We start from the raw sequence: 1,153,433 nt of genomic DNA on the forward strand, positions 1-1,153,433 counted from the left end.
AGCTGTAGGGATGAATTTGAAGCAGAGAGAAAACGCACATAGTCTCACTCATAGAAGTTCACAACAATAACATTATTTAAAAGATAAGGACAATTCAAGTGGATACTGTAACTGTATGTTGTAGTTGTACTGGTCAAATTGGGAAGTTGCATGCATCCAGCCATTCCTCTTATTTGCGGTACTCCTCTATTCCATTGGGCGCTCCGTCGATCAATCTTGTTGACCACACTGTCCACTACCTGCCTGGCGGATGCGGAATTGCGGATTGCTATGGTAAGCCTGAGTGAATGTTTTTCCTATCGCACAGGGTAAATGCTGGCCTGTAATTGTCGATGTAAAAACAGAAAGGGATTTTAAAACACCCCGGAGGAAAATATAAGGTACAGTGTGTAGTGCAAAAATAACACTTTCACATTTAGAGGCGACAGTATTACATACATGCATCATTTCTAAAGTGCCTACTCTGAGTCTCTGTTTCCTGGATAATCATTATTAATTAGCACACAGCAGGCCAGGTACAGGCAGACGGTCAAGGGAGGCACCACTGAGTGAACCAACCTCCATGTAGCATATCTCTTTGACACAAACAGACAAAGCAGGTCTAATTTTATACAGCAAGCCACATAGCCGCAATTTTACATGAACCGCTGTCTGGACTCTGGCATAACACTACACTGGCTCGACCACTCCATACCACGACTAGACAGACATGAAGTTCTGCTGTGGTTGTTGTTGACTTGTTTACCTGTTTGCCACTCACGAAATGACCATAGTTCTTCCATAAATCGATGATAATGATCAATCCATCCCAGTGAGTGACTGTGAAGATATTATGTAACTTTGAACATCATGACTCATCATCATCATGGTGTTGGCAAACTCAATGTTGTTCATGCAGTTACAGTCTACACACAGTGAGTCCAAGCACATTTTCCATATAAAAAAATGCAAAGTAGTGGCCCCTGCATTAGAAGTACAATTTGTATTAAACAAGGTAAACAGAGTAGACTTGAGTTACATTTAGTGTGTAAAAGATTAAATAAAAACAGAACACATAGGATTCATTTCATGCACAACAAAAAAAAAGCAATTGCTTTCATCAGAGCCAGACAGCCAGTGTTGTCCACTGCATGCCATCTCATCATTCATTACCTGTTCCACTTTTTGTCAGCATCTTTTTCTTAAGTGAAGGGTCACAGGGCAGCCTCTCGTGTCAATTTCAGAAGTAACAGTCAGCATAGTCAGTCATTCCAGTCCCACTTCTTTTGAGGGGACTCATCTACGAAGCAACAGTTTCTTGATTCTGCGCAATCCGGCCATCTGCCTTGAGGGAAATGGATAGGGGGAGTCTGGAGGAGCATGACTGAGTTGTGAACTTGTGAACTTCAGGAATGCAGACAGCGGCACCTTCAATATGGAAATAAGACAAAGACAGTCCTACAGATGGATTTTTTCATGATCGCTCTCGCAGCCACAAAGAGAGGACTTAAGAAAGGACAAAGTGCGCGTTCACTCCTCCTGCACTACAAGTCCCAGAATGCCAAGCGAACCGGGAAAACAGGAAGGAGGGTCTTTTCTATATAGCTCCGCCTTAGTTGAGGATCGGTGCTTGACAATTGTTCTCGTGGATTCATGACGGGCGGATGGTGTTCCCCGCCGGAGTTATCCCAGAGAAGATTACCTATGCCGATCAAGTGCCTGCGCGGTCAGAGGAGATTGCCAGCGCCGATCAAGTGCCTGCGCGGTCAGAAAAGCATCAAGCCAAGTTCCGAGTAGGAACCAGAGCGGTCAGAGGAGTGGAGCAACTTCCAGAGAACCGCAAGTATCATCACGGAAGAACGGGCTCGTTCTTTCCATTCAGACCGGAGAAATTGCTATTGTTTTACGGAAGTTCCCGTTATTTTTGTTTTTGTTCGTACAAGCCAGTACTAACGCAATCCCAGGGTTTAATTACATTTGCAGTATGCTCAAGCATAATTGAGGATACAATTGAACGGAGAACAACACTAAAAGCACTAGTACAGCACTGAGCGGGAAAGTGACTTTCAACTTTTCACTTCAGTCTGTCGGAATAGGAGGAACAGATCGGTTCCATTTACAGTGCGAGTGACAGTAACTTTGGTAAGTGTGATTACTCAGGGCCAGGGAAGAACAGGGAAAAGAAGGGAACAAGGTACTTATATCTGTCCATTGTCTTCCCCTGCTGCAGCACATTCTTCCAAGGAGGATTCCCCGGACCCAGACTCAGAGGGCCTCATCCCGCACTCCGTTCTTTCCTGCACATTATCCTTCCGGCTTTCTGCGATACCCATTCAGACGGCGATCTCTAAGACGCCCCTGGGTGTGGTGTTTAGGCAAGTCGGAAGGACATTCGTCCCATCGTCCCTGCTGACCGGATTGCTCAGGTTAGTGGTGCGCGAAGGTATTGGCGCCGCTTGCAATCGCGACAGATTTGTTGTGATTAAGTTTTGTTGTGCTGAAAGTTGTAAAACAAAGAAAGACACACAGAAATAAAAGTGAATAAGGACGGGAAAAAAAAGTATTACAAGCCTAGGTGTCAGGGAAGTAGAGCTCGTCCTCAAACTCTGTGAATTGAATTGGGAGTAGGTCAGCTAAAAGAGAAGAACTTCCATCACCTAAGTCGGTGTCCTCTTCTTCCTGCATGGATTCACATATTTTGCCATCTGGTGGTATGAAGTGCTTGATCATTGTTCACCTCTCCACATTTTTGGGCAAGTGGCGGGTCCTTTTTGAAGTTATAATGGCACCAGCAGCACTGAAAACACGTTCAGAAGACACGCTTGCGAGTGGGCAAGCCAAATCATTTATAGCCAGCTTGGTGATCAGTGGCCATTGAGGCCTTTTCCCATACCAATACACCAGAGGGTTCTGATCAAAGAAGACCTCTGTTGGGTTATCGAGATAGGCCTGCACCATCCACTCAAGGTCCTCCAGGGGTGCTCCACTTTGCGTACCAGCTGTTGCCTTTGCATCAACGCTGGAACGAGCAAACCCTTGATGAGTTATCCAATCCGCTTCCGACAATATTACGGCTGGGCCTGGTGCAGGTGATGATACGGTTGTTGATGTCGGTAACAGCTCTGTGGGGAAAGTGACGCCTTCGGCCACAGAAGTGGACCTTGATGCCGGATGGCCTGATGCTTCAGTAGTACTTGTGGTGGTTCCTTCAATTTCCTGCCGCTCTTTTTCAAACCGAGTGGCTGACAGAGCTAGCCAATATTTGTACTTGGAAACATCTGCTTCAGAAAAAGGAATGAATGTATTGCTGGCCAGTGCCTTTTTGTACCGTGGATCCAGAATAGTGGCACAAATGTAATGTTGTTCTGAATGTATTGCTTTAAGCCTTGCATTGTCAACTAGGCAGCTTATTAAGCTCTCTGCCAACTGATATGCGTCTTGTTTTTCAGCATCAACTCAGAACGTTAAAGATTGCCTTCAGTTGGTGCTCTAGCATGCACAACAATGGGATACCTTTGCCCAAAGTACAGTCCTCCCTGCTGAATTCACGCGACCTCAAAGGGACGAAGCATGTCTCTCAAGCTTTTAACTAGGTCCCATTCCTCCACCTCTAGCTTCATGTCTTTCATAGAAGCACCCCGTGCATGAAAGACATACTCATGAATTACCAAGTACTACTCAAACAGACGCTCAAGCATGTAGAAGGTTGAGTTCCAACGTGTTGCCACCTCCTGGATGAGTCCTCTGACTGGCACTCTAAGGTCACGTTGAATGATCCTCAGCTGCTTTCGGGGCTTAAAAGAATTGCTGAAATGTGTGCAGATTCTTCGGCAGGTGGTCAGTAACTTGCTGACTGTGTTTTTTTTTCAAGAAATCTTGAACAATAATGTTAATGCTGTGCGCCTAACACAGCACTCTGAAATAGCCACCATCAGCCATGGCCTTAACTATATTGCTGCCATTATCCGTGAAAACATAACCAATCATGCACCTTCTTGGCTGCAGCCATTTAAAGACCTTACTGTTAAACTCCTCCAAAATGTTTACTGCAGTACGAGATTTCTCCCTGGCAAACATGGCTACTGTTGCATGTTTCGGAGTAGCTTGAAAAATTGTGACACTGTCACCACCTGCAGCTATCTTCTCTATAACCCCCGCAAAAGAGACCCAGTGTGCAGTGATGCACATGTAATCAACGGCTTGGTAACTGGTCCACATGTCTGTTGTCAGGTGGATAGTGTGAACAGCACTCTTCTGCACAGCTGCCCCAATCACGCCCAGCACATCTTGATGTAGTGCTGGAACCGCAACTCTGGCAAAATAGGACCGGCTAGGAACCTTCCATTTAGTGCAGACTGTTGCCACAAATTCTAGAAAACCCACCCCTTCCACGAAAGAAAAAGGGAGAAGGTCTAGCGCTAACATTTTAGCCAGCATTGCATTATACAGACGTGCCGTTGGGTGGTTGCGTTCCAATGACGCCTCCGACCAAAACATGCTTTTAATGGTGGTTTGGACCTTTTTCATATGTGATGATGACCCAGACTTCTTCAACCCAGTTAGGCTCATTGATGTACTTTTTCGCATTGGTGTCTCCACCAGACTCTTACTGTGCCACCTAGATGTTGCTGGGGTAGAGGGTGTAGGCGCCACCACTGCAGTGCTGCTGCCAGGCAAAATGTCTCTCGCTTCGTCACCTCCTCCCTGCACGATAAGCTCCTCATCACCAGATGCAATATCAATGGCTACATTTGGATTTCTACTTTTGGCTTTCCGGATGTTACTTAGGTGTGCCTCCCACAGGATGCTGTAGTGAGATGACCTCTCTGGCCTCCGGTACCATAGTTGGTGCCAAGCTTACCCCGACTAACTACTTGTTTACAAATCGAACAAATAACTTGGTTTTCCGCCTTTTTGCTAATACTAAAGAAGTCCCAAACTGGGGAGTTGAGATTTCTGGTGGTGGTGGAGGTGCCACTTTCAATGCCAGATGAAGTGCAGGATGGGCGTGGTGGAATTTGACTCTGTTGTGCACTTACAGCACGACTACTTGAGGTAATGGAGGTCGAGCTGGATGGAGGACCCTGCCGGCCCTTCTGAAGAGAAAATATGGAAGCTGTAGGTCGTGTTGGTGTAGTAGTTACCTGTGTTGGTGGTGGTACCAGTGCCACGCCGCCCACATCTTGCGCAGCGTTTCGGGATAGGGTAAAAATGTCTGTCTGCTGCATGCCCGCTGGGGCTGGAGTGCCGACTGTGATGACTGGGTCGTCATCGTCAGACTCTTCATCAGCAGCAGAATACACCACTTCTACCTCTTCTTCGTCATCACCCATAACTGAAAGCCTTGCGGGAACCTTCCTTTTCCCTAGCTTTGTCGGCTCATGGCGTGCCTCCCTCTCAGACTGAATTGGTGGGTGCCAATCAAGATCTAGATCATCAGAAGAAAGGGGGCTTGAAGAAGAAGTTGTACTAGCCCTCCTTTTCCTTGCTGGGGATCTGGAAGACAATGGATCATCAGGAGTGGCTTGCTCGACTGATACCTCCTCCGCATGAATCTCGATTTCCTGATGTGCTGCTACTTCTGGAGGAACAAGTATTGTGGGCAGTTGAGGCTCTCCTTGTGCCTCTCCTTGCGCCTCTCCTTGCACCTCTCCTTGTTGCACCTGTGGTTGTCGTTGCGGCTGTGGTTGAACACACATCAGATGAGTTACACCCTGCGTTGATTGGATGCTACTTTGCAATGAGTCAACACCAACATCACTGGTCGATGGTGAAAGAGCAATTAAAGTGGCTGCCTCTGAGGCACTCATGGGCCTGGGCCTAACTTGGCGTGGTGGCACTGAGAACAATGAAGCAGAGGTGCTGCTCCCAGCTTGGACCCCGCGGACACCGCTGCTGCAGGCGCAGGTTTTTTTTTCCCAAAAAAGTGGCAGTCGGCACACCAGCCTTGGTAAGTGGCGCCACTTGTTTCTTCTGCTCCTTCTTATTGGCAGTGGCACTGGCATCTTTCTTTGTAGAGGAGCTACGGCTACCTTTCTTTGGGCCCATCGTCTTCAGATGTCAGAACAGCAGGACGAAGTTGCACAAGTTGCAGAGTTGTCTGTGGCCACACGTAACGTCACGTGACGATGATGATGATTTCTGGTTCTCAGTCTTTTTGCACCTAAAAGCAAAGAAGCCAGAGGAACATTAGTTAAATAAATGTTGCATATGTCGTGCTTCAATTAATACTGTGCAACTAGGCATTTAATATTATTAACCCATCCATAACCCTAGGCCTACTGGCCCGCAAGCTTGCCGGCCTATGGCAAAAACTGCCTGGCTTCAATATGCCCCCACCACCCACCCACCCACATGGCTAGGCCAACAACAACTACAAGAAGGCTAGGCCAAAAGGAACACCAAAAATCGAAATACACACAAAATCACCTCAATACAGTGCCATCCATACCCTAAATGATGTTTAAATTCAAGAGACCCCACAGAAAGATTTGGTCCATACACCACTGACTACCCCTGGGCATAATGGATGAAAGCAAGGCAGATTGGGTGCAGGCCTATGGCACAAAGCACACTGCCTGGCTTTAAAATGGCCCCTAGACCCCCACCCACATGGCCAGGCCCTGGACCAGGCCTCAAAATGGCCCCCACCCACATGGACAGGGCCTGGACAGGCCCCAACAACACTCAAAAAATCGAAATACACACAAAAATCACCTCAATCCAATGCCATCCATGCCCTAAATGATGTTTAAATTCAAGAGACCCCACAGAAAGACTTGGTCCATGCACCACTGACTACCTCTGGGCCTACTGTCTAGTGTGGCTTTAACACACACCCCAAAATTAAAAAAAAACTTCCACATATAACAGTGAGCTATTCAATTCCATGCTATCTATGCCGTAAATGATATTTAAGTTCAACAAAACTCACATCATGCACCCATGACTAACCCTGGGCTACCCACAATATATTTTTTTAAAGTTGTGAACAATTTTATAAATTGTAGTTGCAGGAACTGCAATGCCCCAAACAAACAACACCAACTTACTTGTAAAATTTAAACTCCAAAAGTGATCCAAACAAAAAGTCCTCAAATACAAATATCCAGCAGCAGCCACAAAGAGTAATCCTTCCAGCTCCAGATCCAAATGAAAAGTGACCAGGACATGGACAAGGCACTGGGAGGAGCCTCCTGGTCAGGAACAGGAAGTTGGAGACTCTGGGGCACTTCCTTCCTCCCAACCCCCCAAAATGGACTCCTTGCACAAGAAAGTGCAGCCAAATGTCAATCTAAGGAGTCATTCTGATCCAAATCATCATTTTCAGAAAGTTTATGCTGCCTGCAATAGATTTCTTGAGCAGAAATGCAATTTTTACGACTTCGGCAAAGCGAGCTGTTCAAATCTCCTGCCAGATGTCAGCTGCGCGTCGCATCTACGTATTCGCTATTGTTTACTCTTGCGATATGTGATCGCGGGCCCTTATGACGTATTCGCATTCTCAAAGTCTCGCAGTGCAAGATGGCGGGACTCCATGACATACTCGCGGTCGAAAAGTTTCGCTCGATCACGCAGCCATATCCAAAATGTCGCAGCGCACACAAACCAGAAGGAAAACAACTTGGCGAACTTAGAATCACGGTAAAATAACGCCGCGTGCACGAGATTGTATTTTTGAAGCGCGAACAACCAAAAAAAAAGTGCCAACTCGTGAATTGCAAATTGTTTGGCAATTTCACGCAATTCGTGGATCGCGAAATTGCCAAAAATTTGCAATTTCCAGGAGCGGAGCGAATTTTCAGGCCATGCTAAGACCGGGTATTTGGGTTTCGACACTGCCTATTTTTCAAGACTGGGCGTAGGTTGCTCCATCACGAGCACAATACACACAGGTTTCATTCCCGGGGTCCTATTTAAATACCTATCTAGGTGACTGTGCTTGCTATGCATGCGTTTTTCAGTCCAGTGGTTTTATATACATACCCCTTCTGGGGTTCACAGTAGATGGCATGCCTAGCGTTTACTAGCACCTACATTAATTTTGGGCTTGCATAACTATGTTGCACGCACGTTTGGAAACACTATGTGTTATTTACACGAGAGAATGCAGTTTGATTGCTAAGTAGGTCAGTGGCTTAATAACACTTGCATAACAACAGGCCCTCACCAATGATCTTGACTGGCCACATTATTATACATTAAGGGCTCTATTACAAGTCTGGCGGTCCACAGACCTCAAGACTTGTGGGGCCACATTGGTGGCGGTTTCCGACTGCCCTATACAATAAGGGCAATCAGACTGCCATTTACCCTCGTCAGCCGCCAGGGAACCACCATTCCCTGGCTCTTTTGTGGCAGTCAGGAGGCCGTAATATGCTTGGCAGGACCGCAGCTGTCCCGCCAAGCATATTACGTATTTCCTCTCCACCATGGTTTTAACCGCCATGAAAACCGTGGAGGAGAGGAAACAAAGGGAGCCCTACATGGCCCCCTTGTGCCTCTGCGCCATAGTTTCATGCAGGAAGGCACAACATGTGCCCCCTTGTGCGCTTGCACTACAGTTCCTTCACGTCATGGACTTTACAGTCCATGCTGTCCAGGAACTGTTTTTGACGTTCCCAATGCAGTGCACATTTTCAGGTCACTGCATTGGGAATGTAAAAAAAAGCCCGCCAGACACGAGAAATAATTGCAATCTGGCGTGCGGCCCAACAACAGTTTAGTGATGCGGCGGGGGCAGGACCTGGCACCACACCCCCAAACTCATAATCAGGCCCAAAATGGTCAGCACACATGTTCCTTCATCACATGCAGCAAAACCACAGTCATTCCTTACTCATATGTAAGCCATGCCCTATTGTTGGGACTACTTGTATACATAGGTGTATTACAATACAGGTTGACAAAGGTGTATATGTATGTTGTTTCAGAAATCGATAGTCCAGATTGAATCTAATGGATTTGCATGGCACGTAAAGTTAGTGCATCCTAGAAAGAAGATACATTCTCCAACAGACATTACGGTCATTCGATTGACATACCTTCCAGCGGTTATATATTACGGTATACTGTAATATTCATGTTTCGCACATACCCTTCTATGGTGTATATTGGTAAGTCATTTAGTAATGCACACAGCAGATGACACATAGACAACAGTGTTTTCTCATGCAGACTGATGGTTGGTCTCGTTTCTGTCTTCTGAAACATGCAGATATTCAGCCAGACAATTTGTCCTAAAGAGACCCTCTCACCTCCAAGGGGTCAGAACATCAACACATATCTCCATTGGTTCTTTGATCATTGGTGATTCACACTGTCCTATCTTGCATGCGCATGCATATTTGTAAAACATATAAATCAAGTATAATTGATGGTGTCTTTCTTTATATATTTTAATGTTTATACATACACTTGAGCACTGCTTCATCTGCACTTTTTATAAGTGACAATGTTATTTGCATTTGTATTGGAGAAGAGTACATAACGGAAACAGAATTTTTTCCAGTCTCGTTGTCTGTTTTAGCAGCCCAACCGACAAACTTCCATTAGGCTGCATAAAACAATATATTTGATGTGGGTTTCTCCTGATTTATAGAAAGAGGATTCCATATGGTTACGAAGAGCCCCAAGGTGGACTCTGTTTATATAGCACATCCTGACTCTAGTTCCCATAGGCACAGAGGGTTCTCCTTGTGACACCACACACAAGATGGAACAGGGAGCAGTATATCTGCCAAAGGCCTTTACTCCAAGGAGCGGAGGATTGGAAAGAGGAGAGGAGAGGAAACTTAAATTGGAACTAGCCAAACTAAGGACCGAGGAGGTAAAATTGGCAAATGGGATTACATTTATGGCTAAACAGGCATAGTCCAGAAGTAATGATGCCAGCATACCTGCAGTGTCCACTAGAGAAGGGAGGTTCTGGATACCAAAGAATTTGGTGCCTAATTATGTGGTTGGAGACAACATTGATAAGTGGATCCTAGCTTATGAAGTGACTCTAACGGCGCACAATGTTCCTGAGGAGTACTGGGGGGCCAGCTTGCGAAGGTACATGCCCTCGGTGGGAAGGGACACACTTCTAACACTTGAGATAGAGGGCCAGACATTGTACACCCCTATGAAGGCCATACTTGTCAAGAAATGTGGGTTCACCCCTGGGAGATACAGCCAGAAGTTCAGGGGAAATCACAAACTTCCCACACAGACCTGGGTGAAATTTCTTGGTTATTCCAGCAAGGCAATGATGGGCTGGCTGAGGGGAAGCAAGGTAGAATATACTGGGCTGTACAACTGAATCTTGAAGGAGCACATGCTTGATATTTGGGGCCTCATTTATGAGGCCGTGCGTCACTTTTACGCCGCCGACGCACCAGTGGCGTAAATAATGGGCCTAGTTGTTCCATATTTACAAAGTGACGCATCTAGGTAGAATCGTGACTTTGTAAACCCCTGCGCCACATTATACCTGCGCCAGGTATAATGTATGCAAGGGGGCGTACTGACGCAAGGAAGGGTCGTAGAAGTGACGCAGTGAAATCTATGAGATTTCACTGCGTCACTTTTAGGACGCCGTTGCGTCAAAATCCTGAGCCTGCCTCACAGAAGGCGTAAGACTGATGCAGGCCCTTTCACATGGGCTTGCACCATGTGAAAGGACGCATTGCTGGAGTTGCGTCACTTTTGTGACACACTCCAGCAATGCGTCACTTTTGCGCTTACAGATACGTCAGAAATACTGATGTATCTGTAACTCCTTGCGTCATACATTAAATATGACACATCAGGAATGTCGCAAGGAGTGCACACTGAGAAGTGACGCATTGCTGCTTTCACGCAGCGATGCGTCATTTGTCATAAATGAGGCCCTTGGTTTACAACACTGTGCCAGCACCTGGTTGATAGCAAGCTGACTGTCCCAAGGAAGCTAGCTGCGAAGGCGGACTGCTGGGTCAGCACCAGAGGCACAAAAAGGCACCTGGGGGAGGGGGAACTCGCAAAAGGGTGGTCAGGGTTACTACCAAGAGGAGGAGGGAAGATAAAAAGGAGTTCTCACAAGGCCCCCAAAATAGTTCTCAAGGGAAAGAGTCCCCCATCATCTGTTCTGGTCAGCAGAAAGAGAGCTTCCCAGATAAGATTCAGACATAGACTCCCAAGTGCTATGAGTGCTATACATATGGGAATTACATGGGAAGTCCCAAATGACCCAAGGGGGCACAACCTCCCACTGGAGCTAAGACACCAGTACTGGCAAGTGTAGTGCTTGGGGAGGAGCTTGTCCCAGTCATTGGGAGGAAAGTCAGTGAGGTTACCATATGCCTTCTAATACTACAAAGTATAGGCAGTGGGTCACCATTAATGGGCAATGGGTTGAAGCTCTGAGAGACACAGGAGCCAGTATGACTACAGTAAGGGGTCAGCTTGTGGCCCCAAATACAATGTTGCCCGATACACTACCAGGTTGCAGTTTCTGTCAATTGTGAGAGTCAATATCCAGTAGCTATTCTTCCATTTGAGTGAGGGGAGGGGTCTTCTGAAAGTTGCTTTGAGCGCTGCCATGCCTGTGGACTGTTTGCTAGGGATTGACATTGAGAACACTGCCTGGAAGGAAGTAGATCCTAAATCATACCTGGAGATGTCGGGGTTGCCTGAGTGGATTTGTGCATCCACTTGGTCCATGGCGGCACAAGAAGGGAGTCAAGGGAGTTTAGAGCCTAGAAAAAGTTTCCAGACAGCTGCCAAAAGATGGAACGGCAAGGGGTGTGGGAAACCAGACCCTGAATGTCCCCCAGTTGAGGTGGATGGGGCCCCAGAGTTGGTTGCTTTGGAGCTCACAGAGCTCCCTTATTGTCTCCCTTGTTGACCCACCTGAACTTATTGGATGGCAAATAGAGGGGGTACCCATCAGGGAGGAGTTCTGCAAGGCACAGAGAAAGGGAGTCAAGGGAGTTAAGAGCCTAGAAAAAGTCCCCAGACAGCTGCCAAAAGATGGAAGGGGAACGGGTGTGGGAAACCAGTCCCTGAATGTCCCCCAGTTGAGGTGGACGGGGCCCCAGAGTTGGTTGCTTTGGAGCTCATAGAGCTCCCTTGTTGTCTCCCTTGTTGACCCACCTGAACTTATTGGATGGCAAGTAGAGGGGGTACCCATCAGGGAGGAGTTCTGCAAGGCACTGAGAAAGTGCCCAACCTTATACAGCATGAGGCAACAGGCCAAAGCACAGGCAGCTGGTGATGCCTCTGGTAGACAACACATTTACTGGGAGGAGAGCCTCCTGTATAGCGAGCCTAAGGCACCTGTGCATGGGCAGCAAGGGTACTGGTAGTTCCCCAATGCTATTGGGCCTTCCTACTGGAGCTGGCTCATGAGATACCCCAGAACATCTGGGGTACGACAAGACCTTTGCTAGGCTTGTCCCGCACTTTTACTGGACTCGGATGAAGATTTCCTCAAATACATTCTGTATGACTTGCTTGACCTGCCAGGCCAGTGGGAAGACAGGGCAGAATCTAAAAGCTCTCCTGAATCCCTTGCCTGCTGATGTAGCCCCTTTGAATGGCTGGACTTCAACATTGTAGGGCTTATAGATCCCCAGACAGCCTCTGGCAACAGGTTTATTTTGGTGCTGGATACCATGCCTACTGTTTGCTTACAGAGAGGTACCGCAGAAGGGGGCTGGATTTAGCTGATTTGTGGTTCAATATGGTCATCCTGTAAGGGGCCTCTCAGTCTGGTGAGGGAGGGGTGGGAACAGGCTCCAAGGAAACCTCTCCAAGATGTGGTTAGCTTCATGATACCCCTCCAGAGCAGATGGCCAAGGTTTGGAAGAAAGCCTCTGAAAACTGAGAGGTCAGGCAGGAGGTGATGAAGCAGTGGTATGACCAGACGGCTACCACTGTGGAACTTCAGCCTGGGAAGAAAGTGTGGGTGATGGAACCCAGAGAGCCCAGGGCAATGCAAATTTGCTGAACTGGGCCCTATGAGATTGTTGGGAGGAAATGAGAGGCCACCTACTGGGTGGACCTTAAGACCCCAAACATCCCCAGGTTTTCTCCATCTCAACTGCCTCAAACATCACTTTTGAGGTCACCATGTTGTTGGTGACAGATGGTGGGGAGAAAGAGGAGAGTGAACCTCTCTCTCTCTCTCCTCCTAGCCTCCAAAGAGAAGGATGGGTCAGTGGAAGAAGTAAACCTTTCCCCCACCCTGACTTCATAACAGTAGAGGGACTGTCATCAGTTGCTGAGACAATTCTTCTCTCTGTTTTCAGTCACTTTTGGGATTACCCATCTGTGTACCTATGATGCAGACACAGAGGTCAGCCTCCCTGTCAAGTAAAAAATCTATAGGATGTCTGACAAAGTGAGTGCCAGCATCTCATCAAAGATTAGGGGCCTCATTCACAAGAAATGATGCATTGCTGGCACAACGCATCAATGCATCAAAATGAATGACACCTCTGTATGTCATCGTAAAATACCATGGATGCAACCTATTAATGGTTTGGTGCAACATGCCGTAAGGCGGAAGCCTGCATCCTAAAAAATGACACAGGTGGCGCAATAGTGACGTAAGGAAACCAGACGCATATGTCGGAAAGTTGACAGGAGGCTGCCTTGCGTTATGTATTGCGAGGCTAATCACCCGAGCATCAGCTTGTACTGTGTCATGCTTAAAAAAAGACAAAAAAAGTATTTGTTCCTTTAAAAACATTGGGAGACTACATTGGAGGCAGCAATGGAAAAGGGAGCGCACTGGAGCAGTCAAAACAATCAGCCCAGCAATGCAGTAAAAGCCAAGATGCCCAGGCAGGCTCCTTGAGGAAGATGAAGTTCAATTTCAGTGAGTAGGCGAATGAGATACTGATCATTGAGGTGGCAGAGTACCAATATCAGCTCTTTGCCATCTCATAGTGGCCACTATAGAAGAAAGAGGTCATATGACAGTCCATTGTGGAGTAAATTAATAGTGTTTGTCAAGCCAAGAGGACAGTTACCGACTGTAGGAAGCACTGGCATGAGTATAAGAGCCAAATAAAGGAGGAACTTGCTAAACTTGCTACAAATCTCAAGGCAGCTTTGCAGACCGGAAGAGGAAGCCCAGCAGACCAGGAGGTGCTGGATGCCTTGTAGGAGCTGATGGCAGTCGCCATCCAAAATTAATTGGTGGCTGGATTTCTGGGATAGGACAGTGCTGTCTATGAGAACCGACAAGTCGCAACAAGAGGCAATCCGGACAAAAGGGTCATGTTGTGTAGTTCAGTACCTATGTCTTAGCGCTCCACTGCACTGTGTGCAGGTCAAAGGGTCAAATTCTGGCTCATGTACTGTTGAACATCACAAAAACGCAATTCACACTAGACAGTTACATGTTGCACAGCTCAGTTAAACTCTGTCACATTTCTTCCTTCCATTTGTGAAGTTAAGCACCAGTCCAGGTTCACCTTTGCCACTTGTAGTGGAAAGTACAACAAGAATCACTAGAACTACAAGTCCCAGAATACAAAGCAAAAAACATGTACTGGAACAACACATCATATGGCTAATTTACAAGCTCCCCTGCACTGTCGGAACGTGACTTTTATTGAAGTTCTGGTGGCGCATGGTGCAGTTCCTGCATCTACAATACCATGTAAAGCCACCCTGTGTGGCTTTTCTTGGCCTTGCAGATATGGTGTAAGGTAAAGCAGCACAAATCGCTTTGTTACCTCACACTGTGATGGGGAAGCATGCCATGGGTGTTATAGTGGGTGTTCCCATGTAACACCCAAGTCATTTGACACATTTGCAGATTTACAATGTTCAGTAAACCTGGAAATGGGTCAAAAGCATATGCCTCCCAAGGAGTGGCGTAGGGGATGTGCAACACGGATGCATAATTTGTTATCATCTTTCTGTGGGGCATATTCTCAAGGAGTTCTCGCCAAGTTATCGCCACTTTATCATAGCCAAAGTCACGATAAATGTATCACCCCATTCACAAGCTGGTGCTAATAGCCCATAGCAACAGTTTACCTGAGATAGCAGCCACAAAAACACATCGCCACTGATGACCCCCACAACTATCGCTAATGAGATGCAGAGTAGGCATTCCTGTGCCAAAAGCTGTGACAACACCACTCCGCAACATTCTCAACGACCAGCCAGATTGATGATATGACCACAAAACATGTGATAAGGTGCATTATCAGCAGGAAATTAACACCAGCTCTGACCTCTTGTAAAGGTGGACCACAGCCTGAACCACAAAATGGAGCCCAGTCCAGAGCCACACCTGAAGGGCAACAGATACCAAGGAGCCACTGATGATGCAGCTGGGAGCACCAACAGGACCATAAAACCCACCGCCACCACCACCAGGACCCCCCCTCCCTGGGCACCTCCAGCCCCCTTTGTCCAAAGACATGCCACATCAACTACACAGAATCATTTACCAAATAATCCACCTGATGTCGCACAATCACATTTGGTGACATGCATGTGTCGTCACATAAATGAACATCACACATTCACCTTCTTATTAACAAACGAAAATGTATTCAAATAAACACAGAACAGAAATGAAGACACATGGCGGCTTTCCTCTGAACAATCCGTAGGTCACCGCCTGCAAGACAAAATTCATGATGAGAAGGTGTGTCTTGCGCACATCAAAGGAAAGAGAGAGAGCGAAGGAGAGGGAGAGATACAGAGAGAGAGAAAGAGAGGGAGAGAGAGAAAGACTGACAGAGAGGGGGAGCGAGAGAAAGACGGACAACGAGAGGGAGCGAGAGAAAGACGGACAGTGAGGTGGAGAGAGACACATATAACAGAAGAGATGGACAGGGAGAGAGAGTGTCGACAATTCACACCCAGGCAACACTGCTCACCTGCTGCCACTGTAGTATAGTTCCTATATCCCTAATAGGCTCTGTGGCATTGGAATAATGTACACTACAGTTTTGACATAAGACTGAGGTCAGTATGTCTCTATCGAATACATTACTTGTGTGTGTCAGCTAACTCGGAGGTCACTAGAAACTTTCTCGAGTGAACAAGAAGGGATTAGTCTCTGACAACCGCATAAACATGACAACTTTGTTTCCCTTAGAGTCGGAACAATATCTTCAGAGTCGTGGAAACACTAGATAACCGTTTCACCTAGTCAATCATGCATGCTTAATTTCTACAGAGTTTACACAGAAATAGAGAGACAGGTGTTTCAATAAAAGGGGTTTGTCTTCTTTCTCATGCAAGAGATATGAACTGCTACAATTGTTAGACAGAATGCGAAGTATAATGCGTTCAGCGTTAGCAGTAATATAAAATAATACTAAAATAGCATGGTCTGTAGCTATGACATATATAAAAATACATATATAAATAACACAGGCTAAAATACTCAACTGGTGCTTCTAAAATAATCCTACCCCAGTGTACCTAACCTAAGTCTAGTACGAGGGAAGAAGTAGGTGCTGTCTTAGCATAAGTTTAGTTTTGCCAAAGATTGCCGAAGGTTTCTCAAGGTTCTAATAAGCTCCATACCTTAGAATGAGAGAGGTTGGTTTCTCTTTCCCAGGACTTGATCTCTAACACCCGCAAGGGGAACCAGAAACACTGGTGCTAGATTCTCGACGAGGAGGATGATAGCGTCTGGTCAGTGCATCAGTTGGGGAGATGACTTCCTTCGGGACTTCCTGTGGCGAGCCGCGTCGTGCAAGTAGGTAGTCGAACCGCAATGTGCCTTGCCATAGTAAGTGAAGGTATATTTACACCTTGAAGGTGTTTAGGAATGCTGGTATTGACGTAAAAGTCAGGCATATGAACGTCATGAATGAACCCCTAAGGAATAGATGTTCATGCATAATGAATGAGTTCTTGGAGAAATCAATAACCAGTCAAGGGGAAGTCCCTAAAGCTTAAGAGTCTGGTTTTCAAAGAATTTTTTGTGACGTATATGAACGGATGTAAGTAGCCATGCCTGTATTTGGGTAGCATGGACTATGCCTAAATAAGGAATGGGTTTGTATGCCTATATAAGGGCAATGTGAATTGTACCTATATAAGGGAATGAATCAGGATTTCATAAGGAATCTAAATCAATACACAACACCACTGATTTGTCTCCAACCATGTGCCGGTATGTAGTGCAGTTCACCAGATCCCACATCTGAAACAGATCCATCAACTGAAACAGAGTCCAGATACATGAATGGCAAAGTACATACAATTGCACAAGAAATCATCACCTGTCCGCCCCTGCGCACCCAGGCAGCTGCACCCCAGTCCCTCGTGACGCCCAGCAGTGCATGCTAGACCCTGCGCACCCAGGCAACTGCACCCCAGCCCCTCCCACCACCCAGCAGTGCATGCCCACCCCTACATACCCAGGCAGCTGCACACCAGCCCCTCTCGCTGCCCAGTGGTGTATACCCGCCCCTGCACACCCAGGCATCACAGCTCACCTTCCACCACTGGCATGTCGCAATGAGGGCCCACCACCTGCCAGTGCAAACCCCAAGCCCGGGGCAAGCGGACATGGCACTCTCCACATCATGCAGCCCCACTCCACAGGCCACCAGGTTTCACTTTTGTTTCTGGGTCTTGATGTCGCCATGGCAGAGGACATAGAAGTGTATCCGGCATCATCGCAGGCTGTACACCTGCTCAGCCTAATAGATGTCACTGACTCTATGATCCAGGAGGTGATGCCACATGGCGGTAGGCCCCCGCAGTCCGCTGGCGCGGGCCTACACTGCGGTCCAGCAGGACACGCAACACCTGAATAGGCCAGACCGCCGGGACGGGGACGGGGCATCATCGCAGGCTGCACACCCGCTAAGCACTTAAGGTGCCCCTACCTCAGTGCACCAAAAGTCACGATCCTGTGGCGGTGCGCCTGTGCCGGCTGCAGTGTATCTGGTGCCACCAAGTCTGTGCCCCGCAAGTCATGTACCCTTTATGATTGGGCATTGTGGTGCGGACGCCATCATGTCACCTCCGGGCTAGCAGAATGCCTGACTGACTGACTGAAGTATTTATAAAGCGCTAGAATGCCGCGGCGTCTTGGCGCTATAGTACAGAAGAGCATGTGATGTTGCACCATGCCTACGGGCACACCACACCGATGTACCCCGAGAGAGGTTCGAAGTGGCGTCGAGCACGTGCGCCCGGCCCTTTTTATTGGCAGGGTCACATGTCTTGTGATGTGTGTGCTGGATGGGTGTGGTGTGGGTGTACACCAGCCATGAGGGAGTGGCTGTGGCATGCTGATAACTAGACCTGTGAGTAGCAGATCCCTACGTGGAAGACCTGGGACATGTAGCGTTGCTGTCCTCCCCTGTGAGCGTAAGCGGAGTGGGCTGGCCTAGCTTATGTCAGTCCAGCGTATGACCCCGGGGCTCTGAGCGTTGTTCCGTACGGGGCTGGACAAGGAAGTAAAAAATGCGTGTGTCCCTGTTGTTGCATCGGCACCACCGGGACAACATTTGGCAATGTTTCACCCTGTGACCCAAGTCGAACGACATGAGCCACATAAATGTAAGAGGAATTCACTGACCCTACATTCATTCCTCCTCCCACACTTGAAAGACCATAAACACAACACATCTGTGTGACTCGAAATGTTTAATGCACATTCAGTGGAGTGTTGCATCTGGAGCAGTAGAGGGTCTTGCAAACCCCACTTTACAATATTGGTCCATGGAGGGTCAGCCAGAGTCCTTCAGGGAATGACAAGTCCAAGGGAAGAGGAGTGTTCAGTCCGCAGTCTGATTGCTGTGTCATTGGCGATCAAACAGAATATGGCAGCCCATGTCGAGGTCCAAGGTGAGTGTTGCAAGGTGCATCAGCGGACAGAAGAAGGTGATGATGCAGAGGGCAGAACCAAGCAGAAACAGGCCACATGACGGAGATGAATGCTAGTGTGCTAAATAAGCCAATTGTAAAATCACCTTTCCTTCACATGCGTTGCGTCTACTCTGCAAATTTCACTTTTGGGACACAAAAGTCATGTAAGCCATTGGAAAACTCAACTTTTTTTCACATGTGTCATATTGGGTTCTAAGGTATAGTCACTCATGACACATTGCTGGGAATATGTGCAAGGCACTTAAGTGACACATCCCATTACAATGAACTACGCATAGTTGAATACTCAGTGACATTGGTGTTTGCCTTCCTATCTCAATGCCTGTTTTTGTGGCCTATTCCTAGCATTTGACATGTCATACAGTTGATGTCTCATGGCTTGGTTACAAAAACACACTTACAACTCATATTTGTAGAAGTTTTATTTCACTTAGAACCTTAGTGGTGTTTTGCTTGGTGGACCATTTACAGATATGTAGTTCATTTGAAAAAATGTTGCACTATGTGTGTGTTGATGAATCCTGGCAGCAGTGTTGAGGATGTCTCTGCCATCGGGTTCCTCATCATCCTCCACTGGGTCCAGGGGTTGTTGTTCACCGTCCCAGGGTACATTAGTGCTCACACATATGTTGTGCAGTATGGCACACACTAGGATCATTTTGCAAACCATTGTTAGTGAGTAAAGCAATCTGCCCAGAGATATGTCCAGACACAAACCTGAACCTGCCCTTGAGCAGGCCAAAGCTTTACTTGATTATGTTGCATATTCAGCTGTGTTCCTGGTTGTAGGCCTTTTCCTGGTCTGTCTGGGGGTGTACATATGGGGACATTACCCACACCTGGAGGCCATATCCTTGGTCAGCTGTAAGTCAGAAGAAGAACTGTCAATACTGTAGATCATGGTTACCAATGTGTGTGTTATGTGTGCTGACATTGTCATACACATTACTTCTGAAATATGCACCTGACGTGTTAGGCATAGAGTGATACATTTTTTGACACATGTTTCTTGTATTGCTGTGTGTCATGTAAAAAGCAGGATAGGGGTTGATACGTTGTTGACTTCAAAATTCTACCCTGAATGTTGACCTTATACTTTTCAATGGAAAATATATGGTGTTTGGACCTGTCCAATATAAGTTGTCTGCTTACACTGGATGTTTGTATTAGCCTTTGGGAAATCATATCTTTGGTCAGTAGTTGCCCAATATATTGGTGTTGACATATTCAACATGCCTTACACTGACACATGCATATGTCCATATTAACACAGAGTGGTCAGTGGTGGGAAACATCACATGCATGACAAACCATTGGTGTGGCCTGTGGACCACCCACAACCCCCATGTTACCACTCCCTTGCATAAATGTAAATGTAAATGTATAGGCATTTGTATAGCGCACTACTATAGTGATGCTACACTGTATTTCATGCCTCTTTCTATGCCAGCCATGGTGGCTTTGCATGTGTAGACCTTTGTGACTTGGGGGTTATATGTACACATGTGTTGTGGTGCATGGCCCTATCTGCGTTTCTGGACACAGAGATGTTTAGGATGTCAACCATTTCTAGCTGTTGGTGGGAGTGTAGGGAATTGTGATGGTGCTTACTCACAAGTAGACCTTTACCATATTGTCCATTATGGAAGCGGTCATTTATGATGAAGTGGCAGAAAATGAATGCATTATGCAAACTCCTACGGTATTTGGTCAGCATGTTTGTAAAGAGGCCCGATGGCCTGGACATTGATGGAGTGGGTGTGTTTCCTGTTGCGACAGGCATGCAGTCCATAGCACCTAGAACATGTGGGAAGCCTGCAATGGCATAAAAGCCTTTTTTGAACTCCAGCTGGAGCTGTTGGGTGTTTGGGAAGTGGAGGTACTGTGGTCTGAGGCCGATGATGACATCCAGGACAGATGGTAGGAAGGCGGAGAACTATGAATGCCATAAACCAGCTTGATGTGATCTGAAATGACCCAGAGGCCAACATGTGCAATACTGCCATGAGGATAGCCTCCAGTGGGATGCTGGTGACCCTGGCAGTTGGTGGCTGGAGCCGTGGTCCAATCTTATGCGGCAATTGCACAATGGACTCCCTCCTGATGCAGTAATATGTGATGACCTCATCCTTCCTGAGCCTGATGAGGGCAGCGCTCTACTAGTAGATGTCCCCCTTCTCCTGGGCTGCTTTTGGAGTGGTGAAGGTGGGGGAGGTCTGGGGGGTTGGGCTGGTGGTGGTTGTAGTCTTCTATGTACAACTGCTAGCTGCAAAATGAGGAGGTCCATGTAGTCAGTGTGGTTGTTAAACTGTTCTGTCAGGCTTCTCTTTTGTTGCAACTGCTGATGTGTCATTTCCTACACCTGGGTTTGTGAGGCACAGGAATTTTGAGATATTGGAAAATCTACGCCACACTTCCTGGGGACGCATCATTTCACAAAATACTTGTAAATATCCCTGCATCAGATTAGCAGCAAAACGTATGCAGAAAAGCCTACCTTGCATATATTAAAACATGAGTGCTGCAGCCGGTTCTGGCTGAGGTCGATTCCGACGCAGGTGTCTCATAAGACTTACATATTCACTGTGCTTTCTCTCACAGGCTGTCACCACATAGCACGAAAAATACACAAGTCGCTATTCTCCACTGCACCAACTACAATTTAATTCTGTGGATCTCTGGTTTCACACAGACTTTTGCAGTGCATTAGCTAAGAGGTTTCATAATTTATGACAGTGCGTTTCCTACTAACAACTTTTAAAATGTATTTATTATTCATTGAAACTGCCTGTTATTTAATATGTAGCTACCTGATGGTGAAAGACCTAAACAACTTTGTATGTTTTAATTTTGAATAATGATGGTGAATGTAGAAGAGGTTGTGGAGAACTTGACACTTTCATGCATATCCTCTGGCACTGTGTGGAGGTGCAGAAATTTTGGATAAAGATACATGATGAGATGAAAGAAGTATTGGGGGAGGAGATAAGGCCGGAAGCCTGGAGATGTATATTGAATGTATTGAAGCCCACAGATCTGAACGTGTGTCTGAAACAATGGGTGACGTTGGTATGTATGGTGGCAAAACGGAATATTGCTCAGTTGTGGGGAGCTAGCCAGTCACCCCAACCAACCAAGTGGGCGGAAGACTTAGAATGGTTTATGTTCAGGGAAAGGGCAGTATATGTGGCTAGAGGTTGCCCGAAGAGATGGGAGAAGATTTGGGGGGCATGGAATAGCTATCGGGCTGAGATATGTACACCCCCGGTGTCGCAGGTGGAAGCAGAAGTGCAGGACTCCCTGTGATCCCACATTTCTTATATGATGCTATGTGATTCTGTATTAACGACAAATTGACCCTTGCAGAGATGACAGCTGTGTTTTCACCTGATGTTATTATTTTCTTTTGATTACTTTTTAATTAAAAAAATGTTTTAAAAAAAGTTGCAGCTCATGCATTAATGCTATTATACCCAGGGCCACAGGAATTATGTGATTGTGCAGCCGCAGCGATTTTAGCATAGTTATAGTTGTGCCGCATTTGCCATATAATACATCATCTGCCGCACAATCTGCAGATTTTAACCAAAAAAATGTATTTACTCAAAAGGTTTAAAAGTTACTAAAAAGCAGCAACATGTGTTGCTGCTCTGTAGAAGGCCATTTGTACAGCTGCACTGGTCCCAATGTTGTTGCTTATTGCTATATTTTGGTTTTAAACTGGTACTACTGAGGTACAACCACGGATTGACAGTTTCTCTGGAGATCAGTTAGGGTTGTTAATGATAAGGACTACAAGGTTCTAGAAATTTTTGTCAGGAGGTGGTCATTACGCCTAAAAATGTTTGATGGGGGGGTCTCGGCATCAAAAAGTTTAAAGACCACTGCCCTAATGCGTCATTATGTAAATGGCGCAAAAAAAAGCAGAAGGAGCACGGCAAAAAAATATGCACTGGTGGCGCAAGAGGCTTGTAAATAAACCCCAAGGTTTCTAAGATGCTTGAATTGGGGGTGATTGACATTGAAGAATCTGTCTCTCCCTGCCCCTGTTGCAATTTTTCCTTCTCCTCTAGACCTCAAATTCATGGATCTGACACCACGGTTCCTAGCGATTCTACTTCCCATGCGGAGCACAAAAAGGAAACATCTACTGAAGACTTCCTGTTCTTTAGCATTAACTGCAGGTCCCTGCCAAAACATAAAGAAGATATTTCTGACTTATTAAGAAACTCCCAGCCTGATGCCATCTTCCTGATGGAAACGTGGCTCAATGACAGTTCAGGACCTGATATTGACATAGCAATACCGCAGAATTACACGATCCTTAGGATGAATCGCACAAATAAAATAGGAGGAGGCATTGGAATCATTTTTAAAAAGGATTTTATTTGCAAATGGGAGGAACTTCCGCTGAATAATTGTGAAGCAGGCCTTTTTAAACTTTCTCTTATATCCCAATTTACTTTCTCTGGGTTGATGATCTACCGCCCCCGGGTTCAGCAGGAGCCAGGTGGCGGCCCTTGCTGGATTTCATTGCCCCCTTTTTACTTGACACCACCAATTTCTCGATTTTAGGAGATTTAAATTTACATCTCGATGACCATAACTGTTCCATTAGCTCTACGTTAATTTCAGACCTAGCTGCTCTGAATATGTCTCTATGCAATTCTGGCCCCACGCATAAAGCAGGACACCTTTTGGATCCTATTTTTTCCAACCTAAATAATATCACATGCGAAACCCACATCATCTCTACTTTGGTCGGACCATTATTTAGCTAGCTTTAAGCTTAAGCAGGTGGTGAAACACGAGCCACCATTCGCCACAACAGAATCAATTTGGTCAAGAAATTGGAAAAAACGTAATATGGATCATGTAAATGCCCGGCTGTTAGACTCTAGACCAGATCTAAAGTCAGTCAGCACCACGGATACGGATACCATTCATAACTGGCTAACCGCGTCTGCGCACATTCTTATCCCGTTAACAAAAAAGAAAACTAAGAACCATTGTCTCCCAGCCCCATGGTTTTCAGAAAAACTTAAAACTTGAGAGGCAGTGGAGTAAACACTACGCACCGGCCGCAAGGCGGTCTTGCAGACAGGCCATTAAATCTACCATGCATTATGCAAAGAGGCGCGACCTGAATACACTAAAAATTATATTCTGTCGGCCCAAAATAATCCCAAACTACTTTTCAAGGTGGTACAAGAATTGTCGGGTGCCGCACACCAATCTGAACCCCCAAAGTTAACGAAAACACAATGCAAACAACTAGCAACATATTTCAACGATAAAATTGATAAAATTTACTCTGAACAAATGGAGAACAGCTTCCTAAATCTAATCAAATGTCAGCAAATTTCACTCCTCCCAGTGAGTCATTAGAATCTTCATAGAACACCCTTAATAGATGGCGACCGCTAGACATAGCATCTTTCAGGACACACTAAATAGCATTAAGTCAGGATCCCCGAAGGACCCCCTCCCAGTTCATGTTCTAATAAACTGGACCCTCTGATTCTGAAAGGGATTATGGAACTTCTCAATGCTTCAACTGAGGAAGCAGTAGTGCCTGCTACTTGGAAACATGCAATGATTCTTCCTTTGCTGAAGAAGGCTAACGCTGATTCGGAAGTCTTCTCCAACTTTCACCCCGTCTCCCTGCTTCCAGCATTATCCAAAATACTGGAAAAACATGTCAACAACCAACTGATTCAATTCGTGAACTCCCAGAATCTTCTGCATCCGTCCCAATCCGGCTTCAGAACAGGTTTCTCAACCAAATCGACACTCCTGGGAGTGACGGAAACCATCCGTCAGCGGTTAGACAAGGGTAACACAGTGGCACTCATCTTATTAGATTTGATTTACTTATACCTATTCGGTCATCTGTTGATTTCCCCCCTCACCCCTCCTGCCCCACCTCTGTCCCACCCCGGCCCCAATACCCCACTGGGCTTACCTGTGCCAGCCGCCACTGCTTCAGGGTACTGGCAGAGTGTGCTGGCAGAAGGAGACAAGGATAGGTCAGCCTTCACCACTCCAGCCACTGCTGATTTAAAGTGATAAGTTTCGGACTCAAGAATGTGCCTGCAACCTGCCAAAGGCTGGTGAACCAGGTTTTGACTAGAATGGAGGATTTCAGTGCTGCTTACATGGATGACATAACTGTCTTCCATAGCAGCTGGATGGACCACTTTTTTCACCTGCAGGTAGTGCTCCAGGCACTGTGAAATGCAGGCCTAACTATCAAGACCAGTAAATCCAGAAAGGGCAAGGGTCTGTGGTGTGCTTGGGACACCTGATGAACAGGAGTCAGGTGCAGCACCTTCAGGCCAAGATAGGACCCATCATGGCCTGGGAGCCTCTGAATACTCAAACTGAGGAGAGAGAATTGCTAGGCCTCACAGGTTATTATATGAGGTTTGTAAAGGAATATGGCAATATGACTCAGCTGACTTCTAAGAAGCAGCCCATAATTGTGATTTGGACAGGGGTTATTTTCTAGGGAACAGAGGTGAAGTGCTATTGAAAGAGAAGAGTTTGATGCTGTATGGCTTTGAAGATGTTGAGACCATATCGGTTTAGAATTCACTTCTGGATTCAGACAGACCACAGACCCCTAAGCTGGCTACTGAAAATGAGGGGTAAGAATCCAAAATTGTTGAGGAGGCCCATCTTCCTACAGGGAAGGTACTTTACGGTGGAACAAATTTTGCTGATCTCGTTTTTGTTGGCCTTAGGACTGCTGACCAGTACTGAAGTACTCTCTCCCCTAAACATGGTAATGGTTGGATTATCAACAGCAGGCACATTTGTGTTACCTATAAGTCCTTAGTGCAGTTTACTAGATGTGCCCAGGGCCTGTGAATTAAATTATGCTAGTAGGTCTGCCGCACTGATTTTGCCCCCAACTTAAGTAACCCTTTAGACATGTCTCAGACCTACCACTGCAGAGCGTGTGTGGTTTACATTGCCATGTCGACTTCGCTTTTAAAACCCCTTGCAAAGCCCTAAACTCCCCTTTTCATACATACACGATGCCACTAAGGTAGGCCCTGGACAGCCCAAGGGCAGGGTGCATTGTATTTAAAAAGTAGGGCATGTACTTTTACGTTTTACATGTCCTGGTAGTGAAAAACTCCCTGATTTGTTTTTTCACTACTGTGATGCCTACCCCTCGCTAAGGTTAACATTTGGGATTCTTTGTTACATCTAATAAGCCTTAATTCCCAATTGGAAGGAGATAGAGCTGTCATGTTAAGTACCGATGGATTTTTAATAATACATCATCTTTACTGGTAAAGTGAAATTTAATATATTACAATTTTAAAAATGTCACTTTTAGATGATCTTCAAGGATAAAAGGGAATCTGGCTAATTTATTTAAATGTCCTGCTGTTTATTCAAGCAGGCATGTGAGCCAATATTTATATATTTTCTTGGTTCAGGGGAAATTGCTTTACCATTATGTCAAAACATGCATTCATAGTTTCATTGAATTGCATGCCTGCTTGTAAAAAACAAGATACACAGTACATTTTTGCATTGAATAATACAAGTGAAAAAAAAATGATTAATAACAAAAGGTGAAAAAGTAATAAAAAGTGCAAATAAGGTCACAATAATCAATAAACACATTGAGGTTTTTCCACCGTCCAATCTGGCCATACTAGGACGTAACCCCTTATTTACCAACTTTTAGATGATGGCAATTGTTAGACCCTTGGCGGTGGTTTCCCTTGTATTTTTTGCCTTTTGCCTCCTGTGTTTTTGCTGCGTGTTGGACTTTGTTCTGCTGGTCTAGATGCTTTTGGCACTTTGCCACTGCTGTTCAGTGCCAATGTCCAAGTGCTCCCTTTGTAAATTGTTGTTATGGATTGGTGATTCCATAATTGGCATATTTGATTTACTTGTCAGTCCCTAGTACAGTGCACTGTGTGTGCACAGGGCCTGTTAAGCAAATGCTGCTAGTGAGCTGCAGCACTGATTGTTCCACCTACATAAGCAGCCTGTAAATGTAACTCAGGCCTGCCATTGCAGAGCCTGTGTGCAGCCTGGTACTGCCATGTTGACCTGGCAAGTGCACCCACTTGCCAGGCCCTAAACTTCCCTTTTTTCATGTTAGTCACCACTAAGGTAGTCCCAAGGTACCCCTGTGGGCAGGGTGCAATGTATGTAAAAGGTAGGACATGCCCTGATGTGTGTGGCAAGGCTACCTGTTCCCTTAGGATAGAATGGGAAGCTTGCTTATAACATCTTATAAACATAACTACCCCTGGGAACAAGGTCAGAAAATAAGGTTTAGGATTCCTGAACTCAGAATGTTAAAATGCATCTTTTAGTGAGGGTGATTTTTGCATTCTGTTTTTGAAAATACCACTTTTAGAAAGTAGGTATTTTCTTGCTTTGCCATCCAGTGTGCCTCTGCCAGGATGTATAGTCACTGCCTGGCTTTTGTTTGACAGGGGCTGGGGAGGTGCAGGGCCTCCAGAGAGTCTGGATTCAGCCCAGCCCTGGCTGAGTCAGGGCTCGGCTGAATAGACCTGGGCTGCATTTAGAGTAGGGAGTCGCGACTTCCTTTCACCTGAATGGGCCTGGTCTCCCTTCCACAATGCTGTCTTCACCTCCTGCCAGGAATCTGCACCAGTGAGGACAGAACTGGTTTTGGCTGGGCACAGACACTCTCTGCCTTCAGAGAACATAGTATTTTACTGTCTAAAAAGAGGTGCCCCGACCCCAGCCTTTAGATCACTTCTGGGAAATCAAGAGTTACCTTTGCCAAGGAGAAGAACTGGAGAAACTGAGGAGTACTGCCCCTGTGCTGTTTGCTGTCTGTGGTTGGCCTGCAGTGGCTAAGTTCTTCCAAGGAAAGGGAAAAAGACTTTGCAGTTTGCTGTGTCCCCTGCTAGAGGAAGATCTCCAGGGGTTTGAAGAAGAGCTTGCCTCCTGTTCTGAAATCTCAGGGACACAAAGACTTGACCACCGCTTCCCTGAACTTCCTTGCTGGGAGTTCTGTCCTGCTAAGTGGTTCCTGCTGTTTGTTTTGTACCTCTGGAGGCTGTTTGTCAGTGGGAGGTGGAAAAGTAAAGCAACTTCAAGAAGTGTGAGGCATCCGCACCTGATTCTGACGCATCACTGAATAAATTGTCGCAGAGCCTGCCCGCGGCTCGAGAAATCACTAACCCTGGGCGAAGTTTGCATAGCCGCGCTACGCGAGGCTATGCCAAAGTTGTACAAAAACACTGCGACGCTACAGGTAGCTATGCGAGCATGCAGAGTTGCGTGTTTTCGCCTGCACGAGTTGGCTCGCGTATGCTCGCATTGTGCTCGCGTATGCCCACAAGATGTTTTTGAAATACAGCAACGAGGATGACCTGTTCAGGGGAAATATTGCGCAAACCTCACCACGCGGTTGCCAATGGGTGCGGCCATCTGGTTTTCCTATCTTTTGCATGGTTCTGGGGCCTGTTTTTCAATCTCTCTCCAATCTTTTCAATCCTTTGTATTTTACCATGTTTTTCTGATCTTTTTTATTTTTATCTATCCCTCTCTGTCCCTAAGTCTAAATGTGCTATTTTATTTCTAGTTTTACTGTGCTTATTTTACTTTTCTACTGTTTTATATGGCTTCCTTCTCTACTCTTCTACTTCTTCTCCTAACTTTATTTTTTCCTGCAAAATTTTCTTTTCTGCCCCCGCCCACCCAAGAACCATGGCTAAGGGAAAGGGAACCGTCTCCAAGGGCAAGACACTTGCGCCCCAGAACCGCCTGCCTTTGGGCAGACTGTGCCCACCAGGGGTGCAGGCCCGGTCCCTATTTAGCGAGGCGGAGATGCCGTCCTAGTTTTTTTTGTGCAGTGCCACCTCCCTTTGACCTTGACCTTGGCACCAGGCGGCAGGCATGGCTCGGCGTATGCTACCCAGGAGCGTGACAGCCGGTGGGCAAATGTGAGCCAGGTAGAGTTTTGCTGCTCTGAGTTTCGGCACACCCATAATCAGCTGACCCACTGGTGGTCAGACATCTTGGACCGGGAGCAGGACCTGCTGGAACTGCTAAGTGCTGAGGTCGTGGGGCTGGGTAGATAGCTAATACTATTGTCTGTTCTCTAGACTGTGTTACTGATATTGCGAACATAATTAATTTTCCGAATAGCAAGACATGCTGCTGCTTACATTGCAGGTAAATTAAGTTTAAAAATCTTTAGTGATTGTTATTCTTCTAGACACAGGTTGCTCGGTGCTCTCGCTTGGGCTGATTATGTAAGAGTTTACTTTAGAGAACCTAAGTTAGGTAATGCTAGATAGACTCCAGTCCTTTCTTTGTCCTCCGTCAGTGAGAAAGTGGTGGATAGGTAGTTTTGTTATCCAGGGCCATATGTAGGTGAAAAAGAATTTGCGATTTTGAAATTGCGATTTTTTGTGAATCGCATTTTCTGATTCACAAATTCCGATGTGGTTAAAATATTTTTAAAAAATGGCGATTACCAAAAATTCGCAAAATCACATAGCGATTACTTAAATTGCGATTCCTTAATTGCATAATCGCTATTAAGAAATCGCAAATCCGGGAATCAGCAATTCAGGTGCAGAATGATAACATCACAAACAGGAAGTGTGACTGCCATGCTGCACCTGATTGCCAGCAGCTGTGTGAGAACCAGAAGCAGAGTGAAAGCTTGTGAGGGGGGTTGTAGATTTTTACTCAGCAACTAAAAGCAGGAGTAAGGGAGTTCCAGGGGAGTGAGAAGTAGCATGAAGAAAATCCAAGAAAGAGAAAACAAAAATTTTGTGAGATGGAGCTGGAGGTCCTCACTCAGGAGCTAGTTAGCCAACATGACCTCTTTTTGGCAAAAATTCACTACGTGTGCCAGAGGCAAGAAAAAGAAAAAAATTGAGTGACATCCAGGAAAAAACGAACGCAATTGGCGAATTGGCGTCACACACGGCACAAGTCGAAGACCTAAGAAAAAGGTGGTATGACATGCAGCAAAGGTCAAAGGAGAGGGTGGCCATAAGATTGACCGAGCCAAAAAAGACCGTAGGTTGGATATTGACAGAACCAGACCCAACGCCCCTGGAGGAGCTGGTGGAGGGCACCCTTCAGCCTGAAAGTGTGAGTGTCGTGGATGACCTGGACAGCTCCAAACACACAGACACCAGACAAGGTAAGATGCACGCCAAAACCCCCAAAACATAACCAGCCCACTCACACCCCCAGACACCTAACCTGAGTGCAACTCCAGTACATGCCCACAAGCACACCGAGAATTGCATTATGGGAGATGTAGTCACATGCGCTGATTCCTGGGCCAGTGCGACATAGTAAGGGGTAATAGGGATGACTCATTCAGGAAATGTTTAAAACAGACAGATGGTACTAATGTGAATTGAAAATTGTAAACTTTAATGCATAACAAATGCAAGACAGGACACACAATTAATGTGTGCATTTAAATTCACAGCACCACCAACAACACAGGAAACCATGGCAGAAGGGGTGGACACACCAGAAAATGAGGACGAGGCAGGGCTGGAGGAGCAGGAAGCAGCAAGACAGGCAGACCCTGCGCCAGGCTTACGGCACAACTTAGTGTCACCACTACCACTGCTGGAGGCAGATGCAACAGATACAGCAGAAGAGGCACAGCCAGTGCAGAAGCAGGGTTCAGGACAGCGGGCACCACAGTCCCCTGTATAACCTAGAGATGGGAGTGGGTCAAGAAACAGGGCACAACCCTCCACCAGCAATGCTCCTTCAGATGAAGCTGACACTGGGTTCTCTGGCCTTGAAGGCAGCATGTTGAAAGCACAGCACCTGCAAGTGAAAGGCATAAGGTCAATGCAGCACTAACTAGCAGCACACAAGCACAACATGACAGAGTTGTGGCTTGGTGTAATGGCCATGACAGGTGCTTTGGAAGGACTGTGCAGGGAGATAAGGAGAGACAGGGCAGCCAGGCGCAGGGAGAAACAGTCTACACACCTGGCTAGACTTGAACACAAGAGCTGTCAACGGCCAGTCAACCGCCACATCCCTGCTGGCCAGAAAATGTGTCAGTATTCTGCATGAAATGGCCCACTGCTGCCAGGATGTGGGTAGGGGCCTGGTGCATGTGACACATACTGTGGACCAGATGCGCACAGCTGCCACAGGTGGTATAGGAACACTTGGCACATTGGATACGGACGAACAGTCCAACAGGAGCAGCATCACTCCACCCCTTCCAGCAGACAGACGCCCGAGTGTGCGCCAGGAGAGAGTAGGTGATGACTCCAGTGAGGGGCAACAGGGCGTGCACGTAGGAGGTGAAGAGGCAGCAGAGACTCATGGCTATGTGTGAAGCAACACATTCCATATGGACTCATTGACTGATGTCAAATCTAGCACTGTGGCACAAACATGTGCAAGCATTAACATGAAAGTTATGTGTGTGACAGTTGTATTCCTGCAGTAAAGGAAATAAACATCACAGTTTAGCACCATTCTGTGAGTCCTCATTACTCACCTAGAAGTAGTTCTGTGTGATCTCATCACGTCTCAGGCGCCTGGTAGCTGCCTGGCACCCCCTGTAGGTCTGCGTCGTGGAGCTGGTTCCTCCTCATCTGATGTGTCAGAAATTGTTAAATCCACTGTAGTGCTCTTCTAAGTAGCGATGTTGTGTAGCATTGAACAGGCATTCACGATTTTGCAACTTGTGTCAGGGCTGAACTGTAGCGCACCTCCACTCTTATGGAGGCAGCGGAAACGGCTCTTAAGGATTCCAAAGGTCCTCTCAATGGCGCAGCGTGAGGCTATGTGGGCGCTGTTGTATCTCTGCTCAGCTGCTGTGGCTGGATTCAGGTAGGGTATGAGGATGTAGTCACGTACAGCATACGCACTGTCACCAGCAGGTTAAAAGTAGCTTTATGTTAAATACTGACCTGCCAGTTCAAATTTTTACTGGTTGTGTGTTTGTGAGCCATGCAATTACCTAGCAGGTAGCCCTCTCCAAACTCGCCCCGTGTGAGTCTGCGATTTAATCCACAGTGGCAGAAAATGAATGAGTTGTTCGTGCTTCCTGGGTATTTTGCCACAATATCTGTGATTATATGTTTTGCGTTGCACACTACCTGGATGTTCAGGGAATTATATGACTTTCTGTTCCTGAACACATACTCATTCTGTGATAAGGGTGACAGTGCGACATGGGTGCTATCTACGCAGCCAATGACGTGGGAAAATCGGGCTATTTGGTAGAATTCTTGCTTAGTCTGATCTAGTGCCTGCTGTGTGCTGGGAAATTGGATGTGGTGATGAAGCCTCTGAACCATTGCATCAAGGAAAACTTGGAAGAAGCGCTAAAGTGCACTCTGAGAGACCCCTCCTGCTGAGGCTATCACCCCCTGGAAACTCCTTGATGCCAGGAGGTGCAGTGAGCACAGAACCTGAACATGGGTGGGAATGGTGTGTGCCCTGTATGTGGGGTGTTTAAGTATGGGTGTCAGCTCCTCTATCAAATCCAGGATGCTGTCTGTCTGCAGCCTGTAGTGCACATGGATGTCCTCATTGGTCAGCTGGAAAAGGGTAATGTGTGCTCTGTAGATCCTTTCCTGGCGTCTCCTTCTCTGTGTAGCATCTCTGATACGCAGCCTCCTGGCTCTCACATACAGGCCAGCCATGGTGGGAAGTCCCAGTGGCATTGTGGACCTGTTTAAATAGGTAGCACCTGGTTACCACCTGCTCAGAGTTGGTGGTAATTGGGAAGTGCAGATTTGTGAATTTTGTAAAATTGCTATTTGCGATTTTTTACTACATCTCAATTTGCGAATTTGCCTTTAACAGGAACCGCATTTGAGATTATCGCAAATTATCGCAAATACTGTGCCGCATACTGCAAATTCGCAATATTATTTGCAGAATCATTGGTACGCAAAAATGGTAATCGCTAAATTAGCGATTCCCATTTGTGCGCTGCGGAAACCTTTCCTTGATTGGAACAGTCTGTTTTGCGATCGCATACACCCTGATTTTTGCAAATCGCAGTGTTTGTGATCGCAAAACAGCTTCCTACATATGGCCCTTAGTTACTTAGTATTAGTTGGTAATTTTTAAGCAGTCTGCGTGACGGTGATGCATCCTCTGTCACGTGACTCACGTCACATGCTGCTGAGTGCTGCTTACTCCAGTCCTTAGTAGAACCTTTTGTAGTTTGTTTAGTGAGTGAGTAATAGGCTTAGCACAACATAGCAGCAACCAACCAACAATTTGGTGTATTCAAAAGTGTATGCATGTGTCCTCCATCTATGCATTTTTGAGGACTAAAATAAATGGAAATGCAGAGTTAGTGAACAATTGGCCCGTTTGAATAGGTGGGCAAGGTCAGGCGTAGTATTCTGGAATCAGAATGGAACACTAGATTAGTGTTCATAAATAATAACTAGACTGTCCGCGAATCCCGCGATACTACCAGTCGATAGATAGGTTAATTTTACTGCAATTGTTGTTCCCAAAAACGTTTTTTTTTTAGCATTTTTAAAAATATTTTACTTGTTTCAAACCAATCATCAATGTTTGTCTCTTTCCTTATTGTATCTTACATGATCAGCACCTAGGGGCAAGAAGACGGGGTCGGAGGCGGCGGGAGCAGCTGGAGAACACCAGGCCCAGGACCAGGACCGCTCCTCTACTGAGGGCTCTGCTGCTGTCCCCAGTAAGTCTTCCTTCTGTAAATATTAATCATTATATTTCCCTACCTTTAACTGCACCTTATTTCTTCTGAACTATTATTTCCATTTACTAATTCCATTTTACCAAATCTTCTTCAATATAGACTATCTATTTCTAAATTCTTGTTATCCCTGCCTCTAATTGCCTCTGCTCTGACTCCTACATTATTATTTATTAGTCTGTCTGTAGCTATGCTTGCCCAGTTGGCCACTCTTTATTTTTTTTTAAAAGGTTTTAAAAGTCAGATTCACCACCAGCTCTAGCCACTGAGTCCAGTCCTTTGGGTTGTCCTCTTCTAGTCTTCTTAATCTTGATAGGCTTTGACAATTCCCACCAACAAAATGCCCAACCAGATACTTTACTATTTTTGTTAGGATAGGACATACTCCTACTAGTGTCTAGTCTCTACTCTACTACCCGGTTTGAACTAGTTATGTATGTGGAATATATATGTATTTTAACAATTTTTTCAATCTTGCTAGTAAAAAAGAATAAATATTGGGAGGCTTATATGGCATCTAAAAAACATGTAATGTTTGTTCTAGGCGTATTGACCACCAGTGCCGATGCCAGCGGCGGGCAGGCAACGCCAGCCAGGAGGGAGCAGCGGATGCAACAGCTGCCACAGGGGTGGATGAGGCAGCAGCAGTTCTGGGCTTTGATAAGTTATACTTATATTCCTTACTTATTGATAATAGTTACACACTTGCTACAAGGTTGTACACTGTATGTTGAGACTAAGTTGTGAACAACGGTTGAAGAAGACACCTTTTACTTAGCATTAGAGGCGAACATTGCATTAGCGGTGGGAGTAGTTGAGTAACTAATGGCCTCTTCAATCTGACTTCAACTCAGATGAGAAAGTTTTATGGAGAAGACTAAGAGACAGACAACCTTGATGGATGGGTTGAATGAAAAGGGAAAGAAGGATGGAAGTAGGAAGGACGGGCGAGATGTAAATATATATGACTGGCAGAGGATACATGCTCCCTAGAATGCATGCATAGGTGGCTGATAGGAAGGAATCAGATGCATGGGTGGTTGAAGGATGGGTATAAGGTGAAAGAGGAGAAGATGCCTGCCTGGCTGGATGAAAATGTATGGGTGATAGCTTGAATCCTCTGGGGTGTTTGGTGCGTCACACTCAAAGGCAAGCAAGGAAGGAAGAATTCATGAGTGGTGGTTTAAACAAAAATAATACATGTTTGTTGTCAAAAAGAAACTAAGGTTTGTTGAGAGGTTAATAAGAATGATAGACATGTTTACTTTGAATGGATGGATGGCTGGTTGGTATTCATCACATCATAGCATAGGTGGAGAATGTCACTGGATGAAGAGTCTTTGAAGAGAATGTAAAAGGAACCGCACCAGAGTAGCAAACTGAAGCCAAGGAGAATAGAAGTGGTATGTTCAGAATACTCCCTTGACTCACAGTAGTTTGCAAGCATATATTTTGTGTAAGTATGTTATCAAGCGATTCCCTTCGTCCGATGCCCACTCACTACCTATGTGAATTTATTTTTGACTATTTCAGCCTGCCATGGTGCCTTCACTGGCCTATCGGCTGCATGGATTGGTTACTAACCGGTTATACAGTCAATCAAAACAAAGTACCTCATGTCTTCCCATACAAATATATAAGCAATGATCATTTGAAAAAGATATAATCTGCCTTGTAGTAGTAGGCAGGGTGAAAGTAAAACTGAGCAGTTGCCTGGGCCTTGATGTAACAGAGAGTATGGCCAGTGCTACCCATAATATAAAAAATAAGATGATTGTGTAGTCAGCTTCCCCACCTGCAGAGTGCAGAGAGTAGTAAATAAAAATAATGTTAGTCTGCATCATGAGTGTAATGTTTGTCTTGAGTGAAGCTGACTGAGCTGGCATCCCGGCTGCAACATGGTTACTTAATTTAGCTAAACAAGAGAGAAGAAGAAAACTGATGTAAAAGGAGTCCATACTACCGGAAATGTTAAGTAATGTGCTTGCTAGTGCTACTGGGGCACTATGTGTAGAATTAATTTTGTGTTACTGTGTTGCTAACAATATTACAATAGACTTTTTTCTTTTTTGATATAGGTACTCCTTCCCAACCAAAAAGACCAGACAGGAAGGAGTTGGCAGCCATGGCCCGGCGACAGAAGCTTGAGGCCATACGGAATGAGTATCATTGGCTAGTGGCTCTGGTGGAGGAGGAGGAGGAGGCGGCAGCAGCTGCAGCCTCCTCTACTGCTTTGGGCCTCAGCCAGGCCCCTGGCCCTTGAGTGGTAGGCGCCGCGGTCTGGTAGCCTTTCACAGCACTACATCCAGCACTGCTTCCCCCGTGGATGAAATTGCTGAGCCTTTAAGCACTATGTGCTCCTCCGAAAGGTGCGCCTAAAGAGCAGGTAAAGGAGGTCCTTAAGAGGCAGCGAGCCCGCCGATAGACTGAGATCCTGTTGGATTGCCCTTTTTTATTCATTTTTTTGTGGGTAGACATTGGGCTACGTTGGGGAAAAGTTGGGGTACATATATATATTATTTATTATGGTCAATTTTTTAATTCAACACCACAGACATTGTTTGGACTCTTTCTTTAAAATTTTTGGACATTGGCTGGGGTTATTAATTTTTTCAAATATATAAGAAAGTTGAAACTCAAAAAAAAATTCAGCATGAAGAGCAGCACTCGCAAAGACAACCTAACAATGATGAGTGAAGATCCAGGAAATCTGGAAGTGGGAGCAATTTGAATGTCAACAACTGATTAGAGAAGCTGAGGGTTTATATTTGGTGGGGACTAATCGCCAGACAGACGATTTATTCTGTTTAGATGTGTTTGACAGACCAGCCACTGTTTTTAGAACTAAATCAACTTTTACATCTAATACCCCAAAAGATGCAATTGATTTGTTCTCTGAACTTGTGACAGAAGATTTGAAGCAGTTATCGGTAATGTCTAGTAAGGAATTTCTCAAAAATGAAACTATGTTTGAGAAAAAGTATCAGGCTGTAATAACAAAAATACAGATTAAACATGACATAGTGGTAAGGCAAGCGGACAAGGGCGGGAACCTTGTCCTCTGGTCCTCTGAAGCATATAATTGTGAAGCCATGACACAGCTCCGAGATAGAGACTGCTATCAGAAGGTCCCTCAGAGTAACCTGTCAGAAATCAAACACAAATATATGAAAGACCTTGCAAGATGGAGAGAACTAGGTCTAATTAGTCAATCAGAATATTCCTATCTAAAAGTAGACAATCCGGTACTGCCCACTTTATACTTAATACCAAAGATTCACAAGCACAGAGAAAACCCTCCAGGGCGGCCTATTATCTCTGCCATAGGGAGTTTATTTGAACTGACTTCTAGGTACCTAGATTCTTTCCTACAAACACATGTAAGAGCGTTACCAGCCTATATTCAGGACTCAAGAGATTTTTCGAACCAAATAGCCAATGTAGTGCGGAATGAGTCATATCGTTTGATTACATTAGATGTTGTAAGTCTATACACCAGTATTGCCCATGAGGATGATATTCGGGCAATCAGACTTGTTTTGAACAAGAGACCTATGAATTTATATCAATATACTAATATGATGATTGAGATGTGGAGACTATGTCTCAATAACAATAATTTTCTGTTCGGAGGAGACACTTACAGGCAACTACAGGGCACGGCGATGGGCACCTGCTTCACCCCCAGCTATGCTAATTTGCATATGGGCTGGTGGGAGAAGCACGTGCTCAAAGCTGACTATGGCAGGGAATGGAGAGGCCACATAAACAAATGGATCAGATTTATTGATGATCTGTTCATTGTGTGGGATGGATCCAAAGAATCAGTCCAGGAGTTTATAGACAACATCAATGTATATAATCTGAACCTAAGATTCACTGAACACATTAGTGAGGTAAGTATTACATATCTAGACCTTGAGGTATATATTTCACAGGGAGCAATTCAAACGAGAACATACAGAAATCCAACCTCTGGCAATACAATTTTGCACGTGATGAGCTTTCACACTCCGAGATTAAAAATGAGCATTCCCTATGCAGAAAATCTAAGAATGAAGAGGAATTGCAGTGAAAAGGAAGCTCTGGGAGAAGCACAAAATACTCTAACTGAGAGATTCCTACAAAGAGGATATGGGCAAGAAACACTAATTCAGGCAAAGAAAAAGGTAGACAGCATAAAAAGAGGGACATTGTTGAAGCCTGATGCAGACAAGATCAGAGAAAAGAAAAAATACATTCAGGATCCAATACGAATGATCACAGGGTACACTGCCTACAAGGCAAAAGTGAGAGATAGCCTGAGTAGACATTGGTGCCTAGTAAAACAAGATCCAGTGCTGCAAGGCAAAGTGTCTAGAAGACCAATGATAACTTTCAACAAGGCAAATTCAATGAGGGATGACCTATTCAAGACAAATCCGGAAGCAAAGAAGGGAGGAAGCAGGATGAATTGATTCCACAAGTGCTATAAATGTCAGGTGTGCAGGTATGGCATAAATGAACAACAGGTCTTATCACCTCTATTGAGCAGCCCATGGAAAATTAGAACTCCATTAGGCTGTAAAAGTGAATATGTTGTCTATATCCTAAGATGTTCATGTCCAAAGATGTACATTGGCAGCACTATTCATTTGGTGCATGTCCGCATTTTACAACATCTGAAGGCAGTAAAAAATAACGATAAAAACGATGAGGTAGCTCGACATATTAGTGAGGAACACAAAGGAAATTTAAATGATCTTGTCTATTTTGCGATAGACCAAGTTCCTAAAAACCTGAGAGGTGGTGACAGGGTGAGAAAACTCTGCAAATCGGAATCAAAGTACATACTCCTGTTTAATACCAAGACTCCTTATGGAGTAAATGTGGAGGGAGATCTACATGTACATTTCGTATAATTCAAAGTTCCATTTCAAAGATTTTAAGATATAATTTTTAAATTTTGAAAATCAGAGGAAGGAAGGAGGCTATGTAAATATATCTAACAAGAAAATTTGAATTAATGTTAAGTAAGTCCAAGTGTCCCTATGAGATTAAGACTGTGGTTGAAAGAGCACAAGGGTTAAAAAAGAGTTTTGCAGAGAGAAAAAACAGCAAAAGTGGTTTCAATTTTTAAATATGTTGCATAGTGCATCAATTGTATTGTGATCACTTGCACTTTATTTATTGTGATAGCGATATTTGCACATGAATTTGAGATTCAATGCTTTAATGTACTGTATCTATTAAGTATACTATGAAAAAGCACTGTAACTATTTGAAATATTGTTAATATTGAATATTATTTGCACTTTATTTGCGATTTTGCACATGGTATTATGTACTGTGAAGCACTTGCACTTTATTAGCTCTTTTTGATAATCCTTTGTCCTTTACCCATATACCAAAAATAAATTATTTGATTTATTGGCAGAAATTGAAAGTGGATTGTACTTAAGGGCACTGGCCCGTTATCTTTTTCGTGAAAGAACTCAGAGACCACAAACCAAATGAGATAATTGGCACAAAACTGATCGGATGCGCTGATTTTGGAGAACTTATCGCTGGATATTGAGACAAAAATGGTGTTTTCATTGAGACTATATCAAGGGAGAGCAAATGAAAGTCTTAAATGATGGTTTATTCTGAATTAATGGTAAAGATCCATCGGTGGAAATACACATGAATAATTTACGATGCAAATTAATTTTGTTCAGCGCATAGGAAAATCAGGTTTTTAATCTATAGTGATAATTTTAACTATTGGATTAATGATATGGTCTAGATAATGAGGTGATTTCACGTATATAACGACAGTCTTTCTTTCTTATTCATTTTGAAATCGATATGGGCCGGGATGCCCGCCACCCCTTCCACCACCAATCCCAATGGGAGGAGACAGACACAGTTTGAACTTTTGGAAGGCATGGGGGGCCTCATGACCCCCCCGGCCGTATTTATTAAAATATGAAACAAAATGTAAAACGTTTCATGTATCATGTATAAATTCAACTTCCATTACATTTGATGAAGACAGGTATTCAGGCTAACCTTAACAAATCTCTTATACAAAGATTTCCTAGCTGAGTCTAACATCATGACAAATGCATTGTATACAAATTTGTACATCCTAACGTTAGGGGCCAACGGCAAGGTCTTAACCGGTGTCAGATTCCTATCACCAAATTCCCGCCCTCCCATGTGAGTGGCCCCCTTTCCCCGCACTCTCTTCCGCCGGAGCGGATATCCGACCCCCGGGAAATTCTGGGGAGGGGCATATAGCCGTCTCCCCCTGGGAGGGGCCTATTGCCGTCTCCCCCTGGGTGACCCATCTGTAATGGGTGCCGCCCCCCGTGGGAGGGGCCAATGGCCGCCTCCCCCGGGCGCTCCCATCCATAATGGGTGGCGCCCCCCCTAGGGACCTTGAAATCACTGCTCACTGATCATGACCTTACCGCCCGACCGAAGACTAAATAAATACGACAATTAGTTACCTACTAGGGGAAAGAAAACCTATGCTTACTCTCGTAGACAGCTCGATAAATCCACTGACTTCAACATTGCTACAAAGGAAAAAAGGTCCTATAGCACAGAACAATCTTTATTGCATACATTCCTTAACATTTCTACTAAGGAAAAAAGGCATATAAGCAAGTATTCAGTTACATGCATACTCTTGTCCTCCATTTAAGATGAAAGCAACGATTCCAATAAAACATGTTTTATTACAATCAAATAGCAACATAGGACTTTATTCATTCCAAATATTTTGCAACAGGGGCCGGTGGGTGGGTCAAAAAACTGCAGCTTGTTCCCTTGAGGGCTCACGAGCGACGAGTGGTGCAGCCTTCAGAGCGCAGGAACAAAAGGACGCTTCCCTGGACTCCCGCACCTTTTATCCAGCAGCGGAAGGCGGGGCCGCGCCCCCATCCCACCCATAGGTACACCGACTTCCGGGTGGGTGTTTAGGACAACCCTTTTTGGGCGGTAGGGGCGTGCTCCGACCACGCCACTATGGGCATACCGGCCGGGACACTCCCCCGCCCGCAACGGTTTCCCGGGGGATCGGGGCACCCATCCATACGTTCGGGGTGACCGAGTGGTCTCCCCTTTCCATATGGGCCGGGATGACCGCCACCTCTTCCACCACCAATTCCAATGGGCGGAGACAGACACAGTTTGAACTTTTGGAAGGCAGGGGGGCCTCACGACCCCCCAGCCGTATTTATTAAAATATGAAACAAAATGTAAAACTTTAAATTAAAACGTTTCATGTATCATGTACAAATTCAACTTCCAGTACATTTGATGAAGACAGGTATTCGGGCTAACCTTACCAAATCTCTAATACAAAGATTTCCTAGCAGAGTCTAACATCAGAGATGTCTGGTGTACCAACAACCCGACATCTCTGTTCTGGCAGCCATTTAGATCCAGATTTTCGCCACGTATCACCTATCACACACAAGCATGCTTAGCGCCAAGATGCTCCTTCCGGAGCGAAAGTTTGCGCTCTACAAATACTCAAAAATATCAAAAAAATATCAAACATCATGACAAATGCATTGTATACGAATTTGTACATCCTAACGTTAGGGGCCAACGGCAAGATCTTAACCGGTGTCAGATCCTTATCACCAAATTCCCGCCGTCACGTGTTAGTGGAGCATGCGCAGAGGACTTTACTCTCGTAGCCAACTGTAACTTCCCTTGTCGTGGGGGCCCCCTTCCACTTGAAGCCATCTTAAGGTCGTCCGAGTTCCCGTGCGGGGTAACCGTAAGAAGGACAGCGTGGACTCCCCCCCCTTCCCCGCACTCTCTTCCGCCAGAGCGGATATCCAGCCCCCGGGAAATTCTGGGGAGGGGCATATAGCCGTCTCCCCCTAGGAGGGGCCTATGGCCGTCTCCCCCTGGGTGACCCATCCGTAATGGGTGCCGCCCCCGTGGGAGGGGCCAATGGCTGCCTCCCCCCGGGCGCTCCCATCCATAATGGGTGGCGCCCCCCCTAGGGACCTTGAAATCCTTGCTCACCGATCATGACCTTACCGCCACAGGCCAGATAGTTAACCGACTATCTGCCCCCCCACACCTCCTATAGGTCATGTCTCCTCAACCCCACTAGCCAAGCTATCATGTCTCCTATCAATAAGTCATTCCCCACCCTGGACAGGTGTACCCCATCATCAGAAAAACAGTGATCACCCCAGATGCACCCATGAGATATGCTTTGAAGATGAGCAGAGCGAAACAATTTCTCCATTTTATTGTTGACCCTCTTTACCGAATGGTTCAACGCTGTTGTGGACAAACCACCCCGCCATACCCTCCTCGGAATCATGTGAGACCAAGCTATCGTACATCCCGGGAGCCTTTTTGCTAACCAGCTAACTGCAGAAAGTATGTGCTCAACTAAAGCTCGTCTGCCCAGTCTTACCAAGTCATTGCCCCCAATGTGCACTATGACTACAGATGGCGGTGACCTGTGCCGCCCTAGTAATTCCTCCACAAAACTTTGCAGTCGGTCAATACACAGGCCGCCCTTCCCATGGAAGGACACCCTGAACCCATATTCCTCAGATGTGTGGATCGCATCACCTGTCTTGAATATGTCCCCGGCACGCCTCACGTATGAGTGGCCCACGTCCCCGACCACACGTCTTCCATTCCTTATTCCTGAAGTGGTGGTTAGCTGATACTGGGCCGGTCCCAATTTCCGCCCTGCGTCACAGGCTCGTGAAACTGTAATCCAAACAAAAGACAACAAGCGTGAGTGCACTTCATCAGTAACTTACAACATGTGCAGTCGCACGTACCTCTTGAAACAATTCGAAGACCAGCGGCCTAACTGCTTAACATTGTCTGCCTGCAGACCTTGAGCCGTAGCTTCTGTAGCGGCCCCTATCCTGAATGAATGGGTCCCAAAATCGCTCTGGTTCAAGCCCGCCGCTGCAATCGTGATTGCCAGCACCCTCTGAAACTGAAACCTTGTCAACGGGGTGCCGTCCGTATGTCGTAGCAAGGCCCCCCCCCACGTTGTCAACCTTTGTTTTAGGTAGGCCTCAACATGCCTCACCGGACAACCGGGACTACCTGGAGCGCGCTGCAACACAGCACTATTCCCCTGGGCCTCCTGGTCCGTCTTTGACCTGGCTATCGTGATCAGCAGAGAATCCCCCCTTACTTGGATGTGATCCCTGCGCAGACCTCCTTCCGTATCTCTTTTATTGGCAGCCACCAGTTCGCTCACCCGCAGGGCCCCATAGAACGCCAATGCGAACGCTGCCCGGAATAATATCACCTCGCTAGGTGAGGAGCATGTCTCCTCTAGTTTAGCCAGCAAGGAGGTCAACTTGTTAAATCCTATTGGGTGCCTGTTATCCTTTTTACACCCTTCTAAGCGCCGCCAGCCGCGCAGAGCCTTCCTGACTAGAAAGGAGTCCATCGGGTCCCTGATCCTATGGAGCTGAGCCATAAATGATATGGCGGCCTTATACCGACTTGCGGATGCCGCCGACCGGCCTTCCTCATGAAGTGCCACTAAAAATTGGACAAAGGACTCCTCCTGACCCCATCTATGCTCCCCTGCCGAACCCAAAAAAGCGCAGTACGAGCGGAACACCCCTTCATAAGCTTTCCTTGTCCTGGGCGCTAAACTGGCTGCCACAAGGTTTTGTAGTCCAGGGCACCGATTTGCCATAGTGCTTCGGGAAATGGCGCTGCCACTAGCTCCGCTGAGGGTAAACAATCCCTGAAAGCCTGCATTTTGAAACGAGAGAGCGCATCAGCTGCATTATTCAGTACACCCGGCACATGTTTTGCCCTGAATTGTACGTTTAATCTCAAGCATTTTAACACAATTTCTTTCAACAATCGCAATATCCATTTGCAGCGTGCTTCCTGCTGATTAATGCACTCAACCACAGTCATGTTATCTGACCAAAATACCACCGAGCGGTCTCTGAACTCCTCCGGCCATGCCGACAGAGCCACCCAGATGGGGAAGAGCTCTAGAAAGCCAATGTTATTTGTCAGACCGCTTGTTTCCCACCATGCTGGCCATCTTTGGGCCGACCAACGGTTTCCGAGGATCGCACCAAACCCCACGCTGCCCGCCGAGTCGGTCCATAAGCCAAGTTCTGCGGGCCAGGGGTTTGCTCCAGACCACTCGGCCATTAAAGTCCGCCAGGAATGCCAGCCAAATGAGCATGTCCTGGCGAACCTCCGCCGACAATCTCATGCGATGGTGCCCTTCCTTGAGGCCTACCATGGACTGGGCAATGGATTGTGAGAAAGGGCGAGCCATCTGTATCACCCTTAATGCAAAGTTAAGCTGACCCACTGTTTGCTGTAATTGGTGCAATGTCACTTTCTCGTTCCGGAGACACTGCAACAAGGAAGCCCTGAATTTGGCGATCTTCTCCGCCGGCAAGCGGAAGCAACCCTCCACGGAGTCTAGTTGTATGCCCAAAATTCCAGGGAGGTAGTCGGCCCCACTGTCTTATCTGGCGCCAATGGAACCCCGAAACCCCGCACGAGCACGCAGAAGTCCTGCAATGCCTGTGCACAGTCCCGGGTGCCCGCTGGGCCAAGAAAGAGGAAATCATCAAGATAATGCATCACATGTTGGTGCCCTGTGGCCTTCGAGAACACCCACTCCAAAAATGAGCTAAACATTTCAAAATAGGCACACGAAATTGAACAACCCATTGGCATGCACATATCCATGTAGTATTTCCCCTGAAACGTAAAACCCAGCAAGCGCTGATCTTGGGGATGCACCGGAAGCAACCTAAATGCAGATTCAATATCCGACTTTGCTAACAATGCACCGGGGCCTAAGCGATTCGACATTACCACTGCGTCATCGAAAGATGCATACTTTACACTACAAATCTCAGGATCGATCGCCTCATTGACGGAAGCCCCTTTTGGTGCCAACAAATTATGGATGAGCCTGTACTCCCCCGGGTCCTTTTTTGGCACCACCCCTAATGGGGAACATACAAAATCAGCCCTTGGTGGTTCACCAAAAGGTCCTGCCACCCGCCCCAAGCTAACCTCCTTGGCGATCTTTTTGGCGGCAACCGCCGGGTTGTGCTGAACGGACAGTTGGTTCTTACATGAGGGGGCCCCCTGAAAATCACCGGCCGGGATCCTGAAGCCCTGTGAGAAGCCATCTCGCAGGATCCCAGCGGACGCATGATCAGGGTATTTGTTCAGCCATGGGGTCAAAGCCAGGATTTCTACGGGCGAGGATGTGGATTTCCGGGGCAACGTATCAATCCTGCTTGGTACCCCCTTTGCCTCCGGTACCATTGGCCCTGGATCGGCAGCTAGTTTCAGGGTGTGAGGTGTTACCACAACTGGAGCACGCATGCCTGAACCTACACGTTCCTTGCGGCCTGCTACACGTCCTCTTATTGAAACCCCAACACACTCCTCGCTTATTTCAGTTCCCGCCCGATCTAGGCTGGGACTCCCCCCCCCGTAGTTTGGCCGAAAGGGCTGTGACTGCTTCTGTGCAAAGGCCCTGGAGCCATTTGTGCTCGACCCTGAACCAACCGCTGATCCCGGCATGAGCTGTGCATGCCAAGATACAGTATCCAAACAGTCCCAAGTCAGTGTTTCATTAAACTCTTTCGCTTTTCTAAAAGCCATGTCATACCCTTTCCATTCTTCTCCTCCATACTTCTCATGGAAGCTCGTGATCCTGCTCTGGTAACAAGCCAGGTCACTCAACAGTTCCGGTGTACGTTCAGCGATAATCGCTACAAAAATAGAAAAGGCCCTGATCCAGTTCATCATCGACTCTTCGACCCTGAATTCCACCATTTTTGCCTGCCATACACTGGGGTGCCATAAATCCTTCTGAGTCTTGGCATATTCTAACTCTCGATGATCAGTCAACAATGAAAACATGTTAATATATTTGTTGGCCCGCACCATTTCTTTAGTAACCATGGGAATATGTTGCGCCTAGCTTTCCCGCCTTGAGGGTACCGCGCCCTCCCCCATCATTGGGAGTGATCTCTTACCGGCTTCCGCCGCACCTCCAGCCGTGTCCATCGACTTATTCTGGTTATCGGCCGCGACCACCTTCACCACCTGTGAAGAAATAGAAGGCACGTTTGCCGCCCCAGCACCCCTTGTCTGCCTTAACTGCTCAATAATCAGTCTAGCTTCTTCGGCCGGGTCTTCCACACCCGCGGATCCCCCCGCTCCCTTCTTCAACCAGGGTAACACAGCCGCCAACTGAAGCGCTAATTCGGGAGGCATTTGGTTGTCCTCCAGCGGTGTGATAACCACACGGATTGGCAATCCCCCATCCGGTGTAGGTACCGGGCTGGACGCTGGTGCTACTGGGACCGGTGGGACCTCCATCGGGACTGGGGCCTCTCTAGGACCCGCTTTCCCCTTCTTCTTTTCCCCCTTATCCCCCCCTGGGGTAATGTTTGGCAAAGCAGGCCCTATGGCCCTCTTAGGTCGCCCTGAGGGCCCAGCTTGGGCCTCAACTTGTTTCCTGAGGGCCGCTAAGCCGCGACCCAGCTGGTCTACTTTACCGAACTTTCTGTCCATCGCCGACACTTGGTTCACCAATCTGCGCAGCATACGTTCCATCTCGGAGCTCTTTCCAGTCTTCTTACCAGGCATGTCCGCGTTCAACGTTAGCTCAGCCTGTCCTCCAGAAATGACTTGGACTCCAGCTACGCCTTAACGACTAAAACAGAAAAACATTGATTACACGTTAAAAAAAAACTGCAGCTTGTTCCCTTGAGGGCTCACGAGCGACGAGTGGTGCAGCCTTCAGAGCGCAGGAACAAGAGGACGCCTCCCTGGACTCCCGCACCTTTTATCCAGCAGCCGAAGGCGGGGCCGCGCCCCCATCCCGCCCATAGGTACACGGACTTCCGGGTGGGTGTTTAGGACAACCCCTTTTTGGGCGGTAGGGGCGTGCTCCGACCATGCCACTATGGGCATACCGGCCGGGACACGCCCCCCGCCCGCAACGGTTTCCCGGGGGATCGGGGCACCCATCCATACGTTCGGGGTGACCGAGTGGTCTCCCATTTCCATCATGTGACTTGTAAACCTCTGTTTAAAAATACTTGATTTTATGTGGCTGCCCATTGTGAACAAGGCAGGTGTGCCAAAACGCGTCAATCGGAAGAAAAATAAACGACAGCTAAATGGCAAAAGCTTATTCCTGTATCGGAGTCCGATTTTTAAAAAGTGAAGTCTGGAGTGGTTGGAATATATTATTTATTATGGACAATTTTTTAATTCAACGCCACAGATATTGGACTCTATCTTTTACATTTTGTCGACATTGGTTGGGGTTAGGAAGAGGGGTGGGTCAGGTGTTGTGGGATTTTTTACAATAGTTTATTTTGTTAGGGGATTAAATTATATTTATACTTAAACTTTACATATTATGTAAATGTTTTGTGGAGGGGTTTTTCTTTTAGGTCATATGGTTTCCTTCCTTTGCTGCTGCAAAATAATCTGCCAGTTTTTAACACACGAACAGATAAATGCGGTGCCCTCACTGAGTGACTTGTCCTACTAATACTGTCAGTCTCGCCTCCTAGTCTATGCAGTCTGCCACTGGACTCAAACGTAGGGGTGTGTGAATTCATGAACCAATTGATTTCCATTACTAATCATGCCTCCCCAAAACTTCTTCTCTTATCTGTGATTGATGTTTAAACATAGGCACAACGATGGCTCATTAGTGATGATGGTTTGGTTTCCCAAGGTACCATGGTTGTGGTGGCAGTAGTAGACACTGGCAGTAGCATTTGCAAAAACAGAAAATGAGACAGTCAATCGCCTGAGAGAGACTCTGGAAGGAGTAGTAGAATGAAGTACAGTACACAAGAAGAATGCCAAACAATAAACCATAATAATGCTGATTAGCAATGCTAAAGTCAAATAAAACATAATGGTGGCTTGGATAGCCTAGTACAACAAGTTACATACTAGTTGCGTCGAGTCACTTGACACAAGCATAGCCTTTAGTGCTGTAAAAGGAGGATGATGAATCCAATCAATACCAGGAATTAATGATGTATCCTTTGGAAAAAAATTTACTTGCAAATATATACTGAACATGGGTGGGCAAGCAGAAGAAGATCCTCGCCCTGCCTTCAAATTGAATTAGTGTTGCTCTCACCACATCCACACCAGCAAGTGTGTGATCAATTATTGGTGTAAAATTCATTTAGTCACATCTCAATATAATTCACACAGCCTGGAGGACGAAGGTTAGGGTTTTATGAATGGTTGGGAGGGGTATTTGAGATAAAGGTTTGACAAAGACAAACAGTACACATGGACAACAACACACACACACAATCTTGGCAGACGACCATCATATTCATAAATCTGTTAAGGGAGAAAAAGGAAATGCATGCATGATGCATGATGGTGACTTGATGGTTAACGATGAGTAGTACTTACTAACTAGACTAGTAGACAGTACAGGGCAGCAGTATATTATTAATTTGTTTTATGCTATTTGCTTTGACTGTTGCCCTCATAGAGAGAGAGACCCAAATTACATAAATTTTATGTTCTGTTGTACCGGGTTTCCTTTTAAATCTAGCAAAGAAAATTAAAAAATAGCTGTAGGCATAAATAAGCAAAGAGCAACAATAACAACTAAACACAGCTGTAATGATTGAAGAGAAAAATGAATCAAATTATTTAAAAGATGATGATACTGAAGTTATTGTATGATCCTTGTCAAATTGGGGAGTTGCATCTCAGCATTCCTCTTGTTCCTCCCTTCCATGGATGCTGCATCTGTCAATCTTGGGTGCCACTGCCTGACTGGCAGATGCGGATTGGTAGGTGAGTGTGAGTTGTTTTTCTCTGTTTAGTACAGGGTAAAGGCCGGTCTGTAAGTGTAGAAGGAAAAACAAAAGGGATATTGAAAAAACAAGGAGGAAAAAAAAGCATAAATTACGGAGGAGTGCAAAAACTTTCAGAGGCGGCATGGCTAAATCATGCCTACTCTGTTGTTTGTTTCCAGCATTAACCTACAACAGCAACAGGACAGAGCAGGCCCATGGTGCCCAGCCAACCTCCACTTAGCTTAGATTTTGAGCGATCCAGACAGAGCACACATATATAGCAAGATAGCATTTTCAAAAGTAAGTAACTAAATCAATGCCTAGCTATCAGTCATACCACTACTACAGTCGTGAGACTCGTGACTCGACTCCACCACTACACACACTATGCTGTGGTTGTTCTTGACTTGTTAACCTTTTATGCCACTCAAGATAAATGCCCCAAGTTATTCCATCAATCATTTGTGATCCTACTGACTGACTGCGAAGATACTATGTCACTGTGGTCATCATCACGGTGTTGTCCCACTCAGTCTGCAGTGTACCGAGGGAGTCCAGATTCCATATTCAAAAATGCATTGGATCGGCCTGCAGTACAAGTACAATTTTGTTATGAAACAACAAGAAGGGAAACATTGACTTGAGTCACTTTTAGTGTGTTTATATACTAGTACACTTTGACTTCACTTTATGCACACCAACAACTGAAGAGTGATAGAACAAAACACCACATCCAGGGAAAAGTCTTGGCGTGGTGAGAAAACAAACAGAAAGTGAAGGAGACCCAAAAGAAGGTTGAGTAAGAACCCTCACTCACCACCTAGTGGTGACATGCTTCATCACTGGGTTCCCACTGGAAAGAACTAGCGTCTTTCCAGTGTGCTACGACGCCTGTTTTGCAGCGGAGCTGGTTGCTTGTGAGTGTTGAGGGTGCAAACAGAAAAGCCGAATTGTGATAAGTGAGTGCAAATATTTAAAAAGTGCGTAGTTGTGACAATCAACTATTTTATTCCAAGTCCAACCAGCACTGGTTAAAAACAATTTGAAGTGCAAACATAGGGTAGGTCTCAATAATTAAAGACACATAGTCCACTGAGTGAAAAAATTGGTCGACATGTTTCTGCTCAGTGAGCCCAAGTCGCTCAGTTTTCGTCAGGACCAAAGGACAGTGATCCTCCGGTGGTATGCACGCGCTAAGGTGCACCCAACCGTGTGGAATATTATGTGAAAAATTTAAATATGTGGAAAATTGTTCCAAAATATTTGCGGCTTAAAGCCGGTTTTGACCCAGATAGCAATTTGCTGAGATCTGTACTATCAGAGGACGACAGTCTCTCCTCAATGGCAAACGCGGTGGAGGGAAAGCTTCACGTCGCGTATGATCCCGCTGACGACTCCCCGCTTGCAACCTATTTAGTCAACACCGCGGCCCAGAAGGTGTTGACTAAATAGGTCGCAAGCGGGGAGTCGTCAGCAGGATCATACGCGACGTGAAGCTTTCCCTCCACCGCGTTTGCCATTGAGGAGAGACTGTCGTCCTCTGATAGTACAGATCTCAGCAAATTGCTATCTGGGTCAAAACCGGCTTTAAGCCGCGAATATTTTGGAACAATTTTCCACATATTTTAATTTTTCACATATTATTCCTCACGGTTGGGTGCACCTTAGCGCGTACATACCACCGGAGGATCACTGTCCTTTGGTCCTGACGAAAGCTGAGCGACTTGGGCTCACTGAGCAGAAACATGTCGGCCAATTTTTTCACTCAGTGGACTAGGTGTCTTTAATTATTGAGACCTACCCTATGGTTCCACTTCAAATTGTTTTTAACCAGTGCTGGTTGGACTTTGAATAAAATAGTTGATTGTCACAACTACGCACTTTTTAAATATTTGCACTCACTTATCACAATTCGGCTTTTCTGTTTGCACCCTCAACACTCACAAACAACCAGCTCCGCTGCAAAACAGGCATCGTAGCACACTGGAAAGACGCTAGGTCTTTCCAGTGGGAACCCAGTGATGAAGCATGTCACCACTAGGTGGTGAGTGAGGGTTCTTACTCAACCTTCTTTTGGGTCTCCTTCACTTTCTGTTTGTTTTCTCACCACGCCAAGACTTTTTCCTGGATGTGGTGTTTTGTTCTATCACTCTTCAGTTGTTGATGTAATTATTCCTTTGGGGGTAAGAGAGTGATTTGCTATACCCTTACTCTCTCCTTGTTTATTAGAAATTCACTTTATGCACAACAAACAACAACAATACAAACACCAATCACTCAAAGTTAGTGTCCAATGCATGGCATTCATTATCTGTTCCTTCTCACTTTAAGTTAAGGGGCACTCTCTCTCGGCTCGGAAAGGAGGATAGCTATAGTCATCATGTTGTAATTTTGCTCCATTTCTTTTGGAGGGACTCGACGAGGCAACATTTCTTGCACTATTCCCCATCAAATGTCTGGCTTGAGGGAAATTGATTTAGGGGGAGTCAGGAGGATGGAGCAAGACTCGGAGGAGTGGACTTAAATGCACACAGCTGCAACTCCAATATGACAAAAAAAAGAGAAGACAATGGTGATGGATTTCTTGTGATTCAAACGAGAAAGACAGAGACACACAAAAATATTAAGTAAGCATGGAAGAAAGAAAGTAACAAGTTGAAACCCTAGTTGTCATGGAAGTAGAGCTTGTCCTCAAACTCTGGTGGTTTGACCAGAAATAGTTCATCTAACACACTACTTCCGTCACCTAAGTGGCTGTCCTTATCTTCCTGCTGTGTTTTATGTATTTTTTTACTCTGGTGGTATAAAGTGCTGATTCATTTTGATCATGGTAAAGCTCTCCGCGTTTTTGGGCGACAGACTGGTCCTTTTCACTGTTACAAATGCACCAGCAGCACTGAAAACACGCACAGAAGAGACACTTGCGACAGGGCAAGCCAGATAGTTTATCACCAGCGTGCTGAGGACTGGCTATAGGGGCCTTTTCCCATACCAATACACCAATGGGTTTTGATCAATGTAGGCCTCTGTTGGGTCACCCAGATAGGCTGGACCAACTGCTCAATGCTCAGGGGTATTACGCTATGCTGGGTCTTTTTTGCCTTTTCATCAGCACTGGACCTGACAAGCCCTTGCTGTAGATACCAATCCTGTGCCGATTTTACTGGGGCTGATGATCCTGTTCTTGCTGTGGTTGATAGTGTTGGTGACTGCTGTGAGCCAAACGCACTGCCCTCAGGCTTTGAAGTTAAACTTGATGCCTGATACCCTGCTGCAGTACTTGTGGATTGGAGTAGCTGGCCTTTAATTACCAGCCATTTTTTTCCAAGTCACTGGCATCCAAGTTTTGTACTGTATAACATCCACTTCTGGAGAAGTAATTAATGTCTTAGTGTTCAGTGATGATTTGTACCATGGATCCAGAATTGTGACAAAAATGTAATGTTTGTCTGACACAATCTAAGTGATTTTCAGCTAAGTGATGGGCTAAGCTCTCCACCAACTCATCTGCTACATTTTTTCCCTCCACACCTGTGTATGCGTCAAACACCTCCTTGAGCTGTTGCTCTAGCATGTGCATCAATGGGATAGCTTGGCCCATAGTACAGTCCTCCTTGTCTACTTCATGTGTGAAGTGCTCAAAAGGAAGTAGCATCTCTGTCAGGAATTTAACTAGGCCCCATTGTTCCATCTATATGATCATGCCTTTCACTGTAGCATCCCCTGTTTGCATGACATATTCATTGATTGGACTGTTCTGCTCAAACAGACGTTCAAGCATGTAATAAGTTGAGTTCCTATGTGTTTTAGCACCTCCTGGATGAGTGCTTTCACTGGCATTCTATGCTCATGTTGAATGATCCTCAACTGCTTCTGGGCTTTAAAAGAAAGGCTGAAATGTGTGCATATTCTTCTGCAGGCGGTCAGTAAGTTGCTGACTCAGATTCTTTTTTCAGAAAGTCTTGAACAATAATGTTAAAGCAGTGCGCCAAACACAGGACCCTGAAATAGCAACCATCGCCCATGGCCTTAACTATATTACTGCCATTGTCCGTGGCAACAAAACCAATGTTAAGCCCTCTTGGGTGCAGCCATTCAAAGACCTTGCTGTTAAACTCTTCCAAAATGTTTGCAGCAGTATGAGATTTCTCCATGGCGGACATGGCTTCAGTTGCATGTTTACGAGTGGCATTAAAAATCTCAGCAGTGTCAAACAACAACACCTGCTGCAGTTATCTTTTCTTAACACCCCCAAAAGAGATACAGTGTGCAGTGCTGCACATGTAACCAGTGACTTGGCAACTTGTCCACATGTCTGTTGTCAGGTAGATACTGTGAACAGCACTCTGCTGCAAAGCGTTTCCACTTACTTCCAGCACGTCATGATGTAGTGCTGGAACAGCAACTCTGGCGAAATAGGACTGGCTGGGAACCTTCCTTTTTGGGTAGATAGCTGTCACAAATTCCAGAAAACCCACCACTTCCACAAAAGAAAAAGGAAGAAGGTCCAGTGCTAACATTTTTGCCAGCTTCGCACTGTACAAACGTGCCATTGGTTATCCAGATGACTTCTTGAACCCAGATTTTGTGAGGCTCAACAACACACTTTTTTTTCATTGCAGTATTCTATTGCCTTGGTGTCTCATGCTCAGCCTGACTCTTACTACGGTGCCACTGAGATGTTGCTGAGGATGATGACGTTGTGGGCTGTAGCGCATTGCTGGGGACAGAGCTACATTGTCTACCAGAGAAAATGTCTCCCTCTTGTTCACCTTCCACCGTGATCATATCTTCTATTTCTACATCCACACCAACAGCAATGGGTGCAGCTTTACTTTTTTCTTGGCCTTTAAGGTGTTCCCCCACTGGATCAAGTGGTGTTTTTTCAGGTGGGTTGTTTGGCCTCCAGTACCATAGCTTGTACCAAGCTTACCTCGACTAAAACTATGTCCACAAATTAAGCATATAGCAACGTTCTCCTCCTTACTGCTAACCGAAAAGAAGTCCCAAACTGGGGAGGTGAACTTTTTTGTGCTGCTGGAGGTGCCACAACCAACGCCGTATGAACTGGAGGGGATGCCTGGAATTTGATTCTGTGCAGTTACAGTATCACTACCTACTGAGGTGGTGTTGTGCTGGATGCAGCTCCCTGCCGGGCCTTTGCAAATGCATATATGGAAGCTGCAGGTAGTGTTGGTATTACCTATATCGTGGTATCTGTTCCAACTCCCTCACAGCAATTTGGGATGGGGTAATAATGTCGGTCTCCATCTCTACTGGGGTGGGAGTGATGTTCATGATGACTGGCTCGTCATCATTCTCTTCTACATCTAGCTCCATAACACTAAGGCTTTCTGGAACCTTCCTGTTCCCTAGCCTTGTCTTGTGTCATGCCCATCTCTCAGACTGAGCTGGTGGCTTCCAAGTGGCATCTATATCATCAGAAGGGGGCTTAAAGAAGAAGTTGATGGACTAACCCTCCTTTTCCTTGCTGGGGATCTGGAAGACAATAAATCTTCTAAAAAGGTGGCTTGCTCTTCTTCTTCCCCTGCAGGAAGCTCGATTTTCTGAACTGCCTCTACTTCAGGAGGAACAATTACTATTGTGGGCAGTGGTTGCGACTGTTGTTGTGGCTGTTGTTGCAGCTTTTGCAGCTGTTGTTGCCCACTTATCTACTTCGTGTCCTCCAGCGTTGATTGGGTACTACTTTGCAATAACGATACGTCAATGTCAACATCACTGCTCGTTGGCGTTTGCACAATTAGACTGGCTACATCTGCGACACTCATGTGCTTGGGCCTGGGTTGGTCGGGTGGGCTCACTGATGCAGAGTTGCTGGTCCCAGCTTTCCACAGGGACAGTTGTTTCATGTACCCATGAACAGCTCTGGGTCTACTGGCTGAAAGGCCGATATTGGCAGACTAGGCCACAAGCTTGCAGGCCTATGGCAAAAGCACACTGGCCGCCAGCCACATGGCCAGGCCACCCACAACAACAAGAAAGGGAAGATAGACATTACAGGCCCATGGCAAAAGCACACTGCCTGGCTTCACAAAATGGCCACTAGCCACATGGCCAGGCCACAACATCAAGAAGCATAGGCCAAGAGGAACAAAGAAATGACATGCAGGCCTTTATGGCAAAAGCAGCACACTACTAAACTACCACCACAAAATGGCCACCAGCCACATGGTCACTCACAAGCAGAAGGCCTGGAAAACAATGGACTCAAGCAGGCCTATAATTAATGGCCAGGCAAAGGAGGCCTGCTAAACAACACAGCTTTAATGCAAAAATGCCAAAACAAAAATCAATAGGGCTAAACAGGGATTGCAAGTTACACACCAATAACCACACCACACACATCCAACAAAGGCATTTATTTAACACACACCAATAAAAAGTGAAATACGCCCCAAAAAAGAAAAAAAAATTGCAATTCAAGCCAATGCCATCCATGCCCTAAATGATGTTTACATTCAACAGACATCACCGAGACAGTTGTTTCATGCACCCATGTGTAGTAATCTGGGCCCAGTGGCTACTCACTAGAAATTTTTAAAAACAGATGAAAAGTACAAAACATTGTAGTTGCAACTTGCAATGCCACAATCAAACAAACAACACCAATTCTCCAACTTACTTGTAAAATCTAAAATCCAAAAGTCCTCAAATCCAATGATATATGATGCAACAGACACAAAGAGTGATCCTTCTAGCTCCAAATCCAAATGAAAAGTGAACATGACATGGACAAAGCACTGGGAGGAGCCTGCTGGACAGGAACAGGAAGTTGGAGACTCAGGGGCACTTCCTTCCCCTTAAAAAATAAATGAAAAAAGGAAAAGGACTCCTTGCAAAAAAAGTACAGCCAAATGTCAATCTGAGGAGTTTTTTTCATCCAAATCATCATTTTCAAGAAGTTTTTATGCTGCTCGAGAGATATTCTTTTCAGGATTGCAATTTCTGTTGGGCATCGCAAGCTTCACCGAACTTCCGCTGGATGTCCGATGACGCTTCCGAATGACATGTTCGTGATCGCACACTCTCGTAGGACCGTGGGGCCAGCTACCAAAATCTCGTGCCGCACGCGAACGGATAGGAAATCTCATTGATGAACGCGGGGCTCCCGGTAAGTCGCTACCGCACATGCAAAAACGCATTTTGAAAACGCAAACAAGGAAACAACTCCGCTACGCTACGTATTAGGAGTTTTCGGTAACTCCACATTCGACGCGGAAGGTGGAGTGGCCGAAAATCTGCAAACTCCGCGAACGGAGCAGCTTTTAACGCCCAGGGTTAGAAATCACTGCATGCTGCATCGAGTGCACCAGTCTCCGAAGTCTAAGATCACGGTGCCAATTTCGACGCAATGCCTGCTGTTCGGGTGCAAGAAGCCACGCACCGTCCCTGATTGTCGCATCGCAGCGCCAAGTTTGTCGCATTTTCTGCGGGACGCAGTAGGAAACCAGCGCATCACCTCCCCACCCAGTAATAAACCAACGCATCACCTCCTCTCTGGTACGGAACCGATGCATCACTTCTCCTGCGCAGCAGTAAGGAACTGACGGATCACTTCCCCCAGAGCAAGGAACCGATGCATCACCTTACCTGAGTGTAAAGAACCGACGCATCATCTTCCCTCCGGCCCTTTTTGCTTTTGTGCATGGCACAACCAAGGAACTTTGTGTGAAAAGTGTTGTATCTGCAATTTGCTGTGAACTGAACTATTTCTAACATCTGAAAGTCATATTTTTATTACTGTATTGTGGATTTTTGTTGTGCTTGTCTTGTTTGATTTAGATAAAGATTACTTATTTCTCTAAACTGGTGTGGTGTCCATTTGTAGTGTTTTCACTGTTTTACTGTATATGTTCACAAATGCTTTACACACTGCCTCTGTGATAAGCCTATCTGCACGTGCCAAGCTACCAAGGGGGTGAGCTGGTTCTTTTTTTTAGGAGTGTAGAAGCAAGGGTCCCTATTTGGACAAAGGTACCTACCTCTGCCAACTACAGACCTCCATTTCTAACAGCATTTCTCTGCTCTTAGCCTTGTTTGCCTGCAGCCTGTCTCCAATTCATGTCTTTGGTGTAAAGCAGCTGGGCTCTGTGCATTTCTTCTTGAGAGCCACACACAATGGGAGTTCAGGTGTGACTTGAAGGGCCACCCTGGTACGATGGAAGGGAAGAGCTAGGAATAGCATAACATTTACACCTAAATAGGATGTGTCTTGTCCCCTCACAAAGGGATGCATACCCCCTGAGATGAATCTGGCGCCAGGACAGGAAGGAAGGACCACTATGCACTTAAAACCCCTCCATTAAAGTCTCCCACAAATCAAAGGCATCAATGTTATAGGAACAGGACTTCTAACCCTCCCATTTAGGCACACTCCTGGATCTGAGGATACCCTGCCAAGAAGGACTGCTGTGCTGCTGAAGGGCTGCCACTTTGCTGACTGCTGCTCTGGAAGATTTGCTTTATTGCTGTGCCGATCCGCTGCCTGATTCTCTCATTTCCTGGATGAGAAGGACTGGACCTGCCTCTCTTGTCCCCAGAACTCAGAATGACTCCATTGGCTAGCTGGGCAAGACTCCTGATCCAAAGTCTCAGATACATAAAATACTTTCATCCAACTCGCTCAAACACCTGGACCACTGGAAGTGGGCCGAATGTGTTTTGCTTCAGTACCAACACATCCTCTGCTGCAAGGGCAGAATTGACACATCACTGCCATTGCAGGAGCAGAGCTGGCTCATCGCCTTTGAAAGCAGTCCATCGCTCTCTAAAACAACGCATCATCACTGTTCAATGGTAAAAACAGATGCAGAGTTGAAACATTCCCTTCAGAACTGTAACTTTGTGCTCTGAACCAACTCCTCCATTGTGTGGAGAAAACCGATGCATTGCTTTTGCTGTGTGGTCCGTCGCAATGTCTCATCTGCATCCCACATCTCATTGTCATCATTGATGCAACAAGATACTTTCTCAGCAGACCAAGCCTAATCCGTGTAGCCGGCCTGGGCTCCATTAGGGTCAACCTAAACTTTTGACTTTGTCTTGGTCCAGCATGACCATCTAGCCCAAATAGGTGCTTTTTTACTTTTTAGGTGGTATTGGTGGTGGTGGTATTGGTTGCGGTGGTTTTGGTGGTGGTGGTCTCAGTATTGTTGTTTGTGGTGGCGGTATTGGTGGTGGTATTGAGGTGGCGGTGGTATTGGTGGTGGTGGTGTTGGTGGTGGTGTTGGTGGCGGTGTTGGTGGTATCAGTGGTGGTTTGGGTGATGGTGTTGATGGTGGTATTGGTGGTAGTGGTTGTATTGGTGGTGGTATTAGTGGTGGTGTTGATTGTAGTGGTGGTGGTGGTGTTTGTGGTGGTGGTATTTGTGGTGGTATTGGTGGTGGTGATATTGGTAGTGGTGGTATTGATGGTGGTATTGGTTATGGTGGTATTGGTGGCGGTGGTTTTAGTGGTAGGGGTATTGGTGGTATTGTTGTTTGGGGTATTGGTGGAGGTAGTGGCTGTGTGGTATTGATGGTAGTGTTAATATTGGTGGTGGTGGTGGTATTGGTGGTGGTATTAGTGGTGGAGGTATTGGTGGTGGTATTGGTAGTATTGGTGTTGGTGGTGGTGGTATTGGTATTGGTGGTGGGGGGTATTGGTGGTGGTGTTATTAGTTGTGGTGGTGGTATTGATGGTGGTGGTATTGGTGTTCATATTGGTGGTATTGGTGGCGGTTGTGGTATGGGTAGTGGTGGTATTAATGGGGGTGGTATTAATGGTGATGGTATTGGTGGTGGTATTTCTATTGGTGGTGCTATAGGTACTGGTGATGGTGGTATTGGTGGTGGTGTATTGGTATTGGTGGTGGTTGTATTGGTATTGGTGGTGGTGGTATTGTTGGGGGCATTGGTGGTGGTATTGGTGGTGGTATTGGGGGTGGTGGTATTGCGGGTGGTGGTATTAGTGGTGGTATTTGTGGTGGTGATATTGGTGGTGGTGGTATTGGTTTTGGTATTGGTGGTGGCGGTTTTAGTGATAGTGGTACTGGTGGTTATGGTATTGGTGGTGGTAGTGCTGGTGTGGTATTGGTCGTATTGGTCGTATTGGTTGTGGTATTGGTGGTGGTGGTGGTGGTATTGGTGGTATTATTGGTGTTGGTATTATTAGTGGTGGTAGTATTGGTTGTGTTATTGGTAGTATTGGTGTTGGTGGTGTTGGTATTGGTGGTGGTGGTATTGGTGGTGGTGGTATTAGTGGTGGTGGTGGTGGTATTGGTAGTATTTGTGGTGGTATTGGTGGTGGTATTGGTGTTCGTATTGGTGGTATTGTTGGTGGTGGTGACAGTATTGATTGGGGTGGTATTAAGGTGATGGTATTGGTGGTGGTATTGTTATTAGTGGTGGTATTGGTATTGGTGGTGCTATTGGTACTGGTGGTGCTGGTATTGGTTGTGGTGTATTGGTGGCATTGGTATTGCTGGTGGTTCCTGTGGTGGTGGTATTGGTGGTATTATTGGTGTGGTGGTATTGGTGGTGGTAGTGTTAGTGGTGGTGGTGGTGATGTTGGTGGGGGTGATATTTGTGGTGGTGATGTTATTGGTGGTGGTATTGGTGTGATGGTGTTGGTTGTGATATTGGTGGTGGTATTAGTGGTGGTGGCATTGGTGGTGGTGGTATTGGTGGTGGTGGTATTGGTTTTGGTATTGGTGGTGGTGGTATTGGTGGAGGTGGTATTGGTGATATTGTTTGCGGTATTGGCAGTGGTATTGGTGGTATTTGATTGATGGTGCTGGCATTGATGGTGGTGGTGGTATTGGGGTGGTGGTAGTATTGGTGGTGGTGGTCTTGGTATTGTTGTTTGTGGTGGTGGTATTGGGGTCTTGGTGGTATTGGTGGTGGTGGTGTTGGTGGTGGTTTTGGTGGCGGTGTTGGTGGTATCAGTGGTGGTATGGGTGATGGTGGTGGTATTGGTGGTGGTGGTTGTATTGGTGGTAGTATTAGTGGTGGTGTTGATTGTAGTGGTGGTGGCGGTGTTGGTTTGGTGGTGGTGGTATTTGTGGTGGTATTGGTGGTGGTGATATTGGTGGTGGTGGTATTGATGGTGGTATTGGTGGTGGTGGTTTTAGTGGTAGTGGTATTAGTGGTATTGTTGTTTGTGGTATTGGTGGATGTGTGGTATTGATAGTAGTGGTGGTATTGGTGGTGGTATTGGTGATGGTGGTGGTGGTATTGGTAGTGGTGGTGGTATTGGTGGTGGTATTAGTGGTGGTGGTATTGGTAGTATTGGTGTTGGTGGTGGTGGTATTGGTGGTGGTGGTATTAGTGGTGGTGGTGGTATCGGAAGTATTGGTGGTGGTGGTGATATTGGTGGTGGCGGTAATGGTGTTTGTATTGGTGGTATTGGTGGTGGTTGTGGTATTGGTAGTGGTGGTAGTGGTGGTATTGATGGGGTGGTATTAATGGTGACGTATTGGTGGTGGTATTTTTATTGGTGGTGGTATTGGTGGTGCTATTGGTACTGGTGGTGGTGGTATTGATGGTGGTGTATTGGTATTGGTGATGGTTGTATTGGTATTGGTGGTGGCGGTATAGGTGACATTGATGGTGTGGTGGTGGTATCTGTGGGGATATTGGTGGTATTGGTGGTGGTAGAGGTGGTGTTGGTATTGGTGGTAGTGATAGTATTAGTAGTGGTATTGGTGGTGGTGTTATTGGTGACAGTATTGGTGGTATTGGTGATGGTGGTGGTATTGGTGGTGGTGGTATTGGTGGTGGTATTGGTGATATTGTTGGTATTGGTGTTGGTATTTGTGGTGGTGGTATTGGTGGAATTGGTGGTTGGGTATTGGTGGTGGTTCTGGTATTGGTAGTGGTGGTATTGGTGGTGGTGGTGGTGGTATTGGTGGTGATGGTATTGGTGGTGTTATTGGTATTGGTGGTGCTCTTGGTACTTTGGTGGTGGTATTGGTGGTGGTGTATTGGTATTGGTGGTGGTGGTATTAGTATTGGTGGCATTGGTGGTGATGGTATTGATGGTGGTGGAATTGGTGGTGGTGGTGGTATTGGTGGTGATGGTATTGGTGGTGGCATTGGTGGTGACATTGGTGTTGGCATTGGTGGTGGTGGTATTGGGCGTGGTATTGGGGGTGATGGTATTGGTTGTGATGGTATTGGTTGTGATGGTATTGGTGGGAGTATTGGTGGTGGCGATATAAGTGGTATTGGTGGAGTTGATATTGGTGGTGGTATTGGTGGTGGTATTGGTGTGGTGGTGTTGGTGGTGTTAGTGGTGTTATTGGTGGTAGTGGTGGTGGTATTGGTGCTGATGGTGATATTGGTGGTGGTTGTTATATTGGTATTGGTGGTGTTATTGGTGTTGGTGACGGTGGTCTTGGTGGTGGTTGTATAGGTGGTATTGGTGGAGTTGATATTGGTGGTGGTTGTCTTGGTGGAGCTATTGGTGGTGGTGGTGGGATTGGTGGTGGTGGTGGTAGTGGTGGTGTTGGTGGTTGTGGTGATGGTGGTATTGGTGGTGGTATTGGTGATATTGGTGGTATGTTGGTGGTGGAATTGGTGGTAGTCGTGGTGGTATTGGTGGTGGTATCAGTGGTATTATTGGTGGTGGTATTGGTGATGATATTGGTGGTAGTGGTATTGGTGGTGGTGATATTGGTGGTGATATTGGAGGTATTGGTGGTGGTATTGTTATTGTCGGTCGTATTAGTATTGACGGTGGTGGTATTGGTGGTGGCAGTATTGGTGTTGGTGGTGATATTGGTTGTGGTGTTGATTTTTGCTGGTGGTGTTGGTATTGGTGGTAGTGGTCATGCTATTGGTGGTGGTTTGGTGGTGGGAGTGTTATTTGTGGTGGAGGTATTGGTGGTGGTGTTATTGGTGGTGGTGTTATTGGTGGTGGTATTGGCAGTGGTGGTGGTATTGGTGTTGGTGGTGATATTGGTTTAGGTTTTGGTATTGATGGTGGTGGTATTGGTGGAGGTGGTTGTGTCAATGGTGGTGGTATTGGTGGTGTTGTTGTTAATAAAACAGGCTTTTGAAAACAACCCGTCAGGTGGCTTTTGTACAGATGACATGTACCACAGATGTGCTTTTGACAGCTTCAGCCCATTAGCACAGGATTATGTATTACCTGGAATTCACATCACTTAATTCACTAATCATTTCTAAATTGATTTTACTGGGGGGGCTGAAACAGACACAAGATAATGGCGGGTTAAAGTGATTGAAAGCAGGCACCCGTGTTACGGGGCGGCCATGCTGCTTAAAAAAACACAAGCGGTTTCAGCTGAAGCAGCGCATATCCGGAAACTCAATAAAGTAAATAGTGCTTACAGACTAAATAAAAGTTCCTGTGTAACAACTGAAGTAAAAGGGCTAGTCACCATGGGAGGGTGCAAATAAAGACAAGGTCATACTAAGGAGGGACTAACAAGCCTAATAACGAAACCAAAGGCAACATTTACAAAAGACAATGACACAAGCCAATGAAAAATAAAGGAGGAGAGTGGGTATGGCTTCTCTACCATACTCTACCACAGCAGTCTCTAAGAGCGAGCAGGGCATGCGCGCTGCCGCTAGGCTCGACCTAAAATTAGTGTAGCGCCATTTTTAATCGTACACAATCAATTGAATTGCAGAGATTGCTGAGATTTTTATTGAGGTATATGACTAGTATGCTCCTAATCGTTTTGGTTTGCAGCTCCAACCCGACAATGTTATCATTCACCACTCGGAAGCAGGGAAGTTTTATTTTTCACACAATTTCTATTTAGGGTCTGTTTCCAGACACCACTAACTTTAATATCCATGAATCATCGTCATCGTTTGGGACGAACGCCTCGCTCTGCTGAATTTCCTATTAAACCCAGAGGTATGATTCTTTCTCTTTTTTAAAGACAATACTAATCTAAAAAACAGCATTCCTGCAGCAAGCAAAAACAAACTCAATGGTTTGGTTCTTAACTTTTCTTTATCCTCATTTGTCAGAAAATTAAGCCTTAAATCTCAAAGAAGGTTGATCTTTAAAAAGAAAAGATGGTACTATGCTTTTATGTAATAAGGCTGTAAAAACTGTCTCAAGAAATTAAGGTTGACTTAAGAATTAACATAATTCCTGCTTCTATTTTTTGGTATAACATAGTTGATTCATTTTCCATAATGTAGAAATTACAAAAAGAAACAATGATATATATATACAGTTAAATGATGCAATAAATGTATGCCAATTTAGACAGAACATCTTTTTCACAAACATTATTCAGTAGAACTGGCATATTTTTCTTGGATCTTCCTCTATTAAGAAGTCAATGATGCTTCATCAGTTCCTTCACAGGGTCGCAAACAAGGAGGCTGACCTGCGTAATCGAATCCACTGAACCTGTGAGAACCTAAACTATAAACCACTCCCCACTACCCTTTCTCCATGAGACCCAGCACCACATGATTTTGTTCCTAGGATGTCTAGAACTCCCACCAGATCAACCATACTGTTTAGGTCAATCTTAAATAGACCCAGTGCGAAATTCTTGGGTAGGATTAATCATGCAGTTGTAAGTCAGTAAATAATTACTTTATTGAATCAATTAATAGAATTGAGTGGCACTAACCCTGAGGAAACTGCGGCAGCACGTCCAGAGACCTATGAACATTTTTCCCCACTGATAAAAGAGGAATCTAGAAACACGTGTCTGGGGATACACTTGAAAAGAATACTGGTACTGGCAATGGCTAACAAACTGTGAGAACTGTGTGTGAAGTGAGCAACATTGAACCTCATCGACCATGATGCATGAGGTAATTCAGCTGTGACGTGTCAGCAGGGTGCTCCAAATCCCTTTGACTGTTTAAGATGGCTCACGTGGGCCGTGAGCTGACAAGCTCTGTGAGCACCTGCGCGCTGAGAGTGGTACTAACTCTGAGGAAACTGCGGCAGCACGTCCAGCGACGTATGAACATTTTTCCCCACTGATGAAAGAGGAATCTAGAAACAGGTGTCTGGGGATACACTTGAAAAGAATACTGGTACTGGCACTGGCTAACAAACTGTGAGAACTGTGTGTGAAGCGAGCAACATTGAACCATATCGACCATGATGCATGAGGTAATTCAGCTGTGACGTGTCAGCAGGGTGCTCCAAATCCCTTTGACCAATTAATAAAATTGGTACAATAGACGCCTGATAAAAACAAAGTATTGTATACTGTACAAGTAATCTAAATAATGACATAAAAAACCATAAAACCATGAACAAGTGAGGCATATAGTTGTGATATTATGTGCCTGAACTGGCCACCCAGTTTTTACACTTGCTTTTCCAACTTCTTTATGGCAAGTGCAAGATGCCTACAAATTTGCTAAACCGTGCTAAGTCCATTGGACTGCTAGTGCTTAGAAAGTAGCTCCAATCTTCTTGGCAAGATAAAATTCATTGAATTAGATACATTGGCTTCAGTGTGCTGTGAGAAACGTTGGGCATCAGCATAAGTGATGACGCACTGTTTCTCACCTATAATCACAGAACCTGCAACCCTGGAGATCCAACTGGTTTGCCCAGTTAGATCTATTCTTGTGGATCGGCAAAAAAATTAATCTTGAACGTCATATTAGATGTCAACAGGTTTTACTTAAGGACTCTTTTTTATGTGCCGCTACTTTGTCGTGTCATAAATGCTGGGGATTAGGTGGGCGTAACGTGCATTCCAAATCTTCTCCAAGTCTTTTTTTCAAGACTTTAAAAAAAAGAGTTTTAACAGTTGTTTTAATGTCCTTGGGTGTAGCAGACACTGCAGTTACCATCTCCAGGTTAACCATTAGGTTGTTTGATGTGTTCCTTAGATGTCATTCCATTGGATTGTTTAGAACCCTGAAAATCTCGTATAGGGCTTCTTTTGGATTCCTGAGTCAGCTGTGGCAAGAGAGTGGTAGTATTTGATGAATGGCGACTTGCATTCCAGACCTTGTCTGGCCAACTCAAGACGTAGCAGTGATGCCTTGTGTAGTATGATAAATTAAGATGTTGCCTACAGGAAACATACTGAAATTTGTCTAAAGTGACAGATAGTTTCTCTGGATGGGCTTGATGGCCATATGAAATAGTTGTTAGTAGCTTTGCAGGTCCGACTCTTATAAATGCTCCATTCGAAGGACTATGTAAAAGGACGTTTAATTTACAGATCGCAAATATGACTGCAGATGCTATTCTTGTAAGATGCTGTAGTTGTGTATTAACCTTTTTATTTTCAGAGAATCAAACTCACAAGTAGTTGTTATTTAGCGGATGGCCATTCTTCAGTTTGCCAGGACTCCATGACTATTGAAATTTGTTTTGGTAATTTCCCAAAATCATAACCTTTGTCTTCCCGAAGTTAACCATGAACTTATTGCTTCCATTGTATACGTTTAACTGATGTCGTGCTTGCCTATTCTAGTGTTATCCAGAGTGATCTAATCGTCGGCATACTGAAGAACTGGAAGTCTGTGAGAACCGATCTGTGGAGGTAGTTTTAGTTTTAGATATGGCTTGGCCAAGGTCGGCTGGGTAGAGATAGAACAACATGGGAGCTAACACACAGCCCTGTTTCAAGATGTGATGTGTAGGTATTTTGGTTGTAGCCATCTTCCCATTGTCTAACTAAACACCAACCCTTCTGTCTCAGTAGAGGGATATAATTGGCTTCAAAAAGAAAGGAGGATACATTTTGTGAGCTATGACCAACCATAGATTGTTTTGGTCCACACCACTTAATGCTCTGAGTTTGTCTGGACCAGGTAAAATAAGGCATCTTTGTAATCTATAGTTGCTGATTTTTGCCTACATTCAGTTTGATAGTATAGCACTAGGTTTTCTACTGTGGTTCATGCCTCATGTTAGTGCAATAGGATTTTGGAATAAGCTTTTGCCTCTACCTTTAACAAAGCAATGTGTTGGTAGTTCGATGGATCAGTGGTAAGGCCTTTTTTATGAATGTGGTGTAATATGGAGCCTCTCCAAGAGTATGGAATTTTGGCTGTTTGAAAACATTGATGGTAATTAATCCTGGGCAAAGCACTACGCTACGCTTGCGTAGTTTGTTAGGTTTGCGCTACTTCGCACTACGCAAATTGCACGTAGCACAGTGCTAACAAGCGTAGCGTAGTGCAGTGCAGCGGACATTTTTTGCTTGCTTGCAGTCCTCAATGGCAAGTTGGCGACCACAAGTGAGCAAAATGACAAGCTTGTGAGACTTTTTCCTCTTTTCCTATCAGCAACATAAACTTGCCAATCGTGAGCGTGGAAAATAAAACTTCAGGCGAGATACTCAACGCGGAGAGGTCAGCTTTCTCATTGCGAGTGGTCGCGTATGCTCTTGACCGCTCGCGATGAGAAACTACCAGTCCGTGTTGAGAAAGCTGCTGCTCGAGTAGAAATCTACTCAAGTGGCAGAAAACGACTGATTGCACTGTGCAAGATGCGTTTTGCACTGATTGCACAGTGTAGACAAGCATCCGGCACTGTGCAATAAGTTCAAACAGCATTTTGCACAGTGCACTACGCACTTTGTGTAGCTACGCGTAGTACTACTACGCGAACTACGCCAAGGGTTAAATATTGCGCACCAAGGATGTTGCCCAAAAATTATGTGTCCACCATAAATATGGAGCCTGCTTTGACATTAGGCCCTGGTGCCCCTATTCTCTCGAATAATCTTTAGAAACTTACCAACAGATATATCACTGAACATGGTCTCACTTTGTTTAAGACAGCTATTTTTCAGGTTATCCACGTTCTCTCACACACACCTCCAAAGAAATGCTGCTTGACCCATAGGAGGAGTTGTTGACAGTGTTTGTGAGAGCATTGTCATCGTTTTGGGTGGCTTATTTTGGTATCCTCTCCTTTTTGTTTGTTATATAATCCCGCGACTTGTGTAATACATTTTTCCATGAACCCTCCATGATTCCCACTGGGTTGGCATTCAGATTTGTTTTTGGGTCAATATATTGTTGCTGTCCAAGATTTGGCAAATTGTAGTCTCCTTTTAGAATAATCTCAAAAGTGGTGTTTTTACAAAGGGCTTTCCTGTTGATCCTGTATGCGTTTAGGTAGACGTTAATCAATAGAATACATCTGCCACAGATATAACACACTTTAATGATTATGGCTTGTAGCGCTGGGTTATTGGTGTCCATTTCTCTCAGTTCGAAGTTCAAGGTTTAACAGACATATTAATAGGCAAGCCTCCTGATGGACCTATGAAAGATTAATCTTTGTTGCTAGTATCTGGCGAGGTCTCCTACTAGCAAAACAGCGTCTACCACCAAAGTTTCCTGCAAGCATATGATGTCACTGCTGGATATAAACTGGAGTGCCTCTGGCTATGTGAGAATTCAATGAAGGCCGGAAACATTCCATGATATTATTATGATCTCAGGTTTGTGAGGCTTAACCCACCCTTGGAAACAAGCAATAATAGAGGACATTGTTGCCATTGTTCCTCCGTGTTTTGAAGAAGATGTTAAGAATATGTCTTGGATGTGACCAGCAGCATTGCCACTAGTCACACCAGTCATGGGGCAATATTTAAGAGGCCCTTACACCGCCGTTGCGTCACTTTTTATGACGCTGAGGTGGCGTAAAAAATGCACCACACTGCACCATATTTACAAAAGGATGCATCTAGGCAGATGTGTCACTTTGCAAACTCCTGCGCTACATTATACCTGCGAAAGGTAGAATGTATGCAGGGCACATTGAGGTTAGTTATTTTTCTTAATCATGTGATTTCTTCACTAATGATAGATTTAGTTGTATGTTCAGCCTTTTTTGTGGGTTGGCAAATATTGGATAGTTTTTCTATTGAAAATAGGCGTTTTAATTAGCTGTGACAGCGGATCTTCGTTATACACAATTTGCCTAACATTTTTGGTAGATTTTTATTTTTCCTCAGTCTTTTTTCACTCCTTGTAAATGGTTTGAAGGCTTGTATTGCTAGGTGTGTTATAGCTAGCATAGATAGTTTATACCCAGGGGCAGCTCCTCTGCTATGGTGGAGGACCGTCGCCCCACTGCTTTCAATCAGTTCAGAAGCAAATTCATAAAATGATAATGACTTTCAGTTATAATCACTTTATGTTTGCCTTCTTTGCAGGCAGGTGGGTGGGCGGGGCTGCTCTGCGAGCAGGGCAGTGGAGGAGTGGTTTTCTCTCTCCTGAAAGTGCGCAGTGACTGATTGGTTGGTCCTGTAGGGCTGCTCAAACTAGTCATGCACACTTTCCCACTTCTCCATGCAGGCTGCATTACAGCCTGCAAGAACAGGGCCGCCCCTATAGCCCCAGGCAGATTGCCATGTCAAGGCGCTCAGACCAATCACAACGCTGCAATGTCATGGTTGTGATTGGCTTTTGGGAGCGAGCCAGGCTGCCTGCTTCCTTTTCCTGAAATCGGAAATAGGAGAGCAGGAGTGGCGGGTGGCGGCAAGGTAAGTGATTTCTTAAAATTTCACTTTTTCCCTCCCTTCCACAACCACCACCTCCTGCGAAACCCCCCTTTCCTGTCCCCCTACCCGCGACTCGAGTCATGCCGGTTGCTGCTGTTTATTCCCCATGCTAGGCCCATGCATGGCTTTGGTCCTGCACATTGGGAGACTTGATCCAAAAGAACCTCAAAGTGGAAAGAGAGCATTTTCTTGTTCTGCAAATTATTAGTCAATAAAGTGGATTTCGTGCCACCTGCATTTTTGTTGTCGATATCAATCATTGACCCTGTTGAATAAACAATTGAGCCTAGACTATGATTGTGCTGATTAGTAATCATTAAATTTTCTACAAGGGGTGGTAATAGCTCCAGAAGTGTACACAGTTTATCAACAATAGGAGTGGAAGCAACGTTTTTGCTGTTACTGGCTTGATTGAGTGCGTTTATTTTTTTTTCAAGGTTGCTAGTTTTTGAGTCGATATTTGGATATGGAATTTGCAAGTGAATGCATTAGGTCGATCGGTAATTCAAGTGTGTGCAACACGTGAGTGCTTTTGTTGCAGCTAGCAGGGTTACATTAATAGACACGAGAATAATGTCTGTTAGTGAGTTACAATTATGTTTGAGACTCAACCTCGAAATATTTGTTCCAAAGGATGAGCCAATGACTGATTGTTCCATCACTTCTAACATTTTAACATCTTCATCATTCAGTAAGAAATGTATGGGGCCCATAGATCGAAAGCCCTTTTTTCAGAAATTGGGTTGCTGGGTGACTCGGGTGTGAGCTCTGGTCAAGTGGCAATCACAATGCTAGTCAGGATAAGACACAAGCAACCTCAAATTAACCTGTGCTCAACCCCTTGGTAGCTTGGCACAGAGCAGCCAGGCTTAACTTAGTAAAAATGTGCAAAGTATTTGTACAACACTTTAAACAATCAAACAGTGATCACACCACACAAAAAGATCTTGCACTAGATTAGAAAAATAGAGCTAAATTTAATAAACAAAACAAGACTAAACTATAAAAATTCAATTAGTAAAACTGGAGATATTGAATTGTAAACTCCTAAGGGAAAATAGAGGAGCAAGGACTAAGGTGCCAATTGTAGATATATGGCCGCGCCAGAACTAGACAAGCCCACAAGCTTAGCACAACCAAGATGGAGCATGGAAAGGGCTACTGGGACCCAGTTAGATCCACTGAACAGAGGGGCATATTATCAAGAAACAGTGTTAACAATATCGCCACTTTAGCGTCAGAAAACTGCAGCTAAAGCGGCGATAATGGGCTTGATAATACGCCCTTGTGAATTCCCATGTAAGCCCATGTTCTGGTGTGAACATGGGCTTCTATGGGAATTCTCTACGGCGTATTATCAAGCCCATTATTGCCGCTTTAGTGGCAGTTTTCTGCCGCTAAAGTGGCAATAATGTTAACGCCGGGCTTGATAATATGCCCCAGAGTACCTCAAATCCTGGTTTGCAGAGTGTTGTGTGGATCCGCATAGAAGACACATTTTGCAGCTGAAGCAATGAGTCAGTTCCGAGATACAGTAAGGCTGTGGTGTGAAGTCCTGCTGCATCACCGTGGAGGATCCCATCAGCGAGGCTTGTGATGTGAGGTCTAACTTTGAGGATGTGGTGAGCAGTGAGGGCAATGTTTCTGCTCCGAAGAGTTGTGTTGCAGAGTCTGGTGGCGTTGTTGTGGCTGCCATTGATAAAATATGCAAGGGGCTGCTGTATAGATGCAGCCCACAATGGCGGTTCTCTGGGAGATGCAGGCTGTGGCGGTGATGTGTATCTTTGCGATTAATCCAATCCACACAGCAACGGAGATGCATCAGTCCTGCCCAGGGTTGCTCCTCACAGCAGAGGAGATGTGTTAGTGCAGATGGATCCACAGAGGCTGGCAAAGCACCTTAAGTCCATTTCCAAGGGTCCCGGACTTGAGTGGCACAACTTGAAAGGGTAGGCTTACAAATGGCGGAGTCCAGGTACAGATGCAAGGTTGCAGGAAGCCTGCTATGTCCTTGAGTCTGCAGATCAGGAGGCCAGTTAACTAGCCCTTGTAGGCACCCTTGACTCAAGAGATGCAGGTTCAGTCTATCTCATCCAGGTAAGAAGGCAGCAGTCAGCAGGTCAGAAAAGCAGAAGACAAGCAGAGTGCAATTTAGCAGAGTCACAGTCCTTCAGCAGCACAGCAGTCCTTCCACCTGGCAGAGTATCCACAGGTCCAGAGTGTACTCAAGTGGTGGTGCCCGAGGTTCTGCTTTTATACACAGTTGTGCCTCTTAAGTAGGGAGAAATGCCTTTGAAGTACCCAGATGTCCTCCCTGCCCCTCCCTGTCTCCAGACTACCTAAAGAGGGTATGCAGCCCTTTGTGTGGAGACAGGGCACAGCCTATTCAGGGAAAGTGAGGCTGAGCCCAGATCCTCCCTCCCAGCCTACTAGTGATAGCTCATCCAGTCACACCTAAGCTCCCATTGTATGTGGCTGTCTAGGAAGAATATACAAAGCCCAACGTCTAACTACACCCAGTCATGTGACCAGAGACAGACTGCAGTCACCAAATGGCTAGGGTAAGAAAATGTCAACTTTCTAACAGTGGCATGTTCAGAATTGTAACTTAAACTCCAACTTCACCATTAGTTAGGATTTAAAATTAGGATTCCAAAGACACAAAACATGAACTAGTCATTTCTTTCCATTTAGAAATTATACATATAAAATAGAATAAGGAGACTCCAATGTTATCCTGTAGGAGAGATAGGCTTTGCAGTAGTGAGAAATTAATGTAAGAGTTTTTTCCCTACCAGAACATGTGAAACTTAAAGGTACATGTCCACATTTTAAATACACTGCACCCTGCCCTTGAGGATGTCCAGGACATGCCTCAGGGGTGACATATGCATTAAAAAGGAAAGTTTGGGGTAGCGAAAGGTTTATTTTGACAAGTTTAAATGGCAGTTCTAACTGGCCACACAGGCCCTGCAATCGCTGGCCTGAGATGTTTAAAGGGCTACCTAAGAGTGTGGTACAATCAGTGCTGCAAACCCACTTTTATGTAATTTATAGGTCTTGGGCACATGTAGTGCGCTTTACTAGAGACTTATAAGTAAATTAAATATTCAAATTGGGTATAATGTCAATGTTACCATATTTTGAGCAGAGACTACAGTTAGCAGTGGTGAAGTGTGCAGAATACTAAGGCCAGCACAAACAAAGTCAGCAAAAACAGGAGGTCTGAAGGCAAAACTTTAGAGGGAAACCATGCCAAGGAAACCAGGTCCAACTCCCTTGTTTCCTGTGGTGTTGAGGGCTTGCCATTTACAGGGTCAATGTCAGACTCCTCTGTGTTATGTGCATGATGTATTTACACCACCGTTTCTGTTAATTGACCACATTGAGACGATTGTAGAGAGTTGTTAATTTATTTATTTTATTTATTTATAAAGTTTTACATAGCCGAGACTTGATCCCGAGGGATATCAGAGCGCTTTACAATTTGAAGGAGAGGAGTTAACAGATCATAATAAGGCTCAAATGGGGAATCTTATAGGCATTGAATCTAATAGTGCACACATAACAGATTCTATATAAACCTGGGGTAACGAAGAATGGGCTAGTCAATAATACATAATGACATAAGGGGAGTGATGATATATAATGACATAAGGGGAGCAAATACAATAGTAATAAACAGGATTATTAACCAATACTGTAGAATCTCTAATGCGATTAGAGCTTAAAATCGTTCATCATGTTAAGGTAAGAACTTATTCGCGAGGAATCTTTTTGCTTCCAATTTGAAAGTAACCTTGGAAGAGATTCTACGAATTTCTGGTGGAAGAGAATTCCACATTTTTATGCCAGAACCAGCGAAGGCTCTTTGGCATGCTCTCTTTTCGCGGAAAATCTGAGGTTTCAAGAGGAGGGAGTAAGCACTCTTAGACGGTCTCCCTCCTCTGAACAGTTCTAGGGCAGCCAGTTTAGAGATTTTAAGACCGGGGAGATGTGGGCATTTCTCTTGGTGCCCGTGATCAATCTGGCCGCCGCATTTAGTGAAGCCTTTAGGGGAGCCAAAGTGTATTTGGGGAGGCCACATAGCGTAGCACGGCCATAGTCAAGCCTCTGCAAAACAAGCTCTTGGACCACTTCCTTGAAATCTGATTGAGGTAGGAAAGATTTGAGATTACTGAGTGTCCCCCAGAAGATGGTTAGCTCCCTTGCACACGTTGCTAATATGGGTCTTCTTATTCAGATACTTGTCCAGGGTGATTCCTAGAGATTTAGCTGAGTCAATAATTTGGGGGGAGCAGTTGAAGACTGTGAGTTGGATCATTTTAGGAGTATGATTAGGGGGAGAAATGAGGAGGAATTCTGTTTTGGAGTTGTTTAGCAGGAGGTGTTTCTCAGTTAACCAGTTTTGGGTAGTCAGTAGGGTGGAGTTGAGTGACGTGATGTCATCCAGGGAGGAGATTTTCAGATAGAGTTGGGTGTCGTCTGCATACATGTGGAAGTGAATGCCCAAATATTTTAGAACATTAGCTAAAGGTTCCAGGAACAAATTGAAGAGAATGGGAGATAAGGAGGATCCTTGGGGAACCCCCATGGTGACTGGGGATGGCTGGGAGAGTGAGTGGTTAGCTTTAACTCTTTGGGACCCGTGCTGCAGGATGGACGAGAACCAATGTAGCACCTGACCAGAGAGGCCTATACTATGCTCAAGAATGACTAGGAGGTTGTCACGATTAACAGTGTCAAAGGCGGAGGAAAGGTCAAGTAGGATAAGGAGGCAGGATTTATTTTGATCAAGCATCATTAAGATGCCATCCATCATGTGGAAAACCAGATTGGTGTTGGTCCAGAAGATTGAAAATTTTGATGTGCGCACATAGTTGAGACTGGACACATTTTAAAGGAGTTTGGCAGGTGTGTGGGGATACTGGAGATAGGTCGGAAGTTGTTAAGATCTGTTCTGTCAGCTGTAGGTTTTTTTAATATAGGCGTTACCTGAGGCATTCAGGGATTGTTCCTTGTGACAGAGATGCATTGACGATCTTTGTCCAGAAGGGGAAGATTTCGTCCTTAATTACTTTGAAGATGGTGGGTGGTAACGGGTCCTTGAAGTGAATAGATGGGTTGATACTTCAAAGAACCTTTTTGATCTCATTTTCATTGAGGGGAATAAAGGTGTCCCAAGAAGCGTTGTTCTTGATACCCCAGCTAGATGGTGCTGCCTTGTCTAATAAGGCCAGGGTGGGTGCAGGTTCATTGGGTAGCAATAGAGCCCTCCTGGTTTCCAGATCAATGTTAATGAATCTAGATTTCTCAGTAAAAAAGGCAGCCAGATCATCACATGAGGGAGGTCTGACTTCCGCAGCTAATCGGTTAGGGGCTTTCACCGATTGTTGTTTAACCAGTTCAAACAATTTCTTGGGTTGAGTAGGCACTTGGTTAAGTTGGGATCTGAAATGTTCTGCTTTAGCTGTCTTGATTTGTTTGTTATAAGAACTTCTTGCTGATTTAATGATTTTTAGATGGTCCGCAGATGGAGAGGGCTAGTGAAGTGGAGTGGTGGAGTCGATCGTTGAGGACAGCTGTAGTATGTCTGGTTGGCATCCTTTTGTGTCACCCTTCTTCATTGCCATATAGTCTAAGAGTTGGTAAACTTGTAGTAAGTGAGGCACCCTAAGCTTCACTAAAGAAATTAAGAACCTGCGGGGAGCATCAGTTGATTCAGTCTTCGACAGGTTAGCCACATCTAACTTCTTGTGATTCAAAAAGTATTGCTCTATTGGAATAGTGAATAGTTTTGTTTTGTTACCCCCAGGGGATGGACCAGCTTGCAGGGACTTCTGTGGCTATTGTTTGACTGTAGATCCCATTAGGGTCAGTGGACATTTTGTTGTTGGATTGGTTTTTGGAGTTTTACTTCGTTTGGTAAGTCCCATATTTATGCATTGCATTTTTGAAATTCTGTACACAAACTTCCAACTTTGATGTAAGACATGGGGAAGATCTCGGGTCACAATGACTTCTTAGCATACATTTTGGTTTTGCTATGATGAACACTGGCATCACACCATGGTGGGGGGCAAAAGCATTTTAAAGTTCTAATGAAGCTTCTAGTAAGTACTTTGTTTGATGATGCTGCCTTCTCTGCTGTCAGTACCCTGGGAACCAACTATGTTAAATTTTTTACAAGTCTGAATTGGTGGACAGTAAATGTTGGAGGGCATGAGCACAACACCATATGGGGAGGACCTCTTCGCTCTTTATGTTTGCGGCACTAGTGCTAGGTGCTTTTCTGTAGATGCTTGTTGAGGGGCCTTTGTCACCTGTTGTTATGGGTGGGGCTGGGGGAAATTAGGCAGTGAGAGTGTCGAAGTTGTGTTTGGGGTCAGACGTCCCTAAGTGAAGTGGGGGAAGGAGAGTGACAGATGGCCTCCAGGCACAAGCCACACCGTCTCTAATACAGCTGCTTTGCCCACCGATTGCCCTAGACTGTTGTGCCTTTTGAGCACTCCCAGTTGTACCGCTTAGGAATACTTGGCAGTAAGTCTGACTGCCGGTCTCTCCCACCCTTAAACAATAATTCACACCTGCACTCTCACTTCCTGACTACTGCGTGGGATTGGGAGCTCCAACTGCTCCTGTGACAATGCAATTTTTTCCTGGGCCAGCAATACGGGATGGTCGTGGCTCTGGGCCTGTGATCCGTGGCAAGTTCATACAGTTCATGTGACAAATGATCCTAGGCAGGGGCAGCAGTGGCCCCTGCAGTGGTAGGCCCTGCAGGGCCAAGCGAGGTGAATAGGAGTGGATTCGAGACTCTCCCCGTGCAGTGGCAGCCGTGTCCAGACCATGTGTGCTCACACACTTACTGTACCTTCTGCCACCACACCACCTCTGAGCCTCCAAGACTCCTTGGGCCACCTTTGTACCTTTAGTAGCCTTCCTCCTCCTTCCTGCTCACTTGTCAGATTTGCTGAATGAAAAAACACGAAAAGGAAGGAAAGTGTCCCAGTAATGTTTGACTGTAAGGTTGTTCAATCAGGTACAGTCAGGACCGGGGTGCCACTTTATCCGTGCCCTTTGAACAAACCCTGCTATGTTGCTTACACTAAAAGTACTCTCATTGGGGTAACTGTGTGATATATTTGATCGCCCGGCCCAGATTTTTTCAGATTTCTTGTTGGACCACTGGATAGTGTGTATCGTCCTCTCTACTGCTTACATCTACCAGGTGTTGTAGGTCCATAGAAAGGTTAGCATATCTTTCTTTTTCCAATACATCATCATTAGACATTTTCTGATGCCCAACAGATGATGTCTAAGATGTTTACTTTTATTTGTTGTACTCCGACTGTTGGTCTTGGTTTGGTGACTTGGTATCTTTGCTCCCATGATTACATTAATATATTATTTGTGACTATGAACGTCTTTACTTAAAATTTTAATCAGCTCACATGTCCACCAGACATGAAATGTAGATGCCTCTGCTGCTTCATTACCAAATCTCTAGCAGGGCTCTGACAGTTTGGAGTGTTTACTGTTCAGTCTACTTGGTGTCAAATACAATCTCATTAGCAATTTGCGCTCTGATTTCTGATTCTGGATGCTCTAAACCCTTCATGTATTTTGCACCACTTGCTTCATTTTTACAATTATACAATTATGTAAGAGGCTTTTTGTTGTATCATAACATCCTAGAACTTTCTCAAAAAGGATCGGCATTCTGGTAAGAGTTTCCCTAACCTGTTGATACATGACTGAGTGCCTAAAGTGTGAATATTTCATTCTGTTTGTTTCAGGTGCACGCAAATGTTCCTAAAGTCTAGTAATAATTTAATCAGTTTCTTCTCAAACATGACTTTGATCATCAAACACCCCTCTGTCCTCTAGTTATTAGTTTGTGGGGATCTAATGTCGTAGCCAGGCCTCTCGTAGTTCTCACCTAGTCCCATATCAAGAGAGAAGTCTTATGGATCTCAGAGGTCTACAGTATACATGGCCTCACTGCTTTCTTAGGCCATGGGATGTTCGAAGCAAGAAGCCTGCTAATGCCCACTCCATAAACAGCCACCTCTTTTGTGACTTTCTGGAAGACCTTGTCACAATTATTCTGAGGTGTGCTTTGTAGTAACCCTGGAGTAAATTGGTGCAGGAAGGACCTCTCTTGTTTAATAGGGCTATTAATAACATTTTGTTAAGCCATGCCTGATCCTCCACTCATATACATTTGATAATTTGCTTTTGCAGTGATTTAATCTCTGTTAGGTGGGTCACAATAGGTAGCATCTGAAAAGAACACAGCAACCAGGCATAATATTTGCCCTCCCCGTGTTGATCATTTCCAGTAATGCACTGCAAGTCTTTTAAAGTTCAAGTGGGGCTGCTCATAGTTTCCCCATACTACCTGAGATGGCACATTCAGACACATCTAGTCCCTCTACTTTGTGCCTAACTGGGAAGAATATACAAAGACCAACTGCTACTCCCACCTAGTCATGTGGCCCAGTAACATGCTGCACCAAATGGTTAGGGCTGGAACATGCAACTTTCTAAAAGGTTACCTTTAATAATTAATTTGAATTGCAATTCCTCAGACACCAAACATGACTATCCTACCTGCTCCCTATCAAAAGTTATTACTTATTAAATATAATAAGGTAACCCAATATTATCCTTTGAGAAAGGTAAACACACTTCACCCTGCTGGCCTTTTGAGCTGTCTAGTGCATATCTTAGGGGTGACTTATATGTATTGAAAATGGAGTTTTAGGCTTGGCAAAGGGGTTATTTTGCCAAGTGGACTGGCAGTTTAAAATTGCTGGCAGGCTTAAGTGGCAGGCCTGACACATGCTCTAAAGGGTTACTTAAGTGGGTGGCACAATAAGGGCTGAATGCTCACCAGTAGCATTTAATATACATGCCTTGGGTATTTAGCAGGCCTAAATGGAGTTTGCAGAGTTTATCTACACGGAACTTCGCAAAGTGACAAAAAAACTCTGCAGAGATCTGCAAGAGGTGGACTGAAGTGCGAACTACTATTTGCGCTGATTTTCCTGCCGCTTGAGCAGAAATTCTACCCGTGCACCAGCTCGCATTCGCCAACTTACCGCTGGCGAACAGGGAAAAAACTCTGCTGCACTACACAGAGCAGAGTTTTCTGTGAGCGCCGCAGAGTGCGGATTGCAGAAAACTCTGCAAACTCTGCAAATGGAGGGGGGTTCACCACCCAGACCTAGCATACAGTATACAACTTTGCTAGGGTCATATAAGTAAATTCAATATGACAATCAGGTGTAAGACACATTTTCAATGCTTTAGGAAGTGGCCATAACCACTTTAGCACTGGCTAGGAGTGGTAAAGTACACAGTGTCCTAAGGTCTAGAAAACCACATTCAGAAACATAGAATGAGTGAAGGCAAAAGGTTTGAGGACAAACCACCCAAAGGCTTTTCAGTTCAAACATGAAGCATTGCCAGTTAGCTTTGGTTTGTGCCCCTGAGTCAAAGATGTTTATTCCTAAATAATTCATAGAGGAACTCACCCATTTCATTGAGCATGGATCTTCTAGCCATTCTACCCTCTCTGTAAGGACCCACATGTCAAGGCTTTCAAACTGATATTTATTAATTGTAAGTCCTAAGATCATCTCAAATTCCTGCAGACATTTCTGTAATTTCAGGTAATGACGTTTCAGCATCTCTTATAATTACCGGCATATTTACAGCAAATAGGTAGATTGTTGCTTTTTCCTACTAAATGAATTCTCTTGAATGGCTGTATTGGTACTTATTAGGGCTGCCGGCGGCTGGATGCAAGAACAAACAGAATAATGGAGAAGTGTTAGAAGTTTAATTTCCACCACTGAAGCTGGAATTTGTCAAAGCAAATTCCACTCACTCTACTAGACTTTAGCTTTGTGTAGTTAGATAATTTTTTTCATTATTGGACTCAGAATGATTTTTTCATTGTTTCCAACACTGTCTTAAGGAATTCCCAGGTTATTCTGCCAAGTGCTTTTGCAGCATCTAAGGGCACAGGGGAGCTGGGATTCCTTTGCTCTGAGCCTTTTCCACCAAATGGACTCTTTTCAATATAATGTGACCTGTCATTCACTGAAAAGTCTATTTGGTCATCTTTACTTTTATTGACAGCACATTATCCATTTGTCTATTGAGTATCCTAGTAAAATGTTTTAGATAGACATTAAGCAGCACCTTTGGCATATACAACATTCATCAGGTGTTTGTGCCCTGGTTGGGAACAACATCCACCTTAGCTTCTCTTAACGAGTTAAATACATCACAAAGTTGTATGTACCATGTAGTATATGTAGTAGGTATTTGGAAATATCTCTTATGATGTGGGATTTGCATATGTGAAAGGAAAAAGAAAAGTCTTACTCATCCATATGTACTTCCAGCAGTCCACTAGACCCTGTTTCTAAAACTTGTTTTTATAGTGCTTATCTATGGCTTTTATTTATTTGGTGAAATAAGTCATTCTATATACAGTTGTTGTGTAAAATTTTAAATTGCAGCAATATAAATCGAGCATTCTGTGCCACTGTTCTAGGGTACACCACTACCTGCCCCAATCCTTGTCTGTAAATTCTCCTCCCATGTTATCTGACAATATTTCCCTCAATGAATTCAATGGTATCTTTGTCATATTTATAAGTGCCTGGTACAGCTGTGTGACTGCTCTAGGGGAGGTGCCTAGGCTCAGTATCATCAGAAGTGCACCATGAGCAGCTGGAGTCAGCACCTTTGAACCCCATGTCATTTGAATTGTGTGGAGGATCTTGTCACGTGCAAAGATTTGTCAAACACTGATGGTAGGTGTTAGCTGCATCTGCTGGAATGTACCAAACTTCTTACTTTCTGTTCAGTGGAAGCCTCTTCAAGAACTTAGCAGGTCTTCTTAGTCCTGCAGTAGAGCTTGTGATATTACACAGGAACACTAGGCCCTAGGGAACCATCGAGGGTGGTTTGGCTGACTCTGGTAAGAGTGAGTGCCGGGGAAAGCGGTGGACCTGGTCAGACTCAGGTGAGGACAGCGAATGCCTCCGCAGGCGTCCCTAGATAGGCCCGAGCGTCTGACAGGTCATGCTGTAGGGGGCTGACAACACAGTGCAGGCACTAGAGTGGCAGAGAAAAATAGCCAGCAGGACGACGAAGAAAACGAGGCTGCAGTGGCCAGAGATGACACTGGCAATAGAACGTGCAATACAAGAGTGAAACCAATGAAGAATGCAACGGCCTAGGAGAAGTAAGAGTGCAAGAGAATTAACAAGACAGGCCTCTGGCTGGAGATAAACCCGCTGAGGCCGCATGGCTAGATGAATGAGCTGCATTGGCCCTGGGGGAGAGCTCGAGACCCTTGGTGTTGAATGCGACTGGCTTACTTTGTTAAGCTGCCATTAACAAAGTACAGAGAGGCTGTGCAACGTGAAGCACGAAAAGTACTGGTGATACATGGGCTGCTGTAGTCCGTCAGCCCCGCAAGTTAAAAACCAGGCAATCAAAACATGTGTATGTCTGATAGAGGGCAGCAAGGGGACAACACCAGAATGTGGCCCTCCAGCGCCTCCCCAGATTCGGGCCCCAGAGCTGCAAAACACATGACTAGGCCATAACTGAGGACCGAGCAAGCAGTAAGCAAATAACTACCACAGAGCCGGAATAGCTGCACCAGTGCGGGGGCTTTTGAGGAGGTGGACGTGGAGGTAGGGCCTCCTTGGGAGGAGACTCTAAGTAATAATGCTGTGATCTAACCAAACAGAAGAGAGCCTTTGCGTGACCAGGTGAAATCTCCAAGGCAAAGAAAGAAAGTAAGCTAGCAAAGACCCCCATCTCACAGGACGTGACATGCCTAATACAGGGCTGTCCATTCCTCCCAAGCAAATGTAAACTGTCAGAACAGAGCAAACAATACGCACCCTACATGGAGTACAGAATGGCCCTAATTGGAAAAACGGACAAGTCCAAACCCAAAATCACATTTGAATCCAGGAAAAGAAAAAGGAATTCACCTGAGATTGGGTTGAAAAGGATATGGTAAACTGAAGCCAGGGAGCTGTGTCCCTTGATAGTACCTTGCTGGAGATGCACGAGAGTCTGCAGTCTATAGACAGCAAAATAGACCATCTCAACTTACGTATGGACCATCTCACAGCCAAGCTTGACCAATAAGCGACCAGGCTGACAGAAGCAGAACAATGGGTGACAAGCACAGACGACACTGTGCAATATATGACAAATAAATGCCTCAACATGGAAAAAATAGTTGCTGTCATCCAGGCCAAAAATGAAGATCTGGAGGGGCGCTGCAGTCGCATCAACTTACAGGTAATGGGGATTCCTAAATCAGCCAATACTGGAAGAAAGGAAGTTTACGTTGAATGCATGTTAACCAAAATTTTGGTGCCAAGACTTTGTCCCAGTTCCTAGTGGTGGAGAGCGCTCCTAGATCCCTGGCAATGTGTCCGCCCCCAGGGGCCCCCTCAAGGTCGATTATAGCCAAGCTCCTAAACTACAGAGACCACACCATGCTGCTATGATTAGCATGTGAAAAGAGAGACATAAACTACCAAGGAAATGCAATGTCTTTTTTCCGGTACTTTATGGGGAATGTTCTGGACGCCAAGAAAATAATCACTGGCCAAGAAAAATTAGAAAAAGCAAAGATTAGCTACGTTATGCTATAATCGGCAAGGTTACGAATTGACCAACAAGGCAAATTGAGAATCTTCCAATCACTCCAAGCTGTAAAGGACTACATTCATAAACTGTCTCCATGCAGAGGAGTCCGGCAACTAACAAAAGAAGAGGATACAGAGAACTAAAACCGATGGAGCTGATGTGTCATTTGCTGCTGTTAATGTCACTTTATCCCCCAACAGGTGGTCAAGCAGTTGCAAAGGTGGAGTCGGTCACCAGAACAGGGGAGGACTTGACTGGCTGTGGTGGGGGACCTTATAGGCCGACATAATTCAATGCCTTAACTATGATAGATATGGTAATGCAATAATAAAGTAGCATCTCCTGTGTAGGAGATGTCCCCCTGTGCACAGCTCTTTGCCCCACTTGATGGGTTGGCATTTAATACAAAAGTATTCTAGCCAATGAGGTCGGTTGTGAAGTGACGTTTATTCACATCAATCCATCAAGTTTAAACTTCTTCAAAGTTTTTGAAAGGTAAGGTCATCTATTCAAATTTGAACATAAATGTTCATCATTCCCGATGCATTTCCTGCAACGTGGTGCCCTTTGTCAGGGGACACATGGAAACGTAACTTCAATATACAGGTATCCTTGGTGTACATGCAAGACGAAGGGTTTAAAGTTTACTACGGTGGCCAGTCCGTCAGCCTTGTGTGGTAATGATACCACACATGTCTGATGGACTAGCCACCGTAGTAAGCTTTAAACCTTTCGCCTTGCATGTACTCCAATGATACCTGTATATTGAAGTTATGATTCTATGTGTCCCGTGACAAAGGGCACCAGGTTGCCCGAAATACAAGTTTAAACTTGATGGATTGATGTGAATAAACATCACTTCACAACCAATGTTATCGGTTAGATTACCTTTGTTTTAAATGCCAACCCACCAAGTGGGGCAAAGAGCTGTGCACAGAGGGACATCTCGTACACAAGAGATGCAACTTTAGTATTTCATTTATTTCACACTTTGAGGATTGGAAAGTGAAACCCCAAAACACAACCTCTGGAACTCTTTGGTAGTGCGTGTCTTAAGTTGTCTTGTTTTTTCAGATATGGTAATACCCCCTGTAGAATCATCCAATAGACTGTTTACTGGGAAGGGTAATGTATTGTTGCAGCTGTTGCTATCACCTCTACTACTTAATGTGATAATGCTTTGTAAGCCAGAACCAGCCGAGTCTCTCGGCCACACTCGTCCACCGGGATGGAAAATGTGGACATACCCCACACAAGTTCACACTGTTACTATTTGCAGTGGCTCTTAATCACCAACATGAGTTCCTGCTACGGTTTGCAGTTGATGTGTTAATTTGGGTACTCTTTAGAAGGATTCGGATGCTGAAGTGGGCGGGTGAAGTATGTTTTATATACTATGTTGTTGCCACAGCTTAACGTATACAGCGATGCAGATATGCACACACTAACACCAATACCACATCAACTACACATTCCCCTGCACAGCATATAATACTACGCCCAAACAACCTGGAGCTATATCTCTCATAATCTAGAAGGCGGGTTCTAAACAATCCACACAAGACATGCCAAGTATTGGCCTACCTAGAGTGACACTGTATACAATTTGCTCTCCTCCAAGAAACACACTTAATAAAACGGAGAGAGGGCTCTGTTGGGATGAGGTGAGCTGAGGTCAGAATAGCGTCCTCCTATTCTTACTACTCACGGGAATGTTGATTCTAATAAAAAAGGAGTACAATTCAATGTCACTCACACAGGCAGGGATATTGAGGGGCGCTATGTAATACTACAGGGAACTCTGTGCTGCTCCCTGTTCACGTTGGTAAATAACTATGGCCCAAAAGTAGAGATTCCTCCATTCTACACCAACTTATGGAACATTTTATGCTCCCTGCCTCAGTCCGAAACTATATGGGGAGTCGATCTAAACACAACACTTGACGTAACGCAAGACAGATTGAAGGCGCACCCGGGCATGGAAGACAGTTGGTAAAGGTGATAAAGGAGACCATTGAGGAGTTTAGTATGGTAGACATGTGGAGGCAGAAGGGCACCTCCTAATCATCTGTGCTTGAAACCTTGTCTTGGGTAGATTATTGGCGGATGACCAAACAAGTGAGCACCTGGGTAACACCTGGGTAACGTACACACATCTTGCAAGGACATTCTCAGACCACAAGACTGTAAAGTTAGTCATGGCTACACACTCCCACACAATTCATCTGGAGGTTCAAAGCCACTTCACCATTAGACCCTATTTATGGAGAGACCATCCGACAAGCTATAAGTAAATATTTTGACATAAATAAGTACTTGTTCCCTGGGGCGGACATCCTATGGGAAGCCTTTAAGACTATGAAAAGGGAAATATTCATTAGCACAAATTTGGGGATACTACAGGATATACGATATACTACAGGATATACGAGCAAAGCTACAAAAATAGAGCAAACACTAAAGCAACTAGTAAAAGAATATGAGCAAGTGTCCCTGGCTGATACCATGGCTATTATTAGAGAGTATTTACAACAAGGGGTGGTGAGGGACAGAGTCTCTGAATTAAGCAGAAAGCTCTCACCCAGTCAAGAGATCAGGGCTAGATCCAACACCGTTTTTTAGCTCACTGCACCATCCCAGTTTCAGAACCTGGCTGTATGCAAATTAGTCTGTTCCTGTCCCAGTGCATGATGGGAACAGGGCAAACCAAACTACAAAAGCCAATTCTTACACTGGGAAGGAAACAAGCTCCCGGGGACCGGTTTCTGGCATTACAGCCGTCTTCGGCCCGGTTTGCTTGAATCCTGATGGTGCAATGAGCAAGGGTCTCACATCTGAGAATACCCTTCCACGCTTAGGGTGGACAAAAATATTTACAACAAGGGGTGGTGAGGGACAGAGTCTCTGAATTCAGCAGAAAGCTCTCACCCAGTCAAGAGATCAGGGCTAGATCCAACACCGTTTTTTAGCTCACTGCACCATCCCAGTTTCAGAACCTGGCTGTATGCAAATTAGTCTGTTCCTGTCCCAGTGCATGATGGGAACAGGGCAAACCAAACTACAAAAGCCAATTCTTACACTGGGAAGGAAACAAGCTCCCGGGGACCGGTTTCTGGCATTACAGCCGTCTTCGGCCCGGTTTGCTTGAATCCTGATGGTGCAATGAGCAAGGGTCTCACATCTGAGAATGCCCTTCCACGCTTAGGGTGGACAAAAATATTTACAACAAGGGGTGGTGAGGGACAGAGTCTCTGAATTAAGCAGAAAGCTCTCACCCAGTCAAGAGATCAGGGCTAGATCCAACACCGTTTTTTAGCTCACTGCACCATCCCAGTTTCAGAACCTGGCTGTATGCAAATTAGTCTGTTCCTGTCCCAGTGCATGATGGGAACAGGGCAAACCAAACTACAAAAGCCAATTCTTACACTGGGAAGGAAACAAGCTCCCGGGGACCGGTTTCTGGCATTACAGCCGTCTTCGGCCCGGTTTGCTTGAATCATCACCACCCCCTTTTCTAAATCGTTTTTGGCCACTATAGGTGTGGCAGGGTATACTCAGACATGAGTCCCTTTCTCACTGCTCCATCAGGATTCAAGCAAGCCGGGCCGAAGAAGGCTGAAATGCCAGAAACCGGTCCCCGGTAGCTTGTTTCCTTTCTGGTGAAGAATTGGCTTGGTAGTTTAGTCTGCCCTGTTCCCATGATGCACTGGGCCAGGGACAGACTGATTTGCATATAGCCAGGTTCTGAGCTGGGATGGGGCAGTGAGATAAATAACAGTGATGGATCAAGCCCTGATCTTTGGACTGGGTAAGAGTGGTTTGTTTAACTCAGACACTCTGTTCATCACCACCCCCTTTTCTAAATCGTTTTTGGCCACTATAGGTGTGGCAGGGTATACTCAGACATGAGTCCCTTTCTCACTGCTCCATCAGGATTCAAGCAAGCCGGGCCGAAGAAGGCTGAAATGCCAGAAACCGGTCCCCGGTAGCTTGTTTCCTTTCTGGTGAAGAATTGGCTTGGTAGTTTAGTCTGCCCTGTTCCCATGATGCACTGGGCCAGGGACAGACTGATTTGCATATAGCCAGGTTCTGAGCTGGGATGGGGCAGTGAGATAAATAACGGTTATGGATCAAGCCCTGATCTTTGGACTGGGTAAGAGTGGTCTGTTTAACTCAGACACTCTGTTCATCACCACCCCCTTTTCTAAATCGTTTTTGGCCACTATAGGTGTGGCAGGGTGTACTCAGACATGAGTCCCTTTCTCACTGCTCCATCAGGATTCAAGCAAGCCGGGCCGAAGAAGGCTGAAATGCCAGAAACCGGTCCCCGGTAGCTTGTTTCCTTTCTGGTGAAGAATTGGCTTGGTAGTTTAGTCTGCCCTGTTCCCATGATGCACTGGGCCAGGGACAGACTGATTTGCATATAGCCAGGTTCTGAGCTGGGATGGGGCAGTGAGATAAATAACGGTGATGGATCAAGCCCTGATCTTTGGACTGGGTAAGAGTGGTCTGTTTAACTCAGACACTCTGTTCATCACCACCCCCTTTTCTAAATCGTTTTTGGCCACTATAGGTGTGGCAGGGTATACTCAGACATGAGTCCCTTTCTCACTGCTCCATCAGGATTCAAGCAAGCCGGGCCGAAGAAGGCTGAAATGCCAGAAACCGGTCCCCGGTAGCTTGTTTCCTTTCTGGTGAAGAATTGGCTTGGTAGTTTAGTCTGCCCTGTTCCCATGTTGCACTGGGCCAGGGACAGACTGATTTGCATATAGCCAGGTTCTGAGCTGGGATGGGGCAGTGAGATAAATAACGGTGATGGATCAAGCCCTGATCTTTGGACTGGGTAAGAGTGGTCTGTTTAACTCAGACACTCTGTTCATCACCACCCCCTTTTCTAAATCGTTATTGGCCACTATAGGTGTGGCAGGGTATACTCAGACATGAGTCCCTTTCTCACTGCTCCATCAGGATTCAAGCAAGCCGGGCCGAAGAAGGCTGAAATGCCAGAAACCGGTCCCCGGTAGCTTGTTTCCTTTCTGGTGAAGAATTGGCTTGGTAGTTTAGTCTGCCCTGTTCCCATGATGCACTGGGCCAGGGACAGACTGATTTGCATATAGCCAGGTTCTGAGCTGGGATGGGGCAGTGAGATAAATAACAGTGATGGATCAAGCCCTGATCTTTGGACTGGGTAAGAGTGGTCTGTTTAACTCAGACACTCTGTTCATCACCACCCCCTTTTCTAAATCGTTTTTGGCCACTATAGGTGTGGCAGGATATACTCAGACATGAGTCCCTTTCTCACTGCTCCATCAGGATTCAAGCAAGCCGGGCCGAAGAAGGCTGAAATGCCAGAAACCGGTCCCCGGTAGCTTGTTTCCTTTCTGGTGAAGAATTGGCTTGGTAGTTTAGTCTGCCCTGTTCCCATGATGCACTGGGCCAGGGACAGACTGATTTGCATATAGCCAGGTTCTGAGCTGGGATGGGGCAGTGAGATAAATAACGGTGATGGATCAAGCCCTGATCTTTGGACTGGGTAAGAGTGGTCTGTTTAACTCAGACACTCTGTTCATCACCACCCCCTTTTCTAAATCGTTTTTGGCCACTATAGGTGTGGCAGGGTATACTCAGACATGAGTCCCTTTCTCACTGCTCCATCAGGATTCAAGCAAGCCGGGCCGAAGAAGGCTGAAATGCCAGAAACCGGTCCCCGGTAGCTTGTTTCCTTTCTGGTGAAGAATTGGCTTGGCAGTTTAGTCTGCCCTGTTCCCATGATGCACTGGGCCAGGGACAGACTGATTTGCATATAGCCAGGTTCTGAGCTGGGATGGGGCAGTGAGATAAATAACGGTGATGGATCAAGCCCTGATCTTTGGACTGGGTAAGAGTGGTCTGTTTAACTCAGACACTCTGTTCATCACCACCCCCTTTTCTAAATCGTTATTAATAGAGAGCACATCACCAATTACAATGACATGGCAGAGCAAGAACTGCGCTACATATCTCATTGACACACTGCAAGGGCGTATGGAATGGAGTTCAGCCTGGGCACACCCTAGTTTCTAAGTTGAAACTGTCCTGGGAACCAAAACGCATGATCAAAACAGCATGGGGCAACCCACTATGACACATCGGAGATCTTAGGCTCTTTCTCGGACTTCTAAGGGAATATATGTGCCACTCGAAGTACAGCTGAAAACCTAGATGATTTAGCCATAGAGGGGCTGTCATCAAAGCATAGAGAATACGTTCCGCACCCCATAGAGATAGGGGATGTACGTGATGCTGATGCTATAAGATCACTGCGGGAAGGTACCGGGTCTGGAAGGGCTTACCAGTGAATTCTATAAAGAGTTTGCGGACCTGTTGGTCCTCTACCTCCAAGCATTATTTGCAGAGGCTTACACCAAACAGACCCTCCCACCCATGCTTTGAGAGGCTCTAATAGCGACAAACACCCAGAACAACTGATCAACGCTGATGCTAAGATCCTAACAAAGAGCCTAGCTAGCAGACTTCAGCCCTACTGATGAATGTGGTACTTCCAGACCAGTTGGGCTTAATCCTGACTCACTTCACCACACACAGTTTACGTACAATCTTTGCACTTCTGCACCAGTTGAACTCTGAGCTGGTGATGGCGTTGGTACTATTAAACGCTGCATTAGAGTGATGGAACACCAAACTAGACACACCTTTCACACTGAAGGAATGGGGTTTCTGCTGCACACTGACAGGGCTTCTAACCCCCAATTGCAATTTACTTATCATACACTTTAAGTACTTACAACAAATGCAATACTCACCCGCCAGGATATATAGATATGGGTTGCTGGAGGGCATACATTGCCAGAGCTGTGGGATGACTGACATGGAATTCCTGCATTGAGTATGGAACTGAGGGGCATATTACCAAGCAATAGCGATAATTATCGCTATTGCTTGGTTAGAGACAAAAATGTATGGTCGACCTGCAGCGATGTTTATCGTAGATAAACCTTGGTATTACCAAGGTGTATCGCAAATGCAATAAAAATCGTCCGCAATGCATGAATATCGCTGAAAAGTCAGCGATATTCATGCATTACCGAGCTAATGCTCTTAGCCATGTTATCCACCTACCATTGGATAACATGGCTAAGAACTGCTCAGGGCAGGTGTTAGCTTTTGGAGATATTGGCGCTTAGCGCGAATATCTCCAAAAGTTGGTAATAGGAGATAGCGATGTTAGCGACTGTTTCCAGGTGCATATAAAACAATATCCCAAGGGGTATGATTACACAGATTAATCATAAATTACTGGTAAGGATATCTCTACAGTATTATCCTAAAAGAATCAAGGAGTCAAGTATTTCATTCAAAGTAGTGCTAATAAAGCATCATTTTATATACTGGTCAAGAAAGGCTGGGGGAGGGAAGGGGAGAACAAAGGGGGGGGCAATAAACACAATTAATTACAGCACTGTGAGAACAATTAAACAAATGACAAATGACAAGTATCAGCCCAAAAGGTTGTACAAGGTGCACGAGTGCAGTGAATTGTGACACTACGGCAGAGCAAGTGACAAGAGATACAGCGTGAGCGGCGCAAGGTGTAAGGTGCAAATATATACAGTGACAATACAATGGTTTCCAGTTCAATTATGGTGTCCTAATTTAATTTTTCTAAGGAAAACCACTGTAGGGGGGCGCCTAAAGTCTGGCTGTTTGGTCCAAACAGCCAGACTTTAGGCTACAGTGGTTTTCCTTAGAAAAATTAAATTAGGACACCATAATTGAACTGGAAACCATTGTATTGTCACTGTATATATTTGCACCTTACACCTTGCGCCGCTCACGCTGTATCTCTTGTCTCTTGCGCTGCCGTAGTGTCACAATTCACTGCACTCGTGCACCTTGTACAACCTTTTGGGCTGATACTTGTCATTTGTCATTTGTTTAATTGTTCTCACAGTGCTGTAATTAATTGTGTTTATTGCCCCCCCCCCTTTGTTCTCCCCTTCCCTCCCCCAGCCTTTCTTGACCAGTATATAAAATGATGCTTTATTAGCACTACTTTGAATGAAATACTTGACTCCTTGATTCTTTTAGGATAATACTGTAGAGATATCCTTACCAGTAATTTATGATTAATCTGTGTAATCATACCCCTTGGGATATTGTTTTATATGCACCTCTTCAGACCCCAATCCCAATCGGTTGATGGGTTTATACTCCTGTTTTCTGACACAAGTGACTGTTTCCAGTCGCTAACATCTTGGTACGCCCCCTTTGCATGTCATTAGTGATAAATATCACTGACATGCAAAGCGGGGCCCAAGATGGTCGCTATCTCCTACTAGCTGTCGCTAACTGGTGTTAGCGACAGCTAGGTAAAAGGGAGATCATTTTATCTCCGCTTTCTTGGCTTTTAAAGCCCAAAAAGCGGAGATAAACCCCCTTGATAATATGCCCCAGAGATTGGGTCCAAATCTTCTAGCAACAGGTGGTGCAAGATCTCTGTGCTATGACGTTGGATTGAGGGGAGTTCACTATCCACATGTGTTTACTGGGACTGGTTAAGAGGACGAATCCTAATGCACATTCTGGATGATGGATATGGTATACTTTTGAGACACCCTGGAGTCATATGCAGAGGAGATGGTAGTTTCCTCGCACCCCCAAACTGCCAGAAAGGGGCATTCCATGGGTGTTGCTGTGGGTGTTCCCACGCAACAACCATGGAACTGAACACATTCCCAGATTTACGAGAAATCGTAAACCTGGGAATGCGTCAAAACCCAATGCCACCCCTGGGTTGGTGTTAGGGAGGCGCAACAAGGAGAAATGTTTTAATTCATCCTCGTGCTTTCCTTTTAATATGTATGCTGCATTTCAGCACACATAGAAAAATGAAATCAACTGAATTCATTGATTTGTGCAGGAAATCAATCAGCCCCACAATTAAGGCCACCTTGCACAATGGTGTAAGGGTGCCTGCGTTGGCGCATGGCAGCCCGTTGTACACCGGCACTGGGGAAAGGACGGGAATGTGCTGTATCACATAGATACAGTGCATTCCTGCCCTTTTTTTTTGACGTTGGGCAGAGCAGCAAGATTCCTTGCGGCGCGGCACTACCTCAAAAATGAGGCCCAAAGACTGACATAGACTGAGAACCCCCTATCACACCAATTTTTCATTTCAGCCTTTTTACATACTGTAGTCCATTTTTAATTTTTGGGTGAAGTTGATGGACTGGGGCTCAGTGGTTCGGAGTTGAGATTGAGCTCCGAGGGGCCTATTTATATAGAAATGACAGATTGCTGAAAGCAATATAGCAGTGCTGCACTGCATCATTTAAAAAATGCAGGGATGCACTGTAATCACAAGAATACTGGGCACCCCTGTGTTTTTCCTTGCACCGGAGCTAAAAAAGCTGTCTAGTGACAATGCAGACACCCTTGCACCATTGTGCAAGGGTGCCTATGTTGAAGGGGTGATTATTTATGTGCAGGAAAATGTGCCTTCCAACACATAAAGAATCATGAAAGGGGATTTTCTCCTTCTATGTGTGCTGCACATTTCAGCCCACATAGAAAGAGCAAAAAACGAGGAGAAATAAAAATATTTTCCCTTGTTGGGCCACTCTAACGCCTGTTTTTCAATGGTGTTGGTTTTTGGTGCTGCCTCACATTTACCGATCCTTGTAAATCTGGGGCGGCGTCAAAAAGCAATGGCTATTGGGGTGCAACACCCACAGCCACATCCATTACACATCCTTTTGATGCAGAAAAACTGTGTGAAAGGGTACAATATTTAGAAGGCAGTGTTAAGTCACTTAAAGTGGCTTAGCGCTGCATTGTAAACATGGAGCCAGGCATTGCACTTCAGGAGTGTCGTAAAAGATGATGCTCCTGTGGTAGGCTGCCCTTGTAATAGTCTCCTGAGTTCCTTAGTGTATTATCCGCACCTCACTAAAGTTCTTACATTAGTTTGGGTGAAGCATAGTGATGAGGCTCCTAGCAAGTGCGAACCACCTGCTTCAAATAAATTGGTTTTAGCAAGGACCTCCTGATAACATCGAGATTGGAACAGCAGCAGAAGAGGTGCAACCATGATTTGCACTTAAAATTGCACAGCCTGCATGCCCTTCCTCTCTGGATGGGGTCGTGCCGGATTGAAGTCGACTACTCCCCAAGCACATTTAAAAAATATCTCTGCTGGCCCGTCTGTCGAGGGCCTCTAATAGATATGATAGTGTTTCCCTTCCTAGTAAGAATTGCTCAAGGGGAGCAAGATGCCAGAGGACTTTAGGGAGGACGAATTTCTTTACAGCTGCCTGTTGATTGCCCTTTTCCCTGGCCGCATAGGAGACAGCGTCAGATTTGACCGCTGCTGCTTTAATTTGGAGAGAGGAAATAACTTTTTGTAATTGCCAGTGCCACTGGTTCCCTGGGGTCACGAATGTATCTTTCAGGAAGGTTTTGAGCGAGTTGGTTGGCGCTTTCAGGACTGGAATGTAGTATTTTAAAGTGTGGGACTCACAAGTTAAATTTTGCCTTAACAGACCAAATACCAGGCAGAGTCTTGCCCTGTGGTTGTATCTGGGCAATAGAAATACTTTCCTAAAGCCTGTGGATGGTGCTTTCTATAAACTGGGAGCACATGCCCTGGGAAAGGCCTGATGGCCATAATGCAGTGCAAAGAGGAGGGTCGCCTTCATGACCCTGAGTATAGGTGCAGCAGAGGCTTTTTTTTTAATTTTGTGTTAAGGCAATTTAGAGTGTATGTAATGGATGCGGTTTTATTTTTCAAGAAGACTATGTGGGCCGTAGTTTTAGAGGTCTCTGTAAACCAAACACCCAGGTAATTGTACTTCTTTGCTGATTTGATGGTCATGCTCCCCATGCACCATGTAAGAAATTCCTTGTTTTTATAGTGGCCGAAAATCATAATTAATTAGCTTTGTTGTATGTGTGAAGGCTGCTCAGGGTTCGCTGTATTCCAACTTTGGTGTGGCCCATTACAAAAATATCATCAGCTTATGGCAGAATGTGTAAATCTGACTGGCCTAGTCATTGGGATACCAGACAGCCACCCTCCAAGGATTTGCCCAAGTCTGCTGAATATAAGTTAAAGAGGAGGGGTGCGAGGATGCACCCCTGCTTCAGGCCTCCTTGGATGGTAATTTTAGAGGTAACTGTGTGTGGACTTGTTCTCACTTGAACCCACATGCTGGAGTACAGAGAAATGATAGCCCCTAATAGTTTTGAGGGGATGTCCCACGTGTTAGGTTTTCTCCATAGGGTATTCAATCTACCTTGTTGAAAGTGGCCTGCAGTTGATGAAATAGGAGAAGAGTGGTGGAGATTTTGTTTTAACTGCTTGATGACTCCAACCTGTGAGTTCGGTGATATTGTATATTGTTCATGCAGCTGCTTGAAACCTTGTCTGAAAGAAAGGCAACGCATCACTGTCCATGACCCAGGCCTCTAGTTGTTAAGAAGAAATCAAGCATAATCTTTGTCCTCTAGCTCTAGAAGACCTATCAAACTGTAGTTAGAAGAATTTGTCGGCCCCTTTCTTGGGTATTGGTTACAAGATCGATCCCCTTCATTCATCTGGAACTGAGAGGAAGGCATGGGTAAAGAGCGGAGTTAAAACCTTTTCCCAATATTCCAAGGCACATTTAAATATCCCCTCTGGAAGACCATTAGGACCAGGCTCTTCATTGTTTTTCATTGCCTTTCATAATTAACAGACTTGGGCCGGCGAAGTCAGTTCCTATGTGTTGCCTATGGGCTGATCTGTGATCCCCCATTTGTCAGCATAATCAGGTGCAACTCACTGATCAGTATATAACGCCTTTACATCATTTTTCCTGGTTATATATCCAAATTTTAATTTATTGATATGGTTCCAAAAATGGGCTAAGATTCTCTCCTAGAGCATTTGATATATTGTAGCCATTCCTTTTGCTCCGAGGCATTCTTTGCCTCCTACGTTAATTTTGTGTACTTTTTATGCAGGATGATGATATTAGTTGTAGTTTTTGCTATGGGATTGAGCTTGTGGGTGTGCAAGGACCTTCTTAGCGGTCTTCGTGCTATTACGATGACCCTGTTGTGCTGCTGTTGGAATTGCTCTCTCCTGTTAGCTCTTGAGTGTTGCTGGCGATCCCCGTCTGTCCCATTTATGGTGTATGTCGCCAGGGGGTCAGGCTGGATGGGGGGTTGTTGGGGTCCACAGTCACCTTTCCTAGCCACTTGACCACCTTTGGGGTGTCTGTCTCCCTTCATTTGATCCTCCTGAGAAGCCTTGTTACTTCAACATCCATGGAAGAGCCCACTGCCCACTGCCCACCATGAGAGCTCTTAATTCAAGAGTTAATGTCAGAGGATTGTGATCATGTTCTGACCTATTGTGAATCTAAAAATTAAGGAGACGATTTATTTGGAATTATGACAGAAAGAAATAGTCAACAATTGAGATTCATTTCTTGGAGGAACAAAACTGGCAGTGAGGGTCTTGAGCCTCAAATATTTGTTCAGTCGAAATAAATTTGTAGGTTGTCAGAATGTTGTTCATTTTTGCCTGTTCTTTGGATTTGGGGGCGGAGTTGCTAATACTCCCCAAACCCCTCATATTGAAATCCTTACTAGCAGAAATTCATGTGTAGAAAACTCTAAAAAAAGCTCCTCCAAACTGTCTTAGAGATCTTTGAATGCAGACTGTTTGTGACTTCATCAGCACGCACGCCCCTGACCTCCACCAACGACATCCTCCTCAGGGACCTGAACTTTCACCTTGAGAACAACAACGACAACTCTACAACCCTGATCGATAACCGCGCCAACCTCGGACTGAAGCAACTCATCACAACGCCCACCCACTCTGCCGGCCACACTCTCGACCCCGTCTTCTCCTCAAGCCCACACGTTTCCGTCAGCCACACCACCAAACTCCTCTGGACCGACCACCGCTGCATCCACTTCGCCTTCCAGAAACCCACCACACACCACCGCACCCAACAGATCCCTCGCAGCTGCAGGAGCAAAATCATTGAAAATCAACTATATGCAAATCTTACTCTCAGCCCCCCACCGAACCCTCCAACACTGACGACAGTGCCCACAGCCTCAGATGATGGATCGAGGGCTGCGCCAACAGCGTCGCCCCGCTGAAGAAACCCCCTCACAGAGACACCAGCAAGAGGGCCAGCTGTTTCACCCTAGAACTCCTTGCCTCCAAGCAAGCTTGCCAGAAACTTAGGAAGGAATGGCACAGTGAACAAACTCCGGACAGCCACACAGCACACAAGGACGCCATCCACTACCACCCCCACCTCATCAGGGTGGCCGAGAGGACCTCCTTCAAAGACCGCCTTGACAACAACGCACGCAAAAGCAAGGAGCTCTTCAACATCGTGAAGGAACTCTCCAACCCCACCTCCAACACCAATGACATCCCGCCATCGCAAGGCCTGTGCGACTCCCTCGCCACCTTCTTCCACCGCAAGATAGTAGACATCCACGACAGCTTCAACACCCAGACAGCCCCAACAGACAAGTACACAACAGATCCTCCACCACCATCGACCATGACCCCCTGCTAGCCTGGGCCAGCGTAAGCGTTGATGTCGCCATCAAGACCAATCCACAATCCACTCCGGCTCTCCGTCAGCCCCATTCCCACACCACGTCTTCAACAAAGCAACCAGCTCCATCGCACCCCGCCTGCACAATGTCATCAATCTTTCCCTTGAGACCCCGACCTTCCCAGAGAGCTGGAAACACCCTGAGATGAACGCCCTACTCAAAAAACCTAAGACAGACCCAAGAGACCTCAAGAACTTCTAGCCCATCTCTCTGCTCCGCTTCCCAGCCAAGGTCATCGAGAAAATTGTAAACAGACAGCTAACCCGATACCTTGAAGAAATCGGAATCCTGGACCCTTCCCAGTCAGGGTTCCACAGCAACCACAGCACTGTGACTGCCCTCATCCCCGCCACCGACAACATCAGGACCCTGCTGGACAATGGTGAGACCGCAGCACACATTCTCCTAGACCTCCGTGCCGCCTTCGACACCGTCTGCCACTGCACTCTACGCACACGCCTCCATATCGCAGGGATCTTAGACAAGGCTCTGTAATGGACCACCTCCTTCCTTTCCGGCAGAACCCAGAGCATCCGCCTCCTCCCATTCCATTCCAAAGCCTCTGAGATCATTTGCGGCATACCCCAGGGATCCTTCCTCAGTCCAAACTGTTAAACATTTACATGGCCCTGCTTGCACACGTCGCCCGTCAGCACAACCTCAACATAATCTCCCATGACACTCAACTGATCCTCTCCCTCACCAAGGACCCCTTCACTGCCAAAGCCAACCTCCATGAAGGAATGAATGCCGTCTCCGACTGGATGAAGATCAGCCGTCTGAAGTAGAACTCAGACAAGACGGAGGTTCTCATCTCGGCTCCAACCCGTCAGCCTGGGACGACTCCTGGTGGCCGACGGCACTGGGGGCAGCCCAGACACCCACCAACTACACACGCAACCTGGGAATCATCCTCGACTCAACGCTCTTAATAACCAAGCAAGTCAACGCCGTCTCCTCCTGCTTTCACACCCTCTGCATGCTCAGCAAGATCTACAGATGGAACCCGACAGATACAAGAAAGACAATCACCCAGACCCTCGTCAGCAGCAGACTCGACTACGGAAACGCCCTCTACGCAGGAGCCTCAACTAAGCTCATCAAATGACTAAAACGCATCCAAAACGCCTCAGCATGACTGGTCCTGGACGTACCACAGCACGGCCACATCGCCACCCACTTGAGAAACCTGCACTGGCTCCCTGTCAACAAGAGGATATCCTTCAAGCTCCTCATCCATGCACACAAAGCACTCATCAAGACGAGCCTACCTCAACAGACGGCTCTCCTTCTACATCCCCAACAGCCAGCTACTCTCCCCCGACTCTCACTCGCCACCGTCCCGTGCATCCGAAGAACAACCACCGGCGGGAGATCCTCCTCACCGCCAAGACACGGAACACCCTCCCACTGAGCCTATGACAGCCCCAAGACCTGCTGACCTTCGGGAGGATACCCAAGACCTGGCTGTTCGATCAGTAGCTGTCCTCCCATTCCCGGCTCCTTGAGACCCTTGTGGGTATGTAGTGCGCTTTGCAAATGATTGATTGATTGATTGATTGAGTATAGTTTATCAATAACAATGTTTTTTTTAATGGCAAATTGTTGTGTCTGAAATTATTGCTACTTACAAGGCCGAAGAGTTTCAGTTGAATGGCAATACATAAATCTTATAAGAGTGCTTAATAAAGATTGAGAGACCTCCCAATGGCTGGTCAAATATATTGGTGCATTCATTACAATTGTTACTGATAGTGGTTGTTGGTGATACTATGCCTGGTACTGTCCCTGGTGTTTGCTGTTGGTCGTTGGAGTGGCGATAGTGAGCAATTGAGGGCATCTCCTAAATGTTGAAATAGCCTGGCTAGGGGTGGGGGAGCACACTGTGGAGAGCAAGCCGCACCACGGACATAGCCATGCGGCTTTCTCGTTCTACAGGCACTGCCCTAGAAGTGTCTCTAGTTCCCTCCCTCGCACATGAGCCTAGTTGGTAGCTGATAGGGCACCTATCTGCTCCTGCAGTGTGGTGGAATTTAGCCTGATACAAACTGGTTGAGGACGAGGTTATGGCAAGAGGCAGGATGCATCCCACTACAGGGCCTCCCACTGTTCCCGCACTCACACCCCTTGCTCTGCTTTCTACCTCGTCCTACTTGCTTGCTGTCAATGGCCGGGCAAACTGCTAATGCCTTTGAGCAGCAGTCATTCTTCCTGGCAGATTATCCACAGGTCCAGAAGAGTACTGAGGTGGTGGTGTCTGAGGTCGAATATTCATACCAGTAGTGAATCTGAAGTTGGGAGAACCTTCCAAAGGCATGCCTTGGAAGTGCACAGGTACCTTGCCTTCCTGGCCCTGGCTCTAGACTAATTACAGGGGGCATGAATCCCTTTTTGTGGAGATAGGCTGCAGGCACCAAATACCTATGGCAAGAAAATTGCAACTTCCTAAAAGTGGCATTTTCAACTTCGTGATTTAAAATCCAACATCACAGTAAGTCAGGATTTGAAATTACATCCTGAGACATACATAATGAACCGATTGCCTGTTTCCATTTGAAAATTACACATATAAATTGTAATAAGGCAACTCCAATGTTGTCCTTTGAAAGAGGCAAGCCTTGCAGTAGTAAAAAACAAATTTAAGAGTTTTTCACCAGGACATCTAAAACTTGAAAAGTACATATCCTACTTTTTGAATACATTGCACCCTAACCGCTGCTCTGTCCGGGGCCTACCTTAGGGGTGACTTATATGTATTAAAAAAGAAGGGAAGAGGTTTACTTTGCCAGGTCAAATGTCATTTTTAAGACTGCACACACAGGCTCTGTAATGGAAGGTCTAAGGCACGTTTAAAGTGCTACTTAAGTGGGTGACACAAACAGTGCTGCAGGCGGACTAAGAACATTTAATTTACAGGGCCTCAACACAGGTAGTGTCTTTACTACGGACTTACAAGTAAAATGAAATTTGCCAATTTGTTATCAGCCAATTTAACATGCTTTAAGGAGACAGCACAAGGACCTTAGCACTGGTTAGCAGTGGTAAAGTGCACAGAGTCCTAGTGCCAGCAAAAACAAAGTCAACAAAAACAGGAGGTCTGAAGGCAAAAAGTTAGGGGGAAACCACACCAAGTATTCCATCTCTAACAATACTTATTAATGGTCAGAAAATTAGGTACCACTTGGTTGTAATACCATTAGATGCTAAAAAAAGCATGTGTTTATGTATGCTGGGGTTTCATGTGTATACCTCTGAAATTGCAGGTAGTTACTATAGAATTAATAAATCTAGTTTATTTGTTATATAACTAACCTAAAGCTTTGATTTTCATTAACAGATCTTTCCTGCCATATTTTACATTATAATGGGGATCTAGACTTTGATGTCAATTATTTCCTCTTTTATTTACTATAATAACTTGAAATTAGGCAAAATAATGTTTTTGTGGTTTTTAATATAGGTGTACGCAGGTTAAAACATCTGTTACCAAATGTTGACAAATTGTCTACCAAAATAAAATATTGGTTATATGGTTCTACAAATCATTGACGGACACCAAATTATATTTTGATTATATCTCACAAAATGTACTTCTCTGGGTCAACAACAGAATACACAATTTGTTAATGTGGTGGAGTAATTTGGTGCCAAAATAATAATAACTTCCATAAGTTGATGCCATTTATTATTGATTCCATTGACTGTTTCTAAAACTTTCTTTAAAAATATGTACAATTCTTTGAGTTTTTTGGGAAATTATATGAAAGGTCATATATCTCTTACAATGCTAAGCCATTTAAATTTTGAGGAAGGAATCAATTTTCAGGATTTTATAATACATCAAAAATCATTTAGTCTTATGCAGGCATCTTTTTGTTTATTTAAGGATGACTTTATTACTTGACCTGTGTAGGTTCATATAGGAAATCACTCCCCTGCACTGTTTTCATTCAAACAATATATTATATGTACCCAAACACCATGTTCAATTCTTCATAAACTAGTTGATCAAGACATTCTATTTGTTGCAGAGCAATGTTGGCCTTTATAACTCTTAATTGGGTTAGAAGGGGAAGCTATAAACTCATTCCACAAGGTAGAATGTCTCGAATCTCTCTTAAGAAGTTACAAGGCATACTCAGTTTATAAATCCTTGAGAGAGACTAAACAAGAAATGTCAACATTAACAGCCATAATTTCATGGGAAATTATATAAAGGTTACTTGCACTGTTGAGTTTTGAAATAAGTTCTAACCCTAAACTATTAATGAGTATGTATTTTGTAGCTAGAAGATAAGGCATTTGAAAAGCTAGTCATTCCTTTTATTGTTTATTCAATCAATCAGTGAGTTGGTGAAGCGCAGCTACTCACCTGAAAGGGTCTCAAGGTGCTGAGGAGGGGGGCAGCTCCTGGAAGTTCCCGGTGATTCGTCGAAGAGCCAGGTCTTGAGGTCCTTCGGAAACTTGGTGAGTGTGGGTGTCCTACAGAGATGGAGAGGGAGGGTGTTCCATGCCTTTGCTGTGAGGAAAGAGAAGGAGTGACCTCCAGTTCTGGTCTTCATGATGCGAGCTGCAGTCGCGAGGGTGAGTTGGGCTGAGCAGAGGGATTTGTGGGGTGTGTAGAACAATAGGCAGCGGTTCATGTAGGCGGGTCCAGTGTCTTGGAGCGCTTTGAGTGCGTGGGTGAGAAGCTTGAAGGTGAATCTCTTATCAACGGGGAGCCAGTGTATTGTCCGTAGGTGTTGGCTGATGTGGCAGTGGTGTGGTAGGTTGAAGACTAGTTTGGCGGATGCTTTCTGGACGTTCTGAAGTTTGCAAGGGAGGTTCTTGTTGATGGCAGCATAGAGAGCATTGCTGTAGTCCAGTCTGCTGCTAATGAGGGCGTGGGTGACTGTTTTCCTGTGTTGGAGGGGAATCCAGTTGAAGGTCTTTTTGGAGGAGGTGAAGGGTGTAGTAGCAGGAAGAGGTGACAGCGCTTATCTAGCGGTCTATTTTGAGTTTGGGGTCCAGGATGATACCTAGGTTGCATTTACCTATCAGTTCCATGTTTTGAACTTGCTATTCCTTGTACCTACTGGGAAGGCTATGATGCTTTTAATCTCACAGTTCAACTGCAAGAACTTGTTATTCTTATTTCAAGTATGTAATGATGTTATAACTAGACACTAATAGTGAAATTAAAGTCAGGTTTTTATACTTTGATTAAAGGTTTCCATTTATTACAAGTAGAATAACTCAAAACATCTAACATTGTGCATCCCCTCAGGTTCAGTTCACTATTAGGAGTCATGTATTTTCTTGCCCACTGTAAGAAAATAGGTTTTTATTTGGGAGGATGTGAGTCCTTCCTAGATGTAAGTGCTTCTCAAGTAATAAGTTCATATTCTTGACAGGACCATCATACAAGTTAAAAAAATAAAACAGGGCTCGACCCCTGGTATCCATAGAACAGAATAAACAGATGTAACTTAAGGACAAGTGCACCAAAACATTTAAAAGTACAAAATAAAACCCAGCCAGGAGTGTGCCAAGGAGTGTGCCAAGGGAAGTGAGCAGTCCCCTATTAACCTTTTCACCCACTGGGATGTTGCAAGTATGGTTACACTGTGACCTCGGATCAAAAGGCTTCCTTTCCACAGGTTTCACATCAGCCTTAATTAGGAATGGGCAGACCTCATTGTTGTAATCTTACAGTTTGTTAATTTTATCTGTTATACATATATTATTTTATTCCCTTGCTGTCATTTTCCCTTACCTCACTCCCCAATACCTCCCAGCCAAAAGGAAGAAGAAACAAAACCACAAGGCGCCTTCACTGGTAGCCAACACTAGATACAAGAAAAAATCTCAGGAGGACCTCAATGTGGAACATAACAGTGCTAAATGAGCATCACCAACTGTACGACATTCTCCCTCTGTGTCATCTGTTTCTACATGCCTATCCTGTCAAGACATTGAGCTTTTAATGAATGTTTTTCAAAAAATAATGTTAAACAATTTGACACCTATATTGGAGAGGCTTGACAAACTAGAGGTCAATGTGGAAAACATTTAAACGTCTCTCACTAGCTTAATGATGGGGGCAGGGAATCAGGGGCATTTCCGATCAGAATCTGCAGACCAAACAGGATGAAAAATCTCTGGAATCCAGAATATCATGGCAGGAAACCAACATTGCAACATAACACAACTTTTAGGAGTCCCGACTGCATAAGAAAAAGGCAATGAAACATGGGAAGCCCATTCCAAATCTAAATTAATGCGCATAACAGCCACCCAATTGAGATGGGGCACTCTGGTAACTTCTATGGGTCTAATATTCATAGCTCCTTACTTATTAGGAATGGAGCGGAACCTCCTAGGTGGCCCAACCCACAAACAGATAACTGTGCCGTTAAGGTTGATACCAGTAACAAGTTGATCCTACATCTCCCCCCAGAGTGCTGCCCATAGGTGGTGATCTAAACATATGCCAAATACACAAGATGATGGACGGAATGTTGCACAATGGCAAACATTCACCCCCAGTCACGGATCTGCTTTTAATCCATCGTTATTTTTCTCACCAAGCCACCCTAGTTCAGACATGGCCATATGCAAGTCAGTCTTGACCCTGTGCCTCATGGGAACAGTCCAGCCCGAACTGCCTAGCCATGTATTCCCTGGACCGGAATCAAGCATCCTAGGACCGGTTTCTGGCTATCAGCAATCTTCAGCCAGGATAACTTGACTCCAGAGGTGTAGTGAGCACGGGACGCACATCTGGGCATACCCTTCCCACATGGGGTGAACAGTATGCCCTCTTGCTTCAGGGTAACCTTAAAGGAAACCACCAGTCAGCTGAAGAACAAAGTTTGTCATTGGCTATCTGAAAATACAGATTTTTCAAACTCTAGTTTTCATGACATCTTGTTTGTCCCAAGAGTGAGTTGGGTTGGTCCTTTACGAAAGCTTGCAAAAGGAGACTGCATTGTGATTAATTGAAGATCCCCATATCTTGCAGGGCAGTTGCTCCAAAGCTTGAATAGTTAGTGCCACTTGGATTCTTTTATAAACATCTTAAGCCAACTGGGCCATCTCTCTCAAAAAATGACTGTGCCACCCAAAATTCATTGAATAGAAAGGGGCAATTCCCCTTGGAAATCAGATTTAGATATCAAGTACTTACTGCTTTGGATAGTCCAGATTGACTAAACCAAGGGAATGTAAATTCATTGCCGGACTGTCCTTTTGCTGTAGCCCTTCAAGCTGAGGGAGTAACAAACACTGGTAATATCATCCTAAATGAGTTCGCGAACAACATTCCACCCAACCAGCCAACTACTTATGCACCTGTTAATGATCAAATGCTTGTAAAGTCCATACTCAGTTACCCACACCAGGGAATCATGAGTGCTGACCAGCCATTACAGATTATTTCTTGGAATATTGCAGAAATAAAAATGGTCATCCGGCTGGCAGTCTATTAATTCGGGTTAAGACAACATTGGATTGCAAAACTAAGCCACTTGAAGTAGAATTCCAGGAGATCCTAGGCATAGACATGATATGGCCTAAAGGGAATATCTATGTTAGATTAATTAACATATACAACAGGTTTAGTAGCCATTACAAGCCCTCAGAAATCCTAACAATGCTCTCCAATTGTCTTGATACCTGTAGGGAAGAGCAACATCTTATCATAGCTGGCGATTTTACTATGACCTTTAAGCCAGTACATGTTGTACAATAATCAGTACAGGAGGAAGAGCAGGCTAGGGGTGTTAATAAGCTACAGATACCTACCATTAAAATATGCACCATGGTTGGACAGCAGGTATTGTCTCCTTCCTTTATCCCATGAGGTGGTGCATGTAATGGGCGGACACCCTCAGATGAGCAAGCTAAGTCTACGTTCAAGAGGGGGAATGTTAAAAGTAGGATCGATTATATCATGGTTGACATTGATCTGTAGCCCCATGTCAAAGATATTAGAGTCCAAATCCGTGAGGATATTGATCACAATGGCCTTCCCCTGGAGCTATCTGGCCTTCCTGTCTTGCCAAGCCAAACTTATTGATCAATAGCCCTAATCATTACACCAAATAATAACAGGAGAGTCAAATGGCCCCAGGTTGTAGCTGATGGGAAACTACTTCCTAAGATCCATAAGGAAGTGGCTCAGATCCTTATGGTATTTTGTGATCCTGACAAAAGTGTTGGTTCTTTTGTGTCCAGCTTCCAACAATTAATAAATATTATTAAGCCCTATTCGAGCAGATTATGCAATTTCATTATGCCCCTAGCGGAACATTGCCCTGTGGTACAACAAGGATTGTAGACTCGCTAGGAACAATTTAAAAGGGGCAGTAAAGCAAGAGACACAAGATGACTTCAAAAGTAGTAGGAGAATATATAGGAGGGCTCAGGATGTGGCAAAAAGGAGTTGGGAGGCTGACAACGGGCACACACTAACTGAGGCTTCAAAACAGAAGGACAGACAGCTTTTCTGGCACCTTCTATCAAAGGTCTCAATCAAGCAGGTCAATGAAGACGATTTTTTTTATACAATTGCACGTTAGGGAAGAATACTTCCAGAAACTTTACATTGGCACTGTCTCTATCCCCGAGGAGGAAACAGTAGTAGCAGTTGGGAAATGTTCTTTAACACCCATACAGACTATGCTAAAATACAGGAAAATGTTACAGCAATTACCTTACCCCGGACTGGAAAAGCACCAGGTCTAGACAGACTCCCTGGAGACCTGTACGAAGCAGTGCCTGACATTTGGGTCCCACTGCTCCAAACAGTTTTTAATGCCATTTTGCAAGGAGGGGAAATCCCTTCAAGGGCGTGGAAATAATCCCCATATTCAAAAAAGGAGACACAGGGGACCTCTCGAAATATAGGCCAATAAGCCTTATAGATGTGTCTGCGAAAGTGTTCTGTAAAGTTATTGTGTCACGTCTCCAAAATTGGATAGAGGAAAACAATATTATCTCACATTCATAGGCAAAATTTAGGGCATCTACAAGTACCCTAGAACAAGGGTTTAGATTTTTGCTTCTTATTTTGAAGTTTATGTCGTATTTGTTGATCTTAAAACTGCATTTCATTCCATAGACCGTAATAAGCAATGGGCCTCTCTTAGATATTTAGGACTGCCAGGTGACCTACTTCAACTACTGGTTCACTTATACCAAGGCAATTATGCCAAAGTTAGGTTGAACTCTGATGGTAGTCTTTCAAACAACATATTAGTTTCTAAGGGGGTGCGCCAGGGTTGTGTGCTTGCTTGCCCCAACCCTGTTTACTCTGTACATGAATGGACTCATAAGTGAACTATATGATTGTGGGGGCGACCCCCCAAGATTAGCTGGTAGCCTCATACCCTCTTTGCTATTTGCAGACGATACACTGCTCATTTCTTAAAACCCCTATTGGCATTCAGAGTTTTTTAACCAAGTTCGCTGAAGCATGCAAAGATATGATATTAACTGTTCAAAAATAAAGTTTATGGTTTTTAACCCTTATAAATCCTCCAAGGGGAACTTAAAGTTTGGTACCCAATACTTAAGACAGGTCATGGCTTTTGACTACCTGGGTGTCAGAATTTGTGTCTACCAAGCATGGTCACCTCAAATCCAGAAGAGTGTACTGACACTATAGCATGTGGACTGTAAAATAGTAAAGAGGGTAAAGCGCTCAATATTCCGCCCAATTTCCCCCATCCTTGAAATACATCGGGCCAAAGGCCTAGGTGCGGCCCTTTATGGGGTGGAATTGTGGGGGCTGAGGAATTTGAAACGGCTAGAGGTCGCGGAAAACATGTTTTTAAGGGCTATCCTTAACCACCCAACACATACACCCATATTACCACTATGCCTTGACCTTGATCTAAAGTCCATCACACTCTTTGCTGTTCTCAAAGTACTAACGTTCTGGGTTAGACTTTGGACCAGTAGTACCCAGATCCCTGTAAAGGATACAGTGAAGGAATGATTAACTTTCCAAAGACATACAGGGCGACTGCCCTGGTTTATTAAGGTCAGGGAGGGGCTTATTAGGCTGGGTTTGGGTGCAATATGACGGTCTATTTGAAGAAAATGGTCTCCCTGTTAAAAAAAAAGGTACTGTGCTTTTGTTGAACTTTCATGTATTGATGTTGGGGCATGTTGCACTTCAACTTCTGCTTTTTTAAATGTTAAAAGTTGTTTTAAGCTAGATTTGTATATGGAGGATGTTGAACCCCCTCAGGCACGAGCACTTTACATACAATTTAGGACAGGAATTCTCCCACTGAATGCATTGAAAAATAGCTGAGTAAATGTTCCGGTATCCCCTTTGTGTCCGTCCTGTCACTCTACCTCAGAGACAATAGAACATTTCATTTTGCTCTGTCCCGCACATGCAAACTTAAGGAAATCTTGGATCATTCCAGCTTGCTGACTGATTTCCTTTTCATGCCCCTCTGATGATCTATGCATATTTAGGTCAGACACAACAAGGTGGCCTGTTTTTACAATATCTAGATGTCTGCTCTATGCCTGGTGGCAGACACAAAAAGTAGCAAAATAATACTGTGATATAGGCTCACCTAAAAAGCAGGGCACGTTGTTTGCAAGTTGTTTAGAAGGACATCAGGGTAAGATGGGTATAGATTGTTTTAATAGGTGTTTTTTTTTAATTGACTTCGTTGTTTTATGGTGAAAACAAAAACTGTAACCCTGTCTTAAATGCTGATTCGGCCAGTTAGGTCAATGTTCTTTTAAACTTGTTCTTCACTGTTTATGAAATATTGTGTACTATGTGATTTGCTGTGTATGATCATGTTATTGATTGAACAATACATTATTACTATTATTATTATTATTATTATTATTATTATTATTATTATTATTATTATTATTATTATAAGCTTAAATATTTGTGCTGTGCGAGCAGCACCGTTTAGCTAACCACCCTAACTACCTAGCCAGATCGGCCATTTGTAGAAAATGTAATTCAAAGGGTCATCTAGTAGGAGTTTGTAGAAACACTTTTAGGAAAAGTGACAAAGTTAATATTGATAGTTCTGATGGGAGGTCTCATTATATCAAGAATATCATATTTCAAGTTTATGATTTAATGTTGAGTAGTCATATCAAATAGCCCAAATGCAATGTATTACTTAATGGTAAGATGATCAAAATGTTTGCTGACTCATACTCCCCTTTTACAATAATTAACTTATCTGATTACAAATCCACATCTAATAATCTCAAGGAGGAATTAGTTGCAGCGGAAATTTCTCCCAGTGGGTACACCAAGTACCTGATTCATCTCAAAGGGATGGTTAAAACCCTTATAACTTTCAAAGACCGGTCCACTATAGGAAAGGTGTATGTTGTAGAATAGGGTTCCAATTTCCTTGGATGACAACATCAGATCGAATTAGGAATAAAACTAGATCCTAACAATCCTGAAGAGGTTTATACCATACATGAATTGTCGATTACAGGTGAAGCTATTTGCGATGAGTTACCTGAAATCTTCACAGAAAAGTTGGGTTTGCTCAAGGATTTCCAACACAAAACCAAGATTAAACCCAATACTATACCAGTAGTGCACAAAACTAGACCTATAACCCACCTCATGTGGGATCCTTTACTAAAATAACTTGTGAGATTGGAGAGTTTAGGCATTAGACAAGCCATCAATTATTCTGATTGGATTGCTCCCATTGTCATTGTGAGAAAATCCCAAGGAAATAACATTAGATTATATGTTTACTTACGTTACCTCAATAAGAACATATGGGTTTAGAGACACCCTTTACCACCCATCTACAAAATTCTAAGCACGATGGGGGAAGCTACATGCTTCAGAATGCTAGATCCCTTCATGGCCTACCATTAAGTCGAACTCCATCTGGAGTCACAGGGTATAAAGGCATTTACCACACCAATGGGCACATTCATGTTCTGCAGAATGCCTTTTGGACTGGCATCCGCGGCTGCAGTTTTACAAAAGATAATGCAGCATGTATTGAAGGAATACCAAAAAGCTTGGGTTTCAAGATGATGTATTAGTCTATGGGGCCACTGTAGAAAAACATAATGTTTTATTGAGAAAAGTATTTTCCAGATTAGAAAAATACAGGACTAACATTAAAAAACAGAGAAATGTAAAATAGGTGTCAGATCTGTGGAGTACCTGGGGCATACCATTTCCAAAGATGGATTCAAACCTGTAATGTGTCTCCTTGAGGCTGTCAAGGATGCTCTATTCCCAAACTCTAAAGACGTACCATACACACTACAAACGGCTAAAAGACCATGAAACTATGTTTGAGAAATCCAAAAAAGCCATCCTATCAGCTCCTTTTTTGTGCAATTGTGGCCCTAGTAGGAAGACCATCTTAACAACTGATGCAAGCAATAAAGGTTTAGGGGCAAGGAAAGGATTGTGGCATTTGCTTCCCACACCCTTCCTAAATCTGAAATGAATTATGCCGTAGTGGAGAGAGAAGCTCTTGCATGCTTCTGGGCTATAAAACAATTTTTAAATTCTATGGGGTCTACAGTTTTGCATTTGCACTGATCACACACCTCTCACATTTATGTTCAGCCCTAAGGGTTCTTCCAATAGCACTCCCCATATTGCCAGATGGATCCTTGGCTTGGAAGGTTTTTGCTTCAAAGTAGAGTACGTCCTTGAGAATCTTAACATGGCAGCCGATTTCTTATCTAGGTCTCCATTGAATAAAGAATAACAGTACAACACCCCTGAGTATCCAGTTTTTTTTAATCAATTGCTCAGCCATTACTTCCCAAGAATGGGAAGAATGTTCTGCCAAGGACAAAACTTTTGACCAATTCAAATCATACACCTTGTAGGGTTTGGTCCACTTCCTACAGTGAGGTCATTGGGAAAGCAAAGTAATTTTAGGAAAGTCGCCACAAAATAAATTTAGACCAGAACTTAATATGCAGAAATTATAAAATAATATCTCCTGAATGCATAAGGGACAAGGTGATTGACCTTGTACATGAAGGTCATTTAGGCAGAAGCCTAACTAAATCCAGACTCAGAGAACGCTTTTGGTTCTCCAACATGGACTCATTGGTAGAATCCAAGGTTTAGAATTGTTCAATCTGTGCCAACAGCGACAAATCTAAGGTCAGCTACACAACTCCATTATCCTCTCTTTCTTTTTTTTTTTTTTTTTTTATTTATTCATTGGTCATTATCCTCTCTTTCTATTCCAGAGAAACCATGGGACAAACTTCCCCTGGATATGATCGGTCCTATTAACCACAAGGGTATTTCAAAAGTTTTTCTTTTTTCTTAGCAGATTACCCGCCCCACTGAGTTATCACAAAGATAGTTAATCTAATCACTGCACAGGTCTACATTGAATTTCTAAAAGATACTTTTACTACAGAAGTCATTCCATCCATCCATCTCACAGATAATGGTGTGCAATTATGTCTAATTTTCTATTAAAATTTGGCATCACTCACCATAAAACCACATTGTATTGCACCAGAGTGAATGGCCTAGTGGAAAAAAAATAACAGAATGATAAAAGACTGTATACAACTCGCCTGTGCCAATCACATGCCAATGGAATGGCTATTCAGGACATGCTATGGGCTTATCATACCACTTCCAGCCAGGTCACGGGTATTTCGCCTTTCACTTCTCTCAGAAGAAGGAAGCCAGGCATAAAGTTCTTTCCAAATTGGATTGGGGAGGTGAAAGATTCGAACTTAGCCTTACAGATACTAGATACAAAATTGAGTCCCATCAAAACAAGTATAAGGAATCATACGTTTTCAAACATGGCACAAAAAGTTAAAAGTGTGAAGTTGGTGAAAAAGCCTATGTCAAGAAACCTGTAGGGAGAGACCATGGTGTATTAAAGTTCTTTTCACCTATGTAATTGTAGAAATCAAACTTAATGTAGCAGTCATGGATAATGGGCTAAATTGGAGCTTGGACCATTTGGCCACATTTTCTCTTGATAAAGTCCAAGATATGCCTGGACTTAACCAAGAACCAAACCCCAGTACCCCCAGACTCAGCAGACTTAGGTCCTCCCCAAGTGGTATGAAGACTTCATATGTAAGTTTATTATTTGCATCTATTTCCTTCTCCAAATATTAAGGGGGAAGATGTGTTTTAATCTTACAGGTTGTTAATTTTATCTGTTATACATATATTATTTTATTCCCTTGTTGTCGTTTTCTCTTAACTCACTGTCTTCGTATCTCCTGCCCCCCTTCTTATCCTCCTTTGGTATATTCCAGCAGTTGGCAATGAAGCGCACAATAGAATGTTCAGTGTGAGGCTTTGATATGTAAACTGCCACTGTGGATCACTGAGACTCGTAATAAAAGTTTTAACCTTTACCAGTGTTTGGATTTCATTTGACAACACTCACCAATGTCCTTTTTATTTTAGTGGTGTTCCTGACTCCTCTGTAATTGCATTTACTGAGAGAGGATAAGTCACATACCTTACCAATAGGTTCTTCAGTCCACAGACGACATTTCAATTTACATGACATTGCTGTATTTTCTGCACCACACACATTGATCTAACTGGAATGTTAAATATGCCACCTGGGGATTAGACAACTTGACCGCATTTGAGGGGTCAGAGCACATACATTGGGGTCTGGACAGCAATAATTCAGAATGCAGAGTGCAAAATCCAGGAAAACAAGTTAGCAAAAAATCACCACGCAAAAAGGGGCATTTTCTAACACCTACCCATTTTGTCCCTGCAGTGATACAGGAATGTGAGGATGCCCAGCCTAAATCCGGCAAATACAAAAATGAAACAAACTATGATAATATTAGCTCCATCAGTTTATTAATCATCATGTATTTATAAGAAGCAATACCAGCGAAGATAACAATAAAAAAACATGATTTTGTAGGCAACCCAGGAATAAAGAGAAAATCAAGACAATCAAAATGGATTTCCATGGCAACTATATAAACAAAACGTAGAACACTGAAGGTTTGCTGAAATATTTTGACCTAAATATCTTCAAAGATTCATTTCCATTGGGGACAAGGGTGCGGTATTATTGTGTTAAATGTTACATCTCACACCGTGATACATGCTTCCCTTGGTATGTGTCTTTGTAGACTGAATAGGAGGAAAACGCAGATGCACTGTTCTGTTCTGAAAGCACGGCCTGTAAAATACTGAACAAGAAGAGACCCAGGGAGAATTTAAAGGGTTTGCTACAGGAATTTCCCTTCATTTCATACTTTCACTTCCATCAGCCCTATCTTGCAGGCTGTTGAAGCCTTGCCCCTGTTGGTCTCCCTTCTTTCCATTATGTATGGTGAAGTCCCTCTTCAGTATGCTGACAGTAGTATGAAGAGAAAACAGTGACAGGAGGACACAAGCAGCATAGGTAAGTGTACTGCCCACCCTTGGCAAATAGGTGCATCACATGACCAAAAAAACACAAGCCCCATTGAGATGACCCATCAAACTCTGGTCCTACTGACAAAGCAAAACACCTCTTGTGAAAAGTTTAGATATACATAGCCGCTAAAAATGAAGTGATCTAAATTAAATGTGCTATGCAAGTAAAATATACAGGGTTGCCAATGATATTGGTGTTTCTTCCTTAAAGCCTAGTCAGGGGAACAATTATTTATAAACGTCTTTTTAATTTGTTTTCTTCACTTCTGAAGTTGTTAGAGCTTCATGCGATTTGATATCTGTCTATTTTTACTGTGGGACACATGCAGTGCTTTTGCAGGCACATTCATCCACAGTGTTGTAGGTGTAGTCGATGCTGCTGCCATCTGGACATGATAGCTGTTCTGTCTTCTTCCTGGTCTTCACCTCCCGGCAGCAGGTGCATTTCTGATCCATCTTTCCCTTCATGCTAGAGAACCTTAAAAAGAACAGAACACAAATCATGCATCATAGGTTAGAGAACATCCGATAACGCCGCTATTTCCCCCACAACAAAATGTCAACTTTAGTTTCACATTTAGTTTCCCATGATAGGTTTTAAAGGAGAAAATAATGTCCCCTAGATACAAACTTTTACGAGGACTCCTAAAATGGAAATAAACATGGCTCTCTCAGACAAAGTTAAGCTGGGACTGCATGGACGTGTGGTTCTCCTTGCTCCAGAAGGCCTGCACAGACTGGACCTACACTTTACCATCTAACAGGGCCAGCTCCTCCTCTAGGGCGGAGGAGAATTGCTCCACTGCTTTCTCGCAGTGCGAGAAGCAGAAACATAAAATGGTAAAACTACCATTTTATGTATCAGACACAGTCCAAGCGTACCTGCACGCTACTACGCCGGGAGGGCAACGGCCATCAAGCTGTCCAGAATCCGCCGTGAGGGCAGCGGCACGGGTGGAGTGAGGGACTCTGCAGTACACGCCGGACCCACCGCAGCTGAGGGAGAACTACAGCTCCCAGCTGCCCCGGCGCAACAGGGTGACGCAGACGTGCCCGGAGGCACTTGAAATCACCGCTGCGCCAAGCGCACAGTGGGGGACACAGTCCAAGCGTACCTGCACTCTTCTACGCCGTGAGGGCAACGGCCATCAAGCTGTCCAGAATCCGCCGTGAGGACAATGCCACGGGTGGAGTGAGGGACTCTGCAGTACATGCCGGACCCACCGCAGCTGAGGGAGAACTACAGCTCCCAGCTGCCCCGGCGCAACAGGGTGACGCAGACACGCCCGGAGGCGCTTGAAATCACCGGAGCGCCGAGCGCACAGTGGGGGACACAGTCCAAGCGTACCTGCGCGCTTCTACGCCGTGAGGGCAACGGCTATCAAGCTGTCCAGAATCCGCCGTGAGGGCAACGGCACAGGTGGAGTGAGGGACTCTGCAGCACACGCCGGACCCACCGCAGCTGAGGGAGAACTACAGCTCCCAGCTTCCCCGGCGCAACAGGGTGACGCAGACGCCCCCGGAGGCGCTTGAAATCACCGGAGCGCCGAGCGCACAGTGGGGGACACAGTCAAAGCGTACCTGCACGCTTCTACGCCGTGAGGGCAACGGCCATCAAGCTGTCCAGAATCCGCCGTGTGGGCAACAGCACGGGTCGAGTGAGGGACTCTGCAGTACACGCCGGACCCACCGCAGCTGAGGGAGAACTACAGCTCCCAGCTGCCCCGGCACAACAGGGTGACGCAGACGCGCCCAGTGGTGCTTGAAATCACCGGAACGCCTCTCGCCCCGCGAGTCGTGGGCGGGAGCAGCCGGGAGAAGCCCGGGATAAGGGCGGGACCATCTAAGGCCATCGTAGGCCAGAGGAGGCCGGGCCGGGGCACCCCCCTTGGAACTGACCTAAGAAGGGAAAGGACCTAAGGTACAGACACCCTTTGACTATCTCTACTTCCATATAGGTCTCTCCCAAGTGTCATCGTAGCGGAACCAGTGAACTATTTATTGGGGAGGTGATATTGCTTCAGTGCCATTTCCTAAAGCTAGTTTGCTATGAACTGTAAGGGGGGGCAATAAAAAATGTTTCAACCAGAGCAATTCGTTTGGGGGAACTATGGATTATTACATTAAGAGCTCTGTTCTCCCTATTGTCTGCGATTTAGAGAGAATAGAGCGTTCGCCAGCTATGGATAGTTCCCCGAGTGTGTGTTGTTCCCCACAGACTGCTGATGCAACCCAAGCAATATCATTACTGTAGGAACTTAATAATATGTGTAGATCCACGTATGCTCCTGTGGAATCAGGAGATCTTCTATCTAGTGCTCCTACTTCCCCTATAGCAATGACTAGCCCTGGGACTAGCTGCTCACTTCAACTTACCCAAATCTCACAGGGTACTCCCCCTGTAACACGCCCAAGAGTTAACTCACAATCCGCAGTTGCTACCCAGGTTTCCTCTACTAAAAGGAATAGAGATGGGGTCAGACAAATGGGGAGGAAGGCCAAGCAACAAACACTAACTACAAATTCCCCTCTCCCTAACACTCCTAGCATTGTAACACCAAAAGCATCTACCAATGCCTCTTTACTAGCCTCGCTTGAAAATCTGATAAAGTCAAGGACCCTCTCATCCACTGTTTCCACCACCCACAGAAATGCCCAATACCGCCATACAAAGTAAGACCACCCATATTGAACCAGTAACCCCGCATAGTAAAAACATAAACCCCTCGAAGGCAGTCACAACTTTATGGAGTTCCCACCCTGGAGAAAGGCCAAACAAAGAAATGTCACTTCAAAAGGGAATAGCGGTCAACTGTGACATAACGTCACAAAAAACTAACCATCTACACTTGCCACCTGAGGCAGCTCCCATTGTGTGCGTCCTCTCAGGTGTACCAGAACTCCCAATGGGGAAACACGAAAGCCACCAGGATTTAAGAAACAAGGTAGTGTTCTGGCTATCTAAAAATAGACCTCTCCCACCCAACATTGATGGTACCATATTAAGCGTCAGAAGGGTGGGCTGGTTAGGATCTCTCCCAAAACATATCAAGTGCGATCTGGTACTTGTTAAATTTAAGAATAAACATGTCATTTCATAACTTCAATCTCGACAGCCAGAGTTAGGAGATGGGCCTATATCCACCTGGAGTCTAACTGATTTCTACCCCAAAACATTTTATGCTCTATCGCATTCGCAAAAAGAGCATAACAATCATTGGACGGGCAGAACTGGTCGTGTATCGAGTGGTCTCTTTATCTCCACGCTTAATTAACTTATCTTACTCCCCCAGTCTTACTGATCAGTTGATTTATCTTATTGATATAATCCTTTTTAACACACGCTACTTCTTAAAAAATGAAACGTATTGATGTATTTGTTTTTATTTATGTACTGTTGTTGCCTTTATGATTTTTCATAATTTTTTTAATTGAAATTTACATTTTTTGTTTTTGTGATTGTATTGTACATGCTTTTATGATTTGTTTTTACATTTCAAATAAAGCTATTGACTGACAATGTATCAGCTTCTTGCACTGTGAGAAAGCAGTAGTGTTTGGTTGTTGAGTCTGCTCCAAGGCTGGGGAGAAGTGGATTGCCCACTGCTGAGGGAGCTGACTGTTTGGTCGGCCATCTGGGGCCGACCAAACCAGTCATGTGCACTCTGACCTTTCTCCATGCAAGCTGCATGCAGGCCTTGTACATTTTAGTTAATTTTATAAACTTGGGGTCCAGTTAGCAATTTCACTATGGCTGTCATGGAGCAAGGAAATAGAGAAAGAGAAATTAGGGGAAAAACCTTGATAAAGGGACAAATAGAAAAAGTGATTATGAGCGAAAGAAAATAAGGGATGTGAAATAGCAGATGGGTATATAAAGAAAGAGAGAAAGAAAGACTCGAAGGAAAGAAACATGAAAGCATATAAGGGAGAAAGGCAGGATGGAAGGGTTAAAGGAATGATGAAAGAATGAATGAATACGGTATTGAAAGAATTGATAGAGGGAATGTTGAAATGATGGCTGGAAGAGTGATAGATCAATTGTTTCAAGGGTGAATGAATTGAAGGGTAAAGAATAGATAGATTGGGAAGAGTGAAGGATAAATAGTTTAAATAATGTGTAGAGTGCTACCCGATAACTATTACACCATTGCTGTAACTCAGCAAAACTTTGCTTCTAGCAATATGTTTTCCAGCCTATATTTAACTGGCAAATAAAAGTGACTTGTACATTTTTGTTAATTTTATAAACGAGGGGTCCAGTTAGCAATTTCACTATGGCTGTCATGGAGCAAGGAAATAGAGAAAGAGAAATTAGGGGAAAAACCTTGATAAAGGGCCAAATAGAAAAAGTGATTATGAGCGAAAGAAAAATTAAGGATGTGAAATAGCAGATGGGTATATAAAGAAACAGCGAAAGAAAGACTCAAAGGAAAGAAACCTGAAAGGAGATAAGGGAGAAAAGGCAGGATGGAAGGGTGAAAAGAATGATGAAAGAATGAATGAATAAGGTATTGAAAGAATTGATAGAGGAAATGTTGAAATGATGGCTGGAAGAGTGAAAGATCAATTGTTTCAAGGGTGAATGAATTGAAGGGTGAAGAATAGATAGATTGGGAAGAGTGAAGGATGAATAGTTTAAATAATATGTACAGTGATCCATGGATATAATGAATAATGGATGCATGAAAGAAAGGCTGTACATATGTATTTATGAAAGCACTACAGTCTTCCGCTTGCATCTACCTGTCAGGGATGGTGCACAGCAGCGGGAGCATGTCCCACTATAAAAATGCAAACAGCCCTGCGTCATGGTCACACACGGAATGAAGCTCGCATTCTGAGATATAGTTGTCGTAGTAGTTCATTCAAAAGTTCATTCAAAAGACTGATGTGTTTCTACCGGAACGATCTTTGTGGTGTTATTTGTGATATTTATATGTGTTGATCGTCTTTATTGCTTAATTTTACTCGCAAGAAAGTGTTACTCTTAGTCGTTGAAATGTCACTCACACTGAAATTATGAAAATGTCACACATGGCATTCTGAAACCTTGGTAGCTATGACTCCAGCAGCCCCCGTTTTTCAGCCTCCAGAGGCCCCGTCAGGGCTGCAGCGCACGCAGGCAGCACTACAGTCAATCGCCGACGTTATTTGCACCATTGAATTGCCTCATAACAGTCCTACTTCATAAATTGTATATTTACTGCTGTAGTATGAGAATGCATTTCATGAAAAAGAATATAAAGTAGGGTTGCCAAAAGAAAAATGCCAGCCATGTGTTTAAAGAACCTGGAAAGACCTCGTCTTGGCACTAAATAGGGTTATAAATAAAAAAGTATGCATTCATTTGCAATGTGACTTTTCTGTCTTTGTTACCCTTAATTATCAGTCATGGATCTCAGCATTCAGGCAGCCCCAGAAGGTAATTAAAGTGCATTCTATTTATATTTGCTGTTAGAAGTATGCACAGATAAGAGCAGAAAATACGGGTTTAGTTGACCGCTTGTTTTTGTTGGTGGGGCAAAGTGGTAGGTGGTGGGCCGGGCCTCTGGGGGGGGCCCTCATTGTGCTTTGCAGGGGGGCCCCCTCAAGTTCCGTTACGCCACTGATTGAGACACGTATGTCCCTGTGGAAACTCTACGATATCTTACTTGGCATGCAGCACTCCTTAACATTCAAGAATAAAATCCTCATCACTGTGCTTTGCATGCTTTTCTGGGCAGCAATGTTTGTGCCCTGCAAATTTGGAGGGCTGTGGGTGCAGCAATAAATAACAGGGATTCCACATTAGCAGGAGGAAATGTGCAAAAAGGGAAATATTACAAGCAGTAAATAACAGGGATTCCACATTAGCAGGAGGAAATGTGCAAAAGGGAAATACTCCAAGCAAATGATTGCACTGCTGTATTACATAACCAGTGTCACCATTTTAATATACTTTATAAAATTTCAGCAAGTTGAAATTAATGTGCTCAAGCGTTTAATTAGGAAATAATTCCTAACCAATTAAACCTTTAAATAGTATGCAAAACAGTTGATATCTACCTGAATTGTACATTTATTTACTTGTAACTTCCTAGGAAATGGTACTGCATGTATCCCAGGCCCGTAAATTAAATGCTACTACTGGGCCTGCAGCACTCATAGTGCCATCCAATAAAGTAGCCCAACGCGAAGTTCCAGCGGCGATTGTCCATCACTCCTGATGGGCTCTTTCTACTACAGCAACTGTGCCACTCAGCGTTCTCTTACTGGTACAACTGAGACCTGCCTGTAGTGCAGTTTTAAACTGCCATTATAACCTGGCAAAGGAAACCTTTTGCCAGGCGAAAACCGTTTTTATTCTTGGGTTTTGTGGGATTTTTTTTTAATGTTTCCATTTGTATGTATCCATATTATTTTGGGCCATCTTATTGGTATTAATTCATATTTATTTTCTGTTTTGTGAAGAGATGCTGTGATTACTCATATATTTTCATATTTATTTAACAAATCAATGGTCACTCATACACAGATGCCTATCAGGTTATAGTGTATTACACAGCCCAAAAAAAATAAAAAATTATCCCACCTTAAAAATTAGCATAATAAAATGAATATATATTGAGATATGTAGCAATGTAGGCCAAACTCATTGTGATATGTAACTTCCCATGCTGCCAATAAGTACAGCTATTTGGCTGAAAGTCATTAATCTCAGCATGGAGAGTCACTCAAAAGTAGCCAAATTATCTATATTTTTCCTCTTTTAAAAATAAATACAGACCAGAAAAACAACGTTTTCTATCTGTATTTATCTGTAAAAATCAGTAAAATCCTAAAGGGTAGATTGTTTTAAAAAGTAGGACTTGTGTATGTAGATTTTTATATTTCCTGGCAGTGAAACCCCCCTAAGTCTTTTTTCACTGCTTTAAGGCCTATCTCTCCTATTGACTAACACAGAGTTACCTTATTACAATTAGTAAGTAATAACTTTGGATTGGGAGCAGTTAGATATACTTTTGTACACTCAAATGAATTGCAATTAAAAATCCTCTTTAATGGTAAAGTCAGATTTTAAGACACAATTCTGAAAATGCCACTTTTATAAAGTTGGCATTTTCTTGTCCTAAATATTTGTGCCTTCTATCCTGGGTCACATGACTGTGAATGTCTCTGCTCTTTGGGTTTGTGTCCATCCAGACAGTGACACAATGGGAATTAGGTGTGGGTAGGGTTGGCCATCCTGCCATGATGGCTGGTGGTGGAGCTGTGTCCTGCCCCACATGCAAAGGACTTGCCTCTAGCACACAAAAAGGAACCTGGCATTAGCCTTTTGTTACTCATGACTTCTTGAATTTTGACAGTGGAAGTGAATACCTTTCCCAAATCATATATGGGGATGGTATAGGGAATCTCCCACCGCAAAGGCTGCCACAAGCTAGAAATATTGGACCTCCAAAGCCAGTCATCAGAACACTCCCGGACCTATGGACCTTACACAAGAAGGACTACCCTGCTGCATACGGCTGCCTTGCTCCCCAGAGGACTGCTCTTCTGCTACCAGAGGACTGTCCTTCAGCTTGAAGACTGCATTGACCGCCAGGGGCTATCTTGCTGCTGCTTGAGGGCTGCCCTGCTGTCTGATAAGGAGAACTCCACCGGCTCCCTTCATCCGAGACTAACCTGAGTGACTCCAAGGGTAAGTTGGACAACTTCCTATCTGAGCTACAGTAACACCAGGTCAAGATGTTGATCTGCAACTGCCCAGCTGACATGCTGTATCTAGATCTGCCTGGACCCGCAACTGGACCTTCCTGAGCCATGCTGGCCTCTGCTGGAGTCTCTGATCCACAGGAGGTGCCTCCCCAGGCCCTGGACCCTTTGCTAGCCTCAGTTGAACTCCACCTGTGACCTGAAATCTTGACGACTGTGAACTCAGCCAGCAGTAATAACTGCGAATGCGAAGATACTGAGAATCTGACTCTTCACGCTACAGCGACTGACAGTGTCCACCTGCAATACAAGATCCACACTTTGTGCTACGACAGTGATAGCCCACAGTGATCACCACTGCAAAGCTCCAGCAAAAACATTCTGCAATGCTTGATTGAACCTTCGTGCTCTAGCGCTGACTACCATGTGTTGCATAAATTATTTGCACATTGCCTTTAAGTTAAACCTGACTGCTTTATGTCAAGCTACCTGTGCTTTAAGCACATGTTAATTTAGCAACTTTTGTGGTTCACCCTTATAAGGATTGTGGTTGTTGCCCAGTGGAGCTTTCACCCCGTCAACCAATTACCAGATTTTCTACATTGGTTTCAGTGGGAATCAGAACTATCATTTGTGTAGTGCTACTCAGTTTATGTGTGTAACACTAAAATCTCATAATGATAACCGTATTCCAAATTTGATTTTTTAGATCTACTTAGTCTGTGATTGGCAATTCTTTTTCTTGTTTTAAAATGTAAGCCTTGCCTCTCATCCTTTTTCCTACAGTGAAGCTGAGCGACATTGAGAACCTCAAGAAGGATAAGCTGCAGAGGCTCTGCAAGGGGAGAGGCCTCAATGTGAGAAGGAATGCCACCAAAGTGGACCTCCATATAGACCTCGGAGCCTTTGAGTAGGTCAGGAGGATGCAGACCTCACCAGATGAGCAAAACGAGTTTGACCCTGACTATGGGATGGTGGAATTGAAGAATAAGGAAAATGAGGAGAATGGCCACGCCAAGGATCCTGAGCTGCGGTAGCAGGAGGAAGAGGGCCACTTGCCCACATGAGTGGGCAGGGGACAGGGTGCCCTCCCACAACTTGTCCCCCAAGGAGATGGTTAAATGGTTTTCAGCCTATGATATGGCCCTAAATTATGCATAGGATCCCAGGGGAGGATTGTGGGGTAAGTCTCTGGAACATACATGAATGCAGTGGAGAGGAATACCATGCTGACATCAGAGGTAGAAGACCAAATATGATATGCACTCATGAAAGCCATTCTATCAGCCAGACCATAGCAGTGGAAGGGCTGGTTTCTCCAGATCCGTAACTGAAGGAACAGGTCTGTATGGTGAGGCAGGCACTTGGGCTTGACTTTGTCAACCCTATGGGGATGCTACTTTTGGAATGCGGAGAAGTTATGACCCTGAGGGGGCCATAGTTAGTCCGCAGATGCCCTTGACTGCATTCTGGGAAATGAGTTACACCTGGTGTTAGAGGAGCTGTGGGAAATGAGTGATGTCTGGTGTAAGACGAGCTGTGAAGGGCAGCAGCCCAGGCTGCCCTGAAAGCTCAGGTTGTGGGGGGTACTACTCCCACAGGGAGAGTACAGAGACCCAGATGGAGATGAAAGGGCAGGAGGTGAAAGCAGTGCACAGTGGGAGGACCAATGGACCAGGGGTTTCCAACTCTGAGAACAGATTACCCCAAGACTGACCCTGGTGACACCACTTCTGACTTTGAGGTGCACCCTGCACTGTCACAGAGGCCTGGAGACATGCAACAGGCAGACCCATACATGACACATGCAGAGTGTGTTACCCTTGAGGGGGTGGTGGTTCCCCTCTGGAAGTCCTGGCTGTCAGGCACCTATGCAGCCTCAAGGTACAGACCCTAGACTGAGAGGTAAATTACAGGTTACCACCACTGGACTGGTAGGAAGGAGAGTGGGAGTAGAGTGCCTAACACCAGGGGCTCTTGCACCTCACTCTGAAATAACATCAGGAGTCAAGGAAACCTCAGAAGCAAGTACAGAACTCCTTGCTAGCCCCAAATCTGGAAGTGATGTCAGCTCAATGCCACAGCTTGGAGCCTCTACCTGGCTGTGGATGGCCCAGGTCTGGCTGGCTCTTGACAATGACAGCTGTTATGGCCTCAGTTGGTTTTTGTCTTTATAAGTAGAGTTCTCCCTGGGTTGGTGACAAATGTCTGACCAAAGAGGTGAACTGGGCTACATCACCTTTTAAGGTCAGGAGCTTCACAAATGGGGTCTACAGATGAGAAGAAGGGTTCCCCATGGGCTGGTGTAGTGACCCCAGAGGATAATTTCAAGGGATACAGGTTAGGGTTGGATGGGCATCGTATTTATAAGTTCCACTGCAAAAGAGGGCCATTGTCTTGTTCTGTTGCCTCAGCAGGGAAGACCATCAAGGTATTGGTTAGTCTACCGTAACCTTTGGCTGGAGGGAGGTCATCTTGGACCTGGCCCTTTTTGCAAGGCCTCTCCCATATTTTTTTATCTCTGTTGCTGAAGCTGTTTATGTTGGCATTAGGACTTTTTCCTGTTAATCAGTGGTAAAATGCTTATCATCTCCCTAAAACATGGTACAGTTGGCTTACACCTGGTTGGTACATTTAATTTACTTATAGGTCCCTGGTAAATGGTACCCAGAACCTGTAAATTAAATGCTACTGCTGGACCTGTGGGGTATACCTAATCCCTAAAAGGGAAAAGGGGTGGCTCCCTAAAAAAAGGGGGAGTGGACACTTAGAAGTCACACCCAAGGAAAAAATCTCATGTGTATGATTATTAAATAAGTTTTAACAAGTGTGAGTGGCTTGGCCAAGCAAGATGATGATTAGCACTTTAACTGCGCTACGTGGCATCCCGACAATCTGAAGCGATCCGGCCTACTGTGCAAGATGCTCCCACCAGGGATCCCAGCATGGACCTGTGGACAATGTGTGCTGCCTGTGAGCCCTTTCCTGAACTGCCTGGTGCCGTGACTGGAGTCCTGATGCCCTCTTCCGGCCCGTTTAGGTCCACCTGGTTACTGGATGCAAAGTGCTTTGGAGCCGGCTGGCGATTGATGCAAGATGTGGGCCGGAGTGGGGCCCTGTTGCTGTCCCTCCCTACATGCACCGGGAGCTGGAACCTGGGGATGAGCAGTACCCCCTTTGTAATGATGGCTGCGCGCCTCGGTGAATCCCAGGTGCGCCCCATGATTATGAAGATAGCCCGAGGGAGATGCAAGGGTGGCAGACTAAGGCCTGGGGTATCGCGGTTTGGTTGGCCCACCCAAATATTTTACTCTCCCAGGGCCCGGGTCTGAAATGGGTCGAGCCTCCTAGACCGCATTGAAAGGAGTAAAGTCTTGAGATATGCCAAGCATCCCTGTCCATCGGTCCTGTTGCACCTTCTGGGCTCGCACTGCCCTTTCCTGAAGTGATTTGGGTTCACCTGGAGCTACAGGGGGGTGGCCATTCTTCTGCACAACTCCACAGGGGCAGCCTTAGACATGTGCAAGCTGTGCACCTGCACAAGGCCTCCAAACCCCAGGGGCCGCCACGCCAATATATATCCTTAATATAATAATCCTCTGAGGATGGATACATATCTGCATGGGGGCCCCATGCAGGGATTTGGCAGCCTCCGGCTCTGTTCCACTTCCAAACACCCTGACCCCCCTCCCCCCTCTTCACTGGCCTCTGCCCAGACCCCCTCTTCCGGGGCCCCCTACCTACGCTCCCTGCCCAGGGCCGCCATGAGCCTAGAGATGCCCCTGAACTCCATTTGCCTGTTGGTTACCCGCATGTTTGATGACCTGCTAGGCAAGTACATGAGGATGGAGGGTTTGCTGGAGGTGTGCCCCTGTAACATCCTTAGCATTTACATCCTGCCACATTTACCCACCTTGACCTTGGAGGCCCTTGCAGACTTCCTTTCAACCTTCCCAGTCGAACTTACACTTATTGAGAGAGACTTCAGTGCTGCTCCTGATCCTCATATTGACATCACTGGAGCCTTTACTTCACATTGTTTCATATGCCTGCATCAACTTCGGGTGGATGGAGTATTTTGTTCTCTGTGATATATGGAGGGTCTGGCATCCTCAAGACAGTATACACCCGAACATCTGTATCTCAAAAGATGTTCTTGTGCATAGATCTCCTTCTGGTTCCCGCGACAAGATGTGCAGTATGTTACTAGAGCAAATATCTTCCCTAGGGGCATCTCTGATCATTCTCCCATAGAACTATGCCTTAGTGGTCACAGCCCTGCAGCACGCCCCATTTGACACCTCAATGCCTCGTATCTCCAGGATGGAGTTCCTGGCCACTGAGTTACAAACCTATTTTGACGCCAATGCTGGCTTGGTGGATTCCACGGGCATTCTTTGGGTTGTGAGGATGGCTGTCATACAGGGGGTTGCCAAGGGCTATTTTAAATGGTTCGAGAGAGCCCAGACATAGACAATGACAGACCAGGAAACCAGATCTCAGGTCTTGAAAGGCAATAATCTACCAACCCCACTGAGCCTGTGTATAGTTGGCTTGGCTTGACTAGGTCCAACCTTAGGCAGACAGCCCTTTAGGAGGCCTGTCAGTATTGGTGGTTTTCTACCTGATGAGTATACAACTTTGGGGATAAATCGAGTAAGCTCCTCTATTGCTGGCCACCAGCAATGTGGCCTCCTGAATTGTGCCCAAAGATTGGGATGCCCATGGGCTCCTCCAGGTTAAGTTGATCCCAGTAGCGACAACGTTTGTTGACTACTATTGCAGGTTGTATGCTCAGCATTCAACCCCCTCCCCCTGGAGTGTAGTCAGCCTCTCTTGCATTATATACCGTTCACAAGGCTCTTGCCTATCAAGCAGACAGCCCTTGACAAACCTTTCACAGAGGAGCAGATCCAGAAATCCATATCCGACCTGCCTTCAGGAAAAACGCCAAGGCCAGATGGCTATCCGTTACAATATTACTGGACATTTTGCAATGTCCTCATTCTTCATCTGCTCAACCTCTACATGGAAGTGGTTCGGAAAGGTAAGGTACTCCCTGAACTTGACAGAGCGGCTATTGGGCTAATTCGAAAACCAGGCCATCTTCGTTGTAATGTAGTTATTAATACCATATCTCCCTCATTAAGATGGAGATGAAGAATTTTGTGAAAATCATTGTATCTAGGATCCAGCAGGTGATCTGCAACCTGGTCCACCCAAACTAGTGTGGGTTCATGGTTAGTCGGAGCACTTGTCACTGTCTAAAGCACTTTCACTGTCCTTTTCTTAATGCAGATACTTTCCATATGACTTGGCTATGAAACCTGATCGTGGAGTATTGGAGGAAAGTAGCTCAGTCTCCGAATGAGGCCCTTCTGGGGGTTCTAGAACATGTTGACAACACCAGGGGGGAGAGGTAACTTATTGGGCTTGCCACAGCGGTGGAGAAAAAAGAGACAATACTCAGGTGGAGTGGAGGAAGGGGATGGACTGGTGTGGGGCACAAGAGGAACCTGTGTACATGGCATGGGGTTGTCCCCACAAATTTTATGGCATATGGGGGCTGTGGTGGAATCATTATGGACTGAGGTGGAATGTATAATGGTCCTAAATAAGAAACTTTGGTTTATTGTCATATTGGGTGCGGATGGTCGGCAAAGGGAGGTTTCTGCCTTTCTATATCATATTGTGTTTGAAATCAATAAAACTGGTTATACTGTTGTAAAAACATAATTTCCTGATATCTAGGGGGCAAATGCTTGATCACTTAGGCATCAGAAATCCCTAAAACCCTATGGATGCACCACATCAAGGGCTTATGGAATCTATTGGATACTTAATTTCATGCTTGCCCTAAAGAAATACCATTTCATGCTAAACCATATTTAGGCAGGATTATCAAAATTTGTTAGCCACATATGTTGTGGGAAGAAGCAAATAATCTGTGAGAACTAAGAATAAGAGGAACATATAACTGATTTCAGTAACGTTTTGCTTGATACAGACATTTTTCATGCACTAATCCTGTTGTTTTAGACACAAGTAAATCAAACAGAATAAATGAATGAATGACGTAACTTGTAAAGCCCACACTACTCAGAGTGTGTCCCATCGCTGTAACATGTGAGTAGGGGAGGGCGGGGAAGAAATTACTGACTGAAGAGATATGTTTTTAGTAATGTGCGAAAAGCAGCCTTATTTGTTAGACTCCAGAGTTAAACAGGAAGGAGATTCCAAATTTTGGCCATACAGACCAAAAAAAGAAGCGTGGGACCATTGTCAGATGAGCTTTGCTAGACCAGGCCGCAGGGCGCTATTTGACTGGTAATCCTGATTTTTCTTGTTCAAATAGTTAGGGCAGGATTTCTTAAAGGCACGGTGAGCAAGAATTAACCCTTTAAGTGTGATCCTCTTGTAACTGGCAGCAAATTAAGTGGACTGAGGTATAGGGATGTTGGAGTGCTCTTAGGAATATTGAACAGCAGAAGTGCTGCTGTATTCTGGACAACCTGTGGTTGCCAGACTAGAAAAGTAGGTAAAGCCAGATATAGAGCATTTGAGTAGTATAATCTAGATAAAATAGAAGCTTGGACTACTGTTTTTCATGCGTTCCATGGAAGAAGGGATAAGAATTTTTTAAGTGCCCTTGAAATCCCAAAACAGTTTTTAACTACTGTAAGAATCTAGGCATTTAAGGAGAGTTTATTATCAAAGATTACTCTCAGGTTTCTGCGAGCTTGTGTAGGCGAGCAGGTAGATTTGACTGTCAGTAGCAGTTCCAACCCAAACCAGGATGAGACCCGAAGAGGAGGATTACAGTATTATCCAGGTTGCATTGCAGGTGGTTATGGTTGAGCCAGCCCAGAACTGCCCTCAGACATCCTAAAAAAGAAAATGTTGCAGTCTCTATAGCACCCCCATAGGAGAACATTAGCTCTGTATCATCCACATAAGAGATAATATTAAAGCCAAATGATTCTACTAACCTGGCAAGCAGGGACATATAGATATTCAACAATGTAGGACTCAGTATGGATCCCTGGGGTACTCCAAATTTGTGGATTCTAGCCTCAGAAAAATGTTGTACCATATAAGTTGGGTCCAGACAGTGTGAGTTAATGAACATATCATCAATGTTTCCAACGCTGCTACTTACTTAGAAGAACTAATGCAGGTCCCGTTACAGTAAGACAGCTTAACATTGGCCCAACACTTGTTGTGTTCAATTCGTGTTGCATTGGTGTGTTTCATGCAGGCTACATCTTCTGTAAATAAATAAATATAAAAAATAAATAAATAGGTTAACGTGTTTGATCGATATGAATGCACAAAGGAACTCAAATGGATATTCAAATGCTAAATTAGGCCAATCGGGCATATTTTTCAGAGAAAAAGGGTCTGCCCTTTTTCTTCAAAATGACTAAATTCCCTGAAAACATTCTCAGTTAAAATACTGTAATTGTGGGCATTTGTAATACCTGCATAGGCTTCTATGATGAGCAATAGTTTCTTATGACCTGTTTTCTTGTTAAGAGAAAACATGCCATGCATTAGTCTGACACATTAGGTTATCTACTCTCCCATGTGATTCTGAAACCACACATTCTGGGAAACAATTAATATTTCGCATTTGCGTACCCTAACCTTTACCTGCTACTTGCATTTCCGTAATAGATGATGAATTGGATAAATGAACAGTATGCCCAATGAAGCATAAGAAAGTGCTCTGCCAACAAGATGGGCCTGGTTATCAATGCAGCAATTATGTTGTAGATTGTCTAGACTGCAAATTAACCAGTTAGGTAGTTTAATCCTGTACTTTATTGGTGAATCTGTCCTTGTGGTGCATGTAGGGCTGTTCGAGACCAAAAAGGTACCGTCGTGGTAAAATGACAGTATCGCAAAGCTGACTTTGAGCACCTTTGTAAAAACATGGGAGAGGCAGGTTGTTAATTCTATGTCAGGTCCGGAGGCGAGGATTATTATAGGTATTCTTTCTTCACTTTATTGAATAGCAGCCATTTTAGATAAGCAAAACAAACCACTATTCCCATGAACCATAGGGAAATAGGGCAAACAAAACAAACAAACAATAGAGAGTGCATGGCTATAATGTCCTATCCTCTGCACCAATCACAGGCTCCCAATGCGTTGATAGTCCCTTATCCCTGCTACTCCTCCTCTTTCTTCACTGCTTGCAGCCAAGATAAGTTCAATTTTTTGTCTTCTCTCTCAGTTTGTGATTATACTGTATTTGTATAGCGTTTCATTGTACTGTTTTATTAATCTTGCACATCGCGCTGTCTATTTCCATTGTTACTGCTGTGTACTGCGCTCTTCTGCTGTTTTTTATTGTCCTGGGTGCGTTGCGCCATCACTGACTGCCTGGCTCTTTCCTCTGTGCACCCGCCGTGTGTTTCAAGTCTGCGGGGTTGGTTCTCTTGTTTCAATTAATTTCCTCTAAGATTGTTTTAGTGCGAGCCCGCTACTACTCTGCGGCTCGTGTTGGGCTGTGGGAGCGTCGGAGCTCCCTAGCGGCTGGCTGCTTGGTGCCTGAGACTCGCAATGACGGCACTGCCTCGTTAGAAGGTGCCTGAGTCTCACGCTTGTTGCGGCATGCATGCTTAGAATTCCATGCATTCTTTAGCGGTCAGAACTCGGAGCACCACTGCTGCCCCTGCCTGGTCTGATCTTTGCCCACCGTCGCGCCCCTGATCAGGGTCTGTATGCTGTGTTAGGGGAAATATCTCCACTTATTAAAGGTATTTTCCTACGCCCCCTGAACGCCCGTGAACTTGGGTCAGTATCTGCTGTTAGGCAGCTGCCAGCATTCTTACTGCCTGGGGGGTCCGTATTTCCTTAGGCCAATAACAGTCCTGTTTGGGAGTCAGTAACGCAGACAGAGTCTGCTGTGGACCCATTCCTTACTGTGGGCTACCCTCATAATCTCTTGGCACCAGGTCTGTGTGGGTCCAGGGCAGGGCCCCTTGATATTGTGTGCATTGCTCGCCTTTCTCTTTGGCTGACACCCAGCCCACTGTATTTCGAGTTATAATACCTCTTAGTTCATGTGCACTATTTGCCTCTTGAGTGCCTGGTGCAGTTTTCACTATGGAGGAGTTCCAAGATGACGTCTACCAGGACGATCGGTGGGAACAAGACCCCATTACAGCCCTCCAGTGGGATGATGACTTTTATGATGCAGTAGATGCGCCCATCCATAAAGCGGTGGAGCAGGCCATGACACCCCTTGAACAAAGACTAATTCGTAAAATAGACCAAGCCTGTGAGAGGCTGGCCAAGGCGTTCCAGAGTTTGTCCACCGATCCTTCCTCTTTTGCCCCTGTGGCGGATTCGCAGCCCCTGGCAAACATGCTAAGCCTGCTGGCCCGTTCACTGATGCCTTTGACCGCCTGAAGCAAGAGTTTATGGCCAGCACTGTACCCCAACTGGCCCCTCCCTCTTCCCCCCCAGTGCCTCCAGTTTCTGAGGATGATGTCCAAGGGGATGATGATGATGATGAAGCCACTGACCCATCTCCCCCTTGGCATCCTTTGCGCCCAGAACCTTCCTCTGACGGGCAGAATCTCTGCGCGGATATGTTGGACCCGGATAACATCCTTCATCTGCGGTTCTCCGACTGGGACCCCTCTGACAAAGTCGCCCAGTATGTGGTCAGTCGGATCCGCCACCCGCTTGAGCCTGCTACTCGCAACTGCCTTTGGGCAGAGTGTCCTCGCCCCTCCCTGGAGGGGAAGGTGACTGCCACACCGGTCAATGACCCGCGAATGGCCACTTTCCTTCAGACATATATCAAGGATCCAAAGAAGGAAATCGACAGGACCTGGCGGGCGTGCCAGGACAAGCTCCTTGATATCCTGGGCCCAGTTATCAAAATCCTTGACATGGCAGAGGAGGCTTAGTCTTTCAGCTCTTTTATATCGCCAGAACATCTGTCCTCGTGGGCACAGCGAGTGGTGGTGTTTTTAGGGAACGCCAATCGTGCAATATCCACAGATTGGCGCAGGTCACTTTAATTAAAGTGGACCCGAAGTTGGGGGATCTGGCCGATTCTGAGATGGGGCCTGTGGCACAGGGTGGCCTCTTCAACGTACCCTTTATAAATGAATTGGGGAAGTACATTAATACTTTTACCTCTCTGGACCGGGCGCAGTCCTCCATTAGGAAGGTTTTCCGAGGGGCCGGATGAGGAAGGGGCTGCTCGTCTGGCCGGCCAAATCAGCACAGGGGACAAGGCTCCGGTAGAGAGCAATATCAAGACCAGGCCTCTTCTGCAACTTTTACCCCACCCGGGGCCGGCAAGGCAAGAACAGAGGAGGAAGAGGCGGTGGCATCTCCAGTTCTTCCGGTGAGTGTTCTCCCTTCTTCCCTTCTAAAGGTGGGGGCCGTCTGGCGCGTTTTTTCCCAGCTTGGACTTCCATCACCGGGGACGCCTGGGTCTTGCAAACTGTGCAGGTGTTTCACATAGAGTTTCTCGGGGCTCCATTGTAACCCGTGCCCCAGCGTCTGCTTTGTTTTTCCGAGACAGACTCCGCTCTAGTCGACCAGGAGGTGCACTCTCTGGTGGACATAGGGACTATTGCAATAACCATGCCTCACCCCAATGGGTTTCTCAGCAACCTCTTTTTAGTGGACAAGCCAGACGGGGGAAAACACCTGGTTATCAACCTGTGCAAGTTCAAAGAGTGGTTGGTCTATCGCCACTTCAAGATGGAGAGCATGCATCTTCTGCGAGATGTGCTTCAGCCAAATGACTGGATGGCGCATCTCGATCTAAAAGATGCTTATCTGGCGATCCCTATCTTTCCGCTGCACCAGCGGTTTCTACACTTTTCATGGCGGGACACAACTTACAAATTTACCACTCTCCCCTTCGGCCTGTCCTCCGCTCCTTGGTGCTTCACCAAGGTCCTTTGACCGGTGATCGGGCGCCTGTTAACTTTGTGGATGCGTCTCATCTCTACCTAGACGACATACTGCTGATGGCTCAGGATCCTGGGACACTTTCACGTCACATTCAAATTGCAGTCGACCTCCTTCAGAGTCTCGGTTTTGTGATCACCGAGACCAAGTCCACCTGGTCCTGTCCCAGACTGTTCATTTTCTTTGTTTTTCCATAGACTCCATGGCGTCCACCCACAGCCTGCCCTCTCACAAGATGACGAAAATTCATCTCGAGATTCAGAGCTCTTTAACCCTGTCGCAAATATCCCTCAGACAGTTGGCGCACAATATCGGCCTGTTGTTGGCCTCCATTCAGAAGATTTTTCCCGTCCCGCTCCATTACAGAGCCCTCTAGCGTCTCAAGGTGACACACCTGGGCAAACGTCTTTCCTATTCCTACAAGCTGACGCTCTCAGCGGAGGCCAGGGAGAGCTCCAGCGGTGGCTTTCTCACATGGAGGCATGGAGGCTTGAAGTGGACGAGTCATTTTCGGCTCTACGCCAGATATTATAGAGTCTGACCCAAGCAGGTCCGGCTGGGGTGCAAGGTGCGACGACTTTGCCATGGGAGGTGTGTGGTCTCCGTCGGAGCAGAAGTTACACATTAATTGCCTGGAGCTCTTGGCGGGCTCGTTCGCGATCCAGTGCTGGACCAAGGACTCGATCCGGTCCTGCGTCCTTCTCAAGATGGACAATGTGTCGGCGGTCGGATACATCAACCATCTCGGGGGCACGCAATCCAAAGTTCTCTCGGATCTGGCTGCAAATTTTTACCAGTACTGCCTGGATCATCAGATCTCGGTCACGGCCGAATACCTTCATGGCCAGGACAACCTGGTCGCGGACTTCCAGTATTGCCACTTCCGCGATGTGAGTCTCTGGAAACTTCACCCGGAGGTGTTTGCGGATCTCCAAAGACTTTGGGGTCCCTTCTCTGTAGATCTCTTTGCTTCCCTCCTGGATCACCAGCTTTCCCGGTTCTTCAGTTGGAGACCGGATCCCCTTGCAGAGAGGAAGGACGCGTTTCTTCAGAATTGGAGGGAGGAAGTGGGTTATGCCTTTCCTCCGTTTGCTATGATCACACTCTTCTTCTCGATCCGTCAGGGAATCCTCACCCTCTGAATGAGCAGGGTTCTCTGGCGCTGATGGCTTGGCGGATAACAGGGGACGATGGGCTGTCCCAGGCCTTTCGGAATCGGCTACAGCGTTCATTTACAAAACCAGGGCAGACAAGACCGTCAAGGATACCGGTCCTCATGGGGACGGTGGTGTTTGCGACAGAGTATCGATCCCGTGGCAGCGGACGAGGCATCCATCTTGAACTTCTTGGCCTCGCTGGCAGAAGGGGGTTTGGCGGATCAGACTGTCAATACCTTTTGCTCCGCAATATCTGCTGGGCATGTCATGGTTGATGGCTCCCCAGTCGGGGAGCATCCCTTCATCTGTCGCTTGCTCCGTGGTATTCGGCTCTCGTTGCCTCCGGAGCTTCGTTATTCCCATTTATGGGATGTTAACAGAGTTTTGAACTGGTTGCTCTCATGGCATCCAAATAGATTTCTTTCACAGAAGAAGCTTTCCGTGAAGCTGGCCATGCTTCTTTGTCTGGTCTAGACGGGTCTCGGATGTCAGGGCCCTGGATGTCTCGGGTAGGATTTTTTCTCATACGGCGGTTACTTTTACTATCAGTAGGTGCACCAAGTGTGCGTTTCCGGATTCCCCGAAGCTCTGTATGGTTTCTTGCCTTAAAGCGTACGAGGAGATGATGGAGGAGTTTCGTCCTCCTGGCGAACGCCAGTTGCTCATTTCATTTAGGAAGCCTCATAAGGCTGTGTCCTCCCCCATGATTGCCCATTGGGTTAGGTGGGTAATGCAAGAAGCTGGGATAGACATGCGTGCGTTAGGGGTGCACTCTGCTAGAGGGGCGATGGCATCCAAAGCTTTTACCCTGGGATCATGTCTGGAAGACATTCTGAACGCAGCAGATTGGTCTTCAGATTCTACTTTCAAACGGTTTTACTTCAAACAAGTGATTGATATGGCTCACTTGGTGGTGAGCAAGTTTTAAACGAGCATAATCCTCGCCTCCGGTCCTGACAAAGAATGAAAAATGTCCTAGCTAGCATAACGGAAAGTTTCAATTCTATTAAGGACTCGGAGATGAGTATTATCCCACCCAGGGTACAAGTTCCTTGCTGTATACCCTCCCTCGTATTGGAGTAAGTAAGGTCTTGCAATATTTACATCGCTTGTTGATGATTTGTTGTGTTCCCTAGAAAGTTCTATTTACAGGGATAACCCTCAGACATTTTCTGTTGATGATATATGCATTGCTCTTGCAGGCGAGTCCAACAAACAGGATTCTTAAATTGTCTGGTATGGCTGACCGAGCGACGAAAGAGGAGGAGTAACAGTGACAAGGGACTATCAATGCCTTGGGAGCCTGTGATGGTGCAGAGGATAGGACATACTATCCATGGACTCTATTGTTTGTTTGTTTTGTTTCCCCAATTTCCCTATGGTTCATGGGAATAGTGGTTTGTTTTGCTTATCTAAAATGGCTGCTATTCAATAAAGTGCAGAAAGAATAGCTATAATAATCCTTGCCTCCGAGTCCTTAATAGAATTGAAACTTTCAGTTACGCTAGCTAGGACATTTTTCATTCCCTCATCACACATAATATAACACAGTAATTAGCTGCTATTGGGACTAGTAATTGGTGCTAGAAATGATCAATTCTTGTGTGTTTGGACTCTTGCAAATAATCTTATCACACATTTATCATTAGCATCTGTGGAGAATACATCTATTAGAGTAATGAATTTGTAATCCAATATTTATTTTGAGGACATACAGAACCGTGCCTACTATGATCATTTTCCACATCATGTCTGTGAAAGAGAAGTACTTACGTTTACATATCCGTATCTTGCAGCAATCATCATACTGTATCTCGTCTACACCCTTTAATGAAGAAAATTAGAGAAATTGTAAATCAATTAAGGTAGGGATGTCAAGAGCTCATGAAAAGTAGGCCCTTGACACATCATCAGAGGCTTTTCCGCAGTGAGACTTTTTCACCAATTTTCTCCATGTAGAAAATAGTTTTCAGCACAAAGAAACCTTTTCCTAAACGCCCGTCAATTTTTGGTGTGTTCCCTCTCCCTCCCAATTCCCAATCTGGAAAGGAGCTACTCTGTCTATGTCAAGAGTAAATCTCTGATCTCTTCCAGGATGGCAAGAAGACGAGTTTTTTAAAATTCTCACAAACATTTAACCTTGTGGGTGTGCTCAAATGAATAGAGCATTCAAACCTCAGCTTACATACTCCCTACCTTCAGGTTCAGATTGAAAATCTTTGTATGAGTCAATCCCTTTACTATTTCAAAACTTACCCTTGAGAATACCAAAATTATTTTGCATTCATAAGAAATGGCATTTACAGGTGTAAGCCAAATTTACACTGGCAAATAGTTTGAGTTCTGGGTCCACATGGTGTTTCTTGCTGGCAAAAGCATTCTCTTGATTTAGCTCTCTTCCCGCAGTCAGTACACTCGACGCTAAATGCATGCTGTGGGTCTCATCTCCAGGTTTTTGCTGTGATTAAGCGTAAAATACTCTTGAAGTTCTCTTGATTTCAGGAGTAAGCCAGGAGTCAGCCAAGTGTGAATCACAGCAACGTTTTTTGAATCGGCTCTATGTATGGAAAGATCCACAGCATTCTTAACTGTTCTTTTAGTTGGCCATGGCACACCAGAGCTTGAAAAAATGGCCTCCCTTCAACAAAGAAACTTTCCGAATTTTGTATCCAAACTTTCTTTAATCTTCACTTCTGGAATAAACTTCAATATGAACTTGTAATATTTTCATAATAATAACTTATTTTTATACATAACACTTGGTATCTGTTATTTTATTTTACAAGCTGTAAACTCACACGGATGTTATTTAAAATCTTTGGAGAAACAGCCAAATAAAACAGCTAATGCGTGGACAATAATAGGCAGCATTTCTGAGCTCAACCTCATTTCATAAACATGGCCTCTTCAGTGACAGCCTGCAGTCACAAATTTACCTGAATTCACTGTTCCGTCAAATATGCTTGCTTGCAGCTCTTTACTAATCTATTCGAAATAATGCTGAAACCTACGAGTTTGTGCACATTAATGTGTGTGTTTTTGTTTTCGATACTAATATATGCAACATGCATTGGGGAGTAACATACAAGCATGGGTTTACAAGCTTTTTTTTCACAATATCCCTTTTAGCCCCTGATTGCTATGGGTGTTATTTATAGCATCTGATAAATAACGATCCCAAGTGTTTTGGGAATATCGAGAGACAAAATCTGCAAGATACAGTAAATAACGTATGCTTTTCTCCCGTTAAAAAAGAGCCGGTGTGACCTGCTGACCTTTAACAAAGATTGAGGTATTTAAGCATCCGATAATTAAATAAATTCCAACTTGTAATTCTGACCTTTGAGTAAACAGGGGTTTACGGACAGGTTGGAATACACCAACCCACTCATAATCAGGCTCAAAGTGTGCTATGTTACTCCTGCAATCTCCTCCGCGAATGACCGGGTGGGAATGGAGCATCCCCTGGATGAAAATGTGCATGCAAAACTTGAGACTGACAGCAATAGCAGTGATGGCATAACAGAGAAAAAATATCACGTGTGACTAATTTTACAATGACCACTATTCCCTGGAATAAAGCTGCATGCACCACTCACAACCCTCTGTATAATCACTTCTTGTATAGGATGAGTTGTCTGATGCTTTAGCTTGACCATAGTTTGAAGCCCACAAGCCTGAACAACATTAATAAACAATGGAAACAATGCAGACGTACCAAATCACATTTCTTGGGCTCATTAAGAGGGCATGTTCGGTTCACTGTGATCAGCACCAGGCGTCCCTCACTGCCTTTATAACACTTGTAGTGGCTGCATTTCATGTTTGGTGGACGCCATTCTTGGTCAGGCTAGAGTTTAAAAGAATTAAGACAAGTTGAAAAGTCAAGAGACTGGATCTTTCCTGTCACGCATCAGAACTGATTTTTAAATGATCTTGGGACCATGTTCTACCTGAAGAATGTGAGTGGTTCCTTCAGTTGTTACTGCGCACGCAACCTGCACACACTCGCCGCAACAGAAGCCAACTTTCTTGCGGTATTCATAGCCCTGTGGTGGAAAAGAAAAAGAGTATGAAGATTCTGACTATGGTTTCTAAAATCAACAAGTTACACACATGGATGGAAACATAAAGGGTCGTGGTTGGGGTAAGGATTGTGTTTACAACATAAAATAAAGCTGGGGTAAACTCACCACTGGACAGTGTGTCTGGCAGCTGGTGGCCTTACACTCCATGCGGTTTAACCGGGTCACCGGGTCCTTTTCGTAGGTACAAGTGCACTCTTGGCAAGAGTCTGCAGGCATGGGAATAGACCGCCCTGGCTGTAGAAGATAAAAGAGAACATGTGGCAAAAAACCTACTTGCATTCAAATGTGTTATTACTATCAGAAAGGTAGACGGACGGTGTTTAATAGATCAGTAAATAAAACAAAGATAAAGATGGCATTATGTCTATACATTTGTACCCCTGGCACATCTATATATTCATCCATGTAACAAGATTTCTAGCTCTGTTTACTACGCTAGGTAAAATAGGAGTTTTTAAAGTGCTAATCAGGTTTGTTATCAGTATGGAATGTCCATATGCATAGAATTTCGCAATGGATAAAGAGACTTAAAGAGAATTTGATAGAGCATGAGCACTGCCGTAGAAAGGCAGTCATCCTCCGCCCCCCACTCCACCCCACCCAACTTGGCTTAGCCAGCAGGTAATAGTCATTTTCGATCTATATTGAATTTATAAACAACAGTTTTTTGTGTTAATCTCTAAATTAGGCAGACAGAGCCACCGTGTAGCAGACTGTCACAAGCATTGGAGTTGACAATTAAGTGCTGGTGCATCCAACACCTTTTCAGAATTTTGATAACATTACCTGATATACTGTTTCATTCACGAGGCATACGCGTTGTGGTTCTGTTGGAGAGAAATAAACATTTTAATTTACAGGATACTTCCCCCAAATGTATGAACAAAAAATAAATAAGCAGTAAAGACATAACAAAGAATGTGTTCAAGCGCTTTGTGAAAGGAACAGGCCCCATACTACTCATTCTTACACACACTATGCCCCTGGAATGCCATTGAGTAGGAACATAAAATGACATGTCTACACTTGAAGGGGCACTTCACAAAACGTTCATGACTTCTCTTCATATCCACCATGGAAGTATCATTTCTTCTCAAAACAATAAAGGTTATAGAAATTGAAAAGGGGTCACACTTTGATGAGCTAATTAGTAATGTGATTCATAGCAAGGCAGGGTTTAATGTCAGGGGGAAGAATTAGGCTTTACAAAAGAATTACATTTCATTTTGTTGTACTCATTATGACTATCAGTATCCTTCTAGTAGCCTAGAGACGGTGTCACACTCTTAATGCACGCATCCGTCAGGGTATTATACTGTGCTGGAATAGAATGAGAGCGTGACAGATTTCGGTTCTTGTATCTATACATGAGCCGGCATCAGGTTCTGGGCTGGCATTCCAGCGTTGTGATAGGTCAGGGGAGCCTGGGTGCTTGCAGCGTTGTGATCGGTCAAGGGAGCTGGCTGTTCTTCCTGCCTTCCTGTTCCTCAAGTCCCACGAGGAGAGATGGAGCAGAGCCGCGGGACACGGCGGAAAGGTAAGTTTATATATATATATTTTTTGTATTGCGCAACCTTGCGCCGCCCCTTGTACCTCCCCTCCCCATCCCTCCTGCCCCCATGCCAGCCATCCGCGAGTCATGACACCACTAGTGCTGGTTTGAAAACGTTAAGCAAAGTAATCACTAGCATAACAAAAGCTTGCAAAATACCAACAGTATACGGTTTCAGATGGATAATAAAAGAATAAAAGCAAGGACTGTGTTCACATGCAAAATCCTTGCAAGATTTCTGACCTAAACTAACATTCAAGAGGGAACACTATAGAGTGGCTATGGAAGAAAAAGCAGGAAATTGTCAACTACAGGTATGCCAAAAAAGGCGAACTCCACTAGACCTCACATATTCCAAATTAATTCCCAAAAGTTTCCAATCAAACCTATTTTGGAAGTCGACAGTTACTTATATACAATCTTCAAATAGTCAAATTATTTCACAAAATATTTATTCAAGGAATATAATTTCTATGTTCAAACATCCTTCCTAATGTCCTATTCACATTCCAATCATGAAACTTAAAACGCAATGCATTGGCACTAGAGATCAGAGGTAACAGCTACATTTCTTTAACACCTGCAGCATTTCAGCAAGAACCTACCCCAGTTGCTAAAGGATTTTGTATATATTTTCAGAGCATTCAGATCCTGTTAAGTAAACATTATATTTACAGAGTCTTAAAAACCTGTTAAATAAATGTGAATACATATGTGCATACATACACTGATCTCTGTAAGCTTGAATCTAAACAGAGAGCCATGTAGTGTAGAGCATTATGATATGAAGTTGTTCAATATTGTGATGAAACGGCAGTAAAACATAAGCAAGTTGTCATCCTCTGTTTAGAACTTGGCTCGATGGAGGCTGTGACACTCTTTATTGCTGACAGAAAAGGTGCGCCTTGCAGAGAGGCTTGTTCACCTCTCTTCAGAGCTTCAGGATTGATGGTGCAAGCATGGACGATAGTGTTCCACATTCTTGAACATAGCTCAAGAATTCGAGAAGTACTGCTTTAGAGCTTTTACCTTTTGGCAGTTCCTCACTTCCTCACACTAAGGTGGTGTTCTGTTACATTGCCCCTGAGATGTTCAACTTTTATCATATGGAAAAAGTAATGGACTTGAATCTCAGCTACTCGTAATTACTTGGGGCCACATTTCAGCCTTAGTCCTGCTCGAATACGATCAATCCAGCCTAAACCACCCGGCCAGCTCCTATCTGAACCGGACAATGGAAATTCTAGCCAGCTATTCCCCTATTTGGACGTCTTCAGTAAGGTGCAGCTTACCATCAGTAGGGCAGTGACCAAGAGACCCACTTCTGGACATGGCCATTGTACGTAGGATGTATTACTAAGAAAAACAAAAAGAAATAGGTGGAAAGCTTGATTGATTTCAGCCACTGTGAATTACCTGAGCTGCATTCCAGTCCATGGAGTGTAATGCAGCCCTGAGTGATGGCCATTGCTGAGATGAATTAAAGCATTTTATTCATCGCAATGTTGTTTGTTGCTGTTGAGACCCTAAGTGTGTCCAGGTATGCCCAGACATGTGTCTCATGCTCACTTTGCAAGAAGACTCAAGCTGCAGCCTACTGACGAAGTCCAAAAAAAGCCAAACCCGGTCTGGGTTGCTTGTGTTCCATTCCAGCGGGGACTTTGCCTAGCAGTCTGAGATGTACTGTTCCTATGAGGAGCAGGGTCAGTAGTGATTTGCATAAGGCAGTCTTGTCTAGCGTGGCAGAGTGGGTGAAACATGATGGCCTGCAAAGCGGTCCGAGCGATCATCAGGGGCTGGTATTCGTTAAATAATTCCATCCATCATATTCCATTCATCACCTCGTTTTTTGTTGTAACTCTCAATCTAGGTAAAGAGATTGTGTTGTTCATCACTGCTTTGTATGGGATGCAGCATGTCCTAAAAATGACACACACTTTGAGGAGTCGCTATTTCGATGTATCAGTGTGGATGAAGTGAGATCAAATATCGTCATGCTTTTGTTGTGAACTGAACACAATTGGAGGACATTCCTCAATGGGGTCATAGTGTAGTCAGAAACAATGGCATACAAGAATTTGCCACCATGCAGGTGAGAGAGCACCAATGCGCGGATGATGGTTTTGAAGAGTTTAGTTCTCATAATAAATAACAGTAAATATTGATATCAGACTGTCTGTGTTTTCTAAGCAATGTGGGTTTTAAAGTCGATGGTAAAAACAATGTCAATGATAACATCAGGACATTTTGCATTTGTGTTAAATTAAGCTATGAATCTCTCTGATCGCATGTTAGAGGTAAGTTTGAATTATGTTTTGGTTCTATTGAGCACGGGTAAGCAATTGACATACATTCTTCAATTTTAGGCCAACATTCTTTGAGATGGTGGATTTTCTTGAACATGGATTCTTTTAAATACTGCATATTGTTGACTCTTGAAACTATGTCCGTCAAGTAGCATTGTGTGTTTCAAGTATAGGTTGAAGATGCCAGATGAAAGGGTTTGTTTTGTGCTACTCCACAGATCATTGACAGATCTTCAGATCAGGACTTACAAATATGAAAGAGATGGGGCTGATCAGACATGTAAGAAGCGACCCAATGTAACACAATACTTACAAAGCCAAGCAAGCCAAGAGGGTGCTCAGCTGGCATGAGTGGATACCAATATCAAACATGTTGAGGGGTCATTTATGACAATAAGGTGGGAGTAGCCTCTGACTGCAATGAGTAGTGAGAAGCTCATCATCTGCCTCTTGAATGGTGGGTATCTCTATTCTGCAGTATGACCAGACGCCCGCTTTAGCATTTATTGGGATCTGGTACCTCCAGCATCTTGGCTCATGTCAATGTCCATATTTTAAGGTCCTGTAGTAATAGGTGCCAAGGGAGACAGATTTTTGCTGTAAACATGCCCTCGTGGGCCCAATGAGTGTGTTATTCACTTTAATCAATTGACAAAAAGTTTCCCTACATTTGTTTGAGAAACACAAAATTAATTCATAGGCGAGTATTCCGTTAGCCTTTAAAGTCAGACACAGCATTCACAGTCCTGGTTTTGCAATGATGATGGATGGAACTTACCACACATAAACGAGGGGCAGCAGTCATCCGCATGAAGACTCATCATCAACTGATATCCGGTAAGGCAGCTCTCTGTGGTTGTCCTGCAACGCCTGAAGTTGCACACTGTAACAGTGTAAAAGAAAATAAAAGCGGGTGAGACGCAAAACATGTAGGCGGCACCAAGTACTTCTCTTCCTCGTTGCGAAATGTATTTAGCTCACTCAACCTCCATGTTCTCTCATTGGGGTTCCAGCATTTGAAACATAAGGAACATATGCTATGTCCTGAGACTGCATGTGGGGGACGATGAGTATAGGGGTGTTATTTAAACTGTTGCCATACTGTGTGCAACTCTTGACTTTCCATGAACGAGGAATGAGAACTTCATCATTCTGTGTGTCTGTAACTATAATTACTGATTTCGGTCTTTTCAAAGGACCAAATGATCAATGTGTTTACATCAATTTAAATCTGAAGTACATTATAATTGTGTTTGTAGCGTACAGGGCATTAAGTTAATCTCCGACTAGAGTATTAAGTACATTTTTAATACATTTAATGGATTTTTAATAATTAATATTTTACTTTGCTAATTGTGGATCGCGTTATGCCGCTTTGTTCGAGGACAAAATAGAGCCTGAGCGTCTTCTGGTGATTTACAATGTGATTTGTTAACTCCAATAATTCAAAACGTATCGTTTTGTACTGTTCTTCTGTAATTTTTTTTTTTTACTGATTATTGTTTTTGCATATGTTCTTCACATATTTATATTCTAAATGTTATTCTGGACACTAAACTCCAAAATAAATGTATATATCATTTATTCTTTCCCAATAGATATAAATAATAATTGGTTCAAATGCGTAAAAGCCTTTCTGCAAATACATCTATAAATGACTTGCATCTGCAAAGCTAACCTGTCAATCACGCAATATGTAAATCGGACAAATGTATGAACGTTTTCCTCTATCTGTTTCCTGAGCCTCAACCCGCCTTTCTCAGTCTAACTGTCAAGAACAGAACTGGAATAGTTCGACATAGTGAAGCTACATTTGCCCATCTCACGTGGGCAGAGAGGGTAATCCGTTGCCTTTGCAATGGCTTACCCTCACCACCAACTTCTGAATCTGGCAGTATGTCATTTACTTTCAAAATTACTTATAATGTAACAACTGTTCTGATACCAATATTTCCACAAATGCCCCCTGTGAGAGTTACGCCATTTTTTTTTATATTTATGCGTCTGCTTCTCACGCTGATGGAACTACCATAGAGACAATAGATGTAATCTTGATTTTGAACACTTCCAATCTCTAATTATTTGGACGGACATCTTAAATGGGCACACTCTACTCCTGCTACGAATTCACAGGGGCAATTATTTCTTTACACTTGCAGAAGTACAATTCCAAACGAGTGCACCATTATTATTTTCATTAATTCACAAAACTCAGCAAGAGAATCCCTGGAAAGTTGCCCCAGTTGCTGCTTTCCAAATTGAGTGAATTGTGTTGTTTGTAAAGTCTTTTATTTCACAAATGTGCAATTGCACCCTTCGTACAATTACACAGTGTGTAAAGGGAGCCCAACATCCAATTGGGCATTGTTTTCTTTGATTTTCTCCAAGGCTAAAACATTTTTCCAGCAAAAGTCACCAATTCTCCAACACTGCAACCAACCTCTGGGGTTATCCAGTCATCTTACCGCCCCTGAAAGGGAGTTAGTTACTCTAGCCCTTCACTCGAATAAAACTCCATCCGTATGTAGGCCTGGAAAGGAATTTGTGAATTACCCAAAACGAATGCCTCTTGGGTATTCACACACTGACAATGCAACCCACTCCTCGCTCTTCTCACCCCCATTCTTCCTTGTTTGGGTTTACTACGGCATGATTGTTCGTACTGTTGGTGGAGAATTACACTGTTGTAAATCTATTTACATGCATAGCTTTGTGGATAGCTGCAAGGCGTAATGGAGTGAATTGGAACCATACATTTTAATATATGCTATATTAGACATACATGGAGAGCACGGTCGCTAGCAGAATCTGTGGGATGTTCCCAGTTGGACAAAGTAAATAACAAGAAGCATTCGCTATACATTTCTCAGGACATAGGCATACTTGAAGGTATACAAGCTTTAAGTAGAGCATTCTATCTTCCTATAGGACAGAAGGACAGTAGATGTACATACTACATATCATGCTGGAACAGCATGGGTTGTCGGGCATCCGGATCTCAACCAACTCGTAGCCTTCCTTTTCGCAGGGTGGCACTGTGGCTAGCGGACAGTTGACCGGGGCACATTTCACACTGATGGTTTCCTTGTCACATGAGCATTGCTGGCAGTTTGAAGTCCAGGTCTCTCCAGGCTATAACAGGAGATCAGAGAAGATTACAGGATTGTGAGCCAGATGCAATCACGTTAGCAATATCACGTGTTGAGTCATGGTCTTTGAGTAGTTTATCAGCTCCTCAGTCATATACAACAATATACAGTCAAAGCGATTTTCAGCTGTGACGTGTCAGCAGGGTGCCCCAAATCCCTTTGACCCTTTAACAATATACAATTTATAGCAAGAAAAAATATGATTTGCATATTACTGACAGTTTCTTATTTCCACTCCACTTGTTTCTCTTTATCACATGCCATATAAATGTTATCATTCTAAGACCTAAGTTCATTGTCCATGTTCAAATTGTATGATACTCATGCTTGCCTCGTGCTTATGCTTGAGTGACCTATTAATGTAGTGCCGAAAGACGCTTAAGGCAACGGCAATGGCGAGCAGGTACTCCAGGGCGCACCATCTTCACGAAAACTAGCGTATACTAACTAGGTCCTGCAATTACTATCAAATTTGAATGACCATGCCCAACAGAGAAAATGATAAATGTAATTGGGCAAAATAAAAAAACGCATAATGCAAATGTGAGTTCCAAAAACTCTCTTTCACACAGGAATTTGTATTAAATCTAAATTAAACCAAACACCAGCGTTTAATTTGTAATGTAATCAGGGTCGTACGTGGACAAAAAATAGGCATAGACACCAAAACAAAACTAAATACCATTTGTACACCAGTTAGCTTTAAAAAGAAAATGGCCACATTTGAAATACAGGCCATATTTGGACGTCTAAAGACGCCTTTTATGGGTATTCTGCAAGGTATGGGAGACTGTGCAATTTTCTGGCAATATTTGTATTATTATCAGGGATATTTCCAGTGAAAAGCGGCCCATCTGTCCATAAAACAGGCCCACACACTGCAAAAAGAGCCCTCTGCACTAATCTGTCAGACCAGCCCATCGACTGCTGACTGATTGCCCTATAGGCCAGTCCAACCCTGAATGTAATAAGTGCAGGTGGCAAAAGTTTTGTTTAGAAGCACGCTGCCAACGCTATTGAAGGTCATGGTGCCGAATACCAACCCTGCATAGTCTTAATACCATCCCATGCTTCTTCAATTCACCACTAGGCTCACCCCGCTCTTTATCTCACTCTTTAAGGTTCCCTCTCATCCCTTCATTCTCCCTTTATCACTGTTTTGGCATTCTTATCTTTCTCCTTCTGTCCTCTTGATTTTCTCTCTTTTGCCCTGGGAGAAAGTCTGGTGAGGAAAAATAAGTAATGGTCCCCAAAAATAAATGCTGGTGGTCCCCATCTGCAACCACTGGGTCAAATGTAGCACTTCCTAAACCCTGCTTAGCATACCCAACGACCTTAGAGCAAACACTCCCTATGCGATATAAAAATAAAAAAACTAAAATCTCTGGGAAATCTTGGTCAATTCTAGTTCTACATCAGATCTGAGCTAATGCAGACAGCAAAATAACCAAGGAACATTGCAAGCAAGTATTGGTAAACATCAAGCTGGTGCATGCCTGAAAAATAGGAAATCCTGCAATGGCAGTGACACAATTAATGCACAGCAGGCCACTGTTGAAGTTTGGGTCTCCAGGCTTTGGTGTGGCTTGAGCAGGCATTAAACTATTTCTCTGTCAATTTTGCCCTGTACGTGAAACCTTTACGTGTTTGGGGACGAGTGGAGTTGCAGGGACCACATTGCTTGAGGGTGATTTTGGAATCATGCCGTCATTCGGCTGGGCACCCAAAGATCCTTCCTTCCATACAACGTGTCATTTTCTGCATAAGGGTGGAAGGTTTTCAGATTGGTAACTGTTGAAACTCTGTTGTGGGTTTCGATTGGCATTTTCCACCTTCAGGGGTTTGTTCGTGCCCAGTATGCGAGCTGAAAAGGTTGACCTGCATTTTTCAAAAGGGGTTTGGAGAGCGTTCTCTTACACAAAATGTGTGGCAATGGGCAGGCAGGTGAAGCGTGGTACCCACGTATTTTGACCGTATCCATATGGTGGGATTCCTGCGCTCAGTGTTTTGACCAGCTGATGTTTGAGTGCTTGTGTCTCACATTGGGGAAAGTGCCTAGAGTGCCCGTCCTATGGCCTACTTTGCCATCAGTGCTTTCATATGATGCATTGGTATTTTTTCTGCGCTTTTTGGATGTCATTAAAGATTTTTTAATTTGTCCTCAAAGTGTTGCTTAATTATTGCAGACCTGTTTTCGAGCCTAAGAAACTATATTGGGAAGTTGCTACTTTTGAGTTCCTCATCATCTTGGTTTCATGACGCAGCTTGTTCAGGATAAATGAGATTTTGAGTTCTCTTCTAGAGGAGAGATAGGACAAATGGACAGCTTTGTGCTTTAAGATACTGTGCACGGAAAACATAGCTACGATGATAATAGAAGACAATCAGGACCTGGTACAATATCAAAAACATGTGGGCTCACGCAGGGCACAACTAAGCGCCTGTTTTGATGCGATTGCCCTGTCTAAAGCGCATTCCTTTAATTTGCAATTTCTCTTAGTCTGAGCATGAGACAGAGCTAGCATAGCTCCTACACTGTAGGCAGAGGTTGCTTCGCTCTGATTCTGAACTATTGCAGCAGAATTCGGGGTTAAATGTATGAGTTTCATACAATTTAATTACATAAAAAGAGATGCACTGCTTTGCCCTACACAAAGGCACATATCAGGAGACGGCCCCTGCTCTGAACAAATAAGGCACACCTCAGGAAGAAGGTTAACCCTGGTCCAGCACACACCCACAGGACAGCTAGCTCTAAAATATTGGAAGGCACATTGGGGCATATTACCAAGCAATAGCGATAATTATCGCTATTGCTTGGTTAGCGTGAATAAATTAACGCTGAGCTGCAGCGATTTTTATCGCAGATAAACCTTGGTATTACCAAGGTTTATCGCAAATGCGATAAAAATCGGCCGCAATGCATGAATATCGCTGAAAAATCAGCAACATTCATGCATTAGCGAGCTAATGCTCTTAGCCATGTTATTCACCTCCCATTGGATAACATGACTAAGAACTGCTCAGGGCAGGTGTTAGCTTTTGGAGATATTCGCGCTTAGCGCGAATATCTCCAAAAGTTGGTAATAGGAGATAGCGATGTTAGCGACTGTTTTCAGTCGCTAACATCTTGGCACGCCCACTTTGCATGTCATTAGTGATAAATATCACTGACATGCAAAGTGGGGCCCAAGATGGTCGCTATCTCCTACTAGCTGTCGCTAACTGGTGTTAGCGACAGCTAGGTAATAGGGAGATCATTTTATCTCTGCTTTCTTGGCTTTTAAAGCCAAAAAAGCGGAGATAAACCCCCTTGATATTATGCACCATTATTTTATTAATGCCATTATAACTTCACAGCTTCTGCCTTGCTTGTGCACACCGTTCTTGCAGCCATACTTTGAGCGTGGTCAGGCCATAAGAAGACTGTGATAAATAAATAGAGAAAACATACACCACAGGCAGCATACTATCAACTATGCTTCTTATTTAAGATAAAATTCTACCAAATTGGATACAGATTTTAACCAACCTTCCAGGCCCTAGCTCTGACTAGGGCATGTGAAATTGTATACTTATAAAATATCATAACACATCTATGAAATATGCTTTTTTTTCAAATGTATGCTTTTAGTGTGACGTAGTTTGCCCCTTTTCATGCGTGACTTGTTTCACTTAAGGTCATACTTTTTGTGTGAACAAGTCTCCCGTGGGCAAAAATGATATCAAATTAAATAATGCAAATTTTTCAGGAATTTATCAAATAATACATTTCACAGAGGCTTTGTTCTGACCCACTTGGGTGCTGGAACCACTTTCTTCAAAGGCTTCCAAACCTCTACGTATCCAGCTAAGGAAAGTGTCCTCCATGTAACTGCAAGGCCCATCTGAAATTTCAATTTCGTCCACTACATTCAACTAATTCTGGGAACAATTTTACACAATATTTTAATGTAGGGGACTGGTTGAAGCAGAAAATACCTTATGGACCAGCTACTACAATGTATGACTTTTGAACAGCTACATTATCACGAGAAGTAAATTGAATGGAATGGTGTGAAATTTGCTATATTTCACATAATTGTCCTGGAATTTTACTAAATAAAATGTTGCAGTAAACCCAGGCTAAAACTGTCAGTACCTCGAGGCAGGAATGCTAATTCAACAATCTAATACCCAATGTGCTTGACCTACATCTGCCCTCTCTGCCAGTCAGCTCCATCTTCAAGGACAGTTGCACTATCTACAAGGCTGTAGTAATGCCTTATCACCCTGATTGGCGAGAAAGCTTTTCAACTGCAGTGCTAATGTTAATGTTATTGTTAATGACAAAAAAAAAAAATCTGAAAAAGCCTGCCAGAGCCAGCTCTGCCAGCTGGTACACTCCGGAGCTCAGAATTTTAAGAAAAGGCTGTAAGAAGCTCGAACGTATTTGGAGAAAAAACTGGGATACAGCAAACAAAGACACCTATCGCGACGCGATTAAAGCGTATAAAGTTGCCCTCAGAAATGCCAAAACAGCATTCTATGATCAGAGAATTAAAAACTCCTCCAACTCTATGAAAGAAACATTTCAGATCGTCAAAGAACTCCTGAAGATTCCTGACCCCCCACTATCCCAAGATCCAACAGGGGCTAAGTGCAATGAACTAGCCTCTTATTTTGACCAAAAAATCAAAAATATTATATCCACCCTACCCCAAATGGAGAGCCCTGCCTTTACTGGAAATCTGCCCCCGGACACGGACCCCCAGCTCAATGCCTCTAATCCTGTCTCCGTAGAACTTCCTTAAAATCTTAGCCGGCATTAAAAGCGGCTCCCCTAGCGACCCTGTCCCTTTGCGGTTCCTCAAACAGATAGCCACTTCCATCGCCACTCCGGCAACAGAACTCATCAACATCTCTCTTTCTCAGGGCATTGTTCCGCCCAGCTGGAAAGGGGCCATTGTGAAGGCCCTTCTAAAGAAACCACATCTTGACCCTCTCGAGCTTGCTAATTTTAGACCTATTTCTTTACTCCCCGGACTCAGCAAGATCACAGAAAAAGTGGTGAATTACCAGCTCTCCCACTTTCTGGAGTCCAACGATTGGCTGCTTAACTCCCAAACTGGACTCCGCCCAGGCCAGGGCACTGACACGGCCCTCCTCTCTGTCATCGAGGAGGCAAGGCGCATTCTGGACTCAGGAGGATCAGTCGCAGTGATCCTCCTGGACCTTAGTGCAACCTTCGATACAGTGAATCACCGTATCCTTATTCAGCGCCTGGCCGAGGCAGGAATACAAGGGTCTGCCCTGACCTGGCTAACATCTTATCTTTCCAACCGCACCTTTCAAGTCTGGGAAGGCAACTCACGTTCCACCTTAATACCCCTCCAGTGTGGGGTACCGCAGGGCTCATCCCTAAGCCCCACATTGTTCAATGTGTACATGGCCCCCCTGGAGGACGCGGTTGCCCCGTTTGGGTTCAAAATAGTCAGTTACGCCGATGATACTCAATTGGTCGTTTCTCTCTCCCAGCTCGATCAATTCCCTGACAGTTTCCATCAATGCCTGACGAAGATTTACACCTGGATGTGTGACTCCTCACTTAAGTTAAATGGGTCTAAAACTGAAATTATGTTCCTAGGCAACAAGTCGGCCTCAATGCCCTCCTCCATCTGGCCTGCCTGTTTAGGGGACCCACCCACCCCAAAAAAAGAAATCAAAAGCTTAGGGGTCTGGTTGGAGCAGGACCTGTCGCTCAAAACACAAGCGAAAAAGACAGCAGGCACCTGTTTTGGGCTACTCCGGTCTGCCCGGAAAATCCTCCCTCTCCTCCCTCATCATTCTAGGAAGCAATTGATACAAGGTCTAGTTCTCTCTAGACTAGACTTCAGCAACACGATTTTTTTAGGAGCCCCGGAAGCTATTATCAATAAGCTTCAACAAATCCAAAATGCCGCAGCCAGGCTCTTAACGGGCATGTCCCTTAGGACCTCAGCTAAACCTGCCCTCAAATCACTCCATTGGCTCCCCGTATGGGAAAGGATTATGTTCAAGTCCCTATGCATTACTCACAAACTCCTGCAAGGCAAAGGTCCCCCAATTATGAGAAGCCTAGTCACGCCCTACAAACCCAACAGACCCTTGCGTTCCGACAAGGGGTTCCTGGCGATAGTGCCAAGAGTCAAGAAAGCATGCACAGGAGGACGCCGCTTCTCTGTGAATGCCGCCTCATTATGGAACTCCCTCCCACTGAAACTACGTGCGGAACCTGGTCATATGTGCTTCCGGAAAACGCTGAAAACCTTCCTCTTCCCCAAATGATCCCTGGTCTCCTCTCCCCCTTTTCGAGTCTGACTCTATCGTAGCGCTGGGATGCCTTCTGGTAACCATGCGCTTTACAAAAACGCCTTTCATTTAATTTCATAAAGCGCGCTGCTACCCAAGGGCGTCCTGGCGCTATGTAAGATGTCCACCTAAGGCCTGGTCACGGAGTTACTTTGAAAATTATGAGTTGAACAACCAGGTTTTCAGGGCCTTCCTAAATTCCTAAAACAATCAGCTCTGTTATACATCTGAGAGAGAGAGGAAGGGAATTCCATGCTTTGGCGGCGCCTACAAAAAAACTCCTGCCACCCCAAATGGCTTTTTTTGCCAATGGAATGCGAATAAGTTTGGCTTCTGAAGAGTGCAAGGATCTTGTAGGAACATGCCAGTTGAAGTTTTGGATCAGATGGTTTGGGCCCGTGGAATGGAGTGATTTATGAGTAACACATAAGGCCTTAAACAAAACTCCCTTCTTAACAGGCAGCCAATGTAGCTTTCTAAATTCTGCCAAAATAGATTCATGTTTTGGAGTACCTGACAGCAGTCTAGCAGCTGCATTCTGTACAAGTTGTAGTTTCCTTAAAAGACCTTCCTGCGTGTTAACATATAGGCCATTGCAATAGTCCAACCTGGACATAGCTAAGGCCGTGATAACTGTCTTCTGACTTTCTGTCGGAAGATAGGCCAAAATGTTTTTGGATGATTTTAAAATGTAAGAGGTGGTTGAAACAACTGAGTTTTCTTGATCTTTGTGGGACAACTTGTTATTTATTATGAACCCTAAGTTTTTCACTTTCCTGACTGGTGTTGGAAGAGGGCCCACATAATCTGGCCACCTTGCTGGGGTCCAAAATTGGGGGTAGTTTCCAAACAGTATCACCTCTGTTTTGGCAGAGTTGAGCTTTAAACAATTCCGGCCTATCCAGCCACCCAGAGCTGTCATACAGTCGTGGAAACGACGTGCTAGCTCCTGAGTTTTATTTGGAAGCATAGAGACAGCAATCTGGGTGTCATCGGCGTATGAGGTAAGCTTGAAACCCAAAGGATCCAATGAGGGGGGCAAGCTGGGAGACATAAACATTTAAAAGAGTGGGGCTCATAGATGACCCCTGCGGGACTCCACGGGGGAGGGAAAATGACTTTGCAGAGAAGTTGCCAAATGTAACTGTCTGCACTCTATCTGCTAAAAATGATTTGATCAGTTTCCATGCCCTGCCTGTGACTCCAATCTCATGCAGCTTTGTAAAACTAGGTTGAAGTCCGATATTGTAAAGGGAGTGGAAACAATAAGGCATGCATCTCTGTGCATGTCTCAGGCTTTAGAATAACCTTCCAACTCCTTTTATGAGATTCTACACACCACAATCCAGAACGGAACTAAAAAACAGATCGTTGTCCAATTGAGGCACTTATAACTTTGCCCACTGCAATAGTTCTCATCTAAATCTGGAATTCATATCCAAGAAATTGCCCTTTACTACTATCACACTTTCCTTTATCATGTCTGTGTCTCCGCCATCTCCTCAAGGGGTCTATTCAAAGTGTGACTCACACCAAAGTAACAATCTTTTTGTGTTCCCACTCCCGAGCCCTGGATTCACAAGCTATTTTGCGAGCAAGAAATTCAACAAATAAAATAAAACACTGTCATGCAGAAGGCTGGGGGTATAGTTAGGCTATATAATCTTTGGAGACCGATATATAAATAAATACACTTCATCAGATTTAAAACAGAAATTGGTATTGAGAGATCATTGCACCCTGAATTAAAAGCAATTGAAGAGGGTGCAGGAATTTCGATAATGAGTTCAGTAAAAACTAGCCAGCCGACTGAAGAAACCATGGAGCATATTATCAAGAACGGCGTTAAAATTATTGCCGCTGTAGCGGCAGGAAACTGCCGCTGAAGTGGTGATAATGGACTTGATAATATGCCCTGGAGAATTCCCATAAAAGCCCATGTTCTGGTGTGAACATGGGCTTATATTAGAATTCTCAAGGGCTTATTATCAAGCCCATTATCGCCGGTTTTCCTGCCGCTAAAGCGGCGATAATTTTAACGCCGTTCTTGATAATATGCCCCCACATGAGTAGGATAAATATTCATAAGTCTTGCTGTCAGGGTGGGCAAATGTTCTCATTGTAGGAAGAAGCCCTCAAGGACCAATTATTAGTTTCTTTCTTTCATGTAGATCAACATTTAAATGTGATTGCAGTATTTTTTAGCTGTTAACATTTTCAAAAAGGCAACAACATAGTGTGTTCCACTGAGAACATCGTCCAGCTATTTTATAAGGGAATGGTATTTTCTTCACCATTTTAATAACGACGTTGAATTTTTTTCTTTCACAGCTCTGGAAATTCTCTTTTCACAGTGACAATAAAAACATTTAGACAATCATTTAAACGCCTGCCTTTTGAAAGTATTGCAAGGCAGATAGATGCTTCGTAAATACTCACCAATTTGGCTGTCCCATCAGGTCCTTTGCAGGCTGAAAGAGACGAAGGAACGAGTTACAATGATTTATTTTGACCAGCTCTAGGATTACTCATAAAAAAATAAGATTTATATTCAAAGGCTCCAGAGACATACTAAGAGGAAAGCAGAAACACTGTGATGGGCTTTCCAGGAAAACAGATCGTAGAAAGGTAGCAGTGATTTTTAATTTGTCGCACATCATTTGTCAAGGAACACTGCTAACTTGTCTGTCACTTTGAAGAAACAGCACCGGTTATAGTGCCCACACCGTCATTCGCTCCCCCCTGCACCTTTTTCACTTGCCCATATAATGATTACACAGGAAATATTAGTGTGGGTAAAGAACTGCTGCAGGTTTTTTTTTTCATACGAACAAAAGTATGCAGTTTTTCGTGGGTTATCTGACGAGCGATCCAGGGCAGGCAGCCCCTCACTGCCCCGCCCGCCTGATGAGCCAGCCGGCACGGTGGGTCGACGCCCGGACAGTGCAGCACCTTTGTAGATCCCCTTCTGGATCACGTGATCGTGCATTATACTCCCGCCCCTTTCAAGGGCGGAGCGTGGTATGGCACCTCCCCGGTTGGTCAGGCCCCCCAACCGCCCGAAGGGCTAACGGGGCACCATCGCGGGTTCCCCGGAACCCCCTGCGGCTCCAGGTCTTTGGCTCAGGCACCTTTTCTGTGCCAGGCAGAGGTACCCTTACTGTACCAGTCTGCTGCAGAGGTACCCTTACTGTACCAGTCTGCCTCCAGATCGCCCTGTAACTCCGCCACAGCTCTGGAGGAGGCTATCGTCAATGACAGAGCCCCCCACCTCTGCGTTCCTTACTTGCATCCCACAGCTTCAAGTGCATCCTGCACATTCAGGAGAAACATATCCATCCCAACCCTGGACAAGTGCACCCCATCTTTCTCATAATAACCTTCCACCCTTGCCTGTATCAGTGCCTGCCATATGAACCCAAAGCCTCTCCGTCCATGAACTCCTGCATGGCCCTGTTGACCCTCTTACGTGAATGTTCTAGCGCAGCTATGGATCTGGCCCCCTGCCACTCCCTACGTGGAACAATCTCTGACCACCATATCGTGCATGACCTAAGTCTGTTGCGATAGCCCCGATGTCAGTTTTCATGGTCTGTATGAGTGCCCACCTCCCCTTGTTGACCAAGTCATTGCCACCCAAATGGATAGTAAGAACATTAGGCTGGGGTCCCCCTAATGCAAGGTGTTGCTCTAGGCTGTTTCTCACGCTGCTCCATCTCATCCCAGGGACGCCCATCCAAACAAACTGCGTCCGTGCAAACCCCTGGATCCAATTCTTGTGTGTTGCCCACTGTGCCAACCTGGCAACATATGAGTGTCCCAGCAGCCACACCCGACAACCTGATGAAATAAAAGGGGGGGGACGCCATCTTGTCAAACTTGTTTAATTTGTTTGAAAACACTGCACACATTGATTACACAAATTACTCACAACAAACATATTTACACTTCATTGACTTTGTACATTTAGGGACGAATGTAACGCTGGAAACAATTTGATTGCCAACACCCCACAACCTTGACGCCTTCAGGCCCCATACCCGCCTTGAATGCCGCCGTGGCTGCGCCAATTCTGAAAGAGTGGCTTGAAAATTTTCTACCTGAACTTATGAGACCGGCCTGGGACTTGACAGCGGCCATGATGAGGTCCAGCTGAAACCTAGTCAAGGGCGCCCCATCTGCATGTATAAGGAAGAGCCCCGTGTTTGCCGGCCTTATCCTCAAGTATTCCCTTACTGTGGTGGCAGGGCAGTATCTGGGGTCCCCCAAAGCTTGCAATACTATTGTTGCGCCCCGCCCCGCCTGATCTGTCTTGGATCTCCGAATGCGAAGTACCAGGTGGTCAGTCGCACTAACATCCTGTATGGCCAAGGCCGCCCCTGCTGTGTCTGTCTTGGATTTGGCGACGAGCTCACTCACCCTGAGAGCCCCGAAAAACGCCAGGCAGAATGCTGTCGTGATAAGCCTGGCCTCGAAGGGGGAGTTAGTGACCTGCTTATATAAGCAGTCCTCTATTGATTTCCATGTGCCGCTGCCTATTCTGAATGCTATATTCTAGGGGAGCCTTATTTCTGATTTGAGAACACTGCGCTAGCCATTACCTCAATTAAATAAGGCAAGGCCCCGGGCCAGACAAAATCCCTGGCGACTTGTTTCACCATGATCTGTCTATATTGGTCCCCTATGTTAACTGACTAACTGATGCTATAGCTGCAGGTGCCCCAATCCCTGATACATGGAAAGGGGCATAAATAATCCCTATTTTTAAAAAGGGGGATCAAGGAATCCCAGCTACATATAGGCCAGTTAGCCTTTTAGATACTCTTCAGAAAGTATGTGCAAGACAATTGCTAAATAAACTCAACGATTGGATCGAGGGTGCAGAAAGCATGACTCCATTTCATGCAGGGTTTAGACCCAAAGTGAGCATTATTGATCAAGTCTTAAAGCTGCGGATCATTCTCTGGAAATAACCTGACTTAGAGAAGGACATATTTATATTTCATTTGGAGACCTCAGAGCCGCTTTTGACTTGATCCCCAGGGGTTTGCTCTGGACAGCCTTAACGGAAGTAGGGGTTCCCGGATTCTCTCCTTGTCCATTTAATTAGCCTCCACCAGAGTAATTACACCCACGTCTGCTGGGGACCTGGAGGGCAACTGAATGATAGAATCCTGATCAGTAGTGGAGTGAGCAAAGGGTGCGTTCTACCCCCTACTTTCTTTTCCCTATATGTTAACTACATAGTGGAGGCACTTTCTTAAGGGGAATATAGACGCACCTAAATTGAACGGGCCAGGGGGCCTACTCTATTATATGCTGACTATACCCTCTTAATCTCTCAGGATCCAAAGGGCCTCCAACAGCTGTTGGCAAACTTCAATGCTTTTAGCTCTTCTAAGGGCCTTGAGATTAATATCTCAACAACTAAATTTATGACAGTCAGACCACACAAAACTTTCAAGCACATCTTGTCCCTAGCTAATGAAAAAATTGGTTGTGGTTCCAGATTTGGGTATCTGCGCACAATGCTTGATAGCAGTTTATCATGGATGCCACACATTGAGAAGAGAAGGGCTGTGATCCAACACCAAGCCTTAGCAGTGTACAGGAGGTTTCAGGGAACAGCGTCAAGAGCCTTACTCCTGCCCTAGAGCTATACAATCTTAAAGCCCAATCGCAGCCTTATATGAGGCCAAAATTTAGGGGCATGCCAACACTGACTCTCTCACTTCAAGTGAAAATACGATTGTTCGCTCACTACTCCATCTTCCCACAAGCACCCTTTTAATACGGATGTTGTATGGCCTCAACTTAAAAAGAGTGGGAGAGGTAGCTAGACTTAGGCCCCTTCTATACTGGGTGAGGCTCTGAACCATTAAGCAGCTGAGACCGTATCAGCGGGCTGTTGAGGAATTGTAAGCCCTCAATAAAGGCCAAATATTCTCATGGTTCAAGCATGGCTGTCATTGGTTCCAAAGATTAGACCTTGGATCATTTTGGTCAGAACCTGCCTCGTTGGTGGCTACTTCTAAGGTTCCGCTAAAAAATCACTTTTGGGAGTATATTCATATTAGTCTTTTCCGTTGTTCCACCCTTGGTAGGCTGACAAATGAATTCTTGCTAACCAAGGACTGTCCCTTTTATGAAAACTTTCTTGAGCTCTTAACAATTAGGAACATCTTTGTATCTAAAATTTCGATATGATACCCTTGAAGTAGGGGCATTTATTGTGCAATGGAGTTCAATCAGTAGCACCTCCCAATTGTCTGTCTGTACCATGTTCTCCTTGTCAGCAAATTAAACTATAGACCATGTGCTATTCTTCTGTCCAGCGTACATAAAACATAGATGGAAATGGATACGACCCTTGTGCAGGTCTCTTGGTATTCAGAAGTACTGGGAGGCATTTAGCATCCTAAAGGGCGACACATTCATTTATACTGTCTACGCTGTAAGTTTCTATTTATGGTAGGGCTCATAAGGAGAATTAATGTACATACATTTCAGGAGATAGTGGTTTTGTGTCACTGGTTGTTAGTTTGCACATGATCAAACATTCTTATCCTTGCTGTGGCATGAACATTGTTTTCTTTCTTTTAATCTTTTCTTAGATAAAAACTGTATAATAATGTTGTCTTATTATTTGTAAGTTTTATGGAATCAATTTTCAGAAATAAACTTTTACAACCACTGCACAATCTGGAACAAATTATGCACAATCCCCCCTTATGAGATGATGACTATGCTTATACATCATGCTGAGAGAAAAATAAGGCATTGTTGATAGAGACTGACAATCTGGAACGTGAGATAAAAAGTCTCAGTTTGCCAGAGACAACAGAAAAGAAAGGGAAAATTCTAAAAGATATCCTTTCCGAACATCAACTGTATATTAAAGATAAAAAGCCAATTAATCTTACTAGAGATTAAACAAATTATAAAATGGATGAGTTTTCATTTACGCACATAGGTTTGATAATATCAAAACATCTGATGATCTAAAGGTACAAACAATTGTGAACACCACCAAAGCCCCTTCCACCTGTGAATCAGACTTGCCAAGGGTAGTAAGCAATACAAAACTGATGGTCTTACCTCTAGGAAGATAATGACCAATCCTTCTACAGCCTCCAACTCCTCTTTTTTTAGAGGAAGTGCAGAGGTTTCGAATAGGCATGAAAGCAATAAAAAAAAGGGCCCAGTACAAACACTGAAGAGGAGGGAAGAACACAGGTCAAGGAGATCATGTAAAAGATTGTGTTACAACGTTAGAAAAATTGAGGCATCAGAATATTTAGTATCCCTCATTAATTTAAAAAGCAACACCAGTGACATATGGGGGATTGCTAATGACACAACAGATTGTTTTGCAGGAAGTGCGGACAAACTAATAAGGTGTACTATCAAATAGATCTTGTCGATGGGGCTGTGTCTTAAGAAGTTTAAAAATTAACAGACATAAGTTACCTTGTAACTTCAAATTCAATAATGAACTGCAGAATTTTACAAAACGGGGAAAATGTTTTTGCAGCGGCAGCTCAATGATTTATTATAAACACTGCATCTCGTTCAGTTTTAAAGTAGTATTTTTGTGTGGAATTTTAAGGTATTGCTTTAATAATAGCAATGGGGGTGATAATGATGGCGGACGGACTTAAGTCCGTCCTCCATCGGAGTTTGGACCGCCCCCTGTATGGCGGTGGTCCCTCACAACACATTACAAGTCGGCGGCCACCACGGCAGCCGCAAAAAGCATTATTTTCATTGCGGCGGGTGCTGCTGGCTGCACACCCGCCACAATGTTAAATATGTTATGCATTTCCTTGCACTATGTGGCAGGCACCACACGGTGCCTGCCACCTGGTGCAGGGACTGTAGAGGGGCACTATAGCTGTCCCCCAAGTGCAAAATGCACATGCCCCTGCACCAGGGAAGCCCGTACCGGGCCCCCAAAGTACATCCCCACCAGCATTTCAATGTGGTTGAACCACCATTGAGAAGCTGGCGGGGATGTAGCATCCAAATCTGTCTGTCAGTGCCTGCTAGGCACCGCCACCATTTTGTGAATGCTTTTTGGGTCTGACAGGCATTGTAATGATTGCCTCTGTCAGACCTGTGGTGAACGGGCTTTCAGTCTGCCATGCCATCCTGATATGGTGGGCACAAAAAGGCCTTACGATGGCGTAGAGAACCCGCCACCGGCAGCCTGCAGGTGGTGGGTTCACTGCCATCGTTATCACCCTCAATGTATTGACATGTCCTAAAAAATGTACTAAGAAAATATATTACATTTGAATATTAAGGAAGTATCAATGAATTTATTTGTGGACATTTTTAAACGGTACGATAAGCAATGTGGACTGAGGGTTGTTTAGATGATTTGTATTGATTTTGATATGCACTAAAGTGGTCCCAATGTATTGAAATATTTGCACAAACAAGGGGAAAAACAAATCAAGAAAAATGAAGGCGCAAGAGTAGTAGATTTATAACCAATGTTACTTAATCACATTGGTGGAAAGCTATTCACATAAATAAGAATTCACGGGAAAACAGCATCACAGAGTAAAAAAATCACATGAGTGTTGCCCAAAGAGAAAGAGGGGGAAGTGTAAGGTAGTCAGTGATGGGGAGGAAGGTTTGGTAGTGGTGACATCAAATCACAAACTATTCTGGTATATAATCATTAATTACCGGATAGCCAAAGTCTAAACATCATATACATATTGCCATATAACACAAAAAAAGTGGCAGTTATTTTATCACTGTTGAACGGTTGTTGGCAGGTATTCTAAAGTCGACGTTTTGACCCCTTAACGGTAGGTGTCTTGAACCTTACTAGTGGGGACTTCACCAGGACTAGAGTGACGTGAAAGGGACTGAGGGCACCTTGGGGAAAAGGATGGTGTATCATTACCTGACTTAAAATATAAAATAAAAAACTTGGAAACAAGTCCCAGTAAACTGGGCAGGATTAATTAATATTACCATAAGTGCTGTGGAGGGGAGGGGAGATCTCTCACAGTCCAATCGTTGAGAGGAAAGGGGGCTCCAAGGCTCTCCAAGGTACAGTAAAAAGGTTTAAGTGAGGCGTCACTAGTGTAATAAAGGTGACCGTTAGCCAAGGTAATCGGCAAACAGCAGAAATGAATCTCCCCATTAAAAGTAGCAAAATGCACTTACTGAGTGTGCGACAGGAGAGTGCACTGGTGCATTCTTGTTAAAGAGGTCCCTCTCAATTGGACAAGTAAATCTCGAAGAATCAGTGTAATAGTAGTACAATCCGGAATAAATCCATGAAATCGAGCGGAATTAATCTAAAGAGGAGCATAAACAAAAACCAGCTAAAAAGACCTATTCAAGCATGATTCCCAGTTGGTATTCGGAAAGTAGCGGTAGTTGCGTGTATTTGGGGTGAAAATGAGGCGGGAATAACTTGAAAACGGAGTGAGCAGGCGGATGGCTCTAGGCCTGTGTTGCAAACGAATTAAGTAAAGCTGCCACATGTGAAACGTAGTGATGTTACCACTTAAAAAATGTGTCAGTGTACCATGCTGGATCTCTCTAGTTGACTCGAGGTGCGGGCGAGTGAAAATGCGCCGTCATTTAAAAAAAGAGATTGTCACCGTTGGGTAAAGTCGGGTGAATTGTACACCGTACTGGGTATCTCTAGTAGACTCGAAGTGTGGGCGAGTGGAAATGCGCCATCAATTAAAAGAGATTCACTCCGTTGGTGAAAGTCGGGTGAAAATGCACCGTCAATTGAAAGAGATTCACTCCGTTGGTGAAAGTCGGGTGACTGAAACACGTTCCTACCAAAACCGGGATTGCGGTTAAAGGAACCTTAAAAACCTGTCTAGGCAATGGTTAAATACGGAACAATAAATGCACGAGAAAGGTGCCTAAGGACAGGGCACCATCGTGTTTGAAGTGGGAGAAGTGAAGTCCCATCAAAGCGAACCAGCGGGATTGCTGGCTTACCTGCTCGGTGGCTGGAAAGCGTCTTACAGACAGCCAGTGCTGGACGCACCGCTGGATAATGTATTCGGAGAGCTACGCTTCTGGCATCATGCGTGACGCATCAGGAGCGGTCAAAAAGTGAAGAAAGTCTAACATGAGTGCTGTCGATTTCAAATAAGGCGTCAATTGTGTTGATAAATAAAAGTAAACCTGACAAAATGGGCAAAAGGGGATAGGAATAAAACCCTTGGATATTGATTATTCAAGAAACCTCCTGTATGGCAGCAGTCTGTTAAAACAGTGCGTGGAGTTAATTACACACAGGCATAAGAGCAATGATAGTAGGAAATGCCACAGTGATGGGAAATTGGTATACCATGTTCTGACTTCTATACAGTCTAAAAATAAGGGGTGCATATCCTCATCAATAAACAAACATCTTTCGGTGCTAGAGGTGCAAAAATTGAGACATAGGTAATAACATACTTGAGGCATGGGTAATAGCATAATTCAGAGGAAAAACATTGCAATAGTGACATATCATCTATTTGTCAGGAAACAAAAGGAGACCACCTCTATTTTCATAGTCAAAATCATATATCATTGTTCATAAAAAACCTGCGGTGTTAGGCATGAGTAATCACTGTAAGCATGAAACAACATTGCAAAAATGATATGTGATCCGTTTGTCTTGTACCAAACGGAAACCATACCCATAATCCAAAGTCAGGGACATACATATCAATGTCCATATATTAGAAGCCGGGGGGTTTCATAGCTCAGAAATAGACATGGACAGGAAAAACGTATGCTTAGTGATGAGATACATCCGACATATGGTAGGCCACATCATGTTGAAACAGATATTGAATTCCTATAGGTTATGCAGTTCAGGGTAAAAGGGGTCTATCGTACGCCCAAGCAAGCAAGTTGGGCATTACTGGTGTCTTGTTCATTGAGCCTATGGGTAATAGAATCAAATGTTATCCTCCATATTGATTCTCTTACATTCAGAATGGAGCCGATGTCACCTCCTCTTGGACCTTAGTCAGCTTTTTCCAGAACAAGCCATCTCAGTTGGTCTGGGGAGTGAGGTTGATTGACAAAGTGTTCGACTAGGGGCGCTCCCTGCACCTGGCAAAGTATCCTGCTTTGATGCTAGAGTATCCTCACCTTGACCTTCTGCTGGGTTTGGCCCACGTATAGTAGGTCACATGGGCAAAGAATTCCATAGATCACATTTATGGAACTACAGTTGGTGAATCCCTGTAGGTCCAGTGTATGCTCATTATGTGTGAAGGTTTTTGTCTGTATCATTGTTGCACATGCCTTACAATGACCGCATCTGTGGTGGCCTTTTATAGGTGGCAGATTATACATGGACTGAATCGTTGGATTCTTCTCTGTAGCTAAGAATGAGTGAACTGCATGATCTTTAATGCTTTTGGCCTTTCGAAAAGCATGCATGGGTGGTTCTGGTTGTTTGATGTCATCAGCCACCAAGGCCCAATGTTTGTTGATCACTTTTTTTTAGCATTGCTTTTTGTTGAAAAAGTGGTCACACAAATTAGTCTTTGCATAGCAGGATCTGGTCTATTTATTGGGGTGAGTAGATCATCCCACGGATGAAACCAACCCTCTTCTGTGCCCTCCTGGTCATTCTTCTCGGGTAATCTCTATCCATGAGTCTGGCACTTAGGAAATCCGATTCTTTCAGGTAGTCTGTTTTTTGGAACAATTCCTCTTAATACGCAGAAACTGGCCTACCGGGAGATTGTCTCGTAGTGCACTGGGGGGATGACTGCCATACATTAACAGCGAATTACGTTCTGTGGGATTACGGTAAAGAGTAGTGTACAGTTCATTGTTGTCATGACAGATCTTGATGTCCAGAAAAGTGATTTGACTGCTTTGTAAATTTCATGTCAGTGTCACACTGGTTCAGCCAATTGTAGAAGATATCCAGCTCAGTTTCATTACCAGTCCATATCATCAAGATATTGTCTATGTATCTTATCCATAGATCTATCCTCTGTTGGCGTGGGTTATTTGAAAAAAGGAAGGATTGTTCAAAGTGGTCCATATAAATAATAGCCAGACCCGGGGATAAGGCTGCCCTCATCACCACACCCTTGGTTTGAAGGTAGTAGTGGCCTTGAAAGAAAAAGAAATTCTTCTTCATTGCTATTGTAAGCAGGTCGATGATAAATTTAGTGGGCACCTCCACAGGTGCTGGGCATCTGTCGAGATAGTTAGTTATGACCTCCAGTTACTCTGTGATGCTATTTTCCCGTGAATTCCTTATTTATGTGAATAGCTTTCCACCAATGTGATTAAATACCATTGGTTGTAAATGTACTACTCTTTTGCCTTCATTTTTATGAAACTGTTGAATATATTCTTGATTTGTTTTTTTCCCTTGTTTGTGCAAATATTTCAATACATTGGGACCACTTTAGTCCATATCATTTAGTACCCAAGTACCAGTGATTCCGGGTTTACCCTTTTTTTGTAACTTGTATTGATTTTGAACATAAATTATGCCATAAAGATTTGCCTACAAACCTACATAATGACACAAATATGTCAACCATACCCTATTATGTACTAGGGCCTTATAGGTGAGGTCATGCTAATCATAGGGGAACCCTAACCCCTAGTGTACCCTAGTGCATGTAGGTGTTTTCACTGTATTCTAAATATCTTTTCAGCTTAGTACCTTGTTAGGCAGAGCCCAGGGACAATCAGAGTCACTTACCAGCAGTACCTGTCAGCAAGAAAATGGGGGGTGCCCGTGGCACAAGGATGACTTAGAAGCAATAATCTTTTTTTACTTGCCCATGACTAACGGCATTTTTGGTTGAAGTGCTGTGTTCCAGTTCAAGAAATAGGATACCTATGATTCAGTATTAACTACCACAGGATGATATCAGAGTAGCCAAGCTAAACCAGGTGGTGTTCTACCGCTTATTTCAATTAATTTATTTTAAGAACTCTCAACGTTTTGGTTTAATAGAAAGACACAGCACATGCTTGCCATTTGGTGCTATATCCTGCAAATGTTTTCACTTAGCTCATTTATTAGCAGGAAAGCTGCAGTCAGGCCAGACTTCACAATTACCCATATACTAAAGCACAATAGGCAGTACCAGATTGACATTGCCTCACATACAGCAGGAAAATCTAAAAATAACCCCCCACATGAGGGGCTGGTTTATGTCAAACAAAACAGAACTAGCTTTAACATAGTGGGGGTTATCGCACAGAAATTGGGGGTGATTTGAGGGTTTTTCTGTTTGCCACTGTCTGGCTTTTCCTGCCAGTCCTGAACAGAAAAGGTGTATGTGGGAAGACCTGATAATAAGCCAGTCCTTCTGGTGTGCATTAATTAAGATCCTACAGTGAATGGGCCATCAGTCAAAGGTTTTAGATAGCAGAGGTAACTTAGGTTGAACCATCAGAAATCTGATGTTTTATCCTTCTGTACATGAAATGGCACACCAGGTGTTTGGTGATGCAGGGGTCCTGCTGATGTATGGCAGAATTCTGACTCTGCGGAACAAAACAAGACTCTAGGGGGCAGATTTACAAGGCCCTTGCACCACCCATGCATCACTTTTCCCATTTTAAAAATGATTCAAAGTGGCGCAAGGGGCTTGTAAATAAGCCCTAGGTCTATATTGGAATTAATTGAGGAGAAATCTAATTTGTCAATTTTCAGCATTTCGCATATGAATGTTGCTCAAAATGGCTGAGATTACTTCATTATTTATGTGAATAAACAGCTGTTTGTGTCATACACAATACTGTAGTATGTTTTTGTGTGTAATGTGCCAAAAATGGACACAAGGACACATTTCAAATAATGTAAAATACCAAAGCCAGCATTTTCCATAATACGAGTAAGTTTGGATACATTTTTTGGATTTTTTGGCATAATTTCCACAGAGGAAATTTCTCAAATTTCAGGCCTAGAATTAACCTACACTGTGGAGACTTTGGTATAATTTAATATTTCAGTGGTCACTTTTGAAAGATACCTGTAGAACCTGTTGCATGAGATTGCCTTTTGGACCTGATACTTATCAGGTAGCGTTTCTCAGAACTTTTTGCCGGCAGGGTGCGATGAGCTGTGCGTTTGTTAATTTGATTTTGCATGGACTAAAACTACTACGCACGGTTGCTTATTTATTTATTTATTTGAAGAGTTTCATATAGTGCCTATATAGCGCCGGCTAGACCCGGAGGTATTAGAGCGCTTTACATGAGGTTACATAGTGTTACAAAGTTACGTCAGTTACAAGTTACCTCCATTACTAGAGCATTAAAAAGCATAGAAAACAAGGCCAATGGAGCATAGAGGGTAAGGGGGATAAAAACAAAGGGGGTATAGAATGCAGATCAGGTCACAGCAGACCGGGCACCAAAAAGTCAGAGTCAAACAAACAGGTAGGGTTCCCGTAATCAACCACATCCAGAGCCAGACTCTCGCAAAGCGTCAGGACGCAATTAGAGTAGGAATGGGTCCAAGGGAGGGGGCGAAAAAGGTGCCTCACCATGATCCTGCAATAAGAGAGGTGTGAAGGTGACTCAAGAGGGTGTCCACTAAAGGCGATGGTCAATCAGGCTGTTCAAGGCGCTGTCAGTGGCATGAATCAGTCTGGGAGTATGTTGAAACTGTAAGATGGAGGATTCAGTTCATGGACCCTAAGTACCTTGCAACAAAATGGCGGGATTTCGGGCAAACACAAATCCGGAAAAAAAGCCAACAAGGAAACCTACCCCAGGAGCAGGGCTGAATGGGGAGGGCAGTCGCCAGATCTAGATGGAGGAAGGCCGGAGGTCGTCGATCCCTCATGAGTCACCATAAATCCAGGGAAAGTCAGCAGGGGTGCCCAGGCAGCAGCCCCGGAAGAGGAAGGCAGCTATGGGGTCAGGAGGGCGCGTCAACACAGAAAAGGGAAAACAAACTCAGTGATAAGGGCTGCAGCATTGCGGCACTCTCAAGGCGGCTCTGTCGGGGGAAATAAGACCCTCGCGTCTCGGCAGACGACAGCCGACATGACGATCCCCAGCCACATCCCAAAGCAGCCACCAAGGCAGCCAAGCCGGGCATCGGCAGCGGCATACAGGATCAGCAACCGGCAGACCCTCAGAGACCACCGGATGGCGAGGGAGGAAAGGAGAACCAGTAGGGAGATGAGAGACAGACCCCAGGTCCAGAGCCTAGGTGACGGCTTAGGGGGGGGGATCCAACGCCAATCTCCTCTATAGCTACGTAGGCAGGTCCTTCGGGCATCAGCCATGTTGCTGGGGCTCCGCTGTCAGTAGATATTTAAGTGCTTCAGATGAAGTTGAGGTCAGTGAAAAATTAAATTGAGGGAAATTTCAGGATTCAGAGGAAAACATTCCATAGAACCCCCAGGTTGAAGAAAGTCTGAGGGGGGGTATATTCCAGGATAAAATGCTTGAAAGGCAGTCCCTAGGCGGGGAGCTCCTGGCCTGAAGATCCTCACCTGTCGGCCATCTTGGAATATTTTTGCTGATGCTGATCTCTGATGGTAGTACATTGAAATATTAAATATATGACCTTCGCGCTGATCCTTGACGGCACCAGATCAAATTGCCAGCACATAACTCACCAGGCCTATACGGACCACATGCCAATTAACTACAACATAAGTTGAATACAAACTTTATCACATCCATAGAACCATACAACCAATGGTACTGGAGTGATCCACTCAATAAAGAGTCTATGCTCCACATAATTTTATGTCCTGAATATGGTCTTATAGATGTACAACACAATAAGACCAGAACGTTGATATACCAACCCATTTCTGGTTGGATGGAATAGGAAGGAGGGAGAGGTTCTGATTCTTGGCCTCTAGTTGGCCAACCACTGCCCCACTAAGATGAAGATCTACATTCCACAGCGTCATGGAAGAGAGGCCTACAATTTAGCTGAGACATCTGTGGTTCAAAGGGAAACCCCTTAAACCACCCCTAACTTCAAAGCACACATCAGTAGAGCTACTGGTGCCATCCTTCAGCATGAAAAGAAGAAGCGCATGTGGTGAGATATGCTTTTGGGGACGCAGGACCGGGGAAGCCGGCCCGCTTGGTAAACACTGCCAGAGAATTCTGTTGTGCACATGGAGGATTACTGCCATGAGGGGGACCACCAGCCCTTTATGAATAGTGGCTGGCCTTGGCTGTAAGACGTGTTGAAGTGTGGTGCCCTGAAGTGTGTTCATCAATGGCCCATCTCAGGAACATCAAATATCTTCCATGAGGGACCTACACCATCTTCTTGACATCTGTAGGCAGTGCCCTCTCAAGTGCACACATTGACTACTAAAACCCAACAGGTAGTGCAGTGTGAGTGTGAAACTAAGAATTGTGCCTGGAGACTGGATTGTCTAGTGAGGAGCCCCAGAAATCTTGCCTGCATCTAAGGCTTGTGGGTTCTGCACTGCAGGAACCCTGACGCTCATAATCTTCTTGTTGGTAGTGATTCACTGGTTGCAGGACCCTGCATGGCCCGTTTTGCCAATCATGTTGCTTCTCTCTCATGAATCAAGCCAACTGCATTCTCATTGCATGTGGTGTCCAATTCACTAGGTGGACCCTCAAAGGTGGGGTGTACCCATAGTAGCACCTAATTCTACCTCATGTGACTCTGCTGAACTTGCACCTGTGTTTGTGACCAGACTGGTCTGTTGTACCCTGTATAATCATACACCGGACGTGGTGCCTCTTATCCAGGGAGGTACAGAATTTGCCGCTGTTTGCTGTGTGTGACCGGATTGCCTGGTGCAACCCATATCAACATGCACTGGACATTGTGCCTCATTTCTTGGGATGTAAAGAATTGAAACTCTTCGTGTTTGAGACCTGAAATGTGTGCTGCAACCCATGCCAACACTCACCAGACTCTGGGCCCAGATTGCGTCGGCACAACTATGATCAATATATCCGTGTCTGGGCACCTCCTCCTACTGAAAGTCTCCCCTGTGTTACTCCCCATGCATCAGTTTTCCCCTTTTGACCCTCATAGTGGTGGACCTACTGCCCTCTCCACACCTGGCCCTTCTTAAAGGCATCTTGGTGCCAGGCAGTAGAGCTAGAGATTGGCTAGGTTGAAGGAATGCTTCCGAGACAGTTTGGAAGCAGGTCAAGAGACTGCTTGACTCCATTGTGTTTTGAGACCTGTGGGTGAACTTCCTGAGTGGCTGCTATGCTCCCCTTGTTTACGTCTACCTCCAAATTAAAAATTGCTACGTATCCCCGTTGCGACCTAATTACTAATAGGCGGAATGGTCATCTTCCATCCAGTGGTATAGGACAATCGAGATGAACTATAGGTTGGAGGGAGGCTGGGGCCACCAAATCTGAAGAGTACCAATAGCACCACATTATGGTGCTGAGTGCATATTCGCACACAAGCTTTTTGTATGGACTAAGCTGATACCTGTTGCACCGTGTAGTGGTGCTGAGTGAGTGTGTGTGTAAGTGAGAGTGATAGTCTGTAGGCCACTTTTTATTCACAATACCGACAGGTGGTGTCGCTTTATACGTTGATTTCATACCGAAAGCACTAGATATTTGACATTTATTGGGTTTACCCGAGGGGCTCCGGCCTGCAGTGATGCTAAAAAGTGTTCTACCTTCTTGTATGTAGATATCTTTGATCTTGTTGTGACCCAAGGTGTACCCTATACCCCTGTGGGATTCTAGTATCAGGATTGCTCGGGTGGGCCTAGGGTGGACAGCATGTCGCACCGCATAATGGTGCTCTCTGTCTGAGGGGGGTGTTTAGATTATGAATTATCCTCCATGTCTATACTACTGATATCACAATAATACAATTGGGCCTGGTACTGCTAGTAATATTCCCAAATGTGGTTAATACCCAAAAAGTAACTGATGTTCATATTATAATGATTAAATATGTGTGTTGAATACAAAGATTTTCCATGCATCCTGTGTGAAGTCTCTCCTATGGGTCTCAGTGTATTTATCACGAGTGACTGCTGTGCCATTGCTTTACACATTGACTCTGAACTCAGCCAGACTGCTCAGTGCCCAGCTACCCAAGGGTGAGCACAGGTTCTACAGCGAGTGTTATCACCTGCCCTTGACGGGAGCTGCAGGTTCTGCCTGGTTTGGGGCATCCCTTCAGCCAAACAGAAAGTGCCGGCTCCAAAACTGTCTATTTTTTTCGATTGTATTGCAAAGTGCAACTTGGTCTATATTTTCAAAACGAGTTTCCCTGGGGAAAGAGGACAGCCACTCCAATGTCTTTGGAGATTGTCAGGCTCACACATCACTCAGTAAAATTTGTGCTTGGTATTTTCTATTCAAGGCTGCACTGCTGTTTTCGTCCTAGTCAGGGGTGTAGCTTCTTGTTAGGGACGTAACTCCTCTTGAATAAACACATTCATGCCTTGGTATTTGAGTCTGGAGGCCCTGAGTCATGTCTGCTGTCTCATGTTGGTTTTTCCCATGGTGACTCAAGAAAGTAAGATAAAACAATGATGTTTGATGTAAACAGTATAGACAGAGATATGCATCTGGTGGCTGAATTTTAAAATGTGAAGGCAGATAACCTGGAATCAATACCAGTTTCACTGCTAGTTCAAATTGTGTGAACATAGGCCTTATTTTTCTTTATTATATCACACAAGAGCACTTTTAAAAACTTGAGGTCAGGATGTGTGCCGTACAAGCACCTCTTACATTTGATTTAGTACACTGTAATGTTGCTGCATCTATAATAAAAATCTGGGCCCCTTCCAGTTTACTAATGGCACTGTCATTGGAGGGGGGAGGGCGAGTCATGAATGTTTCTAAAAATGTTTAATAAATGCCTGTCTATTCAGGGATTTATCTGATTTGCTAAGGTGAAATGATCCAAATGTTAAAGAAATACACTTTGTTTAATTTTAAAGAGATTGTATCATATGTTGGCATTATGTTTGCTTCACGCTATATATGCCAACATTTTCACGGCTCGGCTCATGCACGGGCTCTTATAGTAAAGCCAGACCATTAGCTTGACTCATCTCATTAATTTGCTTCTGCACTCTCAGGCTTAGGCACTTGATAAAAATGATTTGTAAACGGCAAGGACTAGAAACATGGAGCCCAACCCACAAGTGCTGATTTGACAACTCTACCATCAAAGATTTCTTGTAGCAGAGATGTAGAACAGTTTGTGCAGTGAAAATACATTTAAAATAAGTGATCCCAGGGCGAGGACTCTAGGCCGTTGTGTAGTACATGATCGTAGTCCTGAGTTCCCAGGGAATACTACCAGGCACTTATATTGAGAGTAGGGGCTTAGCTTCAGTGGGCATGTTTGGGGTGTGACATGCCTCAAATACATTCTTGATTTAGTAGCTGTGTCTGTGTTGGTATTTCTTGTTGTTCTCATTTCACAAAGACGTTCTAAATTTTCTTGGACTGGGATCTTAAAGTCACCAGTTTACCAAAAAAGTTGTAAATCTGCACCCACAGAACGGCTCACTGGATAGATGCAAACTTATGACATTTTGTAATTCACAAACATTGACTTTAGTAGACTTAGAAGGTTGTGCCAGATTCAAGTTTCCAGGCATACTAGTGGCAATCAAACACCCTAAAGTTGATGCACTGAAAGCTCACACATTATTAAACTAGTAGCAGCTGGTTGGCGTAGGATTCCAACCTATCGCTTTTCACCCAATGTACCACTCTAGACAGGGGCCTAACAAATGCGAATCAGTACTAACCCTGCTCCTCATGGAAACAATCCACCCCAAATCTTGCTCATCTCACCCCTCCACTCGGCCGCCCAATGCTTTTTTAATTGAGAAATTTGCTTGTTGGTGGGGGATCGAATACTTCAGAAAATATGTGTATGGAACTGGTTGATTTGTTCACAACAAAGGGATGTGGTAAAGCTACATCCAGAATCGCACGATGGCAGTATAAGCTACAGGATTTCCATTTCAAAGTGGGTAAAGGACAAATGAGAGGTAGAAAGTGTATGTCTAATTTGAGTCAAACATGGATGAGAGATTTGTTTGTTGGAAAAAATGAAGATAGGGGAAGAGCAGTTCAGAGTGAAAATGTTAGATTTGTGGTTGTCAAAATGGATGGTTGGGTTCGTGTGAAGAAGGGAAGGTTTGTTAAATCTGGAGAATCTAGGTTTTCTGATCCATTGAAAGTTGTACGTGTGGGATGACAGGTTGTGGAATAATCGGATGGTAATGTGTGGAATTTGTCCAAAATTGTTAGAGTACCTCAGTGGTTATGGCCTGATGAAAAGTTTAGTAAATCTGTTACTTCTGAGTCTTCCAATTCTGCCAATAATTGTAGAAATTCGAGGAAGTTTTCTAACGCTCCATCCAATCAACATGAACAAAGAGTACGTCAACGTCCTGCTTGGTATAAAGATTACTATGTAAATAATTGATTATTTAATTCTTGTTTAACATCTTTTAGAAGCCATTAGTGTTTACTATTCTCATCTTTGTTTCTTTTCTTTACAGTGTTCCTATGCGTGTTTTCAGTAGAAATGTTATACCATCTTTTGCTGTTAAAAGCTGTCGTACCATTTGTAAAGAAAGATAGTCTTTAGGTGTATATGTCATTAGTATTGTTAATTCTTTTACTTGATTATTCTGTTGTCATTATTATTATTATTGTTGTGTTGTATTACGAAAGGAGATGTGTGGTATCTTGATCTTCCCAGGGGCAGAGTCAGCACAAGCAAGAATTGCACCTAACACGAGGCAAACGCCTTGTGTGTGGCGACTCTTGGGCCGGTCTGATGCGGAGAGATTTCCTGTAATTGCAGGAATCTGAGTGTGAAATTTTCATACTTCTATGTGAACACTACACTAATAGTGTGAGTATTCAGTTTTGTTTGTTTTGTCCTGACGAAAGCTCTACAGACCCGCTGGGCCCAATAGAGCTGAAACATGTCGAGCTATTAATAGAGTTATATAGTAATCCTGTAACTCGATTACCCAATATATCACTATTTCCCCCATTTTAATCAGCAGTGTGCATCTTCATTATAATAAATATTGTTTTTTGGTTTTGATGCAACACTGTTTTTTAGAATTTTTTGCTTGGTGACACTGCACTCCAACTCTCATTATCTCTGGACACTTCTACTCTTTCCAGAGGTTGCCTCGGGTGAGGCTGGCATATAGCACGTCGTTTGTCAACCCGATGAATATGCCATGACGCTAGAGAAGGGGCGGACAAAAGATAAACTGCACGTTTAACATCTCAGCGTCTATGAGGGTTGTCAACAAATAACCAATGGTTATGGTAGATACAAGTGTCCATTCTCATCTGTGATTATCGAGGTACCTATTCAGGGGAACTGAATGGACGCAAATTCCTCTTCCCTCTCATGATCAGTATCTTGATGTGTCATCTGGAGTCTAGAACATCCTCATGTTCGGGATTCCAGATGAGACAGTTATGACCCAGGCTTTTGGTTTGAGATGTATCTACTATCTGTGCTTCAATAAACGCACATTACAATATTTTAAAGAAGAAGATCTCGACATTATTTCACACACTTTATAAATTCCGTTTTTATTTTAATCAAAATGGTTTCGGATGAAATCCCTTTTCTTCCTGTACAACTTTGGATCCGTGGTAAAAGGAAACAAAACACATGATAAACACTCAGCACAATCTCATTGAAGTCAGGTCTTTGCGGTTTTTTGGAGTATACTAGAAGAAAAATGACACTGAGTACTCATAGCACACACACCACATTAAAGGACGAGTTGGCGTGGGGTCTCTGTACCAGCTGTCCGAAAAGCACATACGTTGTAACCAATGCTGGGAAATGTAATAACTGATTTCATGCAGGTACTTACATTCACACTCGTAATGAAAGCAGCAACCCCCATCAGTATAGACTTGTTTGGGTAATAAACCACTTGAGCAGGTGATATTTTCCACAGGTGAACATTTAATTGTGTCGATTCGAATGTGTGTGTCCTCAAGGCAAGTGGCTTGGGTACACTTGTCTATCATCCATGCTTCATTGATCTGAAATCAAACAGTAAAGGGTTTTGATCACTGCACTGCAGAAGAATAATTCCAGGAGCAACTTATTTTTCTTCTCAAGGCAGTGAATATGAAATCACGTCCATGATTTAATGCCAATACTTACTTTCTTTGTGAGACTTTTAAGAGCCACAGTAGGGAAAATGGGCTCACAGTTTTTCCCCACACATTGTGACTCATCTTCTGATGCACTTCTTATTAGGCACTGCATATAAATAATCTCATAAGGGCTGTGCTGAGATGAGACGTGTACGGGTATGGAAAATAGTAATTTTCGCAAGTAAGGTTTCACGAGGGTTGCAAACTTCTGTAAAACCATAAAGCTTGGTTTGTGTGTGAATATTTTCATTTGTGGTTAAAAATAATCCCCTCCAATACTTACTCTAAAATTCTCCCACTCACAAAGCCCCAGAGAAGTAGCCATTAGGGCGCGATTCCGTCTCATACAGCTCAGAATTCTACACAGGTCATACACAACTAGAACTAGATTATTTAAAATGGGCAAATGCGATTCTAATAAATGTATGAGGGGTTGCATTTGGAGGGCTCATTTTTAGGTCTCTCCTAAAGCACATGCGCTGCCCGAGAAAAATACTTTTTCCGATCGCTTTGGCTTTTCAGCCAAGAACGTGAACGTGTTCCATTGCCATCAATGGCAACGCGGCATGTGTAGCGATCCACTTGCGGGAGCACGCGGGTGGCACCATATGGTAGCAATTATCACGGCGCCAGCCGTGCGCTTCCGCAAATGAATCGTGCAGGCCTCCCTCCTCCCCCCTGATGCCGCGCAAGCTTGTTGTGGAGGGCTGCGGATGTAATTATCCGCTTCTGCCTTGTCTCTGAAGACGTGTTCTTCAGTGGCGTTCACTCCCCTCCCTTGGTGAGTTAACCTGTGACTTCCAGTTGAGTTCCTAGTTTTTTTTAACTACTCGGCGGGCATTTCAGCCTTGATGCACAAATTCAATAGGAAAAGCTAAGGATGAGAGATGGGTGTCCTCTGCCAACACACAATGACGGCTGCTTTTTAGCGGCGTCTTGGAAAATGCCAAGAAAGTTTTTTAGGGTATTTGCATTAATCTTGCTGGGTCAGGGATCACGAGATTCATTTGCTCATAGGCCTGAAATAGACAGTTGTGCAAGCAAGGTCTTCATTTATTTGTTTACTTATTATGTGAGTGCTTTGTACCAAGACAATGCACCTCCTTTCCACCACTTTAGATTTGTTTTTTGAGACTGCCCTGGCCAGCAGACCTCATTTATAAATAGAAAGCCGTGCGTGTGAGATTTGTACTATACTGCAGAGACGGTGCATATGTGATTCCTATTTGCTTTCTCAGGGAATCATGTTGCTTCATTGTACATTTTCATATTGCAACTGTTTGGTAGTACAGCCTCTCAAACTCGAACAGCGCCTCCTGGCGGTTTACGTGTAGTGAGCTATCTAGGTGCTCTCAATCTCAACATTTGATTTGTTCAAGGCATAGGGAAAGAATAAAAAATAAAATCGACATTTTGGCAGAATTCGGTGCAGGAGCAAGCGCAGTGAGCATCGTGCATCAGAGGGTGGATGAAGGGAAGGGAGTGAAAGGCCTGCTTCAAAGGAGCTAAACATCACTTCACTCTCAATGTATGCAGATTCACAGAGAGCGAATCAACTGCTGGGCCCTGCTAGTCTTCTTCCCACTTTCTGCTCCAGCCTCTTGTGTACCTTCTAGTCCTTAACTACCATGCGGTGCGTGCCAGGGCGCCCCCGTGTCTAAGATCATTGTTACGAGAATTCCCTCATGCTGTCATACCTCGTGAACACACACCCCACCCTCTCCACAACTCTACACCCGTCGCCCTCCCCCAAACAGCCTATCCGCTACCGTGTATGTCTCATTAGTTCAATGTGAGACAGTCCTGCGGCAAAGCAGCGACAGGGAGATTTGTGGACAGTGTGCAATTTATGGACAGCCGCTACGCAGAAGGTTTGCAGGAGAGGGAAGAAATGTAAACTTTGCTAACTGCCTACTTGCACCCCAGACTAGAGAAACACCAATTGCCCCATCATCTCCCCTCATGAACAAGATGAACGGAGCCCACGTGGCACCTGGCCTTAAGGAGGCAACACATCAGAAGACCATGGCACGGACTTCCGCCTGGACCTCGAGTGCTCCTGACTGGCAGAGGACCCAAAAATCAACCACCATCACAGGACAGGCTCAGAAGATGAAACAGCGCCCCTCTTTAGGTCAGAGTCGTTTTAAGGTATGGATGGGTGAAGTGGGCTAATACCCAGTGCCGCAACTTATCAAGTTACCCCCCCCCCACCCCCCCGTAACTGATCAGTTTATCTTACCTCTGTACATTTCTCTATTGTTCCCTTTCTTCCCCCTTCTGCTTTCCTATACCTTTGACTTTCTCTCATCCTAATACATTTTGGAGGGCCTGTGAGAAGCATTCTTTTGATTGGTTTTGTATGACACCTTTTCTGAAAAAGTAAGCTTTAAGTCAATATTGTTTGCCATCATGCATGTATGAATTAGCATTTCGTTTTCAATTCATCGTTGCTCTAACAGGAGGGCTCAAAATATATTTTTGACTGGGCGCAAAAGATCCTTAAGTTGACATCGCTTTAAGAGAGAGAGTGATAATGTGTTTTGGAAGGCAAAAAGGACGATGGTGTGCTCCTGAGGGCAGGAGACATGGGAGGTTGGATCTCTTAATCATGAAGTGCGTGTCATGAGTGCATCAGATTCAATGAAAGCCAGCCAGTATATGATCATTATTTTACCCTCAAAGTGATAATAAACAAACATATTAAAAAGTTACATTGAGGCAATGTGACTCTGGGTGACCGCGATGGCGCGCTTTTTATCCAGCTGAGTTCACTTACGTACACAGGTCCCCAGGCGTATGTTCCCTCGGTTTGCAGGCTGCATGCAGGGAGCTCGGTTTCCCAGCTTCTGGTCCGCTGTGTGAGCGCAGTGATAGGGCTCAAGTATAACACAGCACTTGCTCGGCAGACGGCACAGCAGGCATCAGAGGGAAAGTGTTTCTCATATTCTGTGCCTTCTCTGCGAATGATGACAGATGATGTACCTGGACTGCTGGTCGCTTGGACGTTTCCACTTGCTATATTGGTAACTACCTACGCCTTTATGGTTGCAAATACAACGCACTTCCCCAATATGTTTTGAGAAGCTTTATTATTAGCTTTAACGCGTTTAAGTCTAATTCTGTGCAGAGTGTTTACCTTGTAACATTATAAAACAGTAGAACGTTTGAAACAAGGGACCATTTAGCCCATAACGAGAGACATGTGCCATCTGATGCATGGGAAAGAATGGATTTAAGGGACGCCTTTTTCTGTTTGCTGTCTGTTTTCCTTTATTACCAGCACATTTTTTATTTAATTTGTTTCCTGCTCATGTCCCAAGCTTATTTACATGTTTTCGGTCATCACAGGCCTTATTTTTGGGGAAATTCTTGTGCTTCTAGCTCTGTGCCGTATTTGACATTCTATCTGCTTTGCATTTGTTTTTTTAATTACCGGCACACATTTTTGGGGTTTCATTCTGTTCCTGCTCATACTCTAAGACAGAGGAATCTAATGGCCTTGGTGATTTGGGTACAGGGAAATCAAATCAAGCACTGCAAGTCCCAGAATTCCCTGATCTGCAAAAAAAAAAGATCAGAATTGGAGTATTTGTGTCCACCTCACATGGAGAGATGTCAATTCCATGGAAGCATGAATCAAATGGGTTCTGTAGTCTATTCTTGACCACTTTGATGCATGTGGTCTTACAGAGAGAAATGCATCACACAGAGAAAGCCACACATCCACCTTTGGTGCATTCTTGAAAGTTGCACCTAAACTTCGATTAGTAAAGCACTGATGAATTTGTTAACTCCAGGAGGGCTGGGCATGTACACCCCGCCACTGATACTGTCAAGTAACCTGTTTGGCACCACATATACAAATAGATAGGCTGCTAAACAAACAGCAGTATGGCTATGGTCACACACTTTGTGTACGTACTGAACTTATGTTTAGCCTCCAGGTCTTCAGTAACAATACCTTATTTTACTCTGCTCCACATTTACTCAATTAACTAAAATGTGCGGTACTGGACAGATCACTACGGGGCATATTACCAAGGAGGTTTATCTCCGCTTTTTTGGCTTTAAAAGCCAAGAAATCGGAGATAAAATTATCTCCCTATTACCTAGCTGTCGCTAACACCAGTTAGCGACAGCTAGTAGGAGATAGCGACCATCTTGGGCCCCGCTTTGCATGTCAGTGATATTTATCACTAATGACATGCAAAGTAGGCGTGCCAAGATGTTAGCGACTGAAAACAGTCGCTAACATCGCTATCTCCTATTACCAACTTTTGGACATATCTAAAAGCTAACACCTGCCCTGAGCAGTTCTTAGCCATGTTATCCAATGGGAGGTGGATAACATGGCTAAGAGCATTAGCTCGGTAATGCATGAATATCGCTGACTTTTCAGCGATATTCATGCATTGCGGCCGTTTTTTATCGCATTTGCGATAAACCTTGGTAATACCAAGGTTTATTTGCGATAAAAATCGCCGCAGGTCAGCGGTAATATTTTGTCTCTAACCAAGCAATAGCGATAATTATCGCTATTGCTTGGTAATATGCCCCTACATTTCCTTGAGCCTCGTGTCCACTACCTGTGAAAAATAGATGGAGTTGGAAGCACTCCTACGCCACTGTTAAGCACCATATAAATAGACAGTCGGAAAGGATTTGTTTATTTGTTTTTTTATAGTTTAAAAGTTAAATGGGAAAAACTTTACCCAATAAGCACTTCACATTTAAATGGTACTCTCCGAAGACCAAAGTACGGGTAGAGGTTATTTATTAGGCGCGAGGGGTACATTTTCTCTGCGCTTGTATGTGTCTCTGTGTAGCAGAGTTGTGTGTAAAGCGTTGCCAAGCTCAGTGGTAGGTTACATGAAAAGCACATTAATCTGCAGAGCTTTCAGTGTTTTGTCCCAGGTGTTCATTCCAGTGGTGGCATCAACTTAGACACTGTGACCAGTTAATATATATGACAGGGTGGCTTCAATAACAGAGTGTGACATCACCTAAACTAAAGTGAGGTTATAGTATGGAATAAATAACAGACATCATATCACTACACGCAACATCATTCAACTGCACATAATTACACTCTACTCAATACCAAATAAATACATCCCTCATGAAACCATTGTCACATAGCCACAATCCACATAGATACTCCAGGCTATGCCACATAATTCCACTCAATGCTACAAAGTTTCATGCCACACAATTCAACTCCACACAATTGCATTTCCAATCACATAACTGGACACCAAATCACATCATTCAACTCAACAACACAGTTACACAACACACCACATATAATCAATCCATACCAAAGAATTTCACATCATGCCACAAAATTCAACACACCACATAATTAAACTCCACTACATACCACTCCACACACAAAATACCATTCCACATTGTTCCACTTCATGACGCACAGTCCCACTCCATATAATTTTATTACGCTCAATGCCACATAATTACTATCGCAAAAACAACAGTTGATGGACAGAATGCAGAAGCATGTCATACATTCACCCCAGTACAGAAATCAGGGCCCAAATCAATCGTTTTTTTGCTCACCTTGCCATTCCAGTTTGAACCCAGCCATATGCAAATCAGTCTCAACCCTGTGCCCCATGGGAACAGTTCAGCCCAAACTGCCAAGCCAGGTACTCCCTGGACTGGAAACAAGCATCCTGGGACCGGTTTCGGGCTTTTAGCCCTCATCAGCCAGGCTAGCTTGATTCCAATGGCATGTATATATAAACAAACCACATGGATATATCCAACTAGCCCTTCAATACCTGGGTAAAGGACAAATAGATATGCATAAAAATGGTATCAAAGGAATGAATGTAGAGAACTTGACTTGAGTTGAGTACTTTTAATTACTCTCTCTTGGATGACTATTGTTCATCATGAATATATCTTGTTTTTTGAAATAGCAATAGTGTTCATCAACAGTGGAAACGAACCAATCAATACAATTGTTCACACATGTGGAGAAGTGTGGCTCAGTGATTAGAGCGGCAGACCCTGATGCAGTGGTCTAGCCCGGGACCAGGGTTCAATTCCCTGCCTCGGCGGGTCTTGGGCTCAAAATTCCACGGACCTGATAATTCTTGCCTCGGTGCCTATTCCAATCATGGAGTCCCACTCTACAACTCTGGGCAATAGCTTGCTTAATCTCCACAACGGCCCCTACAATGCTAAGGATGCCTGGCCTCCACCTTGGGGGTGCCCAGGAGTGGACGCCTCACAGCGAAAGCCAGGATGGGTTTCACAGCGGTATTCGTACAAGCGCCTTGAGACTCTTGCGGGTGAGTAGTGCGCTATACAAGTATCAATTTACAATTTACATATATGAAATCAATATACAAATAAACATATAACATAACCCACAAAGATATATGTATACAAACAAGTGTCCCCTTAAACAATCCAGGAGAACCACTTAAAGAGAATCTGACCAATGTGCCTAAGACTGGCAGTATAGTCAGTGGATCTAACTCTACTATGGCACAAAGTAATACAATGAATCAATAATTTATACTGATCCCTCCAATTGACTGTCGTCGTGTGCACGTTTCAGCCTTTTCCTCGTTGGCCTCTTCAGGACAGGGTTAAACACATAAGTTCTGGAGCCAGAACCAACACCGGAGCTCGGCCATGCTTGGGAAGCACTCGCACTTGTCAAAACATAACTTATTTTACTAAGAAAATGCCCTCCTATGTAAACACTCTGCGTGGGTACCTCTCCCCAAGTGTTAATCCTCAATGGAGACGACAAGACCAATGACGAGAATTTATTCGGTAAAAGTGTGGCGAACACCTTCATATCCACCAAACGTGAGGAACGACTGCCGTCCAATCGCATGGAGAGCACAGGGCTCACGTCTGAGCATACCCGTCACACTCGGGGTAAAAACAATGCAATAACAACAGTTGATGGACAGAATGCAGAACAATGTCATACATTCACCCAAGTACAGAGATCTGGGCCTAAATCCATAGTTTATTTGCTCACCACACCATTCCAGTTTGAACCCAGCCATATGCAAATCAGTTTTGAGTGGGACGGGTATGCTCGGATGTGAGTCCCGTGCTCTCCATGCCACTGGAATCAAGCTTTCCTGGCTGATGACGGTTGATAGCCAGTAACCGGTCCTAGGATGCTTGATTCAGGTCCAGGGAAGACATGTCTTGGCAGTTCGGGCTGGACTGTTCTCATGAGGCACAGGGTCAAGACTGATTTGCATATGGCCATATCTGAACTGAGGAGGCAGAGTGGGCAAAAGAACGGTGATGGATTAAACCCAGATCTGTTGACTGGCTGTGAGTGTTTGATTGGTTCAGATGCTCTGTCCATCACCGGCCCCTTTTGTACCTCTTTCTTCGCCATAAGTTGACAGGGTATGCTCAGACGTGAGTCCCTTGCTCACTTTGCCACTGGATTCAAGCAAGCCTGGCTGAAGACAGCTGCAATGCCAGAAACCGGTCCTAGGAAGCTTGTTTGTAATGTAATGTAATGTAAATGCCAATTTATATCGCGCGGCAATCGCTCCAAGGAGCATCTAGGCGCCCAGAAAGGACCACCAGGTGTTAGGTAGTTCCTATGCTTACTTGACCGAGACCCAAATTACACTTGGCTTCTGGCAGTCATATCTTGTAGATTAAAGATCCAGGTTTTTAGATGTTTACGGAAGTCTATTTCTTTATCCAGTAGTCTCAACTGGGGGGGAAGAGTATTCCATGCTTTTGCTCCCAGTACCGCCAGGGATTTACCCCCTCGAGTTTTAAGTCTGAAACTTGGGACAGTAAGCAGGTTGGCCGTTGAAGAACGCAGTGCTCTGGTTGGACAGTATCTGCTGAATTTTTTCCTCAGATAGGATGGGCCTAGGTTGTGAACAGCTCTAAAAGTAATTAAGAGTACTTTGAACAAAACCCTTTTTGTAATAGGCAGCCAATGTAATGCCTTAAGGGCTTTGGTTGCAGATGATCTTTTCGGCCATTTTAGAACCAACCTCGCAGCTGCATGTTGCACCATCTGAAGTTTGTGTGTGACAGCTTTATCTGTACCAGCGTAGAGGCTATTGCAGTAATCGATGCATGATGTTACAAGTGCAACCGTAACTGTTTTCCTTGCTTCAAGGGGCAGAAGATCAAAGAACGTTCTCAGTCCCTTTATTACCCCAAAGCACATGCCTGCCACTCTAGCCGCTTGTTGTCTAAAAGACAGGTCAGAGTCAAAGTGCACCCCCAGATTACGGGCCAAGTTGGTTGTATGAGGTGGTATTTCAGCTTTTTCTGGCCACCATAATCGTGGGATGAACTCATTTTTTGGGCCTATAGGCATGATCTCTGTTTTGCCTGTGTTGCATTTCAGATGATTTAGACGCATCCATTCAAAGGTGGCCGTTAGGCAACCTTTGAGATTATCCTCCCAGGCTTGGTTATCCTTATCCATTACCAGGATAAGTTGTGTGTCATCGGCATAGGCTATAGCGTCTATGCCAAATGACGAAATCAGTTTTATCAGGGGTGCAGTATAAACATTAAACAGGGTCGGGCTCAGGCTCGAACCCTGCGGGACTCCCGTCAACAGCGCTTTTTCACTGGAGCAGAATTCCCCCAGGGTCACCACTTGCCTCCTGTCACTTAGAAAGTTTCTTATCCACTCAAGCACTGTCCCTGTGACACCAGATGTTATTAGCCGGTCTAATAGGATGGCATGTGAGACCGTGTCGAAGGCCGCCGATAGGTCTAATAAAATCAAGACGGCCTTCTTGCCTTGGTCTAGGGCTGAGCGGATAGTTTCTGTGGTGAACAGGAGGGCCGATTCGGTGGAATGTTGGACCCTGAAACCTGCCTGGTTGGGGTGCCATACATCACTATCTTCCAGGGAAGGCATGGCTAGGCAGTTCGGGCTGGACTGTTCCCACGAGGCACAGGGTCAGACTGATTTGCACATGGCCATGTCTGAACTGGGGTGGCAGAGTGGGCTAAAGAACGGTGATGCATTAAACCCAGATCTGTTGAGTGGGTTTGAGTGTTTGATTGGTTCAGATGCTCCGTCCATCACCACCCCCTTTTGTACCGCTTTGTTCGCCATAAGTTGACAGGGTATGGTCAGACGTGAGTCCCTTGCTCACTTTGCCACTGGATTCAAGCAAGCCTGGCTGAAGATGGCTGCAATGCCAGAAACCGGTCCTAGGAAGTTTGTTTCCGGTCCAGTGAAGGCATGGCTAGGCAGTTCGGGCTGGACTGTTCCCATGAGGCACAGGGTTAGACTGATTTGCTTATGGCCATGTCTGAACTGGGGTGGCAGAGTGGGCTAAAGAACTGTGATGGATTAAACCCAGATCTGTTGACTGGGTGTGAGTGTTTGATTGGTTCAGATGCTCCGTCCATCACTCCCCCTTTGTACCCCTTTCTTTGCCATAAGTTGGCAGGTATTGTTCAGACGTGAGTCCTTTGCTCACTTTGCCACTGGATTCAAGCAAGCCTGGCTGAAGACGGCTGCAATGCCAGAAACCAGTCCTAGGAAACTTGTTTCCGGTCCAGGAAAGGCATGGCTAGGCAGTTCGGGCTAGACTGTTTCCATGTGGCATAGGGTCAGACTGATTTGCATATGGCCATGTCTGAACTGGGGTGGCAGAGTGGGCAAAAGAATGGTGAGGGATTAAACCCAGGTCTGTTGACTCAGTGTGAGTGTTTGATTGGTTCAGATGCTCCGTCCATCACCACCCACTTTTGTACTGCTTTGTTCGCCATAAGTTGGCAGGGTATGCTAAGACATGCTCCCTTGCTCACTTTGCCACTGAATTCAAGCAAGCCTGGCTGAAGACGGCTGCAATGCCAGAAACCGGTCCTAGGAAGCTTGTTTCCGGTCCAGGGAAGGCATGGCTAGGCAGTTCGGGCTGGACTGATCCCATGAGGCACAGGGTCAGACTGATTTGCATATGGCCATGTCTGAACTGTGGTGGCAAGAGTGGGCTAAAGAACGGTGATGGATTAAACCCAGATCTGTTGACTGGGTGTGAGTGTTTGATTGGTTCAGATGCTCAGTCCATCATCACCCCCTTTTGTACCGGGGAATTTTATGAGCAACACAAAAAGATGATGGACGAAATACTGAACACTGTCAAACATGTTTTCCTCACAATGCCACCCCACCCACATACAAAGCAGTCTTGACACTGCACCCTGTGGGAAAAATCCAGCCTGAGCTTTCAGGCTAGGTCCTCCCTGGAACAGAAAACAAGCATCTTGTGACCAACTTCGGGGTATTATCCCTCATTAGCCAGGCTAGCTTGAATCCAGTGGCATAGCAAGCACGGAACTCACCTCTGGGCATACACTTCCCACTTGGAGTGACTATAGCAACAATAAAAGATGATGTTTGGATGATGTTTGGAATGCTGAACATTGTCAAACATTCACCCCCAGTCACAGATCTGGGTTAAATCCATCGTACCTTTGCTCACCATGACACCCCAGATTGAGGAATTTCATGAACCATTCTCAGTAGGAAGATGATAATAATGATGATAATAATAATTTTAAAAAACCTTACCTGCAGCCGGCCACGTCGCGCTCTTCTGCTCCTTTTCTCCAGGCACAGGCTCCCAGACTGTCATGCGGCCAATCCAGAAGCTGCTCTCATGCATGAGAGCAGCTTCTGAATTGGCCTGAGCGTCCTGGATTTGTGCTTACAGAAAAACTGGGAGCCTATGCCTGCTCTCTCCAACCCAGCAGTGCAGCTGGTTTGGAACGAACTTCACTGTGCATGATGGCTTGGCTGTCTTGAGACGGCCGGCTAAACAGTCATGCACACTGAAGGCAGTGTCCACCACACTTACTGTCATTTCAAGGGGCAGATGTTTAAGCCCCTTGTGCCTCTTTTACGCCGCTGTTGCGTCACTTTTGTGACGCAGAAGTGGTGCAAAAGATGCACCATGGTGCGGAGTATTTACAACGTGACGCATCTGGGAGCTGCGTCGCATTGTAAAGCCCTGCGCCATGAGAAGGCGTTCCAGTGCAGGGGGGGTAGGGGGCGTTCCTGTGCAGGAACGGCTCCTAAAAGTGGCTGAGTGAAATCTACAAGATTTCACTAAGTCACTTTTAGGGAAATGCTGCGTCAAAACCCTGCGCCTGCTTGAAGCAGGCGTAAGGCTTGACGCAGCATTGGACAGATAGGGCCCCCCAGAGCAGTGCTGGAGCTGCGTCGCGCTTGTGACGCAACTCCAGCAATGCGCCGCCTTTACGGCACAGATGCGTCACGCATCTGTGATGTTTTTGCAGTGCACCATGGGTGGCGGAACTGCGGCGCACAATAACTGGTGCATTCCTGGGGATGCGCCAGTTATTGTAAATCTGCCCCCAAGTGTTTATTATCGTTTTATTTTTCCTTCCTCGCATCTTGGGTGAATGGGTGACGATGCTTTTGCACCACAGCAGATGAGCCGCTGCTGGAAGTGATGCTCGAGGCACTACTTACTCCTTGGTACGAGTTGAGGAAAGGGTAATGTTAAAAATTGGGTCTCTAGTTGGCAGAGGTATGCACTCTGTCCAAGTAAGGAGCACAAAACTAGTCAGGGTAAATCACAACACATTATCTTGTGCTCACCCTCTGGTAGCAATGCACAGAGCAGGCAAGCTTAGCTTAGAAGGCAATGTGTACAGTATTTTGCAGTAAGTCGTAAATTGCGAGTCACAATTTGCAATTTACAACTGTGTCAGAGACAATGATTGTGATTCCCAATAGGGTCACAAAATGCAAGCCTCAAGAATATTAATGAGGCACTCGCAATTTGCGAGCCCATTGAGAATGGCTGGCCCTCCCAGGGATGGTGGCGTGCTGGGCTCAGCAGACTTTCATGTATGGGACTGCTTTTCAATAAATACGTTTTTTCTTTTTTTAAATGCAGCCGGTTTTCCTTTAAGGAAAACGGGATGCTGCATTTAAAAAAAAAAATTAAACGCTTTTGTTTAATTTTATAAGGGCAGGTAGTGGTCCCTGGGACCACTGCCTGCCCCTAAAAATATGTTTCCCCTGTATTTGCATAGGGGAAGGGCTCCCTTAGGGACCCCTTCCCATTTGCAACTGGATTACCACCCTCTTGAAGAGGGGGTAAATTGAGAGTGTTTTGCGACCACAATTGTGGTCTCAAAACATTCGTATATGGCTTGTGAGATGCTATTAGGAAGGAATCACCCCTTCCTAATAGTGAGTTGCAAAAAACTATTTGCAACTCGCAAAATAGTGTTAGTACATGGCCTAGAGGAAAATTGCATGCGAAAACGGGTTGCAAACCCGTTTGCGCATGAAATTTTCCATCGTACATCTGGCCCTAGCGGAACAGAGAATATTTATCTGAGTAAAATAAGACCACAATAACAGAATATCCAATGGGTAGAGGTTGAGATATTGAATTTTGAAGAAATAAAGGTAGTTAAGTACTTTGAAGCAAGTAGTGATCAAAATGTTACTTTAGGTTGCGCCAAACTGGGGCAAAGTCAAAGTTCGGGCCAACCTCGTTGAGGTGCAGGCTGGCTACAGGACCCAGATAGGCCCTGGTGAACCAAGTACCTTTCCTGGTTGCAAGTAACAAAATACGTTGATCATCTCCACATATTGAAGGCAATGCGTCAGTTCCGATTCACACAGGTGGGCCGATGTCTTGTAGTGGAGACTCGCTGTAGGGAAATCGGATCGGCGTTGCATCAAACCTTGCAGCCAGGTCGATGCACTAAAGTCAAGCTGTGCAGTCAGGTCCCGCATCATTGTCGAGCCAAACAGGACTGTCTCCAGATCTGCACTGCGTTGGCGTTGAAGAGGACTGCACGGTTCCAATCAGCGCAGTGGTGACAATGCGTTGATTTTGTAGGAAAGCAGCTACAGAACCACTTCTAACGCCCAGAACCTGAAGGGGATATCCCAGGCAACGGTAGGACTCACAGAAGAAAGAGTCCAACAGCACCAGCAGGATTGCAGGAAGTTGTTTCTGTCACTGAGATTTCAGAAAATAGGAGGCAAGCCAGCAAGCCCTTGGAGATCACTTGGAGGGAAGGCAAAGGCTATCTCTCCTTCATCAGAGTCAGGGAGCAGCAGGCAGCAGAACAACAAGCAGAAAAGCAGTCTTTCCAGAAAAGCAGTCCTTCCAGAAAAGCAGTCCTACTAGAACAGCAGTCTTTCCAGAAAAACATGGCAGTTGAGTACAGTGAGCATCACATCAGTCCTTCTGACAGAGGTTCAGTTCAAAATCCAGAAGTGTCAGATTTGTGTTGGTCAGGGACCCAGTACTTATACCCAAAACTGCCTTTGAAGTGGAGGTTGGCCTCTGAAGTCTGCACAGTCCCTTTCTGCCCAGTCCTGTCTGTCAGGCAAACTCTGGGAGGTAAATCAGTGCTTTGGGTAGGGACTGGACACGTCCTTTTGAAGTGTAGGTGTCATCACCCCCATTCCTGCCTGCCCAGGAAGTCCCATCAGAATACAGATGAATGCAAATGAGTGCTTGGAATGCAGCTGAACTTCACCATCCTGTGTTTATGGCTGTCTAAAGGGAATGCACAAAGTGTAGCTGTCACCCAACCCAGACATTTATTGGAGACAGGCTGTTAGGCACAGAAGAGCTAAGAGCAGTGAAATGTCCACTTCCAAAAAGTGGCATTTCTAAAACAGGAATGCTAAATCCTACTTCACCAGTAAAGACGATTTATGAAGGCCATTCCAAACATATGAAAGATAAAAAAGGTACTCTTCTGTGATCAGTAATTACAGCTTAAAGGTGTATTAAGGATTTCCCAATGATAGCCTATGAGAGGAGTAGGCCTCACAGTAATGGAAAATGAAATAAGCTGTTGGTCACTAACAGGACATGTAACCCATAAAAGTACATATCCTACTGTTGGAAAATGAGGCATTATTTTGGAAGCCTGCCCAAACAATATGTCTACATTTCCCCTTCCCTGGGAACCAAACACCCCACTGTAGCGCTTGACTCTCAGAGGGTAGAATTGCAAAGCAGTCAAAGACTTACTCAAGGGAGGTGGTGTGGACATGTAATCACCATTTACAGGTAAGCAGAAATAACACTCCATAATTGATTGTCCAGTCTGTCCTTTTCTTTATAAAAAGAAAAAGTACATTTTTTACACACACACACTACTCAATACTATGCATTAATTTACAAATACACATACGCTGTTGAAAATGCTTCTGGACATAGCATAACATTCCCCCAGGAGGGGGGTCTAGTACCACTACTCTCATGTATGCATATCATCTTGCCAAAATACCCTTGAGTTAACCATAACCGGGAACGAGGGCCCTTCCCACTGGCAACATCCCAGTGGCGGCCCACCCCATTATCACAACAAAAAAGCATTTATAATGGGAATACCTGCCATAGTGACATGTAACACTGACTAAGCATGTCATACTGACCATAAAGTATACACCTCTAACTCACAGTGGCTGATAGTCTGGGTTGTTCATCAACTAACGCTGTAGCAAGAATACATGTTCAGGCATCACTTAGAATGACAGTACTTATCATATCTGGTAACAAGAATAATGCAGGTCAATCACAGCTATAATCACAGGATTAAGCATTTACAACCAGGCACCCTAGCAGGAAAGCCCAGCAACAGAACCTCACTTTGTTTATGATTTCACAAATCACATGTGACTTCCAGTCCTCAAAAGGAACACCATTTGTAAATGCATCACCTGTGCAATTACACCTTTCCACTTCTAGGGGGATCACCTCAGTGACAATTAATTATGGGTGAATTTTGCGGATTCGCGGTCCGCGAATTCGCGCGAAATGGCAAAAAAATATATGTGAGTTTGCGGATTTTCCCGCAAACTCGCTGTTTTTTTGCCATTTGTCACACGTGTGTCTGTAACTTTGCCACAGCGCCGAAAAGCGACGAGGTCCCGCGAGTTAGCTGTCCATCATTGTGAGGAAATGGCGCGAAGACGTTGCATACCCTAGTGTGTGTGTCGCGGGGCCAAACCGGCGGGGCTTCCATGTGAGTTCACATGCCTCTTTAAGGGTCAGAGAACGATCAGAGCAGAGATGAGAAGGAAGCAGCCTCATGGTCACAGGAAGTACACGGGGATTGCGCTAGAGAAACTCGTGGATGCTAAGACCTCCATCAAGGATTACAACTAATTGTAGGCGGTAGATATGGGGAGGAAGCACACCTGCCTAGCCTCGACTGTGCTCACTAGTTTTTTGGGCGCCGAGGTCCCTCGAGTGAGCTGTCCATCATTGAGGAAAGGGCGCGAAGACGTTGCATACCCTAGTGTTTGTGTGGCGGGGCCAAACAGGCGGGGCTTCCATGCAAGTTCACGGGCCTCTTTAAGGGTCAGAGACTGATCAGAGCAGAGATGAGAAGGAAGCAGCCTCCTGGTCACAGGAAGTGCACGGGATTGCGCAAGAGAAACTCTTGGATGCAAAGACCTCCATCAAGGATTACATCTAATTGTAGGCAGTAGATATGGGGAGGAAGCACACCTGCCTAGCCTCGACCATGCTCACTAGTTGTTTGGGCGCCGCGGTCCCTCGAGTAAGCTGTCCATCATTGTGAGGAAAGGGCGCGTAGACGTTGCATACCCTAGTGTGTGTGTGGTGGGGCCAAACGGGCAGGGCTTCCATGCGAGTTCACATGCCTCTTGTTTATAAAGGGTCAGAGGCCAATCAGAGCAAAGATGAGAAGGAAGCAGCCTCCTGGTCACAGGAAGTGCACGGGATTGCGCCAGAGAAACTCTTGGATGCAAAGACCTCCATCAAGGATTACATCTAATTGTAGGCAGTAGATATGGGGAGGAAGCACACCTGCCTAGCCTCGACCGTGCTCACTAGTTGTTTGGGCGCCGCGGTCCCTCGAGTGAGCTGTCCATAATTGTGAGGAAAGGGCGCGTAGACGTTGCATACCCTAGTGTGTGTGTGGCGGGGCCAAACGGGCGGGGCTTCCATGCGAGTTCACATGCCTCTTGTTTATAAATGGTCAGAGGCCAATCAGAGCAGAGATGAGAAGGAAGCAGCCTCCTGGTCACAGGAAGTACACTGGGATTGCGCTAGAGAAACTTGTGGATGCTAAGACCTCCATCAAGGATTACAACTAATTGTAGGCGGTAGATATGGGGAGGAAGCACACCTGCCTAGCCTCGACTGTGCTCACTAGTTTTTTGGGCGCCGAGGTCCCTCGAGTGAGCTGTCCATCATTATGAGGAAAGGGCGCGAAGACGTTGCATACCCTAGTGTGTGTGTGGCGGGGCCAAACAGGCGGGGCTTCCATGCAAGTTCACAGGCCTCTTTAAGGGTCAGAGACTGATCAGAGCAGAGATGAGAAGGAAGCAGCCTCCTGGTCACAGGAAGTGCACAGGATTGCGCCAGAGAAACTCTTGGATGCAAAGATCTCCATCAAGGATTACATCTAATTGTAGGCAGTAGATATGGGGAGGAAGCACACCTGCCTAGCCTCGACCGTGCTCACTAGTTGTTTGGGCGCCGCGGTCCCTCGAGTAAGCTGTCCATCATTGTGAGGAAAGGGCGCGTAGACGTTGCATACCTTAGTGTGTGTGGCGGGGCCAAACGGGCAGGGCTTCCATGCAGGTTCACATGCCTCTTGTTTATAAAGGGTCAGAGGCCAATCAGAGCAGAGATGAGAAGGAAGCAGCCTCCTGGTCACAGGAAGTGCACTGAATTGCGCCAGAGAAACTCTTGGATGCAAAGACCTCCATCAAGGATTACATCTAATTGTAGGCAGTAGATATGGGGAGAAAGCACACCTGCCTAGCCTCGACCGTGCTAACTAGTTGTTTGGGCGTCGCGGTCCCTCGAGTGAGCTGTCCATCATTGTGAGGAAAGGGCGCGTAGACGTTGCAAACCCTAGTGTGTGTGTGGCGGGGCCAAACGGGTGGGGCTTCCATGCGAGTTCACATGCCTCTTGTTTATAAAGGGTCAGAGGCCAATCAGAGCAGAGATGAGAAGGAAGCAGCCTCCTGGTCACAGGAAGTACACGGGGATTACGCTAGAGAAACTCGTGGATGCAAATACCTCCATCAAGGATTACATCTAATTGTAGGCGGTAGAGCTATGGGGAGGAATCACACCTGCCTAGCCTTGACCATGCTCACTAGTTGTTTGGGCTGTATATAATGCGTGACTTAAGAGCTTCAACTCGGGCACCTGCTTTATTTATATCATTCTGCAAGTACTTCCTGTTGAGGTTTAATTTTTGTGACAGGAGCATCGTGCCAGAATGAATCCTGCCTGCATTATCCATGAAGAGGGTGACTCTGCCAGGAGCTGTCTCATCTGGCTTTCCTGCTGGGCCTCTCTTCTCCTTGCCCAGAGGCCCAGACTTCTCCTCACTGGCCCTGGACTCCCTCAAAGGCTCAGTCCAGGGTCCTGGGACAATCAGGGGGTTCCTCCATCCAACTGCCCAGGGCACCAGGCTCCAGCACCAGTCTTCCTCAGCCAGACCATACCCCAGAGAGAGTTCCGCTTCCTGTGCAAGACCTTTTAAAATAATTTTGAGGGGGCTGGCAGGAAGGCACTTCTGCCCTATCACCTCTCTGCCCCTGCTCTCTCCTTCCTGCACAGGCCTCTGGAATTCTTCAAAATGGCGTGGTGCAGGGGTCTCATGCTACATGATCTCTGAAAAGCCCCCTTCCCCCCTTATTAACTTCATGGCCCGGAGCAGGCCTGGTGCCTGGCACTGGGTGACAGATGCTGACGGATAACCTGCAGCTTCACCCCATCTCTCCCTCCTGGAGAGAAGATCTTTGCCCTTTGAATGCGTGCAATCAAGGGCTAGGACTCTGATGCTACAGCTTAAGTAGGAAGGTAATTGCTCCAGCCTGGCAGGGTCATACCCAGCCAGGCTCTAGTTATTAGCTGAGTCAGTGGAATGTGACCTTTCTGGATGACCCATAAGCAGTACAGATATGGCTTTGGACTCAGCAGAATACGTCTTTTTACCATCTTACAGTGTACTTTGGAGCTGGTCTGACATTTGTAGACCCTAGGGAAGTGAAACTACCCCATGTGGTCCGTGTCTTCATAGAAGAGGAATGGAGTGGTCCTACAGTGAAAACAGTAAAGCACACTGACTTTCCCTTACATGTGTCTCCCCACATTATAAAGCCTGTTCCATGTCACCACCCAGCTCTGCATAATTCCTTCCACAACATTCAGAGATCTCCCCCGTGCAGCCCTTACAAGGGTGCACATGAGTGTGCACACATGTTTATATGTAACCAGTCCAGTGCCCCTCACCCTGGCTGCAGTGCAGTGGCCTTCTCTCACAAAGGGAACACCTGTGCAAACCACAAGCAGTCTGTTTCATCATGAGTCCCAGCTCATGAGGCTCTCACAAAGTAAAAGCTCAAAAATTAGGTGTTAAAAAAAAACATCCGGGCGGCTCAGATGGGCAGAACCACCTTCTAAGACCTACTTTTTTCATTATATTGCACCCTGCCCTTTGGGTTTCCAAGGGCTTTCCTTAGGGATGACTGATATGTAATAAAAAGGGAGTTTAAGGCATGGTAATTCATTTTAAATGCCACGTCGAAGTGGCAATAAAGTGCACACACAGGCCTTGCAATGGCAGGCCCGAGGCAGATTTGAAAGGCTACGTGTGTGAGTGGCACAATCAGTGCTGCAGGACAGCTAGTTGCAATTAATTTACAAGCCCTGGGTAAATGGTATACCACTTGACAAGGGACTTTTGGAAAATTAAATATACCAGACAGGAATAAGTCAATCATAACATGTTTAAGTGAGAGAGCACGTGGACTTTAGTACTGGTTAGCAGTGGTAAAGTGCTCAAAGTCCTAAAACCAGCAGAAATGAGTACAGAAGGAGGCTGATAAAAAATTGGGAGAAGATCACCCTAAGGCTGTCATTTCTAACAGGGAGTGATACTTTATACTATGAGGGTAGATAGCATGAGGCTTTTTTAAGACTGCAAGAATAGAGATAGTATGGATCTAGGTCAATTACTTGTTTTTTTCAGGCAGGTGGGTTCACCGCCATGAGTAAAGTGAAGACTAAAAATTGCATATTAAATTGTAAAAATATTTGGTATGTGTGAGTTCCATCACCATTAGTAAGTGATAAGAATTGTCCACATGCATATGTTCCAGCATAAGGTTCCTAACTTTATTATTAGTTCATAAAGTTGTATTCATCTGGGGTAATAATCATGCTGTATGGTCAGTGAGCTAAGAGATTCTCATAAAAAATATTTTTTATTGTGTATTGGCATGCAAACTCTTTTTCATGAGCTATATAGTGTTTTTATTATTATTGAAAAGGGAATATCGACAGTTGGGTAACTCGTGAGGATAAAGCCGTGGTGGATAGCCATTGGAAAGTTCTTGTAAGACATGGCATTATTTACGCCTTAGAGTGAGAGTTAATAAGAGTCCTGGGAAGGTGAACCGTTCCCACAAAGTCACATAGTCCTTTGGTTAAATAGGCTTTAGTTCTTACAAATACTTGTTCATGGCAATAAACAACAATAAGGTCATCATTTTTTGGGCACATTTAAGGTCTAACCATCCATGTATGCAAGATCACCAAGTGTTAAGTATGGGCTAAGCTCAGGTTCGAACAGCCGTTCAGCATCAGCTTGTAGAGTGAAAAGCCTCCAGCATCTTGACTGAACTTGAAGTGCAGGGAAAACTCGTCATACGATAATATAACAAATCAGATTAGCAGAGCAGCTCCATTTAGTGAAGTTATTATCAAAGCATTAGCAACAAGCATTTGCAATGCAATAGGTCTCGCTTTAATAAAGTTTGAGCTATTGGTATTGTAAATGACAAATTTTGTATTTATGAGTTGGTTTTGAAAATAGCTAAATTATTAGCTTTGTCATTTACAATGGCAATAGTTTTAACTTTCGCAAATGTGACACCTATAGCATTTGTAATGCAATATGTGTTGTATTTACGTGACTTAGATGTATTGATATTACAAATAACAATGCCTTTTATTTTTTTTAATAATTAATACTTAAATACAAGTTATTGTAATTTATAATGGCAATAGCTTAAACTTTTGTAAATAACTTTTATGAAGATTATGTTCAGTGTATATTATTGTGACAAAAATCCAAGAACAGAAGTGAAATATTAACATCTTTTTGTGACATTTATAATAAAGCTTGAAACATTGAGAGAACATATTTGAACCAGTTGTTGTTGAATGGTTGCACAGATTGATGCTGTGGTGGCGCTGAGTGATGCTGTGGCATTCAGTGATGCTGTGGTAGTGCCTAGTGATCTTGTGGTGCCCCTGAGTGATGCTCTGGTGGTGCTGAGTGATGCTGTGGTGTTGCGATAGATAGAGTGAGTGTGATAGATAGAGGGAGGGCGATAGATAGATAGAGGGAGGGTGATAGATAGATAGAGAGAGGGCGATAGATAGATAGACTGATAGATAGATTAAGGGAGATAGGTAGATAGACAGAGTGATGGCAATATATAGAGTGAGTGCGATAGATAGACAGATAGAATGAGGGCGATAGATGGATAGACTGATAGATAGATTAAGGGCGATCGATAGATAGATAGACAGAGTGATGTCGATAGATAGAGTGCGTGAGATAGATAGATAGATAGATAGATAGATAGATAGATAGATAGATAGATAGATAGATAGATAGATAGATAGATAGATAGATAGATAGATAGAGTGAGGGCGATAGATAGATAGTGAGGGCAATAGATAGATAGAGTGAGGGCAATAGATAGATAGAGTGAGGGCAATAGAACATGAAAGAAACAATTAGAAGTCTGAAGAAACAACGAGAAGGAAGAAAAGTAAAAAAGAATCAAAATAAACAACACGCCCGAGAAGCAGGGTCTTGCAATAAGACCACTTCAAAGAATAAGACATGAACTACCAAAAGGGCAATGGAATCGCTCAGCAACCCCATAACAGATGTTTTTCAAATAAGCTTTCCTCAACTAAGCAATAACCTCTCTTGCTTCACAAAAGAGATTTGTCAGTTTAACCATTCTCTAATAGTCCAGGGCCCGGGGGTGTTTCTACAAATAAAGGTGCTGCTGACATATATTCACTTTCTGGCTTGCGACTGGCAAATAGTCTCTCACCCACTCCTCTGGGCAATGGATGGCTGTGGTAGCTTTTCTGAATACACTCTGTCTCACTGGAGTTGTACTTGGCCATCAGTGGTTCATGTGTTAGAACTTTTGAGGTCCAGTGACGTCATGATGCTCTACAATATCCTGAAGACAGAAGTAGGAGTATCTGGCTTCTGATGGTGGCTCTCGTCTGGCTTTTGAAGAGTCAGTAGCAGATAAACCTCAGGGTGTCAACTGACCTACTTTTCTCGTCTGGTTAGTCACAACGACAGTCAAATAGTAACCTTACTGGGATGTGGTGGACTTGCAGGTCTCTTCTCCAGGCATGACAGGATGACCTAACAGCTTTGAGGCACTGTAGAACACAATGGCTAAGGCCAATTGACATGTAGATATCTATTGCTACGGTTGTCAGGCAGTGCTATGGTGAACGTCGGTTATTCCACATGAATATGTCTTTCTGGTTTTACTTTCTTTTACGGTATACGCCTCCGGGTATCGTTGTACTGTCATATCCAGCACCACTCCACCTTGCTGACGCCGCTAGCCACGTCGGCCAGCTCACGTTTACACTATTTATCCGTTTTAACTATCACGTTCTCTAAACCTGCTACCCGCATACTGTCTCCTTGCGCACTCATTACTTTTTAGTGCGTAATTCCGCCTGTATTCTTTCCGTATAACTGATCCTCCACACACCGGGGACACGCACCACCCTTAGCTACATTAAATTTAAAAAAACACCTTGCGCCTCAATTGTACGTTGTACCCACACGGTTATGCAGGTCTTCATTTCTTGGCTTGCTCACATCTCTTGTGCAACTGCCTGGTTGGCCTAGCCACTTCACCTTGTCTCAGTTTGCATGCCTATTCACTGGCATTAGACGTTGCAGACACTCTGTTGAAGAACCGCCTTTCCGACTTATTTACCTTATTGGTTTTTGTTGTCCTTTTCTCCCCTTATTTTCCCCTAGGCAAACAAGGCTTGCATTTATTAGGCATTTATCACATGTCCTGATGATGATCCACATATTGGTTTAGTTGGATCGAAACGCCGTCGACAAAATTGCGCACCTTATACATTTATGATCCTTGATGTCACTTTATATGTAAAGGTGTATTGATGTTCTGCTTGACAATTGAAACTGTACGAATAACAGAACCTTAAGCTTTTGCCTAAAAAGCCCTTTGTGTTTTACGTTTCCCAACTGTACGTTTCATGAATGCTAAGTAGCGTACAGGCTTGTGCCCCACCTTGTAAATTGCTGTTGAAATTGTTGATACTACTAAATAACTAAATATTAGATCTCTGTCCGGCTGGGTACGTTATACCAATATAGAAACAACTGTGTCCATATTTATTAGATTGTATACCTGTGCCTGTAAGACCACTGTTGTTTAAAAAGAATCCACTCCCAAGGTCCCTTGCCGACTTTATTGGGTACACTGATTGTTTTCAAATATATATATATATGGTGAACTAAGGCAGCAGCCTTGTTCTTCAGAGCAGTGTAGTCTTTTCTTCACACCTGAAGTCAGTGCAGTGCACGCCACTCATGCTGGTTTGTGGGGTACCCTGGGGTGGGCACCACAGACTGCAGCCTTTTTCCTCCGGGAAGACAGATGTTGTTTGGATCAGAGTCCTGTGGCTGTGCTGACCTCAATCATAGGCACAACAATGGGTGTCAGGGGTAACAATGAATCTGGTTTCAGTCAGAAAGACAAATGGCGCACACCTAACACATGCCATGGCGGCAACAACAAATTCTGTAGTGTAGTTCCTATATTCCCAATAGGCTCTGCGCATTGGAATAACATAAACAGCAGTGTAGACGTAGGACTGAGGTCTTCTAGGTCTCTACTGACTATGTTAGACTTAATGAGGTTTTGCCAGCTAGCTCAGAGGTCACTAGAAACTTTCTCGAATGAATAGGGAGGGGTTAACTTCCCTGATTTAGACAAGAAGGGATTAGCTTCTGACAACCATATGACATGACAACTTTGCTCCCCCAGAATAAGGAGTGAATCTCCAGAGTTGTGTGAAAACAATAGACAGCTATTTCACTCAGTCAATCGTGCATGCTTAGTTCCACCAGAGTGCAAAGAAATATTTAGACGGGCGTTTTCAATAAAAGGTGTTATTTTATTGAGCAGTCTTCTTTCTCATGCAAGAGAAATGAATTGCCACAATTGCAATACTTTTCATGAAGTAAAGTGCGTACAGTAAAAGGAGTATTCTGAAATAATACTGTAAAAGCATTGATATGGTTTCTTAGCCATATGATACTTTAAAACGGATAAAATATTTACATACATAAAAACATTGACTAACAAACTCAACTGGTGCTTCTAAGATTCGCCTACCCCGGTGTACCTGACCTAAGCCTAATACGTGGGAAGGAGTAAGTAAGTTGCAGTTTTAAGTTAAGTTGGGTTTTTTGCCAAGAATCTGAATCAAGAATTCTCTCTAAGGTTCGAGTCAGCTCCGTACCTTGGTTATAGAATGAAGGAGGTCTTGTATCTCGTTTCTCAGGACTCGATCTCCCAGTAATCCGCGAGGATGACTGGAAACACCGGAGCTGGATTTCTCGACGTGAGAAAAGGGCGCTTCTCCAGCATGTCAAAGGGGAGGGGCGGCTTCCTGCGGCTCTCGCATCAGCTGGGCTTCGGATAAGTAGATAACCGCTCTGCTCCACACCACCGTGTGTTTGCTTAAGGCAAGTGTTGGTATATTTACACCTAGAAGGTGCCGTGTTTGACGTAAGGTTGGACATAAGACGTCAATAAAAGATGTCACTAAGAACTGACTGTTCCTTTAGTGCTCGCAGGAGTTCATTGACAAATCAAAACAAAGACATGGGGAATTCCCAGGTTACTGATGGTTTGGTGTGTCGAAAGAACTCGTTGTGCTCTCTAGCAATCTAAGGAAGTAGCCTTGCCGTATTTGGGCTGTGTGGGCTATGGCTGAATATGGGTAAGATTCGTATGCCTTCATTAGGACATGATCCAAGAGCTGTTCAAAAGACGAAGGCTTCCAATCAAAACATGGTGCCCCAGCACTAACCTTTTTCGAAATGAAACACTGTAGAACCAGCAAGAAATTTTTAAAATTGAACTATGCAGACTTGCTTTCTAATGAAAATTCAGTGCACAACGGGGACTGTGTGACATCTGCCAGATGTAGGTAATCTCAGATTACCGATTCTTAAATTCCGAATCATACCGATTCTGTATTTAGGAAATGGCAATTGGGATTTAGGAAAATTTACCGATTTCATTACCGAATCGGTATGATTCGGTAATTACCGAATCGGTATTTACCGATCCGGTAATTGCCATTCATTCCTATGGGCCTTAAGGCCCATAGGAATGAATGGCAATTACCGGATCGGTAAATACCGATTCGGTAATTGGGAGAAACATTGAAGGGTGGCAGGGTGTCACTTGGACACCCTGTTGCACCCCTCAATTGTGCATGGGTGCACATGTTGCAGACATACATGCCCTTCGGTGGAAGGTGCCGTGTTTGACGTAAGGTTGGACATAAGACGTCAATAAAAGATGTCACTAAGAACTGACTGTTCCTTTAGTGCTCGCAGGAGTTCAATGACAAATCAAAACAAAGACATGGGGAATTCCCAGGTTACTGAGGGTTTGGTGTGTCGAAAGAACTCGTTGTGCTCTCTAGGAATCTAAGGAAGTAGCCTTGCCGTATTTGGGCTGCGTGGGCTATGGCTGAATATGGGTAAGATTCGTATGCCTTCATTAGGACATGATTTATCATAACCGCATAAGGGCATGAATCAGGCATATTTAATTAGGGTCCTAGATACATTCACAATAATTCAATAGAGAAAACCTCTACAGCACACTTCAGAAGCACCGGAGTCCCTCAAAGGATTTCTGAAACTGGCTTTCTGGCTAAAGCATGCCAGTCAAATTAGTTGTGAGTCTCCGGTTGGCAGGCCACAGCACTAACCGCTTCTGTCAATCGAACCAATGCGCTTCTTCTGCAGGGTTGGCTCACTGCTGCCATCTTGCTCAATAATGACTCTTCAGGCAACCAGGACTAGAAATGCAATTCTTCCTTCAGATCAGACTTCAGAAATACCCCCCCATCTCTGGGAAGCTGGCTGTCAAGCAGACTCCAGCTCTGGTTGAGCATTAGATCTCTGGGTTTTCTGTAGAAAACCTATTCCTTGGTCAGAGAGAACTTCGAACTGGAACAAGTTTGTCAGCAGCTCCCACTGCTATACAGAGATGGCAGGCAGGGAATTTTGACTCTATGTCTCTGTTTCATTTGGGTAGGCTCTCTTTTCATTTATCCTTCTCAAGCCTCTCTTCTGGACTCGGCTTTTGCAGTGCTGCCACTTGGTAATGCAGTGATGTGAGTAATGTCGTTGTAATTGCACACTTCCGATGGACCGACACTTGGCATGGGTTTTGTAGGAAATGTTACCATAAACAAGTCTGTAGTTTTAGTGCATTTTTTAACGTTGATTTTGAAGAACATACGCTTTCCTGTTTTTTGGCAGAGTTTTACAAAAGGATGTACCCTACCCACAACAGGACCTTCCCCAATGGTAAGTGGTAGTGCATTAAGAGCGATCAGTGTCTAACACCCAAATGGCAGACACACTTGGGTAGGACTCTTTCTCTTTGGTCGATGCACACCTGGTGCATCATTCATTTCTACCCATCAGAATATGACAACGTCATGGACAATAACAAGCTTAAACCTTCAGTCAAAATCAAACTCCATTTAAAGCTGTTGTGTATGCATTATTTTTGCTAGAGATGAAGGCTGTGGTATGCACTCAACCACTCCATTAGAAAAGAACCCCAGTCCTTTTTTTTTTCTTTAAATTTTTGGGATCAGCACAGATTTATTCGTATCACCAGAGTAAGAGAGAAAAGTACAAAAGAGGGAAAGAAGAAAAACGTGGAAGACGGAAATACAGTTACAAAGAAACAAAGCAGGGATGAAAATGACCAGAAAGGCCGAGATGAGGGTGTAATAAAGGGGCAGGGATTGTCTGGAGGTGGAATAAATATGAGTGAGGTGGAAATAACAATGCGCTTCATTGGTGCCCGCCCCCAAAATCCAACAGCTGTTCAAAAGACGAGGGCTTCCAATCAAAACATGGTGCCCCAGCACTGACCTTTTTCGAAATGAAACACTGTAGAACCAGCAAGACATTTTTAAAATTGAACTATGCAGACTTGCTTTCTAATGAAAATTCAGTGCACAACGGGGACTGTGGACAGAGTTTATGACATCTGCCAGATGTAGGTAATCCCAGATTACCGATTCTTAAATACCGAATCATACCGATTCGGTATTTAAGAACTGGCAATTGGGATTTAGGTTAATTTACCGATTTCATTACCGAATCGGTATGATTCGGTAACGGTAATTGGGGGAAACATTGAAGGGTGGCAGGGTGTCACTTTGACACCCTGGTGCACCCCTCAATTGTTCATGGGTGCAATTGTTGCAGACATACATACCCTTAGGGCATGTATGTCTGCAACATGGCACTGTTTAAAAAGCAAAAAAATGCTTTTTAAAGGGTTTTCATTATTTACCACCAACTTCTAGTTGGTGGTAAATGATGAATTCTTAAACCCCTGTAACACTGATTGCAGTGCTACCTACATGTCAAAATACAGAATCGGTCGGTATTTTACAGAATCGGTAAAATTACAGATCCGGTAAAATTACCGAATCTGTATTTTAACATGCCCCTACATCTCCATCTTCAAATACCGGTCGGTAACGGCCGAAAATGCCTTCCGACATCTGGCCCTCTCCTGCCCTACCTGATAAAACACATCCAAAAGTGTATGTGCAGCGCATTACAAAACTCTAAAATAATGAATAAATAAGTCCTCCAAGGCTAGAGTGACATGAAAAGCAGAGGAATGGCACAAGGGGATAGAGGAAGGAAAGTGAAGCCAGGAGAGTGGAAATGCCTAAGTAGAGGGTTAGAGGCCTGTATTAGATGACAGACTCGTGTTCTAGAATTGAAATTGTTGCAATTCTATACATTTTTCTGTACATACCAACCAGTTTACAAAGGAAAAGCTCATAACAGGTGGATTAAGCATCCTGAAGCATGAGCTCAGAGTACAGGAATGGTTAAACATGTACTACAGCTAACAAGAGTAGAGAAAACGTGTCAAGAGCTGACCTCCCTCCATCCCCCGCATGACTGCCATCTGTACCGAGATGGGACCCTTACTGATTTCCTTTATGTTTCTGATAGCCATGTAGAGCCATGTGGAATTTTGAGCCCGCCCAAGTATTTTGGGACCACGTTAAGTTCATTATTTAGGTCGCTACCACTTTGTATGAACCAGTTGAATGAAAAATACACTTTTATTACTAGAAATTATTAGCAATGTCCTGACTGGATAGTCCTACGATTTGCAGTTTTTAGAATATCTAAACGAGAGACTTCTAATAACATAAATATTTCTCATAGATAAAGGTTTTATGTGAAGAAAACCCAGAACATTTACGTGAGCTGCATCTCAGTTTCTCCTTATGCACTAACTGCATCAGGACCTATCTTGGTTGATGACTTGTGAGGTTTTCTGCGTTACTGCAGGCTGCAGTGTGGGTGAATGCGTGTCCCTCAAGAGCGACTTCTATTGATTTATACATGAGCAATTACCTGTCTCGGCGGATCCACGTGCCCACAGAAGGAAGGACAGTCTGCCAGGTACCGCTGAACCCGACAGTCATCACCGCAGATGGCGTAACCCCCGCAGCCCACAAAATTCGTCAAGGGGTAAAGGAACTCCCCTACAGCACATTGAACACAAATTAAAATAGAGAAACTGTTGAATCATAGTTTAATAAATTCAAAGCAGGAAGAAGAGTAAAGGACGTGTTTTAATCTGAAAGCAGGATATATTCGATTACATAAGGTTAGCTTTAATTTTTTAAGTCCCAGCGGGTTCACAAGGAAACCACAGCACATTCCCTATGCACCTATACTTGCAATTGAACAGGAACAGACCGTTTAGTCGGGGACTCTCTGATAATCTCAAATGAAAGGCCTTTTTGTGGTTTAAGAAATATTTTTACCAACTAAGGGTGCATTTCGAATCGCGGGTTTAGCAGCCACTAGCTAAATATAGTAGTAAAAAACAGACAACATTCTCAATGTTGAAAGGTTACTTGCTGCAACCAAAATCTCCCTTGTCCACTAAGACTTTTTGTGTGAATATTTGAAGTTCTGACAAACTGGAGTAGAGAAAATCCTATCAACAAGAGTGAATGACATTTTTAATCGTAAACTCTCTTTGGCCAAGTCTTTCATATTTACTGTACTGTTTTTCTACAAAACACCATTCTCTTGTCTTAAGCTACAAGCAGTCAAGTATGCTGTAACATAGGGACAGTAACCTAAATAATGGTCATAATCATTTGGTAGCAATTATTTTTATCTAGTACGTCATGTCTCCAGTTGCTCAGACCAATTTGGTCTCACAGTGTTTTGATTGGATGTTGTATTATTCCACTGCTGATGTCAGACCTTGTTTTCAGTTTCAAGGAGGGACTATTTCGTCCTTCTTCACTACCTATCTTCTTCATAACCCTTTACCGCCCTTACCTAGGGCCAGATGTAGGTGGCCGTTTCAGGCAATTTACCGATCGGTAACGGCCGATTTTGGCCGTTTGTCATGTCTGGCATCTCTCCTATGCCAGTCTAGTTATCCTGTGGAATGTTATCATTGATATGATGTCATGGAATTCTAGGAACTGGACTCTAGGAGTCAGTTGATAACTGGGCTGAGCAAGTAACATACTGCTCCTGGTGGGGCTCTTCCCTTTTCCCTTCTTCCTCCTTAACTTATACCTGTGCCCTAACTTGGAATAAATACCTTAACCTCCCACTTCGTCTGCTTCCTGATTCCTTCACCAACACTACAATTTTGGCGACGTTTCTGGTGAATTTCTACTTACTACTCCAAGGACTTCTAAAATTAAAGCAACTTCAAGGTATTGAACTTCATTTTTTTTTCTATCCACCAATTCATAAGCATACTGGCAATTCATAAGCATACTGGCACCCTCAGAGCCCCACCAGTGACCACTTAACGATCGCCCAAATGATTTAAGTGCCAGTCTCTGCTGTTAATTGCCTAAAATCCTTGAAGAATTCTTCTGCCTTTCTCCTTTCTATAACCTGCTACCTGCCTGTTTTGAGGAATACTTTTACTTACAATACCGACAACCGTGCCAATCTTCGCTTAAATTTTCTGTCAGTTCGCACTTCATTTCTGCTTCAAACCTTCATACTGTAACTTTCCTACGAGTTGGAGAATTCTACTTCCATGTGCCAAGAGTTGTTTGATTTATTTCTGCCACTGAAACCAGTTCGTGTTTTAAAGCCAATTTTAATTGGAAAATAATTCTGAGCAGTTACTTCTGAACTACGTGACCTGGCATGTTAAGGAATTCAACTTTAAATATGTTCTGTCTTTCCAACTGATAACTCTTGGAAAATGTGTTATATTAAAAGTTTACATGCTTAGCGCGTAATTTAAGGAAGCCTGTTGCTGAGGAAAATGTTAAAAGCTGGTGGACTCGCCTGTTAGCAGTAACGGTTTTTCCACGAGCTGGAGCTCTGCTCGTTCCGGTGGTAATGAGGCATCTGATGACGTCTTGGAATGTTCTTACAGTATTGGTGAAGAACACTGCATCACTCTGAGGCGATCTGAAGCCACGAAGGAAGGCTGAAGGGAAGGGGGCGTTTCTAATACGTCACTGGACTTCCTTGTTTATGTTTCCTAGCAACTGGAGATGCTAGGAAATCGTCGTGGGAATGTCAGTTTGAGGTAAACTTTAAACCTCTGTGGTTTTTAAACGTACAGAAAAGCAAAGTAACAAGTTTTGAAGGTTGGCAGAAAACGAAAACGCTGTATTTTCACATTTAACAGCAAAGTGACATTAAAGGCTGGCTTTTCATGGACTAGGGCGCCATCTACTGGATTTGGAGGGGCATTCTACTTAAAAGTTCTTTTCTTAACATTTTTGAAAGACCTCCCTGCACTTCACACGTCGTGGTGCTGCTTTTTTTTGATTGACGCTCTTGTATAATTGCCTGTCGCATTTCAGTATTTTTAACGGCGATAGGCACGCCTTGAAATGAATTTGGTTTCTATTTTTAGTATTTACAACAGCGATAGGCACGCTTTGTTTGTCTTTTCAAAATGCTTTCCTGCATCTTTCATCAAAGTGATAGGCACAGAGATCTACCTTTCTTAACGATCTTCATGAGAAGGTACTGTTTACTTATTTCACATATTTCCATGGATATGTTTACTGAGCTGCTGTCTTATTCCATGACTACGGTGACTACTTTATTTATTTTAATTTATTGTTTTCATGAGACTTGATTACAGCTCTGCTTGTCATTCCTTGCTCATGTTCTATTATTTTTAACTTAATTAATTATACACTATTTTCTTTGACTGTTCAAATACGTGATGTAATTTCCATTTCTCTGTTAGGTGAGTGGATGTTCATGAGTATCACTTGTAGGTTAGGTACTGCTTAACTTTGTGATGCAATTCCATATCTCTTTTATGTGAGTGGATGTTCGTGAGTAATTTTTTGCAGTTTAGGAAATGTTTAAAATTTACTGCTTTAACTTCAGGTTGTGATTTCCATTTCTCCTTTAGGTGAGTGGATATTCTTTAGTAATTCTTGCAGTTTGAGTAATGTTAAAAATTACTGCTTATTGTTCTTGATGCAGCAGTTGGTAGGTTATTACTGCTTATACTATGTGATGTAATTTCCATTTCTCTTTTGTGTGAGTGGATGTTCATGTTTTTCCTCGTTATTCTTTTCTAAAGTCCGTATAAATTTTCTTCAACTATTCTTAATATTTTCTTTAAATGTTCTGCCAGTTTCTATTTTACCTTGCGCTAGGGTTTCTTTCCAGAAATGTCTGTCTAGAATTGTACTGGCAATTGTTTTTTTTCCATTTTCTTCCGTTCGCCGGTTCATGTCTTCATACCAGTCTGGCCAATTGGTGTGTTTTACTACAACCTTGAACGTTTTGAATACTTCTCTTTTGTCCTTGAAGGAGAAGATGTGTTTCCTTTCACTTCTTTGCTTTTCTATTCTTTCCATTTTATTCTAAATACTTTTGATCTATTCTTTCCATTATATTCTAAATACTTTTGACTTTTTCTATTCTTTCCATTATATTCTGTATACTTTTGACCTTTTCTATTTTTTCCATTATATTCTGTATACTTATAACCTTTTCTATTCCTTCCATTATATTCTACATACTTTTATTGTCTTCTCTTCTTATTATTGTTGTTCCGTCTTTATTCTTCCATTTATGTCTTCTTCCATCTATACTCTTCCTTTGAGTTTCTTACTATATTCTTTCTTCATCCCCAATCTATGTTCATTTTGTTGCAGTTATGCTTTCCATTTTCGATTCCATTATAAAGGGGAAGATGTGTCATGTCTGGCATCTCTCCTATGCCAGTCTAGTTATCCTGTGGAATGTTATCATTGATATGATGTCATGGAATTCTAGGAACTGGACTCTAGGAGTCAGTTGATAACTGGGCTGAGCAAGTAACATACTGCTCCTGGTGGGGCTCTTCCCTTTTCCCTTCTTCCTCCTTAACTTATACCTGTGCCCTAACTTGGAATAAATACCTTAACCTCCCACTTCGTCTGCTTCCTGATTCCTTCACCAACACTACACCGTTACCTATCGGTAAATAGGTGACAGGTATGTAGGGGGCATTTTTTTTACCGATTCGGTAAAATTACCGAATCGGTAATTTTACTGAATCGGTAAAATAAAAATTCGGTAAATTTACCGAATCTGAGGCTCCCATATGTAGGTGGGACTCTTCTGAGTCCCAGAGGACTTACAGAATCGGTATTTTACCATCAAATCCAATTTGATGGTAAAATACCGATTCCGGTGGGCATGCACATGTGTGCATGCACACCTATGCCATGTGACAGGCAGACCTGCCCTGAGGGCATGTATGCCTGCCACATGGCACCCGAGCCTGTTTTGGGGGTGCCAGAGGGTGTCAAAGTGACACCCCCTGCACCCTTGTGAAAATCGGTATTTACCGATTCGGTAAATACCGATTCGGTAATGCCCATTCATTCCTATGGGCTTCAAAGCCCATAGGAATGAATGGGCATTACCGATTCGGTATTTACCTAATCGGTAAATACCGAATAATTCCGAATCGGTATTCCAGCACATCTGGAATACCTACATGTCCACAGCTTAGATTTACCGATTTTTAATTACCGAATCGGTAAAATTCGGTAATTAAAAATCGGTAAATCTATTTTACCTACATCTAGCCCCTAGTTCTTCTAGGGCCAGATGTAGGTGGCCGTTTGAGGCCATTTACCGAGCGGTAACGGACGATTTTGGCCGTTACCGATCGGTAAATGGGTGACAGGTATGTAGGGGGCATTATTTTACCGAATTGGTAAAATTACCGATTGAGTAATTTTACCGATTCGGTAAAATAAAAATTCGGTAATTTTACCGATTTTGAGGCACCCAGATGTAGGTGGGACTCTTCAGAGTCCCAGAGGCCTTACCCAATCGGTATTTTACCATCAAATCCAATTTGATGGTAAAATACCAATTCCGGTGTGCATGCACGTGTGTGCATGCACACCTATGCCATGTGACAGGCAGACCTGCCCTTAGGGCATGTATGCCTGCCACATGACACCCAAGCCTGTTTTGGGGGTGCCAGAGGGTGTCAAAGTGACACCCCCTGCACCCTTGTGAAAATCGGTATTTACCGATTCGGTAAATACCGAATCGGTAATGCCCATTCATTCCTATGGGCTTCAAAGCCCATAGGAATGAATGGGCATTACTTATTCGGTATTTACCGAATCGGTAAATACCGAATTCTTCTGAATCGGTATTCCAGCACATCTGGAATACCTACATATCCACCCCTTAGATTTACCGATTTTTAATTACCGAATCGGTAAAATTCGGTAATTAAAAATCGGTAAATCTATTTTACCTACACCTGGCCCCTAGTTTCTAAGACCGAACAGGTTTATTTATTTCGCTTTTAAAAAATGTTCTAGTCTTAGCCATCATAAAATAATGACCTGACTATTCCATGATGGCTGCCCATCGAAAGCAGAAGTGAACACTGGTGCAGTAGGGATCTCTCAATTTTTTTTGTTATATTTATAACAACTCCTATTTAAAGATGGCATATGTGGATGCATGTCCATACACAGGCGATTTTTTAATTAATTGTATATAAATAAAACTAAATGCTTTCAAAGAAGTCCGCCAAGGATGCAGACACATTCACGTCAGTGCATTCAAAGATGACCAACGTGAATGTGCACTTATCTACAACGGCTATATCTTCATCCATTGTATTTCATTTTACAGGCGTGTTTCAAGATGGCTACCGGAGAAGTACATGCATCTGCGAGGCTATCCCGCGCAGGAAATAAGCATTGGCAAAGCCAGTAGGTTTCATGGCATAGACCAATTGGCTTTACGAATGTAACGTGTGTTTCTGTTTGTTGGTCTGTCATTAATAGCCCATCCTTTGAAGTCTTCTCTCTACGCCGGATTAGTCATGATTTAATGACATTTTTTAATGTATTATTGGGTCAGCAGAGCTTAGCTTTAGTTGTGACATGCTCAGTATTGCTCAGTGTTAGACTTGTTTTTTACTTTGTATATCAAGAGAAATGTGTTTTCTGATTTTACTGAACTGCCATTTTCAGCTTTGAAAGTTCTTTTTGGCCTCCCTGAATGTACTGATCCAGAGGGAGTGGAATGTGCATGTACATTAGAAGTTGATCAAAGTAAGACACTGACAGACCTTCCAAAACCATTGTCTGCCTTGTCGAGCAGGAGTTGTAGCCTTACCTGACCCAAGGAAAGAGACAGGAGAAGGGAGTTCGAATGCTCGTCTAAACTCTCTAATAAGATTTTTTTTAAGACGAATGCCTTATTAAGTAAGCATACACATTTTACCAAAAGGGGGTGAGATGTCTATTTATTTATGGTTATATAATGTATTCATATTCTGGAATGCGCTGATCATTTCTTTCTATCGAGTAACACATGGACAATGGGCTTAAAAGGCCGAGTTTCGCAATTACAGATGGAGCCACGCATGCACGCGAACAGCTACAACCACTAATTCACATATGTTAAAATTCGGCTCTTACCTGGATGATAATTTGTACCATTCACTTCACAGAAGCAGCGTGCAGTAGTTTTTGTGGTAACGCTGGGCTGGGTTGTTCTGTAAATTACCGTAGCATTCACAGGGGCACCTATGGGTACAATTACAATATCGGACATTATCGTAATTTCACCAGTTGTTTTGCAATGATCACAATGGATATACGGGGGGATGGTTTCAGCTTTGCCGCATATGTAGAAATACCATACACTCTAAGAGCTCTTGCTAGGCATACTTCAACATTAACGTATCTAGCACATTAGTCTATAGAGCACAGTTTGAAAGTTTCCTGCTTTCCAGTGAATCTGTAGTGTACTGTTTAAACTGGTTATATGCAGTGTTTGAGAAACATTCTAGACAATTCATACTCATTATAAAGTGTATCATACAGTTACTTTGCTGTAAAAAGCTGCATATCAGCCCCACCTCACCATGAGCTCATGACCTTTCTCACATTTTTCTTGATATTCAAGTAAGTTGAGAATGCAGGGCAGTCAGAGCGCCACGCACACTTGTTCTGAAACAATTTTCTGAGTGAGGGTGGAGGTGATGGCCTGCATCTCTTCATTAAAATTATACTAGTTCTAAAAATAAGCTAGTGATACCCAATAAGCGAGTACAACAAATAAACAAAAACATTTTTTTTGTGGGAGGAAAGAAAGTGGATAAGAAAGTAGTCAGACATTTTTGCCAAAATGTAGCTCAATATATAGTGGAGGGGCGTGGCCGGATGAGCCAACATGGCGGGCGCCTTCTAGAGCGCTCTGGCCCATCGTGATGAATATCCGTCAACATTCTTCAGATTTCCCCATATCTGGTGCCCAGACTAGCCCAACCCAATATAAGATCGGAACCTGTGGGATGTGATGTGCGCTGACGATGAACCTTTGGCCCCCGCATAGCGCGCCCTAACATCTGGTGACGTGCCTAAGTGGGCCTGCCCAGTAGATGCTCGACGCCTACCCATCGGCTTGGGCCGGACTGAGCGGAGCGATGCCAGGTGCTGGATTGGCTGCCTTCCGCTGGGCGGGCGGTTGCTGGCACCCAGCGGCTATCCTCGGAGTGCCGTGGGGGCTGGCTGCTCTATTGCCTGTGGCTGAGCTTGGCAGCCCCGCATGGCCCGGGCAGGCTGGGCTGCCGTGGGCTGACTGGCAGGCCCACCGCGTTGACCTCAGTGTCCGGGAATAGGCCACTTCCGGAAGAGAAGCCCACGGCGGGGTTCGACAGGGAAGCCCACTTGGACGGCGAGTGCTGCTGGAGGATGCTGCCTCCAAGTGGGCCAGCCGGCCAGGGGAGTACATTGAGTAGAGCTGGGCATAAGAGCAGCACCGGTGACTGACTACAACCAGAGGGAGTGGTGAGTCGCTGTAGCCTGGTGGGGGGGCCAATCCGGCTGCAGTGGGGGAAGCAGACAGCCCTGAAATATTTAGCAGTGTTGGGTGTGACTGGCCCCATCCGTGGATGCGTGGCCATCGGGTCTTAGGACCTGTGGCTGTAGAAGGAGGGCCATCTCCCAAGGGCAGGGCGCTGTTGCTTGGCCGATTGGCTGCTGGCCACAGGGACATCACACGGAGAGCGACGGTGTGGGCAGCGCTGACGGGCCTTCCTCTTTGATTTGCCATGGACTGAATACAAGTAGGGTGAGGGGGAATTACCAGGAGTTGGTGGTCCGGTGGGTGAGATCCTCTTAGAGGGTCCACTTGCAGTCGGTCCTTGGGTGGCAGAGGTAGCCAAGGTAGGCCCGGTGCGGCTTGCTGCCCAGGACAGGCTGAGTCCGTGAGGGCCGACTCCTGCTGCCCCCTCTCCCACTCTCTCAAGACAGCTTTGTCTGGGAACCTCCACACAGGTGAGTCAGTTGTGGGGATCTGCCATCATAGTCACCATAGCAAAGGACAAAGTGCCCGCATCTTCGACGAAGCAGAGCACTTTGGACCAATACACGGCCGCCCAAGCAGCGCAGTATGTGGATCAGATGGGGGAGACCCAATCCCAGGTAATGCAGCCCTGCTGGCGGCGATTACCCAGTCCCGCGACATGCTAGACGCCAAAATTGGTGCAGCGGCACAGAATTCTCTTTCCTATGTCAGGACCTTTGTAGAGCAGTAGACCAGATTAAGGAAGTAGAGACTCAAGTGTCGGTTGTGGAAGACACAGTTACAACCTTACAACAAAAAGTCAACCTCCTAACTGTTATCCCACAAGAGCTTAGGATGCAGAGGGCCGCACGCAACACAATACCCTACGCTTCATGGGCTTCCCCGAGGATTGTGAAGGGACCTCCATGACAACATTTGTAGCGCAATGGCTGCACTCATTGATGCCGAGAGGGTCCCTTTCTACATGTTTTGTTGTAGAACGAGCCCATAGAGCCCTGGTTAGGAGGCCTCCCCCTGGAGCTCGGCCCCGTCCGATCATCGCCAAGCTCCTGAACTAATCAGACAGAGATGCAGTCTTAAAGTAGCCCGGGGCCATAAAGATAAACTGATCCAGGACTTAAAGAATATTACGATATTTCCAGACTATACACGTCTCGCCCAACAGCAGCGTCAATCCTTTGTGGCCGCCAAGCACAAACTGAGAGACCTCAACATCCAATACATGCTGCTGTACCCCGCACTAGTGCGAGTCATATATATGTCCAAGACTTTGACACCCCAGAAGAGGTCTTTAAATGGATGGATGAAACTACCTCACTCAGGCTGAACACTCCGTCCCTGCTGGAATTGGACTCCTCTCTGAGCACCAGACAGAACCACCCGAAGAAACTGTAATCGAAGCGGAGACACCAATTGCGATGAAACTGGCGCTCCCACACACAAGTAGAAGACTCATAATTCGTCTGGTTAAAATCTCTTGTTTCTCCCCCTTTTGTCTCTCTTCTAAACTACAATCCTTTCTTCTCTCATGTTAGAATTAGATATTAAGAATGTGCCTTGACAGTTCTCGGATCAACCTATGAGTGGGGAACTGAATGTCACTGTAGGCCCTCCTGAGGTCCACCCGCACGCTGTAAAGACTGATGATTGGGGAGATGGTGTTTTTGGGAATCCGTTGGTGTGGGACCTCCCTGACCCAACATTGAGGTCCTGGCAGAGCCCCCACTGCAGCAAATGCTTCAAGTTCCTTGAGGTATCGTGGTAGCGGGAGGGGTTTAGGGCTGTTCATGTTATATGGCTTATATCTGTTAATGGTTAGACACAGGCATGGGGGCCTTTCTGCTTCCACACACCACACTCATGTACACTACCATTCCCCAAGATTTATTAATGACAGATACACGGATGGATCGCTCTGGTATGATTCACATAGCGACCTGGAATGTAAGGGGGATGCTAGATAAAATGAAGAGGGGAGCAGTGTTGAAACAAGCCAAGATACTTGGAGTTGATATACTGCTGATGTAAGAGACCCACATGATGGGCAATAGAGCCCCCTGCCTGGCACACTATGGATTCGGCCAAATACATCACTCTGGGTTCGTCCGAGGGTCACGGGGTTCACCCATCCTTATCCATCGCAGAATTCCCTTTAGGTGTACTCAGACATGGCAGGATTCTAGTGGGAGATACAACATAGTTGCTGGTACGCTATATGGGGAGTACCTCGTGCGAGGCAATTTTTACGCCACCCCCCCACTTGGACATACATTCACGGAGAAAGTAATAAGTCTGTGGGGAACATTGCCTGATGGTTTGTCAGTGATAGGAGGGGACTGGAATGACACCATGCACCATATAAACAGGTGGCGCCCTGGTGTCCCTGACGGAAACTAGTCACAATATAGAAAAAAAATATCAACTGGACAAAAGTTCGAGTTTTTGATATCGAATAGACAGAATATTGAATTGCAAAAATGTACTGGTTCAGAATATCGAAATACAGGTAAGAAATATCGAGTTCCACAATATCGAAGTAAATAATATCAATTTTGTTTGTGTGTTTTAAGTGTTAGTATATGTGTTAAAAGTATGTATTATTTTTGTAATGTATGTTTGAATTTTGTAAAAGTAATACATTTTATGTTAATTAATTGTTGTGCAAGTTAATTCCGTAGCGGGTTGTGGGCTTATAGGGGAATAGGGTGGGAAGAAATTTAATTATAATATGTATTTTTAGCATTATTTAGAATGAATTAATTATATGTTACATTTTTTTGTGTAATTTAATTCTGTAGCGGGTTGTGGGTTTATAGAGGAATAGGGTGGGAAGTAATTTAATTGAAATAAAGCAATTTATTATTTTAATACTTCATAGTTTAATATCTAATAATGTATATAGTTAATTAAGTTAATTATTTTATTAATAATTGATTACTAATTGATTAATAATTAATTCGTTAATATGGTCATTGTGTAATACTTTCCATTAATTAGTCATTAATTAGATATTAATTATTAACAATTTGTGAATATGCTAGTTATATTGTTAATTGTAATTAATGATTGAATTAATTGTGAATTAATAATGTAAATGTATTAATATGTTACAATATTGTAGGTGATGTTTATAGGGGAAAATGGTGGGAGGTAAATTAATTTTACAAAATAATTAATTGTTAATTAATATTAATTATATTTCAGGAGTTGGTATATTAATTTTTCCCTACGCTATCCAACACTTTCCTTACTGTTGCACTCACTGGAGTGGGAATAGTAATTTTTACCCTTCTGCTATCAAACGATTTCCCTACTGTTGCACTCACTGGAGTGGGAATAGTAATTTTTCCCCTCCGCTATCCAACGCTTTCCCTACTGTTGCACTCACTGGAGTGGGAATACTAAATTTTACCCTCCCGCTATCCAACACTTTCTCTACTGTTGCACTCACTGGAGTGGGAAAAGTAAATTTTACCCACCCGCTATCCAATGCTTTCCCTACTGTTGCACTCACTGGAGTGGGAATTGTAAATGTTACCCTCCCATTATCCAACGCTTTCCCTACAGTTACACTCACTGAAGTGGAAATAGTAAATTTTACTCTCCCGCTACCCAACGCTATCCCTACTGTTGCACTCACTGGAGTGGGAATAGTAATTTTTACCCTCCCGCTATCCAACGGTTTCCCTACTGTTCCACTCGCTGGATTGGTAATAGTAACTTTTATTTACCCACTATCCAACATTTTCACTACTGTACCACTTGTTGGAGTGGAAATAGAAATGTTATCTTTTACTCTATGCAATTTTTTCAGTATTGGTGTATTTAATGTAGTGTAAAATATATATATTTTAAAATTAATTTTAATGTTTTAACTTATTATATATAAATTATTTTTATAGTTATATTATAGTTTTATATATATCTATATATATATAGATATATATATGTAATTATATTTAAAATTATGTTTTTAACACTCAATTATTGAAAATATTAATTACTTTTTAATAGTAAGTTTATATATATGTAATAAAACATTTAAATGCATGTTTTTTAACTTACATTTATTATTGATTACTGTTAAGGTTAAGTATACCCGTAGGTATTAGAGAACTTTCCATAAGAAACATTGAGTTACAAGATACAAATTACATCTGTTACAAGAGCATAGTAAAAGCACAGGCAAAAAACAATTTTAAAGTAGTTCGTCGGAGTAAGGACACACAGCGGGGAGACAAGGAGAACTGTGCCTAATGTCCGGCTGGGTAGGTGGCAGCCGAGGGGGAAAACCAGGGCCAATCTCCTCTATAGCTGTCTAGCAGCTCCACCGGGCATCAGCCATGTTGCTCAGGTCTCCGAGATCAGGAATAACAAGAATAACAGTTTTGCATAGTTACATTTAGTTACAGTTGCATAGACAAACATATAAGGACAAGTCCCCAATGGAGGATGGATGAAAATGGGGAGGGGAGTAGAAACAGGGGGATGGGAACCAGGTGACTGTGCCTATGAGGAAATATGAATTTTTATGATCAATTGTGTCCCCTATCTTAGACCCCAACGGCTCCATGTACGTGCTACAAATACATGTATGTTCCCTCCACTTCCAGCTATGAAGACTCAAATACATTTGCGTCCAACGTTAATATGTCCTCTTTCAGATCCACCATGAATGGGTCGAATATTCCGTTCCTAAGTATGCCTTGCCAACGTCTTTATATGGTGTACTTTACACGTTTTTCAGCTCTGGCGAGTTAGGCCCTGAATTCTGCCATCGAGCCTTTTCCTGCCTTCTGCCTCTGAATGCTCCAGCCTGGACCTGCATCTGTATCCATGACCTTTGTCTTACTCCCTGCGCAGCTAACGGTGCCTGGCTCGGCCTGTTGCCTGCCAAGACTGTATTCAGCCTTCAAGTTATCTGTTCCGCTCCTCGAAACATACATTCCTGTCTAGTAGTTTACGAAAACATCCTTCCCAGCTGCAGAGCAAAGGGCCCGGCCTCACTGTCTCCGTGCAAGTAATTCATAGCTCCTGTTACCATGGTAGGCCCATGCCCCCTTGCATCTCATGCAGACACGTAGACGCTTATACACGCACTAACAGCCAGTATAGAATAGCCTCTGCCCGAGAGACCTTTTCCTTCCAGATAATACAGTTCCTTAAACACAAGATATTAGATACGATTTGGGATTAGGTTGATCTGACATTCCAGACTTCTGTCTCCTCATGTAGGGCTAAATGTCAAGTCCCCTTCACCCTCCAGTTACACGTCAATCACACGTCATGCTGCCTGCGCGCGCATCTCTGCCATATATTTCTGCTGACACTGCAGGATTCTCTTATGGATCCACCCACCTGTGACATCCTCATAATGATGTTTCTAGTACATGCCCTCATGCACGCCTATTGTAACGCCCTCTTCATTACGTATGTGTACTCTTATCTCTCCTCTCAGCTGTTACGCCTTCTGCATCTGCTTTTACTGTAATGCATTGACTATATATATGATAATCTGTCAATAAAGTATTGTCTATCCCTTCCCGAACCTTCGTGGTGACGGAATGCGATCTGCCTGGTTCGAACCAATTCCTTTTTAAGGAATAAAACCCCTTTTAAAACCTCAAATACCACGGATTCTGCCTCTTATTTTTGACTGAGTTATTCTTATTGAACTTTACCGCATAAATTAAGCATAGGTAATTAAAATTTACCACAGTCCAGCAATGACTGGTCCTCCATCATAATTCTCTCCACTTAGAATGCAGGGTCTGTCCGAGGATTGTACCAATATTCGTTAATGTTGAGGAGATGTGAAGCTGCGTAGTAAGTAAAAATGCCAGCTGCTGCTATCCTGCCACAGTAGGTGGATTGAGTACATGTTCGCAGTGCGATGTGGTTGGCCCCTACGCCCCACAAGAAGGTACCAAGGAGTACTATTCTCAAATATCTCATAAAGCAATTTCATTTTTTTTTTTACAAATTAGTTATTTGATAGAGGCCATTTATCAATCAGAGTGGTTTCAGCCAATACATGTGTATTAGTTTGTTTTCTCACCTTATTGTCACAATCAATCAATCAACCAAGAATTATTAAAGTGCAGCAAATCACCAGTTAGGGTCTCAAGGCGCTGGAGATGTTAACTGCTTCATGGTGAGATGTTCATTCAAACAGCCATGTCTTCAGTCCTTTCCTGAATTGCTAGAGCGATGAGGCGGTCCAAGCTTTGGCCTTCAGGTGTGTGAAGGAGCCGTTGTTGCCTTGGCAGATCCGGGCATCTCTGCGGGGAAGGGGGTGGTGAATTGTAGGTGTCTGGTTGGTTGGTGGAAAGTCATGCGTTTGTTGATATATGCTGGTCCTTTGTTGTGCATTGCTTTGTATGTGTTGGTTAATATCTTGACCTGGCATCTCTTTTGAATCAGGAGCCAGTGTTGCTTTTTGAAGTGGGGAGGGATGTGGGTCTGTCAGGGGAGGTCAAATATGAGTCTTGCTGCTAAGGTTTGTATTATCTGTAGTCTCTTCAGGAGGCATGCAGTGCTTCCTACGTAGAGTGTGTTCCTTGTAGTCCAATATGCTGGTGATGAGGGCCTGCGTGATGGTTCTTCCTGGGTTGACTGGGAGCCACCTGAACATCTTGAAGAACATCTGTAGGGTGCGGAAGCAGGTGGATGGTACTGGGTTCAACTGTTTCTCTATAGATAGCTTACTTTTCAAGATGATGCCGATGTTGCGGGTGTTATTTGGCGGGGCGGGCGATAGACCAAGTTCAGTAGGCAACCATGTGTTGTTCCATGGCGAGGTGTTAATTCCAAAGATGAGGACTTCCATTTTCTCTGTGTTGCGCTTGAGACAGTTGTATTTCATCCAGTCAGCGACTTTCATCATTCATCTGAGGAAATTGGCTCTGGTGGCAGAGGGGTCTTCTGACAGCGGGAAGATGAGTTCAATGTCATTGGCTTAGGAGCTGGTGTTGAGTCCTTGCGATCTGACGGTATTGGCTAGAAGGGTCATGCACATGTTGAAGGGGGTGCGGCTGAGGGATGATCCTTGGAGGACGCCGCAGATGATCTACTTGAGTTCCAAGGTGAACGGTCGGAGATGGATTTTCTAACCTTCCTTCCATCACATTTCTCAATTTGAATTTCCAATTGAACCCCTTTTTAGGTCGAGCTTCGATCAACCTGTTATATCTCTCCTGTGGGGTTTGGCAAACCCACCGGTTGCCATTGGTTAGAATCTGTAGCATTCAGAAATGCTGGCTACTTATTGGTGCAGTTCTGTGAAAGTCCCTCTTGTGCGTGTTTAGCTCTCTTTCCGGTGATTTCACTCAAAGAGCATTTTGGTCGGCCATCACACAGTACAGTGTATGATGGCCACTCTTTCCTCCTCCCATCTGGCTACTGCAGGTCAGGCATTGTTTTTTTTGTTCTTTTGTTCTGGTGTCTTTCTGTTTAAATTGTATTAACACGCTGCAAAGGTAAATTTATTTTATTTTTTAATCCATTTCCCTTGTGTATGAATGTAACATATTTTTCTTTGGTTTGTGTTAATTTCCGTTTCGTCTTGCCCTTGTATTCAAAGGCAACATTGTTTTCTTTGGTCAGCATTTGCAGTATGCCGGCTTTGGCAATGGCGTCTGCTTCTTGTTATATATGCAGCACGTCATGCTGCTTTATCTTTAAGAAGGGCTATTCCCCAACCCCGGCACTTGCTGGAAACCGACTTCGGCAATGGTGGCAGCTTCTTGTTCCCCTTGCTGACAGCTCCTTGATCCAAGCCATGCTCCCGCCCTCCCTTTCTCGTCCTTGCAGAATGAAAAGGTGCAGGAGACAGATAAAAATATGCAAGTCATCACAGAGACAAAGTGGCACTGTAAGCGCTTCATCGTGCGTAGGACATCTTTTTCCTGTGATGTTTTTTGCGGTGACTGCTGCGGGATGTGGCCATTGCTGTTAAGTACTGTAGTGTATGTTATGCAATCGACATAACGCATGTAAATATAAAATAGCTTTGTTTAATATTCATAACCACTAACGCAGTTGATGAACATGTGATTTATGACAAATTACACTGTTGAGACCCTGATCACGAAATTAATTTGATTTGTGACGCAACTCATGAGGAAAATTAAGTCAGAACTAATGGTGACTTTTCAAGTATACGCAGTGCCACAGGTAGAGGAACAGGTTGTCTGTTGGGTGTGTGGATATACTCCTATTACATTCGTTATGTTAGTGTGCACATGGGGTCTTAATTCGTTGACAATGATGACTCGGTATAGTGACTTAACACAGGACTCCCCTTTTCTTGATTTCCCATCGTAATCTTACCTTTTTTGAAACTTCGATTTTTATCTGTGGAAGATAAGTGTTAATATTAATAGCATACATATTATTTCATGTGATTGTAACCTTGATTTCTCTGAAGCCAGGTGTTTTTTTTAATTGAGTGTAATTTCTGTTGAACGTTATAACAGAAAAACGAAAGCCTCAAAATGTAAATGTCAGTGTGCTGTATGAGATTGAACTGACTGGTTGCTTCACAAGTCTACAGCGTCAGAGGCTAGGGTGTGTCCATGCAGAAATGTATGGTGCCTTATAGTAATGTTGTGAGAAACTTCGTACCACGATAAATGTTTTATATATACTTGCAAAGACCACCTACACTGTACATCCTGCGGTACCAAGGCCAGACCAGGCCAGGTCCAGCACAAGCATTATACGATCCAAAAACGAACTCATTCATTGTTAATAACGACATTCACACTGACCTAAGGCTGCAATCCGCGTTAATATTTGATTTTTATATTTTGAAGATTTTCCATTATGTGATTATTAAATATTCCAGACCACCTGACTTTCGGTTGCAAAGAAAGAACTTTTCGACCGGATAACACTGTCTTATTTGTAAAAGTCTGAAATATTATCTTGCCAAACTGATTGTTTATTCTGTTAATACCCTTCTTGCTGCTCAGTAAGGTATTTATCCTGAAATACAATATAGTCCAGAATTTAACACAAATCCTTTTGGAAACTTACATACATGTAGTTTCCTTTCACTGTCAAATGAGAACAAGCAAATCTTAGAATGCAATGTGAGCAAAGTGTCAAACAGTACATATAGTGAACATGTGACCATAAGTTATTCGACTAAATGAGGCATCTTAAGTTTTTTAAAACATAAACTTTTACAAGAAATATCCAGGTGCTTTTACTCCCTCCCCATTAAGGAGAAACAAAAAGGTTAAGGCAGGTACTCAATATTACAGTGTTAGATAAATTAAATAAATCTTCAGCTGCAAGTGAAGACTTAGAAAGTTGTTTTGGGGCCTGAGAGAGATGGGCATAGCATTCCATGCTTTGGAGGTAATCAATGCTATGGATTTTCCTTCTGTTGTTTTCCTGCACAAAGCTCACCTAGAGCAAAATAGCGCCTTGCTTTCTCCTTCATCTCACATCATTATTTATTTACTAGTTGCCACAAAAGCATATTGACCAGCAGTGCTGACCTGAGTTGGTATGGAAGTACATAGCGAAGGTTACGGAGGTGATGTGTGGTTGATGCTTAGCATGGAGAAAGCAGTGCAAATTATTTCTGTATATATAGTTACAGGCCCGATTTAGTGAGAAAGCGAGGTTTGTATTTGGTTACTGTGGTGTCGCAGTCTAGTGCTCGGCACCCACGTGACCAGCGCGGTGCCTCAAGGGAAATCTGAGGCGTGCGCACAAGGCGAGGGGACACTGCCGAGAAGACACACAAGGCTCTCCCTCTTTATGAATAAAGCTACTTGTACCTGCCAGCGGCCTCTGTCGATCCTTCCCGGAGGGCTTATGATATCACCATAGACTGGCGAAGAACCTGAGCGGACCCCGCCGACATCGCTGCTCCGAGTGCCGCCTCAACTGCTGCGGGCGGCCTAGAAGCCGGTCCCCGCAACGTCCACAGGGAGAGCGGCATGCACACCTGCATCCAGCCTGTGGCTGTGACTATATCCCGGCGTCCTGCCAACCAGGATCGGAGGTATGAGAACAGCGCGATCGTAGTCATGGGCTCTTACGCATGCATACTGCACGAAGCGCCACCACTCCACAACTGCCAAAGGTGCCAGCGTGCACGAGCATCATGTAAATACATTGTGCTCCCTGCATGCGCCTCAGTCAAAGAGTGCCCCAAGCTCATACCGCTGCTCCGCCTCCAACAGGTGGCCCCTGCTCTGCCTTCAAGCAATCCCTCATATAGTGTTTCCTGCATCTACCTCCACAGTGACACAGTCACGGCGGCTCCACACCACCACTGCAGCCCAGAGTCACACACTGAAATCCATGGATGCCTGAGTCAGCTGCCCATGGGGGCCTCCACATGTGCCTCCATCACAGTCCAACACTACCAGCCGTGTGCCCCAGTGACGATCCTCATAAGCGGACACTCGCCAGTCCTTTACAATGTGTGCCCAGACCTTCTTATTGACCAATCCGGTACCGTTCCTCCCCAAGCCAGGCGAACCGCCCATGAAATGGGCGGATTGGAAGCGTTACTTCCTCAACTATTTATTAGCATTGGAGGATGAAGTGGGAGAAGAGTTCTCCAGGAAACGCAGGAAGAAAATACTGCTTCACAGTCTTGGCCCAGAGGGGTTACGGGTGTATGAGAACATGGTCAAAAAAACGAGAACGGCAACTGATGAAGACATATTCCAACATGCATAAGATGACCTAGATGGTCATTACCAGCCAGTCATTTGCACGGCCATAGATAGATACAATTTCTTCCAATGAAAACAAAGCGATACAGAGACGGTGGAGGACTATGTCACAGCACTCAAACAACTGGCCGTAAATTGCAAGTTCGGCCATCTGCATGATTACTTAGTACGAGATCAGATAATAATGCACATGGTCAAACCCAGCGTGCAGAAAAATTTGTGGGTGAGTGGGGAAGCACCTCTCCATGAGATCATAGCGATCATCAAAAAGGACTAACTGTCCAAAATATGTGCTGCAGCTGCCAAAAAAGACAACAACAAACTGACTGTGTGTAAAGTAAGCGACAAGAACACTTCCAGGGACAAACCAAGCCTGCCATGGGGCATAAGTATGGCTGATGGCCCAAGAAGACTTTGGCAGGGCCCAACGGCCTACCCCTGACTCGAAAAGCTCCTGTTACAGATGCGGCAGCCAGACTCACATGGCCAAAGACAAACAATGCCCTGCCTTCCATGTAAAGTGTTCCTTTTGTGGGGTGATGGGACACTTTGGCAAAGTCTGCTGGCGGTGACCCAACAGCAACGCTGTTAAATGTGTCATGTATAACTCGGAGCCCGAAGTGAGGGAGGGGGATGGTGATGATGATTGTATCTTGTGCAAAAGACGAACAGGTGTTAGGCATTGATTGCAAGTCCAGTAGGAAACCATCCAGTCTCTTAACCATAGGGGGTCCAGATACCCATGATAGCAGACACAGGGTCCCCATTCATGATCATACAGAAAGACATATGGGACAGGGATTTTGCCAGCACCATAGGACAGCACCTACACCCTACAGACATACATCCTGTCACTTTCACAATGGACAAGATCCCCATGATAGGGTTCAGGCAACTACACTTCGAGTTCATGGGGCGAGACACAACAGACAAATTGTACGTGGCTGAAACAGGTCCTCGGATGGGTCGACCAAGGAGCGCTGGGCATCCAACTCAACCCCGGCGGAGAAAAGCAAGTACTAATGATGGACGATTCTCCCAGACTTGACGTAGCCAAACTGCGCAAATAATTCCCCAACGTCTTTGGCTGAACCATCGGGCAACTGTCGAAGTTTACACACAAAATACAGCTGAAAGACAGCTCTGTACCAGTCAGTCACAAGGTGCAAAAAATCCAGTTCAACTGCATGAAAGCAGTGCAACAGGAATTGCAGCGCCTGGAAGACAACTGCATTATAGAGCCCATCGAAAGAGCCGAGTGGCTGGTGTCCTTGGTAGTGGCGCAAAGCCAAATGGGAAAGTACGCCTTTGCATCAACCTTCAAGAACTCAACAAAAACATACTAATTGACAAGTTCCCACTATCACGGATCAACAACATGCTAGCCCAAACCAACAGAATCAAGTGGTTTTCGACCATAGACTTAACGGCCGCATACCATCAAATCTTGCTTCACCCTTCATCTAGGAAGTTGACCTTTATTACCCCATTTGGCTGATACCGATTTCGGCTTTTGCCCTTTGGATTGGCGTCCGCAGCGTCGGTATTCCAGAAACTAATGCATAACTTGTTCAAAGACTGCTGTGACGTCTTATACTTCGAGGACGACATCCTCGTAATGGGCAGAACCAAGACAGAACACGATGAGAGCCTTCCAACAGTCCTGCAAACCCTCTCAACCAATGGCTTCACCGCTGAACTGGAAAAATGCAGGTTCGGTCTATGCACATTCACGTACCTGGGACATGAGATTGGTGAACATGGGATATCTCCGAAGAAAGCCAACTCAAAGCCATCAGGTTGGTGCCCATACCTCGAACCAAAGATGAAGTACGCTTCTTTCTTGGACTGGTAGAGTTCTATAGCAAATTCGTCAGGAACTTCGCAACCAAGACTCACAACTTGCACCAGCTGCTGAAGGAGAATAACACGTTCAACTGGTCAACAGAAGCAGATGCAGAATTTTAGACCATCAAAAACAACACCAGCGAAGCCATACCACTGCTAGGGTTCAACAGCTTATGCCAGCGAGAAGGGTTTAGGGGCAGTCCTGTCACAACTCTTCACGGACGGCATGGAAGTAACCATAGGTTTCGCGTCCCACTCCCTCGCTCCGAACGCGAAAAATTCAGCGTCAAAGGAAAAGAAATGCTGGCTTCCATCTGGGCATGTAAAAATTTTGGTTATACCTCTGGGGCTGCAAATTCATGCTCCTCAAAGTCCTCACTTCCAGCGGGCATGCCAAAGCCATGGCTCCTGGATTTCATCTATGAGGTTGAATACCTGCCGGGCCACAAGAACAAAGTGGCCAACTTTCTCAGCCGTTTAGCCGCAATGGAAGTTGCCCCACACACCAACGGTTGAGAAGAGTACTAAGTGGCACTCACGGCAGACCAAGAGTCCATCTTCAGCGCGCAAGATTGGAAAACGGCCTACGAACATGACCCAGATCTCTCCAAAGTGAAGACCTTCGTCACTCGGTGCTGGCCGGAGAAGAAGCACTTGAAGGATGAACTCCCGAAGTATTGGGAGGTGCGCGAGGAGTTATCCCTCAGCAAAGATGCCACCAAAGCAAAGATGTCTCCCCGAAGGCTTTGCTGGACCGCCTCCTCACCGTACTGCACAAAGGGCATCTGGGCATCGTCAAATCCCAACTAAGGGTGAAACAGTCGTACTGGTGGCCAGCGGTGGATAACCCGGTGGAAAGATTTGGGCAAGATTTCCAGCATAGCGCCAACGCAGACAAAGCGGGCTTGTTGCTGAGATCCCCGATGGGGTAATCCACCTCGTCCACAAACCCATGGGAAAAGTTATCAGTGGACATATTAGGTCCCATCCAGGACATGTGGGGAGTACCCAAATACGTGCTAGTCCTCATTGACAAATACTCGAAATGGCCAGAAGTAGACAAATGCGACACAGTGGACACCGATGCCGTCATCACATTCTTGACAAAAGCATTCTTGAGGGAAGGAATTCCGAGAGTCCTCACAAGCGACAACGGTCCCCAGTTCACCTCGTAAAAATGTATTGCCTTCCTCGGGAGAAATGGCATCTGGGACAAACACACGCCAGTGTACCACACCGCAGGTAACGGCCAAGCAGAACGGTTAAACCGCGTAATCATAGGTTCAGTCCAGGCCGCCATCAGCGTGGGCAAGAACTGTGAGACGGAAGTCAAAAGCACAGTATGGGCCATTCGCATCACTCCCACCCTCACAGGGTACAGCCCGTTCTGGGTACTGTGAGGAAGGGAGCCATTCACGAGAGACAACTCGGTATGGATGGATTTGAAACTTCAAAGCTGATGGTCGCCTGCAGTAGTCAGAAGCAACATATTGAAAGCTCAAAAGACCTACAAGGATAACTATGACTGTACGCATGGAGTGGGTGAGGTCTCCTTAGCCGGAGGAGACTGGGTAAGAGTGAAATTGGGCCATTTTGAAAAGAAAGGCGACAGCAAATTCAGCCAGTCCCTACAAATCAGAGAACTGTACTCTTGTTCTGCATTACTGAGCAATCGTAATGTATAGTCCCACAGCAGAAGGGTGAAGTGCAGCAAGGTCCTGCAGTGGCAGATCAATGGCTCCCTCTCCACAACTGGATCTCAAGGAGTGAATGTGGATCTGGACGACAACGTCAATACCAGCGGCTCCAGGGCTTCTGGCCCAAAAGGGGGGACAGGGGGCAGTGCCGGGTCCGCAGAAGAAAGGAACAACAACGCCTTAGCACAGCACACACCACCCCAAATATTGGATCACACAGACACTCCAGAGATAAGGCAAAGGGCATCCACCTCACACAACGGCCTGGATAGAGAAACACACGAGGAGAAGACCTCCGGGACACGCACCCGCACAGGTAGATTAGTGGTGCGACCAAGAAGATACAACGAATTTACCACATAGACATGTGGGGTGCCACCTCACCCTTTAATTCTTAGCTGCCCCAACAAGGCGACATACATCTCTCTCTCTCTTTTCTCTCTCTCTTTCCTATGCTACACCCTCCACAATTAGCTATAGAGTTCCTCTTATGTAGCTGCAACGGTTACCTTTGGGGCTCGTCCGTTGAGGGTCACCATGCAAAGACTATGTATAGACTTATCCTCATACTATTCACCATTCATGTAAGCTTAGGCATTTGTTCAGATACTTATCTGTATTGTTGTTAAATGGGGAGATGTGTGGTGTCAAAGTCTAGTGCTCGGCACCCATGTGACCAGCTCGGTGCCTCATGGGAAATCTGAGGCGTTCGCACAGGCGAGGGGACACTGCTGAGAGCACACACAAGGCTCTCCCTCTTTATGAATAAAGCTACTTGTACCTGCCAGAGGCCTCTGTCGTTCCTTCCCCGGGGGTTTATGATATCATCACAGTTACATAAGAGGATTCACCTAACATGAGGTGATCCTTAAGAGCTGTCTTGATGAGCGAGAAGATAGAAAGAAGGCGTTTCAGCTGGAAGAGAGCTTCAGAGCATGGGTCACAATAAATGCCAGGACCGAAACTTAGAAGCTGCACATGGAGGTTTTGGGGAGACCAAAAGATTCAGATTGGCTAAACATAAGCTATGAATTGGGACATATCTGCAGAAGTTGGAGGAAGTTTAGTTTGTGGAGGAGCACATAATTATTTACTTTTTTTATTCCAAATCTAAGGTGCAGATATTCAGTCTTATACTCCTGCAAAACAGCCTCGTACTTATGTAAACACTTGTGTGCACTTCTTTTCCTTAAATATTCTTTAGCAAATTGAATGGCAAACTTATACACAGTACATATAGTAAGTGCACAATAGGGTGCCAACAAGTCAATACTTATTGCTTCAACTGTAGGGAGATATTCAAGATTGTGTTATCTTACCTATTCCCCAAATGTAAATTAAACTAAATAATACGAAGAAGGGGGTTATCTCAAGAAAAGGGACGATAAAAATGGCACAAAATATTTCATACACTAAAGTGCAAATATAAATGTAACATATATGAATTCAATGCATTTAGTATCTTCACTCGCGTCGAAGGCAAATATCGTAAACAGAATTAGGTTATGTAGTGAAATCAGATTATATGTATGATGGTTTTGTAGTTCTACACTTCTTAGCTTACAGCTGAAAGTCCCAGTGTGAGGAAGCGCACAGAACACATCTATATACAAGCATTTGCAACAGCGGCACTCATCCTCCTGGACCTCTCTGCAGCGTTCGACACTGTCTGCCACCGCACCCTAGTCCAACGCCTCAGCAACACCGGCATCCAAGAGAAGGCACTGGAGTGGATCATCTCGTTCCTCGCCGGAAGAACACAGAGAGTCCGCCTCCCCCCTTTTCGATCCGAGGCCACCGAAGTCATCTGCGGGCATCCCGCAAGGATCATCACTCAGCCCCACCCTCTTCAACGTCTACATGAGACCTCTTGCTGCCATCACACGCCAACACAACCTCAACATCATCTCCTACGCCGACGACACCAAGCTGATCCTCTCCCTCACCAGAGACCCCGACACCGCCAGAACCAGACTACACGAAGGGATGAAAGACGTCGCCGAGTGGATGAAGAACAGCCCCCTGAAACTGAACTCAGACAAGACGGAAGTCCTCATCTGGGGACCATCGCCCTCCGTCTGGAACGACTCCTGGTGGCCCCCAGCCCTGGGCACCGCTCCCAAGCCAACAGACCACACAAGCAACCTGGGCTTCATCCTGGACTCCTCCCTCTCGATGACCAGACAAGTTAACGCCGTCTCCCCATCATGCTTTCACACCCTTCGCATGCTTCGCAAGATCCCGACCAAAACCAGGAAGACGGTCACCCAGGCCCTCATCACTAGCCGACTGGACTACGGAAACACCCTCTACACCGGAACCACAGCCAAGCTACAGAAAAGACTCCAACGCATCCAGAACGCCTCCGCCTGACTCATCCTGGACATCCCCCGACGCAGCCACATCTCCGGCCACCTGAGGGACCTGCACTGGCTCCCCGTCAACAAGAGGATCACGTTCAGGCTCCTCACCCACGCACACAAGTCTCTCCACGACCTGGGCCCCAAGTACCTAAACGACCGCCTGACCTTCTACACGCCCACCCGCCAGCTACGGTCTACCAGCCTCGCCCTCGCCGCCGTACCACGCATCCGAAGAGCCACCGCCGGAGGCAGATCCTTCTCCTACCTGGTGGCCAAGACATGGAACTCCCTCCCCATCCACCTTTGGCTGACCCAGGACCACCTCGCCTTCAGGAGACAACTCAAGACCTGGCTGTTCGAGCAGTAGCCGACCCCTTCCCCCAAGCGCCTTGAGACCCTTCCGGGTGAGTAGTGCGCTATACAAGTGTTATGATTGATTGATTGATTGAATAGGTCTTGCATTCACACAATTTTGAGCTATTGACATTGTAAATGACAATGCCTTTTATTTTTGTTTTTGTTTTTAAAACATAAATATTAGGCATTGTCATTTACAATGCCAATAGTTTAAACTCACGTAAATGCGAGACCTGTTGCATTGCAAATGCTTGCTTTAATATTTTTAAACTGTAAAAAGGAGTTATTTTTAACACTGGTGTCAATCATATGCCTACAGTTTTCATCCTCCATAGGGCCTGATCACAAGAATGACAAAAGTTGGCAATGCCACCGCTGTGACACCCCATAATATAAACTTAGCTAATCATGACAACCAAATGTGCAATGGATAGTTAGAATTTGTTTTATGAGTTTATATTAGTTACCATTGAGCTTTCACTGATTTTGAACAAAAACCTAATGTGGCTGTGAAAATAACATAATTGTTTTCCATTATCTTTCTCAATTGCCTCTCATATCTGGGATACGACAGCATCTGCCTCAACCACAGTTCCAGTGCCCGTGGACATGCATTGGAGAATGAGAGTGAAGGAAAAGTAAGAGGAAAGGATGATGGGAAAGAGATAGGGTCAATGGACAGAATGGCAAAGAGTCCCAGAGAGAAATGCAGAGAAAGAGTAGTATATGCAGAGGAAGAGTAGCATAGACACTCAGATATTGAGAAGAAGGGTGATTAAGAGACTGAAGGATCAAAAAAGTCAATGAAAGCTAGAGGAGACACACAGATTGGGAGACTGACAGTTAGAAAGAAAGAGTGAGAGTATTTTTTGGGAATTAGAAGGAGAATGAGGGTGAAAATAAGACAAATTGTCAGAGATAGAGACATAGGGCTCCATTAGGATGGCGGGCGGATTGCCCCCGCCAGGCTGGCGGTAGCCACCGCCATCCTGGCGGGGGAAATCCGCCCGCCATCCTTCCCTGTATTCACCCCGCCATATTAGAATGGCGGGGGGACCACGACGGAGCAAAACACCGCCCGCCACTTTTCCGCCCTGGTCGCATTGCGGCCGGGGCGGAAAATGATTAATATGGTGGCGGTGTCTATGAGACACCGCCAGCCATATTACAATGGCAAGTGTGCAATGCCTTTCTGCGGCGGCAATGCCACCACCGAAAGGCAGGCGGTGTTCACTCTGAGGGCCCCCTGTGGCCCCCGGAGTGAAGGCCAAAGGGGGGTGGCACACGGGGGGTACCTGTGATACCCCCCTGCATTTGCATAATCAAAGCGGCAGGCACCGCGCGGTGCCTGCTGCTTTGATTATGTAAATGCTGCTAAGCATTTTTAGTATTGTGGCGGGCGGAGCAGAGAGCTCCGCCCGCCACAATACTATAAATAAAGGATGTGCCCGCCACTGTGGCGGGCACATCCTAATGGTGTGTGCAGGACCCCGCCCTTAGGGCGGGAGGTCCCGATTTCCGACAGGATGGCGGGCGGGCAAAGCCCGCCCGTCATCCTAATCGGGCCCATAGACTCAGAAAGGTAAAGTGAGCGAGAGAATGAATTATACATAGAATGGGTTAAAAACAGACAGATTCATCTGGAAGCCGACGTGAGCCACTGGAGGTCTCTGCCTCTCTCCCTCACGAGCTGCATTGTTCAAGATGCTGGCACTACCGTGACTCCTATATATCTTACAGAACACACCATACCCGGTTCCTGGCGTAGTGTTCAGGCGCATATCTCAGGCACTGCGGATGCTACTCTGGGAGGGTGGCAACCCCAGGGTAGCACTGCTTAAGCTTACAAGGGGAGTGTATGATGGGGCTGGCCCTTCCACACATACAACTGTACTTCTTGGCATCCCAGCTGCAGGTGGTCAACGACTGGGTGTACGCAGCGGGTTCGGAACAGTCTTACAGAATAGACAGCGCAAAGATCTACCATCACTCACAGGGGTCGTGATTCAGTGCTGGAGGGAGGCCAATAAATTCCTAGAGTGGACGGGCACCCTGATGGGTAGAACCCAGCTGTGGCTTGGAGATCAGCTGACAGCGGTGACGAGATTGACCGGCTTCAAGAGATGGAAACTAATCGGTATTGAGTACCTGGGGGACATATGGAAAGGGGACGCCTCTAGATCCTTTGACTATCTTAAAAAAGAGTACCAAATCCACAACTCCCAATACTATCACTACATACGCCTTACCCATGCCCTGCGCTCACACATAAGTACCGACACCTCGATCCTGGAGTATTCCCCTATGGAAGACAGGCTCCTCCTGGATCCCATTTTGGAGAAACCCAGTTCCACTATCTATCGTAAGCTGATAAATAACATGCCTGATCCACTGGTGTCCCTGCGGGAGAGATGGGAGGGGAACGTTGGTGTCCTGGAAGATAAGGGTTGGCAGGATGCCCTGCAGAGCCCCCGCAAAATTGCAATTTGAACTAGGTTCCACCTGGTGCAATTAAAAATCTTGCACTGAGTGTATTATCCCTTATATCACCTGTTCGCCTGGTGAAAGAGCCTATTCCCACCTCTATGCAAGGGGTTGCCAGAGGAAAGGCACATTTCACCATATCCTATGGGAATGCACAGAGATAGTGCCCTTCGGGACCAAAGTAGCAAATGCGATGGTAGCAGTAGTGGGTTCACCGGTCCCGGTGGAGCCCAGGTGAGCCACAGACTGGTCCAGACATAACGAGATATGGTTAGCAATGGCAGCCGGAGTGGCAAACGCCACATAGCCAGTGGCTGGGGGGCCACAGTGGGACCAATGGCTGCATGACCTAGATTGGTGTCAGAGAGCAGAGGAAACCATGTACAAGTCCAGGAGCTGTACTAAGAAATGAAAGAAGGTATGGGGGCCTTGGCGGAAATATCGAGACACAAGGGGTGGATCTGTGCATGGTGTATAAGTGTAACCAGTCAGTGTATGCCTATTATAGCCTCCTACTGTATGTTGAAATGTTGTTCTATCACATGCCATATGAACACTGCTTTCCAATGTATGAGTTCATGAGCAAAGTTAATAAAAAAGATTTTTGAAAAAAAAATAGGCAGATGGACAGAAGTGTAGCAGAGAGAGAGAAACAGAAACTGAATGAGACAGAAAGACAACAAGAGAGACAGAGAGACTGACAGCGATAGATTGACGGCGCATACAACTAAAAACGGAGAATGAGTGTGAGATAAATATAGATAGAGAGGGAGACAGAGTTAGAAGGGATGACAGGAACACAAACGGAGAGAGATTCAGAGAACCTAAGAGCAGTGTAATGTAATAGAGACTGATAGAGAAGAAACATGCAGACTAAAATATATGGCAAGAGACAGGAGAAAAAAGGCATGCAGCAAGAGAGAGATACAGGGTGTGACGGAAGGAGAAAAATAGAGCGGGGATAAGCAAGAGATTGAGCAGTGTTAGACTTGCCTTTCAGACAGTCTGGCCGTATGATGCTGTCAGACAGACTAGCTTGAAAGCACAAGTGTGTCGGCTGGTATTTTTGGTTCTGTCACAGCCCACATGATAAGGAACAAGCATTTGCAATGCAATAGGTCTCACATCACTAAAATGTTGAGATATTGGTGTTGTTAATAATGCAACAGCAATAGAGCAAACATTCAGCAATGCGAGACCACTTGCATTACAAAGGTTTTTTTTTTGTAATGCACAATTAAAAAAAAAACAGACCAAACTAATTACCATATCATGCTCCCTCGGCATAAATACCATTCCTGCGAGTAGCAGAGCATTTCAGTGAGTTTTATGAGTTGTTTTTTTCATAAAGCCTTTGATAGTTTGTCCACAGGTGAGTAATACCTCATACAGGAGCCTCTGGCTGAACTTAGTGTAATTGAGCCACGGTTTAATGGCTAAAATACAAGAAATTCTGATTTGTGGATTAGAAAAAAAGATTGCTATACTTTTTCTATTAAAATGTGTGTTTGAGGGTAGAGTACATAAATTGTGCGGGTGGTACTTAATTTCAAACTGGCATTACCCTATTACATACTTGTAATTGCATTTATAGAGCGCTTACTAGTTCCAACGAGCGGTTATATGTGGAAGGGTGCGCTGTTCTCCTGCATTTCTTTTTGAAATAGCAATTTAATTTTATTGAAAAGGGATTTATATTTGCTGGTGCACAAAAGAACGTAGTGGTGCAATAATAATTGAAACTATATAAAATCATGCCCTTACAATACATAAGGTAGTGCTAAATAGTATCTTGATGTAAATATGCACCTTAGTGGTTGATATGATGGCAGCTTGGTACTTAAGAGTGCTCACCTGCAGATGCCTTATTTTATGTTTTTTTAACACTTTATTAAAAGAGCTTTCTCTGCAGTGCAACAGGAGTGGAAATGCGTTGCAGTTGCATTTAACATCTTGCATCTACGAGTCTTGCATTCTAGAGTTAACACCTCTTTATTTTGTCGCATTTAAATGTACGCTGCGTCCTTCACGGAATTGGTTTGCACACATAAGACCGGCTGTACAGAAACACAGAGAACAACAAAACATGTGCAATACAGAAGCTACATGGGTATTTATAAAAAAATGAAGCCACACAGACAGACAGAGAACAAGGTGGAACTGATGGGGATTAGTGAATTGCAGTGAGCCGACTCCGAGACTGCTGATGCCATGCAGGGTTCCCGGGAGCTTCCGAGATGATCTGGAGCTGAGAAGGGTAGGGATTAGGGAAGTGGGAGTGGAAAAGTGAAAGCGCGCCATAGGCGCATCACTGCTTTTGTGTAACACTTTATTATAAGAGTTTTCTCTGCAATGCAACAGGAGAGGAAATGTGACGCAGTTGCAATTAACATCTCACATCTACGAATCTTGCATTCTTGAGTTAACACCGCTTTATTCTGTCGCATTTTATATATACGCTGCATCCTTCACGGAATCTCTTGTCCACGCAGGCACAGCGAGCAGGAGACTGGGAGGCAACAAAACATGCCTCCCTTCCAATGAAAATCAAGCATTTTGGACCCGCACCAATCAGAAGCATAGGTGGAGCTTCCACCCCACTTCAGAAGCTAAGACGAACACAATAGACCTTGCAAGCGAGCAGTGCATACGCTGAAATACAAGGCGAGACCTAAAAACGACCTACACACTGGACCTTTCAAGCTAGCTCATCTGGCAATGGCAAGCTGACACGTGGCTTGAAAGGCCAGTCTACAACTAGGATTGAGTAAGAGACAGAACGAGACAGAGAGAGACAGTGAGAGTGTAAGGCAGGCATAAGGAAATTGAGTGACCGATGGTGAGTTAGAGAGGCAGTGAGAGAGACAGAGCAAGGTGAGGGACAAAATGAGAGCTGATTACTTACAGAGAAAGAGAATTTGAGACCCCATTGGAGGAGCCTTGGTGCAAGCCGGGTCTGTTACATGGGTGGTTCCTCTTAAGGAGCATTATGGGCATTGACCATTGACCATCACCCAATGTGAGCCATCACACACTGCATGGCTGTGAAGAACCTGGTTTTAAAAGAAATAAAAACTGGAATTTGTCTACACTACGTGATTCCTTTGGATTAAGAAGTCGTGTTTGTGCGTGCGAATTGTACATGAATGAAAGAGACTATTTATGATGTGCACTGATGTGATTCCTTTTTTTTATCACACACTACAAGTATAAATTAAATGACCAGTGATTAGTTTAGTATAGAGCCAGACAGGCAGCAGTAATGTGCGTGCCGTATTGTAGGGGGGGTTGGCATGAACCTGTCCCAGTGCACCATGTGACATCATCCATCCTGATGGTTGCCTGCTGCAGTGAAGTGTGTATTTACGTTTAATTGTTAGCTTCAATGCGGCCAGCCTGACATGCATACTTTTTTCCTCTGAATCTGATCCGTATAAGAGTGCTATGGGGCGAGAGACCCACTCCCCCTGTACTCAGAGGGAGCACTGGGTTGCACCGCCCAGCCAATCCCGATGCTGCTTTCAAATGTTATTTTGAAATACAGAGCATGACAGTAGTGTTATGATGGGCTATGTTTCTAACCTGGCACATCTCTTTGCTGGCACCACACAGGAGACACTAACTGCGCTACCCATGATGAAGAAGTGTGCAGAGAAAAGAGAGATCAGCGTTTCCAAACTGCCTGTGGAATTACAGTGGTCCATCAAGCTGCAAGAAAAGGAAGTTAATTTTCTGAACTGCTTGTTTCACCAATTTTTGTGTCCCACGCTTTCATATTTTACCACCTGCCACTGCTCTGATGTCCAGAGGTCCTATTACGGCTTTGTAAATGTGCTAAACAGAACCCCTTGAACACTTGACTGTCAGTAGTAGTGATGGGGATTAACCACCCCAGGCAGTGCAATAACTTGATATCAACTCCAGTGCTTTGTTTTAATACACACATTTGAAATGTAATACCACGCCTATGACAGGTGCTTGGGTTACTATACCTGGCTATCAGCCTTCCTACTCACCCTTCCTACTAGGTGCCACTCTGCATGTGTCCCCTGTTAGGGCAGAAAGTCACCATGTGGCATGCATCAAAGCTTACGTATAGATACCTCAGTTCAATAGCAAATGCACTCAGTTCAATGCTGTCCCCTTTTTAAGCAGTCTCACTACAGTTTCACTACAGTCTCTGTGTCCATTTCAGCTGGTGGTGGAAAACTGACAACATGTGACTCTGATCTCTACCACTTCAAGGAGGAGTAGCAGCAGATGCGACCTTGGCTTTAGACAGGCTACAGCAGGATTGGGCAGTGGATGCTGGCGTCTAGAGTCGCTTGGCATCCATAGGTAGTGGATGCAAGTGGGGGCCACTGGCTGATGTTGGAGACTTGCTTCTGGGTCACTTTTCAATGTACAACAAATGGGTCATCAACCAGATGTGTTGTGTGGCGTTTTAAGCTCCGAGTGAATTTTCCCGATTCATGCCCTTATATAAGTACAATTCACATTGCCCTTATATAGGCATAGAAATCAATCCCTTATTTAGGCATAGCCCATGCTACCCAAATACAGGCATGGCTACTTCCACCCGTACCAAAAGTCACAACGACTTCTTGGAAAATCAATTTAAGCAGTCAGGGACTTCCCCTTGCTTGAATATTGATTTGACCAAGAACACAGTTACTTTACAAAGAACAACTATTCCCTAGGGGTTTTTTCCTGACGTTCATATGCCCGACTTTACATCAAACTTTGGCATTTCTAAACACCTTCAAGGTATAAATATACCTTCACTTGCTCTAGCAAAATACGGTGGCTCAGAGCAGTTCAAAGACCTACTTGCCCGACGCAGCTCGCTACAGCAAGTGCAGAAGGAAGAAGACTCTCCAGCTAACACACTGATCAAGAAGCTGCCTTTCTCCTGCCGAGAATCCAGCTCCAGTGTTTCCGGCTCCCCCTTACGGGGTGTTGGTAAATCGAGTCCCGAGACAGAGATACCAGACATCCTTCATTCTAAACCAAGGTATAGAGCTGATTAGAACCTAGAGAAACCTTTGGTAGATTCTTGGCAAAAAACAACTAAATCTATGCTACACTATACTTACTTCATCCCTCGTACTAGACTTAGGTACATTGGGGTAGGCGTATTTTAGAAACACCAGTTGAGTATTTTAGTCAATGTTATTTATGTATGTATTTTTATATGGCTTATAAACCATATAATGCTCTTACAGTATTATTTTATAATACTATTCTCCCTGTACGCATTATACTTTGCAGTCTGCATAACGATTGTAGCAGTTCACTTCTCTTGCATGAGAAAGAAGACTGTTCAATAAACCCTTTTTATTGAAAACGCCCGTCTCACTATTTCTCTGCAACTCTGTAGAAACAAAGCATGCACGATTGACTGAGTGAAATACTAATCTATTGTTTCCGCATCTCTGAGAGATATATTCTTCTTCTTGGGAAACAAAGTTGTCATGTTTATGCAGTTGTCAGAAACTAATCCCTTCTTGTGTATTCCTGGCACACACCCATTTATGTTTAGTATATTCGATAGAGACCTAGTTGACCTCAGTCCTACGTCTAATCTATAGGATATATTATCCCAATGCGCAGAAGCTATTGGGAATATAGGAACTACACTACATGGCATACCAACGTTTGGTAAGGCACTAATTTAACACTAGATACCAAAGTAACTCAGTGTGCTTTTCTCAGAGACCCCTTTTTCCGTAATACTCCAATAGACGTCTGGAGTGGGTAAAGGGATAATATCCGCCATAACTGAGTAGGACGAAAATCCCATGTATTTGTTTTTGGTTTGTTCAACGTTGAAGGATACAGTGTTCCAAAATATTGTGCATCTTATCTTTGTTTCCTTGAAACTTGCTCTGCAACTTTCATTAAACAATGTCAAATAACGGCGACAACACCTCAACTAGTGGAACGGCAGCAGATGCAGCCGTACAAGTTTTAAACTTTACAGTTTTCCAAGAGACCGAAGAGAATGCTATAAGCATTCCAGAAACTTTAAGGAAAGCCATCACTGTAAAACTCATATGAAATGGCCTATCAGCAAAAGGTGGTACGCTAGTTTTTAAGATAGAGGCACATGAATATCATCAGACAGAGGTATTCTATTCATGGATAGTCTTACCTGAAGCAAATCCAGGAACAAAAGTGTTTCACTTCTACAAAGAAGATGAACCACCAGAGGAATACATTCCTTTCGAGGAAATTGAAATTATTTAACATCCCAAGAGCATGCACTCTGGTTTAAAGGCACCCTAAAACATGTACATCACATTTCCAAGCTCGGTCCACTAGGTAGACCAGGAGCAACATGGCTAGCTTTAGCCAACTACAGACCTGACCCTGACATTGAAGTAATGTCAGAGGATGAATTACTTAGTAATATTCAAAATTTAATTGAATCATATAGTTAAAGGTCTTTATTAAAAACACTCCTACACCTCATAAATAGAAGTGGGAGAACACTAAACAAACTTCTAAAGAAAAGCGTTCTCAATCCCGAGGTAGGTCTCCCCAAAAGGAGCCCTCTGAAAGGAGGTATAACCTCAGGAATAGGGATAATTTGAGAAAACCTGATAGATATCAAGATACTGATACAAGTTCCTCTCATACCTTTCAGACTTCCTCACAGAAATCCAAAAGAAGAGGACAGTCAGAACAAAAGGCAGAACGTGTGAAGTCCAAAGACGACCAGCACGTTCAGAAAAATAAGAAAACTCAATTCACCAAAAAGAAAGTAGCAGGTCTAACAATCAGACATGCCGAGGATCTTGAGGACACAACTCAAGTAAGGGGAATGGGCTCAAACGGTGTTGGATGGCGCAGCAGAAGTCACCATAGCTCGCAAGAACTTGAAGGATCATCTGGAGACAGTGGACTTGAATGAGTAAATTCAAGTTGAAACTGCAGATACCAGGGTTAGTGTCCCACATAAGTTATATGAAGTAACACTCCGGATGGAGGGGGACATAACTAGAAAAATAGGAGCACTCTTTTGGAAGCGGCTCTCTTAGGGTTATGATATTCTTCTAGCAAAACAAGACTGGCCACCTGAATATGTCAGGGAGTGCCCACATGGCGAAAATATCATTATGCCAGCTTTCTCCAACCACATTCCAATTCATTTAAAATATACCTATGCCAGGAAATATACCTATGCCAGGAAATGGGCAGGAGAATTAATATAAAAATCATGTAGGATAGGATGAGGATTCTCCTCACCATAAAATTCAGTAAAAAAATCAACCAACTGCACAAAGGCAGTATCCAGTTAAGCAAGAAGCTAAACAAGCACTGGCGTTGCCAATAGGTCTCGCAGTAGGAAAGTTGGAGCTATTACAATTGCAAATAGCAATGCCTTTTATTTTTGTTTTCATTTTAAAAACATAAAGGGCTTTGTCATTTACAAAACCAATAGCTCCAACTTTCCTACTGCGAGACCTATTGTGCACTGCACAGTGTGGGTTAAAGTGGCACTGCGTGGGTGTTAGTGCCTTTGGGTGAGTGGCGTTGAATGTGTGATTGTTGTTGCGCGGGTGAGTGGCGTTGCGTGGGTGAGTGGTGTTGCGTGGGTGAGTGGCGTTGCGTGTGTGAGTTGCGTTGCGTGTGTGAGTGGCATTGCATGGGTGAGTGTGGCGTTGCGTGTGTGAGAGTGGGCTTGCGTGGGTAAAAGTGGCACTGCGTGGGTGTGAGTGGCGTTGCGTGGGTGAGTGAGGTTGCGTGGGTGAGTGCGTTGCATGTGTGAGTGGCATTGCATGTGTGAGTGGCGTTGCGTGTGTGAGTGGCGTTGCGTGTGTGAGTGGCGTTGCATGTGTGAGTGGCGTTGCATGTGTGAGTGGCGTTGCATGTGTGAGTGGCGTTGCATGTGTGAGTGGCGTTGCGTGGATGAGTGGGGTGTGTGGATGAGTTGCGTTGCGTGGATGAGTGGTGTTGCGTGGATGAATGGCGTTGTGTGTGTGAGTGGCGTTGCGTGAGTGAGTTGCGTTGCTTTGAGTGACTGGCGTTGCATGTGTGAGTGGCGTTGCATGTGTGAGTGGCGTTGCGTGGGTGAGTGGCGTTGCGTGGGTGAGTGGCGTTGCATGTGTGAGTGGTGTTGCGTTGATGAGTGGCGTTGCGTTGATGAGTGGCGTTGCGTGGATGAGTGGGGTTGCGTGGATGAGTTGCGTTGCGTGTGTGAGTGGGGTTGCGTGTGTGAGTGGCGTTGCATGTGTGAGTGGCGTTGCATGTGTGAGTGGCATTGCATGTGTGAGTGGCGTTGCTAGTAAGCTTGTTGACCTTTCCTTTTTCTCATTTTTGACTGATGAGTCTGACCTCGGAGTTTAATGTCCCAGGACAAGAAGAAAAGATTGTTGCCTTCTGTCAAGAATCCCTTGATCAAAGCCGACCTGCAGAAGGATTGCCAAACGGGCTGTACAAACGCTTTCAAATGTGTTTTCCTACTGTTCCTCGGTGCTCTCGGCTTGTAAGCCAGCTGTGTTTACTGGCAACGAACACAAGGAAAACAAGTAGCAGTACTCGAGGAACTGCTGAGACCCACATCCCGTCGCCACAAACAATGTGTGATCCTCCCACCTCCAAAATGATCACACGAGTTCAAGTATTGGAAAAAGGCTCTGCAAGTAAAAATAAATGCACGCACGGAGACAAAGTGAAATAAAGAATGGCAGCCGAAGCAAATACAAACAAGCAGCAATTGGCCACGGCCTGCCTGCGAGGCTCTAAGGGGTCTGCAAGTAAAAATAAATGCACGCACGGCTTTCAAATGTGTTTTCCTACTGTTCCTCGGTGTTCTCGGCTTGTAAGCCAGCTGTGTTTACTGGCAACGAACACAAGGAAAACAAGTAGCAGTACTCGAGGAACTGCTGAGACCCACATCCCGTCGCCACAAACAATGTGTGATCCTCCCACCTCCAAAATGATCACACGAGTTCAAGTATTGGAAAAAGGCTCTGCAAGTAAAAAGAAATGCACGCACGGAGACAAAGTGGAAAAAAAATGAGTTCGAGTATTGGAAAAAGGCTCTGCAAGTAAAAATAACTGCACGCACGGAGACAAAGTGAAATAAAGAATGGCAGCCGAAGCAAATACAAACAAGCAGCAATTGGCCACGGCCTGCCTGCGAGGCTCTAAAGGGTCTGCAAGTAAAAATAAATGCACGCACGGCTTTCAAATGTGTTTACTGTTCCTCGGTGCTCTCGGCTTGTAAGCCAGCTGTGTTTACTGGCAACGAACACAAGGAAAACAAGTAGCAGTACTCGAGGAACTGCTGAGACCCACATCCCGTCGCCACAAACAATGTGTGATCCTCCCACCTCCAAAATGATCACACGAGTTAAAGTATTGGAAAAAGGCTCTGCAAGTAAAAATAAATGCACGCACGGAGACAAAGTGAAAAAAAAATGAGTTTGAGTATTGGAAAAAGGCTCTGCTAGTAAAAATAAATGCACGCACGGAGACAAAGTGAAAAAATAAAGAATGGCAGCCGAAGCAAATAGAAACAAGCAGCAATTGGCCACGGCCTGCCTGCGAGGCTCTAAAGGCTCTGCAAGTAAAAATAAATGCACGCATGGAGACAAAGTGAAATAAAGAATGGCAGCCGAAGCAAATACAAACAAGCAGCAATTGGCCACGGCCTGCCTGCGAGGCTCAAAGTGTTAGAAGGCAGGTCTTGGGCAGAGGCAGAGTACTGACTTAGGAATGACTGTGAGGTGCATTGATGTGAAGCACATCAAAGGGCTTCTCCTCCCCTAATTAGGTGAGGGGAAGCCGTTTCGGGAAACTGAAAGTACGGCCGGCCTGCGGCCGGCCATGAATAATTAGGGGAGGAGAAGCCCTTTGATGTGCTGGGCTGGCCCTGAATGCGCGTGCATGTTTAATCACGTGGTTCACGTGAACTACATGAAAACCGCGGGGCTGAAAGCCCTTTGGTTTGACGATGTTTTCGCCACTTGAATTCTCGCTCCGCTCGATGCGCTTGCGCACATCGATAGGTCGCGAGACTTAAAAAAAAGTCAGGGAGATCTTAGATCAACTTAAATACCAAGTGGTGATTGAAACATGCACCTCTTCCATGACCAATCTTTTGTTTCCTGTCTCCAAACCAGACAATACATATTGCCTAGTTTTGGATTACAGACATCTAAACTCTTGTTGCAAAACCTTTGCAGTACAAAATGCACATAGTGCAGCACTAATGAATAACATTGTGCGTAAAAAATACAATACCACATTAGATATTCCTAACGGTTTCTTCTGTCAAAACATTGCACCAGAAAGTAGGTACTTGACCGCTTTCTCAATTATGGGGACACAGAGTCAATTCTGTCATCTCCTCCAGGGATTCAAGAATAGTCCAGGCCTATTTTTTGCCAGAGTAACAGAGTTACTACAAACCTATGATGATGAGGCATTATCATATGTCGATGACATCTTTCTAACAGACGATGACTTGGATAGGCACTTGAAAAGGGTGAACACCATAATATTCGGCTTCGCCTCTGAAGGGTACAAATTCAGTTTTAAGAAATCACAAATTGCCTATTTAAACGTCCTTTTTCTTGGATACGAAGTATCAAGTGAAGGCAAAAGCCTGGAAGCAAACTTTCTAGATAAATGTGCACTGCTCCAACCTCCAAAAACGCAGAAAAACTTTCAGTCGATTCTAGATTTCCTAAATTTTGGAAGAACTTACATTCTAAACTACGCATAAAGGGTTAAACCTCTCTACGAATTATTCATAGATGATTTCAAAACAATTTATTGGACTCAAAAACACACCGAAATGTTGCGTTCATTGCAAACAGACATGTTCGCAACAAAACATTTACAAACACGTGTAAACGTACGCAACGTAGTGATCCGAATCATTCCAGGAGACTGCGGATTCACATACTTAACCTTTAATGAAGGAGAAAAAGTACCAATAGCCTACAAATCACATTTGCACACACAAGCAGAAATGAAATTCACTTCAACAGAAAAAATTCTGACAGCAGTTCAAACTGCAGTAGCAAAAGAGAGAGCCCTCGCACAGGGTAAGCGCATTATGGTCATTTCACCAGTACCTGTCTTAGAGGTAGTGACAAAAGCGAGCATTTCAAATGCTAAAGCTTTACATCCGAGATGGATACAATGGGTTAATTCTCTTGCTGCAACAGACGTTGAATACGTTTTTGACCCTTATTTGAAAACACAAGTATTTCTACAATATGAACAAGAATGTCTTGAGCCTACTGAGATTCTGCTTCTAGAGTAGTATGAATGTATAATTTATACTGACGGATGAGCCCAGCCCGCTACGGCGGTAAACAAGCATATTGTGCTGCATGCGCGATTGTTAAAGGTCGCTGCAGCGATGGTAAATTCCGACCAATGGTCACTAAAACTCAATCTCTAGGAGATTGTACAGCTCAGCGAGCTGAACTACAAGCATTCAAGATGGCGCTTGAAAATAGAGATCGCGAATTTCCCACACTCATAGTGTGCGATTCGTTTTATTGTGTTCAATCTTACAATGAATACTTGCAAAACTGGATTGTAAATTGTTACAAAGATGCAAAAGGTGGCACAATCAAGCATAAATTGCTTTTGGAACAAGTAGTTCAGTTACGACAAGAACTACAAAAGGCTCACGTAATACATACACTGAGTCATTAACGTGATGGCGTTCACGTTGCAGGGAATTCCTTTGCTGATGAAGCCGCGAAGGCAGCTGTGCAAACGCCTTCCGGAGCTGCAATCACTTGTTCAAAAATGAAAATAGACCGCAAAATAATGCTAGCTGTCAATGCTACAAGCAAAGGCAGCGGTGCAGCGTTACCTCAAAACTATCCACTCAAATATTCATACATAATTGACGCAAACTCCGTTCCTTTTGCTCGAATTCCTGGAGTGGGGGATATAGTCATTCCAAACAAGAAACCTAGAGTAGCTTTGATACACAAAGCACATATGGGAGAGGGTCTGAAACATAAGGGGCTCTCTAAATCTATACTAAAATTAAAAGAGACGTGCTGGTGGCCATGGATGAATGGTCACATTCACACATTTGCAATAAACTGCCATAACTGCAACAGAGATCGCAACAGAGAACGCCGCCAGATACCTGACTACAGGGTAGCCAGCCCAGTGCAGACACCATTGTTAGACAGCATTATGCTTTCTACATGCAGACGTCCCTATGGACAAATGTGGTCCCACAAATATTAAAACAAGATTTATTTGGATGTGGCCTCAGCGCTCGGCTGATGCTTGAACAGTTATAAAAGATTTGCGAGTCTTATTGGCCAATACGCAGTCAGCACGCTACATTCTGACCAGGGTCCTGCGTTAAGCTCTTGAGCTTACAAGGAGGCCATGGCCAAATTGGGCATTGCATGGCGGTACTCTAGTCCATTCCATCCTGAGGGAAATTCGGTAGTGGAGAGAAAAAAACAGGATATAAATCAATCTATAATAGCTAGGGTATTAGGCTCGGATGATGGGTGGGTCAAACATCTAATAAGTGTCCAACGTAGTCTTAATAATCTGCCAAGAAGTTCTCTAGGGGGAATCACTCCTTATGAAATCCTTTTTGGAAAAAGAATGATTATATCGGATCTCGATTGTCAGACTCCAGTGGTAGAACAAAAACCCTTTCATATCAAAGACCATTTGGCTGTTTTGCAGGACTTAAATGGAATAATCAAAAAACAAAGTAACGTGTTCCTGAAGCCATCAACCACTGAAGAAAAACCATCCGTCCCAGCAAGACCTGTCTGGATTCCAAAGATTGGGGATTTAGTCAGAGAAAAGATCGCGGACAAGAAGGAATTTGGGCCTTCTTACAGACAACCAGTATCTGTCCTAGCCATCAACAGATCAAGAACAGTATCACTGCTGCCCCTTTCTGGTAAAAAGGAGAACATGTTTGTGTCCATCGACCCGGTAAAACCACATCATGTGGCTGATCATAATAAGTATGCCAAGTGGACTCCAAAGATGTAGCAGACGCCCTAATCTGGCTCAAATCCAAGAGGTTCAAACTGAAAGACTTATCACCTTTGAAGAATCTGCAGTACGAAAAGAAGGACTATGCAACAAAGCCATGGAACTTGTACCTCTTGAGACCCAAATATTATAGTTCATCAAGAAACGCCTGTCTACAATGAAATAGCATCTGACTATATAAATGTAACAAGTGATTAAGTGGTTCCAGCGATTTTAACGAATCCTGATGCAATCCCTACAATTGACAGAACTGCCTCTGGCTGTTTCATTAACTTTGATACGTTTTCCGAGGATCCCAGCGAACCTGAGACAATGCCAGTAAAAAGAACATTCAAAGAACAAGCAACAGAACTTTTTCATCAACTGGAAAAGACTTATCTGGTTTCACCATGGATTGAACTTTGGATTGTGTTGGGTGTACTTTTTCTTCTACTTTGGTTGACTCTTGTATTTACTTTGGGAATGCTGATAAATGGAAGATATGTTAAAAAGGACACAGCAAGTAAGAACACAACTAACTCCTCAAGCCACACAAATCATCTCATCGTGAACAAAGAGAATTGTCATCAGTGAACATTACAGCCGTTCCTATACCTGGTGGTATAGCTTTGGACAGAACTGAATATGACATTCTTAGTCCGGCGGAGCTGTTGAAGATTCTTCACAAGTTCAAGAATTCCTTGAATGACTTTGTTTCATCTTGTACCTTTTCTGATGATTGGGACTTCGAGACTGTCAATATTATGATGTCAGACTTAGAAATGTCTGCAAAGTTTACAAATCATGAATACTTAGAAGGTTCATCAGATTATGAGGAAATGTATTGTTATAGTCACTATGGTCATAATTTCTTGCACAAATCTGCAAATCCTAGAAATGTACTTAAATATAACCAATGGGAACATTGTCCAGGGCAACCAAAGGGTAGCTCAAAAACGTTTTATGGCAAATTTCCATACTTCTCAGGTTTTAATGTTTCACATCCAGAATCATTTTACTTTAAAAATGTTAATAGGACAGGAATGAAAAGTATGTTGACAAATACCACGCAATTTTATTCTGCTGCCTTTTATGCTCAGCTGTCTTCATTAGGTTTCGACTTTTAGAAAGACAACATTGAGAAAAAAACTGTCTGGGGCACAAAAGACTGGCAGGTGCAGGGCTTTGAAGCTTAATTTAGAGCCTGCATCATCCCAGAGCAAATAATAATTTTGAATGACACTGTCCAACAGACATCTTGTCTTGGGTTAGCCAAGATCAAGGAGTTAAACAAACCGTCTATACCTACACCTACACCTGATAGTAGTAACAATTCAGAGGGGGTTGTCGAGGTACATACTATTTTGCTTCACAACAGAACAGATCCAGACTGGAAAAAGGGGTTAATCTGGGCCACAGACACAAACAACTGTCAAGATAGATTCCTGAATAAGACACAAGGGTTCACATTCACTAGGCCAGATCCAAGATATGTTCAGAGACAGCATCCAGGAATAGTAACAACATACAGTGTAGGGAAACTGTGCCTTGAATGGCTACACAAGTCTACACTAAAGGAAGTAAAACAACACTTATCTTTACTTAAAGATGGTGCTGATCTGAAGGACTTCTTACAAGTACCTACTAAACCGCGCCATAAACGTTTTATATACGCCGGTATCTATGCTATTTATAATGAAGCATGGAAGATTACGCAAGCAGAGACTGCAGAACGAATACGAGAAATTGATCGTATTAATTTAGAGAAATCTCACTCTGTAGTTGACACTGGATTAACGACTCAGTCGTCCAGGATATATTCTTTGGACAGCATAGTATCCTCTGCCATAGACATAATGGAACAGGACTTGGTCATGTTGCAACATGGTCAGTCACAATTATGTTCTATAATGCTATTAGGCTGGACGTTACAAAACCTTCATCAGGCTGTGTTCCTTGGCGTTTAATCAATACCACGTCACTGTTTTCAGAATTCAAGCTCACTGATAAACAGATCAAATTGGCACAGAGGGGAGCAGACTATATGGTGCTGAGCATTGAAAAACTGGAAAGATTGCCATTTACAGTCATTGAAAAGCCAGCAATTGAATGGATAATACACGTTACAATCACTCTGCCTGTTACAATTTTCCATTTTCAGTATTGCTTAAAAAGTATACCAGCAGGCCTATATGAAAGGTTGGGTAAAGAATACATCAATACATCATGGGAATTACCTTACACACACAGATGTTGGAGTGGGGGGGAAAGAAGTGTTTCTTAGTGGTAAAAATTGTGAAAACGCACTAAGCTGCTCTCTCCTTTGTCAGGGTATAAACTTACACGGGGCCTGCGATGGTTCCTCTAACAATTTATCCTGCCACCTACAAGGCTCACCAGCTGCAGTGATTGATCCAATTTTTAGGCAACTTTCTAATGGAAGTTACATTATGTTGAATGTTCACAGCTGCTGTGGCATGTTGCCAGGTCTAGCCTATCTCGTAACTGTGTCAGCCAGGGTCACTTGTATGCAAGCATTGTTTCCAAAAACCAAGACAGACCGGGAGTCGCTGAACATCTCTTATATACGAATTGATACTTTAAGCAGGATGAAAGCCATTCTTTTACAGAAAACTGTGCCATTGACCTCGGCCAAAGAGACCAATGATCTGCAAGTGGAAGGACTATCTGCAGAGATACACACCCTAATAACTACAAACTGCCCTGTATATTTCTCAGAAATGTCAGGTCGTATCTTAAACATGTCTGATACGAGTGGTATTGTACATGTATTAAAGACAGTTTTTTCGGAACTGTTATCACCTTTTGAAGCAGTCCTAGGAATATTTCTAAACTTCGTGCACTCTGTATTTGGCGGATTGCCTCTCATTTTGGGACTCGCTGCAGGGATAATATTTTTGCTCCTACTGCTTCGATATGGCAAGGCAATCGACAGCAGACACCCAGATCACTGTGGAAAATACTTTACTGGCGATGAAGTGTCGTAAGCGCATAGTCCATATTTTGGGATTAACTTGTTTAAGTGAATTGAATACCACATGGCTTGTGATTCAGACCAACCTGGCAAGATTGCATCTTACCTGCTATGTGGAGAAGAATGTGTGTTAGACATCTGTCTCACACTCCCATCAGTCATGCCAATGGATGTTGATACTTTGCTTGGACTAGTGACGGCTCTTGCACTGTGTTGTCCCCAGTGGCTACCAATTCTGTTGACTGCATTCATTGAGATCTCATAGACACAAAATGCTGACGGTGAGGTATGAGAGGAAAGCGGCACACAGGTACCCAATTCAAACATTGCTAATGCGACCAACGGTGATGTTGATGCTTCACATCTATGTGCTATTAATCTTCTTAACGAAGTAATACAACTTTCACATACAATGGTAGACGAATTCATTACAGAATGAGAAGATTTGATGTTTTCTCCAAACAATAACACTGACTTTTGATTTGGCACGCAGTGTTCTGAGAGACTCTGAATTCGACCTTCATTTTTCACAACAAGGTTTCTAACTTTGGAACTTTATATTTTCTATGATCAAACTTGTTTTTCCAAATTTGTATTTTTTCATTTTTTTGCACAAAGTAAACTGCTTAAAGTAGAACTATTCATAGAGAACTAGAATTCTTTGAAAACTTCCAAGAGACAATATTTGACCTTGTCCACAATCAACCAGTTTATATAATCTGCCATGAAATGGTCTCAACTTTTTCTTCTGTAATTAAGAGCCATTTCATAAATGCATTTTCGTGATTTATTTGGATAGCATTTTCAAATGTCATCTATATGCTTTGAATGAAACATTGCTTTAAATGCGAAAAGCACATATGCTTCTCGTGTACAACCAGTACCAATGCATTTTTATGTATTTTGGGTGGTTTTTTAACACATCATGTTTAGATATCTTTTAATGTGTTTAGAACTGAGGAATGTCATACATAAGAAAGTGGAGTGGGTGTTGTGTGATGTTTTAAGCTCCGAGTGAATTTTCCCGATTCATGCCCTTATATAGGTACAATTCACATTGCCCTTATTTATTTTTTTCCCTTTTTTTTCCATTTCCTTTTTTTTGTGTCCTCATTACCAACATGGTTTCAAATGCCAGACCGGATGAGCCTATGACAAGCTGTCTCAGTTTATTAAAACTGGCAGGGATAAGGAAGGAACATAGTGGGGGCCAGGCATCCCTCAGCTATTGCGGGCTCCATCGAAGAGGCATAAAACCAACTGGTAACCTGACCTACGGCAACCCAGGTAGGAATAACAGCCAACACGGGCCGGGCTAGGACCGGACAACGGCTGTACAGATGGTATGAGAAAAAAGGACACCATCGTAGTGTAATCATCGGACCCGGGGACAAAAAAAAACCAGGAAATTTCATTGCACCCATGATAACAAATACCAAAAAGCCCTTTTACTCTGGTTGCCAGACCTAGCCAGGTCCATATGTGAGGTCTGCAAGACGGACGCCTACCAGTCACTGAAGGCGGGGGTAAAGGATCCTTCCACTTCCTGCAGATCTCCCTTCTTGCTAACAGCACCGCATAGATCACCAAACTTTTGGCTGCACTCTGTACTCCCTCCAGGATCCCAAAAATCGCCAAAGGCAAGTCCATGGTAACCGGGGCACCCAATGATATTGTAAGAGTGTTGGTGATCGCTGCCCAAAATGTATCTAAACAGGGGCATTCAAAAAACATATGGGCGTCCGGTGCTGCCACGAGCCCACACCAGGCACATACAACTGAAATACCCTCTGTAAATTTAGATAATCTAAGGGTAGAGTAGTACGCCCTATGCAGAGTATAAAGGTGATTTCTGCATAGCCATGAAGGCTTCACAATGTTCCATAACAGCCCAAATCAAGCAGACCAAAGCTCTTGCAGATTGTGGCCGATGATTGAAGAACCCCGCAGCAAATCCGCTAAACTGAAGTCCCCGTCCGTTTCCTCAAGTATGAGTTTATACCACTGTGAGATCTCTTTTTTAGGCCAGTCCGTTATTCACTAGATTAGTAATTAGTAGGATATAACCTCCAAGTGCAAACTTGTTCCCTCTAGGGGGTAGAGTTTTATAAGCTTGAGTCCAGCTGACCATTTGCAAGTATTTAAACCTTGATAGGTTGGGGCCAATATTAATCTGAAGATGTTCCCATGAAAACAAATCCCCTTCAAAAAAAGATCTCTCCAAACTTCCAGGCCTGCCTCTCTCAAAGGCACCGCTAAGCTATCACCTAGCCAGGCACGACTTTCAGGTAACCCCCATAGCGGTGTTCTATCACAAATATACCCCTGCTTTATACATTTTGTTACTTCAGCCCACATTTTTGCCAATCCTTGTAAGACCTTCAGTTTGATTTTTTTTAAAGAATTTCGGATTGCCAAATTTAAAAAGAAAGCCCGACTGACTGACACCTTCCCCGTCCAACATAGCTGAAAAAATTGATCCCACCCCGTGATCAGTGGGCATTTTCAGCAACATACGGGTATGGAACAGCTGGAAAGCCCATGCATATAGTTTTAAGTCAGGGGCAGCCAAGCCCCCCTTGTCCCTTCGCCGCCTAAGTTTTTTCCAGGCAATTCTCGCCAGCTGGTTATTCCAAATAAAAGATGTGATGTCTGACTGTAGTTTAGCTAAACAAGATTGATCAAAATATAAAAGAATGGTATTAAATAAGAACGAGATTTTGGGTAAAATCGACATTTTAATTAAATTAACCCTCCCAATTAAAGAAAGTGGAAGGTGGGACCATGATTGCAACAGCTTACGACACTCTTTAGCTCCTGCTGAAAGGTTAACTAAGGCAAGTTTATCAATATCTTTCATAATATTTAGGCCCAAATATCACATCGAGGAGCCTGCTTGTACCTCCATGGCACTCCCATCATCATTCCAAACAAGCATCTTGGTCTTTGCAGCATTGATCTCATATCCGGATATTTGACCGAATGCATGGGCAATTTTTAGTATTTCAGGGAGTGCGGTACTAACCTCTGACGTGATAAGAAGCACATCATCGGCATATAGGGCTACTTTTCTTTCCCACCCTCTATAAGAAAAAGGTTTGATGGTAACCTCATCCCTCAGTTGTTGCGAAAAGGGCTCAATATAAAAATCGAAAAGTAGGGGGGAGAGCGGGCAACCCTGCCGTGCCCCTCTAGAGATGGAGACAGGGTCCGACAAATCTCCATTAACTAACAAGCGCGCAGTTCGATTACGATATAACAGACCAACTGCCCGACGGAACCCCGCACCCACGCCAAACTTTGCCAAAGCCTCCGACAGGTATACCCAATTGACCCTGTCGAAGGCCTTGGTTGCATCCAACGTGAGGGCGGCCAGCGGGAGGTTCTCGGCCAATGCCATATCCATGGCCCCTATCAGGTCGTAAGGTAGCTCATATAGTTGTCGCCCCTTCACAAAACCTTTTTGGTCAGGATGGAGAACCGAGGGCGCAATCAGGACCAACCTAGATGCCAGAATTGTGGTAAAGATCTTGTAGTCCACGTTTAAAACTGATATTGGCCTATAGGATCCACAGGCAACCTTTGGTTTTCCCGGTTTCAGAAAGAGGGTAATAGAAGCCTTGTCCCAAGATGCAGGGGGATCTGTCCTTCGAGTAGGATTTGGTTAAATAATGTAGTAAGAAAGGGGACTTTTTCTATTTCAAGGGCTCTATAGATTTCAGCCGGCAACCCATCGGGTCCGGCCGCCTTCCCTTTCTTACTTTTTTTAATGGCAGACCTTACCTCTTCCTCAGTAATAATACTGTCTAAGAGTTAAGACTGCTCAGAGGAAAGAGAAGGTAGATCAATATCCCTCAGCCAGCCCTCAATGGACTCTGGTAAGATATCATTATCCTCCTTGTAAATAACTTGAAAATAATCTCTGAAGGCCCTCCTAATATCCTCATCTGATGAGAAGGTGTTATTATCAACCGTGATCGCATCTATGTTATTGCGGACCTGATCTGTTTTGGTCTTCCACGCCAATAATTTCCCACACCCTCACTGTATTCAAAATGGGCTAACTTACTGACCTCCCATCTCTGTTGGAGTCTGAGATTTATTATCGAGCCCAAGCTACCTTTCAGGACAAGCAATTGATTCCGAAGAGAATTTAAGAGAGATTCAGAAGCTGTGTAGTTGGTGTCTATGTCCTGTTGGATTTGGAGTATATTTGTTCAATAGAAGTAATTTCCTCCCTATGTTGCTTCCTACGATAGGAAACTTTCCCCATAATAACTCCTCTCAAGAAGGCCTTAAACGAGTCCCAAATATCGGTGATCGCGCTCCTCTGCCGATTTCGCGATTATTTTGCGATTCGCGAAATCGTGGAAAGCTGGAGGGTTCATTATAGGGAGTCTCCTCACAACCTAAAAGTAAGTCACTGTGAGGGCCACAACTCCTGCTCTGTTCAGGAGGAGCTCTTCACATGTTTTGTTATGTTGTAATGTTTCCTATTGAGTCAATCAAGTGGTGAGGCTAACAGAGTGTAAAAAGTGCTGTGTTGCAAACAAAAAGAATATAAATTGCTGGATTAAAACTGACTCCAAAGCAGATGCTGTGCTTTATTGTTTTCTGGCTAGCAGAGTGTAAAATAAAAAGCAGGGGCAGCGCTTCCATTATGGCAGAGGAGCTTTGCCCCACTGCTGACAGCAAGCAGAGACAAAAATGAAAAATAAAGTGATCATTAAAAACCGTTTTTAATCATTTTTTTTGACAGAGCCAGCTGAGTCTATTGGCGGGGCCATCTCCACAAGAGTCAGGAGTAGGAAGGAGGAGTGATGTACACTGCTAAGTGTGAATGTCCGTTTGGCCAGCTGCCTTAGCACAGACAAATCGACAAGTGCCCTTATCATTTCTCCAACCCAAGCTGTGTTGCACAGTTGCGCGGAGAATTGACAGGCCCTTTCTGAGGACCAAACCAGGCTGCTCACACCAATCCCAGCTCTTCTCTCATGAGAGCAGCGCATGGATTGACATCTGGACACCTGCATATATTTCTGTTGAATTATTTTGTCCGTGTTTTGTTTTTAAAGTATTTCTACCGCGCTGCCGCACCACTTGGGATGAGAGCAGCCGCCGCTGGCGGAAACAATATGAATGTAAGCAGCGTGATTAAAACTGAATTTAAAGCAGACGTTATCCTTTATTGTTGTCTGTCTGGGTCAGGGTTAAAAATTTGTGAATATGCATGAGAGCAGACTATTAACCCTGCTGATGAATCTTGTCTTGGCCAACATATTTCTGCTCTCACCAGAATCCTCAGCTGAGATGTTGGGGCATTCGTCAGGACCTTAAGCTCTTCACTTCTGCATGCAGTCAGATACCCCAAATAGTGTATCAAAGGAGAAACAAAATACAATTCTATAAAGAATGTGTTCACTAATATTTCGTCATCGGATCTACTTTTCTACGACCTGTGTGAAAATATAGACATGGTGAACTCGACAGCTAGGTTGCAAAGAATGAGTGTTAGTAACACCTAACATGTTAGCAGCTCCACCAACAACAAATGTTCGGATCAGCAGTTTCCTCTAAAGCGGTGTCAACATAAAATACAGTGGTAACACAAACAAAAACAAGCATTTGCAATGCAATCTGTCTCACCTTCGGGACCTTATATGTATTTAGCTATGCAGCACATTGGCCTGGGTGCTGAAACATCTACTGTTCTTTAACATGGAGGGAAAGTAAGCACCAAACTGTGTGACACACCAGGTATGGGAACACATGAAGAGAAAAATTGCCTTTCAGCTGGAAATGGTATAGTCCAAAGCTCTGCTTTTAATATAAAAAATCAGGGCCTTTCGTGGTCATGTCACTGAAAATAGACGATTTGAAAAAAATATTATTGTCTACGGGTACTCGTGGAAGACACGCAAAAGTCAGGAAGTAAGGCTCACTGTGCGCACTATCATAGGAGTAAAAACATGACGTGTGTAGAACATGGCATTACAGGAGAAACTCATATGTACAAATGAAACGTAGAACTTGCTTGATTATCTCAACTGAATGAAGACTCATGGCCGATAAACAAAAACAGAGCTGCATCATGCTCTATACAGTACATGACAAAGGGATCAGCCTTTGTGCTGGCAGACTCAGCAACCTTGGGCACTGACAATATATGTGTATAGATATATGTGTCTAGATATAGGGTTAGATATAAGAATACTATATCTAAGCAAGGGGGTGATTACACAACCTTGCCCCAGCTGAGTGATCATCCAGTTGTGTCAATGTGAGTGGCCAGCCAGGGGTGGCATAATACATGCTGCAGCCCCTGGTAGGCCTTGGATGCACCTATGCCCTGGGTACCTATAGTACACTGTACAGGGGCTCATAGGGTGACCCAATGTCCAATTGGTAATGTACCTAAAGTACATTGTAGTGAATTTAGTGAATTTAAAGAGAGAGCACAGCTGGGCTGTGGGTCTGATAAGCAGGCCCACAGCCATATTAAGTCGAAAACCGGTGAAGCAAAAAGCAAAAAGTGGGGTGACCTTAGGAAAGCAGACCCTACTCTCCTACAATTCCCACATACCGAAGGCCACATGGACAAGTGATGGGATAATACATTTCTCAGTGTTGCAGTCGGGGATACCCGGGTAGATGGAAGCGAGGGGAAGGATACTGGCTCTTTAATCGTCTCCTAGCAGGGGCGGCATGTCGGATATGGTGCCACCTCAGAAATATCGGGAGACGCTTCTCCGACTGGCCATACAAAGCACACACTCACGATAGAGAAAGTCTGACTTCCATCTACCCGGGTATCCCGGTGTCAGGACTATCTAGATCCTAGTAGCATCAGGAATCCAACATCGTTTCCAATTGTGTCCTCCATAAACCGTTATACCCTTGATATTATCGTGCAGGAGCCCTGTCGTTCCCCTTCTGAAATATATGAAGAATCCTCCAGTTTTGATGTGTTGAAACTCCATCTTCTTGCATCACTATAAACTTCCGACACCCTCCTTTGGACTCAGAATACAAACTCAGTGAACTTTTTTGAACCCTTGGAACCTCTCAGGACATCTATGAAATAATCGTCGTCCCCCTGTGGCCCTTCCTCCCTCCACCCTACCCTTGCCCTGATGAAGGTATAGCCCGAACTGGGCTATATACCGAAACGCACGTCGGCGTTTGTTCCACCACAGGAACTTACCTAATCCACTGGGACTTTATGCCATCTGTCCCTAATCCATCCATTGCATCAGTGGCGATTGTGTGAAGTATTTCATGATGTGTGAATGATTGTGTTTGTGTGTTGGTGGTATGAGTTGTGGGAGTATGGGCTATGAATAGTATTTAATCCTGCTTTTCCTACATTTTTATCATTATATAATTATAATTGTTATTTTTGAATATGTTTGTTCACATTACCCAAATATAAAATGAATATAAAAAAATGAATTACAACAAAAAATAATAAACAGGTTTGATGATATGTATATGTTGATTCATTTGTGAGACATCCACCCTGGGTTCAGAGTGTTATTAAGTGTGTTGGACCTTTTGTAGGCCATTTTTTATAATTACTGGGCAGGATTCCTTCCCTGCTTAAGCAGAGGTTTGTATCCACAAGACAAGGCAGCCAGGGCACGGCGACAGGGGCCGAAATAGATCAGCAGGAGGCACTTGCACAATCTGTAAGTGTCAACATCAACACCCCTGCCCGTCCAGCCAGGCGCCTAGGGGCACCGCAGAACAGTTCCAGGAATTCTAACAATAGGACAAACAATAGGGTGTGGTGTTAATCCAGGCAGTAGCCTAACAGTGTTTGCGAGTGCCTTGTGTAGGAGTGCAACCTCAACCAGGCCCATGCATCCACCAGCACGCCAGAGAAATACGTGGGATCAAGGATGCGATGACGTCCAACTATGTGTGTGGGTACAGATGAATGCCACTAAGCCTCGCACCCAATATCGGAGTCACAAAAGGTAAGGCTGCGTCCCCTCGGCCGGACATCCCCAGCATCCTGACTCACTGTTCGGCGGGTGCAGGATTCACCACGGCACCAATCAGCACCATCCGCAGGGCAAGCCACATTTCTTCAGCTGGATTACTTTTGCGACCTATCTTGCAGCTTTCAGTGAGAGAGGGGGCAATCTGAATATTACTTAGCTCCGCATTTCAGATGAGCCACGTCTCTTTAGCCGGATTGCTTGCGTGGCCTGTCTCACGGTCCCCAGCAGACATTGTGTCTCCCTCAGCTCTGCATGTGAGGCAAGCCATGCCACCTGAGGCGAGGACTCCCAGCGGGCCCACCCCACACTCAGCAGCAGGCATGGGCGGCAGACCATGCCCCAATCCGCAACCGCACGCAGCCAATCTTACAGGCCCACTCACCGCTCCGCCCTGGGCGCTCCATTAGCTGAGTGTGCACGCTCAGCTCCACAGAAGATCCAGGGCACCAGATCAGGCCCGTTGCTTCAAGCCCAATGGCACCTCACCCAGCGGGCTTAAAAACTGGCAATCATCCACCGGCAGCAAATAGACGCAGTCAACCGTCCGGCCGCGAGCGCCTCCTGAAGTTAACTGTGCACACCCCACTTATGTCTGTCACAGCACACAGCTTCTTAGATCTGGTCAGCTAATACTCAGACGCCTGAAGAGTCAGGTAGGTGATAGCACAGTCTGGTCAGTCTGGACCGCCGCAGCATCAACATCCGGGCTATGGGGGAGGAACTACCGCAGCACCCCAATCCTCCGACCGAAGCAAAAGGTCTCCCACTGTCAGCAGGCTGTTAGCAGGCAGAGCTGTGCGATCCCTGGGGTAGCTCGGCTGCGCAGCATTCACTGTGGGAGCCCGCACAGGCAGCGGCACCTCTCCCTCACGGCCATACCAGCACGGCTTGTCGTCTGGATCGTGACTTCCTGAGGTCTGGCAGGCAGGAAGAAGGGCTCAATCCGATGCAGTGCTCGATGGGCCACGGCCCTTGATAGGTATGCAAGCACGTGTCATGCCACAAAGTCACTCTTTATGGCCACTGTACATATGCACAAATCATTGATCCGATATCTTTGTGTTTATGTTTGTATTTGTCTGTCTGTCATTTTTCTTCCTACAGACTCCTAGGTTCCTCGCAAAAGAGGTAAAAAACCCCACTACTTATGAGTTTGTTTTTCTTTCCTTTTTGCACCATTTTTACACATAGTGCTATTTTTAACTTTCACGACCATTGGCAGGGCGGGCCTTAGCGCACCCCTCCTGTCATTGGCACACTCGCTTACCGGTCCTGATGAAAGCCCAGTAAAGTAACACATAGAACGGGCAGAAACATGTTGACCTTCTCCACAGGGTAAACACCAGTATAAAGTAATTGGCTAGTTTCCCTTCACATATCTTGTTTTTAATATGTCAGGTTGACCAGTGAATAAAGTTTTTTTGGTACAACCTCTGACATTTTTAAACCTCAGCTTCTTTCACACTTCATCTTCACACAAAAACCTGCTCCGCAGTCTCCTGGCGTCGCAGCACACCGGGAAGGTATTCGATCTCTCCCGGTGGACCCGATGATGAAGCATGTCACCACTAGGGTGAGTGAGGGTTTCCTGAAAAAACAGTGTATTTTTTCTTGAAATTGGTCTTACCACTGGACCACTTACAACTGGCCTCAGACTTCACGTGCGACAACCACCTCTTTTATATACTTTACCTTCACGGTCACTCTTCCTTTGATTACCTGTATATTGCTTGGGGACTAAGAGTGCCCTAAAACACTCTCTCTCCTTTTGTTGATATATATTTAGCTGCGCACAGCAGTGAGAGATTCTTCTTGTTACACAAATTTTCTTTCACAAAATATAAATTTCTTGTATTTTGTATTGAAAATGGCAGCAAATTTGGGACTAACCTACTCTACGGAGGAGATTGACGAACTTTTGGTAGATCCTAATATGTTTGCTGATCCAGCAATATCTCAGGCTATCTCACATACAGCAGAATGGGAACAACTTACCGAACTAAAGCGCGACAGAATAAGAACCATACTTCATGGAACAATTCTAAAGCAATACCTTACCTCCAATTCAGCACCCAAAGGGCTGCTGGTTACAAACGCCCCAAGGATTTTTCTCAATGACGCTACTTTTAGAATAGATTGGGCCATGATTGCCTGGCACTGCACCAGAGACTGGCTGGTACTCATTATTAAGACAGCACTACGCCTTTCCGAAACTCTGCTAATTGAAATACAACAAACAGAAGCCCAAAATAAATCTACAATAACAGGTTATAAAAAAAAGTTGGACGAAATCAATAAAGATCTCACGGAGTACAAAGACAACCTGATGCAGGCGAAACTCACAAAATTTCAAAAAGACCTCAAAAAATTCAAATTTGAGAACGTATATCCCTACTCCGATCCAAACTATAGTGCTCCAAAAAAGGACACCAACAAATCAGATGACTCAGATAGCAACTCCTCAAGTGGGAGTACAGCGAGCAATCAGAGTCCAAGACAAAGGGGACGGAGAGGAGGAAGGGGTAGATTTAACTTCCCAAACCAACAACCCAGATGGCAGAATTACGGCCAGCCCAACAACGGTCCTGTACCAATGTTTTATCAACAACCCCAGTTCCCCATGATGAACTGGAATCCGTACATGCACCCCCAGTTTCCCCTCAATCACCCACCAATGCCTTTTTTAGGGAGGGGCGGGAGAGGACGTGGACGGAACAGAGGCAACACACAAGTGACCTGGGAAGACGAGGATGCAGTGGGGAAACACACCCGCAGCAGAACAGCGACAGCCAGCACCAGTGCAGTGTAAGCCTGGTCACCAACCTCTCTAAAAAAGTCATAACTCCAGAAGAAACTAAAGTCTTGGAAAAAGGCCTGGGATTTGTCCCTACCTGTCGTCCTGACAAATTCCTCCTACACTGTGAGCTTTCACAGTTTTTTCGGAAATTAAAATTAAAGGCCTTCTTTGAATCTAAGGACCAACCCCTGACAGAAGAACAGGAGTTTGACACCAATCTCAGACTCAAATCCACGTTTATGCCACCTCCGCATACGATCCCTGCAGCAATTACTGCCTTTGAACAGGCGGTTATAAAAGACCTGGAAAATTGCGAAGACCCCAAACGATTTAACAATTTTTCCGCTGCAGAACACAAGGCCTTGGACAACCTGAGAAACAACAAAGAAATAACCATAAAACCCGCCGATAAAGGCGGAGGGATTGTGATCCAGGACACTACTGAATATGATAAGGCCTGTATGACACTTTTGAACAACAGAACAAATTACTTGCTCCTCAACACAGACCCTACCACAGAAATGAAGGAACGTATTCGAGCCCTAGTACAGGAAGCAGAGACTGATGGTCACATCTCCCCGCATGAAGCAGCATTCCTGATGGCAGGGGGACATACCATACCCTACTTTTACACCCTGCCTAAAACGCATAAAAATGTGGTCCCACCTCCAGGGAGACCAATAGTATCAGGGATCGGGTCAGTTCTGGAACCCTTATCCACCTTTTGTGACCACTACTTGAAACCGCTAGTACAGAACTCCAGTACCTACTTAAAAGACACCAAGAGCTTACTCAAATTACTGAACGATACCACTCTACCAGAAAGCTCAGTAATACTGGTAACAATGGACATAGAGAGTCTGTACACTAGTATCCCACAGGAAGACACATTACGGGTACTAGGGGAAGCATTAGACAAAGAAAATTGGGAATACACCACCCCCAAAGAATTCATCCTGAAATGTGCACGAATGGCACTCAAAGAAAATTACTTTGAGTACAAAGGCCAATTGTATCTACAATGCACGGGGACCTCTATGGGGAGTACTTTCGCTCCTAGCGTAGCGGGGTTGTATGTTTATGATTTCGAAACAAAGCATATCCTACCACCTACCAACCCCTTTGCCTCCTCCATAGGATTATGGAGGAGGTACATTGATGACATTCTTCTACTATGGACAGGGACGGAAGCCAATCTTTTGCAGTTCCTAGATTGGGTCAATACTTTGGATCCTTTTTTGAGGTTTACTAATAACTTCAGTAGGGAATCGATCATTTTCCTTGATGTGGTAATTAAAATAGAGGGCACCTCTCTCACAACTGTGACTCACCACAAACCAACGGCGAAAAACAACCTCCTTGACTTCAGGAGTTTCCATCCAAGACCTTTAAGGGAAAACTTGCCCTATGGCCAATTCCTACGGCTAAGAAGAAATTGTAGTAACATTAACGACTACAAGGAACAGGCCAAGGAGCTAACAGACAAACTAACACAAAGAGGGTATCCCAAAGGAGTACTGAAAAAAGGCCAAACCAGAGCACGAAATCAACCCCGAGAGGCACTACTAGAGGACAATGTAAGGACAACCACGGAAACACCACTCACGTGTGTAACCACCTACAGTACCCTCTCAGACACAGTAAGAAAAACAATCAATAAAAATTGGAGAACTATCAGCAGCAATTTCAGTAACTGGGAAAAACCCCTTTTTTCGTTCAAGAAAGGCAGGAGTATTAAAGATGCTTTGGTGCATACAAGACCATTAACAGCCCCCAGTGCAAACACAGCCACCAGTTCTATCACAGATGCTTGGCACCTACCCCCAGTTACGGGTCATTTCCCATGCACAGACTGCAGTGTCTGCCATTTGACCACTCATTCTAAACAACTCAACTTGGAACTGGGAAAAGTGTGGACACAAAAATCCCACACAAACTGCAATTCAACAAACGTGATTTACTTGATCACCTGCCCCTGCGCGAAACGCTACGTGGGGATGACCACCAGGAAAGTTAAGACACGCATCGGGGAACACCGCAGCAACATTCGATGCAAAAAAATCACTACAAAACTCAGCGAGCACTTCCTGCAAGCCAATCATACCCCCAATGACAGGACCTGGACAGTGATCGAACAGGTCAACTGTGTAAAAAACAGAGAAAACATATTGTTCGAAAAAGAACAGCGTTGGGTCTATCGACTCAGCACCCATATTAATGGACTAAATGACCAAATTCCGTGGACCAGCGTCCTAAAACATTAAAACCAACCTGAGTTCTCTCTTGCCCTCCCATCTCTAATGCAAGTACCATAACCATTCGTGTTTAGTGATTTATTCACACCAGCGCTGCTATTTAGCATTTTTTCAATAATAACTCCCATGTTTTAAACCTGAATCAGCTAATTCCTGATTAGGGTTCCCTTACTTATGCTGTTCTTTGAAGTCTTCATCTATACTAGGTAACATATGCTGGACATCGCGCTGTCCCGCATAGTATTAATAGTAAGCCAGGGTGGACCCCACCCACTCCAAGATCCAGGCTTGCGTTTCATTACAGCTTGAGTTGCAAGCCTCGTTGTCAGCTCAGGCGACCTCTCACGTGATATCGTGAGCACCCAGACAACAGCCCTGGGAGGAGTACACAAGGGCGGACCCCGCCCATCCCAGGATCGAGGCTTGCGTCTCAATGCAAGCCTCGCTTTCAAGACCTCTCGCGAGATTACGCGAGCACCTTCCATCTTTCCCCCCCATTGGCTGAACGGCTTCTGGCTCCAAGCCTCGCCTTGACCGAAGGACTCCGATTGGCCCACGCGCAGTCACCGCTCCATAAACTCCTCACTCGCCAGTCACAATGGATCCACGAGATCCAGCGAGGGTGTAGCTAGGTGCCGAGCGGGTGCTGAGCGTTGCGGGCGTAAGAGACCTTACTTTGGAGACATCACTCTAACCAGATAAGTTGTATGAATGGGACCCTGCCAGTTCTAAATACCTCCTTTGTGTGTATCTGTTTCTCTCTCCCCCTTATTTACAGGGTGTGCCATTGTCGCTCCCACCCCCCTCCTGTGTTCTATGGGGAGTGGATCTATTTCTTTACAAGTGAGGACATTTTTCCTATACCTTGGACTTAGTGTTGTGTGCTTGGGTAATTTATATACCACGGCCAGCAGTGTCACAGCGCTTTGCACCGGAACACTGCTCTAACGTTGTTTTCCTTCGGGGTGCATTCCCTGACACCCCACCATAGGTAGCGTGATACTTTCATGTACTTCCTCACAAATAGACTTAGACACGATAAGTCTGCTTGTTTAGCCACTGTCGCTATACCACACATATGCAACAGTCCGCGCTGAATAGATATAATCAGCGTTAGTTGAGGCCCCTCCACCTCGGATTTCGGCATGACCTCAACTACGCATCGCAGGCATACCGGCCACGGCCCTTGATACGTATGCAAGCACGTGTCATGCCACAAAGTCACTCTTTATGGCCACTGTACATATGCACAAATCATTGATCCGATATCTTTGTGTTTATGTTTGTATTTGTCTGTTTGTCATTTTTCTCCCTACAGATTCCTAGGTTCCTCGCAAAAGAGGTAAAAAACCCCACTACTTATGAGTTTGTTTTTCTTTCCTTTTTGCACCATTTTTACACATAGTGCTATTTTTAACTTTCACGACCATTGGCAGGGCGGGCCTTAGCGTGCCCCTCCTGTCATTGGCACACTCGCTTACCGGTCCTGATGAAAGCCCAGTAAAGTAACACATAGAACGGGCAGAAACATGTTGACCTTCTCCACAGGGTAAACACCAGTATAAAGTAATTGGCTAGTTTCCCTTCACATATCTTGTTTTTAATATGTCAGGTTGACCAGTGAATAAAGTTTTTTTGGTACAACCTCTGACATTTTTAAACCTCAGCTTCTTTCACACTTCATCTTCACACAAAAACCTGCTCCGCAGTCTCCTGGCGTCGCAGCACACCGGGGAGGTATTCGATCTCTCCCGGTGGACCCGATGATGAAGCATGTCACCACTAGGGTGAGTGAGGGTTTCCTGAAAAAACAGTGTATTTTTTCTTGAAATTGGTCTTACCACCGGACCACTTACAACTGGCCTCAGACTTCACGTGCGACAACCACCTCTTTTATATACTTTACCTTCACGGTCACTCTTCCTTTGATTACCTGTTTATGGCCCAAGCAGCCAGCGACTCAGGTCCACTTTAAGGCAGGATGTTAATCGGATTATGTCTCAGCCGAGAGCCCTCTCAGCAAGCAGCTATCTTGCTTCTCGGTGAGACCACGCCCTCCCAGGGGCATCTCTAAACCTTGATTCACAGATTCCTGGTGACCTGAAGAAGAAGAAAGACCAAAGAGCCGTGCAACAGTGAAGACTTCAGATGACAATTGATTTGGCCCCAGCCCTACCGGCCTGTCTGCAGCCCTCGAAGAAAATTGCTCAAAAAAAGTTATTCATCCTGCAGGTCCAGTGACCTCCACAGCCCTGGGAGGACTGTCTGCCTTCCCTAAGACCAAGAACCCTAGAAGACATCTGCCCTGTCCATGAATAAACCAGCAAGAAGAGCCCCAGTGCCCTGCTGAATTGAACAACCAGCACTCCTGACCCACCTTTGAACCTGACGCCTCTGGCCCAAGTCCAAGTAGCCCACCAATGTTAAAAAGGTTCTCCAGCGGTCCTGAGCTTGAGTCCATCGCAAAATGACCGCTACTGGACTCCACGATGAGGCCTGCAGCCTCAACACAAAGGGTCCCCCAAATACGACCGGCTTCAGTAAGACTTCTCCAACGTCCAAAGATACTTCTGCACCCGCAGCCACTGTTCTTGGGGCGCTCAACCAGCGATGTCCCTGAGTTCCTCAGCACCCTAACTTACTTCCAGAGCCACTGGTTCCCTTTTTCCAGCCTCCTGGTTCGAGCCTGCAGCCTTTACTCGAAATCTTCAGTCTCCATTGCATTGTTTTGAGCGCCCAACTCTGTATTGGCACTCAGCACTGCGCCACCTCTGTGCCACTGAGGGTGTGTGTTTGGCGGTGCCTCGTGGTCCCCCCAGTGCTGGTCCTAATCCCTAGACATTGACCCCCAACTCCAATTTTGCCTTCCTGCAACCTCTTTGTGTGCCCCCAGTCTCCATTGACTAACATTGAGCCCCAGTAACCGAATTTGCCACCAGTGCTACTGGTGGTGCAGACTGGATTGTAAGTCCGACCTGTGCTGTTCAGAAATAGAGCACTAACTCAAGAGAAATACGTTAAATGTATTCATTTTACACCCTTTAGGCACATAAGACAGGCATTCAGCTCTGAGCTGCACCAGAAAAGCCCATCATAATACGGTCCATGGTGTGCTTAAATCCATGCTTTAGATGCAATGTGCCTTGAGATTTTGTGGTCAAAATGACTGTTATTTTATCACAGGATTTGTGACCACCAAATCTAATTATTACATCAGGTTCATAATGAAATCACCAATGATAGTTGGTTAATGATTGAATTACTAATCAGTATTCTTCATTACCCTGATTTGTAGTTCTCCTTGTCCCAGTCCTTAACTGTAAAGCACCTCTGCTTTCAGCAGAGGTTTCCTATTATTGCTCGGAAACATAGATTTCTGCTGCTTGTATATTTCTTTTACTGTGCACAGCCATGAATCAACCCCTGTTTTTAGCACTTTCGCATGTTAAATCAACTTAACACGTATCTTTTTTTTATTGCTATTTTTTGAAATTTTTATTTGTATTTGTTATGTTTTGTGATTGTACTTTTGAGGTTTGTGAACCAAAATAAAGTCTTTTTGAAATGAAAAATATTTCTTTTACATGTATTATACACTATAAAGGCTCCTTCCTTGCCCATCCTCCTGTGTTTACCACGTTATACTTGATTGAAGGTGAAATCCTAGGACAGAGAGATGGTTGTAGACTGGGACGAGGAGGTCTATGAATTGGGTTACTGAAGATTGACGGTAAGTAAATGGTTAACTACCCCTTCCTCTTAGTCCAAAACGTGTTACCGGAAGTAAATGATGCTTAAAGAATTTTATCGCTTTCAACAATTACTTAATTGCTCATTTGAAATCCGAAGTAAAAATGGACTCATTGTAATCTGACAAACCCAACTTGTATTCTTTAATAAATGTTAGACACTGTCACAGCCCTACTGACTTATTTGCCGGTGAAATGGCCTGGTGAACACATCTATCTAATGTTAAAGATGACACGTTCTTGCTTTTGTTAGATGTTCCATGTATAACAAAAAGAGAACTGGAAGATATGAACTCCTTTGTTCTTCTAGGTAAATTGATAAACCCCTCTTAACATCTAAATTGGAAGGGACCTTTTGTCCGTTTCTGAATAAAGGGAGATAATTTCACTTCTTTAACCAAAGGAAAATATGATTTTATTTTAGGAATGAACTAAGAATCCAACTTTAGAAATTCTCTACTGGGAAGAATCTTAAGTTAGGAAAAGAAGACATCAATGCTCCTTACTCACCTAAACTTCTTACTGTTGTGATTTCTACAAGGGAACCTGTTTTAGACACAAAGCTAGATCTGACTCTTGTAGAGGTTCAAAAGGCAGCAACTGTAAACCTCTCAACCCTATAGATGTATTCCATGAAGGGATTGTATTTGACACTGTTGACCTCTTGAGTTTAAAAGTGTAACCATTTAGAAACCAATAGATCTTAGAAGAATCATCCTACCTTCAAAGCTTTCATGCCCCCCACTGAGAGGCTAATGTTGATAAAGACAAAACCTTGAGAAACCCATCCCTCAAGAATTACAGAATTTGAAAATGGTCTACAGCTAACCGATCAGGGGCTAGATGTATTAAGGCTGTTTGAGGTTTCACAGAATGGGGCCATTTGCAATCTCCAAAAAGCATTTCCGCATGTACAAAGCCCAAATTTGCAATTGGGTAAACTGTCACTGAATCACAATTTGGGTTTGCTCATCTGTATTTTGAAGGGGTGTGTTTAGTGCTACCTTCAAAATATTGATTCGCATTGGTGTGTACGAATGTTTTACGACTGAAATGCTGTTGTAAAACATTTGCACTTTACCGCCAACTCAAAATTGATGGTAACCCATTCACAAATGGGAAGGGGTCCTCAAGGGGCCTCGTTCCCTTTGAGAATGGTTGAAATAATATTTTTTAAGAGCAGGCAGAGGTCCAAGGAAGCACTGCCTAATCACAAAAAAGGAAACTTAAACATTTAACTTTTTTGTTTTGCAACACAGCCCATTTTCTGTTAAGGATAACGGGGTGCATTTTTAAAAAAATATTGCTTTATTAAAAGCAATATCAGACATAATGATCTGCTACCCCCAGCAGGCCACCATCCCAGTGATGGCAGTAAATCCTAGTGTGTCAAAAATTGTGATGTATCTCATTACTATTCAGGAGGTAGGTGTATTTGCAACACTCTACAAATCACTAATGAAGGATTAGGGGCTATATATAATCCCTTTGTACATTAGTAATAGGGTTTCTGAAATAGCGATTTGCAAGAAAACGCTATTTGGTTATCGTTATTACTATTGTTTGTACATCCAGCCCCTAGGCCTTTAGAAGAACACCATATTAAGAATGAGATTTAATGTTTCCTGTAGGATGTAAATGTTGATGATTTGCGTGATTCCCAAATTCGTGAATTGAAAGGCGATCTTATTACAGCAGCCTATTTGTTGCAATCCTAACTTCTCAAATTCCAAGTTCTCAATCTAAGGGGCTGGAACTGGATTAACAGTAGAGCCGGGAACTGTAGAGGAGGAGGATAAAGGGAGAGATGAATAAATTTCCCTTCATACAAATGCATTAGCAGCGTAAACTATGGGTGACATGGCCATAAATGAGCTATTGGAATCACTGCCTTTCTCCTCCTGTATCTTCTGAAGCACCCTTGGGTGGAGGGGTATTGGTGGGAATGCAAATAGTACTCAATACCTTGCCCTCAGGCATATGATGTTACCTAGGGGAAAGGTATTGACAAATCATCTATCGCCTAGGCATGTGGACACCATATCAGTGTACAAAACTATGTAAGCATTACATTATGTTGTGACAGAAATAGATGTATTCAGGTGACTCCAAACAGGGCACACTCTCAATTGAACCTTCTGGTTGACAGGAGAAAATTGATGGATGATGGAGGATTCCAGTTGAAATAGTCCACTCGGAAGTTCACGTTCAATGCTTAACAAGCAGTTGTTAATTTTCCCCTGTTGGATGGCTAAGAGACCTCCCACTGTGACCAAGGACCCTTCCTTTACTGATACATGAGAGTTGTTACATGCCCTCAGAAGGAGGCATCTGTTTTATATGAATCAGAGTGGAATACTAGAAGGGTATGCCTCTCAATAATTTGCTCCCCACTAACCACCAAGTTAGGTGATGATGTAGGGTGTTTCTGGTTTCAATTGCTCGTCATTCAGAGAGTTTGGGGTCCAGTGTGGAAGTATATGGTTGACCAGGGGTTTGAGATGGTGTCTCGACCACTGAACCACTGCTGTTGCAGCTGCCATTAAACTCTTCACCCTTAGCCAGGCTGTTGCTGTTAGAGAGGACTGATGTATAGGATGATTTACAGCCTTCTGGCACAATCAGGCAATGCTTTCACGAAGTTCACAATCTCATTTTAGGTTGCTGTCAGGACTGTCAGCAGGAGAAGTTTGGGAGCAGACAGTCAAGTCCTCTTACAGGGTGTCCAAACAAAAGTTCAAAGGGGGGAAACCCTACTCCTTATTGAGGCACCTCTCTGGAAGTGGAATTAGGAGTGTCTTCAGGTGGCTACCTGTCTTGACAGTGGCCTGACAGGTGGCGCAGGAGTTGTAAAATGTCTTCACCTTATGGAACATTCTTGGCCAGTAGAAGTGGTTGATTAACCAAATCCAGGTTTTTGTCTGACTAAGATGCCCATCTAGGGGAATGTCGTGATCCAATGTAAATTGCTGAGGCTCTACCACTCTCCTAGTGGCACCAGTTTTGGGGTCTCTAGCCTCAGTGGACAAGAGTCCTTCTTCCCAATAGGTCCTGCGGGAACCACTGACACTTTCCTTTTCCTGATCAGCAGCTTGCTGCCTCAGGCTTTCAAGAGTGTGACAGGTTTTCTACCCATGGCACAGATCTTCCCTAGAGGACCCCCCTAGTCCAAAGAGCTCTGCCATTTAAGGCCCACGCTCCTGAGGCTTACTTCCCCCTGGGGCTGATAAGTCTTCTCTCTATGGAGAGGGGACTTGGTCTGGTATTTGTTTCGAAGCTGGCTCCTCAGTCATTCCGCCTTTTCTCTTGGAAGGTTGGCCCATCAGTTCAGGCTCCAACACTTCTTTTTCACTTTGGGTTTTGCTTTGTGCCCTTGTTTTTACATTCACCCATTCAGGCACTCCTAGATTTGCTGCATGGGTTTTCTTTTCTACCTCAGCCCATGCTGGGTACTCTAAATAATTTTCAAGCAGACACTGTTCAGGGATAGCAAAAGACACCACTACTCTTTTGAGGCCACTTACCCCTCCCCAATCTAAGGTCAGCAAGGCCATTGGAAGTTCTTTAGCCTGATTGTCAGCATTGATGACTGTATAGGTCTGTTCTCGAAGATATTGATCTAGGGAATACCAGTGACTCAGCCACCATGGTGATGCTGAAGCCAGTGTCCCTCAGGGCTCTCACTCTAATCTCATCTATATTTGATTCTTGTGTGTATCTCTCCAGGTTACTGGACGTGACAGCCAGGGTAGCTACATCCACCCTTTCCTTCTGAGACTAAGGTTGCCTCAGTGATCACCTTGACATGGCCAGGGCTCACCTGTGATCCCATCTGGAGACTCACAAGTGCATTTACTGCAGGTGTGCTAACGGCATTCTTTTTGTTTTTACAATCGGGGTCTCTAGTTAAGTGTCCAGTTGTCTTGCAAATAAAACACCAAGCCTTCTTGGGATCAGAGTTTCTAAACTGGTACCCACCTTTATATTGTGATGAGTTTCTGGGCCCACTTTCCTGTGCAAGTTTTTTTGGTGCATGAAAAAAGACTCATTTTAGTTTTTGTCTTTTTGGTCACTATCTTTCCCTTGGAGAGGTCTTTTTGGCCTCCTTCTTTTTGCCACGCCACCAGTGGTAGATTTAGTCACCCTTGTTTTGACCCAGAGGTCTGCCTACTTCCTAAACTCTAGAGAAGAGAGTAAACATTGATCTACGAAATACTGATGTAACTTCTCATCGTAACAATTACTCAAAATTAAATTATAAAGCCCTTTAAAGTCATTTACATGGTTCTCTTTCAACCAACAACGTAGTGTTTTCAATGAAAAGTGAATAAATTCCACCCAGGACTGACTCTGGGTTTTACCATTCTCCTAGAATCTTATCCTATACTCTTTAATGGTGAGTCCAAAGCCATCAATCAGGGTACCCTTCATGAGGTCATAAAACTCAACATCTTTTTTAGGCAATGTCAGGAACCCATCCCTTCTTTTTCCTGAAAATAGATGTCCCCAATTGTTTCTGACTATGTTTCTACCTATACAAGTCCTCTCAAATGTAGTGAACCATTTGGTGATGTCAACACCATCTGAATATTTGGGGAAAATCCCTTTAAGGAGTTTAGAGTCATAAAAACCTTCACCCTCCCTAGTTAATTATATGCTGCCAACAGAGATCCATCTCTTTTCTATGACAGACTATTTCCAGGAGCTGAGCTTCTAAGTTCAGTCTACTGGTCAATCTTTCTAGCACAATGTCCTCATCTCAGAGAGCCTAAGCTGTATCTGAGGGCACTGTCTCCTGGCAATCCTCAGTATTATCTTCATTGACATTATCATCATCCTCAGACTTGGTCTACCACCTCTGGGTGTTCTTTCTCAATTGAGCTTTCAGTTTTTGAAGATATTCCTAATTTGAACTTTTGGCTGTTGCTATACCATAACCTTTACATCGGGCCATGCATCTAACAAGGCTGAGGGCAGTGTAAGGGGCCAGGACAAGCTCCTGAACCTGGTTCTGGCTTCAGTCGTTATTTTGCTAAAGGTGGGACCTTTACATGAAGTAAAAAAAAAATAACTACACACAAAATAGTTTTTCCTAACTAAAGTACAGTTTTTTAAAGTTCTAAACAGTTCGTTTCAGGGACTTAACTGATTCCCTCGTAGTTACGTTTAGAAATTTTGAAAAAATAGACCAACCAAAAATGTGACTGCCTAAAGACAATTTTTGGATTTTCTAATGTGGTCAAATATTGACAAAGTGGTTCCAGCAAATATAAAGTCTTCTATATCACCTCTGAACCACCAAATGTTTTAAGCTAGCTCTCTATCTATTGTACTAAAAAGAAGTACACTGCGCAGAGAGTCCAGAAAATCCCCAAATGGTACACAGGGGTGAAAGCAGATAACTTGAATGCTTTTTTTATGGTAGTGTGGGTAAGCTGTGAGGCTTATTAAAGGGTAGTGCTAAGCATTTGTTGTACTCACAGATGCAATAAATGAGACGCACTCGCAAGAATAAATTAGAGACCGATTTGTAAAAATAAAGTCTATTTGTATGCATTTTTTAAAGACCTAGATCACATTACTAAGTACTTTTGGCCTTACGATTTTTTTTAAAGTTCTGAAAATATACCACCTTTGTGTGCAATTACGCACCATAGGAAGCAATGGGGAAAGACAGGACATTGCATATAAAATCAGGCAATGCATTCAAGAAGTTCACCTTCTCACTTTAAGCCACTGTTGGGACTTGGTCTAAAGTTCCAGCAGAAGACATTTGGGATCGTCCCGGATCGGGCAATAGCTGAGTCTTGGAAACTGATGGGCAAAGGTGAAGGGAGGCACTTGAAAATGCACTGCAGAGGTGACTTACAGATAAGTCCAGGGGGTCACCTTGGAGGGAGGAGATTGCAAGGGCCTGCTGACCACATGAACAGAGCTGGTTAGTCAGTGCTGGGGCTGGTGGGTCCGGGTGCAGAGTAAACAGGTCAGCCAGGCTTTGTGCATCTGGAGGTGCTATGGTGTTCTTAGCGTCCTTTCAAGGTTTAGGATGACACAGCAGAAGTGACTGTCGAGTCCTTTCTTTCTGCAGCAATACCTCTGTTCTCGTGACCTTGTGTAGGAGGTCTTTGTGTGTCCTCGTCCACTTTGGTCCGATGAATCTGAGGTTCAGGTCTCGGGGAGCCACCTAAATACTGAATTTAGGTGCATTACAAGGGAAGACAGGTAGTAGCCAATGGGCTACTTGCCTTTTAGGGGCCTGCACCCTCTATTGACCACTTCCTGGGGGAGGAAGCACTACTCTACACCTAATTGGAGGTTTTCTCATCATCTCAAGATGGTGGCATTTAAGGAGAGGGGTTCACCTCGCCAGCCCCACCCTAGGGGTGGTGCAGGCTGATGATGGACCCTCCTCTTCATCTAACTAATTTTCCTGCCGTTCCTCCCGTCAAAACTGGAGTAGAAAAGGGGGCTTGGCCTCCCCCACTATCTGCAGGTTCCTGGGTTGGATTTTAAAGGCGGCATTGCCTTTGAAGTTTCCCGCACTGGAAGGCCATCCTGTCCTGGAAGAGGTGTGAAACACCCCCGCCCAGAGGAGGTATTGTTTCTGTCCTCTGAGAGCACAGGCTCTCACCCCATGAGGTCATAAACATGTCTGGTGGTGGCAGGCTGATGAACCAATATTAATGTGTTACAGGGCAGCTCAATTTGTACCAATCATGGTACAGTGTTTTGAAAAAGAGATCTAGCACTGGGGACCTGGCTAGCAGGGACCCAGTGCACTTACATTTCGAAATCATGTCAGGCTAAAAGTGGGGGCTAACCATGCAAAAAGTGGCACTTTCATACAAGAACTGCACAACAATGAACAGTCTGTCATGAGCTGGTGGCAGGTGTAACTTCAGGAAGTTGATGATGAATCGAAGTATTTTTAGGGTCGTGGTAATGATCTGTACATCCTCCTGGACGATCAAATAAGAAGGAACAGGTTAATACCGATCAAGATATAGAACAATGGCTATACTTTTCAAATGAATGAATAAGTAAGTACCATGGTGAATACCCTGGGTGACATCACCAGGCCAAAGGGCAATCCTTGAAAATGAAAATGGCAATCTACCACAATGAAAAGAAGAAAACTCTGACTTGGTGTATAGATTGTGATATGGAAATGAATAGCCTGTAAATACTGAAAGACCGAAAGGTAGTCTTTTGTCAACAGAGGTATTATTGTCTGTATTCACATAATTCAAAAACGTTTCAATAAAAAATACATGTTAAACACTTTGCACTTTGAGAGTTAGTACTGGAAAAGATTTTCATAGGCTTTGGGAACAAGGAAAATAACTAAATAGAATCCTTTCCCTCTCTGATCCAAAGGGACTGGAATCATTGCTCCCTTGTCTACCAGTGCTTGGATTCCCAGAAGCATGGGTTGGCTTTTTTGATTTTTCTTTTGATAATGGGAGAGAAAGAAACCCGTCCTGTGAAGGGCTGTGGGAGAATAGAAGGCTGTAACCATTGTTGATGATCTACAGAACCCATCGGTCTGTGACACAATTCTTCCATTCGTAGTAAAGATTCCTTATTATTGTGTCAATCGTCAGGTAGTGATTTCTGGGATTGGTCTTGAGTACCTGGTTTGTTTGGTCGGACTTTTCCAGCCACTGCGGCCACCCAACCAAAGGCCCAACTCTAAAAGGGATATCTGTCCTGAGTGTTTTCCAGCTGCAGATTAAAACATTTTTTTCTTAGAGAAAGGTGGAAAAGACAATGACATTTTTCGCTTCTGCAGCTTTCTATATTCCATAGTGTGGGAGTTTTATTGTGCGCTCCTGTGACCTGTGCTCAATCTTCCATCCTTCCCGCCCCGGTCCGAAGCGCCGATTAGCGCCGTTGCACGGAGGGCGAGGAAGGGAGAGCCAAGGCGCTTCCGGTGAGCCGGTTAGCGGTCTAGTGGCTAAGGAGAACAGGGGTAAAGGACGCATGCAAAAGCGAAGGCGCGCCAAAGGCAAGCCCGTCTACGCCCATTCGCGGCTGTACGGGGACCGGGGCCAGAACACCTGGCCACACAGGGGTAAGAATCCAGCTGAAATCGGCACAATTACACGATATGCGCCCCATGATAGCTAGTGCGTGTAGACACAGCATGACGGCTAGTCAGGACGGTGGTTGTAAGTACTGCTCGTTTAGCTATAACACCGTAAGAAAGTTGCAGCCAGGGAGTTTAGGGCTGTACTGTGGTCTGCTGAATTGCAGATCTTTTTGCAAGCACAAACTGGACATTTATGACCTGCTCGCTGATGGGAAGTTCGATCATTTGTTTCTCACGGAGACGTGGTTAGACTCTGACTCTGAGCCAGAAATCATAGAGGCATTACCTTCTGGGTATATGCTAACTAGGATTAATAGGGTGACAGGTATAGGAGGATGGATAACCATCATTTTTAAACACCCGCTCTGATGTTCTCTTGAACCTATCACTATAGCCAATCTTGAGGTGGGCTCATTCACGTTTAAGGTCAGTCCTAACCTTACAGTGAATGGTCTCTTGGTTTATAGACCACCTGGCCCACAAACACGGTTTGTGCCAAGTTTGCTGGAGGGGATTACGCACATAGCCCTACAAAATGACAAACTTTTACTGCAGGGTGATCTCAATTTCCATCTGGAGGATCCCCTGAATAGGGGGGCTGCTGACCTTTGCCAGGAACTTCAGACGCTACAGCTTAGCCTGAGATCTTATGCTCCTACCCATCAGCATGACCACTTATTGGATCCTGTGTTTGCCAATTGGGAGGGTGTAGGAGTTACCACCCCCTTCCTGTCCTGTGGTCAGACCACTTCTTGGTCCCCTTTATGGTGAAGGTTTCAGAGCCTAGAGTCCATGAACAACCCGTGTTGAACAGCCCCTGTCGTAAATGGGAGGGTTTCTCACTGAACAAGTTCAACAAAGCCCTGGCCCTAGGTGGGTCTCCGGGGGGCACTGATATTGAAAATGCCTGCCTCAATTTAGAGAGGCGCATAATAGAAGCATTAGATAGTGTGGCCCCGCTGCTCCCTAATAAAAGTCCGGGCAGGGCACAGAAATCAGCACCTTGGTATAACTCTGATTTGCGTCTGACTAAAACAGAGTGCAAACGCTTTGAGAGACAATGGAGGAAGGGTTTTACAAGTCAGGCCAAACTGGAATATCTTGAAAAACTTAAAAAGTATCATGGGCTTATCAGACGGGTCAAGGCTGCGCACTATGTGGACAGAATTGGAGCAGCAGGAAACTCCACCAAAGAACTGTTTAAGATCTATAAGGAGATCTCCTCCTTGGCAGCGTCAGTCGCTCCAATGGAGGGCTCGGTGGAATCATGTAACCGTATTGCAGCTTTTTACTCAGAGTAAGTGGAAAAAATCTATTCCTCCTTTCCTGGGGCTGTAAAGACAGGTACATAATTTGGGGAGCAGATTGGAGTAGCTGGGGAAAGTAGGAGGTTGGATAGTTTTAACATCCCTCCCCCGAGCTGCTTGGCATAATCTGTCTAAGAATTAAGTCTGGCTCGCCCAGAGATCCGGCCTCACCTAAATTGCTTGGCGAGAGTATTGCCACCCTTGAGCCATACATAAGATATCTCCTGGAGGTATCTTTTAGAACGTACACGGTGCCTGATAGTTGGAAAAATGCAATTGTTCTTCCGCTACAGAAGAAACCGAATATCAGCCCCGACAAACTTGAAAATGTACGACCTATCTCGCTGTTGCCGTATCTGGCTAAAGTGGCAGAGAAGGTATTAAACTAACAGCTTATGGCTCATGTGGAGGAAGCCGGTCCCCTGCATCCCTCTCAATTTGGATTCCGGGCTCCACATTCTACTGAGTCCGCTCTACTTATGGCCACGGAGGCCATTAGGCAGGGAGCAGATGATGGGCAAACAATGGCTCTAGATCGCCTGGACATTAGCATCGCTTTTAATACTGTGGCTCATTACACCTTGCTGCAGTGTCTGAATAAAGGCGGTGTCTTAGGTCCGGCTCTGAAAATGGCTGCCATCCTTTATGGTATAGTTCAGTTTTCAGGTCAGACAGGGCGCCTATTATTCCAAGGCCATTAAATTGGAACAGGGTGTGCCACAGGGCTCGCCCTGAGTCCCACCCTATTTAATCTTTACGTATCCCCTTTGGCGGAAATAGTGGAGGGCTTTGGAATCAGGGTTGTGTCATACGCCGACGATACCCAACTGGTGATCTCCCTATCACAGGCACCGGATTCGGCAGCTTCCAATTTCAGGGCATGCATGCAGAAGCTTGCCTCCTGGATGGCAAATAACTGCCTGAAACTTAGCGGAAGTAAAACCGAGGTGCTTGTGGTAGGAGGTGGTCAGTCAGTGGGGTCGTCGGCGTGGTGGCCGTCAAGCCTGGGTTCCATTTCTATACCGTGCACCCAGGCGAAGAACCTGGGGGTATGGGTGGATTCTAGCCTTACATTAGAACCTCACACTAGACGTGTAGTGGGGACGTGTTTTGGAGTCTTCAAGGGCCTATGAAAAACCATGGATCTCCTCCCCATAGAGGCCAGGAAGACGCTGATGCATGCCCTTGTTACTTCTCATTTAGACTATTACAATACACTATATCTGGGCGCCACTGCTAAATGTTTAAACAGACTTCAGGTTCTGCAGAATGCAGCAGCACTGCTGGTCCTCATGCAACCCAGGAGGGCTGCCTCCAAAAGTGCCTTAAACACCTTACATTAGCTCCCAGTGAGGAAGAGAGTGTTGTTCAAGGCCCTCTGCATGTGCCATCGCATCATCCAGGGCACTGGCCCTATGTACCTGCAGAGTCTCCTTACCTCCTACACGCCTCCACGGGCTCTTAGATCAAGTGGGACTGGCCTGCTGTTAGTCCCTAAGGTTAAGAAAGCCAGGATGGCTGATAGATCCTTTTGGCTTCTGGCGGCCCAGAACTGGAATAAACTCCCTCTTAACCTCCGGTTGGAATCATCTGAGATGAAGTTTTGGAAGGATCTTAAAACATACCTGCTCTTCAATTAATAGTTATGCTCTGACATCGTCCTAGGTTTTATGGTTTTGCCTCTCCCACTTATTCTAGCGCGGGAACACGCCAACATGGTGTAAATAGGCACTTTATAAAATTCCCTATTATTACTATTATTTTATATCATCTTATCTACTTCAGGACTGAAAAGATTCTATCAAGTGAATAGCAACTTCTCAAATAAATTTATTTGGTGTGATTCCAGTCTCTGTGATCTCATCCAGGGTAGTCTGCAACCTGCTATAGATGCACCTGCTGAAGATGTTACAGACACACATTGAGATACCAGTTTCATATTAGACAATAGGGTGGTAACATCCTCATTGGTTTGGATATAGTCATACAACAGTTAGAAATCTTTTAGCAAAATATTAATTGCAAAGTTTGCATAGGTGTTTACTCTAATCAAAAAGAATTGCATAAGCATAAGCCATCTTCAGATTTGATTCCATTTTTGTACCCCTTATGTGATGGTGAAGCCTCAGAAGCTAGATTCACAGTGGAAGCCAGTGAATCCAAAATCATGTTTAATGTTTATATCTCCGGGAAGTTTTAGGCAAAATCTTTAAATATGTATCTTTTGTTTAAGAAATTGGGAAGTGCCTGTTTGTCAGGATCTTTTCACTCATTGCATAAGATTGGTAAATCATTCCTGTTATTACTGCAAGTGTCTTACTCCCAGTACTATTCTGGGATTAGGTCCCTTCCTCTTCTCTGGGTGGCTTCTCAAAACCTAGAAAGAACTGATCTGATGTGTTCTAGTAGGTGTCACAATTAATCACCTTATACATATTTGCCTTTCTAATCTGTGTCTAGATTATCATCATGATCCAAAATCTGATTCTTGTCTCTTGGATCTGTAAAGGTAGCAACAGCAGCCTCTTTAATACATGTTTTAGTACAGACATTGTGAGAAGTGGCCTGGCATATGCTGTTCACTAGTTATAGTGGGCACCTTGTACCAGTCCAAACATCCCCTTAGAGGTGATAGGTTAAAGCCAACCTTTATTGAAGGCTATCCTTTTGGTAGCTACGGAGAGCAGCCTCCAGGCTAAGTCTTGAAGGAATATAAAACAGTTGTTTTACCAGACTATAATCCTTGAATGACCGAATGAAAGGAACTACACCAGGTGTATATATATAAAATATATGTATTTATTCTAAATACACCCTACTAGTCTCTTTATGAGGCCAGAGGTCAAAACACACAAGTTACACTTAATATCACACAATAAATTAGCACAATATACGTTGAGCTCTAGGGGCATACCAGACCATATATTCAGAAAGTGGTTTAAGAACCACAACTTGACTAGACACAAGGCCTAGAGCTTGTTGAATTGCTGGGACCACAAGGAACCACCCAACGTAGTGACACAGGGGACCTAAGGGGGACGCGTGTAGTGGGAGAACATAGCCCCAAATCACGTTAGCTTCTGTGGGGAAAGTCGCGGTTGAAAATTTAAAGATAAAGGACACTTGGAGGAGGACTTTGAGCAAACCCCTTTAGATTTAAGGGGTTCTAGGGCCAACACCCTCAGGAGCACCAGCGTACTCGAGTTACCTCACCTGTCTTTTGGTGTCGGGAACCATCGTCATTTTCAATGGAAATCTGCTTCAAAGTGCTGCTGCTGTTGAAGTGGAAAGTGTCCGGTGTGATCCAAGCCTGGATCGAAGATGAGAAGAACCTGAAAGCAGAGGGAACAGAGTCTGAGTCACATGCCAGTGACCAGGGGCACGTTAGTCAAATGCCCACCGATGCCGTGTGATTTCAGGTGAAAGAGGTGAAACTTGACTCTTCAGTCACGAAGACCAGGAGGTGTCGACGACAACCACGATCTGGAATTGAGCTGTCCCACAAAAGATGTTGAGTGCTGCGGTGCTGGTGCCCAGATTAGACCCAACAAGCCTTTGCAACAGTAACCCACGTAGGAATCAAAGAAATGCTTTGGTGTGGACCAGCAAGGACTGAGGGACTCACCACGTGGTGGAGAGTTGGGGCACATCTGGAGCAACCAGGGAAGTCCAAGAAAATCAGAGTTGCCTTCGTACAAACCCACCAGTTGATAGACCAGGGATCTCAGAGGGGCCTCAAGCAAAAATGCAAGAAGCGAGCTCTCGGAACACTCTTGGAGTGTAGGCCCACAATCTTCGGTGCAGATGGTGCTCGGGGATGGGCTACAAGTAAGCCAAAGCACAACTTCAAGAGACGTCGAAAAGTCAATGCACTTGCAAATGTGCACAGTGTCCAGGAGTTGCGGTTTCGCGTCACTCACGAGGGCTGCAGGTCTCAGCTTTGCTGGGGACTCGGGTCAGCCTCTAAGAAGTCTGGAAATCCTCTTCCTGGGCTGCAAATACTTTGGAGTCCGGCGGGAGCTTCGGAGATGCAGACCAGCAAATGCTTTGTTGGTGCCTGCCAAGCACGGAAGTCACTCCTTGACCCCCAAGGGAGATTCTTCCGTCCTCTAGTCTTTAGTTGAGCATCGAAGTTCCAGGATTCAGTTTCAGAGTTTCATCCAGGTGTAATCTAAAATCCTGTTGCCAGGGATTCCTTACCTATACCTAAGAAAGGGGTTGGACACACTCTGGGGACCCACCTAAGGCCTGGAAAGAGGGGTTGATACACCCATTTCCTTTGTCCAGTTTCATGCCAGAGCAGGGGCTCTGCAACCGGTTTGAACTGGGCTATGCACAGGGATACCAAATGTGCCCCCAGTGCAGACTCAAAGCACTCTCAGAGTTCACCCACCCAGGCCCAATACACTAACGCCTGTTCGGGAGGTGGTTACACCTCCCTGTGACAGGAAACCTATTGTCCAGGCCTGCCCTGCTGGAGTTTCGGTCAGCAGCAGTAGGCCAGACTCGTGTTTGTGGCTGCAGCATCTACTTTGTGATGCCAGGGCTCTTTTAAACTGGTACCGGGTGTACCAGTGTGTACATGTCTCTCCCTCTAGAAGGGTGGAATTCTACCCCCGCCGCCAGGACTGGCGGGGTGGGGGTAGGATTCCAAAGTGTTTGACACCAAACACAACAAGTTTCCATGCAGCCATTCCAAAGTTAGCATTTACTGCAAGGTTATAATGCACTTAAGAGTATATGGCCTGGCTGCATTACAGAACAGCCCAAGAGAATAGATTCCGAAGGCTGCAGATGGGTCCTGCTCAAGCATGGACACCCTCTCACACAAAACCAAGCACCCTGATTCAGGATTGATAAGGCTTGCCATAGGGGTGACTGATAGGTTTCTATGTGCAGTGATTTAAAGATAGATATAGGTAACCTATGTCTTAGTAAGGGGTGCATGCACACCTTACCCAGGCGGCAGTAGCAGTCCTGTAGTGTCAATTTGAAGGCTTCACAGGGGTGGCATAATACATGCTGCAGCCACTGGTAGGCCACTGGGGTACCTATGCCCTTGGTACTTAAGGTACCATATACTAGGGACTCATAAGGGTATCCCAGTAACAAAACTGCAGGGTACCTAATGTACTTGAAATCAATTTAGAGAGGAATCAGCTAGGTTGGGGTCCTGGAAAAAAGGGCCCCAACCAGACTAAAGTCGAAAAAGAGTGAAAAATCAGCAAAAAGTGGGGGTAAGAATAGTCAGCAGATCCTACTCTCCTACAGGCACGAAATCTGTGGGACCTTTGTGGTAGCTGTGGAGTGTCCTACCTGGCTATGCGCAGTATAATGTCACCACACCCCGAGAGCCGGTTGCCCGCCGAGAGTACAATTAAAGGTAGAAGTGGTCGCTCGTGGCCATTCTATAATACCTACTGGAATATTTGTGTCTGTGTCCCATTCGTAACATCTAGCGCTGTGGTGGTCTACAGAACGCCCAGAACTGAATACGCCACACTGGTGACGAGGATAGTGGCGGCCCGTATGGGCTGGATCTACCCTGTCTGAAGTGTGCAGGAGGACCCCATGCTGCCCTGGGGAGAGGATTTTGAGACAATGGCTTGTAGGAGTGCTGCACCACTCTGCGAGTAAGCACAGAGTGCACTGCCTGCGGTAGTGACCCGCGATGCAGTTCAGTGAGCCCTGCCTTTCAAGGTAATTACAGTGGTGGCCGCTGCTGAATCATTCAGCACAGCATGCACTTGCGAGGCAGGGTGCTGTACAGTGAGCGGTGTCAGCGCTACTTAGCGCCAATGATGCGCATTGCACTAGGTGCATCATCATGAGGGAGTTGACATGATCAAGGTTGCGTAAGGCTGTAAGTATTGCATCGACAGGCCAGATTAAAGAAAAATATAGTAAGGAAAGGATTCCTACAATAAATGACAAAAATAGTAAGTTTTTTCAAGTTAAAGAAGGAGGCAAGAGCAGTACAGAACATACACACTTTCTCATGCAACATATGAAAGAACTCCTACATCCAGGTCACAGAGACAATATGCACAGAGTATAGCAGGAAGGCATAAGGGTGTGTCTATTGCAAGTCGTGGCTGTCATTGACTGCACGCAAAAAGGAAGAGGGGCACCACACAGAATAGGAGTTTTTTAAGTTTTAGAATTACAGTATGTGCAGCATTTTCAGACTTGCAAGGTTGTTTGTCTCATCACCGATTTTGTTTAGGAAATTCTTAGCAAACATTTCTACAGTAGAATTAAAATATATTTAGAATTTTACAGCTCGAACTCTGGAAAATATGCTGTAACTCCTTCACTAATTGTAAAATGATGAAATTGGGTAATATCTCCTCAGGCAGAAAATGTAAGCCCCAGAATAGATACTTTCCCTGATGGTAATATTTACATTGATTAGTAAAAAAGATGCATTCAGAGCCTATACATCTTCGATTATTTGATTGTCTTCGTAAATGAGGTTACCAGTCTCCTTGTACTCTGCACATGTGTTGGCCAACAAGCTAGAAGGATAGTTATTTACTTCAGGATCTTTCGATGTGCCAATAATAGTTATCTAACATCTATTCCCATGAGAAAACAATGCACAGCTCCGATGGTCAGAGCCCTTGTCTAAATCAATCTGAAAGCAGTGTTCTACGCTGTAGCAAACTGAATGCATTGCTGCAAACAATATTGCTAGAATAGTACTGCCTGTCCACATTTGTGTTGCCTTTTGGGATTTACAGGCCTTCACTAATACATGTGGTGGGTACATTAGTATACTGAGGGCCATTAACAATTTTCAAACCAACTCGCAGGCACAATTTACGGGACTGTGGGCAGGATGTAGGAGCCCTAATACCTGTCGGAAACGGCAGATTTCGGCCGTTTCCGACCGGTATTAGGGTTTTCAGATGTTGGGGGCTGAAAAATACAGAATTGGTATATTTACCGAATCGGTAAAATTACCGATTCTGTAATTACAAATGTAGGTGGTACAGTTTACAGTGCCACAGGCCCTTGAGAGTCGGTATTTTACCACACAATCCTATTGTGTGGTAAAATACCGAATTCAGGTGTGCATGCACATCTGTGCATGCACACCTTTGCAATGTGACACACAGACATGCCCTTAGGGCATGTCTGTGTGCCACATTGCACACAAGCCTGTACTTGGGGTGCTAGAGGGTGTCAAAGCGACACCCCTTGCACCCTTGCAGGATTCGGTATTTACCAAAGCCCATAGGAATCAATGGGAAATACCGATTCTGTATTTACAGAATCGGTATATACCGAATTTTACAGATTCGCTAATTCAGATTTTAAAATTACCTAAATCTGCCCCCTTTCCATTTACAGACTCTTAAATACCGAATCGGTAAAATTCGGTATTTAAGAGTCTGTAAATGGGAATTACCTACATCTAGCCCCTCGTCCTGTATTGTAGGTGGCACAATACAAGGACAAGAAGTGTCTGTACATTTCCTGAAGTGCATTAACTACAAAAGTACACTCCTGAAGAGAAGCAATTAAATGAATTAGAAAAAATATATATGTCCCTAGAGATGACAGTAAACTGAAGGACTAGTGAGTATTTTTTTCTGAGATGAAACCAGCTCTATCAAAGGACGGGCAGAATAGGTTACACATAATGATAAATCCCAATTTTTCTCAATGGTATTTGAAAATGGTAGGCTCATACAGCTGGAAATATCTTTAGGCATGGGGTTGACGCGTACATCATGCATTGAAACTGAAATTGCGATGAGACAATAAGGGAAATGTTGAAAAACAAACAGTAATCTGCAGTTTAAGGAATCATGGGAAGTATAACACTCATTAGAGAAAATCAGAGAGTAAAACTTGGATTCTCACCAGTTGATGGGCTAGCAACATAATACGTGGTTGTAATTGGGTGAATAGTTGCTGAGACTCTTGATGAGGGAACACTCGTGGTAGACGTTGTAGACAATGGCATACTTCTAGTAATTGGTGGTGAGAGCGTACTGGATGTAGATGCTATAGAAGATGGACTACTTGCAGTTAATGTTGAGTGCGTGCTCTTCATGGGCTCTTGAGTATATGCTGCAGTAGCAGTTTTGCTTGAGGATAGACTACTGCCTATAGGGCTTGTAGCCGAGGTGCTTCTCATAGTTTTTGTAGCGGAGGTGGTAATGGCTGCATATCTTGAAGAGGAGGGAGCAGTTGTACTCATTGAAAAAGATGAAATGCTTCTTGAAGAGGCTGCAGATGAAGACGTGCTGGCTGTGGTGCCTGGATACCCTTTTGCTGTGGTTGCTGTAATTCTAGATACAGTGGACGTTGGATGTGTTGATGTTGATGTTTCACATGGCTCAAACTTGTAGCTGGCACATAAAAATCTAATTTGAAAGTTTAAACATGGTGGATTTTGCTGTTTAATATTGTAACATGTAAGTCCAAGTGACTTATCACATTTTACTTCTTGGCCAAGTTCTGTTATGGGTGTATTAGGGTACTCTTCAGCTCGGCACTGAACATCTCTTGGAGCACTGCAAACTTCATTCCCAGCAGCTATTATATTAGGCATTGTCTCAATATCGCCATCCCCAGTCTTCGGATTTGTTGTGTCAAGCCAATGTGTCCAGGTTAGAGTTTCATGTGCAAGAAGGCAGTCTGCTGCAGGTGGCTCTGTTCAGGAGAAGAAAATGATCTTGTTTTACAAACATTTTATAATTCAAGATTTATATGGCATAATACAAGATGTAAAAACTGCTAGCTTGTTGTAGCCTCTACACTGACCAGTGCTTCATTAAGGATGAAAATATTCAATATTACTCCAGATCTTCCCTAACATCACCTAAACTGACAAGCTGTATATGATTGCTTGAATACACTGGATAAATCGGACAGGCCAGTAATATGCAACTTTAAAAATGTGTCACATGTCGTTTCACTTCAGGTGAGAAAATAAATAGTCTTGACGTCTGCAAGGTACACACACATGCCTTTCCACTCGAGTACTTTGAAAAGATTAACTTCACTTTGGGAATTTTCTGGATGTGATATGGAATATAACTGAGTATCCAGGTTGGATAGAATATTTGATAACATGGAAGACTCATGTTTTTTGTTATTATTGAACTGTCTGTTTACTTGTAAGCATGTGTAATCAAGTAACTTAGAAAGCTTCCAATCAGGACTTAATGGATCTGAATGGAAGTACATTATTTCATGAGCATGTAAGACCAATGATTACCATTACATTTTGCATCTTCTAACTCTTAAGATGGTTTTGCTCCTGTAAGAAAAGTGCTCAGTCCGGTGAAACAAAATATTTTCCTTGAAGCACTTGGGCAGCACATGGGTGATGACTTGTAATAACGGGAATTGTGAGAGTGATTCATGGTTTCTCCATTACAGCTGAATATAGAAGGCATGTAGAATGCCTTGGGGTGAGATTAGCAATCCCTAGACTCTGAATGGCTGCTGATATGAAGTGTGCCTCTAGAAAACACTCATTAGATTGAATGGTGTAAACGTCAATGTGCCTGGGGGGCATTTTTGCATGTCCTGAGTGAATGCAGAAATGCTCCTTTGTAAATTTGAGTTCTTTCAATGTGTTGACTAATCTAATCGTGTGAAACTAGAATTTGTTTTTACAATGATTAATACTGACTTACAATATATATGTGGATTTTCATTGCTGATAGGTTTGACATGAATGTTATACACTTTTGTTTTTCTACCATTATTGAGAAGGTTAGCAGCATGATAGGTAGTATATTGTTTGTTAGTATTCTACAAGTCAGCAGTAATGTATACTACTTTTACTTGTTCTCCAAGTCTATGTTGTCCCTTTACAATTTTTAGACTCAAGGTTTTCAAATCTCATGAGAAATAGGTGCGATAGTGGTAAGCTACTGAGCAGTCTGGTAAGTCTGGGTAAAGTATTTTATTATTCAGAAGAAAGTGTAACATATTGATTTTTACATCATCATGTTCCTCTCCTGGCAACTAAAGAATCCAAAGAATCATCTTTTACTGTCACTTAGAGGTGTTTGGAGATCTGGACATACTTCACAAGGACAGAACTGCTCCCTGGATTGCTCCAAGCATAATCTGATGAGAGGCCACTTACTATACCAAACAATTCCCAAAAACCTGCAGGCATATTATGGTGATATACAATATACTCGGTAAAAACTGCAAATAAATACTAATATTTTGAGAATAGGTAGAGAACAGTTAATAAACAGAGTCAGAAGATTGGGGTTTTGAAAAATATATAGTAACCAATGTATGTCTTACCCTCACATGCCTCATATGAGCAGCACAGAAATCTAGCTTGATAGTTGAAGCAGACTGGTGGACTCTGATCCGCATTGAGACAAACCATGCCAGATGTATTACATTGTACAATCTGGCCAAGGTAATATAAAGGTGTATCAGTATACTTTTCTGCTCTGCATTCAACTTCTTTTGGATCCTTGCATATAGTTTTTCCTTTTGCTCTTAAATTTTCAATTGTCTCAAAGTCGCCACGACCGTCGGCTGGATTTGTTTCATCATACCACTCTGACCAATGACAAACTTCATGCACATAGACACAGGGCGCAGGTGGTTTCTCTGTTTAATATGAATTGAAAGGTAAACTGAATGAGTTGATTGTACAACAGTATAATGTCATCAGTAATCCCTGTACTCGTAAATGTATAACCACATTGTTTCACATTGTATTACAACTTCACTTGCATTAGAGAGAATCCTAAAACAACATTATTGCCATTCTTACCCAACAAACAATGTGAAAGAGTTAACTCTTCACAGTCAATCTGCAAAGCGTCTTTACAAAAGTAGTTTTGGATAAATTAAATGTGCTTGTAAAACAGACCTTTCATTTAAAGTTGTGGATTTAGGTTTGGTTCAAGAAAAATCTCCTAAAATATTAAGCTAGTCATCTCTTATTTTTTTAAAAATAATTGAGAATTAATACCTTGCCTGCTGCAGCAATTCCACTTTGGTGCTGGACATTCCAATCGCAGGCGTGGTTGTGAGGGAACCCAGCCGTCATGCGCACAGGCCACCCGTGGCTCTTGACGGCTGGGTTCCGTCATGAGCATCAACGGTTAATATAAAGTAAATTATTGACATGTTTATTTTTGATTTTTCAACAGACACAGAGTGATAGTCAATATGTGAACAAAATTGTGTGTTTCGTTCAGATGACTATCTTTAAAAGTTGGAATATTCTGAATAACCAGACAACGATAACGTTGTAGTCATCTATCAGTAAAGATTACAAACATATTTTCACCCTCATTCTGAAGGGACCAATAATCCTGCCAATGCAAATAGGAGCTTGTTTGAGTTTTAGAATCGCAGCATGAGCAGCATTTTCAGACTTGCAAGGTTTTATTTCTTATCACAGATTTGGTTTAGGGAATTCTTAGTAAACTTTATACACTTGAATTAAAATATATGCAGAATTTTACAGCTCTAATATGCTGTAACTCCTTTACTAATTGTGAAATGATGAATGTGGGCAGCACCTCCTCTGGCAGAAAATGTAAGCCCCAGTATACATACCTTCTCTGATGGTAATATTTACATACATTAGTGAAAGAGAGGCAGTGAGGGCTAAAAAAATCTTTAAATATTTTATTTTCCTTGTAAATGAGGTTACCAGTCTCCTTCTACAATAAACTCTGTATATTTGTTGGCTAACAAGCTAGATAGTTCTTACGAGAATCCATGCAATATTATTTACCTCAGGATTTTTCAATGTACCAATAATAGTTATATCACTGCGGCAGAGAAATGCCTATTCCCATAAGAAAAGAATGCACAGCACGATAGTCAGAGCACTTGTCGAAATCAATCTGAAAGAGGTGTTCCATGCTCTAGCAAACTGAATGCATTGCTGCAAACTATATTGCTAGAATAGCACTGCTGGTCCACATTTAATGTAGTCTTTAGGGATTTACAGGCCTTCAGAAATATATGGGGTGTGTACATTAGTATACTGAGGGACAATAACAAATTTCAAATCAATTTTGCAGGAACAATTTACAGTACTGTGTCCTGTACAGCAGTACTGTAGATGGCACATCACAAGGAGAAGAAGGTTCTAAACATTTTGAATAGATTCTTATTGAAAATTGTACATTTCCTGAAGTGTATTGACTACAAGATTACACTCCTGAAGAGAAGAATGTACATTAATTAGAAAAAAGAAACAAATGACCATGGATATGATTTTAAACTGCAGGATTATTTAATGTTTTGTCTATTTTCTGTGATAAAACTAGCTCTTCCAATTTAAGGGCAGAATAGGTTACACATGATGGTAAATCCTAATGTTTCTGAATGGTATCTGAAAATGGTAGGCCCGCACAGCTAGAAATATCTTTAGGCATAGTGGATTGACACACACATCATGCCTTGAAAAGGAAATTTAGATGGGATAATAAGGGAATTGTTGAGAAACAAACAGTAATTTCCAGTTTAAGGAATCTTGGGAAGTATAACACTCTCAAGGGAAAAACAGAGGGAAAATATGGATTCTCACCAGTTGATGGGCTAGTAACATAAATTGTGGTTGTAATTGGGCGACTAGTTGCTGAGACTCGTGATGAGGGAACACTTGTGGTAGACGTTGTAGACAATGGAATACTTCTAGTAATTGGTGGTGAGAGCGTACTGGATGTAGATGCTATAGAAGATGGACTACTTGCAGTTAATGTTGAGTGTGTGCTCTTCATGGGCTCTTGAGTATATGCTGGAGTAGCAGTTTTGCTTGAGAATAGACTACTGCCTATAGGGCTTGTAGCCGAGGTGCTTCTCATAGTTTTTGTAGCGGAGGTGGTAATGGCTGCATATCTTGAAGAGGAAGGAGCAGTTGTACTCATTGAAAAAGATGAAATGCTTCTTGAAGAGGCTGCAGATGAAGACGTGCTGGCTGTGGTGCCTGGATACCCTTTTGCTGTGGTTGCTGTAATTCTAGATACAGTGGACGTTGGATGTGTTGATGTTGATGTTTCACATGGCTCAAAGTTGTAGCTGGCACATAAAAATCTAATTTGAAAGTTTAAACATGGTGGATTTTGCTGTTTAATATTGTAACATGTAAGTCCAAGTGATTTATCACATTTCACTTCTTGGCCAAGTTCTGTTATGGGTGTATTAGGGTGCTCTTCAGCTCGGCACTGAACATCTCTTGGAGCACTGCAAACTTCATTCCCAGCAGCTATTATATTAGGCATTGTCTCAATATCGCCATCCCCAGTCTTCGGATTTGTTGTGTCAAGCCAATGTGTCCAGGTTAGAGTTTCATGTGCAAGAAGGCAGTCTGCTGCAGGTGGCTCTGTTCAGGAGAAGAAAATGATCTTGTTTTACAAACATTTTACAATTCAAGATTTATATGGCATAATACAAGATGTAAAAACTGCTAGCTTGTTGTAGCCTCTACACTGAACAGTGCTTCATTAAGGATGAAAATGATCATTATTACTCCAGATCTTCCCTAACATCACCTAAACGGACAAGCTGTATATGATTGCTTGAATACACTGGATAAATCGGACAGGCCAGTAATATGCAACTTTAAAAATGTGTCACATATCGTTTCACTTCAGGTGAGAAAATAAATAGTCTTGAAGTCTGCAAGGTACAAACACATGCCTTTCCACTCGAGTACTTTGAAAAGATTAACTTCACTTTGGAAATTTTCTGGATGTGATATGGAATATAACTGAGTATCCAGGTTGGATAGAATATTTGATAACATGGAAGACTCATGTTTTTTGTTATTATTGAACTGTCTGTTTACTTGTAAGCATGTGTAATCAAGTAACTTAGAAAGCTTCCAATCAGGACTTAATGGATCTGAATGGAAGTACATTATTTCATGAGCATGTAAGACCAATGATTTCCATTACATTTTGCATCTTCTAACTCTTAAGATGGTTTTGCTCCTGTAAGAAAAGTGCTCAGTCCGGTGAAACAAAATATTTTCCTTGAAGCACTTGGGCAGCACATGGGTGATGACTTGTAATAACGGGAATTGTGAGAGTGATTCATGGTTTCTCCATTACAGCTGAATATAGAAGGCATGTAGAATGCCTTGGGGTGAGATTAGCAATCCCTAGACTCTGAATGGCTGCTGATATGAAGTGTGCCTCTAGAAAACACTCATTAGATTGAATGGTGTAAACGTCAATGTGCCTGGGGGGCATTTTTGCATGTCCTGAGTGAATGCAGAAATGCTCCTTTGTAAACTTGAGTTCTTTCAATGTGTTGACTAATCTAATCGTGTGAAACTAGAATTTGTTTTTACAATGATTAATACTGACTTACAATATATATGTGGATTTTCATTGCTGATAGGTTTGACATGAATGTTATACACTTTTGTTTTTTCTACCATTATTGAGGAGGTTAGCAGCATGATAGGTAGTATATTGTTTGTTAGTATTCTACAAGTCAGCAGTAATGTATACTACTTTTACTTGTTCTCCAAGTCTATGTTGTCCCTTTACAATTTTTAGACTCAAGGTTTTCAAATCTCATGAGAAATAGGTGCGATAGTGGTAAGCTACTGAGCAGTCTGGTAAGTCTGGGTAAAGTATTTTATTATTCAGAAGAAAGTGTAACATATTGATTTTTACATCATCATGTTCCTCTCCTGGCAACTAAAGAATCCAAAGAATCATCTTTTACTGTCACTTAGAGGTGTTTGGAGATCTGGACATACTTCACAAGGACAGAACTGCTCCCTGGATTGCTCCAAGCATAATCTGATGAGAGGCCACTTACTAAACCAAACAATTCCCAAAAACCTGCAGGCATATTATGGTGATATACAATATACTCGGTAAAAACTGCAAATAAATACTAATATTTTGAGAATAGGTAGAGAACAGTTAATAAACAGAGTCAGAAGATTGGGGATTGGAAAATATATAGTAACCAATGTATGTCTTACCCTCACATGCCTCATATGAGCAGCATAGGAATCTAGCTTGATAGTTGAAGCAGACTGGTGGATTCTGATCCGCATTGAGACAAACAAAGCCAGATGTATTACATTGTACAATCTGGCCAAGGTAAACTAAAGGTGTATCAGTATACTTTTCTGCTCTGCATTCAACTTCTCTTGGATCCTTGCATATAGATTTTCCTTTTGCTCTTAAATTTTCAATTGTCTCAAAGTCGCCACGACCGTCGGCTGGATTTGTTTCATCATACCACTCTGACCAATGACAAACTTCATGCACATAGACACAGGGCGCAGGTGGTTTCTCTGTTTAATATGAATTGAAAGGTAAACTGAATGAGTTGATTGTACAACAGTATAATGTCATCAGTAATCCCTGTACTCGTAAATGTATAACCACATTGTTTCACATTGTATTACAACTTCACTTGCATTAGAGAGAATCCTAAAACAACATTATTGCCATTCTTACCCAACAAACAATGTGAAAGAGTTAACTCTTCACAGTCAATCTGCAAAGCGTCTTTACAAAAGTAGTTTTGGACAAATTAAATGTGCTTGTAAAACAGACCTTTCATTTAAAGTTGTGGATTTAGGTTTGGTTCAAGAAAAATCTCCTAAAATATTAAGCTAGTCATCTCTTATTTTTTTTAAATAATTGAGAATTAATACCTTGCCTGCTGCAGCAATTCCACTTTGGTGCTGGACATTCCAATCGCAGGCGTGGTTGTGAGGGAACCCAGCCGTCATGCGCACAGGCCACCCGTGGCTCTTGACGGCTGGGTTCCTTCATGAGCATCAACGGTTAATATAAAGTAAATTATTGACATGTTTATTTTTGATTTTTCAACAGACACAGAGTGATAGTCAATATGTGAACAAAATTGTGTGTTTTGTTCAGATGACTATCTTTAAAAGTTGAAATATTCTGAATAACCAGACAACGATAACGTTGTAGTCATCTATCAGTAAAGATTAAAAACATATTTTCACCCTCATTCTGAAGGGACCAATAATCCTGCCAATGCAAATAGGAGTTTGTTTGAGTTTTAGAATCGCAGCATGAGCAGCATTTTCAGACTTGCAAGGTTTTATTTCTTATCACAGATTTGGTTTAGGGAATTCTTAGTAAACTTTATACACTAGAATTAAAATATATGCAGAATTTTACAGCTCTAACTATGCTGTAACTCCTGTACTAATAATTGTGAAATGACGAATGTGGGCAGCACCTCCTCTGGCAGAAAATGTAAGCCCCAGTATACATACCTTCTCTGATGGTAATATTTACATACATTAGTGAAAGAGAGGCAGTGAGGGCTAAACAAATCTTTAATTATTTTATTTTCCTTGTAAATGAGGTTACCAGTCTCCTTTTACAATAAACTCTGTATATTTGTTGGCTAACAAGCTAGATAGTTCTTACGAGAATCCATGCAATATTATTTACCTCATGATTTTTCAATGTACCAATAATAGTTATATCACTGCGGCAGAGAAATGCCTATTCCCATAAGAAAAGAATGCACAGCACGATAGTCAGAGCACTTGTCGAAATCAATCTGAAAGAGGTGTTCCATGCTCTAGCAAACTGAATGCATTGCTGCAAACTATATTGCTAGAATAGCACTGCTGGTCCACATTTAATGTAGTCTTTAGGGATTTACACGCCTTCAGAAATATAAGGGGTGTGTACATTAGTATACTGAGGGACATTAACAAATTTCAAATCAATTTTGCAGGAACAATTTACAAGACTGTTTCCTGTACTGTAGTACTGTAGATGGCACATCACAAGGAGAAGAAGGTTCTAAACATTTTGAATAGATTCTTATTGAAAATTGTACATTTCCTGAAGTGTATTGAATACAAGATTACACTCCTGAAGAGAAGAATGTACATGAATTAGAAAAAAGAAACAAATGACCATGGATATGATTTTAAACTGCAGGATTATTTAATGTTTTGTCTATTTTCTGTGATAAAACTAGCTCTTCCAATTTAAGGGCAGAATAGGTTACACATGATGGTAAATCCCAATGTTTCGGAATGGTATCTGAAAATGGTAGGCCCGCACAGCTAGAAATATCTTTAGGCATAGGGGATTGACACACACATCATGCCTTGAAAAGGAAATTTAGATGGGATAATAAGGGAATTGTTGAGAAACAAACAGTAATTTCCAGTTTAAGGCATCGTGGGAAGTATAACACTCTCAAGGGAAAAACAGAGGGAAAATATGAATTCTCACCAGTTGATGGTCTAGTAACATAAATTGTGGTTGTAATTGGGCGAATAGTTGCTGAGACTCGTGATGAGGGAACACTTGTGGTAGACGTTGTAGACAATGGAATACTTCTAGTAATTGGTGGTGAGAGCGTACTGGATGTAGATGCTGTAGAAGATGGACTACTTGCAGTTAATGTTGAGTGTGTGCTCTTCATGGGCTCTTGAGTATATGCTGCAGTAGCAGTTTTGCCTGAGGATAGACTACTGCCTATAGGGCTTGTAGCCGAGGTGCTTCTCATAGTTTTTGTAGCGGAGGTGGTAATGGCTGCATATCTTGAAGAGGAAGGAGCAGTTGTACTCATTGAAAAAGATGAAATGCTTCTTGAAGAGGCTGCAGATGAAGACGTGCTGGCTGTGGTGCCTACATACCCTTCAGTGGTTGCTGTAATTCTAGATACTGTGGACGTTGGATGTGTTGATGTTGATGTTTCACATGGCTCAAAGTTGTAGCTGGCACATAAAAATCTAATTTGAAAGTTTAAACATGGTGGATTTTGCTGTTTAATATTGTAACATGTAAGTCCAAGTGTTTTATCACATTTCACTTCTTGGCCAAGTTCTGTTATGGGTGTATTAGGGTGCTCTTCAGCTCGGCACTGAACATCTCTTGGAGCACTGCAAACTTCATTCCCAGCAGCTATTATATTAGGCATTGTCTCAATATCGCCATCCCCAGTCTTCGGATTTGTTGTGTCAAGCCAATGTGTCCAGGTTAGAGTTTCATGTGCAAGAAGGCAGTCTGCTGCAGGTGGCTCTGTTCAGGAGAAGAAAATGATCTTGTTTTACAAACATTTTATAATTCAAGATTTATATGGCATAATACAAGATGTAAAAACTGCTAGCTTGTTGTAGCCTCTACACTGAACAGTGCTTCATTAAGGATGAAAATGATCATTATTACTCCAGATCTTCCCTAACATCATCTAAACTGACAAGCTGTATATGATTGCTTGAATACACTGGATAAATCGGACAGGCCAGTAATATGCAACTTTAAAAATGTCTCACATATCGTTTCACTTCAGGTGAGAAAATAAATAGTCTTGACGTCTGCTAGGTACACACACATGCCTTTCCACTTGAGTACTTTGAAAAGATTAACTTCACTTTGAGAATTTTCTGGAGGTGATATGGAATATAACTGAGTATCCAGGCTGGATAGAATATTTGATAACATGGAAGACTCATGTTTTTTGTTATTATTGAACTGTCTGTTCACTTGTAAGCATGTGTAATCAAGTAACTTAGAAAGCTTCCAATCAGGACTTAATGGATCTGAATGGAAGTACATTATTTCATGAGCATGTAAGACCAATGATCACCATTACATTTTGCATCTTCTAACTCTTAAGATGGTTTTGCTCCTATAAGAAAAGTGCTCAGTCCGGTGAAACAAAATATTTTCCTTGAAGCACTTGGGCAGCACATGGGGGATGACTTGTAATAACGGGAATTGTGAGAGTGATTCATTGTTTCTCCATTACAGCTGAATATAGAAGGCATGTAGAATGCCTTGGGGTGAGATTAGCAATCCCTAGACTCTGAATGGCTGCTGATATGAAGTGTGCCTCTAGAAAACACTCATTAGATTGAATGGTGTATACGTCAATGTGCCTGGGGGCATTTTTACATGTCCTGAGTGAATGCAGAAATGCTCCTTTGTAAATTTGAGTTCTTCCAATGTGTTGACTAATCTAATAGTGTGAAACTAGAATTTGTTTTTACAATGATTAATACTGACTTACAAGATATATGTGGATTTTCATTGCTGATAGGTTTGACATGAATGTTATACACTTTTGTTTTTCTACCATTATTGAGGAGGTTAGCAGCATTATAGGTAGTATATTGTTTGTTAGTATTCTACAAGTCAGCAGTAATGTATACTACTTTTTCTTGTTCTCCAAGTCTATGTTGTCAATTTACAATTTTTAGACTCAAGGTTTTCAAATCTCATGAGAAATAGGTGCGATAGTGGTAAGCTACTGAGCAGTCTGGTAAGTCTGGGTAAAGTATTTTATTATTCAGAAGAAAGTGTAACATATTGATTTTTACATCATCATGTTCCTCTCCTGGCAACTAAAGAATCCAATGAATCATCTTTCACTGTCACTTAGAGGTGTTTGGAGATCTGGACATACTTCACAAGGACAGTACTGCTCCCTGGATTGCTCCAAGCATAATCTGATGAGAGGCCACTTACTAAACCAAACAATTCCCAAAAACCTGCAGGCATATTATGGTGATATACAATATACTCGGTAAAAACTGCAAATAAATACTAATATTTTGAGAATAGGTAGAGAACAGTTAATAAACAGAGTCAGAAGATTGGGGATTGGAAAATATATAGTAACCAATGTATGTCTTACCCTCACATGCCTCATATGAGCAGCATAGGAATCTAGCTTGATAGTTGAAGCAGACTGGTGGATTCTGATCCGCATTGAGACAAACAAAGCCAGATGTATTACATTGTACAATCTGGCCAAGGTAAACTAAAGGTGTATCAGTATACTTTTCTGCTCTGCATTCAACTTCTCTTGGATCCTTGCATATAGATTTTCCTTTTGCTCTTAAATTTTCAATTGTCTCAAAGTCGCCACGACCGTCGGTTGGATTTGTTTCATCATACCACTCTGACCAATGACAAACTTCATGCACATAGACACAGGGTGCAGGTGGTTTCTCTGTTTAATATGAATTGAAAGGTAAACTGAATGAGTTGATTGTACAACAGTATAATGTCATCAGTAATCCATGTACTCGTAAATGTATAACCAAATTGTTTCACATTGTATTACAACTTCACTTGCGTTAGAGAGAATCCTAAAACAACATTATTGCCATTCTTACCCAACAAACAATGTGAAAGAGTTAACTCTTCACAGTCAATCTGCAAAGCGTCTTTACAAAAGTAGTTTTGGACACATAAAATGTGCTTGTAAAACAGACCTTTCATTTAAAGTTGTGGATTTAGGTTTGGTTCAAGAAAAATCTCCTAAAATATTAAGCTAGTCATCTCTTATTGTTTTTTTTAATTATTGAGAATTAATACCTTGCCTGCTGCAGCAATTCCACTTTGGTGCTGGACATTCCAATCGCTGGCGTGGTTGTGAGGGAACCCAGCCGTCATGCGCACAGGCCACCCGTGGCTCTTGACGGCTGGGTTCCGTCATGAGCATCAAACGGTTAATATAAAGTAAATTAATGACATGTTTATTTTTGATTTTTCAACAGACACAGAGTGATAGTCAATATGTGAACAAAATTGTGTGATTCGTTCAGATGACTATCTTTAAAAGTTGAAATATTCTGAATAACCAGACAACGATAACGTTGTAGTCATCTATCAGTAAAGATTAAAAACATATTTTCACCCTCATTCTGAAGGGACCAATAATCCTGCTTCAATGCAAATAGGAGTTTGTTTGAGTTTTAGAATCGCAGCATGAGCAGCATTTTCAGACTTGCAAGGTTTTATTTCTTATCACAGATTTGGTTTAGGGAATTCTTAGTAAACTTTATACACTAGAATTAAAATATATGCAGAATTTTACAGCTCTAACTATGCTGTAACTGCTTTACTAATTGTGAAATGATGAATGTGGGCAGCACCTCCTCTGGCAGAAAATGTAAGCCCCAGTATACATACCTTCTCTGATGGTAATATTTACATACATTAGTGAAAGAGAGGCAGTGAGGGCTAAAAAAATCTGTAATTATTTTATTTTCCTTGTAAATGAGGTTACCAGTCTCCTTTTACAATAAACTCTGCATATTTGTTGGCTAACAAGCTAGATAGTTCTTACGAGAATCCATGCAATATTATTTACCTCAGGATTTTTCAATGTACCAATAATAGTTATATCACTGCGGCAGAGAAATGCCTATTCCCATAAGAAAAGAATGCACAGCACGATAGTCAGAGCACTTGTCGAAATCAATCTGAAAGAGGTGTTCCATGCTCTAGCAAACTGAATGCATTGCTGCAAACTATATTGCTAGAATAGCACTACTGGTCCACATTTAATGTAGTCTTTAGGGATTTACAGGCCTTCAGAAATATATGGGGTGTGTACATTAGTATACTGAGGGACATTAACAAATTTCAAATCAATTTTGCAGGAACAATTTACAGTACTGTATCCTGTACTGTAGTACTGTAGATGGCACATCACAAGGAGAAGAAGGTTCTAAACATTTTGAATAGATTCTTATTGAAAATTGTACATTTCCTGAAGTGTATTGACTACAAGATTACACTCCTGAAGAGAAGAATGTACATGAATTAGAAAAAAGAAACAAATGACCATGGATATGATTTTAAACTGCAGGATTATTTAATGTTTTGTCTATTTTCTGTGATAAAACTAGCTCTTCCAATTTAAGGGCAGAATAGGTTACACATGATGGTAAATCCCAATGTTTCTGAATGGTATCTGAAAATGGTAGGCCCGCACAGCTAGAAATATCTTTAGGCATAGGGGATTGACACACACATCATGCCTTGAAAAGGAAATTTAGATGGGATAATAAGGGAATTGTTGAGAAACATACAGTAATTTCCAGTTTAAGGCATCGTGGGAAGTATAACACTCCCAAGGGAAAAACAGAGGGAAAATATGGATTCTCACCAGTTGATGGTCTAGTAACATAAATTGTGGTTGTAATTGGGCGAATAGTTGCTGAGACTCGTGATGAGGGAACACTTGTGGTAGACGTTGTAGACAATGGAATACTTCTAGTAATTGGTGGTGAGAGCGTACTAGATGTAGATGCTGTAGAAGATGGACTACTTGCAGTGAATGTTGAGTGTGTGCTCTTCATGGGCTCTCGAGTATATGCTGCAGTAGCAGTTTTGCCTGAGGATAGACTACTGCCTATAGGGCTTGTAGCCGAGGTGCTTCTCATAGTTTTTGTAGCGGAGGTGGTAATGGCTGCATATCTTGAAGAGGAAGGAGCAGTTGTACTCATTGAAAAAGATGAAATGCTTCTTGAAGAGGCTGCAGATGAAGACGTGCTGGCTGTGGTGCCTACATACCCTTCAGTGGTTGCTGTAATTCTAGATACAGTGGACGTTGGATGTGTTGATGTTGATGTTTCACATGGCTCAAAGTTGTAGCTGGCACATAAAAATCTAATTTGAAAATTTAAACATGGTGGATTTTGCTGTTTAATATTGTAACATGTAAGTCCAAGTGATTTATCACATTTCACTTCTTGGCCAAGTTCTGTTATGGGTGTATTAGGGTGCTCTTCAGCGCGGCACTGAACATCTCTTGGAGCACTGCAAACTTCATTCCCAGCAGCTATTATATTAGGCATTGTCTCAATATCGCCATCCCCAGTCTTCGGATTTGTTGTGTCAAGCCAATGTGTCCAGGTTAGAGTTTCATGTGCAAGAAGGCAGTCTGCTGCAGGTGGCTCTGTTCAGGAGAAGAAAATGATCTTGTTTTACAAACATTTTATAATTCAAGATTTATATGGCATAATACAAGATGTAAAAACTGCTAGCTTGTTGTAGCCTCTAGACTGAACAGTGATTCATTAAGGATGAAAATGATCATTATTACTCCAGATCTTCCCTAACATCACCTAAACTGACAAGCTGTATATGATTGCTTGAATACACTGGATAAATCGGACAGGCCAGTAATATGCAACTTTAAAAATGTGTCACATATCGTTTCACTTCAGGTGAGAAAATAAATAGTCTTGACGTCTGCTAGGTACACACACATGCCTTTCCACTCGAGTACTTTGAAAAGATTAACTTCACTTTGGGAATTTTCTGGATGTGATATGGAATATAACTGAGTATCCAGGTTGGATAGAATATTTGATAACATGGAAGACTCATGTTTTTTGTTATTATTGAACTGTCTGTTTACTTGTAATCATGTGTAATCAAGTAACTTAGAAAGCTTCCAATCAGGACTTAATGGATCAGAATGGAAGTACATTATTTCATGAGCATGTAAGACCAATCATTACCATTACATTTTGCATCTTCTAACTCTTAAGATGGTTTTGCTCCTGTAAGAAAAGTGCTCAGTCCGGTGAAACAAAATATTTTCCTTGAAGCACTTGGGCAGCACATGGCTGATGACTTGTAATAACGGGAATTGTGAGAGTGATTCATGGTTTCTCCATTACAGCTGAATATAGAAGGCATGTAGAATGCCTTGGGGTGAGATTAGCAATCCCTAGACTCTGAATGGCTGCTGATATGAAGTGTGCCTCTAGAAAACACTCATTAGATTGAATGGTGTAAACGTCAATGTGCCTGGGGGCATTTTTACGTGTCCTGAGTGAATGCAGAAATGCTCCTTTGTAAATTTGAGTTCTTCCAATGTGTTGACTAATCTAATAGTGTGAAACTAGAATTTGTTTTTACAATGATTAATACTGACTTACAAGATATATGTGGATTTTCATTGCTGATAGGTTTGACATGAATGTTATACACTTTTGTTTTTCTACCATTATTGAGGAGGTTAGCAGCATGATAGGTAGTATATTGTTTGTTAGTATTCTACAAGTCAGCAGTAATGTATACTACTTTTACTTGTTCTCCAAGACTATGTTGTCCCTTTACAATTTTTAGACTCAAGGTTTTCAAATCTCATGAGAAATAGGTGCGATAGTGGTAAGCTACTGAGCAGTCTGGTAAGTCTGGGTAAAGTATTTTATTATTCAGAAGAAAGTGTATCATAGTGATTTTTACATCGTCATGTTCCTCTCCTGGCAACTAAAGAATCCAAAGAATCATCTTTTACTGTCACTTAGAGGTGTTTGGAGATCTGGACATACTTCACAAGGACAGCACTGCTCCCTGGATTGCTCCAAGCATAATCTGATAAGAGGCCACTTACTAAACCAAACAATTCCCAAAAACCTGCAGGCATATTATGGTGATATACAATATACTCGGTAAAAACTGCAAATAAATACTAATATTTTGAGAATAGGTAGAGAACAGTTAATAAACAGAGTCAGGAGATTGGGGATTGGAAAATATATAGTAACCAATGTATGTCTTACCCTCACATGCCTCATATGAGCAGCATAGAAATCTAGCTTGATAGTTGAAGCAGACTGGTGGACTCTGATCCGCATTGAGACAAACCATGCCAGATGTATTACATTGTACAATCTGGCCAAGGTAAACTAAAGGTGTATCAGTATACTTTTCTGCTCTGCATTCAACTTCTCTTGGATCCTTGCATATAGTTTTTCCTTTTGCTCTTAAATTTTCAATTGTCTCAAAGTCGCCACGTCCGTCGGCTGGATTTGTTTCATCATACCACTCTGACCAATGACAAACTTCATGCACATAGACACAGGGCGCAGGTGGTTTCTCTGTTTAATATGGATTGAAAGGTAAACTGAATGAGTTGAATGTACAACAGTATAATGTCATCAGTAATCCCTGTACTCGTAAATGTATAACCAAATTGTTTCACATTGTATTACAACTTCACTTGCATTAGAGAGAATCCTAAAACAACATTATTGCCATTCTTACCCAACAAACAATATGAAAGAGTTAACTCTTCACAGTCAATCTGCAAAGCGTCTTTACAAAAGTAGTTTTGGACAAATTAAATGTGCTTGTAAAACAGACCTTTCATTTAAAGTTGTGGATTTAGGTTTGGTTCAAGAGAAATCCCCTAAAATATTAAGCTAGTCATCTCTTATTGTTTTTTTTAATTATTGAGAATTAATACCTTGCCTGCTGCAGCAATTCCACTTTGGTGCTGGACATTCCAATCGCTGGTGTGGTTGTGAGGGAACCCAGCCGTCATGCGCACAGGCCACCCGTGGCTCTTGACGGCTGGGTTCCGTCATGAGCATCAAACGGTTAATATAAAGTAAATTAATGACATGTTTCTTTTTGATTTTTAAACAGACACAGAGTGATAGTCAATATGTGAACAAAATTGTGTGTTTCGTTCAGATGACTAGCTTTAAAAGATGAAATATTCTGAATAACCAGACAACGATAACGTTGTAGTCATCTATCAGTAAAGATTAAAAACATATTTTCACCCTCATTCTGAAGGGACCAATAATCCTGCTTCAATGCAAATAGGACTTTGTTTGAGTTTTAGAATCGCAGCATGAGCAGCATTTTCAGACTTGCAAGGTTTTATTTCTTATATGGGGTGTGTACATTAGTATACTGAGGGACATTAACAAATTTCAAATCAATTTTGCAGGAACAATTTACAGTACTGTGTCCTGTACTGTAGTACTGTAGATGGCACATCACAAGGAGAAGAAGGTTCTAAACATTTTGAATAGATTCTTATTGAAAATTGTACATTTCCTGAAGTGTATTGACTACAAGATTACACTCCTGAAGAGAAGAATGTACATGAATTAGAAAAAAGAAACAAATGACCATGGATATGATTTTAAACTGCAGGATTATTTAATGTTTTGTCTATTTTCTGTGATAAAACTAGCTCTTCCAATTTAAGGGCAGAATAGGTTACACATGATGGTAAATCCCAATGTTTCTGAATGGTATCTGAAAATGGTAGGCCCGCACAGCTAGAAATATCTTTAGGCATAGGGGATTGACACACACATCATGCCTTGAAAAGGAAATTTAGATGGGATAATAAGGGAATTGTTGAGAAACAAACAGTAATTTCCAGTTTAAGGCATCGTGGGAAGTATAACACTCTCAAGGGAAAAACAGAGGGAAAATATGGATTCTCACCAGTTGATGGTCTAGTAACATAAATTGTGGTTGTAATTGGGCGAATAGTTGCTGAGACTCGTGATGAGGGAACACTTGTGGTAGACGTTGTAGACAATGGAATACTTCTAGTAATTGGTGGTGAGAGCGTACTGGATGTAGATGCTGTAGAAGATGGACTATTTGCAGTTAATGTTGAGTGTGTGCTCTTCATGGGCTCTTGAGTATATGCTGCAGTAGCAGTTTTGCCTGAGGATAGACTACTGCCTATAGGGCTTGTAGCCGAGGTGCTACTCATAGTTTTTGTAGCGGAGGTGGTAATGGCTGCATATCTTGAAGAGGAAGGAGCAGTTGTACTCATTGAAAAAGATGAAATGCTTCTTGAAGAGGCTGCAGATGAAGACTTGCTGGCTGTGGTGCCTACATACCCTTCAGTGGTTGCTGTAATTCTAGATACAGTGGACGTTGGATGTGTTGATATTGATGTTTCACATGGCTCAAAGTTGTAGCTGGCACATAAAAATCTAATTTGAAAATTTAAACATGGTGGATTTTGCTGTTTAATATTGTAACATGTAAGTCCAAGTGTTTTATCACATTTCACTTCTTGGCCAAGTTCTGTTATGGGTGTATTAGGGTGCTCTTCAGCTCGGCACTGAACATCTCTTGGAGCACTGCAAACTTCATTCCCAGCAGCTATTATATTAGGCATTGTCTCAATATCGCCATCCCCAGTCTTCGGATTTGTTGTGTCAAGCCAATGTGTCCAGGTTAGAGTTTCATGTGCAAGAAGGCAGTCTGCTGCAGGTGGCTCTGTTCAGGAGAAGAAAATGATCTTGTTTTACAAACATTTTATAATTCAAGATTTATATGGCATAATACAAGATGTAAAAACTGCTAGCTTGTTGTAGCCTCTACACTGAACAGTGCTTCATTAAGGATGAAAATGATCATTATTACTCCAGATCTTCCCTAACATCATCTAAACTGACAAGCTGTATATGATTGCTTGAATACACTGGATAAATCGGACAGGCCAGTAATATGCAACTTTAAAAATGTGTCACATATCGTTTCACTTCAGGTGAGAAAATAAATAGTCTTGACGTCTGCTAGGTACACACACATGCCTTTCCACTTGAGTACTTTGAAAAGATTAACTTCACTTTGGGAATTTTCTGGAGGTGATATGGAATATAACTGAGTATCCAGGTTGGATAGAATATTTGATATCATGGAAGACTCATGTTTTTTGTTATTATTGAACTGTCTGTTCACTTGTAAGCATGTGTAATCAAGTAACTTAGAAAGCTTCCAATCAGGACTTAATGGATCTGAATGGAAGTACATTATTTCATGAGCATGTAAGACCAATGATCACCATTACATTTTGCATCTTCTAACTCTTAAGATGGTTTTGCTCCTATAAGAAAAGTGCTCAGTCCGGTGAAACAAATATTTTCCTTGAAGCACTTGGGCAGCACATGGGTGATGACTTGTAATAACGGGAATTGGGAGAGTGGTTCATGGTTTCTCCATTACAGCTGAATATAGAAGGCATGTAGAATGCCTTGGGGTGAGATTAGCAATCCCTAGACTCTGAATGGCTGCTGATATGAAGTGTGCCTCTAGAAAACACTCATTAGATTGAATGGTGTGTACGTCAATGTGCCTGGGGGCATTTTTACATGTCCTGAGTGAATGCAGAAATGCTCCTTTGTAAATTTGAGTTTTTCCAATGTGTTGACTAATCTAATAGTGTGAAACTAGAATTTGTTTTTACAATGCTTAATACTGACTTACAAGATATATGTGGATTTTCATTGCTGATAGGTTTGACATGAATGTTATACACTTTTGTTTTTCTACCATTATTGAGGAGGTTAGCAGCATGATAGGTAGTATATTGTTTGTTAGTATTCTACAAGTCAGCAGTAATGTATACTACTTTTACTTGTTCTCCAAGACTATGTTGTCCCTTTACAATTTTTAGACTCAAGGTTTTCAAATCTCATGAGAAATAGGTGCGATAGTGGTAAGCTACTGAGCAGTCTGGTAAGTCTGGGTAAAGTATTTTATTATTCAGAAGAAAGTGTAACATATTGATTTTTACATCATCATGTTCCTCTCCTGGCAACTAAAGAATCCAAAGAATCATCTTTTACTGTCACTTAGAGGTGTTTGGAGATCTGGACATACTTCACAAGGACAGTACTGCTCCCTGGATTGCTCCAAGCATAATCTGATGAGAGGCCACTTACTAAACCAAACAATTCCCAAAAACCTGCAGGCATATTATGGTGATATACAATATACTTGGTAAAAACAGCAAATAAATACTAATATTTTGAGAATAGGTAGAGAACAGTTAATAAACAGAGTCAGAAGATTGGGGATTGGAAAATATATAGTTACCAATGTATGTCTTACCCTCACATGCCTCATATGAGCAGCATAGGAATCTAGCTTGATAGTTGAAGCAGACTGGTGGATCCTGATCCGCATTGAGACAAACAAAGCCAGATGTATTACATTGTACAATCTGGCCAAGGTAAACTAAAGGTGTATCAGTATACTTTTCTGCTCTGCATTCAACTTCTCTTGGATCCTTGCAAATAGATTTTCCTTTTGCTCTTAAATTTTCAATTGTCTCAAAGTCGCCACGACCGTCGGCTGGATTTGTTTCATCATACCACTCTGACCAATGACAAACTTCATGCACATAGACACAGGGTGCAGGTGGTTTCTCTGTTTAATATGAATTGAAAGGTAAACTGAATGAGTTGATTGTACAACAGTATAATGTCATCAGTAATCCATGTACTCGTAAATTTATAACCAAATTGTTTCACATTGTATTACAACTTCACTTGCATTAGAGAGAATCCTAAAACAACATTATTGCCATTCTTACCCAACAAACAATGTGAAAGAGTTAACTCTTCACAGTCAATCTGCAAAGCGTCTTTACAAAAGTAGTTTTGGACAAATAAAATGTGCTTGTAAAACAGACCTTTCATTTAAAGTTGTGGATTTAGGTTTGGTTCAAGAAAAATCTCCTAAAATATTAAGCTAGTCATCTCTTAATGTTTTTTTTAATTATTGAGAATTAATACCTTGCCTGCTGCAGCAATTCCACTTTGGTGCTGGACATTCCAATCGCTGGTGTGGTTGTGAGGGAACCCAGCCATCATGCTCACAGGCCACCCGTGGCTCTTGACGGCTGGGTTCCGTCATGAGCATCAAACGGTTAATATAAAGTAAATTAATGACATGTTTATTTTTGATTTTTCAACAGACACAGAGTGATAGTCAATATGTGAACAAAATTGTGTGTTTCGTTCAGATGACTATCTTTAAAAGTTGAAATATTCTGAATAACCAGACAACGATAACGTTGTAGTCATCTATCAGTAAAGATTAAAAACATATTTTCACCCTCATTCTGAAGGGACCAATAATCCTGCTTCAATGCAAATAGGACTTTGTTTGAGTTTTAGAATCGCAGCATGAGCAGCATTTTCAGACTTGCAAGGTTTTATTTCTTATCACAGATTTGCTTTAGGGAATTCTTAGTAAACTTTATACACTAGAATTAAAATATATGCAGAATTTTACAGCTCTAACTATGCTGTAACTGCTTTACTAATTGTGAAATGATGAATGTGGGCAGCACCTCCTCTGGCAGAAAATTTAAGCCCCAGTATACATACCTTCTCTGATGGTAATATTTAAATACATTAGTGAAAGAGAGGCAGTGAGGGCTGAAAAAATCTTTAATTATTTTATTTTCCTTGTAAATGAGGTTACCAGTCTCCTTTTACAATAAACTCTGTATATTTGTTGGCTAACAAGCTAGATAGTTCTTACGAGAATCCATGCAATATTATTTACCTCAGGATTTTTCAATGTACCAATAATAGTTATATCACTGCGGCAGAGAAATGCCTATTCCCATAAGAAAAGAATGCACATCACGATAGTCAGAGCACTTGTCGAAATCAATCTGAAAGAGGTGTTCCATGCTCTAGCAAACTGAATGCATTGCTGCAAACTATATTGCTAGAATAGCACTGCTGGTCCACATTTAATGTAGTCTTTAGGGATTTACAGGCCTTCAGAAATATATGGGGTGTGTACATTAGTATACTGAGGGACATTAACAAATTTCAAATCAATTTTGCAGGAACAATTTACAGTACTGTGTCCTGTACTGTAGTACTGTAGATGGCACATCACAAGGAGAGGAAGGTTCTAAACATTTTGAATAGATTCTTATAGAAAATTGTACATTTCCTGATGTGTATTGACTACAAGATTATACTCCTGAAGAGAAGAATGTACATGAATTAGAAAAAAGAAACAAATGACCATGGATATGATTTTAAACTGCAGGATTATTTAATGTTTTGTCTATTTTCTGTGATAAAACTAGCTCTTCCAATTTAAGGGCAGAATAGGTTACACATGATGGTAAATCCCAATGTTTCTGAATGGTATCTGAAAATGGTAGGCCCGCACAGCTAGAAATATCTTTAGGCATAGGGGATTGACACACACATCATGCCTTGAAAAGGAAATTTAGATGGGATAATAAGGGAATTGTTGAGAAACAAACAGTAATTTCCAGTTTAAGGCATCGTGGGAAGTATAACACTCTCAAGGGAAAAACAGAGGGAAAATATGGATTCTCACCAGTTGATGGTCTAGTAACATAAATTGTGGTTGTAATTGGGCGAATAGTTGCTGAGACTCGTGATGAGGGAACACTTGTAGTAGACGTTGTAGACAATGGAATACTTCTAGTAATTGGTGGTGAGAGCGTACTGGATGTAGATGCTGTAGAAGATGGACTATTTGCAGTTAATGTTGAGTGTGTGCTCTTCATGGGCTCTTGAGTATATGCTGCAGTAGCAGTTTTGCCTGAGGATAGACTACTGCCTATAGGGCTTGTAGCCGAGGTGTTTCTCATAGTTTTTGTAGCGGAGGTGGTAATGGCTGCATATCTTGAAGAGGAAGGACCAGTTGTACTCATTGAAAAAGATGAAATGCTTCTTGAAGAGGCTGCAGATGAAGACGTGCTGGCTGTGGTGCCTATATACCCCTCAGTGGTTGCTGTAATTCTAGATACAGTGGACGTTGGATGTGTTGATATTGATGTTTCACATGGCTCAAAGTTGTAGCTGGCACATAAAAATCTAATTTGAAAATTTAAACATGGTGGATTTTGCTGTTTAATATTGTAACATGTAAGTCCAAGTGTTTTATCACATTTCACTTCTTGGCCAAGTTCTGTTATGGGTGTATTAGGGTGCTCTTCAGCTCGGCACTGAACATCTCTTGGAGCACTGCAAACTTCATTCCCAGCAGCTATTATATTAGGCATTGTCTCAATATCGCCATCCCCAGTCTTCGGATTTGTTGTGTCAAGCCAATGTGTCCAGGTTAGAGTTTCATGTGCAAGAAGGCAGTCTGCTGCAGGTGGCTCTGTTCAGGAGAAGAAAATGATCTTGTTTTACAAACATTTTATAATTCAAGATTTATATGGCATAATACAAGATGTAAAAACTGCTAGCTTGTTGTAGCCTCTACACTGAACAGTGCTTCATTAAGGATGAAAACGATCATTATTACTCCAGATCTTCCCTAACATCATCTAAACTGACAAGCTGTATATGATTGCTTGAATACACTGGATAAATCGGACAGGCCAGTATTATGCAACTTTAAAAATGTGTCACATATCGTTTCACTTCAGGTGAGAAAATAAATAGTCTTGACGTCGGCTAGGTACACACACATGCCTTTCCACTTGAGTACTTTGAAAAGATTAACTTCACTTTGGGAATTTTCTGGGGGTGATATGGAATATAACTGAGTATCCAGGTTGGATAGAATATTTGATATCATGGAAGACTCATGTTTTTTGTTATTATTGAACTGTCTGTTCACTTGTAAGCATGTGTAATCAAGTAACTTAGAAAGCTTCCAATCAGGACTTAATGGATCTGAATGGAAGTACATTATTTCATGAGCATGTAAGACCAATGATCACCATTACATTTTGCATCTTCTAACTCTTAAGATGGTTTTGCTCCTATAAGAAAAGTGCTCAGTCCGGTGAAACAAATATTTTCCTTGAAGCACTTGGGCAGCACATGGGTGATGACTTGTAATACCGGGAATTGTGAGAGTGATTCATGGTTTCTCCATTACAGCTGAATATAGAAGGCATGTAGAATGCCTTGGGGTGAGATTAGCAATCCCTAGACTCTGAATGGCTGCTGATATGAAGTGTGCCTCTAGAAAACACTCATTAGATTGAATGGTGTATACGTCAATGTGCCTGGGGGCATTTTTACATGTCCTGAGTGAATGCAGAAATGCTCCTTTGTAAATTTGAGTTTTTCCAATGTGTTGACTAATCTAATAGTGTGAAACTAGAATTTGTTTTTACAATGATTAATACTGACTTACAAGATATATGTGGATTTTCATTGCTGATAGGTTTGACATGAATGTTATACACTTTTGTTTTTCTACCATTATTGAGGAGGTTAGCAGCATGATAGGTAGTATATTGTTTGTTAGTATTCTACAAGTCAGCAGTAATGTATACTACTTTTACTTGTTCTCCAAGTCTATGTTGTCCCTTTACAATTTTTAGACTCAAGGTTTTCAAATCTCATGAGAAATAGGTACGATAGTGGTAAGCTACTGAGCAGTCTGGTAAGTCTGGGTAAAGTATTTTATTATTCAGAAGAAAGTGTAACATATTGATTTTTACATCATCATGTTCCTCGCCTGGCAACTAAAGAATCCAAAGAATCATCTTTTACTGTCACTTAGAGGTGTTTGGATATCTGGACATACTTCACAAGGACAGTACTGCTCCCCGGATTGCTCCAAGCATAATCTGATGAGAGGCCACTTACTAAACCAAACAATTCCCAAAAACCTGCAGGCATATTATGGTGATATACAATATACTCGGTAAAAACTGCAAATAAATACTAATATTTTGAGAATAGGTAGAGAACAGTTAATAAACAGAGTCAGAAGATTGGGGATTGGAAAATATATAGTTACCAATGTATGTCTTACCCTCACATGCCTCATATGAGCAGCATAGGAATCTAGCTTGATAGTTGAAGCAGACTGGTGGATCCTGATCCGCATTGAGACAAACAAAGCCAGATGTATTACATTGTACAATCTGGCCAAGGTAAACTAAAGGTGTATCAGTATACTTTTCTGCTCTGCATTCAACTTCTCTTGGATCCTTGCAAATAGATTTTCCTTTTGCTCTTAAATTTTCAATTGTCTCAAAGTCGCCACGACCGTCGGCTGGATTTGTTTCATCATACCACTCTGACCAATGACAAACTTCATGCACATAGACACAGGGTGCAGGTGGTTTCTCTGTTTAATATGAATTGAAAGGTAAACTGAATGAGTTGATTGTACAACAGTATAATGTCATCAGTAATCCATGTACTCGTAAATTTATAACCAAATTGTTTCACATTGTATTACAACTTCACTTGCATTAGAGAGAATCCTAAAACAACATTATTGCCATTCTTACCCAACAAACAATGTGAAAGAGTTAACTCTTCACAGTCAATCTGCAAAGCGTCTTTACAAAAGTAGTTTTGGACAAATAAAATGTTCTTGTAAAACAGACCTTTCATTTAAAGTTGTGGATTTAGGTTTGGTTCAAGAAAAATCTCCTAAAATATTAAGCTAGTCATCTCTTAATGTTTTTTTTAATTATTGAGAATTAATACCTTGCCTGCTGCAGCAATTCCACTTTGGTGCTGGACATTCCAATCGCTGGCGTGGTTGTGAGGGAACCCAGCCATCATGCGCACAGGCCACCCGTGGCTCTTGACGGCTGGGTTCCGTCATGAGCATCAAACGGTTAATATAAAGTAAATTAATGACATGTTTATTTTTGATTTTTCAACAGACACAGAGTGATAGTCAATATGTGAACAAAATTGTGTGTTTCGTTCAGATGACTATCTTTAAAAGTTGAAATATTCTGAATAACCAGACAACGATAACGTTGTAGTCATCTATCAGTAAAGATTAAAAACATATTTTCACCCTCATTCTGAAGGGACCAATAATCCTGCTTCAATGCAAATAGGAGTTTGTTTGAGTTTTAGAATCGCAGCATGAGCAGCATTTTCAGACTTGCAAGGTTTTATTTCTTATCACAGATTTGCTTTAGGGAATTCTTAGTAAACTTTATACACTAGAATTAACATATATGCAGAATTTTACAGCTCTAACTATGCTGTAACTCCTTTACTAATTGTGAAATGATGAATGTGGGCAGCACCTCCTCTGGCAGAAAATGTAAGCCCCAGTATACATACCTTCTCTGATGGTAATATTTACATACATTAGTGAAAGAGAGGCAGTGAGGGCTAAAAAAATCTTTAATTATTTTATTTTCCTTGTAAATGAGGTTACCAGTCTCCTTCTACAATAAACTCTGTATATTTGTTGGCTAACAAGCTAGATAGTTCTTACGAGAATCCATGCAATATTATTTACCTCAGGATTTTTCAATGTACCAATAATAGTTATATCACTGCGGCAGAGAAATGCCTATTCCCATGAGAAAAGAATGCACAGCACGATAGTCAGAGCACTTGTCGAAATCAATCTGAAAGAGGTGTTCCATGCTCTAGCAAACTGAATGCATTGCTGCAAATTATATTGCTAGAATAGCACTGCTGGTCCACATTTAATGTAGTCTTTAGGGATTTACAGGCCTTCAGAAATATATGGGGTGTGTACATTAGTATACTGAGGGACATTAACAAATTTCAAATCGATTTTGCAGGAACAATTTACAGTACTGTGTCCTGTACTGTAGTACTGTAGATGGCACATCACAAGGAGAAGAAGGTTCTAAACATTTTGAATAGATTCTTATTGAAAATTGTACATTTCCTGAAGTGTATTGACTACAAGATTACACTCCTGAAGAGAAGAATGTACATGAATTAGAAAAAAGAAACAAATGACCATGGATATGATTTTAAACTGCAGGATTATTTAATGTTTTGTCTATTTTCTGTGATAAAACTAGCTCTTCCAATTTAAGGGCAGAATAGGTTACACATGATGGTAAATCCCAATGTTTCTGAATGGTATCTGAAAATGGTAGGCCCGCACAGCTAGCAATATCTTTAGGCATAGGGGATTGACACACACATCATGCCTTGAAAAGGAAATTTAGATGGGATAATAAGGGAATTGTTGAGAAACAAACAGTAATTTCCAGTTTAAGGCATCGTGGGAAGTATAACACTCTCAAGGGAAAAACAGAGGGAAAATATGGATTCTCACCAGTTGATGGTCTAGTAACATAAATTGTGGTTGTAATTGGGCGAATAGTTGCTGAGACTCGTGATGAGGGAACCCTTGTGGTAGACGTTGTAGACAATGGAATACTTCTAGTAATTGGTGGTGAGAGCGTACTGGATGTAGATGCTGTAGAAGATGGACTACTTGCAGTTAATGTTGAGTGTGTGCTCTTCATGGGCTCTTGAGTATATGCTGCAGTAGCAGTTTTTCTTGAGGATAGACTACTGCCTAAAGGGCTTGTAGCCGAGGTGCTACTCATAGTTTTTGTAGAGGAGGTGGTAATGGCTGCATATCTTGAAGAGGAAGGAGCAGTTGTACTCATTGAAAAAGATGAAATGCTTCTTGAAGAGGCTGCAGATGAAGACGTGCTGGCTGTGGTGCCTAGATACTCTTCAGTGGTTGCTGTAATTCTAGATACAGTGGACGTTGGATGTGTTGATGTTGATGTTTCACATGGCTCAAAGTTGTAGCTGGCACATAAAAATCTAATTTGAAAGTTTAAACATTGTGAATTTTGCTGTTTTATATTGTAACATGTAAGTCCAAGTGATTTATCACATTTCACTTCTTGGCCAAGTTCTGTAATGGGTGTATTAGGGTGCTCTTCAGCTCGGCACTGAACATCTCTTGGAGCACTGCAAACTTCATTCCCAGCAGCTATTATATTAGGCATTGTCTCAATATCGCCATCCCCAGTCTTCGGATTTGTTGTGTCAAGCCAATGTGTCCAGGTTAGAGTTTCATGTGCAAGAAGGCAGTCTGCTGCAGGTGGCTCTATTCAGGAGAAGAAAATGATCTTGTTTTACAAACATTTTATAATTCAAGATTTATATGGCATAGTACAAGATGTAAAAACTGCTAGCTTGTTGTAGCCTCTACACTGAACAGTGCTTCATTAAGGATGAAAATGATCACTATTACTCCAGATCTTCCCGAACATCACCTAAACTGACAAGCTGTATATGATTGCTTGAATACACTGGATAAATCGGACGGGCCAGTAATATGAAACTTTAAAAATGTGTCACATATCGTTTCACTTCAGGTGAGAAAATAAATAGTCTTGACGTCTGCTAGGTACACACACATGCCTTTTCACTCGAGTACTTTGAAAAGATTAACTTCAATTTGGGAATTTTCTTGATCTGATATGGAATATACCTGAGTATCCAGGTTGGATAGAATATTTGATAACATGGAAGACTCATGTTTTTTGTTATTATTGAACTGTCTGTTTACTTGTAAGCATGTTTATTCAAGTAACTTAGAAAGCTTCCAATCAGGACTTAATGGATCTGAATGGGAGTACATTATTTCATGAGCATGTAAGACCAATGATTACCATTACATTTTGCATCTTCTAACTCTTAAGATGGTTTTGCTCCTGGAAGAAAAGTGCTCAGTCCTTTGAAACAAAATATTTTCCTTGAAGCACTTGGGCAGCACATGGGTGATGACTTGTAATAACGGGAATTGTGAGAGTGATTCATGGTTTCTCCATTACAGCTGAATATAGAAGGCATGTAGAATGCCTTGGGGTGAGATTAGCAATACCTAGACTCTGAATGGCTGCTGATATGAAGTGTGCCTCTAGAAAACACTCATTAGATTGAATGGTGTAAACGTCAATGTGCCTGGGGCATTTTTGCATGTCCTGAGAGAATGCAGAAATGCTCCTTTGTAAATTTGAGTTTTTCCAATGTGTTGACTAATCTAATAGTGTGAAACTAGAATTTGTTTTTACAATGATTAATACTGACTTACAAGATATATGTGGATTTTCATTGCTGATAGGTTTGACATGAATGTTATACACTTTTGTTTTTCTACCATTATTGAGGAGGTTAGCAGCATGATAGGTAGTATATTGTTTGTTAGTATTCTACAAGTCAGCAGTAATGTATACTACTTTTACTTGTTCTCCAAGACTATGTTGTCCCTTTACAATTTTTAGACTCAAGGTTTTCAAATCTCATGAGAAATAGGTGCGATAGTGGTAAGCTACTGAGCAGTCTGGTAAGTCTGGGTAAAGTATTTTATTATTCAGAAGAAAGTGTTACATATTGATTTTTACATCATCATGTTCCTCCCCTGGCAACTAAAGAATCCAAAGAATCATCTTTTACTGTCACTTAGAGGTGTTTGGAGATCTGGACATACTTCACAAGGACAGTACTGCTCCCCGGATTGCTCCAAGCATAATCTGATGAGAGGCCACTTACTAAACCAAACAATTCCCAAAAACCTGCAGGCATATTATGGTGATATACAATATACTCGGTAAAAACTGCAAATAAATACTAATATTTTGAGAATAGGTAGAGAACAGTTAATAAACAGAGTCAGAAGATTGGCGATTGGAAAATATATAGTTACCAATGTATGTCTTACCCTCACATGCCTCATATGAGCAGCATAGGAATCTAGCTTGATAGTTGAAGCAGACTGGTGGATCCTGATCCGCATTGAGACAAACAAAGCCAGATTTATTACATTGTACAATCTGGCCAAGGTAAACTAAAGGTGTATCAGTATACTTTTCTGCTCTGCATTCAACTTTTCTTGGATCCTTGCAAATAGATTTTCCTTTTGCTCTTAAATTTTCAATTGTCTCAAAGTCGCCACGACCGTCGGCTGGATTTGTTTCATCATACCACTCTGACCAATGACAAACTTCATGCACATAGACACAGGGTGCAGGTGGTTTCTCTGTTTAATATGAATTGAAAGGTAAACTGAATGAGTTGATTGTACAACAGTATAATGTCATCAGTAATCCATGTACTCGTAAATTTATAACCAAATTGTTTCACATTGTATTACAACTTCACTTGCATTAGAGAGAATCCTAAAACAACATTATTGCCATTCTTACCCAACAAACAATGTGAAAGAGTTAACTCTTCACAGTCAATCTGCAAAGCGTCTTTACAAAAGTAGTTTTGGACAAATAAAATGTTCTTGTAAAACAGACCTTTCATTTAAAGTTGTGGATTTAGGTTTGGTTCAAGAAAAATCTCCTAAAATATTAAGCTAGTCATCTCTTAATGTTTTTTTTAATTATTGAGAATTAATACCTTGCCTGCTGCAGCAATTCCACTTTGGTGCTGGACATTCCAATCGCTGGCGTGGTTGTGAGGGAACCCAGCCATCATGCGCACAGGCCACCCGTGGCTCTTGACGGCTGGGTTCCGTCATGAGCATCAAACGGTTAATATAAAGTAAATTAATGACATGTTTATTTTTGATTTTTCAACAGACACAGAGTGATAGTCAATATGTGAACAAAATTGTGTGTTTCGTTCAGATGACTATCTTTAAAAGTTGAAATATTCTGAATAACCAGACAACGATAACGTTGTAGTCATCTATCAGTAAAGATTAAAAACATATTTTCACCCTCATTCTGAAGGGACCAATAATCCTGCTTCAATGCAAATAGGAGTTTGTTTGAGTTTTAGAATCGCAGCATGAGCAGCATTTTCAGACTTGCAAGGTTTTATTTCTTATCACAGATTTGCTTTAGGGAATTCTTAGTAAACTTTATACACTAGAATTAAAATATATGCAGAATTTTACAGCTCTAACTATGCTGTAACTCCTTTACTAATTGTGAAATGATGAATGTGGGCAGCACCTCCTCTGGCAGAAAATGTAAGCCCCAGTATACATACCTTCTCTGATGGTAATATTTACATACATTAGTGAAAGAGAGGCAGTGAGGGCTAAAAAAATCTTTAATTATTTTATTTTCCTTGTAAATGAGGTTACCAGTCTCCTTCTACAATAAACTCTGTATATTTGTTGGCTAACAAGCTAGATAGTTCTTACGAGAATCCATGCAATATCATTTACCTCAGGATTTTTCAATGTACCAATAATAGTTATATCACTGCGGCAGAGAAATGCCTATTCCCATGAGAAAAGAATGCACAGCACGATAGTCAGAGCACTTGTCGAAATCAATCTGAAAGAGGTGTTCCATGCTCTAGCAAACTGAATGCATTGCTGCAAATTATATTGCTAGAATAGCACTGCTGGTCCACATTTAATGTAGTCTTTAGGGATTTACAGGCCTTCAGAAATATATGGGGTGTGTACATTAGTATACTGAGGGACATTAACAAATTTCAAATCGATTTTGCAGGAACAATTTACAGTACTGTGTCCTGTACTGTAGTACTGTAGATGGCACATCACAAGGAGAAGAAGGTTCTAAACATTTTGAATAGATTCTTATTGAAAATTGTACATTTCCTGAAGTGTATTGACTACAAGATTACACTCCTGAAGAGAAGAATGTACATGAATTAGAAAAAAGAAACAAATGACCATGGATATGATTTTAAACTGCAGGATTATTTAATGTTTTGTCTATTTTCTGTGATAAAACTAGCTCTTCCAATTTAAGGGCAGAATAGGTTACACATGATGGTAAATCCCAATGTTTCTCAATGGTATCTGAAAATGGTAGGCCCGCACAGCTAGAAATATCTTTAGGCATAGGGGATTGACACACACATCATGCCTTGAAAAGGAAATTTAGATGGGATAATAAGGGAATTGTTGAGAAACAAACAGTAATTTCCAGTTTAAGGCATCGTGGGAAGTATAACACTCTCAAGGGAAAAACAGAGGGAAAATATGGATTCTCACCAGTTGATGGTCTAGTAACATAAATTGTGGTTGTAATTGGGCGAATAGTTGCTGAGACTCGTGATGAGGGAACACTTGTGGTAGACATTGTAGACAATGGAATACTTCTAGTAATTGGTGGTGAGAGCGTACTGGATGTAGATGCTGTAGAAGATGGACTACTTGCAGTTAATGTTGAGTGTGTGCTCTTCATGGGCTCTTGAGTATATGCTGCAGTAGCAGTTTTTCTTGAGGATAGACTACTGCCTAAAGGGCTTGTAGCCGAGGTGCTACTCATAGTTTTTGTAGAGGAGGTGGTAATGGCTGCATATCTTGAAGAGGAAGGAGCAGTTGTACTCATTGAAAAAGATGAAATGCTTCTTGAAGAGGCTGCAGATGAAGACGTGCTGGCTGTGGTGCCTAGATACTCTTCAGTGGTTGCTGTAATTCTAGATACAGTGGACGTTGGATGTGTTGATGTTGATGTTTCACATGGCTCAAAGTTGTAGCTGGCACATAAAAATCTAATTTGAAAGTTTAAACATTGTGAATTTTGCTGTTTTATATTGTAACATGTAAGTCCAAGTGATTTATCACATTTCACTTCTTGGCCAAGTTCTGTAATGGGTGTATTAGGGTGCTCTTCAGCTCGGCACTGAACATCTCTTGGAGCACTGCAAACTTCATTCCCAGCAGCTATTATATTAGGCATTGTCTCAATATCGCCATCCCCAGTCTTCGGATTTGTTGTGTCAAGCCAATGTGTCCAGGTTAGAGTTTCATGTGCAAGAAGGCAGTCTGCTGCAGGTGGCTCTGTTCAGGAGAAGAAAATGATCTTGTTTTACAAACATTTTATAATTCAAGATTTATATGGCATAGTACAAGATGTAAAAACTGCTAGCTTGTTGTAGCCTCTACACTGAACAGTGCTTCATTAAGGATGAAAATGATCATTATTACTCCAGATCTTCCCGAACATCACCTAAACTGACAAGCTGTATATGATTGCTTGAATACACTGGATAAATCGGACGGGCCAGTAATATGAAACTTTAAAAATGTGTCACATATCGTTTCACTTCAGGTGAGAAAATAAATAGTCTTGACGTCTGCTAGGTACACACACGTGCCTTTTCACTCGAGTACTTTGAAAAGATTAACTTCAATTTGGGAATTTTCTTGATCTGATATGGAATATACCTGAGTATCCAGGTTGGATAGAATATTCGATAACATGGAAGACTCATGTTTTTTGTTATTATTGAACTGTCTGTTTACTTGTAAGCATGTTTATTCAAGTAACTTAGAAAGCTTCCAATCAGGACTTAATGGATCTGAATGGGAGTACATTATTTCATGAGCATGTAAGACCAATGATTACCATTACATTTTGCATCTTCTAACTCTTAAGATGGTTTTGCTCCTGGAAGAAAAGTGCTCAGTCCTTTGAAACAAAATATTTTCCTTGAAGCACTTGGGCAGCACATGGGTGATGACTTGTAATAATGGGAATTGTGAGAGTTATTCATGGTTTCTCCATTACAGCTGAATATAGAAGGCATGTAGAATGCCTTGGGGTGAGATTAGCAATACCTAGACTCTGAATGGCTGCTGATATGAAGTGTGCCTCTAGAAAACACTCATTAGATTGAATGGTGTAAACGTCAATGTGCCTGGGGCATTTTTGCATGTCCTGAGAGAATGCAGAAATGCTCCTTTGTAAATTTGAGTTCTTCCAATGTGTTGACTAATCTAATAGTGTGTAACTAGAATTTGTTTTTACAATGATTAATACTGACTTACAAGATATATGTGGATTTTCATTGCTGATGGGTTTGACATGAATGTTATACACTTTTGTTTTTCTACCGTTATTGAGGAGGTTAGCATGATAGGTAGTATATTGTTTGTTAGTATTCTACAAGTCAGCAGTAATGTATACTTCTTTTACTTGTTCTCCAAGTCTATGCTGTCCCTTTACAATTTTCAGGCTCAGGGTTTTCAAATCTAGTGAGAAATAGGTGCGATAGTGATAAGCTACTGAGCAGTCTGGTAAGTCTGGGAAAAGTATTTTATTATTCAGAAGAAAGTGTAACATATTGATTTTTACATCATCATGTTCCTCTCCTGGCAACTAAATAATCCAAATAATCATCTTTTACTGTCACTTAGAGGTGTTTGGAGATCTGGACATATTTCACAAGGACAGTATTTCTCCTTGGATTGCTCTAGGCATAATCTGATGAGAGGCCACTTACTAAACCAAAAAATTCCCCAAAACCTGCAGGCATATTATGGTGATATACAATATACTCGGTAAAAATTGCAAATAAATACTAACATTTTGAGAATAGGTAGAGAACAGTTAATAAACAGAGTCAGAAGATTGGGAATTGGAAAATATATAGTAACCAATGTATGTCTTACCCTCACATGCCTCATATGAGCAGCATAGGAATCTAGCTTGATAGTTGAAGCAGACTGGTGGATTCTGATCCGCATTGAGACAAACAAAGCCAGATGTATTACATTGTACAATCTGGCCAAGGTAAACTAAAGGTGTATCAGTATACTTTTCTGCTCTGCATTCAACTTCTCTTGGATCCTTGCATATAGTTTTTCCTTTTGCTCTTAAATTTTCAATTGTCTCAAAGTCGCCACGACCGTCGGCTGGATTTGTTTCATCATACCACTCTGACCAATGACAAACTTCATGCACATAGACACAGGGTGCAGGTTGTTTCTCTGTTTAATATGAATTGAAAGGTAAACTGGATGAGTTGATTGTTTAACAGTATGTCATCTGTAATCCCTGTACAATTTGCATTACTGCTATTCTTAGCCAAAAATGTATGTGAACAAGTTAACTCTTTACAGTCAATCTGCAAGGAGTCTTCACAAATGTAGTTCTGGACAAATGAAATGGACTTGTAAACAGACCTTACAATCATGCAATCAATTAAAAGATATTTAAGTTGCCACATTTCTCCAGCATGAAAGCACAACAGAAAAAAATTACAATAAAATAATATATACATAGATAAAACATATTACATCTTATGCAAAAACGAATTAAAATGTGTGGCAAATGATCATCAGCAGTAATAAAGTACGTTAAAAAGTAGCTGATCATGGGATAGGAAATCCAGAGAAATAGAATCATATCACATACATCTGTGCTGAATTAAGATAAAAAAGACCATGAAAACATACACACAATACTAAATGGATTACCACCGTTTAACTTAAAAAATTTGAGAAAGTCATTATTACAGAAATGGTACGCTTCCGTAATTTGAATTCCTTCCAAATGAACGATACCACTGCATGACTTGTCCCAGGGCTGTATAGGTTTTGTATGAATTCATACTTTTTTTTCCACGGGGTTTTATATAGCGCAAACTAGACCAGAATCGGGTATCAGCGCTCTTTACATAGCATCAGTTGCATTACATGAGGACACATTCATTTTTTCGGTTTGTTAGGCTTAGGGAGATTAGGTGAAAATCCCAGAATCACAGGATGTTCAGCGTCATTGCCGAGACTCAAACCCAGTTCCCCAGATTCGAGGTTGACAGCCCTAGCCATCAGGCAAACTCCTCTCCCCTATAAATAGAGCTTAAAAATAGTTTTCTTGGAGAATCACAAAATGTTCAGAAAAATGTGGTATACTAGACCTTTCATTTAAAGAAAATACTTTTAAAAATGTGAACCAGTCATCTTTGGTTTTTTATGAAATAATTGAGGGATTGTTATTTATGACCTGTTTATCTTTTGGGTCTTCAACAAAGACTGAGAATGACAGCAAGGATGGGAACAAAATTGCATGTTTAAGTTCAGATAACAGCCTTTAAATTAATGATATATTCTGAATGACCAGGCAATGTAGATGTTGTAGTCATATATGTGTAAAGATTGAATACTCATCTTCACCCTCATTCTGTAGGTACCAAAAATATCGCAAATAGAAGTTTGTTTGAGTTTCAGGATTAGAGCATATACAGCAACTTCAGACTTTCAAGAGTTTTTTCTCATTACTGATTTTGTTAAGGGAATTCTTTTCAAACTTTATACACAGAAATTAAAATATATTCAGAAGTTTACAGCTCGAACACTGGAAAACATACTCTAACTACTTCACTAACTGTGAAAGATGACTGTGGGTAACAACTCTTCTGGCAAAAAACTGTTAGCCCCAGTATATGTACCTCCCTTGATGTCAATTTTTCTACTGATTACTGAAGGAGATGCAGTGAGGTCCTATACATTGTAGATACGTTGGCTTGCCTCTTAACTGAGTTTTCATGTGCCCTTGTACAATAAACTCTAGAAATGTGTTTGCTAACAAGCAATCTTAATATTAACCATTGTTGTCTTGAAAATTTTATAATCATTGAAGAGTATCCACTGCCGCTTATTAGAGATTGTCTGGAATCCTTTTATGGTGCTTCTGTTGTCACCAAGTTTGGCCCCCACAGGCTTATAATAATACTATACTTATATTATATTATAATTTAATATAATATATATATATATATATATATTAATATATTATATATATATTATATATATATAAATATAAATATATTATATTATATCATGATATAATTATACCATACTTTCAGGCAAAGTGAGGTGAGGTATCAAATGTGTATTCTCAGAATGTGTGCACAGTGGTATACGCAGATCACATATTGATATGCTTGGACAACCTGGGATGATGGAGAGCACAAGTGATAACCTTACTGTCTAGAGTTATACAACATCATCTGTATTGTAAAACAAAAAATCGTGAATCTGAAAGAAGAAAATAGAGCATCTTAGGTAAACCTGAGTTCCACTGGACTCTCATTGGATCCTTAAAAAGGTTACTGCTCCTCATGAATGGCCTTTCTTTAAGCAAATAAATAAAATGCAAACTTTTCTAGACCTGCCTCATTTTTGTCAGCAGTTTATTGATAGATCTCTCCTGACTACCCAAGAAAGTAAATCTAAAAAGTTGTTTCTGTTCCAATGAAAGCAGTGACAGACTTTTTTGTTGCAGAGAAAAGCTTTTCGAAGAGGCCCATATTGTGACATCCTGATGAATCAAGGCAATTCAACGTCGAAACCGATGCCTTTGACGGGGGGCTATAGGATCTGTGTTGCTGCAAGCGTAAGGTGATGTAGTTTGGAACATAAGGTGTTCTACCTTTGGCACATTTTGACTCCTTGAGGCTTACTCACAAACTCATTTTGTAGTATGTTTTGTTGTACTACAGTGAAACTACAAATGTACTACAAATTGCTACTCACAAACAAAGGGGAAGGTACCAACTCTTCTATGTGTTTCCGTGCAGAGTTCTCCTCCCCAACTGTGGAGTCTCCACACACTTAAGTATATATTGGTACTATAATTTTTTTATGTCAAATAAATATAAAAAAATGTCCTTATACTTTACCATAGGGAGACTTCGCAGTATAGGGAAAATAAAAAAACGTTTATTAAACTTGGTAAAAGTTTGGAAAATATTTTTATTCTAAATAGTAGTAGAAATGAACTTTTATATTTATTTTAAATGTAGAACTAAAGAAAATAACAACTATTTAATTTTGAATTAAATCTTTAATTAAACATAAATATATAAAATTAAATAAAAATTATTTTTCCTAAGTTAATAAAACATAAATTGCTACTGAATGTAAAAAAATAAATGTTTTATGATGCATTATTAATGATTAAAAGTGATGTACAGAATTAAGAAAAAAGTCAAGTATATTTAAATAACATGCATTGTTACATTAATATTTTAATTTAAAAAAGGTTACTGATATAGGTCATAACAAAATATTAATTTTACACTATTTAGATCATGTTTTAAATATTACAATATATTTATTTATATTTTTAAATAATGTAATTTAATTTAAGAGTATTTCCTAGGTGAAATTATTTAAGACCTTACCCACATTTATTGTCATGGAAGGGTGTTGCAGCGCCTGTGACTTGCTATGTGTTGGTATTGGACATTCTACTGTTTTTATTCTCAAGCAGTAAGTAATTCTCAAGCAGCCATTTTGTGCCGACGGCTATTACTAATAGTGAGGCGGGTGAGTTTTCCATTCAGGTCAATGGGGGGGTACAGTGTGAAGGGCCTCCTGATACACAGGCCTCCTGGCCCAGCTGCAGGATTCGTTGATAGCCTGGTCGAAGGCATCACAGAGGTAGCCCTGCGCACGGATAAGTTCCTGGTGTTGGGTGATCTTAACCTTCACCTGGACGACCCTGTGGACAAGATGGCCGAGGACCTCTGCAAAGCAATGAGTGCGCTTCAACTTGAGCTGATAGGCAAACTTCCCACCCACTTACGGGGCCACCTACTAGACCCAATTTTTGCCAACTGGGAACAAGTGGAGGTTGTTACCCCCGTACCCATTCCCTGGTCGGACCACTACCTGGTGCCCTTCTCGATCTACATTCCGGGAACTAGAGTACCGGAACAGGTAGCACTACATCATCCAAGGTGGAGATGGGCTAACTTCTCCCAAGTCAGGTTTAATGAGGCACTTACGATGGGGGGTGATCCGGGGGGTGAGGACGTGGAGACAGCTAATAAGAACTTGAATAAGCGCATCATGGCTGCTCTAGACCAGGTTGCCCCGCTCGCCCTGGTTAGATCGGAGGGACGTGCCTTGAAATCGGCATCTTGGTACACAGACGAGGTGCGAATGGCCAAGAGCGCATGTAAACGCGCAGAAAGACAGTGGAGATTAGACTATGCTGCTCAAACCAGGATGGACTATCTTGTAAGCAGGCGCAACTATCATAGACTAATCAGAAACGCTAAAAAGTTGTATTTCGATACTAGGATTAAGGAGGCAGAAAATTCCTCGAAGGAACTGTTTTTAATTTACAAATCTCTCTCGGTCGGGAAGCCTGCAGCAGTCCCAGAGGAATTCTGTACGGTGGATAGCTGTAACCGAGTAGCAGAGTTTTTTGCTAATGAAGTGGCAACTATTTACTCAGCCTTTCCTAGTCAAGCCACCATAGCCTCCGAGACTGTAAAGGAATGTGAGGTAAGGGGGGGGGGGCACCAGACGTTAACTACATTTGTTACCCCGCCTATTGAAAAACTTATTCAGATCTGTGGTTCGATAAAATCAGGCTCCCCAAAAGATCCCACTACTCCTAGGCGCCTGATGGGCAGTTTGCCTATTTTGGAGCCGTACATCCGCCACCTTCTGAACATCTCTTTTGGGACTCATACTGTCCCTGAGGACTGGAAGCGAGAGGTAGTCCTTCCTCTTCAAAAGAAACCCAATATCAACTATGATAGGCTGGACAATCTTCGCCCTATTTCTCTTTTGCCATATATGGCTACGGTCGCTGAAAAAATTGCGAACCTCCAGCTAATGGGCTTTGTAGAGGAAGCCTCCTTGCTCCATAACTCTCAGTTCGGCTTCCGTCCACGGCATTCGACGGAATCAGCACTACTAATGGCAGTAGAATCCTTACGGCAGGGAGTGGATGAGGGCCAGACTATGGCTCTGATCCTCTTGGACCTAAGCGCAGCATTCGACACTGTAGCTCATTCCATCTTACTACAGTGTCTGAATGATGGAGGAGTTTCAGGGGCTGCGCTTGGGTGGATCCGGTCTTTCCTGACAGGCAGATGCTTTCAGGTTCGCCAGGGAGAGTGTTACTCTAGGGAGATTGGGTTGGGCCAGGGCTCGTCCCTGAGCCCGACCCTGTTCAATCTGTGTGTATCCCCGCTGGCGGCCATAGTTGAAAGCTATGGACTTAGTCTGGTGTCCTACGCTGACGACACGCAGCTGGTCATCTCCCTCTCACGCGCACCCGGTCTGATGGCCATACGACAACGCATCCACTTTAAAATCTGTTGTACGGTACACAAATGTCTGTATGGAGTAAGCCCTAAATACCTAGCCCAGTCTCTTGAACTGTACCAGCCTTGCAGGTCCCTGCGCTCCTGCAACCAAGCCCTGTTAAAACCCCCCATTACAAAGAAGACCAGACAGGGTGACCGTGCTTTCTCCGCTGTTGGTCCTGCCCTTTGGAACAATCTTCCCACTGACCTAAGAACCACCATAAACCATCTGTCCTTCAGAAAGGCATTAAAAACCCTCCTTTTCCAAGAAGCATTCCCACCTACATAAACCACTTAAAATGCTGCTCTACCTAATAAACTGTCTTAGCTGGCAAAGCGCGGAGATACCCTTCCGGGATTGATTCCTGCGCTATACAAGAAATTAAAATAAATAAATGGTGGACAATTTCAGAGTGTGCATGCAAGAACTGGCAACCTGGATGTCCGCCAACTGCCTGAAACTTAATGGCAGCAAGACCGAGGTGCTCGTGGTGGGGGGATGCCCATCTGTATGGACGTCGGCGTGGTGGCCGCCCTGCCTAGGAGAGACGCCTGTTCCCTGCCAGGAAGTAAGGAATCTTGAGGTGTGGTTGGACGTTTACCTTGCCTTTGGCCCCCAGATTGGCCGAGTGGTGGGGACATGCTTCGGAGTTCTAAGAACTCTGAGAAAGGTCTTGGATTTCCTGCCCATTTTTGCTCGTCGGACGCTGGTGCATGCCCTAGTCACCTCACGCCTGGATTACGGCAATTTGTTGTATCTGGGGGCCACGGGAAAAGTTCTCAACCGCCTACAGGTGCTGCAAAATGCTGCTGCTCGCCTTATTCTGAGGCTTCCTAGAAGATCTTCCTCTAGGGCAGCACTCCAGGCCTTGCACTGGCTTCCTGTTAGGAGCAGGGTGGAATTCAGAGCCCTTGCCACGTGTCACCGCATCCTGGGTGGCAAAGCCCCTTCCCCGCTATAGAGCCTGGTCACCAGATATGAGCCCACAAGGACTCTGCGCTCCTCCTGTACTGGTCTTCTGAAAGTTCCAAAAATTAGGAAAGCGCGTATGGGGGGAAGGTCGTTCAGATATCTGGTAGCGAAGCAGTGGAATGACCTTCCGTCACAGTTACGCATGGAGTCATCAGAACTTATCTTTAGAACAAAACTTAAGACTCACCTATTCAGACGGTAGACGGTTGTGCTGGCTGCCTGGGCTGCTTACCCCACTTTTCATAGCGCGGGGACATGCCTGTAGGCGTACACCAGGCGCTTTACAAATCTTCCTAATAATAATAATAAGTTACACTCATAAATCTATCTCTATTCCCTTTTTCAGAGGCTGAAGCTGTAGAGGTCTTCACTTTTGAGTAACTTTACACTTGAGCTAAAAGTAGTATAGATAAGTGTTAGAATAAATTAATCATGAAAATTACTCACACATGTAATTTTACCTTTGTGAAAAGCGCCCTGGTGAACAAAACTATTCTCATTCAGAGAACAAGATATGAGCCATGAGCTGTGCCTTCAAGGAATGGATACTTCTTTTAAAGGGTCACAGGAAAGATTAAGGATTAGAACTGATAATAGCAATTTCCAGTTTCTATAACGTATACAGGATAATGGTTAGTGTCACTGGACATATTTCTTCCTGTAGTACGTCTTCTATGTCACTAATATTCCTGGCTCTCAAAATGCGGTGGCAAGTGCCCTCTCATATTAACACTCTACAGCTACAGAACACAAGGGCCTACATTTCCAAATAGCATCATTAGAGTTGTTCAAGCCTTTCTACAAAGAACTCAGAATCCAAATGGCCAGATGACCAGGAGAAAATGGATGACATACAAAGTAAGATCCCACTCTGAAATCCATGATTGGTAGTTCCAACAGCAGGATATTATATTTCTACAGATGCATTACCAGAAGTGGGCTTCAGATGGTGCCATGATTTTGCTGAGTCTAGGCATTGTGGTCTTCAATCAATTCTTTACTAAGTCAGTCAAACCTTTTGTTGCCCATAGCTTTGTCGCAATGTTGAGAAAGTATTTAGATATTACTTCCTTTATTGAAATCCTCTCAACGAGGCTTACCATCTCAACCAAATTCATCATAGATTTACCTCCTTCAATAGTCATTATGCTATCATGGTAACTGTCAACCTGTTTAAAAAATGGCTCATCTCAGGCTATCTGAGACAATTCCATCAGCAGTCGGCATTGTTAAATGCTTCATCATTGACAGTCCCTTGCCTACATGTTTTTACCTGGACACAGAGAAGTATTCATTGTGTTTCTAGTTTCTAGCTTCAGATATTTCTGTTCATCAATTATTATTCTGTGGATATCATCCTCAATGCAATGACCTGCCTAAGAGAGTAAATCAAATTTGGGGCAATATCTAAAGTGCTACAGCAATTTCACTCAATATCTGGCATGAATACTTACTTACCACTCGCCACCGTAACGGTAAAGGGGACCGAACGCCAGAGGTGCAGCGGTCCCGCTATGCCAATTAGGATGTGACCCCCACCCTGGCAGTTGCATCCCGCACCTTTTACATGGCGGCGGGCGGTGATGTAAGCAGCACCCGCTGCAATGTAAAATTTGCATGTTGTGCATTGGCATGCACAACGTGACAGGCACCACGTCTTGCCTGCCACCTTGTGCATCCCAATGAATGGGGTACCATGGGTACCCCCAAAATGCAGCCATCCACCAACCACTCTCCCTTCCCTCTGGGGGCCTGCAACGGGCCACCAAAATCATTGTACGCATGCCTTCCTATGGCAGAGTCTCCGCCATGGAAAGGCATGCCCATTGCACACATTATAATATGGATCGTGATGCCTGCAAGGCACCGCCACCATATTGTGTGCCTTTTACGCCCGGCCGGCAATCCGACCGGTTGAAAAGTGGCTGACTGTCTTTCCCTCCGCCGTGGTGCCCGTTGCCATACTAATATGGTGGGGGTGTCACAGGAACATATGGCGGGCCGATCGCCACAGCCGGGCCGGTGGTGGTCACCCCCAGCCCTGCGGTGGCGATCCTCCGAGGTCCTAATAGGCCCCTTTGTTCTCCTACAACAATGGTGCCCATTCTTAACTAAAGTGTCTGCATTTTTTTCCCTGTAAGCATTTTATCCACACAGTTTACTAACTACACCTCAAATAAATCCTTTGGTTGCTGTTGCAATTGATTGTCTCAGCCATCTACAAGGACAAAACAATATTTAAAAAAAGATCCTAAACAGTTGGAAACTGCTAGGAAGGCAAGGATCAATCTTAAAATGAAACCAGTGCATATCTTCCAACAAGTTATGGTTGTCATCTATTTTCACCAGCACATTGTCTGCTACTTAAGCCCTAGCCATGTATTTCAGACCTTTCGTTTTTCTGCTTATAAATGGAACAACCATGTGCTTTTCCATCTTAAATTGCCTTCTTCCTGAAAGATTCTTCTGACCTTCTATATCTCTCTATTGAAGCCGTACTTGCCAGATACCTATCAACATACACCTCATCCACCTACGCCAAAATTGGTTGCTGGGCATTCAGATTACGAATTCAGCAAATGTGTGAATCTTGGCTCTTCCCAGCTCACCATCTGTATTTGATCCATTTGAAGGGGTATTCTACTAGTAAAAGATCATGGGTGTCTGATATTGTGGTATATACCTCTGCTCAAATCTGTCATTTTATTTGTGCTCTTCTGGGGGAAAATGGGATTCCATGGAGATCATATAATGCCACACCCTCGGAGCAACAATGGTGTACTGCTCATGCTCCTCTGATGGTGCAGCTCAGAGTTCTCTCATGCACCGGGGAGCTTTGTTTCATTTCTCACATGCAGTACACACTGTCTTTTGTGATTCGAGACAGGCTTAACAGTGCTGTTCTACATCACATTGGCACCATTACTAATGGCAGTGGGTGCACTTTTCGGTTGAGTAGCCAGTACCTGGGACCATGCTGGGAAGACAGCTTGGGTTCAGATACCCTGAAGCAGGGTACTGGGCATTCAAATACCCCGCATATCTATACATGATGGCACTCACTGTACAGACCCCTTGAATTAAATTCAAATGTATCATGGCTGCAAATAATTATTTGAGTTGCCAGTGCTACTTCCTCTTGATTATTCCTGTATTAGTTTGCAATGCAATGTAGTGAAATTCATATTTTTGGTGGTTTCTTTGCTGGTCATTCATTCATTCCAGTTCACACCAGTACCCTGTTTTTCCAGACCTCGTAGCTGTTCTTCCTTTAATCTGTTTCGTTTAAGAGTATTTGGACCCTGCCAAAGGCTAATCTGTCCCGATCTATGCAGCCTTTGGTCACAGGGAACAAAACTATGGGGCATATTATCAAGAAAGGGCGTTACATTATCGCCACTTTTATCGGCAGGAAACTGCCGATAAAGCGGCGATAATGGGCTTGATAATATGCTCTATGGAATTCCAATCAAAGCCCATGTTTACATCTAACATGGGCTTCGATTGGAATTTATAGAGCATATTATCAAGCCCATTATCGCTGCTTTATCAGCAGTTTCCTGCCGATAAAAGCGAGGATAATGTACGGCCCTTTCTTGATAATATGCCCCTATGCCTTTTAAAGTTCAGATATTTGAATAACCAATGATATTCTACGGAACAACTCTTTGCACTAAATTTGCTCCATAGAACTCTCACGTCTCCAGCCCTCAAGCACCTTGGTACAGATAGAATTACAGGTCCCTCCGATGTACCTCACCTTGCTCCCTTAAAATTTGTTCTTTCAAACCCTCTGACACTTCAGAGGTGTTAACAGCCTTTAGTCTATTGACAACTAACAGTTTTAAGGATTTCAATTAATAAAATTCTGATGACTGAGAGGCCATGACACGAGTGGAGTTCTGTAGCCCAACATGTCCTGGGCCATACTCATATACAAACAGTGGCAAAGCCAATAGGTCTGCCAATGGCCACCAGCCTTATGGCAATTCTTGTTTTGTTTTGTCATGGTTTTTGTTTAACGTTATTGTTTAACAAGCTACCAGGCACTCATCAATCTAAACAAAGATATTGGCTAAAGGCAAAAGTATTATGGGACTCAAAAAGCAGACATTACCATTTTTACTCTTTGGACTGAAGGGAAGTACTTTGTGTTTGGATGTGCTTCTTGTTAAAGAGCATCAGGTAATAAGTCATATTAAAGTCAGCCAATGGCAGAAATAGGCTGGTGCCCTGCCCCTTATGCTTGCTTAATTGGGTGGAAGAAAAATTTAAATATCGCAAGAACAGACTCATGGATGAAATATGACTGACTACCTCTATAATTATGTTATCAACACAGTTGTAGTAAAATCCAAAGGTCTAGGCGAATGCAGGTGTAAATGACTAATTGGTTTGGGATTGGTTGCCAGTCTCTTCCCTTTGAGAAAGAAAGCGGGCAAGAAAGAAAGAAAACAAGAAAAAGAGGAAGAAATTAAGAGAGAAAAAAAGAAAGGACTGGAAAAAAAAGAAAAATAATGAAGGACAAAAAGAAAGAAGGGAAGATGGAAAGAGAGAAAGGAAGTAAGGAAAGAAAGAAGGAATAGAGAATGAGGGAAAAAAGAAAGAAGGAAAAAGAAGAAATGAATGAAAGAAAGAAGGAAAGAAGAAAAAAGGAGGAAGAAAGAAAGAAGTGAAGAAAGGAATGAAAAGGAAAGAAGAAAGTCGGAAGTAAGGAAAGAGAAGAGAAAAGAAGAAAAGAGGTAATAATGAAATAGAGAAGGTAAGATGAAGAATGAAGGAAGGAAAGCAAAGAAGAGAGAAAGAAAGAATAAAGAAGGGAAGAAGGAAAAAAAGGTGAACAAAAAGAAAAAGGGAAAAGAAAGAAACAATTAAAGAAAGGAAAACAGAAAGAAATGTGGAATAAAAGGTAGTAAAGAAAGAAGGAAAAAAGAAGAAACAGAAAGAAGAAATGAGAGAAGGGAAGAAGGTAGAAAGGAGACAGGAAACAAAGAAAATGAAATGAAAAAGAAAGAAAGAATGGAAGAAAGAAAGAAATGGAGGGAGGAAAGAAAGAAAGAAACAAAGAAATAAGAATGGAAGAAATAGGAAGAAAGAAAAAAGGAAAGAAGGAAACAACGAAGGAAGGTGAATCAAAGAAAAAGAAGGATGGAAGAAAGGGAAGGGAGGGAGGAAAGAAAGAAAGATAGAAAGAAAAAAGAAAGAATGAAAAAAGATTAGAGGAAAGTGAAAGAGACAGGGTGAAAGGAAGAAAGACAGCAGGCAGGAAAAAAAGGAAAAAGGAAAAAACAGAGTCATAGATAAAGCACATTGATCAGTTTATATTCAGAGCTCATGCTATCTGATGTGAAATAACAGTACTCAGATAAACAAGGCAACTCAAAATGAATTAACAACAGCATTAGCAACAGATGGGATCTGATAAAGCTAGAAAGTGCCCTGTACTCATATAAAAAATGTCTTGCGATCACATTAGGCTCTAAACACAAAGACAACCCCAAAGTAATTATAAACTGAAGACAAGCACACTGGCACTGAAGGCAACTACCTTGTTTGAGGATGTGCTCTTTGTGAAAAAGCAAAAAGGCAGTCATTCAAAGTGAAGTTAACCAGTAGCTTAAGTAGGCTTACCCACTGCCCCATAGTCTATGCTGTAGTGGGCAGAAGCAAAATTATGAATGACACAACAACAGACCGATGGATGAAGAGAGGTGACTATAAGCTCTTTTCAGTAAGTCTATTATAAATATAATTTTAGTGAAATCTAAAGGATGTGGCTATCATCAGACCTAAAAAGGATTTACAATGGACCTACTGCCCTCTCCTTCCAAAATTAATGCATCCTGGAGATTTATGCCCTCAACGTGGTCTGAGAACTCAGTGGTCCTATTTACTATTCCTCTGAATGAAATACATCCACCTTTAGAAACACTACATATTACTACCAACTGAGAGTCAGCTATGGGCTCAGCTACAGATAGACACCGTCAATCATAAACTTCAACCAACCAGTGATGGGGACGTTGGAGATGTGCTTGTCACTACCTCTGGTGGAGACCCAAGAGGCATTTCCGACACCACGACTAGCATGCTAGTCGTTCTCTAGGACAAAACCTCTCCGTCCTTGACGCCATCTAATAAGCGAGTTGAGGAGGCCAAGGGTGTGCACAGAAGGACAGGAGGCGGAAACGGCACAAGAGGGTGAAGAGCGCAATGGAGTCCTAGACAGAGACAGAAGAGAATAAGACAGCATTGGAGGCAAGCGGGAGTACTGCAGCGACGAGAGCAAAACATATTGGAGGGAGAAGAAAGCCAAACCAAAAGCGGAGGACATCACACCCAGGTGGAAGAAGGAAACAGCGTTTACATCGTATGCGCTACAACGCATGCGACCACAACATGGTTGTTACAATTGAATGCGTTGTCACAACGCAAGCCATTTCATCACAAGTCGTTTCTACAACTTGCTGTACGGGGTTCGCTAAACTAAGGAATAGTATAATTTACTGTTACAACACCTTCCTTACTGTTGCACATACTGGAGATGGAATAGTAAATTATACTATTCCTAAGTCAAACGTGCCCCCTTCAGCAAGTCGTAGAAATGACTTGCGATGTAATGGTTTGCGTTGTAATAGCATGCGTAGTAACTCATGCAATGTAAAATCACGTATTTGGTGGAAGCTAGACTGGAAGGTGACTCAGGGAGAGATCAAGTGGCATTCAGCAGATCAGGACAGCATTTCAAGCGCCGGGCGAAAAGGTAAGATGTACGAGGCCACCGAATTGTGGCTTTAGGCAAATGACCCTAGTGGGGACACAAACACTGTTCTGGTGGACGGTGTCACAGAGCTATTGGTGGTACTTTAAAGGGTCTTGCAGGGAGCACTCGTGTTACATGTGAGGGAATGGAGGGTTTCGCTGTTATACAGTACTAGGTGTATGTTTGATTGTACAGGGAGACCCTACCTTTACTTCTGCACATTTGAAAACTATTCTAAGCACAACTAACGGGTTGTACCATTCGCCGTGATCTCTATTTAGCAGTAGGTGGATTTGCCTGAAGTCCAGATCCAGACGTGCTCTAAGGATACTGATCCCCTGGTTTTGGGTAGCCCATTGTCCATCACATTTAGGGATAGAAGTCACTGGTTATGGATTCAGACCATACAGCCTGTTCAGTACTTAATGTCTCCCCATTTCTGTTTCCTCAAGGGTGAAGTACATAGTCATCTTGACATCCTGGAATATGAAGAGGGCAAGGAAGGTGGAATCTGAGACAAGGCTGTTAGTGACGGGAGATAGAGGAACCGGCAAAACATACGCAATTCCTAAACACATCAGTCTCTCGGCTGAGAACCGGTTGAGCACTACAATCAGCCCGAGACATAATATTCTGTGCAAGAAAGTTTGAGAAAAAGACGGCCCGAACAAAAGAAGGAAGATTTCGAGCGGAAATAAAACAATGGGTCCCGGTGGCTGGCACAAACTAAGCTACACTCCTGACAATTAGAGGAATCAACTATACAGTGAAGCAGTTACAAAAACTGGACAGCCCAATCCGAATAATTCACGCAGATAAGAGACAGAACCCTGATGAGAATCCAGGAACTAGTTTCCCTGGATTCGAAACGCGTCGGCATAATTAAAGGAGCGAGTAATATCATTGAGTGTATGAACTAGCGGCTGCTAGTTCTGCAATTGGTCACAGTTTGGTGAAGTTGTCTCCTTTTTTGACTTTGTCTAAGTTATTTTAGAATACTGATTCATTCACAAGAGTGCAAACACATTAAGATGTATTGTTTGTATTGAATGTAGGATGCAGGTTTTGTATTCACTTTTCCACTAGTCATGTCATGTATTATCTATATGTGTTTGTGTTTGTAAAGTGTGTTGTATATTATTGAAAATTGAAAATAGTAGTGAATACTCCTGAGGCGAACTAGCCGGGAGCTCTACAATTTTTAAAAAAAACATTTTGTGACTGATACTGTGTTTTTAGGTGTTACTCTATAGTTTTTAAAATAGCTTATTTGCACTATTTCCCTGGTCTCTACCTGGTCGGCGCAGGGAAGCAGATCGCTTGCTGCCTCTGCCCGGACCCGAGTCTTGCCGCCATTCCTTGCGTGAGGGACACGCCCACCTCCGGTGGCCACGCCCCCCCTCCCAGGACGCTATAACCTCGCGCTGACTGCAGCGCTGCTCCCACTCTTTGTGAATACTCCTGAGGCGAACTAGCCGGGAGCTCTACAATTTTTAAAAAAACATTTTGTGACTGATACTGTGTTTTTAGGTGTTACTCTATAGTTTTTAAAATAGCTTATTTGCACTATTTCCCTGGTCGGCGCAGGGAAGCAGATCGCTTGCTGTCTCTGCCCGGACCCGAGTCTTGCCCCCATTCCTTGCGTGAGGGACACGCCCACCTCCGGTGGCCACGCCCCCCCCTCCCAGGACGCTATAACCTCGCGCTGACTGCAGCGCCGCTCCCACTCTTTGTGAATACTCCTGAGGCGAACTAGCCGGGAGCTCTACAATTTTAAAAAAAAAACATTTTGTGACTGATACTGTGTTTTTAGGTGTTACTCTATAGTTTTTAAAATAGCTTATTTGCACTATTTCCCTGGTCTCTACCTGGTCGGCGCAGGGAAGCAGATCGCTTGCTGTCTCTGCCCGGACCCGAGTCTTGCCGCCATTCCTTGCGTGAGGGACACGCCCACCTCCGGTGGCCACGCCCCCCCCTCCCACTGCCAAGTCCACTCCACAAAACATGAGTACCAGCCGGAAGCGCAGCGGACGAGCGCAGCGGGCGCGACGAATGCGCGCCGAAGGCGCGCTTAAGGCAAGCTCGTCTGCGCTCGTCCGCGCCTCGGCAGCGCCCGGTGCGCCACCCGCGGCCTCGCTCTCCTCGCTCACCAGTAGCTCTCCGCACTTAACGCGTGAGGCTTTACTCCTCCTTAGAGACTACGCCCACGAAGGCCAACTGTCCTTCCAAGACACCGCTTATCCTCTGCACGACTTTGCGCGCAAAGGCTTATTTACTGGTGGCCTGCTGAATGTCAGGTCCCTGCCCAAACACGCCCACGAAATCGCTCAGCTCATAGACAATCACCATCTTGATGCCTTATTCCTGACGGAAACATGGACCCACTCTGACTGCAATATAGAACTGGATTGGGCCTGCCCACAAGACTTCAAAATCCTGCACCTCCCACGACCTAAGGGGCGGGGCGGCGGAGTCGGCTTAATCCATAGAGCGTCCTGGTCAGTAAAAACTATTGCTATGGACCCAGTGGTCGGGACCGAAATACTTGGCCTTGCCATCGACTGTCATCTCGGAATTACCTTTACGGCTGTGATTTGCTACCGCCCGCCGGGAGCCTTCAACTCCACTCAGCAGCAGTCGCTCCTCACCACCCTTACTAATATGGCCACTTCACACAACAATCTGATTGTCTTGGGCGACTTCAACCTCTGGCCCAACGGCAGCCTAGATTCTGCACTTAACAATCTCCTACTTTCCTGTGAAGGAATAGGACTGTGCCAGCTAGTGAACAAACCCACACACTTAGCAGGGCACCAGCTCGACTTAACCTTCTCCTCCCCCCAGTTAGCACATCTGAGCGATATTTTGCCGATGTGCTGGACCGACCACGCACTCATTAAATTTTATATAGCAGGCAGCAAGTCTTGTAGACCGGCACTCCACGGCCCTGTACCCCCGTACAGAGATTGGAAGGCTCTGGACAAACTCAGACTGAATGGCCCAGTATTTGAAGTGGCAGACAGCTTTTCCATTACTCATCCAGTGGAGGCTAACTATCTATCCCTTTGCACCAGGATTTCCAACACTTCGGACCGCCTCGTCCCTCTGAAAAAGGGTAAACCCCAGAGACGGGCACCGGCCCCATGGTTTGATGACTCTTTAAGAGCTCTCAAACTAGCATGCAGACAAGCAGAGAGAAAATGGAGGCAGGGTTACTCTGACACCCACAAAATTCTCTGGAAAGAAAACCTCCGGGAGTACAAAACGGCTATCGCCCAAAATAAGGCTAAACATTACTGCTCCATCATTTCCAACGCCACTAACAGCTCAAAAAGTATCTTCCAGATACTTAAAAATCTAACTAATCCGGACTGTGTCACTTCTACACAGCCTCCCACCCAAGCCCTCTGTGACAATCTTGCAGTGTTTTTTATCAACAAAATCAACACTATTATTCACAACCTGAAAACACCCCCAGCCTCAGGCATTTCCAATATGCAGAGACCAGACACCAGTTCTCGAAACTCGTCGCCTCCTGGCCCTGTCCTTTTGGCTAGACTTCAGGAATTCCCCCCGATTCCGGTCTTCGAGTTTGAAAGACTGGCGCTTGGTATCACCTCGGGTTCTCCACTCGACCCCCTACCACCAAAAGTCTGGAAAAATTTTGGAAATGAGCTCTTTGACACCATGCGCCTTATATGTAATCAGTCTCTGCACAGTGGCTTTGTCCCAACTCCCTGGAAACAGGCACTGATTACCCCTCTCTTGAAGAAACCTTCCCTGAGCTCGGACTGTCTGTCAAATTACCGACCCATCTCCCTGCTGCCTTTCCCAGCGAAGATCGCCGAACGATGGGTCAGCTCGTGCCTGTCCGCCCACTTAGAACAAAACAACCTTCTTGATGATCACCAGTTCGGGTTCCGTCCTGCCCACGGCACCGAAACAGCAGTCCTGACAGCCATGGAGGATCTTCGCATGCGTGCAGACAGGGGTCAGCCAGTGGCGCTGATACTACTGGACCTGTCTGCCGCATTCGATACGGTCAACCATGGTATGCTGCTGCAGAGACTTGGTGAGGTGGGAGTGGAGGGCACTGCATTGCTCTGGTTTCACTCCTACCTTCGGGACAGAAGACAGGCTGTCTCTCTCCCCCCATTCCAATCCACCTTTGCACCAGTACCCCAGGGAGTCCCTCAGGGCTCCTCCATCAGCCCCATCCTTTTTAATGTGTATCTCACCCCGCTAATCAAACTAATCCAATCCTTTGGGATCAAAACAATAAACTACGCGGATGATACACAGCTCATCCTCTCTTGGGAAGGTGAAGATGCCACTCCTTTCTCGACCTTCCACGATTGCTTAAGAGAGACGGCTGGATGGCTTCACATAAACTCCCTCCAGTTTAACTCCGCAAAAACGGAGGTCCTGTTCTGTTCAGGCACCAAGATACCCCGTCAGTTTCCGACTGATTTCTGGCCCCCAGAGTTTAGTGACAAACCTCTGCCAGTTCCCTCGGTTCGCAACCTGGGAGCCATGCTTGACAACAAATTAAGTATGGAAACCCAGGTGACGAAAACTGTGGGGATCTGCACAGCCCTGCTTCGCTCACTGCGGAAAATCATGCCTCTCCTCCCGGCACAAGCCAGGGCGTCGATAGTCAGGTGTACGATACTCAGTCGCCTTGACTATTGTAACGCCCTGCTCCTGGAGTCTCCAGTCACGCTGATGGATCGTCTACAGCGAATTCAATCTGCCGCCGCCAAGCTGGCTCTTGGCTGGACGAGGAGGGCTTCGGCCACAGCAGCTCTGTCTGAGCTACACTGGCTACCTCTAAAACAACGAGTGGCCTTCAAGTCCCTCTGCATTGTCTTTAAGGCTCTGCATGGACTTGGACCTAAACCTCTGCAAGCCCTGTTTATGTGGTACACTTCTGCCAGAGATCTACGCTCGTCCTCGGCTAGTCTGGTAAAGGTACCCAGATTTAATAAAGCCAGAACAGGGGGAAGATCCTTTAGGGTTGCAGCGGCCAAGCTGTGGAACAGCTTGCCCACTGACATACGTCAGATGTCCCAGCTTCTTCCGTTCAGGAGACGTATCAAGACCTGGCTTTTCCCTCAATAACTGTCCGTTTGATTGTTCCCCCGGTTATTCGCTAACAGAGTACTCTACAGCGCCAGGAAGCCTGCAAGGTATCAGTCGCGCTCTACAAATTCCCAAAATAATAATAATAATAAGGTGAGCACCGTGTCAAACAGGACCCTACTGAAGGCTTCTGACTCCTTGTATTACCCTTTGTTTAAAACTATTAATAAATCCTCATCATTAACACCATTCTGGTTTGGGTCGTGTCTCACTTCCCGTCACACCACCGTTCCTGCATTGACTAACGATATAGAAGAGACATATGGCCCTCTTTAGCCTATTGACAGAAAGCACACCGGAAGCTTTGATTTCCTTTAACCCTTTGCCGGGGGCCGTCCTGACCATTACGGGTTAAACAACTTTACACATAGATGTAGTAAGCTTACTGCCCTATAGTTTTCTAAAACTTTAAGAGAAGAAAAAAATGTGCTGTAAATGACTTGAGCATAAAAGGCGTTCAAGTTATTCTTCTCAGGAAAAAGTCATTTATTCCTCAGCTCTCTGAGATTAGCAAATACATATCAGGAGGGTGAAAACTGATTGTTATCAAGCCCAGATAAATTCTGAACAAAATGGCCCTAAAGTTTACAATGTTATAAATAAACTTAGTACCCCTGCTTGGTTCAGCACAGATTGAGATTTCTACGAAAGCCTCTATAAAGAGTTTGTCTACTTACTTTCAGCAAAAAAGGTACTACAAATTATACAGTCCTTCAATTATAGCCCCATTTCAAGTACCATTTTAACCAATACTTAGGTTTCCTCCCAGGAGAGTTCTCTATGTGCATCTACTTTTCCATTTGCTACATCTCAAATTGTATCTACTACTTCTTACTCTGTTAAGATGTCTGATGTTGTACTGCTCTAGTACATTTTCCTGCAATAGAAAAGGAACACAATTGTACCAAACTCAAAACTGGGTTTTCCGGGTCCCCATTAGACAGCTGCCTGGATAAATATCTCAAACATAGGACACCAATACTAGCTCCCTTTCTCATGAAACTATTTAACTTATCACTGAAAACTGTCTACTGCATGGAAAAACAATGGTTTTTCACTTTTGAAGATCCCAGATGCTGATCCTCTGAACTTAGCAAACTATAAGCCAATTTCTCCACTGCCAATAACCTGCCCACTTAGAAAGAAGCAATCTTTTACATGCTCATCAATAAAGCTACAGACCTATAGGAGGAGGGTGCCCTGATCCTGTTTAATGACCCACTTTGACTTACCCGGGGGGGGGATATCCTAGAGTACACTGCCCTCACTGCGGCAATCAGGAAGCACTGGGGCAGGGGACTTACAGAATCACCATCTTCTATGGGCTGCCAATACATAGTGTTGGCAGAAGGCACTTTTAAAACAGTGACGTCACTCTATAGGTGCATGACGCTGGAATCCTTACTCCCTTGTCTGTCCTGAAGCTCAAATAGGAAGCTGATATAGGGGGGACATCCCAGATAAGGCGTGGGGAAAGCTAGTGGAGAGCGCCTGGAAGAACACAAGGAATGCAAGGTTTCAATTAGTGCATTTCCATATTTTACATAGAGCATACCTTCCCCCAGCAAAAGTACCCGCATCTTTCCAGGCCCAATCAGCGGCCTGCCCGAGATGTAACACAGAAAGTGCAGATTTTAAACACATGTTATGGGGTTGCTCGTTGCTAGACAGTTATTGGGAGGAGGTAACAACAATATTATCAGACTTCATGGATAGAGAACTGAATCCCACCATGGCTCATTGTATTATGCACTGGTTTCCCCACATGTCCAAGATCAAAATTACTAGCAAATTTATAGATCTGGTGCTGCTCCTGACCAAAAGGAACATCCCTACCCATTGGTAGGCAAAACAGGGCCGACTTCCTCTTCATGCTATAAAAAGGAAGTACACCCAAATCTGCACCTGTAAATATAGCAAACAGCAGAATGAAGCCATAACTAACAAGGCTAGGAGGGATGGAAAACTATGCTTTGGCGAGGAAGACTAGGACTCGGATTAAGGAAGATTAGTGTAAGTAGTCGGGGCATTCTCTCCTCGTCTGGATTCCTAAACACAGTAATCACCGAATGAGTTGATAAAGTATGCATTGGCTTCATGAAACATGAAAACATGAAATTGCAAGACCCTGTTTTATTGTAAACAACTCAAAAAGAAAAACGCATACATATCCATCGATTTAAACTGGAATGCAGAACTGAAGTGGCAAAAGGAACAGAAGGAACAGAAGTACCATCCCCCACCTCTAGCCTGTAAGGCTCCATAAAGGTATGAGGAGTAGTCCATGTGACTGCCTTGAAAATATCCTTCATGGATATGCCATTGAAATCCGAACAAGACACAGCCACAGATCTCATAGAACGTCTCTGAACCTAGTTCGTCATCACCCTGTCCTGAGATTAGGGCTAACAAAATCTTCTGATCCAGCGAATTAGGGTGGAATTGCAGGGCCTCAAGCCAGCCTTCACCAGACCAAATGTGACAAAGAGACTATCCCCTTACAGAATGGCTCGTCCTGGCCAAGTAAACCCTTCACATCCAAGAGATGTAAGAGGGACTCTTCAACACTGCGAATGAGGGAAAACACCATGCAGCACAACCCCAGCAGACATGTGAAAAAAAGAAGCCACTGTAGGAATTAAAGTAGGGTGAACACTCAAAATCACCTTATCGTCCAGGAGTCTCAAAAAAGGGGCAGATTTCAAATAAGACCCCAACTCTCCAAATCACCTGTCCAAAGCAATAACCACAACGAACACCTCCTTCAAAGTCAGGAACTTCAAGTCCACTGACTCGAGAGGTTCAATTGGACTCTCTTCTAAAGCCCGCAAAACCAACAGAAAGTCCTATGGAAGGGCAGACAACAACAGTTTTGACCATTTCCGACCCAAGGACTTCAACAATGTAGACACCAAGGGCTCCACTAGATAAAAAAAAGGACTCTTGAAAGTCCTAAGTACAGCTCAATGAGCCCAGAGTGTAGAAAGGGCCAAACCCAATTCAAAGCTGTCAGACAAAATGTCCAGCACCTAAACAGGCTCAATATCATCCACAAGAAAACCTTTCCTCAAACACCAAGCAGAAACATTAGACCAATGCTTGGCATAAGAATGCATAGTACATGATCTGAGAGTGGAAATTACCTGAAAGAAATTACCAATTTGCACGATAAATTCTTTGAAACTGTAAGGGGGCATTTCTACAAGGTAGTTCCTCACCACACAGGTAAGAACAACCGCCCTAAAAGAACGGGGTGGTATAACGAGGCTTGCAGGATGGCAAGAACTTCTCTAGGAACGGCAATTAAGAATAGAGACTCAACTGCAGTCAGGGAAGCAAGACACAAATATAAGGTCAGCATACATACGGCCAAGAAGCAATGGGATGAACAGCATTGGCAAGACCTTAAAGCTGCTAGTACTGCTAAGGATTCTAGATTATTCTGGAGTATTGTCAAATGGGGGAAAGGAGGTCTCCCAGAACCACCATCAAACCATGTCTCCCAGAGCAGTTGGTTCGAATATTTTGGGCCCCAATATGCATGCCGCCCTGAGGACATGACTAGAGATTGTGTGGACACTGTTATATACTTAGCCCCTCCTTTTAATAACGCAGATGTAGCAGTAGCTCTGGATTCAGTCTCGAGGGGGAAGGCACCAGGACCTGACAGGGTCCCTGCGGATGTTTTCCTTCACGATAAAACTTGTTGGGGCAGGTACATAATGGAGCTGGCCAATGCTGTGGCGGTAGGGGCACCTGTACCAAAGTCTTGGCAAGGGGCTGTAATAGCCCCGGTGTACAAGAAAGGGGACAAAACTCTCCCCGGAAACTATAGGCCCATTTGCCTAATAGATCCGGTACAAAAAGTGATAGGAAAAATGACACTAGTAAAAATCATGGTCTGGGTTGAAGAAAACAATATTTTGTCTTCTTTCCAAGCCGGCTTTTGTAAGCTAACTAGTACCATAGACCAGATATTCCGGTTCACCTTACTACATTGGAAGACAGTACAGCTAGGGAAAGGCAGCCTCTATGCTGCCTTCATTGACCTGCGTGCAGCTTTTGACTTAGTCCCATGGTCCCAGTTGTAGAAAGTGCTAGCAGAGATGGGTATGCCTCTGGAAATCCTCTCGCTAGCAATGAGACTGGATGAGTCAAACTATGCCAAAATTCAGTGGGGGAGGCACGGGCAAGTTACTGCTGAGTTCCCGGTACAGAGGGGAGTGTGCCAAGGCTAAAGGAATTGTGCAGACTACTAGAGAAAATGGGCATGAAGGGGTTGTGGGAGAACCCAGAGCTAGCCCAGTTCCCATCCAAAGACATCATAAAAGCAAAGTATTGGGAATTGGTAGCCTGCCGGAACTGGAACGATGCGGATCCCTCCTTCCTGGAAGGTCGCTTTTTGGAGGCAAAAGTCTCCCCGACACTAGAGCCCTATTGGGACATTATAACGAAGCCTGAGGACAGGAAACTTTATTTCCAGCTCAGAGTGGGGTCGCTCCCAATAAGATCGTTAACAGGGAGATGGGCTGAAGCTAATTCTAATGTTTGTCCGGCTTGTAATAATGAAATTGAGACCATTGCCAATTTTCTCTTTGTCTGCGAGGCCTACTCAATCCCCCGACGTGTCTGGCTAAGAGCGATGTGCAAATTGCTTGGCTCGAGGGAGAGTAAGGTGGCTCTAAGAATAATTTGCACTAGCACTGAACCGGTCATTTCTGTGGCAGTTGCTAAATTTTTGGGGTGGTCATGGTCCATCAGAAAGAAATTCCAATTGTGAATGTAGGACTGTTGAGAATAATCTATGCTTCCTAGTTTTTACCCCCCCTAGACAATTGGACTGACCCGATTATATTATATGGGTACTCATTGGTTTTATACTTATATGAATTCTTGATTGGTTTTATTGTCCCTTTCTTATACTATTGAAGTCAAGACGCTTTTATTCTTTTAATTATCTCGTGCAAATATTGTCTCTTTTTTGTATTATGAAAAAAGCACATACGCACTGGAGGTTGTAAATACATTCTTTTTTATTGTGGATCAAAACGGTTTTTAAATGTACTATGCTTTTATGAGTTTTTATCTCAAATAAAGCAAATTTGACTGACTGGCATAGTACATGAGCCCCGAGACTGCTGAATCAAACCGGCCACCACCCTCTACTCATCAGACTCATACGTTCAATAACCAAACTTGAAGGTGCATTGACTGAAATACCTTGAGAAGAAGCAGGGGAACCATCCACGGGTAGATAATATGGAAGCACCCAGCACAGCTGAACCACCAACTAGAGGGGTAACCACAGGCCTCTCCACCACCCTGGTATCACCACAGCTGATCCACCAACTAGAGGGGTAACCACAGGCATCTCGGCCACCCTGGTACCACCAGAATCACCAAAGCCCTGCCCGACCTGATCTTCTGCAACATCACTGGAATCAAGCGGATGGGGGAAAATGCATACAACAACTCCTGAGGCCACATGAAGAACATTGCGTCCAGCCACCATGCCTTCCTGCTAAGCATAATCCTGAAAAAAGAAGGAAGTCTGTCAGTCTCCAGGGAGGCAAACAAATTCATAGTCGGAGACCCAATTCTCCTCTGTAAACCCTAGGAACACATTCTGTGTCAACGACAGGGAACTCATGGTTGGAAATACCCTGCTAAGCCAGTCCGCCACCACATTCTCCTTGCCTGGCAAGTAAATCGCCGACAGGGACTTCAACTCTTGCCCTGCCCAGCTGCAAATAACCAGACTCAGACAGCTGAAGGATTTCACTCTGAATCCCACCTGACTATTCAGGTACCCCATGACAACCTTGTTGTCTGTCCGGACCTGCACATAATGATTTGACAAATGTGGGGCAAAAGCCAGGAGACCCAAGTGAACAGCTTTCAGCTCCTAGTAGTTGGAAGAAGAAGATGGCTGTAGCTTCAACCATTTCCTCTGTGCGGAAAGATCCCACAAGGTTGCACCCCAGCCTAGCATACTGGCATCTGTGTTCACTACCCTGGTGGGCTCTACATGAAAACAACATCCCTGGCACAGATTTACATCGGTATACAATGGTTACCACGCATTTTTTACAACGCGGTACCGTTACCACGCTACTTTTACCACGCAGGTCGTTACAACGAAATGCGCTGGGGGGTGCTCCAGGATAGTAAATACTTTAATTTACTATCCAACTCCTTTCCCTAGAGTCCACGGGGACTGGAGTTGGAATAGTAAATTAAATAATTTACTATCCAGCGCCCCTCCACGCAAGTCGTTGTAACGACTTGCGTGGTAAAAGTAGCGTGGTAACGGTACGCGTTGTAAAAGTACGCGTGGTACCGTCATACATCCATTTACATCATTCAACCACCAGCTCAAAATCTCCTTGTTGGTAATCCTGGCCACTCGGCAGCCAGTGGGACATACATATGTAAACGAGCCCACGACATTACCATCAGAGATGCGGACATAAGTCCCTGAAGTCTCAACTACTGGCTTACTGGGGGACATAACCGAGACATTAGCCCCTAAATGTCCTTCCCCAGAGTAAATTTCCTGTCCTGAGGCAGGAACACCTTCCCCAGCAAAGTCTTGAACCATGTAAGTCAGACCCTGTGTTGGGGTGAGATGATTTGCTGAATTTCACCAAAAAGCCATGATCCTGCAACATCTTGCAGACTTCTGTGACAGGCTGTTCCGCCTTAGAAGAAAAAGAAGAGGGAGTAAATCATATAAATATGGGAAAGTCAGAATCATCATGCCACGCAAAACACAAATCAGGGAAGCTAAAACCTTAGTAAACACTTTAGGTGAACAACACAGACCAAAAGGTAATACCTTGAATTGGTAATGGTGAACCAGAACACAAAATCACAGAAACTGATGTGATGTCAGAAGGACCCGCTCATGCAGATATGCATCCTGTAAGTCCAGAGATACCAAGAAATCGCCCTGATTGATGAAGGGCAGAATGAGTAGAAGAGGACATTGGGAAAGAACTAGTTCATCCATTTCAGAACCAGGACAGGTCGAAGATCGTCCAAATGTTTTATCACCAGAAAGAGAGCTGAATAAACTCCCTCCCATTCCTGCAAATGAGGCACCAGAACAATGGCACCTTTCATTAGGAGGGCCATTTGCTTCATTCCCCCCAAACCCCGTGGACAAGATGTGACTCGAAAAAGATCAGGGGTTTCCCTTAAACCAATTCTAACCCCTCCTTCACCACCTGAAGCATCCACTGGTCTGTCACTGCCTGCTGCCAGACCTTGAAAAACAGAGAGATGTGGGGCCCCATCTGATCGCGTAGCACTGCCATATAGACAGGGTTTAGATGCGGCCACGGAAGAGGAAGTTGGCTTCTGGAACTGGGGTTTATCATAGGAAGGGACACCCCAGCCGTGCTCCCTAACACGAAAGGGTTAGTTAAATTTACCCTGGCAGTCTGGACTAAAGGCCCCCTTGTTACCAAATAATTTAGGACAGCCAGCCTTTTCAAGAGCAAGCAGCTTGCAATCCTTAGCCACATTTTTCACCATGTCCTCCAAAGAAGGTCCAAACAACTTCAACCCAGAAAAAGGAATTTTCAATAGTAGCCATTTCTGGGTGGCATCAGCCTTCCACAACCTTAACCACATCTGACATCTAGCTGAATAGCAGCCAAGAAAGGAGACACCTCAGGCGTCTCTGGCTCCTCCCCATTGTGTGTTTTCTCCGACACTTTACCCCCAGTCTCCCTACTGCAAGCAATAACAACTACAGTAAGCAGACACATCTCCTGCTAACATATTTGCCAGGCACCCAAAGCATGATGCTATCAAACCGACCATGGCTGCTGAGCAACCGCACCACAATACCTTGCTCCGTCTGCCTCAACGTAACTGCGAAGCATGCATGTTGTGTCAGTAAAATAAAATGCCATCATCGGTTCCCTGAATATTCTGCACACCTTGCAACATAAAGACCTCGCCATCCCCGCCTGCTCATGTCGGGCTCTCAGTGGATAAACCGACCCCCATGGAAATCTTCAACAATTCAAAGGAGAAGCACAACTGCATTCCCCAAAGTTAGTTCAAGCAGGCCTTCCAAGTAATGGGAGCACTGTGGCACACTTTGTGAAATACCTTCCAAAACAAACAGCGGTAAGATCCACAATCGCTCTACAATAAGCAAGGTCCACAGTATACTACTGCAATACCTCGACCTCGCGGGACCAATGACTCTGCTAAGGCAAGACTTTGATCTCCCACTTGCCTGCACAATTGAAAGAAGCAACTCGCAAATAAAGTTGTCCATAAGTGTGTTATCATCAAGAAATTCACTAACAAGCAATGTGAGGCTGGTAATATTGTATCAAAGTGTCAAAGGTCATTTGAAAGCAGTGCTGGGGACATATCAAGTTAGCTAAATCTCCTATATTACTAATGGACTTTTTACAAAGAAAATTAATATAAATGATGTATAAATTAGTGAACTAAAGAATTCCAAAGGATAATGACTTAGTAATATTGATCAAGCTTTAGAGAGCCCCTTTAGAGGCTATTTTGTGGTTATCCTTCAGAGCATTATTTTAAAAATGAGTACCAAGAGAGCAGTTTAAATCACTTTGAGAAATTAACTGTACAATGAAACACAGTGCCTAACGACAACTTTATGGTTAGAGGGAATTTTCCCATGTTAAACTTTTTGGAAAAAGAGTGTGAGTAAGTAATTGTTAATTGTCTAAGCTTTCCTTCAAAACCATTTACAATAATAAAGAATTAGAAGAAATCAGTGCATAAATAAATAAATACAAACAAACCTACATTTTAATTAAATCAATATTTCTACTATAATAAAATCAAGATGATATAATAGGCATCGATAAGGCCAATAAAAGATAGTGCAATAAAACGTTCTAATTGCTATTTAAAGTCGATGTAAAAATAACAAATTTACTTTACAAGATTTGTGAAACGCATCCATGAAATCAGTTTAAATGCTTTAGGTGTTCTTCAGTTATCACCATAAATGTAATTGTACAACCAATGGTTCTCCAAGAGTTGCCCCTGAAGCATAATCTTGATTATTGAGTGTTCTGATTGAGTGTAGTCTGAAAATAGGCCTTACATACTTCTTACAAATTTCAGCTAGTTTGGGATATACACATAACATATGTTTAATTGATTTCTTATGGGATGCACATAAGCAACAAAGTGGTTGATGATCCCTTTATTTCTTCCAAGAGCCCTCAAATTGTAGTACTAGAATATAGAAAACTTCCGAATAATGTTTTTTACAGATAGTATTAATGATGAGTCAAGATACTATTGTCTCCTTGTTGTGTACGTATGCTGTAGGCACTCTCGGTTTTATATTTTAGACATTTGCTATGGCTGAAGTCAAACTAAGCTATGTTTAGAGCTTGTCTATTTAATAATTTGCATACGTCTGATTCACATTGGTGAGGGGCAGTCAAAGGTTGAAAAGCAGGGATATGCTGCATCAACCACCAAGTGCTAATGCCATTACCATTAGAATTAATTATCTCCTATTTTATTAATGCTTTGGCAGTTTTATCTTGTGAAATAAAACACCCATTAAGTAATAAAGAAATGTTTTCATTATTTAGTACACGCAGTAAAGGAATTACCAAATCAAGTCTCAGTCAGGAATGGGGTGTAAATATCCCAAGATCACATTTTCTTCTTACATAGTCTAGTTTCATAATTAGTTGAGTGTGCATAATCAATGTGCCATATATTAATATCGGAAGCAATTTAGCGTTAGTTGCAGTTATTGTTGGACCTACGACACCTCCTTCATATTTCTTTGCAAATCGCTTGATAGCACAAGCTTTATGTATGCCCTCTTTAGACTGTGTGGTGATACGTTAATACCAGTTAAGTTTTTCCTGCCAAGGTATGAGGTTATTCTTCACAGAGTCAATTTTCTTTTGGTCAATTATCAGTTGTAAATAGGTTGTGAAGTAGTTCATTTTCAAGTTCTTGTTTTTGTTGTACCCTTGTAGTTGTGTTAACTGACGTAATCATATTTCAATAATTGAGATCAACACCAGGTTCAGTGCATATGCCTGATATGATACATCTAAGTGCCCAAGTTTTGGAACATCACAGTCATTGTTATTTAACATTTCATTATGATGAGCTAAATGTCAGAAAACAAACATTGGTAAAGGCCGTAGGTTTCGCCTATTGGATTAATAATAAGTTAGGAGGTGTGGTAGCAGTGTATGAGTGCAGGGAGAAGGATGTGAGCAGTCTCTGTCAAGGGTAAGTGGTGCATGAATGAAGGTTGATAAGTGTCTGAGTGCAGGGTGAAAGTGCCTCAATGCATGGTGATTGATGTGTGTACGGTGCAGAATAAGAATTGTGTGAGTGTACAGGGTGAGAAATACAAGGTAAAAGGTGTGCAAGAATAGGGTGAGCGGTATGTCTATAGTATAAGTGCAGGGTGATCGGTTTGATTTTAGGGTGTGAAGTATGGGTGGAGGGTTCTGAGGGCTGGGTGAGAGGTATTCCAATGGTATGTGAGTGCAGAGTCAGCACTGGGGGAGTAGTGGATAAGCAGTATCTGACTGCCAGGGTGAGCGGTGTCCAAGAGTAGGTGAAAGGTATGTATGTGTGGTGCAAAGTTTCAAAATTAGGCAAAGCTGTGCTGTGCTCTAATATGCCAGACACAGCTGCCTGGGCACTGTTCACCTCACCTGGCTCCTGCAGAGGCACAGCTTGTCAGTTCTACCACACATGGCATCTGAGCAGCTCAGTGCAGGAAAGGTAGACAAAGAAAAGACAAGGAAACGGGTGGTTGCCACTAGGGAGGTCCGCGGGATCAGGAAGGAGGATGTGGTAGGTTAAAACCGGGGGATGTTCCAAACAACGGTGGGGGTTAGGGGGTTTACATGGCCATGGTTGTAGGACACCAATACATTGGGTTCATGTTTCCACTGCATAAATGCATACATAAAGGGGGAAATATTAAGCGAGGACAGCCGCCTAGGGCTAATGAGTGAAAGCACGCAGGCTTCGAGGTGGAGGAGCTGCAATGTAGGAAGTAACTGGGCACGGGGAGCCAGCTGAAATGGCGTACTGGCAACAAATACTGTGAATGGGAGAACAAGGGGTGCAGGAAACACAGGCTCATTAAGTGTGTTGTTTCAGGGAGAATACACACACATTCACTCTAATGGAGTGCTTGTTCATAAATGCTAAAAAAAGTTCCCTCTGAGTGAGTATCTAGTGGAAGGACACTGGCCAACAGCCACTGCCTGTGACCGTAAGGTGTACTTGGTCTAAGTTCCACAATACAGCATGGACAGCAAAAGCCAAAAAAGGAAGTACAAACAGACAATGAGAAGGAAGTAAAGTAGAGCTACATTGGAATCAAGGAATGGTAAGCTCAGGTAAGTATTGGGTGGGTTTTAAACCCCATTTAAGCTTTTTTTTAAAAAAAAATACAAACAACTTTGCAAGCACATCGCTGTACAGGCAAAACCTAATAAGAAAGGATAGTCCATAATCGGAATGACGCATGGCCACAAAGAGGAACCACGGTAGATGGTGGGCAGCAAGTATAATTCTAATAATAGTTATATTTAAAAATATTTTCCATTTCACTACGAAAAAGGCAAGAAATGCTACCATAAAATGTTTAAGTGAAGTGATCTGCTTAATATGGAAATGGATTGACGAGTTTGTCTTCCAAACGTTGTTGTTAAAGTAGTGAGGCTGCACGTACACAATAACAATGTCTTTAGTTTTTTGCCACTTTAGTTTATTGCAATTACCTTTTTAGGGTTTTTTTTCTTTTATTTTTTTTTGTATTGAAAAAGTTTGCAGTATGGTTTAGGGCCTACCTTTGCATGCATGTTATGTTAGCATGGCTTATTAGAAGTTTAAACAACATTTTAATCTTTGCTGCTTTTGCACACAACACTGCATAGTTGTTCTTGTACGTTAGCCTTCACGAAGGTTTTTCGGCATCTCTAGACATAGATCCTGCCCCTAGTCTGAACAGTGAGTGCTGAGCTGTCAAGGTTATCATAACATGTAAGCCTGTTTATCGACATGTCTATGTAACGCATTCTAGACACAACATTTTGGCAGCTGTAAGCCAAGTAAGATTCTGGCATTTTTATCATAGCACACTTGCCATGATTTCACACGCTTGGAATATTCCTTTTCCAGGGATGCAGAGAGCCTTGCTGATCCAGATGTAATTTACTCTTACTGGTAATGGGGTCCCCCAAACCAAGCCCAAGAGACCTTCTTTAGTTTATAATACATATTTCCTATATAGGGAGGGTGATAAAACTAGGCACTATATGATCTGTTTGCACCATCATTGTAATATGATTTCTCCTTTTGTATTTTATGGAGTTGTAACCATGCTGACCATATTATTTATAATCATCTGTCTGCTTATGTTGGCTAAGATACTGCACATGAGATCCCGTCGTTAAAATAAACATTTTAACCTTGACGTTTCTCCTATTTACTCCTGTTGTGGACTGGTATGGGAGCATAACAAAAGAGTGTTCTCACTTCCCACCATTCCTGAAATGGTCTTAAGTCGCATTTTCTAGGTTGTCTAATCCTTGGTTACTTTGCTATAGGACGAAGAGCTAATGGGACACTGATGCTAGCTGGTTAGGGTTTTTCTAGGTAAGGAGGTGAGTTTCTGGTACACCACAATTAACTAAGCTCTCTGTGCACAGTTCTGTGTATGAGCAGAATCCTTGCAACAAGTTATGTAGCTGACAGTGGGCCACTACTGATTTCAACCAGATGACTGATGAACGTGTCTTATGTGAGGTCATTTTAATAGAATTCTGTTAGATAAAATTCAAAATGGGTGGTATGAAGTGGGGAAGGGCATAACAACTAAAGAAAGCACTATGGGCCAGATGTATCAAGCGTTTTCCCCTTTCGTAAACGGACCAATTCGCAGAATCGGCCTGTTTGCGAACAGGAAAAAGCCTTTTGGCATGTATCATCCCAAAAAGCATGCGAAAATAGGGCAATGCAATTTTTTGCAATTACCTATTTTGTAAATGCATTTAGAAAATCGCAATTTGCGATTCTCCAAATGCAATGCTGGAAGCGCATTTCAAATTGCCACCCTGCGGTAAGGAATCGCAATTTTCCAACAACTTCAAGTTGGTGGTAAATTGCAAATCCTTAGGAAAATGCAAATTTTTACACTTTTCCAAGGGCCATGTGGTGCACATACATGCCCTTAGGGCACCTTTGCAATTGCATGTGCAATTTGCGAGTACCTATCTGGTACTCGCAAATTGCAAATGCAATCCTATTAATTCCTATAGGCCTATAGGCCCTTTGCAATGAATTGAAAGGTATTCCTTAAGAGAGAATCGCAATTTGTGATTCGCTATTAAGGAATATGTTGGATTCGCAAATTTTTTGCAAATCCTACATATATTGCATTTTGCGATTCTTAACTGGCAAATCAGTAAAATTGTCTATTTAACCCCTTGCCTGCTTATGACGAGCCCAGCTCGTCATGAGGCACAGTGGAGCTGTGCTCATGACGAGCTGGGCTCGTCATAACGGCTGTGCCACTCCCCCGCAATGCTGATTCAACGCCTGTGTGGACGTTCTACAGGAGTGGGCGGAGTCATGACGAGCCCAGCTCGTCATGAGCACAGCTGCACTGTGCCTCATGACAAGCTGGGCTCGTCATGAGCGCCGCAGCTCCGTGTGTGGCCCCTCCCCCCCGCACCTCAGGGGAATTACCCCCATGGTGAAGGAGTTAAGCATCGCAAAAGCAATTCTTGATACATCTGGCCCTATAATTGTTATTTATATTTTCTTCACTTGTGCAGCTCACAGTCCGCCACTAGTATATCGTTTTGGGCGTCAGTCAGTAGCCTGCTTATAACTTTTTGAATGTTTCCATCTCAGACTGAATTTCGATTCGCATTTGGGGAAGCGCTTACTTTGAGCTACAAGTAAAAGCCAAAGTACTGCGTACTGCACAAACACAAGCCTCTCTGTCAATTGGTCTTTTTTGGGCTGAAATTGCAATTTTCAGATTTCTAAATATATTGTAATATGTTTTTCACATTCCATTTATTATCTCCATGTTGTACTGTCCAGAAAAGCTATACTACTTCGCAGCCTTCTGGAACCGAGTCACACGAAAGTATCTAGCAGGTCAGCACTCCATGTCACTAGGGTACTCCAGATCTTGGGACAGAAAACATGCTACATGCTCAAGACAAGCGCTAAAACGGGGTTCATCCAAGGGGGGGAAGCAAAGGGAGCCGGTAGAAGCAGCATAGTACGGGTCGACAGAGGTGCCTGATGCATGCTTAGATATATGTTTCTGAACTGCCAATAGAAAAAAGAAGTTGCACATACCTGACAGGACTGGCATCATCATAACACAGCTATGGCATTACAACTGGCGATGTGAGGAAGGAATTGAACTACTCCACAATGTGACACCATCACCAGTCATATATACCACGGCAATGAGTACATTGTCACAAGCCACCGCTGACAGAGAAGAGGCCAGCGCGCCCCATGTGCACAGCAAAACTAACCACCAGTTACCCATGGACACATGGAAAAATAAACAGTAATCCAGCACAGGGCCCATGGCACCATTAGACATGAACAGGCAAAAGAACATGACCCTCGCACTCTGCCCCACTCCCACATGTATGGGCCCATGGTACCATTAGACATGAACAGGCAAAAGAACAATGCAACCCCCTGTGTGTGGCAGCAAAGAAGCCACACCGGGCCTGAACACACCCAGCAATAAGCAGGACACCCAGTACTGGGAGTGCGAAAACAGAAACTGTTGGCAGACCCACACATGAATTGAACCGATGGTGAGCATTCCTATATGAGTGCATTCACTCCCAGACCACGCAGGACAGTGAAAGGCATGAGCAACAGAGTCCGCACACATAAACTGACGAATACCTCACAGCAGAGCATCACTCCAGCCGAAAATGGGGGAAAGAGAGAGGATTGCTATCTTGAGCCCCGTCATTAACATAGAAAGGGTGTCTATGGCAGGATGCCAGGAGACCGAAATTCTGAGGCAAAACATCTGCGCATAAAACATAACAAGCGAAGCAGCAGAGGGAGACAGACAGCAGACACATGCGCCCTTCTCGACTGCATCTAAGAGTGAAAGAGAAGGACTGCAGGAAAGTAACAAGCAGGCTTGCATAAAAAAAAGTTCCACACAAAAGCCGAATACAGTATTTTGGAGACAGGAACTGATAAGAGCAGCACCTTTAAGCCAGCCCCTTTTAAGATATATTAAAAACAATAGATGTCACAAGCACAGCAAACGCCTGTCCATCATACCATCCATCACAGATCCTTGAAAACTGCCTCCTGCCATTGCTGTCTTCACTTATCCTCCCAGATCAATATGGCGTTATGTCTTGCCACAGCACCAGCCATTGCACTTGAGTGCACATTGCTCTGGAGCATGCAAATGCCACGTTGTGTGTCCAACCAGCAGTATACAAGAGGCCATCAGTTCCATCAGCCTCAGAGTCAACCACACTGAAACTCCGGACTGAGGCTGAAAGATTGGGATCAAGGCCTGAATGTCCTGAAAGAAGCAGGAGTAACAACCACATGCTAGTTTTGGTGCTGGCACCCTCTCGACAGCCCCCTTGGAAAATGGCTTCCCCTTCCTGCAGCAAAACGGAGAGAAGGTCCTTCGTCAGCTGATAGGGGAAAGAGCGGTAGGGAAGAGAGGAAGGGTCAGGCTTATCCCTGGTAAATGACCTGTTGGACTTACCATTCCAATAAGATTACCTGCCTTCCTGGTAAGAATCAGTGGATTCTGCACCCCACTGGGTGGATGTGCTTCTGTAAGAGCATTCTGAAGAGATGTGGCAGGTGGGCACCTAGGCATCAAGCTCATAAATGCTGGGTTCCTTGTGGAGGCTGGCAGTATGGAGAACCTCGCCCAAATCCACTCCAGGAGCTGTAGAACAGTTTGAGGGGCGTCATGGGACAGAAAGGCTCTGAGAGCAAGAGGTAGCCCTGATCTTTTCAAAATGCTTAAGAGCGGAATCAACCTTGCCCCAGAACAGGTGAGTTAAATCGAAAGGCATGTTTATCAGGGTGGACTGGATATTATCTGAGAACTCAGTGGATTGCGAGCACGCATGGTGGAGATTGTCAATTCTGGAGCTAATGACCCTCCTGATGGAATCAGTGGTGTCCAAGCCACAACGAATCATGCACTTGGCCACTTCACAACCATCTTGAATCACCTGGTCTAGAACAGATTTTTTTGTAATTGTTTTTGTCGGCATTTTAAAACAATGCTACAAACGATACAAACAACAAGCCAGTTGCTAATCAGTACATAATTATCTTGACATAGGTCAACCACATCAATCACAAACGTCTTTGCATGAATGCTTGCTCCACATCATGGGATTTGAAAAGGAGAAAATACATCATATCATAAAAACAAACCACAGTTGTCACATTCCGAAAGACAGTTGAAGAAAGAGTCCACTGCAGCACCTCCCAGGGCACACAATTAAGTAGACCCTTCAACAAACAATTGCGTAGTTCTTCCCAGGGAACGCCCACCGCTCAGTCCCCCATCCCTCCACAAGTCACATGTGCTGATTCATGAAAGCCCAGGTCATGGCGTTGTACCTCCATCAGCCTCCTGGTGCTCTCGGGCCCACACAACAAAGGGTTCCCAGATGTCCCTGGGCCTGGATGCTGAGGATATCAATTCCAAAAAAGTGGTCAGTTGTGAGTGTCCAAAGGTAACATCTCTAATCCAGTCATTTTTCGAGGGAACCCCCTTACGCCCCCAATGCATGGCAACTCGGCGTTTAGGAAATAGGAGTAAAAGTACGTGCAGTTTTCAACCCTTAACAGGCGTGTCCTTGACATAACTTAATAACCCCTGTACAGTGTTGGGATCCCCGGTCATGCTAATTATTTGGTGTATCACAGTAAATACGTCGGACCAATGTGCTGCCAACCGTGGGCAATTCCATGCCATTTGTAAAAAAGTAGCGGGAGATATTCCAAAGAGGCCACCAAATCTAATAAAGGTTTGCAGTAATGGGTCAAGGTTTTACGTCGGGTAAGTCATGTACAGTGTGATGTCATCAGCATACGGATGAATTATGAGACTTTGAGCACTAAACCCAATCCCTTTGGTGGTGTAGTGCTGCTTGATGCGTGCTGGGAGCGGCTCCATCGCTATTGCGAATAGTAGAGGTGATAGTGGGCTTCTTTGCCTCGTACCTCGTGAGATACTAAACAGTAGTGATATAGGCTCGTTGAGCCTAACCCGAGCAGTCGGTCTAGTATAAAGCAGCCAAAAGGTTAATAAACAGCGGACTAAACCCCATGCGAGTTAGAATGGCAAATAAATACTTCCACTCAAGAGTGTCAAATGCCTTTGTAGCATCTAGGAATACTGCGGCAGAGTGTAAGTAATGCAGTACTGAGAACGGGTTACGCAGATTATCAGAGGTAGATCTGCCAGGAATATATCCCGATTGATCTGGACAAGCTATCAGCTGGAGTACAGGCTGCAGCCGATTTGCAATCAGGTTTGCCAATATTTTCACATACATGTTTATTAATGACAGCGGTCTGTTTGAGTCCAGTTCATTTTCCGGCTTCAACAGGGTGATTATTATCGCCTCACGCATCGACGGTGGTAGAACGCCCGACTCTCGAGCTTCCTCATAAATCTGCAATAAATGTGGCACCAGCTCCTATACAGAAGTCTTGAAGAATGCGGTGTTTAGACCATCCGACCCGGGGGCCTTGTTCAATGGTAAGCACTTAATGACCTGAGCTCCACTGTAAATGGAAAATCCAGATACTCCCTGTGCCTTTGACCCAACCAGAGCAGCTCCAGGGAATCGAGAAAGGGCAGCAGGCTCCCTGGGCTAGTTCCCTGTCATGTCATTATTAGGCGGTATTTCTGCCCCCATACCTCTTGTTGGGTTTTACTCTACCAGTTCTTTTTTTTTTTTTTTTTTTTTAAATTTTTGAAAACCTTTATTGTGTATTAGTAAAAGAACAAATACGGGCCCACAACCATCAGGCCGGCCACAAATACTCTCAAAGCACCAGCGCATGCAATACGGCGACACAGTAACACATTATTACAATGAGCAAGCATTTAAAAGTTACACTGGAGATCCTCGTGATACCATGTCCCAGGAGCAATGAAGGTTAATTTTAAATTTTATTTTTTGTTGCAGCTATTAAAGTTTGTCTTTTTTTAATATAAACAATAGACTAAGAAAGCAGAGTCAGTGCAGGCGCAACACGACATTAGCGACAAATTTATCACGTAATCCTACAACCACGAAAGTCAAGTCCCCCCAGGCGGCATGGCGGTTCAAAAGTTTGTGCAGCAGGAGTGTCAAACCTAACATCATACCCAGTGTCCACCGCCACCCACCCCCTAGCAGTCCCAGACACGGACCCAAGATAGAAGAAAGAAGAAGAAAACGAAAACGAAAGAAAAAACAAGGCCCATCGAAACTGAAACCAGAAAACTAAAATCCCATCCCCGACCCCCCACCCTACACGCATGCAGAGGCTACGGCCTACCCCCCCCCCCCCCAGCAGTGTGTCTGTCGCCCAATAAACCCGAAATATAGAACAAGGAAAGAAAGAAGAGAAAAAGAAAAAGGAATTATTGTAAATCAGAGGAGGGCCATCTCAGAAGTCTCCCGGGCTACCCAGCCATAAGTGTGCACATCACCCCACATATCAACAAAAACAATGAGCAGGAACACATAATAAAATGGGGAGAGTCACCGCATCTCGCATCAATACGCGTTTAAGGATGTGTCTCAGTCCGAGTCCCCACCGGCCAATCCAGCACCAGTTGTGGAAAAAGTTCCATTAGCCCTGGCCCGTCCGCACCCGTTCCCCCGGGCATGGCTCCCGCAGGGCGACCGCCACAGATGAAACAAAGGAGCAAAATGGCCGCTCTCGACAGGGAGGAGATGCCCCAAAACAAAATGGACATCTGCAGTCTCGAACGAGTCCATAAGCATAAAACAGTGGAGTTGCCAGGTGCGCCCGATGTTGCAAAACAGCCTGAAATGGTAGCGGAGCATATTGAACCGAAACAGCCAGGTTGACCAGGCATTGCGCTGAAATAATAAGTTCAAGCAGGGAGGGAAACAATGAAGCATCAGGGAGGCAGGCAGATAACGAGCCATACACACCAACACTGCAAGACAAGCGATCCTCCGAAAGTTCGCGCGGCAACACTGTATCCCCATCCGGAGTAGGGAGAGACAATGCGGTGCGCTGAGGTAAACAAGCCGGCGAAGCACAACCCATCTTAAGTGCGGCAGCCTCAAGTTTCCGTTCCAGCAATCTAGCGCCCTCACACAATCCGGCTCTCAAGTCGGCTAGGGCAGTGAGAACAGAGCCACAGGTTAAGGCGGTCGGGAATTCCACCGTCTCTGCCGCCGGAGGCACGGCGCCAGGTCCAGCGCACTGCCCATGGCCACATAGCGCGGTCCAGTCCTTATACAAGGCATCGTTCGCCATCTCCCCTACTGAGCCAGCCGCCATTGTAGTCTCACCAGGAGAGACACAGGGGTATGCGGGTGTAGTCTACGCAATACAGCAGGGACCCAAGCCACTGGCGCAGCCCAGAGCAACAAAGAACGGGCGATTCACAGGAAAGTTCCACCCCGGCCGACTCAGAGCAGGGGCAAGCTTGGGGTTGAGCAGTGGATGTACGCCAACATGGGAGGCACAGCACGTCTCATCCACAAAGATCACAATGGAGGCAGCAGAGAGAATTCCCAGGCGGCCGACCTGTAAAAGCCGATGGAAGGGCTGAGGAGATTCTTAGCAGCGAGTAGCGTGGAGTATAATTACCAGTTCTTTTTTGATTCCCCGGAACTCTAGTTTCGTCTGTGCAATCTGTTTTAATAGATATCATAGATAGTGTCTGTAGATAGGGCACACTGCAGAATGCTTTTAAGCGTGTATGTTACTTTTCTGCAGCTATTCGATACTACATCTTGAGCTGAGCAGATTCTGGGAAAGCACCTCCAGCTCTTCGCCCCCACCTGTCAAGTTCTACCCCTCTGGTATCCTATTGCAGGATACACAAATTATAAGTGTGGTACAATACTCCAGGTGGCTTATGCATCCCGGTAGGTATTACTATTATCGAATCTGGGGCTGATGGAACGGGGATTTAGTAGCCTCCTATGTGCTCAGGGAACAGCAGTCCGCTCTAATAATAATTATGGGGCATATTACCAACAACTAGCGATAATTATCGCTATGTTGGCTTAGCGGCAATATTTTTATCGCCGAGCTGCGATGATTTTTATCACTTAGGAACCTTGCTATTATCAAGGTTTATCTCCTAAGCGATAAAAATCGGCCGAAATGCATGAAAATCGCTGAAAAGTCAGCGATATTCATGCATTACCGAGCTAATGCTCTTAGCCATGTTATCCACCTACCATTGGATAACATGGCTAAGAACTGCTCAGGGGCAGGTGTTAGGTTTTGGAGATATTCGCGCTTAGCGTGAATATCTCCAAAAGTTGGTAATAGGAGATAGCGATGTTAGCGACTGTTTCAAGTCGCTAACATCTTGGCACGCCCACTTTGCATGTCATTAGTGATAAATTTCACTGACATGCAAAGCGGGGCCCAAGATGGTCGCTATCTCTTACTAGCTGTCGCTAACTGGTGTTAGCGACAGCTAGGTAATAGGGAGATCATTTTATCTCCGCTTTTTCGGCTTTTAAAGCCAAAAAAGCGGCGATAACCCCCCTTGATAATATGCCCCTATGTTCTCCACAGAGTAGCACTGAAGCAGTAACTGTGGCGGCCTGTAGTTATCTGGCCCTCTGAGGGCCTTTTACCTCTTGATATGTGGCATATCTTCTCCGTGAATCGGTATGACATCCCCTCTTAGGTCTATACATAATATTGCCAGCTTGTCTTTTTCATGGGGGATATGGAACAGCACCCTATATTGCAATTCAGTCTATATATTACTTGTTTTCTTGGCACGGAACTATATTTGGTTCTTGCATGGACCTTATTCCCACAATGTTCGTTTGGCTACACCTTTATTCACTTTTCTTTCACCCGACACGGGTATCTCTTGGTACACTTTTACTTTATTTTCTCATTTCATCCTATAACACTGGTGTTTTATTACTTGGTTGAGGTTATATGTTTGTTTTTTATTATATGTATTTGTGCAGTTTATTCCAGGCTGTTTGTGTTTTTTGAAATCAGATTAAGTATTCCCTCTATGCCGAAACGCGCGTTGGCTTTTTTTCCATTGGGGATATTGTGACTGATCTCCTTTCCATCTCCCCAATGATCTGTCCTCATTTGTAACATCTTGATCAGCCTGTGGCTGTTATGTACTTTAGATATATTGTGTGAATGTGGTATGGTTTGAATGCAACCCTGGTTTGTATAATAGTTTGATAGTTGTTTATGAATTTGACATGTGGGACTGTATTGACGAATTTTGCTATCTTTTTTTAAGTAATCCACTACGTGGTTTGATATTTATGTATTGAAGATGATTTATATGATTTAATAAAATCTTTATATATTTGTATTGAATTGTCCTTTGGCTGTCCTGGGGGGCAGGGTGCTATTTATCAAATGACCTCTTAGTTAATCGTATGATTGAATGTTTATAGGCAGGGTTCTCCTTTGACTTGTTATTGTGTATTTTCCCCGCCCACCTGCTTGTTAATCAACCGGGGGTCCCCCTTCCATTTAGGATTTTATTTATTTATTTATTTATTTTATCAACTTATATGGCGCAACAGCTACCCAAAAAGGGTTTCCCGGCACCTAACACACAGCCTGGTAGAAAGTGTAGCCAGCATAAGTGATCAGATTACTGGTTAAACAACCAGGTTTTTATCTCCTTTCGAAACCTGGGAGGGTTTTGCTCTTTGCATATTTGAATTGGGCGTGTATTCCAAATGACGGGACCCAGGTAGGCAAAGGATTTGCCTCCCATCCTGGCCAGCTAATCTGGGGACACAGAATTTTTCAGCTGCTTTTGATCGTAAATTCCTATTAGGGATGTAGGGGGAAGAGAGTGCCTGCAAATATTTAGGAGCGGTACCTGCTTTGATTTTAAACATGTAGTTTAATGCTTTAAACCTAATGCGATTCTCCACCCTCAACCAGTGCAGTTCACGCAGGTAAGGGGACACGCTGCTGTTTTTAGGTATGCCACAAAGAAGACGAGCAGCCGCATTTTGTACAAGCTGCAGTCTTTTTGTGACTGCTTTATTTGCACCTAGATACAGGATGTTCCCGTAGTCAAGCCGAGATGTAATTAAGGCGTTGACCACCGTTTTCTGCATAGGGCTAGGCAGCATCCACAGGATCTTCCTGAGCCATCTCAAGATGGTAAAGCAGATGCTCACTACTTTGTTGACTTGCTGTTTCATGGACAGAGAGTTGTCCTGGATTATCCCCAGATTTCTAGCCTGCGGCACTGGTGTTGGGAGATTTCCCATCTGGGCAGGCCAATGTAATGAGTTCCAAAGCTCTGGTTGCCTGCCCAGAAGGAGAATCTCCGTCTTATCTCCATTTAATTTCAACTGGTTAGTTGACATCCAGTTGAAAATGGATAGCAGGCCAGCTTTAAGGAGAGATGGAGAAGAAGTTTGGGGTTCAGATAGTGAGAACACAATCTGAGAATCGTCGGCATACGACATGAAGGTTAGACCCGCTTTTTCCACTAGATCCACTAGGGGTCTAAGATATAAATTGAAAAAGAGCGGGCTAAGGATGGAGCCCTGTGGTACTCCATGTTTCACAGGGCCCCAAGGCTCGGTCAGCTTGTACCACTGCAAACACTGATGATAAATTGGATTCAAACAGTTCGTGGAGTAGGTCGGTGATGAAGGTTTCCATCTTAGAGATGGCCGTTGTTTCCGGAATCACGGTAATACGCAGGTTGTTGAGACGGGACCTGGCTTCTAAGTCTGCATTCTTTGGACGAATGATGCCTAACACTCGATCCATATGTAACAACTGGTCCTTGGTTTCAACCTGAAACTCATGGAAGTCCGAGGCACAATTTTATAGTGCAGCCAGACAAGTTTTGTGCGTTCCCACCTGCTTTTTTACAGCGTCTAGTTGGGTAGGGAGCGTGTCCAGCTTCGTGTCGATGTTCCGGAGACTGGGTCTCATCTCCAACATCAAGGTCCGTAGATCCTCCCCTTGATCGTCTGTCTGTGACTTTGGCATTCTCGCTGCGCTGGTCTCTGCGTCCAACTCCGTAAGCCTCGTGGTCCTCCGATGGTCAAAGTTGAGTTTCAGCTGCTTGGTGTCCTGTTTGCCCATGACGTTGCCCAGATCTCTTACACTGTCCACAAAAATGTGACTGTTGTATCCCTTTGTGTAAGCTCCACCCAGACAAGTCTTGTCACCGGTACGTGTCCCCGGTGTCTCGTCTTCGTTTGAGCCTCAGCAAATAAATACATTAACTTCAATGATTACCCCACAGGGCTGTTGCTGAGACCGGCTTCCTCCGAGCTTCCACTTCCCTCCCAATACGTATCAGCCCTCTTTAGCCCCAGGCAATCACAGCTTCCTAGAATTGAGTCAGTGGGCTGAAATTCCAAAAAGCACAGTGCAACGATGCAGAGCACTATTACTACTCACAACATAACGTAGGTTGTCTCCTCCTGTGCATGTATATGGTTGTGTGAGCTGCCACTGCACCAACATCGGCGTGTACCCTTAATATTATCCAACGGTACTCACGCTCTGATAGTCATGTAGTTGTTCAACATGCCACTCAGCCTAGTTGTCCAATTCTTACATATGCCCTGAGACCACGCTGCTCCTTGGACTGCTAGCTCTGCCCCAAAATGGCCTCCCAAGTGTGCATTCAGCTTAGCCTCCCACTGTGAGGCTAAGTGCCTCCATTCATGTTTTTGTTCACTCCTGCTGGTATCTACCAGCTATTCAGCGTCCTCAGCCGGGATCGCAGAAATTATTGAGTGCGCCACTGGGATTCAGCGAGCCTCAGCTTCCCTCTCCAGGCTTGAGGGTACCTCTACTATGGGCGTTGGCTCCACACCACGGTCACCCAAAAACCAGCGAGTTAGAGTGCAGTTGTAAGCTTGTTAACATCTGCGCTGTCCCACAGGCTGGCCCCTCGACTTTATTTATGGGCTTATCGCACAGAGCTGTAAGCTTGTCTTTCTCCAGTCCACCCAGGCTCAGTCCGAGGCCTTCGGTGCGAGCAGCGCCACGGGCTAAATTTGCAAAGTCTCCACTCCTTTCAGTATTGTCCGTCCCAGGCTACTGCCGGGTGCTCCTCCGCCATCGCACGCCTCTCTCTCTTGGGCCAAGCCGCCAGCCCGATTATATGAAGGATGAATTCTCGGCCGGCAGAGCTCGCTCAGCTAACGGCCATTCCACAGCACGGCCCGCCACACCCCCCTCATCTAGAACATGTTGAATCTTTACAGGCACACCAAACAGGGCTTGCACCACTAAATCCCAATGAACGTAGGAGTAGCATCTGAACATGCAGCTTGTGTTACCGGACTGGAGGGCTATGCTGGTAGAAGAAACTACACATTTTCCAAACTTTTCTATCTGATTAGATTTCGTTGGTGGGAGTGGTAGGAAATGTGTTGGGATTAGATCAGCTTGCAGAGACTTGAAGCACTGGTCTTTTGGGATAATGATACTGCAAGAAGAAAGCAGGGTTGTCTGTAGCGGGCTGATTTGTCAACTGACTGAGGGCCAGAACAAGGCTTGGCCCAGCCCCCCAATAAGGTATCTGTCAGTGCCTCAAATGGAAGAAGGAGATCAGAAGATGTTTGCCCCAGTTGGAGGACTTCTGCCAAGGAGTTGGTCTTGAACTTTGAGTTGGGTAGCTGGAGGTCAAGTACCTCAGCCCCTTATACATCACCATTACACAGAAAGCAGATTCCTCTGTGGCTGACCCATGGGGTTAGAGGAGATCCAATTCTATGTAGGTATAGAGACTACCACCCTCCTAGTACTAATTATCATCCTGGTAGGCTTGCAGTCATGATGCATTTCACCTCACCAGCCTCTGCCCCATGTTCATGGTTCCGAACCCAGTGACCATCCAAAACCACATTATTTATTAGACAGTGGTTTCTTTCGAGCACACACAATGCTACACTTTATCCATAAATGGCATCTATGGAACGTAAACAACCATAATGTAAGGTACTCTGCTGAGTGTTCTCCATACAAACCACTAACTGGGTGTGGATGCATGTACACGGGTAGAGTCTGGTGGGGTGATATGCATGTCAACCCTTTTTACCTGCACAGTTTGATGAATGTGGAGAGAATATACACCCCAATATCATCTTGAGTAATAGTTCCGTATTTGGCCAGAAATAGGATTGTGTCCACCTACACTAGTAGAGGCCTCACTCTTACGTCCAATATTATAAGGTGCATATTTTACACTGAGATTGGAAGAACTTGATCATAACTACCATTAATAACTAAGCAACATATAGTGGAATAGTGTATATTTTGCAAACATGTAACTCCACGTTGTAAGCCTTAACAATTCCTAGCAAAGAAATAGAGTTGGCAGAAATGTATCAATACCTGATAAAGAAGCCAACTCACCATATGGCGATATAAGCAGAAGTCAGCTACTGTAGTTATTTTTCTTCTTTTAACCCCTTACATGTGGCCGTCAGCCAATGACCGGCAGCTGCACTCCCTCTCCAATGCATCTGTCCCCCAATAAGCAGGACTGGGGAGGGCTATAAAGGACCCTCTGGTCCCTTGCATCACAGGGTTTCCTGTTTTCAGATTTATGCTTGGCTGCTTGTGAATTACCCCCAATCTGCCTCTGGGGGGGGGGGGGGGGGCAAAAAGCCCACTAGACACCAGGGAAAATAAAATAAAAATATAGGGGTGGGGCTGCCCCCATGGGCATGGCAGTGCCCCCACCCCAACCAGGACTCAACAGTCTTTTGACCCCATGGGGGGTGTGATCACCCCCAATCTGCCCCCTAAGGGGGCAGAAGGTCCATGTAGGGAAGACTGATATTGGGGGTTACCAACTCTGAAAGGGACCAGGGCTCAGCTAACCAGGCCCAAGACTAGTGCTCCAAACTTAAAAGGTATATGGTAATTAGTGTAATTATAATTAGCCAAGACAACCTACCTGTGAGTCCCTAGTATATGGTAGAGCATGTAGGTTTAGAAACATCAGTAAACTTAAAGCACTTAAATGTGCACTGCTTTGGTGTCTGGTGTCATTTTAAATTCAGCCCTGGCTTGCAGGCTAGTTTAAAATAAAACTGTCCAAATTCGACTTTGGAACTATAAGTACTTTTAAAGTCGAAAACTAGAATTGTATTACATATAAGTCACACCTAAGGTCTCCCTTAGGTGCCCCAAGGGTAGGGGACTTGTCATAAAAAGCAGAGACATTATAAAATATGTTTTATATGGCCTGGTGTGGAAAAAACAGCCAAAGGTATTTTCCCCATTGTCCTGCTGCGAGCTTCAGAGGCTAGCATGGGAAGGTTCCATTAAACTTTAATAAAGTAAAAATGTTTATTGGAAGTAGCTAGTAACTCAATTAAAATTAGCAAAGTTTTAGTTACAATAAATCCAACAACTTGCCAAGGTTGAATTTATTATAACTAGTGTAGGAAAGTAGTTTTATAACTTCCTATCTTGAAGCAGCCTCTTCTGGTTTGGCCAGCCTGTGACAGCCAGAGCCAAGCTGCTCCCTGCTCCCTGAACAGGTGTGAAGAGGCCTGGGGCTGAAATAATACAGTCATTTGGTGGCAGGAGATTTGCTTCCTGGAGAAGCCAGAGACAGGAAGAGGGCTGGGAGATAAACTGAACTTCAAAGGTAGAACCACAGATGTCACCGGGTCCAGTCCATCCCCATCGACAAAACATCCAGATCCGAAGATCCGGTCGCTTGTCGTCGATAGAAATAGCTTAAAAAAGTGACTAAATCAGAACATAAAAGCTTGACCAGGCCCAACAACTCTTTGTATCCAACCCGCGCTCCATCACGATTGGCCTGAAACTTCTAGTGTGTTCCGGTCCGGGGTAACCTGATAGCGGTTGGCACATCACACTTACTTTTTGGAGCTAGAAAGAACAAGTTTTTTATTTAAACGTTGAAAATTCATATCTCTGGTTCTCTACATTGGATATTTGTTATTTTGGTGTCATTCATAAAGATAAAAATATTCTCTATTTTTATAAATTGGTGTTGGATTTTTATTGTGCTGTGTCTTTCACTTATTTACTGTGCTGGTGTTATTAAATGCTTTATATACCTGTCTCCTAAATTAGTAAGACTGCTCATCTGCCAAGCTACCAAGGACTGAGCAAGGACTAATTTATTGAGACTTGACTGGCCCTTATTAGTGAGTGATTGAGGTAGTATTGCTAGCTGTATTTATCTACCTGCACCTACCTACTAATAACCCACCTTCTTACATTTAGGTGCGCAGTGGTGGGATCCAGTACTTGTGTTTGATAACACGATTCAGTATTTAAGTGAAGCAATTAAAAATCAACTGATTGGTCCAGTGCAAAAAATGTTTTTGATTTTAAATTTGGACTAATATTCAATAATTCATTTAAAATACATTGTAAATTGTTGTAACTTCAATTTGTTCCACTGATTTTGTGTGTGACCCAACACTAAGGGATACCATAGAACTTGATCTATCTAGCCTACCAACTCTCATAGTAGCAGAGCTTAGGGGCTTGTACAAGACTAGGGAACTACCAGCACCCTCCACTACCAGGAAGTCAGAGCTGATAAAGGCCCTTAAAGGCTGGACAGAGGCCCAGCTAGCAGATCTGTCTTCTGACACAGAGGAAGCCTAAAAAACAGAGGAAGAGGGTGGGAAGACTCCTTAGACCTCAATGATATGGAATCTGAATGCCAGTCCACACATACTGTGACCAGGGCCCTGCCTAGAGCAGGTGATGGAAGAAGATCCACCACAGTAGAAGCAGGACTGTCTCTCAAAGAGAGAGAGAACTTGAGGCCCAGTTAGCCTACATTGCACTAGAGACAGAGAAGTTGGACGGCCAAAAAGAAGAAGGGATGTGAAGAAAGGAGAGATGGTGGCAGCTAAGGAGAGTCACAGGTGTCATGGGGTGGTGGGTTTGACCCAAGACTGCCCAATGGGTTTGTCCCTAAATATTAGGAGGGTGAATACATTGATAAATAGCTGCCAGCTTTTTAGGGGGCCCTTAAGATGAGGAGGGTTCGGTCTCAGTACTGGGGTTCACTCCTGTGGGAATTAATTCCAGTAGGAGGGAGAGACAGGCTCTTGACCCTAGAGGGGGAGGAAGCTGAGTCCCATCGCCACATGAAACGAAGCTTAGTCAGAAGGTTTGGTCTCACCCCTGAGCAGTATAGGCAAAGGTTTAGGGACATCCAGAAAGTCAGTACCCAATCCAGGGTTGACTTTGTAGACCTATCTGTGAAGGCACTAGAGGACTAGATACAAGGTAACAAGGTTAGTACCTATGAGGAGCTTCACGATTTGTTCATGAAGGAGCACATATTAGCTAATTGACCCTCAGAGAAGTTATACCATTTCCTACTTGACTTTCAACTGTCTAGTCCCAGGGAACTGGGAGAGACAGCAGATGAGTGGGTTCGCACAAGGGTGACCAAGAAGAACTAGGAAGGTGATCAGAAAAAAGAAGGACAGGTATCCTCCCGTGGCAAAGCCTGGGGTAACTCTGATAAAAAAAGGAAAGAGTCCCTAAAAAGTCCCCACACACCTGCAAAAGGCGGGGGTTCCCTGGGCCATTCCACTTTCAAGGGGAAGAAGTTTCTATGGAAGTTATTTGACTCTACAAAGGCAGGGACTTGTTTTGACTGTTTGCAGCCAGGACACAAAAGGATAGCTGCAGTTGGCTAAAAAAAGCCCCCCACAGGTGAGGAGTAAATGTAAATTGTAAATGTCACAGATGATTGCTCGTGTAGGTGTGGAAGTTAGCCCAGAGAAGGGGAACGGGTATACAGAGGTGACCTTAGTTTCCATGGGTCGGGTGGAAGTTGCAGGCCAAAAAATCAACAGAACTGAGGGTGAGGCTCTGAGGGATACAGGAGCCAGTGTTACCATGGTGGTGAACAAATTGGTTTGCCTAGAGCAGATCCTACCTGGTGTATTCCATCAGGTTACCTACACAGAGAGCAGAGCCAAGCTTCATCCCATAGCAATGGTGAGCTTGGAAATGGGTGGTGTGACTAGCCCTAGGAAGGTAGGTTTCCTGCCCTCCTAGTAGAGTGTCTACCAGGAAATGATCTTGAAGCTTCCAAAGGGTCAGGGGGTAAAAAGAAGGTCCATGCGCAGATGTTGGACCTCCCTGACTGGGTATGACTGTGACTAGATCTCAGACTGTACATCAGGGGAGTGCTGGACACATGGACCCTGGAACAAGGGGCAAAGCCTCCAGAAACAAGAGATGGGCACAAGGGATGGTGAGCCAGTCCAAACAGCTCAAGAGGGCCAGGAAGAATATAAACCTGAGCGGGGAGGATCAGACCTCTGAGGCCTCCACCCCTGCAAGATCTGTCAAACTTGGCAGAATTGCAATGAGCTTGAGGACCCACCAGAGAGGAGCAGTGCCAGGGCAAAGAGATTATCCCATTTTTGACTGCCTGAGGCAGATTGCCTCCAGGCAAGAGAAGGATGATGTCAGTGGATTCCACAAGGTCTATTGGGAGCATGGAGCCCTCTATACTTAGGCCAGGAACCCCAAACCATGTGCAACCAGTACTGGGGTGGTTCCCCCATGTATAGAGAGGTCCTCCTCACCTTGGGCCATGACTGCAGGGCATTTGGGTCAGCCCAAGACTTGGAATAGAGTGGTCAACCATTTCTATTGGCCCAACATGTCTGCCAAAGTGAAGGAGTTCTGCTGCTCCTTAGTCACCTTTCAAGCCAGTGCCAAGACACAAGGGAGCCAAAGGCTCACTGGATACCCCTGCCACAGGTTTTGACTCCCCTTGAGCGGGTGGGAATTGACAATTTTTGGTCCTCTGCCTAAGGGAGCCAATATATCCTGGTGGTAGTGGACCATGCCACCAGATATCCAGAGACAATACCTCTCAGAACAGTGACTGCTCCCACAGTGCTAGAGCACCACTTCATTTCTTAACCAGAGTGGGATTTCCAAAGGAGGTGATCCCAGTCAGGGGAGTTAACTTATGTCCACCTATCTGAAGGAGATGTGGGATGAATATGTCTGTTGTTACCTATAAGTTCACCACTTCATATCAACCCTAGACCAATGGTCTGGTGGAAAGATTTAAGAAGACCCTGATTTTGAGCTTATCTAACTCGCTCAGGTGGGTATAGGATGTTCTTCTCCCATTCCTGCTGTTTGGTTACAGAGAGGTGTCAAAGAAAGTTATTGGTTTTAGCCCCTCTGTGTTACGGTTTGGTCACCCTGAAAGACAGGCACTGTATTTGGTGGGAGAAGATTGGGAGAAGCCTTTCAAGGAACCCAAACAGGATGTGCTGGATTATGTGCTAGGCCTGTGGACTCGCATGGCAGAGTGCCTGCATAGAGCAAGCAGCAACCTGGAGGCCAACCAAGAGCTCACAAAGCTGTGGTATGACCAGAAGGCTACTATGCCTGAGTACCATTCAAGACAGATGGTGTGGGTGTTGGAGCCTGTTGATCCCAGGGCCCTCCAGGACAAATGGACTTAGCCCTATCCCATTCTGGAGAAAAAAGGTGAGGTCATCTACTCGGTGGACCTTGGAACCTCCACGAGTACCTACAGGGTACTCCATGATGACAGACTGAAACCTCACCAGGACAGGTCAGATATGACCATGCTGATGATAACAGAAGAAGGAGAGGAGGAGGAGAGTGAACCTCTCCCACACCTCTTCTCCACCAATGTACAAGATGGGGGGAGTCGTAGTCTCTGCCAACTTAAAAGACCAGCAGGAAAAAGACTGCAGACAGGAGTTGGAGAAGTTTGCTGGGCTTTTCTCACTGACCCCTGGGATCACCGCTTGGAGTGTGCATATATGTTGACACTAGTGACAGCCTACCTTTCAAAAACAAGCTGTAAAGGTTGTATGACCAGGTCTGAGCCAGCATTAAGGCTGAAGTAGCCAAGATGCTGGAGTTTAGACTAATTGAGCTCTCTGGCATTCTATGGGCCAGTCCAGTGGTACTGGTGTTTAAACATAATACATCAAAGGGGGAAGAAAGAATTGAGGTTTTGTGTTGACTACAGAGGTTTGAATGCCGTCACCCAGACTGATGCCCACCCCATACCTAGAGCTGATGAGCTAGCTCATTGGAGGTTCGGTGCAGCAAAGTACCTGAAGCAAAGGAGAGGTCAGCATTTCTCACTCCAGAGGGCCACTTTCAGTTTAAAGTGATGCCCTTTGGGTTGATGAATGCCCCTTTCACCTTCTACCTTCTAAAGGTTGGTGAACTGAGTCCTGTCCGAGCAGGGGCGGCTCCTCCATTAGGGCAGAGTAGCACCACCCCACTGCTTTCTCGCAGTGCTAGAAGCAGAAAATAAAATGATATTTTAAAATACAGAAGGCAGGGGTATGCCTGGTTGGACGAGAATATGCCTTGTTGTGGGCGGGCGGGAGGGCGGCTCGGGGAGGAGTGGCCTGCACAACTCTGAGTACCCTGACTGCTTTGTTCGGCCCTGGGGCTCACCAAACCAGACATGCACACTCTACATTTTCTCTTATGTAGGCTGCATACATCCTACATAGAGAAAATGACCTCCCATTAGGCCCCCATAGGGGTGCTGTCCAGGACTCTCTACCAATCACAACGCTTCCATTGCAGCGTTGTGATTGGCTACAGGAGGGGAAGGAGCCTGCCTGTTCCTGTTCCCGTTCAGGACCGGCCCAGGAGCGGGGCAGCGCGGGACCAGGATCAGGTACGTTTTAATTTTATTTTACCCCCCTTGGTAACCCGTGTGCGATAACCCCCGAGTGACTCCCCCCCCCACGAGAATTGCGAGCCACTGCTCAATTTAAACCCAACATATTGGCTGCTACCCTACACAATCTATTTCTTTTTTTTACTTTTTAAGAATCATTGTGTTGTGATGAAAATCAACTTCTGCTTACAGTTCAAAAAACTGGGGAGTGACTAGGGCTGGGGCCATGCAGCACAAGTATTTGCTGAGCTTCACATAGGGCTCATGGCCAGGGGTTAGCAGGACACTTTGGAGCTCTGAATATGTGGAGTTGGAGTCGAATGTGAGACAGAGAGCACTCCTGCACCAGATGTCTGTTGTCAAAGGTGAGGAAATAGGTCTCGGCAGTGTTGCAGCTGGACCGCAGTGCTAACTCTGCCACCAGATTAGCAGGGTGTGCTTAGAGATTTGCAGCTGTCCTGCGCCCACTGAGAGCAGCTCAGGCAGAGCAGTGATAAGATATAAATAATGTACAGATCAGGCAAAGACACTGTATAGTAGCTCGTCCAGGCTGCTGCAGTGATGTGTGCACATGTGTAAACTCTACAAAGGAAAGCACTAATCTGGAAACATGATATTTCCAGTTTAGTGCTTTCCTTTGACGGTCTTGCGCGTCCTGGGAGTTACGTTGGTGGCTTGCTTAAATTCTACCGATACCTAATGATAATTTGTGAGCACAAAAGGCACAGCCTGGAAACGGGTGACCTGGGGTGATGGAGAGGGGACAACCCAAAACTGCACTCCATCCATGACCCCTCTTTTGTGGTCTGTGGTGTGTTGCTCGCAGATCTGCCGGAGCTGCTCAGGTTAGCGCCATCACTCGCTTATACCAGAATACTCACCGGTTCTTGGGTGCTTAAAAAATAATAATAATAAACTATATGCTGTTTACATGGATATTAGAATGACATCTTATTTTAATGGTGTACTAGGAACCGTGTTCAAGCATGCTCCCTTAGGAGCAAGGTTTGATGTGTCTACTACACACGTGCATGCTCTGCTTGTGCTATTAATGCACTTCTCAACTGCATTGGGCACCGCTGTTCTAAACTAAAAGGTATCTATAGCACAGAAACGGCCAAATGCCCAGCAGAAGTAGGGTCGTCTGTATCACTTTTCAGTATCGTTTGGGGGTAACTAGTGACATTCGCTTAGTTCAGTTGCCTGTACCTCACATTTGACCTTGTGGTGATTACCATTTACAAGTCATGTCTTATAGTTCTTTGCATTGTCTGTTTCCTTGTGGGAGAATATCCACTAACCAGGAGTGGCTGCTCTGATATTCGGCCCTTTTATTTACCCATAGATTAATTAGGTCCAGGAACTATTCAGGGTGTTGAATAGTGGTGTTCTTGATGGGGCACATGTTTAATTCCTCAATCTGAAATATCTCGCCAAACACTTTTTGAGCTAGTTCAAGTGTGACGAAAGTTATCAATGTTGCCTCTGAAACTTAAGCTCCAGATGGTTTTAGAAAAGATACTGATGTGATGTCTAAAGAGCACATGCTATGCAAATTCTTGATGTTCCCGTAATTTAGGCTGTCATGCAATCCCTTAGATATGTATTGAGGGATTAACAACAGTTTGTTTGATATTGTTTCACTTGATGTTTTGTTATCTATAGTTTTTTGAAGATCAGGACGTTCTGTATGGGCTATATCATTAGTTAGTGTATGCTCTTATTTGTCTAGCCTAAGAGTTTGTTCCACACGACTTATGGCAGTTTGCGGATGTTGATTATTTTGATTTATTAGTTTAGTTTCTTTTATATTTTTGTTTATCGATACCTCTTTTTTGTGGGCCAGGGTCAAATCTTCTGGATTGGAAGGCTGTGATGAGTGCTTAAATTCTCCGGGTCGCCTGTATTTGAAATCCCAGACACACCTATGTGAACAGCTGCACACATTTACATCAGCATATGAAAAGATTGTCATCTATAGCTCATAAAATTGGCAATTATTTCAATGATAAATAATTCAATTTTATTGCTTTATTAACCTTCCAGCTTCCTCAAATTTGCCTGAAAATGCACCATTTGTTCACTCTTTTTTCATAATTTTCTCGGGGAAGAACACCGCAGAACGCCTCGTAGGTTGTTTGGGCACACTCACAACGCTCGCTCGCCGCAGTGCAGTACGACAATAATTTTGCGCCCTACTATTTTCAAATGTTACCAACTACCACTGTGTCTGAGTTAAAAACTTTCAGTGCAGCATATCTTGATGGTATATCTGTATTCAGTTCCACCTCGGTGGAGCACCTGCCCCACTTGAAGGAAGTGCTTCCGGCCCTGCAGCAGGCTGGCCTGACAATCAGGGTAAGCAAATGCAAGATAGGACAGAGTTCAGTGGTGTACTTGAGCTATATACCACCTCTCCAGCCCAAGATCCATACCATCCTAGATTGGGAGGCTCCTAAAACCCAAATACAGGTCAGGGCCTTTCTTGGCCTGACTAGGTACTATAGGAGGTTTGTTAAGAACTATGGGACCATTGTGGCTCCCCTGACAGAACTCACCTCTAAGAAACAGTCCAGAAAATGTCAATTTGAACACCGTGTCAGAAGGCCTTTGACACTCTAAAGAAGGCTATGTGCTCAACACCAGTCTTACTGTACCCTGACTACATTAAGGTGTTTGTGGTGGGGGGGGGAACAGCCAAAGTCGTTTTCCCCCATTGTAGTGCTGCTAGTTCCTTAGGCTAACATGGGAGGGCTTTATTAAATGTTAATGAAGTCTAACTTTTGATTGGAAGTTGCTAGCAACTTAATTCAAAGTATCAAAATAATATTTATAATAAATCCAATACCTTCCTACCGTCGTATTTATTACAACGATTGCTGGAAAGTAGCTTTGAACTTACCATGCTGAAGTTACCTAAAAGCCTCTGGTGATTGGCCAGCCTGTGACAGCCTGAGCCAAGCTGCTCACTGAGCAGGTGCAAAGAGGTTTGGGACAGAAACAATACAGCCATTGGTGCAAGGACATTTGCTTCGTGGAGAAGTCAGGGACAGGAAGGGGGCTGGCGAGACAAACTGAACTTCAAAGGTAGAAACACAGATGTCACAGGACCCAGGCCAGCCCATCTCCTTAGTCCCCAGCCAGCTGAAGAAGTCATCTGCAACAATTGAAAGGACAACTCCAGCTGTCCAGCTTCACCTGGATTTTTCTGGACTGACCAGGTGCATTGTGGGAGTTGGAGTCTCAAGGAATCTTTCAGGAGAAGATCTGAAAGTTTGGGAACTTTTTGCCAAGTTTTGTGAAAAAGTACCAGAAGAAGACCGGCATCAATGACGAAAGTCAAGCAGGTGACGATGAACCATGACTCAGGCTGAACTCGCTGGTTTGTCCCTCTAAAATCTCTGGAGCCCCTCTGTGTTGACAACAAAGACAAAGACCTCCAGGGCTCACCGAGGCATTGCGCTGCAGCAGCCCGCCATCATCGAAGTCAGAAGGTAAAAACTTGACTGGATCCAACCGTCATCGTATCCAACTTGCACTCCATTGCGGTCTGCCTTAATTTTGAATTTGTCCCGGTTTAACATGACCGTATAGCCGCAGTTTTCGCTTTACAGATTTTAGTACTAGAAAGCACTTTTTAAATTTAAACTTAAAGAATTCATATCTCTGGTTCTCTTCATTGGATTTGTGTCATTTTGGTGTCATTTTAAAGATAAATATATTCCTTATTGTTACAAATTGGTGTTGGATTTTTATTTTGTTGTGTATTCTGCCTATTTACTGTGATGGTGATTTTAAATGCTTTACACACCTGTCTCCTAAGTTAAGTTTGACTGCTCACCTGCCAAGCTATCATGGGTTGAGCAAGGATTAATTTTTTGAGACTTGACAGGCCCTTTTTAGTTATTGTGGTATGAGTACTAGCTGTAGATACCTACCTGCACCTATTAATAACCAACCTTCCTTCAGCCCACTAGAAGCCAGGGAACAAAAACATAGTGGTGGGGGCTGCCCCCCATAGGCAAAGTCATGCCCCCTCCCCAAAAAAGAACTCCGTCTTTCTGCCCTGAGGGGGTGATTACCCACAATATCAGCAGGGGTGGCAGAAAGGCCATTAGATACCAGGAAAAATAATATAAAAAATAAATATAGGAGTGGGGGCTGCTCACCATGGGCATGGCCATGCTCCCTTCCTGAAAAGGACACAACAGTATTTCTACCACTAACCTCAGGGAGGGCGGTTGGAGATGATCACCCTTATTCTTCATCCTCTGGGGCAAACAGTCCACTAGACGCCTAGGAAAAGTATTAAAAAATGAATTTCGGGGTGGGGCTGCCCAGCATGGGCATGGCAATTCCCCAACCCAAAATGGACCCAACAGTCTTTCTGACCTCCCCGAGGGTTGTTTTGGGGTGCTTAGGGGGCAGAAAGCCCACTTCACACGGGAATGTTTTTGTTTAAAAATATATACGTGTGGGAGCTGACCACCATGGGCATGGTCATGCCCTCACTTCAAAAAGGGCTCAACAGTCTTTCTGCTCCGTGGTGGACAGTTTGGTCGGTTGGGTGTTATTACTTTCAATCTGCCTCCCCTCCCCACGGGGGGACAGAAAGCCCACAAGACACCAGGGCATTTTATTTAAAAAAACATAGTGATGACAGTCATTCTCCCCCCAACAATTACCACCAATCAGTCCCCCAGAGGGCAGAAAGCCCACTAGACACTAGGGGAAATAATGTATAGTGGTGGGGACTTCCCACCATCAGCATTGCCATGATCCCATTGAAAAGGAGACAGTCCAATTGTCCCACCTACTAGATACCAGTGTCTGCGTTTATGCAGTATTTTCTTTGGGGGGAAGCACTCCACCCGCATGGGATCATGATCTCCCCCACCCTGTGGCTCAAAAGACTTTTTGCCCCCCCATGGATCGGTAGAGGTACTGACCCAAGCCCACTAAACACCAAGCATTTCAAAATAAAGCTAAAGCCATGACAAGAATGGATCAAACTGAGGTCAATGGGAGGCAATGGGCTGTGTAAGAGTTGATAGCATAAGAATCATGAGATATCTAAATATCTTTTTTTTTGCCTTGTTCCTCTTTGCTCTGCTCCTTTCTGGCACGTTCTGATCCAGGTCCTGTCTTTTATTGACCCTTGCTCGGTCTCCTGATTCTGCTAGTCTTCTTTATATGTACATCTTGTCCTTGGCTTCAAAGGGATGGCTCTCCTAGTCTAGTAGTCTGGCCCTCTTGGTCCTGATTCTCTTTGTTTGGGTCCTTCTGAGCCTAGTCATTTTCATCCTAGTTCTCCTGAATGTCCAAGTCCATCCTTGTTCTTTCTAGCTTTAGCTGTTCTGGTCTGCCTCATCTTTGTCACCCTGTTCCTGCTACACTGAGGCCCTGTGTCTTCAGGTCCACTTGATTCTTTGGACCCTGATCCTGACGTCATGGTCCTCCTGGCACTTCTATGCCTGTTTACAGTATTTTGGTCATTATTGTTCTAGTCCTCCTTGATGTGGTCCTGCTTCTCCTGGAATCCTTGGTACTGGCCTCCTCATCTTCATTGTTTATTCTGGGTCCCTGGTTCCAAAGCTCTTATTGTTTCTAGTCCTCTATGATCTGATCCTGAAAAATCCAGCCGCTGGCCCATGCGCTCTATGTCTTCGTGGGTGCATCACTGAGCATCTAAGCCTGAATTCCACTCTGTAACAAGGCACAATTTTCGTAAAATACCCAGCTGCTTTGCCTATGTGCACCCTGATGTCACTTATCTTCTACCACAGAAGCCCTATCACTGCTTCTCACACAATTTGCCTCCTGCAAGTGTACCAAAGCTCTGTGACCCCATGCAGCAATTGCTTACTTTAGTGTGCCCCCTCTCTCTGGGGTCTAGATACCATCTATCTCGCTGCAGTCCATATGTGCAGATGCTTGTTGACTGCGTGTAGGTTGCAGAGCTGAAATAGTAAGCAAGCACAATCCCTTTTAAATTAAGCTAACAACTAGCAACAGGCCTTCCATGAGAAGCTTAAAATGAGCCAAGCACTCAAAAATCATCAAAAGTGGGATCATGGACATTATAAATATAAAAATGTATTCAAAAAAATAAATAAGTGAAGATGACATTTATGTAAAATGCATTAGCCATATTTATAATTCTTTACAAACAACCAAAAACTCTTTGACTGCACCAGAAAATAAGTGTGCATGATCAGAAGCTTCTGAAGAAGTTTGAATCCTACATTGCTCATTTTAATATTATACTAACATAAATGTTTTTATTATAACATTATTTTACTGTTTTTTCATCTGTAAACAAAGTAGCTTAATTCATGTTCTTACCTTTGTATGTACATTTGTATATGCACTTACTTTTAACTGCTTCACACATTTTCCTACATCACCATTACGAGATGGCCATCACTCTGTTTCAGCATTCATTTAATATATGATTGCATTTTGAAAGACATGTTAGCTTTGCTATTGACAGACATATCTAGATTATTATCTATGACAACATTAAAATCGCCTGTCATAATAATAGTTATGAAATCTAATAGAGTTGAACAAATATTCTTTAGGGGTTCTATGCCCTCCACAGTGGGGCCATTCCTCCCCTCAAAAGTATATGTACTGTCATCTAAATGTAGATACACAATTACCCACATGCCCAAATTGTCTGATATACTCTCTCTTATACTTGCCTGTACTTGCTTTCTTATCAATATAGCTAACCATTTAGTATTACACATTTGGTCCAAGCCTACCACCTGCTGCACCCACTTCTATGTACCAAACAATTCTGAGCATTATATTTTAGTCAAATATGTCTCTTGTAGCACTATTATTTGGGCTGCCAAATCCCTCAGGTATTGAAATATTCTTGCTCATGTACATTTTATGTGGATCCCATTGACATTCCAGGAAAGGATCTGAAAAGTTGTTATCTCTCCCGGGTTCTAAGGGCAATTTAGAACTAGTAATTACCTTTAACACCATGGTTTGGAGACCCCTATGTGCCAAGCAAGTTTCCTGAGGACTTTTTATTTCTATGTTTCACTTAATGCTCCTACCCAGTCCCCCCACCCCCCTTTACCCCTGCCTTCCCACCCCTGGAGAACCCTCCCATACTTCCCGATAGCCAAAGCTGACTCACATCCCTTTAAACTACTCTATCCTTGATTACGTCAATGGGGCAGCATTCTTTTCATACATAAAACAATACAAGATACATAAATCTACCCTGATGGTGGGATCCCCTTCTTTATGCACTCAATCAGCTCTTCTGCCTCTGTTTAACCCCTAAGGTTATGCTTTTTTTATTGTTATGCATTACCCTAATGGGAGCTGGTAAATTCGACGGGGCAGTGGCTCCTAATCTCTTAAATTCATCAATTGTTTTCCCCTGCTCCCACTGTCTACTCAGGTTTGCTCGAGAGACATCTGACCTTATCTCAAAAGTCAACTTTTTTCTTTTTAGGGATTTTTGCTTCTGCGCCCTAACCAGAAACCGTTCTTTTATTGAACATGTGAGGAAGTTCACTAAAAGATTTCTGGGTTATATTTTATGAGGATGCTTTCTAAATGGGTAACGGAGCACTCTTTGTGGTTCCTTGAGCAAGTCTTCCTCCACATACTCCCAGACCCCACCTAGCTTGAGTAAACAAACAATAAAGGCCTTGATGTCCTCTCCGGCAATCCCTCTGGTACATTTAAAAATCTTAGATTATTGCTTCTAGGGTCATTCTCCTGAGACTCTTTCTTTTTGTTTCAAGCACCTTATCTCTTCTTTTTTGAGTCATATTGCTGTATCTCTGGTACTGAGTTCTCCAGGACCTGGGTCCTTAGCACCAGAGCATCCAGGGCCTCATTTATGAAAAGTGACGCATCGCTGCGTGAAAACAGCGATGCGTCACTTTTCACTGCACCCTCTTTGCAAGACCAATGATGCATCATATTTACAGTATAACGCAAGGAGTTACAGATACGTCAGTATTTCTGACGTATCGGTGCGGCGCAAAAGTGACGCATTGCTGGAGTGTGTCACAAAAGTGATGCAACTCCAGCAATGTGTCATTTCACATGGGGCAAGCCCCATGTGAAAGGGCCCGCATCACTATTACGCCTGCTGTGAGGCAGGCGTAAGAAATTGACGCATTTGTGTCCTAGAAGTGGAGCAGTGAAATCTTATGGATTTCACTGCATCATTTCTATGACCCTGTCTTGCGCCAGAACGCCCCACCAGCATACATTATACCTTGTGTAGGTAAAATGTAGCGCAGGGGTTTACAAAGTGACGCATCTACCTAGATGCGTCACTTTGTAAATATGGTGTAACAAGGCACATTTTTTACGCTGCTGGTGCGTCAAAAAAAGTGACGCACCTGCAGCGTAAAGGTGACGCACTGCCTCATAAATGAGGCCCTTAGTTTTTAAGTTAGTCCTTCACATACTTCATTAATCTCTGATATGTTTCAGATGTTGAGAACCCGCTTATAACCTCAGATGCTTAGGTCTGCAACATCAACTCCACTGTGCTCATGGGGGCTATAGGGGTTTGAGGTGCCCCTCCCATTGTGACCTGAATGTCATTCAGCAACTGTACTCCCGATAGACTGCAGCCTTCGATTGATGCTGGGGATTAGACTGCCCCTACTGCCTCTCCTGCATATTTCCTTGTCAGCCCTTCAGCCTTTCCCACCTCCATCTCTGCTAGGATTTGGTATCTGTTTGAGTCTGGCAGGGTTGTTCCACTTTCATTTGTTGGGCCTACTAATATGGAGTATTCGACTTCTTTGCCCTTGGGTTTGCATGGAATAGCTGCTCCCCCTCTAGTCATCGCTGTTTTGGATAAAATATTAAAAAAGGACCTGAGAAAGGGAGTTATTTTTATTTGCCATTTTACCTGTGCTCCTTTAATTCACCCTGTCCCCTGATGGCCCCAGAAGGCAATGCTTTTGTTTCTAGGCTTAGACTATCAGGCTCAAAGAAAGTATTGTGGGAAGTGTTGCACCTGTCCACCTGCCTCCTCCCATAGCTTTAAAGTTTACTGGCTCTGTGTGATGTTTAATCTTCCTCAGGGGTGCTTTGTGCAGACTTCTTGAAGAGCTCATTAAAGAATACCTATCCTTATTCCACTGTTCTTTTCCTTCAGTCCATTCCTCACTCTGTTTCACAGCAGGTCTATCTTTCACCTTTGTAGCTTCTGCCACTCCATCAAGGGTCGTACTTTTCTCCTCCTCCGCCACAACTCGCTCACAGGCGCTTCATACATTGCCTTTCCTCCCAAAACTCTGACCGCAGGGCAAGCAGTGTACAGGTGCTGCTGCTATCTGCCTTTCCTCTGAGGGAGATCCTCGCCTCTGCCTTATAGCCTTTCCTCACCTCCAGCATGGCCCTCTTCAACCGCTCAACCTAGGCATTGGCCGTGTCCATGTTGCCCGCCATAACAGATGAAAAGGGTGTAAGGGAGGAGTGCTCACCTCGTCAACACCCTCTAGTGCTTCAATCTCACACCGGCACACTGATAAAAGTGAGCTGCGGAGTCCATTAACTTGTTGTAAGGCCCACCGACAAGCACTCCCATGACCCACTCCCTAGCTAGCCACCATGTTCTCCAGCCCTGTTCAACCTCAAGCCCTGTTCAATGGGATTATGTGCTATTTTGTGATTAAAAGGCTGGAATGGACCCTGGATATACTTTCCATAACAAAATATGGACTTTTATCCAGGATTGATTCATTTTTAGTGGATTAGGTATTAAGTGAAGACACTCAGGGCATCAAACATGTAGTTGCACACACTTCAGACCCCACAGCAGTTATTCAGGAGGAGGAATTCGTCAATGGGCAAATTTTAAGGAGGTGGACTTAAGCCATTAACTCCTATTAGATCAAGATGTGGTGGATAGACTGAAGAAAGACGTAGAGGAAGTGGTGTTAAGATCAGGAAGTCATACAGAGTGAATTCGGGCAGGCAATTAGTGCATGCAAGAAAGGAAGAGCTGCAGGGCCGGTTGATTTCCCAAACACATTTTTAAAGGTGTTGGGGGCTCAAAGGTACCTCTTAAGACTAGGTTATTTGAAGAGATTCTATCAGATAGGACCCCTCTGCCACACGCATTGGGAGAGGCAACGATCACAATAGTTTGAAAACCAGACGAAGACCCCACTTCGTTTGAATCTTATAATCTCATATCACTCTTGAACATTTTAGCCAGAAAGCTGAGTGGGTTGGTGTGGGTGCTCATCCTTGAAGATCAGAAATGCGTCATGAGGAGAGGATTCCTTCATTTATTGAAAAATGAGTTGATGAACTCAATCGATGTTCCCACAGATCTTAAAGTCCCACTCACTGTCTTAACATTAGATGCCACTAAGGCTTTTGACAGATTTAACTGATCTTACTTGAACATAGTTCTGAAACCCTACAATTTGGGGGATATGTTTCCAAGGGTTATTCAGAAGATTTATAAAACCCCCTTGTCTAGAACCCTTCTCAATGAAAGGCTAATGTCAGAATTTCAAAAAAGGGGCACAAGACGGGGCTGCCCATTATCCCATTTGTAATTTAATCATTATCTAGAGAATCTGGCCCGGAAGCTTAGGATGGAAAGTGAAATAACCCCATTCAGATATGATAGCTGGTATAAGAAAGCCCTGCTATACACTGGTGGCTTGATGATCTACACAACAAACCTATCATTGGCACTCCAGACAATTGAACAGCTGACTGAATTTTGGCAAAGTGCCAGGCTATGCGCTGAATCCCCTGAAGATGAAGATAATAGTTTGGAACATTGAGAGAGGGGAACCGGCTTATATAAAAGGACAGGAAATATCTTGGATATAAGATCACTCAAGACTAAGATAAGATTGAAGAATCCAATTTCAACAGGTTACTGGGAGAAATTAGCAAACTGCTGACGAGCTGGCCATATCTTCCATTAACAATATTTGGAAGAACAAACTTGATAAAAATGATCAAGTTGCCAAAATTCACCGTTCTTTTCATCACTTTTCCCCCAAATTTAATAAAGAGTGCCTGGAGAAGCTGCAAGGGAAAGTATATTCTTTTATTTGGGATCACAGGGGGCAAGGATCTTCTCGTAGGAGCTTTGCAGGAGGCACGAGAGGGGAGGACTATAATTGCGAGGCTACCAGTTGTATGCAGGGGCATCTCAGCTGAAAAACACCAGGTGCTTACTCTTGAGAGAAGGCCTCTGAGTTAGTCCTTTGCTCAAGGTAATTTTGAAACAGGGGAGAGTTGGAGAATCCAAGTTTCTGCACAAATTTGGGCATGTAAAATTCTATAAAAAGGTGACGCAAAAGGTTCTACAGGAGATGGTTTTTACCAGGGCGCAGATAAGATGAGTAATGGTGCTCTCATACTATAGTAGATTTGCTCCAGTCTGGGACTCGCCAGGCACCCCAGAAAGTCTGGAGGACAAGTTAGAATCACAGCAATACTAATCTGCTGTTCTGTCTAATTCTGATGGCAATGAGTGACATTTGTAGAAATTGAATATCATAGTGTGTCCCCACCAAAGCCAAAAAATGGATATGAATAATACTTCTAAAAGAAGATCTAGGATATGGATATGACTGTTTATATGGAAGGAGGGGGAGAGAAATAAGAATATTTGAAAACTAGTTCAGACCTCCGGCCGTGCATTTGTTACCAATCGTCCTATGATTGCACCTGACCTGTATCTTGGAAACTTGGATGGCATGGGCCAGATCCATAAGGGTCACAATAGTCTTTTCCAAGCTGGACAATCTATAATTTCCTAATTCAGATGTAAGGGCAGCACAAAGGAGAGCTAAGTCTGTCAGCCGGAGGTGAACGAGGTGAATGAGGACAAAAAAAAAAAAAAGATTGCCACCACTTTAAAATTGCCCGAAGTCCCTATTTTGTTTATGTCCACCTAAATAAAGGTCACCTTCACCCTATCTGGTACATGATCTCTACAATTTAGCCTGTTCCCGGAGTGAAGTTTCAGATAGTTAGCCGGCCGCAGGTCTAATAGCAAAGATTTGGAGCTATTTTTCCAGCCACTGGATAAATAGCAGAGACTATGATGCTAGGTGTCTGACCGACGGATAAATAGCCACTTCCTTAAAAAAAAAGAATTATCCAAGATTATGAAATATTGCCAGATTTATATGCTTGCATGGTGCCCGAGAACCTGACATTTTGCTCAGTCGGTAACATTTCAGAATTGTGGAATCACATATACTGCATGAATGGTCAAAGAGTGCAATGTTCAAATCAACTGGCATTCTTTGCTGTTTATTTAATATTACCTTTTGCCAGACACATCATCCTGGCAAGATTTCAAAATTACAAAATGTTACGTGAACATGACATGTTTTAATGTTAAATATCAAGGGCTTCATTATGAGGTTTTGCCGTAGGGAAGCACAGCAGGCCTTCCAAAATTAAAACTGACCGTTAGCCTGATGGACATTTCTGCTATTCACATGAACCACCCTCAAGGCGGTTCTTGTAAATTTAATCAAACGTAGCCGTTCTGCTCCGTCTAACATGACAGAGGCGTACGTAAACAAAACACCAAAGTAGCTTATTGTTTTTGAAAATAAAAGAAGCAATGCACCGCTCGCCATTGAAGCCATTCCATGGCGAGGGGGGCATTTTGAGTTTTTTACTACTCCTTACTGCAAGTATTAGCCGGGCTGTGATGGGGGGTAAAAAACGGATGTAAGCCCACCCATCTAGATTCTCCTTACAACGTCTGGCTGTCAGAGGCATTTGGCCATGGCGAAGACGAAGTACTCTCTGCCATTGCCAAACTATAGTCCACCGGTCTATAAATTATATGGGCGAACCATTATGTTGGGGGGAGCATACTCCTCTGTTACGATGGAGTACCCTTATAGTCAATGTATAACTCAGGTCCTAAATGTCTTGCACTACTTTATTAATTCTGTCCATCCGCTCAGTAGTACCGGAGAGCATGTGTTTATATGACAAATTCTTGTTTGGAAGAGCTGAACCAATTTATAAAATTTTTTAAGTTGTATCTGATATCAAAAAAGTTACAACTTAAGAAACGGTAAAGCTGAAAATTGTTGAATTCCCGAAATATATCCAAATCTGATATTTGAGAGATAATTAATGCTGTTTTCAGGAGCCTTATTGCAGATTTTAGTTTCATGGCACCAGAGAACACTTACTGATGGTGGTGGCTGGCAATCTTTTAAAGTATGGGTCATAATGCTTGCCAGAAAATCACCGAATTGTTTTAAAAAATTGCCTTGAGAGCTCCCCATCTGTTAGGAATTACCTTAATTGTGCTAACAGCATTTTGTTGTGGGTACCCCCTTATAGCAAGAATTACATACAATATTCCAGTAACAGAAGTTTGCCATTGATACTGTCCATATACCATGATGTACAAACCAGTATTTCAGAAATTACATGTCTGTCCTCTCTGAGAACAAGACTTACCTACAGTGTGCCAGCAATATCATTTTGCCATAGGTTTCCCCGTAGGTCAAGTATTTCAAGGGCTGTATTTTGGCTTGGGCGCCCTCTCTTATGCCAAAAGTCACCTCCAATGTCAAATGTGCATTTTACTATGAGTACCCCATGCCAAGAATGTCTTCAAATATGCAAGCCCCAGAATGGTTCCACAGAGATCAACAATTACCTCTAGTGTATCAGGGCCTGCATGTATGTCAATAATTATCTCCAGTAGCCGAGGTAGCTTGTTATCTTGGATTCCGCCATAAGCCCAGAATTATAACGAGTATCCCATGACAAGCAGCAGACTCAAAATCATAAAATATGCAAACAAACACGCTCATACTCATTCACACTTTCATTCATACTCACTTCCTCTCAAAACTCACTTTCTCCCCCCTCACTTACTCTAACGCACTGATAATCGCACAAAAACATATCTACACTGCCTGGTTCACTTTCTCACATACAAACACATTTACAGATACTCATCCTTTCACACTCACTGACTGTGAGTACTTGTATAACTGTGTCTGCTGCACCACGGATATCTACACCCCTGACTCATTCCTACACTATCTAACAATCTCAAATCACTAACTCCTTCTAACGCACTCATACTCCTTCGCTCACTCCCTTGCATTCACACTTATTCATACCCTCTCTCAATCTCAGATTCCCAATCACTTTCAATCTCATTGACTTTGTCATACACACTCACATCTCCAATCACTCACAAACACATACAAACAAATGCACAGAGAAACAACATTCTTTTCTTTCACTTATCTGGCAACTCGAAGGATTCTGTTTTTGAACATAGGAACCAGCAAGCCATGATTCCCAGTGTTTATAAGCGTTTCATTGTCCATGTTAATAACATGATTTACACTACTATCACTATCACTACCTGCCACCTGAGCATGCCTTTTACTTATAGAGCACTGTGCATTGGTTAACTCAGAACAGCAGTCTAAGGGCCATATGTATCAAGCTAATTAGCATTCGCAAAGGCCGAAATTCTGCGAATTTCGGCCTTCGCGAATGCTAATTAGCTAAATGGTATGTATGTAACATGTTTGATGAAAAATAAGGAATCGCAAAATTTGCTATTCCTTATTTTGCGATTGCACTTAAGGAATCGCAAATTTTGCGATTCCTTAAATGCAATGTATCAAAGAAAAAATATATTAAAAAATGCCATTATGGATTCGCAAATTACCACCAACTTCTAGTTGGTGGTAAGTTGCGAATTCTTTTAAAAAGCTTTTCTCAAAAAAACCAAAGGTGCTATATGACGCTCATACATGCCCTTAGGGCATGTATGTGCGCCATATGCCCCCAAATGTCATTTTCAGGGGTGCAGCAGGGTGTTCTTGAGACACCCCTGCACCCTTGAAAATATTCCTAATTTGCGATTAGCAAATTGCTAATCGCAAATTCCCCCTTCATTCCTATGGGCCTCCTGGCCCATAGAAATGAATGGGTAAATTGCGATTAGCTATTTGAAACAGCGATTTTGTACATACATACCGTTTTGCGAATTCCAAATAGCGATTCCTTAAAATTCGCTATTTGGAATTCGCAAAACGGAACTATGATACATATGGCCCTAAATGCGGTTACAATGGGGAACATAAGAGTTCATTTGGTACAAGAACAGCTCTAGTCCAATAACAATCAGTCACTACCCCCATGTCTTTGGAGTTCAGTTGTAGATGATGTGCAAAAGTTAATTTTACATCACTTTTCAAAAACACATATAATGTTGCTCAGCCTTCAGCATGGATTTAGTGCATTTCACAGCTTAGGTCCTGGTCTTCTAATCATCTTCCTTCAGTTTCCAACCATTTAAAGGTGCACCAGGTAATGGGATTTGTCCATGCTAAGTCTAGAATTAGTTGAATATTGGAGGGTAAAAATGTGTATGTATCCTGATCCTTTGCAGAAGTAGACCTTCGAGACAGTGGCAAGGACTGTGCCCTTGTTTGTCACATCCTCATAATGTAGAACCCTCAGGACTGGTGTGCTGCATTTGCAGGTTCAATGTTAAATACAGCCCAGCTGCTTGGTTTTACAATGATTCTAACCAGTCAAGGTGTTTTGGGGTGCAACATAAACAATGTTGCATTCGTCAAAGCATGTCATCATCATGGCTTACATGAAATACATCCATTAATCAGAAGGGGAAGAGGGAGGGATCTCCAGGGAAGGGACTTTTGACCACTTTGTTGATTTCAAGAATATGTTAGGATAAAATATGACTCACAGGTGTTTTATTTTCCACATTGTACATGGCAGGGCATCTAAGATGGAAGAACAATCAAAAATAGAGTGAGATGGATTCTTCAATCCAGTGGAAAGCAAGACTTAAACATGTAATGATGTTAGTCTTGTTCATTGTTGCATGTTTAGGTCTCGGCTTGACGTAAGCAGCACATGCGCTGCCTCGTCATACGAGGCTTCTTGGAATCGATACGATTCCAAAAGCCTCGTCCCAGCTCCTGCTTAACTTTTGATTTGTGCGCGTTGTTTTGCGCCACAAATTATGCCAAAGGAAGTGCAATGATTGCACTGAAGGCATGTCACTCCCTCATTGTTGCCACCCTGTCTCCTTTTATCTACGCCATGTGGGATTGGATCTTTTACCCGCGGCGTTACACTAGTGCCTTTAACTACTGGGGAGGCAGAGTCAGTCGCATGTCGGTTCTTCTGTGAGAATGGCATGGCCAGGGAATCCAGCAGTATGCCAAGATCTTGGCTGGTCAGAGAGACGGTCCCACGTTGTGGCATGTCGGGCCTCTGTGAAGCCGGTAGGGCTGATGAATTCAGCAGCAAGTCAGGACTGTGGCTGGTAAGACAGTTGGTCCCATGTCAGGCCTCTAAGGTCGGCAGGGCCGGGGAATCCAGTAGCTTGTCAGGATCTTGGCTGGTCAAAGCCCGTCCCATGTCGTGGCATGTCTGGCATGTCTGGCCTCTGTGAGGCTTGTATGTTTCGAAGAGGTAGGTGATTCACTGTCCCAGTTATATGGCTGTCAGGCCAGTAACATGCCCGGAAAGGGGGCTGTGAATATCTGGCTGGGCTAGGAAAGAGTCAGTCACATGGCGCGACATGTTGTGGCCTCTGTAAAGAAGTGCTTCTTAAAGAACACCTGGGTTCGTAGAGTGAGTCAGCTGCCAGACCAGTAATATGTCAGGAAAGGGGGCTGTGAAGATCTGGTAGGGCTAGGGGAGAGTCGGTCACATTCTGGGCCTCTGTAAGGCTTGCATGACCAGAGAAGTCAGTCGCATGTCGGGTACAGTCAGCCGTCAGACCACTAGCATGCTAAGAAGAGGGGTGTGAAGATCTGGTAGGGCCTGGAGAGAGTCGGCCTGTGACAGGTCAGTAGCGCTGGGGCAGATTCGATCACTTGTCCTGCCTACTGCCTGATAAGATCTTGTAGGGCTGGTAGACAGTGACATGTTAAATTGTGGGTCTGTGGCCAATAAGGAGGGCGGGGAAGAATCAGTTGACCTGCTTGATAGCATCTGGTGGGGTGAGGGTGCACATCTGTAATGTGTACAGTAAGGCTGAGAGAACTTTCAGCATGGATGCACTGTTAATCAATATCTGCCTGCTTGATTCCCCCGCCGCCCTAATATTAGAGACCGTATTCTGGGCTTTAGCAATGGGCCCCCCACCTCGCCTCACGGAAGTGTTATGCCTGTATACAGGACTCTGCCCCAGCTCCTATAACTGTTAACAGTATGGCCTCCCTCTGTACAAGACACTGTGGGAAGGGGCTGTCGAGGGGACGGCTTTGAGGCGTATTTTCATATTTCACTGCTGATGGTTGACAAGACTACCACAGTAATGGTAAATTATATTTTATTTATTACTTTGTTTTATTTAGCGCCTTTAGTCGCCTTTCGGCATCCCCGTAGAGCTACGGAGCTAGGCATTGTAAAGGCTGAAAGCCACGTGCCTGGTTAGATAGGCCAGGAGATTCCTCTGTTGCATTAAGAGATCGGTGGTATGTGCTGGGATCCGAGCGGGGTCACTGCTGTGATCCGAGCGGGGTCACTGCTGGCAAAGGTTAAAGGTCACGGTTAAACCACAGGGTCAGGTATTTTGTAAAAGCATGTCCGACGCTAGGGACCAGACGTCTGGTTATTTGGGGCTCCTCTTGTTTCAGCGCACTGTGTGCACGGTGCAGCGCACTTCCAGTGTAATTAGAGACGGTGTGTTATTCTGTGTCTGCCCAGCCACTGCGTGATCAGAGACAGCGTGTTTTCCCTGTGTGCCCTGCCAGTGCGTTCAGTTTCTACATGTGCCCTCTTGTCCCAGCACGCTGCGTGCATGGTGCAGTGCACTTCCAGTGTAATCAGCTGTTGTGATTACTGGTGGGGTTTACTCTAATGGAATGCATTCTGCATGTGTTTTTGTGTGAGTTCACTCCGTCCTCCGTAGGCATACCTCATATGTACTGTGTGCGTGCGCCCCTTTTGTAAATGCTGTACATGGAGTCTCCTGTGTGAGTGTTTATGTGCTGTCTGCTCTGGGTGCATGTCACAAGCATTATGTCTTGTACCTTGCGTTATCCGTGGGCATGATGCATCTATGCCCAGAGTAGGTGAACAGGGTGCTCTCTGTATTCTGTTTGCACACTCCATGTGTGCTATGTCTTTACACTGATTTCGCTGTATATGCACTGAGTGTATGTTTGGACACAGTTACCTGTTGTACACTAACACAAAAGGAAACAGAAAACAAGTCTTTTGTGTTACAGGTGTAGATTCTAGTTCCCTGTTGCATTCTGGTACATGTAGTTTCCCTCCAGTACCCCATTTTAAATGCAAAAAAAAACGATTTGTCCGACAACTCTAAGGCACACGCATGGCTTTGGCACACACTTGTTCTTTAAATATTCACTCCACTGCAAACAAAAATAAGCATTAAAAATGCAATAGGTCTTACCTTTCATTAAGTTAAAGCCATTTACTTTGCTAAATATTACCATTAGCAAATAATCAAAGGCGAGACCTATTGCATTTTCAATGCTTGTTCATCTTGATTCTCATAATACTGTTAAAAGAGCTTTGCAAATGGACACATAGATATTAAAGAGCTAATGGAGAGGGAGGAACCCTTTTCAGTGAGCATGTAACTTCAGGTAATGGAGATTCCCTTGGCCCAACATTAAGTAGTTGATTGCAGTTTGAGAGGAAAGATCAGGTCTATTCTAAGGCAGATCCCTTAATGGTAGACAATTTGTCTATTCATGAAGTTGTGATCCATGCTGCTATAGCCTGATGAATTTTGAAGGACTATGAAAGCAGAGTTTCTGTTATAACTCATAGTCTGACAACGTTGTTATGTGGCCCCAGCTCACGTGAACTTGGATTGATGGGTGTGTAGGAGGTGATCTAAATGTAGGTGTTTTGAGGCATGGAACTCCCATTCCATAATCTTGTGGGCATAGGGTATGTTAAAAAGCGGTAAATAGCTAGTTGAGATTTCTTAGATCATCTGAAGATTTCTTTGAGAAGGAAGTGATAAAGGCACGTTTCATGAATCTAGGAATTAACATGGTTAAACATTAAGCAACTAATTTCATCCATGGATCAGATATGCAAATGAATTGCTTGATAAATGAATCATTGCCGGGCTCTGTTAGCTAGTTATACACTTTTGTTTTTGAAGCCAACACTTGACAGTTCATCTTTAGTTTGTGAATAAAAGGAGGGGTAAAGGCTGTGATTCAAAATAATGTGGGGAGGTGGTAAGGAAATGGTTTTGAATTGCTAGAGCCATCCTCCAAATATTGTTTGAATTTAGCTAAGACAAAGAACCGATCTTTGCACTTTTGGTGGGTTGTTCATGGGGCACAATCATTCAGAATAGTTACCCCTTAGTAAAGGTTGAAATTCCAACACATTCGTTTTGAGGCACCACTAATGCTTTTAATGATGTGTTAATGCATACTAGAGTGCCCAAAGAGTGACTAAGAACATGCAGTGCAACATATGAGGTAGACTCAAATGGAATAACATTCGTTAACACAAAAATGTTCTAAAAGAAATACTGTATACTAGGAAGATCACCTATACAAATGCACAGGGTTTTGTCACACCAAAGAAGCATACTGTAGATGTTAATTTTTGTTAAAAGCAACAACAATCTTGCTAACTCTTGAAAAGGCTTCATTATTGTTAATTAAGTATATACTTTACCTGTGAAGGTCACTGTTGAGATCAAGGGAGTAACACTGGACACTGTGGTGCTGGTAGTTAATAAAACTTGTGGTAGAGGTGGAGCGCATGAATAGTAGATTCTGTTTACAGTCCCATTGGCACCACAGGTGATATTAGTGCAACCACCAATGCTGTCTCTCGTATGGCTGATTAACTCATTGTATTTGTAGATCTTCCCCTCATATACACAAAGACATGCTGAAAATTAGAACAAGCAGATATCTCCCATTAGTAAAATAGAACAGTTCAATTCAAATGATGCATCTATGATAATTATTTTCAATGCGTTTTCAATTGTTAATAGATTACTGAATTACTTAACATTAAAGGCAATAACAAAGTATTAACAGTAGTAAGGAACCAGACACTGTCAACATCTCCCTCGCCGTTGCAGAGGTTTGCTTCTTCCCCAAGTACTGTCCCTCAGTCTAAGGGGTGATTAGGGCCATTAAGGTCAGCCCCGCTGGATGGCAAAGCCCCAGGCCAGGATGGGCTACCTCTGGACCTATTCAATACCAATCTGGACCTGTGTAGCCAACATCCATAGAGCATCAAGTTCTTCTACCAAGATTGCTGCCTGGTCTAACTTGTTCATTGTCTAATTTTTAGGAGGCATGGGCTGAATTGAGCAGCTCTGCATCAGATATTGAGTATGGATTCCGGAGGGGGATTGGGATGGAAGACCAATGCATTAATCTCTGCCTCTTTCTGCAGAAATATGCAATTGCCAAATGCGGCACCCTCCGCCTGGGCCTCATGGATCTGCCCAGTGGCTTCAATAGCGTACCCCACTTGAAACTGTGGGGTATCATAGAGGGTAGACAAGTCAGTCAGCAACACTATTAGGGAAATCTACTGTGGCTCTAATGCTGATGTTAGGTTCAGGCTGGGGGGAGTGCTCGGAAACGTTTAAGATCCACAGGGGTGTCGGAAAAGGGTGCATTCTCACACTGTTCTTATTTACCAATATGTTGCCTATTTATCGTGCTAAATGTGTAGGGGTGGCTACCTACAGCGGTGGGGTCTGTGTCTCTCTGGCGTAATCGCTACAATAGATTATCAAAAATAAATACAGACGTCCTCTAATGGGTTTATAAATATCCATCATCTCTTTCATCACTCATGGGGAGCTAGGTCTTATCCAACTCTAGGGTATTTTAAGAATCCGCCCACTATTATCATGGCGTAGGTTTCGGGTTAAGGAGGCCCTCTCCCTAAGCAGACTGCTAATTAAGGACTGTATGTCCCACTCACTGTCCCTAGATTACCTGGTCACAGCAGTGTCCCTGGGCAAGCAGTACTTATTTGAAGACCCTCTACGATGTTTGCACATAATATCCAAAAGAACATTGAGGAACACATGCTGAGAGGAAGAGAGATGAGCTAAGGTGTTCACACTCCCTTCTGTCACTCGTTATTTGCCGCTTTACCCCACTAGGAGCATGCAACCATTGTTATCATATGATGTACAGCACTATCAGCACTTTATTTTGCTCAGGTTTTGACTCAACATTTTTCATAGACTGGTTACCTTTCCTTAGTGTAATGACTGGTTGCGTAATCTCATGCCTTGTCCAAGTGAACAGGTGTCAACACAATGCACCTTACATTGAATGTTTTTCTGCACCTTTTACTCTGCTTATAGGTTCATAGTTCTCAAACCTTTCTTTAGTAAGCACTCCCTGAACTACTGCACAGACGCCTTGCATTTATTACATTCTCTGGGATCAGGGGAGATTGCCTTTACTGTTTATGCCAACTTGGCTTTGGTGCTCAAGTCTAGAAAATTGCATGAGTAGTTCTGTCCACAAGGCTGACACCTTTGCGCACCATGATTTTAGACTTATTTTAATCTTGTCCCATTTACTGATTAAGCAATTTTTATTGCTGTGTTGTATTTAATCTTTGTATTTCTAGCACTTTAATGGCAGATGTTTTATCTTCATTGCACTAAACCATGTATGTATTGAACCCGGTGTCTGTATGTTGTGGTCGTCTTCGTTTTCTCTTTGTGGGAGTTGCTTAACATGCTATGTCTTATCTAATTATGGATTGGTTTTGTGTTTTACATTTATGGTCCATTTTAACATGACCGAATAAAGTTGATTTGACTTGCCTTGAGTGATGTTGTCTTTTGTGAACCTCGATAAACTGACGTAAGGAATCTTGGAGGTTATTTACAAGGGATTGCGCCACCCGAACATCACTTTTTACAACATTCGGGTGGTGCAATGCCCTGTTCCATATTTACAAAATGGCGCTGAGCCACCCTGGGTGGCTTAACGCCGCTATGTAAATATGGTACCCTTTCAGACTGTTTTATATGTGGGTGTTGCTGTAGGCGTTCAACCACAACACCCATTGCTTTTTGACTCTGCCCCTGATTTACAAGGATCTGTATCTCTCAGGCAGTGCCACAACCTAACGCCTTCCAAAAGCAGGCATTAGATTGGAGAAACGAGGAGAAATACTTTTATTTCTCCTTGTTTTTCCATGGAAAGAGCAAAACGCATTCAACGATTGTTTATGTGCAGGAAGGTGTCCCATCTTGCGCATAAACAATCGTTAAATAATGGTGAATTGCTACTTGTATGCATGCTGTAGAATGCAGCACATATAGAAGTAGCAAATCGCCATTGGTAATGGTTTATGTGCTGTAAGGGACACCTTTTTGCACATGAACAATTGCTAAAGGCGTCTTGCTCTTTCTATGTGTGCACAGGTGTCTGTGTTTGCGCTAAGCAGTTACTTTGAGTGCCAACTTAAGGGGAAACACAGGGGTGCACAGAATTGTTGCAAATGCAGCGCATCCCTGTATTTTCTAAATGACGCAGCACTGCACTGCAAAATGTGCTGTTGCGCTGTGCCAATTCCTAGTAGATGTGCCCCATGTCTTCAAAATTACCACAGCAGATTTCACCCATGACAGCAGATTTAAGCAGTGACCGAAGGGCTTATCAACGCTTAACTGGCTATCTGAGCCAGAAAGTGTCTTACAGATGGAAGGTGTGTCCGTACCTTTGTAGTGCTGCAAGGTCTCTAATATTTAGTTTTTTTTAAAGGAGGATCTAAGTTTGAAGGTCATAACGTACCAAACATATACATTATCAAAGATGAATGCTCCTGTAAAAAGAAGGTAGATTGGTGATAGAGAGACAAGTATTTTGAAAGATATTCGCTTGAGTATCACTGTTGAGTTTTTCTTCCAAATATGGTTAAATAATGTAACATCCTACCCTCATTGTCGTAGTCACATTCAATGCCTCTTACAGTACAGTGGCTGTAAAAAAGAGCAGAAGACATAATTAATAAGACAAGAAAGTCTTTAAATTTTACACCAGATGGCTACATTGTAATCTCCATTTAAATGTAGTTGTATGACAGTAAGTTGTACATTTATTCTGCATTCTTGATTTCACTCACAGAAATTGTGCAGCACTATATATCTGCTCATCAAGGCCGGCGCTAGGCATGGGCAGTGTGGGCAGCTGCCCAGGGCCTCGCACTCAGCTCAGAGACAGGGGGCCCACTTCCCTGCGAAATGCCACACTTTCACAGATTGCCCACCTGCTCCTCTAGGGCCCCCTCCCTACACAATCACAATACATATGCGTAATCTCTCGAATCGACCTTGCTGGTCAGGTTGTGTTGGCATTCCTGGGGGTGCAGAGGTGGGGGAAGGGACAAACAGAGTGGGGAAGGCACAGCAGCCAGGCCAGCAATTATGGCTCAGTGTCAGGGGCGGGGCAGCATCTCTGTTAAGTAGTGGCCCTTCCCTTTCGGCATTAGTTGCTAGGTGACAGAAGGCCCCTTTCTTTCCAGGACCAGCCAGACACAGGTAAGGCGAGGTGGGTGAGGGGAGGAGGGAGTAGCCAGATCAACTGGCTTTTGTTAACTTTTGTATCACACATTTTTTTTATGGGAATGTGTTTTTAAATTGTAGTACAACTGCTGGTGCTAGGGCAGTGTTTTACGAAATGCCTCCTTCAAAGGCCCAGGGGAGGGCTCCCCCTTTTCCTGGTCCTCTAAGCACTAGAGCAAGCTGCAAGGTCCAGGTGTTGGGGCTCTCTTCCCTGGGCCTTGTAGCCAGTATTCCCTCTTTCCTTTCCTTTCCTTTAATTGTTCCCCTGTGAAATGAATCCAAAAAATAAAAACACTTTTGCTGGAAGGGTTGTCTTTTTTCTGACATTTCACTTCCAAAGTGCAGCCTTCGGATGGAGAGAAATAAAAGGTTCAACATTAAAAAACATAACTAAAGCAAGACAGAGTGGGTCATAAAGGGGCCAGATTGATTTTATTCACACCCAAAACACATTAGTGCCACTTTACAGAGTTTGTCATTGAAGCACTACTTTTGTTTTCTTGTCTTTCTCTGAACAGCATTGTTTTCCCCGGGTGGGGAAGTGCACCATTCCTGGATGTACTGCAATACCTGCTTGATGGGCGGATTGGAAAACAAAATGCATATCACTGCTCTGTATTCACAAATGTGGTCTTGTCTTTTTAAACCATACTGCTTACGATTTGTAAAGATATAAGCAATGGACATTAAAATGTGTCCCTTCTGGCCCTGTAGTCATGGTGTTAACTTTTCATGCAAAAGCACTCAGTGATTTCTGAGTAATAAGTGCAAAAGCGTTAAGGTAACCATGTTGTTCCTCTTTACATTTCACATACTTTTACATAATCTTACTTTCCTTATGAGTGTTTGCTTGTTCCAGGATGTTGTCACTTTTTATGTCTAGGCAGCACAGTGCCTAATTTGAATTGAGTCGCCTCCAGGTATTTATAGTGTGGCACAATTGGGTTGTAGTTGGAGGCAGTGCGAGTTTCTCTCTGTGGGACAGTATGGTGTTCAGTGGGGAGAGGATGTGGCACTATGGTCAGAGCTGCCAAATTTGGAATTAGGGCACCAGGTTCAGCCTTCATGACCAGTCCACCAGACCACTCTCCAGAGAGAGCACATTTCTATCCTAGAACTTAGAAGGCCCCGAAAGACCTTAGAAGAATGGGGTTTGAGCACCAGCAGCTGGACCATAGAGGTGGCAAGTGTGGGTTAACCTTGAAGGTCTGTCCACCACAACCCCTATTGAAGCTCAACTCGAGTCTTTTGGGCAGACCTAGGAAGCAGCACACCCTAGATCAACAGTGACTCTGTCATTGAGGTCACAGGACCCTTAAGAAGGAAAGCTCTAGGGCGGTGCGACCGATGAGATCGCACTGAGCGCTCACTTCGGGAGGGGGAGTCATGTTTGTGAGTATATTATGTTTCTAAAAGCACTTGCTGCCTACTTCCTGGTCTCCAGCAATTTTTGGCAACAATAAAAATGTCATTATAACTCCGGTGATTAATGTTCTTCCTAGAGAGAGATGGAGTTTTGTCAAGTGGAAGTTTTGACTTGTGGAAAGGTAGCACAGAGGGTTAATGTGCCTACTGCAAAGAACATGTACCATGCAGATCACTAAGTCCACATAATGTAAATAGGCCAGTGGGTTACTGCTTTTGTCAGAGCGATCCTATTGTTAGTTACAGTTTATAAGTCAAAATCCTAACATAGAACAATGAGCTATTAACTGTCATCTAGGATTTGCATGCAAACTGTAGGTATAAATTACAGTGTTATGGTTTTCCCCCAGTCTTTGATTATCCTAATGTTGCAAAAAGGGATCATTTGGACAGAAATCAATTCTGGTTATTAAAGAGAACCCCCAACCATGGTATTACGTTCTGAATCCAGAGTTCGTGTTTCTCCAGATCAATCACTATTAAACTATACTGCCTACTAGTATGATTGTCATGTGACTCCTAGTCCTTTGTCTTATGTAACATTACCTATTGTGATTTACACACGTATGATTGATTGATTGTCTCTATGTAATGTGTGATATAAACTTCTCTGACACCCTACATAGGTATCATTGGCACTGTAAATCAAATTAAATGCATCTGGGAGAGAATGGGAGAGAATGTGGTTATGGAGACTTGAGGGGTACTGTTAAAGGGTGGTAGTGAGGGAATCCGTGGCAGAGCAAGTCATTGGGGGGCACAAACATTGCCGCACAGGGCTCCAGCAGCAGTAAATGCGGCCCCTTCTACTTCCTACACCAACACCAAATCAAAAACGTTGACTTGAAAACCCCTTAAATTCGAAGCATACCTTCAAGTCAATGTATGATTTAACAGTGGTCTCAGTTGTAATAAGTCTTTTTTTATTTATGTACAATATTCATTTGTTTACAATGGTGTCTTGTAATGTTGTATTATATGTGTTGTAGTTTTGCACTTAACATAATTCTGGCAAGTAAAGAGCCCACCCACAAAAGAAAATTGTCCTAGGTCTCCTAGCATGTTCGTATGGGATACTGGTGAGAGGATTTACGTTAAAACAAATTACGAAGTATTAATGTCATCCTAAGGTAGCACAATAATGGCACCGAAAGATAAGGGAGCCTTTTGAAATTTGCAATTACATCCATGGTATGAGAGGTTTTCTATTGTGTCATTTTATATTTTGAATGATCCCGCCCCTTATTACCTCAACACGATCTCCCCCCTTTATGAGGCAGAACTGGAAGTTGTATCATGCACTCATCTGGAAACAATCAGTTAACAAGAAGTAAATAAAATACATCTTTGTAAGACCTGCATCTAGCTTTTCCATCCAATGTGACAAATGTAATCCATTTAATTCAGTTTTAAAATATATGGACTTATTTCATTTGTATATTTATCTTTTTGTCCATGTTCAGTTGCGGCCGGTAAGTTTTAGGGGGCGAACGGGACACACACACGCTCACATTCACATACCACTCACAACCAGGCGCACACACACACACACACACAACACACATTCATTCACAACACTGTTTCCCAAAGATTCATACATGCACGCACGCACCAAACAATGTAAAAAGAAAATAAATCACACTTACCTTCAGCCAGCTCTGCTTTGCCTCGGAAGTTCCAGGAGGCTTGGGACTAAGGTCAGCCAATGAGGGAAGGCAGCAGTCCTATCGTCATCACAGAGTGGGATGGGGTCAGGGAGACTACTGACCCCACCCCACTCTGTGATGAAGTGTTGCTGATTGCCGGGCGCTTCAGGGCTTAAAACTGAAGTGACCAGGTGCGAGGCAATCAGTGACGCTCCCTCGTCACTGAGGGGAGGGCCTCAGCAACCTTTGCTGAGCTGAGAAAGTCACACCCAACGGATCTGTGACTTTCTCAGCCCAGCAAAGTTCTGTTCAGGCAGCCAGGAGCCAGCGTTAAATGCGCATGTGTGTCTTCTGGCTGCTTAAACTGAAAGTGAATAGTGTCTGTCAGGCTGAATTTTGTTCAGCCTGACAGACACTGTTCCCTCGGGAAAAAAGGGGGTGAGGCGGGGCCCTTCCGCCCAAATGGACCAGCCGCGCCTGTCCATGTTACTTATACCCACATAAGGTCTCTTCAGTGATGCCAAATAAGATCAATAGTCCTGAGATGTCACTCTCTGTGATGTTACTTCTTGTGATGCTACCAAGGTCGGCTCCTCCACTAGGTTAGAAGAGTGTCGCCCCACTGCCTTCTCACAGTGCGAGAAGCAAAAACATAAAATGCAAAAGCAACCATTTTATGTTTCTGCTTCTCGCACTGCTAGAAAGCAGAAGTGTTTGGTTGGGAGCGGGCGGGCGGGTGTGCTTTAGGGCAGCGTAGGAGTGTCTTGCCCACTGCTAAGGGCGCTGACTGTTTGGTCGGAAACCAGTCATGTACACTATGGCCTTTGCATATGCCATTGCAGCGCTGTGATTGGCTTAGGTGAGGGGAGGCAGGCTGCTTGCTTCCAGAGGCAGGAACGCAGGAGATCAGGTCAGGAGCAGAGACGACGCAAGACCCGGGTAGGTATGTTTATTTTTTTTTTTTTATTAACCCGCCCTCCCCCGTGAACCCCCGCAAGACCCCCCCACACGCAAGTCATGCCAACCAAATTAGAGGGGCCTCACATCTTCCCTTTCGTCCGGGGCCCAAGAAGTTCTAGGACCGGCCATTGTTCAGAAAGGTCTCAGTGATGACCATTTAAATTGGTGGACCTACAAAGTCACTAGTTGACAAGCAGCGTACATTTGATTAAAACTCTGCTGTAATCCCAAAGGCCATTACTCTGACTACGTTGGTTTATTGGTGCAGTAATAACATGTTCCTACTGTACTATATTAGCTCACATTCCAAGTTTCACAGTTCGTAATGATCTCTTCCAGTGCAGTCTGTCAAAGATGTTGTGTCCAAAGAGTAGGCAACTACCATAGCTTACCCCAACAAGATTGACATACCCTATGCTGCCAATTCAGCTGCTCGACATGTGCTTCGAGACCAGTTCCACACACCATAGTGTTCAGGACTTAGATGTCCCCACGCTCTTCACACTAGCAGCTGCACCAACCTCACAGATTACTGCGTTTGGAGTAGGTGCTTCTAGTACAGTTTCACAGTTAAACTGCGATAAGCAGCTGCTTGCTGCAACAGCAGCAAAATAAACAGTCTTGAGCAGTGACAGAAGGACTTTAAAATCTATTGCCTGTAAATCTTTGGCCAAACTGCAAGGAGGGCACATCTTCAGAAATATAGGGCCAGTTCTACAAACCGATTTTGTGGCCACAAACACTGAAATTCACAAAATTACGGTTTTGGTACCACAATACAGCATTTTGCTATGTACCAAACCCCTTGGGAGACTTGGAAAGCCGTTACCAAATTGGAAAAGGTATTTGTTAAGTCATTCCCGATCGCAATTAGGAAAGGCATGAAAGTAAGCCATCATTCCGAACTGGGAATCACAGAAAATTGCAGCAGTTAATTGTGACGGATATTGCGGTCGTAAGACGTTGCTAAGTGTTTGACTCTTAAACCGAGATGGTAACCCAGCAAAAGGGAAAGCTGTGCCTATCAGACAGATTCCTCTTAGGGTATTCTGTTGGGCAGCCTCGGGAAGAACGGGCAGTGTTCCCGAGACCACTGACTGCTCCCCTCTAAAAGGGATTTATTTGAAAGTGTCAAAAGTCCCATTAATGAACATAGTCTGCTTTACAAAAAAAGGTTTTCCAATTGCAAATGTAAATGCAAGGATGGTGATATGCTATTACCTGCAGGCCATTAGCCCTATCCTGGAGTTCATAAATAGCGACTTACCTTCGTAGTATGCAATAGTCACATTTTTCTGTATTTGTGAACTGTTCTTTTGTACAATGGGATCTTAGGTGTGCATTTTTCAGGCTATATCCAGACAAATGGTTTGAAATGTATAGGCTCATAGGCAGTTCTGATCGGGCTTTCATATTTTTTTGTCTTTTGAACTTTGCAAAGTTTGAAAATAGGAGGGCCAGCACCAAGTAGAACATTTCTAAAACAATGTGTCCACAATGTGCATTTGAAAGCACATCTTTATTTCTAGAGCCATTGCCGCAGGAAGGTCCCAGACTTTATGGTTTCCTCAAAAGATTTCTCGAAACTCCCAGAAGGTGGAAGTTGGCAGCACAGATCTGGCTTTCCAAGCCTTCACTATGGGACTCCATGCAAAATAGAAATGGAACAGTGCATTCCTTGAATCCCTTGAGCTTCTTGTTATCATCCTGCAGCACTGCCATCAAGACCTCCAGATTGTCAATCCTTACCTTGTTATTCTGTACTGTCTCCTCATTTCTAAGACAGTTTTCTTCTTGATATCTGATGTGGTTCCCTGCAGACCTCTTAGGGTTCCAGGATTAGAATCCCTTCTGGACTTCCCTGCTTAGCCTCCACGGCTGTGTCTGTCACCTCCTTATCACTGTCTCTCTGCCTCCAAAGCCATCGTGGGAGAGAAAAAGCCAAATGGATTTTTCTTGCTTTCATTTTTGTTTCTTTGGTAGGTATGGTAAGTGTAGTACTACAGGCCTCTCTAAGTGCAGGTCTAGCCAGTTTTACCAAGGCCTCCAGAATCAGCTGTCATGCAGCAGTAATTCATTCACTCTTCCATGGGACTCTGTTAACTCAAAACGACACTCCGACTCCTCCAGTCCTGCGCCACAATGTTCTGCAACCACTGAGAGAGAGTAATGCCTGGGTCCAGTACACCTTTTGTATCTCTTAATTCTTGGTATGGGTCACTTTTAAATCCACGGGGCAGCAATGGAGGCCTTCTCCTGTACCCACTCTAGCAGTTTTCTCACCACTAGGGCCCAGGAGTGTTGTTGCCGCAATCCTGATGTCACTAGGTTCACAGAGGTTGCACTTTTCCTGTTTCCAGGGGTTAGGGGGAAGAGATTATCATGAGGTGAAATCCTCTAGGAAACCCAGGAAGTGCATCCCCACACATGGATCTCCAGTGACTTCAAGGCCGCCCCTTGGGAAAAGAGGAATCTGGCCAGCATTAGGCCACCATGTCTGCTCTGGCACTCAGCCACCCCGGGCATCAACATATTGATTTAAAGTGCATTTTGTGAAATGGGGCCTTTGAATATCTAGTATGAATGGGGGAGGCAAGAGTATATATTGTTGACATATGAACATGTGACTTGGTTCTCTCATCCCTTTGGACCTTTTTATAGGTATCTTCCCGTCAGTAAATGTTTGCACTTCGCGTTATACTTTGATTCGTTTTATAGGGGTCCATACTAGTTGTTTTATTTCGAAATAAATACATTAGATTCATACCTTTATTCAGAGCAAATATTCCAATGTTCACAAAAATGAATACTGTTACATACCCAAACATTGTCAAAGAAACATATGTGTGAGAGGGACTTAAATTGGAAATTAATATTCTAATGGTAAAAGTATATGTTGAAAGCTCGGAATTATCGAAAATACTCAGAACTCACTTTTAATTGCTTTTTCATCCATAAGTTTGCTGTGGATGGGTTGATTATTTTTTTCTGGAAAAAAGGACATGGCACAGTCCAAGCCTGCCCCCATACACTGACCATGGGCTTTTAGATATTCTCAGTATATTTTTTTAGTAAACTTGAGAGAGGCTCTCCAATGCTCGGAGTCTAGTGAAAGGCGTGCATTTTTTAGGACAAAAGTCTACTTTGTTAAAAGCATCTTGGGGACATTCAGAAAGCTTCTCTGGGAAGGCATTCTAACCATTGCATTCCATTTACTTAGTGGTTCATTTCTAACATTTTCCGACTTTTTTATTTGTTGGCTTTGTTTTAGGCTGTTCAGTGTGAGTTCATCCCAGGAATAAAGCCTTGTCACACTACCTCCCCTTGTATTCATCCAGGAGTGCTCCTTTCTGTAAACAGGCCTGTAAATCTTGTTCTTATATCACATTTGCTGTGCATTCAAAGACTGAGTTAAAATGTCAGGCTCGATTTCTGAGGGAGGTTGGTGTTCACTTTTCTTTCTCAGACTTCAAAGTTAGAGGATTTACGTGACTATCTTGCTGGATACTGGGGGTAGAAAAAGGAGTTTTTTCTAGTACACAACAGGATTTAAATGAACTGTGTAAGTATTTCAGAATTACAATAGAACAAATGAAGCACATTTGTTGTTAATTCTGAAGTGTGTTGGAATCAAATACTTTAATATGATCAAAACAAATCAATACATTATGTGACACCATTCCCACACATTATCTTTTGTGAGTTGTATAGTTTTACTAGCAGCCCGTCCCGACGTTGCCCGGGAGCAATTAGGCTTCAGGGCCACCTCCCGCCCCGCTTTTGTAACCTGCAGACGTCACTTTTTCCTCCTGTAATTTACTTTGCTTCAGGGCCCCCGCCCGCTCCACTTTCGTAACCTACGCACGTCACTTTTTCCTCATGCACACGTCATCCACCCCCTTCCCTCCACTCCACCCAAGGGACGCAGGTGTCCCGTCCCCCGCCCGGCCACACATCACTTTTTCCTCCTGTAATGCACCGTTTGTCTGACATTTGTAGTGCACCGTTTGCCTCCTCTTCTTGTCCTCAGGCTTCCCCGACCGCCGCCCGCCCGTCCCGGCACGTCCCGTCCCCCGCCTGCCCCGACCCCTGCCTGCCCCTACATGAGTGCCCTAACCTCCGCCGGCGCTGCTCCCGCCTGTCCGCTCGCACCACCGCTCCTCCCCTGCTCCATGTCCGCCGCTCCTCCTCCGCCGCCGGTCCTCTGCTCCTGACGTCACTGCTCCTCCCCCGCGCCATGTCCGCCGCTCCTTGGACGCCGCTCCTCCCTGTGCTCCTAACGTGACCACGCACGTCGCGGCCGGCGCTACTTTTGAGGGACTACTTTTTTAAATAACGTTTATTTTTTAAATTTATGTAGCCTATAACCATCTACACACCCTGCCGATTTCAACGGTGTATCGGGTGTGTAGATTGGCGCAGGGGTTCCCGAGTTTACCTGCCTCAAAGCCCTAAAGTTTCTGCTTTATTATAGTAGTATAGATTAGTAAAACTGTATGTGTGTGCACTGTTATGGCCATTTCAATTGAAAAAGTGTTGTATGTAATGGCAGTGTACTACCACCCCATGCATACTCCACTCTTTTCTACTCTGCACCACTGCCCTTTATGTCACTTAATTCTACGCCTCTCTACTCTACTCCACTCTATCCTATGCCAATGCACCCTATGCCACTCTACTCTACACCACTGCACTTTTCATCACTCCAGCCTAGGCAACTCCACTCTACTCAGCCCAACTCAACTCTACGCTTCTCTCCAAGACTGCACTCTTTGCCACTGCACTCTACTCTATGCTGCTCCACTCTATGCCAACTCACTGTACACTCTACGCTTCTCTGCACCACTGCACTCCATGCCACTGCACTCTACTCCACCTTACTCTATGCCATTACACTCTACATCACTTTACTCTACTCCATTACACTTTACGCCACTATACTCTACACCACTGTACTCTACCCTGCACCACTCTCTGCCACTTCATTCTACTCTGAAACAATCTACTCTGTGCCACTGCACACTATGCCACTCTAGTCTACGCAACTGCCCTCTATGCTCTACACCACTGCAGTCTACTCTGGCCCACTGCTCTCTATACCACTCTACTCTACACCAATACACTCTATCCCACTTCACTCTATGACACTCTACTCTGCAGCACCGCACTCTCCACCACTAATCTCTGAACCATTCTACTCAGCACAATGGCACTCTATGTCAATGCACTCTATGCCATTGTACTCTTCAACACTGCACTCTATGGCACTGCACTCCTGATCTCTTCACTCTGCAACACTCTACACCACTACACTCTCTGCTACTCTATGCCACTCTAATTTACACTGTGTCCCTGCACTCTACACTGCTGTACTCACTACAGTCTGATCCACTTTATTATTTTGTCTGTATTTGTCTACTTTGTTTGATGTTTCCCCCTTCCTATGCTCCACCATGTGTGTGGCTACACCAGGGTGTGTTGTAAGCAGACCCGATGATGAAGCATGTCACACACAATTTTGTATGTGAGTGAGGGCACTTTTTACTAACTCTGTGTGTGTCCCTGCATGCTTTATCTAATTATTTGTCCCTCTCTACCCCTCTTAGTGTGTCCACTTTATTATGCACCACTCCACTCTGCACCACTGCAACTCTTTGCCACTGCACTCAACTGTGCACCACTCTAATCTGCACCACTGCATTCTATGCCGCTGAATTCTATGCCACTGCACGCTATCTGACTGCGCTCTATTCCACTATTCTTATTAAATTGCATTGGCTACCGATGAAGCAAAGAGCCATCTTCAGAGGCCTCTGCATCATGCATAAAGCCCTGTATGGCCAGGCCCCTGCCTACATTAACGAGCGCTTTCACATCTATACGCCGAGACGTATTCTGCTGTCTTCGGAGGCGGGTCTTTTAGTCCCCCCTCGGTTTCTACTCGCCTCCAAGGAAGGCAGAGCCTGTTCGACTCTTCTTCCACACGTCTGGAATAACTTGCCGGAACATCTGCGCAAGAAACAATTTCTTTTGAAATGTGGGAAACTTCTTAAAACTATCCTAATTAGAGAGCCAATAGAATAACTCCTTTTCTTCTCTGATGTCTTTGCACGGTACTAGGATGCTACCTTCCTCTCTGAACTCAAAGAGACCAGTCGGTGAACCTGCCCTATATAAAAACCCTATAATATAACATATACTCTGCAACACTCTATGCCAATGCACTCTACACCAGTCCACTCTAAGCCACTCCATGTCACTGCACTCTACTCAATGAACCACTGCACTCTACTCTGACCCACTGTACTCAGAACCACTGCACTCAACACCACTCTACTCAACACAAGTGTGCTCTAATCCATCCGCACTCAATGCCACTCTACTCCATTACACTCTAAAACACTCTACTCTGCACTACTGCATACCAAGCCAATGCACACTATGCTAATGCACTTTACGCTGTTCTACTCTGCAGTACTGTACTCTATGCCACTACACTATACGGCACATCACTCTACTCTGCACCACTGTGAGCCACTCCACTCTACACCACTCTACACCACTGCACTCTATGGCACTATATTCCACTCTGCACCACTCCACGGCACTGCACTCTATGCGACTCTACTCTACTCTGCACCACTGCACTTTACACAACTGTACCCCATACCACTGTACTCTAACCCCTCTACTATGTGCCACTGCACTCTACTATGCGACACTCTCATCTATGCCGTTGCATTCTGTGATGCTGCATTGTACGCCACTGAATTCTAGGCCTCTGCGCTCTTTGCTACTGCATTATATGCCAAAGCTCTCTACACCAGTTCACTCTACACTATGCCACTCTATACAACTCCACTCTATGCCACTCTACACAACTCCACTCTATGCCACTCCACTCCACACCACTTTATTCCACTCTTCGCAGTTCCACTCTACGACACTCTATGCCCCTCTCTTCTATTTCACAATCTTTTAGCCATGCTGAACAGCAGCCACGCTGGTGTACAACATGGCTAAAACTCATTGCCAAAGCACATAGTTCTGGCATTGGCGAGTCTTATTGGCTTTGCCAATGCTTGTTTGTTTTACTTGCTGCTAGCATTACTTGTATGTTACAACAAAGGAGATTATGCTAGTATGTAGGTGTAAAAATTTAAAAAGATTCACTTTCCCTAAATACATGTAGTTTTCTTTTACATAATGTCAGCACAGAGGCATTGCAGTGCCTTACATGAGAGCCAGTTACATTACACAAGGTCAGATTAATGTTGTGAGGCATGGGGAGATTAAGTGATTTTTAGCAGTTTTTGGAGCAACTGAGCCCCAGATCACGTGGGAGTAATGGCCCAAGAGGCACGTTGTGTTCATCGAGTGCTAGGCTGGTGGAAGAAAACTTTCTCTTGCAAAAGGTTTCCAGCCTCTTGGTTCCCTATTCGGTTGAGTGAAAGGGAATGCACGTTAGTTCTGGAAGTGGAGGCCTGGACCACCAAGCTCTTGGAATTGGAGTGCTGAGTAAGGAAACTGGGGTCTCCTGTTGCAGGGCGGTGGCAGCAGGCAATCATCCTATGCACAGCAGCCCCTGGACAAGGCTTGGGCTAGATCTCAAAGAGGACATCGGTGAGGACTTCATTAAAGGGGAGCAAGAATTCAGAGGGGGTGGTACCCAGTTGAACCACCTCTGTCAACACGTACGTCTTGACTGCTACAGAGTGCAACAGTAGGTCCAAGCTCTCAGTCGCCCAACGCAACACCAAAGAAAAAGAGGCCCCCTCCTACGTAGCCACAGTAGGAAGGGAGTCCAGTCAGTGTCAGGTGAGATGTCTAACTCACTCGGATATGCCAAATCCTCATATCAGGTGTTCTCTGTATCATCCAATGATGGCAATATTCATCAGGGTCGCCTTAGCCCTGTCACAGACAAAAGCCTTGGCTCCAAACCAAAGAGCATGGCTCCAGATGGTGCCAGAACCAGCTTCTCGCGACGCCGGTCCTGCTCTGTATTGGGTTGAGGATGATGGACATGACATCATTGATACACATCAATGCTTCTGGGGGCATTGGCATGGGAGTGGGTGCCAGAGAAGGTCTTAGTCTTACTGGCATTACCTTACTGTACCCAGCACCGGATCCTTGCGGCCCGACTGGTGCCGAGGGCATACCCGCCAGTTAGAATCCAGTAGGGGCCACTCTCGAACCCATGGGGCCCAAAGGTGCTCCAGAGAGCTCAGGCCATCCAAAAAAAAGGTGCAAGGCCTCATAGCTCTCACGTGGCTGGGTGTGGGTAGCATCTACTCTGGGAAAATCAGAGAAGTGAAGAGGTGCGGGGCTCCCTCGTCTTGTCCGAAGATTTGTACAGAAGCAGGGAAGCAGAGTACCTCTTTCACTTCCTAGACTTTTTCTTCTGCTTCCAAATTTCATCCTCTGTGAATTCACCTCCTCCTTTTTAACTGCCCCACCTCATAACTGGCTTGCTTTACAGAACAGCTTTTTCAGCATGCCACCATAATCCTGCCTTCCCAAAGCCAAACATTACTACAGCCACAAATACTACTGTAAAAATGTGTTATTTGTACCTAAGAACACCAGTGCCGCGGGAGACCTACTATGTGCCTGGAAAAACCCATAAAGCCGCTGCTACAGACCTGACAGGTGAAATGAATTTATGCTATGCACAAGAGTGCCTTGCCATAACTACTGTATGCTCAACAGACAATCTGAATGCAGTGTCATAAAGCAAAATGATGCCTTCCCCCTACAGAATGTGGTGTGGGACTCGCTGTTCTCATATCTCACGGATATTCTGAGGCCTTGGTTTGAAATGGAGCCCCTGAATTGTGGGTCTGCATAGACCCTTGCCTGCAAATGCCTCTCACCCAGACAGCAGATACATAGAAGTAGTGACTCACCACTTAAAATAGCTAAACATTATTCAGTAATCTGTTTAGCACGCTGATTCAGTTTCCGTCATACTTCAGGTTTTCGGTGTGGGTGGCATATCCAACACTTTGACAGGAAGGGAGTGTAAGGTATAACCGTGTGTTAGACCTGGCATCCTTGGCGTGGTTTCCCTTGACTTTTTGCCTCTACCTCCTGTATTTTTGACACTGTGCTGGATTTTGTTTTTGCTGGTTTAGCAGCTTTGGGCACTTTGCCACTGTTGATCAGTGCCAAAGTGCAAGTGCTCCCTGGTTACATTATTACTGTGATTGGTTATCCATGATTGGCATATTTGTTTTACCTGTAAGGTCCCTAGTAAAGGGCAACGAGTGTGCCAGGGCTATTAATTCAAATGCTACTAGTGGGCCTGCAGCACTGATTGTGCCACCCACCTGAGTAGCCCTAATATGGTGTCTCAGGCCTGCCACGGCAGTGCCAGTGTGCAGTCTGTGGACTGCCATGTTGCCCTGGCCAGTGTACCCACTGACCAGGCCTGACCCTTCCCTTTTCTTACACATTTGGACACCCTTATGGTAGGCCCAAGGTACGCCCCTGGGCAGGGTGCAGTGTATGTGAAAGGTAGGAAATGTACTAGTGTGTATAACATGTTCTGATAGTAAAATACTGCCAATTTTTTTTTTCACTATTGAAAGGCTATCTTGCCTATACGCTGACATGGGAAATGCAGTGTATCATATTTACCTGCATATCTTCCCATAGCAGCAAGATAGACATATGGAGTCCAACCTGCTGCTGACGAGGGCCTGGGTGCCCATTCTTCTTGTTTTGGTGGGGATCCACCTGTAGATCTTGCGGAGCATGTGGAGGGTGTTGAAGCAGGATGACGAGACGGAGTTGACCTGCTGATTGGGGGGAACAACTCCATGGCTTGGAGTAACATGACTCTCAACAGTGGAACTTCAGGGGTAACCGAGACCTGGAGACTTTTTGTGTCATGAGTAGAGTTGTGCCTGAAGCCAAGGCACCGGAGACAGCATTGCAGGTGTTTGTTACTGACATTCGATGGTTGCAGTACTTCCAAGGTTTAAACCCTGTGGTTATTAGAAAGGGACAGGGGTCTTGCAAAGCTGATACTTTTGAGTGAAGAAAAACTTAAACTGACAGGATTCTATAGAGCCGTTATGCAGGCATACACCAGTGGCTGCACCACTGATATTGGACTCCAGTAAACACAAGCCAGAGGGCAAAGGGAGGAAGATGACCACTCCTAAACACAAATCAAAAGCACACTTTTTACAAAACCCCTAGCCGAGGGCTTAATTTCGACTTGCTTAAAACGTGTAAAAATGGTATGCCCACTTTAATACACCGTCTCCACCCTTTAACCAGCATGAAGGTGGCAAAAAGAAGCAGACAAATATAAGAACCTCCTAACAGTACAAGATTTCAACCTGAAAAAAGTTTTAACTACATTATTACCAGGTTTGACAATGCTCCCGCGGCCAGAACTTTTCTCCGAGATCATGGAATTTGTCTTCATCGTCAAAGCAGCCGCACTTAGACATACACTTCATGTCGACTTCATTGAAGAATGGCTGCTCTGGTGGGCATCTGGGATAACAGCCTAAAGTAAAACAGAAGGAGTCAAAAAGTCATTCCCCTTAGACTTCCTGCTAAATCGAAACCCAAACATACAGATTTTATTAAAGCATTACTGATGCACCTGAGGCCACACTAACTGAAAATCAGGTTGTTAGGTTTGGAGGAAATCGGAGTACAAAGGACAAGTTGAGGACACGTTTTGATATTATCTTCATTCCTCAGGTGTTCATGATCAACCAAAGGAGTGATGTGTTGCATGCGGCTGTGCAGAAAGGAATATCAAGACTGGCCGACAGGGCAATGCAGTGCCAGATGGGCTGTTTTGTCACTGCTTGTGGGCCTGTTTTTTGTTCTGGTGAGCCGGTTTTACTGTTGATTTCCCTCATATTAACAAATTAACCGTGGCGCAATTCCGCCGCGGTGCGGGGCGTTCCATTGAATGGGCAGGGCCGAGGTAGCCAACGGATGTGCGCAGCACTACGGAGGTAGTGCTCGCGACGGCCGTTGGCCGACGGGCACAACGAAAGGGTTAACATACATATTGACCGCAGTACCGCCTATACAGCGTTTATTTACAATTTTAAAACATCCCCGATTTACAAATGTGGCCACTTCTTTAGCCAGTGGATTTGCATATGGAGAACACTTCTAATATGGTGCCCTGTCATTTTTTTGTTCTCACTCCGACCCTGGAGGCATGTATTGGGCTATCTTGCCTATGCTTGCTGATGCTGAGTTAGATATTCTGCCAAATAAGAAATGTGGGGGCATATTATCAAGGGGGTTTATCTCCGCTTCTTTGGCTTTAAAAGCCAAGAAAGCGGAGATAAAATGATCTCCCTATTACCTAGCTGTTGCTAACACCAGTTAGCGACAGCTAGTAGGAGATAGCGACCATCCTGGGCCCCACTTTGCATGTCAGTGATATTTATCACTAATGACATGCAAAGTGGGCGTGCCAAGATGTTAGCGACTGGAAACAGTCGCTAACATCGCTATCTCCTATTACCAACTTTTGGAGATATTCGCGCTAAGCGGGAATATCTCCAAAAGCTAACACCTGCCCTGAGCAGTTCTTAGCCATGTCATCCAATGGGAGGTGGATAACATGGCTAAGAGCATTAGCTCGGTAATGCATGAATATCGCTGACTTTTCAGCGATATTCATGCATTGCGGCCGATTTTTATCGCATTTGTGATAAACCTTGGTAATACTAAGGTTTATTTGCGATAAAAATCGCCGCAGCTCTGCGGTAAAGTTTTGTCTCTAACCAAGCAATAGCGATAATTATCGCTATTGCTTGGTAATATGCCCCGTGGCATGTAATCAAATGTTGAATGGTCAAGACTTCACCATTCATGCGTTGCAACTAAGCAATGCTTGATAAGCCAATAACAGGAACAAACATTGAGACTACCGTTTCATGTACACACTGTGTATGCTTTTGAAATCGCATAGGTGAATGGGAGTGATATGCTAGCACAGTGTGATCATACCACGATGGCCCTCGCACGCCAGTCACATCAATTACTGTTGCAAAATAAAAGAAGAATGCTCTCTTGGAAACAGCTGCTTGTGTTTGCTTCTCCTTCCAATGACAGGTGCAGCTCAGTTAGCAGCTGCGTAGTCTTGCACTCCTTGCCCCCACACCCACTCACCAACACACTTCATAAATAAGTCACAGACAGCAGCTGTAAATGCCCCCTCAAAATTGTACATTCAAGAGCAGGTATAGCAAGGGCATTGGAAGAGAGCATGGCAGTCACTGAGGTAAAAATACAAACAGAGAAAAGGGATAGCGAAAGAAGAGACAGGCATCCTTTTGAAGTAGGGCTACAGAAAGTCACAGCAGTAGGGTTCATTTCTTTTTTTTAATTTCTGTAATTTTTTATTGTATATAGTGGGTTCATTCGCCTCACATATAATCCTCAGCTCAGATTCACAAGAGGCCAAAACACTCTCGAAGCTTCTCAGTCAGAGGACTGCTACACTAAAGAGGGCTGCTGATGATCACCAGGGTCTAGGTATCTTGCTTCTCGCTATGACCCTGCAAGTTCAAACTGCTATACACAACCCTGTCAATAAGCTCACTTACCCTTCTGAATACATCTCATATATCCTGTGTGCAATGTTCATCCTATTCCTCTCCAGTAGCAGAAGCTGGAGAACGGCATCGCAGGAGGGCAGAGGAAAGGAGTGGGGGGCTGATGTGGATGAATAGCATCTTGCTCACGCACTATGGCTGAGATACCCGCCACCCCCTCTCAACACAATCCCCAAGAATTGGGAAACCGGAAACAGTTCTTGAACTTTTGGAAGGCGGGAAGGGAGTCACCCTTCCCGGCCGTATTTATTAAAATATGAAACAAAAGAAAACATTAAAATAACAGTTTCATATAATGTACAATTTCATTTCCACATTACGATGTTTGGCTAACCTTAACAGATCTCTAATACAAAGGTTCTCCTAGCCGAACTAACATCCTACAAAACATTCGAGTTGAAATTGTACATCCTAACGTTAAGGGCCAACGGCAAGGTCGTAACCGGTGTCAGATCCCTAAACCAGAAATACCCCCCTCACTTGTGAGAGGAGCGACCGCACAGAGGCGTACCTCAAGTGCATCTACCAATTTCCCTTTGTACTTGACGGGGGCCCCAATAAACTCGACGCCATTTAACGGTCGTTCGAGGACTCGTGTGAGGTGTCTAAAAAGGTAGCGTAAACCCCCTCCCGCACCCCACACAACTTACCCATCTGCCGTCGCAGATGTCCTGGCCCCGGGAAATTCCCCAGGAGGGGCCGTAGCCCCTCCTATCCAGGAAGGGGCCTTGACCACCTTTCCTTTCCTTCCGGCGGCCTCTCCTTAGACAGGACCGCCTCCCCGTTGAGGGGCCAATTGGCCACCTCCCCCGCGCGCTCCCATCCGTAATGGGTGACGCCCCCTCATAGGGATCTTCGAATTACTGCTCACCGATCATGACCTTACCGCCCGACCAAAATAAATACGACAATTCTACCTAAGTTACTAAGATTACAAAGCAAAACATCATTTATTATCAAGCGTAAATACTAACCAATCCTTGTTCAAAATTACTTTATTTGCAAAACATACTGAAAATAACCAATCTTTATTGCATCTTTAAGAAATTTCACGACAATCATCACAACCTGTAAGAAAACAGAGAAAACAAAAAAGATACTATATCAACTGTATTCACAACGAATCGCTGTCCTCAGGGGCTGGTGGGTGGGTCAAAATTGCTCTTCGTTCCGTCTCGAGCTCACGTGCAGCGGGGAGGTGCAGCTTCAGAGCACAGGAACAAGAGGATGCTTTCTTGGCTTCCGCTCCTTTTATCCGTCTTCAGGGTGGGCGTGAACCCGCCCCCGCCTGCCTCCGAGGGCGTGGCCGGCCGCGTCGGTGTCTAGGCCAGCCCACTCTAGGGCGGGAAAAAGGCGCGCCCCGGCTACGCCGCTTCGGGCATACCAGCCGAGACTCGCCTCCCGCCCAAGATGGCTTCCCGGGGGGATCGTGGTACTCCACCATACGTTCGGGGGGACCGAATGGTTGCCCCTTTCCATATGGCTGAGATACCCGCCACCCCCTCTCAACACAATCCCCAAGAATTGGGAAACCGGAAACAGTTCTTGAACTTTTGGAAGGCGGGAAGGGAGTCACCCTTCCCGGCCGTATTTATTAAAATATGAAACAAAAGAAAACATTAAAATAACAGTTTCATATAATGTACAATTTCATTTCCACATTACGATGTTTGGCTAACCTTAACAGATCTCTAATACAAAGGTTGTCCTAGCCGAACTAACATCCTACAAAACATTCGAGTTGAAATTGTACATCCTAACGTTAGGGGCCAACGGCAAGGTCGTAACCGGTGTCAGATCCCTAAACCAGAAATACCCCCCTCACTTGTGAGAGGAGCGACCGCACAGAGGCGTACCTCAAGTGCATCTACCAATTTCCCTTTGTACTTGACGGGGGCCCCAATAAACTCGACGCCATTTAACGGTCGTTCGAGGACTCGTGTGAGGTGTCTAAAAAGGTAGCGTAAACCCCCTCCCGCACCCCACACAACTTACCCATCTGCCGTCGCAGATGTCCTGGCCCCGGGAAATTCCCCAGGAGGGGCCGTAGCCCCTCCTATCCAGGAAGGGGCCTTGACCACCTTTCCTTTCCTTCCGGCGGCCTCTCCTTAGACAGGACCGCCTCCCCGTTGAGGGGCCAATTGGCCACCTCCCCCGCGCGCTCCCATCCGTAATGGGTGACGCCCCCTCATAGGGATCTTCGAATTACTGCTCACCGATCATGACCTTACCGCCACAGGCCGGATAGTTGACCGGCTATCCGGACCCCCCACAACACTCCTGCCTAAAGGTCATGTCATAAAGTCTTTAGCCAGACTATCAGGTCTCCTATGAGTAACTCGTTCCCCATCCGGGACAAATGAACACCATCCCCCGAATACATACTGTCCCCTTTAATACAACCATGCGAAATAGAATGCAGTGTACTTGAACGGAACAGTCTACTCACTTTATTATTAATTTTCCTTACTGAATGATTCAGAGCAGAAACAGAAATAGCCCCCCGCCACACTTTCCGTGGGATCATATGGGACCATGCAATTGTGCACCCTGGAACTCTTCTCGCCAACCAACTTACCGTGGAAAGCATCGCCTCAAGAAGAAGTCGTCTACCAGTGGTCACCAAATCATTGCCCCCAAGATGTACTATGACTATAGACGGCGGTGACCTCGTCCGCCCTAACAAACCCTCGAAAAATGATCGAAACTGGTCAATACAGAGCCCGCCCTTTCCGTAGAAGGACACACTGTAACCGTATTCCCCAGCCACGTGAATCATGTCACCTGCTTTGAATACGTCCGCGGCACGCCTCACGTATGAGTGGCCCACGACCCACACCTCCTTTTTCACAGCCGGTAATGTCTGACCGCTGGCCCCCCGGTGTCGGGTCGACTGGACAGTCCGCCCCGCCTCGTAGGCTTGCGCAACTGAAAACCAAACAAAAACAAGAAGCGTGAGTACATCATTACAGCTTCACAACATGTGCAACCGCACATACCTCTTATAACAGTTCGAGGACCAACGCCCCACACATTTTACTTGTTCAACATTCAGACCCCTGGCTGTAGCCTCCGTAGCAGCCCCTATCCGAAAGGAATGGGTCCCAAAGTCGCCGGGGTTCAAGCCCGCGGCAGAAATCGACATCGCAAGCACCCACTGAAACTGAAGCCTCGTCAGTGGGGTGGCGTCAGCGTGTCTTAACAAGGTCCCCCCCCATGCTGCCACCCTCCGCGCTAAATATTCCTCTACGCACCCAACAGGGCACATGGCAGACCCGGGGATCCTCTGGATGATTACGCAGTCCCCGATTGCATCCTGATCGGATTTGGACCTGACAAACGAGACCGTCATTGTCTCCTCCCTGACCTGAATGTGTTCCCGGCACAGTCCCCCCATCGTATCCTGCTTGTTCTTTGCCACTAATTCGCTTACCCGCATAGCCCCATGGAATGCTAATGCAAATGCGGCTCGGAACAACACTGCTTCGTACTGGGATGAACATGTTACAGGTAGCACGGATAATAACAGGGCCAACCTATCCACACCTATCGGGTGCCTATCGTCTACTCTGCGACCCTCAAGGCGTTGCCACCCACGTAGCGCTTTCTGCACAACGAAAGACGCTGTCGGGTCCTGGATCCCATGAGCCCTCGCCAAGAAGGAAATGGCAGCCCGATGCCTCTGGGCCGTAGCTACTGACTTGCCTGCCTGACGTAAAGAGAGCAGGAATCTCACTACACACTCTTCCAGACCCCAAAGCTCCTCCCCGGCAGTACCCAAAAAGGCCCAATAGGAACGGAACGCCCCTTCATATGCCTTCCTCGTCCTGGGTGCTAAACTTTCTCCCACGAGGTCTTGTAGTTCGGGGCACCGAGAGACCAGAGAGCTTCGGGAAAGGGTGCCGCCACCGGGTCCGCTGTGGGCAGAAAACCCCAGAAGGCCTGCATACGGAAACGAGAGAGCGCATCAGCCGCTTGGTTCATCACCCCCGGCACGTGTCGCGCCCTAAACAGTACATTCAGTTGCATGCACAACAACACAATTTCCTTGAGCAGCCTCAGAATCAATTTGCAACGTGCTGCCTGACTATTGATACACTCAACCACGGTCATGTTATCAGACCAGAACACCACAGAGTGATCCCTAAACCCTTCTGGCCATGTTTTCAAAGCCACCAGAATAGGGAACAGTTCGAGAAAAGCAATGTTACTCGTCAACCCGCACTCCTGCCACCATGACGGCCATTTTTGAGCCGACCATTGTGTACCCAATATGGCGCCAAAACCCATACTCCCCGCCGAGTCTGTCCAAAGACCCAACTCCTCGGAAGACACTGCTGGTTTATTCCAGACAATTCGACCATTGAAATTCGCCAGGAATGCAATCCAAATGCGCATGTCCTGGCGAACCTCTGCCGACAGTCTCGTACGATGATGTCCTTCCTTCAAGCCGACCATGGACTGTGCAATCGAGCGGGAAAAGGGGCGCGCCATCGGCATTACTCTTAGGGCAAAATTCAACTGTCCCACCACCTGTTGCAATTGATGCAGGTTCACTTTCGTTGCGCGAATACATGTCTCAAGGGATAACCTGAATTTTAACACTTTTTCCTTAGGTAATCGAAAACAACCTTCCACCGAGTCGAGCTCGATCCCCAGAAACTCGATCAAGGTCGAGGGACCCACCGTCTTACCTGGCGCCAATGGCACACCGAATTGATTCATTAGGACACAAAATTCATGTAAAGCCTGTCCACACTCAGAATCCCCAGCTGCCCCCAGAAACAGAAAGTCATCGAGATAGTGCATAACATGTTGAAAACCTGTCTTCCTCGTGAATACCCACTGCAGAAAACAACTGAATTTCTCGAAATAGGCACATGAAATCGAGCATCCCATTGGCATACATCTATCCATGTAATAGCGACCCTGAAACTGAAAACCAAGGAGACGCTGATCGTCTGGGTGTACCGGGAGCAACCGGAACGCTGACTCGATGTCCGATTTGGCCATCAGCGTCCCGGGCCCCAGGCGATTCAACATGGCAACGGCCTCATCGAAAGATGCGTACCGCACCGAACATACTTCCGGGTCTATCGCGTCATTCACGGAAAGACCACGTGGGGCTGACAAATTATGTATCAGCCGAAACTCACCCGGGTCCCTCTTGGGGACCACCCCTAGAGGAGAACACACAAAATTAGCAACTGGTGGCAAATCGAATGGACCGGCGACACGACCTCGAGTCACCTCTTTCCCAATCTTTACTTGCACCACCGCCGTGTGCTGTAAGACCGACGTTTGATTCTTACAGTCCGGTACCCCCTGAAAATCCCCCACTGGGATGCGGAAACCATATGAAAACCCGTTCCGTAACACCCCAGCGGAAGCATGATCTGGGTATTCGCTGAGCCAAGGAATCATTGCCATGGTATCAATCGGGGTAGGTAAAGGCGCCCCTCGGACTATATTAGACCTGTTTGGCGCCTCCCTTACCACCGTTATCACCCGTTTTGGCTCTGCACATGGACTCAGGATGGGATGGCTGCCCGCACCCCCTACACTCATGTCTGAATTTGCATGACCCCTGGGGCCTGGTACATTTGCTTCTGTTAAAATTCCAACAGATCCCCCTTTTACCTGTGTTGCCACTCGGCTTCGAGTGGTACTCGTTACCTGCACCCATCCGAAAGGGCGTCCCAGAGTTTTGGCGGGAGGATTCCCCCCCGTTACTCCCTACTAATGGCACCTTCAACATCCCTGTACTCTCCATTTTTTGCCAAGACACAGAGTCGTAACAATCCCAAGACAACAACGGGTTGTGTTCTTTAGCTTTTCTAAACAGATTATCATAGCAGAACCACTGATTGCCCCCATATGCCACAGAATACTCCATAATACGCGACTGATAAATGGGTAACTCGGTCAACAACTCAGGCCTGCGCTCCCCCATGATGGAAGTAAAAATTCCCCACGCTCTGCCCCAAGTACCAATGGTCTCGTCGACCTTAAAGGCGGCCATTTTTGCGCGCCAAACACTCAGATGCATGAGCTCCTTTTGACTCTTCACATGCTCGATCTCGTAATGGTCGGTAAGCAATGAAAACATGTTAACATATTTATCCGCCCAAATCAATTCCTTGATTTCTTGTGGGACGTGCTGGGCAATCTTCTCCTTTCGAGAAGGTACAGACTCCTCCCCCGCAATCGGCAATGGCCGCTTACCTGAAGTAGACCCCACGCTTGTCGCTGAACTTGGGCCTGCTGTACTTCCAACCGCCGGGACCTGTGGGGGAACAGAAGATGGCGCCTTCGCAGCCTCCCTAGATTCCCGCAGTTGCCTCATCACTGCCCGGGCGTCGTCAGCCGTGGCGCCCTCGCTATCGTTCCCCAACCACGCTGCCAATTGTGCCGCTAACTCGGGGGGCATATCCTCCCTGTTCGCAGGGGTGACCACCACAGGGATTGGATTCCCCTCTTTCGGCACCGGGGTTGGCTCCTCTCGTAGGGCTTCGGGAACCCGGGGCTCCCCCCCAAGTGCTCCCCTTCTGGGTCTCTTGCTTTTTCCACCGGGGATTGTTCCCTGTAAAGGCCGTTTCGGTCCTCCTTCCCCGTCCTTAGCCTCAACCTTTCTCTTCAGATTGGCTATCTCCTTCATGAGTATGCAGAGCATCTCCTCGGTACCGACCCGCTTTCCGACCTTCTTGGGCATTCTCAGACGGGATATCTATAAGACAAAAAGAGAGATTACAACGCTCAAAATTGCTCTTCGTTCCGTCTCGAGCTCACGTGCAGCGGGGAGGTGCAGCTTCAGAGCACAGGAACAAGAGGATGCTTTCTTGGCTTCCGCTCCTTTTATCCGTCTTCAGGGTGGGCGTGAACCCGCCCCCGCCTGCCTCCGAGGGCGTGGCCGGCCGCGTCGGTGTCTAGGCCAGCCCACTCTAGGGCGGGAAAAAGGCGCGCCCCGGCATACGTTCGGGGGGACCGAATGGTCGCCCCTTTCCATTCTTCGGAGTTCTAGGACCCACTCTCAACATATTTTCAAATGAAAACGAAATAGCGCAGTAGTGTGGCTTTAATACCTGTGTATGGCTGCAGTTCGGACTAAATATAGCCCCTCTGTCTCCTGGCGTGTCGAACTGTCTTTAACCCCTTACCGGACAATCACTGCACGTATATCTCACTCTTGCAGGTTCCTGCTTTGTCCCGGTGTGACAATTATTTTCTCTTTCTTCCCCCCGCCAAGTCCTGGAATTCACTCCCTCTTCATCTTAGATTTAACCCCAACCTTTCTTTATTCCGAAAACAACTAAAGACTTTTCTGTTTAACCACCCTCAGTAAATTTAGCTAGCTACTCTGTCACGCCATCTCTGTTGGTTCCTAGCGCTTGGACGCCCCCGGGCAGCAATCGCGCTTTTATAAATTTACTTTTCATTTCATTTCATTTCATTTCCTCGAGGCAGTTTTATCTAACGCCCAGTACTGTTGCAGCTCGTGTAGGCTGGCTGCTGAGACTGTCAGGGGCCAGAAGAATGGGACCTGTAAACACAGTCCCACAAAGGTTTGATGGTAAGCAATGGTGCATTTCCAAACCATTATCCCAAAGAGCAAAGTTAAAGATACGGACACTGCTGTAGCATGGGAGTGCAGTGCTTCATTTGTAAAGGAAAGATTGCCGGTGACCAAAGCCCTGCTCAAAAGCCCCCCAGCAGGAGCATTTACCCGTCGGCGTGTCGAACTGTCTTTAACCCCCTACCGGACAATCACTGCACGTATATCTCACTTCTGCAGGTTCCTGCTTTGTCCCGGTGTTACAATTATTTTCTCTTTCTTCCACCCCCCAACCCCCCGTCCTTCCAAATGTTTTGTTTTTCCTCTCCTGTGTCTAGAAAACATCTGAAGCAGAAAAATAAGTGCCGGTCCCTAAAAATAAGTGCTGGTGCCCCCCAATCCCCGGCAACCACCGCTCAAATTAAGCACCGAGAGGTATCAACTCTACTTGCAGAGTTGTGAAATATATATGCTGCTCTAGCTTGACTGTGTGTATGAACAACTGATGCCCTTGTCCTTCAAATATATTTTAGCTAAGACACTGAAATTAATTTTGGCGCAGACATCTACACTACTTCCGTCTCATCAAGCACTTATGTACTGCTGCACATACCTCTTGTACCTTATGTTTTTCTGTAATAATCTACCATTTTGTTTTTCTCGACATTTGTAACTATTTTTGCTAGCATTTGGTAATTTTCAACCGTGTAACAAAATATTTATACTGTAAGGCACTCTATCACCCTTGGTAATGTCTGCGCAAAATAAATATGCAGAAATACATACCTAAATAAATAAATCAATGGATTTCACAGCAGGGAAAGGAAATACTAGCAATGTTCTACCTATACTGTGGGATGGACAGCTGTGAGTCATGAGCACTACTCTAGGACAGATCTGAGGGGCAGTACAGAGTCCAGACTTACACTGCTGAGCTATGGCCATTTCCCTGGTACAGTCAGAGATACATGACACTTTATTTAGGGAGGAGACTCTTTATTTTGCATTCATCAATGTATTTATGTAAGAAGTTGGGTTACTAGTTGACTAGAGTGTGAGCCCTGGTTAAGCAGCATCCACAATCCATGTCAGGGACAGCAAATCCCAAATTAACCTGTGCTCCATACTCTGGAAGCTTGGCACAGAGCAGTCAGGCTTAATTTAGGGGCAATGTGTTAGGTATTTGCGCAACACTTCGAACAGTAAGAAAGTGAAAAACACCACACAAAAAAAATCCCATACAAAGTTAGAAAAATAGAGTTATTTCTATTAAATAAAAAAAGACCAAAACAACAAAAATCAGTGCAGAATAACTGGAGAAATGCACTTTTAAAGATTTTTGTGAAAATAGTTCCAAGAAACACAAAGCGCCAACTGTGGATATCTGATCATGCCAGACCAAGAGAAAGTCACAAGCTCAGATCGACTGCGATGGAGAGTGGCCAGCTACATCAACCCACCTAGGTCGGCTAAACACAGTACTTTAAATCATGGTGAGCCGTCTGTGTGGCATTGCTTTGGGAGACATTGCATCATCTATTGTTGGTTCCAATGAAGCTGTGATAAGGCTTTGAGTCAGTTCTGGGGAGCCGGGAGGCGTAGCTCGACAGGGCTTTGGTTTGAGTTGGTTCCGATCAGCTCACAGGTGAGCTATGAGGCTTTGCGTGGCTTGCACAGCTCATTGTTGGTTCCAAATGAGGACGCAACTGTGCAGCAAGGCTTTGCGGGGCTTCATGTAATTTCTTCTTACAATGAGGACTGCAGCTTTGCTCGGCAGAACCACATTCAGACCGACTTCAAAGGGCCCAGGGCTGGCATGGCAACACTTGGGAAGGCAGGTCTCATAGATGGTAGAGTCCAGGGGCTGGGTTCAAGATTGTTCGAAGCCTGTTATGTCCCCGAGGCTTCAGATCAGGAGGCCAGCCAACTAGCACTTGGTGTCACTCTGGGGTCCTTGGTTCAGAGTTGCAGGCAAACTACTCTTCACCCAGGCAAGAGGGCAACAGAAAAGAAAAGCAAGGCAGCCGTCCTTCAGAGCAGCAATTCTTCAGTACAGCAGTCCAGAATAGTGACAGTCATTTCAGCAGCATTGTAATACGTATTTCTGTCAGAGTATCTACAAGTCCAGAAGTGTACTGAAGAGTTGGTGTCAGAGGTTCAATATTTAAACCTAGTGCCCTTCCTCTGGAAGGTGGGAGAAACTTATAGAAATTCCCTTTGAAATTCCCAGGCATCCTGCCTTCCCTGTCTTGGCCCCAGACTGACTATATTGGGTATGCAGCCCTTTGTTTGGAGGCAGGACATAGCCTATTCAAGTGTAAAAAGGGCTGTGCCCAGACCCTCTCTCCCATCCTGCCAATGATAGCGCACCCGGCACATCAAGCTCTCTATTGTGTTTGGCTGTCTAGGATGTGTACGCAAAGCATGACTGTCAACTACACCAAGTTATGTGACCTAGAGGCAGGCTTAAGGCACCGAGAGACTAAGGGTCTGATTTAGATATCAGCGACGGGTTACTTTGTCACAACGGTAACAAACATCTCATCCACCCAAATCAAAATACCACAGGATTTTAAGGCATTTATATTTCTGAGAATGGGATATCTGTCCCCGTTGTGATGGCGTAACCCATCCACTGATATCTAAATTAGACCATAAGATAGGAAAATGCAAACTTTTAAAAAGAGGCATTTCCAAAATCCAACTATACCATAAGTTAGGATTTTTCATTGCAATGCCAAAGAAAACAAACATGAACTGGTTATCTGCTCTAATTTGGAAATTACCGCTTATTACGTGTAATAAGGTAACTCTAATGCTATCCATTGGAAGAGATAGACCTTGCAGTACAGTTCATTTCTGGACCTGACAAAGGATTCTCAGAGGACTGCTCTGCTGGTTGTGGATTGTGGTGTACTTCAGAAGACTGTCCTGCTACACCTGAGACTAAGTCTGCTCAAAAGAAATCTTCACAGCAGCATTCCCAATCAACTTATTGACTAGAAAGTCTTTTCCTCAGACACCGCCAGCTGTATTGCCCTGCTGAACTTTACCTCCTCAGACAATTTTTCTTCTAAAGTGTATCAGTACCGCGGTCCATTGCAGTTGGCTATAACTTTCAACTTTGCCCCGGCCTTGCACAACTAGATGTCAGCGATTGGCTCCTTGATCTGTTAGATGCTATTTTTCACTTAAAAAAAAAAATAGAACTCTGGTTTTACTTATTGGATTTTTGTCATTTTGGTGTCCAATAATTTATTTAAATGTCCCTGTTTTTTAAAATATGGGATTTTTCTTGTGTTTTTAATGTATTACTGTTCAAGTGCTGCATAAATACTTTACACATATCTTCTAAGTTAATTCTGACTGCTTTTGTGGCAAGCTACCTGAGGGTTAAGCAGAGGTTAATTTTGTGACTTTCTCTGGTTCACCCCGACAAGTCTTGTGGCTGATGCTTAAGTAGGATTTCAACCCCCAGAATCAGCAACCCAATTTCTCACACAAGGTCACTGGATTGCGTTGTTCTTTTGTAGATTTTCTGTTGTTTGGACAGGAACAGTCTGGATGAATCTGAACAGATCTCCATAGTCTTTACTTGATTATTGATTATGATTTCAGAATTTCAAGCTGAAAGCCCTTACGCCGTCATATTTTTCTGAGGAGGATGAGACATGGATCACTAGTCACTGGACAGGTATATTTTTCCTTTGTCACACTGAGGATCGCAATCATATTGGAACTCCCTGATGTCACTAAGGGCGCCACAAGCCAATAGTGTCATTGAAGCAATGTTTCCCTTCGTAGTGAAGTAGGGTCACAGACCAGAGAAGGAAATGATTACCCTCTACAGAGTTAAATGTCTCTCAATCGCAATATATGGGGCCTGGGGATATTGTGACTGCTCCAGACTACAAATTGTATAAAAGGGTTTCCCCCGAAGGCTTTTGATGACTCCACAGGATACATCACAGGACGTATCTTACCCCATATAGGATACAGACTATCTGTGGTGAGGAATCTGTAGCTTGCCCTCCCTCTGAAAAAATGGATGGTGATCTTGGTCTCATAACTTGGGGTTGCTAGACCTCACAGGATTCTAGGGTGAAGGACATTTTGTTTCTCATTAAGACCCTGTCTAGGACACTCACTAATATGCCTTAGTTTGTTTATTAGGCCTCTTCCATAGGCCGGGCCCCAAGAAGGTGGGGAACATATTTGTGGACTTGGCCCTAGCCGAGTGATGAGTGGACATGGCCTGGAAATCACCACGAGGTCTAGTGTGGGAAAGTAGGTGACTGAATTTGCATGCTGGTCACGGGCTGACGAAAAGGCACTGAGGAGTAAGGAAGCAAGAGGAGTCTGTCACAGACCTATTGAACCACTCTGTAGGGAAGCGGCTGATAAATCTGAATCCACTGGAACTGCAGTTGAATCTGAGGAGGGGCAGATTTTGGGCCAAGTCCTTGCTGCGAAAATGAGCCAAACCGTGACAGGGGTCCTAGTGCTGCCATAGGCAGAATGGATTGCTCTTCCTTGCCCCCCCTGTTGCCCCCTCCCACCTCTCCTCCGCAAATGATGTTGTTCACTCATTCTGTGACAAGACTTAGGCATGCATGGACATGGTTATAGTTTGTTTATTAAATGAGTATTATTATCTTATAGCATCTAATCCTCCTGCAAATGTGACAATAACCCCATCCATTGTGGGTGTTCACTTGCTCCTGTCTGCCGTGTGGACTACAAATGGTAAACCCAGACTATTGATTCAGTGTTATTGTCAGTGTTATTGTGTACCATATCGCTGTATCATTTGAAATGCCAATGAATAAAATTATTAATAATATCTTATTTATTTATTTATTTATTTATTTATATTCTTATATAGCGCTGGAAGTCAATCCTCGAAAGGATATCTCCGCGCTTGAGCATTACCAAAGGAGCTAAAGGAACCAGAAACTAGTAGTGGAATGATAAATGTGGGGGAACATAACTAGTAGGCGACAAATAAAAAAGTTTTCAGGGACTTATTACATTGATTCACATTTTTAAGTTGAGGAGAGAGGAGGATTTATTTTACTAATAGCTGCAGTCTATAGAGTTGGATCAACAGATCAGATGAATTACGTTGAAGATGGTGATATGGTGATATGGTAGACCATATTATCATCTCCAACGCAATTCATCTTGCAAAGACTATACCTCTGTTCATGAATGGACTTAGTTACGGTTGAACAAAACAAAGGAGTTGATGAACTGTTATGTACTGATCTGTTGAACCATGTATACATCTGTCCATAACATTTTTTGCCTGTTTACCATATCCCGTGAACTTATTTGGTGATTGATTCAATACAATATCTTTTCAAATATATTTATTTTTCCGTGTGCTTTCTTCTTTTTCTATTTTTGTCATTGAATGTTGCATTGATCAAAAAAATTGTGTTGTTATCCTATGGATACAGTCGGGTTAGATTTTTCAGAACTAACTCTATAGACTTATGCCAGTAAATCAACCTAAATAAGTAAATAAACGAACTCCCTTGTAGCTTTCCTCTACCCTGAACTGTTCATTGCCCAAAGCAACAAGGGTCAATTGGGTAACCCAGTATCTCTTTATCTATTCTGGGCAGGCCAGATCAAAAATACCACTATGACTGTCCTAAGCCTTCCCTAACATTTAAATAAAAAATTGAATACTTATTTAAATCAAACCCAGACGTAATAGAGCTGACTGCAACAAAGGTGTATTTCTATCTTCTATGAAACCATCCTAACTAAAAGCTGTACTTGTAAGCACATCAAAGGTCAAATTACAAACCAGCATGTCGGCCTGGAATCAGGTTACTGTTTCGCTGCTGTAAACTGTATGATGATCAAAGAATGTAGCCATGTAAGTAGACACTACCATGCTGCCCAGATACCTGCCGCGACATTCCTCAGTAGACTTCAGTAATGATGTGCAACTAGAAAAAAGTTATGCATGTTTATGAAAGATTGATAGAAATCCCTACAGTAGGAGGTATTAGAAGTTTCACATCATCACGTGTAGGATTCTCAAAGGACCCCGTTTTCCTGACCCCATCAAATTATTTATATGGTCTTCTCTTTGACCTGGTGTCATGCTTAGGTCTGAGTTGTCATTTTAATGCAAACAGTGGAAAGATGCATATAAGAGCCTGTGGCAAACCATGCCTTGGTCAGGCCTTGTATCAATGATTTACTTTGGTCAGATGTACACTTAGGACAACAGGCTGCAGCTAAATACTATCAAAGCCAGTGCTATTCTATGTAGCACATTGCAATTTGTGAATATTCTTCATGAGACATTTAAAATGTACTTCTTTGTTGGTAGTATGATCACCCACTGACGTGGAACCTTGGAGTGTAGTGGAATAACACCCTCTCACTGAAGTAGTAAGAGAGTCAACGTCAGAGCATTGTGTTTTTTCAAAGGGATTTCTCAGGAACAGATTTCACACCTGGTCTTGAAAAGTGACCAGGCGACAATCAAAGGGGCTCCTACACACCCTTGTGTCAACCTTTGTAATAAGCTGTATGCCGTACACATCATCTACTTGATCCAGCAGCTTTAATGGGCCTACAGGACTTCATTCTGGATGGTGGGAGCGCTTCAAAAGGGTGATCTAAGTTAATTAGTTTGTTGACCTGTGCATTAGTTCAGAGTAACTACTAGAGTATAACTTAAGGTCTCATGTATGATGCAAATATCTTCATGGCCTAATTCCTATATATATCAATGAAGGACAAGAGAAGCATAGAACATCTGTTCCTGGCTAAGTAATCGGGTTCTGCTAGTTGTTCTTAGTTTTCAAAGAAGTTGAGTGAGGAAAAATTGAGTTGTGTGTCTTTTGCCCTAGATCCCTCTGGCCTTCCATGACCTCCTTGACTGGAAGAAAGGATTCTGATGTACTATAGTCTTCATAGGCAACATATGTCTAAATAACCAGCTCCTCTCCTCTTTTTTTACCTCCATTGATAGGGATGTTTGGGGTACCAAGTCAGCTAGTAATTGTATGTTTTGTTTAAGAAATGTTCACACTTGCAAATTCTCTCTTACTCTTTTTATTATTCTTTTGTGGAGCCATTAGAAAAGATGACTCTGCAATATGTTTTTTTCCAAATCACAATCAGTTCTTATAAAGCACACATTTGTCTATTCGATTCTTAGCAACCCTTCAGAGTTCCTAAAATTAATCTGGAATACTAGCAACTTGAGTGCTGTTTAGGCCCATAAAGAAATATATGAACTGTTCCCCTCCCAAACATCCTCCCTCTCACCTTCCAATCCTGGCAAATCATGGATACATTTCCCGCTGGGGTTGCTGCATGTCTTCATACAGGGAGCTCCACAGGGCAGGTAGTGCCACTCACATTCGCCCTCTGGGTTATAGTAATCACAGAACAGAGCTGTGGGAAAGAGCGAAAAGAATAAAGGTTACACTTAAGCTATGAACTGCATTAATTAAAGCGTGATGCATTGAAATTCTCCCCTTATCTGTAGAAAGAGTAAAACGAAGAGCTTTATACAGAAGGAATATGTTGCCGTGATTGCATTGCTGTAGGAGCTGAGAAATACGTTCTTTAAGAAACATTAGTGAACAATTCTCTTTAGAGTTGCTCAAAATAATTATTCGCAACTAAAGGTAACTTTCCTTCGTGAAGGTCAAAATATCAAAGCTGTGTGTTCTTGTTGAAGAATGTTAAATTAAGTTTAAAGTATGGTCTGCCATGCCAGACTGGCAGAGCTTCAGGAAATGTGACAGCAACAGGCTCCAAGGAAGACACAGCTAAGCAAGCGTATGCTTCCTTAGAAGGTAGTTTCCTACTACTTCACTTGTTTTCAATCATAGACTTGACACATGATTGTCAGACCTGTCATTTCTTATATGTCAAATTGCTCCTAAATGAGTAAACACTGGACTATCAGTTGTCAGTTACAGAAGGGTGAACTTTAGTATCAATGGGCCAGATTTACCCAAGTTTTGCAACCGTGATAACAGGATGCAAAGCGGCAGCGATTTACAATCCAAGAAATGATGATTTTTTTCTCTGGAAAGGTGCACGTTTCTTAGGTTAAAAAGAGCTCTGTGCTGCTTTGTGTTAAGGGTAACCATGGGGGTAGTTTGCGTAGTAGCGCTATGCGTACCTACGCGAAGTGCACTTCGCAATACGCGAGCTACGCGGACTGCATAGTGCACTGTGCAAAATGCTGTTCGCACTGATTGCACAGTGCCGGATGCTTGTCCGCACTGTGCAATCAGTGCAAACCGCATCTTGCACAGTACAACCAGTCGTTTTCTGCAGTTCGAGTAGATTTCTACTCGAACTGCAGCTTTCTCAACACGAACTGGTAGTTTCTCATCGCGAGCGGTCGCGATCATACACGACCACTCACAATGAGAAACCTGACCTCCTCGTGTTGAGAATCACGCCAGGAGGTTTATTTTCCTCGCTCACGATCGGCAACTTGATGTTGCTGTTCGCAAATGAGGAAAAAGTCTCGCCGGGATGTCATTTTGCTCACTCCCGGTCGCCAACTTGACGTTGAGGACCGCATAAAAGCAAAAAATGACTGATACGCTACCCGTGTTTGCACTGTCCTATGTGCAATTCGCGTAGTGCGAAGTAGCGCAAACTTCGCACACTACGCAAGCATAGCGTAGTACTTCGCCCAGGGTTAGTTACGGTTCCTTTACTCTGCAGTATAAGAGGTAACACCCATAGGTTTTGACACAAAGCCCGATCCACTCTTTCATAGCCAGACCCAGCTTTCCACCAGAAACTAACATCTACTGGAAATATGACCCACCCAGAGGGAATATGTTTGAGTTCTTGCAGAAAGTGAACAATGCATGTGTGCTACAGTACACAGCAAATATCCAATTTGTCAGACCCTTCCGTGTTTGTTTACTTATAGGAATTTGTATGGGAAGGGTATGCTTCCAGTAGAGAATCCAGCACTAGGCTGCACCCACTGGCTGACTGACCTCTGTGCCATGGTATGGGGTTGTCCATCCTACAGTTTTTTTTTCTGTGTTTTCTCTTTCCTGCAACACAATGCAGCAACTGTGATCCTACTCTGCGTTGCGTGAAGTCTTACAAATGTGGACAGTATATTGTTTTATTGGAATCAAAAATCACACAGAAAAATGGAGGTTTAGGAGAAGGGATGAGTCCCCATGCCGCTTTCCAGGAGACAGCTGTACACCTTTTTACATGACACCCTGTTCCCCTTCATTTAGTGAATGGCGCACCTTTCAGAACATATTTGATCGGAATCATGTAGTCTTCGTGTATCATTTGTATTTGCTGCTTCTCTACTGTGAGAACTGTGTAGGGGTGTTAGAGCATGTGCAGCTTTAGCTAAGAAAGGAGAACAGGTGCGGCGTAGAAGCAGGTAGATGCTGATTCCCTTCCCTGTATATTATGATAATGTGTTAATCTGTCCCTACCCTTCTATCCTTGTCTCTAAGCTTTTACCCTTTTCAAGTTTAAGAGTTTTGAAGTTGTTTGATATGTACTATGCTTTACTTTCTGTAGTCCTTATTTCTTAGTTCCCTGCTCCCTCTCTTGCCCAGCATAATGCGAAGGGGCGTTGCTTCAGGTGGGGTGTGATAACCCTCAAATAAATACATTTTTGGCTTGAGAGTTAGGTATGAGGACTCTGATTCGGGCCTTCTATGCCCTTGTTGGGTTTTTTCATAGTCCTTGTTTGACTAAAAGTTTAAATTTTTTTTTTAAAGAAACTTAGACAGAGGCCGACCTAATGCAAGTATTGAACTTGTTCCTCACGGGAACAGTGTATCTGAAACCTTGGACATCCTTCCACCCTTCGGCAAACAGTTTTTTATTTGGGAAATTATGATTCACCCCCTCCCCACTCCCCCTCCCCCGCCCACCCCGAATCTCACTGACTAAGCTACGTCCCTGACCATGTGCCCCATTCATCGTTTGAGCCTTTTTTATTATGTTCATCCTAACTGTGACTCGATACTCACGGCATACGGTAGGGCTTCTCCAGTGACTACAAATGCCAACTTCATTGCAGGCCTGGGCATAGGCGGCAACCGCAGTACAGAAGCATTCACAGTCTCCGCCGGTGTCGCAGGCACAGGCGTCACTCACACAGGCTTCGTAGAAGAGCAGAGGGCTAACCTGGGGACGGCAAGAGGGAAGCAGAAATGTGAGTGAAGAACTCAAAGAAGATGCAAAAATAAAGAACTTAATTTACTGGATCTGACTTGACAAACAGAAGCCTGCAAGACGTATTGCTACACATTGAATAGAATAACCCTTAAAGCAAGCCTTGATTCCACCCAGAGGACTTTTACCCTCTCACTTCGTGCCCTTGGTGATATGGTGTATCATTCCGCCTTCTAAGAAATACGTCCATTGAAATGCATGCAGGGCTATTTCACAACTGAAAAGTACACTCTATTTTTGTCAAATTATATTCTTTATCCCCCACATGTGTTGTATACAGAAAACAATCCGTTTTTTTACGTTTTCCCAGCAGTGTGAAAGCCAATAGGGCAGGCTTTAATGTGATAAACAGCATGTAAAATAAATGTGTTAATGCCTTTGTGTTTGTTAAATGTTCTGGAACATTAAAGCCAGACCTTGCAAATGATTGTTCATGAAGGAGCTTCTACCAAATACACTATTTACTAGATTAAAGACAAATATGTTCTAAATTGCCAATTAGATGTGGAACAAGATGATTACAGAGTATGTTTCATTACTACCAGTCTTGTATTCAGTCACATAAACCTTTTTGAGAAGTTTTAGAGCAAGTGGTTGAGTTTAACACTCAGGTTTAGGTTCAAAGAGGGAGCCCTGGACATTGAAATCCCACTGACCTGTCCACACATTATTGTCACATGTAAGCTACTTGTAAAATGTGGTCTGAGTTAGGTTACCAATAATTCCTGACTACCGTGTAGTGCGTTATAGTGCACCGTAGCAGTGCAGGGATTCGAAAAGTTCTCCTGTTACACTGAGAGACCATAATTTGCCCTTTTGTTAGTGTTTACCTCCAGGGGTGCGCCCTGATTGGAGCACCTTAAAGACTATAGTCACCAGTCTCTGTTCCTGAAGATTTAGGCACATTCCAGCTACCCAGTTACTTGATGTTCACATCTATTCAGTGAAGACTTTGAGATAATCAAATATATATCATAGTGCAGCAAAATTGGGTTGCTCTGAAATTTAATGGCTTCTAAAGTTTAGTAAAAAATGTTCTCAACTTTTAGGTGAAATTACTCGATTCAACTCTACCTGAGATTAAAAATGGAATACAACTGACATTAGATACTGATGATCTACTAAATAGGACTCTCTTGGATTCTTGAGTCACGGTACAAAGTGTTTTGGATTTTTGGGAAAAATCAAACAAGCAGGAAGAAGTTTCATATAGGACTTTCATTATGTGGGAAATCTTCCAAAACTGATTTCCTAGCCAGGCATATCTAGAAGCAAAATGTCATTTGATATGTGATCCATAAACTAGACTGCCTTCACTGATTTTTGATACTTCAGAGAGAGCACCAGGTGTAGACGGTTGTATACATTGGAGACAGCTCTAATCCATTGACTCAATTATCATGCTTTTCTTTAAAGAGGGATATATTATTCTACTAAACTTGGGAAGGAAACAACTCTTACACTAAATAGTCCAATAGCGAGGCAGAACCTGCAATGTATTGATTTCTCAGTAGAATATTTCTGCTTACCATAGTTACCTTACGAATTCCGTCAATTAAGCCAACAGAGACAGAATATTACTCTATGGGGCCATAGGAGGGAGGACAATGCAGTGTCTGCTCTATTTAGTGTAGACGTTCTGATTGTTTTTGTTTCTCGTCCATCATCATCAGGGAAAACCTGACTGTGAGGGACAGGAAATAAATAATGACCCACACACCCTGGAAGAAAACCCCAAGATATGGGGGTCATTATTTCTTTGTTTTTCAGAAACAACCTCTTCATTTAGGAATTTGTTTCTGAAAAAAAAAATACTGAAAATGTTTGGTAAATGTCATCAAAACCGACGGCGGCAATCCAACAAACATTTTGCTTTGTACATTGAGAGGAACAATCGTGAGAATTGGCCATTTCAATGTAAAGGGATGACTGCTGGGCTTCCTGTCAACTCTATATTTGGGGTACTTTCTGCTGTCAGGGTGGCAGAAATAATGTTCTCTGCCCTTTTTATAGACTACTCTTTTCATTCAGGTCAAGGAGTGAGGTAGAGCAGAGATTAGAAAGAGCACAATGGAGCACAAAGTGCGATTAAGCCAGACTTCAGAGTAAAGGGGAGTCAGAATGTACCACTCGAATATGAGCAAACAGCCAAGATATAATCAAATAACTATATTAACATAAAAAAACACAGTAAATAATACATGAAAGAGAATGTCATTTTTCACACGCAAAAACATTAAAAAATGCTGCTTGCCGTATGGTGACTAGTTTCTTTAATCTTCCTTGCTCAGGTGTTCTAAAGTTTATCTTTTGCAATCCAGTATGTTTTTTTAAATTTGATCCATTAACAATAGTCATTTACAGCTTGTGGAAACTAAGGGGTCAATTAGGATGGCGGATGGATCGTCACCGCCAAGCAGGCGGTCGCAACCCGTCGGCCATCCTTGCCCGTCCGCCACCTATTTTCCCCCCGCCATATTACAATGGCGGGGGGACTGTGGCGGAGGAGAAGACCGTCCGCTGCTCGGAAAAGGTCTAATATGGTGGCGGTGTCTATTAGACACCGCCAGACATATTAGGATGGCCGGATGCAGATGCCTTTCCGTGGCAGCAATGCCGCCACTGAAAGGCATATGGGCTTTGATTTGGGGGCCCATTGCAGGCCCCCAGGGTGAAGGGGTAGGGTCTGGGGTGCACATGGGGGGTACCTATGGTACCCCCCTGCGTTTCACAGCACAACTTGGCAGGCACAGCGTGGTGCCTGTCATGTTGTGCTGTGAAACGCACAACATGCATTTTTGACATTGCGGCAGATGGTGCTTTCAGCACCGTCGGCCGCAATGGTAAAAATGCGGGATGCACCCGCCACTGTGGCGGGTTCATCCTAATTCGGGGCACGGTACCTCCGCCCTTGTGGCGGACAGTCCCTGCCCCAGACAGAATGGCGGACGGACTTTGTCCATCCGCCACCCTAATTGACCCCTAAGGTGCTACTCATATTTGCCTTTGAAACCTCATATATATTCTCATTAGAGTCGTCAGTAACAACAAAACATTGACTTCCCTCTATTACCTGAGTATGGCATGCTGCAAAGACATCACTTGTGATAATGCTGCACTCCTTCTGGGCCCAGGACTTCCTGTAAGGGTTGGAAGAGCAAGGATCCGTGGGATAACCAACATCGGGGCAAGTTGGTGAGAACTTCCAGCTGTTACCGAATTCTGTCACATCCCCTACCACAGCTAGGCTCCTCGTGGTGAAGTCGTTTTTGCTGTTTCCATCATAGTTGCCGCACAAGCCACATATTTTCCCCTGTGAAGAAAACACATATCATGAAGTCAGGTAGAGAACTTGAGTTTAGTGCTGCTGTTGTATTGTTTTCCAAATGGTGGTAGAATTACTGAATGTACACATTTCAAATGTCTAATTTCTGTCATCTAAAGATGTACATTCTGCATCACATTCTTGAATCTAGCACCCACTCCAAAAACAATCCCTCTATATGTGAATAGTTGTTTACATTGCTTTATATATAATGCATACTACAATATATTTCAAACGATTCCATAGCACAAAATAAGATCAAAATTAAAATTATTCTAGCATCCTTCCATCAAGGTTACATAAGAATGAAAATATAAAACATAACAAATCGCATTATATATTGATTTAAATAAGCAATTTGTTCTTTCTCATAATTATATTAATAGCTAATATATTACTTTACAACCTTTCCCTAAACACATAGAACTTCTAAAGACCTAGTAACATATATTCAAAGACACAGAAAAATAATCTTCTTTTTCCCATTAAACAATTAATAAATATCGATAACTTTCAGAGAACAGTATAAATGCTAATTTTCAATTTAAAAAATAAAATAATTCGATACAATACAGCACCTAAGCATTGTGATACCCTTTAGATGTCTTTGTACTATGAATCATATCATAGGAAAATAAAAACTGCTCTTTTCTACGTAGTATCGTATAATGAACTATTAAAAAAAAAAAAGGTTCTGCACTTTTTCCTGAAACAGTTCCCATTGTTATATCACCCAATCTACACTGCTAATGTGGCTGTTAGGATCCCTGTGCATAAGCCTCTAAGGAATGAGGTTTGTAGTGAGCGAACCTCAATCTGGGCAGGATTCCTTAGATTACTTTTGTCAATATTTGCCATCTCAGTTTTCCACCTGGAGAGCCTTCCGCCATTAAAGGGCATGTGCAGGGCTTAGCTCCTCTGTAGACTCTATTTTTCTTTTGATTTACTTTGATCAGTCTTCTTTCTTGTGTCTTATTTCATAGTCTTTGTTCATATTCACTCTACTGTTTTGATAATTGAAGATTAAATAATCTCATCTAAATATATCTGTGCAGTTTTGATCTTTAACACTGAGCTCAATAACATTGGTTTATGTGTTAAACTGTGAGGTTGCCTAGGAATTTATTTTCTACTGCAGTTTGGCCCAATGTCACAGGGCATTGTTTTCAATAGTAGAGCCTGTAATGTTGTCAGCTTGAGACATACATCATGCATTGTCGCTGAGAAGAAAATCTGGTAATGAGGGCTAAAGGTAATGGTAACCAGCTTCTGGGAAGTGCCGTAATGGGGAAGGAGAGTTAGAACTAGGATTCTAAGCTCTGTCCAACTCAGGTCACTCCTGCCCGCCCCTAACTCCCTCTTTATGTGAAGTCACAGTGTGGTTTCATGCATGCTGCCTCTCATTAAGCCTCCTGGACCTGGGATATGCAAAAGGGGTGCAGTTTGGTGTCTCGCTTTCTGTGCGCACCACCTATATTTGATTCTGTGGTGCGGTGGCTAGTGTTTCGGCCTCATCCGTGGCAGCTGAGTGTTACAGCGTCTGCATGTTGCTCACTTTGAAAGCCTTGCAATATGGCAACCCAATTGGAAGCAATTTGGATTTTGCATAGTCCCGGGGTATACTCCCTATGCAATGCAGCCATTTTTGCGTGTTCCCAGGTCAGTAGTGAGCGAGTCCAGGATAACGCAATCACCTTGAGACTATTACTTGGAAATTGAGGGGTAAGGCATATCTGGCAGCAATAAGAGCATAACAATTAACAATTATGTTAGAGTGAGTTCCAAGTAGCAAGCATAGATTACGTAATATAAATAAAACCAAAAATAAGAAAAACAACCGCCATAAGGAACACAGCCCCTACCCTCACCCCCCACCTCTATTGTACTTGTCGAACGTGGCGACACATGGAAGTTATGGCTTGTCTCCAAGTAAACACATAACAGAGGTGATATTTAGCGATGAAATTAGTGTCAAATAAAGTCTAAGTGAAAAGGTAAGGAAGTATGTCCAATTTATAACCAAACCAGTGACAGAATATTAGGAGCAACATTGTGCCTTAAGGGTCTCTTCTGACTACCCGTGGTACCCAGATTTAGTAGCATCAGTGATATTATGATGTTAGTCATAAGCTGGTAAGGTGAAAGTTGGATCTCCGAAGGGAGAAGTAGGGATACATTCACCGGAGCTCATCAGGGATCGTGAATGGGTAAGTGATGTTTGCATATATAGGGCCCGATATAGGTCGACATTTACCGACTGGTAACGGCCGATTCGGCCGTTACCGACCGGTAAATGGCTATTCTAGATGTAGGTGGCCTATTTTACCGATTCGGTAAATTTACCGAATCGGTAATTTTGAGATGTAGGTGGGACTCTTCTGAGTCCCACAGGCCTTACCGAATCGGTATTTTACCATTCAATCCAATTGGGTGGTAAAATACTGATTCCAGGTGTGCATGCACATGTGTGCATGCACACCTATGGCATGTGACAGACAGACATGCTCCTAGGGCATCTCTGTGTGCCACATGTCACACATGCCTGAAATCGGGGTGCTAGAGGGTGTCAAAGTGACACCCCCTGCACCCTTCCAACATTCAGTATTTCCCGAATCGATAAATACCGATTCTGTAATGCCCATTGATTCCTATGGGCTTCAATGCCCATTGGAATCAATGGGCATTACCGAATCGGTATTTACCGATTCGGTAAATACCGATTCCTACTGAATCGAATTACCGATTCCTACAGAATCGGTAATTCAATTACCTATTCTACCTACATCTCCCCCCTTCTATTTTACCGATTCATAAATACCGAATTTGTAAAATTCGGTATTTATGAATCGGTAAAATATACTTACCTACATCTGGCCCATAGTGTCCAAAATTGTATTGCGCTTTATGATTATTTCTTTTAATCGAATAAAGCTGATTGAATTGAATTGAATTGACTTAAGAACAAAGGACTGTTTGTATTTAGGTAAGATAGAGCTAGTAAGCTTGTAGTGCACGCAACTGAGTAATAAGTAGAGGACACCACATGATAAAAAGTGAGGCAGTGTGAACGTAATCATAAAAGACTGAGGCACTTATGACAGTGGTATTAATGACAATGGGTACAACTACCCAGAAGCCTAAGCCTCCAAACTTCGAGACCATGAAGTTAAAAAGAAATAAACTTCATAAGTGACTATGTCGTATTAGGCTACAACAATGTTTCGAGTTTTTGCTGCTATTTTTTTGCGAAGGTGAGGTGTCCATTTCAGCGACATTTTTTTCATCTAAAAATGTTGTTAAATCTTTATAATCCGGGAATATATGGGTAGGGCCTTGCACACTAATTAGAAACTTAATCGGGCTGGCAAAGGAAAATTGTATGATTATATTTTTCAGTTGTGGGCGTAGATATAAGAAGCCTTTTCTGACTTTAACTGTGGGTTTCAAATATGCTTCAGAGGGGTAATTGTTTTGCCATTCCAGGTAAAATGGTTGTTTTTTCTCATATGGGCTAGGATATTTTCTTCATGTTGATAGTGCAAGGGTTTGTAGACTTGGACAGCCCTTGTGAGGAGATTTGAAAGCAGGCATATGGTGGGCTCTTTCAAATTCTAAGACATCAGTAAAGGGAATTCCAGTTTTTTTAGGTAGCCATGTTTCTAGAGAAGCAGATATGAACCAGCTGGGTCCTCCATTCCTTCTGGTAGACCAAAGATACGGAGGTCTGTTGTGGTCATCCATCTCGGATATGCTTATCTGTAGAATTATTGTCTGGGCCTTTAGTTCTACTATATCCCTCTTTGAAACAACTCCAGAATCCTCAAGGGAGCTGATTCTATATTCAACTTTTGTAATTTTGCTGCTGGTTGATTTCTTATCAAGCCTAATTGCTGCTATTTCATTCTGCATCATGCCCGTGTTACCTTTGGAGATTAGGCTAGGTCATGAACCTCTACTAATTTCTTTATGATCACGTCCATAGTTGTGTTTATATCCATTTTGCCCATAATAAGTGTACTAAGGCTAGGAGGATCTGGCTTATGGTGTGTTAAATTTGATTTCATCTCTTTGTCTGCCATTATATATAGATCAATAATGTGGAGCAGGTACAGAGTGTGTGGAAGCTATCTCCAGCAGGAGTCGTGTTGATACAAGGGTAAAGAAATCAAGGCTTCCCTGGGTGCACACCTCCACTAAGAACCCATGCTGACACTGCAACTGCAAGTGCAAAGGATTCCCCTTGGTGGTCGACAGTTTGCAGAGCCTATTGCTTCCCTGAAGATAAACTAGTCCACTCAGTAGGTGAGTGCAAACTCAGGCAGTCATGCAGAGAACAAGTAGAGGTCCCTTGCAGCCACTTCTCAATTTGATGAAGTATTTTTAGGCACGTCTACTCCAAGACTGGTAACCTCATAGAACAGGCTTGTAAAGTTTTTCAATCTAGGTCTCTAAGTCTAGGTGGCTACTTGGGTTCTAGTGACAAACTTTTTTTCTGCACTAGACAGCGCTATGCAATCTCAGCTCAAGATTAAGGGTGGGCGATAAATTCCACTCCTCTGGCAGAAATCATGGAGTTTTGCCCACTCCATGTTAAGCGTGAAAGGCATAGTTCCAGCAAAACTCTGCCAACTGACGCATGCCTGAGCTTTTTTTCATGCATGGCTCGCCAACGTTAAGCTGGAAAGTGAGTGGGAGTTTTGGAGTCCCCTAGCACGATTTTTGGGCTCTAGCACGGCACCCGGCAAGATTTTCTCAATGCAGGCAGTCACAACCGTTTGCAGTGAGAAATGTGCCACTCGTAGTGAGAAAGATGTTGCTCGGGTAGAAGAGATTCTCAAGTGGCAGCAAAATACCAATGCCCTGTGGTGCGACGCTTGGTGCTATTCATGCTGATTTTGAAGTGCAGAACAAGCTGCCGACACTAATAATAGGGCACAGCCAGCTTGCAGATCTCCTTGGAATCTTGCAGAGTTTTTATGTAACTTCTCAGAATTCCACAGAGTGAAACTGACGAGCTCTGCCCACCGCCTACTTAGGATGTGCAGGAATTCACTGTCCACAGAACTCAGGGTGATGTAGGATCATACATAGATAAATTCCTCTTTGATCACCATAGTTTGTATATTTAGCACATAATGTGTACATTTAGCATGTAAATTCTTTGTTCAGCAAGTGTTGGTGCCATCTTGAGTGAGGCTCTGTTTGGAATATTTGTGCCCTGCCCGTTACAGTTACTGATTCAATTCGTACGGTACAAACAGTAATTTATGCCAATGTTTGCTGATTCATATGAGAGCACCAGTCATCAGGAGTTGCGGAAGCATTAAGTCATCAAAATAACTCCCTTGCGTCGTACGGGTTGGTTACGGTGCATCTTCTTTCAGGAGACTCCCATCTGGGTTAGCAAGCAATCCACATTTCTTTTCTACCGCCCCATTCAGAAGTATCAAAGCAACTTAAAACTGTGCTGCGTGGGTTACTAAGGCCATATTCACTGGTCAGGCATCTGAACTGGTATTTCCACAACCCATTCATCGGTAAAAAGCATCTACTCGGTATGAGCTACACCACCATCTCCATCCTCATCTAAGCCACGGCCCCTCCAAGCACTAAGCATGACCACCACAGTGAAGCTCAGACAGTCTAGGTCAGCAGATTGATGCAATCGCCCATGAGCTTTTCAGAGACTGACCCCCTTCAACCCAAATGCTACCTCCAAGTAAGGCAGCGGGCATCATGACACAGAGAGGGGAAAATCATGTACTCTGGCAGAGAGAAGCTGTCTGGCAGTCAACCAAATGTATTATTTTACAGCTCAACTGACATCTACAGGGTCGCTGACACTCTTCCCCTGTAACAGCAACACAGAAGTGCCTGGATCCAAAAGGAGATAGACAATCTTGTGGTGCTACAACACTCGCCCTAAAATGGTTTCATGGTCATAAAACTCATGTGCAAGTTTCTGGGGAATGGGACATAGGCTACTTTCCCCCAGGTTATAAGTAAAAAGGCTTATATCTCTGAACCGTAATCAACTTCCACTAAATTTCAGTGTCCTCACATCTGTGTATGAGGGGACATCGGCAAAAGTCATGGTGCACGTCCGGGGCTGTCTGTATTTATAGATTCAGGTGAATAGCTGAAGGATGTCAGTGGTGTAATAGTGTGCACCAATGAAAAGTGAGTGGGTGACTGTGGTGTGTAGATGCTTTTCTGTGTATAATGCATTTGTGAATATGATGTATTGCCAAAAATCAATGACAACTGCTTGATGTAATGGTGTATACATACCTGTGGGCTCATATTGGCTATATGAGGTTCCTTGCTGTGCATTAGTTGATAGTTAGTGGTTGTTTGTGTTGTACTTGTGAATTTCCCTTTCAAGAAACAGATAGCTGTAATCTAGTTATGCGTTCCTGGGTGAAGTCAGCAGCTGTCTGTGGAATGCTTCCTGGTGTGTTTTGTATGAAATTGATAACTGTGGCGGAATCCTCTTTGGCGTTTTTGTAGATTTTACATTCAACCTCTAGATCAAATTATCTCTACCCACTTTCTAATTGTTTAATACTCACTTTGAAGTTTGAATTGAGCTTGATCATGATGCTAGTCTTCTTGTCCCAAATAATGACTGGTCCCTTATGGCTATCAATCGCCATGTAGATGCCCATGCGACGGATTGTGAATGGCATTTCCTTTTCACTGCCCCTCTGTACCATGCCAAAATGCTGGTCACTTAGGGTCAGTTCATATCCCTGAAAGAGGAGAAAACATCTACATTTTAGGACATTTGAGGCAAACAGCACCATGCCTTGGATGAAATATCTAGAAGTGACTTTAAGGTAGAGCGGCTTAAAAAATGTAATGTGCTTTCTGTACTTTACTGAAGGTCTATGCCATAAAACATAATGATTTGTGTAAACTGGTTACTGCCAATCAGTAGAAGACCATAAATGAGACCTACTTATCCTTCTCGGAAACCCTCAATATGAGGCATACGCGGTATCCATTGATCTTTTGATGTATACCTTCCTCATCTACTACGTGATCACTTTAATCCTAAGGCATACATTTGACTAGCATCAGTTTACCAAAAGCCCTCTCACACCTATAGAGAGGAGATTTTCTAGGGGATTCCTCACTTGCTTCAGGAAGAACTAATTGTAAAATAAAATTCACAATGGTGCTTATCTGAGAGTCACAAGTCAACGATAGAAGTGTCTCTCCTGTATGAACTGATAGACAAATGAAGATAAAGCTAAAGAAAGATTAACCCGGACCACTGAGTGACAGATGAGACCTGAGATAAAATTGTTAAACGTTTAAACATTTACAGTACGCATTGACTTACATCTTTTATCTATATTTGCTTAAAATTTATTAAAACAAAGATGAAAAAATGCCACACATAAAACATATATGCAGATACACAGAGTACACAATGCTAATTATTACCTTTGTTGAGGGATGGGAGTCCCTGCCCCTCGCCAAGATCAAAAGCGGTAATAAATAGCATATTACAATTCACAAAGGTAACTTTAGACATTTGGTCTAAACTTAGATCAAACGTCTAAGTTTACGACTTTGGGAATTCATGAAGGGCATTTACAAGGGCTATCTTTATCTCCGCACTCGGGCAAGGATAATTTTAAATTTCGTACATCTTTCTTTTTTTAAATTTATGTTAGTACTGTGATACTTTCTAGGTAGTACCATGGTATTCTGTACTACTTTTTTAAAATATATAAAGTATTAAAAACTTGTATCTACCTTTACACACTCTTATATATAAACTGACTCATTCATTCCTATCCATGTATAAAACAGCAGTAAACTATATCTACACCTAAAATAAAGAACTCAGTCTAAGTATTGTCTAAAGAATATGTCTGGTTTTAAATTTTGTAAGGGCTTGCATAACCCAATCATATACTGTTTTGTTATTACAATGAACAATGGTACACCACAAAATTACTACGGTATACTGCAGCACAACATATCACTACATTCTTGGGTATTGCGTGTGTTTTTTAATGTTTGTAGACTCCATCAGTTGTATAGATGCTACTTGTAAAATATCTTTGCTGATAGCAAACAATCATAAACTCACAAGAAAGTGAACGTTTATCTTGGTGAATCATGCCTTATAACTTTAAAAATACTGAACCAATTTAGATCTACTACCAAAAAGGTACAGCTACACCCCATAATCTACACTATTGCATAATTTCAACTGAATGTGTTCAGTCAGTTTGCCACTACACTCTACCACATGAAGTGCCACTCCACTCCATGACATGTGACTCCTCTCTACGACACCCAGCTCCACTGTACAATAGTTCACTCCACTCAACCCCATGCCACTCCACTCTATGCCATTCCACTTTACACCTTACCCCTCTACAACACACTTCAATCTTCGACATCCCACTTCACTCTATTCCACATCAATCTACACTTCTCTACTCTAAGACACCACGTCACTCAATCACAAGCCACTCTTCTCTATTGTATGACAGAGCACTACACTGTATGCCATTCTGGAACACTCTATTCCATTCTATGTGCCTACAATGTACACCACACTACTCCACTGTATGACATTCCGCACCACTGTACGACTTGCCACTCCACTCTATGACAACCCACTCCACTGAACGCCACTCCATGCCACTCCACTGTACGACATGCTATTCCACTCTACTCCACCCAGCGCCACTCTCGACATGCCATTACACTGTATGCCAATTCCCTCTACGAGACTCTACTATACCCTATGACACTCTATGCTCTTCCACTCTACAACACTATACTCCACTCTGTCACTCTGCAACACTCTACTGCACTTTATGTTACTGTACGACACTCTACCCCACTTGACTCTATGCCACCCAACTCTCCGCCACTCCCCTGCACTCTATGCCATTCCACTCTACTCCAGAGCATTCACTCTACGCTATGACACTGTACGCCACCACATTTTATGCCACAACACTCTACGACTCAACACTCTACACCACTCCATTCTATTCTTTTCCACACTATGCCACTCAATTTTACATCACTCCACTTTATGCCCCTCCACTGTAAGACACTATACAACAAGCCACTCTATGACATGAAATATGACTCTATTGTATGACACACCACTGCACTCTTGTCCACTCCTCTCTAATTTATGACACACCATCCCATGGAATGCCTAACCATTCTACGCTATTCCACTCAACATCACTCAACTCTTCGCCACACCATTCCACTATATGTCACTCCACTGTACACTAGGCAACTCTATGCCACTCCACTTCATGTTATTCTCTCTACACCACTTCATTCTGTGCCACTCTGCTCTATGCCACTCCACTGTATTCCATGCCACTCCACTCTATGCCATTCCACTCTATGCCACTCCACTCCATGCCACTCCACTTTAGCCCAATTGACTCTATGCCATTCTACTCTACGCTCTTCCACTCTATGCCACTCCACTCTATGCCACTTTACTCTATGCCACTCCACTCTATGCCACTCCACTGTACTCTGAGACATGCCCCTCCACTCTCTATCACTCTACTATATGCCACTCCACTCTACGCTATTCCACTCTATGCCACTCCACTCAATGCCAGTCCACTTTAGCCTAATTGACTCTATGCCATTCTACTCTATGCTCTTCCACTCTATGCCACTCCACTCTGCGCCACTTTACTATATGCCACTCCACTCTCTGCCACTCCACTGTACTCTGGGACATACCCCTCCACTCTCTGCCACTCTACTATACGCCACTCCACTCTATGCTATTCCACTCTACAGCACTCTACACCACTGCACTCTATGCCAAGACACTGTAAGCCACATTGGTTTATGCAGCAACACCCTATGCCATTCCACTCTATGCCACTCCATGTTACAACACTACACTCTACAACCCTCCCCTTTATGACAAGACACTGCAAGCCACTTAGTTGTATGCCACTCCACTCTACACCATGACACAGTTTGCCACAATACTCTATGATACAGTACTCTATGACACAGACTGCACTTTATGCGACTCCAATCTACTTTGCTCTACAACACTCTGTGCCTCTCCACTCTACCAAACTGTTATTCACTCCACGGCACTCCAATGTACAGTACTCTACACCAAGCTATGCCACTATACAACACTCTACTCCACTCAATCCCGCTGCACTCCAAATTACTCTCCTCTACTCTATGGCACATTTATGCATTCTACTCTACTCTATGCCCCTCCACTCTACTCCACATTATGCCACTCTATGAGACTGTACACAATGACTCGGCACTCCATGGGACTAAAATCAATGACACTTAACTATACGACACTCCGCTCTAAGATACTTCACTCAACTTTAAAGCACTCCACTCTAGAACACTCAACTCTACTGTATGCCTTTCCACCCTACGTCACTATGCTCTGCTCTACAAGGCTGCACTCTATGACACTACACTCTACTCTATGTCACTCAGCTCTTCTCCACTCTATACCCGTCCACTCTACAACACTCTACTCTACTGTATGCCACTGTACTGCACTGTACTCTGCTGTAAGACACTCTACGCAGCTCCCTCTATACAACTACATGCTCTTTGACTCCACTGTACTCTGGTGGAGTAGTGTGGCTCACTGGTTAGAGGCGGCAGACCCGAGAGCAGAGGACGGCCCGGGACCAGGGTTCGATTCCCGGCGCGGCAGGTTTCTGGACCAGGGTCAGCGGACTCGATAATTCTCTCGCCTCGGTGCCCACTCTGATCAGCGATCACACTCGGCAACTCTGGGCATTAGCTTGCCTCATCTTCACTAACGGCCCCACCAGACCGCCGGGGATGCCTGGTCTCACCCTGGAGATACCCATTAAGGGACCATCTCTCAGGGAAACCAGGAAGGGTTTCGCACCGGGCGAAGCGCCTTGGGACCCTACGGGTAAGTAGTGCGCTATATAAATGCCTATACATTTACATTTACTACTTTACTCCACTATTTGCCACTCCACTGTAACAGTGTATAGCACACCACTCTGACATGCCACTCCACTCTGCTTCACAAGATGCCACTCAACTCTACACCACTCCACTCAACAACATTCTGCTCCACTCTATGCTCCTCCACTCTGCGCCAATGTACTCCACTATATAACACGGCACTCTATGACACGCCACTCCGCTTATTGCCACTGCACTCCACAACACTCTACTCCACTGTATACCAAACATTCTATGCCACTCTACAGACTGTGTACAAGATGCCGCTTTACTTTATGACATGGAAATCCACTGTATGACATGGCACTCCATTGTATAATACAACATTCAACTCTATGGCACTCAATTCCACTCTACCCCACTCCACAACACTCCACTCAATGACATACTACTCCATTCTACGACATGCCACTACACTGTATGCCATTCCACTCTACACTTTTCCAATCTAAAACAGTCTACGAACCACCAGTCTATGACACACCCCTCCCCTGTACTCTACAACACATCACTCAACTGTATGTCACTGCACTCTACTGTACCACATGCGACTCCACTCTGCAACATTTGACTCCACTCTATGGCACTCCACTCTATGACGAACTAGGCTGCTCCATTCTCTGACACTTTGCTCTAGTCAATGCTACTCCACTCCACGATACTTCACTTTAATCCACTTTATGACACTACACTGTATGACTCTACACACTATGACACTCTCCTCCACTTTATTCTACAACACTCCACTTAATGATACTCCATTTGACAACACTCCAATCCGCGATTGGAAGCACATTTTGTTTAACAAATAAAAACCATAGAAATTCAGTGAAATAAACAAAAGATAAAGCTTAGTTGTAGTTAGCAAAATTGTATTTCTTTTTTCTAGAGAATCCAAACGTAAACTACACGAGCACTAGAAATTCTAAGTTTGTAGATATACCTCAAATGTATAGTTTACGCACTACCTACAAAATTACTATCTTTATTTCTCTCCATACAAACCAAACTTGAACTACACAAATAATAATAAAAAATCTAAAGTTAGAGCTATACTTTAAATTTATAATGTATGCAACACCTTCAAATTAGTGCAATTCAAGCACCTCTTTACACAGTGTTGTGAACTCGCAAACGCACTATGTAACGTTTGATAAGTGTTTTTTCCTATAGCTAACTACAACCTCACTTTTAACTTTGTATTTTTCAGGGAATTTCAGATTCTTTTTTAAACCTAAAGTAAGGTTTTTATTAACGTTATTAACTATAACATTGTTTTATCAGTTTGTTTTGGTATATTTTTATGATTTTTGCAATGTAAAATTTGTTTTTAACTTAAAAGTAATATAATGTTTGTTTTTTTAAATTGATTTTTATTTATTACATATTATCGGGTATGGTTCTTTTTTACCTTTCAAAGGTGCCCTGGTACTCCTGTGAGACTCTCACAGCTATTGGCAAGCCCACGCTAAAACTCACTGTGGTTTTATTTTCAATTTCAGGTCTCCGGGTGCTAACATGAGACAGGTTGTAAAACCTAAAAACTTAGTTTTAGTATTAAAGAATCATTTTTATTAACGTGTGTGCCTGGAGGGTTTATTTCTGTCAGTTCATAAAGATCTCTTGAGTGTTTTGTGTAAATATTGCCTTGTTTTAATGTTTCTCTGACCCAAAGGAGTACTGCGAGAGTACCGCAAGACCATTGACACACACACAGAACATTTGTGATTGGTTAAATTCATTGCCTTTCTTTATTTACAAGAAAACCCCACCCTTCGAAACTAATTTGGAAATAACTGTTGTCTGTGAAGGCAGTGTTTTGAGCCTTTATACCCTTTTTTGCAATGTATTGCTATTTTTCAAAGGGAAATGCATGCAATGGTATCAGGAGGGGACAGATTTCTAAGAGGAGCACCCCTCACAAAAGAAAGAGTCAGTGATGTGAAATAAATTCTTCACCATCCTCTCACAGAAAAATAAGGCGACATAAACATTGCTAAGTACAATCTTTGCAACAAAAAATTCTCAAGGGGCACAGGGAATAAATACTACCATGGAGCCACAGACATATGGAACAGTATCTATCCTCAAGAGCTTCCAAGAACAGAATTGAATGCGGGGCTCTTGAGGCTTCCACCTCTACAACTGGACCATCAGTTGCTCCAAGACATGACCCCACAACAAGTTACTCAAGTGGTACTAAACATTGTACCACAGAGAAATAATTTGATTATATACTGCTTAAAGTGCAACAAAATCAGTGTCGTCGTGGAGCAATCTACCTCAGCTCAAATTAAATCCACAGTTCTTCAAACTGTGGGGCGCGCCCCCCTGGGGGGGCGTGGATGCGTTCCTAGGGGGGGGCAAAGGCCTCTCCAAGCACATGTAAATGAAGACGCCTGGAAGTGCAGCGATGTTTATTTGCTGAATTTCCAGGCTGTCTTCATTTACTCTGAAGGCCTCAGAGTGCCGTGGGGCCAGAGATCAGTGGGTGTGCTGCTGGGGGCTCGGCTGGGCAGTGTCTGGAGTCTTATTAAGACTCCAGCACAGCCGAGTTTTTCACGGGTCTTTTAGAGACCATTTCCATACATTTGGAAACTGGTTACCTAAGCTTAGGTTTTTTTCTTTTTCCAGTACCCCCTGGTCCCAGACTCTGCCTATTCCTTACATTTGCATTTTAAACTTACTGCTGTAGTGTGAAAATGCATTTCATGAAATGTAAAAAAGTATGTATTTGTTTGTAATGTGACTTTCTGTCAGTCATGAATCATTCAGGCAGCCCTAGAACACATTTAAAAGTACTTTATATTTGCTTTTCGAAGAACACACAGATAAGTGCTGAAAATAGGGCTTTAGGTGACTGATTATTTTTGTGCCGTCTGCAACATCAAAATAATGAACTGGCAACCCTAATCATAAGACTGGAAGTTTGTTGCAGGATCAGCACATTATTTATTTCCTTCACCCTCGATTCCCTGATTAATGCCATTATAGCAATAGTTTAACTTATATCTGAAACCCTGCGCCCCGCCAATAACATGCTGATTAACTTCAAGTGTCTGGGAATTCACCCTGCATTCAGACAACTCAGTCCTCATTCTCACCCTTCACTTTCACGCTCACCCTGAACTTACAGCGCATAGTTATGGTTTTCCCGCATTTGCCCCATAATCCATTGTCTGCTGCATAATTTGCAGATTAAAAAATGCAGCAAAACATGTTACCTGACAGTGGAAGCCCTTTCTAAAGATTGACTGGTCACCTTTCTGTTGTTTATTGCTATATGCGGGTGTTAATGAGGTACTTATGAGGGGTAATAAAGGCCAGCACAATGTTAACAAGTGTAAAAATAGCAAAATAGTGCATAATGTTATCAGAAAATATGCAGCATAATTCGCCTTTGCTTGCTGCAGAATTTAGTCAACCATGCTGCATAATTTGGCCTTCTCCTGCCGCATAATTCTAATGGCCCGGTTTATAGTGCTAAGAAGTCCCAGCCTGTGGCAGAAAGCACTGTGAATATGTAAGTCATTTTTTTAAAACAGTATTTACATACTCTAAGCTAGACTGCTGCAAAATGATGCAGTGATTGAGATAAAACAAGTTCTTACAAAATATACTTTTTAGTAGTAAGTAATCAAACTGTATCTCATGCAGACATTTTTGTAAGTGTCCCCACTATTCCAGATCCCAGCTGGTAACTCTGTTACATTACATCTTAAAAAGAATAGACCTTTGCCACCATAAAGCTTTAAGCAGATCCACTGGAATTATTCAGCAGAAGAGAACACAATTATGCTGCAGGTTTGACTAAATTATCCAGCAAGAAAAGGTAAATTATGCGGCACAATGCGCCACATTTTGTAGTTAGCATTACTTCAATATTTTGTCATTTTAACTCACTGTAACACTGTCAAGGGAAATATTTCACCTCATTAGTACCAGTTTAACACCCAAATACAGCAGTAAGCAACTACAAGATTACCAGTCTTTGCAAAGGGCCTTCCACTGCTCCAGAACACTTTGTCACGCTTTAAGTAACTTTTGTTCCGTTTGAGCTAGAATCAAGTTTTTTGTCATTGAAATCTGTAGATTATGTAGAAAATGCAGTAAACTGATAATTATGTGGAAAGCGCTGCTGCTGCAGAAACTCATAATTCCAGTGGCCCTGGCTTTAAGTGACTCAATCAATTAATGGCTGGTAAGAAGGCCGGTTTCTTTTTTAACTTTCTGCACTACCACCACCCACTTCAATTTCAGGCACAGGCATGTCAAAGTCAGTATTAACCATTCAGGGGAAGTTTTTTGTGTGAAAGCTGAGTCCATGGGGTGGCTGGTAGAAGGCCAGTAGGGTTGCATTCAGATGCAGAGCCCTAATTCTCTCGATCCTTGGGGCCTCACAGAAATGGTCTAGGAGGCAGAGGAAATGATTGAGATTCATAGATATTGTCAAAGAGAAGGCCCAGAATAGTGAGCACTCTATGCAAATGTTTACAAATGGCCAGAGACCGCTTCTTTAGAAAGATACCCCAAAGAAGGGGACAATTAAGGTTTTTTAAAGGGACATTAGTGAAGCTGGTACTGCCGCCAAGTGTGTAAGTGGCCACTGCTGGTTATCATAAAAGAGTAGATGCCGATGCAGAAGGACTTGGTCCCAGGAATTTGGGGAGTCCACTGCATCACAATAATGACTGTCTACCTTTAAAAAAACGAGCATCCGAGCGTATTGTCCTTTCAAGCATAGGACAGAGGTGATGATCCATCATGGTGGGGAAGAGGTAAAAGATGCAGAGGAGGTAGCCTGCTACTCAGGACTGCAGTTATCATTTGTGCAGCAAGTATTGTTGGATTGGGGTCAAAGACTGTGAGGGGCTCCCAACACCCCAATTATGGGGAGCAGTTTGTTTGGGATATCTGTTATTGTTTGATGCATTTGCTGTTTTATAAGTTTCATATTTGGTGTGGTTCATAAGCTATAGAAAAAGTATTCCTGAAATCATCCCGTAAGCCCCGCTCCCTGCACGCAGCCATGTCCCTCCCGCTCCCCAATCGTTGCCGTAAAGTTTTGGAGGGGGGCCCGACCTCAAAACATTTTGTTTAGGGGGAGCTCAGAGTAAAAGAGTTTGAAGACCTCTGAATTAGTGGTTTACTCCAGTTTGGAAAGAAGTCTGTTTTTGTTTAAAACCTCACCCAAAAATATAAAATAGTTCTGAAAACCCAACAAAAATAGTTATTTTAAAAACCGCCTAGTCTGGTATAAAAATACAAACATTTCTTGTTGTTTGTCATGTATGTGTATTTATGTTTCTGTATGCTAATAGTCTGCTACAGCACTATTCTTTTTTCTCTTCTATTCTATTCTAAAGCAGTCTTCTCTGTTATGATTTAGAATAAAATTCAAGCAGACTTAACAACAGATCTATCTTACAGCTAGAAAACCTTTCTATCGTGTTTTTGTTACTTTTGCAATGCATACCTGATATTAAACTCATTAGTCTACTTTCTGGTAGATTCTAATCAACAATTATACCATGCAGAAGGCGGCATAGGGCATTTATAGTGGGGCTAGCCTACCTAATGGGGTGTAGGTATGTGGAGGAAGTGCACTCTGTGAATATTTCTGTACAAGGAGTTAGGTGTGCGTAGTAGTAGCTAGCATATCTAATTGGAGTAGGTGTGAGAAAGGAGTGGGCTCTCAACATAAAATTGTCTACAAGCATAGGTTGTGAGTAATAGGGGAAAACACACAGAATGAGGTGTGTAGGTGTGTCCCTTTAAGGGATAAGAGCTATACATGAGGTCGTCTGCAACAGGCTCAGGGTGTGTGTGTGTAGTAGCGACTTGCTTACCTAATGGGAGTCTAGGAGTGTGGAGGAAGTATGCGCTCCATGACTCAAGGTACTCAAGGTTTAGACTGTGTGTTGAATTACCTTAGCCACATAAGGGGGCGTAGGGACATGGAGAGAGTGGTCTCTCCATGAAGACCACTGTACAAGTGCCTGAGTGTGTGTATAGTGAGGGCTAGCAGAGCCAACTGGGTGTAGGTGTGAAAAGCGAATGGGCTCTCAGTAAATAATTGTGTACAAGGTGCATGTGACTGTCTGAAAAGAGTAGGCTATAAGTGACATCTTCTGTAGAAGGCATAGGGTGCGAGTAGTAGTGGCTTGTCCACCTAATGGTAGTAGATGTGTGGAGGGAACGGACTCTCTGTGAAGTCATCTGTACATGGCATCAACCATGCATTGCAAGGTCTTAGCCCCCTAATTGTGCATTGGTATCTGGACGGAGTCAATCAACCAATCGCTATTGATTTGTATAGCACCGCAAATCGCCCATGAGGATCTCAAGAAATTGGAGTTGCTAAGGGCTTTGTGGTGGTCTGTTCTTTCGAACAGCCAGCTCTTGAGCCCTTTCCTGAATTGCTGGAGTGATGAGGCAGCCCTGAGGTGCAGGGAAAATTGTTCTACGCTTTGGCTGGCAGGTGTGAGAAGGAGTGCTATGGTGGATCTGGAGGTGACTTTGAGAGAGATGGAGATAGATCGTAGGTGTCTGGTCGGTTCGTGGAGGTTTGTTGATGTATGCAGGTCCTTCGTTGTGCAGGGCTTTGTATGAATGGGTCAACATCTTGAACTGACTCTCCTTGAAGACTTTTGTGCAAGACAAAGGTTGTGCATAGTTGGGGTTTGAGCAGCCAATGTGATTTTGAGAGGTGTAGGATGTGCATAGTAGGGACATTAGCACCTAATGGTGCTTGTGTGTGTAGAGAGAGTGAGCTCTGCTTGAAGATTTATGTGCAAGGCATAGGCTGTGTATTTTAGGTGCTTGGCCATTTGCATCTTAGGTATTGAGCATGGGAGATCGCCTACCTGCAAATGGTCTGGTACAAGGTAAAGGGTGTGCATAGTAGGGGCTTTCATACCTAAAGAAGAGTGGGTGTCTGAAAGGAGTAGGCTCTCTGTGATATCATCTCTACAAGGCATAACATGTGCTTAGTATAGGTTTTGGCACCAAAGGTGGCCTGGGTATCTAGAGGGAGTTGACTCTACTTGAACACATCTGTAGAAGGCATAGGCTCTGTGCATAATAGCTGCCTAGCCACTTGCATCTCGTTGTTTGCACCTGAGAGATCACATACCCACAAAGAATGTGCATAGTAGAGGCTTGCACACCTCATGGGGTGTGGGTGTCAGGAGGGAGTAGGCTCTAAATGCGTTCATGTGTACAAAGCTTAGGATGTGTGTTGAAGGGGAGTTACCCCCTGTGGGCGCTTGGGTGTCCGAAAGGAGTTGGTCATGGTTTAAGACACCTGTACAAGGCATAAGCTGTGGTTTGTAGGCACTTGGCCACTCACATTTCACTGATTGCACTTACCTTTAAAGGGTTTGTTGCAGGGTGAAGCGTGTGAGTAGTAGGGGCTTGCACATCTAATGGAGCATGAGTATCTGAAGGGAGTGTGCTCTCCGTGGGGTGTTCTGTACATGATGTAGGGTAGTCGTAGTAGGCACTTGCCCATCTCAGTATGCGTTAGTTGTTTTTTATACCACCTACCCTGCCGTCTAGCATGCAATTTTTCATTTAGATTCAGAACATGGTGACTTTAACCAACCTTATTAAACAGGACCAACAAATACAAAATGATTTGACTAAAGGTGAGTTTTATTATCATTAAAATTTAAAATGAAAGTTTACACATTAAATTACTGTTTTTAAATATTTCAATACTTAAAGCATATTTAATTTAACGAGTTAATGTGCTTTAAAATGGTATCTTATTGTTTCCATTTCAATATATTTGTGTTTATATATTAATTCATATTTATATTATACATTACACATTTTTAAAGTTTTTTTAAATATTAACTTTATTACATTTCCAAATACTTTCCCTTAGGGAGAGCTCCACGAACAGGTGAAAAGTTACTGGTTGAAACTTTACACTTCAGATGTAGGAGGCTCCACTCCCCCCACTTGAGCACTACAGATGATGAAGACATGTAAGCCTACAACTACGTGTAAATTCTCTACTTAGATACTGTGAATTAGGAAAAGATTGTTTAGTTACACCTAGGTGTAAGATTAAATATACAAAAATCAATATGTAGATGTATATTTACATTTGGATCCTCATTATTTTTAATAACTTTTGGTCACTGGATTTTGATTTTCATGAAATTAGAATGTTTAACTGAGAAAAATGTTTGCAACGTTCCTTTTGATTTTGAGAGGAGAAACTTTTTTGTTGGAGCTACTAAGTCAATTAGTTATTTGGATTAGTAGAGCATGTGCAACTGTCTTTTTTTTACTTTACTATGCATATTTTGTAATTGCTTCAATTTTGATGGTGCACGTATGCTTTTATGGGATTCATGAAGACTTATTTCATAAATTAATACAATGGGGGTAAATATTTGAAGCAATCTGCACTTTCTAATAAGATGCAACAACAGCTGCTTTCTGGTATACAGATTGTAGCCACTACGAAGTCAGGTGCCACTTTTGACACAGAGTAGACAGGCTTGAATTAGGAGAATGTGTAAAGTATTTATGCTGTACCAAAAAAGTAATGAAACCCAAACTATCAACTGAATTAGAAAAATCGAGTAAAAGTTAGTAAACAAAATGACACCAAAAAGAAAAATATCCAATGAGGTAACCTGGAAATGTGATTTGTTTAAGTGTTAAGTGAAAATAGAGCCAAAAAGCACTAAGCTCCAACTATAGTCTAGGGAAGCGTGAGACGGGGACTAAGGCACAATTTCATGCCAACCACGATGGAGCTCAGGTCGGAAACGCCAAGCGGGTTCATCTGGGCCAAAGATTTTACCAGTTGACTTAGTCTTTTTTATGGAGCTCAGAGTCCTCCAGTAGAGTAAGCCTGATGAAGTATCCTAGTAAGGTGTATCAAAATCAGATATACCCCCATACCACTACGAAGGTCTTGGAAGTTCAAATATTTTTCAGACTTTTCAGGTTTTGTGGAACAGCTCAATCGTACCACTTCCTAGAATCCTATGAGATCAGGGACGGTACTTAGGGGACCAGACTAACTCCAGCTGAGGCCATCAGAGAGGTCCATTTCCATTTGCAACTGGCCAAATAGTTACTTCAGGAAAAAGGACTCTCAAAACTTGTTTGTTCCCTGTAGCCACACAAGAGTTCAGCCCACTGACTCTAGGAGCCCATTTCTTTGCCCTGAGTACAAGAGGGAGCAGGTCCAGTCCATCAGAGCTCCTCTAAGGTCACAGACACCAGGCCTTATCCTCTTCCTATCTTCATCAGGTCACAAAAGTGTTCCCATAATGCTACATGTATGGTTGGCACAAGCTTTTGGGGGGAGGGGCTCCTAGCTCCTCCCTAACCAATGGTGTGAATAGTCTATGGGCAACACCAACCACTTTTTCAGTAGTTCCATTTTTTTCCTACTGAACACCTTGCATCTTAATTTCAAGATGGAGAAACACTTTTTCCCCTGTACAGACCCTGTGTGCCTCCCCAGAGGTGTGGGAAATGAGCAGTCCCCTCCTCTGTGGTCACTCAAAATTGATTCTGGGGGTAGCTCCTTTCCCACTGGGTGTGGTGTCAGACTGATTGAGGGAACAAAGGATTTCCTTTCCAGATCACACCTTGCATTCACTATTGAACAGGAGTGGCCGGTGCAGGTAAGAGTGGTGGGGTGTAGGTGAGTCATCAAACAACGTGGAGGGAAAATTTTAAAAAAAGAAAACCACTTACCTTGGGCTCGCCCCATCGCTGACTCAGTTTTCGGTAGTTTTCTTTTTCTTCAATGTCATCTGCCAACTCCTCCTCCCCCCACCCAACCGCCCCATCGCTCTTACCTGATGGACCGCTCCTGTTAGTAAAAGGGTAGACCCGTTTACAAGTTGATGGAGTTTATGGATACACTCTAACTGGACTTCTTGCAAGGGGAAGAAAACCACCAACTCATACCCAAGTAATTGTTCCTGCTCTGGGACCAGTTTGCACACAATATTAAGGTCAAGCACTGGCAGAACAGCTGTCAACAAGTTACTGCTAATTAACATACTGAAAGTTCAGGCAGGTAAAACGTATCTTTCATAAATATTTATAATAAATCTGACTTTCCAACTAAATTGGAAAAGTATTAAATAGTTATACTAGTCTTAGAATTACTTTTGCAGTAATTAAATAGCTTTTGGGGCCTAGTCACTGGAGAAACATGCCAGTTGTAACGTCATACATGTCCCATTTTTAAATATCAGACACCCTACCCTGTGGGCAACAAGCTGCACTTAGGGAGGACTTTTTAATAGTTAAATGCAGGATTTCCCTCCTATCAAAATGGTTATTTTGGCAGGAGCGGCAGCAAGTTTTTAGGCTTCTGCAGTCAGGCTACACGTTTGGCTTGAAGTCATGTTTTCCAGGCCCACTCAGTGCATGGCACAGTTTATGCTGCAGTCTGCAGGTGGCATTTAATTTCCCGTTTTTTCCTACATTATATACAAGAGACTTATAAGCAAGTGAAATATGTCAATCTGGGGAACCATGACTAAATAGGGAGCACTTTCCACCTGTTTAGCTGGGGTATAGTGAACAGAGATATAAAAACAACAAATATAGGATCAAGAAAAGAGCAAATAAATATAAGATGTTCATCCAGAAAAGTCAGATTTCGTATAAACTGTTCTCGGCAAATCTCTGCATTTGACTAAAACAATCTTATGAGTCCAGGGAACACATTATTCCTAATCTAATAAGTCTGAAACACTTACTTCAAGAAAGACTTTCAGAGCTTTGGAGCAAGTGGTCCCAGTGGTCCCACAGGGGATGTTCTCAGTGATGATTCGAAAAGTGCCATTGCTGCTGTCACTCTCACAGAAGTCCTGAGATAGAACAATGACGAAACACATTAGCAAATTTTGACCCTCGTGTTTAGATTCTTCCAATGATCATGGCCTCCAATGACATGAAGCTTACCTGAGCGAGTGTGTACTCGCAGTCCCCGTTGAAGGTATAATGCCTGCCGTCAAAGGTGACGTAGTGTCCATCTCCATAAACACCACAGCTTCCCAGGCAGACTTCATTGGTGCAGGACCACATCCGATTCTTACATGTGCTGCGATAGACAGAGAAAACAAATCAACTTTTTACACTCTTTACAAACAGGCGGGCAACTAGAGCCAAATTTCGGGGGGAGGGCTGAAAAATATTTCAGGAGGGGCTAATTCTTCCAACCACAGACAGAGTGGCTGTAAGAATGGGTGAACACACAACAAAATCCTCATTTACAATTAATGGTCTTTTAAAGACCTGTTATGTACTCGGGTGAGGCTGTAATTAAGATGCTGGCCAGCACGCAAAGACGTGTCAGCCCGCGCTGACACACACGACCGCGGGGGGGGGGTGTGGGGGGACTGGTCGGGGGCTGAAGCCCTGTGAGCCCAATGGGTGTTGCGCACCTGTTTACAAGTCCCTTGCGCCACTTATTTTTAACATGGGAAAAGTGACGTAAAGGTGGGGCAAGGGGCTTGTAAATAGGCCCCTTACGTTATTGTGCTGATTTACATCATTAATACTATTTTTGTCTCATGGTGTACCTCCCTAACTATTCCTTGGGGCTTCTTCTTGAAAAGCACTTTTGTCTGACTGCCTTGACTATTTGCTTATAAAGACATTTAAATTACCCTGTTGCCATCTGAGTACGTCTACCTGTATTTAGAACTTGTGACTGAAGGCGGCCATTCATTGACCCTGATGTTATAGTATGTTACTTTCTTAATGGGTGTACAGGGGGCACAGAACAGCAGCTGAACAACCACTGCCAGAGACTACTTTCAACGCTGGAAGGTGATACAAACTACAGCATCATCTGTTGTCTTACTGTGGTCAACTAAGAGGTTTGATGCAACAAGGTGAAAGGTTTCTGCTGATAACAAAGCCTTTTCCACAATTCATGTCTTAATTGCACATTTGCTCTGATTTACTGCTCAGTTGTTTGTCCTGCTAAAGTTTGCAAGGAAGAGAATATAACATATTTACTCACTGACACATCAATTCTACGAATGGTAGAGAGCAATCTAAACATGCAAATGTTCCAGTGGGCAGAACTCTGCATTGTATCAGCCCATTTCAGAAGTAGATGTTATGGTAAAGGTGTGGCGAGGACTGTACTGGCTTAAAAAATGAGGTGTGCTTTAATGGAGGTCTACAGCAAAGCATAAACACCCAGAATCCTAGGTCTGCTTAATTAACATAGATTTCGCCTTAGTCTTCTTCTTTGCAGCGAATACTCCCTGAAAGATAATGGTTTACACAGTAAAGAAGCATGACCAACCCACATCTTGTAAGGTCGCCGGACAAGCACGCAGCTCCGATCTCAATGAATTGAAAAATAAAATGCCAATGAAAATGATTAATAGAGAATTGGAGAAGGAGGATTTTGACCATAAAACAATAGTTACTTGGATATTTAAATGAATTGGCACTTAGGTCGCACTGACTAGGGCAATAACTCCTCTACCCATTCTGTTACAAATGAGATGTGTTCATGTCCCTCTCTTCTTCTGGCCTCTCCCCATCACATGGGATGTTAAATGTGGACAACAATCATGTCCCTCTCTTTGTTTGCAGCTCGTTGGTAGTCGTTCCCCTACATTGATCTTCATTTCCTCTTGCTAACATTTCAACATAATGTATCACACTGTCACTGTGCAACGTGGTGCATGCAAACCTTAATTCAGATTCATGAAGCCACACAATGCCAGTTTGGGTGTCCCAGAGTGGCTCCAAAATCTGAGTAAGGCAATGCAACACAAATCGCTGCATTGCCTTACTCTGCCCTGGGAAGGCGTCCCTTGTGGTTGCACGGGTGCTCCCATGCAGCTCTCATGGTTCTTGACACAATCCCACATTTACCAGAAGCAATTTGTGTCCTGCCTCATTAAAATTTATGAGATGGGTCAGATTATGAACCACTCCGAATTATCATTTTACAAATTAACCTATCAGTACATAGGTGATAAAATGAGTTCATAACATTCTTTGCTGATAGTAAAAATAGAGGTCGCAAATTGCGATCAGTTTTAGTACGTCTGGCCCTATGTTTCTTATGGTTTACAACCCCCTGCAGGCAATTACACACATCATGGTCTGCTGACCCTAGCAAGCCGCCATCACTATGATGGCCACAAGTCGAGCGGAGGGGCAATTTATGACCTGCCTCTTTAATATTCAGGAGATATGTCAGATTAGGGCCCACTCGTAATTTACATTTTACAGTGACCTACTTGTACATAAGTCATAAAATTATTTCCTAACATTATATACTGATAGTAAAAATACTAGTTACAAATTGCGAGCAGTATTTAGTGTATAAGCCCTATCTTCCTTGTAGTTTAGAACCATTATAGTTGACATTTTGGTCCGTCTCCCCTGACTGTCTTCTGACTTTGTCTCAGACTCATTTATGATTGGGGTACAGGTCTGTCTAGGAATGTCCTTATGTTTCAGCAGGCCAGGCCTCCTTTACTACTTGTCAAGACTGCATGACATGATTCTCTATGTAGCTAAACATGCGGAAAAAGGGGTTCACTCCCTAAACGTGATGAATCCCTGGGGAATCTCTGTGGTGGAAGCTTTCTTCCTCAATTTGTTTTCTTCTTGCTGCTAGAAGGTGAGGTTTTCAATAGTAAGCAATGTGTGTCTTACGTACCAAGTGTTGCAGTTGACTCGGATCTTGTCTCCTGAATGGTAGGGGACCTCATTGTGAATGCAAGGGCACGATTCTTCCTTGATGCATCCTCCTCGGTCATCAGACACCAGGCCCTGGGGACACATGCAGCCAGAGACACACTGGGTGCTGTACTGTGTGAGAGAAGGGAACATGTTGGTTTCAATTAGGGTTGTTCTACTAAGTTCTCTGCTGCTGCCTAGAAACAGAGAGCCACCCTTGATTGTCTGTGGCAGCTCTTCTGTCTCTTTGAGGTACAGACAGACATGTGCAGTGGGAATACTCTGTGACTTTACCAGAAGTAGAAGAGGATCCTAAAAAATTATCAACAAACAAAACACACTTTCGGGTGTATATTAGAGGTTGTCTTGTATTTTTTCCTGGTCTGCTTTGATAGTAAAATTAATCATATAGGGGCTAGTAGAAAAAAATCTCAATGATAGGATGAGTAAAACGTGGAGAAAACACCTGTCTACTGTAGTATATATTAGAAACCACCCTGCATCGCCTATTGTGTATTCCCACTGAGAAATGGCGCACAAGTCTGACAATATCTGCTCCACATAATTTAAGTTGGCCAAATAGAACGGAAGATTACATTAAAGGGGACATCAAACATATTGCTTCTGTTCGACTAGTAAAGGGCCCACTGGGTGCAGCACCATTACTGTGACTCCATTACCTCAACGTCCTTCTTCCTCAGCACAGTCCTTAAAGAGTCCAGCAGAAGATCACCAAGCAAATAAACTACTACTCTCACCCAGGATTGCCTCCTTACTTCCCCTGCCACCATGCCATAGAAAAGGAAGTATGACGGATTCCTGTTTTTCTTCTTTCTGGGAAGACACGGGCAAAATCAAGTAAGAAGGGTCACTTTTTTTGTATAAGAATATTGCTTGTTTTTAATTGTTTTTAGGTATAGCATGACCTGCGGTCTTTACAAGTATGGAGTGCACAAGGCACTGCTTGGGAGGCTGCGGCACTAGGCAATGCATGTGTCCCAGCTTTAGGAGACCTAATATGCGTACATAATTGGTATCAGTGAGGGGTATATCACTGAGTTCTCCAACCCTGTTTATTGACGAGAGGAGTCAGAAACACAATTTAACAAGCATTGGCATAGCCAATAGGTTTCGCCTTTGGGACCTTATGTCTTTAGCCAGAACTTTTGGCTATGTTGTAGAGCATTGTGGCTGCTGTGCATTATGTTGAAAAGTTATAATAAAAAGTGTTAAGTATTTTTGTTACCTTTATACAAACGAAGACGACATTATATACAACAGAAAAAACTGCTGTATTATGTAGCGCTAAACAGGCAACTCTGATCACTTCAAGGCAATTTACTGCAATGAAGGAGAAGGTTACCAAGTACAATTGGATAAGGAAAAATGCATACCTTGTACAGTTCATGTCAGTTGTGACACTGGGCTAGTAGTCAGTAGTATAGCACTGCAACACTTTTGTTAAGTCTTAGATTAATATATCACATAGGGTGTTTGAACCACTGGTCAGGCTGTGTGAGATACGGTCTAAAGTGTTTAGAAGCATCTTATTGAGCATGGGAAACAGCGGAATCTTAGGCTTAGCCCAAAAGAATAGGTAGTGCTTTGTTTCCCACAGAGTTTAAAGTGGAGAGCTCTACTAAGCAGTCTTTGACACGAAGAGTGGCTCCTTGGCCCCCGAGGGATGTCACTGAGCTACTAGTTAAATTAAGGAATTTAGTAACAGCTAGAGATGTGCTATAAAATGGTGCATGTGCTGTGGGAAGGTCTCTAGACTTTGTACACTAATGCACGTCAACCAGCGGCTGATGAATAGTTGCCAGGATCAGCGAACTTGAGAATGTCCTCTTTGTTCCACTGGCCAACACTGTTGATGCCGGCTGTATTCCTTGCACTATGCAGGTAGCCTAATCAGGCAAGCCACAGTCAAGCAGGATGAGCTAAACTTGCCAAGAATGCTGTTTGAGGACGTATGCAAAGAAGGGAGTGCCAATTCTGCACATAATGGCCTTAAGTTAGTAACCATTTGAACATAACCAGTTGGTGTGAGTCTAGCTGAGGTGAACGGTATTTCGAGTCCTGCTACTAATATAGAAAATGTCAGTGGGGGTTTGGATTAAAAGACTATGGAGGTTGTGAATGAATGAAGTGCGCTTTTGTCCTGTTTGGGCGGTGATGCAGCTGTGTTGAATTTCACTGCCTGCTTACCTTTAGCATCAGGACAATTCATTAGCAGGACCCGCATTAATCTGTTCCTTTGAGTCTGCCTGATTTTTGCGGCCGATAGATCCTCCCGCGACACACTGCCATTGTTTTGGAAGGCTGTGCGCGAGTCACGGGAGGCAGTTGACTAGGCGCTGTAAGTAAACAATGCCAACAGATACCTTGAATACTATGTAGTGCATACTGCGCAGAGTGAATATTTATGCTATCAGGCTACGGGTTCAGAATGCTTTTGACTGGAAACTGTTTATGCAGTGGAATTTTAAATGTGTACCTGCAGTTATTTCTAATAGGTCCCATAGCATTCGAGAAACCCAGTCCAGTTCTTGTTCTTCATTCATAGTCTTCTCTCCACAGGTTATTCTCCATTGCACTGGGGGAAACAACTCGTAATATGGTATAAAAGCCTACTGATAAAATGCTTTCATATTTTTCACACATTTCAGCACTGACAACGAGGCCGTAGGCTTTAAAAAAAACATATATATATTTTACTTGAACAGTGCTTGTATCCTGGCCCCATCTCCATGTATCTTCCTGTCCAATGTTTCTTGTTAAAATGCTTTGAGATGTGCGACTAAGTTGTTTTCCCATCACTAGATGTCCATCTTGCCTCAGTGGACGTGATGGGGCGGTATCTGCTTTGCAGTGCACCCATGGGCCCCGGTTTGGAGCGGGTCCCTGCGAGCGTTGTTACTCGCCCGTCCCCTTCTTATGTCTCTAGGACAGTACCCTCAAGGTCACCTTTAATTTGAGTGCAGGGTCGTCCCAGAAGAACCGGAAACTGTATTCTGCGATGTGGTGGTGCACACTGAGCTCTTCCGGGTCACCTAACGCCCAGAGTACACGCCGAAAGGAAACAAACGTACCCCGTCCGTGTGCCTTTTAAAAACCGTTTCAGACTTGAAAAGCCAGAGAGAGCGAGAGCTTGCTTAGCAGAGGGGATTGTTTCAGCGACACAAACCAGAAAGTACTGCGCTATCTGATCTTGTCTGTGGGCCAGATTAGATTTTACTTCAAGATTTCAGGTGCGCCTTTAAAGAAGCCGGCGCAGACATAGCTGCTGGCTACGTGGAGCAATTGCCTTCGTCTTCTGGATCACACCGTGAAACGACCTGCGGAAGGTATGCTTTGTGTCCGGAGACGGCGTATAAGCAGCTCCCGTTTTTAAGCAACCCCCCTCAGCAAATCACTTCTGTACCTTTTAAGTAAATCGTCTTCAGTTTTAATTTCCTCTGCCTCTGATACTGTCGGTGACTTATGCCTGAAAGTTCATCTCTACACAGAGCCATAAGGGAAAAGATGGCAAACGAAAGGAAGAATATTGACAATGATACCTTTCCCAGTTTCTTTGCCAAAAGATACCAACTACAAGTGTTTGCTGAAGACTTCACTTTGCGGGTGAAGATGGACTCATTACTGGAATGGCTTTCATCACAAGGCACTGTTGTATCAGAGGAGGAAGTACTATCTGATACAGTCGATAAGAGAGTGGAAGTTGTGAGCAAATGAGTATACTTGGCCTCTAAATTCTCCAACAGACTCTCTGCATATGTCAATTATGTCACTTTCCTAACTTAGTGAGCAGAGAGAACACGATGTGGCGGCAACCTCTACCGTATTAATCACGGAACAGCAAGCCTACTTTCTTTCAGATAGAACATTTGGCTCATTGGGGACAGCAGTACATGGGTCTTCAATGATGTGAGAAGACACATTTGGTTGAGGTCTGGGAAGGTGGATGCGTCACAAAATAACCGCTTGATGGATATTGCCTTCGCTGTGTTGAAGTTGTTTCGTGACCAGTTAAAGACTCTGTAAAAAAAAAAAAAAACAGTAAAGGACAAAAATATAATTGCTCCTTCAAAATTAGCGACGAGGGAAACATGTTATGCCTCGAAAAGGGCTTTTGGTGCAGCCTTTCAAGCTAAATTGATGAACCAGCTCTATCGAGGTCCGGGGATGTGGCAAGTCTGTCCTACTAAAAAGTCCTGGGCTAAAGCAAAAGTGACTTCCAATCCATCTCTGAAGTCATGACTATGCTAGGAAACAACTGACTGCTTTCCAGGAGAAGTCTAGACAGTCAATTACGGATCAGTGAAGAAGCATGCTTTGTTAAAGAAAGATCAGGCTCTAGTACAGTGGTCAGTAAAAACTGTATCGCCCTCATAGAGGGTAAAAGGATTCTACTCAATCCTCGTTTTGGTTCAAAAGGTATCTGGACGCTTCAGACCAGTTATGGATCTAAAGACAGTGAACACCTTTATTCCATTTTTAAAACACAAGATGATGTTTTTACAGACTGAATTCCAGCATCCAAAAAAATGAAGACTTTCTAGCATCGCTGGATTTCACAGATGCATATCTGTGCATTCTCATATTTCAGGTGTTTGAGACGTATCTCTGATTTGTGATTCAAGATGATCATTATCAGTTTTAGGTCCTGTCCTTCGGATTGTCCAGCTCTCCAAGGGTCGAGGGGTCTATACCAAGGAATTGATTGGCACTGTTGGTGGAGCTGCTACATGCAATAGGTATTCTAATTTTCAAATATTTTAATGACTGATCTGTTCCAGAAGCTAGGATCAAACATTTAATCTCCACTAACTTAGACTATCTCAACAGGCAAGGGCTGGCTAAAAATGCAAGGTTTAAGGGCTTAATCAGTGAGGATTATACCTTGGGCCAGACTCCATATTTACCCAATAGTAAATCATTTACTTTGGCATTAAGCTTCCAAGCCACAACATTACGAACACAGAGTTCCAGTTTTGCCAGAAATATGTTAATCACTACAGTGGCGATTAAAGCCAGATCATCTGGAGAAGGGGTTCCCTCTGGAAGGCCTTCTCCCAAAAATCATGATGACAGATGCATATGAGTTGGGGAGCGATAATAGACATCAAGTCAGCACAGGGGTAGTGGTTCGAGAATCAACGAGTTTGGTCCTCCAGTTGGACTGAGTTACATTTTGCTTCTCTGGTCAGTGATCACAATGTTCAGCTCAAGAGAGATAGCCAGGTGGTGTAAGCATATGTCAACCATCAAGGGGGGTCATAGAGTCATGCATTGTGACTTGTCGCGCAGGAGAAATGCCCTTGGGCCTTATAGGCGGCCGACCGTCAGGGAAGGAGATTGAGCCTGCAGGTCATCTTAGCAGATTCTTCCCTTCCTTGTAAAAGCAAGCCCTATTTCTAACAGTATTCCACCAAATAGTGCAGAAAGAAAACAGAGGTGGACTTTTTTGCAGGCAAAACTTTAGTTCAGTTTGAGAATACCCTTTGAGGAAGTTTGTAAGGTAGATGCACTATCCTTTCTCTTTCCTCCTTTTACCCTAGAGTTGTGGGTATTTAAGAATGTGAAGTAGGATCACGCAGATGTTCTGTAGGTACCCCCATAGTGGAAGTGGTATCCATAGGGCCCCCTGCTTCTCCACTTGGGGGTTCCAGATCCATGGATGATACCAGTGTATCCTTGGTTTATGAGGAACAGCTATATGTCTCTGTCAGCTCTGAACCATCTACAGATGGGGGTTAGTGGTTGAACGATAGTTACTAAAGAGTTTGGAATGGTTACTAGAAGGAAGAGAGCATATTCAAAAGGCTAAGAATACAACTATACTTGAATTTTATTTGAGATTTTGCAAGAAGTTTGAGAAATGGTGTTAAACCTGAAACTGAAACACAATCTCCTGTGAACCAGCTGTAGTTTCGGATTTTTTAAAAGATGGATTTCAGGTGAGTCTTGTGGTCTCAAGCTCAGAGCACAGTGGGCAGTAGTAAGAGTGCTTAAAAGCCCACAACTTGTGGTCATAAGGCTGATAGCAAAATGATTGTTAAGAAGCTATTTTTATCAAAAGATCAGTGGTTCATTCTCCTGAACCATCATGGAAATTACCATTTGTTTTACAGGCACTCCAAAAATCACATGAGATATGTTTCTTATAAACTATTGCTTTTGTTTGCTATCTCCTTGGGGAGAAAAACTGGGGAAATGAGGGCCCTTTTGGGATCAGAACTTTTGTTAAGGTTCTTTTGGGGCAAGTTTTTAAGGCTTCAGGTGGCTTTCTTCTTACAGAGATCAATGGGCCATGTTTAAGGGAGCATCAATCAGTGGTATATGTAATGCTGCCACATGGGCTTGCCTTCATATCATAATGAGGCATTATAGGCTGCTATTGGAAATATTGACTCTGGTTTATTTGGTATCACAGTAAAGAGTGCAGTTTTCAAATGAGAAGGAAGTGAGTAAAACTTATTTTTCAACTGTTATGATATATGGTTACTTTTTCATCATAAAAGGAGTTGAAGCTAAGTGATTGGCTTGGTATCAACTTAATCTTTAAGGACTGTGTCGAGGGAGATGGATGAGAAGTTAATGGTCTGGGTATTTATGGTAATCTTCATTACCCCTAGCCCAGGCTTTCCTGATCCAAGCTGAATGTTGAGTAGTGGAAGAGTATGGAAATTATTATTATTGTTCCCAGGCCAGCATAAATAAAAGAGGTGACATGAAAGGGTAGCAGAGGTGCAACTGGGGAACTGTTGCTTCAAAATTCATCACTCAGCCCCATCCTCTTCAACGCATACATTATACTTTTGGTCAATGTCATTCATGTACACAATATCAACATCCTCAACTATGCTGACAACATGCAACTGATACTCTCCCTTGGACATGGCCCTAACACAAGAAACATATTCCCCACCTGCATGACCAAAGTTAAAGTCGCTAACTGGATGGAAGCCAACAGTCTCAAACTCTACACCGACAAGACAGAAGTAGTGATCCTTGACATGAGCACCTGACCATAAGCTATTTTCATTTTTCTGGGGCTATTTCCGCATGGTGGCACATAGACACATGGTATCGATGTGTGCTATAGGTTTACACCATCACATTTTTAGGTTTCGGCTACCGTCCCACTGCGAAAGCAGTGGGTGGGCGGAGCCGAAATCTTTTGTTAGTAGTATGGGGGCCTGAACATGCCCCTCTTCTCCATTGGTTGGCCTCGTAAATGCTGGCCAGCCATTGGAGGAGAGGAGCGTCACTGAGTTCAGGGCCCGCCTTGACGCGATTCGGGGGCGTTTCTGTGTCTTTTTTTAAGTCACGCCCTCTCCTCTTCCCATTGGCTGGAATTTTACCTTCCAGCCAATGGGAAGGGGAGAGCACGCAAACACGCCCCCGAATCGCGAAACAACCTGTTGCTCTGCTCCAGACTTGCCTCCCTGCCTCCCGCTCTCCGCCCCCCCTCCCGCTGTTGAGGACTCAAGCTCTGCTGCTCCCCTGCGCTGCACTGCAGACTCACTTGCCAGCAGAGCTGACTCAGATAGTAAACGGTTAAATCTGTCTTCCTCGCTCTGAAAGTCAGTGGGTGTTCCAATGTTACGCATTCTGCGACTGCCCTTGCTAACTCCAAGCCCTAGCGCCGCGCGCCAGTGGCACAGCGCGGTGCTGCTGTCAATCATTACACTGACTCACTCTCTGTTGAAGACTCGCGGGCGTACTGGCCCCTCACAGCTCAGCAGAGGTTGCTACTGGCTGGTGTTGCGCCGTGGGATGGATTATAATGATCGGATGTGACCTCATCACGTCCGCCTGCACAGGAAGTGGTCCCTGTTCGTTAGAGTGGCGGGGGGGCTCAACAGAGACAGTCAGTGTCGGTGACTAGTCGAGTGCCTGCTGCCTCAGCCTGCGCATACTTTTAGCGGCCGGGCGGGGACGAGACCGTAAGACAGCATCATCGACTCACCTGCAGTGACTCACTGCCTGTCAGTCTCGGCAATGGGCCCGCGCATCAGGCAGATCGTGTGATCCTCCTCCAGATGATTGCGGGAGAGTCACGGCCGCCATACCGCCGGCAGTGTGAGACAGAGAGAGATAGAAGTAAGTATAAATGGCCAGGTAGCCACCACGAACGTAGGTTGTAGTCATGTGTTGTGAAGTTGTTGTCAGACACAGTTGCAGGCCAGGGCTGGTCTGTCTAGTAATCCTTCTGAGGTTTATCTGCAAGAAAAGATGATCTGAATCCAGAATCTGCAAGCCGCAGGGGAAGGCTGCTCTGTCTCGTGACACCTTCGGTTTTTCATTGGGCTCCTCCACCTCATTGAAAGCACTTAGTTTAGTAGTACGACTTGGCCAGGCAGCCTGCTGCCACTCAGCACTGACCAAGTTGTAGTGTGCGTTGTCAATTTTTGTTGTCACACACTGACACACACAGCGTGGAGCCGAACGCACGCACTGCAAGATCTTTAATTTCACACACAGTTGCAGGCAGGGCTGCTCTGTCCCGTCATCCTTCTGAGGTCGGCAAGATCTGATTTCAGAAGACCGTTGTAATCTGCAGGCCGCAGGACTGCTGTCTCTCGTGACACACCTTCTGAGGTTTTTAATTGCTTGGGCTCCACCTCATTGAAAGCACTTAGTAGTAAGTACTTATTGGCCAGGCAGCGTGCTGTCACTGACTTTGTAGTGTGCTGTTGTAACTTACTTGTTGTCACACTATGACACAGCAGCCCAGCAGCACACCAGTTGTTCCTGTGCAGCGGCTGCTAAGCCACACAATCTTGCCCGGCCAGTGTTTTCTGCGGCGGGAGACTTTGCACCGAGGTGCTGCCCGTACAATTGGTGCTCCTTGAGTCACCTCACAAAGTAAATTGTGCCTCAGTGAGGAATCTCTCTTTTCTTCAAAATGTGCTTTACATTTTATGAATAGCGCTAGCACCCCGCCAGTCCTGCTCGTCCAATTACTATCAGCGCCAACAACGTTAATTCAGCACAGTTCACGAGGTCTGTGTCTGTGTAGTAGCTGTGACAGCCCATAACTTCTGAACACAAATGTGTGCAGGGGCCTCCCTGTTCATATGGGCAGTGTGCGGGCTCTGCATTCACATTACGATATGCTATGCAAGTTATTTCATTACTTGTTGCAGAGGCCTGCTTGGGATTTTGTTTAGAAGTGACACTAGCGAATTTAAACCCAAACCCCTTCCATTTGCCGATCCTACCTGCAAACTGATAGTTTCTTTCTACGATTCCACGCTTCTCAAAGGGTGAGATGGAGGATTACAATTTCATATCTACCGCTGCACTGTCATACTGAAGATTAACAGTATTGTTATGTTATATATCTTGTTTCGATAGCGCTTATGGTGCCTTATGGCTACCTCATTGTACTTAGTCAATTAAATATTAATGAAATCGGTGTGGCGCAGCTTTATAGGTGTGTGTTATTATGGACAGCTCTGCTTCTGATCTCCACAATTGCGTTTTTGTCTAAACGTTTACATTTTGGGCTGTTTCTTTAGCCATTATGGCATCTTGAGGTCACCTAAAAGTGCTGGAGAGTTCCGGAGCTAGTTTTTGGTACACCCATGCTGCCATCCGTACGTGAGGTGCTCGTGCCCTGCTCTTCACATCCGGCCTAAGCAGCATATTGCTTGTAAGACCTGAGCGCTCCTGTTTTTATAAATGACAAAAACCTTTTCTGAAAAGCAGCGTGAAAATGCAAAAGGGAGAAATGGTCCCTTAGGGGGAAAAAAGCACACTTTGACTAGTTACAGTTCACATTTAATGGTTCAAAAAATTATTTCTTTTATTACCATGATTGATCATCTGTGTGACATTTCTATCTCCATGGAGTTTTAAAAGATAAGCCTGTTGCTAGCCTGAAATATAAATGGCTCCTCTCGGATCCCCTTCCTGTAACCATCATCTTAGAAAGGGGCGGTAGGTTAGTGACTTTGCATTTCAGGGTTTTCGCAACAGCTTGAAAGTCTTTCCAAAGCTTATTATTGTTGTAGAGGGCATATTTTCTGGTATTTAGCTTTTTCCATGGATTTAAGTGCTTAGTTTTATTCAGGGGAAACATGTCTCTGAGAACTGCAGCCACGTCGTCTGCCTCTGGTTAGTGCCCTTTCATTTGTGGTGCTATGCTACAGTTTTAAGACCTTCTAAGAGTTTATTGTTGCTCAGATTGGTGTAATTTCTGATATTTATCTGTTTCCCTCGTCGTCATTGCTTGATGTTGCTCGCGAGAAAGTGTCACTCATAGACATTGAAATGTCACTCATAATTACACTGACATCATGAAAATGTCACACATAGCAATCTGAAACCTTGGCAGCTATGCTGTACCGTGAGTTATGATGTTGAATTTGGGTCTGAGCAAGTAACCAGTACACCAAGCTTATGCACAGTAATAGTGAAAATGGTTCTGGGTCCATTTTGAAAACAGTAGTAACGGTAACAAATTTCAGGCGTGCACAATGAAGTGGAGCAGGTGGGCGTGTTTTCTCGTAGTCGCCGTTCCATCAAATTGACGTTGCTGTTATGTACTTTGGCTCGTGAGCTCTGCTTCCCGTCCCCCTCCCCATGTCCGTTCCGCCCCCCTCCCCATGTCCGTTCCGCCCCCCTCCCCGTGTGCCCGTTCCCGCCCCCCCTCCCCTTTCACTCTCCGTTGCTGTTATGTACTTTGCCTCGTGAGCTCTGTTTCCCGCCCCCCCCTCCCCTCCCGCTGTCCGCTCCGCCCCCCCTCCCCTTTCACTCTGTTGCTTGTTATTTCATGCTTACACCGACAGAACATGCAAAGAATGCATTATAAGAAGGCGACACAGGTCCTGGTAGCCCTGCCGGCTCCTGCTATCCCCTTGGCTACGATGGTGGGCACTTTTCACATCTGCAGCTAGCCGCCTAGCCCCGATATGGACACGGATGTCCGCCGCTGATTTAAATGTCCTCCGTGCCGACCTCATCCCTCATCTGATGTACTCGTTCGTTCCAGCTGCGCCCGCACCCCGTGATGTCTTGAGCCACCCCTGAGCAGGTTCACATGCTAGCAACCCCTTTTATCTTTTAAATTGACTTTGGGGATAGGTTTCTTTCAGGTGCAGAATAAACCGCATTGTCTACAGGGCCCAGGTCTCACTTGCACCGTAATTATTTGCGAAGAGATACCCCATTCAGACTGAACTTTCCAAACACTTGCCTCATCCATCGCATTTTGTTGGAGAGTTTAATCTGGACCCCCCCCAAACAAAGGTGAAAACACCTAGGCTCAACCTGGCCGAGCAGCAGAGAGCCGAACAGATCTGTTCATGTATGTGTCACGAGTGTAAGCTGCAGCGAACGGAGCTACACGCTGCTGCATGTGTTCCCCAGGAGAGCAGACAATCATGTCTGCCAAGTCGAAAGAAGACAGAAGGCCAATTGCAGCTATTGCTGTACCCTCCTCCTGCCTCAAATGCCAATTGTGGGGATGAAGGAGGCCACACCACAAGATGCCTCTCATTGCATCAAATCATGCACCCAGACCAATCTATTGACCCTGGATGGAGGAGAGCAAAATCGTGGCCTAGAACCATTCTTGCCCCTGCCTGTGGAATGTGCAGAACCAGAGTGGTCAGAGCCAACCCATCTGTCAAGAGTACTGGGTCCAGCCAATGGCGAAGACTGGCCCAGCTGAGAGACATCAGCACCACTTCCTGAAGGCTTCGGTTTCTGGGGCACCCCAGTGGAACATGTGTTGCGCGAGGGTCTGCCCACAATCCTGAACATATCACGCTGTTCTGAGGTGACCGGACATGCCAGTGCTTTCTTGGAAGGTATCAGGCCTATCGGGCTCTCTTGAAGCTTCAGAGTATGAGAAGACTAGTGAGCATTAAATACAGTGCTCACAAATTGCTGAGCCTGGCCGTGTACTAGATAAGACTTCAGTTGGTTGAGCCACAAATGCACCTGCACTAGCATCCACAGACTTGAGGAAAGAACGGACTAGGGAGACACCACTTTTTGAGATGGAGATGAAATAGGAGGAATCTTGTATGTGCAACTTCAAGCTGAAAAGCCATCACTTTTGCGCACGCATCATGGCACCACCTTGGCATACAACGTAAATCAATACGGATGATATTTTATTCCCCGGCACAAAAGGCTAACAGGATATTAAATGGCACACAACCAGTGCTGGGCATTATGCCCTAATTTTAATTTTTTTTTAATTTCTCTTGGTATGTGATTTTTCTAAAAGGGAACAGCACAGAAGAAAGAAGTTGTTTCCAGTGTACTGACGATATAGTCGCCTACTGTACACCCAATATTTTGTGGAAGGTCCACTTTTCCCACAGCCACCTGCATGATTTCCTGCTATAGACAAACATATTTCTGGACTGCTGTGGCAGACACTGAAGTAGTTCCTTTGAAACACGAAGGCACCGATTAGAAGTGGGTCAGAGTTCCCAACCTGTGCGCAAACCCCCGTTTGCAAAGAGTTCAGAATTAGGAGGTGGCTGATATTTAGTGCATTGGGTAATTACCGGATGTGTTAAATAGCTCTCCCTTTGTTGAATTTAGGCGGGGCAAATATGCCACAATTTAGAAGGTAAAAATGTGCATGGTATCCCTCAGAAACTCGTTAAAGGTGCTACTTATTGCACCTAATAAATAACAAACCCCAGAGTATCGTTATTTAACTAAAAGAATAAACAAGCATTAACAATGCAACGGTTTCGCCTTTGGAAAAGTTTGAGCGATTGGCATTGTAAATGACAACATTTTTATTTATGTGTTGGTTTTGAAAACAGATAAATAAATGGCATTGTCATTTACATTGCCAATAGCTCTAACTTTTCCAAAGGCGAAACCGTTGCATTGTAAATGCTTGTTTTAATTGGGATTTATGGTTTTGCAGCCTTGAAAAAGTCTGGAGTATGAAACACTTGTCAGCACCTCTTGTTGGCAAAACCAATCATAACATGTGCAGAACCTGGTTGTGAATAAAGAAGAAGAATTCAAAATTAATCTCCCCGACATTGGATTTTCTTATCAGGGATTGCAGTGAAACAGCAGAGTGTGTGCTTCAATGTCATTTTTGTATAAGTTGTCCAGCCTGTTCCACAGTACGACGAGGTGCATCCGAGGTGGCTGGGTGCTGTCATCATGGGAACATCACTGTAAAGGACTTATTGTGTCTTGTTTATGAGATTGGACATTAGTACTATTGCCTAACACAATTGATGGGCATGCAAACGTTTAGCATAGCCACCTCGGTTTTGTTCCAATCATTAGTGAAAGACAGAGCTGATTGTAGCTCACGGTCTGCCTACACTTTGAAGGGGAACAGAGATTCCCCTACAAAGAGAAGTTAGGTACCTGAATAAAGGGAGGTGTTTTATGGGTTCATAGGATCTTCTTTCCCCCTTAAGATGGGTACACTGACTGTGTGCCATCTCACTGAGGTGCAATCAAAATATCTCCTGAAGACCTCTTTGCCTCTGCCTCTGCGTCCATAATGCAGCGTGGGCACAGAAGCAACATGTTTGCATCATTTTCATGGGGCCGCAACCCTATGCAAATGATGAAATGCCCTTTTAGGATAGAAGATGCACTACACATGTGCTAATACTATCTGTATTGCAGAAGGGGCCACACAAGTGACTACAGCCCCTTCTGCATACAAAAGTGCCTCGGGTGCAGAAAGAGAGTGCATGTGCCCTTAGTGCCCCCAGGCCACTTTATGTAATACAGCCCTAGGAAAGCTAATTGTAACACAAACTATGCAAGACAGAAGTCACTTATTCAACCAAGTTAGAAGTCACAAATACAGGAGGGAGTGAGAGTCACAGTCACAGATACAAGAACAGTTTTCACAGCTAGGTCCCACAGACAAAGTTCATGGCTACAGGCACCAATCATGACAATTAAGTGTGTTTCTCTTTATATCAATTGCCTATTAATCTAGTCCTAAATCAATTAACCTTATAATAAGAAATGTTGATAAGTTGAAGCAAAATGAAATCCTAATAATTGGGATATCGGAAGTCTTGTCAAAGCAAGGAGAACTCAACATTGACGCATCTGAGCCCCAATCGGACACTTACGCACTCCATGTCAAGTGTGTGACAACTCTTTTGGCACTCGGATCCTCTGGAACCCACACTGGAATTGGCACAGTCAAAATAAATCATTGGAGCCAAACACTCTAGAAGAGAGAAGGGAAGACAAGTGAATGTGTCATGCAGCTCTCATCTCCAAGTGCTTTAGCAGTGTGTTTCCAGTGGAGGTGATGGGTGATTCGGTTTAAAAGGCCCTCTATTGGGAGGGTACGTGGGACTCCATACATGAGATCAGAGCTACAGGTAGTGAAGATGTGCAAGGCAAGAAATACAGAGTTTGAGAATGTATGTAGGGCGATCAAACACAGGAGATGATTGGGTCTCCAAGTGTAGGATAAATAATAAAGGGAGTGAATGAGATAGAAAAGATTCAGGGAGTGAGTGAACAGCATACAGAAGGGAAATGGATGGAAAAATGAAGCGGGTCAATGGCGATACTTTGTTCAGTTGGAACGCAACTAATACATCATGCACAAGTAATACATACAGTGAGCAAGATCCCATCTATCATTGATGCTAGATGTGAAAGAGACATGTACAATGCAATTTATTCAAAGAGTGAGTGATTTGATTTGATTTGATTTGATTTGATTTGGACTTGTAGAGCGCATGGCTGCCCTAGAGCGTCCCAGCGCTAATCCTAATCTGAACCTGGTGAACTCAAGCGAAAGCAAGATTAGAGGGTGGTAGGGAACAAAAAGGTTTTAAGTGCTCTTCTGAATTTCAGGTGATCCGGTTCCATTCGGAGTTCTCTAGGGAGAGCATTCCATTTGTTTGACACATTCAGTGAGAACCGTCGGCCTCCTGTTCATGCTTTCCTCACTCGTGGGACAATGGCCAGATTTTCTCCATCCGAGCGAAGGGCCCTGGTCGACTTGTAAGGTCGGATCAATCCTCTCAAGGCTGGAGGGCCTTTGCCTTGCAGGGTCTTATGTGCAATACAGAGAGACTTGAAAGAGACCCGCTCTTGGATGGGGAGCCAGTGCAGGGCTTTCAGCAATGGTTTGGCTGAGGCCCTTCTCGGCGCCCCCATCAGCAGCCTGGCTGCGGCATTCTGAGCTCGCTGAAGAGTCTTGATGGTAGCAAGAGGGGCTGCGAGGAAAAGGGAGTTACCATAATCCAGTTTGGACAAAATCAAACCCTGGATTAACAGCTTTCTAGATTGAAACGGAAGGAGAGGAAGTACCTTCCGGGCTGCCCGAAGCAGGCCGAAGCAGCCTCCAACCACTTTGGTGAGATGCAGTATTAAGCCAGAGGTGCAGGGAAGTAGTGAGCTCTGTGTATGAGACCATTTGTATAGAGAGTGAGACGCCATACAACATGGAGAATGAGAGATAATGCACTTAGGACAGCAGGGATAGGGTTAGTAGCAAGACTTCAGGTAGGATACTATAAAGACGGTGAGTGGGTGAGACTCCATCTGTCACAGTGTGAATTTAAACTCACGACATATGGTGAATATGGTGAAGGAGTGAAACGCCATGTGTGAGATTTATTATACAAGGAGTGAGTGAGACCACCTCGATGAGTCAAGTCAAGAGGGGAGTGAGTGAAATCGGATACGAGATCTGTTATATGAAGGCTGTCTGTAGCTTAAGATACAAAACATAATAAAAGGATTAAAACTTCATATACAAGATCAGTCATACACACTGAGTCAGTCTAATTGCGACACACTGTAATTGTTGCTGTGTCCAGAGTCTGGGGCTTTATTGATATTAGACAGAGATCTGCTATTACCTGGTTCTCTACTGTGCTCCCCGATACAGCTCAGTTTTCCCTGTGTGCAGGTGCTGAAAGGGAAAGAAGGCAGAACATAAATACATATCTCCCGCACAATATCTCTTCCCAAACTTAAACATTTGTCCCGAGGCAGCAGTGCAAATTTGTGGTTCTGCTCAGGATTACCATAACTGATTACATCAATAACTTGTCCTTTACTTTTTTCAGATCTGTTATTAATCAAGCTTCACATATTTTCTACTATTCTCCTACTACTGCACTGAAGGTAGTCTTGTGAAAGAAAAGTGAATCTACGCCAAAATGATGTCGCTGCAATCCATTCTATGCACGCCTATTAGAAGTTACTTATCTGTAACTTCATCTCATGGACTCAAATGCATTTGAATTACCTTGAACCTTGAACTCTCCATTCATTCCTATGGGCCAAAAGGCCCATAGAAATGAATGGAGAGTATTCCTTATTTACGATTAGCAATTAGCTAATCGCAAATAAGATAGCGATTTTAAGGGTGCCAGGGGTGTCCAAAGGACACCCTGTAGCACCCCTTAAATACAAATTGAAACAGGTGTTGCGCACACACATGTCCAAAGGACATGTGTGTGTGCAACATGCAACTTAGAAAAATGCTTTTAAAAGCATTTTTCTAAGTTTTCACTATTTACCACGAGGTTTGACCTCGCGGTAAATAGCGGGCCGAAATTGCGAATTCGCAATTTTTAAATGGATGATGAATTGCATTTAAGGAATCTCAAATAGAGATTCCTTAAATGTTATTCCTCGCTAAATTGCGAAATCGCTATTACCGATTTTTGCATTTGGGATGATGAATCCCAAATGCAAAAATAGCGCTCGCAAAGGGCCAGATTCTCAGAATCTGGCCCTTTGCGAGCCGATTTCGGCTTGATGAATCAGGCTGTAAGTGTTTGTAGTGAGGTGGCAGACGCTACATGAGCCACATCGAGTATGTCCCCTCACTGACGGTAGAGTACTGGATGTCTCATCTGATAAGAGGCGGATGCATTCATGATCATAAGTAATCCTGTCCAGAATTACTATCGCACAGCCCTTATCAGCAGGTTTCACAATTATAGTAGAGTACTCCTCTAGGTCCTTTATGGCTTTTTCTCTACATCAAATAGGTTTGAGAATGCGCAAGTTCTATTCTCTTGAAAGGTCTCCAGATCATAAACCACTGCTTGTTCGAAAGTTCCCACCTCCAAAGGTAGCACTGAAAGTTGAAGAGTGAAGGTGGACTTAGAGCGTAAGGCAGTATCACCCTTGTAGTGATCATTATATTCCTTATCCTGGAGAAAGATTTGAAGTCTGAGATTTCTGAAGAAAGTCACTAGATCTTGCCACAACTGAAAATGGTTCAGATGGTTAGTAGGAACGAAGCCAATCCCTTGTTAAGTAGTTTATTTTGGGCTTCTGAAAGTGTCACTGAGGACAAATTAACCACTAGGGAGGTATATGGCTGGGCCCTGGTGTCATGTTCGATGCCATGCTCCTCGTGACACGTTGGGTGATCTCTTGGTCTTGGTCTTCCCAAGGCACCTATTTATGCCCTTGCATTTTGGAATGAAGTGCATTGCTTTTGTTTTAATCCGGGCAACCTGGGTGGAGCCTCTGTGACATCACATGATGTGGTGAGTCACGTGGGGAGAAGGTCTCTGCTATTTTTGTCCGTAGTGATCCATGAATCCACTGTTGTATGGGTTGAGGTATTGCTACGCATTCATCTTTGTATGAATGTGTGTGGCAACCTAAAATACCTGAGTTTCTGTTGATGTTCAGTTGATATAATGGTGTAATTGACTTTGTTTCTCCTTGCCTTCCCGATCCTGAGATCAGGACGTGCTTCTTAGTGACATCATACATTGGGTGTGGTCACGTGGTTAGCACGCTGCCTCGTGATTGGCTCCACTTCTAGGAAGTGAAGTATTTGTATGGGAGCTTCGGCCGGCCACGGATGCACTACACGGCAGGTCTGCTTCCGGCCAATTAAGCTTGAACCACCCACGGGACAGTAAGTGGGGTATCTGGAACATTGAACTTGGGAGAAGGGAGTTGATTTTGGATTGATGAATTTTCGCTGTCCTGGAACCGGCGAGAGATGAATAATAATGGGACAAAGTCTGGTGCTTTTGGGAAGGGCATATTACGTTATATAAAGAGGATGGATCAAGGTGTCCTTTCCATGTTTTTCCCTGACCTTCTAGGTTGTGTCCTCTGGGGTTCATCCACCCTGCTGCCATTTCAAGCCCGGAATAACGATAAACTCGGTGAGTGTGGCAGTTCGGGGGTTAGTTTTTATGCGTCACAAGGTCAAGAACGATACCTCAGAGTTGCCTTGTCTTGTGGAAAAGTTGTTCATCGTAAATATGAGGAGGCTGTGTTTTATGCTTTTAGTATCTGTTACCTATACTCTGATACTGAATGAATAATTCAGGGTTATGTAACTAGGGTGTGAGGCCTATTATGGCTGTGATCGGGGGTAGTATACTACAAAGTTTAAAGAGTGTTCAAAGTGAGTTTAATGGAGACTCATTATCTCATAACAAGGATCTCTGTGATAATCCCTGATGTATGTCTTTTATCTTTGCAGTATATGTGTCCAATGTTAAAGGGAAGTACCTCCACAAAGCAGGACTACTGCACTTACTTACTCTGGATACTAACCTAAATAAGGTAACAGGCTTTGGACTGGGCCGGATAAGGAGTCCTGAGGATGACCGGCGTGACCCTCGATTGTGGGCACAGGGTAATTCGGTCGAAACATGTTGACCTTAGCAGTCGCGGGAGGGTTGATGTGAGTCTCTAACTTTCTCACAAATACACCCATCCCTTTCAACTTTTAATCCTGTCCTTGGGGCTCTGGAATAAAATAATGTATCACTTCCACTGCACTTTTTCTTATCACGATTCCCAGTCAGGGTTGGTAGCACTTTATACTCACCCATACATATAAATGTTTTTGTTTGTCTGTGTTGTTTTGTTACTCCCTACCCCATGCTCCACCCTGTGCGTGGCTACGCCAGGGTGTATTGCAAGCAGACCCGATGATGAAGCATGTCTGTAGAAGACCGGTGAGACCCTCGATTATGGGCACGGGGTAATTCGGCCAAAACATGTTGACTTTAGCAGTCTCTGGAGCGTTGATGTGAGTCTCTAACTTTCTCACAAATACACCCATCCCTTTCAACTTTTAATCCTGTCCTTGGGGCTCTGGAATAAAATAATGTATGGAGTACCCATGAGGAGATTTTAACATCACTTCCACTGCACTTTTTCTTATCACGATTCCCAGTCAGGGTTGGTAGCACTTTATACTCACCCATACATATAAATGTTTTTGGTTGTCTGTGTTGTTTTATATTACCCCCTACCCTATGCTCCAACCTGTGTGTGGCTATGCCTGGGTGTATTGTAAGCAGACCCGATGATGAAGCATGTCACACACAATTTTGTGTGTGAGTGAGGGCAGTTTTACAAACACTATGTGTGCCCCTGCATGCTCTGTCTAGGTCCTTTCCCTCTTAGTGTGTTAAGTTTACTATTGGAGGGTTGGGGTAGTAGAGTAGTATACCTTCTCCCCCTTTCCTTTGTGTGAGATATCTCATTAAAATATACAAGGATGGAAATCCAGTGTTTGAATTTTGGAGATCTCCCTCTACCCTACCTGCAAGCTACCAATTGTTTTACAAATCAGAGGGCTAGGGGGACAATTTTTCCCACACAAATCTGGAAAGGCTTCAAGGGATCCGGCAGCACCTCTTCATCCACCATAGGAGACATTGCAGTGTGGACCTCCCTCCATACTTATGCACACTGGTACAAGACCAAGCCACTTGGAGCAATCCCGCATGTACACACCACATCTTGTACGCGGTCATCCTCTTGTACACCAAATGTGTATAATTGGCTTGGCACTGGGGAGAGAGCAGTCTGCACCCTCATTCAGCACCTGATACATGAACCAGTTGAATTCATCGAGACTGCAAGTCCCGTCAGCTGATTCGATGAGATGAAGGAGGGACTACAAAGAGCTTCATAGTTTCTTGCTGACTGGGATGTCAATTCTGCAAGTCTGCAAGTCCCAGGAGCTGGTCACCGGAGGTGGAAGAGCAGCTGCATTCACATCATTCTACAAAGCATTTCAGTCTCCTGCTGCAGGTGACACATAATTCTACTGATCTACAAGACCCAGGAGTCGGTCAGTTGAGATGGAGCCACCAGGCACCCATAAATAAAATGTGCTCTCTCTAGGGAAGGGAAATCAAGACATCCATATATCCAGCATGCAGTGTTCTGTGAGTGTTGCATTGAAGTGATCAGTGGCCACTCTCTTATAGCTGGATTGCACATTGGATCTATCTGGCCCATCCCGTAACACAATTAAAATTGCCCCCCAAATCAAAGAGTGGGAGTCAATGGAAAGAATTTGCCATCAGAGGCGGTCAAAGAAGGTGGGCATCATCTACGTTCGGGATATAGGAATTCATAATGGTAATCGATGAAGTGCCCAACTGTCCCCAGACTATAGCTTAGAGGACTTAATCAGCTACAATAGAGCCCAGCAGGTTAAATGGGACTTCATTTTCATTACAATGGCAATGCCTAAGTGGTGTAGGTAGACAATAGATGAAAACAGTCCATCAAGCAGAATATTTACTCCCTGAGCATGGATCTATATGGGTTGCAGTTATGATCTACCTGTTCTGTAGAGTGGAATGTTACCTACGTCACTCAAAGCCTATGCCATCATGATTCATGACTTAGGCCTTACGGAATCAATATTAGAAGTATGGGTTGAGACTGAAGGTGGTTAATGTGTTTATTTATTCTTATCTCAAAACTAATATGAAACCACTTACCTTTTTAAACCTTCACATGCATGGTTTGTAATCATAACACTTGTGATGAGACCCTACAGATTTGGGCTTGAAAACCACTAGTTTTATAGAACCCATGCCGAATTGGGGTCAACAGCGTTAACCGTGGTTTACTGTGGACTTGCACATTCCATGTCACTCAGACCAAATGTTTGCCAAGCCCTTGATTACACATATTCGCCAGTTAGTGGATTGTGAAGGAACAAGTGGTAATAACAGCAAGCGCAGCATACCACATAGCATGTCTCTGCCGGACATGGTCAATCCACCAGGGCAATGAACTCACCCATACGTCGTAACATTGAGAAACTTAGAACTGAATGCATGTTCCACAATATATCAACATCAGTACTCATGGTTTGCCGGGGGTTAGCCTGCTGTGAGTAATACATATACAAATATACTCAGCTTGTGCCAATATAAGTCAATGTGAGAAAATTGAAAAATGCATTAAAAAATCATTCAGAGGGTTCTCGATGTTCAGTTTCAGAAGTCAGGTAAGTAGCAAGGCAGGATCCAATTTTCCAACAGCAGAATTTCAGAAGTGTCCCAGATTCCAACGTGCTGAGGTTGTTGGTAGCATGCACGCTACGAAGAAGAGGGCCACATGAAAACACACTGCGCAGCTGAACTTAAAGGTAAGTCCGGGGGGGGGGGGGGTTTCCCACTCAAGGGAGCAGGTCTCAAGTGCCTCAGGACAACGGGAGCATAGCTGGTTCATCAGTACCCAGAGGCGGCAGGAATCAGAGGAGATAGGGCAACCAACTATTGTGCGTCGAGATGGTCCTCCTGGTCAGGGGCAGACATGTTGCAGAGGTGATTCTGGGACAGCTGGGCGACTCATGGCATGGGTCTCAGGGGTCTCCATTCTGTGTCGTTGAAGTTCGAATAGGACCTTTTCTTCTCAGTCTTGTAGGGGCTCCAGTACCCCAGGTATTGGCACAGAATGGCTCTGGTAGGTCCTGGGGTTCTCTCCCTTGGTTATGGGACAGAATTCACCCTTCAGAGCTGATGTACCTCTTCTTACTTAGGTGCTGCATTCGAGTCACAGGGAAGCAGACTATCGGTAAATTGAACTTCGCGGTAGGGTGCTACAAGAGGTCCTCACTGCAATGAGGCCCAGGGCCACAACTCTTAGTCCTCCAACACCACCTCCATCGCCTAGCCCTACTAAATCTACGCCCACTGACTAATTGCTCTGACTTTGATTTTAACTTTAACAACCCTAACTACTTCCATAACAGCTGCCCAAGCTGTTATTATAAATTCAGCGCCCCACAACGTACACATGCATGTTCCCCACCTCTCCTTCACCTAACACAAAACAAATACATGCTGCACTCATTAACGCCTGGTCCATAAGTAAGCACAAAGATGAAATCGCTGAGTTTATTAGCGCTTATAATCTTGACTTACTTTTTATAACCGAAACATGGACCAACCCTTCTTCAGAACCTGACCTCCTTATTGCCACTCCAGAAGGCTATAACAATTTTAGTCAGGACAGAAAGCTTAGAACTGGTGGAGGAATTGCTATAATTTACCGAAACTCTCTCAAAACCATCATCAGTTCAGTTCTACTTCTCTCTTGTGAAGCACTGCAATTCTCTATCACCATAGGCCCATCCCAACGTTTCAAAGGCATCCTTTTATACCGATCCCCAGGCAGCAAAACCCAATTTCTTGCCACTTTCTTAGAAACAATGGAGTCCCTAGTTACAGACAACACTACCACCATTTTAGGCGATTTTAACTTTCCCCTTGAAAATTCTTTAAACAATGATACAAAAACCTCTTAACCGACCTAGCAACCCTAGGTCTTATGCAATTGGTAAAAGGCAGTACTCATGATGCAGGTCACACCCTAGATGGCCTGTTCACCAATGAAAAAAATGTAAACATCTCCAAGATCCTCCCCTTAGGATGGACAGACCATCATGCGGTCATGTTCACAATTTTATCTGACTCTTCCCCGCATCCTGATTATAATATTCGTTCCACACACACTTTTAGACCATGGAAAAATCTGGACTGCCAGCAACTTAGAAACCTTCTGCCCGCCTCTATAACTGAGCTGCCCTGATATAGCAGCCAAAGAATACTCAGAATGGCTTACTACCGCCTTTGACAAATTAATACCTACCAAATCTACTTCTAGAAATCGCAGTACACCTTTGGCACCCTGGTTTAATGAGGCCCTTAGACAACAGAAACAAATCTGCAGAAATATAGAAAGACATTGGAGAAAGACCTACTCTGGAGAAGGGAAGGAAATCTATAAAAAAAGGGCTTACCAAATACAAACTTCTAAACCTGCAAACAAAAAGTAACTACTATTCCTCCCAAATTGATCATGCCAAAAACTCCAATAAACAACTTTACCAGGTTGAAGCCAAACTATCTCACCTACCCCCACAATCCACTCCCAAACCATCTCAATTATTTTGTGATAACTTAGCTACATTTTTCTTTGATAAAGTAAATATTATCTATAACCAATTCAATGGCAATGCTATCATAGTACCCCCCCCCCTGTGATCATCAAAAATCACCCTACTTTTTTGCAATTTGACAACGTTAATCCTAGTCAGGTTGCCAAAACTATGAACACTATTAAATCAGGATCATCCAGGGACCCTTGTCCCTCAGCTGTACTTCTTCCGATTTCCGATATTATAGCACCTCAACTCACTAACATTTTCAATGGTATGTTCAATTCTGGCATTTACCCAGAAATTTGGAAAGATACCCTTCTCAAACCGCTGTTAAAAAAAGCACACCTTGATGCAGACGATTCTAATAACTATTGTCCCATAGCAAGTCTGCCTTTCCCTGCTAAAATTGTCAAAAAACTGATGAACCACCAAATTTCCAAATTCATTGAAGAACACTCCCTTCTTGACCACACGCAATTTGGCTTTTGGAAGCACCACAGTACCGAGACCTCCCTTATCAAGGCCACAGATGAGATAAGAGCAGCCCTTGATCAGGGAGGAGCGGCGGTGCTCATCCTTCTTGACCTCACCGCGGCCTTTGACACGGTCGATCATAAAATTTTGATCGATCGTGTAAACGCCATGGGCATCCAGGCCAAAGCTAAAGATCTCCTGTCATCCTTCCTGGCTCACCGTACCCAGACGGTTCAGCTAGGAACATTTCAATCTGCACAAATGATGTTACCCTGTGGTGTCCCTCAAGGCTCATCCCTCAGTCCAACTCTCTTTTAATATCTATGTTACAGGCTTGGCAAAAGTCATTATGGACTGTGGGATGAGCCTAACATCCTATGCAGACGACACCCAATTAGTACTCACCATCAAAGACAATGGAGATAAAATCGCTGCCGATTTTCAACAGGGAATGTCTGCCATCAGTAACTGGATGACAACAAATTGTCCCAAACTTAACTCCAACAAAACGGAGGTCATTACTTTTAGCAGGCTTGTCCCTGCCTGGCCTAATGCTTGGTGGCCCATGGACCTAGGCCCTCCCCCCTCCCAGTCACCAAGGTTACAAACGTAGGTGTCCTCATCGATGACAAACTCACCTTCTCCGCACATGTAAATTCCATCGTGTTATCCTCTTTTTTCAAATTAAAAGCCATAAAAAAGATTCTTCTGTATCTTCCCCCAAATCTGGCAAGACCCTGGTTACCGCTTTTGTAATGTCCTCATTGGACTATTGTAACGGACTTCTGCTTAATGCCTAACTTAAAGTCATCAAAAAGCTATAGTCCGTACAAAATGCAGCTGCCAGGATGTTATCTGGTACTCCCAAGTTTCAACCCATTGCCCATATCATCAAAGGCTTTCACTGGTTAACTGTCAAGAACAGAATAAAGTTCAAAGCCCTCTGCATTGCCTTCAAAGCCACACAAAAACAAGGTCCACATTTTCTCCTAAAACCCCTTTCATTTCACCTTCCCAAACGATCACTTCGATCAATGAATACTCAGACCATGACGGTTCCTAGAACTAGAACTGTCACCTGGGGTGATCGCAGTTTCACGGTATCAACTGCCAAACTCTGGAACTCACTTGACCCTGACATCAGATCATCCCCTACACTGACCATCTTCAGAAAAAAAGTTAAAACCTGGCTTTTTAACCAATAAGTCTCCCTCCTCTGCTCATATCCTGTTCTATCCACAGCGCCGAGACGCCCTTGGGCATTTGTTTGCGCTATATAAATTGCATAAATAAATAAATGAAATTAGTGAGCCCGACAAAAAGCTCCAGACCCTGATGTCTGTATGCTGATGATGTGCACCTCACCATCGTAGAGCACAGATCATCTTTATAAGGCCTATGCAAAATTGTAATTACAAAAGAGTAATTGGAGTAACTTTAGCAATTATGCATTACTCGATTACACTAGGTTAAGTAATTAAAATAAATTTGGGGCAAAAATCTTATCACAGGAGCACAGGAACAACAAACTAAGAGAGGGCAAATGGCTGCTGGCTACTTTTGTTTTTAGTGCCATGTAGCATTTAGCACCTTTTTCTTAGACCAAAATGCATACTTGGGCCCATTTGGAAGCAAGGATGCATTTTGCACTAAGGAAATAGCACTGAATGCTGGATTACGATTCTCATGTAATTACGCATGATTAAAAACAATTTTGCGGTAATTACGCCAGGTATGCTAACCCCTACTCTTTCCTGGCATTATAAACATACTGTAGGACTCCAAAAGCTTCTCATGCTTCAAAATAAATAAGGCTAAATCTGCGATCTTGAACATTACACTCTCATACAAGAGGGAACTGGATCTAAGAGGGCAATGCCAATAAAACGTGCTGGCAAATCAATACAATATCTAGTACTACACGTCATAAGGTTGGTGCACTTAATGGACCATGGTCAGTTGGGCATCCCTGAGATCTCAAATAGGGGTCGATCTAGCCAAATGGCATACGTTAGATATATGTTTTTGCTTGAACAAATTTACATCATTAAAATAAACCTATTGCATGTCTTCCAGGCGCTTCCAGCTTTTGTAATAAAGATAGAACTTGATGAAGCGAGCTTCAGAAATTATTTTATTCTGACTCGTGGATTCATTTCCCTGTAACATGAACTAATCTATTAATGAGCTGTTGCATGATTTGTTTTATTGATCAACTTAGACTAAGATTGTATCACACACGAACACGCGGGAACTAATAACATGTGCTCTTGATGCATTTGCGAGTCTGTTTTGTAACACGTGATTAATATTGTTTTGTTTGTCATGTTTGACCTTTTGCCTTTGTCACTATTAATATGCGGCTGATCTTTTATGGCATGTGCTTTATTATATGTGCTTGCATGTTTGTCTTATGTTGTGATTGTCTGTCTGTGTATCATTTAATCATCTTTTTACTCTTTCAGAAACGTAAAGCTGGACTATATAAAGAATGGCAGATATTTTATGTGCTGCTTTATTCGTTTGCTTTGCTAGATGTCATTTATTAATGGCTTAATTATTAGCAATGGTCGGGTGGGTAACAGAAGGGTTTGTTTTCCTGAATTAATCACTCTTTTGTGTTTGTTTAAATACTAGCCCGAGAGTGGTTTGAGGCCTAGTTCTGGTTCTGAAGAAATCTTGGTCGGCTTGTACGTGAGCAGAGTTGGAGCCAAGTGCAGTCATCTTGGAAACTTTCCATGGAGAGCTTTCCTTTTGCTTCACCTTTGAAAAGACTGTGGCTCTGACAATAGAGACTTATTCACAAACTGCTCTGAATGTTCTTTTTACAAGGCCGAGGAAGTAACAGGGATGATTTTGCCGAGCTTTGGAGGAAGCCTGAGACGCAACTTTTAAATTTGTTGCAAGACGCTCGGAAGTTGATGTCACTCTATGTCAATGAACAATAGTATGGTGACGTTCTTTCCCTGGAAGCGGTGGTTTTGGTGGTCTGACAGTCAGCAACCAATCGGGGTGCTGAAGTTTATGGAAAAATTACATTTAGTTAGATTAGCGAGCAAAAATGGTAATAAAATTGAGCCTCTTGAGGGGAACGGGGCTGACTGTTTCCTGAGGGCGAAGTGCTGTCCGATTTCCCATTGGATTGTAAGCATTCAACTGTTTATTGATTTTATTTCCTTTCCAGGTTAGAGCTAACTTGGGAATAGGGCTAATGTTTTCTTAAATTCATCATTTAATGCAATGTTGAACTGTCGGATTTTTGAGCCAATGATTAATGAATAAACTGAATTAATAAAATTAAATGTTTGATATTAATAAAGAGCTAATAAAGTTTATGCGATTTGAAAATTATATAATAAACTTTTAAAATTACAAGCTGGTCTTGTTTAATGTAGAAAGTTTAAAAACAACATATCAGATTCATTCGCCTCATGATTCAGCTGCTCTGTTATTTCTATGGGCCTGGTATTGATTGGTAAGTCTGGTGGTAGATGGTGACATCATTTATGCAGAATTTTAGTAGGAGCGCTGGATCAGTTTTTGGTAGCATTCGTTTGGTTATATGTTTTTTTGACATGCATGTTACATATATGTTGGTATAGTCATAGGATCAATGTTTAACAAATGTTAAGTTTCTGATTTTGTCAGATTGTTATATGTAGTCGTAAGGATTTTTTCCAGCAGTGTGAAAAAATTCCTGGTTATTTGCCGGCAAAGGGAGGTGTGACTAGAAGAGTTACACAGTGCATTTGTTCTGTTTCAAATTGTGGTATAGAATATATCATGTATTGTGGACGTACAACACAAGTTTAGGGACTTTAGATTGTTTGGTTAAATGTTATAGTGAGGATTGCCTATGAAATCGTAGCATTAAGCATAGGGACTTGTTGCCCGTTTTAAAACTTTCTGTGAAAAGAGTAATAGGATTTATCCAAGCTTGAGAGAAGGGTGAGATAGCGTCGTCTATTCTTATCAACGTTTGACGTTTTCTGTGGTTGGTTCAAGTCCTGCCAAATTTTTGTGTGTGAATGATCAGGGTTTTCGTATGTATGTGTGAATAAATGATCGTATAGAAATAGCGTCGTCTATTTTATGCGTAGAGTGAGTTCTGTATGACTGTAAAGCTATCACTTTGTTAGCGAAACAGACAAGTGGTTTGTTTATTCGTAGTTACTAAATTAAAATTCATTGGAAAGTTTTTTTAAAAAGGCGCCGTAAAAATCTTTTGTGAAGGAGGGGTGAGTTTACGGAGTAACACACAGAGAAGCTGCAGCGGCAGTATACGTCATTTCGGTTCGCGTTGTGATTGGATAAAATACGTCACAGAAAGCGCACTGATTGACTCATGTGACTGTGATGAGCTGGTACCAGATTGGTCAGTTCTGAATATTGTATTTCTATTGGAAGAGCAAGGTGGTGACGTGGCTTAACCTGATTGGCTTGTTGGTGTCTTTCGCACACGGATTGGTTAGAATAGCGGAACACCAGAAAACATTTTCGAAGCTTACGGAACAACCATTTTTACTTAAATCATGAGTTATTGGAACGATAGTGAGAAAAAGAAGCCTTCATGGTTTCAGAAAGTTAAAAATTATTTTAAACCTGACAAGAAGATTGAAACTCGTGGTGGTAAATTACTTCATAAGTACAAAACACCTGCAGCCTATATGGAAGGCGAATATGGCTATCATACTGTAATTTGGTTTGATAATTGGATGCATTATACAAGAAATGATGGCGTATTAGCCTGGCCTGAGGATGGGTCATTTAATTTGAAAGTTTTGAGAAACGAGAGGAAAAATGATGGATCTTGTGCCGAAGCCAAGACCTACACAATCTGAGGCATTGGTTGAATGGGAGGTTGAGATGATGGAACTTGAACGTGAAAGCAAATGCCTAGCACCTAGAAATTCAAAATATATTTTAAACAGAGAAACACATGAAGACAAAGTGAGACGCTGGAGAAAGGCAGATATGTACGATGGTCTGTATCCAGTGAGAATAATGATTACTGAAGATTTAGAAGAAAAGACAGCTGGAAGGAGAATTGATGAGGAATTGGATGATGCTGTTTTAGAAGACATTTATGCTACTAAACGCAAACCGCCACCTTATCAAGCAGGTTCTCAACCTACTCCGAGAGTTTCTACAGAAACTTCTCCAAGTGCACCTCCTAGAGAAGCTGAAGAAGGTTCTCCCAGATTTTTTAAATTGCCTGAAAGGGTAGGGTCAGTAAATAATTGTAGCACACCTAGAGAAAATAGATTTCAGCAACAGGAAAAGAGAATACCTGCTGACATTCCAGAAATTTCTAGTTAAAATAAAGCGAAGGAAGATTTAATTCAACAATTGACAAAAGGCATGGAAGCAGTGACAGTACCAGTAACTATTGGTCCTGTTGTACCGGTTTTTGATCCAGGAGACAATAGACATTCAGCTTTGACTGTTCCATTAAATGCAGAAATTCAAAAAGTTGCTGAGAGATTTTATTCGAAACCTTCAGAGATTCGTAGAGAAAAATCTATGATGCCAAATTTAACATTAAATGGAAGTTTATCCAGTTCGCAAACATCAACACCATCAGTAGCAGAATCAGATTCAGGTCTGTCAGAGAAAAATTTAAATAGAATAGAATTATCTCAAAATGGAGTGTCCTCTGAAGCTCCTGATTATAAAAAGCTTGATGTTGCTAAATTAAAGGCTGATTTGGAAGAATTAATCATTGGCACAATTGGTTCTGACAATTTGAAGTTGTAGCAGGATGATGAATTGTTATTTATCTGTAAAAGTATTTAATGGAAAACGAAGAACAGGTATGAACAACTGGAAGAAATGGCTGCTGAATTAGAAATTGATTTGAGTAAACAAAAACATTTGCAGAAACATTACAGAGTGGATTTTTCTGAAAGAGACATTGATAATCTAAATGCTGCTGGAAGAATGACACATATAAAAGAATTAATAAGTTTTCTCAGAAAATTAGGTGAATTAGGAAAGTGGAGAGCAAAATGGTCAAAGAAAGAACAGGATAAAAGATTAAGAAACGATGTAGTTTCAGAATTTCCAATGAGGGAAATAGCTGGAGGAGGGTATGTGCATGTCCCTTGGTCCAGACAGGATATTCTCCTGTTTACTAATGATTTTCCACGCTTGAGAGAAAAGCCAGTCGAATGGTATCGACAGGTAGACAGATTTATAAAAGTGTCAAAAGTTCTGTGGATTGATCTAGATGGATTTTTTGACATTGTTGTCCCATCAGATCTTTGGACAGAATGTAACATTTCTGTGGATTGGCCAAAAGAAGAACCTCCCCGAGACCCTGTTACAGGTGCTCCAGCAAAAGATGTCATGGACATTTATAATAAAGTAATTTATTGGTTGAAAGGGAAAATTCCCCCAAAAGAAGTGGATTGGGTTAAAATTGACAGAACAAACCAGGAACCAAAAGAATCAGTTCATTCATTCTATGTAAGGTTACTGTTAGTCTTTAAACAGTACAGTGGCTATGAAAAATTAAGTGAGAAGGACATGAGCCACTTCATATACAGATTTGTATGTGGCCTGAGACCTGAAATTGGTGACATGATTAGAAATGGAATTGTCTGTTGGCAAGCACTTTCAGTTGATGACATCCTGAGAAAGGCAAAATATTGTAGTGATGAGATAGATGCAAAGCAAAAGAATCTCAAGGAAAAAGCGATGTGGGCACAAGTGAAGGTAGCAGAGCAGCAACAACAACAGTTAGCTTCTATGCAGCAATAGAATCAGGGAAAGTTCAAGAATAATTTTGATAATAATAAGCCAAAATTCAATGTAAATGTTGAAGAGCTGAAACAAAAGCTCCCATGTTTTAATTGCTGTGAAATTGGACACTGGAAACGCGAGTGTAAAAACTCGCCCAGAAATTTTAAAAATAATTTGTTGAATCCACAGGTGCAGTGTGAGTTAAATCAGCAGCAACAGCAACAGCTACAGCAACAGTTAAACGAGTTAAGTCAGCAGCGACGACAGATAGCGAATCAGCATAGCCAGATACAGCAAAGCCAGTTCCAGCAGAACCAGGTACAGCAGAGTCAAATTCAGCAGAGTCAGGTACCTCAAGCACCATTCCCTGGTAGTGCTAAAACATAGAGATTTTCTCCTGAAACAGGTTTTTGTGGAAGTAATTCGGTAAATAATGTGTCAAAAGTTAACATGTCAAATGCTTCTCAATTTTGGTTAAAAGACAAAGAAGAGAGCGATTCTTCAGAAGATTACTCATGACGGTGCCTGAGAGAGGAAGAAGAGTGTGTGCTTGGACCCACTCTTGAGGTAGATCAGTCTGGTCCATTTGTGAATGGTAAAGTAAATGATGTCGACGTTACCTTCCTTGTGGATACAGGTGCTACCCGTTCTACTGGTATACAACGTTTACAACTAAGTTTTTACCACGCACTACCAATACAACGCAGGCATTACCACGCATACCATTACAACGCATTGCGCTGGGGGGCGCTCTAGAATAGGGAATAAGTATAATTTTATATCCAACACCTTCCCTAGTGTCCACGGGGACTGGAGTTGGAATATAAAATTATACTTACCACTATCCAGCACCTCTAAGCGCTATGCGTTGTAACGGTATGCGTTGTAAATACCGCGTTGTAATGGTATGCGTGGTAAAAGTATGCGTTGTAACGTCATACATCCGTTCTACTGTTAGATCAGCAGAAATAGAAAATCTTCCTCTCTCTGGGGAGTCCATCCAATTTGTAGGTGTAGCTAATCAGCAAATTAAAACAAGTTTAACAGAACCAGTAAAAGTGGAAATAGGCAACTACAAAGATAAGCACAGATTTCTAGTTTGTGACAGCAGTCCTGTGAATCTGTTGGGTCGTGATATATTATGCAAAATGAATTGCAAGATATATTGCTCACCAGATGGCATTGAAATGCAAACTGCAGAAGAAGATGGGCTTTATAAATTGACTATGCTAATGGTTGATGAGGAGAAAACATTATTGTTTCCTGTGTTCGATAAAAATGATTTGCCAGAAGAACTCAAAAGGCCAGTAAATCCAGCAATTTGGGACCTGACAGGAAATGATATGGGTCTTATGAAAAATATAGATCCAGTAAAAATCACCGTTAAGCAGGGAATAGATTTTCCAAATGTTCCTCAATATAAAATGAAAGCTGAAAGAATTGAGGGTGTCATTCCAGTGATTGAAAAATTCATAAGTCAAGGTGTGTTAAAAGAAATTGAGAGCAGCCCATGTAATTCACCGATTATGGGTATTAAAAAGCCAAACGGAACATACAGAATTGTTCAGGACCTAAGAAAAATTAACCAGACTGTTGTTCCATGTTGTCCAATTGTTCCAAACCCTGCAGTAATTCTTTACCAGATTCCACATAATGCAGAATGGTACACGGTCATAGACTTGTGTAACGCCTTCTTTACAGTCCCATTACATCCAGAAAGCCAGCAAATTTTCGCTTTCAGGTTCCAAAATAGGATCCTAGCATGGTGTCGTATCCCTCAAGGGTATACTGAGAGTCCATCCATCTTTAATCAATTGTTAAAGAAATCCTTGGAAGATCTGATATTGCCTGGTAAGTCCACACTGGTACAGTACATTGACGATTTACTTGTGGCAGCTAAAACACGAGAAAATTGTGTTACTGATACCATTACCCTGTTAAATCGTTTAGCAGATGAGGGACACAAAGTGTCACCTGCAAAATTGCAGTTTTGTAAACAAGAAGTGAAATATCTTGGTCACAGAATTGCATAGGGAACGAGAAAAGTGACAGTTGAAATGATCAAAATGATTCGAGCAATACAACCACCGACAACACAAAGACAGGTGAGAATGTTTCTGGGAATGGTTGGTTACTGTCGACAATGGATTAGTGGGTTTTCAGTAATTGCAAAACCACTTCAGAGATTAACAAAAGCAGACGTAAAAGATCCAATTAGTCTGTCAAAAATTGAACTGGAAGCTTTCGAGCAGTTAAAAAAGAGCTTATGTGAAGCTCCTGCTCTGGGTATGCCAGATTATGAAAAAGAATTTGAACTTTACTGCAGTGAAAGAGAAGGTTGTGCATTGTCTGTGATGATTCAGAGGCATGGTAAGTTGAGAAAACCAATTGCATATTTCTCGGCTGTTTTGGATCCTGTTGCAAAAGCTTTGCCAGGTTGCTTAAAAGCAGTGGCTGCAACAAGTGTAAGTCTTGAACAAAGGGCATCATTATGGGATTTCCTGTAAAAGTATATGTACCTCATTCAGTTGAAATTCTGCTTACCAGAAGTAGGACTCAACATTTGACAAGTAGCCGATTGACAAAATATGAAAAAACAATTCTGGGGTCAGACAATGTGTTAATAGTGAGGTGTGTGAACTTAAATCCTTCCACACTGTTACCAGATGGAGTTATTACTGAGGTAAGTAATGAAAATGATATTGATCATGAATGCCTTGATGTTGTAGATTACTGCACAAAACCAAGACAGGACATAAAAGATGTTCATTTACCTGAATCAGACGTAGTCTATTTTGTGGATGGGTCTTGTTTGAGGAATGATGAAGGGATTCTGAGGGCAGCATACTCAGTGTGCACAGTTTCAGATGTTGTTGAAGGTTCACCTCTGGATGGAATTCGTTCTGCTCAAATTGCAGAGCTAATTGGCTTAATCCGAGCATGTGAAAAAGCAGCTGGCAAAAGAGTAACCATAGTGACTGATAGTCAATATGGTTATGGTGTGGTTCATGATTATGGACAACTGTGGTCTCAGAGAGGTTATTTAACCTCTGCAGGAACACCAATCAGAAATGCAAAATTGATCAAGAGATTGATTGATGGCATTCAGTTACCAGAACAAATTGCTGTAGTCAAATGTGCAGCTCATAAAAAGGGTGATGATTATATCACCCAAGGAAACGCGTATGCAGACGAGATTGCGGAATACTGTGTCAAAAACAATTATTCAATCAATCGGGAAATAGACGAAAGTCACACAATGAATTCTCTTATGCTAATTTCTGTAGTTGAAACATGGCAGGAAGTAAAAGATTTACAAGATGAGGCAAGTGAGGAAGAGAAAAACACATGGTTAAAAAATGAATGCAGGCAAAGAGAATAAGATGGCATTTGGGTTTACAAAGATGGAAGACCTGTTATGCCAGACTGCATGATTGCTGACATGGCACGGATATACCATGGTCCAGGACATTTAGGGAGAGATTCCATTATTAGATTATTTAGAGAAACATGGTTCAACACGAAATTTAGAATAATTGCAGAATCACTTTGCCAAAGATGTTTGACCTGCCAACAGATGAATCCTAACAGAAAGACTGTTGTAAGTTTGTGAACCATAGGACGGGAGGGTGGTCCTTTTACCAGATTACAAATGGATTTCATTGAGATGCCGATGCACAACAGACTGAGATATGTATTGGTATTTGTTTGTCTGTTTTCAAGATGGGTGGAAGCTTTCCCAACCCGTCATAATGACTCAGTCACTGTGGCAAAATTGCTTCTTAGGGAGATCATACCTAGGTACGGATTTCCAGTCACCATTGAAAGTGATTGCGAAACTCATTTGGAAAACAGATTGATGAAACTGATTTGTGAAGCTTTGAATATTCAACAGAAGCTGCATTGTGCTTACAGACCAGAAGCATCAGGTGTTGTTGAACAAGTAAATGGAACTATTAAGAATAGAATTTCAACGATGTGTCAAGCCACAGGAGTGAAGTGGACGGATGCACTTCCACTTGTTTTAATGTTAATGAGAAGCACTCCAGAGAAAAGGACAGGTCTTAGCCCACATGATATTGTGATGGGTAGAGTAATGAGGCAAGCATTTGTTCCAGTTGGAAAATTAATGAGTATTAATGATAGTGCAATCATTGAAAATTGCCAGAACCTGTCTGATGTAGTGAATTCTATATTTCATCAGGTGGGGACAGATGTAATTTCAAAGGAGAAAGTGCAAGCCCATGATTTGTTACCTGGAGACTGGGTAAGGACCAAAGTTCATCGAAGAAGAAACTGTTTAGTCCCGAGGTGGCAGAAGGCAAAACAAGTGATCTTGGTCACAACAAATGCAGTTAAATGCAGAGTACTAAAAAGGTGGATTCACGCGAGTCATACAATTTGTGTGCCACCTCCTGAAAATCCTGATGAAGACAGTGACACAACAGCTGATTCAGATTCAGAAGGAGACCCAGAAGATCCTGAGTCTGATGATCAACAAGAAAATCAACATCAAGAGAATCTAGATGAGAGTCAGAACTTGAATGAAGAAGATCTGAATATCGAAACTGGAGATCGAGGTGTTGATCTGCTTGAAAAGGAGTCTCTAAAGGGAAAAGGAGATTCAGAAGAAGCAGAAGATTCTGAGCGAGATGAAAATCTGAGCCAAAATATTGAAAAGCAAAAAAGTAACTCTGTGTTCAAGAGCAAAAAGCCTGAGACTGGGAAGCTGAAGGTGATTCCTGAAGAAGAAGAAGAATTACCAAGTACCAGTAAGGATATTGTTCCGAATGGAGTGAAGCTGCCGAGTAAAGAAATTCCTAGGTACAGATTTGAAATCTCAGATACCGACACTGATGAAAGTGATGAAGAATCTGAAATAAGAAAATTCAGAAAGAGAGCTTGGAAAGCTGAATGTAACGAATGTGTGCCAAAGAAAAAGATCTTGAGAAAAGGAGATATTTGGCCTGAAGATAATCTGAAATTCAAACTGGTAAAGAAATCAAAAGATCAAATCAACGAGGTATCTAGTCTGGGAAGTGAACCTGAAAAGAAAAACGAAAATAAGAAAATAGAAGTAATCACTCGAAAGACAAAAAGAGTAGTTAAGCCAAATCAGAAATATAAGTCCCCAGAGTGGACTTACATTATAATACCACCAATTGTAGAGGTTGAGAGCAGCTGTCAGGAAGACTTGGAAGAACTCAGTAACAAAGATTGAAATTCTTTAAGTTATTGATAAGGGTTTTATTTCCTGGCATAAGGCTGAAGAAAATTTGTTAGGTGACTTTAGGTCGAAGAAATTGTGTTTAGTTGGAGAGCACATATTTATGTGACACAAGCTGTTTAGGGTTTCATTTCTAAAAAAAAAAAAAAATTTAAATGGGGGGATATAGTTATAGTTTGTAGTAGTTTACTCACATTTACTCACATTTTAAATTTTTGTTTTTTCAAGTTTTCTAGATTTTTGTTTTTTCAAGTTTTTTCAAGTTTTCTAGAATGCCTAGATCAGATACTTCTAGGTGTTCAATACTTAAGAGATGCTGTAAAATGACTTCAATTTGTGTGATCTTATTAATCCTACTTTGGTTAATATTAGCTGTGGTCTATACTTTTGATGTTAATAAGCAAAAATCTAAGACTAATATAACAAGTAAGGTAGAGCCTAAACATGAGAAACATGCTGGCAAGTCTAGCAGAGTTATTAATCATGATCCAGAGACACATCAAGATAGATCTGTTGGAGATTTCTCAAGCAATTCATTTTCAAGGCTTCTGTCTGAATATGTTAAAGTAATGAATGTTAAGGATTGCTACGTTTGTGTGAAACTGCCTGCTTATAATATGTTACCTCTCACTTATGGCATTACTTGCAGTGTAATTGCTAGCCTGTTTTATCAAACTGGTCGCCTGGAATATTATTATTCAGACTTTGATGAAGTTTTTGCAAATCTCGAAGTTGTAAATAGCTTGAATAAAGTGAAATCTGCAAAGCAGATGAGGGAATTCTTTTTAGTTACTAACGAACTCAATTATGAATATGCTTATAGAAATAATTTAACATGCAAAATGAGAGCTGAAGAAAAGACTTTCCTGAACATGGTTGAGGAGAGAAGAGCTGTTTACAAAAGAAATGAAATGCTTAAGCATGCAAAATCAAAGTACTGGCAGATGGAGGACGCAAAGTTAAATGGTGTTAATACTAATGCTGCAATTCATATAGATGAACTAGTTAGTGGTAAATTTAGTATCAGGAGAGACAATACGTTATACGATAATTATTTTGTGGGTGCTAGTCAATGTGAGGATACATATCGTATCATAGGGGGATGGGGATTTAAAGGTGGTACGGATCCAATTTTTCCTGGGATTTACTTTATCTGTGGCAATAAAGCATATTTTAGCCTCCCAGACCACTGGTATGGGACATGCTATCTTGGCTTGGTTTTTCCAAAAAAATTTCATGTTGACAGGAATGAAAAGGGTACCTTTGAATTTGGAGAACATCTGAACCTGAATAGGTACAAAAGAGAAAGTTTCACAGAAGTTCTGGGAGACATCTGGTGCTGTTATTCCTATGGTAGGAATTACCATAAATTCAATCAAAATCAGAAAGGTTTCTACAATTGTAGATAGGTTGTCAACGGATACTGCAAGTGGTTTCCAATTAGTCAATACAGAACTTGTTGCTACCAGAAGCATGGTTATGCAGAATCGTCTTGCCCTAGACATTCTGCTTGCAAAAGAGCAGTGCTTAATTTGTGCGGGAGCTTTCCGGTGCTCAGCACCGGCACTTATTTCTTAGGGCCGGGTCTACACTCCATTTTGACCTCTTTATGTTCACACGGGAAAACGGTGTAAAAAAAATTCAATTTGGATAAGGCATAGGCGCATGCTTTATTATGAGGCACATTCTGCCACTGGGACTGCCCGGGAGCACACAGCTGAGCAGTGCATATCCATGCTCCTGCCTAAGGCTAATAATGAATATACATTGTTCTCCCTGGCTGCTGGCTCTAATCACGTCCCTTTTCCCTCCTGCTTGAAAAGCTGCGCAGCCCCCGGAGCAGGTCAGCCTTCTGGAAAAGGCACCTCCCCCCATTCTCTAACTTCCGCCCGCCTCTCTCCTTCTGCCTCCCGCCCCTACAGTGATCCTGACGTCAATCCGATAGCGGAAATAGGCGGGCATTTTTATTTCTAGAGGGAACATTTGAAAATAAATTATACCGTGGCCCCCGGCCTGCACCTCTAATCCTGAACCCTGTCTGCCACGGTGCCTCCGGACTGCCCTTGCAAGCCCCTGGAGCAACCACTGTAAGAAGCGGGGAAAGTGCAAGGTGCACCTTCCATATCCTGTTTCCTGTGCCTTTTCAAGACTCAGCTGCACAGGGCTGAGGGCTCCAAAGATCGTGGCTTTGAGGCTGAACAGTTGGCTGCTTCTCAGGGTGGCTGAGGGGCTCCTGGGCTTTCTCTGTGTGTCTCCGTCACTGAGAGCAGTATGGCCCGCCACGCAGCACTCCACATCGCTGGTTTCCAATGTTACTGCTCCCGCTGCTCTTCCTGGCACTGTTGGGCCTCCAGGCTTAACATCCCAAAGGTGCTGCTTCCCTACTCTGCGGCAGTGGTTTGAGAATCAGCTTCACGCTGGATGATGGAGGCCATTGAGGGCAACTACTGATGGTGAGTGCTGAGGTTTCTATCCATACACAGCTCTACCAATCACCGATCACAGGGATCCTTCCTACCAGCGCACTGGAGACTACACTCAGCGTGGGTAATAATGCACCTTTACAAAGACCCTCTTCCCCACCCCCTCTAACGCAGTGCTGGCCGCACACACAGTGCTCACAGGCTCCTTTCACGGTCACCGTTAAATTCCCACTGGCGACCAATTTGCTCCAATGCACCTCAATCTTTCCCCCAGGCACCCTTTTCTAATCAGGAAACTACACACAGGGCTGCCTGTGCCACCCACTTCTTGTCTGCTCTGCCGCGTTATTTTAGTGTCCAAGCTTAGACCCACCAATGTACCTCCACCCTGCCCCAGAGGCCCTCGGTTTATTCCATTACTAAATTCAGAGGTAACTGTAATGTATAAAAAAAAAGCATATCAGTACCCAGATAACCTGTGTCTTCCGCTAATGCGCAATTAGGCCCTAAATCACCCCGTGGATAATGTGCAATCCCAAACGTAATCACTTACAGACCTTCGCCAAAGTTAAAAATGAATAAAATGACAAACTCGTGATTAGTGAAAACCTAATGTGCTCCATGCAAAATCATTTTTTACTGTGCAAAGAACTCCATGCTGCCAACTGAATCAAAAACATACACAGCATACCTAAAATTGTGCCCCATGCAAAACCATACAACTACATGCTCAAAAGTCCAATACAAAGACTCATGAAAACAAACTTTCTACCATGTGCTCTATAACTCTCATAGTGCATAAATTGCACGTGCAGCGCTCTGCCTAGTCACCTTAACCGTGTCTTCCTGGTGTCTTGCCCTGAATATTCCTGTCTTAAGTCCAAATGATAGCTCTGCCGATGCCCTCATTCCTGGCTATCTGCATTCCATTATGCAGCACGGGGGCAAGCCGCAGCTATGTCAGAACCCGCTCAGCCCTCTTTAGCAGAGTACAGTGAAGTACAATTGCTTTTAGATGACAGTCCCAGGACACGGTGTGTGCTAGGGGTGGGGGTCGGAGGGAGACACCGGCCACATTGTACATGGAGAGCAGCAATTTGCCGATCATTAACGCATTAGTAAGCTACTCATTTGTCTGGGTGGGGAAGGGACAGGTCTGCTGTGAAACTTGGGACGGGGAAGTAATGGTTACTGCACTCTTGAGACAGTATGCTTAATGTTCTGGTACGTTTCAATGGTGCTGTTGGTCCACAGTTTTTTAGCATGTCCTTATTTCCCGTTTGTTGTGCTTCACCCGATGTCTCTTAGTGTAATATTATGTATTTACTACAGCAGCCCCCCCGCCCTTCTACTTAATACATGTATATGCCTCGGCATCACTACTTCCTCTAGTGCACACAAGTTTTTATTTTACCCTCTCGTCGGTGCAATAGTCCTGTTAGTGTTTCCACCCTTTCCCTGAATTGTTACTTACAGGCGTTTGTACCTCATATTACATCTGACTTTTAGCAGTGCCAGTTGAGGATGTGGGGAGCTAATAAAGTGGGCGGAGCCAGTGGCGAAAATGGGTGGAGCTGGAGAAAAGTAGGTGTGGTCGCAACAAACATTTGAGCACCTGCACTTCATATTTTACAAATTAAGCACTGCAAAAGAGGGAGGAGTCTGTGGGGTCTTACATGTCCAACATTGCTGTACTTATATACCTGATAAAAATCGGGATATAGAGTTGCTTGTTAAGAACATTACTCAATTTCATGAAGAAATAGTTCCCATGAAAGAAGAAAGTTTCACCGAAAGAATTGGGAAAAGAATGGAGGCTATCAAAGAATGGTTTTCTGAAGTTGGTAGCTCCATCATTGGCAAAGTGCTTTATCCAGTAATTGTCATCATCATAGTGATAATGCTGCTAAAAATTAGCTGTTTGATTCACAAGAGAAGGAAGCATCAGAAAGAAAAGAGAAAGATTTACAAACTCAGAAAGGAACAAGAAAAGGAATATGAGTTAGAGGAAATGCGAAGGGTTCAGTTTGAAAGAGATGACCAGACAGCGGAAACAGGGGTTTAGGGAGACTAATATCGAGAGAATCCAATGTGTGCTGTCTCCAAATTGGGTGAAAAATTTCTTGAAATTTTTGGGTGTTGTTTGGTGATTTTAAAATCACCAGTTGAGGGAGTAGATGAAGCGAGCTTCAGAAATTATTAGTTTCGTGGATTCATTTCCCTGTAACTGAACTAATCTATTAATGAGCTGTTGCATGATTTGTTTTATTAATCAACTTAGATTAAGATTGTATCACACACAAACACGCGGGAACTAATAACATGTGCTCTTGATGAATTTGCGAGTCTGTGTTGTAACACGTGATTAATATTGTTTTGTTTGTCATGTTTGACCTTTTGCCTTTGTCACTATTAATATGCGGCTGATCTTTTATGGCATGTGCTTTATTATATGTGCTTGCATGTTTGTCTTATGTTGTGATTGTCTGTCTGTGTATCATTTAATCATCTTTTTACTCTTTCAGAAACGTAAAGCTGGACTATATGAAGAATGGCAGATATTTTATGTGCTGCTTTATTCGTTTGCTTTGCTAGATGTCATTTATTAATGGGTTAATTATTAGCAATGGTCGGGTGGGTAACAGAAGGGTTTGTTTTTCCTGAATTAATCACTCTTTTGTGTTTGTTTAAATACTAGCACGAGAGTGGTTTGAGGCCTAGTTCTGGTTCTGGTTCTGAAGAAATGTTGGTCGGCTTGTACGTGAGCAGAGTTGGAGCCAAGTGCAGTCATCTTGGAAACTTTCCATGGAGAGCTTTGCTTTTGCTTCACCTTTGAAAAGACTGTGGCTCTGACAATAGAGACTTGGGGCCCGATTTAGGTCGGTCGGTAACGGCCGAAAATCGGTATTTTCGGCCGTTACCGATCGGTAAATAGGGGATTGGCATGTAGGGGGTTTTATTTTACCGAATCAGTAAAATTACGGATTCGGTAATTTTACCGATTCGGTAAAATAAAAAAATCGGTAAATTTACCGATTCTGAGCCACCCATATGTAGGTGGGACTCTTCAGAGTCCCAGGAGCCTTAACGAATCGGTATTTTACCATCAAATCCAATTTGATGGTAAAATACCGATTCCGGTGTGCATGCACATGTGTGCATGCACACCTATGCCCTGTGACAGGCAGACCAGCCCTTAGGGCAGGTATGCCTGCCACATGGCACCCGTGCCTGTTTTGGGGGTGCCAGAGGGTGTCAAAGTGACACCCCCTGCACCCTTGTGTGAATCGGTATTTACCGATTCGGTAAATACCGAATCGGTAATGCCCATTAATTCCTATGGGCTTCAAAGCCCATAGGGATGAATGAGCATTACCGATTCGGTATTTACTGAATCGGTAAATACCGAATTCATCCGATTCGGTATTCCAGCACATCTGGAATACCTACATGTCGGACCCATAGATTTACCGATTTTAAATTACCGAATCGGTAAAATTCGGTAATTTAAAATCGGTAAATCCTTCCTACCTACATCTAGCCCTTATTCACAAACTGCTCTGAATGTTCTTTTTACAAGGCCGAGGAAGTAACAGGGATGATTTTGCCGAGCTTTGGAGGAAGCCTGAGAAGCAACTTTTAAATTTGTTGCAAGACGCTCGGAAGTTGATGTCACTCTATGTCAATGAACAATAGTATGGTGACGTTCTTTCCCTAGAAGAGGTGGTTTTGGTGGTCTGACAGTCAGCAACCAATCAGGGTGCTGAAGTTTATGGAAAAATTACATATAGTTAGATTAGCGAGCAAAAATGGTATAAAAATTGAGCCTCTTGAGGGGAACGGGGCTGACTGTTTCCTGAGGGCGAAGTGCTGTCCGATTTCCCATTGGATTGTAAGCATTCAACTGTTTATTGATTTTATTTCCTTTCCAGGTTAGAGCTAACTTGGGAATAGGGCTAATGTTTTCTTAAATTCATCATTTAATGCAATGTTGAATTGTCGGATTTTTGAGCCAATGATTAATGAATTAAACTGAATTAATAAAATTAAATGTTTGATATTAATAAAGAGTTAATAAAGTTTATGCGATTTGAAAATTATATAATAAACTTTTAAAATGACAAGCTGGTCTTGTTTAATGTAGAAAGTTTAAAAACAACATATCAGATTCATTCGCCTCATGATTCAGCTGCTCTGTTATTTCTATGGGCCTGGTATTGATTGACAAGTCTGGTGGTAGATGGTGACATCATTTATGCAGAATTTTAGTAGGAGCGCTGGATCAAACTCAAGGACATTCAAAAGCTTCTACTCAACTTTATATGGGTAGGAGTCGGAGACAGAATACATAAAAAAAATTGCTGACTTCAAGAGGAAAATTAACAGTCATAATGTAGTATTACACAGCTCACCATCAAATTGTTGTTATATGGTTGGTGTGAGAGTCTGTGAAAACCCTGGCTCGGTAGGAAAAGGGCCCTAGCAGTAGGGCCCCTGTGAGACATGCTCTAGCTACAGAAGAAACTCACCCCCAGAATGTATATATTTCTGAAATAACAAGAATGCTACTTGAGATGTGACACAAAGTGGAAGCCCAGAAGGCACTCCATAAACACTACTCTGTCTACACTACCATTCACTTCAACCCACACTTAACACAGGCAATGGCAGGGCATAGGTTTGAAGGTTGGAGACGTGGAGAATGTCCTATTTTGAGGGGCATGTTTACAAAAGGTAAAATTGAATCCTTTATGAAATTTAAAAGGGCCTACGAAGTCACTGAGCAAAACAAATGCCAGTAAGCTCAAATCATACGCTGGGTCATGCAGCCAAATAATAAGTATGCGCCACCCAACAATTCATCCCACCACCATCCCCCCACCGCACCGCTAGAAAAGTACATGGGAGCATTTGAAATTACGAAAGGACTCATTTCAACTCTGTATTTCTTCCTGAGCTGTGAATGAGTGCATGGTAGGTGGAGCTATCAATTACAATGGGAACAAGATCTGGGGAAAGCGATACCTGATGAAAACTGGAAACACGGCTGAAGAAGCACATCAAATATGTCCGAAGCCTGCAGTTTAGGAAGTCTGAATACAAAGGAATGATGTGTTGGTATTTCCACCCCCCAAAAGAATAAAAAAAAAACATACCTGAATACCAAGGGCCTGTGCTGGAGGCATGGAAAGGGAGTGGCCCCAGTGATTCACGTAATGTGGGTATGTGACCTGATGTAAACATATTGGAAAGAAGATCTTAGCCACATTGATAAGCTCATGGCCTCATCAGTGGATTATGAACCAGAAGCCGTACTACTGCGATTGGATGGAGGGGTAAAATGAGGGTAGAGAATATCCCGTTATATCACATGTTGAGGATAGCCTAGAGGCGGTTCAGCTGTTCATTGTAAAAGGAAAAGGTACCAATGGCAGCACAGTGGATACATCCACTGTAACAACCCATGGTTCTCTAAAACCTGTCCACTACAACGAGCGCACAGTCAAGACTTTTTTTTTTTAAACATTTTATTTTTGTTGTTGCTATCACATGTTATACAGCGACAATCAATCGTTCTGTAGAGCAGCGTCAACATTCAGCTGCCTACGAGTAATAGAGCAACTTTTTGTATTTTTACCCCCCCCAAGATAAAACTTGCTACTTCAAGGGTTGCAGTGAGTGATCTCGAACTGTAGTCTATTTCAGCATTAGTGTGTTTACAGACGTCCAGCAGCCCTTAATACAGTCTCTGACAACTCCATTCATGCTTCCAGTTACGTCCCCTATGTCCCGGGGCCATGCTGTACATCTGGGCCCTCCTCCTCCCCCTTTCATCACTCCAGATCCTCCTCGTCCCCCGAGCTATCCCCATCCTCCTCCTCAGGCAAAGGCTCACAAATGTCCCCCCTGTATGTGTTCCATGGTGTCCAAATTTTGTTCCATTTACGTGGATTATGTCTCTGCCGATATACTGCCCTCTCTGTCACCATGAGCACGTCCATGTTCCTGCACCATTGTGCCAGTGTCGGTGCCTCTAGTGCCCCCCAGTTTTTCGCGATATCACGCTTTGCCAGCATTACGCCAATGACCACCCAGCCCTTTGCGTTCAATGATAAATCTGTTGGGCCCCACACATTTAGGAGACAAATTCTGGGGTCAGGCGTGAATGGGCTCTGAAGGGTTTGACTTATTGTGCGTGTGACACGCCTCCAGTACTCCTGTATAATTGGGCAGGTCCATATAGTGTGGAACAGTGTACCCTCCTCTCCACATTCTCTCAGGCAATACGGGTGTTCTGCTCTGTGTATTTTGTATAATGTAGTGCGGGTGTAGTAGACCCTATGCAGTACTTTGAGTTGGACCAGCCTGAATCGGGTGGAAATGCCCGCCTCCCTGGGTGATGCCAGGGCTGCGTTCCAGTCTGCCTCATCTAGGTCTCCCAGCTCATCCTCCCAGTATTCCTTCAGCCTTGCAAGGGGATCCGGTAGGTTGTTCATCAGTTTGCGGTAAGTGAGGGAGGTTGCACTAGACTCCATGTAATCCGTAAGCAATCGGTCCTCTAACGGGGCTGATTCCGGAAGCGTCACACCTGGCTCCAACACCGACAAGAGCGCGTGCCTGATTTGTATGTACCTGTATGTTTCGGTCACTTCTAGGTTATATTGCTCCCTCAGGGTCGCAAAGGAGAGCACTCCATTCCTTGTCCATAAGTCGCCCACCGTGGAGATCCCAATGGTATCCCATTGATCAAACCCTTTTGAACTGCGCAGGTTGCCGAGGGCTTTGGTGTCCCACAGTGGCGTGAGGTTAGTGATCACTCCCTCCCATGCCAGCCGCCTCTGCGCCTTGTGCCAGATGGCTTCTGTGTGTTTGGTAGGCCCCTCTAACTTTCTCACTAGTCCTTTGTTGTAAAGTGGGGCCAGAAGGGTGGATGTGCCCAGCTGGTGCCTATCCGCCTCGTATGCCGGGTCGTCGTGTGCCGCGTGGACCCATTGGTTGATCACCTTGAGGTGAGCGGCCCAGTAATACAATTCGAGGTTGGGGAGGGCTATTCCCCCACTGTACCAGTCCCTGGTTAATTTCAATTGTGCAACCCTCGCCGGTTTGTCACCCCACAGGAGGCCGGATAATTGTGCCGCCACGTGGCGGAAAAGTGATACGGGGACCATCGCCGGTGTGTTTTCCAGGACATAGAGGAAGCGGGGCAGCGCCATCATCTTGAAGAGCGCTGCTCTACCTAATAATGTTAAGGGAAGATTTTTCCAGTGGCGCACATCCGCCTTCAGCCTATCCAGCTGGGGTTTGAGATTCAGGTCCAGAAAGGTTGAGTGGTCCTTCGTGATCCATATCCCTAGGTATTTAAAGGAGATGTGTTCTACGAGCAATTGGCAATCCTCAGGCAACGCTGGCAGGTCACCTTGCACCATGAAGATTATGGACTTGGACCAGTTAAGTTTATACCCTGAGGCTGTACCGTGGGTTTCGCACAGTGCCAGTAGGACCGGGATGCTGTTCGTAAGGTCCATGAGGTAGACGAGCATGTCGTCGGCGTATAGGGAGACTCTATCTTCCCAACCGCCCCCCCACTGCACGCCCTTCAGCAGCCGGGTGGTTCTAATAACTGTGGCCAATGGTTCCAATACTAGGGCGAACAGCAGTGGCGAGAGTGGGCACCCCTGCCTCGTACCCCGAGCCAGCGAGAACTCCCTTGATGTGTGGCCATTTGCGGTTACCCTCGCCACGGGCTCAGTATACAGTAGTCTGACCCACGATATAAACATCGGGCCAATACCCATGTGTTCCAGAACCGCAAAGAGATAGCGCCACTCCACCATGTCAAACGCCATTTTGGCATCTAGTGACAGTACCGCCGCTGGTTCTTCCAGCCGCGGGGCTCGGGCCAGCACCCCGTGCAGCCGTCTTAGGTTCAGTGCCGTACTCCGGTGCGGCATGAAGCCCGACTGGTCCGGGTGTATCAAGTGCGTCAGGTGAGGCAGGAGCCTGGTGGCCAATAGTTTCGCCAGGATCTTGCTCTCAGCGTTAAGGAGGGAGATCGGGCGGTATGACCCGCAGTCCTCAGGGGGTTTGCCGGGCTTGGGAATCGCGACAATCGTGGCCGTGCGTTGGTCAGGAGGCAGTCGCCCCTGTTCCCGACACTCCTGGAACATATCAAGCAATGGCGTGGACAGCGTTTCGGACATAATTTTGTACCACTCTATCGGCACACCATTAGGACCTAGCGCCTTCCCCGGGTGTAGTGCCGTTATGGCAACCTGTATTTCTTCCGCTGTCAGGTCGGAGTCGAGCTCTTCTCGTTGGTCGGGGGTGAGAGTGCGGGTCGGCACTCCTATGAGCGAGCTCTCTGCCATCTCCCGCGTAACCTCATATTCAGGGGTGTACACGGAGTGGAAGTGGTTTGCCAGGAGTTCCACTATTCTTGCCGGACTAGAGTGTAACTCGCCATTAGAGTCTCTCAGCTGGAGTATGGCCCTCTGACCTCCCCGTGCTTTCTCCAACCATGCCAGGAGCCTCCCCGCTTTGTCGCCCACGTCATATACCCTACTCGTAGTAGCTGACATATGTTCCCTCACTCTGCGGCGCAGAAAGTCGGTGTGGCGCTGCTGGGCCATTCGGAGCGCGTGTTGTGTGTCCCCAGTTGGGTTCCCTTCGTGGTCCTGTGTTGCCTTGTCAAGTTGACCCTCCAGATCTATCAGTTCCTGACGCCGTGTGTGCTTGTGCTGCGCTATCACCGAGATCGCCTGCCCGCGGAGTACTGCTTTGTAGGCCTCCCATAGGATCGTAGGTGATTCTACTGAACCTTTATTCTCGTTGAGGTAGGATCGTGTTGTTCTTTTCAAGGCCTTGGCTATGTCAGGCTCCCCGAGGTACCCCGGGTAGATAGGGAAGATACGCCCACGGGTCCGTTCCAGACTGGAGAGAGTCAGTGTCAGCGGGGAGTGGTCGGAGACCCCTCGCGGTCTAATCTGAGAGTCAGTGAAGGTGAGGAGACCCCCCTCCAACGACATGAAATGATCAATCCGCGACAGGCTGTCGTGAACTGCCGAGTAGTATGTGTATTGCCGGTCTACTGGGTGGAGTCGCCTCCATATGTCCACTAAGCCCTGTGCTTCCATGAATTCCTGCAATTTGGAGTGTGCCGGTGTTTGTGTGCGCGTTGGGTATCGATCTAGGGAGTCCTGAACCACTGCGTTAAAATCCCCGCCCAGTACAAGGGCCCCCTCCGGAAGATCTAGTAGGAATTTACCTAGTTCCGTGAAGGCTATAGTGTGTAGTGCCGGTGGGATATATACTGATACTACGTTAAGTGGTTTTCCCTCCCATTGTCCATGCACCGCTGCGAAGCGGCCCTGCGTGTCCACTGTCACTGATTGGAGTATAAACTTGGATGAGCGGTGAATTAGTATCCCGGTGCCCCGGGACCCCTTCGTGAACTCAGAGTGGGCCACCATACTATAGCCCTTCCTGTCTAGGGCCTTTGTGGCCATGCCTGTGAGGTGTGTTTCTTGTAGTAGGACCAGGGCGGGATTTAATCTTTTTATACTTTGCAGAACCAGCCCTCTCTTAATCTTGTCGCCCAGACCCCTCACGTTCCAGGACATGAGGCTCAACGGGGCTGCCCGCCCTATATCAGTGCCCTCCCCCATCGTGTACGTGTATGCGGACTAAGTCATGCGTATGGAGGACCAGGAGATCTGTGTAGTGACTCTGCGTGCAGCATCCTGACACTATCGTTCTGTGTTCATGTGCCCCTTCGTAGCAATCTTGACCCTGTGTATAAACTAAAAACCATAGCCCCATCCTACCCCCAACTCCCCCCCTCCCTGCCCCCCTGCTCAACGGACTCATAACTGCCCGCCCCCCCAACTTAGCAGAGTGCTTGAACCCAACCCATAACATAGTACTTGCTCGCTGGGGTGAAGGATGCTCCGAAGTCGGCGGCCCCCTCCTTGGCCGCGGAGGCCCTCAGCCCAGTGTCCAAGGCGGCATTCTCGGGCCGCGGTATTTGCAGTTCAAATGGACAGTATCCGGGGATCACTGTTCTCCGTCGTCGCCCCCTTCTTGAGTTTCTGACAATGGCGAAAGTGGCTCCGCCTCGGCACCGTTTGATTGCAGGCCCTGCTGTGATCCTCCATTACGGTTCTTGGCTTGTCTGTTGGAGCGACGGGGGTGGCCTGTCGTCCGCCAACCCTCCAGCCATTCCTGTGCCACCTCCGGGGTGTCGAAAAACCAAGTCTTATTGTCGGCCACAATCCGAAGTTTTGCTGGGAAAAGCATTGAATAAGGGATCTCTCTGGCTCTCAGTTCTTTTTTGACCTCGAAAAAAGTTCTCCTCCTCCTCGCGACCTCCGCCGTGTAGTCTGGAAAAAATGCTAGCGTGGCGTTTTGAATCTTAATGGGGGGTGAGGTTCTTGCCGCCTGTAAGATGACATCTCGATCCCTAAAATTAAAGAGTCGTGCTATAATCGGCCTGGGGTTGGCACCCGTTTGTCGGCGCCCTCCAGGGACTCTGTGCGCCCTCTCCACTGTGAAAAAATTTGAGAGTCCCTTAGGTCGTAGGTGCTGTTTGATTAGGTTCTCCACATAGAGGTCCATCGACCTCGTGTCTTCCGATTCTGGCACACCTATTATACGGATGTTGTTCCGTCTCGAGCGTCCTTCCTGGTCGTCGAGCTTGTCTCTCAGCTCCCTGTTCTCTTTTGAAAGACGTTCCATATTAATCTGTAGCTCCGACACATCTTCCACCAAGGCTTTTGTTACGATGTCCATCGTGTTCACTTTCTCCGTCAGCTTGTGGAAGTCTGCCCTAATCAGCGTGATTTCGGCTGAGATTGACCCCACCGTGGCCTGCACCTGTGTGAGGGCCCGCATGACATCGTCCAGGGTAGCCTTCTTGCTCCCCGTCGCCTCCACTGTCTTGCCCGCCTGTGACCTGGCATCTGGCGGGGGGGTGACGGGTTTCTCGTATGCGAAGCGATCAAGGCGGGACTGCGTCGTGTTGTTCTTCGGCCCCTTGCCAGCCATTTTGATCGTGGAGCCGTGCCCCTCACTCTTCTCCGGGGCAGCCCCTCGCTTTACCAGCGTCCCGGACTCACACGGCGCGTAGTGCGCCTTCGGTCGTGGCCCTCAGGGTATGGCCCTCCAGGCTCGTCTCCAGCCTTATTTCGTGGCGGCGCGTGGCCCCTCTGGTCGGCTATATATTAGGTCGCTGGACTGTACTTTGCCCAACCGCGTGGTATCGACGGGTCGCTGGCCGCGGAGGCGCCCCCTCAATGTCTGTTGCGCCGAGATCGGTCTCTTTAGTCCTTTGCCTTTTCCCCCCTGCCGCCGTTGCTGTGTTCACCTCTCTGCCAGGCACCTCGGCCCCTACCCGGGGATAAAGTTCCACTTAGTGTCGCATAAAGGCCCCCACCCAGCGGGGGGGGGGGGTCGTGTAGCGCCGTATGCTGCCTGCACCAGTCCCGTGTGTAGTCCTTTGTCCCAGTCCCCTATCGCAGTTGCTGTATTTACTCCGGGGATAGGGCGTCGCGTTTTGTTTCACCGTGGCCCCCGAGCCCTCTCGTGGGTGCAGTGCGCCCCCACACCGCGGGGGGAGGGGACCGGAGCCGTGGGTCGCTGTATCGGGTGGCGCTTTGCCGTGTAGCGACGGTACCTGCTTTCCCCTGGCGATGTCCGCACCAGATCGGCTGTGCACGGGGACCCGGCCGGGTCCTTAAGATGGCGGGCTCCGTTTCAGGTCCTTTCCCTCCGCACGTCCGTGCTTGGTTCCTCCGGTCGCCGGATCCGCCTCCCGCCACTCAGCGTGGGGGCCCCCGGGGTCCCGCTCGGGGCTTTTGGCGCCTGGATAGTCCCGCAAGATGTCGGGGAGTCTCTCTCTCCACAGGTGTCGCGGGCGGGTGCTTCCGGCGGCCCTCCGCCCAGAGCAGCTCACTTCCTGCCGGCTCCTTCGTCCAGGCCAGTCTCCGGCTTGGGATCCCTTCAAGGGCCGACTCGGGGCCAGTGATATCTCGGCTCTCCGGTCACGGATTTTCTTTCCGCCTGGCCGTACCTCTGCCGCCCGGTCCTGGGCCTCAGTACCTTCCCGCCTGGGACATAAGTGTCTCGGATAATTAGTCGGATTTCGTTGGAGGCCGCTTCAGCTGCGGAGCTCTCCCTCTAGGCTGCCACCATCATCGGCTGCTGGCCACGCCCCCCCACAGTCAAGACTTTTGATAAACTTTGGAGCCCTTTGATTTTCATCCTAACGTCACTAGCCCAACTAAGGCACTTATTACAACTAGAGCACTAATTGGAGTGATATTTATCACACCTGATAAAATCCAACTCCGCTGAATCACAATTTATCAGGTGTGATATACGGGCTTCTGCGGAATAATATGTAGATTTTAGTGCTTACTGCACCAAAATATACACGTTCCAGTAAATAGTTTTGACGCACATCTCATGACAGTGATATGTGTGGTCACAGGAGGTACTGCATGTATCGAATTAATAGCACTACTATGGACCTTAGAGACTTCCCACCAAGGATGAGAGCACTGCAGTTCTGTAGTATGAGAGATACTTAACCTGATACTTGCTGTCCCCAATGAAAAAAAGTCAAAGGGGAATCAAAGACTTTAACTGACTGAAACCGTGAGGGGAGAGGGGAAGACAGCCCAGGCTGCTGAAGGAAAAGAGTGTTAAGATCTACAGAGAATTGCCCCGTGAAGCTATGGGAATATCTGAGGGAACTGGCACTGTATGACAAAATAAGTCATGAGTTAAGATTGTATTGCACTGGAGAAGAAGTTATTATTCTGGGGTCTGCTGTTGCACTCCATTTCTATATACTTAAAGCCTCATTTATGAAAAGTGATGCATTGCTGCGTGAAAACAGTGATGCGTCATTTTTTATTGCACCCACCTTGCGACACCAATGATGTGTCATATTTACAGTATGATGCATCATGTCTCAAGGAGTTACAAATACATCAGTATTTTTAACGTATCTGTAGGCGCAAAAACGACGCATTGCTGGAGTGTGTCATGAAAGTGACGCAACTCCATCAATGGGTCATTTCACATGGGCAGGTCCTATTTAAAATATTCAATAACAAAAAATTTCTGTACCCTGGATATTAGTTAGCATCCGTCTAGTCGACATGAGAACCCAATTTGCTGGAACAATACTTAAATTCCAAAACCACCCCCTCTCAATTTATGGTTAGCTGTATATTCTCTAATGTCTTACTATCCATACCAAACCACTGCCTGTAACTATAAGTAGGAGAATCCGGGAAGAATTCAACTCGACACATCCAATGATGTCTGTCCCACTGAAACAGTCCATCCATCCACACTTAGAAATTAAATAGATGAAAAAATGTGTGGCGAAGAGGAAGGCACCTCACTGGCGAACAACCCTTGGCGAACTTGGCAGATGTTACCAAATCTATGCCCCTTTCTCATCATCGGTTGCCATTCCTTTTCCAAGAAAAGAACAGTGTCAAAGCAATAAATGTGCAAACCGAAAGGTGCTAAGCAAGAAGCTAGAAAAATAGCTCCCTGATGTGACAAACAACCAGAAGTGAGGTTTAAAATCAACAGACACACCAATTGTACCACTTTATTACTCAGGTGTGTGCTGGTGAGTTAAAAAGGCTGGTAGCTTACTGTCGCAACACAGGTGTGTGCTGGTGAGTTAAAAAGGCTGGTAGCTTACTGTTGCATACCAGGTAGTGGTATGCGACAGTAAGCTACCAGTAAGCTACCAGCCTTTTTAACTCACCAGCACACACCTGAGTTAGTAATAAAGTGGTACAATTGGTGTGTCTGTTGATTTTAAACCTCACTTCTCGTTGTTTGTCACATCAGGGAGCTATTTTTCTAGCTTCTTGCTTGGTGTCAAAGCCTTTTTGAGATGTTTTTGCGGTGTTACTGTAATTAAAGTGTGCACAAATGCTTTACACGTTGCCTCTTAAGTTAAGCCTAACTGCTCTAAGCCAAGCTACCAGAGGTTGAGCACAGGTTAATTAAGGTTGTGTATCAGACTTAACCTGGCTAGGTTTGGGGCACCTTCTTGGACAGGATGTACATACACTCTGCCTAGCAGAAACCTCCGTTTCTAACACTCAACCTTTGCCACCCCAATTAACAGTTCAGATTCATACACTATATAAATCGATTGATACCAAAGTGTCCATCAGGATTACTCTAGGTCCAGGCTATTCCTATATTCCCAAAATGTTGGCATACTGAAGGTCAACTAAAGACAAACTACCAGGTTCACCATCTCCAGTAATGCCAGTGAAGTCGTTATTAGCAATGGGGCCTTATTCTAAACATGTATGCTCAGTAAGCTAAGCCCCAAGTACCCAGCTAATTTCAAATTAACTTCTTACTGTATAGCTTACCTTTCCATTGTCATAAAATTCATTGGCTCTCCTTAAACCTATGTGAAGGAATGCATAAGAGAACCCTTGTCCACTGAAAAAAAGATTTATGCAGAAATCGCTCTCCATTTCTTCTAATTTAGCGTGCTTTCCATCTCTGACTCCCTAGCTCCCTACATGAGGAATAAAATATTGAGTTCAGACATGTTTCATCCACAGCCCAAGGCACTCTCTAATTTCCAGTGTATGCTCCTGCATTGTTACTGTATTCACCCACCAGTGTATGTAAACAAACTCACCTATATTTAGGGTAAGAAATGTATTAATTATCTTTTATTCACTCTTAATCTGTTTTAAGAACTCTGAAGGCTTCAAAGTGATGCAGGAACTTTTTTAGAGTGGAGGTGCTGCCATCAGTGTTACATCACTATACTCATGAGGGATTCTGGAAAATCCAAGCATCACACAAAGAACAAGTATTGCAAATGAGCCACGCCCATTCAGAAAGAGAAGGGTAAGGGTGTGATATGCAGCTGATGTTGCATTTTAGAGCACACTGTTGCAAATGTATTGATTATGATGTGGTAGCACACTGTTATTTACAGACAGCACATATTTTACCTTAAAATAACCACTACATTTGCACAGACTCATAGTCCTACTCGCACACATATGATAATATGTGGAAGGTGGTATTCTGTAGGAGGCATATTTATGACATTTGCAGTTCAGGGCAGTGCAGCAAGTCACCTTGCTGAGCTGCCCTGCGTCACATGGAAAGGGCGGGAATGCACCCTATTTATAAAAAACTGAGCATGACTGTTCTTTTCCAGCTGCGGCCTGTGCAGGTAAGAGCGGTGGGACGGGGTGAGGGGGGATTTCGACAGAAGATGGGGAGGGGAAATTAAATAAATCATTAATTCCCCCTCTTCATCGTCTTTCAAAAATCCTCCTAACCTGGCCCTACCGCCCCACCGCTCTTACCTGCATGTGACGCGGCTGTTCTTTTCCCTGCTCATGACATTTTGACAGCCTAGCGCCAACGCAGCCAACCTTGGAGCATGGGTGCCTGTCTTTTAGGCAGGATTGGTTTTGTGCAGGAAGAGACACCTTCCTACACAAAAGCAATCTCGAAAGGCTTTTTCCTCTTTCTATGTGTGCTGTAGAATGAAGCACACATAGAAAGAGGAATATACGAGGAGAAATAAAGATATTTCTCGCTGTTACCCCTCTCCTCGGGGGCTTTTTTTTGGTGCATTCCCAGGTTTATGAAGTCTTATAAATCTGGAAAGGCATCCAAAACCATGGTAGTTGGGTTAGAACACTCACCCAATGCTAATGGAATGCCTAATCAGGGCAGAGCAAAGCATCAATATGCACTGCATTGCGTCATTCTAATTTTTGCAGCCACTTAAAGCCATGCAAAGTGGCTTTGCGTTGCTTCAACAATATGGCGTTAGTTTGCATCGCTCTTGCATCATATTGGGCTGTGAAAGAGCAACGCAAACTGGATCATAAATCTGACCCTCAATATTTGTCATTTGTGCATCACCATATAAAAAGTCTTGATTTTTTTCGTTGGTCTTATCAAAATCTTTGTTTCCATCACACTTTAGAATTAACGAAAAAGCACTTATTTATTTAATGCTCATTCACTTAAGGAACTCTACTATGGGTATTTAACACCAGAGCTTTAAGGCCTCCATGCCCTGAACCTCCGAAGAGAGTCTTGGCACAATGAAATGGTGGAGCTCATCATAAGTTTGCAGTCTGTCAACTCATCTTACCACATGATTCCGCTTTCACGGATGACCTCGCCAGACGGCATGGCAGACATCTTGTAGTAGCAGGGGCAGGCGTCCAAGGGCACACATTTGCCAACGTCGTCCATCAAGGCTCCGTCCTGACAGGTGCAGCCGTCCACGGGGACAAACTTGATGCTGGACGTGATATCCCGTTCACTGCGCGAGCGACAAGTCGCCTGGCTGCTGCTGATGTTGTAGCTGTATGTCTGGGATTCGGGGCAGTTGCTGATGTATTTAGCTTTTAATAAAGAAAAAATCAGTTTTATGCAGAACATGTTTTTAAGAGAAATGAAAGAAACAAGAAAAGAAGATCCCAAGCATAAACTGTATTAACAATTTAATAGGGCAGCACCTTCTCTACCACCAACGAAGGCAAGTAAATATCGTCTTATGGTGACCGATTAAAATGTGAGGCTTCCATTCCACACAAAGTGAAACCCATCTGAATGTATCAATTAGATGGGTGCATTTTTTCAGGAATTTAATGCATATTGACTATTCAAGAGAGGGTGTTCTCTGATGCACTGACAAGCAATAAGTACCAATTGTATTGCAACGGAGGATGCCATGGCAGGGAAGTCTAGACCACTCCATCCCAAAAGGAATACAAACATCAAAAAAAGGTTGCATACGACAATGGAAGGCCAGGGGCAAAATCTTACAAAGTGGTTGGAAACATCACTTTTGCATTGCTTTCCTCTTCGTTCTCCGACCCTCACTCCATCCCTTATCATGCCTTATCAGTGTATTCTGAAGCTACCGCTGTTTGCCTGCTATAAAATAATAATCACATGACCACGGTAGTGACAACTAAGACTCAATCTCTTTCCGCCAATGGGCCCCTTCCAAGTAGTCACCTTGAGCACCAATTTCGCTCTGTCTCGCTACGATAAATTGGCTTTACTTGACAATGGGCAGCATACCGGCAGGGCAAGCCTCAGCCACGTGAACAATATTATAAAACACCAACACAATTCATGATATAATCTGTAGTTTTGTGTCCTACAGTGATTTTTTTAAGGTAACCAACAAGTCATGGAAATGTAAACTTGTTAACTTTACTGGGACATAGCTGTAATGAAGAACAATGGGCAGGGTTCGCAAATGAAATACAGTCCTGTTAGTAATGCATGGTGTGTGCATAGGCCTATTCATGTGCATAAGTTATTCTGGTATCTACTTGCGTATTGTTCATCACCCTAAACTACTTACACCTTTTCTCCATTCATATATGCACAAATGTTCTTCTGATACTTTCTTGACCCTATTGCGCCCATGTTTATGAACCAACATTACAGATAAAAAAGTAGAAGAAAAAGGAATAAGTAATATTTGCCAACACGTATTGCATAGTGCGCATTCACTCACCGCTAGTCAGTGAGACAGCATCCTTATGCGTGTCACTCGATGTAACTTCTGAAGGGGATATCTCATCCAGTGGTGCACTCATTGGGAATGCCACCTCCTACTTGTTCAATATGTCATAATTGACAAGCAGCACCACATTGAATCGGATATTTATTCCACGTCTTGCCACCTAATTACACATCTCTATAACAGGACCCACAATGTCAGACAACAGTCCTATTAGTCTGACCAGTTTGACAAATATAGTAGTGGGATTGACAGCAATCATCTACATAGTCAGGTTAGCACTTGCCTGTACCTTGTTTCCCTATCCCAACTACAACACAACCAAAACAGCACAACTTCAAAAACAACTGATGTCAGATGCTGCGTAAACAGCAAAACACTTTGGCAATAACACACTTGCGAGAGTTCCACTATTGCATTTGACATATCCTGTAACTCCCAAGCCAAATTCAGCACCTCAGAAAGACACACTTTCTAAACTAACGCATTGGCATGTCCATTACAACGACCACCTACAAGTGCCACATTACCCCTAAAGCAAGAGAGCGGTTCCCCTTGAATTACTAAGAAGATATTTCTGAACATATGATAGGACTGCACTGTATCTGAACTGGTATTTCACTGTCAATCAATCAGTCAGGCGTTTGTTAAGTGCGACTACTCACCCGTAAGGGTCTCAAGGTGCTGGGGGTGCGGGGTGCAAGTTCCAGTCCATTAAGGAGAGGGTCGTCGAAGAGCCAGGTTTTGAGGTGTCTTACGAAGATGGGAAGCAATGTTGTCTGTCTGGGGTGAAGTGGAAGGGCGTTCCAGGCTTTGACCGCGAGGTGGGAGAAGGAGCGGCCTCTCGATCTGTTTTTTCTGGTGCGTGGGACCACAGTGTAGGAGAGGTGGGCCGATCGTACAGTCCTTTGGGGTGCTTGGAATTTGAGTCAGCTGTTCAGGTATGCTGGTCCAGTGTCGTGGAGGGCTTTGTGTGCGTAGGTGAGCATCTTGAAAGTGACTCTTGTCTCAATGAGAGCCAGTGGAGTGTAGGACGGTCCTGGGAGATATGGCAGTGTTTTGACGGGTTGAGGATCAACAGTCTTGCGGCGGCGTTCTCCATGTTCTGTAGCTTGCGGGTGAGGTTTTTTTAATACTGGTGTAGAGTGCGTTGCCGTAGTCGAGGGCGTGAATGACTGTTTTTCTGTTTTCGAGGAGGATCCATTTGAAGGTCTTAAGTAGGAGGCGAAGGGTGTGGATGCAGGAGGACGAGACTGAGTTGATCTGGTGGTCTATTTTTAGCTTGGTGTCCAGGATAATTCCCAGGTTGCGTGCGTGGTCCAAGGGGGTGGGCGGGTTTCCGAGGGATGGGGTCCACCAGGTGTTGTTCCAGGCATTCTGGGTTTGGGCCCATGATGAGTACTTCTGTCTTGTTGGTGTTTAGTTGTAGGCAGTTGTTCTTCAACCGTTTGGCGACGGCTGCCATGCCTTCTCGAAAGTTGTGTCTGGTGGTGTTGGGTTCATTGGATAGGGAGAGATGAGTTGGGTGTCGTCTGCGTATGACACAATGTTGAGTCCGTAACTTCTGACGATGGGGGCGAGCGGAGTCATGTAGACATTGAATAGCGTCGGGCTGAGGGAGGAGCTCCGAGGGACTCCGCAGGTGGTTGGTTTATTCTCCGAGAGGATGGGGGGAGTCTGACCTGCTGCGTTCTGCTGGAGAGGAAGGAGCTGATCCAGTCAAGGGCCTTGTCCTGGATCTATTTGTTGTGAAGTCTGAGTATCAGCGTGCGGTGGGAGACTGGTCAAATGCCGCTAAGAAGTCAAGGAGGATGAGAGCTCCTGTTTCTCCTTTGTCCAGTAGGGTGCAGATGTTGCCTGTTGCGGCGAAGAGGGCGGTTTCCATACTGTGCCTTTTCCTGAAACCGAATTGGGAGGATTCAATGATGTTGTGCTCTTCGTTAAAAGTGGCGAGTTAGCTGCTGATGGCTTACTTTATTACTTTCACCAGGAACAGGAACAGGGAGATCAAACTGTAGTTTCTGAGGTCAGTGGGGTCCGCCGAGGGTTTCTTCAGGAGGGGGTTGACCTCGGGGTGTTTCCTGTCATCAGGGAACGAGGTGGCCGCCAGGGAGCGGTTGATGGTGTGGCAGAGCATGGGTGCTATGGTGTTGGCTGCTATGTTAAAGATGTGGTGGGGGCAGGGGTCCGTGGGGGCACTGGAGTGGATTGACTTCATTGTCTTCAGTGTCTTTGGTGGTGAGGGCTGTCCAGCTGTCAATCATTAGTTTCAAGTTGTCACGGTGGTTGGTGGGGGCTGCGTGTGTGGGCTGTCTCCATCAAAGTTCTCAAAGATGCTTTTGATTTTGTTTTGAAAGAAGGTGCTGAGTTTGTCACAGAGGTCTTGTGTTGTGGTCATCGTTTCTGCGATGGTTGGGGCAAAGTTGCTGAGTGAGGAGGTGAGCTGGTCGTCGATGATTCTGGTCCAGTTTCTTTGTGTCTGTGGATGGTGGATGTTCTGAAAGTGAAGTGGATGCATCGATGGTTAGTCCATGGGAGTTCGGTGGTATGGCTGAAGGTGATGGCGTTGTGAAGAGAGTGTCGAGGGTGTGTCCTGCTGAGTGCGTGGGTTCGGTCGTGATTTGGCAGAGTCCAATGTTGTGGAGGTTGTCCAGGAGGGATGTGGTGTTGGGGTACAGTTGTATGTCGATGTGGAAGTTGAGGTCTCCCAGCAGGGTGTAGTTGGTGGATGCAATGGCATGCGGGGAGATGATGTCCATGGATGGAGTTGTTGAATGGTCCGTGGGATCCAGGGGTTCGGTAGATGAGGGTTCCTCAGAGGGTATTGGTGGGGTTGGTCTGTACCTTGAAGTGTAGATGTTCTATCATGTCTTTGGGCTTGTCGGGGAGTGTGTTCAGGCAAAGGGTGGATTTGTAAACAATGGTGATTCCTCCTCCCGGGCGGATGTGGCAATCCTTTCAGGCGATCTTGTATCCTTGAGGAATTGCGATGGCAATTTCTGGACCCAAGGCGGTGTTGGTCCAGGTTTCAGTGAAGAACGCTACATCCAGGGTGATGCTGTCGAAAAGGTCCCAGATTTCTGTGGCATGTTTGTGGAGTGATCGAGGTGGCCGCCAGGGAGCGGTTGATGGTGTGGCAGAGCATGGGGGCTATGGTGTTGGCTGCTATGTTAAAGATGTGGTGGGGGCAGGGGTCCGTGGGGGCACTGGAGTGGATTGACTTCATTGTCTTCAGTGTCTTTGGTGGTGAGGGCTGTCCAGCTGTCAATCATTAGTTTCAAGTTGTCACGGTGGTTGGTGGGGGCTGTGTGTGTGGGCTGTCTCCGTCAAAGTTCTCAAAGATGCTTTTGATTTTGTGGTGAAAGAAGGTGCTGAGTTTGCCACAGAGGTCTTGTGAGGGAGGGATGTCAGTGGATTCTCTGGGGGGTTGGGTGAACTCCTTGATGACGTTGAAGAGTTCTTTGCTGTTGTGTGCGTGGGTGGAGATGCTGTCTTCAATCGCTTCTTTCCTCGTTTTTCTGATGAGTTGTTGGCAGGCGTTGTCAGCGGCTCTGAAATTATTGTGGCCTTCTTTGGATTTAGTGTTCCTCCAGGCCTTTTCGAGGCGGTGGCAGGTGCTTCAGGACTCTCAAAGTTTGCTGATGAACCATCTGGCTTTCTTGGCGTGGGTGTTGTTGTTTTTTTTGATGGGGGCAATGGTGTTGGTGCTGTCGGATATCCATCTGTGCAGGGTTCGGGCTGCTGTGTTGTGGTCATCGTTTTCTGCGATGGTTGGGGCAAAGTTGCTGAGTGAGGAGGTGAGCTGGTCGTCGATGATTCTGGTCCAGTTTCTTTGTGTCTGTGGATGGTGGATGTTCTGAAAGTGAAGTGGATGCATCGATGGTTAGTCCATGGGAGTTCGGTGGTATGGCTGAAGGTGATGGCGTTGTGAAGAGAGTGTCGAGGGTGTGTCCTGCTGAGTGCGTGGGTTCAGTCGTGATTTGGCAGAGTCCAATGTTGTGGAGGTTGTTCAGGAGGGATGTGGTGTTGGGGTACAGTTGTATGTCGATGTGGAAGTTGAGGTCTACCAGCAGGGTGTAGTTGGTGGATGCAATGGCATGCGGGCAGATGATGTCCGTGATGGAGTTGTTGAATGGTCCGCGGGATCCAGGGGTTCGGTAGATGAGGGTTCCTCAGAGGGTATTGTTGGGGTTGGTCTGTACCTTGAAGTGGAGATGTTCTATCATGTCTTTGGGCTTGTCGGGGAGTGTGTTCAGGCAAAGGGTGGATTTGTAAACAATGGTGATTCCTCCTCCCGGGCGGATATGGCAATCCTTTCAGGCGATCTTGTATCCTTGAGGAATTGCGATGGCAATTTCTGGACCCAAGGCGGTGTTGGTCCAGGTTTCAGTGAAGAACGCTACGTCCAGGGTAATGCTGTCGAAAAGGTCCCAGATTTCTGTGGCGTGTTTGTGGAGTGATCGGATGTTGAGGTGGATGCATTGCACGGTCTTCGGTTCTGGTATGTTCTTGCAGTCGGGTTGTGCTTGGTCCGTGCACCTGTCGTTGCTGCAGGTTTGTCGGCAGCGGTGACAGCTGAAGGGTTCATGGGTGTCAGCTGGCGAAGCTAGCTTGCAGTTGTTGTTGCAGCCTGGGTTGAATTTTTGGAGTGCTGTAGGGCTATAGTGTTGGTGCCACGGAGGTCCTGGGCTCCTGGCGCTGGTCCCGGTCGGGTAAGGACTGTCAGCAGTAAACAAACACAACTGAAAACAAGGAGGAATTACCTGCCTTCTAACAAATCTAGAGGCAAGTATAGACAATATAGCCAATGCTACCGCTATACTGCCACCCTCTGAAAACAGTACTGTTTACATTGAAGCATGCCCATTCACTACAGAATTACAAATCTGGATATTTCCTGGCAGAATACCAATCAGCATATATTCATACCTACCATCAATCAATCAATCAATCACAGTAATTATATAGCGCGCTACTCACCTGGAGGGTCTCAAGGCGCTTGGGGAGAGGGGGTCCGCTACTGCTCGAACAGCCAGGTCTTGAGCTGCTTCCTGAAGGCGAGGTGGTCTTGGGTCAGGCGGAGGTGGGTCGGGAGGGAGTTCCACGTCTTGGCGGCGAGGTAGGAGAAGGACCTTCCTCCTGTGGTGGCTCTTCGGATGCGGGGGACGGCGGCGAGGGCATGGTTGGTTGATCGAAGCTGGCGTGTGGGAGTGTAGAAGTTGAGGCGGTTGTTAAGGTATCTTGGGCCTTGGTTGTGTAGGGCTTTGTGTGCGTGGGTGAGGAGTCGGAATGTGATTCTCTTGTTGACCGGGAGCCAGCGCAGGTCTCTCAGGTGTCCGGAGATGTGGCTGTGTCGGGGGATGTCCAGGATGAGTCTTGCTGAGGCGTTCTGGATTCACTGGAGTCTCTTCTGGAGTTTGACAGTGGTTCCGGCATAGAGGGAGTTGCCGTAGTCCAGTCGGCTGGTGACGAGGGCCTGGGTGACCGTCTTCCTGGTCTCGGTGGGGATCCACCGGAAGATCTTACGTAGCATGCGCAGGATGTTGAAGCATCGACCCTGATACACTTCAACCACGATGCAGTAGCCCTGGGCAACAACCAGCTGGCACATGGCTATGAGCAACTGCTGGGATAGAAAAGTCCCTTGCATGGTAATGGATGTTTATCCATGCCCTGAGTGCCCCAGCTGCGTCCTTGGTAATAAGTTTTGGGGATGGTCGAGCACGGATCATGCATGTGCGCCATGACCTAGACCTGTTTCACTGATTGCAATCTTGCTTAGACCAGGAGGAGCACCTAAAGAGAATCTGCTGCCTCCACCAGGAGTTACACGGCAAGAGAGCAGTGGTGACAGCATACTGTGTTATTAATAATAATAATCAGTAGAGGGAATAGGTCTTTTTTACCTGTGGCACTAAAATGGAGCTGTCTGGTCTACTTCTGTAAAGAACCACTGATGTGTGTTTAGGTCACCCTTGATCTGCATTGGGTTGTTTGCAGTGCCAGTCATCATGCATGATTACTAGTGTGCATGGGTATATATGTGTGCCTGAGATGTGGTATAGTACAGGAGAGTCAGCGCACATGAGTGCGTGTGCACATTGGTGAGTATGTGTACCTGTGATTTGGTGCAGTACCTGAGAGCCTGCATGTATGTAATTGCATATATGTGCAGGGATGTAAGTGTACTTGTGAAAGGCACAATACATGGAAGTCTATGCTTTCCATTCTGGGGAACCCTGGGCCTGCTGGAGGAGCATGTGGAGGTAGAGTAGCACCTTAGACAGATTTGTGGATTGCTGCATTCCTGAGAGTTGGGTGGGAGACACACTGCAGAAACAAGAGGCAGGCACTTCATGTACTTTAAAATAACTAATTTAGGGTCAAAGGAGCATCAAAACATCTCAGTAAGGAGATGGGTTGATAAGAGAGTTATAAAGAGTAGGACTGAGTTCCTTTTGTAACATTTTGATAAACATATTACTGAGGCTGACATCCAAGTGTGATCCTCTAGTTACTCCCAGGGCTTGTGTTTGTAGCAGTCCTGTTTGGAGACACTCCAGCTGTGGCAGATTGTTCTATGGAGTGGACTACAGAGGAATTGATCCAAAGACAGGCGCCACATTGAGTGTGACTCCTGTATTCCAGATGGGAGCCATGGAGGAAGCTGAGGGCCATTGCCCATGAACGGTGTGCCACTGGGAGTTCAGAGCTGCCACTTTGTCATCAGAACTCACGTACCGTCCTAGTCTGCCATTGGAGACAAGCAGTACTTTCAGTGACAATGGAGGAGCAGCGTAAAGATCCAGACACCATGCTTGCTGTGAAAACACTACTGCTCATCGGTGAAAAAAGGCAAATTCGACTTCAGGTCAGGACATGTTGCTCAGAAAAACAGGGAGTAAGTCCGTAGCAAGAAGAAAAGAACTCAGGTGACCTAAGGGGCTCTGTTAGAATAGAGCTGAAGAAGAGTGCGTTATTATTTAGTGCGTCCATTGTTCACCTAGTGTGTGTTTCTAAATACTACTTTTTATAAAAGTGAATATTTGACTGGACATTCAATTATTAGGGTTCCTGAAGTACATTGACTTGTGAGCCTATGTCCACCCTACACCTACCTCTTCTCCGAGAAGCCTTGGACTGGCCAACTTGTGCTGCCACTGAGAGTCAAGGGCAGAAGGGGTACTTAGCCCAGCTACACAGAGCCCATAGCAGGCCAGGCCTCTGGACATCAGGAATAGCAAGTCTTAACCACCACAGTTGGTCTCAGTAGCTCCTGCTTGCCCAATTACCTAAAAAAAGGAATTCAGCAACCTATCCACTCATTCTAAAGTAGCAGGCACATCATTCACTGGAAGAAATGCAAAACATGTGGGGAAGTTAAAGTTGCACCTAGATCCACAAATATGTATGGTGACACCCTGTAGTTGGATGCTGGTTCATGTATAAAACACCATGAATGAGTAAATATAGACCTGTGTTTCATTGACATTTGCACACATGGGTTTCTCATGTAGCTGTTAATAAGGTACATTTAATTTCAGTGCAGCATCGGCTAGTGGAGGATACTCCTGTGCTGCTGTAGGCTGTCATCAGTTAGATTTATTACTCAGAGGAGGAAGAGGATTGCAAGATGGTGCTGTTGAGTATCAACAGTCCCTTCCATACAGGTGAAGAAAGATGCACACATGCATCATGCGCACCCTCCTATACACCTCTTTCAAACCGAGTCATCTAAACCCACAGCAGATGTGTTGGTACAGGATGTAGTTTTCTCACGAATAGCACTTATTTAACTGCTCAAAAGAAGAAGGACTTGATTGGCCTGGCCAGATATTCATATTGTAAAGCCAGACAACGTCCTGGGTCAACTGATCCATACAGTCAAGTCCACACCTTAACCACATCTTTTTTATTAGACTAACTTGTCACTTATTGTGATTGTGCTACTTAAGCTTAGCATCTTCAGCAACTGCAGTGGCAGAGTTGAAAGCTGACAACAAGACGTCTGCTATGAGTAGGAGACTGGCTCCGTGAAGCAGCCCCAGGGAGACTAGAAAGATAACGGTACATCATGAGGCAGTTGTCTGATAACGAACAGTGAGCAACAGAAAAGCATGAGAATGCCTTGGATCTAGAACACATAATATGGACTCAACACGGTGACTTATGAAAGCTGTCTAATATAATTCTCCATCTACATAATGCCTAATTGGGTACATTGTGATTTCCTTCCCATGGATAGCCACCCACCAGAGGCCTTTGTTTGACCAGCAACAGGTCTTGCCCAGTCTTATACCGTGTGATCTCAGACATCATAACACCAACAGCCAATTAAAAAACACAAGCCTACACTGAAATCATCACTCCCACAAACTGTACCCCTCTGTGGCAACCTAGAAACGATTAGAAAAAAAGCACTCTGCCAGGCACTTAACCCCTTGCATGCGCCGCAAATTTTCGCGATGTGCGGGTAATTTACATAGTGGGCGGGATTCAGACGGCCCCCAGCCATCGTGAGCACAGGCCCACTGTGACTCATGACCGCCATGGGTCGTCATGAGCATGCAAGGAGTTAAACACTGCATCTGTCTCTGAAAGACTCTTCTGTTCCACATTTAATCAACAAATACTATGCCGTCAATCACTCCTTCACTAGAAGGTAAAAAGAATCAGAACCCTGACAGATGGTTATAGACAGATATTCATTCCGCATCCCATCACACTATCAACTGGGCAATTTTCAACCTCATCTTCCATAACTAACTCATTCCTCAAAAAAACATTATTTCGAGATATCACTTTACTTTTTTATAGGGAATTCACTCATTGGAGACGTCCTTAAACCCCACCAGCCCTCACTCAACCAAGGAACCTTCCGGGATGAACTCAAAATACAAAAGGCGTTTCCTTCCATTTGAAAAATACCAACACTAGACCCGGATGATCTTTCCATCAATTGCCCTACCACTCTCCTACTCACTCCACTACATAATTAGAGCTACAAAATATCTTCCTGCTGGAGTATTAATCTGGTTTCAGACCATGATGTAGCTTTTAGACTGCTAGTCTTCCAGTATTTTACTACACTTTTCTCATCAACAATAAAAATTACCCTTAACGTTTAGTGCTCTACTTGACCTTTCTGCAGTTTTCAAGACCACTTCTCTGATACAGGGCAGCAAGGCTCACCTGCTATTTCACCAGCCATAATCAACCCATTCAGATGAGAACCTCCATGAGGAGTAGTTTGGGAATCCATCCTCTGCCCCATCATCTTCAGTCTCTACATGAAACCTCTTAATCCCTACTTACCAACAACAGAAGAAAAGGGGTGTGAGCTTTTCCCATGTGAGTAAGAGAACATAAGGTGACCCCTCTCCTTAAACCTCCAATTCGTATCCACAGCCTTCATTAATTAATTTTTTTTGTAAATATTTGTTGCTGTTCTATCAACTCTTCTTGAGTTTTCTTTCTGAATGACATGTCTTTTTCCCTGTACCCAACTGTGCATTTCATTGTGAGAAAAAGTCAAGTATGGTTCTCTTGCTGGAGGATAGAACCTTGTACCTGAAAACCAACTGTAGAAAACAATTTGCACAACATGATTTAATCAATGTGTTTTTACTAGTGTACTATCAGCCAAGCAATCAGTGCTTACATTCCTTGATGCTTTGGAAGTCGATTAGCACAGAAGAACTGTGCTCAGTTCTCCTGAACTATACAGCACTTTGATAAAAATATAAAAAAAGATGTAAATATATGCTCTTTTAGGTCAGATCATTGTGGCTGTTCATCTTCTAGTTGCAAAGGAAACTAAGAATAGAAGATCATGAATAAAGTAGATGCAGATCAGATGTAGAAAACAAACTAAAATAAATTGATCTTAATGGGAGTATCCATAGAATGATGTCACAATACATCTAGAAACCGCAGAAGACATCATCAATCAAAGCAACATCTAGAAAGCCTTGTGCTAGTGATTGTTAGAGATGTAGGATTGAGTAAAGAGAAATGTTTTTCTTTACAGTGGGTGGCCCCTTTAATCCTAAAAAATAATGTTGCTGCTAACGTTTCACTTTGCTTGATATACATGCTCAGAAGTTTGAGACTGAAATGCACAGCATAAATATTATTTCAGCAAAGGATGCATACCATACGTCCAACTGGAAGTGGGTTTAATACTTACAACAAATATTCTCTCTCCAGTTTATCAATAGGACCCCTTTGAAGGCACAGGCCCGGACATAGGACGAGAGAGCAGCACATAGGCAGTCTTCACTCTTCTCACAGTTGCAGGTATCAAACATACAGTTCTGGTGAACAAGAAAGCCGATTTTCTGTCAGTAGCAGCAGCAGAAATATCAAAGTACCATCACCACATGTACATTGTTCACAAAGCCATTCTCAGACCATATCATGCATAAAACATCCTTGAGGATCAGCCAAGGGGAAGGGCTGGAATGCCATATCGTCAATTAGCCGATTGTAACCATCAGTGTCTTCATTTAATCAGGCGACATGTCTCTCTATTTGTACATCCAGTTACTAATGTTTTTAATTTGGCGAGTCTGGTTTAGGAGCAGTGGTGGCTCCTGCACTAAGGCAGAGGAGTGTTGCCCTACTGCATTTAAGCAGTGTGACGAAGGAACAACAAAATGATAATAACGTGTTGTTATCATCACTTCATTGTTTTCAGCTGCTTTGCGGGCGGGGTTGCTTTGCTCTCAGAGCAATGCAGGGAATGAGTGGTTTGCCCACTCCATGTGTGCATAAATGCTTGGACGACCCTCTGGGTTTACATTACAGCAAGGGTGGAGAATATGTGCAGGCCGTCGTCTCCGCCTGAGCACCGAACCACAGCACTCACACCAACAACAATGTTTGATTGCAGCATTGTGATTGGTCAGGGGAGCCTGGGTGTTCTTCCTGTTTGCTGTTACGGCCCAAGAACAGAGGCAAGAGGGAGAAGAGATTGGGGATGTGGTGATAAGGTAAGTGTTTTTTTTTTTACATTCCCATTCCCCCCGGCCTGCTCCCTCCGATCAGTGCTGGCCACCACCGTTTAAGAGAGATTTTTCTACTCCACAAAACACATTTTTAATGTGGTTCCTTCTGTGCTACACAGACAGCTGATAGGACTATCTGCAGCTCTATCTCTCCTCAAATACATATTTAGTCCAAAATGAATGTCTCAGGCCATCTGGCAGTAAACAGTTTATACTTTGCGGGTGTCAGTAATCTCAGCAGTCGATGTGCCCCAGTGCGTCTGACAGACCATGGATCACCAGACTCGTAATCAACTCCTTTGAGGACTGCCTGGTGCTGTGTACTTCAGAAGACTGTTATGCAACACCTGAAAGGACTGCTCTGCTGCCTGATGCCTGACTAAATCACTCAGAACCTTCTTTGTTGTTTGAGCCCTGTTCCACTGCTTGAATTGAGTATTCCAGAGTGATTCCAAGTGAAAGTTGTCCAGCCTCCTGGTCAGAACCATAGGGACATAAAATGGTCCACCCATCTTGAACCTGCACCTGGCCACACCCTGAGTGAGTCCTGAACCTCCAAGTGGTGCCTCTCCTGTCCTGGACCCTTGGAAGTGGTACCAAAGGACCCCAGATAGCTAAAATCCAAAACTTGGGACTTGCAAAATATTTGGTTAAAAACTGCTCTGAGAACTGAGAGGAGATGCAGACCTAGCTACTCTTCGATCCACAACAGATGCATAGTTTGTCATCCTGACTCTGCAGCAACTCCCACTATGTTCTTCTCCACTGCAGCAAATCCTGTGCAGTGTTCCTTTGCAGAAGGGGTATCTGGCCGAATGGAGGCTTTTTTCCATATGTCTGGAAATTGCCCTAAGATCACTATCTCATCGAACATGTCTATAAGCGGGCTAGCAATCACATTGGCAATTTGCTTGAGAACCAGTGGTAAACAGGGATCTGAAGGAGCCCCAGATTTGATGCAATCAATAAACTTAATGACTTTCTCCTTAGTGAAAGTGGAAAAATCACTAAATTGAGGAGGTTCTGAAGAGGTAACAATATCTTGTAGGTCGGATTCCTGCATGCGCATTGTAAATTCATTTACGTCTAATGAGTTCAAGGAAGGCAAAAAATCTTGATAGATAGAGTTAACTGTAGACTGGAAAAAGATTGCCAGCTTATTGCAAAAAGCCTCATCAGGACTACCGGAGGACTCAGTATTCGGTTTAGACACGGATTTAATTGTTTTAAAAAAGATCTTTAATTGAGTTTTTTGCTGTGCTTATACTTTCCGGCAAAAAAAATAGTTTTAGCAGATTTTATTAGGTCCTTGTATTGCCTTAGTAGTTCTTTATATTTAACCCTCTTGTTTGTACAGTAATCCTTCCTCCATCGACGCTCTTACATCCGGTATTTCTCATGAAAGACCTTAAGCTCCAATGAAAACCAGGTAGCAGATGGATACTTCCTATAGCGTTTTTCTGTCTTTTCTGGCACCAATTTTAGTGCAGCTGAGTTTAGCTACTGGGTATAAGTCACTGAAGAATTATTTGGTTTGCCACGGGAGACTGGGTAAGTATTGGGGAGTATGTCCCTCAATTTTTTTACATTCAGCTTTTTCCAAGGCCTATAGTTTTAGCCTTCTCAGTTTGTTGTTATCTGTAACATTGCAGGAGGAGAAGCCAAGTGTGAAAAAGATGGCCTTATGATCCGACCATATTACTGGCAGAACCTTATCAATTTTTAACTCCAGATTATTAGTAAATATACCATCCAGAGTATGATTGGCAAGGTGAGTTGACTCTGTTATCATCTGGTTTAAATTAAAACTCTTTAGAGTATCAACTAGACAATTTGTGTCTGAATTATTCTGCAACTCCAAATGTAAATTGAAATCGCCTACCAAGGTAAAACTGGAATAGTTTATACAGGATTCCATAAAATCTTGTATTCTATTAATGAAATCGGTCTTTGGCTTTGGGGGCAATAAATCAGTAGACCCTAGAAGGTAACTGTATTATCCAGTTGTAAGGCAAAACCAAGCCCCTCACAGTCCAGATGGAGTATTGGCTGAAAACTAGCCTATATTGAATTGCGAAACACAATCGCAACCCCACCCCCATTCTTGCCTATTCTCTCCAGGAGCTCAATGTTATATCCCGTGGGAATCTCAATAGCCAAGTCCTGGTCGTAAGAGTTGTCAGCCCAGGTTTCAGTAAGAAAAGCAATATCTGGATTATTTTGCTTCAAACATTCTACAAACTCGTATTTGTTTTCTATAAGAGATCTATTATTTAGAAGCATGCATAAGACCTCCCTATTTGATTCCTGCTTCTCAACTTTTCCTATTGGGGCTCCAATAGATTTCCTAGGACCTTGTTGTTCTATAAAGGTCTCTTTAAGATGAAAATTGCAGTTTTGACAAATAATACATTTTGACTTGGGAGATAGAGAAAGAGGACGATATAAAGGTGACTTACCCTCTTTCTGAATTGCTACGAGCTCATCCCTCCTATATTTAATCAGTTGAGCAGGGGTTCTGGCACCTGTTGCTGTCCAGGCACAGACGGGTGCAGACGGGCTAGCCTTTGGCACGCCTTTGGCGTGCCAGCTGCGTGCCCGCTGTGCGCCCGGGTTCCCATCCTCGATTTATGCTTAGGTTGCCTGGAAAAGCTACCAGCAGCTGGGAGCAACTAGACCGTAAACCGCAGGAAAATGGAGGTGGTCGAGCCTGATAGGAAAATAGTCAAACCCCTCAGTCTCTCTCCACAAAAGAGACAGTACACCCCAGTGGCGGACCGGAAAGTCGGGAGGCCCTTGGGGATGAAATAGGTAAGATTATATATAAGAGTGGCGGTAGTCTATTCTTCAGTTTCCTAACAAGATAGTCCCATAAATGAGTTAAAAACAGAACAAAGATAAAAACGTAAAGTGCACATTTAAAAAGTCTCATCATATAAAACCAACAGCAGCTTTCACTTTTTAAAAACAGGAAATGTAATACGCACAGACAGGACCATATAAACTCTTGTTTCGGCTCATGAGGAACAGGAGGAAGGGAATTGGAGGCATCCCTAGAACGAACCTCACGCCTGACCACAGTCTCGTTTTAGGACAACTCTGCATTACTCATTAACATAAAACCATTTAAACCATCACTGCACCGGAAAGATTCGGGTACAGACACCAAGGAGCCTCCCTCCCCTTTGCAATACAATGCAACCTTGTGCTTGTTCCACTTGTAGCCATTTTCAAGAAGCACTAACTTGTCAAAAACCTGTCTCACCCTGAAGGGACCTCAGAACTTAGACAAAGCTTTGCAGGGTCTGCCATGTACCACTTTGACCCAGTCACCAGCACACACACCTCTGCCATCAGACTTGGCACCATCCACCTGGTTGAAAGCCAGCTTGGGAGAAGCCAGCCATGGGGGTACAAGTTCGGTGCTGGGCTTCCTCCCACGCATCTTCTCAAACAGGGTGGACCCAGTCGCACTGTTGACAGTTGTGAGAAGTTCCCAAACCATCTCACTCACCATCACCCTGACCACTCTGTAAAGCCATGGAGATGGTCCCCTTCACCAGACATTTGGCCCACTCCACCATGCCATTGGTTTGGGGGTTTTAAATTACCATGCAGTGGTGAACGATTCCACATTTGCTTAGAAAGTCCCTCATCTCATGCAAAACCAGTTGCGTGGCATTGTCCATGATGAGAATGGGGGAAGCCCCTCCTCGATAAAAATAAGCTTTAACTGCTCGATGGCCCTCTTGGTCGTAACATCAGACATGAATCTGACAACTAACCACTCAGGATGTGCATCAATAAGCACCAAGGCATTTCTCAACCTCTCCTCCACACCCTGCATAGGTCCTATAAAATCAAGCAAACAAGGATCTTCAATGTGACCCAAAATAGCATGACTACCCATCTTGAGTCTCTTATCACTCTCCCTGTATACCTCACACCCCACAACCCAAAATGTGATCTCATCCATGCAAGGCCACCGGATATTTTCCCACACATGTTTCTTAGTCAAGGTTTGCCCAAGGTGCCCTTCATGCGCCAGCTTGATAATTCTGGGTCTAAAATCGTCAGGAGGCACAAACTTATCATTCCTCATAAGGACTTTGGAATCACTCATGCACAGTTCGTCCAAAACCTTTACAAAATGTCTGACCGGGGGAGCCAAAGTGCTCTCCCTCCGTTCCCCAAGAACTAACATACTTTCCACACACTTAAGAACAGTATCCTAATCCATAAAATGGCACCACTCATCAGAGGAGAAGGCATAACCAACACATTCCCCAACATCACTCAAAGAAGCCACAGCACCCTCTTGCTTCCAAGAAGAACCCAAACAATGCTCACCAGTGCTCTTCAAAGACAGATGACACAAACAATCGGTCTGAGCATTTTCCAACCAGGAATGTGAGCCACCTGATACCAATCCTGGAGCCTAGAGGCAAGTCTGGTCAGTCTTGCTGACCATTTACCCAAACTACCAGGCCTCAACACCTTGACTAAGGGCTTGTGGTCAGTGCAAATACAAAAGTCAACACCCCACAAGAAGGTTCTAAAATGCTCATCTGACAAGGCAGCTTCAAGAGCTTCATGCTCAATGACGGAATAGTTGCTCTCACATTCGGACAAGGAGAGCGAGGAAAATGTCCTAGTTCTCCCCACATCCTCATGCAACTGGGAAACTACAGCCCCCACACCACACGCACTGGCATCAATGAGATGAGTGTCAAAGGGCGCTAGAATACCTGCCTCGCAAATGTCCTTCCTAATCAGATCAAAGACGTGTTGTTGAGCATCGCCCCACACAAAAGAACGCCCATTCCTCAAGAGAATCCTGAGAACCTCAGTTTTGGTGGCAAAAGCCTTTACAAATGTAGCATAATACTCAATCAAACCCATAGAGGACAGTAACTGGTCATTATCATGGGGATTGGGGCATCCCTGATAGCCTCTAGAAGATCGCCTTGGGACGGACACCCTGACCAGAGATGGTATGCCCCAGATATTCAATTTCCTCGACCAGCATCTTGCACTTATCCTTCCTAAGGGTTAGGCCAGCCTCCCTCAACCTGCCAAGGAGCTCCCTCAAGGTTCTATTGTGTTTTTGCACAGACACACCGAAAACCAGGATGTCATCATGGAAACATTTTACATGTTCCAATCAATCAATCAGGCATGGAATTGTAAGCACGCTACTCACCTGTGAGGGTCTCAAAGCGCTGAGGGGGGTCCGCATATCTGGTTAGCAGAAGAGCCAGGTCTTGAGGGTCTTCCTGAAGGTTTTCAGGGAGGGGGCACATCTGATGTTTGCCAGTAGCTCATTCCAGGTCCTAGCTGCAATGTGAGAGAATGATCTTCCGCCTGCTCTGGCTCGGTAAACAACTTTTACCACAAATCTTTCTCCCCGCAGGGAATCACAACGCAGTTGTTACAATGACCGCATTGTGATTCCGCATACCATTACTCCACAAGTCGGAACAACTTGACTTCTATTTTCTCGACGTTGAGCTTCAGGTAGATCTTGGTCATCCAGACTGCAATGTCTTGCATTCCTTTCTGGAAGTTGAGTTTGGCAGTGGTGGGGTCTTTAGTGAGGGAGAGGATGAGTTGGGTATTGTCAGGGTAGGATATTATGTTGAGGTCGTGTTGTCAGACAATGGCTGCGAGGGGGGCAATGCAGACGTTGAAGAGGGTGGGGCTCAGGATTGAACCCTGTGGGACTCCGCAGATCATTTTTGTGGGATCGACGAGGAAGGGTGGGAGTCTGATCCTCTGGCTTCTTCCATTGAGGAATGATCGGATCCAGTCCAGGGCTGTTCCTTGTTTGCCTGCGTCATGTAGTCCGGCAACTAGTGTCTGATGGGAGACGGTGTTGAAGGCCGCTTATAGGTCGAGTAGGATGAGGGCTGCAAAGTGGTCTTGGTCGAGGAGGGTGCGGATGTCATCTGTGGTGGCGAGTAGGGCGGTCTCTGCTGTGGTTGCTTCGGAATCCGGATTGAGACGGGTCTAGGATGGCGTTCTCGTGTTAGTTTCCTGTTGACTGTTTTCTCTGCAACTCTGCAACTTTGGCTGCGGAGGGAAGGAGTGAGATGCACCGATAGTTCTTGAGGTCGGTAGGGTCAGCTGTGGGCTTCTTGAGCAGGGGTCTGACTTCTGCTCGTTTCCAGTTATCTGGGAAGGTGCCTGTTTTGAAGGTGGTGTTAATGGTGCATTGGAGTTTGGATGCTATGGCTGCAGTGGCTCTGTGGTAGATGTGAGGAAGGCAGGGAGTCTGTGGGGGCCCCAGAGTGGATGCTTTTCATGGTCGAGGTGGTGTCTTCAGCCATGATCGGTGTCCACTTGGAGATGGTGGGCTGGCTGGTGTTTCTGGGGGGCACAGGCCGTCTGTTGCACCTGGTGGATGGTCGATGAAGCTGGTGTCGAGGTTTTTTATCTTGAGGTGAAAATAGGTTCCAAGCTTGTCGCAGAGGTCTTGAGATGGGGAGATGTCTGTGGCTTCACTGTGTGGGTTGGTGAATTCTTGAATTACACTGAAAAGTTAGTTAGAGTTGGTGGAGTTGCCCAGGATTTTGTTGTGGATGAAGTTCCTCTTGGTGGCTCTGGTATGGTTGTGGTAGTCTGTCATGGCGTTCTTGTAGATGGTTGTCTTAATGTTTCTAAAGTTCTTCTCCAGGCGTCTGCAGGTGCGTCTGGCTTCTGGGAGAGCCGTGGTGTACCAGGTGGCTTTCCTGGGGCATTGTCTGTCGGGGTTGCGTAGCGGGGTGAGCTCGTATGCACAGCTGGAAAGCCAGGTGTGGAGTTCTCTGGCTGCGTCGTTTGTGTCGGGTGCTCAGGTGTGGTTGTCTCAGGTGAGGGTGGAGTTAAATTGCTGGTCGGTAACCTTGCTCCAGTTCCTTCGTAGTGGGCGTGGGGCTGATTTAGATGCCTTGGGTTTGTTGATGGTGAAGTGTACTCAGTGGTGGTTGGTCCATGACGGCGACGTTGTGTGGCTGAATTGGACAGTGTTTCCTGCCGCAAAGATGGGGTCGAGGGTGTGTCCTGCTCTATGGGTCGATGTGTTGACGAGTTGTTTAAGTCCAATGCTGGTGAGGTTATCACAAAAGATAGTAGAGTTGAGGTCGCTGGGGCTGTAAAATGGAAGTTCAGGTCTCCAATGAGTATGTAGTTTGTTGAGGCCCTGGCGTGGGGTGCGATGAAATCGGTGATGGTGCTGCCGTCGGTCAATGGCTGACGGCAGCACTACCTCGCTGGTGCTGCTGTCGGCCAATGGCCGATGCAACCGCGCCTAAAGTAAGGCACAGAAAAGATAATCAGCTATAATACAAATGGCCAGCTGAGGGCGAATGTACTCTCACAGGAAGGAAGGCTTCACTTGCCTGACGGCAGGCTCCTCTTCAGGGTGAGTCACGTGAGGAAAAAAAATACCCAGCACTGGATACAATGAGGTAAAGTGCAGGGGAGGGCGTCACAACAAGTATCTCACATCTCACAGAACAACTCCAAAAACAGTGGGGCACAACGCTCAGCAGAGAGCCAAGGGCATGTCTCACCACGAGCGTCTGGAGGGTTAACTCTCCTGAATTCAATCAAGTCAGCCTCCAACCTGAACAAAGTGCCAGAGGGCAGTGGGCCACACATGCTGGCAACAGCGGGTAGCAAACGTTGCTGCGGATCGGAAACTGCCGCAGGGACATGACACGCAGGGAAGGCAGCAGACACCAGGCACGTCTGACAGGAACAGGAGACAACAGGCAGACGAAGCGAAACAATGCAGCGAAGCAGAGTGAGGGGATTATCACCTCAGAATGAACACAGACGACACCAGACCTCAAAAGTGGAGCAGGCAGCTTAACAGGAGGTAGAAGCTAATCGTGACTCGCGCTTCACGCTACTGTGTAAAGTGTTACCACATGTGGCTGGGGATCATTGCCAAAAACATGGTAATGAAACTCGTAGACAACGTGAGGTACACAGGTAGGTTTATTGCTTCAGCACAGCACGGAGAGTGGACGCCACCTCTGCCAGCCACACACCAACTGCCACTTTCGCAAGTAGAAACAGGTGCACAACAGAATCCAAGGAAGAAGCCCCACCCTAAGCAGACGTGGGCTTTTGGCACTGTGGCCCAGCAAGTTTGTTGGTGTACGGGCTATCATATCAAGTAGTTCTGACCGCAGAAACAGGTTAGGTTCATCGTCTGACATTCAGTAGTTCATTATCACCGCTAAAAGAGGCAAAGGAACTGCAGGTTAGGCCATGCTAGAGCCATGCATTTTATGGTGAAGCTCCATCTCCGCCAAACCATGAATGAGGACCACATTTTAATGACTAAAGAGTGATACAGAGATGGAGCTATAGCTAAAGAGGAGAAAGTGAGTTAAGTATAATACGAGAGGCTAAGATAAAGATAGAGATGGAAAGATGTATCAATAAGAGGGAGATTAAACTATGACAGTGAGAAAAGAGTGAACAGTGATAAGCGTGAGAGAGAAAGTGCAAGGATAACAGAAGAAAGTGACAATGACTGGTGAAGAAATGAGCTAAGGAACATAGGGGTTGCCAGTGTTTGATATATGTAAAAATAGGGGAGGGAGAATCATTGAGATTCAACAGTCAGCCACTTTTCACCTTAATGTACCAAGGCCCAGATTTATCTAAGGGCTGTATTGCACTTACGGCATGCAGGGTGACCCAAAAGCCACGCAACCCTTAAGTCACATGTACCAAGCCTCACAAGGCCACTTTGTGTGTTCCTGCATGGGTTGGTAAATCTGGAGTGATGCAAGTTAGTGCAAGTTGCCGGCTTGTAATTACATGGGTGGGAGTGGGTGTTCCCTCGCATCCACCCGGGTATGTTGAATCATTCCCAGATTTTCCAAGACAAGTAAACCTGGGAGTACATCAAAATTGTATGCCTTCCTGAATAAGGAGCAAATACAGATATTTCTCCTTGTTGTTTCCTCTTTCTACGTGTGCTGCATTTCCTTCCTGTTCCTTTACAAAAGAGCAATCCTGCCTGCAGGGAGGCACCTTGCACAAGTTGCAAGGGTGCTTGCATTAGCCTTACACAGCAAATAGTATTTCGACTCAGTTAATGAGCAGGATTGCTCCATATCTTACTAAATACGGCACATTCCTGCCCTTTCCATTTGACAGAGCGCACCTCAGCAAGTTGTCTTGCTGCATAGCGTTATGTCAAAGATTGATAAATCAGGGCCCAGATCCGCATGTTTCGAAGCAACTGCTGTCAAACTTCATTACTAACTTCTGCATTGTGCAAAATTTCTACAAAGGGAATGGTAAAGAAAAACAGACCCATTGGAATGGTAAAGAATTACAGACCCCCAACAGAGAAACCGTACCGTGTAGTATATATCCGGACTCTGCACAGGGTGGCATTTGGCAAACGGTCCTTCCTTATCCACCAGCAGTGCACATCCAGCCTGGGCGTATTTTTCTAGAAGAAAGAGAAACCCAGTTATGGTAGTTTGTCCTCCTATTACATGGAACTGTATTTTGCGAGAAGGTTATGATGCTGTCTGTGGGGCTTCCACTTTCAGATTGACAATGATCCTCAGTAGAGGTGTGACAAATGGTCACCAGTCCCCAAAAGGCAGGTTTATTGGTGGAAGTCAAAATAGGGAATCAAAAATATTTTGTGTTAGGGTGACATTCGTGATTTCCATTATTATCGGGGCATGAAAGCTAAGTTAGAATTTGTGTAATCTGGAACTGCATCGTACAGCTCTACGAACATCGTTTGGACCAAGCGATTACAATCCGGTTTTCCAACAGCCTTTGCATGTCGACCTGTCTGATATCAAAAGGCTGTTGAACATTAACTTTTGAGGGCAATATCAAGGACCCCATGCCTCCGAAGCCTCAGGTAGGGTACCCCCTGTCAATCCCTGCACAGTGTGGCAGGCACCATGGGCTGCCTGCCACAGGGTGTAGGGATTCCACAAAAGTCACTTTTCTCAATGTGAACTTATGTTCCAGCTGGTTTCTAACCCACACACAAGCTCCATAGAGAATAGTGAGTCGCCAATAGAGAACAGTGCGGTTGCATCGTAATCGGTCAGTCGGAACCACCGACCACAAGTTGGTCAGAAACGATTTCGAGACAATGTTGGTCAGAAGAGTTTCCAACCGTAATAAGCCCCTTAGTGTGGATAGACCATTCCTCCTCCCTGAGCCACCAGCCCCGCCCTAACCCAGCTCAGCAGCAACCAAAAATGAAATGATAATAAAGTTCAGTTAATATCATTTTATCTTCCCCTCTTTTGCTGCTCTAAGAGCAGTGAGGCGACGCTACTCGGCTATAGTGGAGGAGTAGCCACTGAAAATAAACCAAAGCGAAGTTATTAAATAGAGGAGACTGGCCTCCATATGCCCCTTTTGTTATTTAATTTTTTCTTGCTGTAATAGACATTTAGGAAATATGTGTCAATTAAGTCACTGACTTGTAGCTCATAATACATCTCTGATAAACAATGACCTATATAACGTAATATTCGGAATTCAGTATCCACTGCTCTGTAAGTACAGAGGATTGCTTGCCCGCTCAGCAGATGGCAGCCTCCAATATCTTGCTTGCCTCACTGACTCTGACCAGATAGGATCAAACAGACAAGATGTGAAGGGTAAGCCCCTAGAAATGCAACACTGGCAGAGGCATTTCTGAGGATACGGATATGCTGTGTGGTGCATTCTCTGTCCACACTCGGAAAAGCAGTAGGCACACTTCTCTTTTCTAATTTGTTTTTGGACTTTCTTCTATATAAACTAACCATTGTCTATGCTAAGAGCACAGGGGTCCTCATAGATGTTCCGGACATTTGGGCAGTCAGCAGCTGTCTTCCAGGTGTTGGCAAAAGTGGCTGCAGATCCTTCGAGCACTCCACTAACTGCTGTGAAGTCATCAGCTTGGACATTGTTGAAATTTCCACAGAGACCTTTTTGGGAACAATAGACAGAGACAGTGAGAATAGTCCACAAAAAGCCAAGAGAGGCTGAGTGTGGGGACATCTATGCCACTTACCACAGGTTTTCCCTTTGTAGGTTTGTTCGAGACTGATAAAGAGCTGCATGATGGGCTTTATTTGTATCTGAAGCTGTGGTCCGTCGTGTACAAGCACAATTAAGAAGAAGGAGGAAGGCTGAATGATGGTAACGTTAGCTGTAGACAGCAAAAGAGATTACATTATTGTTTTTTATTTTTACGTGGAGGGAGGTCTTCAACTAGAAAGTAATGCCAGGAATAATCTAGGCTTGTTAGCAACATGGAAAATGCATCCAGACAGACAGTACATTGGATTATGGTTATTTGTGTGGGAATTCGTTCTGATTCTGTGGGGGTGATATCATTTAATGGAGCATTGCATGTAATATACCACATGCAGTATCATGGGTTGTCCCAGAGTGGCTTGAGTTCATTTCCTGGTAAAAACCTGCACATTTTGACTCTGACGTGCCCACGAATGTATGACCTTACAACGCATACATTTACAGTGCATGTCTTTACAACACAGTTTTTACATCGCAACATCCTTTACAACACATTCTTTTACATAGCATGCCATTACATCGCATTTTCAGAAACTACCTTTACAATGAATTACATTACATCACATTATACCTTTTACAATGCATGCCATTACAATGCATTTAAGGTAAGTGTTGTATAGTATAGGTGTAATAATTACTATTCTAACTCCAGTGAGTGCAACAGTACGGTAAGTGTTGGATAGTGTAGGGGTGAAAATTACTATCCTAACTCCAGTGAGTGCAACGGTAGGGTAAGTGTCAGATAGTGTAACAGTACTAGGCATTGTAATGGTAGGCGTTGTAATGACTTGCGATGTAATGCCTGCGTTGTAGTGACACACATTGTAATGACATGCGTTGTAGTGACATGCAATGTAATGGCCACGTTATAATGACATGCGATGTAAAGGATGTTGCGATGTAATGACTGCTATGTAAAGGTAGTGCGATGTAATGACTGCATTGTAAAGGTTGTTGACTCTGCAATCACTCGGGGGCACACCTTGCTGCTCGTGCTTACCCGTCCAGGGGGCCAATCTTCCTGCACAGCCACCCCCCGACGCTGCAAACCAACACCAGCGGCCGCGAGGGGGGAAAAACTCCATTTCCCAGACGCCCTAGCGGCGCAACACCAGATTTCCGCCCAAGGAGGCGCAACAAAAGGACACCAGCTCCGGGGAAGCGGATGGCTCTGCAATCACTCGGGGGCACACCTTGCTGCTCACGATTACCCGTCCAGGGGGCCAATCTACCTGCACAGCCACCCCCCGACGCCGCAAACCAACACCAGCGGCCGCGAGGGGGGAAAAACTCCATTTCCCAGACGCCCTAGCGGCGCAACACCAGATTTCCGCCCAAGGAGGCTCAACAAAATGACACCAGCCCCGGGGAAGCGGATGGCTCTGCAATCACTCAGGGGCACACCTTGCTGCTCACGATTACCCGTCCAGGGGGCCAATCTTCCTGCACAGCCACCCCCGACGCCGCAAACCAACACCAGCGGCCGCGAGGGGGGAAAAACTCCATTTCCCAGACGCTCTAGCGGCGCAACACCGGATTTCTGCCCAAGGAGGCGCAACAAAAGGACACCAGCCCCCGCGTCGCAGGATCGCGCGCGGGTCGGCGCCCGGGGCTAAGCCCGGGCAAAGGGCGGGCCCTCTCTGGCCCTCCGTGGACTGTAAGGGTCGGGACGGGCCCCCTCCCTTAACCCTACTGTGAGAGGAGGTAGAGTGATTCTAATTACTAATAGGCTATTTATGTGGTTTGATTAATCCTACTCTAATAATGTCATGCAAGGGGGAACAAACATTGCTTCTGAGAGGGGCCCGTGCCAAGGGCCACAAGAGCATCACATGATTAGTACCAGCACACTGCCTACTGTTCATAAGATAGACTAAAACTCTCCTTGACACTCTTTAATCAGTTGCAATCTCCCTTACAAACTCCAGTAAGAGTGCCAAACCTGTCTTTGTGGGACGAATTAAACATCCTATGCAATACCAAGTACGCCGTAGTGGAATCACCTTCTCCTGTTAAAGGCACCAGCTCCTTAAGTACTAACCGCAGTTTACGGGATCCTCCCTTTTCACCTAAGAAAGACAATATCCAAGATCTAGCCCTCCCTCGGCCTTTACCCACTAAAAGGAAGCATTACGAGGACAATCTCGAAGGGAATCATTCCAAATTACAAAAACTATCCGTAAGTCCTACATTACCTGCCAACAACCTCCCTACTACCATGGAGTCTGCAGACAAATCAGACGATACAATACTCTACCCCCAGTTGACTCTACTGACCCAGATCGAGCATCTTGTCAAAGCCATCATTTCTCCACTAGTTGAAAAAATCAATTCCATAGGGGAAAGGCTCTCAGGACTAGAGAATACAATCACGACCATTCTGACACCTATCAATAATATGGTAACATCTAACCGCTCCCAGCCACTTACAACCTTGGAAACATCTAAGCCGACTCCTAAACGTATAAACGCCCAACTCACATCACAACCACTCAAAATCCCAGCCCCAATTGCACCCAAAGCCCCCTTCAAACCTGCTCCATCAAGGTTCACAGTGGTTAGAACAGAATCAAACAAACCACCTCGTATACACCTTCCTCCAGAAGCCGTGCCATATGTGTCCGTTCTTTCAGGAGTACCAGCACTTGCTCTCGGGAAAGCCGAAAGACAGCAGGACCTATTTAATAAGGTCATATTCTGGTTGGGGATAAATAGACCCCTACCACCGGACCAAGATGGTGGAGTCCTGAGCGTTAGAAGGGTGAGCTGGCTGGGCTCATTACCAAAAAACATTCCCGGGGTCTTGGTACTGGTTAAATTCAGGAACAGGAACATCGTCCCATACCTAAGATCTTGCCCGCCCCAAGAAGGAGATGGCCCTATATGCACTTGGGATCTACTTGATTTTTATCCATGCACGCCAAACATCCCCCTGCTTAGACCAACAGTAGAGCATCACCATCCGCTGGGAAGGAGGGTTCGTGTATCCAGTGGCATTAGTTTATCCGCTCCCAATAGATTCGAACCATTATACAACTGTCGTAACTTTTGAGTGCTCTATGTATTACCACAGTCGATAGTGATAAACTGTATGAATAACATGTCTTATTATGGAACCCTGAGGTTGGGCATATGTCCTTTTAACTTGTAGTCATATTGTCATTATATGTATGTATTTATTTGCAGACTGTTTTTATATGTCCGCTTTTATGATTTTAAAACAAAATCGAATAAAGCATTATCGAAGTCGAAGGTTGTTTCCCGTCCTCTACATTAGCACAATCCCACTTCTCATCCTTTACCTCCCACTGCTGCTCAAAACCTACCCTTGTAAGTAGGCAGTGATTATTTCAAAATGCTAATTAAATAATGAGTTGAGGGAGTGAATCTATTCTTTGCCATATATTGCTCTAAACCAAGCAGGATGGTTCTCTCCTGACACTTCCACCAGCCAATGGGGATGAACTTTCTGATAGTCCATTGTGAGTCTTGACTAGAATACTGTAAAGTCTTCTTCAGTTCGAGTGAATTCGTATCAGGGGAGATAAACACCAAACTGAAAATCAAGGTGAACCACAACACAGCGATGTGTTTGGGGGCATTTCATCTTGAGTGCCACGTGTCTCATGATTTTCATACTTTTGTAAGAGGCGAAGAACATTATGTCCCAAAAAGGAGATTATTAAATGTAGTCCTATTTATTAACTAGAATTACAACATTAGAATGCTGACAGCTCCAACAAAGACAATGAAGTGGCTCTGGGCTAAAAGTGACTGTTATAAGCCCTCTATTCCAACATACCAATGTTGTTGGTTCTGTTTCTCCCTTTTCAATTTAGAACAATGCCCTCTTTGGGTGGAATGCTCTAATAGCCTTATAGTCTTTCTGTCTTAGGCTTTAAATGATGATAAAGGCCCTCTCCCTAGTTCTAAGATGTTGGCCGTTCGGAGTCTTTAACAAACTCTATAGCTCTTGACAGTGGACAATAGGCCTAGATCACAGGTGGCTTCCTGGTTGATTCCCAAATGTACCTTTCCACCAAAAACAATCCTTTGTCTACATCCCTGAGACATCATATTTATCATACTGACCTAAACTTCTAATTGAGCGCTATGTTAAGTCCTGAAATAAAGCTGACTTGCTTATTTTCAAAAAGGGGAGCACGGCAAAGCTAAAGTCTTATACATTTGCCTTCTGTTGCCATTACTCTGGACTTTTATTTGTGCATATTTTCAGCCCACTATCCCTGTATTTCACTTTTAACCAAGCATTGACAAAGCTGGCTTTATACTGGTAACACATTCAAATACAGACATGTGTAACAAAAACACACATTTGTTTGCTTACAGGTTACAGTGCAATAACACTGTGAAATAAAAAGGATTTGCCAAGCTGATAGTTTCTATGCAGCCAAACATCAGAAAAACCAGATAAAACCTGGCTGGTTCAGTGAATGAATTAATTAATTATTGTCCCTTTTGCCCACAAATGCATCCACTTTGCCATGTTCTTTGACGTGCTCTGCATATACCATATCTCACAGAAGCACACATATTTAGTAGGTATTCACAGTCATCACCTACTGCTTCAGTGCCAGGACATCCCTGTCTGGGGTAACTGTTGCGCTTTATAAGCTTCAGTATTAATATTATTATTATTATCAGGCAATGGCTCATATTTTTAACATGGATATTCTATCAGTGAACCTAACACAACACAACAATTTGCGGTGTGTTGTGTTACTCCAGATATTTGGAGCCACTCACAACCATGCAAAGTGACTTTGCCTGGCTTCAGATATTTGTCATAAGGTTTGTGTTGCTCTTGCTCCACGTTGCATGGGGTAAGAGCAATGCAAACGGCCTCATAAATAGGCCCCTTGGTGCTTTACATGTAACTCTATTTCCCATTATGTTGAAACCACAGCAAAAACAATTAGAATTGGCAGCACAAATGGATCACAGCTTTAAATGGCAAAGCAAATGGTATTGTCAAAGTTGGTTGACACTGGCATGCAAATACATATGTCAAGATGCTTGTGCATGCATGACTGACAATTTCAGTTCTGGGAAACCTGTTCCAAGATGACCGTCAACGCATCATGACATATACCTACACATGCACCCAGCATGAACCATGGTTGCCATTTTCAATATAACATTCTAACACAGAGTGCATCCATTTTAGAACAGTAAATTAAAATGTTAAATCAAGAAAATGAAAGTGCATGGTGAAAGTGAAAAAGGACTTGCATTGCTCTTACAACTTGCCAACTGGCAGGCCACCATAAAAAACAAATGATATATATAAAAAAGATTTAAATCACAAACCGTTAATACTGTCTGCTGGATAGGGCATGAAACAGGGAGCACATAGGTGTGGTGAGGTGCTTGTGAATGACAGGCAGTTTTTGTATATAAGAAGACAGAGCAAGGAAATGCACTTCCACAAAGTGCCTAACAGCAAATAAAGAGTCCGGTAAGCATGCGGTGGAAGGATGCAACTGATCCAATAAGAACACTGTAAGACCAAAATGCTCCTGAGTGGAACAAACACAAGACCAGCAATGAAAAGCATTGAGTCAAGAGCAAATAACTGAGATAGATAGCAAAGCGATTAAATAATGAGCTGAGGACTGACCCAAAGCCCAGTCTAAGAATATGTAGTGCATAAGAAACAATAGGTCTTGCAACAAACAGCCAAGGCCATTTGTTGCAAAGACCTAATAAAAGGACGGCCCTTTGTGGTGATCTCATTGTCTCCTGAGCTGGGTGAAAAATCTACAAGGCTAAAGAAAGGCCTGAAAAAAAACAGGTAAAACGTAGTACTTTTCATTCTTTCTTCCTTGACTGAACAAAACCAGAGGGGTGATAACACCATGGCATGGCCATGCTCCTGGTTGACTTCATGGCCAGGTGAAGCAGTTCATGGACAGGAAGCAAAATCTTACAGTCAGCCAGACCTGAAATCATCAGATGATAGAATGGGACACAAATTCATAATGTCATGGGAAAAGCTTTAGCGAAGAACCTTGTGAAGTGATAAGGACTAGCATGTGGCCAACTAAGCTAGGATCTTGGGGAGCTTCTTTAACCACATGGCTGCTAGGCGTTTTCCCGTCCTGCGCTGAAAAATATAAAACACCATAAATCATGACGAGCTGGCCTTGTCATCCGCGCACGGCAGGTAAGCGCCATGACGAGCCCAGCTCGTCATTAGCTTCGAAGGGGTTAATGTAGATCTAATTTACAAAATTCCCTAATCTTCTATGGAGGAAGCAAAGTGATGGCTCATGTTGACGGAAAGGTAGTAAGCCACAAAAAAGTAGCAAAATGCATATTCATTGACCATTGGTCCTAAGTGTTCTATAAGGTTTTCCAAGAATCACATTTCATCTTGTATGTTAGTATCCAGTAGAGAACAATAGAAAGAAAGGGAGGTGGTAACGTTGAGCTCATAATTTGACAGCCTAATGTGGGAGAGCTAGACATAATGAAAAGCATCACAGAAATGCTAGGCCATTCATCCCTTCATCCAGGAGGTTAGTGAAGTATAAGAACAAACAGGTGTGTGACAACATTATCACCAAAGGAAACATTAGACAAATGGGTGAAGAAAGTTTACACAGTGATGCTGCTGTACAAGTTAGCATCATCTGCAACTTCTACCACCTCAGTAACTTCATATGAAAAACTCAGAGAAGAAAAGGGGACACTAGGGGCTCCAGCATGTAAATTGCAATAGCACAGGCTCATGGTTGACAGAATCACATAGTTATCTGAGTTGACATATGGTAATTATCATGAGCACATCCCCAAAATTGTCAGATATACTGAATTATGGTAATACACTCCTAAGGGTTCGATTCCGATCTCGCTAGGAAAGCACTCCGTACGACTCGGATCCGGAGGGCTTTCCCAGCGAACCGTGCTTCAGGAGTCTGAACAAGCGAGTACAATGCAGCCGTATGCTGACGGACTCGGTTCGTTCAGACTCCCATTGAACTCTCAGGGCTGGGTGGGGAAAAGCGTACACCCTGTGGTGGGCACCTCATGGTGCCCGCCACACTGTGCATGCCTGGATCGGGGCGATCCATGTGCACACCCCGTGACAGATTCGGAGGGTCCCGGGTGAAAGGAAGCTTGCTACAGCCCCCTGAAGTACACTTTCGACAGCCATTTAGTCTTGCTGAGACCGAGGCGAAGCAGCTGTCTGAATCGTGCATCGTACTTGCTCGGTCGGAATTCAGCTCCTTTGCACAGCACAATTCGGCTACGAACAAGTCATACGGACAGGCTTGGGTCCGGAAACAATTTGATTGATGTATAGGTGATCTTCGCATCGTACTTGGTCATTCGGACCTCTGTACGATTTGGTCTGAAACAAGGGCTACAAATCAGATCCAGGAAAGCTAAATCCGATTCGGAAGCCTTCCGGACGACATTGGAATCAGCCCTAAGTAGAAAGTCAGTGAAGGAGGAGGTGTAGTATGCTTGTAGTAAACATAGCCTCTTGCACTCAGATGCAGATGTATGATAACAAAGCAGCTCCCTGCCCACCATTTGACTTTGCCACAAACTCTTTTGCAGTGGGACTACGTCCTCCAGCACCAATGTGCCCAGGAGGGGCGGCGCTGACAATGAAAGTGCTTAAAAGTAGGCCTTGCTTCCTGCAGTGTGGAACATGCGTCTGGGCCCTAGACAAGATAGGCCCAAGACCTCATCGCCCAGAAGAGGCTGGGCAGGGCCACCTCTCTTGGATCCTCGGGTTGCTCCTCCACGATAATATTGATGAACCCATCTTGAATATATTGCTTTGGTTGCAGGGACTGTATCCACGGTTAGTTTTGGTAAAAGAACCTTGGGAAAGTACAAACTGGCTGGAGAAAAGAACAGTGCTACTTCAAATCCCAAACTGGTACAATTTTAGATAAATTCCTGACTCCAGTAGTGAGTGTAATCACAAGGAAATAAATCTGGCAGAGAGGCGCCTGCCTCTCGATATGGGTATGAACCTTAGTGCCTTGTCACTAAGCGGTGTACCACCACAGTTGGGTACTTATGAGATGGTATCTGCAAATGTCTATAGCTCACCTTCTGCTGAGGCTACCACCAAGCTCCCCAGCTGATTATGGACAGGATGTCCTCTACAGATGTGCCTGCGAACACTAGTCAGCAAGGAAGAAGAGGAAAACCAAGCAAAGGCCTGTCCCTGTCACACCAAGAAGCAGGGTCCAATGCCCGCTCCTCTGTCACCATACATAATCAACAGGCTATTGTCTGACGCAGGCAGAGTTGTCTCCAAATTTCAGTTATAGAGAGAGAAGTGGTGTGTAAAAACTGGATAGGGAAAGCATCATGGATCAAATTCAATCCATTATGGCATCATTAATTGTTCCTTTGGTGGACAGGATATGCTGCCTGAAAGGGGCTATCCTGGAATTATCTTAAAAGCAAAATGTATTATTGGTTCCTCCAGCACCTACGCAATCCCATGGCTGGGTTACCACCAACAATGGGGCCAGTTTCATTAATATCAATTCCAACCCAGAACAGAGGTCTTTGTTGCCCACAGAAACCTCCATTCCCAAAGTAAACACATGTGCACTACCCCTGGGGACAGGTCCCATGCCTAAACCAAGTTGTAGTAAAGTTGACTAAGGGCAAAAAGGACAAGTTAGAGCTAGCTGTACAAATCAAGCTCTTTTTCAGGAGCCAAAGTCCCAGTTTATACCAAATGCACCCAACAATGCTTGACCTTGTCATCTGGCTGCTATCCGTATGTGACGGACCTGGTTTGAGTATCGCCACTTTCCTCTAATAGGGAGGATTCATACCTGGAATTCAAAAATAAAGTTTCCCACTGGCTTTTACGAAACACTGATTCTTCTATCTCCAAATATGATGATATACTACTGGTGAGGAAATTTGGGTGGATTGGTCAATCAGCAAAATCAATAGAAAGGGACTCTGCGGTAATAAATTGTAGGCACCTGGGCATGGCTCTTCATTTTATCAAAACTGGCTGCAGGCCTTGTAATTTAGAAATAGCTGCCAGTATTTTTCGTCTTTTGAAATTATACGTGGAAGAAGTACATCTCTCGGCCGTATACAATTTGGCAGCACAGCGTGGCAATGCGCTTGGGTTTGCGAGACTACCATTCGTGAACTATTATTATTAGCGATGAGCTGTTTACTTGTGATTTTTGGCGTGGTTTACATTGCATGTATATTGAAGCCTTGCTGCTAGGACTCTGCAATAGCTTCCTCGACCAACCCGGGGGATTTTCGCTTGTTGGACCACTTTTTTGCCCTGAAGAAGCCCGCATGGGTGAAGCGTGTTGGCTGTGTTGTACATAAATTACAAGTAAAGGATCTATTACATCAAGCCTAACCTGTTCCTGTCATCGTCACTAGTACGTGTATTGTGAACTGTTTCTAAGGTTTGTTGTGCATTTGTCTCTTTACATGTGTCTCTCTTATTTTTATTTCTATGTTACATTTAAGACCAATGATGGTGGCTGGTCTTATGAGGTGGGCAATTCTGGGAGATTGTATAGGAAAACCTTTTTAGGGTTTACTTTTTATTATTACCTTTTGGAGAATACTGGTAGTAGTGAGGCAGCACATACCCTGCCAACGTGTCTTTGTGTATTTCAGTATTTTTCTCCCTAGGTTCTTTTTATAAACCCAATCCTCCAAGATAGCTGAGCAGGTGTGGGAATTTGCCTTACAGAGCGTATGCTCCAGGGGCCTTCATTGTTCCTACTGTCAATAGATATCTACCACTAACAGATTTGGACATCAATGATTGACTCTCTCCCACTCTGGAAAAGAATAGGGCGACTGAATCAGAAGGGGCTACGGTAGCAGGATCTAGTTCTGATGCACAACAATCTACTGTAGCTGATGGCTTCCTACATACAGTGTCTGATGCAAATAGCTCCTCTGAGATTGGCGAAATATTGCAATCCTCCACAATTTATGGCTTTCCACTTCTAGAGACTGATGCCCTTAGCTTGTCTGTTATTTGTGCCCACACAATTAATGCCAAGGTTTACACAATGCTTGTCTCTTGGAACCTTGCTGGCATTATGAACAAACCTTCATGCCCAGACTGGTGTGACTTTGTGGACCAATATGATATTTGCCTGTACCAGGAGACCGGGCTGTTTTGATCTGGCTTGCTAGCTTTCATTGACCAGCATCTTCATCTGGGAAAGGCCGTCCATCGGAGTGCCTTGGATTCCGGATCAAAACCACCCTGGAATGTACAACTGAAGTAATTGATGTTGGCTCTCCTGCTTTATTGTGTGTCATCATGCAGATTCCTTCTGGGGTCTCATTTTGTTAGTATAATGTGTATTGTAGGCCTGAAAGTGATAAGGCCAATCTAGTCACCATTTATCTAATCAATGTCTATCTGCCATCCCTCCCTGTTGGCTTTTTCAGAACTGTGGCGGTGGGGTTACCAATGCCCCCTATGTGGGCAGGGGCTAAGATCATCCTGATTTTGCGAGAATGGCTTAAGGTCCCTTCCCTCTAACTATCGGTCAATTTGCCTTATTGACAGTTCTCGGCAGCTTTACAGCCAGACATATTGCACGATTGGATTGAGGATGTGGGCTTGTTGACCCCCTTGAAACTAAACTGGGGTGGCATGGTGAGCAAAGGAATGGTGGATTTAACCCAGATCTCTTGACTGGGGGTGAATGCTTTGATTTGTTCAGCAGTCTGTCCATCAATTGTGTGTATTTTGCTTTCTCGCCCCAAGTATGCCGGGTATGCCCAGATGTGGATCCCGGGCTCACTGTGCCACTGGAATCAAGCTATCCTAGCTGATAAGGGCTGAAAGCCCAAAACCGGTCCTAGGATGCTTGGTTCAGGTCCAGGAAGGACCTGGCTTGGCAGTTCGGGCTGGATTGGTCCCATGAGGCACAGGGTCAAGGCTGATTTGCATATGGCCAGGTCTAAACTGGGGTGGCATGGTGAGCAAAAGAATTATGGATTTAACCCAGATCTCTTGACTGGGGGTGAATGCTTTGATTTGTTCAGCATTCTGGTCATCAATTGTGTGTCATTTCCCCTTAAAAGTCAGGCTCTGGGCATGGACAAGTTTCACTCACCAAGTATATAGATTTAAACAAATTTATTGGAAAAATGTTACAATAAGGGGTGGATGTCTTTACGTAGGCTTCATCAATCTTCGCCTTTGTCCTTGTCCGATGGAAGGCCCTGTGGAGGGTTTTGACCAACTTGGAGATGTTATCAGCAGGCTCCATTTGAATAACCAAGCACAGGCCAGATACAGCTCTCTTGGTGAACTGACAGTGTTCATTCCAGTAACTCGGGAAGTAATGTAAGGGTGTGTTTTAGCCCTGACCCTGCTTATATTATGTAATAATTACCTGGTGCCCTAACTAGTTGTGCAAGCATAATGCTCAGAGTCTGGCCAACAGGAAGGTACCATTGCTTCTGTATGAGTACACAATATTACTGGTCTCTAAATATCCCATGGGCATTCAAAATCTGTTAGAACAATTTGGTGTCTTCTGCAGACAGAGAGGTAGGGAGATCAATCTTACTAAAACCAAGTATATGGTTTTGAATGCCTGTCCTACAGCCCATCCAAATATGGTTCTCAATGGTATTCATCTGGAGAGAGTTTGTATATTTGAATAACAACGGTACACACTCACTGAGCAGTTTGTCTGGTCATCATAGATAGAAAAATGAAGACTCAGGGTAGAACATTATGCAGGAGAAGCATTCTGAGGGCTCTACATGGCTCCACTTTTCAACTGATTTCCTTGGCCCTCCAAATTTATAATTTACAATCACTTGGGGGGTCATTATATGGTGCAGAACTTTGGGGGCATGAACATGTAAGTGATAAGGAGCTGGTGGAGAATCATTTTGCTCTGCTCCTCACTAACCTTCCTGCTAGTATCCCACTCATTCCCTTCCAGTTAGAACAAGGCTGCAGACCCCTCGCCAATAGAATTGAACTTAGACCACTACTGTACTAGAGGAGTGTCTGGGCTTCTGCTGATTTAGTGTCTTATCGGATGGGTTTACAGGAAATGTTAAAGCTCCCTGGAGCTGCTAGAATCTCATGGCTTGGGTTCATTAAATACCACTTGAATGAGCTTGGGTGTGTGAATCTTTGGATGAATCCAGAGTCTGCATGCAAAGTACCGAAGTTTCTTCTCAAGGGTATATACTGGAGGCATGTGGATGGTAGTATCAGTATGAATGGTAGGGTGGGCTCTTTGACATCAGCCTTTCTGGAGTTTAAAGATGTCTACTCTTTGGAAGAGTACATAGACGTGATTGAGCCCCCACTCGCCAAAGCCCTGTACATGGCATTTCGTATTCCTATCCTGCCACTTGGAACAGTCACTGATAATCACAACGTGCCAATAAAGAACTTGACATGTGTTGTCTCTATTGTCCTGAGGCAAAATAATGTACTGAGCATGTTCACTTCTTTTGTCCTCATTATCAGGCCCATAGGAGGAAGTGGATATTGTCACTATGTCAAAATATGGGGTCCAGGGGCTATAGGACAGCTTCTAGGATATCAGGAACCAACACAACACAGCCAATCTTATTTGTTGTTTCCCATTTCCTGTTATATATGTGGAGATTTAGACAGAAAAAGGTAGCCCCTTGAATGCTGTCATAGCTGCATACTGAGCTAGCACCTTAAGATGAGCAATGGATTAAATGGTTAAATGCCATTTAGATTATGATTGCGGGATTATATTGCAGACCATGTTTGCATTTAGCGCAACAGGCTGCTACAGTATGAATTGTATGCATATTGTTCACCTTGATTCTAGGATTCTCAGCACAGTTTTTATATTTTATGTATTTTATGAACTCAGCAAGCATCATGGACTATGTTTACACTTTACCAGTTATGCTGCTATTGTATGGATTTCTTTTGATTGTAAAATCTATTTTTGAGATCATTTTAAATGGATATATCAAATTGATATTTTATTTTTATGTGCCTTGATGGCAAATTTGCAGTATAAAGAATTATTTGGTAAGAGAAAGCATGAAGGCTGAAACTGTTAATAGCACATCGGGTTTGGCATTTATAGTATGACCCTAGTGTGACAGGCAGTGTCTTGTGTATTGGTTTCACCTTTGCACTGTGTTTAGTTAGCATGAGCTTGTTAGAAGTTTAAACGCCATTTTTCCTTTTCTGCTGCCTCTGCACACGACACATTTTGTTATAACAGCTTTTTGCCTAGTTAGGTATTTTGCTTTACACGAGAATAACATGTTTGCTTATAATATCAGCCTTGCTTGGCAAGCTATGTCTGTACACTGAGTGCCGAGGCCTTCAAGGCTATTTCAACACAGCGCTTATTGTTTGGATTGATCAGCGCACAGAGTAGACATAATATGGATGCAGCTGTGGCCAACTTTGTGTTTAGGCACGTTTAATAATGCACTGCGTAAAGCAGGAGACACACACTTGATGAATATCCGTATGCAGAGAGTTGGTGCAGGAGATGATGTGATCCATTTCTGCTGAACCCAAAGGTATGTGCCTGCCCTTCTAAACCCAAAGAGACCTTCTGTAGATATAATATAATATACTAGCTAGGGAGGGTAAACTGAGCTTCTATTTAGACATTTTCCTTTAGCATTTTAACATGCTTTCACCCTTTGTATTGTATGGAATAGTAACCATGCTGTTAACCTTGTTCCTTATAATATGTTTGCCTGTATTAGCTAAGATACTGCGTTTGAGGAACACTGCATTAGAAATAAACATTTCAAACTCGCACGTGTCCTCATTGACTCCCCGTTCTGGATTGATATGTTAGTATAATGAAAGAGTGTTCATGAGTTCCACGTTACCTGAGGTGTTCTAAGTTCTTGTTCTGGGTTGTCTAATCATTGGGGGTCGATAAGTACCAATGAGACACTGATAGATAGTCTGGTAGGGGATTTTGGATACTGAGGTGAGTTTTGGCACACCCTCATTCACTGAGGTTCCAAGTCTCTATGCACAGTTCTGTAAAGGAGCAGAAATCCCTGCTACAGGAGTAGAGTACTGGATAAGGTCAAAGGCAAGCAGACGGTCAATGAATGATAGGAGAGGTAGTTGTTTCATAGTTACTGCATTGTAGTGTTTACTTCTCTAAAGATGTGTATCTTCAGCTCTTTCCTAAATTGGAGCAGCACTGGGGAGACCCTTACTGATATGTGGATGATGTTCTAGATGCTGGGTGCATTTATGGAAAAGGCTTGCTTTGTTTTTTTTATACTTCCTAATCTTCAGTCTGATGTGGCATTGCTGTGGATTTGCTGAGAGCCACCAAAGATTGGTTAGCTTGTCAGCAAAATAAGAGGGGTTGCTGGTCATGATGGTTTCGTAAAAGATGCAGTTGGTAGTGAAGATGGATGGTATTGGACTGTCAATGGGAGTCAACAGAGTTTGCTCTGGATGAGGGTGATCTTATTTCTTCCTGCCTTGGATGAGAAATGGTGCAGATGCCCTTAAGGTGTGCAAATGTAGAGTCTGAGAGGCCATGGAACATAGTGTCAGCATAGTGTCACCACCATCCAGATGCGGTAGTTTAAGGACCTGAACAGCACTTCTGAAGAACAATTGCAGGTTTTTTTAGAAGACAGCTACTACCTTTCATGTTTGTTTTTTGGCAATGTGTTCATTGAAGGCGAGGTTGGGGTTCAAAAATAATCCAAGTGACCTGGCCTTTGGTCAAAGGTAAAAGTTGGGGTTTGAAGCTGTCAAGGTTCATAGTATTGAGCGAGGTTTGTACTATTGCTTTCTTGTTGGTCTTTGCAAATAAAAGGAATTCTGCCTTGGATAGGTTGAGCTTCAGGTAAGCACTTGACATTCAGGTCTGAATAAGGGACAGACAGTGTTGGAAGCATTGGGCGCCTGGAGCAGAGGATACTTTTAGGTAGATCTGTGTATCATTTGCTCTTGATGCTTTTATCTGTGAAAAGAGCCCAAAGGGTCTTCATATTGAAGTATTGAAGCTAATTATAACTGGAGACAGTATGGAACCCAGGGGACCCTGCAGGTGATAGCAATGTTTTGGGACCTACAGGTGTCTCTGTGAACAAACTGTGTTGACTGAAGAGCTAGGGGAAGGTTTGGTGACAGACATTTGCAGTGAATCTCATTAGAGGTTTAAGGGTGTGGATAAGGGTCAAATGATCAACTTTGCAGCTGAGATGGTCCAGCAATATCAGGAGGCATAAGTCATCTCGATCTGTGGTCAAGAGGGCATTGTCTACGACATGCAAGGTAGCAGACGCCATGCTGCAGCATAATCTGAACCCAGATTGGTAGTCATGTAGGATATGGTTAGCACTAATGTGATCTTGGAGTTGAGCATAAATAGTTTTTTCAGTGATCCTGCCAACGAATTGTAGGCGAGCTATGAGGCAGCAGTTGGGCAGGTCATCATGATTGAATGTAGACTTTTTAGAAATGGGAGGATTTGGCCAGTCTTGAGTGCTCACTGGAAGATGCCTTGAGTGTGGGAGGCTTTAACAATGGTGAGAGAGCTTCCCTTGATAGAGTTTTAGGAAAGGACGAGGGTAAGCCATTATCTTCATATGAAGTGGCTTAGAGGGAGTAGTGCAGCAAGAGCTATAAGAGACAGGGTCTGGAAGGATAGCTATTGTGGGATTCTACAACAAGTTGTGATGGGTTGCTGCAGGAATTAATTATTATGAAATGTGTTCTACTTTTGTTTGTGGCTTCATTAATGGAGTTGGTATAGAACTTTACTTTGGCATAGGTGATTTGCAGTCATGTTATTAATAAGATTCAAGGCAAATTAAGGACTGCTAAAACATCACACAATGTTCCTCAAACTGGTGAAGGAGTAGCAAGCAGGGTATGTTGTCATCAACAAGAGAGCAAAGGGCACTCCTGAAAAGTATACTGCGGATCTGCACACCTTTTCCATATTTCTGACTCAGTGTAAAATCAATTTCTAGTGAATACCTAAGCATTTACCAACTTTTATTTTTTCTTATACACACCATGGGATTGAGCTTAAATCAGCATCCTTGTTTGAAGAATTATAACCAATTCATAAAGGCTTTGAAAATCATATCCAGTAAAGGATAAACCAAACAAGAAGCCCATGTGGTGGTATTAAAATCTTTCAAGATTTATTTTAGTATATCAATCTGCGTAAACAAATATTGCCTGAGGTGGCCTATCTGGATGGCACAGCACTGCTGCACTCTACCACGGCATTCGCGTGGAGACCACAGACGCTTTTGTACTAGTGGAAGCCGGTCCTGATTCCTTAAATAAATTGTCTGATTTTACATTGCAAATAGAATTTCAACAGAAAAGGGACAACTCTGGAAGGAGGTAGACTCCACGATATATTCAAACAACGCCAAGAAAGAAAACAGCTTCATGTGACACTTTGACAGACGAACCAATGCAGATTGCTAATTTAAGAAAACATTTGACTCAGGAGGAACAAGAAAGGAGAAGGTAAGAAGGCCTCTGCATTCTTTGTGGTAAAAAGCAGTGCCATGTTTTCGTAATTTCCCCAAGAGAACGGGAAACAACTTGGCATGAGCATACATTGCAAACCCAGGTCGAGCCAATGTCAGGATAATGGGTTTGCCTCTTCCAAGACACATTATTATTTCTTTGTGGAAATACCAACCCAAGTATCCGTTAGAGATCAAGGAATTAATCATTGGAGATCAACTGGCTTCTTCATGGACATATCATTAGAACACGAGACACTGATTACTATCTTTCAGACAGAAGTACTAGAAGAAGTCCAAGGGTTGGATGAAATCCCTTTAACAGCTGGAATTATCGAGTGGGAAACAGCTCCTTTAGATATGGCCACAGAGACAGGTCATATTGTAACTGTGATCTTTAACTTGATTAATGCGCCCACCTCAACTATGATTTTAGGGACTACATGGATGAGAAAACATAATCCTTGGATTGATTCAGTAGTTCCGCGAATTTATTTCTCTGATCCCTTGTGTAAAGAGTATTGGTTTTCTAGAAAAGGTATCACCTGAGAACAATCATCTAGCCTGCATATTGGTGTCCGTAGAATAAAAATCTGCAGAAACACTAGAAGTTTATAAACAGTTTGAGAATGTTTTCAACAGTGAGGCAGCGGACACATTGTCCTTTTGCAGTCCATTTGACTGTGCAATCAATCTATAATCAAATGGTAAGATACCATCTGAGCACATTTATCCCTTAAGTCCTTGAAAAGATCAAGTTCTCAAAGAATATCTAGAGGAAAATGTAAAAACAGGTTAACTCATCTTACTGCCTTGGGCTCTCATCTTCTTTATTCCAAAACCAGGAGGATAATATTGCCTCTCCATCAATTACTGAGACATCAATCAGATCACCACTCAAAACTGATGACCTTTGCCACTGATGTCAGTTCCATTAGGTTAACTTCCAGGTGCCCAGATAGTTACACAACTTGATTTAAGAAGATCTTGTCACTATTCAGAAGGGAGATGAATGGAAGACAGCCCGTAATACTTCATATGGATATTTCAAGTATTTAAAAACCCCATTTAGGCTATGTAACATACTGGATGCCTTCCAGCATTGTTAGATTATGTAACATATTGGATGCCTTGCAGTATTTTATAAAATATACCTTGTGGGTCTTGTTTTAATCATTTGTTATCATCTGAATGGTATATTAATGTTTTCTGTCTCTAGAAGAGTATATCAGGTGTCATAGTCCTGAAAAGGGTAGCCACATGGACTATGAAATGGGTACAGCAGTGAGGGATTGATTCATTCCCACCGTGGTTAAAGAAATTCAGAAGGCCCGTTGTCCCGCTTTGCTCTTCTGCTAACTTAGCATACTGACATGGGATTTGCTTTCCACTGAAGCAGTGAATAAGACACATTTCTGTCCATCTGGTCAAAGCACCCATCTATTTACATCCTGATCATTCATTACCCTTCACAGTGGAAGGCAGGAAGTTCTTTCGTCTTTTATTATATGACCCATCCATAACCAAAGATATCCACAAACCCAGGAACTGTATCCTGTGATTTATTTTCCACACACCCTATTATCAGATTATTCAATTTACACCATTTATGACTGTGAGTTATTAGCTGTTCATGAAGCATTTTGTTACTGGAGGCACTATTAGGAGCGGGTGCTCTTTTCTCATCATTGTCTGGAATAATCACAAAAATCTTGGCTATCTGAAATCTGTGATATCCATAAACACTTGGCATGACCATTGGTCACTATTTTTATCCAATGTTTCAGTATAATATCTACTATTGTCCTTGTAATCACCATGGCAAGGCTGATGCCTTATATAGAAAGTTTGAAGAAGCAAGACCAACAGCAGAACATCATAAGATTCTAATGTTATAAAAGATACCCCAGGATAAAGCTGAGAATTCACCAACAGAGATTCAAAGACCACAAGAAACCATCCAAAGAGAAGAACAGATTGAAGAAGAATAGCAAAAATTACAATATCAACAGTGATACTAAAAATACGATGATAGACATTTCACCGGATGTATCCGCACAACAGAAAATGTTACATTGGTGTCATGACAATCCAGTGTAAAGCGTCACGTCACCCTGGCATCCATAAAACCCAAGAAGTGTCCATCGTAATTTATGGTGCCTAATAATGACACAAAAAATGGTTTTATGAAACATGTTCATGGTTATAGGTTTAAATTGAATTTATTGATAAATTGTCACACACTCACACAATTATCACATCAGAGGAAAAACTGCAGCATCAGTGAAAGGGTGGCAGAGAACATATATTTTTTATTTTTCCCTTCCTCTATTCCCAAAGGTGCTAGGTCCGTTAGGTATGGCTCTGATTTTTCTCCCCACCCGCTCTTTGTTTTTGCTATTTTCACACTTTGTGAAAGAGACATAGGGGCGGGGGGAGGGTTAGAAGAGTTAATGCACGATTGATTGGATAACAACACTGTCATTATAATTACAGACTTCCACCATGATGCAAGAATATCACTCTCTCTCTCTCTTTCTCTCGCAACTTCCCCTTTCCCCCTAGTCACATAATCCTTAATTTTGCATATTTAAGCTGGAAGCTCGATGTTGGGGGATGCAGGAGCATGACCACTCCTGAGTCCAGACAAACAGGAGGCGAATATTTATTTTAAAAAACAAGATGGTTGCAGTGTGGAAGCACCGGATGACCTGGGAAGGTAGAGAAGCAACACATGGGAAGGTAGAGAATCAACATGGTTGAGCAGGGGGTGTGCGAGGGGAAAACAAGAGAGCAAAAGGGAGGCAGTGCAAACTAAAGGGGAAAGCAGCAGATGGGAAAGAGAGCAAAAAATACACACACTTCTTGAGTGACTAAATGAAATGAAAAAGTAGTTCCCTAAATGCAAACAATATCAGAAGTAGACGGACACAATCAACTGGTTGAGTGTGGGACAAGCAAAAGAATAGAGAGGAAAGCCACTGAATCAAGAAGAGGCTGCTAAGATAAACAATAAAATCATGAGCAAGGGACTGATGCAAATCCCACTTTGTATTGATTCAAAACAATAGTTCTGACCAACAAACAGCTAAAACTATCTGTACCCAATACTGAACAATGTAAAAGAAAATTGTCATTAACAGGGGAGTAGCTTGCAATCCTGCATCAGATGTAGTAGCACAGAGGTCCACTGCTCCCCAGTTGGTGAGGTAATGGAAACCCACTTTCCTTTGTTGCTTAGGGGTCCATAGCACTCTTGTTACGGTATTTTGTAACAGTTTATTCACAATAAACGTGGTCCTATGCATGTATAGTTACCTGCGCTTCTGCTCCTTCAGTAGTCTGCTGAGCTGAACATCCATACATACAGTTATTCTGACACATGAACAACTTCTACTAATTATGTCCATAATTTACTCTGACAATATAGCAGACCGTGCTATCCTATCACTCTAATAAGTTGGGCAATTCAGTATACTGCATGTTACAAATATGTTCACATCTTGGCCCTAGGGTAATGAGGGGCAGAAATTATGTCTGTTGCTCAAGGATGGGTACCGAAGCCAAGATGGTTCAGTGCCTCACCTCCATAATTTTCTCAATTTTTCTTGTGGTAGACTGGTAGGTTTGCTGCCTCGTTGGCGTGGGCTGGTTGTGGTGTTTACCCCTATCTGCCCATCCCAGAGAGGCTCTAACATCTCGCCGGAACACCAGGGAAAAAAGTGAGCGACAAAATCGGGTGTGGGGCTTGCTCATCCTGGCACTAGATTGCAGCCCCACCCTAGGCACCATGCAGTTTATCTGTGCCCTTAAAAGGCATATTTGAAAAGTCACCTACAATCAATCTACCTGCCTTAAGAGACAGTACTACTACTCAGCAGCAGGAATAGGTTAAAAAAGGAAAGGTGTGGGGCTTCATTCCATTTTGCCATTGGGTCCCACCTTTGGACACCATAAAGCATTTCTGTCATCTAGGCGAGGCCAAATGGTGGGGTTACCTCCTTTCTGCCAGGCGAAATATCAAAATGATGCCCAAAAGGCACACATTTCCTCTCACTTGCCATGTGGATGACTCCAGTTTTGGGCTCTGGGTCCTGGGACAGGGACAGGAGTAGGAGTCATGGCCCGATGTCAGAACGGGCCAGACTTAACCCTAGTCTTTAAATGAAAAACAATGTCGAGTCTGAACTACACATATACCAAACTGCCATGGGGAGTACCTGCCGGGGCAGTGACGTGGGGAGGGGGAGGGGCAGGGTGGGGGGTAGTAATGTATGGATAATGGATGTTTGCAGGTAAGTAAACATATAAATAAATCAAACGAATTTCGTTGCGTGCGCTGCATCCTCAAATGCAATGCAGTGCATTCAACGACATTCGTTTGATTTATTTATATGTTTACTTACCTGCAAACATCCATTATACATACATTACTACCCCCCACCCTGCCCCTCCCCCTCCCCACGTCACCGCCCCGGCAGGTACTCCCCTACCGACCGCAGCTGTCATCAGGACATGCATGAACTCGCCTGTGCTGAAAAGAGTACATTCGTGAAACACAGGGCTGCAAGTTGAAACCACAGCTATGTTGTTCACTGAAGGTGGATCAGCTTCTTTATGAAGAGGGGGAAAGACAGTGCTCTCCTGCTGCAATCCCCATGCAAGGATTCACTAGGGAGAGGTACAGTTCGAAAGTGTATGGTGCCCCAAAGGGAACAAAGTCAGTAAATTATGAGCTGAACAGCTCCTTCTACATTTGTTTTCAATTGTGTGTATGTCTGCATGCCATGCACACTGATCATCCTTCAAAAAAAGATACCTCTGGCTCCTGAGGAAGCTCTTCCCAGCAGCAGAGGGGCAGCCCTACAAAGGGAAGTCCTCCAGTGCAGGAACCAAAGGGTTTCCCTGCCCGAAATGGAAGGATCTGATGTTTACGTTCTCTGCACTGGGAATGGGCAGGACATGAACATTAATGATTTAAGTGGTGTGCAGGGCTCTGGAGGGGGGGTGGGTCCTTTATTCTAGCCTTACAGTTTAGCCAAATCACAAAGGGAATACGATTAAGTGATGACCCTGTAGAGCTGGGACATGCCATATCAGGGAACATGCTCATGTTCTCCAACGGTTCAAAATGATTGACCTGCCCATATGTGTAATCCTCAGGGTAATTGCAATGCAGCTTTTGTAACAATTAAGCATTCTCATCTTTTAGCTCAATTTGATTTGATGAATATCAAGGGCAGATTGATTCTCTTCTTTCCTAATGAATCTGGCCCTATCAAATTCCCTTGTTCAGTTTTTGTGCCCCTACAGTAAGCCATCTTGTAGAGGGTACCCCATGGCTCTTACTTATCTCCTTATCTCCTATGCCGTTTAATGTTTATATCTGTCCTCTGATCCCTGTGATGAGCTTGCTTGTATGTACAGCAATTTCATACTCTGATTACAGACTAATCCTCTGTCAGCAATGTTTTGCCAACCTTTCTTCCAATTGCAACCAAAGGTAATACTTAGGGGGCCTAATTTATGAGGCCCCTTGCTCCACCGGAAAGTCACTTTTTGTGACCTTCAGTGGCTCAGAAGCCTGCGTGATATTTATCAGGCAGCACTAAGCCACTTTTTTGGCTTAATGTTGGCTGATAAATATCAGTCCCTTTAACGCAGTGTTCTGCATTAAAGGGACGTGTAATGGGTGTTGCTGGGGGCGTTCCCAGCAACATCCACGGCCTTTTGACACTGCCCCAGATTTACGAGAAATGGTAAGTCTGAGGCAGTGCCAAAAGCTTACACCTTACCAGGGAAGGCGTAAGGGAGGCGCAACGGGGACAAATATATTTATTTCTCTTTGTTTTTCCTTTTTCTATGTGTGCTGCATTCTACAGCACACATAGAAGTGAGGGCGACTTTTCATACAAGCCAAATTACATGTGTTTTACATGTGTTTTTCATTGTAGAGTATAACAACACCGACAGACATTTAAAGTACCACACGCAAGAGTAATATGGACCTGAATGCAAACTTGAGCTGCACTAATGGAATGTAGTGGTAAAAATACTTATAGGAAGAGTAATAAAGTTGAATGAAGTATGGGCATCAAAGGCCTAATTCACAATGGTAAACGTACACAGGTGTAGGTTTTCTATGTTTTTGATATTGACAAACTACAAGTGTAATCTCACTAATAGTAATTTTACAGGGAGACTCCGCACATAAAAAGACAGGCCGGTCTTATCTTTTTATATGGGGAGTTCGCTGCACCCAACTGCGAGTCTCAACAGTCGTAAAATTACTATTAGTAAAATTAAACTCGTAATTTGTTAATATAAAAAAATAGGAAATGCACACAAAAGTATAAGTTTACTTTTAGGAATTATTACCAGGTGTTTTGTTTTTTCCCATTAGCTCATATTAATCAACCAGAGTATGTTCTCAATCATGCTGGGTGAAATAAAGGACATAACAGAATTAAATCATGTATTCACTAAATGTCGGCTAAATTATTTACAATATTGAAAAATGCTTTTTAGATGTCTTAAAAAGCTATTCATGTATATGATATTTCCAAAGGTAAATAATTGATGTGCTCCAGTAAAATATATTACATTCTAGATATGATTCATCATCTCCACACCATTCATTTCTTAAAACTTTCAAATAGGTGAATGACTCTTTAATCAAAGTAAAAACAATGGCTGGAGGCTCAATAAGCTTTTAAATGTATTTGTGTGGCTGATATTTGCTTCCTACTATTGGACTATCTGCCATAGGTTACTCCCTAGCAAACGTTTATGTATTGGACCATGCTATCAAACCAACCAACCCTTACCCCGTATCTTGATTTGTAAACCACTAAATTTGTTTCATTCAGTCTCCCAGTCAGATCGACTAGGCACTATAGTAAACTCACCTGCAGACATGGGGGGCCGTGTGTGGATCGAGTTTACAAACACACTTCCATCAGGTTTGATCACAATTATCTGGCAAGAAATCAGAAAACAAATGTGAAAACTTGGCTATCAAGTTTATGATCTGAAGCAGACGTTTAATGGAAGAACTGAAAAAAAAATATTTTATGCACTGTTCATGAGATAATACTAGGGTTATTTTAAAACATGATGTCAGCTTGAATCAAACCCGCAGCTCCCTCATTAAGCATGTATTTATTTATTTCATTTAATTATATGAAACACTCCACAATCTATGCCAGAGAATGTCAGTCACACACAAATGTAATGTCATAGAGTCATACAGAACTGAGGGCCCGATGTATCAGAGGGTTGTTTCCATTGTATGCCAATGTGAAAATACATTAGTGGATTGTACACTGTTGGAATCAGTGACAATTGGAGATAGTGAAGAGTCTCCTATTGACTTCCCAGATGATAAACATAATACTGAAATGGCCAGTGGATTCATGTCATCCTTCGATGAAATGGAAGGCTGGTAGTGATGGTGCCCCTATTTCATTTTTGCATACTAATGCCATGTTACTGTGTGATCCATATGATCATTGCTTGAATATATAAACCTGATATTTCATATCTGGTTTTACAATAATGAGTGATTCTCGTACATTTGATTAGCTATAGTTGGCATATGTTCAAATTAATTTAGCAAGGGTCGTAGTAGGCCTCAGATGGTGGACCCCATTCTAATTATATGTTGTATTTTTTGCTTGCTGTGCATCATGTTTCTTGATTGATTGATTGATTGGCTTTATTTCGATATATGCAATATCTTAAAAGCAGTACAACAGATAAAAATAGTCACAATATAATGTTTCTCTATTCCAGGCAGAGAAAGAGGAATAGGTGGTGCACTGCGACGTTGTTTGTAGTTCTGAAACGTTTTAAGAAAGTTTTTTTAGAAGGTTTTGGGTGCACTCATGGGTGGTGTTTCCATCAAAACACGATTAAATTATAAGAACTTGTAGTGTACGCAACAAGCTACGTTCCTGAACCTTTGAATTAGCGAACGCTGCCATTACAGACATGCACACTCCGTGATAAAGGGCCCCCGCCCGAAATACATTGGAGCAGTTCACTTTGATTCTTCTAACTTAAGAGATCTACTTATTGGAATGATATGAAGCTAATATCATCGAATAAATTATCTATGAACCTTGTTGAATAAACAAACAACTTTTTGGACAACAACCTTTTGAATCATTGTATGATTACCCACGGAGTGCCTCACCTGGGGATGTATCAGCATTTTTATGCGTACACTACAAGTTCTCTATTCCAGGCACCACGAGCTGACATTAGTCTAAAATGTTATTGATGAATAAGTAACTTACCTTCGGTAACAATATATCTGTAAGAAACATAGGTTAGTTATAGATTCCTTACCTTAGAATTACCTCCAGGCGTTAGACTGAATCCGTATAGTTTTTCATCTGCAGTACACCTGCACGTCGGAAGGTGGCGTCGGTCGACTCCGCATTTGTGATTGGCATCATGGTTGTTGGGATGAAGTTGCGGTAGCTACATAGACAATGCCCTCGTGCGCTGACGTCAGTTCTGTACATGACTTTCCACGCCAGAATCGCAGATCTATGCAAGACACTGACCACTGGTGCACAAAGCTAGGGCCCTAAAAGGAAGTCCTTAACCCTAGAAGTCAGTTCGCAGAACTGGGAGGATAGGTGGGGCGGTAAGGAATCTATAACTAACCTATGTTTTACAGATATATTGTTACCGAAGGTAAGTAATTTGTTCATCTGAAATAAACAGTCAGTTATAGATTCTTTACCTTAGAATAGATACCCCAGCAATACCAACCCCGGAGGTGGGTCTGCGAACTAAGTTCACACCAGAACGTCCTGGAGAACAGAACAGTCAAAGAAGCTGTCTCTCTGGACTTGGCTGTCCAGGCAGTAGTGTTTGGTGTACGTGTACAGTGATGCCCACATAACTGCCTGACAGATGTCATTAGGGGGGCTCCCCGTCCCAAAGAAGTGGTAGCTGCCGGTAACCTCGTGGAATGGGCTGCAGTCCCACAGGAGGTTCCTTCGTTGCCAAAGAATAGCATGCTTTGATGCACAAAATGACCCACCTGGAGATGGTCCATTTTTGCACGGCCCGAACTTTCTTGACGCCCACGTAACCAGCAAAAGCTGGTCGTCCACCCGGAATTGTTTGGTGCAATCCAAATAGAAGGAAAGCGCACGTTCTGGATCCAGACGGTGCAGCCTCTCTGCCTCTTTTGAAGGTTGCGGAGGCACAAAGAGATGGTTTGGCCAATGTGGAAAGAAGTAACCACCTTAGGAAGAAAGGAAGGTCTAGTTCTAAGGATTTCCTTGTCCGGATGAACAGCCAGAAAGGAAGGCTTGGAATAAAGAGCTTGGATCTCACTCACCCTGAGCGCGGAGGTAATGGCCACCAGAAAGGCAGTTTTCAAAGTCAGAAGCCTAAGAGGACAGTTATGCAGTGGCTCAAAGGGAGCGCACATAAGATATGTAAGAACCAAGTTCAAGTTCCACTGAGGCATTAGGAAGGGAACAGGAGGAAAAAGATGAGTAATGCCCTGGAGAAAGCGATTTACAACAGGGGACTTGGAAAGAGAAGGATAGTCAGGAAGCATAACGAAGGTTGAAATGTCCAAGAGGTTGTACTTTAGAGTGCCAAGCATAGAGCCCTACTGGGCCAAAGAAAGATGATCAAGAGAACCTCGGAAAGAGGTGCAAACAGGGGATTCACAGCCTTTGCTGTGCACCATGCCACGAATGTGTTCCATCTGCAGGCGTATACCGTCTTAGTGGAGAAACGCCTGACTGCTGACTTTCATCGCAGCCTACACCAGCTCCATTGAGTGAGCTTTGATGCAGTGAGTGTAGCCAGCACCTATAGTGCAGATGAAGGGAGGGGAGTTTCTAGAAGTCTCTCTCCATGTTAGTAAAGAGTATAAAGACGGAGACCTTTTGGCACTTTGACAGGAACTCTCCTGGCAATGGATGTGCTGCCTAGGGCTTTTGTGCCCAGTTGAGCCCTCCCTGCATTTATTTTACCTGTGCATTATTGCCATTTGATATATGGGAACATGCTACAATAAATATTCCCCTTTGCTTGGCAAATGAGTGTTGAGCTTTAATTATGTTGTACTTTGGTATTCTAAAGTCTGTAGAGGCCTATTTGGAAGAGTGATCATGTTGTGTCCTGGTATTTTGAAGTCTTGCTCAGGTGTTCTGAAGAAAAAGCAAACACCCATTTCCCCTGCACCACCTGTGCCCGGCTGCTCGCCAACTACTGCACTGCTGCTGTTGCTGCTGAGACAGATTCCGAGAATCAGTGACAGCTGAGCATGAAGCTGAGGAGGTGGTATGCTGGACTTTTGGATATTAAGGAGCCTGGGAGGCAGCGTGTAGCAGTGGCTAGCAGATGGTAGACAATGGGTAAGGGGGCCGCAGGGGTCACTGGATGTGCTTAAAGCATTGGCACCCAGTGTTTGGCAGTTTTTACCACTGAGCGCTCCCATGGAATCGTGAGGAGCAAGTAGGAGGAGGAGTTTGGAGCAAGAAACAAGGAGAGGAATTTTTTTATGTCAGTTAGGCTTTATTTCGATATGATGCATATCTTAAAAAGCATTACATATACATAAAAACAATAAAAAGAGCCAATGCATAGATAAAAAGCATACAGTTCATATTACAAATGGCGCGAATAATTTACATAAAAACTGTCTAAAATACATATTAAACAAGATACAAAAGCCTAGTAGATCTAATGCGCCATGCCCAACCTAGGAATTTCGCCAATCCACATGCAAACAGGGGCCGCGGGTCCGTTTTCAAAATTCGTAGGGCCTCCTTGTGGGATCTAGTCCCAAGCTCTCTACAGAGTGGTTTCAACCATCTGCAGCAAGGAACTACATAGGCTGAGCATTCAAACAACAGGTGGGGAACTGACTCTGTCCTAGTCTCACAAACGGGGCAGAAGGGGATTGTCTGTGCCGGGACCTTCCACCTGGAAGTCAGATTCCCAACTGGAAGTAGGCCTACCCTAAATTTGAAGTATAGAGCCCTGTCCCAGGGTTTTAAGATAATATCCAGATACGGCTCGCAGAAGTGCACCTCCTTAACCAAAAGGAAATCCACAGTGGTCCTACACAAATTAGCATTACTGTTTCTGCCATCAATCACCCAACTCCAGTATAACTTCTTCAAAGTTGACTTGTGCGGGGCAGTTCTAGTATTCTGGTCCTCGGTAGCGCCTTCACGCACCACGAAGCGGCACCCGCGGAGCGGGTGAGGCGAGGCGCTGCAGCGGTCCCTCCACAGAAAGCACCAGGGCACAACAGGAATCAATCGACGATGTCTGGTGAGCAAACAACAGAGTAGGCGTCCCACAGATGTCCAGGAGGGAAAACGCTTTTCACAAGTTTACCGGCAGGGGGGCGGGGCTATCAGGGGGCGTTGACCAGCTGCTACGGCCCACGCAGGGACTCTTGGTCATCCGAGTCCCTGGAACGCTCCTCGCCTGAAGCCGATGGCCTTCCCCCTCAAAGCACCTGGTCCTCGGTAGGGCCTTCACGCACCACGCAGCATCACCCGCGGAGCGGGTGTGGTGAGGCGCTGCAGCGGTCCCTCCACAGAAAGCACCAGGGCACAACAGGAATCAACAGACGATGTCCGGTGAGCAAACAACAGAGTAGGCGTCCCACAGATGGCCAGGAGGGAAAACGCTTTCCACAAGTTTACCGGCAGGGGGGCGGAGCTATCAGGGGGCGTTGACCAGCTGCTATGGCCCACGCAGGGACTCTTGTTCATCCGAGTCCCTGGAACACTCCTCGCCTGAAGCCGATGGCCTTCCCCCTCAAAGCACCTGGTCCTCGGTAGCGCCACGAAGCGGCACCCGGCGGCGAGGCGCTGCAGCGGTCCCTCCACAGAAAGCACCAGGGCACAACAGGAATCAACAGACGATGTCCGGTGAGCAAACAACAGAGTAGGCACTGTGGCGTTGGTGTTGAGCCTCGGTGCGCAGAAGCGTCCAGGTGTCAGTGCAGCTTGCTTACTGCATGGCTCTCTCACCTCTCCATCCATCATTTCCTCCCTTTTGAATCCCTGCATTGCAACAGAAGCTGATGCGCTTGTATCTCCTGGCAGAGGCCTCTGTCACCCCTCAAGGGGTTCTCTGTTAATGATAGGTGACAAACAACAGGGTGAATGGTAGGGAAGGTGGCATTACTGATGTAATCCAGGAGGCACAGAGTTGTAGTAGAAGGATGATTTATTACAAGATAACAGCTTATACAGTCTGTCAAACTCCCACATAGAGAATGTGGAACCATAAAAGAGTCATAACAATTCTAGAATTACAAGGAAGTGCAGGAGGAGGAATACAACAATTACCATTGTCGCTGGCTGAAGCACCACTACTTGGAGTACGGTTACTTTCCACTCTTCGGTCCTGCGATTTTGATACTGCTATTGAGTCCAGCGGAGAGGAACTAGAGCTACATACCTTCTGTAATCCTTGGGGACATCGATTGCAGCTGCTGTGATTGCGGTGGCTGAAACACAACCCACAGAGGGAATAGACCTGCCAGCATGCTTTTGCAAAAATAACAGATGATGGACAGAATGCTGACCAAATCAAACATTCACCCCTAGTCAGAGATCTGAGTTTATTCCATTATTTGCTTGCTCACCACGCCATTCCTGTCTGGGGCCAGGCATATGCAAATCAGTTTTGACGCTGCTCCCCATGGGAACAGGCCACCTGCCAGTCCAGGTCCTCTCTAAACCAGAAATACGCATCCTGGGACTGGTTTCAGGGTTTAAGCTCCTCATAGGCCAGGCTAGATTGAATCCAGTGGCACAGTGAGCACAGGACCCACATCTGGGCATACCCTTCCCACTTAGTGTGACAAAAACAAAAAGAACAAATGATGGATGGAATGCTGAACCAAACATTCACCCCCCGTCACAGATCTGGGTTTAATCCATCATTTTTTTCACTCACCACACCACCCCAGTTTGGACTCTGCCGTATGCAAATCAGTCTTGACCCTGATCCCCATGGGAACAGCCCAGCCCGAACTGTCAGGTCAGGTTCTCCCTGGACTGGAAATAAGCATAATGGGACTGCTTTTGAGCGCTTGGAGACCTGTGGGCATGGGACATCGATTTCACCTGCATTGGTAGAAGGGGGACCACAACCCCTAAAGTTATTTCCAAGTCCAGGAGGATGGGCTTGACCTGCCTGTGCCCTCTTGAGCTCTTGGAGACTCGCAGGCACGATACATGAGGAGGCGAACACCAGGCCAAGAGCGGCCCCCTATTGGTCACCCAGTATCGTCTACATATATGTAATTGACTGTTGCTTATCTCTGGTTCAGTTTATGCTGATCAGTGGGCATTAATTCCTTGCACTCATATTAGTTGCTGCCAGTGGTTTTGACTGCTTGAGTCATCTTTTCTTCTTCTTTTGTTTATGATGGGGAAGCGTAAGCTTGAAGGGTTGAGACCTACCGGTGACTGCGGGGGTCATTAATAAGGAGATTCAGCTGGCCAATAGACATTTACAGCTCCATCTTGAAAATGAGGGGACTCTTGACATTCCAGTGAGCAGTTTCTCCAAGAGGGCCAAACTGGGCCACTCTCATGCTTCTGCTACTTCTACATGTAACAGGGTTCCCTCAGACAGCAATCCTGCTCTGCCACCCCCGACACTGATGTGTGCTGCGAAGCATTTTAGGCAGGTTGAATCATCAATAACCACCCGAAAACTACAGAATCTGGATTGCAAAATGTGTCTGCAAAATCGCTCACTTCACCTTTGGCTGCCTTTCATGATCATATAGACCTGCCTTTTATAAAATGGTCCTCAGAAACCTGCACAGCTACTTGCACTAAGGCGGAATTTTAATCTTAGAACAGCAAACGGTAAACCCTTATCTGATATTAAAGGGAAACATGCTTTTAATAGGCCAGGCTATACTAGCCATATTGATTAATTTTTAATAGGCTTGAAGGGCAGGGCTTCTGCACAGAGACTTGGGGGTCATTGATAAGGTAGACAGTGATCAGAATGCTTTTAGCCTGTCAATGCTTGGAACCCTTGCCAACGTTCTACCAATTCAGGGTTTTGCGCAAGTTAGGGGTGTAACGCTCTCCAACAATGAAAAAATAATTAGATGGGGATGGGGTGAAAAACAAATGAAAGCCCTGGAGGAAGCAGTTGCTGAGCTGATTGCGGTTTTGGGAAATGTAGCCCCAGAAGATAGAGGTTTTCTACTGACAACGATCCATGAGGTGTTCTTTAATAGTATAAGGGAGAGGCTGGTGCAAGACATCAAGTGAAATCACACAATCCAGAAAGGTTCTAGGCTGGCAAAAGTTCAACTATTGGTAGCGGCCAAATCTAAGGGCAGGTCTCAGCTTTTGGTGTAAAGGGCACTATATAAAAAAGAACTCGAGATTGCTAAAGGAGCCTGGGAAGATGCATTCTGGCTCGAGTTGATTTATGCCATGATGGCAAAAGATAATGCAAGCTTTTGGGCATCCTTGGTGATGAGGAATAATGGTGGCAAGAAGTTAGTTGGATACCATGTGAAACCTGAAGAACAGGCATCCCATTTTAGTAACGTATAGTCCTTTAACAATGTTACCATGAGTAGGCATCAACCCCAAGTTGACAGTCAATTTAAAGAAACATAATATCCTTGTGTTCAAACTAAGTGAGACTTAAAATGCTATTAGAACTAGCTTACCAGCAAAAGCACCCAGGCCTGACCGTATTCCAAATGAGCTACTTAAATCTAACTTGGAAGTCTGGTGACCATTTTGAAGGGCATGCCAATTCATAAAACTTGGGTATTGCAGAGATCATTCTAATCCACAAGAAGGGGCAGCATAGAGTCCCAAGCAAAGATCGACCAATAAGAATGATAGACGCTTCACAGAAGATCTTCTGTAAAAAGATTCGGGTATATCTCCAGGTTTTGATCCAGGAAAAAAATAATCCAGGAAAGAAATATACTATCTGATCTCCAGGAGGACTTTAGGAGTGATATTAGTATAGTCACTCAGATATTTCACTTTAATTTCCTTTTTTGGAAGCTTTTGTGGTATTTATTTATTTATTTATTATTACGATTTGTAAAGCGCAAACGTATGCCAGTGGGCGTCTTGGCGCTAAGATTACAGTTAGGATCTCTGAGGGTGGCCGCATACTGGTTAAACAACCACGTCTTCAGCAGTTTCCGGAACTGGAGAAGGGGTTGACTCGATCTAATTGTTAACGGAAGCGAGTTCCAGAGTGTGGCTGCTGTCACTGTGAAGCGCTTGTCTCCCCAAGTAGCTGTCCCGGTACGGGGTACTGCAAGTAGATGCTGTGACATAGATCTCAATTGTCTAGATGGACAGTAGGTAGCAAGCTGTTCTCGAAGGAACATTGGTATTTTTATTAAAATGGATGCTGTCCTTTTGTCGCCCACGTTGACCAAAGGGCAGCCTTCAGTTTAGTCCATAGGGCTCTACTGTTGTCCACATTAGATAGTATGGGCATCCCTCTCAACCTACTTGCAATTTTGGTATGGTTGCACAAAGATAACTGCAAGAGGTAGGAGGGGAACCTAGGGCAGCTCACTTGGCCTATAAGTATTCGGCAGGGGGGTCAGGCAGAGTTCTGTCATAGCCCCCACTCTAGTCTCACTGTATATGTAAAGAATGAAGTAAATCAGTTGGACAAGGATGGTTGTGATTCACCCAAGGTGGGAGTTAGGAGAGTACTCGCTTTACTCCTTGCGGATGACACTCTCCTGATCTCCAAATTATTTAAAGGACTCCAACAACTCCTGAATAACTAACTTTTTTTGCAAAGACCGTGGTCTTGAATTTAATGGCTATAAAAAGAAAATGTTTGTTATTCAACCATGCAAGAGGCAAAAAGTACAAATGTAGGCTGTACGCTGACTCAGACCAAATAGAGCAGTTCTCTAACTTTGATTACTTAGGGACACGTTTGAGACCAAATTTGGATAGGGCCATGCAGGTCTAAAAAATCAGTTTGCCCACTGACTCAAGAGAGACGAAGATTTTAAATAGAACAGTGGTCAAGAAAGCTGCCCATCAATTGAGATTTATAATGTAAAAACACTGGGAGCTGCCTTGTAAAGTGCAGAGATCTGGGGTCACGCTAACTGTAATATTTTAACATTTAACAGGAACCAGGTTTATGAGGTCCTCTTTGCCCGCCCGGAGAGCAGACCACTGGCTTTTAGAAAATGTCCTGGAAGTCTGAGTTAAGGCCCCAGATTTATTGGTATAAGATATGGAACTCATTGGCTTTGGGAGCAGATAGAAAAATCCTAAAGGATGTCTTGGCCTTATCTAGGACATAAGATGTACCATGGCTTATGCATGTAAGGTCAATGCTCAGGAAGTTGGGGATGGAGATGTTCTGGGCAATATCGGAGGAGTATGGTGCCATCTCTAAAATGGCTATCAAGTCAGAATATTGAGACCAGGTATCTGTGGAACCTGTTCTTAGATGTGGGGGGCTCCCATACCTTGGAATTTATTAATTCTACAATCTTACCGAGATATGAGAAGTCGATTGATGAGATTACCTCTCCTCCAACTCGGAAATTGTTCCTTCAATTCAGGTACCAGAGTCCTCATATTAGAATATATTGTGTTAAATGGGCCAATGTGAAAAACAACACCAATGAGTGTTTGGTGTGCAGGGGACCATCAGAAACCATATTATATTTTATTCCAGGATATGACGCACATAGAAGATGGCTATTGCTGCTGTGTATGATCCTGGGTGTAAGGAAGTATCTAGGTGCACTTAGAATTTTAAGAACTGACAGCTCCTGTCTGGTGGTCTTCGAAGGTGCAAAGTATCTTTTGCCTGCCTAGATCTGGAGATCTAAATGTATCCATGCATATGATAAGGACATGAAATGATAACCATATAGGAGGAAACTGACAATCCATTGATTTTGCATGTGGATCGTATATTATTTGACCTAATCCTTGTACAAGTTTCCTTTAGTGGTGCTGTTCTCTATTAGCCCTAAAAAGCCTAGAAATTAAATGAGGGATAATATGTATTTTCCCTCTTCTTCGATTCTAAGTATGAAATGTAAATGATCTTTGCCCTGTTGAAGGAATGTGGGAGGGTATGGAAGAGTTTCACCATGCTGCTAAATTGGAACCTAAGGGTTTTATGATCACCAAAAGTTAAGACTAATTGAGTTAAGAATATTACTGCTAGTCCGGCTAATAAAACCCCGAGGCCAGGTGGGCAACTTAGATGTTTGGGCCCACTAATTATAAGCTATATCAACTCTTTATGCACCGTTCTGTTTTCAATTTTTTTGCATTGCATTGTGTCATTGTTATTTCCATTTTTAAGAAGAGAAATCATGCAAGCCTTAGCTGCTAATGGGCAATCTCTATTTTGGATTTGGTTGTGAAGGTCATGGGGAGGGTTGTGCTTAAGCTTTTGACCTCTCAAGGATGGGTAAAATCATATCTTTTCAAGGGTGCAGTATGGATTCTGTGATGGTCTAAGTATGATGGAGCAATGTCTTAATCTCTATCTATTGGTTAGCAAATATGTGATTGCTAAGTGTGGCTCCAGCTACCTGGCCCTCATGGTTCTCTCCTGCACCTTCGACTGCATGGTGAGATCTAAGCTCTGGGATATTTTGTTGGGTCTGGGGGTGAATTACAGTAGTGTCACCTTTTTTCAAGCCCTCCATTGTGACATTGAAGCTTTTGTAAGATACGGCATCAATGGCGAATGTACTGACGCTTTCAGCGTTTCTCTGGGTGTGAGACAGGGCTGTGTGCTCGTCCCTGTACTATTCTTATTATATATAAATGGGCTTGACGGCAAACTGACTTAACAGGCGCAGGGGCATGCCCAGGGTTAAGAACATGGTGGCTGTCTTACTGTATGCCCATGATGCCATGTTTATGGCAAGTAATCCTAATGGAATAAATATTCTGTTAGGCACCTTTGCTGATTTTATGTCCAAATTAAATCTTGAAACCAACTCTTCCAAGGCCTTTGTCATGGCTTGCGGCTTTTCACATCTCAAGTGCCACAGCCTGGCCCTAGAGGGGAAACACATGTCCAGAATGCTTGAGTTCCCTTACCTAGGGTCATATTTGACTCCAATGGCTGTTGGGGTCCATGCCTATCCAATCAGATATGGAGGGGTTCCAATTCTGTAGCGTTTTATTTAATTTGGCTTTCTCTATCAACAGCAAACTCTTTGGCCCCTTGTTAGAAATTTTCCACTAGAAAGTGCCACTCTGTTATGTTTTATGGCTCTGGGGTATGGGGCTACAAGGATGTAATATCGCTGCATCTGGAGGAGAACAGGTTGTGCAGACAACCTTTGGTCCTGCCAGCAACTTCTCAAACTTTTGCAATTCATGAGGAGGTCAATCTTGCTTATGTGGAGGACTCTATTAATGTGGCCACATTGTTATTATGGTGTTCAGTTTGGAGGAACCCGCAAGCGGCCCTAAATAGAGATATCATCAAAGACTGCCTGTCCTGTGATCGTGGGCATCGAATTCCTTGGCTTTCATATATTCAATCTGTGGCCATTGAATTGGTCAGACCCTCATTTTTCTCAAACCTTCAAAATCCATCTTTTAAGGACAAATGTTGCCTTAAAGCAAACTTCTTTGCCCTCAGGAGGGAGGAGAGGGAGGCCATCGAATTAGCCAAGGGTATAAATCATGAGTATCTCAATATCTGCATGACCGCAGGAGCTGAATCCTATTTGGGCATGGTTACCAACAGTTGGGACTGGTCCCTTCCCGTCAAAATTAGATTTGATACTATACATTATTATCTGTGTTTTCCCTTGGGGCAGTATGATCAGTTGTCAATTTTGATCAGTTCTTGTGATGAATCCTCCACCCACAAATGATTGCACTTCACTTTTTTCTGTAAATTTTATGTCAAATTTACTTAGTGCTTTTTAATTTATACTTTGAGAAGCTCTGGTTTAGGACTAGATTTATTGGTTTGCTCTAAACAAATGGAAATTAAGCGGGGAGTGGCGATTTTCATCCGACATAATTTAGGGTCTTGTATTAAAACAACTGCGGATAAGTGGGGAAGATGGGCTTCTGCAGAACTGTTATTATATCAACAGAAGTTTGTAATATATACTGTTTACGGCCCCAATCTGGACGATGCCGAGCTATTTAATTCTTTAAATCAGGAGCTATCTACTTGTACTTCTCCTATTATTCTTTGTGCGGACTTAAACATTCACTTAGAAGCTAATTGTGACATCAGACATGATAAATATACGGGCCTTAAAGCCCGGACCTTCAGAGCCCTGAGGAATTTATTGACGGATAATTGTCTTACGGATGTCTAGTTTTCTATGTATAATAAAGACCCTGGTTATAGTTTTTTCTCTGCCCCACATCGAAAGCATGTTCGTCTTGATTACTTTTATGTATCCCAATTCTTTTTAGACAAAGTAAAGATGGAAATTCTCCCCAGATTATTACGGATCACAATCCTTTAGTAATGTACGTTAGTCTACCATCAGCTTGGGAAGGGCCTAAAACAACTTGGTCATTTCAGAGGAGTCTATTATCTGATGATGAATATTTTCAATATATGACCAAAATCATACAGGAATCTTTTGATATTAACAATGATAGTGCACCTATTCCAGTGGTGTGGGATGCATTTAAATCTATAGTAAGGGGAGAAACCTTAAAGTATTCGAACTTTCAAGGTAAAAGTAAACGGGACAAATTCATAAAAGACTGTGAGATGGTTTCACGGGCAGAGAGAAAACTAGCCGAAAGCATTAAGTCTAATACCCATATTGAAGAATCCCAAACTGATCTTTTTATCAAACGCAGTATGCTATATTCCCATATTGTGGAGCAAGTGATTTCGCAATATAAACAAAATAGAACCGAAAGCTATGAGTTAAGTGAGCAAACAGGCAAAATTTTGGCTCAAAGACTGCGCCAAAAAACAACAGCAAATGAAATTCTTAAAATTCGAGATCTTAGTGGGACTGTCAAAGTATCCAAGAAGGAAATATTATCTGCCTTTAGCGAGTTTTATCAATCTTTATACTGTCAACCTAAAACTAAAGACGATATAGAAGCTAGAATATCTCAATATCTGGAGGGAGTAGATGTAACCCAGCTAACGGATGATCAGAGGGAACCTCTTAGGGTTATAATATCATGGGAAGAAATTGAAGCAGCAATAATGGGATTGACTCTTGGTAAAGCAGCAGGGCCGGACAGTATACCATTAGAAATGTATTGAATATTTAGGGGAGTGCTAAAACCAGAACTCATAAAAATGTTCCAGTTGGCATTTTCTGGCACTCCTCCAGAGTCATGGTCGTTAGCTACTATTGTCATTTTTAAAAAGAAAGGGAAGCCTAGTGAAGAATTGGGGTCTTATAGGCCCATATCTCTAATATCCGCTGATAGTAAAAAAAATTCTAAAATTCTAGCTAATAGACTAAACAACTTGATGCCGCTTCTTGAATCTAGAAGGCAGCACAGATTTGTTGCGAAAAGAGACACCACCAAAAAGATAATAACTTTGTTAGACTGGGCGCAAGCATCGGAATCCCCCGTAGCAGTGGCCCTGTAGGACGCTGAAAAAGCGTTCGACAGGGTTACACGGAGGTTCCTATGGGCTGTTATGACCTGGATGGGACTCCCTGATGAATTTCTGAATGCTATTAGGGCACTTTATCACCAACCTAAAGCTGCCATAAGGATCACTGATACAGTCTCTGAATCTTTTTGGATAACAAGGGGGACTAGGCAGGGCTGTCCCTGCTCCCCCTTGTTGTTCGCTATGTATTTGGAGCCCTATCTCCGTAAACTTGCAACTGAGGAAGGAATTACCCCGGTAACGATTAGAGGAAACAACTTTAAAATATTTGCTTATGCGGATGATGTCGCTATTACCAGGTCAGACATTAAAAGCGCATTACAAAAGATAATATTTTTGGCGGAAGAGTTCGGGGAGCTATCAGGTTATAAGTTAAATATAGCAAAAACGCAGATAATTCATTCCGAAAATGGTCGCCCTAAAGATATGATGTTTGTATCTGAGGCTCAATATTTGGGAATTACAATATCCCCTAAAGTTGAGGATATTGTACGTTTAAATATTGAACCTGTAATAAAATCTTCGAATGCCACGTTGGAAAGGCTTAATAATCTAAATTTTTCCCTGTATATCCGGGCTAATATCTTGAAGATGTTGATCTTCCCAAAATTCTTATATTTATTTCGCACAATCCCTTTATTGTTCTCGACATTTTATTTTTCTCAAATGGATAGAATGGCATCCAGATTTTTATGGAGCTACCATCGGACTAGACACGCTATAAATTGGTGCTCTCTCCCAAGGATGAAAGGTGGCTGGGGGGTCCCTAATTTTCGACTATATTACTGGCTCATTTTATTAAAATATATGGGCATACTAATATTTCCTGGAATTACTATTGATCAAGCGATGTATCCGTCAATTTATGAAATATTACTGGGCGAGGAGGTTTCTCAATCTTTGGTTAAAATCTTGGAAATCAGTTACTATAAAAAGACAAAGTTTAAAATTGTATCAGTGGCTGCCATAATCTGGAGACAGTTTAAAAAGAAAATTATGAATCTTAAAGATATTCATTATTATACTCCAGTCTTGAAGAGTAGGGTACTCCCCGAGATTTTTAATGATCAAGTTATGAAAAGGTGGTATGCCGCAGGGATTCGTACTCTGGGAGATCTTTATGACGGTACTCAACTCTGCTCTTTTTCCAGTCTACAAGCAAAATATAATTTGTCAAATGTGATTTCTTTAAATATCTTCAGCTTCGTAACTTTCCAGAAATAAAAGGGTTACTCGACAATATTTTCATGAATAAAAATGATGTCCAGGAAGCAATTAGAAGGGGGGGGGAAACTGGTTTAATATATCAATTAGTAGTGAATCAAATGGACGATGATCTGAAGTTAACCGAAATTAAATGGCAAAGAAAATTTGGAATTGCTAAAGTTGATATAGCAGGATCAATCAAATTATCAACTAGAGTGCTGTTTAATGGCTCATTGCAGAGCCAACACTTCATGGCCATTTATGATTTGTATTATTCACCGGCAAGGCTGGCAAAATGGAAAGGGAGTCATGGTAATAAATGTAATAGATGTGATGAAATAGCTGCCGATTCTAGTCACATGTTTTTTAAATGTCCTAAACTGTCTCAATTCATTGTGGATATCGAATTTTTTATTAATAATAGTTTGGGGATTCCTGTCAAATTAAACGTGGAAATGGTCATTATCGGTTTGGAAACTAATCAAATAGGAATTAGGACATTAGCTGAAGAAGTTTTCTTATTCATTAGTATGGCAGCTTTCTGTTTCTGCATCACCTCTCATTGGCTTGATCCTGAATCCCCTGTTTTTAGCCAATTGCAAGCCAAAATGTTATCTCTATATCAACTTCAAATGGCCATTTATAGATCTAAGAGCGTGGTAAAGAAAAGATTTGGGTTAAAAATTTGGGCACCAATCCAGAACTGGATTTAATTTAATCTATCAATTTATTAGCTCATATCAGCTATATGTTGTCAAATGAATTCATTTACTGTATAATGTGTATCTTCTTCTCCCTTTCATTTTGTGTCTATTTTGTGTTCTATGTCTTGTACAAAGATACGTTTGCTGTATTCTGTGTACAATGTCTGACTGTTTGCTGAAATAAATTCAATCATAAAAAAAAAGAGAAGCTCTGGTTTGTTACCTGTAGACCTGCCCTGCTTTTCCTTCAGCATCTTAGCTCACCCCCTGTATGATCCTGCATAAGTTTTATTTGAAAATCTGCCTTGTGTCACAAGAAAACATTGTTGTTTCAACAACTAATCAAGGCCATCTTTAAATATTGTTTATACAGGGATTCAAAGCTTTGCCGATCGCACTAAACATTTTAGAGTTTGTTAATGTCACTAATGTCATGTTCTAACTGTAGAAGGATTTTAGAAAATGTTTATGAGTGTTTTTAAAGTACATTGTCTAAATTGTAATCTTGTGATTTGCTGACTATTTTAGATAGATTCATATGTTTTTCTCTGTGATGTATTAGACATGATATTTATTATACGTTTTAATTGTGTGCTTTTATGGTTTCTTTTTAAAACCGAACAAAGCCTGTTGATTGATTGATTGATGTTAATGACCCAAAATGATTATTCAAGCAAATGGTACCACTAATAAATGAATATACAGATGATATCAGGCTGGAGCAGTATGTTTAGATTTGTCACAGAAAGATTTTTTTCATAAATTTATGAGCTATCAATGCTTGCTAAATGAAATTACAGATTAGTGAGGGAAAACATGCCCAGTCTTGAATGAGGGATAAAAGGGAAGTATTAGTTTACCTTGGATTTTTAACTATGACATTCTGGTCTTTGCAGAACAACCACCATACTGTGAGCTCAAAAGGCATTCATCTCTAAAGGATCTTAGCAACTCTACTTTGGGTGCAGTGAGAAGCCACCTTAAGGAACCTTAAGGTTAGGGCTGTTGGACTTAGATCCAGGGTGGCTTTTCGAAACAATAGTTATCTTTGAGTTTCAGCATGGATCAGGCACTCCCTATAATTTGCACACATATGTTCTGTATTGCAGCACAATTCCCATTTAACCATTTATTGTGTGAAACTTCTTTGGACTTCTTCAGCTGAGAAAAAGTATTATGCCAGCACTACTTCCCCTTCCACTTACAGTTTGCCCTCCAGTGAGCTGAAGGTGGATGCTTTTCAGGCAAGTCTCGGTGTCAGTCAGGCCACACTTGCGCAGTTCCCCCAAGATGGTGAATGTGTTGTCTCCACATGTCTAAGAAAAGAGACACAACCAGCTCATTTATATTGCTATTTAAATGAAATTACTAAAGCAAATACTTATGTGCATTTTGTATATTTAATACCTTCTCAGTAGATGGACATTCACACAGGGGATGAGGAATTTATTTAGGTAAAAATCATGTAATATCTGAAGCTTACACATAATAATAACTGATGAGCCAATGGTGTACAATTAGACTATGAAAGTTCCTGTTGCAGGCATTTGTTATAACATAAACGTTGTGGAGTAAAATGAAAAACACGTTCATTTTATCATTGTGTTTACTGATCTGCCTAAGTCATAAATGTCTCTAAAAAGAAGCTTCATATAAAATACACACATGGGCTTTGGGTCATTCCATAGGACTTTTATCCTCTCACCTCGTGCTATTGGCTGTTTGATAATGTATCCCCACATGTAGTGCTTGCATTGCAATAAATGAGGGACTAGTTTAGATCTTAAAACTACATTGAACTGTCACACATACATTTTATTTGACCTCGTAGAGGCACTGTATATAGAAAGAAATACTGTTTTTTTTGTTTTGTTTTACATTGCTTCAATCATTTTAATGTACGAGTCAGGAATCAAAGTCTAAGCTATTCTGTTGGCTTTTCCTAAGGCTTCCAGCACCTACAGGTAGGTGCTGGGCTGCGGAGGAGGACTTTCTCTTTTCTGAGCCTGATTCACAAAGGTAACTTCCAATTTTTTCAAACTGAAGGGTCTGGGAGCTACATACTATTTGGTCATTTACACTTTCGAGTAAGTTTACTACTTTTAGGCCCAGATGTAGGTAAATCTGATTTACCGACTCTTGAATACCGAATTTTACCGATTCGGTATTCTAGATTCAGTAAATCAGATGTAGGTAAAAATTCGGTAATTTTTACCGAATCTGTATGATTCGGTAATCACTGAATCGGTGTTTACCGATTCCGTAATTGCCATTGATTCCTACTGGCCTACAGGCCCATGGGAATCAATGTCAATCGATTCGGTAAAATTACCGATTTTGCAAGGGTGACAGGGTGTCACTTTGACACCTTGTTGCACCCCTGATTTTGCCTTGTGTACCATGTGACACACATACATGCCCTTAGGGCATGTCTGTGTGCCACATGGCACAGGTGTACATGCACAGATGTGCATGTACACTGGAATTCGTTATTTACCATGTAATAGTATTACATGGTAAATAACGAATCGTTAATGGCCCGTGGCACTGTTTTCAGTGCCACCTACATCTGTATTTACCAATTCGGTAAATTTACCAATTCGGTATTTTACAGAATCAGTAAATTTACCGAATCGGTAATTATACTGATTCTGTAAATTAAGCCTACCTACATGTCAAATCCCAAATACCGGTCGGTAACAGCCGAAATCGGTTGTTACCGACCGGTAATTGGCGACCTACATCGGCCCCGTAGTTTCTTCACAAATTCCGAGTTCAATTCACTCCAAAAGTGTAACATGGGAATATCCAAAAAGAAGTCAAGTTACTCGAAGATGCAAGTTAATTGAAAGCATATGGCCTCAGGCCCTTTAATTTGGTGGAGGCATGTTAGTTACACTTTCAGAGTAAATGTATACTCAGATTTTGTGCATGGCCAAAAAGTAGCAAACATACTCAAAAGTGTAAATTTCCATTGTGAATCAGGCCCTTTGTGTACAGGGGTATATCCACTCTACTTATTCACTGACTACCTTTTTCAGGGTTACATTTACTCTTCATGCATCTTAACCTCTTCACTGTTGTGCTCATCCTATACCCCGTAATCGTTCTCATAACACTGTATGTTCCATTGCTCAACACATATCCTTTCTTTAACGTTATAGTACCTATACAATTCTTTACAAAGCAGTGTATTAATTTTCATGTCCAAGTTTTCTGCCCTTTCTAAATACTGGATCTATTAAAGGTCATCTTCTACAACCTTACTTAACAAGTACACCAACCACCTTAACCCTCATCTCAAAGGAAAGCACAGCATTACAAACACACCTAATTTAATATAAAGCAATCAATAAAATATATGGGAACATGCAATAAAACCCATGACTAAAGAAGCAATTTCCAATAAAAAAACAACAATACAAAATGAAATAAGGACTTAAGGTAAGCAACCAAATTAGCGATCTACCTTCTCAGCAAGGGCTAATAAAAGACAATAGGATTCCAGCCCTTCCAAATTCGAATATTTTACTCTGATTACTCGTCTGTGGTTGGAAATCACCACCCAAAGAAAGCACTTCCCCTTGATAAGCCTAGAGTCACCCACGGTCCAACACGTCTGTGCCTAAAATCCAAGGGGCATATTTACAGCAAAAATGGAGGAACGTGGCGTTGAACCAAGAAGGCTAGCGCCACATTCCTTCACTTTAAAAACGCAGGGCTGCACCATATTTGCAATATGGTGCAGCCCTGTGTTTCTCACTGTGCTGGCGCTAAATTTAGCTGCCTAGCACCAATGCAGGCACCCTTGCACTAAGGGTGCCTGTGTTGTGGGAAATGATTGTTTATGTGGAGGAAGATATCCCTTCCTGCACATAAACAATCATAAATGGTGATTTGTAACTTGTATGTGTGCTGCTTGTGCAGCACACATTGAATTGCAATTTGTAATTTTTTTAATTATTGTTTATGTGCAGGAAATAGCAAAAACAACGAGAAATAAAGCATTTCTTCTCATTTCCCCTATTGAAGACCAGGTTTTCCCTACTTCTAATTTTGGCACTGCACCATATTTACCCAACCTTGTAAATATGGACAGCATCAAAATCAATGAGTGTTTTGGTGGAACACCCACCGCAACACCCATTGCCCACCCTTTTCACTCTAAGTATAGTGAGAAAGGGTGCCTTATTTATAAGGTGGTGTTAAACCACCTTAAGTGGCTTAATGCTGCCTTGTGAGTAAGGTAAAGACCCTATCGCCACAGGAATGTTGATAAAAGTGACGTTCCTGTGGATATAGGATCTTGTAAATATGCCCCCCAAGTTTTCGATAGACCGATGCCTTTCAATTAATTCAAGCCAAGTTAAACACAATAAATAGCTTGTAGAGAAGCCTGTGCAGCCAATGTGATTAAATCTCCACCTCCTGCCACCAATAATGATGCTGAATAAAACTGATTTTCTTTTTTTTTGTTTCTTTTTTTTTAATCTTTTTTTTTTATTCCTCATTAGCCTTTTCGCCACCCTTTTCTGTGGGCTTTTTATCTCATATACCGACTCTGAAGACAAAGGCTTGTGCAGTACTACTACAAATAAAAGGAGCTCTTGTCAACAAGAATTCAAGAGATTTCCTTTTAGAGCACAGCTACCTTATCTGGTTGTTTCCTGAGTGAGAGGAATAAATCTGATTTTAAAGGTGCAAGAGAAGATGGAGGCACGCCCATTATAAACGCATTTCCAAAATCCTGTCTAAAATTTACCACAATCTGGAATATTGATTTAAATACTGAAAGAAAAGCAGGAACAGAAAGTTTTATTTCATTAAACAAATTTATTTTGTGCAGTTATAGGAATGGCAAATCAATGTCCCTGTAATATTTGATGATGGTACTGGCAAATGGGGTGCTGTTAATTATATTATTAAGAAATCTCTTTATTTTCACTAATGTATGTATTTATGTTTGTATGTATGCATGTAGGTATACAGGAATGTATATGGTGGTAGTCGTAGCAGTAGTAGTAGTAGTAGTAGTAGTAGTAGTAGTAGTACAACTTCTGACAAGAGATTTCTTAAATTCCTCAAGTCCCCTCGTCATACAAGACCTATTCTTGCCCAGATCCCCACTTAATGTTCAATGTGGTTAACTCAAAGACTCTTGAGAGACTTATTCAACCTTAACAGGTGGAAACAACCGCATAATTAAATGCTGTAGATCACACTGAAAGTCATAACAGAGGAAGAGCTAGTCTGATCTTCTTTTCCAGATACCTCATGCTAAGTTCGTAATGACAAGAATAATTGGATGTGCTGGGACAAAGTCCCAATAATCTCTCACAGATGAGGTTTTCAATTACTTGCAAAGAGGTGCGATCCACATCTCCCGGATATACCTGCGCCATACAACACTTCAGACAAGCATATGTTTATTAGCACTCCTTCATACATTTTGAAGGCGTACTGCCCAGTTTGTAGGCAAACTCAAATAGTCTTACCCCCCACCCAGACTGGCTGGAAATATTCATCTCAGTGATTCCTCAATACAGGCCACCCTATTTTCCAGTTGCTGCTCTTACGCCAACATGCCACTGAGCTGAGCAGTGAACAGCAAGCAAGGAGCTCGGAGCCCAGAGCGGAGTGGAGAGGCAGGCCAGGAAGGTCTCCAACGCGCTGCACTTAGGATCTACTGCATTGTAAGGCCACATTACCTGACCATGGAACCTGATGTGGTCCCCCACTGCGACACGCTGAGGCGCACTGAGTGTTCCTGCCTTCTTGCTTCTAACACCGCTTTGCCGCTGGGCGGCTTGGCTGCTGGGCCACATCACCAGATGCGACGGCCCAGGAGGAACCCAGCCGGCTGGGTGAACAATGAACCAGAGCCAGTACACTAGCACTGTCACTGTCACGGTGAGCACTAGGGGGTGGGGGCAGCAGAGCACCAAAATGCATTGAAAACCAGCAGCAAGGGGGAAGCCACTCTGACTCTCCTGTGCTGGTGTCAGACACGCCCTTCCTCAAGTTTGCTCAAGTTTTTTCTAACCTGCTCCAGCTGCTTCACTGCTCACCACCTACCTTGCTCTCCCCTACTTCACATCCAGAAGGAAGCTTTGGCAACAGGAGCTTCACGAACTTGTATGCTGGGCTGCAGTTTTAAGCCACATACCACCAGCATAACCCGCAAACTGCCCGTACCACTCATCCCGCAGTTCAGATACTGAGTAAAAACCCAGAGGTCCTTACTGTGTGATTGGGTGTCATGAGGTTGAAAAACACTGGTCAGTAAGGTCAAACCACATGGCAGGCACACCCAGCAGAGGGCCCTGCGGTGGGGTACACGCGGTGATAGCAGAGGCGATCAAGCTAGAACCTGGTGCAATCTGCAGTCCCTTTACCCTCCTAGTTGACCACCGGAGCTCTCACTCTCTCTCTCTGGTTGCTAAGACATGAGTGCTTGTGCCCCCTTAGGTCACAAGTGGTGTGTTGGTGCACAGAATGAGTGAGCAGGACCACAGAATCCCCTGGATAACAGACTGTACAACAGAAAACAGACATTAGGTAACCTGTTTGAGCACTGCGGATATCAACAAGTGCAGTAGATATCAGATGCCAACGATGTAGGGCTACTCAGCAGGCAGCAGTAGTGGACTTACTTGTCAGTGGGTGGCCCGTTGCTCCTGCATTTTCTTGGATGATTGAACCAGTTATATCACAGCCACATCACAGTGATAGCGAACCTCCACCATGCTGGGGACTATAAAGCACAGAACCCAGATAAAACCTGGTCATGAGGTTGGGCAAGGAGAGAGGACCAATCTCCACCACAACCAGCAAAAGGAAATGAAGTCAACAGAGCACCAACACTGCCGATGCAAAGATGTTCCAAAAGGGTGAAGAGCCCTTATTAGTAACCACACAGGAGCCAGAGGTACAAAGAAGTGTACGCTCAACCAGCACGGAGGGGAACACGTCAAGGGCAATGTCATGCAACTACCATCCAAATATAAATACACAATGTTCTTTTTAAATGACATTGGCTCAGTGTTCTATTCTAGCAATGACTGGATTACCGATCTCAAACTAGAGAAGTAACAATAGAAAGACACTATTTGGCCATTACTCTTAAACGTCATGCAGCTCTTAGTGAACACTCTACAGTTTCAGTCTGATAAAATTGACATTCAGTTATCACTCCTCAAGTCCTTAGCAGTATTTGTCTCTGGAATAGATGGAAAGCTTCTGGAACTGGATAGCTTGATCATGCGAGCCCAAACCAACACCCAGCTGATGCAATTAGGTTGCACCTGCGGTCCAGTAATGGAAAAACTCACTATTCAGGGTGACTAATTAATGGATCTAAAACAAAATACAAGCTGTGGAAAGACGCCATCTCTGGCAAACAGAGCCTTCCTTCCAGACCTTTCTGACACAGGCTCTGCTTCATGCCAGCTGTAGGTCCAAGGGACAGAGAGCAGGACCAACCAAGTCAAACTGAGTCAAATGAGCGCCCACATTTCCAACAACAATCCTCCTCTGCGAACAAACAGGTGCCATAAAAAAACTGAATCTGATCATGAAAGGGAGAATCCGCTAAAAGAACAGTGGAACACAGCCGTTACTCGCTGCAAGCAAAGATCGAAAGACAGAAACAGAAAGAATGAAATCACTGAGCACTTTCGAATAGATACCAGATACAGTATCTCCCTAAGAGAACCACAGGAAGACAACACAATGGACATGCGCACAGGAATAGCTGAGGCAGGGATTGGCCCACTGGCAAAGACTCCATCAAGGGCAATGGGATGGTCCGCACTCCAGGAAGTGGTGACTCAGAACAGGGACAAGGGTTGGCACAAGCTGCAACCATAAATGCGGAAACTGAAGCACTCCTGCTGAGGGGAGCAGAAGTCATTCAATTGGTTGGTGCAAATCTGCCCACTAACTCAGTAGCTGGGGTGCTCCCGAGGGCTATTCAGCCAGGAGTCATAACATAAGCTACGCCATCCTTAGCCCTACCAAACATTCCAAATAAGGAATCAAATACCAGAGATCACTGCAAGCCCAGAAACTCAGTAGCATAAAAGCCAGCTTAAAATCTTTTCCCAATAAAGAGCCAGATACTACTGTCACAATCTTATTGCCAGTATACAAATCAGAAGAGAGGTAACACATATTAAACGGGGGAGATATATGTTATGCCTATTAGCAGCAATATGTGGTATGGAGCACCTAAAATCATCAGACCTTGTAGCCATTTAATTTATTTAAACTGGACACTCATCTGGAAATGAGGCTACTAAGGCAGCATGGGGAACTTCAGAGCTAGCCAGGAAGATTCTGAGTGAACAAGCACTCTTTAAAAATTGGGGAGTAATACTCACACCTCAGTATACCCCTGGTATACTCTACACCTGCTTTTCTAGAATCAGCCTAAGCCAGTCCCACAAATCCCTAAGCCTCTTTCTAAGTACTCAAGAAGTTGAGGAGCATCACCCCTGTACAATGAACAAAGGAAAACTTCCAATATAGCTTAAATGTACAAACAAATGATGCATCAGTTCAGGACTGAAGCTGGTTATCACACACAGTAAATGGCGTGTACAGCATTTCATGACAAAGCTCACACACCATCAAAAAACTGCTGATCAAACAATGCCCATTGCGCATATGTTCTTGGAAACAAAACACCATATGACCACGAACTACTCTTCTTACAATCGTTCAATATTTTCCACTTTGAAAAACATGGCTTGAACTACCATTCTGCATGCAGGGCTTTACGAGTTACACATCCCAGCCCGCAAAGGAGGCAGGCTTGGCCACAGTAAGGGAGGCAATCTACACCTCAACAGCAAGCATCAGCAATGTCAAGGAACTGGAGGTGAAGTCAGAAGCAAAAATTTAAATAAAACCAATGGTCTATTGTGAGGAAACAGAACTAAGGACAGTGATTATAAATGCAGGACTGCATCCTAAAGGCAGGGCAAAGGGCTCAGAGGTACTGATCAGTGGAACCAGAAGGCTTTGTGGGAGAAGAAAAAACTCCTAACTTTATTCTATGAAGGGATTTTAATCTACACATACTTGGCCCACCTGGGATGAATAGCTTATAGCCGCCCAATCATTGCAATGGGGCATACCACAAGAGGGGAGGTACACAACAGGGAAGCAACTCCTGAGAGAGTTAGAGAATCTCAGTGTTTGGGCACTAAACTGTCATTTCCCAAAGGATAACCAGCCTGCAGCAAGTTTCCACTCCCTGATGGTCACCTCAACACTGGACCACACTTTTGCCACTCTTTCAGTGTACCATCAAGTCTCTTCATACCAACTGGCTGAGGAAGAATCCAGTGATAATTTGAGTGGTCATGCTCCAAGCGAGCCCTGCAGCTGCCCATTATCCGACTGAAGTACCACACTCTGTACACACCATGAGCAACAACAGGAGTAAATGCAACATCACTTCCATTGCCCAACTCTTGGGGTCTGCCAAGGACGTATTACAAGGACAGCAAGACAGTCCCACAAACACGTATGCCGCATGGGTTGCCTTCACGAAAGCTCAAGGTGACACATTCAGACCTCAACGATAAGAAGGAATACGCCACTGCAAGGTTACTGTCAGGGTCATCTTACTCTTTCGCAACAAGATAAACTAAAGTCACTCAAAGAATCAGAAATTATATCTTCAGAAAACTCAGCTGGAACCCGAGTGACGATAATCTGCAACTAGAGCTGAGACAGAATAAAGCAAGCAGCACTAAAAAAGCTAACTTGAACAATAAAAGGGGAATGAGAAGACTCTGTTTAGGCAAAGCTACATTTTCATTTAAAAGATAATGATGCATGCACGCTTTTTGTGCCAAGTAAATTACCTACAATGTACCACCCACCAAGGGATCAGCTCTAATTTGCACAAAAAACTTGGATAAAGTTCCTGCATGAGCACTTCATTCACTTTGCGGAAGAGCAAAGTCATGCAAGTGCGCTGGAGGAAATTTTACCCAACTCTTCTAACAACACAGCTAAAAAGGAAGATGAAAGGGCAGCCTAAGGCCAATGACCACCTCCGATTCTGACCACAGATTCCTTTATAGCAACTACGCAGTTAATAAAGATACAGATATCTAAAGAGAGATGGAGGGGGCCCCAGGCCCAAATGGGATAGACTGGATTCTGCAAACATATGGGAACCACAATTAGCTTCCTGGCCCTTGCCCTATTTAAAGACAAGGCCAAAGGCAAACATTTACCCGTGTACTTTTCCTTTATCGACTTCCAGGCCACTTTTGACCATCTTGATGGAGACAAACTATGGATGAAATTGGCTAAATAGAATGTTGCATTTGCAAATCTGAAGCTACTGATTCTGTTACACACAGGCAAATGGGTACAGGTTAAGTTAGGGACAGGGACGCATCTTTCAAGACATATTCCAACCACCAAAGGCCTGAAGCAGGCTGCGTCCTCACCCCTATTCAACCTCTTGCTAGGCAATCTAACATCAAAATTGGACTGCTCCAATTCCCATGCCCTGAAGCTGGGCAGAATAGTCCTCTTCAATCTCCTCTATGCAGATGACCTGGTGCTAATGTCACACGCCGGTCAGTTTGCAGCACCTCCCCAATGCCACCCATGCATTATCAACAGAAAATGTCCTAAAGATCAATTTTTGAAAAACACAAAAGCCATGTCAGTGTATAGCATGAAAAGAAAAGCATCACGCTGGTATATCGTCACACAACATCTAGTTAGTGTCGGAATACAAATATTTAGGTATCATTATAGATAAAGAGGGATCATTTAAACCACTGTAAGAGGCCTTGAAGCAGAAGGGGAATGCCCTAGCAATGGTATTAAAAAACCTAAAGAAGAAAGTGGCCGGCCCGACTATAACACCATTGCTCCGGGTAATGCAAGCAAATTGATTTTGACAATAGCTTACGGGCGTGACCCATTACATGGAAAAGATGCATCAGCTCTGGATAGGATTAGGGTTCGGAGCATACAGAATGATATTCAGGCTCCCGAAATACACTTGCCCAGCCCAGAAAGGGCTGGCGTTTGGACTTCAGAAACAAGCTCTCACCATGAGAGGCTCACATATTAACTGCTGGCATAAAATTAAGAATGCAGAACCAACTACACTAAACACACATCTATGGCTGGAATCAGGGGCGGACTGGCCATAGCGGGCACCGGACAATCCCCCGGTGCACCGCAAGGGTGGGGCTGGTTTCGGGCCCCTGAGGGCCGTTTTTGTTAGAGAGCCGTTTTTGCAGCATACCTGCAAAATTGACCCTGTACCAAAATCGGCCGGAAACCGGCCCCCGGCAAAGAGCTCGGCGGCACCTCCAACACCCCCGAGTGGGGAGGGGGGGCCGGCCGAGCACTTGGCCAGGGCCGGTTGTGTTTCCCAGTCCGGCCCTGGCTGGAATCGATGACCAGGAGCAGCTCTCCTGCCAAGGCTTATTTCAAGAAATCAGTAACTCATCTTGACCTACAGCACTCCAGGGAATCATTTGCAATCGACACCAGCGTAAAAAAGCTGGTAAATAAAACCAGCAAAATAATCTCACTAAATGGGGACAAGGCAGCAGCGGCAGGCAGATCCAATAGCTTCCTTGTGCTGTGCATCTATGACTTACAGCAAAAAAATGATGGACGGAATGCTGACAATGCAAACATTTTCCCCGTCAAAAGATCTGGGTTAAATCCATCGTTCTTTTTCCCACTAGGCCACTCCAGTTTGGACCCAGCTGCATGCAAATCTGTCTTGACCCTGTGCCCCATGGGAACAGTCCAAACCGAACTTCCAGGCCAGGTCCTCCCTGGACCGGAAACAAGCATCCTGGGACCGGTTTTAGGGTAGATCACCCTTCTTCAGCCAGGCTAGCTTGAATCCAGTGGCACAGTGAACAAGGGACCCACGTCTTGGCATACCATCCCACTTAGGGTGAAAAGTGATACAGCAAACAAATGATGGAGGGAATGCTGACAATTCAAACATTCTCCCCAGTCAAAAGATTTAGGTTAAATCCATTGTTCTTTTTCCCACTGCGCCACCCCAGTTTGGACCAAGCCATATGCAAATCCGTCTTGACCCTCTGCCCCAAGGGAAAACTCCAGAACAAACTGCCAGGCCAGGTCCTCCCAGGACCGGAAACAAGCATCCTGGGATCAGTTTCAGGATGTATCACCCTTCGTCAGCCAGGCTAGCTTGAATCTAGTGGCACAGTGAGCAAGGGACCCACGTCTGGGCATACCATCCCCCTTAGGGTGAAAAGTGTTACAGCAAACAAATGATTTGAGAGAATACTGACAATGCAAACATTCTCCATGTTGGACTTGGCCCTTTTTGCAGGATTATCTCTGAACTTTTTGCCTTCCTCCTATATTTTTTCTGACCTGTTGTTGCCCATTTTATGACTCTGGGTACTTTACCACTGATGATCGGTGCTAAAGTGCATATGCTCTCCCTATTGTAAATTAATGTATGATATAGTGATTCCATGACTGGCTGGTTTGGTTTACCTGTCAGACCCTAATACAGTGCACCAGGAGTGCCCAGGGTTTGTAAACCAAATGCTGCTAGTGGGCTTGCAGCACTGGTTCTGCCACCCACAGAAGCAGCTAGTAAAAATGTGTCTCATGTCTGCCATTGCAGAGCCTGTGTGCAGCCTGGTACTGCCATGCTGACTGGGCAAATGCACCCGCTTGCCAGTCCCTAAACCTTCTCTTTTCTTCATATCAGACACCTCTACGGTAGGCCCAAGTGAAGGGTGCATTGTAAGTATAAGTTTGGACATGCCCTGGTGTGTATGGCATGTCCTAATAGTGAATTACAGCCATTTTCGTGTTTCACATTTGCAAGGCTACCTGCTCTCCATAGGCCAGAATGGGCAGTTAGATTATTACATTTTATAATCCTAACTGACTCAGGGAACATGATGGAAATTCGAGTTTAGTATGCCTGAACTCAGAATGATAAAACACATCTTTTAGTGAAGTTGATTTTAACATTCTGTGTTTGAAAATACCACTTTTAGAAAGTAGGTATTTTTTGTCTAACTATCCAAGCCTGCCTCTGCTGGGTTGTGTATTCTTTGGCTTGAGTTTGAGTGGCAGGGCTGGGGGATTCCAGGAGACAGGATGAGTCAGCCCAGTGGTGAATAGTGAGACCTGCATCTAGATGGGAGGGAGGAGTTGCACCTGGGACCTGAATAGGGCTGTGTCTTCCCTCCAAAATGCTGGCTCCACCCCCTGTGGTGCATCTGATGTCTCTGCCCTGTACTGTGAAAGGAGAGAAGGAGTCCTGTCAACAGTGTGCTCCAGGGCTGTGCCTTTCCTCCACAATGCTGGCTCCACCTGCTGTGGGACGTCAGATGTTTCTGCTCTGCACTGTGAAAGAAAAGAAGGAGTCATGTAAACAAAGTGCTCCATTACTGGTTTGGATTAGGCAAAGGCCCCTCTGCCTTCAGAGGACAAAGGATGTTGGGGTATAAATATTGGGACCCTGATCCCAAGAAATTAGATCCCTTTTGGACAAACAAGAAGAAACCTTTGCTGAGGAGAGAAACCTGAACAAACTGAGGAGAGACTATCTCTAAGGTGAAGTGCTGCTTGGGGGAATTGGCCTGGAGTGGCCGCCTGACTGCCAAAGAAAGGAGAGAGGTACTTTATGTGTACTTTCATCAACTTGTGTAAGGATCTCCAAGGGCTTGGAACAAAGCTTGCCTCCTGCTGAAGTCTCAGGGACAACAGATTTCCCCCACCAGCTCCTCAAGAGTTCTACTGAAGTGCCTGCAGTTGTGTTGGCCTTTTTGGGGGACTTGTGTGTCTCAAGGAGCTGAAAGCGCACCTCAAGATCGAGAAGCGTGTCACAGAACTGCCGCTGCCGCTTCACAACACGAAGCGCCTCGCATCACTGGAGGAGAGGATCTTCGTCGCAGCAGATGCCACTGCATCACCGGGAAGCGTGTCGCAGGAGTGTAGGATCGACATTGCATCAGACACCGATGCGTGTCGCATGGCCTGTCGCAGCTCATCGCCGGAGAAGAGGATCGACGTCGCAGCAGACGCCGCTGCATAACAGAGAAGTGTGTTGCAGGGCCTGTCGCGGCTTGCATCGTGGTGGAAGCAACTCGCATCACCAGAAGAGATGATCGACGTCACAGCAGACGCCGCTGCATCACTGGGAAGCATGTCGTAGGGTCTGTGTCAGCTCGCATCGCGTCAAGCATCTCACATAGCTGAGGGAGAGGATCGATGTCGCAGCAGATGCCGCTGCATCACCGGAAAGCGTGAAGCATCAAGGAGAAAGCGCCATCTTTATTTCTTTGCACCGGATCTTTGCCGCATTTCCATCGTTGCAACACTTTTGTTGCCCTGAGTGTCGCATCTTAAGGTACATCGACTCAAAGTGTTGCATTTCAAGAACTAAAGAGAACTAAGATGAAACTACCATTTTAAGTACAGTATTGCGGATTTTTGTATTTTTGTGGTCTTGTGATAAGTCTATATAAAGAATACTTATTTTTTGATATAAAATCTGTAGTGTTGTCACTTGATTACTGTATGTGTTCACAAATGCTTCACACACTGCCTCTGAGATAAGCCTGTCTGCTCATGCCAAGCTACCAAGGGGGTGAGCAGGGTTTATTTTAGATGTGTACCCCCTTACCCTGACTAGAGGCAAGAGTCCTTATTTGTCACAAATACATACCTGCGCCAACTAGAGACCCCCAAATCTAAGAGTTTGAATTAAGAACATGCAGAGGAAAACATATCTACAGTTTAGCCCTAGAAATATTAGTGACATTTGTCATGTCTGTAAAGTATTATTGTACGGTCTTTTTACTCATTTGTACAATAGCGTAGCGGGCAATAATATATTGTTGACAGATGATGTAAAGCAGTGCAGAGTAGTACAGAGCAAACTGGTATGCTTTATTGCGATATACTAAAATCTTGAAGAAAGTAAAAAATGTTGATAGTAATTGTTTTTCTAATTGTTCTCTTTAAAATACCAGTAACCTATGACCCTTGCTAATTTCAGTGAAACACTAAGCACACGTTGCTTCAATGTATCTAGAAAAAAGTGCAGAAACTGGCTAACATGCAGTTTAGTGAATAAAGTGCAGTACAGTATAGGGAATGTTTGGCTCCCTGTTGCACTGTCGCGATAGACGCACTATATTGCATTGCATTGAGCTCTGAGGTGGGAGTTGACCCAGTGTGCCTTCATCTGATGGATGGGCAGCATACCTCAGTACGTCCCTTTAGGCGCACACTTACTGCGTCATGTATCCCCACACAACACTGGCTTGAGCTCTCTGAAATAACTCTTTCCCACTGCAAGAACTATGGGGCTGGCATTTCCTATGTCTAACATGTCCTCTGGGGTTGCTAAGGCTATAGCAACATTACCTGGTCAAGGGGCAGACTGGAGCACTTGCTGAGCGGCTGCAGTAGGGTTGACCCGGTGGTCCGGAAGTCCTTCATCTCCCAATTTCTGTCTTGCGTCTGTCTGCGGTTAGAGTGTCTTCTCCACCAGGCAGCACAGAGATACCAGACTTCACCCATTAATCCTCATGCTGTCTGAGGCACACAGTCACATAGGTGACAGCCGGCAGCAAGGGCACTGTAATGCTCTTTAAAATAAATATATACACCTGGCCTAGTTTGGATATATGTGCCCAGACCTGGCGTAGCCAGCGGCCCAGATGAGTTGCCTTAATGAGCCAACAAACTCGAAAGTCACCGACTAACACCCTCCGCAGCAGAGAGCACCAGGCATTCATTAGGGGGAAAAGGCTGAGAGGCACACACATAGCACATCAGCTGAGTGAGCGAGGGTGCTGTATGATTTCAAGCACATTGCAGGAAGCCAGGCTTTAATATAAAGCAATTTTTTGTCACATTAACACGCTCCAGAGGCGCACTGTGACGGAATCGATAGACATTTAACTTACCTAAATTGCAAGGGGTTGCATGGCCGGGAAATTCGGGTTAAGGCTGAGCTGCCCACCTCTTCAGAGTAAGTCCTCCAGGCCGCAGTCAACAATGGACACCCTCGGCAAACGTGATGCTCAGGATGCTCAAAGGCTTAGCAGCAGCTGCACTTTAGTATGTGCCTGTGCTCCAGTGGCAGTTGTGCGGATTCAATGTCCTAGCAGCAGGGAAAGCAGTGCCATTGCCCAGCAGCTGCCTGAGTCCCAAAACTTTAGCCACCGCTTGTGCCGCCGCAGGAGGCTTCAGCAGGATTTTAGTCTATTATGCGTAACTTTGCATTTCAGTGCAGTGAGGCGGATCACCAAACTGAAATGCTTTAGTCTAATGCCTGATGCGTGATACTTGGAAGGACTGGTGACCAAACATCTGGATAAAACTATATGGGGTTGGTTGTAGGTCAGAATTGATGAGTCAGCGAAAAGAACAACAATAATCCATAGATGCAGTACTATGTAAAATTGTTACCTAGACTGTAAATCACCTCAAAGGACTGCTCAAGCTTCCATGACGGACACAGAGACTTTTCTGGTAAAGGGTTGCACTATCAGAGCCCGGACAATTAAATAGTGTAAGGTTTCCCATTAGCACTGGAGATGTCCATGTTGCACCACATGCATAGGCAGAGAGTCCAATTTATTTTGTCTCTACTTTAGCTGTCTGTTAACGAGACATCTTGTTTCCAAACACAGAGCATATACTTAGAGTGTGCTTTGGGTGAGCCCCTTGATTGTTACTGTTGTCTATCTCAGGTGCTTGCTTTTAGTCCAGTGGTCTCTATTCTTTTGATTGTCCTGCCCAACAGCATTTTGGCCTCACAGTATTATCAGTGGAAGAATTGTATCCTTCTGATGACCTCCTGGAACTCTGTTTTTAAGTCTCCATTTAACACTGCATGGGAGTGTATGTGTTGAGTGCTCTCTTTCATGAGTTTTTGTGAACCCCAACACCCATGGGCACTCTCTTCTTCCCACTCCCGCCTCCCCTGTTGTCATTTTCTTTTTCAACTTTTTATGTTTTGTAAGACCCGGAGGGCACCACTGTATGCACCAGACATTCCGGTGGTGGGTCTGCCTCACTGCACTCTGGTTAGCTGATTCACAGTGGCTCAGCTTCAGGTTTGGAATGAGAACCGGAGTGGAAATGGTGGGAGACTGCTTTGAGAATGGTGTCCTTAAACCTATGGAGGAGTTGATAGAACAATATGTACTACTCTGTGGACAGTTTCTGACTTATGAGGTATTGGTGCAGTCATTTGAGAGGCTTATGGGACAGAGGAGGAGAGGAGCCTCTTCAACATGCTGTGATTCAGCAGCTTCTCTCTCTGAGTTCGGCATGGTGTCCGGTGTCCTGGTTCTTTCAGTCATTGGTCGCTATGGGACAGAAACCATTAGGCCACTCAATACTAGATGGGATGGCATTCTGGGCCACGTGGTCCCTGATGAGAAATGGGACAAGATGCTAGATTATCCCAAGATGGTCTTCTGAAGCACGAGACTCAAATATCGACAATTCAACTGCCTCCACATGACCTACCTTACACCGCACAGGCGTCAAGTTGTTTTTGGTGGCACATCCTGGGAGTGCTCCAGATGCTACTTGATGCAGATTTTAATCATATGATGTGGGGATGCCTGATACATGGGTCTTACTGGTCTGCAGTGTTGCATTGTGTCCACTCTGCACTGGGATGCTCCCTTCCCTGCACAGTGAAAGCACGCCTCCTTGGAGTAATTCCCAGACCCAAAGCGTGCAAAGTCACCACTAGATTTCTGGATTTAGCCCTCACATTAGCCAAGGCGCAGGATCGGACTAGCGGGGAAGTACACAACAGAACCTATAGCAAAGAAATGGGCTGGGGACGTCGCTATGTGGGCTAGGGCAGCTGAAGCTGTACTATGCCATTAGGATTCCTGGGGAATCTGGGGCTGTCCTGTAGCAGATAAGAGGGTGGAGGTTATGGGAAAAGAGCCAAAAGAGGTAGAATAAAGGTCAGCAATGAGCAGACAGAGGCAAAATAAAAGTGAGAAACTAGCACAAAGAGGCAAAATAAAGGTTAGCAATGAGGAGAAGGAGGCAAAATAAAGGTGTGAAACAAGCAGCAGGAGACAAAATAATGATCAGCAGGAAGAGGCAAGATACAAATTAGAAACAAGCATTAAGAGGCAGAATAAAGGGCAGAAGGGAGCAGAAAGAGGCAGAATAAAGGTCATAAGCAAGCATAAAGAGACAGAATAAAGGTCATAAATGAACAGAAAGATGCAAAATAACGTTGAGAAATGAGCAGAAAGAGGTAAATTAAATGGTCAGCAATGGTCAGAAAGAGGCAAAATAAAGGTGTGAAATAAGCAGAAAGAGGCAATACGGAGGTCAGAAACCAGCACCAAGATGCAAAATAAAGGTGAGAAATGAGCACAAAGAGGCAAAGTAAAGGTTAACAACAAGCACAAAGAGGAAAAATACAGGTGAGAAAAGTGCCGAAAGAGGCAAAATAAAGGTCAAGAATAAGCAGAAAGAGGCAAAATAATGGTGAGAAATGAGCGGAAAGAGGAAGGATAAAGGTCAGAAAGGAGCAGGAAGACACACAAAACGGGCAGAAAGAGGCAAAATAAATTTGAGAAACGAGCAGCAAGAGGCAGAATAAAGGTCAGAATGAGCAGAAAGAGGTTGAATACAGGTCAGAAGGAAGCAGAAAAAGATAGAATGAAGGTTTTAAGGGAGCAAAAAAAGGCTGAATAAAGGGTAAAAAACCAGCAGCAAGAGGCAGAATAAAGCTCAGAAATGAGCAGAAAGAGACAAAATAAAGGTCAGGAGCGAGTAGAAAGAAGCAAAGTAACAGGCAAAATGAGCAGAAAGATGCAACATACAGGTCAGAAATGTGTAGCAGGAGGCAAAATAGAGGTCAGAAACAAGCAGCAAGAGGCAGAATGTTGGTCAGAAGTGAGAAGAAAGAGGCAAAATAACTGGCAGAATGAGCAAACAGAGGCAAAATAGAGTGCAGGAGTGAGAAGAGGCAGTAAAATGATCGGAAAATGAGCAGAGGAGGCACAAAACTACAGGCAGCAGAAGGAAGCAGACTGCAGGAAGCTGAACAGTAGGGCTGTCACAGGAGGAGCTGGCACAAGGGCCTTCTCGCATATGCCCTTCTATTTTTTTTACCATGAACCCACTGATAAACCCACTCATACCCTGATGTACCCACTCGCAAACTGACTCACATACCCACTAACCGACCCAATCAGAGACTCACACTTCCACTGACAGACATGCTCAGACACTCCTGCACTTACTCCCTGACCCATTAAAGCACTCATTCACCCACTCATAGACCCATTGAAAGACTCACACACTCACATACCCCTCAGAGACCCACTCACACACTCATGTATCTACTCACTGACCCACCAAGAGACTCACATACCAAAGACAAACTGAGACACTTATGCACCCACTCACAGATCTATTCAGACACTTATGCACCTTTATACAGACCAGCTCAGAGACTAGTACGCTCTCACAGATCTACTCAGACACTCATCCACCCACTCACAGACCTAGTCAGACACTCATGTTCCTATTCACAGACCCACTCAGAGATGTATGTACCCACTCACAGATCCACTCACAGAGCAACGCACCCATTGACTGACCCACTCATTCACTCACCAACACACAGACCCACTCAGAGACTCATACAACCACTCAAAGACCGACTGATAGACTCATGCATCCACTCACTCACCCATTCAAAGACTCATCCATCCACTCACAGACCTTCAAATACACTCATGCACCAACTCACAGACCCACTCAGACTCATTTACCCACTCACATACCTACTCAGAGACTCATGCACTCACTCATTGACCTACTCAGACATTCATGCACCCCCTCAATGACCCACTCAGAGACTCACACACCCACTCAGACACTCACACATCTACTCATACACCCACCCAGGCACTCATGCTCCCACTAAGGCACCCACTCAGATGATCATGCACCCACTGACAGACCCACTCAGAGACTCAAATACCCACTCATAGACTGACTCAGACACTGATGCACTCATTCAAGAATGACTTACACACTCATGGAGGTACTGAGAAATCCACTCAGACAATCTCATACCTACTCACAGACCAACTGAGACACTCACTCAAATACTTATGCACCCACTCAGAGACTCATGCACCCACTCAGACACTCATGCACTCACTCAGAGACTGACTCATACACATATGAAGCCACAAATCCACTCAGACACTTTCACACCAATTCGCAGACCCATTCAGACACTCAATCAGACACTCATGTACCCACTCACACACGTACTCACAGAGCCACTCAGCCACTCACACACCCACTCACATACTCATTGATAGACTTATGCAGCTACTCCGAGACCCACTGAGACACACCCACCCACTCACAAACCCATTGAGAAACTCAAGTACTCACCCACACACCCACTGAGACACTCATGCACTCACTCGCAAACTCTCTCTCAAAGGTTACAGGTTACAGCTAGGAAATAAAATTAAAAATAACCTTAAAAATTAAATTAAAAAACAAAGGTTATAGGGACATTATAGTTAGGAAATAGATTGAACAAAAGCATAGAAATTCACTGAAAAAAACAAATGTTACAGGGACGTTACAGTTAGGAAATAAAATGTAAAAAACCTTAGAAATTCACAAAAAAACAAAGGTTACGGGGAAATTAAAGTTATGCCCAGATTTTACCCATACAAAGCCATAGAAATTCACCAGTAATAATTACCTGAGCTAACTAATAATTATGCCCCCGTAATGCACTGCTCATGATCACACATGTTTCACCACTCTTGACATGGTCAGTGACATCACTGGTCACCGACCCATCCCAACACTCATACAACCAATCACTGATCCATAGAGCCACTCAGACATCCACTTACTCATACTGCCACTTACACACATACTAAATCACCTGTACAGCCACCTATGCACCTACTCACTCACCAATATAGCCATTCACATATCAAATAATACAGACATACTGACACTTACACATCCCTCATACACCTTAACAGCCACTTACACACCCACTCAATAACCCACATAGAAACACACACAGACACCCAGTCTCCCATACAGGTACTCACATACATGCACAGTCCCACTGCCACTCACTAATACAACTACTCACATACTCACTCACTTCCCATACACTCACTGGCACAGCTACTCACTCACCCATACAACAACTTGCACAACCAGAGAACCAATTACATACCCATTCACATATCCATACAACCACTCACACAACGAATAACTCACTCTTACATCCACTCAAACTTTCACTCCCCAATACAGCCAGTGACACCTACTTTATTACTTATACACAAACTCAAACCGCTACTCACTCACCCAAACAACCACTCACACTCCCACTCCTTTACCCATAAAGTCACTCACACAGCCACTGAGCCATCTATACAGCCACTCACACACCTATGTAGCCACTCACATAGCCACTCAGATGAGATATGTTAAAAATAGTATGACTAAATATCAGTGAATGAATGAATGACTGAAAAAACATTTATTGAGCACATAGCTACTCAAGGTAATCCCAGAGCTAATAGCGGTACAGACAATAGAAACTACTTAACCACATTAAGAAAAGGCCAAGTTTTAAGAATTTTACGGAAGGCAAGATCATTAGGTTTACAGTGCATGTGGAGGGGAAGGGTGTTCCATTTCCTAGCCGCATTATATGAAAGCAAACGGCCACCACTTCTTGCCCTCTTTTATTCTAGGAACTAGGGCTAGTAAAGAAAGAATAGTAATGTTACATGCTGTAGCTTAGTATTTATCTTTAAGTCTCAGAAACATTTAGTCACAGGATGTCATCAGTGACATAATTTGGGATTGTCATCAGTGATGTCATCAGAGATGTCAGTCACCATGTCACAAGAAATGTGATATGTGAGGTCATATGCTGCTCATGGTGGGGCTTAAGTTTTAGCTAGCTCAGGTAACTCTAACTGATGAATTTCTATGATTTTGTGCAAATGAAATCTGAGCCTAACTATAACGTCCCTGTAACCTTTGTTTTTTTCTGTATATATATATATATATAAAGGGACTCTGTTCGCAGCTCGCGCCCTTGCGTTGGCATCAATTCCTACCTGTAAGTGCATCCCCACGTGGCTGCAACTTTTTCTTTCCATTATTGGCGGCCTTGCTCGGTCGCGGGGTTGCACTACCGCTTACAACTGCGGGTCCACAGCTGCCTTACTTAGGCAGCTCTCTGTGGTACAGGAGGTGCCTTTACTTGCGGGGTGCTTGCGGGGACATTGGCAATCCCTTTAATACTTTTTTTGCATGCGAATGGCGGCGGCAACCCACTTGGCTTTTACGGAACCACCAGTCCCAGAGAGCATTGCTTCAGGTTTTACACCTGTGCATAATTACTGAGGGTTTTTAGTGGTGCCTGCCGCTTGCCGTCAGGTCACATGTGCTGCCACTGAAGAGGACGTTGGCCTGAAACGCGTCTGGCAGGAAAGGGACCCTGTTCGCAGCTCGCGCCCTTGCGTTGGCATCAATTTCTACCAGTAAGTGCATCCCCACCTAGCAGCAACTTTTTCTTTCCATTATTGGCGGCCTTGCCCGGTCGCGGGGTTGCACTACCGCTTACAACTGCGGGTCCACAGCTGCCTTACTTGGGCAGCTCTCTGTGGTACAGGAGGTGCCTTTACTTGCGGGTTGCTTGCGGGGACATTGGAAATCCCTTTAATACTTTTTTTGCATGCGAATGGCGGCGGCAACCCACTTGGCTTTTACGGAACCACCAGTCTAAGAGAGCATTGCTTCAGGTTTTACACCTGTGCATAATTACTGAGGGTATTTACTGGTGCCTGCAGCTTGCCGTCAGGTCACATGTGCTGCCACTGAAGAGGGCGTTGACCCGAAACGCGTCTGGCAGGAAAGGGCGTTGGCATCAATTCCTACCTGTAAGTGCATCCCCACCTAGCGGCAACTTTTTCTTTATATATATATATATATATATATATATATATATATATATATATATATATATATATATATATATATATATATATATATATATATATATATATATATATATATATATATATATATATATATATATATATATATATATATATATATATATATATATGAACCAAACGATCTTCAAATAACCACACTCCTGTCGTGGAAAAAACGAAGACACGGACCCAATGGCTGTAGTCAAGGAAATCTTTTAATGAATCCCTCGCCGGTTACGCGTTTCGAGCACCGAGTGCCCTTGGTCACACACCGCGCACCAGGTCAGTTACAAATTTATACATTTTTTTAACCAGTGATGCTCCACCCATTTTCGTGGGTCTCAAAGTATAGACATAGAAAAAACACGCGTACACTTCGCAACTACGTGCTCATCTCTATATACAATTGAAACTAAAACCTGTGTTATATGAAAAGTTATAACTGCATGAATGCAATATTATTAACTCATTTAACCATGACCATGTACATATAATAATATATTTGTACAACTACATATATAGTGTATATACACTCATACATCCCATATTAACTCATGTCCATTTACTTCCAAATACATCTATATACACCTCAAGACATAAAAATATATATATATATGTATGTACCATCCTATATACAATATCAAAGTGTAAAAAAATATATATAAAAATATATATCTCTATAAACCTATACCTATGTACACATCTATACACCACAAAAATATATAACCCCTTCTTATCTACAAATATACACTCATTATATTCCTAATTTGGAAATTTCATAGCATTTATATGGACAAAAGGACATATAGCAATGTATAGTTATTGACAATACTTTAGAAGGATGTATGTCATCAACCTGTACATGTATATATATATATATATATAATTTCTTTTTCACAGGAAAAAACAAAGGTTACAGAGATGTTATAGTTAGGCTTAGATTTCACTCATACACAACCAGATAAATTCAGCCATTATAGTTAGCTGTGCTAACTATAACTTGCGCGCCCAATGCACTGCTGATATGTGCATATGTGCAGGACTGTATGGGTGGATGTGTGTGTATATGTGTGTGTTAGTGAGTGAATGACTGTCTCGCTAGTGTCTTTATCAGTAACTACATATGTTTTAATCTAGTATATGTGAGTATTGATGTATATAAGTGAGTATATGTGAGAGTGAGAGATTGTAAGAGTTCATGTTTAAATAAGTATGTGTTTCTATAAGTGATTGTTTAAGAGAGTAAGTATGCGTAAGTTTCCTTAGAAGTAAGGTGGTAGTGTGTGTATAGCTGTATATGCAAATAAATGGATGTTCAATAGTTTATTTGCATGTGTGATTATGTGTGTGAGTAACTTTTGGATGACTGTCGGTGTGTAACAGGATGTATAGGTGTATCACTACATATGATGAGTGAGTATATGTATGAGTGACTATATAGAACTGTTGGTGAATGAGTGGATGTGTATCTAGTTGGTAGAATTACTGAATTGGTTGTTGTAACTGGTATGGGTATCTCCATTTTTTTGAAAATGTTAGTTTCTATTTTTGAATATGTGTTTCAAGGGTTACATTACACTGAAAGGAGGTTTCTCACTGTGGGCCCTATTCACAGAATGAACTTAAGACTCAATCCTAAACTTACTACTATTTTGGTATTCACAGAATGCACTTACTACTTTTGGCATTCACAGAATGAACTTACTACTTTTGGTATTCACAGAAGTTAGGATTTTGTCTTAAGTCAGTCTTAAGACTGTCTTAAGTCTGTCTTAAGTTTGTCTTAAGACAAACTTAAGACAAAATCCTAACTTCTGTGAATACCAAAAGTAGTAAATTCATTCTGTGAATGGCAAAAGTAGTAAGTGTATTCTGTGAATACCAAAATTGTAGTAAGTTTAGGATTGAGTCTTAAGTTCATTCTGTGAATCAGGCCCTCTGTCACAAGGATGGTGTCATCAGTGATGTCATGAGTGATGTCACTGACCATGTCATGAGTGATGTAATTTGTGATGTCATCAGCAGTGCATTGCAGGCGCGCAAGTTATAGTGAGTCCAACTAACTATAACGTGGGAATTTCAATGGTTTTATGTCAGTAAAATTTCCAGCTAACTATAACTGGTGTGAAACCTATGGTTTTTTCAGTGAATTTCATAGGTTTTTTAAATGCTAATTCCTAACTATATATAAGGCCCCAAACCTATGTTTTTTTCTTTGAATTTCAAAATTTTGGTAATAGCAAATATCTATAGCTATGAAATGTAATATTTTTGAAAATGAATGAATCATATATTATATTTGTATTTAAAACTATTTTTTTAATGTATATATTTTTTTTTTGCCCTGGAGCGCTCCCGGGGCGCGCCCCGGAAAGCGTAGTCTTTTGAAGGGCCCCAGGGCGCGCTCCGGAGAGCGTCCCTTAAGCGATATTGCTGCGAACGAAAACATCTTCGTGACGTATCGCGTAGCCGCGTCCATGTGATACGCATGGCGTAAGCGCACCCGGAAACACAAGAGCGAATAGGATCGCGCAATGTAAACATCCGATGCGCTTATGCAAAGCGACCCGGGGCGCGCCGCGTAAGCGCGTCGGGTCAAGTGACCTCAAAATAACACTTTTAATTGGTGCAGAACAGTTTTGGTTTCATAATGATGAAATCCCTGGTCTTGTGACCTGAAAATAACACTTCTCATTGGTTCAGGCCTTTTTTTCCCCAAATGATGAAAGACCCCACCTTTTATCCTTATTCTGACTTTGTCCTTTGACTTAGGAAGACCTGTATTGCAATCTTTGAGGTATATTTTGTACTTTGAAATGGCTAAAGTAGCAGCAGCAGCTGGAGCCTCTGCACCACCACCACAACCACCAAGAGGACCACCACAAGATTACATTGGTGGTCAACAAGAGGAGGAGGAGGAGGACGAGGAGGACGAGGAGGAGGAGGGGGAGGAGAAGGTGGCTGCAAGAACACAATACCCCATACCAGCCAAGACCACACATTGTATGGGAGTTTTTTTCAATCCCAGAGGGCAAGAAAAAAGTCAATGCGGCCAAGGTGACTTGCCTAATCTGTGGCATGGAACTTTCAAGGGGGAACCCGAACAAAAAATACTTTTTGGGAAACAACACCATGATTCGCCACATGCAGCGCAGGCATCCAATCGACTTTTCTGCTGCAGAGATGAGGGAACTGGCCAGTAACCCTCCCCAATCTTCAAGCACCAGCTCCAAAAGAAAGCAACCCACTCCATCCGGACCAGAGGCAAGAGAGACGATCCCTTGCATTCAGCCACGGTTTGGGGATTTCCAAATAACATGTATTCATTGTGGTAAGACCATCTCCTATGGTGAACTGAGCATAAAGCTCATCGTCCTTGCTGGGGACAACCACAAATGCCCCAAAAAACCCAAATTTTTTCTTATTTTTTTTTTGTTGGTCCAGTTGAGCCATTTTCAATTCCCTGTTTTTTCGTTTCTCCACTTATATATATTGATATAAATATATATATATATATCTATATATATATATATATATATATATATAAATATATATATATATATATAGATAGATAGATAGATAGATAGATAGATAGATAGATAGATAGATAGATAGATAGATAGATAGATAGATAGATAGATAGATAGATAGATAGATAGATAGATAGATATTCACTGAAAAAACCATAGGTTATAGTTCGGAATTAGCATTTAAAAAGCCATAGGTTTCAGCCACATTATAGTTAAGAATTAGCACTTAAAAAACCTTAAAAATTCACTGAAAGAACATAGGTTTCACACATGTTATAGTTAGCTGGACATTTCACTCATACACAACCATTGAAATTTCCCCGTTACAGTTAGTTCAGCTAACTATAACTCGCGCGTATGCAGTGCACTGCTGATGACGTCACATATTACATCACTCATGACATAGTCAGTGACATCACTCATGACATCACTGATGACATCTCAAATGACATCACTGATGACATCATCCAGTGAATGTGTGTCTTTCTGAAAAATAAATATTTTTTGTATATGTATATCTAAAGGTCGATGGAAGAATAAATGGGTAAATAAGTGTCTAAATGGATGTTCTTTTTCTGTAAAATTGATTGTATAACTGACTTATTAAGTATATCTTAGTGAATACATGTATAAGTGAGTAATGTTTAAATATGTAAATATCTGTATCAGTGTCTCACTTTGTGTATAAGTGGCTGCATGGGTTGGTGAGTAGTTACACGAGTGTCTATATGGGTTATTAGTTGTTTTCTTGAGTATCAGAATGAGTGTCTGTATGGTTTGGTGGGGGTAATACTTAGCGCACAGATGCATGAATGACTGACTCACTGTTTGTATGTGTTTTGAAGACAGCATGTGTGCAGGACTGTATGCGGGGATGAGTGTGTGTATGAGTGTGTTAGTGAGTTAGTGAGTGAATGACTGTCTCAATAGTATCTTCATGAGTAACTACATATGTTTTAAACTAGTATATGTGAGTATTGATGTATATAAGTGAGTATATGTGAGAGTGAGAGATTGGAAGAGTTCCTGTATAAATAAGTATGTGTTTCTTAAAGTGATTGTTTAAGAGAGTAAGTATGTGTACGTTTCTGTAGAAGTAAGTGTAGTGGTGTGTGTGTATAGCTGAATATGCAAGTAAATGGATGTTTGATAGTTTATTTGCATGTGTGAGTATGTGTGTGAGTAACTCTATGGATGAGTATCGGTGTGTAACAGGATGTATAGGTGTATGAGTACATATGATGAGTGAGTACATGTTTGAGTGACTATATAGAACTGTTGGTGAATGAGTGGATGTGTATGTAGATGTTGGAATTACTGAATAGGTTGTTGTAACTGCTATTGGTATCCATTTTTTTGAAAATTTTAGTTTCTATTTTTGAATGTGTGTATCAAAGGTTATATTAAGGTGAGGGAAGGTCTGCCACTCTTTCACAAGGATGATGACATCAGTGATGTCATTTGAGATGTCATCAGTGATGTCATGAGTGATGTCACTGACTATGTCATCAGTGATGTAATATATGACATCATCAGCAGTGCATTGCGGGCGCGCGAGTTATAGTTAGCTGAACTAACTATATCGGGGGAATTTCAATGATTTTGTATGAGTGAAATGTCCAGCTAAATATAACATGTGTGAAACCTATGTTTTTTTCAGTGAATTTCCAAGGTTTTTTAAATGCTAATTCCTAACTATAACGTGGCTGAATCCTATGTTTTTTCAGTGAATTTCTGAGGTTTTTTAAATGCTAATTCCTAACTATAACGTGGCTGAAACCTATGTTTTTGTCAGTGAATTTCAAAGGTTTTGTAAATGATAATTTTTAAATGTATTGTTATTTTTTTTACTGATTTACTACATTGTTTTAAATGATTTATTTTTAGATATTTTATTTTTTAAATTAGATTACATATTTTTAATATAAATTGAGAAAAATATGTTTTTAAAAATATTGAAATTGTCATATTTTTTATTTTTATTTTATATTTTTTTAATTTATATATATTTTATATACCAGGCAATGATATCCTAAGGAACGAAATTCAAGTTACTGGTAACTACAGTTGAAATTACTTTTCAGGATCAGTAGTGGGCTGAAAGATGCAGCACTGAGGTCTCTCCTGATAACTGGTGAGTAAATCGGAATTTGCAGTTCCGCAGATTTTATAGGAATTTTATAAAGTTCTAAAACTCCACACTTAAAAGAATTTCCAAGTAAAACCAGTCAATGTTAGCCTATGGAAGGAAATTCAAGTTACAGTAAGTATGGTTAGAATTGCTTTTCAGGATAAGTAGTGGGCTGAAAGATGCAGCACTGAGGTCTCTCTTGATAACAGGTGAGTAAATCGGAATGTGCAGTTCCGCAGATTTTATAGGAATTTTTTTAAGTTCCACAACTCCACACTTGGAAGAATTTCCAAGTAAAACCAGTCAATGTTAGCCTATGGAAGGAAATTCAAGTTACAGTAAGTATGGTTAGAATTGCTTTTCAGGATAAGTAGTGGGCTGAAAGATGCAGCACTGAGGTCTCTCCCGATAACAGGTGAGCAAATCGGAATTCATAGTTCGACTGATTTTAGAGGAATTTTTCAAAGTTCCAAAAGTCCACACTTGGAAGAATTTCCAAGTGAAACTAGTCAATGTTAGCCTGTGGAAGAAAATTCAAGCTACTGTAAGTATGGTTAGAATTACTTTTCAGGATCAGTAGTGGGCTGACAGATGCAACACTGAGGTCTCTCCTGATAACAGGTGAGTAAATCAAAATTCGTAGTTCGGCTGATTTTAGAGGAATATTTGTACATTTCAAAAATAGACACAGAAACATTTCTGGTGAAAACCACACAATAGATTCCTATTGAAGGAAATACAAGTTACTGGTAAGTACACTTAGATTTACATTTCAGGGTCCGTACTGGGCTCAAAGATGCAGCACTGACGTCTCTTGTGATAACAGGTGAGTAAATCGGAATTCGTAGTTCGGCTGATTTTAGAGGAATATTTTGCTCAATAGTGAAGGAAGGGGGCGGGGCCTGAAGTGACATGTGTGCAAACACGAATTGTGGTGCATTTTAAGTTGGGGAATTAATTCCTCTTCGCTCCTGAGGTCCCCTGAGGGCCAACTAGCCCACCAGATACCTCCAGTATGCGCCAGGGAGCTGCGTTGCAGAGAGGAGTTCAGAGGCCCCGCCCCTTTTAACAACACTCTGCAATGCAGCTCCATGGCACTTACTAGAGGTACCTGTTGGGCTAGTTGGCCCCTAGGGAACCTCTGGATTGAAGAGGAATTAATTGTCCAACTTAAAACGTGCCACAGGGCATGTTTGCACACATATCACCTCAAGCCCCGTCCCCTTCTTTCACCACTGTGCAAACGCTCCCCGTAGCGTGTTCTAAGTTGGGGGATTAAGTCCCCTTGTATACTGGGGGTCCCTTGGGGCCAACTATCCCACCAGGAACTTCCAGTATGCGCCAGGGGGCTGCGTTGCAGAGAGGTATAAAAAGGAGTGTGACCTCATTACACCTCTCTGCAATGCAGCCCCCTGGCACATTTCCAGAGGGGGGACTTAATCCCCTTGGATACTGGGGGTCCCGGGGGCCAAGTAGCCTACCAGGAACTTCCAGTATGCGCCAAGGGGCTGCGTTGCAGAGAGGTGTAAAAAGGGGCATGGCCTCATTACACCTCTCTGCAACTCAGGTGCAGGGAGGGGGCGTGGCCTCCTCTCAATCCCATTTTTTTTATTTTATTTGTTTTTAAGAAAGGGGGTTTGGGTAGCCCCCCTACTTTTTCTTTTTTTGGGCCCTGGGGACCCCATCTCCCAGGCCTGACCCCCAAAAAAGTATTATTTTTCTAACAGGAAGGGGGGCTGCGTGGCCCCCCTCCCGTGGCTAATCCAGGCTCCAGGGACCCCATCCCCCGGTGCATGCCAGGTTTTTTTTTATTTTTAAGGAGGGGGGCTGCATAGACTGCATGGACTGCATAATTCATATTAAAGCCCCGGGGAAGGTGGTCCCCGGGGCTCAGGGGGCTGTGTGCCCCCCACTATAATACATACTTTGCAGGGGGTGGTGGTCCCCTGGGCAGTGTGGGAGGGAGATTGGGCCCTGGGGGCTAATTTACATAGAAGTGCGGGAGTCGCACTTCGTGTTTTTTTTGTATCAGCAGGGTACGTATACCCTACGCATATCCCGCAATTAGGGGGTCCTTGTGGGACCCCCTAAGCAAGCCAAGGGGTCAGGGTGTTTGTACCCTGCCCCCTTTTCGTGTTTTTCGTGTTTTTCTTTTTTTTTTCTGTTTCTTGTGCCTCGGTTCTACCGAGGCACAAGATGGCTGCCAGCACTTCCTGGTTTGGAGTGTTGACAGCCAGTTGACACCCAATTAGCATGCAGCTTGTGCTCTTAATGGTACGCGTATAATCCTCGGACGGTATGCGTACAGTACTTCATCCATAGATATATCTATGATTTTAATTTTGATTTTCTCAGGAACTACTGAACGGATTTACACCATTCAACAAAAAGCGTAATCTGCGAACCAAACTCTACCTTTTTGTCAAATTTGGTGTAATTCCGTCAGCTGTTCGGGCTGTAGCCGTGTCCAAAGGTCCCTATGGAAAATTGCGTGGGGAAAACACGTTTAATGACCCCCCTTTTTTTACTGCCCCAAACTTTCAATGAAAGAGTGGAGCGGAACAGGCCACCCTCTTGGAGAATTTCGCGAAGATTCATTGACCTGCAGAAAAAGTTATTCCACATAGAATGTTGCAGATTTCCTATGGAAACTAGGTCCTAACTATAACTACCTACTGGTGACCACCAGTAGGTAATATATAAATATATATACAAGAGCACTTGATGCTCGAAACGCGTCAACAAAGAAGGTTGAGACATTTCCTGCCTTAAGTCGTGGGGGCTGCTTCTTCTTTTCGCCGGAACGAGGTTTGAAAGAAAAGTGTGCTGATATATATATATATATATATATATATATATATATATATATATATATATATATCTTTCCGATCCCACGTTAGTCACTTCAGCTTTCCAACTTTGAAAAACGAGTGAGGACCTAAAATTGGTGCAAAGTGTTGTTTATTGTCACCCAGCTAGTCCGCCGTGACTTGTTTCGGCCGGTTCATGGCCTTGATCACATGACACAGCTTGAACAGTTTGAACAGTTTCTCCCATATTTAAAGTGACAATGCATATCATTCGTCAAACAACATAGACAACAGATTGTGATGGAAATTCCATGCAGAATGCAAGTTAAGACATTATTTGGATCCACCATAGTTGAAATTATAAGTTTTCAACATACAAGACATTGTATTAATAAACAATAATTGTAAGTTGTCTATTAAACTAAGATCACATCTTATACTATGATATCGGCATAAATGCTCAATTTGCCAAGTGTCTCTTGTTTGTGCGTTGGTTGTCGTAAAAGTCTACCATATATGCATGTCCTGAAAATTATATAAAATTAATGTGAGATAATTAAAACCCAAAGTGCAATGTGTATTGAAAGTGATATGTGCTTGCTGTTGCCGTTAATGGTCCTGATTCAAGTTTGTAATTTCGTACTTTTAGCTCTTTGGAATACCAAAATAAATAGAAGCATGTAAGGAGCAAAAAGAGACTAGACGAGCTTCTCACACCTGGTACAGAGCAAGTTCAGGTGTATTATATGTTTTTTGAAAAGTACCAGGATATGTATTTGCTTGAAATAGAATTTTCACTACGAAATGAATGTCGAACCTTCAAAGAAAATAGTGAATAACTCTTGAATTCCAAATTGACTTTTGCAGTTGTCCCATCTCAGGTGTGAGTAGATCGTTCACTGTATATTTCATTACAAACATTTAACTGCATGTCCGCGAACACAAACAAGACTGCAGCTCTAAGCACTCTACCATTTTGCTGCCTATAATAAAGTTTAATAAAAAGCGGCACACAATGGGCATACCATTTTCAAAACATACTAAAACCTCTTGTTGTACACTGTAAGCAGCTATTAAATTAATAAGTTTACCGAAACAAACTCAAGGACGAAGAGGAAAACCGAAACCCCACTCCTTAGTGTCACGTGCCGAGCACGGCGCTCTTCCGCACTTAAACACTTGGGCCTGCCCAGCCGCCAATGGACTTGCACAGAGTAGGGCCTGCCCCGCGCCATTTTAATGGAGACTCCATCGCAAGTCTGTGGCATCGACAAAGAAAAGGGACTTGGGCAAATTCGTAAGCAGTGCGCACACATACAAAAAATGGACGCCTCAGAGCTTCGGGCTCAGTCAGTGAAGAGAGAATCCATCGGACCTGTCTCCATAGAGGAAGAGAACGTTGGAGTTAATGAAATAACTTTTCAGAATTAGACTTGAAGTACTAATTGTATATTTCGATGACCAAACACCGTTAGGCAGCCATGGATCCCATTATCTCGAATTTGTTGGAGAGGTCACAGCTTTTCCTATGGAGCTAGCAAAATATGGGTTTTATTGTATTGATTTTTTTATTTTGCCAGTTCGTTGCTTGTTAAACGAGAAGGAGAAAGAAGTGGAGGCAGTGAGATGACTGAGAAAACTAGGGAGGCGGGGGAGCGGGAGCGGACCCCCTTGAAGCACGGCCTTGCGGCTGTGAAAGTGAGTGAAACAGCAGGGAAATAATTTGGGGGGAGGAGAAGTGAGGCAGAGCATGCGCTGGGGTGAATGCCTGTGGCCCCTGGGGAAGCTTCAGATGCCTATGGGAGGGAGGCAGATGGGTTTGATGTGGACGCGCTTTCCGCACGAGTTCACCACATGAACTGGACGAAATCCGTGATGGTTTCAGAGCTTGGTTTGCCCTCTATACTCTCGTCTATTTATCCCTTATGGGATAGAATAGTCGAGACCTAAAAAACAGGATTTGAGTGGGAAAAGGACACTGGATGTGGTCTTGGAAAGAGATTGGAGAACTGTGGGGGTGGGTGAAGTGGGCATGTTGAAAGAGAGGGAGAGGTAGAGGAAAAGGAAATTGTCTACCCTATGCATTAGAAACAAAGATGATCGGATGTCAGCAGTGGAAGGATACATAATACGTTCAAAACACTGAGATTGAAATGCTCCTTGGTGAGACTAACACATGAATAGGAAAGAGAGACATTAAATCAGGAGCTGGAAAGTGAGGCATAAAACCAGAGCTATCCAATAATGAGGAAAGCGTTAAAAACATGTTGATTTTAAGTATATGACAACTACTAGAACCCATAGGTCTAGCCGAAATCTAATAAAATTAAAGTTAAGATGGACTTAATTTTAAAGACGGCAAAGAAGTCCAGGCTTCTATAGTACAGAAAGAGCTAATCAGCGGTGCAATGTTATCTGACCTAAGATGTAATTAGGTGTCATAAACATATTGGTGGGTGGAAGCTACCTAGATCCCTAAAGTCTTCAAATAGATGTTATGTACAATCAGAGCCATTGCTGAACCTGGCGGCACTCCTTGTGGCAGGGCGCGGGGTAGGGATATCAAAATGAGTTGATTCCATCTGAATCACCTGAGGTCTCTACTCAGGAAAAAAGAACCACTTTAATAGAAACACAAAAATCTCCATGCCCACTGCTATAACATCTAAGTGATATAGCTAGCAGGATGAACACTCCTCCTCATCGAATAAACTTGTGACATCATCCAGTAAATGAATGGGACCTGACTCTATGGGACTACCGACCCAGAAAGTAAACGGATAAGATTGATAAGAGCAAAGGAGACTTTTTGACAAAATATGTAGAGATGACAATGATTTGCTCGGAAACTGCAAATTAATAACTATAGGGACGTTTTTATGTCAACTGACAATATAAAGAACCATTCTTTTATTCATTCTTCATAAGATTAACAATACCGAAGTAACCTTCAAATGGTATGAGTTTTTAATGGAACAGTATTATTCTCACTTTACTCTTTAACCTTCCCTACTTATATTGTCAATACGAGCATTTAAGAAGGAACAGATATGCAATAGAAATTAGTGAGAGGGATTTAGTAAACTCTGAACAATTGACATTACAATTCCTTGTTATCATATACATAGTGATTAGACACATGTCTTATTTGAGCCTAGCTGTATTAGTTTAATTTAAGGACCTGAAAGTATATTTTGAACTATTACCTACACAGCAAGTTAGTTCTCTTTTTCTAAAACTTGGAATGGAGCAAGCAAGCCGACTCCTTTCTCAATGATTCTTTCAAATGAAGCCTTTCACTTACCTTTGCTATTACATAACTGCAATCGCCGTGGAATTTGTAACGAGTCTCATCAAATGTGGTGATGTGTGAACCTCCTTCGATGAAGCATGTACCGGAACAAGGTTTGTCCACACACTTCCACTGTCCACTTGCACAGGTGCTAAAGGGTAAATGTAGGATCTTTATTAGTAAGCAAGAAGTGATCTAGATCCTTCTTTGTTTGCTTCCATGAATACTTTTAGTTTTCTCCTTCAGTCTAAGGCAGATTCCACCAGCAGCCCAATTAGAAAATGTGAAGGTCCAAAGTTGGTTTGCTGGTCTTAAGAACCTTCACTCTGGGTATGCAGGCAATATTCCACCTAAATCATTGCACATTGTCTTTCTGGGGGTCAGCCCAAGTGGGTGATGTTATTTTCTTTATATTTTGTGATTGACTGTGCTGTACAAGTCTATGATATTTGCACCAGTTTTCTAGAATTTCTTAAGAATCAAAGTACATCATATTACAGTAGTCGAGCTTGTCCCAATCATTTCTACAATATGACACCCCCTTTCATTATGGATCCTACTAGGAGTAATGTTTTGATTGCCTCCGATTGGAATGCCTTTCTTTCACTACGTTCTTTCACCACACAAAGAATGCAGTGTTCTATATGTTAATCATTGACAACGATTTTAATGCCATTCTAGAAGATGGAAATCATAGATTTTGTTTTATTACTTATATAGTGGTTACTACAATCTGAGTCTCATATTTAGAGACAAACAAATACTTCTCATCAAATAATGCTTTTTAACATGGAGTGGGATGCCACCACTTGTCAGCTGAATACAAAACTTAAATGATGCTCCTTTGCAGATTGAGGTTGATTGCAAATAATCTGATCATAGTTCCTTGTGGCTTTAGAGACAAATTAAATAACTCTGGATAGTAAGAAACAAAGTGAGAAAGGAAGAACCCTGAGAAATCCAGTATTTCAACTAATAACATATGATTATCATAAGAAGAGATATGAAAAGTGTTCCCACAGAGATCAGTGCAACACACGCTTGATAAACCTATTATGCAAAGTAAACAATCAAACTCGCATACTTGCTCATGTCGTAGCAACAATTAACTATCCTTCATTAATTGGCAGCATCTGGTCATACCTCCAACTGACCTTCATCTAAAAGATGGATGCCTTCTAGATGAAGCCATAGCTACTTTCTTACAATCCTCTCTGTAATTTGAGCTAATAGTGGGAATGTGAAGATAAATATTTTAGTACATAATTCATATGGATTTCATTTATTCTTGGCGTCATTTATATTTATTTTATTTCCTGACAAAATTGCATTCACAAAGATCTCTAAGTAACATTTGTGCCATTATTGAAATGGCAATAGAGATAGACTTTATACACAGTGGGGCACATTGCACATCTATCAATCAAATATTTAAGGATTCAATTAAGAAGTGCCTCAATCAAACCCAAATTCCACAACCTGAATATCACGGTACAGGATCCTTGTACCCTTATTTTTCCTGTTTTTCCTCACATATGGAGTCTTTAGGGGATATGCAAGAGGTAACTTACACTTGTGACTAACTTACACATGTAATTTACTCTCACATTTTTGAGTAACTTTACTACTTATGGAGTCTTTAGGGGATATGCAAGAGGTAACTTACACTTGTGACTTACTTACACATGTAATTTACTCTCACATTTTTGAGTAACTTTACTACTTAGAGTTATTCACAAAATTCAAATGTAAAGTTACTTAAAAGTGTAGATTGTCCGTGCCTACCCTTGAGAATGAGGTAAAGCAAAACATATGAGTATAAGGTACTACTTTAAAAAAGTCCAGCACCACATATGGCCAACCAGTGGTACTGCATCATTAACCAAAAGAAATTAACGGAAGTAGGGACTATGAATAAAACCCTTTAGGAAATGATGTTGAATTGAATTAAACAATTGAAATTAGCTAACAATATAAATACATTTCATTTAATGTTAAAAAAATCTACAAGAAGTGCATATTCATTATTTAATTATGAAATATTTTAACAAACCTTTTAAATTTAAAATAACTGTTAGAATAATTTTCAGAAAAAAACATTAAATCACTTTTAATTAATTCTATTTATTGATAATGTTTACTCAAAATAATTTTTACTTCAGGTGAGAATGTAGTTTTTATTTGAAAATTCAGCAAAGTAATTTTTAATCAATTGAATATATTTAAACTTTTCGGTGACTATTACGATGGCTGGCGGACAAAGTCCGCCCGCCACCGTACCGGCAAAAGGGACCACCCGCCATATGTGCGGTGGCCCCGTGGTGAAGATAAGGATGCGCCCACCACACTGGCGGGCGCATCCTGCATTTTTTACAATGCGGCGGGCCGTGCTTTCAGCAGCACCCGCCGCAAAGGAAAAACGGCAGGTTATTTGCATGCACAACGTGGCAGGCACATTGTGCATGCAAATGCAGGGAGTACCATAGGTACCCCCATGTGCACCCCCCAACCCCCAACACCCTGAGGGCCTGCAACGGGCCCCCACATGCAGACACCACATGCCTTTCCATGGCGGCAATGCATCTTAATTTGCAGACACCGCCACCTTATCAAGCCCCTTTTCCGCCCGGTCGACTGATTGACGGATGGAAAACCGGCAGATAGTCTTTCCATCCAGTGGGGTCCTCCCTGCCATCATAATTTGGCGAGGGGAAATGGGATGCGGGTGGTGTTAAATGGCGGGCGGATTGCCACCCCCATGTGGGAGGTGGCGATCCACCTGACATACTAATAGACCTAGTTAGTTTTGTTTAATTCTATATTTTAAATTTATATATATTTAATTGACAATAACATTTGAACTAACAATATTTGTACAATCATTTTCCACATTGAATAGATATTTTTATATTTTCTCTACACTTTATCATATGGACATCTGCATCTCAATGGAGGTGATTGCCCTATAATTTGTCATGTGTAAAGATACACTGACTATGTAAAGTATGAGGGAAAATAAACAAAGATAACTAAAATATTGTTTAGAATTACCTCAAATATTAATGAATATTATTACAGTAAATTTATTGTAAATGTAGAATAAAAGAAAAGATGCTACAGCACTATTAACTTAATTTTCAATCCCCAATCATCTTAATTTAAAGTGAAATTACATTAAACATATTTTTTTCAAGTTTAAAGTAAATAATAAATCACCACCCAAAGTAAAAAAATATAAAGTATGTAGTAATAATTATAACAAAATTATGTAGAGAATTAATTAAAAAATATGTAATTATATGTAATTAAAATTCAATTCTACATTAATTTGTTATGCAAAATGGGTTATTTGTAAATACTATACATATTTAAAATGTATTTAACTTTATTTCCTATGGGGTTTTATTCGAAGTCTCTATCTATATTAACTTTTATGGGAAGGTGTTGTTGTACCTTTGGTTGGTCATGTGTGGTGCTGGATTTACTTCAGCTCAGTGCTAGGATAATTTCCTGCCATTTTGGGTCCCTTTTTGGCTGTAGTAACTTTAGAAGGGCATTTTGTAAATAGCAACAGGCTTACTCTTGTTGGTGGGTGACTCCCTAAACCCCTTTCCTTAACCCTTCACTACTCTTCGCTAAACCACAACCCCTTTAGTACTAAGTATTCCCCATTTTCCAGCAACTCCCCTTTTCCCTTCCACATGTAATACTAAAAAGTATAATTATGTGTGTGGAGACTCTGCAGTGAGAGCAGAGATCTCCTAGCTCAAAAGATAGGACTGGTAGAGGTAGACCCTCTGCACGAATGTTTGTGACTAATGTTTTGTAGTATGTTTCTAGTGGTATTGTAGTATTACAAATGTGCTACAAAATTAAGTTTGTGATTGGTCCCTAAGGGTCTCAGTCCAAGATGCACGCTTCATTGTGCTCTTTAACCCCTCCCCTGCTGATGACGGAATCGCTCCGTCATCAGATACGGTTGGGCTGTGCTGATGACGGAGCGGTTCCGCCATGGCCCGCCCGCCGCTCATGCGCGACGCGAATTCCGCTCCTGCGCTAAGCGTTCTATTGAGCGGGGCGGGCCATGACGGAACCGCTCCGTCACCAGCACAGCTCAACCGCGGCTGGTGACGGAGCGGTTCTGTCACCAGCATGCGGCCGCCGCGCAGCTGCCCCGCCCCGTTAGCGCTGCGGCGGTTCATTTTTCTATATTGATGCTCATTTCAGCAGACTATTTTGCTCAGCTGTGCTTCATTTGATAATAATCATTGAAGTTAAAAGTGCCACTTCAATCATTTGGACAGGGGAAGCATAGACACATACCATTTTCGACATGCGGTTGTGTAAGACATTCCAGTGCTGTAAGATTCTCCATTGTAAGTGCAGGAACACTGTTCATGTGGAATGCAGCCGCGTTTATCAACGTCATCGAGGATAGTTCCTAAGGCAAACACAAAAATATGAGCATGAGATGCACTAAAGTGAGAAAGAAATACATGATGACAGATGTGAGTAAGCTGTTAAATGATATGGATGCCTAAAGTTGGCTGACTGTGCTCAGGGCCAAAGAGTGAGATGATAACTGCTGAAGAAGACTGCTCTTTCTTCTGCCTGTGACATGAGCTGCAAAATAGCAAGCAAAAATGGTGGGAGCTAATATATACGATACAGACAGTTTATCAGACAGGTTCTGAATTTAAAACAAAACATAACTTTGGAATGTTAACTTGGTGATGTTACCAGATGACAATTAGCAGATCGGAACAAAAGGTCATGTTCATCATCATCATCACTGGCTTCATCAAGGGCTTATAAACACTCAGGACAGACATTTACAGGAATGAAAAAGTGAACATAATTTGGTCGTGGCTAAATTTCTACGCAACAAAAAATCAATGGTATCTTGAGTAGATGTAGCAGTCAATTTCACATTGTACCTACATGGAATGAGAGGGATATACCATTATCCAAACTTGTTTAATCCATGTAAGATCAAGTAGACATTTACCTACAGACCATAAGTTTCCACTATCAAGATTTTATCGAGGGAAAGAGAGGGGAAGAGACACACGTGCAAGACTATTCGATTCTGTCCGAGAACAACACAACAAACATAAAGGACCGGAGACTGTGGACGACCACCTCTTTTCTGCTGGCTCATAAGAAGACACAGAGGGTCAAAAACATGCTGGTCCATGTTTGAGTCCGTAGAAACAGCACAGCAGTTCCAGGTTACTATAAACGAGCTTAAAACGAGCATTGGAAGCAGGCCAACTTTTTTTTGCAGTATGGCCCCTCTGTTATCGCCTAGTTTATCAAGTTCCCTCCACATTTGTTCCTTTTTTCCCTCCCCAATCACATGTTGCCTTATCTCTTTTTCTCTGTTAGAATCCTGCAGTCTATGATCCCTGGTCAATTTCATTTAATCAATAGAGCTGCTTTTCCTGACAGTCCTTCTGGTGCTTCTGGGCCTCTAAGTGTTTCCAATTGCCTTGTCTTCCTCTGTATGCTGTCATGTGTGTACCCATCTATATTTATTGTCATTGTGCCTTTTATTATTATTGGTTCTTCAGTCTCGACTTTAAGATCGCTCATTAAAACACCATCCGGGAATGCAGAGGGATTCACCTGTAATGTGCCCTGTCTGACATGGTGTGTTTCCCACTCACCTTTCCTTACTTGTATACTCCTCTTTCCCTGTTCTGAACTGATCTGGGAGGTTAACCTGCCATCCCAACTCTTGGGGAGTCCATAGAGGGAGATTTGTGGATTACAGTCTGTGTCCAAAGACTGCCTTGTGGAAATGGCACATTTTTGACAGTTTGCCAGGCCAACATATGGTCTTGGATGTAGATCTTAATCCACTTCAGGCAATTACAATAATCAGATTCAGAGTGAGCTCAAAGTGGCTCCCCATGAGCAAACTTTTTTGTTAAAAAAGATCAACCACTTAGCACTGGGCTTTGCTGTTGTCAAGTTTTGGGAGGGTTGTACTACGGGCTTAAGATTGTCAGGGGAATAGGTGGTTTGATTTTCCTAAGATGTTTTAGTGCTCCTTTGACTGTGGTTTTGATGTGTTCCTTCATTGATAAGTTTATGTCTGGTGTGATACCCAAGAACTTAACAGAGTTGGACAGTGTGATAAGACAGTCTAGTGCATACAGATTTTTGAGCCATTCATGGATTGGTAGTAGTTTGTCTTTAGGGGATAGGAGTAGAAGTTCAGTCTTGTTGGGAATCCGCCTAAAGTGGTTGATGTTTAGCCAAGTTTGTATCCTAATTAGTGTGGCATTAAGATGTTGGATGTCACTGGAAGATTTTATTTTGTAGTAGTTGTGTGTCGTTGGCACATAGGTGATACTTGATCCCAGCTTGGTTCAGGATAATTGTGTGGGGTTCCATGAAAGAATGAATAGGGCTGGAGCCAGGATGGATCCGTGAGGGACACATTGTGGTACTGGCATGAACTTTGAGAGACAGGTGTTGATTTTATTTTGCTATGTGCAACATTGAAGATAGGACATGTACCATCTCAGAACTGTGCCAAAGATACCAGTGTTGTTTTCAATGAGTTGGGGGTGCACCGGGAGAATGAAGTCCAGAAATCATCAAGTAATGTCAATAAAGTTCTTTATTTTCGATTTATACAAATTGCACCAAGTGTATCAAGGCTCAGCCAACGCGTTTCATTCCCTCTCGCGGAACTTCATCAGGGCTCACAGATAATAAGAAAGAGCATCTGAACCTCCAATTGGCCCTACTGAAGGTACAACACAGCACACACTTTAGGAACTCCCTGTTGCATAAATACGAACCAATGCTCCTGAATTCCAGCACCTGTAGTTTCAAAGGGCCGATAATAGAAATTATAAGGTCAATCTCGAAGTCAAGGTCCTGTGTAATAAACTGAAACAGTCTGGAATGCTAGCTGTTAAGATGTGTTTCTTCAATAGAGAGCCTCTGGTTTTCACGAGCCGAATATCATAAATCCATGTAGCCAGGTCAAATATCAATGTCCAGTGTGTGAGACTGGAACAGTGGCGTCACTAGGGTTGGTGTCACCCGGTGCGGGTTACTCATGGTGTCACCCCCTCACGACTTACCGCATGGACCTCCTCCGGTGGCCCCACCTAGTAACCACCGGCTCAAATTAAGCACTGCCCAAAGACCCGTAAAAGGTCATAAAAGAGTGCCCTGTTCTTCTACTTCCCGGAAAGCTTCTGTGAATCGACCAGAGTTGTCTTTTACATTGTTCGTTCAACGTGTAGAGAAATGGATAAATACACGAATTCTAGCTAATGTGATATATATATGTAACAACATCTTGGAAGATCAGGTTTAAGGCGGTAACAGTGGTTACCTAGAAAGCAGCAGGTGCTCGGCTGTCTGCGGAGGGATTATTTGCAACTGGGGTTTTGGCTAAATATAGACAAATACGGTCACGAGAGAAGTCACAAAACGGAAAAATACAGCTTGAGCATTGTGAAGACAGCTCAGGGCCAATGACAAAGGCATGCCGAGCACCAGGGCAGGTCGGTACAAAAGGTAATTCGTCTGTCCATCCCGTCTCGACAAGCAGCGCTGTTTCCAAGGAGAATCTCCCACGGATGCGAGCGGCAGTAAGTACATACAATGCTGCAGTAAGCCCCCCCTTGAGGAATTATTGTGCTAGTGTTTTTTTCCCTTTCTTGCTCTCAGGAAATGCCACATGAGGAAAAATAAGTGACAGTCCCCAAAAAAAGAGTGCAGTGTCCTACACCAGCAACTACCGGCTCAAATTAAGCACTGTTTACTGATTGCCTATGAACTCCACAGGCAACAGTGTGTGGACCTTTAGGGCAGGCATTCCTATGATCAGTTGTCTGCTTAGGATTTGCAAGGCTTGGCTGACCCAGGCAGGAAAAAAAAAAAAACACGCCCGGGGTGTGTGGGAGAAAGTTCCCTGCTTGTCCAGGAACATTTGTCTTTTGTTTCTCAGAAGCAAACTCCAACTTTTGAGGTTTGCTCCCATGAAACAAAGAATTGTTGAGCAGTTGACCATGACATAGTGGTGAAATAACGTCAGTTATGTCACTGGATGCAACGTAATCCAACATGTCGAGCCAGAGGGGCAAGGAACCAAAATATGTCAGGATGAGTTGAATTTTGTACAGCACCAGTGGCCTGTAAAACTTCCTCAGGTCTACATGACCCTCTAAGAGTGTCTTGCAAAGTATATATTATACACAACCATTGTGTTAGTCTGACACAAATGCAAATAAATTGTCCAAAAAGCCGCAATTGGTCTGCAAACGTGAATTGGAAAAGCTAGCCAGCTTCACAATGTTTTCCACAGACCCTTGCAAAGATTGAAAGAAACTTTGAACTTGACTCAACCCTACTCTGATTAAGAGGCAGAATGCATATATGTTGGGAAACGTTTTTATTTTTTAATACACTGTAATAGACTGCTGGCTTTCACAAACTGTGTCTGAGTAAAGTTTTATAGAGTGTTCCATCTGCATAGTCAAGGGGGGCGCTGCGAGGTATTGTAAGGTATGTGTGCTGAAGCATCCGTACTAAGACTGAGCCTATTTGTATTGTATTGTACTGTAATTGCATTTATATAGCGCTTACTAACCCTGATGAGGCGACAGAGCACTTTTCAGCGAGTAGCACGCGAACCCAAAAAAGGATTAGTGGATCAGTATAGTGAAATTGTGTAATAAGAAAGAGCGCAACACGTGCCCTGGCAATCGGACTGTAATAATGTGGAGAAGTGTGGCTCAGGGGTTAGAGGCGGCAGACCCGGAAGCTGAGATCGGTCCTGGACCAGGGTTCAACTCCCCGCCTCGACGGGTCTTGGGCTCAAAAATTCCACGGACTCGATAATTCTCGTTCCGGTGCCTACTAGATTCACGGGCTCACACTCTGCGACTCTGGGCAATAGCTTGCTTAATCTCCACTACGGCCCCTCGCGGCGGGATGCCTGGCTTTCACCTTGTGGATACCCTGCTGGGGTTATCTCACAGGGGAATACCAGGACGGGTTCCCAAGGCAAGCGCCTTGATGCCTTCGGGTGATATGTGCGCTATATAAATCGCAATACATACATACATAATGTGACACCACTATAGTTACAGGTGTAGTGCCAAGTGAGAGAAACGGTGAGCTATCTGTCATGGGTTTCCTGAACAGGGTGGGGTGGAGGTGTGGTGAGCCATGATGATGCAGAAGAATCAGTTCAGTGGGGTAGCGCCGATTTTCCCTAGCAGCACACCAGGAGCTACACAGAGGGTGAAATAGTTCTAGATTATTACATATTATTTTAAGAAAGTAGGCTGGGAGAAACTGCAGATAGGAGCTGCACGTGCTCTGGAATACTGCAATAAGGGTCAAAGGCTGTAAGAGGTGAGGGGGCCTGGACATTTGAAGTGACGCCCCTGTCATGGTGGATTGGAGGGTGAATAATATCATCCCAGCTGCTCTTGAGAATTTGGCATTTTCACAACCAGTGTCTGGAATGTTATCATCACATACATAAGGCCCTGCCCAATGTAATACAATTTAGGAAATAGCTGAAGATGCACAACACTGTATCACAATGCAGTAACAGTCCACTCCCACTCTCAGATCCCAGCTGCCGGTAGCTTGAAATCATACTTCGATTGTGGCATTCGGGTTTCCATATCATGATAAATGACATATCAGCAATATATCAAATGTAAAGTGTTCTAAGCATTTGCAGGGAAAGGAAAGCAGGTCTTTGAAATCTGAGACCCAGGGCTCTCAAAACAGGTGTTTTAAACCTATTCCATAACATCAGATGACCACCTCTTTGGGAATCGAATTATATTCAGTATTAACCCCAACCGGAATTGTGACAAATGATACCTCGGCCTAAACGTATTACCGATATTAATATTCAAAGCTGCAAATAGAGTACTTTCGTGTTATATATGCAAATGCAGCACCTCAGTGTTATACACGCACAAACTGGACATTTCCTATAATAACTCCCAGTCCACAGTCTTTGGAGCTCACCCACGAGCACGCTCTCCACACTTCACCTACACCAGGTGGGGGGGGTGAGTTCCGAAGTAGGGAAACTGCGGGCCAGGCGTTGGGAGCCCTCAGAGCCCAGCACGAGATATAATAGAGGTCAGTGCCACACTGACCCCACTGCTCCCTGCCGGAATGAAGGCCCTGTAGTAGTGAGACTCTACGCTGAATATGAACACACTCGGTGCCATAGCCTCACAAGAAAAGTATTTGTGGACCAATCCGCACCGCTCCCACTTGTCAGGCTGCTAAAACAGTAATATAATATAATTTAGCTGATTTTATTGGGGGAAACACGAGAGGAGGGCACTGAGCGCTGCAATAAAATCCCCTTCGTGGGTCCAAACAACCTGTACCGAAGCACACACGGTGGATTGCAACGATTTATGCCCACCTTACAGGAAGGAGGTGGTGGCCTAGACTAGAGCTGAGGAGAGCATGGCGCGTCTGCGTGTGTGTCTGCAGGGCAGAGTACACACGAGTCTGTGCTGCATAGCGCTGGAAGCATAGCGCTGCAAGTAGGGGTAATAACGTAATCTCCCAATGAATATAACAAATCTGAAATCTGTAAACGCATGACCCCCTTGCTCTTTCACAGAAGTGCCACGACACAGAAACCTTTGTGTTCTTAAACCGGGGCTCTCTGCCCCTCTTCCTCAGACACAAGGGCAGGCATTTTCATTGGTTTTTAAATGTCACCAAGCGGTGGGGCGGGGGCTTGACAACAGCTTTGCTGAAAACGTAAGTTTAGCAAAAACACTTACGGTGACACAGCTCTCCTTTTCTCGACTCGACTGTGGTGGTGGCTGGGCCCCTATCGTAGGGGTTCTGTAGGGCAAATCGACCAGCACTCCCCCCGGCCCCGAGACTGTCTCCACTCTGAGTTTAATCGCGTGGTGGTGGCGCACTTCAGAGAAGCACAGCGCGAGCGCGGTGGCTGGTCCAGGGCCGTCATTGGTAGTTCTATAAGATTGACGGCCCTGGGACCCACAAACTGTGTACGCCGTCGCTGCGTAACGCACCATTACCACTAAGCTAGGTGGTGCGTGCGTGCACTGCAGTATTTGGTGCTTGTAAGCAGGTGCGCTTGCACAGCATTGGTGTCACCCCATGACGGTGGTGTCACCCAGTGCGGTCCGCACCCCCCGCACCCCCCTAGTGACGCCGCTGGACTGGAACCTACTGAAAGGGCAGCAGGTATAATAAATCCTGCACGAAGAGACCGTTTCCCAAGTACGTCCGGTCCGCACCCCATCCGGTACCAGTGTGTTTTCTCATGTGGCGCTGGGTGATGAACTGTATCAAATTCCGCTGATAGGTTTAGTAGTATTAGGATGCAGGAGTCGCCTTCAACTAGAGAATGGTGAATATCATCTGATATATTGAGCATAGAAGTTTCTGTGCTACAAACTTTCCTGAATCCTGATTGGAATGTGATGTGGATTTTGAATTCTTCTATGTGTTGGTTGAGTTTAAGTAGGACACATGTTTCCAAAGTTTTAGCTCGGAAAGGAAGATTGGTGATGGGTCTGAGGTTGTTGAGATCATTGCAGTCTGCCCCTGGAATTTTTAAAATGGGGTGTCTTGGCCGAGTTGGAGGGAGTCTGGTACACCGCTTTATGAAAGAGAGGTATTGATAATTATGGTTCAAAATGGGGAGATGATATTGTTGAGGTTTTGGACTAGGGTGGAGGGGAGAGGATCAGTGATGTGGGATATATGTTTCAAGTTAGCAACTGTTTTGAAAATGTTTCCTTCTTTCACAGGTTTGACATCTGTCCATTTAGCATTGTTTTTCAATTGAGGGAGTTTGTTACATGTTATATTTTGCTTTTTTGGGTCCTTTTGGTCTGGAGTTCAGTCATGCGGGGGAATTTCTATATTGACTTGTGTGTCAGTTAAGCCGGCGATTTGGGATGTAGACTATTTTGAAGGGTCAGGGATCGTTCGGTTTTTAAAATTTGGTTAGCAAGTAGGTTACCTATTTTTGTGCAGCATTTATTGGTGTTTTTGTTTCCTGTTGAGAGGTAAGTGTAGTTTGTCTTTTAATTATGTTCAAGAGAGCCCTTGGTCGGTTCTTTGCACAGTTGAGTTGATAGCAAAAAAAAAGTAGTGTTTTCCCTGGAAATGTGTTTATTGTAGGAGAGCTGCTTGGATCTTAGAAGTGAAATGTGTGCCAGTGAAGTGTTCTGTCTCCATAACTTCTTGGTATGTGTAAATTGTCTTCTTTCGTTGTTAAGGTGTAAATTGGAGCAGGATCTGGATTGGATTATTCTCTATCTTTTTCACTTAGAGGGTGTAACATCATCAAATACATCTGTCATCGATAAGCTATTGCGAGCAGTGAGGTCATCAAGGAGGGGTTGTGAATGTAGTTAAACTCTGATCCTGAATCAAGCTCAGTTTGTGGGATTTTCTTGAGGTTCCTAGCCCAGTGCATGGTTTTGTTACATGCTGTTGGCGTCATTTGAGATTGAACAGTATTTGATGGTGATCCAACCAGTCTATAGGTAAGATGGACCGAAGGGAGACAAATTCACTTCTAGTAATGAGCTTTTACTAATGGTCTGTTCAATACAGAGTTGCTTGAGATCAATGCAAGTCTAGTATAGGGGTTGAGTGCTCACTAAACCAGGTTTCTATAAGGAATGCAATGTTGATTGATTCCCCGTTCTGAAGTTATATATGAAGATATCACCTCTAAAATTTAGAGAAGGCATAGTGATGAATGTAGTCCTTTAGGGAATTTGTATTGTTTTTGTAATGTGAAGGTGGAGAAGGAAGATGTTCCTCTATTTTGCAGGGTGTTTAGAGTGGAAAATGAGGTGAGTTCTCCTGCTGTAGCAGGTACTGGCTATTACTGTTTCTTGAAGTTGTTTGGGTAGGTTGTGTTTGAATTTTTTTCCTGCATTGTGTGAGAGATTTTAAGGGTATTTTATGCTTCATGAATTGGGGCCGAATCTTTCAAGTGCTTTGTCGTGGGGCTTAATGTAGGGGTAAATCATCTTGGCTGTCCCTTGCTCTATCAATAGAGATCCCATTGAAAAGAGGTATGTCACATTGTAAATATATGCAGATCACCATGTTTAGGGTCGCAGTTTCAGGATGCCATGGTAGGCAGCTTAGGGCATTTCGTGGGAGATCTTCCAGTAGTAGATTATGACTGGTGGGATTTAAAAGCTTATTCAAGATTTTTTTTTTGTTTGCTTCGAAAAACTATTACATATTTTAATCAAGATAAAATTGCATAATTTAATTTATATTTTTGAGCACCTGCAATACTTTGTGGATGTATGAACTGTCAATAATTCATCAGATATTGTATACCCTGTGTGTGCGCATTAAATAACACAGTCGCCATTCGTATTAAAATACATATATTTTGCAGTCACTGATGAATTTGGGGTTTTCAATATTTTTGTCATTTACATTTTAAATATAGGAATATCTATATTTTTATATTGATATTTTTCATTCTATTCGTCTTCATTAGGAGTAGCTGGAGAAGGTTATCTACACATTTGAATACTGAAAGAATATGAACACAATGAGAAACTGGATTTAGCTCCCAACTTTAAGAGGGCATAAATGCCTGTATTCAGCCCAGTGGCACTGTATGAAACATAGTCCCACCATACCCTATCTAAGGCAAGTCCAAAGCTTATATGTTTCTAATCTCTCTTCAGGACCTAACCGTTGGGTTGTTGTTTATGTTTGTACTTCTTATCGACAGGTCAGTTCTTATGAAAGATTGGTGATATCCTCTTATGCATAGTGGTGATGTTCTACTAAAAATAATGTGATGACGAGAAACCTTTAAAATAAACAATTAAAAATAATAAAAATAATAAAAATAAAAAATAAAATAAAATAAAAAATAAATAAGAAGAACGTGCTCTTGTTGGCACAGAAGACTATGCACAGGCACATCTTAGCAGCATCATGAGGAGCGTAAGAGTCTATGCTGAAATTTTTTTAAAAATACACAGCACATGAACATTCACTATCCATTGCCAGACATACCAAAGCAAGTCTTGCCGCATTTTCAGGTGGTGATGATGAGACTGATAATTTGTTAAAAACTCAATAGTTGATCTACTATTATTATAGAAAATAAATTACAGGTGTATAAGAATTGTAACAATCATTTGGGCCACAGATGTTTCGGGCATAACCGATATTGAGACTTTTTGACAACAGTGCTTCAGCATGCCAGTTATTCTTGTAATGGTTGAAAGGGCGTACTTCAATCCAAATGTTAAACTGACCTGGAGGACAGAAGCATCCTTGCACGCAGTGCTCGTCGCAGAGGTCAGTGCGCTCACGGTTGGAACATGCATTCTTGCAGGGGGAACCGCATTCCTGGAACTGCATGGTGTCAGGGCACTGCTTGTCTGGAAGGAAAAATCAAGAAAAGTTAATGCTAACGTTAAAGTTTATATTCATAAAAGCGCATTCAAGTGCTCACTCCATTGCGGATGGACAAACCAAACAGGCCTCATGCAGCAATCAGCCTCTTGGCAACAGTGCATCCATTTATCGTGTACCGATTGGTATTCCTGTACAACAGAAGCTCTTGCAAGTTCGGCCTTTGCCTTGGAATGAATGGGCTGCTGTTGTTTTAATATTTTCCTCCGTTTCCCGGTAATAACTTTATAAAAGTCCCACTATCTACATTTCCAACAAAACTAAATATGACCTCATTACAAGCATTGAACTATAATGCTTCACTGGTCCTGTTTATCAGGATTCGCTGTCCAACTTTCAATCGACAGGTGGTCCTGAAACAGTGAAAAAAAATTACTTATACACCTGGATTTTACTCTCAATAATCCCTTAAATTACCCCAGATTCTTCCCAACTTTCTGACTTGCTACCAATAACAATTTCACTTTATCGAGTGCATTGCCACTACTTTCATGTGTTTGTGTATCTTGGGCGCTCCACAGCCTTCCATGTATGACCTATTATACCCAATGTAAGAATCAAGACATTTGGACCTGATGACTATACAGATCTACCAAATTTGTTTATATCCTAATAAAAATCCTAAACTTTTGTCCTAAACGTTATTCATGTTATGCATCTATATTAAGATATGGCACATATTGTTTACCAAAAATGGATTCCATGATTCATCAGCTACTCCTCAACTGTAGGTCTGCAATTGCCTTTGAATTGTGATCAATATATCCAACATGCTTATCTTCTAATGGTTGGCTTATGTGCATCATGTTTCTCATGATCCTCATATGCGTGCAATGTTTCATCACCATACCTTCTCACCAAGCAACACACCTTTTTTTGCTCACGTTTCACTTCATTGAACCATTATAAAAATGAGAGAGAGAGAGAGAGATACGTAGCTCACTAAGGACCTCTCCCGAATGCAGATGCAGGACCTTGAGCCAAACGGTATATAAGAATGTTCTATGTTTTTCTTGGCTCATAAAAACACATTTATTTAGGTAGGCTGTAAATACATTGGGGCTTATTTACAAGTCCCGTGCGCCGCTGGTGTGTCACTTTTTTGACGCACAGGCAGTGCAACCTGCTGCCCCATATTTACGAGGACATGTAAAGCCACCCTACGTGGCTTTTTGCGTCCTTCTAAATATGGACATTTTACAAGCAGCACTTTGCATGAAATTGACATATCGTGGGTGTTGCTGTGGATGTTCCCATGCAACACCCATGGCTTCTGTCACATTTCCAGATTTACGAGTAATCGTAAACCTGAAAATGCGCCAGAATTCCATGCCTCCCCAGGGGAGGCGCAGGAAGGTGCAACAAGGAGAAATGTTTTCCTTTCTTCCTCCTTTTTCTATGCGTACTGCATTCTGCGGCACACATAGGAAGAGGAAATCACCTCTTTTGATTACTTTTGTGCAACAAGGTGTCTCTTCTGCCACAAAAACAATCATCCCTGATTCACCCCAGCTGGTTCACTCCAGAACTTCTAGCCTCCAAGCAAGCCTGCCGGAAACTAGAGAAGAAATGGCACAGTGAACAAACTCCGGACAGCCATGCAGCACACAAGGACGCCATCCGCAACCACCGCCACCTCTTCAGGGCGGCCAAGAGGACCTCCTTCAAACACTGCCCACCTTCTTCCACCGCAAGATAGCAGACATCCACGACAGCTTCAACACCCAAACAGCCCCAACAGAGAGCAACACAACAGACCCTCAGCACACCATCGACCACGACCCCCAGCTGGCCTGGGCCAGCGTCAGCATCGATGACACTATCAAGACCATGCGCACAATCTACTACGGCTCTCCTTCAGACCCATTCCCGCACCACGTATTCATCAGAGCAAGCAGCTTCATCGCACCCCACCTGGGCAACATCATCAATCTCTCCCTCGAGACCGCAACCTTCCCAGAGATCTGGAAACACGCTGAGATCAACGCCCTACTAAAAAAACCTAAGGCAGACCCAAGAGACCTCAAGATCTTCTGGCCCATCTCTCTGCTCCCCTTCCTGGCCAAGGTCATCGAGAAAACCGTCAACAGACAGCTAACCCGATAATTAGAAGAAAACAGAATTCTGGACCCTTCCCAGTCAGGGTTCCACAGCACCGAGAGTGCCCTCATCGCCACCACTGATGACATCAGGATCCTGCTGGACAATGGCGAGACCGCAGCACTCATCCTCCTTGACCTCTCTGCCGCCTTTGACACTGTCTGCCACCTCATACTACGCACGCCTCCACGCCGCAGGGATCTGAGACAAGGCTCTGGATTGGACCACCTCCTTCCTCTCTGGCAGAACCCAGAGCGTCCATGTTAGAAATGGGATTTCTGGTTGGCTGAGGCTTGCGCCACAACCAGGCAGAAACCACCATTCTAAGTCAGTGCAAGGAAGCCACCCTCCAAGATAACTCCTGCTCACCCTCTTGGTAGCTTGGCACGAGCAGTCAGGCTTATCTCAGAGGCGATGTGTAAAGCATTTGTGCACGCACCCACCAGCAACAACATCCCAGGCCCCCCACAAAAGGAACTCCACACAAGGTTATATCAAACACATTAGATAGTAAACACACACTTTACAATGTGCCAGAGGCACGGGCAGAATTTACAGGGGATTATATACATGGGACAGGGCCACATGGACCACTGTCAGGAATAAGCATTTTTAGAGCTAGCTTTTGGTAGAATTAGCACTTGGTAGAAGTAACACTTTTAGAACATATAATAACTGGCGGCGGATACGGACCGTACCTTCCGTTCTGGTTGCGCGGGATAATGCGAGTGATCTCCTCAGTAGGCCGTAGTGGGCGGGGGTGGCTGGCGCGCTACAGGCGTGTGACTGGGATGACCAAGGTGTGAGGCTCAGAGGGGAGTCGTGGGCAGGGTGCGGGGCGGCCCGGCCGAGCGGGCACGGCTCCTGGGGGGAGCGGTGGGGGCTCGAGGCGGGAGTGGCCAGGCACGAGCTGCCGAGGGGAGTGAGCGAGGCACACTTCAGGCGAGGCCCCAGCGGCCCAAAGAGATCAGACAAGTCCCAGAAAGATGTCGGGAAGGCACAATAGAGTCCAATGGTCCTGGGACTCTGGTCCGGGGGCGAGCTCAGTATCAAGCCCTTGGAGATAGTTTTAAGCACCAAATAGCAAATGTAGCACACAACCAGTAACCACTAGTCAAAGGTAAGTACCACCTACGCAACCGTAACCACCTTAGGAAAATATCACGCAGGGAACCATGAACTAGCTAGCATAACTATACAAGGAAACACAACCACCTAAGCATAAAAATACATTTAGGGGTATAGGTCAGGAGCATTACACATGATGCATAAAACCACATTCAGAGATGTAGGTAAGACAGATAATGCATAAAACTATGTTCAGAGGTGTCAGAACACAGGGTGCGCAAAACATACTACACACAGTACATTTCCTAACACCCAAAGCATTAGCGCATGAAGCATAACAGCACATAAAGCACATTAGCGCAGAAATCACATTTAGCACATAACTCACATCAAAGTCCCGGTTGCGCCACAGCGCCAACACCTAAACGTAGCAGCTGCCCACTACTTGCTGGGCAGCTGGGGACAATAATGCGCAGCCTGGGAAGGCCAGGGTAGGGATGAAGGAGTGCGTCTCGCTCCTAAGTCCAAGAACATGTCCCTAGAAGAAAGAACCTAAACGGTGCAGCTGTCCACTACTTGCTGAGAAACAAATCTGCAACAGGGGCCCTCACTGACCCTTCAGAACAGAACGTCGCCAAACACGGGAGCCTTCTAGGTTCTTAAAACAACTGGGGCCTCAGAGCCAGGGTCTCTAAATACAGCAATGCCCCCGGGAGCCCTCGAGGCTCTAAAATCAGCTGCGCTTTGGAGCACAAAGGCTCCAAAAATCATCAGGCCCCCAAGATACTGTGGAGCGTTGGGAGGGACACGGGCCGTTAAGCAAAGTGTGCCCCATCATGGGAGTAATCCGAGACTCGGTAAAAGACGTTGGGGCGGCCCACTGCCATCCGGGGCCGACCTTACTGCACCACCGTCACTGTGCCTTTCTCCGGCACAAACAGCAGCCCCCACGAAGCCCTCGAGGCTCGGCAAACAACTACTGGGGCCGTGGGAGCGGCCCTCTGTCAAGTGGGGCCGCTCAGAGCTGGGCATGAATCCCTCACACACTCTCCACCCCTTGCCACCGGCTCTACTCGCCGGCTGGTCTTCAGAGGCAGCGGCGGACGCAGTCTTCTGGGGGGAGTCTGCCGGGGCTCTCCCTCGCACACGGGGGCCTCGGCGGACATCTTCAGGCAGCGAGCGGGGCTCTCCCTCACCTCATGGGAGCCCCGCCTGCTCTCGTGCTCATTTTCACCCGGTCCCGAGATCTCGGGACCGGGACTCAGTGGGGAGCCGCAAGCCTCCAGACCAAACTCCTTTTCCGGGCGGGCGTCCAATCAAAGCGCGGCAGCGGGCTGGACTTCCTGCACAAACCGGAAGTCCCGCCCATCGTCAGGCACGCCGGTGCCTGACTTCCTTATTGCAGCACGAGGGCCGCGGCGGTGATACTTTGGGGCATACATGAGGGGTAGGCATCCTCGATAGGCAAATCAGACGTTGAAGCGGGGTGGGCACCCGCTAAGGCACTGATAATCGGGGTGGCACCCGTGAATAAAAATATAACGGGAATCAGGCACAAAGGCACCTGCTAATATCAAATTAAGAGGGGTAGGCTCCCTCCACATATCTGAGCATAACGCAGGGTAGGCTCCTGCGAATTTCAGATCACGACCAGGTCAGAGAGCAGCTCCATGCTGCAAAGTTCGAATAAAGCGCTCTCAATGCCCTGGAGAGTCCAAGGGGTCCTGGGGCAGAGAAATTGCGCAGGCAGTCCTAGTAAAGAAAAAGTCCTCCAGTCTCCCCCAGGCAAGGCAGAAGGGCCCCACAGGGAGAGAGCTTTCCAGGCATCCAGGATATCCAGGGTCTGAGCAGGGCCCAGGGAGGCAAGCCTTCCCCTGGGCCCCAGCAGCAGCACGCCCCTGGTAGATTCCAGTCAGAAACAAGGACATTGAACATGAGGTCACAGCCTCATTTTATACAGAAAATCCCTTTGTCTCTCACACGAGTCCGCACGTACCAAACTCGAGCCTGCACTCCCCACACATCAGGAACTACCAGGGACACACATTCCCCATGCATTCCTAAGGGAGGGCAGGCCAATCTCACACATGCACTCAGAGAGTGCACGCACTTTGCACTGCGCCAAAGTGCTAAAGTGCGGAAAGACCAGAAATCATTATAATTAGGTAACACTAAAAGGCAAAAAGTTCAGGGGTGAACCTGCCAGAAGGGCCAAGTCCAATAGTCCACCTCCCCCATTCCATTCTAAAACCTCCGAGTTCATCTGCGGTGTACCTGAGGGATCCTCCCTCAGCCCAACGCTGTTGAACATTTACATGGCCCGCTCGCACACGTAGCCTGATAGCACGAACTCAACATAATCTCCTACGCCGATGACACTCAGCTGATCCTCTCCCTCACCAAGGACCCCATCACCGCCAAAGCCAACCTCCACGAAGGAATGAAGGCCGTCACAGACTGGATAAAGACCTGCCGTCTAAAACTGAACTCGGACAAGATGGAGGTCCTCATCCTCGGCTCCACCCCTTCAGCCTGGGATGACTCTTGGTGGCCGACGGCACTGGGGCCAGCCCCGACACCCACCAACCACGCACGCAACCTGGGAATCATCCTCGACTCAACGCTCTCAATGACCAAGCAAGTCAAAGCTGTCTCCTCCTCTTGCTTCAACACCCTCTGCATGCTCTGCAAGATCTACTGATGGATCCTGACAGATACAAGAAAGACAGTCGCCCAGGCCCTCGTCAGCAGCAGACTCGACTACGGAAACGCCCTCTATGCGGGAGACCCGATCGAGCTCATCAAACGACTACAACTCATCCGAAACGCCTCGGCACGACTGATCCTCGACGTACCACGCCACGGCCACATCACACCCCACCTGAGAAACCTGCACAGGCTCCCCGTCAACAAGAGAATATCCTTTAAGCTCCTCACCCACATACACAAGGCACTCCACAAGACCGGCCAGCCTACCTTAACAGGCGGCTGTCCTTCTACATCCCCAACCACAAGCTACGTTCCGCTGACCTCTCACTCGTCACCGTCCTGCTCATCCGAAGAACAATCACTGGTGGGAGATCCTTCTCCCACCTCGACGCCAAGACATGGAACACCCTCCCACTGAGACTACGACAGACCCAAGACCTGCTGACCTTCAGGAGGATACTCAAGACCTGGCTGTTCGATCAGTAGCGCCCCCCCCGACCCCCAGCACTTTGAGACCCTCGCTGGTATGTAGTGCACTTATAAATGATTGATTGATCCCTGTGATGCAGGGATGTGCCTGCATCAGCGCATGGCAGCTAATTGTGCGCCAGCACAGGAAAGAGCAAAGGGATCCATCATATTGTTGTAGATATGACACATCCCTTTTTTTCTGATTAAAGCAGTGCAAAGCAGCCTAATGGCTTGGGGCCTGCGCTCTGTTAATTCCTTGTGAATAAGGCTCAATTTTTGGTGTTTTCATAATATTTACATTGGTACACTCAGAAACCCTAGAGGCTATGGGAAATCAGTGTATGACCAAAAACATTAGCCCTTAATGTTACTGGTTACCCACATATGCTCAGATGAAAGGTAACAATTTCTTAGAGTTCGCAGCATGGGTAAACATGCACCACATTTGTTTCTCCTTTCTTGGAGTTCAAACATTGTCCTATTAAACATAGCACTGCAGGACTCTTGCAATCAAATGAAAATAAATATTATCAAGACTGGTGCCACTCATATTGATGTGTCTGCACTCATACAGGCATGATAATCCAGAGCAGAAAAGTGGAAAAATGTCCTAGTGTGCAGAAATAAAACTCTGAGTCAGCGACATGTATAGTATGGGCTACTAGCAAGGACTAAATTATACTATCCGTAGTCTAGTGCTTCATTTAGCCCTTAATAGTTGGCCTCCTTCTGAGCCAGTAGGGTGGTAGAGGCTCTACTGTCCATCTTCACAACACAGGACGGCTCAAGCAGACTGCCGGTGGGGATCGTAAAGCCAAAATTGCATTCACCAGTGTGACAGATATACTTTCTGAAAAGACCGAATGCCAGATTGGCTGTCATATTTTTGGGCCTTCTTTCTTTTGGCAGAACAAAATATTAATGTCACTGACCGGCAGAGAGATTTTCTCTATGTAGTGAGGCAGGGCCATTTTAGGTCTCGCCTAAAAGAGAGTGCAAACTGTATATCAGTAAAAAGACCTATTGTCAGCTTACATTGTGCTCAGAGCCTGCCCACTGTTTATCATTGGCTGTATTTACAGTGACTCTCATTTGCTTGCTTTCCATTCATTAGCTTATGTGGGCTTTGTTTCCTCTTTTTGTTGTGTCCCTCACCTGTAGCATAGATGCTCTACTTCTTTCACTACTTGCTTTTCAAGCACTACTCCATTTGTCTTTTAGTCTAAGCCCACAAGGAGAGTGCACATATTTACCAGCTCTCTATCTTGTGTAATTTTCTGTCCTGCCCACACTCTGTTGTTCTATGTTGCCCATGTGCTTTTCTCATGTCCCTCTATGTTACACTTGCTCTTGTTACTGCCCCCCTTTGCTTTCCCATCAGTGTGCTTTGCCTCTGCCCACACCGTGTTGTTCTGTCCCTCCTGTTACTTCTCCCCAGCCAACCACATCCTCTGTGTTCCTTCCCGCCGTTCACCCTCTCTGTGTTGTTTCAGCACATACTCCCCATCTTTGTGTTTGCCTGCCCACGTTCTTTGTGATGCTTCCAACCACCCACCTCCTGTGTGATACTTAATCCACCCACACTCTCGGAGATGCTCCCGCACAGAAACTAAAAAAATTATTTTATCAATCCAACTCGGCAAATAAAACAGCACTTGAGTCATTTTTTAGGCACGTCCAGAATGGTGTGCACGCCTAAAAAACAACATGGCCGCTGCGTCATAGAGCTTTTATTCTGTTTATTTTCTTAAGCCATGCTGCACAGCATTGTGGATGCTGTGCAGCAGGGCTAAAAACCACTGGCAAACCCACTAGGTCCCAAAGATGAGACCTATTAGCTTTGCCAATGCTTGTTCTGTGTTCCTGCCTAGGACTACCATACCTGATATGGCAATGTGAGGCAGAACAAAATACAGTTTTGGGAGTTTCACCCTCAATATGGTGTGGAAGCCACCACTGTTACCATTCCGCTCTGTAGCAAATCAGTGACTCAAGGGCTCCAACAGTGGAGCCATTGGGGGCTCTACCATTTTACACCAAAGGCTTCCCCCACCTCTTAATAAGGCTGGGGAGCCGTGAGTTTTGCTAGACAGGAGCGTTGTAGTTTTACAGCAGGGCTCTTGCTCTATTAGCCCCTAAGTGGGATTCTTAAGAATCTCAAATTCTTATAAAAATAAAATGCTAGGTAAAACTTTTTATTTTATTGCTAAACATGTATATAGTTTTAGCGACCCTTGATGTGACGCCCCTTAATTACCATGGTCGTCTGCAGTTTAAAGAAGGGTTTCCAAAAACTGCAGCTGTTTTAAGTTTGATCTTTTGTAATTGTATCTGGGGTTAGACAGCGTTAGATCTTGTTGTCAATTTACGTTTTCTGTAAAAATACGTTTTAGAAACAAAGACACATTGCATTTTCTGATTATATCTAGTAAACAGGTAAAGTACACATCATCTGCAGTTGTATTTCATGTAATCGTACTTCGGGGCATATTATCAAGGACGGCGTTAAAATGATCGCCGATGTAGCACAGAAAACTGCTGCTAAAGCGGCAATAATGTGCTTGATAATATGCCCCGGAGAATTCCAATAGAAGCCTATGTTCACACCAGAACATGGATTTCGATTGGAAGTTGGCAGTTTTCTGCCGCAAACCGGCGATAATTTTTAACGCCGTCCTTGATAATATGCCTCTTTCTTTCTTATTCAATGGTTAAGAATACAGACACGAATTCACTGCTCAATGAATGTAAGTGGATTCGTAGTACTCAACTAAGGATGCTGGGAATGCAGGGTGTTTGCTGGTGAGATTTTGTTTTTGTTTGGTGTTTGCAGCGGTGGGTATGAGGATGGGTTTTAAGGCCTCACATAATGGATATGGAATGAAGAAGGATGCATCAGAGTAATGAGAATATTACTCATTCTTTGATGTTTTCTTATGTTCCTGTCGGCAATGATTGCTAACTTTAGTAAATCTCAAGAGGTATAAAACTCTAAAGAAGATCCTGTCGCAAAAAGAGATAATATACCATCACCAATGACAACATAACTCTCCACACCATAAACTTGTAAACCTCACGAAACTGTAATTAAGAAAACATGAAAGCTTTTGGATATTAGAGTCTGTATGGATATTATTAATACGTCATTGTTTAGGGGTCTTAACACAAATACTGTATATATACGTTTGTAGTTGTTTAATGATCAGACATTTATGAAAGTTGTTACTTAGATTTAGCATTATATAACACAAGAGACAGCAGGATGGTAAACGTGGAGGGCAGAAAGGGGTCTTGTGTTCTGGAGCGCATTATCACCCAGTAGGGTATTCTGGCACTGAGCATGTGTGAGTGTAGGCCCACCTAGGGCCTAGTAGAACTACTCAAAAAGCTGAGTCTTCTTGCGGAATTCAAGAAGCGAGGAGGCTGTTCTGTGTAGGAACCGGTTTTTCCATGCTTTAGGAGAAATGTAGGTGAAGACTCGAACACCGGATCTGGTTTTCCTTATGCATGAGATTTGTGCAAGTAGGTGTCCGGACGAGCGGAGTTGTCTGGACGGTTTGTGAAAGCAGATGCAATTCTCTGTGAATATGTGCCTGTGGCAACCCTTAACCCTGAGTTATAGCCTTGGTGGCAGTGTTTAATTTGAGCTGGCGGTTGCAAGTGGGGCCCACTGGCACTCATTTTTGGGGACCAGCACTTTTTTGCAACAAATTGTAATCCAGAGAAAGAGAATGAATGAATGACCAATTTGTATAGCGTGAACGTATATTCGAAGATGTCAGGGCTCAGTAACAGTTAAACTATGTGGTAGGAGTAATGAATCTTGGTAGGTCAGATTTACAAAGCAAAAAGCCAGATTAGGTAATTACCTTATGAAAAGGAAGATGTGGTTCTACACTGGAAATAGATGGAGGAAGAGTGTTCCATAGCTTGGCTGCTGTGACTAAGAAAGCTCCTCTTCCCCATCGTGACTTCTAATACCTAGAGACAAACAGCTGATTTTTATTGGCTGAACGCAGTTGTCTGGTAGTGACATATAGGTAAAAGATGTGCCTGATTCCCTCTGGTCCTCAGTTGTGTAGTGCCTTTATGCACAATACACAAGGTTTTGGACAAAATTATTTTTTCTGCTTAGAGCCAGTGCAATTTATTGATCACACCTGAAATTGAATGGTATTTTGGAACATCTAAGACCAGTTTTGCTGTCGATACAGCACCAGTTGTAATTTATTGATGGAGGCCCTATTTATATCTAAAAAAAGGGAATTGCAATAATCCATCTTTTATAAAAAACTAATATTACAGCAGCTTGTTACAGTGCGGCAAGAGAAATAAATGGGAATATCTTTATGAGGGTTCTTATGACCCAAAAGCAAGAGGACACAGTTGTATTAACCTGGAGACTGAAAGATATACTTGTGTCAACTATGCCATCCAAGATTGCTTGCTTATTCAACCGGAGAGGGACATGATCCCAATGTTTCTGGCCACCATGAGTGGGTCCATTTGGGGCCATGATTACCAAACATCAAAACCTCTGTTTTGTCGCTGTTTAATTGAAGGTCATTTTTCTCTCATCCAGAATGCCACCGACATCATACAGTTTTTAAAATTGGGTGCTGAGGCCTTTATATTGTCTATGATAGACACAATTAGTTGTGTGTCATCTCCATAGGATATTACCTCCAGCCTAAAGGATCTAACCAGATTTGCCAATGGAGAGGCATCTAAATTAAAGAGGGTGTGGCTCAAGGAGGACCCCTGTGGGACTCCCTAACAATTGAGGATTGGGTTTGAGTAAAATTGGTCCATCTTAACTTTTTGTATTCTATCAGTTAAGAAGGAAGCCAGCAGCTTCAGTGCACAAACTATGACCCCTATTTCTTGTAGCTGGTTGATAAACTTATTTGGTGAGATGGTATATAATGATGAAGACAACTCCAATAAGCTCATCATCACGGTTTGCCCAGCATCAACCAAAGTGCATATATTATTTGCTGCAGTTATTAAATAGTTTCAGACCCATGGCAGCTTCTGAATCCATACTGAGAAGAATCTAGTAGTTGTTGTTGCTCCAAATACACACTCAGTTGTGTATTAAGATGTTTCTCTATAACTTTGGCAGGTACCCGAAGCAAGGAGATGGGTCAATAGTTTTTAAAATCTGTAAGTTCAAGATTGTCTTTTTTTTTTAATAGAGGCTTGATGACCCCTGTTTTCCAGTTAAGTGGATAGCATCCTGTGTTGATGGCTAAATTAAGAGTCACTGTTAGGTGGGGTAAAATAGTCTCCCTGCCTAACCTCATCAGTTTAGGTGAACAAGGCTCCAGAGGGGAGCCTGATTTGATATCTTCTAGAAGCTGATCAGTCTAATCATTTGAAAGGGGTGAAAAGGCAGAAAGGCAGTGGTCTCTTTCCATGATGTGGGAAAGGCTATTGGATGAAGGATTGATATTTTGGTCACTGTTAGAATTAAGATTCTCCAAAGAGGAGTGGATTTTGGCAATCTTAAAATGAAAATAGTTACCCATTCCATCACAGTGAGCTCTCTTAATGGCCCATGTTGAGAGTGTTAGATAGTGTATCAATCAGTCTAAAAGAGAGAAAAACAGAACAGGGGGAAAGACGTAGGAAGTGGAAGACAGAAAAAAAGTAGTATTGGGAGAAATCAGGAATGAAAAAGAACCTGCAAAAGTGAGATAAAGAGACAGGAAGTTTTTGATGATGGATTAAAGAGGTGTGAGAAAGAATCAAGTCTGTGTGGCCTTCGTATTCAGCACCCCTAGCTTCGATTGTTCCCCATGTGGGCTTTTTAACAAAAAGCGTGGACCCCAGCACTTATGCTTTTTTAACAAATGAAGCCCTGCTTGATGAGCCTGTGCATTTAAATCAAGAAGTCAAATATGTTTCCGCTCAAACAAAGGCAAAGTCTCTTGTAAATGGTGTAACGTGGTGTTATAAAGTGAAGAACTGAAAGTGATGGTGTTTGAACCCCCCTCAAAATGTATTTAACATGTCTGACATTTGAAATCAGTTCCTACAGCAAGTCTTCAATCTACCAGAAACTTACAGCATAGATCTGGCCGTCTCCAATTCTGAGGTCTCCCACCCGCATGTGTACACTGCCGCGAGTATTCAGTCACAGTCGCGCAGAGGCAGAATGATACGCCGTCACCTGCACAGTGACACAGGTCTCGGCTGCAGGCTTCGATATAGGGACTGGCTGCCACCAGTGTTTGGCATGTGTCAAACGCAGGGTCGCTCCATATGGCTGTACACACATGCTCCTGTTCAGAGTGAAATACAGAAAGGCAGCGGTTTTAATTCAAAAGCCTGTTTGATTTCGGTAATTTCCAATATAAAATCCTAATTGTTTTGTGTCTTGCGTTATAAGATTAATTCTGGCCAACTACATTGAATTCTGGGAGCTGCCCGCAAGACAAATTTGAAATTAATTGCATACCAGTATCACTCTGAGGGAAAAATGTTGGCCAAAGAGGTTTCATGTTAATGCACCATGTTCACTAAAAGAAATATTCTTGAAGGCACATCGTAACTAACAAAACACTGATTGGATACATGCAAGTAGGCTGTCTGGGATGATATCAACAGTTACTTAAAAATGAGACATGATACAATGAAGGTTCTAGAATAGAATGTTGCATCAATTCTGTCAAAATATTTATGGTGCCAATTGTCAAGGGCATTTATGAGTGTGTGAAGAAGTACTGGAGAAGTACTACTTCACACACTCATAAATACCGTATATTTCTGGCCACACTTAACAATTAAGGAACTCTGGTGCAGAGAGAGCATGTGGTCAGATGACATTTACCCTGTATAGAAAACAAAATATTTGCTAAGAAGAATGGAAACTGTATCAAAGTAATGGGGCCAGATTTACAATAACTGGCGCATCCCTGCATATCAGCAGGGACGTGCCAGTTATTGTGTGCCATGCCTCCGCCACCATGGATGCGCCGCATGTACAATGCGGCGCATCATGGGGCAAAAACGGCACAGATGCGTCACGCATCTGTGCCGTAAAAGAGGTGCATTGCTGGAAGCGCTACGCAGCTCTAGCAATGCTCTGGGGAGCCCTATTGTTACAATGGTGCGTCAATCCTAACGCCTGTTTCAACCAGGTGCAGGGTTTTAACGCAGCATGGGCCCAAAAGTGACTGAGTGAAATCTTTTAGATTTCACTCAGCCACTTTTGGAAGGCATTCCTCCTTCGGAAAGCTCCCCCCCCCCCTTTCCGCCCCGTAGGAACGCCTCCTTCTGGCGCAGGGCTTTACAACGTGACGCATCTCCCAGATGCGTCAAGTTGTAAGTACCCTGCACCCTGGCGCATCTTTTGCGCCACTACTGCGTCACAAAAATGACGCAACAGCGGCATAAAAGGGGCACAAGTGGCTTGTTGTAAATCTGCCCCATGGTGTGGAAGGGAGGGGGGAGTGGAAAGGGAGCTGTGTAGTGTGTGCAGTTGGCACTTTCAGGGTGTCGTGGCGCCATCTTGTGCAAAGGAATTTGGCCCAGCAGGGAGGGGAGACTAACACACATTGAAAGGTCTGGGTCATTGCAGTTTGAAAGGTTTAAGCAAAAGCTGCGTGGAGTTATGAATTGCTCTAATACACTTTTGCGCTCTTTTCTATACATCACTGTTAGATGGCAGATTAAAAGAAACAATGACCAAGCAACAAAATTCACTCAATTATATTTCCAACATTTCACACCATGGTTCCTAGGAAAACGGTGCAGGCATCTCGTGATTTCACATTATATCGGAATCACTTCTCTCAACGTTCCAAATGTGCTTTTGTGGTACTGTGACACGGGAAACCTGGTATAGCTTGTATTGTTTTGAAGTGGGTAAATATATTTAGAGCCACAGTAAGAGCTAGGGGCCTCATTTATGAAAAGTGACGCATCGCTGCGTGAAAACAGCGATGCGTCACTTTTCACTGCGCCCTCCTTGCGACACCAATGATGCGTCATATTTAATGTATGACGCATCATGTCGCAAGGACTTACAGATACGTCAGTATTTCTGACGTATCTGTAAGCACAAAAGTGACGCATTGCTGGAGTGTGTCACAAAAGTGACGCAACTCCAGCAATGCGTCCTTTCACATGGGGAAAGCCCCATGTGAAAGGGCTTGCGTCAGTCTTATGCCTGCTGTGAGGCAGGCGCCAGATTTTGACGCAACAGCATCCTAAAAGTGACGCAGTGAAATCTCATAGATTTCACTGCGTCACTATTACGAGGCTTTTTGCGGGGGAAAGCCCCCTCTGCATACATTATACCTGACGCAGGTATAATGTGGCACAGGGGTTTAAAAAGTGACGCATCTACCTAGATGCGTCACTTTTTAAATATGGGGCAACAAAGCGCATTTTTTACGCCGCTGGTGCGTCACAAAAAGTGACGCACCGGCGGCGCAAAACTGATGCAAGGCCTCATAAATAAGGGCCTATGTATTTTCAGAACACTTTTTACAATGCACAGCTTTGTACAGAGAGAGAACTGAGGGAAAAAGAGAGGTTTTCATAAGCCCATATACTTGTATTACTGTTTTGAGTGAGCTAGGGCAAGACAGGGGTGCTTGAACAATTTTCAGAGTGGGGGTACTGCTATCAAAGGTACATCACTGAAATAATAGGGAATATGAAGTATCCAAGCGTTTTGAAAAGAACAAGTGTTGCACATATATTCAGAATGAGACTAGCAAGAGTGTAGCATGAAGCTTGTGTTGCTTTTTGGGAAGGAAACACTATTGCAAACATATTATGAAAGCATAGTATGGTGGTACAGTATAATTTACTGACAGCTCGTTCTCCATTGAAATGGCTACTACATTTGCCCAGACGTACCGTTTTGTGGACAATCAGGGTGCACACAATATATATTTTTTTTAAACACATTTTTATTGACATTTTATATTTTGGTACTTTAATACACATTTATAAATCAATTCTTCATTTACATATGTCCTTTGCACAAAAGACACACATACATACTAATTCAAATACTGGCTTCAAAAGATAATTGGTGATGTTCTGTTTCTTCAGTAAATTTTACAGGTTTATGATCTATAAGTATTGACGTATTATTAATTCACAATTATTCATCCCATTTTCACCAGCCTCTTCTATTTGGGTGGCCGCCAGCTCCACACCAGGGCTAAGCAATGTCAACTATGTTTAAGGGATTAACGTTAAAAACAAACTACTAACTAAAACCTGTGCAGAAGGGTGGTGTATGTATGTTCCTAGGGGAACTTCCTTGAGGGGACAGCTAAAGAACGATCGTTGGTGGGCAGGGAGGGCCCCTCTGTTATATCCAGGCCAATCTCACCCCTCATGTCTTATCCATCAGTTAAGAGTGCTCATGCTGTCTGGTGACAGCCTCTGCCGTACAGGCTTATCAAAGTAATGAGGCTGCTATGTGTAGGGTATTTCCTATCATTCAGGCGCACTCCCACTTCCCTCTCCCTCACTACTTGTTTGTGGCGCGTTTTCCCAAGCTCGCAAAGCCTCTTTCCATTCGTTCGTTATAGGTCACTTCTATATTCCCCTCGATTCATCGTATCTCAGTGCTCTCCATTCAGCTCCAGTCCAGCTTATTACGTCACGATTCCAGCTTGCAACCTGTGGCCCAGCTCCAGATTTCCAGTTCAATGATATCTATCTTTTGGCTAGTCCCATGGCTAGATTTATTAGTCTATTCCTGACTTTACGCTTATGTGGCCGGGGGAAGAGTCCCACCAGACAGTCCTCTGGGGTCAACTCGCGCCCCAGGGCAGCTTTAATCTTGGTTAGAATCGCTTCCCAGAATGGACGTAGATATGTACAGCCTCAAGTCACACGTATGAAGTCAACATTGAAATGGGCACATCTCAGACATTTTCACATTTCCCCACCATAAGTGACATTGAGGCGATGGGGCGTCATGTAGGTCATATGCACAAAGTTGAATTGTGTATATTTCAGATGTGTGTTTCGAGAGGTCTTCTTAGGGAATCTTGCCCCACTCTACATCTGTAAATTCTCTATCTAAGACTCTCTCCCATTTACCCCGCAACTCTCGTAATGGGGTGAGTGACACGGCGAGGAAGGTGGCATAGAACCAATTCACTTTATGTCCAGCAGTGCCCACGGTAATCAGTGAGTGCAGCACAGCATGTGACTCCGGTTCCTCCCTACCCATTCCCCACAGCTGCTGAAAGGTGCGAGTAAGGCCCTCATACTGTAAGAACTGACCTGGGAAACACCACAACTATCCACCAGCTCCTCACACGGGATCAGCGTTTTATCTTGGTAACAGTTACCCAGTCTCCAACCCTGCCTCCGTCCAAAGCGTCAACTGCTCTGCCATGAATGTTATTTTGTGGTCCCCGTGGGTTAGGCCTACTAGTGGCAGCATAGGGGTACACCTCGGCCACACCCTCTATTTAGCCAGGCATCATTTCCAGTTCGGCAAAGCTGTATTTTTCAACGTCGAGAGTTATGGGACAGTAATCGCCATATGCAGTAGTTCAGCAAACAATAAACTACGGGTTCAATCAAAAAGGTACCCTCTGCGTTCACTCCCTCTAGTCATTGTGCCACCCATTGCAGCTGATACTGATATCAATTCACCATCTCACATCATGATCACACAAAGCACTTGTAATGACCATATATTTTATTTTTTCACTTGTTATTTTGTATAATTTTTGGGGGGAAATGACCAAAATGCATTATTCATCTGTTAGAACATCAATTTATCACAAATCATTACACAACATAGAGACACAAAAACATTATTACATTAAGTGACATTCCTTACATTAATTCACATCATGAGCAAAGATGGTAGATGCTTGCGTAGAACACTTGTTTGGAAAAACAACAGTCAACACATTTCGAACCTATTATGTATTTTACAGGGTTTTCCTCAGGATTCAGTACACACAATGAGCTCTTATATCCAAAATTAGTCTCTCCTGCTTGATTATAATTTTTAACTTAGCAGTAGCCCCAGCTTCACGATACACTAAGACATTATAATGGGAAAGTCCTTCCCAACCATGAGAGCCAACGATCACTTCCTGGTAATGTGTATAAATTCACTTCTACTTGAAGGAACACCTGGCGGGGCTGTTAGTCTACGCACTGTAAATTACAGAGCGGAGATTAACAGCCCAGTCCAGTGGAGGCTCATGATGCGAATTGATATAAGTTATAACTGGGAAGGTGTATATTGAGTCCAATTGGTACACTGTTTGGTATTGCCCTTGTTAAAGGAATATATAAGCAGGGTGTTGAAACAACAGCTTGAAGGGCGTTGTTTTGTTTCTTGTTTGACAAAATGATGTATTGTCTTTGCAAATCACAGAACTGGCGCTCTCAAGATTTCTGTACTAGGTTATTTACATTGATGTGTTTTCTAACGTTTTGTTTGACTTCTTGTTTTGGTGTAAGGAATGTCATTTATGGTAATACTTTTTTGTGTCTCTATGTTGTGTAATGGTTTGTGATAAATTGATGTTCTAAATGATGAATAATGCATTTTGGTTATTTCTGGAAAAAATGATACAAAATAACATGAAAAAATAAAAGATATGATCATATCAAGTGCTTTTTGTTATCATGATGTGAGATGATGAATTGGAATCAGTATTGGCATGTGTGTAGTTGTTTGATTGTCAAGTAGGCTAAGCCTTACTGATTATGGGCCCAACCCTTTCTAGTTGAGGCACCATTTCAGCTGGGCAGCTAACGCATAGAGCTCAGCCTGCACACAATAATGTGGAGAAACTGGGATTCATGGAAAAATATGTCTTAAACTGTTTTTGATACTATTAACATTTTAGCTTCCATCACACATGACAACTACAAGAAATTGTGCCCCGTGTGTTTTCCGAATTGATTATATATTCTGAACCATTTATACAGTTGATTGATGTGTCTTTAACTCTTTCGCTGCGGCGGCTATTCCGCGGCGGCTATTCCGCCGCAGCGCTAACGGTCGCGGGGGGGCCCGCGGGTGAGCTCCGCGGGTGACAGAACCGTTCTGTCACAGCTCGCCGGTGAGCTGTGCTCATGACGGAACGGTTCCGTCACGGCCCCGCCCGCTCAATTAAACGAGCCGCGCAGGCACGAAATCAGCGCGAAATCAGCGCCGTGCAGGCGCGGCGGCCGGGCCGTGACGGAACCGTTCCGTCATGAGCACAGCTCACCCGCGAGCCGTGACAGAACAGTTCCGTCAATAGCCTGGAAGGGATTAAATGTTATTGCGTGTTTGAAAAAGGTGACAACCTACAACTCTTCCTTTAACACTACTCACACCCCTGCAAGATTGCCACATTGCTCACTTTACAAAAGGCATATCACTTTGTAGTCATAGAAAGTAAACACCAATCTCCATGTTTAAAGAATGAACAGCCATTTGTCAGAAGATATTGCCTGCCATTTGAGTTTTGGCTTTAAAACACAGCAAATGTTACCAGAAAAAAACAAAATGTAAAGCCTTTTTGCATATTCATCTTCTGAACTGCTGCATGGTTATTTAGGGAGTGCTACAGCACCACAGCCCCTCTACTTCCAGCGCCTTTTAGGCAAGAGGAAAATCTTCAGCAGAGGGTTTGCCAAGGGAGAGTTCAGCGAGTGTTGTGGCTGCTGCAGGACGTTGGAGTTGTTTGGGAGAGTTTGAAGCTTGCTGAGTCAGTGGACATGACAAAGAAGGTTAGATAGCAGTGACGTTGGGCTGGTGTGGGTGAGAGAGGGGAGTATGTTCCTGCTAGAGGGGAGGGCCTAGTAGTTGCAGGAGACAGAACGGACAATCAGAGCTGCCGAGCAGCGCAGGGAGATAAGTCGAGACCCAGGGCTACTGCTGGTGTGTTAAAACAACATGCTTCTGCTTCTAGAGCACCTGGAAGTTTTGGAGTTGGGTGGGCAGGGGAGGCAAACATGGACACTGTGGAGCACTGGGAGTAGCTTTGGATCCTGGGGCTGGTGGAGGGAGAGAAGAGCAACATGCTAATCCTATGGGTGGACCAGGAGCTTGAAGAGGTAGAATGTCAGACTGGCTGAACAGGGCCACCATGCTGAAGGACACTAGGTATTAATGCTGGTAGAGAGGGCTAGGTAGTAAAGGTGGAATGGAAAACAGAGCCATTGTAGCCAAATGAGAAGAGCAGGATCCAGGTCTGATACCTAAGGAAAGAGCAGTGGAAGGATATCTTTCGGTGCATTTGGTTGGATACCTTATTGTGATTGGCAAGATCTGTATACGCTTTTCTGGTAGACCTGGCATTTCTTGGCTTGATTACCCCTGACTTTTTGCCTCTACCCCCTTTATTTTTGGTGCTGTGATAGATTTTGTCTTGCCAACATAGATTCTTTGGACACTTTGCCACTTCTAAACAGTGTCAAAGTGCAAGTGTTCCATGTATAAATTGTAATGGTAATAGGTTGTCCATAATTGGTATGTTTGCCTTACTAGTAAAGTCCCTAGTAAAGTGCACTATGTGTGCCAGGGCTGGTAATGCAAATGCTACTATTGAGCTGCAACACTAGTTGTGCCACCCACACAAGTAGCCTTAAAAAGGGAACTCAGGCCTGCCATTGTTGTGCCTGCATGCAGTTTGTTAAACTGCCATGTTGTTCTGACAAGTGCACTCAATTGCCAGACCTTACTGTTCCCTTTCTATGCACATCAGACACCCCTATGGTAGGTCTAGGGTAGCAATGCAGCAGTGTGAGGCATGCAGCAGTGTGAGGCGTGCAGCAATGTGCAGCAGACAGCAGTGTGAGGTTTGCAGCAGTGTGAGACATGCAGCAGTGTGAGGTGTGCAGCAGTGTGAGGCGTTTAGCAGTGTGTGGCGTGCAGCAGTGTGTGTCGTGTAGCAGTGTGCGGCGTGCAGCAGTGTGAGGCGTGCAACAGTGTGAGGCGTTTAGCAGTGTGTGGCGTGCAGCAGTGTGTGGCATGCAGCAGTGTGAGGCGTGCAGCAGTGTGAGGCGTTTAGCAGTGTGTGAAAAGGGGGTGGTGATGAACAGAGTGTCTGAATTAAGCAGACCACTCTTATCCAGTCTAAAGATCAGGGTTTGATCCATCACCGTTATTTAGCTCACTGCACCATCCCAGCTCAGAACCTGGCTATATGCAAATTAGTCTGTCCCTGGCCCAGTGCATCATGGGAACAGGGTAGACCAAACTACCAAGCCAATTCTTCACCAGAAAGAAGACAAGCTTCCGGGGACCGGTTTCTGGCATTTCAGCCGTCGTCGGCCCGGCTTGCTTGAATCCTGATGGTGCAGTGAGCAAGGGACTCATGTCTGAGTATACCCTGCCACACCTATAGTGGCCAAAAACGATTCAGAAAAGGGGGTGGTGATGAACAGAGTGTCTGAATTAAGCAGACCACTCTTACCCAGTCCAAAGATCAGGGTTTGATCCATCACCGTTATTTAGCACACTGCACCATCCCAGCTCAGAACCTGGCTATATGCAAATTAGTCTGTCCCTGGCCCAGTGCATCATGGGAACAGGGTAGACCAAACTACCAAGCCAATTCTTCACCAGAAAGGAGACAAGCTTCCGGGGACCGGTTTCTGGCATTTCAGCCGTCGTCGGCCCGGCTTGCTTGAATCCTGATGGTGCAGTGAGCAAGGGACTCATGTCTGAGTATACCCTGCCACACCTATAGTGGCCAAAAACGATTCAGAAAAGGGGGTGGTGATGAACAGAGTGTTTGAATTAAGCAGACCACTCTTACCCAGTCCAAAGATCAGGGTTTGATCCATCACCGTTATTTAGCTCACTGCACCATCCCAGCTCAGAACCTGGCTCATTGCACCATCAGGATTCAAGCAAGCCGGGCCGAAGACGGCTGAAATGCCAGAAACCGGTCCCCGGAAGCTTGTTTCCTTCCCAGAATAAGAATTGGCTTGGTAGTTTGGTCTGCCCTGTTCCCATGATGCACTGGGCCAGGGTCAGACTAATTTGCATATAGCCAAGTTCTGAGCTGGGATGGTGCAGTGAGCTAAAAAATGGTGATGGATCAAGCCCTGATCTTTGGACTGGGTAAGAGTGGTCTGCTTAATTCAGACACTCTGTTCATCACCACCCCCTTTTCTGAATAATTTTATCCACCTAAGCGTGGAAGGGTATACTCAGATGTGAGTCCCTTGCTCATTGCACCATCAGGATTCAAGCAAGCCGGGCCGAAGACGGCTGAAATGCCAGAAACCGGTCCCCGGAAACTTGTTTCCTTCCCAGTATAAGAATTGGCTTGGTAGTTTGGTCTGCCCTGTTCCCATGATGCACTGGGCCAGGGTCAGACTAATTTGCATATAGCCAAGTTCTGAGCTGGGATGGTGCAGTGAGCTAAAAAACGGTGATGGATAAAGCCCTGATCTTTGGACTGGGTAAGAGTGGTCTGTTTAATTCAGACACTATGTTCATCACCACCCCCTTTTCTGAATCGTTTAGCAGTGTGTGGCATGCAATAGTGTGTGGAGTGCAGCAGTGTGTGGCGTGCAGCAGTGTGTGGCGCGCAGCAGTGTGAGGCGTGCAGCAGTGTGAGGCATGCAGAAGTTGAGGCATGCAGCAGTTTGAGGCATGCAGCAGTGTGAGGTGTGCAGCAGTGTGAGGCGTGCAGCAGTGTGAGGCATGCGGCAGTGTGCAGCATGCAGCAGTGTGAGTAATGCAGCAGTGTGCAGCATGCAGCAGTGTGAGTAATGCAGCAGTGTGCAGCATGCAGCAGTGTGAGGCGTGCAGCAGTGTGTGGCGTGCAGCAGTGTGTGGCATGCAGCAGTTTGTTGTGCAACAGTGTGCAGCATGCAGCAGTGTGAGGCGTGCAGTAGTGTGAGGCATGCGGCAGTGTGCAGCATTCAGCAGTGTGAGTAATGCAGCAGTGTGTGGCATGCAGCAGTGTGAGGCGTGCAGCATTGTCGTGCAGCAGTGTGCAGCATGCAGCAGTGTGAGTAATGCAGCAGTGTGCAGGAGTGTGTGGCATGCTGCAGTGTGTGGTGTGCAGCAGTGTGTGGCATTCAGCAGTGTGTGGCGTGCAGCAGTGTGAGGCGTGCAGCAGTGTGAGGCGTGCAGCAGTGTGAGGCATGCAGCAGTGTGAGGCGTGCAGCAGTGTGTGGCATGCAGCAGTGTGTAGTGCAGAAGTGTGCAGCATGCAGCAGTGTGAGGCCTGCAGCAGTTTGAGGCATGCAGCAGTGTGTGGCGTGCAGCAGTGTGTGGCGTGCAGCAGTGGGTTGTGCAGCAGTGTGCAGCATGCAGCAGTGTGAGACGTGCAGCAGTGTGAGGCGTGCAGCAGTGTGAGGTGTGCAGCAGTGTGAGGCGTGCAGCAGTGTGAGGCATGCAGCAGTGTGAGGCGTGTAGCAGTGTGCAGCATGCAGCTGTGTGAGTAATGCATCAGTGTGCAGTGTGCAGCAGTGTGTGGCATGCAGCAGTATGATGTGCAGCAGTGTGCAGCATGCAACAGTGTGAGGCGTGCAGCAGTGTGAGGCATGAAGCAGTGTGCAGCATGCAGCAGTGTGAGTAATGCAGCAGTGTGCAGCAGTGTGAGGCGTGCAGCAGTGTGAGGTGTGCAGCTGTGTGTCATGCAGCAGTGTGCAGCATGCAGCAGTGTGAGGCGTGCAGCAGTGTGAGGCATGCAGCAGTGTGTGGCCTGCAGCAGTGTGTGGCCTGCATCAGTGTGTGGCGTGCAGGATAAGGTAATGATCCGACCGCAAAAGTGGTAGAGGGAGTTCTACCCTCACGTTGCAGATATTTGTGAAAATTGGGTCCTCAATATGACCTTTTTTGTGCATTGGAGAGCTAACAAGTTGACATAATCGAATCGCAGACAGATCCTGGAGTAAATTAACAGGCTGAGTCTTCAAACTGAATGGTTAATCTCCCAGTAGCGTGAAATTGGATACCTGCAGGCTATGGCCTGCAAGTATATCAAACAAAACAGGTGATGGACCGAATGTGGATCAATGTCACACACTCACCCCAGTCCAAAGATCTGGGCCCAAATCCATCGTTTTTTTGCACTCCACACCACCCTGGGTTAGACAATGGCGATATGCAAATCAGCTCTGACCCTGTGCCCCATGGGAACAGTCCAGTCCGAACTACAAAAGCCATGTCCTTCCCAGAACGGAATCAAGCATCCGAGGACCAGACCTGTTTCGAGGTAACACCTCTCATCAGCCCGGCTAGCTTGACTCCAGTGGTGTGGAGTGCCTGGGACCCACGTCTGGGCATCCCCAGCGCACTTAGGGCGGAATATGCAAACAAAACAGGTGATGGACCGAATGTGGATCAATGTCACACACTCACCCCAGTCCAAAGATCTGGGCCCAAATCCATCGTTTTTTTGCACTCCACACCACCCTGGGTTAGACAATGTCGATATGCAATCAGCCCTGACCCTGTGCCCCATGGGACTGGACTGTTCCCATCTAATAAGATCAGTACACCAACACCTCTGCCTTATACAATCAAGCTCCTGCTCAATACCGACAGGGCTCATAGCTGTCTCTGGTTTACAACACTGTCTAAACCCCATCTGTCTAGGGTTCAGCAATGAGTTACTGGTGACAAAACTTCGCATTTCAGAGGCAAAAACATTTTCCTGAAGTTTGCTTAAATCCGTAAGGAGAAAGCTAGACCAAGTTTTATAGAACACTATCTAGCAAAGAAGGAGTTCATCAGAAATGGGCAAATGATGAGGGACTCGAGTACGCCTGGAAAAAAGAGCCATGTTGTTGTAAAGAAAAGTTAATACAATCGCAACTAGGCTGAGCAGATAAAAGGCATTCATCTATAAAAAAAAATGCCAGTTGGAGATAACAGGAGGAGAGCCTATGCGTTATCAAACAGGTGCTTCAGCTTCAGGTGAGGAGAACCCAGTGAATCACTGAAAAGCAGTCTTTGGTAAAGAGATCTGACCTTCATCGAGCGCACATACCTTACGTCACAAACTATAGCTCAGCACCTTGCCCTCCACCCACCTTCACACATCTCTTACTGCTAGTTTATGCTGATTTTGCTGATATCCCCAGTTCTGAAATCATAGCTGCATGTCAGCGGTTCCTGCCTGGCAGCGGAGAGCCTGGTAGAGCCAATGGTGCCAACCCACCCAGAATGTGACAAACCCCTCTCGGGAAATCCCCCCCCACACAAACACACATACAATGCACATTAAAGATTGGTTTGATATAGAAGGTGTGACAGTTTCATATGCGCAGTGTGTGTGGGCGAGGTGGGGTAGGAAGGGTGGATGCGGATTTGCAGCTCTGTGTGGATGACTTTATTTTGTGCCCATTGCTCTGCTGCATTCCCACCACCAGACCTAGCAATGTGAGGGTAGCAGACCGCTCTACTGAGGTGTAGCTCTTCCCTTAAGCCTCTTGTGAGGCACATCCCAACATACCAATTTGATATGGTCTCCCCCATCTATATCTACCAACCAAGGGCCAGATGTAGGTAAATCTTATTTACCGACTCTAAAATACCGAATTTTACCGATTTGGTATTTTATATTCGGTAAATAAGATGTAGGTAATTATTCGGTAATTTTTACCGAATAGGAATGATTCAGTAATTGCCATTGATTCCACTGGGCCTTGAGGCCCATAGAAACCTAAGGCAATTGCCGAATCAGTAAATACCGATTCGGTAAAATTACTGAATTGACAAGGGGGACAGGGTGTCACTTTAACACCCTGTTGCACCCCTGATTCAGGCTTGTGTGCCATGTGACACACATACATGCCCTTAGGGCATGTCTGTGTGCCACATGGCACAGGTGTACATGCACAGATGTGCATGTACACAGGAATTCGTTATTTGCCATGCATTAGTATTACATGGTAAATAACGAATTCTTAGGGGCCTGTGGCACTGTTTGCAGTGCCACCTACATATAGATTTACCGATTCAGTAAAGTTACTGAATCGGTATTTTACAGAATCAGTAAATTTACTAATTCGGTGAATTTACTGATTCTGTAAAATTTAGGCCCCCTACATCTCAATCACTAAATACCGGTCGGTAACGGCCGAAATCGGCCGATACCGACCGGTATTTGGTAACCTACATCTGGCCCCAAATGTTTTCAGTATTATACTTTATTTCCACCCCATCAAAACAACTCAGCGGGCACGCATCATTGTGTCATTGTCTGTTAATATTTCCATTGTGACATGCTTTTAGGGATCAAAACTGAAATACCCCACTACATGCCTATCTTTGCAAATAGCCAATGTGAACATTTGCTGGAGAAGGTTAGGCACAGTCTGTACACAAATGAATGAAAAACACTTATACTCACTAAATTTGAGCAATTTTTCAGTGTTTCTTCACTTGCATCTTCACACTGTTCTGTGGGTCCATCGAGCTTCTGCAAATTCCCAAACTGTATGGGAGTTAGACGGATATCTGTAAGATTGCAAAGAAGTCTGTTTGCATCAATTTTTAGACCTTCAAGTTCTTCTCAAATTCAATTGTTATTTATAGTGTGTCCAACGCTGCATGTACAACGCAGCAATCCTTCTGTTTTACTTCTGACCATCTCATGACCACAGAAAATGAAACGACAAAGTCCTCTTTAAAAATTGTTAAATACTAACCCGTGATCCGATAAGCTAATTGCAGACTGCTAGGCTCCTCTGTAATAATCACGAGTCCCTTAAGGGCCTCAATAAAAGGTCTGGGATGCCATCATTTTGATGGTGGTAACGAGGAATGAAATGAACATTCTGCAATGTGGTTTACCTCAATTAGTGATGCTGGAAAATCACAAGGCAGATCAAGGTTTGAGCCCAATATTTAAATCGAGTGCTGCTGTAAATCGTGTGGTAAGTGGGTTACCAAACATTTTTACTTTTGGCGCAGTGCTCCAACAAAGAATTACTTAATGCCCTATTACTTACTGGTAATCTTCATTACTCCTGGTCCCTTTGTCCATTTCCCATTCATTACGTTTGAGATAACCCTATCTCACAGACAGAAAAAGGAATGAAGGGATGCTGGACCCCTACCCAACCCCCTCCCACTGGGAGCACACAAGTTTTCTTACCCAGCATTCCCTCTAAACTACCAAGCCCCAAATGAAGGCCGCCTGTCCGGGAGGGAGAGACGGAAGTAATGAATGGAACGAAGACAACGAGACCAGGAGTAATGAAGATTTCTGGTAATAAGGCATTACCCCCAGGACTCTCCCCTCCTTATCCCATTCATTACAAGTGAGAATACCAAAGCAACACCACTGGCATTCATCAACAACAAACCACCAGGACACAAGGAAGACAGCATCACCGAGAGATTTTTTGGAACTCAGAAGTAATAAGTCAGGAGCCTACAGCCTGCAGCACCCTTAACCCAAAATTAGCATCATGATCCAGCAAATTCCGGATCCGATAACGCCTCACAAACGTGTTAGAGGATGCCCAAGTAGCAGCCCTAAAAGTTTCAGGCAGAAAAGCCCTTGCACCTCAGCCGAGGAGGCTGCCATCCCACAAGTAGAACACTCCTGTACCACAACCGGACGAGGGGAATCTGAAAGGGAGCAAGCCAACTCAATGGCCTGCTTCAATCAGGGGCCAATGGACAAAGAAGAGGCCTTCCCCCCACAAGAGGAGACCCCAAAGGACACAAACAGGGAGTCCGACTTCTGGAAAGGGCGAGTCCGATCCAGATAGACACGCTAAACCCAACTAACATCCGGCAACAACCAAGGAAGATCATTCCCAGACACCTGACCCATCCTCAAAGCAGACAAAACCACTTCATGTGAATGATGAAACTGTGAAGGCACCTTCGGGACAAAAGTGAATACCCAAACGCAAGACCACCCCATCCTCAGAAAAAGACAGGAAGGGTTCCCGCGCCATCAGAGCCCCCAACTCACCAAGGCGCCTGGTCGAAGTTATGGCAAATAAAAAAAAAACACACATTCAACGTGACAAACTTGATGTCCACCACACTCAATGGCTCAAAAGGAGCTGCAAACAAAGCATGCAACACAGGAGGGAGGTCTCACAAGGGGAACAGGGGCCGCACTAAAGGATGGGACAAAGAAAAATCCCTCAGCAACCTGGAGACCAAATCGTCAAAATCCACCACATTTCCCCAATGGGAACAAAATGCCTTAATTGAAGCCCACTGAGCCTGCAAGGTTGAAACAGCCAAATGCTTCTCGAAGTCTTCCCAGAGAAACTGTGACTCTTCCATCTGAGAACCCTCCAGGGGGGGCAACTCAAAATCACAACATCAGAGCTGCAAATACCCCCAATGCCTGTCTCCAATAGGACTTGAGGGCCGAAGGCCTCAGAGACTGCTGAGTGGCCAAAGCTAAATGCTCAGGCATCCCTTACGCTGCCTTCCCCACCTCTCAACCTCCACATGGCTGCCGCATACAGGGCAACATTGGAGCTGTCTCAGGGGACAAGGAAAGCAGGGGATAAACCATGACCCCTGAACTGCCAAGAGCCACTGAGTGGGGAACCAAGACCGAGGTCAAAAGTGCACCACAACCACCGCCTCCCAAGACTCCCGCACCAGGTGAGCAAGGAACCGGGGGATCCGAGCAATGGGCGGGAAGGTATAGAACAGGTGAGATGGCCAAAGAATGGTCAGAGCATCCACCCCCAAACCCCCACCTGATGAACCCGTGAACAAAACCGAGGAAGCTGAGCATTTTGCCAGGAAGCAAACATTTTAGAGAAAGGGAAGACCAAACCTTCCACACACCTGTCGAAAGACCTACCAGGTCAGAGACAACTCCTGGGAGGCGGGGGAATGATTGAGGGTATCCACCAACCCACTCTTCACTCCCCAGATGTGAACAACCAAAAAGACGACAGATGTCTCTCAACCCAGCAAAACAAGAGAAAAACCACTGCATTCGGAGACAGGGTTAAGATCCCCCCTGATGATTCACGTAGGCTACTGTCAGCATGTTGTCAGATCTGACGATCACATTCCTCCCCAACAACAGCCGACAGAAGCTCATGACTACCCTGGAGACACACATCAATGCCCTCCAATTGGATGAAAGACTCACATCCTGGGAGACTAACAACCCTGCATAAAGCCAGACCCCCAACATTGTCCTCCACCCAAAAGTACTGGCATCCGTAGTCAGGACACAGGAGGAGAGGGTTGCAACGGCATCCCCCGGTAAAGATTTTCCGACACTGTCCACCAGCTCAGTGCAGAGAAGAGGGATGGAGATACAGGAACCAGAAAGCTGCGGCCACGAGACAAAGGATCCCAACAGGCCAGCAGATGGACCCACAGAGGCCGGAGATGAAAACTTGCCAAAGGCACCGTGAACACTGCTGCAGCCATGACCCCCAGAAGCCGCAACCAAAGCCAAACTAAAAATGAGATCCCCCTCAAGACCCTCCCAGTAAGGGAACTCAAGGTCACAGCCCGGCGTTCCAGCAATAACACTCTGTCCAGATCTGTGTGAAACCTGGCTCCTATAAATGTCAAGTCGTGTGAGGGTATCAGTTGATACTTCGGAAGGTTCAGCAAAAACCCATGATCTTTCAAAGCTAAACACACCATACCCAGATCGATCAGCAGCTGATCCCGAGATGGAGCATGGATCAGCCAATCATCGAGATAAGGGTAGAAGAGGCTACCCTGGAGATGTAAGGTAACTAACAACGGTACCACAACCTTAGTGAAAACACTTGGGGCAGATCAAAGGTCAAGGGGCAGGACATGAAATTGAAAATGAGTTCTGTGAATGCAAAACCTCAGGAACAGGCGACAGCTGGGATGTGTTGGGACATGATAGTAAGCGTCTTGCAGATCCAGGGTGCACATGAAATGACCCGGGAGAACCAACTGGATCACCCATTGCAGAGTCTCTATCTTGAAGGACAGGCGGATAACAAATTTGTTCAGCCTTCAATTCCAGCACCGGACAGAATACCCCTGTCAGCTTGGCCGCCTGAAAGATTATGTAAGGAATTCCCATCCCCCCTCTCCTGAGTAGGCATCACCTGAAGGGCCCCTTTCTGCTGGAGTGATCCAATGCCTAGGGACAACTCAGTCCACTTCATCTGGCTAAGAGACCATGGAGTTGGACGAACCACTGAATCTGGAGTAGGCACCGGGAATTCAATGCGGTACCACTGATGCACAATGTCCAACACCCACATATCTGAATAAGACTGCGCCCAGGTGGAAAGAAAGTGTTGAATCCGCCCTCCTAGCATCATTACTGGTTCATCCATCATACAGTCAGGAGAGAGGTTTAGGCAGGGGAGACTTTGCCCTCCAGTCTCGACCCAGGCCAAGAGAAAACCTACCTTGACTCCTAGAAAACTGCCTTCTAGAAGGCTAAAGAAAGGGGGGTTTAGTTTTCGAAGCCCCTTTATCAGCTGAGGACTGCTTCAAGGAGGAGGAAGGCTTCTTTTCCTTAAAATGTTTGTGCAACTTGTACTCCTACTCTTCCCCAAATATCATAGTTCCTTTAAAAGACAAACGAAGGGCAGAGGTCTTCTGAGCAGAATCCATTTACCAATCCTTCAAAACCAGATTGCGGTGCGCTGCCACACAAGCCCCACCCGAAGGCCCGCACCACATCCGAAAAAAACTCCACCTGCACTCAATATTATCCAAAAGCCCAGTACAGTCCGATGTATCATACAGAGACTGATACAGAGCCTTGACATCAGAAATGAGGGATTGAGCAACATAAGTCCCATTAATACCAGCACACAGGGCCATATGAGAACCTGGGTAAACGTTCCTGAGCTTTGCATCAACCTTATTATCGACAGGACCCTTAATAACAGCATCCTCAGTCAATGCGGTCCTCCCCACCAGACTAACAACAAATTAATTGATGGAAATCGAGTCAGGAATTCCATGCACATGTCCTTCAGAGGGTACAGTTTGGCCATGAAGCAGGGAAGTATGACCCGATTTGGGTCCTTCCACTCCCTCTTTAACACCTCATGGATGTAAGGATGGACAGTTACACCCGTCATGACAGCATTCTGAAACTGACAAAGCAAAGAACCCCCAGACTTGCCCTGAGCCTCCTCTTCAGGAAAGCCCATATTGGATTTAACATGTCTCAGTAACTGGCAAAATGTCAATATATTTCCCTTTTTGCTCCTTGCCCCCCCATCCACTCCTCATCTGAACTTGAGGAATGAAAGGGCTGAACTGACTCTAAATGGATTACAGTCATTTAGTGTCAAATAATGTATCACATTTTTCTCTATTTTTCTAAATTGGTCTGGGAGTTTTCTTTTATTGTGTTTTTGCTTTAATCCTGTTTGTGTGCTACATAAATACTTACACGTTGCCTCTAAGTTAAGTCTGACTGCTTTTGTGCCAAGCCACCAGAGGGATAAGCACAGCTAAATTTATAGGCTTTTTTTTATTCACCCTGACTGGTATTGAGGATATTGCTTGGACAGGGGTCACCAACCCCATTCAACCAACAACCCAATTTCTCACATTGGTATTCAAATGTGTGGATCAGGACTTGATGCGTAGGAGGAGGTCTGCAGAATGCAAGCTGCTACAGAGGAGGATGCTGATGATGATGATGAAGTGGATGAGGAGGAGGAAGAGGAGTAGGAAATAGAGGTTGAAGGGTACTACTCTGCAACAGCTCCAGAGCTGGAAAGAGAAGAGCTTCTGTTTCTCTTGGCTCCAGAACCAGAGGGTAGGAGGAGACCCACAGGAGTGAGGTACCCTACTGTCCTGCACAGCACAGGAAGCAGTGTGTGTGTCCCCCGCATCCCACTAAGGACCTGTGAGACAGGAAAGCTGAAGGGGAGCACTAGCTGCAGATGACCCAGCTGCAACTGGTTGCTAAAGCAGCGATGGAGGGTGCAGAGAGAGCGCTAGCCCTGTAAAAGAAACAGCTTGCTCTGGAGGGAGAAGTAATGTTTGTGGGCTTATGCACTGACTCTCAAGGAGTTGGACCTGAAACTAAAACAATCCTCACAGTACAGTAGAATAGCGGTAGCATATCCACATTGCCCTCTGCTGAAAGTCCCCATCCCTAGGGTACTTAACTTTGTTGTTGGGGATGACATAGACAACTGTTTGAAGCCTATTAGGTTGTACTGGAAATTAATAGGGTCCCTCAAGAAGATTGGGGGATCAGTCTCTGGAGGCATAGTCCTAATTAAGGGAGGAATTCCTTGCTGGCCCTAGGTAAATGAAGGTCATGAAGGAGGCCCTGGCCTGGCTATTGGAGCTCACCCTTAAGAGGGATATGCAACCATTTAGAGCACACAGAAGCTGATCCAAATGGCCTGCGTGGATTGTGTGATCGTTTTTGCAAAGCACTGGATGGGTGGGGGAAAGGCAGTGAAGTGAGTGATTACAAGAAGCATACAATTTGATTGTCAGAGAGCACATGTTGTTTTGCAGAGCTGCGCCAACACTTTGTGGATAAGACCCTCTTCGACCCCCAGGGAGCTTGCTAATGGGGGAGACAACTGGGTCAGTACCAGGGTCTACACAAAGGTACATGGGAATGATCCTGAGGAGAGTGGTTCAGGTTACCTCTGAAAGAGTGAGGGGGAGGCCAACAGTGACCTAGACAGGTCGCAGAAAAGGGAGGGATGAAAAGGTTCCCATATTCCTTCCAACGATAAGAGGAAAGGCTCTAGAGGGGAGTGGAACAATGTGCACCATTTCCATCCCTGGTGGTTTCATGGTCTCCAGTTGGGAAATAAGCAAGGGGACCTGATCTGTACCAAGAACCCACCCACTGATGACAGCTCTAAAGGAGTGGCCCATGTGGTCTCCGGCAGAGGCAGTCCCCAGGGGCAGGTGTTAGAACATACCTAGTCTCCCTTAGTTAGGAGATAGACTCAGAGAGTACACTTGTGATCCCTGAGGGTGAAAGTCGTCACTTTCATCAGATCAAGGTTAATGGGGTCCCTGTCACTGCTCTGAGGGACACCTGGGCCAATCAGATCATTGTAGTGGAAAGGTTGCTTTCTCCAGAGCAGTACACCGGCCAGGTAAGTAGGGTAACTCAGGCAGCTCAGATAACTCAGGCACAGGGGCAAAGCATTTTCCTACCCATGACACCGGTGTTCCTCGAGTGAGGTGGGGTGGGGTGGGTAGTGGGCCCAGAGAAGGGACACCGTTTTTAAAAAAAAAACCTTTTTTTGAGGAAAAATAAATTGCACTTCAAGTTACAGTATATGCAGGCGGAAAGTCCACAATCACAGATTTAAATCACAGTTATGGGATACAGTACATGAATCATTATATGAAAGAAGCCCATTATATAACACAGAAAGAGAAATGAGGAGAGAAGGCAGAGTGGCAAAGAGGAGCACCCGGGGGGCCCCATATGGACTGAAGAGGGAGCAGGGTTTCAGGAGAGTGTGCAGGTAGGGGTGTGTCACCTTACGCCACAGGCGGAGAGCCGGTGGGGAGTGCGGGAAAGGCTCTACCACAGGAGCCGAGCAACGCTAGCATTTGTCGCAGGGAGTGAGGCCCATTTTATGCAATTGAGCAGGGGAGCGGTATAATCTATGCAAATATTTAAAATGTATGAGGCACAAACGATAGTTTGGGGACAGGCGTTTGATCTGATTACAGCAGTGCAGCCAGTCCTCCTGGGAGATATCAGCACCCAGGTCTTCACTCCACGCCGCGCGGGCGCGGTCAGTGGAAATAGCGGAGTCCGCAAGCGTAAGGGTGTAGATCTTGGTGACCAGTTTGTGAGGGAAGAAGGAAATATAAAGAAAGTGGAGGCCAGCCGTCGAGGGGAGGGGGCTGTGGGGAAGGTTGAGTGAAGCTCCCTACAGAGAGCTCTCAGCTGGAAAAATAGTCCATGGGACCGGACTCTGACGCCAGAGAAAAAAAAGTCTTGCGGATAGAGGCCTGACACCATGGAAAGCCCCAGGCGGGTTGCACATTTGTCCATCCCAGCTGTCTACAGCGGGGGGGGGGAATGTTGGGTTATGTGCAATGGGCATTGCAATTGCAGAGAGCCGACGAATACCAAAATATCTCCGGAGCCCAACCCAGGCCCATCGCAAAGTCTCCCCTGTGTCGCTCTCGCCGTGTGGGGGTTTTGCCGGGGTAAAAAGAGCAGTTAAAAGCAGCCAGGGGGCTGCGAGATCTACCTTCACAGCCACATGTGGCAGGAAAGGTGTCGGGTGTAGCCAGAAGTGAAGGAAGTTTGCTTGGGCGCTGAGGGCATAAAGTTTGAAATCCAAGGCACCCAGACCACCCCACGACAGAGAAAGTGTGAGTATGTTATATGCGATTCTAGGTTGCCGTCCTGCCCAGACAAGGATCATAACGAGAGAGCGGAGTCTGTGAAAAAAGTGAGCTTTGAGGGGAATTGGGACGTTCAAGAATAAATACAAAAACTTCAGGAGAGCAACCATCTTGACAATGGCTGTGCGGCCTGCCAGAGAAAGAGGCAGTCGCTGCCAGAGATGGACTTTGGACTCCAACCAGTCCACAGCATGACTTCCAGAGCTCGCCACCATCCCTGCGAAGCCATATTCCAAGGTATCTGGTAGGCCACGATACCCATACAAATGGATACTCAGGAGTAAAGGGGACAGTGGTGTCCATAAGAGGAAAAATAATGAATTTACTCCAGTTGACCTGGATACAGGAGAGGTCCTCAAAGCGTACCACCTTGCGGACCATAGGGGCCGAGATTCTCCTGGGGGTTGCGGATAAGGGTGGGCGTAGTATGCGTAGAGGGGCTACGCGAAGCTATGCATGAAGCTACGCTCACCCACACACTTCGCGTAGCCCCATCACATGACGCCCCCCTCCCGCCCTCTCATACATACCAAATTTCAGTAAATAATACCAGAAAAATAATTAAAGGCACTTTCCTGGTCCGCGGCATCCCGAGCTCCTTCTCTTTCGCACCACCGCGTCTTCGATCCCAATGCGCATGCGCATTTCTCGTGAGAAATGCGCATGCGCGGGTGGCCGTGCATGCGCATTGGGATCGAAGCACGGCACGAAAGAGTAGAGGGAGCCCTGGGATGCCGCGGACCAGGTAAGTGCCTTTAATTTACTTTTCTGGTATCATTTACTGAAATTAGGTATGTAGGAGAGGGCAGGAGGGAGGCGGGTGGCGGGCATCTTCGCTCCTACCACGGAGCGTGCGTAGTGTTGCCTACTACGCCTACTTTGCAAAATGCAAAGTAGGCAACACTACGTACACTCCGTGGGCGGAGCGTAGTCTTGTGCCCAGGGTTAGTTGCGAACATAGAGTGTAACGCCGTCCGCAAGAGTAGGGACACGGTTAGTTCCCAGATGCCCATAGACTGCATTCAGGGGAATGAATTGCCATCGTTGTCAGGAGAACTGGGAAGAACAACTGTCCAGGGAGCCCTGAAATCTCAGAATTCCGGGGTTATTGGGGTGCATTGGTGGGCAATACATCTACACAATAATAACGAATGAGGGTTGACTCTGAGACTTGACCCGACCACAAGACTGGAGTGGTTGGGATTGGAAGAGAGCATAAACATTTATATTTATATAGAAAAAAGAGAAGGTGGTGTTTACTGCAACCCCCTCCAACCCCAGGACAACTTTTGATGTCTGGGACTAGGCTACTAGGCACTTGGGTTGGCAGGGAAAGGTGACCAAGCAACCAGCACTGTGGAAAAAGGACATGCTAAAAAGGTCAGAAAGTTGACTGGAGTTTGTCAACTGAACTCCATAGGCATGTCCATAATAGGAGGAATAAGAAATAATAGATGTGAATGGGTGAAAACATTTAAAGTCCAACAGCAAGAATATGACCCAAACCCTGTGCAGAAATATAGGTTCCTGAAACTTCATCAAGCTCTGCAAGCAAAAAAAATAGTTTTGAAGATTGTTCCTGATAGTGGCCCTTTGCAAAATAGGATTCTAGGAGGCGAGATGAACAGTGAAGTGGTCTCCCAAACATATTGCACCATGATAAATAATAAGACTGGCGCATTCATAAAACTCAAGTAAACCATGGAATGAGACATAGACCTCATAGAGAATATGTATCGGGTGGTTGCCCTAATGCATCCTAAAGAAGTTTCCAATACGTCAAAACTGAGACTAATACAATGAAAATCATGCATAGGACCTACTACAATAGAAGCTGACTATGCCAAATAGGTATGGCTCTGAGCCCACAATGTTTTCGATGTAGGTTGGGCAAAGGTACATTTATGTGCACTCTCTGCAACTGCCCCTTTATCGCCGGATACTACGCCATCATTATCAAAGAAATAGAAGCTAGCTATCTCTACAATAACACAGTTTATTCTATTGGGAGTCTATGCAATTCTGAACTTATGCAAGCTCACCTCTTGTTCTCTTGAGATTTTGACCTTACAAATGCTCACCCCCTGTTGTATAACTTAGGATTCATGCTAGCAAAGAGAGACATTGCTATTCTGTGGTGTATGCCCCAGTTGCCAACTTAGTGGCAATGCTTCACCGGCATTGATATGTGCATGAAGACAGAGAGAGTGGTTTACACCAGCAGAGGCTACCCCAAAAATGTTTGACAGATTAAGGGGACAGATAAAGGGAGCATTATGATATAGAGTAGGTGGGTTGAGAGGCACCATCTTAAAGTTTACTTCAGCAACATCCACATGGGAGGTTTGGTTCCTACACCGGCCTAGAGCCAAGAGATAGGGACTTACTGAAGGTGGGCATGGATCAGTGGAACAGTCAAACTGCATCACACAGAGGATGTGCATCATGTTAAATCTGATGGGTCATGTGCTATCTAAATATGGATGTTGTTTGCATCAAACTGAAAACCCGGTTAAAAAAAATGTATGCCACAGCCCAATAATTGTGTGTAGCTACTTCCTTAAAATGTGTTCCTAAGCTAGTTCCAGGCTAGAACGTCTTATGAATTTAACTAACTTAAGCTCCGTCATCAAAGCATGTAGAAGCTGCCACCCAGAATAGGTCTACTAGTGATAATCAATTAATAAAAGTCTTACCATTGGAAACAAATTCATTGTAGGTAGAAATGCCATTAAAATCTCCACAAAGGCCACAGGTCTGATTGGCATATTTCTTGTCCAACTCCAGCTAAAGCAACAAAAATGAAAAGAAAAAAGTTACAGCCTAACATACACAACATATGATAGAGTGAGCTTTTTTTAAACTCTTTTTATTAAACATACTCAGTAATCAACATTTTAATCACGTATTGTGTAGTCAAAGTTACAGGCTACATGTTCCAACATATACCATCCAGTTTGGCATTCTACAGTGAATGTTATCCAGTGACCCTCCCCACCCAGATTTGCCTACCCCTAGGTGCCTCTATAGGCTTTCCAGTTTACCCAGATTTTCTCACATTTATTCGGGCACCATCTACTCAAGTAAATTGTGTGTACGCCTGTTGGCACCAGTTTACTTTGAGCCATTGTGTCATGTATTTGGGCCAAGGCTGCTCATTTGGGATCAGCAAGAGAATCCACTTTGGATTTATTGAAAATTCCATCCCCACCACCTCGGCCATTCTTTTCCCAATGTCCTATCAATAGGCTTGTATCTTTGGGCATTCCCAAATCAGTCCCCTTCCTGCCCGCATCATCTGTGGCACTGCCCTGTTACACTGTGTCCCATCCTGAGCAGTATAGTTCTGGGGTAATAAACCCTGTGCAGGATCTTTAACTGGCCGAACCGAAATCTAGCATGGATGGCTACCTCCCTCGGACCTTACATGGCTTCCATCCATTCATCTTCCTCTAGTGAGAGCAGGTCTTGTTCCCATTGAGCTCTCAGGCCCTCTAAAGGATCTGGCGAATTGTTAATGATCTTTTTGTATATCATTGAATTGGCTTTGGAGTGTAATTGTTCTGTCAATAACCTGTCCTCCAGGGGAGACGCATCTGAAAGGGTGGTCCCCTCCTGAATGTATCCTTTGAGGGTGTGGTCTAGTTGGAGGTATCTCAGCCGTTCTCCCGGTCCCAGTTCGTACTCCTGCTGCAGGGTTGCGAATGTGAAATAGGCCTGGCCTCGGCATATGTCCCCCAATTTCGCTAACCCCAGCAACTACCACTTGTTTAGGCTGTGCAGTGAGCCCACCCTTTGCAAAAGTTTACTCTCCCACAGCGATGTCATTCTTGTTAGTCCCCCCCCCAGCCCATGTGCTTGGTGGCAGCATGCCATGCATTCACCACTTCTTGCATGTGCGTTGGAAGATTTCTTACCCTGCCTTTATCCCAGTCAAATTGACCTACCCCGAAAGTGCACTGACGAATTTCTGGTTTGATGATTCTTTAACTCCAGCTAGGAAGAACAGTAAGGTCCTAGAAGGAGCATGGGGACGGTCCTACGACCTTCGGGCTAGAGTGCGTTACAGAAGTGCAATCAAAGCATACCAAAAACTGGTCCACAAGGCTAGGGCCAGCCACTATGCCAACATGATCACTACTATTAGCAACCCTACCAAAGCTATATTTACACTTCTGAAGGTTATGTTAAGAACCTGGGAGTATGGCGTGGACAACAATCTTTCCTTTGCGGCCCATGCTAAATCAGTGGCAGGCACTTGTTTTGGACTGCTACATGGCCTAAAGCCGATTCTAGGTCTTTTCGATTCTCATACTTGGCAGTTGATCATCCAGTCTACCGTCATGGCCAGATTGGATTATTTTAATGCGTTATTTTTGTAATCCAAAAAATCTGTGATCAAAAGGCTCCAACATGCCCAGAACACTGCAGCTAGAGCCTTGTTCGCTCTTCATAAACATTCTCATAGTTCCAATCTCCTCTGCCAGTTACACTGGTTACCCATAGAACAGAGAACACATTTCAAAGCTCTGTGCACCATCCATGAAATCTTTTCAGGCCTTTGCCCGGGAACTTGAGCGTTATTTGCTCCCCCTATGTACTCACCCATGCCTTGCGATCAGCAGATCTGCATCTGGCGAGAGTGCTGGGGAAAGGGAGGGTCAGAGCGGGTGGCCGCTTGTTCAAGGCATTGGGACCTGCCTCTGGAACTCCCTGCCTCTTTCTATTCGCAGCACCCCTAATCACTGGATCTTTAGAAAGAAAGTGAGGACGTGGCTGTTCTCCAATCATTAAATTTCTTCTGACTCCCCACTATGCTTGACAGTTAGCGCTGGGACGCCCGTTGCAAGGGCAGCCATGCGCTATAAAAATATTATAACATAACTTAACATTCTATAGGACAGATGGGAATCCTCTTGACCCCATGGCCTCTCTGTCTACCCTGTAGGCTGGTTATTACCTGTCGCTGAATTTCCAGTCAGTCACGCACACCAGCTCCATGGCCCAATGGTATGTTTTGACATCGGGAACAGCCAAGCCCCCTTCATAAACTCCCCTCCACAACTTTTTAAGGGCTATCTGCGGGATTCCCCACACCAGATCAAGCCTCTCAATTCGGTTTCTATTCTGCAAACATTTTTTTTTCTGTAATTCATGGGGGGGGGGTATTTTGCATGGCGTAGATTAATCTAGGGAGGGACATTATTTTGAACAGGGCTGCATGGCCCATCAGTGTTAAGGGGAGTGTATTCCATCATTCAGTGTATGATACAAACGGAGCTAGCTGTTTTCCAGCGTTTCTGATATAGAATGCCTGGGGGTCCCTGGTGATGTTGATCCCCAGGTATTTAAAACTGTTGAGCTCCAGCAGTATCACACATTCCCTTGTAAGTGTGAGGGTGCCTCCCGCTAGTGGCAAAAACACAGATTTGTCCCAGTTGATACGGTACCCGGAGTATTCCCCATATATGTGAAAAATGTAAAGTATCCTGTCGGCTGACTGCTTTGGTCTTTCAAAGTAGAGAAGGATATCATCACCATATAAGGAAATGCCCTCTTCCCACTTGACCCCCGTTAGTATCCCCCATATTAGGGGGTCCCACCTCACCCATGCTTTTAGAGGTTCTAGCGACAATGCGAAGAGTAATGGAGATAGCGGGCAGCCCTGCCTGGTTCCCTCTTGTAGCCCGGAATTGTGGAGTTAACTCTCACACTTGTCAGAGGTTGGTTATACAGGAGTTTTACCCACCCAATAAAGCTGCGCCCAAAGCCCAGATGGGCCAATACTGTGCATAAGTAATCCCACTCTACACTATTGAACGCCATTCTGGCGTCTAGGAACAGAATCCTCTGGCTACTGTTGTTTGCAGAACCCCAAACAACCAGTGTAAGTCGAGTATCGTGATTCTATGAGGCATAAATCCAAATTGATCAGGATGCACTAGTGAAGTGATGACTGCCACCAACCATATGGCCAGTGCTTTTTCTAAGACTTTGGCCTCCTAGTTTATCAATGATATGGGCCTATAGGACCCATATCTCTCAGGGGGTTTGCCCTCTTTGGGGATCACTACCACCATAGATACCCTCTGGTTGGGTGGAAGGGCCACATCTGCCTTGGCCTTTGTTAGCATTACGATTACATGGTCAGCTGACTTATCCAGCATTAGTTGAAGGATTCCATCGGTAGGCCATTCAGACCAACTGCCTTCTCTGATTGCAAAGCGTGTGTTGCATTTTTTAGTTCCTGCACTGTTAGGCCACCTTCCAACATTTATCTATCTGTTTCGGACAGTGTCAGCATCCAAATGTTTTTGATGAATTCTGGATTCCGTTCATTTGTCCTCTGTGTGTGCCGTGGGGAAGAGTATATTGACTCATAGTACTTGGCGAAGGCTTCAGCAATTTCTTTACCCATCCCATGCTTCTGGCCTGCCTCTTCAATGTTCCCAGGGACCCAGTTACACTTCTTTCGTTTTTTATCTAACCATGCCAGTAGTTTGTTCGTCTTCTCTCCTGTGGCCTACAATCTATGTTGTGTGGCTCGTGCCAACGTTTTGGTACTGTCCTTTAGTAAGTCCCTCATCTTCTTGAGCTTTACCTGCAGTTTGAGTCTCGCTCCCGAATCCTCTATATCACCCTTCCCTAGTTTAGCTTTGTGGGTTATAATTTCTTCCTCCAGTGATAGGCGTTTTATATTTTGGTCCTTTTTTACAAAGTCTATTTGAGCCTGGGGCTGGCCCATCATCACTGTTTGAACGCTTCTGAGAGTGTTACCTTTGAGTCTACAGATCCTATATTTTCAGTAAAAAATTGTTCTGTCCCTTTTCCTAAGGGCTGACTCAATATTGCTATCCTTAAGATATCATGGGTCAATTCTGGGGGGAAGAGAGTGATCTCTTTGGGGCCCCTCCAACACCACCTCTACCAAGGAGTGATCCGACACTCCTTGTGCTATATGGGCCGCCCTCCGGACGTCTCTTAGATTACTGGCCTGAGTGATGATATAGTCTAGTGTAGAGAGACTTCTATGGGAGGCAAATACAAGTGTATATTGCCTAATTCTGAGGTGCTGATGCCTCCAGATGTCACTAAGTCCCAAGGCTTGGATAAACTCCCTCAATGGGCCCGTCTTCCTCTCGGATGTCACTTTCCTCATCGTATATAACTCTGCAGAGACAAAATTGTTTATGTTGCCCCCCCAAGAGTATTTTTCCCTCCGGACGCGTTAACAGCAGCGGGCTCAATATGGAAAAGGTCGCAGATTTTAGGCCTGGAGGGACATACATTGAGCATAGGTTTATAGGTCCTCCATTCCCATTGGTCGTTTACCGCTACATATCTGCCTAACCGGTTGGGCCATTGCTGTGTTTGTGTGTAAGGGAAGGATGTTCTACACAGTATCCCAACCCCCCTGGAACCTGAGATGTATCCAACATGTGCCAGCAGCTTGTAACTGGATTGATTCAGGGCCCTACACTGGTTGCCCAGGCGGTGGGTTTCCTGCACCAGAACTATATCCAAAGTATGTTTCCTAATAAATTGCAGCACCATTGTATGTTTTATCCCACTGTTGAGGCCATTTACATTCCAGGACCATATTTTAACTGATCCTTGCAGGGTGTCAAGGGGGACCATTTGGACAGTCTGTGATTTCCTCTCTCCTCCTTCTCCTTCTGCTTCTGGAGTAGGGACCTACCTGCCTTCCCCTGCCTCTGACTGCCAAACTGAACTAAGTCAAAACTTTCAAACTGAATTTCTCTAACTTTCCCCTATCACCCACTTTCCCCACCCTGGTACCATGCTACCCCGCTAAATAAGTTGCCCATTGCCCACTCGTCAACCCGCAGAGCGTCTGTAGCCCACAACTCTGAACTTTGTCAACACACTGTGTGGGGGTGTTTCGACTCCACGAGCGCAGTGTGTAGTGTATTGGAAAAGGTACAACCCTTTATAAATTTCCCAATTTTATTTACCAAATCACTCTTTAGATTTCTTTGTGCATTTCCAGTATTCCTACAGGCACTTGCTGCACTACTGCCCTGATCTTATCCACCCCCCTCATATTTGTCAAGGACGCAGGCCCCACATTTTCAGCTTGCTGCATGAGCCTCCAGTGCTCTTTCTGCTCCCTCCCCCTGATTGGCTGAGTTCCCTCCGCGCTTCTGCAGTTGGGCTACTTCATTTCAATACTGCTTTGTCCCTCTTCCTCTGTTGCTGGCTCCAGGATTATTGTGTTCCTCATGCCACTTCCATACTTCGTCCAGATCTACAAAATGCCAAGTCTTGCCATCTGCTATGATTCTTAACTTGGCTGGAAAATTCAACATATACTTAAGTCCCTGTAATGGCTGGATTTTCTGTTTAGATGGGATCAGCCCCCAGGGGCCCCTGTGACCCAGCCAAAACGTACTCAACCTCCCTTCTTAGATCGTATTCACAATAAGTAGATATACAGATAAATATACAAGTTGCACCTAAGAATGGGGAATGACTATATACATATACAGACTTTCTACAATATCTTATTCACATCAGTTGGCCTCGCGGTCACCCCGACCCAGACCGTTCTACCCTAGGGCAGATCTGACACACAATCTGGTGCGTCTACACACGGGCCTGCAGAACCCAATGCTCCCTTTTCCAAACCGTTCGCGATCCTGCGAAACATACACACTAGTTCAACCACCTAGTGCCCTCATTAGCTCAAGCCACAATCCTGTGGGTATAAACACTGGTTTGACCCCCCAGTGCTCTCATTAACGCCGCGTGTCAAACGACGACCACATTCCTATGAACACCTATACATATATATATATATATTGGGATATTATCTCCGCGGTCTACTCGGAATGAAACTACAATAATGACTTTGGATATGGATTCAGATTGTATAGTGTACTCCGTGCTTACGACATCAAAGGTCCACTCACTCCCTCTTTGTTTGATAACTATTCGTCTGATCGGGATTTCTCATCCGTTCGTCTAAACAGTGCTCAACTAGGAGCATCATTTACCAAGATTGAACACAAGAACCAGGTACACGATAATTCTATATGAATTAGGGCATTTATTAACCATAAACATAAATCACATTACTATGCAGCATTACATTTACACAAGAAATAAAAGAGAAAGATTAGGGTGCACGCACTATAAGGATTGGTCGGACTTCACCTGGTTAATGGGAAATCGGGACTCGGCAGTCATCTAGGCTCCTGTCTCGTCTCTGGGTCCTGGCTCGCCTTGCAGTCACCCTCAGCCGTCACAAGTACACGTCTGCACCGCTAGGCTCAACCTCGTCTGCTCTCCCTCAGGACCTTGGAACCTTGCTGTTTATTAACTACCGTCTCTCTCTCTCTGTATTTAGTGCGCTCCGCGCCACTTCTCGTTCAGTCTATCTCAGAGAGTTTCGGTCTTAAATCTTTCTCCGACTTCAAAGATGGCGACTTGTCCACCATGAAAATGAATAATGGCAGAGATGCTAACGGCTAGATGCCGCCTACGAACTGACTGACTGAAAGACTAACACCTTCGCTAATATCAAAGCCCGTTCCTTCATGGAAATTCACGGCCAGTAACCTGCCGCCCACCAAATTCTTGTACCTCCCCGTACCAAGGACACTTTCCCAGCCGGCCGGCCTGAAGTTGTGTCTTCGGAGTGGAGAAAAATACATTCCTTCGATAAGGGTCAGCCTGAACCGGTTCTCTCCAAGCGAACAACAGCTTAAAACTAAAACATCACACTTGACCTAGAAAGCCTTCTCGAGCTACCAGGCAGAAAGCAAAATGGAGTCTGTCTCGCTTAAGGCCTACGGAGCCCATAATATGCATAGCTCCATGAGAAACAGATCGGCATGTTAGCAAATGAGTAAATCATGACTAATACTTATATATCTAACCCCTCACTTAAATTCATAAGCCTTACTCTAAGGGAAATGGCACGAAAATGCCTTTATATATGTATGACAGGGTCCCTGTCTATCGGCCTAATCCCTATGCTATGGGGGTGATAGGCTGGAGTCACTCTCCATCATTCTCCTTCTTCAGAGAGCTAGCAAAAAGACAGCCATAACAGTCCCCTTTCACAGAGTTCCCTCTTTGCAGCTACAAAGCTCCTTGGTTGCCACAGCGTGAAATCCAGGAAGAACCGGATGTGCGTGTTTTCAAATTGGATATTGCCTGCAACCCTAGCTGCTTGCAGGATGGTGTCACGATCATAAAAGTAAAAAATATGAGCAATTATCATCCGGCCTAGGCGGGGGACTCTGGGCTCGATGGGCCCTCTCCACCATGAAGAATTTAGATAGGCTTTGGGGTTTCAGCCTGTTGATTATGAAGTCCTTCAGGAAGAGCTCCATGCTAGGGTCCTCCATCCCTTCTGGGACCCCCACTACGCAGATATTGTTCCTCCTGGACCTGACCTCCTGGACCTGACCTCCTGATCTGCCAGCTTGATCACTATTGTTGTGGCTTGATGAGTAAGCTTTTGCACCTGGGACTTCAGGCGCTTTGTTGTTAACTGAAGCTGAGTGATTTGTGTTTCCGCTGTAGTCACTTATTCACGGAGGTTCGACAGGTCAGTTCGTATCAAATTCACTTCTACTGTTACTACTTCTATTTTTAGTTCAAGACTCTCTTTCAGGTCACTAATGGCTGCCAGTATGGCACTCATGGAGGGCTCGGCTGCTCCCTCCGGCCCCTCCGCTTGATGACCAAGGAAATGTGTAGTTGTCCAATTTGTTTGATTCCATGCCCGCCTTCCCCTTGAGCTTCACAATTTGTCCTTCACTTGTGTGTGTATGGGCGCCTGGATTTTCTGTCTGGTGTGCTCCCAGGGGGCGATTGGGGAATTATAGCCTGTGTGCCAGAGAAGGTTTCCCCCCTTTTGTTCTTTCAAGCCTGACTGGCCCTGGATCACCTCCTGCCTTTTCGGATCGGAGCCTTTGTTGTCTGATGTGGTTGATTCCTTAGGCGTGTCCCCCATTTTTTGTTGATTCCGGCGTAGAGGGTGTTTCTTTTAGTCCAGTCTGCTGGTGATGAGTGCATGGGTGACGTCCTCCTGGTGTCAGGGGGATCCATTTCAAGGTCTTTCGCAGTATGTGGAGGGTGTTGAAGCAAGTGGAGGACACAGCGTTGATCTGACGGTTCATGGTGAGTGAAGAGTCGAGTATGATGCCGAGTTTGTGAGTGTGGTTCGTTGGGGGGGAGGGTGTTCCCTGGGTGGGGGATCACCAGGTGTTATTACAAGCAGAGGGGGAGGAGCCGAGGATGAGGACTTCTGTTTTCTCTGAGTTGTGATTCAGGCAGCTGCTGCTCATCCAGGTTGTGACGTCTTTCATCCCTTCTTGGAAACTGTTCCCGGTGATGTTGTGTTCCTTGTTGAGAATAGTTTATAAAACAATTGCAAGGAATCCATCTAGTCCTGGGAATTTTCCAACAATAAGCTTGCTCCTGGTGCTTATATTCTCTTTGTAAATGATTTTTATTGAGATTTTCAAACTTACAGATATTTGACAAACCATTGCAGTCAATATTACATGGAAGAATTGCAAAACACATGATCTGTTTTCAAGGTCTTCTCGTTTAAACTCCCTACTCATTGCATTTCTCCTCTAGGGTCAGGATACTGTCACCAATGTATCAAATGTCTTTTGTTCTTTCATGATTAATATGATTCCTTGTTCAATATGGACTCAATCAGAAATATCTCTCTCATTTAATCTTGCTAAGGCTTTTGCATTCAGCGAATTAGTGTGCCAAAATAGTTCTGCTCCCACTGTTTGGTGGAGCCCCTTATCTCATACATGCTTGGCTGTGGGGAATGATGTACACTACTCGCCAATTACCCACTTGCATTCGGTTTGCTTGCCTCCTCTTTTCTGGTATTAGCCTGCTCCAAATTAATATGTGGTTGGTTCTATTGAGCAGTGTTTGTTCTTTTGTCTGGATTTTCTAGTCTCTGCCAAAATGGGTAGGCAGACCCTCCAGAACTCTGTGACTAAATGTTCCACTCTTGAAGACAGCTCTTACTCTGCACCCAATGGCCTGAAAGAGCACCTTTCACTGGGCACTGTGATTAGCTACCCACTTTGCTAGTATTCATCTCTACTCCAAGAGTCCCTCTAACAACTGCTGCAAAGTGTGTTCCTGATTGTTGTCACTTTCTTTAAGCCCTTAGAGTGGCTCAGTATCTGAGTCTTCTTGACAGCTTGTATGTTCAGGTCTGGCCGCTGTTCCACTCCTCTTTCAATATGGTGCTGCTCTTATCCTGGCTGCTCTGAGATTCAGTAATGGAGAAGTCATCAAATTGACACTAGGGCAACTCTTGCTTTATGGTTTCACAGTCTTGGGCGTCTACTGTAGCTAAACCCATCCTGGGGGCTGATGGAGGATGCTAATGTAAGCATTTAAAATGAGGGAAGGAGAGGAGCTCTTGTCTTCAGGTCCTCACCCTTCGACTGCTGATCACATCCTTCTAAAACCATGTTTAGGCAAGTGGACTTAATTTGCCAACTTCTGCCTCCACTGGAATTGACATCACTGTATTTCCCAGAATACATGTCTACAGGGGGTGACATCACTTCTCAATGCTCCTGTCGATTTGGGTTGAAAATGCTTTGGGCCAGAACTCCAGTACAGCTCTAACCTACAAGGTGGAGTCTCATCATGTGTCTCACCCAAGACACCACTCTGCCAATCCCAAAAATGAGCACACAAACATTAATGTAGTATCCACCCAATACCTATACCCAAACCCATACATATCTCCGCTAACCACTACAAACCCCCAAACTACCAAACATACTGTATGTCATAAAAATAACTGCATGTCCTGCAGTTATCCATGCTCCAGACATCTCACACCTCATCACCTATCACTGTCTTGATGCACCTCTTTATCGCAGAAATATGGCTAAACCCCAAATCCTATAATATTTCAGGCATCCTTCCCACAGACTATAGCACCCACTGATCCGACCGTTCTCCTAAAAAGATAACAGGTCTTAATGTCATCGAAAAGTCTTCCTTGACCAGCACCTTCGGCAAGCATGCAACAATCAACTCCAGGAATCAGCTCACATTCCACTTCCCACTCTCCTAACCCCAGTCTGTCACATTCCACCTCATCTACAGATGTCCTGGGCAGAGTAAGGCTTCATGGACACATTTCTGAAACTCCTCACCAACTAACCCCTACAACACCATTGTTGGTTATTTCAACCACCCAGACAAATGAAGCATGAAAAAATAAAAGACATGCTCCTCATCCCCACCGACAAACTCAGTGTTGTACAACATGCCACCCAGTCAACATACTCCAAAAGAACTTACCTGGACTTCGTCTTCTTGAAATCACAAACTAACCAGTGCAAGCCTTCAAAAATGACAGACTAGACTGAACACCTCAGTATCACCAACTCTCTGTTCAGAATCTAATCAACACATAGAGAGAGGCACAAACAGGAACAATAAACCTCCAGACTGTTCAAAGACTTCTCCGTACACTACCTAGAACTCAAACTGATCTCTCATATGCTACCTCCAAGTCTAATGTCAGCAGCCTTCTAAACTATTTCAACATATTTATGAAAAATCAAGTAGACAAACAAGTAATTTACATACAGTAACAATCCCTCAGGTAGAAACTCCATCTAGCCAGAGACTCCTCATCTTTCGGATGCTGCCAGGCATCAGATTGGATCCCGAAACTCTTTTGTGCTACATCAACGAGCTAGATGGTTCACCCTGCAGCTACGCGCCAATGTCGTTCTGCCCTGGAAATGATGTGTGGGGCCCACAAAGGCACCACTCTGTTGCACAGATGTCAGTTGCTTTCTGAACCATCTGCAACCCTCAGACGTGTTGTGCCAAAAGCAAGTTGGTAGACCAGTGTACAGATTTCTAGAGCTGGAATCTTAACTATGGTACAGTTCACTCACAGAACAGGGGGTGGAGGGGAGTGAGGAATCTGCACCTAGACAAAGTCCCTACCAGAAAGAGCATTACTAAAGGTAGATAACTTATTCTTCTGAGAGAGATTTCTAGCCACAGGTTCCTCACCTTTTTGACAGATAGTAAAGAGGTACATATTGGAAGCAAGTCTGTGAATGGATTAAAATCAGAAAGTCTCACAGGACCAAGCTGGCAAAGTAACCCTCTCAGCAAACCCAGCTGTCCAGGCAGTTGTGCTTTGGTAACCTATGGAGGGGCGCACACATAGTGTCTGACATATGTCTAGAACAGAGACTCTGTTTGCTAATACAGTGGTAGTAGCTTTAGCCCTAGTAAAATGAGCATGCAGTTCTTATGGTAGCTGAATTTTAGCCAAAGTTCCAGATCTTAGGAGGCTGCTTTTTTAGGCAATGTAGCAGATCTTAATGCAAAGCACGATCCAGTGAGAGATGGTACACTTGAACAGCCTTTCTTTTTTTGGCTCCAGCGACCCCCTCCCCCACGGAGTTAATGATCTACACGGTGTTCTTTGATACATTCAATGTAGAAGCTCACTACCCTCTTGGAGCCTGAGCAGTGGAGTCTCTCATTCTCCTTGGAGGGGTGAGGCAAAGCACAGAGTGCCGGCAGGGTGATGGTCTGACTAATGTGGAAAGGTGTCACAACTTTCAAGATCAGCTTGTCTAGGAAGAAGGTGTTGTATAATGGATGAATACACAGACCCTGAAGCTCACACACACAACGTGCCGAGGTGATGGTGACAAGGAATACAGTCTTGATGGTAAAGAGCTGTAAAGAACTGGCTGTGCAGCACCTCGAAAGGAGTGCACATCAAATAAGTGAGGAGGAGCTTGATGTCCCATTGGGGCATCACAAAAGTAGAGGGGGGAAATATATGTTGTAGCCCTTTACAAAAATCACATCACCATGGTTTACTTAAACAATGAGGGCTCATTAAGCCAAATAACTAATCAGAATATCTTAACTATAATTCACACCTTTACGGTGCACTGCTTCTACCCTTTCATATTACATCACTACAATGTGAAATCATAGCATTCATAACATCATTTATGACATCTCAAATTATATAATTTGTGAGACAACTGTGCATGGTAGACAGGAACATTTTAGTTCATGTACTATAGCTAGCAAGTTGAAAACACTGTACAGTGGTGAGCAACTTACAGTAATTAGAATGTGGTGCGTAAATTATAAATGTGCGGTATAACTATAGAATTTGCAATGTTTTTTATATATATATATATGGTATATATGTATATATATATACATTTATCTATATCTATATATATATATATTCACTGAAAAAACCATAGGTTTCACACCAGTTATAGTTACCTGGAAATTTTACTGACATAAAACCATTGAAATTCCCACGTTATAGTTAGTTGGACTCACTATAACTTGCACGTGTAATGCACTGCTGATGACATCGCATATTACATCACTCATGACATGGTCAATGACATCACTCATGACATCACTGATGACACCATCCAGTGAATGTGTGCCTTTCTGAAAAATAAACATGTTTTATATATGTATATGTAAAGACCAATGGAAGAATAAATGTTTAAATAAGTGTCTTAATGGATGTTTTTTAAAAAAAAAAAATGATTGGTTAACTGGCTTATTAAGTGTATCATAGTGAATACATATATTAGCGAGTATTGTTTAAATATTTAAATGTTTGAATCAGTGTTTCACTTTGTGTATAAGTGGCTGCATGGGTTGGTGAGTAGCTACATGTTTGTGTATATGGGTTATTAGATGTTTTTTTTAGTATCAGTATAAGTGTCTGTATGATTTGGTGATTTGATGCATCAATGACTGACTCACTGTTTGTATGTGTTTTGAAGACAGCATATGTGCCGGACTGTATGGGTGAATGAGTGTGTATATGTATGTGTTAGTAAGTGAATGATTGTCTTACTGGTGTCTTTATCAGTAACTACATATGTTTTAATAGAGTATATGTGAGTTTTGGTGTATAAAAGTGAGTATATGTGAAAGTGAGAGATTGAAAGAGTTCTTGTTTAAATAAGTATGTGTTTCTATAAGTGATTGTTTAAGAGAGTAAGTATGTGTAAGTTTCCTTAGAAGTAAGGTGGAAGTGTGTGTATAGCTGTATATGCAAAAAAATGGATGTTCAATATTTTATTTGCATGTGTGAATATGTGTGTGAGCAACTTTTGGAAGACTGTCGATGTGTTAAGGGATGTATAGGTGTCTCACTACATATGATGAGTGAGTATATGTATGACTGACTATAGAGAACTGTTGGTGAATGAGTGGATGTGTATGTAAATGGTGGAATTACTGAATTGGTTGTTGTAACTGGTATAGGTATCTCCACTTTTTTGTTTTTTGAAAATGTTAGTTTCTATTTTTGAATATGTGTTTCAAGGGTTACTTTACAGTGAAAGGAGGTCAGTCTCTCTGTCACAAGGATGGTGACATCAGTGATGTCATGAGTGATGTCACTGACCATGTCATGAGTGATGTAATATGTGATGTCATCAGCAGTGCATTACACGCGCACGTTATAGTGAGTCCAACTAACTATAACGTGGGAATTTCAATGGTTTTATGTCAGTAAAATTTCCAGGTAACTATCACTGGTGTGAAACCTATGGTTTTTTCAGTGAATTTAATAGGTTTTTTAAATGCTAATTCCTAACTATAACTGGTGTGAAACCTATGGTTTTTTCAGTGAATTTCAAAGGTTTTTTTAATGCTAATTCCTAACTAAAAGTCTCACTTTATAAGTAAGACTGTTAGCGCTCTAGTTGTTCTTTAGAACACTCTGGTACATACTATCATTGGGCTATAGTTGCGCTACATCTGGCTGATATTTGGGCTACATTTGTATTTTTTTGTGTCTGGTGGCCATCTTTGGGCTACATTGCGCTACATTTGGCTACATTGGGCTACATTTGGGCTCTAACATATATATAGCCCAATGTAGCCCAATATATATTTTTTAAAAGTTAATTTTCTTAAAAACAACTGGAGCATATATCTTGAGACATAGCAAACGCACATTGGGCTACCAGTCCTTACAATTTTTCAAATTAAATTTTTAAAAAAATGTTTTTGATTTTTATTTTTTATGCCCTGGAGCGCTTCCGGTGCGCGCCCCGGTGAGCGCCCCGGAAAGCGTAGTATTTTGAAGCGCCCCGGTGAGCGAACCGGTAAGCGTCCCGTTAGCGCCAATGTCGCGAACGAAAACAACATCGTGACACGTCGCGTAAGCGTGACGTATCGCGATGTGTCTTATGACGCGCTGCGTAAACGCACCCGGAAGCGCTCCGCGGTCCAGCCCGGAGCGCATAACGTTACCGCGCCGTAGCGCGTAACGTAAGCGCTTCGGGTCATGTGACTTGAAAATAACACTTTTCATTGGTTCCTAATATTTTATTTTCCAAATGAGGAAAGGCCCCACCTTTTTTCCTCATTCTTACTTTCTTCTTTGAGAGAGCAAGAGCTATTTCTTTGTGAGAGACCAATAGTGGCTACTCTACTTGCTGCTGCTGGTGCTACAACACCACCACCACCACCACCACCAAAAGGACCACCACCACCTCTGCTTTTTGGTGGTGAGCTGGACGAAGAGGAGGAAGAGGAGCAGGAGGAGCAGGAGAGACAGTTCCTACCAGAGGAACCCCACCCATCTCGTGTAAAGGAGCACTACATTTGGCAATTCTTTAAGTTTACTGTAGGACTGAAGAAAGTTAATGCCCCTAAAGTAACATGTCTAATTTGCAAAAACATCCTTCCATGTGGCAATCCTGCTAAAAAATATAGTTTTGGCAATCACACCATGATTCGCCACATGGAGAGGTGGCACCCAAATATTTTGGCCCAAGCACAGGTGAGAGCTATGGCTGAAAACCCACAGACCTTTCAGCCTAGCACCTCAAGTGCGGAATCATCTTTTGCAGCACCTGAAGGGCGTCAAATGGTGCCCAACATCCAAAGCAAATTCTCACAATTCAAAATAGTTTGTATTTATTGTGGGGCTACTATTGCTTATGGTGAAAAAAGTATCACCTTAATTAACAGAGCAGAATAAAACCACAAGTGCTCTCACAAACGAAAGCAATGATTCTTTATTGTTTTTTTTTGCTCCTGTTGAGCCACTTTCAAATCCTTCTGTTTTTTTTGAAGTACTAAAAAAACCAAAAAAAATATAAAATTGTTTTGAAAACCCCAAAAAAGTAAAAAATGTTCACAAAAAAATATATATATAAAACAACAAAAACAATAAAAAAAAGTTCTTTTCAGAACTACCTCCCATTTATATAAAATGACTTACATTTTTAAACTCTGCCATTCTCTTTTCTCTTTGGTGCACTCCCCGGGACCCTTTTATAGCCACCACATCAAACCTAGGGGGTCAGGGGGGTCTACCCCCCCCCTTATGGTCATTTCCCCCTTTATTTTGGCCACCTCTTGTGTCTCGATCCTACCGAGACACAAGATGGCGGCCGCTCCGAACTGTTTCGAATGTTTACAGACACCCGAGAGCCAATCAGCTTTCCGTGCGCAAGTCGCGTGGCACGCCCGGTGCGCTCCCCGGAGCGCGTACCGGGGCTCTGCCATAGATATATATATTTTTTGAACCTAAATTACTCAAAATCCACTGAAGCACATATCTTGAGACATAGCAAAGGCACATCGGGCTACCAGTCCCTACAATTTTGCCAAGTTTGGTGGAAATCCATTCAGCCGTTCGGGCTAAAAGTGAGGTTGACCGCCCTATGGAAATTAACATGGGGAAAACACGTTTTGGGACCCCCCTTTTATCTCAGCCCTTGCTTGACAAATCCCCCCCCAACTTTCAGGGAAGGACCGGGGTGCCGCGAGGCCATTCTGAGGAAATTCAGGCAGATTCGTCAACCAGCGCCAAAGTTATTCTAAATAGAATTTTGAGATTTAACATTGAAAAAAATCCAAACTATAACTACCTACTGGCGACCGCCAGTAGGTAATATATACACATATATATACATATATATATATTTTTTTTAAGTTTTTTAAATGGATATATATATATAAATATATAAATATACTAGCAGCCCGTCCCAACGTTGTCCGGGGCAAAAGGGTGCTGGGGGCAGCACCGCTGCAGGAGACGCTCAGCAGAGTGGCCAGCAGCAGGAGCGTTGAGTCTGTGTCTGTTTTCCTTAGGGAACCTTTTGCGTGGCGTCGTGAAGGCTGTGATGTATGTAATAGCAATAGGCGGGCCATGAATGTAGCGTTCCTACGCAACGCGTCTTGTTGATGGAAGTTGCGCCGTTGATGGAAGCCGCGCCCCTTATAAGGCGTAGTTACAGAACTGATGCGCCGAGTGTGTCTGCCTGAAGTGAATACACATCAACTTCTACATTCATGGCATATGTGAATGTTTTTTCCGTTTACTTACACATGGCGACGTCCCTCAAACCCTGCCCACGCTGTTTATGTCACCTCCCTCAATAAGTTACACCCGCCCACGCCCACTTTCTTTATGTGCCCACCGTCACTATGGCTTAGTTCTATAGATGCTTCAATGTTGCAGCGTGTTTCTGTCTTCATGCAGCGAGTTTCTGTGTTACTGAACTCGCGTTGTTTTGTGTGTGCCTGCTGCGCTCTGTGTGCCTGAAGCTCGCAGCCCCTGGAAGCGAGTGATGTTGTATGGGCCATGCCCCTCTGCCAATGTTGCCGCCCACAGGTTTAGTTTGACATGCTCATGCTACTCCCTAACTGCAGAAGAACGCCCACAAGGAACTACTTTACCCCAACTATTGTTTTCACTTTGTAATGAATGTGTTGCCCAAATGTATAGCCTATGTCCATCTCCTGGACCTTCCCTTTCCAACGCTGTATTGGGTGTTGTGATTGGTGGTGTACTTTTCGAGTTTACCTGGCTCAAAGGACACAGTTTTCTCTTCATAATAGTAGTATAGATAAATATATATATATATATATATATATATATATATATATATATATATATATATATATATATATATATATATATATATATATATATATATATATATATATATATATATATATATATATATATTCACTTTTCACCGAAAAAACAGGTTAAGAGGATGTTAGAGTTAGGTGTTAGAGTTAGGAGAAAATGTTAGTTAAAACATACTGCTGTAAACTAACAAAACCACTGAAATTCAAATTCACCAGTTATAGTTAATTCAAGTAATTATAACACATGCCCTAACATAACTATAACTCGTACACTACCATGCACAGTGTTGGTATCACTAATGTAATTTTAGATATTGGAGTAGTGGTATCAATTTTGAGTGATAAAATATGGGAGGTAATTAGCAATGCATGCTGAGCAGTGCAGAGTCACACACTAATTCCCCCCAATAAAACTACTGGCCCTGGGGAGTCGGGTTCCTGGGGCCGCTCTGAGGCTCAGGGAGAGGGCTTCAGGCCCCCTCCCCGAAATATATCAAAAGGCACACAGGGATTTATTTGCCTCCCGGTTCTCCTTAACACCATGTGCGCTGCAGCTTTTCACGCTGCGCGCTGACTTTTTAAAAAACCCGTGTTACATGACGAGCTCAGCTCGTCATGAGCGTACGAGAACCATAACTTATGACGAGCTGAGCTCGTCATGAGCGTCGAAGGGGTTAAAAGCTTGAGGAGGGGGACTATATGCCAGCTTCCCCAAGAAAGGAAATTGCAACCCCTACGACCCTGGCCCACCCTGGGGAGTTATTTTTAAAGTAAGGGCAAAGGGAGGTATGGTTATGAGATCTCCTGAAATTTATCATTATTATTTACTGAGCTAATTATACCTTGCATACTCATCATGCACTGCTTATGCCCTCACATGTTACATCATTCATGATGTGGTAGACGACATCATTGATGACATTACCGATGACATCTCTAGTGATATCATTGACAAAGATTACATCAATGATAATACCGATTTCATAACTTTATTCGACAGTTAAGTCATAAAAGTACATATACAAATACATTTTTTAATAAAAAACAATCATTAAATATTTAAGATACAATTAAATCATTCCATAACCATCGAACAATTTAAAACTTCCATAGTTGTTTAAAATTAAATCTAAAAACGATCCAAGATTCAATATATTACAATTCAGTTTATGGTTATATCATATCTGCAGCTGCGAGAGAACCTCAGCACATAAGAGCGGGGCAGGATCATCATAAACAAAAGATATTATCAACAATTACTCGCTAGTCCCTTGGCCTAGTGTTTTGAGACGAATTCGCCAGGCCCAGCTTAAAAACTTTGAAACAGCAATACAGATAGGGGGGAAGAATCTGTGCACAGGATGCGCAAAGCGTCAGCATACCTTCTAATGCCCTCAATCGACAGACCGGTTTTATTCAAACGTTGCGAGGTACAGTATACAGAGGGCAGAAGAATAATATGTGGCCCACTGACTCACATTGTTCTTGGCATTTATCATTACCAGAACCCCCCCCATTTGCACGTATATTCCCGAGTTGGGAGGGCACCCACCCTTATTTGAAAGTACAGCTTGCGGTCATAGTGTTTCTCTATCAAGTCCCAGTACTTCTCCAGCACTGGGCAAGACTTGTACTCGAGAAAACGACCACTAAGGTGGGTGGAAATGCTTTGGGAACTTACTGATGAAAATACCAGTTCCCAATACCTTACTTTCAGGATTTCTTTTGAAGGAAATACTGCATTTGCAGGATCATCCCAAAGCTCTGACATTCCAAGATTTCCTAGGAGAGATCTAATCTCCTTTAACCATTTGATTTTATGTGATGAATCATCTTTGATTACGTCCAAAAGATCCCTAGCGTAGTGTGCAAGTTCCTCTGTGCACCATAGCCTAAGCCAATACAGCAAAGGGCGAAGGTTGGCTAGGTATAAAACAAGCTTTTTGCCAAGATCTATCAATAGGGGTATTAAAGGGGTGCTTTGAGGAAGACTTGTAACCTTGCGTAAAAACGCATTCTCCAGCTGGGTCAGCACTTCAGATTCTCTAACCCCCAAAGCTCTGCTCCGTACAGGGCCGAACTTAAGACCTTCATCCCATAAATGTCTAAAACTGGGCTGATTGGTTTGGTCAGGGGGGGACTTCAACTTGGTTAGAAGAATTCCTGCTAGACGTTTATGCGTCAGGACAGCCCGATCAAGTTGGCAGTTCCATCGCATATCTTTCTGTAGAGTAGCACCTAAGTACGTAAAAAAATCAACCTTTTCCAGGGGCAATTAATTCATGAAAACATTTCCCCTGAAAGACCTATGTGCATTAAAAGACATGAATTTGGTTTTAGCGGTGTTTACTTCTAAGCCACGCAGGATGTAAAATTCTTCAAATCGTTGGAGGGCCTTTTGAAGGCCACTTGGGGTCTTTGATATTATTAGGGTATCGTCCGCAGACATGAGGATTGGGATGTGTGTACCTGCCAGCACCGTAGCTTCCGAGGGGATCAGAGAGAGAAAGTCAACAACCCAGTTGACAAAGCACTTGCCATAGTTTCTTGTGCGGTACTAAATCGAAGGCCGCCCTTAGGTCAACAAATACAGCGTAAAGGGCCCCCTTTCCTAGAAAGACCGTTCTCCAGTACAAATTGATAAAGCAAAAAACTTGATCAATTGTGCTGGTCAAGCGGCGAAAGCCAGCCTGCATTGGGCTCAAACCATAGTTATCCTCCATCCACTCTTGAACCTTAAACAGAACCAATCTGCCCATGATCTTCTGGACCAAGTCAATCAAGCTTATTGGCCTGTAATTCCCTGCTACTGATTTATCTCCCTTTTTGAATACCGGAACGATTTCCGCCTCCTTCCAAGAGGACGGAACGACCGCACCCCACACAATTGCGTTTGCAATATGTGCAATATATAAACGCCAGGTTGGCTTATCATTTAAGAAGACGTCTGACGGAATGCTATCCATGCCCAAAGCTCTACCACCAGTTACTCCATCCAAAGCCCTATCAACATCTTTAGGAGTAAACACAAACCCAACATAAAAAATATGTGGGGGAGGTTCATAGACCTCATCATCACTGCTCTTGGCGTACTGCGGTTTGAAAAAGTCAACCTACGCATGTTTGGCTACATTATTCTGGGGGCGATCCGCGCAGCCTCCTCTATCCCACTTATATAGGTCCCAAAACTGCTTGGAGTTCTTAGCCACACAAGCATCTTTAAGTTCCCTCCACTTCTCCTCAACCCATCGCTTCTTAGCCTCCAACTGGGTTTTCTTATAGCAGACCCGAGCTGCCCTTACTTTGCATGTGTCTCTCAATTTTAGGGCTCTGCCAAGACTAGCCCTAGTTTGTCGACATGCTGCATTGTACCATCCCTCGGGTCTCTTGCCCCTTACAATCTTCCCTGAACAAGGCTTATAAATATGAGTTTTTAATTGGTCAAACAATTTGGTATGGACTTCGGTCACAAAGGAACAAGAATCCATACTAACAATACTAGTCCCCAGGACAGCCAGTGCGGAGGTTACTTCTTCATGAATTATAGCTATGGTTTCGGGATGTTCAACAATTCTGCACCATTTTAAGTGGCGCATATTGTTAGCTAAAACAAGGTCATGGACTATTACATCCTGGCCGGGTATTATGCCCGCTGCTAAGGAGAGGCTGAGAATAGCGCTAAGTGGGTTATGGTCACTCTCTACACGATTAGATACCACCATATCTTTAAGGTTGGGCCACAAACTTATGTGAACGAGTAGATAGTCAATACGGCTAGACCTAAGACCATTATCGTAGGTGCTAGTTCCTGATGTATCTGATGGAGTACGTCCATTGGCTGCCCTCAGGTGATTTCCCACACACAATACATTCAGCTGAATGGCCGCCACTGTCCATTTTTATGGGATCCAACTAAAGAGAGGGGATACCCAACCTAGAGTCCTCCTCTTCGTTAAGATAGATATTGATCGTCATGCCCGAGGGGCTCGAAGGTGGAATTAAAATTCCCCGCTACAAGAGGCAAAACATTTGTGGGAGTAGTAGCGAGTAACTCTTCTAGAACAAATACAACCTCAGATTTTTTTCCCCCTGGTAGGCCTCGAGCGTAGACATTAAAAATATCTAGAATAGTTCCTGAAGGGATACTAAATCTTACCACAAGAATGGCACTATTATCTACTAACCGTTGGTGAATGGTACATCCTAGGTCCTGCCTGACCCATATAATAAGTCCACCAACTGGGCAGCCTCTATCTTTTCTACGTGCGGGGACATGAAAATTAAGATAGCCCACACGAAACACTGGGTCTACTAACCAAGTCTCCTGGAAGAGGCAAATGTCGAATTTTTCAATAAAATCCGACCACCCTGGTGAAACTAATTTTGGGCCCATGCCTGCTATATTCCAAGAGATCATCGACGTAGTTTCCCTTACACGAACCGAACCCCCAACAGGGTCCAGCCCATCCAAGAAAGCACTCTGACCATCCAGTTTATCAAAAACAAGTGGGAGATTCCGGACTGATAATTCCCCACTAGGAAGATTTGGGGGTATCTCAGCACTTGATAAGAGTGAATTGCTATCTCCAGGAATTGATTCCATGATGGGAGAGTTAACTGCTAATATTTCAGATATTTCACCATCACCGTATCACTTTCTGCAAATGAATCACTTACCCTACATACATTTCCATTGGAGGATACTAGAGGGTGTGCCCCATCACTGGGCGGGACAGATTGTCAATCACATTCTTCCAGCCCAGACACCCTATCAAAGCCGTTATACAACCTTGAACCTTCTTCGGTATTATCCCAACCCTCTACACCCCTTGCTAACGACATAATTCTGGTAGGCTGCTGCAAGGCTCGGTAGAAGTAAGTAAGGGATAGGGAACGTATTGTAGTTGCTAGACTTGCCACGGGCCAATTTCAGATGTGTTCTGCAGCCTTCCTATCTCTAAAATTGATAATAATACAATTTCCCTCTATGACCTTTTTCAGGGGACCCACCCAGTCACCACGCCTGGCAAATTGAATTTCAGCTGATACTCCCGATGGCAAAGGGCGGTGGCGGATGAGGCAGAATATATACTTGTTCTTAAGGTCCCTGTACTTCTCCCTTTTATCCTAAGTGGGGAACCCCCGCAAGTACCACTACATAAGGGATGGATTCTGGCGGGAGATCTATACAGGGCAATCTCTTACCCAGTGATGCACAAGGGGTATTCAAATTTACTTAAGAGGAGTGAGGTACCCCACTTACAGATTTCCTCCTCCCAACCCCACCATTCAGCGCCATTTGATTAGAAACCCCACCATTCAACACCATTTCCTTAGACACAATCCCAACTCCCATAGAGGGAGTGTGCAATGGAACAACAGCATCTGCAACAGCCACAGGTTTGTTACTGGTCACCTGGCCGGCCCGAAGGCCAGTTTCAATTATATGTCCGGGCTGTGCAGGAGCGGTGGCATTTGGACCTTTAGCCCATGGTACAATCCGAGCCTGGGCCGTAGCAAATGATAATTCAAGGCAGGCCAGCCTATTTTCAATTACATCAAGCCTATCATAAATTGGAAGACATATTTTTATGAAGATAGATTCCAGTTTAGTCCAAAAAACTGGCCCCAAGTCAGTAGGTACATCTTCGCTATAAGTCAAGGGCTGGGATAACCCTTTGCTGGTAAGATGGCCTCCATCCGAACTCGAGAGTGGCGGTGAAGTAGCATTCAAATTATCAGTACTAATTTTCCGATTTTTGGTTCTCCTTCCTTTGTCATTTATACCCCCGCGTTTCCTTTTGGATCTTTGACTCACGGGGCTTTGGCTAACTGGTTGAGCAGGCATTCCCTTTTTAGCACCGCATGCAGACCGAGTCTTGTCCCAGTAGAATTCCCTAAATTCCTACTTCGCAAGCTTGTGTTAACAGTTACGATGGCACAAGACTCAGATTCTTCCTGTGGTGATGAATTGATTCCTTACACCACGTTATCACAGCTTGCTTCGCTAGATGCTATGGCCAGGGATTGCAATGGTGATTTTGCTTGTGCTAATAAACCCTGTGAGGAGCGCTTTTCCAAAGCCAAATCCATAGATAATCTTTTTTCTGTCTGGGTGATTTTGTGAGCTAAAATCGAGGATGGTCTAATCAAGAACTGATCCAGCGTTCCCACTATGGAGCCCTCTGTAATGGATTTTCTACCTTTCCTCCCAGCAGGTGAAGTCATTATGTAATTCTGAGCGAGTAACAAATGAAGACAAAGTCTTACAAAAAGTTCAATTGCTAAGGTACAATAGCTGGTCCAACAAGTTGAAGTGCCAGTGCAGTTGTTAGGGAGGGGCCCCGTCCCGTCCTCATCCGTTCTCTAACGGGCTCAAACAAGTCCGCCCTTGGCCCGGCCTTCGCCCGGCGCACGTCCGCGTGCGTCCGCACAGCAGAGAGCTAGACTTCTTAAAGTACTTCCGGTGTGAAGAAGAGGCGAGGCGATCGCCTCACGGCCCCCGCAGCTCTCTGGACCTTCGAGTCCTTTCACAAACCCCAGTGCGCAGGCAGGCAGACAAAATCCACGGGCGCAGCATCTCCGGCAAAGCGGGAGGCGCAAGATGTATTTAAGTAGTGCCTGTCGGGTTTCACCCTTGCCCAGAACGCTGCAGGAACGACGTATGGCCCAACCCACCTCCTGCACCCTAAAGTCACTCCCTGATCAATACACAGCGAGCAGACAATTGAGCGCAGGGAGAGGGAGGAAAATAAGAGCCTGGAGATTAGTGAGCGTCTATCTGGACCACCCCAGAGAACAGTACAGTCGCAATGAGTCTGCACCTGGAAAACAAATAACACCTGATTACTCTACTGCTCTAGCTTACTCAATGGACTCCCATCCCTCTTAACTATGACCAGGCAACAACATTAAACACAGACATGACTCTTACCGATACACGGTTGCAGCGTAGTCCCACTGGGGGTCTTATAATCCTCTCCAGATGACGAACGTAATGCATCCAATGGGAGCTGTAATATGATGCAGCTCCCAACAATGTCTCCAGGGAATATATAAGGGGGAAAAAAGTCACTATATAGACATAAAAAACCCTAGTACAGTCTCATAATGTCCCAAAGTACCTAAGAGCGAGGAGGGGAAGGGGAAATTTTGAAGCGTAGCAGCCGCTACCTTCGAGGACCTCCAAACGCGGAAAGGAACGAAACTTCCACACAATGATGTGGACTGAATCCAAGACAACGCGGAAGCAAACGCCGCGTATTCGCTTTACTGCACGGTAATCCAAGGCAAGCCGTCTGCGTCAACTGCGAATCACCGGGATCCAAGGGGTGATTCCAAAAGGGTGCTTCAACAGGAACCAGACCTGGAGTAAACTCCCAACATCAGAATAGAAACCAAGCAAGGACGCAGGGGCATACACAACATTTATCCCTAAGCCAGGTAGGTCATGTGATGCTGCATACATGGTCATAGAAAGAGGGCTAAACCTAACAGTACCTCCCCCCAAGGACTCTCCCCACAGGACGGGGCTTAGAGGGATGGTGCAGATTGAACAACCTAGCTAACCCGGGAGCATGAACCCCACCAGCTGATTCCCAGGTACGATCCTCAGAAGAGTACCCCTTCCAATCCACAAGATAATACAGTCGGCCTCTCCTACGTCTAGAATCTAGAATCTCCTGGACCTCAAATTCATCATGACCATCCACTAACAAAGGGGGAGGAGGTGGCAACACCTGAGCAGATTCAACATAGGGTTTCAAAAGCGAAGTATGAAACACTGGATGAACTCTATATCCCACAGGCAATGCAAGCTTCATAGCCACAGGATTGATAACCTGAATGATGGAAAAAGGGCCTACGTATCTGGGCTGCAGTTTACGAGAACCCTGCATCCTAAGATTCCTAGTAGCCAGCCACACACGCTCCCCAACTTTATAAGGAGGTGCCGGCGCCCTGTGAGTATCTGCATACGCCTTCATAGTGGCTTTAGCCTCCACCAGCGTATCCCTGGCTTTAGTCTAAATATCACTCAACCTTACACATATCGTCTATGGCTGGCACGTGTCCCGTGGGTTGAATAGCCATGGCCCTTGGATGGTATCACATTGAACAAAAAGAATGGAGTCATACCCAAGGCGGAGTGTAAGCTGTTATTATACGCAAACTCTGCCAAGGGTAGAGCCATACCCACAAGAGAGGGAAGACACCAAACATCTGAGATTTTGTTCCATGGTTTGGTTGGTGTGCTCAGTCTGCCCATCAGTATGCGGATGATAGGCAGAGGACATCCGTATCTCCATCTTCAACACATCACAAAGCTCAGTCCAGAAGTGGGACATAAACTGAGCACCCCTATCTGACACTATCGCAGTGGGCAACCCATGTATCCTCACCACAGCAGTCATAAACACCACAGCCATTTATTTAGCCGTGGGAATCTTAGCAAGGGGAACAAAATGTGCCATCTTGGTAAACAGGTCTACCACCACAAGGATGGCCGTAAACCCGTAAACAGGAGGAAGATCGGTCACAAAATCCATGCTTATCGTATGCCATGGCTGAGGGGGAACAGCCAAGGGACACAGTAACCCTGATGCTTTGCTATGTGAGGGCTTACTTGTGGCACAAACGGGACAAGCCACCACAAAACCCTGAATATCCCGAGCCACAGTGTCCCACCAAAACCACCTTAAGCATAATTCCTTTGTTTTCTGCACTCCAGGATGGGCCAACAAAGCAGATGAATGACACCAATGCAGAACAGTATCCCTCAACTCAGGTGGAATGAACAAACGACCATCATGAAACAACAACCCGTCTTGCACAGAACACCGCGGCTGAGATAACCAAGGAGTCAGATCGATTTTCCTAATCTTCTCTTTCACTATACATGTGAATTCATCTACTGTGGTAGCTCCGACTATCCGGTCACCAGAAATCATAGGTCTTATTTCTCTTTCTGGCCCCGCATCCCTAGAATCAACATGTATGCGGGAAAGGGCATCTGACTTCTCTTGCTGAGCAGCGGGCCTATAGGTAATAACAATATCATATTCGTTAAAAAACAGAACCCACCGCATCTGGTGTGGTGTCAAAGCCCGGGCAGAACGAAAAAAATCTAGGTTCTTATGGTCGGTGTATATTGTGATGGTATGCCTTGCTCCCCACAAATAATGTCTCCATTCCTCAAAGGATAGTTTTACTGCCAACAATTTCCTCTCGGCGACAGCATAATTCTGTTCCGCCGGCAAGAGTGTTTTAGAGAAATAGGCTATAGGGTGCATGAGTCCAGACTCAATGTCTCTCTGAGAGAGTACCCCTCCCACAGCACATAGCGATGCATCAGTCTCAACAAAAAACGGCAAGGCAGGATCAGGATGAACCAACAAAGGGGCAGATGTAAATTCCCTTAGCAACCGCTGGAAGGAGACTTGTGCCTCAGATGACCAAACGAAAGGAACCCCCTTCCTCAACAACCGCGTCATGGGTGTGACTATATCAGAGAAATGTGAGATGAAGCGCCTATAGAAGTTTGCAGACCCCAAAAGGACCTGTACGTCCTTGGCAGTAGATGGAACAGGCCAGGTGACAATGGACTCTATCTTCCTAGGGTCCATCTGAATACCTTCTGCTGACACAATGAAACCCAGAAACTCCACCTTGGGGACGCCGAATTGACACTTCTCTCCAATTTGACGAACAAATGATGGTCTTGTAATGTCTGCAATACCTGTGTCACATGCTCCTGATGTTCCTGATCAGATCTGATGTGGACTAGATCCAAGACAATGCGGAAGCAAACGCCGCGTATTCGCTTTACTGCACGGTAATCCAAGGCAAGCCGTCTGTGTCAACTGCGAATCACCGGGATCCAAGGGGTGATTCCAAAAGGGTATCGGAGCCCCGATAACCCCACCACAAGTCCAGTGTCAGGGAGCAATCGGAATAAGCGAGGACCGAACTTGGGCCAAAACAACGAAAGGGAAAGGAAGGGAGGGGCGGGGCCAGGTACGAATACAGTTCACTGGAAGGAAATACGAAGACTCACGAGCCCGTGAGTGTTAAAAAGCAAAAAGCATCTGCTTCAATAGGAACCAGACCTGAACCAGATAAGAATAGAAACCAAGCAAGGACGCAGGGGCGTACACAACATTTATCCCCAAGCCAGGTAGGTCATGTGATGCTGCATACATGGACATAGAAAGAGGGCTAACCCTAACAGTGCCCAGTGTGTAGAAGAGGTGGGGCGGTCTCCTCACGGCCCCCGCAGCTCTCTGGACCTTCGAGTCCTTTCACAAACCCCAGTGCAGGCAGGCAGGCAGGCAAGCAGATAAAATCCACGGGTGCAGCGTCTCCCGCGAAGGGGGAGGCGCAAGATGTATTTAAGCAATGCCTGGTGTGGAGAAGAGGCGGGCGGTCTCCTCACGGCCCACTCAGCTCTCTGGACCTTTGAGTCCTTTCACAAACCCCAGTGCAGGCAGGCAGGCAGACATAATCCACGGCGCAGCGTCTCTCGCGAAGCGGGAGGTGCAAGATGTATTTGAGTTGTGCCCGGTGTGAAGAAGAGGCGGGCGGTCTCTTCACGGCCCCCGCAGCTCTCTGGACCTTCGAGTCCTTTCACAAACGCAGGGCTTAATTTGTGCCGGTGCTTTCCGGTGCTTAGCACAGGCACTTATTTACCAGGGCCGGGTCTACACTCCCACTGCCAAGTGCCAACTTACATCAACATCAGGACGGCATCACTGGCCACCGGGGGCGCCTGTGCATGGCTCCTGCTGCTCCGAGTCCGAGAGACGTGCTCTAGGTCATAAATAGTTAATCGCGTTACTGTATATTGTAATGGCTGCTCCCAGCTTGTAGGGGCTGAGTGAGAGCGCGGCAGCGCTAGGTGGCTACAATGTAACAATGATGGCTCCAGGCTGGCGCTGTAATTTCCTGCCGCGCCACGGCTTAAGTTTGACATGGGACACAGTTGGAATTAATTAGGGGAGGGCGGGGCGCCCTCTCAGCACGCTGCTGGCTGACACAGCTAGGCACTCACCAGGGGCGCAAAGGTATATTTTCGCCCGCCGGCAGCATTCACTGACGTTCTAAACGTGGACAAGTTTAATAGACAAGCAGCCACATGTTGAGAGGGCAGTTGTACCGTAGTTATGATCTTCTAGCAGCCATGTGAGTGACGGGGCCGGAACGAGTCATACACCCACCGCGGCCGCTGCCAGGAGCCCCTATGGGGGGGCTGCAGAAAGTTGTTGCAGCGGGCTGGCCCCTTCCGCTGATGGCGCTGCCTGCTACAACACTGCACCTGTTCGAACATCGTTTGCGTAAGTGACAAGCCACTTCTAATTTGTAAAGCACATTTCATGCCCCCAAATATCCCCGTTTACATGGGGGTCCTCCTCATCAGGCAGAACTGTGACGTGCCTGTCAATGCCACACCCAGAGAAGGTGACACAGAGCAACCCTATGCTTTGTGGTCTTTGCGGTCTGTAAGGGGTCGTGCTCCTGGGCAAAGCCATGTGTCTGAACACCGTCCGTCAAAGCCTAAGAGCAGACCTCCCTCAGTCTGCACCCCTGTGATCCCGCAGTATGGCACCAGTTTGAAAATTATTACAGCTATCGCCTGGTTAACCCATTCTGGCTGTCATGTCTGGTCAGCATCGGTGTTCGCAGTGCCAAAATGTAAGGTACCGGCACCGTTCAATTTAAACTGCATATAAAATAATAGCGCACACACTTTTAAATGAAAGACAAGTAAAATCAGTAGGATTATTTTTTTACATTACGAACTTCTGACCTTTTCCATTACGAAATATGTTCATCACATCTATCATATTACATAGAAGAGTTAACAAAATATAATGCTAATTTTCTTTTATCTGTTTTGTTTTACATCTGCAATATTATGTCATTCCGAATGTTGTGTAGTGTTACAGGCGCAATAGTCAAGTGCTGGCTTGCTGCAGAGTGGCCTGGTCTTATTGGCGTTTCTCTATATTTTCAGTTAATATTTTTAATAACACTAATGTGCACTCTGGTATTGTTGTGATCAGGGAAGCTGAGACTTCCTAGCAGAAATAAGTGGCCTGTTTCGGGAGCAGGGCTCACTGTGTCATATTGCTTAGTGTCCTTCCATTTCTGGTGTATAGCAGCAGTGTTAAGCTCTTTTTAGAGTTTCTTGTTCCTCACATGGGTTTAACTTTTAATATTTTTATGTTTCAATCATCTTAATTGCTAGATTTTGCTCGCGAGAAAGTGTCACTCATAGTCATTGAAATGTCACTCATAATAACACTGAAATTATGAAAAATCTCACACATAGCAATCTGAAACCTTGGCAGCTATGTGCATACCATAGCATACATGTCAAAGTAAATATAATTGGCTAACTCACTGCGGTGTTATTCAAACTGCTACAGTCTCCCGAGTTTCCTTGTGAATAAGAATTTTGCTGTGCAGAGAAAGCCGAAAACAAATCCACGTTCATGCAAATTTGCCTCTAGTTCTGTGTTGTTGGTGGGCAGGCCACTGATTGGGCTGTAGTGGGTTCTGGGAGGAGGGGGGCGGGGGGTGTAGGGGTCGCAGCAGCCTGCGTAACATTTAAAAAAAAAATCATGTCTGACACACACGCACCGCATGCGTCACTGCCAGTACAGCACGACATTGAGGCGGGCACTATCGTTTGAAGTAACAGCAGGCCCCTTCATAAAGGCAGTGCCACCAGTAAGTATCAAGCAAATGCTGCTTTTTTTTAGCGTGGGGACAGTCCCCGTGGGGCAGTAAAACAGACTTGGTATGAACAGAGTGTGAGGCCCAAGCACTCATGCCACCAGCACCAGGCGGGCACTGTGTGCATGAGCACTAGTCAGGTCAGGAGGCTGGAAGGTCAGCAGGGTCTTGGGCTTTAACCCCTTTCTGTCTGTGAAGGGCCCCGGTGCCACCGCTCTGTGCAAAGTTAGCAGGCTATTTATTCCAAAATGTAGCTTTAAATGCCCTTTTGATTTACTCTTATTCAAAACATTTTAGAGGGCAAGGGAACCGACTATCAAAAACTTACTTAGAGGAAGGCTCCTTTGCTGAAATTCAGATCGGGCATTATATCTGACTTTCAGCAGTATCAGTTGAGGATGTGGGTGGGACCAGTGGACGAAGTGGGTGGAGCTGGGAAAAGTGGGCGTGGCCTCCCAAAAACATTTGAGCACCTGGACTTCATATTTTACAAATTAAGCACTGCACAAACCCCAGCGCAGGCAGGCAGGCAGACAAAATCCACGGGCGCAGCGTCTCCCCCGAAACGGGAGGCGCAAGATGTATTTAAGTGGTGCCCGATGTGGAGAAGAGGCGGGGCGGTCTCCTCACAGCCCCCGCAGCTCTCTGGACCTTCGAGTCCTTTCACAAATCCCAGTGCAGGCAGGCAGGCAGACAAAATCCACGGGTGCAGCGTCTCCCGCAAAGCGGGAAACGCAAGATGTATGTAAGTGGTGCCCGGTGTGGAGAAGAGGCGGGGCGGTCTCCTCACGGCCCCCGCAGCTCTCTGGACCTTGGAGTCCTTTCACAAACCCCAGTGCAGGCAGGCAGACATCCACAGGCGCAGCGTCTCCCGCGAAGCAGGAGGAGCAAGATGTATTTAAGTGGTGCCCGGTGTGGAGAAGATTTACAAAAAGGGGGTGGTGATGAACAGAGTGTCTGAGTTAAACAGACCACTCTTACCCAGTCCAAAGATCAGGGCTTGATCCATCACCGTTATTTATCTCACTGCCCCATCCCAGCTCAGAACCTGGCTATATGCAAATCAGTCTGTCCCTGGCCCAGTGCATCATGGGAACAGGGCAGACTAAACTACCAAGCCAATTCTTCACCAGAAAGGAGACAAGCTACCGGGGACCGGTTTCTGGCATTTCAGCCTTCTTCGGCCCAGCTTGCTTGAATCCTGATGGCAGACATCCACAGGCGCAGCGTCTCCCGCGAAGCAGGAGGAGCAAGATGTATTTAAGTGGTGCCCGGTGTGGAGAAGAGGCAGGGCGGTCTCCTCACGGCCCCCGCAGCTCTCTGGACCTTCGAGTCCTTTCACAAACCCCAGTGCAAGCAGGCAGGCAGACAAAATCCACGGGCGCAGCGTCTCCCGCAAAGTGATAGGCGCAAGATGTATTTAAGTGGTGGCCGGTGTGGAGAAGAGGCGGGCGGTCTCCTCACGGTCCCCTCAGCTCTCTGGACCTTCGAGTCCTTTCACAAACCACAGTGCAGGCAGGCAGGCAGACAAAATCCACGGGCGCAGCGTCTTCCTATGATAATACCATAGTCATATACAGTATAGAGTAACTTCAGTGTACAGTGCAGGCATACAGGCAGACAAAATCCACGGGCGCAGCGTCTCCCGCAAAGCGGGAGGCCCAAGATGTATTTAAGTGGTGCCCGGTGTGGAGAAGAGGTGGGCGGTCTCCTCACGGCCCCTGCAGCTCTCTGGACCTTCGAGTCCTTTCACAAACCCCAGTGCAGGCAGGCAGACAAAATCCACGGGCGCAGCATCTCCCACGAAGCGGGAGGCGCAAGATGTATTTAAGTGGTGCCTGGTGTGGAGAAGAGGCGGGGCGGTCTCCTCACAGCCCCCGCAGCTCTATGGACCTTCGAGTCCTTTCACAAATCCCAGTGCAGGCAGGCAGGCAGACAAAATCCACGGGTGCAGCGTCTCCCGCGAAGCGGAAAACGCAAGATGTATGTAAGTGGTGCCTGGTGTGAAGAAGAGACGGGGGCGTCTCCTCACGGCCCCCGCAGCTCTCTGGACCTTCGAGTCCTTTCACAAACCCCAGTGCAGGCAGGCAGGCAGACAAAATCCATAGGCGCAGCGTCTCCCGCGAAGCAGGAGGCGCAAGATGTATTTAAGTGGTGCCCGGTGTGGAGGAGAGGCAGGGCGGTCTCCTCACGGCCCCCACAGCTCTCTGGACATTCGAGTCCTTTCACAAACCCCAGTGCAGGCAGGCAGGCAGACAAAATCCACGGGCGCAGCGTCTTCCTATGATAATACCATAGTCATATACAGTATAGAGTAACTTCAGTGTACACGTGTGGGTCCAACAGCTTGAAAATAGTGGGGCATATTATCAAGGACAGGCGATACATTATCGCCGCTTTTATCGGCAGGAAACTGCCGATAAAGCGGCGATAATAGCCTTGATAATATGCTCTATGAATTCCAATCGAAGCCCATGTTAGATGTGAACACATCTAACATGGGCTTCGATTGGAATTCATAGAGCATATCATCAAGGCCATTATCGCCGCTTTATCGGCAGTTTCCTGCTGATAAAAGCAGCGATAATGTATTGCCTGTCCTTGATAATATGCCCCAATGTGTGAAAGTGAAATTGTGCATGTTGAAAGTTATATGGTGCACCACTTACAAATCACTAAACTTTGGGGTGAAAATATTACTCCATGTTATACAAGATATAGGCTGAGCGTACCTGATGTGTCCTGCAGAGATATGTTATATAGTAAGTTGTGGCATAACACCAAAGCATATTCTCAAAAAACTGAGAACGGCCAAAGCTTTTGTTCCCCATAGATTACCCAGAGATTCTATCTAGTGAGGGATTTTATAAGGTTTGGATGCTTATTTCCAGAATGTCTCAGAAGCTTCGCTGACTGTTGAATAAATATAGGGGTGTGCCTCTTAGAGGTGGTTAATCTAACACTGATGTTTTAAGCTTGGCTCTAAGTTTGTATGCCAAAGTGTCCATTTGTTGTACTAACCTGTTAAGTATTATCCATAGGGCCTGCCAGAGGGTATATTTTTAGTACCAAATTTATACTTGTCAACCACTTGACTTAAAATGGTAGGTCATGTGAAGTCTTTATGAGAGGTAATCCTATTAAGGTCAATTGAAAATTAGCCTCAAGTGTAGCATGTTGAAATACTTCAAATCCACAAACGCTGTAGGACAATGTTCATAATGATTTTATTATGTTATCAGTGATATCATCATTGTTATCATTTGAGATGTCATTATAAGTGATGTAATATATGAGGTGAAAAGCAATGTATGGCGAGGAGTTAGCTCAGCAAACTATGTCTAGTGAATTTCAGTGATTTTTAAAAATTCTTAACAATAATATCAGCTTAGTGTTGGCATTTTATTTGAAGTTCTAGTTTTTTTTAACATAGGCTAAGACTTTATTACCATACCTAACTTTAATGTCGCTTGTAACTTTGCTTATTTACAGTGCGTTTCTGGCCTTCTTTTGACGCAAGGTTACATTTATCACCATACCTAACTATTAAGTCGCTTAAGCTCTGTTATATTTATATGAATTTCTGGCTATTCGTGATACAGTCACCTAGCAGCCTTCGGATGCGGGCAGTGGGATGTTGATCACAGGGCTAGAACAAACCAACCTTCTAAGTGAGTGGACAACCTCCCTCTGCGTACTGCCATGTGCAGCTAGTGTTGACTACAAGGTATGGCATATATGCAAATATGTAATGTACTGTTTTTTACTGGTGTTGAATGTGGGGAGTGGTTGTCACATGCCTCCTGTGATTCATGCTGCCCCACCTTTACCTCAACAAGGGTAATAGCATATTATACTCTGTACATGAAATTTTTCGCCCATTGTTGCTTTAATTAAAGCTATTGAACCAAAATCAGGATGCATGGGGTTAAGTTTGCCCAACCCGCGGAAATCACACTGAAGTGATAACATGACTATTAGGAAAGTTGCTTCCCTGTGGAGTAATACTTACATGATGTGATAAAAAGCTTTTATCTCATATCAGTTTTGCGGTACTGTGTACCTCATCAACTGCAGAGATGAAAGTGCACACAAAAGAGATCTCTAAGTAGAAGCAGGGTCCAATTCAAATTTTGAACAGCTGTCTCTCTCCCTTGTGAAAATTCTAAAATTGAAGACGTTAACAACAACTATACTCTGTTTCCTCACACTAAGTCAACATAATACTATTCGGACAAACCCAAAACTTTAGGAATTATTATGTTTCTAAATTATTATAAGTACCTTTCTTTTTGTGTACTTAATGTTTTTATTTCATTGAACAAGATTTCCCCTCTAAGCCAAAATAAATACAGAAACACTCTCAATTATGTGGATTATGAGCAAGGGGTGGAACCCGCCAGTCGACTTAGTACAGTTAATTGCTGAGTTACGTTGCATTCTGTGCCATCTCAGCCCAGGTGATGATCAGCCCACTGACAAGACACGAACGCCCAAGTTTATATAGGCTTTGCACTGGTGCAAATAGTCACATATAACAAAAAGTGTTTTGCGCTAGAACATGGGTACTCACAAACGTTCTCTCGGGGGCCAAATTTACAGTGTGGTTTGAGTCCGAGGGCCGCACCAGTGAGGGCGGGGTCAGTGGGGGAGGGGACAGGGCTAGAGCAACAAAAAAAACTGTGACCATGAGGTTGAACACAGGTCCCTGCAGTGGACGCCTGTGTCCACTGAGCTACCAAACCGGCATACACACATCTCTCTTTCTCGGATTGGTGTCGTTACAACGCAGGCTATTACAACGCCTGCTGTTACAACGCGGTTTTTACATCGCATACCACTACAACGCATAGTGCTTTTAAGCGCTGGATAGTGATTTATTTAATTTACTATTCCAACTCCAGTCCCCGTGGATAGTAGGGAAGGTGTTGGATAGTAAATTAAATATATTCCCTATCCTAGAGCGCCCGCCAGCGCAATGCGTTGTAATTGTTTGCGTTGTAATGGTTGCGTTGTAAAGGTAGTGCAATGTAATAAATGCGTTGTAAGTGATGTTTCCCCTCTTTCTCTCTCTCTCTCTCTCTCTCTCTGTCTCCATCCCTCCCTCCATCCCTCTCTCTGTATCCCTCTATCTCTCTGTATCCCTCCCTCCCTCCCCCTTTCTCCCTTTCTCCCTGTCTCCCTCTGTCTCACTCCCTCTGACTGTCTCACTCCCTCCCTCTCCCTCACTCTCCCTCACTCTGACTGTCTCACTCCCTCTCTCTGTCTCCCTCACTCTCCCTCACTCTGACTGTCTCACTCCCTCTCTGTCTGTCTCCCTCTCTCTCCTTCCCTCTCCCTCTCTCATTCCTTCTCCCTCCCTCTCTATCCCTCTCCCCTCACCCTCCCTCTCCTTCCCTTTCTCCTCCCCTTCTCTCTCCCTCACTCAACCTTCCCTCTCGCTCACTCACCCGCTCTCACCCTCTCTCACCCTCCTCACCCTCACTCACCCTCCCTCACCCTCCCTCACCCTCCCTCACCCACCCTCCCTCACCCTCACTCCCCTTCCCACATCCTCAATCCCCTTTCCTCACCCTCACTCTCCTTCCCTCACCCTCACTCTCCTTCCCCCGCTCCCCCTTCCTCCTCCCTCTCCCTCCCTCCCTCAGTCCCATTCCCTCTCTCCCTCCTTAACTCCCCTCCCTCGCTCTTTCCCTTTCCCTCTCTCCCTTCCTTAGTCCCCTTTCATCACTCCCCTTCCCTTTCTATCTCCCTCACTCCCCTTCCCTCACTCCCCATCCCTCACCCTCACTTCCTTTCCCCGCTCCTCCTTCCCTGACCCTCACTCCCCTTCCCTCTTTCCCTCTCCCACTTCCCTTCCTTCCCTCACTTCCTCCCTCACTCCCCTCACTCCCTCCCTCACTCCCCTTCCCTCACTCCCCTTCCCTCAATCCCCTTCCCTCAGTCCCCCTCCCTCACTCCAATTCCCTCTCTCACTCCCCCACTCCCCTTCCCTCTCTCCCTCCCCACTCCTGTCCCCTCATTCCCCTCCCCTAATTCCCCTCCCCTCACTCCCTTCCCCTCACTCCCATCCCCTCACTCCCCTCCCCTCACTCCACTCCCTTCACTCCCTCTCCCTCACTCCCTATCTCTCAATCTCCTTCCGTCACTCCCCTTCTCTCACTCTCTCACTTCCGCCACCCTCCCTCACTCCCCTTCCCTCACTCCCCTTCTCTCACTCCCACCCTCACTCCCCTTCCCTCACTCCCTCACTTCCGCCTCCCTCCCTCCACCTCCCTCACTCCCTCACTCCCCTTCCCTCACTCCGCCTCCCTCTGTCTGTCTTCCTCTGTCGCTCTCCTCCCTCTGTCTGTCTCCTTTTTTCGGTCTCCATTTCTCTGTCTCCGTTACTCGTCCCTCCCTCCCTTTCCCTCCCTCTCCCTCTGTCTCCCTCCATTTCCCTCCCTCCCTCTGTCTCCCTCCCTCCCTCCCTCCCTCTCCCTCTGTCTCCCTCCCTTTCCCTCCCTCTGTCTCCCTACCTCCCTTTGCCATCTCACAAGGTACGATGTCTGCAAGGTCCGCGGGCCACCAGGGAAGGCTTGCCGGGCCGCTGACAGCCCGCAGGCCGTACTATGAGTACCTGTGCGCTAGAATGTACACTTTTCTCAGAAAAAACAGATTGTTTTGCTTTGAATCTAGAGGGTCTTACAGGTGGGGATTAGTGCAAACACCCACAGGTAGTGACGCAATGCCCAATCTACTAAGCGGCTTATTTATATGCCTCTTGCGCCGCTGGTGCATCACGTTTTGTGACGCTCCGGTGGCGCAGGATCCTGTTCCAGATTTACCATGCAGCACTAAGCCAATTTTTGGCTTAATGCTGCCTTGTAAATACTGTTCCCTTTAATGCAGTTTTCTGTGTTATAGAGGTGTTCAATGGGTGTGTTGGGGGTGATCTCAGCAACACCCATGGCTTTTTGACACTGCCCCTGATTCACAAGAAACTGTAACTCTGAAGCAGAGCCAAAAGCGTATGCCTCCATAGGGGAGGCGTAAGGGAGGCACAACTAGGAGGTATATCTTTATTTCTCCTAGTTTTTCCTTTTTCTATGTGTGCTGATTTCTACAGCACTCATAGAAAGAGGAAAAAGCACCTTGTTTTTGTCTGGGAAGGTTTCCCTTACAGCACAAAAATAATCAACCCAGCAACAAAGGGACCCTTGCACCATGGTGCAAAGATGCCTGCCTTGGTGCACAGAAGCCCATTGTAAACCAACGCAGGGGAAAAGGACAGGAATGTGCGTTATCTTATAGATTTGGTGCATTCCTGCCCTTTTCTTTTGCTGTAGGGCAACGGCAGGAAGGACTGTGGCGCTGCCCTACAACAAAAAGTCATAAATGAGGCCCTAAGATTTCTAGACAACACTTTGGGCCTTATTTATTTAGGAAGATGTGTCACTTTGTAAACTGGTGCACTACAATATACCTGCAACAGGTATAATGTATGCCGGGTGGTCGTTCTGGCACAGAAAGGGCTTGTAGAAGTGTTGCAGTGACATCTATGCGATTTTACTACACCACTTTTGCAGCCACACTGTGTCAAATCCTGACGCCTGCCTGAAGCAGGCATAAGGGGGGATGCAGGCCTTTTCACATGGGTCTTGCCCCTTGTGAAGTGACACATTGCTGGAGTTGCATCTATTTCCAGACACACTTCTGTAATGTGCCATTTTTGGGCCAACAGATACGTCAGGATTTCTGACGTATCTGTCAATCCTTGCGACATGGACCACCATACAGGAAATAAGGCGCATCCACAATGTTTTAGGAGGGTGAACTCAAAAGTGTTTCATCTCTGTTTTACCACAGCAATGCCACACTTTTCATAAATGAGGCCCTATGTTTCAAGAACTACTGCATACTTGAAGGAAGCCCAAACTGTGGGAAATGTTTTTATTTGTCAGAAAATGATGCAATGCATGTGTGCTGCAGTGCACAGCACGCATACACAGGTTAAGATCCTTCTGAGTTTGTCTACACATAGAAATTTGTACTGGAATGATATTCTTCCATTGATAATTTATTCAAACAGGAGTTCCCTGCTGTCTGAAACAGTATATTGTATAATCCAAGTCTGGAGCAGTTGCTTTTATTTAGTAGTTTGGGTGATGCCCCTCTTTTTCAATTACAAATCGCCTGATTTCATCATGATCAAGTATTTAATTGGTTATTGGTGGATACGTATTAAGTGTGTTATGGAATGTAGCCGCATTGTCAAAACGTGTGTATTATACCTGACTTACAAATAATGATATATCTATTCTCAGGTTGAAACTTCCAATTTAACAGGGGAAAGATCGGAAGGCCAACAATGCATGACTAACAGCCTGATTCATCAAGCTGAATTGCGCTCGCAAAGGGCCAGATTCTGAGAATCTGGCCCTTTGCGAGTGCGATTTTTGCATTTGGGATTCATCATCCCAAATGCAAAAATCGGTAATAGCGATTTCGCTATTTTGCGAGGAATTACATTTAAGGAATCTCTATTTGAGATTCCTTAAATGCAATTCATCATCCATTTTTAAATAGCGAATTCGCAATTTCGGCCCGCTATTTACCACGAGGTCAAACCTCGTGGTAAATAGCGAAAACTTAGAAAAATGCTTTTAAAAGCATTTTTCTAAGTTGCATGTTGCACACACACATGTCCTTTGGACATGTGTGTGCGCAACACCTGTTTACATTTGCATTTAAGGGGTGCTACAGGGTGTCCAGTGGACACCCCTGGCACCCTTTAAATCGCTATCTTTTTTGCGATTAGCAAATTGCTAATCACAAATAAGGAATACTCCCCATTCATTCATCAAAGACCCGTTTTGCGAGTCTATAATAGCGATTCATAAGGAATCGCTATTACAGGCTCGCAAAACGGGATTCATGTAGGAATCGCAAAAAAAAAAATGTGATTCCTACATATTCCTTATTTCCGATTAGCAATTTGCTAATCGCAAATAAGGAATATGTAGGAATCAAAAATGTTTTTGCGATTCCTACATGAATCCCGTTTTGCGAGCCTGTAATAGTGATTCCTTAAGAATCGCTATCGCTATTACAGGCTCGCAAAACGGGATTCATGTAGGAATCGCAAAAAAAAATGTGATTCCTTCATTTTCCTTATTTGCAATTAGCAATTTGCTAATCGCAAATAAGGAATATGTAGGAATCACATTTTTTTTGCGATTCCTATATGAATCCCGTTTTGCGAGCCTGTAATAGCGATTCCTTATGAATCGCTATTATAGACTCGCAAAACGGGTCTTTGATGAATCAGGCTGTAAGTGTTTTAGGAGCGACACCCTGTGTCAGCTTACGTACCTTGCTAAGCAAAGTGGCTGGATGTCTTGCCCATTTAAAGTGTGTACATGTGGGCAAGCAAACTTCTGTGGTAGGACGGGTTTCCTACTAAATCTTTAAAGGTATTAAAGAACTAAGTAGGATTGATGAACTTAATCTCAAAACTACAAAGGAAATATCTTATCATGCAGGGTTTGTCTTACCATGATACTTCCATCGTTGTGCCATCTGAAGTCTATTCCTATCTTTGAAGACACTTTTGTATGAATATCGTTTCTTTCAATCTGGACTCTGGAGTGGGTCGAAGGAAGTTTTTTAATCCTGTAGCCAAAGAGAGAAATTCAAAAGTGGGTTTGAGGTGAGCTTGGCTGACGTGCGGATGGGAGAACAGAACTGGAGAGATCACACAACTGAAACACAGTGTTTATTTAAATGTCCATGTGTTTAGTAATTGCCAATTATGTATTGATTTATCCTCTGATCCTGCTTGCAGGCAGGTCGCTCCCTACGCCACCGCACGGCCTCCAGCTGTCTCGGGCCTGCTCCCTGCGCCCGCCTGTTTTGTCACCATTTCCCAATCCGTCCCGCCGCTGCGCCCCTGCGGCCCGCCCCCTTGCTCCCCATTGGCCACCCCGCTCCCGCCACCCAGCTACTCCTCCCTCCCTATCCCCCTCTTATGGAGGCCATGCAGCGGCCGCGCAGAGGACGCGCGAGACCTGGTGGAACGACTCCTCGGCGCCCAACATCACCCTAGCCATTCCGGACAGCTACAAGATCACCCGCAGGGATCGCGCCAACAGAGCCGGTGGAGGAATAGCCATCGTCCACAAGTCCACCCTCAAGGTCGCCACCCGCACAGACTACACCCTCAACACTGCCGAACACCTGCACTTCTGGATCCACAAACACCACCCTCAGAGGAACACTCATCTACAGACCCCCCGGACCCTGAGCTCAATTCAGCGACTCCATCGACAACCTCGCCAGCACCAACGCACTCACCTCCATCGAATACATCCTCCTCGGGGACCTGAATTTCCACCTCGAGAACAACAACAACGCCAACTCCGCCACCCTGATCGACAACCTCGCCAACCTCGGCCTCAGACAACTCGTCACCGCACCCACCCACGCCGCTGGTCACACGCTGGACTCCGTATTCTCCACAGGCACCCACGTCAACTTTGACCACACCACCGAACTCCACTGGACCGACCACCGCTGCATCCATTTCACCTTCAATAAACCAACCACGCACCACCGCACCCAACAGCTACCTCGCCGCTGCTGGAGCAAAGTCAAAGAAGACCAGCTGATCACCACCTTCGCCCAAAACCCAGCAACCGACCCCACCAACCCAGACACTGCAGCGCGCAACGTCAGACAGTGGATCGACGACTGCGCCAACACCTTCGCACCACTCAAGAAACCCTCCAGCAACCGTGCCAGCAAGAGAGCCACCTGGTTCACCGACGAGCAGCAGACCTCCAAACGCGCAGGCCGGAAACTGGAGATAATATCGCTCCAAGAACGCACACTGGACAATCACGCAGCCCACAAGGAGGCCACCCGCAGACATCACCACCTCATCAGATTAGCCAAGAGATCCTCCTTCAAAGACCGCTTGGATAACAACGCACACAACAGCAAAGAGCTCTTCGGCATTGCAAAGGAACTCTCCAACACCATCGCCAACACCAACGATATACCGCACTCACAAGAACTGTGCAACTAACTAGCCATCTTCTTCCACCGCAATATCGCTGACATCCATGACAGCTTCAACACCATGACCGCCACAACTACGCCAGACCCCACCTCCCCTGTGAACACCATCAGCGCCAACCGCCTGACCTCCTGGTCCAATGTCAACGACGACGAGACACGCAAGGTCATGAACTCAATCCACTCAGGCTCTCCGTCAGACCCGTGACCACACCACGTATTCAACAAAGCAGATGCTACCATCGCATCCCAGCTACGGAAGGTCATCAACATCTCCTTCAAAACAGCGACATTCCCAGTAAGCTGGGAACAGGCCGAAATCAACGCCCTCCTCAAGAAGCCCAAGGCGGACCCAAAGGACCTCAAGAACTTCCGGCACATCTGCCTGCTCCTGTTCCCTGCAAAGGTCATCGAGAAAATCGTCAACATGCAACTGGCCCGCCACCTGGAAGACAACAACGTCTTGGACCTGTCTCAGTCCGGGTTCAGATGAAACCACAGCACCGAGACAGCCCTCATCAGGCGCCAACTAGACAACGGCGAAACATCAGTCCTCATCCTCCTGGACCTGTCAGCCACCTTTGACATGGTCTGCCATCGCACTCTAAAGACACACCTCCTAGAAGCCGGATTCCAGGAGAAGGCCCTTGACTGGACCACGTCCTTCCTCTCTGGCAGAACCCAGAGCGTCTGCCTCCCGCCCTTCCGATCCAAGGCCACCGACATCATCTGCGGCGTCCCCCATGGCTCATCCCTCAGCCCGACACTGTTCAACGTCTACATGACCCCCCTCGCCCAAGTGGCCCGCCAAAACGACCTCAACATCATCTCCTATGCCGACGACACCCAGCTCATCCTCACCCTCACCAAGGACCCGCACACCGGCAAAACCAACCTCCACAAGGGAATGAAGGCTGTCGCCGACTGGATGAGGAACAGCCGTCTGAAGCTGAACTCGGACAAGACGGAGGTACCCATCCTCGGACCCACCCCCTCAGCCTGGGACGACTCCTGGTGGCCGACCACACTGGGAACAGCACCAACATCCACCGACCATGCACGGAACCTAGGATTCATCCTCGACTCCTTCCTCTCCATGTTCAAACAGGTCAACGCCGTCTCCTCCTCCTGCTACAACACCCTCCGCAGGCTCTGCAGGATCAACAAGTGGATTCTGACCGAAACAAGAAGAACGGTGGCACAGGCCCTCGTCAGCAGCAGACTGGACTACGGCAATGCACTCTATGCAGGAATCCCAGCCAAACACCTACCACGACTACAACGCATCCAAAACGTCTCCGCCCGACTGATTGTCAACGTCCCCTGTCTCAGCCACATCACCCCCCACCTGGGAGACCTATACTGGCTCCCTTCGACAAAAGGGTCACCTTCAAGCTCCTCACCCACGCACACAAAGCACTCCACATCGCCGGACCAGCCTACCTGAACAGCAGACACAGCTTCTACACCCCCACCCGCCAGCTCCGCTCCACCAGCCTCGCCCTCGTCACTGTCCCCCGCATCTAACGAACAACCTCCGGCGGCAGATTCTTCTCCTACCTCGCCGTCAAGACCTGGAACACCCTCCCTGCCCACCAATGGCAGACCTACTCGCCTTCAGAAGACTCCTCAAGACCTGGCTCTTCGAGCAGTAGCGGCACCCCCTCCCCTCAGCGCCTTGAGACCCTCATGGGTAAGTAGCACGCTTTACAAGTTCTCTGATTGATTGATCGATTCTCCTTTGCTTTCACAGGTCATGAATGCTGCAGTCTAGCCATTTTTTCTGCATAGATTTAAAATCACAACTCTTTTGCATGTAAGATGTGAGGAAATGCCCTTTTTGCAGGATCACCCTGTTGGACGTGACCCTCTTTGTAGGATCACCCCCAAACTTTTTGCTTTTACCCTCCAATTTTTGCTGAGTTCGTTTTTGCTAGCCTTAGGACTCTATGCACTTTACCATTGCTAACCAGTGGTGCTTGTTCTCTCTCCTCTAAACATGGCCATTTGTGAGTCTATCCTGCCAAGGGGTGCTACCCTAATTCTGGACCCCTGGATGTAGGCTTAAGGTGAGCGGTCGGTCTAGAGCAGAATCGATGCATTGCCAATGCTGCATGGATCAGAACCACTAAAAAGATGTGCAATGCTTCGCAGTTCTTTGTGGCATTCGAACGGTTGCTGCTCTGCGCATCCTTAGCACAGGCGCTCGCCTCCATTGTCGACGGCAGCCTCAGCAACAAAGCCAGACTCCACATCACAGCCTCCTAGCTCCTCAGAACCGACGCATTGCCCTGACTATGTGGCGCATCCCCGGCTCCAAACTTCACATCACAAGCACTCATCTACTGGATCTTCAACATCGATTCAATAAATCCTGCACCGAAGCCTCACCGCACCTCAGAACAGATGCATCGCTGATGCTGCGGTTCCTCGCAATGCTGTGCAACCAGGATTTAAGGAACTTAGTTCAATGGCCCTAGCTGGTTCTTTTAGCCGGCCCCTGCTCCATCATGGTCGGCTTGAACTTGTAACTATGTTCCAGTCCGGCATAAATAGACATCCACAGTTGGTACTTTACACCTTTTGGCACTATTATTACTAACATCTTTAAAATTGAATATCTCCGGTCCTACTGATAAGGGATAACCCTGCAAAAAGAGCCAGGTCCAACACTTACACACCATTACTTTTTATCCCCACTTACATGCTTGATTGATGGTTTACTGACTCTGAACACTGGGTAGCTGTCTTCCAGTGACCAGTGTATTTGCTCTAACCCCCTAAAGTATATGTGCAATTGACTGATACCTGATTGACATATTTAACTTATCCACAGGTCCCTAGTATATGGTACTATGTGCACCTAGGGCCTGTAATTTAAATGTCACTAGTGGACTGCAAGACACAAATTGTATCACAACTACAATGAGAAAGTGAAAACATGACTCTAGGTATCCACTGCAGCTTAGCATGGCAGTTTTGAAGCTGCCAATTAGACCTAGGAAAATACACCTTTTGCCAGACCAAAACCTTCCTTTTTAATACTGGTATTTCACCCAATATGTAGGACCTAAGTCCCTTTAGAGTAGGGTGAATGGTATTTAAAAGGTTTAACGTGTGTTCTTAAGTTTAATATGTACCAACAGTGAACAAATCGCCAGAGTCGTTTTTCATGTTGGCAAGGCTGGCTTTCCCATGTAAAAGCACTGGGTTACATTATAACACCTTGCAATGTACAACTTCAGATTGGGAATAGCTACACTCGTGATTCAAGTACTCAGTTAATAGAAATGTAAAGTCCAATCTAATGGATTTTGAATTACTATTATGGAAATGCTACTTTTAGAAAGTTGGCATTTTCCTAACTAAAATCTCTAGTAGCCGTCTCTGAGATAATCCCCACTGCTACGTGGCACCTTGCTGGGATGTATGAATTGCTCCCAGGAAAGGGAACAAAATGGCCTTGGATGGGATGAGGAGTGACCTCCTCCTCACAAGATGGTGTGGGTGTATATAGCCACCAGCTATGCAAGCTTCAAAGGGGCAGCCCCTGTCATGGGCAGATGCAACTTACAATTTGGCCTGCCCCAGCCATTTTCTAAGTAGCCAGAGTGGCTACAATACCTTTGTGGGAAACCCCCGACCCAGAACTAGTTCTGAAGGTCGAGTTCCTTATTTTCCTGGACACACCTCAGGGGTGTCCCAGAGCTCTAAGAAAGTGAAGAGAGAGACTCCCATGTTGGAACCAAAGCACACACTGACCAATCAGCAGTATTAGTTTGCATTAGATTTGAAAAAAGGGACTCTGGATCATAAGTGCACAAAGTGTTTTAGAACAAAAACATCTTGACCCGTATTACATCTTTCATGCAAAATATTTTACATCACAATGCATGCTATATTATTCATATTTCAGTGCTATTAAGTGACATGCCACAGTAACCACACTACATAAGCCACATGATGATACTATTCTGGAAGAGCTGACACCATATCATGAACTTACAGCTTTCCGTCCACCACAATTGAACTGTTATCCATTTCAATGACCACACCATCAATCTTCATGCTGATGTCGATGATGGTGGGGACTTTGTTCACCAGTGCACGTCTGATCTGGATATTGAAGTCCTCATAGTGGCTTTTGCAGTGAGAGGAGTAGACATAGTTGCAGGCTCCCGGGAAGCGAAAGATATCCCCATCAAAAGTCTTGAAGTGAAAGTTGCCCCATGTGCTGCACACTTGCCCGTTGTGAGAACTCGTCATAGCTGTAAAAGTAACAGAGACTCTTACAACCTACATTAATGCGCCTTTCTTAACAGATAGGATATGGCATCAAACAAACGTGTTTAGACTCTACACTCAAATTGCCCTCTGCGTTCTATTGATGAACCCCTGCCGCAAGAAATAAATCACAACACCTACCAGACTACACAAAACAGATGTTTGTTACTATTCGCTTTACCTCCTCCTCTTTGCATTACGCAATTCTCAAGCACTGCCCAAAATGTCCCCAGACTCCTTAATATATTCTTTTTACCATTTAAAATGCTGCCAGTCCCCAACACATCATTAAAAGGTCAGATGGTGGAAGGGTTAATTGAAGGTGAGATAGAGGGAAGCAGGGGGGCAAAATGTAGGAATATAAAAGCCTTCTAAATGCAGTCATACCCTTTAGGGTGCCATGATCATCTGTGTGACTTTGCATAAACGAAAAACCTGTGTATTCCCCCTGAATATTGAAGCTGGAATATCGAGGTGTACAACTATTGAGGTCTGCATATCAAATCCAAAATATTGAAAGGTAAGTATAGAATGAATATACCTTACTTCACATATATGTACATTGGCGATATGATGATGATGTTCATCCATCGTTCTCAATGAAGACCTTGGCATCTCATTGATTGATTGATAGGGCTCTGTGCATTCGAAAATGACCAAGTAGTCCAATTCGGACTTTGAACGCCTTGTCAGATGTCGGGTAAACATGAGATGATACGGTCAGTGATGCGCCAGCAGCTCTGGACTTGTACCGCTCACGCTTTGTTTGAGCATCAGCAGTGCTCTTCACCTCTGAGATTTGCTGACATATATCTATTTATCAGGTACGTAGATGTGGAGTGAAGAATAGTACATCTAAATTTCCTCTATATTCATTGACCTTTCAATATTCTTTTATCTCAACAGTTTTAGCCTCAATATTTAAAAGAACAATGATGTACCTATAAGTTAGCCAGTCTAAGTCAAATCCTTGCAGAAGGGACACATCCTTTTGCATCATGCCCCAGGCCAGATGAGGTGAAGATGATGCTTTAGAGAAAGCACAAAGTACATGATAACTCAGTCTGAGATTTTAGATTTTTACAAATCGGAAAAAATATTTCTATGCTCTCCTAAATGGGGTAAAGTTCCACAAGATTGAGCTTGGAATAAATCTTCAATCTCATAGCCTTCTCTTGCTGAGAGTGGGTGGAAGAAATTAATGCCAATTCCTTTGTATTTTCGTTTCCATTGCAATGGAAATGTAAATGTGTGGAGCTCTTGCCATTTAAGACTTTTTTCCTGAGCAGGACACCCTTTAATGCTATTTCGAATCTACAGGATGCTAGTGAAATTCTTTAGGCGTGCCGTGATCATGGGCTTCCAATCCATGACAGCTTAGGGGCTGATTACGATAGCGGACGGAGTTGAGTCCGTCCGCCATCGTTACGGGAATTGAAACCGTCCGCCAATATGGTGGCAGTCCCGCCCATGGGAGTACAATGCGACCGCCACGGTGGCGTTCTCATTGGGCATATTTACCATTTCAACAGGTGCTGGGGGCTGCAAAACCTGCCGCAATGGTAAAAATGCAGGGTTTGCATTTCCCTGCGCTACGTGGCAGGCACCATGCAGTGCCTGCCACATAGTGCAGGGAAATGTAGGGGGCACCATAGGTGCACCCCAAGTGTAGAATAAAGTGCCCCTGCTGAAGGTGGGCCTGCAACTGGCCCTTAAAGTTAATCTCTGCCAGCCTTTGAATGGTGGGTGAACCGCCTTTCAAGGATGAATCATCGTAATATGTTGGATGGTGCCTGTTAGGCACTGCCACCATTCAAGGTATGCTTTCCGGGTCAGCCAAGTAATTAGAATGATTGCCTGTGGCAGACCCGGACGGACCGACTTCAGTCTGCCAGCAAACCGTCGGCCGTCATAATTTGGCAGGCAGAGAAGGGCCGCAAGTTGGCGGTGAATCCGCCACCAGCAGGCTGCTGGTGGTCGATTCACCGCTATCATAATGAGTCCCATAGTTTTGAAAAGTCTTGAAGTAGGAAGCTTTAAGGAGGTAATACAGGAAAATAGTAGAGTTGTGATGGAGAGAGTGATGTCTCACAGCAAAGATTAGGAAATATCCAGGGTTAGGTTTGTCCTGCAGGTGGTGGGTGGTGGGACACTTAGATCTTCAAATTAATTTCCTTACAATTGAAGAATTGATTGCTTTTCCATAATGACTCTGCTCCACCTTTTTACCTATGTTCACTGATGACATTTTGATAATTTTACAGATACATGGTGATAGTATTTTTTATGGTTTAAATCTCTTTAATATTTCACAAGATCAAAGCAATACAAGGCAGTACGGGGTCGTAGACCTTCGTTATCAAATTTGTAAAACCGACCATACCCCCTCTCCCACCCCGGCAACTGCAATAAAGGAAAGGACATCACCTTGTTGTGTCTGGAAAATGTCAAAATCTCCCTCAAGCAGTATTAGTTGGAGGCTCTGTTAGCCATAAAAGTTGCAAATATTTAGGGCTTGTGAGCTCATGGAACTCCGAAGTAAGTAATGATAGTAAGGGACGCCATAGGTCAGGAAAGCTTGTCCCTTGATTCAATATGGAGAGTGTTAGACTAGGGATCCCTGGTTGGCTGAGGTAGGTACCTTAGGCCACATAGGGGCTCACGATTCCACTTCAGGGAAAGGAAAGACACCTTCTTAGATAGCCCCCGCTCACCCTATTGGTAGCTTGGCACGAGCAGCCAGGCTTATCTTCAAGGCAAATGTGTAAAGTATTAGCAACCACACTCACAGCAACCCAATGATGACACCACAAATAGACTCCACATGAGTTATACTATAAGACCACACAATAGAAATCCAACATATGCGTATTTGTAATATTCCTCCTGGCAAGTTAGTAGGCCAGCCAGCCCTTGTCAGTTCGGGTGATATTAATGAGCACTTCTAAACATTCCACCGCAATCCTATTACAATCCTATGCAGTTCGTAATGCTAGAATCAAGCACTTTGCAATGTAACAATAATGCAACGTTTAATGCTAGAACCAGGCACTTTTCAATATAAAAATAATGCAATACGTAACAGTAGGATCAGGCACTGTGCAATGTAAAAATAATTCAATGCGGTATATGCTAATCAGGTTGTCCGTTTTGCAGAAACAATACAATGCGTAATACGCTAATCATGTAGTTCGTTATGCAGAAACAATGCAATGCGTAATACGCTAATCAGGTAGTTCGTTATGCAGAAATAATGCAATGCATAATACACTAATCAGGTAGTTTGTTATGCAGAAACAATGCAATGCGTAATATGCTAATCAGGTAGTTCATTATGCAGAAACCTGGAATGCGTAATACGCTTCAGCACCGGTCACGGTGCCTCAGGCGGTCTCTCGGCCACTCGTACTACTCTCCATCGGCGTCTGTGAACAGTTGCACCCCACACGGGTATGATGTGAACAAAGAGTACAGCTCCGCACTCCGGCCCCGATACTGCCACACCTCTGGCAAGTACGGGCCACGATACGATCCGATGCAGAGGCTCATACTTCTGGAAGAAGAGAGGCCAAGAGCGTCTCCCTCCGAGCCCGCACCCCACCCCAGGCATCAACAAGATACCTGGGGGGTGCAACCTCGCTCTTTTCTCCTCTTCCTGTGACTAGGGCCTCAGACACAATCTTTGTGAATTCTGGAGAGTGGTACTCGGGCCCTCCCTTGACGAGGTTGGCTTGCGGTACGTCTTTGATAATGGCGGGCTCATGCCTCCAGGGCTGCCTATCCAGGCCACTGACAGGGCACTTCTCAAGAAGGTCTCAGGCTGCACGAAGCACACACACACAGAGTCGCTGAGACTCACTTTAACTCACTTTAACTCCAGGTGCACCATAAAAACGCAATCCTCACGAAGGTCTCAGGCTGCCCAAAGCACATGCACACAGCGTCGCTGAGACGCACCTGAATTCCGGGTGCACGTCCACCTCCTCACCTGGGTCAAGACATTCCCCAGATCCTATCGCTTTCAAATCCAGAAGTCAATCCACAACCAGGCAGAGACACACAGAAATGTTAGAGCACAAAGATCCAGCTGCTTCTAAAAGAGTGGCTTCTTAACACACAATGCAAAACCCCCCTTCTTAAAAAGATGGGAAATGACATTCTGAGTTTAGGCACACTAAACTTCACCTTCCCAGTCTATCCTATGGGCAAGATGGCCTTTCAACAGTGAAAAACGAAATGGAGATTATTTCACTGTCAGGACGTGGTACACACCTTATTACCTGTCCTACCTTTCACATGCACTGCACCCTGCCCGGGGGGATAACTTGGACCTACCATAGGGGTGTTTGATGTGCCTAGAAAGGGAAGGGTAAGGTCTGGCAAGTTGGTGCACTTGTCAGAACAACATGGGAGATTACATGTGCGCAGGCACTGCAATGGCAGGCCTGAGTTCCCTTTTTAAAGCTACTTGTGTTTGTTGGCACAATTAGTGCTGCTGGCCCACTAGTAGCAGTTGCATTACCAGCCCTGGCACACATAGTGCACTTTACTAGGGACTTTATCAGTAAGGCAAACATACCAATCATGGACAACCAATTACCTTTACACTTTACACAGGGAGCACCTCCACTTTGACACTGATCAGCAGTTGGAAAGTGTCTAAAGCATATAAGTTGGCAACACCATGTCAGAAAAAAGGTCTAGGGGAAAAGCAAATAGTTTAGGGAACTTAAGCCAAAAAGGGCCAAGTCCATCAGAGAGAGACAGTCATTCTATGTCTAGAATATACCATGGTAGGTGGGGATATGCCCTATACCCCAGTGTGATAATATGTTCTGTAGAGCTGCCCCCAATGCTAGAGCAATCTGCCTCCCCCTACGGGATTTAAGTGGGAAAGTAATTGCATTAGGTAGACCAAAAAACTGTATAGGCTGGGAAACAGGGTAATTGTGCATTTAGATGGCCGTCTACATCTTCCAAACATAAGGAGATGATGGCCAGAGCGCTGAAACTTTTCAGACTCTCACCCCCAGTCACAGATCTAGGTTAAATCCATCATTGTTCTTTAGCTCACTTCATCACCTCAGTTCAGAACCAACTATATGCATATCAGTTTTGACCCTGTGTCTCATGGGAACCGTCCAGCCCGAACTGCCAAGCCAGGTCTTTCAAGAACCGGAAACAAGCATCCTGGGACCGGTTTCTGGGTAACACCCTTCATCAGCCAGGCTAGCTTGAATTCAGTGGCAAAGTGAGTAAGGGACCCAAGTCTAAGGATACCCTGCCAACTTAGGCCAAAGAAAGCAAACACAAGAAGATGATCGATGGAGCGGTGAGCAAAAAAACAATGGATTTAGCCCCAGATCTCTGTACTGGGGTGAATGTATGACATTGTTTTGCGTTCTGTCCATCAACTTTCGATTTTGCTTTTGCCACCCCGAGTGGGACAGGTATGCCCAGACGTGGGTCCCCTGCTCTCCATGCCACTGGAGTCAAGCTATCCTGGTTGATATGGGGTGTCCTAGGATGCTTGTTTTCAGTCCAGGGAGGACATGACCTGGCAGTTCAGGCTGCACTGTTCCCATTGGGCCCAGGGTCATGACTGATTTGCATATGGCTGGGTCCAAATTGGATTGGCATGGTGAGCACTAAAACAATGGATTTAGGCCTAGATCTGTGTACTGGGGTGAATGTATGACATTGTTCTGCATTCTGTCCATCAATTGTTGTTTTTTCATTTGTGCGTATCTTCCAGCACCTGCGCCCAGTAAACTGAGTTTAGGACAGTCCTATAATAAGTGTGTAAGTGTGCCTAGTGAGCCACAGTCACGCTAACACTCAGACCTACAGGTGGGGTTCCCTTTGTGTAGCCAGGGAGGGGTAAGATACCAATAGGTTACTATTTTGGCTGCAATTTCAGTGCCAGCTACATTTAGGGCTGTGTGTCTTGTGCGGTAGTATATGTTCTCCCATTCCCGCTGTGTAAGTGTGCGGCCCTAATTCAAGCTCCCAGCATTTCCGACTCGGGGATATGTGGTGGGATGTGGGAGAGCTAAGGCGGCCACACAATTCTGTTATAAGATGAACGTTCGATTTTTAGAGAGCAACCATTTTTCAAAAGGGTTGAGGTGTTGTTGTGCATTAGGGAGTATCGTAGGGTGCATCACCCAGTAACAGATCTGATTGTAACAGAAGCGATCAATTTCAGGTAAGCTATGCCCCAAGCGGAAGTCCTCGAATAACAAAGGCCCCTCCTAATCAATGAAAGGGCTAATAGATCTTCAACCCTCATGTCCCCAGTGTCTAAAGGCCACAGGATCGGGGTCCGAAGTAAAGTCAGAATTGCCTACAATAAGTGTTCAAGGGTGAGGAAAAGGACATGAATCTCCCCTGAATGACCACTCTGTTCCACACAGCGATGCCGGCCTTGGTAATGGGGGATAGGTACAAGCTATTCAGGTTTGACGATTTGTGGAGGAAGGGAATGTTCTATTGGGACTTCCTCGCTACCGCTCTGTCCATGAAAAGCCATTGCTTTTTGGATTCAGAGTGGGACCACTCCACAAGAACCCTATATTGCACAGCTTGGTAGTTCCAGAGCAAGTTCAGTATGCCCTATCCTCTTTCATGGGGGGTCTGTAACTGAGATCCTTATTCATCCAGGGCCGTTTGTCTGCCCATATAAAGCGGTTGATCTCCTGTTGAAGAGACAAAATATCCCTGTGGGGGGGCTCAACTGGGAGCAACTGAAAGTGAAACAATGTGTTCAGCAATATAGTCATATTCACCGCTGCTATACGGCCTAGCCAAGAGAGACTACATGGCCTCAATCGACGCAGGCTCGACTGTATCTGCTGGAGTAGAATTTTAGAGTTAAGGGATACTGTCCTCTTGGTTTTAGCCGTTAGCTGAAGCCGACATATGGAACCCATGTGGAGGCATATTATATGGGGTAGGAGTGCTGTAGCTCAAGCAGCCTAGAGTTTTGAAGTGAGAGGTTGAGACTTGTGTATATTTACCTTGAAGTCAGCTGCCCACACGAACCACTTGACCTTGGCTAGGAAAGCTGGAAGGGAGACTAAGAGATCCTCCAGGGTAGCTACCGCATTGTACGCATAGAGACTGATGGTATGTTTCTCCCCTCCAAAGCGGACATGGGATATATGAGTATTATCTCGAACTGTTTGAGCCATAGGCTCCATGAAGAGAGCGAACAGTAGGGGGAGAGCAGAGAACCTTAGATCATGCCCCTGCAGATTAAAAATTGGGCTGAAGAATGTCCTTTCACATGAACCATTGCCGATGGCTTTGTATAGTTGCTAAGAATCCACTTGCAGAATTGGTCCCCAAAACCAAAAGTGCTGAAGAGTTGCCTCCATGTATGGCCAATGAACCTTATTGAACGCTTTTTCAGTACTGATTGTTAATAGCATGTGCTCCGTGTCAAAGGGCTGCACTTTATCAATAAGATACAGCACCCTTTTTGTATTGTCGCTACATTGGCATTTGGACACAAACCCTGCTTGATCTGGGTCTATCAGCCCTGGTAACCGTGGAGTCAGGAGAGCAGGCAGGATCCCTGTGAACAGTTTAAGGTCAACATTGAGTAGAGATATCGTCCTGTACGAAGCACAATTTCGCCTATCTCCAACGGGGTTTGGAATAACCACAATGGAGGTTCTTAGAATTGACAATAGGAGTGTGGCAAGGTCTCCTATTGCGTTGAATACCCTGGTAAGGTTGGGAGCTATGATGGGGCAGACACTCTTGTAGAAAAGTGCAGTAAAACCATTTGGGCCTGAGGATTTAAGAAGTTTTTGGACAAGCAATAGCAGAGAGCACCTCCTCGATGCATATTGGACGATCCAAGTCTGTGCTTCTGCTTTAGCCTAGAGGTAGAGGGTCTGTGGAGTAGGGTGGGCATCTAGGGGGAGCTCCTGAGCTGCATAGAGGTCTGTATAGAATCAACGGACCGACTCAGCTATGTGTGGGTGTTAGAACTGGGGTCTCTAGTTGGCAGAGGTAGGTACCACTGTCCAAATAGGGACCCTGCTTCTAGTCAGGGTAAGGAAGAAACCGTCTGAGATAACCCCTGGTCACCCCCTTGGTAGTTTGGCACGAGCAGTCAAGGCTTATCAAAGGCAATATGTAAAGTATTTGTACCAACACTCACAGTAACACAGTGAAAACACTGCAAACTGACTCCACAACAGTTTAGAAAAATAAAGGTATTTTAATCTAAACAACACAAGACCAAAACGATAAAAATCCAACATGCACAGTTCAAGAATATGGTTTCAAAAGTGTTGTTAAGGTTGCAATAAAATAATCCACAGTTGCGTGAAAAGTTCACAGTTGTGTCATGTTTAGCCAACAGTACCTTTAAATGTGACAAAGATCCAAAACAGAAACTGGTGCAGTGGAAAACAAGCGGCACGTCACTCATGAGACCCTGGGGAGGCGATGCAACATCCCTGCTGGATGTAGCAGGCGTGGTGCGGTGACTTCGGTCTGTATGGGGAGGGATGCGATACCTTGTATGGATTCCGGTGCGGAGGTTCCGTAGTGAAAAAGCTTGCAAAGGCACGATGCAATGATCTTTGGGGCTGCAATGATCTCCGGGGCGACGATGCGCGGACCAGCGGTGATCTTCCTCTTGAAGCTCCTCGATGCGAAGGGCTCTGAAACTTGCAGCGGAGTGATGCGGTCCGCAAGCAAGCGGTGCGACGATCTCACCCACCGATGACAGGCTCTGTGACAACACTCGCAGCGATGGTAATCTTCCTGCACCGGTCTGGTGCATCCCGCAAACGAAGGATACGACGACTCTGGCAGCGGCAACAGGCACTGCGACGATCTCGGCCTTCTTAGCCGCGGGAATTTCCTCGCATTTGCGGGGATGCGCTCCGCAAGCGAGCAATGGAACAAAACTTTCAGAAAATCTTTAAAAGTTTGGTTTCCAGCTTCCCAGCACAGGTACCACTTCCAGAGGCACCACAATTGTCCCAAGCACTCTAGGAAGGACTGAACTCTCTCAGCAGAATTCAGGGAAGCTGGGGTGAAGTCCTATTGTTCCTGGGACTTCTTAACAGGGAGCTTGGAGATTCCTTCAAACAAGGGGACACAGCTCCAAAAAGAAAAGACCTTTCCCTCTCCTTGGCAGCAAAGCAACAGCAGGTCAGTCCAGCAGAGCAACAGCAGGACAGTCTTCCTTCTTCAGTTTCAGCTTTCTCCTTGGCAGAGATTCCTTCTTGATTCCAGGATGATCTAATCTTCTGTAGTCAGGGGTCCGGTACTAATACCCCTAAAAGTCTTTGATCCCTTTGTGCAGGAGGGCTCTTATCCCGGTCTGACCCAGTTCCTTGAGCACTTTGTTTTCCTGGCCTCTCCTTTCCTTACAGAGAGAGGGGGAGGGTCGTCAGCCTCCCAGCAGGAGGTGGAGCCTGCATTTGGGAAGGCAGTCACAGCCCTATTCAGGCCCATGTGCTACCCCCTCCCACCACTCTAGATGCAGATGGAGCTATTCAGCCCATGATAGTGCACTCAGCCTCTGGGAGCCATCCATCCCCAGTCACTCACAAACCAGACAGCCAATTCACAAACAAGCCAAGTAACACAGAAAGGTCAGACAAGAGAACAGCAACTTTCTAAAAGTGCTGTTCTCAAACACAGGATTTAAAAACAACCTTTCCTGAAAGATGTGTTATTAAATTCTGAGTTCAGGGATACAAGACTTTTAGGTCGTATCTTGCTTCTATGGGAAGATATGCTGGTAGCCACTGTAGCCAGCTTTCTCCATGATAGCCTATGGGGCAAAATAGCCTTACCATAGTAAAAAACGAAAATGGCTGTAATTCACTACCAGAGCATGTCACCTGCACAAGTACACGCTCTACCTTTCACATACACTATACCCTGCCGAAGGGGTACCTTGGACCTTCCATAGGGGTGACCAATGTGTACAGAAAGGGAAGGGTTAGGCTTGGCCAGTGGGGACACTGACCAGGAGGACATGGCAGTTCACAGACAACACACAGGCACTGCGGTGGCAGGCCTGAGAATCCACTTTAGGGCTACTCATTTGGGTGGCACAATCAGTGCTGCAGGCCCACTAGTAGCATCTGTTATCACCAGCCCTGGCATACTCAGTGCACTTTACTAGGTTCTTCTTGGTGACACAAATATGCCAATCATGGATAATTAATCATAACAACAATTTACAAAGGGAGCACTTGCACTTTGACACTGAACAGCAGTGGCAAAGTGCCCAAAGCATCTAAACCAGCAAAAACGAAATCCAGCACAGCATCACAAATACAGTAGGTGGAGTCAAAAAGATAGGGGGAAACCACGTCAAATATGCCAGGTCTAACAGTGGGCCATCCCTCTGTTCCACACCACTGAGTCGGTCATGGTTGAGACTCTCATCATTTATCACTGGGCACGCAGCCTGTTGGCCTACAGGCGCCCATATCTATCTCCCCCAACATAGAGGTGTGGTGCAGATGAAGTGCAGCATGCTCTGCCCTGTCTAGATCGAGGCCTGATAGTTGGTTACGTGTGGTCTCTGGTTGTCACCAAACCCGAGGAGCACTAGTGCTTTTATGGATATGCTCCAGTTCCTCTACCTGTCTAGAGAGATTGTCTCACTTATCTCTGCGGATTAAATTATACACATGGGAGATTGCAATGAAATCCGCGTCAGGGTTGCGTCCATGCCCCATTCCTTTTTTTGATCTATACGAATGGGGAGGAAGCACCCTTGTTGAACTCCACACCTGACATCACAACGATCAAGAATGTGCGCATCCGAATTCCGTTATACGCAGACGATGCTGTTATGTTTGTCCGTACTGGTCGAGCTTTACAACAGCTATTGGGGATCTATGCAAGTTACATGAGTAGATTAGATTTAAAATCAAATGATGCAAAGTCCCTTGTCCTAACCACAGGGATGAGTGAGAGGAAGGTCCCACATTTTTATATTGAGGGACACCAAATAGCTCATACAGATACCTTTTCCTATCTTGGAATAACTTTTGAGTGACAATCATCCTGGTCCCCATTAAGAAAATGGGGTAGCCCATAAGACATGGACCTGGGTATACATTAATATAAACAAACAGTGGTCCAGAGCCTATCGATTACAACTGGTGACTCAATCACAGTCGCAGTCGCTTGGGTATTTGAAACGCGGAAATACATGCACCGGGACGGCGTCTTTCCGAATGCACAGAGAGGCTCGACTTTAACAGGCGGCGATCGGGTAACGATTTGGAAATCATTGTTGAATTACTGCTTACCTGCTAAGAAGCATATTAGAATCCTTGAATCAAAAATAAGGACCCTAATTCCCCCCCCCTTTTTCTGTGGGGTAGATTAGATTAAAAACAATCGGGAATCGTCAGCATGTAACGCTTGACCTTGGCACATCCTTCACATCAAGGGTAAATTAAAAAATCCCTTGGTTGTCCCAGTTGTTCCTACAGTCCTGATGAAGACTCGCAATCCCCAGGTCTAAATCACCGTTGGGCTAAGACGAGTCGAAACGTCGACACCTTCTTTTCATAACCTTGGACCAGCTGTTTAACAACATTGTTGCTAGTGCAAAATAAAGGACATATAGGTTTATGTAGTACAATGTTGTGATTTGAAAATAACATCGTGGCCAGGTTGTCAATAGGGCAAATTGGATGTCCTGCATTGGTTAAAAAATAATGTGAATACTCCTTTTTTGTCCACCACTGTGTTTTTTCCTTTCATCTGTTTCAACTTTTCGAGCACATCCTTTCTTCTTTTGCACGCTCCCTTTGGGGCAACCTATCTGTTTTTACTTACTTCAGAATATATTGTAATTAGTATGAACATAAAAAATTCAAATCTGAGAATGGAATAAAATAAATATATATATATCTTTCTTTAACCGTGGTGTTAGGTTTCTCTCAGTATAAGTATTGATATACTATAGAGCAGACTGAATATTGTTGCTCACCAAAAGAAACTTAATCATCCTGGTCCAGCATGATCACAACTAGGGGCCTAGCCCTGGAAAAAAAAGCATTATAGCACTTAACTCCTGTACCAAGAACCTGGGTGCAAAGCCCCTCGAAATGATCAAAAACGTCTACTCTATCAAAGCAACATCAGTGGCAACCTATGGAGCAGGGATTTGGGGATACCCTAACGCCCATACTCACCAGACCATTGAGAAGTATTTTTTGAAAAAACAAATTGGCATTCCGGCAAGCTGGTCTAACTTTACATGGCATGCCAAGCTGGACGTCACCTATATTGCTGATACAACTTGGTTGTCACCCATACTTTTATGGCACTTGATATGCAGAAGAGCATCAGTAAACCTTACACAGAAGCTAATAGAAGATTGCCTTAGTTTGGACCACGCTCAAAGGATTCTGTGGTTATCGTATATAAAAAATAGTCTTAATTCCCTTGATTCCCTTGGACTAAATCATCTATTTACATCTCCATTTACTTGTGCTACAGTATCCAAAAATGAAATTAAAACACTGTACCAAAGGGCAATGGAGCGATTCAAATTGAACTGCTCGAAAGCATCTGTAAAATTATATCTAGAGAGCCCAATTGAACAGGCAGGTGCCCAACGCTATCTATTTTACGTGACTAATCCATGTCACAGATTCATCTTAGTAAGGTTTCATCTGAACCGCACACCCAGCATGTTTTCCCATAGTGCTTGCATTTTACTTTTGCCGACCTTCCCACTTGCCCATGTGATGGTTCTTCTTCTCAATCAAATATACATATTCTCTTTTTTTGTAAATTTTACAAGGCACATAGTAATAGATTCATCAGGCCGCTTATGTGCAAATATAATTTTATCTAAGGTTGCCCAGGTCTGTATTTTTTTACAATCATTACCTGACCAACTAGTATGTTTCTCTGTGGCCTCATTTTTACTTCTTTCATAGAAGAGTAGGCAGCTGGGTATCCCTGCCTTATGAATTGTGCATTTTAAACCTTGTTATTAAATTCAATGTTTTTATCCATTGACCGCTTATCAGTCACATTGTTTGTACTATGAAAACGGTATCTTTTTAACGTGTTTTCTATATGTGTACTTTGTACTTTTATGACCTTATATATTAAGTATCAATTACAGTGATTTGACTGAATTCACACCTGAACACCACCTTCAGAGGTTCCCAAAGTGTGGTGATTGTGGTCCCAGATTTGTCATTAATGGTTAGGAAGCCCTTTAACAATTTGGTGAATTGCTGCACGGCCTCATGGTGATGTAGTAACGTTTTCCATAGACGCCAGGTTTTGGGAAGTGGGCAGGTTACGGGAATGGTTAAGATGAAAATCACTTCTGCTTGATCTGACAGTTAGCAAGGTACTATCTTGGATGATTTAGCTTTGAATAAGATCCCTGAGGTGTCCAGAAAATAATCTATCCTAGTGTATGTCTTATGCACGTGGGAATAGCATGTATAGTCCCTTGTTTGAGGATGGAGGGACCACCAGATATCTACCAGGCCCATATCCTGTAACCACTGCTCTTCCTCACCGGAGAGTTCCCCGCTCTGTCCCTGATGTTGGGCCGAACAGTATACTTTGTTATTAGAGCATTGGAATGTTGGTAGCTCCATTGAAAACAATGGAGTGCTCTGGGCTTATAATAGCTGGTATAAGCCTGGAGCTCCAACATTCCAAAGTTTCTTTGTTCACAGCTCTGGCTGTGAACAAAGGGTTCAGTGAGCCTGAGGGGATTCCAATCCCCTCACGCTTCCAAAAGGCTTTGTTTTTTTTGTTAGAACATTCTGTCCTCTAGTGACAGAGTGTTCTAATAACCTTATAGCCCTTTGTAGATGGGCTATACCGCTATTAAAGCCCCTCTCCCTTGTTAAAGGCCCTCGCCTTTGGCTTGGGGCCTTTAACGCTAGAGAGGGCCTTTAATAGCCGGTAAAGCCCTCCAAGGCAGGCTATAAGGCTATATTAAAGGTTAGCTTAAGATCTCCCCTCATCAGCAACGACTAGTCAGTCAAACTGGTCATCTCTGCAGCGGCCCAACGACCAAAATATTCCTGTCCGTCATTAGAGGCATACACCGTACCCAAAGTGAAGCTATGTTAACCTATCAAATAGACCATCAGTCTTTCCTAACTTCGGCCTGCTCAGGACCCTCTTTCCCAGGGAAGGTGATATAAATAAGGATAGCCACCACTGCGGTTTTAGCAGAAAGGGACAAAAGAATTGTTGGGGAAAAGCTCTAGATCGAAGTCTGTGAGTGTCACCAATGAGAAAGTGCATTTCTTGAAGGAGGCATATATGGGCCCGATTGTTCCAAGTATAAAAATATAACACGTCCCTAATTTGGGTTATTGAGGTCCTTCACATTAAGGCTAATAATCTTAAGGTCCGTAGCCATCAGAGGAAAAGTGGGATAGACCCTTCAATGTGGTTGCATGGTACAATTGGGTCTTGGTTACGCAATGTGTCATCAGCAGAATGAGAGAGGTTGCCACGTAATGAGTACTTTGTAGAGGGATCAGTGCTAGAAGGGACCCAGGTGTAGGAGGAAGTTGAACACCCCAGTAGAAACAAACCAACAAACAACAAACCTTAATGAATAATGTCAATTTCCTGGGCGAAGTACCCTATGGAGAAAAGAGCGATAGGAGGAATACAGTGGTCATTGCACTCTGCTTTCTGCGCCTGTCAGGGCCCACCACCCACCCTGCAAGACAGGAAAGAGGGAAAGGATAGAAGCATAGACAGTAAGCAAAGACAAAGGAGCGTGTGTATATTAGGTAAGCCAAGAACAACAAGAGAGAAAGGGTTTAGATGTACACTCTCACACCCCTTATCTTACTATTTTTAAACAACAGAAGAGTGACAGCACAATAAAGGACAACTTCGTAGTGAAGTGTCTAAAAAGAAAAGGAAAAAGGAAAACTCCAAGGGGAGGGACACCACAAAAGAAATTTTTTAAGAACCCTCACTCACCAACCTAGTGGTGACATGCTTCATCACTGGGTTCCCACTGGAAAGACCTAATGTCTTTCCAGTGTGCTTCAACGCCTGTGTTACAGCGGAGCTGGTTTAGTGTGTGTTGAAGGTGTTGTAGTGAAGCCAAATTAAGCCAAGTGAGTGCAAAGAAATAGAAAAAAATTTTAATTAAAAAGTGCAAGCACGTGACTTTCAAAATTTTTTATTATTTGTCCGGTCTGCACTGGTTAAAAACAAGGGTGAATGGACCATAGGTGTGGCCTCGATTATGGTAGACCCCTAGTCCATATAGGTGAATTTGGTCGACATGTTTCTGCTTTTATTGAGCCCGAGTCGCTCAGCTTTCTTCAGGACCTTAATAGTGTAATCCTCCGGTGGTGTACACGCCCTAAGGTGCACCCTGCCGTGAGGAGAAAGTGTAAAAAAATTTTGGGGGGAAAATAATCTGTTCTTCCAAAAAAGTATATTTATACTCGTGGCTTTAAAGCCGCATATAACTCACGTAGCAATTTTGCTGGAGTCATGTACCTGTGGGGAAGGAAAATTTCAGTAATTAGATATAGACATATCCCCAAATCGATACGATATTGTAAATGGAAAAAACTGTTGTGTCCCATCACCCTAAGTAAAAGAAACACCCATCCAGTGGACTTCCCATTGTGAGTGTTCTATAGCTTGGGTAGTATTGTACTAGTAGGTAAAGGGTATCGTTTCAAGCTCTACCAACATGCAAGTGTTACTGTGTCCCAAATTTTATGTGACAACATTTTTGCAATTCTGAAGTTGCATAGACTGGACTAAGTGTGGGGTGTCTTCATGGCTCATGAGACGACAACAAAGCCCAACAATTCACTATTTACCAGTGAATGCAATAAAAGTACAAATATGAATGAAATAGGAATTTCAGCAATTCAACAGAGAACACTAATCACATCTTACGCCAAAAAACGGAATAATCATGCATCCCGTGGTTTAAAAGGTTGCAAACCATATTACAAATGAACAATGTGGGACAAAAGGTCTCGCTTTAAACTCACAGGAGGTGTGTCGATATCGGACCTCATGGGCACATAACGCGGTGTGAGGTAATCTTCACGCTGCAATCTGTGCAGACGGAAAGAAATTCTGGTCTGTTTTTCTTTCCGTCTGCACAGATTGCAGCGTGAAGATTACCTCACACCGCGTTATGTGCCCATGAGGTCCGATATCGACACACCTCCTGTGAGTTTAAAGCGAGACCTTTTGTCCCACATTGTTCATTTGTAATATGGTTTGCAACCTTTTAAACCACGGGATGCATGATTATTCCGTTTTTTGGCGTAAGATGTGATTAGTGTTCTCTGTTGAATTGCTGAAATTCCTATTTCATTCATATTTGTACTTTTATTGCATTCACTGGTAAATAGTGAATTGTTGGGCTTTGTTGTCGTCTCATGAGCCATGAAGACACCCCACACTTAGTCCAGTCTATGCAACTTCAGAATTGCAAAAATGTTGTCACATAAAATTTGGGACACAGTAACACTTGCATGTTGGTAGAGCTTGAAACGATACCCTTTACCTACTAGTACAATACTACCCAAGCTATAGAACACTCACAATGGGAAGTCCACTGGATGGGTGTTTCTTTTACTTAGGGTGATGGGACACAACAGTTTTTTCCATTTACAATATCGTATCGATTTGGGGATATGTCTATATCTAATTACTGAAATTTTCCTTCCCCACAGGTACATGACTCCAGCAAAATTGCTACGTGAGTTATATGCGGCTTTAAAGCCACGAGTATAAATATACTTTTTTGGAAGAACAGATTATTTTCCCCCAAAAATTTTTTTACACTTTCTCCTCACGGCAGGGTGCACCTTAGGGCGTGTACACCACCGGAGGATTACACTATTAAGGTCCTGAAGAAAGCTGAGCGACTCGGGCTCAATAAAAGCAGAAACATGTCGACCAAATTCACCTATATGGACTAGGGGTCTACCATAATCGAGGCCACACCTATGGTCCATTCACCCTTGTTTTTAACCAGTGCAGACCGGACAAGTAATAAAAATTTTTGAAAGTCACGTGCTTGCACTTTTTAATGAAAATTTTTTTCTATTTCTTTGAACTCACTTGGCTTAATTTGGCTTCACTACAACACCTTGAACACACACTAAACCAGCTCCGCTGTAACACAGGCGTTGAAGCACACTGGAAAGACATTAGGTCTTTCCAGTGGGAACCCAGTGATGAAGCATGTCACCACTAGGTTGGTGAGTGAGGGTTCTTAAAAAATTTCTTTTGTGGTGTCCCTCCCCTTGGAGTTTTCCTTTTTCCTTTTCTTTTTAGACACTTCACTACGAAGTTGTCCTTTATTGTGCTGTCACTCTTCTGTTGTTTAAAAATATATTAGGTAAGCACCAGATCAGTGGAGTCTTCAGTGAGCGACGCCAGGACCGACTATCGTTCTTTGCTCATTGTCTCTTGATCTCGTCAGAGCTTTGTGGGTGAGTTCTTGAGGAATCTCCCTTTATGAGCTTTGCAGTTGGTTCGTTCTCTTCAAGATGGTGGAGATAGCTCTGGGGAATCAGCTTCTATGTTCAGTAACTGACACGCTTCCTTAAGCAAATTAAGTTGATGGATTTTCCCATTAAGACGAATGATCAGGTGGAATTGGTGGCCCCCTAAGTAGGGCACACCAAAGGATTGGAGGTGGAAACTGATCGGTCGGAATTCTTTGCGTTTTTGAAAGGTTGATACGGCCAGGTCCTAGTATAAAGTCAGCTTGTGTCCTTGAAACTGTATTGGGCCTTTATCTCAGGAAGGCTGAAGGCTGCATTTCTTCAATGAGAAATCACAGACGCAGGAGGTGCAGGTGAAGGTCTCTTAGGTCCTACTCAAAGAGTGCATTCCAGTTTAATTTTGAAAGCAGGAGGTGCTTCTGTAATCATGTGGAAAAGGTCCATTACAAAGGAAACGATGTCTGGGCCTCTGGTCCAGCTGGACACCTTTGATGCGTATGTTATTGCAGCGTGAGCATTTTTCTAAATCTTCGATGTGGGCCTTCAATTCTTGGTGCTGATCACATAGACCCAGAATCTCTTGTTGGAGTTGTATAATCTGTTCATGTTGGCTCGATTTGTGCTCTTCAAGCGTGTCCACTGTTGCCTAGGGCATCCACATTCTGTCTCACCTCATAGAGATCATTAGAAAGCATCTTTTTCATACTCTGAAGGTCTTTCTGCAGAGAGGCAAACAGGGCTTCTATGAATGAGCGTGTAAGAAGGGCCTTAGAGTTGGTGGCATCCAGTGATGTTGTCGCCTCTGAGGCCGGCAAAGAGTCTTCTGTGTGAGAGCTTTGGGACTTGAGTAACATCTCTTTCTCAGAGCGATGCTTCTTCCCTTTACTTGTGGCCATGGCGTTGTTGGCGTCAGAGTGTCACAGTGATAAGGGTGCATAGTCATGTTGCACCAAAGAGATCGCTTCCGCTGCAGGTAGGTAGATAAGTGTCATAGCCAAGGCAATAAGAGAGGTTGGGAGCCAATGACCCAAAAATGGAGACCATCAGGATACGGGTGGACCCACGTCAGGACCACTGCTGGTAAATGCTGCAAGTCTACTGGCCAGTGCCAGATTGTCCACTCAATGCAGTGCTGACCAAAGAGACCTCTGCTCACTCTGAGGCCAATTGACACTGGTGTGAGGCAGCCAGGTAACAGGAGGCCCGCCCTGACCCATGTCAAGTCTGGGGCCGCCAACCAATTCCGTTCAGGGGAGGCCACGCAGCCCGCAAAGCCAGACCAATCCTCATGCCCTAAGCAAGGAGTAAGATGGGGCAGCAGGTGGCGCAGCACCACAGGGTGGCAGGAAGGGACTTATCTGTGTATGGTGAGGCTTTGCGGCTGCCGATCCATGGACTCACCCTCATGGTAGCAGTAGTCCGTATGGCTGGTTCAGCCCAGGGAGTTGGAGAGGGATGCCCGCATTCCCCCAATGGCAGCGCCAGCCACCGTGGATCAGCTACAGAGGCCCAGTTACAAGTCTCCTCAGTCCCACCAGCAATGGGTATTCTATTGATCTGTGTTGGACTTGGCCCTTCTGGCAGATTCATCCCTAAAAGTTTTGCCTTTTTTGTGACCTGATATTGGTCGTTTTTGTCCTCTGCGCACTTTAGCACTGTGGCCCAGTGTAAAGTGCGTGCGCGCTCTGAGTGCTGTGGTGAGATTGGCCTGCCTTCCCATAGGAATGCATGGGGGATTTGTGTGCCCATGGTAATTCCTGGTATGAGAGGAGCGCAAGGGCGAGTTTAGTATGCATGGACTTGTGAGAATAAATGCTGTGCAAAAGTGTGCGCAGATGTATGGTGACTGGTGGAGAAATGACACTTTTAGAAGTTGGCATTTCTGTGTGCTATATGTCTGCCTGCCTGATGTGAATTGCATGTCTGGCTTGTGAGTGACAGGGGCTGGATGGTGTGGGTGGCTCCAGGAGACACGGTGAGTTGGCCCAGTGGTGAATAGAGAGACCAGCATGCAGATGGGAGGGAGGAGTTGCACCTGGGACCTGACTAGGGCTGTGCCTTCCCTCCACAATTCCGGCTCCACCCCCTGTGGTGCGTCTGATCCCTGAGCCCCCACCTGACTAAGGAGAAAGGAGCTGACCAAAACAAAGTTCTCCAAAGATCCCCCAAACCAGTTGCATCTGGTTTCCCAAGCCCTGTGCTGTGTCACAAAGGAAAATGTCCTATAAAAGAAGGGGCTCTGACTCCATGAGAGTTGTTGTGCTCTTACGGACTAGAGGGGGTGCTGCTGGGCTCCAGGAGGAATCGCCACTTGGGACTGCCTCCCTGATGGAGGACCCTGTGAGCTGGCCTGCCTGGGCCCAGCCTTTACCCCCTTACTCCTGAAGGACTTTCCCTGCGTTTGGACTTTTATCCCTCGGAGGGCTGTGTCTTCTGATCCCTGAGTGCTCTTTACTTTTATTTAAGAAGCACTGGTGGCCTCCTGCACGAAGCTGCAACATATGGGATTCCAACCCCACACTGGCCATTATTTTACAGCATTTTGGGCGGCCTTTAGGTGCTCATTTTTTATTATTGGCGGTTGCCCAACCCGCGTGATTGCTCGCCGCATTTTTGTGAGGAGAGCAGGTGCCCACCCCACATTGCCACTCTGTTTGCGGGTGCCTACCCTGCGGTTCTGCAGTGGTATCTACATTTAAAGTAGCTGGTGCCCACCCTGCATTGTGGTGCCCTTTCACGGGTGCCCACCCTGCCTCTGTAGTGGTTGAAAATGGGAGCCTACCCAGTATTGCCTCTGCGTGGAAGAGATCACAGCCGCGCTGCCCGCGGCAACCCGGAAGTCGGTCAGGACGAACCTGACGGTGGGTGGAGCCTCGTGCCCTCAGGAAGCGAAAGCAGAGCCTGGGACAGAGCGGGGGTCCCATGAGGAGGAGAGAGCTCTGCGTGTGGGCAAAGAAGCAGGAAGCAGACAGGACCTACCCCACGCTCCTGTGACGAAAGAAGCAGGAAGCAGATGGGAGCCAACCCCGTGCTCCTGTGACCAAAAGGAGAAGGAGACCGCCTGAACAGGTGAGGACGGGCCTGGGGGTGAGAGAGAGCCAAGGCACATTTTCAGTGCCTGCCCCCACCCATAGGGACCCAAAGAAATCTGCCAGTGGACCCCCGTTAGTGAGGGGGGGTTGAATGCACCACAGTGTTGGTGCCGCTCGAGGCACATTGTCGGTGCTTGTGGCATTTTCATTGGGGGCCATTTGTATGCTAGAGTCCCAAGGAGGGGCTCAGGAGTCAAGCTGGTGCCCGGGCTCATTTTTACAGCTGCCCAGTAAGTAGTGGGCAGCTGCCACGTTTAGGTTGTGCATCTGCGCACTTTGCTTTCGCTGCTCCTGCAGCCAGCCCTGACTTTTGCTGGACATAGGGCCTTTTTGAGCCCCTGAGAGTGGCCAGTTCCCGATTCCGATTAAGGCACACTGTGTTTATACTGATTATTGCCCAATGTGCTTATGCTGGTAATGCTTAGTACCTCATGTGGTTTATGTTTATGAGGCTGGCGCATAATGTAGTTTTACGCCTGAGGTGGTCTATGCTAAGGAGATTCATGTGGTCCATGCTAAGGTGATATGCCTGACATGATTTGAGCCTCTTATATTTTTTATGTTACAGGATCTAGGTCTCAGTTCAGTATTTCACCAGTAGTTACTGGTTGTGCTCTACATTTACTATTTGTGTTACATTTACAATTGGTGATTTGTGATGGTTTTGACAGTGGCCCCATTGGCCCTGTCATGTGTTAATAGTCCCCTGTAAATACTGCCTAGTGCCAGTTGGCACAGTGTACATTGTGTGATTATGATCTGATGTGTTTATTATAATACAAAGACTATTTTTATATATAACCTTGTGTGGGGTTGTGTGAGAAGTTGGCCTGATATGTGGTGTTTCCAATTCTGGAACCACCTTGTATCAGTCCAAGCAATCCCTTATGGTGTCTGGTTGTAAGTCAGCCTTGTAGACAAGCTATCCTAGGGGTAGCATGGACTAAGCAGCCTTAAAGGCTTAACTGAAGAGGTCGTGTTAAGCGAGCTGTTTTACCACATACAATCCTGTAATACCAAATGAAAGGACACCACACAAGTATATATTATAAAAATATATGTGTTTATTTCTAAATTAATCCCCAGTACTCTTTATGAGCAAAGGGGCACAAGCGTTAAATCAAAAGCACAGTATAACATATAAAGTTGCACAATTATGGATGAGGGTGGGTGGCCACTCAAACCATATACTGAAAAAGTGGTATAAGAGATACCAATCGAACAGTGGTTCGGCCTAGGGCCTAGAGAATCGCTGGGAGCAGTCAGGACTAGCAATGCTGAAGTCGGGAAAAGCCCGCGGGATTCGGGTGCAGCACGTAAAGTGCGGCTTGCACCAATGCAATGTCAATGGTGCGTAAAAGTTACACAAAGTTAGTTTAAAGATACTTCCGCTGAACCTAGAGGAACAAAACTTAAGACACAGACCCTAGATGTGTGTACCAGTGTTGGGACACCGGCGTTGCAATGTTACCTCACCCACAGGAAGTGGGTGCACAGGGTCGAAATGGCGTCGGGTTTTGACACGCAGGTTCTTGGTGCTTGGAGCTGGAGAAGCTGCAGGCGATGGGAAGCAGAAGTGTCCGGTGTGATCCAAGGGTGGATCGAAGTCGAGATGAATCTGAAAGCAGAGGGAACAGAGTCTGGGTCACTCAGCAGTGACCAGGGTGGAACCAGGACGGAACCAGGCAATGTCGGGCGCAATCAGATGGTTGTTGAGAGGCTTCTCTCCGCTGTCACGTGGGCTCTGGGGCATCTGCGATGTCCAGGAGCAGGTCACGATCTGTCTAACGCAGGCTCTCGCCGTCAGCACCGTCGGCTTCAAGATTGCAGCAAACAGCACTTGGCAAAAGCAATCCACGCGGAACCGGGAGATTGCTTCTCACTCAGACCAGGAGGGTCAGAGTGGGGGCTCCTTTTCTCAGGAGCTGGTGCAGATCTGGAGCAACCAGAAAAGCAAGTTGTGTTCAAGTTTTCGTCGGCACAGGGGCCACAAGCCAGCTGGCAAGTGACCGGGCCAACGCATCAAGCCAACACAAGCAGAAGGGCCCCACGCAGCACTCGTCGAGTGTGGAGGGGGTAGCTTTGGTGCAAGTGTAGCTCAGGGTTGGGGCTTCTCAAACCCCGGTGTACAGCTTCGAGGGTCACTCGTGGGCTGCACGGTCAGTGTCTCATGGCCTTTTCAAGATGGCGTGCCCCACGCTTCCAGTCTCCTCCACGGGTCTCAGCTCTGCAGGGACTGTGGACCGGGCTGGGAGAAGGCAGGCAAGCTTGATCTCGTCGATCTCTGTTGCTTGAGTTCCGGCGGGAACTGCCACAAAGCAAGGGTCGAGGTGCTGGTTGGTACCTGTTTGCACAGGGTGGTCACTCCTTGACCACAAGGGAGATTCTTCAGTCTTCTACGTTGAGTAGGATGTCGAAGGGTCCAGAATTAGTTTCTTATGTTTCTTCAGGATGATCTGAGTTGCATTGGCACTGCTCCCACTCTTATTCGAATCTGGTGGGCTGGACATCCTGCTAGGTCCCCTCCTACGGGTGGGACCCAGGAAGGGGGTGGTTACACCCCTTTCCTTTGATCCAGGCCGCGCTGGGACTGGGACTGGTGTGCCCCAGAACCGGTTTGGCCGGATTATGCAAGGGGCAGCCTTGTGCTCCCCAGGCAGTGTCTGGTTTCTTTGAAACCTCCCTGCTACAATCCACCATCTCCTGTCTGGGGTGGTTTGACACCGCCCTGCGACAGGAAACCCTTTGTCCAGGCCACCATTTGCTGAGTTTCGGTCAGCAGCAGGTGGCCAGACCCGTGTCTGTGGCAGAGGCATCCATTTTGTGGATCTGAGGCTCATTTTAAATCAACCGCATTTCAGTAAAGTAACATGTCTTCTCCCTCTAGAAGGGTGGAATGCTACCCCCGTCGCCAGAACTGGTGAGGGGGTAGTATTCCAATTCGTATGACACCTTACACGACATGTTTTGATAAAGCCAAACCAAAGTTGCTATATAACCGCGAGGATTATAAGGCACTTAAGAGTATATGGTATGGCATTATCCCGGATCAGCTTAGGGAGTTGTTCCCGACAGCTGCAGACAGGCTCAGCTCATGCCAGAGCTCCATCTCACATAAAACCACGCACTCTGCCTCCAGGATTGATAAGGCCTTCCATAGGAGTGACTCACAGGTTTATATGTGTCCAGATATAGGTTTAGATATAGGTATACTATATCTAAGCAAGGGGTGATTACACCCACTTGCCCCAGCTGAGTGATCAGCCAGTTGTGTCAATTTAAGAACCAGCCAGGGGTGGCAAAAGCTATGCTTCAGCCCCTGGTAGGCCTTGGTAGCACCTATGCCCTGAGCACCTATAGTGCATGGTACAGGGGCTGACAAGGAGTCCATTTTCCAATTGTGGTATGTACCTATAGCACATGTATTTCAAATTTAGAGAGAGAACAGCAGGCTGGGGGTCTGAATAGCAGGCCCACAGCCTCAGTAAGTCGAAAACCAGTGAAGCAAAAAGCATAATTTGGGGTGACCATAGGATAGCAGACCCTACTCTCCTACAGGTTGCTTTTGTGGTGTGCCTAATGTGTTGCTGCTGTGTGGGTGTTGTGCAAACACTTTACACATTGCCTCCGGGATAAGCCTGACTGCTCGTGCCAAGCTACAAAAGGGGTGAGCAGGGTTATCTTTGGCGTCTAACTCCCTTGTCCTGACTAGAGTGGTGGTCTCTGCCTGGCTTTGGCGCAAGCCTTAGCCAACCAGAGATCCCATTTCTAACAATCTGCGAAGGTGAAGGGGTCCATATCGACTTGTACAGCAATTAACTATCCCCTTGTGGATGAGGTCAAAGGTAGCAATCTGCTGCAACCCCCGATCGCTGAGGCGAAGGGGTCCGAAGGCACAGGAAGGTGGGGACAGTAATCTCCGGCTGTAATCGCAGCCCAGCTGTCTTATTGGGCAGGCCGCACCTCAACGCCGTTCAATCTAGGCCGCCGAGGCTCGCTTGTAAGTCTTTCGAAGGAGAGTGAGGGAGGATGGACCCAGCAGCAATCGAGCCTTCAGCACCGGCCCACCGATCCAGGGTCCAGCGCTGGCTGCTCCCGAAAGGGCTTTGAGGCCATCAGGTCCCCGACATCAGTCAGGCCCCTGCAGATAGTCCCATGGTCAGTGGGGCACCGTTACACAGGGTACCACTACAGCAAATACCTGATCAAGGCAGGGGACTCTACACTTGAGCCAGCTCATCTCGTTGAGGTCTCGATGCCCTCTGGGGGATGAGCAACTGGAGGTCGAGGATCCAGGATGTCGAGTCCCATTGCTGCATTTTGGGGTAAGTACACCCCGAATCCCCACCTGGAAGTGTCCAATGGGGTGCTGGGTTAGCTGCAATTCAAATCATACCCTCAGTTCCAGCTATACAGTGGCTAAGGCGTGTGGGCCCGGCTGCACGGGTTGGAGAGATGCATCTCACTCGTTCGACATCTTGGCCACAACCCAATAGTATTTTTATAGAGGTAAACCCTCCCCGCACTGTCATGGATAGTGGTACGGGAACAACATCGCAATTTAGAAAAATCCGCCTTGCCATGATTTCTGGATCCTGCAAAATGTATCTGTAGTAAACAAACAATGCCAAAAGACATTTGTGAAGATTCTATACACACACATTGTACCCGGAATCCGGTTTTACTTGTCGTGATGGTGATCAAGGTGCAACATGTGCACACCTAATAAAACTTGAGTTTTGAAATAAGCATCATCTGACACTCAAAGTGGTGTGATAGTTCATCATGGTTCCCCAGTAATCGTGAAAAATTAGTAAACACAGACTGCCAAACGGGATTTCAGTTGTTCAAAGACACAGCGCACAGACCCCACGGAAACCTAACTAGGGATGTAGCTGTCAATTGTGGAACAGTTGCAGTAGCACCGGGGCTCAGGCTTCTGAGGGGTCCACTTCACCACAATTAGTGGCTATTTTCGTTTACTGCAAAACGAGAGGGTGGGGTTTAAAATGTGCTTGTTTGCATTAAGGCCCATGGCGCCCTTTCTATGGCACCAAGATTAACAGATGTCCCACCTCAATAAACACCTCATCTTGCAATTATGCATATTTGGCAAAGTGGTGTGTATATATTGGAACCCCGGTCCAAAAGGGGGTGGTGATGGACGAAGCATCCGAACCAATCAAACACTCACACCCAGTCAACAGATCTGGGTTTAATCCATCACCGTTCTTTAGCCCACTCTGCCACCCCAGTCCAGACATGGCCATATGCAAATCAGTCTGACCCTGTCCCTCATGGGAGCAGTCCAGCCCGAACTGCCAAGCCATGCCTTCCCTGGACCGGAAAGAAGCTTCTGAGGATCGGTTTCTTGCATTTCAGCCGCCTTCAGCCCGGCTTGCTTGAATCCAGTGGCAAAGTGAGCAAGGGACTCATTTCTGAGCAAACCCTGCCAACTTATGGTGAACAAAGCGGTACAAAAGGGGGTGGTGAGGGACGGACCCTGTGCCTCATGGGAACAGTACAGCCCTAACTGCCAAGCCATGCCTTCCCTGGACCGGAAACAAGCTTCCGAGGACCGGATTCTGGCATTTCAGCCGTCTTCAGCCCGGCTTGCTTGAATCCAGTCAAGCTATCCTGGCTGAAGACGGCAGAAAGCCAGAAACCGGTCCTAGGATGCTTGATTCCGGTCCAGGAAAGACATTGCTTGCAGTTCGGGCTGGACTGTTCCCATGAGGCACAGGGTCAAGGCTGATTTGCATATGGCCATGTCTGAACTGGGGTGGTGTGGAGTGCAAAAAAACGATGGATTTAGGCCCAGATCTCTGTACTGGGGTGAATGTATGACATTGTTCTGCATTCTGTCCATCAACTGTTGTTTTTATATTGGAACCCCTACAGAGGTTTAGCTTTTGTCTTATTTTTTGGTTTGTGGGCTGCTTATTTAAATTAACACTCAATCTTTTTCCAAGAACAAGGTTTGTTGTATTAACATGATTCTGTAGAAGGAACATGGACTGGCGTTAGCATTTTGTGTTCAGATTAATACCTACCTCGATTACCGGAAAGAAATGCATTTTATAATAAATAAGGGGATTCCTTTAGCATTTTTAGGACCATCTTCTCACCGACAGAAGAGCTCCATTTTCCAGATGAAGTGTTTGAGGGGAGGAGCTAGACTTTCTCCCAGTGTCCGAAACAGTTTATTATGTCCATAATTCATTGCTTCTTAGCTATTTTATTGGCCACAAAGCTGAAATGCATGATGAAGTTGTCTATTTCTGCTACCCTGAAAGTCATGTTTTTCATATTGCTGTTGCCTGCCTGTCAACAGAAAGGCCACAGTCGCTCTCTCTTTTCTATGTGTACAAGAATGATATCACCCAGTCAGCACTAAACTCATAGACCACTTGGAAGATAATGAAGTAAATAAAACTGAAGAACAGCACTGCAGGTCATGCCTAGTGACGGTCCCTTCCCCATCTAGATTGCATAGAAGACAATGTGGTATCTTCATCAACGTTTCTCAATTCTGGCATGAAGGTGACAATAAATTCATCTGCAGGGCTGTACTTTCTGAGGAGCCTGAACTCGACATCATACTGGACAATGGCTTCAAATATTCTGTAGCAAAAATATGAGGATAGTCTCCTTGGTAATAGGTTAAGACATGCTTGGGCTCAATCAGGTTTAAAGTGAGTATCCCAAGCATGTCAATCAGTGTCAATCAAATGGCATCCTTCAGAGGAAGAAGTTAGTGTTAACAAAGGTAGTTCATGCTTTAACCCAATCCTTTAATGTGAAATCCTCTCCAAAAGGAAGACAAGAGAAAGGCGTATGCAATGTATCATGTCTAGGAACTATATGACTAAGTGTTAGGACTCTCCTAGAATCCCAGCATTCTTCTGAACCTTGATTGAAAACAGATGGTGCAAGGTAAATAGCGAAAGGTCAACTGTCCCTGCTCAGTTTTCTCATTTCTACTACTTTCCAGTTCCAGTCTGTCTTCTATGGCAGTTCTATAAAACTATACAAAGCCAAGGATTACTCAGAAAAGACACTAGCCACTTTCAAGTTAATACTAATTTTTAATAGGAGGTTCTTTGGGCTTGAATGCATATTGATTAATACTAAGGGGTATATTCACAAAGACGGGCGATAACTATCGCCATCGTCAGTCATCGCCGGAAAAATTAACGCTGCCTAAAACTGATTAATATTGCCATGTTAACGGGCTATTTTCAAGCCTGCAGTACATGGCGATAGTAACAGGGAAGGGGTGTCAAAACCCACGTACTAATCATCGCGATGGTGAATTAAAATCCTGCGTTAGCCGGCGATACGTTGTGAATGGCCAGTTATCAGCTGAGAAGTCCCATCATCACTACTTTTAGCTCCCTGCTGAACACTGCCCCTGCTGGAAGCCAGGTGTCACTGTGAGACTGGCAGTATGGTGACTTCGGCAATCAGCTTCCTTGAAGTCTGACCATTTGTTTTAACCAAAAATACTGTCATTTTAGTGGTGCTAGCTTAGGCAGACACATTCCATCTAGAATACCTGCGTATTAAAAGGCTCCTGGCTGGGTTCTCTTCCATGCTGCAGGTAGTCGTCCTGCTTAACACCAGCATAAGGTATGTGTAAAATCCCGGGTGCTACAGCGGGTTATCCCCTGTTTTTGCTTTGCTTTGCAGATCTGGCAGTTCGTTATGAATGTGGTGTTGTGGTTTTCTTGTGTGTTTTTGCACGGGAACGTCTACTCATTAGTGTTAGTTGGTGGTGTCCACTGTGGAGAACGATTTGGGGGCAGTTATCGCAGAAATGCTGGTGTTGCCTGCAGTTTGTACCAGCTTGTGAATGGGGTGTTAATTCTATCACCACTTTTGATGCGTCAAAGTGGGGATAATTTGGAGATAAATCCTTGTGAATATTCCCCTAAGTTTTATGAAGACTCATTATGAATGTTCATTGATGCTCTAACTGCATCAAAAGGGACTGGCATTCCATGTATTCTCCAATGATCGTGATAAAACTTTATTTTATTTTAATCAGCAATGTTTTGAAAGAAATGTTGAAATTTGGTGTCTGGGTCCCAGAAACTGTTGAGACAGTCATTTGATTCGACTTGCTATGCCTAAGGAATCTCAGAAGTACTGCAGATAACACAATTGGATGATTCAAATAACCATGAGCTAAAAAAACTCCCATCTACTCTAATGTGAAGCAAAGTTTTGTGTGAGTTTTACTATAAGACTAGACTGTGTGTGTAGTTTGAACAACTTCGCACAATGCGAACTGCACGTAGCACAGTGCGGACATGTGTAGCGTAGCGTAGTGCAGCAGTCATTTTTTGCTTGCTCGCAGTCCTCAACGTCAAGTTGGCGACCGCGAGCAAGCAAAATTACATCCTCGCTAGACTTTTGCCTTGTTCGCGATCAGCAACATCAAGTTGCCGATCGCGAGCATGGAAAATAAGCCTCCCAGTGAGATTCTCAACCTGGGGAGGTCAGGTTTCTCATTGCGAGTGATCGCGCATGCTCGTGACAGCTCGCGATGAGAAACTACCAGTCCGCTTTGAGAAAGCTGCAGCTCGAGTGTCAGATGCTTGTCCGCACTGTGCAATCATTGAAAAAGACATCTTGCACAGTGCGAACATGCTACTACGCAGTTCTCGTAGTGCTACACGTAGCTCACGAAGTGCGAAGTGCACTTCGCGTAGCTTCGCGTAGCGCTACTTCTTGAACTACGCCCACCCCTAGTGTAGTCCCCACTGGCAGAGAATGTAGCAAGTCCAAAATACAGGAAAGAAGGGCAAATCATTTCGGTTAAAAGGATCGAAGACATTTCAAAGCAATGTGGGACCTAGGCAAAAGGAAGTGGTGTCCAGTACAATCTCAGTTACATAACGAGTCATCCTAGAATTGGTATTGGCTAAAGATATTTTGCTTGCTTAATTTTGAAATTGGCTTTTAAGTGTCTGGTTAGTGGGTACTGCGTAGACATGATTGAGGCTCAATATACACTGTGAGAACTTTAAGGCATTCAGGAAAGTCCTAAAAGGTTAAGACTCCTTTTCTGTTACTTTTCTTTTTGGACATAGCCTTTCAATTTTTATTCCCAGTCTGAGGAGCTGTGCAAGGCTGATAAACTAGTAAAAACATTAAAATCAGTGAGATTCTATTACTTATATTTGATAAAATACTTTTTTAGATCACTTATATTTGGAATTATACCCATAATGAGGGCTTCAATCTATTATTAGGCATGCACTTATTATGTAACAACAATAAAGACATTAATGCTGAATAAAAGTAAGTTGGAACAAATAATCTTTAAAAGTCATTTGTTCAGAAAGAACCAGCCTTCAACCTTCCTTCAACCTAGGGCCTCCTGACCAAGTACAACAATTATATCATAAAGTAATTGTGAGGAACTAATGTTGCATCTGCCTTTGCCTTCATTACATGAAAGCGCTGGCACTACTATTTAAAGAGGAATCTTTGGAAATGTCTCTCCCACAACTCCCTAAAGGAGCTAAATCAGATAAGAGAGGATGCTCACTACTATCATTCCTTCCTAGTATAAACGGGACAATACTAAACGGTAATATTAAAGGAGATAAACCGGCATCATATACTAGGCAGGGAAATGGAACTCCCTCTACTCTCGATTATTTTATCTGTGGGACTGAAGAAAAGGAACAAATCACTCAACTCTCAATAAATTTTAATGAAGGTAGTGATCACGCACTCTTATACTTAACAACTCTCTGGACGGCACAGACTACCTTTATGAACCAGTCAATATTCTATAAACCTAAAATGGAAGTCAATATAGCCCAGCGTCGGATTTACTGGTGTACAGAAAACTTGGATTATCTAAAAACTCTAATTTTTCATACCCAATTGTTGACTGCCATTCACTCAGATGACCTCATAATGAACTTTGAAAATATAATTTACAAACTTAAGCACGCTCTAGAAAGCAAATTACAACAGGATAGACCAGTGAAAAGTAAATGCACCAGTAGGAATAAAAACTGGAATCAACCTACCGTGAAAAAGCTTAATAGATTGATCCGAGCCCAGTATCTGAGCTTCTCTTCAGTAAATAAAGCGGAAATTAATAGATTAAAGAACCAAATACGAAGAGAAAAAACTAAACAGAAAAAACTGGTCCAGGACTCCAACTGGATTGATATCCAACTAGCAGTCAAGCAATGTAATCAGCGCAAATACTGGTCCCTGATTGCGAAAATGACTGGAACTAAAAAGAAGTTGGAAGCAACCCCTGTTTCAGAGGAGGACTGGGACACCTACCTGAACGATTTATACAAACCTAATTTAACTACAATGGTAAGAGAGGCTGTTGATCGAGATATGGAAATTAAAGATACTAAAATCACCAAGACCTCGGCAGTTTCTATTGCCATGAATATTAGAAAGGCAAGAAGTACGGGTGCATCCGGCCCTGACCAGATCCCCATTAAGGTCTACCAAGTCGACCCTAATCAGTGGGGTCTGACGCTCTCGCCACTGTTCAATTACATTTTTTACTCTGGAAAAATACTGAACTCCTGGAAGGGAAGCATAATTATCCCGATATACAAAAAAGGAAATAGAAACATTGCAGGAAACTACAGACAAATAGCGCTGATGGACGCTGCAGGGAAGATCTTCGCAGCAGAAGTATTGGACAGATTGAAATCTTGGGCATTTATGTTGGGTCTAATTCCCATGTTTCAGGCTGGATTCCGACCCAATCACTCAGTCACAGATAATATAGCAATCTTTCAGACAATCCTAGATAAATATGTAACAGGGAAATCACAACCCATATACGCAGCGTTCATCGATTACTCCACCGCCTTTGATCGAGTGGATAGACCGACCCTCTGGAAAAAACTAAGAAGGATGGGTATCCCTGAACTACTATTACAAGTAATAGTGAATCTCCACAGTAACACTTGGTGCCGTGTTCAAATGGGGAGCGACAAGGGCTTGTCTAAGATAATACGGACATCAAATGGCTTAAAACAAGGGTGTCTTTTAGCTCCGATTTTATTCTCCCTGTACTTAAGTGACTTACCATCTCAATTACAACAAGGGTTATGCATGCCTCCGAAGATCGCCACTCAGCGCATACATGCCCTGTTATATGCGGACGATATAGTCATGTTTGACTTAACGCCTTTTGGACTTCAAAGCCTTTTAGATATTTTACACAACTACTCTAAGGAAAATTTTCTAATCCCGAATATAAACAAAACTAAAGTGGTGGCATTTTCGAAAAAGAAAAAAGGTGTGAGGTACCAATGGAAGCTGGGTGGAGAGAGGTTAGAGCAGGTAGAGGAATATACCTATTTAGGTAGAATTTTCTCATACAACATGAGTAACATTAAACAAATTAATCATTTAAAAAGGAAATGTGATTTACACGCTGGGGCAATGTCACGCCTGTACTCTGCCACTGGAAACAGGCATCTTTCTACATTAATAAAAGTCTATAGAGCTAAGATTCCCCCGGTTCTGTCATATGCCTCTGAATATATTCCTTTAAAACAATGGTCCTATATGGACTTAAAAGAAGGTAAAACACTAAAAAAATTACTGAAAGTCTCTACTTCTACACCAGTACAGGCGCTAAGACTGGAATGTTCTATCACCAGCGCATATGCTACTGCCGTAGCAAGTATCATCAGGTGGGCCTACAACCTTCTTCACTCTAAAGAAGGTACTTTACGACGTCTGCTAAAAATCGAGACATTTGATAAAGATTCCACTCATCTAATCTTTTCCAGAAATATGAGAGAGGCATTTCAGTTAGCAAAAGTCCGCTTAGAAATTTTGTCATTGTGGACACCTGCACAACTCAAACTTTTCCTAAAAAGTTTTACCCCCAAATTGAGTTATGAGCTTGATCATTTACATTGTACCAAACTATCTGCGTATAAAACTTATGCTGACTCTCAGGAATATAAGCAAGAACAGCCGTATCTAGACTATTCTCTCACACACGGCGCAAGGCGTGCAATTATGATGTTGCGTTTGGGTATACTACCCGTTCTAACCTTTACCTCTTCCTGGAGTTTAGAGAGTTCTTCGTTATGTACTCTTTGTCAGGGGGGCAAACAGAATCTTGAGCACCTTTTATTTATATGCCCAAACAACAAAGTTGTAAATGCAAGGTTAACGTGTCTAGAGCCCATCTATCGGTCATGTAGGATTGTCAATGCAAAAGATTTTCTACTTTTATGCAAAATGCCACCTAATGAATTTGTTTGCTATAAAATTTATAAGTTTTTAAAAATTTCATTGAAAATGTATTAAATTGTATGCATAAATAAGTGTATATTTTATTCAAATTTGTGGTCCTCAAAAGAGTACCGAAACAAATAAAAAAAATTTGACTTTGACTTTGAAAGCGCTGGCACACTTTCCATACCCATCAAAATCATACAATAGCTAGTGAATCTACCAAGCCACATTGGCTAAGTGTACAGAACATATTGCATTATGCGACCTTTGCTTGATGTTTGAGCTCACTTTACACAATCATAAATTTTACTTCTTCAGGACAAACCTAAGTCCCTCTGAAATGGACATGCTGGAGATGTTATAATGTGAGGAAAGTTTCATACAGATCCCCCTTATTGACTTAAACTTACTATATGTAATTTCCTGCTTTTCCTACATTGAAATTACTTCCATAGTTATTCACTTCAAACTGACAAAATGTAATTCCGAGTTCTAGTTGGCACTGACATCTTTAGAGCTATACTCTCCATATCCACAGTTCATTTTAAAATAATTTTCCTCGTGGCTTTGAAACTGAATGGTTGTTGGCAAACTTTTTTCATGAAAACAAATTTAAAAGGGATATAAAATCATAATTTTTATGTGAAAACTCACGGGAAACCTCCAAATTAGGCTAATAATTGAATTATTGTTAAGAAATACTGACCGTTTGCAATAGAAAAACATTGCAGATTCTGTCACCCTAATTGAAACCCAAATTTGGAAATCTTTACTGCAGTGATATTCAATCTTTAATCCTAGACTTTTCAAAATTCAATCGCATTGGTAATTTTTTCTACTTTAGATACCTTGCATGTTTCCATCTAGTGAATTTAATTTATTGTGTCTGTGCATCACATTAAGTAAGATGCCTTGAAATCTGATTCACTACAGATTAACAATATATCCCCCTAAAATCTTGTGATTTCACAATTGCAGTGCTATTTAGAAATTGTTATACTTCTTATTTCCCTTAATAAATAAATCTTCACATGCCCGATGTCTGAGCACCCATCTTTACACAGCTTATTACATCCTCTGGCTCAAACAACCCAGAACCAAAAATTATCATTAACTATGCCTCTCACCCTTTAATCATACTTTGCATTGGCAGCAGGGCTGATGAAAAAGGCGAAGCACCTCCTAGCAAGCTGATGTAAAAAAACGGCACCGCAGTGATTATTTGTTTTCGGTGCTTTGGGGAAAACATTTCCAACCATATTGAGGTAACCCTCCCAGCGCCTTCCATCACTCCCATTTTTCATACAGTTTACGTTATCTACCTCTTTCACTTTAAACTTATAAAGCACATACCCCACGAAAACACAAATAATATAATCAATGATTCGTCTAACTTACATCTTATTACTGGCATGGTCGATAAGGGTGACATCATATTCATGCTTGATGAGGCCATAACGAAATCTGAATGGAAAAGGGAAAAAATAACATGGAGAATGAAAAACTATATCATATAGGAGAATGACAATTTATCTTGAAAAAGAAGAAGGGAAACCAAAATAAGTATATTAAATTGACAAACACATTGCTATTTCTTTATTAGAACTAATGATTGTGACTACAGCTATGTAAGGGTTAAAGTACCCCTGCCATGCATTGTAAGGATGTTGCAAGTCACCAATGAGTTTTATAACCATATAAAAGAACCAGGATGAAAGAGTAAAGAGGTTCCTTTATAAGGTTATGAAACTCTAAGGTGATTTGCTATGGCCTTATATTATACAGTAGGGGGTACGTTATTCCTTATTTTTCATGGTCACACCATCACTTTTATCACAAGTCACTTAAATCCTTGGTGTTTAACTCTTTCCTATGAAAGAGAGTGGATATTTGTAAACATAAAGAATAAAAAGATCATCTTTAGTGCAAAATTAAACACATTAAGAAAGCTTTTATATATGATTTGCAAAATGAAAATAATATTAGAATTGGTTGGTTACAAGTCAGTTTTTTAAAAGGTGCAGTATCTCAGATTGTGTAGAAACATACAGAAAAAATCTAACTTTTGTATAGTTACCTGAGGAGTGCAAAAATAAACATATTGCCATTAATATCTACTTTCTGTTCCTTAGGGCTCTGCTTAATTATGCTTGGTGACATGACTTGTCTTTCGCCTCAGCTGCTGGCTCTGGCAGCAGGCATTGTTTCTTTAGAACTAACCTGTAATGAGTTATTACAGTTGCGTCGCTATGTCATTTGTAGGAAAGTGCCCCTTTTGACATGGTGCCCCTCCCACTTTTTGCTAAGTTCCTGCTAACCAGGTCATCATTACCAGTGCTGTACCCTAAAATTGAACCATTGTTCCAAAATTGGGATCACTAAGTGGTACACCTGGTACCTAGGCATTGGAACAAATGAGGGTTCCTAAGAACTGCAGCAGAAATGGTGCCACCCTAAGGGACCCCTCACCAAGCTCTTTCAAACTGTCATTACAACTGTGTGACTTGATGCAGAGAAAAATTAAGAGTTGACATGGCAAGTATCCCTCTGTGCCATGCCTACCCAGCACTGCATGTGTTACAGGTAAGTCCCCCATACAGGAGGTCTACCAGCCCTAAGGCAGGGTGCACTAAAACCATCTGTGGCCATATCTGCATCAGTAGATGTGTCCCTGAGACATCTAAGTTTACCCTTAGATACCACAAGCGCACAGGGAAGCTATACTGAGTACATGGACTGGTTACGCGTCATTTTGGCTTGACTGTGCCCATGGTATTTAGTACCAAACACCCCATTTTGATAAACCTGCGCTGATGCCAGTGCTGGATTTATTAATCTATACACCCTATACACCTTAGAGTTGCCCCCTGAAAACCTACCAATCCATATTGTGTTCACTGACTGGCAGGAGAACTACCAAACCATTGGGTAGCCTGCAAGCACTTTGAAATGTTTCCTACAGTGTTCATTGGAGAGAGGACCGACTCCCCTGCAGTCCGCCCGACAGGCAGAGTCTGATCCACAGCCTTGCAGCTCCTTGGCCTGACTGATGCTGCAGAGGACTAGCAGAAGATAATCATGCTCTGGAAGGTGAGATTTGTCTCCCAACTGAATATGAAGACACCAGGACGATAAGGAGCCATGCAGCACCAACCACCTAGGTAACGGACACACTGCACCCAACACCAACAGCGAGAGTCTCCTTTGGATTCTCACTAAGGGTGGGCATAAAATCCGTTTCGCGGGCGAATTTGCGGATTTTCCGCGATTTCGCGATCCGCGAATCTCGCGAAATCGCGGTAAAATCCGCGAATCAGCGGGGACGAATTTTCAGCCAAGCAAGGGTTACAGCAGCAGGTGCAAAAGTTGAACCTAATTTCTTTGTAACCTTTTACAAAAGGGTTACAAACAAATTAACTTCAACTTGGAAACCTGCTGCTAATTGCTTCCTGGTGCCTCGTTGCCTACTTGCAACTATTCTCTGACCCTGCTCTGACCCTTGAAGCAGGGTCAGAGAATAGTTATAAGTAGGCAATGAGGCACCTGTCCAAGGAATTAAACCTCATCAGGAAGCACTTACAGATATAAAAAACAGGAAGAAGGGAGAGGATGGCAAATACACCCATTTTGAGTTGTCAGGAGGGGTTAAACTAAAAGAGACCTTTACAGCACAATTTTCATATGCATTTTGCTAAAAATAAAAAGCTGTATGTACTGTAGGGGCAACTCAGGAATCTGGCCCTTCAGAGATCCGGCCTCTCTTTCTTTCTCTCGTTCTCTCTCTCCCTCTCTCTTTCCCTCTCTTTCTCTCTCTTTCTATCTATATATCTATCTATCTATCTATCTCTCTTTCCCTCTCCCATAAATGACTGCATGGGTAACTTCGCTATGCAAGCGGCTCGCGAAGACGCAAAAAGCCCTGCAAACACGCAAAAAACCCCGCGAACACGCAAAAAACCCCGCGAACATGCAAAAACCCAAAAATCCGGAAATTCGCAAAAAATCGTGAATTTTGCGAATCGCGAATTCGCAAATCTGCAAATTCGCGGATCGCTAATTCGCAAAATTCGCCCATGCTTAATTCCCACTGCACCATGATCTAGCAGCCAGTGTGGGATGTCAGCATCACTGAGAACCACTTTGTGACTGGCCCAACTGTCCTGATTTTGCCCCTCCCAGCTGTTTGCCTCGAACCGCAAGGAGCATTTTTGGGCACCAGCACCCCCCCCGAACCCCCCCACCCCCCAACAAGTCTGCACCCGAGCCGTCTGGCCTAGGTTCTGAAGAACGGACTGTTTCTCCTTGACCCACTACAACTCCGAACCATAAAGGTGTACCTTTGAAACCGAATGTACCTACCTTAATGCATCAGTGATTTTTCCTTCCATAGGCTTGCATTGTGCAGAAAAGGACACAGGTTTAAATGCTTTACTAACCTATGTATATTTTTTTTTACAAAAACAGTACTTACCTTTGAATGAAGTTCCTGTTTTTTTCAGACTTATATAAAAAGAGGTATGATTTTTCTAATTTAGTCTCAGATTTATTCTTATAGTGTGTGTCCGATTTATTGCCTCTGTGAGTACAACACATGCATAGCCTCTTTTGCCTCTGTTAGCCAGTTGGGGACCCACCGGATTTGTGTTTAAGCCTGTGCCGAGTTTGCGGAGTTCTGCTACAGGGAACTCCGCAAAGTGCAAAAAAAACTCTGCTGCGCTACGCGGAGCTCCGCAAGCGTCAGAGTGCGTTGCATAAATGCTCATCGCAGTGATTTTCGTTGCCAGGTGCACCACAAGCTCTATATTTGGTACTCCTGTTCATACAATGACCCAACAATATTGCAAATTAACAAAGGGGCAGAAAAAGGCTAGAAACTCAAATCACTTTTTGGATTTTGTCTTACTGGCAACAATAGCTACTTTTGGCAAACAGACATATTCCATCCAATAACGACTTTCAGTAGACACTGTGTCCACACCGTGCTGATGATTCAATGACTTTTTTGTTTATCCCAGTTCCTTGCTTTCCTCCCCATTATTGTGGCTGTCGAACCCAAGGAGAGTTTTTGGCTCACTGCTCCTCAGTCGTGGCTCATGCAAGTAAGAGAGGTTGGGCCCAGTGAGGGAAGATGTTAACAGACAACAACGAGGGAAAGTTAATTATTGTTTACATTTTCCCTAGACATTGTCTATGAAAATTACCCTCGCCCGGCCCCACCGACCCATCGATCTTACCTGCGTGGGGTGAGGCTGCTGTGTCTGGAATAGATCTTATCTTCCCTCAAGTCTGCTTGTCCCTGCCTCTCCTCACTCTTTTTTGCACCCAACTTGTCTTTACAAATGAATACCCCCACACTCCTGCTCGACACCCTTGCCGTCCATGGTATTGTTAGTCGGCTATCATTAAGTAGTTTACAACCATTTCAAGACGGGTGCTTGTATGTGTGCATACGTGCAAGTGAGCAGTGGCCACCTTGAAATGTTTTTTTCTTTTCCACTTCAAAAAAGATTTTTCCTTAAAGCAAAAGAAAAAAACATTCTAAGATGACTGCCAACATTCTAAGATGACTGCCAAGCATGTGTGCACCTGTGCAGTGACCACAATGGGATGGTTTTCCTTAAAAAAGTAGAAAAAACAATCCAAGATGGCTGCCACATCTACATCCACCTGCATGGGGGCAGCTAAGGAAAATCACAGGCATTGGCAAAGCCAACAAGCAAGATGTTGCTTTTTAGAAATGGGCTTGTTGCACTCTCGAGATAAACTGATTCTATTCCCCACAAAAAAACTCTGACTGATAAGATGAGCGACATGCAGGCAACATCAGGGGAGAACTATGAACTCATTTTAGAAGAGTCAGTAAGAGATTAAAATGAATACATCAAACACATGATTAAGCTGAGGTTGTTAACGATGCATAGTACAGCAGCCTTCATTTAGAAAAAAATGCATCAATTTCCAGAAATATACAAATTTATTCAGCATTGCAGTATCTAAGGCAGTACAGCAGAAGCCCAGGAGCCTCGGAATAAACCCCTTGATATAGTTGTATAAACCAGTGTCATTGATCCGCATGAAAGCTGCTGCACTTGTTTGACAAGCCACAAAGAGGTAGAGATTCACCCCGCTGTGGCTCTCACTTTTAATTGCATATAATTTAAGTAATAACACAGGTAATACACACAATGCCTCCCAATCCTGGTGCAAGTGGGGAAATGGGAGATGTAGAGAAGCGTTTAAAATTTGCCTTTTTTTGCAGGATCATACCAGATTTTTGCCTTCTTTAGCCCAAGCAATTTTTGTTGGCTATCGGACTCTGTGCACCTAACTCCTGAGAAGCTGTGGAAAAGTGCTTGGGCTCTCTTGTCTAAGCTTGGTAAAACTGGCATTCACTTAAATGGCACATTTAATTTTCATTTAATTTCTAATATAAGGTATCTGTAAATTAAAGGCTACAAGTGGGCTGCAGCACTCATTGTGTTTTCCACTGAATTAGCATAGTACAACATGTCTTCTGGCATGCCCTCCCATCCTGTTAGTGAAGTTTTCCAACCTGACAATACAAACCTTTTGCCAGGCTTAAACCTTCCTTTTTTATTTTATTGATTTTTGATGTTACAAAAACTTACAGCACCATTCTCAGAGAAAAGAAAGGGAAAATAAATAACATACTCTGTGGAGAAAATCTTCTTGAATAGTCCCACATCTCATGCAGTGGGGTGTAGCAAGAACACCCATTCACTAGAGCCTGGTGCATGTGAAACAAGTTCTGTGTCGGTAATTGAATTGTATGAAGTGGAATTAGGTGGTCATGGCTGCTTCTCTGTGGGTGCTTAGGGCTTCTCACCGGCCATTCACATCTAAGTGTTTAGGGTCTCTTGTCCAGGAGGCCCACAAGTCGGGGAATGCCTAAGGGCTATGTATGACCAACAATTTATATATTGCAGATGATTTATGTCAAATGGGGGAGTTACTAGTATCTGGACTTCCAATGGATTGTATCTGGGAGCTCTGTCACGTTGGAAGTGTATGGTTGCAGGGCATATCTTGTTTTGTATGTAGTGATAGAATTAAGTTCTATGTAAGCCGCACTCTGCTTACTGGCTCAAGAAGGGTTTAATGGTTGTAATAGTCATGACGGACCCCTGGACAGAGATTCCATTCAGGTCCCACCCTCTAAGGGGGAGATTTATGTTGGAAATGCGCCACGTTTGCGTCACGCAACTGCGGCGTAAACATGGCGCATTCCTACAACCCATTTACAACGTGACGCATCTAGGCAGATGCGTCACGTTGTAAAGCCCTGCACCACTTGTGGGCGTTCCGGCGCAGGGTGGGCGTTCCGGGGCAGGTGCGCCTCGCAAAAGTGGCTGAGTGAAATCTATAACATTTCACTCCGCCACTTTCAGGCCAATGCTGCATCAAAACCCTGCGCCTGCTTCAAGCAGGCGTTGGTCTTGACGCAGCATTGTAGAGATGGGGCACTCCCAAGCCTTGCTGGAGCTGCGTCGCAACTCCAGCAATGCGCCACCTTTACGGCACAGATGCGTCACGCATCTGTGCTGTTTTTGACCCATGGTGCGCCGCATTGTAAATGTGGCGCACCATGGGTGGCGGAGCAGCGGCGCAAAATAACTGGCGCATCCCTGGGGATGCGCCAGTTATAATAAATCTGCCCCTAAATCCCTTGAGAGAGGACACCTGGGGGAGCCATCATCTTGTCCATAATCGGGTCTCCTTTGTAGGGCACTTGTTCCTGCCCCGTTTCCACTGGGTGTCGCTCCAGACCGGGCAGATAACATGTGTTGCAGGAGGGAGTCTCCGAGTGTAGGCCACCATAAAATAATGTGAAATCAGGGTCTCTTGCATGGCCCATCTTTCAGATGTTGGGTTTTCTTCATGTTCTTGCCACCATTAGTTGGGAACCACCAGGTGTGCCAAACTGTAGTTGGAACAGATGCCTGGCATGGCCAAACCCCCTTCAAACATTGACTTGTGGCATTTAGTCAGGGTGATCCTGGGTGGGCTAGAATCCCAGATAAAGATTTGTAGACTTTCATTCAGGAGCGAGAAAAAGATCTTAGGTGAAATAGTGGTAGTTTTGTAGATGGTATAATAGTTGACAGAGTCTCACCATTTTGAAGATGTTCAATCTGCCCAAAAGCAAGATTGGGAGAGAGGACCAGAAGATGTGATATGCCTGTAGGTTAGTCATGAGGGATTACAAGTTCTCTTTCCAGGCCCAATGACTACTTTCAGTGATGTAGACTCTCAGGTAGCAGAACCCATCAGTTCAGTTCTGGAGATCTGCAGCCCAGGGCCAGGATTGCGTCTGGTTTCCAACAAGGAAGAGTGTGGATGTGTTAACATTGACATGTAGACCGGCGCATTGTGGGGAAGTCAAGAAGATATGGGCAATCAAACAAATCAAAGGCATAGTTTGCAGGCTGGTTTTGAAATACAAATTTGCCCACATTTGACTTAGGACTTAAAGCTACTTTCAAAGTATAAAACTACTTTTTTATTACATATAAGTCACCACTGAGGACAGCCCTAGGTGCACCAACGGTAAGGTGCCTAGTTATAAAAAGCAGGGACAATATAAAATATGGTTTATATACCCTGGTGAGGTTATTTCCCACATTTTAGTGAAACTAGCTCCATGGGCTAACATGGGGAGGCTTTACTAAACTTTAGAAAAGTCTACCTTTTGCCTAGATTGAGCTAGAACAATACTTCAAAGTATCAAAATAATATTTGTAATAAATACAAAAACTTGCCAAGGTCAGATGTACTGAAGGAAAGTAGTTTTAGAACTTACTTTCTTGAAGTTACCTAAAGCAGCCACATAGCAGCCTCTTTCGAATGGCCAGCTTTTACCAGCTTGGGCAAAGGTGCTCCCTGATTAGGTGTAAAGAGGCCAGGGGCTGAAATCATAGAGAAATCTGCTGTCTGCAGATGCCAGAACACGAAGGGGGCTAGGTAGCCAAACTAGTCTTCAAAGGGAGAAGCACGGATAGCAAAGGAACCAGCCACACCTCCACTTCCTGCACCTCCAGCCAGATGTGAGCCCCTCTAATTAGATTAGGAGAGGGGCTGGTAGTGGAGGGTAGGGAAACGTTAGCCACACATGTGGATTGGGTTAGCCAGACCTGAACTCCCAGGAGAGAATATTTCTCCATGTTTATTACAAATGAGATGTGCATTCTGGAACAGAACTGTGCCACACGTCTCAGGAGGTGGTAATTACAGAGGATGGCAACTTGAACACCACTTGTTGTGGGTACCCCTCTCTTGCCAGCCCTCAATCTGGAATAAATATGCAATAGCTGCACTGTAACTCAGATCCCTGCTAGGAAACGTCTGGAAAAGGAGTGCCCTGCTGAAAACGTGGACTGCACAAAAAGATTACTGCACTCAGTAGAACTGCACCTGCTGTGCTCTCAAGGAATCACAAAAGATGACTTTGCCTGTCTTAAAAGATTTAAGAGTGGACTCCCTCCCTGATCAGGATCAGTCACCTGCATCAAAAACCACATGAGAAGCCCAGCTAACAAACTTCACCTGGACTTTAATTGGATTGACATGGTGTATTGTGGGAACTGTAACTCTGGAGGAAGATCGACCTCAAAGATGAGAGTCAAGCTGGGATTGTCGAACAGCGACTTGACCGGACTGTGCAGGTTTGCGTTGCTGAAAGACTCGGAGCTATTCGGCGTTGACCTCCAGAATTCATGAACACCATCCACTCCGGATCTCCGTCAGATCCATGCCCACAACACATCTTCAACAAAGCCAGCACATCCATAGCACCCCATCTCTGGAAAGTCATCAACACTTCCTTCGAGACAGCAACCTTCCCGGAGAGCTGGAAGCTGGCCGAGATCAACGCCTTACTCAAGAAACCCAAAGCGGACCCCAAGGACCTCAAGAACCTCCGGCCCATCTCCCTGCTCCCGTTCCCAGCAAAGGTCATCGAGAAGACAGTCAACGAACAACTGACCCGCTACCTCAAGGAGAACAACATCCTGGACCCTTCCCAGTCCGGGTTCCGCAGCAACCACAGCACCGAGACTGCCCTCATTGCCGCCACCGATGACACCAAGTCCCTGCTGGACAACCGAGAAAAGGCGGCCCTCATCCTCCTGGACCTGTCAGCCGCCTTCGACACGGTCTGTCACCACACACTACGAACACGCCTCCACAACGCTGGGATCCAAGATAAGGCCCTGGACTGGACCACCTGCTTCCTCTCCGGCAGAACACAGAGCGTCCGCCTTCCCCTTTCCGCTCCAAAGCCACCGAGATCATCTACAGCGTACCCCAGGGCTCATCCCTCAGCCCAACTCTGTTTAACATCTACATGGCATCGCTCGCCCACGTCACACATCGACACAACCTCAACATCCTCTCCTATGCCGATGACACCCAGCTGATACTCTCCTTCCAAGGACCCCCACACCGCCAAAACCAACCTTCACAAAGGAATGAAGGCCGTTGCTGAATGGATAAGGAACAGCCGACTGAAGCTGAACTCGGACAAGACGGTGGTCCTCATCCTCGGCTCCAACCCTTCGGCCTGGGACGACTCCTTGTGGCCGACCGCACTGGGAACCTCTCCAACACCCACCAACCACGCACGCAACTTAGACTCCACCCTCTCCATGACTAAACAGGTCAACGCTGTCTCCTCCTCCTGCTTCAACACCCTCCGCATGCTCCGTAGGATCTACAAGTGGATCCCCACTGAAACGAGAAGAACAGACACCCAGGCCCTTGTCAGAAGTAGGTTGGACTATGGAAACGCCCTCTATGCAGGAGCCTCGGCCAAACTCATGAGACGGCTCCAACGCATCCAGAACGCCTCTGCACGCCTGATCCTCGACATCCCTCGCCACAGCCCCATCACAACCCACCTGAGAGACCTGCACTGGCTCCCAGTCAACAAGAGGATAACCTTCAAGCTCCTCACCCATGCACACAAGGCACTCCACATCACCGGACCAACGTACCTCAACAGACGACTCAGCTTCTACACCCCCGCCCGCCAGCTCCGCTCTGCCGCCCTCGCCCTCGCTACAGTCCCCTGCTTCTGAAGAGCGACCTCAGGGGGCAGATCGTTCTCCCACCTCACCGCAAAGACCTGGAACACCCTCCCCATCCACCTATGCAGACCCAAGACCTGCTGACTTTCAGAAAACTCCGCAAGACTTGGCTTTTCGAGCAGTAGCAGCATTCCCCACCCCAGCGCCTTGAGACCCTCACGGGTGAGTAGTGCGCTTTACAAATGAAATGATTGATTGATTGATTGATTGATCCCAGCATCGCTCTGCAGTAGGCCGCTATCATCGAATTGAAATACAGATTGACGAAGCCGATTGCTTGATGTTGAGAGAAAAAGCTAAAAAAAAGTTACCACGTGTAAAGGTAAAAATTTGACAGACCCCAACCACTCGATGTATCTAACCTGCACTCCATCACAGTATGCCTGAAACTTTGACTTGGTCCAATTCCAGCACAACCAGTTACTGGTGACTTTCAAGCGCTAGAAAGCACATTTTTGCATTTAATCTTATCTCTGGCTCCCTACATGGCCTTTTTGTCATTTTGGTGCCATTTTAAACATAAAAAAATTCTCTATTTTTAGAAACTCATGTTGGATTGCTATTGTGTTTTGTGTCTTACTCACCGGTCTCCTAAGTTAAGCCTGACTGCTCGTCAGCCAAGCAATCAAGTGTTGAGCAAGGATTAATTTAACAAGACTTGACTGGAGCATATTTGTGATTATGGTGTTATTATTAGTTGCAGGTACCTGCCTGCACCTACTAAAAAAACACCTTTTAACAGAGGTCAATGCTGAGTTACGCAATTTTCACCTCCAGAGAGATTCTGGAGTTGTGTATGGCTTAAAGAATTGCAGTTGCTGAAACAATTAGGGGCTCAGTGGACAAGCTCTGGTTGTCGGATGGGTCTCCCCCTTGGCGCCGCTTTTGTGAATTTTTCTATATATCCCTTGTCATCCTCTGTGTATTGTTCCCCATGTCGACCAGCCGCGGTGGTGGCATACGAGCTCTGCTGCCTGAATTGTTACTCTCCACGGTGGGGTCCAAGTTTTTAACCTCTTGTTGTGTGTGACTATGCCCCTGGTGGGGTTAGTCCCATATGCAGTGGTCAGTATCGGGATAAGGCTGCCCTGCTATTTGGGCACAATGACTGTGCATAGCTCAGCCCACCTGGGGCTCAGCAGACCAGCTCCGTCCGGTCACTGAGTTGCAGCGGTGAGGCGGGCTGCACCATTTTCGTGGACCCAGGGCTCTTTTGAATGTGCGGGCAGGTGCACAGCGCGGGCAGTATTACGTTTTTCTGGGAGGTAGCCATGGCTGTGCAGAGCTCAGCCCACCTGGGACCCAGAAGAGCAACACCTGTATGTTGCTGGGTTGTTGCACAGTGGAATCTGTACTATCTTCACAGCCCCAGGGCTCTGCTGGGGATGTGGGCCAGATAGTCTGCTTGGGTGGTATTCTGTTCTTCCGGGGGCAGTCCACTCCATATGCTGGTTGGGTCACACCCCTGCCGATGCATTGTATGTGCGCCCAGTGACACAGTGGTACCTGCTCCCCAGGCCCACCCTTGAATCTAAAATTCCACCTTCCTCCTCGCATGGGCTGGCCAATGGCCTCAGGGGGCCAACTCTCTGGTATCTGGTATCAGTATGCCTCTATCCAGGTGAGTTCCCCGACCTCTGCGAACCCCAGCTCTGCCTGCTCCAGACTCAATGCCTCCTCTCCACCATGCATCTCCCAGGAAGCTGCTGTAGTATCCTGTCTCTCGCACCCAGTGTACTTTGTGGGGCTGCAGGGATGGGGTCTCCACACCCAGCAACACTCCTTCAGTGCGGGGGTGCCTCACTGCTATGTCATGCTGCCCTGCGCCTCCCAGTTGACATCTTGAGAAATGCAGGCAGGGCATGGTGTCTGCCAACGATTGGCAGCTGTAAGTTGTCGCATTATGGTTGTCTGCTTTGGTGCCCCGGCTGGATTGTTTTTGGGAAGGCTGTGTGGCCACCATCTTCAGGGTTCATGCAATAATCTAAGCCTTACTTTTTAATACTTATGTCATTCCTAATGTAGGCCATAAATACCCATAGGACAGGTTGCATGGTAATAAAAAATGAGGACATGTAGATTTAAAGTTTAACAGATCATAGCAGTGAAAGAACTACAAAGGTGTTTCACTGCAGAAAGCCAAGCTTTCTAATAGAAAAGCACTGTGTTTATAACTTCTTACAATGCACAACTTAAGTTTGGGACAAGCTAAAACATGATTCTATGAGCCATTGTAATAGGTATTTAAAATATAATCAAATTTAAAATTTCTGTTTTTAAAATTCCTCTTTTAGAAAGTCTAATACATAAATAGGGCAACCCAATAGTCCCCAATGTACTGGGTATAATCAATGATAAAAAACAAGTGTACCTTGAGGAATCATTCATCTATAACTTGATTTTTCGAACTGTCACGTGTGTGAACAAAATATTCATAGATCAGGGAATTTCTCATGAATTAAGAAATTGTAACTATGTTTGATTCAATCAATTTTATCAAAAACACAGAGAAATAAATACATTTATTATATCATGTAAATCATCAATTGTACTACTAACTCAGTGAATGTAATACACAGCAGTAGCAAACACCTTTTGTTGGAAACTGGAGTATGGACAGTGCATAAAATCAACCATACATTGAAATTAATTAGTTATTCACATTAATGTCATTGTGCATCAACAGAGATAAATGAAAACAAGGTGTAATTGCGTTGACATTTCGATCTCTTTAACGGTCTACAAGATCCACGGGACCAACTGTAGGAAGGTAACGTTGCACCATGAATTTGATGGAAAATCACTAACATATATATTGATAGTCTGGAACCTTTTTCAAAAAAATCTTTTACATAAATTGATAAGCTGTATGGGTTATTCAAAAGTTTTGGCTTGCAACATAACCAGAATCAATCCGTTCTCCACTCGACTAACAGAACGAGAAAGTGCCATTTTCCTGCCAAAGACAAATGTGCCATTTTCAGTGTTCAGGGTCACCTAACTGTTAAAGGCTCTCCTGTGGTGAGATGCAAATTGCTCCTAGACAGTGGAAAAGAATCTGGGTGTGGAAGGTATGGGTCTTCATGAGAGGATGGCTAGGACGCAGCTGTGCGCCTGCCCGGATTACTCTTCAAAGGGGCCTGCCCTGGCCCACACACAAGAACCTGACACCAGGCCATCCGATGCCTTTTGTTTCAGTAGCCTGACAAAACCCAAAAGAAAATCACGAATTAAACAGAAGAACACAGTGTAGAGTTAGAAAAGGGATGCCCCCCATCATCAAGCTGGCTTAGGGAATAAAAGTGGCATCCCTAGAACCTGAAATCAGAACACTGTGTGGACATATGAAGGACTGAATAAGGACAGCCCTGCAAACTATGACCTGAGAGGAGCCCTGAAGACTGGACCTGCTCCCCCTCTTGTTCCCACTAAAAAGAAGTGGACTCCAAGGGTCATAAGGCTATCCTCCTGTTAAAGCTATAGTTAGGCAACAAGCTGAAATAGGCCTTTTTCTGCAACAGACCAGGTGATCAGGAGTGAACACTGCTGCAGCATCTACCTGCTACCCTGAACATTTGTAAGTGCCTCACCTGAGGTTCTGGGGGGCTTTAGAAGTGTACTTCTGTTATGCATTGGGACTTAAGGGTAAAGTCACAAGGTAAAAGCTTTGACCGGGAGAAACTAGTTAGGATAAACCCTGGGAGTAGTTCGCGTAGTTGCGCTACGCGTAGCTACGGGAATTGCACTTCGCTCTACGCTAGATACGCGTAGCGTTACGTGAACTGCATAGTGCACTGTTCGCAATGATTGCACAGAGCTGAATGCTTGACAGCACTGTGCAATCATTGAAAATCACATTTAGCACAGTGTGAGCTGTCGTTTTCTGCCGCTCGAGTAGATTTGTACTTGAGCGGCAGCTTTCTCAACGCAGAGCATAGGCGACCACTCGTAATGAGAAACCAGACTTCCCCGTGTTGAGAATCTCACAGGGGAGGTTGATTTTCCTTGTTCGAGATCGCTAACGACGTTGCTGATGGCAAACGAGAAAAAGTCTCGCCGGGATGTCATTTGCTCGCTCGCGGTCGCCAACTTGACTTTGAGGACCACGAGCGAGCAAAAAAGGCCAGCTACGCTACACGATTTTGCACTGTGCTACGTGCAATTCGCGTAGCGCAAAGTAGCACAAAATACGCTAACTTCGCGAGCGTATCGTAGTTGGTGGCCCAGGGTTAGTTAGGATATCTGACCTACTCTCCCTCATGGTCAGCGTCAAATAGCGTATAGATCCTGTTCTACCACTATGACTTGGCAATTTGTGCTACTTGGCGCTATTTTTACTTAAAACTTACAATTCTTCATTTTAATGTAATTTTGTTTATTAAATGATTCATTTTGGAATTTTCTTTGTTTTGCATTTTAAATGTATTGCTGTTTTAGTGCAGCAAAGAAACTTTATGCATTGCTTCTAAGTTAAGGCGGACAGCTTTGTGCCAAGCTACCAGAGGGTTGAGCACAGGGTTATTTAGTGACTTTTGTATTCCCCCAGACAAAGGGTATGATTATTATTATTTAGAAACTGAATAGCACTCTGAAGAGCTATGTCTCCCAAGCAGAAGCACACGTGACTCTTGTTTACCCTACTATTGCCCTCAGAACCCAAATTGAAATTGAACACTTTACCCGGGGTACCTTGGCGTGCAGTCAGGACCAGCCACCCAACACCCTTTGACCCATCACTTCCTTGCTTGGTTTAATTGGAGCATCTGCCCTTTGCCGCCACTCCTTTGAGCCCCCGTTAGAATACAAAATGTTTTAGCTGTGTTGTTTATATATATTGTTCGGCAAAAGTTAGCCTTTGCAGCACCATTTTATGTTTGGCTGCCATTTTGATCCACGAGTGAAACTCATCTCTCTCTGCCTCTGGAAGAAGCAGCTTTGGTAATTTGCGTTTTCTCCAAGGTTTAGCCATGCTGTACTAATAAATACACTGTTTTTATTAGCTTATCCCTTTCCCACTAGATAAAGGCTTGCTCCCACTAGTCCAGCGATGGGTACAGGCAGAACGACCTTGACATAGAGATAGTGTGTGCCATGTCTCAGGATCAAAACTTATCCTTCTGTACCTCCTTTGTGTAGCTGTCTCTATCTGGAAATTTCCAGTCTGGGCTTGCCTTCTCTGTTTCTGAATCATACATAATGTATCACCATGTTTTCTGATGTCAGTCCCTCTGCAGCAATCCCTAGAGACTCAGCAGACTGGGCTCCGCTCGAGTGTACCTGAATAAATCCTTGGTTTGTATTCTCTACTTTCCGACTGACTCTTCATTTAAATGGAAGGCTGAGAGGTGGTTGCGAGTGACCCGGGCGGCCCTAATCGGGTCACTTCCTTCAGTTGGCACCCGAACAGTGACCCCATCGGACGCTGATGGCAAACGAGAAAAAGTCTCGCCGGGATGTCATTTGCTCGCTCGCGGTCGCCAACTTGACTTTGAGGACCACGAGCGAGCAAAAAAGGCCAGCTACGCTACACGATTTTGCACTGTGCTACGTGCAATTCGCGTAGCGCAAAGTAGCACAAAATACGCTAACTTCGCGAGCGTATCGTAGTTGGTGGCCCAGGGTTAGTTAGGATATCTGACCTACTCTCCCTCATGGTCAGCGTCAAATAGCGTATAGATCCTGTTCTACCACTATGACTTGGCAATTTGTGCTACTTGGCGCTATTTTTACTTAAAACTTACAATTCTTCATTTTAATGTAATTTTGTTTATTAAATGATTCATTTTGGAATTTTCTTTGTTTTGCATTTTAAATGTATTGCTGTTTTAGTGCAGCAAAGAAACTTTATGCATTGCTTCTAAGTTAAGGCGGACAGCTTTGTGCCAAGCTACCAGAGGGTTGAGCACAGGGTTATTTAGTGACTTTTGTATTCCCCCAGACAAAGGGTATGATTATTATTATTTAGAAACTGAATAGCACTCTGAAGAGCTATGTCTCCCAAGCAGAAGCACACGTGACTCTTGTTTACCCTACTATTGCCCTCAGAACCCAAATTGAAATTGAACACTTTACCCGGGGTACCTTGGCGTGCAGTCAGGACCAGCCACCCAACACCCTTTGACCCATCACTTCCTTGCATGGGTCATGCCCCCATCACATATGTTCTCATAGAATGAAATACCTGCCAGCCTGTACCCAATGGTAATTGCAGAGAAACCCTTCGTATTTGACTCAAAATAAATTCCAGCATGCCCATACGTCACAACCTTAACCCATTACAACCATGCCGTCTAGCACTCAATGTTGTGCACTGCCTCCAGCCCTGTCAGTACATGCTCACTGGGGAATACGCCTGCTAGTTTATCTACTTTCACACCCTAATGTCTCACAGGTCTTCTGAGACATTAAGACCTTCTTTCGTCGCACTCGGGCCAAACTAGAGAACCTCTCTCACTGTGCGTCAACCACTAACTAAGCCAGCCTCTTACACTTAGCTCAGAACAAGTGTTATTCTCCAAGCACAGCAAGATTAATTCTCTCAGAATCTTCAACAACCAAGCATCATACATAGTCATTTTGTTCACCACCTACACCACTATTATATTGTCAGATACAAATGTCACCCTCCTGTTCCTCAACTCTTCACCCCACAGATTCACTGCCAATAGCAACAGACAAAAAATACAAAAAGGCAATACTGTAGCACTTGACCTTTCAAGATTGGGGCCAGCTCAATCCTTAAAAACATCAGAGTAGTTGCTAGTCCTCTGTCTTTGTGGATGCAAATGGCACACCAAAATCGTCCGCAACCACCACCAATGCCATCATCAATCTCACACACTCTTTCTTTACTCCCGGTCTCCTCACCAGCAGGAAACCAGCCAAATAATGAAAAACCTGAACAGATCCTGCTACTGTGCGAACCACCCATTCTAGGAAGGACTGCACACACAAATCAAGATCCCATAGGCATGCACTTGTCAACAAAGTAACTGCTCTGAAACTGCATTACTAGTAAGTAGAAATTATTGGGTGGAAGGACAGAATGCAAAAATTAATTTCAATATCCTCCTTGATCAGTTCTGCACTGGCCCACACCCTTGCACTAAGAAAAATGCTGTGTCTGCGCTGGCATGTGACACTGAACACCCCTCCTGGTTGATTAAGTCATTCAGGCCATGACTGATGGTGTACCAGCCTGAACTCCCCAAGAGCTATCTTGGCAACACTCCTACCATGGACACCAGCAAGTTCCTGAACTCTGAATCATTTCTTTCCACAGCCTCTAACGCACTAGCTCCTCCAACATGTGCTTGATTTCAGATTTTCCACTTGTCAACCCACTCAGGGACCCATGAAAAGTATGCAAAAGCCAGATCAAAAAATCTCATACAAGAAAGACGCCGTCTGGATATTTCTTCAATCGCTGTAGCTTTGCCTCTGGTTTAATTGGAGCATCTGCCCTTTGCCGCCACTCCTTTGAGCCCCCGTTAGAATACAAAATGTTTTAGCTGTGTTGTTTATATATATTGTTCGGCAAAAGTTAGCCTTTGCAGCACCATTTTATGTTTGGCTGCCATTTTGATCCACGAGTGAAACTCATCTCTCTCTGCCTCTGGAAGAAGCAGCTTTGGTAATTTGCGTTTTCTCCAAGGTTTAGCCATGCTGTACTAATAAATACACTGTTTTTATTAGCTTATCCCTTTCCCACTAGATAAAGGCTTGCTCCCACTAGTCCAGCGATGGGTACAGGCAGAACGACCTTGACATAGAGATAGTGTGTGCCATGTCTCAGGATCAAAACTTATCCTTCTGTACCTCCTTTGTGTAGCTGTCTCTATCTGGAAATTTCCAGTCTGGGCTTGCCTTCTCTGTTTCTGAATCATACATAATGTATCACCATGTTTTCTGATGTCAGTCCCTCTGCAGCAATCCCTAGAGACTCAGCAGACTGGGCTCCGCTCGAGTGTACCTGAATAAATCCTTGGTTTGTATTCTCTACTTTCCGACTGACTCTTCATTTAAATGGAAGGCTGAGAGGTGGTTGCGAGTGACCCGGGCGGCCCTAATCGGGTCACTTCCTTCAGTTGGCACCCGAACAGTGACCCCATCGGACAAGTGGCCCATCCCCTCCTGAAGACGGGTGGAGAGGTCGAGGTTGTCGTTGGGTTGGACGGACAGACCAGGGATCACTGCACAAGAGAGTTTCTGAAGTCTCAACTGCCCCTTCTGTCCCGCCAGATGGTGCCTCGCCCAGCAGTCATCCCGACTGGGGTCCTGAAGTGCGAAACCCTTGGTTCTGACTATTTGGTCCAAAGACTCTGCAGTGGAAAATAAATTCATTTGACCAGTGTGCACCAGGTGAGTTTGTTGGTTCTTGCGGATATGGTACCATTTTGGTTTGTATTTGGCACGGTCTGAGGACGAATGTTGGGAACACTTTGCCAGGCAACATAACAACTTTGGCTCACTTTTGAAAATGCCTGGATTTAGTATGTTTTTGGTTTCTTGTTGTCGTTGTTGTTCTGCATATGCTTGATTGGAAGAAAGTCAGCCAGCGCCTCCAGAAGGCACTCCAAATTTTGATATGCATGTGAAACATGTCCTTGGCCCAAATATGTTTAGTACTCTATGGCACAAATATAGGAGGGACAATGCCGAGTTGCAGTGCCCGTTGATGGGCAGATTTGATGAACAAAAAATATTTTTTTACATGCAAAGTTGTTTGCGAAAAGAAGTAGACAGTCTATGTTTGATTCTCTTTGAACGTGGCAAAAGGAGACTAAACAGAGGCGAATGAAAGCAGAGAAAAATGCCCCGAAGGGGAGAATGCAAAATTGACTCAGAAGGCTGTAGAACATGATAGAGAGAAACAAGTGATAGGAATTTAACGTGAAGATAGGAGGTTTCGTTTAAATATTTATAAATCTTATGTGACCCAAGAAGAAAATTATATGTTTGTGGAACAATTGTTAGATACTCAACCTCCACCCCCATATGCCCCGCAGAGGATATATCCCACTCTTCCCTCACATGCCCAGCTACCCGATTCTTCTGTCTCTGCTGTTTTGACTTCTGTTCCTGTTGATCAGGCGGCCCTGCCACAGCACCTCCTATCTTTTCTTTGTGCTCGCCATCTGTGGCAACTATGACCGTTAGTACTTCTGCAACATATATTGCTTCGGCATCTCTTTCGCCAGCTCTTACACCCATGACACGGCCAGCAGCGACGTTAGTGTCCACTAACTCTGTTATCACTCCCACTGTTTTCTTCCATTCCCCGACATCACAGAGTAGTGGGACACCAGTATGTGGATTTGAGGATAGAGACTGGACAAAATTTAAGAACGTATGGGGCAGTCGTTAGTCCGATCTGATGTGGGAGACGAGGAGAAAAAGGTAGTAGCTAATCAGGATGCCCTGTAGGCTCAGAATCGCATTTGTGGTGTAGAAGATGTGTGGATTGTGATGAAAGATTATGAGCCTTTTGTACAACAGCCTGCCCTTAAGAATATGTTGGTTACTTTGATTGGTCTTTGGAAGCAGTGTTTCAACGATGCAGCACCGCTAATTCTGTATGACATTAAGGATCATGCATATGTTACTGATTTGGCACCTGGTCAAGTCTTTGGTAATGTTGCGACGTTGGTTGCTTATCGGGGTAGACTTCTTGAGAAGAGCCCCTACCCAGTATCTCAGTGTCCGATGCGGGAGGTTCATCCTATCTATCATCCAGAAATAACAGAGCTAAGGGATCAGCATAATGTTGTTACTAGACCAGGGGCAGCGGCCCATTTACAAGAACAATGGGATTATTCTTCGTGGAAAAGGAGTGAAGTCTTGTCTCAAAAGACCCAGATACCTTATGCAAGGAAGAATCCGACTGCTTATTATAAAGAATTGACTAAAGCTGCCTCTTCTACAGTGATGACACTTGCTGATATTGAAATGTTTTTTGGCTTACTAGTTCCGGTTGATATTTGGAGACAAGTTCACAATCAGGATCATGCTGCGAAATTGGGTGGTAAATGGGATCAAATAGAAGTATGGGATCAAGGATGGAAGCCAGGTGATGAACCTAGACTAGAGATACTTGCTTTGCCTGGCCGTATCATTACGTATATGCATTCTCTTATCCCCCTAAGAAAAGTTGATTGCGACAAGTTATTGGCTTACCGTCAAATGAAAGATGGGAATGTGTTTGATTTTTTCACTCAGTTTGAAGGGGTGTTTCTAGACTATAGTGGACAGGATTTGTTGATCGAAAGTGGCATTCGATTGTTAATATATTTATTTCCAATTTACTTCCTGAGATTGCAACCTGATTACAGGCTTCCAAGAGCACCTGGTCCACATTTCCCCCTTCTGTTATTTTGAATATGGCACAGTGTTATGCACAGAGGGAAAATGAGGATAAAGAGAGGACAGAGAAGAAGCATAAGGATTTGAAGTCGAAAGTGTTGTTGCAGCAGGCTTCTAGGGGGAATGGTTGAGGAGGTGGTGGTTCGGCCCGACTGCTTCCACGCACTAGCAGGCCTACAAATAGGCTGAATCAGTGTGCGTATTGTAAAGAGGAGGAACACTGGCGTAGCGAAAGTCCCGTGCCTTTGCAGAAGGTCGTGGTTCTAAGAGGACGACGTTCTTGTGGACACGGTCATGGAGCTGATGACCATGACACGGCTTAGAATGCTGTGGCCCCGCAGGGTCGTTCTGATAAAAATGTATTTGATGACCCTCAGGGAGGACTATATTATAAATAATGATTCTGATACGGATGAAGTGACAGGGATGTCTTACAGCTAGGACAGCCAGGGACAGAGTGAGGGACCAGTTTTGATACCTGTAGATCAATGGGGTCCATACATTTGCGCGGATATGTATGGTTCCTCTAAGGAGTTCTTGGTGGCTATATGTGCAACAAACAATTCTATTTCTCGTTCCTTGTTCCTGGGGCGGCTCTGTCTGGCCACAATAATGTTTTGGTAGGTTTTTCTGATGTACCGGTTGTGAGCCCCATTTTAAAACCCCTTGTGTTGAATATTGGTCCTTTCACTGTGGATTCACCATTCTTGTTGACATTTAATTGCAGAGAGAATTTGATGGGTTTGGACTTGTTGAAGAAATTCCATGCTATGATTTATTTCTACCCGGCAGGTGTTTACATGACAATGGGTCCGGAGGTTGTGTGCGATACGCAGTGCCTGTCCAAAGATGAGCCTCTTCCTGTGTAGTTTAAATATGTGCTGCTCTCTCTTTGGGTGGTACAAAAGGGGGTGGTGATGGACTGAGCATCTGAATCAATCAAACACTCACACCCAGTCAAAAGATCTGGGTTTAATCCATCACCGTTCTTTAGCCCACTCTGCCACCCCAGTTCAGACATGGCTATATGCAAGACAGTCTGACCCTGTGCCTCATGGGAACAGTCCAGCCCGAACTGCCAAGCCATGTCTTCCCTGGACCGGAAACAAGCTTCCGAGGACCGGTTTCTGGCATTCCAGCCGTCTTCAGCCCGGCTTGCTTGAATCCAGTGGCAAAGTGAGCAAGGGACTCACGTCTGAGCATACCCTGCCACACTTATGGCGGCCAAAAGCGGTACAAAAGGGGGTGGTGATGTTCTACATTCTGTCCATCAACTGTGTTTTTTGCAATTTTCACCCCGAGTGTGCTGGGTATACTCAGACGTGAGTCCCAGGCTCTCCACACCACTGGAGTCAAGCTATCCAGGCTGATGAAGGCTGATAGCCAGACACCGGTCCTTGGATGCTTGATTCCGGTCTGGGAAAGACATGGCTTGGTAGTTCGGACTGGACTGTTCCCATGAGACACAGGGTCAGAGCTGATTTGCATATAGCCAGTGTCTAACCCACGGTTGTGTGGAGTGTAAAAAAACGATGGATTTAGGCCCCGATCCGTGTACTGGGGCGAATGTATGACATTGTTCTACAATCTGTCCATCAACTGTGTTTTTTGCTCTCTCTTTGGGTGACAGGTGACACAGATGTGGGATTGGTACAGATAACTCCAGTTTCGATCTGAGTTAAAGACAATGCTATTTTACCTTGCATCCCTCAGTATAAAATACCGCAGGCAGGTGAGCAAGGTTTACTGCAAATTATACAGGACTTGATTGAGAAAGGAGTGGTTGAGGAGATGACTGCTAATGTTTGTAATAGCCCTACTCTTCCCATTCTCAAATGGACACCTTCGGGTTCCTCTGATGATCATGCAGGTGTTTGTCGCTTTGAGATTTACTTGTGGGAAGTTAACAAAATAATGATTCTCCGGTTTCCGATGGGCCCTGACATTACGACTCTTTTGACAATGATTCCTTCTACTGCTACATACTTTTCTATCATTGATTTGAAAAACACGTTCTTCAATATTCCCATTCATCCTGACAGCAGGTATCTGTTTGGGTCACCCTAGCTGGTAGAAGCTTTAGATTCTGTCCTGTTCCTCAAGGCAATACAGAGAGTCTGACATTAAAAGGTCAGCTGGATTCCTTGTCGCGTTCTACAGGTAATGTATTGCTTCAGTATGTCGATGACTTGCTCATCGCCTCAGATACAGAACAAGGTAGCAGAGACAGTACAGTTAAATTGTTGCTACATTTAGCTCAACGTGGCCATAAAGTACGCTTTTCCAAATTTCAGTTTTGTCGACAGGAGGTCACCTACTTAGGTCACCTACTGTCGACGGAGGGTAGGAGACTGACCCCTGAACACATCAGCACCATTGTAAAATGTTGATTCCGCAAATTCAGAAAGATGTGCACGCTTTCATAGGTATCACAGTAGATACCTGGCTTTTTGCTGTTAATCAAACGCCTGCTTGCTTTAACATTAAAGTATGTGCATGAATCCCTGCCCTGGATGCATGAATGTCAGTAGTCTTTTGAGCAATTGAAAGCTGCGCTTTGTTCGGCTCCAGTACTCAGCACCGTAGACTTTACTAAGCAGCTTGTGTTGTACGTCCATCAGAAGGCTGGTTGCGCGCTTTCTGTTTTCACACAAAAAATTGGAGATGTGTTCTTATTTCTCTGCTGTTCTTGACCCTGTTGCTAGAGCCCTTCCAACCTGTCTAAGAGCGGTCGCAGCTGTAGCTGTCTAGATAAGACAATCTGCTGGACTCATTCTTGATACTGATCTCACAGTCATGGTACCCTATGCTGTGGATACACTTTTGAATAAGACAAAGACACAGCAACTCACCAGGTCACAACTCACAGGTTATGAGTTAATGCTGTTTGCCAAACATATTACGATGGAATGATGTGCCACTCTCAATCCAGCCACCTTACTACCCCTCTCTTCTGAGAATAAAGAGATTGACATACATGATTGTATCTTCCGGACGGAAGAAGAAACGAAAGGACAGGTAGACTTAACTGATGTTCCCTTATCTGACCCCGAGGGGAACTATATGTTGATGGCTCTTTCTTTAAGTTACCAGATGGCACTACAAATGCTGCATATGCTATTACTACGCTGCATAGGATATTTGAGACAACACAAGTTCAATATCAGTCGGCCCAAGCTACAGGGTTTGTTGCCTTAATACAAGCCTGCATATTGAGTGAGGAACTGGTTGTTAATATTTATACTGACAGCCAGTATGCCTTTGGACTCACCCATAATTTCGGGTGACTCTGGGCAGAGAGAGGGTTCCTTACTTCTCTTGGGATAAAGATTCAGCACGGTCATCTTATATATAGGCTCCTGTCTGGTTTGAAACTCCCTAAGAAATTGGTAATTGTAAAGTGTAGCTCCCTTAGGAAAATTATTGACAATGTAGGAAAAAGAAAACACTTTTGCAGATCAGACTGCTAAGGAAACAGCCCGGACTAGGATGAAAAGAATGTTCGTAGCAGGTACAGCTAGGTGGGTGGCAAGGTCACAATGTTTAAAGATACACTTGAAAATGTGAAGGATATACAGAATGAGGCCACAATGGAGGAATTAGCAGTGTGGCAAAAAAGTACAGCACAATTGAACAAAGAGGGATGTTATATTGACAAGTCAGGGAGGCAAAGATGGATGTTTCCAGATTCATATGTTCTTTCTGTAGTCACAATGGCCCATTGCCCATCCCATATCAGTGCTAAAGGGTATTTGCAAGTTGTTAGACCCTGTATGGCAGAATGATATCATCTCCAAAACTGCCACACATTTAGTGAAGTATTGCATGGTGTGCATGATGCACAATCCTGGTACCCGTACACCACCTGGTAACTTTGCAGCCCCTACTTTCCCTTTTTATGTCCTTCAGTTAGATTACATCAAATTGGACAGGGTCAAAAATTTGAAGTACATGTTGGTGGTTGTTTGTGCATTCAGTAAATGGTTGAGGCTTACCCCACTAAAAACAATACAGCCATTTGCGACTGCAAAGGTACTCCTGAAGGAGTTCTTTCCTCGTTTCGGCCTGCTGCGTTTGATCTGAAATGTTAACGGAAGTCACTTTAATGCCAAAGTCATACCGTTAATTTGTGACGGTTTGTCATAAAACAAATTCTATGCTGCAAACCACCAACAATCGGCAGGTCTGGTTGAGAAGTACAATGGTACTCTCAAACTGAAATAATGATTCAGTAGACAACAGGGTTATAGTGGCCAGATGCTTTAGCATTTTCTCTTTTGTCGACAAGAACAACAGCACATTCTGGAACAGGATTGTCACCCTACGAGGTTGTGTTTGGACACCCTGCAAATGTCTGGATCGTCCCACGCCCTCATAGATTTTCCAATATAGAGTATCCATTGTTAACAGACTTTTTCTTCCAGTTAACTGAAAATTTGCATTCTATTCACCAACAGGTCCACGCGTCCCTTCCACCCATACCAGAGGAGCCAGGACACAGAATTTGGCCTGGCGATTATGTATTGGTGGAGCCCTGTTGGAAGGGACCTGAACAGGTCCTCCTGACAATTCAAACTGTTGTGAAAGTCCCCGGCCAAAAGAAATAAATTCATGCCAGCCATTGTCGCAGGATACCCTTAGCTTTGCCCTATGATCAGTGGGTGAGGGATGGCATTGGGGACACTGAGTGTAAGAAGGTGCCTCAGTTCGTCCCCTTCAGCGGCGCAAAATTAACGTGGACCCAAACGGATACAGAGAACAATGACGCACTAATGCAGCGGTTCCTCCAGAAATCCAAGCCATTAAAGAGCCGCTGTTTGTTGACCCTTCTGTGCCTGGAGTCACCAGGTACAATTTTCATCCTCGGCTGAGGAATAGTGCACCAAAGGAGAAGTCAGATTAGTCAGGGATGGACTGTGTAAGGTGGGGTGCACTTTGCTATAGTACCAACTGTGTTAGTTTAGGGTGTTGTGAGATTAGTGTACTGTTCTGACATTGGACAGGATAGATCATATGTGCTCTGTATGAGGGGGGTACATTATCCTGCGCGATGTGGGATTCATCATGAGCTTAGGACTGAGCAAGCTCCAACGCTGGTGCTCAAGAGCTCCATCGTTGATGAACAATAGGTGCCCGTACTAGTGAGGCTCTTACGGACACTGAGAACACTTACTTTTGCTATCAGTTTTATTGCATTCCTCTTCTTGTTCCATATTCATCATTTTCGTCGACCTATTGAGGAGGAGGAACAGCCAGTTGCACCACCGCGGGGGTCAACAAAGAGTAAAATAGTTGGAATAATAATTGTTGTAATGATGCTCATTGCGATACCTGGATTATCCTGGTTTCTAGAGGAGAAATATCCAGTATATTCCTTGGTTGATACAACGCCCACTCCCCCTCAGCATATATTTGTTACTTTTGCACCTCACAAAGAAGAGCATAGAAAGTCTTACACAATGTATTTATATAAATGTTGCATCAATCCCATAATGTGTCCAATACAACCAATTGTTTGCTTTGTGGATTGCTCCCCTCAGTTACTCAAAAGAGCGACAATTTGTTGTCCATGCCATTGTCATATATTTGTAGGTGTGAAAGTAGGTTTGAATTGTTCATCATTGTGCACTACCATTTCCAACTCTCTACTCTGGTTATGACACCTGCTGATTCTCGCACTGTGGTAGAGTATCTACATTTTCATCTAAGGTTTACTCCCATAGGACCAGCAGGACAAGGGTCCTCCAGTACATTGTCCCCAAAATCCTTTAAGAGCACATATGAAAAAGTGAAGAACGAAACATGGTTTCAAATGGGAATGGCTGATTTCCAAAGGTTCAAGACCTCTGAGTATTTTTAATCTTTCAAGCTCGCAATATTACTAAGGACAAACGGATGCTGGTGTATGTGGTCAACACAACAGCTAGTTTCTGTGTCAAGGGGACTGGGGAGGTAAAGGTGGGGGAGACTAAATGAAATTTCACTTACAGAGTGAAGAACAATTAATAGTAAGCCATGGATCCTACACCATAATGTCTTTTTTTTCTATGGATCCCAAGATTATGTCTGGCTTCCAAGGGGATGGTAAGGCAAATATTACCTCTCTTTCCTTCTCCCCACTGTGTATGTTGCCCCGTCCAATTATCATAAATATCATCAGCAGCAGAGTAGGAGTACATACTTGCCCAGAGTCAGAAGGGTGTTGACACAAGGGATATAGACAAGACAGATACTACCGCACAGCAGTTTTGGGGATGCTTTGAAGGGCCTTCTACCTTATTGGGGTCCCATGGCTAATAGCCTTAAAATTTTCCAGCTCACAAGAGTTGTTGATGGAGTTATCAATATGACTGCGGGGATAATGACAAATATCACTGCTGAGCTACCGGCTATGAGTTTAGTCACTTTACAGAACAGGATGGTGTTAGACGTCATCCTCGTAGATCAGAGAGGGACCTGTCATGCCATTGGCAGCAGCTGTTGCATTTACATACCTGATCACACTTCCAATTGGTATGCAGTATACACAAATTGCATAGACTCTAGTCTGAAATACACCAAGAAACAGGTACTCGGATCCTATCAGGGTGGCTCTGGAATATGCTAACAACATAGGGTTGGAAGATTTTCTTCTTCTTGATTGTGGTTGCTAGTATTATTTTTACATGTTGCCTCTGTATACACTGTCATCCAGCTTATTGCACCTATTGTGTAAATTCTCTCACCCCTAAACCGAAAATATCAGTTCATGATACTAGTGCTGCGATCATGTTGCAGAAGGACATTGCGGACATGATGCAGATCAATGAGGGTGTCTTTGAATACCGATTATGTGAGCACCAGCTCATAGTGATGTTTCTTCTCCTTGCAACTTGTTATACGTTTTTGTTAGTAACATAAAATTGTTATCTTCTGCTAAAAGAAGGGTCTGTTAGAATAAAAAATGTCTTAGCTGTATTGTTTATGTATATTGTTCTGCATAAGTTAGCATTCACTGCACCATTTTATGTTTGGACGCCATTTTGATCCATGAGCAGAACTAATCTCTCTCTACCTCTGCGAGAAGCAGCCTGGGTATTTTTTGTTTCCTCCAAGGTTGAGCCTTGCTGTTCTAATAAATACACTGTTCCTATTACTGCATACCTTTCCCAATAGATAGAGGCCTATAATAATAATAATAATAATAATAAAGAGATTTATAAAGCGCCTGGTGACGCCATCTTGGCGTGTCCCCGCGCTATGGAGAGGGGAAAGTCGCTCAGAGCAAGAAAACTCCTCTGTTCAGCTGAGAAGTTAGATGTTATACAAGTGGGTCTTAAGAAGTTTTCTGAACTTGATCCCTTTAGTCCGAGGATGGGTAGAGGCAGAACGACCATGGAATAGAGATAGTGTGTGCCCGGTCTCTGAATTGAAACATATCTTTCCGTACCTCCTTAGTGTAGCTGCCTCCATCTGGAAATTTCCAGTCTTGGGGTGCCTTCTTTGGTTCTGAATCATACATAATGTATCACCATGTTTTCTGATGTCAGTCTCTCTGTAGCAATCCCTAGAGACTGGACAGATTGGGCTCCGCTCAAGTGTACCTGCATAAATCCTTGATCTGTACTGTCTGACTCCAGTTGTATGGAAGTCTGAGAGGTGGTTTTGAGTGATCCGGGTGGCCCTAATCGGGTCACTTTCTTCACCCCATCCCTAAAACCGGCTGAGGTGGGTTGCCCTCTGCTGTGAACTGCAGCAGGGAGTGCCAGGCACAGCACCTGGAATAATCATGACAAGACTTGCATGGGTGCCAGCAGCGCCCCATGGACAGAATGCTTGACTGCTCCCTCTGCCCCACTCTGAGTGGGGCAACTCGAAAAGGGCTGGTAAGGAATAGACAACCCACTCACAGTATGTGGCATTTGAGAAGGTCTCATAGGTGCCATATATTTATCCAAGCTCCCGGTTAATAACCCTCATGTAATGTAAATGTACATGTATTTATATAGCGCAAATCACTGACCGAGGTTGGTATCTAAGCGCTTGCTTAGGGAACCCGTCCTGGTATTCCCCTGTGAGATAACCCCGGCAGGGTATCCACAAGGTGAAAGCCAGGCATCCCGCCGCGAGGGGCCGTTGTGGAGATTAAGCAAACTATTGCCCAGAGTCGCAGAGTGTAAACCCGTGAGTCGAGAAGGCACCGGAGCGAGAATTATCGAGTCCGTGGAATTTTATGAGCCCAAGACCCGGCGGGGAATTGAACCCTGGTCCAGGGCCGATCTCGGCTTCCGGGTCTGCCGCCTCTAACCCCTGAGCCACACTTCTCCACTCATGATTTGATTGGTGTGGTGCTCTTCTCTGCCCTGTACTGCTTGCAATATCTTAACCACCTCAACCCCCCAAAACTGATGCTAATTGTCAATGACAGTTAATGCCATCCATGTATTTCCATAATGCCACATTCTGCTCTGAGACCTTTTCACACAAGATGCTGGTAAAAATAGTGAAATCCGTCATCCAGGTATCAATCATGTCATGGGCACATTTGGCCTCCTAGCTCCCTTTCCTCAGCTTATGATCCCTCTTTGTTCACCATCTTTCTAAGCAGCAATGTAAACCCATCAATATAACCATTTCCCCAAATCTTATCTTTGATTGTCTGCCTGAAGTGACCCCCAAAGGATTCACCTATGCCCATATATGATAATACCACTTGACTCCCCTTCACCATTGCGGTAGGCTCGGCAGAGTCTCCACCAGGGCGCCCTCTCCGATGTTTTTCCCTTTCTGACCCCCTATGTTGTAGCAGCATGTACCCCCATTTTAAACCAACCACCACAGTCTCTCCTGCTTTAGATCTAGTTCTATAGCTAAGCCCTTGCACAGCATATACGCACAAAGAGTGAGAGAGGCATTATTGTACAGACCCTACTTCTAGGGTTTAATCCCAAAAACACAGAAAGAAAGCGATGACAGAAATAACTGCATGTTCTCTATATGCTGTGGGGAATCCCTTTATTCATTGGTTTGCACATAAAAGCCAACCCGTTTCACCTTTGCAGGCTTCTTCAGGGTGAGGATACGGTCTACAAAACAGTGGGTATTGGCCCTGGTAAGTAGATAATTTGTCCAATGGATTCCTGATTACAAGTTCTGAATAAGAGTGCTCAGAAATTTCCGTAACTGAAGTGAGTTTGGAATCTAGGACAAAACTGAGTGACTTGAAAGAAACAACTAACAACTGACAGAAAACAGAAATTCCATTTTACTTTAGATGGATTTTAAGTTTGCTTTCGCCCTTTGCACTTCCATCATGAGACGACAGCTCTGCAAGCGGAGGACGGATGTCACTGATGTCATTTTATCTAATGTGTTACTGGCATACTGATGGATGGTTGCCTACCAAATTTGGAACCAGTCCCCTATAGTGTCCATATTTAAATTAAACATGGAAGGTTACAGGAGGGATCTATTGGCACAGCACAGAATACTGACAGGTGGATACTCGAAGGCACTCATTTAACAGTGATCTGGCAGCAATGGCATAAATAACTTCTAAGTGTTCCTACACATGCCGATAGAATGGACAGGTGGACCACTTGCAAACCATAATCCAAATTTGCCGAGTGATCTCCTGTCAAGTTGTCGCCAACATCAGCATTTAATGTGGCAGCAATGAATTGTAAAGTTACTGTCTCTGTAATATGGTGTGACAGCAAGTTAGACTGCTAGCAGGAGTCAGATGGGAGCTCAGACCATTCTTTACATAGGCTGAACTTTCCAGTACTTGAGATAATAGCAATGTGCCCCATTGATCTAAGCTGAGATAACCGGTCTTCAATAGGACTGTCTTCAAACAATCTTCGTTCACCCCCCCACCGGTCTAGAGGAAGACCCGCTGTGACCACCCATTGGGACACCACAGGGTCGAAACGTCGACGCTTTATTCTAGGCCCAGCACCACCAGGATTCTATACTAGGAAAGATAGGAATCTTTTGATTGAAATCAACATCTGGCCTATTGTTAACACTTGTATATAGGAAAATATTTACACTGAATATAATGTTCACCACCTGAGCACAATGCACACCTGTCACTCATATGCACTTTATGTTTATACTTACTATTGATCTTGACAGTCTACCTTGGTTAATTAATATATATCAATGAATTGAGTAAATCTGATATAAAGTACCTCATCGTCAAGCATTTGCTTCTCCTTTTTAGATCTCATGTCTTATTCATTAAGTGCCAAGACTATGTTGAATCGCTGTGTGTTTGAGAGTTTTTGTTTCAGATTGCAATAATAGCATCCTCAACCCACGTTTGTTCTACCCGACAAACCCACTTTTATTTAACCAGCAAGTTAGACTGATCATAGCTTTTCAATACCAGTTTATAGGTGCTGAAAAACAACTTTGGACTTTTTTCATCAAGAAAAGAGAGATTGGTGAAAAGACGAAAGCTGCTCAATCAGTGGAGTGGTGTGGCTCACTGGTTAGAGGCAGCAGACCCGGGAGCAAAGGACGGCCCGGGACCAGGGTTCAATTCCCGATGCGGCAGGGTCGTGGCCCAGGGTCAGCGGATTCGATAATTCTCAACTCGGTGCCTACTCTAACCAGGGATCACACTTGGCAACTCTGGGCATTAGCTTGCCTCATTTCCACAACGGCCCCCCACATACTCCGGGGATGCCTGGTTTCACCTAGGAGATACCCAGTAGGGCCCATCTCACAGGGAAAGCCAGGACAGGTTCCCCAGCGGTCTATTGCGCAGAGATACTCCTTCAGGAGTCGATTCTAGCGCGTTAGAAACCTGCAATTAAATTAAATTAAATCAGTGTCATCAAGTGTGGGTTTTGTCAGCAGACGCAAAATTAGTTCAGTAATTAGAGCAGTTGAAAACCAGACTTGTGTTATAATGGAATTCACTACTGAGCACAGAGGAGACAGTCCCTAGACTTCAAGGGAGGGTAAGATTTCTATGAGGGCAAGATCTATAGCCTAACATGTGGGTTCAAGTGATTATGATACTGAATAACTGTAAGGAATTTAAGTATTAGTTGAGAGGGGTGAGATCCCACCTCAGATAATAATCACAGTCCTTGTCAGGGTGAACTACTAAAGTCACAAAATGAACCTGTCCTTAACTCTCTAGTTGTCTGACACAAAGGCATTTAGGCTTAACTTAGAGATGTAGGGCCTAATTACGATTTCTGGGAAACATACGTCTGCCCGACACCGTTGCGGATTGGGAACTGCCAGACTTTAGGTCGTCGGTTCCAACCGCAGCATTTGATGTGACTACTCATAAGGCAGTCGGAAACATCAATTTTTCAATAGAAGCTTATGCGGCGGGTGGAAAAGGCCCGCAGCACAAGCTTCCATTGAAAAATTGATGTTTTCAAATGTCCCTGCACCGTGTGGCAGGCACCATGCAGTGCCTGCCACACAACACCTCAGTACCCATTGCAAAGAGCCAACGGGGAAGGGATCCCTGTAGGGCCCCAAAGACACTTTCCGACAGCCTTTCAATGTCAGAAAGGCCGAATTGTAATGGCTGTCGTAAACTGTCATCATAATCCCAATGGCAGAGCCGACCCTGGCTCTGCCATCATAAGGGGATTATGGTGTGTTCCGATCCACTGACAGGGTCCTTGAGCCCATTGCAAAACATAGGACGGTCCATCCGCCTGCTGCCTCCGACCGCACACATTGTAATGTGTCGGTCGGACCGCAGCAGCGAATGGCAGTGGACTGTAACGGCTGAGCCGTTGGTTGTGGTCCAACCGCCATCGTAATATGCCTGAATGTGTAAAATATGAATGCAGTACTCAAAAAGTAATAAAGTGGAAACATAACACTAGAGAAATTCGAAACTCATTTCGAAAAATAGAATACATTTTATTAATTGTAAAGACACCAAAAGTGACCAAAATCCAGTCTGTAGAATCAGAGATATGTACTTTTAAAATGTGATTAAAAAATAGTGCCAAAAAGAAAAAAGAGTCAACTACCGTCATGAGTTGTATACAAATACCAGGTTGGTCCTAGTCCAAGAATTTCCTTCAGACTTAGAAGAAATTCTGAGACGGTAGTCTTCAGCGTGGAAAGGCACCTATGCTGGATCCTAAGGCAGGGCCGTTGCTAATGGGGAGCTGCTGGACAAAGTCTTGGTGAAGCTGTCAACGTAGGAGGCGAAATTTCAGAGTGGGAAAGGTCAACGTTTCATGCCGAGGAGGTCATCACCATCAATGGGGTACTGCTCAATGTTGAACTCTGTGAAGATTACACCTTCAGATATGAATGTTTTTCTGGAGGTTGGATTTCTTTAGAGGACAAGGCTGATGGCTTTCGCATTAGAGGGCTCCTCGAGGCCAGGTATTATAATCAGGAGACTCCTCTAAACCGAATTTGCTGCTGCAGAGATGAATCTAGCAGGAGCTGAAGCAAAGTCAAGACCACCGGTGCTGCAGCCACAGCAGATAGATTTGTAGGTAGGCCTTGGTCCTATGCTGGTTCTGAGAGCAAAAATGTGTAGATAGGTTTCTAAGTGACAGCTTTTAGTGTTAGGCAGGCTACTCTCTAGTACGAATCTAAAGGTTCAGGGCTTGGGCGGCACTACTTGTGTGGTAGGACTAAATCCAACAAAGGCCAGCAGCAGGGTCTAGTTGGAAGTGGATTCCTGGGGCCGTATTATATTAAGTCCCCGGAGGGTGCTACGGGAGTGTGCGCCCATCTGTGCATGCCCCTGGGGCACTTTGGTATTACGGAAGTGGCCACAGACACTTGGCCGGCCTCCTCTGTAATACCGATAGCACTGGCGCACATAAAGCACCAGCACTAACTTTAAGGGGGCATTCCCTCATTTGCATGGGGCTGTGCCCATGCAAATGAGGGAATTGCTTTGCCTCTTCACCCGAGCTGTATTACCAACACTGGCACAGAGGCAAAGAACCCTCAGAAGATACACTGCCAGTGTGCCATTTAAAAGGTGTAGCTCCTGAGAGCAGCCCTCTGCAAAGGCTAAATGGGGTCCTGTGGATCCCCCAGATACCGCCCTTGCAAGCGGATGCAGTCATTGACTATACCCACTTGCAAGGGGATATCTAATACTCTTTGAAAGTTCAGGTGGGTTGCCGCTTGCACTGTGAAACACAGAGTGGCTTTAACGCAGCCAATCCATATTTCATCTAAATGCGCTGCCCCAGGGCACCACATGTTCGCAGCTGTCCTGGAGAAGTGCATTCATAGAAATAGGACCCATTTTCATTTGTTTGCGCCAGGCGTACCATTTAAAAGGTGCTCGTGGGGTAAACAATAAAAATGTGCCTACACCATAATACGGCCCGTAGCAGTTGAAGAGAGAGGCCTTTGGAGGCTTGCTGTGTCTCTGTAGCTCAAACGAGAGGTCAGTCAACTGCCCTTTGAAGTAAAGTCTGGGGTCCTGGCTTCAAGACAAGCAGGTCCTGTCTTCCTTCACGATCTTCAGACACCAGAGCAGTCCTTCTGCTAATGTTCACAGGTCCAACAGTTTTATGAGGAGGGTAATAGGGATGCAACATGTATGCCCAGTGCCAGCCTGCGGGTGGAGGAAACTCCTGACCACTCCTTAACCAATGGGTTAAACATTTCCAGGGGTGACCTCACACCCTTTGTAGCACTTCCTGCATGTTGTACTGTAAGCTATCTCACAGTACCCCTCTCTACATAAACACATTTCAGAACCCTTCTTCCAATGCTTAGAGCTCTTTGTTCTCACCCAGAATGGTAGCTACAATAATAGGCAATCCCTCCACTGTGGTCATTCAAACCTTGGTCTAGGGCTGCTCCTACTTCTCACTGGGTTTAGAGCCAAGCTGACTAGGAAGACAAAGATAGGCTTACCTAGGTATGAGCTAGATCTGACATCGACAGGGTAGGCACACTTTGACCATACTTTGAAGCTCAGCAAGGGGCGAAGCACAGCCCCCTGGCCATTCTACCAAAGGAGGAAAAACATCTCTTCACCTCATACCTTTTCTCCAGTGGCTGGGAGTAATCCACATCCAGCTTCAGGAGAGTCACTCAAATGTTAGGTGACACTGGACACTGGTGGGCTAGAGGTGCGATAAGGGGCTGCTATGTTACTTCCTGCAACTTATTTGGGAGGGAACAGCCAGGATTTGAGCGATTTCCTAAAATGCTGCCTGTTTGGCTGCAGCCTCAAAGCGATTGGCATCTTTTTCTACAGTATGGCTGCGCAGTGGAACAGAATCCTGCCTTCCCATCTTGCTCAGCTGATTTTTCTGATTTGAACAAGACCCACGTTAATAGATCTCAGGTTTCTAATAGGCGAGTACTATAAGAACAGCTTTTGAATGTTACCAGCTCCACCTCCGTATAGTGCCTTATGAACCAGACAGAGGGCCTTAAATTCCACCCGCTGCTGACTAGGGAACCAATGTAATGATCTTATATCAGCAGGGGTAGAATGGACTGTGGGGATGTTTAAACATTTAGGGACTACCTTTGAGGGGACTTATGATGTAGGTTGAGGCCTTGTAAAAAGTTAATTTGCCAGGTCGAAATGGCATTTTAAAACTGCACACTCAGGCTGCAAGGGTAGACCTGGAGATATGTTTTACAGGAATATGCTGCTTTTTCTTGCATACCATTACCCTACATGTTGTTACAAGGCGGTCATTACAACAACCACGTTGTAACAACGCATACCATTACACCGCAAGTCGTAACAACAACAACGACTTGCGGGGGGAGCGCTGGATGTTGGAATAGTAAAATGCACTCCAGTCTGTGCGGATTGTAGGGAAAGTATTGGATTTTAAATCCAAGATCTTCTCCCCCCTCCGCAAGTCGTTGTAACGACTTGCAGGGTAATGGTATGCGTTGTCACAACACGGTCGTTGTTACGACCGCGTTGTAACAGCATGCAGGGTTACGGCTGCTGGGTGACGGTTGTTTACCATTTTACAGTGCAACTTTAGTGGGCGGCACAATGAGAGCAGCAACCCACTTGTAGCATTTAATTTACAGGCCCTAGGTACTTGCATTACCATATACTAGGGATTTATAAGTAAATGGCATGCACTAACTAGGTGTATGTAAATGTTACCTAACTTAAAAGGGAGAGCACAAGCATTTTAACACTGGTTTGTGGGAGTAAAGAGTGTAGGGTCCTCTAGTCAGCAAAAAATGGTTCATTTAAAGAAGGCAAACAAATTTAGGTGACTACCGTGCAAAAGATGGTTATTTCTAACAATGTTTGGTTGTTGAAATCTCAGAAAATGTAGCCCATTATTGGACTTTACAAAGGTAAGTAAAGAGACTGAATAGAGATGAGTAAGGGAGTTTGTCAGTGTTTTGTCAGTTAAATACTGATTTAATTTGGAGCAGATGTTAATTGTGTCTTTAGCTTCAGTAGGTGGAGTTCTAAATGTAGAGTCATTTACAGGATCTTAATATTTTCTTTTAGATTCTGACATTTGCTCAGATGAGTAGCATTGTAGGAGTGCCACTATTTGATTTTGGCCCTACAGATTCATTGCTTACTCTCCCTCAAACTGAGTGTGTACTAGGAAAAATGTTTTAGGATCTGTGGAATACATCTAACTAGATCATATATAATAGATCATATATAAGGAAATCCTGTATACCTGAGTTACTGGGAATGAAAGTGGAAGGCTTCTTATAAAGAATTGAGTGGAAATTATTTTAGACCTTGAGTGGATTTTTTTCTTTTTTCAGGTGTGCGGTTCAAAAAGAAATTTGTGAACAAAAGGGGCCAACAGGTGATTGGCCCAATTGATTTCCAGTGATTCTATCAATGAAAAGGATCGAAGGGTGAGAAATTATAAAAGCAAAGATGCAACCTTAATGATGAGTTGGTTGAGTGGCAATTTTCTGGTAAGGAAAGACTTACATGCTTGTATACACTTTTCGCAACACACCCCGCAAAGAACCTCAGTTAAGGATTTTGAAGCCACCTACAGAATGTTACAAGTGTGTGACTGAGAGCAAAACTCAGCAAATTGTTCTACACAATTAGGACAGGAGCTAGTAACAATAAGATAAGTGAAACTCAATTTTAGCCGAGTTTTAGGAGTTTTTCTGGAGATACTGTAAAATGAGATTAAGGTGCATTCAATGTATTATTTGACAATTTCATCCACACCTAATCGTATTCATCTTTTAGGTATCATTTCACTAAAAAACATGTTCCTAGTAACACAGATGACATCCGACCTATCACCTGAAGGAAGACAGTCTAACTATGAATTCAGCATCCACCACATTCTTTGTGCAGAAATATGGGACCCAGATGGCCTAGAGACTGCTTGGGGAGCATGTACAATTCTCTACATCAGCATACCCTGTATACTTTGAAATGCCCAAAAAATGGGGCATATTATCAAGGGGGTTTATCTCCGCGTTTTTGGCTTTAAAAGCCAAGAAAGCGGAGATAAAATTATCTCCCTATTACCTAGCTGTCACTAACACCAGTTAGCGACAGCAAGTAGGAGATAGCGACCCTCTTGGGCCCCACTTTGCATGTCAGTGATATTTATCACTAATGACATGCAAAGTGGGCGTGCCAAGATGTTAGCAACTGGAAACAGTCGCTAATATCGCTATCTCCTATTACCAACTTTTAGAGATATTCACGCTAAGTGCGAATATCTCCAAAAGCCAACACCTGCCCTAAGCAGTTCTTAGCCATGTTATCCAATGGTAGGTGGATAACATGGCTAAGAGCATTAGCTCGGTAATTCATGAATATCGCGGACTTTTCAGAGATATTCATGCATTTCGGCCGATTTTTATCGCTTAGGAGATAAACCTTGATAATAGCAAGGTTCCTAAGCGATAAAAATCGTCGCAGCTAGGCGATAAAAATATCATCGCTAAACCAACATAGCGATAATTATCGCTAGTTGTTGGTAATATGCCCCAATGTTTTTAAATAATTCACTAACTGCTAACTTAATCAACCGTGTGACATGTCTACACATGGGCTTGATCAGACGTGGTTCTTCAAACTGCAATCTCTTAAGGCTAGGTGGTTGCCTGGAATGTGGATTTTGGTGCGACAGGCTCTTAGCTGCTTTCAGGGCCATAGGTTTTCGCTCTTCGTGCTACCGCCCAAAAGCTGCAGCGCTTAATTTTACAGTGAGGGTCACAGAAAGGCAAACGTTTGTGGGTACACCAAACATCACGCAGTCCTGTGGCAAGTTATGTGTCACTTTACAACTTTCTCTGTTCGGCATGCTTTTGCAAGTTAGATCTTTTTAGCCTCTTGCCAAGTAATCTTAATGTATGTGTTATATGTTATGGGGGAAATCCCTATCAAAACATCCGTAAATAGTATAAATGTGCAAATGAAATGTCCTTAATTCTTTTCTAATTCAGGTCAAATATTTTCTGATTGCATAACACACACATTAATTCAATTTTGTGTTTGCTTTTGAAAGTCCTCCCTGTTCCAACCTAAATTGGTCAGTTTCCAAGTTAGCTTCCTGCAAGCACACTTGCCTGTGGAAAAAAATGCCAATAAGGAAATCTGAAATGCTGAGTCTGCCAAGGTACAGCCAGCCGCTTTGGTAAATTTTAAACGGGAGAGGTTGTGGAGTAATGCCAGAGCTACCGACTTTGGAACTGGGGAACCAGGTTCAAGTATCCACGTTAGGCTACACATTCTGTGATTCTGGGTAAATCACTTAATGTCCCCTGTCTAAAAAATGTAAATGATAAATGTGTCCTTGTGTAATGTAACAGTTGTTCGTGTAAAGCGCTCCAATAGCTTCAGGTTAACAGCAAAACAATAACATAAATGTTTGACAATTGTACGCGTGTGCATCAAAAAACCATGCAGGGTTGTGGAAAACTCTTTTAAAAATCCAATTTGGAAAGAGGTCTTGGGAAAATGTTTAAGTATAAAATTGTTAAATCCTTACAAATTCCTGATAGAGAATCAAGGTCCGTAAATACTAGCACATTTTTCCCAAAAGCTCAGAATGGAAAAAAGCACTGGCAAAGCTAAAAGTCCTTGGCCTAATTGTACCAATAAATGTAAACACAGGCATTCACAAATGCTTTTGCATGCATTGTATTCACACATGTTTATCACATAACAGCCTGTCCTACTGGCTTTGCCAGTGCTAGGAAAACATAGTGAAAATCTTGCTTTATGTGCTGAATGATAGTAGGCAAAAAAGAACTGAATATGACAAAGCAGATAGGTGAGTTTATTTTCAGATTTACAATAATCTTTCCTTTATTCTAGTGGAAGGACTTCCTGGAAGGACAAATTATACATTGCCAGCTGTCAGCATGAGGTGAGAGAGGAATACTCCTCTGGGTGAAGCCAAATCAAAGCCCTCTTGATGTTTATTCCAAAGTGCTAAAATATGTCATCCAAACAATCTCCCTTTCAAACCCGATCTGAAAACGAACATTTGCCGTACTTAGGGGCATATTACCAACGATTAGCGATATTTATAGCTAACGAGGCTTAGCAACAAATTTTTTCACACTAAGCATCGCCGGAAATTATCGCAGAGATAACTTGCTATTAGCAAGGTTTATCTCAGAAGTGATAAAAATCCTCGCGCTAACTGCCAAATGAGAGATTATTGCTGGAAAACTAATGATAATCTCTCGAAGTTTGGCGTTAGCTTGATGATAGGGGCTCACAAACTTAGCCATGATATCCACCTTCCATTGGATATCATGGCTAAGTCAGGAAAATACCAGGTGTAAAAAAAGCAGCGCTGACCGCGGTTAGCGCTGCTTTTTTTTAATCACTAACAGGGTTAGCGAAATCCTTGATAATAGGAGAAATGTTGCTTAACAACATTTCTCCTATTATTTTTCTCTGGAACGCCCCCTTTGCATCTCATTAGAGATGAAAGGGGAAGCGTAGAGAAAAAGGGTGTTAACATGTGAATTTGCGTGTTAGCACCCTGTTGCTGATAGGGAGATAATTTTATCTCCGCTTTCTTGGCTTTTAAAGCCAAAAAAGCAGAGATAAATCCCTTGATAATATGCCCCTTAGATTGGCCATTATTGTGAACATTTACAATAGTCATGCACTAGTATTAATTTAAAAGATTTTACCATGGGGGTCATTTAGAATATGTGAAAAGCTGTAAAAAATATGTCTGTGAAATGTGTTTAAAATGGCTTTCAATGCATTTAGCACTACTCTTTTATTAGGAGAAAAGTACGGCCTTCTTTGCCTATTTTTATCAGGACACAAGAAAAAAGCTGGAGCTAATTTACTCTAGTAAATTGTGGAAAAAGACAAAAACAATGCTTGCATATGTATCTCTAAATTTGTGGTAATGTCATGATAACTGGTTGTGGTAACATTATTACAGAATTGCAGTATAACAGCAAAGCATCAAACATTCTGTTCATAATTCCATTAGTAGGGCAGTATTAATTTCTTCCAAATGGCAGTAAAGCACTGTTCCACTTTACATACATAGTAAAATGTATTCCTGGAAGTGCTTCTACTGATGCTCTATAAAACCTTGTCTAACTCTTTAAAATTGTAAGATTTTCAATGCTGTCCGACACCACTAAGGGTCTTATAACAATGTCCCCGATATTATCCTGTAGCTGCTCCCCAGAGTGCATGATACCAGGGGCATTGATAATTGCAGGGAGGGACCTAGTGATAGACTCAACAGGGATAACAAGCGAGACAGAGAGGAATTATCAGTGGAATCAGTAAATTGATTCTCAATTCTTTCCAGTATTTTATCCTTTGGTTCCCCCTACTTTCAGCAGACGCATCCCTGAGTGAGCGTTAAGGGGTAGTAAGAAGTGTGTAGGGTTTAAGAAAAGGCAGAATTCAATACCAAGGGACTATCAGCGTTCAGGAAAAGTTAGTGGTAATAGAGAGTAAGACTTTTTTAGGTTTCAAGCAAAGGCATTTTTAAGGGTTAGTTAGGGTTTTTAGGGTCAATGGATGAGTAGCATAAGGGATGTTAAAGGGAGTTTAGCTAACAGTGAAATGTAGCTGTTACAACCAAAAGACGTCCTTTGGTAGCCATGAGGTAAGTTGTAAGTAAGAGTTTAATTTAGCTTTGTTACAGAAGAGGTCTAGATGGAAAATAGAAGAAATGAAGTTGAGCCCCACCAGGAGCAGCATCCTTGGTGCTCAGCCCATACTCTCCAACTGTCTCTCTCTCTCCACTCCACCAGGCACTCCAAGATTCCACTCCTTTATCAAGCATTCTTACATTCCACATACCCTTCACATTCATACTGGCTGAGCAGCAGGGAATGTATAACCAGGGAAAGGATGCATTATAAGAAATCATGGTATAACAGTAGCCTTAATGGGTTTCCAGGATTCAGGTCTCATTAAGGAGTATTTAAGGTTTGTAGGTTACAGAAAAGGGTAATGTTAAGTGGTAACCCCAAGATTTTAGTGTTCAAATAACTGTAGCTTTATGGGTTAGTAAGGGCTTTTTAGGGTTAATTGATAATAACATTAAGTAGTAGTGAGGAGTTTTAGGGGTCAGGAAAGAGTTCTGTTCCTATTAAGGGGTAATAATGTTTTTTAGGGAAAATCATTGAAAAGTAGTATGGGTTTAAAGGGTTCAGGTATGGGTTGTGTTTTGTGTTAGTAAAGGGTTTGTAGGTTTCACACATGAAAAGCATTAGGGAGTAGTAAGAGATTTTTAGGGTTCAGAGATGAGTGGTGTTAAGGGGTAGAAAGTTGTTATGATTCAGCAAAGGGCAGTGTTATGAGGTAATAAGGGAACAACAGTGTTAATGAATTATTAGTGTTTAGGAAAGGGTAGCATGATGGGCAGTAAATGGTTTCTAGGGTTCAGGGAAGGGTAGGGGTAAGGGATTGTAAGTGTTTAAGGGTTCAGGGATGGGTACAATTAAGTGGCAGTCAGGGTTTTTTTAGGGATTATGGAACAGTTGTGTTAAGAACTAGTAAAGGGGCTTTAGGGTCCAAGGAACGTTCACATTAAGGTGTAGTTAGAGTTTTTAGGGTTTGGAAATGGATACCTTTAAAGCTAGTAAAGGGTTTGTAGGTTTAAGGGAAGGGCAGTGGTTAGGGATTTTTGGGGTGAGATAGCGTTAAGTGGTAGCAGTGGGTTTTTAGAGTTTAAGGGAGGATTGCATTTATAGGCAGTAAGATATTTTTAGGGTTCAAATAAGGTAGCATAAATGGGCAGTAAGGGCTTTTATGGTTCATGGATGGACAGCATTAGAGGGAAGTATGGGTTTGCTGAGTTCAGGTAAGGGTAGCATTTAGCAGTAGTAAGTGCTTCTTAGGGTTTTAGAGAAGGGTGGCGTTAAGGAGTAATCGGAGGGTTTTAAGGTTTAAGGTTTTGAGGCGTTAAAGGGTGGTCTATTTTGCTAGATCAGGGAAGAATAGTGTTTTTGGTTTGTATCGGGTTTCCAGGGATTAGGGAAGAGAGCTGCTGTAAGAGGTAGCAAGAGGTTTTTAGGGTTAAGGAATGGCTTGTGTTGAGGGATAGTAAATGGTCTTTTAGAGTTTAGGGAAGGATACCCTTAAGGAGTAGCACAGAATAGGGCTCAAAGAAAGGGTAGCATTAAGGGGTAGTAAATACTTTTTATGGGTTAGGAAAGGGTAGCGTGATGGGGGAGTATGGGTTTTTAAGGTTTAGGGATGGGTGCCATCAAGGGGTAGTAAGGGGTTTTAGGATTCAAAGACATGTTGTATTAAGGGCTAGTTAGGAATTTCTAGGGTTCCGGAAAGGGTAGCATTTAGGGGTTTGTTGGGTTGAGGTATCCGTATAATTAGGGGGTAATAAGGTGTTTTCAGGAGTGGGGCAAGAGTAGGTTTAAGGGGTAATAAGTATTATTTAGGGTTCAGGGACAGGTATTGTTAAGTGGTGTTAAGAGGTTTTTGGATTCAGGGATGGCTGTATCTGATTTGGAGGGTTCTGGATATGTAACGTTAAAGTAAAGTGAGGGTTTTTAGTATTAATAAGTAGTACATTTTCTGGTTCAGGGAAGGGTAGCTTTAAATGATAATATGGAAGTCTAGGGTTTAGTGACAGGTAGCTTTATGGAGTAGTAAGGGGTGTTTACAGTTCAGGGATGCGTAGCTGTAAGTAGTGGTGGTAAGGGTTTTTAGGGTTCAAGGGTGGGTAGCCCTAAGCCCTAGCAAGGGGCTTTAGGGTTCACATAAGGGTAGTGTGAAGGATAGTATGTGTTCTTTTTTGGTTCAGGAATGGTAGCATTAAGGGGTAGTAAGAAGTCTAGATTTAGATTTTTAATAGTCTAGGAAATAGTAGCATTAATTAATAGCAAGTGATTGTAGGGTTTAGGGAAGGCTTGCATTGAGGGTTCGTAACGGTATTTAGGGGTCAATTATGTTTAGCATTAAGGAATAGCAAGTGGTTTTAGGGTTCATTGATGGGTAGTATTAAGGAGAAGGATGTTTTTCTGGTTCAGGAAAGGGTAGTTTTAGGGGGTAGTGTGGAGTCTTTAGGGTTTAGTGAAGGGGTAGTTTCAAGGGGTTGTAAAGGTGGTTATGCTTCAGAGATGGATGGCGTTAAGGTGTAGTAACAGGATTTTAGGGTTCAAGGTATGGTGGCATCCAGGGATTTTAAGGGGTTTTCAGGATTGGTATAAGGGTAGCACTCAAGTTGTAGTGCATAGTTTTTAGGGTTCACTGAAGGGTAGTGTTCAGCCACAGTAAGACTTTAAGGGTTCAGGGATAGGTACTATTAATGAGTAGTAAGGTTTTCTAGTTAAGAGAAGGGTAGTGTTAATAGGTAGGATGGTCTTTTATAGTTTGAATTGAATTAAGTATAACATTAGCAATGTAATTAAAAATAAATAAATATGACATCAAAATAAATAATTGTATTCACTTTTGAGAGCCAAGGATCCTAAACAAAAGTATATACAGTCCATAAATCGTAACTCTAGAAATTAACAAGGAGTATCATGTTAAAAGATCTCTGAAGAATGGTAAGGAGGGATGTGCCAGGGCTACAATACAGCAACATATTCCTCCTGACAGCCCTCTTCTATCTGTGCTCCTGCCAGAGAGGAACAAACACCATCATGTTCTTATTATCTAGGAGACATGTGACGTTCCATTGGCATGTATTTACCCTAAAAATCAAGTTGTGTTTTACACAATAGCTAGACTGGATAAAGAGCTCTGATTCAAACAAAAATACACGGCCCTGGTAGGGCATGTTTGTTTTGGGAAATGCACGACTTCTGGCCACTTAAAACATGTAGGACTGTCCATCAACTTGTAGGAGGAGCCAAAGCCCTCCTCTGGAGTACTTCTGAAAGCTCTTTTTAGGCTGAGCATATAGGGTTTGGTGACAGCTATGCTGTCCAGACAGATCTAAAAACCCTTACGTACATCGGCCCGTGCACGGTATGTCCATGAAAAATGTATCATCACTTTGAAAGTCTGAAACAATCACATCATACACTTTTCAAATCGCAATTAGTGAATAAAATCAGCTGAAAATAACAAGTAATATTCAGCAATTCACAATAAGTATGTTTTGGTTATACAAATATCTCATCACTAGATGAAACTTACTCATAATTCTATTTTATTTCAATGCAAATTCGTATTGAATTTTCAAGTAATTGTTGTGCTCTACGTTTACGCATTAAGAATTGTTTAGCAATATTGCTGCTCATCAAATAAACATATTTTTTGTACAATATCTTTCAATACGTGCTGTCTTATATCTCTACTCTTATATTTCTGGGTTCTTCTCACATTTGTTAATGTGAGGTTAGAGTATAATATACAACTGTGTAGCCTTTCAACTAAACAAGGAGCGGTTGGATCATTCTGCGTTGGCATTGTGCATGTCCTCTCTGGTACACGTGGCAACAGGGACACACGTTTGTCTGTTCACATTTACTGACTACTATATTTTGTTCAATGTCACAGTAGGAGGTGATCTATTGTGAAGCCTATTCATATTACTTGTGTGGGGTTGCCACTGCCTGACAACAAGGGTTTACTTTCACTTTCTGCATGTTTGTGGTTACTCTAACTTAGAAAATGGGCACCACAGCCCCAGTAGGCCTCTACATCTTCTCTCTTCAGAGGAATAGTGTGAGCATAAATCTTTGGGGAACATTTGTAAAAAAATTTCTGATGACGCTTGAGTAAACGGGCCCTCTCACTGATGTCACTGGATGTCTCTCAGCATCATTTCTAATTATGTATGCCTGTCCCTTGCAGCATATACTCTCCCTGCATTTTCCCTATAGCCCAAGCACCGTTTTCTTTCCAACGTATCTTCATGTTTTTCTCTGTTGACAAGAGGGGATTTCTTTAATGAGTCACCTGCAGCACTCCTAGTTTCCAGGTCCAGGTCAAACTTTCTCAGCTCCCTGTGCCATGTTGGCCTGAAGCCATGAACAGAATTAATATACAACCCTTTAATCATCACTTTGAACACATCCCATTTTATTCTAGTATCCTTCACCGTCCCCTTGTTCTTGGGAAAATTATTGACTGTGGAGTTGATAGACAGATAGGGCCATATTATCAAGAACAGCAATACCATTATCGCCGCTTTAGCGGCAGGAAACTGCCACTAAAGCTGCGATAAGGGGCTTGATAGTATGCCCTCGAGAATTCCAATAGAAGCCCAGGTTTGTGGTCCTTCACACCAGAACCTGGGCTTCTATTGGAATTCTCTAGATCATATTATCAAGCGAGCCCCTTATCGCCTCTTTAGCAGCAGTTTCCTGCCGCTAAAGCAGCGATAATGTAATCGCAATTCTTGATAATATGGCCCATAATTCTTTATTACATGATTAATAAAAACCATTGCAATGAAGTACATGATAAACCCCAAAGCAACAACACATAAAATCAAATCAAAGCCAAAAATTCAAAACCCCTTAACATTAAGAGAGCCTGTTTAAGATAAAAAAAATATGTTTCAAAGAAAGCCAAGCGACCATCAAACAGACACCATTTAAAAACAGAGAAAAAGCTCAGGGACTTTTTTAAGCGCTTAAAGGTGCAGTGGTTAAGATGATAAAATCTGCTTGAGCTGCACTAAATATGGGATGCGTGTAGAGTGGTCTGAGGCGAGCTTGAATTTGGACACATCATCATAATGGCCTAAAGTTAAAATGGCATGTTGGGAGGACTGGGCTGGTACCTTTTAATACTATGGCTATAACTATGGTCAATTGCAGTCAAAACAAGTTACTGGGAATGGTACTTTTTAAAATTAAAGTGCAAGTGCTTTTGCCATGGTAAGTTGCTGTCAAAACGAGTTGCTGGGAACTAAAAACCTTTACCTACATCAGGCCTGTGAACAGTATGTGCATGAAAAATGTATCATCAGTTTGAAAGTCTGAAACTTTTGGAATTAAAGTGCAAGTGCTATCGCCATGGTCAGTTGTAGAGAAAACTAGTTACTGGGAGGAATTTAAGGTGTAAGTGCATGTATAATCTCTCAAGCAATTCCTGCTGCCTGCCTCCTGTTTCTTTCTTAACCGCAGGCTTTTTACCAAATCTCTGCAAGAACTTGACCATAACACAATTCAGACCTGCGTCTGTAGGATACAACCAGGCCAGCATCCTCTCCTTGTATGACCTTTTGCCCCGATGTCTCCACTTCCTTTGCAGAAGCTCATGTTGATCCTCCATTCCTGCTTTGCACAGGCAAAAGAGGTGAACACTGTCCTCCAGCTCTTCCCTGCATAGCAGCATATGTCAGGCCCCCTGGACTCCTTCTCCATGGAGGTAGATGTTTTAATAGGGGTAATTGGCCCTGCCTGTACTTCAGGAAGTGTACTTTAGCCTGATTGCTGTATGTGTCGCCTAGGTAGCCTTGAGGTTTTAGCCAAATTTAGTTTTGAAGTGTCATCCATCTGTGACTCCGCTTGGACAGTCTGTCTTGGTACTCAAGCATTGATAGGCACAGAGAGCTGCATTTGATTCATTTTTTAGACTCCAAAGGCCTAAAAATAGGTCCCAGACTTTAGTTAGGCTGAGAGAAAGCAAGGCCAGTTTCAAGTAGACCTGTCCCGGGGAGTTCGGCCTGCGAATCAGTTCTTGCCATAGGTGACCTCCCAAAGAGCTCTCAGGTGCCATCCTTAGCTTGTGGTCGCAGATTGCAAATGCAGTCTTATAAGCCAGGGACTATTTGGCAATGCTAAACTCCAGCCTGATTTGTGTAGGAGATGTGTTTGGTGGTAGTTAGAAAATGGACCTTTATATTTTGAGTACCATTCTATCCAAGACCTCTGCGTGTTTCACCCCCGTAAGCCATGGTGGGGAGACTCTTAGCCTGTGCTACCTGCAAAATTAGTGTAGGCATTGAACCCGTTAAATTGCTGTAAAGAGACATTAGACCCAAAGCCAGAGCATTACCTTTCTTCCCAATTGGTCCCGATATTCTCCATTCCAATTAAAATAGCCACCATGGTACTTGAAACTTTTTACTAACTTTTTTATGTCCAAGAACCCAGGTGTATTTCTGTGCACTTTTTCTTGTACCATTAAGACTTTGTTTTCTATTAATTGCCAGTTGTTTCTTGTGGAATAAGCAAAAGTTGCATCAAACAGATGCTGCAAGCCGATCTTAGTTCTACTTATGAGAACTAGGTCATCCGCGTACAATACGTTTGATAGCTGGAGGCCCTCAAGTTGGGGGAATGTGAGTTTACTCCATTTAATGTAGGAGTGAGCTCACAGAGAAACAAATTATATTAGGTCAGGGCCAGAACACATCCCTGCTTCAGCCCTTGAGTTTTTTTTTGTTTTTTTTGATACAGGGGAGCATTCCCCTATTTTTATTCTCACCCAGGTATCATGTGTAATAGTTTCAGGGCCCTCAACAGCCGAGTTGGGATATTTAAGTTAACCAAGTCCCTAACTTTGTTCTTGATGCAACAACACTAACCAGCAGGTGAGATTTCCACAAAGGTTCTTTCGGTCTTATTCTGGTCTTATTCTACCACTAAGGTTTTTTGTTTTCAAGAAACAACCTCTAAAAGCAGTTTTTTTTTCAAAACTAAAAAAAAACAACGACCATGACAGACAAGTTTTATTGTGATCGTTAGGTGCCATTGATGTTTTTGCCATGCTGGGGACTGACATGCAGTGTATTGCATGATATTCCTTAGCAGGGAAACCTAGTGACAGTTGCTCTGCCCTAAAGAGTGCAGAGTGGCCCTCACCATGATTTGGCAGCCCAGGTGTAATTGGACCATCAGGTCAAAGTTTTCTTGCTCTGAAGGCTGCACCCACTGAGCACAGGAACAAGAGGACGCTTCTTCGGATTCCCGCTCTCTTTATTCTTCAGCGGGAGGGCGTGTACCCTCCTCCGGTACGCCTACTGGGCGTGGTCTTCGGTGTAGGTGTCTAGGACAACCCCTCTTGGGCGGGAAAAGGCGCGCCCCGGCTACGCCGCTTCGGGCATACCAGCCGAGCCACGCCCCCCGCCCAAAATGGTTTCCCGGGGGGATCGGGGCACCCAACCATACGTTCGGGGGGACCGAGTGGTCGCCCCTTTCCATTCTGAATCGTGCCTCCCCAGACCTTCCTGAGAAAGGTTTGGTTGTTTGTAAAGCGCTTTAATATCTGGCCGGGGACAATGCACTATACATATTCTTCAACTAAATAAAAGTTGCATATTTACTAAGAAATTAGTGATCCCTTCTGGATTGCAGCAGTACAGTAGCAAAATCAAAATGTAAATATACGAGATCGCAGAATTGGCAGGAGCTGGCCTCTATGTGACCTTTGATGTATTGCCTCTTGTCATGGCGGTAAGGTCATGATCGGTGAGCAGTAATTTCAAGGTCCCTAGAGGGGGGCGCCACCCAGAATGGATGGGAGCGCCCGGGGGGAGGAGGCCATTGGCCCCTCCCACGGGGAGGCGGCACCCACTAAGGATGGGTCGCCTAGGGGGAGACAGCCATAGGCCCCTCCCAGGGGGGAGGTGGCTAGATGCCCCTCCTACTAATTTGCTGGGGGCCGGATATCCGCGACGGCAGATAGAGAGTGTGGGGATGGGGGGAGTCCACGCTGTCCTTCCTACAGATACCTCACACGGGAACTCGGACGACCTTTAAGATGGCGTCGAGTGGAAAGGGGGCCCCCACCACGACAAGGGAAGTTACAGTTGGCAACGAGGGTAGAGTCCTCTGCGCATGCGCCACTCACACCGTGAGGGCGAGAGTTTTGGTAGTAGGGATCTGACACCGGTTAAGACCTTGCCGTTGGCCCGTAATGCTAGGATGTACAATTTTAATTTAGAATGGAGGCATTTGCAGGATGTTAGACTCGGCTAGGAAACCTTTGTATTAGAGATCTGTTAAGGTTAGCCAAAGAACATGTCTTCATCAAAATGTAATAAATGTAAAATTGTACATAACTATGAAACTTTTATTTAATGTTTTACATTTTGTTTCATATTTTAATAAATACGGCCGGGAGGGTGACTCCCTCCCGCCTTCCAAAAGTTCAAACCTGTGTCCGACTTCTCCCATCCTTGGGGATTGTGTTGGGAGGGGGTGGCGGGCATCCCGGCCATATAGAAGGGACCAGTGGGGGCGAAGGATGATGGGTGGCAGATGGGGTGGGAAAAGCGGTTCCAACAATAGTAAAGCAGCTTAAAAAATGTAATGTAATGTAGTTGGATGTATCTTTGGGAAAAGCTGGGGCAGTGCGGAAGGTGACTGTTCTATGTTAGCTGCAGTGAAGTAATATTTAAAGAGGTAAGTTTTGAGGCCTTTCCTGAAAGACAGGATGTTGAGTCTACATATGAAGTGAAGTGGCAGAGAGTTTTAAACAGTGGGTGTAGCTCTTGAGAATAATTGTTCCAAAGCTAAAAAAGACATGAACTTAGATGTTTCTGATGTTAAGAAGGTCTTGCTTCATGAAAATCTTAAGCCTCCGGATAGCATGAGGAGATTGGTTAAGTAGGTGGGTCTGTTGTAGGGAAAGGCTTCGCCAGTGATGTATAACATCTTGAACTTGATCTGAAATGTAAGCCATCGGCGGTCTCTCAGAATCAGGTAGACATGGTCAAATCTTTTTTTTTGCCGAGATGAGTATGGCAGTGGATTGGAAGGTGGCTTTGAGCCATCATGTTAAACTTAAGGCTAGTGTGACATGGCTTTGCCACAGATTCGCTTATAGTCTGTCTCCTCCCTTAATGTACTTAAATGCCATGGAAATGATGCACTTTTATGTCCTGGCTGGTGTGCTCCTGATGACCGAGCTAAGGGATAACAGAGCAATATTCAAGACATGAATATAAAGGCAGGAGTGGGGTTGGTCTGGTTTTTACAGTTTCAGATGGCATAAGCATGATAATAAGTTTTAAAGCTTTTCTAGTTAAATCATTGCATTTCACGATCAACATGCCAATCGGAATCTGAGCTTGAAATACATGGGTAGATTATTTAGATTTTCTTAAATATCGTCTTCACTTGCATCCTGAGGGTCTGAGAGAGTTGACAAGCAACGGAAGATTAGGTCTAAAGAGAGGAGAGGATTAAGAGAGAATTAGTTCATGATTGAAGTATTTTTTATGCAAAAGAGCATAGAGGTTTTTGCAAAGCTCGTTAAAAGCCCAGAAGGCCAGCCACTGCTAGTAAAGTGTTTTGCTAAGTTCACTAACAATAGCAAAAAAAAGACATGATACAGAAAATTATTGCGACATGCAGAAAATATAGCTTATTTAAAGGCTGGCTCACTGACAGAATATCGCCCCCCAAAATCTCCTCATTCACAAATATTGAGTTTTTAATATCAATGACAAAAATGTCGACATCCTATATTTCTTATTGTAAGCACAAAAATATCAAAAAAATATATTGATGCAAATTTAGTTGTACAAAATATCGATTTTAATATATATATATATAAAATAATATTAAGTATATAAAAACAATTTAACTTTAAAAGAATACATTAGATTTAATATACATTTTAATAAATATAACAAATGCATTTAATTAAACATTTTTTAAAATATTTATATATATTTACGTTAAAAAAATTGATAAACTATTTAGTATAATTTATTTTATATTAGTATTTATAAAAAAATATATATGTATATATATGTATATATATGTATATATATATACATATATATATATATATATATATATATATATATATATATATATATATATATATATATATATATATATATATATATATATATATATATATATATATATATATACACACCAATAACATAAAATCTAATATAAAACATTATATTATAAATTTAAATATTAAACTATTTAAAAGTCTTTAAAATTAGATTTTCAACTTCAGTGAATGCAACAGTAGATTAAGTGTTGGATAGCAGAAGGGTAAAAATTACTATTCCCACTCTAGTGTGTGCAACAGTAGGAAAAGTGTTGGATAGCGTAGGGGTAAATATTTCTATTCCCACTTCAGTGAGTGGAACAGTAGGAAAACTTCTGGATAGCGGTGGAGTAAATATTAATAGTCCCACTCTAGTGAGTGTAACAGTCGTAAACGTGTTAGATAGCGGAGGGGTAAAAATTACTATACCCACCACATTGTGGGCAACAGTAGGGAAAAAGCTGGATAGCGGAGGGATAAAAATTACTATTCCCACTCCAGTGAGTGCAACAGTAGGTAAAGTGCTGGATAGCGGAGGGGTAAAAAATACTATTCCTACTCCAAAGAAGGCAACAGTAGGGAAAGTTATTGAGAGCAAAGGGGTAAAAATTACTATTTCCACTCCAGTGAGTGCAACAGTAGAGAAAGTGCTGGATAGCGGAGGGGAAAAAATTACTATTCACACTCCAGTGAGTGCAAAAGTAGGGGAAGTGCTGGATACAGTAGTAAAAGAAATACTATTCACACTAAAACACTTTATATATATATATTTTTTATATATATTCACTGAAAAAACCATAGGTTATAGACCATATATAGCTAGGGATTAGCATTTACAAAACCTTATTTTACTCACATAAAACCATTGAAATTTGCATATATAGTTAGTTGCGCTAACTATATATCGCGCACCCGCAATCCACTGCTGATGATGTCACATATTACATCATTCATGACATGGTCAGTGACATCACTGATGACATCACTGATGACATCTCAAATGACATCACTGATGACATCACTGATGACATCTCAAATGACATCACTGATGACATCAATGATGACATCTTAAATGACATCACTGATGACATCACTGATGACATCTCATTTGACATTACTGATCACATCACTGATGACATCATTCATGTGATTATACGATGAACCTCTTCAGACTCTGATATAACCTTAGATACACTCAGTGTAAACAGACACTCACAGACTGTCACTCATCCATGGAGTTACTCACACACCTAGTCAGTCATGCAAAGAATCAATCATACCTCCATTTCCTCAACTATACAGTTATACACATCTTACTTATTCAAACATATACTAACACATATTTACTCCCTTATACAATCCCTGATACAAGTTCACAATGATCCATACAGCCACTCACACATTCACTGGCTCTTATGCACAGTTATTTATATATGTCAACTCTCACATGTACTGTGTTTTACATATGTACTTACTTTGACATGTAGCACTGAGATATCCATTCACTCACCAATACACTCATGCACACAGTCAACCGCCCATACAGCTGTTTCCACATGCACTTTTGAACCCATACATCTAGTGAATCAACTGCTCACACATCTATGCACAGAGTCATACACCTCCCAGCCACCCCCACACACACTCAGTCTCCCATACAAATACTTGGGCAACCAATCAATAACCCATATAGTTACTCATATAGCTACTGATCAACACATGCAGCAGTTTACAGAACAACAGACATAATGATGCACAAATTAAGACAGTTTAGTCACTAACCCATGCACTCAGTGAGACACATTTAATCACTCACTTATACAGTCAGTCATGCACCTACTAAATCCTTCATCCAGACACTTATACATCCACTCATTCTTCAATATGTAATACATATTTTAACTTTACAGAAACATACAGTCACTGGATAATGTCATCAGTGATGTCATCAGTGATGTCATTTGAGATGTCATCAGTGATGTCATCAGTGATGTCACTGACCATGTCATGAATGATGTAATATATGACATCATCAGCAGTGGATTGCGGGTGCGCGATATATAGTTAGCGCAACTAACTATATATGCGAATTTCAATGGTTTTATGCGAGTAAAATAAGGTTTTGTAAATGCTAATCCCTAACTATATATGGTCTATAACCTATGGTTTTTTCAGTGAATTTTCAAGGTTTTGTAAATGCTAATCCCTAACTATATATGGGCTAAAACCTATGGTTTTTTCATTGAATTTCAATGGTTTTTTAATAGCAAATATCAAAAGCTGTCAAATGTCAAGTACGTGATAGGTAAAAACATTTTCGTGTTTATGCACACTGATGTGCTTTGAACGCTGCCCCCCCCTCTTTTCTCTTAGAAGTACTCTCTCTTTGCAGATAGTGAAGGGTAGTTAACGCAGGCCTTTGCCCCCGTTGTAATCCGTCGTGCCTGCTTGTCTCTCCATTTGATTGATTGTTATCCAAGCATTTACTATTTTAGAATTTATTCTCTTTGGTTCATTCTCTATTTACTAACAAGCACAAAGCCGCAATACTCTGTTTAGTCTTTGCAGATAGTGAAAAATCGTGTAAAAAACAAAAAAAATAATCGAGCAAAATCAGTAGGCCACTAATGGGATCTCTTTTTGACCTCGCTAAAATAGAAACATTAGGAACAACCCTTCATGAGAAATACGAAACTAGTGAGATGAACTGAGCTCCACACCATGATGGCTGCAAGACAGCTCGGCTCCGCCACCCACCCCGCCCAAAATAACGATAAACTCTATGCAAATATTATAAATATATACAACACACCAGCAAAGTAACAGGGTAAAACATTTTATTAAATAACTATTTACATAACTATTTTATACTTTTTGTTGCCTGATCCGGCTAGCTCAATCGATCGAGCATGAAACTCATGCACTCTGATAGCAAGCGTTGCTGCTGATGCTATGCAAACAAAAACTGGTTTTCAGTTTGTACATTCTTCAAGATTTTTCATCCAAGGCTGGTTGAGAGTTTGTAGAACGATGGCTTCAGATTTTCAACATACGGTGTGGTGGCGCGGACTGGGAGGGTGCGCTTGACTTCTGCCCCCTCCCCAAGTTGTGTTGCCCTGGCGTGGCCTAAGATCGCCCCCGACATAGGCGGCAGGCTCCCGGGGTCCGGCGGAACTTTTTGCCTTTTGATGACTCTTCCATTCTGGACCTTATCCCACAATCCGTTTGACCTGAAGACACGCTGTAGTGGGGCGCCCCTTTACCGTTTCAGTTGCCATTCCGCCCGCTTTTGCTACACTGTGCCTCTTCCGCAATTCAGCTGTTTACCTCCCGCTCTTGCAACTACAGCGTCTCGCTCACCATGTAGTTGAGTTGCTCCCGCTCTTGCGATGCAGCTATAGGCTGCTGCCACAGGACTCTCAAAATGGCGGCCGCCTCTTCAGATTTGGGCGTGGTCCACTAAAATGGCCATGGGACACCTTGGAACTCGGACGCTTGTCTGCTAGGGCTTAGGCTCCATTCTCGAAAGCGTCCACTGAGCCTTGAAGATTCTACAAAAGTCTTGGGGGCCCCCGACTCCCGCAGGCTTCTGGTGGGGAGCGGCGGCCATGGTTGCTCGTGGAATGGCCACGACTGAGATACGAGATGGTGGTGCTCTCATGCTAACGCCAGCTTCAGTCTGAAACATCCAGAAACACTGTAGACTACCAATTCGATCAGTTCCGGTAGCGCCCCAACATGACCCGGTAGGGAAGAACTTGCCCTCCCCTCTTTGACTGATGGTTCTTGTTGCCTGTCCCTTCTGTTGTCATTTAACAGAACTTTTTAGACTGCTGAAAGGGGTTGTGTTCCGACCGCTGGTTGGTGGAGACATTTTGACTATATTCTGGACCTACGTTGTCGCGTAATGCGTTATATGACACGCCGCGTTAGCGCACCCGGAAGTACTCCAGTGCGCGAAGCGCAGCTTCCCGGAAGGGATCCGGGGCGCGGCGCGCAGCGCGTAACGTAAGCATAACAGGTCATGTGACTTGTTAATAAAACTTTTCATTGGTTCATTTTACTTTTGTTATTCTAATGATGAAAGGCTTGGTCATATGACCTAAAAATTACGCTTTTTATTGCTTTCGAACATTATTTTTTCTTAAACATATATGTTATAATGTTCCAGGCTAATGTATTTTCCCGGAAAATTTACAACTGTCCTGCAAGTAAAATATATTCCTTTTTCTAGAAAAAGGGTGTTTCTTCGTCCCATGACGGAGCCGTTGAGTAAAAGATGCTCGGCCTGCTGTCTTAGTCGCCGATACGCCTGAATATCAGATTCTTATCGATCACTTTATGTTGCAGGAGTAAAAAACACAACAGCCCTTGACCATTTATCTTTACTGCGTTCCTGCGTATTATACCTTTTATCCGTCATGTAATTGGACTGCTTTATTTCACTTGCCTTTTACTGATTCGAAAACAGTGACTAAAATTAAAAACTTTACCAATGTAAATACTACTACCATGTTTTGTTTTAAAAACCTTTATTGTGAAAATGTCAGTATACAAATACGGGCCTATAACCACGTGGGCCGGCCACGGAGCAAACTGGAATCGTATATGATGAGGAGACATTTACACTGTAGAGGAACGCAACAAGCGGGCCATTAGGTTGCAAGAACTAAGGTGTCTAACAGTTGCGGAATCGGTGGACGTACATTTTGTAATTAAAATACGACAGGGCCACTTACAATAAAATTATCTAGATATACATTTGCGGGCAAGTACCATGGGTGATGTTAATTCGAACTTTCAATAGTACAGTAATCAATAACACATCAGAACTTAATATCAATAGGGATGTCGAAATATTCAATCAATTCTCGTTCCCGCCCGCCATGTGCTTCAAAACTGCATACGTATCTCGTGATATCAAGGTTGTGCAACCAGTACACAACAAGGAGTTACGAGTCCCATTTATACCGGCGCCATTTTGGGCGAGGCCGGGCAGGTCCAGGATATAGTCAAAATGTCTCCACCAACCAGCGGTCGGACCAGAACCCCTTTCGGCAGTCAAAAAAGGTTCAGTTAAATGACAACAGAAGAGATAGGCAACAAGAACCAACAGTCAAAAGAGGGGAGGGCAAGATCTAAAGCCATTGTTCTAGAAACTCTCAAGCAGACTTGGATGGAAAAATCCTGAAGAATGTACAAACTGAAAAACATTTTTTGTCTGGATAGCATCACCAGCAACGCTTGAGTCAGCTTTGTGTGAAGCCGCCATTTTGATTCAATCAATAGCGTCCCCCTGCACACATTCAGGGACCTGGTCGTGTCTAAAGGTCAAACGGATTGTGGGACAAGATGCAGAAAGGAAAAGGAAAAAAGTTCCGCCGGACCATGGGAGCCGGCCGCCTATGTCATGGGCGATCTTTGGCCACACCAGGGCAATAGTGAAGCTGCAACAAGTGCAAATAAGCTTCAGACAGTGTTAAAAGCGCTGCTCAGAACTCTCAACTATGACACCACCTCCGTGCCATCCGGATCTTGGCGCCTTGTGCTGGTTCCAACCTATTCACACATCGGTCCGCTACTGACACCACCTCATAGGCCAACGGGACACCCCACGCCGACTTTCGGCGCAGCATTGTAGGATGGCCACACCAGTGCGGCAACTTGCTAGACACCACCTCGGTGCCATCCAGATCTCGGCGCGTTGTGCTTCCTTCGGCCTACTGTAGCCGCAAATACGGACGCAACTCAGCTGGATAGCGAGTGAAACACCAAGGGGCGCCCCACTGCAGCTGAGGAGCCTCCATCTTGGGGGCGACGCACAGCATCACATTGCTTTCACAAACAGCCCCCACTGACTGACGAGACCTCATAGGCCAACGGGGCGCCCCACGCCGACTTTCGGCGCAGCATTGTAGGATGGCCACACCAGTGCGGCAACTTGCTGGACACCACCTCGGTGCCATCCGGATCTTGGCGCGTTGTGCTGCCTTCGGCCTACTGTAGCAGCAAGTGCGGGCGCAACTCTGCTGGACGGCGAGTGAAACGGTAAGGGGCGCCGCACTGCACATCAGGTGCCTCCACCTGGGGAGGCGAGAGAGGCCAGTTTGCGCCACCTCCCCCCCCAGGCACCCCACGCCGACTTTCGACGCAGCATTGCAGGTTGGCCACACCAGTGCAACTTGCTGGACACCACCTCGTGCCATCCGGATCTCGGCGCGTTGTGCTGCCTTCGGCCTATTCGCACATCGGTCCGCTACTGACGCCGCCTCACGTGCCAACGGATTTTCTACGCTTTTTATAGCAGCGCGTAACGTAAGCATAACAGGTCATGTGACTTCTTTATAAAACTTTTCATTGGTTCATTTTACTTTTGGTTTCCTAATGATGGAAGGCTTGATCATATGACCTAAAAATAACACTTTTCATTGGATTAAAACATTTTTTTTTCCCAAACGATGAAAGCCCCACCTTGTTTCTAGATGTTTCAGACTGAAGCTGGCGTCAGCCTGAGAGCACCACCATCTCGTGGCTCCGTCGTGGTCATTCCGCGAGCAATCATGGCAGCCGCTCCCCACCGGAAGCCTGCAGGAGTCGGGAGCCCCCAAGACTTTTGTAAAATCTTCAAGGCTCAGGGGACGTCCGAGTTCCAAGGTGTCCCAGGGCCATTTTAGTGGACCAGGCCCAAATCCGAAGAGCCGTCCTCCATTTTAAGAGTCCTGTGGCAGCCGCCTATCGCTGCACCGCAAGAGTGGGCGCAACTCAACTACATGGTGAGCGAGACGCTGTAGCCGCAAGAGCGGACGATAAACAGCTGAATGGAGGATGAGGCACAGTGTAGCAAAAGCGGGCAGAATGGCAACTGAAACGGTAAAAGGGCGCCCCAGTACAGCAGACGAGCCTCCACCTGGGGAGACCCGTTCATGCCGCCTCCCCCCCCCCCGGGGCGCCCCACGCCATTTTTCGGAGCAGCATTGTAGGATGCCAAAACCAGTGCGACAACTTACTGGACATCACCTGGGTGCCATCCACATCTCAGTGCGTTCTGCTGCCTTGGGACTATTCGCACAACAGACCGCTACTGACGAAGCCTCCCCGCGCCCCCCCGGACGCCCCACGCCGTTTTTCGGAGCTGCATTGTAGGATACCAAAAACCAGTGCGGCACCCAGGTAACATCACCTGGGTGCCGTCCAGAACTCAGCACGTTGTGCTGCCTTGGGACTATTCGCACAAAACACAGCTACTGACCATTGTTGCTTCTTTTTAAAAAAAATGTTTAAATGTATTTACCGTTTTTGTTGCGTTCTATATATTTATAAGTTATTAAAGCGTTATAATCCTACTACTTTGTTGGAGTGCTATATATTTTTAATGTGACACATAATTGTAAAAACTTTGATGTACAAAGAGGCATCCCTGGAATCTTCCGCTTCAGGCTCGGTCCCACACACCCTCACAGTGAGAATCCCCTCCCCAAGCACAATACAGGATGGTTATCAGATAGTAGGAACGCGTGTGGTGTGACGGATCTCATCGGGTGGGGGCCTTGATCTACTGTAACTCCTTTGAAGAGGGGTGATTCTCTACAGCTGGGGCCATAAACTACATCTGCAGGGCTAGGTGATAGCCTGGGACCGGCCTGGACAATCGGACACAGAGGAAGAGGAGTGTCAGACGGTGCGGTAGTGAATAGGGTGAAAGGGTGGTGTCGGGCGGGCACAGGGTGTGATTCTCAGGGAAGAGCAGCGCACATGGAGGAGGTTTCTGGCCCATGCATGAGAGAGAGAGCGGGGGTGACCAGTGCGTGGGGGAGATGCTTGCGAGGGTGGGGAGCCATGCTGAGGATCGGCGGCGTGCAGAGAGTGGGTCTGGTCAAGGCATCTAAAATGGCTGCCGTGCTCAACAAAAGTATGGCATTGCAAAAAAGACAAGATGGCGCAGACAATGCTTATCAATAAGGATTAATTTATAACAATTATTTTTAACAAAATATTTACTCGCAGTGACAAAATGGCGGTCAACAGTTCCTGATTTCCATCGAATCGAACGTTAACAGACGTCACGCAGCAAAAAAAAAAAAACGCTCACGCACAGCCGCTGGAAGACATGGATCAACATATATGAGCCTCCTCAGCCACCCTCAGAAAACAAAAGGGGTCAGGATACGTCTCCCGTACCCCCTTATACCTAGTAATTTAATGAAATCGAAACACAAAATGGCGAATTCACGTTTCGCTACCAGTTTGCGACCCGGTTCGCGAACCGAGAAGCGCTTCTACCGCGAAAAATCACATTTTTTATTATTTGCCCCACGGGACCCTTTAATAACCCCAACATCATTCCTAGGGGGTCAAGAGGGGTCTACCTAGCCCCCTTTCATTAAATTCCCCCTTCGTTTTTCTCCTCCTCTTGTCTCTCGATCCTACCGACAGACAAGATGGCGGCCGCACCGGACTGTTTAGAATGTTGACAGACACCGGAGAGCCAATCAGCTTCGCTACGCAAAGCTCCGTTACGCGAAAAGTACGCGATCTGGAGCGCTATCTGGGACGCTGTCACAGATATATCTGTTTTTTAAACGTTCATTTCTCAAAATCCACTGGAGCACATATATTGAGACCCAGCAAAGGCACATCGGGCTAACAGTCCCTATAATTTTGCCAAGTTTCGTGCAAATCCATTCAGCCGTTAGTTTGCGACCCGGTTCGCGAACCGAGAAGCACTTCTACCGTGAAAAATCAATTTTTTTTTATTTTCCCCATGGGACCCTTTAATAACCCCAACATCATTCCTAGGGGGTCAAGAGGGGTCTACCTTGCCCCCTTTCATTAAATTCCCCCTTCGTTTTTCACCTCTTCTTGTCTCTCGATCCTACCGAGAGACAAGATGGCGGCCGCACCGGACTGTTTAGAATGTTGACAGACACCGGAGAGCCAATCAGCATCGCTTCGCAAAGCTCCGTGACGCGAAAAGTACGCGATCTGGAGCGCTATCTGGGACGCTGTCACAGATATATACATTTGTTAAAACGTTAATTTCTCAAAATCCACTGGAGCACATATATTGAGACCCAGCAAAGGCACATCGGGCTAACAGTCCCTACAATTTTGCCAAGTTTCGTGCAAATCCATTCAGCCGTTCGAGCTAAAAGTGAGGCCAAACGCCCTATGGAAATTAACATGGGAAAAACGCGTTTTGGGACCCCCCTTTTTTCTCGGCCCCCCCTTGACGAAACCCCCCCAAATTTTCAAGGGCTGCTCAGAAACAAAATGTGCCATTTTACTGAAAATTTCAGCCGATTCCGTCCACAAACGCCAAAGTTGTTAGACATAGAATTTTCAAAAGTCCCATAGGAAAAAAATCCTAACTATATATACCTACTGGCTATCGCCAGTAGGTAATAAATAAATATATATATATATATATATATATATATATATATATATATATATATATATATATATATATATATATATATATATATATATATATATATATATATATATATATATATATATATATATATATATATATATATGTATATATATATATATATTCCGACAGAACTCCCAACGCGCCACTTCCAACCCTCAGATCGGCGAAGCGCACAAACAGGAGACGGACCACGGAATGGATGACAAGTATTTAATCCAGTTTTACGAAGTTTCAAGCAGGAAATGCATAACGCGTTTCGGGCTGCAAGCCCTTGTTCACATGCATAAATAAGTCAGTCACTTTTTTTGCTTTTTATAATGCCTGGTGAAAAAATGATAAGTGCATGCCCCTCCCACACATCATGTGGTCAAAACCATGGTAAACACACTATGGGTTGTGACATATGGAAAGCAGACTGGATACATAATATGAATACCAATATTTACACAGTCAAGCATTTTCTTTTAGCACAAGTAAATAAATAAATAAATACATGTTATTTCCGGATAAATCCGTTAGTAACTTCGGTTACTATAAAGTATATCAACAGCAAGTACCCATGTCTATCATGGGTTGGGCGAACCCTTTTTCAACATATGTCACTAGCATATTTAGTGGTGGGCGTAGTGCAGAGAATAGAGACTAAAGTGCTAAAAAAGTGTGCAAACAGTGCATGCCCTAAAGTGCAAAACATACCAATTTGATATTGTATTTACAAGAGAGGAAGTAAAGTGCATGATTTATGATAAAAATTACCTGCATTAAGAAATGAATAATACATGCTAATTGTACAGATGGACCAAAAGTCACATTCTGGAAGATAAAAGCCTGATAAAAAACATTTCATATATAAACAGGGTTCATCATAAAAAGTGATAAAATGTGATATTGACAACACCCTGTGTGTAAAACAGTGCTAAAATATACCAATATTATCAAATATAAATTTAAATAACTATATACAATGAAGTTGCTGTTACAAGGGGAATCAAACCCTGGCTAACAGGGATCCTGACTAGCCAGGGCCATCAAGACAAGTATAAATATATAACTGATAACTATGAAGACTGGTTCGACAAATCCCTTGGTAACAGGGAACCTGACTACCAAGGGTAACGTGATACCAAAAATTGAACAAGAGAAACCCCACCGAAGATAGACAACAATAGACAAAGGCCAGCCTACAGAAAAGTATGTAAGTCTTCCGTGTTGTTGAGACCATGCGGCCACTTGCTATCGAACTCCAGGATCATGCTGGATTCGAGTTGTCTGAGCCTCTGCTCTCTGTTACCGCCTCTTCTGAGTTTAGGCACTGCCCCTACAACAAAGTATGTGAGACAATTAATGTTCTTGTTGTGTTTCATCTCAAAGTGGCGAGCCACTGGGTAACTGGGGTCACTATGCAGAATTGCGCGTAAATGTTGCAGAATCCTAACGTGCACCTGCTGCCTGGTACTGCCAATGTAATTCAAACCACAGGTGCACGTTAGGACATAAACTGCAAATTCTGTCTTACAGGTGTATTGACCCACGATGTTAACTGCCTTATCACTGAAAGGGGTAGTATAATGAGATTTATTAACCCCAAACTTACAGGCGCGGCAACTGGAGCATTTTCGAAAACCACCTGCAGATTGTAACCAATTCGTTTTTTCTTTTAGTTCCGGACATGGTTGGTCCAGAACAGCGCCCATACTACGCGCCCTACGAAAGGTTACAGTGGGTTTCTCCGGTAAAAGGGCCCCCAGAACATTATCAGATAAGATGATAGGCCAGTTCTTGTTAATGATCTGCCTGATCTTACGTTCCTGATTACTGAAAGAGGTGATGAACCTAGGACAAGATTCGGATATCACTTCTACTGGGGCAATGGGCACTAATGCATCACCAGTGATAGGCAACAGGCTTTCGCGGGTCCTAAGATCGGCTTTAGCCAAAGCTCGGTCAAAGGTTTCCTTAGAATAGCCACGTTCCCTCAATCGAACTTCCAGTTCCTATATGCATTGCCTGAAATCACTCTCTGAGCTGCAAATTCTTTTCAAACGGAGAATTTCCCCGTAAGGAATACTGTTGATGGCGTGTTGTGGGTGCAAACTGGAGGCGTGTAGGGTAGTATTACCTGCGGTGGGTTTTCTGAATAATGTGGTTTGCAGTTTCATTGAGTTGTCGACGTAGACTTTAACGTCTAAAAACTCCACCTGTCTAGCACTGATGTGCGATGTAAATTTAAGATTTAAGGAGTTTTTGTTGATTTCCTCAATGAAGGAGATTGCTTCCTCCTTAGTACCTTGCCACACAATAAAAACATCATCGATGTACCGAAGGTACTTGATCACTTTTTCTTTAACCCATACTTTATGTGTCACATTAAGGACCCACTCCTCCCACCAGCCAGCGTGTAAACACGCATAGCTGGGGGAGAAGCAGGCCCCCATTGCTACGCCTCTCACCTGTCGCCAGATCTCTTTTCCAAAAGAAAAATAGTTGTTTCTGAGGCACCATTCTATGAGGCTCAGAATTGCCTTTATATGTATATATATGTACTTAAAAAATGCTGCTCGAGCGATCCTCTTCCAAACAACGCTGATGTCATCGGTAGTAGCAGCCACTACTCTTAATTTTCCACAGATTCCGGATCCCACTGATTAGAAGGACACAGAGATGACACACCAGGAGATCTTTGCACAAATCCTTTATTGTGCACTCGTAGAACAAGGACGACGCGTTTCGGCGTAAGCCTTTTTCAAGTAGCCACCATTTAAAAATTCCCACATATATAAGTCCTTCTTTCATGTCCCAAATCATAAACACAAAAAAAACACTTCGATGTTTTGTCAACACATACTGTTATAAAATTATGCATATATACATTTCAACAATTTGATTACATTGTATTCTTGAGGGTGTAACAATTATTGTTTGGCTTTCGAGTGGGACATAGAGGGTAACATTGTGGTTATTGACTAGCAATATCCCCCAGCTACGCGATCATGGACTACAAAATCGCATTGTCTGTCGGGAAACAGAGTGTGTAAAGTGTCTCATGGTTATCAGTAAAGCCACGTGACTCCGAACGACAAAATCACATTGCCTGTCAGGAAATGAGGTTCAGCTAATGTGCTGGGAACGGGGTTCGAGACCATTGTCAGACTGATTGTCTCCCCTTTGCAGTTCAACATTTTTTATCCTTCACCTCAGATCAAAGGTAAATTATGATATGGTAGCACGGGAGCTCCCTGTGTTATCCTAAGTTTCCCTAAGCTAGTCCATCTATGAGAGAGTATAACGAGTGTATAGGGTGTCACATGGCAATCTGTGGTGCCGCGTGATTCCGGACTACAAAATCGCATTGCCTGTCGGGAAATGAGGTTCAGCTGATGTGCTGGGAACGGGGTTCGAGACCAATATCAGACTGATAGTTCCCCCTATATAAATCAACATTTGTTATCCTTCACCTCAGATCGAAGATGAATTATGTCAGGTCAACACGGGCGCTCCCTTTGTTATCCTAGGTTACCCTAAACTTGTCCATCTATGAGTGGATATGTCCATCTTATCAGCTGGAATGTTTGCTAGGATAGGTGGCGGGTCTAATGTTCAAGTGCTATTAATTGGGGATGAGTGAAAGGTGAGATATTTAGCAGTGAGTTTTGTGAAAATCATAAAGCAATCTATAATAACAAAATTATTATCCAACATAATCAGCAACCAACATACTTTTCTCCTTCGTGAATATTGTGGGGCTCTCCCTTGTGACTATCTGGGTTATGGGGCAAGTAGCATCAGCCCGATGCTCCACCATTGTGGTTGTTCTACCCCCCTCTTCTCCCTTAGCGATAGTACATCAGCAAAGAGCTTCACTGGTAAAATTTGTGACGGTGATTACTATTTACAAACAACGCTCATCATACTGCGGGTTAACCTCTGCCCTGTACCGTCATAGCTTTAGAAGCCTATATGGGATGATAATTCTTCTCCATTGTTCAGTCCCTTTGGGGTCTTGCTTTCCATATCTATGATACTTTTGGACTCTCTGACTCTAAGTTGCGCTTCACGGTCTCCACCCCTGATGTTCTTGGGTATTTTGTCTATGCCATGAAACCTCAGGCTCCCATTATTGCTTTTGTTATATTTATATTAAATACAGCTCGCAATGTCATCCCGCTTAGACGCGGAAATCACGGGCGCAGATCAACTTCAGTGCAAGCATTATTTTATTCTCCTACATCAGTCAAGACGCATTTCGGCCATCCAAGCGGCCTTGATCACCTGACCATGCATACTGACAAGCCCAAATTTAAAGTGCAAGTGCATCACACATAATAGTAAACACAGAAAACATACTAATATCTGTATAAATACATTTTGGGTTGTCTGTTCAAATGTTTTTCAATGCATGAATTATAATTTTGTAAAATAACAGCTTAAATGCTCACAAAATACATAATTCATCATAGTTTGCAACTTCTGTGAATCAATTGCAATTTTAGAACAAACGTTTTCTGCATAAATGCTGTCAAAAATGTTTTCTCATGGACTAGTATGATGCAGTGTGTAAGTCCTTACTCCTAAGTGCTCACCTAAACGTGAAACAAGTTTAACCATATTATATAAACTAATAAATTCATTATAAAAAACCTGATTCTGCAGTCACTTTTTCTTTCTTCAATAGTAGACATTACATGGTTCCAATTTTCTCTCACCAATACAATACATATGTAATTTTGTGTGAGTTGCCAACGTGGACTTGATTACATGTTATAAGGTTTATTAGACAAGCTCATATGCACCCTACCCCATTCCTAATTCAGTTTAATAACAACAGCTACATTAACGGAGATTCATTCAATTTAAAATTCATTGAATACAGTAAAGTGCCAAGATGCTACAGTACTATGGATTTAAAGTGACTCGTGCCTTAGTACTAAGAATTAAAGTGACTAATGCCTAAACAGTGCAAATAAAGAAATAGTCTCAAAAAGAATTTCTGCAACTAAACGTATTTTTGCAAGTTCTAATATTACATTTTAAGATACTTTTAGATTTCAACGGGAATGTGCAAAGAAAAGAGGCAAGACATGTGTAAAACCAATATAAATAAGCATCACCCAGCGACATGCCTAAAACAATCGATACATAGACAAATAGATAAAACCTACCCAAAATGTCTTACAACCAATCATTAAAAACAATGCCCTAAGGATACCTAAGTATAGAGGGTTCACCCTATTCTCACCCGTTATTTCACTGGGGACTGATTTTATTTCACTTTAAAAATTTTCAGTTATTCTGTAAATGGTATTCAACAGTCAAAACAGGGTCACAGGGCAGTTTCTACATATTTCTAAAAGGGCTGATCTAGAAAATGTGGATCCTTCATATAAAATTTGTTCATAAGAAAGTATGAAGGTCCTCTGTTGCATTTAGGCCCCCCAGCCACGTGGAGTCGAACTCAAATATGTAGCTCGTCTCCAATCTACGTAAACTGGCTTCTCTGTCCCCTCCTCTCTTGTTTAAGGGGATTGACTCTATAGCAAAATAACAGAGGAATTGGGGGTCACTATTGTGTACGGTCTGAAAATGTCTTGCAACAGGATAGTTCTGGTCCTTATTTATGATCGCCCTTAAATGCTGTAGTAAACGTTTATGTACTGTCAATTTGGTACTGCCTATATACTTTAAACAGCATTCACATTCCAGGACATACACACAGTATTCCGTTTTACATGTGAGATGTTGTTTAATTTCTCTGGTGGTGTCAGAGAATACTGTCCTGTAGTTTTTAGTATTTGTACCAAACTGACAGGCCGTACAGGTTAAACATTTATAAAAACCCTTTCTAGAAGACAGCCAGCTTTATTTCTTGAAACTCTCCTGACTGTTTCTATCCAATGTGTTGCCCATACTCTTTGATCTACGGAAGGTAATAGCCAGATTTGAGGGCATTAGACCACCAATCACAGGATCATCCTGGATGAAGTGCCAGTTATGCCTTATAATGCTCCGCAATTCCTTTTCCTATTTGAAGTATGTCAGAATTAGTCGGACCAGCTCTGCCTTTTCATTTTCAACTCCTTGTTTATTCTTGACTTCTATATAAATATATTTATAAATATAAAATATAAAATATAATACAAATTAATAATCAATATTAAAAAAATTAAAATTAAGGGGCCCATTAGGATCTCAGGAGGATTGCCACCGCCCACATGGCGGTGGCGATCCGCCCAAGATCCGTCCCCGCCCGTCACCCGTTTCCCTCCGCCATATTACTATGGCGGGGGGACCGCGGCGGACGGAAAGGCCATCCGCTGCTTTTCCACCCGGTCAACAAGTTGACCGGGCGGAAACGAGTTTAAAATGGTGGCAGTGTCTGTTAGACACCTCCAGCCATATTACTATAGGGGAGGAAAAATGCCTTGGAAAGGCATGTGGGAATTGCTTGCGGGGCCCGTTGCAGGCCCCCAGGGAGTCTGGGGGGTGGGGGGTGCACATGGGGGTTACTTATGGGACCCCCCCTGCAGTTCCATGCACAACATGGCATGCACCACAAGGTGCCTTCCATGTTGTGCATGGAAGTGTACAACATGTCTTCCTGGCATTGTGGCGGGCGGTGCTGAGTGCACCGCCCGCCACATTGTCAGGGATGCTGGATGCGTCCGCCACTGTGGCGGGCCCATCCTAATGGCCCCCATGGGACCCCCCCTTATGGCGGGCGGTTCCATTTAACGATAGGAAGGTGGGCGGACTTTGTCCGCCCGCCATCCTAATGACCCACTAAATGTTTAAAACATATAAAAAGAACACATATAACAATAGAATTTACGTATAACAGAAACTTAAAAATATGATTTATAATAAAATAATAAATACATTAATTGCTAAATAAATGTACGTATTTAATTTCCTAACCTATAACACCACATTAGTGATAAAACACTTCTCATGTTTTAATTAAGTGCATTCACATATTTTACATAATTAATAAACAATTCAAAAATTCTTATAATAAAACAATTATAAACATTAATCTACTATACACACTTTAATACTATAATTCCCACAACACAAATTAAATCAAGCTATCAAATAATAAAAACACATTTAAAACTTATCTTAAAATCACAATCAATTACTTTTAGCAGCTAATAATTAATTTAATAAAATGTATTTAATACCCAGCCATTACCCCTTTTAAAAATAAATATAACAAAGAAATATTTATCTAATAATTAACATTATTTATTTTTATTTATTTAAAGAGTTTTATATAGCGCTGGCTAGACCCGAAGGAATCAGAGCGCTTCACATGAGAATCAACAATGTAACAGAAAAAGTTTAACAATTACACCATACATAAAAAAATAGGCAATACAATTCAGGGAGGAGAGAAAGGAGAGACAAAAGTAGTTGAGAGGCAGGGGAGGTGAGAAAGGGAGGATAAGGGATGACACAAAAGGAGAGACAAAAGAAAGTCTGTCTAAAGACCGACTGGGTGGTTGACGACCATGGGGGGAATCCACGGCCAATCTCCCCTATAGTTAAACCAGGTAGCTCCATCGGGCATCAGACAAAATAGTTCAGTCTCAATACATTGAGAGAGTAGAGAAGGAGAGACATAAATAGAGGGAGGATGCGGGAGGATACGACAGGAGAGATGAAAGGAAGTGCAACAATGTGGTTCAACAATATAGCAGAATAAAATCAACAATTACACATTACATCAAACAATCAGCAATACATTAGGAGAGGAGAGAAAGGAGAAAGAAAAGCAGTGGGGGGTAGGGGAGGTGAGAAAGTGAGGATAAGGGAAGAGACAACAGTAGAGACGAAAGGAAGTCTGTCTAAAGACCGACTGGGTAGGTGACGACCAAGGAGGGAATCCACGGCACATCTCCCCTATAGCTAAACCAGGTAGCTCCATAGGGCATCAGACAAAATAGTTCAGTCTCAGGTGGCAAGGGAAGAGGTTCACAGAAAAACAGGGTGGGGAAAAAGGGCAAGGGCAGGTGAGGGCAGAGGACAGAAGCTGGAAAGAGCAAGCAAGCAAGCATGTAAGATGTTGAGGACAGTGCATTCTTTCTTTGGTTAAGCGTCCTTCTGTACTCTGGTAAAATCTTATACGGTGATTGGAAAGTAGGGGTTGAGGTTGAGGTGGCCAGCGGGCGAGCAGAGAGGCAAACAGCAAATAACCCAGCTGTTCGTTTGTGGTCCGAGCGACCAAGGAATTGGCAAACAAATAAAGAAGAGTAGGCAAACTTTGAGGCGTTGAGGCGGTCAGCAGGGGGCAGCAGGATACGCCGGTAAAAAGGTGGCCCAAGCAGATGGCTGTGATCGGGAAGCGATTGAGGTGGCCAGCAGGGAGCAGCGGGAGATGGTGAGTAAACTGTAACCAGCACAAGCAGACAGCCATGTTACAAGTGAAGAGACAGGGAAATTGGCAGGAGAAAGAGTCGAATAATCAAATCTTGTGGCAATAGAATAAACCAGAAAAGTCAAACCTTATGGCACGTTGCAGGGACATAAGAGATCCAATGTGTAACAGTGGTCGCGCTCTGAAATGCTGGCCGCACCCCGGGGGGTCGAGGCAGATGGACAATGAGAGAGAGAAAGGCCGCAGGAGATGCAAGAAAACACAGGTGGTGGAAGGTACAAACTCCCTCCGTGCCATCGTCACTCCCGACAGCAGGCGACCCACCCGCCCTTGATTAAACACAAATACCTTCCGACCATTCACACCTATAAACACCACAACACACACCCAAAATTAATAACACAATTACCATATTCAATTACCAATTAATTAATTGAAATTGATTAACAACCAATTAGTAATACATAAATTAAAAATAAATTACTTCTAACCATTTACACCTACAAACAAAAGACACACCTAAAATTATTTATGAAATTGCCATAATTATTTAACAATCAATTATTTAAAATTAATTAAAAACCAAATATTAATTCATAAATTAAAAATAAATTACTTCCAACCTACAAACACCACAACACACACCTAAAATTAATTAGACAATTACCATAATTAATTTACAATTAATTAATTAAAATTCATTAACAACCAAATATTAATTAATAATACATTATTATACACATTTAATGCTATAAATAAAACACATGAATAAATACAAATTGATCAATACAAATAAAATAATTAAAATACTTCCCACCCAATTCCCCTATAAACACACAACCTGCTACAGAACTAAAAGCACAACATTCATATGAAAAAATAATAATAATACATTTAATAAAATTAAATTACTTCCCACTCTATTCCCCTATAAACCCACATTCTGCTACAGAGCTAAAAGCATTTTTTTTTATAACTACTAAAATGTAACACATATATCAAAATACAAACAATTCTTATACACAAAAACATACATCACATGAATATGCACTAAAATACAGAACAGTAATAAAAAGAAATTTTTAACAAATATAATTTTGCAAACAATATTAAACACTTTGATATTTTTAAAACCGATATTACTGACCTGAATTTGATATTCTTGCTGTCGATATTTCTGACCCACAATATTTCCAACTTGATATTTGTGCACCTCTACATTTTGTACTCAATATTCTGTCTCTACACCTTGTAGGCTAACAGATGACAGTGATAAGTACCTCTTATAAAGGGGCTGTCATATTTTAAGGTCTGATATTAATGTCAATCTTTTCATTTTACAAAAACTGAGGGGCATATTATCAAGGGGGTTTATCTCCGCTTTTTTGGCTTTAAAAGCCAAGAAAGCGGAGATAAAATTATCTCCCTATTACCTAGCTGTTGCTAACACCAGTTAGTGACAGCTAGTAGGAGATAGCGACCATCTTGGGCCCCACTTTGCATGTCAGTGATATTTATCACTAATGACATGCAAAGTGGGCGTGCCAAGATGTTAGCGACTGAAAACAGTCGCTAACATTGCTATCTCCTGTTACCAACTTTTGGAGATATTCGCGCTAAGCACGAATATCTCCAAAAGCTAACACCTGCCCTGAGCAGTTCTTAGCCATGTTATCCAATGGGAGGTGGATAACATGGCTAAGAGCATTAGCTCGGTAATGCATGAATATCGCTGACTTTTCAGCGATATTCATGCATTGCGGCGATTTTTATTGCATTTGCGATAAACCTTGGTAATACCAAGGTTTATTTGCGGTAATAATCGCAGCAGCTAAGCGGTAAATTTTTGTCTCTAACCAAGCAATAGCGATAATTATCGCTATTGCTTGGTAATATGCCCCTATATTTATAACATTCTTAAAGGGACTTTCACACAACCCCTTTCATCAATTAGTCAGTTAATGTGTCATTCACATTTCCATTCACTGTAATATAGCATACATCATGGGGCATTGGGTCCCCCCAACATCAGCCACTGACCGACTTCTATGAGTGACGGCATTCTGTCCATCAAAGAGCATATCCTCAAAGTAGTTCCCTTCAGCACTAGATACTACTATGCCAATGAGTGCTTTATGAGGCCTAACACCATTTTTACATTTAGCCATTTTTATATTGACCAGGCCCCAACAGTGCACCACCCAAGAAGTTGTGCAAAGTTAAATTACAACATTGTTTGACCAAACCAAAGTGCTAAAAATATCAAAACAATCCCCTAGTTCTCCTTGAAAACACTTTATGTAAGTTAAACAGTCTGGTTCATGCAGGGTGTATATTAATGTAAAAAACAAGTCTCATGTTCTAATCAGTAATCACTGGCGGCCATGCGACGTTGTTGGTAACCATGTGCCAGGGACTGGATTATCAAGCATCTTAGAAGGCTTCCCTTTACACTTTTATACCTATTAGTGGAGTGTAATTTAGCATTCACTTCCTCTGAGGGCCTGACACAGGAAATTTCTGGGTTTACACTCAAGAGTTGTATATGTGTTTCTCTACCGACCCCTGTTTTTTGTTGTTTTTTTAGAAAGGTGTTTCCAGGGGATAATGTCTGTTGGGGGCTTTGCCTCGTTTTCGCCCTGCAACAAGGATCTCGTCCTACACATAACAGCTGTAGCCGATTACGATTGGCTCATGGTGGTAGCTTATATGATGAGGTGCATCATGGTACCGGGAATCAATGAATCACTTGGCGAACAATCATGATGCAAAGTGACATGCCACCCAGTGAAATGATGTTACCAAAGCCATGGTACTTACAGTAGCAAAGAAGGTGATGGTACTGAAGCTGCCACATCATTAATTAGCATGACTTCAGTTTGAGGACAGCAAAGAAATGTTACCCTACTTTTGTAGAGTTATCTGCTGTAGTATTGTCACGCCTGCAGACATTGAACTTTCAGGGCCCTAAGTTATGGTTCAGCCAAAAACATGAACAGATCAAAGTTTATTTTTACAATGGGAATTGGCAAAAACCTCGTTTCCTCACCTTCTTCAGTTTTCTGGGATTAAAGAAGCATTTAGCAAGTTTGTTGACCTATTTTGAACAAATAGCAGGTACAGAGCCGTTTTTGTACAGAGACAAGCTTTTATCTCAAATGCAGAGATTTCATTTATGATATCATCGGTGTGGTAAAAACCATTGCAATGTTGTAACTCAATTTTATGCAGATAAGAAAAACTGGAAAACTTCACGGTTATTAGGTTATAGAATATAAACAAATTGTCTGTTCAAGGTCTCACCCTAATGAAGAACCCTAACATCCCTTAAACGAAGTTCTGTTCAGTGAATTACTTTAGTTTCGTTATGCCTTGTGCCCTACCCTGGTCTTTTCGGAATACAAAATTGATTCCGCCGAGCAAGTCGAGAGCAAAATATTGGACTAAAGAATGGTTTGTCAGTCCAAACAATGGGCATCATTAGGATGGCGGGCAGACTTTGTCCATCCTATCGTAGAATGGGACCGCCCGCCATTGGTGCGGGGGCTCTGTGGGCGACATTAGGATGCGGCCACCACACTGCATTCTTAACATTGCGGTGGGCAGTGCTCTCAGCACCGCCCGCCGCAATGCCAAGAAGGCATGTTGTGCAGTTCCATGCACAACGTGGCAGGCATCGCGCTGTGCCTGCCATGTTGTGCATGGAACTGCAGGGGGTACCTCCCCATGTGCACCCCCCACTCCCCAGAAATCGTGGTAGCGGTGAAAAACGCTGCTGCCACGGTAAGGCATGTCCCCTGAAAGGCATGTCCCCACTAATATTCTAATATGGATGGCAGTGTCTCCCGGACACAGCCATCATATTAACTGCTATACCGTCCGGTCGACTCTTCGACCGGGTGGAAAACAGGCGGACGGTCTTTCCGTCTGCCGTGGTACCCCTCACCATGGTAATGTGACGGGGGTAAACTTCAATGCGGGCGGTAGTTTTTAGCGGGCGATCTGCCCGCTATCCTAATGACCCCCAATGTGTTTAGGACGGGACTGACAGATGTTCGCTTTGAGGTCTAGGAAAATATATAAAATCTTGGTATTACATCTCGCATTTGCATCTGTTTGTATATTGGCAATTCTTTCCTGTGCCTCACTTATATATTAAATAATTAAGCTGTCAGGGATTTAAGAACGATTATTGAAATGAGAGGTCTTTGTATAGAAACATATACGGTTAGCCATCGAAATTCACCCCTATCAGGAGGAAATGACACTTTCTTTGGAGTCTGGATTGAAGATATGAATTATATATTGTTCCAATTTGGTGGACTCAAGCAAAACATACTTCAAGACTCTATCTATTAAGGGACAAAACCCAACAATTGTAACTGACTGATATACACTTTTTAAAATTGGTTGAAACCTTTTTTAATGTATATTATGGTGAGATAGTGTTTGAAGGATTATGTTGACATTTCAAGCTTTTTATTACAACCGATAAACCTGAAGTAAACTGTACTGACTCTGCTCTCTATCTAGTTTGCGCAGGATACAACATTCCGCCATGCCCAAACCACATTCCATACAGACTATGATAATGCAATGTTGGTATTCTGTACAGGTAGAATCTCCGGCAGACTTATCTATAGGGCATGACATTTTGCAAAGCACTGTCAGTGTTGTACACAGATAATGTCTTTGAGCCATATCCTGTGTTCAATTACCTTTTTTCATATCACATGAACGGCACGCACAGTGCCAAAGTCTTGCATGAGCTTTGCAAATGATATGGCTTAACAAAGCCAATGCACAGTACCCAAACACATTGGGGCTTATTTATGAGCCCTTGCGTCACTTTTACTCTGCTGGTGCGTGCTTTTTGGGACGCACTAGCAGAGTAAAAAATGTGCCTTGTTGCACCATATTTACAATGTGACGCATCTAGGTAGATGCGTCACTTTGTAAACCTCTGCGCCACATTATACCTGCGCCAGGTATAATGTATGCAAGGGGCGCGTTTTGACGCAAGAAAGAGTCATAGAAGTGACGCAGTGAAATCTATAAGATTTCACCGCACCACTTCTAGGACACAAATGCGTCAAATTCTTATGCCTGCCTCACAGCAGGCGTAAGACTGACGCAGGCCCTTTCACATGGGGCTTGCCCTATGTGAAAGGACACATTGCTGGAGTTGCGTCACTTTTGTGACACACTCCAGTAATGCGTCACTTTTTCGCCATACAGATACATCAGAAATACTAACGTATCTGTAACCCCTTGCGCCATGATGCGTCATACTGTAAATATGACGCATCATTGGTGTCGCAAGGAGGGCGCAGTGAAAAGTGACGCATCGCTGTTTTCACGCAGCGATGCGTCACTTTTCATAAATGAGGCCCACTGTACCCAGTAGGAATTGTTTGAAGCCATATCCTATGAGCAGCACCGATTGGCATGGTGGGATGCATGCGCTGCAAACAGTCCTCTCAATGGATGAAATACTAGGTATAACTTTCATCCTGATTCTTTGGACGTGTGAACACGTATTGTCTGTAGGAGGACTACAGTTATACCTACTGTTTAACTGTGGTACTCCTACAGACAATACGTGCTGGCCATTTCTTGAAGTCAAGCCCTATGGGTGCTCGATATAGGACATGGTTTTTTGCCATGGTCTATATGCTCAATCCCTGGCAAACATGTTTATGCCCCGTTTAATGTGTGCATTAGAAAATAAAATGATGGACAGAGTGTTGAAACTTTCCAATCACCCCAGTCACAGATCTGGGTTTAATCCCACTGGATTTAAGCTAGCCTGGCTGATGAGGGGTGAAACCCCAAAACCGGTCCTAAAATTGCTTGTTTCTGGTACAGTGAGGACCTGGCTTGACAGTTTGGACTGGACTGTTCCCATGAGGAGCAGGATAAATACTTATTTGCATATGGCTGGGTCTAAACTGGGGTGGCATGGTGAGCAAAAGAACAATGGATTTAACTCAGATCTCTTGACTGGGGGCGAATGTTTGTTTTGTTCCGCTTTTCGTCCATCATTTGTGTGTCTTTTTGTTTCTCAACCTAAGTGCTCCGGGTTGCCCAGTCATGGGTCCCAGGCTCACTCTGCCACTGGATTCAAGCTACCCTCGCTGATGAGGGATGATACCCCGAAATTGGTCCCAGGGTGCTTGTTTTTGGTCCGAGGAGGACCTGGCTTGGCAGTTCATACCAATGGATTTAATCCAGATCTCATGACTGGGGGTAAATGTTTGATTTGTTCGGCATTCCGTCCATCATTTATGTGTCTTTCACTGTTATGATGTATGGTTTGTGTGTAGTATTCCTAGCATCAGTTTGTGTTTTTCTTGGTTTAGAACGTCTTAAAGTGTACCATTATCATCCTTGGGAAAGTTAGTTTTGGTTGCAAAATGAACCCCACCAAATGTTCTTTACAGTGGATTTGGCAGACTCAAGATAGGTACCAGATTAAAAATGTTCAGGTCCTTGCTGCCAGTCAGATGAATAACTAAGATTTGTGTTCCTTGGTATGTGTGCTACTAGCATATGCATACATTTTCCATATAATTCTGTGTGGTTTCAAAAAATGATAGACTTTTTTACAAAAAGGCAAAGAATTGTTACTTGAAGAGTATCTTTCTACTTCCTGTCACATTTAACGGGGGTCATGCGTGCGCTATATTCTATCAGGGAACCTTTATAGTGCATTCACTTTTGGAACCTTCCATATCAGGTTTGCCTTCGACCTACTTAACAAATATGCAATACACTTTCTAGGATATACAATGATTGATAGCTATTTTATAATGCTTTGCAGAAACTGATGATGATGGGACAGAGTTGCCAGTGATGCAAAAAAAAAATCCTATTGACTACAGTGCTTGATTTGCAAAAGAAAGCGTGCCAGTGCCCAAAGCTCTGCTCAGAAGCCAGTGTCCAATGCTGTTAAATGTAAGTGTACCGGATACCAAGACTGTAGGGACTCTACTCCATCCCAGGCCTCTTTAATTCACTGCAATACACACCCTGCCTCTTTTATCTCACTTTTGCAGCTTTAGGCTTTCTCCCTTCGTGATAGTTTTTCAGTTTTTTCTTCCTCCCTTCCTGTTTATGTGTTCTTTCCTCTGTAGCTCTCGGAAAAAGTCGGAAGAGGAAAAATACGTGCTGATGCTCCCCATTGTCAACCACCCTCTCTAATTCAGCACTGATTGGCCACTATAGTATATGGGGAGGAGTGTATGGGGAATCATGGAGGATGCTCCATTCTGCTGAGTACTGGCATATTGATATTGATGAGGATTTAAGCTGCTTTGAACTTAAGGTATGGATGGAGTTATAAATGTTGAGTAGTTGGTAACATTACGTGGTACCTTAAAAGGTGGTGAAGGAGAAAGAGCCTCATTTCAATGCCAAGGAGGATGTGTAATGCTGAGAGGAGAAGGGTGGGAAGGATGGAAAAGAAGAATGGAGATAAATTAGGCAAATCGTGAATTAGGGAATGTGAACAAAGGCCGCAAATGCCAGGTTTCACGGCATGGCTATTCAGTAATGAATGGCTGAATTACAATTAGTTTTGCTACTCTCAAATGTGTAATAATCGCACTGTGAAAGAAATGACTAGGCCTGATTACGATCCTGGCGGACTGGATACTCCATCACAAACGTGAAGGATATCCTGTCTGCCATATTATAAGTAGCATTATAGCCTATGGAACTTGTAATACGGGGGACGGGATATACGTCACGTGTCTGACAGAGTATCCCATCTGTCAATATCATATTCTGGATCTTTAGTATTGTTGGAAAAAGATACAGTAGTTGAAATTAAAAGACAGAAAATTATGTTTCCTATAGGATGGTATTGAGGGAATAAGGCCAATATTTGGACCCATACCAAAGGCAAATGCATAGGTGAGATGCTAAATGAATACAGTAAATGGTCTGATGGTGAAGCAAGAGAAGAAGCAGATGAGGGTTATCATTGAGTTTCCCGGGTGCCAACTGTATCCAGGTTTGTAGAAAGCTCTACAGTAAATGGAGACAGCACATGAGGTGGATGTACTTTGCTCTGTCCTGTTGACAGAACCGTACTGTACATTGTGCACCACTCCAAGTCCTTTCATAGTGGGATAAGTTTCTCACTGCTTCTCTAGTGCTTTCCTTTCAAACAGAGTATTGGGAGGGGAGGTATGATGGCTATCCAAGAACACTTCAGGTTAATCTTTTCACTTGCTGTCAGGATAATAGATGTTCTGAAACATATGTTCCTCCCTATTAGGAAATCCTAGGCACACAACGCTTGGCCATGCTTGTCAAGAAAACATGTTTTTTCAATGGCCAACTCTAAAGTGATGGTCCTCTGAGTGGGCCGTGTATCTCCCAGAAGATTCAGTGAATGCTAGACCCTTTCTACTTCTGAGTCTATCAAAGAGACCCTTGGTGCTCTGCTACATGCCTACCTAATTGATAATATTTTCTCTAACTAACCACTCAGCCATATTATCATATAACATGTCTTCTGTCATAAATGTCATTTCAATTGAGGTTAAGACACACAACTTTCCTAAGAGAACACAGTCTCCTCGTGTGATGCAAGCAATTGAGTTTTACCATGCTCATGAGTAATTTTCAAAGCATCCCTCTAGCATCATGCCACTCCAACACCTATTGTTGAACTACCTCAGTCCAGTAAAAACCCAAGACTTTTATTTTGTGCTGGCTGTACTCTATATTGCAGATTTCACCAAGTTTTCTTTCTACAAGTCTTACCCATGCATGATCTGAGAAAGTGTTATACCGCGGGTGCTTCATTTTAATTGATGAGCAATTTCAACAAGCTGACCCTTCCATCATTTTTGACTTAAGTCTGTTTTAATCATGACTGTTTCGAACTCTTAAATCTACTTTGCGTGAATACCTGGTCCCATGCGTTTTTATTTTGAATCTGGAAGCAAGCGTCAGCGAATGGCATGTATATAAACTTCCGCATGTACATAAACCTCAGCCCTGCTAGTCTTTAGGCTCTTGCCAACACTCACTTTCCAAACCATGGATGATAGTCATTTAACCTTCTGTTGTATTTTGCAGCTGTATCACCATTTAGGAATTGATCGGTATGCTAGGAGGACACTTGGGATGGAACAAGACCACCCAAGGGGTAGAATTTTCATGAGCATTTCTAGCTAATCTTAAAGAATCATTTTAGGCATCTTCAGAAATCAGGAGGACTTGGTACCTTAGTCACTATTCCGCATATCCAAGAGATGCATTCATGACACTGTCCCTAGAATATAGCCTTAATACAAACTCGGACATCAAATGCTCCGGCTCTACAGATACGTGTTTATACCGTTTTCTAGTGAAAGTAAAGTTGAAAGTTAAAGGATTGGAAATAAGTAATTTAAAGGAAAAAGTTATAATAACTATCTGCTCCTCGGCACAGAAAATACGCTTTTAAATTACAGATGTAGCTGAATCTTTCTTTGGTATAGACGTTTCTTTAGGACTGTCAAAGACATGCGACATAAGCTTCGATTGCTAATTCTTTAAAATCTACGTTTAAAACTTAAAACGACTCCTCTGTGTGGTCAATAATCCTCCAGCTATTTTTATGGTTTCTATATTCTTACTACACTACTATATAAGTGACATGATCTCACCCTATCTGCACTTCAATTCGTGTCATAACTGTGCTCCAGCATGAATTTAGCATGTGAAAGTGTATTTATTTACATGCTCTTTGTTTCTATGTATTTGCAAATGCACTTGCTTTTAGGACATCCACTTCCATGTATACAGTGCACCTTGCTCTTCTGATCAAGGACTGCGGTACATGAAAACCCCAATTAAAATCAAATAAAATATATAGGGCCAGATGTCCTTAGCTTTGTGTTTGTGATTACCTAATAACACATTTTAGAGATTCGCTATTAGGTAATCATAAACAGCGATGTACAAATGTGTGTTGAACACATTTAGCTATTACCAGTGGATCGCAAATAGACCTACCTCATTATTATTCATAAAGTAGGTCGCTATTTGCGACCTATTGGGAATCGTTGAAATCACAGGGATGGTGGCCTGCTGGGGTCAGCAGACCATCATGTCTGGGATTGGTTCTTAACAAAGCATTTTTTTTAAATGTAGCCTTTTCTCTTTAAAGGAAAACGGGGTGCAATTCAAAAAGAAAAAAGGAAAGTTTTCTTTTCATTTTTAAAGAGTAGGCAGCGGGCTTGAGACCACTACCTGCTCCTAAAATACAATTTAACAATCCTTCATGAAGGGAAAAAGGTCCCTTGGGGACCCATTCCAGTTTGCAAAAGGTTTACCACCTACTTGAAGTGGGAGGTAAAATGCACATTTCGGTCACAAAACATTCACATATACCACTGCGAGTCGCTATTAAGAAGTCGCGCCCTTTGCACGCACCTTACTAATACCGAATCGCAAACCCATTTTGCGATTCAGTACTTGATTACTGAATCGCAAATGAGGGTTTTGTGCATTCAAAAAGGTTTTTTTATGCTCTCAAATGGCGCGATCCGAATTGGGCCATTTGCTACCTAAAAAAACCTATGTACACCTGGCCCATAGTCTCAAGGTACTGTCCGTGGCCACTGTGCTGAGTCCTTAATTTGTGCTAATGACAGTGGTCAACCTAGAGCCTAAACCACCCCTAAAGCATATAAGCAGTCCCAAAATGAGAAACCAGTAAATAAAAAAATAGTCAAGCTCAAACATAGTAGTTGCTGTAGTCTACTGAATTGCATTACGATAACACAGGGTGTTAGTTATTAATTCTCATGTTATGAAGTATTCATAAGTGAACATTTAGATTCATAAGAAAGGTTACATAGCACCTCATTATTCTGCCCAATCCCTTATCATGTTGAAAATTAAAGGAAGCAGTCCTACCGTTTGGTTTACAGTAGAGGCCCACCAAGATCAGGGCCCATGCTGATATGAAGACCCGCTGATCTCCCCTCATCTCGCACGGAGTTTGGCAGCCAGGTACCAAACTGTACTGCGTTTGGTGTCAGTGCATCTACAGCTCAGTGTGAAGTATTTATAGCAGACAACCTGGCCTAAGTCCAAATAGCTGCGCACATCCTCCTGGAGAGGAGGGGCTCTGTAACTTGGACTTCCCGACCAGGTGAAAGCCCAGGGAAGGAAAAATACACCTCTCTGCTTCCTTTTTTGCTACGTTCGCACTGCTTTGTAGAAAGGCGCTGCAGGTTCAAATGAATTTTGCTTTGTCTGCTGCTCTGGTACACTAAAGAAGAGCACAGAATCTACTGCATTTTAACAAAAGTCCACTCCTTAGGGATCGTCACAGCAACTAGACTATGCCACCATCAAGGTCTCTCGTTAGAGGTTTCATTATTGGGAGAAAACGGAAACTTTGATTTGGAAAATATAATTCTATGGATTGGCACTTTGCGCTTTTCTGATTTTTTTGTCATCATGCACGATACTAATATATATCAAGTGTTTCTCTGCCAGGCCTTCGAGATTAGGAACGGGTTGAGTCTGGATGTGGCCATTATTTCTTTGAGAATGCATTGCTTAGGCGAATTTTCCTTAGAAACGAGGGGACGGGTGTTTAAAACATTTTTTTGGTCGCAAACGAATCGGGCAGCTGGCGACTAGAATATGTTTTTAAATGTACAAAGTGAGCTTCACTAACTTGTTGCCGAATCACATTTTGCATTTGCAAATCGGTATTTGGAAGATGCGTGTTCACGGCGTCCCTTTCAGATACCCAATTGGTACAGTAAGTAGTACAGTTTTGGGACCAAATTCTGGTCCCCAAACAGTAATACTTTTCCACCAGTTAAGAACTGGTGGTAACCCATTCTCTAAGGGGAAGGGGTCTCCTGGGGAACCCTTCCCCTTCGAGAATGTAACTACATTTTTTTTAAAAGCAGGCTTCTTAAATAATGAAAATGCAAAGTTTCTTTTTTTCTTTTTAAATGCAGCCCATTCTTCCTAAAGGAAAACTGTCTGCATAAAAAAATCTATCTATTTATCTATCTATCTATCTATCTATCTATCTATCTATCTATCTATCTATCTATCTATCTATCTATCTATCTATCTATCTATCTATCTATCTATCTATCTATCTATCTATCTATCTATCTATCTGTCTGTCTATCTGTCTGTCTGTCTGTCTGTCTGTCTGTCTCTCTCTCTCTCTCTCTATATATATATATATATATATATATATATATATATATATATATATATATATATATATATATATATATATATATATATATATATATCTTTATTAAAAAGCAGTCACAAACATGGTAGTCTGCGGACCTCAGCCAGCCACCATCCCTGTGACAACCACAATTCCCAATGGGTCTCAAGTTGCAACCTACCTTATTAAAAAGCATAAGGCAGGTCTATTTGCAACCAAATAGTAATCACTAATAAAACTCAAGGGAGTTTCATACATTAGGAATACAGATTTCCTAATTGCCATTTTGAGAGAATTGCAATTAGGAAATTGGTATTTCAAATGTTAGTACATCTAGCCCGATGTCCTGTATCCGCCCGCCAAATGTCCCTGGTTCACCCCCTGTCATATTAGTATGGCGGGGGCACCACGGCGGATGGGAAGAGCATCCGCCTCTTTTCCGCCGGTCAGATTGCCGGCCGAGTGGAAAAGACTCAATATGGTGGCGGTGCGTTGCAGGTACCACCATCCATATTAGGATGCATGCCTTTCCATGGCAGAGACTCCACCATGGAAAGGCATGCAAGATATCTCCGCGCGGACCGATTGCGAGCCCCCGGGGTGTGGGTGGCTTCACTGGGGGGTACCCATGGTACCCCCCATCATTGCAATGCACACAATGCCTGTCACGTTGTGCATGACACTTTACCACATGGACCTTAACATTGCGGCGGGTGCTGCTTAAACGACCGCCCGCCCCAATGTTAATGTCGAGGATGTGCCCGCCAATGTGGCGGGCGCATCCTAATTTGCATGGCAGGACCGCTGCAACTTCGGCGGTCGGTCCTGTGCTCTGTTGCAGTGGTGGGTGGACAAAGCCCTCCCGCCATTGTAATAGGTTCCTAAGTGATATTCTATGGTGTAGTATATCACTTCAGTTTTTAGAAGTAAAACCAAATATTGATATGCTGCAATTTTTCTAGTAAGATTTTTAGAGCCTTGTCATTTGTGAATTAAATATCACATTTTGAAATTTGTGTATTCGATTGCTATGTACTTGTTTGTCTATTTTTATGTTTTGAATTCGGCTAGGATCACAGAAATGTATTAGGCTGGGTTTCCTGGCTTTCAGTCGTGATTCAGTGGGGGTCCACAAAATTCAAAAGCTAAGAACCACTGCCCTATCTAGATGTAGGGAATTGTTTTTCACACTGTCACTTGTGGGCTGCGAGTCCAACAGTGACAGCGGAGAAAAACAATGAAAGAGAATGTGGCATGAATGTTGTAATATGTGAGGTCATATGCTGTGCATGGCAAGGGCGCTAAATAAAGTTATTTCATTTTACTATAAGTGAATTTCAGTTTATTTTTAGTTTTAAATGGAACATTAAAACTGTAATTTTCACCTATGTATACCATCACTTTAACCTTTGTGTTTTTTTTTACTGAATTTCAAATTTTTCTATATATAAAGTAAGATATTATTACCATACCTAATTGTAACATCTGTTTTTCATTTGATTCTTTCAGTGGATTGTAGTTTTTTTTAATGTTAAGTAATATTTTATTACCACATTTACCTACAGCAACCACCTGCCACTCATGGCCTTTGGTTTTCTGGCATGAGGCCAGATCCTGCAGCAAAACCCACGCCATTCCCAAACCCTTGCAGGTTTGCCAACCCACTGCTACACACAGGATGTGCATAGCATTGGGTTGGCTGCAGGGCCTGGCATGAGACCTTGCCCTTTGTTGAACCCCCCCCACAGGCGGCTCCCCCTTTGCGTACATCCCCTCTGCCACTGTGGGACTCTCACAAGAGGTTGCACTGGTTACTGCAAGAGTCAGTGAGATCATAGATCAGACTAAAATATTTGGCATGGGGGTCCTTTTGGCATCCTTCACAAAACCTCGAGGATCAAGATTCTCCTACTCTGCCGCCTTATACAAATGTTTTTGTTCATTTTCAGGATACATGGGTTAAGTCCCAGTGTCCTGTAATGGCGGCAGCAACATTTCTCTTCTGGTTGCAGTTTCGGGTGATCAGTCAAGCGGGGACAAGAAAAAAGGGGGAGTCCCAGAATGTAAACTCCCCATGCATTTTCCATTGACTACTTTAGGCAGGGCTACAGCAAAAATTGCTGAACATAATTACACCAAATTCGACAGGAAGCTAGATCTTGGTCTGCAGATTGTGCTTTTTGTGATGTGGTGTGAATCCGTTCAGTAGTTTTTGAGGAATTACGGGTGAAAAATTACTGTATATTTTGGAAGTTGGGCTTGCAAGGGTCCCGCGAGCCTCATGCTAGAGAGCGATATCAAAAATGGAGCCCTGTTATTGGTCAAAAGGCCTGGTTTCCCCATGCATCTTCACGCTCTCACACTAGCAAGAGGCTCCAATGAGTACTGCAAGAGAAGGCGCTCTGATTGGCTGGCTATTGGAATGCTGGACATTAAACGGCCCCATCACAGTTTACTGTAAAAAACTAGAGGTGTGTTGGAAATTAAGCTAAAAGCTATATAAGGTGGCAGCAGAAAGGCATGCTGTCCCCCTAGATTTAGAAAGGAGGTGTCAAAGGCTTAACTACTGTGAAGGTAAATATATATTGTTTTAAAATAATTGTTGCTATCTAAAGGCTCTCTCTCTGGACTGTAAATAATAAAAAAGAGTAGATGACTTCTCAATATGCTCTGTTAGTAGGAATGCATATTATACTCCTAGTTTTTGAGAGGAGGTCTGCAAGAGAATAGTATTGTGATGAGTAAACAGTTAATTCTTATTTTTAAAAAATGTACGCTCACAGGATAGTGAAAAGTAGAAATAAGTAGATGATCTTTGAATTTACTGTACTATGCATACTTGCTACTGTAGGAAGAAGTATTACTAGAGATGGTGTTTATCTGCATCTTCTAATTACGCCCATTGGTTTGGTAAGGGTTGTTAGTAGAGTGCAGTTACTTCCCACACTCTACTATGCTCACCTTTCATCAGAGAGGGGGTTTTAGCACGGAGGACAGTCACTCTCCACTCACTATTGAACACACTTGTCATCTGAGAGAGAGGTGTCAGCAAAGAAGCCAATCTTTCCCAACATACCCTTCTATGCACTCCTGTCATTTAAGAGAGAGGTCTGGTAAGAGTCCCTCCCCGCAAAATATTATGCACACTCTTCATCTGAGAGAGATGTCTGAAAAGATAGACTTGCCATTCTCCACACATTACCACGCATATCCATCATCTGCGACAGAGGTCTGAAAGGTCCATCTGCACACCCTACTATGCCACCCGTAATTCAAGAGAAAGGTCTCAGCAGTGAGGCCAGTCTCTCTCTACACACCCTACCGCACACACTTATCATCTGAGCAAGAGGCCAGTTCCTCCCCACTCTCTCAATGTACATCCGCCATCTGAGAGAGAGCTCTGTCTGGATAGGCCAGTCCCTCCCCACACATTATTACACACACACCTGTCATCTAAGAGTGAGGTGTGAAAAGACAGGCCTGTTATTCTTCAGGCACTACTTCGCACACCTGCCATCTGAGACGTAGCGCTGAAAGAAAAGGTCAGTCCATCCACGCATCATACTATACACACCCATCATCTGATAGAGAGGTCTCAGCAGAGAGGCCAGTCTCTCTCGACACACTCTATTACACACACCACTAATCTGAAAGAGTAGTCTGTAAAGAGAGAGCTGTACTTCTCCACTCACTAATACACACATCAGTCATTCCAAGGAGAGGTCTGAGAGGAAAGGGCTATCCCTTCTCACTGACTAATATGCATACCATTTATCTGACAGAGAGAGTTTTCAAAGGAGAGTTTACTTTATCCACACACCCTACTACATCCACCCATCATCTAAGAGAGAGGTCTGAAAGAAAAGGCCAGTCACTCCCCATTGCCTACTAGGTGCACCTGTTTTCTGAAAGAGAGGTCTGAACAGTAAAGCCAGTTCCATGACACACCCTACCATGTATACCTAGTAGGCAAGTAAGGAGTCTCATATGGGAGACCAGACCCTCCCCACTCCCTACCACGCATAGTTGTTATTTGAGACAGAGGTTTCAAAGCAGAGGGTTGTCTTTCTTCATACTGTACTATGCACACCAGAGGGTTTTTAGAGAGATGCCAGTGCTTTCCATATACTACTATTCCCTTACAATTGTGTTGCAATCCCTCAAGAGTCTCATGAGTGTAGAGTGCAAGCTTCTTGCAATCAGCCTTTCCACCTGAAACTTGTGCGATTCTGTGAGCCTCACCCGACACGTGCATGGAAAATTACTGGGCCTGCCACAAGGTATTTTACGATCTTGCGAGAGTCTTGGCAAATTGTATGGGGAGAAGTGAAAAAAGGGCTAAGGCTCAACAAAAAGTTACCACTCTTATTATATAACATAATGTGTATTTGAAAAGCGCATGTTCATACTTAAAGCTATCTTGGCACTGAATAAGAGATGACTATTGCTACTCAACAGTGCTCATTTGTTATCAACCTCTGAAGGACTAAAGGCTGAGTTGGCCTGCCAGGATCTGAATCTCTGACCATGAGGTCAAACACAGGCCCCTTCAGTCAATGCATTAGTTCACTAAGCCACTAGACCCAACATGGTTAAAGAAATGCTGTGAAGTGATTGGGTAGAGAACCAGAGCAAGCTCAGTTTGTCTTGGTGCTTTGGAGAAGAAGGAAGTCTGTTTGAGTTGTTCTCAGTGGAAGTGATTTTTTGTGGAACTGAAAGAGACTGGTGTCTTTATATGCATTTTAGATGAACTTCAAGTTCAGGTATTTAACAAAATATTTTATAACATGTGTTGTTAAGTATCACTAACTGTAAGTGAAAAGCTATTTTAAGGTATAACTGGGTTAATATTGCTTTTGAGAGAGGTACCCATTATACTGTGGAGAGATGTGAGCAGGGTTTGCAGATTGTGTTAAAAAATGAAGTGTTTCTACTGTTTATACTTGTAAGTAATGAAAATACTGTTTCTTAAGTTATAAAACAAAGACTGTAATAAAACAAGCTCTACTGTTTTTATAAACCTCATTGTATTTACATTTTAGCCCTATGAGATGTTTGGATGTTGATATTGCTATTTCTTGAGTGAAACACTGTTACTATATAAACTGTTATGGAAGTAGAGTTCTTGGCATGCTATACCTTAATTGCAAAAATATGAATATAGGCTGGTTGAGGTTGTGGAATTTTTCAGGAGAAAGGAATAACAAGTTACTGGTGCACTAGATATTAATATTTGATTGTGGGTGAAAAATGTAGTAAACCTTAGACAATATAGTGATGTATCACTGTTAGGAATGCATCAATAGGTGACTTTTATATTTTTCGTTATTTTGTCATTTTTAGGAGAAAAATTGAAACTTATCTCTGGGGAAATAATTTCCTGCTTACATAAGCAGCAAAAACATTGCCTTGTTAACACTTGCAGGACTATTGTGCTGGTCAGCAATAACTACATCTTCAGGCATAGTGCATTGAGGTTTGAAAGATGTGGAAGTGCCCGAACAGTTGTTCAGTTCAGCAACACAAGCTAACTCTGCACATGCAAGGCTTTGTCACTTGCAATTTAGCGATATGCTGCTTTGCTGAGAAATTTTTCCCACCTAGCCTGCTATGATATATCAGGAAACGGAAGACTCTTTGGCAGGCTAAGGTGGCTAAATGACTGGAAAAGTGCTATGTAAATCAACATATAATATGCAAATAAAACAAAAAGGAGGGAAGACATTATCAGCTGTTGATGAGCATCAGAGAATATCTTTATATATTATACACTTGTTTGCTTTGTTTGTTTAATAGTTGTTCATATAGTTTGTTAATATAGTTGTTGTAGTTTTGTATTGTTAAATTGTTTTATTATAATTACAATTTTAAAATTCATTTTGATTTCTTTGCTTAATACTTATTATAAATTTCAATGTTATTGTAGTATTGCAATTTTCACTAAATAACTAGCTGTTCCATCTTCAGGCATTTTATGCTGTGTGTATATTTTTCTCTATCGTACTATGAATATTTTATACTACAGCTGCCTGGTAATAGAGAAGTCAACTATTGTGTTAAGTAGCTATGGTGACTTGCCATGCAACATTGAGGTGTCAGTAGAGAGATCAATCCTTGTCCACAGACCTCTGATACAAGAGAGAGGTCTTGACACAGAGGGCAGTGAATCTTCAAACTCTAATATGCACTCCTGTCTGCTGCTGTGCACACAGTATTATGTATGACTGTTGCCATTGGGAGATGTATGTAAGAGAGATGAGTGCCCACAACCAAATATGGACACCAGTTGTGCAAGACCGTATTCAACAGAGAGGATACTCCATTTCACAGTCTACTCTAGACAATTATCACTATGAAGAGAGGTCTGAGCAGAGAGAGCATTTTCTACTCACAGTCTACATTGCAGACATGTTACTCTGGGGTATGTGTCAGCTGACAGGCTGGTGTGTTTCTACACCATAGCTTCTATAGTTCTTACGCAAGACTGACTTCTCAGCACAGAGATAATTTCATCCCTGCACCTTACTGGTACATCTGTAATACTGGGAAGAGCTGTGGCCAGAGAAATAAGCCCCTTTTCACACCATAAATTGCACAGCCACATACAAGACACAGGTTACAGGAGAGGGCTCAGGCTCTCCCCACTCTCTACTTTGCAGACCTATCATGTGAGAGAGATCTGTCAGCAAACAGGACAGTTCAGACTCACAGCTTACTATGCATATCTGTCAGCATGGGAAAGGTGTGAGAAGAGAGATATATTTTTCTCAAGTCCTACTACAGACACCTCTCAGCCAGGTAAGATGTGTTAGCGGACACTCCCTTCCCAGCCACTACTGCAAGCCACTACTGCATATCCCTGTTAGTATAGGGAGAGGTGTCAGCGGAGAGGCCACTTTTTGCCAACACCATACTGCATATCCATGTTGTTCTGGAGATAGGTGTTAGTGGTGAGGAGAATGTTCCCTACACACTACTGTATATGTCTGTCTTCCTGGGCTGGGGAGAGCTGTGACTTGACAGTTACATCTATTCCCATACCCTAATATATATGGTTATGTGCCCGGGGAGGTTTCAGCAAAGAGGACAGTACTTGTTATACTTACTATGGAATACTGGGGTCTTACATGTGAGGTGTATACCTTTGCCACGCTACTAGGCATACTGATGAGCCTAGGAAAATGTGTGAGTGGAGAGGCAGTGTCTCTTAACACCCTATTGAAAACAATGGCTATATTTATGCAAGGTCTCACTGGAGAGGCCAGTCTGTCCCCATAGTTTACTATTCATAGTTGTTAGAGGAGAGGTGTCAATGAAATTCCATTGTCTCCTTACACCATACTGTTGTTATACTTTGAAAAGGCCTCATTTGAGAATCAAATCTAAGAGGTTTATTTTCCCCCACAATGATATAATGGATTGAATTTTATTAAACTAAATACACTTTTCTGGCGTATATAAATGATATATTCTACATTGGGTTATATTCAGTATAAATACAAGGTCCATTAAAAAAAGTATAATCTCAAGTGCGGGTCGCAAGAGTAATCCAGGAAACACTGCCCCCCTCAGACTACATGCAAGGGATTGCCTCCCTGGCTCTTTCAAGAGTGTTGCGAGAGCTCTGGAGACAGGATGAAAAGGGAATCATTATACAAACAAAATAGATTAGTAAACTATAGGGTAGTTCTGAAAAGAGCTGTTTTTGTTAACAGCTTTCAACAACTATAAAAATAATATTGTGTTTTCAAATATTTCTTTATATTTTCTGGATTTTCTGGGTCCTTTAATTTTGTTTTGAAAGGGTAGGACAGAAACATACACCTTGAAGTGTTAAAGAAGCATCAACAGCATCTTTTTAAAAACAAAAAAGACAAAAACCTACAAAAAATGACCAAAAAAAACCCAACAAAAAACGACTTTCTTGGGGAGCACTTGTGCTCTTGGACAAGCTTCTCCTGGGCAGACCTGATTGACGTTTATTAAAAAAATAATCTGCTTAAACAAGCAGCAAAATAACACTTTACAATTAAATAAGCAGGAATTTTGTCTGCTTGTGCACTTAGAACCTGCACAAGCACAGTATCTCCTGGAGCAAATGATTATGAAGCCAGTGTAGAGGTACATATATATATAGAACTTTATCATCAACTCTGTGGAGTTGCAATGGGGGCGTGCTTCTCTCCCAGCTACGTGTGCTTGCACGTTGGATGATGGGAGAAGCACGTCCTCATGCAGACTCACGCGGATGACGTCTCTGAACATGTCATCAAATCGTGGAGGTTCATTGATGACGTATTTGTCATATGGAAGGGCACAAAGGAGTCAGCATTTGAGTTTGTCAACAAACTTAATATCAATTCTCTTAATTCGGAATTTACAATGCAAGTCAGCGACAGTAGGGTAGAGTTTTTGGACGTGGAGATCTTTGTGGAGAATATGACCGTTTGTACCAAATTACATCGGAAAAGTATAGCGGGGAACTCCATTCTTCATGCTAGCAGTGCTCACCCAAAACACCTTATCAGGAGTATTCCGTATGGGGAATTTCTTCGTATTCAGAGAATTTGCAGCAGGAAAGAGGATCTTGAGATTTGTCTAGAAGAATCTAAGGAGAGATTTATAGCTTGAGGGTATAATCAAAGGGATTTACTAGCTGACCTTGATAAATTATTGAAGGTTAATCTTTTAAACGATAGTGTGGTACCTGATGAGGCTATGGAACATATTACTGTAAAACCCACAGTGAGATTGATTACTACTTTTAGTAGTCAGGATCAGGTAATTAGGAAAATTGTCGGTAAGCATTTGCCCGTCCTACATACTGATATCACACTATCTCCCGAGCTGCAAAACCAACCCACTATCACATTTAGAAGAGCACCCTCTATGAGGGATGCTTTGGTAAAAACTAGTCCAGAAGTAACCAATCAGAAAAATTGGTTGACAGACAAGAAAGGTTTTGTAAAGTGTACTTCTTGTAGGGCATGTAAATTTGGAGCCAACAGACAATTCTTTATGGACCCCTTTTCTAACATGCCTAACAGAATAAATGGTTATTTCACTTGCAAAACAGAATATGCGGTCTATATATTAGAGTGCACCTGTCAACTCGCCTATGTCGGGAGCACAAAACTCCCTGTTTTTAACAGGATCCTCTAACACTTGCGGGCAATTGTCAACTTGGATCCAACTTATCCAGTTGCCCACCATTTTTAACTTGTGCATCAGAACAATATGGAGGATCTTAAATATTATGTTATTGACTCTGTTCCTAAATCTATTCGTGGTGGAAATAGAGAGAAAAAAGTACACCAATTAGAGAGTCAATACATAATTTGTCTCAATACAAAAATACCGAATGGACTTAATACAGGGGACGATTTGGTTCACTTCTTGTAAATAGTTGGTTGGTTTTTTCTGGGTTCTGATGTATATATATATTTTTATATATATTTAGATGATGATATTTTTACGAATTTTTGTCTACTGTGTTCTCTTATGCTGCTACGTTTACCTAATATGATTGGTGAATTGAATATTAATTTTTATTGTGAATATGTGCATATATATGAAATTAGATTTTAGGTCCTTCTTATATTTATTTATTGTAGGTAAATGGATTTTAGAAAAACCTTTTATACTGTGGAATTATTTAGTGGTTTTACTAGTTTTCTGGTTTTACTATTGAAATCTTTTTTTAGCAGGAGGGGTAATCCGTTTTATGTAACTTATGAATTGATAGATATAATATAATAACTCAACTGTGATCAGTCTAATTTTGTATATATATGTGTTTATTGTACAAATTGATGGTGTTTGACTCTTTGACTTATATTTTGATTATTTGTATTAATGTGAGCAGGCTACAACATGTTTCTATATCTCTGTTCTGATTACTATTATGCATGCGCATCCGTTTTTAAATTGTTTTAATAGAAGTTAGGCTATTTAGCAATGCTTCATCATTATCACACTGGGTGTACTAATTATGAGGACTGCTCTTTCCCAGTATATTTTGTGCAGTATGAATTGCATAAATTTCTCCTTTAAAATAGCACTTGGGCACTTGCCCTGGATTTTTTCTAATTAAATATAGGAGATTTCTATTATAAAATTGTCCAATTGTTAGATACAATGACTATGATAATTTTTATAGTTGAGTATGTAAGTACTTGCACTTTCTGAATATGTCTTTCCTCACTGTTTATTTTCAATGGGAGGACCTAGAGCAGTCGTTATGATATTTAAGGGCGTGGTGTTTTCCGACATGTCATGTGATCAAGGCTGGGGTAACCTAGCCGAAACGCGCCATGTTGTGATCTATGGAATAAACTGCACTTCATAAACTACCTTTGCTATGGTCCGTTCCTGTTGGTGTGGCAGCGCGGAGGTTGGCGTGTGTACACGGAGGAATTTGGTTTTTATATATATATTTATATATATAGAGGTTGGCGTGTTTACACATTGGGCTATGGGAGGAACAGGTCCTTGTCGGCCAGCACCAAAACATTGTTTCCAACAATATTGTTCTTTACCTGCGTTACATTGATGATATTTTTTTATTTGGAGGGGGGACATTGAAAGTGCCAGGACTTTTGTTGAGTTAATCAATGTAAATTCGGTTAACCTTAACTTTACTTCAAGTATAAGTCCTGTTTCCATTTGTTTTATGGATGTAGAAGTATTTGTAACCAATAACATCTTAGGCACTAGACTATACAGGAAACCAAGTGCGGGCAATACAATACTACATTCCAATAGCCAGCACCCTGCACACCTGATTCGGAGTATTCCCTTCGGGGAAACGCTCCGAATCAGGAGGATCTGCAGCACAGATGTCGAATGTGCGGCTGCACAGGAAGCATGCAGATTACGTTTCCTTGACAGAGGCTATTCCAATGCTAGTCTAGTTAAAGCCATCCAACGATCAAATTCTATAAGCAGGCAGGAGGCCCTTGTCCCCAGGGTTAGAAACATCACTACAGATAGCCAGCCAGGAGGAGAGAATGCTACCACTTGCCCACGAGTTATTTTAACTTTCAACCGTCAGCATGGGGCATTGAGGAAAATACTGTATAAAAACTGGAATCTGGTTCAAAGTGATCCAGTAATTGGACACAAACTTAACAGTAAACCAGAACTTACCTTCCGCAGATCTCCGTCCATGGCAAGAGCATTAGTCAGCAATACCCTGGAGCCCATAACCTCCACCACTTGGGGGGCACTCAGGAAAGGCTTTAAGACCTGCCCACAATGCAAAGCCTGCCGCTTTGGCAGCAACAGGACCCATTTTAAAAGTCTCTTCCGTGAACGCCCCACAGCCATCTCCAAGTGGTTGACCTGCAAATCTGAATTTGTCATTTACATGTTGGAGTGTCTGTGTGGTCTACAATATGTAGGCAGCACTAAACTGCCTGCCCACAAACGGATACTCCAACACATACGTGCAATCTCGGGCCACGACCAAAACTATCCGGTAGCCAGGCATTTCCAGGATAAACACCAAGGCATACCTGACCAGCTCCGGTATTTTCTAATTGATGCAGTAGAGGTTTCAAGAAGAGGAGGTGACCGTGGGGCCAAACTCTGTCTTATTGAAACTAGATATATACTGGAGCTAAACACAAAGAACCCCAACAGGTTGAATGATCGGGAAGATCTTTATACTTGTATTTGAAGGATTTTCCGAGTATGCCTCTGCACTCTTGCCTGGTTAGTTATTTATAACTTCAACCTTGAGTTAGATGAATTTTGATATCATGTTGATGAAATGTGGTGCTCTATCTGATTATATTTTTTTAACCACTTATGAAAAAGAGAAGAAAAAATTGTTTTTAAACAAGAAATTTTTGCACATATAATTGGCTGTCTTTCACTTGCATTTTGTATTGAAATATATTTTTCACCACCTATTTTGCACTAATTATGATTCAGTAGGCTTTGTGGCAGGCCCAGTTGGGCTCTATTTTGAATAATTGTCATTGTGTTTAACTAAGGACAAGGATGGATATAATTTTCTATATTCAGCAATAATTTTACTTGCAGCGTGTCACTTTAGTACGGTTAAATATTGAGCCATTCCACAAAGCACAATAACGCGGTGACTCAATATCAGTTAAAAATGTTTTCTTTAAGATGTTACATAGACACATTTATTTGTCATGTACTATCAGATAATGAAATACGTTGATATTGTTTCAAATGACAAGTTACCGGCAATATTTTAAACAAAAATTTGTGATCCTTCAAACATAGTCACATATTTTAAGGCAGCTTTGTTTTCTGTTGGTTCAAAAACAGCATCTGGTATTTTGCCATCTGTACGTATATAACGCTGCTTAATTGTATATCAGTATGTTTTCTATGTCCTTCATGAATTACTATGCACTGTCACTATAAAAGCCTTGCTCCTTGACGAGCAGTTTGTCATGTGATCAAGCCTTCTCGAAGGCGAAACGCGTCATGGCGGCAGCGCTGGCTCTAATTAAATAAACACCGTTGCACCAGCACTTTTTTTGGGTCGACTCTTCGTCATTTCTGGATCCAGCAGATGTCTTCTGTTTAATAGGTGACGATCTACGCAATATATATATATATATATATATATATATATATATATATATGTATGTATATGTATATGTATATAAATATATATATTCACTGAAAAAACCATAGGTTTCACACCAGTTACAGTTAGCTGGAAAATTTACTGACATAAAACCAATGAAATTCCACGTTATAGTTAGTTGGACTCACTATAACTTGTGCCCCTGCAATGCACTGCTTATGACGTCACATATTACATCACTCATGACATGGTCAGTGACATCACTCATGACATCACTGATGACACCATCCAGTGAATGTGTGTCGTTCTGAAAAATATATATGTTTTATATATGTATTTGTAAAGGACGATCGTTGAATAAATGGTTAAATAAGTGTGCAAATGGATGTTTGTTTTTAAAAGAATTGATTGGTTAACTGCCTTATTAAGTGTATCTTAGTGAATACATATATTAGCAAGTAACCTTTAAATATTGAAATGTATGTATCAGTGTTTCACTTTGTGTATAAGTGGCTGCATGGGTTGGTGACTGACTCACTGTTTGTATGTGTTTTGAAGACAGCATATGTACAGGACTGTATGGATGGATGAGTGTGTATATGTGTGTGTTAGTGAGTAAACGACTGGTGAACGCACGGGTAAGCGCAGTGCGTTGGCGCGCACCGGGCCGCGTACCGGTGAGCGTCCCATTAGCGCTATTCTCGCGTACGAAAACAACATCGTGACGTTTCGCGTAACCGCGTGATGCATCATATGACGCACTGCGTAAGCGCACCTGGGAGCACGCGAGTGCATAAGATCGTGCAACGTCCTGACGCGCTTACGCTATGTGCCCCCAGGCGCGCTCCGGGGCGCGACTATGGGCGTGCCTCGGGCGCGGCCTGGGGCGCGTTGCGTAAGCGCGTCGGGTCATGTGACCTAAAAATAAAACTTTTTATTGGTTCATTTCACTTTTGGTTTCCTAATGATGTAAGGCCAGGTCATGTGACCTAAAAACAACACTTTTCATTGGTTCAGAACAGTTTTCTTTTCCAAATGATGAAAGACCCCACCTTTTTTCCTCATTCTACCTTTGTGCTTTGAGAGAGGTAGACCTGCAGTTATTTCAGTAGAAAATGGCTACATTAGCTGCAGCTGCTGGATCTTCTGGACCACCACCACCACCACAAGGACCACCACAACTTCACAGTGGTGGAGATCAAGAAGAGGAGGAGGAGGAGGAGGAGAAGAGATTCGTCCCAGAGGACAATATTACCTACAAACCTAAAGAGCACACCATCTGGCAATTTTTATCAATCCCCAACGACAAAAAAAAAGTAAATGCGCCTAAGGCAACCTGCTTAATATGTCATCAGGAGCTGTCAAGGGGGAATCCCAACAAAAAATACTCCTTTGGCAACCACACCATGATCAGACATATGCAACGGAAGCATCCAAATAACTATGCTAGGGCAGAGGTCAGGGAACTGGCCAAAAACCCTGTCCAATCTTCTGCCAGCACCTCCCAAACTAATGTTTCTGCTCCATAAGGACTGGAAGTTAGGGAGATGTGCTCCACCATACAAACAAAGTTTTCCAATTTTAAAATGGTTTGTATTTTTTGTGGACAAACAATATGCTATGGAGAGAAATGCATCTCACTTATTAACCGTGCTTGGGATAACCACAAGTGCCCAAGGAAACATTCATTTTTTCCGCTTTTTTTTTGGTCCTGTTGAGCCCTTTAGAATGCTCTGTTTTTTGTTTCTCCCCTAAAAAATTAAAAAAAAAAAATGTTCCGAAAAGTCAAAAAAAGTAAAAAATGTTCAAAAAACAATAAAAAAATATAAAACAACAAAAAGAATAAAAACAACAGTTCTTTTTAGAACTACCTCTAATGTATGAAAAAAGCAACTTTTTGTGGAAACTCTGTCATGCTTTTTTCTCCACAGTACACTCCCCGGTACGCGTACCGGGGCACGTACCAGTCGCTCCCCCCGCGAAAATCGTTTTTTTTTTTTTTGTGTTTTCAGCGCCCGGGCCCTTTTATGTCCCCCACATCAAACCTAGGCGGTCAGGGGGGGTCTACCCTGCCCCCTTTTAGTTATTTCCCCCATTGTTTTTGGCCCCTCTTGTGTCTCTATCCTACCGAGACACAAGATGGCGGCCGCTCCGGACTGTTTCAAATGTTTACGGACACCCGAGAGCCAATCAGCTTTCCGTGCGCTCCCCGGTGCACGTACAGGGGCGCGCTTATAGATATATATATTTTTTTTAACCTAAATTACTCAAAATCCACTGGAGCACATATCTTGAGACATAGCAAAGGCACATTGGGCTACCAGTCCCTACAATTTTGCCAAGTTTGGTGGAAATCCATTCAGCCGTTCGGGCTAAAAGTGAGTTTGACCGCCCTACGGAAATTAACATGGAGAAAACACGTTTTGGGACCCCCCTTTTATCTCGGCCCCCCCTTGACGAATCTCCCCCACATTTTAAGGGAAGGAGCGGAGCGGAGCGGGCCACCTACTTTGAGAAATTCACGAAGATTCGACCACCGGCGCCAAAGTTATTCCCAATAGAATGGTGTGGATTTCCTATGGAAAGTAGATCCTAACTATAACTACTGACTGGCGACTGCAGTAGGTAATATATATATATATATATACATATATATATATATATATATATATATATATATATATATATATATATATATATATATATATATATATATATATACATATATATATGCAAGTTTCACAGTTTCCCTCAAGGCGAAGCGCACTCTCTGTTAGGCATGTTCCCGGTTCAAAAAGCAAGGCACACTCGGCGTCAGCAGCGCCTGACGCGTTTCGGTCTTCCGCCCTTCCTCATAGGCTCTCTGCTCCCAAATGACTGCCAGCAAACAGACCTTCCAGTCTATATCCCAACTTTATTGACATCTTAAATAATCACAGGTGAGTACCTTAATCCAGATGCATTGTGGGGTTGGAAGTCCGCAAATTATACCCCAGTGGGCTGAGAGCAGTACATGAGGGAAATTGTCCATGTCGCGGGTGTGCCCTTGTAGTCTTTCCGCAATACACCATATGCCAAATTGTCCCGCTGCGCCGAACAGTAGTCCAGCAGCGGAGCCGCTACAGTCAACGGCGGTGCGCTTCACGGCCGGGCCGGCCGTTAAATATGCAAGTTTCACAGTTGCCCCCAAGGCGAAGCGCACTCTCTGTTAGGCATGTTCCCGGTTCAAAAAGCAAGGCACACTCGGCGTCAGCAGCGCCAGACGCGTTTCGGGTCTTCCGCCCTTCCTCATAGGCTCTCTGCTCCCAAATGACTGCCAGCAAACAGACCTTCCAGTCTATATCCCAACTTTATAGACATCTTAAACAATCACAGGTGAGTACCTTAATCCAGATGCATTGTGGGGTTGGAAGTCCGCAAATTATACCCCAGTGGGCTGATAGCAGTACATGAGGGAAATTGTCCATGTCGCGGGTGTGCCCTTGTAGTCTTTCCGCAATACACCATATGCCAAATTGTCCCGCTGCGCCGAACAGCAGTCCAGCAGCGGGGCCGGCCCGGCCGTGAAGCGCACCGCCGTTGACTGTAGCGGCTCCGCTGCTGGACTGCTGTTCGGCGCAGCGGGACAATTTGGCATATGGTGTATTGCGGAAAGACTACAAGGGCACACCCGCGACATGGACAATTTCCCTCATGTACTGCTATCAGCCCACTGGGGTATAATTTGCGGACTTCCAACCCCACAATGCATCTGGATTAAGGTACTCACCTGTGATTGTTTAAGATGTCAATAAAGTTGGGATATAGACTGGAAGGTCTGTTTGCTGGCAGTCATTTGGGAGCAGAGAGCCTATGAGGAAGGGCGGAAGACCCGAAACGCGTCAGGCGCTGCTGACGCCGAGTGTGCCTTGCTTTTTGAACCGGGAACATGCCTAACAGAGAGTGCGCTTCGCCTTGGGGGCAACTGTGAAACTTGCATATTTAACGGCCGGCCCGGCCGTGAAGCGCACCGCCGTTGACTGTAGCGGCTCCGCTGCTGGACTGCTGTTTGGCGCAGCGGGACAATTTGGCATATGGTGTATTGCGGAAAGACTACAAGGGCACACCCGCGACATGGACAATTTCCCTCATGTACTGCTATCAGCCCACTGGGGTATAATTTGTGGACTTCCAACCCCACAATGCATCTGGATTAAGGTACTCACCTGTGATTGTTTAAGATGTCAATAAAGTTGGGATATAGACTGGAAGGTCTGTTTGCTGGCAGTCATTTGGGAGCAGAGAGCCTATGAGGAAGGGCGGAAGACCCGAAACGTGTCAGGCGCTGCTGACGCCGAGGGTGCCTTGCTTTTTGAACCGGGAACATGCCTAACAGAGAGTGCGCTTCGCCTTGGGGGCAACTGTGAAACTTGCATATTTAACTGCCGGCCCGGCCGTGAAGCGCACCGCCGTTGACTGTAGCGGCTCCGCTGCTGGACTGCTGTTCGGCGCAGCGGGACAATTTGGCATATGTTGTATTGCGGAAAGACTACAAGGGCACACCCGCGACATGGACAATTTCCCTCATGTACTGCTATCAGCCCACTGGGGTATAATTTGCGGACTTCCAACCCCACAATGCATCTGGATTAAGGTACTCACCTGTGATTGTTTAAGATGTCAATAAAGTCGGGATATAGACTGGAAGGTCTGTTTGCTGGCAGTCATTTGGGAGCAGAGAGCCTATGAGGAAGGGCGGAAGACCCAAAACGCGTCAGGCGCTGCTGACGCCGAGTGTGCCTTGCTTTTTGAACCGGGAACATGCCTAACAGAGAGTGCGCTTCGCCTTGGGGGCAACTGTGAAACTTGCATATTTAACGGCCGGCCCGGCCGTGAAGCGCACCGCCGTTGACTGTAGCGGCTCTGCTGCTGGACTGCTGTTCGGCGCAGCGGGACAATTTGGCATATGGTGTATTGCGGAAAGACTACAAGGGCACACCCGCGACATGGACAATTTCCCTCATGTACTGCTATCAGCCCACTGGGGTATAATTTGCGGACTTCCAACCCCACAATGCATCTGGATTAAGGTACTCACCTGTGATTGTTTAAGATGTCAATAAAGTTGGGATATAGACTGGAAGGTCTGTTTGCTGGCAGTCATTTGGGAGCAGAGAGCCTATGAGGAATGGCGGAAGACCCGAAACGCGTCAGGCGCTGCTGACGCCGAGTGTGCCTTGCTTTTTGAACCGGGAACATGCCTAACAGAGAGTGCGCTTCGCCTTGGGGGCAACTGTGAAACTTGCATATTTAACGGCCGGCCCGGCCGTGAAGCGCACCGCCGTTGACTGTAGCGGCTCCGCTGCTGGACTGCTGTTCGGCGCAGCGGGACAATTTGGCATATGGTGTATTGCGGAAAGACTACAAGGGCACACCCGCGACATGGACAATTTCCCTCATGTACTGCTATCAGCCCACTGGGGTATAATTTGCGGACTTCCAACCCCACAATGCATCTGGATTAAGGTACTCACCTGTGATTGTTTAAGATGTCAATAAAGTTGGGATATAGACTGGAAGGTCTGTTTGCTGGCAGTCATTTGGGAGCAGAGAGCCTATGAGGAAGGGCGGAAGACCCAAAACGCGTCAGGCGCTGCTGACGCCGAGTGTGCCTTGCTTTTTGAACCGGGAACATGCCTAACAGAGAGTGCGCTTCGCCTTGGGGGCAACTGTGAAACTTGCATATTTAACGGCCGGCCGGCCGTGAAGCGCACCGCCGTTGACTGTAGCGGCTCTGCTGCTGGACTGCTGTTCGGCGCAGCGGGACAATGTGGCATATGGTGTATTGCGGAAAGACTACAAGGGCACACCCGCGACATGGACAATTTCCCTCATGTACTGCTATCAGCCCACTGGGGTATAATTTGCGGACTTCCAACCCCACAATGCATCTGGATTAAGGTACTCACCTGTGATTGTTTAAGATGTCAATAAAGTTGGGATATAGACTGGAAGGTCTGTTTGCTGGCAGTCATTTGGGAGCAGAGAGCCTATGAGGAAGGGCGGAAGACCCGAAACGCGTCAGGCGCTGCTGACGCCGAGTGTGCCTTGCTTTTTGAACCGGGAACATGCCTAACAGAGAGTGCGCTTCGCCTTGGGGGCAACTGTGAAACTTGCATACATATATATATATATATATATATATATATATATATATATATATATATATATATATATATATATATATATATATATATATATATATATATTACCTACTGGCGATAGCCAGTAGGTATATATAGTTAGGATTTTTTCTCTATGGAACTTTTGAAAATTCTATGCCTAATAACTTTGGCGTTTGTGGACGGAATTGGCTGAAATTTTCAGGAAAATGGCACATTTTGTTTCTGAGCAGCCCCTGAAAATTTGGTGGGGGTTCGTCAAGGGGGGGCCGAGAAAAAAGGGGGGTCCCAAAACGCGTTTTTCCCATGTTAATTTCCATAGGGCGGTTGGCCTCACTTTTAGCCCGAACGGCTGAATGGATTTCCACGAAACTTGGCAAAATTGTAGGGACTGTTAGCCCGATGTGCCTTTGCTAGGTCTCAATATATGTGCTTCAGTGGATTTTGAGAAATTAACGTTTAAAACAAGATATATATCTGTAACAGCGCTCCGGGTAGCGCTCCGGTTCGCGAACTTTTCGCGTATCGGAACTTTGCGAAGCGAAGCTGATTGGCTCTCCGGTGTCTGTCAACATTCTAAACAGTCCGGAGCGGCCGCCATCTTGTCTCTCGGTAGGATCGAGAGACAAGAGGAGGCCAAAACAAAGGGGGAAATGAAGGAAAGGGGGCAAGGTAGACCCCTTCTGACCCCCTAGGATTGATGAGGGGGATATTATAGAGCCACGCGGGGCCCAAAAAAAAAAATTGCGATTTTTCGCGGTAAAGGTGCTTCCTGGTACGTTAACCGGGCAGCTAACCGGCAGCGTAATGGAAGTCCGACATATTGTGTTTTTTGAACGTTTGTGATATGTGCACGTGTGGATTTTGTCTAATTAAGGTTAAAAAAATATATATATATCTTTAAGCGTGTTCTGGCGCGCTTACGTTTTGGGTTTGGTTTGCGCTGCAGAGACGATACGTCACGGTTATGTGATGCATCATGAGGCGTCTCACGGGCTACGTGATACGTCACTTAATAAAGAATATATTTTACAGCTATAGATATTAGCTTTTAAAAAACCAATGAAATTCACAGAAAAAACCATAGGTTATAGACCATATATAGTTAGGAATTTGCATTTACAAAACCTTGAAAATTCACTGAAAAAACCATAGGTTATAGACCATATATAGTTAGGGATTAGCATTTAAAAAACCTTATTTTATTTGCACAAAACCATTGAAATTCCATATATAGTTAGTTGCACTAACTATATATCGCGGACCCGCAATCCACTGCTAATGATGTCACATATTACATCATTCATGACATGGTCAGTGACATCACTGATGACATCACTGATGACATCTCAAATGACATCACTGATGACATCACTGATGACATCTCAAATGACATCACTGATGACATCACTGACATCTCATTTGACATTACTGATTACATCACTGATGATATCATTTATGTGATAATACATCTTCAGACTCTAATATAACCTTAGATACACTCAGTGTAAACAGGCACTCACAGACTGTCACACATCCATGGAGTTACTCACACACCTAGTCAGTCATGCAAAGAATCAATCACATCTCCATTTCCTCAACTATACAGTTATACACACCTTACTTATTCAAACATATAGTAACACATATTTACTCTCTTATACAATCCTTGATACAAGTTCACAATGATTCATACAGCCACTCACACATTCACTGGCTCTTATGTTCAGTTATTTATATATGTCAACTCTCACATGGAGTGTGTTTTACATATGTACTTACTTTGACATGTAGCACTGAGATATCCATTCACTCACCAATATACTCATGCACACAGTCAACTGTCCATACAGCTGTTTCTACATGCACTTTTGAACCCATACACCTAGGGAATCAACTGCTCACACATCTATGCACAGAGTTATACACCTCCCAGCCACCCACACACATACTCAGTCTCCCATACAAATACTTGGGCAACCATTCAATAACCCATATAGTTACTGATATAGCTACTGATTTAAACATGCAGCAGTTTACAGAACAACATAAATAATGATTGCCAAATTAAGACACTTTAATCACTAACCCATACACTCAGTGAGACACATTTAATCATTCTCTCATACAGTCAGTCATGCACCTACTAAATCCTTCATCCAGACACTTATACATCCACTCATTCTTCAATATGTAAGACATATTTTAACTTTACAGAAACATACAGTCACTGGGTGTTGTCATCAGTGATGTCATCAGTGATGTCATCAGTGATGTCATTTGAGATGTCATCAGTGATGTCATCAGTGATGTCACTGACCATGTCATGAATGATGTAATATGTGACATCATTAGCAGTGGATTGCGGGTCCGCGATATATAGTTAGTGCAACTAACTATATATGGAATTTCAATGGTTTTGTGCAAATAAAATAAGGTTTTTTAAATGCTAATCCCTAACTATATATGGTCTATAACCTATGGTTTTTTCAGTGAATATATATATATATATCCAATTACTACTCCGGCGCTTGAAACCACCAAACGGAGAAAGACACGGACTCCAAAATTGACTTGCTCACTGCTGGCTGCAGTGACTTTCATTAAAGTTGGTGCGGGATGTTGTCAGACAGGATGACGCGTTTCGGCTAACGTGTAGCCTTGCTCACATATCTTGGCTTCTCAGACAACTACATTTAAATACATTGGTGTAGGTGATCACATGATTAATGGGACTACACAAATAATGAAAAGTGAAAACATACTGCGATAAAAACTACAAAATTGTTTTCTCTTTGTGACATTATAAATTCAATTGCCATAAACATTAAACATTAAGCGCTCATGGGCAATGCAAAGTTATTATCTGTACAAATACATTTGTAGTCAAGATGAAAAAAAAGATTTTAACAATTCTGCCAATAAAGCATTGTTTCTTGTACAAATACAATTCTAATTCAACTATGGAATCAACCAAAATGTTTCTGGTTTACCTTGTGGTTATGTTATGTACATAGTCGATTAAAAGCTGTACATTATGCTCATAAGAGACTAAAATAATTGAATTTGTATAAGGTTGATCTCTGAGGTGTTGGAAAAACAAGGTTTGAAGCAATTCTGTGCACAAATGCAAGAGATCTATACCCAAATACCTTAATGTTCAATCTTATAATTAAAGCCTTACTTCGACCAAATGTAGCTTTCTACTCAAAACATCAAATACCTATTGGTGACCGCAGTTTGATAACGCCTAAGCCTGACAATGTAATCGCAGTGTATATATATATATATTCGCTCCAAAAAACACCAAAAATCTTTGATGAAAACAAGACACCCAGAGCTCCGATTTTGAAGATTTATTTGGCAGATGACATAAACTTCAGTCAGGCTTAGGCGTTATCAAACTGTGGTCACCAATAGGTATTTGATGTTTTTTGGAGCGAATATTGACAGCCGGCTGGTGGCTGTAACAAGACCGCCCGTGACAGCAGCACTCTGTAACCAGCGGTGGTGCAAGCATATATATATATATATATATATATATATATATATATATATATATATATATATATATATATATATGTTGTTATTGCTGTGTTGCCTCAAGTTGCTGCGCCTCAGGACTTTGGATTTATATATATATATATATATATATATAAATCCAAAGTCCAGGATTGGGCTCCGGGCGAGAGTTAGCGGGGGTTGTTCCATATATATATATAAGTGTACTATAGCAGTGTTTTTTGGAGTGTTTGGATTTATCCAGGAATGCGAGTTTAATGCTATTGTCGCATTAAGTATTTTTGAAATTGTTCTAATTATAATTTCATAACCACTAACGCCCTTATATTACAAATGAATTCCTCAATGTATATATTTTGTAAATTCAGCATCAAAACTTTTTCTGAAAAATGCATTTAGTTTTGATTGTATAGCGTTAGTACATTGATGCATAACACACCATTAAGTCTTTCTGCTATGTCCGTTGGTTTGTTCTGTGAACATGTGACCTTAGTGGGAAGGGCATTTTATTTAAAAATGGCATCTATTACACACAGCCTTTATGTGAACAAGGGCGCCTGAGCCCGAAACGCGTCATCTGTCGACTGCTGTTTGGTGAATTAAAACATCTTGCCTGAAATTGGAAGTGGTTCGTGTCTCTCTCTTCGCCGCCGGGGGTCCTCTGGTGGAAGTGGAAGGAGTACTGGTTCGAAATTCATAATACACGGAAGCCCGACTTTCTTCCGTTTCAACGAACCCTCTCACCCGGAAGCGGCTGCCGCCCTAAGGTCGAAGTGCAAGTGGTTCGTGGTGAAACTTTGGCTGCAGCCCCCTCGCGCCGCCACACGTCACGGGAGAGCAAAGGGTTACTGGCCGGCACAAAGAACCAGACGAGTTCAAAGGCGAAGCGGCTACAGCACCCGGTGAGTGACGACGGCATTCTGGCAGAGGTGGGGAGAAATCAGGCACAACGAAGCAACTCGTGACACGATCCGAGTTGCGTAAGATATAACAACCAAACAGCTGGTATGTCAGACGAGGCTGTTCGCCAGCGCGAAGCAGCAGCGGAAGAATTGTTCTGCCAAAGACCCATTTCCAATCCAAATGATGCACCATCTGTAAGCACACCGGCGGGGCCGGATGATAACGAGAAAACGCTTCTAAAGAACCTCGAAAAGTACATGCGCTTAGAAATAACGAAGTGGTGGGAGCATTGCTCACTCTCCAAATATGCAGAGGTAGGGAGGGTTCCGAGAGGTCTTCGGATCCTCTTAGCGCCAAGCTATGATAACCCCAACCCTGCAATGTTAAAAGAGTGGGCACAGAACAACTTGGAAGCCTCCATGACCTCAGTCCGCATTTTAATTAAATATGCAGCAATAGACCGAGTGGAAATAGTAAAGAAAATCGAAAACATTGAGGAAGAGCTGAAAAAGTCTGCCAAGGTTGATTACATCAGAACAGCAAGAACTGCCATCGAAGAAAGACTGCGCAAGCATGAGGAGAAAATCAAACAACGCAAAGCGCATAAGTTTGCCAGGGATGAAGCAGACTACAACAACGGGCAGATTTTCACCTTTGCCCGAAAGTACAACAATGAAAACCGCAGGAAATTCGGAGAACAAAAGGGCAAAAGTAGTGCAGAGCAAAACACACAAAAATCTGCAGCAATTGGAGGAGCAGCAGCTGAAAGCATCAGCTCTGACACTATTTCCATATCCAGTGAATCAAGCATAGAGAGCGGAGAGAGACCTACACCCGCAATTGTACTTGATGCAGGAGAGGAATTGGATTTTTTAGTAGCAGAGAGACTGAGGTCCTTGAGACCGAGAAAGGAGAACAGACCACAGCAAAAAACACAAGGAAAAACAGACGAAGAAAGGAAAGAAGAAAAGCCAACAAACAAAAAAGGAAAAAACAAAAAGAAAAGCAATTGGACAAAGAGGAAGTAGACTTGGACAAAACTATCATCAACTTGTCCAATGTACCGTTGTCCGAAGATGAAAAAAGACTGTTGTCCTTGGGTCTTAATTTCTGTCCTGGCCACACTTTTAATTACAGCTCCACAAGAATCGATGTCTTTAAGTTCGTGAGAAAACTTAAATTAAAAAAGCATTTTCTCCTGAAAACCGTCAAAGACAAAGACGGGGAGTCACGACAGGACGGAGCTACTCATGTGGACAGCCTAGGAATCAGAGCAGCAGATATCCCTCTGTACCTAGACCTTCATGATTTAAACACTGGCGAAGCAGAGGACAGTGACAACGAATGTGACCCATCCACACAAAGTAGAATGAGCAACATCAATCTGCTACAGAAAGGTGCTGGGCTCAGCCCTTTCAAGAAAAAATCCAAATATATCCCCATGATGCCGAGGGATGCTTTGGACACGTTCCATGACTGTGTGGTCGAAGACATTAAAAAATTGAACAAGCAAGTACAGTCTGAGAAATTCAAACAAAGGAAACAGGTTGAAAGAAAGAAAAGGGACTATGCCAATCTCATGCAAAAATTGGGAAAAAACAATGAAATCATCATAAAAAAATCAGACAAAGGGGGCAATCTAGTTATCTGGCCCCGGGCAGACTACATCAAGGAGGCCAAACGCCAGCTTGGTAACACTGACTGTTATGAACTATCTAACACCAAAAAATACAAGCAGGCTACAGATTCATTAAAGAAACTGTTATCTCAATTACGTAGTGATGGCCTTATCTCCAATGATGAGTTCAAATTTATGCACAATGAAACCCCTATTACACCTGTATTTTATTTAATACCGAAAGTGCATAAGTGTGTTCTTCCCACTCCAGGCAGGCCAATCATTTCTGCTATAGGCAGCGCAGCGGAACAGGTTGGCCAATATATAGATTTCTTTCTGCAAAACCATGTAACCACACTGCCTAGCTATATCAAAGACACTGGTGACTTCCTCGGTAAAATCAGGAACATTCAATGGTCAGAAGGGATGTATTTAATCTCTTTAGACATTGAATCATTGTACACCAGCATAGACCACCAGGTAGGACTGTCAGCTGTCAAATTCTTTTTGAACCTTAGACCGTGCGAATTTTACCAGCACAACAAAGCTATAGCAAGCATGATGCATTGGTGTCTCCATAACAACTTCTTTCTTTTTGGAAAGGAGTTATTTAAACAACTAAGGGGTGTGGCCATGGGAGCTTGCTTCTCCCCCAGCTATGCGTGCTTGCACGTAGGCTGGTGGGAGGAGCAGGTACTTAAAAAAGACTATTCTGCAATTTTTGAGGAAAATATCATGCACTATTATAGATTCATCGATGATATTTTCATGGTGTGGAAAGGCAGCAAAGATAAGGCGGTGGAATTCATCAATAACATCAATAACAACAATGTGAATCTCCACTTTACCCACCACATTAGTAATTCCCATTTGGAATTTCTGGATGTTAAGCTATATATAGCCAATGGCAGAATAGAAAGTACATTATTCAGAAAGCCCACGGCTGGAAATGTCACACTTCATGCCACCAGTGCCCATCCCAGACACTTAATAGCCAGTATCCCCTATGGGGAAATGCTACGCTTGAAGCGGATATGCAGCACGGAAGCTGAATTTAATATCTGTGCAGCAGAATCCATGCGTCGCATGAAGGCTAGAGGCTACTCGGACAAAATGGTAACATCTGCCTTAGCTAAGGCTTCCATTAGATCTAGAGATAGCTTGCTACCTAATCCTGACAACACAGAACCTGCATCACATGATCATGCGGTTCTATCCAGAACATCGGGGGTAGCTGAACAGGTCCAATGTCCAAGACTAATCACAGCCTTTAGTGAGAACGAGCGCAGAATTAGATCCATCATTAACAAGAACTGGAGAATAGTTCTTACTGATCCAGTTCTAAAAACCAGCTTACCTTCCAGCCCTACTATAACATTCAGTAGAGGTAGAACCATGGGAGCAGAATTAGATCCAACGAGCCCCGAAATCAAAACTAGCTCTATTTGGTTAAAACCCAAAGATGGCTTTTTCAAATGCTCCTCGTGCCGGGCGTGTAAGTTTGGGATCAGCACCACTGAATATAACACCCCATTTAGCCCCACTCCTCACAAGATAATAGGTAACTATAACTGCAAAACTGATTTTGCAGTATATGTTCTTACCTGTACTTGTGGGCTTAATTACATTGGGAGCACGAAGTTACAAGTACACGAGAGAATACTCCAACATCTCCGTGCCATCCTTCATAGTGATCCTAATTACCCAGTGGCACGCCACTTCAAACAAGTACATAATAACAACTTATCTTGTTTGAAATACTTCGTGGTATCAGCAGTTCCCAAACTACGTAGAGGGGGTAACCGAGAAGCCTTGCTGAGAAGATTAGAGACCAAATTCATACTCAACTTCGATAGCAAGTGCCCTAACGGTTTGAACAACACCGAAGACATGTACACATGCCTGTAAATAGATACTCTGTGTGCAGCCCCCATGCGTCCTATGTAACACACTGTGCATCATTTGGATTGGAAATTGAATGTATTTCTTTAAGTAAATCGTGTTAATATCTTCCGATTTATTTAATGTGTTTAGTCATATTCATGACCATATTACAGACATAAATTGTCCTTGGGTATATGAATTATGACAACCTATTTTTTATATATTCTTTTCACCTCACTTTTGGTCACTATAGTAGAGATACTGTATTATGTCTCGTATTAGTCGAGGTTATGGTGATGGATACTATTGTATCTTTTCACTTGGTTCAACACATTTTTCACGTAACTTATGGTTTACACTGGATATCTATATTCTGCAGAGATATCTATTCATGCAGCTTCTTCATGCACTTAGCCTTGTATATATCCCTTCTTCCCTTTTTGTCACAGAAATCACTATTTGAAGTACAACAACATGCATTTAAGCAGTTATAAGTGTACTATAGCAGTGTTTTTTGGAGTGTTTGGATTTATCCAGGAATGCGAGTTTAATGCTATTGTCGCATTAAGTATTTTTGAAATTGTTCTAATTATAATTTCATAACCACTAACGCCCTTATATTACAAATGAATTCCTCAATGTATATATTTTGTAAATTCAGCATCAAAACTTTTTCTGAAAAATGCATTTAGTTTTGATTGTATAGCGTTAGTACATTGATGCATAACACACCATTAAGTCTTTCTGCTATGTCCGTTGGTTTGTTCTGTGAACATGTGACCTTAGTGGGAAGGGCATTTTATTTAAAAATGGCATCTATTACACACAGCCTTTATGTGAACAAGGGCGCCTGAGCCCGAAACGCGTCATCTGTCGACTGCTGTTTGGTGAATTAAAACATCTTGCCTGAAATTGGAAGTGGTTCGTGTCTCTCTCTTCGCCGCCGGGGGTCCTCTGGTGGAAGTGGAAGGAGTACTGGTTCGAAATATATATATATATATATATATATAAATCCAAAGTCCAGGATTGGGCTCCGGGCGAGAGTTAGCGGGGGTTGTTCCATATATATATATATATATATATATATATATATATATATATATATATATATATATATATATATATATATATATATATATATATATATATATATATATATATTACCTACTGGCAGTCGCCAGTAGGTAGTTATAGTTAGGACCTAACTCCATAGGAAATCCACAACATTCTATTTGGAATAACTTTGGCGCCGGTGGATGAATCTTCGCGAATTCCTCAGAGAAAATGGCCTGCTCAATTCCGCTCCTTCCCTGAAAGTTTGGGGGTGATTCGTCAAGCGGGGGACGAGAAAAAATGAGGGTCCCAAAACGTGTTTTCCCCATGCAATTTTCCATAGGGACCTTTAGCCAGGGTTACAGCCCGAACAGCTGAATGTAATTACACAAAATTTGGCAGAGAGGTAGAGTTCTGTTCGCAGATTGTGGTTTTTGTTAAATGGTGTAAATTCGTTCAGTAGTTTCTGAGAAAATTGCAAGTAAAATCATAGCAATATCTAGAGTCGGAGTTCAGTGCGCATACTGAAATCTGTTCGATTAGGAGTGCGAGCTGCATGCTGATTGGCTGTGAACTGTCTATCAACACTCGAAACCAGGAAGTGTTGGCAGCCATCTTGTGCCTCGCTAGAACCGAGTCACAAGAAAACAGTAAAACAAAGTTGAGAAATAAGAGAAGGGGGTAGGGTAGAGACATTCTGACCCTCTAGGCTTGCTCAGGGGGTCATACATGGGTGTTTAGGCTTTATTTTTATTTTCTTTATTTTAAAGAAAAATCGCGGCGTACGCGCATGTAAATACCTACAATTACAAGTAGGAGCTGCATGCTGATTGGCTGTCAATACTCCAAACCAGGAAGTGTTGGCAGGCATGTTGTTTGTCGGGAGAGCAGAGTCACAAGAAAACAGTAAAACAAAGTTGAGATATAGGGAAAGGGGGCAGGGTAGAAGCATTCTGAGCCTATAGTCTTGGTCAGGGGGTGGTACATGGATCTTTAGGCTCAATTTTTTTTTTTTAAATGGTGGGGTACTCGTGCAGTACTTGTACGGGGTGGAAAAGGTGAAGAAAAAGTAGAGGTCTGCTTAATTCATTAGGTCCCGGGGGCAAATTACGGGGGCAATTTTTCTGCATAATAGGGGCTTGTAAGGTGCTCCGAGCACTGGGGAACGGCACTTCTCTGGTGTCAGTTTGAAGTATGCAGGGGGGTTAGGGTTCTACTCCCCGCAGTCTCGGGAAGCAGCACCCCACGGGTCTTTTTAAAAAAAAAAATATGTTTTGAGCTCTCCCTCCCTCTCTCCCCTTACACGTCGAGGGGAACGCCACCTTTCTGGGGCAGTGATTTGTAAAATGACCTTCCAGCTCCGGGTACCTGCATTGTCTGGAGTTTTTTTTTAATGTTGGAAGGGTGGGCTTGATAATACGTCCTTGTAAATTCCTATAGAAGCCTATGTTCTGGTGTTAACATGGGCTTCTATGGGAAATAACAAGGCCGTATTATGAAGCTCATTATCGCCGTTTTATCGGCAGATTCCTGCCAATAAAAAGGAGATAATTTTAACACCCATCCTTGATAATATGCACCTAGGTTTACTGGTCAAAAAAAGAGCAATGGTCCATATTATCAACAAAAAGAGATACTTATCGTCGCTTTTATCGGCAGGAAACTGCAGATAAAGCAGCAATAATGGGCTTGATAATATATCCTTGTGAATTGCCATAGAAGCCCAGGTAATACTAGAACCTGGGCTGCTATGGTAATTTACATGGGCCTATTATCAAGCCCATTATCGTCGCTTTATCGGCAGTTTCTTGCCGATAAAAGCGGCAAAAATGTATCGCCCTTTACTGATAATATGGCACTGATGGGCATAATATGAAGGACCAGTGTTAAAAATATCTACGTTTTATGGGCAGGAAACTGACGATAAAACGGCGAAAATGGTCTTGATAATACGCCCTTGTTAATTCTCATAGAAGCCCATGTTGTGGTGTTAACATGGGCTTCTATGGGAATTAACAAGGGTGTATTATCAAGTTCAGACGTGGTCCCTGGAGGGAGTTGCGGTGAGACAGGTGTAGCGGGGGAGGGGCAGAGTAGGGGGTGATAAAGAACGGAATATGGATGATTGTAGGTAAGTAAACAATTAAATTAATAAAACAAATTTCGGGCCACATTATCAACAACATAAGGCTATACATTCTCGCGCTTTTATCAGCAGGAAACTGCTGATAAAGTGGCGATAATGGTCTTGATAATATGCCCTTGTGAATTTCCATGGCAGCCCAGGTTAACACCAGAACCTGGGCTGCTATGGGAATTCACAAGGGCCTATTATCAAGCCCATTATTGCCGCTTTATCTGCAATTTTCTTTCGATAAAAACGGCGATAATGTATCGCCTTATGTTGTTCATAATATGCTGCTTCGTTCCATGCCCTGCATGGCATTTTGCGATGCAGGGCGCGTTACAAAATTCGGGGTATATTATCAAGGGCTGGTGAGAATGATTAGCAGTAGAAACTATGGTGCGATCACTGTCAAATGAGAGCACAGGGCGAGCTATGAGAATAGTTAGAAGTAGTCAGTTATTGGAGATCCGATTCAGCTGTGTGTCTTATTGTGCGATGTTAGGCAATGCTTACATGATTACGGTAACTGAGCGTGTGGTTTGATTAAAAAAAAGTTGTGTTAACTCCTCTGCATGGGAAGCTGGATGTTTCCATCTGGCTGTCAATTTCGATCTTGAAAGCAGAGTCAACCAAATGAGTCGTATAAGAGCGCTATTGTCTCAAAAAGAGGTCGCTCTTACATCTGCTAGTGAAACATTTGTCCTTCATGTAGCAAACACCCGCACAGAAGTGTATGCTTTGTTAAATACAGACATGCCGTGGAATTTTAGGAAGTTAATTTAGATTATCTTTAATGCGTCCTCGAGTAGGGGGTTAGCTTACTTTTTTTAAATGATAAGAATTGGTCTTGTGACTTCTGTAGAAAGTATATTTGGTGTCTTGTCGGTGTTTTTTCATTGCATTTTTTGCAGCATCTTTGGTGAATTGTGCTTAATGGTCACATTAGTTGCCAGTGTGCTTGTAATAATTTGTTTACTTAAAAATGGATGCACATCATGCAGCAGACGACAATATTTCTCGGTTGTTGCTGGTCCACAACCGAATGCTTAGTTACTATGGCGCGCTGCCTCTTGCAACGTTGAGTTCATTTTATGGATTATCATTTTGATTCTCCTTTTTCACATGCGTTCAGCCTGTCTTTCTTTGCCTGAGCTGTGATTTCGACTGGGCCCTGGATTTGTGTCTCTGCAGTACGGTTTCATCCAACGTGGATTACAACCAGTTGATGAGTCCTTTAGTGGTTCATGACGTGCTCTGTTCTGGCGGCGGGATTATGGCTTTAGCAGCGACACATGGAATAATGGGACGTTGGAATGTCGTTGCAGAGGTTCTTGAGTTCTTGGCACGCAGTTACATTGAAGATGACCTGAGTTTTCCTCCGATGGTGATAGAGGCTCCGGTGGTTGAGGAACATGTATGTTCATTCTCACTATTGAATTGGATGGCTGAAATGTTTTCAGATGAGAACAATGACTTCCTGTTGGAGGCTGTTGCTACATACTGTGCTTACATGCTGTTGGATTAAGACTCTTTAATTTTTCTGCGTATTCTTTATTTTTTAGCTACTGCTTTCTATCAAAGAGCGAATAACTTTTTTGGGGAAATGTGAACTTGACTCTGGTTTTTAGTCTTGGAGTGTGCGTTTCTAAGTGGCACACGTTTATATCACATGCTTTGATGAATAAAGGGTGCAGTGGGGCTCAGGCTTTCACTCACACCCTGTTAAGTTAGCATGGGTTTATTAGAAGCTTACACGCTAGTTTTGCTTTTCTGCTCTGCTTTGCACGTAACACATACTTGTGATATTGTTTAGAGAAGGCTGAGTATTTGGTTTTATATGAGAATAATTTGGTGTGCTAGATTTGTAAAGTTCCTCGCTAGTTTTGTGTGTATAGTGAGAGCATGGAACATCAAAGTGATCTTGAATACTGTGTCTGTTCAGAATGATCCTCGGAAGTTCGAGCCATAATACAAATGTAGTTGTGTCCACCTTTGATACTTGTGCTTTTCATAATGCATTGTGGAGGCAAAGTTACACACAGTTGGAGAACATTCATAACTTGATAGTTTGTGGAGCACTGAATGTGATGTATTACTGCTGAGTACCAGAGGTATGGGTCTGACCATATAATCCTATGAGGCTTTCTGTAGTTATAAACTAATCTGCTATGTAGGGAGGGTGAAATGTAGGTATATTTTAAATGTGTTTACCTTTAGTATTATAGGATGCTTTTTCCGTTTGTATCTTATAGAATAGTAACAATGCTGCCAACCTTGTTTATGATAATATGTTTGGTTGTATTATCTAAGGTACTGTGCATGAGACTTTGGCATTAGAAATAAACATTTCAAAGTTGCACGTTCTTTATTTACATTTTGTATTGGACTGGTGTAGGAGTATAATGAAAGATTGCTATTGTTATCCACGTTACTTCATGTAATCTAAGTGGCATGTTCTGGGTTGACTAGTCATTGGTGTTTTTGTTGTAGGGCAGTGGTTCCCAAACTTTTGACTCGTGAGTCACTTCTGAAAGTTGGGGACCCCCAAGCAATTTGTAGGATTTAAATTTCAAACATTAAAACCGTAATTCGGAAAAAATTAACACATATGTGTACACAAAACAAATACTCAAATGACTAATGATTTTAGTGGCATATTGACAAGCCCCTATCACCATGGGAACATCACTTTCTGAGAGTTCTCTTTGGCGTTAGGGGCCTTGCTTTATTTACAAGGCAACGTTAAGCCACTTAACGTGGCTTAACGGTCCCTTGTAAATAAGACTCCCTTTGACACAATGCTTAGCATGAAAGCGGTGGGCAGTGCATGTTGTGGTGGGCGTTTCTTCTGTGACACCCATTGATTTTGATGCTGATGCCTATTTACAAGAGCAGCGTAAATGGGAAGCAGGGCCAAAATAAAGGCCAGGAAAAACCTGGTCTTAACTTGGCGAAACAATGAGAAATGCTTCATTTCTCCTCGTTTTTGTAAAACTCCTTGGATTGCTTCTGTTCAGGAAGGTGACCCTTTCTGCACATAAACAATCTTTTAAAAAAAAGACATTTTGTAACTTCCATGTGTGATGCATTAAGCAGTACACATAAAAGTGAGAAAATGACATTTCAATATTGTTTATGTGCAGGAAGGGGGACCTTCCTTCACATAAACAATCTTCCCCTATTAAATGTACCGCCAGTGCAGGGGAAACGCAGGGCTGCACCTTATTCTTGTGAATATGGTGCAACCTTGCGTTTCTGAAGTAGTAGAGTGTGTTGTTAAGCCAAGGAGGCTGGTCTGAAGAAGCATAAACTTAAGGAGTGCTGTTCTGGAGAAGCACAAACTCATGATTCAGAACATAACACAGTGGTTAGCATTGAATTCAACAAGAAAAATGTATTTCCACCCAAAGAAATCTTTTTAGAAGCATCAGGATACTGAAAGACTGAACAAAAAGCATGTCACTAACTTGTACCTTGCAGTTTGCTAGCAGTTGTTTGATGACAGTTTTTTGGTCACCGTGCTAGATTACGATTGTCACTTATGAACTCCAGTGTAACAAAAGAATCTGTGTGACAAAAGCAGTAACCCACTGACCGATGCATATCAAATACCGTTTTTTAAAATTTATAGTACATTTCTTTGCAGTAGGCATATTAACACTCTGTGTTATATTAGTTCAGCCACAGCTGTCTCTGGACAAAACTCTCATGTCTCTCCAGCAGGGAACCCAATCACTGTTGTTATCTTCACATTTTTATTGTTCTTTGAAAACTGGTAACTAAACAAGATACTGTGCAGTGCTTTTAAAACTGCTGCCTGTGGACGCTCTGGGAATGTGTGAGGGACTCATGGGGGTCGGCCGACCACAGTTTGGGAAATACTGCTCTAAGGCGTAGAACCAATGACTCACTGATTGCTAGTCTGGTAGGTTGTTTGTGTAGTAAGGTGAGTTTTGGAACACCGTAATACACTGAGGTCCTAAGTCTTTATACACAGTTCTGATAAAGGGCTTCCACTTTGTATATGAATATAAAATAGAAAAATAGTTGATAATCACAGTTAAGGAATGCAGCAATTAGATGTGTGTATGTGTTGATGATGTGTACATTGAGTGGAAGATGAAAATCTTGAAAAATTAGAGAGGTTGTAGAGATGCAAACTTTCCATGTCTTTGTGAAGGAAGTGGGTGTTTAGTTTTCCAGTGCATATATATATATTCACTGAAAAAACCATAGGTCATCAGTGATGTCACTGACCATGTCATGAATGATGTAATATGTGACATCATCAGCAGTGGATTACAGGTGCGCGAGTTATAGTGAGTCCAACCAACTATAACATGGGAATTTCAATGGTTTTGTATGAGTAAAATGTTCAGCTAACTATAACTGGTGGGAAACCTATGGTTTTTTCAGTGAATTTCAAAGGTTTTTTAAAAGCTAATTCCTTACTATAACGAGTTTGTAACGATTTTAAAGTGAATTATTACGTTTTTTTAATAGCTGTTTTTTATAACTAATAATTATTATATTTTTAATAAAAAAGATTATTTTTTTCAAAAATAAATTTTCAATGTATTTTTCATGTCGTTTTTTTTTTTAATCATTTTACCTTGGAGCGCTCAGGGTTCGCGCATCCGTAAACGCACCCGTACACATGGCGAGAGCGCTATTTCCGCTTGTGAAAAAATATATAAGTATATATTTAAAGTAAATATTAATCAAGAAATTCAGTGGCATACTTATAAAAGTAGTATTTTTGATTTTAAATAACCATATTTTAACTTTAAACGCATTTCCTAAAATTTAACAAAATGTCATGCAGGCCCGCCGCGTAAGCGCCTACGTACGTGCCACGTAAGCGCCCCCGGAAGCACTCGGAGCGCGTAGCGTAAGCGCGTCAAGTCATGTGACCTTAAAATAACACTTTTCATTGGTTGTTAACAGTTTTTTTACAACTAATGAAAACCCCACCCATTTCCTTCACTACCTCTTTCACTTTGGAGAGAGCAAGACCTGTTCCTGTTTTCTCCTCTTCAATTCTTTGGAAAGAATGGCTGCAAGAGCATCAAGCAGCAGTGACTCTGATGAGTTTCTCCATGAGGACTCTCCTCAACCAAAAGTTAAGGAGCACTTCATCTGGACGTTTTTCAGCATTCCAGAAGGTGAGAAGAATGTAAATGCTCCAAAGGTGGAATGAAAGATATGTCACACAATTCTTTCACGTGGTGACCCCAGAAACAAATACAGTTTTGCTCAGCTCAGCCAGCACCCAGGGAAACCTAACCAACCTAGAGCTATCCAGGGTGGGCTGACTAGCATGGCTCTCACCACGTTTTATTACCTAGAATTCCTTGCAAACCTCAAACTTTGACTATAAAAAACATATTTAAGTCCTGGAGTCTACAGGGAGCCACAAGCTTCCTGCCATCCAGCATTCACCCAGGTCTCCCAAAACAAAGAACAGAGGAAGCGTTTCACCTGCTCCAGAGGCTGAATAAATGTTTTTATTTCCACTGCTGTAAACAGCAAAGGGATTGTGTGGACGTGTGCAGACAAGAGGACGTAACTGTTACGTCCTTGGCACAGAAAGCGATAAGTAAAACATAGAGGAGTTATTTACAGGCCCTGGACCCTGCAGATGCATCACTTTTTATGACACTCTGATGGTGAAGAGTGCAGACCAATATCTATAAGGCCATGCAAAACCATTTTGCGTGGCCTTTCATGTCCTTGTAGATATGGTGTGAGGCAATGCATCACAAGTCACTGTGTTGCCTTACACTGCATCAGGGGGGCATTACATGGGTGTTGCAGTGTATTTTTCCTAAGCAACACCCATGGATTTTGACACAATTCCAAATTTACTGGGATCTGCAGACAAAGGAATGCATCAAAATTGTAGGGCTCTCCAGTGGAGGCGTAACGAGGAGAAACATCTTTATTTTCCTCTGTCTATGTGTGCTGCATTCTCCAGCATAGTAGAAAGATGAAAAGGCCTCCATGGATTGTTTTTGTGCAGGAAGGTGACCCTTCCTGCACAAAAACAGTCCTGTCAACAACGCAGACAGCCTTGCACCATGTTACAAGGCTGCCTGTGTTGGCACCAGGCACCAAACAGTGCAGTGGCTGAAAGGGCAGGAATGCACTGTATCTTGTAAATACAGTGCATTCCTGCACTTTCGAATTGGAGTAGTAGAGTGCAGTAAAAAAGACTTGTGCCCTGCCCTATGTCAGTTCATTGTAAATGAGGCCCATAGTTTTGAGATTAGGGTAACATGGTTGAAGTTGGGAGAAAAAGTAACAGTATAAGATAGATAAACATACCTGGATCTTTCTGATAGGAGAATACTTGTCTTATAATTATTATTTATTGGGAGGGTTATGAGCAGGCACGGCCGGTGCCGGGCGTTATACTGGGGTGGTGACTTCAGGCAGGGGAGGGTCAGGGTGGGGGGTTGTAAAATGCGGGATATGGACCATTAGAGGTAGAGTTATGTTGCCCACGCTGCATCGCCAAATGTGATGCAGAGTGGGCAACGAAATGCGTTTTTTTTTTTGGTACTTACCTGGGTTATCTGTAATTTTTTTTGCTAATTACCTGAGTGGAATGGGCTCCCGAACATGGGCCTTACAGTGCCCTGTTCAACCATTTTATTGCAAAACCATAAGCAAAGAGTTTTAGTTTGCAGTAGTCACCGGTCAGAATCGTGTTAGCTATAGCACAAAATTTTAATTTGTACACACTACAACACACACAAGTATTCTGATTTACACGCACTGGGATCATGTGCACATTCAAAGAAGCATGTCAGAATGTTGTGCTATCAGCCAAGACGATTTTCGTCAGGTTTTACCAGACTGTTGCTTTGAAATGGAAACACAGCTGAGTGATGCCTAGCATTGAAATCTCAAGAGATATCAAAAAGGGGGAGTGAAGAGGTGGTGCAGAGCTGCACCAAGGTGGGCGCGTCCTCCTCTTCTGAAAGTATAAATAATCAACAAGTTTGAGTTTGAGTTTAAAAATATTTCTAAAGCGCGCGTACACCTTACGGTTTCTTGGTGCTACAGTTTACTGATGCCTCAAGGGGCGGGGCGGAGGGTGGACATGGAAGAAATTATTGAGGGAAGGCTTGTAAAAACAGGAAAGTTTTTAGTGCCTTTCTGAAGAGAGAATATTGGGTGGAGGATCAGATGTGGGCTGGGAGGGAATTCCAAAAAGTGGGGGCCAGTGTGGAGAATGTTGAGCCTCCCCATTTTTTTCGGCGAAAACGGGGCACTATCAACAGGTGTTGAGAGGATGAGCGCAATTCCCTAGTGGGGGCATAGGCTTTAATCTCCGAGGAGATAAATGCTGGGGCAAAGCCCAGCTGAGCCTGGAAAGTGATGCAACCCACCTTGAACTGGGAGCGTTCGCGGATGGGGAGCCAGTGCAGGGACTTTAGGAGGGGGGTGACGTGATGGGATTTGGTTAGATTGTGGACCAGACGGGCGGCTTGGTTTTGAACCAGGTGCAGTCGTCGTACGTTGTAGGCGGGCATACCGAAGTAAAGGGCATTGCAGTTGTCCAAACAAGAGACAACCATTGCTAGTATAATTAGTTTGAGGGCAGAAAAGGAAAAGAAGCGGGAGACCTTGCAGATAGTGCGGAGTGAAAGAAAGGAGGAGGAAACCACCGAGCTCACTTGGGAGTGCATGGTAAGTTGATCGTTGAGCTTTATACCGAGTGTTTTGACGGAGGAGGCGGGGACGGAGGGGGACCAAGAGAGGGGGGCCAGAAAAGAGGGGACCAGGAACTGGAGCAACCACCTGTCAAAACCAGCTCTGTTTTATCAGGGTTTAGTTTCAGGTGGTTGTAGTTCATCCAGTCCCGGATGAAGATCATGGTGGATTGGAAGTTAGACTTGGAGTCAGAAGTTTGAGATAGAGAGAATATGAGCTGGAGGTCATCCGCATAGTTGTATACGGAGACCTCCATTTGCTGAAGAGCAAAGATGAGGGGGGCTATGTACAAATTGAAAGGTAGTGGGGAAAGAGAGGAGCCCTGAGGGACCCCACATGGGACCTTCCGAGATTCAGCCGAGAAGTTGCCCAGGCGCACTGCTTGGGTGCATTCTCTTAGGAAGGAGGACAACCAGACCAATGCAGGGCTGCCGACTCCTGCCGCCCTGACACAGGAGAGTAAGATGGAATGGTCCACCGTGTCAAAGGCGGCGAAGAGGTCGAGGAGGACGAAGGCCTGAGGGAGGTTGGTGTCCAATCCTTCTCTAAGGTTGTCAAGCACTGATAACACTACTGACTCAGTAGAGTGAGCTGGGCGAAATCCAGCCTGACGGGGGGCTAAAACTCGGTTTGCTTCCACGTGGGTGGTAAGTGCTCTGGTCACATGTCGCTCCAGTACTTTCCCCAAATAGGGTAGTAAAGAGATGGGGCGATAATTGACGGGAGCGGAGGGGTCGGCACCAGGTTTCTTGAGAATCTGAAGAATTATAGCTGTTTTGAGGGTTGGGGTGACAACGCCCTGCAACAGGGAGCTGTTAAGAAAGGTAAGCGGAGGTAGTGGGCAGATCGTGAAGATGAGCCTGAGAATGTGAGCAGGGCACTGGTCCAATGGGGAGCCTGATTTGACCAGAGGGAGAAGGGAAAGAAAGGATTCTTCCATTAGGAGAGGGAAAGAATCTAGACGAGCCTCTGGAGGAGGGCGGGAGGGATTGAGGAATGAGGGAGAAGGGGGGGATATTGGCTTTGATTTTAGCGTTTTTTTCCAGGAAATACGTGTTCAGGGAGTTGCATAAAGATTGTGACGGAGGAGGTTTGTGGGTAGTTCCTTCGGAATAGGCGAGTTTATGAACAATACTGAACATTTCTCTGGGCTGGTTCTCGGCGGCTAAGATTTTCGAGGAGAAGTAGTTCGTTTTGGTGGTCAAAATAGTTTTTTTATATTGCGACAGGAGGTAAGTGAACCGGGCTTTGAGGGTGGGACAGTAAGTTCGTCGCGAGGCTCGTTTGGCGTGACGGACTGTAAGTTTGAGCTCCTTCAGTTCGTCATTGAACCAGCGGTTGGAGTCGTTTGTGCGTCTGGAAGAGACTCGCCTAAGAGGGGTGATGGAATCGCAGCCTGATAGAAGCCAGGAGTTGATGGAGTCGGCTTGTTCTGAGATAGACAGACCAAGTAAGTCTGGGCTGGAGAAGGAGAAAGAGGAAGCTATAGAGGCCGCGTCCACCCGGCCCCAGGAGCGTACCCAGATGTTTTTGGGATGCGAGGGCTTGGTGGGTAGGCCAAGTTGTAGAGAGAAGGAGATCAGGAAATGGTCGGACCAGGAGCAGGGGGAAATGGATAGGGACGTAATAGGGCAATGAAGGGACCAGATCTGGTCAAGAATGTGACCTTGGATGTGAGTAGGGGAGTGGACGTGAGAGATGAAATTGAGAGATCGTAGGGTCTCGGAGAATTCCTTGGAGGTGGAGCATTCGGCTGGGTCGGAAGGCCAAAAGTTGAAGTCCACCTACGTAGAGTTAGTGTTTAGCCAGGTGTTCATGGAATACACAATATGAGTTAAAATACCTCTCACACACCAAAAGGGCCCTTGGTGTCATGCTTCATCATTGGGGTCTTCCCGCCCCGCTGCCGGACGGGGCAGTGCTGCGACAAGCGACTACGCTGGAGCACCTTTTGTTTTGAGGGTGCTATGTGAGTGAATGGGAGTGAGTGTCAGTAGGGTCAGGGGTGATAAATAAGTGATGTTAAAAAATACCTTGTATAGTGGTAGAAAAGAATTTTTAATAAACACTGGCTGGTATTGTTAAAAAAATTGTGATGCGGAGACGTAAAGTGGATTAATGAACTTACTCTCCTGTGCGGGTCAACATGTTTCGGGGCCTCAAGCCCCTTCGTCAGGACCGGGGAAAAAAATACCTGGCCTAGTGGTAGAAAATAATTTTTAATAAACACTGGCTTCCGTGAAGCCACGGACGAAGGAAGAAGCACCGCTGTGCTGGGGGTTGATTTGGATCCTCAATGTACCCTTCACTCCAGAGTTGGCTCATGGAGCACTGACTCCAAATATCCTGAGCTTCCTACATCAGCATTACTGATATAGCCAGGAACACGGACATTTAATTTAATTATAAATCAACTGTACACATTGATCATAATTTCTAGTACATACACCCTTATTTTTGTGGTGAAACATTACTGAGTGACAGGGGGATCTGTCCCCGGTCCTGATGAAGGGGCTTGAGGCCCCGAAACATGTTGACCCGCACAGGAGAGTAAGTTCATTAATCCACTTTACCTCTCCGCATTACAATTTTTTTAACAATACCAGCCAGTGTTCATTAAAAACTCTTTTCTACCACTAGGCCAGGTATTTTTTAACATCACCTATTTATCACCCCTGACCCTACTGACACTCACTCCCATTCACTCACATAGCACCCTCAAAATAAAAGGTGCTCCAGCGTAGTCGCTTGTCGCAGCACTGCCCCGTCCCGCAACGGGGCGGGAAGACCCCAATGATGAAGCATGACACCAAGGGCCCTTTTGATGTGTGAGGGGTATTTAACACATATTGTGTATTCCATGAACACCTGGCTATACACTAACTCTACGTAGGTGGTCCTTGTTGATTATTTGTAGCATTGAAATCTGCCCTTGCTACAACTGGAGTAAGTGCAAACAAAGAAAATAAGGTATATATTGGTGTAGCTTGGTCACTATATGATACAACACATCTTTTCTGACAAAATACTGTGAGCCCTTCACAAACAGCAAGTCCGCAATTGTCTTTTTACTGGGAACCATGTACCCCAATGTAACATTTGACTCTTACAGGGTAGCTAAACAGAGCAACCAAAAGCCTAATCAAAAGGAGTTTCTGTAGGCTAGTAACCCCAGCTCAGTGGCTCACTGGCACTGGCATGCAGAACAACACTCATAAGTCATTGTCCAGTCAGTGCATTTTCTTATAAAAAGGAAAATAACTTTTAGTACACACACTGCAGTTAGGGAGATGGCAATACATTTGGTGACACTCTCATATCATGTTTCACATCTACTGGGTCCTGAACACTATAACTACAATATCACCCACTTACATTAGATATCATCTAACAATCGAAGGGAGTGTCATTATCAGTAGGATAGGCATAGTGGCTTTGTAAGGGTGTCACCGTGTCAGTAAAAACAGCAATATGTTACAATCCACCATTATGACACCACTGAAATCAATGGGGACAGTATCAATATGCAACACATGTTATAAGCCACCACTGTAGACAAATGAGGTAGGGGAAACATTCAATTGTATTCATTATACTTTAAAGCCTTGCGTTGTTAACCATCAACCCTGTCAATAAAGCAGTAAATGCAATAACATGTATTCCAGAGTCCAATTGATACTTTTACTATGCTGCTACTACAGCTTTAGGACCAAATGACCAACCGAAGGACCACAATCCCTGCATACCAAAGCTGATAAGCAAATGTTGCAGACCCTAAAGCGGTCCTGGGTTCATGATTGCAACACCCTGGGAGACACAGGATGATACCCCCCACAATTTGTCGCAGGACTTTCTTGTGGATTGCTATTATCTTAATAGCCTCTCAACATGCAGAAGAACTATTGGTGGTGTCCCTTCTATTCCTAGGACACCTGAGCAAAAAAATGCATATCAATGTACCCTTGTGCAGGCTTATGGATCATATTTGCCACTGGATGCCCATGTCCATTTGGGCACCTGGGATGTTGCTTTGTTGGGTGTAGAGGTGGCGTCCAAGACCTCCATGGCTCCTACCAGCTCCTCTGGCAAGAGCCAAGCGCTTAGAATTGGCTCTTGCCCAGAGGAGGAAGCTACTTTGTCCTCTCCTGCCATACTGCCTGAAGGCAAAAGGCAGGGTGCCAGTGTGCTCTGCCCCAAGACATGGCACCGGGGGCAGGTAACGCACCCAGTATTGGCTGTGTCCTCTGTCCCAGAGGATGGAGTTCCGTTGAGGCTCCTTGGCTTGCACTGGCCCTGGGATATGGCGTCCACAGAGCCATGGGAGAGCTATACATGCAGTTCCAATGCACCCCCTACCCCTCCAAATTAACACGTATGCACTGACTCCAGGGGTCTGGTGCTCTCCTGGCATCTAAAGGGTTCCGTTTGCGAGGTACTTGATTCTTGTTTGGTCCCTGTGCCAGACTTGTCCTCTGCCTATGCACCTAAGGCTCTCTTAAGCTTAGGGGGCATTTAACACAGCCGCCCGCAGCCAGGACGCATAGCACCGTCCCTGCAGCACTTCTCAGGCTCAAGGCTTTGGCGTCTTGCAGGGTGCCTGTGTGTCATTAGCAGAGTCAGGGTCCAGTCTGCAGAAGTCCTAGTTGCACCCCTCCAGAGTTCCTCAGCAGCTCTATGTTCCCAATTGTTCCTTTGGGGTATAAGTTGCTCTGCGCCACTTGCCTTAAAGAGACCCATCCCAGTCCTTCAGATGTAGTGGCAGACGGTGGCTTCTATTTCCAGCCGGGCTTTCTTCCACCATGGTTGCTCCCAGGTCCTGCGTCTTCTCATCATTCTCTTCCCTTGTGCATATGTTTTTAAGCAGGGTGGAAAGTTCTAGAAGCCAGACACCTTTTGGCAATCCTAGGGATGCCACATTATCATTCTAGTCCACTCACAACCCTCGTGCACATCAAAATGGTTATTCTAACATGGTGACTTCATAGTCTATGGAAAGACCTTCCCTGTGAGCCTCTTTCCCGCCCCCACCTCACACAGCTGTCTAACACCAAATCCCACCAAATCTTCAAAGGGGAAGCAATCCTGACCTTCCTCCTTTGTTTCTGTGGGCTTGGGCTTTCTCAGCACAGTTGTAATGTGCAGAGTTAATTAGTGGATGATGATTTCTGCCCCACTCCTTCTTGCGCCAGGAACAGAGTCCAGCACTGTTATTGGTTCGATTACTTGGGGAGCGATTTGACCCCCCTGCTGGCCAGAACAGCAATGAATTTGGCCCAGTGGGGGGTGGGTGAAGGAGGCAGGGAAATATAACAATTCTTAAAATGCCATAAGGAGTGTAAATATGATGAAAGGGACTGTCGATCTACACTTTTTATGAATGTTTATCCTAAGATGCAGGGGAAGGCCATTTCAAGCTTTTCTGCCAGGTGTAAGAAGGAGTGCCCTCCACTGTTGCTAAGGCTTCTCAGGAAGGAGGCGGGGTGTTGCCTGCGAGGAAAAGTTGGTGGAAGGTCATGCGTTTGTGGATTTATGCTGAGCCTCCATTGTATAGGGCTTTGTATGCATGGGCCAACATCTTGAACTGGCATCTCTTCTCAATCTGGAGCCAGTTTAGTTTCTTGAGGAGTTGTGTGGTGTGGGTTCATCTGGGGAGGTCAAGGATGAGCCTGGCCACTGAGTTTTGTATTGTATGTAGTCTCTTCAGGAGGCATGTGGTGATTCCTACAGGGAGTGTGTTCCCATAGTAGAGCCTGCTGGTGACAAGTGTCATTCTGGTGTTGACTGTGAGCCACCTGAACATCTTGAGGAGCATGCATAGGGTGTTGAAGCAGGGATAAAAGACTGCATTTACCTGTTTCTTCTAGATAGCTTTCTCTCTAAGATGATGCATAGGTTGCGGGTTTGGTCTTTCCGGGAGGGGGATGAGTTGAGTTCTGCAGGCCACCATACATCATTCCAAGGAGAGGTATTGTTCCCAAAGATGAGGACTTCCACCTGGTCCCTGTTGAGCTTGAGACAGTTGTCCTTCATCCAGTCAGCGACTTTCGTCATACATCTCTGGAAGTTGGCTCTGGTGGAGGAGGAGTCTACTCTTCTTACAGCGAGAAGATGAGCTGTCATTGGTATAGGGGATGGTGTTGAATTTGTGCGATGTAATGGTGTTGGCCAAGCAGGTCATGAACGTGTTGAAGAATGGTGGGGCTGAGGGATGATTGTTGGGGGATGTCACGGATTAACCATGGGCGAATTTTGCGAATCTCGCGTTCGCGAATTTTGAGGATTTGCGAATTCGCAATCCGCAAAATCCGCGAATTCTCGTGAATTTGCGGATTTTTTTTGTGTTCGCAAGTGTTTCTGCAAGTTCGCGAGGATTTGGTACTAGTTCGCAATTGCGAACTTACTTGTCGGCTCGCAACGGTCGCGACTATGTTGTTTCTACGTCTGGTTCATCATCACAGCCTCCCAGCACCCTCTGTTTCACCACTGGCACCCTCTCTTTGACCCATGCCACCCTCTGTTACATCAATGCCACCCTCTGGTTCATCATCACTGTAGAAGATGGGGGGGAGAAGCAAGCCCACCTGCCCTGCTTGAACTGACATGAATTAATTTGGGGTTAGTTTATTAACAACACCTGCCCTGCCCCAACTGACAATAATGAATTAGGGGCTAATTAATGTGTCACTGAATTTGAAGTTCCAGCCTGGCACCTGCTTGTCTGCTCCCTTAGCTGTAAATCAGGACCTTTGTGGCATACAGTTAAGGTCAGAGCAGGGTCACACAATAGTTGCAAGCAGGCAACCGAATTCTGGAGGGCCCCCTCAGGAAGCACTACAGGGAATCGTTACAAATCATGAGGTTGACCTTTTGCACCTGCTCATTGCTTTTGCTTTTGCAAAAATCGTTTTTCGTTTTTTTCACGCTATTCGCGGCGTTGTGCGAAACCGACCGCGGAAGCCACCAATTCGTGCGAATGAGCTTTTTATTTTTTTGCGGCTTGTTGTTTCGCGAGTTTTTTTGCAGTATTCGCGAGCCGCTTGCAGCGCAACACCCGAATTTACCCCAAGGGCGAGTACGGGCGTGGCCATTTTGTTTGCGTGACGTATTTCCGTTTCCGCCCGCTATGTATAATCTCGCGCAGTAAGCGCATTGCGAGTAGAAGTTCGCACGAGATCGAGAGGAAAGTCTCGCGCGAACTTACTTTCGTGCTCGTGAACGGGCGCCGGCCATCTTGTTTTTCATTCATTTCCTGTGTCTGGGCATGGTGTTTAATCCTCTTGCTATCTTTGCCATCCTTTGCTTGTTTTCAGTTTTTTTTTAATGATTTTGCTTCTTATCTATCCCTCTCTTTTCCTAGCTGTATATTTTTGTCTTTTCTGCTATTTTTCTTTACTTTTAAACTACTTTTTTAAACTCTTTTCTTTTCTTCTTCTTCCCTATCCTATTCCTTCTTAATTTTCTACTTCCTACCTTACCTGCCCAGACCATGGTGAAGCCAGGCGCCGTGAAGCTGCCCAGGCACTTGAGGGCGGCAGCAGCGGCGGGGAGGAGGAGTCCTGGACCCCGTGCCAGGACACCATGCGGTCGATTGAGGGGGGAGCAGGTGATGCGACGGGAGATCTTCAGCCCGGAGGAAGTGGGCGCGCTGGTCTACTTCGTCCAGCGCCGCCTGCCCAGGACCATCGCGGGAGGCGGCAGGATCGCGGCCGGCGGCTACAACATGCAGGAGCGCCGGAAGCGGTGGGAGAAGGTGTGCTGGGCCATATCCCACCTCTACGGGGTCCAGCGCACCTACAGCCAGGTCACCCATCGCTGGACGGACCTCCTGGACCGGGAGCGCGACCTGCTGGACCAGCTCGGCTTGGAGATCCCCGGGCTTGGTGAGTAGTAGTAGCCATTTCATCACTCACTACTATGATGTTTTCTCCTGCTCTGTGTTGTTGTATTGCAAATATTTGTTTTTTACATGGAGCAAGCCAATAATGCCGCTGATGACGATTACATTGTAGTTAAATTATATTTCAAAATCTTCTGTGCATTTCAGGTGCACTGCTCTCCTTCTCAGTGGCGTTGCTACTATGCTTATTTGTTTTCTATTTTGTGGTCTCATTGGCCTGAGTAACTATTATGTATGAGTGTACTTTACAGAACTGCGTAATGCTAGACACTAGGGGGCAGATTACATTTACAAGCCCCTTGCGCCACGTTTACGTTGCCTTGCGTGACGCAACAGCGGCGTAAACGTGCCGCATCCCTGCGAGTCATTTACAGCATGACGCATCTAGGGAGATGCGTCACGTTATAAAGCCATGGGCCTGCACCACAATGGGTGCGTTCCTAGTACGCAGGGTGGGCAGTCCGGCGGCTGTGCGCCTCGCAAAATTGCCTGCGTGAAATCTACAAGATTTAACGCAGGCACTTCTGCGACGCTGCTACGTCAATTCAATTCCTTATGCCTGCTTGAAGCAGGCGAAAAGACTGACACAGCATGTTAAGTATTGGGTGGCCCTGAGCATTACTGGAGTTGCATTGTGTTGGCGACGTGACTCCAGCGATGCGCCGCTCTTACGTGACGAGATACGTCACGCAAGTGCCTACCCTTGCGCCAGGGCGCGCCGCATTGTAAATGAGGCGCATCTGCCGTGTCGCAAGGGTAGTTTTGCATGACGCATTTGATCTGGCGCATCTCTGGAGATGCGCCAGAACGCGTAAGTAAGTATGCCCCTAAGGGGCAGAATTGCAATTACCGTCGCATCCCTGCAAAGTAGCAGGGATGCGCCATTAATTGTGCGGCCCGCTACCACCACCAAACATGGTGCGCCGTATTTGCAATGCGGCGCACCATGGGCCCAAAACGTCACCGAAGCTTTACTGCTGGAGTTGCGTCGCAACGATGGCGCAGCTCCAGCAATGCTCTGGGGTACCCTATCTCCCCAATGCTGGGTCAAGCCGTACGTCTGCTTCAAGCAGGTGCAGGGTTTGTGTGACACATCATTGTCCTAAAGGTGACTGATTGAAATTTTGTAGATTTCCCTCAGCCACTTTTAGGATGTGTTCCAGCGCAGGAATGCCCTCCCTTGCGCCAGAACGCCCCCTGATGGCGCAGGGCTTTATAACGGGATGCATCTCCCAAATGCGTCACGTTGTTATAATAGTATACGCCGCACCATGGCGCCCTTTTTTGTTTAGCTGCTGCGTCACAAAAGTCACGCAAGAACGGAGCAAAAGAGCCGCAAGGGGCTTAAATCTGCCCCTTCCTTTGTACCCCTGACAATAAGAAAAATAGTGGCGGTGGATTGATAGTTTGACTATTTAAATGACTGGTAATGTAGCAGGCAACTGTTAGTGTTGTCACTGATCTGACTGAAATCACAATGGAGTTTGTCTGTCACTTTGCGTCTTGCCTGCGGACTGCTGCCTGCCAGTCCTAGGTGAACCTTTCAGTACTTTGTTTAGTGAGATACGTGACTTTCGAAGTCACAGGTCCGCAAATAAATGAAAACTAACCCTAATCAATATAATTTCGCGGAAATATTTTGTTATTGTTCTTTTGAAATGTTTGATTAGGTTGACATTGACAAGCAACAATCATCCATGTTTTCTGTTCATTCTTTCATGTTGTACGTCAGCTCCCCCCAGGGGCGAGGGGAGGACACAGGAGCAGCAGGCGGCGGATGCTGTTGAACAGGGCCAGGATCGGGCAGGCGAGGGCTCCTTTGCTGGCCCCAGTAAGTTTTCATTTTAGACTAGTACCTATTTTTCCTAGCGTTCCTCATTTGATTTTTTCAAAATCGTCTTTGATCTTCTTGTAGACTGTATCTAAATTCTTATCCTGCCTCTACTATGACTCCCTGTGGTATTACTAGATTATTCTTATTAGTCTGTCTGTGTAGCTAACTAAGATTGCACGGTTGTCGAAACTCCCATTCTAGTCAGCAATAGCTCTATCAACTTAGTGCAGTCCTCTGGGATTGTCCATAATGTCTTTTGAAGTGTTCTATCTGCTTTGAAAATTCCCAACTATAAAATGTGAATGACCACCAAGAAAGAATAAGATACTACCTTTTGGTTTGGATAGGAGAACAATCCATACCACTACAGTGGCGCGGACAATTCTTCTGCAGAAACAGAACTATGGACAATAAATAGTGCATTGCTTATCAATTATAATAGGCGCTGTTAGAGTTTCCACATACCTCTGTGATAACAGACTTTGAACCCCCAATGTCCTTACTGACTGACTACATAGTGTGGCACAGTCAATTAACTCCCGAATTCATCGATCATTGATCCCCAATGATGATTATTATCCAACGTAGCTGAAGAGTACGGAGTCAGAGTCAAGAAGTGTCAGAGGCACGGACTCATGCTTGCAAAAATTGCAAAACCTTTCGCTCAGTCACTCTAGTCACTCTGGACCAAAAAACACAGAGTCTATCTACGTTTAAAAGCTTTATTAAAAGTAAACACATTCATTAAAATGAAGTCATAATAAAAAAACGAAACGTTTAACTGAGAATGTAAAAGTGGTTAGTGCTGACGATTAATTGAAGACATTTCTTGTGCTCTCACCTTGTTTCAACTTGATCTTGTTGTTAGAAGTCCATCTTCTGTCTGTGTGGAAAAAAATGGTGCGTGTTAAAAAGCCAGCCTTCATCAGTTGTGCCAAAAAGTGCTGCATTACATTGTTTTCACATGTCTTCATTCCTTGACCAAATACTAGTGAGTGGTTTATTCTAACATTCTTAAATGTACTTTGTAGGTGGAACATCTGGTGGCGGGGCCAACGCGGAGGTGGTGGTGCTCGACACGGAGGCGGAGGGCAATTCCTCAGGGGAGGATGCGGCGGTTCCAGTGCCGGCTGTGAGAGTTCAGACGGTGGTGGTGGCGGGCAGAGGTAAGCTCTTATATATTCCTTACTTATTGAGATTGAAGACGTGGCTGGGAAGGAAAGAATATGAGATGCATGGCTGGGTGAATGATGAAGCAATGATTGGTGGAAGGACAACAGCCTGGGTGGGTGACACAGAAACTGTATGTGTCCATATACCTGGATCATGCTACTATCTGACTCTTAGATAGCATATGTGTATCTAGAGCAGGGGTACTCATAGTACGGCCCGCGGGCCGGTGGCGGCCCGGCAAGCCTTCCTTGGCGGTGTGCAGACCTTGCAGACAATCACTGCTCCCCCGGCCCCCACAGAGCAGAGTGGAGATGCAGGGCCACAAAGAGGTGAAATAGAACAAAGCCTCTGCTCTGTGGGGCCGGGCAAGCAGTGATTGTCAGGGTGGAGATGCAGGGGCGCTACAACAAACAAAGCCTCCATAATATGTTAATGGTCTTTTAAAGACCTGTTAAGTACTTTGGTGTGGCTGTCCGTGTGTGCACGTTGAGGAAGCTGTCTCAGCCCGGGCTGAAGGCTGACACAGACAGACACACACACAGTGAGATGACAGAGGGGGAGGGAGAGGGAGGGCAGGAGGGAGAGAGAGATGGAGAGGGAGGGCAGGAGGGAGAGCATGAGTGAGAGAGATGTATGTAAATGCTGGGTCTGGTGGCTCAGTGGATGAAGGCATCTGCTGCAGGGACCTGTGTGCAACCTCATGGTCACAAGTTTTCATTTTGCTTTAGCCCCGCCCCCTCTGACTCCGCCCCCACCAGTGCAGCCCTCGGCCACAAACTACACTGTAAATTTAGCCCCTGAGAGAAAGTTTGTGAGTACCCATGATCTACAGAGAGTAGACGGTCAGTGGATGAACTAAGTGTAACTTTGAAGAGCATGTAACACTGCACCCGCACGTCCGTTCCAGTGTAGGAAAGGCAAGGAAAAGAAGTTTTAATTTTGTCCAAATACTACCATCAATAGTAGCAGTAGTTTGTATTGCAAGCACAGCATAGATCCGGTTATTACGGTGGCCACTCCCTACCTCTCTTAATAAGTTTAGTAGTACTCAGTCATTCATGTGTGGATGTATCACTGGTCACTCAATAAAAAGCAAAGCACCTAAAGTCAACCCATATATAAGCAAAAACATCCCATGTGAAGTGATAGATAATCAGATTATTTATCTTCTTCAATTTTCCATTTCTAGTACTCATTTCCACTGTAGGGTGAAAGTTAAATTAATTAAGCAGTAACCCTTGAGTTGTAACAGAGTATTCTCAGTGCCACCCGTAATAGAAAAGTAAGAGCTTCACCACCTGCATGTACTGGACGGGTACAGTAACGCAACGCAAGTCTAGGTCACTCATCATGGCGTGCGTCTCTTTTTCTCGGGTGCAAGTTTACTGCGCTGGCATTATGCCGGCTTGCAGAAGATAACGTACCAATTTTCCTAAACAAGAGACAAGAAGAAGAATAAGACTGGTGTACTTTCATAGTCGACTCCAATGGAAGTCCATAGTGCTTGTAGAATTTGTTCCTTAAACTCCCACTAATGTTAGAGCAAGGAAGAAGAAGTGTGAGGTTAGATAGATACTGGCCTCAATAGTTATGTAATGCGCTTGCAAGTTGCTAGTTGTACTGCAACACAGATTTCTGCTGAATGATTGAGTTAATCTTAAAGAGCATTGGTTACAGACTATGTCTTTCTTTCTTCATATAGATTCTCCTTCCAAACGAACAAGGAGGAAGGAGCTGGCTAGAGCGGCCCGGCAACGGAGGATCGATGCCACTGTGGCCGAATATCGGCGGCTGGTGGCCCTGGAGGACGAAGAAAGTGTGCAGTCGACCACAACAACAACGTCGTCTGCATCGGCCTCCGTGCCCCCACGGGCTGCCACCCAGCACAGTGGTCCACCCAGACTGAGCCGGGCTGCCAAAGCCAAACGCCACCGCCGAGTAGCAAGGACAACAGCTTCCTCTCACAGCCGTTGCACCTGCAAGGCAGTGAAGGCACGCCTGAGCCGCAGTACCCTGATGGTGTCCCGCCTCCAGCAGGAGCTCCACCACTTTTCAAACGTGTTGGAGGGGCTCCGCGTAGAGCACGCCTTGCTCCGCCAGGAGCATGATGCCCTGGCCCAAAAAGTAGACAGCATCCACCCATAGTGTCCCTTGCCCCTTTTTAGAGACTTTTGGGGGGTGGGAATTGGGAGTTGGGTTTTTGGGGACTTTTGAAGGACAATCGTTGGGGTTAGGGAGGGTCTTGCGGGAGATTATTTTGTTAGGGATATAAATATACTTTTTCAAACTTTATCTGAGCATACCCGTTTCTTACTGCTTGCCTGGTGGGTGGGGGTTTAACAGTGACTTTGTTTTCCTGAAAGTTTAGTTCCATTTTCTTCCTTTAAGTGTAAATGCCCAAATGTTTTCAACACTAAGTGCCTCTCACAGAGTAAGTGAAGTGAATCCAAGAGTCCTAGGACTTTAGTAGTACTACCGTCAGTCTCTCGTCTCTCGTCTCTCCTACTAATACTCCATTATACCCCCAAACCACCAAACACTTATCTTACCTGTAATTTGTGTTTGAAAGTAAGGCTAGACCCAGAGCTGGCTCCACGGGAAACAGCAAATAAGGTTGGCAATCTTGGTCGGATAAAATTTCCTCATAGCGGTGGTACTGGTGGTGTGACACAGTGGCAGTTGCCTGCCTATGAAAAAAAAGAAAATTAAATCTGGTTTGTCCTCCTGAGCAATTCAACGGTACAATAGAGAATATAGCAGGTGACAGAAGTACACTAGAACAGTGCCACATTGTAGCCTAACAAATGGTAAAGTATAACTACTAATTCGGTTGAAGTTCTTTGACATTAGCCATGGGTCTTTGTCAAGCAGAGTAAGAATATATCCTCGGATTTCTTCACCAGCCTGTTGCTATCACCTTATCCTCCCCAGCAAGTGTGTGGATTTATTGCTGTAATTTAGTCACACATCAATCAAAACCACACAGCCCGGGGGAAGAGGGTTAGGGTTTGAAAAATGGATGGGTACGGGGGTTTTTGGGAAAGGTTTTGGGAGACAAGAAAAAATAGCACAGCATGGACAAACAATTGTGAACATAAACAAATCTTTGGGTACAAACCTATCCATCAATCTTTGAAAGTGCATGCACTACTGCATGCATGTCAGTGAAAAGTAAGTAGTACTTTCGACAACTGTGGAAGAAAGAATGCGACAGTACAGGGCCTGTGTGGAATTATTGATAACTATATTACAAATGACTATGTGTGGTGCAGATGTGATAGTGGAGTGGACTAAGTGATGTGTTAAGGGATCAATTTAGAAGCAGAGAGAGATCCAAGAAATGCAGTCACAGTCAGAGAAAATGGCAAGGGATACTGTATCTATGTTGTTGTAGTTGTCCTGTTGGAAGTGGTAAGTAAGTTGCCTGCAGAAAAAAAATCCTCTTATTAGCGGCACTCCTCCATTGCAGCCGACGCTTCGTCCATCGATGTTGGTCACCAGAAGACACCCTGTAAAAAAAGCACAGCATAGACAAACAATTGAACATAAACAATTATTTGGGTACAAACCTATCCATCAATCTTTGAAAGTGCATGCACTACTGCATGCATGTCAGTGAAAAGTAAGTAGTACTTTCGACAACAGTGGAAGAAAGAATGCGACAGTACAGGGCCTGTGTGGAATTATTGATAACTATATTCAACATAAGGTCTCTGTAGCCAGATACCTGAGAGCCTTGCTGGTCACTATAAATCCATTCACAACAACACTCAATGGGGTTGGTCTGGAAGGTATAGTAGATAGAAAAGGAGAAATTGCTTTTTTTCTAGGTGTCCCCTCACTCACCAGGGTTGCCCCTTGGTGACATGCTTCATCATTGGGGCCATCCCAGTCCTCTACGGGCTGGGGCGTGCTGCGACTTGCGAATTACGTAGGAGCACTTACAAATGACTATGTGTGGTGCAGATGTGATAGTGGAGTGGACTAAGTGATGTGTTGAGGGATCAATTTAGAAGCAGAGAGAGATCCAAGAAATGCAGTCACAGTCAGAGAAAAAGGCAAGGGATACTGTATCTATGTTGTTGTAGTTGTCCTGTTGGAAGTGGTAAGTAAGTTGCCTGCAGAAAAAAAATCCTCTTATTAGCGGCACTCCTCCATTGCAGCCGACGCTTCGTCCATCGATGTTGGTCACCAGAAGACACCCTGTAAAAAAAGCACAGCATAGACAAACAATTGAACATAAACAATTACTTGGGTACAAACCTATCCATCAATCTTTGAAAGTGCATGCACTACTGCATGCATGTCAGTGAAAAGTAAGTAGTACTTTCGACAACTGTGGAAGAAAGAATGCGACAGTACAGGGCCTGTGTGGAATTATTGATAATTATATTCAACATAAGGTCTCTGTAGCCAGATACCTGAGAGCCTTGCTGGTCACTATAAATCCATTCACAACAACACTCAATGGGGTTGGTCTGGAAGGTATAGTAGATAGAAAAGGAGAAATTGCTTCTTTTCTAGGTGTCCCCTCACTCACCAGGGTTGCCCCTTGGTGACATGCTTCATCATTGGGGCCATCCCAGTCCTCTACGGGCTGGGGCGTGCTGCGACTTGCGAATTACGTAGGAGCACTTACAAATGACTATGTGTGGTGCAGATGTGATAGTGGAGTGGACTAAGTGATGTGTTAAGGGATCAATTTAGAAGCAGAGAGAGATCCAAGAAATGCAGTCACAGTCAGAGAAAAAGGCAAGGGATACTGTATCTATGTTGTTGTAGTTGTCCTGTTGGAAGTAGTAAGTAAGTTGCCTGCAGAAAAAAAATCCTCTTATTAGCGGCACTCCTCCATTGCAGCCGACGCTTCGTCCATCGATGTTGGTCACCAGAAGACACCCTGTCCACTGCCTGCCTGATGCTGAATTGTGGCTCGCTAATGTGAAGCCTGACTCCATCCTTTTTTCCCCATTGCAGAGACTGAAACCCGGCCTGTAATTATTCAACGAAAAACAGGAAGTGATATAATATTACAACACCACTGATAAATAAATATAAGGTATGTAGGCTGTGGAGTGCAAAAAGTCACACTTTGATTTTCCTAGTAGACAGTACAATATTTTTGAAAGTGCGTACTCTGTCTGAGTCACCTTTTGAAGGATAAATAAGTAGGGGCAAATTAATGTAGCGGATCTTTCCCCTCAAGCTAGGTGTACTGTAAACTGTGTTTTAGAAAAAAAATTAGATCTTCCTAGCAGTGCTCCCACCCAGACCCTTACTAAAGCCAGTCGCAAAAATGTAGAAGACCCCCAATCAAATCTCAAAAAACGAGGCCTAGCAGAAAACTGGTGACAAAACTTACTTTGAAAGTAAAAGTAGGCCGAGGTACCCCCTTACTAATTACCCCTTACCCACCGTGGATTGCATTCAAACCACTTGCAAGCAACCAAGCAAAAGTATCCATAGCCAGCATCACTCCAAGACTCGAAATCCCCCCCACTCAAACACATGCAATACAAAATACTGCTAACCCTAACGAACCCTAAGTTAAGAATAGTGGCAAAGGCTTTCTTTAACTATGCGAAATCCCCACTTTCCCACCATGGATTTTCTTCAAATGACTTGCAACCAAAATTACACATTCTCACAAGTGCTCTAAGACCCCAGAACTCAGTTGCAAAAATCTAGAACACCCCGAAACACATGCAATCCTGCTGCGAGGGCTAACCCTAACGAACCCTAAGTTACAAAAAGTGCCAAAAGGCTTTTCCGTGAGGATTTTGTCCCAACCACTTCTACCCGGTATTAGACCTTCCCAGGAATGTCCCAAGACCCGCCAACCCACCCTCCAAAAAGCATAACACCCCCAAACAGGCCAAAAGCAAAATCTCATACTTGCAATATTTCTCGGCCTTCGGTCCAAATGCGCTGCGTAGCTAGGCCATAAGTCGGGGTTGCCACCACGGATTTCCTGAAAAGCAAATGCAATCAAGATTAGAGTGTCCCAGCAGTGCTCCCAGACCCCGAAACTCACCCACAAACACCAGGAAGCCCCCCAAACAGGCCCCCCGAAAACGCTACATTGAGCAAAATGTCAGAAATAGCCAAAAAAAAATCGGCCTGGATTTTGTCCCAACCACTTCTACCCGGTATTAGACCTTCCCAGGAATGCCCCAAGACCCGCCAACCCACCCGCCAAGAAACATAACACCCCCAAACAGGCCAAAAGCAAAATCTCATACTTGCAATATTTCTCGGCCTTCGGTCCAAACGCGCTGCGTAGCTAGGCCATAAGTCGGGGTTGTCACCACGGATTTCCTGAAAAGCAAATGCAATCAAGATTAGAGTGTCACAGCAGTGCTCCCAGACCACGAAACTCACCCACAAACAGACGGAACCCCCCCTAAAAGCACCTCAAAGGCAAGCAAGTCATCAAAAACACAAAACATTTTCCGCCTGGGATTTGGTCCAAACCACTTTTATCCGGTATTAGAGCTTCCCAGCAATGGCCCCAGAGCCGTCAACCCAGGAGAAAACGAGTAGAAGACCCCCAAACAGCCAAAGAGCAAAAGTACAAAAATGGGGACTTTGTCAGTTTTTCCCAAATTTCCCAAATCACTCCGCGCGCGCTCTGCAGCTAGGCCCTAACTCCCCTCTGCCACCATGGATTTGCTTCAAACCTCTTGCAAAGTAAAGTATATATAGCCAGCAGTACGCCCAGACCCCGAAACCCACCCACAAACACCAGGAAGCCCCCCAAACAGGCCCCCGAAAACGCTACATTGAGCAAAATGTCAGAAAAGCCAAAAACAAATCGGCCTGGATTTTGTCCCAACCACTTCTACCCGGTATTAGACCTTCCCAGGAATGCCCCAAGACCCGCCAACCCACCCGCCAAGAAGCATAACACCCCCAAACAGGCCAAAAGCAAAATCTCATACTTGCAATATTTCTCGGCCTTCGGTCCAAACGCGCTGCGTAGCTAGGCCATAAGTCGGGGTTGCCACCACGGATTTCCTGAAAAGCAAATGCAATCAAGATTAGAGTGTCCCAGCAGTGCGCCCAGACCCCGAAACCCACCCACAAACATCAGGAAGCCCCCCAAACAGGCCCCCGAAAACGCTACATTGAGCAAAATATCAGAAATAGCCAAATAAAAATTGGCCTGGATTTTGTCCCAACCACTTCTACCCGGTATTAGACCTTCCCAGGAATGCCCCAAGACCCGCCAACCCACCTGCCAAGAAGCATAACACCCACAAACAGGCCAAAAGCAAAATCTCATACTTGCAATATTTCTCGGCCTTCGGTCCAAACGCGCTGCGTGGCTAGGCCATAAGTCGGGGTTGCCACCACGGGTTTCCTGAAAAGCAAATGCAATCAAGATTAGAGTGTCCCAGCAGTGCTCCCAGACCACGAAACTCACCCACAAACAGACGGAACCTTCCCTAAGAGCACCTCAAAGGCAAGCAAGTCATCAAAAACACAAAAAAAATTCAGTTTGGGATTTGGTCCAAACCACTTTTATCCGGTATTAGAGCTTCCCAACAATGGTCCCAGAGCCGTCAACTCACCTGCAAAGAGGTACAACAACACCCCCACAAGTGCTGAGTCTTTCTTCATTGGGCGTAAACCAGCCCTCTGGTTTGATGGAAATAGGAGTCTGGAGGAGGAGGATAGAGGAGCATGTTCTTATGAACTTGTGAACCTGAGGAATGCAGACTGCGGCAACTTCAAATCCATTAGCAAACCAGTGAAGACAGTTCTGCTGATGGGCTTGTTTTTGTGATTATCTGAATAAAGTTTGAAATATATTAACTGTGCACAACAAAGAAAGACAGACACACAGGAATAAAAGTGAATAAGGACGAAAAAGAAAGTTATTGATTCGTTGTCTCATTTTCAGGGCTCGGTATCACGTTCCAGGAATGAGAATAAGGCTTTGTCATCATACTCTGCGAATTCAGGCAGGGTGAGCTCAGTGTCACCTGACAGAGTAGAAATTCCCTCATCTATGTTGCTGGCCACCTCCTCTTCATCCGGCACGCTTTCTCGTACTCTGAAATCTGGTGGTATGCAGTGCTGATTCATCTTGATCATTGTTAACCTCTCCACATTTTTGGGTGAGAGGCGGCTCCGTTTGGGAGTTACAATGTCACCAGCAGCACTGAAAACCCGTTCAGAAGACACGCTTGCGAGTGGGCAAGACAAGTAGTTTAAAGCCAGGTTGGTGAGCTGTGGCCACAATTCTTTTTTCCCATGCCAATACGCCAATGGGTCAGAATTAACATAGACCTCTGTTGAGTCATTCAGATAGTCCTTCACCATCGACTCAAGGTCCTCATCCAAGGTTCCTTCACTTTGCTTAGCTCTTGCTGTGCCTCTGACCTTTTGAGAACCAAACCCACGCAGAGCTAGCCAATCCTCTTCAGCCTCCAATGTTTCTGTTGTGTCTCATGCAGATGATCCGGTTGCCGGTGTCTTTAACGGCTGAGAGGTCACTTGTGCCACAGCCACAGGTGCAGAAGTGGATTGTTTTGACTGGGGATGGCCTGCTGATGTACTGCCATTTCCTTCAATTTCCAGCCGTTCTCTTTCAAACCTCTTGGCTGACAAGGCTAGCCAATGTTTGTACTTTGGAACATGTTCATCATCAAAAGGAAAGAATGCTTGGCCTGCCAGCGCCTTTTTGTAGCGTGGATCCAGAATAGTAGCACAAATGTAATGCTCTTCTGAGTGGATCTTTTTAAGACGTTCATCACCTTGTAGGAGCTCTAATAATTTCTCAGCCAGAAGAAAAGAGTCTTGGTTTTTTACATCTTTTTCAAACACAGAACACACCTCCTTCAGTTGGTCCTCCAGCATTTACAACAATGGGATAGCTTTTCCCAAATTACAGTCCTCCTTGCTGACTGCACGCGTGAAGAACTCAAAAGGACGAAGCATGCATGTCAGGCTTTGAACTATGTTCCATTGCACCACACCCATCCTCAGCTCCTCTGTACCCTCTGTAAGGAAATATTGATCGAGTTCCTTATACTGCTCATACAGACGCTCAAGCATGTAGAAGGTTGAGTTCCAACGTGTTACCACCTCCTGAATGAGTGATTTCACTGGCATTTTACGTTGATATAGCAGGCTCCTCAGCTGCTTCCGGGCCTTAAAAGAATGGCTGAAATGCTTGCACATTTTTCGGCAGGTGTCCAATACACTGTACGCTGCACTGCCTTTATTACCCAAGAATTTTTGGACAACCAGGTTTATACAGTGCACCAAACACGGCACTCTGAAATAGTTACCGTCCCTCATGGCCTTAACTATATTGGCGCCATTGTCCGTGGAAACATAACCAACCTGGCGTTTTAGTCGGGACAGCCAGTTAAGGACCTTTGTGTTAAAGACACCCAAAATGTTTTCTGCTGTGTGACATTTCTCCAAACCAAACATGGCTAGTGTTGCATGTTTCCGAGCAGCTTTAAAAACAATGTCCGTGTCAACACCTGTGTTTAGCTTTGCTTTAGCCCCTGAAAAAGAGACCCAGTGTGCAGTGATGCACATGTAATCAGCGCCTGCGCCACTTGTCCACATGTCTGTTGTCATATGTATAGTGTGAACAGCACTCTTCTGCAAAGCTGCCCCAATCACCTTCAGAACATCTTCATGTAGTGCTGGAACCGCAACTCGGGCAAAATAGAACCGGCTAGGAACCTTCCATTTAGGGCAGAGCGCTGCCACTAATTCTAGAAAACCAACCCCTTCTACAAAAGAAAAAGGGAGAAGGTCCAGAGCTAGCATTTTAGCCAGCTTAGTGTTATACAGACGCGTCAGTGGGTGGTTGCGTTCATATTGCGCTTCTGTAAACAACATCTTTTTAATGTTGCCCTGGACCAAGGATTTACGGGATGATGATGATATCTTCGACCCAGTTACGCTCGCTGATGAACTTTTGCGCATTGATGTCTCACTCTCTCCCACACTCTTAGTGTGCCTCACATGGGGTGTGCTGCTGACAGGGGTACTGGGTGTAAGTGAAGTGTTTGAATCGTCTTCTTCCTCCTCGTCATCATCAGATGAAAAATCAACGTTTTCATTACGTGCAATTCCGGCTTCCTTGACCGCCTCTAGGTGCGGAAACCATTGGACAGGGTGCGCTCTCTTAAGATGACCTCTCTGGCCTCCAGTACCATAGTTAGAACCAAGCTTACCATGACTAACTCGAAGCTTACAAATGCTACAAATGGCTACGTTTTCCATTTTTGGGCAAACACTAAAGAAGTCCCAAACTGGAGACTTGAAATGTCTTTGGGGGCCGGAGGAGGCGGCGATACTGGTGGTGGTGGTCCTGCTGCTAATGCCAGATGAAGTGGAGGATGTGGATTGCCGAACTTCAGTACGTTTTGCACTTTCACCACCACGAATTGAGGTCGAGGTGGGTACCTTCTTGCGAGGAAGAAATATGGAAGTGGTAGGTGTTGGTGTACTACTTAACTCTAAATCTAATGATTGTTGTGTTTCCATTTCCATTGCCTCCTCGTCGACATCATCATCACGCTCAGCAGCTTCTCGGGATAGGGTCAAAATGTCTCTTTGCTGCATGCCCGCTGGGGCTGCAGTGACCTTTGTGATGACTGGCTCGTCGTCATCGTGAGAGGCTTCATCACCAGCAGTATCTGTCACTTCTTGTTGAGCCTCATCACACTCCATAGTTATGAGTTTTTCGACGACCTTCCTTTTACGCTTAGGTACCTTTGTCAGATCATGGTGTGCCTCACTCTCAGGCTGCAGTGGTGGTACCCAATCGTCATCCAGATCATCAGTAGGAGGTGGGCTTGAAGAAGATGTAGACACCCCCCTTGATCTTTTCCTTGCTAGGGATGTGGAAGACAATGAATGATCATCAGGAGGAGTGGCTTCCAATGATACCTCGGCTTCATTGTCGATTTCCTGATGTGCCCCTACTTCGGGAGGAACAACTATTGTGGGCACTTGTGACCCTCCATGCACCTCTGCTTGCGCATCTCCTTTTGCTGCCTCTCCTTCTACATGTACTTGGGCGTGCACTTGCACATGGTGTTGTTGTTGCGGCTGTGGTTGTTCAACACTTGTCAGATGAGTTACAACAACCTGTGTTGATTCAGGGACATTGCTGCTACTTTCTTGCGATGAGCCAACATCACTGGTCGATGGTGATTGGAGAAGTACACTGACTGCCTCTGAAGCACTTAAGTGCTTTGACTTAAGTTGGCGTGGTGGTGGAGGCACTGAACCCAATGGAGCAGGGGTGCTGCTCCCAGCTTGGTCCCCAGCAGATCCTGCTGCTGCTGCAGGCGTACTTTTTTTTTTGCTCCCAAAAAACGTGGCGGTTGGCACACCAGCCTCCTTGGTAACTTGCTTCTTCTGCTCCTTACTAGCAACTTTCTTGCTAGAGGAGCTACGGAGAACTTTTTTTGGGGCCATCTTCTTCAGAGCAGGTCAGACAGCAGGCCGCAGTTGCACGAATTGTAGAGTTGTCTGAGGCCAGACGTGACGTCGCGTGACGTTATGCTGCACACACACACCGCTGCAGGACTTCTTCCTGGCACTGGTGGTTCTCTTGAGTCTTGTGCACCTAAAAACAATGGAAGACAGAGGAACATCAGTTCAGTTATACACCACAAAAAAATCGGGAAAAAAACAGAAAAATCAGCACAATCCCATTCCATCCATGCCCTCCATGATGTTTAAGTTCAAGACACCCCACAGAAAGACTAGGCCCATGCTAGACTCAAATACCCCTGGTGAAAAGGCCACAAGTACAGCCCCAAAAAACGAAAATCACTGAAAAAATCAGCACAATCCCAATCCATCCATGCCCTCCATGATGTTTAAGTTCAAGACAGCCCACAGAAAGACTAGGCCCATGCTAGACTCAAATACCCCTGGTGAAAAGGACACAAGTACAGCCCCAAAAAACGAAAATCACTCAAAAATCAGCACAATCCCAATCCATCCATGATGTTTAAATTCAAGACAACCCACAGAAAGACTAGGCCCATGCAAGACTCACTACCCCTGGGCATAAAGGTTGAAAAGTAGGCAAAATGGTTGCAGGCCTAACAACAAAGCCTGCATTCAAAATGGCCACTTGCTTCCCAGCACATGGCCAGTGCCTGTAGCAGCACTCAAAATGGCCACCAGCCACATGGCCTGTCCCTCCCCATGAACACCCCCAAAAATCGAGAAACACTGCAAAATCAACACAATCCCATTCCATCCATGCCCTCCATGATGTTTAAGTTCAAGACAGCCCACAGAAAGACTAGGCCCATGCTAGACTCAAATACCCCTGGTGAAAAGGCCACAAGTTCAGCCCCAAAAAACGAAAATCACTGAAAAATCAGCACAATCCCAATCCATCCATGCCCTCCATGATGTTTAAGTTCAAGACAGCCCACAGAAAGACTAGGCCCATGCTAGACTCAAATACCCCTGGTGAAAAGGCCACAAGTACAGCCCCAAAAAACGAAAATCACTGAAAAATCAGCACAATCCCAATCCATCCATGCCCTCCATGATGTTTAAATTCAAGACAACCCACAGAAAGACTAGGCCCATGCAAGACTCACTACCCCTGGGCATAAAGGTTGAAAAGTAGGCAAAATGGTTGCAGGCCTAACAACAAAGCCTGCATTCAAAATGGCCACTTGCCTCCCAGCACATGGCCAGTGCCTGTAGCAGCACTCAAAATGGCCACCAGCCACATGGCCTGTCCCTCCCCATGAACACCCCCAAAAATCGAAAAACACTGCAAAATCAGCACAATCCCATTCCATCCATGCCCTCCATGATGTTTAAGTTCAAGACACCCAACAGAAAGACTAGGCCCATGCTAGACTCAAATACCCCTGGTGAAAAGGCCACAAGTACAGCCCCAAAAAACGAAAATCACTGAAAAATCAGCACAATCCCATTCCATCCATGGCCTCCATGATGTTTAAGTTCAAGACACCCCACAGAAAGACTAGGCCCATGCTAGACTCAAATACCCCTGGTGAAAAGGCCACAAGTACAGCCCCAAAAAACGAAAATCACTGAAAAATCGGCACAATCCCAATCCATCCATGCCCTCCATGATGTTTAAGTTCAAGACAACCCACAGAAAGACTCAGTCCACCCACCACTGAGTACCCCTGGGCAAATGGCCCCAAAACAGCCCAAAAATCGAAAATTCCAAAATTTTAGTTGCAGCAACTGTAATGCCCCAAACAAACTTACTTGTAAAATTTCTAATCCAACAGTGATCCAAAGAAAGTCAAAAAGGCCTCAAATCCAAATATCCAGCAGCATCCACAAAAAGTAATCCTTCCAGCTCCAGATCCAAATGAAAAGTGACCAGGAGATGGACAAAGCACTGGGAGGAGCCTGCTGAACAGGAACAGGAAGTTGAAGACTGTGGGGCACTTCCTTCCTCCCACCCCCTTCCCCCCTCCCCAAAATGGACTCTTCGCTAAAAAAGTGCAGGCAAAGGTCAACCTAAGGAGTTATTCAGATAAAAATCATCATTTCAAGAAGGTTTATGCTGCTTGCTGGTGGATTTCTTGTGCAGAATTGCAAATTTTATATTTTCGCTTGTGCGAGATTCTTGCTGCTCGCCGCATCACAAATCTCGCAATTGCGAAGTACCACGAGACGTGATCTCGCCGTACTTGCGTTGACAAACCCTCGCTGTGCAAGTTGGCAAGCCGCGATGACGTAATCGCGCTCGCCAATTCCCGCGGGATCACACAGCAAGATCCAAAATGGCGCAGCACTCGCAAACTATCGAGAAAAACAACCCGGCAAACGAAGATAAACGCCGCGCGCCGCAAAAATTGTATCACCAACGCCGCGCGCCGCAAAAATAATCCGCTGCGTGCGAATTTGCGGATTTTGCGGGAAATTCGCAAATCTCGCGGATTGCGAATTTCCCGAAAATCCGCAAAATCCGCGAGCGTAACGGATTTTCCGCCCATGCTTATCACGGATGATCCTTTTGGGTTCAGAGTTGAACGGTGGGAGAGCGTCTCCCTGCATTCCAATGTGGTGGAGTCTGTTGACCAAGATGTGGTGGGAGACTGTGTTGGCTGACAGGCCAAGAGGATGAGGGCTGCTGTTGATGTCATATGCTGCTGCGATCAGGGATGTCTCTGTGCTTGGCTAAGGATCTGGATTGAGAGGGGTCCAGGAGGCTGCTGTGTTCCAGAAATTTGGTAAGTTGCTGGGTGATTGCTGCAAGATGCTTTGCTGGAAAGGGGAGCAGGGTGATGGCCCAATAGTTCCTCAGCTTAGATGGTTTCTTCAGTAGGGGCTTCACTTCAGCATATATCAGTACTTCGGAAAGGAGGGAGAGGTGATAGAGGTGTTTTGAACTTTATTGAGCTTGTCTTGCCTTGGAGGTTTAAGATGTGGTGGGGACAGGGGTCCAAGGATCCTCCTGAATGCACAGAGTTTGTGGAGGTTATGGTTTGATTTTTAATAGGTTCCCAATGGATGAGCAGGTATTAGGGGTTTGTGTCCGTGGGTGTGAGCAGGCTGATGCTCTTGGTGGCTGGGGGTTGGGGTTTGGATTTTTCGTAATGATGGAGATCTTGTTGTGGAAGACATCTGCCAGGGTTTCACACAGTTCCTGGAAGAGGTGATGTTGTTCCCAGCAGCAACAGGTTGAAAACCTCCTTCACAATGGCAAAGAGATCCTTACTGTGGTTTGTTCTTGCTTCTATGCAGTGTGCCAAGGTGTTCTTCTTTGTCTCCTTCAGGAGGCAGTGGTACAGGTTGAGTGCTGTCTAATAGGTGGTATAGCCACCTGTCTCTTTGCTGGTAGGCCACTTCCTTTCAAGTTGTCAGTAGTTGCGTTTGGTGAATTTCAGCTCTGCAGTGAACCAATTGTTTGTAGTTGGCTGGCTTTTTGTGGTGATGGTCTCGGTGCATTCAATGACCCACTCAGAGAAGTTTTTCACATCCATTTCTTGATTGTATGTTGAGTCTGGTGGGTTGGGGTTGAAAGCATTGTTCCACTAGTCTTCTGATATTTTCTTTCAGTTTCGGCATGAGGAGCTTTGAGGTGTGGTGCCTGTGTTGGTAGATTTCTGAAAGGATAAAGTGTACACTGTAGTGGTCAGTCCAAGTAAGATGTTAGAAGTGATAGTGTATGACTCTGTCGCTGGACATGAAAATGGAGCCAAGTGTGTTTCTTGCGATGTAGGTGGGGTCATTGACATGTTGCTTGAGGCCATTGTTGCTGATGCTTTCCATGAGGTCAGTTATGTTGGTGTTGTTGGAATCATCGAGGTGGAACCCGTTTACTACACAGCAGTAATTCCAGTGAGTAATATCACTGTGGCATGGAAATGTTTTCTTGATAGTGGGGTGCTGAAAAGAAGAGAGGGTTAAAGAGAATTTAAGCAATTTTAGCAAAGAAGGAGGGATTTGGCAAGTTGTCTAGTCTATTTCATCTAATGAAGAAGAGGTGGTCCTGAGAGGTGATGGCTGAGATGTCGAAGCCTCCTTTCAGAAGTGCTTTTGTGGCTATGAGGCATCAACTGGAGATATGTGCAGAGGGATACTAGACGTTTGGGTCAGGCAGAAAGGAAATGTAAGAAATACTCATGCACCTCTGATACTGCCATCTGAGTGAAAATATCTGGCATAAAGAAACAGGGTAGCAGACATATGTTTTGGTTAAGGGATTATTGATTTTTCAGGTTTTCTTTCCCTGACTTTTGTGGGGATTCTAAGGTGGGCATACTGATGAGCAGAAAGCGAGGGTCTGAGTATGAAAGCAGAAATATGTAGGTTCAGATTTGATGATCAGTATAAATAGGCCAAAGATAAATACAAGTGGAAAGGTTGCAGTATCTTGTTGGGATTTCTTGTGATTGCATTTTTGCATAAAGCTGTGGGCAAATTGGGAGTGAGTGGAAAAGTGTTTCCCACTCTCTCATTCAGGATAAGGATAATGAAGGCTCTAAATTGGTCATTGCCCCAAAGAAAAGGCAGAGGACTGCTAACATGTATTACTCTGCACTGATGTAGGCCACTGAAGGGTCAAGTCAAACAAAGCAATAAGGGAGAGTGGATTTGCATCAGACAGATTGCAATGTTGTCCAGTATCTCCATTGTTGTTAACTGGGAAATGTAAGATTATACCTGAAGAAAGTCATGCCCATAACGTTTTTCTTATTATTTTTGTGCTCCTAAATCATGTCTGTATGAGCGTTAACTCTGCCTAGTGTCTATTAGTAAAGAAACTGAAATGTGGGCTATCAGTTTTTTCACCACTGGTGTCATTTCTATAAACTATTGGTGTTTATTTAGTGGTTTATCTACTCATTGTACTCAGTACCATGATGGACATGAAAAAGCTTTGGAGATAAATTTGCAAAATACCTACAACGATTGGTAACCCGTGATGTGAACTGCATCTTACCTCTCACCAGAAACAGTATCCAAATCGTGTTCAGTATTAATATTTACTACCATTGTGTGCTACAGAATGAGGCTCTGCATAGGTTTTCAAATTATTCATGAACCAATTTATAACTGAGCTTAAATTCAGTTAAAAAACATCTCTTTTGGGTTTCCTTTTATGTGTTGTTTGAATGTCTCATTGCATTATAATTCCGGCCAGTGTTGAAGAGCTAAAATGGCCATGATAACAAAGGGGCAACAAGGCAGAGTTGTAAGCTTCACTTTGGTATGGTCTTGAAGCACCAGATCCTGGTAGACATTTTAGTAATGGGGGTATCTTAACACAGTTGATAATTGACCATTGACAGCATTTACAAAACAATGCAGCTGATGCTGCTGATTGCAAGATGTTCCTTTCTTCCAGCACAACCACGCTATTCCCCTCCATATTTGTTATTGTGCCAAAATATCCAAATACGTTAAAAACAAGGAAATAGATTTGTGAAATATCCTGGTAATTTGTTTAAGCTATTAACAAGACTTAGCTACCGTTGTACTGTTCTTTGCCATTCTACAATTACTTCCTTTTGTCTTGAATGCCACCTCAAATTTAATGAGCAACTTATTGTTCATTCTGCCACAGTACATTCTGAACTTCCTCAAATATTTCTAGAATAGAAATGCCTTGGTTATGTAAAATCAATTATTGCCTACATGGATGTTTATCTGATCCTGCAGGAAATATACACAGCACCGAAAGTAAACCATAAGCTTTTCTCTTGCCGTTGGCTTCATGCAGCATGTTCCGTGCATCGCCATGATTCATTTTAAAATGAAACAAATTAAACAAAGCTATTCCAATTGAAAGAAGTAATATAGTACGCAGATTAAAAAACACTGTAGTGGTTGGTCCAGGTTAGATGTAAGACGTGGTTGTATATGACTGGAAGTGAAACTGGGGTTGAGTGTGTGTCCTGCGTGGCAGGTGGGGTCGGTGACAGGTTGCTTGAGGCCGGTGTTGCTCATGCTTTCCAGGAGGTTGGTTATGTTGGTGTTGTTGGGGTCATCGAGGTGGAACCCATTTACTACACAACAGTAATTCCAGTGAGTAGTATTACTGTGGCTGGATACTTCAGTAATTTTCAAGATTAACATCTAAATACAGTCTTTTGGGTTTTGAAAAGAAGAGTTCATAAACCGGCATTGAAATAATTTCTTGATAGTGGGGTGCTGTAAAGAAGAGAGGATTAAAGAGAATTGTAGCAAAGGAGAAATGATTTGGTGATCCTGAGAGGATATGGCAGATAAGGTGGTTGTGGTAGCCTATTCTACTAAAGCTGTTCACACTGGTTAAGCCCCATTCTCAGTCAAGATAATATCTCTTCCAGCTGTTCACAATGTTTCAAGATAAGATCTCATCCAATGGAAAAGGCAGACAGTTTCCAACAGTATTCTGGACTGCTTGCTTTATTTACTTAGCTGTGTAAAGCAGATGCTCACTAAATACCTAAAATTGCTATGTTTTACTACTATACAGGCAGTCACATTTGCAGTTACCTTGCAGTTAATAGGGGCTAGATTTGAATAGTGTAGCATGTGCAGTGGCACTGGAAACACATGCTCTAGGTGCCTCACTAATCAGAGAATATTGCAAAAGGTTACTAATAAACAGACAGTCACATGTGCACTAGGGCAATGATTTCTATGGTGCTGTAGGTGCAGTAGACCGGGCAAAAGTTGTCAGAACTCCTTTAAACACAAAATATTGCTATATCTAATGAGTAAATAAGCAGTCAGAAGTGCAGTTAGCTTGCAGGCACTAGGGCCATGATTTCATTAGTGCAGCAGGTGCAGTGCCACTGGGGGCCAAAATGTAAATGTACATGTATTTATATAGCGCAAATCACCCACATCGCAGGCATCTATGCGCTTGTTTAGGGAACCCGTCCTGGTATTCCCCTGTGAGATAGCCCCGGCAGGGTATCCACATGGTGAAAGCCAGGCATCCCGCCACGAGGGGCTCTTGTGGAGATTAAGCAAGCTATTGCCCAGAGTCGCAGAGTGTGAACCCGTGAGTCGAGTAGGCACCGGAGCGAGAATTATCGAGTCCGTGGAATTATTGAGCCCAACCCCCGTCAAGGCGGGGAATTGAACCCTGGTCCAGGGCTGATCTCAGTTTCCGGGTCTGCCGCCTCTAACCCCTGAGCCACACTTCTCTCTTAGCTCCAGGAACCCCTCTAAACACCAAATATTGTAATATTTTACAACTAAACAGGCAGTCACAAGTGCAGCTACCTTACAGGCAATACAGTCATGATGTGAAAGGTGTAGCGGGTGCATGGCACTGGGGTCAAATGTTGTCATAAACCCTCTAAACACCAAATATTGCTTTAGTTTTTACTATAAAACAGGCAGTCACAAATACATTTATCTTGCAGACACTAGGGGCATGGTTTGAATAGTGCAGTAAGTGCAGTGGCACTGGGCCCCAAAGTTGTCAAAACTCCTCTAAACATTTAATATTCCTATTACATCAATTAATTCTATTACTTCCCTATTTTATTTTAATTTTCGCTGTTACTTACCTACACTATACCACTAGTTAACAGCATAATATATTGCCTTTTTGTACCAAAATAAGTCTTAACACTTTAAAAGACTTTCTGTATCTCACATTGTAAAACTACTCAGCAAGCTACAACTTACAACATAAACCAGCTAAGTATTAATCACATAGGTGAAACCTAATGCATTTACTACTGCTTGTTCTTTTTTTGCCACCTAGATACTGATCGAAGTAACATTGCAATGAGACACATCAACTTCATCAAGTAACTCCTTACTTGATGTCCTTCAGTTGTGGTTTATTGTAGACCTGACGTACAAGAAGTAAAGATTTCTCACTGTGAACACAGGTACTTGTTTTTATCACTGATCCCATTTTTTGGTCCCCCATTTTCAAACACGACAACTGTTCTATTTCAAGTTCCATTAAGGTGATTAGTGCAGGCAGTATGCCACAATTTTCTTCCCAGAATACAGGCAAAGCGGCAGGGATCAGCACAGGTTAGTTTTCCTTTCCTCTATTTTTTAGAAGAATGTATTTGTTATTTTACAACATTTGAATCAAAGACACAGTTTCCAGAAAATCACAGTGCAAGTAAAAATTATACATTATAAGCAGTATACTTTTTATTGGGCCGTGGCAAGTACGTGGAGCCCCGCGATGTGGTAAAAAAACACCGCCATGCTACATGGAGTTCTGTGAGTGGGGCGGAGCAGCTTGACATTTCTTTGTCGTACGCAGCGTGAGCTGTGTTCTCGTGCCGGAAATCACACACCAATTGCATCATGAGGTATGCATGGATGCGGCCATATTATTTTCTGTTCTGTTCATATGCTGGGCCCGTTTTTTTTAATCCTTACACATTCTTTTCAATCCTCCCCATCTAATTTATCTACCTCTCATTTCATATTCATTGTATGTGTGTGTTTTTGTGTCTGTGCATTCTATGATTTTTTTATTTTTCCTGTTTCTTTTCTTTTTTTCACTAACCCAGTGCCATCCCAGAACAGGGTGACCAGGGAAGTGGCAGCACCAGACCCCCCAAACAGCCAACAGCAGTCACCTACCTTGTAAGCGGCGCCGCCAACCCTGCGCAATCATTTGTGAGTTAGAGGTGACAGCACAATTTCTTTCATGCAGCGCCACCACCACTCGATGCTGGCAGCAGGCATTAGACCTGGGAGCGTGTACCTTCTACGGGAGCATCAACTGCATTGGGGAGGGAACACTGCTCCACCCAAGTGCAGCGCATCTAGCATCAGCTAATGCAGCGCTAGATGGATATCCTGGACCGGGAGCAGGACCTGCCAGGTGTCGATATTGCGGGGCTAGGTGAGTAATTATTTGTTGTGTTTGTGTTCTGCAATACTAAAAAAAAGGTTTTCCGATTAGCATTCTACTCACACTCAGAGATCAGTTAAGTTTAGTTTGCGTCAAGAATATTAAGTGATCCAGTTTGAGCTAGGCAGGTGCTCGGCGCTACCTAATCATACTCATCAGCGCTCACTTCAGCTGATGTTAATTCAAGAAGCCATTGCAGACTCCCCTGTCCCCTTTCCACCATAGCGAATTAGTTATATCAGTGATTTAGCATTCTCTGTAACTTTTCTTTTTGTAGTTTGTACAGTCCCAAATACTCTCTTAGTGATCTGTAGTATGCATCCATGCATTGCAAAAAAGGCAGACTGAGCTGGTCCATCAAGGGGGTTGAGAAATGAGAATAGAATTAAAGAGCATTTATTGCAATGCATTAGTTTCAAATTTAGTTTTTTAGAGGGATATTTTGAAGAGGGATTTTAGGATTAGTATGTCCAACTTGATGATAGTCAATAGTATTGAAACTAGTAATATAAGCAATCTGATATAGAAAAGTACAATGTTAATGCGTTTGCCTGTCAAAACTATTTTGTGGAGATTAACTGTGGCACTAATCTGTTTTTTAATCTTCTTTCGTTTTACATCAGCACCCAAGGGCAAGAAGAAAGGCAGCAGTGAAGCAAGTCTGGAAGGAGCTGGTGAGTATGTGCCGACCATCCCTTACTTTTGACTCTGCCCACTATTTGAGACTACTTTTAATGTTGGCTTGTTTTTTTTATACTGTCTCCTGTTTTTCCAAATCCCCCATCCAATTTCTATTTAATTCTTAGTATTCCTGCATTGTCCTTTTTTCCCATATTTCATGTTTTTGTTTTTTTTGGTATCTGACTTTCTCCTATCTGTATTAGTCTGCAGTCTTCTTCTGCTTGGTTAGTAATCTTTCTCCCCCCCTTATATATCTTGTGGTACTGTACAACTAGGAACAGTTTTTTGATACTCTTCTGTCTGTGAAGACTGCAGGCCACGTAAGCTAGTATTATAAATATTTTTCACAGGCATATTTGTTGTGAAGGCATTCTTTATCTTGCTCAGGCACTAACAGTTAACATGAGAGTGGCCATGGACATGGACCACCCCCATCCCCACCCATAATGTTGTGTTGTGTTATCAATTTATAAAACATACAAGCAGTTTCCATGACAGTACTGCATGGTTGGAAAATATGAGGCCCCATAGCATTTGCCAACCAACTTCATATGTCTTTATTTTTTTATTTTTTATTTATAGTTTCACAGCAGCAAGATTGCATAGAGCCTTGTAAAAACAGAATGAAAAAGAAAGAAATACATACAATACATCCGTACATAAAAGGCAGCTTAAACCAGTAGTCCAAAATTACAAAAAATAACCAATACGTCATTCAATTCAATTCGAATCAACCCTCATAATATTCACGAAAAGCCCCCCAAATGTTTATACCAATCTGTCGCTTCCAGAGACCTTTAACAGAAAATAAACCCCATTCCAATTTATACAAATTATACATTCGAGTTTGCATTAGTTAAAATTTTGGCGGATCTTTCTGCAGCCATTAAGCTGCAATGCATAGCCGAGCAGCATTCATGGATAAAAAAATACAAATATCGATATTGATTTAAAACATTCATAGAACTATTTGTAGGTGTCTTCCCCAATAGCGTCAAGGCAGGAGTAATGGTCACAGGAAAATGTATAACCAAAGTCAGAAACCTTTCTATATCTGTGATAAAACTATGCAATTTATCACATCTAAAAAAATGTGAATACATCGTCCTCCCCACAACGAAAACATTTCCCATTATACCAACTCCCCACTTAGCCATTCGTGCGGGGGTATAATATAAATCAAATAAAGTTTTAAAAAACTGAATTTTCTAATTTGCGGACATTAATGATTCTCTAGCCATACCAATAAGTTCCTCAATCACAATATCTGAATCTCCCAGACCCTTAGACCATTTCCTGTTGTGCCTATCTGGCCTTCCAGCAAGCAAAATCTGGTATAGAGCTCCAATTCTAAACTGTCGTCTAACCCCCTCTGCAACATCATCAGGTCGCATATCAACTTTGATTCAAAATAAGAAATCCCTAATTTGCAAAAAGTTTAAAAACTGTGCCCTGGGAACACCATATTGTATAATTAATTCATCAAATTCCCATAGTGATATTTTTGATAGAAGATACTAATAATCGAACTGTAGTGATATATTGTGGTTGTATTTATTTATTGAAAATTTAAGGGGAGGGCATATCTGGCATCTAGAAAATATGTAATGTTTTTGACTAGATGGACAAACCAGCAGTTCTAGCTCAAGTTCTGCTGTGAAAGGAGAAGAGTTGGTTGGAGGGGAGAAGCGGTGACAGGGATGGGAAGAGGTAAGTCACTTTGCTTGCTTATGACAACTACTGTTATACTCACTGGCTGCAAGGTGGTCATTGTGACTCGTTATTGTGAACCCCCCGCCTATGCAGCTTCAGTGGTGGTTGAGTTCTTATGGCCTCTTCTATTTGCAACTCCACAAAACCTCACATAATCAAAGCTAACAATTATGACTTGATGGAAACAGAAAAGAACAGAAGGGTAAAAGAAAGGATGGGTGAAATTGTATATGAGTGAAAGGATGCGTGGGTAGGTGAAAGGATGAGTGGGTAGGTTTTGGGTAAATGAATGGATGGGTGAAAGGATGGTTGAAAAAATTGGTGAATATTCAATGGATGGAAATGGATTGGAAGTTTTGGTGAAAGACTGGTTGAGGAAAAGTGAATCTTAAATCATGGTGGCTGTGGGTGAATATAGAAGAATGACAGGAGTAATGAATAATGTCTTGGGTGAATAAACAAAGGAGCTCTACTGGAGAGGAGCATGCTGCCCACCTATTTCTTCTTACTTGGGTTTATGATTATCAAAGCTATGCTTCAAAGTGTGTGGTATTTACATGTTTGGTCTACTCCCTTGATTCACTGTATTTGTTAAGCGAGGCTATATGTATCCCACCCATCATTCTTCACCTCCCTCCCTGCCTATGCTTTTCACCACCCATGACCTAAGTGCAGTATGGTTCAATTTGTGACTGCAGAGTTGACTGTGCACTGTGCGTTTCCTTCCTATGATTTGGCAATTATAAAGTTTTCAAAGCGTTGCAAACTGAACACACAATGAGTGTTTCCCTTCACCCGTTCAGTCAACTCTTAGTACTTCACTCCTTTATTCTTTCCTAAATACTTACATCCAAGTCTTCCTGCAACATGCCACATTTTTATGGCCACTTGAAGTTTTTCATTAATATAGTTCATTGTTTCCCATAGCACATTTACGCCTGTTCAGAATTTTCACTTTTGATTTTCTCCAACTACAGTGACTGAATAAGCCAAAGCTAAGTCACATAAGGGTGATCAGTGACACCCCGCTATTCTATAACAAAGTTCTACCTACCCAGCCTAGGCCCTCTACCTTACCCTGCAGGACAGTAAGTTACAATTCCTTTTCTTACTGCCCAGGGAATTAAATTGTTGGAAATAATTTGTAGTGGTCGGCGAGGCCAGTGAGTAAAATGGGATTAAGTGTCTGATTTCAATTTTTTCATATGGGATACTCTGTTATGAATGTGCCATATTTAGTCCATCAATCCTAGTTCTTTCCCTGTAGAGCAGGGAAAGGAATATGTCTGAGCCTGGTAACATTTGTATGTGACTTTTCCTTTTATTTTAAAAGGAAAGAACCTGAGAGATGTGGTTTTATATCATATGATGCTATGACATAGAGCATAGCATCGTTTTTTATGTGAAGTGTGTGGCGTAGTACTTTATTTATTATTCATCCGCCTCTTTGGAGTCAGGATAGAGTGTGAAAAACATTTGGAGAAGAGTAGGGCCATTGGAATTAAAGTAAGATACTTGTCCACTGCCGCTGACCCAGCTGCAGACTACAGAGAATACTAAAGTACCTGATGGGCAGGCTACCATGCCTCCATTAATTTAGCACAACAACTTGTACTCCAGAGTGCATTATGTCTTACTCACTTAAGAAAGGTCATTTATTTGTATTTTTCCACACATAGTATGTACTGCTACTGTGCCAGACACTGTTTAATTTTAAACAAGTGTTTACTCAGAACATTGTTCACAATTTCTTTTTTTCTCTCTCAATATATCTACTCCTGCTGGTTCACCATCACCACCGGCTAGGCAGAAGATGTTAGCCCAGCTACTGCAGCAGAGTCTAGAGATCATCCAGCCAGAATACTGGTGGCTGGTGGTCCTGAAGGATGAAGAAATGGAAGTAGCTGCCTCTGACCCAGGCCACGGTTCAGCAAGCCAGCCAAAGCCATCAGCCTCCGGCCATTACATCACCGGAGCCACCACCAGATAAGATCCCTTACTGCCACCCCTGCCAGTGCCCCCACTCGAGCTCATTCAGGGTAATCCAGCGCCTCCTCCTGCAGAGGAGTGACCATTTAAAGAGCCATTTTGAGAGCCTTTTAGATGAGGATTGAGCAGATTCTGGAGCAGCTCCAGATCTCAATTGATGATGCCCTTTTCTGAGCCCTTTTAAAAATGTTGTTTTGATGGGAGGGACTATTTTGTGGGTGGAGAGGGGGAGGGTGTTGAAACTGGGTGTTTTAGATGTTTTCGTCTTTGGACATAGGTTGGTGATGGGTTGATTTGTTTGGTGGGAGGGGTGGGCCTATTGTGGGTGGAGAGGGTTGGCTTTTCCTTGGCTGTAAAATAATGGGAAACATTTTTTTGTATCATACTTTATTCCTGAAGTTGTTTTTTTGTGTTCACTTTGCCCTGCTGCCTTTTTTGCGCAGCCTGTTTTTTAAAATATGTCTATCAAACTGGTTAATTTTAGTTAGTTATATATATGTCTTACTACTCCCTGTTACTATCTTAACTATTAGGAGGAATGCTGCCATGACTATATATTGCCTACAACAACCTAGATAAACAATTGCTTATCTGCAGTAGACGTAAGTTGCTTACTTACTAACTAAAATAGTTCACTTCACCTGATAGTTCTCTTACCTGAACATAGATTAAGCATTAACAGGGAAGGCATCACAGGCAATGTCCCATTACCCCCCTTAGGTGAGCTCCATTTTTAGAATTAATCAAGAGGATTACCCATCACCGGCAACTAAATTGAAAGTAAAACCCAGAGTTATTGGGTTACATAGTTATATTATAGATTTTCAAAGAATGAGACCATAATACTACATGACCAACAAAGACTACCTGATAATATTAAAAAAAACATATTAATAGTAAATTCTTATGAGCAATGGGGAGTCCTCGAAAAATGGAAAGTGTACTCAAAGTCTGTAGTGGACAAGGTTAAGCATTTATGCAACGCAATTCCTGAATGATGATGCTGAAGAATGATGCTCTTCTATATCTAAGATATGGATCACTTTATGCAACGGTGGTTAATTTGTGCCATTATGGCTATTGCTTAAGTAATAGAAGATCTTGCAGAGAGCTGGTGTTGTGTCATGTCACCCCACCAAGGGTATGATCCATTATGGTGTAAATTAAGCCACACCTCAATAAATTACACAGCCTGAGGGAAGAGGACTAGGGGTTTGATAACTGGATGGCAAAGGGGATTTGGGAAAAGGTGTGACAATGACAGACACTACACAAAGACAATCTTAATCTGGGAGATGAGCAGCACATCATCATCAATCTGTTGTGGAATGAAATTAGGTAATCAGTATGACACAGTTCAGTAAAAGGCATTGCAAACAGTTATTCAGCTCCAGAGACCCAATTTATTATTAATATGTATCTGAATGCTTTGTCATCTTGGTTTGAAAGACAGAAATTATGGAGGAGTGAAGTGAACACATTCAGTTCTAAAAAAGATTTTAAAAGAAAAATTATACTGTTTTGCCCAAACGGGCACTGCATCTGCATTATTTCGGATTGCCTGTCAATCTTGGGTGCCAAGCTGATGCGGTCTGATAAGCTGAGCTGGAGCGTTATGGGGCTTTCGCCTTTTGTGCAGGAGAAGAGAAAGCCTACAGATTGTAAAACAGAAACGATATTGTAGAGTCAACGAGAAGGACAGAAGGTACCACTCAATAATCTATCACTCATTGGTGCAATAGTTACCTGTTTCAATTCAATCACAACAGTGCACAATTTTATCTCCTCTTTGATGCAAGCAACACATTGATAGTCATGTAAATCAGATGATCTTTACTTTGAAAGCCCTGCTATGGGATGAAGAAAAGGATAGGCATGGGACGGAGGCAGGCATTGTATCAAATGTCTACAATGCCTTAAAGGGAATTGGGAAGCTTTTTCATTGCACAGTGGTCCAACTCCAAGCCAACTCCAACTCCAAACCAGTCTGCTGCAGTCATTCGTTTTATGACTCATGTGTGATCAATTAACTGAGAAGTGAGAGCAATTACAGCAACCAACAATCACAGACATGTTTCTGCATGTACCGGGCTAATCATTCTCCCAACTGTCATCATCATAACATTTAGCCAAGTTTGTGTATAACGTGATGATGTGACATCATATGTTTGTCTCCAGTTATTTACAACAGCAACAGACTCCCCACCCGACCATATAATAGAGGAGTTTCAAATTTAGCCAGCAAACACACACTCAGCAGCATTGCATTTCCCAAATAAATGCACCTCTGACTAATTCACAGAGCTGAGAAGGCCTCTTAGAGTCATCCTCATCATGTTGGTTTTCCTGAGGTTAATAACTTCCTTCTTCTGCCTGTTGTTGAGGTAGTTCTGCACTGAATCCTTCCAACACCCTCCTGACTCCAAATAAGAAATCTGTCCAATTCTGTTCTGACTCCTGACCCAAATAAGAAAGATTGACCTGCAGTGCACTGCTGTTGATGAACAAGAAGACAAACTTTAGAGTCATTATTTTGTGAAGATTTGTGTTTGTTAACTAAACGGACTGGTCTGGTCTTTGGTGTTGTGAACCAGAAAAAAAGGAGAGGACCAGACAAGCAAGTCTTTCTAAGTGTCAAGGGGGAAAGGACAATCGCCTTCAGGAAAAATGATCACCCATCAGGCCACAAACATTGCAAATTCTTACAATCTTACAAATTATGGTTGAACACCCTCCCTCACTGGCTGAAACCTCATGAATCATCACCCACAATCACACATTGGTGCAGAAGTTACCTTTTTCAATCCCAGCATGGTGGTGCACAGTTGTTGATCCTCTTTGATGCACACAACATATATTAGGCAGTGTTGTAAATTACATGTTCTCAGGTAGTCCAGCGAGGGGATGAAAAATGAATAGGCAGGGAACGGAGGCAGGCATTGTCTCTCCAATGTTCTTAAAGGGAAAGAAGGGGGATGCTTTGTCACTGCACCCTGGTTCAACTCTAATCCGGCCATACATGTGCCTATAATGGTGGGGCTACATAAGTCAGTCAGATACAAGATAAACCAAAATAATGTATTGTTCCTCCAGCTATATCCATATATATATATTTTAGGGGCACCGCAGTTCATAAATGGAAGGTCCGATGGTGTCCTAGGCCTACTTAGTCAGGAAAGTACAGTATGTCCTCAAACTCAGGTGGTTTGCCCAGAGGTTGGTCAGCTAACACACTTCTATGACCTGAGTATGACCAATCACCCTCATCTTCCTACAGTCATATTTCAGGTAGGGTGTAATTCAATAGTATAAAGTGTTGGTTTATTTTGATAATTTCTCACTGTGACAACTGCACCAGCTGGGCTAAACACAAGCTCAGCAGACTCACTGGCTTTTTGGACACCCCACTTTCTTTCCAGCCTACTGCACACTGGTCAAACTGGTGAGGGTTGCCCTTCCTGGCCCATCTGGTCACTGGCTGAGTACCACCAGGTTGCGAGGGGGTCCGGTGCACCCTGCCCCTAGTTATCCAGAGGATGTCTACCTCCCATTTTGGTAATCCGTGCCCACTGAGTGACACAGAGACCCAAGGCTCCCACGCGTCTGGCTTCCCTTGAGCCCTGGCTGGGTCCGCAGAACTGAACAAGTCCTCATCAGGACTTCCAGGGCAGCCCAGCCATCTGATCGCACCATTAAAAAGCATTGCGCACAACCAGATACAATTGACTATTTAAAAGGTAGTCACAGAGAAGCAGCACCAACCTTCCCATTAAAATGTTCTGTTTTTTTGCAAACTCTTTCAATATAAAATACTAAAATCCTTAGTAATTCGAGTATTTGTTTTGTGTGCACACATGTGTTTATTTTTTTTTAATTACTCTTTTAATGTTTGAAATTTAAATTGTACAAATTGCTGGGGGGTCCACGGCTTCCAGTGGTGAGTCAATGGGGGTCATCAGGAGTCAAAATTTTGGGAACCACTGTTTTAAGGTATTCACGGCATTGCAGTTTTCCAAGATGATAGTTTAGTTTATGCTTCTATTAGAGAGAAGTATGATTCTATTCTGGCAAGGGTTTTCAGCATTATGCATGAAAATGGTATCACTCAAAAAGTAGAAAAGTATTACCGTTATGCAGGAAAATTGTATCACTCTAAAAGCAGAAAAGTATTTGTTTTTGAGAGGTAAAGAAGAGTATTTGGGACATGCTTTGTCTGAGCATGGAGTGGAACCAAGGCCTGGACTGGCCAAAGCCATCATTGATACACATCCACCTTCTGATAAGACTGGACGTAAGTCTTTCACTGGACTGTATGAATTGTATTCAAGATTTTTTTATGATTATTCATCTAGGGTGAAACTTTTGACTGATTTACTCAAGCTGGAACAAATCTTGTCAGGAAGCCTTTGAAAGGATTACGTCTCAGTTGGTGGGAACAACAGTTCTTATGTCTTATGATTCATGTGTACAATGTACTATTTTGGGGGATACTGAATGCAATCCTTACATGTCAAGAATGGTGTTGAAAATACATTTGGTTATTCATCTCATGTTTTGAGTCATTCTGAGATTTATTTTTCCTTCATTGAAAATGAGCTACTGTCATATTGGTGGGTTATTAGGAAGTTCCACCCATATATTTGGGGCAACAGGTTTGTTCTGGTGAAAGAGTTAAAGACCACACAGCATGCATAGCTAGATTCTCAAAAATATTTTGATGTATGATTTTGAGGTTTTGTATGGAGTACAAATGTTAGAGCAGACTGTCTAGGTTTCCATATGAGGTTAGTCTAGGTTTCCAGTTCAGGAGGTAGATGTGGATGTTTTAGAGGAAGAAGAACAAGAAAGTTGTTTCATTGCTGGCATTGATTTAGAATATATATATATATATATATATATATATATATATATATATATATATATATATATATATATATATATATATATATATATATATATATATATATATATATATATATATATATATATATATATATATATATATATATATATATATATATATGTGCTATTAGTCAAAGTGAATGGAGAAAGTAATTGAACAAAGATGTAGTACTCTCACATGTTATGAATGTTGTTACCAAGGGTTGGCCTAAGGAGAAAAATATTCCTTACCAGTTTTAGATTTTGTTAAAGTTTCAATAAAGCTTTCGGTAGGAGATGGTATTTATTTTTGGGGAGAGAAGTTTGTTCCTCCTGTTATTTAAAAAAAAAGATTATGGGCCACATGTACGATAGTTCAATTTTTCAAATTCCTATTTATGACTTTTGAGACTAGCAATTAGGGAGCAGCAAAATGTGCAGTACAACAATGTGTGTCACACCATTTGCTTTTCCTAGGGGGTCGCAAATGGACCTGCCTCATCAAAATTAAGGATGCAGGTGCCAATTTGTGAATGGTCAGCTGACCACCATATCTGTGATTGATTTTTCAATAAAGCAATTTCGTTTTTGTAATGCAGAAAGCTTTCCTTAAAGGAAAGTGGGTTGCATTTCAAAAACAAAAGGTAGAGTTTTATTTTTATTTTTTAGAAGCAGGCAGTGGTCCCTAGGACCACTATCTGCTCTTAAAAATGCTTGTGCCCACATTCTCAAAGCGGAAGGGGCCCTTTGGGGACCCGTTCCCAAATGGGTTACCACCAGCTTGGTGTTGGTGGTAAACTGTGAATGTACTGCGACTGCATTCCTGTCTCAAAACATTAATTCATCCCCCTGCGACTCACTATTTGGAAGGGATGCCCTTAACATATCCCTTTCTAAAACGGACTCGCAAACCCTGTTTTGTGATACGGTAATAGCTTACTGACTTGCAAAATGGGGTTAATAAATGTCAAATACTAATTAGTGGTCGCAAACGGACTGATACCCAATTGCAACCGCAAAAACATTTTATATATGTGGCCCTATATGTAGTGCTCATGAAGGACATTTAGGAAGAACACTCACTGAACGCAGGGTGTCAAATATTCTGATGGCCTAGTATTGATTGCAATATTGATGAACACATAAGTGGTTGTGTTAATTGTAATAGTTGTGAGAATGGAATAAAAACATAAAACCCGCCATTCCATCCTATTGAATTGGCTTCAAAATCATGGGAAAATGTAGGTATAAATCCGGTTATGCCTTTTAAATCTTTACCATGCAATTCCCGTTTTGCATTAATCCTGATCAACTACTACTCAAAGTGGCCTTGTAGGAAGGTGGAATCTGACTGCATGGTTACCCCCCATTTTGTTCCTGGTGTTTTGCTGGCTTTCAACTTAGTTTCACTGGGATCCTGCTAATCAGAACCCCAGTGTATCTGCTTTCTCCCTAAATTGGTTGTTCATGTATTTTAGATACACCCCAGATTGGATTCTGGGGTACCATTATAAGTCCTTAGTATATGTTATACTATTGACCTAGGGCATAGGTACCCCAGAGGCCTCTCATGGGCTGCATCATGTATTATGCCACCCCTGGGAGACCGTTCAAAATGACACTACAGGTATGCTACTGCAGCCTGTGTAAGGTGGTGTATGCACCCCTTACTTAGATATAGGGTCACTATATCTACCTTATATCACTGCACATATAAACCCCTATGGCAGGCCTTATCAATGTTGAAGGCAGGGCACTGGGTTTTGTGTGAGAGGGTGCCCATGCATGAGCAGAGCCCCTCTGCAGCCTTCGGAATCTATTCTCAGGGGTTGGTTTGTGATACAGCCAACCATATACTCTTAAGTGCATTAAAACCTCGTGGTAAATGCTAACTGTAAAACGGCTGCAGGAAACATGTTGTGTTTGGTGTCAAACAGCTTGGAATAATACTCCGTGCCAGTAACTTGCGGGGGAGGTATGATTCCACCCTCCTAGAGGGAGTAATTTGACAACACCGGTACACCTGGTACCAGCTTTCTCGACCCTGGCATCACAAGATGGAAAGACAGAATCAGGAGAAAGCACTCACAAACAGGGGAGAGGAAGTAAAAAGCAGTGATAAACAAGGCTAAAGCAGGAGAAAGTAATCAGAAGAACAGGGCGAGAGGAAGGAAAACAGTAAAAAACAAGACAAAATCAGGAGAAAACACTCCGAAAATCAGGGGGATCAGTAGGAGAGAGGAGGAAAAAAAGGAGGCAAAACCCGAGAAAGCAGTAAAAAAAATGGGAGATAGGAAAGAGAAAAAAGTGAAAAAAGGGGCAAAAACGGAACGCACTCAGAAAAAATGGGGGGAGAGAAAGGAAAAAGTTGTAAAAAAAACAAGGTCAAAGCAGGAGAAAGCACTTCAAAATGGGGAGAAGAAGGAAAAAGCAGTAAAACATGAGGCAAAAGCATGAAAAAGTACTCAAAAACAGGGGAGAGGAAGGAAACGGCACTCATAAACAAGTCAAAAGGGGGGGAGTGGAAGGAAAAGAAGTAAAAAAACAAGGCAAAACCAGGAGTACTCAAAAAATCAACGGGGGGCAGAAGGAGAGAGCAGGAAAAAAAGGAGGCAAAAGCATGAGAAAGCAGTCAGAAAAATGGGAGAGAGGAAAGAGAAAGCAGTTAAAAAACAGGGCAAAAGCAAAACACACTGAAAATGGGAGGAGAGAAAGGAAAGAAATTGTAAAAGAACAAGGTCAAAGCAGGAGAAAGCACTTCAATAGGGGAAAAAGAAGGAACAAGCATTTACAATGCAATTGGTCTCCCAATTACATTATTCTGAGCTATTGGCATTGTAAATGTCATTATTTTTTTTCCCTTTGTGAAGCATTAATCAAATGGTGTAACGCAAAATGGCAATAGCTAACTAGCTAACAGTTTGTGTAGCAGAGGTTTGGCCAACTGCCATTTGGGAGTTTTGTAGATGAGACGGGCTGCCTGGTTTTGCACGACCTGGAGGCGACGCAGCAGTGATTTTGGGAGTCCGTAGTACAGGGAGTTGGAAAAATCCAATCGGGATAGTACCAGTGAGATGATAACCTTGATCAAAGCGGCTGGTGGTAGTAAGTGGCTGACTTTATAGATTTTACGAAGCTGGAACGTACATGAGGAGATCACAGCGCCCACTTGAGATCGAAGGGAGAGTTCGGCATCGATGGTCACACCAAGACTTTTTACTGATTTCACAGGGGGCGGGTGGGCCTAGTTCATTAGGCCAGCACTGCGGACACCAGCGGGAGGGGCTGGAGCCGGGAGGAGAAGCTCAGTTTTTCCAGGATTTCGTTTTAGTTGGTTGTAGTTCATCCACTGCTGGATGTGTATCATGGTGGAATGGAAGTTGAGTGGGAAGATGATCTGCAGATCATCAGCGTAGTTGTACACTGTGATGTCCCAGCTCTGAAGCGAGTGAATCAGGGGCCGGAGGTAGAGGTTGAATAATAGGGGTGACAGGGAGGAACCCTGAGGGACTCCACAGGTCGTGGGGGTTTTGGCCCCGCTGTATAGGGGCCCAAGCGAACAGCTTGTGTTCTGCCGGTCAGAAAGGACTGGGTCCATTTGAGGGCAGGACCCTGGATGCCTGCCCGCTCGAGACGATGAAGGAGAATGTTGTGATCAACCGTGTCGAACGCGGCCGACAGATCCAGGAGTACGAGGGCCTGGGGGATCCCTGTATCAGCGTTCCTCCTCAGCGTGTCCAATACAGCTAGGATGACAGCCTTGGTGGAATGGGCTGGCCTGAAGCCGGCCTGGTTGGGCTCCAAGTAGCGGGAGGTCTCGATGAAGTTGGAAAAACACCGGGTGACATGGGCCTCCATTAGCGTGGAGAAGTAGGGCAAGAGCGATATGGGACGTACGATGACGTAGTGCATCACCTTTCAAAGTCCTTTCTGGCCAGACAAAGGATGCCATGGGGTAATAAAGAGAAGTTAAGCCTGTAGGCCATCTGTTTTCACTCAGCAGTGTGTTCATATTTGCATCATGCTTTCACTTTCACTTTAAGTGAAAGGGCATTGCAAAAATAAACATGTGGCGGAGTGAAAACAGATGATTCCCTAATAAAGATAGGAAATTGTTTTGAGACAGCTGCAAAGCAGACGAGCCAGTCCAGATGGGCTGGATGAAAAGGCGGCAACAAAAATACCTCATTTCCCATGGCAGGCCACCGTTTAGCATAAACGGTGACGTAAGCCAATGAAAATTAGGGGGGCTTTGAGTCCCCTTCTGAAAACCCCTCATCCACAATATCTCTTGCCGAGCGGGCAGCGCATGCGCTGCATTGTTAGGCGAGACCTAAAAAGCAGTAAAAAGCAAGGCAAAAGCAGGAGAAAGCATTTAGAAATACAGGAGGAGAGGAAGGAAAAAGCAGTAAAAACCAAGGCAAAGGCAGGAGAAGGCACTCAGAAAAACAAGGGGGAGGAAGGATAAAGCAGTAAAAAACAAGGCAAAAGAAAGGGAATGCACTCAGGAAAATAGGGAAAGAAAGAGAAAGCAGTACAAAATGGGCAAAACCAGGAGAAAACACTCAGAAAGGGGGGAGAAAGTGAAAAGCAGTACAAATTATGCAAAAGCAGTAAGAAGCAGGGACAGGAAGGAAAAAGCCGAAAAAAAGCATAGCAAAAGCAGGTGAAAACATTCAGAGCAGCTGGCGGAGCGGAAGGCGATGGCATACAAAAGCTAAGAGAAAAGCATGAGAAGGGACTTGGAAAAATGGGGGAGAAGAAGTAGAAACCAGCAAAAATGGGGAAAACGCAGAAAAAACCCAGAAAAACAGGGGAAGAAGAAGGAAAAAGCAGTAAAAACAAGGCAAAACAAGGCAAAAGCAGGATTAAGCACTCAAAAAAACAAAGGTAAAGGAAGGAAAACCAGTAAAAAACAAGCTAAAAGCAGGAGAAAGCAGTGAGGGAGTAAAAAGAAAAAGCAGTACACACAAAAAAGGGGAGAGGAAGGGAAACACATTAAAAAACACAGCAAACGCAGGAGAAATCACACTAAAAAAAGAGAAGAAGGAAAAGGGACAGAGAAGGAAAAACAAGGCAACATCATGAGAAAAGCAGTCAAACGCACATTGATAAACTGGGGGGGAGAAAGGAAAAGCAGTAAACAACAAGGCAAAAGCGAGAAGGAGAAATCAGTAAAAATGGGCCAAACGCAGGAGATATCACACAGAAAAGGAGGAGGAGAGGAAGAAAAAAGCAGTAAGAACAAGAAAAAAGTAGGATTAAGCAGTCAGAAAAACAGAGGGAGTGAAGCAAACAGCAGTAAAAAGAAGATAAAAGCAGGAGAAAGCACTCCTTTGGGAGCAAGGAAAAATTGCTAAAATAAGGCAAAAGCAGGAGAAAGAACTCATAAAAACAGGGGGAGCAGAACGAGCGATCAGAAAACAAATTAGGCAAAAGCATGACAAAGCCCTACGAAAAATAGGGGAGACGTAGGAGAAAGCAGTAAAAAGCAAAGCAAAAGCAAGTGAAAGCAGTCAGAATAATGGGGGATGAAAAGGAGATGGTAAAAAAGAGGGGGGGCACTGCTGAACAAACACCTATCACAGGTTCAACACAAACAACACACAGTCTAAATAATTGTGCAAAGTGTGCAACTTTTACAGGTGAAATACAAACTACACAAAGGCTGCACTCCCTGCCAGCTGCGCACCAGAGGCGCACTGATAACCACAACGTCACCACAAGGGTCCTGTCAGCTACATGGCACAGGTGACTGCAGGATTTTCTAGCTCTCCCCATTACTCAGGATAGCATAGTTGAGGCTAATGATGCGTTGAGGGGTTTGTCTGCACCTGGACTAGATGGTTTTTCCACCGAGTTTTATAAAGCCTACAAGGAGGTCTTGGTCCCTCGATTAGTGGAGTTTTATGCCGAGGCACTGGAGGTTGGCCGCTTAAAGAAGCGGTCATTATTCTGCTTCTTAAGCCGGGCAGAGACTCCAAATTATGCGGCTCTTACCGACCTTTATCTTTGTTAAACCTCGATTATAAGATTCTGGCTAAAGTCATTGCTATCCGCCTGTCACTATTGATGGAGGCTATCATCTCCGCGACGGAACTCCACCCGACACTGACGTTACCAAGAATCCAGGAGGTAGCTACCAGCACCCTGAAGACCAAAAAGCAGTACGGCATTGATCCGCAGTCAGCCTCGACATATGCGAGTAGCTGTTTCGATATAGACACCGCTGAAGTCTATCGAGGCCTGGAATGAATAGTGATTACCCCTTAATACCTACTTGATCCGATGATGGGCATTGACTTGAAATAGCACTGACAAATTTCGATAGGAGTCCCTTAACAGGATAAATAACCGGCGCCACAGAGTGTCCATGATCTTCACTAGATCTTTCAACAGCACGTTTAACAGATTATTACCTCTCCAAATCGTAGCTGTCTGGAACTTAGGGGTGATTTGATTGACCCACTGATTTTGACAAATATATGTGAGTCTTGATAAAGGTGGTTACTATCACAAGAACCCACCGAAACGCGTCGACGCCACCCCTGGTATAATTCAAGTCTCCAACATCGATGTAGACATACCGACGCTGTGGTATCAAAATATTGATGTAACCATAAGAGAGCCCGAATATACAATCTGTATTTAACAATTTTATGTTGTACTTGTTCTGTCCCCAATTTCAATTGTGCAGGTCACAATTGATTGTATGGATTTATTTCATGTATTTTAGACTAGGGCACTAGATTAGTTAGCCCAACAATATTGTTCTTTTACAGTGTACTCAAAATAAATGAATTTTTAAATTTCCATTTTCTTGATGTTGTGTACATTTGTATTTGTTGTATTTGGAGGTATGTTTATGTATACCTGTCCTTAACTCGGTCTCAAGGGAATTTCTGATACCTTGGTATCATCTCCCCAGCACAGTCAGGCTTTGTGCCACATTGTTCAACTTATCTAAATTTGAGGACTCTGTTCACGGTTTTACATAGAATTGACCCTTCCACCCTGGCCACCGCTGTCCTTCTGAACGCGGAGAAGGCATTTGACTCCCTTGAGTGGCCCTTCTTCTTGTCCATCATGAGACGCAAGGGCATGCCCGAATGTTTTGTCTCTTCAGTGGCTCTACTATACACTGAGCCTACCGCTCGGCTGCGCCTCAACAGCACCATCACCGAGCCTTTTTCCTTGTCCCGGGGCACACGCCAGGGTTGCCCTCTGTCCCCATTGCTTTTTCTTTTGGCGATGGATCCTCTGGTCTGTAATTTTCAAGAAAAACATCTACACCATGGGTTAAAATTCCGCACTGGCCCCCTCCTGATTTTACTGTATGCGGACAATACGATTTTATATGCCAGGATGCCCCAAATTAATCTTGAGCCTCTTATCTCAGAAATAATTCGCTTTGGCAAATTTTCTGGTCTTAACAGCAACTGGCATGTCAGTTATTTTTCCGCTCACCTCTAGCACGTCCACTTGGGATTGCTCCTTCCCCTCGAGTGGTGCCAGGATGTGGTTAAATACTTGGGTGTTCATATTCATCTCGATACCGCCACCATGAACAGGCTGAACTATGGCAGTGCAATCAGTTCATTGGAGACCCAGATAGAGAGATGGATATGTCTTCCATTATCCATGGCAGGGCGTATTGCCATAATTAAAATGAGTGTCCTTCCACAGTTTTTATAGCTTTTTAACAATATTCTGGTCCCTCTCACCAACATCTTTTTCTCTCAGTTGAGTTCTTTGTTATTGCGCCTAGTATGGGGGGATAGGTCTCCGCAGGTCAACTGGCGGGTGCTGACTCTTCCCTATGAAAGAGGAGGCTTCGGGGTCCCTGATTTTTACCTCTATTTCCTAATAGAACAATGTTCCTACGCACACCCCTGGTTCCATCCAGACGCGCGCATCCTATATTTGAAACCAGAGGCTGATTTGGCACTTCCTAGACTCCTTTCCACTATCCTCCCCACTGGTTTCCCACGCGATCCTCGTGACATACAGACTGTCTCGGACACCTGTTGGGTCTAACACAGATTGCGAAGACTACTGGATCTCGCCCAGTTATATTTGCCGGCTCTACCATTGCCCAATCCCTCTTGGTTCCGATCACTTGGAAAATGGTGGTCAAGCACACACTGGAGAAATTCCACATTTATACCATTGGCGACCTCTTCCCTGAGGGCACCGCTTTTTCCATTTCAGAAGCCTCACGATCTTCTGAGCTCTCTTTCAGGGACTCGTTTATCTTGACCCGATTACGATCCATGCTCCGTGCCTAGGTTGCTACCTTCCCACTGACTCCGGACCAAACGCCCCCACTGACGCTCCTTATCCAACACCCAACCGGGTAACATATGGTCTCTAAATTATACAAACTGTGTAGTGACTCAATTCCCGTTTCTGACTCTTCTGACCCGTTTCTTATCTGCATGGGAAGAAAATCTGGGCAAACCTATCACAGATGACCAATGGGAGCAATGTTGTAGAGCTACCAGAGAGGTTTCCCTAAATAGTAGGCACAAACTCCTTCATTTTAAGTTTCTCCTCAGGCTATACCATACTCCAGCACGCTAACACAAAATTAAACCTAGTCGTCCCCACCATTGTCCAAAATGCAAAGCCTCCTTTGCCGACTTTGCTCACCTCTCTTGGACTTGCCCCGGTCTCCATGATTACTGGTCTCAGATACACCGGGCCCTAGGCGACATTTCAGACATGAAACTGGTTCCTACTCCCGAAATTGCTTTGCTGGGCTATGTTGCCAACTTCCCTCATGCTGTTGGAAAACCTGCTGCCTTGGGCTTCTTGTTAGCCAAGAGGGAAGTTGCTTTGCCGTGGGGTGGTACGTGACCTCCAATGTTGAAATCATGGCTTAGAAGTATGGCTTTTTGCAGCACTAATTGTGAAGAATACTCCGCTCAGATCCCTAGTACGTTCAGACCGGTAGACATTTGGGGTCCATACAGGACCTACATTGCCAAGATAAACGCTGACCACCAGTCACAACCAGAGAATGGGATTGTCCCCGAGGGGGTTGGCTGATTTGGTATTGAGTTATAAATAAGATGCATATGTGTTCTCTGATTGATGTTCTGTCCTCTGGTATCTTTATATTTTTCTCAATGTCACCAATGCAACTCCGGTGATGGCCCCTGCCACACATATGTCACAGTGTCAACAATGAACTTTTTGATGTCTCACACATGTCTACATATGTTCCGCCCTCTGGCTGCTCGACGTTCCTGAAATACACCGTATGTTAAGATGTATTTTGTGGTGAACGCTCTCCTTATTGTCATCATCCATATACTATGCCATGTAATTCACATTTTGTTATTGTAGATATACGAGAAAAGGGAAATAAAGTCTTTAAAAAAAAATCAGGGCCTTCGGTGCTTATATCACTGAAAATACAAGATTTGAATAAAATATTATTGTCTATGGGTGCTCTTGGAAGACAATATCTATGGACTGAAATCTAGAGAATGCTAAAGTGATTCTGGTATTTTATTGACTTCTGCTTGTCGTTTTCTATCAAAAAAGTTAAATAGAGGCAGTTGCCAGAAATTTTTTAAAAAGCAAGTCCCTCAGCAGAAAGCAATTCTGGTATTTTACTGACCTCTACTGGTCGTTTTCTATCAAGGCAGTTAAATAGAGGCGGTTGAACAAGCAGAAAGCAATTCTGGTATTTTACTGACATCTACTGGTCATTTTCTATCATGACAGTTAAATAGAGGCAGGTGAACAGAATTAAAAAGTCCATAAGCGCCCAGAGCCCTCAAAGTACATACTCATATAAGTATATACTAAAGTATATATATATACCCCTAGGCAAGACCGAAAAATGGGACTCTCCAGATGTTTTGCGTCACGCACTGTTGGATATTTTCAAATTCAGCAACCATTTGAGCTTTCAGTTAATTTAAAAAACTAAAGCAATATTGTGCTAGTCGCAGAGTAAGTTTATAATCACTGATAAAATCAATATGTCTGACTTTCTAAATCTAAAATCTTTTTCTTTAGTATAAACAGACCTCTACATCTTGTGCAAAAATAACTTATTTGTTCACACTATATGCTTGTTATAAACTGATGGACAGAAATATTTAATATTTATATAAATTGTTGTATAGAAAGTATTTGACAACAAAATACGCACCTATATCATCTGTAATTACTCTTAGTATGATTTAACCATAAAACTCTTCATATAGACCAAAGCTGCATATAAAATCAAACTGAAACTTTTCAGCAAGGCTGATATACATTTATTGAGAGTGTATGGTCAATTCCCAGTATATAAAATTGGCGCATTAGAATTACCTGTCTAAATAACGAGTGCTGGTCCAGTCCATCTAAATATAGAGGGGTGGGCCAAGAACATACAGTGTTGTGCCAATATCACACAAGGTAAGGCGAGTATCACCCAGCATAGCACCAATATCACCCAGTACTAGGCCAATATCCTGCATTAGCCCAATCTCACACCCACAACTCTTCTAAGGCTCAATGCCCCACAGTGCTAGCCCATTATCACATACACTGTGGAGACCTTACATCCCAGTACAGCTCTTAACCTATCAGATTTGATCTAAGGATATACTGCCATGGTCCAAGGTGACAAATTAACCCCTTTTTGGACTATTTGGGATAGTTTGCGCTTAGGCCCCTATAACTTTTTGACCACATTGATGCCAAATGTGCATCCTTTTCTTCCAACATCAAGGGGATTCTAAAGGTACCCAGGGTTTGTGGATTCCCCTGGAGGGGTCCCAGAAATTACCCAAAATACAGCTAAATTTAGTTTTTTGGGGGAAAAATGGGAAAAAGTGCAGCAAATGAAAGCGTCTGAGTTTTTCCCTGCAAATGCTATCAAAAAAGGGTTTGTGGGACTGAAATCACCATTTTCCCAGCTTTTAGGGAATGACAGAAATTTTGTTCAGAAAACCAGCATTTTTTACACAGTTTTGTCATTTTTCTGGGACATAGCCTATTTTTGCTATTTTTTGTGCTTTCAACCTCCTTCCAGTTAATGGTAGATATGAGTATAAAAGCATTATTGGATCATGGAAAGCTATACATTTTAAAAAGGTAGACAAAATGTTGAATTCTGCAAGGGGTCATTTGTGTAAATACATCAAGGTTTCTTTATTGAAACTAGCAGTGAAATATAGGACAAATTGAAATTTTGTTGAAAAACAGCCGTTTGTGTCAACGTTTTCACCTGTAACTTTTTCTAATTATGACAGCTCTTTGTAAGTAATATACTGCTACATCCACTGGACCTTAGTGGTTGTGGGGATTTACAGGACTTGTAGGTTCACCAGGAACCCGACGAACCAACAGGTTTTTTATTATGTATCGGGTACATAGCAACTAGTTTACCCATTGCGCGTTGCTGCGATCTCATAAGAAAGGACATTTAAGAAAACTTGTTATGATAACATTCAATTTACATTGTGTCATTTTTATTGAAACGTATTCATTTTAATAGGGAAAAGTGTCGCTTTAATTCTGTTTATTTATTTCGAGTGCTTGTGGATACACATTATTTTTTGTTTTTCCGTCTGGTGCGTACACGAATAAATCAGAAGGTTTTCCAACGCGTGAGCTGGCCACATACAGTTGTCCATTTGAGAAGCACAAATTCTCCAAATCTAGTCCACACACATGCAGCGATTGTCCTGTGCTTTGTTGATGGTCATTGCAAAAGCGAGCCGCACCGGAAAATGTAAACGTTCAGTATTGGAAAGATTAGGAGGGCCCTGGGGGCCCGGGGGGCCGATATTTAAAAATGGTTTTTTTTGCCAGAAACCTTTGCAGGAGTGTACTCAATAACTTTTAACAACTTTTAACCAATTTTATTTTTTTTCTTCTTTTTTTTTTTTGCCAGAAACCTTTGCGGGAGTGTTCTCAACAACTTCCCAAAGTTTCATGTCGATCGGATGAATGGTGTAGTAATGCATAAAGGACAAACGGACATACTTTGGTATTTATATATATAGATTATTCTGGGAAAATGTATACATGGAAAATTCGGTATGAAAGACTCCTATGTATTTCTGAAATGGGAACAAAATATAGAGTTTAGAAACAGTATATATTTGCACATTTCCGAAATAGGGAATAATCATACTAGCATGAGAATAATCGATCATTTTTCAAAATGACTTTTTTTAGGTCTCGCCTAGCGCTGCAGTGCGAAAGCACTGCATTCGCTTTGCGAGGCATGCAGTATACACTATAGAGGGCGAAGCTCTGTTTAAGCTCCGCCCACTCTCCCCTATCTTTTGGATTGGCATAGATTGTAAATGCTGCCTTCTAATTGGTTTTAAGTGTTAGTTCCTACTCCTGATGGCCAAGTTCTGATTTGTAACCTTCCAGGGCTATCAGTTCCTTTACTTTAAAAACTATTTTGTTGCTGTGGCTCACCCCCTTCCCTTTTGCAGTTTATGACTTTTGTGGCCACCTCCACCCATCCCTGCACTCCCGTTCATGCCTTTTGCCCGCCCGCACTCCCGTTTTAAATACAATAGAACTTGCATAAATGCGAGTTCTATTGCATTGCAAATGCTTGTTTTTAAAGTAGTCCCTCCAAATGTCAGCAGCAGTTGCCTGTTTGTGGGCGGCATCCCGCGTCACTTCCACCACGCTCGAGCCTCCCTTGAGCGCATACCTCCGTTTAAATATACATTTTACAGCAGCTGCCCGGCAGCATTGAAAGCAAAAGCGTGCACAGCGCGCTCAATTTAAACACAAACCCTTCCTGTTTGTCCAAACATTTGACCCGCATGCGTACTATGTACGGCATCGCGCAAATGGTGAATATACTCGTTTTAAATGTGACTTGCTTTTTTTTACGTGCAACGTGCTTTGTTTATATTCGGCGCGCTGTGCGCACTTTCACTTTCATGCTGCCGGGACACTTGCGACCGCCTGTTTCCTCTCACTATTGCGCACCCGCTGTCTCCTTCACAGACACCCACACAGATTCTGTTCCACTCTCTTTACACCTCGCTCTCTGTGTCTTTCCCCCTGTGTCACTGTTGCTGCTACCTGTGTTCACAGATAGAAAGGCTGGTGTGGTTACAAGCTCAGCTGGTCTGTGACCGAGCATGAGGAAACACTGTAGCTCACAGCCTACCCACCCCTCGAGGCAGGGCCAGACTGGCCGTTGCGGGCACTGGGCAATCCCCCAGTGCGCAGCAAGGGTGAGGGCAGGCCCATGTGCCCCTGGGGGCCATTTTTGTTACAGGCCCGATAAGCTGCAAAACCGGCCCTGTAACAAAATCGGCTGAACACCGGCCCCGCAAAGAGCTCGGTCGCACCCCCAACGTCCCCCTCCCCCCCCAGCACTTTGCCAGGGACGGTTTTCGTTCCCAGTCCGGCCCTGCCTCGAGGGCTGCACAGTGCATTCAATGCAATATACTGGATAAATAGCTGAATCATGCTGTGGGGGCAGCGTGTGTTGTGCAGTCCCAGCAGTGGCCCGTGCATTGCTGGTTGTGTTACAGAATGTGCTGCTGGTGCCTCTGAGCTGTCAGTTGGCGTTCTGTGACTCCGGGCAGCCCCTCTCAGGGGCTCCTCTCAGAGCAGACCCTCTCATGCTCTCCTCTCTGAGCCGCCCCTCTCAGCGGCCATTGTCCGGGGAGTCCCAGGCACTTACACTGCTCTGTCTGTGACAGGGCTTTAGGGACAGGCAGGGTCTTTGCTAACCACACACGCCGTTCGGTATATGCATGAGGGCAGAAACCTCAAATGATCAATAGTAAATTACAAAAGATGATTTCAGTGCTACTGATATGGAGAAACTATTTCATGTAGGGTGACCAACCGTCCGTAAATTTCACGGACAGTCCGTAATTTAGGCCGTCTGTCCGTTGTCCGTGAAGGATTCTTTAACGGACGCCATTTGTCCGTAATTTTAACCCTAAACCTTTAACGCTTTAACCCTAAAGCCCGCACAGCTTCCACCCACCTCCCTTCTTGACTCCGATGCTGCTGAGGTCAGGTGTAACAGTCTCGATGCTGTACCAAAGCTCAGACACCCAGCAGCATTGGAGAGGCACAACGGGATGGCAACCCTCACACCTTCAGCCCTTGATGAGCTGTTAAAAGGTGCTTGAAGGTGACTTAGAGGGAGGGGTTTCAGCTTCAGGAGCAGGGGCATCTTTTCAGATGCAAACAGCCCTGAATGCCTCATGTCTCTGCAATTTGTTTGAGACACAAATGGCCAGACCTGGCAATGCTTGTTTCGTTTTGTTCACTGATCTGAGCTGTACAGATGGACACAAAAAACAGGAATCACAGACAGAAACATCAAAGTCAAACTTTTCACTCTCAGCTCAGCCTGGGTTCGTAGCTCTCTGATCTCATCTGTGCAGGAGCACAGCGCCTCTTCTCAGGATACTAGCGGGGGGTCAGCGCCTCTTCTCAGGGTTCTAGCAGGGGGTAGCGCCACTAGCGGGGGGTCAGCGCCTCTTCTCAGGTTACTAGCGGGGGGTCAGCGCCTCTTCTCAGGGTACTAGTGGGGGGTCAGCGCATCTTCTCAGGACTCCAGCGTGGGGGGGGGGTCAGAGCCTCTTCTCATTACACCAGCGGGGGGGTCAGCGCCTCTTCTCAGGGTACTAGCGGGGGGTCAGCGCCTCTTCTCAGGGTACTATCGGGGGGTCAGCGCCTCTTCTCAGGACACCAGCGGGGGGTCAGCGCCTCTTCTCAGGACACCAGCGGGGGGGTCAGCGCCTCTTCGCAGGGTACTAGCGGGGGGTCAGCGCCTCTTCTCAGGGCACCAGTAGAGGGGGGTCAGTGCCTCTTTTCAGGTTACCAGTGGGGGGGTCAGCGCCTCTTTTCAGGGTACTAGCTGGGGGTCAGCGCCTCTTCTCAGGGCATCAGCGGAGGTTCAGCACCTCTTCTTATGGGACCAGAGGGGGTTCAGTGCCTCTTCTCCGGGCACCAGAGGGGGTTCAGTGCCTCTCTTATGGCACCAGCGGGAGGTCAGCACCTCTTCTCAGGGCACCAGCGGTGGTCAGCGCCTCTTTTCAGGGCACCAGAGAGGGGTTCAGAGCCTCTTCTCAGGGCACCAGAGGGAGGTCAGCGCCTCTTCTCAGGGTACTGGCGGGGGTCAGCGCCTGTTCTCAGGGCACCAGTAAGGGGGGGGTCAGCGCCTCTTTTCAGGTTACCAGCGGGGGGGGTCAGCGCCTCTTCTCAGGGTACTAGCAGGGGGTCAGCGCCTCTTCTCAGGGCACCAGCGGGAGGGGGTCAGCGCCTCTTCTCAGGGCACCAGCCGGGGTCAGCGCCTCTTCTCAGGGTACCAGCGGAGGTTCAGCACCTCTTCTCATGGCACCAGAGGGGGTTCAGTGCCTCTTCTCAGGGCACCAGAGGGGGTTCAGTGCCTCTTCTCAGGGCACCAGCGGGAGGTCAGCACCTCCTCTCAGGGCACCAGCGGTGGTCAGCGCCTCTTCTCAGGGCACCAGAGGGGGGTTCAGTGCCTCTTCTTAGGGCACCAGCGGGGGTCAGCGCTTCTTCTCAGGGCACCAGCAGGGGCTGGGGGGAGGGGGTTAGCACCTCTTCTCAGGGCACCAGCGGGGGGGGGGTTCAGCGCCTCTTCTCAGGGCACCAGCGGGAGGGGGTCAGCGTCTCTTCTCAGGGTACTAGCGGGGGTTCAGTGCCTCTTCTCAGGGCACCAGCGGGAGGTCAGCGCCTCTTCTCAGGGTACTATACTAGCGGGGGTTCGCGCCTCTTCTCAGGGCACCAGCGGGGGGTGTCAGCGCCTCTTCTTAGGGCACCAGAGGGGGTCAGCGCCTCTTCTCAGGGCAACTCCGGGAGGGGGTTGGCGTCTCTTCTCAGGGTACTAGCGGGGGGTTCAGCGCCTCTTCTCAGGGCACCAGCGGGAGGTGAGCACCTCTTCTCAGGGCACCAGCAGTGGTCAGCGCCTCTTCTCAGGGCCCCAAACATCCTCAAACTGGTCCGATTACACCGAGGCAGCACGTGGTTCTTTTCACAGAGCTTAATAACTGTCACTAAATTGTAAACAAACCTCGATTCTTCAAACATGCAGTCTATAATGTTATAAAATAAAGAAATGGCACAATCGCACCCAAACTGATTAACAAAGTATGGAGGACAATCAGTTAAATCAGTTCTCTTGGAGTATCTCCTGTAAGTACTCTACATTACAGTGGGGTATGGCACAACTAACATTTTGGGGAGAGAGAGACTGTCTTCTCGTTGTCTTGTCCAGGAGGGGGTGAGGAGCCCTACTCCACCCTGGAAGAGACAAGATGATACTAGAATACTGCATGCCCACCCCTGTGCCCACCCTGGTGGATCCAGTTCCCCCCCCCAGTGATGGCTCCTGTCCCCCCATGTGGTGACTCCTGTCTCCCCGCACCTGTGATGGCTCCTGTCCCCCCCCCCCCCTGTGGTGGATACTGTCTCTGCCCTGGGTGGCTTCTGTCCCCATCCTCAAATGGCTCCTGCAGCGAGGAATATCCAGGAACATTTAGTTTTTTCTTGACGGGCCTCTTCTCAAAAAGGCTCAGCTCAAAATTAATATGAAAAGGTAGGCCAGTGTATAAGTGAAGGGATGGATGGATGGCTGGATGAATTAGTGAAAGAGTGAATGGATGAATTAAAGATTGAATAGATGGATAAGGAGAGAGGATGGATGGATGGATGGATGGATGGATTGATGAGTGAGTGGAAGGATGGAAGAGAGAAAAGGTAAATAGCTGGATTTATGGGTGGAAGAGTAGCTGGGAGGATGGATCAATGAAAGGATGGATGAGTGAAAAGGTGAATGATGAGTGGGTGGATGAGTGAAATGATGGATGGATTGAAGAATTGATAAGTGCAAGGGTGAGTGCAAAACGGATGAGTGAAAGGGTGTATGTAAGGATGGATGAGTGAGTGAAAGGGAGTGTAGATGGACAGAAGGATGAATAGATGAGTGAAGGAGTGAAAGGATAAATGGATGAGAGAAAGGACGGATGAGTGAATGGATGGATGGGTAGAAGAGTGGTTGAATGAGTGTACAGATGGATAGGGTGAAAGGGTGGATGGATAATGGATGGATGAGTGAAAGGATGAACGAGTGAAATCATAGATGGAAGGGTATATGATGGATAGGTTTGCAAATGGTTGAATATGTTTGAATATGGCTAGGCTTACTTATATACTATTGCGTGACTTCTGATGTGTCTGTAAAACGTATCCAATTGTCCTGAAGTTTTGTCCTGAATTTTCACCTCCTGTCCTGAATTTGTGTCCTGAATTTTGACCCTTTGTCCTGAATTTTAACACTCACCGTCCTGAATTTACACCAATGCCAGTTGGTCACCCTAATTTCATGGGGTTCTGCAAGAATGGAAAAACGCAGAAGCTGGGCACCTCTTAGTTTCTTTCGCTAATAACAAGTATTTGTTATCTGAGGGGCTCAGATGGAAGTACATTGATGGGCACGATTCAGACGACAGAAAATAACTTTTGTAAATGACATAGAGAGATACTGACACATGCTGGAGGAATCTGTTTTGCAGTTGATTTCCAAGTATGCGTTTCTCTTTAATCACGACTGTAACGCCAACCCCTCTTATTCATTTGTTTCTTTTTCTCCACCTCCTTCTTGTTGCATTCTTTAGCTATTTCCATGTCTCACTCTTGTTTTCTCTCTCGCATCGTTATTTCTCATTCGATGTTTCCCTTGCTGCTTGTCGCTCTCTTGTCTCTTTCGCGCTCTCTTTCTCTCGTGGTTCCGTTTACTTTTCGCCCATTTAAGTCTTGCTCCCCCCTCTCTTTCTCGCTTATTTCTGTCTCTCTAATAGTCTTGCTATTCTCTCTCTCTTGCTGTTCTCTCTCCCTCTTGCTCTCCTCTCTTTAATGCTCACTATTTTCCCTCTTTCATTCTCACTCTTCTCTCTCTCTTTTATTCTCGCTCTTCTCTCTTTTATTCTCGCTTTTCTCACTTTTATTCTTGCTCTTCTCTCTCTCTCTCGCTTGTTTCTCTCTCTCTCCTTCAGTCCCGCTCTCCTGGCATTCACTTGATCTCTTTCACACACAAACAAGCGCTGTCACCAGCCCATGCCTTTACACTCTTCAAAGTCTACATGGCACTGCTCACCAACATTGTCCGATTGCACCACCTCAACATCATCTCATACACTGACGACACCCAGCTGATCCTCTCCATCACCAATGACCCCACCACAGCCAAAACCAACCTCCACGAGGGAATGAAGGCCGTCGCCGAATGGATGAAGAACAGCCGCCTGAAGCTGAACTCGGACTAGACGGAGGTCCTCATCCTCTGATCCACTCCCTCCGGCTGGAGTGACTCTGGTGGCTGGAAAAACTGGGAGCCGCACTGAAACTCACCGACCACGCACGCAACCTGGGAATCATCCTAGACTCATCGCTATCAATGACCCAGCAAGTCAACACCGTCTCATCCTCCTGCTTCATTAACCTCCGTATGCTGCGCAATATCTACAAATGGATCCCCACCGAGACCAGAAGGACGGTAACCCAGGCCCTCGTCAGCAGCAAACTGGACCACGGCAACACACTCTAAACAGGAGTCCCAGCCAAACTCCAGATGCGACTCCAATGCATACAGAACGCCTCTGTACGCCTCATCCTTGACATCCCCTGCCACATCACAAAACACCTGAGAGACCTACACTGGCTCCCCGTCAACAAGAGGATATCATTCAAGCTCCTCACCCACGCTAACAAGGCCCTCCACAACGCCGGCCCAGCATACCTCAACACACAACTCACCTTCTACACCCCGTACCGCCAGCACCGCTCCGCTGACCTCGCCGTCGCCACCATCCCACACATTCGAAGAATGACCACCGGCGGAAGATCGTTGTCCCACCTCGTCGCCAACACATGGAACACCCTCCCCAACGACCTACGGCAGACCCAGAACCTACTGACCTGCAGGAGATACCTCAAGACCTGGCTGTTTGAGTAGTAGCAATCCCCCAGCCCCCTATCCCCCGCCCCCCAGCACCTTGAGACTCTCACAGGTGAGTGATGCACTTTACAAATTATCGATTGATTGATTGATAGTTGTTGAAATGTCACTCATAATCACATTGAATTTATGAGAATGTCATACATAGCAATCTAAAACCTTTTCAGCTATGTTCCCTGCTCTGTCATTCTCTCTCCTCATGTTTTCATTTGCAATGTGATTCCATCTCAAAAATAAAAATTCCATTCTTTCACTCCGACTCTGTGCATATGTTTAATTTTCACTAATTTCACTTTTCCTTCTTTGTACTACTTGCGATTTGTTTAAAAAATAAAAATTCCTTTCTTCCACTCTGACTCCGTACATGTGTTTAATTTTAATTTAATTCACGCTTCTTTCCTGGTACTACTTGCAACTTGCTTCAAAAAATAAAAATTCCCTTCTTTCACTCTGACTCATGCATGTATTTATTTATTTTCATTTATTTCACTGCTTCCTTCTTTGAACTACTTTCCACATAAAAATCCATTCTTTCACTGTGACTCCGTGCGTGCATTTATTTAATTTTAATTTATTTCACCTTTCTTTCTTTGTACTTGTTTGTACTTTGTACATTTGCTTGGAAAATAAGCATTCCATTCTTTCACTTCGACTCTGTGTATGAATTTAATGTTCATTTATTTAACCTTTCGTTCTTTGTATGGCTTTCGATTTTCTTCCTCTCTCTTGTGTAGCAGTGGCTCCAGTATTCAGAGAAACACGTTATCGCGCAATAACCACTCCACGCATCAGTTTGCGTACAAGGCCATTTATTAGGACAGGCATGACATTCGCAAATAAACATAACATCATTATCTTAAACAATCCCCCCAACATCCTGCCTTTCACCCATCATCCACTCACGTGCTCCACCAGCCACTCCCAAATCACACCACGACCTCTTTGCATCTCATTCACTTCCCCTTTTCACTTTCCAACTCCTCCGTCATCTCCATCCATCGCACTCCCGTCTACCACTCTCTCCCATTCTGCACCTGTAACCCCCTCCCTGGAAGGGTGATTCTGCCCGTGATGGACTCCCCACCCCTCCCAGTTCCCGCCACCCAGGGAACCCCAGGAGGGCGGTTACCTGCCCCACCAAGCGTGCACCTTTCGAACTCAGTCCCTCCTACACCATATCGATTCGTTCCACAAAAAACTAATCAGATCCCGCAGCACCATCAGGTAAAATGCATTTCCCATGTGATAAAGGTGCACGCCGTCATCCCTGAAAAGAAGTGGCTGTTCCAGCTGAAGCCCGACATGAGCCAGCACTTTGATACCCTGATCCGCACAAAAGAGTCTCATAGCCCTGTTCAATTTTCTGCGGGCCCTTTCAACGGCCGCAGGCTTGAGTGCACCCCTCCAGATCCTCCATGGAATAAATTCAGTCCACACAATACAGGCGCCAGCCAAATTGCGTTTCATCCCCTCCAAAACCCTCTGCATCAAATGCAATAGTGACACCGCATTCCACTCTTACCCCACCATTGTACTTCGTGATGGCTGCTCCTCAGGCCCAGGCTACGGCCGTACACCTGCCTGTCAGCGTATTTCAAAGCCCAGTGCACAAAAGAATGCCCAACGACCCAAGTGACCGTCTTGGCCCCTGGTCCACGAACACAACCTATGAAGAGAAAGAGATTAGTACCCAAGCATAACAAGGAAAAACGACAAGCAGCGCAGCCGTCCAAGCAGCACGCCCCGCACCCTCACTTGCGCACAGAGCGCTCACAGCACCGCGACCGCCAGCGACCAATCCTCTGGATCTCCTCCCACGACCAACCCAAACCTGCTGCCGCAGTGGCTGCCCCAATCCGAAACGAGTGCGTGCCAAAGCGAGCCGGATCCCTGCCCAGTCTCCTCAAAGACATCCGCAGAACAGTCAACTGGAATGACGTCAAGCGCTTTCGCGACGCGTGCACAAAAATCTCCCCCTCTGACCTCCGCACTTGGCCACAAAACCCTAGCCACTCTCGCACCGGGCACACACTTGCACACCCACTCTCCGACAGCCATACCCACTTGCCCCGCCCCACCTGATCCATCTTAAAATGCCCCAACCATATGCCCAACCGAACCCCATCCACACGCACATCTGCAAACATCCGACCCGGTGCCCCACGGGTCCCTAGCAACTCTGACACCCGAAATGCTCCAAAAAACATCCAGATCATGCACAGGCGAAACAACACCACCTCCTCCCCATCGTAACAACAGAAATGCAACTCCTTCAAAACCTTCTCCAACAAGTCAAACCTGACCGCCTCACGGGGCAACTCCCCCCCAACCATTTCCGCCCGCACCTACCCCCAACCCTTGAACATTCGACTCAGCAGGTCTGATCTAGCCGGATCAAAACCCAAATACACCATGCTGTAGAAAGAAACTCCCGCCAACTTGCCAGCAATCGTCGTCTGCGACAATCCCCTATCCATGCAGTCCAACACAAAGTGCACCACCCGTTGCTCACACACCTCTCTGGGCAACCTCCCCTCACCCTTCCCCCAACCCACAAAGTCCCCAAACTCAGCCCACGGCAACCTGTACGCCCGCCTAGTGGACTCCGCCAAGGACCTCTCAACCAAACCAACCACTCTCACTCCCCCCATGCCCAGATACCCTCCGGCACCTTGGTCTTGCAAGCTTCTGCTCCCGGCGCCAGCTTCCTGAAGCGCTGCCACTGCGAACGAGATAACGCATCCGCAATTTCGTTACTCGTGCCAGGCACATGTTGCGCGCGAAACAGCACATTGAAACGCAGACACAGCAGCATGAAACTTCGCAGCAAGCGCAGCCCTCGCAGGTCCCTCGCCTTTTGGTTGTTCACCAAGTCCACCACCGTCATATTGTCCACATGAAACAACACCGACCTGTTCTTGAATTCTGGGCCCCACACCAGCAGTGCAACCAACAAGGGAAAAAACTCCAAAAACGCAATGCTCCTGCCCTGGCGCAGCCAGTGAGCTGGCCACTGTTCCGCACACCAGCGACCGTCCCAGAAGATCCCGAAACCTGCCACTCCCGCCGCGTCCGAGTAGAGTTGAACCTGCCACACCATCCTGTCCCGCACAAAATCCAAAGACACACCATTGAAGTCTTCCAGGAACACCAGCCACACTTGCAAGTCCGACGGGACTCCCAGCGTGACCCTGACCCTGTGGTGTGGGAGGGCCACCCCCGACATGGCCATGCCGAGCTGCCTACAAAACGTCCTCCCAGCCCTCACCACTCTGCAGGCAAAGTTCAACAATCCCAACAAACGCTGCACAGACCTCAAATCCAGCTTTCGGACCTCTAGCGCGCCTCTCATGGCATCCTGCATCTCCGCCACCTTCTTCACTGGTAAGCGCGCCTGCCAAGTTACCAAATCCAACTCAATACCAAGGAATGTTAAGCAACAACTAGGCCCCTCCGTCTTCTCCAGTGACAACGGCACCCCAAAATCCTGTGCCAACAACTGAAACTGCTGCAGAGCCGTTCCACATTCGTCAGAGCGACCCGCGCCCACAAACAGAAAGTCATCCAAATAGTGGGACACCAGCCGGTGCCCACTGCAGTCCACGAAGGCCCACTGCAAAAAGGAGCTGAAAGTCTCAAAGAGCACGCAGGAAATCGCACAACCCATCAGCAACACCATGTCCACAAAGAGGGCCTCGTCAAACTGCATGCCCAACAAGGGGAAATCCGCCGGATGAATGGGGAGAAGGCAAAAGGCCAACTTGATGTCACACTTGGCCAACTCTGCCCCCCTCCCGCAGGACCTCACCAAACCAACGGCATCATCCACTGACGCATACAGCACTCTGGAGTCCTCCTCCGCGATAAAATCATTCACAGACCCACCTTTTGGTCAGGACAAGTGATGAATCAATCTAAATTCCCCAGGCTCTTTCTTGGGCACCACCCCCAAAGGCAAGACAATGAGATCCGACATCGGCCAATCAGTAAAAGGCCCTGCAATCCTGCCCTCCGAAACCTCCTTCTCCAGTTTACGCGCCACAACCTCCGGCAATTCCTTGGTGGACCGCAAGTTCTCAGCCCAATGCCTCTCCCTAGGCCCATGATATCCAATTCGAAAACCTTCCGCGAAACCCCAGTACAAACGCAGCGCCGCCTCCTTATCAGGGTACCGGGAGAGCCATGGACCCATGGCCTCCACCTTAACCGGAGTATGGGCCCTTCGGCCCAGGCTGCCCCCTACCCGTGGCAAATTTCCACTGCTCTGATGGCATCGCCAGGGTGAGGCACTGTGTAACTGAGTGACGCCCCCGCACTTCGAACATTCATGTTTAAACTTACAGGAGGGACGGTTGCAGAAACCTTTATTGAACCCCCAGCAGGCCCCGGAAGCCACTGGCTTGTACTGTTGCCCCGCTGCCCCAGACCACACAGCTTGGTTCCCTTGTCCACCTGCAGCTCCTTGACTACCCGCCCAAGACTGGGCAGGGCACGGCTGAAAAGACCTATAAGTGACCGAAAGACCGCTGCCCGTATGCGTAGATGCCGCCGCCTGTGTTAAAGACATCCCCTGAATCCAGAGTTCCTGGTCTACGTCCCCCCATGGCTTCTCAGGATTAACACTGACCCTGGCCCTGAACTCCTCGTCATAGCTCAACCATGCAAAACCCCCGAAATGAAACTGCACCTTCCTGATCACATCCATATACTTGAACAATGCAATAGCCCGATCCCCGTACTTCTCGCAATAAATACTCGCATAAATCATAAAGGCCGATGTCCAATTCTCCATCGTTACCGGCACCCTCGGCCGCCTGGTCAACTCCCACTCCTCCTCTTTAGACCCCTCTTTCTCCTGAATCTCCCTATGCAGGAGCTTAAACACATCAACATATTCATGCCTCCAGATCCTTGCCCTCGTTTTGTCCGACAAATGTGATCCCAGAGGCATCGCTAGCCCCATGTATGGCAACTTCTTCCAAAGCTGCTCAACCCCCTCATTCTTTCCCTCCACCTGGGGTCCCAGACCGCACAGACCCATCCCCCACCCCCACCGACCGGCAGGGCTTCTTCCTGCCCCCTTTCCCACCTTCCGTCCAGGCGTCCCACCAAGCGCCCTCACCTGACAAAGTTGCAGTAGCGTCCCTCTCCTGCCGCCGTGCGTCCGTCGGCTTCGAACTCCCTCTGCTGGTCCGACTGGCGCCGTCACGTGCCTCCTGGAAAGCACCAACCTTGGCCGTTGCCACCCTAGCTCTGCACACACTTTCAGATTCACGCAACTCACCTTCTTCCAAATCATCCTTCTCATCCTCATAGTCCAACCACTCATCCTGCACATCCAGCAGCACCACTTCCGTCACAACTCTCTTAGCACCTTTCCCTTTCACTCCAGGCATAAATTCACACTCCAACATCGCCAGTGCCTGCTCCCTCGTTGGAGGGCAGGCCGCCGCGGACCCCCCTGCTTCTTCGTCCTGGCGTTTGGAGGCAGTTTTGCATCCTGCCGGCCCACCCCGGCCTCTGCCAGCTGTCCCTGCTGGCTTGTTCCCACCCGCCCGAGCCGTATGCGCTCGGGGAGGCCCCGGTGCCACCAGGTCTCTGATCCGTCAAGGCAGTCCCTGAGCCTTCCACCCATACCCACTGCCCTTGTGCCCCTGGGACCCCCTTTCCTCGACCCCCAGCCGGCCCCCGACCACGCGCAGGTGCCAGGGCCACATCGCCCTTGGGCACCCCATCCGACTTCGACTCCATGGCTTTGCATAAGCGCTGCCACTCCCTCTCGTATTCAGCAATGATGCGATGCTGGTCACGGGCCCTCTCCTCCTCGGTCATGTGCACCCACCTGTCGTACATGGAAGACTGCCCTGACTCCCCCAGGCCACCCGTCCCGGGCATGGGTGCCGCAGCACTCCCCGCCACCTGCCCTACCCCCACCTGCTGCTGCGCCTTCAGAGGGCCCTTGCCCTTGAAACCCTGGGGCCTGACAACCCCTTTCCGGCCCCTCGAAAGGTCGACGGCTGCTCAAGGATGGAGAACCCCTCCTCTCCCCCAGACTCCCCCCCTGACAGCGTGAGAGCTAACTCCTCTCCAGCCGCCACCTCCCACTCATCCAGGTCCTCCCCCCACTGCTCTCACTGCTCTCGTCATACCCTACCAACTGGCCCATGCTTCTTGACACCCTGGCCTGTGACGCCAGCGAAGCCTGGCCCTGCCCGGGCTACCCAACAGCACTCTTGGGGCCCTTGTACCCTTCCCCATCGGCCCCTCCCTCCTCCTCCGGCACCACTTCCCGCTGCCTCAATCCTGGCAGGGAGGCTCAGCCACCTCCCCCTTTCTTGGGGGCCTCCTGCTGCTTCTTACCCTTCCCCTTCTTGGGCACATCTTCACGAGCCCCAGAGGGCTCATCCATACATGCTGCGACAACAGCAGCCACCCCCGCAGACGCTGACCTGGGCGTGCGGGTCATACCGACCCACGCCTGGTCCAGGGCACCGGGCTGGAGGAGATCCGCCCTCCCCGCCCGGCCAAGCACTAGTAGCGCAGCCCGCACCGCCTCTGCATCATGCGTTGCCATTATGGATCCTGAGCGCTCGTTCCGTCCGCGAGATGCGTGAGGTTTGGCACCCGCGCTTGGTCCGTCCGCGAGATGCGTGAGGTTTGGCACCTACGCTCGCTGCACCGGGGCACCAGTGGCGACATGCTGAATTTAATGCTAAATAGCACCCCGCCTAACTGCAGACACAGTAAACTAAGCTAATCGTTGCACTGGGGCACCAGTTGCGACGTCCACAACACTAAATATCACTCCGCCTAACTAAATCACACTACGCCTGCACTCCCAAAACTAACTTCTCCCTGAGGCACTGGGGACAGGAAAAGGAAGTCATTCCCCTCATGTCCCCCTAAATAGCCTCCTAACCCCTCCCACCCCTGACCTAACCCCCTACCTAACTTCCTGTCTATCCTAGCCTCGCACGAACACCCCGGGAAAAGACTGGTCTGCCGACCTGCTTTCCCCGGGGGCCGCAATTTATAGCTTGAGCCTGTCTGGTATCCCATGAAATCGTGTATCCCTGTGCTCAGCCCGAGCAGAGATCGACTGCTTCTGTCTGATCCTGCCCGAGCTGAGTTAATTCTCCGAAGACGGCCGAAGTGAAGGGGATACACGATCCCAAGGGGATACCAGATATTACACAACACCGTGCTTCAGCAGGCTGTAACCAGCCGTGACTCCACTGAGGGGCACCGCCTCTTTAGTAGCTTATATCGTCCAGAGCCGAATATTAGATTAATTATCTTGCAACAATGCAGTTTGTGTTTACTCTCATAAGTATTGCATAGTTATCGACATTGCAGCGCAGACCTTATTATGTTGCGTTTTATTCCTGAATTTAGGGAGGGGGCTGCATATGAGTGCTATGTATCTATCATTGGGTCCAAATGTCCTGCTCATAACTCGTTTGTGGAAATGATTAGTGCCCACCACACTCTAGGTCACTGAAGACACTGTTTCCAGTCCAAGGCTTTTCTTTCACCGGCAGAGTACTGCTCTCCTGTATGCTGGTCTAATTAAGCAAATGGGCACTAACCGAGACTGCAGCCAGTCTGTCCCAATCGATGCTTTGGAGCACACCAACCTCAGCATTGAGACATGCACACCCTCAGCGCCGTGGTTACAATAATATCAACATTTCTTCCTCTGGTGTCTCTCAGCCCTTCCCTCTTTCCAGTTCCCCCTATTAGATTTTATTATTCCACCTTTTTTCACACTGGTGATGCATTTAAGCAAGCACCACCCTTAACAACCACATCTTGGGACACCCTACACGCAGGGGCATAGCTACCATTGGTGTAGAAGGTACTTTGGCACCAGGGTTCAGAGCCCTGAGGGGCTTACTGAACACCGATAATTGCTGTATCTTACTACCCCATCAGCAGTCAAAGGGACCATTGTCCTTGCTTGGTACACTGCACCTTTAAGAAACATCTCTTCTCTTTCCTCTTCTTTTGAAGAAGGAGCCATCCTAACAGAACTTCGAAAGCTTCTTCAATTCTCTCGCATTCTTGGAGGAAAATGAACACTACATCTCATTGGCAGAGGATGTCTCCCTGGGAGGAAGCAGTATTAACTATTTGTTTATTTTTTGTGTTTTGGATCTAGTCAATGCATAGTTTATAACAAAAATAATGCCCAAGGGGAGTGGCCACATCTATTTTCAGGAGCCTGCTGCCTGTATGCTGAATGTGGGAGTTGCTGAACACCAAGGCTGTCTAGTTTTCGTACCACCTTATGACTTGCCATCCTCACTGCATGTCTCTTCTCGCACTCTTGCCAGTTCCTTTTCATCCCTGCTTTTTTCTTCTCTCTCTGTCGTGCTAGTTTTCTTTTTTCTTTCTGCCTTTCTTTCACTGGGCCAGATTCTGATTATGAAAAATATTGCAAGTCCGCAAAATGACTTTGAGTGGGCCCCACCTACAACTTAAATTAAGCACTGACACAGACTTGTCTTTGAGCCTTGCTTTCAAAAGGTGAGGCGGTCCTTGACTATGGTAACTGATTTGTAGGGATGTCCCTTGGGGTATGGTGAGTTTAGACACAGAAAGAACCACAATTTGACCTAGTGCTATTTTTTAGGTCGAGCATTCGAGACCTCTTGTATATTCTTTTTGTATATAATTATATGTGTATGTACTTTGTGGGCTCTGGAGATGAGCTCTAGGACTTGTCTGCTTCCGCTTAGGGACTTATTTTCTGTTCAACTGCCTCTATTTAACTGTGTTGATAGAAAACGACCAGTAGAGGTCAGTAAAATACGAGAATTGCTTTCTGCTTGTTCAACTGCCTCTATTTAACTTTCTTGATAAAAAATGACTAGCAGAGGTCAGTAAAATACCAGAATCACTTTAGCATTCTCTAGATTCCAGTCCATAGAAATTGTCTTCCACGAGCACCCGTAGACAATAATATTTTTTTCAAATCTTGTATTTTCAGTGATATGAACACTGAAGGCCCTGATTTTTATATTAAAACCGATCTTTGGACTATACAATTTCCTGCTGAAAAGGCAACATTCCTTTAAATGTGTTCCCATACCCGGTGTGTCACCAATTTGGTGCTTACGTTCCCTGCATGTTAAAGAACAGTAGATGTGTCAGCACCCAGGCTAATGTGCTGCATAGCTAAATACATATAAAGTCCCAAAGGCAAGACCGATTGCATTGCAAATGCTTGTTTACACATTGTCTTTCCTTTGGAACGCAGAAATGTATCGAAAGTCAATAGGTAATAACAGTTGCTTTGCAAATCTGATTTACCCTAAGCCTCCCAATAAAAATGGTTTCTCACTTGTGTGGGTAGGCATAGTGCCCACAACAGGAAACAGCTCAAAATGCAACATGAACACACCACATTTTTACAGTACAAATTACCCTTTTTTTGCAAAGTGCCTAGTTGTAGTTTTTTAACCCTAGCTCTGCTGGCACCTCTGGAACTGTTGTAACCAACCTGCATGTGCTAATGTAGAATGTAAAATGTTGCGACCACATTGTAATCTGGCTCAGAAGCACTTGAAGCTGTGCTGAAGGTAGGAGCTGGATCTGTTGGTGGTTGCTCTGAATAAAGCCTTCTACTGAACATCAGCGTTTGGCATTTCTTACTGGCGACGAGGATCATTTGATTGGGTACAAGTATGCAACCACTGATTCCCCTGCGAACCCAGTAATTTGGATATCATGATATTGGATTTGACGATACTGCAAACCACAGACAACGAACTTTAACTGCATTTCAAACATCGTAACTTTCACTGGAGTGTCCCTTGTCTCTGTGGAGTTATCCAAGAAATATTTACTTCAAAGTAAGTACTTGGTTTGTTTTGTGCTTACTTTCCAGTTTTTGCCATCGCGTGCACACCAACAATTCCACTGTGGTTATTCTTGAATCGCCGCATTCACGTGCACAGAACGTACGTCACATCACTCAACGTGCAGCGACTATATTGGTAAAACCGGCTTCAAGTCCTGCTTCAACAATTAAACTCAAACGGCGAATTCCGGTTTGAACAGTAATATCAACTTGTATAATAAAGCTGTTTATCCACAATTTAATTGAAATGCATCTACATTTTGTTTAAAAGCGGATTTACTCACGGTGAGAATTTTATTTGTGCATTATTGACATTATTATTCTGATTTAATTTTCTTCACAAGTCATGGCCACACCGACCAGCAAGTCTCAACCTTCATGACTATGTTGGAGTGATATTTTGGTCCTCGCATCAATGTTGTTTTGGAGCAAAATAGATTATTTACAAGAGTTCAAGGTCCCATTAAGCGTGTGCAGAATTATGTTCCTTCTCTCAAAACTTTGGGACGCTCTTGTGAATTCGGCGAACTTTCAGATTCTCTAGTGAGAAATCAACTTGTGAGGTGTAACAACAGCTCTAGAGTCCAGGAGAAACTTTTATCTAAAAATCCCACATTGTTTGAGGCCATCGCAATTGTGGAAGTTGTAGAAAATACTTCCTCTTGGGTAAAAGAGATAAGGAAAAATTGTGAGGATAGTAGTCAAACTCAAAGTGATGGGATAAAGAAAAGTCAAGATGCTGTGCGCACTGTGTCTGAATGTGACATCGAAGATGAACTTTTTGGCAATATTGCTAAGGTGTCCATGAGTACAAAGAATAAAAATGTTTTAAAAGACACCCAACCTCGGGATACCTCGAGTAGGGGTGTCCAACCAAGCAAATAATGTGATTTGCGTCAACAGCATTCATTTGATCATGAAAGGAATAGCAATGACAATCAAAGGGGACGATGTTACAGATGTGGAAGTTTTTCTCACTCTTCAAGTTTTCCCAATTGCTATGCTAGGGATTCTATATGTAATAACTGTGGGATCAAAGCACACTGTGCATGTGTTTGCAAATCCTTTAAGGGGGGTCGTGCAACTGAGACCACTTCTGATATTATCCATACTGTGGTTATTTCAAGTGTTTCTGGGTTGGAGGCATCAACTTGACTTGGGGAAAATTCTGAATCCAAATGACAAGAATCCGCAAGATCAAGTTATGTTGATGAGTGATGTGTGTGAAAATCGCCAAGGGCAAGTTTTGTCAATTGATACCGTGGATGATGGAAATAAGTATTTTAAGGATTCTCCTGAAGTGTTTTCTGATGCCCTTGGTTGTCTAAAGTGTTTTGAGCATCGGATCATTTTAAAGAATTCAGCCAAACCTTGTGTGCACAAAGTGCGGAGGGTGCCAAACTTGATAGTTGAACCATTAAGACGTGAACTTGAAAGATTGTTAAAGTTGGAAGTGATTGAAGAGATTGAGGCCTCGGAGTGGTTATCTCTGGTGGTTTTGGCACCCAAGGATGGTGGATCTGCTGTGAGGATGTGTGTGGACCTGCACGGATCGAACTAATGGATTTGGGTAGACCGACAGCCCCTTCCAAATATATCAGAATCCATTAGTTTGTTGAAGGGAGCCAAAATGTTTAGTGTGTTGGACCTTTCGTCCGCATATCATCAGATCATGCTTCATAAAGTTTCCAGACATCTAACATCTTTCGTCACTCCTCTGGGTGCATACCAATTTTTGAGAATGCCCTTCAGGTTAGCCTCAGCGGCAGCCTGTTTCTAGAGAGTGATGAAGATGATCTTAGGCGGGTTGCCCAATGTCTTGTTTTTTCAAGACGATATTCTTGCTCATGGTAGGGATGAGTGTGAACATGAAAGTATTCTGAGATTTGTGTTGAGTAAACTGAAAGAAAAAGGGCTCACAGTTAAGAAAGATAAATGTCATATTGGTTTAAAATCAGTTACTTATCTTGGTCACGTCATTTCTGGGGATGGTATACAAGCTAAGCTGCAGCTCGCGGAGAGCTTTGTTAAAGCACCGGCTCCTGAGGACAAAGAACAGGTTAGATCCTTTTTGAGGATGGCAGAGTTCTATTCCAAATCTGTGAGAGGTTTTGCTAGTATTGTTGAACCCATCAGAGTTCTGTTAAAGAAGGGAGAACGTTTTGTCTGGTCACCTGAATGTGAAGTAGCTTTCAATAGGGTCAAGTTGGAAATTGGGAAGATGGCAACATCAGGGTACTTCGATACCAAATTGAGAACTATCCTGACAACTGATGCCAGTCTTAAAGGACTTAGGGCTGTGCTTTCCCAAGTTGTGAGTGGAGAGGAAAAAGTGATGGCCTTTGCCTCCAGAGCCCTTAGAGAGGCCGAGGTCAACTCCTCTTGTATTGAAAGGGAGGCCCAGAGTGGTTTTTGGGCAAAACAACACTTAAGGTTTTATCTATGGGGAATTCTGTTTATTGTGAAATATGACCATTGTCCTCTTGTTCAAATATTTTCATGCAATCCTGGTGACCATTTGACTCCTAGACTTAAGAGATGGACTGAAGGTTTGCAAGAGTTTAATTGTCGTGTACAGTACATCTCAGGGCTGAGTAATACATTAGCTGACTGTTTGTCACACCTACCATTGAATTTTGAACATGTTGGAGAAGAGCTTGAATGTATAAATTGGGGGGCAGAGCCTTCTTTGTCAAAGGAAGAATGATTATCCTGCACTGACAGTGATAGCGTGTTTTCTTCTCCTAAAATAGTTGTTTCTAAGGGTTGGCTATGATACAAGGATCTTGATCCTGACTTGAAGCCTTTCTGGGCTGTGAGAGACGATCTTACCTTTTGCCAGGGAAGTCTCATGAGGGGTGAAAGGGTGGTTCCACCTGATGAGCTTAAAAGTAGGGTGGTTAACTTAGCTCATGGAGGGCATTTGGCAAGAAGTCTTACCAAGGTACATGTCAGAGAAAGATATTGGTGGCCAGGGATGGATCGAATAACAGAAGATGTTGTCAATGACTGCCACTTGTGTGCAATTAATGATAAGTCTCATGCGACTACCCATGCTCCTCTTTCCCCTGTGGAAGTGCCTGACGCTGTTTGGACCAAGTTGGGATTAGATAATATTGGTCCTTTTGAGTTATTGCCTTCTCATGAGCGGTTTGTCGTTCTCTTAGTGGACTACACTTCAAAGTGGTTGGTTTCAAAGTGCTTGAGTACTGTTAATTCCAGGTCAGTGATTGAATTTCTAAGAGCTGTGTTTGTTTTGGAAGGTGTGCCCAAATATTTAGTCACTGGCAATGGGGTGCAGTTCACCTTCCATGAGATGCATGCTTTTCTTGAAGATCTAGGTATTGTTCATCAAAAGACAGCTCTCTATTCTCCACAGGCCAATGGTCTCACAGAAAGGATGAATAGAGTTGCCAATATTTGTGCTCAACGGGCACTTGATTCTAGAGTTTCATTTAGCAATGTGTTAAGAGAGACTTGGTGGGCACACCGTACTGTTCCCAATGCTATTTCTCAAAGATCACCTTTGGAAGCCTTGAGAGTAGTGATGAAGCGAGCTTCAGAAAATATTTTATTCTGACTCGTGAATTTAATTTCCTATAACATGAACTAATTTATTAATGAGCTGTTGCATGATTTGTTTTATTAATCAACTTAGATTAAGATTGCATCACACACGAACACACGGGAACTAATAACATGTGCTCTTGTTGCATTTGCAAGTCTGTTTTGTAACATGTGATTAATATTGTTTTGTTTGTCATGTTTGTCCTTTTGTCTTTGTCATTATTAATATGCGGCTGATTATTTTTATATGTGCTTTGATGTTTGTCTTATGTTGTGTTTGTTTGTCTGTGTATCATTTAATCATCTTTTTACTCTTTCAGAATCTTAAAGCTGGGCTATATGAAGAATGGTAGATATTTTATGTGCTGCTTTATTTGTTTGCTTCTGCTAGATGTCTTTTATTAATGGGTTAATTAATAATTAGCAATGGTCGGGTGGGTAACAGAAGGGTTTGTTTAACCTGAATTAATCACTCTTTTTGTGTTTGTTTAAATACTATGGATTAGTGGATTTTCAGTAATTGCAAAACCACTTCAGAGATTAACAAAAGCAGACTTAAAAGATCCAATTAGTCTGTCAAAAATTGAACTGGAAGCTTTTGAGCAGGTAAAAAAGAGCTTATGTGAAGCTCCTGCTTTGGGTATGCCAGATTATGAAAAAGAATTTGAACTTTACTGCAGTGAAAGAGAAGGTTGTGCATTGTCTGTGTTAATTCAAAGGCATGGTAAGTTGAGAAAGCCAATTGCATATTTCTCAGCTGTTTTGGATCCTGTTGCAAAAGCTTTGCCAGGTTGCTTAAAAGCAGTGGCTGCAGCAAGTGTAAGTCTTGAACAAAGTGAGGGTATCATTATGGGATTTCCTGTAAAGGTATATCTACTAAGCATGGGCGCAAAATCCGTTACGCTCGCGGATTTTGCGGATTTTCGGTAAATTTGCAATCCGTGAACGCTTGCGTATTTACCGAAAATCCGCAAATTCGCACGCAGCGGATTTTTTTTTTCTTGGTGATACAATTTTGCGGTGCGCGGCGTTTACTTACCGTCATTCAGCGTTTGCCGAGTTGTTTTTCTTGATATTTTGCGAGTGCTGCGCCATTTTGGATCTTGCTGCGGGATCCCGCGGGAATTTGGCGAGCGCGATTACGTATTCGCGGCTTGCCAACTTGCACAGCGAGAGTTTGTCAACGCGAGTACGCCGTGATCACTATCGCGGTACTTCGCAATTGCGAGCTTGGAGATGCGGCGAGCAGCAACAATCTCGCACTCACGAAAATACAAAATTTGCAATTCTGCACAAGAAATCCACCAGCAAGCAGCATACACCTTCTGGAAATTATGATTTTTATCTGAATAACTCCTCAGGTTGACATTTGCCTGCACTTTTTTTGCGAAGAGTCCATTTTGGGGAGGGGGGGTGGGAGGAAGGAAGTGCCCCACAGTCTTCAACTTCCTGTTCCTGTCCAGCAGGCTCCTCCCAGTGCTTTGTCCATCTTCTGGTTACTTTTCATTTGGATCTGGAGCTGGAAGGATTACTTTTTGTGGATGCTGCTGGATATTTGGATTTGAGGCCTTTTTGACTTTCTTTGGATCACTTTTGGATTAGAAATTTCACAAGTAAGTTTGTTTTGGGCATTACAGTTGCTGCAACTACAATTTTGGAATTTTCGATTTTTGGGCTGTTTTGGGGCCTTTTACCCAGGGGTACTCAGTGGTGGGGGCACTGAGTCTTTCTGTGGGGTGTTTTGAATTTAAACATCATGGAGGGGCTGGATGGCTTGGGATTGTGCTGATTTTTCTGTGATTTTTGTTTCTTTGGCCTGTTATTGTGGCCTTTTCACCAGGGGTAGTGAGTGTTGCATGGGCCTAGTCTTTCTGTGGGGTGTCTTGAATTTAAACATCATGGAGGGCCTGGATGGTTTGGGATTGTGCTGATTTTTCTGTGATTTTTGTTTTTTTGGCCTGTTGTTGTGGCCTTTTCACCAGGGGTAGTGAGTGTTGCATGGGCCTAGTCTTTCTGTGGGGTGTCTTGAATTTAAACATCATGGAGGGCCTGGATGGTTTGGGATTGTGCTGATTTTTCTGTGTTTTTCGATTTTTTGGGGTGTTCATGGGGATAGGCCATGTGGGTGGGGGCCATTTTGAGTGCTGGTACAGGCAGGCCATGTGCTGGGAGGCAAGTGGCCATTTTGAATGCAGTCAGTGTTGTTAGGCCTGCAACCATTTTGCCTACTTTTCAACCTTTATGCCCAGGGGTAGTGAGTGTTGCATGTGCCTAGTCTTTCTGTGGGGTGTCTTGAATTTAAACATCATGGAGGGCCTGGATGGCTTGGGATTGTGCTGATTTTTCTGTGTTTTTCGATTTTTTGGGGTGTTCATGGGGACAGGCTATGTGGGTGGGGGCCATTTTGAGTGCTGGTACAGGCAGGCCATGTGCTGGGAGGCAAGTGGCCATTTTGAATGCAGTCAGTGTTGTTAGGCCTGCAACCATTTTGCCTACTTTTCAACCTTTATGCCCAGGGGTAGTGAGTGTTGCATGTGCCTAGTCTTTCTGTGGGGTGTCTTGAATTTAAACATCATGGAGGGCCTGGATGGTTTGGGATTGTGCTGATTTTTCTGTGTTTTTCGATTTTTTGGGGTGTTCATGGGGACAGGCCATGTGGGTGGGGGCCATTTTGAGTGCTGGTACAGGCAGGCCATGTGCTGGGAGGCAAGTGGCCATTTTGAATGCAGACAGTGTTGTTAGGCCTGCAACCATTTTGCCTACTTTTCAACCTTTAAGCCCAGGGGTAGTGAGTGTTGCATGTGCCTAGTCTGTCTGTGGGGTGTCTTGAATTTAAACATCATGGAGGGCCTGGATGGCTTGGGATTGTGCTGATTTTTCTGTGGATTTCGTTTTTTTGGCCTGTTGTTGTGGCCTTTTCACCAGGGGTAGTGAGTGTTGCATGGGCCTAGTCTTTCTGTGGGGTGTCTTGAATTTAAACATCATGGAGGGCCTGGATGGTTGTGATTGTGCTGATTTTTCTGTGGTTTTCGTTTTTTTTGGCCTGCTGTTGTGGCCTTTTCACCAGGGGTAGTGAGTGTTGCATGGGCCTAGTCTTTCTGTGGGGTGTCTTGAATTTAAACATCATGGAGGGCCTGTATGGTTTGGGATTGTGCTGATTTTTCTGTGATTTTCGATTTTTTGGCCTGTTGTTGTAGCCTTTTCACCAGGGGTAGTGAGTGTTGCATGGGCCTAGTCTTTCTGTAGGGTGTCTTGAATTTAAACATCATGGAGGGCCTAGATGGCTTGGGATTGTGCTGATGTTTCTGTGTTTTTCGATTTTTTGGGGTGTTCATGGGGACAGGCCATGTGGGTGGGGGCCATTTTGAGTGCTGGTACAGGCAGGCCATGTGCTGGGAGGCAAGTGGCCATTTTGAATGCAGTCAATGTTGTTAGGCCTGCAACCATTTTGCCTACTTTTCAACCTTTATGCCCAGGGGTAGTGAGTGTTGCATGTGCCTAGTCTTTCTGTGGGGTGTCTTGAATTTAAACATCATGGAGGCCATGGGATTGTGCTGATTTTTCTGTGTTTTTTCGATTTTTTTGGGGTGTATAACTGAACTGATGTTCCTCTGTCTTCCATTGCTTTTAGGTGCACAAGACTCAAGAGAACCACCAGTGCCAGGAAGAAGTCCTGCAGCGGTGTGTGTGTGCAGCATAACGTCACGCGACGTCACGTCTGGCCACAGATAACTCTGCAACTCGTGCAACTGCGGCCTGCTGTTCTGACCTGCTCTGAAGAAGATGGCCCCAAAAAGAGTTCCCCGTAGCGTCTCTAGGAAGAAAGTTGCCAGTAAGGAGCAGAAGAAGCAAGTTACCAAGGAGGCTGGTGTGCCGGCCGCCATGTTTTTTGGGAGTAAAAAAAAAAGTACGCCTGCAGCAGCAGCGGGATCTGCTGGGGACCAAGCTGGGAGCAGCACCCCCGCTCCATTGGGCTCAGTGCCGCCACCACCACCACCACGCCAACTTAAGTCCAAGCCCTTGAGTGCTGTAGAGGCAGTCAGTGTACTTCTTCAATCACCATCGACCAGTGATGTTGGCTCATCGCAAGAAAGTAGCAGCAATGTCACTGAATCAACACAGGTTGTTGTAACTCATCTGACAAGTGTTGAACAACCACAGCCGCAACAACAACCACATGTGCAAGTACAAGCCCAAGTACATGTGGAAGGAGAGGCAGCACAAGGAGATGCGCAAGCAGAGGTGCATGGAGGGTCACAAGTGCCCACAATAGTTGTTCCTCCCGAAGTAGGGGCACATCAGGAAATCGACAATCAAGCCGAGGTATCATTTGAGGAAGCCACTCCTCCTGATGATCATTCATTGTCTTCCGAATCCCTAGCAAGGAAAAGATAAAGGGGGGTGTCTACATCTTCTTCAAGCCCACCTCCTTCTGATGATCTGGATGAAGATTGGGAACCATCACGGCCGTCTGAGAGTGAGGCACACCATGATCTGACAAAGGTACTTAAGCGTAAAAGGAAAGTCGTCAAAAAACTCATAGTTATGGAGTGTGATGAGGCTCAACAAGAAGTGGCGGATACTGCTGCTGATGAAGCCTCTCACGACGACGAGCCAGTCATCATAAAGGTCACTGCAGCCCCAGCGGGCATGCAGCAAAGAGACATTTTGACCCTAGCCCGAGAAGCTGCTGAGCGTGATGATGATGTCGACGAGGAGGCAATGGAAACACAACAATCATTGGAGTTAAATAGTAAACCAACACCTACCGCTTCCATATTTCTTCCTTGCAAGAAGGGACCTCCATCCACCTCGACCTCAATTAGTGGTGGTGAAAGTGCACAACGTACTAAAGATCGGCAATCCACATCCTCCACTTCATCTGGCATTAGCAGCAAGACCACCGCCACCAGTATCGCCGCCTCCTCCGGCCCCCACAGACAATTCAAGTCCCCAGCTTGGGACTTCTTTAGTGTTTGCCCAAAAAGGGAAAACTTCGCCATTTGTAGCATTTGTAAGGTTGCAGTTAGTCGTGGTAAGTTTGGTACCAACTATGGTACCGGAGGCCAGAGAGGTCATCTTAAGAGACAGCACCCTGTCCAATGGTTTGCGCACCTACAGGCAATCAAGGAAGCCCTAATTGCACGTAATGAAAACGTTGATTTTTCATCTGATGAGGACGAGGAGGAAGAAGACGTGTCAAACACTTCTCTTACACCCAGTACCCCTGTCAGCAGCACACCCCATGTGAGCCACACTAAGAGTGTGGGAGAGAGTGAAACACCAATGCGAAAAAGTTCATCAGTGAGCGTAACTGGGTCGAAGATATCATCATCATCCCGTAAATGCTTGGTCCAGGGCAACATTAAAAAGATGTTGTTTACAGAAGCGCAATATGAACGCAACCACCCACTGACGCGTCTGTATAACACTAAGCTGGCTAAAATGCTAGCTCTGGACCTTCTCCCTTTTTCTTTTGTAGAAGGAGTTGGTTTTCTAGAATTAGTGGCAGCGCTCTGCCCTAAATGGAAGGTTCCTAGCCGATTCTATTTTGCCAGAGTTGCGGTTCCAGCACTACATGAAGATGTGCTGGAGGTGATTGGGGCAGCTTTGCAGAAGAGTGCTGTTCACACTATACATCTGACAACAGACATGTGGACCAGTGGCGCAGGCGCTGATTACATGTGCATCACTGCACACTGGGTCTCTTTTTCAGGGGTTAAAGCAAAGCTAAACGCAGGTGTTGACCTGGACCAAGTTTTTAAAGCTGCTCGGAAACATGCAACACTAGCCATGTTTGGTTTGGAGAAACGTCACACAGCACAAAACATTTTGGATGAGTTTAACACAAAGGTCCTTGACTGGCTGTCCCCAAAAAAACGCCACATTGGTTATGTTTCCACGGATAATGGTGCCAATGTAGTTAATTGCATGGAGCTGGGTCAGTATTTCAGAGTGCCGTGTTTGGCGCACTGTATAAACCTGGTTGTCAAAAAATTCTTGAGTGATAAAGACAGTCCAGCGTACGAGATAGTGGAGACCTGCCGAAAAATGTGCAACCATTTCAGCCATTCTTTTAAGGCCCGGATGCATCTGAGGAGCCTGCTACATGAACGTCGAATGCCAGTGAAAGCACTCATCCAGGAGGTGGCAACACGTTGGAACTCAACCTTCTACATGCTTGAGCGTCTGTATGAGCAATATACGGTACTCGATCACTATTTCCTAAAACAGGCTACAACTCAGAAGGACCTGAGGATGGGTGCGGCGCAATGGGACATAGTTAAAAGCCTGACACGCATGCTTCGTCCTTTTGAGGTCTTCACGCGTGCAGTCAGCAAGGAGGACTGTAATTTGGGAAAAGCTATCCCATTGTTGTACATGCTGGAGCACCAACTGAAGGAGGTGCGTTCTGTGTTTCAAAAAGATGAAAAAAACAAAGACCCTTTTGTTTTGGCGGAGAAATTATTAGAGCACCTACAAGGTGATGAACGTCTTAAAATGATCCACTCAAACCAGCATTACATTTGTGCTACTATTCTGGATCCACGCTACAAAAAGGCGCTGGCAGGCCGAGCATTCTTTCCTTTTGATGATGAACATGTTACAAAGTACAAACGTTGGCTAGCCTTGTCAGCCAAGAGGTTTGAAAGAGAACGGCAGAAAATTGAAGGAAAAGGCAGTACATCAGCATCAGCAGGCCATCCCCAGTCAAAACAATCCACTTCTGCACCTGTGCCTGTGGCACAAGTGACCTCTCAGCCGTTAAAGACACCAGCAACCGGATCATCTGCACCAGACACAACAGAAACATTGGAGGCTAAAGAGGATTTGCTAGCTCGGCTTGGGTTTGGTTCTCAAAAGGTCACTACAACAGCTAAGCAAAGTGGAGGAACCTTGGAAGAGGACCTTGAGTCAATGGTGAAGGACTATCTGAATGACTCAACGGAGGTCTATGTTAATGCTGACCCATTGGCGTATTGGCATGGGAAAAAAGAATTGTGGCCACAGCTCTCCAACCTGGCTTTAAACTACTTGTCTTGCCCACTCGCAAGCGTGTCTTCTGAATGTGTTTTCAGTGCTGCTGGTGCCATTGTAACTCCCAAACGGAGCCGCCTCTCGCCCAAAAATGTGGAGAGGTTAACAATGATCAAGATGAATCAGCACCTCATACCACCAGATTACAGAGTACGAGAAAGCACGCCGGATGAAGACGAGGTGGACAGCAAAGTAGATGAGGGAATTTCTACTCTGTCAGGTGACACTGAGCTCACCTTGCCTGAATTCGCAGAGTATGATGACGAAGCCTTATTCTTATTCCTGGACCTTGACACCGAGCCCTGTAAATGAGACAATGAATCAATAACTTTCTTTTTCGTCCTTATTCACTTTCATTCCTGTGTGTCTGTCTTTCTTTGTTGTGCACAGTTAATATAATTCAAACTTTAATCACCTAATCACAAAAACAAGCCCATCAGCAGAACTGTCTTCACTTGTTTGCTTATTGATTTGAAGGTGCTGCAGTCTGCATTCCTCAGGTTCACAAGTTCAGAAGAACATGCTCCTCTATCCTCCTCCTCCAGACTCCTATTTCCATCAAAGCAGAGGGCTGGATTACGCCCAATGAAGAAAGACTCAGCACTTGTGGGGGTGTTCTACTTCTTTGCGGGTGAGTTGACGGCTCTGGGGCCATTGCTGGGAAGCTCTAATACCGGATAAAAGTGGTTTGGACCAAATCGGAGGCGGAATTTTTTTTGTGTTTTTGCTGACTTGCTTGCATTTGAGGTGCTCTTTGGGGGGGTTCTGGCTGTTTGTGGGTGAGTTTTGTGGTCTGGGAGCACTGCTGGGACACTCTAATCTTGATTGCATTTGCTTTTCAGGAAATCCGTGGTGGAAAACTGGAGTTATGGCCTAGCTGCACTGCGCGTTTGGACCGAAGGCCGAGAAATATTGTAAGTATGAGATTTTGCTTTTGGGGTGTTTGGGGGTGTTGTGCTTTTTGGCGGGTGGGTTGGCGGGTCTTGGGGCATTCCTGGGAAGGTCTAATACCGGATAGAAGTGGTTTGGACAAAATCCATAAGGAAAAGCCTTTTGGCACTTTTTGTAACTTAGGGTTCGTTAGGGTTAGCCCTAACAGCAGGATTGCATGTGTTTTGGGGTGTTCTAGATTTTTGCAACTGAGTTCTGGGGTCTTAGAGCACTTGTGAGACTTTGTAATTTTGGTTGCAAGTCATTTGAAGAAAATCCATGGTGGGAAAGGGGGGATTTGGCATAGTTAAAGAAAGCCTCTGCCACTATTCTTAACTTAGGGCTCGTTAGGGTTAGCACTATTTCTATTGCATGTGTTTGGGTGGGGGGGTTTTCGAGTCTTGGAGCCATGCTGGCTATGGATACTTTTGCTTGCTTGCAAGTGGTTTGAATACAATCCACGGTGGGTAAGGGGGTATTTGGGCCTACTTTTACTTTCGAAGTACGTTTTGTCACCAATTTTCTGCTAGGCCTCGTTTTTTGAGATCTGATTGGGGGTCTTCTACATTTTTGCAACTGGCTTTAGTAAGGGTCTGGGTGGAAGCACTGCTGGGAAGGTCTAATTCTGTTCTAAAACACAGTTTACAGTACACCTAGCTTGAGGGGAAAGATCCGCTAAATTAATTTGCCCATACTTATTTATCCTTGAAAAGGTGACTCAGACAGAGTACGCACTTTAAAAAATGTTGTACTGTCTATTAGGAAAATCAAAGTGTGACTTTTTGCACTACACAGCGTACATACCTTATATTTATTTATCAGTGCTGTTTTTTGTTCAATAATTACAGGCCGGGTTTCAGTCTGCAATGGGGAAAAAAGGATGGAGTCAGGCTTCACATTAGCGAGCCGCAATTCAGCATCCGCCAGGCAGGCAGTGGACAGGGTGTCTTCTGGTCACCAACATTGATGGACGAAGCATCAGCTGGAATGGAGGAGTGCCGCTAATAAGAGGAATTGTTTGCTGCATGCAACTTACTTACCAAATTCAACAGGACAACTACAACAATTCAGATACAGTATCCATTCTTTTATTCAATGAGTGTGTGTGACTGCATTTTTGGGATCTCTCTCTGCTTCTAAATTGATCCCTACAGCCATTCTATAGGTTTTACTTCGGCTATTTTTTAAACCTAATTTAATGTAGCCCTGTACTGTCGCATTCTGTCATTCACGGTTGTCGAAAGTACTACTTACTTTTCTGTAACAATGCATTCAGTAGTGCATGCACTTCCTTTATGTCACGTAAAAGATTTATGGTTAGCTTTGTACCCAAACATTTCTTTATGTTCAATTATTGTTTGTACATGCTGTGCTTTTTTTTTTCTCTCAACAAAACCTACCCAAAAAGAAACCCCCATTCCTATCCATTTTACAAACCCTAACCCTCTTCCCCCGGGTTGTGTGGTTTTGCTTGATGTGTGACTAAATGACATCAATAATTCCACACACTTGCTGGGGAGGATAAGGTCATAGCAACAGGCTGGTGAAGGAATCCGAGGCTATATTCTAGACTTACTCAGCTTCAGTACTATTTCTTGTAGTAGTAGCCAATGTCAAAGAATTCCTAGACAAGTACAAGTTATACTATCAATACTTTACCATTTGTTAGGCTACATTGTGGCACTGTTGTAGTCTAGTGTACTGTCACCTGCTATATTCTCTATCGTACCATTGTAATGCTACAGTAAGGGCAAACCAGGTTTCATTTTCATTTTTTCCATAGCCATGCAACTGCCACTGTGTCACACCACTAGTACCACCGCAATGAGGAGGAAATTTCAGCCGCCCTGGATTGCAACCTTAATCGCCATTTCCCGTGGAGCCAGCCCTGGGCCTAGCCCTACTTTCAAACAGAAATTACAGGTAAGATAAGCGTTTGGTTGGAGGTACTATAATGGAGTATTAGGAGAGACGAGAGATTGACGGTAGTACTACTAAAGTCCTAGGACTATTCAGGAAAACAAACTTACTGTTGAACCCCCACCCACCAGACTCAAAAGCAGTAAAAAACAGGTATGGTCAGATAAAGTTTCAAAAAGTATATTTTTATAGCCCTAACAAAATAATCTCCCGCAAGACCCTCCCTAACCCCAACGAATGTCCTTCAAAAGTCCCCAAAAAACCCAACTCCCAAATCCACCCCCCAAAAGTCTCTAAAAAAGGGGCAAGGGACACTATGGCAGGGTGCTGTTGACTTTAGCAGCCAGGGCATCATGCTCCTTGCGGAGGGTGGCATGTTCGAAGCGGAGGCCCTCCACCAAGTTCTTATAGTTCAGGACCTCCTGCTCCAGGTAGGACAGTCTGAGAGATAAGCGGCGCCGGCGTGCCTTGCAAATCCTGTGGGGGGGCAGCTGCTGTCTTTGCTGCTCGGCGGTGGCGTTTGGCTTTGGTAGCCCGGCTCCCTACTGCTGGAGCACTGCGCTGGCTGGCAGCCCGCACGGAGGAGGATGCAGCTGTCCCAGTGGACTTTGTTGTAGTACCAGACTGCGTCTCCTCCTCCTCCAGGGCCACCAGCCGCCGATATTCAGCGACAGTGGCATCCAGCCTCCGTTGCCGGGCCATTCGAGCCAGCTCCTTCCTCCTTGATGGTCTCTTGGATTTGGAAGGAGCAACTATATGAAGAAAGAAAGACATAGTCTGTAACCAATGCTCCTTAAGATTAACACAAAATGATTGAGCAGAAAGTAGTCACAGTACAAGTAGCAAATTGAAAGCACAGTACATAACTATTGAGGACAGTATCTATGTAACCTCCGACTTCTTCATCCTTGCTCTAACATTAGTGGGAGTTTAAGGAACAAATTCTATGAGCACTATGGACTTCCATTACAGTCGACTATGACAGTACACCAGTCTTATTCTTCTTCTTCTCTCTTGTTTAGGAAAATTTGTACGTTATCTTATGCAAGCCGGCATAATGCCAGCGCAGTGAACTTGCACCCGAGAAAAACAGACGCACACCATGGTGAGTGAGACCGACTTGCGTTACTGTACCGGTCCAGTACATGCAGGTGGTGAAGCTCTTACTTTTCTATTACGGGTGGCACTGAGAATACTCTGTTAAAAGGGCTACTGCTTAAATATTTTAGCTTTCACCCTACAGTGCAAATGAGTATTAGTAAAGGAAAATGAAGAAGCTAAATAATCTGATTATCTATCACTTCACATGGGATGTATTTGATGACATATGGGATGACTTTAGGTGCTTTGCTTATTATTGAGTGAACAGTGATACACCCACACATGAATGACGTACTACTACTAAACTAAAGTTATTAAGAGAGGTAGGGAGTGTCCACCGTAATAACCGGGTATATGCTGTGCTTGCAGTTGCAATACAAACTACTGCTACTATTCATGGTAGTATTTGGACAAAATTACAACTTCTTTTCCTTGCCTTTCCGACACTGGAACGGACGTGCGGGTGCGGTGTTACGTGCTCTTCAAAGTAACACTTAGTTCATCCAGTGACCGTCTACTCTCTCTAGATACACATATGCTATCTAAGAGTCAGATAGTACCATGATCCAGGCATCCATCCATTCAAAGTATACACACACATACAGTTTCTGTTTCACCCACCCAGGCTGTTCTCCTTCCACCCATCCTTGCTTCATCATTCACCCAGCCATGCACCATACCATATTATTTCCTTCCCAGCCACCTCGGGGACCAAGCAAACACATATCATTCTTCTTTGCCAGTCATCATTACATCTCTTGTCCTTCCACACTTACTTACACCCTTCCTTCGCTTTTCGTTCATCCCATCCATCAAGTTCATCTCAGATCTGATTGGGATTCTTCTCGCCAAAAACTTCACAGCTAAGTCGAAGTACATTTAGAGGAGGCTACCTGGTTTATTTATAATACACCCGTGCAGAAAGCACACTCTGCAGTCTTCAATCTCAATAAGTAAGGAATATATAGCTTACCTCTGCCCGCCACCACCGTGTCATCCCCCACAGAATTGTCCGGCACTTCCACCGCCTCCTCCCCAGAGTTGTCCTCGTCCAATGCCACCACCACCTCCGCGCTGGCCCCGCCTCCAGATGTTCCACCTACAAAGTACATTTAATAATGTTAGAATACACCACTCACTACTATATAATATTTGGTCTAGGAGGAAGAAAGAAATGTGAAAAAAACAGTATACAATTTAATAATTTGTGACTGTCTACTCTAAAGTAAAAATGTCCCTTTTTCCAGGGAAGGCTGTTGTCTTGCTGCACTTTTTGGCACAACTGATGAATGCTTGCTTTTTATTTTTAACACACACCACTTTTTCTCCTAATAGGCAGAAGCTTGACTTCTAAGAACACGAGCAGGATCAAGTTCAAACCAGGTGAGAGCTCGGCTCGACCACAAGAAATGTGTCCAATTAATCGTCAGCACTAAGCACTTTTCCATTTTCAGTTAAACGTTTACTTTTATGACAAACTTGATTTTAATAAATGTGTTTACTTTTAATAAAGCTTTTAAACTTAAATAGACTCTGTGGTTTTTGGTCCTCCAGACTAGAGTGGATGAGCTAAAGGTTTTGCAATTTTTGCAAGCATGAGTCCGTACCTCTGACATCATTGGGGAATAATCATAATCATCGGTGACTTTGGGAGCTAAATGACTCTGCCACACTATCTAGTCAGTAAGGAGATGGGGGTTCAGCTACAAAGTCTTTTATCACTGAGGTATGTGGAAAGTCTAACAGCACCTATTATAATTGATAGGCTAAGCAATGCATTATTTAGTGTCCATAGTTCTGTTTGTGCAGATTTGTCCCTGCAACCGTAGTAGAATGGATTGTCCTCCTATCCAAACCAAAAGTAAAGTAGTATCTTATTCTTTCTTGGTGGTCATTCACCTTTTTATAGTTGGCAATTGTCAAAGCATAAACATTTAGAAGACTTGAAAATACATTATGGACAATCCCAGAGGACTGCACTCTGTGCATAGAGCTATTGCTGACTAGAATGGGAGTCCAATGGAATTGCCAAATGTGCAATCTTAGTTAGCTACACAGACAGACTAATAAGAATAATCTAGTAATACCACACAGAGTCATAGTCGAGGCAGGATAAGAATTTAGATCCAGTCTACAAGAATATCAAAGACGATTTAGAAAAAATCGAATGAGGAACGCTGGGAAAAAAGAAGTACTCTATATTAAAATTAAAACTTACTGGGGCCAGCAAAGGAGCCCTCGCCTGCCCGATCTTGGCCTGCATCCTCAACAGCACCCTCCTCCTCCTCCTCCTCCTGTGTCCTCCTCTTGCCCCTGGGGGAAGCTGATGTACAACATGAAAGAAAGAAAAACAGAAAACATGGATGATATTTGTCAACCAAATCAAACATTTCAAAAGAACTAACAAAATATTTTGGCGAAATAGCAAATAGACAACTATTGCACGGGATATATTATTGACCAATCTCATGTGGTCTACTACGTTTTTAGTATTGCTTGATTTGCGGACCGTCGAATTGGAAACTTCTTATGTAACTCACTACACAAAGTACTAAAAAGGTTTGCCTAGGATTGGCAGGCAGCAGTCCGCAGCACGCGAAGTGACAGCCAAAGTCCATCGTGATTGCAGATCAGCGACACACTAAAGTTTCCTACTACATTAACCCTTTCGCTGCTGATGACGAGCTCAGCTCGTCATCACCCACGGGTGTCGTGTGCTGATGACGAGCTGAGCTCGTCATGAATAATGGCATCAAGAGTTTCCCAGCACAGGGGAAAAATCCCCACAGCAGCCATGTGGTTAACCAGTCATTAAAATACTCAAACTATCAATCCACCACCACTATTTCTTCTTATCGCCATGTGTACAAAGGAAGGACTGGACTTGAGTCTGTAGGGGCTGATTTAGAAGCCCCTTGCGGCTCTTTTGCTCCATTGTTGCGTGACTTCTGTGACGCAGCGGCAGCACAAAAGAGGCGCAATGGTGCGGCGTATATTAACAACGTGACGCATATGGGAGATGCATCACGTTGTAAAGCCCTGCGCCATCAGGGGGCGTTCCGGCGCAAGGGAGGGCGTTCCTGCGCAGGAACGCATCCTAAAAGTGGCTGAGGGAAATCTAAAAGATTTCAATCACTCACTTTAACGACAATGATGCGTGACTCAAACCCTGCGCCTGCTTGAAGCAGACGTACGGATTGACGCAGCATTGGGGAGATAGGGCACCCCAGAGCATTGATGGAGCTGCGCCATCGTTGCGACGCAACTCCAGCAATGCGCCACCCCTACAGCACAGATGCGTAACGCTTTGGTGACGTTTTGGGCCCATGGTGCGCCGCAGTGTAAATACGGCGCACCATGGGTGATAGTGGCGTGGTGCACAATTACTGGCGCATCCCTGCTACTTTGCAGGGATGCGCCGGTAATTAAACATCTGAACCTTAGTGTGTAGCATTACGCAGTTCTTTAAACTACACTCATACATAATTTCACAGGCCAATGAAATGAACACAAAATCGAAAACAAATAAGCATAGTAGCAACACTATTGAGAAGGAGAGCAGTGCACCTGAAATGCACAGAAGATTTTGAAATATAATTTACCTACAATGTAATGAGCAGCATTATTGTTCTTGGTAAAAAAAAAATGCAATATAATAACACAGCAGGAGAAAACAGAGTAGTAAAGAAATAGCTACTACTACTACTCACCAAGCCCGGGGATCTCGAGGCCAAGCAGGTCGAGCAGATCTCGTTCACGGGTCAGGACATCCGTCCAGCGGTGGGTGGCCTGGTTGTAGGTGCGCCGGACCTGAGAGTGGTGGTACATGGCCCGGCACACCTTATCCCACCGCTTCCGGCGATCCCGCATCCCATACCCGCCTCCGATCTTGCCGCCTGCCATGATGGTCCTGGGGAGGTGGCGCTGTACATAGGAACACTAGTGCGCCCACCTCCTCCGCGCTAAAGATCTCCCGTGGCATCACTGTCTCCCCCCTCAAACACCCGCACGGGAGCCGGGCACGGGGTGCGGGACCCTTCCCCTTCTCGGGATGCTTCCCGGCTCCCTTCACCATGGTCTGGGCGCAAAGGAATAAAGAAAATAGAATAGGGAAGAGAAGAAAAGAAAAGAGTTTAAAAAAGTAGTTTAAAATTAACAAAAAGTAGCAGTAAACACAAAAATATAGGGCTCGAAAAATAGAGGGATAGATAATAAGTAAAATAGATTAAAAAAAACTTCAAACAAGCAAAGGATGGCAGAGATTTAGAGAAGATACAAAAAGCATGCCCAGAACCATAGCAATGAATGAGAAACAAGATGGCCGCGCCCGTTCACGCCCGCGCAGGTAAATTCGCGAACACTCGTGAAATTGTACTTGCGAGCCGCACACTTTGCGAGATTACACTTCGCTCCCGGAAACGGAAATACGTCATGCAAACAAGATGGCCGCGCCCTTGAACGACCGCGAGGGTAACTTCGCGCCTTGCGCTACAAGCGGCTTGCGAAAACGCACAAAACCTTGCGAACTAACACGCCGCAAAAAAAGAAATCACATATTCGCACGAATTCGCGGCTTCTGAATCCGATCTCGCGCATGTTTGTGCCCCGCGAATCCCGCGAAATTGCAGAAAAACGACTTTTGCAAAACTGAAAGCACTCAGCAGGTGCAAGAGTTCAAACTCATCATTAGTAATCATTCCCTGTAGTGCTTCATGACTGGGGCCCCTCCAGAGTTCAGTTGCTAGTTGCAACAGTTGTATGACCCTGCTCTGACCCTCACAGCAGGCTCATAGAATAGCTAGAAGTAGGCCACAAAGGTTCTGGAAAAAAAATTGCACTGCAACAGAAAGCAAATTACTGATAAGGAAGCAGGTGCCAGACCTGGAATTTTAAAACAGTGACACATTAATAAACTAACCCCAAATTAATTAATGTCAGTTGAAGCAGGGCAGGTGTGCTTGCTTTTCCCCCCCATAATATACAGTGATGATGAACCAGAGGGTGGCATTGATGTAACAGAGGGTGGCATGGGTGATACAGAGGGTGGCAGTGGTGAAACAGAGTGTGCTGGGAGGCAGTGATGATGAACCAGATGTAGAAACAACATACTCGCGACCGTTGCGAGCCGACAAGTAAGTTCGCTATTGCGAACTAGTACTAGGCATGGGCGGATTTTGCGGATTGGCAATCCGCGAATTTGCGGATTTGCGAATTTGCGGATTGCGAAAATCCGCAAAATCCGCGAATTCTCGCGGATTTTGCGGATTTATTTTTTTTGTGTTCGCGCGGGTTTCTGCAAGTTCGCGAGGGTTTTGTACAATTTTGCAAATTGCGAAATTGTACAAAACCCTCGCGAACTTGCAGAAACCCGTGCGAACACAATGTGCCCAGCCTACTTAACAGACATGCCGGCTGTGTGTATGTAATATCTTGATTGTCTTTGTATGAACTTTGGCATTTTTTTCTACACTTGGTGTACAACTGTTGTGCCTCGAGGACACTGAGGAAGCTATAATGGCATTCGGGGTTCACAAAACAATGCAACATTTTCCCTAAAAATATAAACCTCTGTAAATAACAGCTTGGGAGGAAAAGGTGCTTCTGAAATGTGGCATGTATGATGTAACTATTTTACAATGGCGCCAGCAAGCTGCCAGCGCAGTTGTAAAATAGTTAAAAAGTTAGCTTGCACAGGAAGCACTTAGATAAAATAAAGCAGCACCTGCTTCGTTTTATCTAGTGGTTCCTTTGCAAGCTAACTTTGTAACTATTTTACAACGGCGCTGGCAGCTTGCTGGCGCCATTGTAAAATAGTTACATGAGTGGGGGTTCAACTTTTGAACCTGTTACGTCCGCGGATTTTTTTGGGCGGATTTTGCGGGAAATCCGCAAAATTCGCGGATTGCGGATTTCCCAAAAATCCGCAAAATCCGCGGGCGTAACGGATTTCCCGCTCATGCCTAACTAGTACCAAACCCTCGCGAACTGGCAGAAACCCTTGAGAACACTGTGAGTTCGCAAATTTGCAAAATTCGCGAACGCCAGATTCGCAAAATTTGCCCATGCTTAATATGTACCTCATTCAGTTGAGATTCTTCTTACCAGAAGTAGGACTCAACACTTGACAAGTAGCAGACTGACAAGATATGAAAAAACAATTCTGGGATCAGACAATGTATCAATTGTGAGGTGTGTGAACTTAAACCTGTCCGCACTGTTACCAGATGGAGTTATTACTGAGGTAAGTAATGAAAATGACATTGATCATGAATGTCTGGATGTTGTAGATTACTACACAAAACCAAGACAGGACAGAAAAGATGTTCCTTTACCTCAATCAGACATATTCTATTTTGTGGATGGGTCTTGTTTGAGGAATGATGAAGGGATTCTGAGGGCAGCATACTCAGTGTGTACAGTTTCAGATGTTGTTGAAGGTTCACCTTTGGATGGAATTCGTTCTGCTCAAATTGCAGAGCTAATTGGCTTAATCCGAGCATGTGAAAGAGCAACTGGCAAAAGAGTAACCATAGTGACTGATAGTCAATATGGTTATGGTGTGGTTCATGATTATGGAAAACTGTGGTCCCAAAGAGGTTATTTAACCTCTGCAGGAACACCAATCGGAAATGCAAAATTGATCAAGAGATTGATTGATGGCATTCAGTTACCAGAACAAATTACTGTAGTCAAATGTGCAGCTCACAAGAAAGGTGATGATTACATCACCAAAGGAAACGCATATGCAGATAAAATTGCGAAACACTGCGCCAAAAACAATTATTCAATTAATCGGGAAAAAGACGAAAGTCACACAATGAATTCTCTCATGCTAATTTCTGTAGTTGAAACATGGCAGGAAGTAAAAGACTTACAAGATGAGGCAAGTGAGGAAGAGAAAAACACATGGTTAAAAAATGATTGCAGACAAAGAGAGGAAGATGGAATTTGGGTTCACAAAGATGGAAGGCCTGTAATGCCAGACTGCATGATTGCTGATATGGCACGGATGTACCATGGTCCAGGACATTTGGGAAGAGATTCCATGATTAGATTATTCAGAGAAACATGGTTTAATACGAAATTTAGAATAATTGCGGAGTCACTTTGCCAAAGATGCTTGACCTGCCAACAGATGAATCCCAATAGGAAAACTGTTGTAAGTTTGGGAACCATAGGACGGGAGGGTGGTCCTTTTACCAGATTACAAATGGATTTCATTGAAATGCCGATGCACAACAGACTAAGATATGTATTGGTATTTGTTTGTCTGTTTTCAAGATGGGTGGAAGCTTTCCCAACTCGTCACAATGACTCAGTTACTGTGGCAAAATTGCTTCTTAGGTGCGGATTTCCAGTCACCATTGAAAGTGATTGCGGAACTCATTTTGAAAACAGATTGATGAAACTGATTTGTGAAGCTTCGAATATTCAACAGAAGCTGCATTGTGCTTACAGACCAGAAGCATCAGGTGTTGTTGAACAAGTAAATGGAACTATCAAGAATAGAATTTCAAAAATGTGTCTAGCCACAAGAGTGAAGTGGACAGATGCACTTCCACTTGTTCTAATGTCAATGAGAAGTACTCCAGAGAAAAAGACAGGTCTTAGCCCACATGACATTGTGATGGGTAGAGTAATGAGGCAAGCATTTGTTTCAGTTGGCAAATTATTGAGTATTAATGATAGTGCAATCCTTGAATATTGCCAGAACCTGTCTGATGTAGTAAATTCTATATTTCATCAGGGGGGAACAGATGTAATCTCAAAGGAGAAAGTGCAAGCCCATGATTTGTTACCCAGAGACTGGGTAAGGACCAAAGTTCATCGAAGAAGAAACTGTTTAGTCCCAAGGTGGCAGAAGGCAAGACAAGTAATTTTAGTTACAACAAATGCAGTCAAATGCAAAGGGCTAAAAAGGTGGATTCACGCAAGCCATACGATTCGTGTGCCACCTCCTGAAAAATCTGATGAAGACAGCGATACAACAGCTGATTCAGATTCAGAAGGAGACCCAGAAGATTCTGAGTCTGATGATCAACAAGAAAATCAACATCAAGAAAATCTAGATGAGAATCAGAACTTGAATGAAGAAGATCTGAATATCGAAACTGGAGATCGAGGTGTTGATGATGATGATCTACTTGAAAAGGAGTCTCTAAAAGAAAAGAGAGATTCAGAAAAAGCCGAAGATTCTGAGCGAGACGAAAATCTGAGCCGGAGTATTGAAAGGCGAAAAAGTAACTCTGTTATCAGGAGCAAAAAGCCTGAGACTGGGAAGCTGAAGGTGATTCCTGAAGAAGAAGAAGAATTACCACGTACCAGTAAGGATATTGTTTCTAATGGAGTAAAGCTGCCGAGTAAAGAAGTTTCTAGATACAGATTTGAAGTCCCAGATACAGATACTGATGAAAGTGATGAAGAATATGAAATAAGAAAATTCAGAAAAAGAGCTTGGAAAGCTGAATGTAACGAAAGTGTGCCAAAGAAAAAGGTCTTGAGAAAAGGAGATATTTGGCCTGAAGACAATTTGAAATTCAAACTGGTGAAGAAATCAAAAGATCAAATCCACGAGGTATCTAGTCAGGGAGGTGAACTTGAGAAGAAAAACGAAAACAAGAAAATAGAGGTAATCACTCGAAAGACAACGAGAATAATAAAGCCAAATCAGAAATATAAGTCCCCAGAGTGGACCTTTATTATTATTCCACCAATTGTAGAGGTGGAAAGCAGCAGTCAGGAAGACTTGGAACTCAGTGACAAAGATTGAAATTGTTAGAAATTTGGATAAGGGTTTTGTTTCCTGGCATAAGGCTGAAGAAAATTTGTTAGGTGACTTTAGGTCGAGTTTTCTGGCATAAGGCTGAAGAAAATTTTTTAGGTGACTTTAGGTCGAAGAAATTGTGTTTAGTTGGAGAGCACATATTTATGTGACACAAGGTCGAAGAAAAGCTGTTTAGGGTTTTATTCTAAAAAAAAAACAATTTAAAAGGGGGGATATATGTTTGTAGTTACTCACATTTTAAATTTTTTGTTAAAATTTTTGTTTTTCAAATTTAGAATGCCTAGATCAGATACTTCTAGGTGTTTGATTTTTAAGAGATGCTGTAAAATGACTTCAATTTGTGTGATATTATTAATCTTACTTTGGTTAATTTTAGCTGTGGTTTATCCTTTTGATGTTAATAAGCAAAAATCCAAGACTAATATAACAAGTAAGGTAGAGCCTAAACATGAGAAACATGCTGGCAAGTCTAGCAGAGTTATTAATCATGATCCAGAGTCTCATCAAGACAGATCTGTTGGAGATTTCTCAAGCAATTCATTTTCAAGGCTTCTGTCTGAATATGTTAAAGTAATGAATGTCAAAGACTGCTGTGTTTGTGTGAAGCTGCCTGCTTCTGTTTCAGAGGGAGTTACATATAACATGTTACCTCTCACTTATGGCATTACTTGCAGTGTTTGGCAGACAGCCCGGTGGCAGTGGGCTCGTTTGCTAACATTGAGAGAGTCGAGAGTGAGAGAGAGCATCTCTCTGTATTTCTAGCATCTCGCCCCGCTGAATGCGAGCGGTGGCGTTTTTACGCAGCGCACTGTTTTTAAAACTGCATATTTAACCTCACCTTTTGTTGTGCAGGGCACTAACTTTATTTTCTGGTTCCAGAGGCGAGCGGCTGGCTGGGGGCTGCTTGGAATCGCGGGCTCCCAGTGGCAGCGGGCGCCATCTTTGCTTGGGCTTCAATCGACATGAAGCTTCCCTGAGACTCCACCCTCGTCCCGCCCCTATTTAAACGGCCATTATGTGTCAGCGCAGCAGACGAGCGCAGCGGGCGCGACGGAGGCGCGCCGGAGTTGCGCCTAAGTTAAGCCCGTCTGCGCCCGTCCGCGGCAGGCCGGGGCACGGGGCATGTCACTCTGCTCCCCGCCTCATTTATCCCCGCTCAGCCATTATTTCACTTCACAAGCCCGTACTCCCTCCCCCCGAGGCCTCTGTTAAGCACGCTGTATGCGGCCTGCCCGCACCCAGGAAATCTTTTCTTGAGATCATTCTTCCACCCCCCATTCACAGGCCCCCGGACCTGGCTGGCAAATCTTGCGCTTCTACCTCGGGACTTGCCCCTAACTCCCCCTTATCTGTGATGTACCTTAACACTCGGTCTCTGGTCAGCCATAAAACTGACATCTTCTATCTCTTAGGATCGGAACAGCCTGACATCTTGTTCCTGTCCGAGACCTGGCTAACAGATGATTCCTCCCCTGATATCCTGGCGGCCATCCCCCCGGGATATTACATACTGCAAGCCAACCGCCCCTCTGGCAAAGCTGGCAGCGGGGTCGCAGCCATCATTAGGCACTCAATTAGGTTCTCCCCTGTGTCCACCCCCAGCATCCCTATGACCGACTGTCTTGCTCTCAGGCTGGAGCAACCTGGGTCCTCTCTTATATGTGTCCTAGTTTACCGTCCCCCCCAACCTATGCCAAACTTCTCAGTTCAGTTTGGAGAGCTTATCTTGCAGCTGACTATCAACAACACCAATGTTCTGGTTCTCGGTGACTTCAATTATTGGCCATTGGACCCTCACGAAACCTCTGATTTATTCGCCTTTTCTGACCTCATGCTGGGCCTCAATTGTACCCAACATATACACACACCCACGCACGTTAAAGGTCATATCCTGGACCAGGTATGGACTTCTTCTTTAGACATCTCCACTCCCCTTGTTCTTCCCTGCCTCTGGTCAGATCATCTACTTATCACTTTTTCCCTTGCCAAGCCCCCCCCGGCCAATATCATCCGAGAGTCTAACTTTCTGGCACGCAACTGGAACAAGGCCGACCTTAATAAATTTACCTCCCTCCTGAGCTCATCGGCCCCCTCTATCACGGGACCCACCATTTCCATTGACTCTCAGTCTGATAACCTCACCCAATGGCTTGTTTCCGCCGCTGACTCGGTGGCACCTCTAAAACCTGTTAAGACGCGGCGCAGTCACGACGCCCATAGGTGGTTCACCGAGGAACTCAAGGCACTGAAACTTAGTCTCCGTCAGGCCGAAAGACGCTGGCGTCGAGGATATACCCCCGAGACAAAAGCTGTCTTCTCTTCTCAGCTGAGGGAATACAAGTCTGCTATAGCCCGGGCTAAATCCAGCTAATTTTCCAACAAGATCTTGAACTCTACTAATAAGTCCAAAGATATTTTCTCTATTGTTGAGGAATTATCAAACCCGGCGAGAGTCACCATTGCTCCGCTCCCCTCCCAGCCTCTGTGTGATTCCCTGAATCAATTCTTTGTGGACAAAATTGTTAAAATCAAAACCAGCATTTCTGCTCATGCCTCATCTGCCCCTTCCCCTCCCAGCACTCCCTTTCACCACAATACCCATACCCTAACCCAGCTCCCCCTCATTTCAAAAGATAATTTTCTCCCCTTTTGCTCAAAGTCTCTTCTGGCTCTCCCAGCGACTGTTGCCCCCCCTCGGCTCTGCAAGAAGCTTTCACTTCCTGCCCGGACCCCCCTCTAGCCCTTTTAAACAACTCTTTGACCACGGGGGTGGTCCCGGGATCCTTCAAACGGGCAGAGGTGGTCGCCATTCTGAAAAAACCTACGGCTGATCCGTCCATCATGAGCAACTATAGCCCTATCTCCCTCCTCCCCTTCCTTAGCAAAGTCCTGGAGTCCCATGTTACTGAAACCCTTACTTCTTTTGTAGAAGACTCTTGTGTTTTGGACCCCCAGCAGGCTGGGTTTAGACCTGCGCATTCCACAGAAGCAGTCATCCTCTCTGTGATGGACGAACTACGCAGGGGCGCCGACTCTAACACCTGTCAGGCTCTGGTTCTTCTGGACCTGTCGGCCGCCTTTGACACGGTCGACCATGATATTTTGGTCGACCGTGTCAGAGAGGCTGGCATCCAGGGTACTGTCCTGGACTGGGTGCGCTCTTTCCTGACCCATCGCCATCAAGCTGTCAGGCTGTCCCAGTTTTCTGCTTCTCAAGTCGAGTTGACCTGTGGTGTCCCACAAGGCTCTTCCTTATCCCCTCTCCATTTTAATTTATATCTGGTCCCGCTAATCCGCTCCCTCCGTCGATTCAATGTCTCCGCGTTCAACTACGCGGACGACATTCAACTGGTCTTCACTGTAGACTCCAGTGATGAATCCATCTCCACTTTCCAAAACACCCTTTGTTTCATCAGTGATTGGATGGGCACAAACCATCTGAAACTTAACCCCGACAAGACTGAGTTGGTGCTTGTCGGGGGGCCCTCCAATCCCTGGCACTCCTCCTTTTGGCCTGCCAGTCTTGGCAGCCCCCCCTGTCCCGTCAACTCAGCAAAAAGTCTGGGAGTTGTCATAAGTAACGATCTATCCATGACACCCCAGATCAGCGCTGTAGTTTCCTCCAGCCATTTCCAGCTCAGGAAAATACGCAAAATCTCTCGCCTACTTACCACCGATGCCCTTATTTTGGCTTTGCTTGCGTTAGTCATGTCCAGGCTTGACTACGCAAATACATTATACGTAGGCATTCCTGCATACCAACTCAGGAGACTCCAGTTGATCCAAAATCAGGCTGCCCGCCTGATATACCATCAACCCAGAGATCAACATGTTCAACCTCTTCTAAAAAGTCTCCACTGGCTTCCGGTTTCTGCCCGCTGTAAATTTAAGCTTGGTTGCATCATTTCCAAATCCCTCACTGGTCACGGCCCCTCCTTCATCTCTTCTTTGCTTCATCAGTATCTTCCCTCCCGCACCCTTCGGTCATCTCAAATGGCTCTACTTTCTGTCCCTAGATTCAAGCGGAAGAAACACGGTGGCCTTAGGTTTTCATTCTTAGCCCCGTCTTTTTGGAACTCCTTACCCCTTTCTCTTAGGTTGTCCTCCCCCTACTCCAGATTCAGATCTTCCCTTAAAACGCACCTTTTCACTGAAGCGTACAATTAGTTGTCATCCTCTGTTATGTTATTTTCTGTCTCTCCTCCTTGCTCCCTCTTTATAGCGCTAAGGAACCTAATGGTGTTAGTGCGCTCAATAAATTAATTTAACATAACATAACATAACAGTGTAATTGCTAGCTTGTTTTATCAAACTGGTCGCCTGGAATATTATTATTCAGACTTTGATGAGGTTTTTGCAAATCTCAAAGTTGTAAATAGCTTGAACAAAGTGAAACCTGCAAAGCAGATGAGGGAATTCTTTTTAGTTACTAATGAACTCAATTATGAATACGCTTATAGAAATAATTTAACATGCAAAATGAGAGCTGAAGAAAAAACTTTCCTGAACACGGTTGAGGAGAGAAGGGCTGTTTACAAAAGAAATGAAATGCTTAAGCATGCTAAATCTAAGTACTGGCAGATGGAGGACGCAAAATTAAATGGTGTTAATACTAATGCTGCTATTCACATAGACGAACCAGTTAGTGGTAAATTTTGTATCAGAAGAGACAATACATTATATGATAATTATTTTGTGGGTGCTAGTCAATGTGAGGATACATATCGTATCATAGGGGGATGGGGATTTAAAGGTGGCAAGGATCCAATTTTTCCTGGGATTGGACATGTTATCTTGGCTTGGTCTTTCCAAAAATTTTCCATGTTGACAGAAATGAAAAGGGTACTTTTGAATTTGGTGAACATCTGAACCTGAATAGATACAAAAGAGAGAGCTTTACAGAAGTTCTGGGAGATATTTTTGGTGCTGTTATTCCTATGGTAGGAATTACCATGAATTCAATCAAAATCAGAAAGGTTTCTACAATTGTAGATAGGTTGTCAACAGATACTGCAAGTGGTTTTCAATTAGTTAATACTGAACTTGTTGCTACCAGAAGCATGGTTATGCAGAATCGTCTTGCCCTAGACATTCTGCTTGCAAAAGAGGGAGGAGTCTGTGGGGTCTTGCATGTCCAGCATTGCTGTACTTACATACCTGACAAGAAACGGGATATAGAGTTGCTTGTTAAAAACATTACTCAATTTCATGAAGAAATAGTGCCCATGGAAGAAGAAAGCTTTACCGAAAAAATTGGAAAAAGAATGGAGGCTATCAAAGAATGGTTTTCTGAAATTGGTAGCTCCATCATTGGCAAAGTGCTCTATCCAGTAGTTGTCATTATCATAGTGATAATGCTGCTAAAAATTAGTTGTTTGATTCACAAGAGGAGGAAGCATCAGAAAGAAAAGAGAAGGATTTATAAACTCAGAAAAGAACAAGATAAGGAATATGAGTTAGAGGAAATGCGAAGGGTTCAGTTTGAAAGAGATGATCAGACAGCTGAAACAGGGGTTTAGGGAGACTAATTTCGAGTGAATCCAATGTGTGTTGTCTCCAAAATGGGTGAAAAATTTTCTGAAATTTTTGGGTGTTGTTTGGTGATTTTAAAATCACCAGATGAGGGAGTTGATGAAGCGAGATTCAGAAAATATTTTATTCTGGCATGTGAATTTAATTTCCTATAACACGAACTAATTTATTAATGAGCTGTTGCATGATTTGTTTTATTAATCAACTTAGATTAAGATTGCATCACACACGAACACGCGGGAACTAATAACATGTGCTCATGTTTGTCATGTTTGTCCTTTTGTCTTTGTCATTATTAATATGCGGCTGATTATTCATAGCATGTGCTTTTTATATGTGCTTTCATGTTTGTCTTATGTTGTGTTTGTTTGTCTGTGTATCATTTAATCATCTTTTTACTCTTTCAGAAACTTAAAGCTGGGCTATATGAAGAATGGTAGATATTTTATGTGCTGCTTTATTTGTTTGCTTCTGCTAGATGTCTTTTATTAATGGGTTAATTAATAATTAGCAATGGTCGGGTGGGTAACAGAAGGGTTTGTTTTACCTGAATTAATCACTCTTTTTGTGTTTGTTTAAATACTAGCCCGAGAGTGGTTTGAGGCCTAGTTCTGTTCTGAAGAAAAGTTGGTCGGCCTGTACGTGAGCAGAGTTGGAGCCAAGTGCAGTCATCTTGGAAACTTTCCATGGAGAGTTATGCTTTTGCTTCACCTTTGAAAAGACTGTGGCTCTGACAATAGAGACTTATTCACGAACTGCTCTGGATGTTCTCTTTACAAGGCCGAGGAAGTGACAGGGATGATTTTGCCGAGCTTTGGTGGAAGTCAGAGAAGCAACTTTTAAAATTGTTGCAATAACGCTCGGAAGTCGATGTCACTCTATGACAATGAACAATAGTATGGTGACGTTCATTCCCTGGAAGAGGTGGTTTTGGTGGTCTGACAGTCATCAACCAATCAGGGTGCTGAAGTTTCTTGAAGAATTACATTTAGTTAGATTAGCGAGCAAAAATGGTATAAAAATTGGGCCTCTTGAAGGGAACGGGGCTGACTGTTTCCTGAGGGCGAAGTGCTGTCCAATTTCCTTTGGATCGTAAGCATTCAACTGTTTATTAATTTTATTTTCCTTTCAGGTCAGAAAGCTAACTTAGTGAATAGGGTTTATGTTTCCTTAAATTCATTATTTTATGCAATGCTGAGCTGTTGGATCTTTGAGCCAATGATTAATGTTTTAAACTGAATTAATAAAAATTAAATGTTTGACATTAATAAAGAGCTAATAAAGTTTATGCAATTATGAATTTTAAAAAAACTTTTAAAATGACAAGCTGGTCTTGTTTATTGTAGAAAGTTTAAAAACAACATATTAGAATATTCGCCTCATGATTCAGCCGCTCTGTTATTTCTATGGGCCTGGTATTGATTGGTAAGTCTGGTTGTAGATAGTGACATCATTTATGCAGAATTTTAGTAGGAGCGCTGGATCAGTAGCAACTTCTAAATTGAACCCAGTATGGCTTCCCACATGGAAGAGCAGTGCTGTGTCTGATGAAGAGAGGAAAGATAAACTTACTGAGTATCAGAAGAAATACAAATTGCGGTATGATGACAAGATGTCAGTCAGGGAAAAGAAGTGGAATTTGGGTGACCGTGTTCTGCTGAAAAAGGCCAAGTATGGTCACAAAGGTTCGCCTAATTTCCTTGGTCCTTTTGTCATCACTGCAATTAAGAAAAACGTTATAACTCTAGACAATGGTTGTGTCTGGAGTATGTCCAGACTGGTCAGGTTCTCTGAAAACACTCCCTGTGTAAATGTCAATTGCAGTTGTGTTTCTGTGGGTAAATATGTGAACACTGACTACTCGAACAGACACAGGGGTGTACCTGTGAAATTCAAGGATTAAGTTTTGTATTAGAGAACTGATTATTATGTTTTATTGTTATTTCTATTTCTGATAGTGTTTACATTGTAATTGCCTTTTTACTTAGTTTTTATCATTTCCTTATGTAAGTCACCGTATAGAGATATTTTCCTATTTTATTGTTTCATATGATTTTGTAAAGGGGATGTGTTGTAATCAACCTGCATGTGCTCATGTAGAATGTAGAATGTTGTGCCCTCATTGTAATCGGGCTCAGAAGCACTTGGAGCTGTGCTGAAGATAGGAGCTGGATCTGTTGGTGGTTGCTCTGAATAAAGCCTTCTACTGAACATCAGCGTTTGGCTTTTATTAGGAACCCTAGCAAACCTATACATTGTTTAAAACTAGACACCCAGGGAAATCCAGGATGGGGTGACATGACTGGCTCTCATCAGGTTCTGTTACCCTTGCAAACATAAAATATTGTTTAAAAAAACAAATTTTCTTCACATTTCTATGGTGGAAAGTTCTGGAATTTGAGTGGATCCACAATTTTTTACTTACCCCGCGTTCCTCAAAGTCCTCAGAGAAAAATGGTACCAAACTTGTGTAGGTAGGTCTATGGCCCTTGACAGGAAATGGTGCAAAACGCAACCAGGATACACCCCAATTTCACTGTGAAAAATGAGCCTTTTTTGGCAAAGTGCCTAGCTGTAGCATTCGAACCCTAGCTCTGCCGGCACCTAGGGAAACTTGGCAAACCTATACATTTTTAAAAACTAGACACCCAGGGAAATCCAGGATAGGTTGACTTGACTGGCTCCCACCAGGTTCTGTTACCCAGAAGCCCTTGCAAACCTAAAAAGATTGTAAAAAAAACACATTTTCCTCACATTTCTGTGATGGAAAGTTCTGGAATCTGCGTGAATCCACAAATTTCCACCCACCCCACGTTTCCAAAAGTCTTTTGAGAAAAATGGTACCTCACTTGTGTGGGTAGGCCTAGTGACCGTGACAAGAAAGGGAGCAAAATGCAACGTGGACACACCTCAATTTCACTGTGAAAAATGACCCTTTTTTAGCAAAGTGCCTAGCTGTAGTTATTGAACCCTAGCTCTGCCGGCACCAAGGAAAACCTAGCAAACCTATACATTTTTTAAACTAGACACACAGGGGAATCAAGGATGGGGTGACTTGACTGCCTCTCACCAGATTCTGTTACCCAGAATCCCTTGCAAACCTAAAAATTGCCCAAAAAACATATTTTCCGCACATTTCTGTGGTGGAAAGTTCTGTAATCTGCATGGATCCACAGATGTCAACTCACCCTGCGTTCCCCAAAGCTTTGCAAGAAAAATGGTATCTCACTTATGTGGGTAGGCCTAGAGCCCGTGACAGGAAACGGCGCAAAACGAAACAAGGACACACTCTAATTTCACGGTGAAAAATGACCCTTTTTTGGCAAAATGCCTAGTTGTAGTTTTTTAACAGTAGCTATACCGGCACCAAGAGAAACCTGGCAAACCTATACAATTTTTAAAACTAGACACTTAGAGGAATCCAGGATGGGGTGACTCGACTGGCTCCCACCAAGTTCTGTTACCAAAAATCCCTTGCAAACCTAAAACAATGGTAAAAAATATACACAATTTCCTCATATTTCTGTGGTGGAAAGTTCTGGAACCTGCGTGGATCCACACATTTCCACCCACCCCTCGTTCCCCTAAGTATTCCGAGAAAAATGGTACCTCACTGGTGTGGGTAGGCCTAGTGCCCGCGACAGGAAACGGCGCAAAACACAACATGGACACACCTCAATTTCACTGTGAAAAATGACCCTTTTTTGGCAAAGCGCCTTGCTGTAGTTTTTGAACCCTAGCACTGCCAGCACCTAGGGAAGCCTAGCAAACCTATACATTTTTTAAAACTAGTTACCCAGGAGAATGTTGGAGGACCCATGCAAGCCAGACCTTGCTGGACTCCCCCTGGGGTCTAGTTTCCAGAAATGTGTGAGTTAGGTAGGTTTCCCTAGATTGCAGCTGAGCCCCGGGCCAAAAACTCATGGGACCCCCCTTGCAAAACCAGGTTGGTTTGTGATAGGTAATTTTGATGTCGCCTCAATAGGTTTTGGGCCCTTACCTGTCGCGGGTCCTTGACCCACCCAGGAAAGTGAGGTACCATTTTTATCTGGAGACCAGGGGGAACGCTGGGTGGGAGGAAATTTGTGGATCCACACAGATTCCAGAACATTCCCATACAGAAATTTGAGAAAAAAGTGATTTTTTCAGCAAAATTAGAGGTTTGCAGGGGATTCTGGGTCGGAGAATGTCTGGGGACCCACGCAAGTCATACCTCACTGGATTCCCAAGGGTGTCTGGTTTCCCAAAATGTGTGGGTTAGGTAGGTTTCCCTAGATGGCTGCCAAGCCCCGCGCCAAAAACTCATGGGACCCCCCTTGCAAAACAAGGTTGGTTTGTTATAGGTAATTTTGATGTTGCCTCAATAGGTTATGGGCCCTTGCCTGTTGCGGGTCCTTGACCCACCCACGTAAGTGAGGTACCGTTTTTATCTGGAGACCAGGGGGAACGCTGGGTGGGAGGAAATTTGTGGATCCACGCAGATTCCAGAACTTTCCAACACAGAAATTTTATAAAAAAGTGATTTTTTCAGAGAAATTTGAGTTTCGCAGGGGATTCTGGGTAGGAGAATATTGGGGGACCCACGTAAGCCATAACTCGCTGGACTCCCATGGGTGTCTAGTTTCTAGAATTGTGTGGGTTTGGTAGGTTTCCATAGATGGCCGCCCGAGCTCCGGGCCAAAAACTCATGGGACCCTCGTGCAAAACCAGGTTGGTTTGTGATAGGTAATTTTGATGTTGCATCAATAGGTTTTGGGCCCTACCCTGCCGCAAGTACTTGGCCCACCCATACAAGTGAGGTACCATTTCTATTAGGATACTTGGAGAAATGCTGGGTGGTTGGAAATTTGTTGATACTTTCTGCAGTGTGAAAATTTGAGCACAATAATGCAAGGAAAATGTCACACAGGTTTGCTGGACATTGTGGATAAGATAACTTGTTGGGACCACAAGAGAGACAACACCATGTACACCCATGGGCGTTTAGTTTACGACAAAAACTACTGTTGTTAGGTTATTCTTCGATGAAATGTACACCTTGGCAGGGAGACAAAACAGACAAAGATTACTGCACAGCCATCTATTCCTCAAACACACACATACTGGTTGGATTTGGCACGAGGGCGAGTGATGGTTCAGAATATAACATTTTATTAACAAGACATTTCACAAAAATTAAATGCACTGTCAATAATTGAAAGGACAAAAAACGGAATCAGTGACTCACAGCTCATGAGCTGTAAAGCCACGTCAAGGACCAACCGCTTTACAGGCCATTCACAGATCATACATGATACACTCAAGACCATTCACACCACCAGGCGCAAAACCAACACATTATAACATTCACAAAAAAGGACAAGGTACACCCTGCTTGACAAAAACAGAAAGCACACCTTTTTATGGACAATCACCTATTCTTCAAGCACACATACATACTGGTTGGATTTGGCACAAGGGTGAGTGATGGTTCAGTATATACAGTTGTATATTAACCAGAGATTTCACAAAAAGGAAATGCACTGTTAATTGAAAGGATGAGAAACTGAACTATTGACTCACAGCTCGTGAGCTGTAAAGCCACGACAAGGCATCAACCTCTTTACAGGCCATTCATACACCTTTCATACGTGTGACACATACAAAACCATTCACAATGCCAGCCGCGGGCCCAGCACATTACCACAATCACACCAGCAGACAGCGCCATTCAAGGGCCCATCACATTCACACGCCCACATTCCTGACACAGCAACCACACCAGCTCATGAATTGCATTGAGTGGCGTTTGGCTAGCAGTGCACACACACCGTCAGCCAAGCATCAGTCCACACACACCACCAGCCAAGCGACAGTCCATGCACACCACCAGCCAAGCGCCAGTCCACGCACACTGCAAGCCTACCGCCAGGCAACGCACACCTACAGTCAAGCGCCAGTTCAAACACACCGCCAGCCAAGCGCCAGTACAAACACACCACCAGCCAAGCATCAGTACAAACACACCACCAGCTAAGCGCCAATCCAAACACACCACCAGCCAAGCGCCAGTCCACGCACACCGCCAGTCAAGCACCAGTCCACACACACCACCAGCCAAGCGCCAGTCCACGCACACTGCCAGCCAAGCGCCAATCCACACACACTGCCAGCCAAGTGCCAGTCCATGTACACCGGCCGCCAAGCGCCAGTCCACACACACCGCCAGCCAAGCACTAATCCAAACACACCACCAGCCAAGCGCCAGTACAAACACACCACCAGCCAAACGCCAGTCCACGCACACTGCCAGCCAAGCGCCAATCCAAACACACCACCAGCCAAGCACCAGACCACGCACACCACCGTCACATTTAGGATTTTTTTATATAAATAGGAAAACACAAACAAATTGCAAATAGATACAAATCTACTAACACATAATCTGAAACTAAATACACTACACAAATGCCATCACTGAAACTGAACAAAAAATATTAAACAATAGAGGCCAGGCAGTTCACGTTACAACTCATGGATGCTCCCAAAAATTATTTTGCGTGTGGTACATTCTAAAACAACCAGGCACACACAGCCCAGGGTTAGAAGGACACTAGGGGCAGTACATACGAGTCTCCTTCTGCGTACCTCTTCGCCAACAGACTCTACATCTCCAACTGGGAAAGTCATTTGAGGATGTGGGAGTAATGTGATCAGGAAAGTGGCAATCTTTCAATCTACCAACATCCTCCACCACTCCAACTAGGAACACTTGCCTGTTTCAGTAAAACAAGACTGCCTGTTACAGGCTCCTAAAACTTAGCAAAGGTTTTCTTTGACTCAGGACAGGAATCCTGGAATACAACAAAAGCATTAGAGTTTGCCAAGTGGAAAAGATGGCTAGCCATCTTCCTATACCAAATGTAAGTCTTACGAAGAGCAACGTAAGGTTCTAACCTCTGATCTACTCTGTCAACACTGCACGTGTGCCTATTATTGTCTACAATGCGCACTTCAGCAATCTGACCCCAAACAGTCACAGGTGAAGTGCTTTCATCATGGATGGTGGTCAGCGTGTAGACATCTCTCCTGGCAGAACACTTCACAGCTAGAACCTACTTGCAACGCAAAGCACTTCACTGTCCCTGCACAAGCTTTTGACAAACAAGTTCTTTTGGGAAACCTTTACGGTTAGAGCAGATTGTGCCACAAGCAACCGTGTCCACTTTGGCCAATTCCCTGAACAACCACACACCAGTGTAGAATGTATATACATATAAATAGTGGCGTTTGTTAAAAAATGCTCTACCAAGTTCTCACACAATTTCTCAGTCACTCCAAAAGTGGACCGACAACCAGGGGGGTAATCCTGGATTCCTTACCGGTGTACACCCTGAAATTAGAGACCTACCTTGTCCTACTGTCACACAGCATATACAGCTTAATTCCATAGTGGGTGCTCTTACTAGGAATGTATTGTCTAAAAACCAAGCAGCCCTGAACAACACCAAAGACTCACCCACTGCTATTTTTTTCCCTGGATCATAGATCTCAGAAAATTGATCGACCAAGTGATCAATGACAGGCCGAATCTTAAAAAGATCGTCACAATCAGGGTGATCTCATGCCAATGTTAAACCATTATCGATAAAATGCCTCATCTGAAGCAGAAGCAAATACCTATCACGACTCATGACTGCTGGAAATATAGCTGTTGCCACAAAGGGACTAGTAGACCAATATGAAGACATTGATTGCTTCCTCAGCAAGCTCATCAAAAAAAGTTAAACCCAAGAACTTTTTAATCTCTTCCAGATGTGTGGGAGTCCACCGGGTAGCCATAGAGTGGGGCTTAAGGCTGGCACTGTAGTCCCTCAAAAACTGTTCAGCATACAAATTAGTCTGCTCAACAATCTCTGCCAAAAATACATCATCCACAAACAACTGAAAAACATATATCGGCAAAATGTTTTCAGTATTCACTCTACACCCTAGAACACCAGTAAAGTCTTACAATGCAGACTGCACCACGCCTGAAGCAACCCAGAGGTCAGCACTTTCAACTGGAAACCTTGCAGCCCCAGGCTGCAGCCCAGATGCCTCTTGTCGCACTATCGGCACTAACAATGTCCTCCTCTAAAACAGGTACTTCATCCCCACTAAGAGTAGCTTCATCCGCACTGAGAGTAGCTTCATCATCCAATGATTCCATGTTTAGAGAAAACTCACTGCCTGAATCTTCCCCTGCCTCCTCTCACTCAGACACAGAGTCAGTCTCTGAACCATGGTTAGAGAAAGACTCAAAAAGCATACCAACAACCTGCTGAGCAGTAATCCTGCGGCTATCCATTATCCTTACTAAGAAAGGAGACTGCACAAACAAGTCCACAACAACCAACACTGTGCAAAACAAATAAGTAAAAAATTGTGAGCCTTTATCAGAAAGATCTACTCAAAAACTATACGATTCACTTACAAGAGACAGCTACACTCACCAGCACCTACTCTGCAGAGACACAGCAAAAACCGATATCCCACTAGAAAGAAAACAAAAAACAATTACTCACAAGACAACAAAATACACATTGAGTACAAATGCAAAAAGTTTTTGACACTCAAAAAACAGAAGCCAAACATACTGCTATTATTACACCATTTGCAAAAAACACATACAACTACACAAACAGCAGGACCACCAGTAAAGAAACCGCAAGGGAGAAATAGAGCATTACATTTGCAATTCACAAAAAATAAAACAATTAACATTATAACACGCTATGTTACTACCCAATTTGTCAATCTGCAAGATGGGCCTTCAAACAGGGCTGAGAAAAATGGGGGGTGATATTGCCCAAGGGATCGGATGAGGTTGCCTGCCAGGCCAATCCGTCCTCCAGGTGGGGCAGACAGAAATGTGCCCCACTTGCAAAAGTAGTAAATCCCTAGTGTCTAGTAATGTTTTCTGCCTCCCCCTCCCCCTCCCGCCTAGGGCTGAAAGGCCAAAAAAGGGGCAGATATGTCGCCAGGAAGCAACCATGTCGCTTTCATTACTCACAAAACAAAATCCCTTGTGCCTGGTGGGGTTTACTGTCCCCCCCCCTTGGGGGCAGAAAGGGCATTAATGAGCTGATCTGCCCACAGGGGGGGGCAGAATACACATATACAAAAATGTGCCCCATGGAAGCGACCCTTGACCAAGGGGTTGCTTCCATTTTAAAAGATGTCCCTGGTGTCTAGTGGGGTTTTCTGTCCCCTCCCCCCCCTCCAGCAGAAAGACAAAATAAAATCTGATCCCAGGGAGTGGGGTAGAATACACATTAAAAAAAAATGCCCCCTGGAAGCGACCATTGCCCAAGGAGTCGCTTCCATTTTTATTTAAAATAATTCCCTGGTGTCTAGTGGGGGTTTCTGCTCCCCCTGGAGGCAGAAAGGCCAAAAACCAGGCCGATCTGTCCCTGGGAGGGGGCAGAATTCCCATTGCAAAATAAATGGCCCCCTGGAAGTGACCCTTGCCTAGGGGGGTTGTTTCCTTTTAACAAAAAAGAACATCTCTGGTGACTAGTGGGGCATTCCTGCTGTATTTAAATTTAACATTTTAAAATATTCCCTGAGTCTAGTGGGGCATTCCTGGTTTCAAGTGGGGGCATTCCTGCTGCATTTACATTTAAAATGTAAAGATAATCCCTAGTGGGCTTTTCTGCCCCCTCTGGGGCCAGAAACGGCCCAAAAACAGCCAATCTGACCCTAGGGGAGGCAGAAAAGTCTTTAAAATCATTGGCCCCAATAGGAAGCAACCCTTGCCCTAGGGGTCGTTTCCTTTTCAAAAAAGAACATCCCTGGTGTCTAGTGGAGCATTCCTGCTGCACGATTGCGATGCTGTGAGCGATTGTGAAGCAGGAAAGCCCTTCATTGAGACATCAGGGGAGAGGAAATACTCTTTCCTCTCCCCCCGATGCCTCAATGTGTGTGCATCTGGCCCCCCACCCCACCGGAGCACACAACACTTACCCTCCTCCTTGGGACGCCTGAAAGCAAATGGCTTCCAGGCGTCCCAGCGCTTCCTGATGACGTTGGCGCACGATGTGAGCGCTGATGTCACAAGATCGAGGATCGGGATGGCAGCGGAAGCTCTTCCGCTGCCATCCCCCTTGGTGCCAACATGTTGGGCTGCCCATGGGGGGAGCGCCATTGCTTCCCCCATGGGTGGGTGCCATGATTGAGCGGTTCCGTCATGAGCACAGCCCAACCGATGCTCATGACGGAACCGCTCCGCCATGAGCATCGAAGGGGTTATTAGCAGTGTAATGGACTGCGTGAATATAGCAATGGCATGCCATATAAAAGTTGAATATAGCTCTTCAAGGGAGGATCACTTGGAAACTGAGCGGCTGAAGAGGAATGTTGTGCCCAGGGCTGTTGTGTGATGTAAAGTTGCTGTGAATAGTGGGGAAGAGTAGGACATCGCAGATTAACCCATTGCCTATAGGTCCTCATACTGGGAACCCTTGTGAAATGTAGACTTCAATACTCTTATCTTCCCATTAGTTTTCCCTGGAATTGAGGAAATGTAAGAGAAAGAAATGTAAAATATCATAATTTTAAAAATCACTTTAAAGTCATTATATGATGTTGTGCAACAATCCAAAGTCCAGCGCAAATTCTTACTGTGCTAGACCAGCACTAAACATTTCTTTGTAAAAATGCATAGCTTTTGACCTGGCAGATTTGTTCTGGGATTGCATAATAATGCTTTGCTATTACATCCACATTTAAATTAATGGACAGTTTAATATATATTGGGGCTCAGTTACAAACTGCTGATTAATCAACGAGCTGTTGGACTAATGTGAGATAGTGATGGGAGAAAATAGCACTGATCCAAAACCATGCATCAATGAGTGAAGGTCATACAGCGATGCGTTAAAACAATTCAGCTTTTTGGAATTCGGGTGTGTGTTTTTTACTTTCTTTCTCTTTTCTTTCTCTTCTCTTCCCATTGCCTGGAATTTAACCTTCCAGCCAATGGGAAGAGGGGGAAAGAAAAACATGCCCCCGAATCCCAAAATGATGCTGCGTTTCTCCGAGGCATTTCTTTTGGGCCTCGGAGAAACATGGTCTTGCTGGGGAGAATTGATGTTTTAAAGAGTGGGGCTTGAACCCGCTGCTCTTCTCCATTGGCTGGCTTCCTAAACGGAGGCCAGCCATTGGAGGAGAGGGGCGTCACTCTGTTTAAGCCCTGTCTTTTTGGGTTTCGGGGGGGGGGGTGTTTTTTACTTTCTTTCTCTTTTCTTTTTCTCCTCTTCCCATTGGTTGGAATTTTCCCTTCCAGCCAATGGGAAGAGGAGAGAAAGAAAAACACGCCCCCGAATCCCAAAATTTCTGTTGGGCCTCAGATAAACATGGTGGTGTTGGGCTGCCCTCCTGACAGCTTGTTTTCTGTGAAAATAGGACAGCCCAGTCGGTATTGAAAAATCATTGAATCTTGTTTAACATATTTGTTACACTTGTCAGTGAGTGCAGTATTGTGGATAGAGGTTCGCAGACTTTTTTTTAAGTCTTTCACATTTAGTGTGTCCCCACCACTCGTACAGGAAGTGACAGAATTAAAACGGAAAATGACGAGGGCTTTGGTGGCTCCAGACTGTGTTCATCCAATCAGGTCTCATGATGTCATTTTAGCGGGTAGTTTGGCCCACTTTGAGAGTACTTCGAGGGAATCTAAGTCAGCGGCGCCTAAAGCCACGGGCGCCTTTTCTTTACTGTGACAAGAGCGGATCACTGGCGCGAGCGGCTTCAGGCACCCACCGCAAACTATGCTTTTCCGCTCAGTGTCAGGAGCACCTCTCCAGGGCCCCAAGCAACGCTGTAAGAGAGAAACAAGGGGATCTGGGAGCGCTCGGGTCTCCACGAGAAGGGGGACTCCGGTGTGAGTTGAAATGGATCTTGAATGTATGTGATCAATGGTATTCCCTCGTTGTGATCTTTTTCCTTCCTGTTGTTGTGGTCTACGTCATTAGCAGGTGACGGCGCCATCAGGCACATGCTCTGAGGGCCGATACTCTGAATCTTGTTCACACTGTCCCCAGGCTCGGACCATGGATCTGTGCTGAACTTCAGTGGCCCTTGGCGGGCCCTCCGCGGGGTGATGGACGAGGTGGGGGCCACGAAGTGGAAGAGCGAGAAGCCCAAGCCCCGTCCGTCCAGGCGGCAGCAAGGCCAGCCGAGCTCGGGCCCCCGGGAGCGTCATGTGCCGCCCACAAAGAAGCGCCACACAGGGGTGGGCTTCAGTGAGCAGAACTTCCAGGAGAGGCAGTGCTACCTGGAGGGAGGCCTGCGCAAGGTGTGGCCCTACTACTTCGACTTCGAGACCTACTGCAAGGGTTGCTGGGTGGGCAAGACCCTGCCGCAGGTCTTCAGCTCCGAGTTCAGAGCCGAGCCCATCGAGTACTATTTGGCGGCAGCAGAGGCTGGGCGGCTGCGGCTCAATGAGGAACCCGTGCGGGACCTCAACATCGTGCTCAAGGTGAGTGGTCGCTGCTCTTAGGTGATTTGTGGTAATGTCAGATTTGCTTTCATGTTAAGGTTCTTTTTTTAAATTTCAGCCCCAGCTGCCCAAATATCTAAAATGACATGGTGTCCTTTCCACTGCACTATCTAAGAGTAGAGGCGGGTGAGACGGCTCTGTCTGTATTTATGCCAGTGACTTGCACACCATACCCATATCTCACTTACTAGCATTTATTCGTTTTTTTTTTTTTTTTAGGGAATGAAGTAGGTCTGTCTTGAGCATAGGAGAGCTACATGTTATTTAGCCGTGAGTCTTCCTCTGTGTGTGGCTTTGTGTGTGGCTGTGTGTGTGTGTGTGTGTTTGGCGCTGTGTGTGTGTGTGGCTCTGTGTGTGGCTCTGTGTGTGTGGGGGGGGCTCTGTGTGTGTGGGGGGGGTTGACTCTGTGTATGGGGGGTTGGCTCTGTGTGTGTGGGGGGGCTATGTGTGTGTCGGGCTCTGTGTGTGTGGGGCTCTGTGTGTGTGGGGCTCTGTGTGTGTGGGGGGTCTGTGTGTGCGGGGCTCTGTGTGTGTGGGGCTCTGTGCATGTGGGGCTCTGTGTGTGTGGGGGCCTCTGTGTGTGTGTGTGGGGGCTCTGTGTGTGTGGGGGCTCTGTGTTTGTGGGGGGCTCTGTGTGTGTGGGGGGGTCTGTGTGTGGGGGGCTCTGTGTGTGTGTGGGGCTCTGTTTGTGTGTGGGGCTCTGTGTGTGTGTGGGGCTCTGTGTGTATGTGGGGGGCTCTGTGTGTTTGTGTCTGGGAGGCTCTGTGTGTGTGGGGGGGGCTCAGTGTGTGTGTGGGCTAGAGATTAAGCTATTGGCATTGTAAATGACAATGCCATTTATTTATCTGTTTTCAAAACCAAGACATAAATAAAAATGTTTTCATTTACAATGCCAATAGCTCTAACTTTTGCAAAGGCGAGACCGTTGCATTGTAAATGCTTGTTATCAAAAGCCACCCAGAGAAGCAGCTACGGCTCCCTTAAAAACTGGAAACAATGTTTGGTGTTTTTGTGCTGAAATGTCGCCTTTTGGCAAGGGTTTTTTATATCCATTTTTTGACACCATGCACGCATGTGCCGGTAAAACAAGCACTTGCAGTGCCATAGGAGTAGGAAGGAGACAGCCACGATGCAGCCAGCAAAGCAGGCGGGCGGTAGCAGAGCTGTGTGTTGGAGCTGTCATGGGGGAGAACAGGGTGCAGCTCCTAGTCGGCCATGCATCACAGTTTTTCTGTGATCTTTGCAGATTCCCTTCACCATCCCAAAGTGTCCAGGCCCCAGATCAACCGAGTTGCACATACCGCACACGCTGTGCAAGGGTGGTAGCTCCGCCGGGACAGCTCCTGAACCCGGCCCGCCTCTGAGTACAGAACAGAAAGGCGCGAGTGTCGTATAATAAAGTAAAAAAGAACGTAATTAAAAAAAATAAAAGCCACACCAAAGAAGAGTAGTCAGGCGGGTGCTCTGCGGGTGAGGAGGACAGAGTGGAACCCACTGCGCTTCACTTTGTCCTGTTTTGTTTCGCTGCTTGTGCTGTCTCTGCCGTAAAGTGGCCCATGTATGACGTGCAATGACGTACTTACGCAACCAATCCCAGGAGAAAACAAACATTTATAAATGCAATAGGACTGGTATTTCCACGAGACCTATTGCATTGTAAATAAAAATGCAGACATTCAAGAAGGCATGAACGGAAGTGGGTTGGAGGGGTTGTGGTGGGCAGAGAACTTACGAACTGCAGGGGGGAACGTGGGGAGGCAGGGTAACAAACGAGTTTTAAAAGTAAAGGGGCCGATAGCTATGGAAGGAGAAAAATGACGACATAGCCGTCAGGAGGCAGGATTAAGTAGTCGAAAACCAATCAGATTGCAGCATTTAGGATTTCGGCCAATCAAAAAGTTAGGCAGAAAGTGGGCAAATCTTTCCTCGCTATGTTGTGTACAGCATCTCTCGATGAGACAGCGCATGCGCTGCCTAGGCGAGAACAAAAAAATGGGAGAGGAAGGAGAGACCAGTAAAACAAGTAAAAAGTAGGATAAAGGAGTCAATAAAACAGAGGTATTGGAAGGAAAAAGCAGTAAAAATTCGGATAAAGCAGGAGAAAGCACCCCTTTGGGAGGAAGGAAAAAGCGGTAAAAACAAGACAACAGCAGAAGAAAGAACTCAGAAAAAAAGGGGGAGTGAAAGGAGAGATCAGAAAAAAATTAGGCATGACAAAGCCCTCTGAAAAATGGGAGAAACGAAGGAGAAAGCTGTAAAATCGGGACAAAAGCAGGAGAAATCAGACAGAAAAACAGGGGGAGAGGAAGGAAAAAGCAGTAAAACACAAGACAAAAGCAGGAGAAAGCAGTACTATCAGGGACCGGATATGTGATGCACACACACAGAACACAGGTGGGGAGGGAGTGGCAGGGCTACCTTACAAGGGTACAGATGGCGATTGAGAGCGAATCGTTTAAAAAAACAAGCCAGGTAACTAAAATAAATAATAAATAAAAATACGAGGGAAAAAGACATGAGAGAAGGTAGAATACCTTCTAGCCTCCATGTTACGCTGAACGAAGGACTGAATCGGTAATAGTGGCACTTACTGTAGGAGCAGTGCCGGTTACATACGGGTCAGACTCCCCGAAGCACACATCTGCGGCCAGCATGCTTGCGAGAGGAAGGAGGAGTGGGTGGGGAATAAAAATAAATAAGCAGCATGTGCTGCCCACCCCTCACGCACACCGGCTCTTTGCACATGTGCCGCTGCTATGTTTAGGTCACGCAGAGATGCGCAAGACAAAGAAAAAGTCTGAACAGTGCGGACGGAAGCTGTAGTTGGTGGTCGCTGCTTCCGAACTATACGAATGTCAGCTGGACGTCAACAGCCAGTGAAAACAAAGGTAACAAAAGTTATAACAACCTTTAGCAAATGGCAAGCGGCTGGGGAAACTACCGGCTGCTTGCCAACATATAGAGATTACTTTATGCCTCGCTGAGACAACGCATGCAGCACATGCGCTGCCAAGGAGAGACCTAAAAAGAGACAAACCAGGAGAAAGCTCTCAGAAAAATGGGGCGAGGAAGGGAATAGCAGTAAAAAAAGTGGCAAAAGTAGGAGAAAGCTCTGAGCAAAAAGGGGGGAGCAGAAGTAGAGAACAGACAAAAAGAGGGAAAATCTTGCTAAAGCAACAAGAAAAACAGGATAGAGGAAGGAAAAAACTTCAAAAAACAAGGCAAACAAAGGGGCAAGTACTCAGAAAAACAGGGGGAGAGGAAAGAAAAAGCAGTAAAAAACATAGCAAAAGCATAGGAAACCACTCAGAAAAACAGGAGGAGTAGAAGGAGAGAGCAGAAAATAAAAAGAGGCGCAAGCATGAGAAAACACTGAGAAAAAGGGGGAGTAGAAGAAACCCCAGTAAGAAAAGGCAAAAGCAGGGGAAAGCACAGAGAAAACAGGGGAAAGAAAGGAAAAAGCAGTACCAAACAAGGCAATGCAGGAGAACGAACTAAAAAATAGGGGGAGAAGAAGTAAACAGCAGTAACAAACAAGACAGAAACAGGAGAAGGCACTCAGAAAAACAGAGAATGTTGAAGAAAAAAGCTGTAAGAAACGGGGCTAAAATAGGAGAAAATACTCATGAAAGGGGGAGAGGAAGAAAATAGCAGTAAAATGAAAGGCAAAATCATGAGAAAGTACTCCGAAGAACAGGGGGAAGCAGAAAGAGAGAGCAGATAAAAATTAAGCAAAATCATGAGAAAGCACTCAGAACAATGGGGAGAGGAAGGAAACATGTGTAGAAAACAAGGCAAGAGCAGGAGTAAGCACTCAGAAAAATGGGGGGAGTGGAAGGAGAAAGCAGTAAAAAAAATGGGGCAAAACAAGAGAAAGGAAAACGCAGTAGAAAATAAGTCAAAAGAAGGAGAAACCATTCAGAAATCAGGGGTGAGGAAGACATAACCATTTAAAAACTTGGCAAAAGCATAAGAAAACAGCATAGTGGAAGGGAATAAAATAATAAAAAAGCACAAAAGCAGGAGAAAGCACACAGAAAATGGGGGAAAGGAAGGAAAAAACAGAAAAAAACAGACAGAGAAAGGAAAGAGCAGTAAAAAAACAAGGCACTCAGGAAAAGGGGAACAGGAAGAAAAAAGCTGTAAAAAATGGGACAAAAGCAGGAAGAAAGCAATCTAAAAGATGGAGAGAGGAATGAAAAAGCAGCAAAATACAAGACAAAAGCACTCTGAAAAGTGGGGAATAGGAAGGATTCAGCAGTAAAAAAAAATCGAGCAAAAGCAGGACAAAGCACTCAGAATAATGTGGGAGAGAAAGGAAAAGCAGTAAAAACAAGGCATAAGCAGGAGAAACCACTCAGAAAAATAGGGGGGCAAAAGAAGAACAGAAACAAATTAGGCAAAAGTTTGAAAAATGGGGGACCGAAAGGAAAAAACATTCAAAAAAGAGGCAAAACCAGGAGAAATCAGTGGGTTTATATGGTATGCCTAATCTTCAAGATGGAACGATCTCACACTCCTTATCGGACGCACAGCGACGCTCCTTCAAACAAAAGGTAACTTCTTTTTTTGTTTTACTATTTTTATTACAATTTTTATCCAGTGCTTTATGCTATTCAAATCTGTATTGACAATCACATGTACAACAGTAAATGTTTCCCAACTTTTCAAATGTTGCAGTTTGCCGAAAGGCCTTTTCATCCTGCCTATTAAATCAATGGGGTATCACCCATAGAATCAAAGGACCTAGTTATGAATTAGTGAAAAGAAAAACAATGGTCCTTGACTATCAATCAGAAAAAACCTTACGTGAAAATCATTTCTAATTTAGGAAATGCAATTAAATCCGCATGCTTTAACTTAAGCTTTATGGGGGAGATATATGCAATTTCACAATGATTTTATACACATTGAATGCAAAAAGAAAGCAGTACCCTGATAAATAAAAACAGCAAGAAAAAGATTGTAACCACACTCTGGATACTTGTACTACCAAAATTTACATATTTATTTACAATTTTCATAAAACAATAATGATCATAAACGGCGCAAGGACTACAAAGTATAGTCAGTGAGAAGAAAAGGGGTGCTCAAGTGTTTTAGAAGAAGGAAGAAAAGCGTTTGTAATGTACGATTCTAATATTTACAAAGAACAAAGCGGGAAACCTTCCGCTATTATATAGGCCTGTCCACACAGTTTGGAGGGGGGAAGGGGTGGGACAATATAGGTACAGGCACACTAGTTGAAAAGCGTCGACGTTTCGACCCTGGTGCTCTTGGGATATTTGGGGCCTCGGCTGCGGGTCTTCCTCAGGACAAGGGACAAGGAAGGAGGAGGAGGGGAACTTGGCCGTGATCCGACTAGTGGTCTGGATCGAACACCAATGAAGCTGGTCAGGTGGGAACTCAGTCCAAGATTCCAGGGGGTAGGTCACCTAATGTCTTGATGGTGATCTAGTGTGAAATCACTTGATTGTTCAGCTTGTTCTGTATGAAAAAGACCACTATGGATGGTGGAGTTGAACAGTCCTACCGGCGCCCCATGGGCGACCCGGTGGTGGTAAGGGGTTGGTGATGCCAACGTTGCCTCTATACTTTGGTTTAATTTCTTAATCGGTGTCCGGTACCCACGTCACCTCGGCAGGAATGATTTCAATGCCTGGTAACCGCCGTGATATGCTTCAAACGCGAGCAGTGGCTGCCGTGATATGCCGTTTGAAGCATATCACGGCAGCCACTGCTCGCGTTTGCCGTCCCTCTCCTCAAAATTAAAAGAAATAATGGCCAAGTCCTGGGTGATGGGTCCCGTGGCCAATAGTGGCCCAGGGAAGGGGGACCATGCGGCTCCTCGTTCTTTATAATACATTTTGTTTTAAAAAAGCAGAAGGCCGGCTCTGGTGTCCCCGGGGCCAATAGTGGCCTAGGGAAGGAGGGGCCGTTCCAAATAAATTACTTAAAAAATGGAGGCCATGCCCTGGGGGATGGGGTCCCTGGGGCTGCAATTGGCCTCAGGAGGGGATCCGTGCGGCCCAGTTTCTGTGTTTTTTAACTAAAAAGGGGTCAGGCCCTGGGGGATGGGGTCACCAGGACCCCAAAAATGCTAAAAGAAGGGGGGCCACACAGCCCTCAGGACACAAGTGGACTTCATCCTCGGAAGCAGCAATGTGTCAGGAGCCGCGTTTGCAGAGTGGTGTAAAAAGGGGCCTTGGCCTCAGACCACCTCTCTGCAATCTAGCTCTGTGGTGCATACTGGAGGTGCCTGGTAGGCTAGTTGGCCCACTGGGCCCCTAAGTATTCAAGTAGAATAAATTCCTCAACTTACAACATGCCAAGGGAGTCGTTTGCAGAGTGGTGGAGAAAGGGGACATGGCCTGGTATGAGAAGTTAGTAATCCTGCTGTTTGGGACTTACTCGAGGTACTATGAGGGGTAGTTGGCTCCCAAGGTTGAGGTTGGGGGCTAACAACCCCTCTTGTTACCTCCAGTAAATTCCATACAGTGGTATTGCTAAGAGACGTTACAAATTTTTTTCAATTGTATTTACTTTATTTGATGGAAAATTCATCATAAAAGTACACAGTTTATACAGTACATTAAAAAAAATAAAAGAGTAGGGGCACAACACTCGTATATTTACAAACATCCTCATATACTACTCAGTTTAAATTATCTAAAATAAAGCTCAAAGCTAGTTACGTAAAAACCGTAAAAACACTTCATGCCATAATGCTGTCCGTCGGTTAAGTTAGATGAGCGGAACACTTGGCCCTCCTGGTGCGGGTCTGCCATGCACTACCCAGAAATGTGGCTACCCCACACACCACAGCAGTAGAAGATGTGTAAGTACGGAGGACCCGGAGGGCCATTTTGTGACATCTAAGGCCCAGCCCCATGCATAGCGGTTTTAACCATATTTTCCTAGTGACCCTATAAGCCGGGCAGGCAAACAAAAAATGCGCTACTGACTCATTAGGGGCTGCACAGCCGGGGCATGATTTAGGGAGAACACCTTTACTTTTCCACCCAGAAGAAAAGTAATTCACCGGCAAAGTCCTGTGCCTGAATTTGAGGTAAAGTGCTCTGTCCAAGGGTTTCTCTTTAAAGTCAAGGAAGGGTTCCAATTTTCTTATCCATTTGATCTCCAGAAATCGCTGGGAGAGGGGCCCCCCTTCACTCCTGTGTATGGTCGTCTCCTGTACCCAGTCCCAATAGAGTTTCTTAATCGCTGCCTTAGGGGGCGGAGTTTGACTCAACCAGGATTCGCTTAGGCCCAGTTGCACCACCAGCTGTCTCAGGTTGCACAGCCGCTTGATTTTGTTACCTGTGTTGAGCAAGATAAGTTCATCTAGAGCTGCAGCATAATTAGGTAGCTCCTGGGTCCTTCTTAGTCGCACCCAAAAAAGTAGTGGGCGCAAACGTACTTTATCTTTAAGGGTGCGCCTTCCCAGGTCTAGCCGCAGCGGGATTAGCGGGGTGGAGACTGGGAGGGTCACCAGATCTCGCATGAATTTATTTTCCGATGTGGCTAGCTCTGTTATGTTCTCAAACCCCCATAACTCAGAACCTTATAGAGCTGCTGGTAATACTTGGCCATCATATATTGCTAGGGTCGGAGCCACAGGTTTACTCATCGACTCCCGCTGTTCCCTTAATACCACCCCTGAGACTCTTTTGTGGTTTAATAACATTTTGGCCAAGTGATCTTTCCATCTCATCCGGCTATTTACCCTGACTCCCAGATAATCAAAAGAATCAACCAGCTCCAGAGGGACACCATTAAGCAAAATGTTATTCCTGAATCTCTTGGAGTTACTGGAGGTACTATGAGGGGTAGTTGGCTCCCAAGGTTGAGGTTGGGGGCTAACAACCCCTCTTGTTACCTCCAGTAAATTCCATATAGTGGTATTGCTAAGAGGTGTTTGGAGGCCATGATCACCTTTCTCCACCACTCTGCAACCGCGACTGCTATTTTATAGTTAGAAATTAGCATTTAAAAACCTTTGAAATTCACAGAAAATAACATAGGTTTCAGGGACGTTATAGTTATGTTCAAAGAATGACAGAAAAATTAAACATCAAAATTTGTATTCCTAAAAAGTGTGGCCGGCAAGTATTTCCTTCTAATTTTGGTTCCTCTTCTGTGAAAGAATCCTACCGCCAGTCTATCTATGTGCCTATACTTGAACTCTATTATTGCATTATTAGAAAGCCGGTTTGGCAATGAAAACCCGAAACATTTCAGTTTGTTCTTATTTTACCCAAAACATCTGGCCAAAATGACCTTAAAGCACTACAAATGCCAGATTAGAAACATCAGAGAAAGTTACGACATTGAAAACCAGGAAGCCAAAGCAGTCACATGGTTTGAGATCTGGTCAACAAAGGATGATCAGTTTAACAATGTATTTCTGGATTTGCTAAACCACAAATATTTATTTCCAATAGTCCAGAAAGCAATTCTCATTGCTCTCACATTACCAGTGACCACTTGTACAGTGGAAAGGTCTTTCAGCACAATGAGAAGGGTGAAAACCTGGTTGAGGTCGAAAAAGGCAGATGATTGCTTTTCAGGTTTGTGCATGATGAGCATACATGGAGCAAAAATGTATGAAAACAAACAACAGCTGATTGAAAAAGTAATTGATAAATTTGCACAAGCCTGCAGACATTTAATATTCTTTTTTCAAGATAACTAACCAGTGAACAAAATCTGCATAAAACTATTCATTGAAAAATGTAATTGTTAAATTTGAGCAAGAGTGTAGACGACTGCATTTCCTTAACTTTATTAAGTTTAAACGTTTTATTTTCCAATTTGGAGTTGTAATTTTATTTAAATTAATAATTATATTTAATTTTATTTATTTTAGTATATTTAGATTAATACATTTTCTAAATATATACATTTGACATGTAGTTTAATTTTAATTTGTTTGTGCACGTTAACACCAAATGCAGATTCCATCTTTTATTTATAATTCAGTTATAGTGCCTTGATCATGTGTGTATGAATAATGTGGTGCATTCAACAGTGGTGAAATAAAACAGATTAGAAACGTATTGCTAAACGTATTGTCCCTTTGCATGCCTGCACTTTTTCACCTTTGGCCAGAGGCACTCCAGCCTGCAGTTCTGCTTTTTTCTTTGCCAGCTGCTAGAAGGTGTGATATCTACCAAAGGCAACAAAAGAAAAAGATGGCTGTGACACAACAAACCTATGCTGTAAGTGAACATATGTGCCTTGCTTCCTCTGTCCCATGTTTCCTCCTGCACCCAGTTTCTTGAGCCGAAACTTGCACACATCATGTAAGAGGATGAATGACCTTAAAATTATGCCCTCCCCCTGAAAAAGTTTGGCGGATGCCCATGAATCTGCTCCATAGTTCCCCATGTTATGCATCACTTGGGAAGGCATAGCAGTTTGGTGCATTCCTAGGTATACTAATGTTAGTTAATCAAAGCATGCGGTGAAAACCATGGGCAGATGCGTGGGAACACCCACACTCCACCCATAGAACGCTTTCCTAATGCAGTGTAACGCAAGGCAGTGACTTGCACTGCCTTGCATTACTCCAGACTTACTATGCCACCAAAGTTGGCACTGCATGGCATATTAAATCTGATTTAAGGGCTTGTGTTGCCTTGTGTGACACAATGACGACACAAGCCCCTAGTAAATCTGTGCCAGACTCTTTTGTTGATGAGACCCGGGATTACATTATACTCCCACATGATTCCTTGCATAATAAAGACTTTCAGAGAAACTCTGGTAGGATACAAGCTTTGATGTTTAACGATTAGCTTCAAATAAACCGTACCAAGATGGCGTTTATCAATTTTGAAATAAAGGGGAGGCTCTGTTTCCTATCATTTTCAATCCCTGCTACATAATGACATTTTCTCTGGTTAAGAATGTAGGTCTCTCCTTTGAAGCTGATCATACACCAAGCAGTTAGGAGTGATCTGTGTTATGGAGCTGTTTTCGCCAACTGGCAAAATTGAGGGCTATTGTGCACACATATTTATTGATAGGGACAGCCATCTATTTAAGAATACATAGTAATGACCTGAATTCAAGTTGACCAGCTTCTCAAATCAAGCACTTAATATCTGTCACGAGCACAAGACTGCAATTAAGCTCACCTGGCCTGGGCAGGTTGGGTGCACGTGTCACAGGCCAGACAATGTCCCACTCACTGTCACCCATGACACAATTCACTTTAAACTAGCTGGTATTTCTAAAGCACAACATTATCTGGCAAGCAATGGAGCTCGGTAACTCCAATGGGGATACCTGAGGAGAGAGGGCAGCAGGTGGAGGTATAGTCAGTGGAAGGAGTGAGAAGTCAGCCTATTTGAGGAACTATTTTTTGCTGGGTCTTTAAGTGCATGAACTGCTTGATACCTCAATGCCTGCAGGTGCCTGTGTCACTATAGCACCCCGAGAGGCTGTTCTATAGATACAAAATAGGTTTCTCAGTATCTTCTGAATAAAATTGAAATCAAATGGTTAGTGGGGCATTTCCCTCCAAAGACCAGAACAGTCAAATTCTGTCACAGAAACCCTAAAGAATGCATTAAGTGATCTCTGATTTATATTAAAAAAAAAAGCTTCCATCACATTTGTCTAGGTTTCTGACCCCAAGAGATCCTTATTGGTAGTGCACATTGTCTAAATGTTAAGCTGATGAGTTTTCTCATTGCCATCACATACGCAGGCATGTGTGTGATGTGACACAGCTGCCGTCCTAATTCTTGGTTAGCATGTGTACATGTTCATGCTCATTGGATCCATGGGTGCAAAATGTCCTTGTGTGTGCAGACTGTTGGTAATTCTGTGATGCACAATGCAAACATGTTTTTAAGTGCTGGGTTGACTCTGCTGAGTAGATATATTATGCTGTGTATTAGTGCATATTTTTATCTTAATTGTTTATGGTAGTTTGTTATTATGGTTTAGTCCTGTTATGATGTTGATGAGCCATTGCCTATGGAGGCCTGTGCTCTTCTGCATTGTGTGTATTAGTGTTCATGTTGGCACCTTGTTCTCTCATAACCCTTAGGGCTTTGATGACAAGTATTGTCTTTGTTTAGTAATCACAAGGATACTGATAGACAAGTACTGTCTTAAAGTGGTTCTTGCCATATTTCTTATTGGCACAGCCATATTTTGCTATGCAGTGGAAATAAACCCTTTCGGTACTGTGCCAGACCCTAAATGTAGAATATTTCATGATGTTTGTGTTTTTTCAGAAATGCCTGCAAATCTCTGTAGTTCTTGGTTCCCAAATACGGAGAACTGTTAGAAGAGTTTCTCCTCTACCTGCCCACTCCCACATTTTTTTTAAAGGTTCATATTTGCGTTCTTACCTCAACTGGTTCAATATTGAGGTGTATCCAATACATTTTGAGAATAATTTTAAGATCCAAATTTAACCCTGACAAAGTTCCAGTTTGAATGTGTCTGCCTTTCAGAGAACATGCTGTCCTGTAAAACAGAACAAAACAAGACTGCCGCAGTTCTTCATATAACGTGTTATATTTGGCCTGGTGAATTGTATCATAATGATTCAGTGTTTTGTACTTCCTCTTTGCAAAAGAAAAACTGTTATTGGAAGCATGCCAGCTGGTTCGCTCCAGGTTTGCTAAGGTTATTAATTGAATTCTGATAGTTGCTAAATCTCACACATAGACAGCTTTAACTGCCTGTTGTCAAAGACCTGCTGTCTACAATACACAGAGTGGTTGTTTAGTCAGCTTATTGCTCATCACTTGATTGCTTTTGTGTCTTTTTCAAATCTCAGTTCCTTTTTTTAATGGATTTTCTCCATATTCTTTTGTTTGTTTATCCCTGGTTCATGGCTGCTTTACATTGCTTCTGATTGAATGAGTTGTATCCTTACTCCGCTAACTTCAGGAGATTCTTTTTTTATTTTCTGTTCACCCTTTCCCTGTTTGCTTGTTTTCCCTGTCATTTCATCACCGCTTTTGCCTTCTCTTTCTGCTTTCACCCTTCTGTGTGTCTGTGGTTCCCACATACTGCCCTCCCTTTTAAAAAGATTGTGTTTCAATATATTTTGTTCACAAGGACTCACCTCCTACCTCTGTCAATCCTGCTTTCTGGTGTTCCCTGACTGCATCCTGATTATTCATTTTATTACCTTTTTTTAAATTCTAAACAGTTGAAAAAGTGCTACTGGGGCACTTGCTTCTTTTTTGTGATTCTTCTCAATTTATTTCTAATTTTCAATATACATTCTAAAATTGACCTTTGCTATGTTTGATTGGTAAATAAAAAAAATCCAGAATGCCCACCAGAGCATCTTAGTGAAACCCATCCAAGATGGCCAACATATGCACACTTGCAGGTGTATGTGTTGTAATGCACAAGTGGACATTTTGTAATTTTTTATTTACCATTCCTTAATGACTTATAGCCACTAAAGAATGGTAAATTAAAATTGGAAAAATAAAGTGTGCAGGAGTGCCAGTGCAAATAAACAATGGCAAAGCCATTAGGTCGGCACTGGACTTTTAAAGTTGACACCTACTAGATTTGCCAATGCTTGTCAAACTGGCCTGTTAAGAGGCCCAAAGCAATCCTGATTCCTGTTTGAACTATAGACTTTTTAAAATGTCTAATACTTCTAAAAACAATAAGGGGCATTTTCTCAAGGACTTAACGCTGAGTTAGCGGCACTTTATCGCAGCCAAAGTGGTGATACATTTATCACCCTATTCACAAGCTGATGCTAACATCCAAAATCGCCAGTTTTCCTGCAATAGCAGCCGCAAAAAACATCGCCACGGATGATACCGGCAACTAACGCTAATGAGATGCAGAGTAGGCGTTCCCGTGCAAAAAGCAGTGACAACACCACTTCACAACATTCTCAAGGACCAGCCAGATCGGTGATAAGATCCCAAAACATTCGATAAGGCATGTTAGCAGCAGGGAAGTTGGTTGATAACCTGCACCAGAAGTGAAAGCCCAGCCCACAGCCACACCAGAAGAACAACAGATGCCATGGAGCCACTGATCATGCAGCTCGGAGCCACAAGAGAGCCACAACACCCACCGCCACCCCCCCCAGGTCTGCCAACCCCCCAGTACCCACCACACCCCCCCAACTACCACAGAGGCAGCACCATCAAAGGCAGCACACCTTCAGAAAACGCACCAGCCTCACAGACTTAACACCAGAGGATGTCATTGCCCACTACAGGTTCAAAAGGACAACCATCCTCCGCATCCTTACCCACATTGCCCACAGGCTGATGGTACCAACACAGCTGACAACCAACATCCATCGGCAGACAAAGCTGCTGGCTGGGCTGCACCTGTTGGCCTCTGGAACCTTCCAACCAACAATTACCAGAGTTGGAGGAGTCTTACAGCCAGTCCTATCCAAGTTCCCCACACCTGTCTTGGATGGCATCATCAGCTAGGTACATCAGTACCTTTACTCCCCACACACTGCGCATGAACAGCTGGAGACCAAGTAAGGCACCTACACCATAGCTGGCATCCCGCACGTGTTGGGGGCAATCGACTGCACACATTTTCTCCCCTTGCCCCCTGCCGCCACTGCACACAAGTACCTCAACAGGAAGCACACACATTCCATCAATGTGCAGGCAATAGTGGACCACCGGGTACTCTTCACCAATGCCGTCGCCAACTACCCAGGCAGTGTGCATGATTCCTTCATCTTTCAACAGCCTATCTTCAACCATCGCTTTGAGGCTGGCATCTATGCAAATGCAATGCTCATTGTAAGTACCAACTGAACACACCACACACAACACACCTCAACTCCACCAACATACGACTCTCAACTCTTGGAATGCACATGTTACAAAATAACATACAACATGACAAACAACATGCCGACGTACCAGACACGACAACACAACTTACTGTGGTAATCTGGGCTAGCCATGCACACAAGCCATCAATGGCATGGCAACTCAGCCACACAATAGCAGAATGTGGGGAGAGGTGGGAACCAGGCATGTGCGAAGGAGGAAAGTGACCCATGAGTGAGAATGTACACAATGCCAAGTGTGGCGTGGATGTGCTGGACAGACTTGAATATGCAGACCACAGACATTTCCACGTCGATATATACTGCTGGTGTGTGGAGTGTAGTGGACAGTGGACGCAACCATGTTACCTCAGCCAGTGGGGAAAATCGCGGAAATGTAGCTTGTTACATCCCCCCCCTGTAAGCGTGGGTGGAGTGGGATGGCCCTGCAAATGCCAGGCCAGCGTAGGTGTGTGAATGATTATCCCGGGGCTCTGAGTGTGGTTCAGTACTAAAAATGTGCAAAAGCTTGTGTCTCTGTCGCAAAAAGCTCTGCTATGCCAGGTGTGATTGTCCAGTTTCTACGCACAAGCAGAACCGGTTATGTCCTCTGTTCTGTGGTGAAAGTGTTGTACTATGTACCACATTGTCAACTCTTGGAATGCACATGTTACAAAATAACATACAACATGACAAACAACATGCCGACGTACCAGACACGACAACACAACTTACTGTGGTAATCTGGGCTAGCCATGCACACAAGCCATCAATGGCATGGCAACTCAGCCACACAATAGCAGAATGTGGGGAGAGGTGGGAACCAGGCATGTGCGAAGGAGGAAAGTGACCCATGAGTGAGAATGTACACAATGCCAAGTGTGGCGTGGATGTGCTGGACAGACTTGAATATGCAGACCACAGACATTTCCACGTCGATATATACTGCTGGTGTGTGGAGTGTAGTGGACAGTGGACGCAACCATGTTACCTCAGCCAGTGGGGAAAATCGCGGAAATGTAGCTTGTTACATCCCCCCCTGTAAGCGTGGGTGGAGTGGGATGGCCCTGCAAATGCCAGGCCAGCGTAGGTGTGTGAATGATTATCCCGGGGCTCTGAGTGTGGTTCAGTACTAAAAATGTGCAAAAGCTTGTGTCTCTGTCGCAAAAAGCTCTGCTATGCCAGATGTGATTGTCCAGTTTCTACGCACAAGCAGAACCGGTTATGTCCTCTGTTCTGTGGTGAAAGTGTTGTACTATGTACCACATTGTCGTCAATGTGGATGTGCTGTTATTGCTATGTGTGTGTGCTACACTGTGGGAGAGTCGCCCCTGCAGCTGTGATTTTACTGCCCCTTATCCTTTTTTGGTGGTGTGCCTTTGACTTCTGTGCTTTTACAGTTCTGAGATGTTGCGGACTTGACTAATTTTGACCCTTGTTCATATTTTGGACTCTGGGCATGGTTTATCCACAGATGTGTTGTTGATGTCAGGGGTTGTTTGTGCACGTGGATCTGCCAGAGTGTGACCTGCTCCTTTCCGGATGCACACTCAGCCACCTCAGTGTCGTGGGGTGCACAATGTCATGATGATTGGACTGCAACCATGCTAATCATCATGTAGTGTCACTTGATTTGTCAGTGTGGCTCACAAATACGCATCTTTGCTGGGTTACGCATGTGTGCATGTGTTGGTTGTGGGATTAGTGATGTGTGAGGTGGCACCCCTTTGGGCAAATGGTGGACAGGGGCCTACTTGGTGTTTGTGTGTGTGCTTCAGTGTGCCACGGGGATCAGGGACATGATCCAGAGTCATTATGGGTGTGCCATTGTGCTCATCTCCCCCCGTACCCCATTCTGTGGTTGGTACTCACCCTGTTATTGTTGTGTCAGTTCATGTTGAGCAGTGTCCGGATCCACTACTCCTGGCACTGTATCCCGACTGATGACTGTGGCCACCATTTTCTCCATGTCATCCAGCTCCTGGTGTGCCTCTGGACCCCCACCTCCAATCTGCGTTGCTGCTTTTTGTTGGCATTGAGTTTCTTCTTCGTTTTGCCCTCCACATCATTCCAGCGCCTCTTGACCTCTCCCGTTGTCCTCCTCAACGCTGCAACTGCATTCACATGGTCTGAGATAGTCTGCCATATTTGCTTCTTTGTTGCCAATGACAAGATGGAAGTGACGAACAGTTGTTGGTAGTGTTCTATCACCTCTGTAACAATGATCCTGTTTTCATGAGGACTGAACTGCGTCTTCCTCTTCTCCTTGGCCTTCCCCAACCCAGAGGTTTCTTGCTGGTCGTCTGTGGGGCTTGTGGGGTTTGCGTTGTCCTCTGCACTCGGTCCGGGTGTATTCATGGTACTACGCAGTTTTTTTTCTGTTTTTTTTCTCTGCTTTTATAGTGCACTAGCAGCCCGTCCCGACGTTGTCTGGGTATGAATTGCTGCCGGCCAGTAGTATATTGTTTTGTAGGATTTCGTTTTGATAGCATTCCTTATCTGTGACAGGCCTTTGAAACGCTCCGATTCACAGTGCACAGTGCACTGCTGATGCACTTAAGAGTGCGCGTTCAGTAGTGTGTGAACTCGAGTTTCCCTACTTTATTTTTCCTTGCAATATTATATAGCGCCAACTCGACAACATGGAATGAGCACAATTTACATTACAGAAGAACACATTCATTTGTGGTAGGCACGGGAAGACAAAGCGATTTGCCTGGAATCACACGATGTTGAGCTGATGCCGAGATTAGATGTAGCTCCCCAGCTCTAAAGTTCGCAATTCTAGAACTTGTGGCGGGAGGTGTGTCTAAAAATGTATGTCGGTGCTCGCCATCAATGAGAGAGACCTGTGCATGTTTCAAATGGGTGGTGAAAAAATATGAGTATGTTGCTGAAGATGTGGGCCGCCGTGCCACCAATGTACTTACCGGGGAGGGTACACCCCCATTATTCTGCAACTTTCTTTCCGCATACCATCACTCCGCATACATGGCATGACTCCGCAATGCCATTATAATGCATGGCATTACATTTTATATGCTTTTACCACGCATACATTTACAACGAAATTTGTTGTAAATGCATGAATGGTAAAAGCATGTTTTCTTTTTATGTTTGGATAAGGTAAGTATGGGTATAGGGGTATATGTTTTGGGGTACTGAGGTACGTGTTTGGGTATTTTACGGGTTCAGATATAGTTTTGGGTTATGGGGTACAGGGGTAGTTTTAGGGTTTAGGGATAGGTATGGGTTTGGGGTACAGGGGTATTTTTAGGGTTCAGGGCTAGGTTTGGGTTTTGGGGTATATGGGTATTTTTAGGGTTCAGGGGTAGGTTTGGGTTTTGGGGTGCAGGGGTATTTTAAGGGTTCAGGGCTAGGTTTGGGTTTTGGGGTGCAGGGTTATTTTTAGGGTTCAGGGCTAGGTTTGGGTTTTGGGGTACAGGGGTATTTTTAGGGTTCAGGGGTAGGTTTGGGTTTTGGGGTACAGGGGTATTTTAAGGGTTCAGGGCTAGGTTTGGGTTTTGCGGTACAGGGGTATTTTTAGGGATCAGGGTAGGTTTGGGTTTTGAGGTACAGGGGTATTTATAGGGTTGAGGGCTAGGTTTGGGTTTTGGGGAACAGGGGTATTTTTAGGGTTTAGGGATAGGTTTGGGTTTTGGGGTACAGGGTAAATTTATAGGGTTAAGATGGACTAGTGTTTAAGGGTGTTGGGGTATTTGAAGGAGTAAGGGTGTGTTATGATTATGGGGTGCAGGGGTATTTAAAGGGAGCAGGGTGGGATTAGCACACGATATGAGACACGCCCCCAGCGTTTGTCACGCCCCCAGCACATGCCCACAGCACAACGCAGACACGCCCACAAGGGACTACTTTCCTGGCACAGTTGAAATGAAATGAATGAAATGAAATGAAAATGAGATTTATAAAGCGCTACAGCTGCCCTGAGGCGTCCAGGCGCTGAAAAACAGATGGGGCCCTCTTGAGGTTACTTTGCTATGCATTAAACAGCAAGGTTTTTAGCTGTTTACGGAAAGTGGTCAGGTTGGGGTTGTTCCTTAGCTGCAAAGGGAGTGAGTTCCAGAGTTTGGAAACGTTATACGAGAAGGAGCGACCTCCTGCTCTGACTCTGCGAGTTCTGGGGATCTCGGCCAGGAATGCTGTAGAAGAGCGGAGGGATTTATTCGGCCTGTAGGGAGAGATCAGGGGTCGATTAATATCTGGGCCCGTTTCCCAGAAAGTCTGGTGGGCAATGCAGAGCGATTTGAATCTTACTCTGTCCCTAATAGGTAACCAGTGCAAGGTCCTCAAGCTGGTTCTCACTGAGGTCCTCCGGGGGATGCCCAGCAATGCTCTAGCAGCACAGTTTTGGGTGCGTTGAAGTTTCTGTAGGGTGTAGTCCGGGGCTCCCAGGTATAGGGCGTTATTAAAATCCAAGCGGGATTGGATAAGGCCCTGTATAATTATCTGTTTGGCCTCGAAGCAGAGGAGGGGAAGGACTTTCTTAATCACTCTGAGGAGGCCAAAACAGGTAGCTGAGATCTTAGTGGCCTGTGTGTTAAAGCTCAGAGACTTGTCGAGCCAGACCCCTAAGCTTTTGATGTTGTCTCTGGGGGGTGGAGCCGCTCCCATGCTTGGTGGCCAACTCGCCTCTATGGAGACGGGGGAGGCTGTGCCCAGGATCATCAGCTCAGTTTTATCGTCATTCAACTTTAGGCAGGAGCTCATCATCCACTTCTTTACATCCTCCAGACAAGCCGCTAGGTCTGGTGGCGCCTGGAGGCCGCTCTTCTCTGCCAGGGAGACCACCAGCTGGGTGTCGTCCGCATAGGAGATGATCTTTACACCATGCGGACGGACAACCTCAGCCAGTGGCCTCATGTAAGCGTTGAAGAGCGTAGGGCTTAAGGAAGAGCCCTGGGGAACTCCACATCCCAAGGGACGAATGGATGAGCGTGATGTGCCATCGAAGACCTGAAAGGTTCTGTTGGACAAAAAAGAATTGAACCATGTCAGGGCATCTCCGGTCACTCCTAAGTTGGCAAGACGGGTTAGCAAGATTTTGTGATGCACCGTATCAAATGCGGCACTTAGATCGAGGAGGATCACTGCCACTGATCCTCCTCGATCCAGGAGCCGTCTTGCCTCCTCAGTCACAGCCAGTAAGGCCGTCTCGGTCCCATGTTTGGTACGGAAACCTGTTTGGGAGGAGTCGAGGAGATGGTTTTCCTCAAAAAACATTGTCAGAGTGGTATTGACATGTTTCTCCAGAATTTTCGATGCCCAGGGGAGTAGCGAGATCGGACGATAATTACTAGAGTTAGTCGGGTCTAGAGAAGGCTTTTTCAACAGTTCTTTTACCTTTTAGATGTATAAGGTGGGCGTCTGCATAGCCTATGTCCTTCTGCTGCAACTGCCCTTTCCAATGCTGTATTGGGTGTTGTGATTGGTGCTATGGTTCCTGAGATTACCCGCCTCAAATGTTTGGGCTCTCTCTTTAATATATTAGTATGGATTTTACAGCATGACGCATGGGAATTGTAGGCCTAGTTATCGCTGATTTTTGTAGCACAATTTGTGGCATCGCAACTTTTTTTGCATTCGGATTTCTCTTTTTTTCGGCTTCTCGTTAGTTTTAACGCGGTCATTTGGCACGTTATCGTGAGACTATTGCATGGTGCCGCTGGGTTCAGAATACAACATTAACACAGTGTTATTTCCCTGTGATTGACTGTGATTTGCAAAGTTGTGTTAAGCTAATTGTGCGATAATTATCACACGTTCTTGAGAATATCCCCCTAAGTTTTTTTTTCCCTTAACCAATACGTATTACAATTAGGTTTTTGGTTTTGTAAAAGTCATTGGAAATAGGACTATCCTTTTAATTCATAAAACATAGTAACTCCTTTTATATGTGTTTCTCACAGAATAAAGCTATGGTATCTTTCTAGTTTGTATGACATACTTTTGTACTTATTTTCATTATTAAGCTACAGCTGTCTCTGTATGTGAGTATTTACCTTGTTACGAAAATAACAGTATTACAATTAAAAACCATAACCATGCTTTTGTATGACATTGTTAAATGTATAGATACAGAACAGCTTTTCAGCTCTTCTCAACCTTCTTGCACATGGTGGCAGACCATAAATTATGATTTCGTGAACAATGATTTTGTATTACCATTCCTGTAACAATTTAATATGCTGAGTGCAATCTAGTTCGTTAAGCAACTGCTAAAGAAACCTTCAGTTGCGTCCAATGCTCATAAGGATGTAAAGCCTGAAAATCCTATGGGCAAGTACCAACACTTATTTCCTCCAGGTGCTTAGCTTATTAAATTACTAAGGAAGTTCATTATTCACATCAGGCACAATTTCCTCTTGGAGAGGTATGTGTACCTTGCTTGAAAACAGAATGTTGTTTAGCAAAGCTACTGAAAATGAACAAAGTGTTCTGTCTTTTGCATCATGTAACGTTTTTTGCAGTAAGTTGATTAGCCAAGAAGCTCTGGCCAGCATCAACCGAATGTCCTTACTGTTACATTAATACAGGAGCACAGGAGCGTGAACATTTAATGATGACATAATCTTCCAGCGATACTTGTAAACTTTAATCGGAGTCTATCCCATTCCGAGCTTCTTACAAATCGCCCAAGGATGTAAGCTGTGTGATGGGTAACAAACAGCTCATTCTGTTTGCTGTTGTCGAATTGATTTTTTATTTAATTATTTATGTCGTTCATATTTTGCAGCCATGTGAAACATGAATGTGGTGCGAGGCACCCTATGTGCATTTGGTTTAGACTTAAGGACAGGCGAAGCTCAAAAAGAGAACAGGTTTTATGTGACATTTAAAACAGGGGAATTTGTTTGGGCAGCAGAGAGTGTGTGTTTTGCTTTACCTACTACTAGAAAGGGTTTTTTTGATTTTTTTGTGTTTTTACTGCATTAGCTACATAAATTTGTTGCATTGAGGATGCTGTTAAACCAGAGATGTTCAATAAAGACAAGGCCACCAGAGTGATGTACCTACTGTTTGGAAATGTGGACAAACTCTTATGACATATATTGTTTGATCATTCTGTATGATGTGTGGCGTAAGAGGTGGATATTTTGGTACTGCAGACGAAAGCTACTAAAGGGCATTCAATTTATGAAGTCCCACAAGGTTGTTGTACGGTCTAGTTTGAATCTCTGGCTTAGATCACCGGCCATTGTGATCTTTCAATCGTTATGCTCTTCCATTGTTTCCAAGAAAAGCAGTGAGTGCACATTTTATAGACAAGATGAGAAGGAATAGGTACCAAACGGTATTTGCAAGCAACGGACTTGCCGCTCGAACCATTCAGTTTTCAGTCTGTATACAATGAGACAATGTTACGGAGAAATGAGTGTAATTGTAATAAACAGTTGATGATACGTAAATCTAATGCATTTCACCAATCGGTCCTGAAGAACAACATTCACTCCTTTGTGTCAACTGATTTTGAACGCTTGCAAGAAGACCAGAAGAAACTCGCTCCGCGAGTCAAGTACAATGAATCCTCCATAACTGGATGGGGACAAAACACAGCATCTATACATAAAGAAGGGATCACTGAAATAATATCGAGCCCATTAATATCGACTTGCAAAAATATCGATGAGAAAAAATCGAGGGACAAAATATTGAGTTTCTATCTTTATACAGGTAAGTACAAAAATATCGACTCTAAAATATCGACTGTAAATAATATAGACTGTCAAAATATCGTTTTTTTATATGTCTTTAAATTATGTTAAAAGTAATATAAAAATAAATATATTTAATATAAATGTAATATTAATAAATAATTAATGTAAATTAAAAAAATATATATAAATATATATATAAATACATATTATTAACTAAACATATATAATATTTTTACCGTAGCATAGAATTTGGTTAAAATTTATTATAACAACTATAGTGAATTAAACAGTAGAAAAACGCTGGATAGCGTAGGGGTAAAAATTACTGTTCCCACTCCAGTGGGTGCAACAGTAGGGAAATCGTTGGATAGCGTAGGGGTAAAAATTACTATTCCCACTCCAGTGGGTGCAACAGTAGGGAAAGCGTTGGATAGCGTAGGGGTAAAAATTACTATTCCCACTCCAGTGGGTGCAACAGTAGGGAAAGCGTTGGATAGCGTATGGGTAAAAATTACTATTCCCACTCCAGTGGGTGCAACAGTAGGGAAAACGTTGGATAGCGTAGGGGTAAAAATTACTATTCCCACTCCAGTGGGTGCAACAGTAGGGAAAGCGTTGGATAGTGTAGGGGTTAAAATTACTATTCCCACTCCAGTGGGTGCAACAGTAGGGAAAACATTGGATAGTGTAAGGGTTAAAATTACTATTCCCACTCCAGTGGGTGCAACTGTAGGGAAAGCGTTGGATAGCGTAGGGGTTAAAATTACCATTCGCACTCCAGTGGGTGCAACAGTAGGGAAAACATTGGATAGCGTAAGGGTTAAAATTACTATTCTCACTCCAGTGGGTGCAACAGTAGGGAAAGCGTTGGATAGCGTAGGGGTAAAAATTACTATTCACACTCCAGTGGGTGCAACAGTAGGGAAAGCGTTGGATAGCGTAGCGGTTATAATTACTATTTCCACTCCAGTGGGTGCAACAGTAGGGAAAGCGCTGGATAGCGTAGGGGTTAAAATGACTATTAATTAATTAACAATTAACAAATTTAATTAATTTACATAATTAATTAATTACTATTAAATAACTTCCCACCCTATCCCCCTATAAACTCACAACCCACTACAGAAAATAATTTACTAAATATCAATTATTTATCTATTAAATATTTATAATTATTTACCAATTATATTTTAATTTATTACCAATTATTAATTATTTAACAATTTTTATTAATTAACATAATTAATTCATTATTATTAAATTACTTCCCACCCTATCCCCCTATAAACCCACAACCCGCTACAGAAAATAATTCACTAAATAATAATTATTTATCAATTAAATATTTATAATTAATTACCAATTACATTTTAATTCATTACCTATTAACAATGAATTAACAATTATTATTAATTTACATAATTAATTATTTATAATGAAATTACTTCCCACCCTATTCCCCTATAAACCCACAACCCGCTACAGAAAATAATTTACTAAAAATGTATTATTTTTTTTTTAACAATTATATTTTAATTATTTACCAATTAATAATTAATTAACAATTATTATTAATTTACATAATTAATTAATTATAATTAAATTACTTCCCACCCTATTCCCCTATAAACCCACAACCCGCTACAGATTTATATTACACAATTATTAAAAATTATTAATAACTACCTTATTTTCGATTTTTTTTGTTGTCTATATTCTATCTAGTCGATATTATGTCTAGTCTATATTTTTGATTCGATATTTTGGCTATTAATATCGATATTACTCGATATTTTTGTAGTCTATATTATGTCTGGTCGATATTTTGGCTAGTCTATATTTTTTACTCGATATTTTGTCCAAACGATATTTTGGACTCGATATTATGTCTGTTTACCATAAAGAAGTTCTCTAGCTAACCTAGAGGGTGTATTTACTTGTGTATAGGGTGAGGGTTCCAGAGGCCACTGTAGATGGACTAACATATGCATTGTTGGAATACCTATGTAACGAGGTGGGGGCGCCTACCTCGCGTGACTGGTGGAACCCTTACCCTGCTGACCATCCACCGACTCCTTCTTTACAGTCTGAACGGTGGAAGGAAGGATGAGACGAGCCGGATGACGAGGACAACAACAGCGGCTCCTTTAACTGGGCGTTCTCCACTGAAGAGGAGGACACGCCCCCGAAGGACGTCAGAGTGTCCGGATTGGAGAAAAGCAGGGACTTGATGTACGTTGTGTGTGCGAGCACCCCGGAGGAGGAGAGGCAGGCGGAAGCAAGCGGAACGGAGGACGGAGACGAAACCGGAGAGAAAGCGGAGAGAGTCAGCCCAGAGGAACATCCCGGAGGGGACGGAGAGATGGAGGACGGAGGGAAGCCAGGAGGCCAACGACCCTGCGGACCGCCGTGCCACGTTCCCGAGGGAGGAGTGTGGCTGTCACAGGCAGCGGAGCCGGAGGCAGCTGTGAGAACGTCCTATCTACCCCCAACTAAGGAAGGAGAAGACCACCGCCACGGACCCCAGCGTGTTTGCCAGAGAGAGACTGACACTTCGAAATAGAAAGACGTTGACGTCTAAACCTGCTAGAGCAACAAAAATAAAATCGTCTTTAACCCCACTACTTAGTGTCACGGTCATCCCTACTCCCACGCCCACATTGGTGTCAGAAGTGGGATCTACCTCTCAGAAACGACCATGGCCATGGAACAAGTGATCCAAACCCTCATAGACGGGCAACAAAAGTTAGAATTGGCGATCAGCCAGCAGATCAACACTGCGGATGCCGACAGAGAACTATTCCGAACCTCCATGACTCAGCAGATGGACAATCTCCCCAAAGTCGTGCAGGCCCCAAGTGCAACAACCCCAAGACTAGTCGGACCACACCCCTCGGGAGTGGCCCTGCAGAAATATGTGATAGGGGAAGATCCAGACGCATTTCTGTTGAACTTTGAACGGGCAGCTAGGGCTTGTGGATTGGCTGAGGACAAATGGCCCTTCTTCCTAGCTCCCTTATTGACTGGAGAAGCCCAGGCTGCCTATCAGGTGGCCAACCATTCTGGCACATCCACCTATTCAGACATCAAAGCGGTGATTCTGGACCTTCTGAGAATGGATGCGGAGGCATACAGACTCCGTTCCTGAAAGGAGAAGGGTATCACGTGTGAGAACCCCAAAACCATGTACCTGAGAGTCAAGATGGCTGCCGAGAAATGGCTAAGACCGGACATACGTAACAAAGAGGACATCATGTCCAGCATAATCTTGGAACAGTTCATGGAGGTCTTACCCTATGGTACTCAGAGATGGTTGAGGCAACATCCCGGACTAACTGCAGCACAAGCCATTGAGATGGCCTCTAATTATAACAGGGCAGCTCCCAGGACTTTCTCATGGGATACAGACAAGAGTGGCAAGCCCATCACGACTCCTCCCAAACTGGATAAAAAGAAACCGGTCCCCGAGCCACACAAACCCCGACCCTATCGACCGGAAGGACCCCCCATTATGAAGGGGCCCCAATGCTTTGAGTGCGGCGAGTGGGGACACATAGCCAGAATGTGCCCCCACCGAAGAACCACCGAGGAACCCATGGAGGTTGGCTACATCCCTAAAGCTGTGATGTACACCGCAGAAATGGGCCCTTCATTCTATGTAAGGGTACGGGTAAATTGTAAGCCAGTAAAAGCCCTCCTAGATTCTGGGTGTAGGCAGTCTGTCATACAGGAGAGACTTTTGCACCCCGGCCAGATAGGCCATGATGGCACAGTTCACATCAGATGCGTTCACGGTGACATTAAACCCTACCCCCTAGCTCGCATAACCTTACACCCAATAGGTAGAGAGCCATGTTTGGTGAAAGTGGGGGTGGTGGAGTCCTTACCAGAAGAGCTTATAATAGGAGTGGATAACCCTGATTTCCTGTCCCTGTTTAAAAGAGAACTAAAGGACCTCCCTGCAGGGGCATACCTGTCTGTCGAACCCTGGGTGTTTGATAGAGGTTTTAAATTCGCCCAATCCAATGACCCATCCCTCATGAATGCTTGGGAAGCGGCTCACCTCGTGAAAAACACACTTACCCAGGGGTACCCCAGATTCAGGATAGTAAACGAGTTGCTGTATAGAGAAGGGAAAGCCGGGGATCCATCCCAACTAGTAGTACCAAAAGATTTCAGGGAGCAGATTCTTTTCTACGCCCACACCCACCTCACTGCAGGACACAGTGGGGCCGAGAAAACGACTCAAAACATATTACGGCTATTCTTCTGGCCTGGTATTTATAAGGAGGCAGAGACGTATTGCCGACAATGCGAAGTGTGCCAAAAAAAGAACCTGACACGACCCCCTGCAGTTCTCCTACAACCTCTGCCAATCATAGGCAACCCATGGGATAGGGTGGGGATGGATCTCATCGGTCCCCTACCACGGACCTCCAGAGGACATACATACGCCCTTGTGGTGGTTGACTACAACACAAGGTTCCCGGAAGCCTTCGCCCTCAGCGCCCCGACTACCAAGAATGTAGCGGAACAGCTGGTGGAGCTGTTTTCCAGGGTGGGGTTTCCACGGGAGATCCTAACGGATCAGGGAACTCCCTTTGTTTCTAGGATGATGGTAGAGGTATGTAAGTTGCTGGACCTCCGCCACATCCGAACGTCCGCATACCATCCCCAAACGGACGGCCTCGTAGAGAGGTACAACCGGACGTTAAAAGCAACCCTAAAAAAATTGTTGAGCGGGGAAAATAAGAATTGGGATAGGATGTTACCCCTAGCCCTATACGTAGTAAGAGCACAAGTACAGAGCAGTTTAGGGTTTTCACCGTTTGAGCTCCTCTACGGCCGGCAACCAAGATCTCTCCTTGAGATCACAAGAGAAGCCTGGGAGAGGGAGGAGGCAGCAGAACAACGAAACCTCCTAGAATGCACCCAACAGTTACGATCTAGACTGGGGAAGCTAAGGGACTTGGCATACTCGAACTTGGAAAAAACGCAACGAATCCAAAAACAATACTACGATAAGGGCAAGAAGTGGAGGACCCTTGAAAAAGGGGATCGGGCCCTTGTGCTCCTACCATCTTCATCCCATAAGTTCAAGAGTGAGTGGAAGGGGCCCTATAAGGTTCTAGACTCATTTGGGAGAACAACATACCGGTTACAAATGTCTCCTACCCGGAGGCAAACCTTCCACATTAATCTCCTCAAACGATGGATAGGACAGCCTCCTCGCTCCGCCCATCTAGTGTTACCATCCCGCCACACTGCCTCCACCTTGGTGGACCTTCCAGTGAATGCTGAGCTGACTGACACCGCAAGAAAGGAGTTGTTAAAAACCCTACACCCTTTCTCCGCAATATTTTCGGACACGCCGGGGTGTACTCATTTGGCAGAGCACCAGATCAAAACAAAGGAAGGTCAGGTGGTAAAACAGAGGGCATATCGCATACCAGCAGCAAAAAGGGCCGATGTGAGGAAGGAGGTACAGACATGCTAAGACTGGGGGTGATAAGACCTTCCAAGAGTGACTGGGCATCGCCCATAGTCATGGTTCCGAAGCCCGACGGGTCTACCCGTTTTTGTATGGACTTCCGTGCTTTGAATGCTATTTCTTCCTTGGACGCGTTCCCCATACCCAGGGTGGACGAATTGATTGAACGGATTGGGGAGGCTTGTTACATCACTACCCTCGACCTCACCAAGGGTTATTGGCAGGTCCCCCTGAGGGAGGGGGACCGACACAAAACCGCCTTTGCAACAGAGGATGGGCTCTTTGAGTTTAATGTACTTCCTTTCGGACTCCACGGAGCCCCGGTCACTTTTCAAAGACTAACGAACACTGTGTTAGCACCCCATACCCGATATAGTTCGGTATATTTGGACGATATAGTCATCTTCAGTACCACCTGGGAGGACCACATGGGACATTTGGCCAATGTTTTAACTGCTTTACAGGAAGCAGGGTTGCATGTGAACGCAAAGAAATTAAGAGCTGCTTTCCCAAAAGTGAAGTACCTGGGGTTCATGCTTGGGGAGGGAGTGATAGCCCCGCAAGAAGAGAAAATCAGAGCCATCCCGCAGACTCCATTTCCATTGACTAAAAGGGAACTGAGGGCTTTTCTAGGCCTCATTGGTTATTACAGGCGCTTCGTTAAGAATTTTGCTGATCTTTCCAGTCCCCTTACCGACCTACTCCAGAAAAATATCAAAAACACCCTTCCGATGCCTCCCTCCGAAAAGGCCCAAGCCGCCTTTCAGGCTCTAAAGACTGCAATCACCACGAGTCCGGTCCTCATCCCTCCAAACTTTGAGAAGTATTTTTCCCTGGCTACTGACGCCTCTGACACTGGCATTGGTGCGGTATTATCCCAGGAAGGAGAGGATGGTGCCGAACATCCTGTACTTTACGTGAGTAGGAAACTCCACCCGAGGGAACGTAAGTATCCCATGGTGGAAAAAGAGTGCCTGGCAATCCATTGGGCGGTAGACAAATTGCGCTACTACTTGGAGGGTAAGGCCTTCGTTCTCTTTTCGGATCATGCCCCACTGCAATGGATGCAGAGAACCGATCCCAGAATGCGAGAATCCTACGGTGGTTTCTCTTCCTGCAACCGTTTTCCTTCACAGTGATACACAGGAAGGGAAGGGACAACGAGAATGCAGACTTCCTTTCTAGGATGCCCGATCTCCCAGAGCGGGCGAACCCAGGGGGGAAGGAGTGTAACGAGGTGGGGGCGCCTACCTCGCTTGACTGGTGGAACCCTTACCATGCTGATGTGAAAGAAACTCCTAGGCCATCAGCTAAATATGTGAACAATTTGTAGAAAATGAGACCATATTACTATCGATGCCCGGGCTGCTGGCGCAAGTCGCCTCTTAGTTCCCATTCTGAATAGTTACCAAATAAGGAGACGGGCGCTGGAAGCAGGAATCACAAGAACAGGATTTATTACTCATGAGGAGAGCCTGTCATTTCGGACACGAAACACAGTGTCTTTCGGGAGGTGCTCTAACAAGTTCTCTGAGACATCGCCTTTTATACCTTACAAAACATTCCTTATTACAATAACGACATTGTGAAACAAGGAAAAGACATCCCCGTAATCCTCGTGTCAATCCCACCCCACATATATCCACAATAGGGGCCCTTAACCTGCCTGAGTGTTCCGCCGATTCTTAGGATGTGTGCGCCTGATTGTACCCCAGGGGGTGGGGAGGCCAGGATCAATAGTGGGTCCTTTGAAGAGGAGTGACTCCATACAATAAGGGGCAGTAAACAGTATCTCCCGGCTTAGGCGATAGCCTCGGACCTGTGTGGACAGTCAATCACGGAGGGAGGGTTTACCAACAGAGGGGTTATTCATGAAAGGAAAGGAGGTGTTGGTCAGGCGCGGCCGTGACTCCCAAGGACAGGGTCATGCGGACTTGTGCATGTGAAGGGGGGGGGGGGCAGCCAGGGTGTGCAGAGGGAGAGGGTCAGTTGAGAGTGGGGGGGTGTTCAAATGCCAAATGCGCGCAGGAGGGAAACCAGGGATTTCAATGAGCGGGCAAAGAGGCCATGGTGCCTAAAATGGTTATCAGGTACATGTGGGCACGGGCCTTTACTGGCGGAGTGATGCGGTTAACGTCTCACGATATTCGTGGTGCGTACAGGGAGGGGAATGGGAAAAGACAAATGAATGCCGCTTATGTACATCAATTTCGTGAATTTCCACAGTCGCCGCTTTTTACATAACAAAGTTCATTTCCTAATTGATGGGTGTACATATAAACATGTGTGGTTGAAGAAATAGCATCTGTCAATACTAACATATGGCATATAATCATGGACAGTTGATGTGATTGGCAGAATGCAGCACATAGGAAATTGCATTTACAAGCGTACTACATAGCATAAATGCTTCTGACTTTCTCAAAAAATGTGACCAATGAACATTTTGACCAAGTAGTTGAGGGAGGAATTCAGTCTAATACATAAGATCTCTTCGTCACAGTGTCTTTTTAGCAGTGAGCCATCACTGGTAGGCTTTTAGTCTGTGTTCTTTTGTTGGCGCTGTTGAGCACCGGCGGTGGAGCTATAGGTCCAGCTCGGATTTAACCTTTCGCGTTGCAAGGTGCGGTCTGTCCTCTGCTGTTAGACCACAGTCCTGTTCCCTAACCAATCCTTTTAGTGGCGCCTTATGCCCGGCACCTATACTTCCGTGGCATGACCCCATTTCCACCTGAATGTTGTTCTTCCTTTCGGCAAAAAGTCACGTGGAAAAGAGGGTGTGTGGTTCAATAGTCGATGGGAGAGAGGGCGGAGTGGGGTCAGATTTCCTGGGACACACCAAAGGGACCAAGGGAGCAAAGGATAATAAGCAAGCAGGCCCATCAATCGGGCTTGAAAAGGGGGACGGAGGCTTCAGGCACACGTGCGTTAGCGGACAGAAAGCTTCAGGACAGCCCTTCATCCTTTCGTTTACCGCGTTTGAGAGTGCTGCCTCGCCCCGTATCTGGTTGCGCTGCGGCTCCACCTTTGGTCGAGGTCGCATGTGTCTCATGATCTACAGCCAGGCTGTGTGTCACGTCCGACCCTTCTCCTCCGATGGTCGTATATATTTGAATGTGTAAAAAAAACTTTTTAGAGAACTGGCAGGAGAAGAGATTTTTACATTTGAATTCCACTCGCAATCCTAGCACCTGGGGTTATGCTCATTGGTCATAGTCAGAAGTCTATTACCATGAAGTAAGTATGTGGGTATTTCTACTGCGTTCGCACCAAGTCTAATCGGCGTTCATTCATGACATATATGGACAGAGGTCAGACTCCTATCACTTGCATATTTTATCAAAAAACTCCAAAATTGGCAACATTCAGGGGAGACTCGTCCTTCTAACCCGAGCCTTAACAGTCTTACATTTCCCTTTAGAGCTGGTTAACTCTTTTAAACAGAGCGGGGGGGGGGGCAATCATCGAAAGACAGGGTTAAACAAAAAATTTTTTTCTCGAGGGGCGACAGTTACTCATGGTCATCAGTTATACATCGGGGACAGCAGCTGGGGTCAATCAAGTGGGGCGGGGACTCTTCGGGCATTTGCGCTTGAGTGCAAAGGGGTGGCGCAATCTGGGCATTGGAGGTCAATCTGGACATTGGTGCTTGTCTCTAACGAACTGAAAATAGGGTGCCGTTGACATATAGTTCCCCTATAAAAGGCCAGATTAGGGGACCTTAGTCATCTTACCTGTCCTTTCTTTCTTAGCCAATTCGAGTTCATTCATTTTGCAGAAAGGAGAGGTAGTAATATGACAAGTTACAATCTTTTTGGTTTTTGTCAATTTCGCTGAACACCTTCGTGTTCAATAGGTATCCAATCAGACTGGTGCCAGCGGGGCACAATTTTACCACAAAAAGGAAGATGGAACAGGGGGACTCTCGTAGAGAGTGAGAGTCGTCCGCAACCTAAATGAGCCATTCGGTACACGTATGACATGTAGAGAGAGAGGGAGAGAGAGAGAGATAGATGAAGAGGGAGAGAGAGAGAGAGAAAGAGAGACGTGTACGGAAATAGGTCATTTAGTGCGCTCACAACACAGAACAGCAGGGGTCAGGTAACAAAGAGACGCGAACAGAGGGGAGACATAAACCCATACAGTACATACACACAAACTCAGACGAAGGAAGACAGTACATGTATTACATACAAAAAGGTTCACGACAAAACATAGAACGGTTATTGGCCAAAAAGATCTCTTTCTGCATGCTGCGTATCTGTAGTATCCTATTTATCTACAGGCCGAGCTCTTTTTACCTTTTCCTCCTTTTTCCTCTCGTTGGCTATCTTTGCGAGCGTTCTCGATTGCTAGTACTTACACCTTGGTCAGCGGGTCAGAAATTAACCTGGTCGGGCTATTGCCCACGGTTGGATCTTAAACCACTTTAGAGTTTCTTCTTTTGGTGAGAAGTTCTCCAGGCTGAGGCAACGGAGGGTATTGATCGGAGAACAGTCGGACAGCTTGGCTATATCTATAAGAGTGCGAGAAGGAGGTGGTACAGTTTGAACATCAACAACATTCCTACTTTCCCAGATGGGTGGTGCCTAGGTAAACCTTACCCCGGAACTTTTCCTTGTCCTTTCCCTATCTAGTAAAACGTCATAGTCGCACTATCTGGCGTGCTGGTTCGAGTCAAATTCTGCCATACAGTACTAACCCGTCAAGTTTCTAAGTCAGTCCATCCTCCCAGTCGCTACGTTCTAAGGAGGAACAGTCATATCTAAGTCTATGTCTTTCAAAACTCGTTAGCATAAGTACTATGCTCAAATCCCCTCCTTCCCCTTTCGTCGGTCGTTCGATCATCGCTCCTCCATACTTCAGCCGATGTTCCGGCGCAACCTGCAGAAGGGAGGAGAAAGAAGGGGGTGGGGGCAGCATTCAAAACACATCAACGCGCATAAATCCGAAAATGTTTTTACCTACCACATACTCGACCTATCTCCACGGGGTCCATTCTCTACCATCTCGGCGTTTTAAGCCCAGAGGGACCAGTAGTGTTAGATAGATAATCGTCAATGGTCTGCGTATCTACATGAATCACTTGATCGTGGCCTTTTAGGTCATCTGCAAGGGTGGTGGTCAAGTGGCATTTCTTTGGTATCGCTTAAGGGCGTCTAAAACACTTTCCCGGCTGCCTGTGACACATAATGTAGCGGGCCTTTTTAACCTTCAACCTTAATCATGCTGCATATATTTTACTTATGTCGGTGACAGTAGCCATATATTTCGAAACTCATCAATACAAACACTACGATTATATTTGCGTGTTCAAAAAAACCTTTAATGAAAATGTTGGCGCACAAATACGGGCCTACAACCCAGTGGGCCGGCTACGGAGCAGACTGGAACTGTGCATAAGAGGAACGAAGTCGGTGGCCATTCCTTTCGTAAAGTGCAGCAGTGCAATAAAATCGTATCGAACTTTCTTAAGGGGCGAGTATAATGCTTGTCAAGAATTCAAGCTTTCAATAATATCATCCCATTGCCCAACTAATTACTCAAGACCTAACGTTTATCAATTCATTGTCCAAACATTCAATCAGTGCTTATTTTATACCAATTCATTGCTTCCAAACATAATTAGTACCCACCCTAAATCAGTTCATTGTCCCAGCACATAATCAATATCCATCTTATATCGCTTTCTTTTACAAGCACATAATCAATATCCATCTTATCTACTTTCATTGTCCAAAAACTGCATACATATCTTGGAGCATCAAGGCTGAGCAATCAGGGTGCAACAAGGAGTTTGAAAGTCTCATTTTGTATCGGCGCCATTTTGGGCGAGGTCAGGCAGGTCCCAGTAGAGTCAGAATGCCTCCACTGACTCGTGGTTGGACCAGAACCTCTTTTGGTAGTTCAAAAAGTTTTTCGCAATGGGGTAACAGACTAGCAATATGAACCATCAGTCAAAAGTGGGGAGGGCGGCAACAATCTTTCATACCGGGTCATTCTGGTGTTCCACCGGAACTGAACAAATCTGTATCTTTGCAGGATTTTAGTCATTTCCATACTGAGGCTGGCGCCGGCAGGAGTGCGCCGACGTCTCGTGGCTCCATCGGAGGACGGGGGCGGGGGGCGCCTCGTGGAGAGGTCGGCCCCCCCGGCTCTTTTAGAATCTTCAAGGTTGAGGAGCACAGGGCGTGTGCCCGTCCCGGGTAAAAAAACCTGCTTTTTGATATGGACCCTCTTCAAGCAGGAGCGTTGGGGTGTCGCTGGAAGCCTCCACCTGGAGGGAGGTGGGGGAGGCTCGTTCGCGCCGCCTCCCCCTTCCAGCGACCCCGCGCCGTTCTTCAGCTCCAGCGCTTTGGTATGGCCGTGCCAGGCAATGAAGATGGGCGGGGGGGTCGGAGGCAGCAAGACATCCCCCCCCTTTTGTGGCGGGACTACCTGCAACTCTCAAGGGTTGCCGCTGAAGGGACTACCTGCGACTTTCCAGAGTTGTCCAAGCCATAATTGAAAAGAAAGAAGCGTTGTTGCAGCCATTATAGCTGAAAGAAGCGCTGCCGACCTCGCCTTGGCTTCGGACTTTGATGTGAAGGACTGGGTTATTTAAGACCCAGCGGTGCCAGGGGACAACACCTGAAACCTTCGTGGGTAACCTGTTCCGGCGTACAAATGACAGAGACACGGGACACTTCCTTCGGCATCAAAGATTCGAGGTTTATTTACTGCAGGGAACACAGAAGTCACGTGAAGTACACAGCATGTAAGTTCGCGGGATCTGATTCAATTTGCTACTGTGGGTCGCTTCTTTTTATACAGTTTTCTCTCATAGATTAACATGATACACAAAGGTTTACAACTTGGTTCCCATCGTTATCCCCAAGAGGGGTCGCTTTGATGTATTCAAGGTCCGGAACATAAGTACAGAAACATTCGGTGGTTCCCAACTGTAAAAACCCATCTTCCCACCATTAGTACATTCCAATCAGCAGTAAACAGATCGAAGAAGGAACAAGGACAGGTGCAGAGGAAGGCAGAAACAGTGGGGAGATCGGAAAGGGTGTAAAAGGGGTGGTATCGGGAAACACGAACTGCAGGCATCAAAGGGACGTGCCTAATGAGATGCACGGCTGAGACAATAGACCGGCACGGCAAGATGAGCCTCGAGCGGGGCCATCTGCCTTACAGTATCATCCCCCTCATCATAAAGACACTTTCAAAGGAAACGTGTCTTCCGCAAGAGTCTTGGGAATCCCAGGGTCGCGAAGCGGACAGCGTCCGTTCGCTTGCTACTTGAGGGCAAGAGACAAAATGGATGCCGTATCTAAGATGGAACCCGTGGGTACAGATAGAAACCCACGAAACAAACGAACGGTTCAGGTTAGCACAGCGAAACTGCGCACACCCACTAAACTCGTCATTTGCGGTTCATAGATACCAGACTCGACCATATTCGTGTGAGTCGAAAACACCACTTACGATCATCACGGAACCTCAGACGCTCCTTTTGCCCTCATGTAGGCAAGCACTAGTCAGAATCATACTCGATATTCATCAGACCATCTAGATGTTGCTGCAACATAACTCTATCCATCTGAGCTCCCTTGGTAACAGGTGGCTGTCTCATACACGTTGTAGCACAGAGGCCACATAAGGCAGGACCACACTGCACGCAAAGGCAACACGTGAACAGAAACGCTACAACAACTCCGATGATCATCAGAATCTTCCAACCCCAAGTCGACATCAGGCCCCAAAACCACCCAAGTAGCGTCCAATCCCCTACGTCCACGTGTATGGACTCAGAGATCTTATGCAACTTTGAGATGGCTTGATAGACAGTCGGAGCATTATCTGGAATGAAAATACAGCAGCTCGAATGGATCACCTTACATACTCCACCTCGATCTGCTAAAACAACGTCTAAAACCATACGGTTTTGTAACGTCATGAGCCTATCCGCCTGAAGTTCTGTGGTGATATTACCAAGGGCGCTGGCAGTGATATTAGCTGTCGATTCCACCACTCGAGTCAATTGTCTCAGGTTCCTACTATTAACCATAGGTCCCCAAAACGGAAGGAAACCCTTGAAAAAGTCTCCTGCCTCTTGACCGGCAGTGTCCTCTTCGCTAATCACGCCTCTCACAACTCTAGTCTTGTGATAGTCTGCATCAACAGTGAACGTCGGAGGCAACAAATTTGCGATATAACATGAGCCCACAAAGTCAGAGGGCAACCATGTATACGCACGATCATGGCAGACAAAGTATGTACCCTTGGCAGCCAGAAACACAGGGGAAGAGAGCATCGGCAGGATATAAGTCTCGGAGCAAGCACTCTCTCCAAGACGAGCTCTCGATCTTCGGCCACGACCCAGTAGACAGAAATCACCAAGGTGGGGTACGACCCATATCGGAGGCGAGCTTCTAAGCTGTTTTTCACCAGTGAGCGCACTATACTCAACCTTACTCAGGACCCTATAGGCTTCTACCTCTTCCTCTGGGATGAGCGACGGTTCATAGATGTCCCTATCTAAATCATCTATCGCTATAGCCAAAGGCTTTTGGTACGAACCAGGACCAGAGTGGGAAGGATGTGGCTCTCGATTGGGGTAGGAATCTAGTGCACTTCGAAACATTGTTTGAAATGCTCGAGCTGAACCCTGGGAACTATAAGGAAGGACCAGATATGGAATTCCCTTATCCGTGGTATGTGGCATTAACCCACACACCCAGCAATTAGTAGTATTCACCACTAACTGATGCTGATGAAGGAGCTGAATAAAGGAATTATTTCTGAATTCTGCGCGTCTAGCCTGCTCGTGTTGTGGTAAGATGTGGAAAGAATGAGGAGAAACAGTGGAGGTAGTTTTAGGTTCAGGAGAAGGGGTAGGTGAGGCAGTAGGCAAAAACGTCAGTATCAGATAATACACCCCACCCACCAATAATGAAGAAACAGTCAAAAACAGTAGGAACACCTGAAACATAAAGCATTTTGTACGAGCAATTTGTTGCAGTCTGAATCTTTGCGCCTGAGCTTTTTCCAAGTCCACAAGCTTTGAAAACACCATCCCCTAAGACCGTCCGCAACGTTTCTTGACGCACTTCGTTCTGTGTAGCAGTAGTCAATCCCTAGGAGTTCCCAGGAACCGACGGTCTTTGACCTAGTGCCAAGACCTACTAACCAGAAGGAAGTACACGCGCGGCCCTACGGTACACCTGGATGCAAGGTATCTTATTCACAAATATATATACAAAAGTCTCTCAGCTGTGGAAGCAAAACACAGATGTGGAAAAAACTCAAAGTTTACAAGGAACAATTAGGCGAGCGTTTGGACTGATCAGAGCAACGGGGTAACGTGAATGTCAAGGGATAAAAGCAATTTTTATTAGTCTTTGGTGTTAGATCACAAAAAGTATCGGCTCTTTCCAGGACGTGTCTGTTCGTCAAACAATGAGTCCGATGAGGGAACAGTGTTCTGCTGATCAGTCAAATTTTCAGATCTTGAGCTTTGCGGTGACAAATGTTCAACAATGTCGTTCTGCTGCGCTGAGGATTCTCCAACAGGCTGTGCGTCGCTAAAGGGTACAAAAGTCTGCAATCCTTCGGTTTCAGATGAAGCAAGGCCCTTCCTCACCCACGAGTCCGCCGGTAAAGGTATAGGTACCTTTTTGGTGTGGGTGGCGAGCACCCAGTTCTTGCGACCTTCCAAACGGACAGCAGTTCTCGTGGCAAGGAGGACCTGGAAAGGTCCAGTGAAACGGGGCTCCAGATTTCTCTTGTGAGCGAAGTTTCGAGTAACCACCCAGTCTCCCGGTTGGAGCTGGTGGCCTGGACCCTCCGTCTGCGTCGGCAGTGCTTCGTAAACCTGTTGGTGAATTAACCTCAGTTTATTAGTCAGATCATGAAGATAATCAATCAACATTGGATACTCAAGATCGGAGAACACACTCGGTCTAGGGACCCCCCAAACATTCGCAGGACGGCCGAACACTATTTCATAGGGACTGAGCCCTACTCGGGAGTGTACGGTCGCCCTTGTTGACAACAGAGCTAAGGGCAAGGCGTCAGGCCACGAAAGACCAGTCGTAGCCTGAATCTTCGCTAGTTTGAGTTTAAGGGTGCCATTATACCCTTCAACCAAACCTGCTGACTGGGGATGATTGGCGCTATGGAATTTCTGATTAATTCCAAGGCCCTTACACACACTCTTCATCACACTCCCCACAAACTCACTTCCGTTATCAGACCACACAATCCGGGGCATTCCATACCGAGGAAAGTATTCCTTCAGTAGGATTTTCGCAGTAGACAGGGCAGTATTGTCTTTGAGAGGGTAGGCTTCGATCCATCGGGAGAATGCGCAAACCACAACTAAAATGTATTTCAGGTTATTGCATCGCTCCATTTGGATGAAGTCTAGTTGAATCACCTCAAAGGGACATGAAGGGGGAGCAAAATGGCCAGGAGGTGTAGGGGTTCCCTTACCAGGATTGTACAACATACATACCATACAATTCTTGACCAATCTCTCAGCACATTTCGTGATACCATCATTCTTCCACACAGGGGACAACAACTTACAAATACCTTTCACACTAATATGTGCTAACCCGTGTGCCATTGTCACAACAGCTAGCACATACGCATCTGGCAACATCCATCTCTTATGCTCCGACAAATCAACCCAACAACCATTTGCATCCAACTTTCCCGTACTCTCTTTCCACTTCGTCTTTTCAGTCTCAGTGGCCTCATTCTGAATCGCTTTCACGCTCTGGATAGTATCCTCACACATACCAGTCTCTGTAGGCCACCTAACTGAACTCGTCACATACATTCTAGTGCTAAGGTTCCGGGCAGTCTCCTTAGCAGTCTCATCCGCAAACGCATTACCACGGCCAACATCATCCGTCACCTTACGATGCGCACTACATTTAACAATCGCTACCTGCTTAGGCAACGTAAGTGCATCCAAAAGATCATTCACAAGCTGTCCATGCTGAATCTTCGTACCATGCGACGTCATAAAACCTCTCTCTCTCCACAACCGTCCAAAGCTATGGGCGACGCCAAAAGCGTATTGGCTGTCGGTAAACACATTCACACGTTTCCCTTTCGCCAACACACACGCTCTAGTTAAGGCAATCAGTTCTGCAGCCTGGGCAGAGTTCTGATTCAGTCTCGCAGCTTCCACAACAGTATTCAAAGTTACCACAGCATACGCAGTAGTCACATCACCATTTGGCAATTTAAAACATGAACCATCCACGTACAAGGTTCCATTGGGATCTTCCAAAGGAGTGTTTTTAAGGTCCACTCGACCTTTTGTTTCCTCCTCAGTCCTTAAGTAACAGTCATGCGCTGCTACTTCATCTGACTCCGCACTAATTGGCAATAGAGTCGCCGGGTTTAGGACATTACAACGTTTTATCTGAATATGACTTGCCAAAAGCGTCAACTCGTACCCAGACAACCTCGCACTCGTCAAGTGCTGGGTTTTCGTACGATTCAAAAGAGTGTCAACTGCATGTGGAACCATTACCGTAAGCATATTATCCATGACCAATCCTGCTGATTGTCGGATGGACACCGCAGCTGCCGCTGTTGCTCTCAAACAACTCGGCAATTCTCTAGCTACCGGGTCCAAGGTCGAGGAAAAATATGCACATGGACGTTGCTTGCCACCAAAAGGTTGCGTTAAGACTCTCAACGCACAACCTTCCCTCTCGTGAACGTATAATGTAAACGGCTTACTGTAGTCAGGGGTACCTAACACAGGAGCCGAACACAATGCGTCACGCAGTTCAGAAAAACTTTTCTGACATTCTTCCGTCCATGGTAAAGGAGTTGGAACATCCTTGCACGTAAGAGCCACCAATGGTTTCGCTAACAATGAAAAATTTGGAATCCACTGTCTGCAATATGACGTGATACCTAAAAAGGCACGCACATCTCTTTGGTTTGTTGGCACAGTCATTCGCGCAATCGCTGCAATTCTCTCTGGGGTCAACCGTCTTCCCTCCTTTGACAATAAGTGACCTAGATAGGTTACCTCTTGACAACAATATTGGAGTTTAGAGGGTGACACCTTGTGATGTAAGTCACAGAGATGTTGCAACAACGACACCGTAGCAACTTTGCAAATGTCCTGAGTGTCCGCGGCCACCAATAGGTCGTCGACGTATTGGATTAAGGCTGCACCAGCCGGCAACACAAATGCATCTAGCTGGCCCTTCAAGGCTTGACTGTATATCGATGGACTCTCACAGTAGCCCTGAGGAGCACGTTTAAACCGGAAGCTACGGCCACCAAGAGAGAAACCAAAAAGGTCTCTGCTTTCTTCGGCAATCGGAATGCTAAAGAAAGCATTCTTCAGATCGATCACCGAAAAGCAAGATGCAGAAGCTGGAATCAGAGTCAGTAGCGCCGTGATGTCAGGCACAACAGGGAACTGAGGAATCACGATTTTATTTACCTCCCGTAAATCGATAACAAAACGATAAACAGGCGGTTTGGAGGGATCGGTATGTTTCAAAATAGGCAGTACAGGGCTGTTGCACACGTTTCCCCGAGTCTCTTCAATAACATCTTTCTCGATCAGATCATAGATGATCGCCAACAGTGCTCGTTCACCGTCAAGAGAGATTCGATACTGGGGAATACGTGGCAGTCGCACATTAGATTTCAAGTGCACAACATAAGGGGAGATGTCAAGCAGGCCCACGTCATTGGGACCTGTTGCCCACAAAGATGCAGGAAGAGAACTCAATTCCGGTGGAAGCTTATCGAGAGACAAGTACATTGGAGAGACAACTCTCTCACCCAAAGTAAGCTTCACTCCCGCAGGAGAACAATACAGAGTCGCAGACAAACGTTTTAGCAAATCCAGGCCCAAAAGATTTTCACCACAGCCAGTGGTCAAAATCAACGGAGCTTTGAGCTCACGGGGCCCAATTGTAAGTGGCAAAGGGCACGAAACTGGATTGCTAACAGGGGCGCCAGAGAATCCAACAGAAACATTTGTTAAGCCAGACAAAGGTGCGCCAGGGAGTTTCGAATGCATTATGGAACTTTTCGCTGCACCAGTGTCCAACAGAAAAGGCTCAACGACGCCCGATGTGGCAACTGCGACGTAAGGCCCTCTCTGATCAACCGGAACTGATACTACTCCCTCTCCTTGTCTATGGCTGTCCTAGTAATTACTGTAGTCAGTTCCCTGATCGACGTAATAATCATCTACATTGTACTGTGCAGATCGTCCTTGCGATGATCCACGTTGATCAAAACAATTATTGGAATTTGACGAATTATCTGAGCGATCATTTTGAGCACCACGACCCCTACCACGTGGTGTCTGCTGAGAACCACCACGACCTCCTCTAGATGTGTTACCACTATTACGCTCATTGAGGACTGGACAGTTGAATTTTAAATGACCCTCCTGTCTACAATAGGCACACTGATTGTACCCTAACGAAGATCTCTGCGAAGAGGAGTCATTTCGCGATTGCGACCTATTAGATTGCGACTGCGATCGATTACGTTGTTGCGAATCATTCTGATTCGAACGCGGAGGATACGCCTGCTGCAACAACACTTTAGTTTTGAGTTCTTTCGTCTTTTTATCGGCGCGGTCATTCTCTTCTTTTTCCCTATTCTCATAATACTGTGCCGTAGCCAATATTTGAGCAGAAGTAGAGACAGCCCACGCACTCTCAGAATTTTTCAATTTGTTGCTCAAGTCAGGCAATAAGTTAGAGACAAATTTATCCACGAACAACCGCTGACCACCCTCGGTACCCATATCCTGACCACTGTGATCGATGAATGCCTCCTCAAATCTCGTAAAGAAATCAGAGACACTCTCGTCCTTCTTCTGTTTGCAAGCTGACAACTTATCCCAGTTCACCCTCATAGCTGGCATGAGCGTTTTCATCAGTGTAATGATTCTCTGAGGGAGAGCAGTAATAAGCTGTTCAGGCTTAGCCCCACCAATTTGTTGAGTATCTGCCGCAGTAAGAGCAGCCCAATCACCACCTAATTCGTTTGCATGATCCTCCTGACGAATCTTGGCCCATGCCGGTTGCGGTACGACATTGCCAAACAGCATATCGATATCGGCAAGATTCATTATCGTAGCATCTACGAGCTGCGACAATTCCTTATAATACCCTGCAGGATTTTTGCGAGGGTCAGGCAAAGATTGCTTCACCTGCAAGACTTCTGATCGTTTCCATGGGAGATGTATCCATACTCTCTGGAAATGCGGCAGGATCGGCGGAGCGTGATTAGCATCACCTGGCATCCACACTGGTGGAACTTCACGCATGGGATACTGACCAGGTACATCTGACGGCCTCTCAATGTCCTCAACGAACAATGCTTGAGGCATCATAGAGGGGCGAAGGGCTAATAATTGCTCAACAGCACGTCGAACATTTGTACCTACTATCATTCCGCTCGAAAACTGGAGCTGTAGGTTGGTCAAAGCAGTTAATACATCGTCCGATGCATCAGCCGATATTTGGTCACGCAAGGCCTTGCACATTTCTTCAAAAACATATCTTTGTGTCGGTATATTGAATTGACCAAACGTATTCACCACCGAACCTGGAGGATTCCTATAGGGATGCAGCATCCATGCCATCGCCATATTATACAGCGCAGCACGTTCCCTATTACCGGGAAGCTGACTACGTCTTTGCGGACCGTCCGAACCAGCGGACTCAGAAATAGGTCCAAGAGAATTAACAAAATTAGCAGCAACCAAAGGGGTACGACGTCGGGTAGATGGAGAAGTATACGATAGAGTAGTAACAAGAGAAGAATCGGGAACAGAAGAAGCAGCAGGAGTAAGTAAGACAGGAGCAGTAGCGGGAGCAGGAGTATGAGGAAGTACAAGCGGAGGAGCAGTAGGAACAGAAGTAGACAAAGGGGCAGGAACAGTCGGAGGAACAGGTTGAGGAGCGGGTACAGGAGGAGGTACAAGAGCAGGTACAGGAGGAACCACAGGAATTGCGGTACCCTGTGCGTACGGAGGTGGTGACTTCATAAGATAGGACATTAAAGGATCCTCAACTAATTCCTCTTTCCTATCCAACTCCGTTGGCAAAGCGGGATAACATTTATCTATAGACATACGCTGAACCCTATCAAACACTTCCTTTTCCTTTTCCTCCTTATCACGCTGGAACTGCTCTGCTTTTTTAAAATGGTAGCAACACCATCTCTCTGATTACGTTTTGTCTGTCTGATCTCTTTCTGTCTGGCTTCTTTGCGCCATAACGGAAAGGCATCAAACATGGCCGGCCTTGACTTTTTCTTAAACAATTTAGCCTCAAGATTATCTAAAATCGGGGTCTCGAAACTACCATGAGGTGGCCAACTAAGGGCACCATCCTTTTTGGTGTAGCGAATCCAATATTCATTAAAAGTAATCGGACCTAACCCGTGTTTGCTGTAAAGCTCATAAGTGGGAGTTCCAACCGGAGGTATCGGACAAGAGTCCTCCAGTCGGGAATCCGTACCACAACATCTGAAACAACTGAACAAAGTACTGCGAACAGGCATCTTGCACTCTAGCCGAGTTTCACAAACTTCAAGGGTTACAGGATTTACCAAGTCCCTGCAAAGAGCAAAAACCCTCGGTTTTTGGCGGCTGCAGTCGTCAAATATTACAACAAAGAACCAATTACTAAGAACCACAAATGCAATGGAACCATGCAACAACTAAGCAACCACAACCAAGGACTCTGGGAGCGACCCACAAATACTTAACTCAAAGATCGATGGCGTCACCAGGAAGGCCCGTCAATCGTCTCGCTGTACCAAGGTCTACGCCAGGCACCAAAACAGGCCTACAGTCAGGGAAGCAGTCCGTCGCAGCCGTCAGGAGGCGGGAATCTTCGCGGGAAAAGTCGTCGGGCCACTTATTTCGACAACAGGATCGATGAAGCGGGGTGCACCTTCCCTCGGAGATTTCACACGAAGTTCCTCACGATCGTCGGGCTTGGACCGGTACCACTGATGCAGCCCCACGTTGGGCGCCAACTGAAGGACTGGGTTATTTAAGACCCAGCGGTGCCAGGGGACAACACCTGAAACCTTCATGGGTAACCTGTTCCGGCGTACAAATGACAGAGACACGGGACACTTCCTTCGGCGTCAAAGATTCGAGGTTTATTTACTGCAGGGAACACAGAAGTCACGTGAAGTACACAGCATGTAAGTTCGCGGGATCTGATTCAATTTGCTACTGTGGGTCGCTTCTTTTTATACAGTTGTCTCTCATAGATTAACATGATACACAAAGGTTTACAACTTGGTTCCCATCGTTATCCCCAAGAGGGGTCGCTTTGATGTATTCAAGGTCTGGAACATAAGTACAGAAACATTCGGTGGTTCCCAACTGTAAAAACCCATCTTCCCACCATTAGTACATTCCAATCAGCAGTAAACAGATCGAAGAAGGAACAAGGACAGGTGCAGAGGAAGGCAGAAACAGTGGGGAGATCGGAAAGGGTGTAAAAGGGGTGGTATCGGGAAACACGAACTGCAGGCATCAAAGGGACGTGCCTAATGAGATGCACGGCTGAGACAATAGACCGGCACGGCAAGATGAGCCTCGAGCGGGGCCATCTGCCTTACAGTATCATCCCCCTCATCATAAAGACACTTTCAAAGGAAACGTGTCTTCCGCAAGAGTCTTGGGAATCCCAGGGTCGCGAAGCGGACAGCGTCCGTTCGATGGCTACTTGAGGGCAAGAGACAAAATGGATGCCGTATCTAAGATGGAACCCGTGGGTACAGATAGAAACCCACGAAACAAACGAACGGTTCAGGTTAGCACAGCGAAACTGCGCACACCCACTAAACTCGTCATTTGCGGTTCATAGATACCAGACTCGACCATATTCGTGTGAGTCGAAAACACCACTTACGATCGTCACGGAACCTCAGATGATGGCCGGATCAGGCAAGAGAGGGGGGGGGGTCGGAGGCAGAGGCAAGACATCCCCCCGTGGCCTGCAGGGCAGCAGAAGAGGGGAAAGGGGGGGGGGACGATCACGATTTTCGGGCCGTCCGCCCTACAGCTTCCCCTTCCGATGGCGGCCAGCCAGGCCCTGCTCTGCACGCGCTGAGGCCTCGCCTTCCGGATGGGCGTAACCGCGGACCTGTTGCACTTCGGGAGTTTCCGGAATGGGGGTAGGTGTCTATTGATTTGTATCTATTTCAGGTTACCGTTATTTGGGCGTGGTGGGCAGTGAGGCAGACATGTTTGGAGCAGAAATAGGCAACGGGGCCAAGCTACCTCGTGGCTGTCTTGCCCTCAAGCTTTCGCCATTTTATATTTCTTATTACGAACTATTCCTAATGTTTCTTATTTTTAGTGAAGTCGAAAGCTCATCAGGGGGTTACTGACTTAGCCCGATTTCTTTTATTTTTCCTTCCTTTCCTTAGCGTGTTTCGAGCTAAAGTTTCTGTTAACAGGGTACGGTGATCACTTCATATTTTTATATGTCCTTTCATTAGGGGCATTCCTGGACGGACCAGATGAGTTACCTCCAATAAATGGTCCGGGTGGAACTAGATTATCAATCAGTGGGGAGTGGGTAGGCCTGACGAATCATAGAGGGGCATAACCTACCCTTTACTACTTGCAAAGACTAGACAGAATATTTCTATTCCACGTTATTTGCAAACAGAAAATACCTCAAACGAACAATTCCTTGGACAACAATGTCCAGTCAATCAATCAATCAGTGGGGAGAAAAACAGGCATGACGGATTACAACGGGGACAAACGTCTGCATTACCTGCCCTTCACATCTGCAAAGGGAGACAGAATATTCCTATTCATCTCTGTTTGTGGACAGGGAAGATCTCAAAGAGCAACAATCGATTATTAATCGAAAACAATCAGTGGGGAGAAAGGTAGGCATGACGAATCATAAAGGGGCATTACCTACCCTTCTCCATCTGCAAAGAGAGACGAACGTTCCTATTCGCCGCTGTTTGCAAACAGAGAATGTCTTGTTCTCAAGAAGAGAACCAATATTTCAAGTAGCAACCAAAGCTAAATGAACCAATAAACAAACAATATCAGTATTTAAATACCGATTCCAATACAATCAATCAAACAATCAGATGGATAAAACCATCCTACCAATCAGGCGTAAAAACGCCCAACTTAATCTTACCCGGACCGGACCATATGGACAGTTCTTTGTCTTCCTCCTCCAGCGCCCGATCGTTCTCTTACTCCATGCAGCATTCCCGTGGGATTCCAGTCAGGACAATAGGTCACTCGAGAGAGGTCCGTTCAGAATCGGTGAAGTTCATTCAATCGGCAGCCGGACGAGGGCCCTCTCAAGGCAGGTATACTCCAATCATTTAGATGTTCACCTCATCGTCTGGATCTCTCTTACTGGACCTTATGTCACTGATGGACCCCGCGTTGGGACGCCAATTGTAGAAAATGAGCCCATATTACTATCGATGCCCGGGCTGCTGGCGCAAGTCGCCTCTTAGTTCCCATTCTGAATAGTTACCAAATAAGGAGACGGGCGCTGGAAGCAGGAATCACAAGAACAGGATTTATTACTCATGAGGAGAGCCTGTCATTTCGGACACGAAACACAGTGTCTTTCGGGAGGTGCTCTAACAAGTTCTCTGAGACATCGCCTTTTATACCTTACAAAACATTCCTTATTACAATAACGACATTGTGAAACAAGGAAAAGACATCCCCGTAATCCTCGTGTCAATCCCACCCCACATATATCCACAATAGAGGCCCTTAACCTGCCGATAAGAGGAGGGGACAATCACGCAGCTGAGTGTTCCGCCGATTCTTAGGATGTGTGCGCCTGATCGTACCCCAGGGGGTGGGGAGGCCAGGATCAATAGTGGGTCCTTTGAAGAGGAGTGACTCCATACAATAAGGGGCAGTAAACAGTATCTCCCGGCTTAGGCGATAGCCTTGGACCTGTGTGGACAGGCAATCGCGGAGGGAGGGTTTACCAACAGAGGGGTTATTCATGAAAGGAAAGGAGGTGTTGGTCAGGCGCGGCCGTGACTCCCAAGGACAGGGTCATGCGGACTTGTGCATGTGAAGGGGGGGGGCAGCCAGGGTGTGCAGAGGGAGAGGGTCAGTTGAGAGTGGGGGGGTGTTCAAATGCCAAATGCGTGCAGGAGGGAAACCAGGGATTTCAATGAGCGGGCAAAGAGGCCATGGTGCCTAAAATGGTTATCAGGTACATGTGGGCACGGGCCTTTACTGACGGAGTGATGCGGTTAACGTCTCACGATATTCGTGGTGCGTACAGGGAGGGGAATGGGAAAAGACAAATGAACACCGCTTATGTACATCAATTTCGTGAATTTCCACCAATTAGTCTAAGACCAGTAGAGACAAGGGAATTCAAAAAATTAATTGTATATTTAAAAATATATATATTTTTAATTAACATAGATAAAAATCATATAGAGACTCAAGCACATAGGTCAAACTATATGATACAGTAAAATATAATACATTAAAAAACATCAACAAACTTCAAACATGATCAATACAGGGCATATAAATCATACTCATATATAAGTCAGACAAGTAGCAAATAATAATACATTCAAGATCACCAATGACATAAGAAACATAGAGGAATTATTTATAAACACTCGACGCGCGTTTCGGCAGAAAAATCCGCCTTCCTCAGGAGCCACAGATGAAACTCTGAAAGAACATTATTAAAAAGAAAACATAAATCACATCACAAAGTATGTATAACATAAGTAATACATATCATCAACTATACTTAAAAGTTTTACACAGCTCATAATTCAAAGAACCTTACTATCTAGTGAGTCTAGACTATAAATTTGATCACATATCGTCATATTGTAGACAGGAATTCAAACAGAAACAGTGTCATACTTAGCAGTACACAGAACCAGATATACAATGATACATGGATAGTACAATATTTATTTCATGGAAGGATATTATAAATAAAACCCCCATAGAGGAAGAAATGATGATTTCACTAGTCTAAGTCATAATTAGTTATGTCGTACAAATCAGTAAACTTACATGAGCAGTATTGACTTTCAAGTCACTAGCACAACCAATCGATGATAACTTCTTAATTAGTCTGAGCCGCTTGATAAAGGCTAATACCTAGTTGATAAAATAAGCACTCATGAGCATGATGTTACAAAAAATTATCACTTTGAACATAGAGAGCCATTAAACTGCTGATTATATGTGGTCTGTCTAATTTGATATGATCGATAGAAAATCCGAAATGACATATGTATAGTTACAAAGGTAACTGGGAGTTCATACTGGCCAGTCTATGTATTTAGAGCCAGCCATTTAAACAGGATATTTTGCCTGTACTACGTCATAAGGAGGGATTAGATATCAAGATATGCCTCTATGAGTTATGGTTACAAACTCATTGTATTAAAAGAAGATGAAAGTGCATAAATCAAGAAAACGCGTTCTCCATAGTTCCAAAAAATAGGTATAGGCCTATTATCCAAAATAAGAGATATAAATGGTGGCCGGCTGCTAATGTCAGACTATAAAAGTGAGACAAAAATGATAATATAGTCATAGAATTACCATGCTGACCATCCACCGACTCCTTCTTTACAGTCTGAACGGTGGAAGGAAGGACGAGACGAGCCGGATGACGAGGACAACAACAGCGGCTCCTTTAACTGGGCATTCTCCACTGAAGAGGAGGACACGCCCCCGAAGGACGTCAGAGTGTCCGGATTGGAGAAAAGCAGGGAAGTGATGTACGTTGGGTGTGCGAGCACCCCGGAGGAGGAGAGACAGGGGGAAGCAAGCGGAACGGAGGACGGAGGCGAAACCGGAGAGAACGCGGAGAGAGTCAGCCCGGAGGAACATCCCGGAGGAACATCCCGGAGGGGACGGAGAGACGGAGGACGGAGGGAAGCCAGGAGGCCAACGACCCTGCGGACCGCCGTGCCACGCTCCCGAGGGAGGAGTGTGGCTGTCACAGGCACCGGAGCCGGAGGCAGCTGTGAGAACGTCCTATCTACCCCCAACTAAGGAAGGAGAAGACCACCGCCACGGACCCCAGCGTGTTCGCCACAGAGAGACTGACACTTCAAAATAGAAAGACGTTGACGTCTAAACCTGCTAGAGCAACAACAATAAAACCGTCTTTAACCCCACTACTTGGTGTCACGGTCGTCCCTACTCCCACGCCCACAACCTATTACCTGGAACACTGGATAATTGACAACATGGTAGCATTACAAAGCATTTTAAACTTTTAGCACTTAAGTGTGCAATTCGCAGAAAGTCCAGATACATTGTTAGACACATGATGTCACTTGACTAACTTTAACATGCTTTAATACAGAGACCACTCCTACCGTAATCTAACATGCATATATCTACTTTCTGGGTACCTCCTCTAGAGCCTTCGGCAAAGTCAATGACTACAAACTACAAATACTCCACCGGGGTAAGCTTGCGCAGGGGGTACGGCGTATCAGATGGATACTTTCCCCAGGGCCCCCCCTATGCCCTAAGCCTTAAACTCCATAATGGGGGATTCAAAATGTGCATACTCCCACCCTGATGCACATGCGTGTGCGAGGGTGGCCACAGGCTCACTGGAAAGAGTGACTCCCCGAGCCCCCGCACCCGACAGCCTACTTTCCGGCTGTTACTGCCCCTGGAGTTACATGGTTCTGACCGCTAAGGACCGAAGACTATGCTGACCTTACGGCTGATAGGAGACACACAACTAAATATGTCAATATTGCCTGAAACAATATATCACCTACTGACACTTTTATTAAATGTTATACCAACTTCTTTAACTTTATATCAACATAACTGTAACTGAAAGCAACATATATTCACACTTTTATTACAAAATTACCAAACTTCATGACATTTTCATATCATTGTAGCTTCTGAGATACCTGCAATGAAAATGTTAAGAGAGCCAAGCAAGATGACCTTACTGACACACACATATGAACTGCCTGCCTTCGGGGATGGAGGGTGGTGAAAAAAGTTTTACGGGCCGCCGGTGGCCCGGGTGCCGTTCTGCGGGGGAGCGAAGGAACAAGACACTGTTCCCGCTGCCTGCACCCCCTTTTTAAAGCGGGGGACACTGGGCATGCCGGTCTAAACCGGTCTGCCCCTATGTTGCAGTATCAGGTGAAGCGGTAGCACTAAAGTGCGTCCGGTTCATGCCCATAACCTACCCCCATTGGCTGCACCGCGGAAGTGAGGGTGCGGCAACACCCCACCTCCCCCAGGTCACCGGGGACTGGTGCAACCTCCATAATGGCGGCCCGCGCTATGCAGTGTGAAGCCATGCCCATATGGCCTGGTACTGCCTAAGTTCCCTTTTACTTTTGGACCCAGACTGACCCACCCTTGGCTTGATGGGGACTCCCTCCCTCCTCCAAGGCAAGCATTTAACACCCACACAATTTGTTGGATTATGGGTTGTGACCCCCGTCCGTATTTATTATGAAATTAAAAAACATTGATTAATATTGACAATATGTTCAATTGTGCAGAAAGTCCAGATACATTTTTAGACACATGATGTCACTTGACTACATTTAACATGCTATAATACAGAGACCACTCCTACTGTAATCTAACATGTTTATATTTACTTTCTGCATACCTCCTCTAGAGCCTACGGCAAAATAAATGACTGGCAGCCGCCAGGTCCTGGTAAACTACAAATACTCCACCAGAGTAAGCTTGCGGAGGGGTACCACTTATCGGACTGATACTTTCCACCGGGCCCCCCACTACACCCTAAGCCTTAAACTCCATAACGGGGGCCTAAAAATGTGCATACTCTCACCCTGATGCACATGCCTGATTCCCTTTGACTGATAGGTAAACCCTGTCTTGCAAAAAAGACTGATCACTACGGATGTACCCATGTCCTATTGAATTCAGTTTTGGGGTCCTGAGCGGCTTTTTCAAACTTATTGTTGATCCGCTTTACAGCGTGATTCAATGCTCGCACTGACTCGCTCCCTCTCCATTGGAACCTTGGGTTCACGTGAGACCAGACGATCAAAGCATCAGGGCACCTCTTTGCCAACCATCCCACCTCAGTGAACAGCTCCTCAACTAAAACCCTTCGTCCCAGGCGAGCCGGGTTGTTACCCCCTAGGTGCAGGATCCAGATTACTGATGGTCCCTTACTTTGTTTTAAAACGCGGTTCATCAACTTCCTGAATTGCCCCATGCACATTCTGCTCTGTCCCTGAAACTCTATTCTTGTTCCCAACTTACGTGCCCTGGCCTTGTGACACTGCAAGGAAACGTGAAAATAGAACATCGGTCAGTGTATTGCTCTACCGACAGGCTAAAAAACCTACACTACTGCACATGGTACTATGTAACAGTGTACTTATGCAAACTTCTCCCTGAGTCACAGGATAAAACAATTGGAATTCACATGAAACAGAACCAATGGGTTAGAGCATGTGCAGCCTCACAGAGCGCTTATAGCAGTTAGAGGACCTCCTAAAATCAAATCAGGCTCCCCTAGTGATCAGCTGACTTCAAAACTATTTACCATTCTTGCACCAGTATTAACAGCTCCTCTTTCCCGCCTTTTAAATACATCACTGATAGAAGCAGAATTTCCCAAAATTTGGAAGGCAGCCAGAGTCAAACCTTTATTGAAAAAGTCCGGTGCCGATGTAAACACCTTGTCTAATTACCACCCTATTTCCCTGCTGCCCTATCCAGGAAAAGTACTGGAGGCATTTGTAAATGAACAGCTGGTAACATACCTTGAGACAAATAATTTACTCGACTCCTCACAGTCTGGTTTCCTTGCTGCACACAGCACGGAAACAGCCCTGGTCGAGGTTGCCGACAGCATCAGACTTGCTCTAGACAGATGCCAATCTTGCATTCTGGTGCTTTTGGATTTGTCGGCTGCCTTTGACACCATCTCCCACCAGATCTTGATTAGTAGACTGTGGGAGTGTGGTGTCAAGGGGCAGGTTTTAAAATGGTTTATCAGCTATCTGTCTAATCGGACAACTACCTTACAAATAGGGGAGACCCTAGCCAGTACTCGGCCTGTTACAAGAGGTGTGCCGCAAGGCTCTATTCTTAGCCCCTCGCTTTTCAATATTTACATGGCCCTTTGGCTAAACTGATAAGGACATACGGATTTGACGTGTTATCATATGCGGATGACGCGCAAATAATGGTTACCCTTGGCCCGGACGTAAATGACACCAAAAAGCGTTTTAAAATGTGCCTGACAGAGGTAAAAAACTGGATGAGTTTAAACCATCTCCAGTTGAATGGCACTAAATCTGACATATTGACCTTTGGGCAAGCAGGCGAACATTGGACCCATGACTGGTGGCCCACGGAATTGGGGGAGTGCCCCATCCCAAAAGAATCAGTCCGTAACCTAGGATTTCACATGGACAACAAACTGTCCATGAAGGACCATGTAAACCATACTGTAGGCACCTGTTTTGGAATCATGAAAAGTCTAAGAAAGGTCTTTAAATGGTTACTAGCAGAAGCATGCAGAACTTTGGTTCAGGGACTCATATTAAACAGGCTAGATTAAGGTAACTCTCTTCTTCTTGCCATAAATGAGTGCCACATTAGGAAATTGCAAGTAGTGCAAAACACGGCTGCTCGCCTGATCCTGGGTTTACATTGGCTCCCTGTTAAACAAAGAGCCATATTTAAAACAATGTGCTTGGTACATAAACACATGTATGGCTCAGGACCAAAATATTGGAATCAAAAACTGACATGGTACCAGCCTGGTTGACAACTGAGATCAAGTTCCAAGTCACAACTTACTCCACTAAGAGTTCTAACTGCTAGAAATGGAGGACGCGCCTTCTCCTTTATGGTGCCATCCCTATGGAACAAACTCCCCCTAGACATACGTACGACCACCAAACTCATGTGTTATCAAAAAAAACTGAAAACATGGCTCTTCAGTTAAATTCTCATTTTAGACCTACCTTTTTTTCTGGGACTGTCTGCATGCGCCATGAGACTCCCTCAGGAAGTGATATGCTGCGCAATACAAATATCCAGACTAGACTAGTCCTACCGACCCTATTGACCTGCTCCTGCCTTAGACCCGTTGCCACTGCCTCGGTGGCAGCCCCAATTCTAAAGGAGCGGGTCCCAAAGCTAGCCGAATCCAACCCGGCATCCTGGATAGCCAAACCCATGACTCTTCTGAACTGAAAGATAGTGAGGAGTGACTCATCGCTGCGTAGCAGAAGTGGACCTGACTAGGTCCACGTTCGCTGTGCCATAAAGGCCTCCAGACTGGCAACGGGGCAGCACGTATTACCACAGCTTGCCACACCCATTCCAGATCTTCAGGTCCCCACTTCTTGTCCACATCTCCCCATCATTGTGGTGTGGATCACGTATGTATGCCGTTACTACGCATGCTTTTACAACGCAAGTAGTTACAGCGCTCCCAGCACAAGTCGTTGTAACGACTTGCATTGTAAAAGTTGTGTGGTAAAGGTAGTGCGTGGTAAAAGTTGCGTTGTAAACGCTGTTCCCCGTGGATCACCTCACAGGTATCACATTCATGGATCCACCCTACATAAAGGAACATAAAACTCAGATGATTAGTGCTCCTAATCTTTGGATAAGAGATACGGTTTGCATGCCAGGCCCATTGACTACATCATGAGACTGTACCCCCCTTACCACCCACACCCTCAGCCTAGGGTGCATATTTACTGTTTGACACAACGCGGACATTAAATGTGCAACCACACGGATGCATAGGTACTGTGTGCCACCACATACACATCTTGTGAAAAAAGTGTACAAGCACAGGGTGCATAGGTACTGTATGATACGACCTAGGCATCTGATGCAGAAATGTGCCCAAGCAGGAATATAATGCTTAATTGTACTGGCCCAAGGGTGCATAGGTATGGGGACATAACACGGATATCCAATGCATAAGCGTTCAGGCACCAGGGCGCAGATGTACTGTGTGACACAATACATTAATAGCATAAGTGTATAAGTACAAGGGTGCGTAGTTATTGTGTGAGGAACCACAGGCATATAAAGCTTGATTGCACAAGCGAAAGGGTGCATAGGTACCGTGTGTCACAACAAGGACATCCAATAGATAGGCGTTCAGGCACAAGGGTGCAGAGGTACTGTGTGATACAATACATCACTTATTATAAGCGTACGCGCACAAGGGTGCATAGGTACTGTGTGACAATCCACAGGCATATATTGCATATGTGTACAAGCACACAGGTGCAGAGGTAGAGTGTGACATAACCAGCTTCTAATGCATACGTGTACCTGCGATGGGTGCATAGACGCTATTTGACACAGATTCCTAACTCATATGTGCAACAGCACACGCGTGCAAACAGCACTCTCAAAGGTGTGACAACAAGGCCTGGGATGTATGGATGTGACATCACAAGTACTGACAATGTATGAAAGTAACATCACAGAGGCAAGCGCCTCGCAAGACTGACATCAAAGACTTTGAATATATTGATGTGACATCACCACGGCTTGGATTGTCTTGATGTGACACCAACAGTAGGGCAGTCATGTTTCAACATGAAAAAACGTCAATGATTTGACCATTCCGGTGGCAAATAATTGTCACTCCATGGATGCGTAGCATTGCGTTCTTCGCGCTCAGATTGACCAGACACATCCTCACTCCACGAGTAAGTTCTACCAAAAAATGTGGCATGAAAATAGAGTGAGCTAACCAGGCTGTCATCACTCTTTAGCAAGCAGGGATATAATTGCTTCCGTTAGGATTTGTTCGGGGAAGTACAGTAAGAATAACGGGTAACATACCGTATATATACCTTGCTGGCTGACCCGAAGCAGGGCTTTTTAAAACTTTACTTTGAAATCAGACTTTCAATTCTGACCGCTTAGCATAGCCTCAGTTGCATTACATAAGGAACATTGAAATCAGACTTTCAATGAGAGCGCCTAGCATGGCACCAGTTGCATTAAGTGAGGAACATTGAAAACAAATTTCCAATTAAGAGCGCCTAGCATACCACCAGTTGCATTACATAAGGAACATTGAAATAAGACTTTCAATGAGAGCGCCTAGCATAGCACCAGTTGCATTAAGTGAGGAACATTGAAATCAAACTTCCAATTAAGAGCGCCTAGCATAGAATCAGTTGCATTACATGAAGAACATTGAAATTGTTCTTTCAAATGATAGCGCTTACCCACGATATGTTCCAAACTGTATTTTCAGGACCTGCCTAAGACATGGATCTTTTCCACCCACATATCGATGGAAGCATTTGCTATAGGATTCCATGGAGTGGGCGCAATGCACTCACTACCAGCATCACTCTGGGTGCTTTCCATCTCCATCTACCTGGAGCCACAAATCGCTTCCATTCAGGACCATATCTTAATGGAATGGCTCTGTTAAGCAGCTTCCTGTAGTCCTAAATGCAGTGTGTGTAATGCAAGCTTGCTGGCTGACTGGAAAGCCAGTTGCTGCACTCTCTGAAGTTGGGAGCCGTTGACTCCAAAATCTCCCTTGTCAGCTGCCGCTCGTTCTGACAAAACAAAACACAAATTTGTTCTCTCACTGCTACCTGGATATGATATCGGTCACGAAGTATCCCTAGTAATCCTATTGCAATGACATTTTTACGGGAAGCAACCCCCATACAGCACGAAGCACTAACAAGCAATAAAAGCCATAAAACCCAGTATTTATTGCTTTAAAATAGAAGAGGCACTGTTCAAAATTATGATGATTGCTCATAACCACCAACATCAACCTACGCATGTTTCCTTCTTCCTACTGTCCCTTTCATTAAACATATACCGAAAAAGGTTTTTTCCCATTGATGAATACACATGAGCCACTTAAACAGCAGGGTGGCACAAATGGGCAGTACATGTACATATACCGCTGTGGTAGGAAGATATGACCTACACAACCAATGAATGGATGTACACCTTGAAGTGAAAGGATGGCAATCCCTACACGTGACAATTCCTCTGAATCGTAAGACTTGCCCCCCTACCCCTATGTGTGGGTTCAGAAGAGACAGTGCCGGTTCCCAACTTAAAACGGAAATGCTTCCCATGAATAGAAAGAAGATTTTGATTCGTATGGTTAAAGGTGTTCCACTATAAAGCGCTTGGGCAGGTGAATCCTTGTGCTTAGGGCTTTAATAAAGCATCCTATGATGTAGAGCTAGGATTCGTATTCATTTTTCATTGGTTAATAAATGCACCAAAAAGAGCATGATAAGAGCGTTAACAATTCCCCCATAACATTTCAACAGAATCTAATGGGTAGCATTCAAATAGCAATTCTAACTCTACTCATTCCAGACAGGTCCTCCGTCTTCCCCATGGACAGATTGGCCAGCGAGACACACATCCAACCTGAACACCATGTAGCCGCACCTAGTCACATTCAAAGTTGGATGGAACTACCTCACCATCTTGTCTTATCACTTGGTTTACATCCCACAATACGGACCACTCCAGTGTCAGTGCGCAGGTGGAACGACATGGTTGAATAACCCGCCTGTGCGGCACTATGTAACTCTAGAGTGGCACCGAATTTGAGCTAAGAGGAGGGCAATCAGAGCATAGCAAATGTATTGTACCGGTTTATTCAGGATAAAACCTTGGAAGGCCTTTCGCTAAAAACAATACTATGCCCATTTTCTCAGACCCTTCAGTGCAGAGCCGAAAGAGTGACAACCACAAAGAATCAGTAACTGTATTACTCCCCTCGAGCATAGAGTTCTCAAGATAAACAAATTACCACTGCAGTTCCTTCGAGCAAAATTATACAAACACGTGCTAGCCATCTACCCTAAACATACTCACAAAATAGCTGGAACTTGTTTCCCCCTTTATCTATTAACACTCAATGTTAGACCTGACTTCATTGGTTTGAGTCTCCCTTCCATCTTTTGATGGATTGCCTCCTCTGTTTTGATATGTTTTTGCTGGATTTATGCTTTGGGCACTGTGCAACTGCTAATCAGTGCCACAGTGCAAGTGCTCCCTATGTTAAATTGATATACTGATTGGATTCCATGATTGGCTTATTTGATTTACTGTCAGCCCCTAGTACAGTCCACCATGTGTGCCAAGGGCTTGTAGATCAGATGCTGCTGGTGGGCTTGCAGCACTGATTGTGCCACACCCAGAAGCAGCTTGTAAACTGTGTCTCAGGCCTGCCGCCGCAAGGCCTATGGGTAGTCTGTGGCTACCATGTCAACTTGGCTAAACGCACCCGCTTGCCAGTCCATAAACCTTCCCTTTGCTTCATATTAGACACTCCTATGGTCGGCCCAAGGGCAGGGTGCATTGTAGGTATAAGGTAGGACATGCTCTGATTTGTGTAGCATGTTCTAATCGTGAATTACAGACATTTTCGTGTTTCACTATTGAAGGCTACCTGTTCTCATAGGCGAGAATGGGCAGTAAAATTGCTACATTCTTATAATCCTAACTGACTCAGGGAACATGGTAGAAATTCGAATTTAGTATGCCTGAACTCAGAATAATAAAATACATATTTTAGTAAAGTTTATTTCAATATCCTGTGTTTGCAAATACCACTTTTAGAAAGTAGGTATTTGCTTGCCTAACCATTTGAGCCTGCCTCTGCTGACTTGTGAATTCCCTGTCTGGGTTTGTGTGTGACAGGGCTGGGTAAATTCCAGGAGACAGGCTGGGGCAGCCCAGTGGTGAATAGAGAGATCAGCCCCTAGATGGGAGGGAGGTGTGCACCTGGGACCTGAATAGGGCTGGGCCTTACCCCCACAATGCTGACTCCACCTCCTGTGGCTTGTCAGATGACTCTGCCCTGCACTGTGAAAGGAGAAGGGGAATCATGTCAACAGAGTGCTCCAGAGCTGTATCTTCCCTCCCCTGTGCTGGCTCCACCTCCTGTGGGGCGTCTGATGTTTCTGCCCTGCACAGTAAAAGGAAGAGAAGAGTCCTGTAAACAAAGTGCTCAGGAACTGGTTTGAACTAGGCAGAGGCCTATCTGCCTTCAGAGAACAAAGGATTTTGGGGTATAAATATTGGGACCAAGTCCCACAGAGTTTAGATCACTTCTGGAACAAGAAACCTTTCTGCCAAGGAGAAGAACCAAGGAAGCTGCAGGAGTTTGGACTGCCCCTCTGCCAGTGTGCTGTTTGCTGGGTTGGCTGCAGTGGTTGCTTCATTGCCAAGGGAAAGGAGAAGGAACTTTTAAGGACTTTCATTTATCTACAGAATATTCTCCAAGGGCTTGAACTGTGCTTGCCTCCTGCTGAAGTCCCGGGGCCAAAAGACTTCACCTCCAGCTCCCTCCTGAATTTCCTTGCTGGGAATTCTGACTCAAGCCACTTGTGTGCCGCTGGGAGCTGAAAGCGCGACACACCGAGAGGAAGCGTGTCGCCGCCGCATCTGAAATCATCGCATCGCCGGAGAAGCGAGCCTTCACAGCATCTCCCTGGAAGCATGTGTTCATCGAAGCTGTCTGCTGTCGCATCACCGGAGAAGCGCGACGCATCTAGAGAGTCGTCATCACATCACCATAGAAGCACGTCGCAGGGCCTGTTGCGGCTCCAAAGTACCGAGTCGTCGCAAGGCTGCCAGGGCGTCATCGCATCGTCATCGCATCGCCGCATCAAGGGCACCATCTTCTCACATCGCAACTGGATCGTCGCATCGCATCAAGGTGCCATCTTGCACACCGCATCGGGCCCGCAGGCCGAGAATCCACGCATCACCTCCGCACCGGTAAGGCTCACGACGAGTCCCCTACTCTGCACAAGCATTGAGGAAGGACGCATCCGTTCAATCCGGGTCACGGAACCTATGCATCTCCCCTTCTTCGAGCCATTTTGTTTACTTTGCTTCCCGCATCCAGATACTTTGTTGAGAACTTTGTCGCATCTACCAACAACTTGAACTAAGAGACTTTAATCATCTTTTTGAGTAACCTTAAGTATAGTATTGTGGATTTTTGTCATTTGTGGTCTTGTGTTTAAGTCTATATAAAGAATACTTATTTTTATAAAACCTGTGTTGTGTCCATCTGTAGTGTTATGACTGTATTACTGTGTATATTCACAAATGCTTAACACACTGCCTCTGAGATAAGCCTGTCTGCTCGTGCCAAGCTACCAAGGGGGTGAGCAGGGGTTATTAAGGTGTGTAATCCCCTTATTCTGACTTAGAAGTAAGGGTCCCTATTTGGACAAAGGTGATAACCATTGCCAACTAGAGACCCCCAGATCTAACACTCAACAACATCCACTTAGAAGGAAAGCTTCCGTGAGCATCTCTAATTGAATCCCTTAAAAGGATACAGCACAGCACCTGCTCACCCCCCCCCCCCCCCGAAAGGGAAAACTTCCACCTTTCCATCAAAGTATCAATACAACAACAGCATTGAGGAGGATGGTAAAATGGGATAGGAAATCGATCAGGACAAGAGGAATGTCGGGGAGAAACAAACAGGGTATAAAAAGTGGCACCTTCCGATCATGAAACATGACGAAATATGCAATAAATGCACTCCATTTGTTCAATACAAGTATAGGATACTAAACCCACATAATAAAGGTAACGAAGCGCAATGTATTGTATTGTATTGTAATTGCATTTATATAGCGCTTACTACCCCCACGAGACGTCGAAGCGCTTTTTCGGCGAGTAGCACGCTACTCCGGGACCCATAGAGGATTGGTGTTGCATTAGTATAGTGAAACATGCAAGTACATTTTAAGTGGTGGATAGGTTAGTCAGTTATTTGGATTTGAAATGATAGCAGAAGGCAATAGGAGGACAAATGTTTGTATTTATATAGCGCTTGTTGACACGCGCTATTCAGGAAGCCTACAAAGGATTAGTGGTGAATTAATATGGTGAAATATGAAGTAATTTCAGTGGTGGATATTAGTCATTTACTTTGAGTGAGAAGGATAGCGGAGGGATAAAAGGAGAAGAAAGATTTGCATTCATATAGCACTTGTTACCCCTGATGGGCGTTGAAGCGCTTTTCTGGAGAGTAGCACGCTACTCTGCAACCCATAAAGGATTCCTGTTGAAAAATTAGTATAGTAAATAATATGAAGTAATTTGAGTAGTGGATATGTTATTCAGTTATTTGGATAGTATATTAGTATAGTTTAATATGAAATTTGAGAAGTGAACATGTTAATCTGTTAATTTCGATTAAAAAGGATAGCGGAGGGAAAAAAGAGTGAAGGATTGAAAACAATACAATTTTAAGGTCTTAGCAGTAGGAGGAGGCTTTTGGATGAGTAAAAATTAGTTTTTGAGGGAAGGACTCAGAGGGAGAGAGTTTAGAAATGTTTGTTTTAGGGGATCGTTATAGTAAAAGAGGTGTCAGATGATGCAAGGAGGGGTAGAGCAGGAGAGAGTCTAGAAAGGGTTATTTTACCAATCATAGTAGTGGTATGGGGTTTGGGATAAATGAGAGAGTGGATATAGAGGATATATTGATAGATGTATAGGATGAGAGATAGGGAAGTGCATTGGAAGTAGTAGTAGAAGTTTGAGATGAGTCAGAAGGTTGGGCTAGAAGATATATTGAGCGAAGTATAGGCTGAGAAATAGGGTAGTGCATTGGAAATGATAAATTAGAAGAAAGTGGTAAATATATAGATCCATAATTACATTGAAAGTATATAGATACATAAAGGAGGTAAGTCTATGTAGATTAAAGATATTGATAGAGTCACAGGATGAGAAATAGGGTAGTGCATTGGATATGCTTTTTCAGGAGAAAAGTAACAGACACACAGATCCAAGTACATAATTAGTTTACATGTTTATACAAAGTAATACACAAATATAGGTACATATCTATAGTGAAAAAAATGGTTGTATACAGAAGGATATGCTGTAAATGTCTGTTTGTGTATGGTGCCTATGTGGGGAAGAGACAAATCTTGAGTAGTTTTCTGAAGATAAGGTGGTTGTTGGTGGACCTTATGTTGGGGGTAAAGAGTTACATAGTTTGGCTGCTTGAACAGAGAAGGATGTGCTACCCATGGTTTTTTCTTGTATGGTGTGATATTGAGGCGAGATGCTCCTTTAGAGTGGAGGTTCTTTTTTTGAATGTGTTTGGTGATTTTATTCCTGATGAAGAGTGGTCACATTCCATGTATTGCTTTGTGGGTGATACAAAGCAGCTTGAACGTGGATCTTCTGGCAACCGGTAACCGATGCAGGGCTTGCAAGGCAGGGGAGATGTGGTCTTGCAGTTTGATATGCAAGAGTAGTCTGGCAGCCGAGTTCTGAATCTGTTGTAGTCTTTTTATGGTTGTTAAAGGTGATCCGTGGTAGAGGCTATTGGCGTAATTGTGTTTGAACAGAACAAGGGAGATGGTAGCTTGGACCTTGTGTGGAAATCCCAATGAGAGACAATTTGTTGCAGCGTTTTTATAGTAGCAAAGCTTAATCTTGCTAGTTTATCCACTTGGGCATTCATCGACAGCTTGGAATCCATGGTCATTCCGAGGTTTCTTACTTCCTTCGATACTTTAGGCAATGAATCCAGTTCATCAGGCCAAGCGGCAAGCGAGTTGTAATGTTTCCAATCACCACACGTGAGTATTTCAGTTTTTGAAGCACTCAATTTGAGATGGCTCCAGGTCAACCACTGATCCACAGCTCTGAGACAGCTGAAAATTGGTGATTTTCCAATGTCTTTGGGGCATTCCAGTTGAAGGAGTATTTGCGTGTCATATGCATATTTATAGCACCTAAGGTGAAATTTATTGATCAGTGCCGGTAATGAATTCATGTAGATGTTAAAAAGCATGGGCGAGATGATAGAACCTTGAGGGACCCCTGCTTTTGTGGAGTATGGTTTGGATGAGAAAGGTGGGGTATGGTGACATTAGTTCAGTTTTGAAGGGAGGACGCGATCCTGTCTAGAGCAGTTCCCTCTATGCCGGCTTCATAGAGTCTTTGTTTCAGAGTGTCATGGTCAGCCGTGTCAAAGGCAGCTGAGAGGTCCAAGAGGAATAGCGCAGCAACCCCGTTGCAGTCAACTGTATTCTTTAGGTCATCCCAGATGGCAAGGAGGGCAGATTCAGTGCCTCTTCCCGGACGGAATCCTGTTTGGAAATCTGAAAGTATGTCATTCTCTGCAATTATTGTGACATCTGGGTGAATGCTGCTCTTTCTATCAGTTTGCCCAGGAATGATCCATTTGTAATGGGTCTGTAGTTATCAGGGTTAGGAGGTTCCAAGTTTGTAAAGGGTGTATGTATGACTTTTTGAGTTCTTCTGGAAATATTCCAGTAGTTAAGGAATCGTTGATGATTCTTCTTACTGGAGTGGCAGCAGAGGTTGTTAAAAGAATTGTCTTGAAAGTTTGTGGCAGGCAGGGGTCAGAAGGGCTGCCGGCAGGCCTGCTTTCTTTGAAAAGGTCCATAAATTCCTCGTGTGAGATGCGTTGGAAGGAACGGAGAGGCTTGATTAGAGCATTCTTGGATTGTTGTTTTGTACAAGGGTTAGTGCTGATGCTTTATTTCTCTTTTAAGTACGATTCCAACGTGTCTGCTTTGTCCCTGTAATGATTTGCCACTTTTTCTGTGTAGTCTTCAGTAACAGGAGGAGTTCCTTCTAGGCAATTTGGTTTGCGAAATTCATTGAGTATTTTATATAATTTTTTGATTGCACATTTAGCGTTTAGAATTCTGTCTGAATAGTACCTTTTCTTAGCTTTTTTGATAGCAAACTTGTATAATATGTTAATTTTCTGTAGGTGAAGTTTGTCTTGTTTGGCGTTTGTTTTGAGCCAGGTACGTTGCAGCTTTCTAATTTGTTGTTTTATGTCTTATATTGCTATGTTTCTCTAAGGCGCTTTTTTTCTTTTGTTCTGTTGTGTGGCTTTGAGTGGTATCAGGATGTCAAAAGCTTCCTGTAGCCACTCATATAGATTTTGAACAGAATTTATGGTTTCCGGATTTGTACTGTATTTTAGTTGTGTTACCAAGTGTTCCAAATTGAGTTTGCTCCACAGCCGATAGGTGAATGGATATAAGGTAGTTTTAGGGGAGTCGCTTAGCGTTGTTTTATGTTGGAAGGCAAGCAGTGGTGGTCTGACCATGTGACTAGAGTTGTAGTTTGAAAGGTAACTAGTTCAGTATTAGCAAAAATGACATCTAGGACATGTCCAGCGGTGTGTGTCGGATTGTGGACAATCTGATGCAGGTGCAATGCTTCTAGGCCGCTGATTATAGTTTTTTGATGGGTCATATAGGGTGTATCAAACCAAATGTTAAGTTCACCCAGAACACATAGGTTGGAGTGTATTGTTATCAGGTTTAGGAATCCTGTCTATGCTAATCCACGTTTAGGATTCCTGTCTATGCTAACCTCACATTTAGCAGCAGATGGTGCTAAAACACAGTGTCTAGTGCTTTATAAATAGCTGGACTATCGAGGATGTAGATAGCCACAGCATCCTTCACATGGGACAAAAAACAGGGTCGGCAGGTGGTGCAGTGACCCGGCACTCACAAGCCTGATGAGTCGCACGACCCCAATTACCAAGCTATTTGCTTTTTTTCCAAACCAACCACACTGAGTCGCCATTCCCAATACACTCCAAGGCCCAAGGCACCCCCAATATGCCCCAGCACAGCATTGGCTCTCAATTGTGCCCCAGAAGCACGAGCACATGGAACCGGGAGCACAGGTAAGACAGAACCTCCACCATGTGACAAAGCATTTCACTTACAAAAAACTTTTCACCCAAGCATTCCTGGGAGAAAGGGTCGGGCTTCCCTACCCACCATGGCGCATCTAACCAAACACCGCTCATGATCACCCCCACAGCCAGCACGTGTTTAATTAACCACTGGTCTTGTCACTGTACCCTCGCCGCCGAGCACCATCGGATCCTGCAGCCGCCCAAGTGCCTCTGCTGCCCAGCTGATAGTGCCCAAAATCCACTCCAAGCCACTTCTGTGGCCTCCGCCGCCGAGCACCATCAGATCCTGCAGCTCCTCTGCTGCACCGCCTATAATATGTGGTAAAGTTAATTTTGTATTGTATGTCACTTTAAGGAATGTATAGGAACGTTGTAAATATTTATGTTCCATGTTGAGAGTTCTATGTTGTAGAATGTTAGTAGGCATCATTTGAAGACTTGCAGTGTAATTCACAGCCACTGGTTGGGGGTCCTGTTGATCACTAAACTTCTTTATTCAACTTGAATCTTTGTTCCTGGATTTACTTGGATGAAGACATACTACAATCAATCAATCAATCAGAGACATTTATAGAGCGCACTACTTACCCGTTGGGTCTCAAGGCGCTTTAGGGGGGGGGGGGTGCCGTTACTGCTCGAACAGCCAGGTCTTGAGCTTCTTCCTGAAGGAGAGGTGGTCTTGGGTCAGGCGCAGGTCGGCTGGGAGGGAGTTCCAGGTCTTGGTGGCCAGGTAGGAGAAGGACCTTCCTCCTGTTGTCGCTCTACGGATGCGTGGGACGGTGGCGAGAGCGCGGCTGGCTGAGCGGAGGTGACGTTTGGGAGCGTAGAAGTTGATTCGTTTGTTGAGGTAGCTCGGGCCTTGATCGTGTAGGGCTTTGTGTGCGTGGGTGAGGAGATGGAAGGTGATTCTTTTGTTGACGGGGAGCCAATGCAGGTCTCTCAGGTGTCCGGAGATGTGGCTGTTTCGTGGGATGTCGAGGATGAGTCTGGCTGAGGCGTTCTGAATCCGCTGGAGTCTCTTCTGGAGTTTGGCGGTGGTTCCGGCATAGAGGGCGTTGCCGTAGTCCAGTCGGCTGGTGACGAGGGCCTGGGTGACGGTCTTCCTGGTGTCCGTGGGGATCCACCAGAAGATCTTCCGTAGCATGCACAGGATGTTGAAGCACGCTGAGGAGACGGTGTTGACTTGCCTGGTCATGGAGAGGGAGGAGTCCAGGATGAAGCCCAGGTTGCGTGCGTACACCGCTGCTCGAAGCCGCTTTGAACCCCAGCATTTGCTGAACCAAGTCAAAGGCTGCACCTCACGACCTGTAAAGGATAAAAAAACAAAAAAGAGTTATGGGTCGCTGGTGGCCCAGGTGCCGTTCTGCGGAGGAGCGAAGGAACAAGAGACTGTTCCCGCTTCCCATACCCCCTTTTTAAAGGGAGGACAATGGGCATGCCGGTCTCAACCGGTCTGTCCCTATGTTGCAGGATCATGTGAAGCGGAAGCACTAAAGTGCTTCCGGTTCATGCCCATAACCTGCCCCCATTGGCTGCGCAGCGGAAGTGGCGGTGCTGTGTCATCACCTGGCGCAGCGATACCCCCACCTCCCCCAGGTCAACGGGGACCGGCGCAACCATCATAATGGCGGCCCGTGCTATGCAGCTCTAAACCTTGCCCATTTCAAGGAGTTTTAAACTTTTCGCACTTAAATGTGTGTACAGTGCCGGTGAGGCCTTCAACACAGGACTCACTTGAGAGACCTGTGATTGCACTGAACTATAGAGCTCCCAACATGATCTTACAGTAGGCTGGCAAGACAAGTCATTTTATGACAGACAGTGGCAAAGGTAGCATCTTCTCTGACTGCACATTTGCATGAACCTAAAACAATCACCTTTTCTGGCAGTAAAATGCAATTCAAAAAATCTGGGAGTTCACTTTACACTCTTGTTCCCAACAAAGTTGAAGGTGAGTTTGGACAAAAAAATACATTTTTTCTATTGAACCGAAAGAAAAAACTGATTGGCTGAAAGGTTGAGCTTGGAGGTGAACTGGCCCCATCAACATCAATTGAAAAGACATGGCGGAATCTAAACTTCGCAATGTGAAGAAGCTGTCCCAGCAACAGACAACGGAGGGAAGAACTTCAGTGGTGCTGGTGGTAAGTGACAGTTATCGAGGAAATTGATCAGATCAGGGGATGCTTCCTCTGACACTGGGTCTTAGTTGGATCCCTCAGAGAGCAAAGTAAAAGACCTGGCTAATATCAATACTAAAGCTGCAGATGAACTGTTTTAATATAAATTCACACAAGTACTCTAGGTTCAATACTGAAAGCGATTAGTTTTGCCAACGTCACTTTAATTATCCCGCTTTATGGTAACTGATCCTCTGGCGGGCTTATTGAGGATGCGGCCAGTAAGTGGACAGACAAGTGTTGTTGTACTTCTTACTTCTGACCCAGATATGGCTTGCGGGAGATGAAAGGTATTCTCTAGTTTATTACTGGCTAGAGGAAAGGCAGTTGCATATCTGTTCTGGTGTTTGTTTGTTGGTGTTTGATTTCTTAGTGTTCTAGGATTCCCTAACAAGAGCTGGGTTTCTGTTTCCTGTTTTTTACACTAAAGATGCCATACAGCCAGCCATTGGGGCGGGCTGTCTCCCAGAAACACAACGCCAATTGAGCTAAAAGGGAAGTTGGAAACATTCCTGCCCTTCACACTCCTTCCATGATGACAATGCCACTAGTGAACTAAGAGGCAAGTCAGTTCTCATATGCATCACATACGTGTACTAGATTCTTATTATGCATAAACCAGCATTATAGTCTATTAAATCAAACTGAAAGTTTTTTTGTTTGGGGCATATCCTGAACTCGTGTATTTGAAGGTGCTCTCATGTGGAATAATAAAGAAAAAACAGGCTTCATGAAATAAAATATTTGCTTAGAATCACACAGTTTGGTCATGAGGGGATTACAGGATTAATTCCAGGTTTTCTGTTTTTTCATTTTGAAATTCAGCCACTTGATGGGTATGACTTTCTTTCTTTTTTTTCACATTAACAGTAATTTCTTAGGTTTTTAATAATTCTTTGTGCATGAGATTAGAGTTTAAATTGTAGGCAGAAGCCACATGAAATTTTAACTTTACCTTTTTTTTGGGGGGCTTAGGAGTCCAAGAAGACCCTCAGCTGAGCCAGACTTAGACCTTGGCTCAAGCCTGTCTTGAACCATTATTCGCTCAACCATCTCTAAGAACACAGGCCCCTCTCTTGGCCCTTTCATCCAAAGGCATCTGAATGACAGCATTATCAATTATGGAATGATTCTTTTTTTTAACTAAAAGTATGGAAATGTATTGTAAAATTTGAGAAAATCATTCCTAACATACCCTGCCCTCTTTAACCACTGAGGTCACCCAAAAGTCATTTAAAGGCAGAGGGCACTTTGTTTTTCATTCCTTCTTGTGCCTTATGGTTTTGTGATGTCTCTGACCAATCAATTAACTTGCAAGATGGCCATAAAAGACATGTAAACATAGGAATTCCTGAGTGAAATTCCATTTCATATAATTTTAGGAGGTGCAGTGTTCATGAAGCTAAATTTACTTGGTGCCGGAACAACAAAACCCATTTATCAGATGGAATTTCAGCAGGTAAAACCACTGAGGACAAACTATGCATTATAGCCCAAACTTCTTCAGAACCCCTGCCCGAACCTCAGACAAGATAAGGGGAGCATTACATGTTCTCCCTTGCAGCCAACATTCTCCACTCCTTTGCTCAAATCACCACCCGACCCACCCCTGTCTTACAAAAACACCTGCACACATTTACCACAGACTCCTGCTTACTTTTACCACCTGACCCGCTCAGGGCAGGTGGTAAATATGTGCATAAAACCCCACAGAAAAAGGGATGATCATGTAGAATCCCACCTCATACATCCAGGCCAGCAAGTAATTACCCCCATTAGGTCCGTTTAAATCACAATTGAATGGTTCAGGCGGGCTGTAACAGCACCGTACAGCTACCTCTCAGTACACAGTTTGCACCCCTACAGTTCTGTTCAACTCTTAATGGGCTATGGTGGGCTACTCAAAATACCTAGATCAACAGGGATGAAAGGACCAGCCTTGAGACTCCACCATATTTACAAATGCACAACAAAGATACTTAAAGAAACAAGCTTTGACAGTGGACCCTACAGGGACCTAGCACATGATACACTATCCCTAATTGATATAGATATGGAGGGATCTCCACAAATTATGTGTGCACACTGCTGATGCACCCTTTGTCACAGTGCAATTCAATACAGGATTTTAACAATTTCAAATCATAACAAAGGTGCACCACTTAACAGAAAAGCAAGAAAGGCACTTAACAAATGATCAGGTCAGTGTCCATGAAAGTTTTCATCAAGTTCTTCTTGTATTCGAGGTGTATTAAAAACCATTCATATTTGAAAAGAACAACAAGGATACTTCAACACTCTGACTTTAACAAAAGACAAAGAATGCAAGAATCAATCAGAGTGTAATCGAAAGAGGCAGTGCCATTGTATTGTCATTTTTATAGCACTTTCCTGCACCTTGAGAGGGCCAAAGAGGCGAAATGGCAGAAAAGCAGCTTCGTTTTGTTTCTTAATGTCTTGCTTTGAACTTATTTGTGGGCCCTATTTGCAGGGTTATCCCCACACCTTTTGCCTTCCTCCTTTATTTTTATGACCCTCCTTTTGTTGGCTTTAGGACTCTGGGCACTTTATAACTCCTAATCAGCACTAAATTGCATATGTTCTCGATTCTTTAAACATGGTATGATTGGCACACACCTGCTTGGCATATTTAATTTAAATGTAAGTCACTTGTACAGTGGCATCCCATATAACCAGGGCATGTAAATTAAATGCTACTATTTGGCCTTCAGCGCTGCTTGCACCACCCACAGAAGTACCTTTCAAACCTGACTCAGGCTTGCCACTTCAGGACCTGCATGTGCAGATTACTGTCTCATTGACTTGGCATTTAAAGTTACTAGCCAATCCTGAAACTCCCCTTTTACTATATATGAGTCACCCCTAAAGTGGGCCCTAGGTAGCCCTATGGGCAGGGTTGCTGTGTAGGTAAAAGGTAGGACATTTGCCTTTAATGTGTGACATGTCCTGGTAGTAACAAGCATCCTATTTGGTTTCTCACTACTAATAGGTTTCTGTTGGAAATTCCTTTATAAGTACTTAAGAGGTAATTCCTAATCTGAAAGTAGTAGCGTTGCAAAGTTTGGTATGTTTGGAATAATGGTAATAAATCCCACTTATTGGTGTTGTCGAAATGCCCCTTTTAGTAAGAGTGTATTTAATTTCTCTGTGCTTATGACTCTATGTGCTTTGCTAACTGACTCCAATCCACATCTAGGCCTACTAGATAGCTAGACTTTGTGCATACTTTTCATACAGCTATCACACAGGGAGGGTTGTGTGTAACAGAGTGGCATCTTCATTTATCTCTATACTGAATGGTCTTAGTTGGCTGGGGGGCAGGACACACTTACATTTGTATAGGTGTGTTCTGACCTACCCTCTACTGTATGTCTGGTGCCAGGGCAGAGTAAAGGGTGTGTTTTTTTGCACTTTTAAGGTTTCTTTTGAAGTTGCCTCAGATTAATATTATATTCTTGTATAGCGCCAGAATCGACCCCCGAAGGGGTATCTCCGCGCTTGCCTTGGGAACCCGTCCTGGTTTTTCCCTGTGAGATAGCCCCTACAGGGCATCCCCAAGGTGAAAGCCAGGCATCCCGCCGCAGGGGGGCCGTTGTGGAGATTAAGCAAGCTTAATGCCCAGAGTTGCAGAGTGTGAACCCATGATTAGGTCAGGCACCGAAGCGAGAATTATCGAGTCCATGGACATTTGAGCTCAACACCCTGCCGCGTCGGGAATCGAACCCTGGTCCCGGGTCTGACCTCTGCTTCAGGGTCTGCCTGCTCTAACCAGTGAGCCACACTTCTCCACGGATCAAATACATTTTTAAGTATAAGTACAGTGGCTCTGACCCCATGTATTTTGACACTGCATGGAACTTGTAACCAGCCACTGCTGGCTCAACATGCTGCAGGATTGCTGTGCTGCCAGAAGGAACTGGCCATTTGGACTATGTGCTTTGTATTGCAGGATCACAGATCGACAAACAGGTAGATGGCAGCGATTACACGTTTCATCCCTCCTGAGGACTTGATCATATATATATATATATATATATATATATAATATATATATATATATATATATATATATATATATATATATATATATATATATCCTCCACCAAAGCGATCCTCAGACTCTGCGCGCTCAACTGTGGGTGCTCAGCAAAGGGGCCAGATCAAGGCCCAACAATAATTTCCACCAAGAATGCAGCACTCAGCGTTTGTAAAGTTTAAACAGCTTCACTTTATTTCTCCAGCTCGGACCAACACGTTTCAGCCATCACAGGCTTTGTTCACGGTAAGTGAGCTTTTTTCTATGTCCACTATTTATCCCAGTAGGCAGTAAGGGTGCATTATGGGACCAGTAGTTAAATACATTACACAGTGAAAAGATGCAACGTGCGCCCATAATATGTACAATTGTGAACAATCCATTATGTATACACTCTGCTGTACGCGCACCTAGTGATTAAAGTCTCATATTTACATCATATGTAGACAGTGTCTATTTTCACAGGTATAGTACCCATTTTAACACAAACGATTTCCAAACATTATTCTCATTATATTCACTGTTTGATTATTCTCCAATTGATTTCAATGTCCTGGTACAATTCATTATTTCTAAATCGCGCTGCTTTATGCGCATGCAATAGTTCATGTCTTCTGATTCTATTGTATGGAGAACGTTTATAGTGCCTGATTATCAGCAATAGTCTCTTATACGGGTATAGTACCCCATCGTTCATAGTTTGCTCAGAGTCTACATTTTACAATTTGTGACAATAAATTTCTCAGTTATTATTCCAGATGTATGTAAAGTTCCTCGTCAAAATTCAGCCCTCTGGGCATCTTCGTTTTAAGTCTGATAATGAATTTGGATTCGATTTGTCGCAACTTGTGTAGCCTATTGCCCCCTCGTTCTTCCAGTTTGCAAGTTGCAACAAATCGAATCCAAATTCATTATCAGACTTAAAACGAAGATGCCCAGAGGGATGAATTTTGACGAGGAACTTTACGTACATCTGGAATAATAACTGAGAAATTTATTGTCACAAATTGTAAAATGTAGACTCTGAGCAAACTATGAACGATGGGGTACTATACCCGTATAAGAGACTATTGCTGACTGAGTAATCAGGTACTATAAACGTTCTCCATACAATAGAATCTGAAGACATGAACTATTGCATGCGCGTAAAGCAGCGCGATTTAGAAATAATGAATTGTACCAGGACATTGAAATCAATTGGAGAATGATCAAACAGTGAATATAATGAGAATAATGTTTGCAAATCGTTTGTGTTAAAATGGGTACTATACCTGTGAAAATAGACACTGTCTACATATGATGTAAATATGAGACTTTAAACACTATGTGCGCGTAAAGCAGAGCGTATACATAATGGATTGTTCACAATTGTACATATTATGGACACACGTTGCATCTTTTCACTGTGTAATGTATTTAACTACTAGTCCCATAATGCACCCTTACTGCCTACTGGGATAAATAGTGGACATAGAAAAAAGCTCACTTACCGTGAACAAAGCCTGTGATGGCTGAAACGCGTTGGTCCGAGCTGGAGAAATAAAGTGAAGCAGTTTAAACTTTACAAACGCTGAGTGCCACATTCTTGGTGGAACTATATATATATATATATATATATATATATATATATATATATATATATATATATATATATATATATATATATATATATATATATATATATATATATATATATATATATATATATATATATATATATATTTGCAGACATGTCATGGCAACTTGTGGTAATGTGTACTTCCTAAGTCTTTGGCTTAGAATGCAGTGAGCTCATGGAGCAGGAGATGGTTCTCTCCCTGACATTCTGTATTATGTCAGTTGGTCCAGGGCCCCTTCTTTTACGGATGTGCTTTCTTCAATAAACCCACTTCTTAAATTATTAATCTAGAAGAGTCTTCATTACAAAACCGGTGACGAGGATGAGATCACTTGGATCCTCTCCATGCAAATTGGATGTCAAATTTTTCAAAGAAGGGGACAGAGAACGAACCAATGAAAACTTCAACCATTTTAAAGATATCACTGTTCACTAGTAAGTGAACGGTTAAGGTGAGAGACTTATTCCTTTCTCTTCCGTCGTTTCATACTGTTATCCAGTGAAAACCTCACTTAATTTCATCAAATTTACGTTAAATGGTGAACTTTCACAACATTGGTCCGGTTGCCTAACAACCCCTAATTTAACTTGCTCAAGCGCTGTTCAGCACGCCTAATATTCATCATTCTGCTTTTTCCGGTAAATTCAAATTCTATCTGCCCTGTTCACTTCTTCAAGAAAAACAAAAGTCGGCAGTATCGGCAAAGCCCAAAGAGAATTTTCAAACGCACATCTCATACAAGCGTGTATAAACATGCTCACACGCTCGTGAGTACTGTCCATCTTGCACTTATAATTTGCATCTCTAAGCGCTCAAGCTGAATTATAAGTACATTTGCAATCACAAAAAACGTCTCTTACCGCCTTCAGCTGAATTCCTCAAGTGTTTATGTTCACTAGAGCTTCAGCTGGATTCCACATCTTTCCAATATCCTTCTGTGATTATGGAGGTCATAGAGACTTGGGAATACTTTTCTCGTAACAGCACCACCACTGGCTTATCTGTGCCAGTTTTCTAGCCTCCTGTTCCCTGATTGTGCTTGTTTCTTGTCTTCTGTTCCCTTCCGCTGCCCTTGATTTGTGCCCGTTTTCTTGCCTTCTGCTCCCAATTGTGCTTGTTTTCTTGTCTTCTACTCCACTAATTGTGCTCATTTTCTTGCCTTCTGTCCCCCTTGCTGCACCTGATTTTTCCCTCGCCCCCCACTGCCTACTGCTCACCTCCCGCTTCTGCTGCCCCTGCGGTCCCGCGCCCATTCACCATCCCCTACCTCCCGCCTCCCAGCTGCTCCTCCCTCCCAGCTCCCCTTCAAATTCGGCACGCCTAAGGCAAGCCCGCCTGGACCTCGCAAACGCCACAACACCAGACTCCACTACGATGCCAGCAGCCTCCACAAACTCAATTACGGCCGAAACCACACCTGCTTCCAGGCCACCCCAAAACAGACCCACGGACCTTTCTCCTGCCGCACCTGCACCTGCAACAGAACCACCAAACCTCCAAGGGCTGGACCCAACCACCTCCGCTGCATACTCCTCAACACCCGCTCCGCACACAAACATGCCGTTGAGCTCTGGGATCTGCTCCACACCTCCGTCCCAGACGTGGCCTTCCTGACCGAGACCTGGTGGAACGACTCCTCGGCACCTGACATCGCCATATCCATCCCGGACGGCTACAAGATCACCCACAGGGATTGCGCAAACGGAACTGGAGGAGGAATAGCCATCGTCCACAAGTCCACCCTCAATGTCGACATCCACGCAGACGAGACCCTCCACACCGCCGAACACCTGCACTTCCGGATCCACACCGACCCCAACACCACCCTCAGAGGAACACTCATCTATAGACCCCCCCGGAACCCGGGCTCAGTTCAGCGACTCCACCGCCAACCTTGCCAGCACCCACGCACTCGCCTCCACGGACTACATACTCCTTGGGGACCTGCACTTCCACCTCAAAAACAACAAGGACGTCAACTCCGCCACACTGATCACCAACCTCGGCCTCAAAAACCTCGTCACCGCACCCACCCACGCTGCCGGCCACACACTGGACCCCGTCTTCTCCACAGGCGCCCACAACGCCTTCAACCACACCACTGAACTCCACTGGACTGACCACCGCTGCATTAATTTCACCTTCAAGAAACCAACCACGCACCACCACACCCAACAGCTGCCTCGCCTCTGCTGGAGCAAAGTCACCAAAGACCGGCTGATCACCACCCTTGACCAGAACCCACCCACCGACCCCACCAACCCAGACGCCGCAGCCCGCAACCTCAGACAGTAGATCGACGACTGCGCCAACACCCTCGCCCGCTCAAGAAACCCTCCACAGCCAAGCCAGCAAGAGAGCCACCTGGTTCACCAACGAGCTCCAGACCTTCAAACGTGCATGCCGGAAACTGGAGAAAATATGGCTCCATGAATGCATACCAGACAACCACGCAGCCCACATGGACGCCACCCGCAGACATCACCACCTCATCAGATTAGCCAAGAGATCCTCCTTCAACGACCGCTTGGATAACAACGCACATGACAGCAAAGAGCTCTTCAGCATTGTAAAGGAATTCTCCAACCCCAGCGCCAACGCCAACGACATCCCGCCCTCACAAGTACTGTGCGACTCTCCAGCCATTTTCTTCCACTGCAAGATCGCTGACATCCACGACAGCTTCAACACCACAACCGCCCTGACTACGCCAGACTCCACCTCACCTGCGAACACCACCAGCGCCATCTGCCTGACCTCCTGGTCCAACGTCACTGACGACGAGACACGCAAGGTTATGAACTCCATCCACTCAGGATCTCGGTAAAGCCCGTGCCCACACCATGTATTCAACAAATCAGACACAGCCATCGCACCCCAACTATGGAAGGTCATCAACATCTCCTTCAAAACAGCGACATTCCCGGAAAGCTGGAAGTACGCCGAATTCAACGCCCTCCTCAAGAAGCACAAGGCAGACCCTAAGGACCTCAAGAACTTTTTGCCCATCTCCCTGCTCCCGTTCCCGGCAAAGGTCATCGAGAAAATCATCAACAGGCAATTGGCCCGCCACCTGGAAGAAAACAACATCTTGAAACCGTCCCAGTCTGGATTCAGACAAAATCACAGCACCGAGACAGCCCTCATCGCCGCCACAGACGACATCAGGCGCCAACTAGACAAAGGCGAAACATCAGCCCTCATCCTCCTGGACCTGTCGGCCGCTTTCGACACGGTCTGCCATCGCGCTCTAAAGACACGCCTCCTAGAAGCCGAAATCCAAGAGAAGGCCCTTGACTGGACCATGTCCTTCCTCTCAGGCAGAACCCAGAGCGGCCCCCTCCCACCCTTCCGATCCAAAGCCACCAACATCATCTGCGGCGTCCCCCAGGGCTCATCCCTCAGCCCGACGCTGCTTAACATCTACATGGCCCCCTCGCACAAGTGGCCCCCCAGCACGACCTCAACATCATCTCCTACACCGACGACACCCAGCTCATCCTCTCCCTCACCAAGGACCCAAACACCACCAAAACCAACCACCACGACATCCCGCCCTCACAAGAACTGTGCGACTCTCTAGCCATTTTCTTCCACTGCAAGATGGCTGACATCCACGACAGCTTCAACACCACAACCGCCCTGACTACGCCAGACTCCACCTCACCTGCGAACACCACCAGCGCCATCTGCCTGACCTCCTGGTCCAACGTCACTGACGACGAGACACGAAAGGTCATGAACTCCATCCACTCAGGATCTCCGTCAAACCCGTGCCCACATCATGTATTCAACAAATCAGACACAGACATCGCACCCCAACTATGGAAGGTCATCAACATCTCCTTCAAAATAGCGACATTCCCGGAAAGCTGGAAGCACGCCAAATTCAACGCCCTCCTCAAGAAGCACAAGGCAGACCCCAAGGACTTCAAGAACTTCTGGCCCAATTTCCTGCTCCCGTTCCCGGCAAAGGTCATCGAGAAAATCATCAACAGGCAATTGGCCCGCCACCTGGAAGACAACAACATCTTGGAACCGTCCCAGTCTGGATTCAGACGAAATCACAGCACCGAGACAGCCCTCATCGCCGCCACAGACGACATCAGGCGCCAACTAGACAAAGGCGAAACATCAGCCCTCATCCTCCTGGACCTGTCGGCCGCCTTCGACACGGTCTGCCATCGCACTCTAAAGACAAGCCTCCGAGAAGCCGGAATCCAAGAGAAGGCCCTTGACTGGACCACGTCCTTCCTCTCCGGCAGAACCCAGAGCGGCCCCCTCCCACCCTTCCGATCCAAAGCCACCGACATCATCTGCGGCGTCCCCCAGGGCTCATCCCTCAGCCCGACGCTGCTTAACATCTACATGGCCCCCCTCGCACAAGTGGCCCCCCAGCTCATCCTCTCCCTCACCAAACCCAACCTCCACAAGGGAATGAAGGCCGTCGCTGACAGGATGAGGAGGAACCGTCTGAGGCTGAACTTGGATAAGACAGAGGTACTCATCCTTGGACCCACCCCCTCAGCCTGGGCCGACTCCTGGTGGCCAACCACACTGGGAACCGCACCAACACCCACCAACCATGCACGCATCCTAGGATTCATCCTCGACTCCTCCCTCACCATGGCTACACAGGTCAACGCTGTCTCCTCCTCCTGCTACCACATCCTCTGCATGCTCTGCAGGACCAACAAGTGGATCCCGACCGAAACAAGAATAACGGTGACACAGGCCCTCGTCAGCAGCAGACTGAACTACGGCAACACACTCTACGCAGGAATCCCAGCCAAAGACCTACAAAAACTACAACGCATCCAAAACGCCTCCGCCCGACTAATCGTCAATGTCCCCCACCGCAGCCACATTACCCCCCACCTGAGAGACCTACACTGGTTCCCCATCGACAAGAGGATCACCTTCAAGCACCTCACCCATGCACACAAATCACTCCACAATGCTGTACCAACCTACCCTAACAGTAGACTCTCCACCAGCCTAGCCCTCGCCGCTGTCCCCCGCATCCAACGAGCGACCTCTGGTGGCAGATCCTTCTCCTACCTCACCGCCAAGACCTGGAACGCCTCCCCTACCCACATACGGCAGACCCAAGACCTACTCGTCTTCAGAAGCCTCCTCAAGACCTGGCTCTTCAAGCAGTTGCAGTGCCCCACACCCCTCAGCGCCTTGAGACCCTCACGGGTAAGTAGTGCGCTCTACAAGTAGTCTGATTGATTGATTGACTGGCTCATTATGAAATTGCGGTCTCCTCATATCGTTCAATTGTTTCAGCGACTTGCACGCTCTATTTCAACTCTGTGTCCACTTGAAATTGCACATTTTATTCTGTGATGTGCACACAATTAAGTGCAAATCAATTGTTTAGGCGATCTACACGTTCTGTTTCAACGTTGAACATACCTGCAATCGCACACTTTATTCTGTGGTGTGCACAAAGCCACATCATTAAGTGCATATCAATATCTCTAGCAATTTGCATGCTTTGTTTATGCATTTCTTCCACCTGCGATTGCACACTCTCTTCTGTGATGTGCACACAGTTATTTCTTTAAGTGTAAATTAACACTCTCAGCGATTTTACACGCTCTACGCAACTTAATTTTTTGTTCTTTTTTTTCTCTTCTGTATTCAGCCAATATGCAAAGCATATCTCCACCTGCACCCTTCATGCAAGATCCTGGCAATCCTCCATTAGAATGGAAACTGTGGATTCGCTCTTTCAAAGCTTATCTCGTGGCAATTGATGCAAAAAAGCTCAAACCTGACAGAAAGAAAGGTCTTATGTATTATCATCTTGGTGTTGAGGGCCAAAACATTTTTGATCATCTTCCTGAGTATGAAGGCTCTGACGAATCAGAAATTGATGAATTTGACGCAGCAATTTTCCAACTTGATAAGTAAAAATTTGGTGGTTCATAGGTTTACATTTTTCACTAGGGTACAAAAACCCTCGGAGAACATTGACACTTACGTTACTGCACTGAAAGTGTTAGCTTCCAGGTGTGAATTTGAAGATTTCACTTCACAATGAATGAGGGTTCAACTTGTTGTTACATGCAGTTCTAAAAAAGTTAAAGAACGTTCTCTTACTTGCAAAAATCCCTCCCTAGATAAAGCTATTGACATAGCTAAAAGCATTGAGGGATCTCGTCAAGATATGAAATTCCTTGAAGAATCTCTCAATAAAATAAGTATTTCAGGAGCTGTTGTTAAGAAACCCATCCCTCCTATTGATCATAAAAAGAGTAAAACTCCAGCCAAATCCAATGTTCAAGTCCTTCCTTCAAGAATAATAGTCTGTTTCAGGTGTGGTTCACCTAACCATGGGCCTCATTAGGATGGCGGATGGACCCCGAGGTGGAGGGACCATTCGCAGGGGCAGCGGCGGTCCCTCTGGTGCATTTAGGATCTGACCGCCACCCTGGCGGTCACATCCTGGATCTTTAACCTTGCGGCGGGTGCTGCTTGAAGCAGGACCTGCCGCAAGGTTAAAAAAGCATGTTTTACATTTACATGCACAAAGCGGCAGGCACGGTGCCTGCCGCTTTGTGCATGTAAATGCAGGGGCTTACCATAGGTCCCCCCCATGTGCACCACCCACCCCCCCTTCACCCTGGGGGCCCGCAACGGGCCTCCAAAGAAAAGACCGTATGCCTTTTTGTGGTGGCATTGCCGCCGCGGAAAGGCATGTCCCAATTCAAATCTTAATATGGCTGGTGGTGTCTGATAGACACCGCCACCATATTGGAGCTTTTCCGCTGCGGCGGACGGTCTTCCTATCCGCAGATGACCCCCCAGCCATCCTAATCTGGCAGTGGGTCTTTAGAATCACCGCAGCGGTGAATCCGCATCCTCTGGGCCGGCCGGCGGCCGGCAGTGGCTTCCGCCGGCCCGGAGGATGCGGATTCACTGCTATCCTTATCGGCCCCCATGCTTCTTCTTTTAGATATTGTCCCACACCTGGTCAACAATGTAAAAAATGTACCAGAATGGGTAATATTTGAAAGGTATGCAGAGGTGGTAAATTCAACAATTCTTTTTGTTTGTTAGTCACTGAAGATTGTGAAGTTGAAACAGTCAACTCTGATTCTACTAATGAGTTGCTTTTAGGTGCCAGATGTGTGAAAGAATGTAATTCTTCCTCAGTTACAGATCCCAAAATTGAAGTTTGGATTGATGGGGTCTCCATCAATTTTCTGATAGACACTAGTGCTCGCATAACGATCATAGATGATCAAAAATACGTAAATTCATGGAGTAAACACTCTCTGCTTCCTCTAGATCAGGGGTACTCATGGTACGGCCCGCGGGCCGCTGGCGGCCCGGCAAGCCTTCTCTGGCGGCCCGCGGACCTTTCAGACATCTACGCGAGTTTTTTTTATTTTAAAGGCTGTCTGCAACCAGAGCTGACTCAGAGACTCTGCTGCCTGTGGGGGCCGGGCGATTGCCGCCGTAGTCAGAGTGGGGCTGCAGGGGCGCCGAGAGGTGAAAATAGCCTCATTAACATGTTAATGGTGACCATTAGCATGTTAATGAGGCTATTTTCACCTCTCAGCGCCCCTGCAGCCCCACTCTGACTACGGCGGCAATCGCCCGGCCCCCAAAGGCAGCAGAGTCTCTGAGTCAGCTCTGGTTGCAGACTGCCTTTAAAAAAAAAATGAGGGAGACAGAGGGAGGGAGGGAAAGCAAGGGAAGGAATAGTGCTACATGGGCCTAATTTGTGCTGGAGCTTTCCAGTGCTCAGCACAGGCACTTATTTTTCAGGGCCGGTACTACAGCTTTTTTCATGGTGTCAGGCCATCCCCAGATAGAACGTAACAGATAGTCCTAACAAACCAACCAACCATATCCCACATTTATCAAAACACTTCCAGGAAAACATATTTCGCGCAATGCGTTTTAGAGGGCTTGCACATTCATGCACAAAACAAAGAATACAATACCCCCTTGGTTCAGGCACTACAACATCACACGAGACGTCACTTCAGGAGTTACGGCCGCCGTTTAATTACAGATCCCGCCCGAGTCACGTTCTTATGATTAGCGCAATATCCGGCTCCTGCATAGCGCACAGACTCCCGGCTGAACAAAGGTAGGAAGTGCGCTTCGGTGCTCATTGTGGCTAGTAGCAATGATAAGATCTGCTGCATGACTTCCAATATGCATGCCCTGGAAAGGCATTTCGCCTGAGCACGGGTTGACAGTTTTATACGGAGGAGCCCCTTTGAGCAATGCTAGCAGGAAACTTGGTGTGTGTGTGTGTCAATCTACACTACTACAGACTACCTTCCATTTGAAAACAGACAGAAGTGGGCCCGTATTTTGGTCCATGGTATATGGCCCTACAGGTCACACTCACTCTCACTTAGTTTTGGAAATTCCTGCAGGCCCTGCACCGACCGCCTGCCTCTCAGCAGCCTTCCCCTCCCTGGCGGATTACGTGACTCAGGCACCCTCACCAGATAGAGCTGTAATATTCACCTGCCTTCCATGTGGGGGCCAAGGGGACACACAATTGCACTGAGTAAGGCAATTTCAGCACCTGGAGAGCAGCACAGCTCCTCTAAGACCCTTGGAGAGTCACGCAGATTGACCCCTCCCTTCTCGGGGCCAGGCCCTTTTAAAAATGATACGAAGGTCCGGGTCCAGGTCGACGGATTTACAGCAGTGCTGCAGTGCTCAAAGAGAGTGTCTTCTTGGCTGTCTACTCCCAAACACCGTTAAACCACCAGCATAAGGGACACACTGGAACTGACACTAGTAAGTATGTATAGCAGCAGTACCTCAATTGCTGTTAATTTCTTTTGGCATTTGGCCTCGGGCAAAATGTACATGTAAGCAGAGCAGTTTTTATGTACTGATGGTTTGGGTTCCATGGCAGTATGTTATAGTAGCAGTGGGCTGCATCAATATCTGGTGTATTGTAATTTGAGATTACCGTTTCCACATTTCAGGCGGGAGCCAGCCAAAAGAAAGCACTTTTTGGCTTTAAAATCAGGAGTCTCCCTTCTGAATCGGGAGAGGAAGACAGAGGGAGGGAGAGCTAGAGGGAGGGAAAGAGAGGGAGAGGGAAAGTGAGGGAGGGAAAGGAAGGGAGAGGGAGGGAGAGGGAGGGAGAGGGAGGGGAAGGGATGGGGAGGGAGGGAGGGAGAGTGAGGGAGAGCGAGGGAGGGAAAGGGAGCGAGGGAGGGATGGAAAGCGAGGGAGGGAGGGAAAGGGAGGCAGACGGACGGAGACAGAGGGAGGGAGGTAGACAAAGGGAGGGAGGGAGACAGAGAGAGGGAGGGAGACAGAGAGAGGGAGACAGAGGGAGTGAGGGAGACAGAGAGAGGGAGGGAGACAGAGAGGGGGGGAAAGAGTGGGAGAGGGAAAGTGAGGGAGGGAGAGGGAGGGAGAGGGAGGGAGAGCGAGGGAGAGGGAGGGAGAGGGAGGGGATGGGGAGGGAGGGAGGGAGGGAGGGAGAGTGAGGGAGAGCGAGGGAGGGAAAGGGAGCAAGGGAGGGATGGAAAGTGAGGTAGGGAGGGAAAGGGAGGCAGACAGAGGGAGACAGAGGGAGGGAGGGAGAAAAAGGGAGGGAGGGAGACAGAGAGAGGGAGGGAGACAGAGAGAGGGAGACAGAGGAAGTGAGGGAGACAGAGAGAGGGAGGGAGACAGAGAGGGAGGGAGACAGAGGGAGGGAGAAAGTGAGAGAGTCAGAGTGAAGTAGTGTGGCTCACTGGTTAGAGGCGGCAGACCCGAGAGCAGAGGACGGCCCGGGACCAGGGTTCGAATCCCGGCGCGGCAGGTTTCTGGACCAGGGTCAGTGGACTCGATAATTCTCTCGCCTCGGTGCCCACTCTGATCAGCGATCACACTCGGCAACTCTGGGCATTAGCTTGCCTCATCTTCACTAACGGCCCCACCAGACCGCCGGGGATGCCTGGTCTCACCCTGGAGATACCCATTAAGGGACCATCTCTCAGGGAACCCAGGAAGGGTTTCGCAGCGGTCGAAGCGCCTTGGGACCCTCCGGGTAAGTAGTGCGCTATATAAATGCCTATACATTTACACATACAGAGTGAGTGAGACAGAGGGAGAGATGGAGAGAGAGAGAGTCGGAGGGAGACAGAGAGAGGGAGAGGGAGCGGGAAAGGGGGAGGGAGAGGGGGAGAGAGTGAGAGGGAGAGAGAGGGAGGGAGACAGAGAGAGTGAGTGAGACAGAGGAAGAGATGGAGTGAGAGAGTCAGAGTGAGTGAGACAGAGGGAGAGATGGAGAGATGGCGAGAGATGGAGAGAGAGAGAGTCAGAGGGAGACAGAGAGTCAGAGAGAGACAGAGAGACAGAGAGTGGGAGAGGGCGAGGGAAAGGGAGAGGGAGGGAGAGGGAGGGAGAGAGGGAGGGGGAGAGAGAGAGAGGGAGAGAGAGGGGGAGAGAGGGAGAGAGAGGGAGAGAGAGGGGGAGAGAGGGAGAGAGAGGGAGAGAGAGGGGGAGAGAGGGAGAGAGAGGGAGAGAGAGGGAGAGAGATGTGTGTCTTTGCCGGGTCTGGCGGCTCAGTGGACGAAGGCGTCCGCTGCAGGGACCTATGATCAAACTTATGGTCACAGTTTATTTTGTTGCTCTAGCCCCGACTCTTTCCCACTGACCCCGCCCCCACCGGTGCGGCCCTCGGACACAAACCACACTGTAAATTTGGCCCCCGAGAGAAAGTTTGTGAGTACCCATGCTCTAGATGTTACTACCGTGGCATTTGAAGGTAGCAGAGTGGATCTACTTGGTTATTTTTTAACTAGTATCACATTTCTACAATCATCCATTAGTGGTAAACTCTATGTTGCTCGCAAAGGTTTTAATGTTTTAGGTTTGATTCACAAAGCTGAGCTCAATTTAGTCATAAGACCTGGTTCTTGTAATCCTGTTAGTATTAAAAGGTCAATATTTCAAACACTAATTTCCCCATCAATAATTTACAAGATGATAAAATTATCCATGCTCTAGAATTTGATTGGGAGAAGAAATTTGACAAAGTTTTTCAAAATAAACTAGGTAAAATATCAGACTTTGTCTAAAGTTAATCAACAAGTTACTCCAGTTAAACATAAGTTACGTAACATACCTTTCATTATTTGAAAAGAACTATCTGACATGCTTTCAGATTTATGTGAACAAGGCATCATTGAGAAAGTGGAGGGAACTCTTTGGTTATCTCCAATAGTTGTTGCAAAGAAAAAGACTTGCAAACTCAGAATATGTGTTGACTTAAGGAGCGTCAACGAAGCAATTTGAGTTGATAATTTTCCTCCCCCCAGGATAGAAGATCTCATCACCAAGATTGGTCACTCCTGTTGGTTCACGAAACTAGATTTTAGGTCAGCATACCACCAAGTTGTTCTCGACCAATCTTCTCGTCATCTAACTTCTTTTGTCACTCCAGATGAAACCTTTCAGTTCTGCAGAATACCTTTCGGCATAGCCTCTGCAGCTGCAGTTTTTCAACGACTGATGTCAGGAATGTTTCATGACATACCCCAAGTAGCAGTATTTCAAGATGACATCTTAGTATTTACTGAAAGTGAACCAGACCATAATGTTGAAGTAAATAACGTGTTAAGTATACTTGAATCCAGAGGAGCCACGCTGAGAAAGGACAAATGTATTTTTAAATCAAGAGAAAAATAATATTTGGGTCATGTCTTTTCAGCTAAAGGTGTAAAAACCAAACCTTGCCTTGTGAAAAGTATTTTGGATGCACCACCTCTTTCCTTTTTAGGGCTTTTTGAATTATACGCAAATCTTTTGAAAAACTATGCTAACCTGACTGAATGCTTCAGACTTCTCTTAAAGAAAAATTCAGAGTTCAATTGGTCGGACTCTTGTGATAATTTTTTCAAAGTCATCAAAGAAAGGATTGTTAACGCTCCTGCCGTACAATCTTTTTGTGAGAACAGAACCACTGTCATCACAGTTTATGAGTGTGAATATGGCTTGGTGGCTGTCCTCACTCAAACTGAAAATGGGCGCGAATTTACTATTGGCTTCGCTACTCGTATTCTAAGACCTGCTGAACGTAAATATTCAGTAATTGAAAAAGAGTTACTAGCCTAAGTATGGAGTGTAGAGATGTTCAAAGCATACATTTGGGGCAGACATTTCATCATGAAAAATGATCATTACAATTTAGTGAACATTTTATCTGGAAAAAAAATTAAACAAACCACAGTTAGAATCTCTAGACTTGCAGCTAAACTCTTAGAATTTTCATTTCCAGCAGATTACATACCAGGAGGAAAAAACTCCCACGTAGATTGCCTTTCCAGACTTCCCATTGATGAATCAGAAAACCAAGAATGGGAAGCAGAAATTGAAGGATGCTTCATTGCTTATATAGGGGATGCAAGTTTTTCTGAAAATGACTGGATTACAGCCCTTCAATCTGATTGCATTTTAAATGAAGTGGTTACATTAGTAAAAGCTGGTTGGCCAAAAGAATCACAATTGACTTGCAACCATTTTGGAAAATCTCTGATGAGTTATCTTTAGAAAGTAACCTACTAGTTCGTGCGACGTATGTACTCAGAAATTGAAGACTTTGTTTCAAATTTCATTAAATGTAAGTCAAGTGATAAAGTGTTAACAACTGAACATCAGGTAGAATCTGTAAGCCTTTGTCCAAAGAAAGCTTGGCAAAGCATTGTTGGTGACTTTTTAGGCCCATATCAAGCTTTACCTTACAATTTAAGATACTTTATTGTTATGGTAGATAACCTTTCTAGGTGGGTTGAAGTTCAACCTGTTTCGGAATTTACTACCAAAAAAGAACTAAAATGTTTTCAAAAGGTTTTTGCTAGAGAGGGACTCCCAGAGGAGCTACTCACTGATAATGGGACTCAATTTGTGTCCTCAGAAATGTCCTCTTTTTTAGATAAATGTACCATTAAACATTTAAGAACACCACTTTATCATCCCCAGAGTAATGGAAGAGTCGAACGTTTCAACAAGGCGTTAGTTGAATGTAATCAAGCTTCTATTAAGAGTAATGTGAATGTTGCAAAATCCATTCAAGAATTAGTTTGGTCACAACGTACCACCCCGCACTCAGTCACTGGAAAATCTCCATTTGAATTAATGAGAGGTAGAGAAGCTGCTACTGAGTTATGTCCTTTTTGGGTTTTAAAAGTGTTACCAAAGCCTGGGGATGTCAATAGCTGGTGCAAATCTGCTGAATCCAGCTCCAATTTGTTCAATTTTAAAAGGTCTACCAACACATCTCTGTTCCAGTGAAGCCCTGTAGATTGAATATAGGAGACTGGATTTGTGTCTAAAATCCCATTATGCTTGGGAAAGATTTTTCAAAATGTAAAGACCCTGTTCAAGTTTGTGAAATAAGAAAGAACTCTGTGAAACTTTCTGATGGGACCTGGTGGATCATTACTCATGTAGTCTTTGTTCCTCGTAATTGTCCAGTTTCAAACAAAGTTGAAAATTACTCTAAAGACAGACCACTTCTACCTAGAAGCAGTGACCGTGTTCCCATGAGACCCAAAAGATTAAGGTTTGTGTGTTTTAACTTGAATCAACTTGTTGTAACTCAATTGCTCAATTATTGTATCTCTTATAGAAAATCTTATGGAATATTTTGTCTTCTCAGAAATGTATGTGTTTTAGAATACTATAGAACTTAATATCTATTTCATTATTTCCTTTGCTTAATCTTATGTCTTTATAATAAGGAAGATGTGTGGTAATGTGTACTTCCTAAGCCTTTGGCTTAGAATACAGTGAGCTCATGGAGCAGAAGATGAGTGTTCTCACCCTGACATTCTGTATTATGTCAGTTGCTCAAGGCACCCTTTTTGTACGGATGTGCTTTCTTCAATGAACCCACTTCTTCAAATATTCATCTAGAAGAGTCGTCATTTCACAACTCTTACACAATGTGATAAAAAATTATTATTTTAAGAATGAAATTCATTTAATATTTAATAAATACATTCATACATATCATTAAGCAGCCTGAATCTGCCTAAAGGTTTTGGCTCCAGAGAAAAGTTCAAGTGCAATAAATATTCAAAGTAATGGATGATTAAAATAAATAATTAATAGATATCCGTAAGCTGCCAAATCAGATCATTTCACAGAGAGAACAGAAAATGGCAAGGAGGGGAAAGTATGATACGTAGTATGGCCATACCTCTCCCTCCCTTCCCCTACTACCCAGAGGAGAGTAAGTCAAAAAGCAGACTGTAGACCCTTAGGGGCAGATTTATGAGGCCCTTGTTCCTCTTTGTGCCGCAATTGCGTCACTTTATTTGACGCAACGTTGGCGCAAACTCTTCTGTATTCAGCCAATGTGCAAAGCATATCTCCACCTGCACCCTTCATGCAAGATCCTGGCAATCCTCCATTAGAATGGAAACTGTGGATTCGCTCTTTCAAATCTTATCTCGTGGCAACTGATGCAAACAAGTTGAAACCTGACAGAAAGAAAGGTCTTATGTATTATCATCTTGGTGTTGAGGGCCAAAACATTTTTGATCATCTTCCTGAGTATGAAGGCTCTGAGGAATAAGAAATTGATGAATTTGACGCAGCAATTTCCCAACTTGATAAGTAAAAATTTGGTGGTTCATAGGTTTACATTTTTCACTAGGGTACAAAAACCCTCAGAGAACATTGACACTTACGTTACTGCACTGAAAGTGTTAGCTTCCAGGTGTGAATTTGAAGATTTCACTTCACAATGAATGAGGGATCAACTTGTTGTTACATGCAATTCTAAAAAAGTTGAAGAACGTTCTCTTACTTGCAAAAATCCCCCCCTAGATAAAGCTATTGACATAGCTAAAAGCATTGAGGGATCTCGTCAAGATGTGAAATTCCTTGAAGGATCTCTCAATAAAATAAGTATTTCAAGAGCTGTTGTTAACAAACCCATCCCTCCTATTGATGATAAAAAGAGTAAAACTCCAGCCAAATCCAATGTTCGAGTCCTTCCTCCAAGAATAATAGTCTGTTTCAGGTGTGGTTCACCTAACCATGGGCCCCATTAGGATGGCGGACGGACCCTGAGGTGGAGGGACCATTCGCAGGGGCAGCGGCGGTCCCTCTGGTGCAGTCAGGATCTGACCGCCACCCTGGCGGTCACATCCTGGATCTTTAACCTTGCGGCGGGTGCTGCTTGAAGCAGGACCTGCCGCAAGGTTAAAAAAGCATGTTTTACATTTACATGCACAAAGCGACAGGCACGGTGCCTGCCGCTTTATGCATGTAAATGCAGGGGCGTACCATAGGTACCCCCCATGTGCACCACCCACCCCCCCTTCACCCTAGGGGCCCGCAACGGGCCTCCAAAGAAAAGACAGTATGCCTTTTTGTGGTGGCATTGCCGCCGCGGAAAGGCATGTCCCAATGCAAATCTTAATATGGCTGGTGGTGTCTGATAGACACCGCCACCATATTAGAGCTTTTCTGCTGCGGTCTGCGGTGGAAAAGCGGAGGACGGTCTTCCCGTCTGCCGATGACCCCCCAGCCATCCTAATCTGGCAGGGGGTCTTTAGAATCACCGCAGCGGTGAATCCGTATCCTCTGGGCCGGCCGGCGGTGGATTCCGCCGGCCCGGAGGATGCGGATTCACTGCTATCCTAATCGGCCCCCATGTTTCTTCATTTAGATATTGTCCCACACCTGGTCAACAATGTAAAAAATGTACCAGAATGGGTAATTTTTGAAAGGTATGCAGAGGTGGTAAATTCAACAATTCTTTTTGTTTGTTAGTCACTGAAGATTGTGAAGTTGAAACAGACAACTCTGATTCTACTAATGAGTTGCTTTTAGGTGCCAGATGTGTGAAATAATTTAATTCTTCCTCAGTTACAGATCCCAAAATTGAAGTTTGGATTGATGGGGTCTCCATCAAGCTTCTGATAGACACAGGTGCATGCATCACGATCATAGATGATCAAAAATACGTAATTTCATTGAGTAAACACTCTCTGCTTCCTCTAGATGTTACTACTGTGGCAATTGAAGGTAGCAGAGTGGATCTACTTGGTTATTTTTTAACTAGTACCACATTTCTACAATCATCCATTAGTTGGAAACTCTATGTTGCTCGCAAAAGTTTTAATGTTTTAGGTTTGATTCACAAAGCTGAGCTCAATTTAGTCATAAGACCTGGTTCTTGTAATCCTGTTACTATTAAAAGGTCAATATTTCAAACACTAATTTCCCCATCAATAATTTACAAGATGATAAAATCATCCATGCTCTAGAATTTGATTGGGAGAAGAATTTTGACAAAGTTTTTCAAAATAAACTAGGTGAAATCTCAGACTTTGTCTAAAGTTAATCAACAAGTTACTCCAGTTAAACATAAGTTACATAACATACCTTTAATTATTTGAAAAGAACTATCTGACATACTTCCAGATTTATGTGAACAAGGCATCATTGAGAAAGTGGAGGGAACTCTTTGGTTATCTCCAATAGTTGTTGCAAAGAAAAAGACTTGCAAACTCAGAATATGTGTTGACTTAAGGAGCATCAACGAAGCAATTTGAGTTGATAATTTTCCTCCCCCCAGGATAGAAGATCTCATCACCAAGATTGGTCACTCCTGTTGGTTCACAAAACTAGATCTTAGGTCAGCATACTACCAAGTTGTTCTCGACCAATTTTCTCGTCATCTAACTTCTTTTGTCACTCCAGATGGAACCTTTCAGTTCTGCAGAATGCCTTTCGGCATAGCCTCTACAGCTGCAGTTTTTCAAAGACTGATGTCAGGAATGTTTCATGACATACCCCAAGTAGCAGTATTTCAAGATGACATCTTAGTATTTACTGAAAGTGAACCAGAACATAATGTTGTAGTGAATAACGTGTTAAGTATACTTGAATCCAGAGGAGCCACGCTGAGAAAGGACAAATGTATTTTTAAATCAAGAGAAAGAATATTTGGGTCATGTCTTTTCAGCTAAAGGTGTAAAACCCAAACCTTGCGTTGTGAAAAGTATTTTGGATGCACCAGCTCTTTCCTTTTTAGGGCTTTTTGAATTATACGCAAAACTTTTGAAAAACCTTGCTAACCTGACTGAATGCTTCAGACTTCTCTTAAAGAAAATTTCAGAGTTCAATTGGTCGGACTCTTGTGATAATTTTTTCAAAGTCATCAAAGAAAGGATTGTTAACGCTCCTGCCATACAATCTTTTTGTGAGAACAGAACCACTGTCATCACAGTTGACGCGTGTCAATATGGCTTGGTGGCTGTCCTCACTCAAACTGAAAATGGGCGTGAATTTACTATTGGCTTCGCTACTCGTACTCTAAGACCTGCTGAACGTAAATATTCAGTAATTGAAAAAGAGTTAATAGCCTATGTATGGAGTGTAGAGAAGTTCAAACCATACGTTTGGGGCAGACATTTCATCATGAAAAATGATCATTACAATTTAGTGAACATTTTATCTGGAAAGAAAATTAAACAAACCACAGTTAGAATCTCTAGACTTGCAGCTAAACTCTTAGAACTTTCATTTCCAGTAGATTACATACCAGGAGGAAAAAACTCCCACGTATATTGCCTTTCCAGACTTCCCATTGATGAATCAGAAAACCAAGAATGGGAAGCAGAAATTGAAGGATGCTTCATTGCTTAGATAGGGGATGCAAGTTTTTCTGAAAATGACTGGATTACAGCCCTTCATTCTGATTGCATTTTAAATGAAGTGGTTACATTAGTAAAAGCTGGTTGGCCGAAAGAATCACAATTGACTTGCAACCATTTTGGAAAATCTCTGATGAGTTATCTTTAGAAAGTAACCTACTAGTTCATGCGACGTATGGACTCAGAAATTGAAGACTTTGTTTCAAATTGCATTAAATGTAAGTCAAGTGATAATGTGTTAACAACTGAACATCAGGTAGAATCTGTAAGCCTTTGTCCAAAGAAAGCTTGGCAAAGCATTGGTGGTGACTTTTTAGGCCCATATCAAGCTTTACCTTACAATTTAAGATACTTTATTGTTATGGTAGATAACCTTTCTAGGTGGGTTGAAGTTCAACCTGTTTCGGAACCTACTACCAAGAAAGTACTAAAATGTTTTCAAAAGGTTTTTGCTAGAGAGGGACTCCCAGAGAAGTTACTCACTGATAATGGGGCTCAATTTGTGTCCTCAGAAATGTCCTCTTTTTTAGATAAATGTACCATTAAACATTTAAGAACACCACTTTATCATCCCCAGAGTAATGGAAGAGAGTCGAACGTTTCAACAAGGTGTTAGTTAAATGTATTCAAGCTTCTATTAAGAGTAATGTGAATGTTGCAAAATCCACACAAAAAATAATTTGGTCACAACGTACCACCCCGCACTCAGTCACTGGAAAATCTCCATTTGAATTAATGAGAGGTAGAGAAGGTGCTACTGAGTTATGTCTTTTTTGGGTTTTAAAAGTGTTACCAAAGCCTGGGGATGTCAATAGCGGTGCAAATTTGCTGAATCCAGCTATATTTGTTCAATTTTAAAAGGTCTACGGACACATCTCTGTTCCAGTGAAGCCCTGTTGTAGCAGGGTTTCCGTTCTCCTACAGAACTGTGCATAGAGATCTAGAACCTCGGTAAATTAGGGTGACCCAAAACCCACCTTAGTATCCAAAATCCCCTTACCGAACTAGCTACATTGTCTCATTGATCATAACAAACTCCCAATGACTTAGACAAACCAGAACATGAACTTAGGTTACCTCAGGTATCGTGAAACACATGAACACTCTTTCGCTCTATAATCATTTCAAACCAGAACGGGGAGTAAAAGAAGACACGTGCAAGTTTGAAATATTTATTTTTCAATGCAAGGTTCTTAAACGCAGTATCTTATATAATACCAGAATACATATTATAAAAATCAGAGTTATCAGCATAGTCACTAATCCATAGTAAGCGAACAGTGATAGCATATTATAATGCGAAAATCAATAGAAATCTGTATCACCTATATTTCGCGCACCCTATTTAGCATACTATATTATATCTAAGAAGGTCTCATTTGGGTTTTAGCAGGGCGGGCCCATACCTCTAAATGTCAGTAGGAGAAGATCACATCATCAGCTACCAGCTCTCTGCATGCCAAGCACCATCAAGTGTGTTTTTGCATTCTCAGTAACTCTATCTTAAACCCGCTTAGAGCCCAATGTTGGCAGCAACTTTATTTGTGTTATGTCTAATGTGGTGCGAGGATCAGGCCTCCCAGCAACCTTGTGTTAGGTTATTCTTAGAGGGTTCAGCTCTCAGTGTGCAGACAGTGTATCAAGTGTACCAAGCACAACTGATGTCAGAGCAATAACATATTATTCTCAAATAAATCACATCTTTCGTCTAGGTTGAAAGCTACAATAACAATTATGTGTTGTGTGCAAACTGAAGCCGAAGGAAAATACGTCTTTTAAACATTTAATAAACTCATGCTAACTTTACACAGTATATAGAAAAAGCAGTAACTATATGACACTGTAGATTGAATATAGGAGACTGGATTTGTGTCTAAAATCCCATTATGCTTGGGAAAGATTTTTCAAAATGTAAAGACCCGGTTCAAGTTTGTGAAATAAGAAAGAACTCTTTAAAACTTTCTGATGGGAACTGGTGGAGCATTACTCGTGTAGCCTTTGTTCCTTGTAATTGTCCAGTTTCAAACCAAGTTGAAAATTACTTTAAAGACAGACCACTTCTACCTAGAAGCAATGACCGTGTTCCCATGGGACCCAAAAGATTAAGGTTTGTGTGTTTTAACTTGAATCAACTTGTTGTAACTCAATTGCTCAATTATTGTATCTCTTATGGAAAATCTTATGGAATATTTTGTCTTCTCAGAAATGTATGTGTTTTAGAATACTATAGAACTTAATATCTATTTCATTATTTCCTTTGCTTAATTGTATGTCTTTATAATAAGGAAGATGTGTGGTAATGTGTAATTCCTAAGCCTTTGGCTTAGAATACAGTGAGCTCATGGAGCAGGAGATGAGTGTTCTCACCCTGACATTCTGTATTATGTCAGTTGCTCAAGGGACCCTTCTTGTACGGATGTGCTTTCTTCAATAAACCCACTTCTTCAAATATTCATCTAGAAGAGTTGTCATTACACAACTCTTACGCAATGTGATAAAAAATTATTATTTTAAGAATGAAATTAATTTAATATTTAATAAATAAATTCATACATATCATTAAGCAGCCTGAATCTGCCTAAAGGTTTTGGCTCCAGAGAAAAGTGCAAGTGCAATAAATATTCAAAGTAATGGATGATTAAAATAAATAATTAATAGATATCCGTAAGCTGCCAAATCAGATCATTTCACAGAGAGAACAGAAAATGGGAAGGAGAGGAAAGTATAATATGTAGTATGGCCATACCTCTCCCCCCTTCCCCTACTACCCAGAGGAGCGTAAGTCAAAAAGCAGACTGTAGACCCTTAGGGGCAGATTTATGAGGCCCTTGCGCCTCTTTGCGCCGCAATTGCATCACTTTATTTGACGCAACGGCGGCGCAAACAATGCGCCCTATTTACAACGTGACGCATCTAGGAGATGCGTCACGTTGTAAAGCCCTGCGCCATAAGGAGGCGTTCCTGCGCAGGAACCCCTCCTAAAAGTGGCTGAGTGAAATCTATAAGATTTCACTCAGTCACTTTCAGGCCAATGCTGCTTCAAAACTCTGTGCCTGCTTGAAGCAGGTGTCGGTCTTGATGCAGCATTGTGAAGATGGGGCACCCCCGAGCCTTGCTGGAGCTGCGTCGCGCTTGTGACGCAACTCCAGCAATGCGCCACCTTTTACGGCACAGATGCGTCACTCATCTGTGCCGGTTTTGCCCCATGGTGCGCCGCATTGTAAATGCGGCGCACCATGGGTGGCGGAGCTGTGGCGCACTGTGGTGCACATTAACTGGCGCATCCCTGGGGATGCGCCAGTTAACATAAATCTGCCCCTCAATGTTTCTCCTCACTGTCCCATGTCTCATTTATCAGTCTAGCGATTTGTGCCTAAATTCTTCGTCTGAGCTCCTTTTTCCTTCGTCCTTTCTTCTTGTATAATAAAATTTCCATATTATATATGACTAACATCTTAGCCCGCAAATTACTGAAAGCAGGAGGGCGACACAACCATTAAGAAGTGATACACATCCGGACAATAGCCAGGGCTAGAAACAAAAAACTTGTCACTGGCCTTGCCCTCTCGTTTGCCTCTGTGCTGTCTGATACCCCCAGAATCATTATTACATAAGTGATGGACACCGATACGTCTAAAACTCTACTCAAAAATGTCTCAAGATCCTGCAAGAAAGTGAGCAGCTTAGGGCAAGAGTAAAACTTATCAAGGGTGTCAGCTGATTTCAGTCCACATCTATTTAACTTCTCTCCCCTCAAACTACCCCTTTTGGCTATCTTAGCTAGTGTATAATAAAGATCAAAACTAGGCATAAATTGTTGGATCCTAAGGCTCCCTTTTATCAACACTTGATTTGCCAATTCCAGCAACTCTTCACTGTCTATTCCTTTCATTCCCAGCTCAATTTCCCATTTTGAATTCTGTAACTCTATGTCATCCAAAGATGCTTGGATCAATATCTGGTATAATTGCAGAATCTGAGCCTCTAGTCTCACTGCCTCTGCCACTGATATTTTTTGATTGTTTCCAAAGTGGTCCTATTCATGCTCCCAAGAGATAGCACTGTAATTTCAGATATTTAAAAAATCTTTCTTATCTACCCCATACAGCTCCTACAAGTTTAGGAAGAACAAAAACGGTTCCTCCCTATATTAATTACTCAGAAGTTTGATCCCACTCCTTTCCCTCCAAAATATAACTTGACCCAGAAAAATTGACAGAAGGATACGTACAGCTGAGAATGGTGCACAAACTTTTAATTTTGGGATATTTCATTTCCGCCTTACCTGCCTCCATACTTGATAGGCAGCTTTTAAATGTTTTAATTTAGTATTTTTGTAAAGGCTGGTTCTCATACCTTGACCAAACTGCCCTTTGAACCATTCCCAAATGTTAATTCATAGATAGTTTGTCCCTCCACCATGGGGACCTCTGCTTCATCCCCCACTATCAAGATGCCCAGTTGTTGCAAGAGGCAAGCCTTATGATAAAAAAGGAAATTTGGGATTTCTCAGCCCCCTCTAACTTGGAAGAATCATCCATTTAGATACCCTCCTTGGTTTGTGATACACCATTGATGAGGAGAATTCTAAAGGAATAGTCCCGAAAACATAGGACACCTTCGGATCGACATCTTAAGGACATTGCTTCTGCCAAATAGTGAAAGATGCAAGTGGTCCTGTCTTTCCAATTTTCTGCTGATATTATCTAAAATCTGAGCCACTTTTATTTATGGTAGCTGTAATTTTGACTCCCAGATAAGTTATCTTGAGGACTACTAATGGATCTAAACTCTGCATCTTTTCAGAGCAGAGGATCTGCATCTTATCTACATTTAGTTTGTACCCCGAGAGGGCACCAAACCACTCAGCTAAGGATTTTATCTCCGGGAGTGCAATAGCGACATCTGTAGCAAACACGCTATATTGTCTGCATATGCCAGCGCTCCATATTCAGCCCCATTAAGGTCCGCCACTTTAATATTGGTGTTTAGCTCTAATTTCTTTAGGAAGGGGTCTTTTTATAGAGCAAATAGTAGAGGGGAGCACAGACAAACCTTGCCTATTGCCTCTACTGATATCAAACAGATTTGAGTCCTGCCCTGTAATAAGAATAGCAGGATTTCTGTATACAATATAGTGCCCTGATTGACTGGGCAAAGTCTTCAGAGATCCCTTTCCATTGAAGGACATCCCACACAAACCGTCAGGAGACCCGGCAAATGCTTTCTCAGCATCTAGCAGGACTATTCCCAATGGTGAATCTGTGGCCTGGGCGAAGTCAAAAAGGCATATGACTCGGTGGACGTGGTCTGCTCTATCCCACCCAGGGATAAACCCATGCTGTAGCATTGAGACCAAAAGAGTCCCAATGAATTTGAGAGTATTTTAGATTATATTTTACTCTCTCAGTTAATAAGGGATATAGGTCTGTATGAACATGGACTGAAATCTGGTTCCCCCTTTTTTTAACACAACTATAGTAGTCCTCTGCCACGAGGAGGGGACATACCTCTTTGAACCTGCAGAAATATGTGTTGCATTTCCTACCGCAGAGACAGAGAAAATGTTCTATGCAATTCTAAAGGGACACCATCAGGCCCGGTGACTTTACCTAGTTCCAGTGAAGTGAGAGCCTCTTCCATCTCTTCACAGACTATTGGGAACACTAAGCTAGCATTTTGTTCATGCTTGGCCTTCAATTTCTCCAGATCTTTACAAAAAAGCTGAAGGCCTCAATCCCCAGCTAGGATGTTTCCTCACCATATAGCTGTTCATAATAATTCTTAAAAACGTTCAGCACTTCTGCTGATGAATCATGGATTAGACCTGAGTAGTCCTAGTCTTAGAGATTCAATTAATTATTTCTTGCGTTTTGCCCGCTGTTTTCCCCCAGCTCATAAGATTCGGCACAAACTTAGCAGCCACCTCGGAACCAAAATGTTGGTGGATTTTAGATTTGAGAATAGTTATTGTCTGCTGGCCTATCTAAATGTCTTTACCCATGGTCATTTTATCCATGAGTTCATGCTCAGCCACTCTTAATTCCTCAATCTAACCCTGAATTTTGGTTGACAATGACTCATGGGGATGGAGGGAGACACTCAAGTGTTCCCCTTGAACCCCTGCCCTAAAGGCATCCCATAAAACTCTATCACTAATGGGTCATGATCCAATACAGCCATCAAGAAACTCTCAATATTGACTGTTTCAAATAGAGCATTTGAGACAAAAATTATCTAGCCTGACTAGTTAATAATGGAAGGCTGACTAAAAAATATAGCCTGGATCGAGTGGCCTGTATTTATACCAAATATCTACCAGTCCATGTTCTCTCACGGGCCTTGCAAATTCTTAAAGACCTTCAATTTCCTCCCCTGATATAATTTATCCACATTTAGATTAAATTGGCTGTCTAAGTAAATATTACAATTGTCACAAAGAATCAGGGGATGTGGCCATAGAGCAAGTTCTATGCTTAAATATTCCAATATCTCTACATTAGACCCATAAATGTAGCAAATTGTGAAAGAAATATTGTTGGTGGCTGACCCGTATTGTACAATAGCCCAACACCCAAGATTATCTTTCTTAGCTAGCTTGTAAGTGCCCATGCCTTTTCTTACTAGAATTGCCACCCCTCTAGTTGTGATCCCTTGGCAAGTACATGTTAGCATGCTTTATCCCAGATCCCTCAGCCACCAGCGTTTATTCCAGGGTACATGAGTTTCTTGAAGGCAAACCTGATCAGCCTGCATGATTTGGAGGCTCTTGGTCACCATGTCCCTTTTTTTGTCATTTACGCCACAAACATTCATTGAACAAATCCGAACTTTATCCCACCCTTATGCCTGAAATCCTCCAACCTAAAACTTCCCCTGCTATAGATCAGATTGCTGCCTTCCACAAAGATCATTTTATAGCTTGTTACAAGTTTAAGAATGCCATGACAGATACAAAACAAATCTCCAATCACTTGTTCTTCCTCCACCCTCCCATTCCCCCAAACCCTTCCTCCCCAAACCCTTGACCCCCAACTCTGCTTCCACCAACCCTCACCGGCAATTGGACCAATCGAGTCTAGTGAGTAAGTGAAACCCCTCCCACATGTCCACCATCCGCGGCCATGGCCGCTGCCGCTGCAGGGAAGAACGGTGGGGCAGTGGGGCAGTGGGGCAAGCTGAAGGGGGATTCATAGAGACGAACACAGGGGAAAATGTAATAAATAATTAATTTTCCCTCGTGGTTGTCTCTTGTAATCCTATCCAGCTGGCACCGCAACCCACTGCTCTTACCTGCAGCAGCCACGGCTGGTGTCCACCCCGGACACTTGCTACTCAGAGAAAAACCATAACTTATTCCCACACCCATAGCCAGAAACCTATTCGAGAGTTTAAAAAAACTCAGATGGAAAAAAATGAGGAATCGCTCTCCAGATTACTTTTAACTTGGCTGAATACAATAAAAAGCCTGTGCTGCCTTGCTCTGAAAAGGTTGGATCAACTGGTGAAGTTGCATACAACGTTCTACAGTAGAGTGGCAGAAATCAGGTCTAACAAAAAAAGTATGCCCATTAAAAGAGCGCTGCTGATCAGGTCTAGCCAGATCGTAAACTGCCTGATGGAGGAGAAAATTACCAATTCAATTCAATTCTTTATTTATGTTTTGGAACTCATAAGAGATCCACATAAAAGAAATATAACATATATTTGTACATACACATAATTCACATGACAAAATAAAAAAGCAATACTATTAGGCATTTGATTCCCAAGCCCTCTAATAAATATCTAGAAAACATTCAAAAAAGTTAAATATATTAAAACAAAACATTTCATTGGGCGGATTGTAAAAAGCATTTAAAAAAGAGAAAATTACCAATATAAATCAAAATTGCACAAGGTTTGATCTCATCTATTGAAGTGGATTTTCTCTGCTTGAATAGGAACCTATTTGCACGCTAGATTTCTTGTGTCCAATACCAATTCCCCAGCTCGGCGAGGGCACCTTTGAGAAGGTCGAATACAAATTTTAATGCATTATCCCCCTCAGACCCCTCTGGAAAGCCTAAGACTCACAAATTGCTCAGTCTCAGTCTATTCTCAAAATATTCCAGCTTCCATCGGGTATCTGACATTTGATTTTCCAAAGGTATTGTCATTTCTCTATGTTTCAAAGCATCATTTTCCAGCATGGCCATCCTTTTCTCCACCTCAGTTATTCTTTCCATAAACTCCAAGCAAGCTTTCGACACATTGCGAATAGCCCTGTGCGTCTTCCTGTAGGCTGTCTTGGCTCTCCAAATGTGTCTCTTCCCTGTGGGCCATGATACATTGGTATAAATTCCAGTGAGTTGGGCTCCGCCCCTCCCTGTGGAGTATTGCCAACCGATAACCCTGTCCCTTTCTAGCACTGGGGAGAAGAAATAGTCCCAAAGAAGCCCACAGGCTTTTGCTTCATTTGTACTTGCTTTGTCTTGTGTAGGTAACTTTTTACCCTTCTTCACTGTGACAACATCTATAGAAACATCATCTTGTCTTCCCTCTGTGCTGCTGGATTTGGACCCTTGCCCGTGGCTCTCTGAGTCAGACCAGTCTTAAATATACAACAGGGAAAATAACGTATCCCCACCCTCTGTTTCAAATCACCTACTGGTAGTGGACCTTCAACCTGGTGTTCCTTCCTTAAAGTTAATAAGGAGCATCCTATGTGGCTTATGTGGCTTATGGGACCCAGTTAAAGATGGTTCACCTTCATTCTGGTGGGTAGGGATCCCACCCTCTCCTACAGACCCCTCGGGAGCCTGTACTACCATTCAACCAGAAGGATGTTTAATAGTAAGATTTTGGCTCACCTCTGATTCTGTGCATGCCAGGTGGGAATGTGCCTCAGTGGGTGTATTTTCTGCCTGATGTGGGGCAGGAGAGCTTCCCCTAGCCAAATTGTCCAGGGAGGATTGACCAGGTGCCGCAGCAGATGTTCCATCAAAAGTCTTCCTGCATTCCATGGAGGTTATGCGGGGGTCTTTTTAAAAAGATTAGTCCAGGATGCGCCATCCAGGTCCACTACACCTGACTTCTTAGAAACAAGGGCCAAATCAGCTTTCACTGTAGACTTCTTTGGTAACGCTCTAGTCTCTGTTCAACCCCAATGACTTTAGCAGCCTCCGCCAGAGACATCACCAGACTGTCCCGATCATAAGAGAAGTCAGCCCCGTGGAGTGCAAGCCTGAGCCGCGTGGAGTGCGAGGTAGCAGTGAACAGCTCAGTCTGTGTCCAGGTAAGATTCTCCAGGTTTTTTATCCTACTTTAGCCGAGGGAGGGACCTTAATCTCGGCTGCAAGGCAGGCAGAACAGGAGGGTTCCAACGGCCGTGATTAAACAGCCGCCATCTTCCCGCTACATGAAAAACAAAAAAAGGAATAGTATGTTCAACAGTCAGGATTTTTGTGTTTTCTTTCAATATCTGCTGCATATAGTGATGAAGGTTGTTTTACCTTGCCTGGCTTAAATAATGAGTACTATTTCAGGTGACTGAGTAACATGCACAGTAATGTTGCCTTTGTGATGCTTACAAGGTATAAGCTTTGTTCTCATTTATGGCATTCATTGAGATGTTTGACCATTGCCTGTTGGGATAAGTGATCGTGGGTTCATGTCATCTTGTTTTATGGTTTATGTATAATAAGCTTTATATTTTTAGATAACATTTTGTGGAGTCTCCTTTTGTGGTCTATTTACTGTTTTGCTATTATGAGTGTGTTGCCCAAATGCTTTATACATTGCCTCTGGGATACGCCTAACTGCTCTTGCCAAGCTACCAAAGGGGTGAGCACAGATTATCTTGGGTGTGTAGCTTACTTGACCTGGCTAGAGTGGTGGGTTAAACCTGGTTTAGATGCATACCCTAGCCAACCAGACACCCCATTTCTAACAACATTCACACCAACTGGCAATATTTAAACAGAAACTGAACAACAAACTGATTTCTTTGATCACAGATTCTAAATAATTTCCTCACTCTCGAATGCTTATCTGCTTTTCTGATCACAGGTCTTGCCTTAAGCAAAATGTAATGTTGGTTCTGTAGGCCCTGTTGTACCGTTAAGTTCATATGGATTTTTCATTTCACAAGCCTTTTGTGGGGTTGATTGGGATTACTCTCAGGCCTCACAATTGCCTTGAGTTTGCACCTCCCAAGGGTATCTCCCTTCATTTATGTGCACTTTCTTAGCCCTGTATTCTATACAGTTCAAACTGTATATATACAGCTTAGTGCATAGATGGCAGGCATTGGCATGTGCAGTTACATCTCGCCTCACATGTTTATCCTCACATGTCTCTCTTGCACCCATGAGTAAGTGTAGCTGCAGACTTGTCTATTACAGTTTAAGCCACATTCACACACCAAACATTTTAAACATAGGCCTGACTGCTCTCACACACTTCTGTCCTTCAATTAGTATCTAATGTTTAAGCAACCTATCTCTCACTCATTTTCTCTTCAAATTCACACCAAGACATAGTAACAAAAGATAACTCTGGTCCTGACACATTACATCACAAAGCTCCCAGTGTAGCCTAACAATAAACATGCACAGTTCCAGCTAGGGCACTTTATGGAGTAGCATTCTACCACTCCACAAGTGCACTTTGATGCCTTATAAGGAATCCATAATAATGCTAATACAGAGCTGGACAACTCTTTATTGGCATCTCTCCTTTTTACAAACTTACAGACTTTACTTAGGCCTAAATCAAAGATGCATTTTAAATTCCAATCCATGTGCAAATGGATGTTTGCACATAGATTGTGATTCTGAGTTACCACAATATCAGGATAAAATGCCATTACATAAATGCAAAACATGCAGTAATCGGTGTGGTAAACATCAATTGTTGTTAACTCATCACCAAGATTCCTTAGGGCGTTCAAAGTACTTTATAAGTTACAACTCAACCTCTCATGTTTATGTTTGCAATATGTTTAGTGGGTGCTTTCAGGCACAAAATGCATGGCCAATAGCAATTTTAGAAAAACTCCAGCAGAAATGATGGGTTTTGGCTCTTGCCCTTTGATAAAGCCACTGCATGAAAAGCTCAGGTATCTGGCATCTCACCTACGGACAGACTGAGAGATAGCTCAGTTTTGCGAAGCCTAAACATATAATGTATATCTGATTATAGGCATACCTTTGCCGCCTAAAGTTCCTCTATGATCAGTGTTCTGTAAGACAGATGTAAAATGTGTAGTGTTATTCTCAGGGATGGTGTTTATGCAGAGGAATTACACCAACATTCCCATGTGTAGGCATTTTTTTTACTCTGCCCTTCTGCTTCAAATTATTATAATTAGGCAGCAAAATGCTTATAAAACTTTCTTCTGCTGTAAAACTATGCCTGTGTCTGTCAACAGCAGCATAACCTATCTTGAGAATAATCTGCTACCAGTGCAAACAAATTGCACAATGAAAACAGAACATTTTGCACTTATTCCGTTGTTACAATAAAAAATTGGTAACCATTATGTGGGCCTGGTGTCTATCTTGTGCTAGACGAGGTTGTACCTTTCACAACCTTAGCCTGGCTAATTGCTTTCATTAGTAAACACATTTAGGAAAATCCAATGGAGTAAATCTTCTCAAAGGAAGTTTGGAGAAATTTGGAACAAATGATGCATTTTATAATGGACATTGACCCTGCCGTATTTCAAAAACAACATTGTGATTTGTTTTGTTACCAGCACTTTGGCAATCATTACCTGCATAAGGCTAACACCAGGAGAAATATGCTTAATTATACACAATGGGAACATTGTCCCGCTCCTGTACAAGGCAGTTCCACTTCTCTTTTGAAGAGGTTCACTTTGGGATTCGACTGATTTTAATCAGTCAAATCCCAATGCATTTTATTTTAAAAAGACCGAAAAATCCACTTCCAAGGTTAGACTTACCCACACAAAATTATTGTATTCCATGTCCTTTTTAGACCAATTGGCTGTTGGGGGCTACGAGCTGTGGAAAGATACTATTGATCTTAAACCGATTTGTGGTTCTAAAGATTGGCAAGTGCAAGGCACCGAGGCTTTGCATCGTGCAAGCCTCATCCCGAACCATATGTTGTTTTTGAATTCTACAATTTCACAAACAACTTGCTTTGGATTGGCTACTACTAACAATTAAATGCTCCTTCTTTTCCTGAATTAGAAGAATATTCCGGTTGGAATAATAATACCAATTTTTCGATCAGAGAATTACAGACTCTGTTATTGAATTCTACCTTTAACATATCCAGTTTGGATCCTAAGGGTTGGTTGCTGTGGCACAAAAGTGCAGATTCTTGCAAGCATCGTTTTCTGGGTTTAGCTCCAGGCTACACACAGGTCAGGGTGGATCCCCCTTTTGAAAGTGGCCCTTCTGTGACTACCTATTCTCTAGGCAAATTATGTCAGAGTTGGATCAAACATTCCACTTTGGCTTCAGTTAAGCTGCATTTATTTAAATTGACTGACGATGTTGATCTGAATGATTTTGTCAAGGGAAAGCTTCTGGCAGATCTAAAAGATTGATATATACTATTTACAACGAAGTTTGGAAACTGTCCCAAATTGAGGGTGCTTCCCGCATTGGAGCTATAGATTAGGCAAATTTAGAAAAAGTGCTAGCAGTTGTAGATAACAGCATTAGCACACTTTCTTCCCACATTTACACGATAGATTATATTGTGTCATCTGTTGTTGATATTGTGCAAGAAGATGTGTCTGTTTTGTACCATGGTCAAAATCAATTGCGTTGTATTATGCAGTTTGCCTGGACCTTGCAGACATTGAAATCTGGGGAAAGTGCTAACTGTAATTAAGAGGGAGATAGAAAAATTCTGGGAGGGGCTACTAGGCTTTAAGATTGACCTATCCCCTAACCTAATGTTAATTGGAGTTGATAGTAATCTGGGCCTTATCAAGGAGAACAACGCTCTTATATTTATAACTGTAGCTGTCCTCCGGCAATTGCTAGCTGCTGGGTGGAAGGATGTATCACCTCCCTCTTATCAGATGTGGCTGGTAAGGCTCTTGGGAAGCTATAACATCTAATGCGCTCTCTATCTACGTAGGGGTAGAATGATGATGGAATGGGGGCAGAATATTTGAAGACCAATTACGGATTGGATTACCCCCATATATAATCGTGTATATTCCTATTAATGAATTTTTTCCTCTGTTTTGTCATCTTTTTTGTACTGCTATTTTAATTGCTGTTACATACCTGCTTTTATCTAAAGCATGAGTGGTTTTTTAAGCTAAGATATATATATGGATGAAATGTATTTATTCTTGGTCATTACCAGGTCTTTTTTCTAATAAAAAAAAAAGGTGCAACTTTTTCTATGTTACACATTGAAAACTTAGAACCGTTACCATTTTCTGTGACTGAAACAAATTCTGCAACGTGGATTTTCCACGGATTATTAACTTGACCTTTTCCCCTTTTCAAGTTCGAGGCCTGTATGAAGTATTACGCAATAGGCAGATATGAACCACTGGGCACCGCTTATCTTCATGAAGCTTGGTCATTGCCATTTACCTATAGGTGCCTTAGGGAGGGAAAATAGGTTTATTTGAATGGAAAGGATTGCACTACAACACCAGATCACTCAGTAATGTGTAGAAATATTCAATTGGGTGGCTCTTGAAACCAGAACGAGCTGAATTTAGCATGTATTTTGAAAGGTACACCGGCACCTCGTATCATACCCACATTCATATTACTGGCAAACAGAAGTTATTTACTTTTAAATAATGAAGATTTTGTGAGATGGTAGCCGGAATTCCTAACGTGGTTATGGTCAGTGAGCGTGTAGTCTGTTGTAAAAATGAAATGTTCCCTCCTCCGCATGGAAAGCTTGATGTTTCCATCTTGGCGACGATTTCTACCTTGAAAGCAGAGTTCAACAAGATGAGTCGTATAAGAGCTCTATTGTCTCACAAAGAAGTCGGCCTCACATCTGCTTGTGAAACATTTGTCCTTCACGTGGCAAACAGCCGCACAGAAGTGCATGCTTTATTAAATATGGATTTGCCCTTGCATTTCGTTGAGTTAATTCACACTATCTTTAATGCATCCTCCACCACGGGACAGGCTCACTTTTTTAAAGTTGTTAGCAGTGGCCTTGTCACTTCTTTTCAAACTATATTTGATGTGTTCCCGGCTTTTTTTCATTCGATTTTCTCCAGCCTGTTTGGTGGATTTCCCTTAATGCTCTCTCTGTATGCAGGCGTCCTTCTGTTGTCTTTTTTTTTTCAAAATGGATGCAAGTCCTGTGTTGCGATAAGATCGGTCACGGCTGTTGCTGCTCCGCAACCGAATGCTTCAATATTATGGAGCGCTGTCTCTTGGTTCATTGAGTGCAGTTTATGGATTATTGTTTCAATTTTCCTTCTTTACATGTGTCACGTCTGTCTTTCATTGCCTGAGTTGCGATTTTGACTGGGCCCTAGATTTGTGTTTCTGCCATACGATGTCTCCCAATGTGGAGTATGTTCAGCTCATGAGCCCCTTAGTTGCTCATGAATTGCTTTGTTCTGGCGGAGGGATTATGGCCTTGACAGCGATGCATGGAGTCCTGGGATGTTGGAATGTTTTTCGCAGCGGCGCAAGATTTCTCGGCATGCAGTTTCATTGAAGAAACACTGAGTTGCCCTCTAATGGTGCTAGAGGCTCCGGTAATTGATGGACATATATGTTATTTCCCATTGCTGAATTGAATGGCTGAACTGCTTTCAGATGAAGATAGGGACTTCCTATTGGAGGCTGTTGCTACATATTTTGCATATACATTGTTGGAGTGAGATGTGTTATAGCTTCTCTCTCTCTTACATGGCCGAGGTCACGTGTTGGACATCGGATTTATAAAATAAAAATAAAAATTCCAACCAGCCCTATTGGCTTCTATATTCCCATGGCAAAAATTGCTTGATTTGAAGTACTTTCAATATATGGAGTTTGCTCGCGTTTTTTCACTGTGGCAATTTGAACTTGGTTATGACTGTCATTTTTGAACTCTGCTTTCTGCTCCTTTTCTTCTTCTCCGTGCTCAGATCAAAGGAGGGTGTCATGGGGATGAGCCTTGCCTTTACAGTGTGTTAAGTTGACATGAGTTTATTAGAAGTTTAAACGTCATTTTTCCTTTCTGTCGCCTTTTTGCACACAGCACACTTTAATATAAATGTTCAGTGTTAGCAGAGTGTTTTGCTTCACACGAGAACAATAGGTTTTTCTATATTAGCAGCCTTACTTGGTAAGCGTTGTCTGAACAGCGAGTGCAGAGACCTTCAAGGTAATTTCAACCCACTGGTTGTTGTTCAGACTGATTAGCGCACGTTCTAGACATAACATATATGCAGCTGTGGCCACCTCTGATTTTAACGCGTTTAATAATACACTGCGTAGGCATGATAACACACACTTGGAGAACATTTCGCATGCAGAGAGATGTTGCAGAAACTGATGTGATCCATTTCTGCTAGGACCAGAGGTATGGGGCCTCCCTTGTAATCCGAAGAGACCTTCTGTAGATATAAAATACCCTACTAGCACGGGAGGGTGAAATATAGGTACATTCTAAACCTGTTTCATTTAGCATTGTAACATGCTTTCTCCCTTTGTATTTTATGGAATAGTAACTATGCTGATAATCTTGTTGCTTATAATATGTCTGCTTGTATTAGCAAAGATACTGCGCATGAGAACACAGCATTAGAAATAAATATTTCAAACTTGCATGTGTCTCCTTTTACTCCATGTTTTGGACTGGTATGAGAGTATAACAAAAGAGTGTTCATGTGTTCCACATTGCCTGAGGTACTCTAAGTTCCATGTTTTGGGTTGTCTAATCATTGTAGTTATAGGAGACACCAATGAGACACTGATTGCTAGTGTGGTAGGGGATTTTGGCTACTAAGGTGAGTTTTGGTATACCCTAATTCACTGAGGTTCCAACAGCCTGATTCATGAAAACCGGCATCTGCGATTCTCAAATAGCGAACAATTGCGATTCGCTATTGAGAAATCGCAGATCGGAATTCATGATGTTTTGCGATAATAAAATGCGATTCGCACTCGGGCGCAAATTCCGTTAGCGATTATCGATAATCGCAGAAAAATCGCTATTTCCGGCTACATCCGTGTTGGGATTGCGATATCGCAAATAGCGATGTAGTAGTACCACAATGCAGCCAGACAGGTTCCAAAGTACGCAAAGCCATAGCCAGTCAGGGAATGTCACCCAGCATGCAAGTAGCAACTGCACGTGTGACAGATACATGCAACTAATGAACGTCCGCTTACCCTCACAGGTGGCGCAGACAGCAGCGACAGCGAGAGGCTGCTAATAGATGAGGAGGCCCAGGATGAGGAGGAGGTGCCGCCACAAACACAGGCACCAGCCCCTGCCGCAGCAGCAACACCAGCAGCCAGGTCCACCAGCAGTGTGCCTCCTGCGTCTGGCGCAGCAACCACTGCCGCAGCCAGGCCAACAACTAGCATGCCCCCAGCCTCAGCCGCAACAACTACAGCCACAGCCAGGCCCACAACTAGCGTGCCCCCAGCCTCAGCCGCAACAACTACAGCCGCAGCCAGGCCCACTACCAGTGTGCCTCCAGCCCCTGCCGCACCAGCAACGCCTGCTGTGACACCACCAGCAGCTGGTGCTTCTACATCAGGGCCCGCAACAGCGGCAACACAGTGGCCAGCCACTGTGTCAGGCCAGCAGAGCAGGCGTGGCAGGTCTCGCCAGCAGTCCAATGCAGCAATCAGCAGGAGGGGGAATGGACAGCGGCAGGCGCGAATGAGCATTGAGAGACGCATGCTGCGTATTCATCAGCTTCAGGCACGCCGGCAAGGTGCCATACAGCTACAGCTGTACAACATTGGGCGCAATGTGGCCGGAGTGGGGGACCGCATGAACGACATGACGGCGGCCATGGTAGGTGTGGGGGAGGGAATGGCCCGCATGACTGCAGCCATGGAGGCCAACACTGCAGCTATCACATCTCAGCGCAACGCAGCACGCCGGCGCCACCGTCAGCTATTGACCCGGCTGATGGCCTACACCAGGTCCAATTATGTTGTAGGCAATGCAACATCACAGTTGTCGCGGCGGTCCCTTGCACAGCAGCAGCAGCTCATCCAGTGCTGCGAGGATGTGGCCAGGGTCCTCGAGCACCTGACCACTGCCGTGACAGCACTACACCCTCCTGCTCTACCTGCCACTGTTGGGGGTGATGATGTAAGTGAGGGGACATCCAGCATGAGCAGCCACTCTGCCTCACAAGTAGGGTCACTCAGGCGCAGCACCAGGCCCACGGCAGGTACATGTGCCTTGGAAGATGATGAGCCTCAGAGGTGCTTGGGTGGTACGCGCAGGAGGTGCAATTGACTTCATATGACTATTTGTGGCACAGGCTGAGTATAAGCCTGCCCTGTCCTTTCACACAGTAGTATGCCGAAATACTGTTACCAATGACAACATTTATAGTGGTAGCATTATTGTGAATGAAACAATAATCATTTATTTTGCTGCACACTTTGGCTTGGTGTCATTTTTACATTTTGCATGCATTTGTGATTTGTGGGGTGAGGGTAGAGGGTGCACTAGAAACTGTTCATTGTGATGTGGTTGCGGTGTCTGTGGCCTTCAGCTGGGTTCTCGCTGCGTGCATGGCGCGCATGTGCAGGTGGCCGGTCGTCCCCTTCCGATTCACTGCCAGAGATGTCAACAGGAATCCTGCGCTTGGTAGCGATGTTGTGTAGGATAGCACACACAGCCACAATGCGGCAGCACACTTCAGGACTGTAGTACATGGCCCCACCTGTCTTGTGAAGTATGCGGAATCTGCTCTTCAGTAGCCCAAATGTTTGCTCTATGCAATTCCTTGTGCGTATGTGTGATACGTTGTAACGCCGTTGCTGTGGTTTAGCAGGGTTGAGGCATGGGGTGAGGAGGTATTCACGCAGAGCGTAGCCACTGTCACCTGAATGAGAGGAGCAGAGGGTGAGTGCCTGTGCAGCGCATCTAGTCATTCACAATGTGACATTGTGGGCAAAGTGTACTTACCAAGTAGGTGTCCTTCCCCGAAGTCTCCCCTGACCAGTCGTGTGTGGAGGCCGCTGTGGCGGAATATGAATGAGCCATGTGTACTCCCCGGGTACTGTGCCACTATGTCGGTGATGTATGTCTTTGAATTGCAGACCATCTGGATGTTGAGGGAGTGGTAGGACTTGCGATTGCAGTACATGTACTCCGTTCCAGCAGGTGGGCAAATATGGGCGTGGGTACAGTAAATGCATCCTATCACGTGTGGGAAACGGGCAACATTGTAGAATTGTAGCTTGGTCTCATCCAATTTCTGTTGGCTGGTGGGGAATTTGATGTGCTGGTGTAGCTGGGTCAGCATTGCGTCAAGGAAACTACGTAGGCAGCAGGACATGGTGGGCTGGGATATCCCCCCAGCTTCCGCAACTATCCCCTGGAAGCTCCCAGAGGCCAGGAGGTGCAGGCTACACAATACCTGGACATGTGTTGGGACGGCATTGGTCCGCCTTGTTGGGTGCTGCATCAGGGGGTCAAGGTCCTGTATGAGCTTGATGATCATAGCCCCATTGAGCCTGTACTTTGCGTATATTTGCTCTCTGGTCTGGCCCAGCAGGGTGACCCGCTGGCGGAATATCCTCTCCTGGATTCTGCGTCTCCTCCTTGCTGCTCGCTGTAGCCTTCGCCGCCTGACCACCATGTACATTCCTGGCATTGTGAGACTCCTTCTGCTGTTGCTGCTTCCCCTTAAGTGACTTTGGTCAGGCCTGCACCAGTTACTGATTGGCCAACGGTTTTTCAAAAAAATGTTTCCAATGGGTTTGATGGTTAGCACCTGCTTTGGGTTCTCCTTAAATAGCGCCTCGCAAAATGCGATTTTTGGCTTTTTTGCTAATAGCGATTTTTCATGGATACCGATTGCGAGTAAATTGGACGCAATTGGTATCCTGCCGGCATTCTGCGATTATATTTGCGATTTCGCTATTCTGTGTTTGCGAATTCGCATTTTTGATGTCGAATTCCGATTTTGGGAATTGCGCCCGCGATAGCGATTTCGCAGCTATTGCGGGCGCAATTTTGCTTCATGAATCAGGCTGCAAGTCACTATGCACAGTTCTGTGTAGGAGCAGAATCCCTGCTACAGCACGAGGGAGAGAATGACATCATTCGCATAGAGGCCTAATTTGTGAGCATCACTTTCGAACCAGAGACCCTGAATGTCCGGGTGATCACAAATTTTCTGCGTGAGCAGTTCCATGTAAAGGGCGAATAAAAGGGGCGAGAGTGGACACCTTTGTCTCGTGTTCCTAGCAATTGTAAAAGGGGACTAGGAGACACTGTTGACTCTAACAAATGCCCGGGGCGTGGTAAATACACTTTACCCATTGGACAAAGTGGGGGCCAAACCCTTAAGCCTCGCAAAACGTCGAAGTGATATTTCCAGCATACTCTGTCAAAGGTTTTTTCGGCGTCGACGCAGAAGGGCATAGCACCTAACTTAGAGCGATGAATACTGTCCATGAGCAGCAGCAATCATTTAGTATTGTGGCCACTCTGGCGGGTAGGAATGAATCCCGCCTCATCTGGATCAATTATGCCCGCCATTAGGGGGTTTAGCTGAGATGCCTGTGAAGAGCTTTGCATCGATGTTAAGCATCGAGATCTGGAGGTAGGAGCTACAGAGCCCCGAGTCCTTATTAGGCTTATGGATTATGGAAATCGCCGCCTCGTACTACAGTCCGTCACCGCCCATTGTCTAGGTAAGAGTTGAACAGCCGGGTTAAGAGGGGAGCTAATTTGTGACAAAATGTTTTATAAAACAGGGCAGGGTAGCCGTCAGGGCCTGAGGATTTGTCGAGCTTCAGCCGGGAGATAGCTGAGATAACCTCCTCAATCCTAATGGGATCCTCTAAAGGCTCTGCCTGCGCTTTGGGGAGGTGGGTAAAGTTGCTAGACTCAAGGTACTCATCTGCATCTGGGGGCCATTTGCATCCGTGCTATAGAGAGGTTGATAAAACTGTCACAATTCCTCTACAATCTGGGAATCCAGATGAATCCCCTTGCCTGTGGACCATATGAGGGAGGGGATAGTCCTGGCCACTGCCCCGGTGCATAATCTCTGTGCTAACATCCTCCCACATCTATCATCACTCAAATAGAATTTATGGCGGAGGTGCAGTAAAGCATATTTATCCTGGTCAAGGTCTAAACGTTTTAAGGAGCATCCACTTCTTCTAATGCCCGCCAAACCCACGGAGCACTGGTGCGTTTATGTATTGTTTCTAATTCAGCCACCTCCTTTTCAATGCCCTGACGGGCTTCCCTATGCCACCGGGTAACAGCGGAGGAGGTGGCTACAAATTTCTCGTGGATCACCGCTTTGAGAGATTCCCAAATGACAGATAAAGAGGTCTTGCCAGTGTCAATCAATCAAGGAATTTATATAGCGCGCTACTCACCCGCTAGGGTCTCAAGGCGCTGGGGGGGGGGGGAAGAAACCGCTACAGCTCGAAGAGCCAGGTCTTGAGCTGTTTCCTGAAGGAGAGATGGTCCTGGGTCAGTCGTAGGTGGGTGGGGAGGGAGTTCCATGTCTTGGCTGCCAGGTAGGAGAAGGATCTTCCTCCGGCGGTGGTTCTGCGAATGCGTGGGATGGTAGCGAGGACGAGGCTGGTGGAGCGAGCTGGCGGGTTGGCGTGTAGAACTTGAGGCAGTTGTTGAGGTATATGGGTCCCATGTCGTGGAGAGCCTTGTGTGCGTTGGTGAGGAGTCTGAAGGTGATCCTCTTGCTGACGGGGAGCCAGTGCAGGTCTCTCAGCTGGGGTGAGATGTGGCTGTGGCGAGGGGTGTCCAGTATGAGTCGTGCAGAGGCGTTCTGTATGCGCTGCAGTCTTTTCTGTAGTTTGGCTGTGGTTCCAGCGTAGAGGGTGTTTCAGTAGTCTAGTCGGCTGGTGACGAGGGCCCTGGTGTTGGTGGGGATCCACCGGAAGATCTTTTGGAACATGCGCAGGGTGTTGAAGCAGGACGATGATACGGCGTTGACTTGCTTGGTCATTGTGAGGGAGGAGTCCAGAATGAAGCCCAGGTTGCGTGCATGGTCTGTTTGCTTGGGGTCGGTGCCCAGGGCAGGGGGCCACCAGGAGTCGTCCCAGGCGGAGGGGGATGTTCCCAGGATGAGCACTTCTGTCTTTTCTGAGTTCAGTTTCAGCCGACTGAGCTTCATCTACGTCTTTTCATTCCTTCCTGGAGGCTGGCCCTGGCGGTGGTGGGGTTGTTGGTGAGGGAAAGGATCAGCTGGGTGTCATCAGCGTAGGAGATGATGTTAAGGTTGTGTTGGCGTGCGATGGCAGTGAGGGGGCTCATGTAGACGTTGAAGAGGGTGGGGCTGAGCGAGGATCCTTGAGGGACGCCGCAGATGATCTCGGTGGCCGCAGACCGGAACGGGGGGAGGCGGACGTTCTGGGTTCTACCGGCGAGGAACGAGATGATCCCTTCCAGGGCCATTCCTTGGATTCCGCTGTTACTGAGGCACTGTATCAGGGTGCAGTGGCAAACAGTGTCGACACCTGCTAAGAGGTCGAGGAGGATGAGGAGGATGAGGATGAGGCCCGCTGTTTCCCCGTTGTCGAGCATGATATCGTCGGTAGCTGCGATGAGGGCGGTCTCTGTGCTGTGGTTAGCTCAGAAGCCGGACTGCGAGTGGTCGAGGGATTGGTTAGTCTCGAGGAAGGCGGAGAGTTGTTTGTTGATGGTCTTCTCGATTACTTTGGCAGGAAACGGGAGGAGCGAGATGGGGCGGAAGTTCTTGAGGTCCGTGGGGTCTGCAGTGGGTTTCTTCAGGAGGGCAGTGAGTTTAGCGTGTTTCCAGGGCTCCGGGAAGGTGGCGGATGTGAAGGAGCTGTTGATGATGTCCCGGAGATGGGGTGCGATGATGGAGCTGGCTTTGTTGAAGATGTGTTGAGGGCAGGGGTTGGTAGGGGAGCAAGAGTGGATGGTGTTCATCGTGCCGATGGTGTCTTCGGTGCTGACCGGGGTCCAGCTGTAGAGGGTGGTGGTGGGGGGCGTTGGATCGGAGGTAGGGTGCGTGGTGTGTGTGTCGAAACTGTTGTGTATGTCGGCGATCTTGCGGTGAAAGAACAAGGCGAGTGAGTCGCAGTGGTCCTGTGAGGGTATGATGTTGTTTTTGCAGGGGCTGGGGTTCGGGAGCTCTTTAACGATGCTGAAGAGTTCCTTGGTGTTGTGGAAGTTGTTGTCCAGTCGTTCTTTGAAAGTGGCCCTTTTGTGGTGTCATTGTATTAGAGGTATAGATCTGTAGGAGTGGCCAATGTTTGGTCTTCGGAGTCTGACAAACAACATTCATGGCATCTGAAGGGGAAAACGATGACGAAAACAGATCCAAAACTAAAGCTAAAATTCTGAGAACTATGAAAGCAGAGAACTCAAAAAAACTAGTGAAACAGAACTCGAAAGACACTGTTGTTTTGGTAAGTTATAAATGTTTGAAAAGTGCAACAACATTAGAAGATAATTCCCAACCTCTTAAAGGATGGCCTTCAGTCAGTGAGAAGGGAGGGCTGGATCCCTCTCTAACAGAATTTACTGGGGATGCTAGTTCTTGTCCTCCGCAAAAAAGCCAGAATGAGCACAAAGTCTGGCCCCCCAGTGCAGTCAAAACTGATAAACAGCCTGTGACGAAAGACAACAATCAGCAAAGTCTGTTTGGTTCCTGGAATGCTAGCAGGATAAACTCAGTTCCGGATGCATCCAGTACTAGTGCAGGTTACACAACCCAGGCAGGTTCTTAATTTTTTCATATAAGTAGTAAGCATGGGCGGAAAATCCGTTCCGCTCGCGGATTTTGCCGATTATCGGTAAATTCTCAATCCGCGAGATTATCAAATTTCCCGCAAATTCGCACGCAGCGGATTTTTTTTTCTTGGTGATACAATTTTGCGGCGTGCGGTGTTCACTTACCGTCATTCAGCGTTTGCCGAGTTGTTTTTCTCGATATTTTGCGAGCGCTGCGCCATTTTGGATCTTGCTGCGGGATCCCGTGGGAGTTTGGCGACGCATCGCGAGAGTTCGCAATTGCGAACATGTAGGCAGCAACAATCTCGCACTCGCGAAATTCAAAAATTTGCAATTCTGCACAAAAAATCCACTAGCAAGCAGCATAGACCTTCTGAAAATGATGATTTTTATCAGAATAACTCCTCAGGTTGACATTTGCCTGCACTTTTTGGGATTTGAAGCCTTTTGACTTTGTTTGGATCACTTTTGGATTAGAAATCAAGTTTGGGGCATTACAGTTGCTTTTCTGCAGAAAAACGAGTTTTGCAAAACTGAAAGCACTCAGCAGGTGCATAAGTTCAAACTCATCATTAGTAACCATTCCCTGTAGTGCTTCCTGACTGGGGCCCCTCCAGAGTTCAGTTGCTAGTTGCAACAATTCTATGACCCTGCTCTGACCCTCACAGCAGGCTCATAGAATAGCTACAAGTAGGCCACAAAGGTCCTGGAAAAAAAATTTGCACTGCAACAGAAAGCAAATTACAGATAAGGAAGCAGGTGCCAGACTGGAATTTTAAAACAGTGACACATTAATCAACCCCAAATTAATTCATGTCAGTTGAAGCAGGGCAGGTGTGCTTGCTTTTCCCCCCATAATCTACAGTGATGATGAACCAGAGGGTGGCATTGATGTACCAGAGGGTGGCATGGGTGAAACAGAGGGTGGCATTGGTGAAACAGAGGGTGCTGGGAACCTGTCATGATGAACCAGATGTAGAAACAACATAGTCGAGACCGCTGCGAGCCGACAAGTAAGTTCGCAATTGCGAACTGGTACAAAACCCTCGCGAACTGGCAGAAACCCTTGCGAACAAAAAAAAATCCGCAAATTTGCGAGGATTCACGGATTTTGCGGATTGCGAGTTCGCAAATACGCAAATTTGCAAACGCCAGATTCCCAAAATTTGCCCATGCTTAATAAGTAGCATGCTGCCACCCAGAGGTGGCCGCTCTGTGAGGCGGCTCCGCCGAACCTACCCGTTCAAAGGCATATCCGCACAATTATCCGAGGGTGGTAATGAACCATATACAGAATTGAAGGTCGGAACCCTCTGGGAACAGATCGTGAGCAAGATCGGGACGATCGGTGGTGTGAAAGCCGCAATAATCAATGTAGTGCAGCCGGCTCCAGCATCTTGCACTGTGAGTGGGGGAGGGGCGCCTGGACTCCGGCGCTCCTCGAAACAACTGGCCACCATCGCTGCTGGTAGAGACAGTTCGGAGTTGGCTGAGACTGTCTAAAGCCATGGTGGAGTGAGTCTGCATTGTGGCCAAGGGCTGGGTGCTGAGCTGCTCTGCACTGGCTGCTACGCGCGGTGTCTTCGCAGCTCCAATGAGAATGAAAATAGCGGCCGCAGTGAGTATTCAGGGACAACTCCCGCCCGCACATAATGATCAGGAACTTAAATAAAGAAGCGATCAGAGGATGCAAACAAGACAGAGCGCTGTGGAAGGAGCGGGCACAGCGAGGGTTGCCATAATAATTGGGAGCCCCTGGTCGATGTCTGGTGGAGGACCCGGGGAAGAGAGCTGCCTGCCTACTGGTGTGAGACGCGGTCACGGCTGGAGTGAGGCGGAGGCGGGCTGTGCGCAACAGACTGTGGGCCGAACATGACCGCCGCTTGTGAGAAGATCTGGGCGAGGACGGGAGGTGAAGACTGGCTGCGTTAGAGCCGAATCCCAGGGAAGGCTCTGCACCAGTGCGGTAGACAGGTGGGAGGTGAGCCCAGCCCTCTGGACATCTGCGGTGAATCGGGCGACAGTCAGGGCCTCCCGCAGCTAGCATAGACATCAAAGAAGAGGTTAGGTACGGCTGACTGGAGGGTACAGCTGCATGCAGCTTGCTTGCTGGGTGTTCGCTATGCTGGGGCTCCTGGCTCGCCTCTCAGCTGAACATATACAGGGAATCTGGGATCCACAGATACACCAGTACATCAAGTGCAAGGAGACTTGAAATAAGGTGTTTCCCCAGAGAAAAAAATATTTGATGAGGTGGCACAGTGCTTTCTAACCGAAACTTACGGAGCCTGACCCAAAAATGGTGCCCAACAAGGTATTTCTGCTGCAGAGGGACGATGTCCCATGAGACAATGGGGGTCCCGATGTTCTACTAAGATAATTGGCATAGCTCAGTAAACAAACCAAAGACCCAGAGACAATCCCAGCTACAGAAGCATTGAAACCAACTGACCCGACTTGCCTGACTACAAGATGGCAGCCAAGCCACACAACCTTTCCTATCATGCCACTCTTGCCATCTCCACGCGCCCGTCTCTGAACTCAAGACTTTCGGTCTCTTCCTGATTCTCATTCGTAACCGGCAGAGTCCGACCCGCATGACTGATTCCCGGTGGAGCTGCTCTGACAGCTATAGGGGAGACTTGCTCTGGCACACCGCTATGGCCGTCATCTACCCAGCCGGACTTTGGACATGTGTCTCTTCTCTTTCTCCTTTGCTGTCTCCTTCATGTGGACTCCCTGCTCTCCCTGGCCTTTTTGGATCCAGAATGTTGTGTTCGCTAAAACTAATGTATTGAATATGTAATCATTCTGTAACGAATGTGAATATTTTTGAAACTTATAATAGGCTGTTTCCTTATAACTGCTTGTTTTTCCTGAAGTCCCCCCCCCCCTCTGGTCTGCTTGACTCTCCCTGCATTCCTTTTACCCTGTCTACCTTTCCCCCTCTACCTTCCATTCCACATAAGACTATTGTCTTTGCTATCTAAAGCGAAAATAACTTATGTTAATGTGCAGTCTCATATTTCTCTACTGTCTGTTCTCACCGTGGATTTCGAGTAACTTTGGCCGATGCCCGATGGAGCTGTCCTTTGCAGCTATAGAGGAGTCTGGCTATGGTTCACCCCCTTGGCCGTCACTTACCCAGCCGGACATCGGACACTGTTTTTAACGGTGCTTCACAGTCTTGTTTATCTTTCACTTTGACTGCTAGTTTCCCATAAAGTCTCTTCCCCCTCTGGACTTCCAATGCTATCTGCAATCCTTTTCCCCTGTTTACCTTTCCCCACTCGACTTTCCATTCCACATAAGACGTTTTGTCTTTGCTACGTAACACTAATATAACTTATGTTATCATGTAATCGCATCTTTTTCTACTATCTGTTCTCACCGCGGAGTCCGAACAACCTTGGCCAATGCCCGGTGAAGCTGTCCTACGCAGCTATAGAGGAGTTTGTCCCTGGGTCACCCCCTCGGCCATCATCCTCCCAGCCAGACATCTGAGATTGGTTTCCTCGCCTCAACGTTATACTTCCTTCCCTCTATCTTTCTCTTATGTTGATACTGAAGTAATTATGTAATCTGTAACTTGATGATCCTCATGTAAAGCGCTCTGATACCTCCGGGTCTAGCCAGCGCTATATAAAACTTTGCACATAAACAAATAAACAAATAAACCTGAAGACTGTCATAGCCAACAAACTGCGTCTCCATTGGTTGTAAGAACCATCGAGGTCAGGCCAAGTAACAAAAACCCTTAGAGTGGAGAGAAAGTGACTGTCATCTTTGGTTCAGAGGTAGGTTAGACGCAGGATCTTGTCTTCAGAGAAGATTTCACTGCGTCGGACGTTCAACCTGCAAAAAATGACAATATCAAATGTTAAATTTTTTTATAATACATTTTTCTTTTTCTGTTTTTTTACAATATACAAATTGCAAATCAATTCTGCAGATGCCTATTGTAATATGATGAAGACCTGTGTTGGTTACATTTCTATCACATTATTGATATATGTTTCGAGGGGACTTGGACCATATTTATTTGTGATATCAATGTATTTATAATGAAAAAATAAAGTAATGAGTAATATATTTTGGTTGTTGTGAAAAATTTTGCTCCTTTAGGCTCTCTTTTACTTTCTCTATTCTCTCTCAAGTTTCCAATTTCTGCCCCTGCTGCGTCTCTCAGCATTTTCCCCACTATCCCATTCCTGCTTCATCTGTCTTCCCTTTCTATCTCTCCTGCTCACTTTCTTGATTTTTCTAGTCACTCTCCTTTATTTCTCTCAATCCTTTCTCCTTTTCTAGAGCCTCTTCTTTTCTATTTTCTTTCTGCTTTTCAATATTTCTTATCCTCTCTTTCCATTTTTCCATGGACAATGTATGGCAACAGAAACTTTCTCTTAGCTACATGTGGCCATTAACAGCACCTGCCACCTTTGACCACCGTACTTTTCGCTCTTCCCCAATCCCAGAAGCCTCCTGAAAGTGCAGATGTCCCAGATTGGTAAAAAAACTGAAGCATTTTCTTTTTCAATATCAAAGGGGGCATACAAGGAAAAAGCTTCCCACGAGTCCCAAGTTAGATTTTTTATTTTCCTGAATTGCACAGCATGCTGTGTGTACTGACGTTAGACAGCAAAGCAAAAGTGAAAGTAAACCATGCGAATGGAATTTTCAGGATCCACAAGTGTCCTACCACACAGCATTCCTACACGTCTCTAAATAACAATAATACTTCGCTTGTGTGACTGGGCTATTACCTGTGAAAGGAAAGGTTCCTTAAACCCCCAAGACATAAGAAAAGATCAAGATTTTTTCTTGCAAATTGACTAATTATGACATTGTGGGTAGCTGTGCTATTTAGGTCAGGGCTCGGTCGGAATCCAGGTAAACCTGCAGCCCTAGACTTTTGTGAAAACAAGGTACCTATGGTACTCTGGGCTGGTGTATCTTGTGTGGATCCCAGTATCTTTTCTTACACATAATGCCCCCAAACACCAAAGAGTTTCCGACATTTCTGTAAAGGAAAATTGTGCAATACGTGAGGATCCATAAAATTCCTTCCACTTAGCATTCCCACACTTCTCCCAATGAAAACCTGACCCCAATTCTTCACCAATTATTTAGCACATCAATACCCTTATAACAACAATTTATTTGCTATGAGCATAAATTACAGAAAGCGAAAGCATAATTTTAAAGGAGTCAAAACATTTCAAAAAGCAGATTCATATTACCTAGTATATTTGAAATGTACAGAACCAGAAAATGTTAGTCGATGTTCTGCAGTGAGGTCTTGAGAGGTAAATTAAAATACACATGTTTTTAGATCAGATGACCTGATTACGGCTTCCTTAATATTTGTTACAAGAGATGACACCACAGAGTTTTAATCCCGGCAGGGTTGCCTAGATATTAAACCATTTCTGGGGGTGATTTTGAAAGCGGTTACCATTGCCTGTACTCTTCACGGCCGGGCTCAGCTCCGCCGCAATGCCGCAGCACCGGCAGTAAAGGGCCGGGCCTTGCTCCGCCTGTTTCCCGGCCGGGCTTGGCTCCGCCGGGCCCCTCCCACCACCAGTGACGCCCTTAACAGCGCCAGGAGGCGCATAAAGGCAGCGCCAGGGCCGAGTCCTGTGGGGGTGATTTTGAAAGCTGTTACCTTTGCCTGTACTCTTTACGGCCGGGCTTAGCTACGCCGCAACGCCGCAGCACCAGCAGTAAAGGGCCGAGCCTTGCTGCGCCTGTTTCCCGGCCAGGCTTGGGTCCGCTGGGCCCCTCCCACCACCAGTGACGTCCTCAACAGCGCCAGGAGGCGCATAAAGGCTTAGCCCGGGCGTCGCCGGGCTAAGCCTAGGCTAAGGGCGGGCCCTCTGTGGCCCTCAGAGGCCTGAGGAGACTGGACTGGGCCAGGGACCCTACATCTTTTAAGGCGGACCATTTTTGTGTATCAATCACGTGGGACTTTATTTTTTATCTTGTTGTATTTTATATGAGTGAGTAGTGGCTTTTATACGACCCTGCATATTGCTTTACATCAATATAAAATGTCTAAAACTAAAAATGATAAACCAGTAATAGGTGCCAGCACGATTGACAACTATATGGTGAAGAAAGTAAGTCAGATCAATAATGAAAGACGTGCTTCACTAGGGAAGGGGACTTCGACGCTGGACCTACCAGAGTTGTCCCCGCAAAGGGTAATCATAGAGGATGAGGCAAATACGAGGGGAATAGTCAGAGTAGATCCCCAGACGCCCTCTACGGTGAGTGTCGAGGTACATTCAGACCAATGCGCCCTGTTAAGCGAGGAAACAGGCGAAGCTCCGCCTGTCATTAGGCCGATGCGAACCTGTAGAATAGCACATCAAAAACTGGGGGGGAAACATAGTACTAAAAGAAGGGATCAGGATGGTAAAGAAATGAACAGCTCTGTCATAAACCCCTTTGTGTTCACAGGGAATAATGATTGTGGTTCTAATATAAATGCTGAACAGTTTGCTTCCCTTATTAAAAACCTAGAAGCAAAATTTGTAGCAAAATTAGAGGAGGTGATTAAACCACTGACCATTCAGATAGAGAGCCTGGTCATGGAAGTGGCTAGGCTGGACGGTCTGGTGTCTGTACATCAGGCTGCAGCCACCAGTGGTAGGGCTAAGGCTGGGGGAAGAGGGCAGGAGGTGACGAGTGCTAAAGATCATCAGAATAGTTGTGATACTGTTGCAGCAGTTACTACTGTTAATGATGCACTAAGTACACCAGTCGTCCCAGTAGCACCTGGGTTGTTGACACAACCCAATTAAGCCCCACGAAGTGGACTAGTTCCAAGGTCCACCAGGAATAATCAATACTTAAATTTACCACCTGACTGTACACCGTTTGTGGTGGTATTGACTAACGTTCCACCATGTGGTACTCATCCTGCCTCACCATATGATGAATCCCAATCATCTCTGAAAAATAAGACAGTAGCATAGCTTAATAGAAATGGTGGCTTTCCTACCACCTATTCAGATCAGATAATGGCAGTAAGGAGGGTGAACTGGGTAGGCCCGTCTAAAAAGCTGGGAAATGGGGATTGAATTGTTGTAAATTTTAAACACCCACAACATCTGGCAACTGTTCTCTTAAGAGCATCTGCACTGGTATATCATGAGAACAGTATTTGTGTGCGCCCATTAGGGTACTTTTATGCACACCTGTGCAAACCCACCCCTCAACAAAGGATAACTAGGCGGGTGTTTGAACCTAAGACTCCATTCATGGATACACAATTTATATATAACATTACTAATCCATGTGGATCTGTTAACCCGGATGAAACCTACAACAGGATTACTAGTGCTGGACGCTACCACCATGGGTCTAACATTTACACACAGAACAGGTATGATGCTTTGTCTGGACTCAACATGTGTGATTGACGGGAGGTACCTGCGGCTCAGGGCACTGTGGCTTCAGGTGAACCTTTACCCGTAGAGAATTTACTGGACATAATATCTGGATGTTTTGTTATCTCATGGAATGTCGCTGGTTTGGCTGCTAAAATGGCTGATGAAAATTGGGTCAATTACATCAAGCAATTTAAGGTCCTTTATTTACAAGAAACTTGGCTTGTTGAGTGTGACATTTTTCTGGAAGGATACAAGGCCTTCTATGTGCCAGCCACTCCATCTGATAGGGGCAGACCAAAGGGGGGACTTGTGATTTTTGTTTCCATTCTAGTCCCTTGTAAAATGTGCAGAATTGAATCACAGTATTTTGGAGTGATGGGCTTAGTTTTAAACGGAGAAAACTGTCGGGCTGGTTTGGTGAATTTTTATAATGCTACTAATGATAGTGCAGGCTTTAATCAAATATTGCTATTGAACTCTTTTGTTTCTACTTCTATGAAGGATTTTGGTCATAATCTTTTGATCATGGGAGATTTTAATGTGCATCCTTGTGGTGATCCACTGAAAAAATGCTTAACAGACCGCATGGGAGGTATTCACATGGAACACACAGTGGATGGGGAACTTTGTAACGATTTAATGAACAACTTTGACCTCTCAATGGCTATGACACTCAGGGATCCATCAAAATGTTTTGATATTCCTTCTTTCAAAGGGCACGGCAGGGGCACTTTTATTGATCATATGTTAGTCTCACTGACGATGCAGACCTTTCTGGATTTGTTCAGTATTGTGCAGAGTGAATTCAGTGACCATAACCCTCTAATAATTCGTCTGAAGGGACCTTGGGCTAAGAAGGGAAACCAGAACTGTAGCTCAGGGAGTCTGTGTACAACAGATGGGAGGAGGCGACTTAAATGGTCAATGGTTACCCCTGATCTTCTGTATAAAAATATTGTGGATAAATGTACTGAGGATATTAAGAAATATACCCATGAGGGGGGAGATCCCAGGCAGGTTCTCATTGCCTATCAAAACTTGTCGGAGAAGGTGTCAGAACTCATGACGGCCCCCGCAAAGAACTAGGTGAAAGGGGGTCCTAGATGGTTTAACCACGATTGCACCAAAGCTGCACGTAATCTCAGGTAAGCTCTGTCAGTCACACCAAGAAATCAGGAGGGTGTAAAACTGTGCAGGAAAGAATACATGTCTGTTATTGCATCCCGCAAGGAGTTTTTAAGAAAGGAGGCTTTGGATGAAATACTTGACCCCTCCACCTTAAATTGTAGCACCAAATTTTGAGCCATAGTTAAAAGACCGTTCCTGGTAGAAGACCCGGGTGATGGCCTAGATTGCTGCATAACTAAGGAGGAGTGGGAACTTCATTTTAAAAAATGTTATCACACAGCGGACCCTGTAATAGATGATGTTTTACCTTACGCAAGGGGAGGCACACCTAAATTTGATATAAGTGAGGTAATGGATGCCATAGATATACTTACAGCCAAGAAGACCCCTGGACCAGATGGAATCCCACCGGATCTTTACAAATCAGATCCAGGTTTTTGGGCACCCATCTTGGCTGCTGTATTTAATGCAGCTGCTACAGTGGGCTGTCCCTTGTCCTGGGGTTTATCAACAATTGTCCCTGTATTTAGGAAAGGTGACAAGGGCAGCCCCCTTTGTTATTGTCCAATCTCACTGATAGATTCTATGGTTAAAATTATGGGGAGGATCTTACTGCAGCGTATATCAAGTTGGACGTCAGACAATAACATCATGTCCATCTCCCAATATGGCTTCTGTAGTGGCCGTTCCACCATAACCCAGTGCCTCAACCTCTTCCTTATATTGAGTAAATATACTGTTGTACAGAAGGGAGACGTCCACCTTGCCTTCATGGATCTGTCATCGGCCTTCGACTGTGTTAACAGGGGAAGGCTGTGGCAGACCATGCGGGAGTAAGGTGTGGACACAGGGATAGTGGATTTTCTGGTGGATTTGCACAAAAACACCAGTGCAAATGTTAGGTACTCAACAAATGGGGAAACCACTGGTAATTTTAACATTAAAAAGGAAGTGCGTCAAGGTTGCATCCTGGCCCCATTTCTTTTCAATTTTTATATTAACCACTTAGATGCTGCACTTCAAGAGGTAAAATCAGACTGCCCTAGAGTTGGAAGGCGGGGTATTCCTGTACTTTTATACGCAGATGATGCGGTTTTAATCTCTAGAACGGAAAAGGGTCTCCAGGCACTTTTGAATGCTTTCAATATCTTTATGACAAATAGAGACCTACTGGTCAACAATTCTAAATCATATATAATGCATGTTGGCCAACAACCGAAAAATAATTTTATTTTTAAACTTGACGATGCCCTGATCCCCATCACTCAAACATTTTCATATCTTGGTGTCTTATTTGACACAAAGCTCAGCTGGAGCCCTCATGTAGCAAGAAAGAAAGGGGAAATAACAAGGGTAAATGCCTCTATTTTTAATTTTGCTACAAAATTGGGGAAGAAGCCAAATGCTGCAATGATGAAACTCTATAACGCCAAATCGATAGCGACCGCAGTATATGGCCGTGAGCTATGGGGCTATGTAAGTGGGGAACAGTTACAGGTTACTGAAAACAATTTTCTAAAACGTCTCCTATGTGTTCCAGCTAGCACATCGAACTTAGCAGTACATGAAGAATTGGGGACTCAGTACCTATCTGATATATTTGCGCTAATACCACTGACATGCTGGGTAAAATTGTGGCTAAATCAAGACATTCCGCTTACCCATCTGATTGTGAAAGACCATGTGTCTCAGGACAACTCAATGTGCGTGCCCTGGTTAAAATATCTGAAATCTTGAGGCTTGGATGTTTGAATTTGTTTGATAACCCTTGTGGGATTGTAAAGGGAGATGTGGCAGCAATTAAGCGGGCTTTTTATATGAACAGGAGGGCCCAAAGTGAAGGGGAGGAACTCATGAAACCTAACATTAGGAAATATGTTAAGTTAAAAAACTGTGATACCATGGAATTATATTTAACATGCACCTTCACCTCTCATGAGAAATTTCTGCTGACAAGGTTCAGGTTTAATATCTTTCATCGTCTTTTAATTAGACTTAAGTCCGATATTTTTAATAAAACTGCTGCACCCTGTGGCTGCGACGGGAAGTCTCCACAGGATATGCTGCATTTTATATTTTTTTGCAGGTTTTATGAATACCCACGCAGACGTTACCTTGTTGCTCTTTTAAAAAAACTAATTTTTTAACAAATAAGACCTGCACTCAGGTATTTACAGCTTTTGCACAGTGACAGTGTTCTTCATGTCTTAGAATTAACTGTCAAACTGAGAAACTGCTTGGATCTGTGATTTAAAACCTCTGAAGGATGATGAGTTTACTTATGTAAAAACCTTGTATCATGTTGTAAATCCGGGATTAATAGCACTTTACTGTTGAATTAAAAAAACTAATTTTTTAACAAATAAGACCTGCACTCAGGTATTTACAGCTTTTGCACAGTGACAGTGTTCTTCATGTCTTAGAATTAACTGTCAAACTGAGAAACTGCTTGGATCTGTGATTTAAAACCTCTGAAGGATGATGAGTTTACTTATGTAAAAACCTTGTATCATGTTGTAAATCCGGGATTAATAGCACTTTACTGTTGAATAATAGCACATTATTGTTGATTTCGCTTACTTACTCGTTAATGAAATACGCATAATATGTACCTCTGTAATTGTGTTTTAAATATGAAATGTTTAATGTATTTTATATGTGTACTTTTATGGTTTGAAATATAACCGAAATAAAGTCTCTATTGAATTGAATTGAACCATTTCTGAAAGACAGATATGGCTCGATTCTCAAAGCTGTCATGGAACGCAGCACAGCCCTCTTAGACGCTGCACTGTGTTCAGTGACTGGGAGATAGCGAGAGAGCCCCATATTCACAGAGAAAGGCCACTCTACTCCCCTGTACCTAGCACTGGCGCTAATTTAAGCAGCCGTGCACCAGCACATACCTTAGTGCCATAGTGCTAGGGAGCATGCCTGAGTCTAGAATAGGTTTTGTTCAGGAAGGGTACCCTTCCTGTAAAGAATACAATGCCTATACATGTCTAAAAGCTGTTACTACTTTGTAAGTGAGCTGTTCAGTGCAGCACACATGCAAAGTCTGAAAAGCATGGAGAAATGTAAAAACATTTCTTTGTTTAATACCTACTTTTCAGCAATGTTCATTTTTGATGCTAAACCCTTTCCACTAATGTTAGTGAATTAGGTTTAGTGTCAAAAAGCATGGGTTGTTGAATGGGAACACCCATGTAACACCCACTTAACTCAAAGTAGTGCAAAGCAGCGTTTCATGCTGCGCTGCGTTACTTTTCCATACAAACTAACACAAATATTTCTTTGCATTGGTATGTGAATTTCCAAAACAGGTCGACCATCGGGTTAACGTTAAATAAGTAATGCTTACCCGATGCTGAGCCTTTGAGAATATGGGCCATAGTCTGGTATGGCATTCCTTCACCAATATAGTCCCTTGGCAGACTATATTGGGTCATATCAGTTTCACACTACTAGTTAGCTACATTGTTTGCAGCCACCTGCAGAAGGCAAATTAATCTACCAAACCTTCTGGCTCCTGCAAACTAAATAACGATCTATAGTGTAGATAAGTTATCTCACCAGGCTATATTTCTCTACAGGGCAGTGTATGCTAGAGAAATGTCAGTGCAATGCAAGTCGTACCTGACATGTGATAATTCTGCCCCAGCAGAATACACAAAGCACCACACCTTATTGGGCTCTGGAGTTTCCTGAATGACTGGTATGTTATGGTAGTGACAACCTTTAATTAATCAGGAATAGGAATTATGAAGGTTGCAGGCTTAGAAATAACATGATTCAATATTCTGTATGGTTGTGCAATCTCTCAAGATAGCAAATAGACGGCTGGAATGCCAGAAACCGGTCCTCGGAAGCTTGTTTGCGGTCCAGGGAAGACATGGCTTGGCAGTTCGGGCTGGACTGTTCCCATGAGGCACAGGGTCCGACTGATTTGCATATAGCCATGTCTGAACTGGGGTGGCAGAGTGGGCTAAAGAACGGTGATGGATTAAACCCAGATCTTTTGACTGGGTGTGAGTGTTTGATTGATTCAGATGTTCCGTTCATCACCACCCCCTTTTGTACCGCTTTTGGCCGCCATAAGTGTGGCAGGGTATGCTCAGACGTGAGTCCCTTGCTCACTTCGCCACTGGATTCAAGCAAGCCGGGCTGGAGGCGGCTGGAATGCCAGAAACCAGTCCTCGGAAGCTTGTTTCCGGTCCATGGAGGTCATGGCTTGGCAGTTCGGGCTGGACTGTTCCCATGAGGCACAGGGTCAGACTGATTTGCATATAGCCATGTCTGAACTGGGGTGGCAGGGTGGGCTAAAGCACGGTGATGGATTAAACCCAGATGATGGATTAAACCCAGATCTTTTGACTGGGTGTGAGTGTTTGATTGATTCAGATGCTCCGTCCATCACCACCCCCTTTTGTATAGCAAATTCTTGTTTGACATAGCATATGTGAAAGGTGAGTAGGGAGTACAGCTAATGCCCATTGAATACTTGGCCTCTCACCTGTGACAGTGAACTATTGTCAGAACTAGGGGTGGGCGGCCAGCTACGCTCCGTGCACGGAGTGTGCGTAGTGCCGCCTACTCCGCATTTTGCGGAGCTGGCGTAGCCAGGCGGCACTACGCACGCTCCGCAGACGGAGCGTAGCTGGCCGCCACCCGCCTCCCTCCCGCCCTCCTTAGATACTTTCAAATAAAGCAATCAAATAATTTAAAAAGCTCTTACCTTGCCGCCGCTGCCCGCCGCGTCCCCGGGGCTCGTTATCTTCCGTCTTCTTTAGTAATGCGCATGCGCGGGCGGCCGCGCATGCGCATTTTCACGAGAAAATGCGCATGCGCGGCCGCCCGCGCATGCGCATTACTAAAGAAGACGGAAGATAGCGAGCCCCGGGGACGCGGCGGGCAGCGGCGGCAAGGTAAGTGCTTTTTAAATTATTTGATTGCTTTATTTGAAAGTATTTAGGGAGGGCGGGAGGGAGGCGGGTGGCGGGGCTGGCGGCGAGTGGTGTTTGCGGAGTGGGGCTACGCGGAGTGCGGAGGTGGGCGTAGTTTCTCGCCCACTTCGCGTAGCTCTGCGAAGCCCCACTCCGCCAACTCCGCCCAGGGTTAGTCAGAACCACCTTTCATACCAGCTCATCACCAACAGCACAATGGGGTACCAAAGGGGTTCCTCATATCCCCTCTGTTTTTCAATATCTACCTAACCTCCAAAGTATTGGGTCAGGGCGACCTTGTATAGGTTCAAGAGATCCCTTTCACTAAATTTTCCTAAGACATACACACAAGTGTGGGAAAGGAATGTCCCTCCTCTACATTAATGTAAGGTTAGGAACCCGGGGGCATATTACCAAGCGATAGCGATAATTATTGCTATTGCTTGGTTAGAGACAAAAAAATTACCGCTGAGCTGCGGCAATTTTTACCGCAAATAAACCTTGGTAAGCATGAATATCGCTGAAAAGTCAGCGATATTCATGCATTACTGAGCTAATGCTCTTATCCATGTTATCCACCTCCCATTGGATAACATGGCTAAAAACTGCTCAGGGCAGGTGTTAGCTTTTGGAGATATTCGCGCTTAGCACGAATATCTCCAAAAGTTGGTAATAGGAGATACAGATGTTAGCGACTGTTTTCAGTCGCTAACATCTTGGCAGGCCCACTTTGCATGTCATTAGTGATAAATATCAATGACATGCAAAGCGGGGCCCAAGAAGGTCGCTATCTCCTACTAGCTGTCGCTAACTGGTGTTAGCAACAGCTAGGTAATAGGGAGATAATTTTATCTCCGCTTTCTTGGCTTTTAAAGCCAAAAAAGCGGAGATAAACCCCCTTGATAATATGCCCCCCTAGCTCTGGATTATTGCAGCAACAAAGTCTGGGTCGAGGGAGGAGGGGCCCCCTAGAGTCACGCATTCATTAAGGGACAAACCAGCAATCTCACCTGCTTCCCCTCTGTATGAACAATTACTCTCGGAGAAACAAATGCCTCTCACCCAATCCTTTGGCACTAACGTGGCAGAAACGTGATGGCCTTAATTGGGTTAAAAGATCATTAAACAGAGGAATTGTACATGTTCATTTTTAACAATTCAAGAGGTGCCTTCTATTGAAGGTTATTCCTTAGGTACACCTTAATTGTATTTATAGTTTTTCTGGATCTCACCTTATCTAGTGTATGTTTTATGAAGAACCTCCTCATACAGGGGTTAAGTCCACCCTGGTGGCATCATCTTACCGGACTGGTGTAAGGTACGAATCACAAAGCATGTCACAAAAAGTGGGTTTGGAATCCTCAGCAAGTATAACAGATTCAAGTATCTAATTCCTACAACAGGATTGGTGCGTATGCCAGGCATAACCTCCATGATCATTGCATTTTGTGTGTATTCCCACTTTCTTTTGGACGGTGTGCAATGGATATACCTCTGAATTTATGGGGAATATTCTCAAGAACGTGTGATAAACATCGCCAAATTAACTTAACACAACTCTTCACATCGCAGTCTAATGTAACAAAATAACACTGTGACAACATTGTATTCCCAACCCGGCAACACCATGCGATAGTAGGCGGATAACGAACCATACGACCGCCTACAAATTAACGTGATCCCGAAAAAATGCGAAACACAAACGTGAAAAAATATGCGATTCCCTATATCGCGATGCCAAAGATCGCAACAACCAGTGACAGGCCTGCAATTCACCAATGCCACAACCTACCCATGCACATATGCAGAATCCAGAAAAGCAGCGGCTCTATGAGCCACGCTGACAATGCAATTGAAACTGCATGACCGATAGCATGGCTGCAGTCAAAATAATTTACAAGGTGCACGATTCGACATTGAGGTGGCCCAGTGTGGATCAAATCCGTAAAGGAGCAGATCACACTCTGACAGATCCACATGCATCTACAACCCATGATGTCAATAACACATCAGCAGACAAACAATGCACAAGAGCACAAAATCTGTCCAAGAGCACAAATTACCCAAGTCGCAAACATCCCAGCCCCCGAAAAGAACTCAAGTCAAAGGCACACCGCCTCAAAGAGATAAGGGTCCACTAAATTAGAGCTGCGGGGTGACTCTCCCACAATGCAACACACACACATAGCAATCACAGCACATCAACATTGACAACAATGTGGTACAAAGTGCAACACTAACCACATGACAGAGGACACAACTGGTACTGCTTGTGCGTAGTAACTGGCCACACACATCTGGCATTGCTTGACACTGTGAGATGATAATCTAGGAGTACAACCACACATCCATCATGTAGTTGAAATGTCCACTGTCTGCCATAAAATAGCCTGCTCCACGAAAACAGTCACAATGTACATTGCCATGCAGTCTGTATGTAAACATCTACATAGCGTCATCATACATGGGACACTCTGTTAATCTGCATCTCCCCTTTACATTGCAGAGAGACAATCAACACCTCCTGCAGAGCAGACCACAAATCTCATCAGTGATGATGAAGATGACAAACTTCACATATGCTCAGACACCCTCCAACGGCTAATGGACAGCCTCCGCACCACACCCCAATGAGCAGGGCAGCCCAGCTTCCTCGAGGTGACCCCACCCCCTGTACAGACCACACAGCAACAAGCATACAGCACCACAGCTGTCTCCCAGGACCCCTGACCAACACATGGAATTCCAACGCCAGGTGTTGGGTTGCCAGGAGGAGATGACTGATCAGCTGCGGGTGGGGTTCGACCTCGTAGCAGCCAAACTCAATGCCATACGTGGGTGTCTGAGTTCCATCAGGGACCACTTACAGTCCATAAGGGACACCCACTGTAAGCACCATGCTCTCTGACAACCCTTGGCTGACATCGCTGGGGCCATTACTCGGATACAAGAACTGCCTAGTCAGACAGGCACCAGAGATGACAACACAGAGTTGGCACAATGGAGATCATGGAGCTGATGCTGGCTGGAAGTATGGCTGACACGGCTGAACACCAGCGAGATGTAGCTGGGATTTTCCATGCCCGGCAGTTCCTCGTCTTGCCACTGAGCCTGACCCAGATAACTGCTGCGGGAACTTCGACACACACATCTCCGACCCCTGATGTGTCAGTGACACACAGTGATGCAGCCCTGTCACCTTCGGACCCTGATGCATCAGTGGCGCATAGTGATGCACAACCACACACACCTGACACACAGGACACAGAAGATGTATCAGAGGAGTAAGATGTGGATGGTAATGACTGTGTGAGGAAGGAGGTAGTAGCATCCATCCCCGCTATATGGCCTGTCCCAGCCTGGTTGAGCTTTATGCATCATGCCCTGGGACAATGCCTCCCACTGTCCCCCGGAACATTTTGTGATATTCACCTGGACCCCGACATGGACTGCCATATCTGCTCTGGTTACCAATGACACAGCAATCCGGCTGCGGACTGAACTCTTCCTCTTCCAATTAAATTTTCATTCCCCAAAGGACTCTGATTGGCCCACCACTGGACTACATGTAATGTGGGCTTGGCATGGCCATGTATTGCTCCAGCTCCGGCATTCACCAGCATGTGAATAAAACCTTAAAAATCACACAGATGTGTCATGTCTATGTTCACTCAAATATAAAAGTATAGATCGATGTATGGACATTGATTGCACAAGAAGGTACTGGTAAATGACATTAATGCGCATGTTTGACTCTGAGCCACATGGCCAATTAGATGACATGAAAGGTGTGAACTAGCTGTGGCCTCATTGCACAATTGAACAACAATCTCACACCCAACGTAGGCACATGCCCATGTATTAGATAGGGCTGTGTGTAGAAATGACAAAATCGGGAGCAGGCCAGAAGTGGTGTCCACCATCCCGTGCCAACAGAACATCTCTTCGCATACCTGCTCACACGAATCTCTGTGGACACAGTCTGTTTTGATATATAACATTGCTCTATGTCGCCAGAAGTTGGACACCATACTCATATTGCTGAAGACACGTAAGTGCACAGGTCTGCCAGCAACTATCCCAAACACAATGTCTGGCTCACAGAGGTGTAGCTGTCAAAAGGGACCCACCCCCATTGTACAGGTGTCAGTCAGTCCCTCCCTGTGTGTGGACAATGCTCATTCAGGGACATGATTGCCATTCTAATCAACACTCATCACAGTTGAACACTAGTGAAGTTGCGTAGTTCATTAGCATGTACGTGTCAGTACGGCAAGGCAAGGGCCACGAAATGTGGACAAATGCTTAAGACACTTAAACGCAGAATGGGAACATGTCGAGGTGCAAGAAATGGGGAGGCAAAAATGAACAAAACTCATTACGGATGGCAACGCGCTCAGCCCACCTTGCCTTGCTGGACAAGTCATGTGATGTTTGGTGTATGCTCAGTGCCCCATGTCAGGGGACACGACTCAGCGCATGGGTTCGGCATAGTGCTGTACCAACAGACTGCACAGACTGACTGCTTTGCTGACAGTGAGCAGGTGAAAGGGTCCTACAAGGTCACATGTCATACTACATTGCCATGTATGTACTCCACCCCCAGCAGTATGTCCAAATTGGGAACATTGCCAAGCGACTCTGTGCAGCTCCGCTCATAGGACTACATCACCTTGCACAAGTGTGTGTACACACATGTATTTCCAAGCACATGCATTCTGAGTCCAGGCAAAGGCAGACATGTAAACTGTTGTGGTGAGATTTGTGAGCATTCCCCAAGATGCAACAAGGTTTGGGGACCTGTGCTGTGGGTGACATTCAGATATGGCTGCGGGAACGTATTTACTCATACATGAATGTGAGCACAGCTTCCTGGGCAATCTGTTCCAAGAGTACGTCGTTGTCGAGTCAAGGAACTCCAGGGAAAGCCAATCCTTTAACTGGTCTGGGCAGATGTGCTCCGTCGACGCTGTTTCACCAAATCGCAACACAGACTAATAGGGGAGCGCCTCGATGTGGTCAGGGATGGACGCATGTGATGTTGGCAAGACGGAAACTTAGATGGAAACTGATTCGCAACATGCCAAAGGCAGTGATGCCAACAGATGCAGCATGGGACAGTTCCACATGACAGGGGTTGTGCATGTGCCCAGGATTGCATGCCATTGCGTTTGTTGGTCTCATAGCACCGGCAATCCTCAGACTGGAGGCAGTTCGGTGGACGATATGCCACTGTTCTGGGCAATGAGTTGTATGTGTGTGCAACGTTTGGACGTATGTTTTTTTTTTACCAGTGTGTCAAGGGAATCCCTTCCTTGCAGGTGTAGCTTGAGCAGGGACAAATGTGTGTGGGGTGTGGACACGTTGGTCTTTTATTAGCGCAGTTCGTGGTGTGGGAGTCGTCAGAGTCCGGTATGGTATCTCATGCAGGGTGTGCCAGCCGCATTCAGGACCAACGTCAGAGGTTCGGTTGTCCTTCCACCTTGTGTATTGAGACAAAGGAGTTTTCATACCGAATTTTATTCTGACTGCTGCTTTCATTTCTTAAATGCGATGTGGCCTTCGCGCTGACTTTGATGCCAGGCCTTAGATTTGGGGTGCACCATTTGCGAAACACATGCAGCAGTTGGCATGTGTGAATGAGCCAAGGACCCGATTGCCCTTACGTTCCTTGTTCAGTCTCTCTCTTCCTTTCTCTCTCTGTCCTTTGATGAGTGCCTGACACACCTTCATATCTTGGATATTGTCTTGCAGACTGTGACTCACAGATTGTCCTGGGACGCCCCGCCCTGACTCTTCAAAATATTTGTTTGGAGACAAATATGGACTTTCAATGGCGAATGATAAATCGGATTATCTGTACGCACATGTATTTTAATTGTTGTTCAGGTGCAACATCAGGCGAATTATTTTGTTCATGATTTTGTGACGTTGATGTGCAATATCTTTGTCTGGGGAAGTAGGGGGTGCCCGGGGTAGGGCCCGGGGAAGTGAGTCTTGGGGGTGGTGGCGGTGGGTGTTGTGGCCCTCTACGGTGTCCGCGCTGCGTGATCAGTGGGTCCATGGCAACTGTTGTTCTTCAGGTGTGGCTCTGGGCTGGGCTCCCTTTTCTGGTGCAGGTTGTAGCCTGACTGCTGCTAACATGCCTTATTGCCTGTTTTATGATCTTATCGCTGATCTGGATGGTCATTGAGAGTGTTGTGATGTGGTGTTGTCATGTCTTTTGCATGGTAACGCCTACTCTGCATCTCAAGTCAAGTCAAAGAACTTTAACCGGTTATTATACAGGTAAAAATAACCATAAAAGTACAGTTGATAAATCACAATCATATTCCATGTTTAAAAATGTCAAAAAGTGCATATAATTAAGAACTTGTATGGTAAATATCATATTACAATTGATTTCTGAAATTTAAAAATGGTCTTTAAAAAAGCAACAATGGAAGCAACAGTAAAAATATTATCCAGTTTCTGAATTCCTAGGAAAGCTAGGCGGAATTGTCTTAGTTCCATTCTCTTTAAAACTGAAACAATGGGTATCATATAAAATGTGCAAAAGAACAAGACATATATAGACGACTGAGCCGACATTTCATCACATGTGTATTTACAAAGTGATCTTGACCAATCGTTCACCTCAGGGAAACTAAACGATCTCTGCAAGGTGTTAAGTCTGAGGCGAATTAACAAAAACCTGTCAAAATCCTTAATAGGTAGCAAAATATAAGGCTGAATATTGACAGTAACCAAGGTGAGATGATGTGCCACTACTGTCAGGAAAAAGCTCCACAGTATCCGGTTGTAGCTCAAAGGGGTCCACCTCCTAATGTTACCAACTCTCTGACTGGTATATACAGGGAATTCAAACCATTAGGCGAGGGAAAAAACAGGGAAGGGGAAGGGACTGCTGGGATGTTAGGCTCTGAAAGACATAAACATACAAAACAACATTAATCAAAGCATAAGTTATATACTCTCCTCTCATTAATTCTCGCTATGAGGAAAATGCATAAGGAAGAATGGAGACGCACCTCCAACTGTGAACCAAGTATCAATCCTCAGCAGATCAGGAAACAAAACAAAGCATAAACCCAACTCCATGAAATACAAGAAGAAAGGATCTTGTTTTGTAAACCAAAGAATGGGCTTGGATAACTCTCCTATAACATGACCTGGAGTAGTTAGTTGCTAGTACAACACCTGGACAGTTGTCTTCCTTGCTATCACGATATATTATGATTTTCATATACCGTGAAGGAATACTTTTGTACCACACTTCAATCCAGACACAGACAACTGAACTCCGCTGTGTACAGAAACGTGTGGAAATGTTCCAGAACGAAAAGTGATGAGGTCTACTCCAACCTATAACACACTTGAGTCACATTAGAATATCCATCAACGGTAACGCGTGGCAGAATACACACTGCGCTCCATTTTTCATCAGAGACCAACAGTCAATCATCCAGTAACATGTAGCAGCCACTACAATGCTCTGTTGACTAATCCAAGTGTTCACTAGTAGCTAAATCGGTAACGTGTGGTCCGTCGACTCACTACGTTCCGCTTAGCGTTCTTTAGCGCAGCCTCGCCGGAGGGACACCAACCAACGGAGGAAACCAGCCGGTCTCCACCTTGCGCGTGGAGACCAGCAGCAATAGCACATTTATATCTGGTCCTGAAGAAAGCCACTGATAAACATATTAGATCAATAGGCTGAAACATGTTGACCACAAAGTGACAGTGGTTCTACATCCATACCACTGTGCTGTTTCATTTTTAATCCTGTCAGGTAGAACACAGTAATAAAGCAAATGTCAGTGATTCTATCGAGGCAGTTTTAACTCGCTCACTATTTTTTCACACAGCGCTGCAAAGCCTCACTACACTCTTCATCTCACTTATGGGATTAGTATCCTGCTCCTTACTCAAAAAACATCTCTGAGCTTCTTCTTTAACTCCTGAAGTAGTAGCTCCCAGTGTTGACTAGGTTTTAAACTCTGGTAAGGAGGACCCATATGATGAAGCATGTCACCTTCGGATGAGTGAGGGTTCTTATCCTTAAGATCACTAGTTTTGAAGTCTCGAGAAAATCAAGGCTATTCTGCATAATCTGCATTTATTTACATGCATGAGAATATAGGTGTGTTTTGGTATTTGTAAGTCGTATGAGGGAACACACACCCACCGGTCTATAAACTCTCCCTTCTGACCCCCAATCTACGGTAGCGTGATATAACGTTAGTGTACTCCCAAATGCCTGCACCGTAAGTAGCAATCGCAACCCAAGTAGTCTTAGCCAAAAGTTGGTAATAGGAGATAGTGATGTTAGCGACTGTTTACAGTCACTAACATCTTGGCACGCCCACTTTGCACGTCATTAGTGATAAATATCACTGACATGCAAAGCGGGGCCCAAGTTGGTCGCTATCTACTACTAGCTGTCGCTAACTGGTGTTAGCGACAGCTAGGTAATAGGGAGATAATTTTATCTCCGCTTTCTTGGCTTTTAAAGGCAAAAAAGCGGAGATAAACCCACTTGATTATATACCCCAAAAGACCTGCCCCACAAGTATGACTTGAATTTCTCAACACTCCAGACACAAGCCAGTAGCCCTTTTTCAATGACAGAGTACTTCCGTTCAACAGGACGAAGAGTCCTAGAGGCAAATACCACCATGTACTCTCTTCCTTCAGAATATTGGGACAGGACAGCACCCAGACCATACTCGCAGGCATCAACTGTGACAACAGTTTCCCTTCATTCCACGAAGGCCTGTAAAGTTGGAGCTTTAACAATGTGATCTTTGAGGATAGAAAACCTTTCTCACATTCTTCCGACCATGTAAAAGTTGCCCCTTTTTTAAGCAGTGCTCTGAAACACTCTGTAGTTTTAGCAAAATCCTTTATGAACTTTGCATAAAACTCACAAAGTCCAAGGAAAGACATAAGTTGTTCCTGGTTCTGGGATGCTGGTGCCTCTATAATAATTTTGATTAAACCTGGTCTAGGTTTGATGCCATTTTTCGAGATGATATGACCTGGGTATTCAGTTTCTTTTACCTTGAATTTGAACTTGCTTTTCTGTAAAGTTACTCCTCTGCTCTCTAATACACTTGGGGGCAGATTTATGAAGGACTTGCGCCGCCGGTGCGTCACTTTTTCCCATGTTAAAAATGACGCACCGGCGGCGCAAGGCCTTCATAAATCTGCCTCTAAAAACCTGATCAATAACTGAATCATGTTCGGCTTCAGCTTTAGTGAAGATAAGAATATCGTCTTGAAAAACTACAACATGAGGATTGTGATGATACATTTCAGTCATTTATCGCTGAAAACAGCAGCCACAGAGGCCATACCAAAAGGAAGCCGGCAAAACTGAAAAACGCCATCAGGGGTAACAAATGCTGTGAGGTGTCGGGACTGAGGATGAAGTTCGACTTGATGAAAAAGCGGCTTTGAGATCCAGTTTAATAAACCATGAAGATGACCCTACTTTGACAATAAGATCCTCAATACGTGGGAGCAGAAAACCATCGACCCAGATGGCTTCATTGAGGCTTCTCAAGTCAACACACATTCTCAAGTCCCCAGACCTATTTTTGGCCAAAACAATGGGTGAAAGCTAGAGAGTGGACTCAACCGTTTCAATTTTACCTTGGTCACACAATGTCTGTAAAGGTCATCTCTAATGCTTAAGGGAACATTGCGTAACCTGTGTTTGATAGGATTAGCATTTTCTTTAACTTTAATGAAGTGTTGAAAATGTGTAATTTTGCCAAGATTTTGTTGAATTTGAGTTCCCAATCATTGGGTGTTTGGGTGCTTGAAAGAGAACAGATATCTTTAGTGGAATTTATGTAATTTTGCCCAAGTTGTTTGTCAATAAAACAGGGTTTTCCAAACCAGGTTTGATAGTCAACCCAAACTCAGCTTGATGAATAAGACCAAGAACATTGATCTCTTCTAGCAATGTACACTTTGCCTTTTATGGTTTCTCCTAGAACACTAATTGTAGCCCAGAAATACTCCAAAACTCGATTCTACTACCTTCAAAGGCTACAGTAAGAACATCGGGTGGTAACAAACTTTTTTGAGACCAAAACCTAAGATACTTTTCTTGCGATACAATCGTAATGCGAGCCCCAGTCTGCACCAGAAGTTGAATCTGATTTGTTTTGATAGTAACATGAACTTCTGAATCAGGAATATGTAGTAGTTGTGTCTCCTTCCAGTTTTTAACCACCATAAAATATTCCTGATTCGTTACATCCTTATCTTAAAAATTGTCACGCTCTTTAATTACACATCTTACATTTCTTCTTTTGCCACTTATGCAAACTTTGGTAAAGTGGCCCATTTTATCACAATGCCGAAACTGTTGGGTGATTGCTGGACAATTTTTGAAAGATGATACATGTAAAGATGATCCACACCTATAGCAAAAAATTCTACAATTAAATTGTCTATTTTGCATGAAATTTCTTCCACCCCTCGGCATGCTTGGTCTTCTAATATTATCACGAATAGTATTGTCTTGAAAGGCATTGTCACATATAGGAGTGGAAGATTTGGTAAATTTAGCACCTGGATGCTTGGAGGAGACAGCACCTGAGATGGTCGAGTTAGATAGAGCAGTTCTAAGCTGTTTTGCATCCTCCATTGAACTTTCGATACTTTTGGCATTGTCAACGGCTTTGTCTAGGGTAGGATCCTTGCAGGTAAGTAGTCTTTCTTGTATTTTTTTACAATAACAATGTGCAACCAGTTGATCTCTCACAGTTGAGAAGCTAAATGATCAAATTCACATTTTGAAGCAACAACTTTTAGAGCTGTGATAAAAGTGTCTATGCTTTCATCAGGTTTCTGCATTCTTGTAAAAACTTCTATCTATGCACAACAATGTTCTTTGTTTTAGTAAAGTACTTATCCAATTGTGCTACAGCTATTTCAAACTCGCCAGGATATTCACCTTCGGGCAGATCATACTGAGGTAGATGGTCAAAAACATTTTGTCCTTCGACCCCTAGATGATAATACATGAGATTCTTTTTCCTTTCAGGTCTCTATCTTTGACCATCAATAGCACCTAAGGACGCTTTGAAAGATCGAAACCGTAACTTCCATTCTAATGGTGGTTCTCTGGGCTCTTGTAAAAAAAAGCGATGGTGCAGTAACACTAGAATTCCTGTGGAATAAAAATGGTTAAGAGGAGAAAAAAATTGAGAACAAGAAAAGAAGAAAGAAGAGAAGAGAGAAAGAAAATTCACTGCTTCTGCAAGAGAGCGGAGAATGAGAAGATAATGCATTGTTTTGCACAGAAGAGAAACAAAGCAAAGCTTCTCAAGTTTAGGAGTGAATATAAATTAGTTTTAAAAAATGTGTGTGTGTATCACAGATGTAACAAACACAGTGCAAAAATTCCACATCAAATATTGATTTTAAATGTGGTCACTAGATGGTAGAATTGGATGTGTTGAAACAAAGAAACTTGTAAATCCTTTCAAAGAAATGGGAAAAATGACAGGAAGGCGGGATAAAAGTGAGAGGAGCCTTCTGGGAGTAAAAACAATGCCTTTGGTTCAAGACTCGAGGAACACTGAAGAGAAGAAGATACACAATGGTAAGTGCTGTGTGTGTCAGCGCGAAAAACAACAACACAAAACGTGTTTCTGTAGAGAAGTGGATTCTTGAAGAAGAATATTTATTTAGACAAACAAGGGTGAAAGCTCTGTGTGTCAGCGTGATCGAGACGCAACTCCGTGACTGGACTTGGTTGCTAAACAAAAACTGCGGCAGCTCCTGAAAACAATAATGGGCAGATTTATGTTAACTGGGGCATCCCCAGGGATGCGCCAGTTAACATGCGCCACAGTGCGCCACAGCTCCGCCAGCCATGGTGCGCCGCATTTATAATGCGGCGCACCATGGTGCAAAAACGGCACAGATGCGTGACGCATCTGTGCCGGAAATGTGGCGCATTGCTGGAGTTGCGTCGCAAGCGCGACGCAGCTCCAGCAAGGCTCGGGGGGTGCCCCATTTTAACAATGCTGCGTCAAGACCTACGCCTGCTTCAAGCAGGCGCAGGCTTTTGACGCAGCATTGGCTTAAAAGTGACTGAGTGAAATCTCATAGATTTCACTCAGCCACTTTTGCGAGGCGCACCGTTCATAGGGATGCGCCACGTTTACACCGCCTTGCGTGACGCAGCAGCGGTGTAAACGTGGCGCAAGGGCCTCATAAATCTGCCCCTAAGTGCATTGCGCGTGAGCAGGGCAGGAGCGAGAAGAAGTTTGAATACAGCTTGTGAAGGCGGCTTGTGAACTGCTAGAGCATGGCACGTGAAGGCAGGCGGCTCGTGAGGCAGCGCGAGATAGATTAAATGCAGCTCGCGCGTTCTGCGTAACCAGAGCCAGATAAGCGATGCAGCCCCCCTTTCATTGAAATGCATTAAAAGTTAAATTGACATCTACTTTTCAATGCCGCGCAGTATAAATATAACACAGCAGGAGATCCTCGCTAAAAATCTGGACGAAATACAGGGTTATAACAGAGCGCAGAGAAAGTCCCTCACAGCTAGCAGATATATAGAGCATAGGAAATGCTTTGAAATCGGGCACGGCTCTCTCTGTATTATCGCGTAGGTGCCTTTGTAGTGGAGAAAAAAATGGTAATCACAGCTGTATTCCTAAATGACAAATAGGAATTACTTATAATGCAGTCCACGAAGATCATAAGCAGATAGAGGTGGCTGCGGGTGAAAATCCCAGTCTTCTGTTGCCACTGATGCGAAGTGAAGAGGACGCAGAGGTAAATGTTTAAGTAGGATTTATTCAAGAGGTACAGAGAGCCGTCCCAGCTGGCACAGCCCAGGCACAAGTGGTAACTGCCACTCACAGAACAGTCAGTGTAGGATGCTAGTAAACACTTCAAATGACATCACAGTATTCATACTGATCTCTGCCAGCATCACATCACCACATCAATTTAATAAGGTATTCTCACATCTCTACACTTTAATAATATGCACACTGCCATCCTTCTTGCTCCACATCAACAGGGCGCGTGCAAATCGATACCAAAATATTAAGAAGAGCAGTTTTAAATAAAACCAGAAGATGGCGATATTGGGCTTAAAATATACCTTCATTCAGTTTCAAATGTAAAATTTGAAGCATGGCTTTCCTAATGAATTTGAAAGAATGTAAAATGTTTCATTATTGTCTGTAAAGTATATGATTTATCTGAGGTAATTACTGGGGCAAATGAATGATTTATTATTTTATTTAAATGGAAACTTATGTGCCAATGTTCGCTACTATGTTTACTCATGTTACTCCAGTGAAACCTTCAGGAAGGGAGATGGTTTATCTTTAAACACGCCAGCTTGCTCTGTATGGCAGAGGTATGTACACTATCACCAATCAAAGTGAAAGCAGACTGCTCCTAAAGGTTCGGTCTGCTTTCACGTGCTTTCCATCTGTTCACTGTTATGTCAAAGCGCTGTACGCACGAGGCGTGCTGCAAATCACAGCAAATAAAAAGAAAATAAGCTTGGGTGCAAGGGAAGCTTTTCCATCACTTACCAAATTTGGGCCTCATTTATGAAAAGTGATGCATTGCTGCGTGAAAACAGCGATGCGTCAATTTTCATTGCGCCCTCCTTACGACATGATGGATGCGCCATATTTGCTGTATGACGCATTATGTTGCAAGGAATGACAGACACGCCAGTTTTACTGATGTATCTGTTGGTGCAAAAATTATGGAAACTTTCGCCTATTATGAGGCAGGCGTAAGGTTTTGATGCATTTGTGTCCTAGCAGTGGCGCACCGAAATCTCATACATTTCACTGCATCACTTCTACGAGGCTTATTTACATGGGAATGCCCCCCCCCCATACATTATACCTGACGCAGGTATAATGTAGCGCAGCGGTTTACAAAGTGACGCATCTGCTTAGATGCGTCACTTTGTAAAAAGGTGACTACAGGCACTTTCTTTTTAAAAAATAAAATCATTTAGGAGTTAACACCAGAAGGATTTTCAGACTCGCCAAAGGCAGGGGCATATGTTCATGGAAGAAGCAGGGTGAGGTGTTAACCGTGATAACCTAACGCCTCACTCTGCCACATTAGAAACACAAGGCTGCACCATATTTACAGCACAATGGTGCAGCTTTGCTTTTCCCCCTGCACTGGTGCTACACTTAGCAGTGTAGCGCCAATGCAGGCACCCTTGCACCATAGTGTAAGAGTGTCTGTGTGCAGGGGAAAGATTGTTTATGTACAGGAAGGTCCATCTTCCTGTACATAAACAATCTTTAAATGCCACTTTATCACGTCTATGTATGCTGCTTAATGCAGCACACATGGAAGTCACAAAATGTTTCTTTTTTTAAAGATTGTTTAGGTACAGGAAGGGGGACCTTCCTGTACATAAATAATCGAAGGCATTTTTCTTTTTCCGCGTGTGCTGCACAAGGCAGCACACATGAAAAGCAAAAACTAGGAGAAATAATGCATTTCTCCTTGTTTTGCCAACTTAAGATCCGGTTTTACCTGGTCTGTATTTTGGCGCTGCCTCCTATTTACGCTGCCCTTGTAAATAGAGGGCTGCGTCAAAATTAATGGGTGGTGCGATGGAACGCATACGGCAACTCCCACTGACCACCCCTTTCACGCTAATGCATAGCATGAAAGGGGGCCTTATTAACAAGGCAGCATTAAGCCATGTCACTTTTTACAAAGTTGTGGTAGTGATAGGGGCTTGTACATATGCCTCGCAGCGTAGTGAATATCAATGGGACGTCTACCTAGGGGCTAAAGGGATATGTACAAGCTATCGCCATGAGACGTCACTTTCTTGATGTTTCTGTGGTGATAAGGGCTTCGCCTTATTTACAAGGCAGAGTTAAGCTATTTAACGTGGCTTAACGCTGCCTTGTTAAAAAGGTCCTTTTCACGCTATGCTTAGCGTGAAAGGGAAGGGGAATGGTGTTGCGGTGGGCATTCCACCACCACACCCATTGATTCTGACACTGCCCCCTATTTACAAAGGAGGCGTAAATAGGAGGCAGCGCCGAAATTAAGACCAGGGAAAATCTGGTCTTTCTTTGGCGCATCAAGGAGAAACGTTTCATTTCTCCTCATTTTTGCTGTTTTGATGTGTGTGCAGCACACATGAAAAACAGCAAAAGGCCAATGATTGTTTATGTACAGAAAGGTTCTCAGTCCTGCATATAAACAATCATTTAAAAAAAAGAGATTTGCAACTTCTATGTGTGCTGCATTAAGCAGCACACATAGAAGTTGCAAAAAGACATTTAAAGATTGATTATGTGCATGAAAGGGGTCCTTCCTCACATAAACAATGTTCCTCTGCATGCAGACACTCTTGCACTATAGTGTAAAGGTGCCTGCATTGGCGCTAAGCTGCTAAACTTAGCGCCAGCGCTGGGGGAAATGCAGGGCTGCACAATAATTTTGTAAATATGGTGCAGCCCTGCATTTCAGAAGTAGCAGAACGTGTCGTCAACCCTTTTATATATGCCCCTAAGAGTAGATTTTTAAGCTGTGACTGAGAAAATCAGAAACTGTGGCTATGAATTATCTTCACTGCACAGGAAGCAAACATGTTGCTCTCTTGGTCACATACAAATGTATTTTCTTATGCAAACTTTCACCATCTAGCTGCCATAGCATCATCATAATTAAGTCAAGATATAGCATAAAGATTGGAAACTGATTAATACAGGTAAAGTGGCATATTTGCAAGGGCATTGCTCCATCGGAGAATCGCTTTTTCCAATTCTCGTCACTTTTTCCAATGGTCTGGTGGTGCAATGCTCTGTTCCATATCTACAAAGCAGCGCTAAGCCGCTTTGCGTGGCTTCACGCCGTCTTGAGAATATCATACTCTTTGATGCAGGTATCAAAGTCAAAGGTCTGTGCAATGGATGTTGCTGTGGGCATTCCAATGCAATACCCATTGCTTTTTGACTCTGCCCCAGACTTACATGGATGTGTAAATATGAAGCAGTGCCAAAAACTAACACCATTGAAAAGCCTGCATTGGAGTGGCGCAACAAGGAGAAATAAGTTAATTTCTCCTCTTTTTTTGCTCTTTCTCTACGTGCTGCATTCTGCCAATACTGATTGTTTTTGTGCAGGAAGGTGTCCCTTCCTGCTCATAAACAATCCTCCCTGCAATGCAGGCACCCTTGCATCATGGCTCAAGGGTGTCTGCATTGGCACTAAGCAGCTCTTTTAGCACTGGCACAAGGGTAAACACCGGAGTGTACCGAAATCTCTTGAATATGACACATCCCTGCATTTTTTAAATGGTGCAGCTCTGCGCAGCTAAATTGCTCGCAGTGTTGCACTGCACCGTTTCTTTGTATATATACCCCCTAGAGTATCAAATAGCGCTGAACAAATAATATAGTTGTTTAGGTGGCATATCCAACTCACATTTGTTGGGAAGTTTTCTCTATTTGATGTGCATATAACATACCAGAAATAATTTCACATGGAAAATCAGCTAATAAAATATTATTATGGGCACTTAACTACACTTGGTTCTCAAAGCATTGAGGGACATATATACAAGCCTCAATCACCATCACAACGTCACTTTCAGTGACCTTGTGATGTTGATTAGGGCTGTGCCTTATTTACAAGTCAGTATTAAGCCTCTTTTAAGTTCAGAGTAAGTTTATTGAGATAAAGGAAAATATTAATGCAGAAAATACAATAACAGTAACATTAAAAAATTACATACAATGAAGTCATTTAATTTTCAAGGAGTATAAAGTATTTAGATAAAAGCCAATCAATTATAACATATGTAAAAGAATTACAAAGTCGTAGGAAAAAAGAATCGGTAAGGAAAGGAAACTAACATTCTTTTCTAATCTACACATTACATGCTGGGTTATAATTAGACTATACAATATCAATATAGAGGAAGTCATGGAGGTTTAGTCACTTCTTGTTTGAGAGGAGTGAGAGACAGAGAATTTCGAGCACTTATATCTATGAACAACGTAACAGGCGCTGATGAATCTAAACGTTTTGATGCTAAATGCAACGGGTATACAAATGTTGTGTCTAGTCTATGATTGTAACAGACAGCATACCATCATGCTTGATACGACAACTTGGTAAAGTCCTTCCAATTCTTCGTAATTTGTTAAAAGGCAACTGTTAATAACAAATCTATTATCTTTATATTAGAATCACAATGTGCCCAGACGGGGGATAAACTACCTAAGAAAATATGTGGAACAGAGAAAGGATGATTAGAACCAAAGATTACATTAATTTGATGCCATATCTTGTTCCATTAACTATGAACAAATTTGCATGTGAAAAGCAAGTGAAATAAATCCGCTTGTGATGAAGAACAAGTCCAGCATGTGTCTGGGAGTATAGTATGTCCTTCACTGAGAGTAAGTGGTGAAATCAGGGGACTATTATATACAAAAAAAGAGTGTCTGAGTGCTGTTCGCAGCCCTGGAGGACTTCCTAAACTTGAGATGGTCGAGTTAGATAGAGCAGTTCTAAGCTGTTTTGCATCCTCCATTGAACTTTCGATACTTTTGGCATTGTCAACGGCTTTGTCTAGGGTAGGATCCTTGCAGGTAAGTAGTCTTTCTTGTATTTTTTTACAATAACAATGTGCAACCAGTTGATCTCTCACAGTTGAGAAGCTAAATGATCAAATTCACATTTTGAAGCAACAACTTTTAGAGCTGTGATAAAAGTGTCTATGCTTTCATCAGGTTTCTGCATTCTTGTAAAAACTTCTATCTATGCACAACAATGTTCTTTGTTTTAGTAAAGTACTTATCCAATTGTGCTACAGCTATTTCAAACTCGCCAGGATATTCACCTTCGGGCAGATCATACTGAGGTAGATGGTCAAAAACATTTTGTCCTTCGACCCCTAGATGATAATACATAAGATTCTTTTTCCTTTCAGGTCTCTATCTTTGACCATCAATAGCACCTAAGGACGCTTTGAAAGATCGAAACCGTAACTTCCATTCTAATGGTGGTTCTCTGGGCTCTTGTAAAAAAAAGCGATGGTGCAGTAACACTAGAATTCCTGTGGAATAAAAATGGTTAAGAGGAGAAAAAAATTGAGAACAAGAAAAGAAGAAAGAAGAGAAGAGAGAAAGAAAATTCACTGCTTCTGCAAGAGAGCGGAGAATGAGAAGATAATGCATTGTTTTGCACAGAAGAGAAACAAAGCAAAGCTTCTCAAGTTTAGGAGTGAATATAAATTAGTTTTAAAAAATGTGTGTGTGTATCACAGATGTAACAAACACAGTGCAAAAATTCCACATCAAATATTGATTTTAAATGTGGTCACTAGATGGTAGAATTGGATGTGTTGAAACAAAGAAACTTGTAAATCCTTTCAAAGAAATGGGAAAAATGACAGGAAGGCGGGATAAAAGTGAGAGGAGCCTTCTGGGAGTAAAAACAATGCCTTTGGTTCAAGACTCGAGGAACACTGAAGAGAAGAAGATACACAATGGTAAGTGCTGTGTGTGTCAGCGCGAAAAACAACAACACAAAACGTGTTTCTGTAGAGAAGTGGATTCTTGAAGAAGAATATTTATTTAGACAAACAAGGGTGAAAGCTCTGTGTGTCAGCGTGATCGAGACGCAACTCCGTGACTGGACTTGGTTGCTAAACAAGAACTGCGGTAGCTCCTGAAAACAATAATGGGCAGATTTATGTTAACTGGGGCATCCCCAGGGATGCGCCAGTTAACATGCGCCACAGTGCGCCACAGCTCCGCCAGCCATGGTGCGCCGCATTTATAATGCGGCGCACCATGGTGCAAAAACGGCACAGATGCGTGACGCATCTGTGCCGGAAATGTGGCGCATTGCTGGAGTTGCGTCGCAAGCGCGACGCAGCTCCAGCAAGGCTCGGGGGGTGCCCCATTTTAACAATGCTGCGTCAAGACCTACGCCTGCTTCAAGCAGGCGCAGGCTTTTGACGCAGCATTGGCTTAAAAGTGACTGAGTGAAATCTCATAGATTTCACTCAGCCACTTTTGCGAGGCGCACCTGCCCCGGAACGCCCACCCTGCGCCGGAACGCCCACAAGCGGCGCAGGGCTTTACAACGTGACGCATCTGCCTAGATGCGTCACGTTGTAAATCGTTCATAGGGATGCGCCACGTTTACACCGCCTTGCGTGACGCAGCAGCGGTGTAAACGTGGCGCAAGGGCCTCATAAATCTGCCCCTAAGTGCATTGCGCGTGAGCAGGGCAGGAGCGAGAAGAAGTTTGAATACAGCTTGTGAAGGCGGCTTGTGAACTGCTAGAGCATGGCACGTGAAGGCAGGCGGCTCGTGAGGCAGCGCGAGATAGATTAAATGCAGCTCGCGGGTTCCGCGTAACCAGAGTCAGATAAGCGATGCAGCCCCCCTTTCATTGAAATGCATTAAAAGTTAAATTGACATCTACTTTTCAATGCCGCGCAGTATAAATATAACACAGCAGGAGATCCTCGCTAAAAATCTGGACGAAATACAGGGTTAAAACAGAGCGCAGAGAAAGTCCCTCACAGCTAGCAGATATATAGAGCATAGGAAATGCTTTGAAATCGGGCACGGCTCTCTCTGTATTATCGCGTAGGTGCCTTTGTAGTGGAGAAAAAAATGGTAATCACAGCTGTATTCCTAAATGACAAATAGGAATTACTTATAATGCAGTCCACGAAGATCATAAGCAGATAGAGGTGGCTGCGGGTGAAAATCCCAGTCTTCTGTTGCCACTGATGCGAAGTGAAGAGGACGCAGAGGTAAATGTTTAAGTAGGATTTATTCAAGAGGTACAGAGAGCCGTCCCAGCTGGCACAGCCCAGGCACAAGTGGTAACTGCCACTCACAGAACATTCAGTGTAGGATGCTAGTAAACACTTCAAATGACATCACAGTATTCATACTGATCTCTGCCAGCATCACATCACCACATCAATTTAATAAGGTATTCTCACATCTCTACACTTTAATAATATGCACACTGCCATCCTTCTTGCTCCACATCAACAGGGCGCGTGCAAATCGATACCAAAATATTAAGAAGAGCAGTTTTAAATAAAACCAGAAGATGGCGATATTGGGCTTAAAATATACCTTCATTCAGTTTCAAATGTAAAATTTGAAGCATGGCTTTCCTAATGAATTTGAAAGAATGTAAAATGTTTCATTATTGTCTGTAAAGTAAATGATTTATCTGAGGTAATTACTGGGGCAAATGAATGATTTATTATTTTATTTAAATGGAAACTTATGTGCCAATGTTCGCTACTATGTTTACTCATGTTACTCCAGTGAAACCTTCAGGAAGGGAGATGGTTTATCTTTAAACACGCCAGCTTGCTCTGTATGGCAGAGGTATGTACACTATCACCAATCAAAGTGAAAGCAGACTGCTCCTAAAGGTTCGGTCTGCTTTCACGTGCTTTCCATCTGTTCACTGTTATGTCAAAGCGCTGTACGCACGAGGCGTGCTGCAAATCACAGCAAATAAAAAGAAAATAAGCTTGGGTGCAAGGGAAGCTTTTCCATCACTTACCAAATTTGGGCCTCATTTATGAAAAGTGATGCATTGCTGCGTGAAAACAGCGATGCGTCAATTTTCATTGCGCCCTCCTTACGACATGATGGATGCGCCATATTTGCTGTATGACGCATTATGTTGCAAGGAATGACAGACACGCCAGTTTTACTGATGTATCTGTTGGTGCAAAAATTATGGAAACTTTCGCCTATTATGAGGCAGGCGTAAGGTTTTGATGCATTTGTGTCCTAGCAGTGGCGCACCGAAATCTCATACATTTCACTGCATCACTTCTACGAGGCTTATTTACATGGGAATGCCCCCCCCCCATACATTATACCTGACGCAGGTATAATGTAGCGCAGCGGTTTACAAAGTGACGCATCTGCTTAGATGCGTCACTTTGTAAAAAGGTGACTACAGGCACTTTCTTTTTAAAAAATAAAATCATTTAGGAGTTAACACCAGAAGGATTTTCAGACTCGCCAAAGGCAGGGGCATATGTTCATGGAAGAAGCAGGGTGAGGTGTTAACCGTGATAACCTAACGCCTCACTCTGCCACATTAGAAACACAAGGCTGCACCATATTTACAGCACAATGGTGCAGCTTTGCTTTTCCCCCTGCACTGGTGCTACACTTAGCAGTGTAGCGCCAATGCAGGCACCCTTGCACCATAGTGTAAGAGTGTCTGTGTGCAGGGGAAAGATTGTTTATGTACAGGAAGGTCCATCTTCCTGTACATAAACAATCTTTAAATGCCACTTTATCACGTCTATGTATGCTGCTTAATGCAGCACACATGGAAGTCACAAAATGTTTCTTTTTTTAAAGATTGTTTAGGTACAGGAAGGGGGACCTTCCTGTACATAAATAATCGAAGGCATTTTTCTTTTTCCGCGTGTGCTGCACAAGGCAGCACACATGAAAAGCAAAAACTAGGAGAAATAATGCATTTCTCCTTGTTTTGCCAACTTAAGATCCGGTTTTACCTGGTCTGTATTTTGGCGCTGCCTCCTATTTACGCTGCCCTTGTAAATAGAGGGCTGCGTCAAAATTAATGGGTGGTGCGATGGAACGCATACGGCAACTCCCACTGACCACCCCTTTCACGCTAATGCATAGCATGAAAGGGGGCCTTATTAACAAGGCAGCATTAAGCCATGTCACTTTTTACAAAGTTGTGGTAGTGATAGGGGCTTGTACATATGCCTCGCAGCGTAGTGAATATCAATGGGACGTCTACCTAGGGGCTAAAGGGATATGTACAAGCTATCGCCATGAGACGTCACTTTCTTGATGTTTCTGTGGTGATAAGGGCTTCGCCTTATTTACAAGGCAGAGTTAAGCTATTTAACGTGGCTTAACGCTGCCTTGTTAAAAAGGTCCTTTTCACGCTATGCTTAGCGTGAAAGGGAAGGGGAATGGTGTTGCGGTGGGCATTCCACCACCACACCCATTGATTCTGACACTGCCCCCTATTTACAAAGGAGGCGTAAATAGGAGGCAGCGCCGAAATTAAGACCAGGGAAAATCTGGTCTTTCTTTGGCGCATCAAGGAGAAACGTTTCATTTCTCCTCATTTTTGCTGTTTTGATGTGTGTGCAGCACACATGAAAAACAGCAAAAGGCCAATGATTGTTTATGTACAGAAAGGTTCTCAGTCCTGCATATAAACAATCATTTAAAAAAAAGAGATTTGCAACTTCTATGTGTGCTGCATTAAGCAGCACACATAGAAGTTACAAAAAGACATTTAAAGATTGATTATGTGCATGAAAGGGGTCCTTCCTCACATAAACAATGTTCCTCTGCATGCAGACACTCTTGCACTATAGTGTAAAGGTGCCTGCATTGGCGCTAAGCTGCTAAACTTAGCGCCAGCGCTGGGGGAAATGCAGGGCTGCACAATAATTTTGTAAATATGGTGCAGCCCTGCATTTCAGAAGTAGCAGAACGTGTCGTCAACCCTTTTATATATGCCCCTAAGAGTAGATTTTTAAGCTGTGACTGAGAAAATCAGAAACTGTGGCTATGAATTATCTTCACTGCACAGGAAGCAAACATGTTGCTCTCTTGGTCACATACAAATGTATTTTCTTATGCAAACTTTCACCATCTAGCTGCCATAGCATCATCATAATTAAGTCAAGATATAGCATAAAGATTGGAAACTGATTAATACAGGTAAAGTGGCATATTTGCAAGGGCATTGCTCCATCGGAGAATCGCTTTTTCCAATTCTCGTCACTTTTTCCAATGGTCTGGTGGTGCAATGCTCTGTTCCATATCTACAAAGCAGCGCTAAGCCGCTTTGCGTGGCTTCACGCCGTCTTGAGAATATCATACTCTTTGATGCAGGTATCAAAGTCAAAGGTCTGTGCAATGGATGTTGCTGTGGGCATTCCAATGCAATACCCATTGCTTTTTGACTCTGCCCCAGACTTACATGGATGTGTAAATATGAAGCAGTGCCAAAAACTAACACCATTGAAAAGCCTGCATTGGAGTGGCGCAACAAGGAGAAATAAGTTAATTTCTCCTCTTTTTTTGCTCTTTCTCTACGTGCTGCATTCTGCCAATACTGATTGTTTTTGTGCAGGAAGGTGTCCCTTCCTGCTCATAAACAATCCTCCCTGCAATGCAGGCACCCTTGCATCATGGCTCAAGGGTGTCTGCATTGGCACTAAGCAGCTCTTTTAGCACTGGCACAAGGGTAAACACCGGAGTGTACCGAAATCTCTTGAATATGACACATCCCTGCATTTTTTAAATGGTGCAGCTCTGCGCAGCTAAATTGCTCGCAGTGTTGCACTGCACCGTTTCTTTGTATATATACCCCCTAGAGTATCAAATAGCGCTGAACAAATAATATAGTTGTTTAGGTGGCATATCCAACTCACATTTGTTGGGAAGTTTTCTCTATTTGATGTGCATATAACATACCAGAAATAATTTCACATGGAAAATCAGCTAATAAAATATTATTATGGGCACTTAACTACACTTGGTTCTCAAAGCATTGAGGGACATATATACAAGCCTCAATCACCATCACAACGTCACTTTCAGTGACCTTGTGATGTTGATTAGGGCTGTGCCTTATTTACAAGTCAGTATTAAGCCTCTTTTAAGTTCAGAGTAAGTTTATTGAGATAAAGGAAAATATTAATGCAGAAAATACAATAACAGTAACATTAAAAAATTACATACAATGAAGTCATTTAATTTTCAAGGAGTATAAAGTATTTAGATAAAAGCCAATCAATTATAACATATGTAAAAGAATTACAAAGTCGTAGGAAAAAAGAATCGGTAAGGAAAGGAAACTAACATTCTTTTCTAATCTACACATTACATGCTGGGTTATAATTAGACTATACAATATCAATATAGAGGAAGTCATGGAGGTTTAGTCACTTCTTGTTTGAGAGGAGTGAGAGACAGAGAATTTCGAGCACTTATATCTATGAACAACGTAACAGGCGCTGATGAATCTAAACGTTTTGATGCTAAATGCAACGGGTATACAAATGTTGTGTCTAGTCTATGATTGTAACAGACAGCATACCATCATGCTTGATACGACAACTTGGTAAAGTCCTTCCAATTCTTCGTAATTTGTTAAAAGGCAACTGTTAATAACAAATCTATTATCTTTATATTAGAATCACAATGTGCCCAGACGGGGGATAAACTACCTAAGAAAATATGTGGAACAGAGAAAGGATGATTAGAACCAAAGATTACATTAATTTGATGCCATATCTTGTTCCATTAACTATGAACAAATTTGCATGTGAAAAGCAAGTGAAATAAATCCGCTTGTGATGAAGAACAAGTCCAGCATGTGTCTGGGAGTATAGTATGTCCTTCACTGAGAGTAAGTGGTGAAATCAGGGGACTATTATATACAAAAAAAGAGTGTCTGAGTGCTGTTCGCAGCCCTGGAGGACTTCCTAAACTTGAGATGTTCGAGTTAGATAGAGCAGTTCTAAGCTGTTTTGCATCCTCCATTGAACTTTCGATACTTTTGGCATTGTCAACGGCTTTGTCTAGGGTAGGATCCTTGCAGGTAAGTAGTCTTTCTTGTATTTTTTTACAATAACAATGTGCAACCAGTTGATCTCTCACAGTTGAGAAGCTAAATGATCAAATTCACATTTTGAAGCAACAACTTTTAGAGCTGTGATAAAAGTGTCTATGCTTTCATCAGGTTTCTGCATTCTTGTAAAAACTTCTATCTATGCACAACAATGTTCTTTGTTTTAGTAAAGTACTTATCCAATTGTGCTACAGCTATTTCAAACTCGCCAGGATATTCACCTTCGGGCAGATCATACTGAGGTAGATGGTCAAAAACATTTTGTCCTTCGACCCCTAGATGATAATACATAAGATTCTTTTTCCTTTCAGGTCTCTATCTTTGACCATCAATAGCACCTAAGGACGCTTTGAAAGATCGAAACCGTAACTTCCATTCTAATGGTGGTTCTCTGGGCTCTTGTAAAAAAAAGCGATGGTGCAGTAACACTAGAATTCCTGTGGAATAAAAATGGTTAAGAGGAGAAAAAAATTGAGAACAAGAAAAGAAGAAAGAAGAGAAGAGAGAAAGAAAATTCACTGCTTCTGCAAGAGAGCGGAGAATGAGAAGATAATGCATTGTTTTGCACAGAAGAGAAACAAAGCAAAGCTTCTCAAGTTTAGGAGTGAATATAAATTAGTTTTAAAAAATGTGTGTGTGTATCACAGATGTAACAAACACAGTGCAAAAATTCCACATCAAATATTGATTTTAAATGTGGTCACTAGATGGTAGAATTGGATGTGTTGAAACAAAGAAACTTGTAAATCCTTTCAAAGAAATGGGAAAAATGACAGGAAGGCGGGATAAAAGTGAGAGGAGCCTTCTGGGAGTAAAAACAATGCCTTTGGTTCAAGACTCGAGGAACACTGAAGAGAAGAAGATACACAATGGTAAGTGCTGTGTGTGTCAGCGCGAAAAACAACAACACAAAACGTGTTTCTGTAGAGAAGTGGATTCTTGAAGAAGAATATTTATTTAGACAAACAAGGGTGAAAGCTCTGTGTGTCAGCGTGATCGAGACGCAACTCCGTGACTGGACTTGGTTGCTAAACAAGAACTGCGGTAGCTCCTGAAAACAATAATGGGCAGATTTATGTTAACTGGGGCATCCCCAGGGATGCGCCAGTTAACATGCGCCACAGTGCGCCACAGCTCCGCCAGCCATGGTGCGCCGCATTTATAATGCGGCGCACCATGGTGCAAAAACGGCACAGATGCGTGACGCATCTGTGCCGGAAATGTGGCGCATTGCTGGAGTTGCGTCGCAAGCGCGACGCAGCTCCAGCAAGGCTCGGGGGGTGCCCCATTTTAACAATGCTGCGTCAAGACCTACGCCTGCTTCAAGCAGGCGCAGGCTTTTGACGCAGCATTGGCTTAAAAGTGACTGAGTGAAATCTCATAGATTTCACTCAGCCACTTTTGCGAGGCGCACCTGCCCCGGAACGCCCACCCTGCGCCGGAACGCCCACAAGCGGCGCAGGGCTTTACAACGTGACGCATCTGCCTAGATGCGTCACGTTGTAAATCGTTCATAGGGATGCGCCACGTTTACACCGCCTTGCGTGACGCAGCAGCGGTGTAAACGTGGCGCAAGGGCCTCATAAATCTGCCCCTAAGTGCATTGCGCGTGAGCAGGGCAGGAGCGAGAAGAAGTTTGAATACAGCTTGTGAAGGCGGCTTGTGAACTGCTAGAGCATGGCACGTGAAGGCAGGCGGCTCGTGAGGCAGCGCGAGATAGATTAAATGCAGCTCGCGGGTTCCGCGTAACCAGAGTCAGATAAGCGATGCAGCCCCCCTTTCATTGAAATGCATTAAAAGTTAAATTGACATCTACTTTTCAATGCCGCGCAGTATAAATATAACACAGCAGGAGATCCTCGCTAAAAATCTGGACGAAATACAGGGTTAAAACAGAGCGCAGAGAAAGTCCCTCACAGCTAGCAGATATATAGAGCATAGGAAATGCTTTGAAATCGGGCACGGCTCTCTCTGTATTATCGCGTAGGTGCCTTTGTAGTGGAGAAAAAAATGGTAATCACAGCTGTATTCCTAAATGACAAATAGGAATTACTTATAATGCAGTCCACGAAGATCATAAGCAGATAGAGGTGGCTGCGGGTGAAAATCCCAGTCTTCTGTTGCCACTGATGCGAAGTGAAGAGGACGCAGAGGTAAATGTTTAAGTAGGATTTATTCAAGAGGTACAGAGAGCCGTCCCAGCTGGCACAGCCCAGGCACAAGTGGTAACTGCCACTCACAGAACATTCAGTGTAGGATGCTAGTAAACACTTCAAATGACATCACAGTATTCATACTGATCTCTGCCAGCATCACATCACCACATCAATTTAATAAGGTATTCTCACATCTCTACACTTTAATAATATGCACACTGCCATCCTTCTTGCTCCACATCAACAGGGCGCGTGCAAATCGATACCAAAATATTAAGAAGAGCAGTTTTAAATAAAACCAGAAGATGGCGATATTGGGCTTAAAATATACCTTCATTCAGTTTCAAATGTAAAATTTGAAGCATGGCTTTCCTAATGAATTTGAAAGAATGTAAAATGTTTCATTATTGTCTGTAAAGTAAATGATTTATCTGAGGTAATTACTGGGGCAAATGAATGATTTATTATTTTATTTAAATGGAAACTTATGTGCCAATGTTCGCTACTATGTTTACTCATGTTACTCCAGTGAAACCTTCAGGAAGGGAGATGGTTTATCTTTAAACACGCCAGCTTGCTCTGTATGGCAGAGGTATGTACACTATCACCAATCAAAGTGAAAGCAGACTGCTCCTAAAGGTTCGGTCTGCTTTCACGTGCTTTCCATCTGTTCACTGTTATGTCAAAGCGCTGTACGCACGAGGCGTGCTGCAAATCACAGCAAATAAAAAGAAAATAAGCTTGGGTGCAAGGGAAGCTTTTCCATCACTTACCAAATTTGGGCCTCATTTATGAAAAGTGATGCATTGCTGCGTGAAAACAGCGATGCGTCAATTTTCATTGCGCCCTCCTTACGACATGATGGATGCGCCATATTTGCTGTATGACGCATTATGTTGCAAGGAATGACAGACACGCCAGTTTTACTGATGTATCTGTTGGTGCAAAAATTATGGAAACTTTCGCCTATTATGAGGCAGGCGTAAGGTTTTGATGCATTTGTGTCCTAGCAGTGGCGCACCGAAATCTCATACATTTCACTGCATCACTTCTACGAGGCTTATTTACATGGGAATGCCCCCCCCCCATACATTATACCTGACGCAGGTATAATGTAGCGCAGCGGTTTACAAAGTGACGCATCTGCTTAGATGCGTCACTTTGTAAAAAGGTGACTACAGGCACTTTCTTTTTAAAAAATAAAATCATTTAGGAGTTAACACCAGAAGGATTTTCAGACTCGCCAAAGGCAGGGGCATATGTTCATGGAAGAAGCAGGGTGAGGTGTTAACCGTGATAACCTAACGCCTCACTCTGCCACATTAGAAACACAAGGCTGCACCATATTTACAGCACAATGGTGCAGCTTTGCTTTTCCCCCTGCACTGGTGCTACACTTAGCAGTGTAGCGCCAATGCAGGCACCCTTGCACCATAGTGTAAGAGTGTCTGTGTGCAGGGGAAAGATTGTTTATGTACAGGAAGGTCCATCTTCCTGTACATAAACAATCTTTAAATGCCACTTTATCACGTCTATGTATGCTGCTTAATGCAGCACACATGGAAGTCACAAAATGTTTCTTTTTTTAAAGATTGTTTAGGTACAGGAAGGGGGACCTTCCTGTACATAAATAATCGAAGGCATTTTTCTTTTTCCGCGTGTGCTGCACAAGGCAGCACACATGAAAAGCAAAAACTAGGAGAAATAATGCATTTCTCCTTGTTTTGCCAACTTAAGATCCGGTTTTACCTGGTCTGTATTTTGGCGCTGCCTCCTATTTACGCTGCCCTTGTAAATAGTGGGCTGCGTCAAAATTAATGGGTGGTGCGATGGAACGCATACGGCAACTCCCACTGACCACCCCTTTCACGCTAATGCATAGCATGAAAGGGGGCCTTATTAACAAGGCAGCATTAAGCCATGTCACTTTTTACAAAGTTGTGGTAGTGATAGGGGCTTGTACATATGCCTCGCAGCGTAGTGAATATCAATGGGACGTCTACCTAGGGGCTAAAGGGATATGTACAAGCTATTGCCATGAGACGTCACTTTCTTGATGTTTCTGTGGTGATAAGGGCTTCGCCTTATTTACAAGGCAGAGTTAAGCTATTTAACGTGGCTTAACGCTGCCTTGTTAAAAAGGTCCTTTTCACGCTATGCTTAGCGTGAAAGGGAAGGGGAATGGTGTTGCGGTGGGCATTCCACCACCACACCCATTGATTCTGACACTGCCCCCTATTTACAAAGGAGGCGTAAATAGGAGGCAGCGCCGAAATTAAGACCAGGGAAAATCTGGTCTTTCTTTGGCGCATCAAGGAGAAACGTTTCATTTCTCCTCATTTTTGCTGTTTTGATGTGTGTGCAGCACACATGAAAAACAGCAAAAGGCCAATGATTGTTTATGTACAGAAAGGTCCTCAGTCCTGCATATAAACAATCATTTAAAAAAAAAGAGATTTGCAACTTCTATGTGTGCTGCATTAAGCAGCACACATAGAAGTTGCAAAAAGACATTTAAAGATTGATTATGTGCATGAAAGGGGTCCTTCCTCACATAAACAATGTTCCTCTGCATGCAGACACTCTTGCACTATAGTGTAAAGGTGCCTGCATTGGCGCTAAGCTGCTAAACTTAGCGCCAGCGCTGGGGGAAATGCAGGGCTGCACAATAATTTTGTAAATATGGTGCAGCCCTGCATTTCAGAAGTAGCAGAACGTGTCGTCAACCCTTTTATATATGCCCCTAAGAGTAGATTTTTAAGCTGTGACTGAGAAAATCAGAAACTGTGGCTATGAATTATCTTCACTGCACAGGAAGCAAACATGTTGCTCTCTTGGTCACATACAAATGTATTTTCTTATGCAAACTTTCACCATCTAGCTGCCATAGCATCATCATAATTAAGTCAAGATATAGCATAATGATTGGAAACTGATTAATACAGGTAAATTGGCATATTTGCAAGGGCATTGCTCCATCGGAGAATCGCTTTTTCCAATTCTCGTCACTTTTTCCAATGGTCTGGTGGTGCAATGCTCTGTTCCATATCTACAAAGCAGCGCTAAGCCGCTTTGCGTGGCTTCACGCCGTCTTGAGAATATCATACTCTTTGATGCAGGTATCAAAGTCAAAGGTCTGTGCAATGGATGTTGCTGTGGGCATTCCAATGCAATACCCATTGCTTTTTGACTCTGCCCCAGACTTACATGGATGTGTAAATATGAAGCAGTGCCAAAAACTAACACCATTGAAAAGCCTGCATTGGAGTGGCGCAACAAGGAGAAATAAGTTAATTTCTCCTCTTTTTTTGCTCTTTCTCTACGTGCTGCATTCTGCCAATACTGATTGTTTTTGTGCAGGAAGGTGTCCCTTCCTGCTCATAAACAATCCTCCCTGCAATGCAGGCACCCTTGCATCATGGCTCAAGGGTGTCTGCATTGGCACTAAGCAGCTCTTTTAGCACTGGCACAAGGGTAAACACCGGAGTGTACCGAAATCTCTTGAATATGACACATCCCTGCATTTTTTAAATGGTGCAGCTCTGCGCAGCTAAATTGCTCGCAGTGTTGCACTGCACCGTTTCTTTGTATATATACCCCCTAGAGTATCAAATAGCGCTGAACAAATAATATAGTTGTTTAGGTGGCATATCCAACTCACATTTGTTGGGAAGTTTTATCTATTTGATGTGCATATAACATACCAGAAATAATTTCACATGGAAAATCAGCTAATAAAATATTATTATGGGCACTTAACTACACTTGGTTCTCAAAGCATTGAGGGACATATATACAAGCCTCAATCACCATCACAACGTCACTTTCAGTGACCTTGTGATGTTGATTAGGGCTGTGCCTTATTTACAAGTCAGTATTAAGCCTCTTTTAAGTTCAGAGTAAGTTTATTGAGATAAAGGAAAATATTAATGCAGAAAATACAATAACAGTAACATTAAAAAATTACATACAATGAAGTCATTTAATTTTCAAGGAGTATAAAGGATTTAGATAAAAGCCAATCAATTATAACATATGTAAAAGAATTACAAAGTCGTAGGAAAAAAGAATCGGTAAGGAAAGGAAACTAACATTCTTTTCTAATCTACACATTACATGCTGGGTTATAATTAGACTATACAATATCAATATAGAGGAAGTCATGGAGGTTTAGTCACTTCTTGTTTGAGAGGAGTGAGAGACAGAGAATTTCGAGCACTTATATCTATGAACAACGTAACAGGCGCTGATGAATCTAAACGTTTTGATGCTAAGTGCAACAGGTATACAAATGTTGTGTCTAGTCTATGATTGTAACAGACAGCATACCATCATGCTTGATACGACAACTTGGTAAAGTCCTTTCAATTCTTCGTAATTTGTTAAAAGGCAACTGTTAATAACAAATCTATTATCTTTATATTAGAATCACAATGTGCCCAGACGGGGGATAAACTACCTAAGAAAATATGTGGAACAGAGAAAGGATGATTAGAACCAAAGATTACATTAATTTGATGCCATATCTTGTTCCATAAACTATGAACAAATTTGCATGTGAAAAGCAAGTGAAATAAATCCGCTTGTGATGAAGAACAAGTCCAGCATGTGTCTGGGAGTATAGTATGTCCTTCACTGAGAGTAAGTGGTGAAATCAGGAGACTATTATATACAAAAAAAGAGTGTCTGAGTGCTGTTCGCAGCCCTGGAGGACTTCCTAAACTTGAGCTAGATTTTGTCCCATAACTCCACAGACCAAGAAATCTCTAAATCATTCTTCCAAAATATCTCCACCTTGGTTTTATCCCTGGGAGTAGATGAGCTCTGTAGAAGTTTATAAATAGCAGAAGTCCTAGAGTTGGTAGGTAAGAGAATTCGTAACTTATCTGCAGGGACGAATTCAGGAGGAATAGTGTGTTGAGAATTTGTGCAGTTTGTATGAGTATTTTGAATAGCTTGTGTTAAGAGGAGATATTTAGAGCAAAAATCTAGAGGTAAGTCAAAAGAGCTGCTGGCATGCTCAGAAGACATAATCTCATCTTGGTCATATACTTGATTCCCCCAAATCAGGCCTCGTTGTCTCCACAATTTCCAAAAGATAGGTTTATTATTTATCAAAATAAAGGCATTGTGCCATATAGGAGAGTTTAAAACTGAGACCCAATCACTAGAATTCGAAGAGGAGACATTTGGTATAATCTTAGAAGTATGTTTAAGTATAGGAGTGGAGATTGACTGTGGTTTACGTGTAAAAGATAAATATTCTTGAAATGAAAATGAGAGAATGAAGGATTGTTCAAGCGTGACCCAAAGGGGGCAATTTGCAGAAGATTCAGAGAGCCACCTCGAAGCTTGATGTAATAGGAAAGACTTATGGTAAATGGGGAAGACAGGGAAATTTGTCCCTCCTTCTGATTTTGGGTGAATCAATTTTGATATAGACATATGCGATTTCTTGTTGCTCCATGAAAAGGAGGATAAGATGGAATTACATTTTTTTAAATATTTTAATGGTATAGACAGCGGAATGTTAGAAATCTATACTACTGTTATAAAGGAAGAACTTTGAACCTTTGAGGCGGGTAAACTCGGGAACCACAGCGCCAATCCACACACCCGATACATCGTTGAAATTGTCAGGGTGTGCAGATGGACATAGGCTATATAAATTTAAAAAAGATACGTTATTTAAAAAATTTACGAGAAAAAAAAAGTAGTCCCATGGAAGTAGCGCCGGCCGCGACGTGCGTGCTGACATCAGGAGCGCGGGGAGGAGCCATGTCCAGGAGTGCGAGGAGGAGCGGCGGACATAAGCGCGGGGAGGAGCGGCGGACAGGCAGGGAGGAGTGGTGAGGAGCAGGGGACAGGCTGGAAGGAGCGGAGAGGAGCGGAGAGGAGTGGCGGACAGGCAGGGAGGAGAGGGGAGAAGCGGCAAGGAGCGGCGGACCGGTGAACTCAGGAGCGCGGGGAGGTGCAGCAGATGAGGTAAGGCTCCGGGGGACCCACAGAAAATGTCGGGGTGGGCGGGGGCCCTGAAGCCAAGGTCTGGACCGGATGCTACTCCGGGGGACCCACGGACAAAGTCGGGGCGGGCGGGGGCCCTGAAGCCTGATTGCTCCCGGACAAGGTCGGGACGGGCTGCTAGTTGTATATAAAACTAGAGGAGAAAGCATCATCCCTATGGTATCCAGGCGACCACACCAGGACAAGTAAAGGGGGGGCCACCTCGTTGTTAAAGAGGATAGTCTTTGTACACAGTTGTCCATGCAACGTGATATTGTTCCTGAAATGGAAGGAGAGAGATATAGACCTAAATATTTAATATATTGGGGACTCCATGCAAAACCTGAAGTGATGAAATCAGCCTTAAAAGTATATTTTGTTAGAGGTAGAATTTCGCATTTATCTTTGTTCAATTTATAACCAGAGATGTATGCGCAGGAATCAACTTCCTCTAGAAAAGGCTGGAAGAGAAGATTGAGGTTGTGAGTTAAATAAAAGGATATCGTCAGCATATGCTGCCATTTTATGATTATTTTCTTTTAAAGTAAAACCATGAATATAAATATTTTGATGAATTTTTTATAAAAATGTTTCTAAAGCAAGATTAAAAAGAAACGGCGAGAACAGGCATCCCTGTCGGACACCTCTACCAAGTTGAAAGTAAGAAGATATACCACCATTCGCACATACAGCAACTCTTGGATTTGAATACAAAATGGATATTAGAGAGAGGCCATTCCACTCTGTCAAATGCTTTTTCTGCTTCTAATGCTATTGCCGCCAAGGAGTGAGGAATATGTGAGGCTTTGGATAGGATATCAAAAAATAAGTGAGTATTATCGGTGATAAGCCGCCCCTTCATGAAACCAGATTGTTCTGCTCCTAGTAAGTCAGGTAACAAACGTGATGCCAGGACTTTTGAGAAGATTTTATAATCAATGTTAACTAGAGAAATGGGTCGGTAATGTTTGCAATGTTACGGGTTCTGACCATCTTTCGGTATAAGACAAATGAGGGCATCCAAAAAAGAGACTAAGGATTCACCAGATTGTAAAAAAAGCATTTATAAGAGAATGTAATTTGGGAATGAGTAAAAGTGCAAAGTGAGTAAAGAATTCCACAGTAAAACCACCTGGGCCAGGAGCATTGTCATTTTTAAGTGTTTTTAGGGCACCAAAGGCTCTTTCTGCGTAAGGTAATATTCTAAAAGTGATAAATCAGGGCGAGTGTGAGGGTTGTATTGGATGTTTGTCAAAAATTGAGAAATGGATTCGTCAGAAGAGAGAGTTTCAGATGTATACAGTGTCTTATAAAACTGGAGAAATTCATTGAGGATATCTGCATCTTTGAATTTCAATGTGTGATTTCGATCAAAAATAGATTCTATATTGAGTTTGTTTTGTTTAACTTTTAAATAATTAGGCAATAATTTCCCAGCCTTGTTCAGGCCACCATATAATTTTGCACTAGACTTCAATAAATAATTGGAAGCATTATTAGTTGTATCCTGATTGAATTGAAATGTAGCTTTTATAAGTTCAGACAAACATGTTTTTGATTTGGAAGAATAATAAGAGTGCTCCAATCTCTTTATTTTAGCTAAAGGGTCATTAGTGATTTACTGTGCCTTTCTTCATTTCCTAGAGACAAATCTGATAATAAAATCCCTAGCTTATGCCTAAAAAGTGCCTCCCAAATCACATGGAAAGGCATATTATCTGATTGGTTAAATCGGAAATATTGTTAAAAAAGGAAACAAAGGATGATGTGAAAACAGGATCGAAAAGTGGGGCGTCACTAAAGCGCCATTTACAAGACAAGTTTGGTTTCTGTAATACATCAAGGTTAATAGTGACGGGAGCATGGTCCGACATTAAAATAGAGCCAATGTCTGCCGACACTAGTGATTGAGAAACATTATGAGATATAAAAAAATAATCTAACCGTGATTGGGTGTGATGCGTCGGGGAGTAGTAAGAGTATTCCCTCAACGTGGGATTGCAAAGTCTCCAAGTGTCTAGAAGCTTGTTTTGATAATTGTTTGTATAAAAAATCTATGAGATTTATGAGGAACATAGGGAATTGACGAATTCCGATCTAAAAAAGGTCAATAATTTCATTGCGGTCTCCTGCAAGAATTTAATTATCGTCAAAACATTGTGTGATTTGTTGGGCCAAAGAAGTCCAAAAAGAGGAATCACCTACTGTGGGTGCATAAATATTCAATAAAGTGATTAGAGCATTATCCGCCATACATTTAACAAATATCCATCTGCCTGCTTTATCTGCACATTGCAATAATACTTTAACATGAAGGGACTTACGATAAAAAAGAATAAGAACTCCATTACGTTTACCATCACCCGGAAAGAAGAGGACCTCCCCCACCCATCCTCTCCTTAGTTTAGCAGATTCTTCAGCCGTCAAATGAGATTCGTGCATGCAATATCTGTTCCCAATTTAGTTAAATTAATTAAAACTCTCTGTCGTTTAATAGGTGAATGTAAACCTCTTACATTCCATGAGACGAGTTTTAAAGGCATGAACGAAGACTGCAAGTATGTATTAAGTTATGACTAAAACAAAACTGTGAACAAATTAAGCTATACCAAATAATTAACTAACTGTATATAAAATGAATCGATTGCATTGGAGAAAAAAAGAGAGAAGTATAGTGAATACACAGCATTTGAAATGTAAAAGAGGATTGTAGGATAGTAAAAGATAATAGGATGAAAAGAGATTGAGAGAAGATAATCCAGAAAAGAAGGAAGTAGAAGAGAAAGAAAAAAGTTAAAAAGGCAAGGAAATCAGGTGAGATGAAAGACTTACATGTAATCCGAGACATACGAAGGGTGGATAGGTGCGAGGCCACACAGAACAATGAGGCGTCCAAGACTCAAACAGGAAGGCGGAGAGGAAAACAGACCCAACGAACGCTGGACCATAGGAGGAAGGATGGCATGCAAAAATAACCTGAAATGAGAAAAAGGATTTTAATTATATAATTGAGACAACATTCTCATAAATATACTTAGTTTACTAATTATCAACTCGTAAGTATAACCAATAATAGGATTAACGTTCATAAGAAGAGTAGAAGCATATCAGGAGGCAGAAATGTCTATTTGGAGCTTGATGAAGATTGAGTCAGCGTGGTAAGAGTATAAGAAGCTTTTCAGTTTTATAGGATCTTCATAGGTATTAGTGTTGTTGTTGATGGTCACTTTAAATACGCGGTATAAAATCACTCCCCTTGGTTTTCTTGCTATAGAGGAGGACATCAAAGGTAAAGCCGGACCCAATCTATGAGCTCTCTGGCTATTGAAAAGAGTGCCTTCTGGTAGCTTAAGTAACATTGGGAGAAAGAATTTAAAAAAGTCAATTGGATCCGAATCGTGTGTTCCTTCAGGAAGACCATGAATGCAAAGATTATTTCTCCAAATTCTATTTTCCTAGTTTTCCAGCATTGACACCTGTGAGTCAACCTTGGAGGCAGAGGAAGTTAAGGAGTCTACAGTTTGTTCTAGTGTAGTAACACGTTCTTCTACATTGGACCATCTGCCAGACAGCATCTTTAGCTTAGAATTAGTTTCTTCAACGAATGGAAGTAAGGCCCTAATTTCTTCTAGTAGTAGATCCATTGTGACTGAAGTAGGTTATTTAGGAGGAGAAGAGGGTCCTTTTTCAACCTTTTAGGTGGAGCTTTGGAATACCAGAGGTGAAGGTGTTGGTAGATGTCGACGTACCCTGAGGTGAGGTGCTGGTTGGGTCATCCATGTTAAGGCAACTGTAGCGTGAGCTGGTGTTAATTAAGAATCTACGAGGCGGAGATTTGGGTTGGGCAAAGCCTTTAGGTCATCTTGTTATTGTTAATGATAATTTTTAGAGTGCACTTACACCGGGTGGCTTCATGGCACTAACAGGCTCATTATGCTATCCAAGAAATGTTTAATTGTATGCTTGCTGGAATAGCCAGGTCTTAAGAAGCTTTCTGAATTACTCGCTTGAACAATGTAGTAGTGAAGAGTGAGAGATGGGCAGATCGAACAATGCGTGAAGGTGTACGCCTAAGTATCAGGCTGGTAATAAATGCAGGGCTAATGCCATGCAGAGCTTTAAAAACAAGGCAGCCCGTTTTAAAGGCACATCTCTGGGAAATAGGGAGCCAGTGTAGTTTCCTCAACAGGGGCGTAGGTGGTTGCCATCTTGGTTGACGGAAGATCAACCAGGCTGCGTGATTTTTAACCAGCTGCAACCGTTTAAACAGATAGAGTGGCATACCCAGATACACAGAGTTGGCATAATCCAGATGTGACAGGGCGGTGGCAATTATAATCTGAATCAATGCATCGTGAGTCAAGAAGCAGTGAATCTTCCTGATCTTAATAGCTGGAAGAAACACTTAGAAATCACTGTGCCAACCTGAGATTTGAACGTGAGTTCATTGTTGAGGGAAACTCCCATTGTTTTGGCCGAAGTGGACAGAGAGGGAGAGGGACCTAGCTCTGTTGGCCAATAGTGTGGGCCCCAGAACTTATGACTATTCCTGGTCAGGACAAGCTCTGTTTTTCCCGGGTTTAGCTTAAGATGATCAAGGTCCATCCACTGTTGTATATATAACATTTTGGCCTGAAAATGCACGGCAGAACTGTGAGAGCCATCCCTCTTGAAGACCAACTGTAGGTCGTCAGCATAATTGAAGACTGTCACCTTTCTTTCCTTCAAAGATTGATTCAAGGAGGCAATATAAATTTTAAACAAATGGGTGGAGAGTGCCGAGCCCTGTGGAACTCCACAGGTGATTTTACGTGGGGGGGGGGCTAGAAAGTGCCTTTGACGGACAGCCTGAGACTGGTCATCCAGAAATGAGGCGAGCCAGCAAGCCGCCATGCCTTGAATGCCAGAAAGTATGACACGGTCGGCCAAAATAGCATGGTTGACCATGTCAAAAGCGGCAGATAAATCCAATAGTACCAATGCCTGAGAAGAGCCTTTATCAGCATGGTCCCGAGGAGTATCCAAGACAGTAAGAATGACAGATTCAGTGGAATGTGCTGGCCGAAACCCTGCCTGATGAGGATCAAGGTATTTAGACTCCTCCAGAAAATAAGAAAGGCATGTGGCTGCATAGAGCAAAGAAATTGGGCGGTAATTAGATGGAAGCTTGGGGTCAGCTCCTGTTTTTTTAAGAGAGGTACCATTAATGCTTTCTTAAAAGCCATAGGGACATGAGCAGATGAGAGAGAGTCTTTCAAAAGAGTGAGTACAGGACCTGGCAAAGCTGCAAGGCAGTCCTTAAGTATGTGGGGCGGGCAACAATCAGAGGGAGCCCCTGATTTAACTTTCACTAAGAGGTGATGGAAGGTTTTGCTGCAGATTGACGCACACATAGGAGCAAAAAACAAGGAGAAATAAAAATATTTCTCCTTGTTGCGCCACTCTAACACCAGCTTTTCAGTGATGTTATTTTTCTGGCATTGCCTCAGATCTACACATCCTTGTAAATCTGGAGCAGTGTCAAAAAGCAACTGGTGTTGCCTTGAAATGCCCACAGCAACACCAGTTGTACGCCACTTTCACATAATGTGATGTGTGAAAATGTGCAGTATTTAGAAGACCACGAAAAGCCACGCAGGGTGGCTCTATGTGGCCTTGTAAATATTGGTCCTGCAACCACAGTGCCACCGGAGGGTCAAGAAAAGTGGTACTCAGGTGGTGCGATGGGATAGTAATTATGCCCCTTTAATTCATACTTTTTAAACATTATAAAGATGGAAGAGCAGGAGCTGCAGAAACCATCAGCTAGGGTTCATTGTTTGACTAAAACCACTCTGTTAATTGAACCCTATCTGATAACGGTGACTAAACCCTTTCACCGTTGGCTCCTGACTAGGTTCCATTTCAATCTGATTCACTTTTCATTGGGTGTCTTCCATGGTTGGTGTAAACCAGAGGAGTAGAAAAACTGCCATTGTGATAACTTCTCCCTGCAGAACACCTTACATTTCCTGATGTTCTGTGATTATTACAACAATATTAGGAGGAAGTTTTTATTCCTTTATTGAGAGGTAAGGGCTTTGTACAAGTTAAACAGCTTTACTTTACCTCCAAATGTTAAGTAATCCATGGGATATTTTTAATGTTGTCTGCTTTCTGGTTGTTGCTGTCCGATCAAAGAAGAAAAGACACTCCAGTCTATAAAGTATATAGACTATAATGGTACTGTTTTTATGAATTTGTAACATGGGTGTACTGCTCATTTTTAAACTATTATTCAGCTATGGTACTATAGAGATGACTTATATGTTTTTTAATGTATGTGTTTTTGTATCAGTGTTGTGTACTTTTATGATTTAAAAAAAAATCTAATAAAGTGAATTAATGATGATGATATTTCTGGAGCCTAAAGAATTGAAGCAAGTTAAGGGTGATAGAGCTGACTCACATTTACACTGCAAACGTTAAATGTTATTGACCTTTCATATGTAAAGTCCAGGATTAATTTTCATACAAGACAGGAGTAACAAATGTTAAAGATGAATAATGTTGCTTAAAGACAGGGGTGGCCTGCTTCATTAATGTGTTGATACTGTAATACTATCTCTATAGAAATTAGCATTAAATGTTTGCTAGAGGTTTGCATCAATATAAATGACTTTTCATTGTTTCTCTGAGAGGAAACCAGGGAGTACAAACAGAGTGATGCAGCAGTGTGTACTTTCTGGAGCTTTAATGGAGGCATACTTTAATTGTTTTGTCTAACAAGTACAATAACTGAGTGGCGATATTCCATCCCAATGCCATAGTTCACCATATATTAAAACACTATAAAATATACCACTGTTTGGGGAGTGGCCTAACAGATGGACTAATTGCTCAAGAGATTCTGACACATGGTTCTCCAGCTTGAGATCTAATGGCGTATTGGTACACATGAGGGGCACATGTCTCGAGACGTAGTTATGGAAATAGAATAACTATAATCAGCCATTAGTAACTTATGCAGGGCATAGACTATTTGTGTAGGAAATAGGACTGGAATGTATTAATCATCTACTTGATATTTATGGCCATTCTTAATTATGGGAGCTGTACGGACTTTGTACACAAAACATAGTGGTGGACATACATCAAGCCTGCATTTTGCGATTTCTAAATAGCGAATTTTACTGATTCAACAGTGATATCATTGGCACCTTGATGCTCCTTGATCACTTTATTCTGGGTCCACGTTTCAGCTCCTCCCATCCCATTGGATTACCAAAACAGCAATAAAGTGGCAGTTTCTGGCAGCCAATCAGATTGGTCAGATTCTTTATTCCTTCCAGGATATGTAGATCCCCCAATGGCTAAGAAAACAAATGTCTCTTGTTCAAAGTGGTTTGTTTATTTTTCAAAATTGTGGAATCTAAAATCTTCTACAGATCCACATTCAAAGGGAATACAAATTACCAAACAAGCTGGACACAAATCCCTGGCTCATTAAATCTTCGATGCCTGACAAAAACGCTTAGGAATTGCAAATGTCTCAAAAGAGCTTCAATGACTTTACACCCAACCACCACCAGAATGCAATATTATGAGTAAATGTCTTGTGTTGTGCCAATGTTAGTGTAATTCCTCCTCCAATTAATTTCCAAAGAAAATCACGATGGATTCATGTGTGCACACCTTTGTCATAAATATAGAATTTTCGCCCTCTAGTTGTTTGTAAGAACACTGGGAAGTTAGCTGATGTCCTAAAAGTACATGTTTGGACTGCCTATCAAAATATTTTACAGATATGGACGAGAATGAATTCTAAGTACCCATTGAAAATGTGTCCTCATTTTAAATTTATAACCATAATTTCTATGAAATTGATAAATTTTACATAATAATAAGGTTTTAAAGTATTAATTCCATAGAGATATGCCATTCTTTTGTTATAAATACAGAACAGTAGCACTCTGCTTGTCCACTATAATACTGTGGGGACTTGCTGTATAACACTGGAAAATCAACTGACCGGCTGCTATTGCTATTGGAAGTACATGTTCTACTCAGAATATCAGATGTTATTCTCACTTGGCTGAGAAACAGTGTGAACATATAGAATGTGTGCTTAGTTTTTGCTCTGGAGGACTTTTCAAAACCTTAATGAGAAAACAATGAGAAAAGGTTGTTTTGTCTTAAACATAGTTCAGGAGATGGTCAGCTTTTTTCACACAGTAAAATCTGTTAACTCACTTGAATTTCTAAAATTAGAATAACACCACCAACAATTGATTTTTATTGCCATTAGACATAGAAATCCCTCAGATTTATGCTTGCTAATAACTTTGTCACCATTTGATGAATCTCCACAAAACTTTGCAGGCCTATTATGTCTTCTACATTGGCTAACAAAGATGAGTTTCATGGGGTTTAGTCAAGGGGGTGCAATGAAAAATAGGGGGGCCCAAAATCAATTTTTTCACCAATGAATTTTCCACAGACTTTTTAAACTGAAGTGATAGCTAAATGGCTGAACTGATTTCTTTTTTTGACAAATAATTATTATTATTTTTTTTAAGCGGCAAACTGAAAAGAGCAGCACTGTGACATATTAGACATTTTGATACAATCTCATAACATTCCCTTGCCTGATCCAGCATTGGCCACAATCCAAGTCAGCCCCCAACTCTCCCAAACCTTGTGTGGGGCAGATCAATCCAGTAATCCCAACCATTTGCTCCATATACATCCGTGTTTGGAAGGACAGCCTCTGGTCTCATTCACATTTTTTTCTTGGACAGCACACCAGTCCACACCCTGTGCCATTTTGTCATGGAAGCAGCAGCCAAGTCTGTCCAGGTCGCAGCATTTTCTAGTTTAGCCAACAATATGGATGGACCCAGGAGCAGCTTGTTAGTACTGGAACCATGCAACCAATCCATCACCCCCAGGAGAAGAGCAAGAGGATTGAGGGGAACGATCCAGCCCAGAATTTCACTCAGCTCAGTTACGATTGATGTCCACTACTTGGAAAGGGAGGCACAGGACCAGACCATGTGGTAGAAGTCAGCAAGGTCTGCCTCACAACACAGGCATTTGGGGGATGGGAGGAGTCCTGATTTGTGTAGCCTTACAGGAGTAAGATATGCACAGTGTAGATAATACATTTGAATGAGGCAAAGCCAAAAGGGTCAATACCCTTGGGGCCATCAATGCATCCCTCTAATCCTCCTCTCCCAATGGGCCAACCCATTGCTCCTAGCAGGCCACAAGGGGGTCAAGAGTGGATGAGGTATTATTTATCAAGTACCCAAAGATCTGGGATATTCCTTTTATCCCCAAATTTCCCATAGGGATCTTAGCTTTCATTGGACTAAACTCTGGGATTACTGTGTGGTCGGGTATGTGGGGGCAAGGGCTTGTTGCAATTAAAGGACTTTGTAGAATTGAGTATCTTGTAAGGAATATGTTTGCTGCAACTCCTGGAAGGAGGCCAGGTGTTCACCTTTCCACACATCTCCTAACTGAGTGATACCAATCAGGTCCCATTTCTGAAAATCCTCCAAGGTTCCTACCTCCAGCAGCCAAGTGACATGCCAGTGGGGCATTGATAGTGTAAGCTTGGCATCCCATTGAGTGTGATGCATGCGAGGAGGGCCGTTCTGATGATTGCTGATAGTGTGTGAGGAATTGGAGTCCCATATATCATGGCCTGGACACTGGAAAAACAAAGGATTTCTAGTTTTAGCCAATAATCCAGGTCCGACCATTCACCATTGAACCAGTCGCAGATCACCAAGAGGCGGTGGCCAGGTAGTATAGAAAGGGGTTTGTCATCCCCATTCCTCTAGCTTACTTGGAGAGTTGGGCGTTGATGGCTTTCTCGAAAACCGTTGCTCTGAAGGAAAGGAAATTGCTTTTGGATCATGAGTTAAATATGAAGGAGCAGGACATCAAGGCTAAGCAGGCAAGAAGGCAGAGTACGGGGCCGTTGGTAGTGCTTGAGGGCCAGTCACGATATCGAGCCACCCCAGAGGAAAGGCATGATCACCTTGTCCAACCCACGGAACCAGCTGCGCGAAAGGTGGAGCGGGACAAATAGGAGATGGGGCAGGACCATGATTTTGAAAAATGCAAACCTACTGAGGGAGTTGAGCAGAAGAGACTGCCATTGATGGAGGTCGTCCTTTGTACATTTGAACAGCGGGCCAACAATGAGGGACCAGGTCAGTTCCGGAAGAAGGGCCACTGAAATGGCAAGATATTTGAAAGAGAGCCTCCTTAGAGGGATGTTATTTGTCAGTCCACCTATTCTCACAAGGCATGGAAGGGCACTAAGTTGGGGTTTAAACTTAAGACGGATGCTCGCTTAAAGGGCTGGAGGATCTGGAGACATCTCTGGCCGGATTGGGCAGGATCAGCTAGAAAGAGCAGCACATCATCCGCATAGAGGGCGATTCGGTCTTCATGGGAGTCATGCCAGCTCCACCCCTGCATCCGGCTGCCAGCCCGTATGAGGCAAGCTAGTGGCTCTATTGCTAGAGTGAATAGGAGAGGGGGGAGTGGTCATCCATGTCGGGCTCCCCTCCTAATAGGTAAGGAGTCTCACAGTGCCCCATTTACAAGAAAACTGGGTGACAGATTGGAATAGAGGACTCTCACCAGTGTCCCGTAGTGGGGACCAAAACCTGCTTTCTCCAGTGCATCCCCAAGGTATCACCAGTTGACTGTGTCAAAGGCCTTTTCCAAGTCAAGTAGCACTAGGGGTAAATATGGAGTGAGGAGATGATGGTGAGCAAGGGCCACATGGAGGCTTCTAAGGCAGTGTTGCATGCTATGATGTGGCATGAAACACTGATCAGGGTGGATGAGAGTGTCAATGACCCATTTCAGATGAGTGGCAAGGAACACAGCATACATTTTAATCTCAGTGTTAATTAACAAGATTGGGCGGTAGTTGGAACATGAGGCAGGGGAGGGTCTGGTCGGATATAACCATGATGGTGGTGGTGTCTGTGTTGGGGGAAAAGGTGCCTCTCTCTAAATCCTCATCAAATAAGGCATGGAGTTGTGGTATTAGGACTTCCTAGAATGCCATATAGTATTCTGCCAGGAGGCCATCTGAGCCAGGAGTTTTGGGGGTAGCCAGCGATGAGATCACCTCTTCGATCTCCTCATAATAATGAGTTCACCCAAGGCCTTAACTTCCCTCTCCGGGAGTTGCAGGAGGGGGACACTCTGCAGGAAAAGGGAACCAGCAGCTGGCATGTGTGGGTGATCTACTGAGTAAAGCTTTGCATAATAATTCAGGAAGGTCTACGTGGTTTCAACAGGCTGTGGAAGTTTTGCCCTTTGGGGCTTCAGATTTCCAGGGCTATCCCGCTGGCTAGGGATTTGGTGGCAATCCAGTGAATTAATTTGCACTTTTTTGTCTCCCCAGCCGTAAACCCGGGCCAATGAAGACCTTCGATCATTTGGGCAGATTCGAGAGAGAAGGACCTCATCTCTTCCCGCACTAAGTGGAGCTGCCAGTAATTCCTCCTCTCCATTCTCCGTGGCCATAGTCATTTCCAAGCGGAGGGCCCTGGCATCAAGCTGGGAGAGATGGTGATCCTGGACCTGTCAACTGAGTTTGAGGAACCCTTTGGCGTACCCATGGATTGTGGCCTTTCCCGCCTCCCACAGTGTACCCTGAAGTTGAACTGTGCCCACGTTAGTAAGGAAGTAGTGTGTCAGGTCTCCCTCAATCCCTTGTTTGTATTCATGGTCCTGAAGGAACTATGCATTTAGTCTCCATAAAGGACAAGACATGTGCGGATGCTGGTGCATGCACAGTATTCGCAAGGATTAGAAGAAATGGCGATGAAGACGAGGAGGGCAGCCTGGGGACACCACAGTACAGGTAAATGGGTTTTAATTTACTTTTAAGTACTAAAATTCATTGCTAATATAAGGGGTAGAGGCAGGGGCTGGCAAACTCCGCTACGCTGCAGAGTGTGTGGAGATTTGCCTTCTCCGCAAAATGCGGAGCAGGCAAATCTCTGCACACTCCACTGGTGGAGTGCAGGTCTCCGCCCGGGGCTGAAGATATGTTAAATCCGTGGCTTCTGACGATGGCTGCAAGTGTGGCCATGTAGATGGTGGAGCTCAGGGAGGATCCCTGTGGCACTCTGCAGCGGATCCCTGTGGGTTCTGAGTTCCATTGTGGAAGTTTGACTCTCTGCATTAGGCCTGTGAGGAATGAGCTGATCCATTATGCAGAGGGTATGGTGGGAGATGCTGCAGAAGGTGGCTGAAAGGTCTAGGAGGATGAGGGCAGCAGTCTTGCAAGGTCTAGTAGGCTGAGGGTAGGAGTCTTGCCTTGGTAGTAGGAATTTGCAGATGTTGTCTGTAGCAGTGAGGAGTGGAGTCTCTGTGTTGTGGTTGCTTCAGAAGCCCAATTGGGAGAGGTCCAGGGAGATGTTAATTTTGATTAATTTGAAGAGTTGGGTGTTGATGGCTTTTTCAAAAACCCTTGCTCTGAAGGAAAGGAAATTGCTTTTGGACCATGAGTTGAGTATGAAGGAGCAGGACATCAAGGCCAAGCAGGCAAGTAGGCAGAGTCCAGAACAAATGGTGGCAGCATATATCCATTGCAATCTGAAGGAAGGATGTTCACTCCCAAACATTTAGTAAAGGATTACAGGAGGGAAGATGACATATATCCGTCATTTCAGGGGTATGAGTCAGCTCTCTGCATGAAGCAGGTCCCTGACATACACGGGAGCTATTTGAGGTTGATGGGAGGGACACGTTGACAGCCCTTGGGCCAACCCAGCATATCACCTGCTCTGCTATGAAAAATGCCCTGATCACTAGGTATGGTCTCATCCTCGGGCAGTACAAGAACAAGTTTAGGTCCTTAAAGAAATCTGATTCCCAAACTTGGCTTGAGTGTTTTGATCATTTTTGCAGAGCACTGGATGATTGGGTGAAGGGCAGCCAGGTAACAGACTATCAGGGGTTGTTCCTTTGATTGCATGGGAGCACTTGTATAGTCTTTGCTTTCCAAAGCTGCGTCAGCATCTGATTGACAGCAAGCTGATGGACCCTAGAAAGCTTGCTGAGAAAGCAGACCACTGGATGAGTACCAGGGTCAACAAGAGATATGAGGGAGACTCTGTCAAAGGTGGGCAGGGTCTCCTGAGGAAGAGTGGGGGGACAAGTTTAAACAGAGAGAGTTCTCTAAAGGGCCCTAATCTAGTCTCCGTGGTAAGGACCTCCCTCAAATAATAGGAAATTGGGGATGTCTATAGAAAAAACTGCAGAGAGGGGTCCCCACAAGTGTTATAAAGAGGTCAGGAGGGTCACATTAGGGGGGAGAGCAAGTGTCCCAAGTGGATGCTGGCACTTGCTGGTGGGCAGGCACAGGGTGGGCCAGTGGGCCCTTCGGGAGGAGTTAGTTCCAGGAGAAGGGCGGGAGGAAACTGAGATGACACTCGTCTACTAGGGAACAGTGAGATAGTCCAAACGGAGGGCCCTTGTGCCTTAGAACACTAGGAAGTACAGTGGTTGACCATCAATGGACAGAGGGTGGTGATTCTGAGAGACACAGGAGACAATTTGTCTACTTTCAGGTGTCCCCTGGTATGTGAAGAGCAGGTGGTACCTAATGTGTTCCACCAAGTAGTTGCATTGGACAAGTCTGAGCACCATTATAAGATACAAGGTGGCATAGGTTCCCTTTGAATGGGGGGTGTAAGATTCCTTGAGGGTAGCTGTGAGTCCATCCATGCCTGTTGATTGTCTGCGGGGTAATGACCTAGAGGATTTTCCTTGGGGGGAGGTAGAAGGCCAGGGGGGTTGCCTGAGTGGGCATGTGTGACTACTCAGTCCATGGTTGCCGGTAAGAGTGATCAGAAGGACCTGGAGACTGAATGAGTGTCCCAGGTGCCTGCCAAAAAGAGAAGGGGCAGTGGACTCGGGGAACTCCCTTCCAGATGTTCCCACAATTAGGGAGGAGGCTGAACCTTAGGGGGATGCCTCGGAACCTACAGTGGAACAAGTGGCTGAATTGGAAGACTTTAATGCCCTTCTCTTGTGGGTCGGTGGCAGATGGCTGCAGACCAGGCAACTGGCAAGGAGTCTTGATCACACTGGATTTACTGGGAGAATGGTTGTCTGTATTGTGAGCCTGAGGATGGTGAGTCTGGGGCAGCCTGTGTGCCCCAGCGCTTCAAAGCCTTCCTACTCGGTCTGGCTCATGATGTGCCTTTGAAAGGCTTGTCACCCACTTCTTTCACCCTCAAAGGAACTCTGATGTGCATTGCAGGTCTTGCCCAACTTTCCAGGCAAGCAGCAAAGTGGAGGGAGATGTATCGCTCCGCTCCAGACTTTCCCTGTCGTGTGCACCACTTTTGAGCAGGTGGGCATCAACATTGTGTGGCCACTGGACCCCAAGAAAGCCATTTGCAACACTTTCATCCTGTTTTTAGTGAACTTTGCCACCTAGTACCCAGAGGCCTTCCATCTGAGGACAGTGACAGCTTAGCAGCACATAACATTAAAGAAATTACCTTACATCATATACTCTTACTACCTCTGCAGCATGATAAAACATTGGAAAACTTAAAATTATATACTGATACATGCAAAGAACTTGATAGAGTCCTTATACTTGTTAAAGTTCAGAATGACTACTACAATATGGTCATCTTGAGCTGTAAATGTCCTAAATGGTAATATAGTAGGTAACAGAAATGGTAGTTTTGCCTGAAAACACTTGAAAGGAAAACAACTATGGATTGACTTTGTGTTAACATAAACACAAGCAGAGCAGTTATCACTGTAGTAGTCTATTATTAACTTACTATTTACTATGAAACGACACTAAGGCACATGTTTAACTTAACTTACACTTACCATTTATCTCAATATTAATAACAATTAAGTATTTCTGATACCAGAAAGAATATGGTTAATTATGATAGAAGCTCTTTATCTTTTGAGACATTTGGTTAGATGTGATATTTATTTCTGGAACTATTTTTTACAATGTCAACATGACCAACCAAAACCATAGTCTCAACAGGAAAGAGGAGGACAACAAGGGCAAAATAACTAAGCCTGATGGGGAAGACATTGGTGAGTCATGTCATACTCACATTGGATGATCAAGTGTATCTCTTCCTCAATAATGGCAGTATGGCAATGGAGACAGTATGTCGCTGTACTGTCATATTGCTGTATAATTTCCCGATTCTGTCTCAAAAGATGAATTGACACTGCTGTACTGGAATCAGATACTGGTAGATGGGCAGATGCATCATGTGTTGATGGAGGTGCTGTTGGAGCAGAAGAATTAGAAGGTGCTACTGAAGAAACCGATGCAGCAGGAGGTGGTGGAGATTTATCAAAGCAGAAGACGCCAAAGGTGATACAGTAACTGAAGAAGTGACCACCACAGATGTTTCTGCTTCAGCCTCTTCTATGTCTTTCTGATTTCTTCTTTCTGCATGCACCAACCTGGTGGAATGAATTGCCTGTAGGTGTTTTCTCCTACCCTTGTTACCCAATGACTATATAGGAGCAATTTCAATGGTTTTGTATGAGTGAAATGTCCAGCTAACTATAACACCCTTAAAACTTATAGTTTTTTGAGTGAATTTTAAAGGTTTTTTTAAATGCTAATTCTTAACTACATAAGGCCTGAAACCTATGTTTTTTTCAGTGAATTTCAAAGGTTTTTTAAATGCTAATTAAAACTATATAAGAGCTGAAAGACCAACCAGGAATCTCCAGTATGCGCCAGGGGACTGCATTGCAGAGAGGTGTAATGAAGCCACGCCCCTTTTAACGCCTCTCTGCAACGCAGCCTCCGGGCGTGTTTGCAGAGGGGGAACCAATTCCCCTTGGATACTGGGGTCCCTGGGGTCCAACTAGCCCACCTTGAACCTGCAGTATGCACCAGGGGGCTGCATTGCAGAGAGGTGTAATTAGGGCACACCCTTTTTTACACCTCTCTGCAATGCAGCCCCTGTGCATGTTTGAAGAGGGGGAACTAATTCCCCTTGCACACTGGGGGCCCCTGGGAGCCAACTAGTCCACCTGGAACCTCCAGTATGCACCAGGGGGCTGCATTGCACAGAGGTGAAATGAGGCTATGCCCCTTGTTACACCTCTCTGCAACGCAGCTCCCTGGCGTGTTTGCAGAGGGGGAACTGATCCCCTTGCATACTGGGGATCCCTGGGGGCCAACTAGCGCACCAGAAACCTCCAGTATGCGCCAGGGGGCTGTGTTGCAGAGAGGTGTAATGAGGCCACGCCCCTTTTAACTCCTCTCTGCAATGCAGCCCCCTGGTGCGTTTGCAGAGGGGGAACTAATTCCCCTTGCATACTGGGGGTCCCTGGGGGCCAACTAGCCCACCAGGAGCCTCCAGTATGCACCAGGGGGCTGTGTTGCTTTGCCCCGGAGGGCGGCGGTCCCCGGGGCAGTGTTGGGCACCCCCCACACTTCTTTATCACCATGCCCCTGCGATTTGGTCCCCAAATGTGGCCTTTGGGGTCTTTGTGGAACCACCTTAACAGGCCTAGGGGGTCAGGGTGTTTCTACCCTGCCCCCTTTTTGTGTTCTACATGTTTGTTTTTCTGCTTTCCTGTGCCTCAGTCTAATGAGCACAATATGGCTGCCAACACTTCCTGATTTGGAGTGTTGACAGCCAATAAGCATGCAGCTTTCTCGGAAAGGTATGCGCACCGTCCACGTACCATACGCATACGTACGCAAACCCGTGCGCGCACGGTATGCGCACCCCGCGATTTTATTTTTTTTTGCCTTTGGGGGGTGCTAGTGGGACCCCCTGAGCAGGCCTAGGGGTCAGGGTGCTTCTACCATGCACACTTTTTGAGTTCTACACATTTGTTTTTCTGCTTTCTTCTGCCTCAGTCTACCGAGGCACAAGATGGCTGCCCACAATTTCTGTTTTGGAGTGTTGACTGACATTGGCAGCCAATCAGCATGCAACTCGCGCACAAGAAGGTCCGCGCACGTCCGCGCACGTATATATAAATATATATATATTATAGTTAGCTGGACATTTTACTCATACAAAACCATTGAACTTCCCCCGTTATAGTTAGTTGTACTCACTATCGCTTGTGCGTCTGCAATCCACTGCTGATGATGTCACATATTACATCATTCATGACATGGTCAGTGACATCACTGATGACATCACTGATGACATCATCCAGTGAATGTGGTTTGCTTTGATATTTAAACATGTATTATAAATACACTACTTTGCATTGAAGAATGAGCGGATATATAAATATAAATGTGTGTATGGTGGATTTAGTAACAGTGTCATTGATTGTTTCCTTGACTAATTTGTAGAGTCTCACTATATATAATGTGTTGTTACTAAACTGTGTGAACGTCTTTATTGCTTTGTCTTAATTGCTATGTTAAAAACTAGATTTGTTATTGGTTTCCTAACTGAGTATTTGTATGGGTAAATAAATGTCTATGTGGTTTGGTGGGGGGGGTGTGATTGCCAAAAAATGTGTGAATAGTTCATTCAGTAGGTATATGAGGTTAAGACTACATGTTATAACAGTTGTTTCAGTGAGTGTATATGTTTATGGGTGTGGTGGTGATGAAATATTTCTCTCAATGGTACATCTCCATTAAACTTGAAAAAAAGGCAGTGTATGTGACAGTTATATCTAATTAAGTGTGCCTAAGACTTAGTGATTGTATGAGTCACTATATGGATAACGGTATACTTGTAATAGTGATTTTATAACACACTAAGTGTGAGTTACTATCTATATAAATAGATGAAGTGGTGTTTGTAGAAGTGTGTAGGTGAGTAAATGTAAGTATAATCAATTGTTTGCATAAGTCAGAAGGATGTCTTTCTAAGTTAATACAATGTGTGCTGGTGTATAATGTTGAAATAGGCTTATAAGTAAATTTGATAGTGTTCTGTTGATTATTCTCTGCATATAACACTGAATCTATAGGTAAGTGATTAGATCTGTGTATAGTTCCCTGAATAACTGAGTGGGTGTTTTTATTATTGGTGTGTCAATGGATTCAAATATAGCACTTTCTATTTCACAGTGAGTGATGAAAGATTATACTAGTGTGTGATGAGGTGTATGTGATTGTCACAAGGATGATGTCATCAGTGATGTCATTTGAGATATCATCAGTGATGCCATCAGTCATGTCACTGACTATGTCATGAATGATGCACTTTTTGTGACGTTCCGGTGGCGCAGAAGACTGAGTGATATTTATCAGCCAGGACTAAGCCACTTTTTGTGGCGTAATCCTGCCTGATAAATATCAGTCCCTTTAATGCAGTGTCCTGCGTTAAAGGGGTGTGCAATGGGTGTTGCTAGGGGCGTTCCCAGCAGCATCCATGAACTTGAGTAATTTATAGCATCCTCAAAGTCAGTCTTTCAAAAATTCCAAAGGGGGCGTGGCCAAGATGGCGGCGTAGGCGGACGTGTCTTCCGGAGCTCCCGCCGTCGGCCCTCGAAAGCGTGGGATCGCGGGTTGTGGGGCCCCTCTTCAGCGTGCCCCATTCACTTGTTGGTCACCCCTGACTCGGGGGGACCCTGCTGGAGAAAGTCCGACCCCCGGGGGCACCTGGAGCCGGGAGTTACAGACCAGGGCGCGGCGTGCCTGAGAGCCGCGGCCAGCTTGGGAGGAGGAGCAGGCGGGCAGCGGCGGAGTGGTCGCACTGGAGGCCAGGGATTGGGCCTATCCCGGGCCGCAGCGGTAAGCCTCAGGCGGGCCCGGCCCGCACTCTCACAGGTGCGAGGCGCCGGGGGCCCCGCAGCCCCAGCGCTTCTGCGGGCCCGCCGTTGGTGCAGGACAGCGGCCCTGAGCGGGAGCCCGCGCCATACCCCAGGCGAGTGGAGGGGGAGGAGCGCGCCGGGCCTGGGGCCCGCTGGGGATTGCGGTGTGGTGGATCGGCCCCTGCACGGAGTCGCTGCTGGGTCAGGGGGAACCCTCTGCAACCTCCAGACTGTCGCCTGTCTTCGGGGGGCCCCTATGGTGTAGCGTGGCTGTGCTGTGGAGGGGGCCCGCACCATTCCTCAGACGGGTGGGGGGGCAAGACGCGCTGCACCAGGGGGCTCACTGGGGACTGCAAAGTAATGTACTTTGAACCTTCAGGTGGACTCTGCCGGGCCAGTGGGCCCTTGCTCAGCAATTTGCGAACGGGCACCTGTACTCGAGGCGCCTCAGGGGCACTGGACGGGCACGGCCTGAGGAGCTGGCAGCGTGGGACAGGAGCGTGAGACGCCTCATTCGCGCCTAGAAACGTACCGTGCTGCGGTTCGAAAGGTGGGGCCCAGCGAATGCACGAGGGCGCAGGAAGAGAGCATCGTCTGGGGGGATATAGTGGGCCCCCTGCATGGACAGGCATTTTTAGCCAGACCCGAGCTGCGTAGCAGTGTACATTAGAGTGGCCTCCCGGCGTAGGGACATTTCAGGGCGCCATTTTGTAGAGCGGGGTGGAAGGCCCTTGGCACGTGGGCCGGCAGACAGCAGGACACCTCTACACTTTGCGGCTTGGTTTGAGACTTAGTCCGGACGCGGGCCCACCTTCACCAGCCGAACGGTCGCCATGGTGCAAAGTTCAAAAGTCCGCAAAGACCGGACGGTGAAGGACCTATTCACGAAAACTCAATCGCCCACCACAGCAAAAGAAGTTTCGGCCTCCAGCATGAAGCAGGGAGAGGAGGGGGCAGAACCTATCACAAAGGCCTTCCTCGAGTCCCTCTTCACGACTCTCCGAGAGGACATACACACTCTTAAGAAGGAATTCGCAGAAGAGATACGTGCTGTACGGCGAGATCTGGACGGGGTGGGGGAGCGAGTGGCGGACGTTGAGGCGAAACAGGGTGCCCGGGACGTTGAGACGGAGGCACTCCAACAGGAAATCATTCGCCTCCACGACCAGCAGGTAGACCTACAAACACACTTGGAGGATCTTGAAAATCGCTCCAGGAGACACAACGTGCGCATTCGAGGTGTGGCTCACTCGGAAGTGGACAAAGACCTCTTTAAATTCACCAGCGAGCTCTTCGAACATATCTTGGAGCGGCCGGAGGATGCCGCCCTTACGATCGACAGGGCGCATAGGGTCGGACCGCAGGGTGCTGGATCATCTTATGCCGCAGACATCCTAGTCTGCGTGCAAGACTTTCGCACTAAGGAAGACATTCTCCAAAAGGCGAGACAGAAGCAACCCATCTCATTTTGAGGACACTCTCCGACCCTGTACCAGGACCTCTCGGCGCTTACCCTCCAGAAGCGCCGCTGCTTCAAGCCTGTGACATCCTATCTACAGCAACAGGCTATACCGTACAGCTGGGGGCATCCTTTCCGGATCATCTTTAAGCTTGACAATAAGCTTCACCAACTCCGCTCCTTTAGGGAGGCTTGCCAATTGCTGGGTATCGATGTCCCGCCAGATGGGGAGGAACAGCCGACCTCACAGAACAGAAAAGGAGAACCATTGTCGCAATGGCGCCAGCAGCGGAACCGGAGGCGTGTGAAAAGACCCGCGAACACAGAGATTGAGAGTGGCCAGCGGGCTGCGGTGGAGGCGGTCTCTGCGGAGCTATCACAACAGCCGGGAGACTGAAACTTCTCCTGTTAGCAATGCTTGGGGTCACCTATGCCCTTGTGAGGGTCGGCGGGGGGACGGGGGAGGGGTCGGACCCTTCTTCCCCGAGACGCAGTTTAACCGGTCATCTGCAAGAGATGAAGGACATTGATGGACCTCTTGAATTTTCCTTTTATGGTTACTGGTTTTGGGGTTTTGGCGGGGGAAGGGACAGGGGGGATGTGGGGTGGTGGGAGTTGGTGGGGAGGTACATGCTGGGGTTTGCATCTTTCTTATGTCTTGTTCTGTGGGAGGGGTTGGGTGGGGTTCCAGGTCCTAGGGGGTTCATCACAACACATTGGCACTTGACCTCATTGCGCGGTTCAGGACCAGCCCAGAATTCAATGCGGGGGGAAGTCCGCCGTATGGATGTGGACATGGTCCCCGGGTTAGACATTTGGAACACGGAGCAGAAAGGTGGGAGTCAGACCTATGGCCCACACTGAGGTGCGCATCCTTTCCCTGAATGTATGGGGGCTTAATAACCCCATCAAGAGGCGGGCAGTGTTATCCTGTCTGGAACACGCACAGGCCGACATCTGCCTCCTACAGGAGACTCATCTGCTGCAGGAAGACTGCTCCAGGATGAAAGCACGCAGTTTTCCACAGCAGTTTTTCTCCTCTGGCCCGACTAAGAAAGCGGGAGTGGCGATCCTAGTGGCTCAGAAGTTCCGCGGAACAGTCTTGGGTAAAGGTGCAGAGATAAAGGGGAGGCTACTGTCATACCGTTTCTCATTGGGAGGGATGGACTTTACAGTATGCTCGGTCTATGCCCCCAACAAGGGTCAGGAGAGATTCCTCCAGAATGCGCTCAGCATAGTGGCCGCGTCCGAAGACAGGCATATCTTGTTAGGGGGGGGAACTTAACTTGGTGCTAGACCCCACACTAGATAGGTTGGCGCAGCGTTTTACCCCAGCTGGGGCTTTGTCAGAGGGAGGTCACAGGAGACTGGGGGAATTGGGTTTGGCAGACCTCTGGCGAAGCCTTCACCCTACTTCGAGGTCCTATTCTTATTTTTCCAATGCACACCGCACGTATGCCAGATTGGACTATTTTCTGGGGTCCACTTCCCTTCAGGCCTTCACGTCCGCTACGGACATAGGGGTTGCTACTCTTTCTGATCACGCCCCCATCTCGGTGACCTTTCTTTTTCCTCCGGCGCAGCGCCCCTCTAGATGCTGGCAACTCAGGGACACACTGCTGCAGCGCAAGGGAACAACAGAGACTGTTGCGCGCGCAATCGAGGAGTATCTACTGCACAACACTACTTCCGACACTTCTCTGACGACTCACTGGGCGGCCTTGAAGGCTGTACTTAGGGGGGAATTTATTGCGTTATCCTCGGCCGACAACAAGGCAAGAGCGGAGAAGAGGGAGGAGTTGACGCAGAGGGTCAGGGAATTGGAGGGAATGCACCAGAGGACCTGCGCGCCTAGGATCTGGCGACAACTGACTCTGGCGCGGAAACAGTTAAGCGCACTAGACCAACATAGGGCAGAATTTGCGGCTTTGAGAACGCGTCACATGTACTATACTGGGGGGGACAGATGCGGACGTCTACTGGGGCGCGCGCTTCGGGAAAAGAGGCAACACAACTTAGTAAAGGGCATCAAGACATCCGTGGGACATCTCGCTACTGGAGACCGGGAGATCGCAGCTGCCTTCGGCGAGTCCTACGCGTCCCTCTATTCGGGAGAGACACTGGACCATGCCACGAGCGTCTCGTTCCTGCATTCCATTCAGCTACAGGTCCTCACATCGGACCAGGCAGCGGCTCTGGACAGTGCGATCAGACCAGAGGAAGTCATCTCGGCCATCTCCAGGCTTAAGCTGGGTAAGGCCCCAGGGCCAGACGGTTTCACTGCCATTTTTTACAAGACCTTTTGTACTCAGGTGGCACCGCTCTTGACCACCCTTTTTAATTCCTTTTCGGAACCGGGTGTGATCACGGAAGATCTACTGGATGCCACCATATCGGTAATTCCCAAGCCGGGCAAGGATCCGTCATGTTGTGCAGCCTATCGGCCCATCTCGCTGCTCAACATTGATATGAAGCTGTATACGGGTATTTTGACCGCACGCCTGGCCCCACTGATGCCGAAACTGATAGTGCCGGACCAGGTTGGGTTCATCTCGGAGCGGCAAACGGTGGACAATACGAAGAGGGCGCTCCACCTTTCCGAAAAAGCCACCCGCACGGAGGGGGAATACATGCTGCTTGCCATTGATGCAGAAAAAGCGTTTGATCGTGTCCATTGGCCGTATCTAGAACAGGTTTTAGTGAAGGCGGGCTGGGGGACCGATTCCGCACTTGGGTTCTGAACTGTTATTCACGGCCCTTAGCGACGGTCCGCGTCAATGGCTGCTCCTCACCCCGCTTCCCCATAGAGCGAGGCAGGAGACAGGGGTGTCCACTGTCACCCCTGTTGTTCGCTTTGTACATGGAACCCTTGGCCCAGGCGATACGCCTCACTCCCGAGATTCATGGGATCAGAATGGGCGCCTTTGAACATACCATCAGCCTCTACGCGGATGATGTCCTGCTTTCTTTGTCTTCCCCCCGGGTCTCGCTCCCGGCCTGTATGACCATTCTGGAGGACTTCGCAAAAGTGGCAGGCTTTAAGATAAACCTCAGCAAGTCAGTGGCGCTCGACCTCTCCCTGACGGAGTCCACGAGGGCACATTTGCAGGGGCTCTTCCCGTTTCCGTGGGCGTCGGAGGCCGTCCCATATCTGGGCATCCAACTGGCGGCCACCCTGCAGGCCACAGTTTGTCTCAACTACGCGAGGCTGCGACAAACCATCAGGTCCAAATTGGGTAGGTGGAGGTACCTTCCGCTGTCCTGGTTGGGAAGGGTAGCAGCAATAAAAATGACCATCTTGTCCCAGATCCTCTATGTGTTCAGGGCTATTCCCATGTGGCCCTCGGAGGAGTGGATCCCCCAGACCCAATCTGAACTAGCGCAATTCATCTGGAATGGGCGCCGCCCACTGATGAAGCTTCGCCTGGCAATGCTGCCTCCTGAGAGTGGGGGCTTAGGCCTCCCTGACCTGTTTATGTACTACCAGGCCGCACAGTTACAAACGCTGGTGGAGTGGAGTAAATGGGAGTCGGAAAAACACTGGCTTTTCCAGGACCAGGCAGTGGCAGGCCGCACGTTGCAGGAGGTTCCTTTTATGCACCGGAGGCATCGCCCACCCAACCTCTATGCCTCGTTCATAACGAGGACCCCTCTGGAAGTGTGAGACCGGGTAAATGTGGCACACAAACTGACATCCTTCCCCTCCCCACTGACACCTTTGCTCAATAACCCTGACTTCGGCCCTGGTATGGAAACGACAGCGTTCGCAAGGTGGGCTCCGGCGGGATGTAGAGTGCTTGCACATATGTATGCGGCAGAAGGGGTCCTTACCTTTGATGCCTTCCTTCGGGAATATGGTATGCCAGAGGAAGAGCGCCTACGTTATCTCCAGGTGCGACACTGGGCCCTACATACAACCACAAGGGAGGGGGCTGATCGCAAACTTAGTGCGTATGAATATTGGCTGCTCTCGGGGAAATCGGACCGTAAACTCATCTCTGATCTCTATCGTATGCTCCTTGGGCGATACACCCACATTCACAGCCCGGGGAGAGCGAGGTGGGAGAGGGAGCTGGGCCGCGAGTTGGGCAACAAAGAATGGGAGGGAATTTGCTATAGAGCCCGACATTCCGCACATCACATGGGTCTAACCGACACCCTCACGAAAATCACCTCCTACTGGTACTATACCCCAGAAAAACTCCACGAGATTGATCACACACGAGAGGCGCTGTGCTGGAGAGGCTGCGGAGGGAGGGGCACACTGGTTCATTTGCCCTGGGAATGTCCGCACATACAGGACTATTGGACCAAGGTGCTGGACAAGGTAGACCTACACCTGGACACCACACTTCCGAGATTTCCCGCATATATGCTGCTGGGCTCCCCTACCCCTCTTACCTATCCATTGCGCTCCCAACGGGGCAGACTGATAGCCATAGCCCTGGGATCTGCACTGCAAAACATTCTCACCTTCTGGCGTTCTGCTCACATCCCCACTTTTCAGGGCTGGCTGCACCGTCTCTGGAACGTTCTGGGGATGGAAAAGCTGTCCTTGGTGGCTAGGGGGGCAGGAGATAAATACTCAAACCTGTGGCGTCCCTTTTTAACTCTCCTGGCTACAGAATTCCGAGAAGTGACTTGTCCTAGGTTCCTGCGTCTCCTCCGGCTGCCGGATGATCTTGTCACAGAACCATCGGTGTGTATTGTTTGGACCTGGAACTGGGGTGGAGGGTGGGTAGTGGGGGGGGAGCAGTTTGAAGACTTTTTCGTTCAGAGGGACCGGAGCAGGCAGCTTCGTAGGGATGGGGCCGGCTCAGCACTTGTGGTACACTGACCTTGAGGGTCCCTCTTTGCTCATCCCCGGGTGGTCTTTCTGGGCCTCTATTACCCACACTTATGTACTTGGCCATGCTCCGTTCAGATTACCCCTCATGGTTTCTGTTGTATTTGGAATAGAAAAGCTGTATTGATACTGGGTAGGCCGAATGTTGACGCCGAACCAGTGGATAATGCATGACACTGTCTTTCATCTTTGTGTGCAGCACAATAAACACATTTTAAACATAAAATTCCAAAGTATAGGACATGATAATCCAAATCCAAATGTTGCTCAAGAAAAGTTATAAACCGTGTCCGTGGGTCATATCTGCCCAAATGCCGATATTCCGAACGATTGACAATTACTTTTCTTGAGAAACATTTGGATTTGGATTATCATGTCCTATACTTTGGAATTTTTGAGAGACTGACTTTGAAGATGCTATAAATTACTTAAGTCTGCCCGAATTGTGTGGGTAAAATTGATACCTAGTCACTTTGACTAAGAATGTACTTCCGTCTCTTCAAACATTTGGAAGAAATATCTAGTTATATGACAACAGGATACCGAAATAACTTGAAGGAAATAAGAACGCCCTGAAGAAGTTCTGTTGTACAGAACGAAACACGTCGGCTGGCTGTGGTACATAAACTTAAGGAAAGTAAAAGCATTTGAATATACACCAAGATTCAGCTCTTCAATAAGGATTCTAAGTGATATGATTTGATTGGACTTGTTGTGCAAGTGGTGCTGTGCCAAACTTTGGAATATTCTCCACTACTCTCTACTACTCACTCTCTACTAATCCACTACTCTCTAATACTCACTCTCTACTACTCATTCTCTACTACTCTCTACTACTCACTCTCTACTACTCTCTACTCTCAACTACTCACTCTCTACTACTCTCTACTACTCACTCTTTACTACTCACTCTACTACTCACTCTCTACTACTCTCTACTACTCACTCTCTACTACTCACTCTCTGCTACTCTCTACTACTCACTCCTTACTACTCTCTACTACTCACTATCTACTGCTCTCTACTACTCACTGTACTCACTCTACTACTTACTATCTACTACTATCTACTACTCACTCTATACTACTTACTCTCTACTACTCTCTACTACTCACTCTACTACTCCCTACTACTCACTCCCTGCTACTCTCTCCGCTACTCTCTACCTCTCTCTACTAGTCTCTACCTCTCTACCTTTACCTCTCTACCTCTACCTCTCTACCTCTCTCTACACGCACACATATACACATATATATATATATATGCATATATATGCATATGCATTTATATATATGTATGTGTGTGTATATATATATATATATATATATATATATATATATATATATATATATATATATATATATATATATATATATATACCAGTTCACATCCTTTGAGAAACCGGGACCCTCGGACTGCGGTGCAAACCAGGGTCAAAGGCACCCTGTTTGTATTCTCCTTCACCACACGCTAACAAACGTGTAAATGCACTCGGACTCCAAGCAATATTCACCATTAAATTAGGCCATCCAGCAAAGTTCGTAAGTATATTCTTTTATTCCAGCATGGAACACAGTTCATAGAACTAAACCCCCAACGCGTTTCAGCGACAACTCGCCTTGGTCACGGCTAAAAAGCCACCTCATTACAAACAGAATGGCTTTAACTTCAACTTCAACTGGCGACCACCAGTAGGTAATATATATATACCACCACCAGTAGGTAATATATATATATATATATTACCTACTGGCGGTCGCCAGTTGGTATATATAGTTAGGACCTAGTTTCCATAGGAAACCTGCAACATTCTATTTGGATAACTTTAGTGTCGATTGAGGAATTTGCGTGCAATTTTCCAGAATTTTGTCCAGCTCAGTTCTGTTCCTTCCCTGAAAGTTTTGGGGGGATTCGTCAAGCGGGGGCAGAGAATAAATGGGGTCCCAAAACGTGTTTTCCCCATGTTAATTTCCATAGGACGTTTAGACACGGCTACAGCCCGAACCGCTGAACAGAATTACACCAAACTTGGAAAAAATTGTATATATATTACCTACTGGCGGTCGCCAGTTGGTATATATAGTTAGGACCTAGTTTCCATAGGAAACCTGCAACATTCTATTTGGATAACTTTAGTGTCGATTGAGGAATTTGCGTGCAATTTTCCAGAATTTTGTCCAGCTCAGTTATATATATTACCTACTGGCGGTCGCCAGTAGGTAGTTATAGTTAGGATTTTTTTTCAATGTTAAATCTCAAAATTCTATTTGGAATAACTTTGGCGCCGGTTGACGAATCTGCCTGAAAAGTTCCTCAAAATGGCCTCTTTGAGCTCCGGTCCTTCCCTGAAAGTTTGGGGGGGATTCGTCAAGCGGGGGCCGAGATAAAAGGGGGGTCCCAAAACGCGTTTTCCCCATGTTAATTTCCATAGGGCGGTCTACCTCACTTTTAGCCCGAACGGCTGAATGGATTTCCACCAAACTTGGCAAAATTGTAGGGACTGGTAGCCCGATGTGCCTTTGCTATGTCTCAAGATATGTCCTCCAGTGGATTTGGAGTAATTTAGGTTCAAAAAAATATATATATCTGTAAGCGCGCTCCGGTACGCGCACCGGGGTGCGAACCAGCGCGCTACGCGACTTGCGCACGGAAAGCTGATTGGCTCTCGGGTGTCTGTAAACATTCCCAATGGTCCAGAGCGTCCGCCATCTTGTGTCTCGGTAGGATCGAGACACAAGAGATGGCCAAAACAAAGGGGGAAAAGACCATTAGGGGGCAGAGTAGACCCCCCTGACCTCTTAGGTTTCAAGTGGGGGCTATAAAAGGGCCCCGCGGGGCAAAAAAAAGTAATTTTTTTTTTGTTCGATTTGCGCGGGGGAGCGCCCGGTACGCGCACCGGGGAGCGGACCGGGGATCGCACCGGTCAGAAAAGAGAATGGCAAAGTTTAAAAATGTAAGTCATTTTATATAAATGGGAGGTAGTTCTGAAAAGAACTGTTTTTTTTCTTTTTGTTGTTTTATTTTTTTTTATTGTTTTTTTGATTTTTTTTACTTTTTATGGCTTTTCTGAACAGTTTTATATTTTTTTTGTATTTTCTTGGGGGAGAAACAAAAAACAGGGAATTGTAAATGGCTCAACTGGAGCAAAAAAATTCTGCAAAACATTAGGGTTTTTTCGGGCACTTATGGTTATCCCCAGCACAGATGATAAGTTTAACACTTTGCTCACCATAGCAAATTAACTTACCACAATATTTGCACATGATTTTAAAATCGTTAAATTTGGGTTGTATGATAGGCATTGTCTCTGTTGCCTCTGAACTCGATGGAGTTGGTTCTTTTGATGTTGAGGGTCTAGATGATGATGGGGTAGCTTACTGCAGAGGTCCCTTACCCCTGAGCAGAATAGTTGATTGGGTGCCAACGGATCATGTGCCGAATCATGGTATGATTCCCGAAGGAATATTTTTTGTTAGGGTTCCCTCTGGACAGCTCTGCATCACAAATCAAACAAGTCACCTTCGCAGCGTTTACTTTTTTGAAACCCCTTGGGATTTTGTAGAACTGCCATATGAAGTGCTCTTTTGGTTTGTAGGGCTGATGAACTTCTTGCAGGAACTGCCTTGAGCCTTCCTCCTCTTCCTCCTCCTCCTCCTCTTCTTCTTGACCACCAATGTGATCTTCTGGTGGTGTTTTTGATGGTGGTGGTGGTGGTGGTGGGGCAGATGCTCCAGCTGCTGCTGCTGATGTAGCCATTTTTAAGTAGAATATATTAGAGACAGATCTCAAAACAAGTCTTCCTCAGTCAAAGCACAAAGTCAGAATAAACAAAAAAGGAGGGGGCTTTCATCATTTTGAAAAAAAATTGTTCTGGACCAATGAGAAGTGTTATTTTCAAGTCACATGACCAGGGCTTTCATCATTTGGAAACCAAAAGTGTTGTGAACCAATGAAAAGTGTTATTTTCAAGTCACATGAGCAGGGCTTTCATCATTTGGAAACCAAAAGTGTTGTGAACCAATGAAAAGTGTTATTTTCAAGTCACATGTGCAGGGCTTTCATCATTTTGAAACCAAAAGTGTTGTGAACCAATGAAAAGTGTTATTTTCAGGTCACATGACCCGACGCGCTTAGGCTACGCAACCCGGGGCGCACCCCAGGTCGCGCCGCGGGTCGCGCCCCGGGTCGCGTAGCGTAAGCTTGTCGGAACGTTTTGCGATCGTATGTGCATGCGTGTTTCTGGGTGCGTTTATGCTGTGCGTCATATGACGCATCACGCTGCTACACGATACGTCACAATGTTGTTTTCGTTCACGGCAATAGCGCTAACAGGACGCTCACCGGTACGCGCCCCGGGGCGCGCCATGGCACTGCGCTTACCGGTGAGTGTATCGGTACGTGCCCCAGGAGCGCACCGGGGCAAACAAATAACAAAATAAATATATATATATATTACATAATTATAAAATATAAAATTCGTTAGAAAAAATATTACATTTCATACCTATAGAGATTTGAAATTTGAAATTCACTGAAAAAAAATAGGTTTGAGGCCATATATATAGTTAGGAATTAGCATTTTAAAAACCTTTGAAATTCACTGAAAAAACCATAGGTTTCACACCAGTTATAGTTAGGAATTAGCATTTAAAACACCTAGTAAATTCACTGAAAAAAACATAGGTTTCACACCAGTTATAGTTAGCTGGAAATTTTACTGACATAAAACCATTGAAATTCCCACATTATAGTTAGTTGGACTCACTATAACTTGCGCGTGTAATGCACTGCTGATGACATCACATATTACATCACTCATGACATGGTCAGTGACATTATTCATGACATCACTGATGACACCATCCAGTGAATGTGTGTCTTTCTGAAAAATAAATATGTTTTATATATGTATATGTAAAGGTCAATGGAAGAATAAATGGTTCAATAAGTGTCTTAATGGATATTTTTTTTTTAAATGATTGGTTAACTGGCTTATTGAGTGTATCTTAGTGAATACATATATTAGCGAGTATTGTTTAAATATTTAAATGTTTGTATCAATGTTTCATTTTGTGTATAATTGGCTGCATGGGTTGGTGACTGACTCACTGTTTGTATGAGTTTTAAAGACAGCATATGTGCAGGACTGTATGGGTGGATGAGTGTGTATATGTGTGTGTTAGTGAGTGAATGACTGTCACATTAGTATCTTTATCATTAACTACATTTTTTCTAATGTAGTATATGTGAGTATTGATGTATATAAGTGAGTATATGTGAGAGTGAGAGATTGAAAGAGTTCTTGTTTAAATAAGTATGTGTTTCTATAAGTGTTTGTTTAAGAGAGTAAGTATGTGTAAGTTTCCTTAGAAGTAAGGTGGTAGTGTGTGTATAGCTGTATATGTAAATAAATGGATGTTCAATAGTTAATTTGCATGTGTGAGTATGTGTGTGAATAACTTTTTGATGACTGTCGGTGTGTAACAGGATGTATAGGTTTATCACTACATATGATGAGCGAGTATATGTATAAGTGACTATATAGAACTATTGATGAATGAGTGGATGTGTATATAGATGGTGACAATACTGAATTGGTTGTAACTGGTATGGATATCTCTTTTTTTTTTTTTAATTTTAGCTTCTTTTTTTGACTATGTGTTTCAAGGGTTACATTACACTGAAAGGAGGTCTGTTACTTTGTCACAGGGATGGTGTCATCAGTGATGTCATGAGTGATGTCACTGACCATGTCATTAGTGATGTAATATGTGATGTCATCAGCAGTGCATTACACGTGCAAGTTATAGTGAGCCCAACTAACTATAACGTGGGAATTTCAATGGTTTTATGCCAGTAAAATTTCCAGCTAACTATAACTGGTGTGAAACCTATGTTCTTCTCAGTGAATATATATATATATATATAGATATAGATATATATATATATATATATATAGATATATATATATATAGATATATATATATATAGATATATATATATATATATCTATATATATATATATATATATATATATATATATATATATATCTATATCTATATCTATATATATATATATAGGACCCGTTCTACAAGTGGATTGCGGCTTTGCTGCTTCCAGTGGTAACGCTGGGCTCTTTTCTTTTGCCGAGGTATCGGATAGGAAGCCCCGCCACACGCATACAGGCTGAACCATGGACCACCGACAGGAAGCGGCTCGTGACTTCACGTGACAGCAGAGTCACTATACTCTCGCTGTATGGCCCGGTTTAACCCAGTAGATTGTAGCAGAACGTTGGGGACCCGAGAAAGACTCTTTGGGGTAATTTACAAAACTCACCAAGGACTACCTTACCCTCACTCCACCACTGGAACTTACCGTAATATTGCATGATGGGGGCTGTAGTGTCATACAATTTGCTATAGCTGCAGGCAATTGGGAGGAGTCAGTACCATAAAAGAAGGGGAGGTGAAGTTCTGTCTTGCATAGGGCGTCTGACGAAGGCACACCCAAGCCGAAATGCATTATGCCCTGCATCCTAGATTAAAGAAGCTTTCAAAGACCCCGTTGTGTCCTCGGATCCCTTCCTCCCTGAAGTGGTCCTTTGCTGATATATATATGCACATTGTTCCTTCCCCGATTTTGACTTCCCAGGTGTGATGGCTTCTGGGAGTTGAAGTCTCATCTGAGCCACTATGGACGAATTTGCATGTGACTTTGGGGCAGGACTACTCACCTTCCAATGAGGGTGGTTCAGGACACTTCAAAACGTGGGTGGTGACATCACGTGGTAACAGCGGCAACCGAAGAAGGCTACAATGCCGAAATGCATCTTGCCTCGCTGTCCTTTAATAAACGGCTCCTGAAGTTCCCCTGTGTGGCCTCTTCTCCTTTCCTACAAGAGGGGCGTCTGGTTTCTATATATATATATACATATATATATATATATATATATTTATATATATATATATATATATATATATATATATATATATATATATATATATATATATATATATATATATATATATATATATATATATATATATTCACTTAAAAAACCATAGGTTTCAGGCCTTATATAGTTAGGAATTAGCATTTAAAAAACCATTGAAATTGCTCCTATATAGTTAGTTGTACTAACTATATTTTGCGCACCCGCAATCCGCTGCTGATGATGTCACATATTACATCATTCATGACATGGTCAGTGACATCACTGATGACATCTCAAATGACATCACTGATGACATCTCATTTGACATCACTGATGACATCACTGATGACATCATCCAGTGACAATGTGTTTCTGTAAAGTTTAAATATGTTTTACATATTGAAGAATGAGTGGATGTATAAGTGTCTGGATGAAGGATTTAGTTGGTGCGTGACTGAGTGAGTGATTAATTGTGTCTTACTAAATACATGGATTAGTGACTAAACTGTCTGAATGTGTGCATCAGTATGTCTGTTGTTGTGTAAGCTGCTGCATGTGTGTATCTCAGTGCTACATGTGCAAATAAGTACATATGTAAAACACAGTGCATGTGAGAGTTGGCATATATAAATGACTATACATGAGAGCCAGTGAATGTGTGAGTGGCTGTATGGATCATTGTGTACTTGTATCAGTGATTGTATAAGAGAGTAAGTATGTGTTAGTATATGTTTGAATAAGTAAGGTGTTGTGTGTATAACTGTATAGTTGAAGAAATGGAAGAGTGATTGATTCTTTGCATGACTGACTAGGTGTGTGAGTAACTCCATGGATGAGTGGCAGTGTGTGAGTGTCTGTATAGGTGTATGAGTGCATATGATAGTGTTGTATTGATGAGTGACTGTATGTATGAGTGATTCTATGGGTGAATGAGTGAATGTGTGTGTAGACCTAGGAATCAGTGAGTGCATATGTAGTAACTGGTACTGGTGTGTCAATGGTTTCAAGAATGGTAGTCTGTATTTAACACTGGGTGTATCAAAGGTTAATTTAGAGTGTGAGGAGGTGCATCGTATTATCACATGAATGATATCATCAGTGATGTGATCATTGATGTCAAATGAGATGTCATCAGTGATGTCATCAGTGATGTCATTTGAGGTGTCATCAGTGATGTCATCAGTGATATCACTGACCATGTCATGAATGATGTAATATGTGACATCATCAGCAGTGGATTGGGGGTGCGCGAAATATAGTTAGTACAACTAACTATATAGGAGCAAGTTCAATGGTTTTTTAAATGCTAATTCCTAACTATATAAGGCCTGAAACCTATGTTTTTTAAGTGAATTTGCAAGGTTTTTAAAATGCTAATTCCTAACTATATAAGGCCTGAAACCTATGGTTTTTTAAGTGAATTTGCAAGGTTTTTTAAATGCTAATTCCTAACTATATAAGGCTTGAAACCTATGTGTTTTTTAGTAAATTTGCAAGGTTTTTTAAATGCTAATTCCTAACTATATCAGGCGTAAAACCTATATTTTTTTTCAATAAATTTCAAAGGTTATGTAAATGCTAATTCTATTAGCGGATAACGTTTATATATGTTATTATCCTTCTGGGACCACCTGAGCAGCCATCTTGTTTCTCCGGAGAAGTGAGGCACAAGAGAGCACAAAACAAGAGTGGAAAACGCAAAAAGGGGACAGGGTTGAGACCCTCTGACCCCCTCGCCCTTCTCAGGGGGTCCCAGAAGGACTACCAAGTGCACGTACGCGTACTGTATGCGTACGGTGCGCAAACGGTGAGCGCATATAGATATATAATTTGATAAAATTCAATTTTCTCAACAACTACTGGAGGGATTTTCACCAAATATAGAAAAGGCACTACTGCATACCTGTCCCTACCATTTTGCCAAGTTTGGTGTAATTCTGTTCAGCTGTTCGGGCTGTAGCAGAGTCTAAAGGTCCCATAGAAAATGCCATTTGAAAATTTTCAAATTCAATATTCTCAAGAACTACTGGAGGGATTTTTACCAAATAGCAAAGGCACATCTGCATACCAGGCCCTACCATGTTGCCAAGTTTGGGGTAATTCCATTCAGCCGTTCAGGCTGTAGCCGTGTCTAGAGGTCCCTATGGAAATTAACATGGGGAAAACACGTTTTGGGACCACCCTTTCGGCCCCCGCTTGACGAATCCCCTGAACCTTTAAGGGAAGGAGCGGAGCAGAACTGGCCAAAATTCTGGAAAATTACACACAGATTCCACAATCGGCACCAAAGTTATTCCCAATAGAATGTTGAGCGCATATAGATATAAAAATTGCTCAAATTTATTTTCTCAACAACTACTGGAGGGAATTTCACCAAATATAGAAAAGGCACTACTGCATACCTGTCCCTACCATTTTGCCAAGTTTGGTGTAATTCCGTTCAGCTGTTCGGGCTGTAGCCGTGTCTAAAGGTCCCATAGAAAATGCATTTTGAAAAATGTCAAATTCAATTTTCTCAAGAACTACTGGAGGGATTTACACCAAACATACAAAAGGCACTGCTGCATACCAGTCCCTACCACTTTGCCAAATCTGGTATAATTCCGTTCAGCCGTTCGAGCTGAGGCATTGTCAGAATGTCCCTATGGAAATTAACATCGGGAAAACATGTTTTGGGACCCCCCTATTTTCTCGGCCCCCGCTTGACGAATCCCCCCAAAACTTTCAGAGAAGGAGCGCAGCGCAGCGAGGCAAATTTAAGGAAAATTACAGGCAGATCCCTCAATCGGCGCCAAAGTTATTCCCAGTAGAATGTTCAGAATTTCCTATGGTAACTAGGTCCTAACTATATATACCTACTGGCGACCGCCAGTAGGTAATATATATATATATGTGTATATATATATATATATATATATATATACACAGGCAGCAGCAAACACAGTGGCCTAGTGCCGATATGAACATTTAAAATCCTTTCCAATTACACCGTAATCACAAGACAAACAATGTCAGTAAATCTCGACGAAGAGAGGGAGGCGGCAGCAGCATTATTGTATGGTAATTTTCCCCGGGGCGAGTCAAACAAGCAAGCGCCCGTAACTGCCGCAAATCCAGTTAACCAAGATGTAAAACAACTATTGAAAACTCTGGAAAAGAAGTCCAGATCCGAAGTCACGAAATCTTGGGAACACAAGTCCCTGACCAAGTACGAGGAAGCAGGGAGGGTACCAATGGGCCTGCGTATATTACTTGCCCCCAGCTTTTTGGATCCGAATCCCGCCATGCTTAAAGAGTGGGGTGAGAGTAACCTCATTGCATCTATGAATCTAATTAAGATCCTAATCAGGTACGCAGTACTTGATAGAATAACCCTGCTGGAAGAAATAAAAAAAATAAACGAAGAATTGGACAAACATGAGGAGGTGGTTATCAAAGCACTGATTGAGAAAAGTCGTAAAGAAATCGGGGAAAGATTGAGGAAACATGAGGAGAAAATAAAGTTACGCAAAATAAATACATTTGCACAAGATCTCGAAGATTATGAGACAGGTCGTATTTATACTTTTTACGAAAATTTGACCAAGCCAGAAAACAGCGTCAGCTATTCAATCGAGCGAAAAATGCGCAATTGCCAAACGCAAGAAGTGAGCAAGGGCTTTCAGCTGTCTCCGATCTGGAATCTGTTTCTTTATCAAGCTCGGGCAGCACAGCGGGATCAGTTGGAAGCCTAAACCAAGATAATGACACACTTGCAGTCCTGGACCTAGGTGAGGAAATCGATTTTTTAGTCGAGGACCGCCTCAAGACTCTCCGACCCAGAACATGCAACAATGGTGAAGGCAGTGGCGCAACACAAGGCGCAAAGCAAGGAAGAAACGCACCAAATTCGCCGCAAAACAAAAGGAGGCCCTGGTACAACAAGAACAACAAAAAACAGTAAGCATGGCCAGCACCATCACCAATCTATCCAACCTCACTCTAACAACAGCTGAGCAACAATTATTGTCCTTGGGCTTAAACTATTGCCCGGAAAGCTCATTTAATTATACCGGGACAAGAGCGGATGTGTTTCTTTTTATCAGGAAACCAAAACTTAAAAAATTCTTCGCTATCAAGTCAAATTCCAAAGAAACCAATTGCAGGGAACAAAATGTTACTGCCACCGATTCTTCTTTGGCAGCAGCAAGTGATGCTAGAACACTGTTAACCCTATGTGATCTGGGCTCTGGATCTTCTATCTCCAGTACTAATGAAGGCAATGATGTACCTAATACCCAAAATTAGCTTCGCGCTATCGATGTCACACAAAGGGGAGCAGGGGAAAGTCCCTTTAAAGTGAAGAGCAAGTTTGTCCCCGTCATGCCAAAAGACACGGTAGATATTTTTCACGAGTGCGTGGTGGAAGATTTAAAAACACTAAATAAACGAACACAAAAACAGAAACATGTCACCAAAAAAAACTTTCAGTCAGTCCAATATAACAAACTGATGGAAAAACTCAGCAAGAATCAAGATATAGTAATCAACTCATCCGATAAAGGAGGTAATATCGTCCTTTGGCAAAAGAAAGAATATGTGACAGAAGCATTAAGACATTTGGGCGACAGCAACTGTTATGTGATGAGCAGTGGCTTGGAATACAAACGGGCCCGGGACACCTTGAAGCGAATGTTAATGTCTTACAAACGGGAAAACCTAATTTCATTTGAGGAGTGCGCATTTTTACATGTAGAGAATCCGTTGATGCCTCACCTATATTTAATCCCAAAGGTGCATAAAATGCGACACCCGACTCCCGGCAGACCGATCATCTCTGCAATAAAAAGTATGGGTGAGAATGTTTCCCGTTACATTGATTACTTCTTGCAAAATCATGTCCAAAGTCTTGCCAGTTATATCAAGGACACCGGGGACTTTTTGTCCAAGCTTGGCACAATACAATGGCAAACAAACTGGTGTGTGATTACACTAGATATTGAATCATTATATACTTGTATTGAACATTGTAAGGGTATTGAAGCCATCAGACATTATTTGGGACAAAAGTCTTGTGAATACTATGAGCATAATCAAATGTGGTGCGACCTGGTAAATTGGTGCCTTAACAATAATTTTTTTATGTACGGCAAAGACATATGGAAACAGATTAGAGGTGTTGCGATGGGATCCTGCTTCTCCCCCAGCTATGCGTGTTTACACGTAGGCTGGTGGGAGGAGCCGGATCTTGTCGCGGCACCAGGTTTCAGTAATGTCGATGACATTTTTTGTATATGGGAGGGTGACATCTCCAGTGCACACCAGTTTGTCAAAACTCTCAACACTAATACCAGTAATTTATTTTTTACATCTAATGTAAGCAGACAATCGGCCCAATTTCTAGATGTTCAAATTGACATCGTAGGGGCTAATATTACGACATCATTATATCGCAAACCCACTGCCAGCAATAGCATATTGCATGCCAACAGTGGACACCCCCGACACGTGATTGAAAGAATACCTTTGGGGGAACTTCTGCGGTTGAAACGAATCTGCAGCAGTACTGACAAATTTGATGAGGGAGCTACTGCAATGATGGAACGTCTGAGGGCTAGGGGCTACAGTGAGTCAACCCTTTCCAAGGCATTAACCAAAACTACGGAAAGGTCCAGAGAATTTCTCCTTTCACCCAAACCCCCAGAAGCAGGGAACAATGACCAATCTCCCAGGCTCATTATCACCTATAGTCGGCAACAACGGCAAATGAAATCCATCATTAATAGGCACTGGCCCATTTTAAAAACAGATGGTGTGTTATGTTCGAGAGTTTCAGACAGACCTATTGTCACCTTCAAAAAAGCCTACAGCATGCACAGCAAATTAGTTAAGCCAAGTCCAGAGCTGGTCAGTGGCAGTGACTGGCTCATTAGGAAGGGCTTTTATAAATGTAGTTCGTGCCGTGCGTGCAAATTTGGGCAAAACACCACCCATTATGATAGTCCCTTTTCCATTACAAAAATTGCAATTAAGGGCAACTTCAACTGCTGCACGGAGTTTGCTGTATATGTCCTGACGTGCACCTGCGGTTTGTGCTATGTGGGCAGCACGAGGTCGCAGGTGCACGTCAGGATATTGCAGCATCTCCGGGATATTGTAAACCATGACTCAGCCTACCCCGTGACACAGCATTTTGATTCAACACACGCCAGGGACCTGGCGTGCTTGAGCTATTATGTCATTGTTGCAGTGCCCCCTTTGAGACGGGGTGGTGACAGGGACAAACTGCTAAGAAAGTTGGAGATCCAGTACATTATTGTGTTAGATACCAAACAGCCATATGGACTTAACGCAACTGAGGATCTTCATAACTTTTTATAAATGCCTCTTTGGTTTATCATCTTTTTGGTGTGTGGCTGTTGTGTATTACAAGTCTTGGCCCATCCAAAATTGTATTTTGGAGCCATGGTGTAACCTGTCTCTAAAACCAGTAACCCATTGAGCAAAACCTCAGTACACACAGCAGGTGTATATCAAATTGAATACATCTGATTACACCTTCAATACTATATGTGTACATGGATTTTCTATATTTCTCTTTTAATATTGTATATAGTTCGTAACAATACATATTTCTTTATCAGCTTCATTTTTTTCACAGAATATTTTTCCGTTTTTTCACTCACTAGTATGCACATGTACAGAAGAGCACAAATATTTTGGTTTCTCTGTAACATAAATTGTATATAGGTCTTAATATTTATGAAATATATAATTCATGAAATTTTAATTTTAAATAATAAATATTTTGGACATTAGCTCGTGGGTATCAGGGTGGTGAGTCATCACATAAATGTTTAAGTCACATGATGCAGTGGATTAGGGCCAGAACTATATTTTTTAATCTGATGGTTAGTCCACATCAACTAGCACTAGTCACTGTATATATTGCATGGTATATGCATTCAAGCAGTAAAGATATAGCACCAGTCACTTTTTCAGCCTTTTTGGGTATCTGCATTTAAGTAGTTATGATATTTGTTGAGGACGTCTGTGAGATCCGTGCAATGTTTTATGGGAGAAAACCAAAAATTTTATTAATGCTATTCTACACATGATTAAATTTTAAGACGAAGTATAAATTATGAAAACGAAATTGATTTGTTTCATATATTGTATTGTTTTTCATGCTGTGTTTTGACCAGTAATTATAATATGAAAAGTCGTCTGTCTTTTCCATTTGTAAGTCAGCACCTGTTTCTATGCCTATGTTCACTGTCATGTGATGCACATCAGGAGGTAAGGCCCATAGGAGGGGTCAGGGAAACTGAGCATTTAAAAATAACAGGCTGACTAATTAACCGCTGTGTGAACAGGAATACATGGTGCTCGAAACACGTCGTCTGAAAGGTCTTAAATAAAACTTAACATCTTGCCTGAAGTCGTGGGGTCTGTTTCCTTCTTTCGCCACGCTGTCGGCGTGGAGGTTTGAGGATTTGCTGTGCATATATATATATATTCACTGAAAAAACCATAGGTTTCACACCAGTTATAGTTAGCTGGACATTTTACTGACATAAAACCATTGAAATTCCCACATTATAGTTTGTTGGACTCACTATAACTTGCGCGCCTGCAATGCACTGCTGATGACGTCACATATTACATCACTCATGACATGGTCAGGGATATCACTCATGACATCACTGATGACACCATCCTTGTGACAGACTGACAGACCTCCTTTCAGTGTAATTTAAACCTATGTAAACCTATGGTTTTTTCAGTGAATTTAATAGGTTTTTTAAATGCTAATTCCTAACTATAACTGGTGTGAAACCTATGTTTTTTTCAGTGAATTTAATAGGTTTTTTAAATGCTAATTCCTAACTATAACTGGTGTGAAACCTATGGTTTTTTCAGTGAATTTCAAAGGTTTTTTAAATGCTAATTCCTAACTATAACTGGCGTGAAACCTATGGTTTTTTCAGTGAATTTCAAAGGTTTTTTAATAGCAAATTTCTATAGCTATGAAATGTAATATTTTTTATAATGAATCTTATATTGTATATTTATGTAATACTATTTTTTTATGTATATTGTTCATGTTTTTTTTTTTTTGACCTGGAGCGCACCGGTAAGCGCAGTCTTGCGGCGCGCCCCACGGTGCGTACCGGTGAACGTCCCGTTAGCGCTTTTGCCGCGAACGAAAACATCATTGTGACGTATCGCGTTGCCGCGTCCGCGTAATACGCACGGCGTAAACGCACCCGGAAGCACTCGAG

At 44.2% G+C, this 1,153,433-nt stretch overlaps 1 protein-coding gene across 1 annotated transcript; it reads right to left on the reverse strand.

Annotated features, from left to right (window-relative positions):
* Positions 1-109,037: 109,037 nt before the first annotated feature.
* LOC147733205 (uncharacterized) lies at positions 109,038-727,215 on the reverse strand. The gene is made up of 57 exons (XM_086957739.1): positions 727,166-727,215; positions 692,642-692,903; positions 687,114-687,231; positions 647,583-647,673; positions 636,929-637,035; positions 623,677-623,893; positions 611,099-611,224; positions 601,113-601,230; positions 596,802-596,940; positions 563,163-563,273; positions 546,310-546,379; positions 522,858-522,995; positions 522,607-522,771; positions 521,179-521,273; positions 510,994-511,120; positions 499,413-499,668; positions 461,034-461,086; positions 459,279-459,379; positions 445,160-445,311; positions 442,426-442,564; positions 442,221-442,331; positions 427,035-427,214; positions 420,211-420,450; positions 416,933-417,089; positions 414,213-414,341; positions 397,134-397,278; positions 382,094-382,137; positions 378,837-379,055; positions 308,845-309,162; positions 306,439-307,230; positions 304,174-304,491; positions 301,765-302,556; positions 299,500-299,817; positions 297,091-297,882; positions 294,826-295,143; positions 292,417-293,208; positions 290,730-291,047; positions 288,320-289,111; positions 286,055-286,372; positions 283,645-284,436; positions 281,382-281,699; positions 278,967-279,761; positions 276,707-277,024; positions 274,292-275,086; positions 203,378-203,485; positions 196,815-196,945; positions 168,713-168,887; positions 149,295-149,326; positions 140,331-140,508; positions 138,155-138,259; positions 134,305-134,345; positions 133,624-133,752; positions 133,384-133,479; positions 133,149-133,280; positions 131,204-131,255; positions 124,486-124,594; positions 109,038-110,106 (listed from the first exon to the last, which is right to left on the reverse strand). Exons 1-57 carry the CDS (start codon positions 727,206-727,208, stop codon positions 109,938-109,940), a joined length of 14,196 nt encoding a protein of 4,731 aa, XP_086813865.1. The 5' UTR covers positions 727,209-727,215; the 3' UTR covers positions 109,038-109,937.
* Positions 727,216-1,153,433: the final 426,218 nt, after the last annotated feature.

Source organism: Lissotriton vulgaris, chromosome 2_1 (genome assembly GCF_964263255.1).
Source record: "Lissotriton vulgaris chromosome 2_1, aLisVul1.2, whole genome shotgun sequence".
In the NCBI taxonomy this organism is placed as follows: Eukaryota; Metazoa; Chordata; class Amphibia; order Caudata; family Salamandridae; genus Lissotriton; species Lissotriton vulgaris.

Coding starts and splice junctions, on each gene's coding strand:
- LOC147733205 (XM_086957739.1), bottom strand. CDS start 727,208: ATGAATATGATGTCACCCTTATCGACCATGCCAGTAATAAGAT. Junction 511,121..521,178: donor GTCCGGATATATACTACACG/GTACGGTTTCTC, acceptor CTTGTTCACCAG/AACTGTATGTTTGATACCTG. Junction 196,946..203,377: donor TGGTACAAATTATCATCCAG/GTAAGAGCCGAA, acceptor AATGTGCTGTAG/GGGAGTTCCTTTACCCCTTG.